The 1153433-nt window shown below is 35.1% G+C and overlaps 1 protein-coding gene, 1 long non-coding RNA gene and 1 pseudogene across 4 annotated transcripts; 1 reads left to right on the top strand and 2 right to left on the bottom strand.

The window, feature by feature from the left end:
- The first annotated feature begins 310307 nt into the window (after positions 1–310307).
- Positions 310308–846763, top strand: CNTN5 (contactin 5). Its single transcript, XM_042907110.1, has 23 exons — positions 310308–310317; positions 310611–310832; positions 330442–330565; positions 330693–330868; positions 398232–398327; positions 455071–455274; positions 491949–492051; positions 532465–532646; positions 539404–539540; positions 541834–541963; positions 550431–550581; positions 687881–688008; positions 690212–690387; positions 723307–723427; positions 751958–752116; positions 769822–769971; positions 782245–782315; positions 784618–784852; positions 793226–793335; positions 833094–833280; positions 833722–833834; positions 841825–841993; positions 846660–846763. The coding sequence occupies exons 1-23, from the start codon at positions 310308–310310 to the stop codon at positions 846761–846763; spliced, it is 3258 nt and encodes a 1085-aa protein (XP_042763044.1).
- On the bottom strand, positions 744676–744773 carry LOC122201513 (annotated as a pseudogene).
- A 155434-nt stretch (positions 846764–1002197) lies between the features above and the next one.
- On the bottom strand, positions 1002198–1050215 carry LOC122200724. Of its 3 annotated transcripts, none has more exons than XR_006193905.1 (4): positions 1049958–1050215; positions 1043816–1043862; positions 1039866–1040008; positions 1002198–1002268 (listed from the first exon to the last, which is right to left on the bottom strand). It is a non-coding gene; the product is annotated as an uncharacterized LOC122200724 (long non-coding RNA). The 3 variants fall into 3 exon arrangements; XR_006193904.1 differs by lacking the exon at positions 1002198–1002268 and adding an exon at positions 1024677–1024793; XR_006193903.1 differs by lacking the exon at positions 1002198–1002268 and adding an exon at positions 1039258–1039341.
- Positions 1050216–1153433: the final 103218 nt, after the last annotated feature.

The following is a 1153433-nucleotide window of genomic DNA, read 5'->3' as shown; positions in this document are numbered from 1 at the left end:
CATTGCTATACAAGCAATGTTTATTACCAGAAAAGATACTGATTTACCCAGGTAAAAGAGGGCATTTTTTTCTGTTAAGGTGATGATAGGATCCCCAGCCTCCAAAGATCATGCCTTCTTACACACCTAGAAGCTATTATTTTTTCCAAATTCAGTTCATACATAATCTAATCACACCCAGGAAGCTTTCCAAGCTTCTATGAATGTGAAATAAGACCCTCTATTGATGTGTCCTAATGTAGTACCAGTCAGCACAATTGTGGATTTGTCTTTCACCTTTGCTAAACTGCAAGCTACTACAGGACAGAAACTGGATCTTTTATTTTGTTTTCCTCAGCCTCGACTAATACTGTGCCTGGCATATAATGGATATTTGATATATAGACATACAGATCACTATAATATATAGTTTCTACTTTCCTTGGTATAATCCATTTTAGTTAATAACTTCAATAAATATGAAATGAATTGAGTTAAATTAAGTAATTATTATGGTTTGAATTATAATGCATCTGTAACAAAGACTTAGTTTAATAAGATGACTTATATGTTCCTTTTCTGTATTCATTCTTTGCTTAATATTTATGTGTTAATTTCTATATTAGTTGTTTGGCTCACAAGTTTTTCTTCACTGACATTCAAGTTAATGGTTTTGATTCTAAATCTGTATCAAGCAGGGGCTGATCAGTTCAAGATAATTTTAAAATGAGCAAGCAACTAACATTTTTCAAAAAGATTTTTGCCATAACCTAATATTTTGATGAAAATCCTACCACTTAGAGGTTTAGAAAAGTACCTTTTCTCTCATGTGCTCCGAAAGAAATTAAAAGATGGTTATACAATAAGTGACCTATTAACAGTTCAGAACTTTGCTTCAATATTTTTACTGTTTTGTTTTCATGGAAGTTTCTATTTTGAATGGAACTTTGAATTTTAAATAAGTTACTATGAGATCAAATAAAATTTGGGGAAGGTATTATTCAATCTCCGAGTAAAATGTTTTCTGCTTTATGATACTTCTCTTTGCTGACTCCATAAATTTAACTACTTATTTCTAGGGGCTTCCATGATATTGAGATTGGATTATAGTTTGTTGCCTTTGATGCTGCTTTCCTTAATCAACCATGAACTCCTTGAGTGCAAAGAATGCTGTTTGTTGCTCTAAAAATTCTGAGAAAGGAAAGATGTAAAAATGTAAGGAAGCAAAAAAGGAGGCAACAATAAAATAGTCTCTGAATATTTTTGCAGCCATTTAGTAAATTTTTATCTCAAATCCTATTTCTCCCTTTATTGACCTCTGATTGGCTCTGTATCTACCAGGATAGCATCCTATCTGTACTTTTTGTGTCACAATAGTTTTCAGTCTTTACAACCATTGTATCTATCATTTCCCTCAAGCAGTTCTGTGAACTAGCTGTTTGTAAGGAAGCATTTGATTTAATTAATTCACATTAGGACAGATAACTATTAGCTGTTTTTACATGGTATTCTATTAAAGTTTTAGCATATAACAGAAAGACATATTAATACAAAGCAATGAATCTCTATCTTCATCCATTCAGACTTCTATAACAAAATACCATAGATTGAGAGGTTTATAAACAACAGAAACTTGTTGCTCACAGTTCTGGAGGCTGGAAGTTCAAGATCAGGGTGTCAGTATGTTCTAGTTCTGGTGGGGACCCTCTTCTGGGTTGCAGATTGCCAACTTCTCTTTGTATCCTACATTATGCAGAATGGGCTAGGGAGATCTGTATAAGGGCATTGTTCCCTATCATGAAGGCTCTGCCCTCTTGACCTAATCACCTCCCAAAGACCCACCTCCTAATACTATCACCTGCAGGTTAGGATTTCAGTATATAAATTTGGGAGGTGTAGCAGAATCCAAACATTCAGAGGATACTAATCTCTGTGGAAATTAGCTGTCTAATTATGGGCTAAAGGGCATTGATTATCAGTACCTGTCACTGTCATGCTCTGATTAATATTTTCAGAAGAGAGAGAGAGTATGCTCACTAATTTTAGAAGGTAGTATTACATGGACAGAATAGAATTTTGAGAGATCAAAGGATTTTTTTTCAGCATAATTTTTGAATAATTCACCTTGGTCATATAAATGGTAGGCCCAAACAGAAAGCAAGCAAAAATTTTGGTATGCAGGATAAACCCAGATTTGGGGACATTTTATGGGCCTCCCACCTGTCTGTTTCTTTATGTATGCAAGTCTTGGAGGCTAGATCACACAATTATATCCTCCCCTCTCTCTAAATAATACAGACATTCCAGTTTAGGGTTTAAAAAATATGTATTATAAAACCTTTGCATTCTTTAAGCCAGTGGAACTACAGGCCTCATTGCATTGCTGACGGGTCTTTCTCCTTTCCTCACTTAAAATTTTCTGAACCTGATCAGCAAGAAGAATTTTACCAGGCTCGTGGTCATTGGTCCATAAATGAATGACACTTTCCAGACCAAGGGCTAACTAATCACCAAGTCCGAATGCTGTGTGGGTTTACTGTATGTGTGCGTGTGTGTGTGTGTGTTTACTTTTCAAAGTCGTAATAGATCAGGTGCAGTGGCTTCTGCCTTCATATTTGAGCTGCTTGACTAAACAAGAGGTAATCCCTCACCTGAGGCTATCACATTATGCATTCCAGCTTGTTGCTCTGAGTACTTTTGACAGCACTAACATTTGGTAGTGGTGCTTGATCTTGGGCTTTTTGATTTGAGTGGCATGGCTTGTCTTCATGCTCATCATTCCTTGGTCAGCAAAATAGTTTGGGAGTCTTGTTCAGGAAATGGGCCAAAAAATGAACATCTCCCCCCAAAATTATTTCAATGTTTGTGAATAATTGTGTTTAAGAAGTCAAAATGCTCTCTCAATGTGGGGGCACAAGGTAGTGATTCTTCAATGTTGTAACTGTCTTGTCCTCCCTTTAAAATGTGAATGTTATACAGATTTTTATACATAAAGTCTTTATCTTTTTGAAGTGAAGGCTGGTTCACACCCCTCTCTTGCATCCATATTTCCAAGTATCACTGCCTCCTATTTTTCTTAGTATTCTGTGTTGCTATTTGTTTTAGATAGATACTTTGTATTTTAAATAATAGTCATTGAAAATGTAAGTAAATATATATCAAAAATGAAATAAATATATATAAAAATATCAAATATATCAAAAATGAAACCTAGCAATAGCGTTTGTGTAGGAAGATTAAAAGTGTTGTTTTCTCATCTGAACTTTCTTTAATAAATCATATTTTATTTGTAGAACTATGAATTTTAATGCAGCAAATAAATATGATTATATAAATAATATTTATAAATGCCATTTTAAAGTTTTTATCTGTTGACTTCATAATAGTAATTCTAGGAATCTACTTGAAGAAAATAAACAGAAAACCCAGCAAAATCATTGGATTATTTAGTATGGTGAAAATTTAAATAATCAAATGCCCCAAGATGAAGTAATTGATAACACCATAGTAGAGAAACCTAAGGAAATATTCTATGGTCATGGAAAATTGTGTTTAGTAAAAGTATCTAAGGAGATAAATGTGCTATTTATATAGAAAGGCAGAATATAACTTCTGCCATATGAAATGATCTAAAATAATTTTATTCAAATATGTTGATCCCCAATTTCAGCAGGAAATATATTGCACATATGACCCTCATATACAGATAAATAAACATAAAATAAAAAAAATCAAAGTAGGGCACCTCGGTGGCTCAGTTGGTTAAGTGTCCAACTCTTGATTTCGGCTCAGGTCATGATCTCGTGGTTTATGAGTTGAGCCCTGCATCAGGTTCTGCACTGACAGTACAGAGCCTGCTTGGGATTCTCTCTCTCCCTTCTCTCTCTGTCCCTATCCTGCTCATGCTATCTCTCAAAATAAATAAATAAACTTAACAAAATTCACATCAATCGTCATACTAATGCATATAATGCACACTGACATCTTCTTTTATCCTTCTCTTTTAATTTTTTAAAGAATTTTTGTGTTCCATTAAATTGATTTCTTAACCAACAAATGAGTTATGACATGTAAATAACCCAATACTGATCTAAACTATGTAAATGATATATTCTGAAACTATTCTAGAAAGCAATAAGACATGATATTAAAATTTTTATATCTCAGCACCTGGATTTGGTATATTTTAATTTTTTCCTCATTCTGTTCTGAATTTTTAAAAATACAATATTGGTGAAAACAGCATAATGTACATAGTTGTTTAATCACTCTATTGTAAACCTGAAACTAATGTAACATTTTATGTCAACTATATTTGAATTTAAAAAATAATAATAAATATGATAAATAAAATTGCCAAAAATATTGACAATACATGACTCATTTTTCACTTACCATATTTTTTCATCAAGTGTAAATATGTTTTACATTTCAAGGTTGCATTTCCTCCCAGTTTTCAGTAGGGCAGGGAGCTACTAATTCCCATAGTATTTTCTTGGACATAGTAAATTTGAGGTAAATCACTGATACATAAATGAATGAGTGGATGAGTAAGTGGATGAATGGCATTTGTAGCAACTTAAATATCTTTTATAATGTAAATATAATATAAATTTTAATTTTTTTCCCTTATTTACCTCATTACAGAGCACCATAAGTTCTACTAATATGGGAATTAATGTAGACAAAAATCCTTGACATTTTCTTGTTCAAAATGAACTGTTGCCCAAAATATGTGTTCAGTGTTAAGACAGAGTTATATTCTGTTGCTACTGTATAAAATGCCATATTCTTATTACTGAAGAACACAGGTGCTGAAATCCAGGCTAACCATAGTGTGAATCTTGGCTATATGACTGTCTAAATATGTCACTGGAGAGTTTATTGGTTTCAGTGAGAGTAGTGTGCTTCTTCTGTTGTAGAATGAAAATAAAATTTGCCTTATAACTTTTTTGAATAATCAAGGAATTAATATGTGCAAAATGCCTAGGTTTGTGGCTGGCACATATGTTAAATGCCTTATTTTCCTCTTCCTCAACTGCTTAAAGAACATTTAAAAACATTTCTAATAAAAAAAATTGCTGACATCCAATTTAAAAATATATGAAACCATAGGTTTTAAAAATGTAGGCTTTTAGGTCAACCCATGAATTAGTTGCAGCAATACACAAGGTGAAATTTTAATATAAAAACAGGAAGTGTAAAAATAAAGTGGAAAAAAAAGAAAAAAAAACTGCAGCCAATACAAAAACATGTGGGAGATGTTTGGTTACATGATGTGGGGCAAAAATCTCTTAGAAGCAAAAGTAGTTGGTTGAATATAAACCATCACACAGTTACAGTTACAAAAAACTGAATGCTCACATATACCTCAGAAATTTAGCTAACGAGAATAGACAGTATTATGTGAGTTCAGTCATAGATTCCCTAAAATCCTCATTTGAAAGTAAGATTGTTGTCATTATTGTATTTTGTTTGTTCTTTTGTTCATTTTTAGTTTCATAAGAAACTGAAAGTCCTTTTTCCAGAGTACATGAAAATTGTTAAAAATTTTGTGAATATTAAAAATATGGCACTTAATAAAAGAAGAAACTAGGGTTAATATAATACAGATCCCTATGCACATCCAAAATAGGAATGGAAAATTGCTCCTTGTGTTCACTGAAAAAAAATATAAGAATATTGGTTATTTTAGCAAAAGGGAAAAAAGTGCTGTTTTATTAATTTTAAAGAAGAAATGAGCAAAATATGTGATAAAAATATTTGGTTGATGTTTTTGAAATCTCATAAATTAGTATCATAACGTCCAGAGTTTTAATATATTCTTGAATAATACTCTTTTATGCGAACAACCAAATATAAACAAAAAGTCAAGAAACCAATGAAAAAATAAAAAAAATATATTATAGATCATTGAATTTTTCTTAATATATTAGGTTATATATTAATTTCATGAGTTAATGTCTTAATGTAGAAAAAGTATTTCCATGATAATATAAAAAACTTGAACAACTTAATAATGAGAGACAACACTGCCCAACAGGTAAGCTCAGAAACACCAGGCATGGGTTCAAATGCTGCTCCATCTGTTACTAGATCGAGGATTCTATATGCAATTTTGCTTAAAATCTCTTTGCCTCAACATTTTTTGAAATGGAGATTAAAATAATACCTGTTTATTTTGTAAGGCTTAAACCAGTCAATATATGCATATTACATAAAATAATATTTGGCACGTGGTAAGTTCTTAATACATTTCAACTGTTATAATTACTAGAGAAAAATAGAGGATGAGCAACAAGTATGCTCAAAAAGGAATGTAAATGGGCCACAAGTATATAAACTCTAGCCAACCATGCTCATAAACAAATAAATGTAACAATGAAACACCATCTTTGACACACTGATTTAATGACTTCTGTTGATATAAGTATGGGGGAGAGGGACTCACACTCTAGGTAAGAGTGTAAATTGATATAACCTTTCTTGAGGGCAATTTAGAAATTGCAACCAAACTAAAGCTCACATGTCTTTCAATCTAGAAATTCTACTTCTAAGATTACTGATATTTAAAATTTCTACAATATTGTTAATGTAAAACTAATGGATGTAATATTGTAATTATAGTATAAGTTGTATATGCTTCAAATAAGTATATATACACACTCATACATTATATATATATAACATATATATATATCTATATATATAACATATATATATATCATATATATATAACATATATATATATATCATATATATATAACATATATATATATATATATCATATATATATATGTTTATATATGCAATGAAATTTACTGGAAAGATAAACTAAACATTTTAGATAATGATTACTCAGAAAGAGTGGAACTATGGAGGGTGGAACCAGCTGTGGTGACAGGAAGGGAGACACAACATTTTCATTTTACAGCTTTAAAAAAAAATTAACTTGTGCAATTTTCACAGTATAAATAATTACATTTAAACAATTTCAACTATAAATTATCATCACACTGGCTAAGCAAAATAGAAATAAATAATTGAACAAAAAGGACATTTAGAAAACCCTATTTATCTTCAACTTTCTTTTGCTTCAATTTTTATGCTTATATATATTTGTGGAACAAATTATTTTACATATTTTTCATTAAAAAAGCAATGGAGAGAGGATAACACTGCTAAATGTGGGTCCAGCCCACAATAAATTTTATAAAAAAAATAACAGTGGTCAAAATTCTTGAGGTTTAGATAATTTTTGGTAAATATACACAAAACTAGGATTCATATTAACAGCCTGAATGGATTTCACTGAGTTCCAATTAAAAAAAAAATTACCTTGTTTTCTTGAAATCCTCTATAGCTCTACACAGGAGCTCTAGGATCAGAGGAATAATGTATTTTTGTAGTGTTATATAAACACTTGATCAAGTGACCAGGATATTGTCTGTGTTTTTCATCATTACATTTCTTGTCTATATTGACATTAGTATTTTATTTATGATAGTATATAATTAATAAAACATAAAATTCACCTAGAGAAAATGGATGCAGTTTGTAAGGTTCAAAGTGGGAAGGAATATCTTAAAAATATGAAAGCTTAAATTTAATCTACTCCTTCAGTAATCAGCCTGTTCAAATTCTGATTTGCATATTAGGGATCAGCAGTAAGCCATAAATGGCATGCATCTCCTATATGTAATGATATTGTATTAAAAATATCTTTAAACATAATATGGAACCTTAAAATTAGCTCATCATGTGGTGAATATTTTATATTAATTACTATTATCCTTATACAAACTGGATAATTAACTATGCTCTAGAAGATATTTATTTTTAACTACATTGTAGAAAGTCATGTACTTAAGTCAACACAAATGTGTAGGTTTGTAATTTTTTTAAAGACAATAGAACAAAATTATATCAATATATTGTGCTAAATTGAATGTTTTCTGGTCAGCTAGGTTTTTCTGGCAATTTCCCTATAAAAGAAAGTGATTCACATATAATGGATTGTGGTATGCACAGAGCAGTTAGTACACAATTTGAGATATCATAAGTAACAGAATAAAAATAAAAAACACTAACTGATGAGAAAATGGTTAATTTAGCAATGTACAAGTCATAACTCCTATTTGTCTTTTATTCATAAGTTAAAAGTAAAGCTGTAAACATCAAGACATAACAATGAAAAATTATTTTTATCATTCTCATGGTCTTTCTTATATCACTGTTCTAAACTATAGAATTTTCTCAAATTAATAGATATTAAGCAATATGTTATATTTGTGAAAATTTCCCTTTATAACCTTGGGCAATAAAATTAATATTTGTCTCAATTTTTAAAAATATTTATTATTTATTTTGAGAAAGCCAGAGTGCAAGCGGGGGAGGGGAAAAAAAGCAAGGGAGAGAGAGAATCCCAAGCGAGCTCCACACTCAGCATGGAGCCGGATGCAGGGCTCAAACCCAAAATGTGAGATAACAAACCCTGAGATCATGACCTGAGCTGAAATCAGGAGTCTGATGCTTAACCTACTGAGACACCCAGATGCCCCTATTAGACTCAAATTGTTTGTCAAGAAAAGGTCAACTTCATACAGATACTCTAATCTCTGAGATAAACATATTCTTTCAGTTTTGTCTCCTTTTGAAAAGTTGAATGGTGAACAAAATAAATAATAAAAATCACATACACCTATACACAAACATACACACATACACACCCACACATGCCCCTGTCATCCAAACTGTTAACATGAAGCCAATGACACCAATGAAATAGTGACTCAAAAATGAGAATTTCTTGGGGCACCTGGATGGCTCAGCTAGTTAAAGTGTCCAACTTTGGCTTACGTCATGATCTCACACTCTGTGAGTTCAAGCCCTGCGTTGGGCCTTGTGCTGTAGCCTGGATCCTGCTTCAGATTCTGTCTCCCTCTCTCTGCGCCCTTCCCCTCCTTGTACTCTGTCTCTCTCTCAAAAGTAAATACACATCAAAAAAAAATTTTAATGATAATTTTTCTTTGCTGTTGATAGAATTTTAAAGACGTGCTTTTAGAATAATGTAAAAATTCCACTTTTAACTCAATCCTGGATTTGAAAAAAATTTTGGCAATTTATTTTACTTTTTAACAAAATTTAATCTCACATGCAAAATTTTTGATATTAAAAGATGTAAGAACCTGCATTTTTCCCATTTCATTTGGAATGCACATAAAAATTACACTGTGAGTTATTTGTGTTAGATGGCATTTTGTAAGGGATTTGGTTTAATCAAACAAGCAATATGATTAGCAGTTTATACAATGAAATATGAATTGTCACTAATTGTAATTGACATTAAGAGTTTCTCTGATTCTTTTAAATTATCTGATAATTAGAAGAAAAGGGTAAAGGAAGCTAAATCTGAATTTCTCCTACTAGCCTAAACAATGATGGAATCTCTGTAAACGCTATCTAAATTTATTCCTTTTAACACCTTAGAACATTTTTCAATCTCTATTTTACAGATAAAGTATTTAAAAGCAAGGAGGTTAAGTACCAAGTCAGAAATATGAGAGGTATCCCACATTTATCTCTTTCTTTACCCACAAATGCAATTAGTCACCAAGCTCTATTAAATTTTCCTTCTTAGCATCATTTTTATCAAACCCCTTTGTCTATATTTCCTCTATTATTGCCTTTGACCTTCATCACCTCTTGCCTTCATTCCTGCAACAGTCCCCAGGAAATGCAGGCGATTTTCCTCCACTGCCTCTCTATTCCTGCAGTGTAAAACTAATCACATGAATCCTTTGCTTAATGTCCTTCAGTGTGTCTCCATTTTTCATAGATGTATTTTGAAGCTCTTGCCAAGCTCTACGAGATTCTCTACATTCTGGTCCCTGCTCATCACTCAAGGTTTATTTTCACAGACTGTGCTTTGATTTTTCTCCTAGACTTCTCAGCCATCCCAAGGTAATTGCATTTCTAAATCTACTTTCTCCTGCTTTACATCTGAGTATTTTCTCACCTGTCTCTGTCTGATGTGAGCTCTCCGCCCCCGCCATCCTAATTTACACCTAATAAATTCTGTAAGTTTAATGATAATGTTACCTCCTACATGAAGCATACTCTCATCTGATATCCCAAGTCTCTGACCTATCTTACAAGTAAATTGACAACTCCTACCACACACATAATTCTATTGAGGCCACCTAACTTTTGTATAAGTATTAACTTACATGATTTTCCCTGATTATTAAACTGTGATTTCCTGAGGGCAGAACCATGTTATATTTTGTAGTCAACTGTGATAACCAGCAGAGTTCTTGTGACATAGCAGACACTATTGTTTTGCCTGTAAAAGAATATTGTTGGAGGATATGGAGAATAGTATTTTAGATCAAGGGAAGGGCTGATAGTCACTAACACAGAAGGAAATGAATTAGGAGTCATTTCAGGCTACGCCAACAGGAATCAATTATGGACTTTCTTTCAGAGTTTTGTAATTAATGTGACTTAACCTTAATTGTTCAATATCTACATGTGTTTCTGTGGTGTGTGTGTGTGTGTGTGTGCGTGTGTGTGTGTGTGTGCGTGCGCGCATGTGTGTATTACACATTCCAAATTTTCAGGGAACTAAATCAGTCAGGCATGTACAACTGAAATAATAACGATAATTTAGGTTATTCTAGTTAACTATGGTCGATATGTGCCATTCACAGGAAAAGAGGATAGTTGAGAGAAAGGCCACCACCTTATGAAGTGTCCACTAAAGCATTCAGTGGATTTAGCTGACTAGGTAGTGGTTAACAGGAAAAAAGAGCAGGCACATATATAAAATGTTTATCAGCTGAAAACCTGTGTATCCAGAAGTATAAAATCACTGAAACTTCTGCGACTTTAAGAGCCAAAACCACTAGAGACAAACCATCAACTAGCTCTTCAAAATTTTTCAAGACTCCTTGATCCTAAATTATGCATAAAACAATTATGGAAAAATGTTTACTTCCAAAGGAAAATAGCAACAACAAGGTTCATATTTTTATAGCAAAAATAATCTTTCTCAAGGGCAAGATGACAACAATGGATATATTAAGTACTTGTTCAAATGTAATATAGACATCTGGTCTTTTTCTCTTATTTTGTTTTTTAAAAGTTTTTATTTAAGTTCTAGTTAGCATACAGTGGAATATTAGATTCAGGTGTATAATATAGTGATTCAGCACTTCCATACAACAGCCAGTGCTCATCACAAGTCCCCTCGTTCATCCCCATCACCTACTTCACCATTCCCCCCCCGCTATTGTTTCTTCTTAGTTTTTTTAATTGTAGTGAATGACATTGTTTTCCATTTTGTTTACAATTCGAAAAATTTGAAGTCAAACTTGGTATCTTCTTTCTCCCTCCACCACATATTTTTTTAATATGAAATTTATTGTCCAGTGGTTTCCATACAACACCCGGTGCTCATCCCGACAGGTGCCCTCCTCAATACCCATCACCCACCCTCCCCTCCCTCCCCTCCCTCCTACCCCCATCAACCCTCAGTTTGTTCTCAGTTTTTAAGAATCTCCTATGTTTTGGCTCCCTCCCTCTCTAATCTCTTTTTTTTCCCTTCCTCTCCCCATGGTCTTCTGTTAAGTTTCTCAGGATCCACACAGGAGTGAAAACATGTGGTATCTGTCTTTCTCTGTATGACTTATTTCACTTAGCATCACACTCTCCAGTTCCATCCACGTTGCTACAAAAGGCCATATTTCATTCTTTCTCATTGCCACGTAGTATTCCATTGCCTCCACCACATATTTAATTCTTCACCAATTTTAATAATCAAGCCTGTATAATAGCTCTAAATATTTCTACTTTGTCCACTTCCACTGTACTTCAAATTGCCATTACCTTTCATCTGCACTAGCGAACTAGCCTCCTAACTTATAATTAACTCGTTTAAATGTATCTACTCTGCCAATCTGAATCGTTTCAATTTTTTTTTCATATTTCATCTAGAGTGAAGTTTTGAAAACACAAATTTAACATATTATTATCCCATCTGAAATATTTCAGAGGGGTTCCATAGCTCCTAGAATAGAAACAGAATTCCATATAACTTGGTTCACCAGCACTCCCACATTATCTAACACCTGACTCTGCCCAATCAAACTAGTCTTGTTGCTTGCCCTGTGTACTCATTATTTTAATAATTTTAACAATAATTTTAATAAATAATTTAATAATAATTTAATAATGGTTTAAATAATGTACCTCTCATTATTTCAGGTGTTCTCTGCATCTGAGATTCTCTTTAATTACTGTTTCAATTCATTAATTTCTATTCATCCTTATCTTCTCAGTTCAAACTAACTTCCTTTTTGAAAAATTTCTTAATGTTAATTTTTGAGAAAGAGATAGACAAAGCTCAAGTTGGGGAGGGGCAGAGAGAGGGAGGGAGACACAGAATCGGAAGCAGGCTCCAGGCTCCAAGCTGTCAGCGCAGAGTCCTATATAGAGCTCAAACCCATGAACCATGAGATCATGACCTGAGCCAAAGTTAGACGCTTAACCAACTGAGCCACCCAGGCGCCCCTAAGCTAACTTCCTAATAGAAGACTTTCTTGATCTCCCTGCTAGGTCAAATTGTGATACTATACTTATTCTTACATTATTCTTACATTACCCTTATTTTTTAGCTCATGCTGCTTTCCCAAGAATCTGTCACAGAACCAGTTTTATTTCTTTTAAATGTGATTATTGGATTACCATCTATATATTACACTATATTTTAGTCTGTGAAGGCAGGAGTATGTGTGTTTCTGTTCCTAAGGTATCTAATTCATGACGATAATAAGTATGTGTTGAACGCATGTTTAAATGAATGGCTATTCACTGAAATTTTAGAGATTTCTGAATTGTAAGATATTACTTTTTATGGTTCATGTATTTAAAAAATTTTTTAATGTTTATTTATTTTTGAGAGAGACAGAAAGAGACAGAGTGCGAGCGGGGGAGGGGCAGAGAGAGAGGGAGACACAGAATCCGAAGCAGCCTCCAGGCTCCGGGCTGTCAACACAGAGCCCCATATAGGCCAGAACACCGAACTGAGAGATCGTGACCCGAGACGAAGTTGGTCACCCAACCGACTGAGCCACCCAGGCGCCCCTGGTTCATGTATTTTTAAATAATGCATTTATTATATAAATTTTTAAATACAAAGAAAAAAGTTATTTTTAAGATAATTTGAATGAGTCATTATCCTTCTATGAATTTTCTTGTTTGTAATATATGTTCAAAGTAATACACCTACTTTTTATATTTATTAAAAACAGTTATTGACTGATAATGCTAAGTTCTGGATTTAATTCATAAATAGACAAACTTCTGCTTAAGTGAATAAAAATATGAATTTCTTATTTGGTGGCTATTCAAACTGGTCTAGGAACACACTCTTATAGTTTATGGGGGAAAAATTAGTACTCTGTGTTGTCAATAAAGTTGATATGCTCTAATTCTTACCCTAACTAGGCAGCAAGTTTCTCTGTTAGAGATCATGCATTTAATATGTTGTACTCTCCCCCCCCCCCCCCAGCCCCGAAGAACCTGGAGAATTCCAGACTCTAAGTAGATAGTCAATAAATAATTTACTGTATTTTTCTTCCCACATTCATGCTCCCTTAGCTGCTTTAGATTACTTATCTGTCATTTCTGCAACAACCTTTTGTGCCAGTTCACTGAACCAGAATATTTAAATGTTTCCAAGTAGCATTTATTTTATGCTTGCCCTGGTTCTCACAGCGTATGAGAATTCAGTACAACCAGAAAAGTATTTGCTGAATTGAATATCAAAGCATTTATGTTAGATTCTTTTCTTTGGATTTATATAAAGATATTAAAATACCATAAATGTAATGTGAGAGTGCTTTCAGCTTTTAAGTAACTCAGAAAATATCTAAACACAGCAGAAGCAATTAGTAACACTAAATGTTTTGGGTCTCTTCTAGATAACTGCTTTTAGTAAACTGTCATTTCTCATCTTTATTCCCTTTTCACCCCCTCCAACCCCTGCCAATGATGCTAAGGTGATCTTACATGCTTTATGCACAATCACCCTTTTCTCCTACTTCTCTTTCTCCTCGTCTTTCTCCACCCTACAACAATATCATTTATACTTAGAATTCATAGCATGAATGGAGCTTGGGAAAAGATTTGGTTGAGGGTGGACAACATCACTCCTTCAAGCCCCTTTTAGCTTCCTGATGTTGCACTTTCCAGTTAACTTGCTATATGTGTGTCTTTAGCTTTTCTGACAGTACGTTTCTACATGTAAAAAACAGAGGCATTACTTCTCATATATAACTCTCAATCTTCATCTTAAGCTTGATACCAAAAAATGCATGTGAAAATACTTTGTAAGCCCTAAAATTACATATGTTTCAGGGGATTTATTTTAATCTTATTAACATTTATGAAGAAAATCATTGTAATATTAATTATATTCAGTATGTAAAGATTCCAAATAATGAATAAAAAGGTGGTTCATTGTTTCCTTTAGAGGAGAAATATTCAAGCTAGTAAAAAAGAGCACTTTTCAAGAATAAAGTTTACTTAAAGGTAGCTTACTATTTATTTCCTACTATCACCATAGTCCTCCTTCTTACTCCTTAAGTACTGAATCCAGAATATACCTGTTACTTTGGGGGCTATAGATGTCCATGGGTGGCCATAGTCTTTCCTAACTTGTGCAAGAAGAACTCCAGTGAGTATTAGTAACCAATTTTCTCCTTGCATTTTGCTTCCCTTGGCTAGTACCTAACAGTTGCTTTAGAAAATTCACTCAAATACATTTCCCTAGGAATTAGCTTGGGATGAGTTTCTCTGTTACTAGGAAGAAGAATAAGCAACATGTAGAAGCAATTGCTATCTCCTTTACCTTTGTAATAAGTTTCCTTCTATGAGTAGCTTCCTGATATTTAGGATATGAGGATTTGGAGCTTGGGTAATTAAGTGAAAGAATAGAAAGTACCGTTTGATGATACTCCCAACCATGAGGCCATTGAGACCCAGGTCACATCATGAGAAATCATCTTGGGGAAACTGAAATATTATGGAGAAGTTTGCTTCTTGTTTTATGAATTAGAGGCAACAGAAAGGGAAGTTAAAATACAGCATAGAGAAAGAATTTTTCCTGCCAAAACAAACAAACAAGATGTCACTGTGCGACAGACATGTGTAGAAAACATCTATATAGGTAGTCATTGACTTATTTTAAATAGCGCAAGTCTATTGTTATAGGACTTTTGTCACTAGTTAGGAAGCTCATCCTAACTCATATAAGTTTTCCTGAATCATACAAAGAACTTCCTGAATTAAATCTAATAGGAACTTTTTGAGTAGAGCATGTCTTTAATAAAAACATCTTCTCCTCTAAATTATAGATATAATCGTGAAATTTATAGATATTAAAAGTGGATTATTTTTACCAAATTGATAGATTTTCATTAATTGAGACTACCCAATCTGATTTGAAATACCTGAAACTAAGTAGTTATTTAATAACAATACTGGAGAACAAGATGTTAAATATTGTTTGCAAATATGTCAAGTAATGATATTTTAAGAAAGTTTTGCTCTCATTTATGGAAAGGGAGTTTGAAAAAGAAAAAAAAAGATGTTTCTTGTGAGAAAGAAATTCTCTAGAGGAATTCACTAAAAAAGTTACATTATTTGAAAAATATAAGTGAATTTTTAACACTTTATAATGCTATCACTGACCTTTTCAAGTTGTTTGGGTGTTCTGCTTTTTTTAGACTCAAAAGATCATATAATTAATATAGTAATAATGCAGGGGCGCCTAAGTGGCTCAGTCAGGCAAGTGGCTGACATCGCTCAGGTTATGATCTCACTGTTCCTGGGTTCAAGCCCCATGTCAGGGTCTGTGCTGGCAGCTCAGAGATTGGATCCTGCTTCGGATTCTGTGACTCCCTCTCTCTCTGCCCCTCTCCCATTCACAGTCTGTCTCTTTCTCTCTCTCAAAAATAAATAAACATTAAAAAATTAAAAAATTATATATATATATATATATATATATATATATATATATATAGTAATAATGCAAAGAAGATTTTTAAGGTCATACTTTCCAGCTGCTAATTTTTCAGGGACACTCATATTTTAAAAACTGACATACATATTTATCTACTGATATTTTAAAAAAATACTTGAGTATTCATGTAAAGTTTCTTAACTCCTCTCCTGTCAGTAATCTCTGCCCCATTGATTCCATCATTTATATGCTATAATAATCACCTTTCTACATGAATCTGTTTAAGTCACAGTCCTGATAATGACCATTTAATGACCCCTCCCTGTTTTACACAATAAGTTCTAATGAAGTCTAAGGCATTTATGATCTAGGTCATAATCAAAATTTTTCTTATTTCTTTATTCACATTATGTTCCATCAAGAGCAAACCATATGCAATTGCTCACGTTCTTTTATACTTTCATATTTTTGTTCTCTTTTCAATACCTGAGATTACTTTCCCTCCTTGGTCTCATAAAGTCTTTCTTGTCTTTCAAAGCCTACAACATTCAAACATTGACATTCCTCCTGTTTGCATTATGACATATGAATATTGTGTTTACTCATATAATTGCTTTTATTACACTGTACTTAAACATATTGGTAGATTTCTGTCTACACTCTGAAACTTTGGAATGAGAATAGTTGTTTATATTTGTATCCCAAGTACTGCCTACTACAATTCTTAGCATATATTTAGGAAGCACAATTTAGAAAAGAAAAAGCAGAACATATATGGAGTAAGATTGACCCAACAAAAGGTTAATATGCTGTTGCTGTTGAATTATGCTATTGTTTTCCAGAATTTATTTGGAAGTTAGACAAGGATAGACCATTACTAATTTACAAAAGCCAATATTCTCTGAATAGCCCAGGGTCTGTTGTAACTACTTGTCTCCAGAGCTCTACTGAGCCAAAGATAAAGGCTTGGTTTTGTTAGGATTAAAGACATAAAAAGTAACAGAAAAAAAAATAAAGAAAATAAGGCAGTCAAGTGTTCCTGCTCAATAATTTCAACACTGAAAATATTGAATAAAAATAATTGTCCAAAATATTCTTTGGTAACAGATGTTTTATGATCCTACATGCTATAGCAACAAGTAGAAAATGGTGAGTCATACCCTTTGGTTTGTATCATTTGTGACTGTGCTTTAACCTGGTTTGCCAGGTGGCTTTTTGGGGAAGTTTCGCTGACTAGGTTATTAAATCTTCTGATTCTGCAAGTTTATTTTATATTTCCATAAGATGATCATTTTAAATTAATGTTGTAATGGCATCCTATTTCTTATTTAGAAAGAAAGAAAGAAAGAAAGAAAGAAAGAAAGAAAAGGAAGGAAGGAAAAAAGAAAGGGAGAAAGGGAAAAAGAATGAAATGGGCACCTGGGTGACTCAGTTGGTTAAGCATCCGACTCCTCCTTTCAGCTCAGGTCATGATTTCAGGGTTCCTGAGGTCAGGCTGTATACTGACAGCTCAGCACACCCTCTGTCTCTTTTTCCAAATAAGTAAATAATAAACAAACAAACAAACTTTACAAAAAATACTAAAAAAAAGAGGATAGATTAGTGTAGATAGATTTTGTGTAGATTTTTCATCAAGTTTGTCAAATTAAAACTAAATCTCAAAAGTACTGATTAGTAACAGACCATCAAAACTTTTGCAGTATTGGTACAGATAAATCACGAGATAGTGCCTCCATCAATTAGGTATATTTATCCCTTTATTTACTCCCCATAAAAAACATACTAAGCTATAAAAATACTAAAACATTTCCATCTTCATATCCTAATTTTAGTCATTTAATCATTCTATGATTACATGGCTTTATAGAATGTATTAATCAGACCTCCTTAAAGAAAACTAAAATTTTCCAAAGAAATAGTCTTGTTTGAATCATTTAGAGTATAGGGCAAACATGAAAGGGATATTAGTTGATATGACTCAGTCCTCATGGAAATTATATGTAATGAAGTATATATAATATTTATTCCTGTGTTATCTTCATTTATCACAAAAAGTTAATTTATAAGGGAAGTTTGTACTTTTTTTTTTTCATCAGGAAGACGTTGTCTGTGTATTAGCAAGAAGTTATAGCAAGAGGAAAGCAAAATTGAAAACAATAGTTAATGCATCAAAAAGTGAAAGCCAAATGTGACTTTGTAGAGCAATTTGTAATTTAAAAAAATTCACAGGTTGTTTAGGAAGATCTCCAAATGCTGCTATATTTTTAGAAGTTTTGAATATTTTTTAGGTACCTAAGAAGTACAATAGTCACTATTCCCAAGGAGCTTTTAATGCACATATAAAAAGATAACAATACAAGGCTGCAACTGATGTGCTCATATATGGTTGAGATAAGTAGTATAGAAATTTTGAAGAAGTAGAATATACTTTGAATTAGGAAGATATGGGACCATTTACAGGATAAATAGACTTGAGTGAGGTGATACAAATGAGGCAACTGAGGGTGTTCTTGAACTGGCATAAGGAGAATTAAGGTAGAGCTACAAGTTACAACTATTTGAGGGAATGCCAAGACCCTTTAGACTAGAGTAGTAGCGGGTCCACTTTACAAAAGCAAAAAGAAAAATGTAATTTTAGTCAGGAAGAGACAAGTGAAGTCAACAGAGACTTGAATATGAATTTCTGATCAGAAACACAATGACTGACCTGGTACTTTTTTTTTCCCAAAGGCATCCTTAACTAGATTATAAAGAGGGTGATTATTAATCTGATTGCTCTGAAAGGCCCAGAAACACTAGCATGAAACAAACAAACAAAAAAACAAACAAAAATCTACCTTAATTATATTAAAGCCATACTACCTTTAAAACCCATTAAACTTTTATTTTTAATGTTGTTAAATGTAAATAGCATTTTTCCTTTGAGGTAAGGAGTTCAGCTTACTAGATTTGCAATTAAAAGAATGATAACCTGAAATTCTTTTTAAGCAATGATAAAGGCTACATTAGAGCTTCTTGGTATGTTAATATTCAGTGAGGTCTGTTTCTGCTAAGCCAATAATTTGACTTAATAATAAAAAATAGAAGTATATGGAAAGAAAGAAATGTAAAAGAAGAAAAGAAATAGTGTGGTTTCCTCTCAAATGCTTCAAAATAAACCTCTTCCCACTAACGTATATCAGACTGTGGGGAGCAAACCTGCCAGGTGCTGTGTGGTCTCCTTTGATACTTAGAACTGCCCAAAATACCTCATTCAATTCATTAGATGACTTCATTTCAGAAATCATGCTTTTTACTGAAATCTGAAAGCAGAAAGCTCCGGAACTACTTTACAAAGAGATGAAATGGTTTATGCAAGAATAGCTCAAAAGGAATCCAGAGGCTTCTGGATTGCTTGTGGCTTCAGTGACAGTGATGCATAGATAGTTTGGGGGTATATCTCCCTAGATTAGAGCTGATCTACAAGTGAGAAACTTCAACAAATTGCCCCAATTCATAATCATTGGTGTTTGAAGTATGATGATACTTTATTAAGACAAATCAATGGACATTTATTTAGCACATACTACATACAAGGCATGACATCATATGTAGTAAGGTGTAAATCTGTGTTTACTCTTATTTCTTTACAATAGACACCTATATATTCATCATAGTTGCATTAGTCCCATTCCAAAATGAACTTGATGCTGGATGAATATATAGTGTGTAAAATTTAGCCAACATACAGAGAAACTCACTGCTGCTGCAATGTCTATTTTTGAGATCATAAAACTCTGCTCTGATGTTTTGGTCCCAGAGAGAAACCTTTACACCATTTCCACAATTGGGCCTGATTAAACACACAGGCCATGCATTTGTAATTAAACATGTACAGAGAAAACACAAAGTACCCAATTACCTATGTGCTCATTGTAAGTCTGTTAACATCTCATATGCCTCCTGAGATCCATTGCCCTTTTAACTAAGAGTGAAGCCACCTGTCTCCCCTGGGAAAGCTGGCATGTCTGAAAAAGCTGATTGTTTGCTTTTGAGCTAAATGCCTCTTCTGTTCGCTGCTTTATCTATTGATTGTACTTTAGCTTATGACTGCTTTGCCCTAAGATTTCCCCCAAGGATTAAAATCTATCTAACATTTATTTAGCAGAACCAACCCTAACCCTTAGGATTTCCTGGGAGGCGTCTAAATGACCTTTTCTTTCTTTAAGAAATTACCAGAGTATATGCACCAGGGATATGAATACTGTCCCTAGTTTAAATATCCTTCCAATCCCTTTGTGCAACTTCTGTCTTAAAATAAATGACCTGTTAGACAATAAGTGACATTATGCCTTTAAGATACAGTTTCTTTAAAGTTATAAAATAAGTTTTGATCACTTGCAACAAATTTAACAGTATGAAATAATGTAGGGGAAAACAATCCCAAGATTTCCAGTCTGAATATAACAGAGACACATAGTAATTTTCTCTTTTTTCTACATATCACACAAAAGCAAGAAAGTAAATAGGCAAACAAACAAATAAAATATTCTTTCCATTTTCACTGAAATTTAAAGGTATATATCATTCATAGACTGGCCTAACAAAAGCAAGTGTGACTTTACCAAAGCTATCTATGTGGAGTGAGGTGCAACAGAAGCCTTGAAAGGGGAGGTGAACAGAATTACCTTACAACTGTCCAGGTAAAGCTGGTATAATGCAAACCCAGAATTGAAAAATCCCATAATTTTCACCAAATAAGATCTGCAGGATCTATAGGGAGCAGATAGAGATCAAGCAGAAGCTGCATAGACAGTAGGTGGAAGAAAGACCCACCAACAATGATCAAACAGCCTTGGGGTGCAGATGGCAGCAAAGGCAACATAATGTATATTCCTTGGAGGAAACTCCTACAAATAACTGGGCCAGCAAACCCAACTCATCCTCTGATGAATAATATAGAAGAAGTTGAAAAAGAATCAGTATAAAAATATTATATTAAAGCTTTGCCAGAACAATGATGGCATGAAACAGAAATTATACCATTCTTTTAATTTAATTTAATTTTTTTAATTTACATCCAAATTAGCATATAGTGAAACAATGATTTCAGGAGTAGATTCCTTAATGCACCTTACACATTTAGCCCATCCCCCCTCCCACAACCCCTCCAGCAACCCTCAGTTTGTTCCTCATATTTATGAGTCTCTTCTGTTTTGTCCCCCTCTCTGTTTTTATGTTATTTTTATTTCCCTTCCCTTATGTTCATCTGTTTTGTCTCTTAAAGTCTCATATGAGTGAAGTCATATGATTTTTGTCTTACTCTGACTGACTAATTTCACTTAGCATAATACTCTCCAGTTCCATCCAGGTAGTTGCAAATGGCAAGATTTCATTCCTTTTGATTGCTAAGTAATACTCCATTGTGTGTGTGTATATATATATATATATATATATATATATATATATATATATACACATCTTCTTTATCCATTCATCCACCAATGGACATTTGGTCTCTTTCCATACTTTGGCTATTATTGATAGTGCTGCTATAAACATGGAGGTGCATGGGTCCCTTCGAAACAGCACACCTGTATCCCGTGGATAAATGCCTAGTAGTGCAATTGCTGGGTTGTAGAGTATACCAAACATTTTACCACGACATAGAAAAAGTAACAAAACAATTGTTTCAATGCAGAAATACGAACAAATTTGAAATGCCAGAACTTGAAAAAGATGGTAAGACAACATTAATTTACTAAAATGAACTTACAGAACTCAGTACAGGAGAAAATTTTTAAATAATGAAAAAGAACAAGGACAGTAGAATGGACAATATGAAAAGCACCACAATTACCACGGAGTGTAGAAATAGAAAGGAAAGGGGTGCCTGGGTGGTTCAGTCATTTGAGCCTCTGACTCTTGATTTTGGCTCATGTCATGAATCCAGGGTCCTAAGATCAAGCCCTGGGTCAGGCTGTTTACTGAGTGTGGAACCTGCTTAAGTTTCTCACTCTGTCCCTCTGCCTCTCCCCTGCTCATGCTCTCTTTCTTTCAAAAAAAAAAAGAAAAGAAAAAAGAAAACAATTTAAAAAAAGAAATAGAAAGAAAAATAAAAATGAAAAGAAAAAAGTAAAATAGGATTAGAAAATGTTAAACACATAGCATTTACATAATTGGAGTTTCCTATAAAGGTAAAGAAGCCAAAGTATTTAAATATATTTAAAAACTATTAGAGGAATAGACCCAAAATGGATTAAAGACCTAAATGTGAGCTCTGAAACCATAAAATTCCTAGAAAAAAATGGAAAATAATTTGTTTGACATCTGCTATAGAAATATTTTTCTAGATATGTCTCTTCTGGCAAGGGAAATAAAGGAAAATTAAACTATTGAATCTATACCAAATTAAACCTTCTGCACATGGAAGGAAACCATGAACAAAACAAAAAGGCAGCCTACTGAATGGGAGAATAGATTGGCAAATAACATATCTGATAAGGGGTTAATATCCAAAATATATAAAAAACTTCTATAACCCAAAACACACACACACACACACACACCAAAAACAACAGCAACAATAATCTGATCAAAATGGGCAGAGGACTTGAATAGACATTTTTTTTTCCAGAGAATATATAGAAAACTAGCCAACACAGGAAAATATGCTCAATATCACTAATCACCAGGGAAATGCAAATTAAAACCATAATGAGATATCACTGTAGACCTATTAGAATAACGTAATCAAAAACACAAGAAATAACAATTTTCGGCAAGGACATGAAGAAGTGGGAACCCTCACACACTGTTGGTGGGTAAGTATTTGGTGCAACCACTGTATGGAGGTTCCTCAAAAAACCCAAAAACAGAAATACCATATTTTCCATTAATTCCACTACTGATTATTTACCCAAAGAATACAAAAAACTAAATTATAGGGATACATGCATTCTATGTTTATGGAAGCATTATTTACAATGGCCAAGAAATGGAAGCAGTCCAAGTGTCCATCAATAGATTAAAGGGTAAAGAAGTAGTATAAATATGCAATGGAATATTACCCAACTATAAAAAAGAATTAAATCTTGCCATTTGCAAAAACATGGATGGACCAAGAAGGTATAGTGCTAAGTGAAATAAGCCAGTCATAGAAAATGAATGCAATATAATTTCACTCATATGTGCAATTTAAGAAACCAAACAAATGAACAAAGAGAAAAAGAGACAAACCAAAAAAATAGACTTAAATACAAAGAACTAACTGGTGGTTGCCAAAGAGAAGGTTGGGGGTGGGGGGATGGATAAAATAGATAAAGGAGATTAAGAGTACACACACACACACACACACAAACGCACACACACATACACATTGTTAGAGGAGTATGAGACATTTAATAAAAGCTTTTCTGGATTTTGGGTTCTTGGCATTTATCACTTTATATGCACAATGTGTTGAGGCATTTTTCTCTGACCATACATTTACTCTGTACCTAATTAGGTATTCATAATTGTATAATTGTCTTTTCCTAAAGAACTTGAAATTTTATAAACTCAAGGTCTCCTAACTTCTTGACATGTCCCTAAAGAGTTATACTCCCCTACCTCAGAAGAATATAAATAAAAACTAATGGTCTATTTCTCATCATTTCTAATCACTATTTTGAAATCAGTCTGCAATGAAAAGCTGCAAGTTAGTTGCAATCTAATTTCACAAGGTAAAATGGTTTTAGCATGAAACCAAGAAGGGATTTTCAGATTTTATGGGAATGATTATGGTTTACCTTTACTGAGTCCATAATAACAAACGTTTATTAAAGGTCTGCTATGTCATATAGCTTTAAACTAGACAATGTGGAAGAAAAGAGGAGCCAAACTATCCATGACCTTGAACCTTTGGTAGGAGGTTGAAATCAAAAGAATAATTACACAAGTCTGATATTTAACTGGGATACACACTGACAGGATTAAACTAATTGATACTTACAAAGGGGTATTGACTCCTCCTTCTCTGTCCTTCTGTTATGCAGCAGTTTAAGTTCAATACCAGTAATAATAAGCTGTTCAATACCAGACACAGAATTGGGTCTTTGGTAACCAGCCCCACTTCTATTTTGGTTGTTCAGTGTCAATACCACTCAGAACCCCTAAATTCTTCCTCTTTGGCTCTATCATTGGATCTAAGGCTGGTAAAAGAGGGCAGACATTCCACTTTCTGGTATCCAGCCTTGCTCCAAAGAATGGTGAGTGTGCATGTTTGAGGGCTGGGGTCACCACAGGAGCAGGCTGGTGCCTGTAGGCCTAAAAGCTAGCACTCTTCCATTCATCCACCCATAAACTTATACTTAGGCCAGTATTTTGGGGTGACAAAAAGAAAGATACCCCTGGGTACTGGTGAGGGCACTGGAAACCCAATGTCTGAAAGTCAATGCTCATATAGCCCCAGAGGCTTATGCACAGCCATTGCCATCCAGCACTCTAACCATTCCCTTCCTTGTAGAGAAACCATAGCTTCCTTAAAATACTAGCTTTAAGAAGACCCAAGAGAGACAAAGAGAGCAGGGGGTTGATGTTAATGGGAACAGCTGAAGATCTAGAAAGCACTTCAGGCTTTGTACACATTGAAAGAGTTCCCTAGGGTTTGATTTAGGGGAGATTAGAACTGGGAATATTGAGAAGGCACCCTTTTCATCATCACTACTAATTTCTACCTTTAATGAAATACTTTGTTAAAACCTATCGAATGCCTGCTTTTTTTGACGAATAACAAAATAAATTTGCAAACATAAATGAAAGCTAACTGCTACACTGCTCTAACTCACATATTTGGCCTAAAGGATTAGGTTGAACTTAATTAAATGGATTGTTCCAATAAGTGATTTTGTAGCATAGTCAATAATATAAATTTTGAATATGTTAAAAACATTTTATATAGGATATAGGGGTTAAAACAAATTAAATGTAATTTCTATTAATTTGGCAGTAGTTGATTTAGTTCCACACATACAATTATTGATATAAAGAGAAACTCTCTGCTTATTGATATTGTCACCTAATGGCTATCATTTTAGTAAAATTGTCATTCAAAAAACTTTATATGATTCATTTGTCAAAATATGATTTAAAAAGGAATTTTACTGAGCTCATGACAACCAATTTAAACAAAAGATCACAAGCATGCTTTCCTAAAGCCAGGAAACAATTTGTGCTGCAAATGACCACATAGTAAATGGTAGTCTACACATGTACAGATATATGTGTATTAGTTTACTTAGAGAATGAGGAAGCTATGTAATTTTTAAGTTTATATACTCATTATATATTATTTTATATTGCTATTGAAGTTGTTCCATACATGGAATATAAACCCAGAAATCACCAGATTGGGATTACCACTCTGCAGCAGAAGAGTACAGTTCTATGAGCATATATTAAAGTGATTTCTTTCCATAGTGGGGTAGTCTGGGATGGCTTCCCTGAGTAGTGATAAGTCAAGTAAAATAAGGATGAGAAGAAATAAGAACATTCCAGATTTAAGCAGGGCATGCTAAAAGCAGTATTTTGAAAGAAAGCCAGTTGTGTTCAGAGAAGGTTAGGGCACTAGATTGGGGTGAGAACAAAAAAAAAAAAAGAGCTGTATATGTTGAGGGTTGAGAAGTAGTTAGAGGCCACATCATGCAGAACATCATAGGGTGTGATGGTGAATATGGTCTACATCAATGTAGAAGGCATTTTATGAATTTGGTGATATAAATATATTTGAATATATTTTAAAGACATTTCTCTGATCATAGTATGGATAAGGAATCAGAGGGACACAAATGGCAATATGGAAGACCAGGTATTAGGAATTTTCAGTGGTTCAGGCAAAAGAGGATGATAGTTAAGAGTAGTAATTGCTACTATAATAATATTGTTATTATTGTAGCAATACATTGATGAACTGATATGAAGAAAACTTTGTAAGATTTGTTAATTTGTTGGATGTAGAGGGTAAGAAAGAAGGAGACGGGGTAGAAAAATTCAAATTCAGTCTTAGTTTTATTGAAATTGAACTACTACTACTGAGTCATATGTTAATTCCATCCCCTTCTCCTTTGGTCTATAGAAGAAAAAAGATGGCATCCTCAAATCATTGTTGCCAAAATCTGCTCCAGATCCAATTAGAATCACCCTGGGAGCTCCACTCTTGAGCTTCTGATTTAAATGGCCATAGGGCCTAAGCATGGGAATGTCTTAAAAGTTCCCCAACTGATTTTAATGGACAGCTGGACTAAGAATCATTGATTTAGTGAGAGATGAGGTTTGGCTGAATTAGGAAGATATAGAAGTGAAATAGCAGGCAAATTAGAGATATTATATAGGTGGTGAGAAATGTTACAAATTCTTTGTAAAACTACTATTTACCTCTCTCCCTTCCTCCATCAATAACCTGTCTAGATTATAATCAGCTTTTCTTTGGAATAAAAACCCTTCCATATGTGGTAGAGTATGCAATTTAGAATTGTTTTTAATTCACTAAAATTGTGCTTCTTATGTGATTCCTTCTTTTTCTTTTTTTTATTTTTAATTTTAGAGTATCAATGAGAAAAATCAATTAGATGAATTCTAATTAGGGAAGTGTTAGTATACATGTGTGTCAGTAGTTGTCACTTAACCTTTCAAAAACAATATTATGAGCCATACTCTAAGCTATGTTGTAACTTAGATGTTATGTGGAGATCAGGGAAAATGTATGTAGATGTGTATGTGAGGGACAGAGAGACTGAGGCAATCCAGATGAATCTTTTTATTAGTAAGAATTTAACTAGAGTGGAGTGCCTGGGTGGTTGAGTTGGTTAAGCATCTGACTCTTGGTTTCAGCTCAGGTCATGATCTCATGGTTCAGGAGTTGGAGCCCTGCATTGGGCTCTGCACTGAAGGCATGGAGCCTGATTAGGATTCTGTCTCCCTCTCTCTGCTCCTTTCCTGCTCATTCTCTATCTCTCTAAATAAATAAATAAATAAATATCTAAAAAATATTTGAAAAATTTAACTAGAGTGATTCTCTGGAATATCTTTCTTTTAGTCTCAGAAGCTAAGTATTTTAAAGTGACATTTATTCAGGTAATGATGCCATTTATCAATTTATTCTCTATATTTGGGGGCATCATTTGAATAGATAACATGGTATCAGCCTTCAATCATAAGCAACTCTTTTCACTGAAATTGCCAACTACTTATGGTTAGTAAATATTTGATAACTATAAAATCTGCAACAATAAACATGTAAATATTAATTATCTGATAATAGCTAAAAATACAAAGCCCTGTCCTGGAGATGATAAGATAATAACTCACATTCTCTGCTCTCATAAATCTTAAAAATAAAGAAAGATAGACTGGCTAATAAATAAACTCAATAAAACATTAAATTTATGGAGTGGAATGTAACATAGATGTAATCTACAGATAACCAGTACAGCCTTATGCATCTTAGTCTAAGCATATGAACCAAATAAATGCATCATGCAGAACATCACAATTTAGGGAAACTTGCTCTCCACCTCACATGAAGAAAGAAAAAAAAAACAATACTGTGTTCTAAGCATTAGAAAAAATTGGTATTTATACATGATATCATTAATACTCATAGAAACTCTTTGGAGATTATACTATTATAAATTCTGTTTTGCAGATGAGCAAAATAAAAATAAGGCTTAGAGAAGCATTGTCTGAGAGAAATACAAAGTGAATCACAAAATCAAGCAATGTATGGAAATTTAAATTTTCTAGCAGTCATATTTTTTAAAACAGTGAAAAGAAATAAGTGAAATATAAAGTAAAATTTAATATATGTGATCTAAAATTGAATCATTTCAACACTTAATAAATATAAAACAAGTTACTGTAAAATTTACATTCCTTTTTTTGAAATCCAATGTGTATTTTTTGAAATTCAATGTGTATTTTACACTTAAGTATCTCAATATGTAGTAACCACAATTTAAGGGCTTAATAGCCACATAAGGTTAGAGGTCACCCCAGCTCAGACTTAGAGATTTTAAATAAATTACCCAAGGTTTAGTTACTCAAAACGTGCAGAGCTGAAATTCAAACCCATAACATGAGTTCTTAAATACTATCTTGTGCTAATTAGGAAGGTATGATCCCAGATTCATAAATGTAACTTGATATTGTCTTATTAATATAAGATTTTAAAAAATATTCAAAGAATTGTATGTATATTTTTTAAATCATCTTTTTTTTTAAGTTTATTTATTTATTTTGAGAGAAAGTGAGTGAGTGCCAGTGTGTGCACTGAGCAGAGGAGGGGCAGAGAGAGAGGGAGAAGGAAAATCCCAAGCAGGCTCTGTGCTGTCAGCTTGAGTTCCATACGGGGCTCAAACTCATGAACTATGAGATCATGACCTGAGCAGAAATCAAGAGTCACTCAGGGCACCTGGGTGGCTCAGTCGTTGAGCATCTGACTTCGGCTCAGGTCAAGATCTTGCGGTTTATGGGTTTGAGCCCCCCGTCGGGCTCTGTGCTGACAGCTCAGAGCATGGAGCCTGCTTCGGATTCTGTGTCTCATTCTCCCTCTGTCCCTCCTCTGCTCACACTCTGTCTCTGTCTCTCTCTCAAAAATAAATAAAGATTAAAAAAATTAATAAAAATATTTTTTTAAAAATTAAAAAAAAGTCAGTCACTCAACCAGCTGAACCATCCAGGAACCCCTCAAAGAATTATGTGTATCTTTATTCACACACAAAAAATAGTCTTGAAGAGGTTATGTAAAATTCTGAAGGAGTCACAATTAATAGATAATATAATAGGTATTGGGTCCACATCTATCTAGTTTCAAATACCATATTTCAGCAATATCATAATCATAAATAACTAGATCCACTGAAGGAGTTTACAGGAAAATTAGGCTCCCATTGGTTCTAATAGATGGTAATTACAAACAAAGCAGGGTGTTCCTATAATCAAGCATTCCGATATTATTTTTTTTTGTATCTTTATGAATTTATTTATTTATTTTTTTTTTTAATATATGAAATTTACTGTCAAATTGGTTTCCATACAACACCCAGTGCTCATCCCAAAAGGTGCCCTCCTCAATACCCATCACCCACCCTGCCCTCCCTCCCACCCCCCATCAACCCTCAGTTTGTTCTCAGTTTTTAACAGTCTCTAATGCTTTGGCTCTCTCCCACTCTAACCTCTTTTTTTTTTTTTTTCCTTCCCCTCCCCCATGGGTTTCTGTTATGTTTCTCAGGATCCACATAAGAGTGAAACCATATGGTATCTGTCTTTCTCTGTATGGCTTATTTCACTTAGCATCACACTCTCCAGTTCCATCCATGTTGCTACAAAAGGCCATATTTCATTTTTTCTCATTGCCACGTAGTATTCCATTGTGTATATAAACCACAATTTCTTTATCCATTCGTCAGTTGATGGACATTTAGGCTCTTTCCATAATTTGGCTATTGTTGAGAGTGCCGCTATAAACATTGGGGTACAGGTGCCCCTATGCATCAGTACTCCTGTATCCCTTGGATAAATTCCTAGCAGTGCTATTGCTGGGTCATAGGGTAGGTCTATTTTTAATTTTCTGAGGAACCTCCACACTGCTTTCCAGAGCGGCTGCACCAATTTGCATTCCCACCAACAGTGCAAGAGGGTTCCTGTTTCTCCACATCCTCTCCAGCATCTATAGTCTCCTGATTTCTTCATTTTGGCCACTGTGACTGGCATGAGGTGGTATCTGAGTGTGGTTTTGATTTGTATTTCCCTGATAAGGAGCGACGTTGAACATCTTTTCATGTGCCTGTTGGCCATCCGGATGTCTTCTTTAGAGAAGTGTCTATTCATGTTTTCTGCCCATTTCTTCACTGGGTTATTTGTTTTTCGGGTGTGGAGTTTGATGAGCTCTTTATAGATTTTGGATACTAGCCCTTTGTCCGATGTGTCATTTGCAAATATCTTTTCCCATTCCGTTGGTTGCCTTTTAGTTTTGTTGGTTGTTTCCTTTGCTGTGCAGAAGCTTTTTATCTTCATAAGGTCCCAGTAATTCACTTTTGCTTTTAATTCCCTTGCCTTTGGGGATGTGCCGAGTAAGAGATTGCTACGGCTGAGGTCAGAGAGGTCTTTTCCTGCTTTCTCCTCTAAGGTTTTGATGGTTTCCTGTCTCACATTCAGGTCCTTTATCCCATTTTGAGTTTATTTTTGTGAATGGTGTGAGAAAGTGGTCTAGTTTCAACCTTCTGCATGTTGCTGTCCAGTTCTCCCAGCACCATTGGTTAAAGAGACTGTCTTTTTTCCATTGGATGTTCTTTCCTGCTTTGTCAAAGATGAGTTGGCCATACGTTTGTGGGTCTAGTTCTGGGGTTTCTATTCTATTCCATTGGTCTATGTGTCTGTTTTTATGCCAATACCATGCTGTCTTGATGATGACAGCTTTGTAGTAGAGGCTAAAGTCTGGGATTGTGATGCCTCCTGCTTTGGTCTTCTTCTTCAAAATTACTTTGGCTATTCGGGGCCTTTTGTGGTTCCATATGAATTTTAGGATTGCTTGTTCTAGTTTCGAGAAGAATGCTGGTGCAATTTTGATTGGGATTGCATTGAATGTGTAGATAGCTTTGGGTAGTATTGACATTTTGACAATATTTATTCTTCCAATCCATGAGCAGGGAATGTCTTTCCATTTCTTTATATCTTCTTCAATTACCTGCATAAGCTTTCTATAGTTTTCAGCATACAGATCTTTTACATCTTTGGTTAGATTTATTCCTAGGTATTTTATGCTTCTTGGTGCAATTGTGAATGGGATCAGTTTCTTCATTTGTCTTTCTGTTGCTTCATTGTTAGTGTATAAGAATGCAACTGATTTCTGCACATTGATTTTGTATCCTGCAACTTTGCTGAATTCATGTATCAGTTCTAGCAGACTTTTGGTGGAGTCTATCGGATTTTCCATGTATAATATCATGTCATCTGCAAAAAGCGAAAGCTTGACTTCATCTTTGCCAATTTTGATGCCTTTGATTTCCTTTTGTTGTCTGATTGCTGATGCTAGAACTTCCAGCACTATGTTAAACAACAGCGGTGACAGTGGGCATCCCTGTCGTGTTCCTGATCTCAGGGAAAAAGCTCTCAGTTTTTCCCCGTTGAGGATGATGTTAGCTGTGGGCTTTTCATAAATGGCTTTTATGATCTTTAAGTATGTTCCTTCTATCCCGACTTTCTCAAGGGTTTTTATTAAGAAACGGTGCTGGATTTTGTCAAAGGCCTTTTCTGCATCGATTGACAGGATCATATGGTTCTTCTCTTTTTTTTTTGTTAATGTGATGTATCACGTTGATCGATTTGCGAATGTTGAACCAGCCCTGCATCCCAGGAATGAATCCCACTTGATCATGGTGAATAATTCTTTTTATATGCTGTTGAATTCGATTTGCTAGTATCTTATTAAGAATTTTTGCATCCATATTCATCAGGGATATTGGCCTGTAGTTCTCTTTTTTTACTGGGTCTCTGTCTGGTTTAGGAATCAAAGTAATACTGGCTTCATAGAATGAGTCTGGAAGTTTTCCTTCCCTTTCTATTTCTTGGAATAGCTTGAGAAGGATAGGTATTATCTCTGCTTTAAATGTCTGGTAGAACTCCCCTGGGAAGCCATCTGGTCCTGGACTCTTATTTGTTGGGAGATTTTTGATAACCGATTCAATTTCTTCGCTGGTTATGGGTCTGTTCAAGCTTTCTATTTCCTCCTGATTGAGTTTTGGAAGAGTGTGGGTGTTTAGAAATTTGTCCATTTCTTCCAGGTTGTCCAATTTGCTGGCATATAATTTTTCATAGTATTCCCCGATAATTGTTTGTATCTCTGAGGGATTGGTTGTAATCATTCCATTTTCATTCATGATTTTATCTATTTGGGTCATCTCCCTTTTCTTTTTGAGAAGCCTGGCTAGAGGTTTGTCAATTTTGTTTATTTTTTCAAAAAACCAACTCTTGGTTTCGTTGATCTGCTCTACAGTTTTTTTAGATTCTATATTGTTTATTTCTGCTCTGATCTTTATTATTTCTCTTCTTCTGCTGGGTTTAGGCTGCCTTTGCTGTTCTGCTTCTATTTCCTTTAGGTGTGCTGTTAGATTTTGTATTTGGGATTTTTCTTGTTTCTTGAGATAGGCCTGGATTGCAATGTATTTTCCTCTCAGGACTGCCTTCGCTGCATCCCAAAGCGTTTGGATTGTTGTATTTTCATTTTCGTTTGTTTCCATATATGTTTTAATTTCTTCTCTAATTGCCTGGTTGACCCACTCATTCGTTAGTAGGGTGTTCTTTAACCTCCATGCTTTTGGAGGTTTTCCAGACTTTTTCCTGTGGTTGATTTCAAGCTTCATAGCATTGTGGTCTGAAAGTATGCATGGTATAATTTCAATTCTTGTAAACTTATGAAGGGCTGTTTTGTGACCCAGTATATGATCTATCTTGGAGAATGTTCCATGTGCACTCGAGAAGAAAGTATATTCTGTTGCTTTGGGATGCAGAGTTCTAAATATATCTGTCAAGTCCATCTGATCCAATGTATCATTCAGGGCCCTTGTTTCTTTATTGACTGTGTGTCTAGATGATCTATCCATTTCTGTAAGTGGGGTGTTAAAGTCCCCTGCAATGACCACATTCTTATCAATAAGGTTGCTTATGTTTATGAGTAATTGTTTTATATATCTGGGGGCTCGGGTATTTGGCGCATAGACATTTATAATAGTTAGCTCTTCCTGGTGGATAGACCCTGTGATTATTATATAATGCCCTTCTTCATCTCTTGTTACAGCCTTTAATTTAAAGTCTAGTTTGTCTGATATAAGTATGGCTACTCCAGCTTTCTTTTGGCTTCCAGGAGCATGATAAATAGTTCTCCATCCCCTCACTCTCAATCTAAAGGTGTCCTCAGATCTAAAATGAGTCTCTTGTAGACAGCAAATAGATGGGTCTTGTTTTTTTATCCATTCTGATACCCTATGTCTTTTAGTTGGCGCATTTAATCCATTTACATTCAGTGTTATTATAGAAAGATACGGGTTTAGAGTCATTGTGATGTCTGTATGTTTTATGCTTGTAGTGATGTCTCTGGTACTTTGTCTCACAGGATCCCCCTTAGGATCTCTTGTAGGGCTGGTTTCGTGGTGACAAATTCCTTCAGTTTTTGTTTGTTTGGGAAGACCTTTATCTCTCCTTCTATTCTAAATGACAGACTTGCTGGATAAAGGATTCTCGGCTGCATATTTTTTCTGTTTAGCACACTGTAGATATCGTGCCAAGCCTTTCTGGCCTGCCAAGTTTCAAAGGAGAGATCAGTCATGAGTCTTATAGGTCTCCCTTTATATGTGAGGGCACGTTTATCCCTTGCTGCTTTCAGAATTTTCTCTTTATCCTTGTATTTTGCCAGTTTCACTATGATATGTCGTGCAGAAGATCGATTCAAGTTACGTCTGAAGGGAGTTCTCTGTGCCTCTTGGATTTCAATGCCTTTTTCCTTCCCCAGTTCAGGGAAGTTCTCAGCTATAATTTGTCAAGTACCCCTTCAGCACCTTTCCCTCTCTCTTCCTCCTCTGGGATACCAATTATGCGTATATTATTTTTTTTCAGTGTATCACTTAGTTCTCTAATTTTCCCCTCATACTCCTGGATTTTTTTATCTCTTTCTTTCAGCTTCCTCTTTCTCCATAACTTTATCTTCTAGTTCACCTATTCTCTCCTCTGCCTCTTCAAGCCGAGCCATCGTGGATTCCATTTTGTTTTGCATTTCGTTTAAAGCGTTTTTCAGCTCCTCGTGACTGTTCCTTAGTCCCTCGATCTTTGTGGCAAGAGATTCTCTGCTGTCCTGTATACTGTTTTCAAGCCCAGCGATTAATTTTATGACTATTATTCTAAATTCACTTTCTGTTATATCATTTAAATCCTTTTTGATCAGTTCATTAGCTGTTGTTATTTCCTGGAGATTCTTCTGAGGGGAATTCTTCCGTTTGGTCATTTTGGAGAGTCCCTGGCGTGGTGAGGACCTGCAGGGCACTTCCCCTGTGCTGTGGTGTATAACTGGAGTTGGTGGGCGGGGCCGCAGTCCGACCCGATGTCTGCCCCCAGCCCACTGCTGGGGCCACAGTCAGACTGGTGTGTGCCTTCTCTTCCCCTCTCCTAGGGGCGGGATTCACTGTGGGGTGGCGTGTCCCGTCTGGGCTACTTGCACACTGCCAGGCTTGTGTTGCTGGGGATCTGGCGTATTTGCTGGGGTGGGTAGGCAAGGTGCACGGGGGCTGGAGGGGCAGGCTTAGCTCGCTTCTCCTTAGGTGATCCACTTCAGGAGGAGCCCTGTGGCAGCGGGAGGGAGTCAGATCCGCTGCCGGAGGTTTGGCTCCGCAGAAGCACAGAGTTGGGTGTTTCCGCGGAGCGAGCAAGTTCTCTGGCAGGAACTGGTTCCCTTTGGGATTTTGGCTGGGGGATGGGCGGGGGAGATGGCGCTGGCGCCTTTGTTCCCCGCCAAGCTGAGCTCTGCCGTCCGGGGGCTCAGCAGCTCTCCCTCCCTTTGTCCTCCAGCCTTCCCGCTTTCCGAGCAGAGCTGTTAACTTATGACCTCCCAGACGCTAAGTCGCGCTTGCTGTCGGAACACAGTCCGTCCGGCCCCTCCGCTTTTGCCAGCCAGACTCGGGGGCTCTGCTTGGCCGGCGAGCCGCCCCTCCGCCCCGGCTCCCTCCCGCCAGTCCGTGGAGCGCGCACCGCCTCGCCGCCCTTCCTACCCTCTTCCGTGGGCCTCTAGTCTGCGCTTGACTCCGGAGACTCCCTTCTGCTAATCCTCTGGTGGTTTTCTGGGTTCTTTAGGCAGGTGTAGGTGGAATCTCTCCGATATTATTTTTAAAAATTGCCTATGTCTTTTCATTCTCTTTAAATATAAAGCATAATCACTATAACCACTACCACCATAACAACAACAAAAAATTCAATTAATAGCTTACTGCCTACAGAGCTCATGCTGTCTTAGGTTTTCTGTTGACAAACAACTATAAGAGATGTGTAACTAAGCATCTAAGAACCATGCCCAGTATTCAGATTATACATGTGCATTAGGAACACACTACCCAATGAGCATGATGCTGCAGTACTGACACAGCCTTCTGGGAAATGCTAGAGGTAACCTCAGGCAACAAGGAAATGGGAGGATACCTTAATGCTTTATCATTAATGGCCTAGAAGATTTCATGTTATGGTGTCTTGGATTTTAAATTAAATGTCAAATATAATTTGTCACTGAAAATGGGAAGTGTAGAACTGCCCTTAGAGACTCTGAGAACTCAGTCCTCTAATTGGTGTCTGCCTAAAACTGAGTGAAAATAGAGATCATTTGGTAAATTGTCACACTATTTTACAGAAATGTGTGGATTTTTACCTCTTTTACTTTAAATCTGTAGTAAATTCTTGAGATAGTATTTAAAATGTGCAGTATTCAGTGCAGTATTAAATACAGTGGAACTGATAAACTCTTCCCTTTGGGATCATGCCACCGTTTATGTCCTGGTCTCTCTGACATTTAGTCTATAACATCAAGAATTTTGTGCAAGAAACTGAAGTAACACATAGTCCACGGATAGTATTTATGTATTTGTGGGTTTTTCCCCCCGCTGGCAAGGGTTTATGTTAATAATAGGGCTAATAATAGGATATCCAATCCACTTTAATATGTTAGCATTATATCTTTCTGAACTATCTGTATATTAGGGCTAATTATGAGGTATCTTTAAGTCTAAGAATGCAGCTTAAATCGAAGACATCATTTTTACTGCCGGTTTTAATTAGAAATCTAAAGAAACAAGTACAATTAAATATGCCCATAAAAATAATAGATACATTCCTATAATACTAGTCAATTTGTTGCACCATTAATATCATTCACTGTGACAGTTTTTAAAACATATTGGAATAATTCAAGTGGAAAATGGCTAAGAACAAAATTACTGGCATTTAACCACCATAACAGTTTTAGAACAGTGAGTACCACTCAGTATCTGCATCAATAGCTATTTTTCTTTGAAGCCACATTGTAAGGTTAACTAGTTGTCTATCTCATTATGCCCATTGTTTCTAAGAACAATTAATCTTGTTTTGAAAGTATACCGCTTCAGAAGAAATTAATTTAACTTTAGAAATTCATAGTTGCAAACATAATTTGTAAAGGGAATATTAATGTATCTAAATTTTCCTAATGCCAAGGGAGTGATTTATTTTACTTTCAGAAATATACTCCTTGGCAAGTCTCCTCCTCCATGAAACAGGTAAACACAGGTTACCCTGAAAAATCTTTGCAGATGTCTAATGGGCCATGGAGTAGGCCACACACGCTAGGTCACAGACACTTGACAGCAAACCTAGCTGACAGGATGTCATAATGAGGTGTACAGTCAGGAATCACTATTTTTTTTTTCATTTTAATATCGATTTTCTGAATATAACAATGACAAGCTTTCGTATGTACTATATTTCTAAAATATTATCACATTCATAATTTTATTTAATCCTATCAAAAACCTTATGAAGTAGAATATTATAATGCCACTTTATAGGTGAAAGATGCCTTCTTTAATGATTATTTATTTATTCTGAGAAAGACAGAGCACACACAAGTGGGGGGGGGGGCAGACAGGGAAAGAGAGAATCCTAAGCAGTCTCCAGGCTGTCAGCCCAGAGCCCAACATGGGGTTTGATCTCACGATCCATGAGATAGATCATGACCTAAGTGGAAATCAAGAGTTGAATGCTTAACCAACTAAGCCACCCTGGGACCCCAAGATGAAAAATGTCGTATGTTTTATCTAGCACCACAGTACTTACAGTAAGAGAGTATTTTGACATCTGCTAGTTTTATTCATAGATATATTTCAGTAAATTTCAGTAAATTTTGGTCTTGATAACTGTTTGTTGCAGAGGGCTGTCCTATGAATTTTATGATCTTTGCTAGCTTACCTGGCCTTTACGACTACATGCCAGTAGCATATCCACTACTTGTGACAATGGAAAGTATCTCCCAAATGTTTCCAAATGTCATTTGGGGGGTGCACAGTTACCTCTGGTTGAGAGTCAGTGGCCTTGAACAACCCAGTGTATCCCAGAACAAAGATTGCCCATCAGAGGAGTTTCTCATTAGGCATTAATGGCAAGGCCCTTTTTCTCCTACCATGCTCAGTCTTTGTGCTAAGGGTTTCCTGGGAGGCACATGACCTCAGCTCCAACACTGAGCCATATTCTAAAGGTGATCACATCTGGATGCTGTCAGCTAACTGCTCTCCGTGAAGTTGAACAGAAAATGATTTCTTGAAAGGCGCTAAGAGCAGCATATCTACATAACTGCCACATAAAGGCCAGCGGATTCTCCTTTGCATTTAATGGCCTCAATTGTCACATGTTTAATTGGGTCTTATTTTATTATTTCTATTAAACTTCTCCAAGACTGGAAATATTTGTTTTGTTACATATTCAAGGAATAACATTCTTTTTGTTTGGTATTTCCTCTGCAACTTTAGCTAGTTCTAGGTTATTACAACCTCACTTTGACTCAACAGAATCATTTGTCTCTGAATTCAAAAGTTGAAATATATAGTTCTTAGACTTTGGAAATAAAGTCAGTCCTTCAATTGGATAATAGCGAAAGAAAAGAGGACTGTAGTCTCCATTAGTTTTATATAGTGTATTTAGGTCACTGCTCAATTTACACTAGTCACCTATTTCTTGTACTTTCTATTTTTATGATATGCTTCTGGAAAACATTCAAGATATCTGTTAAGTGCATCTTCCTGATGGATGGCCATGCTGACCATCACATCTACTTTCATTACTAACAACAAGTTCAGTTTGACTCTAACTTTGCTAGACTTACTTTCTGAATCTGGTATGACATTTCTTAGAGACTAGGTACATTTCAAAAATTATGTAAGTCTTTCACAATGGTGTTAAAATATGAATGCACAATGAACCTATATAAACAATATATATTTATTCAACATTGCTTTACTGGATGTCATATAAGTGAAATAGATATAATATTAAATTTTAAAACTTTCCAAAATACTCTGAGATCATCAGCTATTAAAATAAGAGTATTTAAAAACATTAAAATTAAATGTGCTATTTATGCAGTGTAGAACTTTTGCTGTATATTATGTAAGCACTGTTCTGAGAATATAATGAAATTATGATCTGCTTGTGGAGATGGGCTGGGGATTGGAAAAATCAATACCTTATTTTTTTAAGTATACAAGGAGTTGCAAATAGATGGATAATATCAACAGACTCAATCTAACTTTGAGGTATGATATATTTTGGATATTGCTTTTTAAGAAGCAGAGTTTGCATAAGCAAAGTGAAATAGACATAAATTGTTTAGCTCACTGATGAAAATAACTTTTAAAAAATTTAATGTTTATTTATTTTTGAGAGAAAGAGAGACAGAGTGTGAGTGGGGTAGAGACAGAGAGAGAGGGAGACACAGAATCTGAAGCAGGCTTCAAGCTCTGAGCTGTCATCACAGGTGCCCCATCCACATGCCCCACCAATGAATATACTTTTAATTCTCACATCCTATTTGAGCCACCCAAGTGCCCCACCAATGAATATACTTTCAATTCTCACAACTTATTTGAAGTGAATGACACATTATACTAAATATAAGAAAAGCTTCTCTTAGATGACTATGTTATTAACCAGGTTTATCCAGAGAAACAGATATATATATATATATTATATATTATATGTGTATATATACATACACACACATACATACATATACTCAGAGAGAGAGATGATAAGAAATTGGCTTATATGATTATAGAGGCTAAGGAATCCCCAGATTTGCAGTCAGCAAGCTAGACTTAGGAAAGCTAGTGGTGCATTTCCAGTCCAAATCTGAAGGCCTCAGAATCAGCAGAGCTGATGGCATAGTTCCAATCAAAGCTGGCACGTTTGAGACTAAAGTAGTCACCTCATATTTCTATGTGAGCCCAAAGGCAGGAAAAAAATTATGTCCTTGCTTGAAGGCAGTTAAACAGGAGGAATTATCTCGTACTTGTGTGAATTATCGGACAATGGTCAGGTTTTTTGTTTTATTGAGGCCTTCAAATGATTGAATGAGGACATTCACATTAGGAAAAAGAATCTCCTTTAATCAGTCTACTGATTCAAATGTTAATCTATTTGACCAAATGTTTGGGTAAACTGTGGCCTAGTCAAAATGGCATATAAAATTAATCATTACAATTCTCAAACACTATCCTAATTAATTTCTACATATAACTTGGCACTTCTACAAAGGACTTCAAGTTGGAGGGTTTATTCCCATTTTTGAACATGGCAATTGAAGCTTAGGAAGCTTATGTGAATTGTCCCAGCTTCCATAGGTGATGTGTTACTGAACTAGAATTCAAACCCAAAATCATCAAGTTTATATATGAATTTATGTTCTTTTAATAAATATTAGGTTGATGTTTCATTTACTCTCTTTTATTAAAAAAAATGCTTGGACTTTGAGTGTCAGAAAAGGTGGTAAAGACTTAATTTTCCCTGTAGCACTCCTCTAAATACAAGTAAATACCTGGAAATAATTCAACAATCATAAAAGGATTCTGGCATCTAGAAGAAAGTGAACTGGCTAAGGATCTTAGAGTTTGAGAAAATACTGCAGTGAGTTCCCAGGGATTTCTTTTTAGCTCTAATATATCCTGGTCTGAGAGCCAGAGAAGCATCCAATCTGAACTACCAATTGCCATGGAAAGAAAGGAGAAAGAAAGAAAGAAAGAGAAAAAAAGAAAGAAAGAAAGCAAAAGAAAAGGCTATTCTTTCCAACTTAAGGCCCTGGAAAAGGATATGTTTCTTGCCATATCAAGAACAAGAAAAATCACAATATCAATTGATGTCTATACAGACATGATTCAATTGCTGGAATTTTCTGACGTGGGTAAATCAACCATCATAAACATGCTTTTATAAACAATGATGAAATCTCTTGAAACGAGTGTAAAAAGAAATAGAATATTTCATCAAAGAAAGAGAGGCTGTAAGAAATATCAAACTGGGAATTCTAGCACTGGATGGACTCAATAGTACAAAGGAGATGAGAAAGCATAGAATCAACGAACTTAAGTATAGACCAGTAGAATTTACAGAATCTTAGCAGACAGAAGATAACCTGAAAGGGAAAAAACAAAACAAAACAAACAAACAAAAAAACAAAACAAAAAAAACCAGAGCCTTGGGGATCTGTGGGACAATAACAAAGTATCTAGCATTTGTGTCATCTGAGTCACAGAAGGATAGAAGAAAGAGTGGGACTGAAAAATCATTAAAAAAGATAATGGTTGAAAAATTCTCAAATTTGACAGAAGGAATAAACCTACAGACTGAAGAGGCTGAATGAACCTCAATTAGGTAAAATCGAAAGAAATTCATGGCAAGGCACATCATAAGTACATTTTTAAAAATTAAAGAAAAAGAATGTCAGGAGTAACTAGAAACAATACACTACCTATAGGGGAATCCCAACTCATCTGAAACAATGCAAGAAGTGGCAAAATATTTTTCCAAGTGCTGAAAACAAAACAAAAACAAACAAACAAAAAAACATGTAGTATTCCATTGTGTATATAAACCATATACTACATGGCAATGAGAAAGAATGGAATATGGCCTTTTGTAGCTACATGGATGGAACTGGAGATTGTCATGCTAAGCAAAATCAGTCATACAGAGAAAGACAGATACCATATGTTTTCACTCTTATGTGGATTCTGAGAAACTTAACAGAAGACCATGGGGGAGGGGAAGGAAGAAAAATGGTTGGAGAGGGAAGGAGCCAAAACATAAGAGACTCTTAAAAACTGAGAACAAACTGAGGGTTGATGGGGGGTGGGAGGGAAGGAGGGCAGGTGATGGGTATTGAGGAGGGCACCTGTTGGGATGAGCACTGGGTGTTGTATGGAAAGCAATTTGACAATTGATTTCATTCATATTAAAAACAAAACAAAACAAAACAAACTCTCCACAAACACTATTGACTGTGAGTCTGTGAGCTCTATATCATTAAAACCTATCTGTTAAGAATTCTCAAACAAAGTAAAATTAGGGGAATCTGATAACAGAATATTTACCCTAAAAAAATGGCTGAAAGTCCCTCTATAAACAGAAAATGAAGCAGAAAGATAGGAACTTCAGTAAGGAAAGAACATTCTATGAAAGGGTAAAATAGGATTAAATATAATTGTTAATTTCTTCTCAAGTTCCTTAAATGATATTTGATATTTAAATAAAAAAAAAAATGTAACAGGGGTGCCTGGGTGGCTCAGTAGTTAAGTGTCTGACTTCGGCTCCAGTCAAAATCTCACTGTGAGTCCTAGCCCTACATTAAGCTGTCTGCTTGTCAGCACAAAGCCTGCTTTGGATCCTCTGCCCCCGCCCCTCTGCCCCTACCCCACTTGAGCTCTCTCTCTCTCAAAATACATAAATAAACTTAAAAAAAAAGTAACAGGATTTGCTGCTGGTTTTCAATGTATTTAGAGAAAACACTTAAGATAATCATATATAAAAGGTAAGAAAAGTAAAGGTGCCTCAATGGAAATAAGATTTTAATATTCCATCACTGTGGTAAAAGATTACACAAGTAGGAAGAAACAAGGCAAAAAGGAATACTGTAAACTGCATCAATCATGAAGCAAATGATATGAATAAATATACTCAAAAATACATAAGTAAATAAAATTGGAATTAGTAAGTAAAAGAAAGTAAAAATAATTTTTAAATAAAGTAAAAAGTATTTTAGTAACTCACAATAAGGCAAAGGAATCAGAGGAGTACAGAACAGAAGAAACAAACAGAAAACACATAATAAAATGTAAATTTAAGCCATATCATATTAGTGATTATTTTAAATATAATCTAAATTCACCAATTAAAACACAAAGATTAGCAGAGTTGTTATTTTTTAAAAACTGACACAACCATATGTTGTCCACAAGCAACTTATTTCAAACATGGTATAGGTTAAAAATAAAAGTATGAAAATAGATACATTATGCAAACATTAATCAGAAAAAGCAAGAGTGATATATATATGATATATATTGGATGATGTATGCTACATAACAAAGAAAATTACTAGGAACATAAAATGAATATTACTTAATGTTAAAGGTATCAATCCATCATGAGTACATAGTGATTCTAAATATGGTTGCAAAAAACAAAAAAGACTCAAAATACATAAAGTGAACATTAGTAAAACTAAAAAAAAAAAATAGAATAACCCACAATTATAGCTGAGAATTACAACATTTCATTCCCAGAAAATATATAAAATATAAATATATAGAAGAATTGAGAATGATCAAATAACACAACCTAATTGACATTTTAGAACAATTCAACCAACAGCAGAATATATATTCTTTTCAGCTGTCCATGGGACATTCATAAAGATAGAAAATATTTGTGTCATAAAACAAACCTTCTCAGATTTAAAGAATTTAAATAATACAGAGTGTCTGTCTGATGATAATGGAGTTGAACTAGAAATCAATACAGAAAGACAACAGGAAAAACTTCAAATACTTGAAAATTAATTAATATACTTTTTAATTTTTTAAAAATTTTTTTAACGTTTATTTATTTTTGAGACAGAGAGAGACAGAGCATGAACAGGGGAGGGGCAGAGAGAGAGAGGGAGACACAGAATCTGAAACAGGCTCCAGGCTCTGAGCTGTCAGCACAGAGCCTGACGTGGGGCTCGAACTCAGGGACCGTGAGATCATGACCCGAGCCGAAGTCGGACGCTTAACCGACCGAGCCACCCAGGCGCCCCAATATACTTTTAAATAATTCATGTATCAAAGAAGAAGTCTCAAAGGAAATAAAAATACAAAAAAGCCATGTTGAGAGGGAAATTTATGCCAATGGATACTTATATTAGAAAAAAAATCTCAAAACAATATTCTAAGTTCTTTGGTCAAGAATTCAGAAAAGATAAGAGAAGATAAATCATAAAGCAAACAGAAGGAAGGAAATAATAAACATGAGATAAATTAAAAAAAAAAACTGAAAGCAAGAAAGCAGAAAAGTATCAATAAAACAAAAGGCTGATTCCTGAGTGAATGAATGAATGAATGAATGAATAAAACAATAAAAATAAAATAATATAATATAAAATAAGTGATGTACTTCCAGTAAATTTGACAAGATTAAAAGAGATGGCACAATTCACTAATATCAGTAACAAAATAGGAGATATTGTAACAGATACAGTAGCAATTAAGAGATTAATAAGAGAATGCTATGAACAACTTCACATTTATGAATTTAACAACGTAAAAATGAGCCAATTTCTCAAAAACCAAAAACTACTAAGCAAAGCACAACCAATGTGAAATAGACAACTGAACCAGTGCTACAACTATTAAAGAAATTGAATTTGTAATTAAAAATTTCCCCTAAAATAAATCTTCATGTCAAGATTGTATCGCCATGAAATTTTACAAAACATTTACAGAATAAACACACATTTTACACAATCTTTTCCAAAAGTAGAAAATGAGGAAACCTTTCTCATTATATGGGATCAGTATTACCTTGACACCAAGTCAGACAAAGAAAGTAAAAAACACAAAACAAAATAAGACCAAGGTCCCTCATAAAAATGTAAAGATTCTCAATAAAACATTAGCAAATTGAATAGAACAATATAAAAAGAATTATATATATGGCCAAGTGAAATTGATTCCAGATATGCAAGGTCGGTTCAATATTCTTTTTTTTTTAAGTTTATTTATTTATTTTGAGAGAGACAGAGACAGCCAGAGCAAGGGAGGAGCAGAGAGAGAGAGAGGGAGGGGAAAAAAAAAAAAACAAAAAAACCAAAAAACCCAAGCAGGATCTGCACTGCCATTGCAGAGCCAGACACAGAGTTTGAACTCACAAAACTGTGAAATCATGACCTGAGCCAAAACCAAGAGTCAGACACTCAACCAACAGCCACCCAGGCATGCCAGTTGGTCCAATATTCTAAAACCAATCAATACAACCCATTATATCAACAAGCTAAGAAAAAAACCTGTTTGAGCATATCAATTAACCCAGAAGAAGAATTTGACAACATCCAAAATATACTCATTGTAATAACTCTCAACATTGTGGGACTAGAGAGAAATTAATATTAACTTGATAAAGAGCATTCATAACAAAATAAATTATTATTTAACATCATACTTACTGGTGAAAAACTGAAAGCTTTCCTCCTAAGTTGAAGAATAAGGCAAGGATGTCTGCTTTCACTATTATTCAGCATGGTACTGTAAGTCCTAGCAAATGTAATAAAGCAATAAAAACGTGAAAAGGGGAGTAAAAATTGAAAAAGAATAAGCAGAAGTGCCCCATTCACAGATGACATGATTGTGCATGTAGAAAAATCTCCAACAGTTTACTCCTCAAATTCCTAGAATTAACAAGTGAGTTCATCAAAGTCACAGGATGTAAGATTAATTACACTCCTATATACTTAAAATGAATATGTGGAAACCAAAATTAAAAACACAAGGCCATTTACAGTGGCTAAAAAATGAAACACTTACTTATAACTAACAAAATGTGTTAGGATTTGTATGCTGAAAATTTTGTCATGTGATGAAAGACACCGAGGAAGAAATCAAAGAAAACATAAATAAAAGGGACATGCCATGATTATTGTGCATACAACTCCAGACACATACACAAAGGCACACATACAAATGAGAGCATGTAAAGTGATGAAATCAGAATAAGCTCTGTAGATTGTACCAACACCAAGTTCGTGGTGTTTCTTCTATTCTGTAGCTATCTAAGATGCTAACATTGAGGAGAGGTAAAAGTTTCACAGGACCTTCCTGTACAGTTTTTTGCAACTACCTATGAATTATAACTATCTCAAAATAAATAATATACTACAACCAACTGTAATATATGATATGCCACTTACTTTAGATTATGAAATTAAGCAATTTGTTTAATTTTTCCCTTTCTGAATTTCTTTACTTCACATAAATGAAAACTCAATTTAAGGATGTTTTCCTCAAGCAATGAAGTGGTATCTTGTTAGTGAAAGAAAAAATCTTGATTTAATGCATTAAAGGATTTGGAATAGCCTAGAATAGCATAAATGTCTCAAATGCAAACTAAGGCTAATATATTAATTCCATGAAAAAGTTACAGTTACATAACCTGATCTTACACTTTCCAGTTCTCTCAGTTACCAGATTATGGTAACCCATTTTTATTCATTTGACTGAAACTGAAATGATGATGGCTCTTGGGACCTCTGTCAGATGGCATGCTGTTCTGAATATCATAGTCCTGGCAAGTTCAAGGCACATGTATAAATTCTCATCTGAATTATTTGGTGGTGAGGAGTAGAATTAATTGAAGTACATCTCTTCCTTAATAACTTACCTGTATCTGCAACTCTATGAATTATCTTGAATGCTTGATTCTGAAACAAAAAATTGAAAATTAACAATTTTCAATGATATTTAACAGATTAAGAGAAACAATGTGGGGAAATTACAATGTCCATTGTGGATTTTTAGGTTTTTTTTTTTTTTTTTTTTTTTTTTTTTTTTTATCTGTGATGTTGCAAAGAACTTAACAAAATCAAGTAACTTGCTGAAAGTCAATAAATACTGGTGCCATCATAATACAAACTGAAGAGGCTAAGGCAGAGAGAGGCAGTTTATCAGGCACATAGTTTTGCCCAGAATTTAGTTTTTCCTATTTGTTTTTTACTAGTCTCAATTGACTTGATCATATTACCTCTCAGTACTTACTGTTTGGAGAAAAAAAAATTGATAGTAGTCATTTGGATTAAAGTTTGGGGTATAAAACATCCCACTGCACATCCCCGTAGTCTCTCTTTTTCATTTCTCATTTTTTTACAACTCCTTTGTCAACAACATAGAAAACCACACTTACAGGTCCTTGTCATACTACTATAAAATTCCACCAAAGGAGCTACCTAATATTTTATAACAACACCATATAAATATATGGACTTGTTCTCAAGTTTTTGTCTGTTTCTTTTCTTGGTGTAGTACTTTTTTGTGTCTTTTACCATCCCTGTTTTCCTTGGCTTTAGCAAATATAAATATTTCAGGAAAAAGGGTTTATTTAATATGGAAATGAAAAAAAATGTATATGATTCCTGTGAAATGGATATTAGCAATTTCAAACATTGCCTTGGAACTATCTACTCTTCCAAATTTAACCATGTCCCTACAACAAGACATTGTCTAAATGCATTTTAGCCCTATGGTATTAACTGCCAGATGAAGATAATGATTAAAAATGACAAATTTCTGGGGAATATAGGTTAAATTTTAGGTAAATCATGAAAAACCCAATTTACCCAAGATGAAGAGAACACAATGACTCTAATTTTAACTGTCTTCAAAAGATTCTGGACTTCTGAAGAAAATAGCAGAGTAAGATGATGCTAGGCTCACCTTACCCCATGGATATAACTAGATAACACTCACATCAGTGTAAATAACCCAGAGAATTACCTGAAGGCTGGCAAAATAAACTCCACAACTAAATGTAGAAAAGAGGCCACACTGAAGAGAGTTGGAAGGGTGGAGACATGGTCAGGAACTAAATGGACTCCTCAGACTGTCCATGGGAGAGAGGCACACTGCAGGCATCGAGAGGGGAGACCCTCATACCAAGAAACCTGCACAGGGAAGACAAATTTTCATAATATATGGCTTTGAAAATCAAAGGAGCTGAATTTTGTGAGTTCTTACAACTAGCAGGACTTAAAATGTGGAATTAAAAAAAAAATCAGTTGGCTTTTCTCTGAGATAGCTAGGAGGGCAAGAGGAAACTGAGTCCCTGCCATTAAAAAGATAGCAGAATAAACAGCCCACAGAGATAGAAGCATATCTCTGCAGCATAGAAGCAGCAGTTTGAAATGTGCCTGGGGCATATGAGAGGGAGAGTTATTTACTAATCTCAAAGCTTGTTCTGAGGGACAGAAACCCCACGGACATTCCTTCAGGGATAAAGGAACTTAAAGGGGCCATTGTCCATCCCAGCTCCCCAGTGTAAACCTAGGATCACCTGTGGAACTCTCTAAGTAACTTGTTAACACTGCTGCTCTGGTCCCCTCCCCCACCAATGCTGTGCTTCCACCAATCTACCCCTTTGGATAGCCTGCCTCAGTCCCAGCACTATAGGGCCCCACCCCCAGAAGACAGGGACATATAAAGCTTGCTAGCACCATTGCCCCGTCACAATGCCCTCCCCAACTGTACTTTGGGGAGCTGCCCTAATAGGCTTTTGGCCAGGGCCCATACAGGGCCATGCCACAAGCCTGGCAGTGTGCAAGCAGTCCCTATAGTGCCCAGCACCACTCCAAAATGACTTTCTCCAGAGACAGGGAAAGAAAATCACACCCAGAAGTCAGACAGAGACGTAGCAGTGGACTGGATGCAGATAGTTGGTCTGACCACAGGTATCACCCACCAAGGAAAACTCTAGGGACACAAAGGAAAATCACCCTGCAGTTTTGTGCTACTGTATCTGCTCTGACTCAACCTAAGCTCCAGGCATCTCAAGACTAGCCCACTAAGCCACAGGGACCAAACACTGTCCACAACAGGAAAAGAGAACCTCTACAGACAACTGGACTAAAAGGCTCACCACAAGAGAAGGGTGGATACATCAGGCATAGGAGACAACCCTGAAGTATCAAGTTCTGTTGAACAAGGGACACTGCACACTAGGGCTATAGGACCTCTTCTTCACAAGACCATTACTTTCAAGTGCAGGAGACATGGATGTCTTTCCTAGTAAAGAGAAACAGACACAGAGAGTTAGAGAAAATGAGGAGACAGAGGAATATGTCCTAAATGAAATAAAGGACAAAATTACAAGGAACGTAATAAGCAAAAAGAAGATAAGTAATAGAGATGACAGAAAATTTAAGATTTAAGTAATATTCATAAAGCTACACACTTAACTTAAAAAAAGAGTGGAAATCATCAATGAGACCCTTAGCAATGAGATAAAAAAGGAGAAATCAGAAATGAAGAACACAATCAACGAAATTAAAAATACCTAGATGGGGACACCTTGGTGGCTCAGTTGTTGAACATCCCACTTTTGATTTCGGTTCAGGTAGTGATGTCATGACTCATGAGACTGACCTCCATGTCCAGCTCTGTGCTGACAGTGCAGAGTCTGCTGGGGATTCTCTGTCTCCCTCTCTCCCTGCCCTTCCCCTGCTCATGTGCTCTCTCACTCTTTCTCAATATAAATTAACATACATACATAACAAGCCTAGATGGAGTAAATAGTAGATTAGTCAAAGCAGAAGAATGAATCAGTAACCTGGAGAAAAAAAAAATGCAAAATGAGGGGCACCTGGTTGGCTCAGTCAGTTAAGCAACCAGACCTTGATTTCACCTCAGGTCATGATCTGAGTTTCATGAGTTCCAGCCCCACATCAGACTGCACTGAGAGCATGGGGCCTGCTTGAGATTCTCCCTCTCTCTTTGCCCCTCACCCCAATTGTACTCTCTCTGTATCAAAATAAATAAATAAACTTAAAACAAAATTTAAATGTAAAATGAGAATAGACTGAGGGAACTCAGCAACACCATCAAATGTAATAACACTCACAATATAGGATCTCAGAAGAAGAAGAAAAGGGAGCAGAAAATGTATTTGAAGAAATAATAGCTGAACACTTCCCTAACCTGAGAAAGAAAGAAGAAATCCAGATTCAGAAGACACAGTGATCCCCCAACAAAATCAACCCATGGAGGTCCACACCAAAACACATAGTAATTAAAATGGAAAAAAAATAATGGTAAAGAGAGAATTTTAAAAGCAGCAAGAGAAAATAAAACAGTTACACCCAATGGAAATTCATAAGGCTATTAGCATATTTTTCAGGAGAAACTTTGCAGGCCAGAAGGGAGTGGCATGATATATTCAAACTGCTTAAAGGGAAAAATCTGCAACCTAGATTATTCTATCTAGCAAGGCTATCATTCAGAATAGAAGGAGAAATTAAGAGTTTCCCAGAAAAACTAAAACTAAAGGAGTTGTGATCAATAAACAGCCCTACAAGAAATGTTATAGGGGACCCTTTGAGTGGAAAAGAAAGACCATAAGCAAGAGTAAGGAAAATAGGAAGCACAAAAGTAGTAAAAATAAGTATATCTGTAAAAATCAATCAAGGCATCCAAAATAAAAATATGTAAAGTATTACACCATATACCAAAAATGTGTGGAGCAGAGGAGTAAAGAATGGTTTCAAACTCAAGTGACTATCAACTTTATATAAACTGCTATATGCAGAAGATGATATATACAAACCAAATGGTAACCAAAAATCAAATACCAGTAATAGATATGCAAAAAAGTGAAAGGAATCTAAATATATCACTAAAGAAAGTCAACTAATGTAAGTGAAGAGAGCAAGGAAATAAAGGAATAGAGAAGAATTACAAAACAACCATAAAAACAAGTAATAAAATGGCAATAAATACATACCTATCAATAGTTACTCTGTATTTAAATGGACTATATTCTCCATTCAAAAGATATAGGGTGATGGAATATTAAAAAGAAAAAAAGACCCATGTATATGCTGCCTAAAAGAGACTCATTTCAGACCTAAAGACACATACACAGTGAAAGTGAAGGGATACAGAAACATCTATCATGCAAATGGATGTGAAAAGAAACCTGGGTAGCAACAATTATATGAGACAAAATAGACTTTAAAACAAAGACTGTAACAACAGTCAAAGAAGGATACTATATAATCATTCAGAGGACAATCCAACAAGGTATATATAAAAATTATAAATATTTATGCACCCATTACAAGGACACCCAAGTACTTAATGCAGTTAAGTATCCTACTTATATCAATGGACAGATCATCCAAACAGAAAATCAACAAAGAAAGTGTGGCTTTGAATGAGACACTGGACCAGATGTATTTAACAAATGTATTCAGAACATTCCATTCTAAAACAGCAGAATACACATTCTTTTCAAGTTCACATATAACATTCTCCAGAAGAGACCACATATTAGCCCACAAAACAAGTCACAACAAATTAAAAAAAAAAAAAAAAAATCAAAGTAATTCCATGCTTCTTTCTGACCATAATGCTATGAAACTAGAAATCGATCTCAAGAATATATCTGGGAAGAGCATAAATACATGGAGGTTAAATAATGTGCTACTAAACAATAAATGGATCAACCAAGAAATCAATGAGGAATAAAAAAAAAAAAATACATGGAGACAAATGAAAATGAAACCAAACTGTCCAAAATCTTTGATATGTGGTGAAAGTGATTCTAAGAGGGAATTTTATAGGAATACAGGCCTACCTCAAAAAGCAATACACAACCTAACCTTACACCTTAAGGAACCAGAAAAAAGAAAAAGAACAACAACAAAACCCAAAACTAGTAGAATAAAGGAACTAATAAAGATTAAAACAGAAATTGTGGCACCTGGGTGACTCAGTCAATCATCTGACTTTGACTCAGGTCATAATCTTGCAGTTTGTGAGTTTGAGCCCTGCGTTGGGCTCTCTGCTGTCAGTGCAGAACCTGCTTTGGATCCTCTATCTCCCTCTCTCTCTCTGCCTCTCTCCGTCTCCCATGCACGTTCTTTCTCTCTCCCTCTCTTTCTCTCTCAAAAATAAATAAACATTTAACAAAAAATATTAGAGCAGAAATAAAGCAAATGGAAACTAAAAATGCCAATAGAACAGATCACTGAAACAAGGAGCTGGTACTTTGAAAAGATTAACAAAATTGAAAACCTTTGGCCAGACTCATCAAAAAGAGAGAGAGAGAGAATTGAAATAAAATTCAAAAGGAAAGGGGAGAAATAACAATTCACACCACAGAAATACAGAGGATTTTTAGAGAATATTATGAAAAGTTATATGCCAAAAAATTGGAGAGCCTAGAAGATATGGATAAATTTCTAGAAACATGTAACCTGCCAAAATAGAATCAGGAAGAAATAGGAAATTTGAACAGACCAATTACCAACAATAAAATTAAATATGTAATCAAAAAAACTTTGAACAAACAAAATTCCAAGAGGAGATGGCCTCACAGGTGAATTCTATTAAATAATCAAAGAAGTATTAATATCTATTTTTCTCAAACTATAACCAAAAAAATAGAAGAGGAAGGAAAACTTCCAAATTTATTTTGCAAGGCACGATTTATTCTGGTACCCAAACCAGATAAACACAGTACGAAAATAATATAACTATCGGCCAATATCTCTGATGAACATAGATGCAAAAATCCTCAACAAAATATTATCAAGGGTACCTGGGAGGCTCAGTCGTTAAGCATCTGACATTGTTGGCTCAGGTCACTATCTCAAGGTTCATGAGTTCAAGGTCCACATTGGGTGAGCTGAAGCCCTGCTTCTCGTAAAACAGGAGCCCTGCTTTGGTTAAAAACATGAGCCCTGATTCAGATCAGCCCCATTTCTCTCTCTCTCTCTCTCTCTCTCTCTCTCTCTCGCTCTTTCTCTCTGTCTCTCTCTCTTTCTTCTGTTCTTCCTCTGTCTCTCCTGGGATTCTCTCTTTCTCTGCCCCTCACTCACTTGCTCTCTCTCTCTCTCTCTAAAAAAATATCAAAAGGTATCCAACAATACATTTCAGAAAACCATTCACCACAATCAAGTGGAATTTATTCTTGGGATGCCAAAGTGAGTCAATATTCACAAATCAATCAATGTGATCCATCACAACAACAAGACAAAGAATAAAATCCATATGATCACATCAATAGAAGGAGTACAACATCCATTCATGATAAAAATTCTCAACAATGTATAGAGGGAACATACCTCAGCATAATAAAGGCCTTATATGAAAAACCCACAGCTGACATCATAGTCAATAGCAAAAAAAAAAAAACAAAAAATGAGTTTTTTTCCTCTAAAGTCAGGGATATCCACTCTCATCACTTTTATATTACATAGTACTGAAGTCATAGACATAACCATCAGACAACAAAAAGAAACGAAATGCATCCAAATTGGTAAGGAAGAAGTAAAAAACTTACACTATTTGCAGATGTCATGATACTACAATAGAAAACCCAAAAGAATCCACCAAGAAAGTACTAGAACTGATAAATGAATTCAGTAAAGTCACAGGATACAAAATCAATGTACAGAAATCGATTGCATTTCTATTAATGAATAATGAAGGAGTGCAAAGAGAAATTAAGAAAATAATCCCATTTACAACTGAAGCAAAAATAATATAATACTTAGGAATAAACATAACCAAAGAGGTGAAAGACCTGTACAATGTAAACAATAAAACAAAATCTAATCATGGATTAGAAAAACAAATGTTAAAATAACCATACTACCCAAAGGAAGTTACAGATGTAATGCAATCCTTATCAAAATGCCAACAGCATTTTTCACAGAATCAGAACAAAAGATCCTAAAATTTGTATGGAACCAGAAAAGACCCAGAATAGCCAAAACAATGTTGAAAAAGAAAAATATAACTGGAGGTATTACAATTCTGGACTTCAAGTCATACTGCAAAGCTGTAGTAATCAAACATGGTACTGGCACAAAAATAGACACATCAATCAATGGAGCAGATTAGAAAACCCAGAAACAGGGGCACCTGGGTGGCTCAGTCGGTTAAGCGTCCGACTTCGGCTCAGGTCACGATCTCGCGGTCCGTGAGTTCGAGCCCCGCATCAGGCTCTAGGCTGATGGCTCAGAGCCTGGAGCCTGTTTCAGATTCTGTGTCTCCCTCTCTCTCTGCCCCTCCCCCGTTCATGCTCTGTCTCTCTCTGTCTCAAAAATAAATAAACGTTAAAAAAAAATTAAAAAAAAAAACAAAAAAACAGAAACAAACCCCCAATAGTTTGGTCAATTAATATTCCAGAAAAGAAGCAGAATATACATTGGGAAAAGGTATTGTCAACAAATTGTGTTGGGAAAAATGGAAAGCTAGATGCATTACAGTATACAAAAATATAAAATAAAAATGGATTAAAGACCTAAATGTGAGACCTGAAACTATAAAAATCCAGAACAAAATACAGGAAGCAATTTCTCTGACATCAGCCATAGCAACATCTGTCTACATATGTCTCCTGAGGCAAGGGAAATCAAAGGAAAAATAAACTATTGGGATTTCATTAAAACAAAAAGCTTTTGCACAGTGAAGAGAACAATCATAAAAACTAAAAGGCAAACTACTGAGTGGAGAAGATGTTTGAAAATGACATATCTGATAAAGGGTTAGTATCCGAAATATATGAAGAACTTATCCAACTCAATACACACACAAAAAAAACAAATAATCCAATTTAAAAATGATTAGAAGACACGAACAGACATATCTCTAAGACATACAGATGTTCAACAGACACATGTAAAGATGCTTAACAACACTCATCACGAAAGAAATCTAAATCAAAACTACAATGAAATATCACCTCACACTTGTCAGAATGGCCAATATCAAAAACTCAAGAAACAGTAGTGTTGGCAAGAATGTGGAGAAAAAGAAATCCTTGTGCACTGTTGCTAGGAATATAAACCGGTACGGCAACTGTGGAAGACAGTATGGAGGTTCCTCAAAAATTTAAAAATAAAACTACCATATGATCTACTAATCACTATACTGGGTATTTACCCAAAGAATACAAAACACTAATTTGAAAATATATATGAATCCCTATCTTCATTGCATCGTTATTTGCAATAGCCAAATTATGGAAGAGCACAAATGTCCATTCACAGATAAATGGATAAGGAAAATGTGGTATGTGTATACAACGGAACGTTATTCAGTCATTAAAAAAAAGGAATGAGATCTTGTCATTTTCAATGATGTGAATTGAGCTAGAATGTATTGATGTAAGTGAAATAAGTCAGTCAGAGAAATACAAATACCATACAATTTCATTTGTATGTGGAACTTAATAAACAGGGACACATGGGTGGCTCATTTGGTTGAGCATATGACTCTTCATTTTAGCTCAGGCCATGATCCCATGGTTTGCTGAGAGCACAGAGCTTACTTGGGATCCTTTATTGCCAGGGCTTTCTGCCTCTCCCCTGTGCACATTCTCTCTCTCTCTCTCTCTCTCTCTCTCTCTCTCTCTCTCTCTGTCAAAATAAATAAATAAACTTTGTGGGAAAAAAAGAAACAAAACAAATGAACAAAGTTAAAGAGAGAGAGAGAGAGAGAGAGAGAGAGATAAACCATGAAACAGACTCTTCACTATAGAGAAGAAACTTAATGGTTACCAGAGGGAAGGTGTTTGGGGGATGGGTTAAATAGGTGATGGGGATGAAGGAGTGCACTTATGATGAGCACTGGGTGATGTATGGAATTGTTGAATCACTTCATTGTACACCTGAAACTAATATAACACTGTATGTTACCTACACTAGAATTAAAATTAAAAAAAAAAACAATGAATTCTTGTTTCCATATTTGAATTAATTAAAAGGAAATTAAATATCAGGATTAATATGAATTCCATCTTTCTTGTTAGAGATCATGAGTCTAAAATCTTATTAATATCACATATGATACAAAAGATATCTCTGAGACTCAAAATCCTTTGGGTTTCCTACGTGTTTTCTTGTATTGTTCTACCTGTTGAGCTGTTGGAAGTCCCTCTGACACTAACTTTAATTCATCAGAAAACAAATATATTCTCATCTTGAATTTTTACTACCTCTTACTGTTCAGTATATGAGAAATATATACCTGAAATTATACATATAAAACTCTTTTACACACAATTTAGTTAATTTACTTGCTCATGTGGAACCCTGGACACATGTCCTCATTGGTTTGTTTTCCAGAATGCAATAACCCACGTGTCCTTTTTCATTATTTACACATATTGCCCTTCACTGAGACCTTCTTACTGCAAGAAACCAGGCTTAATGTCACAAGTCATTCCTCTCTTTCAGAAGAATCTTTCCTAAAGCATGTGAAAATGTCTTCTTAATTCTCCATGTCTCAATGTAGAATATTTTCTCATCAGTAGAAAATGGTAAAGGCAGTTTGCAGATATTGTTTAACTCTCTACACCAGGGATCAGCTGGAAGGAAAGCTAATCCTGATGCTGACAGTGAGGTATGTGAGGTGTTAGGCAAGCCCATCACTTTTTATATGTTTGTCCAATCTGTAAAAAATGGAGAGTTGCATGTTTCTATTTAATTTTTTAAGTTTATTTATTTATTTTGAGAGAGAGAGAGAGAGAGAGAGAGAGAGAGAGAGAGAGAGAGAGAATCCCAATTAGGCTCCCTGCTGTCAGCGCACAGCCAAGGTGGGGCTGGATTTCAGAAACATGAGACCATGACCTGAGCCGAAATCACGAGTCAGATGCTTAACCAACTGAGCCACCCAGGTGTCACTCTGTGTACGTTATATGGCAAAATTAAACATTACTGAAAAATATCTGAGAACTTTAGAAATTGATTTATATTGTAGGAATAATTTATTTGTATTATTATGATGTATATAAAAAATCAAGCTCCTTTCTCGGGCCCGTGTATCCTTTAAAATCTAAATATTTGCAATTCACAGACCGGATTTCCTATTTCTCCCATCTGGGCATTGGCTTGCAGCCATGCTGGCATCTTGCAGCTTGGATACTCCAAATCCATTCTTGAATTAAGATTTTGCATTTGCCTTTAATCAGGAAATTTAATAATTTGTTTTATTTGTTTCACAACTAGGTATTTTCAAATAAGGAATTTTATTCTGATGGATGAGAGAGTGAGCATTTCTTAGAAGATACACAATATGAAGTAGGTTTGTATATTAGGTTTGATATTTCATGTATCTGGGCTCCAAACTCTTTGAGGTGGAGCAGTAGATGTGACAACATGCATAGTTCGAATCAAAATCTGATGAGTCTCTAAAGTTAGACTAAAAATTAGATTTATGTTTTATAGGACATGCCGGAAGTTCTGTATGTGTTATATTCTGTGTAAAGAAGTTTTAAATATATAATTTCTTTTCATCACCAAAAAGTGGGCAGTGGTAAATATTTATGATGAATAGATTTGTTTTCTAACAAATTTCTATTTATTCATCAGTTAACCTAGGAAAACATATTTTATAAAAATTTAAATTTAATATCTTTCTGAATATATATGAACTGTTAAACGACTTAATTTCAGTCACTTCTTTCCTTATATATTTGCTACTAGTTTCATATATTTTAACTGTATATTAGCTTTACTTTTTACCATTCAAGATACGATTATTATAGTTTTATTAACAATGTTTTTTTTTATTTCAAACTTTTTCTTCCAGTTTTACTGAGAAATAATTGATATATTCCACTGTATAAGTTTAATATACAGCATAATGGTTTGAATTGCATATATTGTGAAATAATTACCACAATATGTTAAGCTAAAAATAAAAGAAAAAGAAAACAATTTTCCTTTTGAAGATAATTCTCAAATTAACTCTCTTAACTTTTCTATATACCATACAGCAGTGTTAACTTTAGTAACCATGATGTACAAACACCCCTAGTAGTTATTTATCATATAACTAGAAGTTTGTACCGTTGACCACCTTCCTCTAATTTCTCCTTCCCCCATCCTCCACCTGTGGTAGCCATAAGTCTGATCTCTTTTTCTATGAGTTTTTTTGCTATTTGTTCTTTTTTTTCTTAGATTCCATATATGAGGCTATACAGTATTTGTCTTTCTCCGACTTATTTCACTTAGCATTAATGCCTTCCATTAATGTTGTAAGATTTCCTCATTTTTATGGTCAAATGGTACTTCATTGTGTATATATATCACATTTCCTTCTTCTATTCATCTATTGATGGACACTAAGATTGTTTCTACGTCTTGGCTATCGTAAATAATGCTGCTATGAACATGAGGGTGCAGATATCTTTCCTTTTTGAGTTAGTATTTTTGTTTCTGTTGTATATATTCCCAGAAGTGAAATTTCTGCCTCATGAGATAGTTGTATTTTCATTTTTTGAAGGTGCTTACTATTTTTCATAGTAGCTATATTAATTTACAGTCCCACCAACAGTGAATAAAGGTTCCCTTTTCTTCACATCCATGCCAGAATTTGATCTTTCTTGTCTTTTTCAGGATGGTCATTCTAAAAGGTGTAAGATGATATCTTATTGTAGTTTTAATTTTCATTTCCCAAATGACAAGTGAATGCTGAGCATCTTTTCATGTAGCTGTCTCTCATATATCTTCTTTGGAAAAATGTCTACTCAGATCTTTTGCCCATTTTTTTTCCTTTTTGGCTATTGAGTTGTGTGAGATTTTTATGTATTTGGATATTAACCACTTATCAGATATATGGTTTGCAAATCTTTTTCCCCATGTTGTAGGTTGTCTTTTCACTTTGTTGATGGTTTCTTTTGCTGTGCAGAGCTTTTTAGTTTGATGTAGTCTCATTTATTTATTTTTTATTTTGTTGTTTGTAGTTTAGGTGTGATATTCAAAAAACCATTACTAACATCCATTAAAACAATCTTTTCATAAATTTGCCCTCATACTGTATTTTTTGTTTATTATTTTTTTCAGACAGTATAGTGTGTTGTTTAAAGTCATGTTCATTGAATGGGGTGCTGGGTCAGTTAAGCATCGGACTTTGGCTCAGGTCATGATCTCACAGTTAGTGAATTGGAGCTCAGAGACTGGCTCTGTGCTGACAGGTCTGAGCCTGGAGCCTCCATAGAATTCTTTGTCTCCTTCTCTCTCTGCCCCTCCCCCTCTCACACTCTGTCTCTCTCTCTCACAAAAATAAATAAACATTAAAAAAAGTCATAGTCTCTGTACCCATACTGTCTAGATATAAATCTCAAGTTTACTCAACAGCTGTTCAGTCTTAGAAAATTTACCTAACCTCTCTATACCTCATATTTCTCATCTTTAAAATAAGAATATTAGTTTTTTCTCAAAGAGTTATGTGTGTTAAATATGTTTCCAAAGCAACAATTCCTGGCATATATTAAACATCATGATTCAGCTTTTGTTATGTTCCTTTTTTTTTATTTCAGAAATCTCTCTGCAATTATTCTTTTCTTCTATTTTATAATTACTATTTTATAGTATTTTTCTTAGTAAAGATTTATTTTTGACAAACTCTGTTTTTTCCCAGCTTTATTAAGATAAAATTGACCTCTCAGTTTTTGAATAAGTGTCCCTGAAATAAATTTTCACAAGGTTTATAATTATATATTGACTTATTTTTACCAGCTCATTATTCCAATATTTTTGGATCCCATTATTGCTATTATTAAGTCACTGAGAGTCTGATTTTCCTACCTGAACAATTAATGCCTTTTTTTCTCTCTGGATGTTGTCTTTGATGGTCAGCATTTTCATTATGACTTTATCAGTTGTTTATTCTTCTTGCTTTTTTACTGTCTTTCTGAGAGTTAATATTGGTCAATTTCAGAAGTTTTGGTAAATTTTAACAACTATCTCTCTCTTCATATATTTCTTCATCCCAGTCTCTTTCTCTTTCTGAAAATATGATTATATATATAAGATATTCTTAGTATGCCCTCCATTTTGTTTACCTTCCTTTCACATTTTCCATCCATTTGCTTTTCTGGGCTGCATTCTAAACATTTTTAATTTTTTTTCTTCTTTTTCATAACACAATTCCTTATGTTTAAAACAAAATATATATATATATATATATATATATATATATATATATGTACAATTCGTGCCTGAAAAGTCAAATATCTAAAGTCTTTGCAGGTCTGATTCTGACTTTTATTATTTCTATTGACTATCACTCATAGTGATTTGTTTTCCTGTACATATTATGATTATTGACTATGAGATTTTCCTTTTTGTTTCCGTATAGCCTCATGGTTTAAGAATAAAATTTTTCTTTTACTATTCTGTTGGTGGAGTATCTTTCTGGAGGGGTGTTTTTAGTTCATCCTATGATTTTGAAACCCTTTGTGCTCCTAGATATATGGAGTCTCCTATTTAAACATCCACACTTGTGGGCTCTAGGCTTTAATTTTTGGATCTCATACTCTCAGAGAAGCCATGAACACCAAGATAAAGTTCACTAAGATTTGATAAATGACCCAACAGTGAAACTTAGCTTCATTTCTCTGCTTGCTGCTTTTATCTCATTTTGCTCTTCAGTAAGTTTTTCCTCCTGAATTAATTCATTAAGGCACTTAAAAGTATTTTATACTTTGTATTATTTTAAGAAGGAAGCTTTGTCACGGTGTCTAGTTTCCAAATTATCAGAAAGGGAAATCTTCTGTTACCTGGCCATAGGATGGTACTCAAGATCCCAGCAAAAGTCCTGTCAGAATTTACATGGAGGCTAGTGTCATGTGCAATAAGTTAGGGTTCTGTCTTCACACTTTCCTTATACCAGTCACCAGGTGATAAGAATCATGGAATATTTCTGGCACGAGTTTCTTAGAGTTGTCTTTTTCTCTTTTCTGATTCCCATCTCCATTAAGTGCACCCTGTATTATTACATAGTCTTGAGCTGTATTTTCCTCTACTCTTCTGTTTTAAATAAAATTATAAAGTTGGCTTGAGGTCTCAGATGACTAGTGCTGCTGCTTCTTAAATTGTTACTGTATCCCTTTTCATGAGACAGGTTCTATTGAAGTCAAAATAAGTTTTTGGATTTAAAAGGATGAGGAAACTAGACCAGAACCATGTTTAACTACACACTATAGAAAATCATACCTCAAAATTTATGTAAACACTATGAACTCCATCTTCTATCTACAACCCATAATCCTTTGTCCAGGAAACAAAAGTGTAATTTATTTTCTTGTGACTCTCAATATCATAACTCACTCTGGTTGTGTTTGAGAGCAAGAAGTCTCTCTTCCTGGCATTGCTGCTTGGTCCTCAAGAGATAAATGATAGCAAACCTAACAAGACCAACACATATACTTTTATTTTTTATTCACTTTTTTCTGCTAGATCTTCTGTTGCATCTTATTATCTGTTGTTTTGTCCAGGTGCCACTTCAAGGACATCTAAAATATAATTCCCCATAAAAGATTCTTAATGTTTTTTTTTATTTTTTTTCAATGAGTTCTGTCCTGTCCTTGCTCAGCTTAAAAAATACATATTCCAAGCAAAAGTGCCACTAGCTCAATTTTTGGCAGAGTCATGGTTGATATGGAGAATAAGGTACACAGAAAAATGTATACTTGATTATTTTATTGTTTTACCAAAATGTACATCCAGGTCCCTCATATTGTAGCCCTGTCACATGCTAATTAGAGTAGAAAAACTTTTACTCTACTGTACTAATTTGCCAAGTAACACCCTTTATTGTGTCTATAAATAAAAATAATTCAGAATAAGTTAGATGCTAACGGTTAAGTAGGGTCATTTCTAGTTTACTCACTGCTGCTGTGTAAGTTGCATGCTTAACAATATTCAGTTGTATTTACACTGTTTATGGAGGTTGTACTTATTGATGTAATTAGGTAATTAAAATAAACATGCAGATTAATGACATATGAGTGCACCAGCAGTGGGAGCATTTGGTTCTATGACAACAAAACAAAAGATTTTTTAAAACCACAAAAACTAATAGTCTTGAACAAACAAGAAAATAACTGACTTAGGAAATGTTATAAAAGTGGGTGTGTATGAGGCAACTGTATAAAAATAATAAAAATCTTCAAAGGTGCTGTCATCAAGACACTTCACACATCCTTACACCACTTCAAAAACTTAAAAATTGTATATGATGTATTATAGGCAGGACTTGTGTATAAAAACTCACTATGTTGAGATAAAGAAAAGATTTTGTCCATCAGAATATTCATAATCAGAAGAAAACATCTCCTTTCTATATAATAAGATTGGCCAAAAATATAAAGTCAAATCATATTAGTTAAATTATAATGTTTCAGGTATGCCTGTATGATTTTTTTAAATTATTGTTTTAAATGAACTTAGTACCAGTCCCAATTATGTCAGATAAGAGGGCTTCTTGAAATTTTTGTAGAGATTGCTATGAAGTTTTGTAAGAGATGATGTAGCTTAAAAGTCAACATTATTCTTACCCCAGTTATGACTTTTACCAGCTGTGTGATGTTGGGCAAGTTTTCTTCATCAATAAAAGGTGTCAAGTTAATTTATAGAGGTTGTGTAGGTAGAGCACATAGGATAATGTCTAGCACATAGAATTTTATAAGTGGTAGTGGTTGCCGTGATTAATTTCTTCTTATGTTACTTTGTGCCAAATAATGTATTTACCAGAGATTTCAGTTTATTCAATAATTACTATTCAAAAATAGCAATTGTATAGCTACTAAAACCAAACCTGTTCTGTTCTATATGAGGAGTCTACAAAGATACACAAGACAAAACTACTGGTTTTATGGATATCACATCCCACTAGGAGAAAAAGATAATTAAAAATAAAATAAACAAATAGCATAACCTCAGGCACTGATAAATACAAAGAATAAAAATAAGGCAGGAACAATGTATGGAAAACCAGTGACAGGGCTAACAGGAAGAAGGTTGGGAAGGGACTTCTTATTTAAGGAGAAGAATTAAGAAAAGCCTGAAGAGGGGCGCCTGGGTGGCGCAGTCGGTTAAGCGTCCGACTTCAGCCAGGTCACGATCTCGCGGTCCGTGAGTTCGAGCCCCGCGTCAGGCTCTGGGCTGATGGCTCGGAGCCTGGAGCCTGTTTCCGATTCTGTGTCTCCCTCTCTCTCTGCCCCTCCCCCGTTCATGCTCTGTCTCTCTCTGTCCCAAAAATAAAATAAAAAATGTTGGAAAAAAAAATTTAAAAAAAAAAAAATAAAATAAAAAAAAAAAAAGAAAAGCCTGAAGAGCAGGGTCTTCAGGGTTTAAGGTTATCTGTTTGGGAAGAACTGATGATGGAGGGGTCCTGGCAAAGGAAACAATGAGTGCTAGGCATATCTGAGAAGCAGCAAGAAAATCAGTGTGGTGGGAATAGAGTCTAGAGTGCTGGAAGATGAAGTCAGAAAGTTAGGCAGGGACTAGACTATATATCATTTTGCAGACTATATAAGGAATTTAGATTTTAAGAATAAACCAGTGAAACAGGGAAATGATATAGCCTGATTTATGTTTTAAAATGTAATTATGTTTTAAAATAGATTGTAAGGGGTCAAACAGTAGGAAATAATTTCTAGAGAACTGGAAAGAGAGATCAACAGGCAATAATAGAAATCTTTCTTTATATACATTCACATATGAATATCAGTCATAAGGCAGTTTAATATATGCATTAAAAAAACTACTATTCCAATGCCAGCAATTATCCTTTAATCAATTTTACACAACAAATGTTAGTATTTCTTTTTTTTTACATTTTTTAAAAGTTTTTATTTTACTTTTGAGAGAGAGAAACAGAGTGTGGGTGGGGGAAGGGCAGAGAGAAAGGGAGACACAGAATCTGAAGCAGGCTCCAGGCTCTGAGCTGCTAGCACAGAGCCCGACACGGGGCTTGAACTCACAAACCGGGAGAGCATGACCTGAGCAGAAGTCGGATGCTTAACGACTGAGCCACCCAGGCACCTCACAACATATGTTAGCATTTCTATTTAAAATTCAACTTAAGATGTGATGCCTTTAAGTAATTATCTACACGATCAACTGTGCAATGCATTTAATACTTATGATATATAACTTCATACAAAGATCTAATTTTACTTCAATTGCAAATATATGCAATATTCAAGTAAAAATTTGCAAACTAATATGATTTCATTTCACATATTTTTCTTTAACTATCACAGGTGATAATAGTGACTAGTACTAATTGTTACTATCACTAACAGTGATAGTATTTTAAACATTGAAATAAGTTCTTTTAAAAAGTGAGGTTTTTAATGCGTTTTTAATTAATGTGATAATATTCTAAACATTGAAATAAGTTCTCTTAAAATGTGAGGTTTTTTAAAAAATGTATCCAATTAGTAGTTTCCCAATTAGAATTTATTACTTTTCCAATATTTTGATGAACAACACTCTATTCTACAGCTGCCAGTCTCCATTAGGGCATTTCTAAAAATACATCCTGATGTTCTTTAGTAAAATTTATTAACTGATTATAACTTAATCTGGCTTGTAATAGGGACTTAATATACTGTAATCCATAAAATAATGTAGTTTTATATTATTTTATTAATCTGATTAATAAAACATTTTATTTATTTATTATTTTATTAATCTGATTAATAAAACATTTTATTCAAGTCATGAAAATAATTGTGTTTTCAAGAGAGGCATATAAAAAAGTTTACAAAACTAAAAGACAACAGAATGGAGAAGATATTTGCAAATGACATATCTAATAAATGGTTAGTATCCAAAATATATAAAGAACGTATAGAACTCAACACACACAAAGCAAATAATCCAATTAAAAATGGGCTGAAAACATGAATGGATTTTCTCCAAAGAAGACACAGATGGCCAACAGACACATGAAAAGATGCTCAACGACACTCATCATGAAAGAAATACAAATCAAACTACAATGAAATGTCACCTTACACCTGTCAGAATGGCTAAAATCAACAACGCAAGAAACAGCAAGTCTTGGCAAGGACATGGGAAAAAGGAACCCTCTTGCACTGTTGGTGGGAATGCAAACTGGTGCAGCCACTGTGGAAGATAGTATGGAGGTTCCTTAAAAAGTTAAAAATAGAACTACCATATGATGCAGTAATCACAGTACCGGGTATTTACCCATAGAATACGAAACACTAATTGGTAAGGATGTATGCAACACCATGTTTATCACGGTATTACTACAATAGCCAAATTATGGAAGCAGCCCAAGTATCTATAAATATATGAATAGAGACAGAATTGATATTTATATACAATGTGGCATCATTCAGCCATACAAAAGATGAAATCTTGCCATTTTCTACAACATGGTTTGAACTAGAGAGTATAGTGCTAAGTGAAACCAGTCCAGAAAAAGCAGATACCATATGATTTCACTCATATGTGGAATTTAAGAAACAAATGAACAAAGGAAGAAAGAGAGAAAAGCCAATAAATAGACTATTAACTATAGAGAACAAACTGATGGGTACTAGAGAGGAAGTGATGGTGGATAGGTGAAATAGGTGATAAGGATTAAAGAGTACACTTACCATGATGTAAGGTACACTTACCACTGAGTAAGGTACACTACATTGCACACCTAAACTAATGTCACTGTATGTTAACTGTAGTGGAATTAAAATAAAAACAATAAAGAAAAGGAAAAAAAAAACATTTTCTTAGTATCTATGTTATTAAGGACTGTTGGGATTTTTTCTTTGTTTACCATAAAAAAAAAGTTTATATATTTCAGAACCTAAAGATGATTTCTCTTACTTTTTATTTGAAAAAAAATAAAGAGAGAGAGAGAATAAAAAAAAGGAAAGCAAAACAAATGTCTTTAGATGTCTTAAAAGAATGATTTTTAAAGATCTATGATTTTTTTGTGTTTTAGCCTCATTAAACAAGCATTGATGCTTGAAAATGAACACACACACACACACACACACAATTTTTATTTGAAGAAATCTTAACATGAAATGGTTTCTTTTAGTAATAAAATCCAGTGTACTATTTTTGAGAATTGAAAAAATGTACCTGGAATATATATATGTATATATGCACACATATGTATATATATATATATATATATATATATATATATATATATACGCATATATATGGGATATATACAGATTATTCCATAATGGCATGTTGAAAACATGAGTACTCATCCTGAATTCCTAAATGTCGTCGTATCAGAAATTGCTTCTGTGAACCCCTACTAAAGTAGCCCCTTCTATCCCCTCATTGCCCCTTGATGTGTTAATTACATCATAGTATGGATCACTCTCTGATACTGATTTATTTATTCATGTGCTCATTGTTAGTCTCCCTGTATTATCCCATTCATTCATTTTTAAGATCAATGTGTTCTTGAAATTTTACTGAAGAGCCATCTGTTGTATTTACAACTTCTGCCAATTATATGAATAAATCCCTTTTTTGATAGCTCTATATTAATAATATACTTACAGTATCTTGCTTATTTGGCTCAGAGCCTGTGATTAACATCCATGTACATGTGTGCGTATGTGTAGGTGTGTGCCCTTGTGTGTCTTTGACATTCACAGCTTACAGCATTTAAGTGCTCCGAAAGCATTTGCATTTGTTGATGAAGAATGTTTAACATAATAGCACACTGTAAATATACAGGGGAAATACCAGTTTGAGAGACAGGGACTGAGCAGAAGCTCATTAAAACAAGTGAAATAAAACTACATTAATATCTCAGAAATAATCTGAGAAAGGCCCATTTCAACACAGATTGAAAATTAACTGATTCAAATGTGCAGTTCTCATGAATCATAATTGTAGTTCTAGCAACTTTAAGTCTCTCTAATGTTTGTGTGTCAAGTGCTAATTTTCTCCTTTTCCTTTCTGGCAAAAACCAAAACAGTATAAAAATAATAAAAGTGTTTTAAAATGTAAAAAATTGTGATAAGGTCATTTGTGGTGCTTCAAACTGTCTTTGTTTCTGATGAAAAAAATGAAAAGTATTTTTTTAAGTAGATGACTATAATCAACTATTATTAGGTATTATTAACTTTCTTCTCCACTCATGATATCTAACCATGTAATTCAAATAGAGTATCAAAAATTAGATTTAAACATACAAATGAAATGGGACTAACATTAATCAGGTAAAAGATTCACTAACAGATTTCCCTGTTTGGACATGACTATATCAAATTATTACCTAACTAAAGAGGGGAAATACTTGTCTAATTTTTAAGATGTTTTCTAAAAGATAGAGATAACTTGAACCGTTAAGTCTCTAGGAAGGAACCAGTTTCCAAGAAGAAATTGCTATTTAAAAATTATTATTACATTACAATTATTTTAATTTAATCATTTTGGGCTAAGAAGGACACCATTAACTGACACCTGAAAATTCAAAAGTTACTTGTCTATTATAGGAATTTCTAATGTACATTTGTCAAGTTCTTGCAGGAAGTTTCATGGTAGAATTTTATGGTTTTTTTTTAATCTTTATCATATCTTTCAGTACAAATAATAGAACCAAAGGATATTAATGTGTTACACTCGTCATCTTATCAAAATTCCATTAGACAAAAAATGTTAAATATTCACAAAAAAATTTCCTTCAGATTCTGACTAGTAAAAGACGCTGAGAGAAATATCTCTTCAAAGGAGGGAACTATAACACAGTGCAGATAATCACAGGAGTTATAAACAAAGGCAGTTGACATTAATAATTAAGTAAAAAATTTTCCTGTGGAGATTTAGATGAGTTACAGGCAGAATGTGTGAAATCACTTGGCTAACTGATCATTAGTTATGTTCTAGACTAGAGGAATATATATTAATATAACTGGTTTTTCTACCCAATTTTTCTATTCCAATAATTTGTCTAATGTACTAAATAAAGCTATTATACATTCCCTGTGAGGAAAAATCATCCCCATTAGAACCTGATGTTTTTATTATCTGTAGAGGAGTATTCAATATAATTAAATGTGTTAAGGAAAGTTTATCACTTCTCTGAATTTTTTGTATTGTGCATTATTAATTTTAATGGAGATTTTATTATTGTCAATACAAATATATATTAACCTGACCTTTGCAATAAAAGGTGTTTGTCATTTTACTCTAAGATTTTTGGGTTGGTTTGTGTTTGTCTACCTTTTTTTTTGTTAGTTTTTTAAAATTGTTATTTATTTCAACAGGGCATTCTTTAATGAAGAAACATCACAGCTGCTAAACACAGTAGGTGGGACACAGGATATCCTAGTAACCAAGGATGGCTTCCTCTTGGAAACTAATTCTGTTTCTGTCAGTAGCCGGGTATCTTTCAGGTAAGAATCCTGCTGTATGTATCAAATAATAAAAATATATTAAAGTCTTCATTACAAAATATCCTCAGGTATTCATTTAAATTTATATCAGAATTCATACTTTTCAACAAAAGAAAGAGAAAACAATTCTTAAACCTTTGTTAGCATTGCAAGAAGTCATGTACAATTCAATATAATAAGGTAGTTAGAAAAATACTGTATAAATGTTAATAAAATTAGTATCCATCCCACCTCACTGACTTTCATTTGCAATCTAAAACATTATTAGCCTTTAGAAGATTTGTTTATATATATATATATGTATATATACATATATATAATATGTATGAATTATGTATATATATACATATATATATAATTTATAGCAAGTAATTGTAAAACTGTCTCCTTATAATGCTGAATTTCATCACATAAAGACAGAATCATCCTGGATTTATTACACACACACACACACATACACACACACACACACACACACACACAGAGTCATTTAAAGCTATCTATAGCGCACTGAATTTTTTTGGTTGCCTCAGTGTCTCTCACTTTGTTTTTATCAATCTTATTGTTCTATATCTTAGACCTAAAGTGATATCTTTTATTCTACAAAAGTAGTTTATATTTTTTGGATTAATAGTATCATACTGCTAAAAATTAATTATGTCACAGTTTTTGTTTTAAGAGTGTTTAGAAATTAAATTGTAGTGAGGATTTAAATGTTTACACACATAACATTTATAACTTGATTCAATTGAACTTGGTGGCTATATTGTGCTATTAAGTGTTATCAGTATAACTGATATATCAACAGTATATTAACTATGTATAATGGATGAGTCCTCTTTTAAAACCAAAGAGGTAGTCCTCAACTTAATTTATGCTAATAAAGTTTGAAATTCAAAAGAATGTTTTTATATACAAAGATAAGTTTATTATTTCAGTTATAAATGTCTGTTATATGTTTAAATGTATCTGAATGCTTTGGGAAGATATATAAAAGCCTCTTCTTTGTTGGAATACTAGTAATTAACGGCAAAAACAACAAAACAATAGTTTATTATTATTATGTGTTGAACACCACTGCTTACAGAAAAAAGTGATTTAAGAAGAGACAGAAAAGGTGGGATTAACCCTGTATAAAATGGTGGTAGAGACATCTGTGAAAACATGAAAAGGAGCATTAAGAGTTAAATGAAGACCCAGGCTCATCAATATGATCATTACTTTAAAAAGAAGTAAAGAGCATTCGAATATTTTATTCTATTTTAGGTACTTTCTGTGCAGTATTAGCATCTTCCCTGCTGATCCAGTTTATTTCTCTTTTATTATCTCAATGTCATCTCTTCTGGAACTAACTAACTGAAGGGAATAGAGATAGGCTTGCAAGATGAAAGAAAAGAAGCACAGTTAAGTTTGAATTTTAAATAAACAATAAATGTTTTAGTTCTACTATGTTCCATGCAGTATTTTATTTTATCCAAAATTAAATTTAACTGGAGTCTAGTGTTTTTATTTATTGATTTGACAATGATGATTGGTGGAAGGAGAATGGTAGTTTGTAATATCACTCAAAAGTTTTTTTTTTTTTTCTTCTACTGGCACAACATAATCCAAATAAACCATAACTTCAAATGAGGTATTCTACTCTGGTTGTGGAAACATGAAAATACTCAGTCTGACATGGAGTCCACAATTGCTAGATTTCCAGATCATAGGGTAATCAAGTTGTTGCTTTTTCCATAGAGTAGAATAAAACATTGAAAAATACGAGTAACAAGGATGAGTCTGGAGGTAAGTTACTATTCAGATATTACAGACAATGCCAAAAAAAAAAAGTTGAAAACAAAGGACATTATCATTTTTACATGAGATTCAATTTTTAATTATCTGCATTTAATGTAAAACATCTATGTGTATTAGTTTTTAAAACAGACTAAATTCTTCTATACTGCATATATCTGCTTAAAAATTGATTAGATACTTTAAGGATCAGTTATCAAGGATAATTACATTCAAAAACTTTCTCTCACCTTTACCTTAACAAATTATTTTAACAAATTATTATTTTGCTTTTGTTACTGTGTAATACATTCAATATTTTATTCACTATTTTATTATTTGGTATTTTATTCTTTAGTTTTTCTCTGGATATCGCTTTTATTTGTTTATGAGTATCACATTAAATGACCTATTGGCATAGTAACTTGATTATTATTGTAGAAAAGGAAGGTATAATTACCTTCTATTATCAGCTATGGGTGATAAACACATTTTATATTATTGCTGTATTTGAACCAGCAAACTGATGGAAGAAATAAGAGAAGTCCAAGACTGTATTCTCTTTGCTTTATTTATTAATTTTTTAATGGATAGATAATCTTGGGTGTGTTTCAATTGAGAAATATAGAACTCTTATACCACCCTATATTTAAAAACTGACTATTGAAAGCAATGGAAGATTTATAACTTGTATAGGGTCTACAGTCATATTTAAAAAGGATTGATAATTAAAACAACAGTGAGATACCACCACACATATCTAAATGGTTAAGATCCAGGGAGAAACAAGAAGTAAAATCAATATCAATTGTTGGTGAGGATACAGGAAACAGTAAAGTATATTCATTGCTGGTAGAAAAACAAAATGGTCCAACTACCTTGGAAGACAATGTAGCTGTGTTTACAAAGCTAAATAGTCTTACCATATAATCAAACAATTGGACTCCTAGGCATGTCCCTAACTGATTTTAAAATGTGTGCTTGTACAAAATACCTGCACAAAAAGAGTTTACAGGAGTCTTATTAATAATAATAAAAAATGTGAAACAACTAAGATGCCCTTCAATAAGTGAATGGATAAACAAACTGTAAATTTCATATAATGTAATACTATTCAGTGATAAAAATAAATGGTCAAGCCTTGCAAACACATGGATGAATCTTATATGTATATTGCTAACTGAAAGAAGCCAGTCTGAACAGGCTAGATTTTGCATATCATTTATAAGCCCTTTTTAGTAAGGGAAAACTATAGAGATTGTACAGATTACTGATTGGCAGAAGTTGGGACAGAGAAATGACTAAATGAGTGAATGAAGCATAAGGTACTTTTTAGGGTGATGAAACTGCTCTATATGATATTGTAATGGTGGACAAATATCATTGTATATTTATCAAAACCAATAGAACTATATGGCAGAACATTAATGTATACAAAATTGAAAACAATAGTTTAAGCGGTTAGAGGACCCAGGATTTAAAGGCAGAAAGTGACAAACTAACTATGCTACAAATGTATGAAGTAACTTCACTTAGGGGAGTGGGGGACAGAGGTACTGATCTAAGTAACTATGGAAATGAATCTTTAAGACTAAAGCAAAAACAAAGCAAAACAAAACAAAAAAAACCTGTATTTTGGTAATATACTGTAGTTAACAATATCATTATTAGCAGTTCAAAAAACACTATACATGGAATTGAACAATTAAGTCAATGGAAGGTGGATGGTGGGATCCAGGTTCCTCACTGTTGGAGTGAGAGGTTGCAGATAAGCAAGAGAAGGATGGAATTATTTACATGGTAATGGATTAGATTGAAGACGTCAGTTGGAACCATGTTTAGCTTCATGTAGATACAGATGGTTATATATAAAAAGTATTTATGAATATGTATGTATACATAGTTAGGTATATACACATATGCCTTGTTTTGTCATCTGAGAAGGCCTAAAAGCAAAGTACCATAATAGAAACCAACACACAAAGTATCAAGATCTTCATTTCTAATACTTTTCTCCAATTGAAAGGATCAGTATTATTTGCAGAAGGACTAACTCTAGGACTGTGGCAAGAAATGTACTTGACCAGCCTAGAGTATCTTGTAGTACCAGAAAGTAAGGAAGTGCTAAAACAAAGCAGCAAACAAAAACACAATGAGGAAGGTAGGTCAAAAGGACAATGGGAACCAACTGAAAGAGTTCCCAATGGCCCAAATTGGAAAAAAATTTGAGCAAGAATAAAAAGAAGCATGAATTATAACCCAAAGAATAAAATAATTACCCATAAGTCCATATCGATGTAATAAGTAATTAATCAAAAGAATAGACAAATTCACCATGTAGGTTGAACATCAAATAGTTTATAAAATACTTTTTTACTCAAGGAAGTGGAATGTAACTCCTCCTTCCTTGAAATGTGGGCTGTCCACAGTAACTTGTTTCCAAAGAATACAGAGTTGGAAAGTGGGGATAAAATAAAGTAACTTGATAGTGAAGGAAAGTGATAAACCTTCTTCAACCCAGCGATGATCAAGGTCAGCATCAGCAGAGATAGCATTTACCCTTGATATGATGTGATGAGAATGGCACCTAACCTCCGTGATTTTCCTCACTAAAACCTATATTCCCAGTCTAATCATAAGAAAAATATGAGACAAATCCCAAATGAAAGACATTTTATGAAATGTCTGACCGTACTCCTCAAAAATTTGAAGGTCATCAAAAACTAGGAATATTGGAGAAACGGTCAAAGGAAGAGGAAACTAAGGAGACACAAAAACTAAATGTAATGTGTGACTCTGGATAGGATCCTGCAATAGAAAAACATTATATAAAAAACTGAAAGAATCTGAATAAGTATATACTTTATGTAAAAAGTAGTGGAAACATCAATCTTACAATAGTGAGTTGAGAAATGGTTAGGAGAGTAGGACAATTAGACAAATACTGTAAATTTTGTTTTCTGAGAAGTTGAGCTGAAGAAAAGAAAGAAAGAATGGAAGATAACTTTGAAAATATAGAAATTCAAAAGTGTATGTGTCTGTACATTTGCAGATGTGTGTTTTAAGCATGGAGAAACCACTGTTTAAAGAAACTCAATTCACAGAACATAATACACATGTTAATTGTCTATTGCACTGGTTAGTTGTTACTGCATAGTAAACCACCCTCAAGTTTAGTAGTAAACAAACAAGCAAGCAAGCAAAAAAACATATTATTTCTCACAATTCTGAGTGTGAGGCTGGTGGTTCTTCTGGTTTTGGCAGGTTGAGCGATCTTTGCAATTCCCGTGAAGTTTGAAAGGGTAGAATTGGATAGAGTATTTAGCCTCACACTGATGGTAATTGGCTCCTGTTAGCAAAGGCAATGGGAATGGATTGATCATGTCTCTGATTTTCTAGTAGTCTAGTCCAAGTTATTAAACAGTTACTCAGCTAGGTGAAGCAATAAAAGGGATATACCCCAATTTGTAAATACTTTTCAAGCCTCTGTGTCATTTGACTAATGTCTAATGTCTCATGTCTCATTCACCATGGCAAATCACATAGGCCAAGACAAGATTTAAGGGGCAGAAAAGTAGATTCCATCTCTAGAAGACAGTAGTTTGCAAAAGCACACTGTAAAAATATGCAAGGCAGTATTATGAACTATAAGCAGTATGCTACACAGTAGATATCTAGGACTTACACATTTTGTGTAAGTGAAACATTGTACCCTTTGAATAATACCTTCTTGTTCCTTCCTCTGTCTGAGCTCCTTGGCACCCACCATTCTACTCTCTGCCTTTATGAGTTTCACTACTTTAGATTATTTATAGATTCTTTATATAAGAGGCATACTTAAAAATTTGTCAAGAGGGTAAATCTTAAGTGTTCTTACACAACATAAAATAAAATAAAACAAAATAAAATAAAATAAAATAAAATAAAAATAAAATAAATAATAATAAAATAAAAAGGGCAGGAAAAAACATTTGGAGATGATGGATATGTTTGTGGCATAGATTGTGGTGATAGTTTCACAGATGTATACTTATTCCAAACTCATCAAGTTGTATACATTAAATATGTACAGCCTATTGTGTATCAATCATACCTCAACAAAGTGGCTTAAATAAAGTGTGCATACAGTAATAAGAAATACCCATGTGCACTTTTGAGCTCTACTACATATTTATTTATATCTATAAGTATTTTATATGCAAATAATAATTTTGTTTTAGTTAACAATAAAGAAGATGCAAGATTTCTTTGTATCTTTACTTCAGATACAGTGACATTGAGAGCACTGTGACCTAACTTCAAGCTGAGCTTTTTTTTTAAGGAGTTTCTTTATTTATTTTGAGAGAGAGAGAGAGGGAGATAGAGAGGCAGAGAGAGAGAGAGAGACAGAGACAGAGAATCCCAAGCAGGCTATACGCTGTCAGCAAAGGAAATTCAATTCTCAGAGTTACCCTGAATTTCTTCCTACCTAAGTACATCTAGTTACTTTCTCCTGAATTACTTTCAGATGCTTCTGATGTAAGCTGTACTGCTTTAAAAACAACCCCCAAAATACATTTTTTTCTCCATTTTCACCTCATTCTGCTTCGTTGAGTTAAATTCATTTTATTGGACAGGTGACAGTTTGTTCCTTCTGCCAAGAAGATAATATACTACTGAACAGAGAATGCCTGTCATTGATAAGCTTATACAAATACTCTCCTTCTTGTTGGCAGCAGTGGGGTAAATAGCACAGAACTTTGTCACTGACAGCCAGTGCTTCCTAAGAACTATAAAAGAAAATGAAAAGAGAAGTGCTACAGAAAACAAGCCCTGATAGTATTAAGTCTGACTGGCCTGCTGCAGTTGAGAAAGAGAAATGGATTATGGCTCCTCTGTGATCATTTTGAAATTATATATGTACACATTGTATTGGTCCCCCAGGAAGTCATGATGATAATAAAGGCTACCTCAGTGCAAAAAAACAAGTTGACTCTTATCAGCTGTGCACTGGTGATATTAGACATGTAATTAATCAGAAGACAATTTAATTTCTTCTTGTCAGTGGAGGTGGGGGCAGATGGAGAAGTGTACATGAATTTAGTTTTATTTATTTTTATCTTAAAGGCAAAGAAAATGTTAAAGGTAACTATACTTCTCAACAAATTCTAGAGTGATATAAAAAGGAAATCATCACCTGAAGAGAGCCAGATTCAACATCCCAGAGAAATGAGAGTAAATATGTTTTCTCAGTGTTTTGGAAAGCAAAGACAAAATTAACTGATTTATTAGGTCATCTAAATGTTGTTTCTCTTATACTAAAAAAATATTTAAAATATTTCCCACTGACTGTTGGCTAAGGAATAAGCAAAACATATCAAAGTGTTTTATAATCAAGAAAGTGCCATGAAAGTTATCTCATGCTTTTTCAACTGGACTGACTCGCTGAGATTATCATTTCCAATAATGATAAATCTTTGCTGATAAAAAATTAATCATGCACATTAGTTTTTTTTGTTATTATAAAATAATTCTCATAAAATTCATACTTTATCAAGTGTCCACAAGAACTTGTTAACAGATGTTCACAATATCATTTGTTAAGCAAGGATAAATTTCTATTATAGTAATAAAACAACAAAATATATTTGTTTATGGTGAAGATTATTTTATTGTTTATCATGAACTTCTGAGGAGCTGCTCCTATGTAGTAATTTGAATAGTTTGTCAGCAAGAAAACAGCTACTTTTTCTACATCTCATTAATTCAATACAGGTCTATTCTGCCTATAAAATGTAGAGACAGTTACATTCTAGAGAACCCTAACAAGCTGGCCACAGCTGACATGCAGAGAAATACAGGAAAAAAGTCCTGTTTTACTTGAATTTAAGTAAAATTTATAGGCTTATCAGGACCCAAATATTTAAAATATATCATGTGTAAAATAAATCCTATTTTGTAAGAATAAAGAGGGTTAAGTTTATTTTAACTCTTCTGGAAAATGTTACTTTGCTAAAAATCAGTCAAGCCAACTACATATTTCTTGAAACTGTCGATTTCTATATTTGGTGATTTTTATTTGATTCAGGTGTCAACCACAATATTTTTTTCTAGCATTTAAAAAAAATGCTTTCCATTCTGATTCTCATTGTAGCTTTAAGACAGAAATTTGACAGGGAACTTAGTTATCTTATGATGTGTTTATAATGGTGTTACAATGCTTATAGGATGACCTTACCCTCCCTGTGGATTTAGACTGTGGTGGAACCATCTAAATGGCCCAGATCAGGGATAAATACAGTTTTAACTGATGATCTTTCCTTTCTTAGTACTTGAATATTTTGCAGTTATAATTTTTAAATGCTTACATAAAAAATACAGGACTATCTGCTCTATAAAAACAGAAGCAATGTGTGCTTTGTTTGATGTTTCTTATACAAGACTTAAGACAATAATTTCTATAAAGATAGGTAAATATATATATATACGTATATATATATATATATATATATATATATATATATATATAAACATTTATTCATTTTTGAGAGACAGAGCATTAGCAGGGGAGGGACAGAGAGAGGGAGACACAGAATCTGAAGCAAGCTCCAGGGGCTCTGAGCTGTCAGTACACAGCTTCATGTGGAGCTCAAACTCATGAACCATGAGATTAAGATCTGAGCCAAAGTCAGACACTTAATAACTGCACCATCCAGGTGCCCCAATAGGTATTTACTTTTAAATAAATGAAAGGAAATTATTACTTACTTGTTTGATTATTTTCTTCTATGAAGAAAGGCATAATCTGTGTTTTTGATTATAACAATTTCTGGTCAGAAAACATCCATAAAGACTAATTTTGGATTTTCTAATCAGATCATTGAAACATCTTTTAATACCGTGAACTAAACTGAGGATTCTTTTTTTTTTTTTTGGCATCCTTGAAGTTCTAGGTTAAAGAACTTAGGTTAATTCAGGAGATTGTGAAAGTAGCAATTAAAAATGAAAAAGAAAGAGATGAAAGAGAGAGAGAGAGAGATGAAAAAAAGAAAGCTAAAAAAGTAAGATCTTTGAATCACTAATGTCCTCGATCAAGTCTCTGAAGTATCATGCCACATATTTTCACTCAGCATGTATGTCTGGCAGATTTTGTTTCAAGACTTTCTAAAGGTCTCCAAGAGAACACCATATATGCCTGTCTACTTGCTCTTCTGTAATAATTCAGAGGGATGCACTAGGGGATAATGCCTGTGCTAGCCTAGAGCTATTTTTGTTTAATGCCTAAACTAAACAAGAACTATTTCAACCTGGCCCCTGGTTCCATAATCCTGAAGGAATGGGTTGATTTTTGTTTGGTTGGTTGATGGTTTAAAGGATTCAGCAGAACCCAAGATGGAATATTTGTTTCATTTATAAGTCTGTCTCCATAAAGATATCATAGCTGTGGCTAAAAAGTTCCAAGTGGGTATGGCATAAGTAATTCGTCAAAGATGTTTTGTAATAGGGATGGAGATTACAGAGGTAAAAGGCATTTAGAAAAAAATATTCTCATTCCTGGTCCTAGTGGCCTAATAAATTTCAAGTATCTTTTGCTCAAATCATTTGCTATCTGCTAATTTAACAAATATTAATTTAGTGCTTATTATATATTTTGCTAGTAACTAAGAATACAGCAGTGAACAAGACAGATTCTGCATCTTTGAGGAACTCACAGTCTAGGAAAAAAAGATAGACAATTTAGTAAGAAAAAATAATACAAGGTCTGCACAGATAATTCCCACAAATAAATTAAGTAAAGAGATAGTAAGTGATGTATATGGTGATGGGGTTCCAAGATGTTGCTTTGCCTAAGATGGCAAAAATATCACGCTGAATAGGTCTCTAAGGAAAGATCTAATGAATGTACAAAGGCAAGCCATGTAAATTCCTGAAAGTGTCAGTGGCAGAGGAAGGCAAATGTCAAAACCCTCAGGAGGAAACACTTGCTGTGATTGAGGAAGTACCAATATAGAAAAAGATGGAAGAATCTGTATGGACAAAGAGAATGTATGACAAGAAGAGTCATAAGGAGTGAAATTAATAGATAGGCAATGACCAGATCATGTTTTAAGTAGAGATGTAACTTGATAACCTGTTAAAAGATCATGCTAGATGCTTTATGAAGAATAGATTATAGAGTTTAGGCAAGAATGTAATCAGGTTGCTGTGTCAAAAGTCTGCAAGAGAGAAGATGGCAACAGGTATCAATAGCTAATTATTGATTTGATTGTGAGTCAGCACTGGTATGTGCTTACCAAAAACAAAAACAAAAACAAAACCCTAATATTATCTTCAGCTGTATTAACAATGTCAAGAACAAACAAGAGGTTACTTTGCATCTATCATGCTAACAATGATTGTGATTATTATGTTCAGTTCCGGGCTCAATCATACAATGGAAACACAGATAAACAACAATGCATTTAATGGAGGGAAAGCAAAATGATGAGGAAAAACTTGAAACCATATTATTATGGAAATGATCAAAGGAACTTAAGGAATGAGAACTAAATTAAATATTAGAGCTGATGTTTAAGGAAGTATTGATAGAAGATTCAGGGGAGACCTTCTTCTTGCAAGGTCTTCCCTGAATCAATTAATTGTTGCTTTTTATAAGCCAATGGGTAAAGTATTCAGGGAACTCCAATATACAAATGTCTTAGGGGGTCAGGCAAAAAGAGTTTTTGTAGTTGAACTCTGGGCATACATTCTGCTCATATGTAATAGAGTGATTTGACCTGCCTCTCTTAACTCCAGATTAACAGTAGTGACTTTCAATTGCAGACTGTCTTTATTTGTAACATTAAGATGTGGCCTTTGTGTATTGTCTAATAACAAGCAAATATAATTGTTCATGGAATAAAACAAGATGTAAAGACTTTGAAAAAATAACCTTTTTTTCTTAACTATCATATAGAAATATCATTTTCAGTGTCCTGATCTCTTAGTGAGATACAAAAGCATATTATTTCCCATAGCAAAAAAGTATTATCACATGGCAAATAGGCAGGAATCCTGGCTCAAAAGTCAGAATTCCTAAGCTTAATACTACATAAAACAGTTATCTTTAAATAGTTGAAAGTTTGTCATATATAAGCAGCTTAGACTTATTCTAAAATATCCAAAGGGACAAATCAGTCAAAATACAGAAAAGTGAGATGTAGAATTAATTTTAGAAAAAGATCATTCTAAGAAGTCAGAGTTGCTCAGTGGGAGTATTAACTCTATCTCAAGAAAGTCTGTCTGTTCTCTATAGAATTCAAGCATGAACTAAAAGACCATTATGTGAAGATAATATTAGCATCAAAGAGCTTGATCAATCAGATGATATAAATGTTTTTCCAATTCTTAGATCTATGATTCTGTAAGTTAGACTTTAAGAAATAGTTATGCATTTTCTATTTTATTTTTATCATATTTTAATAACAAAAGATGTTTAATAATAGAGGATTACTAAATAAGAGAAAGTTATAAATAAGTGAATAGTTATAGGTGAAAGAGCTGAAAATGGAAAGAATGGGTGAGAGGTTAAAAACAATATATAGATACATCTAGTGGAGTTGACACTTATTTGATAAAAAGGATAAGAGAGGAGAGAGTAAAACAAGCATGTGAGAGAAGAGTAGAGCCATTAGTAGAAATAGAGACAAAAAATTGGATTAGTTTGAAATTAAAGATGACAAAATATGATGGAATATTGAATTTAAGAAACAAACAGTTGTTATCATCAAATGTAACCCAATGGATTAGGGAGAAAAATTAATACACTGGAACCTTTTTTACATTATTGAGCATAAATTGGCAAGAACCTAATATGCTTTGGATTCCATCAAAAGAAATTTATTGTTTAAAGTAATAAAATAGATGATCAGTTCTATAATCATATAAAATGGCCTTTTCATGAATTCAGATAATTCCTTTCTGCGAATTTATTCTATCTGATCAGAGCATTGTTTTAAGTATACCTATACTAATATAATTTTAAGTATAACTATCCTAATAAGCTTCCAGAAATGATTCCTTTCAGAAAGAAAACTAGCATATTTGGGGGAAACTAGCGTAGAAATTGGAGGGCTATATACTAAATTCAACTTTGCCACAGATTTTGGGACTGTGGATAAGTTATCATTTCCTCTGTAACACAGTGGCTTAGACTATATTATTTTAAATTTTCTTCCATATTCTAACAGTTTTCCAATTGTCTAAGAACTTTTACTAAAGCCTTAAAGTTGAGAACAATAAATACTAAATATCCTCATATCTGAAGCAATGATACTACACATGTCCATGTGTTATTTACTAAAAGATGTCAATGTATGTTAACTCTACTGGAATTTAAATTAAATTAAATTTTAAAAATGTTGAATATGGTCCAGCGTAAATAATTGAATAATTAGAAATTCAAAGAAAGTCAAGGGAATTATAAATAAATAAATAAATAATACATACATACATACATAGATAAGTCAGTCAGTCATCAAACTATATAAAGCTCATGGAAGCAGACTGAGCTTTTATTTCCAACCCTCAGGGGAAATTGAAGTCATGAGGTAGATAAGAGTTATCCTTGATGTCCAAATGAGATTACAAAATCATAGAGAATACACTAAATCCCAGCATTTGTAAGAGCAAAGGTTCATATGGGAACAGAAGTTAATCCTGAAAGAAGTAGCCAGGCTTGAGCCATCTTGATGGATTCTAGCCAAAGCTACTTAACAGAAGGAAATAAGCCCAAGGGGGAAAAAAGGAGGGTAGACTCCTAAGGGCGAGAACAGGGAGAAGAATATAACATGATCTATCAATCAGAGGGTAGAAACTGGGTAGTATGATGGATTATAAGGAGCTTCCAAATAACCATCATGTGTTACCCACTAGAGAATCAATATTTGAGCTAGTCTGCTATGCAGATAGTGTTGCCAAATTACAACATTGCCAGTCAACTAGGTCTACTGAGACTTTTGGCCTTTATCTTTCCAGCAGCACCTACAAGATTCATCAAGAATAGGAAGAGGAGAAAAGAAATGCCCCTTTTCTCCTACCACAGGTTTCCTAGCATAGTATAAACCCAATCTAAGGAAAAGAAGAATGACTGATAGAAGTTTTGGTCTTGGCAGGGCTGGATATGTATTACTATCCTAAAAAGCAATCACAGTTACCAAAAAAAAAAAAAAAAAAAAAGAACAAAAAACCTTGTTCTAATAACTTGAAGTGTACAGAAAGCTGGAGGCCTACTGAGAATGTCATCTAGGACAGGAGAAGAGAAATCTGGCAGGAGATATTTAAAGGTAGTAATTGGAGAAAAATAAAACTTTTCAGTGTCTATCATTAACTTATTACATATGCTTGGATGACCTCTCCTTATTGACATATAAATCTCCTGGTAGCTTTTTGTTGGTGTTTTTCTTTTAATGAAAATGTATTGAATGCCCCTCTGAGTCAGGAACTGTACTGTACTGGATGGGGTGAATAAACGAGACAGAAACACAAGCCCACACAGTCTTCATTCACAGAAATGATAGCTATTTGGACTGATTAACAAATCTTGAGCTACATCGATGGAGAAAAAATTCCCAGGAGTCTCTATTGTATATAACATACCTTACATTAATCTTAGTTTCAACAGAGAAATTTTTTTGGACTCTCTTCTAGCACATTTATTAAGTAATTCATGCCAAAACTTCAAAGAAAAGACAAGGATTAAGTGGATGGTGAGGTATTGACTGTGTTTGAATAGGAAAAGAAAAGAGGATTAAAATAGAAATGCACTGGCATATTGCACAGACAGTTCTAGCTCTGCCTGCTTATATTTTTAACATTACAAAGATTCTTGCTCAGTTCCCCTCCCTTTCCGTCAAGCACTCATATTCCATAACTGCATGCTCTAAATGGACTCTTCACATTTAGGAAAATAAATTGAGAGTATACAACTTGTGTATCTGCAAATGATTAATCTTAATTTTGGAGAAAGCATGGAATCCAGAAAAAGAATAGATCTTTGTAATGGATTAATGTGCAGAAGTTATATGTATGTTTCTGCTAACCATTTTGCTGTACCTTATGTCAATATAGTAGTTTCTTACAGATATTTTGATTTTCACTCAATAAAATGTGAGTGGCAGATAACACAGAACACAGAAAAATCTACTTTCAATGTGATAAATAAAATAGAACAAAATAGCCCATGAAAAGATCACATGATAATTACTATAGACGTATATATTCAAAACAAGTTTGGGCAGTCCATCAATTGTACCTTCTAAAATATTTGAAGATGGAGATTAGGGGAAAGATGTAGATTAGGGGAAAGAAAGAGGACCCTAAGCTCACGTCATTTGATGGATGCAACTAAATAACCCATCAGCATAAATAACCCAGAAAATGAGCAGAAAACAGGCAGAAAAACACACAACTAAAGGTAGAGAAGAGGCCTTATAGCAGAAGGTGGGAAAGGTGAAGACACCATTTGGGGTGAAACAGATCATGACTGTCCATAGTCGGGAAGAAGCTGGAGGTGCAAAAAAGGGTAAGAAACTGACTGTCACACCAGGGGCTCCTACACAGGGAAAACAAATCTAGATAACATTTGGCTTGAAAGTGAGAGGGGCCAAATTTCATGAGCACTTACAACAAGTGGAATTTAAAGTCTGGAATTTTAAAAATCAGCGGGCTCAGCTCTAGGAGACCAAGGAAGGCATTAGGAAGTGGAGTCCCTGCCCTTAAAGAGACAGCACATCAAGCAGCCTGTGCAGATACAGCATAAAACCAGCAGTTTGAAAAACTCCTGGAACATACAGAAATGAAAGTTATTTGCTCATCTCAGAGCTTGTCCCAGAGAGGCATGGATCGCAGGGAGACCCCTTTAGGAACACAGGAGCTGGTAGGCACCATTTCTCTCCCCCAACCCTCACCCCAGCATAAAAAAGGAGCTACCTGAAAGAAATAACATTGTTCTGACACTTCCTACCTAACTTACTTACACCAAGTGCCCGCACCCCCTCACTTCAGCAGTTCTGCCCTTTCCAGTCATACTTGCCTCAGTTTCCTTGCTACAAGGGCCCTTTCCACAAAAGATGTGCACAAATTCCCTCCAACAATGCATCTCCTAACCCGCATCTTTTAAGGTCTCCTTTGTGGCAGCAGTAATAGTGGCAGTGGCGGCAATTCTCATTTCACAAATAGACCAGCATGCACCTTGTTAAAACATGCCCCACCCCTATGGGGCACCAACACTGCCCACAATAGGCAAAGAGAGACTCAGCAGTTAACCAGCCAAAAGGTAAAAGCATCCAGGATACAACAACAAAGTGCACCCAACACACATAGGAGACACTCACAGAAGTGCTGGGACCTAGGAAACAGGGGATACTGCACTGCACAGTGCTACAGGACCACTTCTTCGTAAAGCCATTACCTCCAAGAACAGGAAACATAGTTAACTTGCCTAACACACAGAAAAAGATGCAGAGTTAGAAAAAATGGGGAGAGAGAGGAATAAATCCCAAATGAAAGAACAGGATAAAACCACAGGAAAAGACCTAAGCAAAATGGAGATAAGAAATATGCCTGATAGAGAATTTAAAATAATAATCATAAAGATCCTAACCAGTTTTGAGAAAAAAGTGAAAAACATCAGTGAGAACCTTAAAATGAGATAAAAATAACCAACCAGAAATGGAAAAGACAATAAATGAAATTAAAAATACACGTGATGGAATAAATAGCAGGTTAGAAGAAGCAGAGGGATGAATTAGTGACCTGGAAGACAGAGTACTGGAAATTAAACAAGCTGAGCAAATGAGAGAAAAAAATAATAATTGCAAAACAAGAATACACTTAGGGAACTAAGTGACTCTAGCAAATGTAATGAACATTTATTTGCATTATAGGGACTCCAAAAGAAGACAGAAGAAAGGAAGCAGAACATTTATCTTAAGAAATAATAGCTGATAACTTCCCTTATCTGGGGAAAGAAAGAGATATCCAGATCCAGGAGTCACAGAGATTCCCCAACAAAGTCAACCTAAGGAGGTCCGTGCTAAGACACATAGTAATTAAAATGACACAAAGTAGTGATACAGATAAATACATACATACATACATACATAAATACATAAATAAATAAATACATAAATAAATAAAAGCAAGAGAAAAGAAAGAAGTTACATAAAGGAAACTCCATAAAACTATCAGCAGGTTTTTCAGTGCAAACTGCAGACCAGAAAGGAATGGCATGATGTATTCAAAGTGCTAAAATGGAAAAAGCTGCAGCCAAGAATACTGTACCCAGAAAGGCTATAATTCAGAATAGGAGAGATAAAGAGTTTCCCAGACAAAAACTAAAGGAGTACATAGGGCATCTGGGTGGCTCAGTCGGTTGAACGTCCAACTTTGGCTCAGGTCATGATCTCATGGTCTGTGAGTTTGAGCCCCGTGTCGGGCTCTGTGCTGACAGCTCAGAGCCTGGAGCCTGCTTCCGCTTCTGTGTCTCCCTCTCTCTCTGCCCCTCCCCTGCTCATGCTATGTCTCTCTCTCTCTGTCAAAAATAAATAAACATAAAAAAAAAGAGAGTTCATTACCAACAAAACAGCTCTACAAGAAGCAAACCATAAGAGACTTTGAACTAGAGAACAAACTGAGGGTTTAAGGAAGGGAGGTGAGCATTGGATGGACTAAATGAGCGATGGATATTAAGGAACACATTTGTTATGTTCAGCATTGGTGGTATATGATAGTGCTGAATCACTGCATTCTACTCCTGAAACCAATATTACACTATATGTTAACTAACTAGAATTTAAATAAAATTTTTAAAGAGAAAAAAACACAGCCCTGCAAGAAATATAAAAAGACCCTCTTTGAATGGAAAGGAAAAAACCATAAATAAGAGTATGAAAGCTAAGTATGTTTGCAAAAATAAGTCACAGGACTTATAAAATTTAAAAAAAATGTATTTTTGGCACCATACACCTAAAACCTGGGGGAAAGATGAGTTTCAAACTTAAGTGACTATCAATTTAATATAGACTGCCATATGCAGAAGATGTTATATACAACACAAATGGTAACCACAAGTCAAAAACCACTAATAGATATGCAGATCATAAAGAGAAGGGTATCCAAATATATCACTAAAGAAAACAAGAAAACCATGAAAAAGCAAGAGAAGAAAAGATGAGAGAAAAACTACAAACACAAGAACAAAACAAGTAACAATATGACAATAAACACATATCTATCAATAATTACTTTGAATGCAAATGGACTAAATGCTCCAATCAAAGAATATCAGATGACAGAAGGATGAAAACAAAACAAAACAAAACAAAACAAGACCCATTTATATCCTGCCTACAAGAGACTCATTTCAGACCTAAAGAAATATGCAGATTGACAGTGAGGGCATGGAGAAATATTTATCATGCAAATGAATTTCAAAAGAAAGCCAGGGTAGCAGTGCTTATATCAAATAAACTAGACTTTGAAACAAAGACTGCAACAAGAGACAAAGAAGGACACTATATAATAATAAAAGAGACTATCCAACAAGAAGAAATAACACTTGTATTATGCACCTAACATGAGAGCAGCCAAATACATAAAACAGTTAATAACAAACATAAAGGAATTAATCAGTAGTAATACAATAATAGTGGGGGCCTTAAAACAGCACTTACATCAATGGGTGGATCTTCCAAAAGAAAATCAACATGGAAACAGTGGCTTTGAATGACACAGTAGATTACATAGATTTAACAGATATGGTCAGAATATTCCATCCTAGAACAGCAAAATACACATTCTTTTTAAGTTCATATGGAACATCCTCCAGAATAGATCACATATTAAGTCACAAAACAAGTCTAAACAAATTCAAAAAGATTGAAGTCATATCATGCATCTTTCCTGACCACAATGCTATGAAACTAGAAGTTAACCACAAGAAAAAATCTGGAAAGGACACAAATACATGGAGGTTAAATAACATGTTACTAAACAATCAATGGGCCAACTAAGAAATCAAAGAAGAATTCAAAATCACATGGAAACAAATGAAAATGAAAACAAAATTGTGTGAAGTCTTTGGGATGCAGCAAAAGCAGTTCTAAAAGGGAAGAACATAGCAATATAGGCCTACATCAAAAAGAAAGAAAAATTCCAAATAAAAAACCTAAACTTATACCTAAAGGAGCTAGAAAAACAAACAAACAAAAAAAAATCCACAAAACAACAGAAAGAAAGAAATACTAAAGATTAGAGCAGAAATAAACCAAATAGAAACTAAAACAAACACAGAAAACAAAACACTAGAACAAATCAATGAAACCAAGAGCTGTTTCTTATAAAAGATCAACAAAATTGATAAACCTTTAGTCAGACTCGCAGAGAGAGAGAGAGAGAGAGAGAGAGAGAGAGAGAGAGAATGGGGTGGGGGGGGAGAGGGAGAGAGTAGACTCAAACAAAATCACATATGAGAGAGGAGAAATAACTACTGACCCCACAGAAATGTAAACAAATGTATGACAGCACTATGAAAAATCATATACCATTTAATTGGACAACCTAGAAGAGTTAATAAATTCCTAGAAACATATGACCCACCAAAACTGAAGCAGGAAAAAATAGAATACTTGAACAGACCAATTACCAGCAATGAAATTCAATCAGTAATCAAAAACCTCTCAACAAACAGAAATCCAGGACCAGACAGCTTCACAGATTAATTCTAAAAAGCATTTAAACAAGAGGTAATACCTATTCTTCTCAAGCTTTTCCAAAAAACAAAAGAATAGAACAGGAAGGAAAACTTCCAAAATCATTCTATGTGGCCAGAATCACCCTAATACCAAAACCAGATAAAGACGCCATTAAAAAAATTACAGGCTAACATCTCCAATGAACATATTCATAAATTCTCAATAAAATACTAGCAAACTGAATCCAACAATACATGTAAAAAACGTCATTTACAACAATCAATTTTGATGTATTTACTCCTGGGATGCAAACATGGCTCAATATTCACAAATCAATCAATGTGATACATCACATCAATAAGAGAAAGGATAAAAAATTATATGGTCATTTCAAAAGATGTGCAATAAACATTTGACAAAGTACAATATCCATTCATGATAAAAACTTTCAACAAAGTAGGTTTAGGGGAAACATACCTTCATATAATAAAGGCCTTATATGAAATACCTACAGCTGACATTATTCTTAATAGGGAAAAACAGAATTTTTCCCCTAAGAATTTTCCCCTTATCAGAAACAAGAAAAGGATGGCCACTCTCACCAGTTTTATTCAACATACTACTGGAAGTCCTAGTCACAGGAATTCAACAACAAAAACAAATAAAAGGCATCCAAAGTGGGAAGGAAGAAGCAAAACTTCTACTATTTGCAAATAACATGATATATATACAGAAAACCATAAAAACTCCATGAAACAAAAACCACTAGAACTGGTAAAGGAATTCAGTAAAGTCATAGGATATAAAACCAATGTACAGAGCTTTGTTGCATTTTTATACACTAATAATGAAGCAGTAGAAAGACAAATTAAGAAAACAATCACATTGAGGCACCTGGGTAGCTTAGTTGGTTAGCTGTCTGACTCTTGATTTTGGCTCAGGTCATGATCTCATGGTTCATAGGTTTGAGCCCCACATCAGGCTCTGTGCTGACAGCACAGAGCCCACTTGGGATTCTCACCACCTCCCCCACCCTCCACCATTTGTATTATCTCTCTCTCAAAATTCAATAGGTAAACATTAAAAAAAAATCCTATTTACAATTGATTCCAAAATAATGAAATGTCTAAGAATAAACTTAACCCAAAGAGGAGAGAGACCTATACTCTGTAAACAATAAAACATCAGTGAAAGAAATTGAACACAACAAAAGAAATGGAAAGACATTTCATGCACATGGATTGGAAGAACAAGTGTTGTTAAAATATCTATAGTATGTAAAACAAGCTACCAGATTTAATGCAATCCTTATTTAAACATCAATAGCAACTGCACAATAATAGAACAAATAATCCTAAAAATTTGTATTGAATCACCAAAGACCTTGAATAGCCAAAGTAATCTTAAAAAAGAACAATAAAACTGGAGATATCACAAGTCCAGACTTGAAGTTATACTACAAAACTGTAGTAATCAAAACAGTATGGACTGGCATGTGTGACACAGACATAGACACACAGATCAATAGAACAGAATAGAAAACCTAGAAACAAACTCACAACTACACACTCAATTAATTCGTGACAAAGGTATAAAGATTATCCAATGGGAAAAAACAGTCTCTTCAACAAATGGTGTTGGAAAGATTGGACACCTACATACAAAAGATTGAAACTGGATCAGTTTATTTCACCATACAGAACACTAAATTCAAAATGGATTAAAACCTAAATGTGCAACCTTAAACCATAAAAATACTAGAAGAGAGAACAGGCAGCAATTTCTTTGACATCAATGACAGCAACATCTTTCTAGATGTCTCCCAAGTCAAGGGAAATACAAGCAAAAATAAACTATTGAGACTGCATCAAAATAAAAACCTGTACAGTGAAGGAAAAAAATAAAAACTAAAAGGCAATCAACTGAATGGGAGAAGATATTTGCAAATGATGTATCTGATAAAGGGTTAGTATACAAAATTTATAAAGAACTTATACAACTCCACACCCCAGAAACAAATAATTTAATTAAAAATGGGCAAAAGACTTGAACAGACATTTCTACAAAGAAGACATAGCGATGGTCAGCAGACATATGAAAAGATGCTCAACATCAGTCATCATCAGGGAAATGCAAATTAAAACTACAATGAGATATCATGTCACAGCTGTCAAAATGGCTAAAATCAACAACACAAGAAACAACACATATTCCTAAGGATTTGGAGAAATAGGAGTTGTCATGCACTATTGGTGGGAATGCAAACTGGTGTAGCCACTATGGGAAGCAATATGGAGTTTCCTCAAAAAATTAAAAATTGTACTATCCTATCATGCAATAATTGCACCAATGGGTATTTACTCAAAAAATACCAAAACAGCAATTCAAAAAGATACATGCACACCTATGTTTATTGCATCATTATTTATATTATCCAAATCATGGGAGCAAACATGTGTGTGTGTGTGTGTGTGTGTGTGTGTATGTGTATACACACTGTAATATAATTCATCAATAAAAAGAATGAAATCTTGCCATTTGCAACAATATGGATGGAGCTAGAGCGTATAATGCTAAGTGAAATGTCAGTAAGAGAAAGACAAATACTATATGATTTCACTCATGTGGAAATTAAGAAACAAAGCAAACAAACAAAGGGAAAAAAAGAGAGAGAGAAATCAAGAATTATATTCTTAACTATAGAGAACAAACTGATAGTTACCTGAGGGGAGGTAGGTGGGGATGGATGAAATAGATGATGGGAATTAAAGAGTATACTTATGGTGATAAGTACTGAGTGGTGTCTGGAATGTTGAATCACTATATTGTACACCTGAAACTAATATAGCACTATGTGTTAACTATACTGGAGTTAAAATGCTTCATATAAAAAATAAAATATTTAAAGATGATTCTGCATTCTTGAAGACTTTTATAGTGATGAATTAGTTCCAAATATTTCCATTGTGTTCATTTATTTTTGGCTATGAATTGTAGTCATTATAATAAAATTAATTTGGTGAAATAGGTCAGAGAATTATTTATTAGTGTTAAAGGTATTAATAAGATGGGGTGCCTGGGTGGCTCAGTCGGTTAAGTGTTCTACTTCAGCCCAGGTCATGATCTTGCAGTTTGTGAGTTTGAGCCCTGTGTCAGGCTCTGTGCTGACAGCTCAGAGCATGAAGCCTGATTTGGATTCTTTGTCTCCCCCTCTCTCGGCCCCTCCTGTGCTCAAGCTCTTTCTCTGTCTCTCAATAATGAATAAGAATTAAAAAATTAAAGGTATTAATAAGAAAGATATGATTTCTATTCCAAGATTTGTATACCAAGTTTCTCAAACTAATACTTTTGTTTTAATTTGCAACTCTTAACTTTCAAATTAAATGTTTAAAATTTTCAACTTTGTACAATGCTTTGGGAAAACTATATAGTGCGTTACCAGATTATGAACATTCAGTACTAAAATTGCCTTAATATTCTCCAACCTGAAAAAGAATTTTACCACTTTACCTATAGCTTGCCATGCTTCAGTCACACTGGCTTTGGTTACTATTTTATTTTGGTATAGAACTCCTCAAAATATGGGCTGCAGACTTCAGGAACTTACAGATACCTCAGGGTAGTCCATAAAATCAAAACTATTTACATTATAATATAAACATGTTGTGGGACTTTTTACTACCTTGATATTTTTGCTAATGGAGCAAAAACAGTGGTGGCAAACCTTCTACAGCCATGGCTCAACTTAGGCAGTGGCACCAAACAATATTAAATAAAATTTAGAATCTAGTCTCACTCAATAATCCCCTTGATTAAACCATAAAAGATATTAATTTTATTAAATAAGACCCTTGAATAGTAAGGCAAATTAGCCACCCATTTTTTTTTTTCATGGAACACTGTTTTTACTTGAAAGAAACAATTAAAGACCAACTGTTATTCAAGGTTGTATACTTAAGCAGATAATTTGTTATAAACGAATTAAGTAAGTCTGCCATTTCAAGAAAAATAACTGATAGTATTTCTTTCCAATAACAAAATTTATTGTGGGTTTATTATAGTTGTTTAAAATAAATTAATACATATGTATGTATTTAATTTTGCAATTTTGATATCTAATATAGTAAAAAGGTAGATAATATAATTCACCTAAAGAAACAAAACAAACAAGCAAAGGAGGAAGAAAGAGATAGAGACAAACCAAGAATCAGACTCTTAACTATAGTGAACAAATTAATGGTTACCAGAGGGGAGGTTGGTGGGATGGGGAGATGGGAACCTGAATATTTTTTCAAATTGTAAATGAGTACTAAGGGCAAAGGTTTGAGAACAACTCTGCTATAAAGCTGAATGCATGACAGACACTCAAATATATCTGTTCTTTGAAATGGGAGCAGTAAAGTCTGGCGAAATAATCATTTGTAAGGTCATGAAGGTCATATCTGAAGAACCTTATAATCCATGATAAAGAATTTAGACCTTATCCTATGTGTATCAATAATATATTAAGTAAACTATTAGAAATTAAGATTTCCAAGCTGAAGCAAATGAATGACAGTGACAAAGACAAGATGTGGCTATAAAATAAATTCTTCATCATTTCCTTCCTTCTCAACCTCCTCCCTCTGAAAATAGTTAGATATCAAGTTAGTTTTCTTATTATATCTCACATAATTTATCCCATCCTTTCTATTTCTACTTGCTTAAGTCTGTCCAGCCCCAAATCATCTAGTCTGCTAATTTCTATCTGGTTTCTGTGCCATCAATATTTTGCTCTTTCAACCCATGAAATCTGCTGAGTAACCCACTTAAAGCACTTAAACTCAGTCAGATATAAAATAAACATTAGTGTTAACCATTAGTGAGATGATAAATCTTAAACTTCTCAACATAATTTCTAAGAAGCCTAGTAACCTCTCTGAGTATATATTTTAATCTTTCTCTAAATAAAAACTACTCTAATGAAAGCAGTTTATTCATTTTCTCTTTTAAGTATGTCAATCCATTTCAACCCTAGTACCTTTCTTTATATCACATTGGCAGCCTGTAACATCCATAGTCTTAGCCTCATCATATTATTATAGATTGATGCAGATAATTCTTATAAAGCAATTAGTATAGTGACTAAAATGTCAGTTATTTTATTATTTTTTAATGTTTCATTTATTTCTGAGAAAGAAAGAGTGAGTGGGGGGAGGGGAAGAGAGAGAAGGAGACAGAGGATTTGAAGTGGACTCTGTGGTCACAGCAGAGAGACAATGCAAGGCTGGAACTAACAAATCATGAGATCATGACCTGAACCCGAAGTGGGATGCTCAACTGACTGAGCCACCCAGTCACCCCATTTATTTTTATTCTTAATATTACTACTATAGTGTAAGCTCCTGGAGGGCAGAGACTATGTCCTACATATTTTTTGAATCTCCATTATATTTATTCATATAGCACAGGTTTATAAAATGTACATGATTGATAATAATGGTTGCCTATAGGTTGGCTGAGTTTCTTTAAAGTTTGAGAGAAGAACCACTCAAACAAATCTGCTTAACAGAGTATACAATTTTAGGAAAAAAATAAAAGTAAAGTATTATACTCAAATTTAGGGCAACATAAAGTGCTAGCCATGTAAGTCTCTCCAGGAATATTGTATATCTTCATCACCTAGGCAAAGAATCATCAACAATAGGATAGTAATTTTCAAAAGTCTCAATTAACCTAGACAAATGAAGTTCAATCAGTTTAACTTAACAATTTATAAAGTTATTACCATATATTGAGAACTAGGTAGTATCATAAACAAGAAGGTTACATTAGCTGTTGAGAAATAGTGGCTCAGATTTAGAGAACTTTTGTGGTATGGATAATTCTCCTGATGTTGTTCCTCTAACACTAGTTCAGGGTAATCATATGTGTAGTTCCAGTAGATGATATGCTTCATCTCTTTTGAAATACCACTGAGAAAATGTAAAATTTGTGTGGGGGAGAGGGTTTTAAGTTCTCAAGTTGGAAGCCATTTGCAGGTAAAATAATTATTTTGTGAAAGGAAAACTGTAGATGGAATTTTAAAAAAGAAGGATCTGTTTAGAAACTGGTAGTTGTAGTTGAAATTTCTCTTAACAAAATGGGTAAAGGTGAGACACAGAAAGAGTAGAATGGTTCTGCTTAGTAAGGTAGAAGTCATTTTTGCCTTGTAGCCAATTTAAGGAAGGAAGAAGCAGAGAGGATGAATAAAGGAAGAGAACAAGAATGTAAAGAAAGTACTTGGCCAGTGAGAAAGTCCCAAGACATATCTTTTGCCCATTGTCAGTCCAAAATCTATGGTTTAAGATTGTATACCATAAGAGGATGGGGTGAGGGAAAGGTTAAATATGTGATGGGGATTAAAGAGTGCACTTTGTGATGAGAACAGGGTGATGTATGGAAGAGTTGAATTACTATATTGCACACCTGAAACTAATATAACACAGTATGTTAACTAACTGGAATTAAAATTAAAAAAATAAAAGAAAACATATACCATATAAAATCACTCTTTGTAAATGATATTTTGTAGAAGTCAAGGAAAAATTATGGTGGTCCATGTTTTTGTTATTTTAGGATGAAGTAAAGGAAAAGAAAATATTACTGGGTGAAATTAGTAACTTCACTGGGGGGAAGTAGAACCTTAAGGCAAGATGTAATAAAGAGACATTAAACCCCTAATGAGGTCTCAGAGACATTGTGCATGGCAGGTGGTGGAGGCAGAATGTGAACTTCCCACCCTTTGTTTTTGTTTTTTTTTTTTTTTCAATATATGAAGTTTATTTTCAAATTGGTTTCCATACAACACCCAGTGCTCATCCCAAAAGATGCCCTCCTCAATATTCACCACCCATCCTCCCCTCCCTCCCACCCCCCATCAATCCTCAGTTTGTTCTCAGTTTTTAAGAGTCTCTTATGCTTTGGCTCTCTCCCACTCTAACCTCTTTTTTTTTTCTTCCCCTCCCCCATGGGTTTCTGTTAAGTTTCTCAGGATCCACATAAGAGTGAAAACATATGGTATCTGTCTTTCTCTGTATGGCTTATTTCACTTAGCATCACACTCTCCAGTTCCATCCATGTTGCTACAAAGGGCCATATTTCATTCTTTCTCATTGCCACGTAGTACTCCATTGTGTATATAAACCACAATTTCTTTATCCATTCATCAGTTGATGGACATTTAGGCTCTTTCCATAATTTGGCTATTGTTGAGAGTGCTGCTATAAACATTGGGGTACAAGTGCCCCTATGCATCAGTACTCCTGTATCCCTTGGATAAATTCCTAGCAGTGCTACTGCTGGGTCATAGGGTAGGTCTATTTTTAATTTTCTGAGGAACCTCCATACTGTTTTCCAGAGTGGCTGAACCAGTTTGCATTCCCAGCAACAGTGCAAGAGGGTTCCCGTTTCTCCACATCCTCTCCAGCATCTATAGTCTCCTGATTTGTTCATTTTGGCCACTCTGACTGGCGTGAGGTGATATCTGAGTGTGGTTTTGATTTGTATTTCCCTGATGAGGAGAGACATTGAGCATCTTTTCATGTGCCTGTTGGCCATCTGGATGTCTTCTTTAGAGAAGTGTCTATTTGTGTTTTCTGCCCATTTCTTCACTGGGTTATTTGTTTTTCGGGTGTGGAGTTTGGTGAGCTCTTTATAGATTTTGGATACTAGCCCTTTGTCCGATATGTCATTTGCAAATATCTTTTCCCATTCCGTTGGTTGCCTTTTAGTTTTGTTGGTTGTTTCCTTTGCTGTGCAGAAGCTTTTTATCTTCATAAGGTCCCAGTAGTTCATTTTTGCTTTTAATTCCCTTGCCTTTGGGGATGTGTCAAGTAAGAAATTGCTACGGCTGAGGTCAGAGAGGTCTTTTCTTGCTTTCTCCTCTAGGGTTTTGATGGTTTCCTGTCTCACATTCAGGTCCTTTATCCATTTTGAGTTTATTTTTGTGAATGGTGTGAGAAAGTGGTCTAGTTTCAATCTTCTGCATGTTGCTGTCCAGTTCTCCCAGCACCATTTGTTAAAGAGACTGTCTTTTTTCCATTGGATGTTCTTTCCTGCTTTGTCAAAGATGAGTTGGCCATACGTTTGTGGGTCTAGTTCTGGGGTTTCTATTCTATTCCATTGGTCTATGTGTCTGTTTTTGTGCCAATACCATGCTGTCTTGATGACTACAGCTTTGTAGTAGAGGCTAAAGTCTGGGATTGTGATGCCTCCTGCTTTGGTCTACTTCTTCAAAATTCCTTTGGCTATTCTGGGCCTTTTGTGGTTCCATATGAATTTTAGGATTGCTTGTTCTAGTTTCGAGAAGAATGCTGGTGCAATTTTGGTTGGGATTGCGTTGCATGTGTAGATAGCTTTGGGTAGTATTGGCATTTTGACAATATTTATTCTTCCAATCCATGAGCACGGAATGTTTTTCCATTTCTTTATATCTTCTTCAATTTCCTTCATAAGCTTTCTATAGTTTTCAGCATGGAGATCTTTTACATCTTTGGTTAGATTTATCCCTAGGTATTTTATGCTTCTTGGTGCAATTGTGAATGGGATCAGTTTCTTTATTTGTTTTTCTGTGGCTTCATTATTAGTGTATAAGAATGCAACTGATTTCTGTACATTGATTTTGTATCCTGCAACTTTGCTAAATTCATGTATCAGTTCTAGCAGACTTTTGGTGGAGTCTATCGGATTTTCCATGTATAATATCATGTCATCTGCAGAAAGTGAAAGCTTAACTTCATCTTTGCCAATTTTGATGCCTTTGATTTCCTTTTGTTGTCTGATTGCTGATGTTAGAACTTCCAACACTATGTTATTTTTTTTAATGTTTATTTATTTTTGAGACAGAGAGAGACAGAGCATGAACGTGGGAGGGGCAGAGAGAGAGAGGGAGACACAGAATCAGAAGCAGGCTCCAGGCTCTGAGCCATCAGCCCAGAGCCTGACGTGGGGCTCGAACTCACAGACTGCAAGATCGTGACCTGAGTTGAAGTCAGACGCTTAACTGACTGAGCCACACAGGCGCCCCTCAACACTATGTTAAACAACAGCGGTGAGAGTGGGCATCCCTGTCGTGTTCTGATCTCAGGGGAAAAGCTCTCAGTTTTTCCCCATTCAGGATGATGTTAGCTGTGGGCTTTTCATAAAGAGCTTTTATGATCTTTAAGTATGTTCTTTCTATCCCAACTTTCTCGAGGGTTTTTATTAAGAAAGCGTGCTGAATTTTGTCAAATGCTTTTTCTGCATCGATTGACGGATCATATGGTTCTTGTCTTTTCTTTTATTAATGTGATGTATCACGTTGATTGATTTGCGAATGTTGAACCAGCCCTGCATCCCAGGAATGAATCCCACTTGATCATGGTGAATAATTCTTTTTATATGCTGTTGAATTCGATTTGCTAGTATCTTAATGACAATTTTTGCATCCATATTCATCAGGGATATTGGCCTGTAGTTCTCTTTTTTTACTGGGTCTCTGTCTGGTTTAGGAATCAAAGTAATACTGGCTTCCTAGAATGAGTCTGGAAGTTTTCCTTCCCTTTGTATTTTTTGGAATAGCTTGAGAAGAATAGGTATTATCTCTGCTTTAAACGTCTGGTAGAACTCCCCTGGGAAGCTATCTGGTCCTGGACTCTTATTTGTTGGGAGATTTTTGATAACCGATTCAATTTCTTCGCTGGTTATGGGTCTGTTCAAGCTTTCTATTTCCTCCTGATTGAATTTTGGAAGAGTGTGGGTGTTTAGGAATTTGTCCATTTCTTCCAGGTTGTCCAATTTGTTGGCATATAAATTTTCATAGTATTCCCTGATAATTGCTTGTATCTCTGAGGGATTGGTTGTAATAATTCCATTTTCAATCATGATTTTATCTATTGGGTCATCTCCCTTTTCTTTTTGAGAAGCCTGGCTAGAGGTTTGTCAATTTTGTTTATTTTTTCAAAAAACCAACTCTTGGTTTCGTTGATCTGCTCTACAGTTTTTTTAGATTCTATATTGTTTATTTCTGCTCTGATCTTTATTATTTCTCTCTTCTGCTGGGTTTAGGCTGCCTTTGCTGTTCTTCTTCTATTTCCTTTAGGTGTGCTGTTAGATTTTGTATTTGGGATTTTTCTTGTTTCTTGAGATAGGCCTGGATTGCAATGTATTTTCCTCTCAGGACTGCCTTCGCTGCTTCCCAAAGCGTTTGGATTGTTGTATTTTCATTTTCATTTGTTTCCATTTTTTTTTTTTAATTTCTTCTCTAATTGCCTGGTTGACCATTCATTCTTTAGTAGGGTGTTCTTTAACTTCCATGCTTTTGGAGGTTTTCCAGACTTTTTCTTGTGGTTGATTTCAAGCTTCACAGCATTGTGGTCTGGAAGTATGCATGGTACGATTTCAATTCTTCTGTACTTATGAAGGGCTATTTTGTGACCCAGTATGTGATCTATCTTGGAGAACGTTCCATGTGCACTCGAGAAGAAAGCATATTCTGTTGATTTGGGGTACAGAGTTCTAAATATATCTGTCAAGTCCATCTGATCCAATGTATCATTCAGGGCCATTGTTTCTTTATTGACCACGTGTCTAGATGATCTATCCATTTCTGTAAGTGGAGTGTTAAAGTGCCCTGCAATTACCACATTCTTATCAATAAGGTTGCTTATGTTTGTGAGTAATTGTTTTATATATTTGGGGGCTCCTGTATTCGGTGCATAGACATTTATAATTGTTAGCTCTTTCTGATGGATAGACCCTGTGATTATTGTATATTGCCCTTCTTCATCTCTTGTTACAGCCTTTAATTTAAAGTCTAGTTTGTCTAATATAAGTATGGCTACTCCAGCTTTCTTTCGACTTCCCCTGGCATGATAAATAGTTCTCCATCCCCTCCCTCTCAATCTGAAGGTGTCCTCAGTCTAAAATGAGTCTCTTGTAGACAGCAAATAGATGGGTCTTGTTTTTTTATCCATTCTGATACCCTATGTCTTTTGGTTGGAGCATTTAGTCCATTTACATTCAGTGTTATTACAGAAAGATATGGGTTTAGAGTCATTGTGATGTCTGTAGGTTTCATGCTTGTAGCGATGTCTCTGGTACTTTGTCTCACAGGATCCTCCTTAGGATCTCTTGTAGGGCTGGTTTACTGGTGACGAATTCCTTCGGTTTTTGTTTGTTTGGGAAGACCTTTCTCTCCTTCTATTCTAAATGACAGACTTGCTGGATAAAGGATTTTCGGCTGCATATTTTTTTTTCTGTTCATCACATTGAAGATCTCCTGCCATTCCTTTCTGGCCTGCCAAGTTCCAGTAGAGAGATCAGTCACAAGTCTTATAGGTCTCCCTTTATATCTTAGAGCATGTTTATCTCTAGCTGCTTTCAGAATTTTCTCTTTATCCTTGTATTTTGCCAGTTCCACTATGATATGTCATGCAGAAGATCGATTCAAGTTACGTCTGAAGGGAGTTCTCTGTGCCTCTTGGATTTCAATGCCTTTTTCCTTCCCCAGATCCGGGAAGTTCTCAGCTATTATTTCTTCAAGTACTCCTTCAGCACCTTTTTCTCTCTCTTTCTCCTCTGGAATACCAATTATGCGTATATTATTTCTCTTTAGTGCATCACTTAGTTCTCCAATTTTCCCCTCATACTCCTGGATTTTTTATGTCTCTTTTTCTCAGCTTTTGCTTTTTCCATAATTTTATCTTCTACTTCACCTATTATCTCCTCTGCCTCCTCAATCCAAGCCGTAGTTGTCTCCATTTTATTCTGCAGTTCATTGATAGCATTGTTTAGCTCCTCCTGGCTGTTCCTTAGTCCCTTGATCTCTGTAGCAAGAGATTCTCTGTTGTCCTTTATACTGTTTTCAAGCCCAGCAATTAATTGTATGACTATTATTCTAAATTCACTTTCTGTTCTATTGTTTAAATCATTTTTGATCAGTTCGTTAGCTGTTGTTTTTTCCTGGACGTTTTTCTGAGGAGAATTCTTCCATTTCATCATTTTGGATAGGCCCTGGAGTGGTGCAGGACTGTGGGGCACTTCCCCTGTGCTGTCTTGAATAACTTGTGTTGGTGGGCGGGGCTGTAGTCAGACCTGATGTCTGTCCCCAGCCCACCACTGGGGCCACAGTCAGACTGGTGTGTGCCTTCTCTTCCCCTCTCCTAGGGGCGGGATTTGTAAGGGTTAAATTGTACTGTAGGGCTAATGCTTAGGTTGAAAGATAACAACTTTGTTCTGACACTGAAGGTCAAAAGATAACCTTGCTTTTACTCTTGTAAATCATACTTCATACTCTTGTGAATCAGGCTTTACCAATGAAGGAAACAAAAGCTCAAAAAAGAGCATCAGAGACAAGTTCAAGGAGATCCACAGGTTGCAACTTAGCGGCAGAAAGTCTAAAATAATCACCTCATTTGATAACTGTTTCTGACTCATCTGGCAACTGTTTCTAACTCATCTGGGAACTGTTTATCTGTTCTGTTCACAGATAATGATAAAACAATGTGATCAGCTTTAAAAACTGTACCCCGGCTGCTCAGGGCCACACTCTTATCAAGAGTGTTGGTCCCGATCGGTCGGCCTTGCCTCTCATTGTAATAAACTTTGTTGCAACTGTCACTGGTGCCCGTAGCATTCTGTTTCAGGAGTCGCGTGGATGCAACAGATTCACTGTGGGGTGGTGTGGCCCATCTGGGCTACTTGCACACTGCCAGGCTTGTGGTGTTGGGGATCTGGCGTATTAGCTGGGGTGCATAGGCAAGGTGCACAGAGGCGGGAGGGGTAGGCTCAGCTCGCTTTTCCTTCGGAGATCTGCTTTGGGACGTGTCCTGAGGCACCAGGAGAGAGTCAGAGCCGCTGGAGGGATGGATAGCAGAAGCACAGTGTTGGGTGTTTGCTCGGTGCAAGCAAGTTCCCTGGCAGGAACTGGTTCCCTTTGGGATTTTGGCTGGGGGATGGGGGAGGGAGATGGCTCTGGCGATCGCCTTTGTTCCCCGCCAAGCTGAGCTCTGTTCTCGGGGGCTCAACAACTCTCCCTCCCGTTGTCCTCCAGCCTTCCTGTTCTCTGAGCAGAGCTGTTAGCTTATAACCTTCCAGATGTCAAGTCCCTCTTGCTGTCAGGACACACTCCGTCCGGCCCCTCTGCTTTTGCAAGCCAGACTCGGGAGCTCTGCTTGGCCTGCGGGCCGCCCCTCCGCCCCGGCTCCCTCCTGCCAGGCCGTGTAGTGCGCACCGCCTCTCCGCCCTTCCTACCCTCTTCCGTGGGCCTCTCGTCTGCGCTTGGCTCCGGAGACTCCATTCTGCTAGTCTTCTGGCGGTTTTCTGGGTTATTTAGGCAGGTGTAGGTGGAATCTAAGTGATCAGCAGGACGTGCGGTGAGCCCAGCATCCTCCTAGGCCGCCATCTTCCCCCAGCTATCCCTTTCCACCCTTTGTAGTGTGGGCCTTTAAGCCATTTTATTCAACACATTAAACAGAGAGGACATTTTCTAAAGCTATAGGACTTAGAGGAACCCAGCAGTTGACATCTGAGCTAGTGCTGACCTCAGTTTAATTTCAAAAATTAAGAAATCTAGCATGGTAAAAATGGCAACAGTAAGATACAACCAAGCAGATCTCAATACAGACCAACCTTGTAGCAATTTTCCTGATTGTGTTGAGAGCTAAGTAACCAGAACAAATTTCTGTAATGTGATTAGGCTTTCTTAGAATGAATAATTGTCACAGTTGCTGTTGTGGAAAAGTAATTAATTTTATGAAGTAATTATAGTTTTCCCTCAAGTATACTTAGGTTTGACTTTTTTCCTAGAAATTAAAAAAGCAATACTGGTTGTATCTTGATAGGTAGTTACATTGTTCGGGGCCAGAATTGCAGGGTAGAAATAGGCACCGACAGAATATGAAACATGTTGATGAACTGAAGAAGTCTACCAAAATGTTAACATCAACAATGTCTTATTTCAGGGGAATGACTTTGACAGAGTGAATTTAAAAGTGAGTATCCTTTTGGGGAGCCTGGGTGGCTTAGTCGGTTGAGTGTCTGACTTCAGCTCAGGTCATGATCTCGCAGTCCATGAGTTCGAGCCCCACGTTGGGCTCTGGGCTGATGGCTCAGAGCCTGGAGCCTGCTTCCGAATTCTGTGTCTCCCTCTCTCTCTGCCCCTCCCCCACTCATGCTCTGTCTCTCTCTGTGTCAGAAATAAATAAACCTTAATTTAAAAAAAAAGTGAGTATCCTTTTTGGTACAGGGAAATGCTTTATACACACTTTGCCTGAAGAACAAAGAGGACAGAATGAATCAAAGTCATATCACCTGTGATTTTTCAATTTCAGAGGAAATCACCATGAATAAGATGCATAAATGCAGTAATTTGGAACTATGTCCAATGTACATAGTGAAGTCTTTTGATTAATTTCAACTTAGAATTCAATAAATTCCACCCTGATCATTCAGTATTCATACATTCAACATTCTAAACCACTAAAATCAGAAAAAAAAATGCTTTTATAGTAGAAGGATCTGAAATAAATCACATGTATATTTAGAATATTTAAAAAGTCATATTTTCTTGAATAAATGTTATATTTATTCATTTAGTAAATCAGAGGTGATTGTGGTGATGTTGTCTATGGTAAATTTCTCACCCATTATTTGGAATCACAAATTCCTCTTTACAGAAATGTTTGGAAAGTACATCTATATTAATAAATCATTATATTTTAAAACTATTTAAAGAAAACATATTTGAGTAGAAAGAGATGATTCAAACATACATAACCTTCATGTTAATGTCAACTTAAATATTAATAACTATTACTTATCAGTCAAGTATATACAAAATACATACCATGTCTCCTGTTATGGAACACAATGTTTACAGAGATATAAAACAAGCTTCTTGTCCTCATACTATCCTTAAAATATTCTTGGAGGTGGGGGAACATTAATGAGCAGGAAAATCAAGGTGAATAGTACAAGATAAGTCATATAGTAGGAAATTCACACACTATATAAATGGTCAAGAAAGAAGATTTTATAGAAAAAAGTAATTAAAGAAAGACTCACTGGGATAGTCCTTGAAAGATAACTTTGAAGTATGGAGGAGGGAGGATCATTTATATGAAGGAAAATATCATGAGCAAAGACATATGAATCTATACTTAAATGGAAGGGAATCCAGTTAAGGACATGGTGGGTGAAGTAGAAAAGAGAAAAACAATGATCATATAAGTCAAGAAAAGTATAAAAAGTATAAAAAGGTATAAGCATAATTTCAAAATCTTTGATTAATAATGATAAAAATAAAAGAGAAAAGTCTGATGGATACAGAAATGAGAAAATCATGAATAACCTCAGAGGTTAATAAAAGGAGATTTAGAATTAGAAACCCTGGGTTTAAACTTTGACATTGTTTCTTACCTGCTATACGACTTTGTACAAGACACTAAACCACCTTGAATTTCCTCAACTTTGAAATGGAATCAGGGTTGCCTGGGTGGCTTAGTCAGTTAAGCATCCGACTTCAGTTCAGGTCATGATCTCACAGTTTGTGGTTGAAACCCCACGTCGGGCTCTGTGCTGACAGCTCAGAGCCTGGAGCCTACTTCGGATTCTGTGTCTCCCTCTCTCTCTGCCCCTCCCCTGCTCATGCTCTATCTCTCTCTGTCTCAAAAATAAATAAAAACATTAACAAAAAATTTATTTTTTAAAAAATTAATGTTTATTTATTTATAAATAAAAACATTAACAAAAAATTTATTTTCTAAAAAAAATTTTAATGTTTATTTATTTTTGAGACAGACAGAGTATGAACAGGGGAGGGGCAGAGAGAGAGGGAGACACAGAATCCGAAGCAGGCTCCAGGCTCTGAGCTGTCAGCACAGAGCCTGATGCGGGGCTCGAACTCACGGACAGTGAGATCATGACCTGAGCCGAAGTTAGACACTTAACTGACTGAGCCACCCAGGCGCCCCAACAAAAAAATTTAAAAAAAAGAAATGGAATTATAACAGTTTATTCACAAAGTGGTGAGGTTAAAATAGGATAGCACTTCTCGGATTGAATGAAATCTAGAAAAATTTTTTCAGACTTATGTATAAAATGTGTGTTGTAAGTATATGTTAGTGAAAAAAATGGAGTAATATTCAGGAGCTCATGACATTTGTTTGATGATTTGGTTTATTTGTTTCCTAAACTATAAAAACCAGGCATGTGTGAAATGAGCAAAAAGCCTTTTGGAGAAAGTGAGAGGGTTTAAAGCAAGAGCAAGGGAGAAAGAGAGGAAAGAGAGAAAAATTAGAATAAAATGAAAAATTCTTCAAAAGCTGGAAAGGAACAAGATTGAGGGCATGTTTGTAGTATGGAATATAATTTTCTTTGAAATAGAAAGAAAACATGTAGATGGGATAAAGTACAGATAATTCAAAGTTCAGTTGTTGTTGTTGTTGTTGTTGTTGTTGTTGTTTTCAAATGCTTTCAGTCTTAATGTCTTGGAGTTACCTATTCAGAATCCAGATAGTGGAGATGAAATGGGAGTATCCAAAATTGCCACTGATGAGTTTGCTTGCTGTCAACAGTAGGTGATTGACGGGACCACTGAGCAGTGGCAAAAACACTATTCAGATATATGCCAAATTGTTGCTTATATTGTGCATATTTTAGATATATGCTAAGCTTAGGTTGCTTGATTTCCTTTTCTATAATCTAAGTGTGTGTAATATTGATATGGAGCTGAGTGTCACTTCATCCACAAGGCTTTCCTTGACCATATTATCTAAAATAATATAGCTTAAAAATTAAAATAAAATATGATTTGCCTCAATACTCTTTATTGCTTACTACCTAAATGTTCTCATTGTATTTATTTCCAAATGACTTGTTTACTTGTTTTGAACCTTAGCTCCCCCACCTCTACTAATTTATAAAATCTACAGGAACTTAGATTTTGTCTATATTGCTCACTGTCATATACACCACACTGAGAAAATTGAGATGGAGAGGTCACTTAATGTATAATGTTGACTAAATGAATGCCTACTATTTTCACTATTTTATTCAGAAATATTTATTGTGATAATACTATGTGCCAGATGCCACTCTAATATTTGGGGGATATGATAGTGAGCAAAAAAGTCTAGATCTCCATATTCCTCATATTTCTATTTAGTGCTAGAAGTAAGAGTATGAATAAGTACACAAACAAACAACAAAATAAACATATTTCAAAGAGTTATAGGGTGATGGTAGGGGTCTGGGAAGCACTGCTTAAACCAGGGAGATGACATTTAAGTGAAACCTAAAAAACACAATGCAGCCACTACACGATGAGTCAGGGCAAGAACATTCCAGAGGGACCTGCAAATGAAAAGGCTGAGGCAGGAAAGAGTTTAGAGTAAGAAACAAAAAGGAGGTGAACATGAAAAGAGTATAGTGAGCTAAGAGGAGAGTGGTTTGAGATGATTGTAGAAACAGGCAAGTATCAATCATCTTATTGCTAATCTATTCTGTAAAATACCATAGCATTTATTTTGTAAAATACCATAGAACCAATAATTCTAGTATATGGTATATATAATGTATGGGATACATTAAGAAAAGGTGTTCAAAATTCAGTTTTCAAAATGCCTATAAAATATTTACTATATTTCATATAAAATATAAGCATGTTACAAAACATTAAGTAGAAAAGAAACTAATCTATAAACAGAAAGAATATCTCTTTTGATTCATACATTATGAAATTCTAATGTTTCTATTCTTTCTTTGATTTCAGTCCACTATGCCTAGGCATTACTCTGAAATACTGCCTCTGATATAACTTCTCCAGGTTTTCTCAAGTCTTCCTGCTCTGGCTGGGTCTCCCAAGAGGACCTTAGTAGATCTCCTCCACTAAGGAACTCATCACTGGCCACAAAATTTGATTTAAACTCTTGTTAATCCTAGCAGGAAGGGAGCTCCATTTATGATGGATCTACCCATTCCCCTCTCTACCAGACATCTGCTTATTTCAAAATGTTCTTCCTACATTACTCAGCAAAACCTTTTCTTTTGGGATGGAGCAGGGGGAAGACAGATAATAGGATGGATGACAAGTTTAATTGGAGTTGTAAGAGTTAATAGAGTATAATGAGAGGCTGGGGAGCTTGTGATGAAGATTTCAAGGATGAAGGTAAAATAAAGGTATTAAAAGGAAAGGGTAAGAAAATTATTGAGAGGGCCAGAAACTTGAAAATAAATATCCAAAATAAACTATTACACAAACAGAAGTACCCATATTTTGACACTTAAAAATTACTTAATATAATATTGTAACAAAAATCACTATTAAAATCACAAAGAGAGAGGGGGAAATATGGATACATTTAGTTCAAATTTTGTAGATGGATCTGAGAATAAGGAAACAAGAGAAAATATGGATGTGTTAAGTTTTTGCTTTAAGTAGTTTAGCATAATAAAAATTACTTACCAAATTTTTCAAAAAATAAGAAAGTATGAAATTTAGTAAAAACTAAGAGTTCTGTTTGAAATGTTTTAAGTTTGTGATGCTTCCATATAGAGGTTGATTAGGTGGTTGGAAATAGAAGTCTCGAGTCTCAGGGAAGTCAGGGCTAGAGATATAAAGTTGAGAATCATTGACATATCTTTTCCTTTAAAGCCATGGAACTTGATGAGATTACCTAGAAGACAGTTAGTAGGTGAGAAAGAATGGAAATTCTAGTAAAACCTGGAGGTTAGGGGAATGGGCAGAAAGAGAAACTCAGGAAAAAATAGGAAGTAGTGAAGTAGGAAGAGAGTGAGGGGAGTATAACTCAGAGAAACCAAAAGAAGAAAGTGACCTAAAAAAAAGGAGATCAATGTATGAAATGCTGCTATGATGACAAATATGGTGGAGATAAGGACATGCTCATTGGGGCTTGATAACATGGGAAGACACCAGGCTAATGTTGCTAAGAGAGTGAAATGGGAGTGAAGGACTGGAGCTGATGGGAATTCTCCTCAGAAATTTTGGGTTGAGAGTGACAATAGAGAAAGGAGAGAGAAAGCAAGAAAACAAAGAAGGAAGGAAGGAAGGAAGGAAGGAAGGAAGGAAGAGAAATAAAGGGAGAAAAGAAGAAAGAAAAAGAGAAGTGAAGAACGAGAGATTAAATGGAGAAGAATGTGAAGCATAGGATAGTTTTGTTTTACTTTTTTTAATTGAATTAGAATAAGATCATATTTTTGTGTTAATTGATGTGGTCCAGTAGAAAAAGACAAACTGATAAAATGCAGAAAAGAAAGTGAAAAAGTACAGGAGTAATGGCCTTTATGGCCTTGACAAAGAGAACAATGTAAGATCCAACAGATAAGTAGAAGAGCTCACATAGAGTAAAAACAAGGGCTTCTCTTGAATTGTAAAAAGAATGAGAAAATAATACTAATAGAATAACATGGGTTTGCAGATGTGTTGGAGAATGATATAACTAATTATGAGTAGAGGCAGCCAATAAAGTACAAACTCAGTGTAAAGAAAGTGTATGTGGGCAATTTAAGGAGATTGAAAAATATTCACAATAGACATTTTGGAGAGTGTAATAACATATCATATAAATATATTTGAGAATAAATTTGAATTTTAAGTTCTTAAATTTAAAAGGAAATCAAGCAGTACAGTTTTGTAGCTTTCTCTAGCATTTCCCAGCTAGTTGTAGGTAGATGTAACATAAGCAGTTATTTGAATTAACAGGAGCTGAAAATTAATGGACAAGTACAATGGAGTGGAAGTGAGGAGCACAAGGAAATGGAGGTCCACAAGACTGCAGAATTTAGTTTTTTTTAAAAAAGAGGAAATTAAGGGAGAATGAGGGGCATGCATATTAAAAAAAAAAAAAGTGGGTTTGATGAAGTAAAGCCTAAAAATTCTTGGTCCCAGTGTTCCAGAGCAACTTTCTTGGAAGGATAGGAGGTAGCTGTTAAAAGGATGTTGCTTGAAATTGATATTTTGGTAGGAAGTTACTAATCATAAGTTTCTGACGTACAACTGTGAAAACATATTGCTGATTTAGTATTGAAGAGTAAACAACACTTACACATCTTTTCTTGAATATTTGTCCTGGTTGAAGCTATCACCATTAGGTTTTTGTTCTTTATACCTGACTCTTCCCTGATTACTCTAGCTTTCTTTATCAACTAGAATATCTTTTTGACTGTCTACAAAATATGTCATTTGCATTCCCACATCTACCACTTGGAACATTCCAGTACTTCTCCCTGACATGACTTCTATTTTGTTCTACCTCTTCAATCCTTATTTGTTCTTCAAGAACATTGGCTATCATTAAAATGAAGATTCTCCTAAATCATCCAACCTGGAGTAATATTTCCCCCCTTTTAATCCCACTGAATATGTAGCACAATTCATTTGGCACAAATCAGATATTCATTTTCAAAATACCTTGTATTACCCTGATATATCATGGTGATTTGTTCAGGGTAATCTAACTACCGAAATCACCACGAAATATCCCAATAACTTAATCAGATGAAGTTTATTTGTCATTCAGGTTACCATTCCATCAATGTTGTTGTGGTTGATAAAAGGGAAGGAAGGCATCAGGGACTTATATTTCCTTAGCCTAGTGGCTAGCGGCTTTGCAGTCTCTTAGGGTCTGGGGAATCCTCCAGAGAATCGTGGCCATCTGTCCTAGCCTTCTAAAGCACAAGATGAGAAATCAAGGAAAACTATGTCCAAACCTAATTGTGTAGGACATTTAAGTCACTGTAACAATTTCAGTTTTCATTCTGAAATATGGATTCATTGCAATATTCTGACAAAGAAGGAACACAATTAAACTTACACTTTACAAGGAACTTTAAGGAGCACCTGGGTGGTTCAGTCAGTTAAGTGTCTGATCTCATGATCTCATGGTCTGTGAGTTAGGAGCCCTGCTTGGGATTCTCTCTTTCCTCTCTCTCTGTCCCTCCCCTGCTCGTGCACAGTCTGTCTGTCTCTCTCTCTCTCTCTCTCTCTCTCTCTCTGTGTGTGTGTATGTGTGTGTCTGTCTCTTCCACCCTCCCAAAATAAAAATAAAAACTCAAAAAATTCATTTAAAAATGAATAAATAAATAAATAAATAAATGGAACTTGAGAAGGTAAGTGGGGAACAGTAAGGAGGCTAATATGGTAGTCCAGGTAAGAAACAATGGTGGGTTAGAACAGCATGGTAACAGAGGAGGTGATGATAGTTTCTGAGCATATTTTACTGTATTTTATTGTATTTAAAAAATTTTTAACCCTTGTTTATTCATTTTTTGAGAGACAGAGAGAGACAGAGCATGAGCGGGAGAGGGGCAGAGAGAGAGGGAGACACAGAATCTGAATTAAGCTCCAGGCTCTGAACTGACAGCACAGAGCCCAACGTGGGGCTCAAACTCACGGACCGGACTGTGAGATCATGACCTGAGAAGTCAGACACTAAACCCACTGAGCCACCCAGGCAACCCCTGGGTATATTTAAAGTTACAGCCAACATTGCTCAATGATTTGCATGTGCAGTGTGAGAGATGAAAAAGGAATCAAGGGTAATAGGAATGATGACACCCAGAATCTGACAGATAAGTTAAAAAAAAGAGTGAGTAAATATGTATATACATTTTTTTCCCTACCAAGTCTAGCTTTTACAACTAATTTAGATATCTCTCCAACTTCTGGCACTAGACTTTCTTGTATCAGTGGGGAGTACTTTCTCCTGCTTGAGAACCCTGAAACCCAAATGCATATTTTATGTATTTATGGATTAAAAGCATAAAGATTTTTGATCTTCTCTTGTAATATCCACCTGATTGATAGAATGCCCAGAGGATACATAATCAAAAGACAGCTTTTTGTTACAGGCCAACCAGGATAAGACATAAAAATTAATTGTAAACCTTTGTTACTAGTATGAAAGGGACTGTGAGTTGTTTACAGATTTTATAAGTGATTCTGTCACACACTGGAGATCCCCATCATTGCAATTTCAACCTTTAACTGCCTTTGTTAAATGTACATATCATCATGTGGCCACAAAAGCATGATAGAACATAATTTTATTTTATTCTTTTATCTGCACTGTCTTCATCATAGAAAATAGTTGTATTTCTGTGGCTGCAGGAACTAATTAATTCTTAATGAAGCAGAAGGAAGAATAGAGACTTATTTAGATATGGTTAAAACAAAATTAATGTTTTAACATATGTTTATGTTGTTTCATTCTTCTCATCAAAAAAAATCCCACCATATAAAAGCTGTTCATATACTATTGTTTTCAACCTCATGTGTTCTCATCTATCTATGTTTACAGAGGATCTGGAGCAGAATATGCAGCTTCTGCCAGATCTCCATGATTTGGATTATGTTCATCCCTACTTTTGAGTGTTTTCCAGAATCTTTCTTCTATTCCCAGTATCATGCCAAGATGAGGTCAATCACTGGAGTGTATTAATTAACTTAGTATATATCTTTGTCAGGCATTCGTAAGGTGAAGTGCAATCTCTCTTATGTGTTCAGGCACTTTAACTAGAGTTTGCTACACATATATCTGATGACTATAATTACTACTCATACTGGATTGTTGATCCACCCAGAATAGTCTCTATTATATATGCATAATATATCTAGTATCATAGTATACTTTTTAGTGGATTCAGCAGACAACTTTATTGTGAGGAAGCATTTTAGTCTCAAACTTATATGATCTACCCTTGTAGATAGTGCTCTAGCACTGTGGAAGGTAGTGTTTATTTTATTTGTTACAAGTCTTTGATTGGTAACAACATTCCTGAGTGGGGTGCTTTGGTTGGTAGCTTTTTCCATTAAGTAAGGTAGTGTGAAAAGCTCCAGTTAATGCAGACAAGTGTGGCTTTAAAACTCTGCCTGTCTAGGGGATGTTGTTGATATCTAAACAAAGCTTTCACTCAGAAGATAGCCTTGATCTATTTTTTCGTATTTATGTCATTTTGTAAACTCAATTCCTATTGCTGTTCTTTACCTGTGCACTGTTAGGAAGAGCTGTGCACTTTAGGAGCAGGTAAAGATTAACTATAGTGATGTGGTCACTTTATAATAGGATATAGAGGGATAGGAGGTTTGCCTTGGCCTGTTCTATCAATATGAACTCTTAACTTGGAATGCAACTGTGAAAAGAAGCGCTTTAGTTACAAAGCAATAGGTAGCATCAATTTTGCCCAGCACAAAACTGTAGGTGGTTAGTGTTGGCTTGCCACACCACTGCTAATGGTAGCACTTTAGATCAGTACAACTCTGTAAGTGGTAACATTTAAACTCAGCATAACAATGTAAAAAGTGGTACTTTCATCTCATTAAAAAAGATTCTGGTAGGATTATCCTCACTTTCCAGATGAATTTTGATAAGACACATAATTGATAATGTAGACTATTTCCCTTACGTTTCTTCTCAAGTCATAGGATATTAAATTAATATTAAGTAGGGCGCCTGGGTGGCTCAGTCGGTTAAGCGGCCGACTTCGGCTCAGGTCACGATCTCACAGTCCATGGGTTCGAGCCCCGCATCGGGCTCTGTGCTGACTGCTCAGAGCCTGGAGCCTGTTTCGGATTCTGTGTCTCCCTCTCTCTCTGACCCTCCCCCGTTCATGCTCTGTCTCTCTCTGTCTCAAAAATAAATAAACGTTAAAAAATAAATAAATAAAATAAAAAAATTAAGTAAAAATATTTGTAGAAGTTTCCTCATTATCAATGATTTTCTTAAATACATGACTCACTCTTTGTTTTAAAATAAGTAAACTCCACATGAAAATAATATAAACCTCTCAAACATGTTTCTTTTAAACAAATGTTAACAAAATATTAGTGAAAGTAATAGGTAGAGTGCAATTTTCAGAAGCAATCTATAGAAGGGAAAAATTAAATATACGTCAGGAATCAGGAGCATATAAGCTATAGAGTAAATACATGTATGAAATACCAATGTTTTTCTCTAAAATACATTCTTCTAAATAAATTATAACTAGTAACACTGTGTCTATGATGCTATGAATATCAATTTTTAAAGCTTCATTGAATTTCTCCTTTTTCTTCCGAATATGTACTACTACATTGTATATTTACTATTAGTTTCAGATGACATTATGTTTTTCCTCAGTAAAATCAATAAATATTGAACTTCATTGTAGTACAACCCATGCTTGAAAAGTCTCTTTAGCCTTTAAAACCTTTAGGTTTTAGCCCAGCCACGTCAGTATCACTTGAGATTTGTAGGAAATGCAGAATCTTACTCCCAAACTACTAACTCAAAATCTACATTTTAACAAGACACCCTTGACATATACATGCTTTAAAGTTGGGAAAACAGTGGTCTAAATGACCTAGATAATCTTTAGGTTCTTGCCTTATGAAGATTCTGTCCAGGGCCCAAGCGTCACAATCAAAATTAGAGCTTCTGTAGGATAGATCAAAGAGCTATTAGCGAATTATGCCAAAGACATGATTTCGCCTTTGTTTCACTTTTTTGAGCCACTTCAGGACTTTTATAAAATTTCCAGAAGTCACCCACTTCCTGGCTGAGAAATGCTGCCTTGTACCAAAAGATAGGATTAGGATATCATCAGTTCCATAACTTGGAATCCTACTAGAGGATCTGAATTCAGTCACTGACTATCCTACAGTTAGAACAGTAAGATCAGGAGGTTCTCATGTAAACTCAGAAAAATGGAGAGATTTCTGTTCTCGTACATGAAATATCAACAAAGGATCACAGCAAACTACCAAAGTTTATCTCTTGTGAATCTTTCATTTAAAATACATACATTCAACTAATATTTTAATAACTAATATACATGCACCAAAATTTTTTAATTTGGGGAAAACTCATACACTTTAATAGGTATGATGCTAAAGAAGCCTAAAGAAAATTATTTTAAGTCAAATAAAAGTCTTTTTATGTGTCATTGCTTCAAAATTAAAATTAGCATTGCATGCTTATTAGTATATTTATGAACTATGGAGATAAATACTAAATAAACTTGCAAGGGGGAAGAAAAGAACTGTTTCAATTGGGTTTTTAGTATTAGTTTATAGCTAATTCTCTGTTCAGATTTTCCCTATGGAAATGATAGAAGTTGATTGATTATTCCCATGCATTTACAAAATATAAATTTCTGGGCAACTGGGTGGCTGATTTGGTTAAGTATTGGACTCTTGGTTTCCACTCAGATCATGATCTTATGGTTTGTGAGATCAAGCTCTGCGAATGCTCCAAGAATGCTTGGCATTATCTCTCACTCTCACCCTCTCTCTCTGCCCTTCCCCAACATGTGCTCTCTCTCTCAAAATAAATAATTATTTCAATATATGTGTGTGTGGGGCGCCTGGGTGGCTCAGTTGGCTGAGCGACCCACTTCGGCTCAGGTCATGATCTCACGGTTTGTGAGTTCAAACCCCACATCAGGCTCTGTGCTGACAGCTCAGAGCCTGGAGCCTGCTTCAGATTCTGTGTCTCCCCCTCTCTCTGCCCCTCCCCCACTCATGCTCTGTCTCTCTCTGTCTCAGAAATAAACATTAAAAAAATTAATATATATATACGTGTGTGTATATAGTTTCCCATGTTGTGGAAGCAACATTTCATCAATATAAAAGGACTATTGTTTGCCAAAACTAAAGCTGCTTATCAGACAAAATAATTCAAAATTTTGTAAATGAAAAAATCATAATAATCACAATTAATTATATTGTGTTGAAATTGTCACCTTTATAAAGCTAATATAATTGAAAAATTATTACATGCTCGGGTCCATTATCGATTCTGTCATAAGTGAGAAGTTTTCTTAAACCAACAAGCAGCAGAAAAAACAAATAATGTTTAGTTCTTGAGAGAACTTTTCTCTATATATCTCAATTTTGAAATAATAAACACAGTATTTTTTCATAGCTCAACCACATGATGATGCATTAAAATTAAGAAATGATTTCTCATCTAGAAGCTTCTCCCATTGTATATATTTTTTAAAATACAATTTACATGATTAATTTGAGTAACAAGTAGAATTGAGTATCTACAGTCAGATATAGGCAAATGTAAAACTTGAGTGTCATGAACTGTTCTTACCTCTGAAGCTTTGTTCTTCTCATGTAGCAAGTGGTTGATTCCAACCAAATCAGTTCAATTCAGTCTACTCCAGTAATATTTTCAGTCACTTCAGGTTTGAACAGTCTTATATAGAATAGAGATTTGGAATATCTAACTATTTCTAATCTTTCCCCTTCCAATGTTAATGACTTCCAAAAGACTTCAAGCTCACCCAAAAATAGGACAGTGAAGACAGCTTGTAGGGAGTGAAGCCTGTGTTTATGTTTAGGACTCTCTGAGGAAAAACAGTGTTGTCTTGGTTTGTGCTCAGTTACCTACTGGTAATCAATTACCAACTCCTAGTATCGCCACCCAGTCTGTTTTCTGGCACTAGTGTTATCTGGCTGCTTATTGTCACATGCTTGGCTTTGCAGCTCACATAACATCTTATCCTGACCCTTCTGTGTGGCACAAGTGCTCCTTAAGTGCCCAGCTGGCCACCCCCTCATGGCTGCCTAGAATTCTATGGATAAATGACCAGTTTTTTCCCTAGGTCCTCAATGGGTGATTTGCCCCACAGCTTTTTGGGGATTTTTCACTTCTGGATGTCTTCTTGGAGTGAGGCAGGGCAGTGGCAACCCAGTGATTGCCCTAGCATCTACCCTTAGTTCTCTGAGTCTCTAGGCCACTGATTCCTTCTTAAGCCACCTCAGTGCTTCAGGCATAGGAAGCTCTCCCTGATGTCTTTTTCAATGTTATGGCAATCTGCTGTCTCTTTATGGTATTTACCAAAAATTCTGAGCCATTAAGATGTGTCTGAAAATTATATTGGTGACATGAATCTATGCAGGGAATGTGATGTTGGTCTCTCTTACTTCCAGATATTCTTGCTTATTGTGGGAGTTATGCCAAGAATCACAATTTTAGACTCTCCAATTATTGCTCTCTAAAGCTATTTATGCTACTTCTATTCTGCAGACCCTTTTCATAGTGTGTGTGTGTGTGTGTGTGTGTGTGTGTGTGTGTGTCTGAGAGAGAGAGAGAGAGAGAGAGAGAGAGAAAGAGAAACTTTTGGTTCTTTAATACCTTAGTGAAAGATTAGAAAAGTGTGACGTTTGGAAAGGCATTATTCTTTTTTAATTTAGAATAAAAAAAAAAAAAACTTTTATTTTTCCTTAGGTGTGGCTAAAAGTCCAGCACTTCTTACGTAGCAGTCAGACTGAAAGAGAGTTGATAACCTCCTGGAACAGGGAAGGACATGTCTAGGTGATACTTCACATCATCACATTATATGTGATCATAAAATATTACTAATATTACTGTAGAACTTTAAGACTTTCACATTAGGGAACAATTCACATTTTAATATACATGGAAAACATCATTTTTACTGACAACCAATGATATATTTCATTTTTATCCATGATAAATGTTAGTTAAAGTCAATTATTAAATGCTATAAAACTCAAAATGATGCCTGTGATATATATGCCTTTAAGTGTCCTTTATTAATCAAATATGATTATGGAAGTTGGATACAATTAAGTTATGAAAAGTAACATTTAAGAAAATTAAAACTATGTCATAGTTGCACTTTGAATTTATTTCTGAAATGCTGCAAAATAGATAGTCAATTATTTTCAAAGAAGGAGAACATTGTATCCTCCTAATAAAGACTATATCTAAGTAAATATCCTTAAATCTCAATTGGTCATTTTGAGATTTTTTTTATGTAAATAAGACATCTACAGTCTGGAGGCATTGAGAATTGGAATTTTTTCAGATAACCATAGCAACCCTCTATAATCATTTTACTTTAAAAAGTGTTTTCACTTTTATAAGCTACATATCAACATGTAACTTTAGAAGAGAATGGCTTTCTGACAGGTTTTTAACATTTATTCACCCATGTAAGAAATCAATTTTGACCTGCCATTAATTTGCCTATTATTTTACTTATTATAAGATAACAAAAACTGAACATGCTTTAAAGATTTTAGTTGCCCATTAAATGACATTTCAATTTGAGATTGTTTGGGCTTTTTTTTTTTTGTTTGTTTGGTTTTTGATTTTTTTTTTCCTTTGCAAAAAGGTATTTTTATTAAAGCACAAGGAGAGTACCTGTGGGCAGAAAGAGCTGCCGAGATTGTTTTGATGTTATTTCCAAATACAGTGTTTTGTGCTAAAAGGCACAGATGTTATTCCATTATATATTTTATGGTAAAGAAAGATGGGTTATACTAATTATATAGAAAGCATGTTTAATCTCATATTAAACCACTCATTTTCCTACCGAATACCAATGTTGATATGCTTACATCCAGACCAAGCCCTATGTGCAAAATATTTCTCACAATCCATAGGTGGCCATCTTTAATGCCTCAATCACACAAGATTTAATTGAACGTTTACAGCATATTTAATGGTGTGTTGATTTATAAGCAGACACTCTGACAAAAGTTCAAAATCCAAAAGGTTAAAATTACAGACTTACAAAACATTTAGAAATCAATAAAAATAAATAATTAATAAGAAAACTCAATGATGGTTATACTACTTTAAAATTAGGGAGAAAAAAATCTTCCTAATTATGGCAGGACTTAAGATTGACAATTTTTGAGGTTAACTTTTAAGAACTGATAAAAAAACATAATGTCTCTAAATTTTGAAAGTTTAACAAATTACTTTCTATGTGAGTAAATTAAGACCAGCATAGAAGGTTCATGTCTCCTTCTTAAATAGAATGTCATGATACCATACCATGATACTGTATACCACAAATTAAGGTAGTATACTTAATTATTTGCATAGTCTTTATTATACTTTATGTTAATTAGGTTTAAATTGTAAGGGAAAGGCCGGTGACTAACTTTGCCCCGTTCAAATGTTTCTGAGCACAAGTTGGCTAAGGATCCAGTCACTACACATAATTTATCCCAATTTTCTGGGACAAACTGTCCCTCCTCACCCCCAGAGTGAGTGGTCAACCCAGGAGGATTAAGGGTACCTTATTCTGGATCACCTGCCAGCTTTCTGCAACTATAGAATCAGCTCAAGAGGGAGATAAGCAGAAGCCAAAGTTTTCAAGGATTCTCATAGAAAGAGTTCTCCACCAGTGTTGAAACATCTAGCTGACTCAAAGGATGGTTCTCCATCTCAGAAAGATGGATAAAAATGGTACATTACTTACGTTGTAGAAAATCAAGTCAGAGTTTTTATGCCCTGCGTCATTCCACTTGGCTGCCTCATGAAACGTGGGACAAAAGAGAGACTATTAAAATGAGCTCAATGAGAAAGGCTTCATTGCCTTTGGGAAAAAGCTGTGATCTCTAATAAGGAATTTTAGCTTCTCTTTTCCCAACTCTTCATATTAAAGGAAAATTCTGTTTCACATAGAAATAAATAAACTAAACTAAGCTGAAAACAACCCAGAATGACATGTTTTCAGGAAGCTCAAAGGTTTTGGTGGTTGTTTTCCCAGTTGATAATTTTTGATCATCAAGATACTCTTCACATTGTTTCCTTGACACTGAACTTCTGCTATATGGTCACAATGTAATCAGCTTAGTGCCCTTTTCTCTATATCTTCTCTCAAATACTTTTTTATTTACTTTTTGTGTGTCTATCTTCCCCACTAAACTAAACAACCAGAGATCATGTCTATCTTATTTCCCATTTTATCTCCAATTATTTTGGCACTTGATAGATATTTGATACATATTTGTTAAACAAACTTCTGACTTCATTTGCCAACTGTCGTGATTTATTCCCAAATTTATATCCTTAGTTTTGATTTTATCCAACATGTTGAAATGGGACTTATTGATTCTTATATTTTCTACTTTATAATCTCAAAGTAAACTTAGTCAACCTTCAAGTTTTATATATATATATATATATATATATATATATATATATATACACACACACACACACACAGGCACACACACGCATACACACACACACACACACATTTTTTTTTTCTTTTGACTCTCTTCTGTATACTTCCTTTTCTTTCTGTTATCAACTCCTGCCAATAGCTTGTTGAGCCTTAAGTATCTTCTATATATTAATAATAGAAAAGGTCCTCAAAATGTCTCCTTCTAAACTGTGTCCAAAAATGTTTCTTGCTGCTAAGAAAGGAATTTAAATTCACTTGATGTTTAAAGTATTCCACAGAAATTTCTGCCACAATCTTTTGAAATCTAGTATACATTAGCTCTTTGCCAAAACACTTTGTTAAACAATCTGTATTTCCCCTTTGCTAATGCCACACCCTAAAATTTCTCTCTCCTTTAAGTCTCATCCTGCTGAGATTAATCACTCCCATTTTCTCTGTGGAACTCTTCCGGATCTTCTTCAGTACCGTGCTGGCTTCCTCTCTGAATTGCTGTGTTGTTTTCTCTCTGTGCCAGCCATTGGGCAAGGCTGAATATGATATTTACATTTATATGCAAACTTCACACTTCTACACTTAAAGTTAATTTACTCAAAGAGAGGGAGCATGTGCTATACCCTTTTAGGCATATAATATTATGTACTAGCTTATATCTACAAAACGCATAGTTGTTTAATCTATACACTAATAAGTGTTTTAAATATGACAAATTCCAAATTTGTTAGATAAAATATGAGTTATTAAGAATATAATAGATGTAAGTGATGTAGATAAATAAGGAGATGCAGATAAAAGAATTACCATCAGTTAGAGAAAAATTCTTATAGGAATATATATCACATTATGTTTAGTAAATAGGAAAGTCTCATTTTGTATATTCACTTCTAGTTTCTATTATGATTACTTTATTGAGTAATAGTAATCAAAAGAGAAATATATTTTTATTGAAGAATAGAGATAGGCATAGTTGATAGAAGTATAATTTGTTAACTTATTGAATTCGTGGGAAATATTTAAAGGGAAAATTCAGTATTCATACTCAAGCCCTCAAGAATGGGGCAAGCCAAGAACCCTGCTAAGATTTCAATAAAAGGAGCAAATGATCCAGTGGAGATTATACTGATCAGGCACCATTTCTGGTTATACACCAGCTGAGAACCCTATCCATATATTAATGATATTATAGGGGAAAAAATCTAGTTCAAATTAACTATAGATAAGTAAGGTAGAACTACCATCTAACTACCATCGTACTATAAGAAGGTTTGGGGAGGGGTTTGTGCAATGTAATGAAATGATCTCAAAAGTTTATGTGAATTCAAAAATTTATTTATTTATTTATTTATTTATTTATTTAATTTTATTTTTTAAATTTACATCCAAATTAGTTAGCATATACTGCAACAATGATTTCAGGAGTAGATTCCTTAATGTCCTTTACCGATTTAGCCCATCCCCCCTACCACAACCCCTCCAGTAACCCTCTGTTTTTTCTCCATATTTAAGAATCTCTTATGTTTTGTCCCCCTCCCTGTTTTTATATTATTTTTGCTTCCCTTACCTTATATTCATCTCAAAACTTCTTTATCCTACAAACTATTATATTATCTGCTGAAAATAGTCTTAATTTTTAATAAAATGTTTAATGAATCCACGTTGCCATACCTAACAGCTAAGCCACATGCTAGGATTTGGAAATCTTTTTTGGTTGCTGGCAATTGCTGCAAGCTGATCGTTCCTTGCTTGTTCAGCAAATTTTCTCAGCAAGGAGAAAAGGCATACCAAAACAACAGGGTTAGAAGAAGGGGTATGGGTAGTGACTCGGGTTGGATTGTGTCCCCCAAAAAAACTATGTTGAAGTCCTAATACCCAGTATATTGGAATGTAATCTTATTTAAATATGTTTTTATGGAAGTAATCAAGTTAAAATAGTTCATTAAGGTGATCCCCAATCACAATATGATTCGTGTCCTTATAAAAAGGGGAAATTTGGACACAGAAACAGACATGCATAGGGGAAGACATAGTGAAGACACAGAGAGAAGACAGCCATCTACAAGTCAAGGAGAAAGCCCTGGAACAGATACTTCTCTCACAGCCTTCAGAAAGAACCAACCAGTAAACACTTTTATTTTAGATTTCTAGCCTCCAGAACAGCAACACACTAAATTTCTATTTTTTAAGCCACCAGTTTATAGTTCTTTGTTACGGTAGCCCTAGAAAACTGATAACAGGCAGTAAATTTACCCAACTAAGCTTTTCATTTTTTATGCATATATACATGCAGATTATTACAACTGGAACAGTGTATTTCTATGTGAGTGTTAAGTCTCAAGGTAATAGCCATGAATATTTATTAAGTGGAGATCATAGAATTGTAGGAGTATTGTAATTTTGCAATGGTAATAAACATTACAGTATGACCTGTTAAAATTTGTTTCAATGCTATTCTCCTTTCTCACTGATGAATCTGCAGCTCCATTTCTTAAGCCTGTCCTTAATCTTCCCATGTCAGTTTCACATGATTATTCCAAAATGTCCACCTTTCTTCCTGGAATTGACATTGGTATGACAAATGATGCAAATAGCTTAGAATGGATGTTTTTAGATCAATCAATATATAAAAATCCAGGTAGCATTCAAATTTCTGTCCTCTTGCTCTTTGCTTATTCATAATTATAGTTATGTAAACTAGCCTTATGTTAAAATACTGATATCTATCTTTAAGGCATCCATTCTGTGTGATTTTGCAGTATAAGGGTTTTTTTTTCCTCCTAAAATTCTCAGCTATCTATAAAGAAATAAAGATATGTGGAAGATGTATTTTTTTTAAAAAAAGGAGCATTAAAACACATGGAAAAATTTAAAGGAAATATTTAATAGCTATTTTTGTTTCAATAGAAGCATATTCTATTAGCTCAGAAGTGAAAAAAAATATGTCCACTTGAAAATGTTAATTATGTACTTTCTACATGAGAATCTAATACAGAAATTTTACTCAATGCAGTTAAAGTTGATTAGGTGGAATTTAGGAATACTTTTGTTAAAGGAAAGATCTTGTACACACAGCTCTCCATAGTAATGGTTATTAAAAGATATTGCATTTTCCAGAAATACTGATTTCTGATAGGGCATTTGTCACCTCTATATGTGTGCCTGTTATAGTTCTACATTCCCAAGATTTCCCATGTTTATTCCTTAGATATTATGCATATAGTTGTGGGATTATATAGAGAGACTATTGATGACCTGTCCTTTGATAACAACAAATTATATTTGAGTGCTTAATCTGGGATTTGAGAGTATTGAATCATAATTCAACACTGGCTCAGGCAGTATTTGGATAAGTTATATCAGAGAAAAGAAAAATCAGGAGTTCAGAAATGCTGACAAGATTATGCAAAATTCAAAAATTTCAAGATTAGGTTAGGGCAAAATAAAATATGAGTATCACTATTAAAATATCCAAACCAAATCAAGCACCCAAAAAAGGAGAGTGCATGAACAACACCAAAAAAGTGTGCATTGCTTATCTTCACTAATGCCAGGCATCATTAAAGGTGTACTGCATGCTAGGTACATATTAGGTAGTTCACATATATCTTGTAATGCATAGTCTTAGAAACACCAATATATGACTTACCCATATTCAAACCATGGAGAAGGCTCTTTAAATAAAGTTCTGCCCAACTTCAAGGTGGATGTTTTTCATGTCCATGATAACAGAAGGGAATCAAGTGATCAGTAGTCATACAAATGGCAGGTAATCAGGTCTAGATAAATATGTTGCTAAAGGTTTGGGCACACAGTAAGACAGGGGCAGAAATCTTGTAATAAATGGAGATTAGGGAAGGCAGTCATTGGTTGTGGGTCCAATGGTTAGCTGTGCAACATTCTAGGTTGGATATTCTGTCACTGATTTACCTGGAATGGTACATGATGAAGAATCCACCCTCTTTGTATTTGATAATGAACCGCAAAGTCAGTACAGAGAAACAGGGATACATGGACCCAAAGAGATAGTGGTAAGCAACTGGACTGAGCATATGACTAAAGGCTTTTCATAATTTCATAATACGAGTGATTATAAGTAACATCTGTACATATCAGAAAGACATTCCCAAATAGGTAGTTTTTCCTTTCATTAGGTTATAGCTGCTGCGTAGTATAATTATAATTATATTCAGGGGACTGTGGAATTTATAGAAAAGTTCAGGAGGGACTGAATTTGATTGTTAGATTGTTATCCTCTTTCAAGTTGATGCAGCAAATAGAATTTAGGGACGTATTTTGAAGGTCATTCATTTAAGAACTCTAGATTGTTGAAACAAGGTGTGTATCACCATCTCTCAGAGTTGTTGTAGAGGTGATGTCTCTATAAGATAGAAGATTATAGTGAAAAGATAATGAGCTCTAAAAACAGAAAAAATATTAATATTCTGGCTTCACTGCTTAATACTTGTCTTTCTTCATGTTCTTAATTTTACTGATGGCATTTTCCTTTTCTTGGAGTATTGGAAAGATTAAGTAAGGTAAGATTTAATAGTTACACATCATGTACTATGTACCAACACTGTGTATAGTAGCTAACATATGTTGTTTTATTTAATCCTCATAACATACTTATATGGTTGACTGTACTGTTATCTATTTTATACAAATGAGGACATTGAGACTTGGTTCAATGCTATAAAGATAGTAAGTGGGAAACTTAGGCAATCTTATTCTAAGGTCCAAATATTAATTCTTCTCTCTACATTGTCCACTCCACTTAGCATGATAGTTGACACACTGAAGCATTAAACAAATATTAAAGTTCTTTAACTAACTCTAAAATATTAAGATGGTGGTATCTTATTAATGATTATTCTAATCTGTCAACAGGAAAATTTCACTTATGTAATGGTCTGATTCTGGGCTTGATATATCCTATTCTTGGTAGCTGTTTATTATTTCTCATCCATGTATAGATTCTCAGTCCCACACTAAAATTTAGGACCAGTTTTGGATATAGATTTGATGATAAAGAATAAAGAGAATAAAAGCTGAATTTATGGAGGAAGGTGGAAATGATGTCTACAACATATTTTATTTTACTATACAGGTCTAACATCAGATTCAAAAACTAAAGGATAAATTTAAACATGGTGGGAGCTTTGGTTTAGAAGTTAAACTGGTATACAAGACTTGGAGTTTCCATTATTTGGGGAAGTGGGTTTCTGTAAGACACCTGTGTAATATCAACTGAAAGTTTAATTCCTGCAAGGAGGTAAGAAGAACTACAAAGAAACATATTGTAACACCTGACATTAAAGGAAGCAGGAATTCCAGTGGCTGCATGTAAGGAAATAATGGAAGGCAGATGCAGAGGTCTAATGAAAGGCAGAGGGTTTAGTTTAGATGGCTTTCATTAAATATTCCAGGTAATAGCAGCAGGTCTAAGAGGTTTTCCCAAGGTAAGTGTATATCAGGGACAGGGGCACAATGGTTTGTGAAACAAAGTACAAACAATTGTTAAAGAGAGCAATAATAAAGCAGGGCCCCATACCTAGAGAAAAGCAGTGAATAGGAAAACAATTGTCAGTGCACAAGTATGCACAAATAAGCACGTGATTGAAACTGCTCATAGATGTAGTTAAGCTTCCATAGTTAACAGTAAAAAAATAATAAAAATAGATAAATAAATAAATAATAATAATAATAATAATAAATAAGCTTCTCACTGCTTTCTTTAAGGTGATGCAGACTATTTTGTATCTTTATTTTTCATGGTGCTGGCAAACACAATGCATGCATATGTTCATTTTCTTATAGATACTGCCATAGCTTCATACATCAATTTTTCTATTTGAATATTTACGTCTCATCAACATTATGAAATAAAACATCTGCTTCTTCACATCCATGGTATTTCTTATCACAGGAGTTCTCTAACCCATAATAACTATATCAAAAGATGCTGAGTTATAGTATATTGCATTTTAATAATGTAGTCAGTTTGATAACAGATACATTTGAAAAGCTGTTTAAATCCACCACTATTTAGAGATCCCAAATCCAGATATAATTCATCTGAATAAAATATATACAGCTGTAATTTATTAGGTTGACTTAAGAGAGATAAACCTTACTAAAGACATAAAATTAATCACAGTGCTTCTTGTATTTATCTGACAGTTAGGAAAGTTAAATATAAGAGTTGGCTTAGATTATATAAGCATGATTTTAATACAGTCTTTGGTTGAGAGTAAGTATATAGTTGAAAATAGACTGGTGTTCCATTTCTTTTCAGGTAAAACTATACTGAAATCAGTAGTCCTATTAAATTGAATCTGACAAATTCAACTCATGATTTTTGTGTAATAGAATCAACCCAAGCAATTGAAAAAAGTAGGAGATACGCATAATCTTCACTATAAAAATAAACCTGCTTCCTTACTCCATTAGTATTATTCTATAGCTCCATTTAACCAGGAAGCAAAATGATAGGCAAGAAAGTTGTTTGTAACCAATGGTCCAGGGTAGCAGCTTTGTACCTTTTGATGTTATGACTTTTAGCAAACATTGAGAAAAAAACCTTCAAATTCTTTACAAATATGGATAACATATTTCTCTAACCCTACCATATAAAACATGCTTCATGAAATTTACTCATATGGGAGAGTAAGGACAGAGGAAATGTGAGTTGTCTTGCATACCCACTATTGTAATTTGCATTTTCAAGGACATAAGAGAGCCACAACCTTCAAAGAAGGTCTATAACATTACTTATCTACTAATACGTAGCAGGCACTTGCAACAATATTTTCTCAGTCTTTATAGAAACCCTGGGAGGTAGATCATATTATTTAGACTGCCCCTATGAGGAAACCGAGACTCACAATCGTCAAGCAGAATGTTTGGACTCAAAAAGTTGCACAACTTAGAGTCTAATCCAGTTTCCTGACCTCAAAACTAGTGTTTTTTCTACTTGATGCAGAAATAAATAGAAATAACATCGGTATTGGGAGTTTTAGGTCAGGTTGTTTTAGGTCTGTGTTGGAAAGATTCTCCCACTTATTAGTCATGGACTCAAGATTTAGCCTCTCAGCAGCATACAGTCTCATGGTGCTTTTCATTCTCAGACAGACATAGAAACTACTCAAGAATCAGAAGGCACATTTCCAACCCTATGAATTATCAACTTAAAAATTGTAAATTAATTAAATAAAATACCTAAGTGTATACCAATAGACAGAAAAATAATAAAACAAGTTTGGAAAAATGTAAATTTAACTATACTTAGAATTATTTTTCTCTAAATTCTTCCTGTAAATTTTCTTCCAGCAAATTCATTCAATAAATATTTGAACCCCTAATTTGTGGAAGACACTATACTAAGCAAAAGAGATACAAATGCCAGACAAAATATACTTTTTACTTTCAAGGAGCAGAATCTGGGGGTGGAGATCAAAAGACCTTTATTGCAATGTATATAAATGTATCAAAGCAACACATTGTACACATTAAACTTACACAATGTTAGATTTCACTCACATCACAATATGAAAAAAGATGTTGATAAAATAGCTGCAAGGGCTATGATGACAGTAGGCACAGGGTTCTATGGGGTATGCATAGGACTGGACCCATTATTCAATCATGGCCAGGATTTAAAGGTTTTGCAAATAATTGCATTTAAGTTGGGGTCTTAAAGATCAAGTTAACCAGACAGAGAGGAAAAGAATATGACAGGGAACATGACATGCAATATACCTGGAATCAGAGAGGGCTTAAATATAGTCAAATCAACAGATAAGCAAACCAGTTGTCCCTACTAATTAGGTGAATTATATTTTAAATTTCAAGCTGAGAAAAAATGTGGCATTATAAAGTGGTGGCTATGTATAACTAAGTGTACAAAAAGATGCCAAAATTATCAAAAAGGCTACAAATAATAAGGGCTCTTTAAAAATTTTAAGAACAATGAATATCACATATTCATTGTACAAAAAAGAGGTTATTGTGTGGCCAATAAATATTTATTGATTAAATTTGCTTATTATTTTGGGAATAATGTTTATACTTTTTTATATTATATTAAGGGGGCTTGGTTCAAGCAGGTGAATCCTTTTTATTTATTGCATTGGTTATATAAAAGGATAAAATTATACTACTCAAGATTGCAAATGTACCATTTCTTTAGTCGTTTCCTTCTTTCAATAGGCAAGTTATCCTGAAAATTAGGAAAGTTGATTAATTAGATATGCAAAAAAATCTGCCTGATATGTTTACCACTGCCCACATATGTCTAGTGGAAAATATTACAGAACATTTTTCAATGACGATAGAATTGCATAGTATTGCTCTATGGCACAACTTTTTCTTAAGTAACTGGAAATATTGATGACATTTTCTCTCTAGACACTGCTATTCTCTCAGCATTAGAAAGTTATTATCTTCTTCTATTTCCTAAATAGATGACTGATTTCTCTAACATGATGGACAAAACTTAACTCATTTTATCTGGCACCCTTCAGAAATGCACACAGTTGGGTGGTTTATACCTGATTCAGTACAAACACTTATGCCATGAATCGCTTTAAGAGTGGTCTGTGGCACTTTTCTCCCCTACCAAGGTACTCACTAAACAAATCTTATTTTTGTTGCCCAGTTCCTGGACATGTGGAGATTCTGCTTCGTTAACATAACTTTTCTTTGGTGTATGGAATTCAGCAAGTTAATAACTGGATATTTTCAACAGCAGGAGATTTCTTCCCCTAATTTTGTTGGATCATATATTCCAACCTGTTAAAATAAAATTTACAACACCCGGCTGTCTTAAATGTAAACGAGCCTGCAATCAATTTGGTTTAATGAAATTAAAGCCATACAGTATGACTAGAGAGAAGGCCTTTGGTTCTCTGCTGAATTCATAATGGAAACAACTGTTATGGTCTAAATAGATCATGAGAAACATAGTTCTTCCGAAACACTAAAAAAAGATTTATTCTGTATCAATCAACAAAGTAGAAAATTCTAATTATCTTATCTAGGGAAGATTTAGAGATTGCATTTTCAACTGATGTGTTTTTAAGGTACTTTGTAATGTCTCCTGTTCATTTAATTGAGCAGTGGAATAATATCAATCACTGTTTCAATGAAAGGATGATTGGAGAATAGATGCTGATCCATCTTTTCTAAGCTTTGTTTTTAGTAGATTGTGAATAAACAGGGAGATGGTAATCTAAATTTCACTGTATGCTTAGATTTGAGAACAGGTATAATAGCATTGATTATTCAATGAAATGACCAGTTCCCTTGCAATGTCCCTTGCACATGACTTTTGTTAACTTGTTAATATATTCTCCCCCCACCCCAGTATTCTTTTTCATTTTTTCATCTAAAGACTAAGAGAACTACCAAGTGAACACAAATGTATACAACCTAATACTTTTTTGCAAAAATTTTAACTGTTCTCCAAATGTAAACATCCACTATATTGAGGTTGAACCTGGTCCTTTAATTCTCATCAAACTCTAAATTACCTCTGTCTCTTCTAATCAGAACTATTTATCTTTCTTTTAAACACACCCCATACTTCCCTGATGCCATCCTTCAGGTTAGATTTGCTTTTTTTGACTTTAAAAAGCAGTGAAACTTGTACATTATTTAAGACCCACTGTATCAAGCTTTGCCTGATAATCTCCCTCTCATGGAGTAATTAACCTTCCTCTGAGTTAAAGGTGTTTTGGGTGTCTATTTGCCAGTTGATAGTGTATTAATCAATGTTTGGCTGTAAATGACAAAAATCCCACTCAGAAGAGTTCAAATAAGAAAGCTTACTAAACAAGGGGGGTTATTGGTTCCAGTCAATGGGGAGTTCAGGGATTGGTGATAATCCTGGACTCAATTGGATCCAAGTCCTCAAATTATGCATCCAAGGTCTCTCTCTTTATATTTGACTTAGTTTTGCTTTATTTGAATGGGCTTGATTCAATCTCTCTATTGCCAATGAGATGGCATTGATACACACTAGTCTCTCCAAGCTTAAATTCTTTAATGCTTCCAAGGTAGCATTTTATTACTATTGCTATTGTTACTGTTATTATTACAATTATTATTATTATTATATAACTGTATATAACATTACATTAGTTCCAGATATATAGCATAATGATTTGATATTTGTGCATATTGTGACTTGATCACCATAGTAAGTATAGTTAAAATCTGTCACCTTATATGATTGCAATTATTTTTTTCTTGTGATGAGGGCTTTTTAAGATCTACTATCTTAGTAAGTTTTAAATATGCAATATATTATTATTAACTACAGTCATCATGCTGTAGATTATATCCTCATGACTTAATTTATTTTACAACTGGAATTTGGACACTTTGACCCCTTTCACCCATTTTACCCACCCGACTCCCCAGCTCTGGCAACTACCAATCTGTTCTCTGTAACTAAGAACTTGTTTTTTCTCTGTCTGTTTGTGTTTTAGATACCACATTTAAGTGAGATCATATCGTATTTGTCTGTCTGATTTATTTCAGTTAGCATAATATCCTCAAGATCCATGTTGTCACAAATTGCAAGATTCTTTTTCATGGCTAAATAGTATTATTCTGTGTGTGTGTGTGTGTGTGTGTGTGTGTTCTTTTTTTATCCATTTATTTATTGGTGGACACTTAGGTTATTTCTTATTTTGGCTATTGTAAATAATCCCACAATGAATATGAGTGCACTTATCTCTCAAATTAGTGTTTTTATTTCTTCAGATAAATACCTAGAAATGGAATTGCTAGATAGTATGGTCATTGTATTTATAGTTTTCTGAGGAACTTCCATACTGTTCAGCACCAATTTATAATTTTACCACCACTGCACAAGGGTAATTTTGTCTCTACATTCTCACCAACACTTGTTATTTATTATCAGTTTTAAAATTATATTTAGTGATGTTGAGTATATTTTCATGTACCTGTTGGTCATCTGTATGTCTTCTTTGGAAAAATGTCTATTCAGATCATTTGCCCATTTTTAAACCAGGTTGTTTGTTTGCTATTAAGTTACATAAGTTCTTTACATGTTTTGAAACCACTATCTAATTTTAAAGTAGTTTCACTGCCCTAAAAGACATCCCATATCCTTTTTTTTATGTTTATTTATTTATTTTCAGAGAGAGAGAGAGAGAAAGTACGTGTGAGCAGGGGAGGGGAAGAAAGAGAAGGAAAGAGAGAAGCCCACTCTCTGAGTTTATAGCACCAAACCTGATGTGGGGCTTGATCTCAAAGAATGCGAGATCATGATATGAGCCGAAATAAAGAGTCAGAAATTTAACCAATTAACTCACCCAGGTACCCCAGAAATCCTATATCCTATTCTATCTTTATATATTTTGGATATTGGGCCCTTGGAAGATATATTATTTGCACATATTTTCTGCTGCTCATTCATTTTATTGATATTTCCTTTGCTATGTTGAAGCTTTTTAGTTTCATATAATGTGGAATATTTATTTTTGCACTTGTTAACTTTTTTTTAATCAAATACCAAAAATCACCACCAATACTGATGTTGAGGAGCTTGCTGTCTACATTTTCTTCTAGGAGTTTTGTGGCTTCGAGTCTTATATTCAAGTCTTTAATCCACTCTGAGTTAATTTTTTGTATGGAGTAGGATAGTGATCTAGTTTCATTCTTTTGCATATGGGTTTCCAGTTTTCCCACTGCCATTTATTGAAAAGAGTGACCTTTTCCCATTGTATATCCTTGGCTTTTTTATTATAAATTAATTGACTATATAAACATCAGTTTATTTCTAGAATCTCTATCCTGTTCCACAGATCTATGTGTCTATTTTTATTACTATAGCTTTGTAATATAGTTTGAAGTCAGGTCATGTGATCCTTTCAGCTTTGTTCTTCTTTTTGTAGATAGTAGCATTCTTTTTAAAAAAATAATTCCAACAATGCTTTCAACAAAATTCATGATCAAATTTGCCTATTTTGAGTTATCCATATCTCACTCCAGATGAATCATAGTGAATAAGACAATGGAGAACCTGTCCTTACCCATTGAACCATAAACATCATATGGATTGAGAAAGGGGAAGCTTACTTACATAAAATAAATCTTAACTACTTTTGCCAAAACAGGGTGGTGGAGAGATGGGATGTTGAGCTGAGAAAGTAAAAAGATAAAAACTTTGATTTATAAACTGAGATTGAGATGTATATTTTATTAATGTGGATATCCATCAAAAGCTTGACATCTAACAAACATCCATTTAAATAGGGCTTTTTTTTTAAAATAGGGCTAAATGAAGGTTTTTTTTAAAATAGGGCTAAATGAAGGTTAATAACACAAAGAATGAATAACACAGTGTTAATTCAAACTTATAAATGAAGACTGAGAGGTTGATATTCTGTCTTCAATTGTTCAATTTAGTAATCAAAAGATAAATATGGATCTCAATATATTAAATTAAGAATGAAAGAAAAGTCAAAGGGGAAGTTTTGTGGTAATCTTCTGAATTCTTATTTCCTAATAAATGAAAGACATTTGTTAACAATGTCTTTCAGTTGCTGTATTTTCCTTACAATAGTGTAATGAACACATTATGTCTTGTATACTTGATAAGAGAGGGGGGTAATTGATGGCAGAACCTGTTTCTTTGTGCTATTCTGTGTATTCATTGTCTAGCACAGTACCTTACATATAGTATTTGCTTTAAAATTATTGTTTTAATCTTTATAAAAGCAAAACTTTTAAAAATAAAAGTACTGGCCCTTTTGAAAGATTGTTCTATTTACTTTGACCTTAAAGTCTGTCTGCAAACATTTGAGCAGTACTTTCTTTATAATCTTTCCGTGATTGACTAAACAGTCCCTTCATGTCTACTTATAATTTGAAAATTTCATTTGCTTTTTGAGCTCATTTCAGATAATATATATGAGTTTCTCAGTGAACATTAATTCTCTTTGTCAGATGATTAATGTTTTTACCTGATAGTATTCAGTAAGAATTGCTTGATATTTCACATATATTTAAATATTTTGGCCTTCATGTACACTTTCTGCAAAATGATTTTTAAAAATATAGTGTACCATCATTTACAAAATTCCCTCAAGTAAATTTATTAAATGAGACTGTTGTGAAGGTGAGAACATAGGAGGAACTTGAGGACAAAAACAAATAAGTCTTTGATCATGCATAGATAGAACATGTTTTTGCTTAGTCCATGCAGTCTAAAAGACATTAAATAGTTACCTGGAGTTATAAATCAGTAATAATTGGTTATATTGCAGTGCCTTGGTGGCTCAGTCAGTTAAACATCTGACTTCTGCTCAGGTCATGACCTCATGGTTTGTGAGTTTGAGCCCCAAATCGGTCTTTCTGCTGTCAGCACAGAACCTGCTTTGGATCCTATGTCTCCCTCTCTCTCTCTGCCCCTTCTTCACTCACTGTCTCACTTTCAGAGGTAAACATTTAAAAACATAATAATTAGTTATATTTACTTATTTTCAATAAAAACTCTAACCCTCTTTATATATGAGAAAGTGTAACATGATGAAATCCAGTTCTGAGAAGAATCTCTTATAGGCAGCAATATTATTAGGCTATTGCACTAATGTAATCCTGATAGAGATACTTTCTTCCATGTACACAAACTTCATCCTTATGCAAATATAGCCCATTATTTCTGCAGATACAATCCATCAGTTTCAGGGAGAGAACATGGAGATAGTTTAGAAACCAATCATCATAAAGGAGAAATGTTGAAAACAGTTCAAACTATGCCTGCTGCTGTTGAGATCAGTGTTACTTATTTATTTTCATTTGACAAGATCACAATGGTATTTTACTTATGTGAGAGTTCGTTCTATGATGCAAAATTGCTCTTTTATTCTCCCTACCACCTATTACAGTGTCTGATACGTGGTAAGAGGGTTAAATAATTGTCCGGAATTAATGAATGGGTACGTATTTATTAAAGCCATCATGGTGAAAGGTAGTCGACTCCTAAGTGCCTTTTTCTTTTATACTCACCTGCTATTGATTCCTCTTATAATAAGTTTGAAAACAAGCGTGTCTCAGGGAAATAACATTCTTTGGATGGTCGTGAGACTAAATAGAACAAAAACTTCACCAGTAGCATGATACTTTCTTCCCCAGTAGTGGCTCTATAAATACTAGTTTTTTCCTACCATATTTGAATTACCCTTTAATTTATGCTTATTTTGTGAGATTCAATCTAAAGGAAATGTCAATTGGCAACAATGTAAAGATTGTACTAAATAGTTTCTTATTTAATTGCCAAAATAAATTAAGAGGATGTACATATTTCATCTATTCATTGAGGATAACTTTTATATCCCCTAGACTTAACAGCTATTGATAACAAATTATTGTAGAGTTGAATCATTAAGTCTTATAAAGACTTCCCACTCTGCATGCATCCCTTTGCTTTCTTTCAGGCAAGGTAATGAAACATTGACTTCCTTCATTACATATATTCAGTTCAAAATATATTTACTGAGAAGCTATTCAATACAAAGCAGTTTCTTAGGGGATTCATGGTGAGGTAGAGAGTGCAAAGATGGGTAATATATGATATTTTCATCAAGTGTCATATGAACTCATGGTTAGGGGTAAGCTAAAGCTACAAATTAATCTAATCAAAGTCAGAATTAATAAGCATATTCAAAACACAAAAGGTGAGTTCAAAGTAGGAAATAATAATAGTAGGGTGGGGACTTCATAGTAAAAGAAAGACTTCATAGAATTTTGAGGGAGGCTGAAAAGGAAGCTTGGGACTTATTACGTGGAATGCAGAATTGGGAAAGAGATATAGCAGTTGCAAGAAGAACGAGCTCTGTAAGCAAAGACATGGATACAAAGCAAGACTCAGATTGGCTATATATATACTGGGATTAATTCAACCTGCAAGAAACATTATTTTTATGTAGCTTAATGAGAATCAATAATGGAAAGTTTGATTGGGTCTACATTGTGCTATGTCTTATACCTGGTGAGGAGTTCATAAGGAATTTGTAGAGACATGGCAACTTTTGAATATCTTTAAGATCAGAGAATCACATGATTAGAATGAAACTCTAGGAAGACTATTTTAGCAGCAGTGTTAAAAATATTTACAAGATTGTCTTTGTTCATTAAGTTTGATGCAGCTGAAATGCCTCTTCTTTCCATCTTTGTGTGTTCAAATCTTATCCTTCAAGTCCAGCACAAATATCACCTCCTTCAAGAAGTCTTCCCTCACCCTTCTGGACTAAAGTAATCACTCTTAGCAATTGCAATGCTGGTTATTCCATTTAATTTTTTTATTGTTAGGTGTGCTATGTTATTTTTAGTAAAAACTAACATATTTGTGATAGGGTAAAATAGACATATAATCTAAAACCTAAAACAGTTACATCTTAATTGATACCTAGAAAGTACTATGCTGTACTAAAATTTTAAATTGAGAAAATTTGCATTTATTTAGGAAGCTTAATTAATTCCACAGTGCTCAAAAGAATGAAGAAAGTGATGATCAATAAAGCACCATTTCTGTCCTACATTATGAATGGTCAACTCAGTATCATCATGCAGTGGTTCACAGTCCCTTAGCATTGTCAAGAATAATACTGGAAGGACATTTACTAGAATCGCTTTTCCTAATGTAGTTCCTGGGCAGAATCTGAAAAGCAAAAGCATTTGTGCAAGATTTGGAAAGCAACAAAGTAGGGGGTCATGTGTAGACAGATTTATTGGTAGAGAAATATCTCCTCAGAGCCTCTTACTTCTGTGTTCTAGGCAGAAAAAAAAATGTCATTTACTATCTTTGATATTGCTGAGATTTGGCACAGATCACAAGTATCACCTCAATCTCGTGGCTATGTCCCTGACCTTATTTCCCTAGCCCTTTCAACATTTAAACAGGTTTGCATTTCCCCATTTTGAATATTGCCAACTTGAATTATGTACAGTATCTTTTGTTTTCTTGATGATAACTTGATTGATACATATTCTACTGAAAGAATAATTCCTATCCTACTTAAAGATTTAGATTTTGGGTTGGTGAACAAGTGGAGGTGCAGAGAGAGTTACACTCCTGGAGAGGGTATCGAAACTCTGTGTCCCTTTCCAAATATCCTACCCTGCATATCTCTTGCATCTGGATGCTCATCTCTATACTTTTATAATAAATTGGTAAACATGACCCTAGGAGGAACAGAGATGCTTTATGGAACCAAACTTTCAGGAAGATTAACCACAAATGAGAGGGGCACTACAAATATGGAGGAGGGAGGGGGCAGATGACATACCAGTGACCCTAGACATGGGGGACCTGGACTTGGAAGACATTCCCCCCATAATATTTGGCTTTGAAAACCAATGGTGCTTAGCTTCATGATTTTTTATAACAAGTGGGAATTAACTTTGGGTAATTTCAAAATCAGTAGGCTCAGCAGGCTTAGTTCTGGGAGAGCTGAAGGGCAATAGGAAACTGGGTCCCTGCCCTTAAAAAGACAGCATAAAAAAACAGCCTTGGTAAGATAGAGCATAGAAACATCAGTGAAATCACTGTGGGTATATGTGAAAGAGATTTGTTTACAAATCCCAGAACATGTGCTGGAGGGACAAGGATCTTTAAGAGACTTCTCTAGGAACAAAAGAGTTGGTAGGTACCATTCCCCTCTCTCCACAAACCTATATTGCCAGACACTTGCAGGAAACAGCACAAATGCTTTCCATCAAGTTTGGTAACATTGTGCCCTACGCCCACATTTTCCAGTGGATCCACACCCATCCAACCTGCTCCATTCAAGTTGGAGTTCCTACAAAGAGTCTCCTACCACATCTCATCCTACAAGCAGCTCCTACAGGAACCATCCCTGGACTGGGACTCCTGCCCTGGAGCAAGAGATCTCCACACACATCAGTATACTCACAGTCCCAGCAGCAGGTATCAAGCCTTACTGAAATCCACACTCACTGACAAAACCCTCTCAGAGGACAAGGCAGTGAGGACTACAGCCCCAACAGATGGACTAGAGGCAGGCTTCTGTTCTAACTGCAGACACCACCCAACTACAAGCCCACAGTCGCCCCAGACTGGCCTCTTAAGAACACAGGGACAAGACCCTATTCACGAGAAGAAAAGTGGGAAAATATAGCTAACTAGACATAAGGCAAACAAGAAGTAGTCACAATAGTAGAGCACATACACTTGAAGTTCTTGTTTCTGGTTAACAGGGGACATTATGCTACAAGACACCACAGGACCTCCTTTTCATAAGGCCACTACTTTCAATAACAGGAGATGTAACTGACTTTCCTAATAGGTAGAAACAAACACAGAGAGTTAGACAAAATAGGAGGGCAGAGGAGCATGTCTCAAATGAAAGAACAGGACAAAACCACAGGAAAAAAAGCTAAATGAAATGGAGGCAAGCAATATGCCTGATAAAGAATTCAAAGTAATGGCCATAAAGATACTTACTACACTTGAAACAAGAGTGAAGGATATCAGTAAGACCTTCAACAAAGAGATAGAAAATATAAAAAAGAACCAATCAGAGATGAAGACCTCGATAACTAAAATTTAAAATATACTAAATAAAATACACCCATTTTAAGGGTAAAATTAAAATAAAATAAAATAAAATAAAATAAAGGGAATCGATAGTAGATTAGAAGAAACGAAAGCATGGATCAGTGAGCTGGAAAACAGAGTAATGGAAAGCAACTAAGCTTAACAACAACAACACAAGAATAATAAAAAATGAGAATAGATAAAGAGAACTATGCAACATCATCAAGTGTAATAACATTCACATTATAAGGATCCCAGAAGGAAAAGAGAGAAAAGGGGAGCTGAAAATATATTTGAAGAGATAATAGATGAAAACTTTCCTAATTTAAGAAAGAAACAGACCTCTAGATCCAGAAGGCACAGAGATCCGCCAATAAAATTAACCCAAGGAGGTCCACACCTAGACACATAGTAATTAAAATGGCTAAAAAGTAGTGATAAAGAGAGAATTTTAAAATCAGCAAGAGAGGGTCACTTGGGTGGCTCAATCAGTTAAGCATCTGATTTAGGTTCAGGTCATGATCCCATGGTTCATGAGTTTGAGCCCTGTATTGGGCTCTTCACTGACAGTGTGGAGCCTGCTGGAGCTATTATTTCTCTTCCTCTCTCTCTATCCCTCCCCCAACTTCTCTATCTTTCTCTCTCAAAGTAAACAAATAACACTTAAAAAATAATAATAAAAAAAATAAAAGCAGCAAGAGAAACAAAAACAGTTACATACCAAAAAACTCCATAACACTGTCAGCTGATTTTTCAGCACAAACTTTGCAGGCTAGAGAAGTGGCACGACATATTCAAAGTGCTGAAAGGAAAAAAAAACAAAAAAACAAAAAAACAAAGTAAAGCAAACAAACAAACAAGAAAAATTTCTACAACCAAGAATACTGTATGCAACAAGTCTATCATTCTGAATAGAAGGAGAGATAAAGAGTTTACCAAACAAAAGTTAAAGAAGGTCATCAAGACGAAACCAGCCTTACAAGAAATATTAAAGGGAATTCTTTGAGTGAAAAAAAATCATAATCAGGAGTAAGAAAATTAAAAGAAAAACATTTCACAGGTAAATACAAGCATAATAAAAGTGGTAGATTAATTGTTTACAAAACCAGTATAGAAGTTAAAGAACAAAAGCAGTATAATAAATTATATCTATAAAAATTAGTCAAGGGATTTACAGAATAAAAGGATGTAAAGTATGACATCATATACATAAAATGTGGGTGAGGAGAGTAACATTTTAGTACTTTTACAATGGGTTCAAACTTAAGCAACTACAAATATAGATTGCTATTTGCATAAAATGTTATATATGAGCCTAATGGTAACCGCAAATCAAAAACCTATGATAGATGTGCAAAACATAAAGAGAAAGGAATTCAAGCATATCACTAAAGAAAGCCACCAAACCACAAGAGAGCAAGAAAATAAAGGATCAGAGAAAGGAGCTCAAGCATACCACTAAAGAAAGCCAATAAACCACAAAGAAAGCAAGAAAAGAAAAGAATGGGAAAGATCTATAAAAACAGTCATGAAACACATCTATGAATAATTACTTTAATTGTTAATGGACTAAATGATCCAGTCAAAAATATAGCCTGACCAAATGGTTAAAAAAGCAAGACCCATCCACATGTTGCCTATACCAGATTTACTTCAGACCTAAGACACCTGCAGATCGAAAATGAAGGGATGGAAAAACATTTATCATGCAAATGGAAGCAAAAAAAAACCCAAAAACCTGGGGTAGCAACATCTATAATTGACAAAATCAATTTTAAAACAAACACTGTAAGAAGAGAGAAAGGACGGGGCACCTGGGTGGCTCAGTTGGTTAAGCGTCCAACTTCAGCTTGGGTCATGATCTCACAGTCCGTGAGTTTGAGCCCCGTGTCGGACTCTGTGCTTACAGCTCAGAGCCTGGAGCCTGTTTCAGATTCTGTATCTCCCTTTTTTCTGATCCTATCCCGTTCATGCGCTCTCTCTGTCTCAAAAATAAATAAACGTTAAAAAAAAAAAAAAAACTTTAAAAAGACAAAAAAAAAAAAAAAAAAGAAAAGACAAAGAAGGACCCTATGCAATGATGATGGGAACTACCCAACAAGACAATATAACAATTATAAATATTTATGCACCTAACATGAAAGCCCCTAAATACATAAAGTAACTAATAACAGACATAAAGGAAGAAACTGACAGTTATACAATACTAGTAGGGAACTTGAACACCCTACTTACATCAATGGGTAGATCATTTGACAGAAAATCAACAATGAAACAATGGCTTTGAATGACACATTGGACCAGATGGATTTAACAAATATATTCAAAATATTCCATCCTACAACAGCAGAATACACATTATTTTCAAGAGCACATAGAACATTCTCTTGAGAATAGATCACATATTAGGCCACACAACAAGCCACAAGAAATTTAAAAAGATTTAAGTCATATCATGAATCTTTGACAATCATGATGGTATGGAAATCAACCACAAGAAAAAATATGGAAAGAACACAAATATATGGAGGTTAAATAACATGCTACTAAACAATAAATTGGTCAACAAAAACCAAAAGGAAAGAAAAAAAAGGGACAAATGAAAATGAAAACATAGTAGTCCAAAATCTTTGGGATGCAGCAAATCTGTTTAAGAGGGAATTTTATAGCAATACAGGCATACCTGACAAAGCAAAAAAAGATCAAATAAACACCCTAAACTAACAACTAAAAGACCTAGAAAAAGAAAAAAAAAATGAAAAGCCCAAAACTAGCAAAAGATAGGAAGTAATGAAGATTAGAGCAGGAATAAAGAAATAGGGACTAAAATAAATAATAGAAGAGATCAGTGCAACCAGGAGCTGTTTCTTTGAAAAGATCAACAAAATTGATAAACTTTTAGCCAGACTCATTCAAGAACAGGAGAGAGAGAATTTAAAAAAAAAAAAAAAAAAAAAAAAAGGAAGAAGATTTACTTAACAAGTAGAATACAATTAGTGTAGTATGAAACTTGATTAAGGTTAAAACATGACAAAAATATGGTTTGTAAAGTGAAGGGAAAAAATGAAACACTGCATTTTAAAAACTAAATTGAAGTTTCTGTTAAAAATGAAAACTATTTTAAAAAGGCATCCCAAAATTCCCAAGCAAGAGGTGGGATTAGTTGAAATAGTCATAGAAAAATACAGAGTTAGAAAGAGGGCTTAGAGTAAGGGTGATTTTTTTTCTAAAAATACACTCAGAAATGGAAAAATCACATCACTGACAGATTTTACTTTTTTGAGACTGCATCTTTATTATTTTTAAAAATTAGCTATTATTGTTTGATTTTTAAATTTAATGATTAAATTTCCTTTATTTTATCTTGAACAGTTTTTAATTAATTTTTACTAACACTGGAATGATAATATACGTTTAACATTTATGTTTTCATAAACGTATATTTTCCTTAAATTTTTTACTATATTTATACATTTTTATACTTTAAATATATTAAATGATTGGCTTTACTGATTTTTTTTTTTTAATTTTAAGGTTTATATCCCTGCTCTTATAAATTAGGTCTTTCATAGCAATATCTTAGTTTGGGTCTTTCCAAAGGAAGTTTCTGAAAAAAAAATAGTTTAAATGGTTTAGATAGTTTATTTGGGAGTTGATTCCATGTTTGCAATAGAAGAAAGATGATGTGGGACAGTAAGGGCAGGGAGTTTATAAATCTCGGGGAAAAAAGTATTATTTGGCTAGTTACCACTGTACACACATGAGCATAATCTCAGTGGGGAATTCTAGAAAGCACATGTTCATCAGTTAATTGGAAGGACAAGAATGAGGCAGTTCACACCAGCTCCTGTCACCAAAGTTAGCTAAAGTGACACTAACTCCCATGCACTTCCCTAGGTCCCAACTGGAAGCTAGCAAAAATCCTCATGCATGTGTTCTTTGATGTGTGGGCTACAAGGCACTGTGACAATAAGAACTGAGAAGATATAAACAGGGCTTTGAAAACATCTGGTGCAGTCAGCTTGAAGCTTGTATTTTTCTCGGGATTCCCCCTTACCACCCATACGATTTCCCTGTTTCCAGGTTTGCTGACCATTCACTGAAAATAAAGTTCTATGTCTAATGGGTCACCTTGACTTCTAGATGAGAGAAGCACATTCAACTGCAAATTTTAGGCATTTTATTCTTTTTTTAATGTATTTATTTTTGAGACAGAGAGAGTACATAGGAGGGGCAGAGAGATAGGGAGAGAGAGAATCCCAAGCAGGAGTAGAGAGAAAGGGAGAGAATCCCAAGCAGGCTCTGCACTGTCAGCGTGGAGCCCAATACGGGGCTGGAATTCAGAAACTATGAGACTATGACCTAAGTTGCTATCAAGAGTCAGATAGTTCACAGGCAGAGCCACCCAGGCGCCCAGCATTTCATTCTTATTTGTATCAGATTGGCTGTAGTTAAAGGAATACTTTTGGTAAAATGAACTCTGGATGATTTGATCAGACAAAAGTCCCAATCTTTTTATTGCTTACACTATTGCAACCTTAGAAATAGCAATCAGGGTATTCCTTTCAGTATCAGCTTGTTTCAAATTGCAGGCAAGTTAGGGCCTAAATTATGCTTCTATAATTATATCAATATTATTATCATTTACAATGTAACTAGTAAGCTGTATTAATATTTTTAGGGTAAACATGTGACCCATCTAGAACTCTCCTTACCTCGCATTCTGTTTTCCTTTTTCATTTTTAAAGCACGTATTTGAAATGAAAAACAACTCTAGGTTGAAACACTACAACTTTAATGAAAACAAAGTCTCATTATTTCTGGTACTTAGAAAATTATGCCATTATTTTAAAGTAAAGCAGCTATTTTAAAGTATTCTCAAGATATTCATTACTCAAATGGCACCTATGGTTTGTAATAACCTTAAACTGGTCCCCAGGTTGGTGACAATGCACTACCAAATATAAATGTTACTAATTTAACTAAAATGGAAATAGGAGATCTGCATAAAAATTTGAATTCTATTTATTTCCATGGGCTCAGAAACAGAACTAATTACTATAGACACATGCATACATATACATGGAAAGAAAGAGAGTGAACACATCTACAATGATTATATATAACTTCTCAGAAATAATTCCTATAGCTAAGAAAATAGAGAGCTAACAAAAGACATGGAGAAAGATTAAAAAACATTGAAATCAATTACTTTTGTTTCCTTTTTTCCAGCTTTGTTAATGAAATGGAATTGCACCTGAATAATGGCCTACCCTTGGACTTTTAAATCAGAGCTGTTTACAAAAGCTCAAACAAGTAAAAGCTGGACCAGTTAACTTGTAGACAATTTACTGTTAAGATAATTGAGATAGTGGCACTTGCTTGTGACAGCATTATTGGAAAAAATCTGGTGGACTCAGCACATATTCACAAGTACAAACTGAATACTAAAACAAACAAAGAATCAACTTCTTAAAACTATTCACTGCTCCTGAACTTTGGCTTACTAAATACTCACAAATTGAATAATAAATATGTGAGAACTATGCCAAAAAAGTACAGGCCTTCTAATGAAAGAAACTCAGTCTATTAATGTTAGGATAATAAGTGCCCACATAGTAATCTCCTTTTAATTTTTTTTTTTTTTTTTACCATACAATCATAGGAAGTAGAGTTAAACAGCATAACACAAGAGATTAAATTCATGTAGGCATATAGTTTGTTACTTTGCTTGGGAAACTTGAGACATAAATAATTTCAAATAATGATACTTTATTAGCAGGTAGAATGAAATTTTTCTTATTGCTTCTATTTGGGCTAGAGTCTAAAAGCCAAAGAATTTAATAACAATGTTCCTTTAAATTCTAAAAACTCATTCATTCATCCATTTTTTTTAAATGAATTCACTCTTTGGGGGAAAGCAGTTCCCTAGTACCCATTAAGAAGTGGCCCAAATATCCCTATTACCTTACCATTATCTCAACATCCTTCTCCTCAGCCTATCTGGTAAAATATTAATATACCAATAGAATTAGAGAGGAGTCATCAGGGGTACATGATTTATGGAAAAAGTATATTCAAGTAAAGTAATGGTGGTGTCACTGAATTATTCATAATGATTAATCATAATTAATTTTTAGTCATGTCTTCAAAAAGGGAAGATAGCATCTCATTCTTCTTGTTTATCTGTAAGTTTGCATTCAGTTTGCTTATTATTTCTGTAAATTTATTTAAGTAGGATTTTCAAATAAATAAAAAGGAGTGACTGAGTAGAGAGAATGGTCTATAATGAGGCAATGTGTACTTCCATCATTAGGTGAGGCAAATGAGCATCTAAAAGGGAGCTATTGTGTAGTCCACTGTCCAGTAAGACTATAGTTGGGTAAGGAATCCAGAAGGAAGATTCTATGTAGTGAACTTCCAAGGGCTGGATGTGAAGGGAGAAAAGTCAAAAGCAGTCTAGGCAAAATTGATTTCTCATTTCAGGGAACCGGGCATTTAGGTAGCTCCCATAAACCTGTCTCATGTGGTTTCCATAAGATATCCACCAATTCTGTGATTGACTTGTGGAAGGCATCGACAACTAGAGAAGGCTACATTGGCACCAACAGTTAAAAGACAGGTATCATTTTTTTTCCTTCTACTTCTTCCCTGCATCCTCCCAGGGAATCCAAGCCTTGAAGAAATACTCGGAGAGGGGGTAAAAGAGAAAAATCCCTTGGTGCTAGGGTCTCAGGCCTAGACTTAGCTGGGCCTGGCTATTAAAAGATGATCATGATGTAAATATTAAAAATAAATAAATAAATAAATAAATAAATAAATAAATAAATAAAGGGCGCCTGGGTGGCTCAGTTGGTTAAGTGTCTGACTTCAGCTCAGGTCATAATCTCATGGTTCATGAGTTCGAGCACCACGTGGGGCTCTGTGCTGATAGCTCAGAGCCTGGAGCCTGCTTTGGATTCTGTGTCTCCCTCTCTCTCTGGTCCTTTCCTGCTCACACTCTGTCTTTCTCTCAAAAATAAATAAAGATTAAATTTTTTTTTTTTTTAAATGAAGATGGTCATGATGTTGGAAATGGGGTTGAAACTTACAACTTGACCACACTTCCTAGACTTGAAACTATTCAGGAATCCCAATATGTCAAAGAATATGTGAGAGAGATAGCTTAGGTGAAGGTGGTAATTAGAATAAATACATGAATGAATAAATGACAAATAATATTTCATTTTGTACCCCAATAAATTCAGAATATCCAGTGAGCTTGATTGTAGTCAATAATCAAACTTCAATATATTAGGCAACTAGTTAAAAATATCTTAAACAGTTTTCATAACAATAAAATAAAGATACATCTAACAAAGCACTACCAGCTTGGGAAAAAACAGCCCAGGCTCTCAGATCCCAAGAGGGCCCCACTGAGGTGTCATTCAACCTCTCTCCAACAGCCATATATACCCTTTTCTTCTAAACTTTGGTGTGTGCCTCCTCTGCCACTGCTTAAATCATTAAGCTGCTTTTGCCATCTACAAAAATGTCCACATCTATTCTAATACTGAGTCCCTGCCCTGAAGTGGTGGAAAATAGTTTCCTCCTCCTGTGTTTCACTTATGTTATGGGTAAAGACACACCTCTGTTCATTATCAGATGCTCATAATGCATCTACTGACAAAGCATTTTTATTTGATTCATTTCTTCAGTCCTTCTCTTTCTACCAGTTGATAATAGTTACTAGTTACTAACTAGTAAGTAGTTACTAGTGCCATGTCTTTTTCTAACTGTATTATCAATGTTAACTCCATCTGTTAACTCCATTTATTTCATCCTCACAACAACCCTTAGTGGTATGTATTTATTATCCCCTTTTCTTTTAGGAAAAAAAAAAAAAAGGAAACAGAAAGGATAACCAACTTTCTATAGGTTACACAGCTACTTAGTAGCAGAACTAGAATTTAAATCTGGATAGACCTCCACTAAATGTCCTTGGGACTAAGCCAGAAAATATGTCAGTCTTACCATTACTATGCTTAAATTTGCTCTTTGCTCTGAATACTAATTGGTCTTCAGACCAAGCATAGGTACTATATATCTCTTTTTTGGACAAATTCTTTCTTCATAAGTCAAGATAAATTGTGGCCTTTATGGAGTCTTATCTTCAGCTATCACCTACATATGAAAAAAAATTAAAAAAAAAAATCATTTGGTTCTTTAAGCAAATAGCTCCCTGGCCACTTGGCTTCTCTTGGGGTGGAGAATAGAAAGTCCCCTGGGCTAATTTTTGCAAAAGATTGTTAAAGTTTTAGAAAAGGAATAGTTTGTTAAGGAGCTATTGCAGAGTGTGTGAGAATAATTTAGAGTAATGTTTGAGAGATGAAGAAAAAAGTGTTAGGACATTTAGCCTTGGCTTTATGCAAGTACTCACCTTTGGATTGTTTTGTAAAACATTCTAAGAGTCAAATTCCAGTTCCTCTTTTTCTCGCTGCATGAAATTTCTTTGAATATGATATTGTGATAAGACTGGACCATGAGGGGCTGGTTTTATGCAAATTGCACTGATAGCTAACACCTGCTTTTTAGTTTAGATTATTAAACTTCTTATCACATGGACCACTTGCTCACTAGACTGAAATGTCATCCTCTGTATAGTGGTTGCACTCTATCTTTATGTAACATATGCAGGGGTAATAGTAAATATCATATAATTGCTGTTAAGTTGAAATAGATTGGAACAAGTAGAGGTTTACAATCTTTCAGACTAGTGTAGCCATCTGTAGTATACATTTTACTCCTTAAAGCGGTGCTCAGCAGATTAAGTAAATTGGGCATTTTAAATGTCTGAGTCTTAGTAAAACAAATTTTTGAAGTGAATATTTTCATTTCTTATCAGTACTTAAGCTCATGTTTTAAAATAAAGAAAAAAAAGCCTAGAATGTATTTTATTTTATTTTGTCTGTTTGCAAATGCAAGGGCACAGAGAAGCAGAATAGTTGATGTATCAAGTCATTATTCAGCTGGGCAAAAAGTAGGCAAGAAAAAAGAAATTAAAATAGGTGATTTGTTTGGCTAAGAGGATATTATATTTCTTAAATCCTTAACTTTGTTGTTGTTGAAGTAGTTAAAAAAAGATAAAGAGGGAAAAAATCATGCTGGGAGTCTTTAGCTCAGTTAGTTGATCACCAATTGCAAATAAAATAAAGGCAGAGACCACTGCCCCTGATCCAGACAGATGTTCACCCTAACCTGGAGAAACTGGATTAGAACAAGGAAATGGTTTTCACATGCTAATAACTCCCTTGCTCTTAGCAAATTTGCCTGGTCCTTTTCATCTGTTTCAGAATGCATTCAGCCTCATCACATTAAAATCAGATTTATTCACAAGAGCCTTGTAATGCACTCTTGGGCACATTGCTCCTCTTCGGATGTGAGCCTAAGAAGCATTCAAGGGGCTGAAGACTGGTTTTTGAGGCCTTCTTGGTTGGGAATCTTGAATGAACTCCATTTCAGTATCTATTACCATAGTTTAACAAAATAAATTTCAGTACAAAGCACTAATAATAATCATTAAGGACAAGACAAATTAACATCTGTAGGATCTGTAACATCTGCAGCAACCTGGCCCTTAAACAGTTACAATTTCATGGATTGCTAAATTAAGTCCATGAGAATACAGAGGTTTATGATTTCCCTGGGCAACTGTTTGAGAACACATATTGGAGAGCACTAGCAGGGGAGGGCAGAGAGACAGAATCCCAAGCAGGCTCTACACTGTCAGCACTGAGTCCAGTGTGGGGTTAAACCCACGAACGGGTGAGTTCATGACCTGAGCTGAAATCAAGAGTCTGATGCTTAATGACTGAGCTACCCAGTCGCCCCCAGAAGTAGGTACTTCTTAGCATAATTTTTTAAGACATAAAATTGCAAACATTAAAATTCATAAAATGTTAATTTAAAAATAAATGGAAATAATTGAAAAATTTAGTAATTTAATAAATGTCTGAACTAATTTTATTTTAAGGGAGCTATCTGAACTCTGCCACTATCAGTTTTGGCTCACACTTTACTTTTTAACCATTGTTCATACATAAAATTACTGTGGAGCTGGTTAAAATTATACCAGATATGATGATTTTAAAATGTAGATTTATTAATAAATAGTTATTTCTGTATAATAATATTAGAGACATTTCAGTTATTTGATAAAATTTGAAAAATTAAGTTATAAAGAATTTACAACCCATTAATTATCAAGTTGATGGGTAGAACTTTGTATAAACATGCCCAAATTACATTTTAAACAATTAAATTTTCTAAAAAAGTTATAAACATAAATATGATGAGTCAAACAATATTTTTTCCAGAAATTGTCGAGGCAACCTTTCAAGTTATTCATGTATATTTTAAAACACAAATACACACACACACACACACACACACACATGAATAAACGTCATGAAATATACATATATACATACACATGTATATTTGAAATATATATATTTACAAAAGTACATATTATGATTCTGATTATGAGATGTAGTAGTTTACAGAAAAATACAATTATATTGAGTTACAGAAATTTTTTTTTCTCATTTATATTGATGGAAACCCATATGATAAATACCCATTACAAATTAAAAACTAAAGCAAAATAAACCTCACAAAATAAAATGGTAAACACATTATCAAAGAGACAAAAGAAAAATGTAAGTTCACAACTAGAGTGTATTGTGGAGAGTATTCAAGAACTCCGAATATTTGCTCTATTTCGTCATTAATATATTCGTCTTTATCCAAATGTTTTACCTGTCTGAACCTCCAGACTTTTGTCTACAAAATAAAGATGAGAAATAGAACTCCAATATTCCTTTAAGGCCAAAAATTCTATTATTTTTTAAATGTTTATTTTTGACAGAGAGAGAAAGAGAGGCAGAGAGAAAAGGAGACAGGATCGAAAACAGGCTCTGCACTGAGAGTGGAGAGCCCAACATGGGCTGGAACTCATGAAATGTGAGATCATGACTTGAGCCAAAGTTGGATGCTTAACCAAATGAGTCACCTAGGTGCCCCTCAAAACTTCTATTTTTGGGGTTCCTGGGTGGCGCAGTTGGTTGGGCATCGGACTTCAACTCTGGTCATGTTCTCATGGTTTTTGAGTTCGAGCCCCGCATCCGGCTCTGTGCTGACCGCTCAGAGCCTGGAACCTGCTTAGGATTCTGTGTCTCCCTCTCTCTGTGCCCCTCCCCCACTCACACTCTGTCTCTCTCTCTCTCTCAAAAATAAAGATTAAAAAAATTTTAAAAATAAAAAATAAATTAAAAATTCTATTATTTAAAAATTGTATAAATATCTACTTCTTAAAAGTACTTAAAAGTAGTACTTCTTGATATGCATTTTATTTAATCTTTGAAGACTGAATAAGAGTTGCATTTTAATTAAATGTAAAATTTATTAAATACTTTTTTATATGTAATTTTATGAAATGAGTTGTTTTAGAGAAATTAATGCAGCATTAATAAAGATAAAATAGATCTTTCATCTTTTGGAGAGTATATATTTTCAAAGAATATTTTATTCATCAAAATGACTTTTGCCAGAAAAACTGAATGGACAGAATCAAGAAATCTTATTTTTAAGGGTACCTGGGTAGCTCTGTCAGTTAAGCATTCCAGTCTTGATTTTGGTTCAGGTCATGATCTCATGGTTGGTGAGTTCCAGCCCTACACTGGGCTCTGTGCTGACAGCACAGAGTCTGCTTGGGATTCTCTCTCTCCCTTTCTCTGCCCCTCCCCCACACGCACCCACCTGTGCTCTCCCTCTCTCAAAAATAAGTAAATAAACATTAAAAAAAGAAGCCTTATTTCTAGCACCAACCCTTCCATTATCTATGTCAAGTGTTTTACGTACATGTCTTCATGATTAAAATGAGGAGTTTTGAGGATCTCTCATAACACATCCAATGTCTTATAGTGTGGGTTCTCTGTGTTACAAAAAAAATCAAAGACATTTAACTACTAAAAATTACCCCTTCAGGGAGCCTAGGTGGCTAAGTTGGTTGAGCATATTACTTTAGCTCAGGTCATGATCTTACAATTCATGCGTTCCAGCACTACATTGGGCTCTTTGCTGTTAGCACAGAACCTGCTTTGGATCTTCTGTCCACCTTTCTCTCTGTGTCCCTCTCCCACTCACACTGTCTCTCAGAAAATAAATAAACCTTTAAAAAATTGCTCTCGCATATTAGCAAAATATCCATTAGCAATATTATTTGATTTATATGAAATTTTTAAGGAATACAATCATTGTAAGAGTATAAAGTTTATGTAAATATTTTGTTGACACAATATACAGCTGGGTGCTGTAAAAAAATATCAACTGAGTTCACCAGTACATTTTGTGACACTTTGTATATTTCAGTTTTGAAAACTTTTACAACTTTTCAGACACATAAATGATAAAAGAATAACTGATTTTGATTAAATTTGAATATAGTAATATTTGATATATAATATCTAACATTAATGTTCAAATTATTATTAAATAAACATTGTCCAACAGACATTTTCAAATAGGTTTTAATTTAGTTGAAATTAATTAATGGTATGCACATATCTACACTGTAGGAAATTGATTATAATTCATTAGGTAAATCATTTGGTAAATTCATTAGGTAAATCATTAAATAAGTTATATTACATTTAAATATTTCATTAGAAATAAGGAAAATAGTTTTATGCTGATAAAAATAATAATCACCCAAATATTCAGTTGTAGTGAAGACAAGTTTCAAAACACTGTTTTGTTTTTTGGATGTACATATATATGTCTATAATGTTGCTGGGAACATCCTTAAAAGAATTGCTAACAGTGATCACACCTCGGGAAGGAGTAACAGGACATCAAGGTGTGAGGAGAATGAGGAAGACTTTCTCTATATTCCTTACCTTTCTCTATTTTTTAAAATTTATTTTAAGTGTGTGAAGATGGTTTGCATTAATTTTCTTTCTATGCTTCTTCGGTGGCTCAAATAATTACAGTAAGTATCTTTCTCTACACACTGATACACATACCACCACCACCACCACCACCACCACACCTTGCTTCCCACTTCCGACAATTAAGGTTTATGATAACAGATAGAAAACATGGGTTTTCTGGGGCTGCTGGGTGGCTCAGTCAGCTAAGCTTCCTACTCTTGGTTTAAGCTCAGGTCATGATCTCATGGTTTGTGAGTTCAAGCCCAATGTGGGGTCCTGTGCTGACAGTTGAGAGCCTGCTTGGGATTCTCTCTCTCTTCTCTCTGCCCCTCCCCTAATCTCTCTCTCTCTCTTCGCCCCTCAAAATAAATAAATAAACTGAAAAAAAATCATTTTTTTAAAAAAAAATGTCATTTAAAAAAAAATGTCTCAAACAAAACTGTACCATTTCTTAGTCATAATTCAGACCTGCAGTTAATATCTAACCATTAATTCTATGTGTTGGAATTGACACTTCAACAGTGTAACATAAAGTAGTAAATTCCCATATCCAGAGACATACTCCTGGGTTTTAGTAATATGTAGATTAGAGAGTAGAAATTTCATATCAAGCCTTTGACCAATCTCTTAATTATTTACCATGTCAAAGATTCTTTAATGTTGTTGTTTTTATTGCCCCTTGTGGATCATTTACTAAAAAGCAATTTGCTATTTTGGAGATAAATTAGCTTTATTACTTCCTGTTCATGTATATTGAAAAACACTGTGAACTGTTTTTTCTTTACCTCATCTCCTATTCCCAGCATCAATGTACCTATTAAATCTGAAAGTTTGTATTTTTCACATTAATGAAAGGTAGAGTTAGATTATTTCACCTTTCTAAAAGCACACAATATTTTCACAAATTCATCCTTAGAGAATTACTAATTTTTATTCCCATAAAATAAATCACACAAACTGGCAGAGGAGACAACACATCGTGCTTCTCAGAATATTGAAATAAAATTTTAGCTTATTTTTTATATATGTGGAAGATCAGAGTTTGAGATTTAATACTATACTAAATATCCAGAAAGAGGCACATGGAATTACTAGAACATTTGATTTCAATAAGAAAAGAAGACAATAATGGATGAAAGAGTATTCTTCTTCCCATAAATAAATGGTATGTTTAGAACCACATAGTGACCAACTTACTTAAGTGTAAGGTAATATCAGCATGTGTAGTAATAGAATTAGTAAATACAGAATGGATTTTGTAAAAGTTTTCAGGGTAATTGAAAAATTATTTAAGTTAGGGGCGCCTGGGTGGCTCAGTCGGTTAAGCGGCCGACTTCGGCTCAGGTCATGATCTCGCCGTCCGTGAGTTCGAGCCCCGCGTCAGGCTCTGTGCTGACAGCTCAGAGCCTGGAGCCTGTTTCAGATTCTGTGTCTCCCTCTCTCTGACCCTCCCCCGTTCATGCTTTGTCTCTCTCTGTCTCAAAAATAAATAAATGTAAAAAAAAATTTATAAAGAAGAATTATTTAAGTTAGAGAACGAAATGAGCTGTCAGCACAGACCCCGACGCAGGGCTCAAACTCGCAAACTGTGAGGTCATAAACTAAGCTGAAGTCAGACACTTAACCTACTGAGCCACCCAGACGCCCCAGTAAACTATTTTTCAATAAAAAACATTTTAAATAATTATATAATTATAATGCTATACAGGCAGTCAAATCTATCTGATTTTTATTATAGACTAGAAAAACTATCATGTTTTGTCCATATTCAGTGCCTTTAGTTTAGCTATATTATTTTTTCATATTATTAGTTTTTTTATTTTTTTTTTTATAATTAGTAATGTGATATTGCTAGGCAATATTAAGTAACTAACTGGCCTACCTGAAATGAAGACTAATATTTTTCTGATTGTACAAATCACCTTATTATGGTCTTCATCTTCATATTATGATCTTCATATGAGTGTCCATTTTTATGAATTTAGCACTTTAATGCAATGACATAAAATACAAGTATGTACATATAATATAATGTAGGTAAAGATATATTTATATTAAATAATTAGGATAAAATTTACTCATAGTTATTATAATAATTAAATTTATAGTAATACAAATAACTTTTTAGCTTTACTCCAATTGAACTGCAGCTGGAGCTCTGTGATTACTTTCAGAGTAAACATGTCACCTCTCCCATGTAAGGCTCAGGGGTTGGAACACACTGTCAAGGTGGAGAGATGATTTAGAATGGCTCCAAAGGCCAAGAATTGCACAGAAATCTATGGATTGGATCTGCTTGGGGGCTCCTCTACTCTTGACATGTCTCTCCTTCTTTACCAGCCCCTAAAACTGATTTCTACCCAAATACCCTAGGCATGTGGACTTGTTATTTTTTGCTTCACAAAAAGTGGAAGTAGAGAACCTGTTAAATCAGTTTTATACAGATATTTAACAATATTATTATTAACAGCTAAACTAAGAGGTTATAGGTTTAAAGGACTCAGGATTCAATAAGCCTTAATTTTCTCACTAAATGCAGAGGAAAGTCTCAGGGAGCTAATTGGCCTTTCTCAGCACTCAACTTTCAGATTAGAAAATTTATTGGCTCTTTAAATTATTAAATTTCCTGTAATCAGGAGTATTTTATTTAAATGATCACTGATGTGCATACTCATTTAAGGTTATCTTCCAGACACCACTAAAATGACCACCTTCTTTTAGATCTAGACAGAATATATTACAAAAAATAATTGTTACATTCTTAGAAAAAAATAATCATTATTGCATTCTTTACCTGATTGTGAATGGAGATGTAACCGGATGCTAGGAAAATGTGCCCTCCCTAGGTAGTTCAGAATTTGTATGTGTTTAAGACTGTAGAAGAAGTATGGGTCAAATTTTAGTGAAATGAGGAACAAACTTCAATTTGAAAGTTCCAGAAATTACTCTCTCCAAGTAAATGCCTACAGATTCTTAAAAACAAAAGGGGGGGAAAATCACTTGAATTTCTCAGTGACCATTTTTTTAGTGTGTAATGAACCTGACAAGAATAGACTCCTATTCCTAGAATTGTCAATTTGGCACATTTCATGAATACAACGTGCTCTATTTAAAACTGGAACATATAGACATTGCTCCTGCTTATGTCTGCATTCTACAGTAATAGCATACTTAGAAATATTATAAACTAGAAATATTGCCACTAATTTTCAGGCCCAAAAGTGAGGCATTTCTTGATGAAAAATAAAGAGCATGATTGTCCTACATATTTAATCAGAAATTAAAATTTACCCAGTCTAAGTTAGAGTTGTAATACATATGTATCAAGCAACTTTCACAAGCTAGAGTACCTTCTAGGTACTTGCTATGGAAGGTGAATAAGACAGCCACTTTCCCCATAAGTTTTATCTGATACAAAAGATAAAACCACAGTAAAAGCAAAACCAATACCGTTCAGAAAAGTAAACACTTTAATAGATATATGCCCTCCATGATATAAACCACAGAGGAAAAGCACATTATTTTCTCTTGGATGGGAAGAGAGCAGTGATAAAAGGATATTTTCAAAAAGATTTCATTTAAAATAGGAAGTTTAGGTCTTTTGAAATATTGTGAGGAAGAATGGGCCAAGCATTCTAGTCATGAATCATCTAAAATGCATACAAGCATGGGAGACCATGACCCATTTGGAAGACAAGTATTTCAGTAAGAGAGAAGAGGGCACATACGCTGGGGAGGTTACAGGTCAGGTAGAAGAGGAAGGTGAGGCCCAGATCAAGGAAAGATTTTTGACATTGCTCAAGAACTTGGTGCAAACGTTGTTTCAATCCACACAACAAAGTGCTTTAAGCAAAGAGAGGGTCATCTGATCTGTATTTTTAAAGTTAATCAGGTAGTGATATGCAGGACATATTAGAGACGGAGTTTGGACTATGGGGAATGGTCCAAGAAACAGTTTTAAGGATGCCAATCAAAACCTTGTTAACATCTACACTTAAAGTATAATTGGAAGGTGGATGCCCACAAATAAGTGAAAAAAAGAAATGGTTTCGAAAGAAGAAAGGAAGGTGATGAGAATCAATGGAAGAAAGAAATTTAAGAAGATACTGTATTCAGTGCAAATACCACTAAGAAGTCAAATAGATAAAATCAAGAAGGAAATCATAATTGGATTTGGAAATTCTGAAGATACTAATTATTGTCAGAGGAATTTCAGTGGAAAGGTAGAGAAGGAAGACTAAATGTATTGGGCACCATGAGTGTTGTAAACTTAATTATTTTGCACTCATGAAGAAGATACACTGAAATAGTTCACTTGCATTCTAATCCTGGTCCTGATGTTTACTACTTTATTTTTTCTATCTAACTGGAAGCATGGATAGGTTAAAGTATCCTAACATTCCTGTTAGTCAGAAAGAGATATAGTTAATATTTGGTACTGTGACAACTGCAGAATTCATCCAAAGAGAATAAAATATGTAAATAGTTTCTAAGTAAATATTATAGAAATAGTCAAGTATACTTGAGAATGTGGGATCAGGAGCCAGATTATCTGGATTTATATTCAGATTTTGATACCAGTGATATTACTTTGTACAAGCAATTTAATCTCTCCTTTCCTCCTTTTTCAGAAGTGATAAAAAATTATTTAACTCGGGTATTGATGTGAGGTTTAAAAACATAGATTGGTGGTAGTAGCTATCTATAATGATTTTTTTTTTTTTTAATTTAAAGCCCTTACAGTGTTTCCATTGGGGATTTCTTGGCATCAGTTGTTACCACCATTTACAGAATTATCCCATTAAACTTCTGTTCTGATTCTTTCAAACATTAATTTCTCACCTCTGACTATTTTGTAGGCAATTTTAGCTGCATGTCTTAGTCAAGACTGCCATAACAAAGTAACACAGACTGGGTGGCTTAAACAACAGAAATGTATTTTCTCACGATTCTGGAGCCTAAAAGTATAAGATCAAGGTATCAACAGGGTTGATTTCTTCTGAAGCCCCTCTCTCTGGTTCGTGGATGACTATCTTCTCCCTGTGTCTCCCATCATCTTTCTTCTGTACTTGTTAGTTTTGTAATCTCCTTGATTTACAAGGACATCACTTACATTGGATTAGGACCCATTCTAATGACCTCATTTTAACTTAATTATCTCTTCAAAACCCTACTTCCAAATAGTCATGTTCTGACGTTCTAGGAGTTGGGACTCAACATATGAATTTTGTGGGGGTACAAGTCAGCTCATTACACTGGATATCCATTTAGCAGATCACAATTAGTAGACTCCAAACCCCTCCAAAATCTGCTCCTCTGCTGATAACAATGTTTATCAAAGTCCATTTACAAATTTTGGAATACTTATGATGATCTTTGATGTTTCTTTCTCTTGTACACATATATCTATCCAATTGGAATGCTTTCTTGATTTATAGCCATATTATTTTTCATTGTCTTCATCTTCAAGATGATATTTACTTCACTCTTATAAGCTGTTGTTACTTCTTATACAGTTTCATATCTTTTTTTCTCTGTCTCTAGTCTCTATTACTCGGTCCTATTTATACACTGCTTCCCAGGTAAGTATCTTAAAACACCCTACCTCTGTCAAACATCTTCCATTTTTAAATATAATGTATATCCCTATAGATGAAGACCTCTGTCCCATCACTTCCTTATCACTCCACCTTACATTTTCCTGCAATAATATTGGTCATTAACAATGATAAATTGGGAATAGAAGTAGGCAAGATAATAACTCTCCTGGAGGGCAGCTACTCTTGTCAACACTAATCCCCTCAAACACCTGCCTGAACCACCTTACTGCCTAGTAGGAGGAAGCTGCACAACTTGAAATCTTAATCTCTAAACAGTATAATGAAGGTAAAATTTGGTTTCACAATGCAATCAGGGGATATATGGGTAGAAAACAGAATATATACATAAATGTGTGTATAGACTTGAGAAAAATAAGAAGGTATGTTTGCTTCAGTATTAATAACCATACCAGTACACAAGTAGAGAGGGGACATGAGTTTGGCTATAAAGAGAAGAAAACTTTATATCTTACTTGTCATAATTTGTTTTAAGTGTGGAGTTTTAATAAGGATTTTTCCCTTCTTAATTTTCAGTATTTTTCTAATCAAGAAGTATTTATAAAATGTAATTTATGCATGTCAGTGTATAATGTGAACATCATAGAGTTTTATAAGGATCCAGAGCAATAAACTCAACAACTATAGAGATCAGCATATTCTCATTAAATAATATATTTAGCTGTTTTGCACTTTGCAAGTCACTTAAATTCTTTGAGACCTACCTTTTTTCATTGATATAAGAATAATACTACCAAAATTTCACAGTTCTTATAACATTATGTATTTTAACCAGTCTGGACAGCATATGGCAGATGATAAAACTAGAAATCATAATAGTAAGTAATATAAAATTTTAGCCCAGTACTTTTATTACTCTAACCCCCTCCTTTTCCACCTGCCAGCTTCTAAGGGTAGGAAGGGTTTTTTTTTTTTCTGAGATGTAACCTCTGCAAGGAAACTGAATCTCAGGGATGTGGTAGCATTTTTACTTTTACAAATTTATTTATTAGTTATGTGTACAGCTGTGAAAACAAAGTAAAGAGCAGGGGGGTAAATGTCCTTTAAATGACAACAACCCTAGGGAAAATGATAAGCTCATGGTTGGTAAATAAATTATGTTTATATATTTGTATGTTCATATCAGTTTTGTTACAATTTTCAAGCTGGCACTTGGGGGTCCACAGCTTTCATTTTATTACAGTCACGTTATATATAAAAGTATAAAATCCAGGCAAAAGAAAGTCCCAAGTGATATACTAAAACAGTATTCTGAAACAATAAAAAGCTTTTGTCTGCTTTCTTTGCTTTTCGATAGAAAATAAACTTAAAAAAAAATAGAAGCTGTTTAAAACGGATACAATTCAATTAAAATCTATTTTAAGTTTCATGAATATGTTTCATCCTTAGAAAAGTACTAAACAAGAATGTTATATAAATAGGAAAGAAATGTTTTTATGTTCTCTAAATTCCCAGGTTAGGAGAATACACATATTCATATAGCAGTGAAACACTTCACAGTTCACCTGAGAACAAAATTTTAAAAATGGGAACTCTATTTTTATTTTTAATAATTTTTATATTTTAATTATCATAGCTATTTGGATGAGATAGATGGCCTAACTGAATAATTAGTGCCTAAAAAAATTGAAAAAAAAGCACCTTCCCTACCATATACCAAAATATTTAAACATATTTGACACAAACACACAAGGAGATTATTAGGGCAATTGGGTTTTTGTTCTGTTTTGTTTTGCTTTCTATTCCATATTCTTTCTCCATTATTGTGTGTCCTGTCCTATCTCTGTGTTCTGGCAGGCTGAGCCTTTGGGCTGGACCAATGACCTTTCTTTCTTTCTTCTTTCTTTCTTTCTTTCTTTCTTTCTTTCTTTCTTTCTTTCACATTTATTTATTATTGAGAGACAGAGAGACACAGCACATGAGCAGGGGAGTGGTAGAGAGAAGGGGAGAGACAGAGTTCCAAGCAGGCTCCAGGCACTGAGCTGTCAGCACAGAGCCTGACATGGGGCTCGAGCTCGCAAACTGGGAGATCATGATCTGAGCCAATGTCGGCCCCCCACCCAACTGAGCCACCCAGGCGTCCCACCAATTACCTTTCTTTTCCTCCAGCTTGTATCTGGGTTGAAACTATCAGAGACACAGATAGAAGAACAAAGAAAAAGTGACATTAGATTATTAGTTTCCTGGTGTCTTCTCAATCAGATTGTTGCCTGTTTTCTCTACCAAAGGTAGAAAGTTACTCCATCAGGTAACTCTTCATGCAGCTGCATTTTCCAGCACAGTAACCTGGTAGGTAAAAAGTAAATGACTCTCCACTATTGCTATCTGTAAATTATTGAACTATTGCTTTAAAGTTTTCCTAAACCTTGATAACGCTTTGGCAAATTGTCCGATTACTTAAAAATAATAGAAATCCATTCCGATTTAATTGTTAATTGTCCTATCTGATCCTGTACAAACCCTGATACAGTTTATAATAACAAAATTTTGGAAATAACTGAATCTGCTATCAATTGCATATCAATAGACAAAATATGATAAAATAACATGAATAATATATAGCCATGTAGAATACCTATAGCATTAAAATGAATAAAGCTGATCTATATAGATCAGCATGGATGAATCACAACCTCATAATGTGGAAGACAGTAGTAAATTTCAGAGTGTTGTATAGATCATGGTAATATTTATATAACTTGAATAAACACAAGGAAGCTGATACCACATGGTCAACTCCTGGTAGTAGATATCTTGGAAAGGGAATAGCATGTGGTTGACAAAGGAGAATATAGATCAATTTTACTTGGAGAATTATACAAAAAGAAAAATGTTGCAATAGCAAGAAAATTGAAACATAAAAGCAATAGCAAGTATTTTTTCTGGTGGTGAGAAAAGGAGTGTTTCTCCTATTATTCTTTGTACTTTTCTGTTTTAAAATTTCTGAGAAATAATCTGTTTTGAATATGCTCACATCATAGTAGCAAGAACATAAAAGCTGCTCAATAAATTGTAACTATTTTTATTTTAAAACAACTATTGTATCAGTATTTTCTGTACATTTTGTAACTTCTTGGTTGTACTCATTATTTGTATTACTTATACATTTAATGTTAGTCCTCATATAGTTATTATTCAAAGGACATCATTCAATATCCATAACTCTAGTTCCTATCCCCCTATGTACTTGAGACAGCCTCTCTGTATTTCCTCTCCTTGACCTACTTTAATGGTAAGAATTTAGAGGTCTCTGATAGAGTTGTTTTTAATTTTTAATTATTTTTTAAGGTTTAGTGTTGGCCATGTCTGTAAATGTAAAATTCTTGTTCTCAAAGATTTGGTCTCTTTTACTTGCCTACCTAGTGTTCCTGAAAATGTGTGGCCTAATATTGTCAGAATCATAGATAAGCAGATAGGAATATAGGTATATAAACGAGTTACAGTGATTAAGAGCACGGATCTGTACTCGTATATAACAAAATTGCAATGTATAAGGTACTGGGAATATATATAAATTATCCATACTTATAAATATTATATAATTATAATCATAATAATATCTACCACAGTTTGAACTCTTACTATGTGCCAGGTGCATGCTAAGCACAACTGGTATATTTTGTTAATGGTCATCTGTACAAACCATATGTAGGTACCAGCTCTATGGACTTCTAAATGGAACTGAGTTTCTCCAGAGACATAATATTATTTTTTATAACATTTTATGAACTTAAATATGAATATTTATAGTTTAAAATAATTGTAATTAAAATAATATTTAAAAGAATATTAACTTCTTGAAGTTTAATATGTGGTTTTAATGCATTTCCCTAGTTTTAAAATAAAAATAATTTTGTCAACATTTCAGAGTTCTGCATACCATACATAGCCCTATTCCATAAGCATGCACCACAATGAGTTTGACATTAAAATATTTTTGAATGAGAATTATAAATATTTCCATACATAAAAACATATATAGCTATACATAAAATTATGTATTTGCCTCTAAAAGTGCCCATATCTCACTGAATCTCCAAACACCACTTCTAGAAAAGACTTTCTCCAGAAATAGAGTAGGAGATAGTATTGTATATTGCTCTTGTCCATTACTCCCAGATGAAATGTGAGCCATTGCTCATTTTGCCACGAGTTCCAGTTAAGAACTTCTGAACACATCTGAGAAGGAACTGAACTTTTTTTTTCTTTTTGTCCTTTTTTTAGATGTCTCACAATTGGCAAGATATTAGTTTCTTATATTACATTTAGATTGCACTGTCATTGAGATCTGGGAAGAGTTGAAGAAGGAAAGTAGGAAAGGTTCAGGAAGGAGAGGAAAGGGCCAGATTCTGCCCTATATCACTGTGTAACTCATAATTAAGAAAAGATTCTTAAGTCTAATAATTAATGTGCTTTAAGTAATTGATTCTTCCCTATCTATAGTAGTTCAAATGGGCAAACTTGATATTATTAACATTAGAATTCAGACTTTTAAGATATTTTCAATCACAGTTTCTTATTGATATTGTGAAAAATATTCAAAAATATGTCTAAAATATTAGGACAAAAAGTAGTTAAAATTTGCCACTTATAACCATTTTACTTGATCAATTCAACTAAATTTGTTCAACAAATCATTGAACATTCACTAATATAACAACTTAGCAAAGCACTGCAAGTTATGGATACATTAGTGTAGTTCCCTATTTTAGCAAGATTATTATTGTAAGATGTTCATTTTTTTGATGATAGTAGAGAAAAGAGACTAAAGGAAATTATATAATATGATTCCTTTTAAAGCACTTAGTTTCTTTCATCTAACAATAAATGGACAATTGTACATCCTTAGATCCTTAAATGTAATATCCTGATTTGCAGTTTAAATATATTTTAGGAAGTTTGTACCAGAAACTTTGACATTACAAAGAAATAAATAACAAAGAAAAATTTTGAGATAAAAGCATATGGATTTCTGAGACTATACTACACTTTGATTTTACATGCTATAAAGTGTGCTAATGAAAGAATCAGTTAAATATGTTATCTATTCCTTGATTTGATTGTTAACTCAAAAATGGTTAAACAACAACAGAACAAAAGTTTGCAGAACAAGGCCAAGTCACTAGTACAGTTAATTTGTTTTTGTGGAGTCCATTTCTCAGTATTGATTTTTGATCTGGGCAATACTTTGCCAGGGGCTGGAGTTATTTGTAGTTGAAAGCATTTGCCCTGTTTTATTTCATTGGGAAGCTCATGTCTATGTAAAATCACTGCCTGAAAGAAAAATTGGAAAAGCATGTTCAAAAGTAAATACGCTTGATAGCAAAGTGGACTATTACCAATTTCGTATCTACCTTAATATTCATATGTAATTAAATTTGTATCCCACTCTTATTATCAGTTGATTGTGGAAAACTCATTCTACTGACACTTTGCATGCATCTTCATCAAGAAAGACAAGTTTCTTTATTGTGATTGTCTTGGTATACTATATCATAATATGGAATGCAAGGATCAACCAAAAGGTAGAATGCAAAAATTCAAAGTAGTATTTTTTAATGTCTGTCAGTATATTCAATACATCTGCTCAGCTATATGCCTACTTGACTATTCAATATGATTGCAGTTTAGGATATAAATTTCTCATGCAATTAATTGCTTATATAGGTCCCTTCACTAGTATCCTGAGAGCTTTTGAAGAAGAATACTGTATCTTATTTGTCTCTGAATTCTGATCTTATTGTCCATCACATAATAGGTACTTAAAACACATTTGTTGAATAAACAAATGAGCCAATGAAAAACATTAACATTTTTATTGAACTAAGTAACTCCCAGAAAGTAATTTGACAAAGACTGAGCAAAATAATGTATTTTTTAAAAGTTTTTATTTACATTTTAGTTAGTTCATATACAGTGTTATTAGTTTTGGGTGTACAATTTAGGGATTCAACACTTCCATACATCACCAGTGCTCATCACAACAATGTACTCTTTAGTCTACATCACCTATTTAACCCATTCCCCCTACTCACCTCCTCTCTGGTAACCACCAGTTTGTACTCCAAAGTTAAGAGTATGTCTCTTGGTTTGCCTTTCTCTCTCTTCCTCCTGCCTTTGCTCATTTGTTTTGTTTTCTAAATTCTACATATGAGTGAAATCATAATGGTATTTGTCTTTTTCCAACTAAATAATTTTACTTAGCATAATACTTTCCAGTTCCATACATGTCATTGAAAATGACAAGATTTCATTCATTTTTTATGGCTAAGTAATATCCCATGGTGTTTGTGTGTGTGTGTGTGTGTGTGTGTGTATATACATATACATGTGTATATATACATGTGTATATACACATATATATATCCCATGGTGTTTGCATATATATATACACATACATATACATTTTATATATATATATATATATATATATATATATATATATATATATATATAAAACACATCTTTACCCATTCATCAATTGATGGGCACTTTATCCATTCATTAGTTGATGGGTTGTTTCCATAAGTTGGCTATTGTAGAAAATGCCACTAGAATTATTGGGCTGCATTTATCCCATTGAATTAGTATTTTTGTAGTCTTTCTTTTCTTTCTTTCTTTTTTAAAAATTTATATCCAAGTTAGTTAGCATATAGTGCAATAATGATTTCAGGAGTAGAATCCAGTGATTCATCTTCTATATATAACACCCAGTGATCATCCCAACAAGTGTCTTCCTTAATGCCCCTAATCCATTTAGCATATGCCCCCCCAAAAAAAAAACCCATAGAGCAACTTTCAGTTTGTTCTCTATATTTAAGAGTCTCATATGTTCCATTTTCCTTGTTTTTACATTATTTTTGCTTCCCTTCCCTTATGTTCATCTGTTTTGTATCTTAAATTCCACATATGAGTAAAGTCATATTTGTCTTTCTCTAATTTCGCTTTGCACAATACACTCTAGTTCCATCCATGTTGTTGCAAATGGCAAGATTTCATTTTTTGATTGCCAAGTAATACTCCATTGTGTGTGTGTGTGTGTGTGTGTGTGTGTGTGTGTGTGTGTGTATGCCACATCTTCTTTATCCATTCATCAGTTGATGGACATTGGGCTCTTTCCAGACTTTGGCTATTGTTGATAGTGTTGCTATAAACATAGGGGTGAATGCGCCCCAGCAAACAGCACACCTTTATTCTTTGGATAAATACCTAGTAGTGCAATTGTTGTGTCATAGGGTAGTTCTATTTTTATTTACTTATTCTTTTTGAGGAATTTTCATACTGTTTTCCAGAGTGGCTGCACCAGTTTGCATTCCCACCAGCAATGCAAAAGGGTTCCTCTTTCTATGCATCCTTGCCAACATCCATCGTTACCTGAGTTGTAAACATTAGCTATTTTGACTGGTGTGAGGTGGTATCTCATTGTGGTTTTTTTGATTTGTATTTCCCTGATGATGAGTGACATTGAGCATTTTTTCATGTGTCTGTTAGCCATCTAGGTGTCTTCTTTGGAAAAGTGTTTACTCATGTCTTTTGCCCATATCTTCACTACATTATTCATTTTGGGGGTGTTGAATTTGATAACCTCTTTACAGATTCTGAGTACTAACCCTTTATCTGATATGTCGTTTGCAAATATCTTCTCCCATTCTGTTGGATGTCTTTTAGTTTTGCTGATTGTTTTCTTTGGTATATTTTGTCAAATGCTTTCTCTACTTCTATTGAGAGAATCATGTGGTTCTTGTCTTTTCTTTTATTAATATCATATATCGCATTGATTGATTGATTTGCAGATATTGAATCTGCTCTACATCCCATGTATAAATCCCACTTAATCGTGGTGAATAATTCTTTTAATGTATTGGTGAATAATTCTTTTAATGTATTGTTGAATAAGGTTGGCTAGTATCTTGAGGAGAATTTTTGTATCCATGTTCATTAGGGAAATTAATTGTAGTTCTCCTTTTTAGTGGGATCTTTGTCTCGTGGAATAAAGGTAATGCTAGACTCACAGAATGAGTTTGGAAGTTTTCCTTCCATTTCTATTTTTTGGAAAATCTTCAAAAGAATAAGTATTAACTCTTCTTTAATGTTTGGTAGAATTCCCTTGGAAAGCCATCTGGCTCTGGACTCTTGTTTTTTGAGAGATTTTTGATTACTAATTCAATTTCTTTACTGGTTATGAGTCTGTTCAAATCTCCTATTTCTTCCTGTTTCAGTTTTGGTAGTTTATATGTTTCTAGGAATTTGTCCATTTCTTCCAGATTACCCATTTTATTGATGTATAATTGCTCATAAAATTCTCTTGTTATTGTTTGTATTTCTGCTCTGTTGGTTGTGATCTCTTCTCTTTCATTCTTGTTTTATTTATTTAGGTCCTTTCCTTTTTTTTTCTTTTTGATCAAACTGGCTAGGGGTTTATCAATTTTGGTAATTCAAAGAACCAGCTCCTGGTTTCATTGATTGTCTCAATGTTTTTATGATTTTGATACATTGATTTATGCTCTAATCTTTATTATTCAACATCCTTTGCTGGTTTGGGGTTATATTTGCTGTTCTTCTTCTAGCTTTTTAAGGTGTAATGTTAGGCTGTGTACATAAGACCTTTCTTCCTTCTTTAGGAAGGCATTGATTGCTATATACTTCCCTCTTATGACCACATTTGCTGCAACCCAGAGGTTTGGGGCTCTCATATTATCATTTTCATTGACTTCCATGTACTTTTTAATTTCCTCTTTAATTTCTTGATTAAACCATTCATTCTTTATTAGGATGTTCTTTAATCTCCAAGTATTTGTTGTCTTTCCAAATTTTTTCTTGTGGTTGATTTCAAGTTGCATATCATGGTGGTCTGAAAATATGCACGGTATGATCTCAAACTTTTTGTACTTGTTGAGGACTAATTTGATTCCCAGTATGTAGTCTATTCTGAAGAATGTCCTATGTGCACTTGAGAAGAATGTGTATTCAACTGCTTTAGGATGAAATGTTCTGGATATATCTGTTAGTCTATCCAGTCCAGTGTGTCATTCAAAGCCATTTTTTCCTTGTTGATTTTCTGATTAGATGATCTGTCCATTGTTGTAAGTGGGGTGTTGAAGTCCCCTACTATCATGGTAGTATTATAAATGAGTTTCTTTATGTTTGTAATTAATTAATTAATTTATTTATTTGTGTGTGCCACGTTGGGAGCATAAATGTTGATAATTGTTAGATATTCTTGGTGGATAGACCCTTTAATTATGACATAATGCCCTGATTCATCTCCTGTTACATCTTTACTTTAAAATCTAGATAATCCGATATATGTATGGCTACTCTGGCTTTCTTTTGGCGGCCATTACATGATAGATGGTTCTCCATCTCCTTACTTTCAATCTGAAGGTGTCTGTAAATCTAAAATGGGTCTCTTGTAAATAGCACGTAGATGGATCTTGTTTTCTTATCTATTCTGTTACCCTATGTCTTTTGGTTGGAGCACTTAGTTCATTGACATTTAGAATGAGTACTGACAGATATGAATTTATTGTAATTGTGTTGCCTGTAGAGTTGGAGTTTCTGGTGGTGTCTCTGGTCCTTTCTAGTCCTTGTTGCTTTTGGTCTTTTTTGTTTTGTTTCTTCTTTTCTCTCCTCAGAAAGTCCCCCTTAAAATTTCTTGCATCGTTGGTTTAGTGGTCATGAGCTCCCTTAATTTTTGTTTGTCTGGGAAACTTTTAATCTCTCCTTCTATTTTGAATGACAGTCTTGCTCGATAAAGAATTCTTGGCTACATATTTTTCTGATTAAGCACATTGAATATATCCTGCCTCTCCTTTCTGGCCTGCCAAGTTTCTGTGGATAGGTCTGCTGTGAACCTGGTCTATTGCCTTGGAGGTTAAGGACTTTTTTCCCTTGTTGCATTCATGATTCTTTCCTTGCCTGAGTATTTTGTGAATTTGACTATGATATGCCTTGTTGATGGTGGGTTTTTGTTGAATATAATGGGAGTCCTTTGTGCCTCCTGGATTTTGATGTCTGAATCTTTCCCAGGTTAGGAAAGTTTTCCAATATCATTTGCTCACATAACCTTTCTACCCATTTTTCCTCTCTCTTCCTCTTCTGGGACACCTACGATTCAGAAGTTATTCCTTTTTAGTGAGTCACTGAGCTGTCAAATTGTTATATCATGTTATTTTGCCTTAGGTTTCCTCTTTTTTTCTGCTTCATTATTTTCCATAATTCGGTCTTCTATATCACTGATTTGCTGCTCTACTTCATCCATCATTACTTCTGTGGCTGCCATTCAAGATTGCATCTAAGTTATACCATTTTTAATTTTGTCCTGACTAGATTTTACTTCTTTTATCTCTGCAGAAAGGTATTCTATGCTTCTTTAAAACCCAGCTAGTATTCTTATTATCTTAGTCCTAAATTCTAGTTCTGACATCTTGCTTCTATCTGCATTAAGATCCTTGCTGTCATTTCTTTCTTTTTGGGGTGAATTCCCTTGTTTGGTCATTTTGGAGGAAGAAAAAGAATTAATAAAATTAAAAAAAATAAAAATTAAAAACAACACAAAAAATCGAATAAAGGAAGTTAGATCCTAGGTATGCTTTGGTCTGGTTTTGAAAAAAAGCTTAATAGAATAGAGAAAAAAAGAGAAAGGAAGTTTAAAAAAATTAAGAAGACATTTAAAAATTTTTAAAATTGTATACAATAAAATAGAATAAAATGAAATGAAGTAGGTAAAATAGAATTTAAAAACCATATTTACAAAAAATTTAAAAATATAATAAAAATTTTAAAGAGATTTATGTAAAAACAGAAAATAAAAATAAAATTTTCTTTTGGTATCCAAGAATAGAAAAATAAAGGAAAAACAAAAGAAAAAGGAAAAAAAAATGACCAGATGGACCAGTGAACATAATGAAATCCTAATAAAATTATATCCAGTTTCGCCTATGAGTCAAACTACTAAGTACTTTTTAGTCTATACACTAAGGCGGAGAGACTTGTGGTGGTCCTCTAGGGCATGTGCTTGGAGTGTGCAGTTGGACAGGGCTTAGTGTAATGGCTTCATACTCCACGTGGTGCTGCTTAGCTTACTGGCGTGGATCAGTATGGTGCACATAAGCATGTATATGCATGTGCAGGAGAGGTGAAAATGGCATCACCCAGCTTCCCAGTCTAGCACCAGACCTCTGCATTCTCACCATTTAGCAATCAAGCACCCTCCTTTGTCTCTGGTTTCCATCCACACTGTGTCTAAGCCATCAGCTTGCCAGGCAAGTATTTTACTCCTGAATTTTATCTTACATGGAGTCGTGTTTCCAAACCCCTCACTTTTGAAGGCCCTGAGGCTTAGACCCCTTCCACCCCTCTGGGGAAGGGACACCCCAAGCAATGGCAATGCTGGCTTTCCCCTGGGGATATTACTGTGATCGTGCTGCAGCAGAGGATATTGTCGCCAGGTGCTGGCTTGTCCCACGATAAGTTTGTGAGATTGAGTAGTGGCAGTGGTTCAGGGATTACCATGAGTCACAACACACAACCAGTTCCAGGTTTTTACCACACCCTGGTGTCTTTGTTTCAGTACCAGCAATCGTGTTCTCCAGGGTCCGCTGGGACCTTTGCCTGAGGGGAGACCATAGAGCCTCTACCAAATGCTCTCCTAGCAGGGGGACCAGTTCTCCCCGTGTGGCCCTCAGACCCCTTGGACCTCTCTGCCTGCTCCTGGGGATTCATCCTTCCCATCAGAGCACTTCCAGGTATTGAGTTCTGGAATTTCTGATGCTGCTCTGTTTATAGAGTCCTAATGGTTTTGAAACCCTCTCCTTTCTCCTTTCTTGCTTATTCAGTCACTTGTGGATGTTCCCACTATTTCTCTTTCCCTGTAGCTACTTTTGGAGGAAGTGCTTTTCCTGTATTCTCCCCCCTTTCTCTGTTCTGTCTCCACAAATACAGCTCCCTACCCTCCATGGCTTCTCTCTTCCCCAGTTCACTTCTCTGCACTGTGTACTTGCTGAGTTCTGTGTCTCAAGTTATGCGGATTGTTGTATTAATCCTCAGATCAATTTTCTAGGTGTACAAAAGTGTTTGGTGCTGATCTATTTGCATTTCAGGGCTGAGAGAAACAGAACTTCCATGCTGCTCCACCATCTTGGAACTTCCCCTCCACTGCCTTTTTTTTTTTTTTTTTTTTTAATTTGGTATTCTTTAGGTAAATAACTATTAGTGAAACTGCTGGGTGATAGGGTACTTACAACTGTACATTTTGAAGAAATTCCATACTGTTTTTCACAATGGCTGCACCAGTTCACATTCCCAACAGTGAGAGAGGGTTCCCCTTTCTCCACATCCACACTAATGCATATTGTTTATTGTGTTGTTGATTTTAGCCATTTTGACAGGTGTGAGATAATATGTCATTGTAGTTTTGATTTGTATTTCTCTGATGACCAGTGATGTTGAGCATATTTTCATGTGTCTGCTGACCATCTGTGTGTCTTCTTTGGAAATAACAATGTCCAATTATGTCTACTGCTCATTTTGTGATTGCATTTTTCTTTTTTGGGTGTTGAGTTTTATAAGTTCTTAATATATTTTGGATACTATTTATCAGATATGTCATTTGTAATTATCTTCCCCCATTCCATAGGTAGCTTACAGTTTGTTGTTTAATTTGCTGTGCAGAAGCTTTTTTCTTTTGACGAAGTCCCAATAGTTTATTTTTGTTTTTTTTCTCTTGCCTGAGGAGACATATCTAAAAAGAAGTTGCTACAGTCCATGTCAAGAAGTTACTGCCTGTGTTCTCCTCTAGGATATTTATGGTTTCAGGTCTCATATTTAGGCTTTCTTTCCATTTTGAATTTATTTTTGTGTATGGTGAAAATAGTCCTGTTTCATTCTTTTCATGTACCTGTCTAGTTTTCTAAATACCATTTGTTGAAGAGACTTTGTCCCATTGGATATTTTTTCCTGCTTTTTTGAAATGTAATTAATTGATCATATAGTTGTAGGTTTATTTCTGGATATTTTATTCTGTTCCATTGATCTATGTGTCTATTTTTTTTGTCATTACCATACTGTTTTTATCACTACAGCTTTGTAATAGAACTTGAAGTCCAGAAGTGTGATACTCCAGCTTCATTTTATTTTCCAAGGTTGCTTTGGTTATCCATGGTCTTTTGGGGTTCCATACAAATTTTAGGACGGTTTGTTCCTGCTCTGTGCAAAGTGTTATTGGTAGTTTAATAGGGATTCATTACATCTGCAGATGGCTTTAGGTAGTACAGATATTTTAACAATATTTGTTCTTCCAATCCATGAGCATTGAATATTTTTCCATTTATTTGTGTTGTCTTCAATTTCTTAAATCAGTGTTTTATAGTTTTCTGCATACAGTTCTTTCACCCCTTTGCTTAGGTTTAATTCAATGTATCTAATTGTTTTTGGATCAGTTGTAAATTGAACTGATTCCTTGCTTTCTCTTTAGGCTGCTTCCTTATTGGAACATAGAAATGCAACAGATTTTTGTACATTGATTTTGTATCTTGTGTCTTTATGGAATTCATCTATTAGGTCTAGCAGCTTTTTTGGTGGAGTCTTTAAGTTTTTTATATAGAGTATCATGTCATCTGCAAATAGTGAAAGTTTGACTTCTTCCTTACTGATTTGGATGCACTTTATTTCTTTTTGTTGCCTGATTGCTGTGGCTAGGACTTCCAGTACTATGTTAAATAACAGTGAGAACAATAACTTCTTCTTGACCATAAAGAAAATGCTTCAGTTTTGTCACATTGAATATGATGTTCATTGCAGATTTTTCATATAAGACTTTTGTTATGTTGAGGTATGTTCCTTCTAAACCTACTTTGTTGAGGACTTTTATCATGAATGGATATTGTACTTTGTAAAATGCTTTTTCTGTGTCTATTGAGAGGATCACATGATTCTTATACTTTCTTATATTAAGGTGGAGTATTATGTTGTTTGATTTGTGAATATTGAACCACCCCTGCAGCATAGAAAAAAATCCCATTTAATGTTTGGGAACAATTTAATGAATTGTTTGATTTGGTTTTGCTATTGTATTGAGAATTTTTGCACCCATGTTCATCAGGGATATTGAACTGTAATCTTTTTTTAATGGAGTTTTTATCTCGTTTTGGTGTCTGGATGATGCTGGCCTCATGGAATGATTTTGGAAGTTTTTCTTCCTTTTCTATTTTCTGGAATACATTGAGAGGAATAGGTATTAACTCATTTTTAAATGTTTGGTAGAATTCTCCTGTGAAGCCATTTACCCTGGACTTTCGTTTTTTGGGAGTTTTTTGATTACTGATTCTATTTCTTTGCTGGCTAGCAGTCTGTTCAAGATTTCTGTTTCTTCCTGTTTCAGTTTATATGTTTCTAGGAGTTTATTCATTTGTCCCAGTTGTCCAGTTTATTGACATATAGTTTTTTTCTAATATTCTCTAACAATTTATGTATTTTTGTGGTGTTGGTTGTTATTTATCCTCTCTCATTTGTGATTTTATTTATTTAGATTCTTTTTCTTTGCTTTTTTATAAGTCTGGCTGAGGTTTCTGATTTTTTTAATTTTTTTCAATGAACCAGCTCCTTGTTTCATTGATCTGTTTGGTTTTTTTTTTTTTTTTTTACTTTCTATATTATTTAAGTCTGCTTTAATCTTTGTTATTACCTTCCTTCTGTTGGTTCTTGAATTTTTTGTTCTTTTTCTAGTTCCTCCACATGTGAGGTTAGGTTGTTTATTTGAGATTTTTCTTGCTTTTGAGGTGGACCTGTATTGCTATACACTTCCCTCTTTGCTGCATCCAAATGATATGCATCCTTTTTTTTTTAATTTTGTCATTTATTTCATGTATTTTTAAATTTCTTCATTTGTTTCCTTGTTGATCAATTCACTGTACAGTAGCATTTTGTTTAACCTCCATGTAATTGTGGTATTTCCAGATTTTTCTGGGGGTAGACTTTTAGTTTCATAGCTTTGTGTTCAGAAAAGATACATAATTAGATTTTAACCTTTTTGTTTTTGTCAAGGCCTGATTTGTGACCTAATATGCGATCTTTTCTGGAGAATGTCTTGTGTGCACTTGAAAAGAATGTGTATTGTTTTAGGATGGAATGTTCTGAATACATGTATTAAGTCAATCTTGTCCATTGTGTCTCTCAAAGTCATCGTTTGCTTTTTGATTTTCTTTTGAGATGGTCTATTGATATAAGTGGGGTGTTAAAGTACCCAACTATTATTGTATTATTATCAATTAATTTCTTTATGTTTCTTATTAATTGTTTTATTTTCTTCATTGCTTCCATGTCGGGTACATAAATATTTACAATTGTTAGATCTCTTTGTTGGATTGTCCCCTTTATTATGATATAGTGCCCTTCTTCATCTGTTACAGTCTTTGTTTTAAAGTCAAGTTTGACCAATGTAATTATTGCTACTCCAGCTTTCTTTTGACATCCATTTGCATGATAAATGTTTCTCCAACCCCTCACTTTCAATCTGCTCGCGTCTTTAAGTCTAAAAAAGAGTTTCTTGGAGAGGTTCCAGAAGATGGCGGCGTAGGAGGACGCGGGGCTCACAGCGCGTCCTGCCGATCACTTAGATTCCACCTACACCTGCCTAAAGAACCCAGAAAACCGCCAGAGGATTAGCAGAAGGGAGTCTCCGGAGTCAAGTGCAGACTAGAGGCCCACGGAAGAGGGTAGGAAGGGCGGCGAGGCGGTGCGCGCTCCACGGACTGGCGGGAGGGAGCCGGGGCGGAGGGGCGGCTCGCCGGCCAAGCAGAGCCCCCGAGTCTGGCTGGCAAAAGCGGAGGGGCCGGACGGACTGTGTTCCGACAGCAAGCGCGACTTAGCGTCTGGGAGGTCATAAGTTAACAGCTCTGCTCGGAAAGCGGGAAGGCTGGAGGACAAAGGGAGGGAGAGCTGCTGAGCCCCCGGACTGCAGAGCTCAGCTTGGCGGGGAACAAAGGCGCCAGCGCCATCTCCCCCGCCCATCCCCCAGCCAAAATCCCAAAGGGAACCAGTTCCTGCCAGGGAACTTGCTCGCTCCGCGCAAACACCCAACTCTGTGCTTCTGCGGAGCCAAACCTCCAGCAGCGGATCTGACTCCCTCCCGCTGCCACAGGGCTCCTCCTGAAGTGGATCACCTAAGGAGAAGCGAGCTAAGCCTGCCCCTCCAGCCCCCGTGCACCTTGCCTACCCACCCCAGCTAATACACCAGATCCCCAGCAACACAAGCCTGGCAGTGTGCAAGTAGCCCAGACGGGACACGCCACCCCACAGTGAATCCCGCCCCTAGGAGAGGGGAAGAGAAGGCACACACCAGTCTGACTGTGGCCCCAGCAGTGGGCTGGGGGCAGACATCGGGTCGGACTGCGGCCCCGCCCACTAACTCCAGTTATACACCACAGCACAGGGGAAGTGCACTGCAGGTCCTCACCACGCAAGGGACTCTCCAAAATGACCAAACGGAAGAATTCCCCTCAGAAGAATCTCCAGGAAATAACAACAGCTAATGAACTGATCAAAAAGGATTTAAATAATATAACAGAAAGTGAATTTAGAATAATAGTCATAAAATTAATCGCTGGGCTTGAAAACAGTATACAGGACAGCAGAGAATCTCTTGCCACAAAGATCGAGGGACTAAGGAACAGTCACGAGGAGTTGAAAAACGCTTTAAACGAAATGCAAAACAAAATGGAATCCACGATGGCTCGGCTTGAAGAGGCAGAGGAGAGAATAGGTGAACTAGAAGATAAAGTTATGGAGAAAGAGGAAGCTGAAAGAAAGAGAGATAAAAAAATCCAGGAGTATGAGGGGAAAATTAGAGAACTAAGTGATACACTAAAAAGAAATAATATACGCATAATTGGTATCCCAGAGGAGGAAGAGAGAGGGAAAGGTGCTGAAGGGGTACTTGAACAAATTATAGCTGAGAACTTCCCTGAACTGGGGAAGGAAAAAGGCATTGAAATCCAAGAGGCACAGAGAACTCCCTTCAGACGTAACTTGAATCGATCTTCTGCACGATCATAAACATAAGCAACCTTATTGATAAGAATGTGGTCATTGCAGGGGACTTTAACACCCCACTTACAGAAATGGATAGATCATCTAGACACACAGTCAATAAAGAAACAAGGGCCCTGAATGATACATTGGATCAGATGGACTTGACAGATATATTTAGAACTCTGCATCCCAAAGCAACAGAATATACTTTCTTCTCGAGTGCACATGGAACATTCTCCAAGATAGATCATATACTGGGTCACAAAACAGCCCTTCATAAGTTTACAAGAATTGAAATTATACCATGCATACTTTCAGACCACAGTGCTATGAAGCTTGAAATCAACCACAGGAAAAAGTCTGGAAAACCTCCAAAAGCATGGAGGTTAAAGAACACCCTACTAACGAATGAGTGGGTCAACCAGGCAATTAGAGAAGAAATTAAAATATACATGGAAACAAACGAAAATGAAAATACAACAATCCAAACGCTTTGGGATGCAGCGAAGGCAGTCCCGAGAGGAAAATACATTGCAATCCAGGCCTATCTCAAGAAACAAGAAAAATCCCAAATACAAAATCTAACAGCACACCTAAAGGAAATAGAAGCAGAACAGCAAAGGCAGCCTAAACCCAGCAGAAGAAGAGAAATAATAGAGATCAGAGCAGAAATAAACAATATAGAATCTAAAAAAACTGTAGAGCAGATCAACGAAACCAAGAGTTGGTTTTTTGAAAAAATAAACAAAATTGACAAACCTCTAGCCAGGCTTCTCAAAAAGAAAAGGGAGATGACCCAAATAGATAAAATCATGAATGAAAATGGAATGATTACAACCAATCCCTCAGATATACAAACAATTATCAAGGAATACTATGAAAAATTATATGCCAGCAAATTGGACAACCTGGAAGAAATGGACAAATTTCTAAACACCCACACTCTTCCAAAACTCAATCAGGAGGAAATAGAAAGCTTGAACAGACCCATAACCAGCGAAGAAATTGAATCGGTTATCAAAAATCTCCCAACAAATAAGAGTCCAGGACCAGATGGCTTCCCAGGGGAGTTCTACCAGACGTTTAAAGCAGAGATAATACCTATCCTTCTCAAGCTATTCCAAGAAATAGAAAGGGAAGGAAAACTTCCAGACTCATTCTATGAAGCCAGTATTACTTTGATTCCTAAACCAGACAGAGACCCAGTAAAAAAAGAGAACTACAGGCCAATATCCCTGATGAATATGGATGCAAAAATTCTTAATAAGATATTAGCAAATCGAATTCAACAGCATATAAAAAGAATTATTCACCATGATCAAGTGGGATTCATTCCTGGGATGCAGGGCTGGTTCAACATTCGCAAATCAATCAACGTGATACATCACATTAACAAAAAAAAAGAGAAGAACCATATGATCCTGTCAATCGATGCAGAAAAGGCCTTTGACAAAATCCAGCACCCTTTCTTAATAAAAACCCTTGAGAAAGTCGGGATAGAAGGAACATACTTAAAGATCATAAAGGCCATTTATGAAAAGCCCACAGCTAACATCATCCTCAACGGGGAAAAACTGAGAGCTTTTTCCCTGAGATCAGGAACACGACAGGGATGCCCACTGTCACCGCTCTTGTTTAACATAGTGCTGGAAGTTCTAGCATCAGCAATCAGACAACAAAAGGAAATCAAAGGCATCAAAATTGGCAAAGATGAAGTCAAGCTTTCGCTTTTTGCAGATGACATGATATTATACATGGAAAATCCGATAGACTCCACCAAAAGTCTGCTAGAACTGATACATGAATTCAGCAAAGTTGCAGGATACAAAATCAATGTGCAGAAATCAGTTGCATTCTTATACACTAACAATGAAGCAACAGAAAGACAAATGAAGAAACTGATCCCATTCACAATTGCACCAAGAAGCATAAAATACCTAGGAATAAATCTAACCAAAGATGTAAAAGATCTGTATGCTGAAAACTATAGAAAGCTTATGCAGGTAATTGAAGAAGATATAAAGAAATGGAAAGACATTCCCTGCTCATGGATTGGAAGAATAAATATTGTCAAAATGTCAATACTACCCAAAGCTATCTACACATTCAATGCAATCCCAATCAAAATTGCACCAGCATTCTTCTCGAAACTAGAACAAGCAATCCTAAAATTCATATGGAACCACAAAAGGCCCCGAATAGCCAAAGTCATTTTGAAGAAGAAGACCAAAGCAGGAGGCATCACAATCCCAGACTTTAGCCTCTACTACAAAGCTGTCATCATCAAGTCAGCATGGTATTGGCATAAAAACAGACACATAGACCAATGGAATAGAATAGAAACCCCAGAACTAGACCCACAAACGTATGGCCAACTCATCTTTGACAAAGCAGGAAAGAACATCCAATGGAAAAAAGACAGTCTCTTTAACAAATGGTGCTGGGAGAACTGGACAGCAACATGCAGAAGGTTGAAACTAGACCACTTTCTCACACCATTCACAAAAATAAACTCAAAATGGATAAAGGACCTGAATGTGAGACAGGAAACCATCAAAACCTTAGAGGAGAAAGCAGGAAAAGACCTCTCTGACCTCAGCCGTAGCAATCTCTTACTCGGCACATCCCCAAAGGCAAGGGAATTAAAAGCAAAAGTGAATTACTGGGACCTTATGAAGATAAAAAGCTTCTGCACAGCAAAGGAAACAACCAACAAAACTAAAAGGCAACCAACGGAATGGGAAAAGATATTTGCAAATGACACAACGGACAAAGGGCTAGTATCCAAAATCTATAAAGAGCTCATCAAACTCCACACCCGAAAAACAAATAACCCAGTGAAGAAATGGGCAGAAAACATGAATAGACACTTCTCTAAAGAAGACATCTGGATGGCCAACAGGCACATGAAAAGATGTTCAACGTCGCTCCTTATCAGGGAAATACAAATCAAAACCACACTCAGATATCACCTCACGCCAGTCAGAGTGGCCAAAATGAACAAATCAGGAGACTATAGATGCTGGAGAGGATGTGGAGAAACAGAAACCCTCTTGCACTGTTGGTGGGAATGCAAATTGGTGCAGCCGCTCTGGAAAGCAGTGTGGAGGTTCCTCAGAAAATTAAAAATAGACCTACCCTATGACCCAGCAATAGCACTGCTAGGAATTTACCCAAGGGATACAGGAGTACTGATGCATAGGGGCACTTGTACCCCAATGTTTATAGCGGCACTCTCAACAATAGCCAAATTATGGAAAGAGCCTAAATGTCCATCAACAGATGAATGGATAAAGAAATTGTGGTTTATATACACAATGGAATACTACGTGGCAATGAGAAAAAATGAAATATGGCCCTTTGTAGCAACATGGATGGAACTGGAGAGTGTGATGCTAAGTGATATAAGCCATACAGAGAAAGACAGATACCATATGGTTTCACTCTTATGTGGATCCTGAGAAACATAACAGAAACCCATGGGGGAGGGGAAGGAAAAAAAAAAAAAAAAAAAAAGAGGCTAGAGTGGGAGAGAGCCAAAGCATAAGAGACTGTTAAAAACTGAGAACAAACTGAGGGTTGATGGGGGGTGGGAGGGAGGGCAGGGTGGGTGATGGGTACTGAGGAGGGCACCTTTTGGGATGAGCACTGGGTGTTGTATGGAAACCAATTTGACGGTAAATTTCATATATTAAAAAATAAAAAAAAAATAAAAAAAAAAATAAAAAAAAAAGAGTTTCTTGTATGCAGCATATAGATGGGTCGTGTTTCATTATCCATTCTAACACTGTATGTCTTTTGGATGGAGTGTTTAGTCAATTTACATTTATATTATTTTTAAAAATTTTAATGTTCATTTATTCTTGAGAGAGAGAGAGAGAGAGAGAAAGAGAATGAGGACAAATGGGGGAGGGCAGAGAGAGACAGAGAGAGGGGGAGAGAGGGAAAGAAAGGCAGAACTGAAGCAGGCTCCAGGCTCTGAGCTGTCAGCACAGAGCCCAAGGCAGGGCTTGAACTCACGAACCATGAGATCATGACCTGAGTAGAAGTCAGATGCTTAATTGACTGAGCCACCCAGGCACCTCAAAAATACTTAGTGATAGATATATATTTACTGCCATGTTATTACTTGTTTTACCACTGTTGCTGGAGGGTGTTTTTTTTCCTTTCTTGTCTTTGTCACTTTTGGTCTCTTTTTTGTACTCAAAGAGTCCTTTTTAATATTTCTTAGAGAGCTGGGTTAGTGGTCAAGAACTTTAGTTTTTGTTTGTCTGGGAAATTCTTTATGTCTCCTTCTATTCTGAATCATAGCTTTGCCAAATAGAATATTCTTGGCAGCAGATTTTTCCCATTTAGCACTTTGAATATATCAAGCCACTCCTTTCTGGCTTGCCAAGTTTCTGTTGAGAAATATCCATATAGCTTTGTGGGTCTTCCCTTGTAAGTAAAAGAGTTCTTTTGTCTTGCTGCTTTTAGGATTTTTTTCGTTATCACTGCAGTTTGCAAATTTAATTACAATACGTCTTGGTGTTTGGCCAGCCTTTATTGATTTTGATGGGAGTTCTCTATGCTTCCTGAAACTAAATAGCTCTTTCCTTGCTTATATTAGGAAAGTGTTCAGCTATTATTTTCTCAAATAAATTTTCTGTCCTCTTTCTCTCTTTCTTCTTCTGAGACTCCTATAATACAAATGTTATTATGTTTGATGGAGTCACTGTGTTCCCTAAGTCTATTCTAATGTTGCATAATTCTTCATTCTCTCTTTTGTTCAGTTTCATTACTTCCCATTTCTTTGTCTTCTAAGCCACTAATTTGTTCCTCTGTTTCTTCCAGCCTGCTGTTCATTCCATCAAGCCTGTTTCCAATCTCATTTATTATATTTTTCATCTCTGAATGATACTTTTTTCATTCTTTTATTGCTGTCATGAAGGTCTCACTGATGTCTTCTATTCTTTTCTCAAACCCAGTGATTATGCTTATGACTGTTCTTTAAATTCTCCATCAGAAACGTTATTTATATCAGTTTGCTTAGAACTCTAGTTGTGTCCTTATCTTGTTCTTTCACTTGGGATAAATTCTTCTGTCTTTGCATTTTGTCTAAGTGTCTGCCTTCTTCTCTGTGTTAGAAGAGCCAGTTATGTCTCCTTCTCCTGAAAATAATGGCCTTATGAAGAAGAGGCCTAAGTGTCCAGGGCCTTGTGCTTCGGGGAGTGTGTCTGTTGTGTGCTGCATGTGCTCTGCTGTTGTATTTTGGCCTATCTATCCTTCAGGCCAGTTATCTGCAGAGGCTCTCCTAGCTTGCTGTGGGCAGTGTTTGATCCCTGGCCTCAATGTGGTGACTTTTGACTAGATGTGCTCTGGTCTGCTTGTGAAATAAGACCTGATAGCCATTCCACCAGAAATGAGACCCTGCAGAAGTTTCTGGCCAGGAGGCCTGGTGTGGGCAGAGGTTTCCACTGGTCTTCTGTGGGAGGGACCAGCCAAATGGGGCTGAAACAAGCTTCACTTGGAAGGGCAATTCTACCAGAGCACAGCTGGGTGTAGATTGTCATAAGCAAGTTGGGAAGCCAGTGTAGATACCGTTCTCTTTCCTCCAAATGAGTCTGTGTCTATTCTGAGGGACAGGGGAGGTAAATGGCACCAACCAGTTTAGCTCCTTTGTTCCCAGGGGCATCTTCGTGAATGTTGACTTTCATAAAAGTGCTCAGAAAAGAGCAAATAATCTCCCTCCTGTGGTCTTCAGGCATTCTTCAGTTGGCTGTTTCAATGCTGCCTGCCTTCTTTCTAGGAGCATTGCAGTGCCCTCTGTGCTCTATCCTTTCCAAGCTTGCTTACCTTTCAAACTCCATACTTTAAGCCTTTCTGGTTGTAACAACTTATAAAATTCAGCCTCTCTCATTTTCAAGCCAATGGCTTTAGGAACAGGTTCTTATGTGTTCCCCTATGTATTCCTCTCTCTCTTGCCTGTCTCTGTGATGAGAGTTCCTTTGCCTCTGCAATACCTGTGATTTGTTTCTTCCCTAAACCATGTCTCCACACTTCCTACCTTCTTCAATGTGGCCTCTTCTCTCCCTTTAGTTATAGAGAGTGTTCTGTCAGTCTACAGGTTGAATTCTGGGGTATGTAGGATGATTTGATATTGTCTAGTTGTGTTCATGGGACAAGAGGAGCCTATGTTCCTCCTACTCTGCTTTCTTTCCTTTTTTCTTCCACTTTCTTTCCCTTTTTCCTGTGGTTCTTAATTGGCAAATGAATACTTTGTGTCTGTAGCCTATAATTTGGTCAAGTTCTGCACTGAACAGAGGATCCTTGGAGCATTTTTGATGTCAAGTGCTCACCAAATTATGCCCCATGTCCCACGATGCCTGTTACATTCTGCATGAATACAGTTATTTGAAGCTTCTTCTTATGTTGACCCTTCACACAGGGTTGATGTATAAGTCAACTAGAAAATGCATATGGGAGAATTTCAAAATCTCTTCTGCATATTGAAAATTTTTCTGTCTCCTATACCTTTAGTACTTATTACAATGAAGATTTATGGCTGGAGTAAAGATTAATGGCTATTCATTTCTTCACAAAGTTCCGTGTCCATAAATGCCCATGCAGAAATAACTTTGTTTTCTACCAAAGATAACTGCTTACTCACCTTACAAAATAAATCTTGAAAAATACATAAATTCCTTCAAATACATACCCAGTATTCCAGATATCTTTACCAGGAAAATTATTAAAATACTTTGTCCAGGTTTATAGAATATTTCTTGGAATCTTGTTTGATTTCCAAAGGAAAACATAGAACATGTGGGAAGTTCCAAGTACAAATTAAGGAATGTATGTTTTTTTAAGCATGAATTCTTTTATCAATGTCAGTTTTCTAAAAAATAAAAGACTTCATACTATTTTCATAAAAGTATTTTTCAAATTACTTTTATTATTTTAAGCTTATTAAAATATCTGGATAAATGTATTCAATGATTTATTTTGTTCCTGGTCAAAATTAATAAGCATCCTTCTGTAATTCTGAAACAAGGGGAACATAAATAATATGAAACTGTTATTAGTAGAAAATTCAGAATATATGAATATATATCTGTACTGCAACATTATTCTCTCTAGAATAAACTTCAAGTGTTCTACACATAGAAATGGACACAGAAATATATGAATAATGAACAGATACTGAAAGAAAAAATATTTCTTTGTGAACTGAAGAACTACCAAAACTTCAGTATATGTTGCAAACTTGCTTTGGTTTTATTAAAATTTATGGAATATTATAAGATATTTATTACTTAAAAGAGAAAAAAAAAACTTAAAAAATCAGAACCATAAGTCAAATGTTTTACCTCCAACTAGGAGAAGAATTTAGTACCATTATGTAGGGGGCTCATTCAAAAAGTCAATTCTTAATGTAAATTTGAGGGTTTTTTTTTTTCATTTTTGTTTTCTATAGAGTACATAAAGAAATTTTGTAGGGAACAGTCTTGAGATTTGACTCATTTGGTTTTATTTATTCAAAGTTATCTGAGATATTGGCAATACCTTCTCTTTGTTAGCACTATATGATTATTTACAAATAAGCATTGCTTTTATTGAACCTATACTATTTTTTCCATTTCCCTAGGAGTGATTTTTTGGAATACATATGTGTATATCATAGTTTTTTCTTCTGTATAGGCAAAGCTGTAATCTACCTGAAATGATTTTTTTCCTTGCATTTGGAACATGCCATGGACATAAAATAAGTATTTTTATTAATTGGTGAGTTATGTGCCAATTTGAAAAATTAAAGCTATTTTTATAATGAAATTGGTAGTATGGGACATTTTTACTCAAGAAGAAACTCCATATTACAGGGCCATAAGAGAAATATAAAAACAAGGATATCAGTGAAATAATTTATAGTGAGAAACGTATCAAGTAGGCTATTCATGTTCATGGTCAGTGTTTTCTTTCCTTATCAGCAAATCTAATGGGACATCAAATATTATTCAGAAGGATGTTTGTAAGCATGAACTCTGATCAAGTGGATCTAGTTAATTTATTTGAACAGTTGATTAAACCAAGCTGAGGTAACATAATACATCCATCTCTATTATACAAAATCTGTGCTGTAGTAATAAGACCCAGGCTTTAGTAGGCCAGGCTACTCTCACCAAGATAGGACCATAAGAACACTACCAAAGTTTTTGTCCTAATTATAGACTTCCTATAGACTACTCATTTAATTTGATTCACTCTTTCTTCAGATGAAAAACAAAGCAACTTTTTGGAATAAAAAATATTCTTAGTTATAAAAATACTATTTAGTTACCTTATCTGAATTTATACTATCTCATCTTATGTGAATTGTGGCCATTCAAAAACAACGAGATTTGAAAAATATTTCAGAGAGTTTGCTAAATTCCATCATTGGCAGATAGTTTATTCTAAGATTATAAAAAGAAAAAGAAGCAGACTTATTTTTATCTTTCTCCTCTCCCATCCTCTATAAGCCAGAGTAGGGAAAATAACAATGAAGGAGGGAGACTGCTCTGTACTCTTTAAGAGTTATGTGGACAACAGTGACAATCTTCATAACTCCTCTTCATGGAACATTAGTCACTGAGCTCTGTCTTAGAGTAAGTGCTTGAAATGTTAACATATTCAATTGGGAGTACCCGTGGAATGGGGAATTGGGACCCATGATTCTCAGGTAAATTTTTTTTAGCCCAATGTCCTTCTCATCCAGTGTCTCTCTTCTCTAGAAGCTTTGCCTTAATATGTTCAGTCAGCTTGGCTCAGGCTGTCTCCAATTGCTTAAAAATGCTTATAATAATCCATCTTTATAAATAATAGATTCACAATAATCTCACTACAAAGGTTGATTTACAATAAAATACTATTAATAAATAAGAATAATGAATGTTTTCCTCAAAATGCATTTCGGGCAAGGAGATAAAATGGTCAATTTTTATATCTCACTGGTTCCTTGAGGCAAAGTCTCATATCACCCATTCCTTGGTACTTATTATAAAAATGTTACTATATTCTGTTTAGACATCTGGTTCTGACTTTGACTTAGTAGAAATCATTATGTCACATCCTGGTTGATCTTTAAAGAACACCAAATGGAAAAATGCAGTGTGTCCAGGAAAGTTGTCAGTCCTGCATAGGTTGTAGGGTAGGTTCTTGCCTATAAAAGTCCCAAAGCACAGCTTATATAATATTTTCATCTACTTCTCCATACTTAAGGCTCTAAAGGGACAAGGTTTCTACTTTCAGAAAAGACACTAAATGAGGACATTAAGAGAAACTTTTTTTATTTTTCTTCATTTAATTCTCAAAAATATGTTTCAACTCAAGAAGTAAACTTTAAAGAAGTAAAGTTTAAAGAAGTTACTTATTATTTAGTGTGTATAGTCAAGATGTGATCTGCACTTCTTAAAAAAGAAAAGTTGCTTAACATAAAATACTAAGGTTGTTAGGTGAATAAATTTAACACATATATCTCAGCTGATAAGGCCTGAAATTTGAAAGTGAGACATCAAAAACCATTATCACAAATTCAGTAATTTTCATAAGGTAGCTTCTTAGATCATTCTATTAAATATTGATTGCTCATAGTGATTGGATGGTTCAGAAAGAGGAAAGAAGTTGAGGAGCTAAAATAGGGAGAAAGGAAAAGATGAAGTTATTAAAAAAATAACTGAAGTGTGTGGATCTGAAGTCTGTCTCAGGTTAGCTTGTTCCTCTTCTCAAAGTCTAACTAGGATTCAACAAATTTGATAAACCTGTAACCAGACTCATCAAAAATGTAAAACAAAACAATATAAAAAAAGGGAGATAGAAAGAGAGGGAAAACTCAAATAAAAAAAAAAGGAAAGAGATAAAAGGAGATAGAAAGAGAGGGAAAACTCAAATAAAAAAAAGGAAAGAAGGAATATAACAACCAAGAACAGAAATATAAATACAAAGAGGATATAGCAACCAACGGAAATATGAAGATTGTAAGACAATATTATAAAAAAATATGACCACAATTTGGACAACCTAAAAGAAATGGGTAAATTCCTGGAAACATACAACTTACAAAACTGAAGCAGGAAGAAATAGAAAATTTGAACAGACTGATTACCAGCAATGGAATTGTATTAGTGATCAAAACTGTCTGAACAAAAGTCCAAGACCAAACAACTTCACAGATGAATTCTAAAAAACATTTAAAGAAGAGTTAATATCTATTCTTCTGAAAATTTTCCAAAAAATAGAACAGGAAGGAAAATTTTCAAATTCATTCTATAAGGCCAGCATTACTCTGATAACAAAACCAGATAAAGATATCACAAGAATAGTACTACAAGCCAATATCTCTGATGAATATAGATACAAAATCTTCAACAAATGATTAGCAAAAAAATTCCAACAGTACGTTAAAAAAATCTTTCACCACATTCAAGTGGGATTTACTCCTGGGATGCAATTGTGGTTCAATATTCACAAATCAATTAACATGATACATCACATCAATTAGAGAAAGGATAACAACCATATGATCATTTCAATAGATGCAGAATAAACATTTGCAAAGTACAATATCCATTCGTGATAAAACCCTCATCAAAGTAGGTTTAGAGGGGACATACCTCAACATAATAAAAGCCTTATCTGAAAAGTTCACAGTGAACATTATACTCAGTGGGGAAAAACTGAGCTTTCCCCCTAAGGTCAGGAACAAGATAAGGATGTACACTCTTAGCACTTTTATTCAACATAGTACTGGAAGTCATAGCCATGGCAATCAGACAATAAGCATAAATAAAAGGCATCCAAATCATGAAGGAAGAAGTAAAATTATCACTATTTGCATGTGAAGTGATACTATACATAAAAACCCTAAAGACTGAACCAAGAAACTACTAGAAGTGATAAGTGAATTCAGTAAGGTCACAGGATACAAAATCAGTGTACAGAAATCCATTGCATTTCTATACACTTATCTCATTTGTAATTGAACCAGAAATAATAAAATACTTAGGAATAAACTTAAACAAAGAGGAGAAAACCATGTACTCTTAAAACTATAAAACATTGATGAAAGAAATTAAAGACAAAAAAATAAATTGAAAGATAATCCATGCTCATGGGTTGGAAGAAAAATAGTTAAAATGTCTACACTACCCAAAGAAATCTACACATGTAATGTGATCTCTATCAAAACACCAACAGTATTTTCACAGAAGTAGAACAAACAATCTTAAAATTTGTATGGAACCACAAAAGACCCTAAATAGCCAAAGTAATCTTGAAAAAGGAAAACAAAACTGGAAGTATCACAATTCTTGACTTCAAGTTATATTACAAAGTTATAGTGATCAATACAGTATGGTACTGGCACAAAAACAGACATATAGATCCATGGAACAGAAGTGGAAACCCAGGAATAAACAGACAATTATGTGGCCAAATAATCTTTGACAAAGGAGGAAAAGTATCCAATGGGAAAAAGTCTCCTAATCAAATGGTGTTGAGAAAACTGGATAGCTATGTACAAAAGAAAGAAATTGGACCGCTTTTTTAAGCCATAAACAAAAATAATCAAAATGCATAAAAGACTTAAATACGAGACATGAAAACATAAAAATCCTAGCAAAGAAAACAAGCAGTAATTTCTCTGACATCGGCCATAGAAACATCTTTCTAGATATGTCTCCTCAGACAAGGGAAACAAATGCAAAAATGAACGATGGAGACTACAGAAAAAGTCAAAACTTCTGTACAATAAAGGACGCAACCAACAAAACTAAAAGACGATACACCAAATGGGAGAAGGTACTTGCAAATGACATATTTGATAAAGGGTTAGGATCCAAAATATATAAAGAATTTGTACAGCTGAACACACAGAAAAAAAACACAGACAACCTGACAAAAAATGGAGAGAAGGCATGAATAGACATTTCTCCAAAGAAGACATATAGATGGCTAACAGACACATAATAAGATGCTCAACATCATTCATCATCAGGAAAATGCAAATCAAAACCACAATAGGGGCGCCTGGGTGGCGCAGTCGGTTGAGCGTCCGACTTCAGCCAGGTCACGATCTCGCGGTCCGTGAGTTCGAGCCCCGCGTCGGGCTCTGGGCTGATGGCTCGGAGCCTGGAGCCTGCTTCTGATTCTGTGTCTCCCTCTCTCTCTGCCCCTCCCCCGTTCATGCTCTGTCTGTCTCTCTCTGTCCCAAAAATAAATTAAAAACGTTAAAAAAAAAATATTTAAAAAAAAAAAAAACCACAATAAGATATCACTTCACACATGTCAGAATGACTAAAGTAAAAAACGCAAGAAAGAAGTTTTGGTGAGGATGTGAAGAACTCTTTTGCACTGTTGCTGAGAATGCAAACTGGTGCAACCACTGTCAAAGACAGCATGGAGGTTCCTCAAAAAAGTTAAAAATAGAACTATCCTACAATAAAGTGATCAAACTACTGGGTATTTACCCAAGAATACAAAACACTAATTTGAATGGATATATCCACCCCTATGTTTATTGCAGCATTATTTACAATAGCCAAATTATGGAAGAGCCCAAATGGTCATACACTAATGAACAGATAAATAAGATTTGGTAAACACACACACACACACACACACACACACACACACACACACTGGAATGTTATTCAGCCATAGAAAAGGAATTAATTCTTGACATTTGCAAAAACATGGATAGATCTAAAATGTATAATGCTGGGGTGCCAGGGTGGCTCAGTCGGTTAAGCAAGTGACAATTTCGACTCAGGTCAGGATCACATGGTTTGTGAGACCCTGCCCTACATCGTTCTCTCTGTTCTGAAAGTGCTGAGGCTGCTTGTGATTTTCTCTCTGCCCCTCCCCTACTTGCATGCTCTCTCTCTCTTTCTCAAAATAAATAAATGAACATTAAAAAAAAATAGGTAAGTGAAATAAGCCAGTCATAAAAAGACACGTACCATAAGATTTCACTCATGTGGAATTTAAGAAACAAAACAAATGAACAAAAGGGAAAAAAAGGGACAAACCAAAAAACAGACTCTTAACTATAGAGAAGAAACAGATGGCTATCAGAAGTGAGGTGGGTGTGATGGGTGAAATATGTAAAGGGAATTAAGAGTACGCTTATCTTAATGAGCACTGAGTAACTTATGGAATTGTTGTACCGCTCACTACATTGCACACCTGAAACTAATATGACACCCAATGTTAACGATACTGGGTTAAAAAAAAAAAAACCTCAGCAGTATTCAATTAATATGTTGTAGGGGCTGAAATCTCATTTCTCATCTGGGCCTGGGGTTCTCCTTCAGTGCTGTTCAGACTGTTGGCAGAATTTATTTCCCTGTGATTATAAGACTGCAGTCTCCATTTTCTTGCTGGCTGTAAGAGAGGTCACTTTTACCTCTTAGATGCTTCCCCCAGGTCATCATTATGAGGTGGTCTCCCAGTATGTCAACTTACTTCTTCAGAGCATCCAGGAGGCTCTGAAGGGATATACATTCTAAATTAATCATTGGAGTGACTGACTACTCCATTGTATTTGTCATTTGGCATAATGTAGTCAAGAGTGGCATCCCACAATATTGACAGGCCTGCCCACATGCAAGAAAGAGCATACACACCAGGGAGTGGGATGCTTTGAGTCCACCTAAGAATTCTGCTTACTGTAGTGATTTGTTACATGTCTACCTACAGTTACTTATCTCTAATTATGAAGTTCGAAAGTTCCAAACAGTGAAACTTTCCTGATGTATTTGATGACAAAATTTGAGCAGAACTGAAAAGTAATTTATAGATCTTTTTAATCCACTTATGGATGTGTCTTGCCAAAATATTAATATAACAGTATAGTGTATATTACAAATACACTATATGTAAATGTATATTGTCATGTGTATTTTGTAGCACTCTGTTGAGGGTGTTCATTAATGTACTTTGTTCATATTACCTTTCTAAAGTCTAAAAAATCCTGCATTCTAAAGCACATCTACCCCCAAGCATTTCAGATAAGAAACGTTTAGATTTGCGGCAAATGTACTAAATTTCTCTGAAAAGGAGCTCAGTGGGAAAGGGATTATTTCAAGGATATCAACCTCAGGGTAAGTTCAACATCTGATAAATTAAATGAACTTCATCAGAATAAGGGTGAGAAAAGGAACCAATACTGTTTGTTTATACTTTAATGCTAAATCCACTGGTTCCAATTTCATTGGTGACACCTTTGAAAAACAGGGAAATATCAACAGATAGACGTAAACATTACATAAAAGGTGAAGGTAGTTTTTTTTTCGTTTATTAATTTGTTCAAGCTAGTCAACAAATGACCTTATAAACTGATTAGATTTGCACTACTAAACTGTAGAACAAAGAATTGTCTCTTTTATTTTCTCAAGATATATATGTTAAAAACAAGACATATTTTATAAATTTGTTTATCTCATTCTCTCCCTTAGGCAAAACATCTGGTTCTTGGGGCAAAAACTGTTATACTTGAGGAATCCACTTTAACTATTCAGAGTTTTAGTTAAATAATAAATATTTTGTATGCTTATATCTTCCTCCTTTCCCCCAGATTTCAACCTTAGATCAGTAAGCAGTTATATTTACTAAAGGAATTTTACCATATTTAAGAGAAAATAATGTATATCTTGGTGACAATAGCTAGGAAAACAAAAGTTCTCCATCTGTATCTATCAGTTCTAATGTAAAATATGAGAAGGGAAAAAAAAAAATGTTTAAAGCCAGAAAAAAAAATGTAAATTGGACTGTCACCGAACTCTCTCTCCTCTGAAATGTCTTATAATTTACATGTGATATATGTGAATTTACAAGCAACACCATAACATGTACTTGAAAGCAATGCTTGGGTTAATTGAATGAGCTCCTAGGACAGCACAGATCTCATTTCATCTTTGCTATAGTCAAGTTGGACTTTGAGAATTTAATTCAAGATATTTCATTCTTCATAATGAATACAGTGATCTTACAGAACCTTTTTTTTAATGTCATTTCTGCAATGGATTGTTATGCAGCTTCTAAACTTCTAGTTAAAATGATAGATCCCTATTTGTCTAAACAGTGTCAAAACAGTCAGTCAATCGTGTCAGTTAAATCAAACTATTGTTATTTCCATTAAAAAAATAATAAATCCATCAAGTTAAGTACTAAATAAAACAAAGCAAAAGGCTGTTAATGCATTTTTTCACTGTCCAATAGTAATATAAATAATTAACTGTCATGTAAAAAATTAGGTGAAGGAAATCTCAAAAGAAAAATTTTCATAACTAGGATATTGCTTTTTAAGAAACCACCCCAACCCTTTAGATAAGAGTGAATTGTGAGTCATTACTAGGTACTTCAGAAAGATCTTCATATGGTATAAAATGTAGCTGTCCAGTTTTTCTTTTTTAATTTAAGATATCATGTGCCCACAAATATTAATGTATTATCATTGTTTAGTTTATCAAACTAAGATATATGGTAGAAAAAATCTGAACAATTACAGAACTTTGGGATTGGCTGCTTCCTCTGCCAAAGAAAGCAATGTAGTTAGGAGTCCCTTAGATTTTTACACAGGCAATTGTCATTCTATTGAGAAGAAACATGAATGGAATTTGGTAAAGGTGGAGTTTCATTTAGTGGTTCTGATATTGTAAAAGAGATGGTGTAAAGGCAATTAGGGGAACTGAATGATATATCGTGTAGTATTACAGGGGTGATATTAAAATGTTAAAGGTTTCACTTGGATCAGATTTTCCATTAGAAATTTACTGTTAACGTTATTGGGTTGGGTGAGTAAAAATGAAGACCGTTGGTTTTAGATATTAAACTGCTAATTCTGTAGGCAAATTTCATGATGCTCACTAAGGATTGAAAAGGTCTGAACATTAGCAGCATTTTCTGCAGTGCTTGTTTGAGTTAAAAGGAAATTAAATGTATCATCCATATTCATCAGGGATATTGGCCTGTAGTTCTCTTTTTTTACTGGGTCTCTGTCTGGTTTAGGAATCAAACTAATGCTGGCTTCATAGAATGAGTCTGGAAGTTTTCCTTCCCTTTCTATTTTTTGGAATAGCTTGAGAAGGATAGGTATTATCTCTGCTTTAAATGTCTGGTAGAATTCCCCAGGGAAGCCATCTGGTCCCGGACTCTTATTTGTTGGGAGATTTATGATAAGTGATTCAATTTCTTCGCTGATTATGGGTCTGTTCAAGTTTTCTATTTCTTCCTGTTTGGAAGTGTGTGGGTGTTTAGGAATGTGTCCATTTCTTCCAGGTTGTCCAATTTGTTGATATATAATTTTTCATAGTATTCCCTGATAATTGCTTGTATTTCAGAGGGATTGGTTGTAATGATTCCATTTTCATTCATGATTTTATCTATTTGGGTCATCTCCCTTTTCTTTTTGAGAAGCCTGGCTAGAGGTTTATCAATTTTGTTTATTTTTTCAAAAAAACAACTCTTGTTTTCATTGAACTGCTCCACAGATTTTTTAGATTCTGTATTCTTTATTTCTGCTTTGGTATTTATTATTTCTCTTCTTCTGCTGTGTTTGGAGTATCTTTGCTGTTCTGCTTCTAGTTCCTTTAGGTGTGCTGTTAGATTTTGTATTTGGAATTTTTCTTGTTTCTTGAGATAGGCCTGGATTGCAATGTATTTTCCTCTCAGGACTGCCTTTGCTGCGTCCCAAAGCATTTGGATTGTTGTATTTTCATTTTCATTTGTTTCCATATATTTTTTAATTTCTTCTCTAATTGCCTGGTTGACCCATTCATTCTTTAGTAGGGTGTTCTTTAACCTCCATTCTTTTGGAGGTTTTCCAGACTTTTTCTTGTGGTTGATTTCAAGCTTCATAGCATTGTGGTCTGAAAGTATGCATGGTATGATCTCAATTCATATATACTTATAAAGGGCTGTTTTGTGACCCAGTATGTGATCTATCTTGGAGAAGGTTCCATGTGCACTCGAGAAGAAAGTATATTCTGTTGCTTTGGGATGCAGAGTTCTAAATATAACTGTCAAGTCCATCTGATCCAATGTATCATTCAGGGCTCTTGTTTCTTTATTGAGCCTGTGTCTAGATGACCTATCCATTGTAGTAAGTGGAGTATTGAAGTCCCCTGCAATTACCACAGTCTTATCAATAAGGTTGCTTATGTTTGTGAGTAATTGTTTTATATATTTGGGGGCTCCCATATTCGGCGCATAGACATTTATAATTGTTAGCTCATCCTGATGGGTAGACCTTGTAATTATTATATAATGCCCTTCTTCATCTCTTGTTACAGCCTTTAATTTAAAGTCTAGTTTGTTTGATATAAGTATGGCTACTCCAGCTTTCTTTTGACTTCCAGTAGCATGATAGATGGTTCTCCATTCCCTCACTTTCAATCTGAAGGTGTCCTCAGGTCTTAAATGAGTCTCTTGTAGACAGCTAATAGATGGGTCTTGTTTTTTTATCCTTTCTGATACCCTATGTCTTTTGGTTGGAGCATTTAGTCCATTTACATTCAGTGTTATTTTTGAAAGATATGGGTTTAGAGTAATTGTGATGTCTGTAGGTTTCATGCTTGTAGCAATGTCTCTGGTAGTTTGTCTCACAGGATCCCCCTTAGGATCTCTTGTAGGGCTGGTTTAGTGGTGATGAATTCCTTCAGTTTTTGTTTCTTTGGGAAGATCTTTATCTCTCCTTCTATTCTGAATGACAGACTTGCTGGATAAAGGATTCTCGGCTGCATATTTTTTCTGTTCATCACATTGAAGATCTCCTGCCATTCCTTTCTGTCCTGCCAAGTTTCAGTAGAGAGATCGGTCACGAGTCTTATAGGTCTCCATTTATATATTAGAGCATGTTTATCCCTAGCTGCTTTCAGAATTTTCTCTTTATCCTTGTATTTTGCCAGTTTCACTATGATATGTCGTGCAGAAGATTGATTCAAGTTATGTCTGAAGGGAGTTCTCTGTGCCTCTTGGATTTCAATGCCATTTTCCTTCCCCAGATCAGGGAAGTTCTCAGCTATGATTTCTTCAAGTACACCTTCAGCACCTTTCTCTCTCTCTTTCTCCTCTGGAATACCTATTATATGTATAGTATTATGTTTCATTGCATCACTTAGTTCTCTAATTCTCCCCTCATACTCCTGGACTTTTTTATCTCTCTTTTTCTCAGCTTCCTCTTTTTCCATAATTTTATCTTCTTATTCACCTATTCTCTCCTCTGCCTCTTCAGTCCAAGCTGTGGTCACCTCCATTTTATTTTGCACCTCATTTATAACATTTTTAGCTCCTCCTGACTGTTTCTTAATGCCTTGATCTCTGTAGTAATAGATTCTCTGATGTCTTCTATACTTTTTTCAAACCCAGCAATTAATTTTATGATTATTATTTTAAATTCATGTTCTGTTATATTGGTTAAATCATTTTTGATCAGTTCATTAGCTGTTGCTACTTCCTGGAGTTTCTTTTGAGGAGAATTCTTCCATATCGTCATTTTGGATAGTCCTGGAATGGCGCAGAAATGCAAAGCTCTTCCCCTGTGCTGTCTGGAGTAACTTGTGTTGGTGGTCGGGGCCACAGTCAGACCTGATGTCTGCCCCCAGCCCACTGCTGGGGCCACAGTCAGACTGGTGTGTACCTTATCTTCCTCTCTCCCAGGGGCAAGACTCACTGTGGAGTGGTGTGGCCCCTGTCTGGGTTACTTGTACACTGCCAGGCTTGTGGTGCTGCTTCTATGGGATCTGGTGTTTAGCCGGGGTGGATCTGCAAGGTGCACAGGGGCCGGAGGGGCAGGTTCAGCTCTCTTTGCCTTTGGTGGTGAGAGGGGCCCTACGGCATTGGGAGGGAGGCAGACACATCAGAGGGATGGATCCACAGAAGCACAGCGGTGGGTGTTTGCGTGGTGCAAGCAAGTTTCCTGAGGGGAACTGGTTCCCTTTGGGATTTTGGCTGGGGATGGACAAGGGAGATGGTGCTTCCCAGCACCTTTGTTCCCCACCAAGCTGAGTGAGCTCTGTCCTCCAGGGCTCAGCAACTCTCCCTCCCGTTGTCCTCTAGCCCTCCCACTCTCTGAGCAGAGCTGTTCACTTACAACATTCCAGATGTTAAGTCGCTGGCTGTCAGAACTCACTCCATCTGGCCCCTCTGCTTTTGCAAGTCAGACTTGGGGGCTCTGCCTTGCCTGGCGGGCTGCCCCTCCACGGCCCCGTCTCCCTCCTGTCAGTCTGTGTAGCGTGCAACACCTCTCTGCCCTTCCTACCCTCTTCTGTGGGCCTCTCATCTACGCTTGGCTCCAGAGAGTCCATTCTTTTAGTCTTCTGGTGGTTTTCTGCATTATTTAGGCAGATGTGGGTGGAATCTAAGTGATCAGTAGGACGCAGTGAGCCCATGCCACCATCTTCCTCAGAAATTAAATGTATCAAATAAATCTTGCAAGTTGGATTACATTAAAAAATTCCAAACATTTATTTATAGTCCATAAATATAGATTCTATAGTTTACAAATTAAACATGTAAACTCCTTGGGGAGTCTTTCCTCCCTGAAAAAAAAAAGTCTTATATGCTTGCTTCCAGGCTACTTGTTTATCTCCTCTTGTTCCCAGGTTCATGGTCTTCTCATAAAGATCTGAATCTCTTTGGATTCTGTTACAGTGTCAATAACCCTCTTAAACTGATCTTGGACACTATAAGATTAATTTGATTTAGTAATCTAGTAATCTGAGTCATCAGTCTTGCTTCATCTCTCTCTCTCTCTCTCTCTCTCTCTCTCTCTCTCTCTATCATCTAGAGAAAGATGGGGGATTGTTGTGGGAACTCTGCATAACCAACGAAGTATAAAACACATGTTTATTTGGAATCATGAATAAAATTATTCCTTTATTCCATCCTACCTCTTAACACTGCTATATATCATCTTCATCATTTAAAAGTGAAATGTGAATTGTGAAAAACAGGTAGATAAAAATAGGTGTGCCTGGTTAAGGTTTTGAGATATTAATTTTCATTTTATATCATTTCTCTCCTCTCTTAATTCCAAACATATAGGTAGAGTTTCATATTTCCTTTCCTCAGGAAATTTTACAGAACACAAAGTAGAAAATTCTGAAAGACAAAATCTCCACTTTTCTATGACTTTAAGGTCTTAGAAAAGATGATGTAAAGTAACAGAGGTAGGAAGAAACCTGTATAACTTCATTTTGTTTACTTTATTTTTTAAGTTTATTTATTTATTTTGAGAGAAAGAGAAAGAGACCAAATGTGCATGGGTGGGGGAGGCAGAAAGAAAGGGAGAGAGAAGGATTCTCAAGGAGACTCCACACTGTTGTCTTGGAGCTCAATGTAGGTCTTGAACTCACAAACCATGAGGTCAAGACCTGAGACAAGGCCAATTGTCAGACGTTTAACCAACTAAGCCACCCAGGCACCCATGGATAACTTCCTAAGGAGGAGATATGTGGACATTAGGAAGGGAGAAAGTTCAGCATATTGGCCAGGATTCATGCCCTGGTCTATGGACTTCAGGAAGGAACTGGTAAATTCTTGGAAGGTGTAGTTATATAGGATACCCAGGTAAGATAGACATCTCTGCCCAGATATTCTCAGCCTCAGAAAATATGCCTATGCCCCGTAAGAGACATGGAAAATTGAAAGTAAAGAGAAACATGGCTTTGAAAGAGCACAAAAATAGGAAGTCAGCAATAACCACAATCGGCTGGAGAGCAAAAGCCCTTCCTTAGGTTTTTAGGCACTTTGTAAGCTTCTTGGATTCTGTAAAGGGCCTCCAAAATACTTAGTACCATAGTTTTCTCCCATCTCAGAGGATAATTCAGCATCTAATTTTTATTTTTATATTTTTTTTTAGTTTCAATTTTTTATTCAAATTGAAGTTAGTTAACATACAGTGTATATTAGTTTCAGGAGTAGAATTCAGTGATTCATCATTTATATATAACACAACTGGTGCCCTCCTTGATACCCATCACCCTTTTAGCCCATCCTGCCACCCACCTCCCCTCCAGCTCTAGCAACTCTCAGTTTGTTCTTTAAAGTTAAGAGTCTGCTTTATGGTTTCTCTCTCTCTCTCTCTCTCTCTTTTACCTCCCATGTTCCTCTTTTTTGTTTCTTAAATTCCAAATAAGAAGATGTGGTATATACAACAGAATATTAGCCATAAAAAATAATGAAATCTTGCCATTCATAACAATGTGGATAGAGCTAGAGACTATTATGCTAAATGAAATAAGTCAGTCAGGGAAAGACAAATACATATGATTTCACTCATATGTGGAATTCAGCATCTAATTTAATTTGATTTGATTTTAATACAATTGTTTTCAAGGAAAATATTTCTTAAATATTTCGGACTGAAAAACATATTCCCTTAACAAATGCTAAGGATCAAAAACGAAACAATACCAAACAAATATCCAATAAATACAGATAGAAATTGATTGAAAAATAATAAACAAATAAACACATAAATAAATAAAATATACAAAGTCTACACAGAAAGTCCCACCAAACCTTTACTGTAGATCATAAAAATAAATGCCCCCAACACTAACTATGAGAGTGGGTAAGGGACATTATAAACAGAGAATCTTTCCAAGAATGTTGAAAACATCATTAATATCATCAAAGCACATAATGGATATAACAAATAGTACCAACATATGTGTTAAAAATTTACACTTTTATCTATTTTGAAGGATTGGAGTTTGGGGAATTGTCTATATGCAGTTCATGGATGACCTAAGGCCTGAAATTAAGCATCAGACAGGGGCTGTATGGTAATTTCATTGAACCAGTCTCCATGGTACCCATGATTGCTTCACAGTGTGACAAAAATTCATTTTATATTGTTGTAACTTGAAAACAAGTTTGCTCACTGCTTAATACTACCCAATAATGACATTTTTTTAAGAAAAATATTTTAACTTTCCAAATGTTTTATAGGATTTTTTTAAAACTATGAATATCCTTATAAAGAAGCCAAGAATAATTTCTGGATACTTGACAAGTTGCATGGTTGTGCTGTCAATTATGACATTATAATGAATGGTAAGACAAATGAAACATCTGTTTGATCACTCACTGACTACATCTGTTCTGTCACACTTGACACATTGAGCAGGGGTACATGAAAAATTCAAGGAAAATTTGTAAATGTGAGTGCTAGATCACTGATTTTGAAGGATGAGATGAGTTAAGATGACTAGACCTTTTCGGAATGTATTATAAAAGCACCGGATCTTCAGTTTGGCCTTTTCATCACTCACACCCTTTCAATAATGGACCCTGTGTTTGTAAATGCATTTACATGCTTTTAAAAAAACATGAAAATATAAAGGATCATAATTTATATTTCATTATTAAACAATGAATCATTAATTTTCACTAAATACTTTTTTAAGTGCTGGGATATAGCTATAAACAAAACAGCATAGCCCCACCCATTGTGGAGTTTACATTCTTAAGTACAAACATAAAACAAAATAAAATACAGAAAATAACAAATAAATACTACAAGTTGTGACAAGTAATATGAAAAGCAAAGACAGATAAGGAGCTGAGCAGAGAAGAATTTGACAATTTATACAGAGCGGTCAGAGAATGTGATCTCTACACTAAATCCTGCAAAACTTTCAAGGAATTGATAACACAAAATGAAATCAAATAGTCTCATACAGTACAACTAAATGGAGTCAGAGCCAAAAGTCTGATTTGGATGAAGCATTTTGTATAGACTCTCTGGATAATCACATTGAACTTAAATTTTATATTCTGATTTGATCTTAATGTCTAAGACAGACAGAATTGACATTTTCCACAAGCAATCAAAACTAGAGTTTATAATACGTTGATTACTTTTGCATCATGTTAAAAATTTAGAACTTTTACTGCTTCTGAAAATAAATATAATGAATGCCATTTGCCTGTCCAGAACCCTCCTTCTTTATTATCAGTCTCATCTTGCATATCATCTATGTGGTTCCAGGATGAATATCCATTTTATATTTTGTCCCCACTTACAGCTACAATTGATTAAACACACCTTGCCTAAGCTGGCCAATGAGATTCACCCATTAATTTTTTAGACGTATGGATGGAAGATAGTCACTCTTCAAAATAAAAAAAAGAGAGAGAGATAAATCTCAGGGACCACCAGAGCCACATTTCTGCCTTTTGGATAGTTCTGTGGAGCAGAGAAAGGCAGTCTTTCTGAGTGACAGAGAGAGAGAGAGAAAAAAAAAAAAAAACACTGAAAGGAAGAGAATCATAAAAAGTATAAAGGGTGCTCCAATGACATTTAAATCCCTGCTTCCAATTGTTCTTGAGACCACTGTGTTTGGAAAAACGCTAGTAACTATAACTTTTTTTGTTGTTATTAAACTAGCTTGAGTAGGTTCAGTATTTGCAAACAATGCCCAAATTAAGAAAAGATATTGTATATTACTATGTTAGCCAGAGTTCTCCAGAGAAACAGAACCAATAAGAAGAGATAGAGATGTTGGTAGGTAGATAGATAGATGATAGCTAGCTAGCTAGTTAGCTAGATTCATAGATAGATAATAGAGATTTATTAGGATTATTTTAAGAAATTGACTCACATGACTAGGAGGTTGCCAATTCTAAAATCTGCAGGGTACGCTGGCAAAATGCAGACCCAGGGAAGAGTTCATATTGTAGCTTGAATCTGAAGGCAGTAAAAAGGCAGAATTTCCTCTTCCTCTCAAGACCTTAGTCTGTTTTTTCTTAATCCCTTTTACTGATTGGATGAAGTTCTCTCACTATTAGTAGCTTTAGTCAGTCTACAGATTTACATACTAATCTTATATGAAAAATTACCCTTACAACACCATCCAGACAATGAATTTGACCAATTATCTAGGTATCATGTCTTAGCCAAATTGACACATAAAATTAACCATTACAAACACCAACTCCAGTAATTATGACACTTGGCTGTTACTGGACTAAATACAATTATGAACCATACATAAATGGGAAATTGACTTTTTACAAAGGTGCAAAGGCAATTCAGTAGAGAAAGTTTAGTCTTTTCAACAATTTGTGCTGAAACAAGTAGATAACCAATATAAACTTGATTCATACTTTATTCCACATAAAAATTACTCAAGATATATTATAGACTTATAAATAAAACATAATGCTATAGGAGCATCCAACTCTTTGGTTTCAGCTCAGGTCATGATCTCACAGTTTCATGAGTTCGAGCTCCACATCAGGCTCCATGCTGACAGTGTGGAGATTACTTGGGATTCTCTGTCTCCCTCTCTCTCTGCCCCACTCACATGTCTCTATATCTCTAAATAAATAAACTTAAAAACATAACGCTATGAAACTCTGGAAGAAAAAATATAAGAGAAAAATTTTGGGACTTTGTCTTAGGCAAAGAATTCTTCAATAAAACACCAAAGGCATGATTCAAAAAGAAAAAAAAAAATTGGAATTTTCAAAATTCAAGTCACCTCACTCAAAGATGCTGGTAAGGTAGTGAAAATGTAAACACCAGACTAAGAAGGAACACTTATGAATCACATACCTGATTTAAAAAAAAAAAATAACTTGTATAGAAAGAACTCTAAAAATTCAATTAGAAGAAAACAAATATTTTTTAAAGGGGGGGACAGAAGTTTTGAATTCCTTCCTCCCCAAGAAAATATAGAAATGACAAATAAACACACAAAAAGATGCTTAACATCATTTGTCATTAGGGAAATGCAAAATTAATACCATAAAGATCCCACTACAAACTTATATTCTAACAAATTTAATCATTCTAGATTAAAATTTAAAAGACTGACCATATCAAATGTTGGTGAGAAGTGGAAGAACTTCATTTCTCATACCCTGCTAATAGGAAAGTAAAATAGTACAACTATGTTGGAAAAGAGTTTGGCAGTTTTTAAAATGTTACATATTCACCTACCACAAAATCCAGTGGTTCTACTCCTAATAATTACCTAAGAGAAAACAAAGCATATGTTCATGTAAAGACTTGTATATAAATTTTCATAGCAGCTTCATTTGTAATACTCCCAATCTGGAAACTATTCAAATGTCCATCAGCAGGATAATGGATAAACAAATTGTGGTATCTTCATGCAATGGAATATTCATCTGCAATAAAAAGGATGAATTTTTGATACACACAAAAACATTGAGTAATTTCAAAATAATCATACTAAGTGAAAGAATACAAACTAAAAGAGTATACACCGATTCTATTTAGGTAAACTTGAGAAAGTGGAAACTAATGTATCTTGACAGAGGGCAGAAAATTGATTGTGTGGAGATGTTGAGAAGTGAAACAACAGAGGATTACAAGTGGGCTGAGGAACCTTTTGCAGATGAGGGGTATATTCACTCTCTTCATTGTGGTAATAGTCTCACAATTTGATATATGTATCAAATTTTACATAGTGAACACGTGCAGTTTTATTTTATGTCCATTGCACCTCAATAAATTTGTTACAAAACAGAGAAAGCCTAAATGATAGAGGATTACCTGAATTAGCGTGATGACAGGGATCATGGAAATAAAATAGACTAAGTATATATTTTTATGGTAGAGCTAGCTTGATTTGTTGGAAGTAAAGGAAATACTGAGATAAAGGTTTAAGGCTTGAGAACCTAGGTAAATAGTTGTTCCACATCAAAAATATATTTTGTATTCTTTGGAAATACAAATTCTATACATAGGGTTCAGTAGTAATAATGGAAATACAAGCTTAATGAATAAAGTCTCACCTACTAGCCTCTCTCTTCCTGTCCACACTTCAATGATTATATCTCTTTTTTTTTGTGATTTTTTAAATAATATTTTTGCTAAAACAGATTAATGTCCATTACTTCCAGACTCTATTTTCAACCTTTTAAATGCATTACATTTTACTCTTATAGTTATGTAATATGGGTAGTATCGACACTAATTTACAGATAAAGAAACAGGATCAGAGAGATTAATTAATTGTCCAAGGATGAAAGCACACAAATAGTTGGGATGATATTTAAACCAAGTCTAACAAGAAAGTTTATGTCCTTTCTTCTACAGCACAGAAAATCCCCCAAGACTTAATCAGAAAAGTTTTAAGTTATATTTCTAAATATGTATCTTTGCTGCAAATCAGTAATAAAATTAAAACAAGAACTTAGTAAAGTGTTTTACCGAGGAATCACATTAATTTTGAACTTCTTTGAAGTTACCAGTAATGACTAAGCATGTTAATTGTTTTACAATTTATGAGTTACTGCTTGTCAAAAGAAAATGATAATTTGATAACTAAAGTTGTTTTTAATATTTGGATACATTTATTATAAAGTACACTGTTTCCTTTAAAGTTATTATGAACACATATTACGTGTATGCATTTGGGATGGGACACGTGGATTTCAAATAAATCTAGAAAATTCTTCAGAAAATTAATATATGTACTCCAGGATCCAAAACCTTCAACTTAGAAGACCCACTATAAGAACATATATACTTTTAATTCATGAAGAAGCAAAATATAAAGTTCAGTAAAGAATATCAAAGATCTCAGACAAACTGTCATGAGAACAATAAGCAAATTGATTATTTGTCCATATATTGTTTTTCTTCCTAGTTTTATAACAGGTAATACTTTCAGGTTTATAGGCATAATCTAAATACTCCAAATGTTAATGGAAGAAATTAGATTTATATAAACCAATACCATCTTTCATAATTTTTTATTAATGGGGTTTGCTCTTCTAAGCCATATACTTATAAGCACTAAAAAATGCCTGCTTCATTGAAATATTTCAAAGAAACTTCAGACAAAGTTGTTCATTACAACATTGTTGATAATCACATAAAATTGGAAACAATACAAGTGACTAATAAGTGGGAATTATCTAAGAATATTTAGTATATCGATATGATAGAGTAATAAGCTGCTATTAAGCATTGTGTAGACACCATTATCAGAAAATGGGTAAATGTTTACAACATAAGAAGATGAAGGAAAACTATTGCAAAGCAGTATTTACAATACTATCAAACTTCTATTAAAACAAGCTGAACAGCAATAGTATTAGACACAAATACGTAAAAATGCAATGATGGTTTATGTTTGGTGGAGTCACATGATGCTCATTTTCTCATTTATGCTTTCCCTTATTTTCCTGAATTGTTGTAGAAAATATGAATTTACATTCAGAAAATATTTTTAAAGAAGTAAGCTAAATAGTTTAAGTTAAATATACAAATAGTAATAGTAATAAACTATTAGTTTATAAGCTCAAATACTTCAGTGTGCATTTTTAGCACCATTGATTTCTAATTTGAGATCAAGTACATTGGAACACCTTTGTCATGTAGAAGTTTGTGGCTCAAATTACCCAGAGCAGCATCAACATCACCTGGGCACTTGTTAGAAATGAGAATCTCAGGCTCCACCCAGAGCTACTGAGCCAGAATCTACATTTTTAACACGCTACACAACGGTATACATATTATACTTTGGGGAAGAATTAGGCTAGAGGACAAAACCTATGTTGTCTAGAAACAGTTTTTCCTGATTTTGACTAAATGAGTACCAATGATACAATGTAGCCTTTAACAAAATACATAAAACAAAACACTAACTAGATAGTATTATATAAGAAACTTTTAGGTTCACATGTCTATTTGCAGAAGGGGAGTTGCATTCTGAGTCATCTTTTAGCAATGTGAAGTATACATTCATATTGTTATCCAGTAGAAAGCCACAATGTGAAAAATATAGGCAATTTTACATTTTCTAGGAATTATACCTAAAAAATAAAAAGATACATGTAAAATTAATTTGGTAATATATATAATTTAGTCCCATATACTCAAAATATTAACATTTTAACTTGTTATCAATACAAAAATTATTAATGGAATACGTTACATTATTTGTTTTTACTTAGTGTTCAAACTGTGGTATATACATCTTAAGACTAACAGCATTCCAAATGCTCAATATTTATATATGACTAGTGGCCACTGTATTGGACAACATATACCATTAGCTTAATTTGTAAGCAAATGAAATTCTAGTAATATTGTCTTAGGTCTTTCAGTTTGTAACCTATAATTGTGTTAGTCATATTTTTTGAATGTGATAAAACATTCTTTTTATAAATGTCTCAAGCAGTTTTCATATTTTTAAGGATATTACGATATTTCAACTACATTTAACAACTACAATATTGTTTTTATGTTTTGTGCTTTCTCAGTTCCTATTCAATGGTCCAAAAACACCACTATCATCAAAATTCCATCTCCATTATCCTAGCTGTCCAGATTGAATTTTACATGTTGTAAGTTGTAATGATTTCTTATTTCTCCACCAGTAGGATATAGATATCTCTAGGATCCAGAAAGAACTGTGCTTCAGGGTCATCGGTATGGCAAGAGCCTAGGGCAGCATTCTCAGTAGTAGAATTTTCAATAATTCTTGTACTAGGAATTGCTGTGCCTTTGGCAGTTTTGCTGTAGCAATTGTTTTAGAACAATATTTTTTTTTAATTAGGATTATAATCATCCCTCATATTATGTTAATTTGAGGAACAAATACAGACATTTAAAGAAATTAGCACTATGTTGGACTACTGTAACTATTTATTATACTGATTATAAGTTGAGAAACATGTTTAGTTGATTATCGAGATGCCACTTTTTCTTCCATTTATATAATTTGAAAAAAAATTGTCCTTATTTAAATTTATGGGCCTTTCAGAGCACTTTATTAATTTTTAGTTTATTTTTAAATATACAATATGATGTTCACATTGTAAAATCTGATTATACGATGTAATGTGAAATGTCAAATGCCAAATTCCCCATGGAATATCTTTCCTAGTAGTACAAGAGTCACTTTCAAGAGGCACTTTCATACTGTGTTCTTAAATTTCAAAATGCAGAATAATTTAATAACAACTGTGTAGAAAAAAATGTGTAAGATACATCATTAAATATATAGTTTGGTTATAAGAAGTATTCTGATTCAAAAGTGTAAAAATGTGAATAATAGGAGGGAAAACATTTTATTTCAGGTCAGTAAAAATAATGCATGTACTGGGAAGTTAATACAGTACATACATCATTAACAGTTAATACACTACATACATACATTAACTGGGAAGTTAATACAGTAATAGGTGATAATTTGCATAATTAGCCTTGCTATGTTCTAACAAAACAAATGTGTAAAGTTCAAGATTGAAAGATTTTGATGTGACCTTGAGTTAGGAAAGCAAGAGAGAATGTGCTTACTCAAGGAGAAGAGACTGAACATATGTGAAGAGTAGTAAGCATAGTGGAGAGAGGACATAGGTAACAAGAAAGCAAGACAGGCCATTTGGGATAAAAAGTATAGGAATATACTTTTTATATTGTGAATATACTTTTTATATTGTGAATAAAAGTATAGGAACAATGGGATCTTCAAAGAAAAATTCTGATTTGATTACCTGAGCACTGATTGTACCTAGAGACAGTGCCCAGACCCAGAGTATCAGGGTGGCTGTTGAGGAAGAAGGAAATTCTAGGATGTATTCTAGTTTACCATGCTTCACTCTAATCAGAGAGCTAAGTTGGACCCTATCTTTGATAGTGTGGTCTGAAATCTGCAGACACAGGAAACAGTAGGGAGAGACTCAGTGGATCTCAGTCCTAGAATGATAGTGCCCATATCCTTCATATGGATCAGAAGAGGTGATGACCATCATCCATAGGAAAGAGTAACTCATGTGGACAGTTGTGGACAGTGTCAGATCATAAGTCAGTCAAGGGTGTTGCTAAAACCAAGAGATTGTGGAAGAAGCTGGTTTCTTGCCATATTGCAAGTAAGGTTTTAATCAGAAAAATATATTAGTTAGCATTACCACATTCATTGTATTCTCAGATTGTTAGTATATAACTTTATTACCTTACAGGGTGGCATTATTAAGGACAAAAAACAAAATCAAAATAAATTATCTTACTTCATTCTGTGTTTCATGACTCACCAATTTTAAAATGTTCCAACTGGAAGACAAAAGTTAATTTTATTTCTCCATACAAATTACAATTTTATAATATACACTGCCTATTTCTTTTGGAATTTGATGTGTATATTAATATTCATGTTTTCCTTCTAAAATCATTTATTCTCTATTTTCTCTAATTTCACAGAGTATCTTCAGTCCTGCTAACTTCTACATTTATAATTTTGTTACTGTTGTGACATGGTTTGAAAATGCTTTTTTTAGTCCGTGAAAAGAGACATATGAGAACATTTAGTTATGCTTTAATCAAGGAAATAAGACTAAAGTGAATCCTAAATGAGGAATTATAAGAGATTGAGTCCTAGAATGGAGATCAATAAATTAATCCTTGTCCTGTCATTGCTACTTAAATTATCATAGTTGACTTAATTTTTCACAACTGTGCTTTTTTTTTTTAATTTCTCACTGAATAGAGGTTGGTCCAGGTCAGCAGTCTTGCCTTGTTTTCTCTTGGCTATAACACACATTGTGACAGATGGCATCTATAGCCGTGATAAACTTTCATGGATCAAGGATAGCCCCATTTTATTCCTATTTTGAAAGTGAAAATAATTGACAAACATAATGATAACTTATTGTTAATAAAGACAACTAATCTTACCACACTTTTATGATTTAGCTTCACTAGAATATCTTATCCCTATATTTCATACAGTTCTAGAATTATGTGATTTTAATTTACTTCCTTAGCAGGATGTTTGAGCCTAAGCCATCTCTTTATAAAGCAGTATAAGAATTAGTTGCATAGAAATGTCATATCCTTCTTAAGCACCTTGTTTATTTGATGCATCTGCTAAATATTAGTGAAATATTTAGTTGCCTAATGGGAGTTTTGAGAATTCCACAATAAAAGTCTATGTACTGCTTTGAAAATTTGAGACATTATTAAACTTTATTCTTTTAAATTCATCCATGTATAAATAAATACATTTTTCTTTACCCATGTATAGATAAAAACTTTTTTTCTTTTAAATTCATCCATGTATAGATAAATACACTTTATGTGCCATGTTTGTAAAACTTAAACTTTTTAGGTAGTGTTTTATAAATATTTCCAGTTCTTATTCTGGTATTCTAGAATTCTGTGTCGTGTAATTGACATTTTATATAACTGACATAACTATTCTCTAAGGGAGGTTTTGTTAAATACTTTTTTCCATCCTGCAGCCCCCTATTTATGTATAACTTAGTAGGAATTATTCTGAGGTTATGGAGTCTCCCTATTGAATATTCAAGGGTAACCCAACAGACAGAGTAAGATGGGTAACATAACAGAGGCTGCTACAACAGAGATATGAGTGGTGGCAAGTTTTTAATTTCCATTATGCTGTTTAAAGAAATTTCTATAGAAAAATTATGACCCTTTGCTGTCCCTGAAACACCAGGAGGCATCTATTTATCTCCATTCCTAGACCAGGCATCAATACTTCATACCTTGATTACTGCAAAGACCTCTTGACTGATGTCCCAACACCAGCCTGATCACTCACCTATTCTGACATCCGCACTGCAGCCAGGGGATTGGATTGAAGACATACGAGAATACTCTGCATCAAACACTTGACTATCTGTAATAAAGGCCAGATCACTAGTATCTAACACCCCTTCCTCATCTAGAGTCTGCCTATCCCTTCACTCCAGTGACTCTCGGCTCCTGTCCTCTACCAAAGCCAGAGTGAGCCAGAAAGATCCCACAAACATACACTCGAGTTTCTGAAGGCCTGGGGCAGGTTGGCACTGCAGGGTGGCAAAAAGCACAGTCCCTGAATCCCGACTGTACATTTGAATCCTGGCTGTGGGACCTTCTAACTCTGACACTGGGAAGTTTCTGTCTCTCTGTGCCTCTGTTTTCTTCTTTGTAAATTGGTAAATAAATAGTACCTAATTGATAATTCATGCATATAAGGTGATTAGAATCCTGCCTGGCATATAGTGGCCACTGGGTAATAACTGCTATTTCCCTTATTGTGAAACACGCTTCACTCTCCACTGGCTGGCTGTAACTCTATGACGCTTCCTTTAGCTTCATCTTAAATGTCATATTCTCATTAGATTAAGAATTTGTTTTTACTCTGTATTTACCTCTACTTATCATATTGTATGGCAGGACACATTTTTACTTGCCTACTTTTCCCAACAAATTATAAATGTGTGAACACAGAGACTGTGTTCTTGCCCAGTGTGGGACTTCTACTGCCCAACACAGTGCCTGACATGCATGATAGATAATAAATATTTGTGGGTAAATAAATCGTTAGTGATTTCATTAATAGCAATTATTTAACTTTTAAAAACAAAATGAGCATCCATAGAGATCCTCCTGTGTACAACTGCACCATAGGTGAAATACTGGTGAGTGTGTATGTGTGTGTGTGTGTGTGTGTGTGTGTGTGTGTGCATGCATATCTGCTAGTGGAACAGGTGCATATAGTGCATTATTAAAAAAAATCTAAGTCACCTGCTATGTAAAAAGAGGAATTAGCAAAAATATTTAAGGCAATGTCCAAACAAACAAAAATCTGGAAACTTGGTGGGTTAAAGGTGCATATTTATATAAAACATAAAAAGTGTTGTTGGGAAAGTACCTTGCTGAAAATATTATGTATGTATTATTTAGTTTCTACCCCATCTCTGAGGTATTCCACAGAACTCTTCAGAATTAATCTATTATATTTTTGAATGAAATAAAAATTACTTCTGAGAATTTCAGTTGCTTATTGGTAACAGTAATATATTAAGGTGGAAAGGAAATTTTAATTTAGAAGCATAATATCACCTAAGTTAAAGAAATATGTGTGTGTGTTTGCAATAATTTATACACTCACATAGACACACACACACCTGGTTTGCTGAGAACTCTCAATCTTTGAAGGTGTACACATGAAAACTGTTAATTTCCTGGTACATATTCTCTGAATATACATTGTCACAATCCCGTTTCTTTTCCATCAGCTGTTCTCTGAATAGCTGTGTAATCAGATTCTATAACTTTTTGTCACTTGTTCTTTTATTAACAGTCCCTTTCTGATTCTAATGATTCAATGTTGTTGTTGTTGTTTTTAACATTAATCTCTTATCTGTTTCAAAACTCTAATCTTCCCCCTCTCAAGCACCTGTTCCATTTATCTGTGGTCTGTACTTTACTCAAACTTCTTTTTCTCTGCTGCTTTTATGTGCACTACCTCTTCTTATATTAGGCTAGGGAGGAGGAAAAAGGAAAGGATAAGTGTCACCACCCTTCACTGTCATTCTTTCCTTGTTACTTTTGACATGCTGATCTAGAACATTGTCTGTGAGCTCATGTAGTTGAGTGCTGGCTGTATGTGATGGTGGGGCCCTTCCAGATGCCTCATATAAGTTTTATTAATCTCCTGAGAGGTTTATCCCCCAGAGCTGGCCTGCAGGCTTCATTCCTTTATTATGCATCTCAGGCATGAGCAGTCCAAGCAAAGCCTCTCTCACAATCTCACATAGTCTTCACAAGCAATGGACTATACCCAAGATCCATCTTAACGTTAGAAACATTTAATTAGAAATTAAGTTAGAGTTCAAGTCCTGCGTAGGGCTCTGTGCTGACAGTTTGGAGCCTGGAGCCTGCTTTGGATTCTGTCTCCCTCTCTCTCTAACCCTCCCCTGATTGTGCTCTCTCTCTCTCTCTCTCTCACACACACACACACACACACACACACACACACACATATAAATAAACATTAAAAAAAAAAAGAAACTGAGAATTCTGGCTGGATATTCCTAGAGACTTGCAACCCAACATAAGCCTCTATGTCATCTTTCCCCAATTTTTTCTTCCTTTTCTAGTGTCATTATAAAGAAAGTCATCAAGTTCTTTGACTAGGCAATCTTTACTAGAAAAATAAAATTCTCACTTGATGTAGACTTGTGCAGTCTCTACTATTCTGTTTCAGCACCTCTTTGCTGTGAGGAAGAAAAGCAATCCCAAAAAACAAAACAAAGGAATAATTTCTTTCCACAAGTGCTGCAGTCTATAACATTTGAGTTTCCCCATTCTAGCTCTTCTTTTATATTGATCTAGAAGATGGTGGCAGGAACAGACTTGGGGGACAAGCCACTGGTGGTGCATGGTGGGTCCCATTCTCTGAGCTTAGGTTGTTTAGGAATCTGCCAGAGTGGTGGTTGATCCCAGCTGGGGATGGGTCTCAACATAAAATGTGAGACCCTTAAAGCCCATTCTACTCACCTTATAACTTTAGCTGCAGTTCTAGAATACATTGAAATATCCCACTCAATAGCTTCCTATGTTTCTAGCTATACCTACAGCTATATATCTCAGAGATGATAAACATTTGATGAGCTTTCCAGGGACAGTTCCATCAAAAAAATTGAAAAACGTTGAAGTCTTATTTCATGGATAGCATAACATAGTGAATGGAAACCCTGATTCTAGTCTGATGCTCTAGTATATATCAACAATTCTGTACACCTTATTAAAATAAAGATGATAACAATAGTGACTGCATAAAATTATGGTAACACTTTGTATAAAGCACTAAAAAGAATGTCCGATATCATATGGGTGCTTCTTCTGCTTGTTAGTATTATTCCACTGGTTACTTTTCATTCCTACTTTTCACAACTGCTTCAAACTGACCTCTGGTTGCTGTGAATGCTTCTGCAGTGTCCTTTGCTTTGGGTGGTTAGATGAATTGTCCACTCTACTAATTAATTGTTAGAGTCAAAATTGCTTCATGCCCTGAAATATTCTGAAAGGTTACTGACTAACAATTGCTTAATACGTATAACCCTTTAGGACACTCATTTTAACGGAGAGAAAACCCTTAAACTCAAGTTAGAATTGTCACCCACCAGTACAGGTTGGACTTTGTTGATTTCTGAGCCTTTTTAAATCCTAACACTAGAAAAGTTATCGGTAAGAGGGCAAGAAAACTAGCCACACGTCATTCTAAGATCATAAGTGGATTTTGATTGAAGATTAAAAAAGGAGCAACTGCCAATAAAAATAGAAACACATTATCCCAAATGGAACTTCTTTAAAATTAAAGTTGTACAAAATAATGGAAGGAGAACTGAAGAAGTTGCATAGCCCCTGGGTACTAAATTCCAACTCTCCCCATACTAGTGGGAACTTTCTCTGCTCCTTGCAAAATGGAAATAATTATATCTGACTTATTACCACATAAGGCTGTGTAAGATTAAAGGACACATGAGAAAATACTCTGAAAAGTGTAAAACTCTCTCTAGATAAAGTTATTAATAGCAATTTTCAGCCTTCCTCTCAGAGCTTTGACATTGTTTGAAGATGCTGCTCTTGTCTCATTTCTGTCTCCCAGAGATGGTGTGATCTTTGAATAGAATAATAAATATGTAAAACTTTAAACAAAGTGTCCCGCATATAATAAATACTGAATGATTACTTACTATTAGTATAATTGTGTTTTGTAATTACTACTTAATTACCTAATTCCCATGCTAGATCATGAGTTCTTTCACAATATCTACTCTGTTTTAGTCAGCTTTGTACCCCCAGTGCCCAGAATATAGGAAAGACTTAATAGATGGTCATTTAATTATCATTAATAATTACATTGAATACAAAAAAAAATGACAAAAAACCAAAAACATCAAGTATCACAATGGAACAGTATAGAAGATAAAAATTCAGAAGTGTTCTGGTGGTAGAAACCTAAAACTAAGGCAGAAATAAATATATTATACACTTTTTGTCAAGTTACAGGATTTTCCAAGAAATATATTTCTGTCTCATAGGCCTTTTGCCAGACCACTGCAGTCCCGTATGCTATGCTGGCATGTGTGAATAGCCTGCTGCAATAAAATTACAAGAGCTTCGCCTATAAAATTTTATATACTGCAGACTTTGAATCTGCATTACTTTGCAGAAGCAATGGATTTTTTTTTCATAACTTGGTGGTTGTTAAGAAAAAAGAACTTAAGGAAAAAAATTAGTAAGTTCTTGAACTTGCCACTGTGAAAAATGAATCTATAGACTAAAGTCTTAAAACACAAATCATTACAAAGGAAAATTTATTAGTTGAATAAAAGTGCTATAAATTAAGTAATTCTGCAGTATGTAAAATTCTATGGCTGTGGGATCTTGTATGCTAATGACACATTTAAAGCTTTTCACAACATGCAAGAGTGGTGCTAGGTCTTTACAATATGTACATGACATGTTGACTATGCTTTTAGAAACTCAAACTCATTATTAAGCTGAAAATGTGTTTAAATTTCTATCTCCTGGCCAATGCTTTTCATTTTTCAATAAATTAAAACATATATATAGAAAAACTACCAGCAAAACAGATTTTTGTGAGATAAAACTATGTTTTATAATGTTGCACAACAATAAATTGATACTAAGCCACCTAGAGTATTAGGCAAAGATGTGCTTATTGAGTTCCAAAAATTATATTTTCTTGACCATTGCTCAAAGAGACATAGAGAAAAAGAACACAAAAAAGAAAAGAAAAGAAAAGAAAAGAAAAGAAAAGAAAAGAAAAGAACAACAATAAAAAAAACTGTCCTCATTTCTTTAATTATCTTCTCGGTTCAAGCTTAGCTCAGAGACCTAAGGTCACAATAGTGAGTGTGGGGAAGTGAGTTTCTTTGCATTTTGATGAGAACAATTTTTACAATGGACATCTAAGATCATATATGTTGCTGTAAGCATCAGCATGATAAAAGTTCTTATCCAAAAGGCAAGTACATGACTAAAAGTGGGACACCTTTCACCCTGTAAGGAATGTAAGGACATTGACTTCTGAAACTACTAGTCAAGTTTACAGCATTTATTTATTGTTTCTTAGAGTCTTATTTATTTAAGTAATCTCTACTCCCCACGTGGTGCTGGAATTCATGACCCCAAGATCAAGAGTCACACGCTCTTCTGACTGAGCCATACAGATGCACCTTATTTCATTTAATACACACCTGTGACATTTTGGGGGGCCTTTCAACATGTAATGCCATCCTGCTTCTAGTTACTTTTGCAATAAGAATATCTTTGTTTTTAATGTTTATGTAATTCTGAGCGGGGAGGGGGAAGGGAGGGAGGGAGACACAGAATCCGAAGCAGGCTCCAGACTCTGGGCTGTCAGCCCAGATCATGACCTGAGCCAAAGTCAGAGGCTTAACAGACTGAGCCACCCAGGAGCCCTTGCAATAAGGATATCTTAATTCCAGTTTTCTCTTATACTGAATCTATTACAGGCATACCTTGGAGATATTGCTGGTTTAGTTCCAGACCACCCCAATAAAGCAAAAACCACAAAAAAAGAAGTCAAATAATTTTTGTTTGTTTCCCAATGCACATAAGTTATAATTACACTAGGGGCACCTGGGTGACTCAGTTGGTTGCGCATCCGACTTAGGCTCAGGTCATGCTCTCATGGTTTATGAATTCCAGCCCCTTGTCGGGTGTTGTCAGCACATAGATCACTTCAGATCCTCTGCCCCCCCTCAAAAATAAACATTTTTTAAAAAGTTGTACTTACACTATAGTCTATGAAGTGTGCAATAGCATGTCTAAAAAAATGTAAACATCTTAATTAAAAAATACTTTAGTGCTAAAAGATGCTAACCATCACCTGAAATTCAGCAAATCATATCACTGATTATAGATTACCATAACAAATATTAATGATAATGAAAAAGCTTGGCATATTGTGAGAATTACCAAAATGTGACATAGAGACACAAAGTGAGGAAAAGATGTTGGAAAAATGGCACCAATAGTTATGCTTGATGCAGTATTAACATAAACCTTCAGTTTGTACAAAATGTAATATTTGCAAAGTACAATAAAGTGAAGCACAATAAAATGAGTTAAGCCTGTATTCATAACTTCACCTAAACAAAAGGAGACCTCAAAAACTACATTGAAGTTGAGATTACGTTTCTTAAAAATAGGTTTCCTTACTTGTTAAAAACTGTGTTGATTTATTTTTCACTATTATTTCTCAGAAATAAGAAACAAGTGTTTGTTATTTGGGCAAAAATGCTTGTGTGTGTGTAAATGTATTTATAGTGATTTTTATTTATTTTTTTTTTTACGTTTTTGGGGAAGACATTCATCATCAACTATATGATGAACTTGCAATTACCAAAAGCATGCATATGGAGAATATTGTTTCCCAAACATATCAGACGCTTTCACATTTCTTTTTTTTTTTTTTTTCAACATTTTTTATTTATTTTTGGGACAGAGAGAGACAGAGCATGAACGGGGGAGGGGCAGAGAGAGAGGGAGACACAGAATCGGAAACAGGCTCCAGGCTCCGAGCCATCAGCCCAGAGCCTGACGCGGGGCTCAGACTCACGGACCGCGAGATCGTGACCTGGCTGAAGTCGGACGCTTAACCGACTGCGCCACCCAGGCGCCCCAGACGCTTTCACATTTCTGTTTTTGCCCTTCTTATTACTGAAACATGCATTCTCCTTATCACTCTCCCATAACTAGATTCTAACTACCATCCTTCTATTGACGTACTTTCTTTGTCCTTCATGCTTTGATAACACCTTGATTTATATGTTTTTGGTACTTATGCTTTATTTCTATTGCTATTTGGGTACATTTACCTACCTCCCATAGAATAGGTACAAAATATATAAGTAACTGTTGAATAAATTATATCACTGGATACATGTTATAAAAATATTCAACTCAGGGTGCCTGGGTGGCTCAGTCAATTAAGTGTCCAATTCTATTTCAGCTCAGGTGATGATCTCACAGTTTTTGGGTTTGAGCTCTGCATCATGGTCTGTGCTGACAGTGCGGAGCCTACTTAGGATTCTATCTCCTCTGTCTTTTCCCCTCCCCAACTTGTGCTCTTTCTCTCTCAAAATAAATAAATAGACTTAAAAGAAATATTCAAGTCTCGTTGATTTTCTTATTATTCAACTAATTTTTTAATATGTCTTTCCTAAAAGGAGCCATGGTTATCCAGCAAGTGAGCTTTTCATTAAAAGAGAAGTTAAAATATAGGCGAAAAATCATTAGAAAAGACAGTGACAAAGGATTATGGAATCTAGAGACAGATGATTCTTATAACCGGCTGCTCAAAAGAATCATATTTAAATCATTTTTGATCAATATTTTAAGAATATGAATTCCTTAATGGTATCCACATGAATAACTCTCCACACATCCTTCTTCCCAAACCGTAAATTGTACAAGGAATGTGAAAATAAAACAAAAGCAAAAACACATGTGTGATCAACCATGTCAGCATTTCTATCTAAGAGACAGAAAATAGAATGAACTTTAAATTACCTGTAAACAGAGATTCCCAAAGGAGAGGTGGTAAAAATGAAAATGTAATAAGCGATATTAAAAAGGCATATAAACAACCAAGATAATGAAATTGAGATTATATAACCCGTTTTTGATTCATATTCCATTTCAACCACTATTTCTATGACCACTTTAAGTTTTTATCTTATTTTCATTATTTTTATTATTGAATATTATATATTCCCTCAAAAAGATGACAAAGAGAACTAATTATATTTCCATTATAATTTATAAGACTTTCCAGAAATAAGAAAAAACATACATATACATATTGAATAATATTGAAAATATAAATATTGAAAAGCCACACTATGTATGCGAGCAGAAGCAATTAATTCAAAGACATATCTAGTAAAACAATTAGTATTTAAAGATAAAGAAAAGTATCCTTATGATCTCCAGGAAAAACAGATCAAGTGACTTATAATTACTTATAATAGTAAGAAATTTCACAGGCTATAGACTTCTGAAGAACAATGTACAGAGCAGGGAAACAATGGAGAGGCAATTTTAAGAAACCCAAAAAAAGAAAGCGTGAGTCAAAGATTGTATGTCAGGCAAACTTTTCTTCTTCAAGGATCAAGAATATAGATAAATAAACAAACAAGAACCCAGGGAACACTATACACAAAAGCTGTTTCTGAAGAATATATTATACGGGCTTCATCCTATTGAAATACAGCTGAAAACAGTTTCAGCAAGAGAGCTGCTGATGAGCATTAATATATCTAATTACAGAAATAAGCCTAAAAGAAGAGTGAATATATAAGCAGAAGCACAATATGTAAATGTTATCTGTTCTGGCAAAGCGAAAGTATTCAAGTATAAAGTGAAAGAAGAAGGGAGATAGAAAAATGAAAATGGAATGAGATAATTAAATGTTGTGTACTAACAGATGTGAATTATAGGATACAACCTAAAAATGAAAACCGGAACGTAAAATACTAAATAAAGGGGAAAAAGAAAAAAGCAGAGGTGGAGATTTAGGAATTATGAAGTATAAATACAAAGGTAATCAATGGAACAAACATGCTAACTTTCCTAAATACCAAACTAAATGTTAAAAAAGAGAAAAAAAAACAAAAACGACACAATAAATTGAGAAACACATTAAATAAAATATAGTACAGAGTAACTATCTCCCCCAAAATGACAGTTAAACTCAAACATTTCAGTTATATCATTGATGTGAATAGTTTTGATTTTTAAACTTTTTTTAAAATGTTTATTTTTTACAGAGAGAGACAGAGCATGAAAGGGGGAGGGGCAGAGAGAGAGGGAGACAGAATCCAAAGCAGGCTCCAGGCTGAGTTGTCAGCACAGAGCCCTCACGTGGGGTTCAAACTCACAGACTGTGAGATCATGACCTGAGCCGAAGTCGGAGGCTCAACCGACTAGGCCATCCAGGCACCCCTTGAGTATATATTTCAATTTGGGGAAGAACTGACAGTTTTAAAATGTGGAGTCTGTCTGTCCATAAACATGGTGTATTTTTCTTTTATTAATTTAAATTTTGTCTTCTTTAATTTCAGACAATAGTTTATAGTTTTCTGTGGAGAGGTGTATTGCATCATATGTTAGATCGTTTTGTTCTATTTATTCCTGGTATGTAGACATATAATTGATTTTGTTTATTGAATATGCTATTCAGCAATATTCTTAAATACATTTATCAACTACAATCATGTTATCTGTAATTGCAGGAAGTTTTATTTCTTTTCTTCTAAGCATTCATTCATTCATTCATTCATTCGTTCGTTCATATATACCTTATTCACTGCCTATAACCCTCACCACAATATTATAAAAATGCTAACAGCTCACATCTTTGTCATCTTGCTGAACTTAGCTAGTATTTGTTCTTGGTTTTCTTTCCAGTTATCATTTTTATAACTGATAAACTTATTCTATATTCCTGGCTTCCCATTTTTATCATAAAAAGATTATTTTGAAATTTTAAATTGTTTATTTTTTAAATATTTTCCCACATACTCCAATAATATGGTATATTAAATTGATTTTCAGATATTAAAATAATCTTGTTTTCCTTAAAAAACCTTACTTGGCCTAAATGTCTTCTATTTTTAAATATATAATTCTGTTGTTGGTTTGCTACTATTTCATTTAGGATTTTTACATATATATATATATATATATATATATATATACACATAACAGAGTGGCATTTTTTCAATTGATATAATATCTTTTTAGGTATAATGTTATGTTGGTCTCATAATAGTAATTGGGAGGCATTACTTCCTTCTCTTTTCTCTGGGAGAATTTTATTAAGATATGTGATATATCTTTTATAAGTACTAGGTAGAATTTAATGATAAAGCCATGTGAATCTGGAGTTCATTTTATTGGAATGCTTTTAATTACATATCATATATTGTAATTAAAAAGACTAGCCTTAATTTCAATTGTCTTTTGTTAGTTTTGTCTTTTTCCCTGGAATGTGTCCATTTCAAGTATATTTTTAAATGTATTGCGATATCTGTAATATTCTTTCCTGGTATTTAATATTTGTAGGATTTGCATTGATATCCCTATCTGGTTCCTGATACTGGTATTTTATACTTATCTTTCTCCCTTTTCTTTCTTGGCTCTTCTTTGAAAATTTTATTAATTGTTCAAAGAACCAACATTCTGCTTTGCTGATCTTCCTCTTATATATTTGCTTTCAATACTGTTACTCCTGCTGTTATTTTTATTATTTCATTCTCTTTTTATTATTCTTTTTCTAATTTGAGCATATTTCTTTGATAATTGATTTTTAGTCTTTCTTCTGTCCTAATATATGCACTTAGCATAAATGTTCCTTGATGTATGGTTTAGCTTTATCCAATAACTTTTTGTGTCACATTTTCATTATTATTCAGTTCACTATTTTTTTCTAGTTTCCTTTAAGATTTTTTTTTTTTAACTCTTGGGTAATTTAGAAATATATTACCTGTTTTTATATGTCACTTAGGTCATTCTGTTTTAAAGTGCTGTTCAGATTTTCTATATCTTTTCTGATTTTGTTTGTTTCTGTTTCCTTGTTCTATCACGTAAAAGAGAAAGTGTTTAAAAATATTCCACTATTGTTGATCCATCTATTTCTATTTGTCAAACTTTGGCTTTCTACACTTAATATACTATTGGATACATACTAATTTAAAGTTATCACATCATTTTATTTAATGACCATTTAGTGAAGGTCCTTATTCATCTCTGGAAACATCTTACTTGAAATCTACTTTCTGATATCAGTAGATTTCTTTGCTTGGTGTTGACATGGTGTACATATAATTTATTCTTTCATCATTTCATTCTTTCATTTTCAAGCTTTCAATATTACTATACTTAAATATCTCTCTTGTAGGCAATATACAGTTGTGTTTGCATTTGTTTTTCCAGAATGACAGTCTTTTAATTTTTTCCCATTCAATTTGATATGTCTTAACATATTTAGATCAATTATCTTTCTGTTGTACTATTGGTCCCTTCTGCTATATATTTACTTTTCTTCTTTTTATTTAAATTGTTTTAGGGGTCCCAGGCTGACTCGGTCAGTAGAGCATGCAACTCTTGATCTCATGGCTGTGAGTTCAAGCCCTTCATTGGGGGATAGAGTTTACTTCATAAATAAAAAAATTAATTCTTTTAAAGTATTTTTTATTATTCCATATTTTTCACTTTATTATTTTAGAGATAACATAGATCTTAAAAAGTGAATCTTTGATGTGTTAAACCTCATTAAAAATTAGTACTATTTTTAAATCCCACTGTGAAAATTTTAGAACATTTTCCTGTACTTACTCCAAAATAACTATTTTGATTTTTTTTTAATTATTTTTTTTTGGGGGGGAGAGAATTCTTTCGAGTTTTTTTATTGTTTCCCATTGTTTTTATCTTGGTGTTTTGATGTATATCTTGAACTTGCTCTTCTAAGCCTTAATAAACTAACATACTCTCCCTTTACAACAGCTACTGAAATTTTTTAGTTAGAAAATTTTGTTTTTCTAACCCCAAAATCCTTCGGAAGTGCTGTTTTTCAATTTTTCTTCAAACTGTCTCTCATGTACTCTTTCAGGATAATGCATATTATGACTAATTTCCTTCTTCCCAACTCAGAGGGGTTGTTACTATTTTGTTGGTTCTTTAGGGCTCTGATGAGTGTTCTTGGGAACTCCAGGTGGCAGCCTACCTACAAGTGGAGGGAACGTGTGGGCGCTCTCTTCCTAAAGTCAATGATAGAGAGCAGGTGGGCTGCTGTTTTCCTACCTTAGAAGTCCTATACGCTCCCAGCTCAGAAGAGGACTCAGCTCATTGGTTCAGATCCTTTTTGGTAGTCTGGGTTGTTACCCTCATCTCAGCCAGCCAAATTCTTCCCAGGACCTTGATTCCACAGCTCAGATACTGCTTTTTGTTCACACGGCCCAGAGGTGAGCAATACTCACACCAATTATTTCTGCCCAGACTTCCACAGACTAAGACCTCAGGAACCATTTTACTCAGGAGAAACAAATAGGCCAACATTGTTAGTCTGCGTGAAGGGCAATGTTCTAGTCATCATCTCCCTAAACTCCTCCACAGTTAATTGCACAAGAAAGTCTTGAACAATTCAAATTCTGCACCTTTTTTTTTTGCATACTGTTATTTGTTGGGTACTACAATTTACCTTCCCTGATGGGGAATGTCCCAAGAACCCCTCAATTCATAGAGATACTAAATATTATGTTAACAAGGTCAATATAATACTATTCAGAGTATTGGAACTATAATTTACTAAGTAATTAGATGTCTGAAAATATGCTATTCTTTGTAAGCTTAACCCTAGAGAATTTTCTCTATTGTATGTAAATTCTTCTTAAAAACAATAAAAAAGTTTTAAAGTAAAGTAATTTTCTAGATGGTTAAGTTCCTACTTAACCAACTTGAAGTGTCATAGTTCTTATCTTATGGTATATCTTAAAGGTCAAGACCAGAAGGCACACATTGAATTTTCAAAATGCTCACTTAGCCATACTTTATGGGCTGTAGCTCATTCTAATTCTCAAGTTACATAGTAGTTACTTCATGGTATTCTTCCTTGTGCTTTAGGAAAATGAATACTATATTTAGGTAGCTCAGTGATAACTGATGCCACCAGAGACACAGATTATAGGGAACATAAGATTCTGCTGCTTTTATGTAGTTGTACATTTATCATAAAATAGATTTAGTTACTTGCAAAAGTCTTAAAATATGTCTTGATGTAGCATATTGTATTTCAACAAAAGTAAAAGTAGAATCAGGTGCTGATTCTGTTCTTTGACATTGAGTTATATTTCTGGTTTTATTTTCCTCAATCTCTAGGCCCATATTTAATATTCAGAAGTATAACTCTTATCAGCAGCATTCTGAAATATAGCTTTGAATAATTATCTGGTTACTTGGATTCTTTTCAGGATTTCCAGAAAGTATAAGACGGATATAAGTGATATTTTGATTATTATACTGTTTGTTTTCTAAATCAGCAGTTGATTTAAGTTGTGATATGTTCACTGTAGTTATTCCTTCTTTACTTGAAGAATCTGTAATTTATATGACTATGTAAAAGAAAACAGAGTAGTTGTAATATATAGTAAATCAAAATAACAGAAAAGTCTATTCAAAATTTATCTTGAAAAAAATTACTGGACCATTTCAATTTAATTATAGAATGAAAAAAAATTATTTGAACATGAATTATTTACAAAGGCTTATACAAGTAAGATTGGGTGATAAAACAGCATAAATCTACTCTCAAATAGTTTAATATTAAGTAAGGGGTCACTCGTGTCAAATTTGTATATATAATAGGTAGAAAGATAAAAGTCCTAAATAAATAGATATGTGGTCAAGAAAATGGTTCCATGCTCAAATAAGTTTGGAAATATGATTAGTTTTGGCAATTCAAAACCATTTTGATATATTAAAGTCTCTTAAAGTAAGGAAAAAATGTATACCTTATTTAACACTGACCTTCATTGACCATAGAAGCCTTGTAATGACTTATTTTTTGTTTCAAAATACTAATGTCCCTTGGAAAACTACACTTTTGTGCAATACTTATCTAGGTAATTAGTATACCTAGGGGAAGTAACTAAGTCTAATGAATCCTGATTGTGGCGACTGCAACTATATCATATAAGCACTGGTTTTGAGCATAGAATAGTGAGAAGAATATTGTGATAGGTGAATCTATAAATGATAACTATATATAAATATAAAAATATTTCAAGACTTAATAACCACATAAGCAAGCATTTGAAGAAACATTTATTTTTTTAATTTAATTTTTTGTTTATTTATTTATTGAGAGAGAGACAGAAAGAAAGAGACACACAGAGAGAGCACAATTAGGGGAGGGGTAGAGAGAGAGGAAGAGAGAAAGAATCCCAAGCAGGCTCTGAACTGTCAGTGTGGAGCCCCGTGTGGGGCTTGAACTCACAAACTCTGAGATCATGACCTGAGCCGAAACCAAGAGTAGGACACTTAACCAACTGAGCCACACAGGTGCCCCTTGAAGAAACTTTTTTTGAAATAAAGCATAAATATGTGTTTCTAGCTTTTTTTAAAAGTAATATACTCATCAAGCAGTACAATTATTGATATGTGTGTATAAAGCATTAAAAACACACATAGATATGACATTTTTGACATCAAAGAGGAAACAATAGTTTCAAAATAATATTGCAACATGGGAAATAGCTGAATTATTACACTTTTAATAAAATTATGGCAAACGAAAATTACAAAGTTGAAATTGATCATATATTTATTCAACACATCCATTGAGTTTCTACATATCAGGTAACTTTTGAGGTGGTGGAGATATCTAAGTGAGTCAAAATAAAAGTAATAAAAGTGCTTTCCTGCAAGGAGATGAGAATTCAGTTCACCTTTTAATAAAAAAAATTATAGACACAAATATAAATTATAAAACATAACACAAAAAGTACAACTTATGATAACTGTGTTTAAAAGGAGGAGAGTTTTGAATTGATTTTGAAAGATGAGCAGGAGTTGACAAGGTTAAAGTTACAAAATGAGGCATACCAGGTAGAGTGCACAGAGGCCCAGTGGAGGGTGAAACAGGTGCGCTCAAGGATGGAGTAAAAGCCAGTGGGGCTGGGGCAACCGAGAATAGCAAGAAACATGGAGTCTCTGCACACACAATGCCCAGATTTAGTTGTTGATAAGAAAATAATTCCATTTTGTAAGTGGAAATGCCAATATATTAATAGGTTTTTGATAAACTAGAATGCTGCTTCTACTTAAACAACTATGGCACAAATGCTTTTTGTAATGGATAATATCTGATAACATGAAAGTTCAGTTTAGCTCAAAACTATTTATTGAATCAGGTTCTAAAGGTAGGAAAATGAATATAATAGAATCCTTGTTGAAGGAGACAGATGCATATATATCTGTATGTACCTAAAACCTTTAAAAGGTGTTTTGAATGAGATGAAGCTTGAGCTGACACATGATGAATAAAATACCAAAAATATCTGAAATAAGGAGGGTAATCAAGATAGGAATAACTGCATAAGCAGATATGTGAAGCATGAAAAAATACTGTTGCAGAGCACCGTTAGTAATTTAGTGTTACTAAAGTGTAAAATGTGAGACAGGAAGAAAAGAGAGAAGAAGCCAGGGAGGAAAAACAAAACAAAACAACATGTATTATGTCACAGTAAGGCTCTATAAAAGCCATTCTAAGGGACTAGGATTTCATAGGTCAAAGATTGGCAAACTATGGCCAGGAAGCTAAATTTGGCTTATTGCCATTATTAGATAAATAAAGTTTTATTGGAACAAAGCCAAAACCCTTCACTTAATATTATCTATGGCTGTTTTCACACTTCAGTGAGAGTTGAGTAGTTTGCAGCAGAAATTGTATGGTCCACAAAGGCAAAAATTATTATATAATATTTTACAGAAAAAATGACTCTTCTATAGATAATGTATCATATACAGTTTTCAAGAAAGAAACTGTCACTTTTAGATTTTATTTTAACCAAAATATAGGTACAACTTTTTTGTATCTAATATATATTGGGCACCAGCCTAGGTTATTTTAAATTTTTTTAACATTTATTTATTTTTGAGACAGAGAGAGACAGAGCACGAACAGGGGAGGGGCAGAAAGAGAGGGAGACACAGAATCTGAAACAAGCTCCAGGCTCTGAGCTGTCAGCACAGAGCCCGACGCAGGGCTCGAACTCACGGACCGTGAGATCATGACCTGAATCGAAGTCAGGGGCTTACCCGACCGAGCCACCCAGCACCCCCAGACTAGGTTATTTAAAGATATTAATCATACCTCAAAAAATTACCCTCATAGGTAAAGTAAAATCTCCCATTTTACTGATGCAGATACTGATGTGTAGGAGGGTTATGTAACTTGCCAAGGCACAATAATTTTGATATTTTGGAATCATTTTTGAACCCTATTCTGTCTGACTCAATGACCTATACTTTTTATCAGTCTGACAGTGGATTGGAAAAACAAGGGCAAGTATGGTTATGAGGAATTTCCTGTAGGAATCCCATTAAATGATGATTTGGAACTGAATGAGGTAGAAGAATGAGAAAATTCAAGAGCTTTGTATGAAAAAGATACAGATCTTCTAGACTGAATTATTAATCATTGATAGATTAGGTGGAGTAAGGGAAAAGGGAAGTGGTAATAACTTCCGTTTTTCGGGTCTGGGTGGTTGGTAGGATGACAGATTTATAGAAACAGGGAATTCAGGACAGACATTCAGATCCATAGGTGGGGTAGGAATTATAAGTAATTTTTTGTACACTGTGTATATTTTCAAGTGCCTGAAATAAATATAATTGATGAAGGACACCAGGCTGTTGACTATAAAAGGTTAAAACTTAGAAGAGACACAGAGCACGTGCTAGACATTCATTTGGTTTTAGCAATGAGTACATAAATAAAGAAGTTTCCTTTAAATCATTTCATCAACTATTATTAAATATATATTCTACACATCTTATAAAAGTCCTTTGGATTTAGAAAGGGGTACAGTATTGTAGTCCTTAAAATCATGCTAGAAAGAGACTGCCTGTGATCAAATCTTGCGTCTACCAATTTGTATAACCTTAAGGAAACTTGACTTCCCCATACTTCAGTTTCATCTTCTGTAAAATGACAACACTTATCTTATAGGAATGTCGTAAGTATGAAATGAGTTAACACATGTAAAAGTTTTAAACTAATGCTGGATATGGTTAGCAGCATATAAGTGTTAACATCTTTTATATTTATATGTCTATTTTATTTTTTTATATAATTTATTGTCAAATTCGTTTCCATAGAACACCCAGTGCTCATCCCAACAGGTGCCCTCCTCAATGCCCATCACCACTTTCCCCTCTCCCCCACACCCCATCAACCCTCAGTTTGTTATCAGTATTTAAGGGTCTCTTATGGCTTGCCTCTTTCCCTCTCTGTAACTTTTTCTCCCCTTCCCCTCCACCCCAGTCTTCTGTTAAGTTTCTCAGGATCCACATATGAGGGAAAACATATCGTTACTGTCTTTCTCTGCCTGACTTATTTCACTTAGCATAATACTCTCCAGTTCCATTCACATTGCTACAAATTGCCAGATTTCTGTTAAGTTTCCCAGGATCCACATATGAGTGGAAATATAGGATTATTGTCTTTCTTTGCCTGACTTATTTCACTTAGCATAATATTCTCCAGTTCCATCCATGTTGCTACAAATGGCCAGATTTCATTCTTTCTCATTTCTAAGTAGTATTCCACCATATATATAAATCACGTCTTCTTTATCCATTCTTCACTTGATGGGCATTTAGGCTCTTTCCGTAATTTGGCTATTGTTGAAAGTGCTGCTATAAACATTGGGGTACAAGTGCCCCTATGCATCAGCACTCCTGTGTCCCTTGGGTAAATTCTTAGCAGTGCTATTCCTGGGTCATAGGGTAGATCTATTTTTAATTTTTTGAGGAAACTCCACACAGTCTTCCAGAGCAGCTGCACCAGTTTGCATTCCCAACAACAGTGCAAGAGGGTTCCCATTTCTCCACATCCTCTCCAGCATTTATAATCTCTTGATTTGTTCATTTTAGCCAGTGAAGAAATGGGCAGAAGACATGAATAAACACTGATCTGTCTATTTAAAAATAATTTCCATACCACTTAGTGTATTCAAATAGGCTTTTGCTGGATAATTTAGAATAAACATTAGTTTATTCTAAAATGGAAAAAGATGAATGTGAACTAGAAAAAGAGGATGACTTGAATTCAACATTTTCTGCAAATGTGTGTATCTCATCTATTTTCACCTCTCTTCAAAAAAAAATCCATTCTTAAAAGAAAGACAAATGAGAAAGAAAAAAAAAATCCTTTCTTGTAGAGGCCCAGTAGCTAACACTCAGTTTTTGATTTTGACTCAGGTCATGATCTCACAGTTTGTGAGTTTGCACTGATAGCACAGAGCCTGCTTGGGATTATCTTTCTCCCTCTCTCTCTCTTCCACTTCCCTGCTCATGCTCTCTCTCTCTCAAAATAAATAAATAAGTAAAGTTTAAAAAAGAAGAAAAATCAGCCATGATTCTGGAACATTGTATAATGTTAGAGAGAAGAAAGTGATACAAAGAAAGAAAGAGACACAATCATTGTGATAAAAGAAATGTTCTAGAGTCCATACAGATGTAAATAAATGATTGAATAAGTAAATGGAGGATAAGAGAAAAATCTAAAGAGAATTCCAAATAAATTATGTAGATATTCTGTAATTAAGGAGGTGGCGACAAACTCTCCACATTTTGAATGTGTAGTGTGCAAAGTGACTTTATCCAAAGAGTATAAAAAGGGAGAGAAATGGAAAATAACAGCAACAAAAAGAACAACCTATAGTGGAAAACCTGAAAGCACTACCTCAGTATGGTGATCAAAGTTAAGGCCAACAGTAACTCATGTTGAGGAATGAGTTTTATGTCATCGCTCTCCCTAAACCATAAAAACACACTAATCTTGCAACAACAACAAAAAATCAGACAAATCTAAGTCATTCTACAAAAGACCTGACCAGTACTCATAAAAACAGTCAAAATCATCAAAAATAAGGAGAGTCTGAGAAACTACCACAGCCCAGAAGAGCTTAAGGAGATGTAATGAATAATGTAAAAAGTATTCCATATAAAATCCTGGAACAGAAAAAAAAAGTCATTAAAAAACAAAACAATTAGGAAACTTGAATAAAATATGGAATTTAATTAACAATAATGTACCCATATTGGTTCATTCATTGTGACAAATTCACCTTACCAAATGTAAGATATCAACAATAAAAGAAACTGGGTGTGGGGCATAAAGAACTCTCTATATTATCTTTGTAATTTTTCTCAAATATAAAATTATTCTAAAATAAATAGTTTATAAAACAAAAGAATCACCATATTATGTAACATTGTAATCATGAAGATGTTCATTTTAGTCTAACATTCTACTAACTTTACAGTGTCTTTACATAAGAGCACTTGCTCTTATGAAAGTTTCTTCAGGGATGAGGCTGATCTGTTTTTCTTAAAAAGTAAAAATAGCGATTCAGCAATAGCCATCATTGCCATTGTTTCACTGAATGTTTTTTTTTTTTTTATGCACAAAAGTCGTTTATATTTTCATACTTTTTTAAATTTCTGGAATAAACTTATTGGGCTTTTACTACATAATTTCTATGCTCATAGATCACTGTTGTAGTAGTCACTGAAAACTAGGAAATTCTAAATTGTGTTACTTATTGAAAATTCTAAAGTGTGTTACTTATTAGCAATTTATAAATAATTAATAAGAAATAAAGCTCAATTAAGAGTATTTTTTTAAATTTTATTCTTTATTTTTTAAGTATTTATTTGTTTATTTTGAGACAGAAAGAAAGGGAAATAGAACACTTGTGTGCACATGGGCATGTGAGCAGGGGAGGGCAGAGAGGGAGAGAGAGAGAGAGAGTCGGGGGGGAGAGAGATCGAGAAAGAGAATCCCAAGAAGACTCTGTGATGTCAGCACAGGACCTGACATGGGGTTCAATCCAATAAACTTTCAGATCACAATCTGAGCAGAAATCAAGACTCAGAGTCTTAACTGATGTCGACTACAGGTGACCCTATAATTTGATTCTTTGAAATCATGGGATGCCTGGGGTTCTCCATTCGTTCAGCATTGGAGTCTTGATTTTGTCTTAGGTCATGATATCGAAGTTTGTGGGATCAGCCCCACAGTCTATGTGCTGACAGCGTGGAGCCTGCTTGGGATTCTCTCCCCGCCCCCCACCCCCGCCTCATTTCCTGCCAAAATAAATAAATAAACTTTATTTTTTTTAAATAAATGATCAGCTAAGGAGAAAACTGTAAAATTCAAATACTCACTAAGTACAGTTTTCTATAAATATTCCCAGATATTTAAATTCCTAGAATCACTTTTCAATAAATTATATCTGTTTTGAGTGCATAAGTATATCATCATGAATATTCACAATGTCACCAGCTTATTCATATCTTTCTTGGGTCAAATGAATTTAGTGACTATAGTTTTATATACATTTGGTGACAGAGACAATTTTTTACTTTAACACCACCTACATTTTCAAATGTTAATACCTCTAAAATGCCTTTCATATAACAATTATTTCCTTTCAACATATTGTTTTAGCAATTGCATGATGGAGTTTCCTGATAAAATAACAGTTCCATTTTGTTTTATTTATAGAGATGTGTCTTTAAAATTAACTAAATATTCTATCACACTTTCTCTTAATTATAAAATTAAGGCAAAAATTAAAAAATGATTATTGTTTTGGTGATACTACAATCAATAAAATATGAAAGTATTCTGTATGGCAAAGCATAAATCTTTTCATTTCAGTTAGATATTCATTAAAATTAAGTTGTATAAACAGCATGTAAGGGATAAGAATACAAAAATATATACAAAATCCTTGATACAGTGTTGAAGAAAATTTCTAAAGAGGGAACTACTATTGTGAGCACAAAAACAAAATCAAATCAACATTACCTTTTCTGAGTCAAATGCAAGAAGAAGTTATTAGGGACATAAAATTAGTGAAAATGTAGATCACTTTTTGATCAAGAAAATGATATTCAAGCTTCTCCTCACTAAGTTTTGGAAATATGTAACAAAACATTTATTGCTTTGTTCCCGATGATCCCTTACAAAATCTCTTGCAAAATCACTCTAAGCAGTTTTTTTTTCAAATATAGTATTTCCTAAGAAATATCATTTTCAGACTGACTGAGAGAACTAAAATTTAAGGTAAATTTTATTATGTAAAATATTGTTCCTTAGAGAGAGAGAAAGATGGCAGTGGAGTAGGAGGATGATGAACTAGGTTTATCTTGTCCAATTAACACTACTAGATAATAACAAATCATTCTAGATACACTAAAATTTGACCTGAAGACTGACAGAACAAATGCTATAACTAAAAGGAGAGAAGAGGTCACACTGAAGAAGTTAGGAAGTGTGGAGGTGTGGTTTAAGGGAGAAGCAAATCACGAGTGCTACAGAGGGGAGAGGGCTGTGGTCACAGAGACAGGCAAGCGAGAGAGGAATACACAGGGAACACATAAAGAGAATATGTCCCCCAAACCATTGGTTTGGAAAATGAGAGGTGTTGAATTTAGTGAGTTGTTGCAACCTGCAGGGCTTAAAGCCTGAAGTTAAAAAAAATGTTTTTTAATGTTTATTTACTTTTGAGAGAGCGAGACAGAGCAAGACAGAGCATAAACGGGGGAGGGTCAGAGAGAGAGGGGAAAGACAGAATCTGAAACAGGCTCCAGGCTCTGAGCTGTCAGAACAGAGCCTGACACAGGGCTCAAACTCACAGAGGGCAAGATCATGACCTGAGCCAAAGATGGACACTTAACCTACTGAGCCACCCAGGCGCTCCTAAAAGCCTGGAGTTTTAAAGGTCTGAAGGCATGGCTGAGATAGAGCCCAGACGGCACTGCACTGCTCCTAGAAAGAAGGCAGGCAAATAGGTCAAGGGCAGAGAGCATGGGAACAGCAATCTGAAGAATGACTGGGAGGAGGGAGATTATTCCTTCTTTTCTGAGCACTTCCATGACAGTCGAAATTCACGGGGATGCCCCTGTGAGCAAAGGATCTGAGCTGGCTGGTACCATTTCCCTCCCCTGTCCCTCAGTATAAACACAGAGCCACCTGTGAGAAGCAGAGCAGCACCTACACTGGCTTCCCAACTTTCTTATGCCAAGCCCCACCCAGCTGTCCTCTGGTGGAACTGCCCTTCCTAGTCAAGCTTGCTTCAGCTCCATTTTGGCAGGCCCCTCCCACAGAAGACCAGTAGAAACCCCTGCCCACACCAGGTCTTCTTACCAGAGAGCTCTGCAGGGCCTCAATTCTGGTGGAAGGGCTATCAGGTCTTATTTCACAAGCAGACCAAAGCACTCCTAGTCAAAAGTCACCACATCGAGGCCAGGGGCCAAACAATGCCCACAGCAAGCTAGGAGAGCTTCTGCAGATGACTGGTCTGAAGGATAGGCCAAAAGATAACAGCAGAGAATATGCAACACACAACAGACCCAATCTTCAAAGCACAAGTCCCTGGACACTACATGACCTCTTCTTCATAAAGCTATTATTTTCAGAAGGAGACATAACTGGCTCTTCTAACACAGAGAAGAAGGCAGAGACTTAAACAAAATGCAAAAACAGAGGAATTTATCCCAAGTTAAAGAACAAGATAAGGACACAACTAGAGATCTAAGCAAAAAAGATAAAATATAATGTGCCTGATGGAGAGTTTAAAAAGTAATCATAATTATAATCACTGGGATTGAGAAAAAATAGAAGACATTAGTGAGAACTTTACCACAGAGATAAAAAAGTTAAAAAGTAATCAGAGATGAAAAATACAATAAACGAGATTGGAAACAGGATTGATGGAATGAACAATAGGTTGGAACAAGTAGAGGAATGAATTAGTGACTTGGAAGACAAAACAATGGAAAGTAATGAAGCTGAACAAATGAGAGAAAGAAGAATTATGCAACATGAGAATAGACTTAGGGAACTCAGTGACTCCTTCAAACATAATAACATTTGTATTATAGGAGTCTTAGAAAAATAAAGAGAGAAATGGGATAGAATGTATTTGAGAAAATAATAGCTGAAAACTTTCCTAATATGAACAAGGCAACAGACATACACTTCCAGGAAGCACAGAGAACTTCCATCAAAATTATTAAAACAGGCCAATGCCAAGACGTATTTTAAATAAATTTGCAAACTGCAGTGATAAAGGAAAAACCTTAAAAGCAGCAAAACAAAAGAACTCTTTAACTACAAGGGAACACCACAAGTTAGATGGATCTTTCTCAACAGAAACTTGGCAAACCAGAAAGGAGTGGCTTGATATACTCAAAGTGCTGAAAAATCTGCGGCCAAGAATACACTATGCAGCAAACCAATGATTCTGAATAGAAGGATGGAGTGTATTTTTTTTTTAATTTTTGTCATTTTATTTATTTTTATTTTTTTCATATTTTTATTTAAATTCTAGTTAGTTAGCATATAGTGTAATATTGGTTTTAGAAGAAGAATTTAGTGATTCATCACTTAAATATAAAACTCAGTGCTCAACACAACTGCCTTCTTTAATACCTGATGGAGAATTTAAAGCAACAATCATAAGGATACTAACTGGGCTTGGGACAAGAATGGAAGATTTCAGGGAGACCCTTACCACAGAGATAAAAGTTAAAAAAGAATCAGTCAGAAATAAAAAATTGCCATAACTGAAATTGGAAACAGTCTTATCCAATGAACACAATCATGGAAGTAGAGGAATGAATAAGTGAAATAGGAGATAAAATAATGGAAAATAATGAAGCTGACCAAGATAGAAAGAATTATTGAACATGAGAATAGACTTATGGAACTAAGTGACTTCATCAAACACAATAATATTCATATTATAGGAGTTCCAAAAGAAGAGAGAGAAAGTGGGGCAGAAAATATATTTGAAGAATTAATAGCTGAAAACTTGCCGAATTTAGGGAAGGAAAGAGACATCTAAATCCAGGAGTTCCCTAATCTGGGGAAGAAAGAAAAAACATCCAAATCCAGGAGCCACAGAAAACTCCCATTAAAAGAAAAAAGAAAAAAGAAAAGCAGGCCAATACCAAGACATATTGCAATTTAATTTGTAAAACATATTGATAAAAAAAAAAATCTTAAAAGCAGCAAGACAAAAGAAGTCCTGAATTTACAAAGGAAGACCCATAAGGCTAACAGCAGATTTATCTACAGAAATTTGGCAAGCCAGAAGGGAGTTCAGTGTACTGAATGGGAAAAATCTGCAGTCAAGAGTGCTCTATGCAGAAAGGCTATCATTCAGAATAGAAAGAGAAATGCAGTTTTCCAGACAAACAAAAACTAAAGAAGTTCCTGGCCACTAAACCAGGCCTGCAAGAAGTATTAAAAGGGGCTGTTTGAGTAGAAAGGGAGACCAAAAGTGACAAAGACAAGAAATGTTAAAAAAAAAAAAAAGAAAAATCTCCAACAACATGGATAAACCAAGTAATAAACTGGCAGTAAACACATACTATCAAAAATTACTCTGAATGTAAATGGACTACATGCTCTAACCAAAAGACATAGGGTGTCAGAATGGGTTTAAAAAAACAAGGCTCATCTGTATCTATATACTGTGTACAAGAGACTCATTTTAGACTTAAAGCCACCTGTAGATTGAAAGTGAAGGGATGGAGAAACATTTATTATGCAAATGGATGTCAAAAGAAAGCTGGAGTACCAATACTTATATTGCATTCTAAAAGGTTTTCATAATCCTCCCCTTCACTACCCCTAAAAAAATGAATATGTGACATGCTTCAGGGTCTACAGGAGGGTGAAGAGAAGAAGGCATAGAAAGAGGGGTTACTGGAGAGGTAACTATCATAAACTTTGATGACACCAGAATAGAAACTGAGTAAGAAATGAAATACCAATTTAAGGATTATTTTAATTTATCATCCTGAAATATACGTGTTCATTCATACATTTTTTTCATTTATTCTACAAGCATTTGTAAATGCTGTACCTATACACTGAATCAGTCAAGGTCATATAGAAATCAAAGGAAAAATCTTGGTCTGCTCAAGTAAGTAAACAGAACACTCGGTTGAAAATCAAAGACACAAATAATGCAAATGAACTTCCAGAGTGAGAGAAGAGTAGAAGAGAGAGCAAAGTAGAGGAGATATAACCTCAATAGTCATCTCAAAAAACTAAGTTTTGAGAAAAAATATGAGAAAAACATAGTTATTTTTGAACACTGCTAGTCACCTTATATTTTTATAGATGACAGAAAATAAACGGTTCTTGTAGAAAGGAGGACAGAGTTAATTTTGAAACTCTGACATATTCCAAATGTCCCCTTATTTTCAAAGTAGTACACACACTAGAAAATTTTAATGAAACAACATAAAAATAATTTTATGAAGAAAGAAACATTCCAAGCTGAATTCATGTTCTACATCTGTGTGTAATATGTGGTCTATTTTGCTTTAAATATGCATGCATACATCCTGAATATCTTTAATATACAATATGGTTACCTCCAATGGAAAGAAATAAACAACATTTGATTTTCATTTTTGTTTTTAGCTTTCCTACAATAAATTTGTATTACTTTAAACTAAAAGATATACTTTTTTAATTCCACTTGTCTAGAATTGTTTTCTGAATATTATAAACATAATTTGTTAAACTTAAAGTAACTATGAACATGATTAATAGATTCTGTTGCTTTTGATTCTTTCTCCTTGACTTGGCTTTTGAAATTACTTTGCTCATATTATGCTCTTTCACTCCTAATTTCTTCACACAGCTATGTCTGATTCTAGTATTAAAGCATTTCAGAGTCAGTTGGCACCAACTAATTTGTGATCTGAACCAAGTCATTTTCCCCAATTATTTGTTATATTTTTGTGCATTTTTTTTGTTCTGTAATAGAGATAGTTATTGATAAAAATAGCATATTCCTATTAACTCCCCATTTTATATAATTCACCAAATTTGATTTTTTTAAGAACAAGACATTATAAGAATTCAGGTGGATGTCTAAATATACATTTTTATTATGCAAAAGCTATTTGAAATTAATTTTTTATAAATATTGCTACCATATATTTTAGGTACATATTTCAGATGGGCAGAAAACACTAGCAATAATAAAAAATCCAGGAATACGAAGTATCACTTTCTATTACTAGCTTCACAGACAAAATCCACAACATTGTACTTCTGTTTCCCATCTTAAACTTATTTGCAATACAATATCAAATGTTAAAATGAATAAAATGTCATAAATTAAATAAATGGAAAATATCCTAAACATTTTAAAATGGCATGTTTATTAATATCATCATAAAACTATTATGCAATTTTGCTATAATTATCATCATAATGATTTTTTATAATATCTTAGATTTTTTTCTGATTGAAAACTAGAGACATATGAGTCATTCTTCTGATATTTGCTACCTTCAGCAAAAAATATTTAATTATTGTTGGGATTATACCCAAACCAACAGCATCAATGAAGTATTTATCAATCTTTTTTCAGAATATTTAAGTATTCAAAATCTATCCTTGTATCCTTATATCAAAGCTGTTTGATCTGTTAAGATTCAGCTTAATTCATGAATTGTCCAGAAAATCCAGCTGTTTCCTATACAAGTGTTGAAACATTGGCTTGAAAAGCTTTGCTAAGACTAACAGTAGGCACCATCTGTACAGGAAAGAAGAAATACTGTTGTTCATTTTTGTTGGTATGATAACATCTGGAAATGAGAATGACTCAATAAAGTATATAAGAATGAATTGTACTATAACTTTCCTTTTAAAATAAAGAAATTTCAATACAATGAAACAGTTTATAAATATCAAATAAAGAGGTAGAGCATCTTTGAAAAGATACAAGAAGACCTTTTCCTCCAACACAGTGAGTGAAAAAGACAACCTTAAGCAGCAGACATATAACTCATATTTTTAAACCCTTTAAACTATGAATGATTTTTATAGTCTCTAATCTTTATTCAATTTTTAAATTTTAAGTTACTGCCTGGTTTTATATCAATCAACTGTATGTCAACAGAATCAGGCTGTATGTGTTTTCTGACCTAGATTAGGAAAAACAAATCATTATTTAGATTTATTTATAAATAATCTATTTATTATTAGATTATTTATAATTATAAATAAATTACATTTATTTAGAGGATAATTTTTATTAAGTTTCATTCAGTGCTCACATAAAGTGAATATATATAATATATTATATTATATATAATATATATATAATATGCATGTATATAATATATACATGTATATACATATATATGTATAATATACATATATGTATATTATACATATATATACATATATATAGAGAGAGAGAGTAGAATGAATATATATATATATATATATATATATATATATATATATATAATTCATATATCATTTCACCTTGATAATGTTTTTACTGGGCAAATGTTCCTGCAAAGAATGCTACATGTAAGTGTATTTGTCATTTATTGAGTGTGTAGGATTTGTTAAGCATTAAATGAAGTTCCTTATGTATAGACATTATTATTTCTATTTTGAAGTTGAAGAAATCTGAGACTCAGAGAGTTTAAGAAACATACTTAGATTGAAACAGCTACGTGGGGCGCCTGGGTGGCGCAGTCGGTTAAGCGTCCGACTTCAGCCAGGTCACGATCTCGCGGTCCGTGAGTTCGAGCCCCGCGTCAGGCTCTGGGCTGATGGCTCGGAGCCTGGAGCCTGTTTCCGATTCTGTGTCTCCCTCTCTCTCTGCCCCTCCCCCGTTCATGCTCTGTCTCTCTCTGTCCCAAAAATAAATAAAAAATGTTGAAAAAAAAAATTTAAAAAATAAAAAAAAAGAAACAGCTACAAAATGGTGAAGGCATGATTCAAATTTAGATCTCTTTGATTCCAAAAGCCAAATGCACACTTAATCATGCATCTTTGCAATTCTATTAATACCTTCATTGATAGGACTTCAATATATAAAGATGTTGGTCATTAATTAATTTAGCTATTCATTTAACATAGATATCAAACGTTTGAGTAATTCTACTAGAACTTTCACTATCATTGGACTACAGCAACTTTGAGATTTTATTGCTAGAAATGATCATGTATGATATTACCAATGTGCAGGGTTATAAATAGGGAGTGTAAATAAATAATCCTGAAGTTGTGAGGGACATATTGGGAACAGTAGTGAGCTGCTGAAGCACCATTATAAGTGAAATAAGATAAAAACTAGAATAAACATGTATATATAATATAATATAATATAATATAATATAATATAATATAATATAATATAATATACATAGATATAGTTTTCTGGTTCCCAGTGACTAAACCCACTCATAACTTTGAGTTCTTTCTTGTCCTATCAACATTTGAGTTCTATCAACAGTTCTACAAGAGTCCCTGTGCTGTCCCAGACAAACAAAGCAAGCATGCTCTATGTACATAGGGACTTAAAAAGTGCTATGATTAATCAAATAATTATGAAATTAATATGAATTGAAAGGTGAAAATTATAAACCAAGGTATTTATTTATTTATTTCTTGTATATTAAGAAGTAATTTTGATGAGTAGACCTAAGTTACATCTTGTTCCATTTAGAATGTCATTGTTTCTGAATGAAGGTGACAAATAAAACACCTATTTTTACCTATCAAGATGAAGAATATATAGTAAGAAACAGAAAAATTTTGTCCTTTTTTTACTGTCAAATGTTGATCAATAAAGATCTCAATATACTATGTTATAAAATAAAAGAAGAACCAGATTTTATTTCAGTTCCAGCTTGTAAGGAAATGTTCGCCACATACTCACTCTATTTAAAATATTAAATATCACCACAATGTTTTATCTATGTACACACTATATATAGATCCCTTCTGTGTGAAAGGGATCTTTATTTAATTTTTATCTACCTCTGAAGATAAAATATATCTGGTTTCAAAGATGCAAAAATGAGGATTAAAAAAATAAAAAATGCAAAAGTTAGTCCCGGTAGAAGACTTTTCTCTTTGTCAGTAATAACTGAGTCTTTCTCAAAGATAATGTATTTATTTTCTTTAAAATGTGTATATATTGCCAGGAAATTTTTATGCTTATAGTTTCCAATTATTTCAGTAATCATTTCCAAATAATATATTTCATTTTAATAAGATTTAATTCAATGTAGGTGGTAATTATGGCTTTGGCAGTAGTGGTTTATTTGGTGAAAAGCCAATGGATTAATCACAGAAGGTGAGCTGATCCTCCAACACCCCAAATTCCACTAACTTTCCACTCTAGAGCTTGTAGCAACTTGTACAAATCTCTCTTGAACATATTCATATTCTTACTCTGTCCCCTTCTGAGGATTGTATGCTTCATTAACATTTACATAAAATTGTACTCCCTTTATATGTCCTTCAGAATTGTAAGGATTCCCTCCAGTTCTGGTATCCTAGAACAGGGTCAGCGAGTCCAGCTGTGATCTAAGAAGAGCTGTTGAAATTTTTTTCTATTCTAATCATAGCCAGTCTTAGCTTTTGCCATTACCAACTGAAGATTCCTTAAATTTTCATTCTTTCTTCCTCTGGAAACAACTCCATGCTTTCTGATCAATTATATGATTTAAAAAGTGGATACTAGAAAAGTGGTTGCTTAATGTGTGTACTTAAATTCCTATAGTCTTGAGTATGTTCACACTGTAGTTGGTAGGTTATAAGAAACTTAATTTAATTAAGCAATCATGTGGCCCTATTTCCTGGCTTTAGGAGAATTTGTTTATTCCAGAGCATCTTATTTTCCTTGATAAGTAGACATCTAGGCAAAAAGGAATGCAGTTATTTATGGAGTCATACATTAGTATGCTTAGAGGTTGGAAAACCAAGGGCCCATTTAGGGCATGGAAAAGTGTGTAGTTTGGCTGGAAAACAAAATGCAGAAGGAGAAGCAGACTGTGATGAGCTTGAAACGCCAGGTTTTTAATTAGATTAATAGCAATGCCAAACTCGGCAAAGTACTTTGAAAGCTCAGCTGAATTTCACCTTAACAAATGTGGAGAAAGATATCATGAAACCTTTTCTAAAGGGAAAACTTTTAAGGGAAAAATCATTCATTAAATATTTAGTAATTGAGCTCTGTTGAATATATAGATTAAAAGAAAAATAAAGTTAAGATAATGGTAGGGGCACCTGGGTGGCTCAGTTGGTTAAGCATCCAACCCTTGATTTCTCCCCAAGTCATGATCTCAGGTTCGTGAGATCAATCCCCATGTGGGGCTCTGGTGGTGCAGAGCCTGCTTGGGATTCTCTCTCTCTCTCTCACTCTCTCTCTCTCTCTTTCTCTCTTTCTCACCTCTATCTCTCTCTGCCCCTCCCTCACTAGTTCTCTCTGTCTCTAAAAATAAATAAATAAATGTTTAAAAAAGATAAAGTTTTTGTTTTGTTGTTGTTAACTACTTGACTGTTAGAACTGCTATGGATTAAAAGAGGGAGTGATATAGACAAGCACATTGGGTGAGTACATAATGGGCTGGGTTTCACAAATGTATATAGGTTGAAAATTATCCTACATATTGGGAAATGTTGATGATGAAGTTGAAGCATTAGGTCTGGAGATTTAGATTTGGTTAATTTAAAGGTATAAAAATCATAAAAACGTGATAATTCAGGACTCCATATATATATATACATATATATGTGTATATATATATGTATATATAATCATGATAGAATAATAATAATAAGTACAATAATAATAACAATAGAATTCACACATGTATGTTGTATAGAACTTTATGAAAAAGTATGTTTTTAGAACATGGCTTCACATCTACTTTTATTAAAATATTTTACTTATTACATTACACAGGTAATAGTCTTTACCTGTGCTTTTATTTTAACTTATTTAAAATAAATATGTAATTATTATCATCTGACAAGAATTAAAAACTAATAGATGGTGACTGAGTAGCTTTCTTGCTCTTTTATTGGGTAGATAAATGTGTGTTTGGAAATACCATGATGAAAAATTATTCATTATTTAAAGCAGTAAATTGCTATCCCTATCCATTTTTGCAAAATAACAACAACAAAATCCTGTCCTTATTAATTAAACCTCTTGATTTAAAATTTTCATTTCCTAAGTTTTTGTGTATTGATGTCAGAAACTATTTTCTCTCGTGAGTAAAATTATATTTTAAACAATATACATGATTATGGACTGAGTTTCAAAAAATTTTATGAGTCTACCTCTGTACCTTTCTTTCTTTCTTTCTTTCTTTCTTTTTTCTTTTCTTTTCTTTTCTTTTTTTTTTTTTTTCTTTTCTTTCTCTATCATCTATCCTTCTACCTATCTACATTTAAAATTCTTCTCTCTCTGGAAGACCTTTACATTCTTTTTAAGTGACCTGCTTAATGATCTAAGGAAAGAAGAGTTCTTCTTGTCACAATAAAAAGTTAATTTATTAATTTTATAAAGATATAATATTAACTATGAAAATTCTGGTATAATCAGAGTAGCCTGAAATTCACTATATGTAACCATCTGCTATATATCTCAATTAATCTTGCAGGCTGTGGATAATCACATTCCCACCAGGCAGGATCACACAACTCACAGAGCCAGGATTATTAAAATCCATATTTCACATTAACAGCCATGTGGATGAGATTAGTTCCTAAGTAGTAATGCACCTGCCATAAATTCCTCCTTTCTGTTATCTTCTGAAATACTGCTCTGTCAGAAGGTGAAAACTACATGATGTGCATTCAGAGCCTGTTTACAATCTTTTTTTTTCTCTATTGGTCAAGTAAAATTTATCTTCATCCCTCGCTGATTTGAAGTAACTCCTATGTGAAATGTGATAAAGACCAAAGTGATCAGCTTTTCTTATAAAACATTAGCATTGTCACTTTAAATTATTGTCCTAAATGACCCTAAAATAAATAATTAAGGATTACAGTTTCTTTTTTTTTTTTTTTTAATTTTTTTTTTTAACGTTTATTTATTTTTGAGACAGAGAGAGACAGAGCATGAACGAGGGGAGGGTCAGAGAGAGAGGGAGACACAGAATCTGAAACAGGCTCCAGGCTCTGAGTGGTCAGCACAGAGCCTGACGCGGGGCTTGAACTCACAGACCGCGAGATCATGACCTGAGCCGAAGTCGGAGGCTCAACCGACTGAGCCACCCAGGCGCCCCAAGGATTACAGTTTCAAAAAACAATTGCCTATTTGAGTGTCTGACTTAATCTTTCTTCCAAAAAATTAAAAATTAAAAGTTCCTGAATAACCAACACATTTCACTGTGCATGAATTCCCAATGAAAATGAAATATACTAGCGTGAGGATAATAATAAAACTGAATACCAAAACACCTAGGACTTAGCCTTTGCTCTGTTGTTAAGTGAATAATTTAGAGTTGGTCACATAGTCTCTCTGTTTCTCACAGGACTGGCATAAAATTTACTTTTGGCTTTGCTGTCTTCTTCAATCTGAAAGTTAATCATTTGGAAGAAAATGAAGGATCAAGCTCAATCTTTATTAATCTAAGTGTGAAATATGACTATGTGAGAAATTTATTTCTGAAATTATTTATTATTCTGAAAATTATTTCTGAAAACATTTATTCTCTTTGTTAAAATATAATATTTCCTTATGATTTTCAGCAGTTTTATTTAAAATATTATGTATAATAGTACTTATTTGGTGAATATTAAGGAAAGTTCTAGAAATGTCCCCAATTTGGGAAGTCTATTATTTTTGTCATTATTAGTAAAATAGTGTTATATATAAGTACTTTGAAAGATATAAAGTGTTTCCATGAGCCCTCTAAGAGAATCCTTAAAATGTGTGCCCTATATACGTCCAAGGTTATTATTAATATAGTTGATTTGTCACCAAATCTTTCTCTACCCTTTAAAAAAACTTTAAATATGGAAGTGAGCAACCTTCAGAGGGCAAACTTTAAAAGCTAGAGAGGAAATTATGACCTACCTATACCACTGTCCTTGATGAATAACTATAGAGAAATGTTCTCTGGCTTGGTATAAAATTCACATTTTTCCTACTATGTAAAATTCAGGGAAAATATTACAGCTATGAAAAATGAATACTCTTGTACAACTTACATTTTCAGACCTTTTAAGAAGATAGATATTAATCTTTTCTATTGAATTATTATAGTTTTCACATGTGTATACATAGAGATATCTTAAATAATTTTGTCTGTTTAATCTAAATAATCTAATAATCTGAATTTTTAATTACATGCATTTGATAATTGCATGATACCCACAAACGTGTTCATAGCACTTATTAATATCACAATCAATCAACATTAAACTGAAAGATTAAAAGACCAAAGTAAATAGAAACATAAAAGTTGACAGATATATTAACTTTCCCTTTTGTACATATTGTTTATAATAAGATGCTTTCAAAATTGTAATTAGATATCAGAAGAAGAGCAAACCTCTGACTTCTGCATTGTCAAGCAATCCCATATAGCTAAATATTATATCATCCTTCTTCATTTATCTTCTAAGCAATTTTTTCTTCCTATTTTTCGGTGAGTGCATCTATTCTTGAAGCTAAGGGCAAAAAGTGCTACAGACTTCCTTCCATTAGTATCACCAATATTCTTGCCATCTATGGGGCCGAAAAACTCCAAGTCACTTTGACTTATCTTTCCCTTTTCTTTAGTTCAGCCACCAGTTCTGTCAAACAGGGGTTATCTCCCAAATTTGCCATTTCTCCTGTTCTGTCATACCATTCCTGTTCATTCCACACAGTTTAATTTGCTTTCAATTAGATTATGGCAAGAGACTTCTATTTACCTTTCTGTCACCCTTCCTCCCCTATTCAAGCCCACCTTCCTCATGTCTCCCTACTGGTAAGGTTTTTCAAACACAAAACTATAGTGCCCTCCCTTCCCATTTAAAACATTTCAGTGGTTTCTAAGTTTTCCAAAATAACATGTAAATTACTTATTTAGCTAACCTATTAGCTACATCATCCTCTTCCTTCTGACATCAACTTGTTGTTTTAATTGTAATATTATGTTGTTTACAAGGGATTATTTTACATATTTGTAACTTTTTTTTTTTTCTAGCTGGAATACTCAATATGCCTAACTTATTTTACCTATTTTGGCTGTTCATCAGAATCCCTTTAGATGCTTGTTAAGCATTCAGAATGTCAAGCTATTATCTGGGAGTCTGGTTTTAACAATTGTCTGAAGAAATTCTAATGCAGCTGCTATGGAATTCAGGAATCTTTTGCCTTTTAAAAGACCTATCTATACTACCTAAAGTAGACCCAGCCTTTGTTCCTCCTGGAAGCCCTTTCCCACAGAGTTTCAGTGTGGGTCAACAAATTGCTTATAACTTTAAGTATTGGTAGATCTTGTCATTGAGACTGAAGTCAGTCTGACTTCATAATTCATAGCCTTTTTGTGATTATATGTTACCCACCTGTACCCAGAAATAGGACTTCAACCCAGAATTAGTGTTTGGTCAAGTGGTAGAGGGATAGCACCCCAGATGTTCTGGAATTTCCATCTATTCTCTGACCTCCCAAGCTTTGCAATTTAAGAATATTTGCTTTTTCTTATTATTCTAATTACTCCTCTTTCTATTATTCTATCTTTTTTCTTCTGTTTTCAAAATCAAATTCAGAATATAATTACTGGTTTGTAAATTAATCTTGCCAATGGATTTCTGAAATCCTATATCTTTAAATTTTTGAAAAACTTAGAAATTTAGTTTAAACATTGATTGATACTTTTCAGACTTTTGTAGGAGAAAATATAGGAATGATCTGTAATATCTTAGAGAAGATGTCAACTGAGATTTTTGATTTTAAAAATGGGCTCATTTACCTAGAGGTATTTAAATAAAAAGTAATATGATTTAATGAAATGAGCTCAACACACCTGGGTTTGATTCCCATCTAGCTAGAAAATTTATTATCAAAATATACTTGAGTAAATTACTTAATTTCTCTTAGCCAAATATTTTCATCTGTGAATGTAAATGATCTCTACTTTGAGTTATGGAGTTTGGCAATATATGTAAAGTATCTTGTGCAACAGTAGACCATTTAAAATGATAGTTATAACTACTTAGATGAGAAAAGAAATAAAACACAAGTTGTGCTCTTCATAGTTGCAATGGTATAAATGTAACAACTTTTCATAAATCTCCAGAGGAGAAGGGAGGGGAGGGTGGGTGATGGGTATTGAGGAGGGCACCTTTTGGCATGAGCACTGGGTGTTGTATGGAAACCAATTTGACAATAAATTTCATATATTAAATAAATAAATAAATAAATAAATAAATAAATAAATAAATCTCCAGAGGAGAAAATCTAAACCCTTGCTACAATGTGACAGTAACTCTTATATAATGCAAAGATTACAGGAATAATGGTCAGTGGGATTGGGTTTGAATTTAGATCTACCATTTAACAGCTGTTATTACCCTGAGAAATTCCTTTTAGCTCTCTATGCTTCAGGTATTCTTCCATTTATAAATTAATAATAACATATCCTCACAGACTTGTTGAAAGGGTAAATTAGATAATGCATGTGAAAAGGGCCTAGCACAAGTCATAGCAAACATATGAATATATACTTCATGACTGTATTTTTTTTTTGCTAATTCTGATTTTATTGCATACAATATCTGATTTGTTCCCAAGAAGCTATGACTTGGTGTTTCCCTTTTCTTGGTAAAACAATAAAGTTTACAAATGATTTCATTGTACTTACCATGTACCCAACACTGCTTGATTATTTTACAAATGTAAAATCATTTAAAACCTAAAACAGCTCTATGAGAAAATGTAAATTTTGTCACCATTTTATTGATGAGGAAATTGAAGCATAGAGAAGTTAAGCAACTTGCCCATGACCAATTAGCTGGCAAATGGCAGAACTGGAACTCAAGCCCATGAAGTTCCAGACAGCTTGTTTCAATAATAAATGCTTGTGCCTTGCTAGATTATAGCAATCTTCCAGCCTGGGCCTGCAATGACTAAATATTTCCCCTAGACCCTTCTTCTAGTGAAGAAGTCTCCCCACCTCAAGGATTTAAAGGAAGGTACATTTTGAGTGATTAACTTTCTGATCTATTAATTAACCAAGGAGCATGCATTGGGCTGCTTTGTTTTAAAAAAATGACCCCTCTAAATTCCTTTTAACAGACTATGGTGAAAATCTTGTTTTTAACAAAATGTCTTTTTGTGAATGCAATCTAGGTTGTACATTTTTTTTTTCTGTAAATTACTCAACAACTGCATTATTGCCAATAAATTTTGGGTTCTATTGAATAAACATCACTAAAAATTAGATTAAAATAATGACAAGATTTTGCCCTAAATTTTTCAGTGTACCATTATATCAAAACTTTACATAAACCTTTATGTAAAAAGATTTTTTTCATATGTCAAAATTCTAAATATTTGAATTATTCAAAAACTATGTTAACATTTACGTGCACATTCATGTAATTATTCTTATAAAAATAAAGGTATGCAAACATACAACACACGTTTACAGTTGTATATATAACCTCACCAAGACAATAGCTATGTTTCAGAAAAGTAGTTTGTAAATCAAACATTATTAAATTGAGTAATATTTCAATTAAACCAGTACATGTGAAAATTAACAGGATTTTAGTAAGTAAATAATGCTTTTATATATGGGGTAAATTCTAACCAATATTGGAATAGGAGTTATTAAGGTGTATAACATATCACACTACGTTTGGATTTGTTAGATTTTTATTAAGGAAAGGATATTAAAGTGAATCCAAGCCTTTTGGGGGTTCTGGTGAAAAAAAAAAAGATTAGAGAAGAGTCTTTACTTAGGCTTAGAGTTCTATAGTAGATAAGAATCTTAAAAAGTTGATTTGCTGCTAAGTTTCCTTGATGTTTATTTTACATTGATATCAATGACAAAAGCGCAACTGGGATTTCTGCATTTGCCATATCTTTATTGTGTTCCTTCCTCTTCCAGATATGCTTTCTCTCAAATTCTAGTTTTATTGCTCTACTACTATTCTTTTGTTCTAAAAACAAAGAATGTGCATTCTAGGCAAAGATTGCGGAGTCTATCCGTGAGCTCTGCTCATACATGCAGCAAACACTTCCACAGCTGACACTTTTCCATATACAGTCAGGGCACTTTCTATAACTGTTGCTGTTGTTGTCCATCACTGCCCAGCATCCCTATTTTGTGGCCAGAATCCCACATGTGCTCTTCCACAGAGCCTTGCCCCATTCATTCACTGGGGTCCCTCTTCTAGCATTCAAGGATGCAAGAAAACCCAAACTTCCTACACACGTGTCTCTATTCACTCTCATAAAACTACCACGATCACACTGCTTTAGCAGAGAAGGAGAGAGAGAGGGAGAGGAAAGAGGTGGTGGTTATTGTTTGTAAATCTGTGTTGAAGAGGATGGGAGGACCGTGAGACCGAATAGAGCACATAAGGGGGCATAGCGCTACCCAAGAACCCCTGTTTTAATGTGTGTGTGGGTGCATAACAATTGCTTACATCCCAACTCTAACACTCTTAAAGTAACAACCTCACACTTTGGGGCAAAAAATGATGCTACTCTTAGGGGATTAAGAACATATTTCAAAATCAGCAAAGGATTCTGGATTAATAAAGGTGGAATAGGTATGTTCAGTAAGAGAGGAAAAAGGAAGGAATTGCTAATTTTGAATAATCAAAAAAACTTAAAAATACATTTTGCTTATAAATTCATTTATTAGTGTATCTAGTTTATTTTTGCATCTCATTTATAGAATGTCTTAATTCATCGTGACTATCATACGTCTTTGATCTCTGCAGCAAAAGATTCTCTTCTGTCTTCTATGCTTTTTTTAAGCCCAGCTATTACTCTTATGACTGTTATTCTAAATTCTTGTTCAGATATATTGCTTATATCTGTTTTGAGCTATTCTATGACTGTAATTTCTTTCTGGAATTTCTTTTGAGTAGAATTCTCCCATTTCATCATTTTGGTTAGGTTTCTCTTTTATGTTTTAATAGCTTGTTGTGTGTCCTGTACCTGCGAATACTACTATATTAAAAAGGGCTCCTACACTGTTCAGGGCCTGGCACTTCAGTAAGTGTGCATACATTCTGTTTTGCGTATTCGGCTGTTCTATTCCACTGATCACTCCTCTACAAAAGTCCTCCTACCTCGTAGTGATGGATTGCTTGGACCTTCCACCAGGTGTGCTTTGATTTGTTCATTTAAGTAATCATACAAAACCACAGGACAGTGGTCTGTTGATGTTTGGGTCCAGTGGCTGTGCTGGTCTGGAGGAGAGGCCCTCTGGTTTGCTCAGGGTCAGTCCTACTACAGTAGATAAGCAGTTACCAGTCATGGAGGGGCGGGGTTTGGTGTAGGTGGTCCCGCCTCCACTGGGGGCCTCTTCGCCCTTGCCTGAAGCCCCATGGTGTTGGTTGGTGATGGGGAGAAAAATGGCGACACCCCAATCTCTCCTCCCTGAACCAGGTGTCTGAGACCAAGCTGTTCAGGTAGCCCTCACAGAGTAGCACCGCCAACTAGCCCTGCTCCACAGTCTCCAGCGCCTTGGAGGCACTCAGGTGGGATTCAAAACCTGATGCCTTATGGGATCCTGTATCACACAGACCCGGTTCTAGAGTAGCACCACTCTGCCTAGCTGACAAAGGGCCCCTGGCTGGCTCCTGCATCGTTTTTTGTCCTTGGGGAGGCAATAAGCCTTCTTCCCACAGTACTTGAGGAAGGGGACTGTTCTCTGCCTTGTGCCTGCCACTGAGATCACTACCACGCCCTGGGGCTGGCTCCCTGCCTGCCAGGGGCAGGCACATCCTGGTGGCTCACATCCGGAGAAAGGCCCACAGCCCTGAAAACTTCGATTTGCACTCTTAAGGCTTTTTACCAAGTAGAGACTGGCACTCTTTGTGTTTCTCATTCCCCAGTGTGTGATCTGGAGAGGTTTTTCTCGTGTCCTAACACAATACCACACTTCCACAGCCTCTCTTTCTTTTGTCTAGCCACAGAAGTAGTTCCCTCCCCTCCATGCCTACACCTGTGTTTTATCTCTCCCAATTCACATATACGCACCTGTGTCCCTCCAAAGTGTCTCCATCCACCTGTGGAGATTTTTCTGTAGCTCCACAGACTGATTTCCTGGGTGTCTCAATATGGCTGTGTTTGAGGGAAATCCCTGTCCCCCTACTGCTTGGCCATCTTAGCCGAGATGTTCCTAAATTGATTTATTAAAAAATATTTGGACCAGAACTAAAAAATAAGTTGGAATTTAAAGTTATTACATTAAAATATAAGATTCCCAGTTAAAGCAGAATTTTAGATAAAGGTTTTGTTGCTTTTTTTTTTTTTTTCAGTATTTAAATGTACCACATACCATAATTGACATTATTTATATGAAGGAATTCTTTGTTAAATCTGGCAATTTACATAGTGGGACATATCTCATATAATAACTTTTAAAATTCACAGTGAGGTCTTAGTAACTATTTTCAAGCTGTTCTTCCATCATATAAATAAACTTTGATTTTCATTAAATCAATTTTGATACTTTATTTTGTTAAAAATAGGTACTGTTGATGAAATCAAGTCTATGAAGATACCTAATATTAACAAAACTCTTGTTTGACCTTTTATAATTCCTATAGTATATTCTTAAAAAAAAAAAAGTAACATGTTTGGGGCACCTGGGTGGCTCAAAAGGTTAAGTATCTGACTCTTGATTTACTCTTGGGTCATGATCTCACAGTCCATGCTATCAAGCCCTGCATCAGGCTCTGCACTGACACTGTGGAACCTGCTTGGGATTCTCCTTTTGTCTCTCTCTCTGCCCCTTCCCAACTTGCTCTCTCTGTCTCTGTGGCAAAATAAATGAATAAACTTAAAAAAAAAAAAGTAACATGGAGAGGTGGAGATGATTTGTGGTGGTTTTATTGTTATTTCATGGTTCAGTTATAGCTATATCTCGTAGTGCGATTGCTTTTTATTAAAATTCGGCAAAAGTATACTAAAACAGTTTAACTTTCATACAAGATATTCCCTACAGAGTGAATATTCTACATATTCTCTTATTCATATTTTTAATAGACAATTTTGAACCTATCCTCCATGTAAATGCTGGGTTGGTGTGAACTACAGAGCAAATTGTTGAAGTGGAAACAGCTTTCTGTATCATAAATGTGTACATATGTGCACAGACAAATATAGAACCCAATGTACTGTTAACCATCAAGATATCATCTTTTTCATTCAAAGGTAAAGCCTACAGATTCACAGAACTAGGGAGCAATTTAAATCCTTGTACTTTGAGTTTGAATGCAGCCAAAACCAGGGAATTTTATTGCAGAAAGTAAACAATCCATTTTCTCCCTTCATTTAGAGAATGCATTACTGAAAAAGAAAATAATTCTTGCTGGCCATGCACATTGTAAAGGGACAAAACCTGGAAAACTGAATTACCTGCATAGCTGAGCAAAAAGCTATTCTGTACCTGATATGAGTCAAGTGTTTTTAATAGCAGACTTACATTTTGTAGGCAGAATTAGGACAATGTATGACATTGAAATTTCTCTTTAACAAAAAGTAATTTGTATTGCAGCTGACCCAAAACTGTTTGGGAACATATTTCCTTTTAGTCTTAGAATTTAAGAATCAGGCATTATATCATGTATTAGATCATTATATAATATAATACAAATTTTTATTTGTACTTCTGAACTTCAAATATAGTCAATGTACTAATATTATTAGGTAAGTAAAATATATTTTAATATAGTTACAGAAAAATTATTACATAAAAAATAGAGTCATTGGTAGCAGTGGTTCTGTAATATTTTACCAAAGAGAAGTATTACATTTCATTGTAGATTCTTTCTGTGTTCTACAGATCACCTGTGCATATTCACTCTAGAAGAAAACATAATTGGTATTCCAACTAGCATAGCATGGATTTAAGTTTTAATTTTACTGGTAGCTAATAGCAGAAAATTGTTTTATAATGTACAACATTTAGGATCTTAGCTGAACCATCTTCATCACAGTGAGCTCTACATTACAAAAGTATCTAATGGCTTACCTATTTTTTTTTTTTTTTTTGATAAAGAAAGAAGGAACTAATAGTAACTGGCAGCCTGACAGGTGCTCTGTGCATCATACTGGTTTCTTTACATATATTATGTTACTTACTCAAAGAAGAATAGTCCTATTTTAAAGATAGGCATCATCATCCATTTTTATAGACGAAGAAATGGGGCTCAGACAAAAAGAATAGTGACATTAAAGCCAAGATACAAGTACTACATAATTCTAAATCTAATGTCATATTCACTATATTCTACCTAATTCAGAAGAGGCTGTCATTTGATGAAAATATACATACTACTAATGTATAAAACCATTTAGTCTGATTGACCTATAGCTCATGTAAGGAACTGCTTTCAAGCTGCCTCATTCCTAGAGATTATTTTTCCTAATGAGAGACACCATTGAGAATGCTAAAGAGCAAGGGTTATGGAATCTGATAGCTTGCATTTGAATTCAGGCTCTATTTTTAATCTTTTTCTATTGTAATAACCTGACTGGCAAAATGGAGATAATAATAATACCTAACTTAACATTATAATTATGAATGAATGAAATAATGTAAAGTTCTTAGAATGATTCCTGGAATATAGAAATGATTCAATTTTATTGTAATAATTCAACTAATTAACTAATTACTTTGCATAGAAAATTTTACATTTTAACATAAGAAAGATAAAAGAGCTTTGAGGAAAGAGAAGCCTGAACAACAAAGAATGGAGTAGAATGGTTAATGAGAATTAGTGATTAGATAGTGAAAGCCAGCATATGAAAAAAGATGATTTTTTGTGTGTGGTTTATGGGTTTTTTTTAGAGTCTTTACATAAAGTCAGCAGAAGTATCTCTCTATATTCAGTTGAATATAGGCAAGGATAAGGCCATTTTTTCCACCTTCTCATGAATTTAGAACTTCCCAATATTATAAAGATTGGCAGCTTGAGGGCATCAAGAGATAGAATCATCAGTGGCTTCCTTTAGTAGTGATAATCATGAGGCTCCTTCAACATATGATCAGAATGAATATCATCCAGGGAACCAGAGCAAGACAGAAGAAAAAGGTGGACCCAAAAATCTGGTTTATACCTGTATACTTTCAGGAGCTTTATATTCCCCTAAATTCCCAGGGTGATTGTGAAAGGAAGAGTGCATGAACAGAAAGCAGGAGTAGAAATTTTGTATTACCAATAGTAACATGGAATAAAATTGTATCATCAGACTGGGAAAATATAAAACTGATAGATTTTACTATTTATATTATATGATATACAGATTTATATAGATGATACACTTTAATCATAATCTCTTTATTCTGTATATTCTTAAAGTATAATTACAATTCATAAAGTATATTTACAAAATAAAATTACTGTCTAATATGGTAGGAAAGTGCATTTTGTCAGGCAAAAATATATTTAAGTAACAGAACCATTGACTTCCAAAAATTGCTTTTGTTGTTAGAGATAAAGGAAAGAAAGAATATGAGCATAGGAATTCATTTCCCAAATAATATGAACAGTTTTGGTTTCTACCTGTGGTTTTAGTCATCTAATTTCAAAGAAACATATTTTGAAGTCTTTCATTAGCAAAATGATTCTGAGAAGATATGTTGAGCACTTATACTCTATATCTTAGAATATAACATTATATTGCAATGATTAAAATTTCATATTTTTTCCTTCGTCTTTTCAATTGTGAACTCTCTTGGGTCAGCAACTGTTTTATCTCTTGTGAGTCCATAACAATCCCTAGTAGAACAATATAGCCATGGAAGTTTATTTTAAAATATTAATTGACTGAGACATTATCACATCTTCTGTCTTCTTCATGTTTAGACTTTGCTATGGCATTTTATTTTATTTTATTTTATTTTATTTTATTTTATTTTATTTTATTTTATTTTATTAAATATGAATGGAATGCTACGGCATTTTAAACTACTGACTTCTTTTTTCTGAGAATTCTCTTCTGTTCGAAAGCCTCCTATGCTTTCAATGATATTCTGGCCTCTTTGTTTCCAATTTTTCTGCCATCTCTTCTCATTATTCAAACTGGACCTATCTTCTTCTACCTTTAGCTGGACACTTCTGTGTGCAGGCATTTATTATCTGCCTTTCAAACTGCTCCCATGCAAGTTCCTTAGTCCACTTAACCTCAACACAACCCCAGCAACCAGCTGGACTTAGCCTCAAACTTTCTCCTGTTCCTCTTTACATATTCTCTATTTCAAACCATATGCAGACTTTACAGATTGTCATAAACCTTCCACTCACAGTGTTTGCAGAATTAACATTGCATCTAAATCTTGTATACAAGTAAAACTAGACCTCGATATTTTTAGAAGCTTTTAGTTTATGTCTCCTAACACTAAAGGAGGAATGTATCCTAAGAATATGTTAGTAGAATTTTAGTGAAAAAAATTTTTTTTATATTCATCCATTCAATAATTTTTAAAAACAAATATTTTATGCTCATGAGTTGTTCTCAATGCAAGTGTGTGTTGGAGAAAATAGAAAACAATGTTTAAGATATTTCAGTGTTTCACACTTAAAGCATACCAGGAGAGCAAATAAGTGATTAACTATGTTTTAATTTTTATACTTATTTTGGTTGTTTAGTAGTATTGGTGAAATGAAAAATGAGTGTTTCTTCTTCCAATTGTTTTTTACTTTATTTATTACCTTATTGACATGGAACTCACAAATTGTACACCTGCATCTGCTGCCAGATGCCTTGCCAATTATTTTTCTTTCCTTTTGTAATAAAACTTACAAGCCTCTACTATTTGTAGTTTTATTTTTTAACCTTGCTTTGTCTATTGAACTTTCTAGATAAAGAGTAAATCCTAGGTTATTATTATTCTGAATATATAAGATTAAAGGAAACTATATCGTATAGGTTAATAGTAATTACACATGTTTTTATTTCTATTTAAAATGTCAAAATAATTTTGCAGAAGACCCATACCTGTTTATGAAAAAATGTATGGAAGTTATTTCTAGGGATTATAGGTGTGCGCTACTAATACAATGCTCTTAGAAATGTAAAAATATATATATAGAAAAAATTAGAGTACAATTTTTCCATTGTGTCTTCTAGATGAAGAAGAGAGGTGTATGGGTTTTTTTGTTTTTTGTTTTTGCTGTTTTGTTCTTTATTTTTTAATTAAACCGGTGTTCTAAATCAAACATTTTTTAATCAACACTTTTAAGGCAACAATTGTTTAATTAAATGCAGATAAATCAGAGGTAACATACGGATGTATCTACAACGTGGTTCCAAATATAAATGATAACAAGATCATAGAAAAATGTATCCTACCAATATCTAAGTGTTCTTCAAGTATATGTACAGGGGTAAAAAAGGATCATAATTTATGTGGGGCATAAATACTTTTAACATTATTCTGAAAGGAATTCTTTTAGAAAATATCCAAAATGATCCTGCAATTGAATATTTTATTATTCAAAGAGGAAAATATGGTTTGAGTTGCATGGATTTAATTAATCCATGACAAGTCAACACTCAGAAACCACCTTCTACATTTACTAATTTTGCTGTTCCTCATTTCTAATTCCCATTCTTATGTTTTCATTTCTGTATTTTATTAATCCTCTCATTTTGGAATGCTGAACTTTGCTAAAAAATATCACTTAAGTCTTCTAATGGTCTTCAATGCTGTCATGCCAACAAATCATCTTCTAGAGTCATCATGAATTTTCCAGAGTGATTTCACTTATTTCCTGTTAATGACTTCATTATTCATAATTGTTTTTCCAAGTCTTTTCATTGCCTTCTACATTGTATTCATTATTTCATTTATTCAATCAGTAAATATTTATTAATCACTTACTATGTGTCAGGCACCATTTTAAGCGCAATGGGGACAAACACTAAAGCCAAAAACAAAAATGCAATTTCTGACAAACTAATCTGTTCATAATATATATCCTTAGTTTTGTAATACTTCTTGGCATCAGTGTAATGATAGAACAGATTCTGTTCTTGGACATTCTGATATTGGAGAAGGTCTAGGATATTTAGAAGACTTCCTTAGTTACTCTGATATACAGCCACTTTGGGAACCAAATGTAGATAAGTAGAACATATTTGAAACTGGGAAGAGAAATTTGAGAATCATTGGCTTGGAAATTCTTGTATCTGTATGAATATGAATAAAGCTATGAGAAAGAGAAAGTGTAAAAGGAAAAAAGATGAAGACAGAAGCATGAAACATGTCTGGGTGGGTCAGAGGCTTGGAACAAAATATGAGAATGCAATATGCAGCATAAAATGCTATCGACAGCACAATGACTAAAAACAATTTTAACTGTCATTCACTGGCCCAGACACTGTGCTAAGTGTCACAAACATTCACATGTTTAATTCTACAATAGCTGTATAGGAAATTAAGATTCATTATGCATTATGTATTTTGCTCAACATCCTACTAAATACTAAAGCCAAGGTTAAATCCCCTATCTGCTCCACTGGTGATAAGTTGGTTATCTGAACATCTTACTCCTTAAAGATTTTCACCCGGGGCGCCTGGGTGGCGCAGTCGGTTGAGCGTCCGACTTCAGCCAGGTCACGATCTCACGGTCCGTGAGTTCGAGCCCCGCATCGGGCTCTGGGCTGATGGCTCGGAGCCTGGAGCCTGTTTCCGATTCTGTGTCTCCCTCTCTCTCTGTCCCTCCCCCGTTCATGCTCTGTCTCTCTCTGTCCCAAAAATAAAATAAACGTTGAAAAAAAAAATTTAAAAAAAAAAAAAAAAAAAGATTTTCACCCATAATAGAAATGAATGGGTTTTACTCAAAAGAGAAAGCAAATAGTTGATATAGTGAAGTTCCAAAGAAGAGAGTAGGGAACTAGATCAAGATCATGATACACAGTCTTATTTAAGAGGCTACTTTTTCCAAGTAACTTGTGTGACCATATATGAAAATATGTGTAAAAATGTACTTATAGGTAAAATATATACAAGTGTTAACTCTGGTTCTTATAATGTAGCAAAAGGGGAGAAGAGAGAAAATATAAAGATGAAGCAAAGTTTTGAGGCAAGGGAGATTAGGAGTTTAAGTAAATTCAAATCGGCCCTAGTCTTCTCAAAAATTGCTGGGACAGATGAAACAAGTTTTTACCCGACAATTCCAAGTGCTTCTATCTTTAAATGCATCTGCAACTCACAGACCTCGACTCTTAACCCTCATTACAAATACTCTGTACCTGGAGATTAACAGGATTCCCGATCACCCATTATCCTTGCATTCTGATCTCCACATGAATTTGTGCATCCTCGCATCCAATTCCATTCCCTATACTCCTAAAACCCTTTTACCCCTGAAACTCAAAGTCAGCAGCAAACCCCCTAAATCCAGCACCTCTTCTATCGATATCCCCTTAAACTTCATGCTCTAACTGAAAGCTGATAATCTCCTAAAGGCACATTTTCCCCTGCACCCCTCAATCTTTTAATTTTGCTATTACTATCATCATTATAATTATCAAACATTCTTTTCTTACTTTGTTAAGTGAGGCAGCCCTGAAGAATCTATCATGGAAACTGAAGAAGTATCCTCTTTATTTCTCTGTGCTACAATTAATCCCTCTACCTCCCTTAAAAAAATAAGTTTGAATGTCATGACATCAGAAAACACTACCTATCGGTCCTTATTGAAGTAAACTTCCAACTCCCCATTTGTCTCCCTCATACCTGAAAGATGTAAGCACCTGGCTTACTGTTATTTTTCCTAATAATACTCTTGTAGTCATTCTTAGTGATTTCAATATCCACATAATCTATTAATAGCCAGTCCTATTAGTACCTTGTTTTTTCTTTTAATCACCTTGTCCTCCAACTTTCCTCAGATACACATTCCCATTGTTGTATACTAGGTGTGGTCACCAATAATCTTAATCACTCTCCTATTTTTTTTTCCAAATCATGCACTCTAGTGTTCAGTTCCAATGATCTTTGACTCTGTTGGAACCTACAATTTATTATTCCTAGCACTTTTTCACTGTCCATCAATACCTCCATGCCTTCATTTGCTTCCTTACTTGGAATGTCATAATCAGTCACTTGAATACACCTCAACTTTCTTCCTCTTATCTCCTTTCAATGTTGTTCCCATTCTAGAAAAATTGCACACTGGCCAAAATCTTCTCTCTATCTACTCCATGCTTCCACTTGCACAGAAGAGCATGACTGAAGGCAAAAGTAAAATCATGCTAACTGGTCTCACTTAACTGTAAGACCCAACTTCAAGTGGCCTTTTGGTGCTTCTAGGCAAGGATATTGTATCCCCCTAGCTATTTATTTTCCTCTTCCATTCTCCTAGACAGTCATTTCATGCCTTCTCATGTACAATTCAACCTCCAACTTCTCCAACCCCATCCTCATGCACAGCTAATAACTCTGCTTCCCATTTCCCTGATAAAATAAAAACAAACATAAGAAAATTTCCATAAGCTCTCACCACCGCATGTATCCTGAATTTGTACCCTGTTTATTTTTTTCCTTAACAGTAGTGCCATCTAATATGCGATATATATTTTCTTGGATGATTTGTATACTGTGTATTCCTCACCCCTCTGCTGCCATTGTAAATACCAAGTGGGTAAGATTTTTATCTTTGATATTTATCTCTGTTCTTTCTGTACCTAAAACAATGCCTGGCAAGTAAAAGGTATGATAAATACTGTGTGTGAATATGTGTATGTATACATATATATACACATTTATTTAAATAATTTTCTGAGATAGATCTTATAATTTTCATTTTACAAATGATTCAGATAGTTTGACTTTCTAAGGACCACTAGATCAATCAAATGTTAAAGCCAAAATTCTATCCCATGTCCCCATGTCATTCTTTTTTCCCCCCATTGGCTTAAACAATTCAAATTTATTATCTTACACTTCTTAATGTCAGAAGCTTAAAATGGGTGTCACTGGACTAAAATCAAGGTATTGTCAGCACTGTATTCTTTCTGGAGACTCTAGAGAGAGTCCATTTCCTTACTGTTCCCAGCTTCCAGAAACCACCTGTTTCCCTTGTTTCTTAGCTCCTTTCCTCATCTTCAAGGCCAACAATTTTGGCCAAGTCCTTTCCACACTGTCATTTCTCTGATTCTCTCTTCTGCTTCCCTCTTCCACTTTTAATGATCTTATTACTACAGTCCCCTTACCCTGACAATTTAGTATAATCTATTTTAAGGTCAGCTAATTAGCAATCTTAGTTTCACTTGCTGCCTTAATTCCCCTTTGCCACATGACCTAGTATATTTTATCAGTCCTGGATATTAGGTTATGGACATCTTTGGGGCAGAGAACGTTATTCTTCCTACCACTGGATTTAGCTGTTATACCGTCAGTAGTGGTGCTTAGTGTTTGTAGAGGAAATACTTAGGACATTACATTTAAAAGGGGGGGGGATGATTAATTATGATGAGAAAAAAGTCATTCCCAAAACTTATATGCTATAATTTTCCATTTATATAATATTTTTAAAATAAAAAAAGAATTTAGGAATAGAGGGCATATTGCTAGGGCAAATGGTGGCCAGAAGTTCTCCATGAGGAAGTGGGTAGAGGAAAGTGAATAGGTTATAAAAAGGCAACATACACAACCTTTGTGATTCTGGAACTGTTGGGTATCTTAACTGTGGTGGTGGAGATATGAAGTTACACAGGTGATAAAATTCTATAAAACTTAATACATAAGCACCCACACACGAATATCAGTAAAACTAGGAAGTATGAATATGACCAGTGGAGAGTATCCATTTTAATATCCTGGTTGTGATGTAAGGAAGTCAAAGTCAATATATATCTAGAGCTCTTAAAATTTTCCTAGTTAATTATTTTTACGGGGAAGATGAGAAGTGCTCGGTTTAATTTGTATGTGAATCACAGTGTCCCTGAAGACAGCAAGATATTTTAAGACAGTGATAATTTCTTTAGTTTAGGACCTTAAAAAGTGGTTTGCAGAGGCAGGAGGAAGGTGGATATAATTACAAAAGGGCAACATGGGGAATCCCTATAGTGTTGGGACTATAGAGTTATCTTGATTGTGGTGATGGATACACAGTCCTGCACAGATGACAAAGTTATATAGAACTCAAGGTACGCAGACTAGTACACACATAAGTCCAATGCAGCCCATGTCATTCCAAATGCAAGGCTTAAATATGTACTAAATTAAGTACAAAATATTAGTTTTAATAATCTGAATTCTTGGTATTTGTGCCTCAAAATATCTGTCCAGGTTTATCTTGCACACACAGTACTTTTTAATCAATCTGGAATATGTGCTTCAATGTGCCCTGAGCTGGGCCAGCTTAGTCACTGGTGTTCTAATTTCTGCCTGTTGAAATTCTGTTTATTCTTAAGGACCTATGTAAAATATTCTATCTCTCTATTATCTGTCATCTATCTATCTACCTATCTATCTATCATATATTATCTATCCTTCTTTCTAAAATCCCTTACAACTGGATTTTCTCTTCCCTTATTTTAATTATTAACAATATCACCATCCTTCTTAGAGTGCCCATTTAAATTACAAAGGAGAAAAAGACATTCATCATACCTATGTTTCAAGTTCCTCCAGACTCCATAACAGATCATCAGTTTTTTGCAGTACTTATTCATTTTTATATTTTTTATACAACAACATCATTACATGCTTTTCATCTGACAGTTATAGCTAACCACTTTGAATACTTACTGCTAAACATTATTCTAAGCCATTACATGTATTTGTTAATTCAGTTCTCACAATCCTGCCACAACAAGTGCTACCATTATCCCTAATTTTCAAATGAGAAAGTGAGGTACAGAGAACGTGGCAAAGTCCCATAACTAATGATTTATTTGAGCTGGGATCTGAAACCAGGCACCCTGGCTCCAGACCACTTGTACTTAACCATGAAGAGATATTATCTTTCATTTACTGATTGATAAATTCACTGTAAGTATTGATTGAATCCCATAAGCTAAAATATAGCATCTTAAAAAATTACAAAAACACAAGGGAGACTGGAGAAACGGATGTCATCTTGGGCTATCTTATCTGGCTATTTGATAAAAAATAGGTCATGGTAATACAAGCTTTATCTATGTTGCTTATTAGGAGAGATCACAAAGAGCTCATTAAAGCTAATTGTATTGAATTAAGATGAAATTTGCATTGTACATCAAGTGATAAAAGATTGCATACATCAGGCAAATGCTAAGTTTTTAATGTATGCTTTCAAGATTAAGTAGAAGAACTGATCACATAGAAATAAGCTGAAAATCTACTCTAGAATCTTAAAGAGGTCCAGTAAAGGTGGTGGGGGTGGGGAACATCTGAATTTTCTACTTGCTTAATTACCTGTGAGAGTTAATGTGAAATTTGCCTTTCACAATCTTTCCTCATCCTCTGGCTAGCCTCTGGAAACAGTGTTGTCATATTCTTCACATTTGGCATGAGAAGATCTGAGGTTTGTATGAGAGATCCTGAACTGCAGGGAATGAAAATAAAAATGAAGTTAAGTGAGGGGCGCCTTGGTGGCTCAATTGGTTGAGCTTCTGACTTTGACTCAGGTCATGATCTCTAAGTTCATGGGTTCCAGCCCTGCGTCGGACTCTGTGCTGACAGTTCAGAGCCCGGGGCCTGCTTCAGATTCTGTGTCTCCCTCTCTCTCTCTGCTCCTCCCCCATTCATGCTCTGTCTCTCTCTGTCTCTCAAAATTAAATAAAAGTTAAAAAAAATTAAAAATGAGGTTATGTAAAATCATGTGTAGGGACTGAATTTTTAAAAAATCAAAGAGTAGATATAATTTGAAAATTGTGCAAGGGCCCTCTGGCTGGCTCAGTTGGAAGTACTTGTGACTCTTCATCTTGGAGTCGTGATGAGAAGATTCCCTACTTTGAGTGTACAGATTATTTAAGTAAATAATACTTAAAAAAATAAAAAAGAAAGAAAGAAAATTTTGCTAGACAGCCATTTTCAGAGAAACTATACTAAACATTTTCAAACTATCTCCATAAAGATAAATTTTTAACATGTCACTGGTAGTTTCTTCTAAATTAAATCAAACTTTGCTTTAAATAGATAATTTTGGATATTTATGTACTGTAGACAGTCCTTTGGTCCAAAACAAAATGTTCTATAAAATCACAATGAAATAAGTATTCCACATTTTAATTACTTCCTTTATAACATTTTCTTCCCTTAAGTTCTTAGAAAAATAAAGAAGAAAAAAATATATGTGTTAAAAACTGACTATGGTCAACAAATTTTAATTCATTAATTTTAAAAAATGAAACATAGTTTTGATATTTCAGAAACATGCATTATATACACAACCCCCCCTGAGTGTATCTACATGTCCTTCAGCTCTGCTATTTAGCAATTTCCTCCAAGCTCATTAGTTTGCCTTGCATTTCTGCCATTTTAATAGTCCAATAGTAAATTTGTGTGAGCTTTATTAAATATGAGCAACACACATGCAGATTTTCATGATCAGACCTTCTGTGGCTTTTCAAATCTGATGATTGGGAAGCAATCTCCAATTCTTCTCCATTAGACTTATTTAAAGATACAAGCTACTTCAGTTTAGTCATATAAAGAAATCCAGGGCAGATTCAAGGAAATGTGAAACTCTTTATAAGTAATATTCACTTTTGGATGTGATGGCACTAGCACCTCCAAACTTTTCCTTCATCTCTGGGACCACTGCTACCACCACTTATTTAATCACTTATGAGTATATTCTGGGGTAACTGGAAAAGAATCCCCATTTCCTTCAAATGGAGTACTGACAAAGTAGAAGGAAATAGAAACAAAGCAAGAAGTTACTTGTCTGGGAGCTCTGATGTGTGACCTATCCTTTCTCATGTGTGTCAGAGTTAGGAAACAATCATTAGCAGAATGTTTTATATATTAAGACTTTGTTTTATAATCTATGCACCATGCTGTGTTTACCTCAGTGTTGTTTTATCTTTTATTATAAACTTTGTATTTAATGCCTGAAACAAGAATTTGATAAACCACAGAACGTAATAAAGGTTACTCAGCAAGAAATAAAGCAATTCTTTTGAGAATTATTCTGGAATACTTAATCAGAGCTATGCTCTTTTCTTTTTTTAACTTTAGTTATTTATTTTGAGAGAATGAGAGAGAGAATGTGTGTGTGTGTGTGTGTGTGTGTGTGTGTAAGTGGGGTAGGGGCAGAGAGAGAAGGAGAGAGAATTCCAAGCAGGCTCCATGCTGTCAGCATAGACCCTGATGTAGAGCTTGAACTTAGGAACCATGAGATCATGACCTAAGCTGAAATCAAAAGTCATATGCTTAACGGTTTGAGCCACTCAGTCTCCCCTACTCTTTTTTTTTTTTTTTTTTTTTTTTAAGAGGGGAAGGACAGAGAGAAAGAAGACAGAATTCCAAGCAGGCTTTGCACTGTCAGCAAAGGGCCAGATGCAGGGCTCTAACTCATGGACTGTGAGATAACCTGAGCCATGATCAAGTGTCAGACCCTTGGGGCAACTGAGTGGCTTAGTCAGTTAAGCATCTGACTCTTAGTTTAGGCTCAGGTCATGATCTCATGGTTTCATGAACCATAGCCCGGCATCTGGCTCCATGTTGACAGTGGGGAGCCTGCTTGGGATTCTCTGTCTCTCTCTCTCTCTCTCTCTGACCTTCCCCCACTTGCCCTTTCCCTATTGTCTCTCTCAAAAATAAAATAAAAGTTAAAAAAAAAAAGAATGAGACACGTAACCGACTGAGCCCCCCAGGCATGACCATGGTGCTACACTCTTTATATAATAGTAATCATTGACACGTACTGCTTACCTTACTTCAGAAAATATTATAAGTATTTTAATATATAATTTTATTTTCCTCACAAAAATTCTTAAATGGTTGGAACATTGGCAAGATTAAGTTTATTGCTTAAGATCATACAATAAGTGGATAAAGAAGCTAAGATATTTTCACAGGTATTATTTTGGATACTTAGGAGAATGTTAAATATTGTGATTATTGTCTGCAACCACTATACAATACCAACTCCCTCCCTACTATAAGTTTATAGTTTTACCATTTAATCAGAACTGAATTTGTGACAAAATTCTGTGAATTATAATATAGCTTTAAAGGCAAGAGTAATAAAAATTTGTACTAGAATCAAACTCAAAGTAATTTACATTAAAAATAGGCACTCTCTTGATCTTTTCTTCACAAATTTAACATTTGTTTTTATAAATATCTATAAAATTTCAGTGTATGCTGCTGCTACTTTGTGTTATTAATTATCATGTAAATAAACAATAGTGAATCTGATTATAACTTTTCAAAGCTCTTTTGCTTTTGCTATGACAGATATCAAAAACCCAAACTTTTCATTGAATATAATCTGCATAATTGTTTCATTCTTGAAAATTGCTTCAGTGCTGCATGCATCAAATGTTCCCAGAAACTAAATTTTCTCACTTCCAAGTTGAATTTAAATTATCACTATCCTTCAATGAAAGAAAATCAATTAAGGGACATTACTCATTTTTCAAACTTCCTACCAAAACATTTTTTGGAAGAAAATGAAAAGATGTGGGTTTATTGATACTGAAAGAATGCTAAGTGATGCCAGCATATACATGAATAACACCCACCATAAAGTCATTTACAATGATGTCAAATTTAGACCATTTGTGCTTTTGTCCATTTCAAATAAAATATTAGCTGGTGCTTATATAGAACTTACTACTTGCCAAGCACATTCTAAATGGTTTATATTTATTAAGTCATTTAATTTCTCCAATAATCCATCATTATCTCTGTTTCATATAAAAAATTGAGTCATAAAAAGTTTGTCATTTTTCTAAACCATTAAGTTTGATTATTCAACTGCTATACTAATCCACCTCTGACAAATCAATTAGGTCAATCATTTTATTTATTCAAGATAAATGGAATCAAAAGAATTTAAGAATTCTATCTCCTATAGGTTAGAATCAGTGAGGAAAAGAGTTTAAAAAAATAGTATATTTATAAATACATTGAAAAAGATGTAGTTTGCAATATACATGAAAAAACACAGTGGAATCTGGTTGTATACTAGAGACAGAGATTTTTAAAAATTCCCAACTGACAAATAAATTAAAGCTATTGTACAGTAATTATGGGATGTTAATGATTCTCTAATCATTCTCCAACTGAATAATAAATTGAAAGCTATACAGAAACATTAACTAAGGTAATTTTAGGAGAACTGATAAACTTGTCTGTAAACAAAAATGATGGCTATGAAAAAGAAGAGTCACCAAGTTGGTATCTTGGTACATTTTTGCAATAGTTCTTAAGAATAAAACCTTTATGGGGGCGCCTGGGTGGCGCAGTCGGTTAAGCGTCCGACTTCAGCCAGGTCACGATCTCGCGGTCCGTGAGTTCGAGCCCCGCGTCAGGCTCTGGGCTGATGGCTCGGAGCCTGGAGCCTGTTTCCGATTCTGTGTCTCCCTCTCTCTCTGCCCCTCCCCCGTTCATGCTCTGTCTCTCTCTGTCCCAAAAATAAATAAAAAAACGTTGAAAAAAAAATTAAAAAAAAAAGAATAAAACCTTTATGAACACAAATATCATATATGTTTTCATCTATGCATATATGTTAATATCCAAGATATTATATACAAATCATATATATAGTATTTCTGAATGATTTAAGGGATTTTAAGGGTAAATTTTACCTAAGGTTTCGAGAAAATACTGCAACTCTAAAATACTCTGAAAATATGCAACTCTAGTAAAATTCAGGTTAATTAATCACATGCCTTATATTCTGAAAGGGTCATTAAAGCAGTAGCAAAGTCAAGAGAAACTTTCTTGTTTTAGTAGTTATTGATTACAATATAGAAAGCTACTTGATGTTTCTAAATTTGTCAGGGTTTATCTTACAGAAGGAAATGTTTTTAAGAAAGAAATAGATTATAACCTGCTGCCAAGGGCACTGTTTTTTCTTTAGTAGTAGCTAAATAGTGATGCAGAGCAAAGGCACCATGACAGATGGCTGGTTAGGTGGCTTGAACTTTTCAGATCATGACTGTGGGAGGGGATTATGAGAGAGTTTACTCTGAAAGAGAATGAGTGGTGACCATGCGTCACTGAGATCAGAGTGGATACAATTTTGGTCTTATATGTTAGCCTTGATTGAAAAGAAGAAAAAAAAATTGAGATCTGGGGAGTTGGAAAGAGTCAGTAATCAAGATCCATCTCAAGCAGAAGAAGGTAGAGAAAAAACGTGGTCAGAATACATAAGAGCCAGAGGTCAACTTGTAAGTGGAGGATATAGTCACATCCAGGAGAAATGCTTTAAGGAGCAACATAATTTTTCTTCTTGAGAAATACAGGTTTTATTAACTATAGAGTAAAAGAAGAAAGAAAGAAAGAAAGAAAGAAAGAAAGAAAGAAAGAAAGAAAGAAAGAAAGAAAGAAAAGAAAGAAAAAGAAATGTAGGCTCTTGAATCACCTGGATGGTAGGATGATTTCAACATGAAATGCAGCACTTCAGGTACACTAAGTAAGGAGAATTCAGTGATGAACAAGGCATGTCCTCCTTCTCAAAGAACCTCTACCTCAGTGGGCAGACATACATTTTTATAGCTTTACCTAAAATATGTATGAAAGGACAACAAATAGGATGTAAACTTTCATGTGGGTTTTAGGAAGATGACACCAATTCTAGGTAGGACATATAGGTGAGAAAATCTTCAGAGAGGGCATTGAGATTGGACAGAAAGGAAAATTCAATGCAAACTGTACACAGTTACTACATTATGTTGAATTAGTATATTTATCTGTATGCCTCTTTATTCAAGCTGTTAAGAACTAGAAGACTAAGATCATGCCTTATCTCTGTGTATCCCCTACACTTAGTATATATATCCACCATCCAATGACTGGAAAATAGTAAATTCTCAGTAACTGCTAATTAAACAGAACCAAATTTGATAAGCTAGCTTCTGTGTTCTATTCCTCAAAAGCGGCAGGTTTCTGCTCAAATTGGCTTCTGATTACAGCCGAAGAAGTCTAGATTTTCAAGAGAAAACAAGGTCTGGGTTTTGCTGAAATTATAAGGAATCCTATATTGACTTTCTAAATAAAAATCTGTTAAAAATGATATTGAATGAAAGTCATCAACTATCTGGCCATAGCCTGTAACTCTAGTTTACCACTCTGTTTTTCCCCTTTTAGTCATACAAGATCATTCATGAAAACACATCACTGTCTCATGCCTCCTTAGAGCTAGCATTTGTCTGCTGTTGAACTAAATACAAAATCATTCATTCAACAAGTATTTATAATATGCATAAATCCAAATGTATGTTAATGTTTATGGTATTGGGATTTCTAATATGTCACTGTCCTCTTTTGCAATGATAAAAAGCCATATTAATTATTACTGTTTGATTGTAATTCTTCATTGCCAAATGAGTATTGAGTCAGGTCCTCAAACCTTGTAAATAAGCCAAGTGGAAGAGGAAAAAACAATTTCATAGAACTAGAAATCTGAGCATTCTAAAACAGAAGTCAGATTTTATCTTTCTTTATACTGGTAAGGATCTCCTTAGTTAACTTTCTTTGTCATGCATTTAGAAGTCAAGTTCTTACTCCTTGTTCCCAGGATGGCTCCAATCATTGGTGTAGTGATCAAAAGGTGAATACTGCACCCTGGCCTTAAGCCCTATTTTGGGACCTCAAATTTCCAAGGGTGGTAGTTCTATATAAAAAAGAAAATTTTTAATGTAAGGAATTGACTAAAGTTTTTGTTTTGTTTTGTTCTGTTTTGTTTTGTTTGCTTTGTTTGTTTGTTTGCTTTTAGAAATGGGCATATTCATTCCTACTAGTGTCAACATCCCCACTGCCTCATCCCCAATTTAATTTTGACCTCATATGAAGTCCTTTTTTCCAAGAAACATTCCCTAAACCCCAAGGCTAGGATAGCTACCCCATAAATTACTCTGTTCCTTTAGCACCTTCCAGAGCTTCCATTTCAGAGGCTGGCCCACAAATTTGCACCAAATCACTTCCATCACATTCTATTGGTTAAGTTCAGTGTAAGACTAGCCCAAAGGCAACAGGAGGAGAAATAAATTCCCTTCTTGTAATTTTACTTCCTATAATTTGTATTTATGAAAATATAGTTATGGAGCAGCATATAGGTATGGATCAGGCAAATATTTGAATTCAACCATCTTTTGAGCTTTATAAGACAAGGAAATAAAGATATAGCAGAAAAGGATTTAAAGATATACACAAGGGAATTGTTATAGCAGACAAAAAGCCAAGAAAAGAAATACACAGGAATAGTGGATAACGAAAAACTGTATTAAGGGTCTTTTGAGGTTAAAGAATTATTGGGATGGAAGTAATAGAGTTAGTGGGCTAGAATGATATCAAGGATGATCAGAGGGCAGATATAAAGAACTGTGAATTATTGGTGATAATAAGGAGACAAAACATAGAACTAGAAATAAACTAAAGCAGAAAACAAGACAGAATAATAAATAGCACATGGTAAAAGTTCTAAAAATTAGCCTGATAATAATTAAACACATGGTAACAGTTCTAAAAATTAGCCTTAATTTCAGAAGAGAAAGTGATCATTGCAGGCTGAAGTGGAAAGGATGCATGGAGGAGGTGTTAATTGAGTTGAATCTTGGAGACAGGAAGGGATGAGCTAAAGAGGGGTGCAAGAAAAGGTGCAGCTGACTTTTGTTAGCACTATTTGCCTGAGTGCTTAGGGAAATAAGGGCATATTGGGTTTTTACACTGTCAGGTGAGGAGTTTAGAATTTGATCTTTGGAAAGTCAGTGAAAATCACTTTGGGAGTCAGTGAAAATATAATTTAGTAAGAAAAATATGATAAAAATAATAATTTAGGAAGATTAATCTAACATGAGGAAAACTATGCAAGATTCACTTCAGTAAAACTGAGAGGAGAGAAACCAGCTGAGAAGCTAATGCAATAACCTGTTGTGATGAAGCATTTCTTTAACATATGCTTATTAGATGTACAGAATTAAAAGCTTTTCCATTTACATTTGGTTGGGGGAAAGTTGAGCATAAAAAAGGGAAGAGAGAGCTCTCAAAAATTGTTTTTGAACATATGACCAAAAAGACATGTCTGCAGATCGTCCTGGACCATGGCTTGAATGTGGACATCACTTATGGGTGCTCCCGATGGTTTGTGTTTTATGGATCTTGGAATTTCCCTCACAAAGTTCAAGAAGGTTGTCTAGCAAGTGGTTTAGAAGGCAGTTGTAAAAAAATCAAAAGATAACTTGAAGAGTCTATGGCAACAGAATAAAGAAGGAAGCTGAAGCAATAAGTGGGCCCATTTCAAGCAAGTGTTATCTCAGCAATCTCTTTCCTAACTGGAGAAACAAGGTGTTGTGTTGTCTCAAAAATGCCCATTTACAAAAATACAAAGTGCTGCAATAGTACTGATTGCACAGTTCACATCATTAGACTCCTCATTTGCTTTAAAAAGAGACTTCTAAAAGATATTGATTTTGTTTTCTGGACCAAGTGGCTTCCCGATGGTTCCTGGCCAAGGAGGATGTGTCCCTATTTACATTGTTTTTGCCTGCTTCCTACTGGGTATCAATAGCCCTTAATTTTCACATTGAATTAAAAAAAAAAAAAGAAAGAAAGAAAGAAAAAGAAAAACACCAACTATACTATAGTCTCTTTAAAAGCTTTCCAGTGCATTATGTTATGATATAAAGAGAATTAAGCTGTCAACATCTAGGATCCATTCATTTATTCAGTGTATGTTCACTGGCACCTACTATGCATTAGGCATTGTTTAAAGATCTTGTCCTTAAAGAGCTTACTTTATAGCAGAATTTACACTCTCGGTTATGCCAGGTTAACAAACTGTCCTCTGAAAAAGCTATTCCAATGAAGGATTGTATCAGAATTCTCTTCTTTATAAAACATAAAGAAAGCAAACAATGGCATGATTCCTCCAGGTGCTTCTTCCTTATTTGCATCCTACCTTATATGTTTTCTCAACAGTGAAAATTGAGACACCAAGTAAATCCTTCCCACAAAGCAGAAGCTATATGTTTATTTTTCACAGCCACTCATATTTCTCAGTTTGGGTTCAATTTTCATATGAATGTTGTGGGCTTTAAGAAGGCTGAGCAAGGAAGATTCAATTCATTAACTCACAAAATTGTTTGATGTTGAGTCTGTGTTAGGACTTGTGTGCCAAGGTCATCACTGGTACTTAGTAAAAATAATTAAATATTTACATAATTAAAGTGAAATACACCAAATTCTTGTAAAAATGAAAAGCCTCCTTCAATAGCTTATTTTAAGATGTCTTTTTCTCTGGAGGTGTCTGGGTGGCTCAGTCGGTGAAGTCTGTGACTCTTGGTTCCAGCTCTGGTCATGATCTCATGGTTTGTGGGATCGAGCCCTGCTTCATTCTCTGTGCTAACAGTGCAGAACCTGCTTGGGACCCTCTCTCTCCTCTCTCTCTGAACCTCTTCCTACTCTCTCTCTATCTCAAAATAAATAAACATTAAAAAATTTTTTCTTCTGTTTTATTTTTTTCTTTTATTTATTTTTTTCTCCTTGTCTTTCTCTTCTTTCTTTTTTCTTTCTTTTTATTTTTTCTTAATTTCTTTTCTTTTTTTTTTTAACTACTGAAAATACTAAATGGACTCGATTTATCAGATTTATATATATATATTTTTTTGATTGTGGGACACAACACATTGACCCTGAGCAGTATTACTTATAGCTTTGAAAAAGAAAAGGCTGCTAAGCAGAGCCTCACAGGGGCTACACCCTCAGGGACAATGGAAGAGCAAGCCAGATCTGTGGGGAAAGCTTATGTATGGCAAGAGGAATGAGGTAGGCTAGGTTCTCAGGGCTTCCTGAGGGTTGGTTAATTTGAATAATTTCATCAGGTTCTGGAGCCTCATAGCTATTTCCATTTTTGTGGTACCAGGCCCTGGAGTGATTAGGACTGGTGCAGAGTGGCCCAGAGTGTAAATGTTTGATAAGAGAACGGATTGGGATGTGATCTTAATCAGCTTCTAAGGAAAGGATACTGACAGGCCTCTAGCCAGGGCCAGAAAACTAGGCCAAGATAGCATTTTAAAGAAGCTGTACTACATGGCTATATATAATGTGTTTGATCAGGTTCATGTAAGATACAGTTTTCTTTCATTTAAGATCTAACAGGGATAACTTTATTACTTGTTTCAGATCTCATACACAAAAACAACTCAGGTCATGATTTAGCAGTTCGTGGGTTAGTGTCCCACATCGGGCTCTGCAATGACAGGGTGAGACTGCTTCAGGTTCTCCCCCTCCCTCTCTCTCTGCATCTCCCCCTTCTCAAAAGTGAACATTAAAAAAATACTTAACAAAAAGAAAGAAAGCATTCAATGCAGAAAAAAGTACCCCTAAATGGTAGAATATGAGGAAAAGCAGTGTACTCACAAAACAGCAACAAATATGTGTATAAAAGTTATATTAAAATACATTATATATATTATAATATATACAATATATAAATATAAATATAAATAAATATATATAAATTATAACTATTAAAATCTTCTCTAGCCAATATTTGGCACAAATATGAGAATAAATAATATACTGCGTGCATGTGTATGTGTAAGAAACTGCTTCACATGGTTCAGCCATAATAAAAATAGAGGTTAGATTAAGAGTTCAAACATTTTTAGTCTCCTGGAGCATATTTTAACTCTGTCTTTTAATTTTACCACCTTTTCCTATGTCGTTTGATCTCAGTGAGACTTTACTGTCATCCCCCCTACATTGGCCTTACTGCTCTTCTCACACATGACATAATTTTATTCCTACAATGACTCTACATTTTCATTTATAGGTATATAAATTTGGAAGTTCACATACTTGGAAATTCACTTAACCGAACGCTTAAAAGCCAACCTTGGAAATCACAAGTTATCAATATTTTTCATATCACTATATGGTGAAAATGATAGTGATGAAATAAATTATTAAACACATATATGTTTAATATATAAATTATATTATTTTGAAGAAATACATAGTAAGATGTGTATAGTAACATAAAATTTCATTTCAAAACAGATTACATTTTTGAGAAATCCTTTACACGTCAGACGTACATTGACATCATCTTCAACAAAGATCGTGTAAATACAGCTTAGGAAATGTAAATATTAAAATATTTATTAATTATGAATGAATAAATAAATAAAACACCTTTCTATTTGAAAGGTACTGGGATTCACATTTGACCTGAGTATGTATCTTAGTACTGGGGAGGTGGATGGGGGTGTTGCTCAATAGGATCTGTGGACAGAGGGATCTAAGTTTTAGTCTGCATTTGATTACCAAGTCAGGATTGCACGATTTTGTCTTCATTGTTGTTTCTGGTTAAAGAGATTTTTATGGGAATGCATCAGTTTTACTATAGAGTCTGGCACACAGTAAGCACTCAAAATATACAGCTAAATTCAGTTGAAGTATTGAATCTAGGCAGAAAGCTTTTAACAACTTCAACTGGCACAAGTGACTGGGTGTGCTAAATGTGCCCATAACCTTGGTGCATTGTCTGTAGGTTAAAATATATTGATTTTTACATTTTAGGCACTTGGCAAATGTTATTTCCCTTATTAATTTACCCACACTTAGAGATAAATACTCCCTTAATCTGCAAATACTATGAAATACTATGACTATTTCAAAAGTTTGAAGACAATACAATTCAGTCATATTTAATTCAGTCAGACCTTGCACAAGAATAATTCCAATCATAAAGCAAGTGTTTTTCAAACAACAGGAAAAAAAGGGGTATGTTCAGTTCTCTGTTCTTCACTCGGTTTATAAATATGAAACACACAAACTGAAGCTTTTACTTCTCTAAAGGGGAATAGAAATGTGAGATAAAGGGTACTGAAAAAGTAAGAAAAATTAGTATTTCTAACACCCAGAGTAGTTACCTAGAAAGAATTTACCCATTACTGTGGTCTGAATGTGTTGTGCCATCAATATTCATATGTTGAAATCCTAATTCCCAATATGGTGTTAAGACGTGGGGCCTTTGGGAGGTATTAGGTCATAAGGGCAGAGCCTTTATGAATGGGATTAGACACCCCAGAGAGTTGGCTCACAAACTTTGCAGCTTGTGCCAGGGAAGAGGGCTTTCATGTGACTATGCTAGAACCCTGATCTCAGACTTCCAGTTCCCAGAACTTTAAGAAATAACTTTCTGTTGTTTATTAGCCACTCAGTCCATGGAATTTGGTTACAGCAGCACAAACGGACTATGGCACTGCATCTTACTAATAGCCATGGTTGTCAGTAAAGTGTAATGTGCTGGTTTAGGCTTATACATTATGATAGAATTGCCCATCTATCATATAAGTAAAATTTATTTCATACTTTGAGAAGGTTAAATGAATAGGGTAGGGATGAAGCTGTCCATTTTTGAAATAGAAGAGAAGAAAGAAGCTGGAGAACCTATTTGTGTCAGTACTGGCACTGATTCAGAGGCTTTGTGTGAGTTGATACAGCTCCCTTCCCACCTGGTGCTTACAGTCCCAGCGTGGTGAGGAGACACACTAGATTTCAGCCCCTGGTGGTGCCCTCAGCAGACATCATGTCTAGTGATCAACCTGCATCAGCAGAAGTGGCAGCCAATGTTTGCTGGATACGTACCAAACACTGTAGTGAGTCTGAAATTCTTTTAACTAAAGAAATATAAATATCTAGTATTAATAATATTTAATCTCCCCTGACTCCCCCTCCAAAGAAACCATCAAACCATATGGAGTAGACTGCTCTTGTTTTGCTGAATATGGTAATTATGGTGCCAAACCACGTTACACTGTTTGTTGCTCACCTGCAACACTCTTCATTTCACATTATTTTATTTTTTACCTATTCAAATTCTCTCCATTTCATTGTTTCCAACTTGAATTCCACATTTGCTAAGAACATTTTGGCCCAGGATATCATCTTTGTCTTTGGAATTCTGATAGAGTGTTTTTGTCTGGAATTGTTATGTGAGTCAGATTACTATTTATACTGCTTATTAATGTATTATCCACTTCCTTCTATAAGGATATGAGGCATCGTACAGTTCAATAAGTCAAAAATTAATAGGTTTGGGTAAATAATGGTAGAAGAGTATATTAGTAGGGATTCTCCAGAGAAACAGAACTAATAGGTTGTGTGTGTGTGTGTGTGTGTGTGTGTGTGTGTGTGTGTTATAACATATAAAAAGAAGAGAAAAAGAGACAGATTTATTTTAAGGAATTAATGTCATGTTATTGTGGGGACCAGCAAGTCCAGAATTTGTAAGTCAGGTCAGCAGGCTGGAAATACAGGCAAAAGTTGATTTGCAGTTTAGAGTACAAATTCCACAGAACACCAAGCTGGAAATTCAGGCAGAGTTTCTATACTGCAATCTGAAAGGGAATTCCCTCTTCTGGAAACCTCAATCTTTTCTCTCAAGACTTTCAATTGATTAGATGAGGCCCACCCACATTGTGTAGGGTAGCACTCACTGAGACAAAATAATCAAGCAATAATAATATATAAAATAATTCAAGTCACCATATTAACTAAAGCTTACAAGGGACTAAGTTCAGTCCCTTGTAAACTGTGTGACTTTGGCTAAATTATTCTATCTAATGAATCTGTTCTCTCCTGTAAAGTGTCAAAATGACAATGTTTATTCTCTAGGATGATTGACAATTATGCAATTATTTTGTAAATTCTAGAGTATGTTCCAAATTTGAAGTATATCAGCTGGTATTTATTTAACATGATAAGATAATACAGTAAAAATTCTAATTAAACCAACAATTACAATAGTGTTGTATCTATCAATAAATTTATGTAAATCACTAATTTCATTATGTTAGAGGCTAGCATTAAATGACCAGAGTAAACTCTTTTCTGAGTAACTATAGTATTTATATTTTGGTAAGTTGATATTCTTTTTCTCCTTGTGTTATTAAATACTGGGATTCTGATTTTATGAAAAACTCCTTTTTTTGGGGGGGGGGTTGTTTCTTTTTGTTTTTTGGTTTTTGTTTTGTTCTATCTACTTAATGTGTCTTAAGGTAATACAGGACTGCTACATAAGCTGTCCTAAAACTTACAGGGGATATTTCTGTTCTACCAGAGTTAATTTTGGAAAAATCAAGTCCACGTGTAATTTTGCAGCTGTTCAGACTATTACCTCACTGACATGTGTAACAAATGATCTTACACTTTTACTAAGTATATGAACAGCCACTTACCTTATTCAATGAACTTGGCCACTACTAAGAAAGAACTGTCCTAAAACTAACCTATCAGGACATTTCACTTCTTACACTTGCTTTATCATTTAAAAATAAGCCCTTTGGGGCGCCTGGGTGGCTCAGTCGGTTAAGCGGCCAACTTCGGCTCAGGTCATGATCTCACAGTCCGTGAGTTCGAGCCCCGCGTCGGGCTCTGTGCTGACAGCTCGGAGCCTGGAGCTTGTTTCAGATTCTGTGTCTCCCTCTCTCTGACCCTCCCCTGTTCATGCTCTGTCTCTCCCTGTCTCAAAAATAAATAAAACGTTAAAAAAAAAAATAAAAAAAAAAATAAGCCCTTCAAAAGCTTTCTACTTTCCTGTCTTACTCCATTTAACAAAAAATCATTAAATGAGAACTTTACAAGTTTTATCAACCTTAAGACAAGTTAAGTATTTTCTGTCTAGTATACATACAAATTATATCCTGCCACTATGTGACTGTCTGATATTAGAAGCTATTATAATCCATTGAATGAGTTCTACAAAAAAATGTCTGGTAAGGGTGAGCCCTTTCATCTGTTTATGAATCCCCCAGGGTCTCCTCCCACTAAGGATGCCTCAGTTTACTAACCAGGAGAAAAATAGCTTCATTTCATGATTTATAAATAAGGAAAATAACACTTTAAATAACAAAAATAGGGATCTATGAAAGAAAAAAAAAAGAAATGTAACTACTAACTGCTGTGGGAAACAATACAAGGATTAGTTTATTTAATTAGAACATAACACAATTATGGTATTCAGGAAGTACTTTAAACAGCTATTCAAAGTAGAATGAAATATAAAGACAAAATGGTGAACTCAGTCGCTTGTAAACTGTCTGACTTGGCTAAGTTATTCTAAATCTAATGAATCTATTTTCTCTCTTGTAAAGTGTCAGAATGACAATGTTTATTCTCTAGGATGATTGACAATTATTCAATTGTTTTGTAAATTCTATAATATGTTCCAAATATAAAGTATATCAGATAGTATTTATTTAACATGCAGGGTTTTTTTTCTGATAAGATAATACAGTAAATACAGGACAGGAGTGGGAAGCAAGAAACCTGGTTAAATGACATAATTTGCTCTATTTTGTCAACTAGATATTTTGGATGGCAGCTTTAAATTGGGTTGTGTTAGGAAGAAAAATATCTCTTGGGTCTTTTCTAGCTCTAAAACACTGTAACACTATCATTTATTGCTTTGTTTTAATTAGCTAGGTAGATATCTTCTGTTTATTTTTTAGATCAATAAATCGGTTTCAAGAAAGTATTAGTGACTTGTGCAAAATGCCATAGCAAGTCAGCAGCTGTGTTGAGATAAGAAATTTAGAAATTTAGAGACCATAATTTTGTCACTACTGATTAGTGTTACTTCTTCTGAAATTCTCTGCCTTGATAATACTTCTAGTTCCTATAATCTTATTTTTTTTAATATTTATTTATTTTTGAGAGAGAGAGAGAGAGAGAGAGAGCATGAGGTGGGAGGAGCAGAAACAGAGGGAAACACAGGATCTGAAGCAGGTTACAGATTCTAAGCTGTCAGCACAGCCCAACATGGGGCTCAAACTTGTCAACCGTGAGATCATGATCTGAGCTGAAGATGGAGGCTTAACTGACTGAGCCGCCCAGGTGCCTGCCCTAATTTCTATAATCTAATTTATTCCATTAATTTACACCATTAGGAAAAATAATGATATATTGATATGATATATAATGATATATATTGATGTATTGGGTATGCTTTGGTTCAGTATTTCAGACCCCGTGCTAATGGATTGAAATAACCAGAAGCATAAGGCATAGGTGCTGCTCTCAGGAAACCACAGTCTTGCAAAGGACCTTATGCGCTGCCATTTTTATGCTTAGTTGCATGGCTAAACTCGGTAATGTACAATGTGACAATTAGACAGCAACAGCAACCTTCAACATTTGCTATGAGGCATCTCAAAGAGAAGGATAAGAAAAATTCATTACTTTGCTCACTAACAATATTGTGAAGGAAGAAATACATCATTTTGAAAGAATAATGAAGAATTCCAATTATATCAGGAATTTCTACATTAGACATGGCATTTTAAAATCCTGTGCCTGGTTATATATGCATGTATAACAAATATAAATCATCTTCTTTATATACATTTTTTACTTAATCTCCATGACAAACCTGTGGGATAGATTTATTCCAGTATTACAAATGATGAATCTAATGTTCAGATATTAGAAAGTATAATTTTGTTATTTGTCTTCCTCATTAAATTGTAAGTTCTTAAGAGAGAGCATGTAATTGTGGAAACAACTTGCTTATCCTGAATTATCTGTTCCAATGAAAGCTATGTGCCCTGAGCAAATTACTTAGCCTCTCTAAATCTTGGTCTCCTTGCTTATAAAGCAGAATTATGTAAAAAGCATATAAAATCTTGGGAGGGTGTGGTACATATTAGTAAAACAATGGATGTTTCTTACATGTAGGACACCATTGTATATAGCAGAGACCCCAAGAACAGACTTTTAGTAACTGTGGGGAAGGATGCTGTCTGGTAATATTCTGCAAGAAAGCTTCTTTTTTTTTTAATGTTTGTTTATTTTTGAGAGAGAGAGAGAGACAGAGTGTAATTGGGGAGAGGCAGAGAGAAAGGGAGACACAGAATCTGAAATGGGTCCCAGGTTCTGAGCTGTCTATACAGAGCCCAACAGGGGGCTCAACTTCACAAACTGCAAGATCATGACCTGAGCCAAAGTTGGTCATTTAACCAACTGAGCCACCCAGGCACCCCTCTGAAAGAAAGCTTCTAATACAACAGGTTACTTAGCAGTTCCAAACAGTCAAACCCATTTATTATTTGTATGATCATGTTAAAGTATAAATAACTTGCAGATGATAGAGGCAAATTCTTTTAGTAACTCAATGAAATCTTAAGAGATTCTTGCCTAAATCCAGGTAATTATTAGAGCATGCCACTTCAACAGATATTTTCTTTTAATTCTTCTCATTCCATTACTCAAATACATACAACACAGTGATGCAAAAAAAATGGTGAAGGTTGAAGAAAACTTAAACACACAAATGACAATCTTTTTTTTTTTATACTAATTTTTGTAAACCTTGGTCAAACCTAGCATGTAATATGAAAGCTTTCACCTCTAAAAAGGAAAAGTCCACATGTTGCAATTTGCCGAGTTTGGCCAAGGGGTGGGAGGAGAATACAACCTCTGAGTTGATAGAAGTCATATTTGATCACCAGGATAGCACCTACACCAGAATATTAAGGCACATTTAATTACTATTTGGAACTGAAGTGACCAAATGTCAGTTCTACTGCTTATATACAACTGACCTCTTTGTCACAGAGAGACCAGCATTACCCACTCTTAAAACAAAGTTGCTTTGATTTACAAACATTATAAATCTGTGACAAAACAGAGCAACAAGTTCCTTATGGAAGCAGGACACCTAGTGGATAAGGTTCTCCTTAAAAAACATTGGAGATGCTCAAAACAGGTATAACTGCGATATAAATATGCTAACCCTGAACTCAGAAAGACACTCTTTAAACACAAAATGAATAAGGCAAGTACTATCCCTCAATGTGGGAAAATGAAGAACTGTTGACTTATCTGCCAATGCAAAAACTATATTTTAAGACTTAGATTCCACGGGCGCCTGGGCGCCTCGGTTGAGCGTCTGGCCTCGGCTCAGAACATCTCGCGGCTTGTGGTTTCGAGCTTCGCATTGGGCTCTGTGCTGATAGCTCGGGCCTGCTTCGGATTCTGTCTCCCTCTCTCTGGTCCACCCCGGCTCATGCTCTGCCTCTCTCAAAATAAATAAAAAAAATAAAGTTAAAAAAATACTTAGATTCCAAAACTTTAAGGGAGGTCTCATTTTTTCCTTTCTATACTCTTCCATTCCCTTACTACTCAGTTTCACAGTTACAAAGATCAATCCTTCCAGGTAGCTGATTGATTGCCATCATTGATCTTGTACACAGAAGGTGGGGAAAAAAAGAAACACACACACACACACACACACACACACACACACACACACACACACATAAGTCTTGCTCGGCATTTTAGCAAAATTCCTTTATTAAGTGTTAATATTGGCAGAATTAAATTTACCTTCTTGGCTTGGAAATGGTGCCTTGATGGGCATAGATTGCTCGTCATCCTCCCATTCACCCTTATAAATTTCTTAATTACGACAGTGGTGAAAAAGTACTGAAGAAAAGATGGTACAACTTTCTAAATGCCAGAGGAAGAAACAAAAATAGAACTTTACTAGGGTCAATGTAAACTGAATCTAAACTTTTATAACCTTTCCAGAAGTATCAGCCATCATTTTTATCCCAAATTTATTTTCTTTTCTAAAGCCTCAATATTCTGTTTCTACAAACCTTCTTCCAAGGGAATCGAGGTGTTCTCACCTTGAATTGAGACCGTTTGGCTAAAGATTGAAAATAGTAATACTATGCTCAGCTGAGCAGTTTTTGCAGTGCTAACCTAGGTGGTAGCCCTGTGAAATAGCTCTCATTTTATGTCAGCTTCTATTGATAGACAGAACCTACCTGTGCTAGATAAGATTCTCTAGGCTTAGGACAAAAAATAAATAAATAAAATAAGATGATTGCTATTTTTATGTCTAGTATATGGAACAAAAGGGAATAGCACCACGTGTTTCAAATATTTGCTATCCTTCTTTGTGCCAGCCCCAATCAAGCCACTTTTCTATATGCTGTGAAGACATTTGATTCAGTTCAATAAACTTTTATTGAAATGGCTAATACTTTGTCAGGCACAGGGAGCACAGATGTCAAAGACATGAGTGCTGCTTTTAAGGAGATTATATATATATATATATGTTTTTACATTTTATTTATTTTTGATAGAGAGCACAAGTGGGGGAGGGGCAGAGAGAGAGGGAGACACAGAATGTGAAGCAGGTTCCAGGCTCCAGGCTGTCAGCACAGAACCCGACGTGGGGCTCAAACCCACAAACCACAAGATCATGACCTGAGCCGAAGTCGAACACTTAACTGACTAAGCCACCCAGGCGCCCCCTTTTTTATAATTTTTTTTTTTACAGTAAGGAGATTATAAACTATTAAGGAAGAAAGTCGTGTAAATTAATCAAGTGTGGTAAGTGAAAGGAAAGGACTATAATACATTTATAGAGGTAAGAAAGAAGCAATGATGAATCCTTACACTGGTGGAAGTGAAAAGTATGATCAGGGAAGCTTTCCCAGAAAGGAAACCCAAGTTGAATTTTGAAACATTATGGGGTCTTGCCTTTCATAATATCAAAAATGACCATTACCTGGTCAAGGCTTCCTGGAAATATTTAAGTCTTAATTCAAGAGAAAAACTGTGGTTTAATCTTGAAGTTTCCTCTCCTGAAGAAGAGTAACTCTAACCCTATCCTACTCTTTGCCTTGCTACCTTTTTTCATGGCTTGTGAATAACACTTTCTCTGCTCAGCTTGATAGCTCAAACTCTGCTATATTCTATAATCTGTCTCTATTTTTGCCAATGCTTCTATATTAAACTAGAACTTTTTGTCTTTTTTTTTTTTTTAACATTTATTTATTTATTTTGAGAAATAGAGAGAGACTGATCCTGATGTGGGGCTTGATCCCATTAACCATGAGATCATGACCAGAGCTGAAATCAAGAATCAGACACTAGGGATGCCTGGGTGACTCAGTTGGTTAAGCGTCTGACTTTGGCTCAGGTCATGATCTCACGGTTCATGGGTTAAAGCCCTGGGTCAGTCTCTATGCTGACAGATCAAAGCCTGGAACCTGCTTTGATTCTCTCTCTCTCTCTCTCTCTCTCTCTCTCTCTCTCTCTCTCTCTACCCTCTGCTCTCTCTCTCTCTCAAAAATAAAATAAACATTAATAAAATAAAATAAAATAAAATAAAATAATAAAATAAAATAAAAAGAATCAGACGCTCAACTTACTAAGCACCCAAGTGCGCCAAAACTTTTGCCCCATTCTCACATTTTTTTTTCTTTCTTTAATGCTGCCTTAGTATTAACATATTTTATTTTTATATGCTTCATTAACTTCACTTATTAAGTATTTCATATGAAAGTATTGCACCCCACTAAGTTTCAAAACCTCATCTCCAATGTGATGGCAACAGTATCACTTCAAAGAGTTCTTGTAAGGATTAAGTTACTTACTATGTACAAAGTGCTTAGAACAGTGCAAAGATCATTGTATATACTCAATAAATATTAGCTGGTATTAAAATATTCAAGAAAAGTACCTGATATTTCTGTGGCTCAATCCTACCATTTCAGATAAATTTTCTATTTCTCCCCCTTGGAATATTTTCCTGGTTTGAAAGAATGTAGAAAGCATTTGGGGCCACACACTACTTTTCTAAATGCAACAGAACTTTCTCAAGTGCGGGTAAACAGTTTTTATTTCTTACAGTCTTTTAAATCTAGCATTCATTTTTTTTCATCTAAAGTAAGTATATTTTGGTTATATATTATTTTATGATGATTTCCAATTGGAGTCATTAGGGACTGGCTTAGAGGCTGCAAGTCTCCATACGCAGTCTCCCCTATAGCTAAGTGTAGCCATTTAACTATGCTCTGGGAATGATTATCACTACTGGTTCTTGATCTTAACATCATAGGATATTGACTTCCCTGCTCCCTTTCTCCTTCGTACTGACTAGGAACACATGGAAACTGGACTGACTACCTGTCATAAATGAACAAGTGAAAGTCAAAAGTTAAGAATTGCATACCCAATTAGCCTCAGAAAGTCTGGCCATCTTTGAATGGATACATGAGGAAAAAAAAAAAAAAAGTCCATTTCAGGCATCTCAGTTATAGTAGGTTAGTCAGTACCCAGAGAAATGCTAATTTATTTTAATTTGCATATAAATAATTTAATTTCCATAGCAAGGCTAAATCTACACTGAATTAATATGCTTTGAGTTATTTTCCCTCCATACTAATATTCTGAGTCTTTCTACTACAAAATATTTGGAGCTTTTAACATAATATTTACTATTTCTCTGACTTCTAAATAAGAAATTTGTTTTGAAAGTGAGGGAAGAGAATTTCAGTAGTTATAATCTTTATACCTACTACTTTATACCTTTACTACTGTTTTAGGTTAGTTGTAGAGCACAAACCTATAAGCAGTCATTACAGCAGTATCATAACTCTATCAGACTAATATACTTCAACACTGTCATATACAGGCTCCAGAGATCATGTGACTTAAGTTTGAGAGGCTTAAAGTTGTTTTCTTCTACCTGATAGCTAAGAACCACTTTTACCTCACCTATCAGTTAAAAAAAAAAGATAACGTATTAATTTATGTTTTCTCAAAAAGAAAGACTGCTTATTGCCAAAAATCTAACTAAATATACTATATAGATATTCCTTTAGAGGCAGAAAAAGAAGTATCATCTGCAATAAGTGAAATTAAATGTGAGCATTTATGCTCATCACAGGAACAATATCTTTCTAAACATAATCTCTGAGAAAATTCCCTCTTAAAGCGTCAGAGATAAGGTGCAATTTATATTCATACTTTTTCATCTCATTAGAATCTTTTGTGAGCAATCTTTAGCCTGAAGCATCTGTTTCTGCTTCAAGAAATGCAGTTAGAAAGCAAAATTGAACTATTTGGGCTATCAAAGTTTGCATTAAAGCTGGTAGACAAAATTCACTTTGGCCTTTCAATTAATTAACCAACTTAACTGTAACCTCATCTCTTACAATGTTAAAGGAGTGAGTTGTTTGTTTCTCACAATTATAACTAAAAGCTTGCATGGGACAAGATGACAATTTTCCTCATCATCTTAATGTCCTGTTCACAGAAGAGAAATATGCATTTATGGGAAATGTGGGATGTATCAAACAATACAATAACTTCTCTTGGACTTTTCAAAATTTTCTATTTTCACCCTAAGGGAAACTTACCCATATCTCCCTTTGTAAATCAATTGATAAAACATGTACAAAATTTCTTATACAAAGTTATTTAAAGTCCCTGCACCACCACATCCTTAAAGCTGCATATTAAGCTATTACTATCTAAACCCTTTCTGCCCAATATAATAATACAGGCTGCATTTCAATTATTGGCATCAATATTTTTGAGGTTTTCCAATAAGCAAGGTGCAGTTTCCATATATATATAATTGATCCTCCCCTGCCCTCAGGAATAAATTAATATTTCCTATTTCACATATTTAAAGGTGTTCATGATAATCACCTTTATTGGGGATTCACTTAAGTTGTTTTCAGGAAGTTTTATGAGGGTGATTTATTGGAAAGATCTTACCCTTTCCTCTATACAGTTTACTTAAGATCTAAAAGAGCAATTGTAGTATCAGTTTTAAGTATCATAATTTGTTTGTTTAAAAAGACCCCTCTGGGGTGCCTGGATGGCTCAGTCGGTTAAGTGTCCAATTTAGGCCTAGGTCATGATCTTGCAGTTTGTGAGTTCGAGCCCCGCATCAGGCTCTGTGCTGACAGCTCAGAGCCTGGAGCCTGCTTCAGATTCTGTGTCTCGGGGCGCCTGGGTGGCTCAGTCGGTTGAGCGTCCAACTTCGGCTCAGGTCATGATCTCGCGGTCCGTGGGTTCGAGCTCTGCGTCGGGCTCTGGGCTAATGGCTCGGAGCCTGGAGCCTGCTTCCGATTCTGTGTCTCCCTCTCTCTGACCCTCCCCCGTTCATGCTCTGTCTCTCCCTGTCTCAAAAATAAATAAAAACGTTAAAAAAAAAAATTAAAATAAATAAATAAATAAAAGATTCTGTGTCTCCCTCTCTCTCTGCCCCTCCCTTGCTCATGCTCTGTCTCTCTCTGTCTCTCAAAAATAAATACATGTTAAAAAAATTTTTAAAAGACCCCTCTTTTAGAGATATTTTAGAGTTTTATGTTCACATTAAAATGGAGCTAAAGGTACAAAAATGTTTCCATCTTTTCCCTTCACCTCCCCCTCCCCATACAAAATTTCCCCACTGTCAACACATAATCTGGATTTTGATAAAAGAATTCACAATTAGGAATATGACAACAAGAAAAATGGTATAATACAAAGTAACCATGGATGTTATTAGTATGTTACTTTAAGACATTCAATATTCGTATGTACTAGTGTTATTTTGATATCATTCTCTAAAGTCCCCAGATACGAACACTATTTATAGACCATGGCCCTCAAATACTCTTATGCATATGTCCAAAAAGGACTTCAGAATGAGACTAACTGTGGCATTTCTGCAACACACGCCCCAGGAAGAAATCTTTATTTCATATACATTTATTATTTTAACTAATAGTTAAAACATATAAATCATACTCCTTTTGACACTTCACACCACCCATCTATTTAGAACCAATTCTAATATGTTAACGTTTCCAACTCTTGGAAGATAGATCTGAGTTAAAAAGGACACAACACACAACACTTTTGTCTGTCACTACTGCATATTCACATTAATGATATCTTCTGATTCATGGACAATATCTGGAGACTGCTGGATATGTTGTTTGTATACTTTACTGTCATCTTAAACTCAGTGTATCTAAAACTGTATCATCACACTGCACCACCTATAAGCCTAATTCAGATTCTTTTAGCAAAATTCCTATCTCTGTCACTCATATCCCTATTTTTAGTCCTACATGGCTTGAAATATTTTAATCATTCTTCATGTTCCAGTAGCCAACTAATTTAATGTTAGGTATTTTTCACTTTTAAGATTTCTTTATTTCTTTAAACAAATTCTATCTGTTTTAGTCCTATTGCCAACAAACCTCCCACCTATACCATTCCTAATTTTACTTACCACAGATCTGGGGTCATCACTTTGTACCTGAATTGGTACAGTAATGGTTTCCTTCTTAAGTTCTCATGTTCATTTATCTCAGTCAAATAGAACTTATCTAAAATCGATTTTAACAATATCATTAATTTCCTGAGAAATTATTACCCTTCTCAAGTATTTTCACCTTTTTCATATCTGTGCCTGTGTTTATGGTTATATGCCTTTATAATTCAACTGCTAACTATATATCCAGATTAATTTCAGTAGTTTGGTCATTTATTTTACTGATTCTACAAACGTATCATACTTATTTCATTCTAAGAATTTCCTCTAAGATTTTTTTTCATAGTTCCTATATTCACCCATGACACACACATATATTTCTCACAATGTCATCATTTGAACAAATCACATATTGTCATTTACCTGGGGTATGACTTGGGCAAATGTCTTGACATCTTTGAGCTAGTTTTCTTCTCTTCAGAATAAAATCCACCTTGCACGTTTACTATGTGGATTACATGGAATGATGCATTATACAAACACTTTGTATCTACATGAAGTATGGAGCCAATAAATGTTAATTTCCTCAGTTATCCAGCCATCAAAAAATTCTCTTGGAACTCTTGCAATTCTGTTTGTACAGATAATATAGAATCAAATCCTAATATATTAAAAATACTTCAAGCTTTGGCCTTGCTCAAGACTCATTGCATGACCTTTCTCAATGGTACCTTTTAACACTATCAATCTGAAATGTGAATAACTTAAAGTGTTACAAATTTTCGGCCCCTGTGCATTTTCTCACAAATACTATTTCCTGTTCCTCAAAATTTCTTATCCTGTCTTCTGTTCTTTCTCTAATGGACTAGCTACTACTAGTCATTCAATAGTTAATTCAATGTCACCTTTTCCCAGAAGCCTTTGCACCCTCCTATTTTGATATGTTATTCTTTTTCATTATACAACATTCTCTCAGAACTTTATCCTTAAACTTACAACATTCTATAGAAATGATCAGCTCACTCTTTTGTGTCTCTTACTGCTCTGAGAGCACATTGAAGAAGAAATCATTTTAGTCATCTTTATGTACCCAGTGTCCAATACACTGCCTGGCCCAATATAAGAATTTTTTAATTGTAAACAAAAAATGATTTGTTATTGAAATTATATAAAGGGCTTCTGGGTGGCTCAGTCATTTAAGCATATGACTCAATTTTGGCTCAGGTCACGATCACGTGTTCATGAGATAGAGCCCCACATTAGGCTCCACACTGACCACGCAGAGCCTTCTTGGGATTCTATCTTTCCCTCTCTCTCTCTCTCAAAATAAATAAACATTAAAAAAATAAACACAGAAAGAATGCCATGTGAATATGGAGGAAGAGATTTGAGTGATGTGTCTATAAACAGGAATATTAAGGATTGTGGACTACATCAGAAGCTTAGAGAAGGATACAAACAGATCCTGTCCTAGAGCCTACAGAGAGAACATGGCCCTGTTAACACTTTGATTTGGGACTTTTTAAGCCTTTCACTTTGTGGTAATTTGTAACTACAGTCCTACATTACTAATATATTTTGTTATAAGTAATATAAAATATAAAAATGTTATTGCTAGAAATTTTGATATTAGCAGATATTATTTCAGTCACATATATCCCAGAAAAAAACTCTCTGCCTTTCTATTTTACTTTTGGTCACATTAAATTTTAGGTTATAGTTACTTTTTCTTCTTTTTGCTGATACATGTCTTAAATAACACCAAACATTTCTTCATCAGAAAAAAATCATAATTTTATAATTGGAAATTTCTTACGTAAAAAAGAGTATGCTTGAAGGAGTTAATGAAAATACTTCTAAAAGATCTGGAAAACTGTAAAGTTTAAATACCTTGAGAATGGGTGACAATGCTGAAATTTACCTAAGCTGCTGTGTAAATGTTCAAAGTCTTAACCACAGCAAGTGTGGTGAACAGACCATTCCTTCTGTTTATTTAGTGGGGCAACTCTAATCTTGGAAGACAGAAATATCTTCAGCTCAGTCATTGTGCTTCGATTTGTGACAAGATGTAATCTACCTTTCCTTAAGCTTCTTCTTACTTTAATAGCCTTTGGTATTTGTATTGGCAGGAAAATAATAGAAAAATTGCCAGTAAAAAGGGTAATGCTAATCTATGCAAATAATACAGAATTGATGTGTTTATAGTGTGGTCCTCAATCACATGCTTAGAAGGGACCTATAAAAAAAGTGTAGGTAGAGATCTTACTTAGGAAAAAAAAAAATGATTGACCACAATCATTCTTCTAACCTCTATTTCACAAGTTATCTTTAGAAGTCCCATTCTGCAGTTTTTATGTAGAGCCAATACTTCCTCACTGAGAAAAACATTCAAGAAACTAAACAGGGCAGTCTGATTTCATTCGTAGTATTCTTGTCTCTCACATTTTAATAATGACAACCTGAAAAATACATTCTCAAACCACAGATATTTTTTTTTAGCCCAGACTGTTCTTGTTAGCTAACTTTTGTACCTTATAGTTAATGGTGTACTAGTAAAACATTAATGCATGGGGAAGATATGATGGTTTTCATACCTCAAAAGAAAATCTTAAGAAACTCAGTAAGCTAATTGAATGCTTTTATACATCTATGAGTTGTTAGTTTTTATTTATGTTATCACTTTGTGGTAAGTTTTAATGTCAAATTCCATTCAAAAAATACACTTCTGAAGGTGTTAAGAATTGGAGAGCAGCTTAGAAATAATCTGGAAAAATTCTCTCAGGGTCTCTAATTCCCACAACAGAAGCTATCATAGAACTATAACTGTAAGGAAAAAAAATACAAAAAAAAAATCTGTCAGTAGAATAAGACAAGCCACAGACTGAGAGAAAATGTTTGCAAAAATATATTTGATAAAAAAAAACTATTATCCAAAAAGCATAAATAACTCTTAAAACTTAATAATAAGGAAAAAACTCAAAAAAGTGGGCAAAAGAACTGGAGATGCCTCATCAAAAAGATGAAAAGATGACAAATAAGCATATGAAAATATGATAAATTAAAGCAAAAATGAGGTACCACTATTAACTTATTAACATGATAAAAATCCAAAACACTGAAAACACCAAATTCTGGCTAGGATCTAAAACAACAGAGTAACCATTTATTGCTGGCAGGAATACAAAATGGTACTGCCACTTTGGAAGACAGTTTTGCAGTTTCTCATAAAAACTAAACATTTTCCTACCATGCAATCCAGCAATTGCAATCCTTTCTATTTACCCAAATGAGTTGAAAAAATATATCCACACAAAAACCTGTATATGGATGTTTACAGAAGCTTTATTCCTAAACGTGAAAACTTTGAAGCAACCAAAATATCCTTCAGTAGGTGAATGGAGCCAACTGTATTTCAGACAAGCCTTCAGAGAGAAAGCTAATGTGCATATAGTATGTATTGTGGTGTACTAATTATTACAAGGATAGTAAGATCACATACAGTGTAAGTAATACAATTTATTTTTCTATACCATACATATTTTATAAAATTTCGTGTTAAAATAGTATATGTCCGATTTTGAGATTCAAATTATTCAAATAATTCTATTTGTCTGGAAGGTTCCTTTCTATGACTTTCATTATTTGTAATGTTAGCTTTATAAGCAAACAAAACAGAAACAAAAGCAGGATCAGAGAAAGCATATTTTAATGTTTAGAAATCTTTGTTCTTTCTGGATAATGGTGTTTTTATTTATTTCTAATGACCTGAATTTAAATTGTGACTGGACTTTCTCCTTTTTTCTTGCTGGGAAGGGCAATGTCTTCATAGCAATTAAAGTCTAAGTCACTTTTTATTAAATACTATTGTCATTTCCACTTTTATACATATAACATCAAATCAATAATTTTTGTTTCAACAGAATAGTTTTTTTTTTCTCTCTTGGTTTTTTTGTTTGTTTGTTTGTTTTTTGAGAGAGAAAGAGAGAGAGAGAGAGCAGGAGCAGGGAGGGAACAGAGGGAGAGGGAGAGATAGACAGAGGGAGAGAATCTCATGCAGTCTCCACACTCAGCATGAAGCCCAACATGGGGCTCGATCCTGACCCGGGGATCATGACCTGAGCTGAAATCAAGAGTTGGGCTCCCAACTGACTGAGCCAACCAGGAGCCTCTAGATTTTTCTATTTTTAGAAAGTTTTATTTTTGAACCTACAGGAAAGTAAAATGACTATCCATACAAATACTCCCTTAGATCAGGAGTCTGCAGTTCCATGGACGATTTCAAGTTGTTAACTCCTTTTGTAAATAAAGTTTTATTGGAACAAGGCTATGCATATTCATTATGTAGTATGTATGGCTTCTGCACTACAACTTCAGTGTTGAGAAGTTATAGCAGACACCATATGAGCACAAAGCCTAAAATATTTACTATCTGACCCTTTGGAGTAAAAGCTCTGATTTATATTCACCCATTATTAACATTCTGCTATATTTGCTGTGTCTCTTTATCCACATAAATAAATATAAATGGATAAATTATAGACATATACATACACACATATACACACATGCATGTATACAAGTACACTTTTTTCTGAACCATTTGAAAATAAGTAGCTAATATGACACTTCAACACGTGTACCCTAAGATCAAGAACAAACTCCTGTATATTCACGACATTATGATACTTAAAATATTTAATAGTGATATGATATTATCTAATATACAATTCATAATCAAATGTCTCCAATTATCCCAATCCAGCATCCAATAAAAGATCATGTAGTACATTTGGTATCATATCTATTGAAATTCCATTCATCTATAATGCCCCTTGATATATCATTCACAGCAATTACATTTTTTACAAAGTCCAAGACAACTGCCTTGTGTTTTACAGTTTTACAGTGATGGTTTCCTCTTGAATATATTAATATTTCTGATAAAGTTATTATATAGGCAACGATTCATAGTTCCCACTTCATCATATGAAAGGATTTATGATGTCCATTTCTCCCATGATTGGTGATTTCCATTACTTGAATAAAATGAGATTTTGTCCATTATAAAGGTATATGTACTTTTTGATATTGATAAGCAATGTGTGGAATGATATCTTGAAACTATGTGAATGTACTGCACCACCACAATTTTACATAATGATTTTATCATGCATTGTTTATCTTGACCTTAATAAATTATTACATTAGGGAACACAAAATGAAAATTCTCTATTATTCCTTCTACATGTATGCCCTAGCATTCCTCTGTAAAAAGAGAAGTGCATTCCTTCTCACACTCTTTTCATTCTTAAATTTAATATATATATGTATACATATATATGCATATATGTATACATATGTATTTATAATATATATTTATTATATATTACATATTTTATAGATATTTATATATTATTTTATTTATTTATATATTTATTTATATATACATGTATGTATACATATGTGTATATATATACATATATATATATACTTGGACTAATGGATTTTTATTTATTCAGTATGAAATTATAATTGTAATATATTTTTGATACTTAAATTATGTCAAAGTTATTATTGGAAATCTCTTCAAATTGGCACTTTTGCCCTTTTTCCTTCTCTATTAATTTGTGATATCCTTGCATTCTGAGACAACAGAATATTCTAGGCTTAATTTTTAATTCCTTTCCCCCAAACTTGGTATCTGCTATCCCTCCAATATTCCAGGTTTTAGTGAAAAAAATATTTAGCATATTTTTATTTGGTAACACCAATATCTGAGTGTTGGGTGTACTTATTGATACAGAAGATTTAAAACAGAAATTAGGGATGGGAGCACCTGGTTGGTTCAGTGGGTTAAGCATCCAACTTGGGTCAGGTCATCATCTCACTGTTTGTAGGTTCTAGCCCTGTATTTGGCTCTCTGCTATCAGCACAGAGCCCTCTTCAGATCTCTGTCTCCCTCTCTATGCTCCTTGCCCCCCCTCTCAAAAACAAATAATGAAACATTTTTAAAAAGCTGGGGAATACACAATCTTAGTTTAATTTTTTTAATATAAATTCTTACCCTTATATCAAATCCGATGGTACATGGTTCTTTTTCACCTACTCCCATTCTATAATTTTATCCCCCTTTTCTTACACTGAAATTTAAACACTCAGTAGAATGTGGTCCAAGAACAAAAAGAGCTGCAAAATAAATCTTCAACTTTACTGAATAAATTTGCTTTTGATAGTGGTGTTGATAACATGATCCTTGTCTATCTTGTAAGGTAAATCTAATAAGTAAATACACTGGTTATTTTGAAAATCAAAAACTTTTTTTTAATGTAAAACATTTACATAGTTCAACAGTTAGAACTATAAAAATATACATTCCAAATAGTTTCATTCTCATATCTATTCTGCCTTATTCATATGACCTCATTTTTATTAGTTTATAATTTACCATTCTTTCTTTTTTTAAAAAATATGAGTGCATTTGTGTATTTTCCTTGATTTCTTACATAAAATTAGCATATCATAAATACACTTTCATCTTGCTATATTAGCTTGATAGTTATCACTTTAATAATATATCCTAGAAATAACTCAATATTAGTTCATAGAAAAAGATTTTCCAATTGCTTAAAACCCCAATAAGGGATGAACCATAGTCTATTCAACAAGATCCCTGTGAATTGGTATTTAGGTCATTTCCAATATTTACTGTTAAAAATAATGATGCAATAATTAACTAGTGTGCATTCTATGTCAGATTTATGGAATTATGTACTTAAGATAAATTCCTAGAAGGGAGTCTACACAGTCAAAAAGATAAATGTTCTGTTAGATTTTTTCCAAATTTTCCCTATATTGTTTAATCATTTCAAAATGCCACTTATTAATGTAGGAAATTCTTATTTTCCCACAATTCATTACTGTGTTGCTAAATTTTTAAATTATTTCAATCTTACTGGTGAGAAATGGTATCTTAGTCTTATACGTAAATTTATAAGTAAGTTTTTCACATGCTAAAACCATTTTTAAAGCTTCTTTTGAAAAACAATATATAGATACATATATATGTGTCCATGTAATAAGGTGTGTGAATCTCAATTGCACAATTTATTGTACATTAGTGTTGTATTTAACCAACTTGCCAAATTCATTTATTAATTATAATATTTATTTTATAATTCTTTAAATTTGTTCATACAATCATTAACACCTGCATAATGAAAGTTTTACTTCTTCCCTTACAACTTTTATTAGTTTTCATTGCCCAGTGTTGAATAGAGATGGTGGGAATAAACAACATGAGATCAGAGTAAAACATTAAATATTTCAGAATTATATATGATACCAAGATGTAGTGTGGTCTGGTTCATTTTTTTTTTTTTTTTATTCAGACTTGCAACCTTTGTCACTTAGTTCCAGTGATTCATCTGTTTACATTTAATCTAATAATTAAATAATTCTACCATCTATCTTACTATTTGTTTTATTTCTACTCTCCTGAATTGTCTTTGGTTAGTCAAGTTTTTTACATTTTTATCATTTGTACCATTCATCACAATAATGGGAAAAAAAAAACAAGGTATTTGGGAACTTTTTAGTGGTTAGTTTTGAAGAACTTCAGGTCATTTTCTGATGTTAAAACTAAATGTGCTTGTCCTCAAAATGTAATTAATCTGATTTTCCTCCCTTCATTTCTAAAAGTTTCCATGTTTCATGAAATATTAGAGCTTTAAAAAAATCATAGTGATCTAGGCCAAAATCTTCAGCAAATTCTTAAGAGAAAAATTTTATTTTATGTTATAGAAACTAGTTAGACGCAGAACACTGTTCTGTTCTGTTCTCCCATCAGAGCTAAGAAGTCTTAATTGTATACCTGTCCCAAGAGTAGCTGGAGGTAGGCAAGCAAGTCCTCTTGCTCTGTGCACTTACTTCACTGTTTCACTCTTCCCTATAACTCTACATGTTTTGCAATGCCATGACTCTCTATAAATGAGCAGGATGTCAGTTCCTTAGAAACATAAGTCTGGGTGCACCTGGGTTGCTCAGTCAGTTTAACATTCTACTCTTGATTTCAGCTCAGGTCATAATCTCATGGTTCCTGAGACCAAGCCCTGTGTCAGGGTCAGAGCTGACAGTGTGAAGCCTGCTTGGTATTCTCTCTCCCTCTCTCTCTGCCCCTCCCGTGCTTGTGTTCTCCCTTTCTCTCTCTTAAAAATCAATAAATAAACAAAAAAAAAAAAAAAAAAAGAAAGAAAAGAAAAAGAAAAAGAAACATGAGTCTGGTCTGTCTACCCATATAAATCTGCTTTCCAGATATAGGCTTTTCTACTATATTAAACCCATTGTAATCAAATATAAAATAAAGAAAATAACTTTCTTCAAAAAAACCAATAAACCATCTCTCTATTTCTTGGTGATTCGGCTTCAGTTTAAAGAAGTTTTATTTGGAGATATACTTTACAATCACTTAAAAGTATCACTTTAGCTTGAATCATGTCTATAGACCTGATATAAATTAACCATGCTTTGGCATAGTCATAAGAAGGGAATTGTGGCCAATTTTCTAAATCTTTGCAGATGTTCTGTAGCTAAGTCAATCCAAACTGATGGTTATTGTGGCCACACTGATTGGTTTTACTGTGCTGCTGGCATACTGTTTGGCTGTCAAAAGACTTTCCCTTGAATTATAATATTTTATATTTTCAGCTAGCATAGTCTCCTATATCCAATGATACTAGGAAGTAAAACATCTTGTTTTTTAATATGTAATTTTCATTTATATATTATTTGTTATCCTTTAACAATGGAAAGCCACGCAGAATGATATAAAACTTCTGAGATTATATTTCCTGGATCTAGATAGATTTAATCTTATGAGAGGAAGGATCAGAAAATAATTGTTTTAAAAATAATTCCAAGAGTTATTTTAACTATTACATTTTATGCACTCATAGATTTTAATAGTATATATATTAAATATATTAATATTAATTATTAATATTATATAAATATACAATATTAATATAAATATTTATATTTGTAATATATATTATATACACTCATATTTTAAAAGTAGAATCTTGAATTGTCTCTTTGAATTATGGTAATTAATAATGTTCATCATTTTTTCACTAGAGAAATTTATTGATTTCACTAGAATGCTCTTTTTATTTTTTTGCATTCTCTCTTTTTTTTATGTCAAGAAATAAGGAAAGGAAAAACTCCTTTAAATCCTTAATGAAGACAGCATAGACTTATCAGAATATGTATTGTTCATAAATCATTTGCATCTCTCCATGCTAAGGTCAATTTGGAGAAAATTCAATAAATCTATTGGTGATATCTTCACAGAATTTATGTTTTTATCACTAATTTGGTATTATAGGTAAAAATTTACTCTTCTCTTGAAATGATTTTTATTTTTATTAGTTAGCCCATTGGTTATTTATTCAATACGTATTTAATGAACAAACACTCTGTGCCAAACTTTGGTAGAATAATGACACTCACCTCATAAAGGCCACAATTCACTAGAGCCCCAGAGCATGTATGTAACCATAAGAGTGAAAGGAGCCATGTGTACAGCATACTGAGGGAGCACAGAGGAAGAAACTAACACTCTCATGAGAGATAGAAATGTCAGGGAAAGTTTTTCATTAGGTAAGAAAATTTAATTTAGGTTTTAAAGAATTAAGTTTAAGGGACATCTGGGTGGCTCAGTGGGTGAAGCATCCAACTCTTGATTTTGGCTCAGGTCATGACCTCATGGGTTCATGAGCTCAAGTCCCACCTCAAGTATGTGGAGCCTGCTTGGGATTCTCTTTCTGTCCCTCCCCATTCCCTCTCTCTCTCTCTCTTTCTCCTTCTCTCTCTCTCAGAATAAACAAACTTAAAAAAATTAGTTTAAAAAACAAATATATACTTTGTACAAACCATGTATAGATAAAAATCCTTTCGAATATATTTTCTCCCTTTTAGTTGTCAAATATGTTTTAATTTTCTCAAATCATTTTTTGGGAAAACAAAGTGGCTGGTAATGATTTTTATACAATTTTATACTGAGATTAAAATATACGTTAATATGTTTAAAAGAAAAATGTTATTCTCAGTGTTCTTTACCTTCCTCTCTCTCCTACTTCCTCTATGACGCCAGTTTCTTTGTTTTGACAATCCACAAAGCATTTGCTCTGTTAGCTTTTATTTTTCAAGTCTTAATGTCCAAGTGGGGTTTGGATAAATATACAGCAGTGCCCTCTACTGGAGAGAAGCTCTCCAACTCATGTAGAAAATGCCTCTTTAAAGAGTATTAGGAAGAATGTATATCTTATTACAGGAAACTAAATGACCAATAAAAAATAAAATAATAAAATAAAATAAAATAAAATAAAATATGCCTACTAAAAATAGTATATTATTTTAACTGGACATACAGCGAAACTACTTTGACCTTTTTCCAAAGGCCAGTAAAACTCAGGTACTGAACACAGCTTAGTTTTATATCTCCAGTATGAAGATGAAGTGTAAACAAACTTTCTGCTTTCTTCAGGAATTCTCTTTTGGAAAGGGGTCTCTCTTTTATTTCTAACAAAATTTCATGTTCAGTTTTTTTTTTTTTTTTCATTTTATTTACTTTTAGAATGCTCTTCTTCAGCGGAACAACTACCATTCTACTTCCCAGGTAGCCAAATTTTGATGATTATTATTACAACTTTAAAAGTGTTAAATTGAGCAGATTTTTATCACAGTGAATATTATATTCACTGCAATATTTATACTTTTTGACAGTTTTATATTCAAGAAAGGTAAGGTTTACAGTAAGGCAAGAATATATTTTGAAGTTCATCATGGCCTTTAAATAGCACATTTACATACTGCCCATAGATATTTAAATTTTGTCCATGGCTAGAAATGTTCTGCATCTCTTTTTTACAGAAATAAAAGTCCTGTTCTCTCATTTAGTTTTCTTATTTTTTACTTTTTTTTTTTACCTTTAAGCATGAAACTTAATATTAAATGAACCGGTATGACAACATAAATTATAAAGTGAAATGCAAAATTGAAGAAATAAATGATGCCACACCAAGGTCTGAACTTCAAAAATGACATATTTGGAATTTATTGTTTGCCACTGAACTTTTCTAGTACTGAAAACTACTTCTTAGAGATCTGATGACATTTTTTTTGCAAGTTCAATAAAAAATTATTAATTCTTAAGAGAAAATACCAAAAAAATGTTCTTGACAGTTTTGTTCTATTAGACTTGTAAATGTGTGGTTGCCAAGGGTATGTTTCTAAATTGAGAACTTCAAATTCTCTTCTTTGAATACTGAAGAAACATCAGGTGAAGAAGAGTTGATTTTTACTGTCAAAACATTTCAAACTGAGTAAGAATAATAGTGTTAAGTATACCATTTCACATTTATATGGCATTTGATAGTTCATGGATTGCTTTCACATATATATGTACAGGGATACATAATCACTCCATACACAGTTGTTATATAGATTATATATAATACTACATGTGAAAGCAATTTGTTAACTGACAGCTCTATCAGACACAAAGAAGGAACTGGGTTTTTGTGACATTGTTAAACAACCTTAATATGCTTACTCTTATACCAATTCTATCTCTGCTATCTTAACTTACATAATTATATATGACTTTATAGTTTAATTTAGCTAGAATTAGAATACTTTTTTTCCTTGCAAACCAAAGTGTCTTGCCAAACGCAATAATCAAATCCTGGGCAGTGCTTGGATCAATCTGGTCCTTTATAAATACAATCTTTGTCATAAAACTACTGAAATCAAAGGTGAGAAACTTTATTAGTGATATATTTTCAGGAATAGTCTTTGGATATGTCCTGAATGAATGCACTAAACAGGTTTTCAGATTTGTTTAGTTGAGTCTGTGAAACACTGAGAAATGTTATCTTGATCAGCTTGAGGAATGATTAGGTAGGTATAAGTCTATGACGGTCTTATTCTAAAACAACAGTTAATTAAACTAATTTTGTTACTATTCTGTTTACTTTTAAAAATTTATATTTCTAAGTGTCTATCAGAATCACTTAACCATTGTATTCTTTAAAAAAAAAAAAACTACTATATGGGGAGCCTGGGTGGCTCAGTCAGTTGAGCGTCCTACTTTGGCTCAGGTCATGATCTCGCAGCTCGTGGGCCTGAGCCCTGTGTCGGGCTCTGTGCTGACCACTCAGAGCCTGGAACCTGCTTCAGATTCTGTGTCTCCCTCTCTCTGTGCCCCTAACCCACTCTCATTCTGTCTCTGTCTCTCTCAAAAATAAATAAACATTTAAACATTTTAAAAATTAAAAAATTAAAAAACTATTATGGATTGGATTCAATGGATAAAAATTTGTATGTCTCTGTTCTAGGAATGGCTTGATGTTATTATCCCTCCCTTAACTGTGGAGAAAAAATAACAGCTCTGTTGAATGCTATATAAATAAATTAGTCTCTTCATATCCATAGTTTCTGTGATTATATGTCAGAAAGAGGCAGCCAAACTAAAGTTCACAATAGTTTTTTTTTTTTAATATATGAAATTTATTGTCAAATTGGTTTCCATACAACACCCAGTGCTCATCCCAAAACGTGCCCTCCTCAATACCCATCACCCACCCTCCCCTCCCTCCCACCCCCCATCAACCCTCAGTTTGTTCTCAGTTTTTAACAGTCTCTTATGCTTTGGCTCTCTCCCACTCTAACCTCTTTTTTTTTTTTTTTCTTCCCCTCCCCATGGGTTTCTGTTAAGTTTCTCAGGATCCACATGAGTGAAACCATATGGTATCTGTCTTTCTCTGTATGGCTTATTTCACATAGCATCACACTCTCCAGTTCCATCCACGTTGCTACAAAAGGCCATATTTCATTCTTTCTCATTGCCACGTAGTATTCCATTGTGTATATAAACCACAATTTCTTTATCCATGTTGATGGATAAACATCAATGTAGTTGATGGACATTTAGGCTCTTTCCATAATTTGGCTATTGTTGAGAGTGCTGCTATAAACATTGGGGTACAAGTGCCCCTATGCATCAGTACTCCTGTATCCCTTGGGTAAATTCCTAGCAGTGCTATTGCTGGGTCATAGGGTAGGTCTATTTTTAATTTTCTGAGGAACCTCCACACTGCTTTCCAGAGCGGCTGCACCAATTTGCATTCCCACCAACAGTGCAAGAAGGTTCCCGTTTCTCCACATCCTCTCCAGCATCTATAGTCTCCTGATTTGTTCATTTTGGCCACTCTGACTGGCGTGAGGTGATATCTGAGTGTGGTTTTGATTTGTATTTCCCTGATAAGGAGCGACGTTGAACATCCTTTCATGTGCCTGTTGGCCATCCGGATGTCTTCTTTAGAGAAGTGTCTATTCATGTTTTCTGCCCATTTCTTCACTGGGTTATTTGTTTTTCGGGTGTGGAGTTTGGTGAGCTCTTTATAGATTTTGGATATTAGCCCTTTGTCTGATATGTCATTTGCAAATATCTTTTCCCATTCCATTGGTTGCCTTTTAGTTTTGTTGGTTTTTCCTTTGCTGAGTTCACAATAGTTTAAGAGCATAATTGAGAAAGCAACCTGCTGTTTTATTATGTGACCTGAGTATTTCTCCAAGAGCAGGTAATAAATTGAAAAATAATTAAATTCATTACTGTTGTTCTTATTACTTTGCTATGCCGTTGAAGAATGATGAGCTCAAAAGCAACTAAATTAATAAAAAGTTCACTATTTTTTGAACTTCATTGAAATTAATATGAATGGTTTTACGTCTCAATTTGATAGATTTATAAAAGGGTTTGGAAATTAATATTATTACTTCATTTTAAATATTTTTAAAGGAACCCAGAAGTTTTTTTTTTTTTTTTTTAAGTTCATGTATTTATTTTGAGAGAGACAGATAGAGTAAGTGGTGGAGAGGCAGAGAGAGAGGAGAACAGAGGATCTGAAGTGGGCTCTGAGCTGCAAACTCATGAACCGTGAGATCATGACCAAAGCTGAAGTCAAATGGTTAAACGACTAAACGACCCCGGTGCCCCAATTTTGTTACTTCATTTTAGTTGAGTCTCAAAACATTCGGGATAGACAGATATGTCATGTTTCTCAATATCTAGATGAATAGGAGAGACTGTAAATGTGTTTTTAAAAAAACAAACAAAGCTACAATTTCATGCCTCATGACAAAAGAAAAATAAAATATCTATTGCCTTCTAACCACTTAATCCAATTTTAATCCATTGTCATTTTAAAATTGAAAAATGAATAATTCTATAAAAATATGCACATTAAGAAGAAAAAGTTTGTTTTTTAAAAATTATTTCTGTATTTTTTTAACCTGTAGACTTTAAGGCAACAGAAGAAATGAAATAATTGAGTTTATCACTGTGAACAAGGTATTTGTTTATTTTCTCCATTCAGACTGGATTCAGATGTGAGAAACAGAATTTTGGATTGGTTTCAGTTGGAGCAGTTATAAACTAAACTGTCTCATGAATATAACACTAGGACTTCCAAATTCTCCTTCCTGTGGAGCCAAACAAACTGGCAATCATTCTTTGGTCAAATTACTTAGAATGTGTGATTCAAAATCTGATTCAATGTTACCTTTCTAGTAGACTGGTAAATTTCCAGCTTGCTTTAGAATAACTATAGTGATAGCTGAGATTTATTGCCTGCTTTTCATATGCCAAGCATTATTTCTGGTTCAAGTGTTTTATAAGTATTATTTCTTTAAAGTCTTATAAAGAATAGGGTTCAATTCCTTGTTGTACTGATGATGAAACTGAGGCATAGGAAGGATAAGTAATTTATCAAAAAATATTTTGGCTATGTATAAACTTAGTTTACTGCTCAAAGGAAGTTCTTATTACATCAGTATGTGGACAAAAACAAAATTTTTGCACGTGGCCATAAAAGCAAACTATGCAAAGCTACAATCTCTCAGAGGCCACAGAACCCACAAAAAAAACCTTTTTTATACTCCTTTGTTGATTCAGCAGTCACCTCAGCTGCAACCCTTCCTTATCTTCAGGACCCTCACTACATCTTAGAACATGTTTTCATGGCACATTGATCCTTTTGTCCTTACCTTCAAATTGCCCAGAGTTTTTTGAAGTATCTGTATGAAAAGGGAAGAGTGGCAGTTCAAACCAGGAGGAGTCTGGACATGGATATGATAAGGACGCCTTGATCCATAAAAATCTTTTGGCAACATTTCCTCTTCTCTTACCTGCAGTAAACTACTGGTATTTTCTTTCACCATTGCCTTCAAGTCGTCCTTTTTATAGTTTTGGTTTTTTTTTCAAGGTGATTAAGTATGCCTTATACATGTAGTCTCCTTTTCTTTTAACAGATTATATATTATTAGCACTTTATATATTAGTAAGCATAGGGGCAGATGTGTGAATATGAATATATATATGTATATATATGAATATATATATATATATGTATATATATATATGAAGCTCAAGGCAAGGGAAAAAAATGGCTAATAAAAATTTCAAGTGCAACTGATCAGAATTGGGGTTAGAAAACAATGTTGAATTTAGCTGGTTGGAAAGGAAACGCATTGCAAAGACATTTTAAACCAGGCAATGTGTTGAACAAAAGTGGGTGAGAGATTTTAAGACTAGGACTCTCAACTTATTTAGCAAAATGCCCAAAAGGGCAATGAGATTGAACCCACATCAATGGAAGACTGAGTGCAACCTAAAAACATTCATAAGGATTAGCTCTGTAATCTGATGAGCAATCTTAAAATTCTAAGAAAAATTTGCACTTCTTGTTCATAATATATCTGCTTTTATTATCATCTAAAAATAATACTTTAATTAACCTTTGTGCTTAAATCTGTCTTTGAGTAATAATAACTGAGTTTAAAAAGTGTAACTTCAAGGAAAATTTGTTGAGTATGGTAGGAAAAAATGAGAACTGACCCTTGGTTAATAAGTTGGATTTAATATACAGATGATATTGAATGTCAAACTTAGAAAGGGGAGTTTTGGAAACATGTAGCATCTTAGGAAATTTGAATATGCAATGTTTCAGGTGTCCATCAAATTTTATGAAAACAATATTAGAAGAACTTTTTAAAAATGTTTTTACCTTATTTATTTATTGTGAGAGAGCGAAAGAGAGCACAAGAGGAGGAGGGGCTGAGAGTAAGAGAGACGGAATCCCAAGCAGGCTCAGCGCCATTAACACAGAGCCCAATTCGGAGCTCAAATTCATAAACCTAACCTTGAGATCATGACCTGAGCTGAGATCGAGTCAGATGCTTAACTGACTTTGATACCCAGGTGCTGCTAGATGTTAATCAACAACATTAAGCATCTTTGCACTTACTCTAGTTTTCTATATTCAAAACATTGTCTTAGTCTGTAATAAGAACCTCTTCTTGAGAGGATATTTTAGCTTATATAATACTTTTAACAGTCAAATAGTATTCAGGAGTTGCTTTTCACTGTCCTCAGCACAAGGTTACACATACATTCAGTGCTCAATAGCTGTATCTTTTTAATGGGTATTTGCTTTAAGGCATGTACCTAGGCACTAGAGTAAAAGATAGGGTAGCACCTAAATTTTGTAAAGTAACTATTATTTCCATATTTTTTGGAATATTTGAACCAATGAACCATTTGTTTTAAGACACAATTTTATTTGTACCTTAATAAAAGCTTTTTAAGAATGAGAAATGAAAAAAACTCCTCCCAAGCCAAGTGACATTATTGAAGTTAGCATCAATCTTTATGGATATCTTCCTTAACCCCTTCTCATTTTGCAGGCCTTTTATATATATGTATTTTGCATTGCCTTATATTATAATGAATATACATACATGTTAACTCTCTCCTATCTCCATTTGCATTCTCTTGCAAACACATTGAGTTGGAGCACTAAACAGAGCTCCTGGTACCCAGGAGATATGCAATAAATTTTCATGGGTTTCTGTTGAATCAAAATACTTGTCAGCATTCAAGAACATTACATATCTATAAACAACTGTTTGAAAATACGAAGTACCTGTTTTTGTGTGTCCTTGGCTTCTATAAAAACTTATTGTATGGAAGTTTTGAATCAATATATTATACACCTATAACTAATATTATACTGTATGTTAACTAACTGGATTTTAAATAAGAACTTAAAAATCAAATCAAAACAAAACAAAATCTTGATAAAAGCTATATATGGCTCTAGTAGTCTCATCTCTCCTCAAGTGCTATATGCATAATATTTTACAGATGATTTTAGGGGTTTCTCAGAATCGCTGAGTTACCAATAGATCCAGGTTACCAACTTCCATACAGAATGGTGGAAAATTGAAGAATAATCTGTATATTTATTGATAGGCAAATCATTTTTTAAATAACTTGCTTCTCACAAAACGTATTGACATAAGAATATGAACCTGCTGGGGCACCTGGGTGGCTCAGTCAGTCAAATGTCTAAATTTGGCCCAGGTCATGATCTCATGGTCTATGAGTTTGAGCCCCATATCTGCTTCGTATTCTGTGTTTCCCTCTCTCTGGCCCTCCCCCCACTTGTGCTCTGTCTCTGTCTCTCTCTCTCAAAAATAAATATTAAAAAAATTTTTTTAAATATGACCCTTCTGATTTGGTGGTATTTTTAAATATGTTCATACATATATCTTAAATATTATGGAATAACTAGTTTTCATTTGCTTCTAAAAAATGAATATGAATATAGATTTTAATTTTTTAACATTTAATTATTTTTAAGAGACAGAGAGATACAGAGCATGAGCAGGGGAGAGGCAGAGATAGAAGGGGGACATAGAATCTGAGGCAGGCTCCAGGCTCCAGGCTCCAAGCTGTCAGCACAGAGCCCGACTGGGGGCTCTAACTCAGGAATCGCGATATCATGACCCAGGCATAAGTCGGATGCTTAACCGACTGAGCCACCCAGGCGCCCCAATATGAATGTTGATTTTAAAAGGATGAGAATTTTAGCCAGGGAAGAAATAAAGAAGAGTGAGGCGTACAGTGAAAAACTGTTAATAAATGTACTTAAAAAAGAGGAGAGCCTGTGTTACATTGAATAAAAACTAGAGTTTGCTTATTCCTTTAAGACAGTGATCATGAAACTAATATCCATTCAAGTTTTTGTAAATTGTTATATTTATTTTCCATGATAATAATCTTTTTATTTTGCCATGTAAAATGAATTTTTCCAAAAATGTCACTATAAGATATAATGTTAAACTTGTATTTTTATCAATTAGATTATATTTGAAGTTATGACTTAAGGCTATAGTTCCACACAAAAAGTAGTTTCTACCTGGAAAAAATAAAAAAATAAAATAAAAAATGACCATATTATGGCATAGTCCACGCTTCTAATTAAGGAATTACAATTAGTACCAAACTAAAGGGAGAAAAAATTAAAAAAAAAACATGTTTTACAATAATTTGCAATTACATTTTCTCGTAGAGAAGAAAAATATATTAACAAGTATAAATCAAGTGTAGAAATATAAATACATCGTTTGTCTCCCACCAGCGTTGACCAGAGCCAATAAAGAAAACAGATCAGATATGTGCCATACCTATAGGTAAACCTTTAATACATAACTCAAATTCTCACTCATGACCTCATCCCATATGGCTTAAATTCCTAAAGATTTCTCCCCAATCTTTGCCAAAATGTGGAGGTAATTACACCATCTGCAGATCTGATTCCAATTACTATTTACCTCATATAGCGTGATTTCTTTGATTATAATGCTGCAGCAATGAGGTATGGATGTCTAAATTATATCGCCCTTACCAATAGCTTAATTTGGATAAATTCCCTCTGTGCTCCCACTTCATCTCACTTTCATAATCAGAAGAAAACAAAATTTTCATAACTGTGCCTTGTTTTACCTCCCAATTCTCTCTTCCAGTTTTTCCAGTCTGCTTTTCTATCGGTCTCTGATATGGCAAGTCAGTATGGTTTCCCCTGTACAGTTTCAGGTTCCCCTGAAACCCTGTATGGTTTCAGCTTATTTTCAGCTCTCCTAACCTCAGTATCTTTCTCTCCCAATTTCTCCTTTAATTAATACTGTCCATGCATCAAGTTTCACTGCATTTTATTATCATAAATAAAGCTGTTTTTAATAAAACATAGCCATAAATTCATAAGGCTATAGAGGCCATTTCAAAATAGATGTTCAAAAACTGTTTTTGGCAATAAAAGCCAGTAGCACTAAGAGAAGTGAATACTTTAAAAGATGGGACTTACTTGGATATATAAATTTTGGTACAGCTGTAAAAATATCTCTTTGTATAATATATGTAATATACATATCTCCTTGTATTATATATATTATATACAAAGTATAATATTGTATAGCTCATTAGCATATTGTTATTTTTATATTATTCCCTTTTGTGATGAGAAATTATTGAAATCAGATCATTCATTTAGCTTTTAGGTTTCTTGTCTATTCAACAATACTTAGTACTGACCATATACAAGGCATTGTTGGTAAGCCCTGTGGGGGATTAATTGAACTTTTTATATTATTGCAGCAAATGAGAACTCTTACCAATTATGCACATTCTGATAAGAACTCCTGTGAGAAAATGTTTATAACTATCACTAGCAAATGTAGTTATTAAATTTTTTTTTCAACTACCTCTTGGCCAGATTAAATTTCTCAATAGACATAGAAAATAATTCAATTCTGTCATGCGTATTTTTTTTTCATCTCTCAGTTCTAAAAAACTTATTCTTTCAGGTGGGGGAACACTTTTACTAAAGGAACTCAATTTCAGATTCATCACTGGAGATATTTGAATAATGTATGTATTAGATAACTTTTTGATGAGAAATTTCAATTAAAAGCCCCCAAAATCTAGTGGCTTAATGTTTTTTTCCTAAACCTTTTTTTTAACACTATGATATAAAATCTAACACCTCCCCCAAATAGAGCTAATTAACCTGAGAGTCTCCACTGTCCTAAGAAAACAAAAATATATGAGCAAAAATATAAAAAAATACTTCCAAATTACTTTGAAAAATCTGTAGATGCCTATCACATTTGATTTTAATTCCAAGCTGTTATAGTACTATTATGTTTAATAACAATGATAAAAATAATGATCATGGTAAAATTTGTAGACTTCCTCTTTTGTGCAATATACTTGACAATTCATACATATTATCTCAATCTTCAGGACAGCCATTGTGAAGTAGTTAATTTTATCTTGATTTAACACAGCATTAGAGAAGTTCAGTAATTCATGCAGTCAGGAAGGTAATGAATGACAGAGTTGGGATTTGAAGTTGAGGAAAACAGCTTTGAGGAGTTGGAATTATGTCATTAAAATATGTTCACATGCAGTGGTATAAAATACGGAATACATCACACTGAATTGAGACTGTCAATAAAGAATTGTACGGTTTACTGCAGTAACAATGGGCAATTGGATAATCATCACTTACCTTCCTTTGGTTCCAAAAACTTCCAGATTCAATGAAATTTTTATCATCTTACTTAATGTTGTTGTATTTTGAAAGGTTTTTTTTTGGTGTTTGAAATATCAAATATTTTTAAAATTTTTATTTTTCTAATATATTGTCTTCTACCTATCAGGTACCAGCATGATACTTTCTCAGTCACACTGTGAAATGTCTCCTGATAAAATGAGAAACTGAGTAAATTCTTAGTTGGGGTTTGAAATCTTTCTCACCACAAAAATTTCATAGCAGCATACATGAGAAAAACTCTGAGTAAAAAAATGTACCCAAATTTTTACTGCTCTTCCAAAATGCATTTTAAACTTATACCTACCAGATCAAGTCTCCTAATTCTATGGGTTCATACAAACATTACTATTATATTTAGACACTTATTTTTTTAATGTAACAAAAAACTCTTACTAGAGTACATATTTTGATATTTAGATAGATTTAATTTTGTGGGGTTGTTTAACATATTTTAAATGATATAATAAAAGTAATTTTATGCATTAAGTATATTTGATTTTTATTTTTTAATTGGAATTAATTATTATATACAAAATAAAATGATTTATGAATCTTTGTAGATGAGTGATTATTTGTATATAAATGGAATACCCCTAAATTGCATTTTCATAAAATATTCCCTACTTTCTAATGAACACATAACATTAGGGAAATAGCAATGAAAAAGAAACTTGGATTGATTGAGTTGAGAAACTGTAGCTATTCATTATTAATTGATTAAAATATGGAGAAGGAAGACAAGATGAAGATGTGAATTTACACAAATGGATGAGAATGGTCTTGTCCCTCAGAAGAAAAGTTCACTTTACCTTGAATGTTGAAAGGAGTGATTGCAGTATTTTGGGCAGACATGTACCATTATCAGATTTCCGTGTTATAAATGTTATTTTCATGAAATTGTGGATCATGGACTAGAAGGATCAGGAGAGAATTTAGAAGAGAGAGTTAACTAGGGCAGTGCTTCTGGGTATGGAGAAGGGTGAACTTGGAAAGTATGGAAGGCTGCAAATACCGTGAAACATCCAAGAGGTGATTTCACCCAATCAGATATAAAGATCTGAAGGTGCTAGGAGAGATCAGAAAGCTGAAACAAACTATCCCAAGTCTATGAATCCCTTATTTGTACTGAGAAAAACAAATCAGAGCTATTCTTTGGCATCACAAAGACAAACCAACTTGTTAACTGAATGGATTTTCACTTTTCAACTAGTTGTTTTGGCAGCTTGTAGACACAGCCTTATAAACGCTGCTCATTAGGATATTGGAACTACAGCTCCCCACTCTCTAGGGAAGCAATATGATTTCATAAACAACGGTAACTGAAGAATGGATACTTTCAATATGATATAATTAAACATTATGGGAAGGAATAGATTAGGGTTCTTTGTGACATTTGGCTAAACATGCTAGCTAGCAAAAATACACAAATGAAGGTCACATTTGCAATTATTATAAAAGTTCCACATTTTAATTAGGTAGCTGATAAATGTCATTGAGCCTTAGACACTGACCAACTGTCATTAAGAAAAAGAAGAAAAAAAGTGTAACCTAAAAGTCAGAATTTTTGTACTGTCATGAAATTAAAAGTTATAGCCACAATAAAGTGTTTTCAGCAATAAGATGTTAAGTGGGCTTAGGGACGATCTCAAAATTTAAAAAGGAAACGTTTTGACAATATAGAAGATGTCACTAATATTACAGGTTTCCAAGTATTGTTTTATAAAGCAGATCTGCCTTTACCGTTGAACAAATGGGACAACACTAGTCTTAAGAGGTTCTTCTTCGTGTAAGTAAATAGCATTTTTTGACCTGTGGATCTGGCTTAAATGCATTCTTTATTAATTTGGATTAAATATTCACTGACTTTCTTCCTTCCACAGCTAATCAATCCTCTTAACCTCAGGCAATGTCGTACCTGACATTAGAACAAAAGAAATTGGTATCACCTTTTAGATATTCTAAAACTACTTTGAACTTTACAATAATATTCAAAAATTTTTGTTCCCTTCCCCTGAAAAACCAACAAGTAAAATTTGCATCAATCAGTCATTGCATCAATGACTTTCCTTTTAAATTAACATTTGAAAATCGCATAAAGTTAATAGATATATTGGTTTTAGCGTGGATCTGACTAATGTTTCTAAATCTAGAATCTTAAAGTAGTCATAAGTAAATTCAAGAAGAAATCCAAAAGTCAAAGTAAATAAATATGAATGAAAGAAAGAAAATTATCAATAAACTTGCTTACATAAAAATGTAATTTTTTTTCTATAGTACACTGTCATCAAATAAAAATTAACATTAAATGGGATTATTAATAGTCATAGTGTACAAAAGTATTTTAAGAACCCAGAAAAAGAAATCACAAGTCTAGAGGAAAACCAATTTATATATAATTTAATTAGAAATATGTGCATAAAAAATATATGATTAATAATCAAACTGCAAACCTAAGCAATGATGAAATAGGTTTTTTGTTATCATATTTAAAAGGGGAATTCATATTAGCATCATCTAATAAAATGGTATATAAGATATCATAATTAAATGTTAAAAATTTATTGCTGCTTCTTGATGAAAACAAGAGTATAATTAAGTCAAAACTCTTAGAAAAAATCAGCAAGAGCTATTTTCATGTTCAGAAATTCCACTTATATGATGCTTTTCTAAGGAAAATATTAGTTATATACACAAAGATGTATGTACAAGGATATCCCTGAAACATTATATATAACAGATAAAGTAATCTGATCCTAAGGAAATAGCTAAATACATTTTAACAGATCACATACATTGGGTTGTTATGTAGCCAATAAAATGCCTTTGAAGAACATTTGGAACATGAATAAATAATTACAATATAATATTAAATAAAAATTAGAGGATTACATCCTTAAACTGATCTCAGTTTCCTTCAAACAAACCAAACAAAATCTGCCTATGTATCTATTGGTATATATGTCTATACATGAGATAGACAACATCAGAGATAGTTTTGCAAAAGATACTCTCTGGATTTTAAGTTTACAGATGACTTTGAGGATATATTTATTTTCTAATCAGAGGGTTTAAAATTAGAATTCATGGGAAACTTAAGGAACCCTTATTCCTTTTGAACCTGAACCCTGTAATTTATTCCATAAGGAAAGGATTAAGAGAAAGATCCCTCTGATCCAGAAGGCAGTAACAAAATGAGTAAAAGGCAGTTGAGCTAAAACACTCCACAGATTTAGCAAATTACCAGATGTCTATTCCCTTGAAACTTAATTCATATGTAAGTAAGTCTTTGAGTTGGAAAGTAGAATCTGTGCTCTGTAAGTACCTGAGAAATAGCAGTTTCACAGTTGGGAGTTGCTTTCTGGAAATTGAGTTTGTTAGATATTGAGTAAGTGCCACAGACGAAGCAGATGTGGAGGCCCTGACAGTGAGAGTGACATTCTAAATCAGGATGCAGCATTTTAACCTGCTTGATGTCTTTATCTTTATTTAACTAAGTAACTGGGCCAAATGAGCTGTCAGTTTAGGCTAGAATACCATAACCACAGCAGATGAGAAAATTTAAATGATTTACAGGTATTTCTTCTGTTAAATGAGAATTCACCTAACCTTGCTAAAATGTCATTGAAAAATTATTTTTTGATGTCTTCTTTGAATAAATTGCTGTTAGTTGCACAGTTTCTGACTATTCCAGTATGTGTCTTCCTAGCATGTAGTTATGAAGGTTAAAGGTGTAGGACTGCCTTTGAAGAAAAATCTCCTTATAAATGAGGTCATTTGGGGACTTCAATGACTAAAGCCCCTTGAAGGGATTCTTAAGCAACATTTTCATGTGCTAAAGTCACAAAATAAAAGTCATAAACACATTTTCAAATGCTTATTTTTCATTTGTGAAATATGAACAAAGCTCAATTCAAATTCCATCTCCAATGTCAAGTCCCGTTTGATTGGTATCAATTGCTTTTTCCTAGATGTTCCCCTGCAACTTAAATTGCAGTAACCTACTATGTACATATTCCACTCTCTATTAACAGTGTGGCTTGTGGCCTGGTCATCCCAATGAGACTGTGATTGCTGGAAAAACCAACAGCTAAAGGACAAGAATGTAGGGATTTCTTTAAAGGTTAAATATAAGGAAATTGATTGGCTCAGAGTAGCTGGACAAGGCAAGAACCAATACACCCATCCCAGTGGGAAAGCACAGTTTGCTTGGAACCTACCAAATTCCTTACAGAGAATATACCTAAGATAGTGCCCATGCAGAGTAAGGATTCCACCAGGCCTGAGAGAAACCTTTATTTTCTTAATGGAGAGGGTGGCTTTGTACCCTGTTACTTGCTTATGCAATAATTAAAAATCACTTTCCACACATCCCCTCTTTAAAAAGAACTAAACCCAGGGAAGACCATTTCTTTAAAACTGTCACTATATTTTTATCTGAGAGGCTATCAGTATCAGATTGAGGTTTATTCAAATTCCATGATTATAAAGTGGTTTCCCTGAAGTTTATATTATTCTTCTCTGAGTTTTTAAGAACTTTTTAAAGAAATATTTTATGTTTTATTGCTTTTGTATTTCCATGGTTAACTTATGATTTGGGATACATAATAATAGATCATTTTCTATGTATTAAATAAATGTTAAATCCTGTATTGCATTATGTATGTCTATGTAGCCCACACACTTCAAGATAATTCTTAGCTATCTAAAATTCCATTAATGTAATTGGCCATCTTGAATTCCATTTCTAAATCCACAATAGACTGAGTGCATCCACATTCTATAGATTTAGAAATTCTAGTATTGATATTGCATCATTGGAAGCACTGGACATAATGAAACACACTTGTTTATTTATGTATTTATTTTTTTAAATGTTTATTCATTTTTTGAGAGACAGAGACCAGAGCGTGAGTGGGTGAGGGGCAGAGAGAGAGGGAGACACAGAATCTGATGCAGGCTCCAGGCTCTGAACTGACAGCACAGAGCCCGACAAGGGGTTCGAACTCCCAGACCATGAGATTATGACCTGAGCCAAAGTCGGATATTTAACCCACTGAGCCACCCAGGTGCCCCCACACTTCCTTATTTTTTATATGTACATATAATGAAAGCTTAACTTTCCCAAGAGTATTTTCTAAAATTGAGAGGAAAGATACATTTTGTTTAATTATTTGTAATCATAGCATTTATTGCTAAATAATGTCAGCTTTATGTGATTTATTATCAGATACTATCTGATCTATCTTAAACATACAGAGACAAAGAAGACAAATAGCCTAATATAATCATTGCAGACGTAAAACTTCACCGAAACCCTTAATTATCCAAAACAAGAGGGAATTATTTAATCACTAAATTAATTTGGTTATATTTCACAACTAGCTCCTGCCCTTACTAATTTCCTCAGTGATTAGAAAACAACAGGCGTATCAGTCTTAGACACTGTAGTCTTTTGATAGCTTAACGATGAATTATCTAAATACTACTGATTTTTTAAAACTTATAACAATTGTGAAAAAATATACAAAACAGAAAAACTATGAGAAAGTGTGTCTTTCTCTGTCTCCACTCTTTCAATAAAAACATATATAGTATCCAGATTAAGGTGAAGAAACTTTCATGTTCTGTGCATACAACTAAACATTTACTATTGAGAAAAAATAAAGTTTTCCACATCTTAAATCATTATGACTTCAAATGTTAAATAGTGTATCTGAATAGGAGTGGTAGAAATAACTTTTAGAGCTATGTTTCTTTTTACCCTGTAAGTATGCCTATTTTTCAATCTTATGCAAAGAAAACTAGAAATGCAATGCTGTTATTTTTTTTTTCCTTAAATCTTAGGAGTAGTACAGTTTAGATGCCTGACTTTGGTGCTTTAAAAATGAATTTAATCTTCTGCATATCCTTTCTCACTTCTCCAGCTAAAACACTATGAAGTTTGCACATAATGCAGTTCTTGAAAGTGCTGAGCTGAGACATAGAGTACATTTGACTTGAGCTATTTCAAACTCTCCTCTGCCATAGATGCACACAACTAAACTGAAATGATGCACATTATTTATAAATTATTAACCATTTCTAAATATGGTTCACATGACTGGCTTCACTGAGGTGTTACATCCATCCATGCAAGCTTCATAACTTTGGCAGGCTAAAGTTGCACAGTTAACATTAATTCTCATCAAAGAGAAGACAGCCTTAGCAATTACCCTGAAAAAGGTCAGATATCAAATTTCCTTATGCTGATTTTGATGCCAAATTGAGTCACAGTGCAGGTTTGGGTATTGTATGACTTCTTCATTTTTGGTATGCTGTGTCATCAATATATGGTGTCACTCTTTGCTCCTCTGACTTATGAGTGTATGATTAAACATTATTCTTCAGAGCATCACATATCAACCATTTGATTCTATAGTTTATTTATATGTATTATTGCGTGGGCTTAAATAAATATTTAAAACCAAACTAGAACTATAGGAAATAAATGAATTTATACAAAAGTTTGTCCTTTCATGAATTTTTGGTGTTGCTTGGATTTATTTGGTTGTAAAAATTGTGTGGGGAAATGACAGAAAAAGATTTAATACAGAATGCAGTAGTGATATTTTAATTATATCATCAATATTTTAAGAGCTTTAAATTTCATTTCAAACATGTTTTTCATACTAAGGGACAAAGATATAATTCTGAAGTTGACTTGATATCAGAAAATTCAGGAAATTTTAAATATGATAGGGATTAAATATTTTTAAATGTATCCTTTATCATATTGACATTTTCATCCATATTTGTTCATAAATATTGCCATAAAAATCCTAGTTCTACTAATTCTAACCCATTATCTCATGAATATTATTTACTTTCAATGGCAATGACATCTATAAAGTGACCTTTTAGGTAATGGAAAAGAAATGCTATTAGTCCCAAGACTGCAAGTGGTGGCAATGTCATTCTAATTTAATAGAGTACAATTTTATTAAATAATATAGGTTCAGTGGTCCCAGGGTCATTTGATTAGGAAATATTTAATGAAGGCATTAATATTTACTCCTACCCAACCTCCAGCTGGAATTTCATGGTGTGAGAGCACCAGGTTAATTGAGTTTTATCACCAAATCTCTAGACCACTTTAGAAATAACTATAATACACATCCCCTAAGGTCTGATCTATGAGCAGTGAGAAAATAGAAGAAAAAATGATTAACGTATAACTAGATTTTGCTGACATCTTCAGCATAGATATTCATTAAAAGTTTGAGCAACTGATGAAGATTTCTCCAACAAAGAATTATTAGTTACTTTGCCTTTCAAACCTTAAATAAGAAAACAGAGAAAAAATGAGTAGATCTTGGTTTAGCCAATAGAAACAAACAAACAAACAAAAACAAAAGACAAACACAAAAACCGATGTGTTTTCTGTAGATTCATAATTTCCATTTGTCGCCCAAATTTTTTCTTAAGAATGTACTCATAGGAATACACCTGTCAGGAAAATGAAATTGCAACTATCCCTCTTCCATTTGCCAGTCTTTTAATTCCTCAAAGTCAAATGAATATTAAAATTTGGTATTTATATTTTCATTTTGTATCCCAATCAAATCTGGGAAGCCTAAGCCCATTGTTCAATTATGTCCACCAGAGGTAATAACTTAAGTGCAGATAATAATAAAAAATACTATAGTTATCATTTATTTAGTTCTTACTGTGAACAAGCAAATTTATAAGTGCTTTACATGTATAACTTTATTTGATCTCTACAACAACTGGAAGTGCAGTTGTTATTTACATCCATTTTAAAGGCAAGGAAACAGAGTTATTCGTATTTTGCCCAAAGCCATAGATCTGCTATGATGTAGAGTATAGATTTAAATCCAGGCAATCTAACTTCGGAATTTATATTGCAAATAGGTTTACTGACAAAGCTGCTCTTATCCAAAATTCTGAATCAATAAAATGAGTGGCCAAGGTGTAGGAGGAAGATGTATACCAGAGCCAAGAGAAGAGTTTTCCTGCCAGGAACTGAGTCATAATGGCAACAAAGTAAAAAAATAAGATGTTGGCAAGTATCCTTTCAAGGCACTTTGTTTTTCTTTTCTTTTCTTTTTTCCTTCCCCCCCCATTATATGTGTCATAATTCTTAGTTTTATATAGTTTTAGAATAATTTTATTTAATGTTCCTCTACTAATATTTTGCCAATTTGCATTCCCCTACCAATGTCCTAGATTGTAAATTCCATGAAGGTAGGAACCATTTGTGATTTACTCACAATTGTATCCCCAGTTCTTAACACATAGTAGAATTTCAATGAAGAGTTGTTGAGAGAAATTAATGAATGCTGAATGAGAAAGGAGTGAATTAGGGAGCAAATTATGTTTAAGTTTGCTTAAAGAAATCAAGGACTTAATGTGTAGAAGAAAACCAGTCCAGAGCCCGGCAGAGTGCCACTTAACATTTATGTTTCACTGAGCTTTTTTGAAATCCCAACCTATGCTCCTACTTTCTTTTCCCCTTCTTTCCCTCCTTCCCCTTGTCCTTCCTCACTTCCTTCTTTCTTTCCTTCCTTCTTTTTCTTCCTTTTTTTTCTTTCTTTCTTCCTTTTTCTTTTTCTTTCTTTCCTTCTTTTTCTTTTTCTTTTTTTCTTTTTAATGCTTCCATTTCTTAAGTGACAATTCCTTTTTTTTTTTTTTTTTTTTTTTTTACATTTTATTTATTTTTGAGAAACAGAGTGAGTGAGACAAAGCATGAGCGGGGGAGGGACAGAGAGAGAAGGAGACAGAATCTGAAGCAGGCTCCAGGTTCTGAGCAAGCAGTCAGCACAGAGCCTGATGCAGGGCTTGAACTCACAAACTGTGAGATCGTGACCTGAGCCGAAGTGGGGCGCTCAACCGACTGAGCCACCCAGGTGCCCCTTAAATGACAATTCTTGAAGTGATGACTAAAAACATATTCTGAATCCTGAATAAGATTTATCAAATGATTTATCTCAGAAAGTGCTTTCTGTGACAGAGGTCAGGAAATATTTAGAAGCTGAGGCAGAAGCATAGAAGAGAGAATAAAGAGCTGTTAACTACAAGTGGAAGTTAAAATGAGCATAGGAAAACATTGGAATATGAAAGACTTAGAGCTGGTTCAAGTTACAGACCAGAGTAAAGGTCTGCTCACAGGGATGGAACTAATGTTCATGAATAAGATCATCAATACAGTTGCTCCAGTTGCTGCCTTCATGGAATTTACAATCTGGGAGTATTGGTAGAGGACTACAAACTGGTAAAGTATTAGTAGTGAAACATTAAATAAAATTATTCTAAAACTATGTAGAATGAAGGACTATATTATGTATATATATATATATATATATATATATATATATATATATATATAATGAAGAAAAAGGAAAAAAAGGAAAAAAGGAAAAGGAAAAAGAGTACCTTGAAAGTGTGGTAGGGTCCCCTCCCTAAGGAGAAAAAAAAAAAGAGATAGAAAACTTCAAGCTGTCTGGGCTATGCGCCTATGTGACATCGCTCATGACCTTGTAAACTGAGACTACTTAATCAGACTACATATATGTGTATGTTACCATGTATGGGAGACAAAAAAATAGAAAATGTATTTTAAAAATATGTCACGTGATGTTCGGTTGTCAGTTGTTCGGGTATGAACCCAACAAGTGGTGCCAGCACAAATAAAGTTGCTTCCTGGAAATTAAAAGGCCTCGGTGTCACGACTCTCTGTGTGAGAAACCTGCTACAAAAGGAAATTTGCCAACAAGCTTTTTTTTTTTTTTTACCTTGTTGTCATCATGACTCAATTTAAACCAGAAAATATTTTCTCTAGAGTGCACCAACATTTAGAATTTAGAAGCTGAGAAGACAAAAAAGGAGTAGCCAGTGATATAGGAATAAAAACATGGTATTATACTATACTGGAATCATATGAGGAAAATGTTTAAAGGAAAAAAAAAAAGAATGGTTAACCATGGTGAAAGTTGCTCGTAGATTAAAACTGATCTTTAGATTTAGCAATGAGAAGAGAGTCATTGTGGAGTGTTATAAATAAGACTGTTTACAATAGGCTCAAGGGAGAATGGCAGGAGAGGAATTGAACACAATGACCACTGATAGCTCTTTTTAAGAAGTTGTTAACAAAAATCATCAGAAGGAGTGGTAGGTTTAGATACCTTTTTAAAAAAGGTTAGATCAATATTTGTACAGTTATGGGAATAATCTAATGGGGAGAAAAAAATTGGTGCTGAAGGAGAGCTAGAGAAGATTTTCTAGAAAGACATCCTTGAGAAGTCAAGATGAGTTGGAATGAGATTCAATGCACAAGATTGGAAGAGCTGGCTTTTAATAGATGCACAGACAATTCATTCACAGCAAGGCAATGAAAGCAAGGTAGAGTATATTAACATACATACAGGTGGGTGTGCATGTGAGGGACCCACTCTTCTGATTGCTTCTATTTTCTTCATGAAATAGGAACATCATCATCAGGAAGGCCAAGAAGGTGTGGAGCTTGGGGATGAAGGATAGATGTAAATTATTCATCCAAAGGGATGGGATATTAAATGGATTAGGGAAATGTGGTAGTATTGCTGAGGAACTAGAAAATTTCACTCGCTCTTAATATCATGAATTATGACCTTCACGAATGATTTTCTGTTCTTTTCCAGATGCATTCAGGAACACAGCATGATGATAATTGAATTTAAACTAGACAGAGAGTTCAGTCTGTGAAAGCAAGAGAGGTTAAAGGGCCAGTGTAAGTGAAGGTACACTGAAGGGACTAAGTAATGAACAACAAACTCTAAACTGGAGAGGAAGGGGATTGAGGACGGCAGGTGGTGACAGGGTGTTAAGATAAGAAGCTTGTAAATCTTGAAGGGGTTGAGATCCTAGAAAGAAGTGTACAATAAGATGAGATGGATAGAAATTCAATTACCTTAATTTAAACTTAGGAAGGTGATGCAGTATTGTTCACCCCCAAGAGAGCCCCATATGTGTTAAATCAATTCAGTCTCTCAAAGTTGGGGGTTAATCGAAGTCTTAGGATGGAAACATCATTTTCCCTTTTATTGATACTGAGGGATCTATTTTCCAGAGCTGAAGGTCCCCAGAACTGGGAATGAAGAGTGGGGAAATTAGAGATGTCATAAAAAGAAGCTGGACAGCTAGGAGGGCAACAGGTAGAAGTGTTAGAACTGCCCCCAAGAGTGGGAGACCTCACTGAATTGAAAGTTGCTTGCACCTAGTCCAGGAGACTATTGGAGATTACAGGCTAAGGCCAGTATCTTTTTTGTCTAATGTAATGGAATTGGCAATATAAGCGTTCTAGACTCTCTTCCAGAGCTCAGAAACTCTTCTTCATTTCCTGAATCTGACCACTTACACATTCACTGTGCATGATATGTGCAGCAGTAAAGCAGTTTTGCTGCTGTGGGGCACCCCTTCACTGCAGACCCAGCCTTTCAACACTGTCAACTTCTCTCTCATCAGCCTTGAAAGACTCTTCCCCTCTTTTTGGTAACTTCACACTTTTCTTCTTTTCCTCTTTATAGGTTTCTTTACCTCTGCTACTCTCTTAAATACTGGTGTTTGTCAGGGTTCCATTTTTAACACTCTATTCCTCATTTTATGTATTGCCTTGGCAAACACAGGTATTCTCATGGTTTAATAACAATCTATTTGGTTACCATTTAATAATCTCTCATGAGTCTGTATCTCCCTTATGTTTACAGAATTTTCTAATCAGAATGAATGCCCTAAGAAGTCCCTCAACCTCTCCACCTGCTCCAAATTGAATTCATAAGCTTTCACTTCAAGCACATGCCTTTTCCTGCACCCTTATCCATCTTCTTGTAGCACTGAGTATCCCTAGATTTATTTTCCCTTCCTTGACTCAAATCCAATCAATCAGTAATCTTTATTCCCATCCGCATTATATCACCTCCTCATTCGTGACTAATATTCGCCTTCATTACAGCTTTAGACTCTTGATTAGTCTTCTTTTTCCTTTTGTCTTGTTGCAAATGACACTGCAGCCAGGAAGATGTTTCTAAAATTTATATTACTCTTGTTTCAGAGTCCTACCATTTTAGCATGGCATCCTAGGCCTTTCATCATTAATCCCAGTTTACCTATTCAGCTGTATTTCTCCTCCCACCTCTCTCCCTCACACAATGAGATCCTGATTACTTAATCTACCATCACACCCTATTGCCTTTCCTTTCCAGATATTCATGTACTTTCTTCCCTTTGCCAGAATATCTTTCCTTCCCTACTCAGAGCTTTGCTGAACTAGTCACCAATTGTCTTTCAGGACTCAGATTAGATAGAAATCATCTGGAAAACATTTTCTGATGGACCATAGACAGGATAAGAGGATCCCCTAAATCCTTGAATTTACTTTTATATCACGTTGGAATAAAGTTCATGTATAGTTGCCTTTCTTCATCACTATATCATAAGTTCCTTTAAGCCGAGTGCAGTACCTTCTTCACCTTTGTATCCCTAGCATTTAGCCCCTACCGAGTTCTCATTACATGTTTGCTGAATACATGAATTAATGAATAAATTTTCAAATTTCTAGCAAAAGTTCTGGGTTCACTTTGATGAAAAAGGAATCTCCACTGTAACAGATGCAACTAATTACATGACAAACAAAGCCCTGGTGTGGAGCACACAGCCACATTAGCATTTGGTTCATCTCTATATGGGGTGGAATAAGACAATTACTGATGCCTTTAGCCAGTATGTATTTTGTTAATATATATTATATTAATTATATTTTATATATAACATCTATTTATACGGTAGGGAATATATATATACATATCTGCCTAGATATGTATATATATATATTTCATAATATATATATATACATATATATATATGCATATATATATATATATATATATATATATATATATATTTCATATCCACAGTGATGATCCTGGCTTTTGAACCTCATTGTGGCCCTTCTAGTTTCACTGATTATCCTTCTCTAGCTTTAAAAACTATAAGCCACATTCTCACACTCCATTTTAATTTTTGATACTAGCATGGTACACTTCATATATATATATATATATATACACACACGCACACACACACACACACACACACACACACACACAAAAGCAAGGTAGGCAGCTAAAACACAAAGCAACAGACTGCACTAAGAAACAAATAAGTTCAGAGACCACAATTACAAAGTACCTCTAAAGGAAAACTCATTCTCTTTTCATTACCTTCCACCTCTAGGTGCCAAAACTTGCGTTTAATTCCAGGTTTTAAAAGAGATTTTTATGTCTACTCATAATCTATTCTCATATAGTTTGCCCAGGAGAGGTTAGCTATTTTCACTTAAAATTGATCCACCTTCACCATACTTGTAAGTTGAACACAAGGGCTAAAGGACATGAATCTCTTAACAGCTCCTGATAGGCTTTGATTATACATATCATACTCAATTTAAATGTAGAGAACATCTAAAAACATATTTTTTTGAGTTTCAGAAAAATCATATTTATGATTTCACAAAACAGAAAATGTTATACTTAATTTGATGCTTAACACCTACAAAAGTGTTATTCTCAATTCACAGAAATGCTTCTTGCGTTCAGAAATATCTCTATGAGGCAGTATAATGATTCTAAATAATTTTCATTATGAGAAAGCTTACTCACAGAGATAAATTATTTTTTGTCAAATTAAGGTAACATCCATTAAGTTCAAATATCAGATAGTCTGAACAGAACTGTGATTTTTAAAAATATTTCCAAGATCAAGAAATTGTCAAATTCAATTGATATTTGCCATAGAAAACAATTCCAGTTCCTAGTTGTTTTTTAGAATTCATCATAATTAGTTTGTTTTTAAACACTAACCTGACTCTCCTACGGACATAAAAGTGTTAGTCTATTCTACTTCAACCACTATCTATACATTTTCTATTGAAAAACCTTGGGAATTAAAGTAAAATATGGTCAATACATTTATCAATAATCAATGAAAGTAAGAATTTCATAACAGCGTCCCCACTTACTAATTAATATTATTATATGGATTATTTAACAAAGTCTACAAAACAAATTTTATCCAAAATTGTTTATTTACCATGGTGAACTTGACTGTTTTCAAGAACATGGAGCATAACTTACAGCCTTATCAAAATATATGCTGTATTAGATGCATTTTTTCCTACTAAGTGATAAATTTTAGGTCATGAAGATTCAATCTATATTTATAGAATATAATTTAAAATGTGTGTTTTTCCCTTTTCCTTATTTTTTAAATAATAAATAAGGAACTGATCTAATGTATGTGAATGGATACCTTAACATTAAGACAAAAAAAGTTAATTCCCAAATATTCCTGACAAAGGAAATGAAGACTTGAATTTTTGGATGTCTTTCTTCTTTTTTCCTTTTTTCTTCTTCCTTCCTCCTTTCCGTTCCATTCCTTTGTTCTCTCTCTTTCCTTTTCTTCTTTGCCTTTTTTCTTTCTTTCTCTCTTCCTTTTTTAATATTTAAGAGATTTATTAAAGCATCTTATCACAAAGATGGAAACACATACAAATTAGAAACGTGCAACCATCATCTTCCACAGTCAACTTAAAATGGTATAGATTTTTCCTGTTTTCATAGCTAAAACTTCAGATCTTATACCCAACTTACTCACCCTGAATATTTTAGTCATTCTTCCTGAAAGTATCCAGGGCAGCAAATAACCAAAATGCAAACTATTATATAAAGAAAGTGCAAAGTTACACAAGAAAATGTGTAAAGAACACCACCATCCCTCCCCCGATTCAAGGCAAACAATGGCACTTTGCTCTTGCTTAACCTAGATTGTCTTCAAAAACACTATTAAAATGTAACAGTCATAACGATAAAAAAAAAAAGACTTTGAATAGATGTCAAAAAAAGCTTGTTAGTGTTTGAAAATAAATGCTTAAACAAAAGAAAGTGTATTTTATATCAAACAAGTTTGAAGACCCCTGTATTGCAGCATTCTGTAAAATAAACAAGACAAAAAGCTGGTATAGGGTTTATTGACAAAGGCAGAACTTCTTCAGGCAGGTATGTAAGGAGGCAGTGGCTCTTTCTCAGGCATCTTCACTGCCATTTCATAGGTTGGCAAAACATACTGTGGAGGTGCTTCGAAGTCAGGGTACACAGCAATCTCTGGCATGTTCCTGTTGTTGATGTATTTATAGCAGTTCCAAACACAGTTGATTAGATATGCCTTAAAAATGATGAATAAGGCAAAGAACACAAGAACAATGAAGAGGCAGCTGGAGTCCAATGCCAAGAGGTCATCTTTGTAGGGAAAATCAGGTAATTGATCCAGATACTCTTTGATTCTTGGCAAGTAAGTGAGGGAACTGACTTTACTAGCAGAATAACTATAACTAGAAGAAATTTCCAGAAAATACTTTAAAATATAAAAGTAACATTCTATTTTATTTTATTATCACTCTCTGTAGTTTGCATTTGGTTGCAGCTCCAAAGGAAGTTGTTCACAATGTCTTTAGAAAAAAAAAATTCACAAGAAAAAAATAAAACTCTCCTCATAATTCACTTTTTACTATTGTTTTTCTTTTACAGAATATTCTGGAGCTCTTCCTAATTTCCCTACTTCATATGCTGCTTTGCTAAGAATTAAAAAGAGTTCATCTTCCTCTCTCTTTGGTTCAAAGACTAGACCACGATATAACAATCCTTCATTAGGAACACTGAGTGTTTCTTCACCAAGCTGGCGAGGGACAGCTCAACATTATTATTCCCCCATCAATCTTTATCATTCCTCAGATGCCTTCAAACAAGATGGTAAGTATCAAAGAAAACTGCACCTTTTGGAGTTAAACATGCAAGGAACACTTTTTTCAAGACTATTGTCATTGGGGTCAAGACTATTATAATAGGGGAGAGAGGTGAAAAGTCAATACTCCTAAAACAGAAAGTGGCAGAGTGTTTAAGATCTGGAAAAGTGGAGGATGTTAATGGAGAGGTTGGCCAATGTGATTAGAAAATGTATGTGTGGAAAAATTTTTCTTTCCTTGTAGAGTCTTTGGCTGGCCTAATAATTAATTTGACATAAAAGATATTAACAGGGAAAAAAAAAACTAATTTCAAAATTAAAAGCAGACAACTATTATACCTTTTAGACAAAGAATCAATAAATTTGTGAAGAATTAGCAGGATAAAGAGGTTTTGACTTGAGGTAATATATTAGTGAACAAGTAACAAAATTTGTTTATATAGTCTTCTTGGCCCTATATTACCTATTTCTGGTGGTAAAGATGCCTTGTACTCTCCTACCATTTTACATGGCAGGTTGGTTTCCTGCCTTCAGGACGATGAAGGAGGGCTGGAGTGTCCTTCTTGCCCCAGCTGTTTCTTAAACTTTAATTCAAAATAATCAATATGCCAAAATGGCATACTTTCAGGTGGCATATTCTGCTCTCCTTTCACCGTGTGAGTTCATTAATTGGTGCTTATTAAAGTGAATCTCTTATCCTTCTCTATCTTGATAATTACATTTCAAAGGAATGGGTGCCAGATCCTGGAGAAAGAGTATATTTAGCATTATTTCTGAGTGGAAAATAAATGATGCAAATTTCCAACATTAATACATCAGTTAAAGTAAGGACTTCTGAGTAGCTATTAACATTATGTTTGAACAACATTTGCTAGATATTCTCTAACTCCATTGTTTTTAAATATATCAACAAAATAATACAAGGAATTAGCAGTCAGAGATAAACACTAAAAACCAAGTATTAGCAGGCTCTGTGCCAGACTGTTTTGTATGGCTTATGTCAATAATCCCCTCAATAAATATTTGAAGTGGATATTATTACTCTTCTATGTAAGTGGAAAATCAGAACAGATAAGTATCTTTGATAAAATCAAATTGCTAATAAGTAGATATTAAAAAAATTAATGTTTATATTTGAGAGAGAAAGAGTGTTAGCGGGGGAGGAGCAGAAAGAAAGGAAGACACAGAATCCAAAGTAGGATCCAGGCTCTGAGCTATCAGCACAGCCCTGATGCAGGGCTCAAACCCACGAACCGTGAGATCATGACCTGAGCCAAAGTTAGATACTCAACCGACTGAGCCACCAAGGTACCCCATAAGTAGGCAATTTTCATTTACATATATCCTGATTTTAAGTCCAATACACTTTGGACTACAGTTCAGTTATGATTGATGAAGGGCTAAACATGCAAAGAAACATTTTGCAAGAACTAAATTATTGGAAATATTCTAGAAATATCATATTAGGTTGTGGTGCCAAGCACAGGAAAACATGTTTATACCAGGAAAACTGGTATAAACACTGTTCATACCAGTTGTTGCCGTGTGAGCATCATCTCATAGAGTTGGCATTAAATTTTATTTAAGTATAATGTTAGCTCCTTGATCATGTTTTATTTTTCAAATTACTTATTTCTGGTATAATTTTAAAATTCCCATAATATGCTCTGTGAATGACAGTATCAAAAGAATTAGAAGAGAAGCCACAGACTGGGGGAAAATATTTGCAAAAGACATATTTGAAAAATGACTGTTAACAAAAATATACAAAGAACCCTTAAAACTCAACATAAGACAACAAACAACCTAATTTTTAAAATGGGCCAAAGACCTTAACAGACACTTCACCAAAGAAGACAACACAAATGGCAAATAATCATATGAAAAGATGGACAACATCACTTGTTATCAGGGAAATGAAAATTGAAACAACCAGAAGATACCAGCACATACTTACCTATTAGAATGGCCACAATCCAGAACATTGAAAATGCAAAATGCTCATGATAATGTGGAGGAATAGGAATGTTCATCAATTGCTGGTGGGAATGCAAAATTATACAGCCACTTGGAAGACAGTTTGATGGTTTCTTACAAAACTAAACATATTCTTCCCATAAGATCTAACAATTGCACTTCTTGGTATTTATCTAAAGGAATTGAAAATTTATGTCTACATAAAAACTTGCACATGGATATTTAGAGCAGACTTATTCACAAATGCCAAATCTTGGACACAACCAAAATGTCCTTCAGAAGGCGAAAGGATAAATAAAGTGTGATACATCCAGACAATGGGATATTACTCAGCACTGAAAAGAAATGAGTGATTAAGCCATGAAAAGACATGGATAAACCTTAAATGTGTATTACCAAGTGAAAGAATCCAATCTGAAAAGTCATATATTATATGATTCCAACTATATAACATTCTGAGAAAAAAAAAAAAAAAGATGGAGTGAGCAAAAAGATTAGTGGTTGCCAGTGATGGTGTTTGGAGAAGAGATGAGTAGACATAGACAAAGGATTTTTAGGGCCATGAAAATACTCAGACTCTCATAATGATGTATATAAATCATTAAACATTTGTCTAAACCCCCATAATATACAAGAGTGGACCCTAATGTAAATGATAGATTTTGAGTGATCATGATATGTCAATTTATGTTTATCTTTGGTTAAAAAAAAAGAAGTGGTACCATTCTGGCAAGTGATGTCACTAATAGGGGAAGATCTGCATGTTCAGGGGTGAGGTTTTATGGACCTTCCTCTTAATATTTTTGTAAATCTGAAATTGCTTTTAAAAAAATAAGTGTTAAGGTGCCTGGTTGGTTCAGTCAGAAGAACATGTGACTATTGATCTTGGGGTCAAGAGTTTAAGACACACTTTAGGTGTAGAGATTACTAAGAAAATATTTAAAATAATAAAGTCTTAAAAAACTTCCCACTATATTAATTCCAGTATCACAGTCATTAGGCAGAGATGTTTTGGATTTGTGTTCCTGAGGCATCATTATTTCATGAGACAACAACAAAGTAGAATCTATTCAGTAGTCAGAACTACAGGAGTCTCTTGTTTTTGGTATAATTTGGTACCAACTAGTGTTCTACTCCTTTGTTCTCTTGTTCCAAGAGTAAATTAATATAGCTTACAATGATAAATACAATACAGGTAGTAAATATGGGTTAAAACACATGAAAATGATGAAACAACAAAAATAGGAGCTAAAATAGAGCCAGGCTTGATAATAATTCAAAGTGTCTACTGTAAGCGCCTACATACCTGCTATAGGCTAGTCCCTATTTTGGGTAATTAGCAGTCAAGGAAAAATAAACTCTGGCCAGTTACATATTTTCCAGTGTTCCAAAGAATACAGTGAAATAGTCATTCAGTAGAAGCACCGTTATATCTGACACTAAGACCAGACAAATTTTTTTGGAGGGTCCTCATTAAGAGTTTCTTATTTGATGTAGTAGCCAGTGATCTGAACATTATTCTTATTGTGTACATAAGAATCTTTATCAGATTTAATAAAGGTATACTTAGCCCAAAAATCAACCACAAAATGAGAAATAATTATCTAAAATTGTACTTCTTGTCTTTAATATGCATACAAGCACTTGGGAACCTTGTTAAAATAGATACTCTCAGTAGACCAGGAGTAAGGCCAGATAATCTGCATTTATAAAAAGCTCCAATGTGATGTTGATGATGCTACTTGGTAGACCATGTTTTCATTAGCAAGTCTCCAGGCTGTGGACTAGTGCCATATAATTTAAGTCCTTTGGTGCTGTAGTTTAATTCATATTTAGAGAATCAGAAAGAATGGAGAGTCTGAGTATTTTCCAAGCAATCTTCCATAACTATTGTTTTCTCATCCTAGAATTTGATAGATCTTGGCTAGATGTGACTTTGAGTTTGTTCTCTCTGATAAGACCCTGACATATGGCTTTTGTCAGGTAATTGCCTTTAGCCTTAATAGAGAATAAAGCTGGGGTTGACGTGCTTTTGTGAAAAATGAGAAAACTAATAGAGCCTGAATAGAAAGTCATACCACTCCTGCTCAGAGGTAAGCCCAGAAGTACCCCAAGATAGAGCTAAGATTTTTCTGAAAAATGTAAAAATCTCATTTGCAAAGAAATTTGGGAAAGAAATTCTACTTTTGTATATAAAACCTGGAGAACTCTCCCACACATACACAAAGAAACATAAAAGTATATTCATTGCAGTATATGTTTAATAACAAAACATTGGAGACAACCCATATTCATCAGAAAGGAAATGGATACATAAATTGTAATTTTTCATTTATTGAAAAATGGTTAAGGTGAATAAATATATATAAGTAAATATAGTGTATAAATATATATAAATAAACTATATATATGTATATAATTTGACAAACAAAATGGATATATCTCAAAATACAATGTTTAGTGAAAAGCAAAGTTACAGGGTACTACATATAATATATATATATATGTAAGAACTTAAAAATGAAAACAATGGATATTATATATGGGTATATATGCGGTACAATTTTAAAAACATGAACTTGAGGGATCAAGTTGACTATAACACTTACCTCTAAGGATGAAGGGAGAATGAGAGCAGAGAAATGATACCAGAATTGAGAAGGTAGATGACCTCAAGTGTGTGATACTTTATTTCTTAAAATAAAAAAATCTGAAACTAATATAATTAAACATGTGGTAGGTAAAATCTAAACTGACTCACAATGATTCCCATCTCCTGATATTTACAGTGTAATTCTTTCTCTTCAGTGGTGGGCCAAAGCTAGTAGCCCGTTACTGCAGAATAGATTGTGGAAAAAGTAATGGAATATGACTTCCAACATTTGGTTACAAAAGACTCTGGCTTCTAACTTCCATTCTGAAGGAGAATGCATAATCAGGATCTGGATAAACAAAGTTTGATGGGCTATAGGGATTAGCTTGCCTAGAGAAGAATACCAACCTGTTGAGATGATCACAAGATAACACAGAAAATTAAAATGGATGTTAGGAAGACAACCCTAAAATTATGATATTGTAAGAAGAATCCTCTGTAGAAAATGTAGAAGTATGGTGAGGATACTAACAGAATGAACAAAGGTTATTGTTTATTATCTCACAGTTTCTGTGAATCAGGAACTCACTGATGTGGTTCAAATGGATCCTCTGTCTTTCACAAACCGGGACTGCTATTTCATGCCTACACTCAAATGGGTATGGATCCACTTGTAAGCTCACTTATATGTTGTTGGTAGGATTCAGCTCCTGATAATTGTTGGACTGAGGGCTTTAATTATTCATGGACTGTTGGCCAGAAGCCATTCTCAGTGAAACTTTCCACAGGGTAGCTCACAATGTAGTAGTCAACTTCCAGCAGCAGGAGAAAGCCAGTGCAAAAGAAGGAAGACTTCAAGAAGAACAGAATAGTCAGTCACTAAATACTTGATTCAGTCAGGAAGTAGAGAGAGTTAATGAAGAAAAATATTTGAGCTAAAATCATGAAGCAAAAAAGAGAAATGGAGCAGTAGTTTGAAGGGAGAATGTTGCTCACTGGAGTCAAGCAGAGAAGTCCTCAGAAAGTATTTTGCTTTCAATTTGATATTATTATTTTGGGTAATAATTATAACCACTTCAAATTTTATCACTGCAAATGTTCCACCCAAGAAGAGGCATTATCTAGTTTTAAAAGACACGAAGATGTTAATAATTACTCTAAAGTAGTTGTTTGAATGTGAGTGTCACTTAATTGATTTAAAAAGTTGACTAAGGTTTAAATTGGAAATTCTCATGGTAATATAGGTTAATTGAAAGCCCTTATGAGTCAGCACCTCAAACACCTGCAGAATATGCATTAATTTTGGATTTTGTGATGTGGGCAAGGATTGTTATCTACTGCTAACGTTACCTTCTCCGTTTATAAATGAATAGCCAACAAACTGGTCTTCGACTTCATTTCTTTTTGTTGTGGTGGTGGTGTTAGTAGGAGTAAACAAGTGTAGAGAGCATTTCATTCTTTTATTTGTGACAAGATGGTTAGCTTAAAATCGGTGTCAAAAATAAACATTTAAAAATAAATAAATAAATAAATAAATAAATAAATAAATAAATAATAAATAAATATTTTATCTTCCTTGAACAGAGGCAGGTCTGGATTAGGAGTAATGCTGACACGAAAGCTCAGATTTTTACTAGGGAAGTCCATTCCTGAGCTTCAGAGACTACAAGTGCTATATCAGATGGAAAAGTTACAATCAATTGAAGCAGATTATATTTTTACTATGATTAAGCATATAATTATGCATTTTTTACATTTCCTCAATGATAAACACAACTTGTAATTTACATAACACTCTGAGTCTACCCAGCCTTTGGAGTTTCAACCAGTAGCTGCTGACATGTGGAAGATTCCCACACCTTACCAAATTTGTTGCCTCATATCCTCAGTACCTTGGGCTGAATTTCATTGTTGACATGGCTTATTTCCATATTTGATTTGGCACATGTGCAATGGCATCATAACTCAAAGCAATCTCTGTGTTAACAATTTTCTGTTGTTTCTTCAAAACAACCTTTGCTGATAAATTGTTTTGGAGGTTCAAATACAAAATTTAGATGATCTTTTATAAGAATAAGAATTCCCTCTAGGAGGGGAAATGGTATTTCACTTGGGTGATATACTCCTATGTAAAAAATCAGATCACTCCAGTTTCTCTTGCTTTAAAAACAAATATATCCTAATAAACGCCTTACAATTCTATGACCATTCATTGAAACTTTGTGACTTTATTCTTTATTTTATTGTTAATTTTTAGAGCTGCTATTATTGTTTTACATTAGTATACTATTCTCTCCAATTTAACTGTATGTCATTTGTGCAAAAAGCATCTCTTATACTATTCTTTATCTGCTTTCGTCACTTGGAGTAGTGCCAGCTTACTAGGAGCTTAACAAATATTGTTGAATAAAGAGGTATCTACTTGAGGAAACTTAAATCTGAATTAAGGGTGAATTTATATACCATGATAGAACATTTGACTGAATATTGTTTACCTAAACTTTGTATTCTGCATTACAATTGAAGAGGCAAAAGCAATGTCCTCCTTCTGTTGACATGGTAGCATAGTAGTTTGGCATCTTCTGAAGGTTGTATGGAGTTGGTACACTTTGAACATTCTCATAAGTGATAGCATCTCTGAATCATCTGACCTTCCTTTTATAGCTACATTAGAAAATGACAAAAAAATCTATTAGACTCTCAATTTATATTATGTGCACAGCATAATGTCACTTACCCATGAAACATTCATCACAATGCTTTTTAATAAATAATGCTCTTCAATTCTTAGGAATCCTTGAAAGTTTTATAAAGACAGTTTATACTTGTTTAACTTTTATAAAGAAACAATTTTAAGTTGAAAAGAAACTTAAAGGAAGTTTTGGATATTTTTTCAAGAATTCATTTTAGAAGCTCACATGGTGTGAAAATTTTTTCTCACATTTGTAATTATGAATGTCATCATAAAGTGTAATTTCTAATAAAACAATTTAAAATTTCTGAGGAATATCATATAAAATATATTATGATATTAAAAGTGCATTTTTTTGTAATTGTGTTTGACATTATAGGCTGATATTTCTTCTAGATGATATTACTGAGATACTTACGTCACATTACATGAATAAACTAGACAAAGCCATAAATTAGAGCTATCAGCAGATAGAAAGTGTTGGGGTCTGACATTGGACCTAATCTTTGAAAAAAAATAGACATAGAACAATTGTTTAAGAGAGGATTACAGTATAAAAAACAAGTTTAAGTGTCGGGTCATGATCCAGGAAACAACTGGAAACAGAATGACCCAACACCAAGAAGCATGGCTTCCCTAGGGAAACTAGCTGTAGCACTTTCAGATGAGGTGACCCTTAAACCATCTTGGCAGGAAAAACGTTAGTATGTGGGTGGCCTATCTATAAGTGACAGAAATTTCACAAGGAGTTAGGATGGGATACCAGCTTGATCCTAGGACAGGGCTCTACAAGGGAAACAATTGTGTCCATAAACAAATAACATGCCAGTGTTTTAAGAAACTCCACTGGGAGGAAGGCAAATGGGTAACAGACTCATCATTTCACGGTAGAGCTTTATCTTCCTACTCAGACATCTCTCATGGAAGATTAAGGCCAATACCATGCTAATTTTAGGCATCCGTGGTTTCATGTTTATTTTCTCCTGTCTAATGATTCTAAGAAGAGGTGACTACTTCCCAGATGTAGGAAGAAGTGGGGTAGTTTGGGTTGTCTCAGTAATTCAATGACACCACTTCAAGTTAGAGAGTGGAGACCAGGAATGTTAAATAACCTATAATTATAATGCACAGGGATCTTAAATGTCCTTCCAGGCATTCACATGAGAAATGATTAAAATTCTCTTTAGAATTTTCTATGACAAGACCCCAGCTTTGTATTATATTACATACAAAATATTTTTGAAATATAATGGGCATGCCAATGCAAAATCATATAAATTACATGAAGATTATATTTAATTTTGTTAAGAGTTTTTCCAGGAGTTGTTGACCATTTCAAAAATCAGACCACCTAATGATAATGCCACTCAGAATATTTGAGCCACCAATACCATACTTGGATCAGTTTGTAATTGTGGGGATTTTATGAACAGAAACAAACTTTTGATTACTTTCTTATATCTTTTATTATAATTGTTCCTGAGAATTTACATATCAAATTAATACTATTCTATGTTAAATTACTTCCCTTTGAGGGGCGCCTGGGTGGCTCAGTCGGTTGAGCGTCCGACTTCAGCTCAGGTCACGATCTCGCGGTCCGTGAGTTCGGGCCCCGCGTGGGGCTCTGGGCTGATGGCTCGGAGCCTGGAGCCTGCTTCCAGTTCTGTGTCTCCCTCTCTCTCTGCCCCTCCCCCGTTCATGCTCTGTCTCTCTCTGTCCCAAAAATAAATAAACGTTAAAAAAAAAAAATTAAAAAAAAATTACTTCCCTTTGATTTGTCCTTTCATTAATCAGAAAGATATATGTACGAAGGTATCCGTTAATTTAAGAATTATAAAGGGTGAATAATAAAATATTTGTTATTAAAATAATTTGAGAGCTACTTGCCTAAACATGGAGATGAAGCACATGTCCGTCAATTCCATATTGTTTTGGGAGCTTGCTGAGACCTGGGTGGGTGGGATTGTCACTAAGGCTTATAGATAACAAAAGGGAAAAGGAGAAAAAGAAATTTTATATTTATATTTATATTTATATTTATTTATATGATTTCATGATTTACAAATGTAATTTAAACATCTGTAATTTATGCCATGCTATATGATTGCCTCCAAACCTAGACCTGGCTTATCTCCATGGCTGGGGTCATTGTGACCAAACAACAACATATCTTGTTTTCCTGACATAAAGCTAAGAAAAACCTCTCTCAGGGGAATTCAACAGTGCCTTTCTCACATGTCTACCTTCTATATTTTAGTTAAAGGTTTGGAGACCTATTGCTTCCATGGGTGAAAATCCCTTTGAAGGAATGTTTTCCTTAGAGAAAATTCTGTTCTCTATGCAGATGACTGAGCCCTAACTTGTTATGTGGTTTCCTTGCAGAGAGTAAGATCAATAACTCCACAACCTAAAATTGGTTCAGGTACAGATTGATGATGCTACACATATGCCAGAAGGGCATGAAAAGATTTATTATTCATGTCATGAGGCTTGCTGATAAGAACATAATAGGTTGGTCTGAAAATGGCTTGAGCAAAGGAACAAATGAGTTGCTTTGGGTTTTATTGTGGCTGGGGAGTGGGGACTGGTGAAAATTCCAATGTGGGTCAGGGTTTGTAGACTGTAAATTTCCCCACCTGAGTCAAGGAAGGGATGTTTTTCAGATATTTAGCCTGGCTTATCAGCTTTTCCTGAGATGAAGAAGAAGGGGAAAAGTTACTGATGGGGCTTGAAAGCCTTTAGTGGTCAAAGATAGAAAAATGGAGTCAGACTCTTGGTCATATGACAATATACTGTAAGTCAACCTCGTGTGAAAATACAAAATAAGAAACAGCATCCATTAAGTAAAAATATCGACTACATAATAGCATTAGACTTTCTAGAAGGATTAACAAAATAGGATTTATAAATAAAGACATAGGATGAAAATCTATTTTCAGAACTTGGGTATATGAAAAAGTACCAGACCTGAAGGATTAATTAGAAAGCAGTTATAAAAATTGGAGCACTATAACTGATAAAGTTATATTTAAGGTTGAGTGGTTGAATAGCTCCTGTCTTAAGCCTTAGGTCTGGGATTATACTTAACTAGGTAGTAATCAAGAGGTTTGAACTAGGGAAGAGGAATAGAAGCCAGGCCCTATAATCTAATGATTATATGTATTTCAGTGAACATGGCTTACTAATCAAGCTATATCCTCTTTAAAAGCTTGAAAATTATTTTGATTTAAATGTAATATTAATTATGGAGCACCTGGGTGGCTCAGTCGGTTAAGCGTCTGACTTCAGCTCAGGTCATGATCTCACCATTCATGGGTTTGTGCCCCACATAGGGCTCTGCACTGACAGCTTCAGATTCTGTGTCTCCCTCTTTCTCTGTCCCTCCTCTGCTCGTAGTCTCTCTCAAAGATAAATAAATAAACTTAAAAAAATAAATGTAATATTAATCAAGTAAATTCTGAATGTTATAACAACTTCTTAATACATATTTATTTCTCATTCAGATCACATTCAATTTAGTTTTTCAATGAATGCCTTTCCATGTGGAGAGTTTGGGTATCATTAGATTTGTCCCATCTAATACCTTTGATCTCTATTAGGTCCTCACTGGCATCTACTGCTATTTTACCTTCAGCTAGTTGATAAAGAGGGGATGGAGAATTGTGCATGACTTTTTGTGACTAGTACTGGATTTCACATACATCTTTTTGGTCCAGAAGGAAATTACATGGCTCCAATCCAATCATAAGAAAGGCTAAAAAAGTTTCCAGTGTTCCTAGGAAAAGGAAATGTGATTAGTAAGCAATTAAGTGGTCCCTGCCTCATACGAATAAACAAAACCTTATGAAATATAACTTTGTACTAATAATGGCAAAAAGGTTTCATGGAAGCTGATGTATAAAAGGGCTCTTAAAGTATACTTCTTCATTTATTAATCAATTGTGGTTAAAATGGTTCAAAACCAGTTCTTTTGATTATGTAGAAAACAGCTTTGTTTTAATAAATTAAAGTGGAAAATTAAAAAAAAAACATTTTGGTTAAATTAATTTCTTATTATCCATACTATTCTATCAGCAAAACATAAATATCCTTAATGAAACCTTCATATTCTAATCTTATAGGAAATTTCTGTAAACTAAGAAAGGAATTATTAAGGTACTAATCAATTCAATTATAGGAAACCTTGAGTAAACTATATGTATTCTAGAGCAGAGATGAGTAAAAAGCTGTCTTCATCTGGGACACAAATTTCCTTTTTATTTCAATATGAACTTTATTTTAAGATAACTCCAACAATAAAACAGTAATTTGTGAAGACTTTATGTATTACTACAAGTGATCAAGCTAAGACTGGATACATATCCCAGAAATTTTTAGAAAGAATGCTTAAAATGAATGGAGAATTATTCTAATTCTCTAAGTGTATAGCTATAGGACAGCATTCCAATGAAACTTAAATTAAGCATTTTTAAAATATATTTTAGAGAGAGAGAGAGAGAGAGAACATGAGTAGGGGAGAGGGATAGAGGGAGAGAGAGAGAATTCAAGCAGGCTCCGTGTTGTCAGCGCCTGAAGTGGCGCTCAATCTCGTGACCCTAGAATCATGACCTGAGCTAAAATCAGGAGTCAGTTGGGTGTTCAACTGACTGAGCCACCCAGGAAGCCCTAAATTAAGCATTTTTATTTTCACAAGTACCATTATTTGTAAATGACACTTTTATCCTTTATTTTTCCTGGAAAGTTCAAAGTTCTCATTGTTACTATTTTTCTTTAATTCATTTTCTCATAAGTAATAGAGGAAGACAAAAAATAGTTTATTAATTAAGTATTTATATGTAAAATATATCTCAAAACTGAGCAACTTAAAAGACCCTTTCATTTCCTCACAGAAACTGTGGGTCTGGAATCTGGAATTGGCTTAGCTGGATAGTTTTGTTTAAAGGTCCCTCTTGAGATTTTAATCAAGATGTTATTGTAGTTGCATTCTCATTTGAAGGCTTGACTCATGGAATATCTACTTAAAAGTTGACTCATATGGTTGTTAGTAAGCCTCAGTTTCTTGTTCGCAGCTGGCTAAATCCAGATTCCAGTTCATCAAATGTGGGCCCCACCCATAACCTTGAACAAGTATCTTCCCCTAGAGAGAGTGAATGACAATCACAGGGCTGAAAACATTTTAAAGAACAAAAATGTGAAATCAAACTAAATATGATGATATAATACATTAAGAAGTAAGTTTTAGAGCTCAGGAAACAAATGGAAAGCAAAATAAAACCATTACAGAATTGAAAATCTCATTAGTGGTAATATGGAAGCAACTGAAAAGATAGGGATATAGCTATAATATTTCAAAAAGTTAAACAAATGAGAAAAGAATAAGGATATAAAAGTTGTTACACAGATGATAAAAAAGACTTAAAATATATCCCTAATTGGTATGAGGAGAATTGAGCAAATAAAGAAGAAATCTTCCTGAAAAAGAATGTCTTGAACCTACCAGTTATACAAAATGATTAATACCAAGACATATTCCTAAAAATTCTTAAAAAATCAGAATGAGGAAAGAGACCTATGGACATCCAGGTGGAAAATCCAGTCATTTAGGAGTGAGAAAAGTCAGGCTGGACTCTGACTTTACCTTGGTAATGTTAAATGTGGTCAGAACGTGGAAAAATATCTCCAGTCATTAATGAAATTAATAATGAACACATAGGGGTGTCTGGGTGGCTCAGTCGGTTAAGTGGCCGGACTTCAGCTCAGGTCATGATCTCGCGGTGGGTGAGTTCGATCCCCGCGTCTGGCTCTGTGCTGATAGCTCAGAGCCTGGAGCCTGCTTCTGTTCCTGTGTCTCCCTCTCTCTCTGCCTCTCCCCCATTTGCGTTCTGTCTCTGCCTTTCAAAAATGAATAAATGTTAAAAAAATTAAAAAAATAATGAACACATAATTTGTGAGCCAGGTTGTCTTTCAATTGTGAAGACAACAAACAGATATATATTTTTTAATGCTTATTTATTATTTATTTTGAGAAAGGATTCTCTGCACTAACAGCACCTGGCTTGATCTCACAAACCCTGAGATCATGACCTGAGCCAAAATCAAGTTAGATGCTTAACCAACTGAGCCACCCACGCATCCCAACAAACAGATATTCTTAACCATAAAGCAAAAAAAAAAAAAAAAAAAAAAAAAATTAGGGAGTAAACTAGCAGGAAGTGAAAGAAGGCATGTTAATTTCATCCTTCTTTGTAGCAGAGAATCAACAGATTAGTTTTAAAATGAAACAATTATCTTCTGAGGAAGGACTTTCTGCAGGTATGAAACTGATATTTTATAGAGAATAACCACTAGCAATATAAGTTTATCCAACTATACCTATCTTGTAGTCTGTTCACTAAAAAGTTGATGTTAAGAAAAAAATCCCTCAAAACATTACTCCTATGAGATTTAGATTGTGTGTGATGGCATCTGTCTGTTACACAACTATCTCAAAATTCCTACTTTGTTAAACAAAGATTTTGATGTATAGGTTATCAATAACTTTGTGATGATTGTCATATATGTTTTGAAGTTCACCTCTACAAGTTAAGCTAAAAGCTGCAAAATGTAAAGGCATTGCTTACAGCAATTAATTGTCTCCACCAATAGATGTAGTGTACTACTTCAGGAGAATGAATCAAATAATCTGAGTTTACCTATAATCATACATTCTTGGTATGAAATCTTAAAAATGAATCTCTTTAGAGATAGAATCATCATTGATTACCCTTTGCTGGGGAGTGGGAAGCTCTACATAGACACATAGACACACATAGAAGTACTACTTCAGGAGAATGAATCAAATAATCTGAGTTTACCTATAATCATACATTCTTGGTATGAAATCTTAAAAAATGAATCTCTTTAGAGATAGAATCATCATTGATTACCCTTTCCTGGGGACTGGGAAGCTCTACATAGACACATGTTCTTCAACCCCTTACAATGAACTTTATTTCTAGGAGAAATATAAGAGAGAGAAAGAAAGAAGAGGGCAGCCAATTGCTTGCTAAAATGTTTTTGGAAGTGATAATGAACAACAAAGAGATAGCTGACAGAAGATGAGCAGTCACAACAGAATATATGTTGGTCAGACCAGTCTTTTATTTTTTCAATGTGTAATTTAGCAAATCTTACCCCTCTGCTTTTCCCCAGCCTGACAACCTTTATTTCTCTTGTCCTGTTCTGACAATTTTCAGAATATAAGATTTAGAGCCACAGATCCTTAGTTAAAATCAACTGTTTACTTTGCCACTAATTTTGCAGAAGTTTCCTCTCAGAACTTCAGAGTTTTTATCTTCGAATTCTCTCAGCTCAGATAATTAAATAATATATATTAAAGTGCTTTATAAATGTTATAACAAAATAATAATAGTAAGAGTAAGAGTAGTGGTAATCAGATTCTAGATTCTGGATTTGTATCCCAGGTTTGCCATATATTGACTACATACATTTAGTTCACTAATTTCAGCCCGTTTTGTCATCCATAAAAAGGGAGGATTAATTTTAGTCACATGGTTGTTGTGAGTGTTTCATGATATAATAGATATAAATTCTTCAGTATAATGCCTGGCGTGTAGTAATTATATTAAAAGTAAATGTTAGTTGTTGTTATTATTAATTATAATTTATTGAGTACTTGTGATACATTAAGTATTTATAAATGCTGATGTCAGTCAATCCTCAGATTATCAGGAGACATTATCATCCACAATAAATAAACGGAGTAACAAGGATAAAAGTAGTTGGTTCAAGGCTAGAAAATGATAGTACTATAATTTGAACCTAAGTATGTCTAACTCAAAAGTTAAAGAGTTTTGAAATATATAAAAGTATAAAATATATTTATTAAATGTTAATTTTTTTTTAATTTTTTTTAACGTTTATTTATTTTTGAGACAGAGAGAGACAAAGCATGAACGGGGGAGGGACAGAGAAAGAGGGAGAGAGAGAGAACCTCAAGCAGGCTCCACACTGTCAGTGCAGAGTCCTATGTGGAGCTTGAACTCATGAACTGTGAGATAATGACCTGAGCTGAAATCAAGAGTTGGGAGGCTTAACTGACTGATCCAGAGGTGTCCCTATTAAATGTTAATTTTATGCATCATGATTATTTATAATGTTGACTTAAATGATCATATTTATAATGTGTAAACACTGGAAGGGATTATATTTTCATAACTTCATCATACAGATTAACTGTAACTGAGAGTTTGACAAGGTTTCATGGGCTTTTCCAAATTTTTATAAATATATTATAATGCAACAATAGAATATTTTGACAGTAATTTTTTGTAGTTATTTGTATTAAATTTTTTTGAGTAAAGTTTTAAGTGATAGCAATGTCATTTGGTATAGAGAAACAAATTTCAGTTTTTTTCATGTCATATTTTATTATTTGTAACTTCAAAAAAAGAACCTCAGCTAGGTTATCTAGGACTCAAAGAAAATACTTGTCAGTGCCTGCCCATTGTGAGTGCTCATTTATTATTGGATGAATGTTTAGAGTGCCATGAACACTTTTGCTTTTCTTTGCCCAAAAAGAATGACTACATGTTTAAAGAAAACAAACAAATTTACTCTAAATATGGAGGTGTATATATTTTTCAGAAATAATTTTTTTAAGCTTGAGTTTCCTGGGACATGATTCTTGTTATTTCTTTCCTGATATTTTCTTGTGGTTTTCCACAAAGAATGTGAACTTCCAACTGCTTAGTACAGACATTAGAAATACATCTTTTCAAAAATCTTCCTTATTCAGTTTTCTTTCTTTTTTAAATTTTTTAATGTTTATTTACTTTTGAGAGAAAGACAGTGTGAGCAGGGGAGGGGCAGAGAGGGAGACACAGATCTGAAGCAGGCTCCAGGCTCCAACACAGCCCTACACAGGGCTGGAACTCAAGAACTGTGAGATCATGACCTGAGTCAATGTTGGAGGCTTAACTGACTGAGCTATCCAGGGACCTCATTCTCTCTTCATTTTTCAAAGGCAGTGGTTTTAAATGAGAACAATTTTGACCCAAGAGGACATTTGACAATATCTGTAGATATTTTTTGATTATTACACATTGTGTAGGGGTGCTGCTAGAATCTAGTGGGTAGGGACCAGGCATGATTATAAGTATTTCACAATACACAGGACATTCTACACAACAAAGAATATCCCAAAATATGTTTGTGCAAAGTTGAGAACCTTGATCTCAGGTCACTATGGAATCAAATTCACAATTAATAAAAATAAAGGACAAAATTTTACTTCTTTTTAATTCATAATTCAAGATGCCAAAGATCCTAACTTTACATATAATTCTGTGAGTTCTTACACTAGTACAAGCTACTAAGACTAATACTACCCCAGCACATTTACTCATCATTTCTCCAGCAGAATTATTCTACATTCTTATCAATAAGGTTGTTTATGTTTGTGAGTAATTGTTTTATATATTTGGGGGCTCCTGTATTCGGCGCATAGACATTTATAATTGTTAGCTCTTCCTGATGGATAGACCCTGTGATTATTATATAATGCCCTTCTTCATCTCTTGTTACAGACTTTAATTTAAAGTCTAGTTTGTCTGATATAAGTATGGCTACTCCAGCTTTCTTTTAACTTCCAGTGGCATGATAAATAGTTCTCCATCCCCTCCCTCTCAATCTGAAGGTGTCCTCAGGTCTAAAATGAGTCTCTGGTAGACAGCAAATAGATGGGTCTTGTTTTTTTATCCATTCTGATACCCTATGTCTTTTGGTTGGCGCATTTAGTCCATTTACATTCAGTGTTATTATAGAAACATATGGGTTTAGAGTCATTGTGATGTCCGTAGGTTTCATGCTTGTAGCGATGTCTCTGGTACTTTGTCTCACAGGATTCCCCTTAGGATCTCTTGTAGGGCTGGTTTAGTGGTGACGAATTCCTTCAGTTTTTGTTTGTTTGGGAAGAGCTTTATCTCTCCTTCTATTCTAAATGACAGACTTGCTGGATAAAGGATTCTCGGCTGCATATTTTTTCTGTTCATCACATTGAAGATCTCCTGCCATGCCTTTCTGGCCTGCCAAGTTTCAGTAGAGAGATCGGCCACAAGTCTTACAGGGCTTCCTTTATGTTAGAGCACGTTTATCCTTAGCTGCTTTCAGAATTTTCTCTTTATCCTTGTATTTTGCTGGTTTCACTAGATATGTCATGCAGAAGATCCATTCAAGTTACATCTGAAGGGAGTTCTCTGTGCCTCTTGGATTTCAATGCCTTTTTCCTTCCCCAGATCAGGGAAGTTCTCAGCTATGATTTCTTCAAGTACACCTTCAGCACCTTTCCCTCTCTCTTCCTCTTCTGGAATACCAATTATGCGTAGATTATTTCTCTTTAGTGCATCACTTAGTTCTTTAATTTTCCCCTCATACTCTTGGATTTTTTTTATCTCTCTTTTTCTCAGCTTCCTCTTTTTCCATAATTTTATCTTCTAGTGCACCTATTCTCTCCTCTGCCTCTTCAATCTGAGCTGTGGTTGTTTCCATTTCATTTTGCAGCTTGTTTATAGCATTTTTCAGCTCCTCCTGACTGTTCCTTAGTCCCTTGATCTCTGTAGCAATAGATTCTGTGCTGTCCTTTATACTGTTTTCAAGCCTAGCGATTAATTTTATGACTATTATTCTAAATTCACTTTCTGTTATATGTTTTAAATAGTTTTTGATCAGTTCATTAGCTGTCGTTATTTCCTGGACTTTTTTTTGAGGGAAATTCTTCTGTTTGGTCATTTTGGATAGTCCCTGGAGTGGTGCGGGACTGCGGGGGCACTTCCCCTGTGCTATCTTGAATAACTTGCGTTGGCGGGTGGGGCCGCACTCAGACCTGATGTCTGCCCCAGCCCACCACTGGGGCCACAGTCAGACTGGTGTGTGCCTTCTCTTCCTCTCTCCTAGGGGCAGGATTCACTGTGGGGTGGAGTGGCCCATCTGGGCTACTTACACACTGCCAGGCTTGTGGTGCCGGGGATCTGGCGTATTAGCTGGGGTGGATAGGCAAGGTGCAAGGGGGCGGGAGGGGCAGGCTCAGCTCGCTTTTCCTTCAGAGATCCGCTTCAGGCACCGGGAGGGAGTCAAATCCGCTGGAGGGATGGATTGGCAGAAGCACAGCATTGGGTGTTTGTGCGGTGCAAGCAAGTTCCCTAGCATTATCTGGTTCCCTTTGGGATTTTGGCTGGGGGATGGGCCAGGGAGATGGCTCTGGCGAGCACCTTTGTTACCCGCCAAGCTGAGCTTTGTCGTCCCGGGCTCAACAACTCTCCCTCCTGTTGTCCTCCAGTCCTCCTGTTCTCCGAGCAGAGCTGTTAATTTATAACTTTCCAGATGTTAAATACCGCTTGCTGTCAGAACACACTCCGTCTGGCCCCTCCGCTTTTGCAAGCCAGACTTGGGGGCTCTGCTTTGCTGGCGGGCTGCCCCTCTGCCCAGGTTCCCTCCCGCCAGTCCGAGTAGCGGGCACTGGCCTCTCCGCCCTTCCTACCCTCTTCCGTGGGCCTCTTGTCTACGCTTGGCTCCGGAGAATCCGTGCTGCTAGTCTTCTGGTGATTTTCTGGGGTTATTTATGCAGGTGTGGGTGGAATCTAACTGATCCGCAGGATGCGGTGAGCTCAGCATCCTCCTACACTGCCATCTTCCCAGAAGCCCCCAATTTTGATATTTTAATTGTTATTTTACTTTTTTTAAGGCATGTCTCATTTATTTTATGAGAATATATTTACTTGTATTACATAATTTATTCTTTATAGCCCAGCATTATTAGGAGTAAATATTGCTTGATTGAATGGATGAAGAAATGAATGTATGGACAATACGTGAGGACAAATGTTTTCATATCTGTAGAACCTAAGTAGTTACACAATATTAATTCATGACTTTTTATGTATTATATATATACATGTTTAACATTCTAGGAGTTTACAAAGTTTTGGGTTTTAAAAAACTTTTTATTTAGTATTATTTTCTTTGGCTCTGCTTTAGATGAATACAAAGATACATATTTTAAAATGTACAGCACCAATATTTGATATGTTTGTTTTTTATCATATATGTCATATTTTAAAAGAAATCTTAGTCAACTAAGAAATTCTAGTCAGGTCTTTAATTCATTAAAATAATGTAATTTGCTAGTTATAACTAGGTCTCTAATTCACTAAAATAATGTAGTTTGCTAGTTATAACTTTCTTTTGGTAATATGTCTCTTGAATACAAGGAAAGAGAAAAAATTTAAATACTAAAATAATGGAAAAAGAATCTTGATATTTTGAGAAATTTTAAAGTGTGTCCTTTTGGCCCTTACAGAAAGTGTGGACTATGGGCCAGTGTTTGTACAAGAACCAGATGATATAATTTTCCCGACTGATTCTGATGAAAAGAAAGTAGCACTGAATTGTGAAGCCCGTGGCAACCCAGTTCCCAATTACAGGTAGAAATTCACTATTAATCATTTTTTAAAGTCTTAAGAATTCCTGCCAGTGAGATTCTGACACTCTCAGGGAGTATTATAATATCTCAAGTAATTTTTACATATATTTCTTCTGATTTTTCCTAAGGTGGCTTCGAAATGGAACAGAAATAGATTTGGAAAGTGACTATCGCTACAGTTTGATAGATGGGAACTTCATTATCAGCAATCCAAGTGAAGCAAAAGATTCTGGTCATTATCAGTGTTTAGCAGCCAACACATTTGGAAGTATTCTTAGTAGAGAAGTCATACTTCAATTTGCCTGTGAGTAAAGTATTTGCTTTTTTTCATGTACCTGTATATAGTGTATATACATGTAATTTTAAAGTTTAGTTAGGCAAAAGCTTAATTTAGACCTCAGATTTTAAAATGTGGTAAAACCTTGGTCAAGCTATACAAACAATGTGTTTCTTTTTTTAATTTTTTAAAGATTTATTTATTTTTGAGAGAGAGAGAGAGAGAGTGGGGGAGAGGCAGAAAGAGAGGGAGACACAGAATCCAAAGCAGGATCTAGGGTCTGAGCTGTCAGCATTGATCCCGCAGGGGGTGCTTGAACCCACGAACTGGAAGATAATGACATGAGCGGAAGTCAGACACTTAATTGGCTGATCCACCCAGGTGCCCCCAATGTGTTTCTTTTGAAACTTCCCGAAATGTTTGTCCTCTTCAAATAAACCCAACACACTAGTCTGGGAGGTTAAAAATGCTATTCATGAAAGCACAGGAAGTTTTGAATTCAATTATTTTTTGAAATCTACTTAAAAATAGATTTTTAATTCTTTCCTCTGCCTTCTAAAATATCTAGTTACCTGCTTTTATTCTTCTATAGTTTATTACAGTAACTATTTTCTGTAGATTCTTTTGTTTATATGATCACATATTCTAAAAATTCTGCTTGTAGTCAAGAAGCTAAAGAAATGCCTCTGAAATGCTAATTTTTCCAATTCCAACTACAACTTCCCTGTCAGATGTCCCAAATTTTTAATTAGGAAAAAGTACGACATACTTATAATCCTACATATATACTAGAATATAGACATTTTCTAAAATAGATATTTATCTAATTAACTGTATGCATTCTTAAAAGTCATGAAGTTATTTAATTTATGATGAAAGCTTGTACCAAATTAAAGATAAGCTACTGAGTAAAAACACAAAACAAACAAACAAACTTAGTACCGTTTTTTAGTAAGTAATCCTACTTGAATATAAATTCTTGAGGATTGCAGTATCTAAAAAATAGGTGGGTAGGAATATTTGTGTTAATAATTTATATGTAACTTATATTGGCTCTGTAATTCATCACACAATGATATTTTAATTTAAAATTACACCCTGAAGAATGGAATAATTGATTTTCTTTCTATAATCTCCCTCACGTATTTTTTTCTAATTAGCCCAGAATCCAGACATCCTATTACAGAGTATGAAGGAGAAAGAAGAGAATAAAGGAATGATAATGGATATAATTTGGAGAACATTGAGCTAGGTCCTAGAAAAATCTAAATATTATCTTTAAAATAAATTTGGCTAAGGAATTCATACAGGCACTTTATATACACCAAATATACCAAGATAGTAGTCTAAATATACTCCTTTTAATTTAGAAAATATTGTGTGGTGTAACACAGAATGTAATACTTTTCAGCATGCACATCAAAAGAATAACCTAATAAACAAAATAAATATCCCTCTTAATTGCTCCTCTCTAAATGGAGTAGTCCTTCCAAGACAGATATAGCAAATCCAGAGAACTTGATGAACAAATACTAAGTGGCTTATACTTGTCTCTTTGGTCTGCTATCTGACACAAGTACAACAATTCATAATAGCTTGTATACCAATTGTTTGTACCCCAAATCACCAGTGCTGGCAAAATATATGCAAAGTTTTCTGTATGCCTCAGAGCAGAAATCTATATACTGTAAGATACTATGTGTCTATATGACTGCATCATCTTAGAATTTCTGCAAAGACCAGTCACAGCTGTCAGATACCACAGCCCACAGTGATCACATTGGTACCAGCATTTACAGTTCAATGACCAGGCGAGGAAAGTCCAATGTATCTATCTGACTTATTCAGCATCCAGCTGTCCCAAACTTGGTTTAGAGCAATATTTACTTTCTTCCTAAATTAAACATATGGATTAATATACATATGCATTCATTAGTGGTATCTTATGACTTTGCCTTTCCTCATTCCTATCCCACCAGACTCAACTGTGTTCTGAAGCCCATATATACATATAATGTGCCATATATATATATATATATATATATATATATATATATATATATATATATATTTAAAATGTTCTTTAGTTTAGCTCTATCTTCATTCCAGAAGATCTTTGGGGAAAAATGCAAATATAGGTGGTAGAGAGGAGAATGAAGACTCCATCAACTTGCTTCGCAGTATATTTGGATATGAGCTTGGGTGTTATGGGATTCTAGGAGTCAAGGTAGTTTTGTGATTAGGGGTAAAATGATGTAGGAACTTGGAAAGTAAAAAGCAGTTTCTGAAACTAAGTGAAAGGATACCAAGGTGAAGTAAGTTTAACAACTTGGTCGCACCTTTCCTTTACATCATGATTTTCTGTTTAGCCTTATACATAGATAGATAATGTACTACTTATTGTTGATAGATGCTTAATGTTTGAAGGTTTTTTGTGGGTAGAGAATGTTTATTACTCTTCACACATTTAAAGCTGAAATCATTAATCCTTTATATCTATCAGCCACTATATAAAATTTTAAATATATAACTAATATTTTAAAACTAATATATTTAGTAAGTTTAGATAATTATCAAAACCTATTTAATCAAATTAAATATTCCAAGTCTACTATATGAGTCAATTAAACATGTTAAATGTCATAAAATTAGGCAAAATTTATAAATTATCAAATTGATTATAAAAATTTTTATTAATACTTATGAGTAAACTCTGTCTTGTACTTACTCTTAAGACATATTTTTGTGCTTTACTCAGTTTATAATATTTTTGTTATATAAATATTTTTACCATTTATACATCAATTTCATCATATATAATCCAGTAATTTCATCAGATATATTTTCTACACTATGTAGTGCTATTGTGATCTAAAATTCTCCTTTCTAATGAGGATCATATTACCCACTCTAGAGTTTGTTTCTGAGTTATCAGTCAAATTTTGGTTACTCCATTCAAATCTGAGACGTATTTAACAGACTTGACCTCCTGTATAATTTGAACATTATTTTTGTTATATCAATAACACTTTATAGCTTTCACATGGGCTTTGCCTTTTGGAATATGACATAATTGTTTAAAATGTTGTGATTCTAAGACTTATTGGACAGTGTTAAATAAATACCAAGTGAATTTCCCTTAATTATATTAATAGAAACCAGACTAATCTATATTTTATAGATGGATATGTATTTAATTGAAGAAACAAGTATCCATATGCTAACAATCCCATATTCAATAAAGATAATAACCTTAAACATATCTTATTAGAGTCACTTTCTCTTTTTATTGGAAATTATATATGCATATTAGACACAAACACATCATATTAAGCTTTCTGATTTTGAGTATTATTAGAATTACATGAGATTTTGCAAATCCAATTTATTTATATACATATACAAATTGTCACAATTTGGTTATTGAGACTCACCTAATCCTAGCTTTTTTGTCCTCTGTTAACCAAAAATATATTTTAAAATAGTCTAGCTTTCCACTAATGATATTTTGATCACCTGCCCACCTCCCAAGTCAATCATAAATTCAGCTACTTTTCATTTACCACATGCATAATACTACAGGAGACTAAAATCTAGATGTTAGAGGTGTATATAAAACTGTTCCAAATAAGTTCTGGTAGTGAGTAGGATGACATTATTATTAAATCAGTTTAGTAAAAGAGACTTAAAATGAACATCTTTTTTAAGGCAAATGATACCTCTTATTTAACTCTAATAGTACTCAATCCTTCCCTATTCTAATATAAATATGTATTATATTCACTTTGACATAATCAATTTGATTTTCAACTCCTCTCTCAAAATATATTTATATTGTAGTTTCTCAAAATTCTTTGTATGTTTGCTTCATCAACCACGATTTTATAATCACTTTATCAATACTTATATGATATAACAAAAATAAATATTAGCAACAGAAATAAGTATGTAATCATTCTGCATTTCTTCTCATTGTTCAAATTGTAGTCAGTGAGCCACTTGCTTAATTTTTATGCAAGTTTAAAAGTTTAAGTATCTGCGTCTCTCTTTGTAGATCTGAAAGTTGGGGATGTATACTAATTTTGGTATATAATTATTTTACTTCTTTTCATATTTTCTCTTTTAATAAATTTTTCCTCATAATTATCTTTATGTATTGGATAATCTAAGGTTAGAACCTGGAAAGCTAAGTTTTCTAAATGAATTTGAGACAGCAAAAAGATGACTATGGCTATTATCAGTAGCTGATAATATCATTATAGATCCTGGCTTTTGAAGGGAATGGGAATAAGGAAGTAAGCATTGGCACTTTTACCTGGTGATGTAGCAATATGTCGAAAAATTAAGTGTAAAATAATCTTCTTTTAAAGTTTTGTTCCTCTTCACTTGTCACCCAACATATTAACAAATATGAAATAGCAGAGGTATATTTACATAATATTTTTTTAATTTTCCAATATATTTTACCTCAATCTCATTCCAAATGTGATTTGATTGACTTGCTTCATAAAATTATGTACCATAAAAGGTAAATATATAAGTAAATAAATACAGCAACAGGAAAAAATACATTTCATAATAAGAGGTCAAGACAGTGTAGGCCATAATGTCTCAAAATCTTGTGGTCAAGACGTAAATATTTCCTTGGGACTCCCAGCAGTCAGAGCAAACGGAAAAAATACAGACATTTAAAGGACTCTAATTTCCCCCAAGTTCCTTAAGAGGAGAAAATACTTTCTTGACATTTAATTCTTATGGAAATTTCTTGTTTGAGGCTTATAGAGAGATCTTAACAACGTCCCTATATCAGTTCAATAGCAAGTGTAATTAGCCTGACATAAAACCGAACCAATTATTTAAGTGTAACTACAGTGTAATAATGAAGCTATTCAATTCATTCACTTATAGTTTTTTTTTTTTAATTTTGATTTGAGGAGCTAATGGATTTGAGAAACTGCTCTAGTCTTGCTCATTTCCCCTTTTAACTCATCCCTTACATGTATAAATGTCTATCCATGAAGACTTTTTATTTTAAGTTCTTCCTAAATGAATATTTATAAATGTGGTTCAGCTTCACTCATGTTAAAAATATACTTTGGCATTAATAAATATATACCTCATAAGGGCATAGTAAAAATTAATGATGTAAAGAAGTCATGCCTGTGAACTGTTTTTAACTTCAGAAAGACATAAATCAACACAAAGTTGGATAACTATCACTAGTACTGATTGTTACTGGTTATCAATAACATTGATAATGACTATTTTTGACAGAGTGTACTTTATTCCTGTAGCTGATGTTCATCATGAGGATAATTTCCTCACCTAGTATAGTGATTTCTCTTCAGTGACATGCAAGAATACACCATATAAAACTTTGTCACTCTATTAGCTTATTACCATGCTGATGAGACTTTGGAATTGATAATGTGACACCACACACTTCTAAAACATCCTTCAGATATCTAAAGCTCATAGCAATCTCTCCAAAATTTGGATTTTTAGAAATAATTCATACTAGTAAGTCAAACATAAAATGAATCAAGAATAAAATCTCCTCATGCTGTCTCTTGCTTCAAAATATCTTTATATGCCATCCCTGGTAAATTGATAGTTCACATCTAAATTCGAACATATTGCTTTCCAGGGCATTTAGATGGTTTAGACGCAGAATATTCCATTAGTTTTCCTTGAAGCAGTTGATTAAAATAACCTCCTTAATTCTTTGAGAGATTATATGATTTTTATAGACTTTGTATTTAAGCCCTTTAATTTAACCTTTCATTTTTATATAAAACTCAAAAATTACTTCTCTAGCTTTTCATAACTTTTTCACTTAAGGTAAAATTGACCTTATATTTTAAAACCACATTTAACTAGCATTTATAGCTAATGAAATTATTTGAATAATTGCTAACTCCACAGTATATTCAAAGCTTTATTTCATTAGTCCATGAGATTTTGTCCATAATAACTTCATTAAATCATTTGAATATCAATTTGAATGAATCACATTGACATGGATAATTTTATTAGTTGTAAAATTATCTAATTTTATTACAAAATAAGTTGATGTACTTTGTAATTTTGTTTTCTATAAACAAAACAATTATGTTTTTCTTTTATAAAGTCTTTACTCGAAGAATGTGGTTTAAATCTTCCTTTTAAAGGAAAATTATTCTGATCATAATAGATATAATAATTGTGAGTGTGTGACTCCTTTGGATTCTTTGAGATCACAGAAAAAAATTAATTAACATATGTAATTTTGTGCTTTAAATGGAAGTTATAATGAATGAATCAAAGTTGAAATCTGTGGCAGATTGTCCTCAAATCCTTAATTCTATGACATAATGTTTTTGTAAGTATTTTATTTATTAAAGTTCATTCAAACATATATTTTAATTATTAATGGAACTCGTGAATAATTCTGTCCATATGTGATAAATGCCCTCTAGCAAAATGAACCACTTGCCTGACTTGACCTTTGGTCTTCCTGCTCTTCTTCTTGTTTTTAAAAATGCAGAAAGGCAGTTCTTCATTCACGTCATGTAAAGTAACCCACAAAGACTCAGATCAGGAATGTACAAATCTTCTGACCCTTGCTATCCAAGCTTGTTTTACCAAAGTTACATGGCTAGTAATAAAATAGCAGCTCCAACTCAAATCTAACTTTGAACTCTATACTTACAATCTGCCTTTTCTACCCTATACCATACTTCATCATGCATTGAATTTTTTGTTTTGTTTTGCTCAGCATCTGTAGTTATTTTATTCATGGAATATTTGCTCAATATCTTCTCTCTCTTGGGCATTATTCTAGATATTAGGGGGCCAAAATGAACAATGCATATTCTCATAGACTTTAATGCTAACAAAATCAGTACAAATCTCCCTATTCCATATATATTTCCTTAGTGTATATACTCATTCTCTCCTTCAGAACTACTAGAAAAATTGCCTGCCTATATTTTCTACTCCTTAACATCTCTCTTCATCCTACCCCAGCTCCACTAAAATCTCTAAAATGATCTATGTAAAATACAACTCTGACCATGACGTCCCTGCATACATTTCTGATGGTTTATCATAAATGCAGAGAAATTTGTAATTCACTCTACACACTCACAGAGCAGGCAGAGATGATCAGACAACTAACTGCTCTAGGGAAATGTATCCAAGAAAGTTCTATCGTGAAGGTCAAGTTAGGAGGTCATTTCAGTAATCAAGGCAAAAGTGACTTGAATCCCTTATGTATTGAATATAATAGAATAGATATCTATAAGAGACTCTGAAACAAATGAGAACTTGCAAATGATTAAATGGATGGGGGTAGAAATGTAAAAGATATGGGAAAGTTAGAATGATACCAAGATTCTGGGATTTGATTAATTCAACTGAAAAAATCTATAATACTGTTACATAATAAAGTGACAATGAGAATATGAGGTGATTTTATTTCAACTTTAAGAAGAAAATACATAATATTTTAAAATATTGGTTGGTGCTCAGGAAAGGCAGTGAGGAACTGGCCACAAAACACAATGACAGACTCATTGAAATCTTAAGGATGTTTCATCAAGAGAAATTGAACTGGAAAGAAGACGGCTAAGGACCTAACCTTCAGGAGTATATACATTTCTCTGGTAGAAAGATAGTGAAAGGTAGAAAGAAAGGAGTTAGTGAAGGAGACAAGAATGGAATAAGCCAAGAGGCAGAGGAAAAAAGCCAATAAAACGGACTGAAGTATAAATGACATTCAGGTTTTTTTAATGACATTCAGTTTTAAGGTGACAACTGTCGTCCATTGTCAAATGCTATAAATAATACTCAAAAAATTTTGGATTTTGAGACCTTTAAAAACCAGTTTCAGTGATTATAGAGACAAAGATCAGAATCCAAGTATTTAAGTGTAAAATATTATGTGGATTTGGTTTTGGACATAATATAAATGAGAATGTTTAACAGTTTTACCTGACATGGCATGACAGCGTGACATGGTAGTATTTGGTGGTAGAAAAAAGGGAGTCTGTGTAGAAGATTCTGAAAATACAAAATAGGGTCTAATTACTGAAATGAATTTCTCCTTTCCAAGTAAGGTATAGGTATTCTCTAGATTTTAATCTCCTTCCAGGGAAATATTCTGCCATATAGAAGATACTAAGTGCTGTAAATACTATGTTAAGTAGAACAAAATTCAGGGTTTAGACTCTCACTCTTTGACTAACAAACTTAAATTAACTAAAGGATCTTAAAACCAGACTGAGAAATACACAATTTCGAGAAATATTTTTCTGATCCTTTCAACATGAATTCTCATTCAATATCCTCAAAAATCTTGATTTTTCCCCCAAAACATACAACTATTATCTCAAGAGAATTATAAACCACTTTACTCTTCTCATAATTTTATAACACCTAGTGGAAGAATCACATGATGATTAGTTTGGCTGATATTTTTCTCCAAAGAATGAAAAAGAGGAACTGAGAGAATAACTCCTAATCACTACCAACTAATTAGCTGTGTATAGCTGAGAAGGGCCTCAGCACCTGTGAAGTCATGGCCCCAGTTTCTATGTGAGCTTTCTGCAGCATTTTTTTTCTTTTTGTTTCTATTTTTGTTGTTGCTTTTTGTTTGTTTTGTTTTCAATCAAATTTAGTACTTAAGGCAAATTCTGTGAGTGCACATTGGTTTTCTAAATCCTTTTATAAGTCCTAATTATAAATCCTAATAAGTCTTCGTGTGTATCTGAAACAGGAGCTTTTTAATAAAAGTCCTCTTCAATTTAGCGCAATGGAGACTTGTTCACACTGTAAATGGTATTGCATGAGTCTGAGTAGAAGGTTCAGATTAAAATGCTTATCATCTTTCATAGCTTTGTTTGGGATATCCTCAGACATTGTCCATTTAATCTAGTTTATAAATTAGATGAGATACTCTATCTAATTTATGGTGCTTATACTCTAAGTTTAAACTAAATTGGGACCAGAATAACTTCTCTGTGCCAAGGTTACGTTCTATCCACTTGATAGGACTTAAGTGGCAAGTATGGAGTTTACTGGGGCATTACGTGATTAAGCTTGACTGTATGGACACAGATGTATATAGATAAAAGGTTACTATTTATCTTTTCCTCTTTTCCTCTACCCAAGGAATACTAATATTATCCGCTGGTCCCTAAAACATTTAAAGTCTTCTAATGCATTCTAGAATAAAGTATAAACTCCTACAAATGGTCTCAAAGCTATTTATTATTTACATTCTGTCTGTTTTTCCAGTTTTCTGTTACTCAAGCTATAGTGAACTATACACTGTCTTAAGATCATTTCATTCTTATTTATATCTGTATATATGACAGTCTATTTGCCTGCTGAGCTACCATTTAACAACTAACCTCCCCCCCCAACCTTCTTTCTGTCTCTGTGTCTCTCTCTATATGTATGTGTATACATACAGATGATATAGATAGATATATAGATACAGATATAGATATAGATTAGATATAGATATAGATATATATATATGTATATGTATATATAGAGAGAGTATAATATAAAATATTACATATATATATACATATAATCTCACATGGTCTTTATTATATTTGTTTCTTGTTATATTGAAGTACAAGTATTTATGAAAACTACCTTGGTTCCCAAGAGCCATTCTGAACTTAAGCATACCACTGACTCTACAAGATTGTGAATTCACTGAAGACATATTTTATATATCATTTATCTATTAATTTACTTTAGTTTAATACCCAACCTCTAACATGCACGGTCATAGCCAACACTCAGTGAATACTTGCAGAATGAGTAAGGGAATAAATGAATATCCTCCAGTACCACAGTGACCACTACCCTCAAAAAGAACTCCCTTCTGACACCTATGAGAAAAATGATTCCTTAAGAGGTGTATACACAGTCCTCTCTAATAAGCATAACAGCAAATCAAAATAAGTAATACAATTTTTTCAGAAATATTTTATAAATTATAAAGCTCCATAAACCCAACAGTTATATTATTAGTAAATGGACATTAATACCTATAATGGTATTTGTGGATATAATTAATATTGATGTCATAACAGGTGTTAATATCCAGTTTAAATTTAGTTATATCTTTACATATTATTTTGTATACTATTGGTAATATCTTCCATATTGTAATAGATGCCTAAGGCAAACTAAGATATTCCAAGAAAATATTAAAAAGTAACATTTTTATAAAAGTATTTTTAGTTTTTGAAATGCTTATTTATTTTTGAGAGAGAGAGAGAGAAAGAGAGAGAACATGAGCAGGGGAGGGGCAGAGACAGAGGGAAACAGAAAATCTCAAGCAGACTTTGCACTGTCAGCACAGAGCCCGATGCAAGGCTTGAACTCAGGAAACATGAGGTCATGACCTGAGCTGAAATCCAGTCAGACACTTAACGGACTTAGTCACCCCGGCATCTCTATAAAAGAAATTTTAGATGTGTCCTTGACTGCAGACAAAAGAAAGCTCTCTAAGTTTACTTTTTAAAAGTGATTCTAGAATTGTAGCAACATCTCTCTATTGATCCCATTAGCAATGAATATTCATTTCATATCCTATTCCTATTCATTTCATAGCTTAATTGGGTTGTAAACTTAAGAGTCAGGACATAGTGATAGAATTTGTCAAACTAAGAAACAAAATTTGCTCTCAACTTCTTTAAGAATGTATATATAAATGTTATTTTATTTTAGTTGTCAACATTAGAGTGTCTACCCAGTGCCACTTCCATAATTCATGTCAAAAGATCCAGAAATAATATTTAATACAATTTATTGCTTAATATTCAATATAATTAATATTTTTAAAATCTTGAAAAGAAATAAAAAGGTTTAACCCTCAATTCTTAATAGGTAGATGAATTTAGAGAATTGTCTTCCATAAATAGTTAACAGGAAATTAGACAATATTTTGAAAGGATCACATCTGTCATGAGAATATAACCAAAAGTATGTCTGTAAATTGTCAGTAAGAATATTCATGTTATTTTGTATTTTAGAGAATTTTCCCAGTTTTTTTCTTAAAATATTTTCAATATTTTTTATCTTAGTTGATTCACTCACTATGAGATTAAGAAAAGCAAGGCTATCTTTGTTCATAAAATAAACACTGTAATGAAAGTATATCAATTTGTACAATCAATTTATTTTAAATGTTAGATACTTATATAGTATTTATATTTAATGATATAAACATTAACAGTATATAATGAAAATGCTAACAATAAATGCTAAGATTTATTAAGTGATTATTATGTGCCAGAAACTGGAGTAAACTTTTTGAATATAATTTTATATTCAATTACAAAGAAAAAAATGCCATAACTTATCATTATCCACATTTAAACATATTGAAATTTAGGAAACTGTCTGAGGGAGGGAGCTCACTTGTCCAACAGACATAGTTAACAAAATGTGAAAGTGAAATTCAGGTCTTATTCTAATTCTAGATCCAGATTTCTTAATAATATTTTTGCAGAGTTTCTTCATATGATATCCCATTAAACCACCCAAACAATCCTGAAGGTGGCTGAATGGTCTCATAGACACTCTGAGATCAGAAACTTGCAGTGATAAGGGTCTTATATTCTACTTGTGGCTGCACAGCTGATTAAAGACTTGAATTTAACCTATGTAAAATATATGATGTTCTTACATTCTTATCATTCTTGCTTTTTACTTATACTTCAGTATAGTCACACAGACTACTTTTTGGTCTGTTTTATCTCAGGGGGCTTATCTATTCAGAATGGTTATGCCAATACAGCGCTACACAGAGAGCACACATGCTAACTGCTTCACTCTAATGCTACTTTTTGCAATAAATCTAATGATGCATAATTTCATATTATGTTGAGAACTTCTTATTGGTTTTTATTAATATGCAGGTGAAACTCAAAATAGCCCTAATTAGAAAAGAGGTAAAATGAATAGAATTCAGACAATTTGACTGACTATCAATACCGGGTCAAACTCCATTAAGGAGATACACAGCTAATGGTTGTCTCAGTAATGTCTTTATTATCCAAAATAAGCTCCATTCAGTCTGTTGCAGTTGTACTCACTTTATAATAAGCCTAACCTTATGGGGTGCCTGGGTGACTCAGCCAGTTAAGCATCAGACTCTTGATTTTGGCTTAAGTCATGATCTCAGGGCTGGTGAGATCAAGCCCTATGTTGGGCTCTGTGCTAACAGTGAGGAGCCTGCTCGGGATCAGGATTCCCTCTTTCCCCCTTTCTCTGTCTCTCTTCTGTTCTCTCTCTCAAAATAAATATATATATATATATATATATATATATATATATATATATATATATATATTTTTTTTTTTTTTTTAATTAAAAAAAAGAATGGCTAACCTTGGAAATTAAGGATATCTGGTTGGTCTATCTGTTTTTCTTTTTCCTCTCTTGGAAATTGTACTGGTCCTTGGGAAAGAAAGGTAGGCAGCCCCCGCCTCCTGCCAGAGTTCCCGGTAGCTCTCACTGCTTCCAGATTCATTCATAGGCTGGTTCTGTGTGGGGGAAGAAGCTAGGAAGTCCTTGAGCTTGGACAGGCAACAAGGCAAACCACTAGGCTGAGAGCAGGTGTAAGGAACCCAGGCAGCAGGCAGCAGGGGCCAGGACCTGATGAAGCAGCAACAAGCAAAGGAGATCTGGTTGCCCAGGATGAAGGCCTGGTTCTCAGACAACAGTACCTTCACATCCTCCTTCTTACATGTCTCCTTGTTGATATAGATGAGGATGAGGTATTTGCAATGAAGATCCTCCATGCCATCATTCACCACATCCACCAGGGCCACCTCCCGCTGGTCCTTCCCATAAAGGCCAAGGGAGAGGCCCAGATGTGGCAGAATGGCAGGTAAGGTCTCCATCCTGGAACCTGGGAAGCTGCTAATAGAGATAGGAGTCCTTGAGTGAGCCCTGCAGCCAGATCTTCTTGGTAACCACCTCCTCCTAACAGCTCTACCCCTGGTCAGCCAGCAGCATGGGAATGGCCTCACAGTGCCCTTAAACAGGGAAGTAGACGATGTCGGGCAACGGCAGCAGGGGCAGCATAGTGGTGGCAGAGCCCATTTAGCCTACTTTGGTTCAAACTCTTTTGTAGCACCTAAATTTATAGCTACGGTTACTGTTGTGGACATAAACCATAATCAGTTGAAAAGCTAGTAGTTATGAGTATTTTTCTACTTTCAAAATTAATGGAAACAAGCTCTAACTGTGGTCCAAATTTTACTATTTGAGTTTTTATATTTTGGAAATACTAGTAATATAAAATTTGTGGATATTAATCTAATTCCATTGGGTTCATTTTTTTCCTAACAGAATCTGGATGGCATAATAAATATGGATGAGGCTAAATGAGTATTTATATATAAAACATAAAAATTAACTGTCAACATAATCTTGTTTACTTTTACAACTCTGGCACCTCTGCATCATTTTGAATATAAGATTTTCTTAGATCTTATTAAACACATTTATGTATTACTAGCTAAGGAAAAATAAAATATTTTAATACATATATTTTACATTGTCTTTCTGAACTAGAAATGCTTGTCCTTACCTAGGGTCCATTAAAACTCTTCAACCACAAAATGATATCCTTTATCTTTACTTATAACAGATTCCAACCCCACCCCACTGGCCTCTGCCATGGAGACAAAATATCATCTTCCTATAAAACTATAAAATAGAATTGCTTTTCTTTATTCATAGATTATGTAGGACTATTTCATTCCTAAAATTTATAACCTTATACAGAGTGGAAAAAAAGAACAAAAAACCCCGTCATTTACATTTAACACAATTCTGTATTAAAATTTAACTTTCATAATTATCTCTTTCTTTTAAAATGGATTTAAAATATATTTCATTATTTATTTTAGAAAATAATTATTGATTATAAATCATATATAACTTTTCAAGTTGGTAGTCACTAGTAAATGACAATAATAGGAAAACCACAAGGCCAGACAGATGATTAAAATGATTAGCTTTAAAAGGATCTTAGAGAAAAGCAGCTCACCAGACTTTCCACTTTTTCACAAATATAATAGCTTGTTAGAGAAATTTCCACCTCCTAAAACCTCATTTAATAAATGAGCTGGCTTTTCTCAATTGCATAATAAAGGCATATAACCAGATGATTCAATTTACCTTAATGATGATAAATTCTAAAGGTTGATGTGCAGGTGTGTGTGTGTGTGTGTATCATGTGTGTTTGGTTAAGAAATGTCTTTGCTTATGCTAAAAAGACTGAATACTTAATCTAGGCTATAAACTTGTGCTCCTTTATTATAAAATATTAATTCTAATAAAAATTAGAAATTCACATTAGCATAAGAAAGGAAATTGAGAGTTAGCATAGCTTGGGACCCTTTGATGTGTTTGAGATAATATATCTATCCTATTTATGACTTCTCTCAAGTGAAGGGTAAAGTAGAAAATAGATCAGTTGCTTTTTTTTCCATCAAAGTGGAGCCTAACACAATGAGAGAGAGAGGAAAACACAGACATTTTTCCTTTATTTAGAAGAACTAAATCAATGAGAGCAGTTACAGAGTAGAAGGTAAAGAAACTGAGTAGTATATCATGGAAAACAATGGAGGATAGATTTTCCAGTACAAGGTTTGCCAACCACTTCAAATGCATTCACTTTATTTATAGGTAATAAGGGTAAGGAAACTGTATTTGTCAATAAAGACAGCAGTGTTGAATATAAAGACAGTACTTCCATTAGAAGAATAAGGTAGAAGTTAGCATACAGCATATCAAGCATAATGTAAGAAATTGGAAAAACAAAACACAACATTTGTTTCTTTGAAAGTTAGGCAGTAGATGGACAGTGGAATTTAAATAACAAGTTAAGAAAGCCACACATCGTAAACATTATATTCTATTGAAAACAATAATTTAAAATGCTTTTTGCCCTTCAACAGTAAAATTCATGGGTGTTCTAGCTCCATCTTTCTCCCCATTGTACACTCAATTAATTTTTAACAATATTGAGGTCTCCTGAGCATACAATGCTCAGTGTCAGCATTATATAGAATATAAGTCATACAATGCTCAGTGTCAGCATTATATAGAATATAAGTCCTTCCTTGAATTATACTCACATGTAAATGGCAAAATTTACAAAATATTAACCTTCATCCCATTTGAAGCTTATAAGAATCTCTAACCATCCAATATTGTGCCTTTGCAGAGAGCTGCAGTAGAAATATTGACTTTGATTTGATTTACCCATTGCCTGAGGATATGACCTACAATCCCTAAATCAACATTTTCTTTGATATGATGCTCAAATATCTTAAAAGTACTTCATTCCTAGATTAGTAGTTCACATATGAGGCTCAACAGCTTGAGAGAAGTTACTTTTATGCAGCACATTCTTTAATGTCTTTCCTCCCCAGTACTCCACAACATATAAAAATATGTTTTCTTTGTTTCTGTTTGTAATCCTGTTTTTACTCTGTATAGATATTCCCAAGTTTTGGGCAACTCCCTCTTTCTCTCATTCTCTCTCTCTCTCTCTCTCCCCCTTCTATAAACTACCTCAAACACTGTCTCAGTTTTCAACTATTAGCTTTATGGAGTATAAATTCATATCTCCTAGATCCATTTCTTTGTTTCTGACTCTATTTCTAATAGCTACTGCCATTCTACCTGTTGAAAATCTCCTTCAGCACCACAATTTCAATTCATATTCTTGACATAATAATTTGCCAGGCTTCTGAACTTCTCTTTTGTAAGTTGTGTCAATGATATCAGACTAGAAAACTTGGGAACATCACTGTTTGCCTGTCTTCATTATCTTTTAATACTCTCCATATCCAACCAATTTCCCAATAATTTTCACATGTCCATCCTTTCCTTACCAAAGTGCAACAGCCCCAGTTGAAGTCCTTAATGTACCTTCTATCTGGACTATTGTGATAGCTTTGTGAATGGTTTGATCATCACCCTTTGTTTTCTGATATGTTAGTTCTTATCAAGACCTCCCTCTGCTTAAAAGCTATCATGCTCCACTGAGTATTAACACAAATTAAGAAATTCCACATCTGGACTCAACCAACCTTTCCAGATATCATTTTCCACTTTTTAAAAAATTTTTCTAAAGTTTATTTATTTTTGAGAGAGAGAGAGAGAGAGAGAGAGACAGAGTGCGAGCATGGGAGGGGCAGAGAGAGAGAGGGAGACGCAGAATCTGAAGCAGGCTCCAGGCTCTGAGCTGTCAGCACAGAGCCCGATGCGGGGCTTGAACTCACAAACTGTGAGATCATGACCTGAGCTGAAGTTGGACACTTAACCGACTGAGCCACCCAGGAGCCCCTACCATCTCCCACTTTTGATGCACATTTATTTTTTTACTGCAGTTAATTTGCAATATCCCCTCTTCTCTCTTCCTCATACAGATATACGGACCTGTAGTACCTTCTTATTTCTATAGCTATTGACATCCCACTTCTCCCTTGTTATAAACTGCATGCCCTGTTTTCCATTAAATTTTTTCTTGATTTTCTCCAGAATCCTGAGACCTCTCTATAATGACAAATATTTTTAAAGTTTATTTATTTTGAGAGGTGGAAAGAGAGAGAGAATTCAAGCAGGGGAGGGGCATAAAGAGAAAGAGAGTAAGAAAGAGAGAGAGAATCCCAAGCAGGCTCCACACTGCCAGTGCAGAGCCCAGTGCGGGGCTTGAACTCACAAACTTCAAGATCATGACCTAAGCCAAAATCAAAAGTTGGTCACTTAACTGACAGAGACACCCAGGTGCCCCTGCAATGAGAAATTTTTTAAACTCTTGTTTATGTAACTTAAAGCCCAAAACTCTGGACTCAAATACAGTCTCCCAGTAGGAAAATTTAGGGCAATTTAAAGATTGCTTTATTTTAATTTTAATATTAATATTATTAATATTCAGGACTATAGTTATTTACATATAGTTTTGTTTCTTTTACCAAAGAAATCTATACTTCTACTATTTATTGAACACTTACAATCAAGTAGATACTATCACAGGATAGTATCTGTTATTATTCCTGCTTTTTTTGTCTTCTCTTCTGGCCTGTGATTCTCTGCTATCTTCCTACATGTTTTGGTACCTAATAGTCCATTTTAGCCCTCTTCTGACCTCATTCTGTGCACACTTCTTGAATGATATTATTACTTTTGGGTCCCATCTGGTACTATACATCAGCCCTATATATTCTTTCCTTGATGTACAAAGCCACCTGCCCCACAAGGTCTTGTTAAGAGCCTTGTTGATGGGAATTCTCATTCCCTGTATCTTCCCAAGTCTCCCTATTTGTCTTCATCACGTCTCAGCCACAAAGTCAATTTTTTCAAAGACACCTGCCCTGAACTCCCTAATTAATTTCAAAATTTATTTTCTTTTAATGTATATCATAATGAAACTTTTATCACAAAGTTTTCAGGAACTGGATCTGCTAATATATCATCACACTAGTGATAAAAGACAATAGATTATTTTCTATTATAATACAATGATTCACATATAAACATATGAAAAAGTACAATCTTCTCTTTAAACAGAGTCATAGACCACAATTATTGTTTGCCTCCACTAACAGACATAAACACTTCAAATATTTGTGAACCTTTAAATGTAAATACAATATAATCATTTCATATAATAAACATGTTTTAAGTTAATAAATGAATATCAATTATAGAAAGAGGAATTAGTTGCCTCTGCCTTGATCTATATAACAACATTAACAAAACACCTATTTTATGCCAGCTATTGTAGTAAGTGTCTTCCATCTCTGTCTTGAGAACTTTTATTTCTGTGAGGTGTGCTGCAAATGCCACCTTCATTTTTTAATACCCTCTGTGTATCCTCCTCCCCTCTATGCTTCAGTAGCATATTATACATTGCTATATTGTTCCAGTTTTCATATAACCTAATTACTATATGTCTTCATTATAAAAATATTAGTGCCTTAAAGTTCAGTTTAAAATCTTTGAATCCTTAAGAATAAAGAGTTCTCACTGGGACATAACAAATGTGTATTAGATTAACAAAAGAGTGCCAGATACCAGAAAAATAATTCAAATAACATTTCTCTGTATTTATGGGATATACGTATTATGAAAATTATAATAATATATCCTCCAATCAAATTAATTCATCTAAGCAGAATATTTATGGAGAAAATATTTATGACTTATAAGTTTATAAATTTAATATTTCTATATCAAGATGAATATAATCTGATACAAAATAATTGAGAAATAATTTATGTATATAATTTCATATAAGGAATTGGGAAAACATGTATTTAAAGTAATCTAAATAATCATTTATAATAAAGCAGAAATATCACAGTTTTTAGATAAAAACAGCTAAGATAAATTATACTTATCTCATAATTACCAAAAACCTTCTTTCCAAAATATAAAATAAGAATTATTTGCCTAAGCCACCTGGAAGTCTTTTACAGCCCATTAATTAATAGTAATGTGTGATTTGTTTAGTTTATTACATTTTCCACAACTCATTAAATCTGGGCTTATATGTAGTTGTAGGCTGCTTTGGTTTCACTTGTTTTAATTACTTTTTGATGATTTAAGAACAATAGCCATATGGATTCATGATTTTTTTTTTCTTTCCCTGCATCACACCATGGTGGTGGTATTGCTTTTCCTAATTCTATATATTTTAAAATGCAACGGTCCTTCTTGAGAATGCTACTGGTTTTTATATTATACTGCCACAGTTCAGTAATTTCACAGCCTCCACAGATGTGTCAAGCTAGGTACTCTAGCTTCTGGAATGTTCTGATGATGTAATTTGTAATAAGAAACAATGTGATCTCACACACTATTTGGGTGGTTTTCAAGTGGCTTGTCAGGAGTGGTCTTGCTCTGGAAGTGCACTTCTGAGTATAGAAAACGAATAAACTCTCCTTTCTTCATGCACTTAAAAACTGAGGGAATGACGCAGCTGAACAATTTCCTTGGCACATTTTATGAGTACAGAAGTACTGGTTCCTTCTCTTGCATTATTAGTATTTGCTCCATTTAAAATAAAAGCTTATCTTTTAATAATTACCTACATTATGCTTAGTACAGTATTAGGTACTTGAAACAATTTTAATTCTCAGTATGAATTTGCAGGAAAACCATTTTTATTATAGTTTGCTGCTGAGAAAACTGAGGCCCAAAGAAGTTGAAGTTCTTACTCATGGTTTCTTTAAAATCTTTCCCAAACTCAGGATGCCTACCATCCCTGGTGGAGTTAAGTTTCTTGGATACTTGGTGCTAATGCATGCATTTTGTGCCTTCTAGCCACTGGACACCATCATCAGAACTGAGATTTGGGAACTAGGGCTAAAATGAGTTGAGTAAGTTTCTACTGTTATGTGAATTAGAGTCAGGGCTATTAATTTACTGCAGTGGCCATTTGTTGAGGAAATCTCACAGGGAGCTGGATCCTGCTGGGTTCAGCCTATGGGTATTAAGGCCAGGTTATAGTTCAGCTCCTTTGGCTCCTCTCCCCTGTGGTCATGTCTTTTCCCCTAAAGGCAAATGGTACTACAGTATTTATCAACCCATATTACGACTTCCTGTATCATCTGTAGAAAGAAATATGGTTCCCTGGGGAACGGAGATTTATAGGCCACTGGGAATTGTGTAGATATTTGGGGACTTATATAATTTTGGTGACTACAACCTACATGAGGTAAATGCGACATGGAATATATTGTATAAGGCTCCAATCCCAAAGGGCATACAGATACTTAGAAATAAACCTAGGATTCCAACACTGATCTAGCTGATTCTAAAGCTTGTGTGTTTCCAACTTATTCTTTTTTAAAAAAAGTGCAATAAACATATTACTTCTTGTAGTCAGGATCACTGTTTTCTAGATTCAAGAACTATAAAAAGAGACTGTTCTCTTATCTTTCCCACCCTTAAAACACACATACTCTCTCTCTCTCTCTTTCTCTCTCTCTCTCAGCATGACAAGGAATCAGCATAAATGTGGTGTTTTAAATACACATGCATTTATTGAGTACCTTTTATATGCCAGTACCATGCTGGTTGTTATTGCAAAAGACTGGTCTAAAAGTTGTCTTTTGCTGCTGTGACAAATGACCACAAATGTAGTGGCTTAAGCAGTGCACCTTTATTATCTTACAGTCCTGCAGGATAGTTCAACATGGGTCTCATTGAGGTAAAACCAAGGTTGAGCGGGTCTGCATTCCTTTCTAGAAGTCCTAAGGACCAATCCGTTACCCTCCCCCCTACCCTGTCTCTAGAAGCCACCCAAATTTCTTGCTTTATGACCCCTTTTCTCCATCTTCAAAGCCACAGCATAATATCACTCTGACTGCTTCCATCATCACATCTGATTCTCTTTTTCTGACTCTCTATTTTTAAGAACCCTTTTGGTTACACCTGAATAATCCAGGAGAATCTGCTTATGTTAAGATCAGCTGATTAGCAGCCTTGATTACAGGAACAACTGTAATTCCCCTTTTTCCTGTTACCTAATATATTCACAAATTCCAAGATTCAGACATGGACAATTTTGGGAGAATGTTATTCGCTCATCATACAGAGAAGGAGAAAACCACTCAAGATGTACCAGACATGGTATATAAGAGATAACACACAATAAATGTACCTAAAACAAAAGAATCATGTAAGAAAATATGTAATTATAACAATTATAATCATATCTAAAATCAACATTTATTGAAAATTTATTATGTACCAGGCAGTGTGCTCAGTGTTTTTTTTATAATTGTCTACATTTTCAAAACAACTTTTAAAGGTAAGAAGCCCTAATCCTATTTTGATAAACAGGCTTAAACTTGCCCAGGTTCTCCTAGCTAATAAGTATGGAAATGGAATTTAAAGTCAGGTCTCTGATTTCAAAATCTATGCTCCAGTTTGTGGAATATTCATAGATTGAACAGGATTTAGAACAAGATGATTCCAAGTTAGTGCACAGCACTGAAAAGTGCAGTTACTATGTAGTTTGCAGCAAAACAATAAGGAGACATAAAAGGGATGGAGACAAACTGTCTATCACAGTAGATGGCAAGCTGCATAATGTGAAGTGGGGAAGATGAACTGTAGTGGGGCCCATAAGGTTTGTACTGAGGAGTTGGGTAGGTAAATATTGAGAGGAAAAATGAGGCAGATTTTGGCTGGTCTGTAATCTCTTGAGTCTGTGCTTAAATGGATTAACAAGAGCGACACCTACAGTTTTTAAATAAGCTGGAGAATTGATGAAATTCTCTTTTAGGGACACCAGTCTGAGCGAAATGAAGGACGATTGGAAAAAAAAAAATAGATTAAAACACACAAACAGGCAATTGCAGTGATTTCAACATCAGATGACATTGGACTTTCAGAGAGTGGGTCCAGTGACCAATAATTGACCTACAATATCCTCTTATTGACCACCACTTGTTCCATTGACCTATATGACATCTCAAAATTAGTATTTTGAAAACTTCTTTTACCTCAAAAAAAAAACAAAACAAGTTTTAGGGAAATTTAAGAGGTTAATTTTCTCCATACTTTTCTGGGTGTAGGACGTAAAGTGTTCATAAAATATTTTTACAAATATTTTCATATCTGGACCTGTCAATTCAGTAAGGCATAGTTTCATACATGTTATTGAGAAGAAATAGACTCTGAGAAATGGCGATTTGTCAAAATCCACTGATTATTTCAATCCAGAACTTACTGTAAAGACTTTGCCTTTTACTTCTATAGATGTTGTATTATAGATAAATACAAATAAAATTTAAAATATTTAACATATGTTACATGAAATAATATCCTGAGTTTTATTTCTTTCTTATGAAATTGGCATAATATTAAACTTCAAATCTTTAAAAATGTTCTAATGTTTATTTATTTTTGAAAGAGAGAGAAAGACAGAGACAGAAAGAGAGAAAAGGTGAGGGGCAAAGAGAAAGAGAGACATAGAATCCAAAGCAGGCTCCAGGATCTGAGCTGTCAGCACAGAGCCCAGTGCGGGGCTCAAACCCACAAACCATGAGATCATGACCTGAGCCAAAGTTGGACACTTAACCAACTGAGCCACCCAGTCACCCCAAAGTTTAATTCTTTAAATAAGAACTCTAGCAAGCATTAAAATGACCTCTTCAACTACTTCCTAAATCTCCTTTCCATTTGCTAAATTTTCTATCTTATTCCCTTCCTTAGAACAACATTCATTATAAATACATGGCTAAAATCCACTCATTTCTTCAAACTACACACCAGGAAACAGGATCACCAGCTGCAACTTTCTGACAAGGCAAAATGTGAGGAATTGGTAATATGCAATCAAGTGATCTGGATAGTGCAGAATGTAGTATATACTATGACAGGCTGATTTTCATAGACTTTATCTCTATTCAGTTTGCTTCTGCATTCCAGGTATTAAATCTGGATCTATATGGCAAAGATGATTAGAAAAGGGTAACTACTCCCTTAGGGATCTATTTTAAAATGTCACAATTAATATTTTCCAGAAAGTTTCAAGCAATTTCAGCCTCCTAGTTACTGCACGGTATTGAGCAGCACTGTTAGCTTCAGGACGCTCTCTGGAAGTGGAAATGCAGATTTATCTTTGCCCCCTGCCATGCCACCTAATTGGAAGGCACCACTCTCAGTGGTAGACACACTAGTACGTGATTTTGCCGGTGGAACTGGGAATAGTATAATAAATGGCTTTGTGATTGGGGATGTATGCTGTGCCTATATTTGGAAGGAGGAAAAAGTTTAATTGCTCTCTAAATAAATTTGATTGCACAAATGTAGCAAGAAGTAGAGAAGTGGTATGTTTTTTTCAACCGACAGCAAAAAGTATAATAATTTAACCTCCAAGTTTATAATTCAACCATAAGAGGTAATCGTGTCCAGGGTAAAAACAATGATTTCCAAACTACAATGTCACCCCACCCTTCCATTCCTTACCCCTCACCTCCAGCCAGAGTCTTAAATATGTATTTGACAACAATCATGAAATCTGTATAGCAGATCAGAAACTCTTCTGTTAGAGTTTGGGTACTATTACTGTAATTTGTATGTTTTAAATCTTAATGAGACGTGATAAAATATGACTAAACGTAAAAGAATAACACTTGTGCACAATGGCAAAATCAGAAATATATTTATTATTACTGTGTAAGCAAACCAAACTAGTAATTTCCATCACTAAGTTTAGTCAGAAGTAAACATTCTACCATGAAGAATTTAAATATAGATCCTTGGGCTAGAAAATTGAATTTACATTTCAGATGGTATTTTTCCTCCAGATTTTCTTCATAATTACAGACAAATTGAGAGCTGCCTTTGGGGGGTAAAATGAAAGGCAATAAATCCACTGAAACGTTCCTTGTATTTACCCTCCTTATTAGTATGGAAAGAGGAGTGACTTATGTGTTAACTGCATATACCCTTAGAAGAAATTCAATAACCGTATTGTATTTGACAAGTTTTTATCTGCTCTCAAACTTTAAAGTGTCACAGTAAGAACATAGAAATTGGAAGTGAATATATTTGCAATAATTCTGTACGTTCTTCATGGCCAAATGCATTCCTTCTTTTAGGCCTAACTAATTGTAGTTAGAACCAGTCTGGATTGCCTTTAAAACATGGGAACAGATGGGGCGCCTGGGTGGCTCAGTCGGTTAAGCGTCCGACTTCGGCTCAGGTCACGATCTCACGGTATGTGAGTTCGAGCCCCACGTCGGGCTCTGTGCTGACTGCTCAGAGCCTGGAGCCTGTTTCAGATTCTGTGTCTCCCTCTCTCTCTGACCCTCCCCCGTTCATGCTCTGTCTCTCTCTGTCTCAAAAATAAATAAACGTTAAAAAAAAAAAAAAAAAAAAAAAAAAAAAAAAACAAACATGGGAACAGAGAGTAATATTTAATTTCTTTACAACTAGAAATTTACTAATAATAGGGTCAAAGCAATCTTAAAATTATTGAGTTTAAGAAACTATCAAAGGATTTAACAATTATATGCCATTAATACTGAACCCTTGAGAACAGAACTAAGCAAATATACTCTGTAAACTCTAGTTAACAGAATCAAGTTCTTGAAGAAGATATGAGTACAAAGGAGAATAGTTTTCAGTTTTATAGAACATTGTCAGCTTACTAAATTTTAACTAGTATTGGATTTTAAATATCAGAACTCTACAATTCCTTAATGACATTGATTAAAGTATGGACTCTGGTTAATATAATGAGTATTCAGAATATTTTAATATTAGCCACCCCAGATCTAGATTGCTTAAATTATATATAATTACTGGTCTTAATTTCTGGCTATTAATTTAGAAAAAAAGAATTTCTTTTTTTAAAATTGACTATCAGCCTGGTGTTAAGAGCTGGAACTCAGATCCTGATGATAACAAATGGAGAGATGTTTCTGTTACAGCTACAATTACCCAGCACATGCTTAATGTCAGGCATTGAGAAACACACTTTACATACATTTATGGTTTATAAAACAAAACAAAACAAAAAAAGGACATATATATAAAGTTGAAGGAAAAGGAAATATGACAAAGAATTTTGTGGATTCATTGCCTCCCCCCGGCCTTTTTTTCCAGCAATGGCTTTTGTCCACAAATGTAAAAACAACAACATCAAAGTCAGAACAAAATCCAATTGAAGTGGAGTTGTTTTTCTCATCAAGAGGTTTATGTTTAAATATTTGATATTTACTTCCACTGGTTCTTATTATTAGTTTGTTTGGCTTACATAATAACAGATATATTTCTGATTTGGCCATGATGTATAAGTATTATTATTCTTTATATATTTAAATATAAATATAATGTCACTACAAAAGATGGTAGGTTAATATTATTAAATAAATTAATATGTAATTCACATAACTAAAGAATGAATCATAGTATTTAGAGACAAATAAAGTTGAAACTATGATTACGCACAATAGGGCAATTTAAAACAAATTGTAAAGGACACGCTCATAAGTACTATCTTCTTTTATTTCTCATTAGCCCATCATCTGCACAGTGACAAAAGTTATGTTTTCAAATGCACCAAAGTATTTTGTTATCTCCAAAGTCTCCTTTCATCTTTTAGCAAGTGATTTTAGTGTTTACCAATAAAACTTCTGATATCCAAATACACTATGGATTGAAAACATAACTCGAAATTTAGCTTTTGCTTCTTGGCTTTAATTCAAATACGTTTGGTAAAGAAGTTCATCCATCTGAATTATTTTTTTATTTCCAATAAAATTACTAGAGTATGTGTTTGACTTATAAATTTCTATTCTGATTCTGAAGGCACGGTATTTAATAAAAATACATAAAACAAACAGCTATGAACTGTAATATTAAAATGTTAAGCACCTATTTGAAAGGCAATTTCTAGCTTCATGCCCTAAGGACAGTTGAGTTTGCTAAACAAGTATAAATAAAATATATCACATTTGAAGATACCTTACAGAAGAAAACAAAACAAAACAAAACAAAGTCCTGCCCTTCAGTTCTCTAAAGATTGAATCTGTACATTATTATCAGTAGATTTTATGTACTAACATGGGCCAGTTTCTCAAAACATTCGACTTAAAGATTTATCTCTACTGTTATGTCTATCATATGGCCCTTAACACTCTCCCCGTTTAAAAATTACTGCATATTTGAGATTAAATACTTTCATAAAAATCCTAAAAAATGAGACTAATTACATGTAACAAATGATATACTAATGAACAATGTAGCCAAGCTTAATAGCATATTTTGATAATAGGCCATGTCAATTTGATGTTTTGTTTTATGTTTAAACATATACTCTATAATACAGGCCCCAAAACACCTAAAAACTTTATAACAATGAGCTATTATAAAGTAAATATCTCTGTAACTGTAAATATCTCACCCAGAATAAGAACTAGAACCTTGTCAGTGATTCCAGAAACTGTGCCTCATCATAACCTCAAACCTCTCTCTACACATAAATAGCCATTACTGATAATTTAAATATTTAATCCCTTGAGTTAATTCATTTTTATCACCCATTTGATCATCCCTATAGCTTGCTTTTGAAAGTCTTTTAAAAATACGACTTTTTAATTCCCCCTTCATCCTTTTCCTTTCTTTACAACTCATCTGTTGAAAAATCTAGGTCATTTCACCTGTAGACTTTAGTATAGATTAGAAATTTCTGATAGTACATTCATTGTAGAGTTCAAAATGGTGCTGAATCTTCTGTATTTTTCACAAATTGGCAGCTGGATCCATAGGCTTGACCAGACTTAAGTGTGGCCCTTTTGAAGATGGTAGTATACTCTTTCCTCTGAAGGTAGACAATGTTTGTTAGTCCTTCTTTTGGTGATGTTAGTAGCTATTGACGGACAATGTCTACATCCATTAATATACTGGGTTTGCAAAATGAGAATATTCTAAATCTGTCATTTATATTTCATTTGTTATTTGGAACACTTCCTCCTTATCTGCTATTAGGTTACCTGGGTAGAATTCATATAGAGAAAGGAGGATAAATGCTTGATTCTTTGACTTTATTTACCAGTTTCTAAGTTAACAAGTTGTTTCTCTTTCATTCTTCGAAGATAAACAATTTTTTGATAACACAAGAAATCATGAATTTAATCATATTGATAAATTCAGCTAATTGCCATTATTATTTTTCTTGAAACTCAAATTTTCCTATTTTAGCTAGTAGAAGCCCCTTCAAGTTGGTTACTGGTATCTATCAGAATTATCCTATTGATGACCATCTAGTGTGACAAGTCAGATTTAGACTGATCATTTCTCCTAAAACTTCTGATTTTTTTTTATTGGGAAATGATATTATCAACAACACAGGTTACTAGAACTGCTTATTGGTACAGTATTCATAAGAATAAAATATCTCACAAGTAGGTCATACCAATACTTAATTATCTGAATTCAGGATTATAGTGGTTTTTATTTACCCTTTTTCAGAAAAACACCTGAATCTGCCATCTCCACATTTAGAATCCTGGTTCTTACTACCAGGGATGATATAATTAGAATATTTCTTAATTATTCATTTACTTTATCTCATATTATGCATATGAAGCTCAGAATAACAATACTATGGGCACTCAAAAATAATAACAGAATAATTTTTCTTTCCACATACTGGTTTGATTTTGGTTTGCCTAATAGATTTGTTTGAATCTAGATTTAGTCATATGCTGAAAGTTGATTATCAGAGGGCTTTCTAGATTTGGGTGAAGAAAAGTAGCAAACTATCAATTTTCTTCTATTTAATTATTTCTGAGTAATTGAAAACTCACACACTTTGTCATAGCAATTAGGAATTAAATTTTTTAATTAAAAAAATAAAAAAAAATGGCCAATGTGTGTGTAAGCAGGGTCCATGCTCTGAGCTGTCAGCACAGAGCCTGACGCAGGTCTCGAACCCAAGGACCAGAAGATCATGACCTGAGCTGAAGTCAGATGCTCAACTGACTGAGCCACCCAGGTACCCTGTGTTTCTCTTATCTCTCACATTATTTTTTTTTACATTTCAAAACACTATATCTAATACTCAACAAGTGTAATAACCCATTCCAAGTTGTCTCACTAAAGGTTGTGAACTCAGACCTATCTTTCCTGAGTACATACTTAACATATAGTAAACACACAGTACACACCTGTTGAATGAATGATTGAATGAATGAAGCAGCCTCCTCATGTATTAAATAAATGTTAAACATATTATTTTAGTTATATGTTTAACAAGCACCATTGTACAAAGACCTTGGTGTTTGCATATTTCTACACAGAAATATACAATATTTGCAAAGTGATTTTTCACCTCAAAAAAATAAATCACCAAGTTTCACATATTTTTATTTGATTTCAATTAATGTTTGTTTCCATTCCTCCAGGTTGAGCATTAGTAATGTAACACCCTCACAAAATTATGAAGAGGGGAAGACTCCATGTTGTCCCTCACTGAAAGGCAGCTAGGAAGTTTTGACATCCTTCTCTGGTTTTAATATGCACAGTTCTTATTGTCTAGCCTACCTTGTACCTTTAACTGAGCTGAGCTATCCCTATGCCATGCAGCCAATATCCGTTAAAAAAAATCTCCTGCTTTAAATTGTTTAGGGTCTCCGTTTGGAATCCCACTGCATTGGCTTGTCTTGCAGGCTTTCCTGACCTCTTATTGATACCCTCAATTCCTAACTTCTTGCTCTATCACCTAATTATGCCTTTATACCTGCGTCTGACATCTGATGATTGATTTGGTCTAATCCTGACTCCTGGTCCTCCTCAGCGATTATGCTTAGTTCATAGACTGTGGTTCTCTCCTTTGTTCCAGGCAACACTTGATCCTTATTCAGCTTCATCCTCAAGATCCCACCACACTGTACTTAAGGCTGGGGTTCCAGTTGCATTAAGGAGTGTAATGAGGAAATGGTCTGGATACATGCACTTTTTAAATTGTACTGTTATAATAAACCTGAGACATTCAACCTTCTTGAGCAGGTGACTAATTAGATGACTAATTGTTCCTCCTTGAAAGACTGTAGTTAAAAGTTAAAAATGAAATATTTTATAAACAGCATTTTATAACTTAGTAAACCCTGAATTATATATTTCAGTGCTCCTGAAACTTGCAGTCCTGCACAGGGAAGATGATTTAGTTTTATACAGAATTGATGAGGCTCAGAGACATTAGTAATTTTCCAAGATCACACAGAATTTAAGTGGAAGAATATGACTGAATCTCATCACCTTATTCTTCCACCAAGTAATAAATGTCATTATTTCATCACAAATTGTATACTAGTGACCAAACTTCTTACCTTTTATATGCCTCAGTTTCTTTTATCTTGCTAAATGATTTTCTCTGTCAAAGTAAGATAACTATGTAAATTGCTTTGAACTCCTAGGAGGTAGGGAAACCTGTAGGAGTGATAATTAGATGCCATGGTATTACAGATGTTTTTAAATAGAGTTGAAAGGTTCATGGAATAAAATTCTTCCCATATTTTCATTAATATGGATTTTTAATACCCTTTGGAAGTTAACCTGAAAAACGTTTTCCTTTTAATATAATACAAAAAGAACTTTATTCTCATTGAGTCTGAAATCCATTAGAAGAGAAAATGCTCAAGTTTCACAAAACCCAAAAGGATGTGCAATAGTTTAAATAGGCCATTTTGCCAGTGGACATATCTGTCTCTAATTTAACTTCTGATGCAGACCACACTGGGAATAAAATCTAGTGATTCAAAGTCACTGGAAATTTTGTTTGTGAATTCAGGTCCACTGGATCAACAGTATTATGCCCAAGTGGAAACTAGTTCTGCTCATTTATTGTGCCTTTTGATCTTACCAAAACCAAGTTATCTGTTTCTAAATGACAAGTAAATTGTTTTCTGTGGATTTTGCAGCATTAAAAAAAAATCTAGACACAAGGTAATTTAATATGTGCATTTATAATCAACCATTCATAATGAGTTAATTTTTATGTTTATCTTTTAATGATATTTAATATTTTTTAATGGGGACAGTGTTATTTTATCCATGTATAGCTAGGGCATTTTTCCCATAACTGAGTCTTGCTTAATTGCTTAAAATTACATGCCATACTAGTGTACAACTCTGTGCAGCTTTATACAGTACAGTATCTGCCCTTGCATTTTGGATTTTCAGTCCACCTATTTATTTATTTTTTATTATTTTAACATTTATTCATTTTTTAGAGAGAGAGACAGAGATAGAGCATGAGTGGGGAGGGAGCAGAGAGAGAGGGAGACATAGAATCAGAAGCAGGCTCCAGGCCCTGAGCTGTCAGCACATAGCCTGACGCGGGGCTCTAACTCACGGACCACGAGATCATGACCTGAGATGAAAACGGATGCTTAACTGACTGAGCCACCCAGGTACCCCAGTCCACCTATTTATTAAGTTCATCTCGGGACTATTAAATCTGTTCATATTGCTTATTGACTTTATAAATAATGTTTGTCTTTTCTGTGTCAGTAAAATGAATTTAGTTCATCATTTTCCATCAAGAGTTTCTAGACTATTCACAAAATTCTCTTCAATTTTATTACTTTGAAAGGTAGCATTCTGTGACACTACATGGTAATGGACTTCATACTGAGCAGTCTTCTCCAATGTAGACTACCTTAATCATTGCTTATTAAGAAATTTCACAAGTTCCACATCAGTTATTTTCTGTTAAATAAATGACATACATTATATACTGCACCCAAATGTAATCGCATTTAGAGTGGAAAGGAACTTTGAGGTGATTTGTTCCAACCCCCTATTTTAGAGGTAGACAAACTTAGATCTATGTAATTAAGTCTTTTCTAAGATGACAGAGCTCACTGGTGAGGCCTCTGACACTACGGTTAAATCTCCTGGCTCCTATTCTTGTCTAATTTCTTCTTTTTCTTTTTCACTACCTTTCCAATGTGTTTTGTTACAAAAGATAGATGAGCTGATTTTCTTTCATTTAGTGAAAGCTACTAATGGCATGAGGGAAAATAACCCGAAGCAGGGTGAATTATTACTATACAACTTGGTATTTTTCAAATTCTGAACAACAATGCAATATAGTGATGACTTGTATATAATAAGGGGCAGTAGGCATTTAAAAGGACAAAGAAAATGATTTAAAAAAAAGAACACTCTTAAATAAACACATTTCTGCCTTGAACCAACATTTTTGTGATTATTTAAGAAAAGACTTCCAGAAAATGCTGGTGATGATGATTTCTGATAAAGCAGTAGGAAAGAGCAGGGCCCTTAGTAAATGGCCTTTTCTTCATAAGGAAAAAAAAAAAAAAACACAAACAAAAAACAAAAACTTGTGCTAAAGCTCTTCTGCCCTGTCATTATAAAATTCAGTTTTCCTAGGCACTGATGAAATATGTCATCAGACCACATAGTACACACTGATAGCTTTTAGGAGCTGTTGGGAATTTTGAAACTGGACAGGGCAGATAAACATAGATGAAACCTGACACCATCTAGAGACTTAGATGCTGCAGACTTAAGAAACTTCTATCAGCACTATTTCCACACACAGACGTGGCAGAAACTATTTTTTACTTTTATTTTTTTTAACTTGTGGCTCTGTGTCCTAAATTTTAAAAATACTGCTGGGAACCATTTACTGACTTTATTTATGTGCTAGACATATGTTAAATACTATGAACAAATTATTCCATGTGATGTTCGTGACAACTTTACATGAAGTGGTAAAATTACATGTTAGAGTGAATTATATGGATGAAAGCGGGTAAGAAACTGGCCTAAGATCTAGTTAATTGTTGGAACTAAGATTCGATACTTAGTACATCTAGCAGAAGTCTGTGATCTTATGGACACCACAGTGCTGCAGATGAGCAGCAACCACTGGTACACTTGCTTTCAGGAGAAGCAATATTTATTTGCTTAAGTATTTGACTTCCTTAAAGATAAAAACTAAAACTAATCACAGCATGTGAGAACTTCTCTCAGTATGATGCAGGTTTCCTAATGGCCAGCCAGTTCTCCCCTTCTTTTCAGTTTTTAAATTAAGTTCATGCACAGTTGAAGAAGTAAATTATACTTGGTTATATATTACATTTCCCCACATATGCATAGAATGTGTTTATTAATATCTCAGATATGATCAGTGAAGTCACTGAAAATATTTTTAATTGTGGGAAACTGTTAACTTAAAATATAAATGGATAAGACATTAATATTGTCATTGTTCTATTGGCTCTTTCCTCTAAGTTAGAAATATTTACAGAGATGTATGTAGCTAACAGTTGTTTAGACAATAATAGTCATGGAATGAGAAAATTAAATTTAAATACTAAGAAGAATCACTCTCTTCCACTGCATTCATATTCTTTTCTTTTCTTTTTTTAAAATATGATTTATTGTCAAATTGGCTTACATACAACATCCAATGCTCATCCCAACAAGTGCCCTCCTCAATGCCCATTTTCTCTCTTCCCACCCCTTTGATCACCCTCAGTTTGTTCTCTGTATTTAAGAGTCTTTTGTGGTTTGCCTCCCTCCCTCTCTGTTTGTAACTATTTTCTTTTCCCCTTCCTTTCTCCCATGGTCTTCTGTTAGGTTTCTCAAGATCCGATTATGAGCGAAAACATGGTATCTGTCCTTCTCTGCCTGGCTTATTTCACTCAGCAAAATAGCTTTCAGTTCCATCCATGTTGCTGCAAATAGCCAGATTTCATTCTTGCTCATTGCCAAGTAATATTCCATTGTATATATAAACCACATCATCTTTATCCATTCATCAGTGGATGGACATTTAGGTTCTTTCCATAATTTGACTATTGTTGAAAGTGCTGCTATAAACACTGGGGTTCATGTGGCCTTATGCATTAGCACTCCTGAATCCCTAGGGTAAATTCCTAGTAGTGCTATTGTTGGGTCATAGGGTAGTTCTATTTTTAATTTTTTAAGAAAACTCCACATTGTTTTCCAGAGTGGCTGCACCATTTTGCATTTCCACCAACAGTGCAATAGGGTTCCCATTTCTTCACATCTTCTCCAGCATCTGTAGTTTCCTGAGTTGTTCATTTTAGCCACTCTGACCGGTGTGAAGTGGTATCTCAGTGTGGTTTTGATTTGTATTTCACTGATAATGAGTGATGTTGAGCATCTTTTCATGTGTCTGTTGGCCATCTAGATGTCTTCTTTGGAAAAGTGTCTATTCATATCTTCTGCCCATTTCTTCACTGGATTATTTGATTTTGGGGTGTAGAGTTTGGTAAGTTCTGTATAGATTTTGGATGCTAGCCCCTTATCTGATTTTTTATTTGCAAATATTTTCTCCCATTCCGTCAGTTGCCTTTTAGTTTTGTTGCTTGTTTTCTTTGCTGTGCAGAAGCTTTTTATCTTGATGAGGTCCAAAAAGTCCATTTTTGCTTTTAGTTCCCTTGCCTTTGTAGATGTGTCGAGCAAGAAATTGCCACGGCTGAGGTCAAAGAGTTTTTTCCTCTGCTTTCTCCTCTAGGGTTTAGATGGTGTCCTGTCTCACATTTAGGTCTTTCATCCATTTGGAGTTTATTTTTGTGTATGGTGTGAGAAAGTGGTCTAGTTTCATTCTTCTGCATGTTGCTGTCCAGTTCTCCCAGCATGATTTACTAAAGAGACTGTCTTTTTTTTTTTTTTTTTCCATTGGATATTCTTTCCTGCTTTGTCAAGAATAGTTGGCCATACATTTGTGGGTCCAATTCTGGGTTCTCTATTCTAACCATTGGTCTATGTGTCTGTTTTTGTACCAATACCATACTGCCTTGAGGATTTCAGCTCTGTAGTAGAGGCTAAAGTATGGGATTGTGATGCCTCCTACTTTGGTTTTCTTCTTCAATATTACTCTGGCTATTTGAGGTCTTTTGTGGTTCCAGACAAATTTTAGGATTGTATTTTCTAGCTTTGAGAAGAATGCTGGTGCAATTTTGATTGAGATTGCATTGAATGTATAGACTGCTTTGGCTACTATTGACATTTTAACAATATTTATTCTTCCAATCCATGAGCATGGAATGTTTTTCCATTTCTTTGTGTCTTCTTCGATTTCCTACATAAGCTTTCTATAGTTTTCAGCATGCAGATCCTTTACATCTTTGGTTAGGTTTATTCCTAGGTATTTTATGATTCTTAGTGCAATTGTGAATGGGATCAGTTTCTTTATTTCTCTTTCTTTTGCTTCATTATTAGTGTATAAAAATGCAATCATTTTCTGTACATTGACTTTGTACCCTGAGACTTTGCTGAATTCATGTATCAGTTCTAGAAGTCTTTTGGTGGAGTCTCTCGGGTTTTCCATGTAGAGTATCATATCATCTAAAAAGTGAAAGTTTGACTTCCTCTTTGCCAATTTTGATGCCTTTTATTTCATTTTGTTGTAGGATCGCTGAGACTAGAAATTCCAACACACTGGTAAACAACAGTGGTGAGAGTGAACATCCCTGTCATGTTCCTGATCTCAGGGGAAAGCTCTCAGTGTTTCCCCATGGAGGATAATATTAGACGTGGGCTTTTCATATATGGCTTTTATGATGTTTAAGCATGTTCTTTATATCCTTTCTTGATGATTTTTATTAAGAAATAATGTTTTATTTTGTCAAATGCTTTTTTTGCAACTATTGACAGGAGCATATGGTTCTTACCCTTTCTTTTATTATTGAAATGTATCACATTGATTGATTTGAAAATATTGAACCAACCCCCACTTGTTTGTGGTGAATAATTCCTTTTATATGCTGTTGAATTTGATTTGCTAGCATTTGTTGAGAATTTTTGCATCCATGTTCATCAGGGATATTGACCTGTAATTCTCCTTTTTAGTGAGGTCTCTGTTTTGGGAATCAAGGTAATGCTGGCTTCATAGAAGGAACCTGGGAGTTTTCTTCCTGTTTATATTTTTTTGGAACAGCTTGAGAAGGATAGGTATTAACTCTCCTTTAAATGTGTGGTAGAATTCCCCAGGGAATCCATCTATCCCTGGATGGACAGGGCTCTTCTTTGTTGGCAGACTTTTGATAACTGATTCAATTTGTTCACTAGTTATATGTCTATTCAAATTTTCCATTTCTTCCCATCTGAGTTTCAGTAGTGTGTGGGTGTTTAGGAATTTGTCCATTTCTTCCAGGTCGTCTAGTTTGCTGGCATATAATATTTCATAGTATTCTCTGATAATTGTTTGCATTTTGAGGGATTGGTTGTGATAAATCCATCTCCATTCGTGATTTCTTATCTAATTGGGTCCTCTCTCTTTTCTTTTTGAGAAATCTGGCTAAGAATTTATCAATTTTATTTTTTCAAGAAAATAACTCTTCATTTCATTGATCTGTTCTACTGTTTTTTTGAATTCTGTATTGTTTATTTCTGCTCTGATCATTATTTCTCTTCTGCTGGGTTGGGGATTTCTTTGTTGTTCTGCTTCTACTTCCTTTAGGTGTGCTGTTAGATTTTGTTTTTCAAATTTTTCTTGTTTCTTGAGATAGGCCTGGATTACAATGTATTTTCCTCTCAGGACTGCCTTTGCTGTATCCCAAAGGGTTTGGATTGTTGTATTTTTATTTTATTTCTTTTTTTAAAAAAAAAATAATATATATTTTTGAGAGAGAGAGAGAGAGAGCACAGACAGGGGAAGGGCAGAGAGAGAGAGGGAGACACAGAATCCGAAGCAGGGTCCAGGCTCTGAGCTGTCAGCGCAGCTGTGAGCTCATGAACTGTGAGATCATGACCTGAGCCGAAATTGCCCCTTAACCGACTGAGCCACCCAGGTGCCCCATTGTATTTTCATTTTCATTTGTTTCCATATATCTTGTAATTTCTTCTCTAGTTGCCTGGTTGACCCATTCATTCTTTAGTAGGATATTCTTTAACCTCTATGCTTTTGGAGGTTTTCCACTTTTTCTTGTGATTGATTTCAAGTTTCATAGCATTGTGATCTGAAAGTGTGCATGGTATGATCTCAATTCTTTAGTATTTATTGAGGGCTGTTTTTTGACTCAGTATATGACCTATCTTGGAGAATGTTCCATGTTCACTTGAGACAGGAGTATATTCTGCTGCTTTAGGAAGAAAAGTTCTAAATATATCTGTGAAGTCCATCTGGTCCAGTGTGTCATTCAGTTCCATTGTTTCTTTATTGATTTTCTGTCTAGATGATCTGTCCATTGCTATAAGTGGAGTATTAAAGTCCCTTGAAATTACCACATTCTTACCAATAAGATTGTTTGTGTGTCATTAATTGTTTTATATACTTGGGTGCTCTCAAATTTGGTGCATAGACATTTATAATTGTTAGCTTTTCTTGGTGGATAGACTCTAATTATTATACAATGCCCTCTTGTTCTCTTGTTACAGCCTTTAGTTTAAAATCTAGTTTGTCTGATATAAGTATGGCTATTCCAGCTTTCTTCTGACTTCCAGTAGCATGATGGATAGTTCTCCATCCCTTCACTTTCAATCTGAAGGTGTCTTCAGGTCTAAAATGAGTCTCTTGTAGACAGCAAATAGATGGGTCTTATTTTTTATCCATTCTGAAACCCTATGCCTTTTGATTGGAGCTTTTAGTCCATTTATATTCAGTGTTATTATTGAAAGATATGGGTTTAGAGTCATTGTGTTATCTGTAGGTTTCATGCTTGTAACGATGTCTCTGGTCCTTTGTGGTCCTTGCAACATTTCACTCACACAGTCCCCCTTAGGATCTCTTGTAGGGCTGGTTTAGTGGTGATGAAATCCTTCAGTTTTTGTTTGTTTGGGAAAACCTTTATCTCTCCCTCTATTCTGAATGACAGGCTTGCTGGATAATACATTCTTGGCTGCATATTTTTCTGCATTCATATTCTTTTCCCTCATAGCCAATAAAACAAGCAAACAAAAACAAACAAAAAACATAAGACTGATACCATAACTGACATAATATCACTTTAAATAAGGTTCAAAGTCAGAGTTAATGGAATCCTTACTTTATGCCAAAAGCATGTCTGAAGAGAATATTTGAGCTGTTTGCTCAATTTTACAAAAATACTTGAAATTGAGGGCTTATAAAAATACTATAAACAACAACATCTTATATAATATTATGAATTGGCTTTGACCTTTGTAAAATATTGTTTTCTAGTTTTGACAAATAATAATTTGTTTAAATCACCCTCTCAGTCGAGAATTCCAAGGACATTATTACACAATATTAGGAATAATAAAATTGTCACTTCTGTTTAAGTATGGAAACTGTTATTTCAAAGATTGTAAAAAATTATATCTACCAATTCAACCATCTATTTATGAAGGAGTACAGGGAAATTTCATGACTGTTTTTAATATTAAAAGAGAAAAGTGTCATGCTTTGAAACAAAACATAAAGGACACCTAAAATTGTCATGCTTCATTAGAAGCTACTCAGTAAGAAAATTAAGGCCAAGTATGAAGATATTAATTGACTTTAAGAGTTGCAAGCTAGTTTTAATTAAAACTTGCAGTAATTATTTAGCGTACATCTGTGACTTAGCTGAATTTCTGACAGATTGTGCAGCAGCGTGAATATGGCCATGTTCTTGGAATTGTTGTAAGTATGATAAGTGAGATCTCCTTTTTACTGAAGGCAGTCTAGAAACAAAAGCTGCTAGAAAATGTATTTGATCTATACAGTACAGATGCAATAAAATAGGAACCACAGTACATGAAACTGTTTTTGTGTTCCAACAGTTAAGTTATAATAATTACACCAAATTCCTGCCTCAAATTTTTAAAAATTATAGCCTGAAAGGAGGATGATTCTAGGTTTTTATGAAATGATTTGTATGTGTTCTTGTTGTCTTTTACATGAGGGAGCTCTGGTGTATTTCCCAGGGAAAGGCACAAGGCACTTTGAATCTACATTAGCTATACTTTTTTTTTTTTTTTTCAATTCATTGTTTGAATCTATTATTAGGAATTACAGGCCAGTGCTTTCATGCCACTAATGTATATTATGTCAAAAGAAGTTTAAGTGCTGTTTAAAAAAAAAAAAAAAAAAAAAAAAAAAAAACGCTTGATTCCTCAGGTAGAGTATACTGATTACACTGTCATTATTTTTAAAGGAAAATCAAGAGGAAAGCTTACCTGGTAAGTGCTGTGTATAAACTAAGTTTGCCCTGAGGCAATGACTTTTTTTTTTTTTAAATGGTGTGGAAGCTGCTAGTGCTAGGTTTTCTGTCATTACTGTGATTTGTAGCAAAGGCAGATCCCCCTCTGGCCACGTTGTGCAGAGTGTGCATTCAGCAGACCACTATCTGAGAGATACACAGCATTGTCTGATAACATTCCACAGTTCCCCAGTAAGTTCCTCCTATCTCATCTTGTTCATCACAGAAGATCACAGTCTTAGCCATTACTGGTAATCAAGCACTGAGTTTATAACCTCACTGTCTGAATGGGGAACAAGAAAACCCTGACATATAGGCCCAGATAGTTTAGAACTGAAAGTGTAGATGAGCATACCATCTGAGAAACAGGCTTCAGGGATGGCTTAGCTTCATTAGCAATGTTGATAGGCTGTGAAGCCCCTAAACAAAATGCTAATAATGTCCATTGCTGAAGATAATATTAACTGCAAAGTGACCTCATACACAGATCACACTGTTAATGGCCATAACATATTTTAGATATGAATGTTCATCAATAAGTTCTCTAGACACTCCTGAGAAGCTCTCCAATTAAAAGACACTGTACTCTTCATAAAATACAGTTAATGTTGGGGCACCTATCTGGCTCAGTTAGTTATGCATCTGACCCTGGATTTCAGCTTAGGTCATGATCTCATGATTTGTGGGATCGAACCCTGCATTGGGGTCTGTGCCTTCAGGGCAGAGCCTGCTTGGGATTCTCTCTGTCTCTGTCTCTCTCAAAATATAAAGCTCAAAAAAATATAATTAATGTTCATGTTGTGTGAAGTTGGACACAGCTCTAAAAACACACTGCCCCTAAGCCACTCACCCCCCTAAAAAAAGAAAGAAGAAGCGCTTTGTTAAAAATAAGAACTGTGAATAGTAAGCACCTGATAAAGGAGATCTTGTTTGAAGGTAAATTCTGCCGTCAATAATAGGTTCAGACCTCAGTTTTGGCCCAGCAACAAGACTTTATGAGCAAATCTGAAAACAACTTTGAGAAACAGAAACCTGTAACATTTGTTCCTGTACAAGAACCTAAAGGAATGACTGACCCAGATCCAGCTTCCATATAAACATGCTTATGGTGTTTACTACCAGAAAGATTATGGAGAGTCCCTATCAAAAAAACAAAACAAAAAACAAAAAGGTCTCTAATCAGTTGGGATATTAATTAAATACAAAATTTTCAGCTTTCCTTAAGATCAGTGTTTCCACACACTTTTCAGAGTCACCATCTGTAAATCAGAAACCAAACGTGTCTTATTGCAGGGAAAAAAATAATAAAAAGATGATATGAATAGGAAACTGTGTCTGAGGCATTCAGGTTTTTCCAGGAAGAAATACTAACTCTCTATAAGACATTACTTGTATCTTTTGAATCATTCGTCAACGTTGGTATTGGGTAAGATTTACAATTCAAGTGACTCTGCTTTGATACCTTGTGTTAAAAAAAAAACAACAAAACTTTGAGGAGACTGAAATGGCCTCAAGATAGGAGCACCTCCTAGCTTTAAGCAGAAGCAGATGGAAATTCTCTCTAGAGGAGAGCATCCTGATTCAATATAGAGGAAAATGTTAAAAGTAAAAAATCAATTTGGAAAAATATCAAATTTTGCCCCTAACATTTAAAATAAAATAACTTTCAGGTACAGAATATGAAATAACTACTTATTAAATGCTTAAAGAATATTATAATATAATAAAAAATAAAAAAATAATCAAGACACTATCCAAATTGACCAGAACTTAGAAAAAAAAAAATCTTTTAAATTAAATATATTAAGTAAATTGTTTAAAGTATACAACAGTCATTTCTTTTTCTTTTTTTTTAACATTTTATTTATTTTTGAGAGCGTGAAAGCAGGGTGGAACAGAAAGACATAGGGACAGAGGATCTGAAGTGGGCTCTGTGCTGACAGCTGAGAGCCTGACATGGGGCTTGAACTCATGAAGTAGGAGATAATGACCCGAGCCAAAGTCAGATGCTCAACCGACTGAGCCATCCAGGTGCCACTACGATAGTCATTTCTGAAAAAAATGAATATAAATAATAAGGAAAAAATAGAAAGTAAAGACAAAATACTTATAAAAGAATGACAACTCTTCAACAGCAACAATAAAAACCAGAAGACAAAAGGATAAAATCCTCCAAGTTCGACAGAAAAAAATAGCTGTCAACCTAGAATTGTGTGCTCAGAAAAATGTCCTGTCATGAACAAAAGTTTAAAAAAAAAAAACTTTGCAACTAAACATAGCTACCTACTGCTTAAGTGTCAGCTGCTCCTAGTGCCTTCCTTCCAAAGAGTACAGTATGGAAAGAGGAGGTAAAAGGGGTAAGTCTGCTGAGGAAAACCCTAACAAACCTCATCCAGGAAATCAAAGGAAACAACAGTGATAAGTCGTGGTGATAACATGTATACTTGATATGCTGTGATCAAATGGCAATTTAGTCTGTGGTCTCCTCCTCAAAACCCATAACCCCAGTCTAATAGTGAGAAAAACACCAGACAAATTCCAATTGAGGGACATTCTTAAAATATCTGACCAGTACTCCTCAAAATTGTCAAGCCCATCAAAAAACAAGGGAAGTCTTGGGGCGCCTGGGTGGCTCAGTCGGTTAAGTGCCTGACTTCGGCTCAGGTCATGATCTCATGGTCCGTGAGCTCAAGCCCCGCGTCAGGCTCTGTGCTGACAGCTCAGAGCCTGGAGCCTGCTTCAGATTCTGTGTCCCCCTCTGTCTCTGACCCTCCCCCGTTCATACCCTGTCTCTCTCTGTGTCAAAAATAAATAAACATTAAAAAAAAAAATTAAAAAAAAAAAACAAGGGAAGTCTGAGAAATTCTTGGAGCCAAGAGGAGCTTGGATATCTCGGATGGAATCTTGGAATAGAAAAAGGACATGAAGTAAAAACTAAGAAGATCTAACAAAAGTATGGACTTTAGTTAATAACAATGTATAAATATTAGTTCAGTAAGGGTGAAAAGCATAGCATACCTATGTATGATATTAATAACTGAGGAAACAATTTGAAATATATGGGAACTTTCTTTGCAGGCTTCTCAGCTTTTCTGTAAATCTCAAATTATTCTAAAATTTAAAAAAAAGTTTAATTTAGAAAGCAATATATGTGCTAAATACATGGCATGGGCATTAAGTGCTATTGTTCAGAGGAGGACTAGTCTTTTCAGCTGGCAGTTAGTGGTGAAATTCACCATTTCAGTTAAAATTTGGGCTTGAGGTTTAAATTTTACCACTTGAGGTTGAGGATTGGGCTCAGCATTAGAGGTTGAAAGTTAAACACCTCACAGCATTTTCATTGTAGTAACTCTTCCATGTAATAAATCTTGAATATTTAAAGTCCTGAAAGTACCATTTTTTCATGGTGGTACCTCTAATATAAACAAGGAATATTAAGGTGCCATTTTTCTGTCCTAACTACATATCAAGACATCCTTAGGAGAAACACAAGTCACCCTTACTTGGCATTACTATGGAATTACTACAATATTGCAACCTAACACTTAGGTGAATGTGCAAATAAAAACTGGACAATTTGGACTACATCAAGAAAGATGCCAAAATTTGTTATTTTTCCTCTGATAGAAACTGGACAATTTGGACTACATCAAGAAAGATGCCAAAATTTGTTATTTTTCCTCTGATAGAAACTTGAGTTAAGAAAACATAGCAACACTAATATTTTCCTTGCTTATTAATAGCATCACAACAATATATTTCTTTATTCAACAAACATTTATTGAGCACCCACTATATGCTAGACAAGGTGTAGACACAGACAGATAATACAATAATAGTTAAGTCTCTCACAGGCATCAGCTCCAGTGTCATCAGCAGTGTGCTACAGTAAGGACACAATGAGACATGGACTAGCACACCAGATTCTTTCGGGTTCATAATTTGTTTGCATCTGATGACTTGTCTCCACTAAAATGACAATGTGATACTATATGTTCTGATAATAAAATCAACACCACTTTGTTCATTCCTTCACATTAAACTATCCAAATCCCATTGTTTTTACATGTCTCTCAGATACATATTTGTGTGTGTGCATATAAGTATATGTATATATAAAGATTTTTTAATTTACTTACCTAGAACAGATACTACATTTTTAGAAAACTATGTCTGGCTTTACACAGTTAAAACATTTTAGGCTAGGGATCAAAAGAGATAGAACTACTGTTCTTTTTTCCTGGTGTTTGTGCAGTGGTTGCCATTGCTTTGCCAGGGTCTTTTGTTGTTGTTGTGGTTGTTGTTGTGTGTGGTGTGTGTGTGTTTCCAGGAGGATGCTGCTGGTATCTTTAATGCCAACTGGCTGCATTCTATTATTAAGCAAGATTAAAACAAAATTACCTGTTCCTGCTGCTGTTGCTATAGTGACTGTTGAACTCCATTTTTACCATATTAGGTAGGTTTTCCCAAAGTCCAGTTTTAGTCCTCATGGTGGCTATTTCACAATTCAAACAGATGCTTCCTTCTTCAGTAAACTCTCCAGTATTTACAAGGAAGGTGATCTTTTTTTACCCTCATTTTCAAAGAAACAAGATTTTAGATTCAACAACATCAATAATCAAAATCTCAGAGTTTAATTTCAAGATTGTTAATCTCCATTTAATCTAGAAGCCTATAAAGGTGCCAGAGTCACGAATGTGTTATGAATAGATTTGGTTATCCAAAACCTAAAGAAAGATTAAGAAGTTTTGGGGCGCCTGGGTGGCGCAGTCGGTTAAGCGTCCGACTTCAGCCAGGTCACGATCTCGCGGTCTGTGAGTTCGAGCCCCGCGTCAGGCTCTGGGCTGATGGCTCGGAGCCTGGAGCCTGTTTCCGATTCTGTGTCTCCCTCTCTCTCTGCCCCTCCCCCGTTCATGCTCTGTCTCTCTCTGTCCCAAAAATAAATTAAAAAAAAAAAAAAAAAAAAAAAGAAGTTTCATATTTTATAGGGCTGTTTTCTTCACAGTTTTTGTCTGTTTTTTCACCTGCAAAAAATGTAACTATAACTGAGGGGGAAAAAGAGAATTCCAGTGTATTATGACAGGTACTGGCAGCAAGAAAAATATGAATTCACAGCAGTTGGATCAATAATTCTTGAAAAGTGTACACTTATAAACACACACACAAGTTGGAAATGACTGCTAACCATTCTTTGAAAAGTCTTTCTCACCTTACTAGTAAAATATCAATGATTATGCAGAAAATCACAAGTGGTAGCTTATAACTCTAATGTCATAGTAATCTGAAAACCTCATGTCAAAGTGTGGAGTAAATCATATGAAATATAAGCAACATGTTGCTAGACTTAGGAACACCTAAATTTTGCCTTATAAAGCAGAGTAGTTCTGCTTATTGTAAAAAGAGAGGAAGATATATTATCCTTTTCCCAAGACATAAGATTACTATGTGAATACTGCTGTCCAAAATCATCAGTGTATTTTTCTCTACGTAACCAAGAGTTTGCAATAATTTGTAGATAGCACTTTCTGTAAATCTATAAAGTAAAAAAACAAAAAAAAAAATAAAAACAAAAACAGAAGTAGGCCTAGAGGAAGTGCATTGCTTCTAAATTATACAATCCTAATGCATCAAGTGGTTATGGTAGGACATAAAAATACAAACAAGTCTGAAAACATTGGATATTAAGAATTGTCACTTTTGCTGCTCCCAATCAGTTTAGTGGCAGAAGTAGGCAGTCAAGATAAGCAAGCTCAACTAAGTCTAACAGAGCTACCCTAAATGAATATCTGCTAGATCTGGGAACTGGGAAAAGCTTTGTAAACATTGACATGCCCTATAGTAAGTAATCTAAGAAAGAAAATTTGTCTGCATAATAAGTGAAATGAAAAATTAATTTACCTTATCTGCTGGCAAATATCAAGTGTGGAGATCTGTCTTCAAGATAGAACAGAAAAAAAAAAAAAAGAAAGAACAGAGAATTGAACACATGAACAACATAAATCTTATTGAAAAAAACTATTAAACAAAGGGAAGATAAAGTCAACCTGAATAGTCTTAAGTGGAAATAAAGACAATTAGTATAAAAAGTAAGAAACAGGGGTGCCTGGGTGGCTCGGCTGAACGTCCAACTTCAGCTCAAGTCATCATCTTGAGGTTCCTGAGTTCGTGCCCTGCATCGGGCTTGGGCTCTCTACTGTCAGCCTGTTAACACAGAGCCTGCTTCAGATCCTCTGTCCCCTCTGTCCCCCTCCCCCACTTGAGCCCTCCCAAAAATAAATAAATATATATATATTTTAAAGTAAGACATTTTTTGTCTAATAAAATAAACTTTCAGAATCACAATAGATTGCCAAAATGTGCCATTTATGGAAAAGAAGGAAATAATGAGGAGTAAACAGGTAGAATTACATAAAGGTGCAAACTGAAGAGAAGGACAAGGAAATAAAAATGAGAGAGAAAATAACTGATAAAAAAAAAAAAAAAAACCTAACCTAAGAACCAAAAGAGAAATCAAAACAAAAAATGAAGGAATTAACACAGACAAAATGAGATGAATTTTTTAAGTTGAAAAAAGGAGGTAAATTTGTAGATCATACTGGGTTCACAATATTCTGTGAAAAATAATGAATAAAGATATATAATCTGACATATCATGGCAATTTTAATGACAATGATGAAATTATTTATAACTATTTCATTGAAAAAATTTTAAAACTATCCAGTCGACTGCAGTCTTCCTTTCTGTATGCTAAGTGCTAAATAATAATGAGCAATGTTCTATTTTTTTTAATACTTTTATTTTATATTTGACAGACAGAGACAGAGTATGAGCTGGGGAGGGGCAGAGAGAGAGAGGGAGACACAGAATGTGAAGCAGGCTCCAGGCTCTGAGCTATTCACACAGAACCTGACACAGGGCTTGAACTAATGGACTGTGAGACAATGACCTGAGCCAAAGTTGGATGCTTAACCAATTTAGCTATACAGGTGCCCCACAATGTTCTACTTTTTAAGGAAAGCACAACAAAAATATATATATAAATCATAGAGGTTGATATTCATATCTGAATGTAACAACAAGATACCTCAGTTGTGAAAAGTTCTAGGAAGAAATATCAGATAAATTTGAGGATCAAAAGAAGAATCACAACTTTAAAAAAAAAAATTGTTTATTTTTGAGAGAGAGAGAGAGAGAGAGAGAGACTGTGAGTGGGCAGAGAAAGAGGGAGACACAGAATCCGAAGCAGACTCCAGGCTTTGAGCTGTCAACCCTGAGCCAGACGTAGGTCTTGAACTTGTGAACCACGAGATCATGACCTGAGCTGAAGTCAGATGATTAACCGACTGAGGCACCCAGGCACCCCAAATCACAACTTAGAACTAAAAAATGTTGAAGTTTTGCTCTGAGGAGCTACATATTTCACTAAAAGCAATTTTATCATAAAATTACTTCAGGGAAGAACGTTAAAAATGTTTAAAGCAGAGATACTTAACATAAACCACACACAATAACTTCATAAAAATAGTTTTGACTCTAAACCAAATTATATTAATGTCAAGAAAAGGAAATGGGTAGAAATAATTGAAAAGCTTTCTAAGGCCCTCCTTTTGAATTTGTAAGGCAAATTCAGTATTTTCATTGCTATATCTACAATGCCTATAAGTGCCTGGAATTAGCAGGAATTTAATTTATATTTGTTGAAAAAAGTGAAAGAATAAGTGAGCCTCTTATAGCAGAGTCTGTGTGTTATTGGTCTTACATTCTCAGCAAGCTTGTACAGCTTAAACATAGAAGGTATTCAATTAAAGTTTATCAAGGTAACTAAGAATCAATTAATAATGAAACAAACAAATCAATCTTCAGGGATTTTCCTTTATATCTTATTACTCTGTGTTTTTTTGTTCTGTTTTGTTTTGTTTTGTTTTTGTTGTTGTTATTGTTTTGTTTTTTATCACTCTGTTCTCCTGCTAGCTTCACTCATTCACCTAAATTTTATGTCAGTATCTTTTTGGTGAAAATGTCTCTGTAGTGATTAAGAACATGGGCTCTGGACACAGATGTTGCACTTGGAATTCCATTTCTATTGCTTACTACTATATAATATTGGGTAATAGTATATAAATTCTGTGGGCCTCAATTCCTCATTAAAAAATAAATAAAATTTTTCAGTAATGAGTACCAAATAAAAAAGATATTTTGTAAGAACTAAATGATGAAAATATATACAAAGCCCTTAGTATAGTGGTTGACAGGTAGTGGGTGTTCAATAAATATTATCTATCATCATCATTGTCATCATCATCATCATCATCATCACCACTGCCGCCACCACCACCACCATCAGTATCTTGCTTCCCTTCTCTGTATTTTTTTTTTACTTTCTATTTATATTCATGTTATTTAACATACATTATAGTCTTGGCTTCAGGAGTAGAACCCAGTGATTTATCTTTTATATACTCTTACCCAGTGCTCATCCCAAAAAGTGCCTTCCTTAATGCCTGTACCCATTTAACCCATTCCCCCTCTCACCCACCTCTTCTAGCAACTCTCAGTTTGTTCTCTGTATTTAAGTCTATTGTGGCTTATCTCCTGCTCTGTTATTATCTGATTTTTCCTTCCCTTATCCTATGTTCATGTGTTGAATTTCTCATATTTCACATATGAGTGAAATCATATGATTTCTGTCTTTCTTTGACTGGCTAATTTCATTTAGCATAAAACCCTCCAGTTCCATCCATGTAGTTACAAATGGCAAGATTCCATTCTTTTTCTTTGCTGAGTAGTATTCTATTATGTGTGTGTATCCATTCGTCAGTCAATGAACATTTGGGCTCTTTCTTTAATATTTGGTTTGAGATGCCATCTGAACTATGAGCTGCTAAGATAACCACAATATTTCTCTGAACTATTATTGGTCATATCTTCTCTAATCAAGAACATAAAACGACTTACTTTTCCCTAAATCTGAACTCTGCTTACCAGTTAAAGTTTATTCATTCAACAGTGTTTATTAAGTACCTAACATGGTGCCTTGCACATAGCCATGCAATGAGTAGTGTATAATGAAGGAAAAGGAATGTATGAATGAATGAATGAATCAATCAATCAATCAAAATGAATAAAAATAATGAATAAAAATAACTGCTCTTTAGTAAACATATTTAGTAAACATGGTGTTAGATTCTGGATATAAGGATGAATATGCTACCTCTTTACATTAAATAATAATAGCTAATACTTATAGAGGATTCACTGTAAGGCCTACTGATGGATAAACTGCAAGCATTGTCTCCCGATAGTAATTTTGAAGTATTTTATTTCTATTATACAGGTAAGAAAAATGGGACTTAAAAAAGCGTGTTCAAGATTACATGGCAATAAATGGAAGAGACAGAATTCAAACTCATGCCTTTCTAATTCTAGAGGTTAAGCTCTTGTATTTTGCAAATATCTTATTCCTCTATAATGACTTGAATAGACTGGATAAAAAAGTCATTAGCTCTCTAGTAGTTAAATATTATACATTAAGCCTTTCTATTCCTCCTAATTCCAGTGGGGTAAATCAGGGGTCAGCAAAATATAGCTCACATGCTGAATCTGTATTAATTTATAACCCACAAACTAAGGATTTATTTTTACATTTTAAAATAGATGAAAAATTCAAAAGATAATACTTTGTGACATAAAAATTGTGTGACAGTACCTATAAAATGTCTTTAATTGTTGCCTTTTGTCCTGTAAGACCTCAAATATTTACTGTCTGACCCTTCACAGAAAATGTCTGCCTTGCCTTAAACTAGACTATGTGGAATGCACTCAACAATGTGGGCAATGCATATACCATAGCAAATTTACAAAAAAAAAAAAAAAAAAAAAAGTACCATTGGCAAAAACACCCTATGAATCAACCCTGTGAAGCCTCTGGGAAATTTTTTCTTATATTTCAATGAAAAAGAGCTAAAGCAACTACAAAATAAAAACAAATATTGCAAGACTACTAGTATGCTGAACTTATTCTTAATGTGACAACCGATTTTATTTTTTGAAGTATTTCTTCATGTACTTGATGGAAATTTCCACACAAGTATTGTGTTTTTAATACTGATTTAAATGTATATTCTGCCTTCTAAAAAACTTTTGTCTAGTTTCATGGGGAAAAATCATAAAAAGAGAGAACAGTATTTGAGGTTTACAGAGGTCAACAACTTCTCTGCAACAACTGCCTTCTTAAGTGCATTACTTATTCATTCACTTAACCAATACCAGGCACTAGACTAACTAAACAGAGGGATATACTGCCAATAACCTGGTTTCTGACCTGGGATAACTTGTGGCTTGTTTTTTTCACCATTGACAAACTGTACAAAAAGTGAGTCGCTGTATATAATAAGCTGAATCTTCCCTAAAATTTGAGTATTACCCAAAGACCACTTTATATATTAGTTCAGCCTAAATGAAGATCACAGGTTCAAATTTGCTGAGATAATTAATGTTAGAAAAGGAAAAACTGCTACAAGGGCAGAGGGGAGAGATTTACTCTAAGGCAACACATGAGGATTTTTAACTAAGATCTAAGAGAGATTGAAAATTGATCACTGATCAGCTGAGTTATGAAATAAAGCAACCTCCTTAGATTTTTAAATTAAACAGGGTATAAATTATTCAGATAGAACTGTTGAGGTTACAGCTTGTACAGGAAAAAAAATGCAAATCTGTGGTATTTAATTTAACTATACACCAGCAAATGAGCTAAGGGAAACAAGAAGGTAAACAATTTACATCTTTAAGCATTTGATCAAGGGGCCAAAACTGTTCTAAGTGCTCTGCAAAACACATAGCAGTTGAAAACAAATTTGGAAGAGCAAAACACTCAAACATACATATCATCTAATTATCAAAAGTACTGATATAACCCAGGTAAAAATCAAAAGAAACCAATACAGACATTCTCATTCAATCTGGAACTCTGTTGAATTGGGGAAGGGAAAACCCATTATTTTGCTACTATTTAGTGCTAAGATTAAAAAGTATAATTTTATAGTCAGAGTCAAATAAATTTCTATAAAAATCTACTTGCCTGGGCGCCTGGGTGGCTCGGTCGGTTGGGTGACCAACTTCGGCTCAGGTCATGATCTCGCAGTTTGTGAGTTAGAGCCTCGCGATGGGCTCTGTGCTGACAGCTCAGAGCCTGGAGCCTACTTCGGATTCTGTGTCTCCCCCCCTCTCTACCCCTCCCCTGCTCATACTCTGTGTCTATCTCTCAATAATAAATAAACATTAAACAGTTTTAAAAAAATCTACTTGCCAGCTAATTATATTTTTTCATTATATATATGGAAAATAAATAATTGTACAGTCCAGAGGAGCCATTCTAAGTAGAAGCTAGTGGAGCTAAAAATTGCCTTAGAGGGGTAGAAGATATGCATCAGAGGGAAGTTTCTCTGTAGAAACACGGTAGTGTTCCATGAATTCCAGATACCAATAGAAATAAATTAAATGTTTAAAATTAGAGCCACCGTGAGTTCACATAATGTAGAAGAGCAGACATTTCTATGAAGCTTAAATTCTGATGCAGTTCTTCAAACCACAAAGACCATCTAGTGGCTTGGAAGTGTTACTACATTCTAGTCTTTTCTACATTATGAGGGAAACCATTGTCCAGTGGTCTGTTATTTCTCAAAAAGTGTAACCATGGAATAATCTCACTTATTCTTATCTCCTATACTACAAAGATTGAAGCTATATATATATATATATATATATATATGTATATATATATATATATATACATTAAAAATACAGTATATTTTAAAACACATATTGTCTATTATGTTCCAGATACTATATAAAAGGCTTTAAAATATAATTCACTGTGACTTGAGCAGGAAGTCTCCTAATGTATAATTGACACATTTTCTCAATTATAATCAGTGATTATTCATTCCAGCAACTTTTTCCCTATGTTCCTTTTCCTTAGATCAATCACCATAAAGGTACAAAAAATGTAGCCTTTTAAATACATTTTCTGCCAATAAAAATGATTTCTTATTTTAGTTTTTCAAGCCAATCATCAAAATATAAATAAAATCATAAAATCTGTCTCTTTTTTTATCCAGTTTAGTAATGGGTATTGATTAGGAATATTTCATATATGTCTTTATTACATTTATTAATTGTATAATTATGTTTACAGATTGGAATAAGTTCTAAATAATAGGCATTATATAATTACATATTAAAAATAGTTTCTGAATGAGAGCTTGAAGTTAGAATCCTAGGTAGTGAGTTAAAATCATAGAATGTTTAGCATTTTAGAGATCATCTAGTTAAGCTTGAAAAACTACTCTCTTTCAGGCTAAATCTGGCTACAATCATTTCCTTTGACCTGCACAGTGTTTATTAAAACACATAAATGCCTTTGTGTGAGGCATACTCTCTTCAGTCTATGTCAGTTACCACCATTATACTTACCACGTTATACTTGCAACTCCACAGGCATGTGAGCTTATTTTTCTTGAGCAATCAAAATCCCTAATTTATAGATGAAGAAACAAACCAGGAAGATTAAATTTTGCTATGAATACAGAGCTAACTGGTAAAAGAGTTAAGATTAGAATTAATGTCTCATGATTCTCATAACAGCATTTTTATAACATTAATAGTAATGATGATAATTGCTTCCATTTATTTTGTTGTGCCATATGTTGTACTAACTTCTATATATATTATATTTAAGTCTTACAAATACTTTATGGTAAAGATTTTTTAAATCGTCATTTTACCAATGAATAAGCTGAGATGTGAGGGGTGAATTAGCTTGTCTAAATTCACCACTGTGCTGCCATTCCCCTCCCCTGCCCCAGCATAAACTCAGAGCCGACTGCTGAGGGCGGCTCACCCCAACACTGGCTGCCTAGCTTGCCTACTCCAAATCCCACACCCCTGTGCTCTGGCCTGACTGTCCTTCTCTATCAAACCTCCCTTAGTCCCAATATAATGAGAAACCTCCTCCAGAAGACCAGCACAGGACCCCCTGAAAAATACATCCCTAAAGTTTGGAGTTCAAAAACTCAGCAGGTTTGGATGGGATAGAGCATGGAGTACTCTGCACTGCTCCAGGTGAGAAGGCAGGCAAACAATGTAGAGACATCCTAAAATTGGCGATCTGAAAAAATGCTTGCAATACCCACGGGGAGATTATTCACTCTTCTAGTAGTGCTTCCCTGGGAGCAGCAAGCACAGAGACCCGTGTCCAGAGACAAAGGAGCTAGCTGGTATGATTTCCCTCCCCTGGCCCTCAGTATAAACACAGAATCACCTTCAGTAAACAACACAGCATCAACACTGGCTGCCCAACATGCTTACACCAAATCCTGCCCCCCATGCCTTCTGCTAGTACTGCCTTTCTCAGGTCAGTGTGCCTCAATCCTAGTACAATGGGACCCTTACCCAGAAGACCAAACAGAAACCCCCACCCACACTGTATCTCCTGACCAGAGAGTTCTACAGGTCTTCAATTATAGTGGAAGTAGCATCAGGTCTCACTTAACAAGTAGACCAGAGCACAGCTAGTTAAAACTCACCAACACTCTGGCCAAGGTCCAAACACTGCCCACTGCTGGCAAGGAGAGCCTCTGCAGACCACTAGGCTGAAGGATAGAGCAGCCAAAACACAGCGGCATAGTACATGCAGCACAACCGGAGACATTCTCTGAAGCAGCAGGCCTTGGACAGTATATGACCTCTTCTTCATAAAACCATTACTCTCAGGACTAGGAAGCGTAACAGGCTTTTCTAATACAAAGAAGAAGACAGAGACTTAGACAAAATGCCCACAGGGAAGAATTCATCCCAAATGAAATAAGATAAAGTCATGTCAGAGATCTAATCAAAATAGATATAAGTGATATGCCTGAAGTGGAGAATTTAAAGCAATAATCGTAAGGATACTTGCTGGGCCTGAGAAAAGAATGGAAGACTTCAGGGAGGCCCTTACTACAGAGATAAAAGAGTCAAAAAACAATCAGAAATTAAAAATGCAATAACTGTGATTCAAAACAGACTGGATGTAATGACCATAAAAATGGAAGAGACAGAGAAATGAGTAAGTGATATACAAGCTAAAAATAATGGAAAATAATGGAGCTGGACAAAAGAGACAAAGTTCCCTAACTTAGGGAACTTAGTAACTCCATCAAACATAATAACATTCATATCATAGGAATCTCAAAAAAAAAAAAAAAAAAAAGAGAGAGAGAAGGAGAAGAAAGTTTATTTGAAGAAGTCATAGCTGAAAATTTCCCTAATCTGGGGACAGAAATAGACACCCAAGTCCAGGAGGCACAGAGAATTCCCATCAAAATCAACAAAAGCAGGCCAACACTAAGACACATTGTAATTAAATTTGCAAAATAGAGAAATGCAGAAAAAAGCTTCAAAGCAGGAAGACAAAAGAAGTCCCTAACTTATAAAGGAAACCTTTACAACTAGCTACAGATCTCTCAACAGAAACTTGGCAGGCCAGAGGGAGTGGCACAATATACCCAACACGCTGAATGGGAAAAATATGCAGCCAAGAATACTCTATCCAGCATGGTGATCACTCAGAATAGAAGGAGAGGTAAAGAGTTTCCCAGACAAAGGAAAACTAAAAAAAGTTTTTAAACCAGCCTTCCAAGAAATATTAAGGGGACTCTTTGAGTATAAAGGAAAGACTAAAAATGACAAGGACTAGAAAGGAACATAGAAAATCTCCAGAAATAATAAGAATACAAGTAATAATAGGCACTAAATGCATGTATAGCAATAATTACTCTGATTGTAAATAGACTAAATGCTATAATCAAAAGACATAGGATATCAGAATGGATAAAAGAAAAAATACCCTTCTATATGAGGCCTAGAAGAAACTCACTTTATTACTTTTAAAAATGTTTTAATGTTTACTTATTTTTGAAAGAGAGAGAGAGAGAGAGGGAGAGAGAGAGAGAACAAGTGGGGGATGGGCAGAAAGAGAGGGAGACACAGAACCTGAAGCAGACTCCAGGTCTGAGCTGTCAGTTCAAAGCCCAACATGGGGCTCAAACCCATGAACCATGAGATCATTACCTAAGCCAAAGTTTGATGCTTAACCAACGAGCCACCCAGGCATCCCTACAAGAGACTCATTTTAGACCTTAAGGCACCTGCAGATTGAAAGGGATGGGATGGGCAAACATTTATCATGCAAATGAGAGTTACAAGAAAACTGGAGGAGTAGTAGTACTTATGTCAGACAAACTGATTTTAATCAAAAACAGCAAGAAGAGATGAAAAAGGGTACTATATCATAATAAAGGGGACCATCCAGCACAAACATCTAACAATTATAAATATTCACACACCCAAAACGGAAGCACCCAAATATATAAAGCAATTAATAACAAGCATAAACGAACTCATTGATAATAATACAATAATAGTAGGGGACTTTAACACTACACTTGCCTCACTGGACAGATCATCTAAGCAGAAAATCAGCAAGGAAACAATGGCTTTGAATGACACACAGGACCAGATGGCCTTAACAGATATATTCAGAATATTCCATTCTAAAAAGGGAGAAAACACATAGTTTTCAAGTGCACATGGGATAGTTTCCAAATAGATCACATGTTAGGTTACAAATCAGGCTTCAACAAGTACAAAAAGAATGCGATCATTCCAGGCATATTTTCTGATCACAACTCTATGAAAAGTGTCCGACTTCAGCTCAGGTCATGATCTTGCAGTTTGTGAGTTTGAGCCCATGTCAGGCTCTGTGCTGCCAGCTCAGAGCCTGGAGCCTACTTCAGATTCTGTGTCTCCCTCTCTCTCTGCCCCTTTCCCACTCATGCTCTGTCTGTCTCTCTCAAAAATAAATAAACATTAAAAATTTTAAAAAATAAAAAAAAAGAAAAGCAAACAAAACCTAAAAACAGCAGGAGGGAAATAATAAAAAGGAGAAGAAATAAATGATATAGAAGCTAAAAAATCAATAAAACAGATTGATGAAACTAGAAGCTGGTTCTTTCAAAAAAAATTATAAAATTGATAAAAGCCTAGCCAGACTTAACCAAGAAGAAAAGAGAAAGGATCTAACTGAATAAAATCACAACAGAAAAAGGAGAAATAACAAGCAACACCACAGAAATACAATTATGACAATATTATGAAAAACTATATGTCAAAAAATTAGACTAACTGGAAGAAATGGATAAATCCTAGAAAGATATAAACTGTCAAAACTGAAACAGGAAGAAATAGAAAATTTGAACAGATTGATAAACAGCAGAGAAATAGAAAAATATCCTAACAAGCAAAAATCCAGGGCCAGATGGCTTCACAGGGGAATTCTACCAAATATTTAAAGAAGAGTTAATACCTATTCTCAAACTATTCCAATAAATTGAAATGGAAAAAAAAATCCAAATTAATTGGGCCAGCATTACCATTATACCAAAACCAGACAAAGACTCCACTGGAAAATAGAACTACAGGCCGATATCCCTGATGAACATGGATGCATAAGTTCTCAATAAAATATTTGCGAATCAAACCCTACAGTACATTAAAAGAATCAGCCACCACGATCAAGTGGGATTTATTCCTGGGCTGCAAGGCAGTTAAATATTTACAAATCAATCAATGTGATACACTATATTAATAAAAGAAAGGGTAAAAACCATACGATCCTTTCAATACATGCAGAAAAAGCATTTGACAAAGTACAACATCCATTCATGATAAAACCCCTCAACCAAGTAGGGTTAGAGGGATTGTACCTCAACAGAATAAAGGCCACAGGTGAAAATCCCACAGCTAATATCATCTTCAATGGGGAAAAACAGAGCTTTTCCTCTACAGTCAGGAAAAAGATAGAGATGTACACTCTCTCCACTGTTATTTAACATGGTATTCGAACTTCTAGCCTCAGCAATCAGAAAACAAAAAGAAATAAAAGGCATTCACATTGGCAAGGAAAAAGTCAACCTTTCACTATTTACAGATGACATGATATTCTATATCAAAAACTCAAAAGACTCCACCAAAAAATTGCTAGAACTGATACACGAATTCAGTAAAGTCACAGGATACAAAATCTGTTGCATTTCTATATGCCAATAATGAAGCACCAAAAAGAGAAATCAAGGAATTGATCACACTCACAACTGCACCAAAAAACATAAGATACCTAGGAATAAACCTAATCAAAGAGGTAAAAAATCTGTAGTCTGAAAACTGATGAAAGAAATTGAAGATGACATAGAGAAATAGAAAGACATTTCATGCTTATGGATTGATAGAAAAATATTGCTAAAATGTCCATACTATCCAAACCAATCTACACATTTAATGTAATCCCTATCAAAATACCAACAACATTTTTTACAGAGCTAGAACAAATAATCCTATAATTTGTGTGGAATCACAAAAGATGCCAAATAGCCAAAGCAATCTTGAAAAAGAACAGCAAAACTGGAAACATCATAATTCTGGACTACAAGTTATATTACAAAGCTAGAGTGATCAAGACAGTATAGTACTGGCACAAAAACAGGCATAGATCAACAGAACAGAATAGAAACCCCAGAAATAAACCCACAACTCTATGGCCAATTAATCTTCGACAAAAAAGGAAAGAATATTCAATGGAAAAAAAGACAGTGTCTTCAACAAATTGTGTTGGGAAGACTGGAGGGCAACATGTAAAAAAATGAAATTGGACCACTTTTTTACATCATACACAAAAATAAATTCAAAATGGATTGAAGACACAGGCAATAACCTCTTTGACATCAGTCATAGCAACTTCTTACTAGATATGTCTCCTGAGGCTAGGGAAACAAAAGCAGAAATAAAGTACAGGGACTTCATCAAAATAAAAAGCTTCTACACAGCAAAGGAAACAATCAACAAACCTAAAAGCAACCTTCAGTATGGGAGAAGATTTTTGCAAATGGCATGTATGATAAAGGGTTAGTATCCAAAATATATAAAGCACTTATCAAATTCAACGACCCAAAACTCAAATAATCCAGTTTGCAAATAGAGAGAAGACATGAATAGACATGTTTCCAAAGAAGACATACAGAAGATTAACAAACACATGAAAAGATGCTCAACATTACTCATCAACAGGGAAATACAAATCAAAACCATGAGATACCAACTCACAACTTTTGGAATGGCTAAAAGTAACAATACAGGAGAGAACAGGTGTTGACATGGATGTGGAGAAACAACCCTCTTACACTGTTGGTGAGAATATAAACTGGTGCAGTCACTGTGGAAAACAGAATGCAGGTTCCTTAAAAAGTTAAAAAAAAAACTACCCTATATTCTAGCAATTACACTATGAGGTATTTGCCCAATGATACAAAAATACTAATTCACAAGGATACATTTACCCTGATGAGTATGGAAGTTTTATCAACAATAGATAAATTATGAAAAGAGCCCAAATGTCCATCAACTGATGAATGGATAAAGATGTAAGATACACACACACACACACACACACACACACACACACACACACAATGGAATATTACTTAGCCATACAAAAAACAAAGTCTTGCTGTTTGCAATGACATGAATGAAGCTAGAGTATTATGCTTTTGAACTCTCTTTTTCCCTCACTCTCTGCCCCTCCACCCTCTCATGTACACACTATCCCTCTCTCTCTCAAAATAAATAAACTTCACAAAAGGGGGGAACCTGGGTGGTTCAGTCAGATAAGGCTCTGACTCTTAATTTTATCTCATGTCATGATTTCATGGTTTGTGCAATCGAGTGCTGTATCAGGCTCTTGCTTGAGATTCTCTCTCTCTTGTTCTCTCTGCCTCTCCCCCACTCATGCTCTTAAAAATAAATAAATAAACTTCAAAAAAAAAGTATTATGCAAAATGAAATAATAAGTCAGAGAAAGACAAATATTTATGATTTCACTTGTATGTGGAATTTAAGAAACAAAACAAACTAGGAGGAAAACCAAGAAACAGATTCTTAACTATAGAGAAAAAACGGGTGGTTATCAGAGGGGAAGTAGGTGGGGGGATGGGTTAAATAGGTGGTGGGAATTAAGGAAGGCACTTGTGATGAGCACCAGGTGTTGTATGTAACCGATGAATCACTAAATTTCACACCGGAAACTAGTATGTTAACTAACTGGAATTAAATAAAAATTGGAGGGGGAAAGAGAAGAATAAATTTGGAAGAAGGGCAATGTAGTCATGGATTCTATGCGTTACTACATTTTTAAAAGGTTAAACCATAAATAGGTTAAAAATTAATTTTTAATTTTTATTTAATGCAAAAAGTGATAAGTTCACCACTGTGCTTGTAATGATTCTAGTGAACTGCCTCTTTACTTTATAAGTGTTATATCTCCTGTTAATTTGAATAACTCTGTAGAAATTCCCCAAATATTATAAGTTGAGGACACATAAATCTATAAGCTCAAAGTATTTGGAAAAAAAATAAAATTATTTAGATTTATAATTAGAAGTTGATAAGATACATCTTTCTGAAATTTTAGAGGGAAATGATATTTATCAAGTGCTTACTGTTGGCCAGTTGTATGGGTAAGATATTTTCATTTGTTAGGAAATTTTTTGCAGTAGTCCTCTAAGACATGTGTAATAATTACTTCATTTTGAGTAGAAAGCATATGGAAATAAAATAATTTTCCTAAGGTTACCATTAATAAATAGTGATGCTAGAATTTGAACATAGGTCTTTTGCCATCAAAGCCTTTATTTTTAATAGCAATATTTTTAAATATAATGTTAAGGTTCTCTAGTTATAGCAATATTTTTAACTATAGTTTTAAGGCCCCCTGGTAAGTTATTAACTTAAATAGTTTATATTAAAAAAAAGCCATGGAGGGGCACCTGGGTGGCTCAGTTAGTTAAGTGTCTGACTCTTTTTTTTTTTTAACGTTTATTTATTTTTGAGACAGAGAGAGACAGAGCATGAACGGGGGAGGGTCAGAGAGAGGAGACACAGAATCTGAAACAGGCTCCAGGCTCTGAGCAGTCAGCACAGAGCCTGACGTGGGGCTCAAACTCACAGACTGTGAGATCATGACCTTAGCCGAAGTCGCCGCTTAACCGACAGAGCCACCCAGGTGCCCCAAGTGTCTGGCTCTTGATTTCAGCTCAGGTCATGATCTCATGGTTCATGGGATCAAGCCTTACATGGGGTTTGCACTGACAGCATGGAGCCTCCTTGGTACTCTCTCCACCCCTCTGTCTGCCCCTCCCCTCTCGCAGTCTCTCTCTTTTTCTCAAAATAAATAAATAAACATTAAAAATTTTCTTTATAAAATAAAGCCATGGATGTATAATATTTCTCTTAAAATATTTGCAGACAAATTAATCAAATATTTACTCTTGAGAACATTTTTTTAAGCGTCATCTTTATTTAGTAGGAATAATTTTCAGTGTGGTTGTGTAGACTGTTGTGCATAAGAGGTTTGGCTGGGAATATCTTCAGATGCCATAAAAAAGATTATGATTACTTGCATCTAGAAAATTTAATATTTTTGGAATTATTACATGACCAAAAAAAAAGAAATTCTTTTTAAAAAATAATTTCTACCATTCACCTTCCATTTCAGTTAAAGATTGAAATGGTATACATAGGACCTTTTTACTATTAAAATAATTAATCTTGAGTGAACATTCTGCTATAGAAATAGCATTATAATGCATACATGTTTTGGTGTTATCTGTCAGGCTCAATATTTAATGGGAATTTTGGATCTCATAGGATTATAGTTTTGAAAAGATATAATAACATAATATTTGGAAAATATCTCAACATTTGGATATTTTAAAACTAAAATTCATCAAATATAACTATATGCTAAAGATACATATGCAATTGTTTTATTGACTAAGTACTCAACAAGAATAATGCATTAGGCATTATTTTAAGCAGTAATAAAACAAAGTGTTTATTTAAAGATTATATTCTAATGGGTTGGGAAAGACAGTACTTTTTAAATCCCATTATATAATGTGTCTGCTGATCATAAGTGTTACGATAGAAAAGGAATCAGAATAAAAAGAACAGAATGTGGGAAAAAGGGAAGAAAGAATGTATTGCTCAAGGGGGTCCTCTCTGCAAAGGTGACATTCCAGCAGAGACCTGCACAAAGTTGGGGAGACTTGTGCAAATACCCAGGAGGGAGAGTATCCTAGACAGAGAGAACAGCTAGGGAAAGGGTCTGGGAATATTACAATGAACATTGCAAACAAAAATCCCTGTGTCATAGACTTTAAATTCTACGTGTGAAGGCACAACAGACAAGAGAAATAAATAATAGTTTGTTGGAGAATAAGTACCAAAGAGACAAATTAATTAGGGAAGGGAGATAAGGAATATATATGGGATAATGAGGTTGCACTTTTTGGTAAGATGCCCAGGGAAGATCTCTCCATGAAGGTGACACTGAAATAAAGACCTAAAGGAAGTTTGGGTGACAGACAAAATTATATCTGGGGAATGGAGGTAGGAGATATTCTAGTTGGAGGAAGCAGCAAATACAAAGGCCCTGAGGCAGGAAAACACTTGACATATTTTGTTTGATTAAAAGCAAGAAAGCCAGTGTGCTACTATGGAAGGAAGGAAGATGAATATAGTAGGAGATGGAATCAAGGAAGCAACAAAATCAAGATGGTCTAAGCCTGCAGGCCTTCATAAGTGGTTTGACTTTTCCTCTGAGTAACATGGAAAGCCATTTAGGTCAGGTGGCCTACCTTCATTTTAAAATAAGGGGGTACCTGGATGGCTCAGTAGGTTAAGCATCCAACTCGTTTCAGCTCAAGTCATGAACTGAGTATAAACCCTGCATCAGGTTCCATGCTGAAAGTACAGAGCCTGCTTGGGATTCTCTCTCTCCCTCTCTGCCCCTTCCTCACTCTCCCTCTCTCTTTTTCTCAAAATAAAAAAATAAACTTAAATTAAAAAAAATAACCAATTTTTGCTGCTGTGCTAAAAATGGACAAAGAGAGTAAAGGAAGTTCAGGGAAAACAGTTGGGTGATATCACATCAATCAAGGTGAGAGATGCCTATGAAAGCTATAAAGAAGGTTAGATGTTGTTGGATTCTGTATATATTATGAAATAGTATCAATAGGATTTGCTCATGAATTGTATGTGGGATGTGAGAGACATATTGGAAATACAGATGATTTTTGCATTTTATCTTATCTGGGAAAATGGAATAAAAATTTACTCTTATGGGAAATATTATGGCAGTGGTAGGTTAGCAGGTGGGAATGGGAGTTCCATTAGGATATGTTCTGTTTCAATGGCTATTAGATACCTGAATAGAAATGTCAACCAAACTGTGTGTGTGTGTGTGTGTGTGTGCGTGTGTGTGTGTGTGTGTATGTGTGTATTAGTATTCAAGGGAGGTACCCAAGAAGGAATACATTTTCTATGGGGCGCCTGGGTGGCTCAGTCAGTTGAGCGTCCAACTTCAGCTCAGGTCAGGATCTCACCGACCGTGAGTTCGAGCCCCGCGTCGGGCTCTGGGCTGATGGCTCAGAGCCTGGAGCCTGCTTCCGATTCTGTGTCTCCCTCTCTCTCTGCCCCTCCCCCGTTCATGCTCTGTCTCTCTCTGTCTCAAAAATAAATAAATGTTAAAAAAAATTAAAAACAAAAAGAAGGAATACATTTTCTAATTCTTTGGTGTATACATGTTTTTTTTTACTATAAGAGGTTAAATATAAGATAAACATAGGAAAGGTGTGGATTGATAAATGAAAGGGTCCAAGGACTAAATTGAGGCCCTGGAATATTTAGACATTGGAAATATGAGGAAGAATAAGCAAATGAAAGCAGCCTTCATTAGGGCACAGTAATAGTGGCTAATGAAAGTGGCATTCACACAGAGGAGGGCACAGTGAAGGAGCAGAAATTCAAGCAAAAAAAATTTTTTCAGAAGAAAAGTGTAAACAACTCCATTAAATGCTTATTGTAGGTCAAGTAGATGAGGAATTGGTCAATAAATTTAACAACATGAAGATCATTGGTTTCCTTCATGGTAGAATTTGGTCAGTGTTAGGAAGACAGCCAGATTTGAAAAGTTTTTGAGAGAATTGGAGTTGTCTGCAGTGGTTGTTGATTTATTTGTTTGTTTTATGGGTGGAGAGAAATGAGTTGGTACTTGGAAGGAAATCAGGTCAAAGGGATATTTTTTTCTTCCTATTTTCTTTTAAACTTTGGAGAAATACCAATATTTTGAACATTATTGATGATGCAGAAGGGAGAGGTTGGTCTCTGATTAGATCAAAGACAGTTCATTTATGATAAGATAATCAGAAACAGTGCAGATATAGACAAGTTGACAACTATTGTGGTGATGTTACAGGTTGACTTCCCTGGGAAACACCTCCATGAGTGGAGTTTAGTGTGGATGATGGTTATTAAGAAGTGACCTTTTAATTCACCCACTGGAAGGGAGGAGGAAGGAGCAGGTGTGAGAAGGAGAATAACTGGCACTGTGATGTAGGTTTACCAGTAATCCCAGATGATGCCAAGGAGGATATTTAAAGCTAGAATGACTTTTCAGGATTGTCTGGAGTTGTGCTAAGGTAATCAGGTCATTATACTTACTCACTGAGCAGTTGTTGTCTGTGTGCTACCCAAGGAACGGGTATAATAAACTTGGTTGAGTGGATTCTCTGTATCAAAAGCAGTCCATAATGGTGCTAAGAGCTAAAGGCTGTCAATAGGACCCCAACAGTTGGGACAAGACCTTCACTGAAGGGGATCCTGGACACACATTGCAGTGACCACCATAGGAGGAATGTATATCAGTGATTTAAAAAAAAATTGTTTAATGTTTATTTATTTTTGAGAGTGAGAGAGACAGAGCAGGGAGGGGAAGAGAGAGAGGAAGACACAGAATCTGAAGCAGTCTCCAGGCTCTGAGCTGTCAGCACAGAGCCTGACGTGGGGCTCGAACCCATGAACTGTGAAATGATGACCTGAACTGAAGTCAGATGCTTAACTGACTGAGCCACCCAGACACCCCTATCAAAATTTTTTTTATTACTTCTGTTTTTTTCCAGGAAGTAGGAGGAAGAAGTGGGGGAAAGGGCAGGAGGTTGTTTTAAAAGAGAGATGTGAAAGTATTGGATAGAGGATGGAGAGAATGGACTCCATAAGTGTACTGGGTTTAGGTAGCACAATGGTCCTACTTTGGGTAGGATGGATGAATCTAGAGCAAAACGAGTCATGATCATTGATGCTCTTCTCCATTCACATTCCCTTGCCAAGAGCACAATAGGTAAAGAGTTTAATTTAACTTAGGTTGAAGTTGTGCTAGAGTAATAAATAAGAGGGAGAGAGGAGTAAGGAGTCATGGTTGTAGGCAAGGAAGTATTAACCTTATATAATGTAAAATAGCTGAAGAGAATAGTTAGGCCCAAATCTTGAGAGACAATCAAAAGATATATGAATTTTAGGAATACTAAATGACTTGCTGGTTTTACTAAATGACACCTTTCCCCTATCTCTATGGGTCTATAATACTCAAAATCTATGTACATTTTCTATTTACTAATATTTTGATGATGATGATGATTTATGTTTTGATGCTCAGTCTTATAATTTCCTGAGACTTTTAATGAATTAAGACTGATCTGAGATTGAAAAACCAAATTTGAACTTAGAAGTAAGAAAATAATAGTTTTTTTATATCTTAACGATAGAGAACAAACTGATGGCTACCAGAGGGGAAAAGGGGAGTTGGGTGAAATAGGTGAAAGAGATTAAGAGCACACTTACCATGATGAGCCCTGAGTAATGTGTAGAATTGCTGAATCACTATATTGTACACCTAAAACTAACATAACACAATATGTTAATTATACTGGAATTAATTTTTTAAGTAAAAAAAGAAAGAAACATTATTTAAGTGGAAAAAAAGAATTATTTATATAATTGCTCACCCAGAGTGTAGAAAGTTATGTCACATGTATAGAACCTGTGCTAGGATTATAGACTATCATCACATTAGTCAAACAAATTTATATATAACTTTATCTTTTGAGATTATTTCACTGTACGTATTATTCACCATCAAAGTAACTTTTTGTAACATACATCAAGATATCAAAGGAAAGACCTTAAGATCAAAAACATTTTTATAACACTCTGGATAATTGATCTTTTTATAAAAGCAATTACAATTTACTGTTTTACTTGTAATGTAGTTAAAATTGTCTCTTTCAAGGCTAACATACTCTGGTGTACTTTGGTTTCCTCTTAATTAGTGAAACCTTTGGCTGGATGATTAATATCTGATAATATGCCAAGTGAAAATGGCAAGCCACAGCAAGAGATTATTCATCAGACCTGTTATATATAAGAAGGAAAAATGAGAATGAAGAAAGTTTCATTGTAGCTTTCATGATCTCTTGTAGATTTACCTCACCATACCTCTAGCTGCATCTCAATTCTTATCTTCATGTAATAAATAGGAGTATATTTTTTGAGATACCTCTAATTAACCCAACTGATATTTTCAAAAGCATTATTAAATAATTAACACTTTTAAAGGTGATATGATGTTACATTCATGGACTTATAACAATTATTTTAAAGAATTGTAGATTACTTCAGGTGGTGTAATAGGTAAGTATTTAAAGAAATAACCACATCTATTAAAACATTTTAAATTAAGAGTATTGTAATAACTCCTATTAACATGGAAACATGCTAATTCCAGAAATGAATTTGTCATCTTAATGGTTCAAATACTGGCTATGAGTTTTATTTCTGTTATTTAACCTTAGTGAATGCCAATGTCCCCTCATCAATCAGTGGGGATAATAAGCCTTTGCCCTCTGTGCTTACAAATTGATCATAGGTTTATGAGCTCACATTTGCCAGTAAGAACACCACAAAGCTTCAAGTTCCTATGGCTTTCAGTCAAGATACCAGTCAAAAATCAATTTTTTATTTTAGAAACTATTTTTAATAATCATATTTTTTGTAGAGTGTCTTAGGAATATTTTACCTGCAGGCAAATGACTATGTACGAGAAATGCTAACTCAATTCTTGCTCAAAATAAATGTAAGAATTATTTTTCCATTCTTCACCAATATTTTCATCTATAGGTCTATCATCTGTCAGAAAATGATTTTTCATCAGAGACCCTTATGAAGATTATTTTTAAAGTTCTGAAATCAACTTAGTCTAACTTCTAAATATTGAATTGGTTTTGTGCTAATACATTATTTTAAACAACCACGTTGATTTTGATTTGCCAACTCACTACTTATTAGCCGTGCAATCATTGTCAAGTTGCTATTTGCTCTTCACATATGTTTAGTAATCTTTAAAATGGAGAAATTAATATTTAATCTCCAAAATGCCTAGCATAGAGTGTGTATGCTAGTAGCTAGTGTGATTATTATTCATCTATCTTCATTTCCTCTTTTTTATTGTTTTAGAATGTTAAAGGTAGTTTCTGAATGAGCTACAACCAATTTATATTACAGGATATTTATATGAGACACAGAAATTTGACAGTGATCTGAGTAATCCTCATGATAACAGAAACAACAGTAACAACAAAAAATAAAAGTGATAAAAGAAGACTTCAATATGCAACAATTTTGCAGGTGATGCAGCAAGTATTAGAAAATCTGTAAGTCATTTCTATAGAAATCACAGAAGTTAAAGCTGTGATACCCCTCAGAAAGAACACCTATCTTAGTTCTTCAATCTTACATAAGAATCTAATACCCAAATGTTAGTGATTAATAAAACTCAAGTGTCTCACATCTAAAATGTTTTACTTGTTTTAATAGTTTAGTTTTTGTAAAATTTAAACTTAATTTTATGAAGTTTATAACTCATAATAAATTAACTGGTTTCACCACACCTTTAAGGTTAGAGAATTAATTGAGAATGCCTGGAACATTGACAGTCTAAAACTTACTAGCACCACCTACAGGACCAACTGCAATTTAAATAAATACTGGATTCCCATTCCTTCTTCCAAACACACAACTCCCATACACCAAACATTGTCACTTACTCAGAACAGATTTAAGACTAGGAAATTAAAGCCCAGGAGACAGATAAACCTCAACACTTTATTCCTAACTGTATAAGATTTATCCTGGTGCCTTGACCCTTTTTCCTCATTTCTCCCTAATAACTAACCAATCTACTGTATTTAACATATGATCATAAGATCAGTGTCCAGAACCCATTATGCACTTTCCTTCTTGCCAATTTCTTGCAACTTTCTCTCTCCAACTCTTTAAACTAATTCACTTTTCTAGGCACTGGTTTTTGAAATGTGCGTGTGTGTTTGCGTGTGTGTGTGTGTGTGTGTGTGTGTGTGTGTGTATTTATTTCCAGGGGTGAAAAACCTTCCTGTTTCCAAATTTACTCAACCCACTATACCAACCAGTGTTATCTTTATGAAGTATTTCAGGAGAGATCCCTCTTAGACCTTTCTATCTGCTAACATTATATACTTATGATTGTTTTCTATTAAAATATTCTTTTAACTATAATAGGTTAATTTGAAATGTCATAATAAACATAACAAAACGTGTAGTAAATGTATTGGAAGTTACATATATGTTTCAGAAATCATTTCAGAAATTCAATTTTAATATATTAATATCCAAATAGCCTTTTAGAGTTTATAAATTCAGTGAGGATGAAAAAAGGAAAGTAAAGCCATATAATCCCTAAAGAGATATCACAGCCTTAATGCAACCACTGCCTCACAGTGTGGTTCCTGTGCTGTGTCCAGTAGTAGAGTCAAAGGGAGTCAAATTAGAAACCTTGACATGCTTGTTTTCATATTAAGATTATTTATTGGGAAAAAGACAGCTTCTATCCGTAAGAATCAATACATATGAATTTAAAGCCCTGAGTCACACATATTTGAAAATGAGTAAACTTATCTTTACCAGAAGTTATTGTGTATGTTCTTAAACCACCACCAAAGAAAGTAGAATTAGAAACTCTTTCTTTTTTATCTATACAGTTTGTGAAATGCTTAACTATTTATAATGAAACATAGAATTATGTGTAAAATCCTAACACTTTCATCAATAACGAATACTTCTGTATTTTTTTGCCGTTAGGCCTTCACTGTTTGTTAGTTCTTTGTAATTTGGAATGTATTTAAGAAGATTTGAGGGGCGCCTGGGTGGCTCAGTCGGTTAAGCGTCCGACTTCAGCTCAGGTCACGATCTCGTCGCCCGTGAGTTCCAGCCCCGCGTCTGGCTCTGGGCTGATGGCTCAGAGCCTGGAGCCTGCTTCAGATTCTGTGTCTCCCTCTCTTTCTGCCCCTCCCCCTTTCATGCTCTGTCTCTCTCTGTCTCAAAAATAAATAAACGTTAAAAAAATAAAAAAAAAGAAGATTTGATTGTACATTCACTAAATCAGTAAATTATTGTACATATCTCAAAAAAGTAAGGTATAGAATCCCTCTTAGGATATTAAAGTTAGTGATTTATCTCCTTCATATAATTTCAGTATATTTTGTTTACTGCTCAGTCTCATCTTCTGTCAGATTAACAAACATTAAATTTGAGAGTCTACATTGGATTACTATGTAACATACTGTTTTAATATGAAGTAATGGGAAGTTTCAAAAAAAATCTCTCTTACAATTGGTGAATAAAGGAAAGAAAAGGAGAACATTTTCAAGAAGCATTCTTCACCATGGGAATATATTTCATAGACTGATAATTCTGGAGCAATGTTTATTTATTAAAATATTTAACTCCTACAGTTTCTAGGAAACTATTCTAAAAATCACATCATTGATCAAGAAGAGGAAAGGGCCATATATACTGAGCTATGAATAGATTAATAAACAATAATAGAAATACAAATAATATATATCATTCTTTTTTAGGTCATTTTGTTTTTAAGAAAGTATTTTCAATTTGTGCAAATGCAATATAATTTAAGGAAAGACAGTTGAACCCCAATCAATGCTATAATCTTTCATACTTACAGTGGAGTATTTTGATAACTACAATATTTGCAGAGTAATCAAAATGGATGAGTATAATTAATTTGCACAAGCCATTCCAGGCTTCTATAAAATGAAAATAGCATGGCTTTTTCCCTCATACTTATAGATAAAGAATACTTTATATCTTCGTTATACTCTGCTAGAGCACACAAGTCTCTCTACTTTGGAAAATTCATGCTTGGTTTTACATGCCATTCCTAGCATTACATAATGAGGCAGCAGGTTGGACACCAGGTCCCCCTAACCACTTCTATTTCTTTTCTCAGTATGCATGAATGGGTTCTATTAACAGTAGAAAAATCAATATGTAGGAAATATTATAAAGAAATAAAAGGACTATTTAATGGGTTATAAATGTATTGTTTATTTTCTTCCTACACTGGCACCTTGTATGCACCCTCAATAGAAATAAAGAGTGTACAGTTGCATATAATCTGAAAATTGTCGTATTTAAATTGAATGGTATGTATTTATTTTTAAGGCCTTCCTATCACAGCTTAACAAATAAAAATAAACCTTGTCTGGATAATGAGAGAAAAGTAGGTACAAGTTATAAAAGTAGTAATTCTTTAAGTTTTTCCCCCACTTTTTTAGCCTTGCATCTAAATCCTGTGTTATGTTGACAGATCTGGGAAATTTTAGTGGCCGGACAAGAAGTGCAGTCTCTGTGAGGGAAGGCCAGGGGGTTGTTCTGATGTGCTCTCCTCCGCCTCATTCACCAGGTACAGTAGGATCCCATTCTGTATTGCTGATGCTCTTTTTTTACTATATGCTCATTCTTTTAGACAGTGTATTGACTAGGAAACATTCCAGGTGAAATATGCATGACTTTTTTGAAATGTATCAGAGTATCAGCTGAGTAATTAAAAATCATATACTCTAAATACCACCGGACAGAAGACTGCTCTCCTATGACAAGATTATTTAATTGCCATTCTAATTGTTGATTGTTGTGGCTATGTCTCTGCCTACACTGGGGTTGTGAGGAGTGACTGATTATATTCTCTCAGGTTTGTGGAGGGAGTGGAGATATAGATAACTTAAGTCTCCAAGGAATTTCTGGATGCTGAAAGCAGGGTCTCACAGGACCCTGAAGATTTAGCTATTGTCAAGATAAGCTTGTTTTTAGTTTTTAAGGAAGTGTAAACTTTAAGTCATTAAGGCAGCCATAAACTTTTTGGTAAGTGTTACATGCTGCAGATCTCTGACATCTATCAATGGGCTGCAGGCTGAATGGGAATTCAATTTAAACCGCATTTTTCTTGCCTTTGTTCCCTTCATCATTAATAATTGAGTAAATAAATAAAAATGTGATATCTGATTGAGATCAGTAAGAGTAACACCAGATGGTTGCTATTGTATATATGTCATAAGAAATATTAGAATGGGGGTACATGGCTGGCTCAGTTTGAGGAGCCTCCATACTGTTTACCATAGTGGCTGCCTCAGTTTTTATTCCCACCAACAGTGTAAGAGGTGTTCCCCTTTCTCTACATCCTTGCCAACACCTGTTATTTTCTATGTTGGTAATTTTAGCCATTCTGACAGGTGTGAGGTGAGATCTCATTGTAGTTTTGATTTGTATTTCTCTGATGGTGACGAGTGATGTTGAACATCTCTCCATGTGTCTTTTAGCCTTCTGAATGTCTTCTTTGGAAAAATGTCTGTTCCAGTTTTCTCTCCATTTTTTAACTGGATTATTTGTTTTCTGGGTGTTGAGTTTGATAAGTTCTTTATAGATTTTGGATAATAACACTTTATCATTTTTGTCATTTGCAAATATTTTTCCCATTCTGAAGGTTGTCTTTTAGCTTTGTTGATTGTTTCCTTCACTGTGAAGAAGATTTTTATCTTGATAAGTCCCAATAGTTCATTTTTGCTTTTGTTTCTTTTGCCTCAGGAGATGTATGTAGTAAGAAGTTGCTACATCCCATGTCAAAGAGGTTGCTGCCTGTGTTCTCTAGAATTTTGATGGTTTCCTGTCTCACTTTTAGGTCTTTCATCCTAAATGTGTATGTGTAGGAATTTTATTTTGAATTTATTTTTGTGTATGATGTAGAAAAGTGGTCTACTTTCATTATTTTGCATGTTGCTGTTCAGTTTTCCCAACATCATTTGTTGAAGAGACTGTCTTTTTCCCATTGGATATTCTTTCTTGCTTTGTCAAAGATTAGTTGACCATATAGTTGCGGGTCCATTTCTGGGTTTTCTTTTCTATCCTATTGATCTCTGTGTTTATTTTTGTACCAATATCATACCATCTTGACCATACCACTGAAGCTTTCGAATATACCTTGAAGTCAGGAATTATGATGCATCCAGATTTACTTTTCTTTTTCAAGACTGCTTTGTCAATTCTGGGTCTTTTGTGGTCCCATACAAATTATAGGATTGTTTGTTCTAGGTCTGTGAAAAATGCTGATGGTATTTTGATAGGGATTGCATAAATGTATAGATTGCTTTGGATAGTTTAAACATTTTAACAATATTAATTCTTCCAGTTCATGACCATTGGATGTTTTTCCATTTCTTTGCATCCTCTTCACATTCTTTCATCAGTGTTCTAGAGTTCAGAGTACAGATATTTTACTGCTTTGCTTAAGTTTATTCCTAGGTATTTTATGGGTTTTGGTGCAGTTATAACTTGGATCAATTACTTGATTTCTCTTTCTCCTGATTTATTATTGGTGTATAGAAATATAATAGATTTCTGTGTTTTGATTTTCTATCCTGTGACTACTGAATTCATGTATCAGTTCTGTCAATATTTTGGTTGAATCCTTGGGTTTTCTACATAGAGTATTATGTCATGTGTAAATAATGAAATTACTTCTTCCTTGCTGCTTTGGATGCCTTTCATTTCTTTTTGTTGTCTGATTGCTGAGGCTAGGACTTCCAGTACTATGTTAAATAACAATGATGAAAGTGTATATCCTTGTCTTTTTTCTTGATCTTAAAGGAAAAGCTCAGTTTTTCACCATTAAGGGTTATATTAGCTGTGGGTTTTTCATATGTGACCTTTATGATGTTGAGATATGTTCCCTCTAATCCTACTTTGTTGACTGTTTTATTAAGAATGGATGCTGTACTTTGTCAAATGCTCTTTCTGCATCTATTGAAAGGATCATATGGTTCTCATCCTTTCTTTGATTAATGTGGTGTATCACATTGATTTGTAAATATTGAACCCAGGAATATATCCCATATAGTGTGGATGGTGGTGAATGATTGTATTAATGTACTGTTGGATTTGGAAGAAATAGGAAAGAAATAGAAAAATTGAACAGACCCATAACTAGCAAAGAAATTGAATCAGTAATCCAAACTCTTCCAACAAACAGAAGTCCAGGGCCAGATGGCTTTCCAGGAGAATTCTACCAAACATTTAACGAGGAGTGAATGCCTGTTCTTCTCAAACTGTTCCAAAAACTAGAAATAGAAAGAAAACTTCCAAACTCATTCTATGAGGCCAGCATTAGCTTGATTACAAAACCAAAGACCCCACTAAAAATACAGAATTATAGGCCAATGTCTTTGATGAATATGGATGCAAAGTTATACAGAGTGATTATTGATAAATATGAATTTAGAGTCATTGTGTTACTTTTTAAGTAGTTTTTTTCTGGAGATTTTGTCTGTTCCTTTCTAGTTTTTAATCACTTTGGGTTTTCTCTCCCATTCAAAGAGTCTCCTTAATATTTATTTCAGGGTTGGTTTAGTGGTCATGAACTCCTTTAGTTTTTGTTTTTCTGGGAAACTCTTTATGTCTCCTTGTTTTCTGAAAGATAGCCTTGCTGGATAAAGTATTCTTGGCTACATATTTTTCCCATTCTCATGCTGAATATATCATGCCACTCCCTTCTGGCGGCTGTCAAATTTCTATAGGGAGATTGTCTGCTAGCCTTTTTTTGTCTTCCCTTGTAAGTTAAGGACTTCTTTTCTCTTGCTGCTTTTAGACTTTTTTCTTTATCTCTATATTTTGCAAATTTAACTATGCTCTGTCTTGGTGTTGGCCTGCTTTTGTTGATTTTGATGGGAGTTTTCTGTGCTTCCTGGCCTTTGGTGTCTCTTTCTTTCTCCATATTAGATAAGTTTTCAACTATAATTTCTTCAAATAAACTTTCTTCCCCCTTTTCTCTGAGAGTTATTATGTTTGCTAGAGTCACTGAGTTCCCTAAGTCTATTCTCGTGTTCCATAATTCTTCGTTCTCTCTTTTGTTCAGCTTTATTATTTTCCATTATTTTAATTTCTACATCACTTTTTCCTTCCTCCGATTCTTCCATACTTGTGGGTAATATGTCCAGTCAGTTTCACATCTTGGTTATAGCATTTTTTTTTTTATTTTGGCCTAACTAGTTGTTAGATTTTTTTTTATCTCTGCATTAAGGGATTCCCTCATATCTTCTATTCTTTTCTCAAACCCAGTTAGTATCCTTATGATTGTTGCTTTAAATTATCCCTCAAGCAATTATATGTGGATTAGATTCCTAGCTGTGACCTTTCCTTGTTCTTTCTTTTGGTATGAATTTCTTCATCTTGGAATTTTGTCTAGGTCTGTCTTCTGTGTGTTAGAAAAGCCTATTATTTTTCATGTTCCTTAATGTAATGGCTTTATGAAGAAGAGGCCATATACTTTCCAGGGTCTGGTCCTTCAGGAAGTGTCTCCGGTGTATGCTTTGTGCTCTCTGCTGCTGTGTTTTGCTGCTCTTTCCCTCAGGTCAGTCCACTGCAGAGTTTCTCCTTGCCTGAATTGGTGAGAGTGTGGCCTTGTTCAGAGGGTGGTGAGTTTTATCTAGGTGTGCTCTGATCTGCTTGCTGAAAGAAACTTGACACTATTTCCTAGATAGCTGAAGCTTTGCAGCATTCTATGGTCAGTAGATATGTGTGTGGAGGGAACTTGTGTTGGTCTTCTAGAGGTGGTGTCTACTATCCTGGTTCTCATCACACTTGCCCTAGAAAAGCAGCACCTGCTGAGTGCAGTAGGTGGAGCTTTGTGTAAGCGGTTTAGATCACCACTATTGGTGCTGTTCTGCTCACTGAAGTGAGCTTATGCTCACATAAGTCAGCTTATGCCAGGGGTGGGGAAGAGAAATAGCGCCAGCTTATGCCAGGGGTGGGGAAGAGAAATAGCGCCAGCCCTATCTCCCATCCTGGATAGGGGAGTTCAAACCCATAGCTGTCTGGGAAGCCTTTCCAGAGTAACAATCTCTCCCTCATGTTTCCCGGGCTTCTCTCAGATCCCTCCCTCACCCTGACTGTGTCTAGGCCATCTGGCCACCTGGCAATGCAATACACCTGTGTTCTCTTCCAGGGAGGTTGGCTAAGTTTCAAAACTACAAACTTGCAGGAATCTGGCCTCGTGGGGACCTATGCTGGGGAGGGTCTCTCCATGCTGGGACTAATGCTGGTTTGTTCCACAAGGGCTGTTGCACCAAAGCACAAGGGAATGGATTTGAGAGTAAAGTGCAACAAAGAGCCAGTGTCCAGGTTAGCCTCCTCCAGAAGCCATATCTGCACCTTTGTTAAGGGGAAAGGGATAGTAGTGGCACCCATTAGCTCTTTTGTCCCCAGAGAGGCAATGCCACCTCACCCAGATCCATTCCAAGAAGGGGGGACCATCTCTCCCAGTGAGTGCCAGGGATCCTCAGATCTCACCGTCAACTACTGGGCTATTTTCCCTCCTTCTACAGGAGCACTATAACACCTACTGTGCTCCATACCAGCCATGATACCGACCTCTAAAATTCTAGTCTTTTAGCTCAGCTCCTTATAAAATCTCACAAGAATCAGACCCTCTCATTTTCCCAGTCTATGTCTTAGGGAAAGTGTTTTCCTTTTGTGATTCCCCTTGTGTTCCCCTCTCTCTCTTTCTTCTTTCTCTGTATCAGGACTCCCTCCCCTCTGCGGCATCTGTCATCTTTTTCTCCTTTCCTTCCTCAATTCTCACCTTCACACTTTCTAATTTCCTTTATGTGGCCTCTTCTCTCCCACTAGTTGCGCATTTTGTTCCATCAGTCTTCAGATTGATTTCTTGGGTATTCAGAATTATTTGATATTTATTGTTGTTTTTGAGGCAAACCTAGGCAAGCCTTCCTACTACTTCACCATCTTACTTCCCAACAATTTTATCATAATGTTGTTATGTTAAGTAAAATGCTGGAGGTAAAAGTTTACTGATATTTTTCTCTACTCCTACAAGATTATATGTTCTTTAGGGTACAAAATTTAGCACACCTAGCAGCAGACATTCATTAAATTCATGTTAAATAACTAAATAAGTTTGCTTATTCTAACAGTTGAGTTTTATAGTGCTTTAGACAGTTTCTATCAGCATCATGCTGTTAGTTTATTACAACCCATATTTATTACAGATATTTGGGTGACCTAATTCAAATATTACTATTTCAAAGTATAGCAGCTACTATAATGCAGTAGTGCTACATAAAATTATAAAAAGTTACGTATCACAGAAGATTAAATAGTATTCAGAATAAGCCCAAAGACACATGTTCTCATTACCTTAAACAGATGTACAATGCCCATTTTTTGTGTGATGTAAAGTAAAAGCTAGGATTGATTTTTTTTTGCAAAATATCTGTTTACTTCCCAAGAGAACAATATTAACTCCTGTCAGTAACATCTGTGAATGAAAACATCTTGATTGGATACTGACGTAGTTATTCATCTATGAGAAAATAAATATAAATTTTTTTCTGGATTGTTAACCACACCTGCTGAAAAGTATTTTGGTTGCTAAAAAAAACAACCAAGGGGCGCCGGGGTGGCTCAGCCGGTTAAGTGTCCGACTTCGGCTCAGGTCATGATCTCACAGTCTGTGAGTTCAAGCCCCACATCAGACTCTATGCTGACAGCTCAGAGCCCGGGGCCTGCTTCAGATTCTGTGTCTCCCTCTCTCTCTGACCCTCCCCCGTTCATGCTCTGTCTCTCTCTGTCTCAAAAATAAATAAACGTTAAAAAATATTTTAAAAAAAAGAATAAAAAAAAAAACACAAAACCTCTGTAAGTTTAGTAATTTTGAAACTCAGGGTTGTATTGTAAAGTAAAGATCTGTTAAAATGAAATAAGCCTGATAAAACCTATAACCATACATAGACTTATTTTATGATTTAGAGATTATCATCATGAATATTTTTAAATAAAGAATGCAGTAAGTACTACTTTACTTTAAATATGTTTTGTTAATATTATGTGCATTAACATTATCTCAGCATCTTGCACTGAAGTGGGACTTAAAATTCTTATATGAAGTATTAGGCTATAGTTAAAAATACCACTCTACAATATAATAATCATATTTTCACATTCACTGTAACAGGTAACCCTTGCAAAGTATCTGAGAGTTAGAGATTATTGTCATTACTCCTATATCTAAGCTTCAGATAGATTAAGTGAAACACTTAAGTACTTAGTAAATGATGGAACAAGGATTTCAATCTTTAATACGTTGTTACCATATAATTTACATTTTGGTTAAAGCTATACTAAAACATTCATAGTATGAATAGAAGCAAAACTTTTTTTAAAAATGGAATTATAAGCCTCTCAAAAATGCTTATTGTATTATATAAAAATTTTAGTATTTTTTTCATTCAACAAATGTTTATTGAGTACCTACTATATTTTAACTAATGAGTTTAGTCTATTTATATTTGTTTGTATCATCTAAGTTTGTACTACTTACTATGCTTTTTCTGGGTTTTTTTTTTTTTTTTTTTTTTGTCCTTTTTTCATGTCCACTACCTTCTTTAAAGGGAGGGATTAATTATATTTTTCCCTTCTACTCATTTCAAAATTACAATGAATCAAATGAGTCAAATGATTCATTGACTATTTAAAGATTGTATTACTGTGGTTCTTAAACATACAAGATCTTAGAAGAACCAAAGTTTAATGTATCTATCTTCTAGATGCCCAGAAAACCAGGGGCTCTGTGGTTGTTAAAAAGAGGAATTTATCCTTAAGAGAAGATAGCCAGAATCTTTATTTGGCATTTCTGTTATTTGCAGAGAATTCTAACAGGTCTTGAGACAAGGAATAAAAAATAAATAAATAAAGGTTGCAAGCACTGTCCCAACAGTCTTTGAATTCAATAGGAGAAAAACCAGAGTACATAAAGCTACTTGTAGCCAAGGATAAATCATAAGAAACATATTTCAAAAACCTTTTATCATTTTTCCTAATTAGTATCTAGACCCCTAACTTATTCTCAATTCTACTAGTCTAGTACCATTTTTCCTTGATGATCTTATTAAATTATGTGGGATTGAGTCCCAGACAGAATAAGTCCCCAGTCTTTGATATATCAGCTTTCTTGAAATTCCAAATCATGGACACAGGTCCAACTCTCTCAAACATGCTCTCCATGCCAACCAGTCCCTCTACCATTACTCTTTTGATCACATGTCACTCATGAGGAATGCTAGTGCTGAACTGGTCTCAGAGAAAAGGATAATAAAACCATAATAATTGATTACCAAAGAAGCACCAAGGAAAGTGGATTAAGGCATTATGAGAAGATTTATAGACAAAAAATTATTTTCTTTCTTCATACTATGTGTTTTCAGCCATCATAAAATGAGCTATAGAAAAGCCTATGTCTGAGCATACACCAAACACAGGAGCATAATGCACTTGGTGGTCCCTTTAATACTTTCTAATTTTAATCTTGTTGTAACATAATTTATTCAATTTAAAAATATACTCAAACAGCAGTTGACACTGGAGGATTAAGGGCCCTGGTCCTGACCCAGATGCTAAACCCTAGGAACACTTTAATGCCCCAAAGGCCTGAGACTCCTTCCCTATGAAGTATTGGTTATGATAGAGCTAAGGAGCCCTTCAGTTCTCCTGTCTGAGCTGTAACATTTTAGCTGAAATGTTTTCTATTAAAGAAAAAAAAAAAGAGTTTGTTTTCTCTAGATTGAATACATTTTTACTTCACTGTAAACACTTCACTTTACTTCACTTTACTTCACTTTAAAACAGGTAGGTTCACCAGCCTCAAACCCATGGAGGAAACTGATATTGTACAATTAAACAAATAAGAAAAATAATGTTTATTTACTTATTGAGAGAGAGAGAGAGAGAGAGAGAGAGAGAGCTAGAATCCCAAGCAGGTTCTGCACTATGTGTGCAGAGCCCAACATGGGACTCGAACTCATGAACTGTGAAATCATGACCTAGGCTGAAATCAAGAATCAGACACTCAACTGACTGAGCTACCCAGGCGCCTCAGCAAATTTAGAGAACATAAATACATGCCCCCCCAAACAGTGTGATGAAGAAATACGAGATAGTCTCTGCTTTCAAAGAGTATACTAACCATAATATTTCACCTGGGATTTGGACTCAGATAGCCAGGGATTCCCATCCTAGCTCTGAAACTTTCTATTGACTTTATTTGTTAAATGAAGCCTTATATTAGCTATAAAGAAGGAATAATAAAAATTGCCTCAAAGAATTGTAGCAAGAATTAAGAAATAGTTTATGTAATGCAATTAGCCCAATGCTTGGAGGATAGTGAGCATTAAATTCATTTTTGTCTTGAAAATCTGTCTTAAAGAATCCTCTTTAAAACACAATTTCTATGAGAGAAGTGACACCTTAAATCATTATCTGCTAACATTAATTACCATTTGGCACGGATTAGTTGACATAAAACTGACAAAAGGCAATTGTAAGACGAGGAGGGGCACTTGGAAATGTGAATCTGAAGGTCTGAGAAGTGAAAGAGATCACTGAAAGGAAAAATGAATCCTGACAATAAAGTAAAAGGACACTAGGTATCATTGCTATCTTCAGAGAGCCTCTTTATCCTAGGATTGCTGGTACCAGAAATTATCTCCTTAGGGCACATCTATATAAAATGGGAACAGAAATTTTACAAAAGTGAAAATGAAATATTTTGGTTGATACTTTTTTTATTAAAAAAATTACATATTACATTATAAAATCTGTCTCATAATTTTAAAATTCTGTAACAACCATAACTATTAGGAAAAAAAACCTCAAGTGTTTTTGGCATTCTTTTTCCTATAAAATAGTAAAATAGATTGTCACTCCATGCTTCATATTTAACTTTGTGCCAAGATCACAAGTAAGTCTGTTTTTTTTTTTTTTATGTTTACTTATTTTGAGACAGAGAGAGACAGCGTATGAGCGGGGGAGGGACAGAAAGGGAGGCACCAAATGTGAAGCAGGTTCCATGCTCTGAGCTGTCAACACACAGCCCTAAATGGGGCTTGAACCCACAAGCCATGAGATTGTGACCTGAGCCAAAGTCAGATGCTCAATCAACTGCACCACCCTAACACCCCTCATAACAAGTAATTCGTAAAAAGTAATTGGCTCAAAAATATTTGATAAGTTCAACAATTTTCTCAAGACTTCTCAATTATTTCCAGTCACTATTATATTGAAACATGTGGAGTCCATATTCTTGCAGTTTCTGGTACTTCATCATATCTTCATTGATTAGTAAATAAGGTCTAATGAAAGGAGACACTTTTCAAACGTATCTTTATTAACTTCGTGACAGCCACAATTTTGCAAAATGTGCAGTTTCACTTTGCAATATATTAGTGTTGTATTCTAATGTGTTATAAATAACTGACCAAAAAGAGATTAGCAAGATGGAAAAAGATAGATTAAGTACCTAAAATGTTGTGATTAATTTTAAAAGTAACCAATCTGTCTTTATTGTCATGGGACTATGATTTTTCTTTCCTAAAAAAATCTTGTAATCAAGTAGATTTGAGTTAAATTATTAGGACTCAGGGAACTCTATTATTAAATTCTGAAGAGGGTCAGCTATCTCATTAGGATAAATATTAGGAATGAAAACCAATTTTTTATATTTTCCATGTAGTGTCTTATTTAATCTTCATCCCTGCTTTGTAAGTTTCTTATTGTTACCTTCATTATACAAATGGGGATTTTGTGCTCAGAAGTAACTTGTCCAAAGTTTTACATCTAATAAATAAAATGCCAGAGATTCGGGCCTGTGTAACTCTAAGCCCAATGTCCTTTTGACTATATCATATGGTCTTTCCACAACATCATTGTGATATTTTATTGAAAATTCATTTTCTGTCTACAGAAGCCACTGGTTAACATGTTTATTACATTAATTCAAATGAATTAGTAATTTCATCAATTACTTTTATTGACTTGGCCAAATTGTTAGCTGAGTTAAATATTCTGTACTGCCAAAATCAAGTATATAAATAATACATGAAAGTAAATTATGTGTATGTAAACATTTTAATATTTTTACCATGTCTCTATCTCAACAGTAATTTAAAAGGCAGACAGAACAGGTGAATATTCAAGTACATTGAATAAAATGATAGAGAAATGAGAAATTTTTATTTTTTTATTATTCATGTTTTCCTATGTGAGTATTAAAGTAATAATACAATTTTTATACCCTTAAATTACACACAAAAAGACTGTTTCACCCAAAGTACGTTATCTGGTGAAGTATTTCTTACAAAAGGTTTAATTAGTTTCTGAACTTGGTGCTTATCAACAGGTACAAATTGACTTTCCCTTAAAATTTTCACAAATCTGTTTTAAAGTATATGCCTTTATTCTTTTCTTGCATGAACTGTTCTTTGTTTCAATATGTCCTCTAGATGTCACTGGAAAGGAAAATTCAAATTTAGAGTATTTGGTTTTTAACTGTATCTGACAAAATTTATACACAAAAAGCCAAATATCAGAAAGCAAACACTTCAACCTGAGTTTGTTGCAGAATATTTAGGCACAGCAGAAAAGATTTAGAAACTGAAATAACCCTGATCTTGTTCCCTATATTTGTTTGGGATTTCTACATGCGAAACTCGAGTTTATTTAATTATGTTTGGTTATTTAATTGGATTTGACCACATATTCCCAATTTGTTAACATAGTCTATTTTTTCCCTCTCTATGAGATACTCTACACAGAAGATGTGAGAAACAGTGGTTCAGGAGAGCAAGCTGCTTACTCCTTTAGTTTGGACAAGGCAGTAGAACAGTCAGTGAAATTAGTGTGACAAAATACAGCCACGTTAGATTAAGTTGATGAGTTTATAAATTTAAGGCCTTACATTTTTTGAAAAATTTAATGCTCCTTATTTTAATTTTTTTTAAATACTTTAAATTCATTTTGAGGTAGAGATAGAGAGAGTACGAGTAGCGGAGGGACCGACAAAGAGCGCGAGAGAGAATCCCAAACAGGGTCCTCCTGTCAGCGCAGAGCAGGGGTCAAACTCAAGAACCATGAGATCATAACCTGAGCCAAAATCAAGAGGTGGATGCCCAACTGAAGGAGACACCCATGCATCCCAATACTCCCCCCCCCCCACTTTTTTTCACATTCTGTGATGTACCAAAGAAATTTTACCTTCTCATTGACTCTGACACAATAAAGGAAGATGGTAAAAAGAAACACATAATGGAGTCAGATAGCTGGATGTGAATCCCCATTATACTAATTGCTAGAAAGTTGGTTCAGAAGGGAAGGAATACAATTTACCCTAGCCTCAGTTTCTACCCTTGAAAAATGGTAGAATAAGAGCCTTGAAATTATAGAATATTTTAAAACAAAATAATATATTAGTATTATTTTCCCCAAACTTCTTCTCAGGTAATTAAACAATATAATAGATCTTTGAGAGAAACAGGCAACTATCACATTGATTCAAAAAAGAAAAGCCAAGGAAAACAAAAGCAGGTGTCGGCTTTAGATGAAGTCTCTTTAGCAGAGAAAATAATAGTTAAGCAACAATGACAAAGTCCAGTTCTTTGCTTTCTTCTCTGGGAAATCTTACTATTCTTTGTTCATACTACATTTAGCTCACTCAACTAAGCACAACTTTTCAAAGTTGAATTCCTCTCAGTCAGGGGTTAGCAGCCTTTTTGTATTAATAGCCAACTAGTAAATTTTTTTTTTTACTTTATGTTCCATATGATCTCTGTCACAGCTACTCAACTCTGCTTCTGTAGCATAAAAGTAGCCACAGATAGGACAAAAATGTATGAGTATACCCATGCTGTAATAAAGCGTTATTTGTGGCATATAATTATAGCATTTGAAATCCATATTCTTTTCATTAATCTCTTCCATTTTTCTCAGCTATTTAAATATATAAAATCTATCGGGGCGCCTGGGTGGCGCAGTCGGTTAAGCGTCCGACTTCAGCCAGGTCACGATCTCATGGTCCGTGAGTTCGAGCCCCGCGTCAGGCTCTGGGCTGGACGGCTCGGAGCCTGGAGCCTGTTTCCGATTCTGTGTCTCCCTCTCTCTCTGCCCCTCCCCCGTTCATGCTCTGTCTCTCTCTGTCCCAAAAATAAATAAAAAAACGTTGAAAAAAAATTAAATATATAAAATCTATTTCTAGCTCATGGTCCATAAAGAAGCATGCAGAAAACCAAAATTATCTTCCCAGGCCTTTTTTTTTAAAGATAACATCACTTTTCCCCTAATTCTTTGTGACCCTTCCTTCTTTTTACAATATCTATGCTGGTATGGGGGCAGGGAATGAAAATACATAATAACATCATCATCATCTTCATCATCATCATCATCATATACATTATTAGCACTTCTCGGTTGCACATGTTACAAACCTAACTCAAAATAGCTTAAGCTTAATCCAAACAGGGAATGTATTGGAGGATTTGACTCTGTCACTTACCAGCAGAGTGACCTTGGGGAAATAATATAGTCTGCTTTTATCATAATTCCTTATTTTCAAATTTGCACCTATATGTGGTAGTTGAAAAGTTTCAATGAGATAACATATGTATGGTGCTTAACATAGTGCCTACTGCATTGTAAATATTCCATAACTTAGTGATTGTGATGATACTTCCTTTACTTTATCTTTTTATAATCAACTAAGAAAAGATTCATTATTTTCTTGCCTATACCTTATCAGTATTCTTAAGTGCCTACAAATTTTCCTCTCTTGTCTGATTCCTATCACATACTCCACTGCATGAAAGTCATTTCTGACATCTTTCTTACTTTATATGGACAGCTGAGGCAGTCTTTGCCTCTTTGTATCTTTTATATGTCTGCAAACATGGTCTTGAATGTATCAGGTGCTCAATAGATACAGCTAACTAACCTTAAACCAGTTTATAAGGCTAGGTAAAAACACCCATCTTCAATACCTCATCTCTGCATTTTTCAGAAGGTAAATTATCATTCTTTATTATTTTATTTTCAAGAAATGTAGTGATGTTGTTACTTAATCATATTTAACATAAATCTTACTGTAGAAAAATACAAATAAATAGACAATGTTATCATCATTTTAGGAATTTTGACTAATGCTCTTAATTGGAAAATTTGAGTCATTAATACTTTTTCTCTTTATTTTATATCACTTACTAAATATAGATTACTTTAATTAGCTATATTAATTACATTAATGTATTTACATTACATAAATGTACATTTAATGTATATTAAATACATTAATAAAGTTAATTAACATATAACGAACATCAACAATTTTGTGTACAATTCAATGAGCTTTAAGAATACAGAATGGAGTGGCACCTGGGTGGCTCAGTCAGTTGAGCATCTGACTCTTGATTTCAGCTCAGGTCATGACGTCACAGTTGTGGGATCAAGCCCCAGGTCTTCAGGCTCAGTGCTGACACCACAAGTCTCTGCTTGGGATTCTCTTTCTTTTTCTCTCTCTTTCTGTTCCTCCTCCCTCATGATCATGCTCTCTCTCTCCCTCTTTCTCTAAACAAACAAACAAACATTAAAAAAGGGTAAAGAATGAAGTTATGTAACCACATTCATAATTTTGACAGAATATTTCCATCTTCATAAGAAGTTCCCTGATGTTTCTTTACAGTCAATTTCCTCCTCCAACTCTCACCCATGACAGTCATTGATCTGCTGTCTATTCTTAAATTTTGTGTTCTCCAAACATTATTTTAAAGAAAATCATATAGCATGTCATCTCTTGAGCGTGGCTTCTTTCATTGAACATAGTGTTTTTAAGATTCATCCATGTTACTGAATCAGTAGTTCATTTTGATTGTTGGATATCCCATTATCATAAAGTACCATGGTTTATTTATCCATTCACCAGTTGATTATGGGCTGTTTTAAAATTTAGATTATTATGAATAAATTTTCTGTGAATATTAGAATATAACTCTTTGAGTGAATAATACATGTTTTGTGTGATTTTTAATTTTATATTGCAAGTATATACATAATATACATTTTCTTCATGAACATAAATTGATTTCAGTATTTATATTTGTGCAGCTCTGTGAAATTCTTGTTCCTACTCTTGTTATGTTGCTATCATTTTATGCTTGAAAAAAATATCATTTTATTTAATGCTAATATCTATTGTTATCTATTGTTTGCTTCCTTTTGTAATGCCATGTACATTTTTCTTTTCTGTACATACGTAGTCTTTATAGCACACATATTTATATTTTCTTCTTTTCATGATTAAGATTCCTTCCATTTCTACTTGGGAAAAAGTGGAGGCTGATTAATGTTAATGCCACTTAAATGATCATACCAATAACAGTGGCACTGTGTATTACATTAGTTTCAGGTGTCAAAGTGAGTGATTTGACAAGTTAATTCATTATGCTGTGTTCACCACAAATATAGCTACTATCTGTCCCATTACATAGCTATTACATTATCATTGACTATTCCTTACATCCTCCTTTTTTATTCCTGTGACTTACTCCTTCCATATGGAAGGCCTGTATCTCCCTCTCCCCTTCACCCATTTTGCCCCACCCTCCTCCAATCTGGCAACCATTAGTTTGTGTTCATAGTTCTAATTCTGCTTTTTGTTTATTCTTTTTTTTTGGAGGGGGTTCCATTTATGAGTGGAATCATATGGTAGTTTTCTTTCTCAGTTTGATTTATTTCACTTAGCATAATACCTTCCAGGTGCATCTATGTTGTCTCAAATGGCATGATCTCATCATTTTTATGGCTGTTTAATACTGCATTGTGTATATATACTACATTTTCCTTAACCATTCATCTATTGATGGATACTTAGGTTGCTTCCATGACTTGACTCTTGTAAATAATGGTGCAATTAATGTAGAGGAGCATTTATTTATTTTTTTTTAAATTAATGTTTTCATTTTCCCTGGGTAAATACCCAGTAGCGGAATTATTGGAACATATGATATTTATATTTTTAATTTGTGAGGAATTTCCATACTGTTTTCCACAGTGGTTGTACCAATTTACATTCCTACCAATAGTACACAAGGCTTCCTTTTTCTCCACATCCTCGCTAACACTAGTTGTTTCCTATGTTTTGTATTTTAACCATTCTGATAGGTGTGAGATGATATCTTAGTGTGGTTTTGATTTGCATTTCACTGATAATAAGTGATGTTGAGCCTCTTTTCATGTGTCTGTTGGCCATCTGTATGCATTCTTTGGAGAAATGTTTATTCATGTCCTCTGCTCATTTTTTTATCAGCTTGGTTTTTTTTTTGTTTTTGTTTTGTTTCAATGTTCAGTTGTATGAGTGTTTTATATATTGTGGATATTAACCCCTTATTGGATATATCATTTGAAAATATCTTCTCCAATTCAGTACATTGTCTTTTTGCTTTGTTGGTTATTTCCTTTACTGTACAGAAGCTTTTTATTTTGATTTAGTCCGAACTATTTATTTTTGCTTTTCCTTGCCTTGCCTTAGGAGACACATTTAGAAGAATGTTTCTATGGCTAATGTCAAAGAAATTAGTGCCTGTGCTCTCTTCTAGGATTTTTGTAGTTTCAGGTCTCACATTTAGTCCTTAATCCTTTTTGAGTTTATTTTTGTATAGGATATTAAAAAGCCATACAGTTTTGTTCATTTACATGTAGCTGTCCAATATGTGTGTCTATTTCTGGAGTCTCTTTCCTCTACTATTAACCTCTGTGTCTGTTTTTGTGCCGGCATCATACTGTTTTGATGACTACACCTTTGTAGCATACCTTGAAATCAGGAACTATGATACCTCCAGCTTTGTTCTTTCTCAATATTTCTTTGGCTTTTGGGGGATCTTCTGTGGTTCCATACAAATTTGAGTACTCTACTTGTTCTAGTTTTGTGGAAAATGTTATTTCGACAGGGATTGCATTGAATCTGTGGATTGTTTTAGGTAGTATGGATATTTTAACAATATTAATTCTTCCAATCCATAAGCATGGAATATCCTCCATTTGTTTGTGTCATCTTCAGTTTCTTTCATCAGTGTCTTATAGTTTACAGAGTACAGATCTTTCACTCCTTTAGTTGGATTTATTCCTAGGTATTTTATTCTTCTTGATGCAGTTGTAAATAGTGTTTTTTTTTTAAATTTCTCTTTCTGCAACTTTGTTGTTAGCATATAGAAACGCTACCAATTTATGAATATTAATTTTGTATCCCGCCACTTTAATGAATTTGCTTACTCTCTCAATTTTTTGGTGGAATCTTTAGTATTTTCTATCTACAGTATCATGTTGTTTACGAATAGTGACAGTTTAACCTCTTCTTTACAAATATGGATGTCTTTAATTATTTTTATTGTCTGATTACTGTAACTAGGACTTTGAATAGATGTTGAATAAAAGCGGTGAGAGTGGACATCCTTCTCTTGTTCCTGACCTTAAAGGGAAAGCTCTCAAATTTTCACCATTGAGGAAGAGGTTAACTATGGGTTTTTCATAGATGGCCTATATTATGTTGAGGTATGTTTCCTTTAGCCCCATTTTGTTGAAATTTTTTGTCATGAATATGGTAAACCTTGTCAAATGCTTTTTCTGCATCTATTGAAATAATCATATGATTTTTATTCCTTGTTGTGTTGATGTGGTATATGGCATTGATTGATTTGTGAATATGGTATCATCCTTGCATCCCAGGAATAAATCCCACCTGATCATAGTAAATGATCTTTGTAATGTATTGCTGTATGTGGTTTGCCAATATTTTGTTGATTTTTGTATCTAAGTTCATCAGGGATGTTGGCTGTAGTTTTCTTTTTTGTGGTGTCTTTGTCTGGTTTTGGTATCACAGTAATGCTGCCCTCAAAATGCATTTTAAAGCTTTCCTTTTCTATTTTTGGATTAGTTTGAGGAGAATATTTATTAACACTACTTTAAATTTCTGGTAGAATTCACACGTGAATCCATCATTCCTGGACATTTATTTTTTGTTGGTTTTTGATTACTGATTCAGTTTCATTATTTGTAATGAGTCTATTCAGATTTTCTATTCATCTTTGGTTCAGTTTGGAAGATTGCATGTTTCTATGGAATTTATCCATTTCTTTTAGGTTGTCCAGTTTGTTGGCATATTTTTTCCAGTATTATCTTGTAATCCTTGTATATCTGTGGTATCAGTTATTAATTCTCCTTTCTCATTTCCAATTTTACTTATTTAGGTCCTTTCTCTTTTTTCTTGATGAGTCTGGCTAATGGTTTGTCAATTTTGTTTATCTTTTCAAAGAACTAGCTCTTGGTTTCATTGACTTTTTTCCTGTTATTTGTTTAGTCTCTAATAATTTATTTCTGTTCTGATCTTTATTATTTCCTTTCTTCTAATCACATTGGGCTTTGTTACTTCTTTTTCTAGTTCTGTTAAGTGTAAGGTTAGATTGTTTATTTTTGGTTTTTATTGTTTATTGAAGTAGGCCTGTATTGCTACATACGTCCCTCTTACAACTGCTTTTGCTGTGTCCCAGAGATTTTGGACCATTGTATTTTCATTTTGATTTGTCTCCATGTATTTTTTAATTGCTTCTTTGATTACTTCATTAACCCATTGAATGGTTAGTATTGTAGTGTTTAGTCACCACGTTTGTGCTTTTTTCTGATTGTTTTCTTGTGATTTATTTCTAATTTTATACCATTGTGGTTGGAAAATGTTCATGGTATGATTTAAATCTTATATTTACTGAGGTTTGTTTTGTGGCCTAATATGTGATCTGTTCTGGAGAATGTTCCATGTATATTTGAAAAGAATTTGTATTCTGTTGTTTTTGGCTGGGATGTTCTGTATATACCTGCTATGTCCAATGTATCATCCAAAGACCTTGTTTCCTTATTGATTTTCTGTCTGGATCATGTATACATTGATGTAAATGGCATGCCAAACTCCCCTACTATTTATTGTAGTACCATCAATTTCTGTCTTTATGTCTGTTAATATTTGCTTTATATCTTTTGTTGCTCCAGTGTTGGGTGTGTAGATATTTATAGTTATATCCTCTTGTTGTATTGATTCCTTTATCATTACCTAATGCCCTACTTTGTCTCTTTTTACAGTCTGCTTTAAAGTCTATTTTGTCTAAGTTTTCCTACACCAGCATTTTTTTCTTTAATTTCCATTTGAACACTGACTATTTTGCTATCCTTTCACTTTCAGTCTGTATTTTAGGTCACAGGTGAATCTCTCATCGGCAGCATAGAGAAGGCTCTTGATTTTTTTTTTTATCCAATCTACCACTCTGTATGTTTTGATTGGAGCACTGGGCCATTTACCTTTAAAGTAATTATTGATAGGCAAGTACTTATTGTCACTTTTAATTTTTTGCAATTCTTTTTTGTTCTTTTCTTCTTCCCTTGCTCTCTTTCTTTGTGATTTATGAATATCTATAGTGTTTTGTTTGGCTTTCTTTCTCTTTATTTTTTGTGTATTTATTATAGGTTTTGAGTTTGTGGTTGCCATGAGGTTAATATATAACATTCTAAGTAAATAGCAGACCATATTAATTTGATGGTCATTTAAGTTCAAATACATTCTAAAAAAAAAAAGAAAAAAGAGAAAAGAAAAGAAAGTTTCTCTTTTTTTCCCTTTTCTTCTCTTTTTACTCCCTTCTGCATGTTTTATGTATATGTTGTCATATTTTACATTTTTATTCATATTTTTATATCTAATTATGGTCATTTCTTTTTCCTTAAAGAAGTCCTTTTAACATTTCCTGTAAGCCTGGTTTAGTGGTGATAAACCCCTTTATCTATTGTTTGAGAAAATCTGTCTCTTTCCTTCATTATGAATGATAACCCTGTCAACTAGAATATTCTTGTTTTTTTGTTTGTTTGTTTTGTTTACTTTCAGCACTTTGAATATCACGCCACTCCCTTCTGGCTTGCAAAGTATCTGCTGAAAAATCAGCTAGTGGTCTTATAACTTTTCCCTTGTAGGTAGCTTTTTGTTTCTTTCTTTCTGCTTTTAGGATTCTCTCTTTACATTTTTTTAAGTTTATTTATTGATTTAGGAAGTGGGGAGGGGCAGAGTGAATGGAAGTGAGAGAATTCTAAGCAGGCTCTGTACTGGTGCTGTCAGCATGGAGTCTGACGCAGAACTCGATCCCGTGAACTGTGAGATCAGGACCTGAGCCAAAAATCAAGAATTGGATATTTAACTGAGTCACCCAAGTGTCCCTCCCACCTTACCTTTAACCTTTGACATTTTAATTATTACGTGCTGTGATGTGGACCACCTTGTATTCATTTTGTTTGGAACTCTCTACTCTTGGATTTGGATGTCTGTTTCCCTCACTAGTTTAGGGAAGTTTTCAGTTATGGTTTCTTCAAATACATTTTCTATATCTTCTCTCCCGTTTTCTTCTGGGACCCCTATAATGCAATAGTTTGTTCAATTGATGTTGTCCAAAAGATCTCTTAATCTATCCTCATTTTTTAAAAAAAATTCTTTTTCTTTATGCTGTTCAGTTTGTCTGCTTTCCATTATCCTGTCTTCCAGATCACTGATACATTCTTCCACATCTAATTTACTGTTGATTTCCTCTAGTGTGTTTTTTGTTTCAGTATTTTATTCTTCAGCTCTCATTGGTTCTTTTTAATACTCCCTATGTCTTTATTGAAGGTCTTGCTCAGGTCTTCCATTATTTACTCCATCCTGGTGAGTATTTTTGTGATCATTACTTAACATTATTTATTGGGGGGGGGAGACTGTGTGGCTCAGCCTGTTAAACATTTGACTCTTGATTTCAACTTAGGTCATGATCTCATGGTGTATGAGATTAGATCCCTGCGTTCTGGTTCTGTGCTGACAGCACAGATCTGCTTGGGATTCTTTTTCTCCCTTTCTCTCTGGAATTCCCCCTATTCATCCTCTCTCTCTGCCCCTCCCCTGCTCTCTCTCTCTCAAAATAAGTAAGTAAGTAAATAAATAATAAATAAATAAATAAATAAATAAATAAATAGTTTTTTAAAAAATAATTATTTTTCAGGCATATCGTTTGTCTCTGTTTCATTTAATTCTTTCAGTGTGTTTTTTTTCTTGTTCTTTCTTTCAGAACATATTCCTCTGTCTCCCTATTTTACTCAAATCTCTGTGTTTGTTAGGCAAAATGGCTACTTCTCCTACACAGTTGGAATGGTCTTATGTATGGTGACCTCTATGCAGACTGTGTGTGCTTGGTGACTTTTGCTGGCTAGTTGGAGTAGTGCCTATATATGCTAGTAATTCTTTTAAACTATGGCTTTTTACACACAGAATAAAAAAAAGATAAATAATAGTAAAAGAAAAATAAAATAATAAATTAAAAGAAGAAAAGAGGAAAGAGAAGAAAAGGAAAAAAAAAGAGAATAAGAAAGCAAAGAACAAACTCAAAAAGGAAAGAAATAAAATAAAAACAAAACAAAACAATTTTAAAAAATAAAAATAATAATGGTGTGCCTGGATGGCTCAATGAGTTAAGAATGTCCAACTCTTGATTTCTGCTCAGGTCATGATTTCACAGTGGTATGATCGAGCCCCACATCAGGCTCTGTGCTGGACATGGAGTCTGCTTAAGATTTTCTCTCTCTCTCTTCCTTCCCCACTCGTGCTTTATCTTCTAAATAAATAAATAGTAAAATAAAATAAAATAAAATAAAATAAAATAAAGGAAAATAAAATAAAACAGTAAATTTAAAAAATTAATAAGAAAAAAAATAAGATACTAGCTGGTTTTCTGAGCCCCAGTACCACAGGGTGGCTGGTATGGGCTTGTGGACACTGAGCTTTCTGAGGTCCCAAGCTGTGTGTGACCAGAGCCAGTTACGGCATTGGGACCACCGGTAATGTCATTCAGATCCTCCAATTATGGCATCCAAACCTGCCTCTTATGGTTGCCAGACACTCCTCCAATCTGGACTTTTAAGATGGTGGGGGAGGGAGCATTTCTGCAATTCCTTGGCCTTAAATCACAGCTTTTTATCTGTGCCTCAGTGTAATCAGGGCTGCTATAGGCTTCAGGACCCTGAGCTTGCCAAGATTGCAAGCTCTGTGTGAGGAATGTACCCATTTGTTATGGAATCTGAACCTGCCCCATGACAGCCAGGCTCTGCTGCAGTCTAGGCCCTTGAGGTGGAGGGCAAGAAAAGCGTTCCACAGTTCTCCAGCCCTTGTAAGCCATAGCTTTTCCCTGTGTCCTAGTGCAACCATGGCTGGTGTGGACCTGTGGACCCTGGGTTTCCAGAAGCTGCAAGCACACCAAGAAGGCCAGACCTGCCTTGCGTGGTGTCTGGACTCTGCTCTGGTCCATGTTTCCAGGGTGGGGTGGGAACATAGATCGTGCTGTTCTCCAGTCTCTCTGACCCGGAGAGCTTTCCTGCAGCTCCTCCACCATTTGGCAGAGTTCTGGTGTTGTCTCTTTAGTATGCTAGTTGTTATTTTAAACTTTTTTTTTTTTTTTTTTTTTTTTTTTTTTCTGTTTTCCTTATGCTCAAAGACAGAGGGATCTGTTTCTCAGTTCCTCAGTACTATCCTTCCGGTTTGCAGCACTGGGGGTGGGAGTTCCCTTTGCTACTATCATTGTCTCTATCTTTGATTCTTTACTAGCTATTCAGTCAGCCCTCAGTCCTTCTTTAGGAGGAACTGCTCCATGAAGAGATGCAATGCGATGTGTTCTGTGGAGGAGGTGATTTCAGAGTCTTCCTACATCACCATCTTAAACTGGAACTCTCTTATTTTATTTGACAAATCTTTGTCTTAACCCAGAGAGTTTTGCTAATCAATGCAGTCTCTGTACAAAATCATTTGAAATTTTAACCAACTAAACATATCAACTGGCAAACGTTTCAGCTTTTTACTACAGTTGGTAAAAATTCCAATTTACATTAGAGAAACATGATATAAACCATCAAGATATAGTTGTTATAATTTGTCCCACATATATATAAACATATTATTGCTACTTTAATCCCTACTTCCAATCCTTTAAAAGACAGTAGAAATAGTTATTATATAAAAAATTGTTCAAACAAAATGGATAATAATCTATGATGAAATATATTATATATATTCTGAAAAATGCAAATATTTATGTTGCAAAAGTAATAATATCCAGAAAGGAAAAAGTACATCCACAACCCATATTTATCTTTACATATATGTACGCTGACATCTGTATCTGTATCTTTATATTTACAAGATATAATATATCTTTATATTTACAAGATAATGAGATTAATATATCAGTAACAGCCTGATATTCTTTGGGTTCTATAAAAATATGACCTGAAAATAGTATGCTGAAACTAGCATTTTTCAATCAGAATTCTATAAGCAAACTAAGCCTTTTTTTCTCAGTTCTTTCAATAATGATACATAGGTAATACAATTCTAAATGAATAGAAGAGAAATTAATTCATTATATATAATACATGCCTTAAGGCATTAGAGATTATATTTTTCAATAAGAAAAATATTGGAATCATTGCATATCAAAGTTATTTAATCATCAATGTTATTTTAATGACTACATAGCATTCCTGAAAAATAATGTGATTTATTTAACCTTGACCCTGATGTTTGATATTTGAATATTTAAAGGACTTATTGCTATAAATAGTTTTGCAATGAATCTTAGTAGATATATTAGTAGTGTATATTACTTATATTGGTATTGTATATTCTAAATTATATTCTAAAAATTAGTATATTCTATAAATTAGTAATGCATATTCTCAATTATTTCTTTTTACTAAAAAGTTTTTAGTAAAAATTTTTACTAAATTCCTAGAGGTGGAATTTCTTTGTGAAAGAGTCAGCAGTCATGGCCTTGATAAGTATTGTCAAAATGCTGTCCAAAAAGAGTACAACAATGTAAGTTAGCCTCATCTAGTCATCTGTCACTAGTTGTGAAGCTCTGTTCTTAGTCCACTTGTGCTGTTTGGTATCATCCTTTGCCAAACCTCTGAACTCCAGATTACTGGACCTTAAGAGTCCTCTGTGGAGGAGGTTGTGTATGGAGCTGGAAGAAGAGGTGTATTCCCTGGCTTCTCTTTCATCCTGCCTTACTGGAATCAAGTTCTCTTTTACTTTTGGAAAGGACATTCGCTTCCTTTCCCTCACATGCATTTTGACTGCCCTTCTCTAGGTTTTGTGTTTCCATCAAGAATAAAGATTCATATTCTTCTATCAAACCTATTTTAAGAAAGATACTTTGCAAAGTACAGGGCTCCAACTTCACAGCTCCAGCCTCTCATACATGTTCAGAAGGCATGGTCATTATTTTTACCTCCTGCAGAAGATATTTGCAGAGTGGGGAAAAAATATTTACCAAGGATGATAAAGAGCAGGGAATACAGAAATAAACATGTCTGCCCATTGGCTGATTCACTAAAAATGCAATTAGCATGTTGCCTAAGCAAATATCCAATGAGTTTTCCTTCAGGTGTTTCAGGGTAGTAAACTTCTAAAACTAGTTTGCTTTTTTTTTTTTTTTTAATTGCTTCAGAGAATAATAGGAACTAGGCCAGTATTATCCAATTAATCCTCTGAATGGCTTCACCTTGTTCTTTTCCTTTCTTCAAAAAGACACTGCCTGCTGTTAAGTGTTTAGCTGCAAGTAGCATTTTTGGACTAGATGAGAAGAAATCCAGACTCTCCCATAAAGGGTTATATGTGAGCCTTATTAAAATGCCCAAACAATATCAAATATCATAGTCTTATCTCTCTCTAGCCTGCTGATCTGTTGGCATCCTAGTGAGGGTCAAGTCATGTGGAGGATAATAGTCTCTGGGGATCAAGCAGCCAGATGTGACTAAGAAAGTGAAAGAAAGTTAAACCTAAAGCACCACTGTCATCTTTGTCTCACTGTATGAATAAATAAAACAGCCTTGGCTGGAATGGAAGTCCATTGTCTTAAATGTGGGCTTCTCCTTAAACACAGCACAGGCAAAGCAGAGAAATGTTATAGAAACGTATTCTTTCATTAACAAACAAACAATAGAAAACATTTTTTTAACAATAGAAAACATTTATAGAATTCTCACATGAGAGGCACAGGACTAAGCTTATGCATAGATTAGTCAAACTAATACGATACATATAAAATAATTTTTCATATTATTTTATTTTGCAGATGAAAACACTGAGAAAAAAAGGAAAAGATTCTTCAGTTCTGTGATCTTTCAAAGTTTATTTGTATATTTAAGATAGACTTTTCCATTTTTTAATATCTTGTTAAGCAGAATTCCTTTAAATCCATAAGAATATAATCTGTGTGACTCTAATTAGAATATGCCCATGTTTGATGGGGGAGAAGACAAGTCAGCTGCTAAGAGCTGCAGACCCAAGCTTGCTCTACAAAGCCGGTCTGGAGGTTAGTGATATAAATGCTCTTATGCTGTTCTTACATATTGCAAAGAGACATTAAGCTAACAAGCATCGAAAATGGTGCCCTTAGACATGGCGGATCATTCATTGGAACCGTTCTTCCCCTCAGGGAGAATGAAAGTCTGGAGAGAGAGAACTGGCTGACCTCTCCCAATTAACACAGTACCGATGCAGGCAAGAATGGCTGGCAGTGACAGGACTGTGCTTCAGGGATGTGTGTTCCCGGGCTGCGGTCCAGGTTATGTCAACAAGGATCATTCTGGGTGCCATTTCAGTGGTTCTATATTGGACATAAGAGAAAGACAGAAGGGGAAAAGATAAGGGAAAACTATGGGCTATTTTTTTTTTTTAATGTACTTGAGAACTTTGTTTTTCCCTTAGGACATGAGCTCTTTTTTGAGCCTTTGTGCAGCTGCAGCCTGAAGCTTGCTAACCAGGTCAGTAAGATAGGAAAATACTCAATAGCAGCACTGTTTTTCCAATGGAAATTGATACTCCTAAATGTTGCAACACTTCAGTCTGAAGTTCAACTAACAGAAAATCTTTAATCTAGAGATTGAACCAAGCAGCAGAAAACTGTAGAAGGGGTTAGCCTGCATTGAAAATGCACATCATTATATTTTATGTTTTTCCTTGTGTTTAATAAAGAGTGAAAATCTCCAAAACCCTATTGTTAAAGATGTAGCACCCTGCCTTCTGTTTTAGGGTAATATTTGTATCATGCAAGTGAATTCTAAAGCTTTTAAAATAAATACTGTCTCTTTTTTGTAAGAATGAGATCCAACAAAAGAAATAAAGGACTCAGATTTTGAGAACTTTTATGGAGGAGGCAGTGTGATTTGTGCTAACACAATTTCTGAGCTACTACCTAAGAGTTTCCGAATCTGCAGTTATGTAGGCCAAGTGACGCCCTTTATCAGGGAAGTATTCACAGTTTTAACTATTCCCTGAGCTTCTGGTTGCAATTATATTTGTGTCCTTTTCCTCTGTCTTGTACAGAAAAACATCTGCCTGATTTTATCAATCCTTAGTTTTAATTATATAAAAGTGAAATAAACACAAATAGTATTAAAAATAGTAGAGAAGGGTTATCAAAATACCTAGCACATAGTGAGTGCTTAATATATTTAAAAGTACCAAAGCACTATGTGATACATAAGAGAAAATTTCATTCTTTGGAACAATCAGATTTTGCATTTCCTTTGGGAATCAAGATATATGATGGGAAGTGAAAGAAGCTACTAGTCCCCAAATTATTTTAAGTCAAGTCGGATGGGAGAAAATACATTACTAGCTCAATGCCAATTCAATTGGGATAACTTTGGAATTTATATACTCATATATACATTGGTCCTGTCTCAGAAATCTTCTTTAGCGAAAAGATATTCCAAATTAATGACATAACTTCATTTAGTGAATGGTTTTAGGCATCAAGCATCAAGCATGTATGTCACTTAAGTCACTTCTATTTAATATTTACAAAATAATGTGAAGGAAAGCATATATCCATTTTCAAACAGGGCAACAAAGACTGAGGAACATGTCTAGGGTTCCATAGAGAATAAGTTATAAAAGCAAGGTTTAAAAAATTAAAAGCTAGAATTCTAGCTGAAAGAAATTATCTGCCTTGTATCTGAATTAGTATATACATGATTTGACTCATTGTAGATTGTGAGTTCTTAGAATTTATTACTTTTGGTAAACACTAATGTCTGTGTAGCTTTGCCCAGAGTAGACTATCTTCTGTGAATTAATTCACCAACCATCCAGTGTTTCTACAGTAACTCTATAGTCTGAAAAACTAACGTCTGTAGAATCTTGTAAGTCATTCTAATAAATGCCTTAAAACAGTGATTTAATAATATGGAAATTTCTCTAACAATATACAAAACCAATTCCTTTATTTTCTATTTAGCTCAGATGCCATGTACCTTAATATATATATTTTTTTAATTTTAATGTTTATTTTTGAGAGAGAGAGAGAGAGAGAGAGAGAGAGGGAGAGAGAGAAGGAGTGGGGGAAGAGCAGAGAGAGAAGGAGACATAGAATTTGAAGCAGGCTCCAGGCTCTAAGCTGTCAGCACAGAGCCTGATGCAGGGCTTGAACCCACAGTGAGATCATAACCTGAGCCAAAGTCAGATGCTTAACCAATTTAGCCACCCAGGCACCCCCCCATGTACATTAATATTTACTAAAATTGTTTTCTCCTCCTTTGTCTACCATATATTTGCATTTTGTTGAGTTAATTTATGTGGACTTCATTTTAACACAATTAAATAAGTTCTGGAAATACATATTTCATTATTTTAAAAATGTATGTGTGGGGAAAGAGAATACCCTAATGAATGAATAAAAGAGGTGAATTAAATATATTGTTTCAGATTTCACATATAACTTACAGGTAGGTCTGCATGCTAGCAAGGTAAATTAATTATGTAGAATCAAACAACTGTAAAATTCATGTAACTGAAATTTCTTCTGTACCATTATACACTTTTATATGAACAGAAAAGTGATATTCAGATAGTGTCAATGTTGTGTCATTGTTCCAAAATATAGTCAACTCAGTATTTGACACATTTTTATTTTGACAGTTAATTTGAAAAATGGCCTGAAACATTATCAAAATATTAAGATGTGTTTGATTCATTAAATAAAAAGTAAATAATGTTCCTTATAGTTCTGTACTAGGAGTATGATTGGTCCTAATTCTAATTCAATTCAGCAAACCTTACTGAATACCTATTCTCTATATGTATGTTGTACAACAAAAATCATGAAGGCGGTAGAGTACTCCGCCTTTAAAATGAAAACTGAATTGGCAAAGATGAAGTCAAACTTTCACTTTTTGCAGACGACATGATATTATACATGGAAAATCCGTAACACTCCACCAAAAGTCTGCTAGAACTGATACATGAATTCAGCAAAGTTGCAGGATACAAAATCAATGTACAGAAATCAGTTGCATTCTTATACACTAACAATGAAGCAACAGAAAGACAAATAAAGAAACTGATCCCATTCACAATTGCACCAAGAACCATAAAATACCTAGGGATAAATCTAACCAAAGATGTACAAGATCTGTATGCTGAAAACTATAGAAAGCTTATGAAGGAAATTGAAGAAGATATAAAGAAATGGAAAGACATTCTGTGCTCATGGATTGGAAGAATAAATATTGTCAAAATGTCAATACTACCCAAAGCTATCTACACATTCAATGCAATCCCAACCAAAATTGCACCAGCATTCTTCTCGAAACTAGAACAAACAATCCTAAAATTCATATGGAACCACAAAAGGCCCCGAATAGCCAAAGTAATTTTGAAGAAGAAGACCAAAGCAGGAGGCATCACAATCCCAGACTTTAGCCTCTACTGCAAAGCTGTCATCATCAAGACACCATGGTATTGGCACAAAAACAGACACATAGACCAATGGAATAGCATAGAAAACCCAGAACTAGACCCACAAACGTATGGCCAACTAATCTTTGACAAAGCAGGAAAGAACATCCAATGGAAAAAAGACAGTCTCTTTAACAAATGGTGCTGGGAGAACTGGACAGCAACATGCAGAAGATTGAAACTAGACCACTTTCTGACACCACTCACAAAAATAAACTCAAAGTGGATAAAGGACCTGAATGTGAGACAGGAAACCATCAAAACTCTAGAGGAGAAAGCAGGAAAAGACCTCTCTGACCTCAGCCGTAGCAATTTCTTACTTGACACAACCCCAAAGGCAAGGGAATTAAAAGCAAAAGTGAACTACTGGGACCTTATGAAGATAAAAAGCTTCTGCAAAGGAAACAACCAACAAAACTAAAAGGCAACCAACGGAATGGGAAAAGATATTTGCAAATGACATATCGGACAAAGGGCTAGTATCCAAAATCTATACAGAGCTCACCAAACTCCACACCTGAAAAACAAATAACCCAATGAAGAAATGGGCAGAAAACATGAATAGGCACTTCTCTAAGAAGACATCCGGATGGCCAACAGGCACATGAAAAGATGTTCAACGTCGCTCCTTATCAGGGAAATACAAATCAAAACCACACTCAGATATCACCTCACGCCAGTCAGAGTGGCCAAAATGAACAAATCAGGAGACTATAGATGCTGGAGAGGATGTGGAGAAACGGGAACCCTCTTGCACTGTTGGTGGGAATGCAAACTGGTGCAGCCACTCTGGAAAACAGTGTGGAGGTTCCTCAAAAAAATAAAAATAGACCTACCCTATGACCCAGCAGTGGCACTGCTAGGAATTTACCCAAGGGACACAGGAGTACTGATGCATAGGGGCACTTGTACTCCAAAGTTTATAGCAGCACTCTCAACAATAGCCAAATTATGGAAAAAACCTAAATGTCCATCAACTGATGAATGGATAAAGAAATTGTAGTTTATATACACAACGGAGTACTACGTGGCAATGAGAAAGAATGAAATATGGCCCTTTTTTGGCATATGGCAACGTGGATGGAACTGGAGAGTGTGATGCTAAGTGAAATAAGCCATACAGAGAAAAACAGATACCATATGGTTTCACTGTTATATGGATCCTGAGAAACTTAACAAACCCATGGGTGAAGGGAAGAAAAAAAAAAAAAAAAAAAGAGGTTAGAGTGGGAGAGAGCCAAAGCATAAGAGACTCTTAAAAACTGAGAACAAACTGAGGGTTGATGGGGGGTGGGAGAGAGGGGAGGGTGGGTAATGGGTTTTGAGGAGGGCACCTTTTTGGATGAGCACTGGGTGTTGTATGGAAACCAATTTGACAATAAATTTCATATATTGAAAAAAAATCTATAAGAAAAAAAATGAAAACAAATTAAATCAGCTAGCTTTCATCTATTATCTATCTATCTACTATCATCTATATATCTAATTATTTATGAAATGTAATAAAAAGAAATACAGTAATTACCAGATATCTCAAATAGTTGGTTAACCGGGATATATCACTTCTTAATTAATCTAGATCAGTGGTTTTCAAACAGGGGTGATTTCCACTCCCAGGAGGCATTTGATAATGTCTAAAGATATTTTTGATTGTTATGGCTGGTATGGAGGCAGGCAGGGGGTGATAAGATGCTACTGGCATGTAGAGGGTAGAGAATAGAGGCCAGGGATACTGGTAAACATCCTACAATGTACAGTACTGTCTTTCACAACAATTATCTGGCCTTAAATGTCAATAGCACTAAAATTCATAAATCTGGATCTAGATCATAGAAAGCTTACTGCATTAAGATAAATTTTATATAAACAATAAGTTTATACAATATTTACAGTTTAGCTTATAGATCCTCAAAATATTAATTAGTATTACTGGAGAGTACTCTCAGACATACATACAGTTCTGAATAAATTAAAGAACTATTATTTGATGCAAGTAAAGTTGGAAAATAGATTTATAGGAGATGAGCAAAGAAGAGTATGGTATTCCAAAGTTATTAAAATTGGAATGGTCCCATATAGGCCAGCACCCTAGTATTCTCATAAAGATACTACTACACTATCTAAGCATAAAGTATTTATTTGGGCACAGTATTACAACAATGTCAACACTATTAAGATCTCCTTGGTTACCTTCCACATATGCCTTTTCATTTTTTTCCCTGATGCAATCATTGGTGGAAATACCAGTATAGGAGAGGGCTTGCCCACTCATAAAGCACAGCTATCATACTGTGTTTTAAAATTGTGGTAATCCTATTTCAGGACTTCATTAGAGAGTTAATAAAATCAATGTGTTGTTGCCATTCTATAGTAAAGCTCCACCACTGGAAAGTATGTGTTCTTTTCCCTGGGTAGATTAAGCATTCATTTTAACAGTATTTCTTTGTAATTAAAATGAAAGCTCTGGCTAAGTTAAAAGTAATAAGACAAAAACTGTATAAAGAGGCAAAATCCCCAAAATCGTGGTCTGACAGCAGAGGAACTAATAATAATACAAAATAAACCAAGGATGGCATGTTTTTTATTAATAAGCCTTCACCACAAACTTTGAATTGGTGGTCTCCAGTAAAATAAACAAAAGAAATAGAACTGTGTTTACAGGTTCTCCTAATTCATCATTTAAAATTTGTGTTTCATTCATTGCCTCTCCCATTTCCAACATTTGTATAAACAACTATTTATATTATTACTTATATAAATTCTCTTTATAAAATCCAGCCAAGTGGCTGGAATATTCGTATTTGCTCAAGTTTCATTTCCTTATCACAACATTTTCTATCTATCACCTACCTATAATAAAATGCATATACTCCCAAGCCTTCTGAAAAAACTTCTTCATAAATCACTTGAATTATTTTTTGATTTATTTTTTAATGTTCATTTTTGAGAGAGAGAGAGAGAGAAAGAGAGAGAGATCAGGCAAGGGGTAGAGAAAGGGAGATACAGAATCCAAAGCAGGCTCCAGGTTCCAAGCTGTCAGCACAGAGCCCAACGCGGGGCTAGAACTCATGGACACAATGCTCATGTCTTAAGTTGAAAATTGACATCAAGATGATATTTACACATAGAAGAGAAAACAATGAGAGAACATAGTTAATACTGATACAGGAGGAATGTGTTGTGTGGATGATGGAGAGTAGGAAGACCATATAATTTATTTAATAACCAAACTGGAACATTTCTTTTAAATTTTGTTTTTAATTTTTTTAATGTTTATTTATTTTTGAAAGAAGGAGAAGCAGTGCAAGCTGGGAGGGTGAGAGAGAGAGAGAGGGAGACACAGAATCCAAAGCAGGCTCCAGGCTCCTAGCTATCCGCACAGAGCCTGACGCGGGGCTCAAACTCACGAACAGTGAGATCATGACCCGAGCTGAAGTTGGATGCTTAACCGACTGAGCCACCCAGGCGCCCCTAACTGGAACATTTCTGAGATTAAAGTGGGGGTACAATTAATAATCTGCTGCGAAAAAAGGTGCAAATTTCACTGTTCCAAGTAAATTAGGACAGAATTTAGTGCTATGTATCTATAGAATTTCAGAGGAGAGGTAATTGTAAATTAAAATGACTCCTGAAGTCTTGTTGAAGAACATGACACCTGCACTTGGCTGTGTCTAGTCATGTAACTGGGCAGAATGAAACTGAGAATAAATTCTAGTCTAGGGAAATAATATTATAAGAGATATATTGATTTATGAATCACCCTATCTAAGATGAAGCATTGATGATTGTGAAGATTTGGAGATAATATTGGATGGTTAAGAAAGATGGATTGAGGAAAAAGAGTTGAACAGACTAATAGATTTGAAATTTCATGAAAAAGTCTCATAAAAGAGAGTCATTTAAGATCAATTGATAGGCATATGACATAAATAGAGTAAAATTACTTCTAAATTCCAGTTTGATGTGAGATGGGAATATTGCAGAACTACATAGAGTAAAAAATATACACATAGTTTAACTCCACATAATTGATATGTTGCATGATATATTGGAACAAGAATAGAATATGGGTGTATTACTGGCATGCAAAGTTAAGTCCCACTTTTATGCATAAATGTATTTTTAAGTAAGATGAAATGTTTTATGAGATTTTTAGAGTGACTGCTGGTTTATTCTGCAAAGAAGATAAACATAAAATTGTATATATATATATAGATAGATAGATATAGATATTCTATATAGATAGATACGTGTATATATTTATGTGTATAGCTGTGCTAGCATTTTATATAATAACCATTTATGAACACTTTCTATATTCCTAAAATTATTTTAACACATTTTATAAAATTTCTCCCAGAATTTTCTAAGTTAGGTGTTTTAATTATTTTATAGGTGAATAAACAGAACTGAAGAAGTCAGGTAATTAGAAAAGCTAGGTAATGGTGAAAACATTCAAGTACATTTTACATTGGTATAAAGTCCATGAATTTTCTATGGTACCACATTACCTAAACATGTGCTCACTGAATTGAGTCCCATGTGGCTGAGTTCTTGCACAGAGGTCCCTAATGAAATAGGAAGCTGGGTATTTAATAACACATCTCATTTCATTCTATTGTGATATGTTTGGTGATAACACTGCTATTTAAACTTTTCCTTCCCCTAAAAATAAGGGATGAGTACTAGAATTTTAAAAAATCTATCTTCCTTCTCTGCCCATTCTCTAATATGATGTATCCGGCTCTTTATTTTTTTAATTTTTTATTTAAATTACAGTAAGTTAACATACAGTGCAAAATTAATTTCAGGTGTACAGTGTAATGATCCAACACTTCCATAACAACACCCGGTGCTCATCACAAGGGCATTCTTAATCCTCTTCATCTATTTTACCCATCTGTAAACCCTCTCTGGTAACCATCATTCGTTCTCTGTCCTTAAAAATCTGTTTCTTGGGGCGCCTGGGTGGCTCAGTTGGTTAAGCGTCCGACTTCGGCTCAGGTCACGATCTCGCGGTCCGCGGGTTCGAGCCCCGCGTCGGGCTCTGGGCTGATGGCTCAGAGCCTGGAGCCTTCTTCCGATTCTGTGTCTCCCTCTCTCTCTGCCCCTCCCTTGTTCATGCTGTGTCTCTCTCTGTCTGAAAAATAAATAAACGTTAAAAAAAATTTTTTTTTAAAAATCTGTTTCTTGGTTTGCCTCCCTCTTTTTTTTTTCCTTTGCTCATTTGTTTTGTTTCATAAATTCCACATATGAGTGAAATAATGTGGTATTTGTCGTTCTCTGACTGACTTTTTTCTCTTTGTATAATACTGTAGCTCCATCCATGTAGTTGCAGATGGCAAGATTTCATTATTTTTATGGCTAATAGTCCATTGTATGTATGTATTATACCACTTCTTCACTTCTTTATCTGTTCATTAATTGATGGACACATGGGATGTTTCCATAATTTGGCTAATGTAGACAATGCTGCTGTAAACATTGGGGTGCATGTGTCCCTTAAAATCAGTATTTTCTTTTGGGTAAATACCTAGTAGTAAATTGCTAGATTTTAGGGTAGTTCTAGCTTTAATTTCTTGAGTAAGCTCCATACTGCTTTCCACAGTGGCTCCACCAGTTTGCATTCCCACCAACAGTGCAGTAGGATTCCCCTTTCTCCAAATCCTTACCAGCACCTGTTTTGTTTTGTTTTGTTTTGTTTTGTCTGTTTGTTTTTATTTTGGCCATTCTGACAGGTATGAGGCGATATTTCATTGTAGTTTTGCTTTGTATTTCCTTGATAATCAGGGATATTGAGAACGTTTTCATGTGCCTGTTGGTCATCTGTATGTGTTCTTTGGAAAAATGTCTATTCATGTCTTCTGCCCATTTTTTAAGTGCATTATTTGGTTTTGGGTGTTGACGTTTATAAGTTCTTTATATATTTTGGATAATTAACCCTTTTTCAGATATTTCATTGCAAATATGTTCTCCCATTCCAAAGGTTGCCTTACAGTTTTGTTAATTGTTTCCTTTGGTGTGCAAAGGTTTATTTTGATGAAGTCTCAATAGTTTATTTTTCCTTTTGTTTCCCTTGCCTTTGGAGACAGATCTAGAAAAATGTTGCTACAGAAAATGCCAGAGAAATTACAGCCTGTGTTCTCTTCTAGGATTTTTATGGTTTCAGGTCTTACATTTAGGTCTTATATCATTTTGAATTTATTTTTGTGTATGGTATAAGAAAGTGGCTCAGTTTCTTTCTTTTGCATGCTGCTATCCAGTTTTCCCAACACTATTTATTGAAGAGATTGTCTTTTTCCCAGTGGATATTCTTTCTTGCTATGTCAAAGATTAATTGAAACTTGTGGGTTCATTTCTGGGTTTTCTATTCTGTTCTATTGGTCTATGTGTCTATTTTTGTGCCAATACCATACTGTCTTGATTGTCTTGATCACTACAACTTGGTAATATAACTTGAAGTCTGGAATTGTGATGCCTCCAGGTTTGCTTTTCTTTTTCAAGATTGCTTTGACTATTCTGGGTTTTTTTGTGGTTCCATACAAATTATAGAATTGGTTTTTTTAGCTGGTGATATTTTCATATTTTGATATTTGAAAATGCTGGTGATATTTTGATAGGGATTGCATTAAAGGTGTAGATTGCTTTGGAAAGCATAGACATTTTAACAATATTTGTTCTTCCAGTCCATGAACATGGAATATTTCCTCATTTCTTTGTGTCCTTTTTCAATTTCTTTCATCAGTATTTTAGTTTTCATAGTACAGTTCTTTCACTTCTTTGGTTAGGTTTATTCCTAGGTATCTAATGGGTTTTGGGTCAATTGTAACTGGGAATGATTCCTTGATTTCTCTTTCTACTTCTTCATTATTGGTGTATAGAAATGAAACAGGTTTCTGTACTTTGATTTTGTATCCTGTGACTTTATTGAATTCATGTATTAGTTCTAGCAGTTTTTTTTTTATTGGAGTCTTTCAGATTTTCTATATAGAGTATTCTGTCATCTGCAAATACTGAAAGTTCCTTGCTAATTTGGGTGCCTTTTATTTATTTTTGTTGTCTGATTGCTGGGGCTAGGACTTCCAGTACCATACTAAATAACAGTGGTGATAGTGGACATTCCTCTCTTTTTTCTGACTTTAGGAAAAGCTCTCAGCTTTTCCCCATTGAGGATGATATTAGCTGTGGGTTTTTCATATAGGACCTTTATTGTGTTGAGTCATTTTCCCTCTAAACCTACTTTGTTGAAGGTTTTTATCATGAATGGATATTATACTTTGTCCAATGCTTTTTCTTCATCTTTTGAGAGGATCATATGGTTTTTACCCTTTCTTTGATTAATGTGATGCATCACATTGTTTTGCAAATATCAAATCACCCTTGCAATCCAATTATCCCATTTGATGGTGGTGAATTATTATTTCAATGTATTGTTAGATTCAGTATTGTTAGATTCAGTCTGCTAGTATTTTATTTAGGATATTTATTGAGTTCCATTTATTTTTTTTTTAATTTTTTTTTCAACGTTTTTTATTTATTTTTGGGACAGAGAGAGACAGAGCATGAACGGGGGAGGGGCAGAGAGAGAGGGAGACACAGAATCGGAAACAGGCTCCAGGCTCCGAGCCATCAGCCCAGAGCGTGACGCGGGGCTCGAACTCACGGACCGCGAGATCGTGACCTGGCTGAAGTCGGACGTTTAACCGACTGTGCCACCCAGGCGCCCCTTGAGTTCCATTTAAACAATTTGTGTTCAGCCACATTTCTTCAGGTGATCCCTATAAATCAAAATCTTTTATCTTTACCCTTAGCAGTAACCTCTTAACTCAGTGGTTTCCACCAAACAGCTGGCTCATATTCTTGGAATTTGCAGCAATCCTTAAAGACATATAGTTTTCCTATTTCTAAAACTATATTTTTAAAATATCTTAGATTGCTGTCTATTTTTAAGCTTTTTTAGATTTATTTCAGCTATTATAATTCCTACTAGTCTTATGATTTTGGAAAATATCACTGAGTCAATCACCAGAATTATTAGTTAACCAATAAACTAGAAACAAAGGTTTTAGAAGGAAAAATATACCATAGAGCCCACATTTCTTGAAAATATCTAAGTAACCAACATTAAACAAAGAAGTCTGAACCAGTTGGGTTTCTTTTAAGAAGTAGATCCCTTCTCTATTCAGGAATTAGAATTGTTAAAAATAGAGACAATAGGGCACTGACCAAACCAAAGCTAATGTAGAAAATTGGATGACCTCTGGGCAAATAAGAAAAACAAAAAAAGATAAATATGGAAAAGTAATTAAATCAGGATAACCAACATATTTTCCCATTCAGATATTTTATGTCTACAATATATATCTGCCATATATCTCTAAATATCTAACATTTGTATCTAACATGAATATTAGGCTCAAGATAATGATCTCAATTCATTATTTTAATGACATTAGTGTGTAAAGGGCATTTTCTCTTTTTAAAATGTATTAATTGTTCACAACCCCCTATTATTCAATACTGGACTCTATCATAACATCTAGTTCACAATTAGATTTTTGATAATTTGAAGAGATTAACTACATGAAGGCTAAGATAATTATAAATATAAATAAATATAAGCATAATTATGAAAATCAAAACCATTTGATTTTTAAAGAAAAATCCCTTGTAGAATTAGAAAGAGTATAAATTTCAAATAGTTCTCGGTCCATTTATATTATTAATATAAATTATACCAACATTTCTGTCTTTTCAAATAAATCAACTAAAAAATGTCTAGCCAAAAGTTTCATGGTATGTGAATTTGTACAAACAGAAGTTTGAAGATTTATTACGGTGACTGTATGTCAGCAGAGATGTATTTTATGAATAGGATTTTTTTCTGAAACAGGTGAGCCATAGGGACAAACCCCCAGAGCAGAAAATAAACCATTTCAGTGCCTTTTGATAAGTAGACAATACCCACTATTTCTATATGGTGCATGAGAATGTGACAAATTATCTTCATTAAAGATTTGAATGAAGGAGTAATGAGCATTAGTTAAGCCATATAAGCACAAAGAACATCTATGTAAAATTACATTGAATGTAACAAGAAGTTGAGAGGGAGAGAATAATGTTATAATAGTTTATCTGACCTGAAGATTGTCTATTGTAACCATATGATGAATGTAAACCAAAAGCAACTAAAGTTCTACATTTAACATGCAAAATTTAGGCAAATCACAACTCTGGAGGCTTTTGTCCTCTGTGATTCACCCACTAGAAGGGAATAACTCATAAAACTCATATTTGTTTCTGTTAATATTTATCCTGCAATAAATATTCAAATTTGCACCATAAAATTTGTATCGCATAAAATTAAAATAAGTAAAGATATCTTTTAAAAATTCATCATCACGGGGCACCTGGAGGGCTCACTCAGTTGAGCCTCCGACTTCGGCTCAGGTCATGATCTCACTTTTCTTGAGTTTGAGCCCCTTGTCATGCTCTGTGCTGACAGCTTGCTCAGAGCCTGGAGCCTGCTTCGGATTCTGTCTCCTTCTCTCTCTGCCCTTCTCCAGCTCACGTTCTGTCTCTCTCTGTCTCTCAAAAATAAATAAATGTAAAAAAAAAAAAATCACCATCAGTAAAAGATATAAAGTGTTTCGAATACTTACCTTATGAATTTTCATTTGCTTTCAATACATAGAACTAAATTAAAACTTAATTATTTTAGTTATGTACTTATATACAAATGACAAACACCTTCTGGATAAAAGCTAATATTTTACTAAAGAACACAAAAATTGAGAAAATTTATTTTTTGACCAAGGTTTCTATTCCTTTCCCTTTGGAATATTACCCAAGATTAATATTATCTACTCATTGAAGACTGCCATCTTGTGGACTCCTGTTAATTCTAGAAAATATTGACTAATTTAAAAATTATAATGTATGGGACTTTGGAAGGGTTTAAATATTTTGAAAATTCTGTAAATTCTAATGTCAGGGGAGATCAGGAATAAGTATCAATATTTGTAATCATGCAATAATATTGCTTTTATCCCTATGGGCATCTACATTTTAGGTATACTCTGCTGCTATTTTGCAGTAATATTTCTATGCCAGCAAGATAAATCCTTACATTTCACATAGTTAAGACTTGTGTGGCTCTGTGAGAGTTTAATTAGGTTGTCACCCAATGGTTATTAGGAACATCCAGAAATCTGCTATTGTCTGGTAAGTGGAATTTAAACTTTGCTCTGATTAGTTATTATTTGAAACATGGAAGTTTTAGCTGGCAAAATTAGACCCCATATCATACATAACTCAACCTAATAAATATTTGAAATCCCTATGAGGTTTTTATTTTTCAAATAAAGATTTATGCTCAGTAAAGATAAGATAAATATCTTAAATATAAATATAAAGACTTCTTGGTCAAGTTTTGATCCCTGTTGTAAGGATTCAATAAATTAATATAGATAGAGCACACTATCTGGTACATGCTAAATGCTATCTATACAAGCTTAATAGATGCTATTGGTGCCACACTCAGATCTCCTCTATTTGGTTAATGTAACCATCTGGCAGCTGCCTCTTCTCCAGAGAATTTCCCTTATTAAGGGAATTGTGCTCCCCACATTTATGGCACCTGACCTACCACAGCTAGCAGCTAATACCCAACTGATGCAGGGGAGGAGGGAACAAAATGCTGAATCTCTTTGCTTTCCATTGCCACACTCACCAAATCTGCAGTGAAATTTGTCTTCCAGAGTCACAAATGAGATAGTAGGATTAGTCCTAAACTAATCTCTGGTAGGAACCACATCTTTGCTTACCTTCTCCCTCCTCCTCCTCTTCCTCCTCCTCCTTCTCCTCCCCCATTTTTCTTCTTCTTCTTCTTCTTCTTCTTCTTCTTCTTCTTCTTCTTCCCCTCCCACCCCCTACCGGTTCTTATTTCCTACACTTCTTAATTCTCCTGGGAACACTCCATCAATAAATCACATTCAAAGAATCTCCTCAGATTCTGTTTCTACAAAACTGACCTTCACTATTATTGTGGTGGCGGTTGTTATTATTATTATTAAGTGGTCTAATGTTCTGATTTAATGAAGACAAACTTAAATTACCTTGGTTATGCCTAATGGCTCACAGTCTTCTGATAATTCTTCATGCATGTCTTTTCTTTGAGGTAAACTCTTTACAGTTTTGATAAGCACATCAAGGTCTTCTTCCTGAGCAAGATTCTAAAGGACATATACTCTGTTGTTCAGAGCTAGGATTTCTGGGCTTTAACAATGAATTGTGGGAAATCTAAAGTGAATGCTTTTTAATGAAAAGCTCCAAATCTAAATTGAACTTGTGCCACTGACTATAATACACTGGTGAGTAAATGCTGGTCCCTGACCTGATGGAGTTTACAACTCAATAAAAATAATTTAAAAATCCCTTAGCAAAGCAATAAAATAGGCTGTTTTTTGAAATGAGTTAGCCATGACCTTTATATCTAGACACAGGAGTCTTGGGATTTAAAAACAAAAAGTCCTCTGTTGCGTGAAGCATTCCACAGAGAAAGTAGAAATAGCTCCTGTCACCCAGGTGGTGTCATCACTTGAACTCTATGACTTGTAATTCACTTATTCAGATTCATTTGAGTTGTGGATCACAAGAGAATGCCAGTTTACTACTCTTTCTATTATAAATATACTTTATCTTTTATTTTGCTAAAGGCAAATATGCATATAAAATTTTATTGGTCACATATTATAATTTTGAACAGAATTCTGGTGTTTCTGACTCTAGATAACAAACTAATAAAATACAAGACTCACAACTTGTAAAAAGGGGAATTAGTACTTTTGTTTCTTCAACCAAGATAACTGAATTTAAAGTAAAAATACAGCCTACCTTTATAATGAAATAATTTCTTTTTTTAAACATGACAAATATTCTCTTTTCTATTCTTGATAACATCCTTAAAAATATCTGATCCCCTACACACTAACCAAGTGTCAGTTTGATACCTTTATTCTGTTATTCTCAGGATCTTTGCCTCTGGCTATGTTTTATAGATGCAATTCTTGATACTTATACAAATTAAATTCAACTGTACAAAGTTCAAGGTGAATCTGCCTTGTATCACATTACACAAGGTCATTTATCTTGACCTAACAGCTTTTCTTACTGAATAGTTCCTGCATGTTGAACACTCTCATTTAAGTGGTTTACATAATCCACAGCACAATATATAATATAAACATTACTATCCCATTTTATGGATGCTAAAACTGAAGTTCATAAAGATTAAAATGTAATAAATTTTTAAGCAATATGATATAATGATAATATATAGGCTTAGAGTGAGTCAGACAAATTTGAATTTTTCTTCTGACACTTAGTAAGCTGTAATTTTCTACTGGTTCCTTAAACTGTTTGAGCTCCAGACCTTTGATTATGAAGATGATTATAATGATAATAATAACTGACTACATTTAGTTCTGTAGAAATAACTTTACATGTAATATCTCATTTAACCTACAATTTCTTCCATTTTACAGATGAGAAGACTAATACTTTAGTAAAGTTAAATAGCTTGCCCAAAGGTGCAGAGTCAGTAGATCACACTGGCATGTCTGAAACTCTGATCTTTGTGATTCCAAAGTCCATGGGTCTTATTCACTTATGATGCTACCTTCTAATCTGGGGGTGGGGGTCGGGTTGTGGGACTGAAAAAATGTGTAAACTTTGTGACTCATAGTAAAGTCTGAAGTTAGTTCCTTTCCCAGTCCCACTTTATATCCCCATAATACCCTGAGTAATGTTTTGCATATAATAATATAATAATGTATCATTACTGTTGACACTTCCAGTTATCTGATCTCAGTCCTCATCCTATATCTAGCAGCCAAAATAATTTTTACATATGATATATTTAATGACTTCAGCTGCCAAGTCAGCTTCTTCAACAAAGTGTCAGTGAACATGTTCACGAAATGACTGACCATTGTGGACACTTTAACCTGAGAGAAGTTGGGGCCACCTCAAAATTTAATGCACCTTCAACCTTCATCCAATTTTTCGAGTAGAAGAAATCATGAAAACACTTCATAGTAACTTTGTAAACATGACCCTTTCTCTTTTGTTCACTGACAATACATTCCAGATTGTTAAAACTGCCTACATTATTTCTCAGTGGCTGAATTTAGCCCTGCTTCAAACACCATCTTTGACTTTTATATTCTGAAGGCTAAATGAGTCTATGTAGATCTTAGAAACTTTCAAGTGAAATTTAAAATGTGAAAAAAAAAACCCACATTTAAAATGTAGCGACTTGAAGTGTAAAGGGTTAGGTGGCGAGACCACCTGGAGCTGGCAGGGCACCCTGTAATCTCTACACCCAACATGGGGCTTAAAATCATGACCCTGAGATCAGCAGTCCCATGCTTCAGTTGGGCCATCATGACAGAGAATTAGGGGGATCCATACTTCCCACATCTCCCAAACAAAGAAGGGCTGAAGCTAAAGGACTTTGAACCCCAAGAGTCTAGGAGAAATAGAGACTGAATCTACCAGGAAGAAAATGGGACAACTTAAGAGACCATAGGGCTACTTCAAGGAACAAATCAAAGCACAATTGGTGGAGGGTCCAAAACATCACTACAAGTAGAGAAATAAATACACAAAGTCACAACAAGAGAGAGAAAGTAACACTCTCCAAAAAACACCTCCTGAACGGCCAGGCCCTGGACAGTGTATGACCCCCTTTTAATATAGCACTGTTCACAGGTTCAGAGCACATGACAAGCTTTTAAAACTCATAAGGGACAGAAAACTAGCCAAAATGATGAAATGAAACAATTCTCATCAAAAGAAATTCCAGGAAGAAGTGACAGCTAAAGAGTTAATCAAAACAGATTTAAGCAATATAACTGAACAAAAATTTAGAATAATAATCATAAAATTAATTGCAGGTCTTGAAAAAAGCATAGAGAACAGCAGAGAATCTATTGCTACAGAGATCAAGGGACTAAAAAATAGTCATGATGAATTAAAGAACGTTATAAATGAGGTGCAAAATAAAATGGAGGAAACCACAGCATGGAATGAAGAGGCAGAGGGGAGAATAGGTGAATTAGAAGAAAAAATTATGGAAAAAGAATAAGCTGAGAAAAAGACAGATAAAAAAATCCAGGATTACAAGGGGAGAATTAGAGAACTGAGTGGTTCAATTAAATGGAACAATATCCATTAAATAGGAATTCCAGAAGGAGAGAGAGAGAGAGAGGCTGAAGGTAGACTTGAACAAATCATAGCTGAGAAATTCCCCAATCTTGGGAAGGAAACAGGCATTAAAATCCAAAGGCACAGAGAACTCCCTTCAGACATAAGTTGAATCAATCTTCTGCACGACATATCATAGGAAAACTGGCAGAATACAAGGATAAAGAGAGAATTCTGAAAGCAGCAAGGGATAAAAGGGCCTTAACACACAAAGGTAGACACATAAGGGTAGTAACAGACCTATCTACTGAAACTGGGCAGGCCAGAAAGGAATGGCAAGAAATCTTCAATGTGATGAACAGGAAAAATATGCAGCCAAGAATCCTTTATCCAGCAAGCCTGTCATTCAGAATAGGAGAGATAAAGGTTTTCCCAAACAAACAAAAACCGAAGGAATTCATCACCACTAAACCAGCCCTACAAGAGATCCTAAGGGGGATTCTGTGAGTGAAATGTTGCAAGGACCACAAATTATGAGAGACATCGCTATACCCATGAAAACTACACATAACGCAATGACTCTAAACCCATATCTTTCAATAATAACACTGAATGTAAATGGACTAAAAGCTCCAATCAAAAGACATAGGGTATCAGAATGGATAAAAAAAGACCCACCTATTTTCTGTCTACAAGGACTCATTTTAGACCTGAGGAAATCTTCAGATCGAAGAATGAGGGGATGGAGAACTGTCTATCATGCTACTGGAAGTCAAAAGAAAGCTGGAGTAGCCATACCTATATCAGACTACCAGGACTTCAAATTAAAGGCTATAACAAGAGAAGGGAATTATATAATAATTAAATAAGAATTATTATAAGTAAAGAATTAATTATATAATAATTAAATGAAGAAGGGAATTCTATAATAATTAAAGGGTCTATCCATCAGGAAGAGCTAACAATTATAAGTATCTATCCACCAAATTTGAGAGCATTCAAATGTATAAAAGAATTAATCACACACAAACAATCTTCTTGGTAAGAATGTGTAATTGCAAGGGACTTTAATACTCCACTTACAACATTGGATAGATCATCTAGACAGAGAATCAGTAATGAAACAGTGGTCCTGAAAGATACATTGGACCAGGTGGACTTGACAGATATATTTAGAACTCTTCATTCTAAAGCAGCAGAATATACTCCCGACTCGAGTGAACATGGAACATTCTCCAAGATAGGTCATATACTGACCTATATACTGACTGAAAACAGCCCTCAGTAAATATTAATGAATTAAGATCATACCATGCACACTTTCAGATCACAATGCTATGAAACTTGAAATCAACCACAGGAAAAAGTCTGGAAAACCTCCAAAAGCATGGAGGTTAAAGAACACCCTACTAAAGAATGAATGGGTTAACCAGGCAACTAAAGAAGAAATTAAAAGATATATGGAGACAAATGAAAATGAAAACACAATAATCCAAACCTTTTGGGATGCAGCAAAGGCAGTCCTACAAGGAAAATACATTGCAATCCAAGCCTATCTGAAGAATCAAGAAAAATCCCAAATACAAAATCTAACAGCACAACTAAAGGAACTAGAAGCAGAAAAACGAACATACCCCAAAACAAGCAGAAGAAGAGAAATAATGAGGATCAGAGCAGAAATAAACAATATATAATCCAAAAAACAAAAACAAAAAAAAACAAAACAAAACAGTAGAACAGATCAATGGAAGCAAGAGTTGGTTTTTTGAAAAAACAAAAAAAATTGGTAAACCTCTTGCCAGGTTTCTTAAATAGAAAAGAGAGTGGACCAAATTAGATAAAATCACAAATGAAAATGGATTCATTACAACCAATCCCTCAGAAATACAAGCAATTATCAGGGAATACTATGAAAAATTATATGCCAACAAACTGGACCACCTGGAGAAAATGGACAAATTCCTAAATACCCACACACTACCAAAACTCAAACCGGAAGAAATAGAAAATTTGAACAGACCTTAACTACTAAAGAAATTGTATCAGTTATCAAAAACCTCCCAACAAATAAGAGTCCTGGACCAGATGGCTTCCCTTGGAAATTCTACCAGACACTTAAAGCAGAGTTAATACTTATCCTTCTCAAGCTGTTCCAAAAAATAGAAAGGGAAGGAAAACTTATGGACTCATTCCATAAAGACAGCATTACTTTGATTCCCAAACCAGACAGAGACCCAGCAAAAAAGAAAACTACAGACCAATATCCCTGATGAATATGGATGCAAAAATTCTCAATAAGATACTAGCAAATCGAATTCAACAGCATATAAAAAGAATTATTCACCACGATCGAGTGGGATTCATTCATGGGCTGCAGGGCTGGTTCAGTATTTGCAAAACAACCAATGTGATACATCACATTAATAAAGAAAAGATGATGATCCTCTCAATTGATGCAGAAAAATAATTTGACAAAATACAGCATCTTTTCTTTTTCTTTTTTAAAAATTTTTTTAACATTTATTCATTTTTGAGACAGAGAGAGACAGAGCATGAATGGGGGAAGGTCAGAGAGAGAGGGAGACACAGAATCTGAAACAGGCTCCAGGCTCTGAGCTGTCAGCACAGAGCCTGACGCGGGGCTCGAACTCACGGACCGTGAGATCATGACCTGAGCCGAAGTCGGACGCCCAACCAACTGAGCCTCCCAGGCGCCCCTCAGCATCTTTTCTTAATAAAATCCCTCAAGAAAGTCAGGATAGATGGAATACACTTAAACATCATAAAAGCCATATATGAAAAGGCCACAACTAGTATCATCCTTCATGGGGAAAAACTGAGAGCTTTCTCCCTGAGATCAGGAGCACGACAGGGATGTCCACTCTCATCACTGTTGTTTAACATAGTGTTGGAAGTCCTAGCATCAGCAATCAGACAATAAAATGAAATCAAAGAATCAAAATTGGCAGAGATGAAGCCAAACTTTCACTTTTCGCAGACAACATGATACTCTACATGGAAAACCTGAAAGACTCCACCAAAAGTCTGCTAGAACTGATACATGAATTCAGCAAAGTTGCAGGATACAAAATCAATGTACAGAAATCTGTTGCATTTTTATACACCAATAATGAAGCAACAGAAAGAGAAATAAAGAAACTGATCCCAAACACAATTGCACCAAGAACCATAAAATACCTAGGAATAAACCTAACCAAAGATGTAAAGATCTGTATGATGAAAACTAGAGACAGCTTATGAAGGAAATTGAAGAAGATACAAAGAAATGGAAAAACATTCTGTGCTCATGGATTGGAAGAATAAATATTGTTAAAATGTCAATACTACCCAAAGCTATCTACACATTCAATGCAATCCCAGTCAAAACTGCACCAGTATTCTTCTCAAAGATACAACAAACAATCTTAACATTTGTTTGGAACCACAAAGTCCCCAAATAGCCAAAGTCATATTGAGGAAGAAAACTAAAGTGGGAGGCATCACAATCCCAGACTTTAGCCTCTAATACAAATCTGTAATCATCAAGACAGTATGATATGATCACAAAAACAGACACATAGACTAATGGAAGAGACTAGAGACCCCTGAATTGACCCACAAATGTATGGCCAACTAATCTTTGACAAAGCAGGAAAGAGTAGCCAATGGAAAAATGACAGTTTCTTTAACAATGCTGCTGGGAGAACTGAACAACAACATGCAGAAAAATGAAACTAGACCACTTTCTTATACCATACACAAAATAAACTCAAAATGGATAAAGGACCCTAATGTAAGACAGGAAACCATCAAAACCCTAGAGGAGAAAGCAGAGAAAAACCTCTTTGAACTCAGCCGCAGCAATTTCTTACTTGACACACTCTAAAGGCAAGGGGTTTGAAAGCAAAAATGAACTATTGGGACTTCATCAAGATAAAAAGATTCTGCACTGAAAAGGATACAATCAACAAAACTAAAAGGCAACCAACAGAATAGGAAAATATATTCGCAACTGACATATCAGATAAAGGGCTAGCATCCAAAACCTATAAAGAATTCACCAAACTCCACACCCGAAAAACAAATAATCCAGTGAAGAAATGGGCAGAAGACATGAATAGACACTTTTCCAAGGAAGACATCCAGATGGCCAACAGACACATGAAACGATGCTCAACGTCACTCATCATCAAGGCAACAGAAATCAAAGCTACACTGAGATACTACCTCACACCAGAGTGGCTAAAATGAAGAAATCAGGAGACTACAGATGCTAGTGTGGATGTGGTGAAACAGGAACCCTCTTGTACTGTTGGTGGGAATGCAAACTGCTGCAGCTGTTTTGGAAAATAGTGTGGAGGTTCCACAAAAAATTAAAAATAGAACTACCCGATGACCTAGCAATAGCACTGCTAGGAATTTACCCAAAAGATACAGGAGTGCTGATGCATAGGACACATATAACCCAATGTTTATAGCAGCACTTTCAACAATAGCCAAACTATGGAAAGAGCCTAAATGTCCATCAGCTGACTAAGGGATAAAGAAGATGTGGTGTATATATACAATGGAATACTAGTTGGCAATGAGCAAGAATGAAATCATGCCATTTGCAGCAACGTGGATGGAACTGGAAGGTATTATGCTAAGTGAAATAAGTCAGTCAGAGAAAGAAAACCATATGCTTTCACTCATAGGTGGATCTTGAGAATCTTAACAGAAGACCATGGAGGAGGGGAAGAAAAAAAAAAGTTACAGAGAGAGAGGGAGGCAAACTGTAAGAGACTCTTGGATACTAAAAACAAACAGAGGGTTGAGGGGGGAGGGAAAATCGGTGATGGGCATTGAGGAGGGCACTTGTTGGGATGAGCACTGGGTTGTACGGAAACCAATTTGTCAGTAAATTATATTTAAAAAATAAATAAAATAAGAATAAAATAAAATGTAGAGACTTATAAAAATACATACATATATATATACATATGTATTTTATAAGTATTTTTATAAGTATATATATATATATATATATATATATATATATATATATATATATATTATCCTGACCATTTATACATCAAATATTTTTGAGCAGAAACATGTCAGGATCCTGTTAGATTCTGAGAATATAGTGATGAAAAAAGTAGATTTTGTCTCTGCCCTGCCAAGAGTAATTGATGTGGCACTTGTTATCACAATGAAGGTATAAATCAGCAATATAAAAAGATATTTCCTACTAATTTCAGGTTGCATCTCTTTATGCTTAGTAGTAATGGATGATTGATAGGACAGTTCTCTATAATTTCCTTCATGATGTTATTAATTCCAAAACCCAAAATGCTGCAAGCTTTCTATATAAATAAAATAATTGTAGTTCCAATTTTTAAAGCTGTACTGTTTCTGCCGGTAGTTTACAAGTTCTGCTATTCAAGTATCCTCACATCAATTTATTCATCAAAAGAAGAAAAAGGAGGGAGAAGTGTCATAATGGATGATGGAATTGTTCAAACAAATAATTACAAGGCAATTAAAATGCATATGCCAGATACTTTACCAAGCAACATTCAGTAAAAAATAATGCAAAAATTATCAAACTATAAGTACAAAACAAACAATTTAAGAAGCAGACAAAAAATTATACTTTTGTAATAAAGAACAAATTATAATTATAGTTCTTTGACAGATATAACATTAAATCACTTATTACAGGAATAGCTACAATAGGTAGGGTAAGATCAAGGATTTTGGTAAATAGTATCCATCATTTTGAAAAAGTTACCTCAAACCATAAAATTGAGCATATCATAAAAATAGAGAAGCTTCTGGTTTTAAGGTTTTCCTTTTTATGGCTGACAAAGATAAAGAAAGTTGGCTCCTAGGAGAGTGACATTATTTAATTGGGTCAGCGAACAACTCAGATACTATATCCATTGTGTTCTCTCCAATACTTTGACCCAGAGCTTCTAAGGTGTACATACATTGTTAGGAAGAAAAATGGTAGTTATATTAAAGGATATTGAAATGAATCATATATGATTACTCATTGAAATTGTTTTCAAAGACTTCAGAGTCTAGTATGTAATTTCATTCCCTTTCTCAAACTTGTTTCATTAATGGCACTGCAGTTATGAAAAATGAACATTGTTCCTCATGCGTACTCATGTTTTCATACTCTGAAGACGTGGAAATATATCATTTAAGTAATCATCTTATTTTCCAAGGGCATAAAGACAAGATAGTCTGTTTTGTGACACTGAATCAGTTACGGCAATTGTGTTGAAAGTCTGCAAGGCATAAAGCCATGAAACCTGGACCTTCAATTAGGACAATAGACAAAACCCACCTAGAAACTTTCCTGTTACCAAAATTTTAAAAAATTATGAGTATAATAAAGAAAATTTCAATCTAAAGTTAATATCACAAGAAGAAATGGAAATCCCCAGGTGTCAGAAACAAATAACAAAAATACAGGGCTGAAATCCTAACTAAAATCTAGGAATAGTGTTAATCCTGAGGAGATCTGGGAAGCCTCATAAGATTATTTGTGTTATGGAAATAGACTCTAGAGTCTAGGAGCTCGAAGATAAATGCTTATGTTGAGACAAAACACAAGTATTTGGGTCTGCCTGAGAGGGGATGTTAGAATAGCAATGTCTCCACCAAGCCAAGCCTGTAATTGGCTTCGCCCTCAGTGAACTAGAATGCCTCTCACTGACTTAGGAAGAAAGACAAAAGTCTCCCATGAGAACCCGAACTTTCAAGCTTTCACAACACATGTGCTTGTAGGCCAAATGTATACTACCAGATAGTATCAAAAATGAACTAGTGAAAATTAACATAAAGATGATCTCAAGAAAGTATATCCAAAATGTGGCCTTTGGATGAATCTAATAAAGAAGCATCCTTAAGGGAGACTCTCATAACCTAGGGTGCAGAGGATATGTCAAAAGGTAGTCTTGTTTGTTAAAATAGTACTCACTAAAGAATTATATGAAGAACTTCTAAAACATTCTTGTCTTAGTTAAACATGCTATTAAAGAGAACCTTTTTACAAATGGGAAAACACAATTGACCAACTAGTCTCAATATGCTTCTGAAATGAACAGTATTAAAATCTTAATACTTAACAAATCAACTTTTATTAATTTTTTAAAGGCCAAACACAATTTACATGAAACAAAGTGGTGTGTGAAACTAGACTATGACATCAAAGCCAACTCTTTTACTATCTTACTGAATTTTATAAACCTCAGGCCCTGATATTTAATAAAAATATAATTAATGCTTGTTTTTTTATGATAACAAAGAAAAATTTGATAAGGATATTTTAAAAATGCTAATAGAAAATGAAAATCCTTATAGGAGGAAGTAAGTAGTCATCTTAAAAGATTTAACCTAGTTCAATATTTCCACTTTTGGCACAGTGAGGAAATTCAATCCAAATTCAGGTTGTCAGCTTTTCTATTGTATACCATTTCTACTTTTTATCCTTCTTGGCATTGTGAAATGCTTTGTTATGCAAAACCGTAAACTTATTTTAAGAACTAAATAAACATTTTTAATCCCCAAGTACTCATTTACTTGTAAAATTTGAGAAAATGTCAGTTTTATATACTTTTTTCCTATTGTGAAAATATTTTACAAAATATTGACTCAATAACACTATAAGAAATAGTATTTCAATGACTGGTAGTCTTTAATTGTTCACTGCTTTCTTTTTCCCCAAATTTCAAGTAATACAAGCCAAAAGTTGAGATAACTCCAGTAAAATATAATTTAAAACAGATTGCAAAAATATTAAAATGTATGTGAGTGATATGTGAACAAATGAAATTCTTACTATAACAATTAGAAGAACTCATACTGTTAAATGTGAGAAGTCCTTGAATTTAGAATCTAGTTGAGTAATGCAAGAATAGAATGAAGTACTTTAATTATACTCTGGGTTTTCTTTGAGTAAAGTCACATGGATGCTATTAATAAATTCTTAAAAAAATATCAAGTGGACTAAAGACAGCCAAATGGGTAACTTCAACTCTAAAAAACAGTTTGTGTTGTAAAACATTTGATAAAATATTTTAAAGTTTTTATATTGTATATGTGTACTGTAATTATAAGTTAATGTGATATAACTTTTCAGATTTTTAAAGCATCTTTTACAACTGTATTATATGACTTAGAAATAATAAATATTTGCTAAATCTTAGAATTAACATTCAATCATAATTGAAGTTTTTCTATGAAAAACAGACTAATATTTAAACTAAAATAAATTGAAATATTTATTTTAAATTAAATTAAAATAAACTAAAATAAATTAAAAATATTTAATTCTTTCAGTGTTATTTTAGATCCTCTTTGATCTTTTCCTTATATTTAAGTGAAACACATTAAAAAAAGCTCCTAACCTAATAATGGGGGGAGAGGATATCAGAAATGTTAATTTTCACATATTATAAATACTTATTGCTTGGTAAGTGCTTGGTTAAATTATCTTATTTGCAAATCTGTGAAACAGACAACATTATTCTCATTTTAGATGACAAAACTGAATCTCAAAGAGTTAGCTGAATATTTGCTTAATTTAAACAAATTATAAATAGCTGAGTCAGGACTTGGCTACACTGCCTCTGAAAGTCCTAATAAATTTAACTAAGTGAAGAAAACACATGGGGGAAGGGGAAAATTTGACGACCGAAGAAATACTATTTTTAATGTTTATTAACTGATTGTATAGAATACCTCTGCCTAAGATGATGACTATGAAAATGTTTCTTATCCCTCTCAAAAGTTAGTCTATGATGACACCACCTTTCTTAAACACATATTCATGAAAATTAATGACTTACTTTACTGTAAATATTATATTGGTTCCATTAAGATAAAAATTAAATAATAGTAATAAATTAGGAGAGTAATAAAAGTTAATCATCAACATATAAAGTTTCAAAATTAGTTACACTGACTCTCAATATGAATGGATAATCTTCAAGTCTCTGCTTGAGTATCCAGAAAGGCTGAATAAATGCCAGGTTCCCCATTGGAAAGTATATAAGGCCAGACTGATGAATTTATTTTTAACTACTCATGGTAGGTAGGTAGGAGAAAGGGGGCCTTGGAATTTGCTCTTTCAATCATAACATAGATAGTTCAAATGCTTATCGAGATTTTAATGCTATTGAAGTTGCTATTCAGTAATACCCCAAAGCCAGTCTTTAGTAATTTTTTTCTTTATTGGGATTTTTTCCTTATTTGACATTATTTAATCTTGTGGAATTGGTTAAGCCATTGGCACCTATAACACTGCATGTTTTTCCCTTTGAGTCTTTCCAACAGTTTCTGCCTTTTACCCTTTGAACACTTTTGTACCATTATTTAGTTAATTCATTTTTTAAGTTTGTTTATTTATTTTGAGAGATAAAGAGAGAGAATATGAGCAGGGGAAGGGCAAAGAGAGAGAGGGGGAGAGAGAGAATCCCAAGTAGGCTCCTCACTATCAGAGCAGAGCCTGATGTGGGGCTCAAACTCACAAACCATGAGATCATGACCTGAGCTGAAATCAAGTCAGATGCTCAACTGACTGAGCCACCCAGGCGCCCCTTCTTACATTTATTTAGATGTTTGTGCTTCCCAGAGTATCTTCTCACCATATCTACTCTTCCTGATTAATCTCATCCCTTCTTGGATTCAATAATACCAATATACTGACAACTCCCAAATTTAACCTTCACCTCAGATTTCCTTTCCTGTGTTTCAAACACCTATTTGCCAACTGCTAGAACTCCTTGACCAGATTTTCCTCACAGACTTCCAACTCAAAATGTCCTGAAAATGAACCAATTATCTTTCTCCTCAAACTAGTTTGACTTAATGTATTTCCATTGAATTTCTTGTACTATGCTCTTACCAATCACTCAAGTGGAACTTGAGAGTATTCCTGAACTATTTTTCTCTCTCTTTGCCTTCCCTCTGCAATATTTCTTGGATAAACATCTTTCTTCTCATTGTTATGATCATGGTTCTGATTCAGATTTCTTCAGCCTTCACTTTCAGTATGCAATATTGTCCTATTGTTCTCTGCTGCAACTTTCCTTTTAATTAAATCCAACTTTTGCAGAATCACCAGAATAACCTACTAATATATGTGTCTATGTCAACCCTTTCTTGAAAAACATCCAGCGGTACCACATTACATGTAAGATTGAGCACAAGTTTCTTAATATAACAGACACACACCATGTTAATCTGTGTTTAGTAATTTGGATTTACCACTAATCTCCCCAACCTTTCCTCTTACCACTCCCTTCCTCAAAATTATGAGTCTAATAACACAAAACTGTTTGTGGGGGTCCATTCATACTATCCAATTCCTTGTGTGAATGAATTTTCTCATTTGTCTTCTCTGACTGGAATACACTCAACACACCATACACTCTTCACCTGACCAAGTCAAACTAACCTTTTAATACTCCAAATTTATAACACAAACACAAATTCCTCTCTTGGTCTCTTTATTCAAATGTATGACTGCCTTATCAATTCTTTAATTTGATACCAGATATTATGTCAAATTCAATCTGCCAAAACTAAACTCCTGGTTTTATTCCACCCACATCTCTAAAGAACTGCCCATTTAGTAAAAGTCTGTCCATTTTAGTAAAAGCAAATACATTCTTCTAGTTGCTCAGTGACTCAGGCCCAAAACTTAAATCATTGGTCCCTCTTTGTCTCACATTTCATAATAAATCCATCAGCAATTCCTGTCAGCTCTACTACCAAATTTTTACAAGAAACAATAGCCTCCCTGCCACTACCATTCTAGTGCAAATCATTTATATCTTTCTTGGCTATGTTGAAAATAGCTTCTTAAGCTAGTGGACATTATTCCTCCTGCTTCCCCTCCTCCTGGTTCCTGCTTTGTCCTCACACTGTGTCTTCTCTATCCAATTGTAAGTGAAAGCCTTTAAATATAACTTTACATGTCCTTCTCACCCTTATAACTCTCTCTTTTAATGTACTTTAGTTTTCTTCACAGCACTTATCACCACTTGATGTTTATTTGTTTGTGTATTCTTGGTTTCTTCCCACTATAATGAAAACTCCAGACGGAGAACACAAACTTCTTTCCTTCTTAGTACAATATCTGGGGGCATTTGGATAGCTCGGTTGGTTGAGTGTTTGACTATTGATTTCACCTCAGTCATGATCCTAGGGTCATGGGATCAAGCCCGACGTCAGGCTCTACACTGAGCATGAAACCTGCTTAAGATTCTCTCTCTTTCTCTGTCTCTGTCTCTGTCTCTCTCTCTCTGTCTCTCTCTCTCTCTCTCCCTCTGCCCCTTTCCCCTATTCATGCTCTCTCCCTCTCACAAACAAACAAATAAACAAACAAACAAACACAACAATACCTGGTTTCTATTTTGACCATAAGCCAATATTTGTTTTTTTTTCAATATATGAAATTTATTGTCAAATTGGTTTCCATACAACACCCAGTGCTCATCCCAAAAGGTGCCCTCCTCAATACGCATCACCCACCCTCCCCTCCCTCCCACCCCCATCAACCCTCAGTTTGTTCTCAGTTTTTAACAGTCTCTTATGCTTTGGCTCTCTCCCACTCTAAACTCTTTTTTTTTTCCTTCCCCTCCCTCATGGGTTTCTGTTAAGTTTCTCAGGATCCACGTAAGAGTGAAACCATATGGTATCTGTCTTTCTCTGTATGGCTTATTTCACTTAGCATCACACTCTCCAGTTCCATCCACATTGCTACAAAAGGCCATATTTCATTCTTTCTCATTGCCACGTAGTATTCCATTGTGTATATAAACCACAATTTCTTTAACCATTCATCAGTTGATGGACATTTAGGCTCTTTCCATAATTTGGCTATTGTTGAGAGTGCTGCTATAAACATTGGGGTACAAGTGCCCCTATGCATCAGTACTCCTGTATCCCTTGGATAAATTCCTAGCAGTGCTATTGCTGGGTCATAGGGTAGGTCTATTTTTAATTTTCTGAGGAACCTCCACACTGCTTTCCAGAGCGGCTGCACCAATTTGCATTCCCACCAACAGTGCAAGAGGGTTCCCGTTTCTCCCCATCCTCTCCAGCATCTATAGTCTCCTGATTTCTTCATTTTGGCCACTCTGACTGGCGTGAGGTGATATCTGAGTGTGGTTTTGATTTGTATTTCCCTGATAAGGAGCGACATTGAACATCTTTTCATGTGCCTGTTGGCCATCCGGATGTCTTCTTTAGAGAAGTGTCTATTCATGTTTTCTGCCCATTTCTTCACTGGGTTATTTGTTTTTCGGGTGTGGAGTTTGGTGAGGTCTTTATAGATTTTGGATACTAGCCCTTTGTCTGATATGTCATTTGCAAATATCTTTTCCCATTCCGTTGGTTGCCTTTTAGTTTTGTTGGTTATTTCCTTTGCTGTGCAGAAGCTTTTTATCTTCATAAGGTCCCAGTAATTCATTTTTGCATTTTATTCCCTTGCCTTTGGGGTTGTGTCGAGTAAGAGATTGCTATGGCTGAGGTCAGAGAGGTCTTTTCCTGCTTTCTCCTCTAGAGTTTTGATGGTTTCCTGTCTCACATTCAGGTCCTTTATCTACTTTGAGTTTATTTTTGTGAATGGTGTGAGAAAGTGGTCTAGTTTCAACCTTCTGCATGTTGCTGTCCAGTTCTCCCAGCACCATTTGTTAAAGAGACTGTCTTTTTTCCATTGGATGTTCTTTCCTGCTTTGTCAAAGATGAGTTGGCCATATGTTTGTGGGTCTAGTTCTGGGGTTTCTATTCTATTCCATTGGTCTATGTGTCTGTTTTTGTGCCAATACCATGCTGTCTTGATGACAGCTTTGTAGTAGAGGCTAAAGTCTGGGATTGTGATGCCTCCTGCTTTGGTCTTCTTCTTCAAAATTACTTTGGCTATTCAGGGCCTTTTGTGGTTCCATATGAATTTTAGGATTTCTTGTTCTAGCTTTGAGAAGAATGCTGGTGCAATTTTGATTGGGATTGCATTGAATGTGTAGATAGCTTTGGGTAGTATTGACATTTTGACAATATTTATTCTTCCAATCCATGAGCACAGAATGTTTTTCCATTTCTTTCTATCTTCTTCAATTACCTTCATAAGCTTTCTATAGTTTTCAGCATACAGATCTTTTACATCTTTGGTTAGATTTATTCCTAGGTATTTTATGCTTCTTGGTGCAATTGTGAATGGGATCGGTTTCTTTATTTGTCTTTCTGTTGCTTCATTGTTAGTGTATAAGAATGCAACTGATTTCTGTACATTGATTTTGTATCCTGCAACTTTGCTGAATTCATGTATCAGTTCTAGCAGACTTTTGGTGGAGTCTATCGGATTTTCCATGTATAATATCATGTCATCTGCAAAAAGCAAAAGCTTGACTTCATCTTTGCCAATTTTGATGCCTTTGATTTCCTTTTGTTGTCTGATTGCTGATGCTAGAACTTCCAACACTATGTTAAACAACAGTGGTGAGAGTGGGCATCCCTGTCATGTTCCTGATCTCAGGGAAAAAGCTCTCAGTTTTTCCCCATTGAGGATGATGTTAGCTGTGGGCTTTTCATAAATGGCTTTTATGATCTTTAAGTATGTTCCTTCTATCCCGACTTTCTGAAGGGTTTTTATTAAGAAAGGGTGCTGAATTTTGTCAAAGTCCTTTTAGCCAATATTTGTTAATTAAGTGAGTAAATATTGTAGCTTAGTGTCTCTTATCTCCGGAAGTTTTTACTGACCAATATGATTGCTTAAGTATCCTGTTCCCATGCCTTCTTTAAAACAGAGTAAATATCTCTATTTCTTTATTCCATATTGATTGATAGGTTTGGATAAATCTCCCATTAGTTTGATCTTTTAGAATGGGGAGCTGTCTTTCTCATCTTTTTAATTTCAGTGCTATCACAGTGCCAATTATCTAATATGAATACAGTACACATTGGAATTGAATGGATGAATGAATCGATGAATGAATATAGGCTAAGCATCCTTAAGAAATATTTTTGATCTTCTTGTAGTCATTAAGAATAACAGTCTTTTAGCCTAAAATGCTAAATTATATAGATATGTGGATCCAATATGTATGGCCTTGCAATATTCCTAACACTTAGTAAAGGATTTGTTGTTTGAGCTTTAACTGCTATTAAAATAATCTGTGTCTTTCAACAATTGAATTTTGTGTATTTTCAGAGATCATCTATAGCTGGGTATTTAATGAGTTCCCTTCCTTTGTGGCGGAAGACAGCCGGCGGTTCATTTCCCAGGAGACAGGCAACCTCTATATATCTAAAGTCCAAACATCAGATGTTGGCAGCTATATTTGTCTGGTGAAAAACACAGTGACAAATGCTCGAGTACTTAGTCCTCCAACACCACTCACTCTACGTAATGATGGTAAGTTGCATAGCCTGGATTAAAATGGTTCAGCCACCTCAAATGTGAAAAATAAAGATGTATTATTGTTTTTCTAAACATTTAAGCCTAATGCAAAAATCTTTTAATTACCAAATTTAGAAACTCTACAGTTTTAGTCTGTGATTATGCAGACCTTAGGATAAAAATTTTGGCATAGGAAAGTGATGATCTTTGGATGAGAGATATTAACCATAATGCTATCCTAATGACAAAAAAAAAAAAAAGGAGCATCTGAAAAGATCAACTGTAATAAAGACTAGTTATTTTCTTTGCTCTTTAATGCCTCTATATAACATATTTGTATGAATTGCAAACATTTTATAAGTTCATTTTTCATTACTTTCTTATTTTAGCTAACTTCAAATTGAATGTTCATCTTTTAATACTTCATGGTATAGTTATAATTGTTATTATTACTTTCCCAATAATGGAAGCAGGTGGAACTTTAGCTTTTAAGTGCAATTCAGGCAAAATTATGATTTTCTAATTATAGGTATTGCCATCTATCTAAAGTATCTTCAAATTTAAATGCCTCATTTGTAGTTATAGACATTTACAGTTAAGCATTGCATTAAAGAAGTCAAATACTATATTACAGTTGATATATGATATGTGGCTTGCTCTGTCACGCAATAAAAAATCCATGAAGGCATTATTAAGAAGTGAGCTTGAGAATCCTGATTGATTGCCAAGCTTAAAAAATCTATTTCAACATTACTTTTTTATATGCTTAGTTTTAGAATATATGCCGGTGCAGTGTATGTCCAGAGTTTCATCACAAGATTTTTGCTTACTGCTTAGTTTCTCATTTTATATATTTAGACTTCATTATACGTATGTATATATATGTATATATATGTGTGTGTGTATATCTTACTGCTTAGTTTCTCATTTTATATATTTAGACTTCACTATATGTATGTATATAATATACATATAATACATAATATAATAATATATAATTATTATATATTATATATAATATAACATATGTGTGTGTGTGACACACACACATCTTATTTGGTAGAGAGAACAAATACAATATCCAGTCTAGAGATGAAGAAGCCAATATTAGAGACATAAAGGGACTTGCCAAATTCACACAGCTAGATAATGGCATGGAGAAATAGCTTGGAAAAAAGAAGAGAAATTGGGAAACCATTCAGACTATTGAAATTCACCAGCTGAGAGGTGACAAGGGACAGAATGAAAACAGTGGTAATGTCATTGAAGAGAAGAAAATATGCAGGATGTTAAAGAGGGAAATTACTAAGATTTAATAATTAATTAAATGCCAAGGTCTAGAGTAGGAGGAAATTTAGGCACAGTTCATTGAATGTGTGATGATTCACTTCATAAGAAGAGATAACACAGATGAAGGAATAGATCGCAGTGTTGATAAATGTGAGTAATTCAGGTTTTAATATGAAGAGTTGAAATCTTGGGAAATCCATGTGGAAATATGCAGTAGGAATTTAGATATATATGTCTAATACACATAAAAGAAGGCTAGAAAAATATTTAAAAGTCGTCATTGTGTATTCCCTCACTACAGTTAAAGCCATGTTTGTGAATATAGTATGTCAACTTCAAGATTATAGGAGAATGTCTAGGGGGTGAAAAGCAAAAAGGAAATAGATATGATTTTTAAAAGTATTTACTTAAAAGTTTAGAATTGAGATGATTCTCTATATACCATTTCCATAAAATTTCTGAGCATTTTCTCCTTAATTACTTAATAATTTAAAACATCTTTGCCTGAAAATTGTAAAAATTTGCTGCCTAGTCAATAACTAGTTCCATTAACACTATCCATTTATGTAATAGTAATGTACACTTTGATAGTGGCTGAGATTGACAGTGGCTGTCTTATTTTCACGTAACTGTCCTAAACATTACACCGACCATATGAGCAAGAGTAGTACATGTACAAATCCAGTTTCACTAGTACTTAAAATTTCAGTACCAAGGGGCGCCTTTGTGTCTCAGTCGTTTAAGCATCTGACTTTGGCTCAGGTCATGATCTCACAGCTCTTGAGTTTGAGCCCCATGACCGGCTCTGTGGTGACAGCTTGGATCCTGGAGCCTGCTTGGGATTCTGTGTCTCCCTCCCTCCCTGAACCTCCCCTGCTCACACTCTGTCTCTCTCTCTCTCTCAAAAATAAATAAACATTTTTAAATAAATAAATATATAAATAAATAAGTTCAATACCCATGTTCAACAGTCACTTGTTTGTCTTTTATTATTTCATGGCCCAGATGTATCACTTAACTTTACTTTCTACCTTCCATGGTCAAACATTTCAAGAATAATTAAAATAATTTTTGTTGCTATTCAAACTCCCTTGCCCCTCTGTCTTCTATTGTGATTGTGTGGCAAAATCCCAACTCCTAATGAATTCAGCTATGCCCTTAATCTGTGACTGCTTTGAGAATCTGAGAGCTGCTAGAGAATTTCACCCACCGTTGATTCACGATCACCAACTTCAAATGGGCCTTCAGCACTTCCTCTCAATCCTACTAAGACTGCCCGACCAAGAACACTTCACTTCAAATTTATCTTCCTACTAATAAAATTAAATCTAACTACATCTCTATCCATACTGTATCTCCTCCATCTTATTTCAATAGAATTACTATATTGTCCCTTTTCCTATCAGCACCAGTCTTTCCATTCATAAACTGTTTCCTTTGGCCTTTACAGAACATTACACTGTTTTTTTAATATATATTACCAGTACTGTGTCTACTAAAATTATATATATATATATATATATATATATATATATATACACATATACAGATATATATATACATATATATGTATACAAATTTGTATACAAATATATATGCATATGCAAATATGTGTGTGTGTGTGTGTGTGTGTGTGTGTATATATATATATATATATATATATATATATATTTCATAGTACCTGAATTTACTGATGCAGTTGACATTGTTGACTACTTTTTATTCTTTTATGAATATCTGTATTTTAAAAAATCATTATTTGAGCAGTACCATACAAAAAAGTTATTAAAGCAAATAAAAATAAATAAATCAAACTGTTATATTAAGGTTCATATTTAAGTTAAAAAGAAACAGGTGGAAAACATTTCCTGAAGTTCAGTTATATTATTTGATGACAGAGTTATTTAAGATTTTACAAGAGAAGTTAGAAGATTCACATTTCTTCTTTCTGTAAATTATCTAAAGTTATTTTTTCCTTGGTAGTTATTTGCCTACTGTTTATTTTTTTAATAAAAAATATCAAATGAATGTAATGGTTTATAAGTGCAGATGGAGAAAAAAAATACATCTCCCTCCCATCAAGCCCCACTTCCTAGAGCCAACTTTTTTTAATTCTTTTTTCTTTCATGAGGTTCTCCTATAATGCTAGAAAATATCTGTTCCTTATTTAATCAAGTTTAGACAATAATTGTTGACTCCTTCATACATATGAGTATATATACTTCTATCCTCCTCTTGTATTTATATAACAGTTTTTCATTGCTTACCATTAACAGTTTTACCATTAACTTTAATAAGGTGCTTAAATCTTTACTGTTCTCTTAACTCTTGAAAATAATTGTTGACTTCTTATTACACAACATGAAGATATTTTCATCTCTAGTTTTTCTTTCACCCTGTCTACATTACACTTATGTCCTTTTATCTGCCACCTTTATCATTACACTTTTACAAGTATTCTAAACTTTCCCATAAACTGTGAAAGCTGAAAATCAACAGACATTTATAAATTATTACTATACAATTATCATTTAATATCATGTTTTTATAGGTTTTGAGCTATTTTTAGATGTGTATGCTGCACGAGATGTGTTTTTAATAAGTGAAACTTTGAATTGAATATTACAGGAAAGCAGGCTGGTAGCATTAATAAGAGTTTGATACACTTTGAGTGTGACTTTTCTTAAAATTTTTCTAAAATATAATTAATAGTTTTAATAATATTGTTGAAATATGAACATGAGTCATCACAATGCACATGGTAAATGAAAACATTTCTATGATTAAGAAAGTCCATGGAAAGAGTGTGAAATGAAGAGATGTGAGCTTAGGAACAAGCCTTGCATAATCCAAATTGCATTGAAAGAGTAAAGAATAAAAATCCCACAAAAGATAATGAAAAGTCAGAGAAGTAATAGGAAAAGTAGAAGTGACATATAAAGAAAGTCTATGGAAATGAGTATTGAACAAGAAGATGTGAGCATAGAGCTCAAAATGGTGGATTAGGTTCATGTATTTGTTGCCTGTTCCCTTCCTGAGACCCTATGAGAAGAAATCCACATCATCAATAAGAATGATGAAGGAGAGGAATATTTGATTAACAAAGGAGACATTGTGATATATTTCTGAAGAATAAGGGAGGATGTGAATTAAAAGACTTAACAGATGGAGAAAACTAAAACCTAGAATAAATTTGAAAGGATTTAAAGAAGGCGCTGAGGACCATGTGCCTAGTGGAAGCTTAAAAAGTTTTGAAATCAGTTGAGGAGGGGGGCATAAGACTGGACAAAGTGGGGTTGGAGGTATATATGTTGAACAACGGTGTCAGTGAAATATCAGAATCCTACTCTTTCCCTGTACCTATATGCAAAAAGGGCAAAGGACATATCTCTTAACAATATAAACGAATTTTTCATGGAAGACTGAAGTACTTAATGTTATGGTGACACACAATATAAGACCTTCTCATTCCGGCATTTGGGTGTGTGCAGCCTGAAAACCAGTTTCTTTTCCTCATATCAAAGCAGAGCTGTCTATCAACACACCTCACCTGATCATGTCTCACCCCTACTTCAGAAGGGAACCAATTCTACAGTCAATCCATACTAACTTCTAAGCTTCCCAGACTTAACATTTATATGCAACCTAAGTTAACAATTTCTATTAAAAAATAGTGAGCTAACTGAATGGCCATAGAATTCATACCAGGATAATGTGTGAAAAACAGGAAACTTTTAACATTACTCCAAGAAAGGCATAGATTAGACTGGAATCATTTTTAATTCAAAACTTTCATATCACTATTTGATATCTCTTCAAAAAGAAAATAATTGAAAAGTATATTCATAATAAAGACATATCCCTGAATGTTTTCCCAAGTAGGTGGCATATATTCAACAGTTAGTCTGAAAATAAAAATAGAATCCAATTGTGGATGAATCCATTTATTGCAGCACGGTCACCTGTAATTCCTGCTGGGTTTTACAAACCTCTCAATGCAGAGACAGGCATTGTAATGGATATATCTGCAAACTTGGCAAACACCTCTGCAGGGGTTTGAATATAAAAATTATGTTTAATCTGCTGTGACTGTACAGTTAGCTATGAAAATTATTTCAAGAACACTGTGTTTTTATACTTCTGTGAAAAAAAAGTAGACCTTTCTAAAAATAATAGAAGTTTTATATATATATATATATATATATATATATATATATATATATAGGCACACTATTTCCTTTCAAGTACAAGTAAAATTTTACTTTATAAAATGTACTGTAGAATTTACTGCCTTAGCTTGGGTTTTCCTAAAGCACACCTTGAAACAAAATTTGCTTATAAGTAGTAGTTAATTGTAATTTATCCCAGAGAGCAGAAGTGAGGGATGGAGTGTAGTTGAAGAGTGAAACAGTGTAAAGGAGGTTGAATTATAGACATGACCACTTTTACAGGCAGCTGGAGCATGATCCTGCATGAACAGAACCTTATGAAATGCACTCAGAACAGTCTCCTTTGTGGAGGTATCAGTGACCTTCCACCTCCCAGTCCCTAAGGGTGGCACTACAGGCAGTTAATTCTGCACTTGCAGGTTGCCCTTAAGTTGCAAGTGTGTGAAACTTGTTCCTGCACACAGTTGTTTGCAGTGGCAGTTCAGGAAGTTACAAATCTGGCCAAGATCATTTGAACTGGCATACACATAGAAATGTATGTATCTAAAACATAGATGATGAAGTTTTAGAAGCTCTCAAGTGCATGAGTAACATTATCAGATTTCCTTGGCTGACACTGTATGAAATCACCCTCACACATTCACAAATGTGTATCCTATGCCTACTATGTGTTAGATAATTTGTGAGATACTAAGGCTATAATGGAGGGCAAAACAAATACAATAACCATCTTGTATAGTTATGAGAGAGGATGATATTACCCTAAATGCTGAATGTAACTTGTATCCTAGGATCTGCCTGTTCTCACTGAGTGCCCCATGAGGCCAATCTCACATATCACTTCATTAAAAGCAAAACAAACATCTAGTTTCAAAAGCATTTATGAGTAATATCAATTTTTACTAATGGTTTATAGGGTAATTAATGGTTCTGGCATTCCATATAACACAAATTTATTGAACACTCCTCTATAACCACATTTATCTTTTGCCAAGTTTTCATTCCTACAGCTGCCACATCTCTCCCTCAAAACTCTCCTGCCTCTTTCCCACAGCACTCTTCCCTTTAGTCTCCCATCAGAGTCTTACTATCTCTGTCTTAATTATGGCAATTTTTCATACTTTTATTTCTTCTCTCTTCTATGTTCCCAGCCCAATTTTGAAGATAGTTTTAGCTAACTTTATTTTTATGTAATCAATATTTACTATTTACATTTAATTGCTACATGTAAGGCACTGTTCTAAAAACTTTATAAGGCTTAAAGTGAAAAGATAGAATATATATATATACATATATATATATATATATATATATATATGTATATATATATATATATATAATATTAACCAAATATTAACCAAATAGTAACCAAAAAAAATTGAACTTGTTCAACTATATCATACAAGATATCAAATGTATTTCTTAGGGATAGAGAGAATCACCACTTTCTGATAATAGGTTTAATTCTTCAAGAAGATATAACAAAGCAACTCCCCACAGTCCACTATGTACAGGACCAGACTACTCATTCCTCTTCCAGTCCAGATGGGATCTTCTCCTATTCTCTTCTCTTATACCCATCTTTCCTAAGGCAAAATTCTTTCAGTCCCTTTCCTTAGGGCTATAATGGCTCCATAGTGGTACAGAGAGGATAATTTATAAGGAGAAATGAAAGAAAGAAAGAAAGAAAGAAAGAAAGAAAGAAAGAAAGAAAGAGAAAGAAAAAGATTCATTTAAGGAAGACAGAAGAAAGAAAGAAAGAAAGAAAGAAAGAAAGAAAGAAAGAAAGAAAGAAAGAAAAGAGAGGGAGGGAAGGAGGGAGGGAGGAAAGAAGGAAAGAGGGAAAGAAAGAATAAACCAACTGGTCCCTAGTCCTTTTCCCATTCTTGGAGTTGGAAAGTACAATAGAAACAAGAATAATTGAAGAACTAACTTGAGAAAAAGAGTGGGAATAGATTTAGAATGAATGCAGAAAGATTGGCTTTTGTTAGAGATTTCATCAGTTGTTACAGTGAAAAGAAAAGTAAAAGGATTGTAGATGCAGATAACCTACTATTTGGTGGCGGGAAATCTGATGGCATTTTTTTTATTAAAGTATAATTAGCATACAGTGTTATATTAGTTTCAGATTATAATGTAATGATTCAACATTTCTGTGAATTTCTCAGTGCTCATCAAAATAAGTGTACTCAATCTTTACCTATTTTACCCATTCCTTCACCCATTATTTTCTTTAATGAGCTACAGGCAAAGTCATAAGCTGAGAATTTATGTGTGGATAACAGGTTTATTTTAAGACAAGAACTGTGCCAACAAGGAAATTATACATAGCTTTATTAATTTATTACTAAATAATACAGATCCCATGAGCAATGTAAAGATATAAAAAATGGCATGCCCTTGAAGATTGCGGTAGGTGGAATAATAACCTCCCAGTTCTAATTCTTAGAAACTTTAAATGTTATTTTGTATGGTAAAGGGACTTTGCAGATGTGACTAAATTAAGGATCTTGATATGGAGACATTAATCTTGATTAACCTTGATTATTCTGGATGATTAGTATCAGCCCTAAATGTAGTTACCTGGTGCCCTCATAAGAGGAAGGCAGAGAGATTTATTTGAATACAGAAGAGGAAAAGGCAATGTGATGACTGAAGCAAAGTTTAGAGTGATGTGCTTTGAAGATGGAGGAAAGGCCAGGAACTAGGGAATGCAAGGAATGTAGCGCTAGAAGCTGGAAATGAGAAGGAAATGGATTATCTCTAGAGCCTCCAGAGGGAAGGTAGCTCTGCCTTCTAGAGAGACTTGATTTAAGTCAAATGAAACTTTAATCTTCAGGTTTTAAAGTTCTTACCTCCAGAATTTAAGAGAATAAATGTGTATTGTTCTAAACTACCAAGGTGGTGGTATTTTGTTACAATGACCATCAAAAACTAATGCAAAGACCAAACAGAAATCTGGATAAAAATATTATTACTTGTCTTGGGCAATATTTGTGATTATTGAAGCAGTGTGTTTGAGCTGGCTTATTCCTGTTTGCAAAAGTTTGTTGTGTTCATCTCTTCACTTCTTGGTAGTTTGAACTTTTTGTTCAAATTTTCAATTTACAGACAGTTCCTAGGGAACTTGAAAGCTTTGTACAAGAATACTCCTACTCAAATATATTTATCTACATAAAGGAAGCTGAATTCTGCAGGAATATAGAAATTTATTTGGTTTTTATTAATCTTTTATTTATTTTTCTGTGTCTCTCTGGAAAGCTTATCATCTTGATATGAAACAAATGAAACAAAGACATCAAGAAGTCACTGGGTAATTTACAACAATGTGGATGGAGTTACAGTGTATTATGTTAAGCAAAACAAGACAGTCAGCAAATGACAAATACTATATGATTTCACCCATATGTGGAATTTAAGAAACAAAACAGATGAACATAGATAGGGGAAGGGGAAAAAAGAAGAAGGAGGCAAACCATAAGAGTGTCTTAATTATAAAGATCAAACTGAGGGTTGATGAATGGGAGGTGGGTGATGGATAGGCTAAATGGGTAATGATATTAACGAGGGTGATGCTGTGATGAGCACTGGGTGTTATATGTAAGTGATGAATCACTAAATTCTACCTTTGAAAACAATATTACATTATATATTAACTAACTACAATTTAATTAAAAACCTGAAACAATAAAAAATAAATCAATGCATAAATACATAAATAAATGCATAAATACATGAATAAATAAATATCTCAGGACAAAAAAAGAAATTATTGGATGATTTCTGAATAAAATGAATATTTGGTTTCCTTAGATGTCCTTGATAATCAGTCATTCCATACAATTCAATTTCTCCTCAAACAGACTTATAAAAACAATTTGAAATTTTATCTAAAGATAAGAATTTTTTTTAATTTATTTATTTAAATTCAAGTGAGTTTACATACAGTGTAGTAATGGTTTCAGGAGTAGAACCAAGTGATTAATAAATTATATGCATCACCCAGTTCTCATCCCAACAAGTCCCTCCTCAATGCCTGTCACCCGTTTATCTCATCCACCCACCCACCTCTCCTCCAGCAACACTCAGGTTCTCTGTATTTAAGAGTCTCTAATGGTTTACCTCCCTACATGTTTTTATCTTATTTTTCCTTCCCTTCCCCTATGTTATGTTTGTGTTCTTAAATTCCACAAAGGAGTGAAATCATATGATATTTGTCTTTCTTTGACTGACTTGTTTTGCTTAGAATAATACTTTCTAGTTCCGTCCGTGTTGTTGCAAATGGCAAGATTTTATATATATATGTATATATATATATATATATATATATATATATATATATATATAATCTTTATTAATTCATCTTTATTCATTCAGCAGTCGACAGACATCTGGGCTTTTTCCATACTTTGGCTATTGTTGATAGTGCTGCTATAAACATGGGGGTGCATGTGTCCCTTCAAAACAGCACACCTGTATCCCTTGAATAAATGCCTAGTAGGACAATTGCTGGGTCATAGGGCAGTTCTAGTTTTAGTTTTTTTAGAAACCTCCATACTGTTTTCCAGAGTGTCTGCACCAGCTTGCATTCCCACCAACAATGCAAAAGAGATCCTCTTTCTCCGTATCCTCGCCAACATCTGTTGTTGCCTGAGTTGTTAATGTTAGCCATTCTGACAGGTATAAGGTGGTATCTCACTGTGGTTTTGCTTTGTATTTCCCTGATGAGTAATGTGGAGCATTTTTTCATGTGTCGGTTGGCCATCTGGATGTCTTCTATGGAGAAGTGTCTATTCATGTCTTTTGCCCATTTCTTCACTGGATTATTCGTTTTTTGGGTGTTGAGTTTGATAAGTTCTTTATAGATTTTGGATACTAACTCTTTATCTGATATGTCATTTGCAAATATCTTCTCCCATTCCATCAGTTGTCTTTTATTTTTGTTTGCTGTGCAGAAGATTTTTTTATCTTGCTGGGGTCCCAATAGTACATTTTTGCTTTTGTTTCTCTTGCCTCTGAAGATCTATCTAGGAAGAAGTTGCTGTGGCTGAGATCAAAGAGGTCGCTGCCTGGTTTTCTCCTCTAGGATTTTAATGGTTTCCTGTCTCACTTTAGGTCTTTCATCCATTTTGAATTGTTTTTTGTGTATGATGTAAGAAAGTGGTCTACGTTCATTCTTCTGTATGTTGTTGTCCAATGTTCCCAACACCATTTGCTGAAGAGACTGTCTTTTTTCCACTGGATACTCTCCTTCTTTGTCAAAGATTAGTTGGCCATATATATTTGAGTCCGTTTCTGCGTTGTCTATTCTGTTCCATTCATCTATGTGTCTGTTTTGTGCCAGTACCATACCGTTTTGATGACTACATCTTTGTAACATAGTTTGAAGTCTGAATTTATGATGCCTCCAGCTTTGCTTTCCTTTTTCAAGACTGTTTTGGCTATTTGTGGTCTTTTCTAGTTCCATACAAATTTTAGGATTTTTTTGTTCTAGCTCTGTGAAGAATGCTTGTGCTATTTTGAAAGAGATTGCTTGAATGTGTAGATTGCTTTGGGTACTATAGCCATTTTAACAATATTTGTTCTTTCAATCCACAAGCATGGAATGTTTTTTTTTTTTTTTCATTTCTTTGTGTCTTCTTTAATTTCTTTCATAAGCTTTCTATACTGTTCAGCATGCAGATCTTTTACCTCTTTGGTTAGGTTTATTCCCAGGTATTTTATGGTTTCTGGTGCAATTGTAAATGGGATTGATTCCTTGATTTCTCTATCTGTGCTTCATTGTTGGTATATAGAAATGCAACCAATTTCTGTACTTTGATTTTATATCCTGCAAATTTGCTAAATTCACATACTAGTTCTAGCAGTTTTTGGTGGAGTCTTTAGGATTTTCCATGCAGAGTATCGTGTCATCTGTGAAGAGTGAAAGTTTGAGTTCGTCTTTGCCTATTTGGATGCCTTTTATTTCTTTTTGTTCTCTGAATTTTGAAGCTAGGACTTCCAGTACTATGTTGAACAACAGGGGTAAGAGTGAACATGCTTGCCTTGTTCCTGATCTCAGGAGAAAGATCAATTTTTCCCCATTGAGGATAATATTAGCTGTAGGCCTTTCATGTATGGCTTTTATGATGTTAAGATATGTTCCTTCTTTTTTTAAATTTTTTACTGTTTACTTACTTTTTTGAGAGAGAGAGAGAGACAGAGAGAGAGAGAGAGAGAGCAGGAGTGAACAGGGGAGGAGCAGGGAGAGATGGAGAATCCGAACAGGCTCCAGGCTCTGAGCTGTCAGCACAGAGCCTGATGCGGGGCTCAAACTCACTAACCGTGAGATCATGAGCTGAGCCGAAGTTGGACGTTTAACTGACTGAGCCACCCAGGAGTCTTTATGTTCCTTCTATCCTGACTTTCTTGAGGGTTTTTATTAAGAAAGAGGCTATATTTTGTCAAATGCCTTTTTTTTGCATCTATTGACAGGATCATATGGTTCTTATCCTTTCTTCTATTGATGTGGTGTATCTTATTGATTGATTTGTGAATATGGAACCAGCCCTGCAGCCCAGGAATAAATCCTAGTTGATCTTGTAATGTTCTATTGAATTTGATTTGCTACTATCTTGTTGAGAATTTTTGCATCCAGTTTTATCAGGGATATTTGACTATAATTCTACTTTTTAGTGGGGTATTTGGTTTAGGAATCAAGATTGCTGCCTTCATAGAATGAGTTTGGAGGCTTTCCTTCCATTTCTAATTTTTGGTGCAGTTTGAGAAGAATAGTTATTAACTCTGCTTTAAATGTCTGGTAGAATTCCCTTGGGAAGCCATCTGGCCCAGGATTCTTATTCTGCAAGAGATTTTTGATAACTGATTCAATTTATTTGCTGGTTATGGGCCTGTTAATTTTCTTTTTTATTTCTTCTTGTTTGAGTTTTAGTATTATGTGAGTGTCTAGGAATTTCTCCATTTCTTCCAGATTGTCCAGTTTGTTAGCAAATAATTTTTCACAGTATTCTCTTATAATTGTTTGTATTTCTGTGGTGTTGGTTGGAATCTCTCCTCTTTCATTTGTGACTTTATATATTTAGGACTTCTCTCTTTTCTTTTTCAGAAGTCTGGCTAGGGGTTTATCAATTTTGTTCATTCTTTCAAAAAACAGCTTTTAGTTTCATTGATCTGTTCTAGTGGGGCTTGGGGGGATTGTTTATTTGTTTGTTTGTTTCTATATTATTTATTTCTGCTTTAACCTTTATTATTTCCCTTCTTTTTCTTTGCTGCTCCTTTTCTACCTCCTTTAGGTATAAGTTTAGGTTGTATATTTGGGAGCTTTCTTGCTTCTAGAGATAGGCCTGAATTGCAATGTACTTTCCTCTTAGGACTGCCTTTGTTGCATCCCAAAGGATTTGGCCTGGTGTGTTTTCATTTTCATTGGCTTCCATGATTTTTTTTAAATTTCTTCTTTAATTTCCTTTTAAACCATTTATTATTTAGTACAATGTTCTTTAACCTCCATGTATTTGAGGGCTTTCCACATTTTTTCTTGTGGTTGATTTCAAGTTTCATAGCGTTGTGATCTGAAAATATGCATAGATGATCTCAATCTTTTTGCACCTGTTGAGGGCTGATTTGTGACCCAGTTTGTGATTTATTCTGGAGATTATCCATGTACACTCAAGAAGAATGTGTATTCTGCTGCTTTAGGATGAAATGTTCTGAATATATCTGTTAAGTCTATTGGTCCAGTGTGTCATTCAAAGCCATTGTTTCCTTATTGATTTTCTGCTTAGATGATCTGTCCATTGTTGTAGCTGGGTATTCAAGTCTCCTATTATTATGGTATTGTTATCAATGAGTTTGTTTATGTTTCTGATTAGTTGATTTATATATATGGGAGTATCAAGTTGGGGGCATAAATATTTATAATTGTTAGATATTCTTGATGGATAGACCTATTCATTATGATTAAAATGTCCTTCTTCACCTCTTGTTACAGTCTTTGTTTAAAAATCTAGTTTGTCTGATCTAAGTATGGCTACTCCACCTTTCTTTTGACCTCTATTAGTATGATAGATGGTTCTTTACCTCCTCACTTTCAATCTACAGGTGACCTTAGGTGTAAAATGAGTCTCTTATAAGCAACATATAGATGAATCTTATGTTTTTTGTTTTGTTTTGTTTTTTGTTTTTTGTTTTCCATTCTGATACCTTATGTCTTTTGATTGAAGCATTTAGTCCATGTGCATTCAGAATGATTATTGAAAGATATGAATTTAGTGCCATTATGTTGCCTGTGGAGTTGGTGTTTCTCATGATATTCTCTGGTCCTTTGTAGTCTTTGTGGCTTTGGTCTCCTCTTTTTTTTTCTTTGGAGTGCCCCCCTTAAAATTTTTCACAAAGCTTGTTTCATGGCCATAAATTCCTTAGTTTTGTTTTTTAAGGAAAATCTTTATCTCTCCTTCTATTCTGAAGGACAGTCTTGCTGGATAAAAGATTCTTGGCTGCATATTTTTCTTAGCCAACACATTGAATATTTCCTACCACTCCCTTCTGGCCTACCAAGTTTCAGTGGACAGGTTTGCTACTAACCCGATGTGTCTATCCTTGTAGGTTAAGGGTCTTTTATCCCTAGATGCTTTAGAATTCTCTGTTTATTTTTGTATTTTGCCAGTTTCAGTATGATATGTCATGGTGTTGACCTGTTTCTGTTGATTTTGAAGGGAGTTCTCTGCCTCTTGTACTTGGATGCCTGTTTTCTTCCCCAGATTAGGGAAGTTCTCAGCTATAATTTGTGCAAATAAACCTTCTGTTCCTTTGTCTCACTCTTCTTCTCCTGGGACTCTATGATAAAGATATTGTTTTGTTTCATGAAATCTCTTAGTTCTCTAAGTCATGCTCTAGTAATTTCCTTTCCCTCTTTTTTATCACTTCATTATTTCCCATCATTTTATCTTCTATTTCACCCATTCATTCTCTGCTTCATCAGTCCTTGTTGTTACTATATCCAGTTTATTTTTGCATCTCAGGTACAACATTTTTTACTTCATCATAACTCATTGTAGGTCTTTGATCTCTGCAGCATGGGGATTTTCCTGGTGTCTTCTAAAGCCTACTTAGTAGTCTTATGACAGTTGTTCTAAATTCTTGTACAGATATATTGCTTATATCCATTTTAAGCAAGTCCATGGCTATGATTCCTTCTTGACCTTTCATATTTTGGAAAATTCCTCCATCCTGCCATTTTGGCTAAGCTTCTATCTTTTGCATGTTTAAAAAACTTATGTTTCTGGAAGCTGGGATTACTACTATATTAAAAAGGGTTCATACACTGTCCATATTCTGGCACTGTAGGAAGTGTTTCTGGTGTATGATATGTGCACTCTATTGGTGGAATTTGGCTGCTCTTTCTCACTGGTCAGTCCTTTTCAGAGTTCCTTCTCGTTTGCAGTCATGACGTGTTTGGAACTTTAACCAGGTATGTTTTTATTTGTTTGTTGAGGTAACCCTGGAACAAAAAGGGGGGAGGGGAGGCTGATTCCATAAAAAGGGAAAAGGAAAGGGAACACAAACACAAGAAAAACAGAGAATCAAAAGCTATAAGGCTGATTCCAAAGAAGAAAGGAAAAAAATGCAGAAGAAAAGAGAAAAGAAGGAAAAAGAAAAGAATAAAAAAGCCTGATTCACTATGAGCCGATCCCAAAAGGAAAGAGAGAGAGAGAGAGAGAGAGAGAGAGAGACAGAAGTCAGAAAAAAATGGAAAAAGAGTTGTTAGTGCTGGGGGTTAGGGGTAAAGTGGTCTGTGCTGGTCTGAAAGTGAGGCTGGCTGCATTGGCTCAGAGCCAGTCTTGCCCCAGTAAATAAGGAGCTGCCAGGCATGGAAGGGCAGGGTTTGGTTCCACTTCCACTAGGGGCTGCTGTGTTGTTCTCTGAAGTCCCACTTTGTATTGGGAGGAAAAATGGCTCCATCCCAATCTCTTGTCTCTGGACAGGGGATCTTAACCCCCTCTCTTCAGGCAGCCCTCACAGAATAGCAAGGGCAGTCGATTTGCCCTGAGCCACAACTCTTCTGTGTTTTTTCTTGGGTGCATGGCTGGGATTCAAACCCCAAAGTCCTAAAGAACCCAGCATGCCTTGGATCCACTCTCCTATTCTGGAGTAACATCTCTCCACACTGCTGATAAAAAACCTTTGGCTGTCACCTGCAGGGTCCTTTTCCCTCTGGGGAGTCAATAAACCTTCTTCCAAAAGTACTCCATTAAGGGGATTGCTCTCTCCCAGTGTGCCCTGAGATTACTACACCATGCTATACACTCTGAGGCCAGCTCCTTCCTCCCCAGGAACGCATGCCCCAGCTCCATTCTAGAGAAATTCAGGCCCTTTCAAAACCTCAGAGTTTGAGCTCCAAAAGCTGTTTGAAGAAAATAAATGGGACACTCAGTATTCTCACTCCCCAGTCCAGGGTCCAGAGAGGTTTTCTTCTTGTGCTAACTTGATGCCACACTATCTCAACACCACTCTCTTTCTTTCCCTTTTGTCATTCCAAGAAAAGGGTTCCCTCCCCTCCATGGCACCACCTTTTTTCTCTCCCCCAGTTTACATCCATGCACCTCGCAATTGCCAAACTGTCTCCTTCCAACTGTGGAGCTCCTTTTGCAACTCCACATACCAATTTCCTGGTTGTTCCAAGTAATCTGACTTGAATACAGCAGTGTTTAAGGATAAGGAAGACCCATGGTCCCCCTACTTATCCACCATCTTAATTCCTCCCCTAGAAATAATAATTTTTACCAAGAAAAACAATTTTCATCTTTTCATTAACTGTCAATATTTTTAGAAATTTTGAAGAAATATTTAATAAATCCTTACAAATAATAAGATAAAATTATTCAATATGTATCTAACCTAGGCTATTTACTTGTTTCCTACATGGAAACATGTTATTGTAATTTAGATAATTTGTAATTTGTATAAGATCCCAAAAGATGTAAACTTTTGATAACTAGCATTGTAACACTGAATATATCATTCTTTATATGAGAAAGGAGCATGAACTTTGAGTTATTTTTTGTAAGGGTGGAAGATGTATGTTCAGTTATGTTAATCTGACTTCCTTTTCTATTGTCATACTACACTATCTCCATTGCTACACTATCTTCCTTTATTTAATAACTTGAAATCTGGCATTTAGTCTTACCACACCACTCAACATGTATTCTCAAAACTGGTTATCTGTTAGTCAAATGTATCAGTATTTTTCAGCCTTCACCATTCTTGACCTGTTCATTGTTTCTGTTTAAATCTGAAAATATTTTCTTTTCTAGACTTACCTGGCAGTAGACTCTCCCAAAGAGTTTCATCTGCAACTTTAACTGTCTCTTCTCAGTCCACTCCCTAAATCAATCATTCTATTTAGCTCTCTACCTGTGTCCATTCACCCATTTGTCTGCCTTGTTTACACTTGGCATTGTTTTATAAATGATTTAAGGATGGTTAATCTTATAAATACAGATATTCTTACAGGATTCTACTCCTGAAGCCCACCTGCATTTTTAATTTTTTTTTTTTTTTAATGAGCACTTCAATTTCTCTGCTTCCGATTTAGAATCTTCCTGAAAACTAACTTCTCCAGCTGTGTTGTTAGTAAAATCATCTTTATTCTAAATATCTAATATAATTGTATCTGCGTAAGTGAGAATCCTCCAAATCTCATGACCACATGAATAAGTTCCATAGGTTTGGCAAGCCCTGTGAATTCTACATCTGTGATGTTATTCTCATTCATCTCTTTCTTACAATTTCTAATTATAATACTCTTTACCTCTTGCATAGATCAGTGGCTTTGAACCACCTTTACTACAATTTATATAAGGTGAATAGTATCTTTATCCAAAACTCACATTCAAAAGCATTGGCATGGTCTGTACTATAGAAGAAAAGAAAAGCTGCAGGTGCAATGCCAGTAAACTAGCTGTTATACCATCTCCTTTATCATCTATCAAAAAAACTTACAGGAAGCAAGTTCATAAGAGTAGCATCATTTCAGAGATTTAAACTAGAATCCATTTTGATTTATTTTGTTCAAGTAAATTGGTCACAAAGTTGGGTTTGATTTACCACCTATATTATCCTTGGAAAAGATATTTAATCTGTCTGAACTTCAGTTTATTCATCTGAACACGGGAATAGCATGGATACTTGTCTCATGGGATTATTGTTAGGACTCATGCATTAATATGAATAAAGTGATTAGAAAAGTGCCTGTTATGTAGTAAGCTTTAGTAAAAGTTAATTATTAACACAGTATTTATGACAAAATCTCCACTGTATTTCACTAGTGTGTGGGTCATTGAAGATAGGAACTACTTTCCTGGTTCCACGACTGTAGTGCTTGTTGCTGCTGTTATTGTTTACTGTGCAAATTCAAACTCTTCAGACATTTTAATGAAGTTTTGTGTGGGGAGAGAGTAGCAGGGGAAAAGTTTATATTTTATCACTTGCCTTCAATTATTCTTTATTTAAATCTTACACCAGAATTTTCTGACTCAATCCTTTTGTTCTTGCTCTCTCTTCTTGAGAAGCCTTTCTGACTCCTCATTCTGTCTGCAAGTATTTGAATGAATTGTCAAAGATCCTTACAGCTAGTTAGTTACAATAAACAGGAATAGAATCTGCCATATAATAAGGATAGTTTGGCTTTATTCTAAAATCATGTCCTTATGTTCGTCTGTATTGAAAATCATCTGCCACTTTCATAATACCCACCCACACAACCTTATGATATCTTCATGGAAATTGTATTTGCCAGCTTGGTATTTAACTTTTCTAATTGATTTGTATGTAGTAATGCATTTAATCTTCACAATAACCCTTTGAGACAAGTATCCATGCTATCCTTGTTAACTGAAAGTTTAGACACTTTATTATCCCCATATTAAGATCCTTTCTATAATAACATATTTTACACAATGGTTAACAAATTCCAGTTCCAGTTCAACTCCTGAGGTCTTTTCCATTTCACCAAGATATTGTTTCCAATACCTAAGGTACTTCACTAGCCATGACAAAACATTACTTCTCCACATTATTTAATTCAGCATAATTTTAAATAGCCAAGATATGGAAGCAACCTACGTGTTCATCAATAGATGAATAGATATACAAACAAACAAACAAACAAACAAACAAACAGAAACAGACTCATAAATACAGAGAACAAACTGATAGTTGCCACAGGGAGGAGAAGCATAACAGGTTAAGGGATTAAGAGGTACAAACTTATGATTATATAATAAGTCACAAGAATGAAAAGTACAGTATAAGAAATATAGTCAATAATATTTTAATAAATTTGGCTACAGATAGTATCTAAATTTATTGTGGTGATCATTGTGTAAAGCATAGAATTGTTGAATCACTATGTTGTAAAGTTGAAACTAATATAAATTATGATAAGTAGATTTCAATTAATAATAATGAAATAACATTTAATAAAATTTCTCAAAACTTTTTGGAAGTCTATAAAATTGCATCTAATAAGCCAGCATTTAGTAGTGTGATCCTCAAAACCTAGCATGAAAATCATCTTGGATTCTTGTAAATAATGGAAATTTGGGCATACCTAACATCCATCCAATCAGAATTTCTGAAGTGGTACTACAGATCAGTATTTTCAATGCCAGAAATGTATGGTGAACAAATTACTAATAAACACTTCTTTGTTAAGACACAAGGAATGTTTCTTCTCTCCTCCCTCCCCAGATGACCCCATTAGCTAGCTGTCTTCCAACTGAAAGTACTAGCAAGAGTTAAGTCCACATGATCTTTCTCCCTGAACTGGAAGAGTCTGGTGAGTCCAATGAGTCAGCAGCCCTGTCCAAACTACATCAGCTAAGAGATGGTGCAGTGTCTTTAAGAATGTTTTTCTAGCCTCTAAAGGCTGACCCTTCAGGAAACTTCCAAAAAGAATAAAGTCCTAGACTTATTCTTTCCCTGGAAGTTCTCAGGATAACCTGGTCTCCAAATGTTCCACTTGGACCCCACTAGTGAAGTCGTTCTATTCCAGTTGTCCTTCAGAGAGGATTGGAAGGAAAGGGTAATTTGATATCTGTGTGCAAGTTGTCCTCACCCTGTAAATCCCAGGAATCTTCATTTTCCATAGCACTTCTCACATATTTCATATTGCATACAATTGGGAACCACTGCCCACTACACTAAAACATATGCTGAGGTTTTTTTTTTTTTAATATTACATACCTCTTCATATTTAAGTTCTTTTTTATACCAGATAGGATTTCCAAATGAAAGCTGGCTGAAAGAATATACAGAATCATGTTGGGAGAATCCTGTTAAAAATTCAGATTCCTGGGTCCTTCCCTTAGCTGCTCTGATTTAGTAAGCCAGAAGTGGACATTAGAGATTTTTTTTTTTTTTTTACTACATCACTAGGAATTTTTATGTTCAATCAGGTTAGGGAATGTCTGACATTTTATTCTATCTCAATTAGCAACTGTGACTTTAAAGTGATCATAAAGCAATCAAAGTATTTCTGCAATTGGTTGATTGCCTCTGGAATATTTTTAAATGTATTTAATTCATAGTTTTAGACCACCTTTAAGATAATTATTGAAATTTAGATTAATAAACTGTTTCTTGAAGAATGTCCTCATAATTGAGCTGCCATGGGTGCCATAGGTCTTTTCACTTTATTTAGGCAATCTTTCTATTATTAATAAGGTGCCCATTTCCCTGTGCTGTCTGTTTTCATCTTGCCTTGCACTGCTATTCTTAATATGATCCACCTGATTTTTTTCTGAGTATCCAATAAAGTTTATAAAAATAAACTTAAGTTTCCTTACAAATCATTTTAAATAATTTCTTTCCATTTTTTTCTCCTGAACCAATTTTAACATTTTGTCTTAGTTTAGTTTGTCTAAAATTGAATAATGTTATGGTAGATATTTTAATGGTTCTCTTATCCTGCAAGGATATTGAATATATGTCTTTACTGATACCCTTCTTTGTTGAATTATATTTTTATTTTGTGATCACTTTTGTTATTCAGTGCTGAAATTCACATCCAGGATATTGAGGGTTCTAAAACTGCTTCTGGAAAACAATTTGTAATATTTAGAAGTGTTTCTTTCACAGTTCATCCCAATGAGCTATTTTGCAAATTTTTCAGAAAAATCAATTCTTATTTTTTAAATAAACGTACTGAAACTAATATGTTCAAATAAATGTGTTCTTCAAAGTAGACATACTGGGAGACCATTTACATTTATAAGTATGATTTCACCATTATTCAAAACTCACCATAACTTAAAACTCAATGATTCATCTTACTATTTTATAACCCATATATTTCGGTGCTGTGTAAGGAAGATAGCAGCTACATTAGTGGAAGGCTTCATAATGCTTGATATTTTTCCTATGCATCAGGCACCTGTGCTGAAAACTTTTCATACATTCTCTTGTTCGTTCTTCACAACAAAACAGCATTTTGAGCCTATCTTTCTTTTATAGTTAAAGAATCTGCCATTTGGACAGGTTAACAGGTCCTCTTACCTATGTTTGTATGACTCTAAAAAGTACATTGCTAAATGTTATACTTCATTGTTCAGTTGCCAGCCCATTAAGGACCTCACTCAAGCTCAGAGTTGGTAGGACATGTGGAACTAGACCTCTAACTCATAGTAAGTGTGTTTTCCATTGTATCATTAGGCCTCACTTATGACATCATTGCCAAATCAAGGGTTTGAATTACTTCAATATTACCTATTTCAAATTTAAAGGGTATACTTAGAGATGATCCTCAGTATGAGTAGCATGTCTATAATAGAACCATATTTGCTTCTTCTCAGTTTCATTGGAATACACATTGTGAGGATTTTTTTTCTCAATTCATCAAGAAAGCGAATCCATCAAATGTATTAAATTAGAGTGTAACGAGTAACCCATATAAGTAAAATTGGGGTTATGCTGATTTTGGGGAATGACACAATTCATCTATGGAGAATGTAAGGTTGCCTGTTATATAGTGTGTTAATTATCTGACAAAATATCTGTCAAGAGAATACATAGCCTAATTTCCTTAATAATTAGTAGGTTTATTTGATATTACAGCACACTTTTTTTTCCCTTAAATGTAGGCTTTCTTTTAAAATGTCAGAGTACTAAAAGAAAATAATTATGAAGAAAATAAAATGAAGACTATATCAAATTCAGAATCTTACAGAATATTTCTATCACTCATTGGTTTAATAAATTAATTAAAAGTAATATAAAGAAATTTTTTGCTGTCATCCTGACATCCAGATAATGAAATACATGTAGTACATATCTTACATATAGCCAAATTAGAAACTATTCTTATGTATAAATAGCTGTCCTATTGGTCACTATAGGACCAATAATAGTTGGTCACTGCCACAGGCCCTTCTGACTTTAACTTTATTTAAACAAAAGATGTATCCTCAAGCAGCTTTTAGAGAATTTGAAATTCAGATATGAATGAAAGCAGAGAACAAATTTTAAAAAGAAACAATGAGAAAAACTTAGAGGCTCTAATCTCAGAAATGGACTCTCAGGCAGATATGGCTAAATGCAATAGACCCACTATCTACAACCTATTCCCCCTCTGTGGCATTATACTTAAACAACTCAAGCTAAAATTTCACCAATTAAATAGTCATTTAGGTGAATAAGCATTGTGCTTTAAAAAATAAATTTCCACAAAGAGAATTAGAGATCAGTAATCTTTAATTTTTAAAAATTTTAATTTTTTTAATTTATTTTGAAAAAGAGAGGCGGGAGAGGGAAGCAGAGAGAATCCCAAGCAGGCTTCGTGCTGTGAGCGTAGAGCCTGATGTGGGGTTTGACTTCACAAATGGTGGGATCATGACTGGAGCAGAAATCAAGAGTCGGATGCTTAACTGATCTGAGCCACTCAGGTGCCCCAGTCATTTTTACTTTAGAGCATATATGAGTTAAATTATATCTTTTTACTTTAACATCTTACTGACACAATTTCCCAGAAAAAAGGGGTTATAAGGGAAGAGAGTTGGATAAGACTATGAAAAATAATAAAAAGGAATTTAGTATCATTTAAACTATACACACACACACACACACACACACACACACAGAGACAGAGACAGAGACAGAGAGAGTCTGGCAGAGATCTTTTGAGGCAGACTTAATTATTTTGTAATCCCAGTACTGCCTCATTTTAATTACATGATCCACTCTTTCAAACCTTGGTTTCTTAATTCATGTAACAGGGATTATATCCGCCTTCATATTGTAAAGATTAGAATAATTATGCATAAAAAAGATTAATGATGCATATAAAGAATATGCCATATTTCACAGTTTTTTTGGTTCTTGGTTTTCAAGATAAATAATATACCCTTTGATCCTCAAAGAACACATCATTTAATAGGGAAGATAGACAAGGTGATAATTTTGTTAAGTAACACCACAATGTGTGAACAGTAAAATAAAGAGGTATCGTATGTCAGATGTGCAGAGAGCAGGGACCAACTCCACAGGGCCATCAGGAAACTGCAGAGCGGAGTTGACATTTGAGTGCAGTGTTGAGGAAGAAAAAAGTTTGTAAATTGCCCCAGTTCTGGGCTGGCATTATAGACAGATGGAAAAACATACGCAAAGGAACAAGGAAAGAAAAGTAAATAAAAAACAGAATATGGAAAAATAAACAACTTTCTTTCAAGTTTTTGTCTGAGTCTGTCTCTGCATCCATGAAGAAAGCATATGTAGAGAGGAGAGGTGATTTATTTTCCCCACTCTCTTAACCATAAGAATCCTTGCTTCTAGGACCCTGAAATCCAAAGAGCTGTGTTGGTATTCTAGATCACTTATTACGAACTAGGCAGCATTTTGTAAGTTAAATAACAACCAAACCATACTTACAATTTTTTATGGAAAAATGTCTTTGGCTTCAAAGTGTCTTTGGCACTGATTTAGTACAGAACACATGGAATACAATTCATTCATTATATAAAATTGTGGAGAACATCATGGACTCTGGAATCAGACTTCCTGATTTAAATTCTGCCTGTAGTGTTTAATAACCACGACTTTGGACAAGTTTTAACCTTTCTAATTTAGTTTTCTCAGAGGTAAAATGAGGAAATTACTAGACCAATTCTAAGTGTTCTAAGAATTACAGTTGACGTATCTAAGGGACTTGGAGAGGTACCTGGTACATGGTAAACTCCAAAGAAGGACTGAGTATAATTTTCATTATTATATTAAATTTACACTTCCAACAGTGATTAGTGCATGACCTGAAATGTCACAGTAGTTCTCCAATTGTAATTTCATTATTTTTTTTATTTTTTTCCTCTAAATATAATTAATTATCCAGTTAGCTAACATAGAGTGTATACAGTGCGCTCTTAGTTTCAGAAGTAGATTCCCATGATTCATCGCTTACATAAAACACCCAGTGCTTATCCCAACAAGTGCTCTCCTCAATGCCCATAACCCATTTTTCCCTCCCCTCTCCCCCACCAACCCTCAGTTTGTATTTAAGAGTCTCTTATGGTTTGCCTCCCTCTCTGATGAAACCATTTTTTCCCCATCCCTTCCCCCATCGTCTTCTGTTAAGTTTCTCAAATTCCACATATGAGTGAAAATATATGATATCTGTCTTTTTCTGAATGACTTATTTCACTTAACATAACACTCTCCAATTCCATCCATGTTATTGCAAATGGCAAGATTTCATTCTTTCTTATTGCCAGGTAGTATTCCATTGTATATATAAACCACATCTTTTTTACCCAATCATCAGTTGATGGACAATTGGTTTTTTTTTCATAATTTGGCTACTGTTGTTAGCACTGCTATAAACACTGGGGTATATGTGTCCCTATGAATCAGCACTCCTGTATCCTTTGGGTAAATTCCTATATAATTGTAATTTTATATTTTAATTTATCTCTACAACTTTAGAAATCTTGTAAAAAAAAGATGATAAAAATAACAGGGGGAGTGGGTTATAACCTACAAAAACTATTCACAAATTGAATGACTAACAATATAAACAAATCCTATTAAAACTAAGAAAAAAGACCTTACAGATCATATTTGCATCCATCATTAAATTGCTTACTTCCCCAAGCCATTATTTCACTAAACCAATTTAAACCTGGGAACAAATTTTTTGAGCTGGAATAAGTTGATGTGTAATTTATTTTTTTTTTACATGTCCATCAATAAATGAATGGATAAAGAATTTATGACATACAGAGAGAAAAAGAGAGGGGGAATATTATTCAGTCATAAAAAAAAGAATGAAATCTTGCCATTTGCAGCAACATGGATAGAGCTAGAGAGTATAATGCTAAGAAAAATAAGTCAGTCAGAGAAAGACAAATACAATATGATGTCACTCGATGTGGAATTTAAGAAACAAAACAAATGAGCAAAGGGAAAAAAAGAGAGAGAGAGAAAGAAACCAAAAAACAGACTCTTAATGATAGAGACCCAATGGTTACCAGAGGGGAGGTGGGTGGAGGGATGGGTGAAATAGGTGATAGGGATTAAAGAGTACCCTCATCATGATGAAAAATAAAATAAATTTTAAAAAATCAACAAAAAATAAAACAAAAACAAAACAAACAGATTTCCAAAGACTTTTCAGTGTTAGAAATCCAACATGTGTATAACTAGCATGTTTTCAGTGAGCACTTACTCACTGAAAGTGAGAAGCCCTGCTTCTGGTTCTTTTTAAGAAGCATTTACCCACACCCAAGTGGAAGTAGGAAAATTTGCAAAGGAAGACACCCTGTCCATTACAAATTCTTTTTCTGGTTCACTCCCTTCTTTTTTCAAAAAAACAAAAAACCAAAAGTGTACCCTTTGCAGTCTATTAAATACCAGTTCCTAGTTGTTGTTGCTTTTTAATGTGAATAGTTATATTCAATAATTATAATTATTTTGTGGTTAAATTCTTTTTGTCCTTTATTTTGGCTTAATACTGGATAATATGTTCAACAAAGAAAAATAATAAGGAAACTTATTAAACTTAATAATAAGGAAACTACATTAATAAGTTGATCTGTATTGCCAAGACATATTCTTTTGTGAAAGACATGAAAACTCAAATGCATTGTGGTTTAATCTATCCATCATTAACAGGCTTCAGAATCTCCATCTCATCAGTATTAAAACCTAAGATAATTTTTTTAATGACCAAGAAAAAAACAGTATCATAATATATTAATGGGTTAATCATTTTTTAAATATTGTATCTTTCATTTATATATATATACAGAATAAAACTGGTAAATTTAATTTTTCTCCCCAAATGATATTAAAATCTGAAATTACCTATAAGGATTCGGAGCAAATTCTGGATTATGATGTTTTCCCAGTCCTGAGTAATGAAAAATTTTTAAATGAATTTGAATTTTCTATGCTATATGTATAATTCATGCTCAATAACTATCCCTTATTACTTGGCTTATAGTAAACTAAGACTATCTATGTGTATGAAACTACAATGATCTGAGTTTAATAAGTCAAAAATAAGTTTAAGGCATGGCTCTAGCCACAAATTAATTATCTATCTCATTAGAGAAACAGGACATGTAAACATTAAACACTAAATAAAACATGACTAAGTAGAGATGATAAATGTAAGTAGTAAATGCTATTAGAATCTAGGGAATGGAGCCATCATTTTGAGTACTGTGGTTGTGGAAGGTAATCCTGATGAAAGAAACTTAATCCATCTTTCTTAATGGAGAGTATTTTAATGGATATATAGGTTTATAATTTAAATATAACACAGGAATAAATAAGTGCCATTTTGGAGACAGTCTAACCAGAGCAGTGGGCTTATTCTACTCAAGTGAAAACTAAGGTTGATAAATTAGGTTTGGAGCAGATTTTGAAGGCTTTACATGACAAAATGAGGAGTTTAAATTTTATCAATAAGACAATGGGAAATCGCTAATTTTTTAAGAGAGGAAAATAAATGATGGTAATATTATTTTATGAAGATTAAGCTGGAGTTGTTTACAGAATAGATTGGATGGAAAAGATAGCAGAATCAGGGACCAAATAAACCAGAGATTAAGGTCAAAGATTTAAATTACATTATATTTATGGAAAGAAATCAGAAAAGACATGAACATGAAATCCTAGAAAGATTATGAGGAAATTCCTTGGTTTGCTCCTGAAACACTTTCAAGCTTTAAATGAGGAACAAAGAAATGTTTGTAAGAACCAATCCAAGATAGTGAATCAAAATTTTAGTAGGAAAATGAAATCAAGAATTCAATGGGAGAAACTATGAACCAAGGAACCCAGGCTCATCCAAAGAATGACATGTAGCCAGATAGAAGTTCATCAATTTATACATTGGCACTGCAGATACAAAAGAACAAACTCCATTTCCTCATTGCTAGAAACCATAATGCAGTGAGGAATATAAAGAAGTAAACATCATTAAAATGCAATGAGATATGCACTAAAATAATGTTTTGAACTGTGCACTGTGAAAACAGTAGAGTGAAATTAATTCTTCTAAAGATGGGGAGATGAAATTGGGGAATGATTTTAAAAACTGAATGTTAGTTTATTAAATAGAGGGAGAGGTTACATGAAGTACAGAAAAAGGCAAAAGCATGTGGTTGTAAAGTGCCATGGTTATTTTGAGAAATGGAGAAAAGTATTGTGTGACTACAGAGTAAGATTTGTGAGAAGAGTTACTAAATACAAGATTAACTGGAGAGGAAAAGTACAAATTAGTAAGGTTTTTCAATGCATTGCTAGAGGGTTCAGATTTTACTTTAAATCACCACTAAGCAGAGTCTTTGAAGCAGAGAATTAGCATTAAATATAAAATATTTGTTATATTTGCTGTCTGCTGTTCTTTGTTTATTTGCTTGCTTGGCTCAGGACAATAGCTCTTGTGTTAGTAGTAGGAAAGACAAACCAACAGATTCAAGTGTTGATCTGGAATCTTGAATGGCTTTTTCGAGAAAAGACTGGATTGGCAGTATGTCACAGCTCTATTCTGCTGAGTAATGAAAGCCAAGTGAATATTATAAAGGAAAATGCACATTACTTTTAGATGAGCAGTTAGAGTAAGGAGTTAAAACAGCTATACAAAAAGATAAGTTTGCTTATAACAACCTGCAAGTTCGAAGGACACGTTTCAAAGACATCAGAAAGACAGACTAGGGCCAGATAGCAGAATTCAGATTTGACCATGAGGCTTTCAACTAGTAAGACAATTGGAATAGCTGTATATAAATAACTGTAATGCATAGTATAGCATAATTAGTATCAAAAGAAATAAGACACCACGGTAATCCAGAAATATGGGACAAAATTTCTTTCTGGGGTTATTTTGAAGTTGTTTGTGTTTTACTAGGAGGGTGGATGTTTTCTTGTTTTCTTTTTTTTGCCTTCTCTCTCGTTTTTTATTTATTCTCCTTTTCTTCTTCCTCTTTCTCTTTTTTCTTCTCTTTCTCTTTCTCCTTCCTCTCAACTGTCTTTTCTTCTTCCCCTCCTCTTTCCCTTTTTCATCATCACCATTGCTGTCATTGTCTTCTGAGATGGAATGTGAAGTGAAGTTTACTGATAGATAAACTTTAGTGTGCATGGGATGATATTAAGGTATTTTTAGATAAGAGCACACAGCATGTGGATAGCTCATAACCAGTTACAAGTAAAGTATATTTTTGAATATAACAAGCATTTTTGTTACATAGAATAATCATGCATAGATGCATGAAGGGGAAGAGTAAGAAGTAAAGTTGAAAAGATAATTTAGGACTAGAACATTGAAGTCTTTGAGTGGAAAACAAAGAAATGAAAACATCAGTAAATTAAGAGAAAGGATCATGGCATGTTTTTAGTAGTTGCAATGAACTCTATTGCAGTAATGTTTCATCCTCTTAGTTTAGTCTTCCTCCTTTACCAATGTTACTCTGTCTGGGTAACATCCACATTTATAACAATGATCCATTCAACATCCTGACCTCTCTGTTTCTTAACCTATTTGCCTCCCTTGAATTTGCACTCCATCTCACCTTTGCCACCCACTACAAAAGTTTAAAAACCTGAATTTTGTGATTACCAATGATTCTGCCTTCATCTAAAAAAAGATTCTTTTTTTTAAAATGTTTATTTATTTTTGAGAGAGAGACAGAGACAGAACCTGACCAGGAAAGTGGCAGAGAGAGGGGGCTACACAGAATCCAAAGAGGCTCCAGGCTCTGAGCTGTCAGCACAGAGCCCAACGCAGGGCTGTAACCCGTGAGTTCATGACCCGAGCAGAAGTCAGACACTTAAAGGAGTCACCCAGGTACCCTGACAAATAGATTCTTTGGTTAAGGTATCAAGTATTCTTGAGCACTGACTTTGTATCAGGTACTGTTTGAGATTACAAAGGTAACAAAACAATGTGGTCTCTGTCCTGCTTAAGCTTATAGATTACAAGAGAAACAGAAATTGAGCAAAGGGATACAGTGCGATCAGATTGAACAATCAGTTACAATTGTAATTAGTTTTACAAAAAAAGAAACAGTTCTATAATATATACTATATATATATATATATATATATATAGAATATATAGAAATATATAGAAAAATAGAATATATAGAGAAATCAAATATATAGAAAATATGTATATTATAGTACTATTTCTCTAATATATACATATATGTATATGTATATATTGAGAAATGATATGGGTATTGATATACATATAGATAGATAGATGATAGATAGATAGATAGATAGATAAAGATAATTAGAAATGGAAAGAGAGAGATACAGACAGACAAAGAAACAGAGATTAACCTGGTTGGATGGGGAGGGGGAGGATGTAGAGGGTAAGAAAATACCCTGTATTTGAAGTGGAATTTAGTTGTCTACAAAATTGGAAATGACTAAATGAATTCTGCTTTGCAAACAGTGGGAACTTTTCCTGGGGAGCAACATAGAATAAGGAGGGGGAGTTGGCTTCAGAATTGATGTAGTCCTAGATTTGTAGCTCTTACCTGTCATTTAATAGCTCAGTGATGTTGAACAAGTTATTTAACCTTTCAAATAATCAGTTTCCTCTTAATTAAAATGGAGATAATCATGCCTACCTTGTTGTGTTTGTAAGATTTAAATGACAATATAGTTACATACACTTACAGCACTAGGCTTACAGCAGGTGTTCAAAAAGTTTTTTCTTTCTTTACATCTAGAATCTTTAATGCACATAAAGCCCCATGATGAAGCTGCGATAATTGGCATCCCCCCCTCTGGAAAGATTTATCTTTTGAACCATATTATTCATAAAGCTTTTGAAACCCATAAGAGTTTTTATAAAATAAAATATGTGGTGAATTGTTTACAAAGTAAATCAGGGCCTGGTATGTTTAGTATCTGAAATCTGAGTGCTAACAGCAGGAATGCTGGCATTCTCAATAACAAGACTGAAGTGAGAAAACAATCTGTGCAGATTAAAGTGTAAAAATAAACTTTTAACAATAGTTAAAACAACCCATTTGTCACATTTTTCCCTGAGTTATGCAACTAGGCAGCTGATCAAATGAGCTAGCAGAACTAATTCCTCCAAGGATATTTAAGTCCCATGACCTCTCAGTGATTACTGTATGAATAAATAGACAGCTATAGGTAAGAAACTTTTCTGGAAGGAGCAATTTCTCTGAATAATGCTAAAGAATCTAGAACTAAAAGGTAATGTGGTTTTCTAGGTAGTTATAAGGTATAGAAGCTCACTCCAGTGAACTTAAATAAGAGACTTTTGTTTTCAGGAAATACATGGCATGGTAAGATAAAGGAGAGATTCAAAAATTCCAAGATTAGGGTTTGCAATATGGCCTGGCTCCATGGGGACTAAGACTGTAAAGTAGCTGAATCCAAACAGTCCTAGGAATCTTAGTAATAGGATTATATGGCTATTTCCTTTATATATTTCCCAATAATGCAATTCAGCTCTTATACATAGTTTTTATTTGTTTTTGTTTTTTTTTGTTTTTTTACTTTCCAATTGGCTTAGTCTTACCTTCTGATTTGAATAGATCTTCTTACCTTCCAGATAGTGTGTGTGTCGAAACTGCTTTCTCATAACTTAGGTTTGCCTTGTCTTACCTTTATATTATTTCTATATTACTAGTTTTAGTTTCTTATAGAAAGGACTGTGAATATAGCAATTTGTGTTTAATGTGCTTAATGCAGTGAAGAAAGTCCACTGTATATCTGCGGCATTTTACTTTCTCTTTTTAATGGAAAAATATACTAGTAGAAATAAATATTTGAATAAACTATATAGGAATACAGCTGCTAATCATAGCAGGTACCAATATTTTTTTCATATTTGAAAGGCACACACAGACAGACACACAGACATAGACACACATACAGACACACACACACACAATGCACAAAGTCAAAGAAAACTTAGTAAGAAAATCATGCATGAGAGTTTTAAATTGGACTTATGTTTTTGGTTATGAAGATATTTTTACAGTGAAGTTTCTGTAATTGTATTTGTAAATACAAATTTATAAAAATAGCAAACATACTGGGGCACCTGGGTGGATTAGTCGGTTATACTTCTGACTCTTGACTTTGGCTCAGGTCATGATCTCACCATTGTGAGATGAAACCCCATGTCTGGCTGAACATGAAAACGCTTAGGATTCTCTCTCTCCATCTCTCTCCTTCTCCTTCTCCTCCTCCTCCCCTGCTCATGCTCTCTCTCTCTCAAAATAAAATAAACATTAAAAAAATATCAAACATACTTAATTTCCTAAAAATGGAAAACTTTTTTTTAATAAAAGGAAAGCTTTTAACATACTTCTCATAGTGAATATTCAACTCTTTGTTAAACTTTTCAAATTTTCTCTATCGAGACTATTGTTTTAAAGCTAGAGAGCTTATTGTTTTGTTCAGGAAAAAATATACAGTTGATTTCTTTAGACTTTACTTTTATAAATTATTTTTCCCAGTTATTGATGCACATGGGTTGAGTTTTCAGATTATGGTGGAGAGAGATGCATATATTTCTCTAAATCACAGTGTCAAGAACAGGAGAAGAAAATACGTCTTAAAATTCAGTAATCAATGGAAACCAATTACAGTGTGAAGCATCCCCTTGATCAAATTTTTCTTGGTGTGTGGAAAGGGAAACAAAATCTATTGGTCTCTCTGATTTTCAGAATATATGTAATAGTCAAGAAAAACATCTAATAATAAACACTTCTAGTTATTTTCAATCTCCTTAGATAAATACTACTCATAATGGTACATTTATTTGAAGATAACACAAATTATTTATTTCCTTTTGCCAAGAGATTCATCAATCCCTTTATTTACATAACAATTATTCATCTTGAGAAACTATGATTCAGAGAAATATGTACTTTTGAAGAGAGAAAACAATATGTTGTCTATCTAGGCTTGTGAAATTGTTGCTTATCAGATAGGACTCCATTTTGGAATTGAAAACACGGCATCTGTATAACATTTTCAAAGATTATAACTTTTAATTTATTTGACTACAGTAGTAAAGAGGAACATATGAATGTGCAATATATATTCCCTAACATACTTCTAGATTTTTAAATCATTCGTAATATTAACATTCGCATTGTATAGAAGAAAATTGACCCAGAGAGGGTTTGTGATTGCCTCAATGTTTCAATAGAGCCAGGGCTGGAGCTGGGATTTACATCACTTATCTACAAATCACAAGTTGATATTCAATATGTCCCAAAAAGATGAGTACATAGCACAAAGTCTATAGGCACAATGTGAACTATTTAGTCTTTTCCTTTCATTCCATCTCATATTTGTCATTATCATTATTGTTATTATCATTATTATTTACTGGTGTTGCGTTGTTGTTGTTGTTGTTGTTTATTTGGGCTTTTATTTCCTTACCAGGTCACTTACCCAGCACAATACTTACATATTTATATTCAAATTGCTAAAGACAGTTAAAAAAGATATTTACAAATGAAACATCTTCAAAGATTATTTATCACTAGGCTTAGAGTTGAAACATGTACAATGAAATTTTTGTAAGTTTTCCATTTTTTTTGGATGTTGTTGGCTCTCTAGTCTGCAAAACACTTAAAGAAACAGTACTTGAAATTACATTCCACTTAGGGAAAAGCACCTTAACTCTTTGCAAGTAATTGGAATAAACAAGAAAATCAATGGTAATGCAAGCTGGTGCAGCCACTCTGGAAAACAGTATGGAGGTTCCTCAAAAAACTAAAAATAGTGCAAAAATGCACTATTGGGCATTTATCCAAGGGATACAGGTGTGCTGTTTTGAAGGGACACATGCACTCCCATGTTTATAGCAGTGCTATCAACTATAGCCAAAGTATGGAAAGAGCCCAAATGTTCATCGATGGATGAATGGATAAAAAAGAAGTGGTGTGTATATATATACATATATATATACATATATATATATGTACATATATACACGTATATATATATATACGTATACGTATATATATATATGTATATGTATATATATGTATATACATATATATACATATACACACACACACACACACACACACATATATATATATACACACACAATGGAGTATTACTTGGCAATCACAAAGAATGAAATCTTGTCATTTGCAACATGTGGATGGAACTGAAGGGTATTATGCTAAGTGAAATTAGTCAGAGAAAGACAAAAATCATATGACTTCACTCATATGAAGACTTTAAGAGACAAAACAGATAATCATAAGGGAAGGGAAACAAAAATAATATAAAAACCGGGAGGGAGGGGGACAAAACAGTAGAGACTCATAAATATGGAGAACAAACTGAGGGTTACGGGAGGGGTTGTGAGAGGAAGGATGGGCTAAACGGGTAAGGGGCACTAAGGAATCTACTCCTGAAATCGTTGTTTCACCATATGCTAACTAATTTGGATGTAAATTTTAAAAAATAATAAATCAAGTTATAAAAAAAGATGATTTATCATAAATAAAAAAATAAAATTTATATTTGAATTGTCAAAAAAAAACCCAAAACAACCATGAAGACATAAGGAGAATAATGTTGTCTCAGCTGGAAGACCTTTGTTTATCAGGAATTAGGGTAATTTGGGGTCATCTTCTAATGGCATGTAATTTTAATAGGGCAGCCTACTATCCCAGAAAAGGTATGGAGAAAGAGATGAAGACATATCCAGTGTCTCCAGGGAGAAAAAATAAATAAATAAGTGAAATAAAATAATAAAATAAAATAAAAATAAAGGAACTACCTTGAATAAAGAGATAGACCTAATATTTTGATATTTAACTAAGTGTCTTATAGGACTGCTTCTCTTTCCTTTAACATCAAACCCTACCCAACAAAACAAATTACAAGCTACACCACATATGACTTGAAATAATAAAACTTGAAATTAAAATATGGATATGGATATTAATCCATGACAGACAGTCAATGATTGATATAGTACATGTGGTTATGCCTGAACTGTTGTGACTGAAATTCCTCAATAGAGTGATGTCAAGCAAATAGCTGTTAAACACCTAAGGTCAGAAAATTCCTATTTTTGCCATTCTGCCAACAGCATTCTATAGGAACTTGAGACAGTTACCTGACCTCTTTGACTCTTAACTCTCTCATCAAAAAAAAAAAAAAAAAAAAAGATAAATTATATACACTAACATGGACTTCAGCTCTAACATAATTGTCCCATGAAATGTAGGACAAAACTTAATTGCTGAATGTAATCAATTGTCAAAGAACAAGAAAGGTGAAGAGCTTTCTCATCTGTCCTTATATCTTCACTATAAGAGTAAAATTAGAAAGAGTTATACCTTATAGTGCAGCTCAAATTAGATAATGTAATTTGAAGCTTCTTATTCAAACCTTTCAATTTTATATTTCATATATAGTTGAGAAAAGAGGTAGAAGAGGAAATAGTGTTGAGAAAGAGAAGTGCTTAAACATTCATTTTGATAAAATAAGACTAACCGCTCAATTCACTTGCTATATACAAATCAGGCTCTTGGTTCAGTGAACACTGGACTAGAAAGCAATCAAAGGAATCAGCGTATTGGAGTAATACATTACATCAGTGGTAATTCTCTTCTGTTCCCTCAGAGTATGGATTAGAAAAATGAGACCCCCAAGTCACTGACCTATCAGAGATGGAACAGTCTAAGTCATTAGCAAAGCTATGTTCAGAAGCCAATCTTTTTGGTGCAAATATCAGTGATATTTGTCTATGATTACTTTGCAAAACACTAACAAAGAAAAAGCAAAGATTATCTTCTTGTCCTCAGTGAATTTGAATACTTTCTATCTAAAGTGGGCCACATTCTTTCTTCAAGGCCCATATCAAATTAATAATTGATAGATAGATGATTGATGATAGATGATAGATAGATAATAAATACATAAAAGTTTTCTTGCCAAAGGTAACCTTTTCTGTCTTTGTACATCCAGTACATTTTGCCTTTATATCTTATATCACTTTTCTTACTCTTTCTAGTTTTCATCTCTCCTGTCCTTTCTCATCTCACACACATACACAAAGAGGGATTACACATAGCACTATCTATACATGCACATGGACCTAGATGTGCACACATGCCCATAAAAACAAACATCCCCAAACACACACAAGCTGCTCAGAGAAACATCTGTACTAAATTATAACTATCTCCTCTATACTGCTTTATATACAGGATCTCCTAAAATTTGGGGGAGGAAATTAGCTCCTCGGTTGCTTGAGAGCACTAGCACAGGAATTCACCAGTCCTCAGCTAGGTCTTTGTTTAGGTGAAAGTCATATCCAATCTCACAGCTTCAACTGCCAGTTCTAAATGATGACATTAAATGTCTGTCACTTGTCCAGAACTCATTCCGAGCTTCATTCCCTCATTGCGTTGTCTACTCAGATTCTTCTGAATATCTTACAGGTATCAAACTCAGTACTCCTAAACTGAGTGTCATCAGCTTTTCCACTGTAGCTGTGTTCTTCCTTTCATTCACATCACCATCCAGCCCCGAAGCTGAAAGCCTTAGTGTCATTATTGAAGAGGTCCACACCCTTGTCTCCAGCAACCACCCTCAATGTGTGCCAAGCTCACTTATTTGTTGTTGTTGTTGTTGTTGTTGTTGTTGTCTAGTGCCTCTTCTCTCTCACTCTCTCTCTCTCTCTACCACTGTAATTCAAGTTTGGACCTTTATTCTTTCTATCTTGCATTATTGAAATAATGTTATTGATGTACTGGTTTCTGCTCCAATTTCAGTATATACATCTCAGCAGAATACCACTCCTCTATTCAAAACCCAAGTGGTCCAAATTATTTACAGATTAAAGTCTGAATGTGTTACTCTGGTCATCAAAGCCCTCTACTTTTTGTACTCCATTTATATTTCCAAATTTGCCCAGTATCATTTCTCTTCATATACCAAACGTTCCAGAAAAGCTGATATTCCTACTTCTGGTAGTTTCCCACCTTTTTGTCTTTATTCTTAGAGTTTCATTTGCTTTCTGTCCTATCTTTTCCCTACTTATTCAAATCCTAACTATTCTTATATATATAGTGCTTCAAATGTACATAATAGTTTAAGGATATCTTGTTCATAGCACTCATCACTTCCTATCTTGAATTACAATAATTTTATATATATTGCTCTTCTTCTATACTTGAGTCATTGTCTAAGAATACACTTGCTGAGTGCTGGAGAGCATAGCCCATGGCTGATTTATCTTAATAATCCCCACAATGCCTAGCAAAATGCTTGCATATGATAAATATTCAATAAGTATATGTTAGTGGTTAGCATAGCTGTCCTCCAGTAAATATATGTTGATTTAATGAATAAGCATTCATTTTTATGACAATGATAAAGAAAGTTTTTACTTATTTAGAAAAAAAACACAATCATTTATCATGGGAAATGTTCATATTTATTTCCCCTGGAATATAATCAGTAACTAAACTAGCAGTGTTGATTAACATTTCTAATAATTATTACTTGAAATGGTATTGAATATACATGCAACTTCAGACTGAGTCCAAGTGTACTTCTTACTTCAATGCATTAAAAATTTAGCAGTCATCAAACAGACATTAACAACCAAACCACGGTGCTTTTCAATGTAACATCTCCAGAATTCGAAGGAAATTGTGACATTAATTTTATGCTTAAAGAATGCTCTCTATTTGCCAGGTGTGATGGGAGAATATGAGCCGAAAATTGAGGTCCATTTTCCTTTCACGGTTACAGCTGCTAAGGGAACAACTGTTAAGATGGAATGCTTTGCACTTGGCAAGTAAGTACACATTCTTCCATAATTAGATACAATTATTTATTAAAGTGTGATATATCTTATTTTTGGATCACTTATTTCGCTAGATTTAATTTTCCCAGAAGCTCCTTGGTAGCTATTCATAAAAAAGAAAAGAAAAAAAAAAAAAAACCAGGAAGATGCTAATTGATGAAGTAACCAATTATAATTATCTTTCTAGTGATTTCTATGAATAGTAATGTATATAGTCTTGCTATTTTAACATAAAGCAAACTTCTCTAAGTAAAAGAAGAGCTTTACATCTCTTTGCCTATATGTCTTAAATTTTCAATGTCATTCTTAAATATCATTCAACAATGATATAAATAAAACATGGATAAAAAGATAAGGTGTTATCTGCTTTTTGTGCATATGATATAGACTCTGATAAGATATAATGAGACAACAGTATAAAAATCATAAAGATAGTAGTTACAGTGAGCCAATTGATTAGTACTTTCTGAAAGAATGATAACATGATAGCACCAGCTGTCAATATGTACAATATGCAATCATTCCCCAAATGAGAAAGATGATATATATCACACTATAATGACTGCTAGACTTAATGATTCTATTTCTGAGGGCTTAAATCCTATAATATATATAATCACTTGTCAATGATGTTTATAATATGACTATTGAGCATAGAGGCAGGAGTAAGATTTTGATTATATTTGATTAGAGTATTATGATTTATTTTAAACAGAGTGTTGTTTTGTATTTTTAAGGTGATAAGACCTCAGGGTCCTTTCTAGACTCTGTAATTATAATTTACATAAATGCATCTCTATCAGAGTTACTAATCATTTAACTTCAGTTGTGGTGAGCTAGCTCCCACAACATAGCTATAAAGCACTTGGAGATAAAACATGCTATATAAATGTGCTTAAAGTAGGTTTAGCTTATGGGTGAGAAAAAATATTAGTAAATTTGAAAAATTCATATTTATAGTAAATTTATATACAAAAATCCATAGTAAGAAGAGGTTTAAGGAATGAACATAGTGAACATCATGCTTTTTTAAAATTTAAAACTGATTGAAATAACATACACATGTGCAATTCTATTTAAATCTGAGTAGAAGCATGATCATAATAGACTGAAAACAAAATAAATTGTTATATACTCCATTTGTAAGCAAAATATGCTTGTAAGTAGAAATATATTTCAAGAACTAAAAATTCATCTAGGGGGTATTTGGGCTGATATCTGAGGAAGCTTTCCAAACCTAAAGATACTGGTTAAATGGGCATGATTAAATCAACCTTAAAATTATTGTTTTTCACTATTTGCCATACTGAGGTGTCAAGTATGCCTGAAAATGTCCTGAGTAATCAGCTGGATTCTGATAAATACAAAAATAATATGTTTTGACTTAATGCCAAAGGTTTTAGTATATCCTGCAGTTAAATAATTCTCTTTTTTTCCTGCAGTTAAGTAATTCCTAAATGCCAGAATTTGCATTAAAACTACAAACAAAAGAAGGTCATATTGTAAAACAAATTACAGAAATGGATTTATAGAGGAAAAAAAAAATAATTTGGGATATTTCCCCCGGCAGGATTATTTAATAAGTTAGATGTGTTTGCTTTTGGAATTCTTAAAATACGTTTAGTAAATTGATCCTTAAAATCCCTTTCATTCTAAGTGGAATCCAACAGTCAAATTATGTTATTTTAATACTTTATTTTCTTCATCTTTTCCACTCCTTTGTTACTCCTTCTCCCCATTTTCCCCAACATAAGTAAACAAAAGGGAAGATAAAGACACACAGCCTATCAAGAAAGGCTGTTGCTCACTTGATATCCTTTTTATGAAGTGTCATAATTATGAAAAAAGCATGTATGAAGAGTTTACCTCTACCTAAAGATTAACCTACCACTGATGAAAGTAAACAAAATTTAAAAATAACATCTTTACATGTGTTAATTATTTTAAAACACTTTTTTTAATGTTTTTTTTTTTTTCTATTTTGAGAGACAAAGAAAAAGAGAGAGGATGAGCAGCAGGGGGGCGGGGGGAGAGGGAACAGAGGATCCAAAGTGGGGCTCCATGCTGACAGTAGAGAGTTCGATTCGTGGCTCAAACCCACAAACCTTGAGATCATGACCTGAGCCACCCAGGTGCTAATTTTTTTAGAGTACACAATCATGTGGAATAGATCCTTATTGCATCCCAACATAATCATAGAAATTTCAAATTAATACCGGAGCATCTGCTTAGTTCCCACAGCCCACTTGAGCTGTTTCCCACCTTAACAAGGACATGATTCTCTGGTGGATCTTTGCCTGCCCAAGAACTTTATTATATACCACTAGATACTGATCAGGACCTTGCCACTCAAGCTGATATCCCCTTTAAGTCTGTCCACATAGTGTTTTAACCAAATGTTCCTCATGGGGTATTATAACCAAATTCTGGCATAGAGGATACCAAGCTCTTTGCTATCTCATGGCCTTTACACTTGCTTTCCCTCTATAGGGAACACTCTTCCCTGTTCTTTCCATGCTAACTCCCACTTATCCTTTGGCCTGAACTTAAATATAACCCTCTAAAGAGAAAAGCTGTTACTACTTTATGTAACTCACACTCATTATTCTTTATCTAAATATTTGGGGTATTATTAATCATAACCCTTAATACAATTTTATATTATTTACATATCAGTTTCTCTGATTATTTCCCCACTGGATCAGGCATAAATCCAAGTGGAAACAGGATACAACTCATATGGTTCAAAAGAGTTTACTAAAGGCACATGTTCAATATCCATGAGCAAGGTTAAGGTAACCAAAAAAAAAAAAAAAAAAAAAAAACTGAGGCATTTGTAGACTAGTGATACCAAGAAGTCATTCCCACCCCTAAGCCAGAATGAAAAAGGAGGAGGAGATAATAATGTCACCAAAACCAGAAAGAGCTGGATATATGGAGTGGGCTGTGGCCCCCAAGGCAACTATAGACACTGAAGAAATACATTAAAAGAACATGGCTAAGGAAAGGGTCAGGAAATTCATTTCCTTATTTCTTTTTCTTCATGCCTCCCCATCTCTGGTGGCTCGCATGGCTAAAGGCAACCAGAAGCCTACCTGCAAGCCCAGAGGAGCTGTTGGCAGTACACAAAGCAAAGGAGGAAGTCTGGGGGAAGAGGAAGATGACAGAGAAGGGAGGCAAATGGAATAAGTTTTAAACTCCATGAGAGCAGGAATCATGACTACATTCTTTACTTATTCCTAGTGCCTACCACAGTGCTTGACACATAACAGCACTCAGGAAATATTTGTTGCAGGAATGAATAAACTCAGAAAGGTTCTGTCTACTTAATACAATTCAAGTCTTTATTAGTAACACATAATAAATAAACAATAAATAGCCTTTTATGCATAAAATCTTTTGATTAACTCCTAATCTCCCAAACAAATCCACCTACATTCATACCTCTACTTCTTGCCCTCTCATCTTTTCTCATTTATGTCTACATTTACACTTATATTTTAGTCCTCACTTTTTCCTGCTTATTCTTACCTCACTCCACCAGTATCTCTCTTAGACCTACAATTTCTCCTTCTCATTTTATTTTATTCTTAAGGCATGTTATCATGTCCAAATTATACTTACTATTTTAAAAAAATGATCCCAAAAATCTTTCCTTTACCTATTGATTCTTAGGAAAAGTTTGGTTGTTTCCTTTGAGGGATAAAATGAGGTTAAAAATGAGGAAGATTTATCAAAGAAGCCAATCTAGAAAGGCTATTTATTGCATGATTCCAACTATATTACATTCTGGAAAAGGCAAAACTATGGATGCAGTAAAAATATCAATATTGCCAGGGCTAGGGGAAAAGAGAAATGACTAGATGAAGCACCGAGAACTTTTACAGTAATAAAGCTATTCTGTGTGATACTATAATGTTGGAGACACGTCATTATGTATTTGTCAAAACCTATAGAATAAACCAAGAGTGAACCCTAAATTACATTATCATCTTTTCATGATAATAATTTGTCAATATAGCTTCATCAATTGTAATACTTGTACCACTTTGATGAAGTGTTTGATAATATGGGAGGGGGGCTGTTGGGTATATGGGACAAGAAGTATATTGTAACTGTACTTTCTGCTTAATTATGCTATCTGTGAACCTAAAACTGCACTTAAAAAGTAAAGTCTATTTTTAAAAAATAATTAAAAAATAAATCAGAAAATAAATAAATACCAGTGTGAAGGACATAGTGAAATACATATGTCAGAGAGAGTGATATTTGATGCAATAATGGCATGAAGGACAAACAAGGAGATCAAAAGTACAAAATTTTGTTGTTCCCACTTTTACCTTCTCCCACCCTTACTGGAGCAACTCAGACTTCCTACCAGAAATCACCATTTATATCATGTCATTCATTAAATCCACTACTTTCCTAGATACTCCTCTCTCAAGGAAAAATAATTAATTCATTAATGCAAAGGAGCCAAAAAGCAAGAAGTGTGCTTTTATAGCTCATCTGGTAAATGCAAATGGGCTAACGTACCTTGAAAGGACCTAGAACTGAGTACAAGTCTGGAGGTTTTAAGAAATAACTATGTTCCAGGTACTGTACTAATTTCTAAGGATTTCCATCATCCTTATTCTCATTCTATCATCATACATTTAGCTGGACTTAGCTGGACTATTTTCAGTTCAGTCTGTCATTACATAAGCAACAGTATACACTTTGACTGAGGTGTCCTCCCACAGTCAATTTTTATCTTTAGAGTTACATTGCCCATCGGTTTTGTTCCAGTTTAAACTGAGACTTAAATACAATAAAGATAGATTCCATCTCTTGAATTTTCTCTGACCCATGATATCATTCATGAATATCATAAGCCATACTGGAAATTTCTTTGATTGTTAACAACTTTGAAAACATATCAGAATACTGATCCATTGCTCACAAACTACGTTTTTATTCATCTTAAAAAGTAAGTACATCTACTTCTATATAATCTGTTTCTAAAGGTATTCAGTTCTTATAATTTAGAAGATGTAAATTAATGCAGCCATAGTTTCACAGATCATTTAAAAATATATAAGCTGATATTTTTCTTTATTCTTAAAGAAAAACAGTAGAAGAAAAAATATTTTAGGTTATAGAATTTCACTATCTCATAGCATCACACCAGTTCACCAATCTGCCTAATTTGAAGTTAAATACAAAGTCAATACAAGAGCAAAAAGCTGCAAGTTGTCTTCTAAATAAATCTTATTTAAATCTGAATTTAGGAAAAATCAAATGGTTTCTCTGTAGGCTACTGCAGCAGAATGCAACATGGGAACGAGTTATACTTGTAGAAATCTTTCTACAAATAGAATTATACAATACTGAGTACAGAAAATATGGGTGAAGTGACTATGACACATTCTGTTTAGTACTGGTCAATTCTGCAAAGGTAGAATTTCCCACCCCCCCCCCCAAAAAAAATGGGAAATGCTTAAAAAGCATCCATAGGGGAACAAAGGTATGCAAAGGCCTGAGAAATACAGAAAAGTGAAGAAAAAAAAAAAGAATGGGGATTAATTACTTTGGAAATAAAAAGGCTGTTGCAGACATACGGAATGCTATTATCAAGAGATTGCTCATACACTGTTCTCCAGTTTCATCGAGGTGAGAGGGCTTGAAATTCCAACAGTTTGGGACTAAACTAGCAGAATCAGACTGGGTCTAATGTAGAAGTTTGTGACAAAAAAAAAAAAAAAAAAGTTGTTACAGGGAAAAATGGATTATCAGCAGAGGCAGTAGAAACTCTACCCACACTGATGGAAGAATATAATATCCATTTGTCTCCCAATAATCTAGACGGAATTTTTCCTGAAAAGAAAGAAATGGTCTGGGTCAGGATTGGAAATGAAAATTTTAAAATAAACATTCTTTTTTGCTGGCCACTCATCTACCTACTCACGCTGAATATTAAGAGTCTAGAGCCGGGCAGGCTTAATTAGCTGCTTTTGTTAACTACATTATTGCATAATATTTTAAAGTAGCTTATGCAGGAAGTAGAAATGGAGAGTGTTGCCTTTTCTTACTCAGCATTCAGCTCAGAGACGTTAGTTAGGGGAGAAGGGGTGTCTTTGGTATCTATCAGGTCTGCTTTAAACACTGAACACAATACTCCTGAAAGGAAATGAGAGATAAGAGATCAAAGGACAATGCAAGTAAGAAATCCCGTAGGTCCCTAGTTCATACTTCATTTCAATGGTCCTCTCCAAATGTAATTGGAAGTTGGTGATATTTTCAACTGATCGTGCTCAGTTTTTAAGTCTCATCTATATAACTTGTTAACAAGACAACACAGAGTAAAATGGGAACTTTAAAGTATGGTGCATTAGTAACTGCAGAAAGCAGCTATCATCTCTAGGGTTGTGGGGAAAAACAAGAAGAGCTGGAATTACTTAAAGCTGAAAGCTCAGAGGTTCCCATCTTGTTTTTATCATCAGCCCTCATATCACAAAACAGAGTAAGAAGGGTGGACTGACACAAGTTCCACTTTACATTTTCAAACTTATCTCTACCTCTCAATCAACCACACCTCTTCCTATACCTCATCCATACATACTTTTCCACTTCTGTGGTCTTGTAACTCACTTCTGCCAGTCTAAAATATCCTGCCCTCACAATTCTACTTGGTCTTTGAAACAGGTCAAATGCAGCTTCTCTGCTGAATCCTGCCTACTTTACTTGAAATCCAATCTCTTACCATTGGAACTGTATCACCATCTATATTTTACCGTTTAGAGTGCCTTATGGGGTCAGTTGTGTATATCTGTCTTCCTTACTGTGCTAAAGTTTTGTATCCCTAGAGTATTTTTACATGCAGTTGCTGCTGGCCTTATTTATTGAATTTAATTCAGGTATGAGAAATGTGGCCAATCTTTCATAACAGGAAGTATGTTACTGCCTTGGTTTGGTCAGACAGAAGTCTCCAGATGCCTTTCATGTGTCTTGGCCCTGAAAATTCTGACCATATTACATTAGCTACAGTTTTCTGACAGATTTCATTTCATCATGTGACCTTTTGCAGACCCCAAAAAGATCACTAGATATGTCACATAGCTACCAACAAGAAAGAAGTAAAATTTGGTCATTGATGCTTAAATGACCCCATGCACAAGGGCAAACTTGGGGTTATTCTGTAATAAAAAAGCCATATGCCATAAAGCAACATCAGTTTATCTGCTATGACAATTCTACAAGCTAATAGTGTTACAGGGAGATCTTTTCTTTCTTTCTTTCTTTTTTTTTTTAACTTTACATGTTTCTTATCTTGCTTTTGCAGCCATTAACACACAATCAGATCAGCTGTGCTTAAAAGGCCTTGAACCAGTTACTGTAATAATTATGTGGATGACCTTTCCAGGATCATCTGAAACCTGGCAGTGAGGTGGGAGGGAAGAACACATTCAATTTCCTGCCTTTCTTAGTTCCTGATTATCTCTCTTTCAGATAGCATTTACAAACCATCTTTTGTTACTCCATCAAATGTCTATTAAGAAACCAGAAGGTTAAGTATTTTTTTCTCTTTTTATATGTTTATTGCAAATACGAAAGTGCCAGTTATCAATTCATAAAGTCATTTTTGCTATAGTTTATGTTTTACTTTTCTTAGTCCTTAGCCAATTTGTCTCAAATGGCTGCTCTTGTGTCCCGTTGTAACTGTGAGAATGACAAATATTCCCCTGAGATTTCCCATGGTCGACAACTGGCAAATGTTCCTGAAGGAGCCTACTCTTTAGTTACAGATTGATAATTTATTAATACTGCTTATTTGGAACTGCCGGTCACTAGGGGCTATAGGAATTTAAAAAAATTAGAGTTGATAGTATTCGTCTATCAAACCAAATTCAAATTACTTAATCATTAGATTGACAGAAGATCTAGGGATGGGAGTTAGTCATTGTGTCTAGGAATTAATAAATGTTTACCTATCATAGGACAGTGGTAAATTATGGAGTGAAGAAAATTACCTTTCTGAGCTATTGGTTGCTTCTTTATTATTGAGACCAAGGATGCATCCTCATTTCAGGTGGTACCCAAAGGAGTTATGTGCTGAAACAATCTTAAATATCATACAGCCCAATATCAATTTGTAGATGAGAAACTGAGACTTCACAGGAAAGAGATAGACCAACACTTGTGGACTTGCTGGCCAGGCTAATAGTTTATGCTTCTTCACTTGGTGCTCTTTATATTTTCAACATCTTTCAATAGTGCCAACTATGTGTTTTGGTTATTTATGTATTTTGCATTCAAAAATGTCAACTATTTCTAAGCAAACAGAGCCAGTAATTTGCATAATTATTCATTTTTGGAGTCACTGTTAGCTGGCATCATATTTCTAGCTTTTCTAGGGAAACCGTAGACCTAGTTAATTTGCCTCAGCAGAAAAACCACATATTTGTGCAAAGCCTCACAGCTAGCAAGCTATAGAAGGCAGAACCAGGTTCTAAAACTAAATGCCGTTCTCAATTTAACATACTGATTTTCAGTCACTGAGGGTAATTACCACTTTACTGTAGCAAATATTTTTCTGAATGCACTTACGTATCTCAATGATCAAGAATTGGGAATATTAGTATGAAGGACAAGCCGCCAAGGGTATAAAGAAGAAGATTATCCCAAAATTACATATTTTTACTTGGTTTAGTGAAGGGTCATCTAACAGCTTTATTTTGAGTGAATGTTCCTGGAGTTTTCATAGAATAACCTTTTCTACTGGATGTTGACTGTGAGATGAAAAACTGGTAAGCTATTAATATTCATAAAGAGATTATAAAGAATCAATATATCCATCAAAGGTTTCCAACTCCTTTGGAAACTATGCCCCAAAAAACTCACCAGATACGTAATATTGATATCTGAGTGAGCATTTAGTGGAGCAAAAGTAAAAGAAATCTTAACCAAAAAGTTGTCCAAAATCTCAGCATACTTAAAACTGACCTCTACCTCCTACTGGATGGTTTCCATATCTCCCTTCAATTCTAACCACATCTCTGACATGTTTGCTCAATGGATTAAAAACAGCAGTAAATTTAGGAAAATTCTTTATTCTCCTGACTTCAGTTTCCTTATTTTGAATTCTTCCAGTGTATATTTCTATATGTTTTATGTAATTGATTACCCCAAATTCCCATTGAATGTTCTAGAAATTTAAATTTTGTGCCCAATGATTATCTCTTCTAATAGTAATTTTAATACCCATAATACCACTTTTAAAGTGGATGTATGTCAGAGCAAAAGTGCTATAGTCTCTTTATTTGAGATATTCTGGCTGATATGTTTGATGGGAATACTTACTTTTTAAAGCTATCATAGTACATTTCTAAAAAGTGGTAAGGGTCTTACCGATTCATTGTACTATGAACTAAGCCTATCTAGTGTAAGTTTTTTCTTGCCTTATTGGTATTGTTTGACCAAAGGCAGCATCAAAATTTGTCCAGTGGATAAAGATTAATTTAGAATTTTAAGATGTTTTCATATGCAATACTCAGAATGATTTGATGCTAAGTTGGAAATTTAGATACAAGCATTGGTAATATGCATAACATTAGTATTATGTTTTTACATTTTGCACTTTTCATTTCAATATCTGTCAATATCATGATCATGTAAGATTTGCTCATATGATATTCCTTCCTTGATACTTCCCTGTCCCTAACTTTATTATCCAAGTGTCTCCCATCAAGCATCATCATTGTCTTCCCTCAAACCTTCTGTCCCAATCTCTCAGCCACTTAAAAATCCCTCAGTTCCATTTCTTCCTTCCTATTCTATATGCCAAAACCATAAAGTCCATTATTATTAAGACAATTTGGCTCTCTTATTTCTGCTACGAAGTAGATTAGAGACAGCCTTCAAAAAATTCACCATACTGATGTTCTACCAGTTTGGGGAATTACTCCAAGTGCTGCTTTATATCAAGCTCTGCAATGGGCACTTTATCATTTCTGTTTTTACAGGTTGCAGGGATTTACTTCTGGTTTTCACATAACTTCCTATCCCATTAAGCCTAATACTTCTTTTGGACTTTTAATTTGGTTGTTGATTCCAACTTCGACTCTTAATTTTCCCACTTGAGGTTTTTCAGTCCCTTGTTCCACAGCCTGTAGGTCCAGACTGGGTTCCTAGAACTCCAATTCACATACAGCTATCATACCCAGACCTCATCTGCCTACATAAGTAGTTTTCACTGACACTGGAGGTAACCCCTGAGGTAGTTACTCAAAGCATAGAGTCTTAAATTTTATTTCACTCTTTCTTCCTTTTCAACATCATCTGTGTAATCACTGTGTCTTAAATTCATGCTCACTTAGTTGGGACAAAGCGAACATTCATTTACTGAATTAAATCATTATCATCATAATAGTTATGTGTATATGCTCACAAGGAAGCAGAAATAAAATAACATATTAAGGAATTCTAAGTCTGAGACCACATATGCCCAGGCATATAGATTATAAAGCCAGAAGTTGAGAGTCCCTATTAGGCTGCACGCAGAGGATGGTTTCACCTTGGTGCAGTTTCATGCAGTCATGTATACTCCTTATGTCCACATTTCAGAAACACATTTTCTGCAGTTGAAACATGAGTTCTAGCAAGATTGAATTTTCCTACCAAAGTCACTCTGATGAATCAGAAAAGAAACTGATAATTTGCTAATAACCAGGACTGGTTTTCTGTAGAAATAAATAATGGGCTCAGTAGAAATATGACCAATCAGAAAGCTGATGGACTCAAAGCAAAGTTAGAACAAAGAGGGTGGAATCCCCCATGCACTGTAACTCTAAAGTCACTATAAATTGATGGATTAGCCTTTTCCTCTCAAAATATTACTGTATTTATGGCACTTGTCAGGGTAATGTTAGGAAGAAAGTAATTTTATTATTACTATAATTATTATTCTCCATGTTTCCAATATACTTTGTCAGTTGAAAATACAAAACTTTTATAATACAAAATCTATTATTTTAAACAACCTCATGACTATATATAACAATTTCCAAAAGCACAATTTTTATTTTATTAATTACATATTTAAATTGGTGGCTTCTTTCAAGTTTTTAGGGAAACACCTTAGCCTCAGTAGTCACATATCCAGCAATTATATTCAATGCTGTGGTGTCTGAAATATTTCTGTGAATACATAATCTCATCAATTCTAGTATGTCTTTTTCTTCTCAATTCATAATTTTTGTTGGCATTTGGAGGATGCATCATACCTCTGTCTTTAGTCTTTGCTTGATATTTGATATAGGAAAAAAACTTTTCCTTATATTTTGATTCCCACAGCACCAAGACACAAAAGTTCATTTAAAGTTCATTCGTTCACATTAATGTTCTTAACAAATGAGGAATCAGAGACATAATTCCTTCTTGGTCTTTGGAATATCCCACTCAGGGCCTTCTAAAACTTGGAAACGGGTGTCATTGAGATAAGACAGATGGAGGGTGAGGTCATAGGGAAAAGTTGTTAATTGAACCATCTCAAAACCATCTCCTATGCCTTTACTTAAAGGTAGCATTAGCTAGTTTTCATTTATCTCTGCAATAATATTTATTGGAAAACAATTTACTGTGAAGTTAAAACACTGCAATTTCATATTCTTCATTTCTATGTTGTGAATCTAATAGTATTTTTTAAATATGCAATTAAATGAAATGTATCTGTATGCACAATGTATAATCAAAGTGGTCCTGAATTGTCTTATAGCTCATGCATTGTTGCCTTAGACAAATCATTTTATGATACTTCATTCTATCTAAGTATTTTCTATTTCATATGACAGGGAAGTAAAGTTTCATTCTTTATTGATTTCATACTTTTTGCATTAATTGTTCATAGCTGTATGGTTGATTTTCAGTGGTGGAATCATGTGTATATTTTAGCATTTGGTGCAATTAGGTTTAATGTATTATTTGTACATATGAAACATGTTAAGTGTGTGCATGTATGTGTATGTAAGTGAATGAAGTATTAAAACCACATAAAGGATTTCTCAAGGTAGAAAATGTTAAGACATAAACTAAACATCTGTCGTCCTGTTTTTTTCTTCTTTTTTTTTTTATTTGCAATGCAATATAGCAACACCTACCTTCTGTTCCTGTCATTGTTTTTGTTGGTAGTTATATGGTGCAGAATAGTTTCATGTCAAGCATTTATAATAATATTTTTTATTCTGAAGAATAATTTTAGCTGATATCCAATAGCTACAAAAATGATACTCAGTGGGGACATGTGTCAGCTGCTATTATAGGACAAAAGGCAAATGATAAGTACTTTGGGTCATTTATGTTCCCTTATTTTCTTTACTTTTGGGGATTGAATCAATTTGGTCACAACTTTTATAATGTCTTATTTATGGCCATTTTCTCAAAGAAAGGCATATTATGAATCAGGTCATTTGTTTTATACATCCCTACAGAGAAATGTAGCCCTTTCAACATTTCTGAAAGAAGAGCACATATCAGTGTTTCTTACACAGACACAAAGGGAAGGAATATCTTCTAATTTCCACCTTCATGTAATGCCATTACACTCAGCCACACTCTATTGAGAGAAAGTATAAATATAATACACCCCAAAGCACACATTTAAAAAAAATCTATGAAATCCAGATGTATATTACAATTGATGGTATGTCATAGTTAATCAGCAATGTTTTCTTTCTTAGCAATTCTTAAAATAATGGTGTATCTTACAATTGGAGGTATCTTGGATATGATGAATTAGAGTAATTAAGATTAAAGTGGCATATGTTCAACCCTAACATAGTGATCAAGTCAGTCAGAACCTGAGTGATGACATGTTCTTCCTCCATTTATATGCAGTATTATTGTTAAAATCTGAGTTAATAAAAAAATGTTTCCCCTATAGCATTCAAAATCTATTAGAAAGATGATTGTTGACTGCACATTTTTATTTTTTTAAATCAACAAAAGTTATTCTAGCACCAACAGTCTCAGTTACTTCCAGCCATGTTATCTGTGAGAGTCAACATACACACCTTTTAAAATTGGGGATTAAAATACAAAGGAGTCTAGTCCAAAAATATCCTTCTGCCCATTGCCTTAATCATTTCTTCAGTCTCTGGATTTTGTTGACTATAAGTCATAAATAGCAGAAAATAGAAAAAAACATAAAGAGTTATATCTAAAGAAATTATACATAAAATGATTACCCCCATTAGTTTCTTATTTTGTTTTCATTTTTGGAATTAAAGGACTATAATAGAAAGAACACATATTCTTTATTTTTTTCAACAAGAATTTTTTTTTTTACTTGAAGCATATTTAAGAATGCATATTCTAATACATTTTCAATGATTTAAATGTGTACAGACAATAAAATCTATGAAGTCTAAAATCCAATTAGGTAGATTAAATGTACTACTCAAGTATTTCTTTAGACTGCTTCTTGTGGCACCTGGGTGTTTCAGTCAGTTAGGCATCGGACTTCAGCTCAGCTCATGATCTCACAGTTCATGACTTTGAGCCCCATGTTGAGTTCTGTGCTGACAGCTTGGAGCCTGGAGCCTGGAGCCTGTTTCAGATTCTGTGACTCCCTCTCTCTCTGTCCCTCTCCTGCTCATACTCTGTCTCTCAAAAAATAAATAAATGTTTAAAAAAATTTAGACTGCTTCTTTAAAGCTTGATTAAGATCTAATTGGCATGTGACAAAATGTTTAAACTATGCAAAGTGATACATTTTCACATATATATACATCCATGAAACTTTCACATAGCCACATAGTGACCATATCTAGTACCCATGATCATTTCTGCATGTACATTTATCGTATTTCCCTTCTTCTTAGCTATGCATTGCCAACCTGAGGAAACCACTTATCTGACCTCAATTCTGTTGCTATATATTAGTTTGCATTTTTTAAAATTTTTTTTAATGTTTATTATTTTTGAGACAGAGAGACCGAGAGCAAGCAGGGGAGGGGCAGAGAGAGAGGGAGACACAGAATCAGATGCAGGTTCCAGGCTCTGAGCTGTCAGCAGAGCCTGACCTGGCTTGAACTCACAGACCGTGAGACCTGAGCTGAAGTTGGCTGCTTAATGGAGCCACTGAGGCACCCCAATTAGTTTGCATTTTCTAAAGTCCTATTTAACCATAATCACATAATATACACTTTTTTGTCTGATATTTTTCACTTACAACAATTATTGTGAGATTCATACAAGTTGTTGAGCATGTCAATAGTTGATTCCTTTATATTGCTGAGTGGTATTCCATATTATGGCTCTATCATATTGTGTTCATGTATTCATCTCTTGATGAACATTTTGGTTGCTTCCAAGTTTCATCTATTACCAAAATGACTTCTATGAACATTTCAAATTTTGTATACACATAGTTTTTATTTTTCCCTAAATAACATGTTAAATATTTCCTCTAGGTTCTTGAACATATATAACTTAATTGAAGTAACTGCTTATGCGTTCTGGTCTAGTAATTCTATCATAGGTATCCTTTTTGTGGCCATTTAATTAATTTGGTTCTCAACATGAGTTATAATTTTTGATTCTTTGCATACCCAGAATTTTTTTTTATTGGTGCCAGATATTTGAATTTTACATTATTGGATGTTGTGTATTTTTATATTCTTGACCTTTGTTCTGAGATGTGGTTAAGTAACTTGGAAACAGTCTGATCCATTCAGGTCTATTTTTTTATGCTGTTTTTAAAAAGACCTCTGCAGCATTTCATTTAGGGTTATTTTTTCCCTCATTACTGAGGCAAGACTTTGTAGTACTCTAGCAAATGAGTCCTAAATTAGGAAATTTTCCACTCTGGCTGTCAGAATAGGAAATATTCCTTGCCTGGGCAGATTCTGAACACTGCTTCTTCCAATCCTTTCAGGATATCCTTTTCCATCTTGAAGTTGTTTTTTCATATGCACATGCTGATGAGTACTGAACTGAATACTCAAAGAAAGTCTTCTGTGCATTCCTAGCATTCTCTCTGAGTGCAGCTCTCCTCTTTCAATACTGTGAATTCTAGCTGCCTTAGCTTCTCCAGACTTCCAAATCTGTGTCCTCAGCTCAGGAAGGCTGCCAGGCTGAGTCTTCCCTCCTATTCCTGTTGCTTGGAAAATTTATCCAGGTAGCAAATTAAGGCAGTGAATTATATGCTCTGTGTGCTTATTTGGCATATTTCACGGATCATTGTCCTTCACAGCCTGATATCCAATATTTTGAGATTCACTTTTTTCCCATATATTTTGTCAATTTTTAGCTGTCTCCCACTGAATCATTTTTAGTTAGTAACAAGTAAGTGAAAAGTCAAATGTAAAGCTACCTTAATCATCTTTATCAAAGCAAGAAGGTAGAAATAAAGCAATCCCCATGTGGAATATAGTATGTTTTACTTGTATTTATTAGAAAAAAATTATGGCCAAACTCTGGCAATAGAAAAGTAATAGAATGTTTCCTCAGAGAGAATTTAAAACAGGGGAGGTAGAACAAAGGTAATTGTCAAATTTAACCTACAATTCTCAAAGAAGAAGAAGAAGAAGCAGAAGAAGAAGAAGAAGAAGAAGAAGAAGAAGAAGAAGAAAAATTTGCCAGATTAAATTCACAGAGACCTATAAATATTTTAAAGTTGAATAAGATGTATTTTCAGTGCCAAGAGACAGGACAAGAACAAAGGTTTGGTAGTTTGAGATACTTAATTTCAAATATTAACTCAATAATTTACCAGCTATATGATATCAGATGACTTACTCTCTTCGAATCTCATTTTCAAAATCTATAAAGTGGAAATAACAATACCTACTACATAAAATTACTATTAGGTTTCACTAAGAGACTCAATATTTAAAGACCTATCAGTAACATGTTAATTCTTTCACCCTAGCTCTCTGGAATTTTTGTGAAGCATTGTTTATTTTATAACACAATTGCCTATGATCCGATGTTCTGCTTCTTTCTGAATTACCAACCAAGACACAGTCCTTTTCTGAAGCTTTTCCTAAACCAAGATGCTAGCATTCTACAAACTCCATTCTCCCTGATACCATTTAGCTTTTCATAGTTTTAACTAAAGATGAATTGTAGAAAACTCAATCTCTGCCTTTCTGCTAATAATATATATTGCCATGTGGCTTAACAGTCCAAAGAAACTCTGAATCTACTACAATATTTCCATATATATGAAATCTTGGGATTGTTTTTGTCAGTTTTATCATTCCCAAATATGCATTCAGGTCAAAATCTTTCTTTTTTTTCCCCCATGAGTTTAAAGACTGTTTCCTAGAGTTGATTTTACATACTAAGTCAACATTTTACTTTCATAATATTTAATATATTTTATATGATTGTTTCAGCATCTACTTTTACATGCTAATTTAGAGAATGACAGGAGGCCAAAAACTTTGCAAAATGTAAATACCAAGAGTCAAATATTTAGAAAAAATATATATATATACAAAATAGATAAATACTATTCCATCACTAGTAGTAATGGCCTCATAACTATTGCTGTAAGACCTATACGATCTGAATGTAGGGAAAAAATGGTCAAAGAAAATAGCTTGCACCATATTCTTGTTTTAATTACAATATTGGCTGGAATTGTCTTTGCTTAGAAAGGACCTCAGCAACTTTAGAATCTGTAGATAATACAATTATTTTTAAAAATGCAACTGAAGGGACGCCTGGGTGGCTCAGTCAGTTAAGCTGCCGACTTTGGCTCAGGTCATGATCTCACAGTCCGTGAGTTCGAACCCCGCGTCGGGCCCTGTGCTAACAGCTCGGAGCCTGGAGCCTGTTTCAGATTCTGTGCCTCCTTCTCTCTCTGACCCTCCCCTGTTCATGCTCTGTCTGTCTCTGTCTCAAAAATAAATAAACATTAAAAAAAAATTTTAAAAAAATGCAACTGGAATACAGATATCAATACAACTCAATAAAAAAGACACTGAAAGACAAGTGTGACACTCTGTTTCTCCATAACCAAGGTAGACTGTGGAATAATCTACCTCTTATATGATTCATTGGTTCTTTGTGCATCAATGCTTTTGTGAGTATTTTTAATTAAAAAATATTCTAATAAATAATGTAAATTTTAAACATGTAAAGATTGGGAATAAACATTCATAGCCATTTCACTCTTTTTTAAAACAAAATAATGACTAATATTTTCTGTTAATTCATGGTTCAATATCTGTATATGTCTCCTATTTTAAAAAATCAAGTATTAAGACTTGTTTTGCCCTTTAATTGAATAGAAATTCATTCAAAACATTGTATTACATAAATATAAATTGAATAAGTATAAACCCTCACTAATTGTTTTGTGCTTTGCTTTGAACTCATAGTACAGGTGAGGGTAGGGAGTAATAGAATTAATTTGTACCATTGTAACCAATCATATAATCAGTAATATATATTTTCATGATTGGTGTACTTAGCACTATCCACCTAATGGTAAAGAATGTAGCTGTAGTAAAGAACAGAATTTACTATCCTAAAAGTAGGTGAAAGTCACAGCCTTCTAATTAGCATATTATGTCACCAGCAGGCGTTTTAATCATCTGAGAGATTATGCCACAGATTCATATAATCTACTGTGACAAATAACTACAAATATGCCATGTATTCTGTAAATCACGTTGTCTGTCCACTTCTGTCCATGTCTTCTTTATAAATATCCTAGGATCCAAAGAGATAACATTCATGAATGTGTATATTTGACATGTATAAGAATAGTGACTTCAGAGTTATCATTCTTTTCAGATAGAGGATTGCTTAATTTTTTTTTTTCTGTAGATTCAAGCTTTTATTTAAATTCCAGTTACTTAACATACAGTGTAGTATTAGTTTCAGGTGTAAAGTTTAGTGATTCATGACTTACATATAACACTCAGTGCTCATTGCAACAAGTGCCCTCCTTAATACCCATCACCCATTTAACCCATTCCCCCATTCAGCAACCCTGTTTGTTCTCTATAGTTAAGACACTCTCTTGTGGCTTGCTGCTCTCTTTTTGCCCCTTTGTGTTCATTTCTTTTGTTTCTTAAATTTCACATGAGTGAATTCATATGGTATTTGTCTTTCTCTGACTGACTTATTTCACTTAGCATAATACTCTCTAGCTCCATCCACATAGTTGCAAACAGCAAGACTTCATATTTTTTATGGCTATTATTCCATTGTGTGTGTATATATATATATATATATATATATATATATATATATATATATACTGCTGTTTCTTCTTTATCTATTCATCATTCGATGGACACTTGGGCTCTTTCCATAATTTGGCTATTGTTGATAGTGTTGCTATAAATATTAGGGTGCATGTATCCCTTCAAATCAGTATTTTTGTATCTTTCTGGTAAATACCTAGTAGTGCAATTGCTAGATTGTAGGGTAGTTTTGTTTTTAACTTTTTGAGGAATCTCCATACTATTTTCCAGAGTGTCTGCACCACTCTGCATTTGGACCACTCTGCAGTTTGCATTCCCAATAACATGTGAATGCATGCATTCCTGTGTATAAGTGTCCTCCTTTCTGTCAGCTTACTTACCCGTGAAATAGACAAAATAAAACATACATCTTAGGCTTCTGTGAAATTTAAATGAGATACTAAAAGAAAAGTTGAGAACAAAGTAAAAGCACAGTTAATAATAGCTATCTAGATTTTATGGTTCAAGAATCATAGATGAATGAAGGACCAGAAAAGCCACACTTCTCAAATACAATCTTGGCAAATTAAGGCCTAACTATAAATTAAATAACTGCCAAGAGTTTCCCATAAAATCACAAGGCTAGGTCTAGAATCCTCATCTTGTTACCATTTACCTATTATACTTTCCACTGTATAGCAGCATATAGACACTAGCTTTACATAAAACTCTGGTGGCTACTAGCATAAATGTTATTGTATGTCTAACTTATTGATGAAAAGATTCACAGGAAAGCGGAGATTTTCCTTTCCTCCTTTATTGTTGATAGAACTCATAAGGTTAACCATGAACACGTGAACTATATACTTCAATATCTTATATGCTAATGTATCTAACCATATACTCAATTCAACTTGAAACAGTGTTTCAAGAACTTGGGAAGATGCAGGAGAGCAAGAGATACAACTTTATTTTGAGATATTTTCCCCATGAAAATCTGAGAGGGCAGTCACTCTGAGAATGTTATTATAAGATCATTAGACACAGAAAATCAGGCTATCTATTCAAATGTTCTAAATGCTATTTTTTTCCTGCAATGACATTTAATTATTGTATGTTTGTGGATTGAGTTTAGCATATTAAGGAATTATGATTTATTTTACCATGACCTACTTTAAGTATTATTATCAACTTCAATCTAATCCCTTAACTTAGCCAAAACAGGAAATGATTCAAAATGACAGGGTTACAAATAAGAATAACTAGGGAAAAAAAAATAATAACTAGAAATGTTCTAGAGAGAAAACGCATGATGTTTCTTATCCTTTTGTAAAATTAATTAGGAAAAAAAACATATTAAGTAGCTTTAGCTTTTCTCTTAGCAATGCATTACTTGGAATAAATATTACTGGGAATTTTATCACAAGGACATATATTTATTATGATTACATATTTATCAAAATTGAAAGTTTAAAGAGTTAATAGAAAGGACTGTCTGACGATGTTTGTTATTCCAGCATTGCTGCACCCAAATGGAATTCCTGGGGTGCCTTGGTCGCTCAGTTGGTGAAGTGTCAGATGCAAAACCAACTGAACTAGGCGCCCAGTTCTTAAAATTTTATTTTAATATAACTTTTGTTTTAATAAAGTAGTTCCTTTGCAGTATTTTAAAGGAATGTATGCTTTACTAAAACTTTCTGTGCAGATGAAAACAGAATGAAATTAAATACGAGGTTAATGTAGAGTGAGTGATCAAAAGATTTGTAGTCTTTCTGCACAGCAAACCCTTCCGCATGTAAAGTTTAATCCAACATTTCTATTTTTTACAAAATATACAAAGTTTTAAAGATGATACTGTGTAGGGGCACCTGTGTGGCTCAGTCCAAAACTTGATTTCAGCTCAGGTGATGATCTCATAATCATGAGACTGAGCCCCACATTGGGCTCTGTGCTGGGTGTGGAGCCTACTTAAGATTCTCTATCTCCCTCTCCCTCTGCTCCTCCCCAACTCGTGCTTGAACACACACACACACACACACACGCACACATACACACACACATTTTCTCTTTCTGAAAAAATATAAAAAAAACAGTAAAATAAAAATCTTAAAGATAATACATTGTAATAAACTCAGACAAGCAAACACTGAAATGTTCTAAACTATAAGCATCAAATTTGGAAGAGGAGCTGGGAAACAATTCAACTTTTCTGATGCAAACAGGAAAAGGAATAATATTGCATTTGAAATAATAAAATCAATTATAACACTTTATATTACTTCTCATATTTACAAATATTTTACATGTTACTGGCAATTCTATTCAGTCTTCAGCCACATCAAAATTATTTTATCCATGATTTCTAATTTCTCCTTTTTTATTAGGACCTCTGTCTTTATCTTTTACCCTATATAAACTAAGATACATGGTTTACTGTTTCAGTCACTTTCTGTTACATCTTTAATTCTTTTGCCGCAATGTTCTTTCATTATATTCACTCTTTGAATGCTTACTGAATCTACTCATTTAATATCTGTATCTGTGTGCCTCTACTCAAGCTGCTTAGTATTACTGAAGAATCTGCGTGCCTCTACTCAATATATCTGTGTGCCTCTACTCAAGCTGCTTAGTATTACTGAAGAAAGCAGGGAACTCCACAGAATGGTTCCACTATAATGTATTGTCCCTAGTCTTACTTGAGCCCTCAGTGCCACTACCCTGCTATGTCTTTACAGTGACTAATTCCAACACTCACCACTCTCCTCAAACCTCCATATCCTGCTTCAGCAGGCAATGTCAGATGCTATTTTAGAAAGATAATTGAAACTGTTGGACAAAATGGTCTTGACTTCTTGACTCTAGACCTACAAACCTCCCAAATGCCCTACACACCCTTTTTCCTTTTTTTAGCACAACATCAGAAAAGGCATCCTTATCACTGATGCAAATCCACCTTAATTCTGCATCTTATCCCTTTCTACTTTCTCAGCTTATTCGCTTAATTGGTAACTTTTCCAATATTTTCAATATCTTTCTCTCTACTGATTTGTCCTTACCTGCATTTGCATATAATAACATTCCTCCTGTCTTAAGAGAATTCACTCCAAAGTTCTTTTTCTGTACTTCATGTGTAAATTTGACAAAATGGTAATTTCTATTTCATGGAGTTTTTACAAAAATAAATTCAGGATAGTAATAGCAGAAAGATGGCATAATGGAAAGCCCTGGACCTTCCTTCACCCCACAGGCATACTGATTCAACAACAGTACACAGAGCAATGCCCTGTGTGAGAAATCTGGAAACTAGATGAGAGGCTGTTGCATCCTGAACAAGAGAAAAGCCAGTAAGAATATATGAGACTCGTTCTTTCCATAAGCTTTTCTATGGAGATAGCATCATCCAATTGGAAGGAAAACTCCAGATCTCAGCTTCTTTCTTAGAATGGAAAGAAAGGACTGGAATATATCTTCAACATCAGATCTTTCTGGCAGCTGCTTGAGCTACTGGCTTCAGTGTCACCTGTCCCAGAGTGCTAATGGGATCTGGCACATGCTAGTAACTCCGGGACCATGGAGAACAAAAGCTGTACTTTGAACTAGCAAGCTAGTTCATGCCAGACCCCACCCCTTGACTTACTGCAAAGTGAGCAAGTAGAATACAAACAAATAAACAACAAAAAACATTCTCCATTTGATATGATTAAACACACCAAAAAAGGCCTACAGTAGTAGTTGAATGGGGGAATAAAAAACAAAATCCAATCATATTCTTTCTACAAGACATCCACTTTTGATTTAAGGACACACATAGGTTGAAAGTGAAGAGATGGAAAAAAAATATTCCATGCCAATGGCACCGAAAAGAAAATTTAGGGTTATATTTATATCAGCCAAAATAGACTACATGTCAAAAATTGTCAAAAAAGACAAATATATTACAAATAATAAAATGTATAATAATTATTTTTAAAAAGATATAATAATTACAAATATATATGCACCTAACATCAGGCCATCTAAATACCTAAAGCAAACACTGACAGACCTGAAAGGAGAATTAGACAGGAATGCAATATTAAGAGGAAATTTCAATACTCCGCTTTCAATTATGAACATCCAGACAGAAAACCAACAAGGAAACAGCAGACTTGAACAGCACGATAGACCAGATGGACGTTTGGTCCTGCAAATATACACACCATTCTACTCAACAACAGCAGAATATACATTCTTATCAAGCACACATGGAATGTTCTCCAAGATAGATCACACAGTGGACCACAAACCAATGCTTAAGAAATTTAAGAAGATTGAAATCAATCATCTCCAACCACATTGGAATGAAACAAGCAATTAATAACAGAAGTAAAAAGTGGAAAATTCACATGTATGTAGAAATTAAACAGAACACCAAAAACAACCAATGGGTCAAAGACAAAACTCAAAATAGAAATTAGAAAATGTCCTCAGATAAATGAAAACAAAATAAAATATATGAATACTTATGAGATGCAGAAAAAAGATTACTAGGAAGAAAGTTAATGGTGAGAAATACTACATTACAAAACAAAAAAAAATCTAAAGTAACCATCCTAATTTCAGAGCTCAAAACCTAGAAAAAGTATGAACTAAACCCAAAATTAGCAGAAGGGAGGAAATAATAAATATTAGAGTAGATATAAATAAAATAGAGAACAGAAAACCAATAGAAAAAATCAACAAAACTAATGGTTGGCTTTTTGAAAAGATAAATAAAATTGGCAGGCCAAGAGCTAGACTCAGAAAATAAGAAAAAAGATTCATATGAATAAAATCAGAAGTGAAAGAGAATACATTAAAACTGATGCTACAGAAATAAAGCAATAACTAGAGACTACTATGAACAATTATATGTTAAACAATTGGATAATCTAGAAGAAATGGATAAATTTCTAGAAACATGCAACCTACCAAGACTGAATAATAAAAATAGACTATCTGAACAGATCTATCACTAGCCAAGGGATTAAGTCAGTAATCCATAACCTCCAAAGAGAATCCCAGATACATGACTTCAGTGGTGAATTTTATCAAACATTTAAAGAAAAATTAATGAAAATACTTCTCAAAGTCTTCTAAAAAATTGAAGAGGAGGAAACACTGACAAATTCTTGTTAGGACAGCATTACCCTGATTGATACCTAAGCCAGGAAAAAACACACAAGAAAATTAAAAGAAAAAAACAGGTCAAAATCCCTGATGAAGATAGATATAAAAATCATGAACAAAATATTAACAAACCAAATTAAACAGCATATTAAAAGAATTATACAACCTGCCTAAATGAGATTTATCTCCTGGATGTAAGTATGGTCAAACATAAAAATCAACTACTAAGAGGCACCCCATTAACAGAATGAGGATGAAAACCACATCTTGTTAGATGCAGAAAAAGCATTTGACAAAATTCAACACCTTTTCATGATAAAAACTCTCAATAAACTAAGAATCAAAAGGAATTACCTTAATAAAATAAAGGCTGTATGTGAAAAACCCACAGCTAATGTCATACTCAATGATGAGAAAGTGAAAGTTTTTTCCTCCAAAATCAAGAAGAAAGCAAGAATGCCCATTTTTAAAAATGTTTATGTTTTTACTTTTGAGAGAGTGGGAAGTGGGATGGGGGGGGGGAGAGGGAGAATGTGAGAGAGAATGGAAGACAGAGAATCCCAAGCAACTTTGCACTGTCAGCACAGAGCCAGTCACAGGGTTCGAACTCATGAACCATCAGCTAATGACCTGAGCTGAAATCAAGAGTCAGACACCTATTCTTGAGCCACCCGGGCCCTCCAATTTTTAACACTTCTATTCAACATAATACTGGAATTCTCAGAGCAATAGGCAAGAAAAATAAAAGTCTTCGAAATCAGATAAGGATAAGCAAAACTATCTATCTACAGATGACACAATTTTATATCCTTAAAATCCCTAAAAACTACACACACACACACACACACACACACACACACACACAAAACAAATGTAATAACCAATAAAGAAATTCAGTAAAATTGCAGGAAAGAAAATCAACATACAAAAATTAGTTGTATTTCTATACAATAACAACAAGCAATCTAAAAAGAAATTAACAAAACAATCCCATTTGAAATACCACCAAAAAGAAGAAAATACTTGGGGGTAAACTTAATTAAGAAGATAAAAGACTTGTACACTGAAAACTATAAGACATTTATGAAGGGAATTAAAGAAGACACAAATAGAAAGATGTCTCGTAGTTTAGAAGACTTAAAATGTCCATACTTCTCAAAATAATCTACAAATTCAGTGCAACCTCTATCAAAGTCTCAATGACTATTTTTTATAGAAATTGAAAAAAAAAGCATTTTCTAAAATTCACAAAGGACTCCAAATAGCCAAAACAATCCTGGTAAGAAGACCAAAGCTGGAGGCATCACACTTCCTGATTTCAAATTATAAAATAAAGTTACAGTAACTAAAGGTGTGGTTCCAGCATAAAGACAGACATATAAACCAAAGGAACAGAATAGAGAGCCCAGAAATAAACCCACACATATTTAATGAACTGATCTTAGACAAGAGCGCCATGAGGGCACAATGGAAAAAGAATAGTCTCTTTAACAAATGGTGCTGGAAACACAATACCCACATGCAAAAGAGTAAAATCTTAAACCATTTACAAAATCAACTCAAAATAAATCAAAGACTTAAATCTTAAGACCCGAAGCTATAAGACTCCTACCAGAAAACATAGGAGAAAATCTTTATGACATTGATCTGGCAATAATTTCTTGGATATGACACTAAAAGCACAAGCTATAAAAGCAAAATTGATAAGCAAGATTACATCAATCTAAAAAGCTTTTGCACAGTAAAGAAAATAATTAACAGAATGAAATTACAATCTACAGAATGGGAGAAAATATTTGCAAATCCTGTATCTGATAATGGACTAATACCAAAATATATAAAGCATTCCTTTAAGTCAATAGCAAAATCAAATAAAGTAATAATAATAATAATAATATTTAAAAATGGGCAAAGGGCTTGAATAGACATTTTTGCAAAGAAGACATGCATATGACCAACAGGTATAGGAAAAGATCCTTAACATCACTTATCATCATGAAACACAAATGAATAACACAATGAAATATGATCCTACTCTGTTAGAATGGCTATTATGAAAAAAAAAAAAAAAAAAAACAACTAATGTTGGTGAAGATGTGGAGATATTGAGACCCTATACATTGTGGGTGGGAATGTAAAATGGTACAGCTATTGTTAAATACACATTAATAAGTGAATGGATAAGGAAAAGGGGGTATATGCATATAATAGAATATTATTTGACCTTAAAAAAGAAAGAAATCTCGCCATATCAATTAATCTTGAGAACACTATGCTAAGTAAAAAGCATCACAGAAGGAAAAATACTGCCTGATACTACTTACATAAGGCATATAAAATAAGCACATAGAAGCAGAGGATAGAATAGTGGTTGCCAGGGTGGTGGGGGGGGAAGGAAAATGGGAAAGTGTTATTGAATGTGCATAAAGTTTCAGTTTTGCAAGGTAATTAAGTTTAGGAGATTATCTATACAACATTGTGCTGATACTTAACAGTACTGTTTTGGATACTTAAAAATTTGTTAAGAGAGTAGATCTCATTTTAAGTGTTCTTACCACAATATGAAGGAAGGAAGGAAGGGGGGGAGGGAGAAATGAATAAATAAATTCAATGAGTTAATATATATAAAGGGCTTAGAACAGTGTCTGATGTATAGTAAGACCCTGATTAATATTCTTTCCTTGGGTGCCTGGTTAAGGGTCCAACTCTTGATTTCGGCTCAGGTCATGACCTTGGCCTACGTCGGGATCTGTGCTGACAGTGCAGAGCCTGCTTGGGATTCTTTTTCTCCCACTCTCTCTCTGCCTCTGTCTCTCTCAAAATAAATAAATAAACTTAAAAAATATATATATTATCTCCTGCTATCACCCAGTCATAAGAGCCACATGCCCAGAACCTAGTCACCTTTTCTTTCTCATTAATACTTCATATTTCACCTAGTATCAAATTCTGTTAGTTCTACGTCTTAAATATTTTAAATATTTACTTCTTATTCCCACTCCATTACCTTTGTCCAGACTGGAGTCATGTTTCATAGAGATTTCTTCATGCCTCCTAGTTTTTCTCCCTACTCCCAATAGTACTTATATTCAGTGCATTCTTCTTACTGCATACAGATGATCTTAAACCAGGGATTGGCAAACTATGGACCACAGACTGATCACCTTTATTTTTTTGTGTGTTTACTTATTTATGTTGAGAGAGAGAGAGAGAGAGAGAGAGGGAGAGAGAGAGAGAATGAGAACGTACGCATGTACAAGTAGTAGAGGAACAGAGAGAGAGACAGGGAGAAATCCAAGCAGGCTCTGCTGTCAGTGTAGAGCCTATGTGGGGCTCAATCCCACAAACTGTGAGATCATGACCTGAGCTGAAATCAAAAGTCAGGTTCCTAAACTACTGAGCCACCCAGGTGCCCCCTGGTCACCTTTATTTTAGTTTTTTTTTTTATTGATTTATACAGTTTTATTAGAGCACAGTCATACTCATTCATGTGTGCATTGCCTATGTCTGCTTTCACACTATAATGGCAGAGTTGAATTACTACTTACATGTGGTCTGCAAATCTAAAATGCTTAGTCTCTTTAAAAAAAGAGACTCTCTCTCTTTAAAAAAAGTTTGTAGAGCCCTTTCCTAAACTCAAATATGAATATTACACACCTGCTTAAAAAAACACATCAATGATTTTTTTTTTCAATATATGAAGTTTATTGTCAAATTGGTTTCCATACAACACCCAGTGCTCATCCCAGAAGGTGCCCTCCTCAATACCCATCACCCACCCTCCCCTCCCTCCCACCCCCCATCAACCCTCAGTTTGTTCTCAGTTTTTAACAGTCTCTTATGCTTTGGCTCTCTCCCACTCTAACCTTTTTTTTTTTTTCCTTCCCCTCCCCCATGGGTTTCTGTTAAGTTTCTCAGGATCCACATAAGAGTGAAAACATATGGTATCTGTCTTTCTCTGTATGGCTTATTTCACTTAGCATCACACTCTCCAGTTCCATCCACGTTGCTACAAAAGGCCATATTTCATTCTTTCTCATTGCCACGTAGTATTCCATTGTGTATATAAACCACAATTTCTTTATCCATTCATCAGTTGATGGACATTTAGGTTCTTAGACCTACCCCATGACCCAGCAATAGCACTGCTAGGAATTTACCCAAGGGATACAGGAGTACTGATGCATAGGGGCACTCGTACCCCAATGTTTATAGCAGCACTCTCATCAATGATTTTTCAATACCACTAGGAAAAATACTTTAAAGTTGTTTTTAAAGCACTTCATACTCTCCCTTGCCTGGCTCTTCAGCCTTGTCACCAGCTACCTCCAACCAAGCACCAGTTTATTAAATACATCATTTTCTCTCTTACTCCCAATGAGGCAGCACATGTATTAACTCTTCCTTGAAGTTATTTTCTCTGCCTGTATAACTCCTACTCATTCTTCAACTATGAATTAATTACTTGCTTAAGGAAATGTTTTCTGCCCCCCACCATACTCGATTGGGTGGTCCTATCTCAGCACCTCCTCTAAATCATGTCTTTAAATCATTACCTATTTGCATGAAAGTTCCATACTATCATGTTCACCAGTATAACCTTAAATTCTATTGTAAATCCTAGCACATACTAGGTATAATCATGTATAATTGTTTAATGAATGAAAGAATGAATGAATGAATATACCATAATTCCAGAAACTTCCTGCAGGCATTTGCATACCTAATCATGTTCCTTGGCAAAGATAACCTGGCATGTGATTCTTCTGAGTCCTCCTTGTATGGATGGATTCAAGAGTCTCCTCTGATTTGAAGGATAAGAAGCACCTGGCAGAACTGAATTTAGAAGGGAGGGCATCCAACTGCCTCTATTTGGGACACAAGTTGACCTCAGAATGGACTGTTTTCACTGTAACATTATTATTTTTAAATAAAAATAAAATTAGTAAATTTTATAAAATAATGATAAAAACATAAAGGTTATGCCAGTCCTTGATCTCAAAGAGACTATTGAGATTTTTACCTAAATTTTGTCCTTCACCTAAGATAATTAAAAATGATGGAACAACATTTCTGACCTATGACTCTAAGGTCCTAAACAGAAATAATACAATGGGAGGGCTATGAGTTAATACATTGGTCAAGAATCAGAAAGCATAGGGGCACCTGGGTGGCTCTGTTTGTTAAGTGTCTGACTTAGGCTCAGATCACCATCTCACAGCTCATGAGTTCAAGCCCTGAGTCAGGCTCTGTGCTGACAGTTCAGAGCCTGGAGCCTGCTGAAGATTCTGTGCCTCCTTTCGCTCTCTGTGTCTCTCCCACTTGTGCTCTCTCTCTCTTAAAATAAGTAAACATTTTTAAAAACCAATGAATCAGAAAAAAAAAAGAGTCTAGAGCATATATTTAAATTAAATGCAGTTAATTTCTTCTCAAAAAAATTCCAATTAGTGTGATTATTTGGTGGCTAAGATAAGGGTCTCTTGCCTCAAGAAAACATCCAGGTATCACATTCCTGGAAAGTTTCCAAACTTTCACAAAGAAAATTTTTGCCTTCAAACATTTTGCATATTATGTAGCTTGCAGTGATCACCAACAATAGTTGATTTTGTTCTTTTATTTATTTTTATTTTTATTTTTTTGGATATGGAATCATAAAAGAAAAAAAATACCTTTGGCTCAATAGCTTTTTTTTATGATGGTTTTTTATGTGCTTTCTTAGAGAAAAGTTATAAAACTTAGCTCTTTCTGTTTCTATCAAAGATATACAATGTTTCCTTCTTTTTTTGTGCAAGTCACAAAGGAGCCATAACTGTATATATTTTCACATCAGATGTAAAATTCATGTCTCACTTGTGACTTATGCAAGGAAAATAGGAAGCTCCATTAGACAGACCTACAATTTGTCTATAAATGGTGATTTGCAGATGGGGAGTACTTTCCTTTGAAATCATTAAATCTTTACAGCTAAGTATTCCTCCTGCCTTGACAGATTCTACACATTACCTTATCTTATGTATAAAAATGATCTTTAAAAAATACCTTTAATGACTGCAACAATGGCCAAAGTTCATCCAACACTTTTCTTACTTTCTAGAACTACATTTGGAGGCACTTTTTATCCTGTCACTTCAATACAATAGTACCTAACAAAAAGCTTGTGTCAGAATTTCAATGTGGCTTCACATCATCTTTTACTGTTATTAACAGATATTTTTGAGCCAAATGAATAATGCCGTCCTCTGTATAACATTAGTTAGATAAAATCTACTTTATCTTCTTTAAGTTGCATTGCTTATTCTACATGAAAATCAAATGTGGAGTTGAACAGATATAATTTCAACAGACTGAAATAGGGAAAAATGTATGTTCTGGCTTACCATCAAAGCTGATTTTTCTACTCATCCTTTCAGTATAGCTAAAATCAGTCCTCTTTTTAAGCAACAACCTTATATCCATGTTATTATTGAAAACAAACTTGCTTTGAAAAATATCAATCAAATTAAAATCTTACTCTACTCAAATTTTTTATATCCCAAACACCTACAAAAGATGAATTAATTCTTCCTGATTACAAATAAGTTTTTTGAAAACAGTAAAAATTATTTGATTACCCTGAGTTGTCATGGACAAGGTAAATGATAATGGGGTATCCAAAATGCCTATAAAAAGTGAGCATGGCCAGTAGATTCAGGATCACTATTTCATCTTATAATAGCATATGTATTCCATTGCATACAGAAATCTTTCCAAATAAGCTCTATCAATACTTTTCAAAATATCCACAGTCCAAAGCTTCTAACAACTTAGAGGCAAACATTTTAGGATACTCGTCTTGAGGATATAAGAAAGAAAAATGGAAGTAAACAGCATTAAAACTTTCATAATTTGAAGATATCTTTGTTTTTAAAGGGAAAAATGTGTACTTTCAATAAACTTGCCAGTCCTTTCCTGCACACATCATCCAATGTAGGCTACCAAGCTATGTGAAGTTCCACTAATCTGCCTGTCATGCTATCTGACAGTTTTCTGTGTTCATGTACATGGATTTTACCGCCAAGAATGTGCTTTTGCTGCCTGGATGAATTTTCCTCATCCTTGATGGTGCATCTCATGTATCATTCCCAGACCCTCCAGTCTGAAATAAATAGTCTTCTTTAAAAAAAAAAAAGTTTATTTATTTTTGAGAGAGAGAGAGAGAGAGAGAGAGAATGACAGAATTGGAAGCAGGCTCCAGGCTCTGAGCTGTCAGAGCAAAGCCTTATGCAGGGCTCTAACTCATAAACTAGGAAATCATGACCTGAATCAAAGTCGGATGCTTAACGGACTGAGCCATCCAGATGCCCCATAAGTAGCCTTCTTGATTGCATTCTCTTAACACTGTCTCCTTCTGTATTTGAATCATTCGTTTCATTTTTTTCTCTTTCTAATTGGGTTATAGATTTCTTAAGGACAAAAATAAATATTTTATTTATATTCATTTCTAATACAGGTCTGGCATATAGTTAAGTTCTCTTGATTTTTTACTTATTAGATCTCCTTTTTTCTTATGTCATCAAAGCACAATTTTGTCCATCTACTACCAGAAGTGTTTTCTCATGTCCTTTGCAATTTCTTATCTTGGGTGTACTCATCCCTATCCCACAGTTTTGCCTTCATATGCAGTTTTGTTTCTGTTCATATTGGGTTTCTTTCCCTGATAGATTAAATGAAGGGAAGTATAAGAATTGAGATTTTATTATAGTTAAGGAAATAAAATAGTTTAAAATGGTTCAAGCAGGAATCATAAAGTCAATGGAAAACTACTCAAAATTAAGACATTAAAAATTTAAGGCAAGTGAAGAATGGCAATTTTAATTTTGGTCATGACTATTTGAGGTAGTGTGTTCTTAGGTAAATAACTGCCAGCTATAATTATATTTACCAAGCCCCTAGACACAAACTAATGTAGAAGTGATATAAAGATTAAAGACGGAAGAAAAAGATGCCATGAAAAGTATTTAGTAATTTTGTATTTTTTGAGAAAATATAGAAATCTAGATTTAAGAAAATAATATCAAGCCAAAAGTGATTATTTTCATATGAAAATTGCATTTGATAGGCTTAATAGCATATTAGACACTGTAGAAGAATAGATGAATGAACTTGAAGATGAAACAAAAATAAAATACAAAATACAGTATATAGAGAGCAAAAAACTGAATTATGCTAAAGATCTGTGAGATAATAATTAAATCATCTAATGTATATAAAAATTTCAGAAGACGGGGGTAGACAAGCAAAAAAAAAAAAAAGTTTGTGACCAAAACTTACCACATTATTGAAAAACATAACTTCACATACTCCCAAAGTTCAATGAAACACAAGAAATTTAAACACAAAGAAAAATACATCATAATCTAATTATAGGATCCCCACAAAGGAATGAAGAGCAAGAAATGTTAGATATACAGAGAGATGATATAGATATAGATGATATAGATATAGATATAGATATAGATATAGATATAGATATAGATATAAATAGATAACATAGATAGATATAGATATAAATATGTGCAAATATAAAATATATTTACTTTTTAGTTTCTCAATATTCTAATTTCCACTTTTTCTCTAAAGTAAAAATAATAACAATGTATCAGAGGGTTTATAAAGTATATAGAAATAATGTGCAGGATAAGTATAGCACAAAGGATGGGAAGCGAGACATGTTAGTGTAATGCTGTCAGGCAAATATCGCAAGCCTTACAACAATGATGCACACATAAAACAGCTATACCTAAAAACCAGTAGAGGAATTTAATGAAATACTACAATAATAATAATAATAATAAACAGAAAACAAGGAAAAGAAGGGAAAAAAGGAACAAAAAAACTGATGGGATAGACAGCAAGCTCATAAATCTACACTTTTTGCAGATAATTATATGAAATGTAAATTCACTAAGATACACCAAAGGGACACAATGTCACACTGGATAAAAAGCAAGACCTTATAATATACTCTTTGCAAGAGTTCTATTTTAAATCGTGGTGTGTGTATGTGTGTGTGTGTGTTTGTGAGTGTTACTAAATCCCAAGTTCAGCTGCTTGTTTCTGGAAAAGCCAATATTCAAGAGACAAGTTTTGACCAGAAAGGAATTTGATCTTTACTCAGGAGGCAGGCTACCTGGGGAGAAGGTGGATGCCTGAGGTTTTCAAAGGGGTTTAGGGTAGGTAGTCAGTAAAGGGAGTGCAGTGGTCTGCAACATTTCTTGATTGCATACAGACTTGTTGATGTCAGGTAACAAATTTTATCTCAGTGCCTTGGAGTTGTGCAAGGGCGGGGGGCTGGTTCTTATTTCATGATGTGGAGGAGTACTCTGTTCTGTCTGTAATGGAAAGTAACTCTACAGATACACAAAAGGAGGTTATTAAAATCATTTGCATGACCTGAAAAAAGAAAAACAGTTTGCTAAAAAAAAAAAAAATGGCTGGGCTAATCAGAAAGCAGAGGCAGCGTCAAACAGATTTGCTGATCTCTGCTGCCCAGGAAAGTTTTGGACATTTACTCCTCAAGGCCAGTGATCTATCTGCCATGGATTCAGGGTTTAGGTCAGCAAGTAAGGAGTGTGTTATCTTGAAGCAAGTTAACCCTTTAACCCATTGGAGTGCTGTTACATGTGTGTATAAATATAGACATATAGATTTTGCTAATCTGTTAGGTATGAAATGGAATTTCATTGAGGTTAAATTTGTATTTTTCCAATTATTAAAAAGATTTAATGCATTTTGATTATATATGCTTCCTCTTTTGTCTTTTGTTCATTTTTACAAGTTGACTTTTCTTACAGATTTGTCAGAGTTCTTTATTTAATCTATTTATTAGTCTTTGTTAGAAATTGTGTGGCAAATAAGTTCTCCCTAGTTGTGTCCTTTAATGAAAATAAATTGTTAATACTAATTCAGTCAAATGTATCAATATTTTTATGAATAGCAATGTTTTAAACTTTGAAAAAATCACTGCTTCCCTGTAAGGATAGAAAAACATTTTCCTATATATTTTTCATCAAGAGTTACCAATGATCAGGGAAAAGTGAAATTTGAAGGATCATGTGGAGGGTTTGGTACCTGAATGATGTTTGGTACATTAATCTCTCTTCATTCCATTGGCCAGAACTCAATCACATTCCCCTGACTAAGGGACTAGACTAAGGAAGAAAGGGAAATGTGTTTTTTTAACACTTAGTCAATCTATCCTTCTGAAGAACATTTGAATTCTCCCCACACATTGAATATACTCACCCCTTCCCCAAGAAAAATAAACCAAATCCCATCTGGTCTCTGCATCCCCTCAAGTCTTCTAGATCTCTATGAGGGTCAGATATGGATTATCCTGATTCTGTAACTGTGTACTTAAAAGATAAATTGTGTGTCCTCACATAATGGTGGAACAATAATTGGTTATCTAGAGAAAATACATTACTTTTTTAAGCTTATTTATTTATATTGAGAGAGACAGGGACAGCGTGAGTTGGGAGGGGCAGAAACAGAGGGAGAAAGAGAATCCCAAGCAGGCTCCACACCATCAGCATGGAGCCTGATGCAGGACTCAAACCAATGAATCCATGAGGTCATGTCCTGAGCTGAAACCAAGATTTGGACGCTTAACCAACTGAGCCACCCCGGTGCCCCAGAAAATATATTCCATTCAGAAAAGAGAATGGGAGAATCAAACTAGCCACTTGTCTGTCACAAATATAAAATTATTCTGCAAAATCATTCATTTAAAGCCCCTCTCCTTTATGTGTGTGTGTGTTGGGGTGGGGGAGTGTGACAGGGTTCTTAATCAGAGACTGATATCACTCTTTGGAAGAAATTGCCTTGTTTACCCTTCAGAGTATCTTGGCTCTACTCTCTAACATTTTCCTTGTTTTACTCCATGGCCATAATTGAAATGTATGTTGAGGAGCATTCCCTCCTTGTGGGCTCAAATTTTGTAACTTAAACTCCTGTTGGTCTACATTTGGAAACCTAAAATTTGTTTTAAGACTCAAATACTCAAAGTTTTGTTGTTGCTTTAAACTCAGACTCTTGGTTTCTTTGGCAATGCAGTTATCTCAAAATCTAACTGGCTTCTGATCTGTTTGCTTCCACACAATTCCATGTACTAGTTAACTCCATTTAAAGTTATTCGCTGGAAATAATTAAGTCCCCAAGCCTCTTTTTCCTCAATATAATGGCAACTACCTTGATATCATCAGGTTTGGTTGAGAATATCAAAACTCTTAATTTTGCCATGAGATTGATTTTTAATAGCCCCTTGTTACCCTTTGTCTTTTTATTCTTATTTCCTACTCTCTAGGATCTATAAAAAATGAGATTTTCTAACTGCATCAATTATGTATTCCCATAGTAATGCTGCATAAAAAAAAACCCAAAATGGCAGCTTAAATCAATAACCATTTATTATTTATAACAAAGCAGAGATGGTTGTGTATTTCTGCAGATTTGTCTCAGACTGGGCTGATACCAGCTGAACTAGATTATAAACATGTCAGCTAAAGAGTCCATTGGAAGTTGGCAGGCCTGGAATGTCCTTTGCCTAGACAATGTGGCTGTACTCCATGTGCTCTTTCATTCTCCTGAAGGCTAATTTAAATGGTTCTCATGGCAAAGGCAAGCTTCCAAGGGAAAGAGCAAAAGCACACAAATCTTTGTAAAGCTACATTTTAATACCCAAAGCAAGTCATAAGACAGCCCAGATTCAAAGTACTTGTCAACAGACTATCTTTTTTTTCTTCAAAACTCCAATTATTTTTTAAGTTTATGTATTTATTTTGGGGGGGAGAGAGAGAAAGAGAGAGAGAGAGAGAAAATGTGCTCAACTGGAGGAGGAGCAGAGAGAGAAAGGAAGAGAACGATTCCCAAGCAGGCTCCACACTGTCAGCTCAGAGCCACACACATGGCTCAATCCCAGGAACTGTGAGATCATGACCTGAACTGAAATCAAAAGATATGGATATAGAGAGTGATTAAGAATAGAGGCCATTTTTGCAATTAATCTACTTAATTGACCAGGGTCCCACATTTTGCAGCTTTCTATTCTCATTAATTCTACTGACAATCCATCCTGTATTTTCCTGACCTAATCTCTTTTATCTAATATTTTGGTAAATAAAGCTGGTAACAATCCACACACACTTTTAGTATTCTATTTTCCAATTCCTTGACTAGGCTATGTAAGCATATGGATGACCTTTCCAAACTATCAAAGGTATAAGTTTTACCAGATATTTTGCCACTACATAAACAGGATCTTCATTTTCTTATTCCCCAGTACCAGATCCTTATCTCTTTCATCCTGACTGTTCCAAATATTTTATGTCTTGTTATGACAGTTATACATTTTTATATGCCAATTTCTATGCTAGTAAAATAATGCTAGTAGGTATAATAAATAAATCTTCAAATATTAGGGCCTTAGCAAGGATAAATATTTATATATCATTCACATAGTATCCAAAGAGAATTTTTGATTGGCACTGGTGAAATAGTAGTTTGACACTTTCCTCCACACAGTCATTTAAAGACCTAATCTCTGCTATTTCAACCATTGACTTCCAAAATTGCCCTGGGCATTAAGATCCACTTAGTCAACAGGGAAAGACTGAGTAGAGACTTGTTGGGGAATAATTCCACTACATTTCATGGTCAGAAATCAGTATCATGGTCATACTTATTTGCATAGAAAAAAAAGCAAACGTGTACCCAGGAGAAAAAAAGAATGGATTCTGGGAAGGGTTGAGCTTCCTACTTTTTGCTATATGTTACATTTGTTTGGAAAATTATACTGTTTTTAATAGTTACCCTATTAATTTTACCATGCATTCCTAAAGTCTGGAGTTCATATCTTAACCATCTTCCCCAAAGTAAAAGAACTTTAAGACATTTTAACTCTATTCGCTCCTTCTTTTTAATTACATGGTTTCTTATTTTATCATTACAAAGTTTCACAGAAGATTTATTTTGACATAAGTCAACTTTCTTTAAACATTTGGAAAACACTAAAATAATACTTTTAGTGTTTTACACTTTATGTATTTATTTGTGTACACTTTATTTTATTTGTTTACACATTTAATGTTAAAAAATACCTAAAAGCTATTTTAAACTTCTATTATAAATAAAATATACCTTTTTATAGACATGCAACTTTCACAATAATTCATCCTATGTTTAGCTATAAAGATTGACTCAACAAATTCTAAAAAGCAGAAACTGTACAAGTCACTCTCTCTACCTATCAAAACATATGGCTTGTGGCTATGTCTGATATCAGAGGAAAAGACAGCCTTAAATGATTTTATTATTAACCATAAATAATAACTATATTGATCATTCAGCTCAAAAAGCTAGAAGTACAATATAAATGTACTGATCAAGAAAGAGGAATAAATAAATAAAAAAATGGAAACTCCTGAATTAAAATAAAAAAGTAAAAACTCAAAATTCTTATTTTAAAGACCAATAAAATAGACAAACTCTGACAAAGCTAATCATTTAAAAATCAATACATCTAATATTTATTGGGTACTCACTATTTGAAATGTATTTTGCTAAGTAATTTACAAAAACATAGCTCACTTAAAGCTCAAAATAATATGAGAATCATTATTTCATAAATTTATTAAATACTAATTATGTGCTTAGCACTTTATGAAACACTGTGAACATATTGATGAACAAGAGTGATAATGCCATTGCCCTCAAAATATTTCCATTCTTGGGGCGCCGGGGTGGTTCAGTCGGTTGAGCTTCTGACTTCGGCTTAGGTCATGATCTTGCAGCTCCTGAGTTCGAGCCCCGCTTTGGGCTCTGTGCTGACAGCTCAGAGCCTGGAGCCTTCTTCAGATTCTGTGTCTCCCTCTCTCTCTGCCCCAACCCACTCACATTCAGTCTCTGTCTCTCTCAAAAATAAATAAACATTAATAAAAAATATATATATTTCCATTTAAGGAGCAAATATCTCCATTTTACAGATGAAGAAATTAGATTTATTAACTTAGATAACTTTCCTAAGATCACATAGCATCTTTGTGTTCAAACTGTATTTTAACCTAAATTGTATTCCCTGAATTCCATGCTCTTAACCAACATGCAAAGCTAAACAAGTTGGGAGCAGGGGATGACAGCATATACTACTAAAATTATAAAGTAAATACAAACATCCTTGCCATATTATTGCAAATATTTTTTTTGTTCGCTTGCTCAGTGCTAAGCTCTTTAAATAATTAATGTACACAACTACTCTCTGAAATAGATTGTATTATTTCCACCATATTTTACATTTGAGGCAACTGAAGGAATAAGATGTTAAATAACTTCTAGTTCCAGAGCTTTTTTATCCCCAGGAAGTCTAGCAATGGATCCCACATTTAACTACTACTACAATGTGCAACCACTCATTACTGAGGAATTTTTAAATAATTTTAAATCACTATTTATACAGCTTATTGCTAAAATGTTGAAATTATGGATGGAGTACTTGATTTTCTAGGGAAACCTGAATTGCCAAAGTTGACATAAGTAGAACCCAACACAATTAAAGAAAACCTAGAAGAAACTGCAATCATTGTAAAAAAAACTAACTCCACTAATGATGGCCGACCCAGGTAACTTTTTTTGAAAATGCTATCAGTATCCTAAGGAACATATAATTTCCCTACTATTTAAGCTATCAGAGAGAGGGGGATATTCTGGCATGTTCACTAAGCTATCGTCCATCACTATGATACCAAATCTGTCAAAACTAGCTTGTAAACAAACCAACCACTAAAAGTAAGCACACAAACGAATAAACCTAATAAGCTGAAGATACTCTCACCTTTGAATATAGATGTAAAAATCCTCATTTAAAAAATCACAAATTAATTCTCATACATATTAAAAGAATGATATGCCATGCCAATGTAAAGATTATTCTAAAATGCAAGGTTCATTCCTCCTGGATGTTGGATATATGTACCTACCTAAATAAATAAGAAAAATTGTCAAACTCTAATCCAGAAATTTCAATACTACGCTTATCCCTAAGGAACAAGTCAAAAAGGTGTTCAAAATACATAGCATTGTTTATATTAGTGAACATTGCTATCTCCACTATAAGAAAAATTAGTGTAAAAAACTAATAATTAGCAATTACAATCTGTGGTAGAAGGTTATAAGAGATGTGAGTTATAGGAGATACACAAAGCACTTTGTTATTTAACAGAAAAAAAAAATCCCTGCAGACTTTGGTAAAGACTTTACTGAAGAGGAGGAATTTAGGATGGGCCTCAGAGGATTAGTAGGATTTTAACAGATATAATTGGAAACACACAGAGATATGTTTCTGGGTCATGAGATATGGAAGGAAATAGTGAGAAATCAAACTGAGGAAGTAGACTGGGTCCAAACCATAAAGTGCATTAAATATAGATAGTAATAAATAAATCAGTGGAACAGAACTGAGAAGCCTGAAACAAATTCAAGTATGTGAGAACCAATTATATGACAAACTTAATATACCAAATATTGTGGGGAAAGGAGTTTTACTGTAATGATGCTGCAATAATTCCCTATCTCACACCAAAAACATGAATATATTCCAGGTGGATTAAAGATCAAACTGTTCAAAATAAAAACAAAAAAAAACAAAACACAAAATACTGGCAGTAACAATGCATAAAATATGGACATAAACTTAGGTGTACATATAATTTTTTAAACAAACAAAAATTTAGAGGTTGTGAAGGAAACTATACATATGTTTGTTTCTTCTAAAAGTGTATATAAAAGTGTATTGTAGAAGCCACCATAAACTAATAATACCTGAGGGAGAATTTTTCTGAGAAACAAAGTCTTAGTGGCTCTAATACACAAAGAACTCTAAGAAATAAATTTTAAAAATGCAAATAGGCAAATAGAAAAATGAAAGAAAAAATAGAAAAATAACATAAGCAAACAATTCAAAGAAAAGTAGATGCAAATAGCCAATAAAAATATAAAAAAGTTTCAATCTTATTTGAGTTCAGAGAAATATTAATTAAAGTAGCAACAAAACATCATTTTTTACCTCTCAATACTGACAAAAATTAAACAGATTGATCACATAAAATGGTTGCAAAGATATGGGGTAACAGCCTCATATATTACTGATAGATATGGAAACTGCTACTATATTATTGAAAAACAATCTGGTAGTACTTATTAAAATGAAAAATGTGGGTGCCCTTTGATCCATCAATTTCACTTTTGTGAATGTCTGCTGTAGAAAATAAAAGCTATAGTATATGATATATGTGCAAAGTTGTTTGTAGCAATATTATTTCTTAGTGGGAAAAAATAAAAAGGAAAGGAGAGAAACTGGGACTACACTTAATGTCTAAATATAGGGGCTGGTTGATTAAATTCTGATATGTTTATATAATGGAATAGTATATAGCCATCAAATAGAGTTAGTCAGGAGTTGATCTTGATTTTAATTTTTTTAGTAAATATCAAGTGTATGACTTACATTTTTTAAACAAAACAAAAATAAATCATATGTGTGTATATATATATATATATATATATATATATATATATGCATCATTAAGACAAGGTAGGAGATAACAAACAAATTGCATTTGTCACTGAAAAAGAAGATACTTGCAGAGGTTGGAGCAAAAAGAGTTCTTAGTTCATTTAGTTCATGAGTCATTTGTTCAACATATTGGAATAATCACACATTACTTTTGTAATTTCATAAATTACCTTTGCCATTCAAACAATCTTAAAATGTTTTTTTAAATAAAGCATAATGTTTTAAAATGTATAAAATATTGTCTCTGAATTGCCTTCCTGTAATATGAAAGAAAGGAAAGTATCTTCCTTGAATTTAACTATTTACCAGACAATACACATGGAAAGTGAAGTATATCAACCAGCACGTGGTCTTTAATTGTGATTACACTTTATTGCACTCAGCCGATTAAGTGCTTAAATTACCAGATAATAGAATCTATGTTCCTAATAATGGAAAGTGTATTAACAGTATTTTTGCTCTTTATTGTAGCCCAGTTCCAACAATCACATGGATGAAGGTTAATGGTTATATTCCTAGTAAGGCACGTCTGCGGAAATCTCAGGCAGTGCTGGAAATACCCAACGTGCAGCTGGATGATGCAGGCCTATATGAGTGCAGAGCTGAAAATTCACGTGGAAAAAACTCCTTCCGTGGACAATTACAAGTATACAGTAAGTGTTCTCAGCAAAGCATGATGCTCCAGTCATTCCCAAGGGTCAAATTGAAAATGCAAATTAATTTGAATGACATATTGTTTGTTAGGTAGTACATAAAAACCAAGTAATAATTTATAATCATACTATTTCTGCATGGTAAAACATCATGTAAAATTATGCTATACACAGAAGTGGTTTAAATTAAAAATGAATGGGGAAATAGCAGATTCTTTGTATAGAATAGAGAGTGGCTATACTTAAAAATGAGATGTTTTCCTTGCACCAAAGCCATTCTCTGATAAGTTAAAAATCTTGTAACTTTTATTAATTTATTCTTGCCATTGGCCTGAGTCAGGAATTTCAATCTATTGCCCATGCACCAAATCCTCCCCAGATGTCACTTTTTTGAAAATAAAATTTTAGGGGCGCCTGGGTGGCTCAGTCGGTTAAGCGTCCGACTTTGGCCAGGTCATGATCTCATGGTTCATGAGTTTGAGCCCTGCATCAGGCTCTGTGCTTACAACTTAGAGCCTGGAGCTTGCTTCAGATTCTGTGTCACCCTCTCTCTCTGTCCCTCCCCGACTCACACTCTGTCTCTCTCTCTCAAAAAAAATGAATCAACATTAAAAATTTTTAAAAGAAAGAAAAGAAAATTTTACTGGAACACAACCACACCCATTTGTTTACATATTGTCTATGTCAGCTTTTACACTGCTATGGCAGAATGAGGCAGTTGAGACAGAATTAAGTAGCTGATTTGCAAAGCCTAAAATATCTACTATCTGGTCCTTTACAGAAAAACTTTTCTGACCCCTGGCCTATATTAATATATCTGTATGATAAATAGCCTCTACAACATAGAAACATTTATATATCCAAAAATGCCAAAGAACCAACCAGGTTGTGTATAAGAACTGGGAAAATCTACTTCAAAAAATATCTACAATTTCATCTTTACTTCCGAGGATCATAAGTTGTATCTACTTTTCATATTTGCTTTTATAATGTACATTAAACATAATGGGTAATTGATAGTATTCTTATTTCCTATATGAAGACACACACACACACACACACACACACACACATACACACAAAGAGGAACACTATAATCTAGAACATTGATATAAGAAAATTCAAATGCTTTCAATATAAAACTATCCAAATTGCCTATTTGGCTGAACCCACCAAACAACTACAACTATCACTGTATCTCAAGATCCATTCACCTAAAAAGCTTAATGCCCTGCAAATGAACTCTTAAAGAACAGTTTGAAACATTAATATCTGAATTTAAACTGGTTTTTCTTTCTTGATCTCTAATAACTCCTTTAGGAATTCAGTAGTCCAACCTTATTACTCTACCATTAATATTTCATTCATTCATGTATTCAATGAATGTTTATTAAAAGCCTATTATTGCTCTACATACTAGCAGTAGAACTTTGAAGGAATTCGTGGTCCACCAGATTAGATGAAATGCAAACCCCACATTAGAACAGAGCATGTTGTCTGCAGTGATAAAGGCATGTGCAAAGGATTGTGGGAGCAGATTCTACTGCATCTACTGGGATGAATCAGAGAAAGCTTTCCAAAGGATATCTTTGAGACTTTCTTTAAAGGCTAAACAGGGGGAAGCATCCTGAAGAAAAACATAGAGCCATTTAGAAGTTTGTAAGATTGAAGCACTAGCACTGGTTTGTTTATTTAGGCCATGGGTATTATAGTTTGATGAAACTCACAAAGCAAACTGTTCACAATTTCTTACTACATCATTAAGTCAACTGTGTAGCCATAGGGGTAAAAATTCTTGCTTCTGTACCCCAATGAACAATAATTAACATTCAAATACATTATGTTGGTTTATACTCCAAAGTGTGAAGTTATACCAGTTTCTCTCTACAAATAAAAATCTGATACTGAAAGACAAGTGTTCAACCAGAGCATTGTCACTCAAAACCACACAAAGAAATGCAAGGAGAGACTGTTACTCTTAAGACAATTTGGGAAAATTTCCAAATCTTTCTGGGTGGTGAAAATTGGCTCACACCTAAGTTATAATTAGATTTACAGTACAGGACAGAACCTCCCACATGGCACTACTCCATTGTACCTCTCTCCATTCCAGGTACTTGATTCATAGTAGTAATGATTATTTCCAAGAAAAAGAAAGAAAATTGATTTCACTCAATTTTACTGGTTTACCTTCTGGTAAGAGAGTGTACTACTAAGAAACAAACTGTAAACTCTCCTTGTCATGCACAATTAGATGTACAATGCAGGCCAGCCAGGTAAGGACAGACCTTCCCAAAAAATGCATCATTTTGAATAGAGAATAATTAAGATTATTGACTAGAAAAAGAAACTGGGCTAGCTGGCTACTCTGGTATATAACATCTGACAGTTTGGGAAGGTATCTTGGAAGAATTTGGCCTTTCACTGTAGCCCATTTTTAGGGTAGTTTTTCTACGCTCCTCCTGATTTTGCCCAAATAGTCCCAGTTTATGTCTGTAGCACTGGGACAATAACAAAAAGCTCTATTTCACTTCCAGACTGTCTTGGTTATTACATAGTCACCCAATTTGTACTTTTAAATCTGTTGCCTTTGACATGAGGGCTTTTCTCCTCACCCCTGAAACTCTGTAGAATTTAAGGATCTTGGCTAGCATTTCCTCCTGACAGTTGATACAGAATAACATGATGCATGAATATTTCACTGTATCCATGATTTGTATTTGGAATGTTCTCCTTTTAGGAGAATGGATTTTTGTTGGAAGTTCTGTAACCTGATCTTCACCCAATGAAAAAAGTAGAGGCTGACACTTTAACCTAAATGGTCAATATTCACTGAGTACTGAAAACATATAGTTTTTCCTGTGTTCTCACTGTCTTCGTGAAAGTGTAATTATGGGAATGTTTACATGTTCAGTTAGTTGTTTAGCTCAATGGATGAGAGCCAAGGTTTTAAGACAACCTTTCTAGTCTCTTTTGTTGTTGTTGTTGTTGTTGTTGTTGGTCAAATCATTACAAAATTAGTGCCAACATAGGTGGTAGGCATAAATTTAAGCCACACGGTATTTATAATTAAGACTCTGTAGGGGTATTTGGGTGACTCAGTTGGTTAAGCCTCCGACTCTTGATTTCAGCTCAGGTCATAATCTCGCAGTGTGTGACATCGAGCCCCATGTCAGGTTCTGCACTGACAGTGTGGAGTCTGCTTGGGATTCTGTCTCTCCCTCTCTCTCTCTCTGTCCTTCCTCAATGCTCTCTCCCTCTCTCTCAAAAAAAATAATAATAATTTTAAAAAAAGATCTATATTGTAAACATAATGCAACAAATAACACAACAAAAAGTCCATGGTACTAAAATAATAAAAATAAAGGTAAACTTACAGGTGTTATTTAACCAATACATTCGAATAACAATATTCATGAAATTGAAAAAAAATTAAACTACAAAAAAACATAATTGAATAAATTGAAAAAAATAACAATTGAAACTTAGAAAAAAACTACATATGTATTCTATTAAATATGTCTTTTTATAACATATGGTAGTTTTATAGGGGAAATAATTTCTTTGATTATTTCTATGTCTTTTAACTTCTGATGATTAATCAAAGACTAGTCACACAAATTTACTAGTCACAGAAATTTTTAGTCTTTATATTTCCAACATAAATTGAACCCTATTTGTTAAAGTTCTCAATTAAGATGAAAAGAAACAATGAAAAAACAAAAAGAAGAAAGAAGTAAGGAGGATAGGAGGAAAAGAGGAAGGAAAGAAGGAAATTAAAACAATTTTAAGCAGTTTTATATGCAAGGAGATCTCAACAGGAGGTACTTTGTGTAGAGAAAAATATTATATAAAGATATGTGATCTATGAGTTTAAATATGTATCATGTGCCCCACAACTAATAATTTCCCCAAATATCCAATAAGAAATAGAATTTTATTTTCATTGTAGTGTAGTATTATAGATTTCCTTATTTTTAAAAGATCTCTGGAGAGTGCCCTCACAAATTTTAATGCCTTCCAATGTCTACAATTTGATTATTAAGCTTTTCCAAGACAAAGATTTGCTTTGTTTTGTTTTCTTGTTTTTCCTATCAAGCATTCTGTTCAGCTGAATAGATAAACAAGATGTGATATATATATATATACACACACACACACACACACACACACACACACACACCATACATATATGTTATATATGGTGTGTGTGTGTGTGTGTGTGTATGTGTGTGTGTGTGTATAACATATATATATGGTGTATGTGTGTGTGTGTATATATATATATATATAACATATATATATGGTGTGTGTATATATATATACATATATATATGTATATATATATACACACACCATATATATATATATATATATATATATATATATACACACATATATACACACACACACATACATATGGTATATATAGTATACATATGGTATACATATATATATATATATGGTATATATACATAACCACAGAGTATTACGCGGCAATCAAAAAGAATGAAATCTTGCCATTTGCAACTACATGGATGGAACTGGAGGGTATTATGCTAGGTGAAATTAGTCAGTCAGAGAAAGACAAAAATCATATGACTTCACTCATATGAGGACTTTAAGAGACAAAACAGATGAACATAAGTGAAGGGAAACAAAAATAATATAAAAACGGGGGGGACAAAACAGAAGAGATTCATAAATATGGAGAACAAATTGAGGGTTACTAGAGGGGTTGTATGGAGGGGGGTGGGCTAAATGGGTAAGGTGCACTAAGGAATCTACTCCTGATATCATTGTTGCACTATATGCTAACTAATTTGGATGTAAATTTAAAAAAAAAATTAAAAATAAAATTAAAAAAAGGAAACCTTATATGATTTAGACTCAAACTTGAATTATTATTAGAATTAAAAGAGACAAAGAAGAAAAGTAGAACATTCCAGGTGGATTTAACAATTTGAAGAAGATGCAGGGTGTTCTTGGGAGACAGTAAACCTGTGTGCTTGGATTACAAGGATCATGAATAGTATGAAGTAGACTGGCAAAGCAGGGTAGTAAAGTTTACAGAAAGCCCCAATGAGAAAGTAGAGTTTAATGTTACTTTTGTATCTTACCATTCCTATCAGCATTTTTAGCATGCATGAGAGATAACTAAAAAGGGACTCATTTTAAAAGACAGGCATGAAAGTCATGAAAGCTAATATTTGAAGCTCACCATGGCAAGATTTTTCCTTGATAGCTCCTAGGCTGATGATATTGAATCGGATGTTGATGTTGGATCACAGAATGTGTTCAAAGGCCTACAAATTCTGAATATGCCAAAGTAAGGCTCCTTACAGTCATTATCTAGAAGACCAATGAGCTATTGAAAACAAAATTCCCATTCAGAGATCAGGAGAAGGCAAAACACACTAGGAATGCAATAAATGCTTCCAATTCATTTTTTAATCTGCCAGAGTAGAATGAAATAATTGTATGCTGCCTGGAGTCAGAAATATCTGACTTTGAATGTGGTTTCTATGCCTTATTAATTGTGTGACCTTGGGTAAATTTTTTTTTAACATCTCTGAGCCAAAGTTTCCTGATTCATAAAATTAAATGTTTGTTTTCAGGATAAATGTAACGGGGATTAATTGATAATGTAGCTCAGTGTCGAGGACTAGCGATTAATAAATGAGAGTTCTTTCTCTCACACTCTGTTTCCTCCCTTTTAAACTGCTTAGGTTTTGGACCCACTATTGTCCCTTTAGACCCACTATTCTAGTATTCAAGTGCAGTTTCCTTTAGTACATCTTCTTTCCTTTCTTGTGCTACCATATCCTATAGCATTGACGTTAGACTTCCTCTACCACAATATAAACTCTTAAAAAAGAAATGACATAGATGCTCCTATATCCTTAATAATTTCTAAGACCAAGAAAGGACTAAATAGTATGAAGTGAATGAATCAGTGATCAAAGTCCTCACTGTCACAAAGTAAAATATGTTATAGGTTAATGCCAAAAAATTTGCTAGAGAAAAATAATTGTTCAATATTTATAGCTATTGTTTCAGTTTTTTCAGTGTTTTTGTGGACAAAGAGTCACTTGTTTCCAGTAGTTTTATTTTAAAAATTATCCAATGGAGGAAAGACACTATTTTGTGTCTTACAGGTTGTAAACAAGTACATTATCTCTTTCTTGATAAAGTAGTTTTTCTCTGTTGTAATTTTGAAAAAGGATTTTAAAAAGTTTTGAAGAATGTTAATAAATATATAAAAAAATTTTACACCAAGAGAAATTTGAATTAACAAATTATTTTCCTATGCAATTCAATTTATTTTAGAAAAAACAAAAATAAAAAAGCAAAGCAATTATTCAATAAATGGTCTTTTTGTATTATATCACCTTGCGCTAACGCTGCCTCAATGTCTGGAAAAAAAGGATGTCTCTAAGTACTTGATTTCCTATTAAACAAGTTCTGATACCTTGGGGAGACTGTAGCCACTTGCTGTAAGTTGGGTAAAACAATAAGATATACTTGACCTAGCTTACAAAAGTGTTTTAAATTATCAAAATATTATCACTGCTATATCTTTTTACACAGGAAATAGAGTTCTGTGTGCAATGCAATGTTGTGCTTCTTCTGAATACCTACAATTATGTGAATTGATAAAAAAAATTAATGCAAGTAATATTTCCACATGAATTTTGAATTTGGTAAAGTGTTTGAAAAATGAAGTCATCCTTCTTTAATCCTTAAACTCTTACAGCTTATCCACACTGGGTAGAAAAACTGAATGACACTCAGTTGGACAGTGGGAGCCCTCTCCAATGGGAATGTAAGGCTACTGGAAAACCCCGACCCACATACCGTTGGCTGAAGAATGGAGTGTCCCTCTTGCCTCAGGTACTGTTGGTAACTGTTAATCTGTTCCAGTGTAATTTTAACAGGATTTCACACAGGATATGACAAACTATCCTCCTTTTGTCTTATTGAAAGTCATTTCTTATATATGCCTCCTAATGTAGTGAAGTGAGAAATAAAATGTATTTATAAATAAATTTTTTAACGTTTATTTTTATTTTTGAGACAGAGACAGAGCATGAATGGGGGAGGGTCAGAGAAAGAGGGAGACACAGTATCCAAAACAGGCTCCAGGCTCCAAGCTGTCAGCACAGAGCCTGACGCGGGGATCAAACTCACGAACCGCGAGATCATGACCTGAGCTGAAGTCAGACGCTTAACTGAGCCACCCAGGCGCCCCTAAAATTTTCTTTTTAATTACCTCATTAATTTTTGAGGAACATGTTGTTAAAGTTTTATTTGATCCTATAAATTCATGGGAAAATATCAATTATTATCATAGATTCATTGCTGTCTCTAGCTGACTTTTAGATATCTAGCTTGTTGTGTCACTTTGCAGAGGGTGGAATTTGCCCCAGAAGTAAAGTGACTTGTCCAAGATCATGTATCTGGTGAGAGACGAGACTATTATAGAATCCTAGCTTTCTGTATCTTGGACAGGTTCTGTGACATCCTACTTAATAGGATTTAAAAAACTAATTTTTTTTTTAGTAACTCTGCATATTTTTGAAACATGTACTGGATTTGAAAATAAATCAATGACTGTTTAGTTTTAAAATGATGGTAATAATTTTAGCCAACTCCCTTGTATGGCCTTTGCAGAAAGGAGGGCAAGGGGAGAATAGTTCACTATTTATGGCCAAAAATGGAAGGGTGGTATATGAGGTTGAAATTCCGAACACAGATTATGCCCAGGTCCTACCACTACCAAGAGGTCTCTTGTCTGTCATTCACCTCTTTGGGCTTCAGTTCGCTCCTTTATGAAATCAAGAGATTGGATCATATCATCCCCACAGTCCCATCCAGCTCCAGCATTCTCTTATAAAACCAGTTAGACCAAAACAAAACACAATTACAGAAAACGAATACAGAAATACAAATAACTATAGAGCCATTAAAACTGAGGGCGTGAGAATCCTGAGTCATTGATTCGTTGTCTTTTTCTCTCTAATTTCCTGGGGATACCAGATAAACCTTGAGATAAGACTATGCTGGTCATATTTTCTTTCAGCATCCCAGTAAATTAAATTCCACTGGCAGATAATACTGTTGCAAAGTGAATGGGTTTATTTTGAAAATTATGTAAACTTACTTGGCATCTCTGTTGATAGGTAAACCACTGATCACTAAAATTGAAAGAATTATTTGTTTGGCATTAAGTAGACAGGATACCTTAACAGCATTTTAAATTTCAAATTTGTTTTTGAAATGAGCTCTTGGCTTCAGTTGACCCCAATTTGCACATGCTCAGTTTTCTGAATTCTATATTAAATTTTATCTGATAATGAGTTTATGTTTTTTGGTCAATAATTTTGTACAGAATCCAGTTGCAGGGCAGTTTTTTTATTTGTTTTAGTTTGTCAGGAAGTGAGAAAAGGTAAACTCCTGATCACATTAATATAACAAAGGGATTCTTTTTTATTTTTATGTTTATTTATCTATTTGGAGAGAGAGAAAAAGTGTGAGTAGGGGAAGGGCAGAGAGAGGGATAGAGAGAATCCTAAGCAGTCTCCACACTGCCAGCATGGATCCCGATGCAGGGCTTCAGCCCACAAACCACAATATCATGACCTAAGCCAAAGTCAGACACTTAACTGAGCCACACAGTTAATCTTAGCAAAAGGATTCTAAGACACTTAAGTGAACCACACAGTTAATCCTAGCAAAAGGATTCTTCGTTTGACCTGGGCTGGTTTTAACTTTGATCTTACTTGTCTACAGTCACAATTTTTTCCACATGTGAACCCCTTCTTCTTATGTAAAATTAGTTCAACCAAAAGCATTATCTGCTGATTATATTTTATAGGCTGATCTAGTATATCAAAAAAAAAAAAAAAAGCAACTGCTCAGTATAAAAACAAAACTGAAACTAAAACTCCTAAGAATAACTACAGTAAAATACTGTTATGATATCTTTTTTGACCAAGAAATAGTTATAATTTACAAAAGACATTTTATCATAAAATAATGAACAGTAAATTTGTGTTATTAACTTGTCAAATAATGTTCAGCTGCATTCATCGGAGGCTTCTTTCCCTCAGCCTAGAAGAGAGTAACTGCAAAATCTGTATGATTTATTCATTTTCTTTACCTACTTATTTTTATTTTATTACAGAATAGGATTGAGATGGTTAATGGAGTATTGATGATCCACAACGTGAATCAATCAGATGCTGGAATGTATCAGTGTTTGGCCGAAAATAAATACGGAGCCATTTTTGCGAGTGCTGAGCTGAAGATTCTAGGTATGCAATCTAAGTAAATAAATAGGAAAAATGTGTTGCTTCTTTTCATGCTTTAATTCTTATCATACTGAAGTTTTATGATATAATTGTAAAAATCTAGTTTATTACTTTAAAAGAAATGATATGTTTTCCTGATATATGTTTTTAAGCTTTTGCAGGACAAGTTTACATTGCGTACAGTTTGTCCCATCACTTTTTTTATAAGGTCTTTTCAACTTTAGTTTTAATAGGTTTACACACTATCTTTTTTATGGTATATAAAAATCATGTAAGAGATATGTTAATTTTCATAAAATAATATCTTGAGGGCAGGGGATCATAATGCCGATTTCTAGCAGCCTCTCCCTGCTTCCATAGCAATGCTAATATTTACCCACACAGCTCTTACTTACCAATAGGCAAGACAACATTCCAAGGGAAAGGCAGCACCCTCTAATCATGGGGTATCTACCATTATTAGCCTTACCTGAAAGGGAAAGCCTTTCTGAGACAAAGTCCAGCTGTCTCAGAGGGTTACACCCTTGATAGTAGTGTAACCAGGACACTAGCACCTCACTATTTAAGTACCACAAGAAAGATTCCATCCAGTGGAACAGGCTACTCAATCGAACATGTTTGGGCCACAGGAATGGATTTTACTTTTTTGCACTCTAGTTTCCTAAACTTTGCTCTGGGATATTTGTAATACAAAGAAAGTGACTTGAGTGATCAAAATTCACTGTCTCCCAAGGTGGGTAGGAGCCCAAGTGTACTTTCTTGCTCTGCACTAAAATTCCCATAGCACAATATTAACAGAAATACCCAAGATCCCAGGAATCTGGAAACTTACCACTTACATATCAGCTAAATGTAACATTCTATAAATCACCTTATTGAATTATGAATGTTTGCACTTAGAATTTCTCCACATTGTGATAAACCCACTTAGAGTAGATACAGGAGCCCAAATTTCCATCTCCTGCAGTATAACCAATCAAATATGAACATACTTTCATGTCAGCTTACACTCCAATATTTCTGGATGAAGAAGCTAATTCAGCCTTAATTGTTTACATAGAAATATTCTCAAATGTGTCCTTTTCTCATTCACTAGACATATTTTCAAAAGTACCTCTTATAAGTTCTACTCCTAGTAGGCATACAAAATTATTTAGCCTAGTAGGCTAGGATTTTGATGGTTTCCTGTCTCAATTTAGGTTTTTCATCCATTTTGAATTTACTTTTGTGTATGGTGTAAGAAAGTGGTCCAATTTCATTCTTCTGCATGTTGCTGTCTAGTTCTCCAAGCACCATTTGCTAAAGAGACTGTCTTTTTCACATTACATATTCTTCCCTGTTTTGTCAAACATTAGTTGCCCATATATTTGTGGGTCCATTTCTGGGTTCTCTATTCTATTCCATTATCTATGTGTCTGTTTTTGTGCCCCTACTGTACTGTCTTTTTAAAAAATATTTTAATGTTTATTTATTTTTAAGCGAGACAGAGAGAGTGCGAGCAGGGGAGGGGCAGAGAGAGAGGGAGACACAGAATCTGAAGCAGGCCCCAGGCTCTGAGCTGTCAGCACACAGCCTGATGCAGGTCTTGAACCCACAAACCAGGAGACCATGACCTGAGCCGAAGTCAAACGCTCAACCAACTGAGCCACCCAGGCGCCCCATACCATACTGTCTTGATGATCATCGCTTTGTGCTACAGCTTAAAGTCTGAGATTCTGATGCCTCCAGCTTTGGTTTTCTTTCAACATTATTTTGGCTATTCAGGGTCTTTTCTGGTTCCATATAAATTTTAGGATTGTTTATTCCAGCTCTGTGAAGAATGCTGGTGTTATTTTGATAGGGATTGCATTGAATGTATAGATTGCTTTGGGTAGTATTGACATTTTAACAATATTTGTTTTTCCAATTCATGAGTATGGAATGTTTTCCATTTCTTTGTGTCTTCTTCAGTTTCTTTAATAAGCTTTCTATAGTTTCCAGCATACAGATCTTTTACCTCTTTGGTTAGGTTTATTCCTAGGTATTTTATGTTTTTTGGTGCAATTATAAATGGGATCAATTCCCTGATATCTCTTTCTGTTGCTTCACTATTGGTGTATAGGAATGCAACCGATTTTTGTACATGGATTTTATATCCTATGACTTTGCTGAATTCATAGATCAGCTCTAGCAGTTTTTTTGGTGGAGTCTTTCAGGTTTTCCATGTAGAGTATCATGTCATCTGAAAAGAGCTAAAGTTTCACTTCTTCTTTGCCAATTTGGATGCCTTTTATTTCATTTTGTTGTCTGACTGCTGAGGCTAGGACTTCCAACACTAAGTTGAAGAAGAGTGGTGAGAGTGTATATCCCTGCTGTGTTCCTGATCTTAGGGGGAAAGCTGTTTTTCCTCATTAAGGATGATATTAGCTGTGGGCTTTCACATATGGCTTTTATGATGGTAAGGCATGTTCCTTTTATCCCAACTTTCTTGAGGGTTTTTATCAAGAAAGAATGCATCTACTGACATGGTCATATGGTTCTTATACTTTTCTTCTATTAACGTGGTGTATCATATTGATTGATTTGCTAATATTGTACCAGCATGCAATCCAGGAATAAATCCCACTTGATCATAGTGAGTGATTCTTTTAATGTACTATTGAATTCAATTTGCTAGTATCTTGACAATTTTTACATCCTTCCTCATCAGGGATATTGGTTTGTAATTCTCCTTTTTAGTGGGGTCTTTGTCTGGTTTTGGAATCAAGGTAAGGCTGGCTTCATAGAATGAGTTTGGAAACTTTCCTTCCATTTCTATTTCTTGAAACGGTTTGAGAGAATAGGTATTAACTCTGCTTAAATGTCTGGTAGAATTCCCGTAGAACGCTATCCGGTTTAGGACTCTTATTTGTTGGGAGGTGTTTGATAACTGATTCAATATCTTTGCTAGTTATGGGTCTGTTCAAATTTTCTATTTCTTCCTGTTTGAGTTTTGGTAGTGTGTGTCTAGGAATTTTTCCATTTCTTAAAGATTTTCCAGTGCATACAATTTTTCAGAGTATTATTTTATAATTGTTTATATTTCTGTGGTATTAGTTGTGATCTTCCTCTTTCATTCGTAATTTTATCTATTTGAGTCCTCTCTCTTTTTGAGAAGTCTGGCTAGGGCTTATCAATTTATTTATTCTTTCAAAAAAACAGCTCCTAATTTCATTGATCTGTTCTACTGTATTTTTGGTTTTGATAGCATTGATTTTTGCTCTAATCTTTGTTATTTCCTTTCTTCTGCTGGCTTTAGGCTTTATTTGCTGTTCATTTGCTAGCTCCCTTAGGTGTAAGGTTAGGTTGTTTACTTGGGATCTTTCTTGCTTCTTGAGATAGGCCTGAACTGCAGTGTCTTTTCCTCTTAGGACTGCCTTTGCTTGCATCCCAAAGGGTTTGGCCTGTCATGTTTTCATTTTCCTTTGCTTCCATGTAATTTTTAATTTCTTCTTTAATTTCCAGGTTAGCTCATTCATTATTTAGTAGGATGTTCTTTAACCTCCATGTATTTGGGGGCTTTCAAAATTTTTTCTTGTGGTTGATTTAAAGTTTCCTGGCATTGTGATCTGAAAATACACATGGGATGATCTCAATCTTTTTTTTACCTATTGAAAGATGCTTTGTGACTCAATATGTGATGTATTTTGGAGACTGTCCCATGTACACTTGAGAAGAATGTGTATTCTGCTGCTTTAGGATGAAATGTTCTAAATATATCTATTAAGTCCATCTGGTCCAATGTGTCTTTCATAGCCATTGTTTCCTTGTTGATTTTCTGCCTAAATGATCTGTCCATTGCTATAAGTGAAGTATTAAAGTCACCTACAATTATGGTATTATTATCAATAGTTTTGTTTATGTTTGTGATTAATCGATTTATATATTTGGGAATCACATTGGGGGCATAAATATTTACAATGTTAGTTCTTCTTGCTGGATAGACCCCTTAATTCTGATATAATTCCCTTCTTCATCTCTTGTTACAATCTTTGTTTTAAACTCTATTTTGTCTTGGGGCACTTGGGTGGCTCAGTCAGTTAAACGTCTGATATCAGCTCAAGTCATGATCTCATGGTTCATGAGTTTAAGCCTTACATCGGGCTCTGTGCTGACAGCTTAGAGCCTGGAGCCCGTTTTGGATCTGTGTCTCCCTCTCTCTCTGCCCCCTCCCCCACTCATGCTCTGTCTCTCTCTCTATCAAAAATAAACATTAAAAAATTGTAAGAAAATAAAAAATAAAATCTAGTTTTCTGATATAAGTATGGCTACTCTGGATTTCTTTTGATGTCCATTAGCATGATAGATGATTCTCCATCCCCTCACTTTCAATCTTCAGGTGTCCTCAGGTCTAAAATCCATCTCTTGTAAGCAGCATATACTTGGTAATTGGATCTGTTTTGTTTTTGTTTTTGTTTTTGTTTTTTGTCTGTTTGTTTGTTTTTAACGATCTGATACCCTATTTCTTTTGATTGGGGCATTTAGTCCATTCACATTCAGAGTGATTATTGAAAGATATTAATTTAGTGACATTTTTTATATGTAGATTTTATATTTGTTGTGATGTTTTCTTGTTCTTTGTAGTCTTTGCTGCTTTCGATTCACAGAGTCCCCCTTAGGATCTCTTGCAGGGCTGGTTTAGTGATCACAAACTCCTTTAGTTTTTGTTTGTTTGGGGAAGTCTTTATCTCTCCTTCTATTCTGAATGACAGCCTTGCTGTATAAAGGATTCTTGGCTGCATATTTTTCCTATTCAGCACATTGAATATTTCCTGCCAGTCCTTTCTAGCCTGCCAAGTTTAAGTGGAGAGGTCTGCTACTAACCTTATGTGTCTACCCTTGTAGGTTAAAGACCTTTTGTCCCTAGCTGCTTTCAGAATTCTCTCTTTATTTATTTATTTATTTATTTATTTATTTATTTATTTTGCTAGTTTCACTATGATATGTCATGGTGTCCTGTTTTTGTTGATTTTGAAGGGAAATCTCTATGCCTTTTGGACTTGGATACCTGTTTCTTTCCCCAGATTAGGGAAGTTCTCAGCTATAATGTGTTCAAATAAACCTTCTGCCCCTTTTTCTGGCTCTTCTTTTTCTGGGGCTCCTATGATACAGATATTGTTTTGTTTCATGGAATCACTTAATTTTCTATTTCTCCCCTTATGATCTAGTAATTTCCTTTCCCTCTTTTTTTTCCAGCTTCATTTTTTCCATAATTTTATCTTCTATTTCACCTATTCTCTCCTCTGCTTCTTCCATCCTTGCTGTCACTGTATCTAGTTTATTGTGCATCGCAGTTATAGCATTTTTGCTTCATCTTGACAAGTTCTGCTGATCTCTGCAGCAAGAGTTTCTCTGGTGTCTTCTATGCTTTTTTTTAAGCCCAGCTATGAGTCTTATGACTGTTATTCTGAATTCTTGTTCAGATTCATTTTTTTATATCTGATTTGAGCAATTCTCTGGCTGTGATTTTTCTTGACCTTTCTTTTGGGGAGAATTCCTCTGTACTGTCATTTTGGCTAAGTTTCTATCTTTTGCGTGTCTTAAAAGCTTGTTATGTGTCCTGCACCTGAGGGTACTATTATATTAAAAAGGAGTCATACATTGTCCAGGGCCTGGCACTCCAGAAAGTGTTTTTGGTGAATGCTGTTTGCACTCTATTGTTGTGGTTTGGCTGCTTTATCCCACCAGTCAGTCCTCTGCAGAGCTCCTCCTCACTTGTAGTGGTGGAATGTTTGGAATTTCAATCAGATGTGTTTTGATTTGTTTGTTGAAGTAACCCTGGAAAATAAAAAAAAAAGAAAGAAAGAAAGAAAGAAAGAAAAGGGAACCTTGACTTCATAAAAAAATTAAAATGAGAGGGGAGAAAAAAAAAGAGAATCAAAAAACCATGAGGCTAATTTCAGAGAAGGAGAAATGAAAATAAAGAAGAAAGAGAAAAAATGGAAAAAGGATAGAATGAAAATGCCTGAAAATGCATGAATAAGAATTGACCAAAAATAAATCAGAAACTATAAGCCTGATTTAAAAAAAAAAAAGGAAGAGGGAAGGAAAATATAAATAAAATAATAAAAGAGAAAAACAGTTTGTCTGTTGGTTCCTGGAAACGGTGGCTGTGCTGCTCTGGTGGAGAGGCTGGCTGCATTGGATGAGTCAGTCTTGCTCCAGTAAATAAGCAGTTGCCAGGCACAGAGGGGCAGGGTTTTGCCCTGCCTCCACTGGGGGCTGCTGTGCTTCTCTCTGAAGTCCCACCATGTTGATGCTGAGGGGAAAAATGGTGGCATTCCAGGCTTTTCTCCCCATACCAGGGACCTCAAACCATGCTGTTCAGGCAGTCAGTTTTCCCTGCTCCACAGTTCTGCACCTTCTAGGCGCTAGGCTGGGATTCAAAATCAAAGTCTTAAAGGACCCAACTCTCCCCTGTTCCAGAGTGGAGTCTCTCCAACCTGCAGATAAAAGACCATGGCTGGCACCTGCAGGGTCTTTTGTCCTGGTGGAGGCAATAAACCACCTTTCCAAAGTACTCCAGGAAGGGAACTGCTCTATCCCAGTGCACCCCAGAGATCGCTACACTGCGCTATGTGCTCTGGGGTCAGGTCCTTTCTCCCCAGGAACGCACACCATGTCTCCTGGCTTCACTCTGGAGAAAGCTGCGCACTTTTGAAACCTCCAAGTTTCAGTTCGAAGAGCTGTTTGAAAAAAAACCCAAAAAACAGCAACAACAACAAAAAAAAAAAAAAAAAAAAACCAGAAAAAAAAATGACACTCTCCATATTTCTCCTTCCCCAGTCTGTGGTCCAGAGAGGTTTTCCTCTTGTGCTAACTCAATGCTGCACTTTCACAACCTTCCCTCTGTCTCTCCACAGAAAGGGTTTCATCCCCTCCATGCCTATGCTGTTTTATCTCCCCCAATTCACATACCCACACCTCGATCCTTCCAAGCTGTCTCTGTCCAACTGTGGAAGTCTTTCTGCCACTCTGCATATCGATTTCCTGGGTGTTCCAAGTGATATGAGCTCAATACAGCTGTGTTTGAGAGATGAGGAAAATCCCGGTCCCCTATTTCTCCACTGTCTTAACTCCTTCCCCCTTTTCTCTATCAATTCTTATCTCGTCTCAATTACAAACACATATCTTTTTTGTTATATACATATCTTTTAATGTTTTTGTGCCATGCATTATACTGCTGTATAATGGACATAAAATAATTATGTTAAATTGGTTAAAATAAATGCCTCAGATACAGTAGACTTGTAGACATATCTCCCAGGTTCTCTTTTAGATTCAAAAGTGTGTGTGTGTGTGTGTGTGTGTGTGTGTGTGTGTGTTGGTCTCTATGTCATGTGTTCTTTTAGTCCAGTGTCCTCAACCCACAGCTGCCCACCAGAATTACTTGGGGAACTAATCAAAAGTATCTTCACAAAAATCGAGTGAAAGCAATATTAATATTAATGAAGTATCAGACCTAATTGAATAATTGCTACCAATGAAGTAAAATTTTAATTGAAATTTAAATAATTCAATTTTTAAATGTATTTTAAAACAACTACAGTTAATTTTGTATGATGTTAAAGTAAAATATGCAGTAAAACTCCAAGATAGGAAGTGGATGACACAGGATTACCTCCTCTACATGTAACCTCTATTTTTCCAAAGGAAGCCCCAAATAGACTTTCTTGCCAGCACCTTCACCTTTTGCTCAAGGTGCTCATATTAGTCTTTCAAAATTAAAATTGATAATCATAATTAAAGCATGTCATTTTTTGAAACAGTCTGTCCGTGGACCCCACATAATATGAAACCATTATCTGCTAAAATTATATGTTTAAATTTTGAGTTAGTGCCTTTTGCATGTGTAGATAACCTGTGGTTTTATTAGAAATGTATCCCATGAATGGATAAAGAAGATGCAGTATATATATATATATATATATATATATATATATATACACACACACACAATGGAGTATTACTTGGCAATCAAAAAGAATGAAATCTTGCCGTTTGCAACTACGTGGATGGAACTGGAAGGCATTATGCTAACTGAAATTAGTCAATCAGAGAAAGACAATCATATGACTTCACTCATATGAGGACTTAAAGAGACAAAACAGATGAACATAAGGGAAGGGAAATAAAAATAATATAAAAACAGGGAGGGGGACAAAACAGAAGTGACTCATAAATATGGAGAACAAACTGAGGGTTTCTGGAAGGGTTGTGGGAGGGGGGATGGGCTAAATGGGTAAGGGGCATTAAGGAATCTACTCCTGATATCATTGTTTCACTATATGCTAACTAATTTGGATGTAAATTTTAAAAAATAAAAAAAATAATAAAGTAAATAGTAAAAAAAAAGAAAAGAAAGAAAAGTAATGTATCACAGAAAAGTTGCAAAATTTTGTTTAATTTATTATCATTACTTCTGGTAGAATTAACATTTTCTTTTTCATAGCTTCAGCTCCTACTTTTGCACTGAATCAAATGAAGAAAACAATAATTATTACCAAAGACCAAGAAGTCATCATAGAGTGCAAACCCCAAGGCTCTCCAAAACCAACCATTTCTTGGAAGAAGGGAGACAAAGCAGTTAGAGAGAATAAAAGGTTAGAAGTCTATTTCATAATTCAAACTCTTAACATCAAACATTTTTTTGAAGTTTCAGGTGATACAGACAGAGTATACAAGAAAGAGATTTTGCAGTTATAATGAACAGATTAAAATATGGTTTGTCTATATAGCGATTAAAAAGAATTCAGATTTCTATTTCAATATGATCAGATTTCTTTGCCTCCATGGTGTTTCAGTACTGATGGGAATTTCACCAGGTTATGAATAAATCACACACTTTGATTAAGCTAGTTATTTTGGGTTTCATTTAGGGTCTGAAGATTTGGAGATTCACAAGTTATCTATAATAATTTACTTTAATGTTAATATTTAAATGATATAAACATGAATCTTTTGGGTAATCACTTCATGGCAGAGTATTTTCAGGCAAGATTTGTGTCTAGGTTTGTACTTCTTTTTTCAATCTCGTTGAGGCAAAATAATATAGAATTACTTCAGTTGCCATAGACAAATGATAAATGTTCAGATGAATATTTAATGTGTATAGATTTGGTTTTGGTAAGCAAAACCAAAGGACATCACAGTAGTACAAATGGGAAAAAAATGATGAGAGAATCAAACCATCACAAGAGTGTGTTTGCCAAGTTCAAAAGCCCATGCTCTATTAATTATTACCATATTTGTGTTGTAAATGATGATTCAGCTTTGAGAAAATAATATCCTCTAATATGTTGAAATAAGGTTGCATAGGTTGTTTTAAAGTGTTATTTTATCGATAAGGATAAGCAGATCATGCTTTGTTTTATATCTGTCTGGATCTAAGTAATCATATAGAAAAATTAATTGATGTCAGTATTAGGGGTCCATTTGAATAATTCTTTAGGTAATTTTGGAATATTTTGAAATATTTGAAAATTTACTATAGAAATTTTTCTTTCCCCTTCTAATCTGAGAATCACTGATTTAAATTGCCTGTCTCAGATGAAGTAATTACAGACCAATTGGTTCAGTTCAGGCTCAAGGATGATGTATGATGCCTGAAAAGGGTGATCATCTATAATTAAAATGGGTTATACTGATCATCTTGTTTTGAAAGAGAATGTATCTTTGTTATTCAGGCAGGGTGGGAGGTACAAAATCATAAATATGTGTATATATGGTTGAAATGCATATGATTGAATTTAATTTTTTGTATTGTTGCTCATAGAAATTTAAACAAACAAAAACAAAACCTGGCACAACCCTTATTAAAGCAGAAGAAAATATTTTTGTAGAATTAGATCAAAAAGTTTATCATTTTTTTAATGCATCAAGGATTTTTATATCATCAAAATGTATTTGCCATATTGGTACAAACCACTACATTTGAAATGCATTATTTGTGTTGTTCATGGGTGGCATGTGAGTCTTATCCTATTTATTTCAGTTCACCACCAGAGAATTTTCCTCAGCAAATATACATAGACATCACTGATGAGTTTAAAAAATTAGATAGCATCTCTTTTGTTAAAGCAAATGTATTGAGAAAGGAACAGGATTAATGAATTTTCTGTTACAACAAATATAAACATACTAAACTTTTTTTTTCCAGAAGTTGAAAAACAGTTTGTGAATTTTCCAGTTTTCTTGATTCCTTTTCTCCTCACTGCTATCCCTTCAGGTTAGTGAGACATATACACTGGCTTCAAACTCAGATCACTCAATTTTCCAGATGTCAAATACTCTGGTCAAAGTGCTATTCAGGAAGGAGGCTAAAATGTGAAATATTTGTGTTTTTATTTATTCAAGTAAAAGCAAGACTGGGCTACATTTAATCAGCCTTTGCTACTCTGATCTGTATGTTTATGTTTGTAAACTCTGATCTAGATGTTTATGTTTATAAACTGATTTAATTTAATGACTACAGAGGCATTTTTACACTTAAAATTGACAGGCACACTTGCAAAATATTGTCTTTACTAATGTACAGTATGTTACCTTATTTTGTAGTTCCAGGTTTCATTAAAAATACAATCTAAATAGAAATTTAAAAATATTAAGCATCAAGTATTAAAATAAAAGGCTAAGACTTAAATAATAATAGAAAGAATTCCATAAAGTAATGTAAGAAGACATATGTAGATATTTGAAAAAAGTGCATGCCAAACATATGAATAGAAACTTGAAAATTAAAATTTCCAATGTATATATTATACATTCTTAAATAGAATTTCAGTTTCATATGACACCTTATTTTCTTATAGAAATTTTAGGTCACTTCTCTGTTATAAAGCACACCAACTGATAAGAGTTGTAAATAAAAATTTAAGTGGAGGTGTTAGAAAACTGTTAAGGGTTTGAAATCTTTGTGTCTTGCATATTTCACATTAGGGTTACAAATTCAAATCATGTTTTATTTCCTTGGAATACAAGTATATTCACCATTCATGTGATCTACATCAAATAGGTTCCCCAATCACCCAACCCCCAATAACTGTAGGTTATTCTTCTAATAAGAAATGTTAAATGAATTAGTCTTGTCCTTCATTCACAATTTTCACAGTTATTTTGGATCACTTCAAATTAAAGATTGAAACAGCAAATGGCAATTTCCTATATGGACATATAGAGATTAGTATTATATTGGAAGAAAGGAGTTAAAATAATATATATTATAAAAGAAACATGTAAATATGAAAAATAAAACATTTTAAATGCATAAAATGCATAAAATTATGTCCATAGCAGTAGCATAAAAATGTAATGAAAGATGCTAATTGCAGAAAAATATCATTTAATTATCTGAAAACTAGTCAGAACCTCAAAAAAAAAAAAAAAGAATTGAAAGCTTGGGTCAATAGCAATTTAACTCTAAATTGTAAATGCAATGTTGTAACAACTGAAGTTAACAATTAATCATTTGTTTTATCAACAGAATGTCAAATGACATACTGACTTTTCTTTTTCTGTCAAATTTTGATTGAATCTTTCAGATTTTGTTTGGTTTGTTTTGGAAGGGGATCTTCTTTGTCTTTTTTTTTTTTTTCTTTTCTTGTATTTATCTGTTCTGCTAAGGAAGTATATAAATCATTATCCTAAAATTTACAGTCCTGTAGGTAATAACTAGAGCATAATATGACTTTTAGAAGAATTTTGATTAACAAACACGTTGTTATCAAAATATATTTCAAAATATTTCATTCACTTGGTCCTAAATTATGCACCTAAAGTATATTTTAAAATAAGTAATATTAGAATTTGTGAGTGGTTTGTAGTTATTTCTTGTTTATATCACAGAATGCTCAGTATGAATTGCTGCTTAAATAGTAAGTCACATTATTATTGACAATGATGATGACTGCTATAGCACTTATAATTTATGAAGCACTTCAACATTGTGAGTAATAGTATATAATCCAGTGTATAAATCAAGACTTCATTTCCTGGCTTATCAGGAAAACTATGAGCTTTCAACAAGTTACTTAATTAATTAATTTATTTATTTTTTGCTTATAAGACTAGAATTCAAAACACTAACCACATTGGATTGTGAGAATTGAATGAAATTTTGTAAAATACACTGGCTGGTGTATAGCATTTAATAAACGCTCAATGAATGTTATTTGTGATGATGATGCTGTTTGCTGCTGATGGTTAGTGGTGGTGGTGATGATGGTGGAATCAGTTGAGCCTTTGAACCTTTGAATACTGACATATATTTTTGTTATTAATAGTTCTGGAAAGTTTTACCACTCCCTTTTTCTTTCTCCAGTAATTCTAGAATGAATTCTAGAGATTTAAGTTATTATCTCGGATTAAAGGAGTCTCCATGTGATAAATATGCTGTTCATTAAATCTGTGCCTCGAAAGTGATATTCTTTGTCCATCAGAGCCTGAAATCTTCACTTCTCATTTATGGCATGGCCATTCTCATCAACCTTACCTACTCCTAGTTCAATAGCTCTTGGATAGTTTCTGATAGCAGACTGAACATTTACTTCTGTAATCAGTATTATATAGGCCATGTGCAAACAGATGAATGTATGTGGAGAGTTAATGGCAACAGAGAAGGCTTTTAAAGGATTTTTTACTCTTTCTCTTTTTTTTTCTTTTAAGGAAACTTCACATTTGCCCCATCACTTTTAAAGATCACTAGCACACATTCATTTAGATTTCTTAATCAATCATGTCCATTTTCATACTAAACTAATAAGCTCCTGGAGTACTAAGACATGAAATGTTCCATGGAGATTTTCTCCTCTAGTATATTTTCATTCAAAATGTTCTGCTCATCAAACTCATATTGGATTTTCACTTCAGCTCATTATTTCCATTACTTAGCCATTAACTTTTGTTAAAATATAATCACCCAGAAGCACTCCAGCAGTGCACAAATATTAAGCCTTCATTATTACATGTTCAATTTCCTGTACTTTTTGTGGACAAAGACAATCTTGGCTAAAATGAAAAATACTTAGTTTTTGGTTAAGACACAGTTTTTGTTGTTGTTCTTATTGTTCTGTTTTGTTTCCTTTCCATGTGCACATATATAAATTATTATTAAACCCCATGGAATGTGCCATTCATGTTTAAAAATTATTTACAATTATTGAAATATTAAAATGGTTAAAGTACAAATTTTCATTTCTAGGCAGAGGGGGATACCAGTGTTAGAAATATGGACTATAATCCAAATGGGTGCTAAAGAAATCCTGCATCCAAAAAAATAAAACTTATCCTATGAAGGGACAGGATTATAGTGTAATTTATCTTTTATGGTACTGTCCAAAATCCCTTGTAATATTCCCCTGCTCACCAAAGGAGCTTCAGAACAGTGAAGTTTTCAACTTATTCATTTAACACACACAGAAAATTGCACTTGAAGTACCCATTAGTTGGCTTCTAGTGGGAATTCATGTTGTGTTTATTAGGCAAAAATTATCAGGCTTACATATTGACTCATAGACATATGGAAAAATATGTTTGTAGTGCAGGCCCTAAAGGGCATTGTTACTGAGGGGAAAATAGGGTCTTCTTTTTCAAAGGAAGAAGAAGAATTCATGGGGATAATTAGAGTCTTGTTTCTGTCCCTTTGTTTCCACCTACATGCTGTGTTTGCTAATGAACAAGCTGTTTTGTTGTTTCCTCTGTGACAATGTCTTTTACATATTAAGAACATAAAACAATGTAGACCCTAGGTATCTTAGTTTTTTTTTCAGTGTCTAAGAAATTATATAATGAGAAAAAATGAGCTTTCATATACCAAGAGTATATCAGTTCACTTCCTTTGTAGATTAAAATCTATGCTTCAAAGGAATAAAATGATCAAAATGACATTATTTATCTAAAGGAAGAGAAGGTTGATAACTGTCTTCATAAGATTTAATACCTATGAACAGCTTACAATATACGATATGTTATCACTTGGGGATTCTTACTCGCTATTCCAAAGTTCCACCAAGTTTAAGGGGATGAGAAGAAAATGGCTTCACATTCATTGTGATGAGGTTAGGAAGCTGACTTCCTGGTTTCCATGAAAACTAATGGCAGAAGGCTCTGCCTAATTTACTTTCACCACCTTCCTTTTAAAATGCCAGTAGAAACACAAAAGGGGGAAAATGCAGTCATAGCAGCATTGGAAATTATGAATATAGATCAACAAATTCTTGGCTCCTAAGAAGAATCACCCTTTCAAATAAAAATTGACCCAATTAAGAAATGATCAATAGCTTGTTCAAGCCTGGACCTCTGAAACTCAGCAAAATCAATGTAAGAGCTGGTAGAGGGAGTCTTTCACTAACTTCTGCTTTATTTCCATATCTACCAAATTCAGTAACTGAGCCTCACTACAATGTTTGACTTGAAAACCTCTATTACATGGAAGCCACTCTTTAAGGTGGCAAACTATTACTATCCCTATTCTATCCACAATAATTCAAAATAAATTTGGAGATTATGAATCCAGCAATAGGATGAGAGAAGACATAAATGCTAGGATTTAAATGATTCATAAATAAATAGGATGAGAGAAGACATAAATGCTAGGATTTAAGTGATTCATAAATAAGCAATGATGTCAATAATTAGTGATATAAATGAAAAAAAATATTGAATATAAATGAAGAATATTGAAATCCATGGATACTGGCAATCATATAATTCTATGTACTACTTCTGGCCAGAGGGGCTATGCACTGTTTCAAATTTTCCAGGAGTCACATTACCTCTACATAAGATGTGAGAGGTGGGAAGCAATATTTTGCCTCAGTCTGAATGAGTTGCATTAGAGCCCTACTAACCTCGGAACAATTTGACATGGGTTTGTTCAACTGACTGGTGTCAAGATTAATGTCTGAGGAAAAGACTCTGGGACACTGACAGAAATACCAAAGGGAGACAAGGAAAACTAAGAACATTTCCAACAGATAAAACCAAGCCTGTAAACATGGGAACACAAAAGTATAAAACACAGAGACTATCAATATAGTATACACTATTCACAAGTTATCTCTAAGAGATGGATTATGTATAAATCTAATTTTGTGCTTTTCTGTATTTTACAAGTTATATGTAATTATTGTCTATAATTATTCATATAGAATTGTATACACAAAGAAATTGTATATGATTTTTATGCACTGTGCTTATAATCAGTAAGTAAAGTTAAGGTAAACACCACAAATTTGTAGTGTTGTAGGAGGAAATTTCTTAAGATAATATATTTCTAATCACATAATTCAAATAGTTTAGATTTGATAAGAACATACGAAAAGATAAAAAACACTAATCCTCCTGCTACATTTTTTTTTCCATCTTCAGAGAGAAAAAATACTTGGTATTGAAAACAATTCAAGCTTCTTGGCCTAATCTTTTAGAGGTGTATTATAGAAGAATTTATGTAATTTACCCTAGAGATTCAGTTGTAATTCTATAAGAATAGGCCCCTCTCTTATTCTACCATCATTTCAATCAACAGGCCAATTGAACATACCTTCACTCAGTGGAAAATTAGATTTTCAAATGAAATGAAGCATATGGTTAACCATTGTACCCTGGGTTTCCCTTTCTTTCCTTTTCTTTTTGACAATGCCCAAGTTTAGGCCCTTAAAATGTCTCAAGTAGCAAACATCCTAAATTATACTTTTCATTTGTGTCCATTTTCTCTCCCCATATAAGCCATGCTTCACCCTATAGCCCGAGGAATCTTTCCAAAGCACAGCTTTGAGTGTGTCATCCTCTTGCTGAAGCTACTGATCTGAATCTTCTATTGAATACAACCATAATTCATGAGTACATTTGAAATTCTCCATTTTATTTCCACATTTATTCACTAATCCATCTGACAAATATAAGGTTGAACTATATGAAATTGCCATTTTTTTATCTGTTAGAAATGAGTGAATAACAAAAATTTCATATGGTTCTATCTAATATTTTAAGTGCCTATATATGTCAGTGCTTGGTGCCAGGAACAGAGTTATGAATGAAACACACAGGGTACTACCAACATGGAGTTCAGAGTCTATACCTGCCTTATTAACTGTTCAGCTGTCTTTCTCTCTCCATGTGTCTGTCTCTACTCATTTCTGCCCTCCTCCCAAAAAACCCTAAGTATTCTAACTTCAAACTGCATGGATGCTCACAATTCCCTCAAACAGGTTCTTCATTTTCTCACCTGATAACCTGTACTCAAATGTCCCTTTCTCTCTCTCTCCTCCTTTCCTTATAGCTTGTTGGTCAATCTCGATGACATTTGAAATCCTAACTCAAAGGAAAAAACTGTCTTATACTTTCTCATTATTGAAAATGCTCAAACTGATATAATTGCTAAGAAGCTGAGTTAGTGGGAAGTTAGATAAATGATATGCCAACTTGTAACATTTAATTTAGTTTCAATATGTGCCAGTTCACAACCCTGTTATTTAGATATTTCCATCTTTGACATATAAGTTTTCAGTTATAAACTCAAAGAGATTGTGACTTGTTTAAAGTCGCCCATCACAAAGCTGAGCTTTAAAGCCAAGCTTGCTGCTAGTCAATGATTCTATGATGATTATAGCAATCAAATTGTTTAGCAGTGATGCTGCATTTCAATCTACATAAAGAATAGTGATAGAATTCCTTTTATGTGGTAAGGATTTAGCTCCCCAGTTTGTACTAAAAAGCTGTATGATCAGCTTTATCAGCTATTTTCACACACACACACACACACACACACACGAGTGCACACATACACACACACACACCCCTCACAAAAGTCCAGAAAACCTTCCAAATAAAGAACTTAATTTAAATCTAATTTTACTTCCAATAAAAGATGCAAACTGAAAAACTCAGACACAGTGGCCAAAATTTCATCTTACTTTTACTTTTCTCTTTCTACATCTTACTTTGTGGTAAGTTAGACTACATTGATGTTGATTGGCCATCTAATTATAAGAAATATTTATAGTCCTTTTTTATCAATTACACATTAATCAATTGATCAAATGTTATTGACAAAATAATTCTAAAGATTGCATTATAGGATGTTTCTTGGCTGTGCTTTTAAACTTTTCCCCTTGTAGATCTCCATTGTTTTGAGAGGTATTCAGTGTTTCTAAACTTGATCTACATCAGACAATGAATAAGCACAAATAATTCAAACTTACTGAGTAACAGTGTGCTCACACCATGCCAAATAGTTGAATGCAAGTGGAAAAACAAAGGGATTCTCACATTTTCAAACATTCTACTCTTAACAGTATGTTTAGATAATATAACATTTGATCTCAAATCTTCAAATTGACGATATCCATTTGAACACAGAAGACGTGCATGTAAAATGTCTTCAATTATTTGTTGCTCATATATCCCAAGTTTAAGATTCCAGAAAATCTATAAAGATTTCTTTTCAAAAGCCTTCACCTTTTTTTCCTGATCTTACCACCAGTTTTTCTTGTTTCCACTTGAAAAAAAAAAAAAAAAAAGAATGTTATACATAACAAGACAGACCATAACTCACAAGGGAGATAACACTAAAGAAGTCAGTTAATTTAAACTGTAAACTACAAGATAATCCTGGCTCTGTTGTGCTATGAACACCTCCAGTTTGTAGCATTGCATCTCTAGCTAATTACCAATTTAACAAACAGTTCATAAATTTTACTTCTGACTATGGTTCATTTACCCCAGTTACTATAAATTGCTGCACAAGGTGCCTGGTTATGCTTTCCACATAGGCACAACTTGAACAATCCATTAATTGTTTAAAGACTTTTCTTATCCAAAAGCCCCCCAGACTACAACTTTCAGCTTAATTTGTCCTTAATACAAACAACATCTAAAATACATGGGAATTCAAGCATCTATGTACAAGTTGGTGACTGATCCTATTATCTCCCCAAGTGACTCTTCATTGAATATAAAATAGTGAAGAGAGAAGATTCTGAGAATGTTTAGAAAAAAGTATTTTATAATGGAGATTTTTAGCTTCCTTTGAGAGTTACATAGTCACTTCTTTTCAGTTTTTGCATAAATCACAGTCTAATTTAACTATGGTTGATTAATGATGGGAATTAGAGGGCTGGTTACAAAATTAAGGCATAGACCTAATAACCTTGATGACAGTGAAAAACAACCTGCAGATCATTTTCATAAAAATAATCTCAGGGCTGCTGGGTGGCTCAGTCAGTTAAGTATCCAACTCTTGATTTAGGCTCAGGTCATGACCTCATGGTTCTTGAGATATAGCCCTGCATGGGGCTCTGCACTGACAGTGTGGAGCCTGTGTGGGATTCTCTCTCTCTCTCTCTCTCTCTCTCTCTCTCTCCCTCCCTCCCTCCTCTCTCCTCCCTGCCAGTCTCTCTCTCCCCTTCAAAATAAATAAATAAACTTCTAAAATTAAAAAAAAATAACCTAAACAAATTTTATCATTAGCATGCTTATTTTGTTTGGGTAACAGAATTATTTATGAATATATAGATGATAGATAGATAGATGATAGATAGATAGATAAATAGATGATAGATGACAGATATAAAAATATAGGATGAGTTCTATGTTTTTAGTTGTATCAGGAGGTTTCAGGGTACCAATTTATTTTTGTTTCTCTCTTTTTCTAATTGTAAATGGTAGCTCCACTTCTCCTTTCCCTAATACTATAATATCTAGTACTTTTCTATTAAATTCATTTAGTGAAAACAAAAATTATTAAATATTAAATGTAAGACATTATGCCAGTCATACCAAGATAAGTAACAGATACTCCCATTCTCAAAGGAGGCATATGCCTAATAGACAATAAAACTAATGCATAGATAACTATAACACAAGATATTTATGGTAATAATGCATAGATTTATTAACACAGGATACTTAATATACCTTATGTAAGTATTATTTAGGTACCTATTATTATTAGGTAAAATAACAATAAAATAACTACCCTTTATTGAGAACTGGCTCTTTTATGTCTGCATTACTTTATTTCAATCCTCACAATAAGGTAATATTGTAAGGAAGATATAAACATTTCTGTTTTAAATAAAGTAAATGAGTCACAAAGAAATTAGAAAATCAGAAAGAGAGCCGAATTCTCTTTGGATTCAAAACCAATTCTACTATAAAAAAAATAATAATATTCCACTATAAAAAAAATAATAAATAGATAACTAAATAAATAAATAAACTTCAACAGTTAAGAAAAGAGAACATAAAATCTTGATGGAAGGTGAGAGAAAACTGGGATGAACTGTCATTTGAAATGGTTAGTCCTTGGGGTGCCTGAGTGGCTCAGTAGGTTGAGCCTCCGAATTCGGCTCAGGTCATGATCTCACGGTCTGTGAGTCTGAGTCCTGTGTTGGGCTCTGTGCTGACAGCTCAGAGCCTAGAGCCTGCTTCAGATTCTGTGTCCCCCTCTCTCTCTCTGCCCCTCCCCCGCTCATGCTCTGTCTCCTTCTCTCTGTCAAAAGTAAAAATAATAAACATTGAAATGGTCAGTCCTTGATTAGGATTTTGACATGTAGAGGTGGATTGTATTTTAGAAAGACCATTCAGAATTTGCAAAAGCAGTCATGAATCCAGGACACTTTTGTGAAAAGTAAGTACTATTATATGGCCCTGGTACACTTTTTATAGAAATGGAAATAAGCTGGAAAGGTTGAATAGCTGAGGACAAATTATTGAGAATTAGAAAGACAGTTTGAATTTATACTTAATTTAGTAGCCAAAAAGTAGTCTTTGAAAGACTCAATTACATCTATTCTTGGACATCCTACTTTTATTACATAATTTTAAAATCTATATATAAGTTTTATGTAACAAAACTAAACCAATCTTTTTAAATTAAATGATGACTGAAATATAAAATATATAAATAAATATGATTTAAATTTCTTGATTTTATCATTGAGCTAGCAAGAAAGTTAGGAAGAAATGTTAAAGCCAAGATCTGAGCTTATTTTAGTGATGAAGCCATGCGTGGAATCTGATTTTCACTTCCAAGGCATTTGCTGACATTGAGCATTGGTTTTCACAAGTTGGTGGTAGGCTGAGGAGGAAAAAGACAAAGCTTAGGGCAAGCTCCTGGTAAGACTAGGCCCACAAATTGGTACCACTGCAGCATAAAACTGAACTTTATATAAATCAATCCATTGAGAAAACCATTAAAAAAATGATCGATTTTGTGTCTTAGTTATGAAAGGAAAGGGCAAGTCTTCCACTTAGGTGTTGTAATTAAGGGCCAGTAACCCTAATTTATACTACCTAGGTGGCCTGAAAAGTCCAATGCAAGGCTTTAGTTAAGGTAGTCCCAAACAGGAAGTGAACCCAGGTGGTTGAGGTACAACAAAGAATGAAAAGTAATGAAGGTATCAATATGTAGGTAAAAGTAAACAAAAGTTGTCACATAAAACAATAATACTTTTAACCTCAAAGCTTCAGGGGAAAAAAGACAAAGATATGAAAACAATAATATGATATATATACATATGTATTATACATAAATACATATATGTATATATATATATACAGAAAGTGAGGGATAAACAGAAACCATGAAATAATTTAGTAAAGGTATCCTAATCATTAAGATATTAGTATAAATATTGAACTAAAATAAAAATCTAGCAATCAACTGCTTATAAGAGATATGTTTAAAGCATAAGAAAATAGGAAGTTGGAAGCTAAAGATTTATCATTTAAGTACAAGCACAACAAAAAACGTGTTTAACAGTATCAGTTTCAGAACTATGGGGTGCCTAGGCGGCTCAGTTGGTTAAGCGTCTGACTCTTGATTTCAGCTCAGGTCATGATCTCATGGTTTGTGATATTGAGTCTCTTATCAGGGTCTGCAGTGTCAGCTTGGGATTCTCTCTCTCCCTCTCTCTCCATCTGTTTCATACTCATACATGTGCTCTCTCTCTCTCTCTTTCTCTCTCAGAATAAATAAATAAACTATATATATACATATACATATATATATGTATATGTATATGTGTATATATATATATATATATATATTTTTTTTTTTTTTCCAATACCTGTTGTTTCTTGTGCTGTTAATTTTAGCCAGTCTGACAGGTATGAGGTGGTATATCATTGTGGTTTTGATTTGTATTTCCCTGATGTTGAGCACCTAGAAAAACAGACCATAAAAGAAGCATAAAGATGGTCACTATATAATACAAACTTAAGGTGATCAAACAAACATAAAAAATTTGATCTGTACATATAATATTTCCTCAAAATATACAAAATAAAAATTAATAGTTTTAGAAGAAAAAATATGTGAATCCAATATCATAGAATAATTTAACATATCTCCCTTGTATTCCAGAACTTAAAGGAAAATTTACGGCTCAAAGTACTTACGTTAGCAAAGTAGAGGTGTCCCTGGGTGACTCAGTCAGTTAAGCAACCGACTCTTGATTTCGGCTCAGGTCATGATCTCATGGGGTTGAGCTCTACATCTCCAGGCTCCATGCTGAGAATGTAAAGAGCCTGTTTGGGATTCCCTCTTTCCTCTCTCTATCTCTCCCCTGCACATTCACTGTCTCTCTCTCTCTCAAAATAAATGAACTTTAAAAAAAAAAAAAAAAAAGGAAAGTGAAACCTGAAATTAAAGACCTAAGCATCTATCTTAAGAAGTTAGGAAAGGAACATGAAACTAAACTTAACAGAGAGTAAAGATGGTAATAATAAAAGCAAAAATTAATTAAATTACAAACAAATATCAAGCACAATTGGAAATGGACAAATCCAAATATTGGTCCTTTAAAAGACTACAAAAAGAGTCCTACATCTCTAGTGATCTAGAACATGAAAGCAGATATAAAAAAATAAGAGGAAAAAATGGAAACATAAGCACAGATTCTGCAGACAAATTGAAGAGGTAATAAAACAATGTGAGGAATAATTGAATGTCAACCAAGTTGAATGCTTACATAAAATGAATAAATAAAACTAACTTAAACTAACTGAAAGAATTGGAAAATACAAATAGTCTACTATTATATGAATAGTTAAAAACATTTACATACACACACTCAACGTACAGTCCTAGATGTTTTTACTGGAAAGTTCTACCCAAGAATAAATGATTCCAATCTTACACAACTATTTCATAGCGTAGAAAAGAGACAAAGTAATCTTACTAACTAAATCTAACAAGGGGAGTTTGTGAAGTAAGAATACAAACCAAGCACTCTCATGAGTATAGATATAAAAGTTCTAAACAAAACATTTGCAAATAGAAAACAGCAGAATTTTAAAAAAGATACTGTGTAACCAAGTTGATCTTCACATAGCAAACCAAGTTGGTTTAACATGGGAAAACCAAACATGGTAATATAATTTACCACATTAATGATTAAACAAGAAAAATGATTAAGTTATCTCAATAGAACAGAAAAACATTTGGGGCGCTTGGGTGGCTCAGTGGGTTAAGCTTCGAACTTCAGCTCAGGTCATGATCTCATGGTTTGTGACTTTGAGCACCCTGTCGGGCTCTGTGCTGTCAGCTCAGAACCTGGAGCTTGCTTTGGATTCTGTGTCTCCCTCTCTCTCTGCTCCTCCCCCACTCATGCTTTGTCTCTCTCTGTCTCTCAAAAAATTAATAAATGTTAAAGAAAAATTAAAAAAAAAGAATAGAAAAACATTTGATCAAATACATTTGTTTATGTTTTTAAAAAAATCTCTTAGTGCCTATGGGGGGATAAAAGAAACTTCTTAAACCTCTAAAGGTATCTTTAAATAGATGATGATAGATCAATAGATGGTTAGATAGACAAACTTAGAATAGCAAAATATTAGAAGCATTATTCCCTTTGAGAGTGAAAAATAGATAAGAGTTCTGCTATAGCATTCCTTGCCAGCACAGAAAGACAAGAAAATTGAGAAGTAAAAGCAAAACTTTTATTTTTGGTAAAATATCTAACTGTATGCATAGAAATTCCAAAATAATCTATAGAAAAACTATTTGAATTATTTAGAGAGCTTAAATAAATTTTTAAATACAAAACAAAACAGAAATAAATTTGCATTTCTATACACCAAAACAAAGAGTGAGAAATTGACAATGGCATCAAGGAATTACTTCTGAACAGGAGGCCTTGGAATTATTTTAGGAGGGACAAATAGCATGCTTTTGGGATTAGTAATTTTTTTTTTATTATTTTGATTTTGATTTTGATTTAACTTTATCTTTTATTTTTAAAAATTTACATCCAAATTAGTTAGTATATAGTGAAGCAATGATTTCAGTAGATTCCTTAATGCCCCTTATCCATTTAGCCCATCCCTCCTCCCACAACCCCTCCAGCAACCCTCAGTTTGTTCTCCATATTTATGAGTCTCTTTTGTTTTGTCCCCCTCCCTGTTTTTATATTATTTTTGTTTCCCTTCCCTTATGTCCATCTGTTTTGTCTCTTAAAGTCCTTATATGAGTGAAGTCATATGATTTTTGTCTTTCTCTGACTGACTAATTTCACTTAGCATAATACGCTCCAGTTCCATCCGCGTAGTTGCAAATGGCAAGATTTCATTCTTTTGATTGCCAAGTAATACTCCACTGTATGTATATATACCACATTTTCTTTATCCATTCATCCCTCGATGGACATTTGGGCTCTTTCCATACTTGGCTATTGTTGATAGTGCTGCTATAAACATGGGGGTGCATGTGTCCCTTCGAAACAGCACACCTGTATCCCGTGGATAAATGCCTAGTAGTGCAATTGCTGAGTCATAGGGTAGTTCTAGTTTTAGTTTTTTGAGAAACCTCCATACTGTTTTCCAGAGTGGCTGCACCAGCTTACATTCCCACCAACAATGCAAAAGAGATCCTCTTTCTCCGCATCCTCGCCAACATCTGTTGTTGCCTGAGTTGTTAATGTTAGCCATTCTGACAGGTGTAAGGTTATATCTAATTGTGGTTTTGATTTGTATTTTCCTGATGATGAGTGATGTGGAGCATTTTTTCATGTGTCGGTTGGCCATCTGGATGTCTTCTTTGGAGAAGTGTCTATTCATGTCTTTTGCCCATTTCTTCACTGGATTATTTGTTTTTGGGTGTTGAGTTTGAGAAGTTCTTTGTAGATTTTGGATACTAACCCTTTATCTGATATGTCATTTGCAAATATCTTCTCCCATTCTGTTGATTGCCTTTTAGTTTTGTTGATTGTCCTTCCCTATGCCTGTGCTGAAGCTTTTTATTTGGATGAGGTCCCAGTAGTTCATTTTTGTTTTTGTTTCCCTTGCGTCCGGAGATGTGTTGAGTAACAAATTGCTGTGGGCAAGATCAAAGAGGTTTTTTCCTGCTTTCTCCTCGAGGATTTTGATGGCTTCCTGTCTTACCAATTTAAAAACTATATTTAGTTAAATTATATAGCTGAATTTATTTGAATAAATAATGAATAACTTTTCCTAAATTATATTTCACACAAGGCCTATATTCTAAAAGTTATTTATCTATTTCCCCTTTTCTGATGCCAGAAGAGCAACCTTCCTTAAATTCCATACAAAACAATTACAGAGACAAATGGCTTGCATTTGGGATTTTTTGCATTCTCCATCATTGCACCCAGGCAGTGTCATTGGATTGAGAGAACTAATAATAATAATGAGTAATAATACCAATAAACATCCATTGTGTACAAAGGTGTATTACTTAGTAATGTAGAGAAAGAAAAATTCTTACTTTACCCTTTGAGCTCTTCCATCTGGACTAAGTTAAATTTACATAAGACAGGTTAATGAGAAGAAAAAAAAAAACACAAAGTTTTATTATGTGCATACAGAGGGCCACTAATGAAATTGAGACCTAAAGAAATGACCAAGGCAGGCAATTTTTATACATTTTAGACAGAGAAGAAATTTGTGAGGAATTGACAGGATACAGGAAAGAGATGTTCCAGAGTTTTAATTAGTAAGGAATTCTAAGTGGAATTTAGGCTAAAGTAGTAGACTAGAAAAAAAATAACAAGGTTTGTTTCTACAGCTTTCTCAGTTTTAAAGTTCTTATCTCTGGTGACAGGATGTCTTTTTACTTCTTTTTTTTTAATGTTTATTTTTGAGAGGGAGGAGGGGGAGAGTCAGGGAGACTCTCCGACAAAGAACCTGAAGTAGGCTCCATGCTGTGAGCTGTCAAGGCAGAGCCTGACACAGGGCTGGAACTCAAGAACTGTGGGATCATGACCTAAGCTGAAGTCAGACCCTTAACTTACTGAGCCACCCAGACACCTCTGATATCTTTTTACTTCTTAATATAAGGATGTGTTATTCATACGGGAAATTTATTTCCTGTTTTCAGGGGGACAGAGGAGAATCTGAAGGTCCTTACACCAGCTGTTTCTCCAGTAACTTTTATTTAAAACAATTAATATGCTAAAGTGGCACATTTTGGGGTGAACTGCCCTTGGCCCCTACAGTACTTTATAGATGTTATTTATTTTAAAGGTATTTTCAGCATACTGTGGGATGTGTGTGTGCCTGTGCATACAAGTGAGTAGAAATGGAATAAGGGCAGACAGTGTGAAAATGTTTGCCTATAAATTTGATTATGGTATTTTTCTAGAAAAATATGTAGAATATTTGTGCTTTATCTATAATTTTGTTTTCTGTTTTTATATGTACAATTTTATATGTTTCTGTTTTTATGTTATATGTTTTATATGTTTCTGTTTTTATATGTACAATTTCTGTTTTTTCTGTTGGAATACATCGTTTTATATATGCATATTTTGAGGGTTTTCTTTTTTAACATCTATTATAAGATACTGGTTGACATACTTTAAAACTGACTAAACAAAGAACGTGAAGAAAGTTGAAATAATATTTAAGAAATTTGGGGCTTCTCATTTCATTATAGTTATTGCTAAATAAATAAAATAGAAAGGAATTGCTTGTTTATTTGTAAAATGATTGGTTGGGCCCCAATTATTTTTTAATTATATTAATTAATTAATTAATTAAATTTTAATTTACATACATGTTAGTTAGCATATAGTGCAATAATGATTTCAAAAGTAGATTCCAGTGATTCATCCCCTATGTAAAACACCCAGTGTTTATCCCAAAAAGTAGCTTCCTTAATGCCCCTTACCCGAAATGGTAAATGGCCCATCTCCTACCCACAGCCCATGCAGCACCCCTCAGTTTGTTCTCTGTATTCTTATGTTTTGTCCCCTTTCTTGTTTTTATATTATTTTTGCTTCCCTTACTTATGTTCATCTGTCTTGTATCTTAAATTCCTTGTATAAGTGAAGTCATATGATATTTGTCTTTCTCTGACTTATTTCACATAGTATAATATCCTCTAGTTCTATCCATGTAGATGCAAATGGCAAAATTTCATTCTTTTTGATAAACATATATCTATATCTATATCTATCTATATCTATATCTATATCTATATCTGTATCTATATCTATATCTATACCTGTATCGACATAGATGATATAGATATCTATATAGATATAGATATAGATAGATATATCACATCTTCTTTATCCATACATCCATCAGTGGACATTTGGGCTCTTTCCAGACTTTGGCCATTATCAATAACGCTGCTATAAACATTGGAATGCATATACCATTTTGAAACAACACACCTATATCCCTTGGATAAATACCTAGTAGTGCAATTTCTGGGTCATAGGGTAGTTCTATTTTTAATTTTTTGAGGAACCTATATATTGTTTTCCAGAGTGGCTGCACCAGTTTGCCTTCCCACCAGCAGTGCAAAAGAGATCTTCTTTCTCCATATCCTCGAAAACATCTGTTGTTGCCTGAGTTGTTAATGTTAGCCATTCTGACTTGTGTGAGATGGTATCTCATTGTGATTTTGATTTGTATTTCCCTGATGATGAGTGACGTTGAGCATTTTTTCACGTGTCTGTTAGCCATCTGGATGTCTTCTTTGGAAAAGTGTCTATTCATGTCTTTTGGCCATTTTTTCCCTGGATTATTTGTTTTTTTGGTGTTGAGTTTGAAAAGTTCTTTATAGATTTTGGACAGTAACCCTTTATATAATAAGTAGGACCCCATTTTTTTATATTTATTATTTGTTGATATCATTATTGAAATTGAAAAACTAAATAGAAGTTAACATCACTGTTTACTAGTTGTATGATTTGAGCAATAATAATAACAATAATCAATAACATTTTTTACAGGTTTACAACAGACAAGGAATGACTGAATTACACATATTAGCTCATTCACTCCCACAAGGTTGGTTTTTGAGTCATTGTCATTTTACAAAAAAAAGAAAAAAAAAGGAAAGAAAGAAAGAAAGAAAGAAAGAAAGAAAGAAAGAAAGAATTCAAACTAGGGACCTGTGAAATAATTTTACAGCATGTAATAAAGGGTGGTGGCAGTTTTTACATTTTAGAAATCCAGCCATAGTTTATGTTCTTAAACATGTAATAAAGAAATACTGCGTCTCCTGTACAAAGCTTGCCTATCTTTCTGAGCTTCAATTTCCTAAACCGTAAGGTGAGACCAGTGATAACTAACTCAGAGGATTTTTGTGAGACATTAAGTTTTTGCATATTGTCTTATGTAGTGTCTAGCACATGGGAAAGGCTCAGTAAATATCAACCATCTGCCTTACTAGCAATATCATTAAAGACAGCAATAGTTACTATGTTAAAGGAGGCCAAGTATCATCCTCAACTGCTGAGAGAGGGTGAATCCTTGCCTTTTTACATTTCAAATTTTACATTTCACTTTTTAAAAGAGGTAAAATTGGACTTATTCATTTTGTCCTTAATCATCTATTATTTACTTATATTCTGTGCACTTCCCTAATTATTAGTCATTTTATACCACAGAGGCAAAATCCATTGAAATGTTCAAAGTGGTTTTATCTCTCTAGCTATCCACATAATCCACACTATGTTCTCTAGCTTATCCTCTCTAATAGCCTCCAAACTGGTCTCTTTTTGTCTAGTCTTGTACCCATATAACATTCTCTATCTAGACAGAATTTAAATGAAAACCAGAATTTTCATTTAAAATAGAACTTGAATCATGCCAGTTTACTTTTTGAAACTTTCCATTGGGTCCCTCCTTTATTTAGAATAAAATTAAAACTTCATACCATGACACATGAGATCCTATATGAGCTGCTGCTTCTTCATTTTTCGTCATCTCATTACTCATCTCATTTCATTAATCCTAGTCCTGAAGGTCCAGCCCCACCATCCTACTTCCTATTGTGTGTACAGAATAGATGCATCCCTGTCTCAGGGCAATCTACCTCTTATTTCCTCAGCTTGAAACACTATTGCTGCAGTATTATCTTCTAAATATCTAGGTCTTGGGTCAAATGTTGCCTTCTTAGAGGCATTCTTGACTTTCTAGTAATAGAACACCCACCCCAATTTTCCTTCTCACATCACTTCATCTTATGTTCTTATCACATTTGGATATGTTCTTATTTGTTTGCTCATTCATTATTTGTTTCTTTCCCTAGAATATAATTGCTGTGAGTCAGGGACCTTGCTTGTCTTTTATTCAGTAACTCCAGAGCCTAGAATGGTGCTCTACATGTTGTAGAAACTAATAAATACTTACAAATGAATTTATTGGTACAACACCTGTGCCCAAATCCTCTGCAGCTCATTTGCCTTTTATGTCCCAATGACTCAGTCTCCCAAATGTGAGTGAAGATGATAATTGTTCAAACTAATTTTTAAAGGATATTATCAGGATTAGAGGAGAAAGCATCATATAGCACTCTGACACTCTTTGAAGGAAAATGTTATAATAAGGGAAGTGATCATATTATGACTACTCTTGTATTATTCTCATAAAGATCTGAGTCTTCTCTCTTATATAATTAAAATAGCATCTACTCTTAAAAACTGAGAACAAAATGATGGTTGATGGGGGGTGGGAGGGAAGGGAGGGTGGGTGATGGGTATTGTGGAGGACACCTGTTGGGATGAGCACTGGGTATTGTATGGAAAGCAATTTGACAATAAATTTCATATTAAAATTAATTAATTAATTAATTAATTAATTAAAATAGCATCGAATTGAATGGAAAGTAATAAGAAGAGGAAGGGTCAATTCCCTTTGTTTATTTAAGAAAATTAACCAACTGAAGTTGGAGTTCCAAGATAGCTTCTTTCATGCTACTTTAAACTCTGACTCTCTGGTCACCCAGTTTGCAGGTCAGTCACTAAATTAAAAGTAGCAGCTGTGAGGTGTGAGCTTCCTCATCTCTACCTCATTTACCCAGTGAAGCATCTGCAAAGCCTCTGTGGGTGGTTTAAATGCTAATACTTAGAAAAGCAGTCTTGGAAGCAAATACCCAGCTGTATTTAAGGCCTGCATTTTCCTAGTGAATGTGTCTCTAGGGGTGTACCTTTCCGGTGCCCAGACTTTTAAGCACCATCCATATTAAGCACAAATCAGAACACTTTTCACAAACCACTTAATGCTGTTTAAAACCCACAAGTAAATCATTTTAACTAAACCCTTTGATATAGCTTTGCTCTCCAAATTGTCCCTGTCTGGTTTTAAACACTATTATAAAATTGTTTTAAAAATTTAGAGGGTGGCACACCACATTAGTGCTATTCTATCTGTATAAATAATGTGTGTGCAGTAGGACTGTGTTCTTCCCTCATACTGAGATTCAGACTTAAAATTTTATGTGATTGTCCTCTTTGCATGTATGGGTGTTCTGGGAGGAGAGAACAGGGGGGTCGGTATGTACACAAGCACCTGTGCATAACATTTTAACTCAATGCAGTGATTTCCAACTTCCTTTCTCTTGGTTAGAGGCCCTGATATTTAAAATGAATTAAAACAAGATGTGCTTTTTAACATATAGGTTGGAAGTGGCATTATTTCTGGTTTTCTCAGGACCCCCACTCACCCTGGTTTCTTCCAGCATGCAGAGTTCTTGGGGTACACAGTTATGTTTGAATGAAAAAAGGTAATTCCTATCCTCCTGCCTCATTGTAGGGGTCATTTATATAATGTATATAACGTACAATGTAATTATAATGTATACAGGCCTCTTCAGCATTGATATGCAGCATTTCCTCCTTCTTGCACAATGAACATCATTGAGTCCCTGATTAGTCTTACATATTTTGTAGCCCTGCAGGGTTTATCCAAAGCCTGTGATGATTCATAGGGCAAAGGAATGGCCCTTTTCTTCCTCTAGTTCAGACCTCACAGACCTGATTTAGCAACTAGCAGCCCTATCTTCCCTGAGGTACACTCCAGCCTATAGCTTGTACTTGTTGATTACTTCTGAAAGATGCAAGTTTTTAAATGCACTCCTCTCTTTAATTGATGCCTTTTATGAACATAAAAATAATAAAGCAAGTCTGGATTTTGTAGTTCTTTCTGCAGGCTGTGTAACCATAACTTGAGTTTGGGGCACAATCATGATCTCATGACCATTACTCAATAATTTCTCCTAAAGTGGTGACTGTACATGGCTCTTATATATAGAAAAACAGAACACTTCCCCTGGAAATTCTAATGCAGCAGAACTGGAACAGATCCCCACAATAAAAAATTGTTATTAGTACACAGATGATTCTTGAGAGCAGGCAGGTTTAAGAAACAGTTGTTCAGGATTAACATTTCCCCTCAAGAGGCATGCATCTTTCAGGGAAAGAGGGAAAAAAATGAAAATGCAGGTTAGGAACCAGAAAGAGACTGAGTTTGTCAGTTATCCTAGATCAGGCAGATCCAGAAACTTTATCAGCTCTGGTCCTTACATCTAACTTTAGTGTGCTCCCACCTTGACTAGAAACTTTCTCCTTTCTCCATTTGTGCATCTCTTTGTGTGTCTCCTTGCCTCTCCTCCTGATCCCAACAGGATCATTATTCACACTCCACTCTGAATCATGTTGAACTTAATCCAATCTATCTGCCCCTCCCACATCCACTGCATAAGTAATTATTTAACTTAAAAGGCATTTTCAAATCTCATAGCTTTCACTACCTTTGATTTTTGAAGAATCTATTTGTAAACACTCTAAAACTTAAATTTAGTTCTGGAGCTCCTGGGTGGCTCAGTCAGTTAGGAGTCCAACATTGAGAGTGTCTTCTTGATCAGCTCAGGTCATGATCTGATAGTTCCTGAGTTTGAGCTCCATGTCAGGCTATGTACTGTCAGTTCGGAGCCTGCATGGGATCCTCTCTCTTCCTTTCTGTCCCTCCCCCACTTGCACTCTCTCTCCCTCTTTCTCAATATAAATAAATAAATAAATCCTTAAATTTAGTTCTGTGAAATGTTTAAATCATAAAGTTATTCTTCTAACCACTGGAGTAAAGACCAGTGCTGTGCTGGGAAGAGGAAAAGGTGATTCAGTGTCCCCAGTTTCGGCACATCTGTTTTCTAAGTGTTATCTCTCACTTCCAGCTTCCCGCATGACATACACCAAAGAAAGACAGAGGCAGGGACAGAGACAGCGACAGAAAAAAGAGAGAGAGAAGAAGGAAAGAAGTAAGGGGGGGGGAGGGAAGGAGGGAAGGAGGAAGAAAAGAAGAATGGCAACAAAAAGCATCACTTGGCTTCATGTTTGACAACACACTTTTTATGAAAATTTATTGCTCACCTTGCATAAATAGAAACACTAGTGTAAGTCAAGACTTATTTGGAAGCCAATATATTTTTTAAATCTCTTTGGGCAAATATGCTTGAAAATAGTGAAAGTAAGCAAATATAAAACACTTTCATTTGAATGATCTCAATATTTTAGCAATACTGTATTTACCAATTTTGTACTGTAACATGATTTCTCCACTTTGCTAATTAGATGAAGATATTCCACAAAGAACTAATAGACTAAGAGGGTATAAAATAAAAAGGAAGATTCCAGTATAGAGAATGATATATACTATTAAATGTTTCTTTCTAAATTACAAACTGCCTTAGTTTACACTGAGTCTCTGACAAAAACTTAGAATTAAAATTGTTCTTTATTTATTAAGAATTCATAATGTTTTTGGAACCATCTAGTGCATGCCCACATTTAGTTTCCTGCTGTGTAGAATTGCATGACTAAAGGCAACATCATGCACATCTCAGTTGCTGTTTATACTACATATGAACATACATCTGTAATGTGCATGGGTTCATTCTGAATAGTTAATTTCAAATTTGTCTTTCTCTTTAAAAAAAAAAAGCTCATCTTAACTAAGAAGCTCTATTTGAAAATTACAGGGCAAGATGATGTTTGAAGTGGTTAAACAGGCTGGTTTCATGGGCATTCCACTTGTGCAACTGCATAGACCATTACACTTAGAAGCGTTCTGTGCTTGGGTTAGTGTTTTGGTGACAACCAAATTGAAATAATTTTTTTTAATTTAAAAATTTATGAGCTTTTGCACATGCAGCTTTTGCTATTGCCTAATAAATAGACATTTCCCACGTATCACCCTTTGAAATCTGATATCCCTCCATCCGGAGCTCTGTTGCTATTGCCACCATTCTTCTTTCATCCATAGACTTAAAATAATAGTCCTCTTGGCAGGTTGTTCTCCTTGACCTCATTCCTCACCAAAACCTATAAATCCTGACAACAACAGCACTCTTGAACTATCTAAACCTTTAACTTAAATCTAGCTTCCCAGTTCACCTATACTAAAGTATAAACTACATAACTTACCATGTAAAATTAATCTGCCCAGAACATCATTTTTGATCAGTAACTTTTACTGGTCTGTCAGGGCCATAAGTCCCCATCACTTAGCATGTAACCACATGGTAAGAGAAGAGAGAAAGTAAATTTAAGTTCTCTGCTTATGTTTTATTTATTTATTTTTTATTTGAGAGAAGGGAGAGAGAGAGCAAAAGAAAGAGAGAGAATCCCAAGCAGGCTCTATGCTGTCAGCACAGAGCCCGACGTAGGGCTCCATCCCACAACTATGACATCATGACCTGAGCTGAAATGAAGAATTGGATGCTTAACCAACTGAGCCACCGAAGCACCCCCCTCTTTTTTTTTATTTGAGAAAGAGAGATTTAAGTTCTCTGCTTATTTTGAAGGCAAATAATAAACTGCACAGTTGATAGGAAAAGCTTCTTCAAACCGCTAAACACAGTGCCTAGGGAAGAACAATATGTCCACAATGCTGTTTTCCCAGTACCCAGGTTTTCCCCCAGAAACCCAGCTTCCCCCAAGGTTTTGCTTTTCCCCTCATTCATTTTTCAATACCATGTTGCATTCTTTAAAGAAATGGGGGTCAACAAACTTTAACTGGAAAAAAAAACAACTTGGTAGATTATTTTCCCTTCACCATTTAGGTATTGTGGAAATTCACTTTTCCCTAAGCCACTCGCGGGCAGGAAATACCTATATAGTTTTAATGTATTGTTATCTCCTCAGTGCCTTCCATAATACTGAGGAAGCAGAGTTTTTCAAGGTGGAAGGAATCTTAGACATCAGTCAGTCCAACTTCCTCATTTTACAGGTAATAAAAATAAGATTCAGAGAAGTAAAATGATTTTTACAAATTCATGAACCTGCCTCTCCTAAATTTCAACCAAGTGTCTTTCCCAGAATGCCTTATGCCCTTGTATAATGAGAATCAGGTTTATTTTCCATGAGAATAAAGGAGGTCAGAGTTAAAAAGAAGAGGTTTTCTGGATGCAGAATGTCATTATGCCTATGTGGAGGAATGTTAGTAAAAATGAGGAAAAAAAAACACAGAATAAAATAAGTTATTCCTGGCAATTGACTGAAAAGAGAAGAAATAATAAAAAGCTTGCATGACAGACAATGAATAATGTGATGAAATAAATCAAATTTTGGTACTACTGAGATCAAAAGGAAGAGTATAGGGAATGAAAGATGTGTAGATTTAACATTCATTTGGAAATTATTTAGAAATCTTGAGATAAAAACTTTTCTAACAATAATAAATGCAGTGTTACTTAAAAATTTTAGGAACTGAGAGATCCATGTGTTGTCACAAGATGTTATTAAAATAGCTACTCCTTTTTCATGTAATGAGACAGAATGTACATTCTGTATTGGAGGCAAAATTACACTCTTAATTTTCCCCATGTATCTTCCTTCAATACCAGGTCAATTAAAATTGTGAGTGACTATCAAAGAACAGAGTAGAGCACTGTAAAAGAAATTTAATTGGAGAGTATTAAAAAAATCTTCCATTTATCCCATTGTCATAATTACTATCAACTGTCTGATAGTTTAGCTCTATGAGCTAAAAGTCATCTTCTAAAACTGGGCCGAATATTTTTTGTTCTGGTCCATTTCCATTAATATTTATTTAAGTATAGTCAGACTTATTCAGGATTGTAAAGCTTGTATCCAATTACCCAGGGACGTCTCAGCATGAATTATGGTTATTATAAGCAAAGAGATTTTATGTCATCAGACTAAGAAGTGAGTACAATATTATTCATCTTTTAATATATTCAAAGATGACATCAGGAGTAATGATTACTTGTATTACATAGATATAAATTTCTATCATTACCCCTGACTTTCAGTATACTTACAAAACATGAATAAATATTACAATACCAAGGATATGATATTTTCAGATGAGGGAGCCCACTTCTGATTAGGATTGCCATATCCTCAACTGCAATTTATGTTGTGTTGTGTTTGTCTGTTTCTTCATGTTTTACATTTACTCTATTAAGTGAGAAATGTTCGTCCCAACCCTTATCCCTACAGGTCTCCTTGCTGGAATATCATCCATTTCAGATAAGAATAGTGTACCTTGGCACCTCCTTTACCTTGGATTTAGAAATTCTCTATTGTTGTCTCTATTGTTGTTTAACTAATTACTTTTAAATGCAGTTGTTTCAAATGATAACCATTTATTATCACTCAGCAGTTTTGGGGGTCAACAGGGTAGTTATTTTTCTATAATCAGCTGTATATTGGATCAGAAGTTTTCTTGATTGTAGTTTTTTTTTAATTTTTTTTAAATTTTTTTTTAACGTTTATTTATTTTTGAGACAGAGAGAGACAGAGCATGAACGGGGGAGGGTCAGAGAGAGAGGGAGACACAGAATCTGAAACAGGCTCCAGGATCTGAGCGGTCAGCACAGAGCTCGACGTGGGGCTCGAACTCACGGACCGCGAGATCATGACCTGAGCCGTAGTCGGCCACTTAACCGACTGAGCCACCCAGGTGCCCCTTGATTGTAGTTTTTATACTTCTCTCATCACATCTGTCTCATCTGTTCAGGACAACTGGGCTGACTTATCTCTTGCCCACATATTCTGTCATTTTCTAGCAGATTATCTAAACTTGTTCACCTGGTGGTAGGCAGCATTCTAAGAGAATGAACAGAAATCTTACAAGTTTTCTTAAAGTCTAGCCTCAGAACAAGCTCAGCATCACTTCTGCTGGTTTTTGGTGGTCAAAAAGCAAGTCATGGAACTAGCCCAGATTCAGAGTGGGAAATAGGTAAGTGGGAGGAAGTACAGAGTCACATTAAAAAAAGGAATTGATAAAAAGAGAGGAATATTTGCAGCCAGTTTTGTAAATAATTTATCATAGACTTAGAAGAGTTTCTACAGAAAATTTATTTTAATTTACTTTGATTATAGCTAAACAAATAAAAAAAGTGAGGCCTAGAGAAGTCAAGTGACTGTGACAAGTTGATGGCAGAATTAAGGTGGCCAATCATCCTATTTTACCCAGTACCATGCCAGTTATAGAACTGAAAACAACCCCCCCAAAAGTAACTGAAAATTCCATATCCCAGGCAAGCTAGGATGAATGGATACCCTAGAGAAGGACTAGGATTTCCTAACTCCTAGTCCTATATTCTTTTCAGTACACTAAAATTGGTCTTAACATTTGATCAATGTAAGATCAGCCTATCCTCCCAACTACATCCTCCACTAGCATACTTGCTTATATTTAATTAATTGGTTTATTTAGTTCATTGGTTTATATCCTGCTTTTTTTCCAAAGGGGTATAAAGCATCTTACAAAGCACATCACATCACAAGATGATAACTACAGAAGCCTATGTTTCCATTCTTTAAATATTCCCTGTACTTTAAAGTTTCTGAATGTCTATTCTTTCTGGTTTGTACTTATTCTTCCTCTGTCTAGAATACCCTTCACTTTTATTTTTTCTCTCTGCTAAAATCATTAGTACCCAATTACCTTCTCTGTGATGTCTCCCCACCTGCGGAATTAATCACTACCTCCTCTTGTGTTCCCAGGATATTCAGCCCATATTTTGTTCATAGTACTTATCACACTGTTTCTAATATGTTAACTGATTACTCCATTGTGTTTTTCACTTTTTATCTCCTTTATTTAACCTAATCTTCCACATCCAGTAAGCACTTAGTAATGCCTCTTGTTGTCACATTTTGTTGAATAAATAAAGGAACAAACTACTTCTTGGGGGGCTATTGCATTGTGAGGACTTTCTCTTTTGTTACTTAAAAGGCCTTTTTTGGTTTTTTTCAGCTCCGGCTATGTATTTTATACATTTATATCTTTTATCTCAGTATAACTCTTGCCTCATGTAACATAGCTTCCCTTCTTAACTTACTCATGTTTAATTGTCTGTGGGTTCCAAAAGTAGGAAATTAGTTTCATTAATATTGTTTCTAATCCAATACAATATAAACTCTACATGGGGATCTGAAGTGCTTTTTTTTGAAGCCTTGGTGTTTTTGTGTTTGTACTTGGCAATACCTATTCTGGCTTAGAGACTCCACAGTGTCAATACTGAGTACATAATAGGACTCTTCTTGGAACTCATCCCTCTGGAAAGCTTTCCTTGACCAAGTTCCTCCCTTTTCTGTTGGCATTCTACACACTTCTGTCATTGCCCTATCTTTTTTACATTATCAGCAAATGCTTAATTATGCATCTTTTCCAGGGTGACTGGGTGACTCAGTTGGTTAAGTGTCGAACTTCTGCTCGGGTCATGATCTGACGGTTCATGGGCTCAAGCCCCGTGTTGGGCTCTGTGCTGACAGCTCATAGCCTGGAGCCTGCTTCCAACTCTCTGTCTCCCTCTTTCTCTGCCCCTCCCCTACTTGTGCTCTGTCTCTTTCTCTCTCTCAAAAATAAACAACATAAAAATTTTTTTCTAAATAAAAATAAAAAAAAAATATGCATCTTTTCCTCCACTATTCTATAAATTCTTTGAGGCCAGATCTGTAGACTATTTGCTTTTGCCATACCTGGCTCATGGTAAATACACAAATAATCTTTGTTTATTTTATTATTAGTTAATCATATTAATAAGTTAAGCCAAAAAGAGTTTCTTAGAAGAAAATTATATAAAGGAAAAGAATATTTCAGACCTCTTCTTGGCTTGTGGAATAGCTTTTGCATGTTTAGACCAACCCATGTCTTCTCCAGAACTTGACAGGCATGTGTAATTATAAGACTTGGCAAGTGAGAAGAGGAAGTGTCCAGCTATTAGTTTGCTGGTCTCTTTAATTTGTTTTACCTAAATTTGTAACTTAAGGGGCACCTGGGTGGCTCAGTCGGTTAAGCGGCCGACTTCAGCTCAGGTCATGATCTCACGGTCAGTGAGTTCGAGCCCCGCGTCGGGCTCTGTGCTGACAGCTCAGAGCCTGGAACCTGTTTCAGATTCTGTGTCTCCCTCTCTCTGACCCTCCCCCGTTCATACTCTGTCTCTCTCTGTCTCAAAAATAAATAAACGTTAAAAAAATTTTTTTAAAATAAATTTGTAACTTAAATTTATACAACTTCCCTAGAGGAGGTTAGTCTAGATTATGAGTAAAATGGATTTCCCACATTGCTTATATCAATACTGATAAGACATCTACAAGTCATCAAAAAGATGTCATGTAGGATGTGAGACTTTAGCCTTTCTTGGAATGAGAAATATGATGTAGTGTAACAGAGGAAAAGGATAATATTTTTCAGATAAGGAAAATAAAATAATATAATGAATGAAATGGAAATAACACAGAATGTTCCTGCAATAGTGTGGACTTTCACATGAGTAGTATATAGGCCCAGGACAGGTAGGATTGAAAGGACCTAATTAAGCAAAGCTGAGAGATATAAGCTTATTATAATAATATAGGTGAGTAGAAGAGGAACATGCAAAATATCATGTGTAAAATATTAGTGGACAGAGAAACAGCTTGGGATCTTTTACTGTTAAACATGGCATCCTGGCAATGAGAATGAGGAAGAAGGCCCATGTCCAAAAAAGCATATGAGATTAAAGTGAATTTATATTTCTGAATAAGGAAAAATCCACTTTTTCTAGGCTTACCTTTTACCACTGAGTCATGTCATTTATGCTCTAAAGACTCAGAATTTCTTATGTTCATTGAATTTATTACATCCCTTTGGATTTCACTGTCTTTTCTCATGTGGCTTCCTCTACCGTATAGTTACCTATTTCTCCTAAGAAATTCCTACTTATCCTTCAAGATCCAGATTCTTGTTGCCTTCTCCAAGCTGCTAAAAGAGCCATCACTGTATCTCTCTCTCTCTCTCTCTCCCTCTCTTTCTCTCTCTCTCTCTCTCTCTCTCTCTCTCTTTTTATAACTAGGACCAAGTACAGTGAGTGCTGCTCACTGACAGCCTGCTATATACTAATAATAATAATGAAAAAGTGAGTGAATTAAATGGATGGGTTCTCCTCTTTACAAAGAAATCACAATTGGAAGGAATTACTGTTTCGATGGAAAATATGATAAGTAATTTGGGAAATGCTAGAGATAGGTTAAGAGCAAGAGCTCCATCTTGAAATATCAGTCACCAACTAGTGATTCAAAACAGAATCTCTGGTAAAAGGCAGAAACATGAACATAGTTGGCCTATACATAATGAAACACAGTGTAGAGCAGAGTTTGGATGAAAGCCTGCATTTGGGGGAAGAAGGGAAGATGAAGAAACAGAAAGAAAGCACAGGCTATGGAATAAGAAAGGTGGGATCAGGTCCTGAAAATATAGTTTTTCAGAGGTCAAAAAAAAGAGTTTCAAGAAGAAAAGAGATAAAACAGTTACAAATGCAGTAAAGAGGTTAAAAACTGAAGAAAATAATATTTAAAATGTATCAAGAATCTAATCATTGATAGGAAATATTTAAAAGGATAATTTTAGTAAAAGACACTACTAAAATGTGTATTGTTATTATATATTTTATTTATTTTAGGGAAGAAAAATGTACTCAGGAGAAGAAAGATATTTATTATTTATTTATATTTATTTATTTATTTTACTGTTTGTTTATTTTTTAGAGATTGATAGACAGAACACGAGTGGGGGAGGGACAGAGAGAGAGAGGGAGATACAAAATCTGAAAAGCAGGCTCCAGGATCTGAGCTGTCAGCACAGAGCCTCATGTGGGGCTCCATCTCACAGACTGAAAGATAATGACCTGAGGTGAAGTCAGAGGCTTAACCAACTGAGCCACCCAGGCACTTGGAAAAGAAAGATTTTTAGTTAGTGTTAGCAATCTGTGATCATAGTATATGATATTTCTCCCTTCTGTAATACCAGCAATCCTAACATTGACACCAGATATAGTGTGATTAATTAAGAGACATGGATTCTGTCTCTAGTTGTGTGAATTTTGGACAAAACATAGAATAGAATCTTTAAGGTTAAAAGTCATTTTACTCTCATCCAATACATGAATCCCCCCTACAACATCCTGGACAATTAATTTGCTTCACCTTCCTAAATGTCTGTCCTCTTGCCTCTAAAAGAATGCATTTGGGCTTCCAGCTCTAACTCCTGATTAAATGAATTAGAGGATATAGTCACTAAGTCAGATGCCTTCAACTCATATTTAGCATATACACTGTACAATATTTTGATCTGTATTTTGTTTATAGTGTAAAATATTTTTTAATGTTCATAAATGCTTAAAATCAATAAGTAAACAGTAATTAGCATGGGCACATTCTTTTTGCCCTTCAGACCTGATTTCAACTTAAGAGAACATTCTGTTAAAAAACAGTCATATTTTTATTGACACTTCGGTAGTTGCAAATGAGTCCTTGCCAGCTTTCCTCCTGATTCCAGCATTTTGCCTAATTCTGATTTCATGCATAAGTAAATTCTGAACAATCCGTGTCTTGGAGTGCATCATGTACTAATTTTGCTCTGACAACCTTGTAATGGTAATTTTCATAACACTACTCCATACTTGGTGCTGCATGTTCCATCTGTGAACTCACTCACCTTTGGAAACAGAGCCATAAGCCTAACAATCTTACTTTGATCCAGTCAGTGAGGTATTGAAGAGTAGAGTCTATCCTAATTATTTACATTCTACCTAGAAGTGCTTTCAGATGCTACAACAGACATGGAAGCTATTATTAGACCACCTTTTTCAGTTTGGGGGAACTTTCTACTAGAAAGGAATCTATGAGGAATTGTTGACTCACACTTAGCAACTTTCATAGGCTAATGATGATTTTTTTCCAACATATGTGCAAGAAGTTACAGAGATCTTTGACTAGTCATACAGGAGTATATAGGATTGAAATTATGAAGTAAGTAGAACTTTGAAATTATTTTCCAAGTCACATATTTTATTTTGTCAAATAGAACTGGAAATTGTTAAAGTATCTGCTTTTCATACATTACTTTAAAACAAGACAAACACAAAACTCCAAAAAACAAGGTAGAAAATGTTATCTTTTAAACAAGTAATTCTGGGGCAGCTGGGTGGCTCAGTTGTTTAAGCATTGACTTGATTTTGGCTCAGGTCATGATCATAAGATCCAAGCCTCATGTCGGGCTCAGCACAGAGTCTGCTTGGGATTCTCTTTCTCTCCATCTCTCTTCCCCTCCCCTGGTCTCACTCTCCCCCTCTCAAAAATAAATAAAATAAACTTCAAGCAAGTAATTCTCAGGCATCATAGTATAGTCAGATATAAAAGCAGGAAGTTCCAGGACAAATAGTCACATGTAATATCTTTTGTTGAGTAATCTTTAGAAACCAAGTACTGCACTAGACACTTTGCATATACCATCTTATTTAATCTTGATCCCATTGAGGAAAATTAGGAATGGTTTTTCCTAATTTACAGATATGAAAACTTAGATAAGGTTGCATAACTAGAACTAAGTGGTAAGACTAGTTGGTGGCTAAACTCAAGTCTGATGCTAGGTTGCCTGAAAAACCTGTGCACTTCTCAGAGCGTTATATAGCCTTATTTGAGTGGTAATTCACCAGATAGACAAGGGAGATATTGCATTTCATCCAGAAACTGAAACAGAAGTTTCCAAGGCAAAGAAGCTTAAAGAAGGCTGGAAAAGGATGTGATGGGGCAAGTTTGGGGTGAGGAGTTCTGCAACTTAATAGATGGCAGGAACCTAACTTGGGGGTACCTGAATATCATGTGAAGGAGTTTGGACTTTATTTTGATGCCTAAAGTAAAACTCTGAAAAATATATACCCTAAATATGTAAAAGTTAATACACATTGAAAAAGAAATCACCAATATTTAGAAGCAAAGCAAGTACAGCTTATGAACAGGTAATTCAAAAGAAAAGAAATTAAAAATCATGTATACACCCAAAAACAATTATTATTCAGGCAAAAGTAAATATCGATTTACACTTATCAAGTTAGCAAAGAGTTTTTGAAATATTAGTGCTTAGTTGCTGGTGAAAATGACATTGAGAAGGGCCCCTAATTTTACTAGAGGGAAATTACATCATTAAAACATTGTTGGAATTGGAAATATGTGTCCCAATATTTTTACTTCTATGAATTTATCCCTGAAAACACACACCAATATTTATTTCAAGAATGTTTATAGAAGCATTATTTATTGTAGAAAAAAATGGAAAAACTAGATTTACAAGAATAGGGAGATGATGAATAAACCTAATGCGATTATTCAGCCATTGAACATGTTTTTGAAGTATATTTAAAGCAGAGACTGTTAACAGGTACTGTAAAGGATATATATGACTCCCAGGCATATTTTGTTTACTCTCCATATTGATTTTAGAACAAAAAATTTAAATGACACTGCAAAATCAGAAAATTTATACCTAAAATTCAAGATTTCCAGTTTCTGTTGAACAGCTGTAAGATCCAGGATGGCCATAATTGGCAGGTCTAAGTCATGGCTTTTTCTTTCAATAGGTCATGAAATCCCACTCGTGAAAAACTTTGCCACTCCCTGTTGTCTCAAACACAATTATGCCTTGTTCTATTTGTTTTTTACATTACTTGCCTGGCCTCATGGAAATTTCTTCATAATATAAGGTTATATGAAAGAAGCCAAATAAAAAGCTGTATATATATATATATATACATATAATTTAATGTACATATGAAGAAAATGATAGCCAAGTATTCACACAAGTGATCCTTAGGTGAAGATTCAGTTGCCTCTAGATACATTGACTAGATGGATGAGATGACTGGATGGATTAAATAGAGAATGGCCTCAGGCATTTTCCTTTGAGAAGAATGGGCAACTGGTAATATCTATCCAAATAGTTTGATCCCTCCATTTTTTGTTTTTTTGTTTTTGCCATATGTGAATGTTTTCCACCATACTTTAACCTAGAATATTCATGTTATATTTCACATGGACTTGGAAGAGAGCTACCTGACATAGGCAGTAAGAAATAAAGAAGGATGCATGTTGCAAAACTCCAGGAACAAAGGCAGGACAATGAAGAATTAGCCTTATTGTAGCACTTCTTTGTATCTCGCACTAATTTAGGCAGATATCTTCACAATGAGAAAGGCGGGTTTTATAACACTTATTTTGCAATTGAGGAAACTAACACTAACCAGGAGTTAATATCTCTAAAAGAGTTACTTAAGTGAGAAGAGTTTCATAAACTCTGTCAGGGTTACTCTGATGCTAAGAGAGGGAGATAGAATTGGAACTCTGGAGTTACTTGACTTCAAACTCCTACTACTTCTATCACATCCCTGCCATGAAGAACATTCCAGGCATTAGAATACCCAGGTTTTAGCGGATGCTTCTAGGAGAGATACATGAACTGTAACTGTAAGCAGAGAATATAATATATTGCACCTGTGTGACCACAGACATAGTGCTTTTTTTGCAAGAAAGAGGCAAATGTTGACCTCTGTGACATTTACAGCAAATTAAAGAATCTTTTGGATGTCTGTCTTCTGGAACAACGTGTATACCACATAGCAACAGAGCTCAAGTGTCATGTTGGCATATACACCCCTCAAATATGCATACAAAGTCTGGAGCATTCACATGTACAAATGTTTACCAGAAAGAAAAATGTCATACTATGAAATGACTGCAACCTTAATACTTTTCCTATTGAAGTGCCTGTTGTTCTGAAGCTGCCTTTGATGGGTGTCCAGGAGCTTATTTTCACCTGGCTTCCTCCCTTCTTCTTTTTCTTTTTTTTTTTTTTTTTACATTTTTACTGAGGTTGACATATAACATATTAGTGTCAGCCCTATTCAATATTTGTATATATTACAAAATGATCACCACAATAAGTCTAATCCATCACCACACATAATTACAAAAATCTTTTTCTTGTAATAAGAACCTTTAACATCTACTCTCTTAGCAACTTTAAAATATGCAATAATACAGTATTATTAGTTATAACTATTATTAGTCACCACACTGCACATTAAATACCTATGACTAATCTTATAACTAGAAGTCTGTACTTTTTGAGACTGTTAACCCACTTTACCTATCCCACTGCCCAGCCTCTGGCAATGCCCAGTCTGTTCCCTCTATGACCTTAGTTTGTTGTTGTTTCTTAGATTCCACATATAAGTGAGATTATACAGTATTTGGCTTTCTCTGATTTATTTCACTTAGTATAATGCCCTCAAGACCCATCCATGTAACAAATAGCAAGATTTCATTCTTTTTTTATATAGCTGAATAATATTCCAGTGTGTGTGTGTGTGTGTGTGTGTGTGTGTGTGTGTGTTTTCTTCAGATAAATACCCAGAAGTGGAATTGCTGGACCATATGGTAGTTCTATTTTAAGTTTTTAAGAAATCTCCATACTGTTTTCCATATTCTAATTTACATTCCCACCAACAGAGCACACAAGGGATTCCCTTTTCTTCACATCCTTGCCAACACTTGTCATTCCTTGTCTTTTGGATAAAAGCCATTCTGACAGATATGAAGTGATATCCAATTATAGTTTTGACTTGCATTTCCCTGATAAGTAGTGATGTTGAGTATCTTTTCATGTGCCTGTTGGCCATCTGTATGTCTTCTTTGGATCTATCTTGTCTATTTTGTCTATTCAGATCTTCTGCCTATTTTTTAATCAGATTTCTTTTTTTTTTTTTTTTTTTTTTTTTTTTTGCTATTGAGTTGTGTGAGTTCTTTATATATTTTGGATATTAACTCCTTATCAGACACATGATTTGCAAATATTTTCTCCCATTTATTTTGTTACCTTTTTATTTTGTTGATTATTTCCTTTGCTTTTTTAGTAACCCGACTTATTTTTGCTTTTGTTACCTCTGCTTTTGGGGCTTCCTTCTTTTTCCTCCACTCCAGTGTACTCATCCAGCAGACCTCTTAGCCCCTTAGCTGTTTCTGATTCAGAACAAAATTCCTCACAGCCAGAACTTCATGTTTCCAGGAAATGCCCAAGGATTCACACAACAGCAAATCCTTATGCGTAAAGGTAAATCTTTCAAACATGCAAATTCTTCAAAGGGAAAATATGTCAAACAATTCTTTCTCTCACAGCATTGCCCACTTTTTATAGTAGAACTTTTGATCCTTGAGTATACTAAAAAAGTATTATTTAATGGAACACTACCTGCATAAGAGGTTAGCTCTCAAATCACAAGGTTCACCATGATTTCAGCTCATATAAAACTCAAGCCAGTGTTGCTGATAAGAAGGTAGTTCCCTTGCAAATGGTGACTCAGGGACTCTAGGCCCTTGTAAGCTGTGCCACTGCTGTCTTTCTTTGCCTCAAGCTACAGAAAGAAAGAAAGAAAGAAAGAAAGAAAGAGGAAAAGGAAAAGGAAAAGGAAAAGGAAAAGGAAAAGGAAAAGGAAAAGGAAAAGGAAATGATATGGGAAGTTTGAAGAGGCCACACCTGGAATGGCAGATGTCACATCTGCTCACAGGCCTTTAGTGACACCTAACTACCAGTAAATAAGAAAATAATAGCCACCAAATGACACAGCATTGTATAAAATGTATTCTTAACTAGAAACGCCATATAATGGATGTCCAGCTAAAAAGGGTGTTTGCGAAAGAGATTGCTAGACTGTGCAATGCAAAATTTTGTCGCTTTCTAAAGTCTTACCAAAGAGTCCCTTTCTTTACGATTGGGACATCTTGGAGGGGAATAATAGGGAGAAAAGGTTAAAAGAAAAAAAGAAAAAGAAAAAGAGATGAAGGAAACTCTTCAATACTGGAACAATGACACATGCTAGAAACCCTTTATAAAGTAAATTTGTAGCACATTATATGGGTAAAATCATCATATAACACAGTAAAGAAAGGGTCTGTCACGACCTTGAAAATGTAAAAATAAAATGCATTTGTTTGGGAGATGATAAGAGCCTCCAGATTTGAGAATAAGACTTTGCCTATTTGCCTATGATATTACCTTAAATCATCTGTTTCCAGGGACTAGAAGAGGTAATAATGGCCTTCTCTCTCTAATAAAGAGCACATAAGGATGTTATGGTATTTATATAAAATAGTGTCCCACCCAGACAACATAAAATCAAACTTCCTACTGTTGTCAGAATCACCTAAAATAGTCTGCGTAGCATTACTTCCAAGGGGGCTCTCTGACCACCTCTGGAACTCAGTCAACTCTAAAAGCAATTTTATTATTTTGGCAGTTTGAAGATATAGTAACTACTGTCATATTCATTTATGCCTAGGTCTAAAGTTGCAAAAAATAAATTCACCCAGAATTGGTAGATTTGGAAAGTAGATTTAGTGAATTTGGATTCACTCTTTTCTGAACATAGCTCACAATAAAGTGGACAAATAATAGACTAATAAAATTATCCCCAAGACGACTTTTCCCTCACTCCTGCATTGCTTACTCACATGTCTGTAAATTAAAGTTTCATTTCCTTCATGCCAGATATCCTGCAGATTTTGAGAAAAATAAAGGCCCCTCATGGAAAATACAAGAGTTTATGACAACTAATAAATAAATTCTTATTTATTAAAAATAATTTCTTTCTTAGCATGAGGTCAGTAGACTTAATGAAAAAAAATTATTGTATAAACAATATTAAAATGTACTAATTATGACAATTCGAACAAATCCCAGAGTGCACTGTATTATAGAATAAAGAGCTTGTTCCAGATGTTGCAAATATCTCAGTGGTTACTAAAATCAGGCCAAAGTACAATAGGATCAAATGTTTGAAAACCACACTGACTACAAATTTTTAGAACTGAATTGAAAGCTAACTAAAACTAAAAGCCAGAAAACACTATTATACACATAGGTTAAAGTCTGATTCTATCATCATACAGTTTTTTTTCTCTATTACCACAAATTCATCAATTAACAAGTTGTTATCAAAAATTTATGTATACAACCATACAGTTTATAAAAGTAAAAGAAAATCTTTATGTTCAATGACCTAATAATCTCTATTTTTATATATATATATATATATATATATATATATATATATATATTTATATAAATATATAAAAATATTAGGTATATTTAACATATAAGATTTTGTACATATGCATATATTTACATGTGTGTATGTGTGTATATATGTACTTTTAATATCAAATTATTCAAAAAAAGTCATGTTACATAGTCTATAGAAAATACAGTTTGTTTTAGGTGAAACAGCTGGAAAGCTGAGTAGGATTTATTTAAATAAAGAATAGTAGAGAGACATTTCCTTGTAAAAAAAAAAAAACCTAGATAAATTTAGTAAAGGGCATTCTGAGCAGATTTGTTTGACTGCAATGGAAGTTTTGTATTAAGAATAAAGGAATAGAAAGGTTAGAAAAAGAGGTGGAGATCACAGAGGGGAACCCCTGAAGGCAAGGCTGAGGATAGCATTTGATCTCACAGAGAATAGGGAGATATCATAGATTTTCAGCATTGTCTAACAAATATTATTGAGGTTGGATAGAAATCAATGGGAATGGTGCTATGCAGCAAAATAATACATAAAATACAATACACATTTGGTTTATGAAGACATCACTGGGTAGCCCTGTGTGGAATAAAAAGGAGTGGAAAGAGACCAGAGGTAGGAAGCTGATGCAGTATCAGATGTGTGATGGGCAAAGTAGAAGGAAGAATGAAAAGAAAGGACCAAATGAGAGAGACATATAGTTCTATCACAAAGTTCCAATGAACTAGTAAATCCACATATTCTTTCAACTATTTACATATGCAGTATTTCTCTTAGTTATATCAAGATTCCATGAAAAAACAAGGAGCCAGGGTACAAAAATTAAACTTTGAGACTTTTTCTCCTTGAGCTCTATATATACTCTCATAAATACTCTCCTTGACCCCACTATTACATATTTTCATCATACCTTGTATTTTTCTTTTGTAGCATTTATTAACATTTTGATAAATATTTGTATTACCTTATATAATGAATGACTCCACTACTAAAACATAAATGCTATGAGTGCAATGTACATTTTCTCACTATTGTGTCCAACACATATTAAAGATCAATAATTTTTAACATTTTATTAGTTTATTTATCTTTTGAGAGATAGAGAGAGAGAAGGGGAGGGGCAGAGACAGGGAGAGAGAGAATCCCAAACAGGCTGTGCACTGTCAGTGCAGATCTCGATGTGGGGCTTTAACCCACAAACCATGAGATCATGACCTGAGCAGAAATCAAGAGTTGGATTCTCAATCAACTGAGCTACCCAGGTGCCCCAAAGTGCAATAATTTTTTAATCTGATAATCCATTGCCATGTGGAGGATCAGAGTCATTTGGCAGCTTATTAGTTCTATGGGTTTTTTAAATAAATTTTCATAGTCATATCTGGCTCTGGAATAAATGCAAAATTATTATGGAGGAAGACTTCTTCCTCTTTTGTAATGATATTCCAACACCATTGAGCAAATTCTTGTCTTCAGCATCCAGTACTTTCATGCCACTATGGTCTTCTGTCATCACTAAAGAAAATCCAATAAAGTTAAATCACACATAATAATAAGACTACTTGCCTTTTAAAGATATCCAAAGAGAACAGATCACTATATGATGATATTTGGAGCATTCCTGAGGTACACATTCCTAGAACCCACTCAAGCAACAGCTCTTCCATTATGCACTAGAACTGTCCCTTATCATATTTATTATTTTTTTTTCTAATAATAAAATAAAAATTACTAACTAAACTTACCTCAGTAATACTTTGTAAATAGTGAGAAACAGATGGGCTATATGTCAATTTATACATCAGATAGATTTTCCTGATTGAATGAACATTCAGAATGAACAACAAAAGTATAACAAGGGCACAACTTACCAATCCAAGGTATAAGGAAAAATATAAAGATCTGCTTTATTCATCTTCAAGGTGAGATATAAGGAATTCATCTTGTATTTGACTTCAGCTTTGGAATCAGCTCATTCATTTACATATTTTGGCTGTCTAAATAGAAAGCTAGAACACAACAGAATTTTCTCTATAAATCCTACAAATAAAAGAAATAATGCTGGGGTGCCTTGGTGGCTCAGTCAGTTAAGCGTCTGACTTTGGCTAAGGTCGTGATCTCATGGTTTGTGAGTTCAAACCCCACGTGGGCTCTGTGCTGACAGTTCAGAGCCTGGAGCCTGCTTCAGATTCTGTGTCCTCCTCTCTCTGCCCCTCCCCTGCTTGCTCTCTCTCTCTCTCTTTCTTTCTCTCTCTCAAAAATAAATAATAATAAATGAAATAATGCTGAAATTTTGGCATTTAAGTAAATCATATTGTGGTGGTCAGTTTACTAAGGAGCATTACTTGAATATGAACACCTCTGAAGATAAGTATAACATTTTAAGTGCAATTATAAGGAATTCTACCCAAATTGATATTTTCCAAAAGTATAGAATTGCTTTTTTTCCTGATACATGCTTAAGCTATTTTCTGAATTAAAAAAAAATGCATTCTAGTTTATAATGAAAATGTAAGTTTAGATATGAGTTTTCTCATTAGATATTAAAAAATGCATTAGAGAAAGAAAAAAAAAAGAGCAATGTATTTACAAATCATGTAATGTACAATAAAGTACCCTTAATCTAATTTATAATCCATAATAGAGACTGTAATTTTCTACAGGAATGACTTATATTTGTTTATAAATAGTACCTTGAAGGGTTCTGTATTTAACTAAATGCCCAATGACAAATTTGATTGCCCGGATTGCATCTTCAGAATCTGATCGAAGACACAGGGTCAGGAGAACCATTTACCATGGTGATAGTGAAAGGTGGGATTGATGTGGCTTTAGCCTGGGATGTTTTAACTAAAAATGCTTAGTTAGTGGTAGCATCAGCAATGCTATTTTATTATCTTTCAGAATCAGTGCATATGCTCCTCAAAGTGCTGTAGCCCAATAAGTATTGAATTAAAAGGGGGAATTTCAAGCCATATCCTTCACTAGAATATAACTCTTCCCAAAGTGTCAATGTGAAAAATGTAATGCCAAAGTAAATTTGTAACCCTAAATTTCTTTGGAACAGAACATGCTTACATAGGTGTACCAAGGGAGAGAGAGAGAAATACATTAGATTTAAATGTAAGACCTTTCAGTATCAACACTGGTTATAAATGACACCCAAGGTCATATATCTGAGATGTGGAAAGGCGAAAGGTTAGACCAATCTTTTACCACTTTCCTGACTTTTGTTGGACCTTGCAGATTCTGTTTAAAAACTGGTGCCATTTTCAGTTTCAGTTAAATTTTCCAGTTAGCAATTCTCTTTAGAAAGTGACAAAATTACAAGGTCAGAGAGATTGAATGAAACAGACTGATGAGGCAACATTTGAAAAAGGCAGGACAGATAGGATGAAAGACATGTATCAGACAACCAGGTTATCTTTGTGATCCAGAGGCATAGCATAGAGATATATGTCCCTGATATAGCCTTCAGAATGAGAAATTTGGTTAATAGGTAAAGCTAGTTTAAGAGACCCAACCTTCTATAATTCATCATCTCACTGACAGAAAAGACAATCATATTTGTTAACCTCCTGCAATGATATTATCTTTTTCTTTCTTGCAGTATCTTTCGTTTATGAATTTATTTTCTTACCTTATTCTTTCTCTCATTTTTATACAAAGTTGTATGGACAAATACTTCCCCAAATGCTGCATTTCCCTTTTGCAGTAGTCATTCTGGATGTTCATAAATATTCTGACTCTATCCTCAGCACATGGTGGGACTATACCTCCCTGCTGTTTTGAAATTAGGTATAGCCATGTGACTTGCTTTGGCCAATGAAATGTGGGCTTAAGGTGTCAGTGTCACTTCTTGGGGGAATTTTAATAACCAGAGACAGCTTTCCCATGTTCTCATACCCTTTGCTACCAAGACCATGAGAAGCAACTCTTACAGCCTAAGTAATGAGTTTGAAGACAGTGAATACCAGAGCCTCCAGCTATTCTTCAATCAACATGTTCAGGAGTAAGTGGGAAAAGGCCCTTTGTGGTTTTTAGATATTGAGATTTAGCATTCACTTGTTATTGTAACCTGGTACATATGACCCATGATAACTACACTGATGCAATGAATAATAGAGATATATATTCATGAATAGTAGAGAAATTCTAGCTTAAAACATAAATTTATAATTCATATTACTAGACACAAATGCAGCAAGCATCACTGCATTGTGATGCTTGCACTGCATTGTGCAATTTAGTTTCTTCTAAATTAGTCCAGTGTTAAAATGGAAAATTTTTGAAATCTGCTTAGAGAAATGATCAGATACCTGCTGAAATTAACTTCTTTGTATAGTGTTATGAAACTTTGGCAATTATATTTTCTATTCCTCATGATCAGGGTAATAAAAACATAAGATGGAAAATAAGTGGAACACATCTTTCTTTATTTGAAACCATTTAACTCATTTTGAGATTGATCAAATGGCACAATTAATTTTAAAGATAAGAAGATTGAAATTTTTAACTTTATAGTTATGACATAATTTTAAGCTGAATACAAAATAATACAATTGGAGGGGGAAGAATGCCCTTATGATGGGTAATTTACTAACACCTCCACTTAATGATACTTTGAAAAATTAAGTGCACTGCAAGGATCAAGTGATGTATCTATCTCAAAAAGAAGACAATCAAAACAACATTGGAACAGATTTTTTTTATTACTTCCACGTTAGCCATTATAGAATAACATAGAGAACTATATTCCTTATTTATTCTGATTTGAGTCTTTTATTCTTGCAGTCAAATTTCATCCTCTCTCCAGTGTTATCCAAAAGATCTTTCTGTGATTAGAGAGATCTTTTCTACAATACCGTGGCTACTGTTAAGCCCTTAGAATGTGGCTACTGTTACAGAAGAACTGAATTTTTAGTTTTATTTGTTTTAATTAATTTATATATTTCTAGTGATAACCATGTCAACAGTGCAACCTGAAACTAGGGATGGGTCTTGAAGGTCACAAATAAAAGTTTGAAAAGTACCAGCACCAAAATCTTCACATTCAGAGCCTCAGAACTCCCTAAAGTTTAGTAAAGGGTATGAGGGGCACAATTGAAGGAGGTTTTGCCATTGGAGAATTATTATATTGCAAGTAACAATACTAAATTTATTTTGCCTCCTGCAGTTGTTTTGGGTATGGAATTTAAACTGTGAGCATAATTTTCCCCATTTCTTTTTAAAAAGGAGAGGCCATGTTCTTGTCAAGAAACAGACTCCCACAGTCCTTAATACATTTTTTTGCAAACATGACGTTATAAATGTTTCAAATTACTTTTACTTTTACTTCAAATAAAAATTATATTGGTTCCCTCGATTTTGTTTCTACCCAAGTTCAAGAGTCTTCATGTATGTAAAATTTGGAGGATTTTTTTTAATTTTTTTGCCAAAAAAATAGTATTGTGCATAGTATTATGTTATCAACTAATTAATGTCACCTTACTAGACTTCTGAAATCTTTGCCTACCTCCCAAATTTTCAAGTAGAGCCAATTGAGATATAATATGTACCTTTCAGTCTACCTTGGATCTGTATTCTTGATCTGTTTGAAACTGCCATCCATGTGAGTATCTACCCTATATTCCCACTAAATGTTGAAGGATAGGTAAAAGTGTTTTATCTTTGGGTAGGTGCCCAAGGTTTTATATTTTAACAATTTAAATGAAACTACTAGGTGTGGTTCATGATGTCAGATCAAAAACAGATATTGTTATATTTGTGAGACAACTTCAAAATTTGGAACATAATATTCATATAAAATTATTTTCTTGATTAAGTTTATTGTTGTGGGAAACTCACAGAAAGGATTGGACAATTCATAGTAATACTAGACCTGCAAGCTGTAATTGATCTGGCACTGATACACATTTGCTGATATCCATCTGTTTAATTTATCTGTATTTGGATCACCTTCCAAAGTGTCTGTTTTATGTCAAAGTGTCTGTTTATAGTCAAAACAGTTTGTGGCAGGGTAAGTTTTTAAATATTTTCCTTAGCCTCCATCTTAAATAACTTGATCTTCTAAAAATCATGTCACATGTTAAATTTTATTTTATCTTTTTTAATAGAATTTTTATTTGATAAACTATCACATTAACAGAGTACCCTCAGTGGGTTCCTTGCTGCCCATTTTTTATAACTCTTTACTGTGATGTGTAAAAAGTTCTTCATACTTGAGACTAACCTTACTTTCCAGCCCCCTGTTACAGCTGTTCCCTCCTTCTTCTCAGAATTTACATATCAGTCCTTGAAAAATTTTCTGTCTCAACTATTTAGAGAATTCTACCTCTTCCCCCATTTAGCAAATTCTCTCTCATCTTTCAAGACTAAGTTTGTATATCATCTAACCCACTCATTCAGCAAAAAAGATAATAAATATTTGCTTTGTGTATCAGGCACTATGCTTAGTGCTTTATAAATTATATTACTTAATCTTCACAACTGCTGTATGAAGTAGATGTTAATGTTATCATGATTTTACAAATAAAGATAAATGACCACCACCCATTTTTCCTTACCACTTTCCAAGAACTCCCAGTCACCCACCCTCCAATCTTACTGTCTGGGGAAGCTCCATGGATATTATGCCTCTGTTATTGGATGGCACTGATGATTCAACATCTACCACCAGTCAGTTCCTCTAGAATCTCCTCATCTCCAGCAGTCAAATCTCAAAGACTAAATGAATATTGTAGACTGCTATAGATTTAGAGTAAGAAAGAAAGCTCTGATTAATGTGACACAACCTGTTTTCATCCTAAAATCCCAAGTTGAAGTTCAGGTCAGTTTATTAACAAAATGGATTTGGTTACTGCTGTACATTTCCTATGCACCAGTTATAAGCTGTCCTGTCATTTTACTCCAGTCAACTATTAGGGATAATTAAGGAGCAAAATATTATTCATATTCACATTTCATATCACAATCAGTGACATAAAACATTTATTGACCACTATATGTGCAAGAACATCTGAAATATATATCTTATTATATGTATAGTATACACATATATAATGTGATTTGTGATTGAATAACAAGAAATCAGAAGCCTGGAGAGAGCACTGTGTTGGGAGAAGTTGAGAAATATGTTTTGAGACATGTTATTTCTGGACTGTTATGGCAGATCTAACAAAAGGTGATGTCCTAAAGATTTAACAACAACAACAACAAAAACAGAAACATTGGGGCCAAAGAAGTAGAATGCTCTGTCTTGTTTCTTTCCCCCAATATGCCAAGAAACTGTAAAATGTCACCTTTATACCAATAAAGCTTTGGTAAAAGACCTATATTTTAATGTTATAATATGATTTTTTAAATAATATAACTTTGGTGACATGAGAGATTGTTCTCTTTCTTTATACATGATTTAAAACTATTGTTTAAATGGAAAACTGGATTTGTTTAAAATGATATTATGAAGGTTTTTTTTTTTTCGTTTCAAAGCACAGAAGCAAGAAATCTATTCCTATGTGCACCAGTGAGGTTTACATGGAGAAAACTCTGGTTCTACATTCTACATTCACATACTATCTTGAGCCATTCATATGAAAAATTCAGGCCAATGGCCGCAAGAGAGATGGAGGAGAGAATGTGTTGGATAGACCTGTCTGAAGCCATTACCACTTTTGAAAAAGAACAACCTCTGCCTGATCTTCTATTCTGCCAGTGCCCTGAGACAGTCCCTCAGCCAGTATAACAGTAAAACTTCCTGGCATCTGGCCCAAACTTGGACTCCAGACATGTATTGTTCTGATCTAAAAAAGTCACATATGGAATCTATCAGTACAGCAAGCAAAGGAAAGAATGTAAGAGCATTAGTCCCTCTGAATGATGCGTCAGCAGAATTCATTCATAATTCATTCATCCAACAACAGTTTTATATAAAAGAGAAAGCACATTTTAAATTTTACCTTGCTGGAAGAGACACTAAAGTTATCAATGAACCATTTAAACAAAAAGAAGTCACCCCTATATTTATGATATGTAATTACAACTTTTAAAACACCCCATGAAATGTGGGAGATTTTTCTATCAAATAAAAAATAAATTTAATGGTTATAAATTAGACTTGGATGAGTGCAAACATACATAATATATTCAGGTATCACTGGTTACTAGTTTAAATGTCAAAGTTAATTTAAATATATATATATACACATATATATGTATTATATATACATATATATGTGTGTGTGTGTGTGTGTGTGTGTGTATATATATATATATATATGAACTTGGTTACCTGTGAAGAGAAAGAATAAACTTTTTTTCCTGGGCATGAACAAAAATAGCCTCTGGCAGCCAAGTAGAAAGTATAATTGCCTATTATAAGTTTACTTTCCTCCTTATAATAGTAAAATAATATACTTTTTTGTATATATATTTATTTTTGTATATTTTTGTGTAATATGCTTATGTTTGTTATTATTATTGACAAATCTCATCTTTGAGAGAAAGTCCTAAATTATTTTAGTTGTAGATTTTGCACATTTCTTCTGGCAAGTATGAATGGCTGATAGAAAGCGAAATATAAGATTTAAGGTAACTTTAAAGAGAAAGCATAGCAAAGCAAATGGATCACAAATTCCAAGAAGCTCTTTGGGGATAACTGAACAAATTGAATTGCCTGCCTTAAAAACACATCACAGATGGCAGGTGAGGAAATTCTGTTTCCTTGACATTTTTCTAGCCAGTAAATGTGTCCATCAAAGTCACATAATTACAATACTATTTCATTGGCTGAGCTTGTATTCAGTGGGAAAAAAGTAAGAGCATGCTGAGATAAGCAAATGCTTGTTTTCTCTTAGCAGAGGAAATTCTGTCTTATTTTTTCTTAGATTTTATTCAAGAACATACCTATTAAAATTACTATGCACCAAGGGGACCAACATGGCAGAGAAGTAGGGGGATCCATACTTCCCACATTTCTCAAACGATGAGGGCTTGAAGCCAAAGGACTTTGAATACCAAAAGTCTGGGAGGAAAGAGACTGAGTCCACCAGGGAGACACCAGGACAACCTAACGGGCCATAAGGCTACTTCAAGGAACAAATCAAAGCACACTTTGTGGACGGTCCAAAACATCACTAAGAGTAGAGAAATAAAATAACCAAAGTCACAACAACCAAAGTGAGCAAGTAATACACTCCAAAAAATAATTCCTGAAGGACCAGGCCTTAGTGTATGATGCCCCTTTGATATAGCAGTGCTTGCAGGTGCAAAGCACGTAACAAGCTTTTAAAACTCATAAGAGACAGAAAACTAGTCAAAATGATAAAATGGTAGAATTCTCTTCAAAAGAACTTCCAGGAAGAAGTGACAGTTAAAGAATGGATCAAAACAGACATAAGCAATATAACTGAGCAAGAATTTAGAATAATAGACATAAGATTCATCGCTGGGGTTGAAAAGAGCATAGAAGACAGCAAAGAATGCATTGCTGCAGAGATCAAGGAACTAAAAAATTGTCATGATGAATTAAAAAAAATGTTAAATAAACTAGAGGCAGTGACAGTGCGGAATGAAGAGGCAGAGGGGAGAATAGGTGAATTAGAGACAAAATATGGGAAAAGGAAGCTGAGCAAAAGAGAGATAAAAACAATCCTGGATCACAAGAAAAAAATAAGAGAACTAAATAATTCAATCAATGGAATAATATCAGTATCATAGGATTTCCAGAAGAAAAGAGAGAAAAATGGGCTGAAGGTGTACCTGAACAAATCATAGCTGAGAACTTCCCCAATCTGGGGAAAGAAGCAGACATTAAAATCCAAGAGGCACAGAGAGCTCCCTTTGGACATAACTTGAAACCATCTTCTGCACAACATATCATATGAAACTGGCAAAATACAAGGATAAAGAGAGAATTCTTAAAGCAGCAACGGATAAATGGGCCTCAACATACAAAGGTAGACACATAAGAGTAGTATCAGATCTATCTACTGAAATTTGGCAGGCCAACAAGGAATAGCAGAAAATTTTCAATGTGATAAACAGGAAAAATATGCAGCCAAGAATCCTTTATCCAGCAAGCCTGTCATTCAGAATAGAAGGAGAGATAAAGGTTTTCCCAAACAAACAAAAACTGGAGGAATTCATTACCACTAAACCAGCTCTACAAGAGATCCTAACGAGGATTCTGTAGGTGAAATATTGCCAGGACCACAAATTATGAGAGACATCACTACACCCATGAAACCTACAGATAACACAATGATTCTAAACCCATATCTTTCAATAATAATACTGAATGTAAATGGACTAAAAGCTCCAATCAAAAGACATAGTGTATCAGAATGGATAAAAAACAAGACTCACCTATTTGCTGTCTACAAGAGACTCATTTTAGACCTGAGGACATCTTCAGATTGAAAATAAGGGGATGGAGAACTATCTATCATGCCACTGGAAGTCAAAAGAAAGCTGGAGTAGCCATACTTATATCAGACTAACAGGACTTCAAATTAAAGACTATAACAAGAGATGAAGAAGGACATTATAAAAGGGTCTATCCATCAGGAAGAGCTAACAATTATAAATATCTATCCACCGAATTTGAGAGCACCCAAATATATAAAACAATTGCAAACATAGGTAATCTTATTGGTAAGAATGTGGTAATTGCAAGGGAATTTAATACTCCACTTACAACATTGGATAGATCATCTAGACAGAGAATCAGTATTGAAACAATGGTCCTGAATGATACATTGGACCAGATGGACTTGACAGATATATTTAGAACTCTGCATTCCTAAAGCAGCAGAATATACTCCCAACTCTAGTGAGCATGGAACATTCTCCAAGATAGGTCATATACTAAGTCACAAAACAACCCTCAATAAATATAAAAGAATTGATATCATACCATGCACACTTTCAGATCACAATGCTATGAAACTTGAAATCAACCATAGCAAAAAGTCTGGAAAACCTCCAAAAGCATGGAGGTTAAAGAACACCCTACTAAAGAAGGAATGGGTCAACCAGGCAATTAGAAGAGAAATTAAAAGATATATGGAAACAAATGAAAATGAAAACACAGCAATCCAAATGCTTTGGGATGCAACAAAGGCAGTCCTAAGAGGAAAATACACTGCAATCCAAGCCTATCTTGAGAAACAAGAAAAATCCCAAATACAAAACCTAACAGCACACCTGAAGAAACTAGAAGTAGAAGAGCAAACACACCCCAAACCCAGCAGCAGAAGAAAAATATTAAACATCAGAACAAAAATAAACAATATAGCATCAAAAAAACCAAAAAACCAAAAACAGTAGAACAGATTAATGAAACTAAGAGTTGTTGTTTTTTTTTTTTTGAAAAAAAAAATGGATAAATCTCTAGCAGGCTTCACAAAAAGAAAAGAGAGAGGACCCAAATAGATAAAATAACAAATGAAAATGGATTAATTACAACCAATCCCTCAGATATACAAGCAACTTTCAGGGAATACTATTAAAAATTATATGCCAACAAACTGGACCACCTGGAAGAAATGGCCAAATTCCTAAACACTAACACACTACCAAAACTCAAACATGAAGAAATAGAAAATTTGAATCAACCCATAACTAGCAAAGAAATTGAATCAGTTATCAAGAATCCCCCAACAAATAAGAGTCCTGGACCAGATGGCTTCCCTGGGGAATTCTACCAGACATTTAAAGCAGAGTTAATACTTATTCTTCTCAAGCTGTTTCAAAAAATAGAAAGGAAAGGAAAACTTCAAGATTCATTCTATGAAGCCAGCATTACTTTGATTCCCAAACCTGACAAAGACCCAGGGAAAAAAAAAAAGTGAGAGAGAGAACTACAGGCCAATATCCCTGATGAATATGGATGCAAAAATTTTCAACAAGATATTAGCAAGTAAAATTCAACAGCATATAAAAAGAACTATTCAGCATAATCAAGTCAGATTCATTTCTGGGTTGCAGGACTGGTTCAATATTCTCAAATCAGTCAATGTGATACATCACATTAATAAAAGAAAGAATAAGAACCATATGGTCCCATCAATAGATGCAGAAAAAAGCATTTGACAAATTACAGCATCCTTTCTTAATAAAAACCCTCAAGAAAGTTGGGATAGAAGGAACACACTTAAACATCATAAAAGCCATATATGAAAAGCCCACAGCTAATATCATCCTCCATGGGGAAAAACTGAATGCTTTCCCCTGAGATCAGGAACCCGACAGGGATGTCCCCTCTCACCACTGTTGTTTAACATAGTGTTGGAAGTCCTAGCATCAGCAGACAACAAAATGAAATAAAAGGCATCAAAACTGGCAAAGATGAAGTCAAATTTTCACTTTTCACAGACGGCATGATACTTTACATGGAAAACCCGTTAGACTCCACAAAAATCTGCTAGAACTGATACATGAATTCAGCAAAGTCGCAGGGTACAAAATCAATGTACAGAAATCTGTTGTGTTTTTATGCACCAATAATGAAGCAACAGAAAGAGAAATAAAGAAACTGATCCCATTCACAATTGCACCAAGAAGCATAAAATACCTAGGAATAAACCTAACCAAAGATGTAAAAGATCTGTATGCTGAAAACTATAGAAAGCTTATGAAGGAAATTGAAGAAGACACAAATAAATGGAAACCATTCCATGCTCATGGATTGGAAGGATAAATATTGTTAAAATGTCAATACTACCCAAAGCAATCTACACATTCAATGCAATCCCAATCAAAATTGTACTAGCATTCTTCTCAAAACTAACACAAACAATCCTAAAATTTGTATGGAACCACAAGAGACCTCAAATAGCCAAAGTAATATTGAAGAAGAAAACCAAAGTGGGAGGCATCACAATACTAGACTTTAGCCTCTACTACAAAGCTGTAATCATTAAGACAGTATGGTATTGGCACAAAAAAAGACATATAGACCAATGGAATAGAATAAAGAACCCATAACTGGACCCACAAATGTATGGCCAACTAATCTTCGACAAAGCAGGAAAGAGTAGCCAATGGAAAAAAGACAGTCTTTTTAACAAGTGGTGCTGGAAGAACTGGACAGCAACATGCAGAAGAATGAAACTAGGCCACTTTCTTACAGCAAACACAAAAATAAACTCAAAATGGATGCAAAAACCTGAATGTGAGACAGGAAACCATCAAAACCCTAGAAGAGAAAGCAGGAAACAACTTCTTTGACCTCAGCAGCAGCAATTTCTTACTCGACACATCTCCAAAGGCAAGGGAATTAAAAGCAAAAATGAACCATTGGGACCTCATCAAGATAAAAAGCTCCTGCACTGCAAAGGAAACAATCAACAAAACTAAAGGGCAACTGACAGAATGGGAAAATATATTTGCAAATGACATATCACATAAAGGGCTAGCATCTAAATCTATAAAGAACTCACCAAACCCAAACCTGATAAATAATCCAGTGAAAAAATGGGCAGAAGACATGAATAGACACTTTTCCAAAGAAGACATCCAGATGGCCAACAGATACCTGAAGTGATGCTCAATGTCACTCATCATCAGAGAAATAGAAATCAAAACCACACTGAGATACCACCTCACACCAGTCAGAGTGGCTAAAGTGAAGAAATCAGGAGACTATTGATGCTGGTGAGGATGTGGAGAGAAGAGAAACCTCGTGAACTGTTGGTGGGAATGCAAACTGGTGCAGCCACTCTGGAAAACAGTGTGGGGTTTCCACAAAAAATTAAAAATAGAACTCCCCTATGACCCAGGAATAGCACTGCTAGGAATTTACCCAAGGGATACAGGAGTGATGATGCATAGGGCACATGTACCCCAATGTTTATAGCAGCACTTTCTTTTTTTTTAATTTTTTAATGTTTATTTATTTTTGAAGGAGAGAGAGAGAGACAGAGTGTGAGTGGGGGAAGGACAGAGAGAGAGGAATACACAGAATCTGAAGCAGGCTCATGCTCTGAGCTGTCAGCACAGAGCCCGACTTGGGGTAGAGCTCACAAAACACGAGATCATGACCTGAGCCGAAGTCAGACGCTTAACAGACTGAGCCACCCAGGCACCCCTATGGCAGCACTTTCAACAATAGCCAAATTATGGAAAGAGCCTAAATGTCCATCAACTGATGAATGGATAAAGATGTTGTGGTGTATATATATGCAATGGAATATTACTTGACAATGAGAAAGAATGCAATAATGCCATTTGCAGCAACATGGATGGAACTGGAGGGTATTATGCTAAGTGAAATAAGTCAGTCAGAGAAAGAAAACCATATGCTTTCACTCATAGGTGGATCTTGAGTATCTTAACAGAAGACCATGAGGGAAGGGAATGGGAAAAAAAAGTTACAAACAGAGAGGGAGAGAGGCAAACCATAAGAGACTGTTAAATACAGAGAACAAACTGAGGGTTGATCATGGGGGTGGGGGAGAGTGTATAGTGGGTGATGGACATTAAGGAGGGCAGTTGTTGGGATGAGCACTGGGTGTTGTATGGAAGCCAATTTGGCAATAAATTATATTTAAAAAAAGAATTACCATGCATCATTGCCTAAGAATTTTGGGGGTGAGCATTCAGGACCTGGGTTCTAGTGGGTCCTGATCCAGCATGAGCCCCAACTTGCTTTTTTACCTCAATAAATCACTTTCTCAAATGTCCACTGCTTGTTGTGCAAAATGAAGAGGTAAATAATGTTCTTCCCAACTGTCAAGTGTTATGAATATACTGTCTTATTTATATCATAGAGTTCTTCTGTGAGAAGAAAAATACTGAAATACAAAACCTATGAAGTTTTCTAATCTAACACTATCTCAAAACAATGTTTTTGACAGGATTACATGAAATAATATGGCTAAAACATCTAGCACATAACATATACTAAGCAAATATTAATCTCTTTCCCCCAATATCTCATTCTAGTAAAATCTCTATCATCTAAAAAGATCTTTGTGCCAGGTCTAATAGCTGCCACTATGATTACTAAAGTTGAGATAATAGGATTCATGAGTTCTCAGTCTAAAATTATCATTGAAAAAGCAGTTCACTAACTTTTGCAGGACATTTTTGTTAAAAATAGTATTCTATTTCAACATACTAAATGTTATATTTCATCTACACTTTACTTAGCAAAATAATGATTTGTTATTCAAAAAGTGAATATTATTCAGTTGGAGAAGGGAATGAAAGAGTTGATTGAATAGAGTGCCTCTCTGTTCAATCATTAATATATATCTCAGGCTGTGGGTTTCATTAGACTACATTTGAGAACCTGACTCTTGTTACTGGACCAAAGTGGATTCTCTCCTTGGTGAGTTATAGATGGAGACCACACCAGGTGGAGTTACCTCACAAGTCATGTTTATTGATACAAATAAGGAGATTATAGCAAATAATATCTAAGCCAGGGCTCCAGGAACAGTGGTAAGCAGCCTCCTTTTATTTGGGCTTGTGATGAATATTCAGAAGGGCATTTTAAGATCATATTAAAGCTAAGGTAACTGTCAGACACTTTCTGATTAGTCTACACAGGCTTCATCCTTAAGTGTTTCTTTTTCTGTTGCAGCTATTTGTTAGTTCGTTTCTTAAAGATGAAATTGACAGCTAGGCAGAAACTTCTGAAAGTATTCTGAGTTCAGAGAGTCAATCCTGAGTTCAAGGGGTGGAGTGTTCCCAGTGATACTCTCTGTGATATTGACTTGAATCTCTGTAACAAAATCCGATTATGCATTCAATATGAACTGGAAAAATTTTCCTAACTAGTTGAACCTCAGGGTTGTTTTTTTCTATCCTTATAATGGGCATAGGAATACTTTATAGAGGTTTGTCTACATTGAAGATATCTAATGTGTCAATGCTATGATATAAAATAATATGGCAACTACCTTTAAATTTTGTATTATTTTGAGGATATCATGTGCCATGTGTTGTTCAAAATAACTGCTTTAAATTTACTTATGTATTGATATCTCTGAACATATGCTTTTGGGGGATTGCAGGAGATTCCCTCACCATCATTGGACTAGACTGTTATTTATAGCAGAAGGAAGGTTGCTGACCTTCATTCACTATGATTCTGAATTTCTTGTGATCAGTACAAAACAAAGATGGGAAAGGCTATAAAAGCAGATATAAAGACAGCACTGCTTATTTAGACTATAATATCTTTTAACCATGCCTATCTGTTATTATTTCGTGATGGACATATGGAAATGCTATTGATATAAAATGCAAATGACTCTTTGAGTCAATAATAAATTACCGGTACAAGCTATTCAATAACAGGGAATTGATTTGAAACCAGGCAGCATTTTAGACTTATCTATTCTCTTCAGCTGTGCAGAGTTAATGGGTATTTGTAATTGCTTTGAATTTTAACTAATACATCTTTTTCATTTGGACACTGATTTTATATTAGTGTCATATTTTATAGTTTGCAAAATTACCTGAACATTCATAGGTTGACAGAATTGACCATAATCAAAGGCTTTGGAATACAATACATCATTTTAGTGGGTAGAATGTGTTTCTCTATTCAAGAATGTCCTACTTGCCTTTAAATATTTCTTATATATAATTGCTAAGAATTTCTATTTTAATTGTAAAATGGACATGGAAATAGCTTTTAGTAACTAAAAAACATTATCCACATGTACTGTTTATATTTTTTCCAATTACGTTATTTGTCTAGGAAGAAGTTGAAAACCTGTGGCTAGCATTTTAAATTTCTATTTCATAGACCATAGAAATGTTCAACATTAACCATAGCAGAATGTGAGCTTCTAGTTTCCTTTTTAAAAGACTGTTAAAAAAAATCTGATACATTCTCTGAATTTCACTCACCAAGTAACAGGGTAATCTTTTATGAAAAACAAGAGGCACAAGAATATTCTCCAAAGAGATAATTCTAAACTGTTATTTGGCTTGGTTTGGAACTGTCCAATAGCATAAACAGAGTATTACGCTATTTTCAGCTGAAAACAGGTTAAATTAGAAACACATATTATTACAGCAAAAACATAGATCCATTTGTCCATGGTTATTCATTTACATTTCTCCTTGGGGGTTCCTTAGAAGCAAATAATATGCAAACAGCTGCAAGATTATTGTTATGCTATTATTGCTATTTGGTGATTGCCATTTACATGTAAATTACTACTGGAAAAGTACAACTTCTCTTCACTAGTAACCAGACAACAAAACAGTTCTTACAAAGCTGTCTGGGATTGGTTATTCAAAACTTCTTCCTTAAGGATTCATTTTTTAGAGTATTTTTCACTTTTGCATTTCCTAAAAAAATTTTTTAAAAAGCAATTTTGGAGCGAATAAAATAAGAGAACAACTTCATCCTGATTCTGAGGCGGAATAAACCATTTTAAATTTTTTTTTATTTTATGTTTAAAAACATTTTAAAATGTTATGTTTATTTTTGAGAGAGAGAGAGACAGAGTATGAGTGGGGGAGGGGCAGAGAGTGAGGGAGACCTAGAATCCCAAGCAGGTCCAGGCTCTGGGCTCTCAACACAGAGCCTGATGCAGGGCTTGAACTCATGAACAGTGAGATCATGACCTGAGCTGAAGTTGGATGCTTAACCGACTGAGCCACCCAGGTGCACCCCGCCTTTTTTTGTAATTTTAGAGAGAGAAAATGCAAGGCATGTGGAGGGGCAGAGGGAGAGAGAGAATCTTAAGTAGGCTCCATGCTCAGCCTGGAGCCCAACATGGGGCTTGATCCCACAACCCTGAGATCATGACCTGAGCTGAAATCAAGAGCTGAGTGAGACACCCAGACTCCCCTATAACAAAAAATTTCAGAAAAATATGTGTAAAAATATTTAAGAGTAAAGTTCTTGGCATGAGAACTAATTTTACAAAATGGAAAGGAAAAGAAAGCCATGAATCTAGACAAATCACTTAAAGACACTTGAGAAGAGATCAAAGAAGATACTGATTTATTTCCAAATTTTATCTCTGGGTCAGTTTAAATAAAATCCCTCTGTACCTTTAAAGTGTTTATGCCTAAAGATTATCATGAGTATAGCTATCATTAAACTGCCATGAATTAGACAAGGATAATTTTGAAAGAATTCTGCATATGAGTGTTAAGTAATACTTTGACACTTTATTTTTTTACAAAATTAAAGCACTTTTATTTAAAGATATGAATGTTGATATATTTACAAATGGAGCATACTCTATTTCAGTTTTGAATGCTTTACACTTAACATTTTACTAAGGGTCATTTTCCATATTAATTTATGTAACCACAGCAAAATTTTAATGACTGTATAATGTCTCCTTTCATGTCTGTACCATTACTTATTTAAGCAGTTCTCTTTAACAAATGTGCGTTATTTTTTATTTTTTCACTAATTAGGCCATTTTAAGATGGAAATACTTAAGCATACAACTTGGCCTTGTGCGTTCAGTTATTTCTAGAATCAGAACTTCTACATCAAACAATATGTATGTGATTGAGGATTTTTATATGTATTGACAAGTTGCTCTGCAGGGAAGTTGATCAAATTTATACCACCATGATAAGTATAAGATATCAGTTAGTTCATTTGATTCCATTTAAACTGATCAAAGTGTCAATAGTCAACTTAAATTGTGACTCTTTTCTTCCTCCAGCTTCATGTTTCAGAGGATTTTAATCAATCCAAAGGAGTTCAGGTCACATTAGTATAGTCAAGAGAAGGGGGGAACTGGAAGACACATGATACCATAGGAGAATCATAACCCATTTAATCCAGGGATCAATCTGGCTTTTCAATACTTTCATACCTATGATTATAAACCATAGATATTGGGAGAAGAGAAAATATGAACTTAAGAACACTTGAAATGTACAAACAAAAGTTTATTTTATAGGTTTTGTACACTTGACTGATTTGCTATTGGTTTGGGTATGGAATGGGAGAGAAATAAAGTGCATTTTTCTCAGAAACATAAACTTGATTCCAAGGAAATAGTTTAAGGACCAAAAAATATCACATAAACAGCTTACCAGAAGTATATTCCTACATGTTTTTGATTCTTATACCCACTTTCTTTTCATTTTAATATTTCTGAAATGGAATATCTCCTCCCACCCCACCTATCCTGAACATCCTATGATGAAATACTATATTTGCTTAAAGGAGACTACTGTTGCTTCAGTAGCTCTTTTTCCCACCACACCCAACCCTAATGTTAGACAAAGAATGAGTTAGGCAGAGATGTAGTCACAGATGTGGTGTTGTTTTTTTTTTTTTTTTTTTTTTTTTTTTTTGCTTTCCGTTCCCATCTTTACATATTTGTCCACCTTCCTAGTGCTGAGTTGTCTGTGTGAAAGGACTGTTGCAAAGATATAGGGTGCTACTTCATCAAGCAAATTTGAGAGTCAAAAGAAGGGAGATACCCCATGTTGCATTATGTATAGTACTACATACAATATAGGAGAAGTACATGCAATATATGAGTTTTTATGTAAACATTGTCAATATACACTAACTGAAAAGTACATATTTTTCTCTACTTGGTCACTATTTTTAAAGCTAATGTCCGCTTGTTACTCAATACACAACCAGTTAATACACCCCTGGAAGCCAAGGATTTACTGTTGTATTCATGAATATCTTTTTTACAAGATCCATCCCTTAATTTAGCATCTAGCATCATTGAAAACTAAAAGTAAAATGTCCAACTCTTGCCCTAGGTTGTTTTTTCCCCTGAGAATGTTCTCATCTTTGTCTCATATTTCAGAAGTTTGACAGAAATAACTTCTACGCTTTAGAGTTTGTGGAATAGTATAAATAAATCAGTCCAACATAATTTCTACCCTTTAAACATGAAATGTTTTGCCACTAGGTTTTTCTATTACTGTTAGATGAAAATCAGCACTTCTCTTTACATCTGTATATATCTAGCCCTAATATTTCATGCAGAAATAAGAATCAAATTCATAAATAATACATCTTAACCTCCTAGGTGGAATAAATATGAATATAGTGAATTGTGATGCTAATAACAAATTTAACATAATGTAAAACACCTTAATGTCAAACACCTTGGATGCCATTTAACTGATTAAAGTGCCAATAGTTCATTTAAATGTTGAAATTAACCATCATTGCTAATTTAAAAATTCTTTTCTAAAAGTTTTGTTTTACTATTATTCAGTCAAATTCTTAAGGCAAATGGAGATAGTTTTTGAACTCTAACCCAGAATGGAAAATCAAAATAAATTATGTGACTCAAGATGCTTTGAGGGACAGGAAAGATGTTAAGACAGAGAAAGGTGTCCATCTTTAAGAATATCAATACTCAAAGTTAATAAAAAATGAGTGACTGACATGCAATTAAAGAGGTTCATTGGATTGTATATGATTAGAAAAATATCTCTAAGTAAAACTGAGTTAATCAATATTTACTAGCACTCACTAACATTAAGGTGGTATTTAAATTATTTGCTATGATGATATATGACAAAAAAAATTAGGTCTTGAAATTACTATGTCATCACCAGCTTAATTTGAATCAGCAGTGAAGAGTTATTAAATAATAAAGAATAATGACTTTAGGACATAGCATAGAAGGCATATATACTGCTGTGATCTGAATGTTTGTGTTTCTCCAAAGTTCATATTTTGATAATGTAATGCCCAAGGTAATAGTATTAAGAGCTGGGACCTCTGGGAAGTGATTAGGTCATGAGGGCAGAACCTTCATTAGTGTCCTTGTAAGAGTCCCCAGAGGGATCTCAAACCTTCTTTCTGCCATATGAGGACACTGAGAATTCTGCAGTCCAGAAGAGGGCTTTCATCTGAAAAGGTTGGCATCCTGATATTGGGCTTCCAGTCACCAGAACTGTGAGAAATAAATTTCTATGGTTTACAAGCCACATAGTCTGTGGTATTTCATTATAGTGGACCAAATGGACTAAGACATAAACCAAAAGTCCATTCCCCTCTTTATAATAATAGTCAATATTTATTGAGTGTTATCATGCAACAGGTACTATGCTGAGTACTTTATATGCAATATCTTGTTTAATACCCTCAGGAAACCCCTGAAATCAGTGCTATAACTGTCCCCATATTGAATATGGAAGACCTAATGCTCAAAACTGTTAAAAGAGCATGTTTAAGATCATACATGAAGTAAATGATAGAGGTAGGACTTAAGCCCAGATTTTCTGACTATGTAGCCCATTCTCTTGAAACTTGGACATCTAAAAATTGGTGAAGGTAGAATTAACATCCTTCTTTTATATTATATTGAAAATATCCATTTTTTTTCTATAGCTAAGAGCCATGTTACATAAACTAAATACAAGGGCAAAGGCTTGTAAATATGTGTCAGGAAAATTATTATAGAACCTGGCAGAGAAGTCATAAAACAGAGAAAACTAAACAGCATGAAATTAAAAAGTATAAAAGAAATAAAGTTGAGAGGGAAGGATAGAGAGCCAGAAAAACTTTAGAGAAATATCTGATAAGAATGAGTTCAGAAAGACTGCTGGCTCTGAAGCCTGGGATGAAAAGGAGTTAATTTGAGTTCATTAGTACAGTTTACTGTACTGTGGTTTATAGTCGGAATGCAACAATAGTACTTGTATTACTAGGACCTGTAATCCTCACTTTCCAATAGTCCTAAAACAAATAGTAATAAAGGTGAGAATGTGATCAAAACAAGATGGATTATGTACAGAAACCGTGTTTATGGGACCCAGATGAGAGATGTGTCAGGGTTAAGAAATGATACTATTCTAATAAGCTTCTCTCTTGAACACTACAGTTTATAAATTAAGATTCTTCACATGCTAATAAATTAGCTCTTATAAACCAGTGGTTATCGAACTTCAGTGTGCACAGCAATCACCTGGAAGGCTTGTTAAAATACAGATTTCTAGGCTCCATCCCCAGAGTTTCTGATTCTGTAGATCTGGGGTGGAATCCAAGAACTTGCATTTCTAACAGATTTCTAGATGGTTACTAATGCTGCTGGCCTCAAACAGCACTGCTCTGTTAAACAGCCAGTTCAGTGTTGCCACTGCTGAGACTTGAAGACAAGATAAAATAAAGAGTAAGAAGGGAAATGCTTACAGCCCTTCCTTGAAAGCAGGCATAATTTTCTGCTTGGCAGTCCCCTAGTTTTCATCATGCTTTGCTGTGTTGTTTTGCTGGAAAGATAACGTTGCCATCATTACATGAATGGTTAGTCATATGATTGTATAGCAGGACAGATCTGTGTTAGATGTGGCAGGAGTTTCACTCCCTGGAAAAACTCCCTGGAATTTGTTAAGATCAATATGTATAATTTATTTTTCTAAAATATGTTACCTGAATTTCTACCTGGAGTCAAGAAAGTGGTAAGCTAGATGAATCTTAATGGTTCACAGACTTTATTAGGATAGAAATAATGGCCACACTCAGTCCTAGGCTTTCTTCTTGTATGTCCTCTCTGCTCATGATCTCTATTGCATCAACATCCATGGAGGGGCGCCTGGGTGGCTCAGTCGGTTAAGCGGCCGACTTCAGCTCAGGTCATGATCTCACGGTCCGTGAGTTCGAGCCCCGCGTCGGGCTTTGTGCTGACTGCTCAGAGCCTGGAGCCTGTTTCAGATTCTGTGTCTCCCTCTCTCTCTGACCCTCCCCCATTCATTCTCTGTCTCTCTCTCTGTCTCAAAAATAAATAAAACGTTAAAAAAAAAAATTTAAAAAAAAAAAAAAATTAACATCCATGGATCAGCCATGGATACCATCAAAATTTGTATCTCCAGCCTAAACATGTACTCTGAGATCTATACCCATGTATCCAACTGCTTGTTCAACATCTCAATGTGGCTGGTTGTCTCACTTTAACAAACCCAAACCTAAACCCACAGTCTCAACTTAATTCCTAAACTGACTCTTACTTTCTTGCTATCTTAGTAAACAAAAGCACCATATTTGCCATATGTTTAAAGTCAGTCTTTATACTTCTATTCTTATCTTTCACCACATCTAATCAATCAGTATTAAGCCCAGTTTATTATTATACCTATAGATTTTTTCATTATTGTGGTAAACAGGAAAATAGTGCCCTCGAGATAACTGGGTCCTAATCCCGGGAATCTGTGGGTATATTACCTTACATGACAAACATCTGCAGATGGGAAGATGCCTGCTATTTAGCTAACCTTACATTAAGAAATATTTCCTTAGATTATCTCTGTGGAGCTCAGTATAATCACGTGTCCTTAAAAGTGGAACACAGAGGCAGAATAGGAATTAGAGAATGGTATGACTTCAGGAGGAAGGTGCAGAGAGATAAAACTTTGCTAGCATTCAAAAAAGAGGAAGGGGGCCTGAAGCCAAGGAATATGGGTAGCCTCTAGAAGCTTCAAAAAGCAAAGAAACTGCAATGGCATATGTTCCTTCCTGCCTCAGAGAGATATTTTATGTGCTTTCCCCTCTTTCTGGAACACTTTCTTTCCACTGTCACTCCTAGCCCACCCTAGTTTACCCAGCCAACTCCTTTTGGCTACCAGATCTAAGGTAAGATAATACTTGCCCAAGGAAAAATTCTCTGAATTTACATCCAGGTTGGATAATGGTCTCATTTTTCACTTCAATAAGAATGTCTAACGACCCATTGTACCACTTGCTACAATTTGAATTAATATTTGTGGAACAATTTAAGACTTACATTTTCTCCAGTAGACTATGAGCACCAGGGAATCTGAGGCAAAGGAATATGTTTCCTTTTTCCTTAGTAATATCCACAGTACCTGGTACAGAATAGGTTCTCAGAAAACATCTGTGAATAAGCAAATAACTAAAAAAATGTATATATGGATGGATAGGTAGGTGGGCTGATGGAGATACAAAATATGTTAATGGAGAGTCATGTGATTATAAAGTGGCTAAACTGCTGTGGGATGGCCTCTTTTCTGTTCACAGCTAAAAATTTGACAAAAACTTGCAAGATGTATTTCTAATGTAAATTTTTCTTAATCCTGGCCAAAGAACCATTAAAAATCCCAACACATGAGAGTCATTTGTCATTCTGTGACCATTTTTCTATGCTTCCATTTTTATACTTACACACAGGCATTCATCAAATCAAAATTCCTTTGAAGATTGAGAAGAAAAATTGCAGTTGCTTAGAAATGCTACTAAGGCCCATTTTCATCAGGTCTTCCAAAGAGTGACATAAATATATAGCTGTTTGAACATGAATATTTTCTGATTTTCTTGGGAGCTACAGAATTTCTTTTGATCCCTCCATAAGCATTTAAATTTATCAGTGAAAAAGACTTCCCCCAAAATAAACAGTTAAATACCATGAAGCTGCAAATCACAGAAGATTATCATATTACTGAAAAAAAATCACAATTAAAATCCATACCCTTTTTACATAATTATATATGACACCTTCAATTAGTATGTAAAGAGAGAATCTTAAATTACTCCCTGAAATTTAAATATATATGTATATAGTTATATAATTAATATATTATATATTTAATATTAGTACAACTGATTAGTAAAACTTACCAAAATAAGAATCTAGAATGGTAATCATGAATTAAAAATATATTCTAGTTTTCACAGATGTAATTCCATTGGTTCTGACCAGGGTAAAAGATAAAAGATATACATAAATGGAATAAGTAAATGACCTTTCTTCCTCCTCCACCTCTTCCTCCTAATTCCCTCCTCCCCCTCTTCTCTTTCCCCTTCCCTTTCCCATCCCCTTCTCCTCCTCCTCCTCCTTTTCCTTCTAACTGAGACAGGACAACTTAACAGGGAGCACACTCAAATTCAAAGGTATTATGTTAAATAACTTTTATTTTATCCTAAGGACAATAGTGAGGGAATTAAGCACAGTAGTCACCTGATCTTATGTAGAGTTCAGGAATTTCACCCAGGCTGTGTGGGATGAGTTGCAAAGAAGCAAGTGTGGATACAGAACCACTAATTAAAAAGCTATGTTAATACTTCAGGAGACTAAAGATAATGGTGTGGACTAGAGTGCCTGTGGTAGAGAAAGAATAAAAGAAAAATTTGTGGTTTGCTTTGGAGGTTAACACAGCATGGCTTATTATAGATTTGACAAGGAGTGTGACAGATTGAGCAATTAGGTAAAGAGTGTGGCCTTTGCTGAGATGTGGACATAGGAGAAAGAATGACTCTGGGAGGAGGTGAGGAGGAAGATCAATGGCTAAGTTTGGACAAGTTAAGGATAAGATATCTGTGAGTTATATAAATGTCAGTGGGCAACCAAGACAAAAAGATGGGGCTGGACTCTGGCATTAGACAGCAGTTGAAGCAAAGCAGGTAGAAGAGAATGTCTCAAGAAATTATAGATGAGAAGGGAATAAACCCATAAACTCAAAAAAAGAAACAGAAAATAATGATCAAAGAAATTGGAGGAGAGAACAGAAGACATGTTAAAAAACAAAAAGCCAATGAAGTTGTCTGGGAAAATGGTGGAGTAGAAGGACCCTAAGTTTGTCTCATCCACTGATACAACTAAATAACACTAATATAAGAGTAAATAACCTAGAAAATGACCAGAAGACTGGCAGAACAAACTTCACAACTAAATGTAGAGAAGAAGTCACATCAAAGAAGACAAGAAGGGCTACAATGCAGTCTGGAAGCACAAAGGAATGTGGCCTTCCATGGTGGGGAGTGAGACGTTGGTGCAGAGAAGGGCAAAAACCAGACTTTAACACTGGGGAGCCCGTGAACAGGGAGGATGAATGCCCATAACATTTGGTTTTGAAAGCAAACGGTGCTGAATTTCATGAGTTCTTACAGCCAGCAGGACTTAAAATGTGGAATTTTAAAAATTGGCAGGTTTAGTTCTGCAAGAGTATGGAGGATGTTAAGAAGCAGAGTCCCTGCCCTTACAGAGACAACACAACAAACAGCCATTGCAGATACAGCATAGTACCAGCAGTGTGAAAAACACCAGGCCAGATATGAGGGAGAGAGTGATTTGCTCATATCAGAGTATCCCCTAGAAAGACAGGGATCACAGAGAGACCTCTCTAGGAACAAAGCAACTGGCAGGTGACATTTCCTTCCCCTGCCCCCTGCATAAAAAACAGCCACTTGCGGGAACCAGTGCAGCACTGATACTTGCTACTTAATTTACTTGTACCAAGTCTCCCAACCCTTCACAATCAGCAGATCCACCCTTCCCAGTCACTCTTACCTTAGTTCTCAGACTGTAGGTTCCCTCCCCTAGATGACCAGCACAAACCCTGTCAAAACCATATCTCCTGACCTGTGCATTTTGCAGGACTTCAAATCCCTTGGTAGCAGGGGCAAGTATTGTTTTGCAAGTAAACCACATTGCACCTTGTTAAAATGTGTACCACTCTGTTAGGGACCTAACAATGTCCATAATAGGCAAAGAGAGTTTATTCAGGCAACTGACCTGAAAGAAAAAGAAGCCAAGATTTAAGATCAGTGCATGTGCAACACATGTATGAGACACTCCCTGAAGCTCCAGGCCCTGGGGAACAAGGAACACTGTACTGAAGGACACTACAGTAACTTTTCTTCACATAAAGCTACTATCGTTAAGAACAAGAGAAGTAGCTGACTTTCTAACACACAGAAACAGACACAGAAAGTCAGACAAAATGAGAAGACAGAGAAATATCTCTCAGATGAAAGAACAGGACCAAATCACACCAACAGGCAAAGTGAAATTAATATAAGTAATATGCCTAGTAGAGAATTTAAAATAATGGTCATAAAGATACTTATTGGACTTTAGAAAAGAACGGAGGATATCAGTGAGACCCTTAACACAGAGATAAAAAACAACCAATCAGAGATCAAGAACACAAAAATGAAATTAAAATACACTTGATGAAATATATAGCAGACTAGATGAAACAGAGGAACAAATCAACAGCAGGAAGAATGAGTAATGGAAATAAAAAGCTGAACAAAGAGAGGAAAGAAAATTGTGCAAATTGAGAATAGTCTTAGGGAACTGAGTGACTCTATCAAGCATAATAGCATTCACATTATTGGGATCTCAGAAGAGAGAGAAAGAGGGCAGAAAAATTATTTGAAGAAATAATAGCTGAAAACTTTCCTAAACTGGGGGGAAGAAAAAGATGTCCAGATCCAGGTGGTACATAGATCCCCCCAAAAAAATTCAACCCAAGGAGGTCCTCACCAAGACACATAGAAATTAAAATGTCAAAAAGTAGCAATAAAGAAAAAAAAATTAAAAGCAGACATAGAAAAGAAGAAAGTTATATTCAATGGGAAACCCCATACAGCTATCAGGAGATTTTTCAGCAGAAACGTTGTAGGATAAAAGGGAGTAGTATGATATATTCAAAGTGCTGAAAGAAAAAAATGTGCAGCCAAGAATATTCTATCCAGCAAGCTATCATTCAGAATAAAAGGAGAGAGAAAGAATTTCTTAGACAAACAAAAATTAAAGGAGTTCATGAACACTAAACTAACCCTACAAGAAATATTAAAGGTAATTCTTCAAGTGAAAGAGAAAGACCATACATGAGAGTATGAAAAGTAAAAAAAACATGAAAGCAGTAAAAATTAATATTTCTATAAAAATTAGTCATAGGACTCCTAAAATAAAAGAATGTAAAATATGACACCATATACTTAAAATGTGGGGAGGAAAGTAGTAAAGAATGGATTTAAACTTAAGTGACTATCAACTTAATACAGACTGCTATATGCAGTTATATACAAATCTAATGGTAACTACAAATTAAAAGCCAGTAATAGATATACAGAGATAAAGAGAAAAGAACCCAAGTGAAGAAAGCCAACAAATCATGAAAGAAAGCAAAAGAATAAACAATCAGAGAAAATCTATAGAAATGACCACAAAACAAGTAACAGAAATGGAAGTAAATACATATCAACCAATAATTACTCTGAACGTAAATGCACTAAATGCTCCAATCAAAAGACATAGGGTGACAGAGTGGATATAAAAATAAGGCCCACCTATATGCTGTCTGTAGGGGACTCATTTGGGACCTAAAAACAACAGATTGAAAGTGAGGGGGTGGAGAAACATCTATCATGCAAATGGATGTCAAAGGAAAGCCAGGATACCAATACTTATATCAAACAAAATACTTTAAAACAAAGACTGTAACAAGAGACAAATAAGGACACTATGTAATAATAAAGGGGACAATCCAACAAGAGGATATAACGACTATAAATATTTATAAAACCAACATAGGAGTACCCAACTACATAAAATAGTTAATAACAAACACAAAGGAACTGATAACAATACAATAATAGTAGATGGCTGTAACACCCCGTTTACATCAATGGACAGATCATCCAAACAGAAAAATCAGCAAGGAAACAACTGCTTTGAATGATACACTGTACCATATGGATTTAACAGACATATTCGGAACATTCCATCCTAAAACAGGAGAATATACATTCTTTTCAAGTGCACATGGAACATTCTCCAAAATAGATCATATGTTAGGCCACAAAACAAGTATAAACAAATTTTTAAAAAATGAAGTCACACCAGTCATCTTTCCTAATTACAACGCTATGAAATTAGAAAACAACCACCAGAAAAAGTGGACCACTTTCTTTCACCATACACCAAAGCTCAAAATGGATTAAAGATCTAAATGTGAGACCTAAAACCATAAAAATCCTGGAAGAGAACATAGGTAGTAATTTCTCTGGCATCGACTGTAGCAACACTTTTCTAGATACGTCTCCTGAGGAAAGAGAAATAAAAGCAAAAGTACACTATTGAGACTACATTAAAATAAAAAAAAAAAAAAAAACTCTTTCACAGGGACGAAAACAATCAATAAAACTTAAGGCAACCGATGGAATGGGATAAATGATATTTGCAAATGGCATAAATGATAAAAAGTTAGTTGTATAAGTGCTTTATACAACTCAACGCCCCAAAAAACAAATAATACAATTAAAAAATGGGCAGAAGACATGGATAGACCTTTCTCCAAAGAAGACATACAGTTGGCCAACAGACACATGAAAAGATGCTCAACGTCATTCATCACCAAGTAAATGCAAATCAAAACTACAATGAGATATCACCTAACACCTGTCAGAATAGCTATGATCAAAAAACACAAGAAAAAACAGGTGTTGGCTAGGGTGTGGAGAAAAAGGAACCCCGGTGCACTGTTGGTGGGAATGCAAATTGGTGCAGCCACTCTGGAAAACCATATGGAGCTTCCTCAAAAATTTTTAAATAGAACTACATTACAATCTAGTAATCGCACTGCTGGGTATATACCCAAAGAATACAAAAACACTACTTCAAAGGGATACGTGCACCCTTATGTTTATTGCTGCATTATTTACAATAGCCAAATTACGGAAGCAGCCCAGTGTCCATCGAGAGATATTCATCCCAGTCAGGGAAAGACAAATACCGTATGATTTTACTTATATGTAGAATTTAAGAAACAAAACAAATGAGCAAAGGAAAATTAAAAAAAAGAGAGAGAAGCCAAGAAACAGACTGTTAACTATATAGACCAAACTAATGGTTACTATAAGGGAAGCAGGTGAAATAGGGGATAAGAAAAAAAAAGTCAATGAATGAGAATGTTTCAAGAAGCAAACATGCCATAACAGTGTCCTCTGCAATGGGGGTCTAAAAATCTAAAATTTACATTCCTGCTTTATACTCCATATGAGTGAGGCTGGGGAAAGGGAGACATAGAGATTACTTCAACACAATAGTGATAAATGTCATAATGGAAGTACATACAGAGTGTTCTGGTGATCTTAGAAGGAGAATTTAATTCAGCCTGGAACAGCAACTAGAGAGAAGGTGGGGGGAATCCAAGCAGAGGGACTAGCATGTACACAGGCAGTGAGTTTAGAGAGATGATAATAATAGCTCAGATTTATTTCTGATAGGACACCTTGAGGCAGGAATAACACTGAGTATCTGAGGCTATTGAAGAAAGGAAAAGCCAAACCATGCATAGTAAATTTGGCCTCCCTCCATGTTCTAGTTGAGCCTGGTTGACATCACTGGATAACTTCACTCTAAATTAGACTAAGAGCACTCTAAGGGCCACAATCCATACGTACACAGCTTTCTAAAAACTCTGTAACCAAGAACTATTTACCTACCTTCTGTACATGTTTCCTTACCTTTAAAAGTAACACCCACTGCTATGGCCTGAATGTTTGTGTCTCCCCAAAATTCATATTTTGAAAACGTAATTCCCCAGATGATGGTATTAGGAGGTGAATCCTTCAGGAAGTGATCAGGTAATGAAAGTGGAACCCTCGTGCATGTGATTAGTGCGCTTATAAAAGGCCAACTTTCCCCTTCTGCCATGTAAAGATACAAAAAGTCAGCAGTCTGAACATGGAAGATAGCCCTCACCTGATCATGCTGGTACCTTGATATTGGACTTCCAGCCTCCAGAACTATAAGCAATAAATTTCCACTGTTTATAAGCCACTAGGCTCTGGTATTTTGTTATAGCAACCCGAATGGACTAAGATAACCATCTAATAGAATTATTGTGAGAATTAAATAAAAGTAGTAACGGATGTAACACACCTCATAAACAGCCTGTCTGACACATATTAAAGGCACAGCATGTTGTAGGTGCTGATAGTGATGGGGCTTGCGTTAATATTGGGGACAATAGGAGTAGTAATTATACTAACAATTGAGGAAATAGAATGAGCTGCTCTTGCTTATTTACTGTTTTCTCCAAAGCTTTAGAGTTTTTAAGATTTTTTGACATTCATAATTTAATTTTACATACAGATTTCATGGATTGGTCCATTATGCACATTCCTATAGTTAACTTGCCAGTGAAGACATTTTAGTAATTCGGATGAATCTTATATATCTTCTGAGAATACCATGAAACATTATGCTTAAATTTTGAATAAGCAATAAAATTCCCAAATGTATCATATACACTTTTTACAAATGAAATCAAGTGATGCAATATTGTTAATGCACCAAAACTTCAGTTTCTAAAACTGGACCATATTTAAAAGAAAGTGTTATCCTTGAAAGCAACCCACTTGCCTTGATAAATCTAATATTTATGAACACTCCAATTTTTTTCTTTGAATATGGAGCAAAATTAGTGTTTTTGATTTATGCTCTGCAAATACAGAACCAACTGATATTTTCTTTTTCTTAGCATTAACTTGTCAGTAGGGTTATTATAGACTTTAATTGTGTGCCGTAAGTTACTTAATCAACTTTATAAAATAATGGAAGTGTATTTTGCTATTAATTATAATTATATTACAAAATGAGCAACATAAATGAAAGATATTTGGAAACCCTTCAGTGATTTTCTCAAAGATGGCCACATAGACTTAAAAGAAATTATACATACTGAGGTTTATTTTCATTCATTGGCAATAACCTTAATGATGACTAGCAACTTACATATGCAGTTCATGGACAGTTCAACCCCTGTCACCCATTCACATAGGTTGTCTACCTGCAGATATTCCCTGCTCAAAATGTACTGTCACCAACATATATGGAAAGAATTGCCAGAATCAAAGGATTAACTATTCCATTTAGGAGTTCCAGCTGGCTAATGGGATTCGCTTTGATTTGCTGTCAGATTTAGCCTCATATATTTATTTTTTCTTCTCTTAAAAATATAGTTTTTCATAGAGATTCTGCTCACATAATGCCAATGAAAAGTTTCCAATTCCAGATTTCCTGTTTTTCTGTAGCAATACAGACAGCTACAAAGAAAATCTAATCATACTTTTGCATAGGGAATGTACTCATAAGGGCCTGTTGGACCCAGAATAGATAATTAGACCCTGATGTAATTCACCAAGAACCATGTAAAGTTATAAATGTTATCATAATTCCTCTCCTTTACTCATTCACTCAGTACATATTTATTAAGCTATTCTTTGTTCTGAGAAGCAATGAGCTTGACCTCCTTTACCATGTAATCTGGGAGAGGAGAGATGATTTGGCCCTGTGTTACTGGTATTAGTTCCATTGGAAAGTTATGAAGGGCATATAATCAGGTATTTGCTGGTAACTGGAGTTAAAAATTGAACAATACACTTTTGTATCTAATTTCAAAGATGGTTCACCCTCAAATTCAATTTATAATGTCATTTGATTTTGATTATTTTTTAATGATACCAAAGATGGATTTATAGATGGGGATACCACCAAAAGCAAGAGTTGGTTCAGTAGGTGAAATGTCAGAAAATAACAAAGGATTGTGAGGATAGAAATCAGAAAAGCTAAATAGAAAAATGAGATAAAAACTGTGAAAGATGCAGGTAATAGATATTTTTAAACTCCTTAAAAATATCAACAAGAAAGATAAAGAAAATGTCTTTTCACAGTTGATAGAGAAAAAAAGGGCTCATAACTGCTTCCAGCAATTCAATTACATATAAAAATGAACTTACTGAGCATGACTTTTCCCTGTAAACTCAGTTTTTACCAAAATAAGTAAAATATTACCTTGGAGGGTCAGACTATAAACCCTCCATAATCTGTTTAGAAAAGCTCTTTTTCTTCTGTGTTCCCTTAAATGGTGGTATTGCCTGATAAAATTCAGCCTCCACATCTTACTGGCTATTTGTCCTTGAGAAAATTAACTTTTCAAGCCTCAGTTTCACAAATTATGAAGTGCATGGTGCAGATTTAAAGGAGATAATGAATATAAAGTGCCTATGCCTGGTATATGGCTAATGTCTAATAAATGATAAATTGTAGTTTTGTTCTTTTATTAAAAGTATCTGTTTATCAGCCAATTGACTTCACTGGACTAGAAGGAATCTTCAAGTCAAGGGTTATATATTATTCATTTTTGTATCCTTAACACACAACTGATATCTAGCACATTGAAGCTACTCAGAAAATGTGTGTGCAGCAAAACTGCACATTCTGATCATCTATCAGTCTGAAATGCCCTTACTAACACCTGGTGATTTGCCTAACTTTGACTTAACTTTCAAGATCCAGCTTAAATGATCATTCCCCAGAAAGGCTTCCCCATGGCCTTAAGTCTGCTTACCCAACACAAGCAAAGAAAGTTGCCCCCCTGCACTGTGTTTCAAGAGTATTGTATTATCTTACACACCATTTCAAATATGAAGATATTGTAATTATTTGTTTCTGTTTCTCTTTTAATCTGCTTATCTCTTCATAGTTAGCACTTATACAGTATCTGGCAAGTGGAAAAGTCTCAATATATATCAGTTTAATTAATTGTCAATTAACTGATTTTTTACATTTATTATAAAAATTAATTACTATATTTTCTCTAGGGATACTAAAGACATAAAGAGACAATATGCTCCAAGTTGTAATGAGGAATATTTATGTTCTCATGATGAACATAATTTCTTGTGTTATGTTGGACATAAGAAATAAAATAAAATTGTGTTTACATATCCCGGATTAAAAAAATATATACTTATTACCAAAAAGCTATAAGAACTAGTCTTGATCATTTTTATAATGCCCTTTTATTGCTAATATTTTTATTAAACCAGTAACATACTTATTAAACATCAACTACTTGCCCAGCACATATCTTAAAGAAAAAATAAAATTACCTATGAATATTACCCCTCCTACTGCTTTATAACATTGGTTAGAAATAAATATGGCTATTGTCATACTTGCAGTTGCTGGTATTATTTCCTAATGTCTTCATCTCATTTGAGTTTATGATTTCTGGTTTCTACTTAGTTTCAATCATAACTTAGAGGTTTGTTCTAAATAATGCTTCACCATCCACTTTGTTAGATATATCTCTCCTGTTCCCTGAGTTAGCTCAGTCCTCATCCCTGCTCATAATTTATTGAATACTAATATGTGACATTATTTGTCACCATTATCTAAAATTTCAGTTCAGGGTATATAAAAGCAATACTCTCAACCTGTAGATCACTCAGTATTCTTTTAACTTTAGAATAGTGTTTTGTTGAATTAGGAAAACAGATGTAGCTAAATCATCCATAGCTCAATAAAGATGAGATTAAGCCTAGGATTGTCAAAGTAAAGGTACAAAATAACAAGCATCATGATAATAATGACCTTGAGAATTTGAGGTAACTTGCTCTTGAATATGGTATTCAAGACACGCCATTTCAAATTCTTCTATTCAATATAAATGGAAATAAAATTTCTTCATATATCACTCCTTATGACAGTGGCATTTCCCCATCTTTTCAAAAAAAAAGTCACATATTCATCTGTATTTGGGCTTAGAGCCTGCCAAAAGTTTGATTTACAACACTTCTTTTGCTTTTCTCCTAATTTACTTTTAAAAATCTAAACTCAATGCTCTACTACTATTGAGGCTTATATCTTCAATTCTGAAGGAAAAATAACTATTTTAGATGTGCAGCCATCTTTTAATTTTTTACAGTTATTTTTGTGGTTATCATTAATCCAACTAATGATAAATTGTATCAAAAATAGCATAGAAATTATTACTTTTTACAATCTGGAAAGTCATGGGTAGATCCTTCTAAACAAAGATAACATATGATTGTTTATTTAAAAAAACAAAATATGTATTTTTTAAACCAGGAGGAATTTATATGGGCAACTTTCAGTTATAAATATCATGAAAATAAACATGTGCCTAGTTTTTCAAACTTGAAAGAAAATAGGGCAACACACAAGAAACCAAGCAATTGAGATAAAAGAAAAACAATATATCCCCCCCATTCTTATTTAGATTGCACACCAAGAAGGGCCTATGGTGATGTCCCTCCATGTCTATACCTGCAGGGAAAAGTGAAGAAATTATAAATGGGACCAAACATTTTGATTAAATTAACATTTTTTACTAAAATATATACAATTACTTAAATATATGTAAATATGTATGTATGCATATATATGTAATACATATATAAATGTATATATTTTTTCTATGACTTAGAAATGTATGGTACATAAAAGATTTGGAGTGGAAGAAATTTATATTTTACTAAAGATTTTACTTATTCTCCATTTTGCTTTTATATATAAAACACTATCTCAATATATTTGTATAACAGAGAAGTTATATAAAATAAAAATTAAATCTCCATTTGAATATTCAGTCTGCTTTGCCTATATGGGAAGCTCTTAGTGTGAACCAGTAAGTTCACAGAGTTTAAATGTGAATTTTATTTCACACTGGAAACATTTCAGAAACTATTCAGTTACTCATTCATTCATTTAAAAATATATTTATTGAGCACTATGTGTCAAGTAGTATTCTAAATACTAGCACACTCATGGAAAAGAAAAATTAGGGGCTCCTGGGTGGCTCAGTCGGTTAAGCGTCCGACTGCAGCTCAGGTCATGATTTCTCGGTTCGTGAGTTCGAGCCCCGCATGGGGCTCTGTGCTGACAGCTCAAAGCTAAGAGTCTGCTTCCGGTTGTGGTGTCCCTCTGCCTCTCCCCTGCTCACTCTCTGTCTCTCAATAATAAATAAATGTTAGAAAATTTTTTAAAGAAAAGAAAAAATAAAATCCTTACATAATAAATCATTGTAATGTAAAATATCCAGATGATTATATTAAAAGATGAGGATTTTTTTCTTGTTAAATAGCTATGTCAACTTATCCATTTAATGCTACTTAATTAAAATTTTAGTCATAAATATATATATATATATATATATATATATATATATATATATATATGAAATGTCCTGAAGTAGAAATCACAAACCTGAAATCTAATTCCTTACTGGGAATTTAGGCAAGCCATTTCATCACTATGAGCTTCAGTTCCACTGGTAAATTACAGTGCATTATCAAGTTGATGGGAAAATACAATCAGGAAAGAATTGAAATACACTGAGAAGTACTTTAACAAAAGTATGCAAAGTACTTGGGAGTAAAAAGAACAAAGCAGTGCCTGTATTTGTAATAAATACAATTTGAAGGATGGATTTGATAGAGCTGGGAAGAAGTCAGAGATATCAGTTAAAAGGCTCCTGGATTGCTCAGTTGGTTAAGCATCTGACTTCAGCTAAGGTCATGATCTCGGGGTTTGAGTCCCGCATTGGACTCTCTGCTGTCAGCACAGTTTGCTTCAAATCCTCTGTCTCCCTCTGTCTCTGCTCCTCTGCTCCCTCCTGCATGTATATGAGTTCTCTCTCTCTCTCTCTCAAAAATAAAAAAAAAAATGTATTATAAATATTTACATATAAAATAATGGGTCCCTAAGCATTGACACCAGTAGTGAACTTGATAAATAAAGACTGACTTGAAGGATATTGAAGAAGTAGAATTAACAGAACTTGATTGATAAACTGGATAATGTAAAGTGAGATTGAGGAAGAGAGAGTCATCTAAGTTCAGATTGGTTTGGGGTGCCATTAACTAAGATAGAAATAAGAAAGAGAATATACAATAAGAGAGATAAGAAAATGAGCAGGCTAGGAAGGGATTTGATTTATGGGTCCTTTTGGAATATCCAGCTGTAAAAATCCTTTGGCAATTGGATATATACATCTGGCACTAATGAAAAAGAATGATATGATAATAAACATTTTGAGTTATTATACATTTATTCAGTAAATATTTATGAAGTACCAACCTGTTCCTCAGTGGTGGGGACTCAGCAGTAAACAAAGAAAAATCCCTGCATCAAATATTTTATATTTTATTGGAGGAATCTGGACAAAAAAAAATTTAAATATGTAATTTGTCACATTATGTTAAGTACAATGAAGCAAGAATAAAGCAGGATGAGTGGGATAAAGAGTGCCAGAAAGTAAGGGTAAGGGTTTCTAATTCAGATACTGTGAACAGAAAAGGCCTGCATATTGGAGAAACAGCAAAGAGATTAATACTGCTAATGTTGAGTGAGTGAAGGGAAATATGATAGGAATTATGATTATAGAGATAGTAAGAGAACAGGATATGTAGGGTCTTAGAGGTCATCAAAGTACTTTGAATGTCACTATGACTGATAGTAGGAGCCCTTGGAGAGGTGGAGGAGAAGAGCACGATCAAACTTATTTTCTAAAGGATTGTTATGACTACTGAGTAAAGAATGAGCTGTAGAGTGTGATGGTAGCAGCAGGAAGACAGCCTAGGATGCTATTATATAAATTTAGACAAGGAAAAGCCAGGTTTGGAACAAAGTGTTTGGCTGTAGTTAGGGAGAAGTAGTATGATTCTGGACATGTTTTAAACATAGAAATGACAGGATTTTCTGATTGATCTGAATTGGAGTGTGAAAGAAAGAAGTATAGGATGACTGTAAGGATGTTGACCTAAAGAATTGGAAGAGAGTATTGAGGCCCCTGGGTGGCTGAGTTGGTTGAGCGACTTACTTTGGCTCAGGTCATGGTCTCACAGTTAGTGGGTTTGAGTACCACATCAGGCTCTCTCTTCTCAGTGAAGAGCCTGCCTCAGATCTTCTGTCTTCTTCTCTCTCTGTCCCTCCCTGTGCTCTCTCTCTCTCTCTCTCTCAAAAATAAAATGAGCATTAAAAAAAAAAAAAAAAGAATTGGAAAAGAAGAATGGAATCGGCTCTTAACAAATGGGAAAAATTGTAGCAAAAGTGGAAGGCCTAAAATTTAAGTGAGAACCCCATACAAATAATAATGTACATAGATTCTTGATATAGGAGATGGGAACAGGGATGAACTCTAAGGCTACAGAGACTAAAATACATAAATTGAAATCAAAGTCATGAGACCAGATTAGATCATTAAGGAGTAAATGTTGGTGAGAAATAGTTTGTAGAAGAACACACTTAAAAATTTGGAGGTCTTTGAAATAAAGAATCAGAAAACTGATTTGACCCAGATACTTAAGTAGGAGGGAAAAAAAGAAGAGGAAGGAGGAGGAGGAGGAGGAGGAGAAGGAAAGGAAGTCAAGAAAAGAAAAAAGTACTTTAAAGTGGTCCCTTGTGTCAATGATGCTGGTTGGTCAAGTAACATGAGGACAGAGACCTGACCATAAAATTTTAGTAACATGTAACTCAATGGTAACCTTGACAGGTAACCTGACAAAAATAGTTACAGGAAGTGTCGGGGCACAAGTATAATTAGACTGTTTTCAAGAAGAAATGAGGCAGAATTTTTAGAGAAAGCAAATAATAGATTTTTTCCCAAGAAGTTTTTCATAGGGAAGGAAAAAAAAAACTGATAGTTACACAGAGAGAGGAGAGAATTGCTTGAGCAATACCATACCAATCTATGGTATTTTGTTATAGTAGCCTGAACACTCTAAGATTCATGAATTGTTGGTCCTGATGAGATTGAAGTGTTGTTAGAATCAGAGTGCAGAGGAAGGTAAACTGGAAGGGTGGGGTTGAGGTTCAAGAGTAAGATATTTGTTTGTAGTTGAGATTATGAAAGGGTTTCAATGTTTTAGTAATGACAAGGTCTAATATATGCCTAGTGGGATGAGTTGGAGGACAAGATCACTGATGCAGAGGAAGGAAGAAACAGAAAGTGCCAGAGATGTAGAGTAGTTATCTTCATAGGCATTAAAACTACTAAGAATCAAGACAGGAGTACTGTTAGAAAATTAGATGAACTAAATTTATAAACTAAAATTTTCAAGATATGAAAGTGACTGAGCTGAAGTTCTATATAATTCTAAAATAAGGGATCAATGCAGATATGGTCTGGCAACAATAGTCAAAGCTGACTGTTTCAGTGAGCAGAAAATGAGATATTCTGGAAGGACAGTGAGAAACCAGGAAGTCCCCCGTTCCACATCCATTGTCCCTATGACATGAGTATTGATGTAGGGGACATAACCTCCACATCAGAGAGCTGCAAGGAAAATAATGTCAGGAAGGGAGAATCAGGTTTCCAGTGGAGCAGAATGGGGAAAATAAATTGAGAGCGAAGACAGTGCTGATGATTGGCTGCATTTCCATAAGGCACATGTACAGATTTTAGAAATTGGAGAAGGGTGGAACTGGGGGTCAGAAAGAGCAAGATAAATAACCATATGGGGATTAGAGTTTATGGAATAAGTGAGGGCCTGGGAGTCTTGGGATTAGTGTAGTGACTGAAAGAAACATGAAAGAGGGCAATATGAGATTAATTTTATCCTGAGGGTTCCAAGGCAGGGAAGGTTGCTTACTTTCAGGGTAGGAAGGGGTGGGATGCCTTTTCAGGAACACCCTGAGATTTGGGGCTCCTTCTGAACTTCCATTTCATGTCCAGCAGAGGGACAGTCCCATTGTGAGTATAGGAAGGGACATTCTTTTGATGCCTGTGAATAGTAGTTTGCTGAGGGAGTTGAATTTAGCACTGTCTCAAGGATAGAATAACTATTTACATCTATCTAGCCCTTAAATCATTTTGTCCTAATTGTGTAACTGTCACCTCAGAGTGAAACACCTTGAGAACAAGCAATATCTATCAATTTTGTATCCCCATGCTTGTCAAAGCGCTTGGCACAAAGTATCCTCTAAATCAACTTTTTTTTAAGTTTATTTATTTATTTTGGGGGTGGGGAGAGAGAGAGAGATCAAGAGGGGAAGAGAGAAAATGAGACAGCGAGAATTCCAAGCAGGCTCTGCACTGTCAGCACAGAGCTCAAAGTGGGGCTTGAGTTCACAAACTGTGAGGTCACAACCTGAACAGAAACCAAGAGTCAGATGCTTAACCAACTGAGCCACCCAGAAGCCCCTAAACTCATTACGTAAGTGAATAAAATAGTATAAAATTGGCAACCTGGCAGTATTATTTAAATAATTGTTTATACATTATATGTATTACTCCTGGTAATACGGAAATTTTTATATTTGTATACTACAATGTTATGTGTGAACAATTCTACCTTAGTTCTATGTTTTCCCTAGTTATATTTGAAACCGGGTCTAACACTGAGATATGTTTCCTTGACAACATTTGTAAGAAAACAGCACCCTTCTCCTCCTCATTTTCTAAGTGTTAAACTCTTCAAAGAGTATTCTGTAGGGTGCATGGGTGACTCAGTCGGTTAAGCACCCCACTCTTGATTTTGGCTCAGGTTATGAACTCACAGTTCGTGAGTTCAAACCCCAAGTCTGGCTCTGCTCTGACAGTCCAGAGCCTGCTTGGGATTCTCTCTCTCTCTCTCTCTCTCTCTCTCTCTCTCTCTCTCAATCTCTCTCTAAAATAAATAAATTTAAAAAATATTTGAAGAGTTTTATGATTATTAGAGCTGGTTGAAGCTTGAAAATTCTGAACACTAGTCCCTGACTAGAAGACTGGGTCTTCCTTCTAGCCAACTTTAGCCACTGAAAAATGTGAACTAAACAGAAAAATGGAACTCACAGGATAAAATCTTGTTATGCAAGAAAAGAGAATAGGTCTCATTTTCTCTTGGATCAGAAATTAAATACTCCATCTGTGCAGGTCTGCAGTCATGCTTGGACAGAATGACAATGTGCAGCTGGACCAGTTCCTGGAATAAGCCCTCTCCAATTCAAAGAGAAGAAGAGGGTGATGTCAATTAACCCCAAAGTTCAAGCTGTATTCTTCTATACCAGATTGTCAGAGATCTGGCACCCATTCTTTTAATGTATGTCCCTTTTGTCTTTCAAATATGTACATATATTTAATGTGAGCCTTTTCCTAATGGGGCAAAAAAAAAAATTAGGGGAAGCCATGCTTGCCCATTTGTGAGTCAGAGTTTTCAGGGGGTAGGGATTCACTGAAGCCAGAATGGTGCTAGCAAGGGAAAAATCAGTCAGAAAAAGTCAGAAAAAATCAAATGATATGATTCTGGATTTTTTTTTCCTCAGCAAGGCATGAACTCAACCTGTGAATAGTCCAAAGGCTTTTATTATCAAGCTCATTCTCATTTCCATACTTACATTTCTGGTGTTATCTTGTTAAGAAAGCTGGCATTTCCATGTGTCATCCTCTCTAAGGATTCTCTATAAATAATTTCTATTCAAGTTTAAAAACAACATATTTCTAAGTGGCCAATTCATGTTCAGTCATGAATAAATACAGAATTTTATTAAATACATTTTAGCATCTGCATAGATCAGTGTTTCATAAACCCATTCATCAGAATATTACTATATGTTCTTATAAAAATGAATTTTCTGGTTAAGCAAGTTTAAAAACACTGGGTTACACCATTAAACCAACTTTTTATATCAGAACTTCTTAGAACATTTAATATATGTATTTGCTCTATGACTCTCAAAAAGGATGTATAGCATGAATTTCTAATGCTTTTTTAATCCCAGAAACTCCTTTCTTGGAATCCTTACTAACAATCTAGATGTAATTCACAAAATACAACTGAGAAATGCTGATCTAGGTGATATATATATATTTTTTTTGTTTAGTCTACTGATGTGTAGAAGAACTATAAAGTTATCACTTTTGAATTTTGTAATGAAGCACTCTACTTGGATATGATGTTAAAAAACTTTATTCTACAGAACTCAGTTTGCTAGTAACCTCTGTCTGTATCTATGTATATATGTATCTATATCTATCTACCTATCTGTCTATCTATCATTTATCTGACTAACTAATGGTGGTCCATACCGTCTTCGTTCATGCTCTTTTTGTCAAGTTTGGGTGTCAGGATGATACTGTCAATATCACATAATGAATTGGACATCCTCCCACTTGAGGCATCATTTTAAAGTACAATTTTGTTAACATTCAGTGAGTCTTTTGACCTAACTAGCTGTATGATCGTGATTTTTGTATCTCATTTTTTTATATATGCCAAAATGGGGATATTAGTACTTACTACATAGAGTTCTTGTGAAGAGTAAATGAAATTATGCCTATAAAGCACTTAAATAACATGGCATATTAGCTATTGTCATTGTTACCATTCAGGACAATGTGAGGCTAGTTTCTGTCATCAATCATCAATCACATATGTTCTCATTGAAGACAGTCATGTTTTTGGCATGCATTGGAATGGTATTTTCAAACCTCTGGCCCATTTGTTCATTGACCACTAATCTCTTGGCTCAGCAAGTGCTGATAGATGTAAACTTCTGAAGAGTGACTCTTATACTGGGAGATGTTTGTGTGCCTGGTAAGCAACATGTGTGACGGTTTGTATTTAGATGGAAAGCATGACTTGACAGGAGCCTCAGGGGAGTCATCATTGCCTAATAGGTTTCCTTAATGACCAGTCAATTAAGAACTTGTATTTGTAAAATGCTTTGCCATCATTGTTTTTCTTTCAATTCTCTGAGCCATTACTATCATCTTACTGATGAAACGGAGACAGGAAAGCTTATTGACTTGCTTTTGGCCAAATGGTCTGAAATTCCAGGCACTCTTGGGATTTAGGTCTGAAGAACCCGCCATTTTAAGCAAACAGGGTTTGGTTCTCTCAGAAGATGCACTCAAGAGACAACAGGACTGAGTGTAGCCTGATCACAAACCATGAGAGGCTTTCAGGGCTTTCAGTATATAAAACAATTCTGTGATTGTACCCAAATTACTCCATTAATAGCCGTTCTCTAACAGGCATGATTGTTTACTAAACTATTGGCCAGTACCAGAATCAGACACTATGAAGTAGAAGAGCTGTATTTTACTACATGAGATATTCTAGCATCAGCAGCATAAAAACCAATCTTTAAGTAAAAATTACAAAAAAAAATCCTATAGCTTTTTGTAAACATGGTAAATATAGCTGTGCATATAGAAAAAAATCAGACATTTTACAGCCCACATAAAGGATTTGGGGTTCCTTGTGAAAGAAATAGCTATGAATAATGCTTAAAGGTATTGAGTTTGAGGCTTGTTTAAGGGTGACTATTAGAATTTTTCTCATATAAATATCTTTTATTAAATATTGGAAAAAATAGCCCAAAACATAGAGTCATTATACCTGGAATAAAAATTATAAAAAATCTTTTTCTTCTATGTACAGTTTACTTTTTATATATATTGTAATGAATATCCATTATTGCTAAATTTTTTGAGTAGGAATATGCACACACACACACACACACACACACAACTTCAAATAGTACTTATGCTTTATCTATTATTTTATTGTGAGGAAGGCTGAAACTATAATTATAGAAACAGTCTGCTAACTTCTCTTATAAAACATTCTCTCAACATTTGAAGATATGTTCTTTACTCTTGGATTTCAACTTGTTAGTGACAAATGAAATAAGATGTATGTCAGTCTGTAACAAATTTTGCAGTTCAAAATAAACATGTAAAGAATGTGTAATTACTATTCTCAGCAAGCAGATAATATTTAATGTTGAAAATACTGTGATATAGTTAGAAAAACTATCTAGCCATTTTACATGCAAGATAAATTCACTTTTTCCTAATATATTTTTCCTTTAAGCTAATATAAAGGGATATAAATGATTAATCAAGTTAAGTTATACATGTGATGGATAATATATGAAAACATATTAATAAAAATTCATCAAATGTCATCTCCATATGAGGTACTACACTACACTCATGTGCCAAATTAAATATAAGATATAGTCTCCATTGTCACCATTGCCTATAATCTAGATTTTCCTTATCTTTTGCCTGGGCTATTTCAGTAACCTCTTAAATGATATTTTTGTTAGAATACCACTATATTTAAAATGTAAATGCAATCATGTCTTATAAGTCTTCTCAGAGTGACATCAGCATGATGGTGGCATGAGGCATTCCTTTTTTCTTTCCCCTTTGATTTACAACTAATGAGAGCTCATAGTGGTAAAAAAGGTGCTTCTGCATAGCGTACCAAGACACCCATGTGTGCATCAGCAAGTGGGTGTATAGGAACAGAGGGGGTAAAGCAAACATAGTGGCAGTGGAATAGGTAGCAGCAGAACAGTGATGGCAGAGAAGGCAGGGTCCTGTTGACAGTGAGCTAGCACACCCTTTCTGGCAGAGGAGGTGGAGAGTAAAGGTGGTAAGCGAGGGCCTACCTGGCCCATGGCTTAAGAGTACAATCCTCAAGTTGAGTTGGTCTCAAAAGACTATGGACTGTCTCCTCATCTCCTGGAGTAGATAGCAGAAGACATTTTCCTGCAGTTCTCTTTGCTTACTTCCCTTTTCTCCCCTCCCCCTAGTCACTAAGGTCTCTCTCTTCAGATGCCTTCAGCTGCAGCACATGTGATAAATAATCAGCAGAATTGGAATATGGTAACTCTTTCTTAGAATAGTTCATTAAACTCTTAACTATAGCATACCACAACTTGGTAACAACATCACAGCATAAAAAGCGATAATTTGTGGCACTAAAAAATACAAAAGGGAAACAGTAAAATGATGGAATCTTTATAGCAAATAAAGATAAACTGCTATCAACAAACTGTTTTCTCTGTGAGATGTTTTATGTAAACCTCATGGCAACTGTCAAGCAAAAATCTAGAGCAGAGGTATGAAACAAAACAAAACAAAACAAAAAAGGGAAGATTGAACAACTCACTGTGGAAAATTACCAACTTACAAAGGTAGACAGAAACAGAAAGGAAAATAAACAATGGACAAACAAAATAACCATACACAAAAGATAAAATGGCAATAGCAGATCCTTACACATCAATAATCAACTTATATAGAAATGGATTGAACTCACTAATTAAAAGGCACAGAATAGCTAGACAGATTTAAAAAAAAAAAACTAAATGCTGTCTACAGAAAATTCATTTCAACTCTAAAGACATACATGGGCTCAAAGTGAAAGAATGGGAGATGGTAGTCCAAGCAAATGGAAATGAATTGAAGATGGGCATAGCCATACTTGTATCAGACAAAATAGATTTGAAGCCAAAAAAGGTACTAAGAGATGAAAATATATCATTATATAATGATAAAGGGGTCAATACACCAAGAATACATGACAGGCATAAATATATATGCTTCCAGCACCCAAGCACTGAAATATATCAAGTAATTAATAACAGATCTTAAGGGAGAAGGAGACAATAATACAATAACTGTATGGGACTTTAACAACCTACTGTCAGCAATGGCTAGATCATCCGGTGAGAAAATCAACAAGGAACCATCACATTTTAAAACAAATGGATTTAATAGACATATACAGAACATCCCATCCAACAGCAGCAGAGTATACATTCTTCTCAAGTGCACGTGGAATATTCTTCAGGATAGATCATATATTAGGCCACAAAACAAATCTTAACAAATTTAAGATTAAAATCATACCAACTACCTTTCCTTACTAATATGGTATAAACTAGAAATCAACAAAAGAACAAAGTGAGAACATATAAAAATATGTAGAAACTAAACACATTTCTAAACAACCATTGGTTCAGAGAAGATATGAAAGAGAAATAAAAAACTATCTTGAAACAAATGAAAATAAAAACAAAGCATATTAATATTGTAGAATGCTTTAAAAGCGTTCCAAGAGGAAAGTTTATATTAATAAACATATATATTAAGAGAGTAGAAGGATCTCAAATAAACAACCTAATTTTCCAAATTAAGAAAACAATGTGGAGGTTCCTCAAAATATTAAAAATAAATCTACCCTATGACCCAGCAATAGCATTGGTAGGAATTTACCCAAGGAATACAGAAGTGCTGATGCATAGGGGCACTTGTACCCCAATGTTTATATCAGCACTGTCAACAATAGCCAAATTATGGAAAGAACATAAATGTCCATCAACTGATGAATGGATAAAGAAATTGTGGTTTATATACACAATGGAATACTAGTTGGCAATGAAAAAGAACGAAATATAGCCTTTTGTAGCAACATGGATGGAACTGGAGAGTGTTATGCTAAGTGAAATAAGTCACACAGAGAAAGACAGGTACCATATATTTTCACTCATGTGGATCCTGAGAAACTTAACAGAAGACCATGGGTAAGGGGAAGGAAAAAAAAAAGTTACAGAAAGGGAAGGAGGCAAACCATTAGAGACTCTTAAAAACTGAGAATAAACTGAGAGTTGATGGGAGGTGGAAGGGAGGGGAAAGTGGGTGATGGGCACTGAGGAGGGCACCTGTTGGGATGAGCACTGGGTGTTGTATGGAAACCAATTTGAAGTAAATTTCATATAAAAAATAAAATAAAATAAACATTAAAAAACTAAAAATAAAAAGTGAAAACAAAAATGAAACAAAACAAAAACAAAACCCGAACAGCTTCCCAACACAGAAAGTTCCAGGACCAGGTAGCTATCACTGGAGAATTCTACCAAACTTGTAAAGTAGAATTAACACCAATCCTCCTTAACTTCCAAAATACTGAGGAAGAGATAATACTTCCAAATGCATTCTACAAGACCAGCATTACTTTGATACCAAAACCAGATAAGTATATTGCAAGAAAACTTAGATCGATATACCTGTTGAATCTAGATGCAAAAATTCTCAACAAAGTATTAACAAATCAAATTCAAGAACACGTTAAAAGGATTATACACCATGGCCAAGTGTGATTTATCTGTGGGATGCAAAGATGGTTCAAATACACAAATATATGGTTCAACATACACAGTATAGTACATAACATTGTACTATAATTATGTAATGTGATAAATATTGTTACATTGGCAATCATATTACAATATATCTTTAAAGTAGCATTCCGTACACCTTAAATTTACACAATGTTTCACATTAAATTTATTCAACACAATATTTTAATTAAAAATAAAGTCTCCCCATCCCCCCCTACCTATAGAATAAATGACAAGTAAGATGGTCTCTGATCTGGCCCACTTTTCATCTTCATCTTTTGCCAACCCATCCCAAAATTAACTGCTGGAGCTCTCTCTAGGCAGTTCCACATCTAAGCATCCACCTTAGAGGATTCCTTTTGCCTTTAATGCCTTCACACTAATGAGAGAAAGGGGTGAGCACGTCTGATCTTTTACTATACCCTCTTCAAGAGATGAGGAGTGGCTTATCTGATTGTTAATGAGAGTCAGACATGCATTGGGTCTCTGGTCATGTGACTTCTCATATCTCATGGTAGCTTGCCTCAGTTCTGCACCCTTAGGTTTAATGAGTTTGAGAGCTATATCCTACACTTATATGCTAAACCTGAATCAATGTATCAGTCTAGAATTTTGTCAGTTTATTGGAAGGACTGCTTTGTACTTACACCACCATCATATCCTCTAATCCAGTTCTGCTAAAGAGCATTTTATTTTTTGGGAAAAAATTTTTGTTATGTTATGATGCTATGTTAGGGTGTTATGTTATGTTATGTTATGTTATGTTATGTTATGTTATGTTGTGTTATGTTACTAGCATCCTTTGCCCCCTTTCACTTTATTCTTGACCTTCATACTCTATACCTGAACCAAAAATGAAAATGAGTAATAGAATTTGTGCACCAAATCTCACCCTGAATTTGTAAAGATCTTCCATTCTCCATGGAGTGTTAATTTCCATTTGTGGTAGTAGTAGGAAGGCTTGCCATGATTACAATCAATCAGGCCTTCTAGAAATAAAGCTGATTGCTGATACTTGGGTCCTCATTTGGCTCCTAATGCATATTTCTCAATTGTTTAAACCTGGATTGAAGGTGGTATGTGTTTGCTATCCTAGAAATGTTCCATTAAATGTTTAAAAATCAGTTTACTATAAGGGTGCCTGGGTGGCTCAGTAAATTAAGTGTCTGACTTTATCTCAGGTCATGATCTCACAGCTCCTGAGTTCAAGCCCCGCATAGGGCTCTGTGCTGACAGCTGACAGCCTGGACCCTGCTTCAGATTCTGTGTCTCCCTCTCTGTCTGCCCCTCTCCCACTCACGCTCTCTCTCTCAAAAATAACATTAAAAAATCAATTTCCTATAAATACAGCCTTTCCAAATTATAATTTTTTGAAACCTTCCTCTCTCTCTTCTGGAAAGTGCCAATTCTAGTAACTTTTTAACTCATTCATAAGCTCTGGCATTTCTGTTAACAATACTGTATCCATATTCTCATGATTTCTTTACTGTTTCCATTTGGGTCCACCACTTGGGAGGGCTCCAGAGTGGTTAAAAAGCTGCCTAGTAGCTACAGGGAGAGGTTTAGGCAAAAGCCCTGATGCTAGGGGTATGCGAGAGGGGGCCCTAAAAGGCTGCTGGGCTCTGGGGACTTATAATCATGCTTAAGGGTAAGCCTTTCAAAGATACTAACCCAACACATCCTGGAGACACTCAGCCTGTGAAGGGAGGTGATTCAGGGGGAGGGGTGTTAGGTGTTCACCATCTTCATTTTTTATTTTAAATTCCAGTTAATATACAATGTAATACTAGTTTCAGGTGTACAATATAGTGATTCAGTGCTTCCATACAACACCCAATGCTCATCAGAAGTGCCCTCCTTAATCCCCATCACCTATTTCACCCATCTTCCCCCCTACCTACCCTCTGGTAATCATCAGTTTCTTCTCTATAGTTAAGAGTCCACTTCTTGGGGAGCCTGAGTGGCTCAGTTGGTTGAGTGTCTGACTTCAGCTCAGGTCATGATCTCACAGTTGGTGGGCTTGAGTCCTGCGTCGGGCTCTGTGCTGATAGAGCCTGGAGCCTGCTTTGGATTCTGTCTCCCTCTCTCTGCCCCCTCCCCACTCACACTCTGTCAAAAGTGAATAAGTGTTTAAAAAAAAAAATTAAGAGTCTGTTTCTCTTTTTAAAAGAGAAAGTCTATTTCTTTGTTTGCTTCTTTTTTTTTTTCCATTTTGCTCTTTGCTTTTCTTAAATTGCATGTATGAATGAGATCATACATTCTTTGTCTTTCTCTGACTGACTTACTTCACTTAGGATAATATTCTCTAGCTTCATCCATGTCATTGCAAATGGCAAGATATTATTCCTTTTGATGGCTAAGTAGTATGCCAGTATGTATACACTACATCTTTATCCATTCATCAGTTGTTGGACAATCAGGCTGTTTCCATAATTTGGGTATTGTAGATAATGCTGCTAATAAATATTAGGTGCATGTATCCCTTTGAATTAGTATTTTTGTTTCTTTAAGTAGTAGTGCAACTGCTGGATCATAGGATAGTTTTTTTTTGTTTTTTTTTTTTGTTTTGTTTTGTTTTTCGGAACCTCCATACTATTTTCCAGAGTGGCTGCATCAGTTTGCATTCCCACCAACAGTGCAAGATTCTCCAAATCCTTGCCAACACCTGTTGTTTATTGTGTTGTTGAGCTTAGTCATTCTGGCAGGTGTGAGGTAATATCTCATTGTAGCTTTAATTTGTATCTCCCTGATGATCAGTCATTTTGAGCATCTTTTTCATGTGTCTGTTGGCCACCTGTATAAGTTCTTTGGAAAAATGTCTATTCAGATCCTCAGGCCATTTTTAATCAGATTTTTTTTTTTCTGGTGATGAGTCGTATTAGTTATTTATATATTTTGGATGTTTACTCCTTATCAAACATACAATTTGCAAATAATTTCCTCCATTCGCATTGCCTTTTTTGCTTTATTGGTGGTTTCTTTCACTATGCAAAAGCTTTTTGTTTTGGGATAGTCCCAATAGTTTAATTTTGCTTTGTTTCACTACTTACATTTTGTTTTAGCAGTTTTGTGGTTTCATGTCTCATATACAGGTCTTTAATTCATTTTGAGTTTATTTTTGTGTATGGTTAAGAGCATGGTCCAGTTATATTCTTTTGCACATAGCTGTCCAGTTTTCCCAGAACTATTGACTGAAGAGACTCATTGTGGTTTTGATTTGCATTTCCCTAATGATTCGTGATGTTGAGCATCTTTTCATGTACCTGTTGGCCATTTGTATGTCTCTGGAGAAATGTTTATTTAGGTCGTCTGCCCATTTTTAATTGGGTTGCTTGTTTTTTTGGTATCAACTTGTGTGAATTTTTTATATATTTTGGAAATAAACCCCTTATAAGCTATATCATTTACAAATATCTTCTCCCATTCAGTAGGTTTTCTTTTTGTTTTGTTGATGGGTTCCTTTGATGTACAAAAGCCTTTTACTTTGATATGGTTGCACATGTTTGGTTTTTTGTTTTTGTTTTTGTTTTCATTTGTTCTTGTCTGAGCAGACAGATCCAAAAATATATTGCTCAGATGATGTCTAAAGGTTTACTGCCTATGTTTTCTTCTAGGAATTATATGGTTTTCGGTTTTACATTTAAACTTTTAATCTGTTTTGAGTTTACTTTTGTATACAGTGTAAGAATGTGGTCCAATTTTATTCTTTTGCATTTAGTTGTCCAGTTTTCTCAACATCATTTATTGAAGGGATTGGCTTTTGCCCATTGTATGTTCTTTTTGCTTATATTACCTTTAAATTCCATACAATAAATACTAAGATTGATTAATTTAGGTTCTGCCTTAATGTATATGGCCATATGCTTTGTTGCATTTTTGAAAGAATTTTATTTTTGAAAATGTCTTTCAAATAGAACTATTTTATAGGTCCACCAATATAAAAAATATCAATGACTGACAATCTATAAATATTTCAAAAAAATCTAATTTTAATGATTTTTTGTACTTTTCTTCTCTCTTAATACTGTCCAAATTTGGATTATAAATTTTATGATCAGTCTCCATATCCATGGAATACTGAGAAAATCAGTAAAATATGATGAGCACAAGCATAACAGTTAACAAAACAGAATGTAATTACCTGGCTGCACTTGCTAAGGCTTTTCACCTAACCTGTGAAAGAAAAAAACAGACATATTAACAGAATTGTATTGTTATGGACTGAATTTTTGTGAAGTCTGAAAAATCTACATATGGAAGGCCTAACCTGAAATCTGGTGGTATTTGGAGATGGGACTTCTAGGAGGTAATCAGGTTTAGATAAGATAATGAGGAAGGGGCCACCATGATGGGATTAGTGTCCTTATAAAAAGAGAAAGAAAAAGGAGAAAAACTGTCTCTCCTCACCATGTGGGTCCATAGTGAGAAGACAGATTATCTGCAAGCCAGGAAAAATGCCCTCTCTAGGAATCAAATCAAGCACCTTCATCCTGGATTTCCAGCTTCTGAAACTATGAAAATTAATGTCTGTTGTTTAAGCCACCTACTCTATGATAATTTGATATAGCAGTCTGAGTTTACTTAGACATGCATTTTATAATGAATATAGTTGCATGTAATTGTACTTGTATATATAAATGTACATTATTCTCATTCAACAGTGTATGTGAAGTTCATAAATTGTACATACTATGTTCCAGGTACTGACTTAGGAAAATAGCAATGAATGAGAGACCAAAAATCCTTATCCTCACTGACTTTGCATTCTAGTCTGTGTATGAAAGAGTTGAGGGAGGCAGATAATCAGCAACACAAAATAAAATATGGAGCATTTTTTATTATAATAAGTGCTAGGGAAAAATAAAATAGAGATGGGATAAAAAAAGCCTGAATAGCAAGGATTGTGCGTTTAGATACATTGGACAAGGAAAGTATTGCTGAGAAGGTTCTGAAGGCACAAGCAGGAAGACCAAGCAGGACACTATTGTGGTAATTCAAAAAAAATATGGGGATTTGGTTTTATGGTATGGCAGCAGAGGTAAAGAGAAGTAATCAAATTCAACATGTATTTTAAATGTACAGTCAGTCAGTAGGATTTGCTCATGGATTTTAATATGGGATAAAAGAGAAGAAAGCAGTTCATGTCCACTGTAAGTCAGGAAATAGAAGAACGGTACTAACATTTTACTGAAATGAGCAACGCAGCAGGGGAAACAGGCTTCAGAAAGAATCAGGTCAAATGTGAGACATCCATTAGACATGTCAGTGGAGAGGTACGGTAGACAGATGAACATATGAGATTAAACTTCAGAGAAAAGGACCAGTCTGAACAAACAAATCTGGAATTTATTTGCAAGTAGACTGTCTTTAGAGCAATAATCCTAGACAAAATCATGCAAGGAGAATGTAAATAGAAAAGAGGTAGCCAAGAACTAAGTCCTATGAAATTCCAACATTTAGAGTTCAGGGAGATGAGGAGAAACCAATAAATGGGATGAGACCAGGTAGACAAAGAAATAGGAAGAATACTGAGAATATGTCATGCCCTGGAAGCAAAGTAAAGGATGTGTGTCAAAGAACAGGGAGTAATCACTGTGCCCACTGTGCACAGCAAGTAGGATGAGGAAAGATTTAATAACTTAGAATTCATTAGTGACCTTCCCAGTAGCAGTTTTAGTGGCATATTTGGAGGAAAGACACACTTTAAGGAGTTTAAGAGAAAGAGAGGAAAGAAATAGGAGATGGAAAGTATAGAACACTAATTTGAGGAGTTTTGCCACAAAGACAGGCAGAAAAATAGGACAGTTGCACAAAGAACAAGTGAATTGAAAGGTGTTTCTTCTTCTTTTTTTTTTTAATAGGAGAAATATCAATATGTTTATAGACTGATAAGGAAGAGCCAGTAGAGAGGAGGAAACTGATAATGCAGGAGAGGAATGTTGCCAGAGTAACATCCTTGACTTGGTGAGGAGGGGTGCGTTGAAGGGAATAGAATCTGTGCTCTTGGTCCAGAGCAGGTGCAGTGCAGACACAGTAACAGAAAAGAAGTCAGACCTTAGGATCCAGAAGGAAGGGGGGTTAATATGAAATAGGAAGTGATTTCATCAGGTAGGGCTATAGAATAATGTTTGGGAATTTTGAGGGGAAAGTTTTGAAATATAATTTAGGAAAGAAGCGACCAGATAGCTCTGAAGACCCACTTAATATGGGCCATTATGAATTTAAGGTGATACCAGTTGTCAGGTTTATGTGTTTTATTTACTCCAATTATGTTCAATTTGGTGGACAATGGCAAAGATTCATGGTTGACTGGATTTAACCAGAAAAGGGATTTGTGTATGGGGCATAATAAAAAGAAAGAGAGGACAAGGCTGTGTTCATAAGAAGTGATTGTAATGATTGATAATATATCTATCTAAATTGAAGATGAGGAATGTGAGGAAATAAAGGTGAGGGATAGTAAAAAGGTGGTAGGATCAACATATTGTAGACATCTATGCAGTTGAAAGAGTAGCAATTTTAGAGGGACTGAGCTGAAAGGATAAATGATGCCCCTAGGGTTGTTTGCTTGAAATTGAGATTTGGGGGAAGCCAAAGATCCTAGATGAATATTGTAGTGGAGATTTCTGATCCCGAAATGCAAGCCATCTAATGAGAATCCCTTTGTGGGAATGCTGCTTATCTTGATTTCCTCCTGATGAGGCAAGCTACCTGGTACAAATATTTTATGCAATTCTCAGTGGTTTCTATACATTAATTTGAGTATATGTCACCAACTTAGTTTCTTCACTTTTATTCTCATATGAGGTCTTTAGATCTATTCTGGCTATGCCTGTTTTCCAGATTTTATTAAACAATCTGAGCAATTTGGAGAGAAATGTTTTTCATCAACTCAAAGCAAATGAGTACATTTTTTTCCATAAAAGATTGAGTGTTACTTAAATTTTTTGTATACCTGAAATATTTTGAAATATCTTCTGCACATTTATAATGTTTGGGAGTCTTAGCTTCCTGGATATAATATGTCTTTATTCCTACGTGAAAAGCTCTTGGCAGGTGGTTAAAGCCAGTCCTCTGACCTCAGCTCTATTTAATAATATCTTTCAGTCAGAATTCTCTCTTGATTCTGTCTGCTGGTTTTTCTGAAACTCTTAGAAACTTCAAACCACATCTTCTTTAGCCATTATTTTTTTCCTTGAGGGAATGTGTGATCTTTAGCCCTGACCCTCTAAGTGAAATCACCAATCAGGCTTCTACCACCCTCTGCCCTAAGCTGTGACTTGGCTGCCTGCCTGAATTGTTGTGACATCTATAGCATCTCATTTGTCTCCTTCTCCTCCTTAACCCCAAAGGTTTCTTTTCAGCTGATGCTGTATTTTTAGGTGATGCTCTTGCAACAAGGCTCATTGTAGTCTGTGAAATTAACAAGGTAGCATTATTAGAAGCAGAGATACTGATGCCTTATAGTGATCTGCTTAAAGCTGGAAGACTGATTACTGGCAGACAGACCTGGAATTCAGGTCTCCTGACAACTTGTTACAAGCAATTTTGAATTTATTTACTGCCAAAAAACAAAACAAACAACAAATACACACACACACACACACACACACACCCCAAATAAAAAACACTTAACCCTAGGCACAGAAAAAGTGAACCTAATCTCAGTGTCATCCTGAAAGCAGGGTGGTCTAATTAGGCTGATGGAGCACTGATGAAAGGTACTTAGTGTATAATCAATAATAATCTATTAATCTATTGGCTGAAAAGAATTGACTCGTCATTCCCTGTGATTTTTCTTCAGTGAAAACTCCATTTTTGGTCCCTTCCCTTAAGTGTGTCAGAATGTCTTCAGTACTACAAATAACTGTCAGAAGTTTTTGTACGGTTTTAAATGTACATTTGTTCTTCTTATTAATCAATGGCTATTTCTGAATGACTACTCTGTATGAGTAACATCGTGTATAATATAACATCCTTTAAAGTAGGTTATAACATTCCTATTTTACAGGTGAGGAAACTAAAATTCAGAAAGATTAGCAATTTGTCAAAAGTCAGGGACTAAGGATTTATTACCTCCTTTGCATGTCCATGTCCTTCCCAAAGAACAAGATTGCTATCATGTTAAGACATTATAGATTGTTTTTATCTATAGTGTATTAATTTTAACGCATCAGTCACAAAAGGTTCTCATAAAAATAAGCATAAAAATAAGAAATAAAAATGTAATTTTCCATTCCATCTGATTTATGAGAAACAATTAGGGATCATAGTAACTGAAAAGCATTCTAAAATTAGAATCCAACTAGAATTTCAAATAATCAAGCTCTAATCAGCAAAATCATTTACATGATATTTAGGATCTTGCCAGTTTCTGTTGTCACAATATTGCAGCATTAACATCATTAGACACCAAATCTGCACAATCAGTTAAAAATCAGTCAGAATTGCAGACTAACTTAAATATTACTTATGACTTCCTGGATAATAATAATGTTGATTTCTTGGATAACAAGTACTTTAAAAAGTATTCATTTTGGGGGCACCCAGGTGGCTCAGAGGTTGAGCATCCAACTTTGGCTCAGGTCATACTCTCATGGTTTGTGAGTTTGAGCCTCACATGGGGCTCACTGCTGTCAGCACTGAGCCCATTTGAGATCCATTGTCCCCTCTGTCTCTGCCCTTCCCCAACTCATGCTTTCCTTCTCCCAAAAGTAAATAAGCATTAAAACAAAGTATTCATTTTAAACAAAAGTTATGTATCATCTTTGATGATAATGTATAAATTTAAAATTTTCAAAATGTTATTAACTTAGTTAAATAGGAGGAATGCTGCTCTTTATTATCTTACCCCCAAATTGGACAAACTGTATGACAGATACAGTTATACAAATACAATCTTATTTATTTGTTTTGATTTGTTTATTTGTTATTTATTTATTTGTTATCATGTTTATTTGTTTTGATTCACATTATATTCATTATCTAAAAGAAATGATAAAGATTTGTGAACTCTATAGATAATTATAAAAGCAACATGACTTTACTGATCAAATGGCATGAATTCTAGCCTTTCTTCTTTGGTCAATAAATACATCCACCTGAAAAATGAACGTGCAATTTTGTAAGTGTAAAAATTCTTTACTGAGGAAAAACTATGCCAACATATTTTATCTGGTATCAGTGGTGACTGTATTTTCTAGCATCAAAATATTTAAATATTTTAAAGAAGCTAACCAATAATTTGATAACAACATGTAAATTATATTTTATTCTAACTTTTGTTCAAATATGGAAAAGAATAACAATCAATAAAGTGTTCCTTCTAGTGCATGTAGGTTTCAAATCTGTCAGGCACATGTTTTCTACCAGGCAAACATTTGTCAGGCAAATGTTCATCTACCACTGAATTAAATACTACTTAATAATTTGATTATATTTGAACATAGAAATTTTAATTTTTTTTAAAATGTTTTTTCAGTTTTGAGAGACAGAAACAGAGCATGAACGGGGAAGGGGCAGAGAGAGAGAGAGAGAGAGAGAGGAAGACACAGAATCTGAAGCAGGCTCCAGGCTCTGAGCTGTCAGCACAGAGCCTGATGCAGAGTTCGGACTCAAAAACCATGAGATCATGACCTGAGCCAAAGTTGGTCACAACCAACTGAGCTACCCAGGCACCCCTGAGCACAGCATTTTTAGTATGCTTGTTTAATAAATGCTATCACATGTTTCTTAATATGTATATTAGTTGAAGCAAGATAAAAAAACAATAAAATCCTCTTAATGTTAAATTGCTAGTGTATAATAAAGTATCAAGACTGAATAAGGGGAAAATATAAAACTCAGTTTTGTATTAAGTAATTCAAATATTGAAAATCAAAAGAGTATATAATTACTAGAAATAAGGGAGTTTAGCATGATTGTAGTTCTGTATAATAATAAAAACAAATAGTTGTAAAAAAAATGTTTTAAAGAGGTACCATATCAAATAAAATGTTTTAATTATCCAGAATAAATTTAGGACTAAATCTAACCAAAATGGGCAAGATTTTCTTGAAAGAAAATAATCTTTTTTCAGAGGCATTAAAGAAATTCCAATTGTGAAATATACCATGTTCACAAACTGAACAACTCAATTTTATAAAGATAACAATCTCAATCAATATTGCAACCATGTTTTAATATTGGTCAAAGACTTTTGCCTTTGTGGAATTGACAAGCAATTTCCAAAAATTATATGAAAAGCATAAAAAGTCAAGAATTGCAAAGATTCACATAAAGAAAATAAAACAGGTGGAGAATTTGTCTTATGATGTCAATATAACACAGTCTTATAAGTTTATAGAATTTAGATAATGAAATCCTGACATAAATTAGCTTATAGACAAATGGAACAGAATAGAGAGACTGAAATAAGATGCACATATTTATGGAAACTTAGGGCAGAGGTGACATTGAAGATCAGGGGAAAATTTAAAAACCATGGGAAAAATAATTTATACGAACTTCACAACATACTGAAAAAATATATATTCAGGTGGATTGAAGCCCTAAATACATAAAATTTTAAAAGATAATATAGGAGGCAAACCAAGAAACAGACTCTTAACTATGGAGAACAATCTGATGGTTACCAGAGAGATGATGGTGGTGGAGGGGTGGGGAATGGTTTAAATAGGTGATGGAGATTAAGGAGTGTACTTGGAATGAACACCGGGTGTTTTATGGAAGTATTGAATCACTATATTGTACATCTGAAACTAAAACTACACTGTATGTTAACTAACTGGAATTTAAGTAAAAACTTAAAGAAATTTAAAAATAAAATAAAAGATAATATAAGAGAATATCTTCATGACTTTGAAATAGGGAAGGACTTCTTTAAAAATAAGATAAAAATAAAATAAAGCATTTGAAAAGGTTGATTAAAAAAATAATGCATAAAGACAATGTGGTGTATATATGTACACATAAGGGAATATTACTTGGGGATCAAAAAGAATGAAATCTTGGGGCACCTGGGTGGCTCAGTTGATTAAGCATCTGACTTTGGCTCAGGTCATGATCTCACAGTTTGTGAGTATGAGCCCCAAGTAGGGCTCTGTGCTGACAACTCAGAGCCTGGAGCCTGCTTTGGATTGTGTGTGTGTGTCTCTCTCTCTGCCCCTCCCCCACTCACACTCTGTCTCTGTCTGTCAAAAATGAATAAATTGTTAAAAAAAAAAACGAAATCTTGCCATTTGAAACAATGTGGATGAACTAGTGTGTTATACTAAGCGAAATAAGTCAGTTAAAGAAGGACAATATCATATGATTTCACTCATATATGGAATTTAAGAAACACAACAGATGAACATAGGGGAAGGGAAGGAAAAAATAAGATAAAAACACAGAGGGTGGGAAACTATAAAATACTCTTAAATACAGAGAACAAACTGAGGGTTGCTGGAGGGAAGATGGGTGGCCAGATGGACTAAATGGCTGATGGGCATTAAGGAGTGGCCCTGTGGGGATGAGCACTGGGTGTTATATGTAAGTGATAAAACCCTGGGTTCTACTCCTGAAACTAATATTACACTGGATGTTAACTAACTTGAATTTAAATTTTAAAAATTATAAAATAAAAAAAAAATTTTAAAAATTAAAGATAAAATTATCAAATTCTATCAAAATACACCTTAAAGGCAGTGTCAAGAGAAACCCAGGAGTGGGACAAGATATTTCAATCACATAACTAAAATAAGATTAAGGGGTGCCTGACTGGCTCAGTCAGAAGAGCATGTGACTCTTGATCTCAGGGTTCTGAGTTCAAGCCCCACTTTGGGTGAAGAAATTACTAAAAAAATAAATAGACTTAAAAAAATATTTAAATAAGATCTAGTATTCAGATTTATGATCAAACAAGACAAAACAAACAACAATAAATAAATAAATAAATAAATAAATAAATAAATCCAGTAAAAAGATTGCAAAAGTCTTGAATAGAGTTTTCACAATAGAGGCACTGCAATGGGAAAAAGTGTTCAACTCAATTATTATCAGGGAAGTGAAATTAAAAAAAACATATGGTATCCTTACAAATCCTTCAAATTGGGGCAAAAATTAATAATCTGACAATACCAAGATATAATGGAGAAAAGGGGATCTTATGCGTACTGGAAAAATTGTATATTTTCACAACCAGTCTAAAAGCAATTTGGCATTATGTAGCAAAGATGTGCATACCCAAGAATTTCACTCTTCTACTTCTATTATATACCTAGCTGATCTCTTACACATGTGCATCAAGAGATGCATACAATAGTGTTTATAGCAGCACTGCTGGTAATAGCAAAAGCTGAAAATAACCCAAATATCCATCACCAATAAAATGATAAATTATAGTATATTGACATAAGGGAATGCTACTCAATAATATACATTAATGAAGTACAGCTACATCCTACACTATAGGTGAATCACATAAACAAGTTTGAATGAAAAGAGCAAGGCACAAAAACATATAATGTGATTCTATAAAGTTCAAAATGGGCAAAACTATGGGGCACCTGGTTGGCTCAGTTGATTAGGCGTCTAACTCTCCATTTTGGCTCAAGTCATGATCTCATGGTTCATAAGCTTGAGCCCCACATCAGGCTCCGTGATGACAGTACTGAGCCTGCTTAGAATTCTCTCTCTCTGTCTCTCTGTCTCCCTCTGTCTCTGTCTCCCTCTCTCTCTCTCTACCCCTCCCCTACACACACTCTCTGTCTCAAAATAAATAAATGAAGTTAAAAAAAAAAAGACAAAACTAAGCCATATTGTTGAGAAATTCATATCTAGAAGTTAAAATTAAAAGGAAAGCTAGAGAATGATCCATCATCAAAGTCAGAATAGTGCATAAGGCTGTGACCATGGTGGGCCATAAAGTAGTTTTGGAAATTCTGGCAATACTGTCACTCCTGACCAACATAATGGCTCATTAGCACTAACATCATAATTTTTCTTTAAAGTATATACAAATGGTTTATGCACAATTTCTCTTTGACATAATATAACTAAATTTTTTACTTAATCTTAAAAAAGATATATACTTTCCACCAAAAGCATCATATTACTGCTAAATCGCCTAGGTTGTAGACTGCCCATATGAATATTTTTTTTTACACCTTTGCCATTTATTTTTTTTTTCTTTAAAAATTTTTGTTTTTTTATTGCAGAAGGAATCTGTGTGACAAAAGTAATAGGTTCCCCCACCCCACTAAGCGTAATAGGTTTAAAAAAAAATGGGAGTTTTTGCAGTTTCCAGTAGGGGGAAAAAACAGATTAATAGAATAGAACATACCAGTTATTGCTTATTCCACTGAATTTACTAAGTATTTGTGGTATATCTTGGGTTCAAAAGACCTCTCATGTAGACATAATCTGGAGTGATAGCAGTTTCTGGGGGGGGCACTATTACTACAGGCAGTGTTTTTTAAGTACTCTGCGATTCATTCATTTTATCACAACATGCATATTCCTAAGACATGAAGAAAGATAATTGTTTAAGACTTCCAGTAGAAGTGTACTTTCACTGAGAGGAGACAGGAGAGAGAGAGACAGAGAGAGAGAAGAGAAATTCAGGCTTATCATCACCCCTTAAGTTGGATAATCACAATCAGAAACATCAGAAATGTGACAGAAACAAGAGAACTGAATGGTTCAAACATGCTATTCCATTTATTGTTTCCCTTTTCACCCTTAGTATTAATAGTAGTAAGATCTTTGAAAATAATGCATGCTTCTTGGAAACTGCCTTTTTTCTCTAGTTACTATACAATATTTCACCTTTCATAAGAGAAAGATAGATTGTACTTTCTTTCTAGAATGCTAAATGAGGTTTTATTCTCATTTAAAACAGCCAAGAGAGTGTTAATAAGACACTAGTTGATTACTGCCTTCATGCCTCCAACCGCTCTAGAAATATGCTAGTGAGGTATCTTTTAAAACAACACTATGTGTACAGCATTTTGCAAAAATTTTCTTCCAAAATTTCGATAATAAGTTTGGATATTTTGGCAAGTTGAAACAAAACGAAAAATATATATCATACTTAGAGTTTAACTAGATAGATCCTTTGTTAAAATTAATTTAAAGAATCTTTCTTTTTAATGTTTATTTATTTTTGAGAGAAGACAGACCGAGCATGAGTGGGGGAGGGACAGAGAGAGAGGGAGGCACAGAATCTGAAGAGGCCTCAGGCTCCAGGTGTCAGCACAGAGCCTGACTCGGGGCTTGAACGCACAAACCGTGAGATCCTGACCTAAGCTGATGTCAGATGCTTAACTGACTCAGCCACCCAGGCGACCTTAATTTTAAAAATCTGAAGATTGAGGGGCACCTGGTGGCTCAGTCGGTTAAGCATCGGACTCGTGATTTCGCTCAGGTCATGATCTCATGCGTTCGTGGGTTTGAACCCCACATGGGGCTCCATACACTGACAGTGCAGAACCCGCTTGGGACTCTCTCTCTCTCCTTTTCTCTCTGCTGCTCCTATGCATGCTCTCTCTCTCTTTAAAAAAACAAACAAAAAACTTAAAAAGAATCGTAAGATTGAGACACAACAGCTAATAAAAATAAGAAACTGGGATACAAACCAAGTCTCATTATAAAATTACCTATTTTATTACATTTGTAATTGTTTATATTGTTTACATACTTGAAATTGTTTATATTCTTTACATTGAGTCATTCAGCCTGGTGCACTTACCGCAATGTTAGCAGTTTAAATGAATGCTTTATGTAACAAAGCAATATATTGACGATTACGTGATCTGGATAGTTAAAGATGTAGGTAGATGTGAAAATATTTTTTGGGGAAAAAAATTCCCCTGGACATCAATACTACCAATGTTTATCTAGCAACTATTGCCCTAAAGTTAACATATACAGTTAACTGCATTATTATGCATTAAATGCATTATTCCTGCATTATTGCTTTAGAATACCAGAGATCCTGAATAATTCCTGCATTATTGCTTTAGAATACCAGAGATCCTGAAATCAATCTCTTAGCCTACTGCTTACCCCACACTTCTTATTTCTCCTGGTTTTCTTTACACAGTACAATTTATGTACCCTCTAACCAAACTATTTCCTCTCCAGCTCAGTGATTATTTCACTTTCCCTGATTTAGTCTTCTCTTCTTGGAATAGTTTGCCTCCCTAGGACCTTCCAATTTCCCAAAGAAACTTTTCTAAGTGAAAACAGCCATAATAATTGCTATTTATTATTATGTACCAGACACTGCAACTAACATTTCATATGCTTTATGTCACTTATTACCCAAAATAAAAGGAAACTTGTTATTCTTTTTACCGATAAAACAACAGAGATTTAAAGAAATTGCATAAGTCACCCAAAGTCAAAATGTTGTCTCAGTTAAGGCCACAGTCCTAACAACAAGGCTAAATTTGGAAGATCCTCTAGGGCTAAAACTACCATCTTTCTGTTAACCTACCCTTGTAGATTGCTTGCTCAATGCTGTGAATATGCATAGATCCTTATATCCTTATTCAGTTGAAATCATGAGCTTGAGAGATTAAGTTGTGAGTTCCCTATGTCCAACACTTGTCATTAATGACATACACGATCAAAGCCAAAAGTCCACTTCTGATAACAACAGAATCATTAAGATAGGACAAAGTATCTAACTGATAATGTATATTTTTAATGTGATTCTGTATTTCTCCATTATTTGACTCTACCTTTGCTTTTAATATTGTTATTTTGCTGTATTAATTATTTGCTGTTATTTGCTCTAAGTTAAAATAGTCTTATTAAAAGTGATAGCTATATCTTCTTTATTCTATATTCTAATCCCCTTAACACCCTCCATGGGCTCAAGAATAAATATCAAATTAAGTGGAAAAATCCATACTTTACTTATAACTAGATGAAGTACAGAAAACATAGAAAGAATAGTATAAATGAGAAATTAGAGGGAGGTTCCAAATAAATGACAAAAATATCAATTTCCCTATTCTTATTTTCTATAGTTTATTATATTATATATTATAACATAAGCACTAAATATTTATCTGAATCATTAAAAGACTTGGAAGGAAATGATAATACTGTTGATAAAAATAAATATTGGATAATTAAGTAATTAAAATCAATGTGATTTTTGTAGAAATCCATCAGAAAACTAACAGGTAATAGTGGCAAGAGCATAGAACTTAGCCAGAAGATTCTGATGGGTTCTGAATTATCTAGTTGCTTGCTTGCAGAAGTTGCTTAATTTTTCCAACTAATTTTTAAAGGGATTATGTAATTCTTTAATCTACCACATTTTTAAGAATTAAGTGAGATAGCATACATGAAATTAAGTCATAAAACCACAAAATGCTGTATAAATGTACAGCTTATTTTATGAATTTTCAAGCAATCCACAAGCAATCTAGATTTCTAGCTGGTGGTTTTCAGCCAAGGAGTAGTCTAATAAAAGCAGAACTGTAAGGAGATGAATTGGAGGTAAAGAACATATGATAAGGGTCAAGACTAGGGTGATGGCATCAGGCATAGCAGAAATTTAAGGAGGCAATGAGAGCCAAATGAAAAAAACCATATACTGTGTGATTCCAACTATATGACATTCTGGAAGAGGCAAAATTACAAAGATAGTAAAATAAAAAAGTGGTTGTTAGAATTTAGGGGACAGGGAGGGATGAATATGCAGAGCACAGAAGATTTTTATGGCAGTGAAACTAACCTGTACCTACTACAGTGGTGGATACATGTAATAATACCTTGGTCAAAACTATGTATAACACCCAGAGTGAATCCTAATGTACACTTTGGACTTTGGAAGCGTCAATGGAGGTAACAAATGTACCACTGTGGTGGGGGATTTTGACAGTGGAGAAGGTGATGTGTTTGTGGAGACAGGGTGTATTTGAGAACTCGCTGTACTTTCCACTCCCTTTTTCTGTGAACCTAAAACTTCTCTAAAAAATAAAGTTTATTAATGTAAAGAAGGGACATTATGAGAGATATTCTGAAGGAAATCTAAGACAAATTATCATCTATCAGAAATAAATAATTAATTTTAAAAATAATTTGATAGAAGCATACTGAAATAAGAGTCTAAAGGTTTTGGTGCCAGTTCTGCCTCTACTTCATTAAAGTGGGTATCAGCTTCATATGATTTGGCCCCCACATCTGTTATGAAGCCATAACACCCTGGCATCTAGATAGACACCTGGCACATAGGAGGTACTAAATAAATATTTAGGAAATGAATAAATGGATGAATGACCCATACTTCCCTCAAAGGTTGTTGTATCAAATGAGATAATGTATCATAAGTGAGTTGTGTACTATAAAGAAATAGATATATGAAAACATTATTACCTAATTGGAAGTTCAATTTAGGCTTTTTTAAAAAGTTCCAACAAAGCTTTTCAGCAGTTAAATGGATTACTTTCAGAATAGTGAATTCTCTGTCAAAGCTAAGTTAAAAGTTAGAGTTCAGTGATCTTCTATCAGATAAGCAATAAAAGTAACTCTTGCTGTGAGCATAGGGTGGAATGCAATTTTATAATTCTATAATCTTTTATGAATGATAACCAACATTTATTGAATGTTTGTCAGGTGTTAGACACAGCGCTAACTGTGCATCCCACCACAATTCTTTAAGATACATGAGACTAGTACATCCACAAAACAGAGGCTCAGAGAAGTTAAGGCACTTGTCTGCTTCACAGAGTAGGAAGTAACTAGGGAATGACTTGAACCCAGATTTATCTAGCTCCTGGGCCTTCCCTTGAAAGTCTGTATCACATTACACTGCCTCATAACAGCAATAGTGTCTCCTTTACTCATTACTGTGGCAATCACTAACTCTTAAATCTTTGTCGAATTTATCTGCTAAATGACTGTTAGTAGCTGCTTGGTGATTCAAGTCTATTTTATCAGTCCTAGCAAATCAGAAGTGGCATTTCTGATTTTGTTAATTCCTCTACTACAAAATGGTATATTATACAGGAAAAGGAAGAAATTTTTAAATAGTTTTTGGAGTAACAAAAAAGTAACGTTTTTAAAAAATAAGGTATCACTGAGACTTCATATTCCAGCAGCACTGCTGAAGACTATGAAACCGATTAAAGAATCAAGCTTCATCTGACCAGACATTATTACAAATCTTATAATAACATTATTTATTAGATGATTGCTGCCCCAGGCATATGAAAATTTTCCAAGTAAACATCTAATTACCAGTCCTAAATTTTAAAGATGCATATTCCTCTAAAAGGCACTCTGTGCTCCAGGATAGTATGGAAATATGCTCTTCATTTCACATTGCTCAAAGTATTGTTTATCCTGACTATATCTGGGCTTGGTTCTAACTTAGGCTACTACTTATTGACCCTTAATAATATACCAAGAACACTTGTTTAATTAACCCAAGCCCTCCCAAATACTCATTTAAGCCAAAATATAAAGATGTTTTAGAATTAGTGAAAAATAGCTTTGTCCTTCCTTTTAGTTGAGTTTGTCGCCAAATCTAATACAGAACAAGCAGTAAAAGGGAGTAGTTATAACTTTATGTGAATGATCTAAATTTGTGTACACTTGTCTGATAGTATCTTTAAAATTCTAATAGATTCCGTATTTGGTCAGATAACTAAATTAAAACAAAAATCTTTCTCCCTGGGTTTCCTGAATGGGTTTCCTTAGTTGTAAATTATATATGATGCTCAGAACTGAAAGAAACCTTAGAAACCACTGAGACTAATTCCTGGATTTTATAGGTGAACGAAATTGCCTCTAAGTGAAATGGCTTACATAATGGCACATAACCATTGAGGCTGAAGATGACTTAGATCCCAAGTGTCTTAATTCCTAGCTTGTCTTCCTATTTCATGTTTCATAGAAGAGATCTTAATTGTACTGCAGGGTAAATTCATGTCATTTTAAACCTTTTTAAAGTGGCATTGCCTGCCCCAATTTCCAATGCCTGCCTCTAAATTCCAGTCAAAACAGACTACCAAGGTATTCATCAAATGAATCAAGAGAAAATATTACATTGATAATGTAATTAATCTTCTTTTATTGCGATCTCAGAGTGTGATTAAGACATACCCTACACATCTGTAAGATATAGATATTATTTAAACACAAGCCTTTAAGTTTCCAGTATTGTTTAAACTTAATTTTAATAGTAGCAGCAAAAAATTTGAAGTGACTGATACAATACTTTTCAAGCAAGGCAACATATTTTCTTAAGAAAATTCACTCAGCCATGCATTTATTCACTCAACACTTTGGTGACACTTAATCTGAGCCAGTCCCCATGTTAGTTACATAACAGATACAGTGATGAATGTAAATAGACTTGGAATTGCCCTCATGGAGCTTACACCATAGTGGGAAAGGAAACCTTAAATAAATATCACACTAATTAATAATAACAAATTGGATTAAGGAATTTACTTTCCTTTCCAAAGGACAGAAATCTAATTCTGTGCATGTGTATAACAAAAGAAACAGACCTAGACAAGGGCTAGCGGTAGTCAGGGAAAACTTCTCAGAGGAGGTGACATTTAAACTGAGAACTGAAGGATCGATATCAGGATTGATTTCTGTCCTTTAGAAAGGAAAGTAAATTCCTTAACCCAATTTGTTATTATTAATTAGTGTGATATTTATTTGAGGTTTCCTTTCCCATTATGGTATAAGCTCCATGACGGCAATTCCAAGTCTATTTACATTCATCACTGTATCTGTTATCTAACATGGGGACTGGCTCAGATTAAGTGTCACCAAAGTGTTGAGTGAACTGAAGGACCAATATCAGGTGACTAACCAAACAACAGTGGAGTGAGGGAGTATTCCAGACCCAAAGCCTTGTGGCTAGCATTAGTGTGCTGCATTTTTGCGTTCAAAGAACAGAAAGACCGGGCGCCTGGGTGGCTCAGTCGGTTAAGCGTCCGACTTCAGCTCAGGTCACGATCTCACGGTCCGTGATTTCGAGCCCCGCGTCGGGCTCTGGGCTGATGGCTCAGAGCCTGGAGCATGCTTCCGATTCTGTGTCTCCCTCTCTCTCTGCCCCTCCCCTGTTCATGCTCTGTCTCTGTCTCAAAAATAAATAAACGTTAAAAAAAAAAAAATTAAAAAAAAAAAAAAACAAAGAACAGAAAGACCATTGAGAATTTTGTATCTGAAAAAAAAAAAAATTCCTTTATGTAGAACAAAGCATGAAACAATGGCTGACATATGGTAAGTAGTCAACAAATATTTAAGTGAATAAAAGGCGTTTGTTAGTACAAGGCGATGAAATTGAAGTAGCAGTTGAGCTTTCTCTGAGTCCAAGAGGTGTCAAAAGTGTCCTAAAAATAGCAAGAAAAACTAAATTGCCTTGTTTAAAAATGCCAAAGGTGGCACGCTTGGGTGGCTCAGTTGGGTAATCATCTGACTACAGCTCAGATCATGATTTTGTAGTTTGTGAGTTCGAGCCCTGTATCTGGCTCTGTGCCGACAGCTCAGAGCCTGGAGCCTGCTTCAGATTGTGTGTGTCCCTCTCACTCTGCCCCTTCCAGCGCTCATGCTGACACTTTCTCTCAAAAATAAACATTAAAAAATAATAGTAGTAATTTAAAAAAAAAAATTAAAGATGCCAAAGGTAATAATGTGCTTTTAAATGGTCATCCTTCAACTAAAACACCTGACCAAGATTATGAAATTTTTAAAAAAATGATTTACACTTTCAGCTAATTTTATGATACTATATAAACATTATTACTTTTAAAGATATGAATGGTCCCAATTTGTCTCCCAGGTAAAATGAATATCATTTAAGTAATTAGATCTGTTTGCACAACTCAGATTATTCTCACTGAAGAAAAAAAATAAATTTTTCCTTTTTTCCCCATAGTAGTTGGATTTAAACTGCTTAACTAATCTACTTAACTGTTTCCAATAATATAAATATCTACCATACTTACAGTCACCCCATACACTCCATTCACACTGTCCTCTCTGTCGCTAGGTCCTAACTCATTCTAGTGTTTGGCCTTTGAGCCTCTTATTCACTCTGACAAGAATATTCTCTCCCAGATTCTGATGGCTGTCTTCGTCTCATCACTTAGATCTTAGCTTAATGTCACTGAAAAAAAAAAAAAAAAAAAAAGGATTTCCCCAGCTTTCCTAGGTAAGAGAACATGGTATAGTGCCTAGCCCATGGTAAGCACACCACAAGTGGTAGCTGTTATTATTTTTAATGTTAAATAAAACATACCAACTGAATGCTTTCTATTAGCCTCAACACAGTGAAAGACATTTTATACACTTTTAATTCTTACTACTACCAGATAACTATTATCATTTTTATTTTAAAATGGATTACTCAGAAAGATTAAATTGCTTAGCCAAAGTCACTGAGGCCTCAAGTGGCAGAACATTTGTCTAAAATAAAAAATCAAAACAACAACAACAAAAAAAAGGTATGTAATTTTTTTGCAACATATACATTTTGATGAAAAGAAACCAAATGCACAAATGATGCAGTTATATTGTACTTACACTGGAAAAATTAAGATGGTTGAGTAACATACTTTTTCTGATTGAATTACTGTGACAGTAGCTTCACATTTCTCTAACTTGTGGCATGGTTTATGCCCCAAACTCAAATGAACTCAACTGAAAATTTACTATATGCTTGATTTCTTTACATTTTCTAGTCAGTACTGACCTAAAGTTCCTCCAATATTTAGAGTTATTACCCACCACCCAAATTAGCTCTTGAGACTTGTTATTAACCAGACTGTTTCAAATAGGTGAAACACAGATTAGTGAGTATCTAGAGGGTGCCAAGCAATGTTTTATATTACTGTATGTTATCCCCTGAAGACGACAGTGCCCTGCATGTCTATGGCTAGGTGTAAATTAGAAGTTGGAAACTGGGAACCTGTCTTGTTTTGAGGCAGCTCTTGATGAGATAGAAACTTCAAGGCAGCTTCCAGAAAAAGAAATACAGACAGATTCTCTGGGTTCACTGTAAGATGGAAACAAAACAAAACAAAACAAAACACATGGAATGTAGCTTGAGACTGAGAAAAAAAACCTTGGAGTTTGGGTAAATAAGTAAAAAGTATCTTGAAAATCTAGTCTAGACTTCATTTTAGAGATGAGGGAAAGGAGGCATAGAATTAAAATAAAGTTCAATTAACAGGTGAGATCAAAAGCATTTGTACTGACTGCCCAATGCACTTTAGCTTACCCTGCACTGCCATACACAAAAATCAATTAACTGATGTTGATTTGACTCAGCTCAGCAAGTAACTTGAGGTAAATAGTAGAAAATCTGCTAAGACAGAATTAATACAAAAAAATAATAAAGTGCATTCTTTTAATATTAAAGAGCTTAGCCACAGTCAAGCTTTCTAATTAGGTCAGGATAATTTAAAAAGGACTAAAAACTATCCCAGGTGGGAATATCAAAAATTCATAATTTTGCCCTGGATACTATCTCTGTGACCTTAGAGGTTTTAGAAGAGCAATAATTTATCCCTAGCTCCCATGAAATTTAGATATTTATACAGGCAGTAGATTGAAAAGAAAAGCAAAAACTCACATAAATTCAAGAAGCAATAAGTATTTCAGGTCTTTATAAATACCTGCCCTTTTCCTTTTAAGTCTGAATTAAGAAATACTGACAGGTTTCATGTCCAAGTTAATGTGAAATGACAGATTATTCAGTTCAGAACACTGTGAAGAGACACAGGGTAAATTATTCAATGCCACCTCAACTATGTTTTTTACTCAAAAAATTATCTGTTTGAGGCTGTATCTGTTTCCACAGCATTTTTCAGTTTTAGAAACATCTCACTGGAAAAGTTTAGAATTCAGTGCACAGTCACTCCAAAAGCATTTACCTAGTTTTATTGTATTTGGTTTTAATTTCTCTCTCTTTGCATTGAGTTTACACAGGTTTTTACCAAACTGTTCAAGAGCCTATAAGGAAGAAATAACTTTTAATATAAAATAGAAAGAAAATGTTATAAATATATACAAGTTTATACCTGGCTAATAAATAGTGCTTTTCAAAGTATGGTTGAGGGAAGAACATCCATTAAATTTTTAGTAGTTTTGTATTGTTAATAAGGAAAAACTGACACATTCATGCTAATAGATGCATGATAACACTGTGAAATATACCTTGAACCCATGAAAATAATGAAACATATTTTTACAGTAAAAATAAAGACAGGAATTTCAATACTATCAAATGAAATTAACTCAAAATTCCTTCCACTCTCCTTTACAGTGTTACTCTTTGCCTCTCTACTGTGGTTAAATAACCAGACCTGTTTTCATGGACCTTCAAGGGAAAAAAATGTGGCTTGATAAGTTAATTGACTATAAAATGTAGTGATTAATCAGATATTCTGATGAGGAACTTGAGCACTATTTTACCATTTGTTGATTTATTGTGTTATGATGCTTAGTTTTTTCCTCAAGAAAACATTTATAACATAATATTCTGAGATCTGGGATACTGAGAAATATATCAGAAGTATAAGAGGAAGGGAAATCATGAGTTATGGGTAGGAAAATAGTAACTGAGGATCAGAGAATATCATACCAATGGGATCTGAACAATAACAACAACAAAAAGTTATAGAATATTAAGTAATTTACCAGACAGATGGGAGACTGGGAAACAATAAAAGTCTTATGCAGATGGAAGAAAACTATTTGAAAAGACCTAAACATAAACTCTTCAAAGAATGGCAAGTAGCTCACTCATGGAAGTTAGGATGGGTGTAGATATGAGAAAGCAGCTAGGAGTCTGAGATGAGATTAGAAAGGCAGAGAGAGAGAGAGAGGTTCCGGAAGATGGCGGCGTAGGAGGACGCGGGGCTCACAGCGCGTCCTGCCGATCACTTAGATTCCACCTACACCTGCCTAAAGAACCCAGAAAACCGCCAGAGGATTAGCAGAAGGGAGTCTCCGGAGTCAAGCGCAGACTAGAGGCCCACGGAAGAGGGTAGGAAGGGCGGCGAGGCGGTGCGCGCTCCACGGACTGGCGGGAGGGAGCCGGGGCGGAGGGGCGGCTCTCCGGCCAAGCAGAGCCCCCGAGTCTGGCTGGCAAAAGCGGAGGGGCCGGACAGACTGTGTTCCGACAGCAAGCGCGACTTAGCGTCTGGGAGGTCAGAAGTTAACAGCTCTGCTCGGAAAGCGGGAAGGCTGGAGGACAAAGGGAGGGAGAGCTGCTGAGCCCCCGGACGGCAGAGCTCAGCTTGGCGGGGAACAAAGGCGCTCACCAGCGCCATCTCCCCCGCCCATCCCCCAGCCAAAATCCCAAAGGGAACCAGTTCCTGCCAGGGAACTTGCTCGCTCCGCGCAAACACCCAACTCTGTGCTTCTGCGGAGCCAAACCTCCGGCAGCGGATCTGACTCCCTCCCGCTGCCACAGGGCTCCTCCTGAAGTGGATCACCTAAGGAGAAGCGAGCTAAGCCTGCCCCTCCAGCCCCCGTGCACCTTGCCTACCCACCCCAGCTAATACGCCAGATCCCCAGCAACATAAGCCTGGCAGTGTGCAAGTAGCCCAGACGGGACACGCCACCCCACAGTGAATCCCGCCCCTAGGAGAGGGGAAGAGAAGGCACACACCAGTCTGACTGTGGCCCCAGCAGTGGGCTGGGGCAGACATCGGGTCGGACTGCGGCCCCGCCCACTAACTCCAGTTATACACCACAGCACAGGGGAAGTGCACTGCAGGTCCTCACCACGCCAGGGACTCTCCAAAATGACCAAACGGAAGAATTCCCCTCAGAAGAATCTCCAGGAAATAACAACAGCTAATGAACTGATCAAAAAGGATTTAAATAATATAACAGAAAGTGAGTTTAGAATAATAGTCATAAAATTAATCGCTGGGCTTGAAAACAGTATACAGGACAGCAGAGAATCTCTTGCCACAAAGATCGAGGGACTAAGGAACAGTCACGAGGAGTTGAAAAACGCTTTAAACGAATTGCAAAACAAAATGGAATCCACGATGGCTCGGCTTGAAGAGGCAGAGGAGAGAATAGGTGAACTAGAAGATAAAGTTATGGAGAAAGAGGAAGCTGAAAGAAAGAGAGATAAAAAAATCCAGGAGTATGAGGGGAAAATTAGAGAACTAAGTGATACACTAAAAAAAAATAATATACGCATAATTGGTATCCCAGAGGAGGAAGAGAGAGGGAAGGGTGCTGAAGGGGTACTTGAACAAATTATAGCTGAGAACTTCCCTGAACTGGGGAAGGAAAAAGGCATTGAAATCCAAGAGGCACAGAGAACTCCCTTCAGACGTAACTTGAATCGATCTTCTGCACGACATATCATAGTGAAACTGGCAAAATACAAGGATAAAGAGAAAATTCTGAAAGCAGCAAGGGATAAACGTGCCCTCACATATAAAGGGAGACCTATAAGACTCGTGACTGATCTCTCCTTTGAAACTTGGCAGGCCAGAAAGGCTTGGCACGATATCTACAGTGTGCTAAACAGAAAAAATATGCAGCCGAGAATCCTTTATCCAGCAAGTCTGTCATTTAGAATAGAAGGAGAGATAAAGGTCTTCCCAAACAAACAAAAACTGAAGGAATTTGTCACCACGAAACCAGCCCTACAAGAGATCCTAAGGGGGATCCTGTGAGACAAAGTACCAGAGACATCACTACAAGCATAAAACATACAGACATCACAATGACTCTAAACCCATATCTTTCTATAATAACACTGAATGTAAATGGATTAAATGCGCCAACTAAAAGACATAGGGTATCAGAATGGATAAAAAAACAAGACCCATCTATTTGCTGTCTACAAGAGACTCATTTTAGATCTGAGGACACCTTTAGATTGAGAGTGAGGGGATGGAGAACTATTTATCATGCTCCTGGAAGCCAAAAGAAAGCTGGAGTAGCCATACTTATATCAGACAAACTAGACTTTAAATTAAAGGCTGTAACAAGAGATGAAGAAGGGCATTATATAATAATCACAGGGTCTATCCACCAGGAAGAGCTAACTATTATAAATGTCTATGCGCCAAATAGCGGAGCCCCCAGATATATAAAACAATTACTCATAAACATAAGCAACCTTATTGATAAGAATGTGGTCATTGCAGGGGACTTTAACACCCCACTTACAGAAATGGATAGATCATCTAGACACACAGTCAATAAAGAAACAAGGGCCCTGAATGATACATTGGATCAGATGGACTTGACAGATATATTTAGAACTCTGCATCCCAAAGCAACAGAATATACTTTCTTCTCGAGTGCACATGGAACATTCTCCAAGATAGATCATATACTGGGTCACAAAACAGCCCTTCATAAGTTTACAAGAATTGAAATTATACCATGCATACTTTCAGACCACAATGCTATGAAGCTCGAAATCAACCACAGGAAAAAGTCTGGAAAACCTCCAAAAGCATGGAGGTTAAAGAACACCCTACTAACGAATGAGTGGGTCAACCAGGCAATTAGAGAAGAAATTAAAACATATATGGAAACAAACGAAAATGAAAATACAACAATCCAAACGCTTTGGGACGCAGCGAAGGCAGTCCTGAGAGGAAAATACATTGCAATCCAGGCCTATCTCAAGAAACAAGAAAAATCCCAAATACAAAATCTAACAGCACACCTAAAGGAAATAGAAGCAGAACAGCAAAGGCAGCCTAAACCCAGCAGAAGAAGAGAAATCATAAAGATCAGAGCAGAAATAAACAATATAGAATCTAAAAAAACTGTAGAGCAGATCAACGAAACCAAGAGTTGGTTTTTTGAAAAAATAAACAAAATTGACAAACCTCTAGCCAGGCTTCTCAAAAAGAAAAGGGAGATGACCCAAATAGATAAAATCATGAATGAAAATGGAATGATTACAACCAATCCCTCAGAGATACAAACAATTATCAGGGAATACTATGAAAAATTATATGCCAGCAAATTGGACAACCTGGAAGAAATGGACAAATTTCTAAACACCCACACTCTTCCAAAACTCAATCAGGAGGAAATAGAAAGCTTGAACAGACCCATAACCAGCGAAGAAATTGAATCGGTTATCAAAAATCTCCCAACAAATAAGAGTCCAGGACCAGATGGCTTCCCAGGGGAGTTCTACCAGACATTTAAAGCAGAGATAATACCTATCCTTCTCAAGCTATTCCAAGAAATAGAAAGGGAAGGAAAACTTCCAGACTCATTCTATGAAGCCAGTATTACTTTGATTCCTAAACCAGACAGAGACCCAGTAAAAAAAGAGAACTACAGGCCAATATCCCTGATGAATATGGATGCAAAAATTCTTAATAAGATACTAGCAAATCGAATTCAACAGCATATAAAAAGAATTATTCACCATGATCAAGTGGGATTCATTCCTGGGATGCAGGGCTGGTTCAACATTCGCAAATCGATCAACGTGATACATCACATTAACAAAAAAAAAAGAGAAGAACCATATGATCCTGTCAATCGATGCAGAAAAGGCCTTTGACAAAATCCAGCACCCTTTCTTAATAAAAACCCTTGAGAAAGTCGGGATAGAAGGAACATACTTAAAGATCATAAAGGCCATTTATGAAAAGCCCACAGCTAACATCATCCTCAACGGGGAAAAACTGAGAGCTTTTTCCCTGAGATCAGGAACACGACAGGGATGCCCACTGTCACCGCTGCTGTTCAATATAGTGCTGGAAGTTCTAGCATCAGCAATCAGACAACAAAAGGAAATCAAAGGCATCAAAATTGGCAAAGATGAAGTCAAGCTTTCGCTTTTTGCAGATGACATGATATTATACATGGAAAATCCGATAGACTCCACCAAAAGTCTGCTAGAACTGATACATGAATTCAGCAAAGTTGCAGGATACAAAATCAATGTGCAGAAATCAGTTGCATTCTTATACACTAACAATGAAGCAACAGAAAGACAAATGAAGAAACTGATCCCATTCACAATTGCACCAAGAAGCATAAAATACCTAGGAATAAATCTAACCAAAGATGTAAAAGATCTGTATGCTGAAAACTATAGAAAGCTTATGCAGGTAATTGAAGAAGATATAAAGAAATGGAAAGACATTCCCTGCTCATGGATTGGAAGAATAAATATTGTCAAAATGTCAATACTACCCAAAGCTATCTACACATTCAATGCAATCCCAATCAAAATTGCACCAGCATTCTTCTCGAAACTAGAACAAGCAATCCTAAAATTCATATGGAACCACAAAAGGCCCCGAATAGCCAAAGTAATTTTGAAGAAGAAGACCAAAGCAGGAGGCATCACAATCCCAGACTTTAGCCTCTACTACAAAGCTGTCATTATCAAGACAGCATGGTATTGGCATAAAAACAGACACATAGACCAATGGAATAGAATAGAAACCCCAGAACTAGACCCACAAACGTATGGCCAACTCATCTTTGACAAAGCAGGAAAGAACATCCAATGGAAAAAAGACAGTCTCTTTAACAAATGGTGCTGGGAGAACTGGACAGCAACATGCAGAAGGTTGAAACTAGACCACTTTCTCACACCATTCACAAAAATAAACTCAAAATGAATAAAGGACCTGAATGTGAGACAGGAAACCATCAAAACCTTAGAGGAGAAAGCAGGAAAAGACCTCTCTGACCTCAGCCGTAGCAATCTCTTACTCGGCACATCCCCAAAGGCAAGGGAATTAAAAGCAAAAGTGAATTACTGGGACCTTATGAAGATAAAAAGCTTCTGCACAGCAAAGGAAACAACCAACAAAACTAAAAGGCAACCAACGGAATGGGAAAAGATATTTGCAAATGACACATCGGACAAAGGGCTAGTATCCAAAATCTATAAAGAGCTCATCAAACTCCACACCCGAAAAACAAATAACCCAGTGAAGAAATGGGCAGAAAACATGAATAGACACTTCTCTAAAGAAGACATCCGGATGGCCAACAGGCACATGAAAAGATGTTCAACGTCGCTCCTTATCAGGGAAATACAAATCAAAACCACACTCAGATACCACCTCACGCCAGTCAGAGTGGCCAAAATGAAGAAATCAGGAGACTAGATGCTGGAGAGGATGTGGAGAAACAGGAACCCTCTTGCACTGTTGGTGGGAATGCAAATTGGTGCAGCCGCTCTGGAAAGCAGTGTGGAGGTTCCTCAGAAAATTAAAAATAGACCTACCCTATGACCCAGCAATAGCACTGCTAGGAATTTATCCAAGGGATACAGGAGTACTGATGCATAGGGGCACCTGTACCCCAATGTTTATAGCGGCACTCTCAACAATAGCCAAATTATGGAAAGAGCCTAAATGTCCATCAACTGATGAATGGATAAAGAAATTGTGGTTTATATACACAATGGAATACTACGTGGCAATGAGAAAAAATGAAATATGGCCTTTTGTAGCAACATGGATGGAACTGGAGAGTGTGATGCTAAGTGAAATAAGCCATACAGAGAAAGACAGATACCATATGGTTTCACTCTTATGTGGATCCTGAGAAACATAACAGAAACCCATGGGGGAGGGGAAGGAAAAAAAAAAAAAAAAAAGAGGTTAGAGTGGGAGAGAGCCAAAGCATTAGAGACTGTTAAAAACTGAGAACAAACTGAGGGTTGATGGGGGGTGGGAGGGAGGGCAGGGTGGGAGGGAGGGCAGGGTGGGTGATGGGTATTGAGGAGGGCACCTTTTGGGATGAGCACTGGGTGTTGTATGGAAACCAATTTGACAGTAAATTTCATATATTAAAAAATAAAATAAAAAAAAAAAAAAAAAAAGAAAAAAAAAAACAAAAAACAAAAAAAAAAAAAAAAAAAAAAAACACACAGAGTGAGAAAAAAAAAAAAAAAAAAAAAAAAAAAAAAAAAAAAAGAAAGGCAGAGAGAGATTAAGATTATGAAAGATATCATTTGTCATGCTACAGAGTATGCATTTTATCCTGAATGCAGTGTGGAGACATGAAAGGGCATTAAGTCGGTTGGTAACATTATTGTATGGCACACTGAAGGCAGTGGGATCACTATGTAGGAAGTGGCCTGATAGTGAGCAGAGGTAGCAGAATTGCAATAATATAGATGAATTCTGATGAGAAGCTCAAAGGTTGTGATAGTGAGAGAAAGTGGTAATGACATGTTAAGCCTGGGCCCAAAGCCAGAACAAAGTTACATTAGGCACCTAGTATTCTGAAGAGACTCCTATAAATTTGGCAACCAGATAGTTCCTCCAGGACCTAGATAGCTAAACCGGTTCTGCTTATACAAGTATCTCCTTAGCATAATGTCATCTTCCCCACCCACACCACTCTTTGCTCCTCACCTCTGTGTATATAAGAATATTAGGGGGTGTCTCAGTGGCTCAGTTGGTTAAGCGTCTGACTTTAGCTCAGGTCATAATCTCATGGTTCGTGAGTTCAAGCCCCACACCAAGCTCTGTGCTGACAGTGCAGAGCCTGCTTGGGATTCTCTGTCTCCATCTCTCTGCCTCTCCCCGACTCGTGCCTTCTGTCTCTCTCAAAATAAATAAATAAACTTAAAAAAAAAGAGAATATTAAACAGAGAGAAACATTCTTTGCAACCTTTGTCCAAGTGGGCAGTAGGCTTTTCTTACCCATCCCTCCTCCAAATTCAAGTGATAAAAAGACTCAAAGGACTCACTTAGAGAAATTATAAAACCGGTATCTTGTTTCTTCATTGAACATTTTCTTAAACAGACTTGCTTTTTATTTCCTGGCTCTGGGGGAAAAGATAACTCAAGAGAGATGAAAAGCAGAAAAGAGAGTGGCAGTAAGATACACTATGCTCCCACCATTTAGAAAGGCAAGAGCATACAGGGTTCTCATGGATTGGTTGGATTTTGGAGAAGGTTGGAAAGCATAAGCTTTCTGGAATCTGTAAAAAAGTGCCAGAGGTGGGAGCTTCCAGAAAGTTGGAAAAACCGGTACCTAAAAGGGAGGTTACAGTGGGAAAATCTGCAGTCAGGAAGCACCAAAGACTAATTGATGTGCTCACAAAAGCCAGTCTTCTGGAATTCTGCTTCAACAATGGCTCAGTGGACAATAGCTTTACCCAGATTAGCAGCTATATCCCAGTAAGGGACAGTAAGTAGTTTTGTTTTAGTTTAGTTTAGTTTAGCTTAGTTTAGCTTAGTTTAGCTTAGTTTTGCTCACTGTCCAATTTATTAGAGTGATCTCTTCAATGTAAAAAGAGAGAGGGGCAGCAAGGATGTGAGGCATAGGATTGCATACCAGTGTTGTTTGGGGCCAGCAGTGGCTGCACAGTTACAGAGGCACTCACAGCCCTGGGCTTGAACAAGATAGCATCCTGTGCCAGAGAGATTATGCTCTATATTGTCACACACCAGACCGTGAGGACTGAGCACACAGAACCCCCAGTGAGAATAAAGACATACAAGGTTTGCAGTTTCATTGTGTTTTGAAATCAATTCAGCCATAAAAATGAGACTGGGGTGTGGAAAGGCAAGAACCAACCAGAGAAAAGGCACCCATCTTGAGGTAGGGACCAAAGATTTGCAGTAATAGTCCCATGGCAAGGGATCCCACTGGGGATAAGAATATTGCACTGAGCCGGGTAATGGATGGAGGAGTGGGGAGAGGAAGCAGAGGATGGAGACTGGCAGGGGATAAAGTTGGATAAGTTGGATAAGTAAGAGACACTGGGTTCCTTTCCAGATCTCTCCTCCCTACTCTAACACACAGAGGAGAGAGAGAACTGGGAAGAAGGAGGAGAAAAATGTGAAGAGAAACAATTCTCCACTCTCCTTGTAGCTGCAGGGTCCTTGGTCAAATCACTTGTCAGTGGTGAGGTAGGGAGAAAAAGAACAGGAAATTAGAGATAAATTTTATCTTCATAAAAATAGAAAATTATCTAAAAGCTATGAGACAATCTTGGATGTCTAAAGGAAATAGAAAAATTGATTTGACAGAACATAGTTAGAGGCAATGATTTATTTATTTATTTATTTATTTTTTATTTTTTTTTAGAGGCAATGATTTAAAAAAGTAAAGTCACTTCGTGTTTGTTACCCATTGCATTTAGAGTTTCCAATAAGCCAAAAAAAAAAAAAAAAAAAGGAAAAAGGTCTAAGAGATATCTGCAATAGATCTGACTTGACCACTTTTTTATGAGAGAAAAAGAAGAGTATATGATGACTTCTGAGTTAGTAGTCTGAATTATGTCATTAGCTTAAGAAAAAGAATTACTCTAGACTTTTCTTCTCTGGGCACAGCTACCTCATCTATAAAACAAAGAATTTTATGGTGGCTCTTAACCTTATTTTCCTCACAGACGTCTATGAAAATCTGAAGGAAGTTATACACTGTCTCCACAAAAATAGGTACTTGAACACTCAGAGTTTTCAAACAAATTCATGTAAAAGAGGGAACATTGGAGTGAGAAGCCAATTTGAGGAAAAAGATTGAGTGTAGTTCTGAATATGTTAAGTTGGATGTGTCCATGACAAATCCTTGTAGAAATGTCCTTCAGAAAGAAGACAATACAAACTTGTGCTTGGGTTGTTTTGTTTTGTTTTCATGGCAAGCACCTTCTGATGTCCAGCTCTAAGAAAAAGATGGTCTCCTTCTCACCCATGCTTCAGAGCCGGAAGGTCCTGAAATTTTCAGTGGCTCAACACAGAACGTTCTGGAATTTCTTTAGGTTGCCTGTAGAAATGCTCAGAGCCAGGGATAGGGGCATTAATTAAAATAACTCCTTCATTGAAGCTTTCTCTCTCACTTTCTAAAAGCTGTCATACATGTCCTTCTGGGTCTTCCTTTCAGCTAAATTGCATCTAAAGAAAAGAGCATGGTAACAGACCAGCCTTCCCTGAGTGAATATTGTTCTTATCTTTTTAAAAATTACTGATCGAGTTAAGGAGTATTAGTTTCTTTCTTTTCTCTCATCTATAGAAAACGTGTGTCTTCTCTTGTTACCCTTGAATTTACTCTTCTATCAGCTTTTATTTTAAGTCAGAGCTTCCCCTAAGTGTGTGGTTTTACACAAAGCTTTCTTTTGATGTTTACATTGGGTTAATGTCTGGTAGCTAAAAGTGCACTATGAATTTTGGAATCCAGCAGGGCCTAGTCTAAAATCCTGCTAGTTATGTCAGTCCTTTCTGCCTCATTCTCTTCTTTTTCCTTTATCAAATGAGTATAACAATATCTTGGGATCTTTATAAGTGTTAAAATAAAGTAATGTATTAAGAGAGCTTTGTATAGGCTCTGGCATATTGTTGGGGCTTAATAAATGTTATCAAAACAAACTATATGAAATTTCATTTTTTTAATTTCATTTTTTTAAAGTGATTTGAACTGCTTTGTGCTCAAATTCTTCATCTACAAATTAAATTGGTTAGGGTATATTTAGTTCAATCCAGTCCCCATTTATTGAGTACAAGCTATTATGGGGTTAATGAAGAAAATAAGTGAAGGAGGTTACAAATCAGTCAGGAAGATACTGGCAGGAAAACAAATAACAAATCAAAAAGCATGACTGAAATCAGGGTTGTACCAATTGCTGTTAGTCTTGAGTAAAATAATAAACGTTGATGGACCACAGTTTTCTCATCAGTAAATGAGACTAACAATACTCAGCTCACACAGTGCTTAGAAATATTTTATTAAATAGCATGAAGACTGGTGTGATGCTTGACACATAAAAAGTGGTCAGTGATGTTTATCATTAGAATCTTTTCAAGACTTTCAGAGGTGCTAAACTCCCTTATTTTTTTTCTTTTTTTTTAAGTTTATTTATTTATTTAGAGAGAGCTCATGAGCAGGTGAGGGGCAGAGAGAGAGGGAGAGAATCTCAAGCAGGCTCCACGCTGTCAGAGCAAAATTTAATGCAGGACTCAAATCTTCACCAATCATGTGAAATCATGACCTGAGCTGAGAAAGAGTCAAGACGCCCAACCAACTCAGCTAACCAGGTGCCCACTTTTATTTTTTAAAGATCTCATCCTATATTTTATCTAGAAAAATAAAATGTATCTACATCCCATATAAAATGTACTTTTTGCCATATTTTGAAATAATTTTATAACTTTCATTGAAAGTGTTAATATAATAGTAAAATGTGTATTATATTGTAACTTATTAGTAACTTTTTTGTATAACAATGGAAGAGGTAAGTTGAAGCTGATGAATTATTACAATATTCCTTTGCATTATTTTCAATTCTGTAGTTATTTCTGATTATTAGAGCCAATAACTTTTTTTCATGTCTCAAATCATAAAGCATCCCCTTAAAGATGCTGAGACTGTGCTCAATGGATAAAACACCCCAGCTGTTGGGTACTAAGGTAAAATATGACAGATGCTCTAGTGAGGTTCCAAGGAAACAAAAATAAAAGAAGGAATAATTCTAATTAAAGAGAATTAAGGAGGAGTCCAGGTAAAATATATACTTGAGCAGTGATAAATAGGTAAGAGTCTGACCATTGAATAGTGTGTGATCTCATATGACCAGAGCAGTAGTCTCCAAATACAGGTTTGAAAATTTCTGAGATGTGTAAGACATCCATTAGGGGACATGAAGAAGGAAAGGAGAAAACTGGCATAACATATTTGCTTTTACTTACAATTATAATTTCTAATTATTCCATGTTCACAACGTACTTAATATATTAGTATAGTACTGTGTGTGTGTGTGTGTGTGTTTGTGTGTGTGTGTATGATGGTGTATGTAATTATAAATAAAATATGTATATTGAGGATGCATTAGAAGACAATTTGGAGGGGGGTGCCTGGGTGGCGCAGTCGGTTAAGCGTCCGACTTCAGCCATGTCACGATCTCGCGGTCCGTGAGTTCGAGCCCCGCGTCAGGCTCTGGGCTGATGGCTCGGAGCCTGGAGCCTGTTTCCGATTCTGTGTCTCCCTCTCTCTCTGCCCCTCCCCCGTTCATGCTCTGTCTCTCTCTGTCCCAAAAATAAATTAAAAATGTTGAAAAAAAAAATAAAAAAAAAAAAAAGAAGACAATTTGGAGGCCTGCAGAGCACAGGGTAAAAGATTAAGGGATGATAGAAGTTATGGACATTTGGTGAAGACTTTGGACTGGTCTACTAAGGAGTTAAGTACATTATTTTGTAGGCCATGGTGAGCCATAAAACATTTAAGCAAAAGAGTTATTAAATCTGTGATTTAGGAAGTTAAATCTAGAGGTAACGTGTAATTTGAATAAAAGAAGTGAAATAAATTATGGAAAAAAATCAATAGGCTTATTAATAGGTCATTGTGCCTAAGACCCTCCCAAAGCAAGGTATGACTTCCTAATCTTCAACCCTCCAATGAGATGTCATCTCTTCTGGTATGCCTTCCCTAATCATGATCACAACTCCCAGGCTGGCAAGCTGTCCCTCCTTTGTACTCCAAATAGTTCCCTGTACTTACTCCTTTCAAGAGTTTATTACACTGAATGTCAATTTTCTGCTTACTTGTCTCATGCTTCTATTCCCTGTGGTTCCTAAGGGTAAGAGCTGGAACTTATCCATCATCATATTCCATATGACTTCCCCAGTGCTTGGAATACAAAAGATATTCAATAAGCAGTTGATGAATCTAACTAAGGTATTTCACTCTTTCCTCACCTTCCAGCCATTCACTGGACTAACTCCTACTACTCTTCCTGGTCTCAGTTTAGATATCACTTTCTTCAGAAAAGTGTGTTTCCATTTAGCTCTTATCTCCTTTAAGCATAATTGTATGTATAATTGTCTTTCTTATTATGAGGATGGCTATTTCACTTACCAAAGCAGGGAACCAAGGTAAGTAGATTTTAAGTTCATTCAGTGCTAAATTTTGTATATCCATCCTCTTTGGGGACTGTGGTGTTTTGATGACCTTCATGTTCAATCCATATCACCTCTAACTAAGGCTGTGAGTTTTCTCTAAGATGAGAAAAGCCTCTGTATATCTGTTCTCTTCCTGGCCTGAGTGCTCACCTTTGACCTCATTTATAGACATATTCCCATCCTATGATCAGTGTAAAACAATCTGTAGGAGTTCTCATGAGAGAGTGTTCTGTTCAGAGTAACTTAGTAGAGCCAAAAACAAAGGGTACTAGTATTTATGTCAGCTTCCATGATCCCACCTGTTCTCTGGATCATGAACCCCATGATAATGTACTGCAGCAAAACACTCAGCCCACAGGACAGTGGCACTTCTTTTTATTACTGATTAGTGGCTACCAGGAGTACTGTTGCCACGATGCTTCTCCAAACCTTATTAGTAATTTTTCCTAAAAGCAAAACTGCTGCTCTGGTTTATTTAATCTCATCTCTATTTATAAACATATCATGCCCTTTTCTTATTTTTTCCTCCTTTACTATTTTGTTCATTTTTTTCTAAAAATAGTTTTCTATTTCCTTCTACATATCCATTTTTTAAGATCCATATAAATTTTGTCCCCTTGTAACAACTCTTCCAGTTGGCTTTATTGTTTATCTTCTCTTCTGAACTACACAAGAATTATAGCCAGGCACATAAATTTATCTCTCTGTAGTCCTTGTGAATAATTAAATTGTTCACACATTATGGACAGAGATTGTGTCTTAAAATTTATTTTACATTGTCTGCCATGTTCTGCATAACAGAAGAAATACAGTAGTCATTAATTCTATTGATCAGATATTGGTAGTTCTTCTTCTAGACACATGGTAGGATTATACTTCCCTGTTATTTTGAGGCATTTGAGGCCAGGTGTTTTGCTTTGGCCAATGAAATATCAGTAGAAGTGTTGTGTGCCACCTCCATGTAATAACCATATAAGTCTTTGTGTAGTTTGTCATATTCCAATTTTTTCTATCTTGGTAACTGGGAAACCATTTCAGCCTGGATCCCCAAAGAAACATGACATGTTGAAGAATACTCCAGCTGCCTCTCGATGGATGGCATCCAGAAGATCCAATGTAATTTGCTACTTCTTGAAAGAGCCACGTACTAAGTGCAGAGCAATTGAATAATGAGCATCAGATATTTGGCCAGTTGAGGAAAAAAGCAGAGATAATGAAGACAGATGTGCAACTTCACTCCTAACAGAAGCAGAACTTTCTTCCTTCAGCAGTACTTCAAGAGTACAGGTGCACAAAAACATAACAATTAGGTTGAATCAAGTTATATTGCCATTTTTGTAGGATAAAAATAGCCAAATATTGGAAATTTCCTGCAGTTCTAGCAGATAGAAGTAGAACTATGAGAAGAAAATAAGAAAAATATCTGTGAGAAGAAATGTAGCATCTTTCAATGAACTATTGAATTTTATAGTATCTGATAAAAATAAGACCTGAATTTTCCTGAATATATCGAAGAGAGTTGATGTTATACTAGAACCTGTGACTAGATTCTAACCATATTGGACTAAATACTTTATTATGACTAGGAATAACTGAAAAATTATAAGCGAAAAAAGAAAAGCAAATTTGCACAAATAATAAAGGAGACTTGTTTTTTACAAATCCTTACCCAGCTTAATAATCTTTTCTGAGATGATTCAAGAAGTAAATAATCTGAATGCCTTATATATTTTTAAAAGTTAAATTTATAGTTCAAAACCTTCCCACAAAGTCTTTATTGCAGAATTCTAACAAACATTTAAGAAGTAAATAATATTAATTTCACACACACTCTTTCAGAAATTTAAAGGGGAGGGAATGTTTCCCAATTCATTCTATAAAATCACCATTACTCTGAAAACAAAACCAGACCAAAAAAATTAAACAAAAACAAAATTACAAACCAATATCTCTTATGAAAATAGATGCAAAATTCTTAGCAAAACTATCTTAACAAAGAAGAATAAAGTGACAATTATTACTTTTCCTAATATTACAGATTATTATATAGTTATGGTAAATGAGACAATTTGATATTGGCTGAGAGATAGACATATAGATCAATAGAGCAAAATAGGGCAACCAAAAATAGACCCACACAAAAATGCTCAACTTATTTTTGACAAAGTAAACAGAATTTTGAAAGGTTAGCCTTTTCAAAAATAGTGCTATGGCAACTGGACATCCTGAGGAAAAAACAAAAACAAAATACAATAAATAAATACTAAGTTAGATTCATACCACTGGAGGGATATGCAAGTGGTGGAGTAGGAAGACCCTAAGCTCACCCCTTCCCACGTTTACAATGATTATTACTCACATATGAGTCAATAAACTGGAAAGCAATCTGAAGACAGGCAGAACAAACTCCACAACTAAATGTAGAGAAAATAGTCATATCTGATAGGTTTGGAAGATCAGAAATAGTGGTTAAGAGATGCCCACAGGAGGGAGGGAGCTCGGGGTATGGAGAGGGGAAAGCACCAGGGAGCCCACACAGGGAAAACAAAATCCCCATAACATCTGGTCTTGAAAACCAAAGGGGCTGAAATCTGTGAGTTGTATAACCAGCGGGACTTGGAACCTGGAGTATTAAAAGTCAGCTGGCTCAGCACTGGGCAAGCTGAAAGGGGGAATGATAGCAGGGTCCCTGCACCTAAGAAGACAACTGCCCAAGAAGAGGCAACATAGAAGTGGCAGCTTGCACAAAGGGAGGAAGTTCTGTTTACAGTGATTACAGAGCATGTTGGAGGATGTCTCTGGAAATAAAAGAGCTGGCAGTTACCATTTTCCTACACCACACCCCAGCATAAACACAAAGCTACCTAAGGGAGGCAGCATTGCATAGGCACTTGTTACCTAACCAGCTAGCAGTACACCCCACCCACAAGTTCTCTTGAGACTCACCTATTCTAAGCCTGCTGGCCACACTCCTGGGCTCAATGTAAATTTTGTTAACACCACATGTACCCACCCAGCTATTGCCTCCTGGTGTCATGTGCCTAGTGGCCACTGAGCTTCAGGGGATCTAGCCCAGGACCAGTGGCTCAGTGAAAATTTTGCTGATGCCTTAAGTACCCCACGCATGCACCTCACACACAGACACAGTATGTCGTATCCAGCCACTGGGCACAGAGATGCCACTGATCCTGCTGCATGCTGTACCCCCAACTGCAGATATATTTTGGGGGATCATGATGGGACTAGACGTTTAGCACATATTTTACTAACACAGTGTGCCATGTGCTATGCTAAGCTGCCTCTGCACTCTGGGCCCAGCCTCTACATGTACAGATGTGGTATGTCACACCCAGTTGCTGGGCTCCCATTGCCCCCACCTCAAACATGCACCTTACTCCTTGGCTGCTACCACTAGTTCATGCTAATCTTATGGCTGCCACGATGATTCAGAGAATCTGGCTTAGGACTAGTGACTCAGTGCAAAAGTTGCTAACACAACTGCCCTGTACCCAAGCCTTCCTATGATCATGCTTTTTCACAGCCAGTGTGCACGAGTCTCACTAAGAGCACAGAGAGCAAGCACACCCCTACTGAAAGACACAATAGCAGGATGCAGGCAGCACACATAAGAGGCTCCCCTAAAGTGCCAGGTTCTGGTGAACAGGGAACTCTGCACTGTAGGGCACTGCAGAACCTCTTCCTCATAAAGTCATCACTTTAAAGGCAGAGAACAAAACCTCTGGGACAAAGCAAAGGCAGTCATAAGAGGGAAGTATATAGCAATCCAGGCCTTCCTAAAGAAGGAAGAATGTTCTCAGGTACACAACCTACCCTTACACCTTAAGAAGCTGGAAAAAGAACAGTAAATAAAACCCAAAACCAGCAGAAGACAGGAAATAATAAAGATTAGAGCAGAAATAAATGCTATCTAAACCAAAAATACAGTAGAACAGATAAATAAAACCAGAAGCTGGTTCTTTGAAAGAATTAATAAAATGGATAAACCACTAGCCAGTTTGATCAAAAACAAAAAGGAAATGACCCAAATAAATAAAGTCAAGAATGAAAGAAGAGAGATCACAACCAACACAGCAGAAATTCAAAAAATAATAAGAGAATATTATGAGCAATTATACGCCAATAAAATAGACAATCTGGAAGAAATGGACAAATTCCAAGAAACATATAAACAACCGCAATTGAAACAGAAAGAATTAGAAAATTTGAACACATGCATAACCAGTAAAGAAATCGAATTAATAATCAAAAATTTCCCAAAAACAAGAGTCCAGGGCCAGATGGCTTTCCAGGGGAATTCTACCAAACATTTAAAGAAGAGGTAACACCTATTCTCTTGAAGGTGTTCCAAAAAAATAGAAATGGAAGGAAAACTTCCAAACTCTTTCTATGAAGCCAACATTACCTCGATTCCAAAAACAGACAAAGACCCCACTAAAAAGGAGAACTGCAGACCAATTTCCCTGATGAACATGGATGCAAAAATCCTCAACAAGATATTATCCAACTGGATCCAACAATACAGTACAAAATTATTCACCATGACAAAGTGGGATTTATACCTGGGATACAGGGCTGGTTCAATATCTGTAAAACAATCAATGTGATACATCACATCAATAAAAGAAAGAACAAGAACCACATGATCCTCTCAATAGATGCAGAGAAAGCATTTGACAAAATACATCATCCTTTCTTGATAAAAACCCTCAAGAAAGTAGGGATAGAAAGATCATACCTCGAGATCATAAAAGCCATATATGAACGACCTAATGCTAATATCATCCTCAATGGGGAAAACTGAGAGCTTTCTCCCTAAGGTCAGGGACAAGACAGGGATGTCCACTCTTGCCACTGTTATTCAGCATAGTATTGGAAATCTTAGCCTCAGCAAGCAAACAACACAAAGAAATAAAAGGCATCCAAATCATCCAGGAGGAGGTTGAACTTTCACTGTTCACAGATGATATGATACTCTATATGGAAAACCCAAAAGATTCCACCAAAAAACTTCTAGAACTGATCCATGAGTTTAGCAAAGTTGCAGGATATAAAGTCAGTGCACAGAAATCAGTTGCATTCCTATACACCAATAATGAAGCAACAGAAAGAGAAATCAAGGAATTGATCCCATTTACAATTGCACCAAAAACCATAAAATACCTAGGAATAAATCTAACCAAAGAGGCGAAAAATCTATACACTGAAAACCATAGAAATCTTATGAAATAAATTGAAGAAGACACACACAAGAAAAGGAAAAAAAAAAAAGTCCATGTTCCTGGGTAGGAAGAACAATATTGTTAAAATGTCAATACTACCCAAAGGAATTTACATGTTGAATGCAATCCCTATCAAAATAACACCAGCATTCTTTACAGAGCTAGAACAACCAACCCTAAAATTGATATGGAACCAGAAAAGACCCCGAATAGACAAAGCAATCTGGAAAAAGAAAACCAAAGCAGGAAGCATCACGATCCCAGACTTCAAGCTGTATTACAAAGCTGTAATCATCAAGACAGTATGGTACTGGCACAAAAACAGACACTCAGATCAATGGAACAGAATAGAGAACCCCCAAATGGACCCAGAAACATATGGCCAACTGATCTATGACAAAACAGGAAAGAATATCCAATGGAATAAAGACAGTCTCTTCAGCAAGTGGTGCTTGGAAAACTGGACAACGATATGCAGGAAAATGAACCTGGACCACTTTCTTACACCATACACACACAAAAAAAAAAACCCTCAAAATGGATGAAAGACCTAAACATAAGACAGGAAGCCATCAAAATCCTTGAGGAGAAAGCAGGCAAAAACCTCTTTGATCTTGGCCACAGCAACTTCTTACTCAATGCGTCTCTAGAGGCAAGGGAAACAAAAGCAAAGATGAACTATTGGGACCTCATCAAAATAACATCTTCTGCACAGTGAAGGAAACAATTGGCAAAACTAAAAGGCAACCGATAGAATGGAAGAAGATATTTGTAAGTGACATATCAAATAAAGGATTAGTATTCAAAATCTATAAAGAACTTATCAAACTCAACACGCAAAAAATAAATAATGCAGTGAAGAAATGGGCAAAAGACATGAATAGACACTTCTCCAAAGCAGACATCCAGATGGCCAACTGACACATGAAAAAATGCTCCACATCATTCCATTATCAGGGAAATACAAATCAAAACCACAATGAGATACCACCTTATACCTGTCAGAATGGCTAACATTAACAACTCAGGGAACAACAGATGTTGGCAAGGATGCAGAGAAAGAGGACCTCTTTTGCACTGCTAGTGGGGATGCAAGCTGGTGCAGCCACTCTGGAAAACAGTATGGAGGTTCATCAAAAAATTAAAAATAGAACTACCCTATGACCCAGCAATTGCACTACTAGGTATTTATACAAGGGATACAGGTATGCTATTTCGAAGGGGCACATGCACTCCAATGTTTATAGCATCACTATCAACAATAGTCAAAGTATGGAAAGACGCCAAATGTCCATCGAGGGATGAATGGATAAAGAAAATGTGGTATATATATATATATATATATATATATATATATATATATATACACACACAATGGAGTATTACTTGTCAATCAAAAAGAATGAAATCTTGCCATTTGCAACTACATGGATGGAACTGGAGGGTATCATGTTAAGTGAAATTAGTCAGTCAGAGAAAGATAAATATCATATGACTTCACTTATATGAGGACTTTAAGATAAAACAGATGAACTTAAAGGAAGGAAAACAAAAATAATATAAAAACAGGGAGGGGGACAAAACATTAGAGACTCTTAAATATGGAGACCAGAAGGTTGTAGGAGGGGGGATGGGATAAATGTGTAAGGGGCATTAAGGAATCTACTCCTGAAATCATTGTTGTAGTAACTTGGTTGCTAACTAACTTGGATGTAAATTTAAAAAATAAATTAATTTAAAAAAAAAGGAACGGTAAACAGAGAAAAAAATAAATAAATGAAGGCAGAGAACATAGCTCACATTAACACACAAAGGCAGAGAAAGATGGATGAATTGAGTAAACAGAGGAATTTGTCCCAAATGAAAGAACATGACAAAATCATAGCATGAGATCTAAGCAAAACAGAAATAAATAGTATGCCTGACAGAGAATTTAAGGTAATAATCATAAAGATACTAATTGGACTTGAGAAAAGAGTGGAGGATATAAGTAAGACCCAGATGAAGAACCTAATAAATGAAATTAAAAATACAACAGATGGGATGAACAGTAGGATTCAGGAAGAAGAAAAATGTATCAGTGACCTGAAGGTTAGTTATGGAAGGCAATCAAGCTGAACAGATAAGATATCCATATCTAGGAGGCACAGAGAACCCCCAACAAAATCAACAAAAGCAGATCCACACCAAGACCTATTGTAATTAAAATAGCAAAATGAAAAAAAAAGTGAAAGAAAAACAAAAATATAATGATAAAGAAAAAAATTAAAAGCAGAAAGACAAAAGAAGAAAATACCATACAAAGAAAACCCCATAAGGCTATCAGTGGATTTTTCAGCAGAAATTTTGCAACCCAGAAAGGAATGCCATGATATATTCAAAGTGCTGAATGAGAAAAATCTGCAGCCAAGAATATTCTATACAGCAAGACTATTCTTCAAAACAAAGGAGGTATAAAAAGTTTCCTAGACAAACAAAATCTAAAGGAGTTTTTGACCATGTTCCTTGAAGAGCAAGAAATATTAAAGAGGACTCAGTACAAAAGAAAAACCAACAATATGGAACTAGGAAACTCAAGAGAAGTTAAAAAATGAATATTTCTGTAAAAAAAAAAACAATCAAAGGAACTCACAAAATAAAAGGATGTAAAATATGAGACCATGTACCTAAAATGTGGGGAAGAGAGGAATAAAGAATGGGCTTAAACTGAAGAGACCATCAACCTAGTATAGACTGCTGTATGCAGAAGATGTTATATCCAAACATAATGGCAACCACAAATCAAAAACCACAAATAGATATGCAAAGAATAGAGAAAGAAATCCAAATATATCATTAAAGAAAACCAGCAAACCATGACAAAGAAGAATAGAAGAAAGGATCAGAGAAAAACTACAAAAACAACCACAAAACAGGTAATAAAATCACAATAAATACATGTCAATCAATAATTATTTTTAATGCAAATGGACTAAACGCTCCAATCAAAAAACATGGATGAAAAAACAGGCCCATCTATATGCTACTTAGAGAAGACTCATTTTGGACCTAAAGGCACACCTACAGATTGAAAGTGAAGGAGTGAAGAAACATCTATTATGCAAATGGATGTGAAAAGCAAACCAGAGTAACAATACTTATATCAGACAAAGTGGACTTTAAAACAAAGACTGTAACAAGAGACAAAGGACAGTATATGATAGTAATAAATGGGACAATTCAACAAGATAGAACAATTGTAAATATTTATGCACCTAATGAAAGCACTAAAATACATAAAATAGTTACTAACAAATTGATAGTAATGTAATAATAGTAGGGGATTTTAACACCCCACTTATATCAGTGGACAGATCATCCAACCAAAAAATCAACACAGAAACAATGACTTTGAAAGGCACATTGGACAAGGTGGATTTAAGATATATTTAAGACAGTCTATCCTAAAAGAGCAGAGTACACATTCTTTTCAGGGGCACATGGAATATTCTCCAGAATAAATATTAAGTCACATATTAGGCCACAAAACAAGTCTCAACAAATTGAAAAAGAGTGAAGTCATACCATGTAACTTTTTGGATCACAATGCTATGAAACTAGAGACCAACCACAAGAAAAAAAACTAGAAAGATTATAAATACAAGGAGGTTGAAGAACATCCTACTAAACAAGAAATCAAAGAAACAAAAAGTACATGGAAATAAATGAAAATGAAAACACAATATTCCAAAACCTTTGGGATACAGCAAAATGATTCTAAGAGGGAAGTTTATAGCAGTACAAGCCAATCTCAAGAAACGAGAAAGATCTCAAATAAACAAGATAACCTTACACCTAAAGGAACTAGAAAAAGAACTGCAAACATCACCAAAAGCCAAGAGAAGTAAGGGAATAATAAAGATTAGAACAGAAATAAATGCTATGGAAACAAATAAACAAACAGTAGAGCAAGTAAAGTCAAGAGCTGGTTCTTTGAAAAGATAAATAAAATTTATAATCATCTAACCAATATTGTAAAAAAAAAATGAAGAGAAAGGACCCAAAAAATTACAAATGAAAGAGGAGAAATAACAAACACCACAGAAATACAAACATTGTAAGAGGATATAAAAAACTATATGCCAACAAATTGGACAATCTAGAAGAAATGGTAAATTCCTGGCAACATATAATTTACCAAAACTGAAGCAGAAAGTAGAGAATTTAAACAGATTGAATACTAGGAAGGAGGAGATTGAATCAGTAAACAAAAAACTTGAAGTTCCTTGACAGCTCAGTCTGTTAAGCATCTGACTCTTTCAGTTCATGTCATGATCTCATGGTTGTGAGATTGAGTCCTGTATCAAGTCCATATTGGCGTTGAGCCAGTTTAAGATTCTATCTCTCCCCCTCCCTCTTCCCTTGTCCCACTTTTTCTTTTTCTAAAAAAACAAACAAACAAAACTCACAATAAACAAAAGTCCAAAAGCAGACGGCTTTACGGGTAAATTTTACCAAACATTTAAAGAAGAGTTACTACCTATTCTTCTCAAACTATTCCAAAAAAGAAAATAGGAAAGGAAACTTCCAGACTTATTCTATGAGGTCAGTATTACCCAGATCACAAGGCCAGAAAAAGACATCACGAATAAAGAGAACTACAAGCCAATACCTTTGATGACCATAGATGCAAAAGTCCTCAACAGAAGACTAGCAAACAGAATCTAATAAAACATTTAAAAAATCATTCACAATGACCAAGTGGGATTGGGTGTATGCCAGTATGCAAGGGTGGTTCAATATTTGTAAATCAATCAACATGATACATCAATAAGAGAAAGAATAAAAACCATATGATCATTTCACTAGATTCAAAAAAAAAAAGCATTTGACAAGGTAAAACATCCATTTATAATAAAAGCCCCTCAATAGAGTAGGTATAGAAAGAACATAACTCAACATAAGAAAGCCATATATGAAAAATCCCCAGAGAACATCATCCTTAATGGGGAAAAACAGAGCTTTCCCCCTAAGGTTATGTGTAAGACAAGGATGTCCACTCTTAACACTTTTTTTCAACATAGTGTTGAAAGTCCTAGCCACAGCAATCAGACAACAAAATAAAATAAAATGCACCCAAATTGGTAAGGAAGAAATAAAACTTATACTATTTACAGATGACATGATACTAATATACAAAACCCTAAATAATCCACCTAAAAACTCCTAGAACTAATGAATAAATTCAGTAAAGTTACAGGATACAAAATCAATGTGTAGAGATCTGTTGCATTTCTATATACTAACAATGAAAGAGCAGAAAGAGAAATCAAGAAAGCAATCCCATTTACAAATGCACCAAAAATAATGAGATACCTAGAAAAAAAAAAAAAAACCAAAAAGGTGAAAGACCTCAACTCTGAAAAATATAAACCACTGATGAAAGAAATTGAGGACAACACAAAGACATGGAAAGACATTCCATGCTCATGGACTGGAAGAACAAATATTGTTAAAATGCCTGTATTACCCAAAGTAATCTACATATCTAATTCAATCCTTACAAAAATATCAACAGCATTTTTCATAGCACTAGAACAAAATATCCTAAAATGTATATGGAACCACAAAAGACCCCAAATTGCCAAAGCAATCTTGAAAAAGAAAAGAAAATCTGATGGTATCATAATTCCAGACTTCAAATTATATTACAAATTTGTAGTGATCAAAACAGTATGATACTGGCACAAAAGATGGACACATAGATGAATGGAACAGAATAGAAAACCCAGAAATAAACCCACATTTATATGGTCAATTAGTCTTCAACAAAGCAGGAAAAAATACCCATTGGGAAAAGACAGTCTCTTCAACAAATGGTGTTGGTAAAACTGGATAGCTTCATGCAAAAGAATGAAACTGGGCCACTTTCTTTCACCCTACACAAAAAAAATAAACTCAAAATGCATTAAAGACCTAAGTGTGAAACCTGAACCCATAAAAATCTTAGAAGAGAACACAATCAGATAGGTCCCTGACATTGGCCTTAGCAATGTTTTTCTAGAAGTGTGTCCTAAGGCAAGGAAAATAGCAGCAAAAATACACTGTTAGGACTATATCAAAATAAAAAGCTCATGCATAGGGAAGGAAGCAGTCGCAAAACTAAAAGGTAACCCATGAAATGGGAAAAGATATTTGCAAATGACATATCCATTAGAGGGTAGTATCCAAACATCTATAAAGAACTGTTACAACTCAACACCCCAAAAACAAATAATCCAATTAAAATTGGGCAGAAGGCTTGAATAGACATTTTTCCAAAGAACACAGCCAGATGGCTAACAGACACATGAAAAGATGCTCAACATCACTCATTATCAGGGATATGCAAATCAAAGCTACAATGAGATATCACCTCACACCTGTCAGAACGACTACAATCAAAAATTTAAGAAACAACAGGTATTGGCAAGGATGTGGAGAAAAAGGAACACTGGTGCACTGTTGGTGGGAATACAAACTGGTGCAGCCACTCTGGAAAACAGTATGGAGGTCCCTCAAAAAGTTTTAGATAGAACTGTACTACAATCTAGTAATCGCACTACTGGGTATATACACAAAGAATACAAAAACAAAGATCCAAAGTGGCACCTGTACCCTGATGTTTATAGCAGCATTATCAACAATAGACAAATTATAGAAAGACCCCAAGTGTTCATTGACTGACCAATGGATAAAGAAGACGTTGTATAGATGATAGATAGATAGATAGATAGATAGATAGATAGATAGATGATAGATGGATAGACAGATGACAGATAAATAGATAGATGATAGATGATAGATAGATGGATAGATAGATAGATAGATAGAGAATTGGATATTACTCAGAGATCAAACCAAAAGAATGAACTCTTTCCATTTGAAACATCATGGATGGAGCTAGAGTGTATTAACACTAAGTGAAATAAGTTAGAGAAACACAAATACCTTATGATTTCACTAATGTGGGATTTAAGAAACAAAAGAGATGAATATATGGGAAGAGGAAATAAATGAGAGAGGGAAGCAAACGATATGAGACTCTTAATCATAGAGAACAAACTGAGTGTTAATGAAGGGAGGTGGGTGGGGGATGGGCTAAATGGGTGATGGACATTAAGGAGGACACTTGTGTTGGGCACTGGGTGTTACGTGTACGTGATGAATCACTAAATTCTACTCCTGAAACCAAAACAACAAACAAACAAAGAACTTTTTGTGACCTTAGGTTAGGCAAAGATTTTCTAGTACAACCACAAAAACACAAAGCATAAAATAAAATCGATATGTTGTACTTCATCAACCTTAAGAACTTCTGCTGTTGGAAAAATGTTAAAACATGCTGTAAACTGACAGCAAATATTTGCCATTATCCTTCCTGAAAAAGGAGTTATATATAGAATATTAAAAAAACTGTCAAACCTGAATAAGAAGACAATTTCATAAGAAGACAATGCTAAAATATTTCATTACTTCACCAAAGAAGATGTATAGATGGGTAACCAGCACTTGAAAGATGCTCAACATCATTAGTCATTAAAGAAATGCGACTTAAAACTCCTGTAAGATTCTACTACGTAATTATTATAATATCTAAAATTAGGAAGACTGACCATCTCAAGTGTTACAAGAATTCTCAGATGATGCCATGAGGAATTTAAAGTGTGGTGTAACTGCTTGGAAATGGTACAACATCTCCTTTAAAAAGTTAAACATTAAGCATGAACATAAACCAAACGATCCAGTAATTAGTCCTAAGTACCTATCCAAAAGAAATATAAGCAAATATCCATAAAATACTCTTTACACAAATGTTGATAGCAGCTCTATTTGTAGTAGATCCAAGCTGAAAATAGCTCAAGCATCCACCAAAAGGTGAATGGATAAACAAGTAGTGGTATATACACCCAATGGAATACTATTCAGCAACAAAATGGATTGGATTATTTATCATTGCAACAATACAGATGAATCCCAGATATGCTGAATGAAATAAACTAAACAGAAAGGGTATATAATGTTATGATTTCATGTATATGAAGTTATGTTAAAGTTAAAACTTACTATGGGGACAGAAAGCAGATCAGTAATTGCCAGGGGATAAGGGTGTGATAAGAAGAGATTATAAGTGGAGAACACAAAGGAACACAGAAATACTTTGGGGGTGATGTATGCGTTGACTCTCTTGACTGTGGTAATAGTTTTGTGTCTGCATCCATTTGTGAGGACTTTTCAAAGTATGTGCTTTAAACCTGTGAACCTGTTATATAACTATCATACCTCAATATAGTTGTTTTTTTTTTTTTTTTTTTAATGGTAGCTTCCCTTTGCCCTTAAAATAAAGAACAAATGTTTCCCATACTATACTAGGTCCTACATGATCTTGTTCCCATCTGCCTCTACAGTTTCACTTTGGGCCACTCCTGCCCCTTTTATATGCTGTCATCATAATTGGCCTTTTGATTCTTTAAGGTTTTGTGGTCCTTCCCACCTCAAGGCCTTTGCAAATGCTATCCCCTCTCCTTTCCCCACTCTTAACTCCTGGTTAACTTCCTCTGATCCTTCAGTTCTCATCTCAAATATCACTCCCTCAGAAAAGACTTACTGATTCACCCTAAAATACTTGAGATTTATAACTTTCTGTTTTTTTTTTCCATTTTAAAATTTGTCACAAACTTTACTTATATTTTAATACATTTTAAATTAATGACTATCAACACTACTAAAGTATAATAATTTATATATATTATCTAGTTAATACTTTTGAAGAATTAGTTATATATATTTATAAAATTTTACATATAAAGAGATTAACTGCTTGAAATCACACACATAACAGTCAATGGCAGTGACTTAAACTCAACCATCTCTGACTTGAAAGCATATAATCTTAAGTAATGATTAATGATTTTGTAATATTATATCCACTATGATATGGTACCAAAAGAAAGCTAATCTGGAAGTCAAAGCGTGATCTCTAAAGTGACAGTTGGTAAGTAGGTAGTATCTCTAGGCTGGCAGTCTAACTGGAAAAACCTAAGCTAACTTGTGAGGTATCTGACAGGTAAGCCAAAAATGGAAGTGGAAGGTCCAGAAAATGGCCCTGAAATTTGGAAATCAAGATCGCACCAAGAAGTTAGCTATAGGGGTGCCTGGGTGGCTCAGTCGGTTTAGTGTCCAACTCCTGATTTCAGCTTAGGTCATGATCTCACAGTTCGTGGGTTCAAGCCCCATGATGTGGGTTGTCCGTGCGGAGCCTGTTTGGAATTCCTTCTCCCTCTCTCTCTCTTTCACTCAAAATAAATAAATAAGCTAATTAAAAAAAAAAAGTTAGCACTAAATCCTTGCAAGATAAGGGTAAGCATGATGTTATCCTAGATAGACTGTGGTATTAGGCAGATTAACAAGGCAGAGATCCAGTAATTTAGTGCAAGATGTGAATCAAGACATCTCCAGGGCTAGGCAAAAACTCATGGAAAAGTTTAGAGATAAGAATATAGTAAGCATAACTTGGCACCCAATGCTAGAATGCTGGTTTGCATTTGTAAAATCTCTCCTTACCCCCAACAGACCTTTACTTCACTACTCCCTTACTACCCTGGTCCAATTTGTGGACTTCTCAGCAGAATGAATCCCCAAATTTGAAAATTTCAAATGTAGGAGTTACATAGTAATAGAAGAGGAGAGAAGATAGATAAAGAGGCTGGAAATTGCTAGAAAACATTAATTAAATATTCAGTTATCTAAGTAATTATGTGTGAAATAGCCAGATATTATTATGTAAATCACATTCACAGTCTCATTTAGTTTTTCTTTTTACATTAAAAAAAAATGCATATGAGCTCATCTGATAAAGATTTGTCATTTGAAGGCATTTGGTTAAATGACATTGCCACTTGACAGATAAAAAAAATCATGATATTCAAAATTCTTCAACCCCCAAGTGACCTAAAGTACAGGGGTGTTCATAAACTATCTTTAAAAGGAGAGTATAATGTATTGCCTCCTGTCAGTGAGAAAGGACTTATCTTAAATCAAGAGCTGAAATACTGCCAGTGTCTAAGATATATTTATTTCTTTAAAGGAAGTGGATTTTAAGCCAAACTTCCCACCTGCTAGATTAGAAGCAGTAAAATCCAGATATATTAAAGATATTAGTGATCTGAATAAATTATAGTAATTTAACTAAATTTCATTAAACTTTGTAATTCTCATAAGATAATGCCTATTTGGATAAAGTATGTTTTACTTTCAAGTTTATCTTTTTATAGTATGTTTATCTTTGGAATTTAAATGGAATAAATATATTTCATTTTTATAGAAAACGAGTACTATTTAAATAATGAATAGAATTTTGTATTGACCATCTTGAATGGGTTTATATAACTTTTAAGGGCACTGTGTTTTCCAAACGCCTCAAGTTAGTTATCTCTCCTAGACATATATTACAAAATCAAAGTCTCTATTCCAAGTTTGGCTTGTTTCTAAATTTGTCTTCCTTATACATTATAAGGCAGGTTTGATGTATATTGAAAATAATATGATGTTTTTAAGCTAGTATCTTTATTGATGATAGTATGTAGTTTTAAATTCATAAGCAATAGTCAGCAACCTAGAATCTAATCCAATTGTTACAAAGTTCAATGCTTTTAATAACTCAGTTCTGGGTAATTGGCAAGATTGAATACGTACCTTAAAATAACACGAAGGAAGTAGACTAAACATATTCTTGTTTCTTAAATAGTTTAATATTATATTAACATGGAATACATTATTCTTTTCAGAACCTAAAAGACCTAATTTTAGGATTTTAAGTTCACCAGGGCCACTAGTTCTTATCAAAAGCTTGTTACTTCCTCTCCTAAAAGTCAATCCAAACTCTAGTGGCATAACAAATAAAATGACACTGACAGCTTCTATTTTACTTCAGGTTGCTTGAGGAGGTTGATGCATTGGTGATGTAATGGGTTATATTTCAGGAGCAAAAAAGGGAGAAAAGGACAAAAGTACTAATTAATTTTGAAATCCATATATTTCTGGGAGGATGAATACACAGGATAATATGATAATCCCAAATGTCAACCTTTCACTGAACTTCTAAAATTTTTTTTAATAATTCTTTAATTTTTCACCTTCATATAAGTCTCAAGGTCCACTTTTAGCAAAGGTCTCGAAAAAGCCCAAATGCAAACTCAGGTATCATGTTTTTATATTTAAAAAGTGCAGTGTGAGCAGCCCAGGTATCAGGTCTCATTTTCATACCCTTGCCGCACTGGTGGCACTGTAGAGAAACCACCATAAATCATCTCTTGGCTGTATACAATTAATTTTATGTTCTGCACTTGTCCTCCCATATGTTTTTATGCTGTTTCTTTCTATATTTGATTTTTGAGGTCACTCTGGGTTTGAAGTAAAATACTCAAGCTTCATATTAAAATATCGCTGGGTGATATTATAAGTTTTAATAACCAATTTCAGGGTCACCTTTTCCCATAAGTTTTAAAATTAACTGTCAAAAAGTGTCAAAAAATAACCTTTAACTCTCTGACCCTTTTAAATATAAGAGGATATTAAGTGGGTTTATTGCATAATTTCTTGAAGGGTAAAACATTTCTACTATCACATATTTTCACAGTGATCCCTTTATCTTATTTATTATTACCTTGGAGGTGGTTTCAGACGTCATCAGAGTTTTTTACTACTTAGCTGATTTGCAGTAAAAGAGGCAAAAACCTTTTTTTAATAATTTTCAGAATAGCTATTCTTCCAGACGGAAGCCTACGGATCCTAAATGCTTCTAAATCAGATGAGGGAAAGTACGTTTGCCAAGGGGAAAATGTCTTTGGTTCTGCTGAAACCATAGCTTCAGTATCTGTAAAAGGTAAGAAAATGTGGCTAACTGTGTTACAAGCATAGTTTCACAGCTTTGTCAGAAAGCAAATAAATACAATATGCATGTAAATTGTGTTTGTGCCTATGTGTGTGCATGCTTCTATTGATAAGATACACTACAAACATAGAACACAGCCAAATTGTCCCTTCCATTATTTAGGAGACCATAAAGAAAGGAACACATTGTTGGTAGAAACTTAAATATTTTGCTTTGAACAAAATATGTGAGAGGATAAAGAAATCTTTCTGAAGTTTTACTTGATGTCTCAAAATTTAAAAGTATTCCAACAGTATAAAAATATTTTTCCTCTATCAAGATTAATTTTAACATCAATCAGTAATATTCCTTTGTCACCGTGGGATCTGGGGCAGAAAGGATAGCAGACAGAGGACAGGAATGTATGGTGTTTGAGTGTGCATCAGTTAAATGGTTACCTGAGCTGCTCTTTGGTGCTTGCATCAATGGAATTCTTTATATACTGTCATTTTTTAGTGTTATAAATATTGTCACTTAAATGTTTCTGTTAGTTTTCTAGTTCTAAAGTGAACTAGATTTTGGCCTAGAACATTTTTTTGAGACTACATATCATTGTTTACTACTAAGAATATCTCATATGTTAGGCAGAAAAATCTCATCAATTGGCAAAGAAATATTTTTCACAACTGCACTATATCCTTGATTTTTTCCATGTGGGCATGTATTATATAGTGAATCATACTTTAGCTAAAAAAAAGTAGAAATGTTTTCTTTTTCTTTAGAAATAAAAGTGTCATTAAAATAGCCAGCACTCTGATATTTTAGAAAAGAGGCAAACATTAACAGAAGGAAGGAACATGATTTAAATGATGTTTTCATTTACAGCATACATTATGGGAATCTAATTCAGTCTGCTAATCTGTGTCTCATTGTGCTATATAATGTTTATCATAATGAAGCAATGCTGGATTCACAGACTTTTTTGTAAATAATATCAAAAAAGTTTTCTGTAAACCAAAAGTTAAATGGAATATTTAGTTACCCAGAACATTCCAATTCTCACAACGTTTAAACTATAATATGCTGTGATGATCTGTCTTCTCTGATGAAGTCAGAATTTAGAAAGCCACACGGAATATCTGACTTTTAGGATGTTAATATTTATATTCATTTTCTCTCTGACTGCTTAAAAGGATGTTGCATATTAAAGGATCTTATCCGTGGTTAAGAATGATGTTTCATCAGACTATGCTATTGCCAACAATAGAGCTAAAATAGGAAAATTAGCCTAATTTTTAATCATTTGTGTCAGTCTTCTTGAGGTATCTACAACCAGGAATCTAGGAAAAAAGACTAAATCAAAATCCTATCTCCATCACCTTCCTACTTCATTTTAAAAAATCATATTTCAATTATTTGATTACTAGCTTAAATAACCCTTAGATGAATAGCAGTATTAGCCTTTATTGGTTCAAACTTATTTTAAACACAGTAAAAATGTATCTATTTTTAAATTTTTAATTGAATCCTTTAGTAATTAAACACACATTTTTTCTCAAAAAATTTTCCATTCAATAATTTGCTTTTCTTTCTGGATCTAAATTAAACCATCCACAATTTATCAAAATTATTTTATAATCAGTTAGAGAAGTGCATTTTCTATTCATAAAAGGGTTTTGTAGTGTATAAAGCAAATATAAGTTGGCATAGTTGTAGTATTATATTTTTATCTGTGTTAAAATAGTAATTTGAGAGGAGGTGACTTCTATAACTTTTAAAGAAGTGAACTCACCTGACTTCTTCCTCCTTAGATATGGAACATATTTTATTGTAAAAAAAAATCCTTTTATTTATACTTGATGATCCTTGAAGGTAGACCAGGAGGTTACAACTTCTTTTTTTCTAATTTTCCTTCTTCTGGAATGCCAAATGCTACTTATAGTTATGTATTTTCTTGTCTTTTTCATCCATGCTTACTTCTTAATAGGAATAGCAACTTTTAAACCATCAGTCTTCTACAAAAGCATACTAAAATGCCCTAGCATACAAAAAAAAGGTAATATTTCAATTAATAATACTTTATTTAAAGATGTGTATCCAGAGCAACTGCATTGTATAGATTCTTTGCTTAAGTTTTTCTCTATTATTTAAAATATAAAATACAGGGAAATACTATGTGTTGATTATGTTAATTAATGCATTTTTGTTTCTATAGAACCTACAAGAATAGAACTTACTCCTAAAAGAACAGAGTTAACAGTGGGAGAAAGCATTGTCCTTAATTGCAAAGCAATTCATGATGCTAGTTTGGATGTCACTTTCTACTGGACACTAAAAGGACAGCCTATTGATTTTGAGAAAGAAGGTGGACATTTTGAAAGCATCAGGGCCGTAAGTTAATACACTTCTATTCGTCGAGTACTATAATTTTTAAAATTTACACTCAAATGTAAAACTTTATTATTTATGAAATGCTAAGGAAAAATAGGGAAAAATATATTTGATTCAAACTATTACTTTCTTTCATTATTATATGTTATGTCAAATTGAAAGTAATTTTGTAAAGCTCAGTAAGTAATTGGAAATACTTCATCATGCAAATCTGATTTATTTCTCACTTTTATTTACTTGATTAATTTTGTCAACATTTACACATTACTTCTTAGAAGTTATATTGCTACATACTAGTGTTATTTAAAGCACTTTAAACAGTAAATATGATACAATAAATAAATGAAATAAGCCTGCCTATCCTACTCCTCAAGAAATAGTAATTTTGAAGATTCTTTAACTCCTCAAGGGAATTAAACATGAGCTTAAGCAGACCTTAAACATCAACCAATAGTCATAAATACATGTCAGCCTTAGACAAGGCATATTCATTTTTTGTCTACCAAGTCATTCCCTTGTAATATCTTGTCCTATATTACACAATTTTGTGGCAATCAACTAACTGAAGAGGGAATCTTTTGAGCCAAATGCTATAGAACATCAGTGTTCTCAACAGAGAAGTGAAAAAAGACCTTCTTCCCCCAAGTTCTTGTTTAAGATAAAAGAATGAAATAATGATGAAAGGAGAGAAAGATGATGGAAGTAGGGTAACAGAGAGAGATTTTGCCTAAAATATCCCTTTTGTTTTGGCTGAAGAGGTGAATCCAAATGTAATTTATGCCTGAAAATCCAACTTAAAGTATTTCCTCGGGGCACTTCGGTGGCTCAGTTGGTTAAGCATCCAACTTTGGCTCAGGTCATGATCTTACAGTTCGTGAGTTCTAGCCCTACATTGTGCTCTATGCTGCCAGCTCAGACCCTGGAGCCTGCTTCAGATTCTGTGTCTCCCTCTCTCTCTGCCCCTCCTCCACTCACATTCTGTGTGTCTCTCTCTCAAAAATAAATAAACATTAAAAAAAATTTAAATGTTTCCTCATACTTGTTAATATCCATTTATTCTTCTGTAAACAGTTTGGGAAACACTAGAAAACCACAGCTGTGGTAAGACCAAATATATATATATAAAGCTCTGTTTATATTGAATTTTATTTTACAAGTAATATGATACAGTGGGGAAGAAAAAAAAAAGTCCAGATCCAAAGTCAGAAATTTTCTGGATCCAGTCCCAGGTCAATTCCTAATCAGCTTTGTAACAAAAAGCCAGCCACTTAGCTTTCCTGGGCAATAATCTCATAGACAAATGAAGTGAGTGGATTAAACCAGAAAATTTCTAATGTCCCTTCTCACTTTAGAATTTAATATTAGTAGAAGAATAAATATGAACTGTCTTTTTACATTTGCCAATGTAACCAAAATTAAACATTTCCTTCCAAATGTTTCTTTTCATCCTGATTTACTTTGAAATTAATGGGAGAGATAATATATATAAGAAATAATTAATAACCACATCATTCACATCTAATCAAATAAATTAATTTTAATTATTAATGGTTATGTTATATGCAAATCATTTAGATCATGTTAAATTAAACTCATTTTCCCTAATTTGTGACTTTCCTTTTTCCTTTACCTGGGGTTAACAGTTCCTTCAAGATTGTGAACAAATAAAACAGAACCAGAAAAATGTAATACAAAAATATCACATTTCAAAACAAAAATATACTAACAAAAATATATCTTCTTAAGATTATCTGTAAAAATTCACTCTGAGTGATCAGATACATAAAGTAAAAATATGCCTAAAATGAATATTGGGTTTTCTTCATGTAAACAGGACCCCTTTTTGTTTAAAATATCGAGAGAAATTAATGGTCCTGGTAAAATTATTCTTATATAATAAGAATTCTTATTTTTGTCTCTTAAACATTACCACTTTAGTTTGATATCATTCATTTGTAGCAATAAATACCTTTAATCTTTTTTATAAAGTTGGAAGTTGACAATACCTGCTGTATCCCTCTTTGTATATATGCTGTTCTTGCCTTTAAGACATAAAAAATTGACTCCTTACTCCATGCAAATCCATATGATAAAGGCCATGTTAAACTTAGGCTCTGGATTGTAGACAGTAACAAGAAGCTATAGAATAAAAGAAAAGAAAGCACATTATCATACTGAGAAGTGAGAATAATATTTAGTTTTAAGGTAATTTAGCACTCATCATTTTTAGTATATTTAGAATAATTAATAGAAATACATATGTACTTAAAAATATTTGGAAGCTCTAAAACTACCATAAAGAAATTATCTATCCCCTTCCTCTTAATTACCTCCAACTCTGGTTGAGTCCTGGCTGGCTTCAAGGATACATACTGGAGAAAATTCCATTTTATGACATTGATAAGGCAGAGAAAAAAAAAATGCTATCCCCCAAATAATATATTTTAAGAGGAGAAATGAAAGTTTTATAAATAAGGGAAATTTGGGATGCCTCTGGACTTGTGGGCTACTTCCTGTTTAAGAGGACAACTGAAGACTCTGGTGATAATAAGGACAGGATAGGACTCAGAAGAGAAGATGATTTATGAACTGCTCTGAGTTTTAAGGGAAAGCCATTGAAGGACCATGGGGACCGAGGCTAGCACAGCAGAGTAAGAAAGCCAAACAGATTCAGGGACTGCTTAACCAGGAACAGAGTATGCCTTTGACTGAATTAACTGCCCTAGACCTAACCTACCAGTGGGCAATTGAATAGGGGTAAATCAGAAAAGGAAGAGGGGTATACTTTTTGAGCACATTAACACTGCATAGCATCAAGTGAATCAACCAAATCTCTGGGAGAAAAAATACCAATGGTGTTGATATTTAGCATCTCATAGATGGCAAAATATAGCTTAATGGAGTTCTTTACTTTTCAACTAATTGTACTGGTGTCTTTTATACACAGCCATTGTTTCTTAGATAAAACTGTAAACAAAATTTTAAGTGTAGCTATCATACATCTATATATAATGTTATATACACGGTTTTGTTTTAAATAAAATAGCTTTCAGACTGCATGACAAGAGAATGAAAAAAACATAAAATCACATCTTGTTAAAAAAAATAATAACTATTGCTTTGAAATTTAAATTAAAACATCTGTATTGAAAATGCTTCTATTTCCCTTGCCCCTTTTACTTATGCCAGGTTTTACAAATCCAGGATTTTGACTGATTTGAAGTGAATCCTAATTACCAATGCCACTGTTAAAAGGGTCGAAACAATCCAAATAAATATTTGATCCCATTCACCCAAATCACTTTTTTTGGCAATGATATGAATTAACTAAATGTGACAAGTTAGTGAAGCTATCCTTAAGATATTAATTTCAGTTCATCATTACAAGTTAAGTGCTGTGGATGAAAGTAAAATACACAGCCCTCCATCCATAAGAGAGCACAGTTTAAGGGAGAGACCGCAGGATGAGCTAGTGATCTATCTGCTATAACAGTGCTATCACCAGAGAACTTTGTGCATATGGCTGTCAGGAGGAAATGGTTTCTGAACCTGAGCTGGAAAGGTAGGATTTTGCCAGAAGGCTAGGAGAGAAAACTATATCTCAGACAGAGCGAGCTGATAAAGCAAAGACAGAAGGGACAGAAGAGTTTAGAACATGTTTCAGGAACAGTGAGGAACCACTAGACCTAACAACAGAGTGAGGGCACATAGTACACAATAAGTGAATAGTTTTTGAATACATTTAAAGAAAAGCAGCAGAGACCAGTGTAAAAGGCCCTGACTTTCAAGCCATGGAATTGGGGTTGTATTTGGAAGGTAGCAGGGAGTCATGTGATTAAGATTTGTTTTTTTGGGGGAGACAATTCAGACAGCTGTGGGGAGCAGGAATTGAAGCTATTGTGGATTTTATATTCACTCTAGACTGATTAAGCAATTAGGAGTTGACCATTACAAGTTTGGCCTTAAATAACCATCCTCTTATCAAATAAGGTATTTACAATTGTGTTTCAACACAATTGTTTATGTTGGTCAGAGGTCTGCAAGAACCTCCTAATACTCTCAAGATGTCTGGACAGTACCTGAGCATGGCCAGGTAGCCCCCAAAGTTACAATCTTAATGGAGAACTGTGGTGATCCATTGTTTTTTCAGAGACTTGAAAGTCCTAATTTTTTGGAAGAGAAAAAACTTAAACATTTGTAATCAGGATAGTCCACTAAAGAAGAATTGCCCTTTCCATTATGAATTCTCCAAACATGCTAAATTGTAACTAAATGGGCAATAACCAAATAAAAGTGCACTATTTGAATGGTCCTTCATATTTACTGAATTCTCTGGTTGTAACAATATACCCAGGAAGGCATAGTAGAGATATTTGACATCATTTTTTAATGAGGAAACTAAAGCATAAGACTTTTCCAGGGCACATGGATACTAAATCGGGGTTATAAGACTAAATACAGCGTGATTTTTAAACTGCATTATTTATTCTTTCTTCTTTGTAAAGCGTACATTTTCCATATTCATTGACCATATGTGTTCATCCCTTCTCTATAAACTGTGGGAAATAAAAGTAAAAAGATGATTTGATTCCAGTCTTTAAGAAATAAAAGATAACATAGAATATTAAGCAATTCAAGAAAAAAGATGGCTATAAAAAACAATTACTATTTTTTATTACAGCCAAATATCATTGGCTGTGTGTGTGTGTGTATACACACGCACATATACATATATATAAGCTATATACATATATATAACCTATATATATAAGATATATATATATATATATCATAGATATATATATATACACACACACATATATATAAGCTATATATACAACTCATCATAACAATTATATGAAGTAATATTATTTGGGGAGAAGGTGCTACCTGACCTAGACCTCATTAGGATAGGAAAAGAAGAAAGAGAAAGGCAACCTAAAATGAGAAAAGATATGGTATCTCAGGGCTGTGAGAGATCTTGGAAATTACAGGGTTTGTCCTAGGCTGATACTCCATCAGTATATTAGTGTCTGCTGGAACCATTTTAGTGGTGAGGAACTCACTCCTATGAACTAGTCCATTCCATTACGAATCAGACCTCAATGTCAGAGTGTTGGAAAATAGGAGAAATTGTGATAATCTGTATACCAAGCATAGGAATCATAAAGGAACATACCTGTTTCATATCTATAATTTTTGTGGCGTATTAGGTAGATAAAAGGGGCTAGAATACAAATTCTTTAGTATCATAAGGATTTGACATTAGTTGAAATGTTCTAGCCTATGCCAGTCTTCATATTATAGTTACTTTTGTTCCTAGCTTATCTTCTTGGGAATTAACATCTATTTCCTAAGGATTGTAAAAGTCTCAGAATGGAAGACAGTAAGTGCTTAACTGGCACCATTCTCTTTCCCAGTGGAACAATGCTAATGTTGTAAAAATGAATGAAATCATTGGACACATTGTCAGGGTTTACTAAGGCATAAAGTTCTGAGGACCTCTAAAGCATCTACTACATCTTCTTCATCACATTAGCAGGTCTTGGAGGCATTTCATAACTAATCAGAAAGTGTGTGAAAAGGCAGAGGATCAGTAGCTCTATCAAAGGAACACATTCTCTTTGGTTCATTATACTCACTAGTAATATTTGTACTTTCAAGTAATAAGGCCTCCTAAACTCTGAGCCCTAACTTCTCCCTCCCTGACAAAGGGCTTGTCTTTCCTCATCACTTGATTACTTGCCTCCTAGATCTAGGTCTTGCTGTAAATCCCAGCATCCTGGTAACTCACCAACTTTCTGTTCTGTGCTATAAACTTTTGACTTGCACATATTTGTTTTCCCACCACTTTCCAGGTCTTTCATCTAACTTAAGAAAAGAAGTCAATTTGTAATTTTAATAGGACAGAATAATCACCAGTCAAACTTGGTCTCTTAAGAAAGAGAGAAATTACCCTAAAAGGCCCTAGAATTTTCAGACTATTCTTGGAAAAGTTACCACAGCCATTCTCCCTGCTTAAAGAAAAATTCCTCCACCCACTATCTTCAAAGTAGTAGTAGCTTCCATAGCAAAAAAGAATGCCCATCTTTTTTGGTATGTGTATATGTTTCATGCAGTCCTATGAACAGGAACAAAATATGCCATTAAAATATGTTATTCTATAACATTTTATATATTCATGAAACAAGCTAAACTGTGGGGTCCCTAAAAACAGAAGCTAATACGCTGTTTTATTTTTTATTACGCTGCACTATGGATGTCCACAGAATAGCCACTCAGTCAATCTTTGCTGAATAAAAAAATAATTTGAGGGACACCTGGGTGTCTCAGTCAGTTGAGCATCTGACTTCAGCTCAGGTCACAATCTCAGGGTTCCTGACTTGGAGCACCACATCAGGCTCACTGCTGTCAGCTCAGAGCCCACTTTGGATCTCCTGTCCTCCTCCCTTCTGCCCCTCCCCCACTCATGTGTGCTTTCTCTCAAAAATGAATAAACATTAAAAAACAAAAAAGACAATGTCTACTTAAAAAAACTAATAATTTGGTGTAAACCATTTTCTCGACTTAGCCAACTATTGCATTATTTCAGAGATTTTAATATAGTTAAATACTGCATAAAATTCTGTTAAAACCTTTTCTTACAACAGGATAGTTTATGTACTTGCTTTTTTACTTTGACACAAAATTGGATATTCACTTGAGCAAAATTTGGAACTGAATGAAAGGTGACTGCCTCTGTGACATCTAAGACAGTCAATTATTGGGAGAGTCTTCCTTAAATCCTGGGGATGTTACCTACATAATCTGTGGGCCATAATACCACCAGGATCACAGCTGAGTAGTAATACCATGTTGATTATCCACCTCCATTTACTCTGATTAGCAGGGGGTCCCACAAAGCAAAATTTGAAGTGAGCCTCTTCATAGTTGGTCAAATGTAGCAAAATCAGGTAATGCTTCCAACATTATCACATATAAAAAGACAACGTTACTCATTCAAATCACAGGACTCACTTTGTTCATTTAAATATAGTCCATCAAAACAAACTTTCTGGGTGTGGTAATATGGTGAAGATACAGAGATTTTTTTGCTCATTTAAAGGTCCATTGTTGGTAGTTATTTTATCTTTATAATACATTTATATAGCGTATGGGTGATATGAAAGTCACTAGTTTCTCTTCAGTGTTTTTTTTTTATTTTTTTAACGTTTATTTATTTTTGAGACAGAGAGAGACAGAGCATGAACAGGGGAAGGGCAGAGAGAGAGGGAGACACAGAATCTGAAACAGGCTCCAGGCTCTGAGCCGTCAGCACAGAGGCCGACGCGGGGGCTCGAACTCACGGACCGTGAGATCATGACCTGAGTCGAAGTCGGACGCTTAACTGACCGAGCCACCCAGGCGCCCCTCTTCTGTGTTTTTTAGTGAAGAACTGTTAAGTTTACTTTTTTGTTATTGTTTTTCTGAAAGAGAGAAAAAAGAAAAATAAAGCTTCTTGATAGAGAAAGTCAATTTTAGTGTAGGCTATGGCAGGAAAAATCTGATCAACATAGCCTGTGTTCTGTGATCTCTGAGGGGATAAAAATAAATACTTTCTAGAGATTTTCATCAGAACCAATTAGGATATTTCCGGTTATTGCATTAGGAAAGGGGGAGAATGAGAAATATAAAACACTATTTACCTCTTAATAGAATTTGCTTTCCTGGATTGTAAACTCCAGAAATTAAATACGCTATTAGCTCACTACCTCCAGAGATTAAGAAGTGCTTACATGTTGAGGACTCCATAATTTTTTTCGTTTTGAAAGTTGTTTTTCTACAAAATTATTTTTCCCTGTATTAACTCAGGCTGGATTTCTATAATACTACATTGTCCTTGGGTTGGTTGTTTTTAATCCAACCAAAGGATGAGTTTAATCTGGAATAAAGTGTCTGTTTCTTTAGAAATGTGACTATTGGTAGACCCCAGTACGTGTTTGCAAAATCATGTCATTGTTTTTAACTTTGACTATTAAGTCTATCTGATTATTTCAGTGACTTCATGAAAATACATTCTTACCTAATTCTAAGTCATTTTCAATAATGAGTTACTTACTTAGACTTACTAGTCTTTTTAATACACATAACAAATTTATAATATAAATTTTCACACCAAATAACACTCCAAATACTTTGAGTTTCAGTTGAGAATTTCGATTGTGCTTATCTGTTATTACTTTAAATTTCTGTCAGTTGTCCTGCAACTGCACACTGATGAATTATCAAATGGACCTTGACTCTGGAACTCCTTCCCTGTTCCAATCTAATAAAGATTTATTTTTATAAGACAGCAAATATTTTTTATAAATATATATGTACTAAATAGCTTAAAATAAATTAGTAGATAAAAGTATCTTTAAGTTATAAAATTGTAGTTTTCCAGGTGTGTCAAATATTCAAGTCAAGTTACTGAAATGAGTACCTAAATTACTATTAAATCCTAATACTCATCTTTTCTCAATACTCCAATTTTGTACAGTATTTGATTTTATTTGTTTCTTAAGAGGATGCTATTCAAATCTCAATAATTTTTTTTTTTAAATTCCCGTTTTCTTGTTTTCTTGTATTCCTCTCCCTTTCATTATTCAAATTGATTTGTGGGCCTATTCAAATGAATTGAATTAGGAAGGATAACTAATTGTGTCCATTTTAACTGAGGCTACCGTAGGCCACTGTAGTAGACACCATGGTGTATTGCCCAGATTGCCTTTAAAAATTGAGATACTCTTTTCCCAAGCCACTGAAAGTATTGGTGGCTGCTCGCTTCACCAAAGTCCCTCTCTGGGAATTGCCCTCAGCCAAAAAGAGTTGTCTGGCCCAAGTTATGCCCCAGCTTTTCAGTCCATGACCAAAGGTAAGGATGATGAATGCTTAGGGATGGTTATAAAGGATAAGCTGAAAACTTTGTTGTGAATGCATTTAAACAACGTCCTCTGCTCAATTCTACTTTCTTCATTTTTCACAAATATTGATCCCAAAGGCATTCCTTAATGGAGTCTCCGTCTCAGAGACTGTTTCTCTGAAATTCTGACCTGAGAGCCGTAATGGCAAATGCCATCACTTAGAAAGCACTGGAAACAGAGATGAGTAATAATAAAAATAATCATAATTGCTCTCATCCACTGAATGCCCACTAGGTACCTGGCAACATGCTAAACTTTTCAAATGCTATTTCATTTAACTCTCACAAATACCCTATGATATAATAATTGGTTTTGTTTTTATTTGTGGTAAAAGGGAGATGATGTTTTAAATTTCCTACTTTCTCAATAAGTTTAATGTGAAATTATAGTAAATATCCTTCATTCAATTTAAAATTTGTGGGTCAATTATTCTCATTGCTGGTAAGATTTTCATATATTCATCTAAAATTACTCACCTTCTATAAAGTTTATACTATGATTATGTGGTTACATTTATACTATGCACGTTCTTTTTCCCAATATTTGCAAACTTTACTATCATGAACTATCTCCTGTAACTTTACCAAAAATATGTTATGTATATTTTTTAAAGGCAAAGGTATAAATCGGACTCTTTAATATTTAGTTAATCATTTCAGAATAAAATTGAAACAGATTCATTATCTGATTAAGATCTAGGCTAAAATATATAAATAGAATTTTACATCATAAAGAGAACTTTTACCCTTCCTCTTTTATATGAATTATTTCATTTGATTCCCACAATAACATTGTGTCAGACAAGTTACACGTAAATAAAGAAACTGAGCCCCAGGAAGGAAGAGGCATGGAGGGGACATCATTGCTGAGATTCTAGGCAACACAAGCACATTTATAACACAGCCACCATTATCATTTAAGCTTCTTTGAGCTTAAAACTTCATTGCCATGAATGCTATTCCAAATATAGTTTGATGTTTTTGAAACAAAGACATGAAGAATGAAAACTACCCATAATTCTTCACAGTAGCATTTTGAAAATTGAAGACAGAGAGAGAGATTGTGTTTCTTTTCTGTAGTTCTACCTCTCTAGCTGGACAACTCAGCCTATTTTTACCTGACTTATTTGAACACTATCAAAAAATTAAACTAAAATATTCTGTAATATCAAATCACCAAATTGTGTTAAAAAATCCTCTCACAAAAATTACTGATGATGGATTGAAAAACATCTTAAAATATCCTCCCATACTTGCCTTTTCAGATGTTCTGTGGGTGTGTTTTCCTATTTATTAAAGCTCACTCTTCTGGCTGTTGTAATTGTATCAGTGTATAATGTATCAACCCATTTTTATCAACTTCACTTTTTAGTCTTTTGAAGATTCTTTCAAAATGAATATGAGATAAATTATGTTACATTGCTTTTACAGCTGAAGATGAGACAATGAATGTAGAGTACAAGAGTTGCAACATTCTTCTGAAGAAAATATTGTTTCCACATTTGAGACATTTAAAATTCTGTTTTCCTACTATATTACTTACAGGACTGTTGGTTTCATGTGAGTTTTCGACTACCAAAACCCGGTTTTCAAGTCGGATAGCTGGTAGGGTTTCAGATTCTTCCCTTTTCCTCATACACATTCTCCCAGTGCATCCATTATACCTTTCCCATCCTTCCACCAAAGCAAGTATCAAAATCTACTGTAAATTAGTACTTGATTCTTTCCCTTCTAGCCTCTACATTTCCAGAAGTTAATTATATGTTTATTTTCTGAACTTAACACAGTACCTGGAGTACATTAAAGACTAAATAAATATTTGTAGAGTTGCTAAAGGAATCAGTGAAGATAGGAGTAGATGAACTAAAACAGCCATTTAGTGTAGACCATTTAGAAACATATGTTAACTATACTATCTAAATAGCCTTTTTATTATTGTTAACCAAGAAAAATTTCTAACTTCTATTGAAGTTAGAAAGAATATCAGTAACCAATAGTTTTATTCATTTTGCTTCATATGAAAATTTAAATATTCTTGATATTGTGCTAAAAGTAATCATTTTCTTTGGAAATAATAACCACAGGAGTTGGTAATAAAAGAGAAATAGTCAATGGATTCTAGTTACCATGTTTAAGCAATGTAGATATGTTTTATAGGGGTTTTTTCTTGTTATTTTTAATTTTTTTTAGTGTTTACTTATTATTGAGAGACAGAGAGAGAGACAGAGCATGAGCATGGGAGGAGCAGAGAGAGGCACAGAATCTAAAACAGCCTCCAGGCTCTGAGCTGTTACCACAGAGCCCAACGTGGGGCTTGAACCCATTGACTGTGAAATCATGACCTGAGCTGAAATCAGATGCTTAACCACTGAGCCACCCAGGTGCCCTGTTGGTGTTATTTTTTAAAAAGTACCTTATGTGTATCTATGTATCCAGGAGATATAATTTAACCTGCAGAATGATGAAATTCATAGCAAAATAAGGCCCTTGATATTAGAATTTCCAGCTTGTAGGAATAATATATAAAAGACGATTATTTTTTTGTTGTTGTTTTTAAAAGCCTTAGTAAATAAAAGACTGTCCTTATTCTCTAATACCACATAAGGTTTAGGATTTTATAAGCAAACATGGTTCAGTTTACATTTTGAAACACTATTGATATGTAAGTATTGTGTTTTAGACTGACTCCTATATTATTTCTTAAAGTGATTTTCAAAGACTTGGTTTTTGAGAGGCCATTATTTTCAAGACATCTTTGAAATTCTACTTTTATTTTGAAATTTCTCTTTCTACATCTGTTTTGTATTAAAGTCTAAAGCATGCCTAAGTGTTATGATGTGTTTAGCTTTTAGCTTTTCAAAATCCTCTAGTTTCTTACATGGACTATTTTTATCATGTTACAATACAAAAGTGCACTTTAAGAGTCTAGAATTAATAACTCAGTAAGTAGCCTCTCAAAGATGTTTTTTCTGTTGTAAAAGGAGGAAGATAAATTTTTGGAGATAACTATTGGGCTATTATTATTCACTTCCTTTCTTCATCTGATATCCCTCACATAAAAGAAATGGAAAAGATCAATTTAGAGAATTTGGAAAGCACAATACTTTTATGTTTACCAAATAATTAATGGCTCTATAGAGTATTTTATCAATGAACAGCAGATGAATTCAGAATTTATATCAGTTCCATAAAGACTTATTGAGCACCTATATACTAGATACCTGTCCAGGAACTGAAGATTCTGTAGTAATCAATAACAAACATTCTATGGGAGGTATATGAATAAACTGAGATAGAGTGTTGCCTTTGAGGAGCATTGGGTCTTAACAGAGGAACAGACATATAAACTGGTATGTGGCAAGAGCAATGCAAGAACTGTGTTTAGGAAACTCAGTCCAAGTTGCACATCATCTAATGTGTGGAAGCAAAGCATACTTTCTGAATCAAATAACACCTGAGACTATTCTTACAGGAGAATAACATATGTATTGCAGGCAAAGCAGGAAGAAGAAGGGGGAGAAGACATTCCGGGTAGGGACAGAGCATGAAAAAAATATGAAAAATACTAAGGTTTTGTGTACCAAATCCCAATAACAAACAATGGTCTTACAGTTTAAGCAAATTACATCTAATATTACTACAGAAGTTCCATTTTAAAGAAAGCTGCCCATATAACCTTGGAAAGTTAAGCAAATAGTTATGATTATTCTTGGTTCCAATTAAAGCAAGTTACATATTCCTGGTAAAAGTAAAGCTGCCAGATTTTTCCAAATTAAATTATATGTTTCTTAGCATAAGTATATGTTTTACATAAATTTACACCTTGCTTGAAGCTGTCTATGGAGTATATAAAAAAGAAATTAATTATTGCAGTGTTAAGATTCAATATTCAGGGTCATGAGCTAATTCGCTGAGAAGTACTATGTGATTTTTTAAGAAGTCTGCTTGTTATTCTAGAGGCAATTATAAGAATACAACACAGTTAAGGAAACAGGCTAAAATCAGAATTTCTGCTTCCATCCATATTTATTGCTTTAGTAAATTATATATTTTTCAAGATAGGAATCATATCTACCTTGCTAACCATTTTGAGTACTTGATATCATGCCTGGCAGATTATTTGCTAAATAAAATATTTGTTAAATGAGTTATCATATAAACAAATAGAATTTTATGCTCTTATATATAGTGACTTTCTCATTTCCCTGCTCATTTGTTAAATTACCATACCAAAAATAATAAATAAATAAACAAATAAATAAATAAAGGAATATATCAATATCAGGAAAGATTTTAGCCTTTTTTTTTTTTTTTTTTTACTTTACAAAACTTTAGTGGTTACCTGTAATATGTATAGTACTATATGAGGGCAGGGAATATATGGTTGAGTAGCGTGTGATTTCTCTCTTCTAGAACTCCTAATCTAGATAGATTTTTAAATAACTATTTAATGTGATAAGTGTTATAGTATTGAGATATTATACTGTTGAGAGAGGTAAACTCTGGAGGAAAATTTTGACTTATTAACCAAGTATGTCATTGTAGGAAAGACTTGTTCTTAGAATTAATATTCAATTTAATTTATTACTAAGTTCATTACCAAAGGTTATTCAATCAACTAGTATAAGGTAAGGTAATAATCCAACTGATAATTTTTAAATTATCCTAAAATTAAATTTTTTCTCATTATATAATTTACACGTCTGCAAAACCAAAAGGATTAACTATCTTGAAGCAAAATTAGCTAAAATAATTTAGAATGCATAAACTGTGAAGATATTATGTTGTACTAAAAAGTTGAAAGATTTCATATGAAGAAGCCTACTTGAAACTATAAAATATTATATTTTATCCTTTTTAACTGGTGATAGCCCCACAAATAAATAAGCATACTGACAAATTTGTTTTAAAGTACTTATTAAATACATGGTATTTTGCACACGCATTCCTGAAATCTGCAGTCTAATTGCCATAATCCATCATTTAAGTAGTAACGAATACTGAAAGACTGGCTTTCCTGAAGTAAGAGACCTCTGACATGCTTTGCTCACAGTGCCCATCACATAGGTAATGATTCTGAACAGGCTACTAGAATGTCTTCAATGTTTAAACAACTTTAGCTAATGTTAGAGATGCAAGCATTTCAATAAGATGTTTCTATTTGTCTTTAAGAATAATCAGGTAAAAGACATTAAAGATCACTTTTTCTTAGTTAACTTGTTTTTGCGGGGGAGGAGGGGAGATGTTGCCCAGATTGCTGTTTCCAGCCACATTTAGTCACATACCAAAATTCTGACTGAAATAATCCATTGGTGTGTTTATTTTTATATTTTAGATGTTGATAAAGATGTTGATTACATATATATATATATATATATATATATATATATATATAGAGAGAGAGAGAGAGAGAGAGAGAGAATATTTCACAGTTTAAATACCAATGAATTCTTTTTGTATATCTACTTTTGTTTCCTAGTTATTCAACTATAGAAAAGTAATTAAGGAGTAGTTATCCTAAATATATAGAGATGAACATTAAATGAACATAGTTTGTATTAGTTAGTTTTTGCTGCAAAATAAATCACTCAAAAACTAAGTGCCTTCAAACCATCATTTATTTAGCTCATGATTTTATGGGTTGGCAATTTGGGCTGAGTTCAGCTGGAGATCATGGTCTCAGCAAGACTCATTCATGCCTCTGTAGTCAGCTGCCAGTCAACTTTGAAGCACTAATGTTAAGGGCTGGCTTAACAGGCTGGGTATAGGCTAAGGATACAGGGGCAAATGAGCCACATGTTTCTTACTGTCCAACAGTCTAGCCCAGACTTGTTCACATGGAGGTCTCACAGTTCCAAGGTCCAAGAGCAGAAACATCGTGGTCCCATAGGCCTAGGCTCAGAACTTGTTCAATGCCACTTCTGTCACATTCTATTTTAAGGCCATACCAGATTCAAAGGGTAGAGAAACAAGTTTCTGCTGGGAAGAACTGCAAGGTATTGCGGACGTTTTTGTAATCTACCACCATCTATCCTCCGGCCACATTTTCTTTTTTTTTTTAACATTTCTTCAACTTGGAACCCTCTTCCCAGGATTAACAAAAGTCTCATTCAATTATGGTTCCAGTTTCTTTTTTCTTAGCTTTTGTTGCAAAAAGAATTTCACAAAATTTATGACCCAACTCTATGGGTCAGTAATTTGAGATGGGCCTTTGAGCTGTCTTTTCTGCTGTTCTCACTTGGGCTTATATATGCATCTGCAGTCAACTACCAGGTCAACTAAGAGCTGTTTGGCGGGGAGAGGGGCAGGGAGGCACCTAGGATGGTAGGTCTCTGTTTTTTTTTTTTTAATTGTTTTTTAATGTTTATTTATTTTTGAGAGAGAGACAAAGTGTGAGCAGGGAAGGAGCAGAGAGAGAGGTAGACACAGAATCCGAAGCAAGCTCTGGGCTCTGAGCTGTCAGCACAGAGCCGGACATGGGGCTCGAACTCGTGAACTGTGATATTATGATCTGAGCTGAAGTCGGACGCCCAACCGACTGAGCCACCCAGGCGTCCCCACTTTAAGTGGTTTCTCACTCTATAGCGGGCCAGCCCAGGTTATGCCACGTGATTGTTACAGGTTTCAAAATAGCAATCTCCAGTGCACATGTACATTACAAGCATCTGTTTGTTCCATGTTTGCTAGTATCTCATTGACTATTGCAAGTCACTTTGTGAAGTGCAGTGAGTGTGGGTGGGGGTTACCCACGGGTGTACTCCAGGAAGACATAAAAAAAAAAACTTTGGGACCATCACTGCAACAGTCTACCACACAGTCAATTATCAGTGCTAAATGATCCTTACCTTCAACTATGGTATCATTTTTAAGACTAACCTAAAAACTAAATTACACATGTGGTGTTATATAAGGGAAAAATAGTCATTTGCACAACACTAAACATATGCTGTCACTACCAACACAAACTAGGTTAACTGTCTATGTAGTCACTGATTTGGTCTTTTTTTATTGAGTTAAGTAAGTCAAAGTGCTTGATCTGGTTATGCAAAGTCATTTTTCCATTTTATATGACTTGTGTTTTCTTTTTTAAAATATTAGGGATTTTAACACTTTGCCTTTTAATAGAAATTTGGCAACAGTTAGAAAAAAGTAATTAACAGAGAAATCTTACTTGTTTAATTAAAAAATGAATTAATTGTTATTTCAGGAAAATAGCATATTCTGAAGACAATTGTAATATTAGCTACCTTATCTATCCTAAAATAATCCATGTTAAATGTCTCTTCCAAAAATTGGTTCTAGTGATTTGTGTGTTTTAGTTCTATCTTGACAAGAACAAAGGCAGGTATATTTATTAATGAATGCTGAAAAAGATTGTGGATATATCTAAAAAAGGAACATACTGAATATTCCATACCCAAAATAAATTCATAGGCTGTTTTAGCCAGCATTTCCAGTTGTTTCTCATTAAAGAATGGTTGGTATAAATTTTTGTTACCACTGATTTTGCTACAGCTGAAACTCTTGAAGAGAATGGAAATATTTATAAAACTGTTCACAATCTAGAATTAAATAAACAGTTTATCCTATAAGGCTGTGATAACAGTAGAGTCACTTAAGGAAAATAGTAAAGATGAAAAATTAATTAGTTCAACTTCATATCATTTTCAGGTTCTACATTCAATAATTCTGTTTCATATGAAATATACTGATATAGATTACTATTATTGTACTTATAATTGTGGCTTTAAGGTACAATAAAGGAATATAGATGTAGGATGTGAATGTGTTCCTCAAGTGAATATTAGACTTGATAATTCAAAATATGTTAAGAGCTTCCAAAATATATTAGAAGATAAAAAAGATGACTAAGGTATATTAAGACATGCAAAACTTGACAAAGTTTATAATGAGTACAGTGCACATTATGCAGTTTTGTTGAAATTCTTGTACTCAAAGGTAAAGATTCCATCATAAACATAACGGCAGAATATTAACTCTTCATTAAGTTTTTTTAGCTGGTAATATGTAAGAATACCATGAATACCATCAAAGTCCTTTCGGAAATTCTTCAAGAATTTCTTATGTACTCATGATTATAATCTCAATATGGGACTTAAATAAAGGACTTAAAAAATCAACTCAACTGGACAGCTTAATATACCAAAAGGTAATTCAAAAATAGGTTGCATTAGGTCTGCTTAAAAATCCCATGTGCAGCCAAGATAAATTTAAAGACATACTACTGAGTGTTTCTAAGTGGCTTACACATAGTGCAATGTACTTGACCAAGCCAACAATAAAGATTAAGTCTACCAACTAGGAACACCCTAGTGACATCAAACTCTAGTCAAATCTGAAGATCTGAAGAGCAGTTATAAAATGTCATCTTCCATGTGTTTAGAAGTTCTTAACCATTCATTGGGGTCTCATATAGCATTGTAAGTTTTACACTTACTCTGACATCAATGTTACCCACTAATAGTTCTTAATGTTAAAAGTAAAATAACATAGGTTTGAGGTTTGAATGCAGTTGCCAGCATTTATGCAATTGTGCTGGACTGAGAAGCATGGAGAGCAGATAATAGCAAGACAACACTGAAGCAGTTTCCCCAAGATTAACTAAAATATTACCTTTACAAAGAGACTTTAATAGAATATATAGAGTAATATATCACACGAAGACCAGTATCACTCAGCTATAGACTGTTAATGTACAGCCATAGTGCTAGACCACTCTGACATTTAGCAAAAGAAAATTTGAAGACTCTTTGTTAACAGATGCCTCAAAAAGATAATAAGTCAAAGAAGCAGAATCATAAAAAAAGAGACTAAGTTCTAAATGACCACCTACAGTTATAAACAGAAAGGTACTCTTCACTTGGACATAGTGTAGAAATTGCTGCTTGCTAGGTCTGGATCATTTTAGCCACACAAGCTGATTAGTTTATAGTACTCTGCAGTCATTGAAAAGCACTTAGCTGGTGCTTCTATATGGTAACCATATCTTTCAGCTCTACATCAAAGCTATTTTTCATTTTTTCACCAAATGAAGATAGATTTATACATGTACATATGTGTGTATACATATATACATATAGATTATTTGAACATATTGAAAACTAGAAAAAAAAGAATAAATATTCCTTGGTATCATACTAACTTAAGCACCATTAATTTTTGTAATCATGTTTTCATGCACCTCTTCAAGTATACATAGACACATGTGTTACACCAGTGAGATCATATCATACATACTACTTTTATTATACATGCATAATTCCCCTCTACTTTTCATTTTTTCACCAAAATGAAGATAGATTTATACATGTACATATGTGTGTATACATATATACATATAGATTATTTGAACATATTGAAAACTAGAAAAAAAAGAATAAATATTCCTTGGTATCATACTAACTTAAGCACCATTAATTTTTGTAATCATGTTTTCATGCACCTCTTCAAGTATACATAGACACATGTGTTACACCAGTGAGATCATATCATACATACTACTTTTATTATACATGCATAATTCCCCTCTACTTTTCTCCTCCCATAACAGCATTTACCATACCTAGTTAAGCTTGTCAATATTCTAATATATGTCCCTTTATATTTTCCTCTGCACTAATGTAATCCTAGACAAATTATATATGTACAGGAAAATTATGATTTTTTTAAAAAAATTGAAACATTTTAAATACTTTTTCTGCATCTGATTACTCTTATTTAAAAATGTTGAAAATTCTTCATGTTACCTGATATATCTCTAATTCATTCTTTTTGATACATGCATAAGAGTCCATGGTATGACTATACCTCAATTTATTTAGCCATTTCCCTATTAATAAATATTAACTTTGTTTTCTGTTTTGAGAGATTTATGAAGAATGTTACCAAAAACTTCTCTATACATCTGTATCTATGAGTAGTAACAATTTCCTTTCTATGGCATGAGTATACAGAAATGGATTGCAGAGAAAAAAAACAAAATTATTTTTATTTTAAATAGATGCTGCCAGTATTTTCCCAGAAATGATAGAATATCAAATCATGTTACTGAGTGACATTATTGTATAGCAAAAGATTACAAGATAAGGTTGAGAGAGGGTGTCAAGAGTTTTTCATGTGGGCCCAGATTTGTCCCCACTTAGCTGTATTACTTTGGATGAGTCATGTCACCTCTCTGAGTCCTCATCTTCAAAGTGAAAATGTTAGTTGGTGACTCCTAATGTTCTAATTTTAAAGTTCTATGATTTTTGAAGGTTATATTTGAAGAATAAAATCCAAAACACTCTCCCGAAATGGTATCCAATATCAGTGATATCGTTTGAAAAAATTTTAATTAGCACTAACCATTTTTTCAGGAAGGAACATTGATAGCTCCAAAATCACATTTTCCTTTATTAAATATTGCATACCTATTCAATTAATGGAAGATGCTTCAAACTCTCATGATGTCCTTAGAATTGGAAAATTCTTAATGCAAAAGGATTTCCAAACTGGAAAAGTAATCTCAAATCTGAATTCTTCCCTATGGCTAAGAATGTATTCATGTATATAATACCATGATAAATGATAAAAATGTCTTCTAAAGCTAAATAAAGATTTCCTCTAAAAGCAACAATAATCTTAGAAAATGGAGCAGTGTACTTTTATCTGGGTAAGAGATCAGCATGCTTTATTTTGTAAAACCAGCATACAGGCACACACACACACACACACACACACACACACACACACACACACATTCCATACACAATGGAAAACTCAAGCCCTACTAATAGGAAATCTTAGAACAAAATATATATGCATATATGATTATTGGTGTTGCTGTCAATCTAAAGATGTGCAGCCTTGAAGAGTCTTGTAAATATTCTTTGAAATATCAGAAGTTGTATTCCATAGTTAAGGAAGAGTTAGAAGTGGTAGAATATTGATGATTTTTAAAAGATTTTGATAAACTCTGATTTTTATATGTTAAATAACTGGTGATTTCTCATTGATAAAATTGCAAAGCCTTGTTATTAAAAATGAGTTTTCTGTGATAAAATGTCTGACTAGCTTTCAAAATGTCAGCTGAATTTGACTGAGAGTCTTGACCTTGAACTTTTCATAGTTGGCTTTTGATTGACACATTTTTTTCAATTTGACCTTTTCTTTTAAGGGAACTATTCTTCTGGTTAATATTCACTGGAAGATTGCTATTGTGGCTCAAAATATAAGCAATAGTTTGAATAGTCTTTTCTGATATTGATGTGTTTGAATTCCTTAGATTCTATTTTTGATGTCGATGAGAATCTTCATGTCTGTGAAAGACAGCACTTAACTGGATGCTGTGACCCAAACTGACTTCTTTCACAGTGAAGTACTTTTTCATTCAGAAACTTGTTCCTAAACATTAGTAACTATCAAATTAGGCTAGGAAAAGAATAGTATTTGTTCATGAAGCTCATAGTTGAAATAATATGTGTTGAACTTGTTGAAGATTGTACTTGCTAAAATATGTAATAATATTGCAAATAAAATGTGAATACCTTGGGGCTCCTGGGTAGCTCAGTCAGGTAAGCGTCCAACTTCAGCTCAGGTCACGGTCTCACAGTCCATGGGTTCAAGCTCTGCATTGGGCTGTGCTGACAGCTCAGAGCCTGGAGCCTGCTTCAGATTCTGTGTGTGTCTCTCTCTCTGCCCCTCTCCTGCTCACACTTTGTCTCTCTCTGTTTCTCAAAAATGAGTAAACATTAAAAACAATTTAATGTGAATACCTGAAAAACTTGAATTGTGAAGGAAAACTTGAAACAGCTAGATATTAAATTGGCAAATTCATCTTTAGAAATTCTTATATAAAATTAATTATTCCATTTGGAATATTATGTTTTTGCAAAAAGGTTAGGTATAAAAGTTTTCCACTATTCTTGCTCATTGTTTTCTTTCAAAATGTCTGTAAACCCACAAATTCCATAGAAAACCATATTTTTTCATATATGTGAAGAGGCTTCTATGTGCCAGACACTAGGTATATTAGTAAACTGAATATCACTTTATTTGTCATCTTTATTTATAAGAATGAATTCCAATTATGGTTGATACTCATAAGATCAAAATATAGCTAAACATTTCTTTAGGTGATATTTATCCAATAGATACAAAGGCCTTTTCTTGTTATAAGTTCATTTACAGCTCAAGAAGATGAAGTGAGAAATAAGTTTATTTTTCAACCCAGCAAGTTCTAGGTTGAAAATATTTCCTCTAACTTCTCTCTAAGAATGAAGATCTTATTTTTTTTAACTCAAGTCACTTCTCTCATACACTATCACAAACAACTAAAAGAAGCCAATCAATACTTTCAATACTCATTTTCCCTATACATACCCTTAATCAGATCCATAATTTCATTGAACCCTTTGTATCTCCCACATTAACATAGGCGAGGGATTTGCTAATTCTTCTGCTTGTTCATAACTCAGGCACTTTTGTTCCAGCCTCCAATTACAATCTCCTCAATGTTTTCCCATCTTTCAGTAAGTTTCTTTCGTTCTTCTATGTCTTGGACTGAAGGTCTGGTCACTGGAAAATATTCTGGTATAAACACGGTGTCTGTCTTATACACACATACTTGAGATCTTTACCCAGGGACAGACTTTATCTGATAGCAGCCTGGATTCATGTTTGCCAAGCCCATTTCTTACTTTGCTAGTCCTTTCCCACCTGATGAGGGTGGAGTGAGAAGTAGTTTTGTTTTTGAATCTATAGTCCTGGCTCCTTCGGATTTTCTGTGTATGCTGCTACAGAAATGAGTGCTTCTCTCTTTTCAGCTCGTTTTTCTGTATTCACACCTTATTATACACAGCTAAAAGAAACCTGTTGGTACTTTTAATTTTCTTCCTAAAAAAATCTTAAGCAAATTCAGTTTGTTCACTGTGAATAATGTGTTGTTCACAATATCTCAGGTGACAGTGCTACCAAACTTTCCAACACTGCATATGAAGGATCATCTTTTCTTCAGTATGCAATAAATATTTCCTCACTGTTTCTCAACCCTATAAAGCCTTTATCAATAGTCTCCTTGTGATCCTTCCAGCTTTCATTTATAGTGTCTTCATTGCCTTTTCAGCTTCTGTATAACAACCCCAAAGCCAATGCCACATGTTTAAGCTTGGGTTACAGCAGCACCCACCTCCAGGTACCAAATTATTTTATGGTTATTCACTGCTGTACGACAAGGCACACCTAAGCTTAGTGTTATAAAATGACAACTGCTTTTTCACTGCTCACAGTTTTGTGTGTGAGGATATCAGACAACGAACAGCAAGGATGGGTGGCCTAAAACCCAAGGATGGCTTGAATCTGTTCCACAATAGCTGAGCCTTCAGCTGGGGTAGCCAAGTGGCTGAAGATAGCCTGCATGGCTTAGTAGTTACTATGTGCCATAAGTCTCAAATCTGGATGTTAGAAAGATTCCAAGTTCTTTGTTGTATTTCTTCCAGGGTTAGAATGCCCAAGATAGTTCCTTTGCTTGCAAGTCTGGTGGTTGGGCTAGAATGGTTAAAACTTAGAATATCTGTACTTCTGTCTCTCCATGAAGTCTCTCCACATAAATAGCTTGGCCTTTTTACAGAATTACAGCATCAGGAGAGTCTGACTTTTTAAACAGCTGGCTTCTCCCAGAAAAAATGTTCCAGGGGGCCTAGGAAGAAGCTGAAAGTCTTATGATATAGCCACAGAATTTCCAAGACATAATTTCTGCAATATTCTGCTAATCAAAAAGTCATTGATGTAACTCTAGATTCAGGGAGTAGGAAATTAGACCTTGATTCTCAAGAGAACAAGTAGAAAAGTCTATGTGAGCATCTTTAATCTACCACAGTAAACAAGAGGCAAAGTCCTAGACCTAATAAGTTCTTTGAGCAGCATTATATGCAAGCAGTGTTATCATAAAGCATAGAAACAAATGTAGTATAAAAAAGATTATGAGAGACTTGCTACAGTATAGTGTTATGGTTAGCCATAATAAAATAGAGTATGTTTCACCATTGGCTCTTGGCATAAATTTTAAATACCTCATAGGGCAATGTCTTGCTGAAAGAGAGAAGGGATAACTAAGGTAGAAGTGAAGAGAATCTCAACATATTAAATTTAATTCATATGGAACGTTAATACTCCATTCCAATTATTGGCAGATATTGTACTGTAGGGAGAGGTTGGGGATTAAAAAGCAGGGGAAGAATCAGTCCCCCAGAAGGAGTAATAGTTACGATCATAAACAAATGGGTCATTAACCAATGACACTGAAAGGAGACAAACTGAAGAAGTAGATAATAGCAGGTAGATCTCTTCTCATTTAGTCTTCTAGACTCAGCATTAGCCTCCCTGTCCTCCTCCATCATGCCAGAGAACCACAGTGGTAAATTGCTTAATTTTAAGTGACCCAAGTAAAACAAAGACATGCAAAGAAGTGGCCTAATTCCAGAATCATTCCTAAAGTTCTGTGTGAAAATCAATGAAACACAGAGTGGCTTACTTATTCCCAACATTTTAGGACCTTATAATAATACCAGATCAACACTGGTCCTAACTAATGAGTGAGATGAGAGCTATTATATTCTGGATTCCTGGACTTTGCTGATTTCAGGGAAGAAATAGAAATTCCACAGATAACTGCCTGAGCACTCTTCCCATAGCCAGACTTGCATGTAGATATTGACTTTGCTGCAGTGTAAATCAATAGCAGAATAAAATGCAACTTATTCTGGAAACCTGTATATTATGGTATAACAAAATATTGTTAATCTTAAAAGATAAATTGAAAATATTCCAAGACTAAGAAAAAGAGAACAGAAATGTTGATGTATCAGTAAAATGTTGATCCATCTAGATTACATGCTTAGGTTAAGAAGTCAAGTTTGGCCAGTTCTCCTTTAACTAAAGATATGCCATTACAAACTGCCAATGGCTTCATTTAAAAAAAGTTAGCTAAGGGTCATATATATAAGATTCTCTTGATGCTGAATGAATTAACAGTCAGAAAAGGTGGATAATACCATGAACAAATGAGGGTGATGGGTCATGTGTATTATCAGAAAGGTGATTCTAGGGGCACCTGGGTGGCTGGGTCGGTTGAGCATCTGACTTTGGCTCAGGTCATGATCTCGTGTTCTGTGAGTTCGAGCCCTGCATCGGGCTCTGTGCTGACAACTCAGAGCCTGGAGCCTGTTTCAAATTCTGTGTCTCCCTCTCTTTGCCCCACCCCCAATCATGCTCACTCTCTCTCTCTCTCTCTCTGTCAAAAATAAATAAACTTAAAAAAATAAAAAATAAAAAAAGGTGATTCTAGCATTTTAAAGCAAGATGTAGCATTTCATGTCTAGATATGGTTGATGAAAAGCATAAGCTGTCAGAATAATTCTGTGGCTTATTTAGAAAAGTAATTTCTAATAAAAGCAATTTCTAATTTCATGGTTGTAACTACACAATGAAACCATTTTATTTTTATACATTTGCCAAATTTTGTTTTAATTAGTACTAGCGAATCAAATTACCTACAGTTTTAAACAGAATAATAAGGATTAGTTTCATACACAGAATAGTAGAATGGAAAGATCTCTTGATGGAGATTCTTGTACCCAAGGATCTTCTATCTCCACACTTAACTTGCCCTTGAATAAGACACCTACACCTCTTAATCCTCAATTTTCTCGACTGCTATAGGAACTAGTTAAACAAGACGATTTGGTAATTATCTTCTCACACTAAAATAGGTATTTTATGCAATGATTTTTTATACTACTAAATTCTTTAACATATAACATTGTATTATAGCTATTTGTCTACCTCACACATTGCATTGTGCATTTCTCCAAGGCATACTTTTTCTCTTATCTTATAGCATGTGCAGCTCAGACATGACAGATTTCGTCTCTTGTACAAATTCCAGTCAACTGAAGCTGTGTTGAGCAGAATGCATAGGTTGGGTCAAATCTCAGGTATATTTTCTATGAGTAAAGGAAAAGGGCATAACTTCAAAGGTGCCAAGTATTTGTAATTTCCTGTTTAGACAAAATAGTTAATCTAACAAATGATTGATAAGTGAATGAATGAATAATTTTATAACTGTGCATGTGCCATGAGTTCTCATAAAATAAAATATGTATCTACTGTAAAGTTTTATTATTCTGGAGCTTTCCTAGTGGTCATGCCATTACTAGCTGTATTCAAAGCCATGTTAATGCATGGATGAACAAAATTTTTCCTGACTAGTTCAGGATACATAGTTCTGTATGTAACACCAGTGAGAAGTAATTTAAGAAGCATAAGCTTGGTAAAAGATAGTAAGATCATTCCATTACTAGAAAATAGTATAATTCACTCTAAAGGAAAACATTTTCTTGTCTTGATTAGTAACATCTTTCTAGATCACTGTATTTTTAACACAAATGTAAGAAGATGCAATCTATTCTATTTCTATTTTTTACACTGAGTAAAAGTACAAATCAAGAATATAAAAGAAGATACAAGGGTGCCTGGCTGGCTCAGTGGGTAGGGGATGTGACTCTTGTTCTCAGGGTCATGAGTTTAAGCCCCACAGTGGGGCTTTTAAGAAAAGATACAGACATTAAGGCAGAGAAAGATAGGCATTATACAGTTTAGGAAAAGATGCCAATTCCTGTGGTATTTATTCCAAAGAGCACCATTGCTTATAATGTGCATATGTGTTCCAGTAGATCACAGACAATATCAGTGTGGCTTGGAGAGTTGGGTACACTGAGAAAGGCCTTGTGCTTGGTGTAGTGCTCTGCTGTCATCATTTTGAAATTCTTAATAATTTTTGGACAAGGGGATCTGTATTTTCATTTTACACTGTGACCCACAAATTATAGTCATAGTAGTCAGTTAAGTTTTGTTTTGTTTTGTTTTTTTAAATAAGAAAAAGTCCTTAATATGTGAGACAGCATTTGGAGATTTTGGCGGGTCACTGAGGAACCACTTGAGGGAAGGTGCAGAGAGTACATTTTCTGTTATGGTGAGAGACAAAGTAGGCTGAGTCCAGCCTTAAATACTGATTAAGAAGTTGGACCACCTTGTAGGCCATAAGTCAAGATAGACAGTGAAGATTTTGCGATTGAAAATAAAATCAGTTTTGGGGAAAGACAAATCTAGCAATGGCATGTCAGATGGGTAAGGGTGAGAGAAAGATAGGGGATAGCATGGAGGATATAAAGAGCTGGTTTGAAAGCTACTATTTAAAACCTAAATTTAGAAGTCAATGCTCATGGAATGATTGTTAAAACTATATGAAGCACACAGAAAGAGAAAAGCTACTCCACACACTCCTCTCATGTTTTTTTTTTTTCCATTAAAGCTGCATTAAACTAGACAATCACGTGCAGAGTCTATATATGTATACCCAAAACTTCTTATAGCCCATAGAAATAAGTATTGAATTAATTAGCGATCATTTCATTAATAATAAAAGGTGAATACATCAGATATTATTAGCAGGTATGTAAAATAAACTTTAGCAACAGTTAGAAAGGAGCTAAGAGTAACTTCAAGAATGAATAAGCTGATAATTTGTGTGACCTCATCTATTTCATGTCTCCTTTAACTTAGAGACACTGGAATAGTATAGAAAAGACACTGTAAGCACTTAGAGCTTGTCTCAGTCCATCAAGGCTGCTATAACAGAATATCATAGTGTGCGTGGCTTATACACAACAGAAATTTATTTTTCACAGTTCTGGAGTATGGGAAGGCCCAGATCAAGGCCCTGGCAGATTCAGTGTCTAGTGACAGATGGCCATCTTCTCACTGTTATCTTCACATATTAGAAGGGGTAAGAGAACTCTCTGGGGTCTCTTTTGTAAAGGCACTACTCCAATTTGTACTCTACCTCCCAAACACCTCACCTCCAAATACCATCACATTAGCGTTTAGATTTCAATATGTGAGGGAGGGGGGTTACACACACAATCTATAGTAGACCCATTTTGCCTTGGTCATTTATGTTAATCTTAAATAAAGGAATGCCCATTTACCGTGCCACTAGAAAACAGAGAGTCAATGCATATACTTTCAGATAAGAGACATTTGGGAACAAACATCTGGCATCCACTGACATGTTAAATGTCACATTCCCTAGCCCTATACGTCTCCCTGGGAAAGAAGGAACATTAATATGCCACACATGGCATTTTGTCATTCATTCAGTATTCTTCATATATTCAAGTTTGTAATCTAGGAAATGAGTATGATTTAACATTTTTATTTTTAAATTTATTACACTAAAATTTAATTGTAACTTGTCTTGCATATTCTTGCTCTGAGCTGCTTAATAATGTCTAATCTTCATTTTAACCAAGACAGTGGACTGTTCCCATGAATTCCTGACTTTGTGCTTATAATACTAAATAATCCAGCTTGGATATCTGGGTATTCTGAGTTCATCAGAGTTATCAACTCCTTCCTCTTAACCTATGTCACTAAGTAAAACTGTTTCTGCATTTTTCTTCTTACTTAAAAATACATTATTAGTATATGTGTTGAATATTGAATACCAAAGTCCTAGTAATGGGATGTAAAAGCCATTTTTACCTATTTTTAGTTTTCAATGCATAGTCAGATCCATTTAGTATTTCACCATTATAGCCATAAATGTTTTTGTCAAGTAGTTTTTTGGCCTGTATTATTTCACTGGCAGCAATTAATTTTTCTATTTCAGATAATATGCCAATTATTTAGGCATGCACATTAATGTCATCTTTTTAAAAAATATATTAAAACCTATGCCATCATGAATATAAAACCTATTATATAAAGGTTTAAGAAAAAATAGTTATAAAAATAAAACTAATGTATATATATATATATATATATATATATATATATATATATATATACTTTCCTTTTCATGGTAGGATATTTTAAATCATCCTCTGAAAAAAAAAATACCGAACAAGGAAAATCTTTCCAGTATTCAAGATTTTATGTCAATAACATCAATCATATCTAATAATCGATGTCTCATAACTGATACCCAGTTTTTTTTAAGTTAGAAAAGATTTTTTTATTGCATCTCACAGAATTTATATGCTATGCTACTTTTGCTTTGGAGAGGGGAATGGTTTGTGTGTCTGGCAAGGGCTGCGGAAGCTGGAAATACCCTATGTGAGCCCCTTGGGAAAATTTGAATGAACCCTAAATAACGGCACAGAAACTGCCATCTCCAGCAGGTTTCTGAGTCCACTATTTACAAAAACACTCAATTCAAGTTACTTGTTGTTTAGATGATTCATTCCCTAAACATTCTCAGAATGCTTACTATGTGCACAGCATTCTGCTAAATACTGCTGGGAAAAAAAATGTTTTAAAAGTATTTTACGCTTTTGAAGCATTTCCCAATAGTTCATGTGTGTACTTTGTTTCACTTGATTTCCCTCATGAGAGAGACAGTGCAGTTATTATTATCCCAATAAAGTGACTTTTCCAGAGTTGCAGGGCTAAGGAAGTTGCTAAACTAAGGCAAGAATTCAGGTCTTCTTATTCTGAGTGCAGCAGTTTCCTTATAAGAGAGAAAGAGGGATATATATATATATATATATATATATATATATATATATATAATAAAGCTAAGTACTTATCAGAAAACTTACTACAGCTATGCAAAACTTTGATAGACATTTGTTGAAGGAGTGAATACCAATTAAAGAAAGATTCGTCTTGGCTAAGAATGCAATTACAGTGCCCTGTTAAAACAGATAACATTTATCAAACACTTACTATGTGCCAGACACATTGCTATGGGCTATCCCTGCATTATCATATTGCAGCTGTGAGACAAGTTCTTCATGACAGGGTAGTTTTCCCAAGTTAAAAATTTAATAAACGGTAGAGCAGGGATTCACACAACTCAGTCTTTCCAAAATCTGTATATTACTCCTTACATATTTTTCCACTATCTTTATGTCTTTCTCCAGTCTTTTCTTACTTATCTTACTAATTTCTTTGAAAGATAAAAAAAGGGGATGGAGGAGGTATGTCAGGCACAGAGAAGGAAGGAAGCAAAATGTCCATGCATTCATTAGCTCACCCAATGATTGTTGGCTACATCACCACCTAGCTCAGCTCTGGGACTGCCCATAGTAGATGTTGGGAGCATGAGTAAAATGCTATTGAAGCATAACTAAACAGTGGAAGAATTAAGGAAGCCTAGACAGTGTCCAGAAAGACTTTACCAAGGAGTAGGCATTTGAGCTATAACCAGACGTATCTTCTCAGGCAAAGAAAGGAGAAAGAGCATCTGCAACAGAACAATAGGCAGAATTATGGGAAGTATTCCCATGGATGTGGAAATATGAAGGTAAGGCTGTAGAAGCGCAAGTTGCTGTCATAGGAGGTGGCATCATGTTTTGAAGAGTCTTCTGTGTTCAAATGAGGAGACTGGACTTTATCTTCAAGGCAATAAGAGCCAACACTTTGAACAGCAAAGTTATATGAGTTTCCATTTTTAAGAAGTCTTAACTAATATTCTTATGTTGGATGAGCAGGACATTTAGTCAAAGTGAAATCCAATAAAGATCTGGACTTGAGTGGAAGGATGACATTTTCTATATTATTTCAAAGTCATAAATAAAAATTATAATAATCTAGCAACTGCTCTAGTGAGACTCTGTGAACAAGAAATGTAAATGAATTAGCCATGTTGCTGCCCTTACAGAAAATGAAAATACAACCTCTTTATTCATTTTTATCAAAGTATAGTTGACATAAAATGTTACATTATTTTCATGTGTACAATATAGTAATTCCACAAGTCTATGCATTAGGCTATGCTCACCCATAAGTGTACCAGCCTCTTTCTTAAATAGGCTTCATTTATTCATACATTCAGCAAATACTTGTTGAGCTCCCACTATGTGGCAATCACTATGCTAGGTGCACAATGCTTGTGCTATGTACAGGTTGTGGGGAAGTTCATTTGAAGTAACATGTAACACAATTTCTTCATAAAGCCAAAAAAAAAAAAAAAAAAAGCATGAAAGACAAGATGTAAAGCAAGTGTCAAAGAAAACAAGAGAAGACAGAGTAACTCCTGAGAGAGAAAAAGTGAAAATGAGGTTTAAGCTTAAGAAAGCAAGCATCTGCTGTAAGTAACCATTTCATTAGAAGTGCACTAAATTGTGGAGGTTCTCTGTCAGGAACTACATACGTGGGCTGAGATTGAGTATAATGGGCTCCCACATGAATTCTTCTCATTACTTCTCTTGAAAGATCAGTAAATCTACTGAAAGGGTAATTTAGGTTTACTGTTCACAATCCATTCATTTCACTTTTAATCTTCCCTGTTTAGAATTGTAAAAATACAACACAGATATAATCCAAAAGAGAAGGGATGAGTCCAAAATGAGACAATTTCAACTCCTCAGTCTTGACATTGACATAAATGCAATAGGGTGTAGACTTTTTATTCCTGATAGATGGTGATGGAGCCTCAGACAGTTAATAAAGCATTGCATACTATTAATTGTGGATATCAAGTAAAAGACAGCATAGCAAAGATAATCTATACTTCATCCTCCTGAATTCCTTAGACATTTATGTGATTTTCAATGAAGACTCTTCTTAATCCCATTAAGCTTTTCTTTTACTATAATTCAACAGAAAGGACAAAGGTTTGGGACTTTCATCCAGGGCAAAAAGAAATCAGTGATTTGAGAAGATAAAGTTCCAGATATTAAGACAATAAATTATTTAATCACAAGAATGTTATTTTACACAATAATTTTTCAATAATGTGAGTTTGAAAACTGATGTAAAATCATTACTTTTTCTGCCATTAAACTACCACCAATCAGTTTGTGATATTGAAAAATAAACAAACAAATAAAAAACAACAAAGCAAAAAACACCAAGCACAGTCTTTCAGAACTATTATTTATGGAAATAATAAAGTCCTCTCTGATTTTCAGGGCCTCTCCTTGGCTTTTCCATTAGACATAGGGCTTATTCTGGATTTATAGTGTGTATATTGATTCCCGATTGATTTCAGTACCCTATAAAGAAAACTTCAAAATCCAGGGGGAAAAAGAAATTTTCACACCTAAAATGTACCCATGCCACATAAGTCATAAAAATATCAGTTTATTTATACAATATTAAATTATATTGATTTTAAGCTGAATTATGGCTTATAATGTCTACAATTTGCTTTTGTTTACCTATATTAAACCAAAGAGATTTAAAGTATAAATTTCCTTTTCAGATTTGAAAAGAGTAAGTGCTTATTCCAATAGAGATGAGAAAATGAAATTTAAGAGTATCAATTTATCCTAAGGAAATTAGGAGTGTAGGACATTCACTGGACAAATGTCACATTCCTTGAAATAATTATTATGATATTTTAATGCATTCTCACCATGAAGCTTTCCTTTATTAATGACTAAAACCTACTATGTCTTAACATTTATTTCATGAGAGAAACTTTCAATACCCTTAAAACTTCCTATAATAAGACGAATAGAAAAAAAAAAAACAGAAATGAAATACCAGAAAGAAATGGTTTAAAACATAGTATACAGTTAAGCATTTCATTTAAATAAAGACACATAATTTGAGAGGTAAAAACTTCCAATGACTTCACACACTTTCAATGATTGCTATGGATAATGAAAAGAATCCAAAGAATTTCTAGAAATTCTTCTCACTTTTATGATTTTTATGTAACCCATTAGTCTGTATCAAAAGAAGATACAGACCAATTTATAAAATGAGATAACAAAATAAGATTAAAAAAATAAAATGAACTCAAATAATCAGTGGGATACTCCCCTCTAAAGACAAATGCACCATTTTTTTCAGGTAATTTGCCTATTCCAGAAAAAAATTAAAGATTTCTAATCTGAAGTGCTTCTCTGTGGCTTGCATTTAACATTCTTTCCTATGCTCAACTACTATTGAAGAGAAGTGTTGAGTTTTTTTAAAAAAATGTCATTTCAAGCTATGTGCTTCTACTCTCATTCCAGTCAATTGTTTTTTATAGCAACATGAAAACTGAAGAGGGTATTGGAGTTTTGCTATGTTGTTATCCAAAAAAAAAATACTTATGAGTTGTGAATTCCATATCTTTGCATGTTCACACAAAAAAGAAATCTATCTTTCCTGATAGAGTGAATGAAAGCCAAGATTAAGTAATGAAAGGTTTGTACCTGTCGTTCTAATGTGTAGGGTCATCATAGTTCCCATGAACTGATACATCTAAAAGATATTCTCCCTGGAACTTATTGATCTCCTTAACTGCAGTTATTCTTCAACTATGTTCTAATCATCTTGCTCCCAACAAGAATCAAGTGTTTTGAACATCCTTTGTGTTTTGTAACTACGTAACAGAGATTCAGGCTGACTGTACTCCCTGATGGTGGTGGTTTGGGAGGAATAAATCTTTGTTAAGTAAAGATGCATGGCTTTGGGATCAGCAATCTGTAACCTAAACCCTTTCTTTCTGTTGCCTACAGTGAACTCACAAAAGCAGCCATTCAATAAAGCCACACAGCATAATCTTTTGACTGCTATCTTCTCATAATTAATTTTCACAAGTTTCTATTCCTTTCAAAACTAATGTCTTGCCACAATATAGACCTGTCTCTAAATATCAAAGCAATAATTTTGGCTCACTGATTATTTTTCCTATCCTTTTAAATATATTAATGTTTGTGCATATTTAAATATTTCTTAAATATTGTAGCTGCTAAAACATTATATGCAATATAAATGTTCAAACTCTATATTAGAAATTGTTGAAAACAACTTCCATGTGTTCCTTAAAATAGGGTATGTTTGGTTTCTGTATTGTTGTCATATAAATTGTAAGGACAAAAATGGGCCCTTTGACTGAATGTGCAAAGTTCTCCTTAAACCACCTTGAAGTAGGCAGATTTGCAACATTTTAAACTGGCACTTCATCCCTCTTTCAGCAAGCATCCTCTGCAGATTTAATGATCAGGAACATCCTTCTGATGCATGCTGGGAGATATGGCTGCAGGGTACAGACCACAGCAGACAGTGTGTCAGATGAGGCAGAACTTCTTGTTAGGGGTGAGTATGCTAATAGTGCAGTCTGAAGACATGATCACCATAAATTATCATACAAAGGAATTTAAATGCATGGACTTTGAGCACATCAGTACTGTGCATTTTACTTTCAATTTTACAATATATGTTATTTTTGTTTAACCTTTTGCCTTTGAAAAGATTACATGGAAAACTGCTTCTTAATAACAGACAAAACCTGTAGATTCAACTTCAGGGTCTAAAACACCTTTAGTAATAAATGTTCACTTAGTGTGTCACAAACTTAATGTAAAACAGAAATTTTAAACAGTTGAGCCACAGATATTGGGACTACAGGGATAAAATTTGTGTGTGTATAGATGTGGTTTTCAAATGCAGAGTTAGTGGAAGCCCTAGGCACTTTTTTTCCTCCACTAACTTCTAAATTCTGCTTCCCAAAAACAGGAAAAGTGCATGCCTAATATGGTGGCATTTGTAAGTTTTCAGTGACAGGGTTTTTTAAGTCTGAAAATGTCAAACAGAATGTGCAGAAATGACAGTTAAGTGGTTTCCACCTATGAACCAGGCTACCAAATTCTGCAGCCCTATAAAGTTACATCTTATTTGAATTGAATTAAATAAATGACTACAGCACCAATTTCCTTTAGCACATTATTCTCCAGTATGGGAAATACAGCTCCTAGCATGCATATTCCTTTTCTTCTTTCTTTCTTTCTTTCTTTCTTTCTTTCTTTCTTTCTTTCTTTCTTCCTTTTTCTTTCTTTCTTTCTTTCTTTCTTTCTTTCTTTCTTCTTTCTTCTTTCTCTTCCCTCCCTGCCTCCTTCCCTTCCTTCCTTCCTCTTCTTTTTTTCTTTCTTTTCTTTTAGCTTGCAATACAATATACCTACAGAAAATTCCACAAATTATTTGTGTACTGGTGTATAACTCAATAAAACAAATGTGAATTCACCATAAACTAAATTCAAGATAAGATATAGAACTTTGCCAGAATCGTACCTAGTGCCTCTCCTTTTTTGATATTAAACAATTACATTTTGAGTGATGAGAGTATTGCATGCTAAGACACTTTGCATGATCTCTGAAAGTAAAAATTCACAATCCATAGCAAAAACATATTTTAGATCAACTTGCCTTTTATCCACTTGGGCTGTTTTCCATTCATAATTTTTAAGAATTCATTAATATTATAAAAATCTTGAATAGGAAACATAAGGCATATAGTAAGCTTCAACATATCTTTATTTTAGTTGTATAAATTATTACAGGTTTATTGATTTTTGGTAGTGCATCCATCATTGGTCCAAGTAAAATGTTGTTTTGAAATAAGTGAGTATCTGAGTGAGTTTGTTCATTTTGCGGTGTGTTTCTGTTCAAAAGGCTATTTGAACTTTTCTCCAAACTTATTTGAAGAATGTGTATCTGTATTACCCTTTTATAAAACATCAACCTTTTAAAGTGCTCATCCTCTCATGATATTCCATTTAGCTAAATTTTTTCCTTTGTGCATTTTGAAGTTATAAGGCTCATGGAATTGCAAACACCATACTGAGGTCAAATTTATGGAAAATCACTTTCTTCTCTTGCTGTGGTCTGTTTTAGATTATGTATATTTATTGTGTAGCACTTGCCTAGTAATTTAGAATGATGCTCTTAAAACTGGAGCTTTCCAAATGAATAACACAATTTGGAGGCTGATAACAAGAAACTAGGTATTTTTACAGGGTTGTGAGGGGCAAATTTAAGTGGCAAACCAACATTCTGCTTTGTAAGTAAAATTAAACTCAACAGGGTTTAGAACATAATTCAGGTTCAGCTTTTTTGTGTTCTGCTCTTTTAGCCTTTGGCTTTATGCCTAGGAGAAGATAAAATGCATAAATTTTGGAATTATGTCCAAAAGAAATTTCAGACAGGTTTCTATTGTCTGAATATTCACGTAACATTCAGCTCAAGCTTTCATTTAAAGTAAGTTTGATCAAGTCACCAATTTTCTATTATATATTTGCATTACTTTTCTAAAATTACTAAAAATACCTTGCCTTTTCTGCCTGGTTGGTCATGGATTTAAAAACTTAATGGGATTTTTGTTCTTCTTTTTTTTTATTTTTAGTATTTTTGTTAACAGTTCCTGGTAATTGAAGCAGCTTGGATGTTTGACTATTGCTGTTTTCATGCTGGCTAGTGAAATAAAACTTAAAATAGTTTTACCTTGCTATTCTTTCTCCTATTCCCATTCATTGGTTTATAAACTTAGAGAATTCTAATAGTACAGGCCACAGGGCCAAAATTGAGCATTCTAAATGGAGTTTTTCTAATGATGGCTATAATTCCAGCAGTAGAATCCTTAAAATACACTTATTCAAGTATGTGTCACATAAAAATGGGAACAGTAAAGACAATTCCATCATACATCTTCCTATAGAATACCATCATTGGATTGTCTCAGCAGTTCACTTTGTTCATTGTTGAGCATGAGGAACATTCTTGGGTGGCAAGGGATATAGTTCCATAACCGTGTAATTCTATTTCAGTGGAGATTCAGGGGATGAAAAATCTATGTTCCCCAAGACTGATGGAAGCTACTTTTTATCATCTCCTGTCCCATCAGAGATAGTCTATGAAATTATTTTGTGCATGTTACCAAATCCTGAAATTCTTCTTCTGGCCCCATAAGCATATCAAATTGGAGCTCAGGGGTGTAGCCCTAAAACTTCATATTGCCTGTTTAGAATCTGAGTGTTCCTGACTAGTAATGCCTCCTGCTTCTCTTCCCATTCTCTACTTTAAAGTTACATTTCCCCCAAATGCTTGTTTCCACTGTTGCTTCATTTTGTTTGTGAATGTCATTCTATTATTCTCTTCTTTTCCACTATTTTATCATCCTCCAAAAATTGAATTTTCCCATAAATAATCTTCTGAAGCATAAAATCACTTGTTCTCACATACTTAATATTCAGTGAACCAGCATTATAGCACCACCATGAATAATTTGCAGAACGATAATAGAAGTAATGAATATGTTAAAATAAATTATTTTGCTGAAATACAAAAGGATGTTAAAGCCACACCTGGACATCTGTGCACAATTTAAGTCACTTATTCAAGTGTGATATAGCAACAAAACAGAAAGTAAGGCTAGACAATGCTATAGGGAACCTCTTTACAGATAGATAGAACTGTACTATGATCCAGGGCAAAGGAAATTGATCATTCGGAGATAACACTAAATGAGATACACAATTTGTAAGGAACCAATACTCTCCACAAATATGAGAGATGATTGAACACAATATGAAAGATTCCAGAAAAAGGAGCGTTAGCTTTTTGTTACCTTATTTTACAAAAATGAATGTTAGAAATATGTTTCCCAAAGCCAATATAATTGTAGGAAACTATCATGGTTCAAAGAATAAAATGTGTTTAACTAAGCTGCAGTGACTGGGGACCAGAGCATTGAGTTCTGTTTATTCTGCCCAGAGGCAGAAAAAAGAGTTTAAAAATTCACTTCTTCATGCAAATTTTATACTCATAATACTCTGTTTATTAATACAAAACAGCAGGTCAAGAACTCTTGGGACAGTCAAAGAAGAATCAATAATCTTTTGGTTCTTCCTGAATGCATAACCATATGCACTCCTTTCTCCAAACATGGACACAATTTTCATTTCCTGGGTTACAATTTACAGGATGAATCTCATGTGTATTAAATTGAATCTGAGAAGAAACAGTCCACCTGAGGATGTAATTTGTTTAAAGATATCCCACTGTTTATAACCACTCACCCTTCCTCCCACCTATCACTTGTTCAACTTGGGGATAAACCTGTCTTTCAATTTTATTTCCTTTACACTTTCCATCAATTCAATTTCGTTTATTCTTTTCAAGAAAGATTTTTCCTTGAATATGTTACCTTTAACCTCTCCCAATCACCTAGTCACTAAGAATCTAAAACTATTAAAAGTCTGACTGTTTTGTCTATTAAATGAATCAACAGGTATCTGTTGATAATTTGCTATTCATTTACCTCATCCATTCATTCAGCACCTTCTCTGTATCAAGCACTGAGCTAGGCATTTGGAATGGAAAGATGAAGACACCAAGGTCTCAGCCCTTTGTGTGGCTCTATGGCCACTAGTCTGCTAGTGTGAGAGGCATCTTTAGAAATGCATGTGAAACACTAAAAAAGTAAAGCTCTCCGGATAACTTTCAGTTTTTTAGAGGAAATTATGAAATACTAAGTGACAGTGTAGGCATATACATAATCTCTGCAACCCAGTGCAAACTAAAAATGCAGAGCCCTTGGGTCAAAACTTTGTAAAAATTTCAAGACTATGACAGCAGAACATTAATCCACATATGGAGACCTTCTAAAGTAAGGACCTGAGTGATTGTTCAGGTTACACAGCCATGAAGCCAACCTTCTATAGCTATTAAATTATGTATTACTATTTATGAAGGAAAGGAGTTTAACAAAGGCTATTAAAATATCTTATTTTTTTACAATTACAACAAAATTGTCCAAATTTTAGTATTTTCGTCTGTAAAATTAGCCTATTAGAGCCTTTTCAGAGGTTTTATCAGCTTTTTGCATGAAATATCTTTTTAATTATTCTACCCCATTTTGAAAGATTTTGTTTATTGTGTTAATCATTAATTCATATTTCTATTTTATTTCCCACCAAAAACTCTTATCATCATGCAGTAGCTGGTATTACCAAACTAGTTGATTTAAATGTAGCCAATAACGGAGACATTACATTTTAGCTGCTTGTGAAGTGTTACCAATTTTGTTTTCTTTTGTTTTGTTTTCAAATAACAGAAGATAACCTAAAGATGTCAATTACTACCTGATGGAAACCAGTTTGGAACCTTTGATTAAATACTCTACAAATTTTCTCCAAACTATAATTTTCAGTGATTCTCACTAACTAGAGAGAAAAGTTGGAGAATTTTTTGTCTTTTGCCCTTGGAAGGATACAAGTACTATAACTTTCCCAATACAAAGAGAAATTCAGTGAATTCTCTTGAACATAAGTGTTCAAGAGAAACACTTGTGAAAGTGTTCAAGAGAAACACTTGTGAAAGAGAAACTAAGTGAAAACCTTGAACATATTTCTAATTTGAGAATCTGATCTGAGAATAAAGCAGTATTAATGTGTTAATGGGCTCTATCTTTACATTTCTTATAGAACTACCCTTGTGAACCATATAGATTCCAAACTGATATAAGTGCTTATCTTTAGCATCTGGCCACTTCTGAAAGTTTCAAACTTTAAAATGTACAATTATTTAACACAAGTTTCTTTTGGAAAATAGAGATTGCATAGTTTTTCTTTCCCATCATTATACACTGAACTTATACTTCCAGATTGCACAAGCTTTCATATGGTGAAGCAATGTTTTGGACTCAAAAGAGTCTCTAGTAAATAAATAAATAAATAAATAAATAAATAACAAATCTAGTGCAAAGAAAAAGACCAAGTAGTCATAAAAACAAAGTTGGGTTGGCCAACATTTGGGGATCACAGGACAATGACAAATGTTTTCAGTGTAATTTTAATTTTAATTAATAGTAATGGCAAATAAATTTGCAAATAATTTGTTTTAGAGCAGAATGGAGATTATTCAGTTAATATAATTACATTTTTTAAACATTAATAATCTTTAAAATGGGTAGATAAATATCCTTCCTCTTGAAGAAACTCTAATCTCATTCATTCAGTGTCTTATTGAAACATCCTACACCATTGTGGAAATTTTAGATCACTGCTATCAATAGTACTGGATAAGATTATGTAAATAATTTATACCAATGGCTTGCTTCCCTAGCTTAGACTTTATCTACAGTAAGTAGTTTGACATTAACATTTGTTGGTCAATCATGTGTTGGATTCTCTGCAGCACATTTAGTTTGGTTCACTGAAGTGATGGTTGATAATTGACTTGACTGATGGAAATGATAAAAGCAATGTGTGTGCGTGTGTGTGTGTGTGTGTGTACCTGCAAATTAAAAACAAACAAAAAATTGTTATCATGTACAGACAACCAATTGATGGAGACTAAGTTTGTGTTTTGTTCACTAAACAAACATTGAGAACTGCTAGAAGGCACATTTTCTTTGACACTGATATTTCAGTCAAATGACTTTGACTTTCACAGGTTTCTTGATAGGAACATTTTGCTATTTTGAAACAGTACTCCAACTTCACTCCTCCATTTTGAGAAAAATTCTAATCAGCTGGATTTTATATCTTATATATTTTTGAGTCACAAACTATAAGGTGATCAGATTTCACTATGTATTTTGTCCCACAGACTTAAGCTATTTTTCTTACATATCCATCTTGATATAAAAATGGCATTTACTATCACTTCACATTTGTGTAAACTTGTTGAGGTAAGTTCTTGGTGTGTGGACTATGTGTTAAGTTCTGATTTTGTTCATTATTTAGTGAATACCTACTGTATGCCACGACAATTCTAGTATGCAAGAGGGAGAAGTGATGAGATGGGATTGGGTATAAGTGCCTTCTAATGCCATGAGAGAGAGCTTAACCTTTATGCTTAAAGTTATGGATATCCATCAAAAGACCAAATCAGGAAAGGGATGTGAGTATATATACACTGTAAGAAGATAATTCTGAAAACTGCAGAGGGTGTTTTCGAGGAGAGTAGACCAGTGGCTGCTAATAGACCAAGTAAGAAGCTATAGCAATAATCTTCACAAGAAATAAAAAAAGGTCTGAAAAAAGGCAATAATAATGGAGATTAAAAAGAGTGTACATATTGAAAAAAATAGGACACAGAATCAATAGAACTTGGTGGCTCACTGTCTGTGAAAAATGAGAAGGAAGAGTAAAAAATTAATGCCAGTTGTGAGGCTTAATTTAGCGGTCAATGGCAGGGAGACCATACATTCTGGCAAGACTAAGACAGTTCCGAATTAAACTAGGAGTGACAGAGTAGTTATTATTGAAGCCCCTTCACTTTCAAAATTTTCCTGGTTTTGATGATAAATTATGTAACCTCCCTAATGAATGATCATGCTTTTCATGTAGTCTGGAAGGTAAGGAGAGAAGTGGATTGGGAGTAAAGGGACAGCATTTAAGATAAGGCTCTCCAGAGAGAAATATTCTGTAAGCAAATAGATTTGTGGCGATGGAGCTAGGAGAGAAACATTGAAGTTAATATGTAGATTTAAGCACAATCAGATGGAAATGAAAGTACAGAGATAGTATGTAAAGAATGAAAAGATAAAGGCTCAAGATAGAAACTCAGGAAACACTAATGTTGAAGAGGAGGAAGAATCTACAAAGACTGAGAAGTGGCTGCTGGAAAAAACAAGCTACTGGGAAAAATCCCAAGGAAATCAAGTCCTAGGGACAAAGAGAAAAGAGAATTTCAGGAAGGACAAAATAGGCAACGGTGTCAAATGCAAGTAAGATAAGAACCAATATTTACCATTAGATTGAGCAATTTGAAGGTAATGATAACCTTGGCAAGTGCAAATCCTGTGGCATGATGGGTGTAATAACCAAATTACAGTAGGAGCAGAGAGGTGAGCAATAATACATAAAAGGAAAGCATGGACTTTGAAGTCAGACAGACCATTTCACATCCTCACAAGCTTTTACTCGTCATGTAACTTTGGGCAGGTTGCTTAACTTTAACCTTGCTCACCTTTCATTCACTCATGCAACACTGATTCATCAGACATTTAGAAAGCATATAATATGTGGCAAGTGCTATGCTAAGAACCTGCTAGCCATGAACAGCTTGTGTCCATGACATAGAGGAAGATATCTTTTTACAATGTAATATAACGAAGATATCTTTTTACAATGTACCATTTTATACATGAGCTGGATGAAGGACATTTGTTAATCCAAGAAAGAGACAGAAGATAGTGTAGCTTATCTTGCAAATAAATACAGATGTATGAGCAGCACATTTTACTCTCTGATCATAAGCTTCATTAATAATAAAACAACTAACATTTATTTAGTTCCTATATGCCAGGCACTGTGCTAAAGGCCCATATGAATTATTTCACTTTATCTATTGAGCGTATCATATAAAAACAATGAGAGGAATACTATTTTTACTTCCAACTTGCAGATAAGGAAACTAAGGCTCACGAGATTTAGGATTTGTGGAATAGTGAATAGGCAGACTAATTTCAAAGTAAGCAATTTAAATTACTATACTGCCCTCCATCATCACTTGCCAGATCATTTTCATTTTATTCATTATTGTATCCCCTGGACCTACTTAGTTCCTGACACATTATAGTTCCCGACAAATAGTAATAAATATTTGTGGAAGGAATGAGGAAAGAAAGAGAAAGAAAGGGGAGAGCAGGGAGGAAGAAACAGAAAAAGAAAGAGAGAGAAAAGGAAGGAATAAAGAAGGAGAGGGAAAAAAAAGAGTCCTATAAGAAGGGAATGGAGTGACAATCTCTGTGTTGGAGTCAGAACATTTTATACATAAACTGGATGAAAGACATTTGTTAAGCCAAGAAAGAGATAGAAGATAGTGTAGCTTATCTTGAAAATAAGCAGTTTTTCACTCACATCTGCCTTTAAGAATAGGTCTCACACTCTGTAATCCTCTTAAGTTTCTAATCTTGGACCACATGACCAGGAAGCTTAACATTATTCATCACCACTTTCTGTCTTATATTTTCGTCTAAATGACCACCAGACAAATCTGAAATTTATCTGACCCCCATGCCTTGCCAATCATATAAGATATCAAATTCTAATGACTATTTTCTGAGGATATCTTGTGGGACTTCCTACCCAGACACTCTAGGTTTTGGTAGAAAAGAATCACTTCTGGACAAAACGTCACCAGGATTACTAAGCAATAATAAAGAAACAGACCTCTGTTTGCATGATCTCTTCTCATTCTCTCATTTTAAACTTTCTTATGATCGCCACAATTATGAAGGAAAGATAAAACTTCCAACTGCTTTAAAAAGCACCTGACTTTCATTTCAATTGTTACTGCTGATCTTTCAAACCTTCGATATTCACGGGGCTCCTGGTGGCTCAGTCGGTTAAGTGTCCGACTTCGGCTCAGGTCATGATCTCACGGTTCGTGGGTTCGAGCCCCGCGTCGGGCTCTGTGCTGACAGCTCAGAGCCTGGAGCCTGTTTCAGATTCTGTGTCTCCTTCTCTCTGTGACCCTCCCCCGTTCATGCTCTGTCTCTCTCTGTCTCAAAAATAAATAAACGTTAAAAAAAAATTTTTTTTTTTTTTAATTAAAAAAAAACACAAACCTTTGATACTCATTATTTCTTACCTACTTACGGGTAAATTATGTCAAAAGTCATGAAAACAAAACAACACAAAATGAAAAACGGTGTTTAATGTTCAAAAGGTTGTCTTAAACTCACCGATATTATTACTTGGGCAAAATACCGGAGTACTTATACCTGTGTTCATTTGTTTTAATTGTTTGGAAAAATCATCTACTTACTCCCTTTTCATAGTTTTTATAGACACAACCTAAACCAACCAGCGATCCTTTGTAACATGTGATCTTTTTAATTTCCTCAATGCATTTGTTTTCTGTGACTGTTACGTAGATTGTTTTAGCATGTCTTTTCAGTATTGGGTAGTAATTTGTTTTCCCATAAAGCCTACAATACACAGTTTCACACAGCATATAAATACTACATGGCCCTTCTTTCATAACCTGTATGTGGTAACCAAGCATCTAAATTCCAAACAAAACATCTGTGGAAGATCAGCCCAATGACTGCTCACACCTCCGAAAACAATGGAAAATTGGTAAGTTAACTTTAGTCTCTATCCTAAAATCTTGTTTTATTTCAACCTATGTTCCAAAATACTCAATTCTTAATTATTTTCATGATTTTGTGTAACATGACATGTAGCCAAGTCTCTGAATGATTCTTCATTGAACAACACAAAAATCCATGAATATTGAACAGAGAGAGGACCAGCACTGATTGGAAGAAACTTTTGCTGATTTTTACTGAAGATTAGATTTTGTTCTCCCAAACACCTGGCAAAGGTAATGTCTCCGTTTCACTAAGTACTCCTTAATTTGGAATTACAAAGGCAATTAGCTCTCTAATGAGTTAGAGGAACTGAGGTGAAAGAGTAGGGGAGAAACTGAACAGCAGATGATGTCTGTTAATGCCAAGAAAGAAAAGAAAAGAATCAGTGAATCATTCTTGGTAAAAAATATTTCATATAAATATCTCTCCCTCTTGTTTTTATTTTTTTAAACTAGAGTGTGTCTAACTTTATTTTTTAGTATGTATTAGGAAAATCTAATTTGACACTTTATGTCTAAATATTGGCAGTCATGAGCACATGGGCCTCTACTCTATGTTGTTGATTGAGTATCAGTAGGTCTTACATTCAGAAACTTCTGGATCATTGCTGAGGTACCTGAAAACTGAGGAGGAAAGGGGGAAAGATACTTCCTGGCTTTATAGAAACAGTTCATTAAGATAGAAAATAACCACTAGAAGATTCAAAGTGGGCAGGCATTCAGAAGCTGAGATACAAAAGTGACAGCTGCAAGGTTATTTATGGCAATGAGAAAATAAAATTGCATAACTTTAAGGTGTATAAAAAGTAGCAAGGAAAGGTCTTCTGTGTTTGTGCTTCATTTGGAAAAGCAGTATCTTTGGACAACCCACGCACTTAACACTAGACCTAGTTTATAGCTGGTGCTCAGTAAATGTTAGTTGAATCTCAATAGCCTGATTTAAAAATGATTCAAATTGTTTAAAATGGCTGTGTAACTAGTTTGCACAGCCACTACACTGTAGCATTTTAAAAATAACCCAGCCCCAGCTCTCAATCTCACTCTGACACTAGCTGGATAACCATAAGCAAGTCATTTTACCTCTTTTGGATTCTTCATTTGTAAAATAGGCATATAATATCTAATCTGAAGATTTAATAGGAGACTGAAATGAGATCTCAAATGGTAGAATGATTCTCTGTAAATGGTAGATATTATTGTTGATATTCTAAACTAGAGAAAGAATTTTTATTTCTCTAATCTTTAAGGAAATGAATCATTGTTCTTCATGGTATATATGGGCAGAAAAATGGTATACATTTCTCCAACAGTTAATCCTATTTGATTATCCATTGACTAAAATATCCAGTAATATTCTGATTGTTTTGCCCATTTTGTTCAATTAAAATTTTATAATACATGCTAAAGGTGATTGGGAGCATTTTGACTGTTTCTCCTTCTTCAGGGTCAAATCAGCATGTTTATAGGTTTGTCATAATTTTGCTCTCTGCTGGTTTATTGTCATTAGGATAAACTGCGAAACACCATCAGGACCATCTCAGTATATTCAGTAAACTGAAGCAATGACAGCTTGTATCACTTTCCTGAAGCGTGAAATATGAGTTCATATTAACACATATTTACATGTATTAAAGATTCCATTGTGATGGCTTCCATCTTTGAGCAAAATGCAATATTTATCTTAGTGTACAAAGGAATTTTCCAAATGTGAAATAAATGCTGAAGGGCTTCAGATACAGAGAAACCAAGATGATAAGACAGAGTTTAAAAAAGAAGTTAAAAAGTTAAATGCACAAATTATACTTCATTTTAGAAAAAGTGTGTAGATGAGCCTATGATGGATAGTTCTAAGGTACTTTTTTTATATATAAGTAACGATCATCAATATCTGCATATCTAATAGCTACTAACTTGATATCACACAAAATACATACTATAAAATTGATTTAAGTCATAGTATTCAATATTTTTAAAACATATATTCATCTATGAATGTTTATATAAGACTTTGCCATACCTTCAGTTTAATTGACAATGAAACAATGCAAAAATTACAATAAAGGTTAGAAAGCTGTTATAAGCCACCAAGGGCACTAAAGGATTTGGAAGTACTGCACTTGTAAAATAAATACTTAAATTTTTAAAAATTGAAACCAAATAGTATAAATGATTTTAGGTTCCCTGGAAATTATGTCTTAGATTTTAAAATATCCTAGGTAAAAGTACAAAATTTCAAAAGACACAAATATTTTTTAAAACACATAAGGTAATCATCTATGCCAAAGCATTAGCTTTCTCATTTGTCAGCATTCTGATTTGGCTAATTTAAGTGTTCATTAATCACAGAAAACTATAACATAAAACAAGTCTCTTTGAATTATGTGCTTTGTTCAGGAGGTTATTGGTTCATATAATTGTTTATTTTGTGGCAACTCAAGAAATAGAACTGTTATTAGTAAACTTCATTTGAAATACCTAATCACTGTTTCAAAGACATTTTATCACCTGATCTGTATGTATCTGTAAATCAAAGCTCATATATTTGTCTCACAACCTCAGCTCACAGAATGTTAAGTCAGGCTAATAAGCAGCATCAATCATACCCCACTGGATGAGATAGAGTGTATTACAGACACTCTCCCTGTAATTCATCCATTATATGGAACATCTGTTACAAGTTATCCAACGTTCAGGACTGCTCTATTTAAGTGTTCTGCAAGAGCCCACTGTCTCCATTTCTCCAAATGAGGTAGATGGTGGCATCAGGATTATACCAAATTCACTGTCACCATTTGACAGCAGTCATCTTTCAGTCTGTGCCGAGCTCTTAATGTTACATTGCATAGTGGTATATGTCTTCTTATAATTGTATAGCGAAAAATCCTCAGAGTATAAAACAACAACCATTGAGATAACCCTAACACAGTTCTTTCTCCATTTTTTCTCAGCCATTGCCAGTAAGTTAAGCACTTAGGAGTAATACTTTTTTTTTTCAAGTCCTTAATGGGCTACTGATTTGTTCAGTTAGTTAAAGTATGAAATTAATGACCCTAGATACATGTTTGTCAACTTTTGCTCATTTCCATGGCTGTGAAACATGTCCCTTATCTTAACAGATATCTTGTAGAACATGTTGTTGGTATCAAGGAAAATCATGAAAGAAAATCTAAATAAACGACAGTAAGTATAAATGGATACTTCAGAAAGAAAAAAAAAACATATTAAGGAAAGTTTTTAACTTACTGTTTAGTCATAGTACTGTCAAAGATGCACCCGTCTTAAAAAGAATGGGTTTATAAATATGTTCCCTAGTGTGTCTTTGGAAATAATAATTCTAAATTCACTTCATGGTATAATTGGGAACACAAGCCACAAAGGTATCTATAAATTATTCATAAATGAATAGTGAAAGTGAAAAAAATTTAAAAGTCCATGTGTTATTTTCCTGATCTTAATTTGCATTGCAGAGTTGTAATGACTCATACACAATAAACTCAATATTGGATTTATAGAAAGCTTTGCAGAAACATGGCACCTTGCATATTTTAGCACCACATATATTTTTTCCTATAGGTTTTCTTTAATTTATTTTTTTCTTAGGATTTATGTAATATTAACTTAATAAATTAACTTCAGAATAGCATGGGTTGCTTAAGGTTTTGTAGTAAACAAGTTGATTATTTTTATTTGTTCTTGCAATTTGTACAATAGATCCTCAAATGTCTATTTTCCATTTCAGAAAGATCACCTTCGATGGATGGACAGTATTATTTTTCTATTGGAATATACACAGTGTGCCCAACTTCAACTCATGTAAAACTACATTATTTATGCCTACTGAACTACCTGCAATTGTTGCCTAATTTACCTTTCATCTGAATTTTGTGATAATTGACTGAAAAGTGTTTATACTTTTCTGAAAATAAGCATAGAATTCTTTAAACATCTTGACCGTAGTGATGAGGAGAGTCTCACATTGGTAATTAAATGCTTCAGCCAAAAATGGCAACAGTCATTTTAGCTCATAACTCACTGGTCTGAACCAGTCACACAGCTCCATCTAATGCAAAGGAGTCAGAGTTCCAATAACAACCACATGTTCACAAGTTATACTTACTAGGATAAATGTCATGAAATTCCAACTTTATAAGACTGGTGTAGGGAAGGGATAGTGTCGTTTTGTTGTGTTGTGTTTTGTTTTACTTACAACATAAGTAGAAGAATCATCATACCCTCAATAAGATTGCCAGAAACTGGTGGGCAAAACATCTTTAGAGACTACCACTGTCATTGAAACTACCCTGGCAACTTCAACTGAGCAACAATACAATAAAACAACATTGGAAAAGTGATTTACTGAATCATTGCAATTTACTTACATTTGCTCCCAGAATGTTACTGCAAAGGTTTTGCAATTTTAGCATTAAAATTGATCATTAATATTTTTAATAATTAAATAGATTGTCCCCAAAATTTTCCTACAGCCACTGAGGGCTTGGTCTATGATTTCAATGGCTTCTTTCCTTTGACTTTCTCATGTGTTATCGAACTCATTACCCTCAAAACCCTCTGTTGTCTGGCGCCCACTTTCCAACATTTTCACCCTCTTCTGTATTCTTTCTTCACTTTGATTCAGCCACACCAGAATCCTTTCTGTTCCACAAATGTGCCAAACTCATCAACACTTAGGAATTTTGTCATTGATATACTTTGCCTAGAAAACTTGCTCATAATATATATGTGGTTAGCTGGCTCCTTCTTATTTATTTTTCAGTGTCTCATCTAATGTTTCTCATGTCTCTTCCACCTGATTTTCACCCTTTATTTTCTTCTTTGCATTTATTATTATCTGAAACTATCTCATTCATTTGTTCTTCTTCTCCTCTCTAGAAAGTAATCCTTACCCCTAGGGTATGGCATACAGTAGATATTTCTTCAATATTGTTAAGCAAATTCTTAAATGTATGAATGAATGAATGAATGAATGAATATCTAATTATCTTTCCCAAAGTGAGTAATTACATTTTTTAAATTAATTTATTTATTTTGAGATGGTTCGGTCGGGGGGGAGAGTCAGAGAGAGAGAGGGAAAGAATCCCAAGCAGGCTCTGCACTGTCAGCACAGAGCCCTATGTGGGACTCGAATCATGAACCATGAGATCATGATCAGAGCCCAAATCAAGAGTCCAACACTTAACCAACTGAGCCACCCGGGTGCTCTAGTAACTACATTTTTAATAATCAGATAAATAGGGAAGACTGGGCAGGGTAAGGAGTAGTAACTGAAAACACAATAATCATAAGCACTTAATATTAAATATATTCCATGTCATATAAAGCAGAGAGACCCAGTGAAATAGGAGGTAAAACTATGTGGGAATGATGTGGTAGGAAAAGGTTTTCAGAAGTTTCTTACAGCTGCAATCACAAAACAGTTCTTTGAAGCTTGGCATTACCATTTTTATAAGTACCTTGGAATTTTTTTCATGAATACATCCTATTTTTTGCAGCAGACACACATACACTCATTTTTACAAGAAATGTTGATTGAAATGCGCCTTGGTGACTCAGTCAGTTAAGCGTCTGACTTCAGCCCAAGTCAAGATCTCACAATTCACAAGTTTGAGCCCCACGTCCAGCTCTGTGCTGATAGCTCAGAGTCTGGATCTTGCTTCAGATTCTGTGTCTCCCTCTCTCTCTGCTGCTCCCCTGCTCACACTCTGTCTCTCTCTCTCTCTCAAAAATAAATAAAATATTTTTAAAAATTTAAAATAAATCCTTTTTTAAAAATTTAAGAAATGTTGATTGAAATATTAAAATATTGAAATATTTTTAAAAATTTAAAACTTGAAACAATGGATAAATCAATTTAAAAATCTGATTTAGCTTCCTTCATGAAAGCCAATAAATTTCCTTCCTGTTTCAGCGAATTTGACTTAGTTTTCATATTACTTGTAACTGGAAGCATCAAAGGCAAAAGATAACTGAAATACTTTTAAAAATGTAAAATAAATTTTGGTTTGTGAAAGATTAACACTGGAGATGAAAACAACAAACAAACAAACAAACAAACAAAAAACAAGTCAATTGGGAAACTGATAGAACAGCTGTCCAAATAGAAGCAAACAGCCAGATAGGTAAACACACAATGCAATGAAATTATTGAAGTGATTTCAAAATTTACCTGTAGGGTAATGGAATTTACCTGTAGGGTAATGGAATGATCACTTTTTGATAGAGAGTTGGGGCTTATTAAAGATGTACAATATTAACCAATGTATTCCTATGACAATAAAGTTCAACAAAGTATTAAAAATCAGGGAATTTTAGAGCAAAGTTGAAAAACCTAATTTTAATTAAACCTATAATTTTAATTAAATTTTTAATTAAGCCTATAATTAACTATCTTCTGTGTTTCTCATTGCTACACCCCCTTAAAAAGAGGAAAAATAAAAAAAAGAGTGGGTTGGAGATGTTACCATGTAAAGATAAAAACAAAAAGCTTAATATGACAGATTTGAATGATGAAGGCTGACTATATACCACAAGACCTCCTTCTCATATAGCCCTTATCATTTTTCAACTAAAATGACTCAGGAATGTACTTTGCATCTCTAGGTTACAGACAGTTCTTTAGATACTGAAGCTGAAAGGATGTTTTTTCCAGTGAAGACTTCAAGATGACTTCCTCTGGGCTAGTACTTAAGATGGGACAGGTCACTTTATTATTATTGTGTTTTGGTAGTAGAAGGGGATAAATAGATATACTAAAAGACTGCAAAATACAGTCTTTTGAAGAGAGGGAAAGCTGCTTAAGTTCGATCAGAGTAGCAGAAGTCTATAAAAACGGAGAAAAGTAGGTTGATGGAATACCTTGAAGACCAGGACAATGAGTTTGAACTTTGTTATGTAGATAGTGGACAGCCAGTAATTGTTTTTAAATGGGAGGTGGACTAACACATTAGATATTATAGGGGAAGAGTAAAAAATGAAACATTATTCCAGAATTTCATGCATGGATAAATTAGAAGAATAATGGGGAATAAAGGGGAAATCTGAGTCACCATTGTTCAAATAAATTGTTTACGTGTTATGTTTTTTCATAACCAGAAACAGAGGTGACTGAGTTTGAAGGTTGGCATGATAAGTATCAAGGAAGTTACACTCACCTATCAGGCAGGTAGATTTCAGGTATGAATTGAACTACGTATAACTGGTGACCATACAAGTTAAGTGGAGTTCATGAGAAATTCAGGGGAAGATTCAATAAATGTAGGGATGTACCTACTGCCGTGGATTAAAGCTACTGTTAGAGGTTTCATGTCCCAAGTAGTAGATCAAAATATACATGACAGAGCTTCAGGGACACAGGTTAGGGCCCCTACAGTTCCAAATAAGGCAACATAATAAGGTGCTGGGCTGTCAGCTGGCTAATGTATCAACTGACTGTATAAAAACTTGCCTCATGGATGTAAAATCTTAGTGGACACATAAGCCTTTTCTTTATCATTCCTATTTAGTTTCTTCCTATATACTCTATGTAACTAGAATCTAACTAATGAATTTTTCTTTGTTATTTGCATTTAGTTTTTAATATTTCAATCAACATTTCTTTTTTTAAAAAGGATTTATTTTAAATTTTTAAAAATATTTCAGTTATCTTTTGCCTTTGATGCTTCCAGTTACAAGTAATATGAAAACTAAGTCAAATTCGCTGAAACAGGAAGGAAATTTATTGGCTTTCATGAAGGAAGCTAAATCAGATTTTTAAATTGATTTATCCATTGTTTCAAGTAAGACTCAGGTTGATTCCATCTCTCCACTGTTGTCTACAATGCTGGCCTCACCTTAAAGCTCATGGTAGTCATAGGCTGGCTGCCAAGAATAATAGAGATTTAGTGCTTTCTTATTGCCATACAACAAGCAAAAGAACTAGCATATCTCTACAAGTGTCCATCTCTTCATCTGGTTTTGACAGTCTAGACCATGAACCAACACACCACGTAAGAGGATTGCCATGATATGATTGACTTTTTCCTAGCTTCCTAAATAGATCACCACAGGGGCAGGTGAGATCGCCCTTAATGGATAGCCCAAAATGGATAGACTAACCAGGGCCACCTATAGACTTGTAGTCAATTCCCTATACCACATTGGTGCAAGTAGAGTAAATATTAGGGAGTCAACCACAAAGTCTACTTCATTTCTATCATACATTTCTGCCTTTAAATCCATTTTCAAGCCATAAAAAATTTGTCCCTGCCAATAATCATTTTAATGCTATGAAATTTACATTTTATGTGTCTGTGCTGAATTATGTGAAGTAGTCTTATGTAATAAACAGAATGGAGGGGCGCCTGGGTGGCTCAGTCGGTTAAGCGGACGACTTCAGCTCGGGTCATGATCTCGGGTCCGCGAGTTCCAGCCCCGCATCGAGCTCTGTGTTGACAGCTCAGAACCTGGAGCCTGTTTCACATTCTGTGTCTCCCTCTCTCTGACCCTCCCCTGTTCATGCTCTGTCTCTCCCTGTTTCAAAAATAAATAATAAAAAACGTTAAAAATTAAAAAAAAAAATAAACAGAATGGAGTTGAATCTCTGATACATATGAAATTAAGAATCAGAAATGAACCACAGGTCCATCACTGGGGTCATGTGACCTTGAATGAGTCGCTTGAACTTTCTGAGTCTCTGTTTTCTCGTTTGTGGAAAGGACGTGTTAATACATGATTTGCTGTAAAGATTGGAAAGTACATAACACAGTGCCTTAAACTTGGTAGGTGGACATTGAGTCATTGTTTCTGCATTATTTTTTTTTCATTTTACGTTAAAAGCTCCCCAGAAGATATTGTGTGTTGAATCTGCCAATAATGGTATTTTTTTTCTTTTTCAAATTATTTTCATTTTCTATCTTTCCTTTTGATAGAACCAAATGTGGTACATAGGTTCTGGTTTTATTGGTAAAACATGAAGCATAGTGAAATCATATGACATTGTCAAAGTTACCAAGCTACTGAGAGGCCCAACCAGTGCTAGTCTAGCTATTTACAAAGTCCTTTTTATGTACATTACCCTATGTAATCCTCACAGTAATAATAAGATTGATATTATATTTCCCTTTATAAAATGTTAGGGAATTGAAGCTTAATGAGGTTCAAAAATTTGCCCAAGTTTCAGAAACTTATACACAGCTCTTACATAAAGATCCAGAGCTGGGATAAGATTCTTCAGACTATTTATGAAATCTTTTTTCTTTAATTTTCCTTGAAATATAAGGTGCATAAAATTTCCTAGGAATTTTGTACAAAATACAATTCTGAGGCTTTAGGCCACAAAAATTGAAATTTAGTAGTTATTGAGTAAAGAAAGTAAAACTTGAGCAGAGATTTTGAAATTTGAAGACTAAACAGGTATTAAATGGTCAAAGTGAGGAGGGACAAAAACTTCATGCCATTGTATAGATGACAGATAATAATAATAATAATGATAATGATATATAGAAGATAGATAGATAGATAGATAGACAGGAGATAGATAGGTACCAAAAGAAAGAAAGGAAAGAAAGAAAGAAAGAAAGAACGAAAGAAAAGGAAAGAAAGAAAGAAAGAAAGAAAGAAGAGAAGGAAGAAAGAAGAAAAGAAAAAAAGGTGAGCTTTAATAATTGAAAACTAAATTGTTTTTGAAAAAAATAATTAGAACTCTTTAGCACTTGTTTCCATCTTTATCTGCCACTGGTAAAAATAGAGTTGGTTATTTTCATAGAATTGAGAACAGGATGAAAGGGTCACTTAAGTTAGTAAATAATTAAAGAAATCTAAGAACACCCTCTAGATGTAATGAAGAACATAATGGTGCTAAGGAAGTATCCCAGGAGAAAGAAGGAAAGATGCAATACTATTCAAAGTTGGATGTTGTCCATCAAGTATAACAAGGATACATCAGGATACATTTTCTTGTATAAAAATAAATATATTATCAATGAAATCATACTTCCTAAATAGGTCATGGCATAAGTCTTTATACCTAGTATAAAGATGAAAAATTCAGCAACTAGCTATTAATAGGCATGAGTATGTGATGTGCTACAGAAAATCTATTCACGTTATCGACTATTACTTTTTTAACTTACCTTTTACTTTTTATTATTTTTTTGAGTATAGTTGAAACACAATGTTATATTAGTTATAAGTGTACAATATAGTGATTCAATATGTTAATAGGTTATGCTGTGGTCACCACAAGTACGGCTACATCTGTTATCACATAATGCTATTACACCATTGACTATATTCCTTACACTACACTTTTTATTCTCATGACTTATTTATCCCATAACAGGAAGCTTGTATCTCCTACATCCTTTCACCCATTTTGCCTATTCCCCCACATCCTCTTTTCTAGAAACTTTCAGTTCTTTGTATCTATAGGTCTATTTTTATTTTTTATTTGTTTTGGATTTTGTATTCCACATATAAGTGAAATCATATGTTATTTGACTTCCCTTGTCTGGTTTATTTCACTTAGTGCAATACCCTCTATGCCCATCCATACTGTAGCAAATGGTAAGATCTCCATCTCATCCTTTTTTATGAGTAAGTAATATTCCTCTCATTCTTCTGTGTGTGTGTGTGTGTGTGTGTGTGCGTGTGTGTATCACATATTCTTTATCCATTCGTCTATTAACACTTAGGTCGCTACCATATCTTGGCTGTTATAAATAATGCTGCAATAAACATAAGGGTACATATACCATTTTGAATTAGTGTTATCATTTTCTTTGGGTAAATACTCAGTAGTAGAATTACTGATTCATATGGTATTTCTATTTTTAATTTTTTGAGGAACCTCCATAATTTTTTTCCACAGTGGCTCCACCAATTTGCATTTCCACCAACAGTGCACAAGGGTTCCTTTTTCACCACATCCTCACCAACACTTGTTTCTTATCTTTTTGATATTAGCCATTCTTATAGGTGTAAGGTGATTTGCACTTTTATTTGCATTTCCCTGATGATTAGTGATGTTGGGCATCTTTCCATGAGTATGTTGGCCATTTGTATGTCTTCTTTGGAAAAATGTCTATAAGTCTCTCTGCCCATTTTTAGTTAGATTATTATTTTTTTTGGTGTTGAACAGTGTAAGTTCTTTATATATTTTGGATATTAACTCATAACTGAATATATCATTAGTGAATATCTTCTCCCATTCATTAGGTTGACTTTTCGTTTTGTTGATGATTTCCTTTATTGTGTAAAAGTTTTTCATTTTGGTGTCTGCTTTCATTTTCTTTGCCTTAGGATACATTGCTAGAAACATGTTTTTATAGTTTATGTCAAAGAAATTACTTTCTATGTTCTCTTCTGGGAGTTTTATGGTTTCAGGTCTTACTCTGAGGCCTTTAATTCATTTTGAGTTTATTTTTGTATACAGTGTAAGAAAATTGTGCAGTTTCATTCTTTTTTTTTTTAAATAAAGCACAAATTTGTATGAATGACTTTCACAGGGACCATACTAATCTTCTATGTATCATTCAAGTTTTAATATATATGCTGCCAAAGGAAGCACCAGTTTCATTACTTTGCATATAGCTGTCTAGTTTTCCAAATGTCATTTATTGAAAAAACTGTCTTTTGTTTTCATTGCATATTCTTACCTCTTTTGTCATATTTTAATTGACCACATAAGCATGAGTTTGTTTCTGGACTCCCTATTCTGTTCCACTGAACTATGTATCTGTTTTTGTGCCAATACCATACTGTTTTGATTATTACAGCTTTGTAGTAAGTCAAAATCTAAGAATGTGATATCTCCAGCTGTGTTCTTCTTTCTCATGATTGCTTTTGCTATTTGGGGTCTTTTACTATTTTATACAAATTTTAGTATTATTTGTTCTAGTTCTGTGAAAAAATGTTACTGGTATTTTGATAGAGATTACATTGAATATGTAGATTGCTTTGAATAGTATGGAAATTTTAACAATATTCTTTCAATTCATGAGCATGGTGTATCTTCATTTGCTTTTGTTGTCCTCACTTTCTGTCATCAATGTTTTACAGTTTTCAGAGTGTATGTTATTCATCTCCTTGATTAACTTTATTCCTAGGTATTCTTTTGGGTGCAATGTGAATGGAATTGTTTTCTTAATTTCTCTTTCTGCTACTTCATTATTAATGTATAGAAATTCAACCAATATCTGGGTATAATTATTTATCTTGCAACTTTACTAGTTATTAATACAATTCATTTATTACTTCTTTTAGTTTTTTGGTAGAGTCTTCAGTGTTTTCCATGAATAGTATTATGTCATCTACAAATAGTGACAATTTAACCTCTTTCTCACTGATATGGATGCCTCTTATTTCTTTTTGTTTTCTGATTGCTGTGCATAGGACAAGTGGTGAAAGTGGACATCTTGTCTTATTCCTGATTTAGAGCTATAGCATAACTTAAAGCTCACAGTTTTTTACCATTGAATATGGTGTTAGGTGTAGGCTTTCATATATGGCTTTGTTATATTAAAGTATGATCCCTCTAAATCCATTTTGAGAGGATTAAACTACTATTTTTAATGAAATGTCTTGCTGTTACTTATATATGGGCTTTTAAGTTGGGTCTATGCAAAATGGTCCTTTGTGCTGGTTGGTTCATTTCATGTAATTAAACTACATGATAAACATTAAAAATATTCTTTGTGTCTTGAATTATTGAGCTTATTTCTCTGCATTAATCTAATCTTTCAGACAATAGCTGAATCTCCTCTTCACTCAGTTAGAAAATCATGTTCAGGACTTTGTTGCCATGAATGACTGTCTTTTGCTGCAGCATAGTCCTGCATGTGTTTAGAAAAGGTGGTTGTCCCCAAGCAATATTTATGGGATTAGAAATAGAACTGATTTAGTATACCATGGCATATTTGCTATCAATTTTTTATTATAGTTTTAAACAATATAAGCCAAAGATCTGTTTAATGTTTTAAATCCCAGCAAGTTTAATTTTTCACTTAAAAACTCTGTGTGAAAAAAAAATGACATGAAAGTCCCCCAAATCAAATAAAGTAAAAACAATGTGAGTCTGCATAAAATGTAAAATATAGCATGTAACAATAGGGTATTTGTTGAATCAGTAGGTGTCAGATTCAGGCAGAGAAAGTAATGCTATCTATGTAAGAAAGGGTCAGGAAAAAATGATTGACATGGGGAGTCAGTGGCAGTTAGGGGATATTTTTTTAAGAATTTTTCCTCAAAAGAGGTTGGACAATCACATGACAAGAACTCAGCCTGGATCCACCAGTTGTTGTCTGCAAGGAGAATGGGTAATGACTTCACAAGAAGTCATTTCCTACTTATTACCACATTATTTTGTTATAATTTACTTTGAACAGGAAATACCAGTCCTCTGGTTGTTGAAAGTAAAGCTGAACCATGTTCCTACCTTTTTCCCCAAAGCAGGAAGACTCTTTGTGTCCTTTTTTTTTTTTTTCTTGAGGAGTTTTCCTGTTTCAAGTACTCCTTCCTCATCTGAAAAATAAGAGTTGAATGAGATCACTGAAGTTAATTTAAAAATTCCAAGGCTGTATACTATTACTTAACTACCACATGAAGTCTTAGATCCTTGTTCCCAGCATAACGATAACAGCTTTAGAGGTTACAAAGAGGTATGTTTTATTTGTTTTTCAGCTTTAAAAGTCACTGTCTTCTCAAGAGAAGAAAACTGTCTAACTGAATATTAGGCCAACAAAATGAGTTGATCTGATAGCAACCTAACAACAGTCCTAGGGAGACTTTGATTGAGGATAAATTAAATTCATGAGAACATGGCTTCTGCCAGGGGACTTTGTGTTTTGTCATTTGCTCAGCAGTCCTCACTAAGAAAAAATGAAGAGACTCTGTCCATTTTTCTAAATTATCTATTTTCAAATAAAATATTTATTTTAGTGACCCTATATAATGGCATTGTTGGGGGATGAGGGGGAATTTCCAGATTCCTGCCAATCATATACTGAATTATTACAGCTAAGTAAAAAGTTAATATTGACTTCTGTTAAATGAGAGGCATTTGTATAACATTCAGACACTAGTTGCTATCACACATTTGTCATCTGTGAGATATTTATTTCTTATTAATCTATTTTCAAAGATGTATAAAGCAGATTAGCAGTAAAAGCCTTTGAAGAGAAAATTTACTCTCTAACAAAAATGTCAAAAAAGAGCAAAACTATCACCATTATTAACAGGCCTTAAAAACAAAGGTATTGATTGTATTAATTTAATTAATTAATATAATTAATATATATATTATAATAATATATATAATATATAATATAATAATATATAATATAATTATATAATTAATATAATATAATTAATTAATATAATTTTAATGTAATTCACTCCTCAATATAGACAGGAAGCTGATTACAGCATTCAGTATATAATGTCTAAAAATGTATATTTTTCTGTAGATGGAGCATTAATAAGCCAGTACTAATATAATAACCATAAATCTTATTTTCATTTGTATTATGGTTGAAAATTATATTTAACCTGTCATAAAAGGTAAATCACATCACTAATTTTTCAGAATATTTTTACAGTAATATATTTATAAAAATATTTAAATTTATATGGATTTATAAAAATTATCTGTCCACAGGCTTTAATAGGCTTTAGTAATTTATTGAATTATTCAAAAATGCTTATTTGCTTTCATGGAGCTATTATCTCATTTTTATTACCATTTTATTCAACTGAAAAAAAAACTGCTAAGTATATTTTAATTTAACAAAAAAAGAAGTTACTATATTATATTGAATCTTTGTCTTATATGGTAATGACTTAATTTTAAAACATTCTTTTACTTATTAATTATTACACAATATTCCAAATTCAGAACACAACTCCTCTGTCCTTTCTTACCTTCTTTTTCTATCTTTCATCTCTCATTGTAAAAATATTTATTGGGGGCCTAATAAATGACAAGTACTATGTTGAATATTTAGTCCAGTGGAAATTATAGAAAAATAATTATAGCCAACTTAAGATCTGCTATAATGAGATGTAAAATATACTCCCCAGACACTTGAACATAACATTATCATTATCTGGCATTTGTTTTTTGTAAAAGATCTGTCTCTGCCACAGAATTTTAACGTATCTAGAGCTGAAACCCTATCTTGTCCTCCTATAAGGCATTTGCCCCACTCATCTCTCACCACTCAGCACAATGCTTTATGCACAATGTCAGATAAATGTTTGGTTAAATAATATATACTTACAATAGAACATACATACAACGTTGGAAGCTTTCTTTAAAGTAATGACTTTGGGGTGCCTGGGTGGCTCAGTCAGTTAAGCGTCTGACTTCGGCTCAGGTCACGATCTCACAGTTTGTAGTTCAAGCCCCACGTCAGGCTCTATGCTGACAGCTTGGAGCCTGCTTCGGATTCTGTGTCTCCTTCTCTCTCTGCCCCTCCCCAACTTGTGCTCTATGTCTCTCAAAAAATAAATAAATGTAAAAAGAAATTAAAATAATGACTTTAAAAAATAATTTTACTTGCTTGTTGTGCAGAATCAGAAAATCCAAACAAGTAAAGAATAAAATTTAAATCATCTACATCCTCATTCCCAAGCAATAAACACCATACATACTTTAATGCATTTCTTTCCAGTCTTTTCATTATGTATTTGGGAAGTAACTATACACTTAGAGTTACATATAATTTTGTATTCTATTTTTTTCACTTATTATAATGTGAACATTTCCCACATCAGTAAATAATCTTAAATATTAGGCAGTTTAATGGCTACCTAATATTTTATCATAAAATTTAATGATTTAAATATTACATGATTATTGGACAATTACTTCTTTACAGTGGTTTGTATTATAAATAATTGCACACAGTGAGTGTCCTGAATACATGAATCTTATTCACTTTCACTGATTATTTTGCTAAGGCCTATATTGGGAAAATAGCCACACATAGAGAAAAATACTTGGGTATTTATTAATTATGTTGTAAATTCCTTTTTGTTCTAGCTGAATTTTTTAAAATTATTTAGAATAAATATTACCTATTGTTAAAAGAAATATACCTTTCTTTAAGAAAACTAACTTAAACATTTTCTAGAGCATTAATACTCATAAAGGCCTCCTCAAAACTCATGTAGTGTTACTTCTACCATTGTCTTTTGGGTCAGATACTGACAAGCCAGCCCAGATTGAGGAAGGTGAAAGAATAGGCTCCACCTTTCAAAGAGGGAATGGCCTGCATGTACAGGAAAAAGAAGTGATGGTGTCCGTCTTATACACAGACTGCCACAAAGTCCTAAATGCTTTCTTCAAATTCCATCTATATATCTACCACATAATTTAAATGTGCTTTTCCTTAACATACACTTTTTCTCTGTCTTCCCTTCCTTCAGTTAAAACTACTTTCTATATTAACAGTGAAAGGAGAAAGGATCTGTGTACTCCTTGCTTATTTGAACAAATAAGGCATTAAAATCAGATCCAAATTCATATCTTAGCTGTGCCATTCACTAACAGAATGACTTGAGAAAAAACTTCTCCTCATAAGAATGGATCTTCTGATACACACTGCCTACCATAACACGTAACATATAATAAGATTTATTGACTAAGAAACTTATTTATTTATTGACTAACCAATGTCTGAGATTTCATTATAACCTCTATGAAATAAGAATAATGCTAATCTCACAGTGACATAGAAATAAATGAACAAGTTAATGTTTGAAAAATACTTAGTACAGGGCCTTAATACAGTGACATGTGGATATGGTAGCTATTAGTAATATTATTACTGTTAATATTCTTATCATTATTATGTTATCATCATTATAGTTGCTCTTCTATATTCGTGTCACCAGACTAACAACTTGTTACACATCTTCTTCAGCACCTGGACCTCATTTATTTACCTCATCTCATCTTTAGCCACTGTTTTAATGCTTTGCACAGTCATACGGATGACACATCAAACATATTCTTCCATAAGCCCTTCTTACATAAGGCTGACCTTGTCAGCCTTAATAACCATATTCCCCACTCCCCTTCAGATAAACACAAATTCTCATTCAAAAGTAAAAGTATCCTACTGGAATATTCTCTTAACAAATTCCAATTCTTATATCTTTCCATCATAATAATGTGATTTCCTTGATTCCTTTCTTTTATTCTAGTCTATCAGCACCTTTCTGGCTTTACTTGACTCCCTAGCCAACCTTGACACCATGGCTATTCACACCATTGGCATCTTCGATGATGAACAAAACCAAATTTATAAATTCCTAAATCTGAATGGAATCAATTGATAAAAATTTTCACTTCTTGTTTCCTGAAAATGTCATTTGCTTCATGAGGTTTTTAAAATTCTTTTTCCATCTCCTTGTTCCTTCCTCAAAATTCTCTACCCAGAGGTCTTTACTAACTGCCTCCATTTCTCCATCCCTCCACTATTTCTTAGCTCCTTACAGACTAGGTCAGGCCCTCCTGATCAGATGTTGTAATCACCAAATCTGATTCAGCAAAGTTAGACTAGAAATCCAGGACCAGAGCCAAAGAAAGTAGTTAAGAGATCCCATTCAGATTTAAGAATTTATAAATTTGGTTTGTCATCAAAGATGTCTGGTGTGAATGACAATGACATCAAGGTGGACTAGGGAATCAAGTGAAGCCAGAATGGTACTGTAGGACTAATTCAGAAAATAACTTAAAATACTTAAGAGAGGTTTTTTTTTTTTTTTCATTGAAAATAAAATATCCTTACAGCCTGAATTGTCCATATGAGGGAATAGAAAAATATTAATAAAAAACGTAGCATGCTTTTCAGCCACTAAAATAAACCAATAAAATAGAGTGTTTATAAACACTCTACAGATCTTTAAATGTTATTAGATAACACTATTTTAGAAGTGATAGTACAAAGGTATATTTCTTCTATAATATCACAGTTGTTTCTTGAAGGTAGAGCCTATGTGCACATAGATTATCACTATTCTACGCCAATTTTTCATGATGATAAGGAAAATAATCTTCTCTAATTCACCACTTTCCCACCCTCGCTCAAAATCATCATCATCATCATCATCATCACCACCACCACCAGATCACACCTTCCTTTTTAACCCCTCACAAAAATTTTCCATGCCTAACTTCTAGGGTATACCCTTCTCTGGCCTAAACTATCATTATTTCAGAGCTTTTTATATCTCCCTTGTTAAAGTTTAAGCTACCTGAGAGTTACATCACAGTATGTGTACACTGCAGGTTTCCAGAATGTAAAATTAGACCAATAAACCTATAGAGTTTTAGTATTAATGGGATCATTTTTGTTTCTGATACCTTTCAGAACAAAGGTTTCTGATTGCCTTTCACTCTATTGTTGCCTCTGTAAACTGTGATATATTTCAACAGTCATAGTTGATATTGACATTCATATTCTTGTGTGTGTTTCTCTTTTTGTTTCTTTTCCTGTACAATATAATGCTAATGGGTAGTTTCTTCCAAGCACAAAATGTTAGGGGAAAAAGTCAAATCTATAATTCAGTTACCGTAGAAATCATGGAAACTGCATCTCTTTTCTCTTTACTGTCAATTTTCATTACTAAATATGTATTTCATCAGGATGGTTAAATAGTTTGATTGGATCTTTATTGGAAATACATTTTCCAACAGCTCCTCTTCATGGCTTGTACTTAAATGTATCCATTCCCTTTTGTCTATAGGTCCCCCAGGCCCACCAGGGATAGTGATTGTTGAAGACATCACGGAAAGCACAGCCACACTCTCCTGGAGTCCTGCATCTGATAACCACAGTCCAATCTCCTCCTACAACCTGCAGGCTCGCAGCCCATTTTCGCTGGGCTGGCAAACAGTAAAAACAAGTAAGAATCTCTAAGACAACATCAGAGGCAACCTGAGTAGCTTCTTATGTCATAAGCTAGCAATCTCAGTAGGATCATTTTGGATTCTGGCAACTGTTATTTATTACAATACTAACCATTGTTTGCCTCCTTTTATAAAGCTAACTTGCTTTCTTTTCCAATTCCCAAGAAGAAACCATATCATTTATATTTGTTTGTTTATTGAAATAACTTTAGATTCAAATGGATATTGTAGAAATAGTACAAAGATTTCCTATGGACCCATTCCTCAGCTCTCCCTAGTTATAACATTTTACATAACAATGGTACAATTCTCAAATCAGAAAATTAACATTGGTACAATGTTATTAACTGAGCTACAGACTATTCATATTTCACCAGTTTTTATATACAAATTTTTGGTGTGCAGTCCCATAAAATTTTATGAGATATTATTTTATAGACTCACACCACCAAGACAATCACATATAGAATTTTTCCATTATTCTAGTTCCTTGTGCTACCTCTTTATAGTCACACACCTGTTTTATTTCCTTTTATTTTATATGTGTTTCGTTTCCAAAAGGAAAATCTAATATAAAATTACATTATTTAAAATAATGTGGCATTTTAATCTTTACTTTAAACATGCTTGTGTAATAATTGCCCTATTTTTAAAGTCATTTTCTTCCCTGATAGTTTGCTTTTAATGTTGTAGCCACACTCCTATCTCTCCAAATGTGGCAGTCTGCAGGCATATGTGAAATTATAATCACTTGATAGTTATTAGAAACTTATATAGCATATTAGTATTTAAGAGTATATAATATATATAAAATGCAATCTTCAGAAGTAGTTGCCCATCCTGAGTAAGGATTTGTGATTTTGTTTTATTTTATATATAAATATAAAATTTACTCTGTTTAGAAGTAAAATATAAAAGTAAAATTTCTGAGTGCAGTAAACATGAAACTCAGTTAACCAGAATGTTACAGAAGTAGAGTGGTCCATTTTGCTGCTTAAATAAATTAAGTTTAAACAGAAATTTATTTTTGTATAAAAATTTACAATTTGGGAGAGAGGAAGTATACTCATCTGTATGCAAAATACTATTAGCTTTTTTTAAATATTAGTTTCCTACATTAACTTATAGAATTTATCATTATAATGTACTATACGTATATACATATTAATTTGTAACATATATAATGATGGGTATTAGCTTCATTTCTGGCTCCATGTCAACCCTGTGATAGCTCTATAGATTCAAGAAACTGTGGGACTTGGGGTTCCTGGGTGGATCAGTCAGTTAAGCATCTCTCGGTTCAGCTCAAGTCACGTTCTCATGGTTTTGTGAGTTTGAGCCCCGCATTGGGCTCTGTGCTGACAATGAGTCTGCTTGGGATTCTCCCTCTCTCTCTCTCTCCCTCTCTCTCTTTCTCTCTCTCTGCTGCTCCCCAGCTCACGCTGTCTATGTCTCTCTCTAAATAAATAAATAAATAAATAAATAAATACACAAACAAAAATTTGGGGAATCTCTAGGTTCAGCAGATAATTCTGGAAAAATCACAAAGTCAAGCCACATGAACAGGTTTATTCAAGAAAACTTATAACCTCTGCCACAGTGCTTTATGTTTTCATTTGTGTGACAGCACAAACTTTTTGCTTTGCAGCCAGGAAATGGATTCACCTTAGATATGGTGTTGTGCACTCACCATGCGCATTTTCCTGCCTGTAGCTATGCTACATGCCCACTCTTGCCACACTGCCCATACTTCGTGGGACATTTTCCTTATGAGCACATTGCAATACATACAAATGTTTTATTGTTCATTCCATGCCCATGTTTTTGTCCTTCTTACCTTAACACATGACATGGCAATCCAGGACATCTAATCTTCCTCCTGTTACAACCAGTTTCCTAGTCACTCGTATCTTGATTTCTCACATCTTGATTCACCTGCTTTTATTTTTGTTGTTTGATAGATAGAAAGAATAAAAGTGTATGTATGTGTGTATATAGATACATATATAAAATGTAGAATTTTTTGGCAAAGGGAAAATGAAAGAGAGATTGTGTGTGTGTGTGTGTGTGTGTGTGTGTGTGTGTTGCATGTGCATGTGTGTGTAGGGCTTAGGCATTTGGACTAAATATTATTTTGGGGTGTTACTTGTTTGAAAAGTCTCTCCTATAAAGTTGCATTGTAATATTTCTAATTTAACTTGAGCACTGGAACATTTTTAAGTTGAGAGTTCTTTTAAAATTCAGTTCAGCAAGTACTCATTAAGAAATTTATGTTTGTACAATAATTATAAGGAAATACATATCTCTCAGATATATATTTCTATAAATGATCAATTTTATTTGCTCTTGATAAGACTCTAACTAATAGAGTCTAATAGATTATTTTCTAGAGTAATTATTTAGAGTAATAGATAAGTAATAAGATTCTAGCAAGATGACTCCTTATCTAATGAGGTCACTCATTTCTCCATTTCTCCATGCCATCCTCAAGGCAAGCATGCCCAGGAGGATTACTCAACTTTTACCTGCTCTAAAGTACAATTTTAAATGGTTTTAGTCCCCAGATAAATCTGAACACAACTATTTTTCATGCCTATAATAAGGAAAGAAGTCCCTTTGGAACCACATTAGTTCCCAGTGGACCCAAAAGGCCAGTGGACCTTTTGTTTTGATAGTTGCTTTTCATCTAAATCAACTTCAGTACAGATAAACTCTAATGCAGAAATATCTATTAGAAAGAAGAAATGGAGCTGGCATTTGAAATTCTCTGATAAAGTTAATGCAGTTAATAAGTGAGAATTTAAAAATTACCTAAGATTCTTTATACACAAAATAGTGAATTACTTATTTTTGACAAGTGATGAGTTGCATGCATATGGACATTCTAACTAATGATACTTAAAATTTACTTATTAATATTGCCTGTTCAACAATCAGACTCAAATGTGACTGTGAATGTGACCAATTCATTCATTTTGAAGGAAGTATGAAAATAGCCATAGGAAATAGACAATTTCACTTGCAGACCCCTTTTCTGTTAAAATAAATGGTTTTTGATGTGGAAACCTGATTTTTTCTTTATGTTATTGAATAGTATTACCCAGTTTACTATTTTATTGTGTCCTCTTAGGAATAACAAAATCACCTATAATCATAGAATGTATTGGTCATTGTTTACTTAATTCACACATGTTTCTTAACTATTCTTTCTGCATATATTTTCCACTGATTGATTGGTTGAGTAAATTTGTCAACAAGACAGACTTATTTCCCTTATTAAATTATGTAATTAAATTCTAGGATGCAATTCTTTTACAAACAAAGTCATTTTAACAAGCTTCTCTCCCTGAATCAATATGGGGTTCTTCACTATTTTTAGTCACTTTTTAATCATTTTTAATCACTATATTCTCACTGAAGCAGATATTCTCTTTGAAAATATCTTGTTCCCATACTTCCAGAAAAAAAAAATCTTTATAACAAGTACCTTCAAGGTTTTAAAAATATTTATTTTAGCATACATTCACCACTATCTTTTATCTCCACAATATTGCACTTGAAAAAAAAATCCTAATTTTATAAAAGCTTGTTTTTAATTTATTTCATAAAATGTTATTTCATCAAAAATATTAATATCTTCAGTATATACTACTTACAAGTAGCAAAAAATTAGAATTTATAAATATTTTTATTTAATTTTTAAAGAGGGATTAGATTTAGAATATAGGGTGAGGGAGAGACTTTAAAACCTATAGTTAGAAGATGGCAGCATAGGAGGACACTGGGCTCACTGCGCGTCCTGCTGATCACTTAGATTCCAACTACACCTGCCTAAATAACCCAGAAAACCACCAGAGGATTAGCAGAACAGAGTCTCCAGAGCCAAGCGCAGAAGAGAGGCCCACGAAAGAGGATAGGAAGGGCAGCGAGGCGGTGCACGCTCCACAGACTGGCGGGAGGGAGCCGGACCGGAGGGGCGGCCCGCCGGCCAAGCAGAGCCCCTGACTCTGGCTTGCAAAAGCGGACGGGCCAGACAGAGTGTGTTCCGACAGCAAGCGGAAGTTAGCATCTGGGAGGTCATAAGTTAACCTGCTCAGAAAGCGGTAAGCCTGGAGGACAAAGGGAGGGAGAGTTGCTGAGCCCCGGGAGGACAGAGCTCAGTTTGGCAGGGAACAAAGGCGCTAGCCAGCACCATCTCCCTCGCCCATCCCCCAGCCAAAATCCCAAAGGGAACCGGTTCATGCCAGGGAACTTGCTTGCTCCGCGCAAACACCCAATGCTGTGCTTCTGGGGAGCCACCCCTCCAGCAGCGGGTCTGACTCCCTCCAGCTGCCATAGGGCCCCTCCTGAAGTGGATCACCTAAGGAGAAGCAAGCTAAGCCTGCCCCTCCTGTCCCCGTGCACCTTGCCTACCCACCCCAGCTAAGACGCCAGATCCCCAGCACCACAAGCCTGGCAGTGTGCAAGTAGCCCAGACGGGCCACGCCACCCCACAGTGAATCCCCCTAGAAGAGGGGAAGAGAAGGCACACACCAGTCTGACTGTGGCCCCAGTGGTGGGCTGGGGGCACATATCAGGGCTGACTGCGGCCCCACCCACCAACTCCAGTTATACACCACAGCACAGGGGAAGTGCCCTGCAGGTCCTCACCATTCCAGGGACTATCCAAAATGACCAAACGGAAGAATTCCCCTCAGAAGAATCTCCAGGACATAACAACAGCTAATGAACTGATCAAAAAGGATTTAAATTATATAACAGAAAGTGAATTTAGAATAATAGTCATAAAATTAATCGCTGGGCTTGAAAACAGTATAGAGGACAGCAGAGAATCTCTTGCTACAGAGATCAAGGGACTAAGGAACAGTCACGAGGAGCTGAAAAATGCTATAAACGAGCTGCAAAATAAAATGGAAACGACCACGGCTCGGATTGAAGAGTGGGAGGAGAGAATAGGTGAACTAGAAGATAAAATTATGGAAAAAGAGGAAGCTGAGAAAAAGAGAGATTAAAAAATCCAGGAGTATGAGGGGAAAATTAGAAAGCTAAGTGATACACTAAAAAGAAACAATATACGCATAATTACTATCCCAGAGGAGGAAGAGAGAGGGAAAGGTGCTGAAGGTGTACTTGAAGAAATAATAGCTGAGAACTTCCCTGAACTGGGGAAGGAAAAAGGCATTGAAATCCAAGAGGCACAGAGAATTCCTTTCAGATGTAACTTGAATCGATCTTCTGCACGACATATCATAGTGAAACTGGCAAAATACAAGGATAAAGAGAAAATTCTGAAAGCAGCAAAGGAAAAACATGCCCTAACATATAAAGGGAGACCTATAAGACTCGTGACTGATCTCTCTTTTGAAACTTGGCAGGCCAGAAAGGCATGGCAGGAGATCTTCAATGTGATGAACAGAAAAAATATGCAGCTGAGAATCCTTTATCCAGCAAGTCTGTCATTTAGAACAGAAGGAGAGATAAAGGTCTTCCCAAACAAACAAAAACTGAAGGAATTCGTCACCACTAAACCAGCCCTACAAGAGATCCTAAGGGGAATCGTGTGAGAAAAAGTACCAGAGACATCACTACAAGCATAAAACATACAGACATCACAATGACTCTAAACCCGTATCTTTCTATAATAACACTGAATGTAAATGGACTAAATGTGCCAACCAAAAGACATAGGGTATCAGAATGGATAAAAAAACAAGACCCATCTATTTGCTGTCTACAAGAGACTCATTTTAGACCTGAGGACACCTTCAGATTGAGAGTGAGGGGATGGAGAACTATTTATCATGCTACTGGAAGCCAAAAGAAAGCTGAAGTAGCCATACTTATATCAGACAAACTAGACTTTAAATTAAAGGATGTAACCAGAGATGAAGAAGGGCATTATATACTCATTACAGGGTCTATCTATCAGGAAGAGCTAACAGTTAAAAATGTCTATGCACCAAATACGGGAGCCCCCAAATATATAAAACAATTACTCACAAACATAAGCAACCTTATTGATAAGAATGTGGTAATTGCAGGGGACTTTAACACTCCACTTACAGAAATGGATAGATCATCTAGACACACGGTCAATAAAGAAACAAGGGCCCTGAGGGATACATTGGATCAGATGGACTTGACAGATATATTTAGAACTCTGCATCCCAAAGCAACAGAATATACTTTCTTCTCGAGTGCACATGGAACATTCTCCAACATAGATCATATACTGGGTCACAAAACAGCCCTTCATAAGTATACAAGAATTGAAATTATATCATGCATACTTTCAGACCACAATGCTATGAAGCTTGAAATCAACCACAGGAAAAAGTCTGGAAAGCCTCCAAAAGCATGGAGGTTAAAGAACACCCTACTAACGAATGAGTGGGTCAACCAGGCAATTAGAGAAGAAATTAAAACATATATGGAAACAAACGAAAATGAAAATACAACAATCCAAACGCTTTGGGACGCAGCGAAGGCAGTCCTGAGAGGAAAATACATTGCAATCCAGGCCTATCTCAAGAAACAAGAAAAATCCCAAATACAAAATCTAACAGCACACCTAAAGGAAATAGAAGCAGAACAGCAAAGGCAGCCTACACCCAGCAGAAGAAGAGAAATCATAAACATCAGAGCAGAAATAAACAGTATAGAATCTAAAAAAACTGTAGAGCAGATCAACGAAACCAAGAGTTGGTTTTTTGAAAAAATAAACAAAATTGACAAACCTCTAGCCAGGCTTCTCAAAAAGAAAAGGGAGATGACCCAAATAGATAAAATCATGAATGAAAATGGATTTATGACAACCAATCCCTCAGAGATACAAACAATTATCAGGGAATACTATGAAAAAATTATATGCCAACAAATTGGACAACCTGGAAGAAATGGACAAGTTCCTAAACACCCACACTTTTCCAAAACTCAATCAGGAGGAAATAGAAAGCTTGAACAGACCCATAACCAGCGAAGAAATTGAATCGGTTATCAAAAATCTCCCAACAAATAAGAATCCAGGACCACATGACTTCCCAGGGGAGTTCTACCAGATGTTTGGCAGAGATAATACCTATCCTTCTCAAGCTAATCCAAAAAATAGAAAGGGAAGGAAAAATCCAGACTCAATCTATGAAGCCAGTATTACTTTGATTCCCAAACCAGACAGAGACCCAGTAAAAAAAGAGAACTATAGGCCAATATCCCTGATGAATATGGATGCAAAATTTCTCAATAAGATACTAGCAAATCGAATTCAACGGCATATAAAAAGAATTATTCACCATGATCAAGTGGGATTCATTCCTGGGATGCAGGGCTGGTTCAACATTCGCAAATCAATCAACGTGATACATTACATTAATAAAAGAAAAGAACCATATGATCCTGTCAATCGATGCAGAAAAGGCCTTTGATAAAATTCAGCACCCTTTCTTAATAAAAACCCTTGAGAAAGTCAGGATAGAAGGAACATACTTAAAGATCATAAAAGCAATTTATGAAAAGCCCACAGCTAATATCATCCTCAATGGGGAAAAACTGAGAGCTTTTTCCCTGAGATCAGGAACACGACAGGGATGCCCACTGTCACCGCTGTTGTTTAACATAGTGTTGGAAGTGCTAGCATCAACAATCAGACAACAAAAGGAAATCAAAGGCATCAAAATTGGCAAAGATGAAGTTAAGCTTTTGCTTTTTGCAGATGACATGGTACTATACATGGAAAATCCAATAGACTCCACCAAAAGTCTGCTAGAACTGATACATGAATTCAGCAAAGTTGCAGGATACAAAATCAATGTACAGAAATCAGTTGCATTCTTATACACTAACAATGAAGCAACAGAAAGACAAATAAAGAAACTGATCCCATTCACAATTGCATTAAGAAGCATAAAATACCTAGGAATAAATCTAACCAAAGATGTAAAAGATCTGTATGCTGAAAACTATAGAAAGCTTATGAAGGAAATTGAAGAAGATATAAAGAAATGGAAAAACATTCCGTGCTCATGGAATGGAAGAATAAATATTGTCAAAATGTCAATACTACCCAAAGCTATCTACACATTCAATGCAATCCCAATCAAAATTGCACCAGCATTCTTCTCAAAGCTAGAACAAGCAATCCTAAAATTCATATGGAAACACAAAAGGCCCCGAATAGCCAAAGTAATTTTGAAGAAGAAGACCAAAGCAGGAGGCATCACAATCCCAGACTTTAGCCTCTACTACAAAGCTGTAATCATCAAGACAGCATGGTATTGGCACAAAAACAGACACATAGACCAATGGAATAGAATAGAAACCCCAGAACTAGACCCACAAACATATGGCCAACTCATCTTCGACAAAGCAGGAAAGAACATCCAATGGGAAAAAGACAGTCTCTTTAACAAATGGCGCTGGGAGAACTGGACAGCAACATGCAGAAGGTTGAAACTAGACCACTTTCTCACACCATTCACAAAAATAAACTCAAAATGGATAAAGGACCTGAATGTGAGACAGGAAACCATCAAAACCCTAGAGGAGAAAGCAGGAAAAGACCTCTCTGACCTCAGCCGTAACAATCTCTTACTCGACACATCCCCAAAGGCAAGGGAATTAAAAGCAAAAGTGAATTACTGGGACCTTATGAAGATAAAAAGCTTCTGCACAGCAAAGGAAACAACCAACAAAACTAAAAGGCAACCAACGGAATGGGAAAAGATATTTGCAAATGACATATCAGACAAAGGGATAGTATCCAAAATCTATACAGAGCTCACCAAACTCCACACCCGAAAAACAACCCAGTGAAGAAATGGGCAGAAAACATGAATAGACACTTCTCTAAAGAAGACATCCGGATGGCCAACAGGCACATGAAAAGATGCTCAACGTCGCTCCTCATCAGGGAAATACAAATCAAAACCACACTCAGATATCACCTCATGCCAGTCAGAGTGGCCAAAATGAACAAATCAGGAGACTATAGATGCTGGAGAGGATGTGGAGAAACGGGAACCCTCTTGCACTGTTGGTGGGAATGCAAATTGGTGCAGCCGCTCTGGAAAGCAGTGTGGAGGTTCCTCAGAAAATTAAAAATAGACCTACCCTATGACCCAGCAGTAGCACTGCTAGGAATTTACCCAAGGGATACAGGAGTACTGATGCATAGGGGCACTTGTACCCCAATGTTTATAGCAGCACTCTCAACTATAGCCAAATTATGGAAAGAGCCTAAATGTCCATCAACTGATGAATGGATAAAGAAATTGTGGTTTATATACACAATGGAGTACTACAGGGTAATGAGAAAGAATGAAATATGGCCTTTTGTAGCAACGTGGATGGAACTGGAGAGTGTGATGCTAAGTGAAATAAGCCATACAGAGAAAGACAGATACCATATGGTTTCACTCTTATGTGCATCCTGAGAAACTTAACAGAAATCCATGGGGGAGGGGAAGAAAAAAAAAAGAGGTTAGAGTGGGAGAGAGCCAAAGCATAAGAGACTGTTAAAAACTGAGAACAAACTGAGGGTTGATGGGGGGTGGGAGGGAGGGGAGGGTGGGTGATGGGTATTGAGGAGGGCACCTTTTGGGATGAGCACTGGGTGTTGTATGGAAACCATTTTGACAATAAATTTCATATATTGAAAAAAAAAAACCTATAGTTATTTCTAAGAAAATATAAATATATGTACCTTTGGGAAGAAGGATTTTTATAGTTTATATTCGTTTTCTTTTTTAATGTAAAGCCTGAAATAATTACATCAAGATTAAAACTGAAATTAAATGTATTTTATCACACTTGACAATTTGAACTCCTCTTTCATTCATTCAATTTGTCAAACACCTTCCAGGTAGTATTCTAGGCTATATCCTTGCGGATATTGTGTTCTCATGGGTGAGGACAAACAATAAAGAGGGAACATAATAAACAAGTACAAATCTATAGTCATCAAGACAGTATGGTATTGGCACAAAAGCAGACACATGGAACCATGGAACGGAATAGAAAACCCAGAAATGGACCCACAACTGTATGGTGAAATGATCTTCAACAAGGCAGGAAAGAATATCCAATGGACAAAAGACAGTCCCTTCAACAAATGTTGTTGGGAACACTGGACAGCGACATGCATAAGAATGAAACTGGACCACCTTCTTACACCACACACAAAAATACAAAGTGATTGAAGACCTAAATGTGAGACAGGAAACCATCAAAATCCAAGAGAAGAACACAGGCAGAAACCTCTTTGACCTAGGCCACAGCAACTTCACCAGTCACATCACCAAAGGCAAGGGAAACAAAAGCTAACATGAACTATTGGCACTTTATCAAGATAAAAAGGTTCTGTGCAGCCAAGGAAACCATCAATAAAACTAAAAGTCAACCTACAGAATGGGAGAAGATATTTGTAAACAACATATCTGATAAAGGTTTAGTATTCAAAATCTATAAAGAACTTGTCAATCTCATCACCCAAAAACAACCCAGTTAAGAAAGGGGCAGAAGACATGAATAGACCATTTTCCAAAGAAGACATCCATATAGCTAAAAGACACATGGAAAGATGCTCAACATCACTCATCATCAGGGAAATACAAATGAAATGCATGATGAAGTACCACCTGACACCTGTCAGAATGGCTTACATGAACAACATAAGAAACAACAGTTGTTGGTGAGGATGTGGAGAAAGGGGAACTCTCTTGCGCTGCTGGTGGGAATACTAACTGGTGCAACCACTATGGAGAATAGTATGGAGGTTCCTCAAAACACTAAAATTAGAACCACCCAAGGATCCAGCAACTGCACTATTAGGTATTTACCCAAAGGATACAAAAATACATATATGAAGGGGTACATTCACCCCCAATGTTTATGGCAGCATTATCAACAATAACCAAACTATGGCAAGGGCCCAAATATCCATTGACTGATAAATGAATAAAGAAGATATGGTATATATACAATGGATGATTATTCAGCCAACAAAAAGAATGAAATCTTGCCATTTACAACAATGTGGATAGAGCTAAAGTGTATTATGCTAAGCAAAATAAGTCAGAGAAAAACAAATACCAGATGATTTTACTTATATGTGGAATTTAAGAAACAAAACTGATGAATATATGGGAAGTGGTGATGAAAAGAAGAGAAGGAAACAAAGCACAAGAGACTCTTGATAGAGAAGAAATTGATGGTTGATGGAGGGAGGTGGGTGGGGGATGGACTAGAGAGGTGATGGGTACTAAGGAGGGCACTTGTGATGACACTGGTTGTTGCATGTAAGTGATAAATCACTGAATTCAACTCCTGAAACCAATATTGCACTATATGTTAACTAACTAAAATTTAAATAAAAAATAAAAACGAAACAACACAAAGAAGTTAGTGAACAAAAAAATTACAGAAATATTGTAAGGAGGATCAGAAGTATTATGGTATAGGCAGTGTATTTGTCTGCTGAGGCTACCATAACAAAAGACCATAAACTTGGTGGTTTAAATAACAGAACTTTTTCTTCTCACATTTCTAAAGCCTGGGAATTCTAAGATCTAGGTGCCGGCCAATTTGATTTAATTCTTGGTGAGAACTCTCCTCCTGGCTTGCAGCTGCAGCCTTCTCACTGTGTCCTCACATGGAAGAGAAAAAAAGAAGTGAGTGCTCTGGAATCTCTTCTTATAAGGACACTAATTCTACCAGATAAGAGCCCCATCCTTGTTACCTCATTTAAGTATAATTACTTCCTATTTTTTTAAAGGCTCTTTAAATTTTTTTCAATGTTTATTTATTTTTGAGAGACAGAGACAAAGTGTGAGCAGGAGAAGGGCAGAGAGAGGGGGGGACACAGAATCCAAAACAGGCTCAAGCCTCTGAGCTGTCAGCACAGAGCCCGATGTGGGGCTCAAACCCACGAACCATTGAACCATGAGATCATGACCTAAGCCGAAGTCAGACACTTAACCAACTGAGCCACCCAGGTGCCCCCTTCCTATTCTCAACATAGTCTGAACTAATGTATTAAAAGATAAGACTTAGAATATCAGTCTTCCAGTGTCTCTCCATTTCTTTCAGAATGAAAACCCAACTCCTATTTGACTTGGTCCTATCGTCTTCTATCATTCTCCATTCATCTTTACCATTTTTCCCAGAGCTCACTTTGCTCCTGACTCACCAATATTCTAATGTTCTTACATATAATGCTTCTAATACCTTTACACTAGTTGTGCCTTTTACCTGACATGCTTCTCCCCTAGATATCGGCATAACTAAATCCACATTTCCTTTAAAACTTCACTCAACTGTGTCTTCTCAATGAGACTTATCCTGATCATTTTATTTAAAATTGAAACCTGCCTGATGTGGATTGAATTGTGACTCCTCCAAAGTTTATATGTTGAAGCCTTAACCCCCAGTGAATACAGGGATTCACTGTGGTTTATAGGGCCCCTGTATGTGTGGATATAGAGCCCCTAAGCATAGGCAATTGGATATATGAGGATTCACTTTAAGAGAGAGGTTTAGAATAAAGATATAAACTGGAAAGTTATTGGCATATAAATTTCATTTATAACCATAAGATTGCATGTCATGTAAAGTATATGAACACAAAATAAAGAAGAAAAAAGTAGGAAAATTGAGCCCTGGAGCATTTCAATAGTAAGAAGTTGTAGAAAAGAGGAAAAAGACTAAGGATACAAAAGAAAACTAACCATTTAGTTAAAAGGAAAACCAAGACAATGTGATATCCTGGAAGACAAAAGAATAAAATTCACTAAGGAAAAGGAAGTAATCAACTGCGTCAAATGCTACTGACACGTGAAGTGTGATGAAGATTGAGAATTTATCATTGATCTTAGCAACGTGGAGGTCATTGGTTACCTTGACAATAGTAATTTTAGTAAAATAATAAAGACTAAAGTCTCACAAAAATGGGTTCAAAATAGGAGGTCATTTGCCACAATAAGTGGGATGCACCGTGTTTCAGTATTTGCAAATCAAGCAGTGTGATATACCACATTAACAAGACAAAGGATAAAAATCCTATGATCATCTCAATAGGTGCAGAAAAAGCATTTGACAAAGAACTACATCCATTCATGATAAAAAAAACTTAACAAAGTAAGTATTGAAGGGACATATCTGACAACATAATAAAGGCCATGCATGAAAACCCCATAGCTCAATGGTGAAAATTGAGAGCCTTTCCTCTAAGATCAGAACCAAAGACAAGGTTTCTCTTTCACTACTTTTATTTAAAATAGCACTGGAATTCCTAGCCACAGAAATCAGACAAGAAAAATTAATAAAAGGCCACCAAATTGGTAGGAAAGAAGTAAAGCCCACTATTTGCAGATGACGTGATACTATATAGATACTACCCTAAAGACTCCACAAAAAACTACTAGAACTGATAAATTAATTCAGTATAGTCAGAGGACACAAAATTAATATACAGAAATCTGTTGCATTTCTATATAATAGTAATGAAGTAGAGGAAAGAAAAATTTAAAAATAACAATTCCACTTATAGTCGCACCAAAAATAATGAAATACCTAGTCTAAAGTTATCCAAGGAAGTGAAGACTGGTACTTTGAAAACTATAACACTGATGAAAGAAATTAAAGATGACACAAACAAATGAAAAGATATTCCATGTTGATAGATTGGAAGAACCAATATTGTTTAAATGTCCATTGTATCCAAAGCAATCTACAGACTTCAAGTAATCCCTATTAAAATGCCAATAGCATTTTTTCACAGAAATACTAAAATTTGTATGGAACAATAAAAGACCCTGAATAACCAAAGCAATATAAAAAAAAAAGAAAAAGAAAAAAGAAAAAGAAAGAACAAAGCTGGAGGTATCACATTCCCAGATTTCAAGATATACTACAAAGCTGTAGTAATCAAAACAGTATGGTACTAGCACAGAAGTAGACACATAGATCAATAGAACAGTATAAGGACCCCCAAAATAAACCCATGCATATATAGTCAATTAATCTACAACAAAGGAGACAAGAATACACAATAGGGAAAAGATACCCTCTTCAGTAAATGGTGTTGGGAAAACTGGACAGCTACATGCAACAGAATTAAAACTGGACCACATTCTTACACCATACACAAGAATAAACTCAAAGTAGTTTAAAGACCTAAGTGTAAGACCTGAAACCATTAAATTCCTAAAAGAAAGCATAGGCAGTAATTCCTTTTATATCAGCCATAGCAACATTTTTCTAGATATGTCTCCTATGGAAAGGGAAATAATAGCAAAATTAAACTATTAGGATTACACCAAAATAAAAAGCTTCTACACAGTGAATTAAACATTAATAAAACAAAAAGGCAACTTACTGAATGGGGGAATATATTTGCAAATAATATATCTGATAAGGAGTAAATATCCAATATATATAAATGCAACACCAAAAAAAATAATAATAATAATCTGATTTAAAAATGAGCAGAGGGCCTGAATATACATTTTTGCAAAGAAGGCATACAGATGGCCAAAAGACACATGCAAAGATGCTCAATATCACTAATCATCAGGGAAATACAAATTAAAACCACAGTGAGATATACACTAGTCAAAATGGCTAGTATCAACAAGATAAAAAATAATAAATGTTGGCAACAATGTAGAGAAAATGAAGCTTTGGGCACTGTTGATAGGAATGCAAATTGGTGCAGCCACTATGGAAAACAGTATGGAGGTTCCTCAAAAAATTAAAAATAGAATTACCATATGAATGAGTCATTCCACTATTGGGTATTTACCCAAAGAAAAAGGAAACAGTAATTTAAAAAGATATACCCACCCTTATATTTATTGTAGCACTTTTTTATAATTGTCAAGATTGGAAGCAACCCAAGCGTCTGTTGATAGATGAATGGATAAAGAAGATATGCTACATGTATATAATGGAATGTTAAAAAGCCATAAAAAGAATGAGATCTTGTTATTTGCAACAATATGGATGGACCTAGAGAGTATAATGCTAAGTGAAGTCAGTCAGAGAAAGACAAATACCATATGATTTCACTTATATGTGGAATTTAAGAAACAAAACAAACAGAAAGAAGGTACAAACAAACAAACAAACAACAACAACAAAAACAGAGACTCTTAAATACTGAGAACAAACTGGTGGTTGTCTGAAAGGAAGTAGGTAGGGGAAAGGGTAAAAAGATAAAGGGAATCAACAGCACATTTCTCTTGATGAGCACTGAGTAATGCGTAGAATTTTTGAATCATTATATTGTACACCTGAATCTAATATATCATTGTATGTTAATTCATTAAAAAAAGAAAGAATGAAAGAAAACATAGACAAAACTTTTAAGAAGTTTTGTTGCAAAAGGAAGTGAAGAAATCATATTTTGATATCAGCAATTTTATAATTTGCCTATGGGTTAAAGTGAGACAAGGAGAAAAGAAAGGAATCCAGGATAACTCCAAGATCTTGGCTACAACACCCATAAGAATACAATTTTCATTCACTGAATAGGGAATACTTCAGAAATAGGAGGTGGAATTTAAGGTTGAGAACCCTATCCAAATAGAAATGTCCATTAGGCCATTGGACAAATGAGTTTGGAGTCTAGGGAAGAGGCTCATGGATGAAAATAATTGGCGTCATAGCACACAGAAGGTATTTAAAACCATAAAACTAGATAAGATCACCAAGGAGTTAGTAGAACTGGGTAAATCTAAAAGATGAAAAGAAATCAGCAATGGTGACTAATCATGTCAGAAAAAACAGAAGTTATGTTTTAAAAAGTATTTCAAAGAAAAAAGAATGTGTCAAAGAATGATGTTAGGTCAAGAAAGATGAGGAACAGAGACCTGACAATAGGGTTAGTAATAACGACCATTGGCAATCTTGACAGGAGTGGTTATGGGAGAAAGCTGGAGGTAAGAGCTTAAAGGTAGGATCTCTTCTTCCCATCTTTATGTTTAGAGTGAGTAAAAAGGAAAATAATTAGAGACAGCAAATAATAGCACAAACAGCTCTCAAGAAGTAGAAACTGGATGAAAGCTAGAAGGAGAGGAAGTTTTGAGAGAATTTTGTTTTGTTTTTGCAGGGTTTTGGTGGGGAAAATACCTTCGTGCTTATATGCTAATGGAAAAAATCCATTGGAGACAAAGGAGAGGGTGTACACAACCAAGATGGACTGGTTACTCTTGTCTACTATATCTTAAGAGAGCCATCCCATCAGAGGCATAAAGTTTCCTTACTGGGGATTCAGGATTATATTAAAGTAAAAGTTGGAAGGATGTTCAGGAAGGAAAATTATATACAGGAGATTTTGCTAATAAAGGATTATGAATTCCAGAGGTCACACTAAACAGATTTGACAGAGTAGAGAAGGAGGGGAACTAGGGCAGAAAAGGATATGCGCAGAATTCTATGGGGATTAGAATAAAAAGGATGAGGGATGACTTAGATGTCTAGAGTTGCTTGAGGTGACTGACGTAAACAGAAGTAAATGAAACAGTGAGGTAAGTCTTTGATGGATCAAAGCAAGTATTGATGATACAGTGTAGGCTAGGAGATAGGGAGGGCTAAGTGTCTGGAGAAATCTTCCCATGTTATATTTGGCAGGCAGCATTTCACCAAGCTATGAACTGAGCAGTGGCCTTTTTCCCCTATGTCTTAGACTCCAAGGATGTTGCTCAGCTGCCAGTGCAGTCAGGCAGACTTTTCTCCAGGTCTTCATTTCACTGCCTCAAAAAAATTCAGCTTTGCAGTAATATAAAGTTTGTCAGGCAGCCCACACTGCCAATGCTCTGATCATTCACCTTTCACAGAACTGATTATTTGTTAACATTCTCTTGACACATTTCAAAAGATATTTTCATGTAAAATCCAAATTCCATATTGTCATAGTAAAATTGAACTGTCATCAAATCAAGAGCCTCCCCCATCTTAACACGCTTACACAGAAATCCAGTATTGACATAAATCCAGAGGATCTTTGCATATCCTAAGGAAGGTTCTCCTATTTCCCTATTTCCACACCTGTGACAAATGTTCTTCCCGAAATATTTCCTAGACAGCAGAGCTGAATGAACAAGAAAAGCAGTCCCAAATATAGCATATATACTAAGTAAAAAGTATTTTACTCCATGATAATTGTATTGACAATTTTGTGTTTCAATAAAATCAAACTTTAGCACAAAAATCATTCCAAGAAGAGTGCAGAGCTTCTGCTTAGATTCCACAAACCTGTTTTTAAATTAGAGGGGTTTGCAGCTTTGAACTGCCAAGTGGCTAAGCATGCTTGCCAGAACTGAGAGACGCAAACTGCTCAAGAAATTTCCCTAGAAATTTAAGAACTATTTGCTTAAATTATAGCACTAGTAAGCCTCTTATTTGAGGCTGAGAGGTTGACAAAATGATTTTTAGTGTAGATAATGGCAAGTTATGTTACAGCATTTATGTATAAACATGAAATGAAAGAATTCTAATTAACTACAACAATCTTTGATATGGACAAGTGCTTACTTCCTAAAGATTGATTTTCATTTTACTAATGAGACCAGAGATGACACCATGACCTTGTGTAATAAGGAATTATGCATCAGTTTACTGATTCTGTTATACCTGTGATATCCTTGATCGCCATTTGTAACTGTTTCTGAGTCCTCCTAATGCCATGAAATCTCTTTCCTCTCCATAGTCCCAGAAATCATAACAGGTGACATGGAGTCAGCCATGGCAGTGGACCTTAACCCCTGGGTGGAATATGAATTTAGAGTGGTGGCTACCAATCCAATTGGGACTGGAGATCCAAGCACTCCATCTCGAATGATCCGTACAAATGAAGCAGGTAAGAATTTTGGAGAATCAGAATTCAATTTAGCATGTGCTAATCACTTTGAAAGCAAGTTGAATCAACCATGATTGCTTGCTTTAGTATAATTTTTTTTCTGGATTCATTTACCTAGACATCATAAAATTATTTCCTTTAAAATAATTATTTCATTTTATTTGTTTTCAGATCTTTTTCTTCTTGTTTCTGCAAATGCATCTAGATGCTTCAATTTCCTCCCAACCCTAGCACTCATCTTCAAGTTACCATGAAATTGAAGCAGTTAATTTCTTTTTCTAATTATGTACTCATTTGATATAGCAAATCCATAAAATTCAGAATAGATATGCCCACCTCTTTTTCTCCAGTAGTTAACAGTAAACTTTAATTTCAGTGTACTTCCTTAGAACTCTATATTGCCCTTCACCACCTACATGTCATAAATTATACTCTGCAAAGGCAAACATCATCTTAAGTTGACTTGCTGCCCCCTTGACACCTATGTGTACAATAAATATCCATCTCCTTCCTGACAGAAAACACAGCATTCTTCTGGTCTTTTGGAATGAATTATCTCTAAAATGTTTTTAATGGTCACATAGAGGAATTAGCAATTTTATTTAAAAACAAATTTTAGGGACACCTGGGTGGCTCAGCTGATTAAGCATCCAACTCTCCATTTCAGCTCAAGTCATGATCTCATGGCTTACAGGGTTTGAGCCCCGCATAGGGCTCTGTGCTGACAGAATGGAGCCTGCTTAGGATTCTCTTCCTCTTTCTCTGCCCCTCTCCAACTTGGGCGGGCATGCTCTCTCTCAAAAATAAACTTTAAAACAATTAAAAATATTTAAAAAACAAAATTTAAATATCTAGCCCAAAATCTGGAAAAAGAAAAAAAATAAAGAAAAAAACTTTCATAAAGTTTTTATTACTTTGAACGAAGTTTTATTGACTTATCAATAAGGACTTATCTCTTTTTTTTTTTAATTTTTTTTCAACGTTTTTTATTTATTTTTGGGACAGAGAGAGACAGAGCATGAACGGGGGAGGGGCAGAGAAAGAGGGAGACACAGAATCGGAAACAGGCTCCAGGCTCCGAGCCATCAGCCCAGAGCCCGACGTGGGGCTCGAACCCACGGATCACGAGATCGTGACCTGGCTGAAGTCGATGCCTAACCGACTGCGCCACCCAGGCGCCCCAAGGACTTATCTCTTTTAAGGACTTATCTCTTATGTCCTATAAAATTGTCTACTAAAAAATGTCTAGTAGGGCACTAGCTTAGGCAAACACAGATGTGAATAATGCTGATGAGACCATTCCGAAAACAGAAAAAGGGGTAAATTTCAGATACAAGGAGGAAAAAAACAAATAATTTTAATATTTTTACACTCTGATAATATATGAATCTCAATCATTAGAATGTCAGTGCACTGAGGATGAGGATTTTTGTATAATGTTTTAGTGTTATATCTTCAGCACCTAAGACAATATTTTGGCACTGGTACTCTGTATGTTTTTGTTGACAGATTAAAGGAAATATTCCTTCTATTTCCTTCACATGCCCCTATTTTCTTCACATGAAAAAAAGACAAAAATACCAAATCGTTAATTTATTGCACTAAGTGGGAATAGCTATACAAAAGTTATTCAAATTATTTCTATATAAAAATTAAGCAATCAAGAAAATAAAAGATAAAGTAGCCTAAATATATTGGAAAAGATTCATTCACAGAAAATCCAACTTTTCTGCTTTTGTGATTTGCCTAGTACAAGTTGTTTTTTTTTCTGCTATTTTTTCAATAGTTTGAATTTTAAATTGAACATCAATTGCCTGGTTAGATTTTCATGCATTCATAAATCAGCCATGCTTTCATTGTGTACAGGTGTTCACTAATTAAGAGTACAACAGGTTACTCATTTCTCATTTTATGCAGTCACTATGTAGATATTGAAATGACTGCCAATATTAGTACTTATGCTCACATATTTTCTAAAAAAACTGCCTTATTTTGCATATTGTTAATTGTGTTTAAACAAAGGCAAAGATTACTGCCTAATTCAGAGGTTCTCTATAAATATTCATTTTGAAAATAAATAATCTGTTTCAGATGAATAATCCTTTTAGACTTTTATAGTATAAATCTCCTTGTACAATTTAAAAACACTTCAGCAAAAGCACTTTTATTTTTCAAGCTAAATTGCATTCAGATGATACATTCTGAAAGACCTGACCCTCATCTCTTCCTGCAGCTACCTCAATCATATAACTCAAGCCTTTCCATTTTATCATTAGTTCTATATACATGGCATACTTTATTTAGTCTGTTAAAATCTCATGGAAGAGAAAAGAAATAGCATGAAAACTGCATACAATGCACCCCTTTGAAAGTTAGTTGAGGAAGGCTTGTACAGTCTACTTAATGCTTCTTGTACTTTGGTACCACACAGGGCTAAAACTACTAATGATGCTGAACCAAGTGTTGAGTTTTGTGTCTGTTTTATCAGGCAGCACAGATTAAAAGGGACACAAATATTCTGAGATGCCCTCTCAACTGACATACTCTGCCTCTTTTAAGTACATGCTCTGCATTTTAAAAGATGATCCTGTTCTAACGGACCAAGTAATCTCTGAAAATCAACAGAGCTACTTGAGAAAGAGAAGGTCTTGAGAAAGAGAAAGGTCTCACATTCAAGATATTGAGTTGAAAGTTTTATGTTCCTTTAAAAGTATCCTAGTTACTTTAATATTCTAAATCCCAATGCAGGTTTACTAAAGCATGTTTACCTTGGGATTGTTTCTTTCCCACACACCAAAAAAATTTTTTTTTCTTTGCAGTTTCCTCTAAGATATATTTTGAATTTTAGACTCATCAAAATACTCTTAACAGTCAATAAATATAAGATAAATTGGGTCAATCTGGCTTATTATTAGAATATCAAAATAGTAATATACATATGTTTTTTACTTTAATGCACATTTGTATTTATTTATTTATAGTATAATTTTCATACAAGTTTTTGTAGATGATATATGTAGATAGATGATAGGTAAGTAGATAGATAAATAGATGATAGATAAATAGATAGATTATAGATAGATAGGCAGATAGATATAATTCTGTTTTATTTTGGAAATGTGATACTATCATCAAACCCATGTATTATTTTGGGTTGGGTAAAGGAAATGCTTTCTCTATCATTTAAAAAGAGAACACAAGAGAAAAAAAATCACATTTTAGGAAGTGAATGTAAAATATACACTACAGTAGAAATGGAAAAATACGTAAAAATGAATACAACAGCAATTTTCTTATTTAATTGAACTTTAATATTCCATAATTTATGCATTTATAACACTAATTGTTGAATATAAATGAAAAGGACATAAGATAGAGTTAACTATGTAATCTATTATTTAGAAAGGTTTGGTTTTCTCTGTAGTATAAAATGTTTATTATTAGCAAAGCTCTTTGTATAAATCTCAATATCTGCAGTTCTTTATTTCAAATAATGAAATAACAGAAGAGCACCTGGGTGTCTGACTTCAGCTCAGGTCATGATCTCATGGTTCCTGAGTTCAAGCCCTACTCGGGCTCTGTGTTGACGGCTCAGAGCCAGGAGCTTACTCTGGATTCTGTGTCTCTTTCTCTCTCTGTCCCTCCCCACTTGCACTCTGTCTCTCTCTCTCTCTTTCTCAAAAATAAATAAACATCAAAAACAAATTTATGATGAAATAACAGAGATTGAGAAAGAAAGAAAGAAAGAAAGAAAGAAAGAAAGAAAGAAAGAAGGAAAGAAGGAAAGAAAGAAGGAAAGAAAGAAAAGAAGATTCTATCTTCAACCTGTAATTAAAAATTTGAGTTTTAGAATTAGGCAGATCTGTATTAATGTTATCTGCTGTTTATTAGCAGTGAAATAGATAAGATATATAAATTGCTCAAGGCTCAATTTTCCCACTTATAAAATGGAGACAATCACAACCTACTCCATTGGCTCTTTATATTAAATAATATAATGCATGTAAAGAGCTTAACATAGTGCCTGGCACATGGTAAATGCTTAATATTAGCCACTTATCATCATCATCATCATCATCATCATCAATGTAAATGAGTTATTACTTTGTTCAATGGAAGTTTTAACAATAGTAATTATGCATTAGTCACTTTTTTCACATTTAGGAAATATTTTCAGGTTAAATGTATGTCTATTGATACAATAAGTATCATCCACTTTCTTGGCTTATATCTGGCTCCTCCAAGATGCCCTCCTATTGAGAAGTCTCTGCCACAGACTGCACCATCAAGTCTGGCCACTCAGCCCACCTGATGGCTTAGGAATCAAGGGAGCCTTTCAGAATGTGGTGCACAGTACACATGATGCCTCTCCTCTAAATCTCCATCTCTACCCCTGTCTAGCTTCCCATGCTGCATTTGTTATCTAGCCAGATACCAGTCTATAAGTGGATTGTGAAATTGTACCAGTATATGGCCATTTTCTTTGTTTCTTATAGCATAGACAAGACAAAAGGAGCAGAAAAAGAGAAGTGTCAAATTAAAGAACTTGCTTAAAAAATTTGTTTCACATTCATATAGTTTTCCAGTTGCTTAGCACATTGTATTCTGACCTGCCATTCTTTCTTGGCTCTGAAATGGAAAAGGACACACACATATTTCTGGCCACAGAAAGCAAAATATTTTTTCTACATTTAATAGGTAAATGCTTGGCCAGATAAATCTGAGTGTCAAGTAGACAATCAGATGAAAATCTTTCCTAGTCTTAGGATTTTCTGCACTGCATCATAGTTATGTAATTGGTTTACTAACAGACTGAACTCTGTGTAATTTTAACATAAAATAATTTTATTTTCTCCATTATGCTTCCTCTAATCTCTGACTTCAGCCCCAACTATATACATCCAAGGCACTTTTAGATATTATGGAAGTATCACTTTCAGGTATTAAAAACTTCCATTTTAATTTAAATAAAAACTTTAATCTCACATCCAGTCCATGCTTTCTCTTGTTCTTTCCCAGAATAGGCTTGAACCAAGAGCTCATTTGTCTTTTCTTTCTTTCCACTTCTTCCCTCACCTTCCAGCTGCTGCTCCAGTCACTTTATAGGCAAGATAAGAAGAAGGAGGAAAACTACTTAGGTAGTTTTCACATGGGTGTAGTACTCAAATGGGTGTTGAGTGCAATGTGTAACAGCATTTGTCCACATGCTGCTTCTTTCTCTTATAAGATGCACTGAGTTCTTTGGAGACTATCCTATCCTCTAGCAGGAAGTTTACTTGGGAGTGATCCCAGCCAGCCTAATCAAACTTACCTTCCATAGTGTCCACTTGGCCCCCTGTAATCACATTCCTGAGCTGCCAAACTTGATGTTCTAAAGAGCTATTTTGGTCTCCACTCTGGTGAAATAGCATCAGACTGGGCCATATTGCAAAATTCTGAAGCTTGACAGCATTCAGCCAGGATGTGAGATGTAAGCATCTGTACTCTGTAGCAGTGATTTCCTCCTCTTCTCACTTAGCTTGAGAGGGAAACAACATTCCCATTTCCCTTCTATTGACAGCTAAGGATGTAAGGAGATGCCACAACACATTTTTCTACTAAACTGACAATATTTTTTCCAAAACCTTCCTTGTGCTAAAATCATATATATATATATATATATATATATGTATATATATATATATATATATATATACATATATATATATATATATATATATGCTGGAGGGTAACAGAAAAAGATCATAAAATTTCGTTTCTCTGATTCTTAGCAATTCTGTGATTTTCTATGGCCAATCTCACTTTAACAATTGAGGTTACATTTGACTCATCCCAAGTCCAGAAGACTCATTTAATTTCCTATTAAAAGTTCTTTCAATGTCCATTACCTTCCTACTTCTGAAAGAATCTTGCTTTGTTCCTATTTATACCTTCACAGTTCTTGTTCATGATAATTACTTAGGAAATTTCATTGAGTTCACAAATTATGGAATAAACACAATAGAATTAATATTTTTGTATTGGTTTTCTCTAGGGTTATGTGTATTGGCCTTGTAAATGGCATTTAATGGGGCTTTGAAGACCAGACCAAATGGGACTTGGACAGAATTACTTATAAGAGACAATTAGAAAATCTACTGTTGTCAGGCATTGATGTGTGCAGAGAAAAGACAAAACGTCGTAGGGTTCACAAATGTCTCTCTAGTATATGTTTCTAAAAAAAGATTTATTAAAAAATTAAGCATTTAGTTGAAGTAATTAAGAAAGTCTAAAAGAAAATACTATTAAATGAAGCAGACAGTATTTTTAACTAATGAAGCTACTTTGGCCTAGGCAAGTTTTTTCTACAAAATATATTCAAGAAATAGGTCTCCATTTTCAGAGGCACTTTGCAAGCAGAGATAGTAAGTAATTTTAGCAAAAGCCTTTATAAAAGAAATCTGGCTAATTTTTAGGCATGCGCTTTTTTTTAAATGTTTATTTATTTTGAGAGAGAGAGAGAGAGAGAGAGAGAGAGACAGAGGAGGGGCAGAGAGAGGAGAAAGAATCCCAAGCAGGCTCTGCACCATCAGCACAGAACCCTATGCAGGGCTCAATCTCACAAACCATCAGATCATGACCTGAACTAAAATCAAGAGTCAGATATTTAACCTACTGAGCCACCCACATGCCCTGGGGCATGTGCTTTTCTGATTAATAGCAAAATGATGGAAGAGTTGTAGAAGACTTGAACATGAAAGATAAAAGAGTGATGAAAGGTTATCAACCCAGGAGTAAATATGAGACACTCAAGTATGCCTTTTCATATCTTCCTAGTCCCCATAACACTATATACCAGTCATAAATCATGAACCATGTTCAAGCTCTATGCTAAGTACATGTCCTTTATTATATCATTTCATTGTCATATCAACCCTCTAAAGCGAGAAGTGTTTATCCCCATTTTACAGATGAGAAAACAGAAGTAGAAAGTTTTAAAAACTTGTACAAGGTCACCACTTAAGAAGTAAAGCTGGAATTCTAACCCTTCACCAAAGATAGTGATTTCAAGTTATCTTCCCCCCCCCCATTTCCTTCTTCCTCTTGCATTTTCAATATCCTCTTTCTACCACATACATCAACAAATCTCTTTTAAAGATTATTTTACCCATCCTCTGCTTCTACTTCCTTGGGGAGCCATATAAATAAAGCTAAGAGAATATGAGTTGAGGTAAACATCATTTATTGTATATATTAACCTACTGTGCTTTTGACTATTGCCATTTATGAGAAGGTTCATAAATCAGAGAAATCTTACATTTTCTAAAATATCCTCTTTTGTAAATAAAAAATAGCATCTTGCCTACATTTCCAAGTTCAAACAAATTTGAAAGCATCATTCCCATGGTACTATCAAAACAATATTATCCAGATTTCCAAAAGAATAATTTCTTTTGAGATTATATATGTATAGACTCAATGCTAAACTTTTACTGTTTATCATAGAACACTTCACCATTTTCTCTTTTTGAAATCTAAGTAGATAATAACATTACATAGTATTTATAAATATAGTTCCAGGTACTATGGTAAATAATTATGAAAAAAACCTTAAAGTGTAGGTACTATTATTATCTCTGTGAAGCAGCTGAAAGACAAAAAGTTAAGAAATATTTTCAACTAATCAACTAGAATGCTAAGCTTGAGATCCACACCCAGATCTTTCTCATTCCCACAAAAATGTATTTCAATTTGTGCACACACCTTATCTATCCTAGTGATAGGAGTAAAAGCATTATTTGAACTCTTTAGGATACACCACTAGTACTTTTTGGTTTTAGAAACTATTTAAATTTAACTCTTTTTATCAAGTAAACTTAAATGATTTTGAGTTAACTGAAATATTTGTGTGCTACATACTTCAATTCAGGTAGGTATTTTTTTTTTTTAATTTCCCTCTTGACTCCCACCATTATCTTATAAACAATGCCCCTTCCTTCTTTCTATTCTTCTGTATCTTGGTTTTCAAATCAGTTGCTGGATTACCATTAAGCTCTTAAATTATATAGCCTCTCCCAGATCTCTAATAGAGCTGTATCATTTAATAGGCTATGTAAACATCTACTGTAATAAATATTAGAAAGTTTTCAGGAAAAAAGAAGATTGGTAAATGATTTTATATTATCTTCTTTTGTTTAGTTTAACGTGAATTAAAGCATGATATTAGCATGATTGACTTTTACAAACTACTGACTTTTTCAAAGTATTACACTTATAAAGAGTTCTTGGAGATTCATGCCTAAAGTCATGCATGCTTAAATTAAAGTACTATATTTTGGTCTCTTTGAGTGTTTATAACAATATTTCTAATGTATAAGTTGAAAAGTGACAATAGTCTATATTTCAACATGCCAAATAAGGCGCTAAAACAGCAAAGCATTTTCAGCTTGTGAGAAAAGTATTAATTACATTATCCATTTATGGAACAGCATTGCTCAGATAAAAACAGAAGAATTAGAGTTGAACCCATTAACCATGCATGTAAACTTGATTCTCTAATCCAATAAGCTCATGACATTTATCAGTAGCAAAACAAGGGATAAAAGCATCTAGCTGCTTAATTCTAAACCAGGTTTTTGTTAACCATATTGAAAATGTATTTAATTTTTCAACAAATACATATTTCTCTCCACTCAGTGAAAGCATTTATTAGATATTAATTTTATACTTCTAACAAGAATTATGGAACTTGATACCACAAGGGCTCTGAAAGATTAAGTCAAATCTCTACATACCATGAATATGTTTTTTTGTAAATAAAAGGATATAATTAAAATAAATGGACTCCAAAGTGTTGACTGAAGTGATGACTGTGTCTCACCAACTTCAAAAGGAAATGAATGAGCATAGGTTCCACTGATCATCTGTATACAATTAGGAAATTTAAACCATTAGAATTAGAGTACCCAATGAAAACACTGGGATCTTGACAACAAAATACAATGTCTGATGCCTAGCTATTAAAGCCTTAATATTTCTTTTTTGTGTGTTTTCTTTTTTGGTTTTATTGAGATATTAATTGGCATATAACACTGTATTAGTTTAAAGTTACAACATAATGAGTAAGTTTATTTAGCATCCATCACCTCACATAGTTACAATTTTTTTCCTTGTAATAAGGATTTTTAAGATCTTTCAGCAACTTTGAAGTACACAATATTGTTAATTATAGTCACCATCCCATATATTACATGCCCAGAACATTTTATTTTATAACTGGAAATTTTTACCTCTTGACCACCTTCACCCATTTTTCCCACCCACCATTCTCCACCTTTGGCAACCATCAAATCTATTCTGTTTCTAGCAACCCCATTTTTTTTAGATTCCACACATAAGTGAGATCATACAGTATTTCCCTGTCTGGCTTATTTCACTTGGCATAATGCCTTCATTTCTGGCAAAATAATATTCAAGCATGTGTATTCTATTTATCTATTCATCTTAGGATGGACACTTAGGATGTTGCTATGTGTTTGAAGACTTAACTTTTCTATGAGTAGTTACTATTATAGCTAGTGAGATTTTTAAATTAAGAACAGTTGATTTTATAGACATATACCATTAAAATTTTTTAATGTTTATTTTTGAGAGAGAGAGAGAGTGCATGAGCAAGGGAGGGGCAGAGAGAGGAGGAGACACAGAATCTGAAGCAGGCTCCAGGCTCTGAGCTGTCAGCACAGAGCCCAACATGGGACTCAAACCCAAGAACCACAAGATCATGACCTGAGCTGAAGTCAGATGCTTCACTGACTGAGCCACCCAGGTGCCCCTAGACACATATTATTAACACAGTGAACCATAATACCTTCTTTGTGTCATTTATTATACGTTAAAATTGGAGATCAGATGAGAAAGAGCAGGATCTTACTCTTTATATTAAATTGATATGGGCTATCTTCTCTTGAAAAGAATTTAGCAGTAATAGGAAAACTTCAAAGATTGATTTCAAATAATAAAAGAAATTTTCCAATATGGATCATTTATGGGTAATTTGATGATGAAATTACCCACAGAAAAACAAATCACATCATAGAAGGTGTTATATTGCTTTCCCATTTCCTCAAAGTAGAAATTTTCACCAAATATTTTATTAGTTTGTTTTTCTTTTTTTAATTACAAAGTTAAAATATTTGAAAAATATAAATGTATTTTCTAAAAAATAAAAGCATTAATGGACTGTGGAACAATATTACCAAGGCTTCAGAAGAAAGGATAGAATAGTCACTTGTGTTTTATTCTACTCGTATCTTTTAAATGACTTTCAAGAGATGTTTACTGGAGAACCTACAGACTACTCTCCAGCTCTAAGCTAAAGGTTACAAACATCCTCCTTTTGGGTGATGTTTGATAGCTGAATAAAATGGAAAAGAATATTCAGTGCCTATTATTTCCACAAAATCCATGATTATAGGGAAAGTATCCTCAAGGAAGAGGATTCAAAATCCTAAGTTTAGGGCATAACTTTAGTGATTCCAATGTAATAGACAAAGTAAATATCTCTGGTAGATAATACTCATAATATTATTTAACTGTTTGTTGTCAAAAATGAATATGAAGTGTGTGTGTGTGTGTGTGTGTGTTCATTCATTTTTTACAAATGGTACTATGAGAAGCCATAGTAACATTGTGTCAACAAAATAATTTGCTTATCTATTTATTTGACTTGCATTGATGATCACAACATTCATAACTCTGAGATTAGCCACTGAGGGGATATTTGGAACCTTAGATCCCTGTTCTTTTATGCATACAGTTAACCCAGCTCCACTCCTGTGTGCCTTACCCTATGCCATGGACTAGAAGATAAATTTAGAACTAGGACTATATAACAGTGTCTTGGGGACCTGGTGTCAAAACAGATATGTCATAGGTTGCTATATTTAGCAATAACTATGACTACTAATAAAAACTCAAATTAATAAATGATTTGCTTGCTCTTTATATAAATTAGTACATATCACAGTTATTGCTTTGATACCATCATTTTTTCTCAGTTGAATATTTTGTGATTTCTTGAATGAGAGACAAAGGGGTATCCAATTCCATTTAATTCTCAGGGAATTCATGAGAGTGAACTCCACATATGAATAATTTTAATATATATGTCACTGTGAAAGAAAGATTGGTAACTGCTGCTGTATATATCCTTCTACTTGTGCATGAGCAAGATGAGGACTCATGTTCATGGAGAAAAGTGCCCAAAGATACTGAAATTTAAACCCTGGTGAATAAAAGTCTTTATTCAGTGGAGCCAATTATATATTCACAGACTATTCTCTCCCACCTCCTTTTTTTTTCCTTTCTAGTGGAATATAAATTCTGCATCAGTTTTTCCTGTACATAAAATGCTGTATGAATATCTACCAGTAATTAATAACCTTTCATCCAAGTAGGTAATATATGAGAGTGAATTTATTGTTTATGAGTTTATCGATATCATTTAAAAACTATATGCAAGGATATAAAGGCAATGCTGAAGTGTAAAATTTTTAATGCGGGCTCATAGCTTACAAAATGATTTCTTTTAATAGTTTTTTTCATTTAACAGTTCTTCATTTGAAAATGTTCCCTTTCAACTGCAGGTTTTGTGGTTTGGTGCAGTGAAGGAGAAATTTATTCCTTTGAGACATTTATTCTTTTAATAGTTATTCATTTGAAAAAATTTCATCGGGTAGTTATACAATTTACAGAGAGATTCACTCTTGATAGTTTTTTTTAATGTTTATTTATTTAAATAGGTTCTCAGTCTATGGAACTGTTGCCACATTTCCTTAAATTGGAGCTTCCTGTGGGTTCTGGTAAAGCAGTAATAAGACAACCTGTTTACTTTCTAGGAGCTCTTCAAGCCTTGAGACCACAGTAGAGTCACATCATTAGAAAGGAGAGAATTTTTAGAATGAAATTTAACCATTAGTAGATGTCCTTAACTATAGTGTTAATTACGATCTCAATCTTACTACCACAGAACGTTTACAATAGGATTAGTTTGGTAATGCATTGTATGGCCATGAAAAATATATATAAAACTCTCCCACATAGATTTGAAATCAGGGTATCTGTCACAGACATTTTGTTTTAATTAATATGGAATATGACCATTCTAACTTCAAATTTTAATTGTTTGTTTTGGGATTTTTCAGAATATGAGTAGTGTCAAAATATATTCTTACAAGAACTCTCAAATTAAACATCTATTTATTGTCCTCACTCTGGCCTATTTTTAATCCACAGTTCCAAAGACAGCACCCACCAATGTAAGTGGAAGAAGTGGAAGAAGGCATGAGTTAGTCATAGCCTGGGAGGTAAGAAAGTCTGTACTCAGATATCAAAACTTGTTGATTCCTTAGAAAACAAGGCTACATATATGTTCTGTACTTGGTACAGAGAAACTGAAGAATTTTGGTTTGAATGAGGTTAAGAAACACTTTGATCATATATTTCTCAGATGAATATTGCCAACGTGAACCTGTCTCATTTCATATCCAGCCCCAGTTGACTTTTCTCCAAAACTAAAGAAGTATGTCTTCCTGTAATATAGCTATCTCAGAATAAAGTTTGGATAATTAAAACACATCCTTCCATAAACTACTTCAGATGTTTGTTTGGCTTAGTTTGACATTTAACTATTTCACAAATAGTACACTTACTAAAACCATTGGGGAAGAAGAAAATGACTGCCACTGAATTTGTGGAACAGTGCCTTGGCTAGTAAGGATAATAACCCTATTAATAAGGATAATAATTTTTCTTCATTTTAAAAATTATGAAACTGAGGCACACTACTTTTCCTGATAAGTAGTGAAATTAGGACTTTGATTTTGTTCTCTTGTCTCCCTCACTATATGATCTCTGAATTTTCTTCTATAAAGGAAGCAGGGAAGAGGGGGTGTGAGAGATACATTTATTTCCTGTGAAGCTACTATCCTTTTATTGATGCTAGATTACCTCATTATCAAACATAACTATATAGGTCACAGAACTGTTCTTTAGAATATGAAAATGTAAAGTAAATGGAAAAGTCTACTGGAACAAACTGGACAAATACCTGATAGTCTCTAAAAGCAATGATAAAATGTACAGAAAAACATTTCCCACAAAGTAATCTCCATGAGCATATCCTCTGTCCTGTTATCCTGTCCATCCCCTTCTTCCTCAGTAAAAATTTATTTCTTATTTTAGATTTCTGCACAGGAATTAACTTCCCAATACCTGAACTTCACTGAGATCAAATCTCTTTAAGTAGAATTCTCATCCTTATCAGCTTTGTGTCTCAGACCCAGCTGCGAAAAGAAGCATACCAAAGACTGGGGGTGACTTATACATGCCAGAAATTTATTTCTCACAGTTCTGGAGCCTGGAAATTTAGGATCAAGTCACCAACAGATTTCAGTCTAGTGAGAGCCTACTGTCTGGTTAATAGATGGCCACTTTCTCACTTTACCCTCACATAACAGAGGAGCTAAAGAACTCTCTGGAGTTTCCTTTATAAAGCACTATTCCCCTACATATGTCTCTGCCCTCATAACTTGATAACCTACCAAAAGCCCCTACCTCTTAATACCATCGCATTGGGGATTAGGATTTCATCATATGAATTTTGGGGAGATATAAACATTCAGTATTTTGATATAATAGGCTTTGTCTCTTTTCCTTTACTCTATACACTTTTCCCTTAAATCAAAACTCAAAAGAAAAAAATGTTGTCAAGTATTTATTGGGTATCTACTATGTATCAAGCATTAGGTAGGCAGTGTAGTAACTGCTCCTTTGACTAACTAGTCAATCACAACTACTCCTTTCTATAGTGTACAGTTTATGTCCGTTTTATATGTAAGCATATAGTAAGAGTTATTTGAACAAATACTATTTTGTAATGTCTTCACATTAATAAGCCCAAAAACAAACGAAAAAGAAAACACTATAAAAAAAAAAAAAAAACTTCTTACAGGGGCGCCTGGGTGGCTCAGTCAGTTAAGCGTCCGACTTCGGCTCAGGTCATGATCTCACTGCTTGTGAGTTCGAGCCCCACATTGGGCTCTGTGCCAACAGCTCAGGGCCTGGAGCCTGCTTTGGATTCTGTGTCTCCCTCGCTCTCTGCCCCTGCCCTGCTCACACTCTGTCTCTCTCTGTCTCTCAAAAATAAATAAACATTAAGAATTAAAAAAAAACTTCTTATGTTAACATCTCCTATCTTTTCTGTGCAATGGGCTCTGCAGAGCATTACCAACAACCAGATTTTTCAGACCACCAGACCATATGACAATTTTCTCCAACATGTTGCATTCTAGTATGGAACGTTAATTTCATATACATGACAAACTGGTTTAAATTTGTTTCACTTCAAGAGTTTTCAGTATCCTTGATACTCCTCTTAAATATCAACTGATATTAGTTAAGTTTTTATCTTTTGCTTTTAACCCCTTTTAAGTTTCCAAAGACTGTCAAGTGATTGTGCTATATATTGGCTTCCAGGGGATCATTAGAGATTTGAAAGTCTTCTTTTCTCTGGTTATCCATAATTTGAAAAAAAAAAATGAAGTTTGGTAGAAATGGCTTTTTGAGTCAATTATTTTACTGATAATTAACTGAACTTTTCTTCTTTAGCCAGTATCTGAAGAGTTTCAGAATGGGGAAGGCTTTGGCTATATTGTAGCTTTCAGGCCCAATGGAACACGTGGCTGGAAGGAAAAAATGGTGACATCCTCTGAAGCTTCAAAATTCATTTATCGGGATGAAAGTGTTCCTCCTCTTACTCCCTTTGAAGTGAAGGTTGGAGTTTATAACAATAAAGGAGATGGACCTTTCAGTCAGATTGTGGTTATCTGTTCAGCTGAAGGAGGTCAGTTTCTTTATTCTTATAATTTACATGCAACATTTTATTAATGCATGTTATATGCATGAAACATTTTTGTACGTATATTAGAAAGTACAGTCACACAAAAAGAGAAAATAAAACTTACCCATAGTTTCATTACACTTTTTAAATGTATTTTTTTCAAAAATTTTCCAAGTAATTTTTATTTGAAAAATTGAGCAGTCTATATGTGTTGCTTTATGTCCTTCACTACCTAACAATATATGGGAAATATTTTTCCATGATAATAATGATATTAATAATGCCTATAGCGTATTCTGTTCTCTGGATGGACATTTAACCAGTCACCTTTGGTTTTTTTATCTAGATAATTTTATATTTTAACCCACTAAATTTAAATGTATGTGAACTAAATTTAAATAAATACTTCATTTACATGACCAATAAATATTTATTATTAACCTCATAAACAAAATATCATACTGATAAAGAAGTACCAGACAAGGACTTCATTGGAAATTCTTCACATGATATGATGAAATCCTGATGATAATCTTGTCTAACAGACATTATTATCCCTATTGTAGAGAAAGAAATTGATGTTGAAAAGTTAAGGAACTTGCTAGAGGTTACATACTTTGTAATTGAGAATTAAACCCAAGTCTGTCTAATCATTAAATCCTTGATGTTTCTCTAACATGTTGTTTTCATATACATAAACACATTTAATTCTCAAGATAAAACTACTATGTAGGCAGGACTAATTAAGCAGGATACCCATTTTACAAATGAGTAAACTGTAAAACCGTGACATACTTATGGTTATAGTCAATAGGTGGTGGTGCTCAGGTGTGAACTCACCTTCCTACCTCAAAATCCAGGGTTAAGTTTTAATACAAAAATGCACTTTACTGAAAAAGAAAGAATGATAAATCTAACCCCCTTAGGTGAGTTTTCTCTTAGTTTTTTCTTCTATTCAAGTGCAAAATTTCAATATGCCTTACTAGCAAAAACAATGCCTCACATTCCCTAAACGTGACAAATGATTGAAAAAATGTTCCACCAAAACTAGCACTCTTTCACCTTCTAACAAACATTATCAATATAAACTGACCATTTTACTTTCTTTGTACCCATTCCTGTAACTTATTTAAATAGCTCAAAAGAATTATCTTTTTGTACTATGAGCTACAAGACAGGGGATGGGGTGATAAATACAGTCATTTGAATATTAAAGCACAAGGATAGTGTCTGATTTATGTAACATGTAGTTTTCAATACAGGCTGCCCTGAGTTTTGTTTTTTTTTTTTTAAATATAGAGTCAAATTCTGAAGCAGAAACAAAAAGCTTATCCTAGTATAACAATAACCAGGAAGGTGAAGAATCAAATAATAACAAGGAATCATAGGTCTTCCAATGAGATACTCATGCCTTAGCATCTCAAGTTTCATATGTGTTCCAGATACAGATGATTTACCATAGTACTTATATTACTTAATTTAACTCTTACAACCAAATATGAGGTAGGAATCTCAAGCTTCAATCTACTTTTCAGGAAGCTGAGGCTCAGGTAAAGTAACACTCTCAAATTCACTTCAGTAGGTGAGAGTATTGTAAGTAACTACAGTAAGTGACAGAGCTGAGATTTGAACCCATATCTATCTGACTCCAAAGTTCATGCTTTTAACCACTATCCTATACTGTGTCATCATGGATTTCTATAATAATAATATTTTGTTATTCATCATATATAATGATGTTTTGCATTATTTGTTACTGTAAAACTCTATTTTGAAGTACATGTTTTATTCAAGAAATGCATTTTCTTATTGCTTTAAAATTTCTTCCACCTAATTATGAAGCACATAACCTCACAGGTCACATGAGATAAATTGGAGAAGTTTGTGAACATGCTTTGTGTAGTAACACCAGTGCTGACTTTAAGAAATCAAGATTTGTACACTCTTCTTCAACCTTTGCTTTGAAATTAAATTATAGTAACCACCATGGGTTGTTTATACTGTGTTTCCTTAAACTTGAAATAGCTTGCCTTTGGAGATTACCCTTTCAAGCTAGTTAGGAAATATGCATATCTTCTTTCAAAGGCACTGAGGTTGCTGTTATAATAGATTTCATAGTAACATTTCATTTATTATAGTAGACTGAAATATGAATGATACCAGGAAATTTAAATCTAGGTAGTCAGCCTTTGTTCTGATAACAAAATTAAAATATATATTTGGCATTTACTCACTAATCATATTTACTAATTTGGAACTTTATATGTAAGTATGAGTAAAGTGTTAGCATCATTAAATTGTGTCAACTAGGAAAGGCAGGACAATGGAAAGGAAGAGCATTTTCCTGGAATTGGAGACTCAGGGTTAACCTGCTCACACTAACTGTAAAATATTGCAGTCTATCCACCTCTCTGAGACTTATCCTCCTCTACTTTAATGTTTATTTATTTTTGAGAGAGACAGAGACAGAGTGTGAGCAGGGGAGAGGCAGAGAGAAAGGGAGACAGAATCCAGAGCAAGCTCCAGGCTCTGAGCGAGCTGTCAGCACAGAGCCTGACACGGGGCTCAAACCCACAAGCCACAAGATCATGACCTGAGCCAAAGTTGGATGCCTAACCAACTGAGCCACCCAGGTGCCCCAATCCTCCTCCACTTTAAAAATGAATCCGGAATTAGAACATCTCTAGAAGCCATTACAAATCTGAATCAGAAAGCTTGTCAATTTATTCTGTATTTTTAAATACTCTAAATTCTAATTTTCCTAGAATAGGGAAATTACTTTAAAAGAAGTGAATATTTTGAATATTAAACTATTTTTTAAAAGAGTCAAGGACTGTAATGAACTGGTAAAATAATATATTGTACTCATTCCAGCGCAGGTTCCCCTTCTCTACATCTGCAGATATTCATAAAGATTCAAAGTGTGCCTTTTTTTTTTAATATTCAAAATGTGGACTGTTTATTAATGGTAAGTTTCATCCTCAACATATATCATGCAAAATGTGCCTTTGTCATGATACTCTTGCCCAAAGTCCAACTGATCTGAGACTGTAGTTCTCCAAAAGACAGATTCTGTCTCTGTTCTTCCATTAACCTAGTTCACTTCCTGATCACCTTAAAAGCCCTCCATATTCTTAGATAAAGTAAAGAACGAGGAGTAGGACTGACATTCTATCTTTGTTCATCAGCATAGTTCTTCCTCTTCATATCAAGATAAATAGCTACATTCCTGGAGTACCATAGAGAAGACAGCTTTTCACAGCTGACAGCAAGTCAGGAAGAACACATATGCCAGATGCTATGTCAAATGTAGCTACCAGCATTCATGTTGTTTGGAAGAAGCAAGGACCTCAAGACAAACCTTACAATACTGGTCCCAACCCATTTTCCTGTGGTCCATCGATGATGGATGATATTCACAACCAGAGCGCACTTCTATAAGTGGTTATATGAATTCCTCATACCTTCCATCTTTTTCCTCTCAAGACAGGAAATTGGAATGAGAGTGAAAATTACATTATTATAGGGAAAATTTTGAATGTGATCATTTAGTAAAAGAACTCATCATTTGTAAGTATTGAAACTTGATAAATCACTTGTGAAATGACCTTTACTCTTGCGACTCTGACGTGGACTGTGGCCCTAGAATACTGCCGAAAAAGCTCCAAATAGTTCTTCTGCTAAACTTCTTGAGCCTTTGAAACCTTTTAAAATTTTATAACAGAAGTAACCCTAAATGACTCTAGATAACCCTGGAAGGAGAGATATTTCCCTTTTAAGACTCCCATGTCTTGCACCTTGCACATGTACCAATTATCTATACCATTTAAACCAAGCAAGAATTATGTGCATTGTAATCTTGATTTGACTTCAAATCTCTACGGTATACTATAACCCTCTACAATACCCTCTTTCTGGAAACAATTCTATTTTTTTTAAATAAAAGCGAAGTTGCAACATATGGGGTTTATAATGCATGGTAGAAATGAAAAAGAGTGATTTTTCTCCATAGGAGAAATCCAACTGGCTTTCACTTCCATATATCTAGAAATACTTATTAGTCGAACTTACATTCATCTTCCACTTAGTCCTTGTTATTATACTTTTGAAAGGAAAAGAACCTGAGCATTCAATTACATCTAATAGAGGGAAATTCATTATAGATTAATTATAGTATAAAATATTTGTTTATTTGTGATATATTTTAGCCTTTTCTAGTTTATTTGGCTTTTGCCTTGTATGTAAAAAGTGTGCTGCTTTTATTTTTATTAAAACCAAAGATCCTCTTCTCATTTGCAGAAAATGATATGCAATTATCTTATTGCAAGTGGAGCTACCACAGCTCAAATTAAAACCCAACATTCATGAGGTGTTATCCACCAGATCAGTTCCTTGCTGAAACTGAATTCAGTAGGATTTATGTGAACTTGAAAATTAATAAATTGGCATATTATTTGTAAAATACAAGGAATAATTTCATGTCTTTGCCAGATGATCCATTTGGATTATTGCCTGTAAAAGTTCAACTACAGCTGTCTTCACTGAATTTTTAAATAATGAAACCATAACCCTTCTCCCAAGGAGTTTATTAAACTCTCCTTTGATTAATGCTGTTGCTCACCCCTCCTGGGAAGTCAGATGTATAATCAATATTACAAACACATCCCCCATATTAGTTGGAGAACTCCAGCTGTTAAGTCACTTAATAAATATGTATTATCTAAATTCATGAACATGGTAATGCTGTTCACAATGTTTAATCTGACAGAAATTGAAATCTCTCAGTCAGCTTGTTCACTTTATATCCCAAGACTGGAGTGAGTTAGCCATGGCCTAATTAATATCACCATAAGTGAAAGAAAAAAATCTTTTTACGTTTCTGAATCTATTAGACATAACTAGTACAGTCTCTGAAATAAGTCACTGAATTACCTGAGTCTAATAGTAGTGAGAGTGGCAGGAAACTTCCTATTATTTACAGATCAGGAGAGTTTTAGAAATGCACAGGATCTATGACAAGCAGTGCAGCTGGCGTTCAACTTTATCAAAAGCTCTATGAAACGGAAATAAAAGGAGCCGATCATAAGCCTGTAGTGGAGTTAAATAAAATATGACAGGGATTTAGGTGCCTTCTGGCAAGACTTAAAGTAGAGAGCCCAAGTGGAGATCCCAACATCAATATTGAGAAAAGTTAGTAGGTGTGGTGGAGCAAGGAGAAAAGAGAGCGATAGCACAGGGAAAAGCATTAGGTGTGTAAAGACAGATACGTTCACAGAAGCAGAACAGCATGGTAGTTAGGATTGCCTTGCTCAAATCCTCTCTACATTCTAACAGCTGTGTGACCTTGGGCAAGTTGCTTACCTCTCTGGCCCTCAATTTTGTATCTGCAAAAATAATGATAGTTATAGAAAGGTTGCTGAAAGGATCAATTAGTTCATGTAAGGAATTTTGAGTAAGACTACGAAATCCTCAATAAATGGCAATTATTATTATCTTTGGTTGTTCCCCTCATCTATTTGCTATTGTTGTTGTTTGTTATTCCATCTGTTCTTCTGTCAGTTATTTGGAAGTAATTGAACAGCAAGAAAATGAACTATCTGTGTTTCCTCTAAAATCTCTTCTGTGCCTCGGAACTGACTCTAAGAAATACAGAATGAGCCTATTGCTGCCTGGTGCCAATTTAAAAGCAACACAGAAAAGATTACTTGAGACCTGAGTTCTAGCTGGAGTTGTTTCAGAGCTAGAAGCAGAGTTTGGATAAATCAACCTGTGTATAGGTCACATTTTCATCTGCAAAATGAGAACATGGATCTAATACATATGTCCATAACTCAAAAGCCTATAGAGATCAGGTAAGAGATATAAATCAGTGAAGTAGTCCCAGTGTGAGATAATAGGTAGTGGTAGGGACTCTGGGCAACCTGAAAAGACTATGCCCTGACTAATGGGACAAACTGCTAATTCTCTCATCTATCAACATCCATGAATTCAGGCTTAGTATTGCCACTTTTTTTTTCCAAAATAAGCTAGAAATTCTTATTTTTATATGAAATGTTGAAATAAATTAATATATTATTGGGACATACAGAATATGACTAAAGACTCATTGACCATCCATTTATGACTTTTGATCCAAGTGACTGTCTAAAATTCTTTCTAGGTACTTTCCATTGTTCAGTTACAATGGGATACCCAAATAGAACAGTTAGTTCCTATCCAAACCACATTCTGTGATAGTTACTCTTGCTTACAGAAAAACCTTTCAATCCATGTGAAAATGTTCACCCAGCTGTGACAATACTACTGAAACTGCTGGAAATAAACTGACTGAGGTCAGTTTTTTTACATGCTTAAATTTCAAATTTAGGTCGGCATAGGTTTACTTCTGATACTATTTACTATTTTAATTTGTTTCCAAATAAAAAATGACTCTTCAGTTTTTGTTTGACTCATTTACCTTCATTCAATTAGATGTAGCTATAATATTTAGCCCCCAAGAATGCATCTATGAAATGTCAGCTTGGGTCTGATTCTGAGTTAAAGTCCTCAGAGCTTTTAAATAGAAATTGGGGTGCTTGTTTGAGAAATAGGTTCTTGATATTTTTCTTGTTTTTTAAACTTTACTTTTTAAAACTTTCTTATCTCCATTTGAGAAGTTCTTAAGCTTGTGCAGTACTACAGAAAGCTGAGAGAGAAATTATTTTTTTCTCTGGAGATAGAGGTAGAAAGGCTTCCACCCAACCACATATTTTGTTCTTCTGAAATTATTTATCTCTGTGCAAACTTTTCTGACAAAGATATAATTGCTTCAATAATAAAAAAGCTGAAAGAAGGCCTGTGACACACAAATCTCTGCAATACATTCATTTAAAAGAGAAGCAAAACTGCTTGCTAGTAACAAGCGATACCCAAAGGGTGGCTGTCTGTCAAACACATGGTACCTTAAATCTGGAGATTGGGTTGCACACACCATAAGAACATCAGCATTTCCTTTTGTTTACTTGTAAAATCAAGAATTTTGACCCCTATTAAATAATAATGAAAAAAATCTTCATTTCTGGAAAATCTTCATTTTCTGGAGAAAAAGTTTCTCCAGATAGATGTGTGACTACCTTCCATCAAAACAAGAAAGATCTCAATAAAATAGTTATAATTCCTTTAATATCTCTAATAATGATTTTTAAATATCTTATTTAGAATTTTGTCATATTTGGTTCCCCGATTCTAAAAGGAAAAGGTCGGGGGGAGAAAGAGAAAAGAAACTTCAAAAGATTAAACTCTTACCAGTTACATTTTTAGTGTTTAAGTCTCTAAAATTTTTATACAGCAAGGGTTCTTTAAATCACCTTTGTACAGAACTGTTTGAACTAATATATGGCCTTTATTCTGCCATTTCATTTAACGTGTGTTTGTGACATAGTATTTATGATTCAGCAATGTCAAAGCTGAAAAATATTTTGTTACTCACATACAGTGCAACCTCAAGTAAAGTGTACCTCTTGGTGGATGCCAATCAGACACGGTGTATTTGGGAAAAAAATAGTGAGAAAGGTCACTAAGCATAGGAATGGATGAAAACATACTTTTGAGCAGTAAGACTGAGACCTTCAGGGCCTTTCTTTTTCAGTCCATACCTATCTTAAAAGTCAACGCATGCCTTTTGAATATCATGATTCATATCATATTATATATACAATCATGGAAATGTAGTTCTGTGGTTGGAACAACAACAACAACAACAACAAAACATGAAATTTTGACTCTATTTGTGCCTACAGGGGTAAAAAAAAGTAAAGTAAAATAATAACAAGTGATATTTTGTGAGTGAATGTTTTAAGGGCCAAGCATTGTGCTAAATATTTTGTATGTATTATTCCACCTAAAACTAACCTTAAAAACCTCTGAGATAAGTACTCTTATTATGTCCATATTACAGATGAGGGAACTGGGGCATAAAAAAAAAAAAGGCAACTTGCCTCAAGGTAAATAATTCTTTTGAAGGCAGAAAACAACAGCAGCAACAAAATAGCCACACCTGATTCTCTAGTCCATGCTTTTAATCATTGTGCTAGACTGGCAGACAATTTAAGTCAGACAATTTAACTTCTCCAGGAATGTCGTGGTCAATCCAAGGATAAAGATCTTCTTTGTTTGCCTTGCTAGATTTGTCATTTGTCTTGGTAAAGACATGAGACTTGACCCAAGTAGAAAAATCCAAAAAGACCATCTTTTTATCTTTTGTTTTTCACAACTACCACAACACTTCATTTCAAAAAAAGGTAGAAGGAAGTAACACCGGACAGATTCAGGTGCAATGCTTTGATAGACATAACTTGTTACCATCAGAGTTCATTATTTCCATTTTCCTTTGTACAGAACCCAGTGCTGCTCCCACAGATGTCAAGGCTACAAGTGTGTCTGTGTCAGAGATTCTTGTTGCATGGAAACATATTAAAGAAAGTCTAGGAAGACCACAGGGATTTGAGGTATGAACAGAATTATTGAAAATAAGCCTTGTTATTTTTGCTGCCACTGCAATCTCCAAAAGAAATAGTTTGGTGACACTTCAACAGAATTATATTCTTTTGAAATTTTGTTCTGTTGCAAAGAAAGTAAGAAATATGCTATTTTACTGACATGTTGTTCATTAGCTGGCTTATTTTTTAGCACAGTATTTTCCATAGTACCATGTAAAGAATTTTTTAAAGAGATGAGAATAAACCATTATATAAAAATCAGGAGTTACAGATGGATATTTACTGATATCTGATTTATTGGTAGTTAAAAATGTTTTTGTGGATAAAAATGTTTTTGTGTATTTTCTTCCAATAAATTAATGTATAAAACAAGTTTTCCTATTATACTGTCTTGGCAGATCTTACCTCCTATACTGACTTCTCAAAATTTGCTTGGACTTCGTGGTATACATATTTATTCAAATGACTTTTTGCCCTTAGTTTTTTTCTATTTTCAAACACAATTATGCAGACCTTTTAATGGTGAACATTTCATAACATTTCAATGACTTCAATGAAATTTTAGCCTCCACATGAACTAGAGGATTGTAGGCAGTCTATGAACTTGAGTATTCTTCAAAAACAAGATCTCTACTTCTTGTATTGGTTTGTCAGGGGGGATAATTTCTAAAATCAGAAAAATAGTTAGCATCCAGCGTCCTTTAAACTTAAATAATTATCAAGTATAAGACTTGTACTCCGACATGATTTCAGACTGAAAACACATTTTTTTAATTCTATCTGAGGTTTGAAATAATGCCTGAGAAATATTTGATTAATATACTGCGAGCATTAGATAGTGATTACTATGATAAAAAAAATTCACACAATTTTTCTTAAGAGTTACAGCAAGGACCAGTTATGAGAAACCATTATCTATGCAATATCATGGATTTGTTTCTGTAATATTGTTTTGATTTACTATTTGAAGTAATAATTCACTATGTGCCATATCATGATTGCATGTTTATTTGACTAATATCTCCTTGTCTCCCTACCCATGCTGCAAAGACCATATCTATTTACCAAAGAATCTCAGCATCTGGTAGTTCTTGGACCATGAGAGCTACAATAAATATTTGTTGAATGAATGAATATCTGTACTTTTAATACCACCGTAGAAGACATTGGGGTAGCCTGCCTTGTTACACTTCAGGGGCCAGTACACATCTCCCAGCTTCTGTGGGTTTTGTTTGCTCAATTTCCACCTTTGGAGAATTGCCTTCAGTCAGGAATGCTGCTTTCCCTTAAAAATCCCCTTCCCAAAATTAGGCAACCCAAAGCCAATGATTGGCTGACACTGGTCCCTTGACTGAAGAAAAAAACAACTTTATGGTGTATTTTATGGTGCAGTGTCTTTGCTGTGTGCATCAGGACAAGGCTGGATTACCTGAGGCCACACTCTTGCTCAACTCCCTCTCCTTCCTTATCCTTCTATCCTTCCTTCTTTACAGATTTACCTGAAAGCACTATCAAAATAAATCACATACACTTGTATCTATGTCTCGACCTCTGCTTCTAGGGAGTCCAGCCTAAAACAACTACATAAGTACAGACTAACCTAAACCTCTGAATCAAAACATTTGATGTGCGTACTTTTAGAAGGCCACAAAGTATATCCTGGTGAACAGAAAAGTGAGGGATCCATGCTCTCACATCTCCAAGTGGTGCTCCTCTCACACAGCCAGCCACTTTCATTTTTTTTTCCTGCATGACAGTCATGTTCTCACTGCAACTCACTTATAATAATAGCTCTTTTGGAGGTCCTGCAAATATCACATAAGATTTATATCTGTGAATAATTATTCTCTTTCTAAATATAAATCATTCATCCATTAACTCAATAAATCTTTATTGAAGACTTACTAAGTACCTACCAGAACTAGATTCTAGGGATAAAACAATGAGCAAAATGAATTCTCTGCCTTCATGAAGCTTAATATTGAAGTAAGGGAGGCAAGCAATAAACAAATTAGCAAATAAATGTGTGGCATAATTTGATATGCCACACAATTATGATAAATACTGTGTAGAAAAATAAAATTGGATACGAAGGTAAAGACTCAAAGACTATGCTATTTATAAAGATTTGAAAAGTCACCCTTTCTGGTATTGTGACATTTGAGTTGACACATGACTGAATGAGAGAGAAAAAGACAGAGAGAACAGCAAAATCAAAGTCTCTAAAGTAGTAAGTAGCATGCTGGCCTTGTTCAAAGAACAGGAAGGGAGTGATTTGAGTGAGATAGCAGTGAACAACAGAGAGGGTTGGGTTGCAAAATGGTGGAGAGAGCACCAAGACAAAGACCAGGTTATGTAGAGTGTTGTTAACCATAGAAAGGAATCTGGATTTTATCCTATGAGGAGAAGGCATTAAAAGATTTTGAACAGAAAGAGTCAAGTCAGTATCTGACTTATATTTAAAAGCCTCCCTTAGTCTAGAGTGTGGAGAATAGACTCTAGACAAGACATCAGGGATAATAAAGGCAATTGTTCCAATCTAGGTAATAAAGAAGTTGCTTTTCACTAGAGCAGTCACAATGTAATCGATGAGAAATGGACTTTTTAAAATACATTTTATATGGATACGTGATGGGATTTGGAAATGAATGGGGTGTCAATTAAAACATAAAAGGAATCAAAGATAATTCCAGAGTTTTTTGACCGAAGAAACTCGGTGAATAAAATATAATTCACATAGATGAGGTACTCAGAAAGAAGAGTGGGTGTTAGTGCAAAAAGTTATGGATTCTGGTTTAAATGTGTTTACTTTTATGAGCCTTCTTATATCCAAAAAGTGTTGTCAAGTAAGTCTTATATTAAGAGAAAGGGTAGAAATGGAGCTATAACGCCAAGGAATCATCAATATGTAAATGGTTTTATATATATATGCTCACTGAATCACTGAATGTTGATTAAAAAGGTGTTTCAGAATTGAACCCTATGATGCCTGACCATTTGAACCTCAAGAAAGAAAGGGAGTCTGACCAAAGAAACTAAGGGAGACAGTGAAGGAATTCAGAAGCCAAGAAAAGAATTTCTCTGAGAAAAAATGCTGCTGAGAAATTCAGAAAGATGAAGCCTGAAATTGCAAAATGGATATTGCATTGCAGAGATCCTAGTGACCTTGGTGAGAGGACTTTTATGGAATGCCGTGATCAAGGCTTGACTGGAGATCAAAACAAGACCACCCATGAGTAACATTCAAGAGTGTCAGAGCACATTTTTGCTAAATCTATTTCATTTAAAATGGAAAGTTATCCAAAAAACTGGAATATACTTAAGAACAGAATGTTAATGGGAATAAACCAAATTCTGCAATAATCATCACAATGACTGCATTTTTAGATTCAAATAAGTTAACACAAATTCTGACAACTATTTTTATACTTAGAAACAAAATCCATAGGCACAGTAACCTTTATATCACTTTATAGTTCCTTATAAATTATGTTTAAAAATATGGCATTTCGTCCAATAAAGAAACCTACAATAAACACAAAAAGTAAAGAGAAAGAAATCCAAGCATAACACTACAGAAAACTATCAAACCACAAGAGAAGAAAGGAACAGAAAGAAATGAAAAAACCACCAAAGCAGTTAATAAAACACCAATACGTACATCCCTCTCAATAATTATTTTTTAAAAAATTTTAATGTTTATTTATTTTTGATAGAGTGTCAGAGACAGCATGAGCTGGGAAGTCTGAACTGTCAGCACAGATCCTGAAGCATGTCTCAAATACATGAACTGTGAGATTATGACCTGAGTGGAAGTCAGACACTCAACCGACTGAGCCACCCAGGCGACCGTCTCAACAATTATTTTAAATGTGAATGGACTAAATGCTCCAATCCAAATGATTGAAAAAAAATAAGAACCATATATATGCTGCCCAGAAGAAACTCACTTCAGACCTAAGATACATGCAGACTCACTTCAGACATAAAGACACATGCAGATTGAAAGTAAAGGGCTGAAAAAATATATACAGTGCAAAGGGGAGCAAAAAGAAACATGGAGTAACAATACTTCAATCAGACAAAATAGACTTCAAAACAAGAAACAGGGTGCCTGGGTTGTTCAGTCAGTTGAGCTCCTGACTCTTGATTTCGGCTCAGGTCATGATCTCGCAATTCCTGCATTTGAGCCCCTCATCAGGCTTTGCACTGGTGGTGTGGAGCCTGCTTGGGTTTCTCTCCCTCCCTCTCTCTCTGCCCCTCCCTTGCTCCTCTCTCTCTCTCTCTCTCTCTCTCTCTCTCTCTAAAAATATCAACTAAAAAGAAAGAAAGAAGAAAGAAAGAAAGAAAGAAAGAAAGAAAGAAAGAAAGAAAGAAAAGGGCGTTACATATAGATAAAGACAACAATCCAACAAGAGGATATAACATTTGTAAATATTTATGTACCCAACACAAAGCACCTAAATACATAAAGCAAATATTAACAGACATGAAGGAAGATGTGGACAGTAATACAATAGTAGTAGGGGACTTAACACCCCATGTACGTCAATAGATAGATCATCCAGACAGTAAATCAGTAAGAAAACAGTGGCTTTTAATGACATATTGGACCAGTTGGATCTAAAAAATATATTCAGAACATTCCATCCCAAAAGAGCAAATTGCACATTTTCAAGTACACATGAAACATTTTCTAGAACAAATTACAAAAAAAAAGAAGTTTCTAGAACAAGTCATAAAAGAAATTTCAATAAATTCAAAAATATTGAAATCATATCACGGACCTTTTCTGACCATAGTGGTATTAAAGTAGAAATCAATCACAAGAAAAAATCTAGAAAGAACATAAATATATGGAGGCTGCTACTAAACAATGAATAAGTCACCAAGAAATCAAGAGGAAATCAAAAAATACATGGATACAAATGAAAAGAAACACACACAATGGTCCAAACTCTTTGGGATGAAGCAAAAATTGTTCTAAGAAGGAAGTTTACACAATATAAGCCTGCCTCACAAAACAAGAATTTTCTCAACCTAACTTCACACACAAAAGAGCTAGAAAAAGAGCAAACAAAGCCCCAAACCAGTAGAAGAAAGAAAATAATAAAAATTAAGGAAAAAATTATCTTGTTACCAAATAAAATCAATAATAATAATAATAATAATAATAATATACTATTTGTAAAAGTAAAAGTATACTTCCTTTTATAATCAGAAAATGAAAACTTTGTATAATTCAGTGGCCAAATATGGCATTACGTTTCTTTTAAGTAAAATACAGTCAGCAAAGACTGTTTTCAATTTATACTATCTCATAACTGAATAATGCATGTGGCTTTAAAAATAAATGTGATATAAATAAGTCTTATCAGAATCTCTGTCGCCCTCTCTTATCTACATTCTTTACCCCTTTAAGGAGAGCTCTACCTCTGTCCTTTACCTTATCCACCCTAGAACTTGACCCTCTCATCTCCTCAACTTTGTTCTTTTTTTTACTAAGGGATCTCACTGACTAAATATTACTAAAATATAGTAACCTCCTAAAGTTTAATATTTTATCTCACTACTACTCCCTCCTCTATTCTATCCCAACTACAATCTTAGATGAATTTATTAGTGGTAGACTTCTGAGCATGGTGACAATAAAGTATTTTTCTGTCACCACACTCATGGGATTTGTTTCAAATTTTATATACCTATCCTATCAGTTCCACAAATCATTTTCTAGCCATAATCGCACCTTTACCTGAAGTGTTTGAAAAAGTTAGTTACTAAAAAGACACTATGTGCCATTTTGAAAATGCAGAAACTGTTTTCAGCTAACCTCTGTTATTTTTCCTGAATTGAAATGTGTGAATAAGATTGAAAAGATTCTGCTCTTATTAATGTTGAATCCTAATGGGAGAAGATAAAAATAAATAAACAAGTAAAATAAACTTAGATAACAATACATATAGAAGTTTAAAGGTAGAGCACACCTAGTTCCATTAAGGAAGAGTAGGAAGTGAAGCAACTGTGCCTTAATGAAACAATGGTGTGAATAGAATTAAAAGTAGCAAATTAGTGAGGCAGATACAAGATTATGTAGAGATATCTGGATTATGGAGTTTGTATTATCCTTCAAATGCAATGAAAAAGCACTGTGGCAATTTACAGAGAGGAATGACAATGTCTGATCTACATTTTTTTAACATCACTTTGGATATTCTTACACGAAGAATGAAAGGAGGAGAAAAGAAAGATCAGGAGTAGAAGCTAGAAGGCTACCACAATAATCAAAGTAAGAAATGGTGATGACTTAGACTAAGGTCATAGCAGTGGTGTAAGAGGGAAGTAAATGTATTTCAGACACTAGACTGACAAGATTTGCTGATCAGATATGGCAGGAATTAAAATTATTTCTACATCACTAGTTTGGTCAAATGAGTGAATGGTGGTGCCACTTACAAAAAAAAAAAAAAGGAGAAACTGGACAAGGAGACAAAGAAGAGATTTGAAGGTGGAAAAATTAAGAGTTCTGTCTTGGCTAAATTAAATTTAACATGCTTATTAGAAATTTAGGAGGATAAATCAGATAGGAAATTGGATATATGAATTTGGAGTCTAAGAGATCAGGGTGAAGACATTAAAGTGGCAGTCATAAATGAATGGCTAAAGAAGATATGGTGTATATATACAATGGAATATTATTTCGGTATCAAAGAGAATGAAATCCTGTCATTTGCAACAACGTGGATGGAACTAGGGTACATTTTGCTAAGTGAAATCAGTCAGTCAGAAAAACACAAATATATGATTTCACTCATATGTGGAATTTAAGATATAAAACAGATGAACATAGGGAAAGGGAAGCAAGAACAGAGAGGGAGACAAACCATAAGACACTCTTAAATACAGAGAACAAACTTAAGGTTGCTGGTGGGGTGTTGGGTAGGTTGAAGGGCTAAAGGGGCATGGGACATTAAGGACACTTGTTGGAATGAGCACTGGGTGTTCTATGTAAGTTATGAGTCACCAAATTATATCCCTGAAATAATTATTACACTATACATTAACTAACTTGGATTTAAATTTAAAAAATAATAAATAAATAATAAAGCGGCAATCATAGAGGAAGTATTTAAAGGCATGCTACTAGATGAAACCACCTAAAGGGAAAAAAAGTTCCAGAGGAGAGGAAAGAAAATGTTAAGAGAGGGAGTGAGAAGGGGCTAAGCTGTGTCCTGGCACACTCCACATTTAGTTTAGCTGGGAAAGAAGGAAGATGGCAGAGTAGGAGGATCCCAAGCTCACCTCACCCCATGGACACACCAAGGTAACAGCTACATTTGTACAACTAACTCTGAAAATGACCTAAAGACTGGCAAAACAGACCTTCCTCAGCCAATCTTAAAGACCACATCTGAAAGGGATAGGAGTGGTGAAGACACAGTTGTGAACCAAAGCCCCAATGCAACTAACCACAAACAAGAGAGACATCACAAGAATGGAGAAGCAAGAGGGTCAGTCTCCACACCAAGCATTCCCAGCATTAGAGATCCGCACTGAGAATATGAGCCCCCATATCATTCAGCTTTGAAAACCAGTGAGACTTAACAACTTGAGCTTTAAAAATCAGTGGCCTTAATGGCTGAACAGCTGGAGAATGATAGGAAACAAAGTCCCCACTCTTAACAAGCCAATATACTATATAACTCATACCCAGACACAGCACAGAAGCAGCAGTTTGAAAAGCACCTGGGGTATATGTGAAGGAGATTTATTGACTAATCTTAGAATATGTGCAGAAGGATCAGGGATCTACAGGAGATTTCTCTGGTAACAAAAGTGCTGTTGAATGATTTTCTCCTCCCCCAATCTAGATAGCCAGACACTTGCAAGAGCCAGTGCTAACATTTTCCATTTATCTTGTTAGCATCATATGTCCTCTCCCTTCCAAGAATCCCCGGTGGACCAACCCCACCCACACTACCCACCTTGAAAGGTATCCTTCCAAAGCAGCTCCTACTCTGGAAGATACCACTCCAAAGTGACTCCTGCCCTGGAGTGGGAGGATGACCCCACAAAGCCCAGCATGCCAGATGTTCCTACAGCAAGACAGCTGGCTATGCAAGGTGTAAACTCTGCCCTTTGGTGCACTTACAACTTTGCAAAGAGACTAATTACAGATATCTAGGTAGACTGATGACCCCACTCACCAAGAACCTGCAGCAGCTGTATCCAAGCATCTCAACAGATTGTGGAGCAAACTCTGCCCAGTGTGCCCACAGCAGACAAAACACATCATTGCAGCTGGCTGGGCTGCAAGCAATTGCATCTCAGCCACAGCAGTTTGCACAGAAGAAACCCCTGAAACATATGATTCTGGTGACCATGTGGTATTGCATTGTATTTTGTAATACGACACTGGAGGACTTCTTCAACACAAGCCACAACTTTTAAGACCAAGACATGCAGTTTATCTAATACATAAAAACAAACACAGAGAGTTAGAGAAAATGGGTAGAAAAAAGAATATGTCTCAAATTAAAAAACACGATGAAATCATAGTAAAATAGCTAAATGAAATGAAGATAAGCAATATGCCTAATAAAGAATTCAAAGTAATGGTCATAAGGATACTCACTGGACTTCAGAAAACAGTGAAGGATATCAGTGAGAACTTCAACATATAGAAAATGTGAAAAAGAACCAGTCAGAGCTGAAGAATTCAATAACTGAAATGAAGAATACACTGGGAATCAAGAGTAGATTAGAGCATGCAGAAGAATGAATCAGTAATCTGAAAGACAGAGTAATGGAAAGTACCCAAGCTGAACAGAAAAAAAAAAAAAAGAATAATAAAAAATGAGAATAGGTTAAGGGAACTCTGCAACATCATCAAACATAACATTCGCATTATAGAGTTACCAGAAGGAGAAGAGAGAGAAGGGGGAAGAAAACTTATTTGAAGACATAATAGCTGAAAATGTCTGTAATCTGAGGAAAGCAAGAAGGAATCCAGTCATAGGAACCACACAGAGCTCTGAAAAAGAAGAACTCAAGGAGATCCACAAAAAAATATATAATAATTAAAATGGCAAAATAATAATTAATAACAATAATTATAATAATGATAGAATTTTTAAAGCTGCAAGGGAAAAGAAAGCAGTTACATACAAGTGAAACCTCTTAAGGCTATCAGCTGATGTTTCAGCAGAAACTTCAGGCCAGAAGGGAGTGCTGCAATACATTCAAAATTCTGAAAGGGAAAAAAAAAACAAAAAACCTACAATCAAGAATAATCTAGCCAGCAAGATTATCAGTCAGCAGAGAAGAAATAAACTGTTTTCCAGACAAACAAAAGTTAGAATTCATGACCACTAAATCAGCCGTATAAGAAGCGTTAAAGGGAATTTTTTAAGTTAAAAGAAAAATCCATAACTAGAAGTAAGAAAATTATGAAAGGTAAAAGCAAATCTTTTATGAAAGAAAATTTTACCCATAAAAGCAAATATATAGTAAAGATAGTAGACTAATCACTTATAAAGCCAGTATGGAGGTTAAAACACAAAGGTAATAAAATAAATTATATCCACAAAAATTAGTAAGGGATGTACAAGATAAATATATGTCAAATATGACATCATATATATAAAACATGGAGAGGGAAGTAAAAATTTAGTGCTTTTAGAATCAGTTTGTATTTAAGTGACTATCAACTTAATATAAACTTCTGTACACATAAGATGTTATGTTATAACTCAATGGCAAGCACAAATAAAAAACCTGTAATAGATACACAGAAAATGAAGTTAAAGGAGTCTAAGCACAACACTAATTAAAGCCACCAAACCACAGGGGAAGAGAGCAAGAGAAGGAGAAATAACTGCAAAAACAAGCAGAAAATGATTAACAAAATTCCAGTAAGTACATGCCTGTCAATAATTACTTTAAATGTGAATAGACTAAATGCTTCAATCAAAAGACACAGAGTGACTTAAGAGATAAAACAATAAGATCATGTATATGCTGCCTAAAAGACATTCACTTCAGACCTAAAGAAATGTACAGATTGAAAGTTAAGACATGATGGGGCGCCTGGGTGGCTTGGTTGGTTAAGCATCCGACTTCGGTTCAGGTCATGATCTCACGGTCCGTGAGTTCGAGCCCCGCGTCGGGCTCTGTGCTGACAGCTCAGAGCCTGGAGCCTATTTCAGATTCTGTGTCTCCCTCTCTCTCTGCCCCTCCCTGTTCATTCTCTGTCTCTCTCTGTCTCAAAAATAAATAAATGTTAAAAAAAAAAATTAAAAAAAAAAAAGAAAGTTAAGACATGAAAAAACATTTACTATGTAAATAAGAGCAAAAAGAAAGATGGGGTAGCAAAACTTCTATCAAAAAAATAGACTTTAAAACAAAGACTGTAGCAACAGACAAAGATGGACATTACAAAATGATAAAGGGTTCAATCCAACAAAAGGATATAACAATTATAAATATTTATGCATCCAACATAAGAGTACCTAAATACATATAGTTCATATTAATAAACATAAAGGGAGAAATAGACAATAATACAATCATAGAAGGGGATGTTAATACCTCATGGAAATATGGAAATCAATGAATAGATCATCCAGGCAGAAAATCATCAAGGAAACTGTGGCTTTGAACAATTACTAAGACCATATAGACCTATATACACATAACAGATATATACAGAACATTCCATCCCCAAAGTTATATACACATAACAGATATATACAGAACATGCAATCCCCAACAACAGAATACACATTCTTTTCAAGTGCACATGGAATAATCTTTAGAATAAATCACATGTTAGGCCACAAAATAAGTATCAGTACATTAAAGGAGAATAAAATCATATCACATATCTTTTCTGACCACAAGAGTATGAAACTAGAAATCAATCACAAGAACAAAATGAAAAAAAAAGGAAAAACACAAATGCATGAAGCTAAACAATATGCTACTAAACAAATGGGTCATAAAGAAATGAAAGAGGAAAATTTTAAATATATTAAGACAAATAACAGTGAAAACACAACAGTCCGAAATCTTTGAGACATAGAAAAAGCAGTTCGAAGAGGAAGGTTTATAGCAATACACATTTATGTCAAGAAAGAAGAAAAATCTCAAATAAACAGCCTAACTTTACACCTAATGGGGCTAGAAAAAGAAAGAACAAAGCCCAACATTAGTTAAAAAAGATTAGAGTGGAAATAAATGAAATAGATATTTAAAAACAATAGAAAATATCAATGAAACCAAAAGCTAGATATTTGAAAAGACAAAAAAATTGATAAACCAGTAGTCAAAGTCAACATGGAAAAAACAGAGATGCTCAAATAAGTAAAATCATAAATAAAAAAGGGTAAATAACAACCAGTACCACAGGAATACAAAGAATTATAAGAGAATATTATGAAAAATTATATGGCAACAAATTGGATGAAATATATCAACCAAATGGAGAAAATAGAAGAAACAGATAAATTCTTAGAGACATACAATCTTCCAAACTTAAATCAGTAAGAAATAGGTAAAAACAGGGGAGGGGGGCACCTGGGTGGCTCAGTCAGTTAGGTGTCCAACTTCGGCTTAGGTCATGATCTCAAGGTTTGTGTGTTGGAGTCCCACTTCACATCAGTCTCTAGGCTGACAGCTCAGATCCTGGAGCCTGCTTCAGATTCGGTGTCTCCCTCTCTCTCTCCCTCCTCTGCTCATGCTCTGTCTCTCTCTCTTTCAAAAATAAATCAATATTTAAAAAAATAAAACAAAACAAACAATAACAACAACAAAAACAGAGAGGGAAGCAACCAAAGAGATTCTTAAATACAGGAAGCAAACTAAGGTTTGCGGGAGGGGATGTGGGTAGGGGAATGGGCTAATTAGGCTATGGGTACTAAGGAGTAGTAGTAAAGAAACCTTTATTATACTATATGTTAACTAACTTGAATTTAAATAAAATTAAAAATAAAATAAAAATAAAAATAGAACTACCCTATGACCCAGTAATTACACTAAAAGGTATTTACCCAAAGGATAAAAAAATGCTGATTCAAAGGGGCACATGCAGCCCAATGTTTATAGCAGTGCTATCAACAATAGCCAAATTATGGAAAAAGCCCAAATGTCCATTGACTGATAAATGTATAAGAATGGAATCTTGGCATTTGCAACAATGTGGATGAAACCAGAATGTGTTGTGGTAAGTCAAATAAGCCAGTCAGAGAAAGATGAATATCATATGATTTCACTCATGTGGAATTTAAGAAACAAAACAGATGAACATAGGGAAAGTGAAGCAAAAATAATAGAGAAACAGAGAGGGAGACAAAGTATAAGTGACTTCTATACAGAGAACAAAATGAAGGTTGCTGGAGGAGTGTTGGGTGGGGGCATGGGCTAAATGGGTGATGGGCCTTAAGGAGGTCACTTGTTGGGATGAACAACTGGGTGTTATATGTAAGTCATGAATCACTAAATTCTACTCCTGAAACCATTAACATACTATATGTTAATTAACTTGGATTTAAATAAAATAAAATAAAATAATAAAATGAAATAAAATGAAATAGGAAGAAAAAATTTGAACAGACTGATTAATAGTAATGAAACTGAATAATAATCAAATTCTCCCAACAAAAGTCCAGGGCCAGATGGCTCCATAGGTGAATTCTACACATTTAAAGAAGAGTTAATACCTCTACTCTCAAACTATTACAGAAACTAGAAGAGGAAGGAAAACTTCCAGATGCATTCCATTCTGTCAACACTTCCCTGATACCAAAAGCAGACAAAGACACTACAAAAAATTCCTTTTTTTTTTCAATATATGAAATTTATTGTCAAATTGGTTTCCATACAACACCCAGTGCTCATCCCAAAAGGTGCCCTCCTCAATACCCATCACCCACCCTCCCCTCCCTCCCACCCCCCATCAACCCTCAGTTTGTTCTCAGTTTTTAACAGTCTCTTATGCTTTGGCTCTCTCCCACTCTACCCTCTTTTTTTTTTTCCTTCCCCTCCCCCATGGGTTTCTGTTAAGTTTCTCAGGATGCACATAAGAGTGAAACCATATGGTATCTGTCTTTCTCTGTATGGCTTATTTCACTTAGCATCACACTCTCCAGTTCCATCCACGTTGCTACAAAAGGCCATATTTCATTCTTTCTCATTGCCACGTAGTATTCCATTGTGTATATAAACCACAATTTCTTTACCCATTCATCAGTTGATGGACATTTAGGCTCTTTCCATAATTTGGCTATTGTTGAGAGTGCTGCTATAAACATTGGGGTACAAGTGCCCCTATGCATCAGTACTCCTGTATCCCTTGGGTAAATTCCTAGCAGTGCTATTGCTGGGTCATAGGGTAGGCCTATTTTTAATTTTCTGAGGAACCTCCACACTGCTTTCCAGAGTGGCTGCACCAATTTGCATTCCCACCAACAGTGCAAGAGGGTTCCCGTTTCTCCACATCCTCTCCAGCATCTTTAGTCTCCTTATTTGTTCATTTTGGCCACTCTGACTGTCGTGAGGTGATATCTGAGTGTGGTTTTGATTTGTATTTCCCTGATAAGGAGCGACGTTGAACATCTTTTCATGTGCCTGTTGGCCATCTGGATGTCTTCTTTAGAGAAGTGTCTATTCATGTTTTCTGCCCATTTCTTCACTGGGTTATTTGTTTTTCGGGTGTGGAGTTTGGTGAGCTCTGTATAGATTTTGGATACTATCCCTTTGTCCGATATGTCATTTGCAAATATCTTTTCCCATTCCGTTGGTTGCCTTTTAGTTTTGTTGGTTGTTTCCTTTGCTGTGCAGAAGCTTTTTATCTTCATAAGGTCCCAGTAATTCGTTTTTGCTTCTTTTTTAAAACTCACAGGCCAATAATTCTGATGAACAAAAATGAAAAATTCCCAACAAAATATTAGCAAAGCAAAATAAAAAATACATTTAAAAAAAATCTTTCATCATTATCAAGTGGGATTTATTTCAGGGTTATAAGGGTGGTTTGATATAAGCAAATCAATCAGTGTAATAGATCACATTATTGAAAGGAAGATTAAAAAACATGATCAACTCAACATATGCAGAAAAAGCATTGATAAAACACAACATCCATTCATGATAAAAAAGACTCAACAAAGTAGGCTTAGAGGGAACACACCTCAGCATACTAAAGGCTATATATAACAAACCCACAGCTAACATTATACTCAATGGTGAAAAACTGAAAGCTTTTCCTCTAAGATCAGGAGGAAGACAAAGATGTCCACTCTCATCACTTTTATTCAACATAGTATTAGAGGTCCTAGCCACTGTAATCAGGCAACAAAAAGTAAAAGTCACTCAAATTGGTAAGAAAGAATTAAAACTGTCACTATTTGCAATGACATGATACACATATCATTTGAGAAAGCTCAAAAGCTGCCAAAAAAAATTAGAAATAATAAATAAAGTCAGAGGTACCTGGGTGGAGTGGTTAAGCATCTGACTTCAGCTTAGGTCAAGATCTTGCAGTTCGTGAGTTGAAGCCCTGCATTGGATTCTGTGCTGACAGCTCACAGCCTGGAGCCTCCTTTGAGTTCTGTGTCTCCCTCTCTCTGTCCCTTCCCCATTCTCTCTCTCTCTCTCAAAAATAAATAAACATTAAAAAAGAAGTAATAAATAAATTCAGTAAACTTGCAAGACACAAAATTAATGTATAGAAATCTGTTGCACTTCTATACACTAAAAATAAAGTAATAGCAGAAAGAGAAATGAAGGAAACAATATCATAATTGCACCAAAATAATAAACTACCTAGGAATAAATTTAACCAAGGAGGTGAAAGACCCATACTCTGAAAACTATAAAACATTGATGAAAGAAATTGAAGACAACACAAACAAATGGAAGGTTACACCATGTTCATGGATTGGAAGAATTGGTGTCATTAAAATGTCTGCACTACTCAGAGCAATCTTCAGATTCCATGCAATCCCCATCAAAATATCAACAACATTTTTTACAGAACTAGGACAAATAATCTTAAAAATTACATGGAACCACAAAAGATCTCAAAGCTAAAGCAATCTTCAGAAAAAAAAGTACAAAGCTGGAGGTACCACATTCCCACATTTCAAGATATACTACAAGATTATAGTAATCAAAACAGTATGGTACTGGCACAAAAATAGATTCATAGATCAATCACACAGGATAGAGAACCCATAAATAAGCCCACGCATATATGGTTACTATATCTACAACAAAGGATACAAGAATATGCAATGGGGGGAATACAGAAAACTGGACAGTTACATATAAAAGAATGAAACTGCATCACTCTCTTAACCATACACAAAAATAAACTCAAAATGGATTAAAGACCTACAAATGAGACCTGAAACCATAAAACTGCTAAAAGAAAACATAGGTGGTAATCTCTTAGACATCACACTTAGCCATATATTTACAGGTATGTCTCCTCAGGAAAGGGAAACAAAAGCAAAAAAGAAAAAAAACACAAAAACTGTTAGTAATAAACGAAAATAAAAACCTTCTACACAGCAAAGAAAACCATCAACAAAATAACAATAAAATCTAATGAATGGGAGAATCTATATCATTTGCAAATGACATCCCTAATAAAGGGTTAATGTCCAAAATATATAAAGAATTTATTCAACACGCACACGCACACACACACGCACACACACACGCACACACACACACACACACACACAATTTCATTTAAAAATGAGCAGAGAACATGAATAGACAATTCCAAAGATGTCATCCAGATGACCAACAGCCACATGATAAGATGCTAAATATCACTCATCATCAGGAAAATGCAAATCAAAACCACAGTGAGCTATTACCTCACACCAGTCAGAGGGCTAGTATAGACAAGAAATAACAAGGTTTAGGGGCACCTGGGTGGCTCAGTCAGTTAAGCGTCCAACTTCAGCTCAGGTCATGATCTCACTGCTTGTGAGTTCAAGCCCCACATTGGGTTCTGTGCTGACAGCTCAGAGCCTGGAGCCTGCTTCAGTTTCTGTGTCTCCTTCTCTGGCCCTCCCCTGCTCATGCTCTGTCTTTCTCTGTCTCAAAAATACATTTAAAAAAAATTTTAAAAATAACAAGTGTTGTTGAGGATGTGGAAAAAAGAGAATCCTTGTGCACTGTTGATGGAATGTATACTCTCATGTGCAATCACTGTGGAAAATAGTATGGATGTTTCTCAAAAAATTAAAAACAAATACTGTATGATCCAATAATTCCACTAGTTATTCCCAGGTATTTACCCTGGAAAAACAAAAACACTTTCAAAACTATACACGCAATGCTATGATTACTGCAGTATTATTTACAATAGTTAGGATATTACAGCAACTCAAGTATCTATCAATAAATGAATGCATACATATATATATATGTATATATATATATATATATACATATATATATATACACACCATATGATTTCACTTATATGTGGAAAAACAGAGCAAACTAACAAAGAAACAATAAAGCAGAATCTTAAATACAGAGAACAAACTGGTGACTGACAGAGGAGAAGTGGTTAGGGAGATGGGTGAAATAGATAAAGGGAATTAAGAAGTACAAACTTCCAGTTATAAAATGAATAAGTCACAGCCATGAAAAGTACAGCATAGGGAATATAGCAAAAAATATTGTAATAACATTGTATTGTGACAATGGTGACTACCTACCATGGAGAGAACTGAAAAATGTATAGAGCTGTTGAATCAATATATTGTACACCTAAACCTAATATAACATTGTATGTCAATTATACTTCAATAATGTAAATGATAAATAAATAAACAAATAAATAAATAAATAAATAAATAAATAAGTTTAACTGAAGAGGAAAATCAGTAAGGAGATTGGGCAAGGAGAGATCATTTTAGGAGAGGTGTGACAGGTTTCAAAGAAACTGAAAGAGCTGATTTAAAAAAAAAAAAAACAATTCAGAGTTCTTAATCCAGCAACATCTTTATTTGCTGTAGAACCATCTAAGTCTTACCAGGATACCAAGATGTTTTGATATACATGAGAATCACAACTCTCCAATGTTTGTATCAAAAATGGTTAAGGGTCAGACCTGAATATGTTTTTGCACTACTCAAAGATTATAATAAGTGAATCTAATTAATTACTGCAGAAAACTATTTGCACCTCAGACAAAAGCAATTAAAAGAAGCGAAGATAAGGCTTTTATATGGGAAGTTTCCTCTGATATACCAGCAATAACAGGGGAGTAAGTGAGAAATAAGAAATCATTTCTGAAGTCACATACACAGATTTATGTCCTTCTAAAATGTGGCTTTTGTCAAGTACATTCTTCCATACAATTTTAATATTGATGAACTGTATCTCTAGAGTACATACTAACGACAACATCTCAGTGCATTTTCCTTAACGAATAATCAAACTTAAACTTGTAGGTGGCTTACAGGACTCTGAAACCTTTGTATTTTCTCTTCTACTAATCATGGGATGCTATCCTTGAGCAACGGTCATTTAAAGATAGACTTCACCTAGCGAAGTATAAAGTCCTTAAGGCTCTTATATCCTCCTTATTTGATTTCCCTGACCCAGATCCCTTTCATTGTGCTTTCTCTCCCTGTTCCTCAATTGACTTGCAGCCTGGCTCTGTGACCTGGATTGGCAGTCAAATTTGGATCTTGTAGTCCCTAAACTGCCTGTATGTTTCATCTGAATCTCATTTATTTATTCACCTAATATTTATTGACTGTCTACTATGTTTTGGTGAAATGCATGGGATAAAACAATAAGTAAAATAGACAGTGTCCCTGCCCTATGAAGCTAACACTCTAGTAAGGAAGACTCTGTTTCTTTTGTTTTTGTTTTTTGGCTTTTTTTTCCTAATCGCAACCTGACCTCTTGACCTAAATTCCAGGTAGCTCCTTTTGCTTGATGACTTGATCTTTTTCTTTTCTTTTTTTAATTTAAATCCAAGTTAGTTAACATAAGTGTAATAATGATTTCAGAAATAGAATTTAGTGATTCATCATTTACATATAAAACCCAGTGCTCATCCCAACAAATGTCCTCCTTAATGCCCCTTGCCCCTTTAGCCCTTCCCCCCACCCAACACCCTGCCAGCAACCCTCAGTTTGTTCTCTGTATATAAGAGAATCTTATGGCTTATTGCCCTCTCTGTTTTTATCTTATTTTTGCTTCCCTTTCCCTATGTTCATCTGTATTGTTCCTTAAATTCCACATGAGTGAAATCATATGATATTTATCTTTCTCTGACTTATTTGGTTTAGCCTAATACATTCTAGTTCCATCTACATTGTTGTAAATGGCAAAATTCATTCTTTTTGATCACCAAGTAATATTCCATTTTATATGTGTATACACACACACACACACACACACACACACACACACATACACATATACATATACATACATACATACATACATACATAACATCATCTTTATTATCCATTCATCAGTTGAGGGACATTTGGGCTCTTTCCATACTTAGGCTATTGTGAATAATGCTACTATAAACATTGGGATGCATGTGCCCCTTCAAATCTGCATTTTTGAATCCTTTATATAAATATCTAGTAGTGTGATTGCTGTGTCATAGGGTAGTTCTATTTTTAATTTTTTGAGGAACCTCCATACTATTTTTCGGAGTGGCTACACTAGTTTGTATTCCCACCAACAATACAAAAAGTTTCCTCTGTCTCCACATCCTTGCCAACATCTGTTATTTCCTAGTTGTTAATTTTAGCCATTCTGAGAAGTGTGAGGTGGTATCTCATTGTGGTTTTGATTTATATTTCCCTGATGATGAGTGATGTTGAACATCTTTCACGTGTCTTTTGGCCATCTGGATATCTTCTTTGGAAAAGTGTCTATCCCTGTCTTCTACCCATTTCTTCACTGGATTATTTGGTTTTTTGATGTTGAGTTTGGTAAATTCTTTATAGATTTTGGATACTAGCCCTTTATCTGATATGTCATTTGCAAATATCTTTTCCCATTCTGTCTGTTGCCTTTTAGTTTTGTTGATTGTTTCCTTTGCAGTGCAGACTATGTTTATCTTGATGAGGTCCCAATAGTTCATTTTTGCTTTTAATTCCCTTGCCTTTGGAGATGTCTCAAGCAAGAAATTGCTGTGGCTGAGGTCAAAGAAGTTGTTGCCTGTTTTCTCCTCTAGGGTTTTGATGGCTTCCTGTCTTACATTTGGGTCTTTCATTCACTTGGTGTTTATTTTTGTGTGGGGTGTAAGAAAATGGTCCAGGTCCATTCTTCTGCATGTTGCTGTCCAGTTTTCCCAACCCCATTTCTTGAAGAGACTATCTTTTTTCCACTGGATATTCTTTACTGCTTTGTCAAATATTGGTTGGCTATATGTTTATGGGTCCAATTCTGGGTTCTCTATTCTGTTTCATTGATCTGAGTGTCTGTTTTGTGCTAGTGCTATAGTGTCTTGATGGCTACAGCTTTGTAACACAGCTTGAAGTTTGGAATTATGATGCCTCCAGTTTTGGTTTTCTTTTTAAGGATTGTGTTGGCTATTCAGGGTCTTTTCTGGTTCCATACAAATTTTAGAATTGTTTGCTCTAGCTTGGTGAAGAATGTTGGTGTTATTTTGATAGGGATTGCATTGAATAGTAGATTGTTTGGGTAGTATCCACATTTTACCAATATTTGTTCTTCCAATCCACGAGCATGGAATGTTTTTCCACTTTTTTGTGTGTCTTCTTTAGTTTCTAAGCTTTCTATAATTTTCAATGTATAGATTTTTCACCTCTTTGGTTAGGTTTATTCATAAGTATTATATGGTTTTTAGTGCAATTGTAAATGGGATTGATTCCTTGATATCTATTTTGTATATTGCATTTCTGATCTTAAGGTATGCTTCTTTTATCCCTACTTTCTTGAGAATTTGTATAAATAAAGGGTGCTGTATTTGTCAAATGCTTTTTCTGCATCTATTAAGAGTATCATGTGGTCCTCATCCTTTCTCCAAACATTCATGGTTTTCACAAAATTTTTCTCATGGTTGATTTCAAGTTTCATAGCTTTGTGAGCTGAAAATATGCAAGGTATGATCTTTGTTACTCAATACATGATCTATTCTGGAGAATGCTCCATGTGCACTCAAGAAGAATGTGTATTCTGCTGCTTTAGGATGAAATGTCCTGAATTTATCTGTTAATTCTTGATGACTTTATCTTGACATTCTTTTCTCTGATATAGCCAGGCCTATAAAGCAGCTGCAAGAATCTCAATAGGATGCTTCCCCTGATACCATCTTTTAATAATCAACTCACATTTGTCATTTTTGCCTTTTACAAGGAAGCCTCTACTACATCTTAATTGTTTTTAAAAAATAATGAACCAGGCATTTTTACTTAAACTATGTTCATCTGCAATGAACTTAACACTTACAAATACATTAACCACTTAATTAAATTCAAACTAATTTGTATTATTAATTTACTAATTGTTTTATCTAGTAAAATGGTCATGCCAATTGAAATCGTAAGAATACCTAAGCATAAAAATAGGGTCAGAATGATGACATCCCTTAGCCCACCAGAAAAAGACTTCAATGGTAGGGGACTCAGGACATTTTAGTAATATTATCTCTTTTCATTTCTAAGTAGGCTCAACCATGGACATTTGTAAATGTCACAATTAGACAAGATTAGGACTCTGTTATCAAAAGAAAAAAGATGGTCTTGTTTTTTCAATAAGTTTTTAAGACTGCCTTCTACAAGTCTAGCACTACTTCACAAAAAATGACAGACAATCTAAAGAAATAAAAATGAATATGAAATCACAAATGTAGACACTGATCCATCTAATTGTATTTTACATATATTTTGAACAATTTTTTTGATGTTCTCTTAGAATCACCAATTGGGAATTTTGGTTACCTACATGGAAGTTGCTTCAGATTTCATGGCTGCATAGACTAACTTTAGAAAGCACTGACATTGAGATATGTGAAATTCTACTTTATGACATGCAGCATAGTTGACAATTGAAACTGGACTATATTTATCGGGCAACTTTGACTCATGAATAACCATGACTATCCCATCTGGATTGTCATCCCTGTCATTGGATTATGCAAGTAAATTATTAGGTTCAGTTTTGAATTTATGAATCCACCAGCATTCAGTGTCTTGTGAATGGTAATGCCTGAATCCTAAAGTAGAGCCTCTCAAGCTTTTCTGAGAAAACTAGGATTTTTATGTGCATACAAAATCAGAGCAGAAGCCAGTCTGGCAAGAAGGGGGACTAAAGAAAGTTAAGGCCAAATTTTATCATGTTTTCTTTGATTTTTCCAGATCAGGCAAGATGAAGGAAAAATGTGTGATAATGGAATGTTGGATTATTCATTTTTTTTTCATTCCTTCACTCAAGGATTTATTTAGTATCAGGCACTGTGCCAGGCAGTGGAAATGCAAAAATTAATAAGATCTAGTGCCTGCTCTCAAAAATCTCATAATCTAAAATTAAAGGATGTTTGTGGGAAATTTAAGTAAATAAAAGAAAGAAAGAAAGACACCAGAACAATACAATTACCATGCCCATAATTATCTAGGGATTCCTTAGCATCCTGATTCCTTTAAGAAACATTAGTGAGAATAAACCCATTCCAGTTCCCTATATGGGTATCAGTTTCTGCTTGTGTTGGCATGCATCTATCCCTACAATGTGCTCAATTTTCTTGAATAAAATAATAAATACAAATAAAATTTTTACTGAATAAAATAAGAATAATTTTTTGGACATAATTTTTAAAAAGTATTATGTTGTATAGTCTGCCTGTGAAACAAAATCCCCCATGATTACCAAATTTATGGTACTTGTATTTTTTTGTATCCCTTTTATAACAGTATTATTAACTGTATTTTTTTGTATCTTGTTAATGGCTAGAATCATTTAATAATAAGCAATAATGTATTTTTTAGCAAGGGGTGCACAGTGTTCCAGTTTCAGTTCCAAACTTTTTGATGCTTACTTTTAAGAGAAACAAAACACAAAACAACTTGTCCCATTTTACAATTCTCATTAAAAGGCACCCCTGACAACTCCTTTTCCTGGACTATGTTCAACACTTGTATGCATTTATCTTAGACCTTTCAGAGGATATGTAACTAAGAAGTTCATTCTAAACATGTCACTAAAGCCATTTTCAGTTATAGATGGCACTGAAAAGACACCAGTTGAGGTTTGCTGTATAAAATAAGTCGTGGGGGGATTTCTTAAGAGGAGAAGGGATGAGATTGTTGTTCTATATTTTATGATCTGACTTTCTAATCATCAGAGCATAAGATAAAAACAGATAGGCCTACTCCTGTCTTACAATAACTCCTGCCAGGCAGATTGCCTTTACTTTGTATAGCAGGAGGTGGGAAAGAATGTGTGTGTGTGGTGAAAAATGGAGTTTCAGATACACATTAAAGGGGAAAAGAAACCAAAATATAGCCAATCACCAAAGGCTAAAACAAAGGCTATTTTATTTTCTATATGGTGTGTGGGTAGCTGCTATTATACAGATTCTGTTTGGCTTTTCATTTTGACTATATAAAAATAAGAATATTATAACTAAACAGCAAAAAGAAAAAAAAAAGATGCCAATTCTACTTTTTTTTTTTCTGAAATTCTGCAGACTTGATTTAAATCAAATAAGTTCCATGTTGCTATCATTAGATTTCTTTCTTAGGTTATTTTCATAGATGGGGAGGTTAACTAAAACTATATTTTTCAAAAATCAGCAGATTGAAGGAAATTGAAAAAGGAACATTTCAGGTACTGAACTTGTTCCTTCTGCTGTCCTATTGAAAGGCAACTATAGAGTTCTTATAGAGCAATTAATAACTCAGTTTACTGTGTTTCTGTTTAATTTCCTTCTAGATACATCGCTTCATGAAAAAAATTCTCTAATCCAAACCACTTCTCACAATTTTTTACTAAAATTTTTACATAAAACATTTTATTTTTGAGAATGTAAGAATATTTACCTGAATGTATTGTTTTATACACATAAAGGACCAAAAGGATATTGATGACATCCTTTATCATAGTTTATTTCCCATTTTTCACTCTTCTACACAAATGTGAATTTACTGTACCACCTCTAAGCAGGAGTTTTCTCAGTCCTAAATCCAGCCATCCTCAGTTTACCATATGTCCATCCACAGTCTCACTTTATGTAATATAGCATACATTTGTACACACAGAACATCCATACAAACGGTGAAACCACAAATGTAGACATCAACCCATTTAATTTTACAAATACTTGGACCATTTTTGTTGGAATTCTCTTAGATGACCCATTTGATAATTACCAAATTGCTAATTGCTCCTTTTGAGCAATGGGTTTATATCTTAACACCTATGTATTGTGGTCTAGAGGTACTAAATGAGTGTTGAACAGATAGATACAGCCATGGTCTTGGTTACTATACTAAGAAATTGACAAATGTTATAAAGTGCTTGAACATAAACACACACAAAAGGAAGCTTTAAAAAGGACATACTAAGCATTATAAAAATGTCTATTACTAATTGACCACTATTTACTAAATGACTGACACTTTATTTACAAAATAGCAATATTTTTAAATCTGCATATAGGAAGGAGCACAAATTATAATGTATAATTCAATAAATTACCACTAAGTAAGCATACCTGTGTAACTACAGTCCAGGTCATGAAACAAAACATTACTAAGAGCTAGAGACCCACCTTGTTGTTTACTATAGTTTTTTTGTTTTTTGTTTTTTTTTTTTTTTTTTGAGAGCACAAGGTGGGGAGGCAGAGACAGAGGGAGAGGGAGCATCCGAAGCAGGCTCTACAGTGTCAGTGCAGAGTCTGATGTAGGGCTCAACTCAGGAACCATGAGATTATGACCTGAGCCAAAATCAAGAGTCAAAGCTTAACTGACTGAGGCACCCAGGTGCCCCACTACTGTCACTATCCTTATTCATACTCTCTTAAAAACCAACATCTTCATTTCTGATTGGTTTTCATTGTTTTTGAAATTATAGGGAGATTTTTATATCTTGTATTTTTTACTTAACATTATATTGGTAAGATTCATTCATATTGTTACAGACTTTCTCTCAAACTACATTGATTGAGTATCCCACAATTTATTTGTCATTCAATCATTGATGGATATTAGGGCTGTTTCCAGTTTGGGTCTATTGTGAATAGAGCTGTCTATAAAGACAATTTTGGAAGAATTATCCACTTGCAATATTACGTCTCCTAGTCCATGATTATTGTATACTCCCCTTGGGTTTTTTTTTAGGTTTTCTTTGATCTTTATCAATATAGATCTTACACATCTTTTCTTAGATTTATCACTATTTTATTGTTTTGATTCTATTGTAATGGTGATCTTTATTTTTATTTATATTTATTTTCTTTAGCTTTGTAATATGAAAATTATGTGAAATATACAGAGAAGCATAGTAAATTTCTACATACTCAACATGCACCTTCAACCAATATGAACTAATGAATGACGTTTTATATGTTACACCATTTAATCAATTCTTCTAATTATTTTGAGGCAAATCTCAGAAATTACATCATTTCCCTCAACATATTTTATAATAAATCTCTAAATATATGCATTTAAAAATTCCTACTTTTCTGTGGGGCCTGGGTGGCTCAGTCAGTTAAGCATCAAGTTCTTGATTTCAGCTCAGGTCATGATCTCATGGTTTATGGGTTTGAGACTTGCATAGGGCTCCACACTGACATCATGGAACCTGCTTGTGATTCTCTCTCTCCCTCTCTCTCTCTCTTTCCCTCCCCCACTTGTGCACTCTCTTCTCTCTCTCTCTCTCTCTCTCTCTCTGTCAATAAATAAATAAATAAACTTTTAAAATGCCACATTTCTGCTTTCTAAGGACATGCATGTTGAAGAATGCACTCAGTTTAAACAGCAGCAAACTCAAAAATCTCACCCAATACAGCTGCTTTAAGGTTGGGTAGATTTTTTTTGGTTGCTGACTACATTTTTACCGAGACTTACAGTTATTCTCTCTGAGCAAGCATAGCCAAGAACTTGAACAGAGTTTACTCTGGGATTTTCAGTCTTACTGTTTTTGCAGTTCTCTTATTTCTTGAATTTCTCTGTTAGATTTCCAGTTGTTCCTTCTGCATCCAACTCCATCCTTTGTTTCCCCAGCTGGTAAGGGGGCAGTCATATTCTGGCACCAGAGTCATATTTTCAAACAAAACAGCTGTAACTTACCTGTTGCACTTTCAGGTTTCAAGAATAAACTCTCCTCTGGCTTCTGTGTTCTTTTGGATGATTGCCAATTTTTTTCAGTTCTCATCTAGGGCAGGATTTGCATGACCACTTTTCTGAGCCACCATTTATTTCCATCATTGTCTTTAATATCTCTCTAAGATCTGTGGTATTAGGGTCTATCACTAATTTGTATATCCTCTCCTCTTTCTACTCTCTCCCTCTCACCCTTTCTCTGATCAAAAGAGGCTTACAATTTTTTTTTGTCTTTTCAAAGAATTAACTTTGTTTTTTTTTTCCTTTTTCTTTATTTGCACTTTTTTTCAGTACATTGAATACCGCTCCTATCTCTATCATACCCATCTTTCTAGTTTATTTGGGTATTTTGGCTTTTTGTCTTTTCTAATACATACATTAAAACTATACATCTCCAAACTCTGCATTCCTAGTACCTTATATAGAGGAAACCGTATAGTATGGTTAAATACATAATATATTTTTTAAAGATTTATATTCTACCTAAAGATATTAACTTTCATATCAAAACTTTTGTCTTTTCATTTAATTGGTATGCATTAAGAGGCTATGATGTTCACAGCTCATCTCACAAAACATATTTATGCACATTAGTTATAATAAAATATTCCCAGAATTTTCATTATTCAACATGCTGCATTTTACAACATTTGAGTAAAGAAGGGAAGAGAACAAACATTTGTAAAACACCTGCACTAAACTACATGCATTAAGAACAAATTCAATTATATTTATAACCAATCTTCTTTAGTATATTTCTAGATAGTAATAACAGTTTCTAGGAAAAATAAATACAAATTTATTCAGTAAATTATATTCTTTGTTATGTTCTTGCTGCATTTAAACCTCCTCACCTCATATCCTCTAATCACTGTTGAACTGCCTCATAAATATTCAAAAGTTTAACTAAGCATTGTTTATTTATATTATTTGATTCATTGAATTGCATCCTTTATAGTAAAATTACTGCTAGGCACAAAGCAACTACTATGTATGCAATCTAATAATACCGACTGCCAGCGTATCTCAGAGTATTGATTGTGAATAGCCAATTTAATAACTATCCCTAGTGCTAAACTCAGGAGATTAGGAAGCTGGAGATCAACTAAACTGAGGCAAGCAGAGACGTTCCTGACTGAAACAAATTCATCTTCCATGGGAAGTGTGTTCCTCATATATAAGATTTAAAGCTCTCAGTAAGGACATGGCTAAAATTAGGAGTTACATAAGAAAAGAGGAATGTAAAAGGCAATTTAAGCATTATTAGGGAAAAGATCATAGTGTTTCAAAGTTTCTCTGAAGGTGAGGAATTACTAGAGAAAGCAGCCTAGAAATGAAATGTCTGCCTTCTCACTCTCAGTTTACATTAGTTACAACTTTTGAATTTAGGAATGGCAGTGAATTAAATTGAGGCATATAAAACTAGCTTTTCTTGATTTCTCTTAAAGTAACCCTGAAACCATAAGAAAAAAAGACAATCCTTATTGCAATTGCAATGCGGGGTATGAAACAAAAATATTAGTAGCATTTTCTAGGTTTTTCTTTCCTTTCATCTTTATGCAATGACCCAGCCTCAAAATCCCATTTTCTACGTTCAAGCAAGGAATGAAATCGCCTCTGGGCCCCTTCCCCTTTATCTTTTTCTTCAGTGAAACAAACTAAAGTCACACACATGAAGCTTTGTCTCCCAGATCAGGCCTCAGTAGATTTCTTTGTGTTGCTTGGAGAACAGGAGTAGAAGCTTGTACTAACACTGATAATCTAGCATCTACCACTGGTCTGGGTTATACAGTTTAGAGATGGATGTCTCCCCTTTCAAATAAACTTTAATTCCTTTTTAGAATACCATTAAAGATCTGTTAGGTAAGATTCAGGTATGATTAAGCAGAAGAAAACTCTTTGAAAGAAAGAAAGAAATTATAAGGTTCAGCATGAATTCCTTCCCCTATAAGAGATTTTCTTGTAAATCAGAAGAAAAATTTTAAACGAGTCTAGATAATGATGAGAAAAGAATATTTCTTATGTATTTAAAGAGTGATCCAGAATATGAAGAGAAGGCAATAAAATAAAAACCAAAGTAACTAAAATAAAATATTCATTAGAAGCAATAAAATGCAAATGTAATACTAGTAAATATTTAAACCAGTGCTTCAGAATACAAACTTGAGAAGTTATCCCAGAATACAAAGTAAATGAATAAGGAAATTTTAAGGTGAGAGAAAAGATGGCAGACATGAAAGACAAAAGAAATTTGGTCCATAAGCAGTAGATATCTGCTAAGAGGACTGAATATATAGAGCAAAAGCAATAACAACAACTAAGAAAATAAAAATAAAAATAAAAAATAAATAAATAGTCCAAAATCGAAGTAACTAAAATATATTCCACAGAGTTTCAGGAAATATTAGTCTTAACGACTCATTCTTTGGCATGCCCATAACTATCACCAAAGTCTGCTGATTTCATCTTCTAAATATTGCTTGATTCCATATGTGTCTCCACATCCACCACTATAACCCTTGTTCAGGCTACACTTATTTCTTACCCAGACTCTGGTAATGCCTTCCAACCACTCTCCTGTATCTACACTAGTCCTTTTCCAATCTCAAAGTCTTTTTTGACTCACCATTATCCCAGTTGCCGACAGACAGTTCTTGATAAATAATACATATTCAAAAAAATTTTAATGAAGAATTGATAATCTTTAAAAATTCAAGTCCTAGCAAAATACTTACATTTCAATATGCATAATCAAAAAAACTACACTCCCTAGAAGAAAGAATAAGTTACTTTCAAAGGTGCAAAAATCAATTACTCTTTGCAACATTAAGTAACAACACAAAATAGAGCTATGTTTATTACATTCAAGGAGTACAATATTGAATTAACAGTGATCATCGAGTGCAATTAATGATGTAGAAATAAGTACTGGAACTAAGAAAAAAAAAGTATTTTTTTTAAATCTAACAAGCTAGCAAAAATCAGGATAAGATAAAATATTAGGGAGACTTCTTCACTGATTTTGTATATAATCACAATTCACTCAGTAACTGTACACTACAAATGGCAAAAATCATGGATTTTAGGCCTTGCAACTTTATGTAAGAGAACTGGATTGTGTGTGACATGAATATCTTAGAACTATCACATCAAAAAAATCAAATATACTATCTGCATAGTTAAAATTGTAATTATCCTGGAGAGCCAACTTTGGGGAAAAATGGATATTTACTAAGAAGAGCTATCCTGAAAATTTAGGCTCAAATGTACACTTTTACAGGCATTGGCTGACTCAGATAATAATAATTATTTATCACTGATAATATCATATGTTATTATAATTTTAAGTAAATTTTTTGGCAGACAAAATCAGAAAATCAAAACAATATGAAGGATTTCAAAAACAGGATACCAGTAGACTTACAAATAATAAAAATCATAAATATTAAAACATCAAGAAAAAATATTTCAAGTAGTTGAGTGATAACAAGGGAACTATCTAAAACTGATTCATAAAACTGAGGTAAGTAGTATTTTGCCTGTTTTATAAACAAGGATATAGAGATTCAGTGGTTAAGTAATTTGTTCCATTATATCCAGCTTACAGATAAAAAAAAGTAAGTTTCAAATATAGGCCTTCTGGCCCCAATCCCATGATCTACCTAGAGCTTACAATAATATGGTATATCTCTTAGACTCATGTACTTTTTTTTGAAATGAAAATTTGTACAAACTATTTGAAAATGAGTGTGACATTTTATGTATCAAAAAACACAACATTTTTCATATCTTTACACCCCATAATCTCCTATGTGGGATTCTATTCTGGGGAATTAATCCAGTATGCAGAAAGCAATACAGATGAAGACATTCATGGCAATACTTTGATTAAAAGAGCATCAGTTGGAAACTACCCAAATGTTCCACAATAGGACAATGGTTAAATATTTGGTACACAGGGGCACCTGGGTGGCTTAGTCAGTTAAGTGTCTGACTCTTGATCTCAGCTCAGGTCATGATCTCATTGTGAGTTTGAGCCCCTCATCAGGCTCTGTGCTGACAGCATGGAGCCTGCCTAGGATTCTCTCTCCCTCTCAATCTGTCCCTCCCCTGCTCACAGACTCTCTCTCTCTGTCTCTCTCTGAAAAATAAATAAATAACCATTTTTAAAAAATAATATTTTTACACAGACATATGATAGAATATTACTTTGAAAAAGTGAGAAAATATGTATATGTATATGTAGCTATAATGTTAGAAAACAAAAGTAGGACATACAGTTATAGACATATAACTATATTCAATATATGTAATGAAAATATAGGAAGAGATACACAGACACACACAAAAGACAATTATCTGAAGTTGGCAAAATAGTCAGTTATCTTTACTTCTGGTTTGTGATATTTATATCTTTTTTAAATCTTTTAACCTAATGTTTCAAATGATCTCATTTGGAGTTCAAAGTTTATGGGTTGATGAAATCTATCATCAGGGTGGAAATCGAATCATGGAGAAAGAAATCAAATAAAGAAATTTGAACTTTAGAAGGTGTGTGTGACTTGTGAATACTACATTACCTCGACTCTAACTTAAGAATCATGAGAGAAGCATAATGGTAAACTCCAAATATTTTTTGGTTTTGTTTTGCCCTTTTTCCCATCAAAAAAATAAATAAAGGAAAATAATTATCATTTCACTGTGAAAGTAACAACTCCTCCTATTCCTGTTTTGTAAACATGATAGAAAGAGAACGTATGCTTTTTTTTTTAGGTTTCTCTATAGGTTTTATTTTTTTAGTGCTTTTATATTAAGCTTTTTATTTTAAATCTAGTATAGTTAACATACAGTGTTATGTTAGTTTCAGGTGTACAATACAGTGATTCAACAGTTTCATACATCATTACTCAGTGCTCATCACAATAAGTGTACTCTTTTTTTTTTAATATATGAAATTTATTGTCAAATTGGTTTCCATACAACACCCAGTGCTCATCCCAAAAGGTGCCCTCCTCAATACCCATCACCCACCCTCCCCTCCCTCCCACCCCCCAACAACCCTCAGTTTGTTCTCAGTTTTTAACAGTCTCTTATGCTTTGGCTCTCTCCCACTCTAACCTCTTTTTTTTTTTTTTCCTTCCCCTCCCCCATGGGTTTCTGTTAAGTTTCTCAGGATCCACATAAGAGTGAAACCATATGGTATCTGTCTTTCTCTGTATGGCTTATTTCACTTAGCATCACACTCTCCAGTTCCATCCACATTGCTACAAAAGGCCATATTTCATTCTTTCTCATAGCCACGTAGTATTCCATTGTGTATATAAACCACAATTTCTTTATCCATTCATCAGTTGATGGACATTTAGGCTCTTTCCATAATTTGGCTATTGTTGAGAGTGCTGCTATAAACATTAGGGTACAAGTGCCCCTATGAATCAGTACTCCTGTATCCCTTGGGTAAATTCCTAGCAGTGCTATTGCTGGGTCATAGGGTAGGTCTATTTTTAATTTTCTGAGGAACCTCCACACTGCTTTCCAGGGCAGCTGCACCAATTTGCATTCCCACCAACAGTGCAAGAGGGTTCCCGTTTCTCCACATCCTCTCCAGCATCTATAGTCTCCTGATTTGTTCATTTTGGCCACTCTGACTGACATGAGGTGATATCTGAGTGTGGTTTTGATTTGTATTTCCCTGATAAGGAGCGACGTTGAACATCTTTTCATGTGCCTGTTGGCCATCCGGATGTCTTCTTTAGAGAAGTGTCTATTGATGTTTTCTGCCCATTTCTTCACTGGGTTATTTGTTTTTCGGGTGTGGAGTTTGGTGAGCTCTTTATAGATTTTGGATACTAGCCCTTTGTCCGATATGTCATTTGCAAATATCTTTTCCCATTACGTTGGTTGCCTTTTAGTTTTGTTGGTTGTTTCCTTTGCTGTACAGAAGCTTTTTATGTTCATAAGGTCCCAGTAATTCACTTTTTCTTTAATTCCCTTGCTTTTGGGGATGTGTCGAGTAAGAGATTGCTACGGCTGAGGTCAGAGAGGTCTTTTCCTGCTTTCTCCTCTAAGGTTTTGATGGTTTCCTGTCTCACATTTAGGTCCTTTATCCATTTTGAGTTTATTTTTGTGAATGGTGTGAGAAAGTGGTCTAGTTTCAACCTTCTGCATGTTGCTGTCCAGTTCTCCCAGCACCATTTGTTAAAGAGACTGTCTTTTTCCCATTGGATGTTCTTTCCTGCTTTGTCAAAGATGAGTTGGCCATACGTTTGTGGGTTTAGTTCTGGGGTTTCTATTCTATTCCATTGGTCTATGTGTCTGTTTTTGTGCCAATACCATGCTGTCTTGATGATGACAGCTTTGTAGTAGAGGCTAAAGTCTGGGATTGTGATGCCTCCTGCTTTGGTCTTCTTCTTCAAAATTACTTTGGCTATTCGGGGCCTTTTGTGTTTCCATATGAATTTTAGGATTGCTTGTTCTAGCTTTGAGAAGAATGCTGGTGCAATTTTGATTGGGATTGCATTGAATGTGTAGATAGCTTTGGGTAGTATTGACATTTTGACAATATTTATTCTTCCAATCCATGAGCAGGGAATGTCTTTCCATTTCTTTCTATCTTCTTCAATTTCCTTCATAAGCTTTCTATAGTTTTCAGCATACAGATCTTTTACATCTTTGGTTAGATTTATTCCTAGGTATTTTATGCTTCTTGATGCAATTGTGAATGGGATCAGTTTCTTTATTTGTCTTTTTGTTGCTTCATTGTTAGTGTATAAGAATGCAACTGATTTCTGTACATTGATTTTGTATCCTGCAACTTTGCTGAATTCATGTATCAGTTCTAGCAGACTTTTGGTGGAGTCTATCGGATTTTCCATGTATAATATCATGTCATCTGCAAAAAGCGAAAGCTTGACTTCATCTTTGCCAACTTTGATGCCTTTGATTTCCTTTTGTTGTCTGATTGCTGATGCTAGAACTTCCAGCACTATGTTAAACAACAGCGGTGACAGTGGGCATCCCTGTCGTGTTCCTGATCTCAGGGAAAAAGCTCTCAGTTTTTCCCCATTGAGGATGATATTAGCTGTGGGTTTTTCATAAATGGCCTTTATGATCTTTAAGTATGTTCCTTCTATCCCGACTTTCTCAAGGGTTTTTATTAAGAAAGGGTGCTGGATTTTGTCAAAGGCCTTTTCTGCATCGATTGACAGGATCATATGGTTCTTCTCTTTTTTTTTGTTAATGTGATGTATCACGTTGATTGATTTGTGAATGTTGAACCAGCCCTGCATCTCAGGAATGAATCCCACTTGATCATGGTGAATAATTCTTTTTATATGCTGTTGAATTCGATTTGCTAGTATCTTATTGAGAATTTTTGCATCCATATTCATCAGGGATATTGGCCTGTAGTTCTCTTTTTTTACTGGGTCTCTGTCAGGTTTAGGAATCAAAGTAATACTGGCTTCATAGAATAAGTCTGGAAGTTTTCCTTCCCTTTCTATTTCTTGGAATAGCTTGAGAAGGATAGGTATTATCTCTGCTTTAAACATCTGGTAGAACTCCCCTGGGAAGCCATCTGGTCCTGGACTCTTATTTGTTGGGAGATTTTTGATAACCGATTCAATTTCTTCGCTGGTTTGGGTCTGTTCAAGCTTTCTATTTCCTCCTGATTGAGTTTTGGAAGAGTGTGGGTGTTTAGGAATTTGTCCATTTCTTCCAGGTTGTCCAATTTGTTGGCATATAATTTTTCATAGTATTCCCTGATAATTGTTTGTATCTCTGAGGGATTGGTTGTGATAATTCCATTTTCATTCATGATTTTATCTATTTGGGTCATCTCCCTTTTCTTTTTGAGAAGCCTGGCTAGAGGTTTGTCAATTTTGTTTATTTTTTCAAAAAACCAACTCTTGGTTTCGTTGATCTGCTCTACAGTTTTTTTAGATTCTATACTGTTTATTTCTGCTCTGATGTTTATGATTTCTCTTCTTCTGCTGGGTTTAGGCTGTCTTTGCTGTTCTGCTTCTATTTCCTTTAGGTGTGCTGTTAGATTTTGTATTTGGGATTTTTCTTGTTTCTTGAGATAGGCCTGGATTGCAATGTATTTTCCTCTCAGGACTGCCTTCGCTGCATCCCAAAGCGTTTGGATTGTTGTATTTTCATTTTCATTTGTTTCCATATATTTTTTAATTTCTTCTCTAATTGCCTGGTTGACCCACTCATTCGTTAGTAGGGTGTTCTTTAACCTCCATGCTTTTGGAGGCTTTCCAGACTTTTTCCTGTGGTTGATTTCAAGCTTCATAGCATTGTGGTCTGAAAGTATGCATGGTATAATTTCAATTCTTGTAAACTTATGAGGGGCTGTTTTGTGACCCAGTATATGATCTATCTTGGAGAATGTTCCATGTGAACTTGAGAAGAAAGTATATTCTGTTGCTTTGGGATGCAGAGTTCTAAATATATCTGTCAAGTCCATCTGTTCCAAGGTATCATCAGGGCCCTTGTTTCTTTGTTGACCGTGTGTCTAGATAATCTATCCATTTCTGTAAGTGGGGTGTTAAAGTCCCCTGTAATTACCACATTCTTATCAATAAGGTTGCTTATGTTTATGAATAATTGTTTTATATATTTGGGGCTCCGGTATTCGGCACATAGACATTTATAATTTTAGCTCTTCCTGGTGGATAGACCCTGTAATTATTATATAATGCCCTTCTTCATCTCTTGTTACAGCTTTTAATTTAAAGTCTAGTTTGTCTGATATAAGTATGGCTACTCCAGCTTTCTTTTGTCTTCCAGTAGCATGATAAATAGTTCTCCATCCCCTGACTCTCAATCTAAAGGTGTCCTCAGATCTAAAATGAGTCTCTTGTAGACAGGAAATAGATGGGTCTTGTTTTTTTATCCATTCTGATACCCTATGTCTTTTGGTTGGTGCATTTAATCCATTTACATTCAGTGTTATTATAGAAAGATACGGGTTTAGAGTCATTGTGATGTCTGTATGTTTTATGCTTGTAGTGATGTCTCTGGTACTTTGTCTCACAGGATCCCCCTTAGGATCTCTTGTAGGGCTGGTTTAGTGGTGACAAATTCCTTCAGTTTTTGTTTGTTTGGGAAGACCTCTATCTCTCCTATTCTAAATGACAGACTTGCTGGATAAAGGATTCTCGGCTGCATATTTTTTCTGTTTAGCACACTGAAGATATCGTGCCAATCCTTTCTGGCCTGCCAAGTTTCAAAAGAGAGATCAGTCAAGAGTCTTATAGGTCTCCCTTTATTTTTTTTTTTTTTATTTTTTTTTTTATTTTTTTTTTTTTAAATTTTTTTTTTTAATGTTTATTTATTTTTGAGACAGAGAGAGACAGAGCATGAACAGGGGAGGGGCAGAGAGAGAGGGAGACACAGAATTGGAAACAGGCTGCAGGCTCTGAGCAGTCAGCACAGAGCCCGACGCGGGGCTCGAACTCACCGGCCGTGAGATCATGACCTGAGCCGAAGTCGGATGCTTAACCGACCAAGCCACCCAGGCGCCCCTAGGTCTCCCTTTATATGTCGAGGGCACGTTTATCCCTTGCTGCTTTCAGAATTTTCTCTTTATCCTTGTATTTTGCCAGTTTCACTATGATATGTCGTGCAGACGATCGATTCAAGTTACGTCTGAAGGCAGTTCTCTGTGTCTCTTGGATTTCAATGCCTTTTTCCTTCCCGAGATCAGGGAAGTTCTCAGCTATTATTTCTTCAAGTACACCTTCAGCACCTTTCCCTCTCTCTTCCTCCTCTGGGATACCAATTATGTGTATATTATTTCTTTTAGCGTATCACTTAGTTCTCTAATTTTCCCCTCATACTCCTGGATTTTTTTCTCTCTCTTTCTCTCACCTTCCTCTTTTTCCATAATTTTATCTTCTAGTTCACCTATTCTCTCCTCTGCCTCTTCAATTGGAGCTGTCATCGTTTCCATTTTGTTTTGCATGTCGTTTAAAGCGCTTTTCAGCTCCTCATGACTGTTCCTTAGTCCCTTGATCTCTGTAGCAAGAGATTCTCTGCTGTCCTCTACCCTGTTTTCAAGCCCAGTGATTAATTTGATGACTATTATTCTAAATTCACTTTCTGTTATATAATTTAAATCCTTTTTGATCAGTTCATTAGCTGTTGTTATTTCCTAGAGATTCTTCTGAGGGGAATTCTTCCGTTTGGTCATTTTGGATAGTCCCTGGAGTGGTGAGGACCTGCAGGGCACTTCTCCTGTGCTGTGGTGTATAACTGGAGTTGGTGGGCAGGGCCACAGTCTGACCTGATGTCTGCCCCCAGCCCACTGCTGGGGCCACAGTCAGACTGGTGTGTGCCTTCTCTTCCCTTCTCCTAGGGGCGGGATTCACTCTGGGGTGGCATGGCCCGTCTGGGCTACTTGCACACTGCCAGGCTTGTGGTGCTGGGGATCTGGCGTATTAGCTGGGGTGGGTAGGCAAGGTGCACGGGGGCAGGAGGGGTAGGCTCAGCTCGCTTCTCCTTAGGTGATCCACTTCAGGAGGGGCCCTGTGGCAGCGGGAGGGAGTCAGATCCGCTCCCGGAGGTTTGGCTCTGCAGAAGCACAGAGTTGGGTATTTGCGTGGAGCAAAGAAGTTCCCTGGCAGGAACTGGTTCCCTTTCGGATTTTGGCTGGGGGATGGGCAGGGAGATGGCGCTGGCGAGTGCCTTTGTTCCCCACCAAACTGAGCTCTGTCTCCGGGGGCTCAGCAGCTCTCCCTCCCTTTGTCCTCCAGCCTTCCCGCTTTCTGAGCAGAGCTGTTAACTTATGACCTCCCAGACGCTAAGTCGCGCTTGCTGTCGGAACACAGTCCATCAGGCCACTCCGCTTTTGCCAGCCAGACTTGGGGGCTCTGCTTGGCCGGTGAGCCTCCCCTCTGCCCCGGCTCCCTCCCGCCAGTCCGTGGAGCACGCACCTCCTTGCCGCCCTTCCTACCCTCTTCCGTGGGCCTCTCGTCTGCGCTTGGCTCCGGAGACTCTGTTCTGCTAATCCTCTGGTGGTTTTCTGGGTTATTTAGGCAGGTGTAGGTGGAATCTAAGTGTTCAGCAGGACGCGTGGTGAGCCCAGCGTCCTCCTATGCCGCCATCTTCCCTCCTATCCTCACAATAAGTGTACTCTTAATCCCTTCACTTATTTCATCTACCTCCTCCTCTGATATTCTTTGTTTTAAACAAGTACCCTCAGTTAAAGTTATTTTTTTTTCAGCAAGATCATGTTTTACTTGATGCATACTTCAGAATACACTCTAAGTTTTAGCTGATGCAAGAAGAATTTCTGTTTTTTTTCACATTCAGTTACTTAAGAAACATTTTATCTGTCACTTAGGATGCTTTATTTTAGGGTGATTAAACGGAACATTAAACATTCAATATTTAGAAGTCCAAAATTTATAATTGAAATCTGTATCAAATCTGTATCAAAATTTGTCAAATTTGACCATACTCATCTCCCTCAAGTACGTATACTTAATCAATTTAAAATAATCTAACCAATTAAAGTAAGTTAAAATAGAAAAGCAAGAATCAGATATACCACTGGAAAGGAAAGATATGTGTCTGCTCATCCAACAACATCTCAGCCAATTTTGCAGTTTGAAAATAACTTAGATTTATTCAGTTAAAATATTCTCAAGCACCAAGCAAGATAAGCTAGTTCTCAGAATTGGGAATAATGAGTCCATCATCATATAAAAGATAGGATTTTAGAGGAGTCCAGCTTTAATCAAATAGCTTTAATCAAACAGATATTTGAAGTTCAGTCAGTTCAAATCTGTGAAGAGACAGGGATGAGAAATAAGAATGCAATTATCTTTTTAGGCTTTAAAAAAAAGAGAGAGATAGATATATACATAGATATACAAGATCTGTGTATATGTATCAGACAGTTTTAGTCCCAAAGAACTAAACTACTCTAAATAGTTTAAGAGGTACCTTATTATAGTTATTAAATGCTTTACTAACTTATCAAGTTAAATTAATAGACTCCAGGGTGACTTGAAAGACCAAGAATGACTCTTAAAGTCAAACTACAGAATCAACACAAAGGAAGATGTCTTTTAAGCCACCAGCCCCAGAAGCACACTCCACTACCATGGTTAAGGAAGCCTCTATAATCAGGATGGTGCCACATTCAGGAAGGGGCTGTGATCTGGAGAGCTCTGCTACTGTTGCCAGTTCCAGAATCCCACCATGCCAACTATGATTTGTACCAACGAAATAAACATCCTGCGCCCTACTTCTTGACTAACAAAGCTGATGGTTAGACAATGAGTCACTTATTAATGCTGCCTGGAGGGGCAAGGAGTGGAGGAAAAGTAATGACTCCCTTAATGTGCTTACCAGCAGAAAAGAAGAAGCAGAAGTTCAATCTCCATCTCACTTTTATTTTCAAATGCCAGGCATATTCATCTGACTGGCTGAAGCTAAAACACATTGAATCCTAACTACAAAGGAGTCTTAAAAATAATATTTTTTAGCTCTCCATCCTCTTCAGTACAGGAAGACACCTGGAACTAGAGGAAATGGATGTTGAACACTAATGTACCATATCCCTTTGGTAACTCAACATACATACACATCATTTTCCACATTCAACAACCTTCAAAAGTAAAAATAAGCAACAACCATATTCCAAACTGATATGGTACAAATGTAGCTTTTTAAAAATTTTAAACGTTTATTTATTTATTTTTTAGAGAGAGAGTACAAGCTGGGGAGGGGCAGAGAGAGAGGGAGAGAGAGACTCCAATACAGGCTCTGTACTGTCAGCACAGTGGCCCATGTGTGGTTCAAACCCACGAACTGTGAGATCATGACTTGAGCTGAACTCAGACACAACCGACTGAGCCACCCAGGTGCCCCAACAAATATAGCTTTTACAAATGAAAATATATGTACCCTTTCCCCAAACAAGAAATTCAAATCTGTCTGTGTCAGGGTGAAAGTTTATTCTTCCTCTAATGAACTATATTAGAAAGTTACCTATGTACAACACTATATAAAATATCACAAGAAATAAGGGGCCCAAGTCATTTAATATGTACATATAAAACAGTACATGGAAGAAAGTATGGCTATTATAGTCTTCATTTAATAAAATTGCAGTTACAATTTATAACTTCCTTCTTCCTCTACCCATTTCTTATTCCCTTTGCCTTCAGCCAGCACCTAGGCTGGTAAAGATCTTTTAATTTGATATGGTGACTCAAATGTTTTTTCCTCAGAGAGGAAATGAGAGCCTATAATGACTTCCTATGGCTACAGCTGGAAATGGTAGTCTTTGGCATGCTCCAGAATATTTCAAATAATAAACCCCTTGCTGCCCACAATGTATGGCAGCACCCTTAGCTGAAAGAACATCTGGAAAAGATGGTGTTTGGCTTTCTAGCCTCTACAGTAGACAAAGCACTTCAAGAAGCACGAAATGGGTGCAGTGATCCACTTCTTTCACCACAGTAATGAATAGGGGAAAAAAGCACTACTGTTCTATTACTTTTACCATAGTAAGTAGAGAAATAAAAGCTACCCTTTTATCTACTTCTACATGGTTATGCTCTAAGGTCTGAAACAGCGTTAAGCTTTAGGTATATAAAGACAAGACAATTAAAGTCACAAAGAAATTGAGTTTGGTACAAAAGCAGCCACCACAAACTTATAATCAGGAAAAGTCATTTCTGCCTCCCTCCCAGATCCTAGCAATGTGACTTCTCTACATTTAGAACACTCCCAAGTACCATGAGTGTTATTAAACCCATACAGCTTAGGGGCATCTAGGTGGCTCCGTCGGTTGAGCGTCCGACTTCAGCTCGGGTCATGATCTCACAGTCTGTGAGTTCGAGCCCTGCGTCGGGCTCTGTGCTGACAGATCAGAGCCCAGGGCCTGTTTCAGATTCTGTGTCTCCCTCTCTCTCTGACCCTCCCTCATTCATGCTCTCTCTCTGTCTCAAAAATAAAATAAAACGTTAAAAAAAATTTTAAAAAAATACAGCTTGTATGACTCATCTTTATGTGGGGCCTAGGAGGAAATACTGTTCATGTAGATTTCTCAAATAATTCATTCAAAGCCCCATGGCTTTGAAAGGTAAAAGTTTCTGATAACTTATGAGAGAAAAGCACTTCTTCAGTTTCTCTGAATAATTTTTCCTTAATGTCAGGATGTGTTTTTGGCTCTTTCCAAGCAATTCATGCTACCAAGCTAGAAGATAGCACCTTTTGTGGCTCTGTTGAGTACTGCTAAGATGCACACAGACACAGATCAGGCAATGACTAAGACTGATTTTTGCCTCATTAGTAACACCTGTTAATGTTTTAAGAAAACATCAAAAAAGAAAAAATCAAACAATCACAATCATAGGAGAAACTTCAAAGTTAATCTGTCCTGTAATAATTTGTTGACAGGTTGGTTATCGGAAAGACATGGAACAAGAAGATGCAGCAGAAACAGTCAAAACTAGAGGAAATGAGTCATCTGTCATTCTAACAGGATTAGAAGGAAATACTTTATATCACTTCAGAGTGAGGGCTTATAATGGTGCTGGATATGGGCCACCTAGTAGTGAAGTGAGTGCAACCACCAAGAAATCCCGTAAGTGACCTGGGCTTTTTGTTTGTTTCAGACAAAAGGGGATATATCTGTTAGCATTTCTGAAAGCCATGTGAGATACATAATAAGGAGAGCTAAAGGGGAGTTTTGATTCTTAGTCTTGCTTCAATGCTTAGATCTGAATTCCAAATCTAGCTCAAAACATTTTGTATTCACAGTAGATAAAGGTTATCTTCCTGTGAAACAAGGCCAAGCAATTTTGACACAGAAAGAAGATAAAAGGATTCTGGTTCAAAAGCTCAGTAGAGTAGCCATTAAAATGACACTCCTGGAGCAAAAACCTTCCTTATCTGACTCCAGCTGGAAAGAAGCCTATGGTGTCAGCCAACTACTAAACACAAGAAAAGACTGAAATACAAAGATTTAAGTGAAGAAATGTATTTAAGACTCCTTATCAGTTCACTTTCACTTTTTATTTTGCAGCCCCTAGTCAAGCACCTAGCAATCTCAGGTGGGAACAGCAAGGTTCTCAACTTTCTCTTGGCTGGGAACCTGTCAGACCATTAGCCAACGAATCTGAAGTCATGGGCTACAAGGTCAGTGTGCTTCTTCACTCTCTGGTATAGATATTCAGCTCAAAAACTGTTATTACGAGGATGTACAGTTAATAAGGCATAAAAAGACCCATTAGCATACCTGTTTTTTTGCCAATAATTTTCTACCTATAATGTAGGAAAAAGTCTCCCTCCAATGGGAAAGCCAAGGCAGTCAAAATCAGTTTCAACTGAAAAGATGTAGGAAGGGAAGAAGTAGGAAAAGCAGCAACAATTTGAACACAGGATGAAGATGGCTCCATGAAGCACATGTGAGGGCCAGCAAAACTTGGGCAGAGTCCTGGAATTCTTTCCCAGTAGACAAACTTTTCTGGCAGATAACAAAGACTGGATGACTTAATTTGAGTGGAAAGACTCTATTAGCAGAAAAAAGAAGAAATGCTAAGGCCAGCACTCTGGGTTAAGAAAGAGTCCGTGGAGAGGCAGCAAGCTCCAAAATAGACACAACATTTCACATACAGTCATCCTGCAATGTACCAGCAAGAGGGCTGGGAATATAAAAACATTTAGTTCGTTTTTGAAAAACAACTTTGAAAAAAAAAAGAAAAACAACTTTTTCTCTAATTTTAAAATATATATGTGGTCTATGTATTGAATTGGCTGAATTTAAAATTCTTTTTTCATCAGATTCGATGATTGTCTTAAACTCCATATAGAATCATTAGTTGAGTATTATTTACATAATAAACTTTAAGCATTTTAATGATAATATTTAGACTGAAAATCATCATTAATGTGGCTTTTCAATCATCAGAAAGGGTAACACAGTATTTTATATATAAAGTGCTAAAACTCTGAAACTAACAACTGAAGAAGTTATAAATGGAATATATTTTTTAAGGTAAGTAAGTCCCATTAACATATTTTAAGATACACATTATATTATTTCTTACAGACTGTAATTAATGTGGATTGCAGACACTTTCATTACTCAACCACACACACTGAAATCTATTCTCATTCTCAGAGATATTGAATTTGATCTTTTGGGGGAGGGCAGGTGAGCTATTATTTTAATCCAGCTAGAAGTATAGTATGCAATTACTTATGAGTGTATATCAGATGTGTGTTTTTCCAGCATGGACTTGCATTTGTTAGGTATAGTGGGAAAATAACACTAGCTTCTGAGTCAGACAGACTTTTGTTACTTTTGTGTTACTCTGAGCAAGTTGCTTGATCTCTCTGGGTCTCATTTTCTTAACTTCAAAATCGCAAAATAAAAATAAAATAATATATAGCACACAGGATTGTTTTAAGGGTTAAATAAGATAATTTATGTAAAATAGTACATAGCTGTTAGCATATAGAATGTGCTTACTTAAAAATAGCTACTATTTATTCTAATTTTTGGAGGAGAATATCCGGTTAGGTGAAATTTTAACAAAAGGAACTGATCTTTGAAAAATGCTTGCCAGTTCTGTCTACAGGAAGACAGTACAAGTCACCCTAGAATACCTTCTTGTTGGGGGAAGAATCACTAGCTTGTTCCATCTTAGGTGTGTAAGTTAATGACAAGTAGGTACACATTGACAGAGGATTTTTCTTTCTTTTATTTCCTTGAAATAGTTATACTTTCTTATGTCCTTGAGAAGAAACAGCTGCTCCCTAAGAGAGGAGTCTGTTGATAACAAATGGAGTGAAACCTCAAAGCCTGTTCTTTTGCAACTAAACATTTTTAGAATTTCTGACCGACAGGATAATCCCCAATGAGAGACTTATTGGCAGAAATGTCACTAAGGGCCCCATGAGGGAAAGAACAGTTTAGGCTGATGCCTGCAACTTAATGCAGAGCCTGGATTCTCCTGGGAAAGTCCAGTTTTCACAGAGCAGGTAGCTCTGGCTGAAATCTCCTCCTGATGCAGGCACAGGGACTCCTGGGTGGCTCAGTCAGTTTAGGGTCTGACTTCGGCTCAGGTCATGATCTCATGGTTCATGAGTTCAAGGCCTGCATCAGAATCTCTACTTCAGCATAGATGCTCTTCGGATCCTCTGTCTCCCTCTCTCTCTGCCTCTCTCTCTCTCTCTCCCTCTCTCTCTCCACCTCTCAAAAATAAATAAACATTAAACAAAGAGAAACAGTAGGCACACCTGGGTGGCTTAGTCTGTAAGCATAGGACTTCAGTTCAGGTGGTGATCTCACAGTTTCTGGGTTCGAGCCCGCATAGGGCTCTGTGCTGACACCTCAGATCCTGGGGCCTTCTTCAGAGTCTGTGTCTCCCTCTCTCTCTCTGCTCCTCTCCTGCTTGCACTCTCTTTATAAATAAATAAATAAATAAATAAATAAATAAATAAATAAAACATTAACAAAAAAGAATAGCTGCAAATTTAAACTAAACGATGTAACCCAGAGAACACAAGCTTGTAGCCCCCTTTTCTGAGTATGACTCTGAGGAAAACTTCTCTAGCCCAGACAAGATCTGCACTGCAGCTAAAGAGCTGTGCCCCTGCAGGGAGGTTCACACAAGTGTGGAATGGCCAAGGCTGAGCATGAAACTCAGAGGAAAATGATCTCTTTGATTCCTACTACATCCCCACAAATTACTGCCAAACCAAGAATGACCTAACCTCTAGACCAAGAATGCCAGTACAATAGTGGGCCACCTAATTAGTGTATGGCAGTCACAAAGACTAACTAAAGTAGGGACAAGTCAGCACACTACTTCCCTATCCAGAAGGTAATTTGAGGCAGAGGACTTCCTGCTAAACAGGGTAAGAGAAAGCTTCCACCATTAATTCCAATATCAAAAAGAGAAGTAAATTTATTTTTGCTCCTTATCTTTGCTAAGTTACTTTACTTTTATAAGCAAAAGACATCACTAGAAATGTACATCGTTATCTACATACGTAAGTTTCAGCCTGTGACAACTTGGAGTCAATGCTTAGATTTAAAATGCAAAGATTACATATTCTACCTTTTGTATTAAGTCCAGTGTAAAGTAGATGAATTCATAAAGGTCTTTAGCTCAAAGTTTTCTGGATTTTGAAAATTATTGAAAGATGATAAAAATGGAGAAAAATAGATTTGTTCTCCAGACTTGACCCATAAGTAATATACTCAATTTTTTTTTTACTTATAGTTAGGATACTATATACGAGATTTAACTCATTCTTTGAAAACAAACCACAAAGATAGCATAATAAAATAATAATAAGTTAAAATAGTGGAATTTGACTAATCCATTTTCTAAGAAGCATGTATCTGGCTTGTTTACTTAACTTCAGAATTGAAGTGTCAATATATATATATGAGGCTAATACATTAACAGAAAATTATATGAGACATTTTGTGCAAGGTGTTAAGAAAAAGGAGGTCTCCTCCTCATAAATCTTATTGGGAACTTGACCAAGAATGTAGTGGAAGAAGGATAGAATCAACCCATATGATTGTGTCAGAGGTGACACATTAGAATTAAATCCATTCAGATAAATATGAAGTATTACCTAGCTGTGAAATTTCTTACTGCATTTTTGAGATCATCCAAGAGATCCTGAACTTCCTGAGATTTTGTTTAACAAGCCCAGATTTGACAGTAATAGTTTCAAGACATCACAGTTTTTCATTTAAAACTAAGAGAAATACAAGCTTGAAGAACCAGAAGAAAATTGGGCAATTCCAGATATGGCTACAAAATAATGTCACTCATATAAAATAACTGTCCATTTGAAAAGTTGAATCAAATTTGGGCATTTATTTGTGTATTTAGGACTTCTTCAGGTCAATTATTATTATTTTATTTTCTTGTCTTTACATTTTCAAATTCATAAATAGTAACCTATATTATTAATATATTATTTAATAATTATATATTATATATATTATTTAATAATAATTATTTAATAATAATAAAATGGAGCAAAAATTTCAAATATTTTTTTTCTAATTTAATGTATTTTTCCCAAATAAATTCTTTTCAAAGAAGAAAATTTCATTTTTGTAATTCCTCTAGTGTGAGGTCTATATGTAGAGTCCTTACTAATTTGGGCATATCTGTTACTGGCATTCCTAAAGAAACACCAATACCAATAACAAAGCTGTGGTGTAAAGCATATTCAGCCATAATTCTCCTTAATAATCTTGAGCATGGAGGAACTTTTTCTTTATATTCTGAAAGAAGCTTACCAAGATTATAAAGTAAAACAACCATCTTATCTCCACTTTATTCTTCTCACATAGATTTAAGTTCAAGTGAAAGGGAAAATAATTATCAAATCCCGAGGAGCTATACTTTCACTTGTGCAAATATTACCTTCCCCAGCAAAAGAAACTTTTATATACTCAGAAAATAATGCAAGCAGTTCAGAAGGAATTCAGGACAAGGACCTCAGGCTACATCCAAAAAAAAATAAGGTCTTATTTTTCTAGTCTACATCTACATCTACATCCTTTCCTAGATATACAACTACTTTTCTGTACATCTCCCCCCATCACCTCTACTTTCTGCCTATTTACAGAGCCAAAGAGAGTAACGGAAAATCAGGCTCAAAGTTTACATGTTATTATGTGATCCATCAATATAAACAGAAGTTTATATTTATTTATCTAACTTAGACAGCAGGGCCTTCCAGACTCCTGAGATATATATACACTTGGATTGATATTTTATTCCACACCCTACAGAATTCTGAAGCCCACCTCTATATTTATCCAGGAAGCCAACCTCTATATTTATCCAGCTTCTCAGGGGACTTAATGTCTATGATCATTCTAGTCTCACTAATTTCCGGTATCTTGCAGTTGTTCCTTCATGTTATATTCACCCTATGTATGGACACAGGCTCTTTCTTGTGATACCCCAAAATTTAAAAAGACTCATATATAATTCATGTATTTATGTAATTAATTATGTTACATGTAATTATGCTTGAAATTTTTCATTATAAAATATTTTTAAAATGAAAACAGAAATGACATATATTATTAAATATATGCATGTACAAAGCAGACTTGATATAAATGTTGGCGGGAGCAGTGCAGAGTGAAAAGCACACCTTAGATGCAAGGATCTGAAAATTGTCCATAGGAAGTCCTGTTCTTAAAAGTGCATCTGGCTATACTCCAGTCAGTGGCTTCTTACTGGGACTTGTGCTTCCCAACTTTTTTCATCTTGCTTCTACCATTTTGCTGACTTGTCCCCACCCTCCTCTTTCCACTAGAGCTTCAGATTCCTTGCCCTCTATTATGAAGAGCAGCTGTCCCCATTGACTATTCCCAAGATGCTCAGCTGCTGAATAGGCCTTCCTTTTAATTGGATCCATCCTTCTCAGGGGGCACTTATAGTAAAACCAGCAAAATTTATTGTTATATCTGTAAGCATACTCATGACATTATTCTGTTAGCATCAGACATATGGACTAGCCATTTCCAGATAATGCCTTTCAGAATAGCAGTACAGCTTTAATTTTTTTTTTTTTGTTTAGAATTACCTCTTTGAATAACTCACTCCTCCCAGCTGTTAAGGAGAATTTGAGAATAGTCTTGAAAATACACTTTCCTTTATGCCTAAAGATAGCTGCCATGGTAACTGCCATTCTGTAAATGTCCAGATTCGCAAAGTATTCTCTGGCCTCCTTATTGTCAATAACTATTTCTGACATGTCTTGACTTAGCCTTGACTTAACTCCTTAGCTAACTCACACATTCCTCATTCTAATTCATCTTTTCTAAATCAGGATTTTAAAATGAGCCAAGATTCTCTAAAGTATCTAAGACTAACCATTAATTTAATGTATCTTTTCACTTAGTATACCCACTTACTGGCTCATAGCATCACATCTCCCTGGATGTATTGGTAAAAGCCACATTTAATTTCAAACTCCTTTTGCTACCATTAACTGACATTTTTCCTGCGTTTACCTTTTGTTTCTAAATCTCAACTGATCCACAAATTTTTTTTCAACTCTGGATTTTACAGAAGCATTAGATATGCATTACTAGCTGCATTTTTCTTTGTCATAAGAATTGTAATTTATTGAACCATAACAAGAATGTCCTCTAAAACAGTCACTCCCCTGCCAATCCCCACCAATTTACATACTTTCTCATTGCCATAAATTTGCTTTCTAATTACCTCATGTGGATGATTAGAATTCTAATTTATTACACTGCTACAGTCAAAATGAGAAACCTAAATTCTGACACAATTATAATTTTTTAAGCCGAAAGAACCTGCTATGGGCATGCTCTGAGAAATGTTTCTGATTCCTCAATTCTTGACCAAGTACCCATGCTGTGCATTGCTATCTCACTAAACACAGTTCCTATTGCAGTATATATCACACTTCATTGCATTGATATCTGCATGTAAGTGCCATGAGAGCAGGAACGATGTGGTCTTGTTCTCTTATGAATCTCCAATACATAGCACTGTTCCTGGCCCACATGATATGCCCAATAAATATTTGATGATACTCCTATCATTCTGAAGCTACGCTAAGGCTATGACTTCCTTCCCTATAAGTATTTCAGTACATACAATTATTGCACAGGTTATATACTTTTCAAGAGAAGTTACTTCTCTCCTAAAACCCTGAAGTAAACTTAAATCTGTGAAAGATAAAGAAAATGAAATTGAGGGACCATATATTACCAGAATGCAAAGGGGAGAATCAGATGCAGGCAGACTTCAATATATATCAATATTGTTCTGCTAAAGTTTATTCCCCTCTATGTACATTGGTTCAAGTGCAAAACATATTTTTAGAAGGAAAAAAAGTATAAATTTTTTGTCTAACTTCCTAAGACAGTCCATCTTTTATGATGCAATTGAAATACTGACCACTGACAAAGAACAATAATGGCAACAGAAGTAGCTTTCTCTTATTAAGCTTACCATGCACCAGGTCCTATGATGGGCATTTTATATGCATTCTCCCATTTCATTCTCCTAACAAAGCCATGAAAGAAAAATTATTATCTTTATTATATACTAGAGTCACTCGAGGTTTAGAAAGATTAGTAACTTGCCCAAATTTGCCCAGACAGGAATATGGAGATTGTGTTTTGTTTTGTTTTGTTTTGTTTTGTTTTGCTTTGTTTTGTTTGTGGGAGATTGTTTTGAATTGGGATCTGTAAGTAGATACAATATAATATAGCTCTGAAACAGCTCTTAACTGATCATCAGAACACTAACCTTCCAATGCAATATTTTCCCTAACTAGCCACCTGATCTTGTATAAATTGCATAACTCCTGTGTTCTTTGCTTTCTAATATGTAAACATGGGATAATTCTATGTCCTAATTTGTAATTCTGAAACTTCCATGAATACATGTTCTATTCTAGTACCACGGACAGGTGTTGAAAAAGCCTTCCCTCTACTGGCCAAAGTTTCCAAATGCCAGTTCACAGAAAGGCAAACAACAAAAATAAAAGTAAAAACACTAAAATGTTAACTTCCAGCCATTTCTTACATTGTTAAGGATTTATTATTGATGCGTTTAAGAAATTATCACTTTAGTCCTTTCAATTGAAGAGGACAGCTGTGAGTACTCACTCGGGATACTATCCATTTCAATAACCAAGAGTAAAAGACTTTTAGTGATATGCCCCCTCACTACCTACTGCCCTAGTCTCAATATCACCATCTCCATGTATCTTCTGTTTATTCCATACCTAATGCTATGGTTTTGTACTGCTTGGGTGTATTTTTTAATCTTCTCTTATCTTTTCCTAGAATTCTCATCCTTTTCTCCAACTGGTAAACTCTATTTATCTTCACATACTTAGTTCAGGCATCTCCTCCTCTAAAACGTGTTTCCTAACCCACAGACAGAATTAAATTCTCTCTTCTATATTTTCATAGCATCTTTTTACACTTCCAGTGCTGCACATAGCACATGCATTTCATTTGCTTACATATCTGTCAAAGATGTAAGCTCCCTCTGCTCAAAATGTGACATACAGTAGTCAGTCAATAAACATTTGGAATCCTCAACTGAATAGCAAATGTTTAAACCTCTGTTATTATTTCCAGGTTTTTTACAGGCAAGAGGGGCACAGCAACAGTCAAGTTATTGAAACACAGAAACCTCAAGCAGTAGTACCACTCCCTGATGCTGGAGTCTATATTATTGAAGTTCGAGCATACAGTGAAGGAGGGGATGGAACGGCTAGTTCCCAAATCAGGGTGCCATCCTATTCAGGTATGTTTTGATTGACATAATAGGCTTAATTTGATGACTACCAACAAATAGTGTAAGCCTCACCAAAATTAATATGATGAATTGCATGGTTCACATGAAGGGTCTCATTTCTCACTCTGATTTCCATACCATCCTCCAATTAATACAAACCATGGCAGTATGTCCATAAGTGCAGAATTTCTACAAATCTAGAAAGGGGTTGATCTTTTCATTAGAATGTGCTCATTTGTGAAATTTCCTTGCCTATCATGGTCTCAAGCAGCACCTTGCTGGCTATTTCAGCTTTGCAATATTTTTTTAAATGTTTATTTTTGAGAGAGAGACAGAGACAAAGACAGAGTATGAGCATGAGCATGAGCAGAGGAGGGGCAGAGAGAGGGGAGAGACAGAATCTGAAGCAGGGTCTAGGCTCCGAGCTGTCAGCGCAGATCAGCACAGAGCACAACACAGGGCTTTAACTCGCGAACCGTGAGATCATGACCTGGGACTTAACTGACTGAGCCACCTAGGTGCCCCTGCAATATTGCTTTTAAACTGCCATTGCACTATTTTAACATACTAATTTTTCTATTATCTTGGTCACCTTTATCATTAGATAATGGAGAATGAGGTACAGGAAAGTTTAAAGGAAATTCTTCTTAAAATTAAACTTTGATCATGTTTATTGATTTCAAAATAAATTGTAAATTCTATTGTGTCTATTTTTGTATTGCTTTGTCAGCTTTACTGAGATATAACTCATACATAAAATTTTGTAGGTTTAAGGTATACAACTTGTTGATTTGATACACTTATACATTGCAAATTTATTACCACCATAGCATTATCTAACACCTTCATCGCCTCATATAACTGCCATTTCTTTTTGTAGTGAGAACATTTAAACTTTACTCCCTTAGCAACTTTCAAGTATGTACTACAGTATTATTAACTGTACACTAGATTTCCAGAATTTATTTGTGACTCATTGTTATTATTAACAATATTAATAATTTCCAGCTTTTACTGAGCCTTTATTATGTGTTAGGCACGATCATAAGTCCTTTAAATACATCATCTTATTCAGTCTTAGTAACAATTATATGAAGTAGATGGCATTATTCATATTTTACAGAGAAATTTTAAGTAACTTGCCTAAGATCTAAGTGGAAGAACCAGGATTTGGACCCAGGTATGGTTGTCTCCAAGGCCACATATCTTTACCTCTTTACCACTACCATCATTATTACATCAGCAAAGGAATTATAGGACAAAAACTTTACAAATTTGGTAATGAATAACCATTTCATTGATGTAGTCAAAAAAGGAAACAAAAGATTTAATAAAGTATGCAAATCTCTCATTAAGAAAATATTAGACAATTTTCATTAAGTCCTTGAATAAAAATATGTAATGTGCATTTAATTAATGGGAAATTATGAACATTATTTATTATCATTCTCAAGCAGAATTGTCAGCCCAAAGGGAGGTATCCAGTGATATCCTATAGGACTCTGTATGTGGCTTCATTGTATTCAACATATTTATCAATTTGGATTAAGACAAAGGCATTATATATGAATTTTTTTGATGCCAAAAAATGAGGTAGAAAAAAAATAAAAATAAATGAGGTAGAAGGCAAATACAGGGAAGAAAATAATTAGAATGAAACTTTGAGGAAAAAAAAAACATTGACATAATATGTGATAAGTAAACTCTTACATAAAAATACAAGATGAGGGGCACCTGGGTGCCTCAGTTGGTTTAATGTCCAACTCTTGATTTCGGCTCAGATTATGATCTCACACGTTGTGAGATCCAGCCCTGTGTTGGGCCTCGTGCTGATTGTGCAGCCTGCCTGGGATTCTCTCACTCCCTCTCTCTCTTCCCCTGTCCCTCCCCAGCTCTCTCTCTGTCTCCCTTTCTCGCTCTTTCTCTCAAAATAAATAAATAAACATTTTAAAAATACAAGATGAGATAAAGGATATTATTGGGACAATTGATAAAATTTGAATAATGTCTATAGATTACATTATATATATATTAATTTCCTCTTTTAAAAAATTCTACTGTGGCTATATAAGAAAATGTCTTATTTTTAGGAACTATGCATTAAAGTATTTAGGGTGAAAGGTACATCATGTCTGCAACTTACTTTCAAATGGCTCAGGAAAATGTATATATTTATAGAGAAAATAATAAAGCAACAATGATGAAACAAACATTTAAGGAATCTGGATGAATTCTTTGTTCTATTTTTATAGCTTTTTGACACATCTAAAATTATTTCAAAATGAAATGTTAAAAATAAAAAGCACAAAATATAGGAAATCTGACACTTTTCAGAAATTCAGGTGAAAAGGCCTAAGAATTTAAATATATTGTGGCCCCACAAAAACTTAATACACTTTATGATTCATTTATAAAGTATAGTTTCAAGAGGAAGAAAGGTAATAATGTCTCCACACTGATTGGTTCACAATTGAACTGTTCATATGTGAGTATAAATTTTCAAGAGCACCTTGACAGATTATTTCCACAAAATGAAAAAGATTACAACTCTCTTCTTTATTTGCTTCATAAGTCTCAAATTTCTAAAAACAACAATACAATGAGCATTTACTGACCCTTGATCATATTCTTGGCATTATGCTAGGTGTTTTCTATATATTATCTTATCCTTTTAACAAACTTCTAAGTATTTTATTATTCTTCAAATCCCCAAGATTCCTTTCAACTCGAAGACAAAGTGTAAAGTGTCATCTGGACAATATCAGCCCCAAGTTTGAGAGTACTTATTAAAGACCTTGATTCTCCCATTGCACTGTAACTTCTATTCCATGAAAAACAAATTGTCAACTTTTATGTTTTAGTTAAAACGATATGGCTAGTGTAACACATTTTCTGAGTTTTAATGAAGTGAAAACATAATATTATCTATCACAGACCCATAAGCAACAATTGGTTTCTTTCTTATCATTTTCCAAAAACCAAAAGCTCCAAGAAGTTCAAGGACTTGCTCAAGTGAAAAAGCTATTGATTTTGCAGTTGGGACTAAGACATAATTCAGTGTAGTTGTTTGTATTTTGTTTTGATTTGCTATACTAAAATAATGTTTTTTTTCTTTGTGGATTCTATGTGAAATTTGAGCTATAGTCTCCACTTAGCATTCTGAAAGTGAGATGTTTTTGTAAAAGTATCATGTTAGTGGATTTGACAAGGACTCAGTCACTCTCAAAAAAAATAGAAAAAACTATTTTCACAGCTTTTATTATTAAGCATGCATACCACTCCAGTGAAGCTTTCTCCTTATGCCTTTCTTATAGCTCACATGTAGCCATGCACTTCCTAATAACCTCTTTTGTACAAGTTGAACTACATGTAACATTCTCTAATATGTTGATTAATAGTTTCATTAGCACCTTAGCTGTAAAAATTTTCAAAGTAAAGATTTGCTGCTGCTGCTGCTGCTGCTGCTGTGTGTTTGTGTGTGTGTGTGTGTGTGTTACCAAACAAATGATTCTTCAGCTCTTAAGTAAACATCTGGGGAAAATTAGATACTATTTCCATAACAAAAATTATAACCAGATCCCATTAACACTCAACTCTGGCCAGAGAAGATAACTTGACAGAAGGATGATTCCAAAAATTGAATGGTACATTTATTTTATTATTAATCTATCATTAAGGTCTCAATCAAGGTCAAGGCCAGTCATTATTTTAAGAGAGACAATACATAAGAACATCTGTTTCCACTAATCCCAGCTCAGTGACTTCAAGCAAGTTCTATTATCTAAGCTCCAGTTCCCTCAACTGCAACAGGGGGATAAAAACAATACTTACTGCATAGGTATGTCATGAGGATCGAACAAGATAATATGTGTAAAGAGCTCAGTACAACACATTGCATATAGCAAGCATTCATTAAATATCAATCATGTTGATGATACTTCAGACTTCTGGCTTGAGGAACCATTAGTAAAGTTAAATCTAAGGGTAACATTTAGTTTATGTGGAGCTTAGTTATGTGGCATTACCTAAACTACTTCAAACTAATCAATTCAAATCAGTAAGTTTAATCTAACAGCCAACCCCCCTAATTCATTAACTGCATACAATAATTTGGTCTCAAGATGGAAGAATTTCTACTGGATGTAGGGAAGAGTGACGAAAGATGGCTCTCCTTTGCCAAGTTAGGTATGAAAATCTAAAATTTAAGCCTGGTCAACTTAAACAGTTAAATAAATGAATAAGCTATGAGTATAATAAATTAAATAATTTTATTACTAAATTCAAAAATTGACTGAAGTAATTGAATTAGGAATTCTTATTGACACAAACTTTTGCTAATTATTCTTGTTCCCTTTTCTGAACAATGTACTGTAGAAATTGTTTTATAATTCATACCTGGAATTTGGGATGTTTCCCATCAGTACATCATTGGTGAAAATTACACTAAATTTCCTGATTAGATTTTTTTTGATTTGACATAGCCTTTTATCACAGTATTCCATATATAGTTCTACCTTCCATGTAATTTTTGGGAAATCTTTATTTTATAAGCACACCCTCATTAGAAACAAACCCATGTTGCACTCATTAGTATTGCATACCTAAAAACAATTCTTTCCTAGCTCAAGCAAAACCAAAATAATTTGCTCCATTTAATGCTTCTCTATTTTCACAGGTGGGAAAATCACTAGTGCTCAATCGACCCTCCACACACTTTCTCCATCTTCATCATCGGTAACATTACTCTTGGCATTGATGATTCCCTCAACCTCTTGGTGAAAACTGCAGCTTAATTTGCTTTGCTTTGCTTTAGCGTGAAAATAGCGGTGAATAGAGTGTAGTGTAAGTGGAGACCCAGGACCCTGAGATGAGCTTTAAAATTTTGGGACTGCACATGGTGCACTTACAAGAGGTTGGGGGGGAATATGACTTATCCATCAGGTTTCTCTTTGATTTTGTAAATGGAGAGGACAGTTCTTGGTCCAATAAAAATATGCAGATTGTATGTAATGAATTTTTTTTGTAAGTAAAAGTAATTTCTGTCAAATGTATTCTTTACTTTTTTAATATGTTGGAATTTGATTTTATATCTGATGACCCTGAATGTGTGCCATCCATTTGTTAATTAAGTGGTCTCTAGCAGATCTGTTTCAAACACAAATACAAAACTGAGAATGAAAAGTTTGCTGAAGACTCTGCAACTATCATTTTTCCTTTGGCTAACTACCCCAATTGACAAACTGGTAGATGAATGAAAAAAAATAACTCAGTTGTGTGATCCATTATAGGATAAGTACACAACAATTTTCTCAAAAAATTATTAGTTACTGCATAGAAAAATAGCAAAATTTGTCAATATGCTATTCTATATGCATCCCTAGGGCAAATTATTAGGGTAGGGAATAAGCCATTTACATTAGCGCAAGGTAAATAGAAAGTGATTCCAAATGAATTTAAGTGCTATTGTTTTTCATTAATTACTATGTTATCCAGCTGCAAATATAGTGTTTATTTTAGTTACAAAAAGATTAAAGTCACACACACAAATATGGTCACTAAAAACGGCAGACACTAATATGCTGCCAAAGGTGCTAACTTGAAAAAAAAATGAATACAGGACACAGCTTTCCCATTTCCCTACCTATTGCCAAAACAGATGTTGAATTAGGTCCAGGTCTTTCTTCTAATTGTCAACAATTTTAAGGACAATCAAAATTTGTTGTGCAAATAATTATGCATACAGATAGTCTGTGGATTAAAATGGTTCAAGCATAACAAATAAATTTTTATTTTTAATATACTTCCATGCATCCAATACCACTTATAAAATATTAGCAACTACTAAACTAAAAAGAACATCTTGAATAAATTGATCTTTGAATTAAGCTGTGGAAATATGGCCTCAGTATAAGGGCTCAGCTAGTCTAACTAGCCATACACTACTTGGGAAATCACCCCCATTTGCAATTTTGGGGAGTTACCTTGAATGGAAGTGACCCTAGAGAGTTTGAAATTGTAGTGAAAGTTTTCTACTTGATGATAATCATATAGAAATTCCAACTGATATAAGAATATGCCACAGTTCACCTAATACCCAAGAAGATGCCTGAAGGGATAGTTATTGCAAAGTCAAATGCCAAAAAAAGAGCTTGAAGAAACTAGTTTTGCAGATGATGTTAATATAAAAGAAAAGTAGTTTCTTTTCTTTTATAAAATCTAAGCCTGTTAATTCTGTTTGTACCATCCTTAACAGCAAGCAAAATGAAGCATTAATAAGCTCACACTGCTGGCTCTAAAGGTTAATCTTTACAGAATCAGGATATATTGGAATTGTTGTTTTGAACATCCTAAAAGATTGGGTTCAGAGCCATAGCACAACTATTTAAGTTGCTTACTCATTCTCTCTGGGCGGGGGGGGGGGGGGGGGAATTATATCCAAGACACCCCTAAACAAACAAGAAGTGATTTACAAGACTATTTTAGTTAACTGATTACTATAGTAAATGACTACAGATGGTGAATATTAAAGCCTGTGAATTATAACAACCAAGTGGCCTTCTTTCAGTACCCCTTTGGAGTGGGACAGGCTGGACTTTGCAAATAGAGGAATGCAAACTGTTTAGCAAGTAAAAATATAAAGATATAACTCTCATGAATATAGTGTAGCTTGCAGGAACAAATTTTGCATCTGAAAAAAAAGATGCAGCAAGAATTAAAGAGAATGGGCAATAATTTCTATTCCATATTGATTAATCAAATAATTTTCTTTATTTTCTGTGATGTTTTATACTAGATTTAATGAAGGACTTTAAGAATTAAGTTATTACTGAAACTCTTACAAAATGAAGTCCAGTAAAATATGTCAGTTTGTGGCAAATTAAAATTAACCAATGTTTTCAACTAGCTGATGGATGGTACACGTCTGATAGAATATTTACAAGTAGAATGTCTGATGTATTCTTACAGGAATTTGAGATAAGGGATGTTTTTACTCAACCTGGAAAGAATATGTATTTTGCATCATAAACTATAAAAAACACAGGTTTTAAATGTTTATGTTATGTTTTTCTGTATTACATACTTGTTACTTTGTAGAAAACAGAACAGCATTCCTTATCAAGGTACATTATTTTTCAGCTGCAGTACTGAGTGAGCTTTTTCTTGGATGGGATAATAACCGCACAGTCTTAAGTCACTAAAGAGACTGTATTTTTGTATAATGACAGTTGAACTATGAAGGAAAAAACACTTCATAAATAAAAATTTCATGAAAGTGAATGTTTTGCATACCCAAAATAAGGTACTGTGGACTCCATGTCAAACCGTTAAATATATTGTATACAATCTGTATATATACTATATATAATGGTATATATCATGTGGAAGGCACAGTCAGATAATAGTTCTGTGTACTGTTCTTGTAACACTAGATCTTTTTAATAAATAATTCTCTTTTTATTGACTTTTATCTTCTCTCCTGTGAGATACATGAATGGCATTATTTATTTCATTCAGACCACAGTATGATCATGATTATGGTAGTGTTTTTATGCTGAAAATATCACAATGTTAGTACTTTCTTAGTACTTTATGTTACAATTTTAGGTTCAAAAATATGCATAGATGTCCATGGTAGTTCCAATTCAAAAAGTGGAAGCCACGTCAAAGAATAAACCAAAGAAAAATTAACAAATGGAATACATTTAGAATTAGACTCATGATTTATTTCTTCTCAAGAAAGGAGACTTTACCAAATGAGTTTTGAAAGAAGTTTGTTAAGTGCATAATTATGCTTTTATTTGGAACAGTCTGTAACAATCTATCCTAGGTACAATTTGCATAGATACATTTATTCATCTTTTGTGTTCCCTTAGCACCATGTATACATTTTTATTATACAAGCAATCACATGATTTTACAGTGATTTGTTTATGAATGTTTGTTTCTCTTCCACTCCCTAGGCTATGGATCCTCCAAAAGAGACTATCTTATATTTATCTTAGGATTTCTCCCACCAGTGCATAGCACAGGTACATATCAAGTGAGCAATTAATTGGGTTTACTTTAATGTTGCCCTTAAAATTTTCCTGTATAACAGGCTTCCTACACCTAGGTGATCATCTAAGTCACCTGGGAACCCAGATTTCAGGATTCTGATTCAGTAGGTCAGAGACTAGGGAACTTTATTTTCAAAATCTTCTCAAACACAAAATGATACACCCCTACTGAAGGGAATTTGGCAGTAAGTAGTACCATTTTGCATGAATTTACCCTTTGACCTAGCAATCACATGTCTAGGTATCTATCCCTAAGATAGACTAGCAAAAATATGTAATGTTGAGGGAATAAGAATAAACAAGGCACACCACAACTGAAAACCTCTGGGATGCAGCAAAGGCGGTCTTAAGAGGAAAATATATAGTAATCCAGGCCTTCCTAAACAAGGAAGAAAGATCTCAGATACACAACCTAACATTACACCTTAAAGAACTGGAAAAAGAATAGCAAATAAAACCCAAAAACAGCAGAAGACAGGAAATAATAAAGATTAGAGCAGAAATCAATGCCATCGAAATTAAAAAAAAAATGGTAGAATAGATCAATGAAACCAGAAGCTGGTTTTTTGAAAGAATTAACAAAATTTATAAACCACTAGCCAGTTTGATCAAAAAGAAAAAGGAAAGGACCCAAATAAATAAAATCAAGAATGAAAGAGGAGAGATCACAACCAACACAGCAGAAATAAAAACAATAATAAGAGAATATTAGGAGAAATTATATGCCAATAAAATGGGCAATCTGGAAGAAATGGACAAATTTCTAGAAACATATACACTACCAAAACTGAAACAGGAAGAAATAGAAAATTTGAACAGACCCATAATCCGTAAGGAAATCGAATTAGTAATCAAAAATCTCCCGAAAAACTAGAGTCCAGGGCCAGATGGCTTTCCAGGGGAATTCTACCAAACATTTAAGGAAGAGTTAACACCTATTCTCTAGAATCTGTTCCAAAAAAATAGAAATGGAAGGAAAACTTCCAAACTCATTCTATGAAGCCAGCATTACCTTGGTACCAAAACCAGACAGAGACCCCACTGAAAAGAAGAACTATAGACCAATTTCCCTGATGAACATGGATGCAAAAATCCTCAACAAGCTTTTACCTAACTGGCTCCAACAATACATTAAAAATGTTTTTCTCTACGACCAAGTGGGATTTATACCTGGGATGCAGGGCTAGTTCAATATCCACAAAACAATTAATGTAATTCATCACATCAATAAAAGAAAGGACAAGAACCATATGATCCTCTCAATAGATGCAGAGAAAGCATTTGACAAAATACAGCTTCCTTTCTTGATAAAAACACTTAAGAAAGTAGATATAGAAGGATCATACCTCAAAATCATAAAAGGCATATATGAAAAACCTAATGCTAATATCATCTTCAATGGGAAAAAACTGAGAGGTTTCCCCCTAAGGTCAGGAACAAGACAGGGATGTCCACTCTCAACACTGTTATTCAACATAGTATTGGAAGTTTTTACCTCTGCAATCAAACAACATAACGAAATAAAAGGCATCCAAATCGGCCAAGAGGAGGTCAGACTTTCACTCTTCACAGATGACATGATACTCTACGTGGAAAATCCAAAAGATTCCACAAAAAAAAAAACTGCTAGAACTGATTCATGAATTCAGCAAAGTTGCAGGATATAAAATCAATGCACAGAAATCGATTGCATTCTTATACACCAACAATGAAGCAACAGAAAGACAAATCAAGGAATCGATTCCATTTACAGTTGCACCAAAAACCATAAAATACCTAGGAATAAATCTAACCAAAGAGTTGAAAAATCTATACACTAAAAACCATAGAAAGCTTATGAAAGAAATTGAAGAAGACACAAAAAAATGAAAAAAGATTCCATGCTCCTGGATAGCAAGAACAAATATTGTTAAATGTCGATACTACCCAAAGCAATCTACATATTCAATGCAATCCCTATCAAAATAACACCAGCATTCTTCACAGAGCTAGAACAAATAATTCTAAAATTTGTATGGAACCAGAAAAGACCTTGGAACCAGAAAAAACTCCGAATAGCCAAAGCAATCTTGAAAAAGAAAACCAAAGCAGGAGGCATCATAATCCTGGACTTCAAACTATACTACAAAGCTGTAATCATCAACAGTATGGTACTGGCACAAGAACAGACACTCAGACCAATGGAACAGAATAGAGACCCCATAAATGGACCCACAAACATATGGCCAACTAATCTTTTACAAAGCAAGAAAGAATATCCAATGGAATAAAGACAGTCTCTTCAGCAAGTGGTGCTGGGAAAACTGGACAGCAACATGCAGAATGAACATGGACCACTTTCTTACACCATGCACAAAAATAAACTTAAAAAGGATTAAAGACCTAAATGTAAGACAGGAAGCCATCAAAATCCTTGAGGACAAAGCAGGCAAAAACATCTTTAATCTTGGCTGCAGCAACTTTTTACTCAACATGTCTCCGGAGGCAAGGGAAACAAAAGCAAAAATGAACTACTGGGACCTCATCAAAATAAAAAGCTTCTACACAGCGAAGGAAACAATCAGCAAAACTAAAAGGCAACCGACAGAATGGGAGAAGATATTTGCAAATGACATATCAGATAAAGGGTTAGTATCCAAATCCATAAAGAACTTATCAAACTCAACACCCAAAAAAAAATCCAGTGAAGAAATGGGCAAAAGACATGAATAAACACTTCTCCAAAGAAGACATCCAGATGGCCAACTGACACATGAAAAAATGGTAAACATCACTCATCATCAGGGAAATATAAATCAAAACCACAATGAGATACCACCTCACACCTCTCAGAATGGCGAACATTAACAACTCAAGCAACAACAGATGTTGGCAAAGATGTGGAGAAAGAGGATCTGTTTTACACTACTGGTGGGGATGTAAACTGGTGCAGCCACTCTGGAAAACAGTATGGAGTTTTCTCAAAAAATTACAAATAGAACGACCCTACGACCCAGCAATTGAACTACTAAGTATTTATCCAAGGGATACAGGTGTGCTGTTTCAAAGGGACACATGCACCCCAATGTTTATAGCAGCACTATCAACAACAGCCAAAGTATGGAAAGAGCACAAATGTCCATGGAGGAATGAATGAATAAAGAAGATGTGGTATGTAGGGGCACCTGGATGGCTCAGTTGGTTGAGCGACCAACTTCGGCCAAGGCCATGATCTCACAGTTCGTGAGTTTGAGCCCCGCGTTGGGCTCTGTGCTGACAGCTGGGAGCCTGGAGCTTGCTTCACATTCTGTGTTTCCCTGTCTCTCTGGCCCTCCCAGCTCATGCTCATACTCTATCTCTGTCAAAAATAAATAAACTTAAAAAAAATAAGATGTGGTAGGTATATATACAATGGAGTATTGCTCAGCAATCACCAAGAATGAAATCTTGCCATTTGCAACTATGTGGATGGAACTTGAGGGTATTATGCTAAGTGAAATTAGTCAGTCAGAGAAAGACAAATATCATATGACTTCACTCATATGAGGACTTTAAGAGACAAAAAAGATGAACATAAGGGAAGGGAAACAAAAATAATATAAAAACAGGGAGGGAAAAAAAGCATAAAAGAGTCAGAATATGGGGAACAAACTGAGAGTTACTGGAGGGGGTGTGGGAGGGAGGATAGACTAATGAGTAAGGGGCACTAAAAAATCTACTCCTGAAATCATTGTTGCACTATATGCTAACTAATTTCAATGTAAATTTAAAAAAAATAAAATTAAGTATTATGTTGAAAGAACATAATTAAATATGAATCTGCAAAAAAAAAGAATAAATAAGGTGCAGAACAATGAATACATGCTTCCTTTCATGTAAGAAGTAGGAAAATACACTTATTTACTAATACTGTCTAAAAGAAATAATGGAAGAGTAAACTACAGACTAAAAAATTATTGTCTATTAAACAGGGAGGGAATGGAATATAGGAAAAAATATGGAAGCAAGCTCTTTTTTATGTACTTATTTTATAGTTTTGACTTTGGAACTACATAAATGTTTTACATTAATTTAAAAATTAAAGGAAAAAAACAAAGTAACTTCCAAAAAATAATAATAAATAGAAAATAATGGTTGATCAACCATTGGTCAACCAAATGGCTGATATGTTAAAGATTCTCCTTATAGAGAAATTATAATCGCATGGACAAGTACTTCAAGTATTTTGACAATATATTCCTAATGGAACATATATATCAAGGACAACACATACACACATACACCCCAGAAAGAAATCTTAAACTACATTCATTGGTCTCCTTGTGAGTAGCATAACTAGTATAATTATTTTTCAATTTAGCCCATATGTGAATATACATGTTAAAATATTAAAAGAGTAAGTTTTAAAGTTAAATACAACCTGTAAACTTCAATATAGAAATATTAGTATGAATTCATATTTTATTTAACCTTCTTAAACATAACTTATTTCTAGCTTTGTTCTGCAAAATCCTAGAAGAGCAATAGCCTTAATAGAAAAATAATACAAATATAAATAAATAAAACATAAATTATGTTCTCCAAAGTCCATTAATCATTAAAAGGAACTTTCTTAGATAAATGGCTGCTTTAAAGTCTCAAGTAGGAAATGTATGAAATGAACCTTGGACTTCTTACTGTGCCTATAAAGGTTATCATTTAAGTGGAGACTTAAACACCTCCCACTAGCAAAGATGGGATAGTTTAAGCTCAAAATGACCAATGACAACAATGTATAGAAACAGATGTAATATCTACAAATCAATGATTTCATACTAATAAAGACACAAATTAGTGGTTATCTTTGCTAGATGCAAGATTCATTTTTCTGATAATGTTATGAAAATATAAAAAGGTCAAGAATTGAGTATTCTGCCTTTTCTGTAAGAGCTGGGTGCCAGGAAAATCAAGTAGTTGATAAAGAATAGCTCTACTTTTTAAAAGAATCACAGATAATAAATACAAAAGGAATGATAGAATTAAAAATTTACTCAGGCAATGATTCTGGTAAATGTTAAAATCATTAGTGAAAATGCTGATGAAGAACAATGCAATAGAAATATCAGGTTGCCATCATCTGAACCCACTATTTTAACATCACTGAAAAGGCAACACGGAGATATTAATATGATAGAATAGGAGGTACACAGCACTACTTCTTTAATATTCTTGCTATAAAATTTTTAACATGAACCTGAATTTATCAAAACTGTAGGCCTGAAATTAATATTACACAGTATTTTAATTAACTGGAATTTAAATAAATAAATAAATAAATAAATAAATAAATAAATCTCTAAGCCTAACTGCTGGTTAGCAGGAAATACTAGGGAATAAAAGAACCTAAATTAATACCACGGGAAGAAATTATCTAAATGCTGAATGTGGTATATTCTACAAGAACAAAAGACTCAATTCTTCCCAAATAAATGGCATATGGATTAAAAGTAGGGAAAGGGACTGTTAAAGCATTAAAATAGACTGAGAAGAAATATCAGCAGAATACAATGTGTGGACCTTGTTGAGATCCTGATTCAAACATATAAACAGTAAAATGACAGCTTGGAGACCATGTGGAAAATTTGAATGTGAACTGAGTATTAGGATGAGAAGAGGAAACCATAGTATTACTAATAGTTATTTTTTAAAAAAAGTCTTTATCAGAGATCCAAACAGAAGTACAAGTAAAAATAATATGATATCTGGAATTTGCCTTAAAATATTCAATATCTTGAATACGCTTTTAAATATTCAATTAAAATAAAATTTGAGGAGAATATATGAAGCAAGAATGGAACAGTTATTTTTGAAGTTGAGTGATATGTTAGTAGACACTTATTATACTATTCTGAACATTTGTGTAAGTTTAATATTTTGCATAAGAAAAACTTTAAAAGGTCTGTTTCAGATTCTTTGGCAGGATAGCTACCTGTGAAATATAACTAAAACACTTTAACAGGGACTACATACATGTGTCTTAATCTTTACCACTTATAATGAAATATCAGATCATTTTCTCTTAAAGTAACTTTTAATGAAAAGAGAAGCTTACACCAAATAAAACCTATTTTAATTTTCTGTGCTTTTAATAAAAAAAAACTTAAATTTTTTTAATGCTTCATTTTATTTTTTAGAGAGAGAGCACGCGAGTGAGTGGGGGGGGAGGGCAGAGAGAGAGGGAAACACAGAATCTGAAGCAGGCTCCAGGCTCCGAGCTGTCAGCACAGAGCCAGGTGCAGGGCTCAAACCCAAGAGCTGTGAGATCATGACCAGAGGGGAGAGGTCAGATGCTTAACCGACTGTGACTGCGCCACCCAAGTGCCCGATAAAAAAAAACACACTTTTGTTCCCAGAAAAAATTTTATAACATAACACATTGATGTATTCTACTTCATTTTCTTTTAATTTTTTTTACGTTTATTTATTTCTGAGAGAGAGACAGAGCATGAATGGGGGAGGGGCAGAGAGAGAGAGAGGGAGACACAGAATCCAAAGCAGGCTCCAGGCTGTCAGCACAGAGCCCCATGCAGGGCTGGAACTCACAAACCCTGAGATCATGACCTGAGCCGAAGTCGGTCGCTCAACCAACTGAGCCACCCAGGTGCCCTCTACTTCATTTTCCAATATTTATGTAAAAGTAATAATACTGAGTAATATCTTTGTGAAATATATATTGTTAGTTATTTATAAGTAGGCAAGAATAAATTTTACATTGAATTACAGTAAATAGATAAAAATAAAATTCATCAAACAGCTGGTGACTCCCACCAAATAAAATTAAACTTCAGTTTTAATAAGCAAATTAATCATGGCTTACATTGCCATTGCTAACATTATAGAAAGTTAGCAATATCTTCTTGACCTGAATGTCAGAGTAGACTAAGAGAAGTTAGTAACCCAAGTTTTATCAATATGTGATTCAGCTGTAGCAAAACACAAATATTTCAAGATGATCGGTTTCCTATCTTTCTTGCTTCATTTTTTTCCTAATTTTGAATTAAATCCATGACAGCTGTCAGAAAAATTCTACATCTGCCCAAAAATCTGGATCCCTTCATCAATTATCTTTGTGGCATATTACAAACTAGCTTCTAACAGTAGTTAAGTAACCAGTAACTACTTAAGAGAACATCAACAAAATATTTTAGAAATATTCCAGTGCTAAACATTACCTATGTGGCAGAAACTGGCTCACCAAACTTGTTTCCTCTTCTCCCTAGGATTACAGCTAAACCACATTCCCCAGCCTCTCTTTAACTTTGGTATGAACAAATAACTGAGTTCCAGCTAATGTAATTGATGGCATGGTGCATGCTCTCTAGCAGTATCCCAACTCATACAACTTATGTTTTAATTTCTAAGAGTAATATATTTTTGCTAAAAGATGGATCTTTTCAAATTGAAGAAATAAATCTCAATTTTTAAAATTGACATATTTCTATATCACACATATTTTATGTACCTCTCCTGACTCCCTTGGCCTCACCTGTCTTCTAGACCCTGGGATGCTTGCTCCACCTCATCTGCCACCCAACTGACTGTCTTTAGTCTTTCCAGTGCATGGAACCAATCAACACATTGATCTGGAACACTGAGTAGTATGCTTTGCTACAACTCTCAAAGCCAAGGCCAACCAGGCATACTAGGGCTCTCGTGCCTGTCACAACTTTCGTATGCAGATCAAATGTCACAGTTGAAGGCATAGGATCTGGCTTCCTGACCAAGTCTTAAAAGTATTGGTTGATGCAGAACAGAAGTACAAAAAGTTAATTCCCAGGGGGTAAAATTTGACCAATGGGAAATAAGAGATAGATGGAGCCAAATAGATTAACTTACTTCTCTCTTTTCTCTACTATGGATGTCACCAAAAAAATAATTTCTTCATATAGTCTATCAGGAGACATCTTGCATGGTCATGCAGACATATTTGGCAAGGATGTGGCTCCATCAAAGCTTAGAATAAAGCAATAAGCCAAGTATACATCATTTTACCTTGCTTTGCATTCTTTCCTGACTCACTTTCTATTTCCTTTACTCATGCTGCCCTGAGACCGCATCAAATTCTATTTACTAGGGGATCTGGTCTGAGACAGTCCCTGTTATTCAATAAAGGGAACCATGGCTCCCTAAAGAAATAGTTGATTTGAGGCCTGGGGCAAGAGTTACACAATATAAGCCTGCATCATCTAGTCCCAGAAAGCAAGGAAGTTATAAAGACAAATCGTGTCATGACAAATGGACAGGAGATCTACCTTGAAAATATTCCTAGGGAAATATGGAGAATAAATAAGATTTGGAAACTCACTTTTTTGCTACACTTAATGAAACATTGACTTGAACAACATTTATCATTAGATGCTAAAACAAGCCATTACAAGAATGATTAATGAGGAATCTTGACATTGGATAATCACCACCTGAATCTACTAATTAATTTTAGCATCATTAAAGTGAGACAATCATATGCTGTTGACCACCTGATGTGACATGATATGAAATATATAATGCCCCTATGTAGCATTCTTCATCAGAAAAAAAAAAAATCTTGAATGCTTAATTAAATCAAATTCTATATCTATCAGTTGCAGAAATCATAAGAAATAGAAACTCTATTATATGAGACCAGGAAGAAGTAATTGGCCAAATCCAAAATGTGGAACACTCTTCAGGATAATGATCCAGTTTATTTCCTAGATCAATATCATTTAAAAAAAAAAAAGGGAAAAAATGGGGCTTCCTCTTTAAATGATACTTCAGAAGTTTAACAAATTACCAAGACCTTGTTCAAATTCTGATTTAAATAAACATTTATAACAAATTATATTTGTTAAGTAACCAGGGGAAATGGGATATGGACATATGGGATACGGACATATGATAAATTATATTTGTTAAGTAACCAGGGGAAATGGGATATGGACAAATGGGATATGGACATATGATATCCTAATTTTTCTAATTAATATTTTAGATAATTTTTCTAGAAAAAGATGAAATCATATGATTGCAGGGATTTACTTTAAAATATCGCAGAAGGAAAAAGAAAGGAAGGAAGGAAGAAAGAAAAAAATAAAAGGAAGAAGAAAACTTTAAAAATAATAGAAGTGCACTCAACAACACACTAAACTACATGAGGCAAAAAACAAATACAATTGTAAGGAGAAACAGATGAATCCACTATCATAGAGACTTCAACACCCATTTATCAGTAATGGGCAGACCAAGCAGGCAGATAAATCAGTGAGGACATAGGTGAACTCAACAGCATCATCCATCAACTAGATGTAATTGACATCTAGAGAATAGATGATGATCCAGCAACAGCAGAATATACAGTCTTCTCAAGATCACATGGAACATTCACCAAGATGGACCACATTCTGGGACATAACACACACCTGAACAAATGTAAAAGAATAGGAATCATACAATGCCTTTCTTTCATCCTACAATGTAATTAAACTAGAAAAAAAAATAGCAAGGATAACTGAAAAACTCCAAAATACATGGATATTAAATAATACACATATATATGATATGCATCAAAGAAAAATCTCAAGATAAATTTTAAAAATATTTTAACTAAATGAAAATACAACCTATTAAAATTTGAGGGATGCAGTAAAAGCAGTGCTTAGAGATAAATTTATAGCATTGAATGCATATGTTAGAAAATAATAGGGATATAAAATCAATAATCTAAGCTTTCACCTTAGAAGAAAGAGAAAAGCAAAGTAAATCCAAAATAAGTAAAAGAAAATGAATAAGAAGAAATACAGCAGAAGTCAATAAAATTGACAACAGGAAATCAATAGAAAAAATCAAAAAGCAACAAGCTGGGTTTTGGAAAATATCAATAAAATCAATAAGCCTCTACTCAGGATAACTAGGAAAAGAAAAAGGATACAATTATTAATGCCTGAAATATAAGAGGTATCATTGCTATAGGTCTTATAAGCATTAAAATTATAATAAAGAAATACTATGAACAACTCTGTACCCACAAATTTGTTAACCTTGATGAAATGAATCAATTCTTCAAAAAATATAATTTTCTGAAAGGCATACTAGAAGAAATAGACAATCTGCATAGGCCTATTTCTATTAAAAATATCGAGTCAATAATTAATAGCATCCTAAAACAGAAAGCATCAGGCCCAGATGGTTCACTGGTGAATTCTACTAAACATTTAAGGAAGAAATTTTAACAAGTATTTATAATCTCTTCCAGAGTCTAGAAGCTAAGGAAATACTTCCAAATTCATTCTAAGAGGCCGGCATTACTTTAATTCAAAATCACAAAAATATTACAAGAAAACTAGAGATCAGTATCACTCGTGAACACAGATGCAAAAATCTTGAACAAAATATTAGCAAATGAAATGCAATAATATATAAAAGAAATTATACACCATGACAAGTGGGATTTATCCTCAACATTCAATAATCAAATAATGTAATTCATCATATTAACAAGCTGGAAAAGAAAAATCATATGATCAAATCAATAGATACAGAAATATCTACATTTGACAAAATCCAATACCTACTCATTATAAAAACTCTCAGTGAAATAAGAATAGACTAACTTCCTCAACATGATAAAGAATATCTACAAAAAAATCTACAGTTAACATCATACTTAATGGGCAGACAATTGAAGCTTACCCCTAAGATTGAGAACAAGGCAAGGGTGTTTCCTCTCACCATATTAAGAAAGAAAAATTAAATTGTCTGTATTCATACATGACATGATTGTCTATGTAGAGATTTTGAAATAACCAACAACAACCTAAAAACCCTTGGAACTAATAAGCTATTAGGGCAAGTTTTCAGGATACAAGGTTAATATACAAGGTTAATCACTTTTCTATATACCAGCAATAAACGAGTGGAATTTGAAATTTAAAACACATACCATTTGCATTAGCACCCCCCAAAAATGAAATACTTAGGTATAAATCTAACAAATATGTACAAGATTTATATAAGGAAAACTACAAAATCCTGATGAATAAAGTCAAAGAACTAAATAAATGGAGAGTTATGACAAGAAGACTCAATATTGTCAGGATATCAATTCATTCCTACTTGATTTACACATTCAATACACTCTTAACCAAAATTCTAGTGAATTATGTCATGGATATTGACAAACTGATTCTGAAGTTCATAGGGTAAGGCAAAAGACCTAGACAGGAGCCTGGGTGGCTCATTCGGTTGAGCGTCCAACTTTGGCTCACGTCATGATCTCACGGTTTGTGAGTTCAAGCCCCATGTCAAACTCTGTACTGACAGCTCTGAGCCTGGAGCCTGCTTTGGTTTCTGTATCTCCCTCTCTCTCTGCCCTTCCCTGTCATGCTCTGTCTTTCTCTTTCTTAAAGATAAACATTTTTAAATAAGACCTAGAATGGCCAGTACAACCACATATATATATATATATATATATATATATATATATATATATATACACACACACACACATATCTCAATCATATATATATATATATATATATATATATATATATATATAATATAGATCTCACATCTTGTATCAAATATATATATGTCTTGTATCATATATATAATGCCAATATAATAATAATAATAACAATAATAATAATAAAGTTAAAATTCTTCTTCACTCTTGGTTGGGCCCTTTGGTAAATGAGAAATTGTGGTGCATGAACGTTATCACAGTTTATGTCCTCTTTTCTTCTGACCTAAGCTTTAACTCCCTCTCTTTTCCCATTTTTTATAACCTAAGCTTCTGACCCTACCATGTTCAAAGAGGTGCGTTTGGGAGATAAATTAGAACAAGAAAACTTCTTACTGAACTAACACTAATATAAAATGACTTTCTGCTGTCTTAGCTTAACAGGTTTAAAACTCATTCTTATATCATTGATACTTCCATGGATTCAGAGAACACAGTAGGTAAATTTGACTGCAATTTCTATGTTGTGAGAGGTGTATTTTCCTCTTGGTAGTTATTTCCCCCTCAATTTCATCATTAGTCATTGTGATGTTATTGGGAAGGATTTAAAATAGCTTAAGGACAGTTCTCTCTCCTACATGGCTTACATCTGGTATATGTTAAACACACACAAAACCTTTGCTGCATTGAATTCTGCATGCATAGACCAAACCCAAAGCAGTGAGCTTTAACTCCAGCATCAGCAACTTGACTGCCTAACTCTAGCCCTTTCAGTTTCTCAGCTGGGAGTTAAAAAACAAAGCAAAACAAAACAAACAAAAACAAAAACAAAACACAAGTTTACAGTTTCATTCAGTCTGTAGCTATCTCTGAATGGTCTCAGTGAAGTACCCTTATTAGATAATTGGAGGTGGGGCACTCATAGCCAGGTTCTTCAGAGCATGCCTCTTCAAAAATCCTCTTCATGAGTCTTCTTCTTGTCTCAAATTTCACCACTTGATGTGAGTAATATATATTATAGTAATGTAACTGCTATTTTTGAAATATCTGAAGATTCTCTGTCTTACAACTCCCTTTGCTATCTGATGGCTATTAACTCAAACACTTCTTTTAACATCCTACTATAAACAGGAATGAAAATAGGAAATGAAATAGAATTATGCTTTTAAGGGATTACTGTGGTTGTTCTATAAAAATAAACTGTATAGGGTGGAGGCAAATGTGGAAGCATAGAAAGGGCTACTAATGTAGCATAAGTGAGAAGTAATGAGGACACAGACTAGAAGTGTGAAAAGAAGTTACATGCCAGATATATTTTCAAGGCAGAACCAGGAATGGGGCTCCTGGCTGGCTCAGCTGGAAAAGCATGTGACTCTTGATCTCAGGGTCATGAGCTTGAGCCCCATGTTGGGTATAGAGATTATTTAAAAATGAAATATTTTTAAAATATATGATAGAACTAGGAATGCTCATGAATTCTATAAAAAGTATGAGGAAAAGAGAGGAATCAAGGATTCCAGATTTTAATCCTGAGGAACTATGTGAAGGGTATGCCATTAACTAGATAAAGACTGCGGAGGTCAATTGTCTAGAGAGGTAAAGAATTAGGAGTTCAATTTTAGACCTGCTAAATTTCAAATGACTATTAAATATTCAAGTAGGAATCCCAAAGGGACTTTTGGATATAAAGTCTAGTGCTCAAGAGAGGTCCAGACATCAAGACTAAAAACATGTATTTGAAGATTATCAACACTTAGGAAATATTAAAAACTATAGGACTAAATGAGAGTACCTTGGAATTGAGAATAGCTACAATAGAAAGAGAACAAAAGATTTAGTAACCTTCAGGCACTTCAAATTCAGATATTAGGAAGATGAGGAAGACCCAGCAAAAAAGATTCAGAAAGGATGGCCGCACCCAAAGAGTCTGAAAGGGAAAAGAAAATTTTAAAAGGTGGTCATAAGGTAAAATGGTAAAAGGCATAATCTCCATTTCCACATATTAAAAACTTAAGAACTGAGGGAGGCAGCACATATAGTTGTTGGTTCAAAGTACAAATATTTCATGCCCTATTAGACAGCTGGTACTCCCAAGATGTTTTCTCATAGTGATACTTTAGCTGAGACTGTAATCTGTTTTCTCTTCAAAGAAGAACATTCTATGGACAATGTTTATTTTTAAAGTTGAGTTACCAGATTCAGGCTTTAATGTACTCCCCAATTAACTCTAACAATGTTTTCAAAAGATGGACTTTGACTTTGCCCATTTAATGAACAAATCCAATCAGTCATCCTGTTAGTGAAAATGGAAAATAGATGTCTTTGAGAATGATAAATAGCTAATTACAGAGGGAACTTGCAAAGCATACTACTATAGAAGCTATTTTATATTCAATCTCATAATTGATTTTTTAATGGATTGATAATAGTTTTTCTTTGCCTATGACAAATCTCCACCTCAAATTCCTAGGAAAGAATCCATCACACTGGAATTTTTCTACTCTCAGCTAAGTCCATGGAATCAGATTTATGAGAAAATAAATGTCTATTGTTCAAATTACCTTTTTTGATGGAAAGCTGAGGCATTACCCACCTGTATAAGTTATATCCATGAATTTCTTGTGTAAATGGCCTTTGGTTCACTTAAGGTTGTCTTTGAATACTAAGGCTAAGCAAATAGAAGCTGAATAATCTCTGTTCAAGTCAATAGAGAAACATACTACATTATAGAATCAGAGGGTTAAATACAGATCACTGGAACAGGTCATTGGATCATATCTTAATAGCCTTTGTAAAATCTGAATCCAAGCATTCCCCTAAATCCCACTAGAATAAAAAACCAATTGTTTATATATTAGCATTGACGGACTTGATTGCTGTGTAACTAAGGAAAGTTGCCTGAGAAACTCCTCATCATCTCTCAATTTCGAGTTCACATTTCAACTTCTTCATGAACTTTTTAAATTCCCCATTCCTAGTTTCTCTGTTTCCTACTTGCACAGATTCACATCACATTGATAACACCTATTCGCATTTTCCTGTAATTATCTCCTTACAAGTCTATTGCTCACAATCTGTGAAATTAATCGTTACTCTATTCCCAGGGCACAGGTTAATTCCACAACATAATCAGTCTCCCTAATCATCTCTGGAATGAATGACTGAAAGAACATTGCCAAGTGATGAGGTGTAAAGAATAATGCTGGGCAGGCAGCATTTAGTTCTCAGCCCCTGGTTAAGCCTTCAGCTCTACCAAGAAAGCATTTGTGTTTCTGCCATTCTTACTGTAGTGGTTGCTATTGGTGTCTTTTTCGTAACACTTCCACTATTTGGTATTCATACACACATCTCAACCCCTACCCCCTACTGCTGTGAGTGTTGGCTAAAAACACCTCAAAGCCAATATTTTCAACAGAGAAGGAATCTCCCACCTGCTCCCCAGTGCAGACCTCACTTATTGCTGGGAACAAAGGGAAAGCAAGAGAATATGAAAGGCCAGCCTTCTTCACTAAAAGTGGGACAAACTCTGTTACAATCTCTATGGTACAATAGATGTGCCAGAGCTTTCCTGAGGAATAAGAGTGAAGCCAGTCTCCAGCTAAGACTGCTATTTTGCTTAGTTTTCCTCCTGCCTAGTCCTATTTTGCTCACTTTCCTCCTCCTCCAATGAATCACTTGAACAGTGATCTTCATCTTAAGTTCTACTTCAAGGTATTTTATCCAACATAGCTGGTATTTGAAGTGGTTCAAGAAGCAGACCTTATGGCTGAGATTCTGGAATGGTTTGTTCACTGACAGGATGGCAATAAGGACCTATCAGTTATGGTAGAAGTTGTATTTATAGTTCATGGCATGTTGTAAAGGTGCAACTTCTAAGACCTTCATCTTTTGTAGACTGCAACAGGAGAGAGACAAAAGGGAAACATTAGCTAGTACTGTCTTTTGGATTTGAGACTTTAGGGAGAAACAGCAATTATAAGGACCATGAAATTTGGTGGCTATTCTTAAATGCCACCGATTCTTGAAGAAAGAAATGACAGACTCAAATCTATTAATCAAAAATTTAAAGCAAAATATAAGTGTCTGAAGGCAGAATTTAAAAAGATGTTAATTTCTTGCAGCCAGAGGGCAAACATAATCAGTCTTAGGACATAAAGAGAAGAGGTTCAGAGAAATTTGGATTCCCAGTCAAATCTCTTATGCCAAAGTAAGAGCCATGATAGAGAAGGAATAGGATTCTAAGGCCTTTGATGGTGATATCTAGATAAATGAAGATCATAAGGATATTTCAAGAATTAAATGTCAGAACCCGAAAGATGCTAGGGAAGATGGAAGTGTAGGAGGACGCTGGGCTCACTGCGCGTCCTGCTGATCACTTAGATTCCACCTACACCTGCCTAGATAACCCAGAAAACCTCCAGAAGACTAGCAGAACAGAATCTCTGGAGCCAAGCGCAGATGAGAGGCCCACAGAGGAGGGTAGGAAGGGCGGCAAGGCGGTGCACACTACAAGGAATGGCAGGAGGGAGCAGGAGGGGTGGCCTGCCTGCCAAGCAGAGCCCCTGAGTCTGGCTTGCAAAAGTGGAGGGGCCAAAGTGTGTTCCGACAGCAAGCAGGATTTAGCATCTGGGAGGTCATAAGTTAGCAGCTCTGCTAGGAAAGCGGGAAGACTGGAGGACAAAGGGAGGGAGAGTTGCTGAGCCCTGGGATGACAGAGCTCAGTTTGGCGGGGAACAAAGGCGCTCACCAGCGCCATCTCCCTTGCCCATCACCCAGCCAAAATCCCAAAGGGAACCAGTTCCTGCCAGGGAACTTGCTTCCTCCGCGCAAACACCCAACTCTGTGCTTCTGCGGAGCCACCCCTATGGCAGCGGGTCTGACTCCCTCCCACTGCCACAGGGCCCCTCCTGAAGTGGATCACCTAAGGAGAAGCGAGCTAAGCCAGCCCCTCCTGCCCCCTTGCGCCTTGCCTACCCACCTCAGCTAATAGGCCAGATCCCCAGCACCACAAGCCTGGCAGTATGCAAGTAGCCCAGATGGGCCACGCTACCCCACAGTGAAACCCGCCCCTAGGAGAGGGGAAGAGAAGGCAAACACCAGTCTGACTGTGGCCCCAGCGGTGGGCTGGGGGCAGACATCAGGTCTGACTGCGGCCCTGCCCACCAACTCCAGTTATACACTACAGCACAGGGGAAGTGCCCTGCAGGTCCACACCACTCCAGGGACTATCCAAAATGACCAGAAGGAAGAATTCCCCTCAAAAGAATCTCCAGGAAATAACAATGAACTGATCAAAAAAGATTTAAATAATATAACAGAAAGTTAATTTAGAATAATAGTCATAAAATTAATCACTGGGCTTGAAAACAGGGTAGAGGACAGCAGAGAATCTCTTGCTAAAGAGATCAAGGGAATAAGGAATAGTCAGGAGGAGCTGAAAAACGCTATAAACGAGCTGCAAAATAAAATGGAAACGACCACGGCTCAGATTGAAGAGGCAGAGGAGAGAATAGGTGAACTAGAAGATAAAATTATGGAAAAAGAGGAAGCTGAGAAAAAGAGAGATAAAAAAATCCAGGAGTATTATGGGAAAATTAGAGAACTAAGTGATGCACTAAAAAGAAATAATATATGCATTATTGGTATTCCAGAGGAGGAAGAGAGAGGGAAAGGTGCTGAAGGAGTACTTGAAGAAATAATAGCTGAGAACTTCCCTGCACTGGGGAAGGAAAAAGGCATTGAAATCCAAGAGACACAGAGAACTCCCTTCAGACGTAACTTGAATCGATCTTCTGCACGACATACCATAGTGAAACTGGCAAAATACAAGGATAAAGAGAAAATTCTGAAAGTAGCAAGGGATAAACGTGCCCTAACATATAAAGGGAGACCTATAAGACTCATGACTGATCTGTCTTCTGAAACTTGGCAGGCCAGAAAGGATTGGCAGGAGATATTCAATGGGATGAACAGAAAAATATGCAGCCAAGAATCCTTTATCCAGCAAGTCTGTCATTTAGAATAGAAGGAGAGATAAAGGTCTTCCCAAACAAACAAAAACTGAAGGAATTCGTCACCACTAAACGAGCCCTACAAGAGATCGTAAGGGGAATCCTGTGAGACAAAGTACCAGAGACATCGCTACAAGCATAAAACATACAGACATCACAATGACTCTAAACCCATATCTTTCTATAATAACACTGCTTGTAAATGGACTAAATGTGCCAACCAAACGACATAGGGTATCAGAATGGATAAAAAAACAAGACCCATCTATTTCCTGTCTACAAGAGACTCATTTTAGACCTGAGGACACCTTCAGATTGAGAGCGAGGGGATGGAGAACTATTTATCATGCTACTGGAAGCCAAAAGAAAGCTGGAGTAGCCATACTTATATCAGACAAACCAGACTTTAAATTAAAGGCTGTAACAAGAGATGAAGAAGGGCACTATATACTCATTACAGGGTCTATCCATCAGGAAGAGCTAGCAATTATAAATGTGTATGCGCCGAATACCGGAGTATTCCGAATACGGAATGGGAAAAGATATTTGCAAATGACATATCAGACAAAGGGCTAGTATCCAAAATCTATAAAGAGCTCACCAAACTCCACACCCGAAAAACAAATAACCCAGTGAAGAAATGGGCAGAAAACATGAATAGACACTTCTCTAAAGAAGACATCCGGATGGCCAACAGGCACATGAAAAGATGCTCAACGTCGCTCCTCATCAGGGAAATACAAATCAAAACCACATTCAGATATCACCTCACGCCATTCAGAGTTGCCAAAATGAACAAATCAGGAGACTATAGATGCTGGAGAGGATGTGGAGAAACGGGAACCCTCTTGCACTGTTGGTGGGAATGCAAATTGGTGCAGCCACTCTGGAAAACAGTGTGGAGGTTCCTCAGAAAATTAGAAATAGACCTACCCTATGACCCAGCAATAGCACTGCTAAGAATTTACCCAAGGGATACAGGAGTACTGATGCATAGAGGCGCTTGTACCCCAATGTTTATAGCAGCACTCTCAACAATAGCCAAATTATGGAAAGAGCCTAAATGTCCATCAACTGATGAATGGATAAAGAAATTGTGGTTTATATACACAATGGAGTACTACATGGTAATGAGAAAGAATGAAATATGGCCTTTTGTAGCAACGTGGATGGAACTGGAGAGTGTGATGCTAAGTGAAATAAGCCATACAGAGAAAGACAGATACCATATGGTTTCACTCTTATGTGCATCCTGAGAAACTTAACAGAAACCCATGGGGGAGGGGTAGGAAAAAAAAAGAGGTTAGAGTGGGAGTGAGCCAAAGCATAAGAGACTCTTAAAAACTGAGAACAAACTGAGGGTTGATGGGGGGTGGGAGGGAGGGGAGGGTGGGTGATGGGTATTGAGGAGGGCACCTTTGGGATGAGCACTGGGTGTTGTATGGAAACCAATTTGACAATAAATTTCATTTATTGAAAAAAATAATAATAAAAAAAATAAATGTCAGAACCTATGGAAATCATTTAACCAGGTCTGGGACATGGGATATACTTGAATACATAGCTGGTGGTATTTTTACTTAAACAAATAAGGTCTGGTTTTCTTTTAAATCTATGTGCTTTGGGCAGAACTGATTTGGAAAGATGGCACAGGATGACTGGGAAATTATGTTAGCCTAAAACTTTTACAAGAGATATCTCTGCACTACAGGGTCCAATACCATATACTGGAACCACATGTGGCTATTTTAAATTAATTCTACTTAATTAGAATTTAATTTAATTTAAATATCAGTTGTTCAATTGCACTAACTACATGTCAATAGCCATATTTGGCTCAATGACAACATGTGGTTCATGGCTAATGTGATGGACAGTGAAAATAGAGGATATTTCCATTATCACAGAAAGGTCCACCAAATAGCTCAGCTTCAAATTTTGCACAGCTTGTGCAAACTTTGCAAGATAAAAGAATGCTCTTATTTGAGAATGATTTATAAGTATAGTAGCTAATGGCACTTATGCCTACATCGGGGAGGGTTGTCATGAATTGTCTGCCTTCTGATTCCTCACAGACTAAAATTTAAATGAAACAACTCTTGCAGAACTTTGATCTTGTTGAGTGTAACAAGAAGTGTTAGTCTACACGGCAGGATCATTAATGAGAGTATCACTTACAAGATCTCTATAGTCATTAAAAAACATTTACATTAAACTGAGTTTGCTAATTTCCATTGGGATTTTCCCTAATTATAGTAACACAGTCCTTCAGCTATAATTTGAATATAGTGACAATGCAGAGGCCAGCTTAAATCATTTTTCATTTATTTTGTAATATCATACTAATCCTTTTCCCATTTAATACTACCTACCATTAATTCTGAATCCTCCGGGCAACTTCCTATATGTAGTTTGCCATATTTATGCTATTTGCAGATGATCACACTGCTTCCATGTAAATGATCTTATCTCAGATTTAATTTCACCAAGAAAATATGGCTTTCCTACTTCATTTGCATTTACTCACAGCATCTTGAACAACTGATGTTCAATTGCTGCTATTGGTTACAGGATGGACTTACTAACAGACAGGTTCTGTGTCTGGCAATATTATAAACTACAGAAGTAATGCAAAAATTTGCTTTATGTTTAAGATGATAAGGCCAATCCTATCTCTATTCTTTCCTCTAATCTAATCTAGTTATAAGAGCTGTTCTATGTTGTCATTATTTATTAATTGTACCAATTTATATTAAACAGCTGTGATGTACTATTAGTAGGACAATTATATTCAAACTACCAAAATCAGAACTTTTTCCTAAAAATCACTGGATACTAAAGTTCATTTGACTGCATTTTTCATTTTCTAGCAGATACTTTGGTGTAACAAAGGCAAGGGCACAGCACATAGTAGATGTTATCCTTGCCTTTGATCGGTAATAAGTCAAAGGCAAAAACTAATCTATAGCATAAATATCAAAAATTTACATGTTGCACATAAGGACAGAAAATTCAAATATAGGAAACTATGAAAAATAACTTTAAAAAACTAGATGAAGTAGAAAAAAATTAGATGTTCATTCACATAATGGTTTATTGTTTTGATGGATGGGGAGTAACCATGTACAATCCCAATGTACAAAATCTTACAAACAATGAATTGAACAACTTTATATGGTGCTCCCTTCAAACCCACAAAATCTGGATAAATATAGACTTAACATAGAAACTTGACCTATTAGGATATATAATAATTGCTTACATGGTATGATTTAACAACTATTAATCAGTGAGGCCAGGCTATGTTTTGCTACCCAATAACAATCCAATAATCTTAATGATTTATAACACATGTACATATCAGGGCCAGCCACTGCTTTGCCATACATCATCTTCATTCTAGGACCCAAGTTTATGGAGCAGCCTCTATCTGGAATATTGCTTGTCATGACGACAGAGAGAAGAGAAATATGGCAAATCTCACACTGGCTTCTAAAGATTCTATGCCACTTCTTCCCTCATTTCATTGTCAATATCAGCCATGTGCTCACTTCTAAGTTTAGTAGGACAGAGATGTATAAAACTCCCTCAAAGAAGGGCACACTGTGGAAAGAAAAGAAAATATTGCTTCCAGTACTGCAAACTACCACAGCTACCAAGTGGCCAATTCATTCCAAAATATGTATATACATCACTAGCTGTCCTGACTGATTGTTTTCATTTCATCATATTATCTTTAGATGATTTCCATTAAAATTTAAATATGTTGCTTTTCAGATTCTTAATCTGAAGAGAATTTATAGTTTTCCAGCTGTTCTGCAGCAGAACTTTCCAGTGCAGGTTTACCAGTAGTAAAATTGATATTTTAAATTGTTCCATGTCTATTTCCTCTTTCTTATATGGACCAGAACTTAAAAGGGAGATCAGAGTGACTGAGGATAGCCTTAGGCCCCAACATCTACCTGACCATTGAATTCATAGTGTCTTGGATCAGAGAATACCTTTCTTTGAAAAGGAAAAGCATCCAGAAGAGGATTTCACCTGCTTTATACCATTTAATCCTTATAAGAACCCTGTGCAGTAAGCATTATTATTGTCATTTAACACATAATGAAACTGAGACTCAGATAACTTAAGTCAATTGCTCAAAGCAAGGATTTAAACCTATGCCCTGTCAGCTATCTTACTTTGTTCATTCTCTTTAGTGCCAAAAGTGTAAGCATCATTTAAGACCCAAATCTGATACCATATTCTTATGAAAATATGCCTTATTGTCTATCTTCCAAGCTGAGTTAAGCACCATCCCTCCTGCTATTGTGTGATTATCTCCCCTACCAGGCTGTTAGTCTCCTTAGGGCAAGAAATTTATTTGTCTTTATATCTTCAGGGCTTACCGCAATGTTTGTCATCAGTCTCACCATTAATATTAATATTTATAAAAATCATAAATGACTGAACTGTGCAGGTAGCTTTAAGCTTAGTCAAAAAAAGAAAAGTATTCAAATCAATGTATTATATTAGGTATAGTACATATACAGTTGGATCTAGATAGCATTGAAAAACTGAAAGATAACTAGTAAGGATTCAATTGGCCTAAGTCTTAAATGTGGCTGAATCACTATATACTATTGTCATCTTAGTGCTTTAGTTTTCTCAGCTATTCAATAAGAGGATAGGATGGGATGATTTTTAAAGCCCCATCAGATCTGAAATTCTTTGGTTCTGGGAGGAAACTCCTCTTCATCACCAAAAGCAACCCTGTGGATCCCTTTCCTATATAAACTAATGTCAAGACCAACCAGTCAAATCAATCTTTCTAAAATACTTCTTCACTATGTTACTTGCTTGTTATAATATATTCATTAGGTTGGCCATTACATTTCATCCATTCGCTGGCCTATCAATTTAATGCTATCTCTCATTTCTCATGAGAACACAAATAGCAAAGTTGTATAAAACAGCAAGTCAAAAATTTGACTGAGAACATAAAATGAATGCAGGAATAAGGCAGAAAATAGATATCAAGGTGAGTTTTGGAGAGGTATAGAAATTAGGAAACAAGATGTCCATGGGGAGGGGAGATAAAAATTGAGCCAAGAGGGGTGCTTGGTGGCTCCATTGGTTAAGCGTCTGTCTCTTGATTTCGTCTCAGGTCATGATCTCACAGTTTGTGAGTTCAAGGCCATGTAGAGCTCCACGCTCTGACAGTGTGGAACCTGCTTGGAATTCTTGTCTCTCCTTCTCTCTCTGCCCCTCCCCTGCTTGATCTCTCTCTCTCTGTCTCTCAAAATAAATAAGTAAACTTAAAAAAAAATTGAAGGAAGACATGCCTTAAGCAGGAAATCTTAAGTATACTTCCTATTGAGATAGAAGTGTCATTCTAATGAACTAATCAATTCACCAAATGTTATAGTGTACATATTATATGCCAGGTACTTTCCTGGATATTAAAGACTCAAGGAGACAGAAAATAGAGGGAAAAAGAGAAAGTAAATAATTAAAATACAATATATGTGCTATAATGACAATACAAGCATAGGACTATAACACCAAAGAGAGGAGGCAATTAACTTTCTGAGGAAGCCAGAAAAGCTTTCATAGAATTTGTGACATGTGAGCCAAGTTTTCAAGAATTATTAGGAGCTTTTCAGGTGTGAAAATTTCTTCCCAGAGAGGGAAAAACATAGGAAATGATACAAAGAGTGAAAGGCAATATGTTTTGATGAGAAACCAAAAGTTTTAAGGGCACTAGAGATTAAGATGGGTATTAAGAAGATGACACTGGAGAGGAGGCCACACGGTGAAATATTTCCTTTGCTAATCTGGTAACAATGAGAAATTTATAAGGAGGGAGTTCCACCCATAGGACCAGACAGTGGTCACTTTGCTCTAGGCCCCAGGTTTCAGAAAGCTTCCCTCTGACCTTTGTATAGTCATTCACTCCCTATGGTACAAGAAATCTGTGGGGCCAAGTGAATATTCCCACCTGGAGCCCTTCCCCCTGACTTTTCCCCACATTCTCACCCTTCCAATGCCCACAACCCCATTCTCTTCCATTCTAAACAATACTCCAGGTATTCTGAACCTTAAACCTACTTGCCCAAATCCCCACAAACCCACTTCCAGGGCCTGTACAGTTCCTTCTGCAGCTCCACGCTCTCACGCATAGACCACACTGTTGGTGTGTGCCCCTCTAGGCATAGGGAGAAGGCCAGGGGCCTCTGTTGGCAGAAGGAAGAGTTGTGAATAAAGCTCAGACATCCACGTGTGAAGCAGAACCAGGGTTTGAAGAGAAGCAGGAAGAGGGTAAAGGAGTCATAGGTCAGAGAAACAGTTTCTATCTGTACATTTACCCATGCAAATGTTAGGGGAAGGCTTATAGGCAATTCCCAACTTGTAACCATTTCACATAATTGTAATTACCATAAGGATAATTTGTCTCCTATATATGAAATGTCATAAATATTTGCACTAAAATTAAAATCTGGTGTTTTTTCTAGTTCCCATGCTGACTTAGTTTAACTGCCTCCCCGCACTAACAAGAAAGTAGACCTTAAATTCTTTAAATATTTTTAAGAATGCTAGGCCTCCAATATGTTAAAAAGTCCACTCATCTTGAAGAGGCAGAGCCTTGGGTCTCCAGAAGATGCTTCATCATAACAGCACAAGCGAATGGATGTAGAGTGAACAAGTAATTTTCTACCTCCCTGACAGATTTTAATCTGGCTTCCTTCTAGAACTCTTGACCTAGAATTATTCTAGAATTCTTGACCTTGGCTCTGCTGCATTGAATTGACACCTTGTTGCAGCTGCCTCTTGACTCTGCTTTAATTTTTAATACTAGACTGATATACTGCAGATTCTCCTTATTTCCCACCATCTAACCCTATTATCCAACACAAACTCCACCCCCTTTTTCAGATTTTTCATTACTCTGAGGCCATTGGCGGCTGTTGGTGCCTCATCTCCCTAAACCTCTTAACATGGGACACATTCATCATTGCCAATAGCAAACATCCAGTAATATAAGCAAATAATTAAGTTTTTGCAAAATTCAATATCTTCAGCAACTTCTCCATAATGAAATACATTCCTTCCACTCGGTTTCAAAAGAGCAAAGAAAGCTTTTAATTTTCTCCTTAATTTTTAGAGGAATAATTCTCACATTTGGAAGATGAGAACAGGGCATCTCTTTACAAGGCAGCAAATGCACAGCTTATAGTAACTGGAGAAAAGCAGTAGCTGGAGACTCACTGGGAAGAAACAGATGGGCTCTGTGAGAGTTTGATTTCCTTTAACATCCTCTGTGTAGTTGTCTCAACTGGCTTCAAAAAGTCAGTTGTTGGAAATGTAGTTTATGATTCAACTAAAAGTATTCACTGAAGCATATGCTCTTGGTTGTTAATAGTTATTTCAGAAAAAAAGATGTGTGTATTCATTCTTAAAATACTTTACATTTGATTGTGGTTGTAATTTTTGACTGCACAATCCATTCAATGGAAAAACAAGACAGATAGCAAAGATATCTGTGATTTTTATGGCTTTCTATTTATTCACCAGGCTCCTAATTTCTTTTCTGCCTACACAGTTACTGAGGGGAATTAAGGCTTCTGCTCAATCTGGCATGCAGGAATAACTTCTTCAAATAGGTTTTGCTTTGTGATACTGAAAATGCATCACTGGTGTAACTTTTTAATCAAAACTTATTTCCAAAGTCATTTTAAGGCACAAATTAAATCAGTCTAGATAATGGGACAATTTTAACATTAGATTGTCTTTCAGAGACCCGGTGAAATGAAATGGAACGCTGAATCTTAGCTCTTAAAACATCATTGGTTAAATGAAGGAGGATCCAACAATGGGGAGGTGAGCATAGTATTTCACAGCAGGGTGAGTCAGGGAATTCTGTCCTTAGAGTTTCCAATCCAATTTTAAAAAATCAATTTAAGTATATTCTATTCCAGAGACTTAGGAAACCTACTGATATTCATTAAAACTACTTCCTAAAAAGAATAGGGTGAGTGTCTGGTTTAGTTCTTTAAATAAAAAACATGAACCTTTGAAGGAAAAGCCAAAAATTGACTTTTAGTTTTGAAATCAGCTTTATTGAGACCTGCTGAGTTGATTTTTACTTGCTAATGAGGTGTCAGACTTTAAAAGCTCCTAAGTAGTCAAAGTGAGTGCCTACATTTATCTCAATTCCAGGCACAGTCCCAGCTTCCCATTCTCTGTATTAAAGAGAAACACATCTTTCTAAGCTTAAAGCCCACAATGATAACAGCTCTGGCTTTGCCACAAGGCCAAAGTGCTGAGCAGACTATTAAGCAATAAGGGATAAACCCACCCTAAGGTGACGACTCTGAGTTCATACTGAATTCAATTAGGCCAGCTTCATTTTCATCATCAAATTATTTTGATGGGAGTCCTAGAGCTGCTAAGGGAAGAGCTAGCCTTCAATATAATTCACAGAGGAAATGTCCTTGTTTAGTAAGTCAAGGAATAAGTGGAGTTAGAAGGAACTTCTAGCGTAACATCTCATCTATTGCTTACCATCCCTACCACCTTATCTCAGTGAAATGGATTTCATTATTCCTAAATCATGCTTGACAAATTGATATCAAATCTTTCCTAGAGCATGTCATATGACAATTCGCTGTTGCAAGGGTATTCAGTAAGCTTGCATAAAATAGAGATGAAGGAATACCCCGTGGCCATTATTGTAATAGATGACTGACCTCCAAGAAGCTGAAGCATATTAATAACCAGCCCAGATGACTTATTTAGAAACCACTGGAATTTCCCTGTATGCTGGACACCTCACTGTATCCAAGAATTCATGCTCTTTATGAATTTATTGTGTATCTACTGAATGCATGTGAACATGGCCTTTTCTGTAACTTAATAAAGGACAAAGTAAATATAGCCCCCACTGGTAGCCAACATTAAGAAAAATGTGCAAAAAAGTTTTTGATATATCAAAGAAAATAGTACTCTCAAATTCTCTGTGGAGTCAGGTGAAGTAATACAAATTAAAAAGGTCATATATACATATACCCATACAACCTGGCTAAATACACCTATACATATTCAATATTTACTATGTTCCAACTATTTTAGTATGAGTTATTGAATACAATATTTCTTATAATCCTCTCATCAACCTTGTAAGGTATTTACTTACATTACTTCACAAATGAAAGGGATAAATGATTCACTGAAGGCCACATGGCTAGAAAGTGATAAAACTAGGATTGACCCTTTATCTTCTGATTTCAGATTTCATGCTTTTTCCCCTACATCTTATGAATTAAGTTAGGCTATTCTACCTAATTAAAATTAGTTATTTATGGGTCACCAATTTTCCAAGGATTTAGAAAAATATACTTAACAATAAAGCCTGTGATAATTGAAAATATATCCTTTATGATGATCTGGCTCTTTTGGAGCTTAGTGTTACATTTGAAACATGGTTCATCCTGCCACAATCCTGTAAATGTAGGTATTACAGAATACTTAAACAAATGCATACAGGCTCAAGACATTCCGTAGTAATGTGACTGCATTTTTCTTTATTTTGAACAAAATCCAAATGCCCACATTTATTTATCATTGGCAGAAAAATCAAGGAGTATAGAGCCCAATTATTCAATTGTTTCCATTACTCAAACGCTAGACAAATAGAAATGTAAGCAGCTTGAACCCGAGGATCTTGTCTTATTTTTCTTTCTCCCCTTGTGTCTAGCACAGTCTTAGCTTATAAAAGATGCTAAATTAGTATTTTTGAATGAATAAACATGGAATCAGTAGTGTAAAGTCCTAGTTGGAACCTCATGAGAGTCAGTGAATGAACAAACGTTACATGCAAAGGAAACTCTATAGTCCCCTAGCACTTGAACATAATTAAAGCTTATTGTAAAATTAAAAGCAAACATTTACATAGTGTGTTTTATTTGCAAGGCACTTCTTTTAAGCCATTTAAATACATCTATTCATTTACTCCCTGAAATAATCTTATGAAGTATATATTTTAATTATGTATGTATATGTCTCTCCTTTCTTCTCCTAGATATTAGGATGCTTTAAAGGGACAACACCTGATTTATCTTATAACTCAAGCCTCTACAACACTGTTTAACACATAGTATGTTGGATAAGTAAATAAATTCATGAATAAATTGTTTTTCTCCATTGGGCAGGTATTGTAAATGTCAGGTCACATCCATGAGTGCCTTCCTTCTACACTATGCCTAGCAGAAGACTGCTGTTTGACTATCAGCCACCACTATAACACTCACATTTATTTCTGAAAATCTGCAAATTGTTCAAGGTCTGAGCCACTCAGTATTACTCCCTAACCTACCATCATTGCAAGCCCTTTGAGTCTATAGTCTATAGAATCAAAAAGCATGTCTGCCTGTAAGAATGCAGCTTGTACTAGAGTTAATAGTTAATGATACTTGTACTAGAGTTAATAGTTAATGATAAGGCAAGAAACCAGGAGCCACACTGAAATTCTTAGGTATGTCAGAGAATAAGAAAGTTGGGAGATTAGACTGATCTTGGGCATGTGGCCAGAGTTTGCTTCCTGGGAAGCTAAGTGAATATATGTCAATATTTGAGTCGACAAATATTAAGAGAAAAAATTCCTGGGGTGCCTGGGTGGCTCAGTCAGTTAAGTGTCTGACTTCAGCTCAGGTCATAATTTCACAGTTCATGAGTTCAAGCCCTGCACTGGGCTCTATGCTGACAGCTCAGAGCCTGGAGCCCGCTTTGAGCTCTGTGTTTCCCCCCACACCCTCTCTAAAATAAATAAACATTAAAAATATTTATTAAAAAAATTAAAAATAAAAAAAAAGACAAAATTCCTGGGTCTGTTTTGAAGTCAAAACTGAGAGGGGCACCTGGGTGGCTCAGTTGGTTGAGAGTCCAACTTCAGCTCAGGTCATGATCTCACAGTTTGTGAGTACAAGCCCCGAGTAAGGCTCTGTGCTGACAGCTCAGTGCCTGGAGCCTGCTTTGGATTCTGTGTCTCCCTGTCTCTCTGGCCCTTCCCCGATCTCACTCCATCTCTCTCTGTCTCTCAAAAATAAATAAACTTTTTAAAAAAACTGAGAAATTCAACTGAATTATTAGATCATGAAATTAACCATGAGTAGATGTGGATAATTTCTTTAGGCAGGAGGAATTGTGCCACCATTTAGTGGCAGAAGAATCTCTAACTGGAGGCAGAGACATAACAGCTAAAAAGCTATTATAGAGATATTATAGATGTTATGAGATAAAGAACAGACAAATGAAAGAATAATAAGTATTTGGTGAATGAATGAAAATAAACTGTGAAAGGGGAATGGAGAATCAAAGATGATTCCAGTAAAACTGCAAGGACTTTTAAGTCTTAGTGATGGCAAGGAGTGGCAAAAGTAGTGTAACTGAAAACTCTGGAAGAAATGCTAGTTTAAGGAAAGATGAAAGCGACTATATAAATATGAGTGTGAGATGATCCATCCAAAAGCACAGAAGGCAGAAAATCAGAAGGCTTGTTATCCCTTGGAGTCCACAGGAAAATGAAGGCATCTTAATGTCATCTAAGTCAAGGGAATAGCAAAAATTTTCTCAATTTTCAGATGAATATTTTCAGACCAATAAATTTTTGAGGTGTTCAGACGATGGACACTAGTATTTTTGCTTTAGAGGAAATTGGTAGACCTCTAGGAACCTTGACCACTCTAATCTTCCACCTTGCTTCTAATTGAATATAGAAATCCCGGAGTCAATGACATTTCTTGTTCTCCATTATATCCCTAACATATATACTATCCCCTGGCACATAGTAGAACCTCTAAAATATTAGTTAAATAAAAAGAAAGGGTGTGGGGGGGGGGTGGATGACGGAAGGCAGGGTGGGAGGAAAGGGAGGGGAAAATATTACAAAATGCTATTGATTTGCAGCAGACCATGAGACAGAAAAAAATAGCAATTGCTTCTACAAAGTTTGTTTTACAGATTTCCTTATAGGATAAAAATATCCGGAGCAATGTCACACTAAAGATAAAATAACACTGATTGATTTAGAAACAGAAACACATGTGTTTTTCACACTTTTTTTTTCCCCCTCCAAAAGCACAGAGGTCTGCTGTTCAAAACGGACAAAAAGTGACAAATAATAGTCAGGCTCTTAAACCATTTTGAAGAACCTCACTTATTTCCTCTTTCCTCATATAATACATAAAACATGCACAAATACTGATTCTGAACACATTTCATCCCTCAGCTATTTCATTGTACAATCGGGACAACTTAAGGGGATTTAAAGGTGAAAAATGAATTTTATACTATCATAAAAAGTTAAAGTCAGCCCATCCATGGCTAAGGTGATACAACTGTAGGTAGTAAATATTCTTTTTATTAATCTGTTTAAGTGATCTGGAGAGGAAACTGTCCCACAATAATCTTACCTTTGTTCATTGGATTTTATGATTGCTTCTTTTAGCCACTAGTCATTAAAGTAAATACAAGATCTATCTCATCTTTACCACATGGCAAATTATTCAATATGAGGACAAAGTGTTCTAGAAAACAGAAGTTACCTCCTTCATCTAAAAACTCTGAAAAATTATAAGTTCCAAATTCCTTGTGTAATGAAATGTGTAAAACTCATGTGTAATGTCTTTTTGTTAAGTAAAGGTTGTGTTTGCAATTTTTGAAATATACTAAATATGCTGCAGTAAAATCTTCCTTTCTCAGAATTTAGCAACCAAGAATATTCAACGTATTCATACAGGAAATGTTCATACAAGAAATTTTGAATATTCATACAAGAAATTTTGTTTGCCCTCAACCTTCATGCTAAAGAAGCAAATAAAAACAAATTACATAGATTCTTGGTGACCAGGGCCCTACCTAGAATAGCAGAGAGAATTAAAGACAGCAAAAAAGAGGTTTAAGGTGAAACTTTTTCAGGCATGGGGAACAATCCACCTAGACTGGAGAACTGAGGGTTTGTTTCAGAAGGAAAAATAAATTGAAACTGATTGAGGATTGGAAGTGGACTTCAGAAAATTATACTATGAAGCTCCTGAAAGGTATGAGAAAAATTAGTTATGGGTACAAAGAAAACTGTGCAAATGAATAAATAGGAGATTATTTTTACCTCCAGGGAAAGAAAGCATAACAATGGTACACTGTACCACTCAATTGTGAGTAGCATTTGTATAAGCATAGTATAAAGACAATATTATTTTTGCCAATAATCATAACAAAACTATAATAAAAGCAAGTTTTTATATTCCCTAACAGAAAATCAATAGATAATGTGGCAAAGTAATTAATCAAAAAAACAGACACATACCCACAGGCACCAAATCCCAATGTTAACATAAGGAAAGTTTCCTTAAGTGGAGAAAATGGAAGAAGAAATGCATGTTGAGAAATAAGTGTGACCAAAATAATGGTACTGAGAATATGCAAGTCATGATAAAAAATTACAGGAAATGAGGCAATCATTCTGTGGACTGTCTTGTATGCTAGGGTACAGGAGTTGGAATATTATCCTTTAGGCCAAAGAGAGCTAATGAAGGCATAAACCGTGGAGTAACATGATGAAATTGATTGTTTTTCAGAATCTGAATTTAACTTCAGTATGTTAAATGGGTTTGGGGAGAACAGAAACTATAAATTGAAAAATCAGTTTGAAGTTAAGAAAATAGTCCAAGTAGCTGATTGACTCTATAGACCTGTCCTTTCATTAACATATAGTTATAGAAAATTGAGACTTACAATATACCTTTAGGGGCGCCTGGGTGGCTCAGTCGGTTAAGCGTCTGACTTAGGCTCAGGTCATGATCTCATGGTCTGTGAGTTCAAGCCCCGCGTCCGGCTCTGTGCTGACAGCTCAGGGCCTGGATCCTGCTTCGGATTCTGTGTCTCTCTCTCTGACCCTCCCCCATCCATGCTCTGTCTCTCTCTGTCTCAAAAATAAATAAACATTAAAAAAAAATTTTAAATAAATAAAAATTTAAAAATATTATACCTTTATAAAAATATAAGTTAATCAATACTTGAGGGGCACCTGGGTGGCTCAGTCAGTTAAGCATCTGACTTCAGCTCAGGTCATGATCTCGTAGTCTGTGAGTTCAAGCCCTGTGTCGGGGTCTGTGCTGACAGCTTAGATCCTGGACCCTGCTTCAGATTCTGTGTCTCCCTCTCTCTCTCTGCCCCTCCCCCACTCAAAAAACAAATAAACATGAAATTTTTTTTTAAATACTTGAGAATTTGTTAGTGGAGTGTTTGACTTCCTGCAACAGAGTACCGGTTAAAGAGTTTAATGCTGTTAACCAAACTATTTAGCTTGCTCATCCCCTGATCATCAGGTAACATCTGCTATGAAAGAAGAATTATGTTTGTTGTACAACTTCTGACCAAGTTGGCAAAATAGGTAGGGTTCCTGACACCCTTCACAAGAAGAACTAATAACTATTCAAAAATAAGATACCACTGAGAGAATCCTAGACCATGAGGGTGAGGCTAAAGCATGTTCTTGCACCTCAGAGACCCAGACAGACTGAATTAGAAGGGTAAGAGAAACAGCTATAAGTTGAACACATTGCCCCTCCCCTAGGCCAATGCAGCACCATGAGGAGAGGTCTCCCCTGAGTCTCCAACTTCTCTAGTGGGAAAGAGAACCCAGGGAAGACAAGCAGACCTCAGCATTGTGGGTTGCTTTGTGGAAGCCACTGCACTACAAAATCCCATGGGGATTGCAGGGGACTCTGTGGGGATCAACCACTGGAAATCTGACTGCAATGAAGGGGAGATGGGCTTGCAAAAACCAGCACATGGATCTCAGCAGACTGCATTCACACCTGCTGTGCCCAAGTAGTAATTCCAACCAACAGTTTCGCTCAACTGCAGAACCAAGTTGGAGGCACTCTCTGACAAAGTATTCGCAGGATGCAGATCTCCTCAATTCAGATTCTTAAACAAGAAATTTTGTCAGACCTAGAGCCCAGTTTACCCACACCCAGGCAAGGAGCTGATTTATAACCCCACCAACTGTGGAGAGTGTTTCCTGACAAGAGAGGCTAGTGGAAACATGTGGAAGCCCTGTAGCTCAGCAATGCTTAAGCTGAAAGGTGGGTGGGTAGAGCTGATAACCCCCGGAACAAAATCAGTACCAGATATGGAAGATTCCCATGGTATGCACAGGGAGAGACATTACAAAAGCTTATTGCCAAGGTTGTGGGTAGCTCCTAGCCCCTCCCAACTGGAGAGCCATTTAGGAAATTGGGAGTTGCCTGGAGCAGCCCCTCCCCTTTGAGCCCAGACAAGGGGGCTGAGATACAGCCCACCCACTCACAATGGCACAGCCCCATCTGACCAGAAGGGCTGGAAAGAATGCCTGGAAACTATGTGGCCCAGCCAAGAGAAGAGCAGGAAGAGCTAACAGTTTGCAAAGCAAAACCAGGGGACCTGTTCAGCCAGGGAACTTGGGGTGCAGGTTAGCTTGAGTTAAGATAATGAAAAAAGAGCTTTACCAGCCTTAGAGCTGCTTATCCTACAGCATGCTGTCAGGGAAACTAATATGCAGCCCAGCTCATTACTGAATACCACCTCTCACCTGCCCAACCAGAGAACCTAACCAGAGTACATAGGAATCTGTGTAGCATATCCAACAGCCCTGTTTACAGTGGCACTTTAACAAAGAACACAATCTGTGGCTTTCCCCATCTGCAGAGCAGAACTGGTAGCCTCACAAGACCAGGGAATTCAGTACACACTCTTGCCTGATTTGGGTCCTCAAACAATGAGCTATACAGGCTTGGGTCCATCCTGCTGCCCTGCCAGGACTGACCAGAGAATCCAGACAACTATGGAGCCCATCCCACTGCCTCACTTGGGTAGAAAACAAAGTCAGAAGTCCTATCCAACTATTCTCAGCTATTCCTCATTTCCATCCTCAGACCTCAAACATTTGCCTCACTCAAAAATAGACCATAATAGCAGGCTCCACCTCCCCAAGGATATTACTAGACGATAGCCTAGAAACCCAAACTGAGCTGACTGGTGAAGATTCATCTCTGCCAAAAAGTGTAAAGTCTGCATTCAAATACAGAGATACAAATGTAATAAATGAAGGATCATTAAAAGCCAGGTAAATATGACACCACCAAAGTAAACTAATAAAGTCTAATAACTGATCTGAAAGAAAAGGATATCCATGAACTGTCAAACACAGAATTCAGAATAATCCTCTTAAATTTAATGAGCTGCAAGAACACACAGACAACTAAATTAAATTAGGAAAACAATGCATGAACAAAATGAGAAATTCACGAAAGCTATAAAGACCATCAAAAAACTCCAAACAGAAATCCTATAAGTGAAAAATACAATAACTGAATTGAAAAATTCAGTAGACAGTTTGAAAAGCAGACTTGACCATACAGAGGAATCAATGACCTGGAAGATAGGACATTGAAATTATACAGTCAGAGGAGCAAAAAGAAAAAAGAACTAAAAAGAGTGAAGAAAGTTTATGAGACTTAAAGGACAGTGGAAAGAAACAATATTCACATTATGTTCATTCCAGAAGAAGAGAAAGAAAAAGGGATAGAAAGTATATTTAAAGCAATAATGGCTGAAAATTTCCTGAGTCTTCTACAGAGAGCAATGGGCATTCAGCTCCTTGAGGCCCAAAACACCCCAAATATTTTGAACCCAAATAGGACTGCAACTGAGACATATTATAATTAGTTCAAAGTCAAAGACAAAGAAATAATTTTAAGAACAGTAAGGGAAAAGAGAGAAGTTACATACAAAGGAACTCCCATAAGACTACTGGTGGATTTCCAATAAACATTTCAGGTCAGAAGAGAAGGGAATGATATTTTCATTATACTGGAAGAAAAAAAAAATGGTCGTCCAAGAATACTATTCCCAGTGAAGCTGTCCTTTAAAAATAAAGGAGGGAATAAGATTTTCCCAAGCAAAGCTGAAGGAGTCCATTATTATGAAGGAATTCATTACCATTATATCTGCCTTACAAGAAATGCTAAAGGGATTTCTTTGATTGGAAGTAAAAGAATGCTAATTAACATCATAGCAATATAAAAAGGTAGGTAAAACTTACTGGTAATGGTAAATATATAGTCAAAATTAAATCCTGTAATTTGGTAATGATGGTATATAATTCACTTACAACTCGAGTTTGAAAGTTTAAAAATGAACATAATAAAATAACCATAATTACAATAATATGTTATTAGTTATACAACATAAAAATACATAAATTATAACAGCAGTAAAAATAAAAGTATAAAGTTTTGGAATTCTACTGAAGTTAAGTTGCTACCAATTTAAAGTAGGATGTTACAAGTATAAGATATTTTATATAAGCCTCATGGTAACCACAAGAAAAAAAAACCTGTAGTAATTATACAAAAGAACATGATAAAAAAAAAAAAGCCAAGGTATACTCATAATCAAAGTCATCAAAGCACAAAAAAAAGCAGGATAAAGAACAAGGAAAACTGGATCTACAAAACAACCAGAAAACAATGAATAAAATTGTGATATTAAGTCCTTTCCTATCAATAATTACTTCAAATATAAGCAGATTAAGTTCTCTAATAAAAAGACATAGAATGGCTAAATGGGTTTAAACAACAACAAGGTCCAACAATATGCTGCCTACAAGAGACTCACTTGTAGTGAGTCTCTTATCACTTATCACTATAGTGTTAAGGACACTCATAGAAAGTCATTGAAAGTGAAGGGATGGAAAGAGTCATTTCAAGCAAATGGTAACCCAGAAAAAAGCAGGAGCAGCTATACTTATATCAGGCAAAATACACAATACCAAAAATGGTAAAAAGATACCAAGAAGGTCATTACATAATGATAAAGGGGTCAATTCATCAAGAAGATATGACAATTGTAAATATTTATGAGCCCACCATCAAAGCATCTAAAGATGGTCAAAAGGTACAAATTTCCAGTTATAAAGATAAATAACTACTAGACATGTACTGTACAACATGATGACTATAGTTAATACTGATATAAGATATATAGGAAAGTTATTAAGAGGGTAAATCCAAAGAGGACTCATCACAAAGAGAAAATCTTTTTGATTTTCTTCTTCCCTTTCTTTATATTATATCTATATGAGATGATGAATGTTACCTGAACCTATTGCAATAATCATTTCACATTATATGTAAGTCAAACCATCATGTTGTATGCATTAAACTTATACAGGCATAAATGCCAATTATTTGTCAATAAAATTAGAAACTATGTTTAACAGAACTCATACATTAAACAAGAAAAAGTTATTATAAGTATTATTTTCTGATAACAAGTAGTTTATAGTATTTACTATATAGTGGGCAGCATTCTAGTTTTTAAATATATTAAGAGATTTAATCTCTAAAACACTATGCAGTAGATAATACTCTTATTCTTTGTTACAAGACAGTAAGATACACAATGCTTAAATAACTCACCCAAAGAACAATAGCCAGTAAGCATTGAAAGTCAGATTTGGATTCAAGCAGTCTATTGCAAAGAGTTCACACTCCTAGCCACTATACTAGGTTGCCTCTAATTCAAATAAGTGAAAATGAAAAATAAAAAGATTTCTTTGACCTCTTATTTCTGTTAATCAGTGTTTTCATATAAGAAAAAACATAAACATGTGGGAACTTACATCAACTGAGCTTCATTTCCCCTCATTAATAAAATGACAAAAAATAATAACTGTCACTGATGTGATTTTGTTAGCCTTGTGGTAAGTTAGCACCCATTCCTTGCATCTCCTTCTCTCCATGACTTCCCACTCTACCTCTGGGCTTGTTCATGTTTTATGGTCTAAATTGTGTCCTCCCCCTAAAAATTCATATGTGGAAGCCCTAACTCCTGTACCTCAAAATGTGACCGTATTTGGAAATAGGGCCTATAAAGAGGTAATTAAGTTAAATGAGGTCATTAGAGTGGACCTTATCCAATCTGACTTGTATCCCTATAAGAAGGAATTTGAATACAGAGAGATACCAGGAATGCAAGCACACAGAGGAAAGACCACATGAGTACACAGTGGGAAAGTGGTGATCTGCAAGTTAATGAGAGATGCCTCAAGAAAAAAAAAATTAATTAAAAAAAACCCTGGCAACACCTTGATCTTGGACTTCTAGCCTCTAGAACTATGAGAAAATAAATTTCTGTTTTAAAACCTCTAATCAGGGATATTTTATTATGGCAGCCCTAGTAAACTAAGGCACCATATAACTAACTTTGCCCAATAGGATGTTAGTATATATGATACAAACAGAAACTGAAAAAGCACTTTCCACCTGCTCTCACTCTTGTTCTCTGCCTCACCTTAAGAACATGCTCAGTACCTTCTAGAATAATGAAAAATAAATGGAACAGAATTGAGTAACCATGGTTAAGTCAATCATAGGTCATCCAGTAGTTAGTCAACTCCAGATAACCAAAATTAGCCAAGACCACATCCTGCTCAGTCCAGCCAAAAGCACCAATAGACATACGACCAAAACTTTTGATTATTGTTTTAAATCACTGTTTTGTGGGGAGCGTGTTATTCAGCATTATTATAGTGATAGATATTTGATATAAGCATCAAATAAAATACCCAGTCACCTGGCACACAGTAGCAACTCAAAATTTAAATTCAGCTTCTACATTTCTCATATGTTTTGAAGGAGGTCAAAGTAAACAAATAAGTCCTATGCCAATTTACTCATATCAGATCTGTAGACAAGGCTCTAGTCTTTCTAGAAGAAAGTGTAAACTAAAACATTCATTTCAATGTAAGGGAATTAATGAGAATATAAGATTTTCTTCTTTTAAAGGATGTACATGTCCATTATACACTATTTTAAATGTTAACAGTCCTCATTTCCCTAATTTCATTAGTAAGCAAATTCACAATTACCTGTAGTTTCATTAAATAAATCAATTTTCTAAGTCTCTCAAATAATTATCATTAGTGCAGATGATTTCTGTAGCCACAGTAAATAAAGCTATTATCAACTGCCAGCCATGCTTCTCTCAAAGCAAGATTTGATTCCATTATTTTAAAAAGTATACTCAGAAAAACACATAGGCTTGGTATGAGAAAAGATTAGAAATAATCATTCAAATTAACTCTTTTCTCAAAGAATCTAATGCTTGAATACTCTCTGTATTATCCCCAAATTTTGTTCCCCAACTCTTGCAATCCAAGTCCACACAGGAGACAGAAGCCATAACATAATATAAAAAGAATTTTATTATAAAGAATCATTAGGAAATAATAAAAGAGATACTATAATATATAAAGAAAACTCTGTAGGATAGTCTAGGACTGAAAGAAAATGCCCAGATAAAGACAAACCTGGATGAAGGTACCCACACTTAGGAGAGGATTCAAACTTTGCCAAAAGAGCTGTAGTTGCAATCCAGTAGGTAGTGGAAAAGTTCTCTGTGTTGCCTAAACCCCAATCTGGTCCACAGTAACCGGGCAAATAGGAAACATTCTTCTGAGGCACAGAAGAGCTCCAGCCAGTGGGCTAGCATGCATATAAACAGAGGAAGTCAAGGTGCCTCTGTGGGCAGGAGGCCTGGAGCACACGTTGTCCATGTTGGGAGAGCCACAGAAAGGTGATTGACAAACTGGACCAGGACTACAATCTCAAGAAAGATTATGTGTTTCAGCTGCATGGCTGAGCAAGGCATCACTGGATATCCTCACACTCACGTGGCTGTTCAACTGTGTAGCCTCTGGATCTGGTAAGAGATGCCCCATCGGGCAATATCCCTGCAGCTCCCTCTACTGAGGAAGCTTAACATTATGCTCATGGTAGAGGAGAAATGGCTTAAGAAATTCCATCCATTACAGCAAAGCAAGTTGTAAGCAAAATGTGAGAGTGAATGTGGGGCATAGAGGCAATAAATTGATCATTGGCATACTTACCAAAGCTTAAACATTCACTGTGAAGGAGGGTTCAACACTTCCCAAGCAGTGAAATTATTTCAAAAGTAATTGTAGATTTTATCTGATTTCAGATTTTTTAACCTAAAAAGGAAATTAACCAGTTAAACTGAAGATAGTTTCTTACTATATATTTAATGACCTTCCTAAATACAAACTCATAATATAAATCAAATTAGCAACTCCTTTTTGAATGATTCTTATTTAGTAGCTAAAATTTTGCATCAGTAAAGTATTAGATATGATCATAACAGAGATGAAGAGATAAAAGAACACACTTCTGAGTGTGTTGAAACATATCTAAATATTTTTTTAAATTAACTACGAATGTCTACTTCAAATAATAAACCTTCCTTAGAAATATAAATGTAAGGTCCTCCAGGACAAGTTCACTTAGTTCCTTGTAACTAAACCCTTTTCTCAGAGAAGCTAAGTGCTAGAGTCTTAGAAGTGAGAAATAGGATTTCTCCCTGAAATCTCTCTGTGTTAGTTTGATAGGGTTACTCTCAAAAAGTACCCTTTATTGCATATTTCCAAACATGTATGTCTGGTACTCAACTACCTCAAATTCTATTGTATTGAAAACTATTTTCCCCACCAAACTTACCCTTCTTTTGCCTTCATTATTACATGTGATGACTTTATTATGTAACCAGTTATTTAAGGAACAGAACTCTTTCTAATAGAGTCTTTCTAAATTAACTCAGCATTACCAACTACTTCTAGTACTCCAAAAATATTCAAATTTCTTCACCTTGATATCATGACACTTGCTGTGTCTTCTCCATGAAATGAGATTCTCTTCCTTGTCTTGCCAGTGAACTCCTACCTATGTTTCAGGACCCGCCTCAAATTCTCCTCCTCTCTAACATAGGAAACTCACTAACAGCATAAGGAATCAATTGCTGAAAATATGCCTACTGATCCCCCGCCTTTTTCCTGTTTTTTTTTTCTGCTTTTCTTTGAAACCAATAAAAAGAAAAAAGAATATTTCTTATGTCTCTTTTAGAAGTTCATACCAAGTTCTAGAAACTTTCCCAATATTTCATAAACCTTTTAGTTAAGATCGTTTATTAAAAGATCTGCCTTCCCCATGAGATAATGAACTCCCTAACCTAACATAGCAAATTGTAATGGATAAATATTGAAGTAAGTGGTTCAGTTGAATAGTTTCCTACTAAACAATTCCCTATCATATCTTTCCCTTTCTGGAAGAAATATCTCAATAGTTTTTCTTAAAAATTTCAGCTGACATTTCTTTAGAGAAATATTCAGATAGGAAATATAGCTTAAGGAAGATGGCAAGAGATAAAGGCAGAGAGATAGACAGTGAAGGAAACTCTTGTACACCATCATAAGGAACTGGGGTATTAGCCTATGAAACCTGCAGAACTCTTAATTCAAGAGAGTTGCATAATCTGATCTATATTTTAAAAAGAGAACTCTGCTATATGAAAATTGGATTTTAAAAGGTCTCTACCAGGTATAAAGCTGTTTCAATAAATGATAGCTGGTAGCAGTGGAAAGAGAAAGATATAGAAATATTGTATATTTTGTTGGTGTAACAGATATGTAGGTGAGAAAAAGGAGACATCAGAGATAACTACTACTAGTTTTCATTTTGATCAACTAAGTGAAGAGTGATGCCATTTACTGAAGAGGGAAAGAGAGGATGAAGAATCATTTCAGAATAAAATTAAAAATTGCATTTAGACATATTAAGTTGAAAATGACTAATAAAAATGAAATATGTCAATATATCTCTATATCAAGCCAACAGCTCAGGATGAGGTAAAGGCTAAAGAGGTACACTTGGGATTCATTAGCATTTGGACGGAATTAAATTTATGATGCTGGATGGAATTGCCTAGGAAGAGGTGAGGAGGAGAATGGATGGAAGACTAAAGAACAAACTCTGGGGTCCCCAATATTTAGACACAGGTTAAAGCAATGAAAAAAACTGAGAAGGAAGGCACAGTGAAAGAGGTGGAAAACCAAGGTAAAGAAGTACATCAGAGTACATTGCTTAGCTCTGCAAAGCAACATTTACACAGTCATGACCATGTTTTCAACATTTAGAATCAGTGTCTAGAATATTTGGCTATGGTTACAAAACAGAAAGTTTAGCTTTTTAATCTTGAAAGCATAAATGTAGGTTTATAGAAAGCAGAAAGTGGGAGTTGGTTGGAAAAAGAATAGTAGAAAGTTGTGAGGATGCTAAAAATTCTTCATTTATAAAGTGGAAAGATATGCACTACTGCTGAAGCAGGACATGAAAACTATTTTGAAGTGCTGATGTAACTAGAACTATGACCAAAAAAATTAAAATCCTTTCCAGGGGAGAAATAGAACAAGGGTCTGTTCCTTCTCATATTAAATACTTCCACACTATTTGATGTTTTAATCATGTGCACATTTTACCTTGGCATAAGCAAAAATTTTAATTTAAACAGTGATTGCAGAGCCTCAATGGAGATTTGTGATGAGGTGAGGAATAAAAATAAATTGAATTGATAAGGCTGAGATTTTTCTGACCCAGAAATTCTACTTCTAGTAATATTCCCTATGGAAACATTCAGAAATGAAGGCAAAGATATATGTACAAGAATGTTTGCAACTGTATCAATTATAATAGTAAAAGGATGGAAACTACCTATATAATAAATATTTGGAGATGATTTAAATAAATTATAGTTTATCCATAAAAATAGAATATTAAACAGCCATTAAATCATTTTTGAAATTACTGAGGAACATACATAATGTTCATATCACGTTATTATCCTAAGTAAAAGTCCAGGGTTAAAAAGCTGTGTGTGTGTGCATATTCACATGCATAGTATTGGGCACCCAGCAAATATATGGTTCAAGAACAAGAACTGAAGTTCTGTACAAAACTGGGAATTTACTATCAACAGATATTTTCTAAAGAAACTTTTTAAATGTAGACCCCTAAAGGAAAGTACATTCTAGAAAGGAGATCTAAGAAGAGTAATGGTGAAGAAAAAAAATTGTTAATATTTAGATAAATCCAAGTGAACATTGATAGTGAACTTTAAAAAAAGGAAAGAAAGTACTAAAATCCTAGGGGAGAAAAATGTACAATTTGGGAAGACAAGATGAGTTAAAATGTTCTAAATTGTTTTAAGAACAAGGTAAAATTATTTAAACATTTTGGCATATGCATACGAAAATGTCTAGGCTGTTAACAAAATACATAAGAGTTTATAGGTTCTGAAATAGCATTGGGGGGAAAGGACAAGATAGAAATTACTTGATTAATAAATAGGCAAAAGAAGAAAAAAATTAAAATTGGGGAAAAACAGGATTAAATAGAAAGTACAAAATAAAACAGTAAAAATGTATACAGATATATCAGAAATAGGTCAAGGAGTTATAGATTTACTATTGCGAAGGCTCATCTCAGCTATTTATTCCTTCTTGATATATAAATAATCATTTATGTGATTTTAAATATAAATGTACTAGACTCAACAGTTAAAACACAAAATTGTGAGGCTGGAATGTTTAAGATCTATCTAAAACCCCTTTATGAAAAACAAAACATAGTGTCCTCACTCTAAAAGGAATACTATGAGAGTGATTTGAATCCCTAAGCTTTTGCGTCAACCATGATCCTGTGTCTAGCAGTTCTCAAAACGATTCACTTTTCCCAGTGCACAATTACCTAAGTAGATGACTAAATCTCTTCGGGAAAAACTGGAGGAGTTAGCCATGATGTTGCAGGGTCCTTCCTCAAGGGATATGATCACTCATTATGGTTCTGAGTGTGAAAACTGGCTCATGTCTGGAAATTGGTCAAGGAGTCATAGATTTACTATTGGGAAGACTCATCTCAGCTATTTATCCCTTCTTGATTTCTTTTGATTATATATGTTAAGCAGTATGCTTATAGACTGCCCATCTATGTTGGTTCTAGGAAAACCTTGTTCTCTGAGTCATCTTCATATAACTCTTGAGTCATGACGCCCTAGTTGCCATTCTAACCTTGCTGCCCATTATGGTAATTAGGCCCACCTTGGTTATGAAAATAAAGTGTGGCTACCTGTCCTCCATTATTCCAGGTTCCTATCTCCCCCCTGGTCACTAAATAGCATCTCCTACCATGTGAACCACTCTTGAGCTTTTCAACACATTGGTCCCCTCACTAGTACATTCCTTACCACCATAGAAAATGGAGTGATCTTTGGGTACTTCCAAGGAAAACTGTCAGCAAAATAGGCCCAACTGAGCAAGACCAATGCTCTGAGACTTTTAATTCCCTCCTTCACAGTTATCCATAGCAGTTCTGGTATCTTTATTTCATCTATGAGAATTATTGTTTTTTTTCCATGCACTCGAGAGCCTTTTTCAGCAACATGTTAAAACAATAACCCACAGCCCAAGCCAGGAATTCAATGCATAGAGTGTCCTAGATTGACATTGTTCTCTTATAGTTGCCCCAAGTGTCCAGCACCATCAGGGTCAACTCTTCTTGCCAGTTTACGTTAACTAGGTACCATAGCTCTTTTAGTGTATAATCTCTCTCCCTTAGCAGTCCTAACATTTGCCTGATTAGTTTATGCTAAGATTTTACATTATTGGTGGTATGGTGGTCAGAAGTGAGGTCAGTGCCTGAGGTGAAGGATTGTCAGACAGGGCATTGGTCTCTTTGGAGGAATTTGCTTAGTCTTCAAGCAAGGAGAGGATGCTGTGTCTTCTAAAGGAATGAGTGGGATACTTTTGCAGTCCAAAAGGATTCAGGAGAACTTAGGAATTCAAGATTTCAAGTACATCTACTCAGATATCCCAGGTGTCAGGTTCCACTTTTTCCCTATCAGGGTGCTGGTTTTGACAAAAAGAGCTTTCTCTGAAGTTCTGTGACTTTACACATTTACAACTTTTAGAAGAAAATACAGGTTATCTCTATGACTTTGGAGTAGGTATGGGTTTCTTATATAATATACACACACAAAGAAAAAAAACTCAAGGAATTCCAAGAAAATTGACTTTATGAAGAAAAGGACTTTTATAAAAGCAAAAATAACAAATCTAAAATGGGCATGGGAAGTCATATTCATGTAGGTAAGAGTACATTGTTTTTCTTTCATTCCACTCTTTTCTGTGACCCAACCCAACACACAGTGGAGCAGTGCCTGGCAACCGTGAACAAAAGCAGGGCATGGGAGCAGTGAGTGTGTTACTGAACTCTGAAATCAGATTCCTGTGTCTGATGCACAGTAAGGAAATCTCTGAGTCACCAGGTTTGAAGCAGAGAAAGTTTTATTATCAGAAGAGCAGCTCAGCAAGAAGACAGGGGAGCATTCCCAAATCTGCCTTCCTGACAAGTTGGAACAAGTTTTTTTTAATAAACATAGGAGTTGAGGTTACATACCAGTTAATGAAAAGGGTAGGGAAACTTATGTCTATTCATAAGAAAAGATGGAGCATACAGATAGAGCAAACATGTATGTAACACATACCCCATGTTCACTTTGGGGTAGAGACTTAACAACACAACAAAGCAAAACTTAATCCCTGACATCAGGAGGTTATCTTAGGACAATGAGAAGAGGCTATGGGCATAAACTGGATGGGGTCATGGGCTCTTATCTGGGGCAAGGAATGCAGATTCTTGTTAGTGCATAGGCCAGAAGGAACCACATCAGTTGACCTGGAATCCAGGCTTCTGCAGAGACAGCTAATGGATTTGTTAGTGGAGTCTGAAAAGAAACAATAGTTGATTAGGGAGAAACAGTTCTCTGAAAAACAAGCTTTAACTTTTCAACTAGTTTCAACCTCATTAACCCTATGGTTCCTGGTTTCACTTAGAAGACTTCATTCTGCAACTCTCAGGATGACACCACTGCATCAACTTTAGGCACCCTTCTCCAGTTAAGCTCTGCAGCCCAAAGAGCACACCCCAGTGCACAACTTCATTTCTCCCCTTGAACGTAAGGCTTCACATTTTAACACATTCAAGGACCCAGGGGTGAGTCTATAGTTTACAGTACATGAGAGTTCTACTGCTGGCCAGGTGACAGAGAACTTTGCACATAGACATGTTACACTGAACAGTGTTTACAAATATTTTAGTTCATAGAAAAATGACTACTTTAGGTAAAGTGATCAGGAGATGAACATCAGCAAGTTTGGGACTCCAGTCTAGATTTATTGACAGGTTAGATGTCTGGGACTGACCAGGAAGAGGATGCATATGGAACTGAGGGTGATAGTGCATCGGGTTTAGAGTGGCGTCACTACAGCTGGCAAGGAAGCTGCCAGCCTCCTCAATAAATAGGTATGTCCTTGCTGTCACCCTCATGGCCACGCTTCCTGCTGCCACTCTGAAAACAAACAAAATTAAAGCAGGATGTTAAGAGATAAGTAAAAAATATTCAAAAAAAAGAGTGGATTACAAAATTAGGAAACATTAAAGCTAAAATTGAGAGTGGACTAGGAAAAAAATAGAAATTAAGAATGAATACATGAATGCAAATAAAGATAAGAGTTTAGGAGTTTTAAATAATAGGCTAAAAAAGGTGAAATTAAAGATAAATGTCAACAGGATTAGAGGATCAAAAGCCATCAGTGTAAAGAACATAAAAGGTTATTGTTAAAAGCTAAAACACATTAAATAAAAAAAAATAAAATGTAACAGGGAATTGAGGATTAAAAAATATGAAGTATGACAAAAATAAAACTAAGAATAAGGAATACCATAGAAATGTTGGAGATACAATACATACAAAATTCTTGAAGACTTAGATGAATACACGAGAAAATAATATAAAGGGGTGGAGAGTAAGACAAACCACAGAGAAGCAGAGGGTTTCCTCCTTCACTTCACATATCACCCTCATTGTTTTTGCTGTTCCTGCCATGAGATATACCTTCCTACCTTCTATACCTGGCTAATGACTCTATACCCTTCAAATCTCAAGTATCACTTTCTTCAGGAGGCAACACACACACACACACACACACACACACACACACACACACACCTTTCTACCCAAGCTGGGTTAAATACTTCTCTGTAACTTAACAGAATCCTGCATGTACTTCAGATCAATATTTCTGCCTCTTACCCTACCCTCCTCAGAAACTTACTTTGCATTCTTTGCTATACAAAGAAGTAACATTATAACCACTTCTTAAAATAAAATAAAAAATAAGGAGTTTTATCAAATCCTGGGGTTCTTTTTTTTTTTGGACTATATCCATTCAGCAAGTATTTCCTAAATACTCATTCTGTGCCAAGCTCTGTGCTAGGATCTGTAAATATAGAGATCAATAAGACTGGTCCTCAAAGAATTGATAAGTGAGTTAGGGAGATCAATAATAAGTAAGCAAAAATTATACCAGAATGACCCTGAAAAACATATGAGTTTTATGTTTCAATTTGTTCTTATTGACCTCACATCCACATCAAGTCTCTCTACATTAGTAACATTCTCTGTTTCCAGAGCTACATCCTAAAAGGAATTTTGAGTGTCCTTCAGTAAACATTTTATAGCACGGTAACAGAAAAAGAAGTCTATTGGAGCCATCCTTAAGAAAACACTGAGTGTTAAGCAAGACATACATTTGGTCAACTACCTCATTTCACCAGGGTGATGCACTTTGGGGCTGGACCATTTGATGGAGGTGCTCAGGACAGGAAGTCTGCAATTCTTATTAATAATTTTAAGATACATTTGCCTCTGAGCACAGGCACAAGAGACAAAACCGCACAGTGTATCTACATATATAAATTCTACTTTATGAGATGTACTTAGGCTCATTTTGTGGCTAGAGGAAAAATCAAAAATCTAAATTCCAAAAAATACTTCTTTAAATAATAAAACTTCTGGGGCACTTGGGTGGCTCAGTTGTTTCAGAATCCAACTCTTGATTTCAGCCCAAGACATGATCTCACATTTCATGAGTTTCAGCCCCACATTGGGCTCTGTGCTGACAGCGTGGAGCCTACTTGGAATTCTCTCTCTCTCTCTCTCTCTCTCTCTCTCTCTCTCTCTGCCCGTCCCCCCACTTGTGAGGCTCTCTCTCTTTTTTCTCTCAAAATAAATAAATAAACAAAAAATAAAAGTAAATAAAAATGAAATTTTTCTTCTCCTCAGATTGAAATTTTTACCAAAAGATCAGTATTAGAATAGAGCTATAAGATCTGTGTTTACCAACAAGCTTTACATTGTCTTGCAGGGGGTTTATTTTCCATAACAAAAATAAACTCCCCCCTCCTATGATGGCTTTAATGGGATAGGAATTATTATAACTTTCTTTTTTTTTTCAAATTTTTATTTAAATTCTAGTTAGTTACACCCAGGGCAATATTGGTTTCAGGAGTAGAATTCAGTTATTCGTGATGCATACAGCACTCAGTGCTCATCAGAACAAGTGTCCTCCTTAAAATCATTCACCCATCTAGCCCATCCCCTATCCACCTCCCTCCATCAATCAGTTTGTTCTCTATCTTTAAGAGTTTGTCATGATTTGTTTCCCTCTCTCTCTGCCTCCCACCCTCATATTTTCATCTGTTTTGTTTCTTAAATTCCACATATGAGTGAATCATATGGTATTTGTCTTTCTCTGACTGACTTATTTCACTTAGCATAATACATTTTAGCTGCATCCACGTCATTGCAAATGGCAAGATTTCATTCTTTTTGATGACTGAATAATATTGTATTCTCTCTTTCTCTCTCTTTCTCACATCTTCTTTATCCTTTCATCATTTGATGGGCATTTGGTCTCTTTCCATCATTTGGCTATTGTAATAATGCTGCTATAAACATTTGGGGTGCATGTACCCCCATTTACCCCATGGGGGAATCTGTATTTTTGTATCCTTTGGGTAAATGCCTAGTAGTGCAATTGCTGGATATTAGGGTAGTTCTATTTTTAACGTTTTTGAGGAACCTCCATACTGTTCACCAGAGTGGCTGCACCAGTTTGCATTTCCACCAGTGGTGCAAGAAGATTCCCCTTTCTCTGCATCTTCACCAATACCTGTTTTTGTTCATGTTGTTCATTTTAGCCATTCTGACAGGTGTGAGCTGGTATCTCATCGTGATTTTTATTTGTATTTCCCTGATGATGAGTAAGGTTGAGCATCTTTTCATGTGTCTGTTAATCATGATGTCTTCTCTGGAAAATTGTCTGTTCATGTCTTCTGCCCATTTCTTAACTGGATTATTTGTTTTGGGGGAGATGAGTCTGATGACTCCTTTATAGATTTTGGATACTAACCCTTTATGAGATATGTCATTTGAAACTATCTTTCCCCATTTCATAGGCTGACTTTTATTTTTAGTGATTATTTCCTTTGCTGTGTAGTTTATTTTCATCTCGATGAAGTCCCAATAGTTCATGTTTGCTCCTGTTTCCCTTGCTTTCAGTAACATGTCTAGTAAGAAGTTGCTGTGGCTGAGGTCAAAGAGGTTGCTGTCTATGGTCTCCTCTAAGATTCTGATGGTTTCCTGTCTCACATTTAGGTCTTTCATCCATTTTGAGTTTATTTTTGTGTATAGTGTAAGAAAGTGGTCCAGTTTCATAGTTATGCATGTCGTTGTTCAGTTTTGCCAACACCATTTGTTAAAGCAACTGTCTTCTTTCCATTGAATTCTTTCTGCCTTGTAGATCAGTTCACCATACAGTTTTGGGTACATTTTTTGGTTTTTTATTCTGTTCCATTAATCTATGTGTCTGTTTTGTGCTGATACCATACTGTCTTGATGACTACAGCTTTGTAATAGAGCTTGAAATCCGGAATCATGACGCCACCAGTTTTGTTTTTCTTTTTCAGGATTGCTTTGGCTATTTGGAGTCTTTTGTGTTTCCATACAAATTTTGGGACTTTTTTATTCTAGCTCTGTGAAAAATGCTAGTGATATTTTGATAGGGATTGCACTAAATGTGTAGATTGCTTTGGGTAATATAGACATTTTAACAATATTTGTTCTTCCAACCCACCAGCATGAGATGCTTTTCCATTTTTTGTGTCCTCTTCAATTTCTTTGTAAGATTTCTATATTGTTCAGAGTATAAAAGTTTTACCTCTTTACTTAGGTTTATTTCTAGGTATCTTATGAGTTTTGGTAATTGTAACTGAAAGAGATTCCTAGATTTCTCTTTTTGCCACTTCATTACTCGTGTGTACAAATACAACGGATTCTGTATGTTGATTCTGTATCCTGCAACTTTACTGAATTCATTTATTAGCTCTAGCAATATTTTGGTGGAGTCTTTGAAGTTTTCTATATAGAATATCATGTCATCTGTGAATAATTAAAGTTTGACTTTTCCCTTGTTGATATGGATGCCTTTCATTTCTTTTTGTTATTGGATTGCTGAGGCTAGGACTTCCAGTACTATGTTGAATAACAATGGTGAGAGTTGATATCCCTGTCTTGTTCCTAATAGTAGAGGAAAAGCTCTCAGTTTTTCCCCATTGAGGATTATATTAGCTGTGGGTTTTTTTGTGTATGGCCTTTATGATGTTGAGATATGTTCCTTCTAACTGTACTTTGTTGAGGGTTTTTATCAAGAAGGAATGCTGTATTTTGTCTAATGCTTTCCCTGCATCTATTGAAAGCATCATATGGTTCTTACCCTTTCTTTGATTGATGTGCAAGTATTAAGCCATCCTAGCAGCCCAGGAATAAATCCTACTTGATCATGGTGAATGATTCTTTTAATGTACTGTTGAATTTGATTTGCTAGTATCTCGTTGGGAATTTTTACATCCAGATTCATCAGAGATATTGGCCTGTAACTCACCTTCTTAGTGAGGTTTTTGCCTGGTTTTGGAATCAAAATAACGCTGGCCTTGTATAATGAGTTTAAAATTTTTCTTTCCATTTCTATTTTTTGGAACATTTGAGAAAAATAGGTATTAACTCTTTTTTAAATATCTGATAGAATTCTCCTGGAAAGCTATCTCACCCTGGACTTTTGTTTGTTGGGAGATTTTGGGTTACTGTTTCAATTTCTTTGCTGATTATAGGTCTGTTCAAATTTTCTATTTCTTCCTGTTTCAGTTTTGGTAGTTTGTATGTTTCTAGGAATTTATCCATTTCTTCCAGATTGCCTAGTTATTTGGCATATAATTTTTCATAATATTATCTTATAATTGTATTTCGGTGGTGTTGGCTGTGATCTCTCCCTTTTTATTTGTGATTTTATTTATTTGGGCCCTTTCATTTTTCTTTTTGATAAGTCTGGCTAGGGGGGTTTCAATTATAGTAATTCTCTCAAAGAGCCAGCTCTTAGTTTCATTGATTTGTTATACTGTGTTTTTTTTTTCTATATTGTTTACTTTTTCTCCAGTCTTTATTATTTCCCTTCTTCTGCTGGCTTTAGACTTTGTTTGCAGTTCCTGTTCTAGCTCCTTTAAGTTTAAGGTTAAGTTGTGTATTTGGGACCTTTCTGGCTCCTTGAGATAGGCCTGAACTGCAATGTACTTTCTTCTTAGGACAACCTTGGCTGCATCCCAAATATCTTGAACTGTTTGTGTTTCACTTTAATTTGCCTCCATGTACTTTTTATTTCCTCTTTAATTTCCTGGTTAAACCATTCATTTTTTAATAGGATGTTCTTCAACCTCCAAGTATGTGTGGTCTTTCCAAATTTTTTCTTGGGGTTGACTTCAAGTTTTATAGCGTTGTGGTCTGAAAATATGCATGGTAAGATCTCTTTTTGTATGTATTAAGGTCTGATTTGTGATCAGTATGTAATCTATTCTGAAGAATGTTCTGTGTGCACTTGAAAAGAATATGTATTCTGCTGTTTTCGGATGAAATATTCTGAATATATCTGTTAAGTCCATCCAGTCCAGTTTGTCATTCAAAGCCGTTGTTTCCTTATTGATTATCTGTCCATTGATGTAAGTGGGGTATTAAATTCCACTACCATTATTGTCTTATTGTCAATGAATGCCTGTATGTTTGTTATTAACTGATTTATATATTTGGGTGTTTCAAGTTGGGGGCATAAATTATTACAACTGTTAGATCTTCTTTTTTTTTTTAATTTTTTTTTTAATGTTTATTTTTGAGAGAGAGCGAGCACGAGCAGGGGAAGAGCAGAGAGAGAAAGGGAGACACAGAATCGGAAACTGGCTCCAGGCTCTGAGCTGTCAGCACAGAGCCCAATGCGGGGCTCGAACTCACAAACCGTGAGATCATGACCCGAGCTGAAGCCGGACGCTCAACCGACTGAGCCACCCAGGCGCCCCACAACTGTTAGATCTTCTTGATGGATAGACCCCTTAATTATGATATAATGCCCTTCTTCGTGTCTTGTTTTAGTCTTTGGTTTAAAATCTAGCTTGTCTGATATAAGTATGGCTACTCCAGTTTTCTTTTGGTGTCCATTAACATTGATGGATGGCTCCCCATCCCCTCACTTTCTATCTGCAGGTGTCTTCAGGTCTCAAATGAGTCTCTTGTAAGCAGCACATAAAAGGGTCTTATTTATTTCTATTTTTGTCAAATTCTGATTCCCTATATCTTTTGATTGGAGCATTTAGTTCATTTACATTTAGGATGATTATAGGAAGATATGTTTAGTGCCATTTTGTTACCTATAAAGTTGGTGTTTCTGGCGATACACCTTTCTAGTCTTTGTTGCTTATGATCTTTTTTCTCCCATTTAAAAAGTCCCCCTTAATATTTCTTGCAAGGTTGGTTTAGTGGTTGCAAAGTCCTTTAGTTTTTGTTTGTCTGGGATACTCTTCATTTCTTGTATTCTGAATGACAGCCTTTCCAGATAAAGAATTCTTGGCTCATATGTTTCCCATTCAGCATGTAGACTATGTCCTGCTCCTTTATGGCCTGCCAAGTTTCTGTGGACAGATCTGCTACAAACCTGATATGCCTTCCCTTGTAGGTTAAGGACTTTTTTCCTTGCTTCTTTCAGGATTCTTTCCTTGTCTATGTATTTTGTGAATTTGACTATGATATGCCTTGGTTATGGCCAGCTTTTGTTTAATTTAATGGGAGTTCTCTTTGCTTCTTGAATTTTAATGTCTGTGTCCTTCCCCAGATTAGGGAAGTTTTCAGCTATAATTTGCTCACAAAAACCTTCTGCCCTTTTTTCTCTTTCTTCATACTCTGAGACTCCCATGATATGAATGTTATTCTGTTTTAAAAAGTCTCTGAGTTCCCTAAGTCTACCAGCATGATCCATTACCTTTGTTTCTGTCTTCTTTTCAGCTTCATTATTTTCCATAATTTTATCTTCTATATCAGTACTTCATTCCTCTTCTTCACCCATCCTCGCTGTCATGGTATCCTTTCAGGTTTGCATCTCAGTTATAGCATTTTTAATTTCACCCTGACTAGATTTATATCTTTTATCTCTACAGTGATTCTCTAGTGTCTTCTATGCTTTTTTCATGCCCAGCTAGAATCCTTATAACTGTTTTAAATTCTAGTTCAACCATCTTACTTATATCTTTATTTATTAAATCTCTGGCCATCATTTCTTCTTGTTCTTTCTTTTGGAGTGAATCCCTTTGTCTTGTCATTTTGGAGAAAAAAATAATAATAAAATATTTTTTTAAGTTTTAAAAATTAAAAATTTTTAAAATAAAGGAAACTAGAAACTTGGTGTGTTTTTGTCTACTCATTAAGAGAAGCTTGATAGAAAAAAGAAAAAAGAGAAAGAAAAAAAATAACAAATCAAAATATAAATAAATTAAAAATCTGTTCTCTCTGTATGCAGGGAAAAAAATAAAAACAGAAACAAAACAAACACCCAAAGAAAGCTAGATCCTGTTTCATCTACAACTGAAGTTTTGTAGCACTCTATGATCAGTAGACTTAGTAGGTGCAAAGAATTTGTGCTGGTCTTCTAGGGGAGGGGCCTGCTGCTCTGATTCTTAGGCTGATTTGTCTTAGTGGAGATGTGCTTGGAGGGCACAGGGGAGCAGGGGCTTGGTGGAACTGCTCCATTCTCCACTTGGTGGCACTGTTTAGCTCACTGAGATCCATCGGTGCTGGTGGGCTAGGTATGAAAATGACTTCACTCTGCTCTCTAGTCTCTGGAGAGAGAAGTTCACACGCTCACAGATCAATCACTCCTCCTATGTCCCCTGCTTCAATCAGATACCTGCTTTTCCCCATCTGTGTCTGAGCTATCTGCCAGGCAGCACTGCCTTCCTAGATTTTATTTTCGGTGGGGCTGTGTTTCTTTAAAAAATTTGTTTAACATTTATTTTTCTTTGAGAGAGAGAGACAGAGTATGAGCGAAGGAGGGGCAGAGTGGGAGGAAGACACAGAATTGGAAGCAGGCTGCGGGCTCTGAGCTGTCAGCACAAAGCCCGACCCAGGGCCTGAACCCACAAACGGTGACTTTGACCTGAGCCAAAGTCGACACTTAACGGACTGAACCACCCAGGCGCCCCTAGGTGGGGCTGTGTTTCAAAACCCCACACTTCAAGGACCCTCACAGCTTGGACTGGCGCTCCTCTGGCAGAGGGTCTTGCTGCTCTCTGGTCAGTGCCAGCTTGTCCCTGAAAATGGTCACGCAACTGCGCAGCAGCAGCAGTGGCCAGGAGTTGACGGTAAATCGCCAACACACAACAGGCACGAAGGTTTGCTGCCCTCAGCCAGTAACTTTGTTCCTATACTGGCAAATGGGACAGCTCTATAGTGCCCTCTGGGTCTTTTGCCCACAAAGGCATCATATCCCTCTACCAAATGCACTCCAAGCAGTGGAACTACTTCTCCCCCATTTGACCCAGGTGATCTCAGACCCTGCTGCCTGCTTCCTTTCTCACTAGAGCACTGTCAAAAGCTGACCTACAGAAACTTCATACTCTCCTCTCTGCTGTTTATAAAAAACTGGTAGTATTGAAACCCTCTCCTTTTTCCCCATCAATTATTTTGGGGATCAGTTTTCTTGTGCAATCCCCTGTGCATGTTTTCACTCTTTTTTTTTTCACTTTCTCTCTAGCTACTGTCAGAAGGAATGCTTTTCTTGTGCGAACCTGACGTGCTGCTCTTTCTCGTGCTGCTGTCTCTCTCCTCTCTTTCTCTTCTTTGCAAAAAGTGCTCCCACTCTTCCATGACACCATAGCTTTTCTCTCACCCAATACCCCTCCCTCACCACATACCTGCCATGTTCTCTCCCTCAAATTGTGCAGATTGTTCTTTTAATCCTCAGATCAATTTCCTAGGTGTTCAAATAATTTGATGTTGATCTAGCTGTGTTCAAGGGGTAAGACAAGCCCAGGGTTGCCCTACTCCACCATCTTAACTCTTCCTCTATAATAACTTTCTTATTTTATTTTTTAATGTTTATTTATTTATTTATTTATTTTGAGAGAGAGAGAGTGAAAGTGCCCAAGTAGGGGAGGGGCAGAGAGAGAGAGAGGGAGAGAGAATTCCAAGCAGGCTCCATGCTGTCAACATGTAGCCCAACATGGGGCTCAATCCCACAAATCCCATGAGATCATGACCTGAGCTGAAATCAAGACTCAGATGCTTAACCAACTGAGCAACCCAGGTGCCCTTGTTATAACATTCTAATATAAGACTTTACTTAGGATGATTATTAAGAAAGTATTTAGAATTTTATTTCAGGATACATAGTATACCATAACCTCCTTATGTTTTAGATAATTGGCACTTATCAATATTCATCCTTTTTGAAAAGGGAATTGAGAAAGAGATTCAGGACCTAGGACATGGAGTCATAAGGGCAAGGAGTTCCAATTTTGTGTCTTAACAGCTTAGTTTTGACAAATTACTCAACCTGTCCTGTGAGAAGTAAAGATGATGTCAATATCCATTTTACCAGGTAGTAAGGATCACATGTAATTCCATATATTAAATCCTGTAAACAAAATATCAGTACACAAATATAAGGAGGAATCATCTGAGTTAAATGATAAAAAACAGTACAATTCCCTAGTCAGAGCTAACGTTACCCATTGGCATAATAAGAGTTCAAAAAAAAATCCTTTTTCCACAAAAATATTATCAACAAAATTGCTGCTTACTGTTGATATATGATCCTTTATTTTTAAAATAAGAATAAAAAGCCTTTATTCTATAATTAAAAATTCAAAACTGAAATATTTTTGATAATAAGGTTGACTCCAAGGCACCTTGAAAAAGACACGGTAAGTATATTTAAGTTCAAAAACTAATAACAAAACTAAAATAAAACAAGAGAAAATTATCTCAGCACAAGAGAAAGTTTGGTTGGACAAAAGGAAAGACTTATTTATATAGAAATGATGGGGGCGGGGGTCATTCCATGGTACAAGGAGAAGGTACAAGTAAATTTAGCGTAAGGACAAATCTGACAAGCTTGGAAGGTGTAAGAAATGTTATTCATCATCACTCATATGTTCCAGGCATTATTCCAATGTCTTACTATATATTAATTCATTTGATATTTTAATTCATTTAATCTTTGCAACAAGTTGAAGAAGGATTATTATTATTCATACCATTCACAGATGAAAAAACAGAGGTTCAAGGTCTAAAATAATTTTCTAAAGAATGTTGTCATGATCCCTTTGAAATACCAGATATTAAGCTGATAATGTTTCCCATGTATGATTTTGAGTCATTGAATTAGAAATTGCCCAAATATTAATTTAAGATTTGTTTCAAGAGCTAAATTAATAGTTCAGCCAACCAAGAGTGAGTCTACATTTCTAATGCCTGGGCCACCAAAGTAAATTAAAGCAAGGAATTTTTCCGTGATTATGGACTAGAAATCACCATGATCCTGCTTCTGGAAGAAGAAAAAAAGAAGACTACATAAAAATAGTCTTGAATAGACTCCAGAGATGCAGTGCTTTGTTCCAATGACAGAATTTTTCTGGATGATGCCTTAAACCTAACCTCACTTTCGCAGCTCCGACTGATGTCAACCACAGCTTTAGTTCAGAAGGAGCCAATACCAACCATATGTTCTAAAAGTCCACTTATTATCATGGGAAATTATCATGGAGGATGGGAATGATAAATTAACGTAGGAAAGAAAATAAGTCTTTTCTATTCTCAAAATGTATATCTTCCTATCTTCTTATGATTCTAGTTCTCAGTCTTGCACACTAAACTAAGAGATGATATTCCACAAAAGCCAACAAAGGTCCAATCAGAGTCCTAAAACCGAAGACTACATTTTTTTTTTAAATTCGTATTCTTTCAGATATTATAAACATAATTTGTGCTTTTATTATAATTATGTAACATCCCCCACAGGGTCTGGGGAGCCCCATAATTAAACACACTAAGGAACACCGGGGTGGCTCAGTCAGTTAAGTGTCCAACTCTTGGTTTCCACTCAGGTCATGATCTCACAGTTGGTGAGATCAAGCCCTGCATTGAGCTCTGTGCTGACAGCACAGAGCCTGCTTGGGATTCTCTCTGTCCCTTTCTCTGCTCCTCCCCTGCTCACTCTCACACACACACATACCTGCTATCTCTCGCAAAATAAATAAACTTTAAAAATGCATTAATATTTTTACAGCAAAGTGTTTAAATAGCCACACAAAGTCATAAAATAGACTTTCATATAGACTTTATATTTTATGTCTATAAAATAGACATAATATAGAATCATAAAAACTACAAATCTATCACATAAAAATGAAAGTTTTGACATAAGATGAATTTCCTACACACTTAAGAAAAAACTTTTGGTTTTTGTATTTCAATTTTGGACCTTTTCCATTATTGCTTGAGCCTAAAACCAAAGAATGTGATATAGTGGAAATTTATGACCTCCAGGAGACTGGTATTAGAATATAAAACTTTCTAAATAAAGCTAGCTACTAGAAAGAGTGGCCTCTGGCCTTCGTTTTTTTTTTTCCTTCTGCTAACTTTGGGCTTAGTTTTTCTTAATTTCTAGTTCTTGAGGTATAAAGGTAGGCTATTGGATTTTTTGAATTTTTTTTCTGAATGTACGCTTTTTAAATTTTATTTTAGAGAGAGGGAGACAGCACAAGTAGGAGAAAGATGAAGATGGAGATTAATAGTTATGAACTTCCCTCTTAGCAGTACTTCTCCAGCATCCCCTAAGTTTGGTATTTTGTGTTTCCATTTTCATTTGTTTCAGGGTATTTTTTTTTTTCCTTTTGATTTCTTCTTTGACCCACTTGTTCAGGAATGTGTTGTTTAATTTTCATGTATCTGTAAATTTTTCAGCTCTCCTGCTACTACTGATTCTAGTTTCATATCACTGTGGTCAGAAAAGACCTGGTACGTTTCTTTATGCTTTCTGCATATCAATTAACAAAACAGTAATGACTTCTTTAGTGAGATGAACATCTTAAGGCATCATAACAGAATTGAGGGATTTCATAGAAGTATTCCTCCTAGAGAATATGTTATTCTTTCCCATGCCTCTACCTGAGTTCTGTTTCTATAAAACTTCAAAAAATTCTCTTTTCTATAAACTGCAAGTGACCTTGGAGACAGAAATTGCTTTGTCTATGTAAATAGACAATTATTTTACTCATCTGAGTTAATAATGGGTCTATTAGTCTACTACAGGGTCTATAAGTCAACTGAAACAATAAAGTAGCAGTAGGGTATCAATCTAAAGAGAGCATCTTGCCCTTGCAGGCATTTCTTCATTTGAATGCACAGCTATAATTACTATTACAATAGGAAAATCTTAATTGCACTCAACCAACAAGGATATTTCCATTTATGATCTGTCCAAGGTCATTTATTTTTGCTATTATACAACCTATGTTAAGTATCCAAAAATGAAAAGGTTTCTAATTCTTTGGATATACACATACCCCATATATATATATATATATATATATATATATATGTGTGTGTGTGTGTGTGTGTGTGTATTTTTCTTCAGACTGGTTACTTTGTTACAAAATAGCTCATTAAATTTGTAAGATCTGCTTTTTCAAAACTATGCTTATTAGTATACTTTTTTCTTTTCTTTTAGAAAATTTTAAATGTTCATTTATTTCAGAGAGAAAGAGGGAGAGAGACAGAGCACGAGAGGGGGAGGGGCAGAGAGAGAGGGAGACATAGAATCTGAAGCAGGCTCCAGGCTCTGAGCTATCAGCACAGGGCTGGACGTGGAGTTCAAACCCACAAACCGTGAGATATATATATATACATATATATATATATGTATATAGATATAGATATAGATATATGTATATGTATATATATATATATATATATATATATATATACACACACACACATATATATATAATCCAATAATCTACATAATTGGATTTTAAACAGAAAGAGATGCCAGAATGGCTAACATTAACAACTCGGGCAACAACAGATGTTGGCGAGGATGCGGAGAAAGAGGATCTCTTTTGCGTTTTTGGTGGGAATGCAAGCTGGTGCAGCCACTTTGAAAAACAGTATGGAGGTTCCTCAAAAAACTAAAAATAGAACTCCCCTACTACCCAGCAATTGTACTACTAAGCATTTATCCAAGGGAAACAGGTGTGCTATTTCAAAGGGACACATGCACCCCAATGTTTATAGCAACATTATCAACAATAACCAAAGTATGTAAAGACCCCAAATGTCCATCAATGTACGAATGGATAAAGATGTTGTGTGTATACACACACACACACACACACACACACACACAATGGAGTATTACTCGTCAACCAAAAAGAATGAAATCTTGCCATTTGCAACTATGTGGATGGAACTGGAGGATATTATGCTAAGTGAAATTAGTCAGAGAAAGACAAAAATCATATGACTTCACTCATATGAGGACTTTAAGAGACAAAACAGATGAACATAAGGGAAGGGAAACAAAAATAATATAAAAACAGGGAGGGGGACAAAACAGAAGAGACTCATAAATATGGAGAACAAACTGAGGGTTATGGAGGAGTGTGGGAGGGGGGATGGGCTAAATGGGTAAGAGGCACTAAGGACTCTACTTCTGAAATCATTGTTGCACTATATACTAACTAATTTGGATGTAAATTTAAAAAAGTAAAAAATAAAATTAAAAAAAAAATTGAAAGAGATGATAACATTATAAAGGTTGTAGAACCAAAAGATTTTCTCTAAAGATGGAATCAAAACTATATACTATAATCATTTCATTTTTCTTCTACATTGTAAGCCATATTTAGAAAAAAAGTAGGGACACATGGGTGGCTCAGTTAGTTAAGCATCCGACTTTGCCTTAGGTCATGATCTCACGGTTTGTGGGTTTGAACTCCACGTCCAGCTCTGTGCTGACAGCTCAGAGCCTGGAGCCTGCTTCAGATTCTATGTCTCCCTCTCTCTCCCCCTCTTGTGCTCTGTCTCTCTCCCTCTTTCTCTCTGAAATAAGTGAACATTTAAAAATTTTTAAAAGAAAAGAAAAAAGTATACTAATAAGCATAGCTTTGAAAAAGCAGATCTTACAAATTTAATAAGCTATTTTGTAACAAAGTAACCAGTCTGAAAAATTGAAGGAACTATGTAAAATACATGCCCAGATATTGGAAATATCATCTGTTTTCTTTCCTTTGGTTTCTAATTGAACCTGTATTTATTGAATATTTACTCTATGCCAGGCATTGTGCTAGGAACTGGAAATAATCAAGAAGACAGTGTCCCTATCCCATTAAATATTCACAATGAGAAAGATATATATAGATAGAGATGATATAGATATAGATATAGATATAGATGATATAGGGAGAGATAGAGAGAGAGATAAGTTTTATTGAAGTGTTTATGATTTCCCAACAAATTACAATTTTAATGACAAAAGTACACAGAAATTGATATTTTCGTGTATTCCTGAAGGGAATATAAGTTGATTGAGGTAACTCTTCTTAGAACGTATTTTTGTAACGCTTATCAAAAGACTTCAATATATGCTTACTCAAGCAAATCCATTTCTGGGAACTCATCCTAAAAAAATAACCCTGAAGCTGCACAAGAAGTTATCTAAAATGAATTCATTACACAATTTTTATAATATTACAAGATTGGCAACTACTTAGAAGGCAACAATAGAGAATCTGGACAAATTATTTCACACTTATGAAATAGCTCATAGTCATTTAAAATAATGTTATCAGTGATATGAAGAAATGCCAGCTATGTTGCAAAGTGTTTTTTTTTTTCTAAACAAGATACAAAGTAACACATTCACTATAATGCTATTTTTACAAAAACAATTTTATATGTGGTACGATGAATTGGCAAGCAAGACTTCTCATTATTTCCATTAGTGGGAGGCCAATAATCAAAATAATTTAATCATAGTTGGCACCATTCCACCTGGTGCCAAAGAGAACAGCCATGGACAACCAGTATGGTTGTTCTTGTGATTCAGCCAAGTTTCAGGTCTGGCAAGGAAGATCAAAATGCTTCTCAACACAATAATAGAGCCGTCTGTTGTTCACAAAGGACAAAATACAAAATCCAAGTTGATGGGAAAAAGGTCCTTTCTTCATTACCAGACCAGCCTGTGTTTTCTCAGAGTAAAATTAATCCTTGTCTTGGTGAGAAGGATGTACTCTACATGTCATTTAGTTAAGAAAAACTATTCTCAAAAGTGAAGAAGCTGAACTGGTACTAAGAGACTGGCATTTACACTTCACAGAAGAGAGGCCCATTGTCCTCTGTCATGTGTTATGTCAGAAAGCTATGGCCTAGGGGCCAATTCCAGTCTGCAGCCTATTTTTGTGTGGCACATAAGCTAAAAATGTTTACATTTTTAAATGATTGAAAGAAGTTATTTTTTACAACAATGTCATGTGACATGAAATCTACATGAAATTCAGATGTCAGTGTCCATAAATAAAATTTTATTGGAACACAGCCATATTCATTTATACAGTGTCTATGGCTAAACCTAAACCTAAAATATTTACTATTTAGTTCTTTTTTTATTAAATTTTTAACGTTTATTTATTATTGAGAGACAGAGAGACACAGAACATGAGAAGGGGAGGGGCCAAGAGATGGAGAGACACAGAATCGGAAGCAGCTCCAGGCTCTGAGCTGTCAGCACAGAGCCCATCATGGGGCTCGAACTCACAAATTGAGAGATCATGACCTGAGCCGAAGTCAGACGCATAACCAACTGAGCCACCCAGGCGCCCCTATTTAGTTCTTTCCAAAAAAAAAAAAAAAAAAAAGGTTTACTGAACCTGATCTAGTAGAGAGATCTTCAGTGTATTTCTCAGCAAAGCTCAGGTGGCACTCAAGTTTGCAATACCTTCTATTGGGAGATAAGCAGTTTGCCAAGTAAACACTTGCATTTCAGGTTAGAACAACTTAAAGCATCCTTTCCTTTCTTTCTTTAAATGGTGCAAAGAAAACTGTGCATGTTGGTCACAGCAAAAATTACTCTAACTTTACAAAGATTCTTTGCTTCAAGACCTAAAATGGGAGGGAATCCTGCCACACTCAAGGTTACATATAGATGTAACACAAGCACTGATGTCCACCCTCACCCGCACCTCTCATTTCAACATTCAGCTTCCTCTAAAATACCCTAAAAAGTTAAGTTTTCTTTAAGTCTGTCTCAAGCTGTCCACTCAGAAGTTCCTCAGGAGCAGCAATTTCTCCTGGCTTAGCCATTGACCACCTCTCTGCTGCTGCTCTTCATCTGGAACTCTTGGACACTGACTCTTATTTGGACACCATCTCCCCTCTGCAGGTACTAGCTGGAGAAGACAGTGTGCAGCACTCTGCCCTTATATTCTCTGCAAAAACATTAAGCAAGCCTAAAAGATACAAATTATTTTCTGCACCGAGCTTTTTTGCCTCCAAGTGTACCTTTATCTAAACTTTCCCATGCAGAGCTCATTCTACCTTCCAGAAGACTCCACTCCTTGCAAATAAGGATTTTTCTTACTCCAGAATCCATTCCCTGTCCCCTTCCCCCAAGCATGCAGAACTTTTCTCCAAGTCTTTTCAATGCAGTCTATAAGAATGGAGAGGGGAGGGATGGGAGTTAGTGACTTCCAATAGAATGAATAATGATGGCTATGACATCTCAGATCATGCAGAGAATGGTGGGTGGCTTTGAAAATCCAATTTTCAAATAGAACCATAAGCCCTCTGTTATGGACTGAATATTTACATCCCCAGAAAATTCATGTGGTAAAGCCCTAATCCCCAGTGTGATGGTGTTTGGAGATTGGGCCTTTTATACAGTAATTAGGTCTAGATGAGGTCATGAGAGTGGGATTAGTGTCTGTACAAGAAGATGAAGAGAGAACAAAGCTCTCTCTTTCCACCATGTTAAGATACAGTGAGAAGACAGAAAAAGTGTTCTTTCCAAGAACGGAATCAGCTGTTATCTTGGGATCTTGGCTTCCCAGCCTCCAGAACTCTGAGGAATAAGCTGTTTAAGCTATGCAGTCTATGGTATTATGTTATGCCAACCCAAGCTGATAAAGGAAGGCACCCTCCAGATAAAGTCATATTCTCAAACTCTTAGTGAACTACATATGAATATGTTTAATCTGCCCAATCTTTTCTAGTGAGTAACTACTGGAACAAGTACTACATACTAACACGCATTCACACAGCACAAACACACACACACACTCACATGTTCTCAAACAATACACCTGCACGTACTTACCACACATCTCCCAAGGACAAAAACTACTTGTCAAAAACTAAAATATTTTTAAAGTTGTTTACATTGCTGCAGTGTAACGCCCTTTTCCATCTCTTCTCTGAAAACTTTATTAAAGTCTATATAAGCTCATTAAAGTTGATAATTCATGGTAAGTAGAGATTGCTGTGAAGGGACTGTTAAAGGTGATTCTGGTGAGAACTCAGAAAGAAAAGAAGAGAGCTATAGAGAAAGCTTCCATCTTCTTAGAGAATACATAAATAATAAGGAACAGAATGTTGGGATAAATATGAATAGTGAGAGACTTTCTTGGTGAGGTCTCCAATGTTACTGGACAACAGAGAAAAGGCGATCCTTGTTATAAAATGATGAAAGACTTAGCTGAATTGTGTTAGTGTTCTAGTGTTTTGTGGTAGGCAGAACTTTTGACTGATAAAATTAGATATTTAGCTGAGGACATTTCTAAGCAAAGTGTTGAAGGAGTTGCTTGCTTCCTCCTAACTGTTTATAGTATATTTCAAGAAGAAAGAAATGAATTTAAGAAGGAATTGTTAAGCAAAAAAGAAACCAGAACTTAAAGATTTGGAAAATTCTCAGCCTATCCATATTTCAGAGAATACCAAAAGTGTGGCTGAACAGCCATTTGATAAGAAGATTAGCACAGGTGTGAACCACAGACCTAATCAGCCATCCCAGTGGAAGCACTGCCAGTTTGAACTGAAGGGGACATAAATGGGACAAAATGAGGTATCTTAGTCAGTATGAGCTACTAGAACAGAATATCATAGTCTGGGTGTCTTATAAACAATACAAATTTGTTTCTTAGTTCTAGAGCCTGAGAAGTCTAAGATCAAGTCAACCACAGATTCAGTGTCTGGTGAGGGCCTGCTTCCTGGTTCATAGACATCTGTCTTTTCACTGTAACCTCGCATTGCAAAAGGGGTGAGGGAGCTTTCTGTGGGGTCTCTTTCATAAGGACACTAATCTCATTATGAGGACTCCACATTCATGACCTCCCAAAGCACCACCCTGCTCCAAATATCATAACACTGGGGATTAGGTTTCAACATATAAATTTTAAGGAGACACAAATATTCAGTCTATAGCATGAAGGAAAGCTATCAGACTTCTTTAGATACTACAGGATTAGGTTATATGACAAAGTATTCAAATGCAAACTTGCATCAATCTTCAAGACAGGGGAAGAATGACCCTTGAGACAAATTCAAAAATTATCAGAACACCCTTCTCAGTTTCTCAATGTGGGGCTATCACCTCAATTTCAATATGCCAGAGACAACTTCCCTGTAGCTGTGGGGTGCAGGGCTGCCAGGAGTGTTGGGGGACTAAACCCAGTCCAGCAGAGTCGTGGAGGCATAACCCCCACCAGGCAGAGATGCACAGGCAAGTCTGCTACCTCAGTGGGTCCTGAAGGAAGAGCATGGAACCAAAGAGGATTGCTCTCCCCTTAAGCATAGAACTTAAGTATTTGCATTGTTAGGTTTGGGACTTGCTTGGGGCTTGTCATTCCTTTCTTCCTTCTGATTTCTCCCTTTTGAAATTATAATACCTATCATATCCCTGTACTATCATTGTATTTGGGAAGTACATAACTTATCTGGTCACACAGGTTAATGGCTGAAGAGTAATTTTCCTCAAAATGAATCATGCCTCCACTTGCACTCATATCTAATTTAGATTTATTTAGATAAGACTCTAGACTTCAGACTTTGGACTTTAGAGTTGGTGCTGGAACAAGTTGAGAGTTTTAGGGCTATTGACATAAAATTAATGTATTTTGTATGTGAGAAGAACTTGAATTTGGGGAGCCAGAGACAGAATGTGATGCACTAAATATGTCCCTCCAGAATTTATGTTAAAACCCTAAACTCCAATGTGGAGCATTCAGGAGGTATTTAGTCTTAGATGACGTCAAGAAGATTGGGTCCCTTTGATGGGATTAACATCATTAAAAGAAAAGAAGAGACACCAGAGCTTCCTCCGTCAGCATGTGAGGTTAAGGTAAGAAGGCAGCCATCTGCTAGCTAGAGAGAATCCTCTTCTTGAGACCTGAGTCTACTAGCACCTTAATCTTGGACTTCACAGCCTCCACAACTGTAATAAATAATCTGTTGCTTAAGCCACCCAGTCTGTAGTGTTCTGTTACAGCAACCCAAGCTAAGACAGGCTGCAAATATAGCATGAAGTATAATCTCAAACAAGTTGAAACGATTAGGATATTGATTATCTACATTAATGGAAGACCAGAGGTATGATGTTATTTGTCCAGTACTATTAGGCCGATCAATTCTGTTATCAAAGATAACAGGCTCTGTCTTTCTCTCTACTCAACTATCATCAGTGTCAGCTTCATCCTGAGTTACCTCTCTTAATTCCAATTTGGCTATATTTGAACATTAATACTTCATGCTTTCGTTTCATATTGAACAGGAAAAGAGAAAGACCTCTACCATACTTGGGGAATATGCATCCTTTTCTACAACCTGAAAGGTCAAAATAAGTCATGCATCAACCCTTGAGTCCCTAGTGGTCTTCAGAGGAAGATCATAACTAACTAGCTTGGATTAATGAGAACCCATCTTAGAGGAATGAGGTGAATAGTCAAACTAAGGTTCTATTAGAAAGAAGGAAAACAGCAATAAATAAATGCCATGGAGGCAACAACATTATACATTGCACAGTAGTATATGTAACTCTTATTAGAGTCAAGTTTTATCTGTGAATTCATATTCTGAAGTTCATTAATCATCCATAGAAAATAACTGCCTAAAAAGTTTTCATATACCCATACATCAATAAAAAGAGCCCTCAGATATCACATGTCACACAACAGAGTATAATTACATGCTCACATAGGTGACTTCAAATCCCAAAATAAGTTTTAAAAATCAACTCATTGTTACATATATAAGTACTAAGCTAAAAATCAAAAAAAGTCTACAGTTTTTATACATAATTATAAATATAATCAACTAGATTAATTATAATATAATATATATTAATATATGTTATATATAATTATAATATAATTATAATTCACTGTTTTCAGTACTTGATCATAGTCTTTCAGTTAACCTTCTCCAAGTTATCCCAAAGTCAGTATATTTTTTTCCATCTTCCTCAGGGCAATCTAACCTTGATTCTATCCCACTATAGTGAATATAAAATAATAATAATAATAATAACCATTATTAATGGACTCTCAAAATCTTAACCTCAACCCAGAATATGGGGAATATTATTTATGAGTACTCCCATAATCACTGATGACCTCAATCAGAATTTGAACTCAGTAAAAGATTTGATCTCTAGTATATAACACACCTCCACAATATAAGTCAAAAGATTTAAAATAACCCAAGCAAACTAGATTGAAATATAATGGCAATCATTTAACACTGACCCTTTCCATTGAACTCTTGAGGTTTCTGCTGATAGAAATTACAAGTACTTTGATATCTTCATGAGGTTTTTTTGACCTTTGTGTTTATACAAGTTCTTATAATTATGAGCTGGTGCACCTTTCTCTTCATTCATTATCATATTTAAGTTTAATTGAAAAAGTAATATACTTACAATTTATAAATGGTCTTTTGACAGTACTTCACTACAGTAAAGCAATTTCCTGACTTTCATTAATGGCCAGACTGATATCTGTTTAAAACTGAACAATAGATCTGTTAAAATTACTATTCACCATCTGGGTCTCCTTGAAAGCTTGTTTGATGCCAAGCTGTTATTTCTATAGAAGAAAAGAAAATGGACTCAATAGTCCATAGTCCTGGAAGAACTCAATAGGCCTATAACACATACGTATAACAATTTTTCAAAGAAAGGGCATGCACTTGATTAGCATCTAGAAGTCAAATATGTAGGAAATAGAGATAAATACTTAGCAATTTAAGACATAAATTATAAATTTAAAAAGAAAAGAAAATGATAACAACTACCTGAAAGTGAATCAAGGGCCAATCACATCTGACACACATCTGTTTAAAAGTAATTATAAGCCATCAAGCAACCACTATTTTGAGCAGAACCAGTCACTGAGTGATTGTGTGACTCCAAGTGATTATTTTCCCAAGGCATTGTCAAGGCAGAATCTGTAGAAAGCTCCCTGTTCTTGAGTCCCCATTCCAAAGCTCAATGACTGTGTGACTTTGAGTAAGTCACTTGACTTCTCTATTCATCATGTTCCTCACCTCAAAGTTGGGATGGTAATAATTATAATACCTGCTTTATAGTCATTCATAAGTATTAAATGAAGTGGTATAAATAAAGCACAAAGCTTAGCAAAGTGTAACCCGTTTCTACATGTTACCAATTTGGAGAAAGAGATATATCACTTATATATTAAATGAAATTGTTTTAAATTGTCTTTATTAACAATAGAAATAATAAGTAAGGCATATGTTATAGGGAGTGATACACGCTATATATAAAAATAAAATGGGAAGGGAAATAGGGAGAATCAGGGAAAAGGTAAAGGTTATAGTTTTAAGTGGGGTAGTCAGGGGAGGTCTCATTAAACAGGTGACTTTTTTTTTAATGTTTACTTATTTTTGAGACAGAGAGAGAGAGACAGAGCATGAACAGGGGAGGGGCAGAGAGAGAGGGAGACACAGAATCTGAAACAGGCTCCAGGCTCTGAGCGGTCAGCACAGAGCCCGATGCGGGGCTTGAACTCACAGACCGTGAGATCATGACCTGAGCTGAAGTTGGACGTTTAACCGACCAAGCCACCTAGGCGCCCCAACAGGTGGCTTTAAAGGAAAGACTTGAAAAAGGTAAAGAAGAAAGTAATAAGACTACCTGGAGGAAGAATGTTCCAGGTAGATGGAATAGTCAGGGTAGTCATGTTAGTTTCAGGAACAACAAAGAGTCCAGTTTGGATGGATGGGCATAGATATGAGAAAATCAGGTTAGAGGAGAAATGGAGAGCATATCATAGAGCCTGGAAGATCATGAGAATTTGGTTTTTACTTGAACGAAATGCAAAGCCACTGAATGGTTTTGACCAAAGGATTGTTCTGGTCATCTTGTAAAGAATAGACTAAGAGAGAGGCAAAGGTGGAAGTAGGCAAATTAGGTAGGCTTTTGTTGCATTTTGGGCCAAAGATCATTGTAACTCACATCACGATGGTAACAGTGGAAATGGTAAGAAATGAAAGAAACATACAGATTTCCTAAGGGATTGGATTTGGGTTTGAAATAAAGAAAGATATCACGCATGACTCCAAGGTTTTTGTCCTTAGCAACTATAAAGATAAAGTTATCATAAACTGAAATGAAGGTCATAGATGAAGTAAGTTTTGGGATATCTGTATTCAGTTTTAGTCATGCTAAATCCAAAGTGTCTACAAGATATCAAAGTGGAGATATATGATTTGGTCAGACAGTTTGATATACGATTCTGATATGTTCAGGAAAAAAGTGCAGACTAGAGATATAAATTTGGTAGTAATCAGGTGTGGTATCTAAAGCCAGAGAGTGAGTGTAGATAAAGACGATGACCAATGATTGAACCCTGGAGTACTCTAATACTAATAAATCAGGAATTAGAGAAGAAGTGAGCAAAGGAGACTAAGAAGGTATAGTAAGGTGGAGAAAAAAACACGAAAATGTGGTTCTTAGGACATATGTAAAGAAATTCTACTGAAGAGGAAGCACAGCTACTGTACAAATTCTGCTAATAGGTCAAGTAGGATGAAGACTGAGACCTGACTTTTAGATTCAGCAATATGGAAGTCATTTGTGACTCCAACACGAATAGTTACATAGTGTAATGGGGACAGAGAACAATATGAGTTGAAAAGAGAATTAGAGGAAAGGAATTAAAGGCAGCAAGTGTAGATAAATATTTCTAGGAATTTAATCATTAATCATAAACCTTCAAGACAACCTTGGAAGGTAAGTATGTGTGTTCATTTTACAGATAAGAAAACTGAGACTGAGGGAGAATAAAGATTCAGCCCAAAATGAAAAAGCTAGCAAAAGGAAGAACTGGGGCCTAAACACAAATGTCTAACTTCAAAGATAGAGTTCTTACTCATTCCATGCATTTAGCAAACATATGTTTATATACTACAACATATGCATATGTACATATACTACATGATACATAGTATTGATAAATGTTTATCTGAACAATGATCTACAGTGTTTCTTGGAATAGTACAAGGAGGACCTGCATCAGAATTAACCAGCAGCATCTAAAAAATGTATATGCCTGAACTTTATCCCAGACTCAGTGAATCAGAATCTCCAGGGATTTTAACATTCCAAGGAATTCTTATGCCCACCAAAGCTTAAGAGTTGCTCATCTGGTGAAATATGTTTTATTTTCATCCTAAGAATAAATTTAAGATATACATAATTTTTAAAATTTTTCCACTTTCTATATTTTCTATATCTCACTTGCAGCAATGAAAATCCATTTGGTAACTCATCCCAACAAATTTTCAATGTTCTATTTCATAACATTTTTAAAAACTAAATAAATTTCACTGGAATAATAAATCCTACCTTTTTAATCCAAACCTTTCAACATAAGTTTCCACAATTTTGGATGATCTCTTTAAGGTGGGGTTTTGCTTGATGGCAAGTTAATTAGTAAAGAATCTGCTCTTTAAACCAAATTGCTGTGCTTAACAAAGGGTATGAACTTGAGTTTTTGACTCCAAAGGAGGGGATTCCATTTAAAAGTGTTTTAGTGAAGGGAATAATGCACATATTTATTGTATATGTCAGGTTATTCACTGCTCAATTTATTGATTGAGATAGTAGTTCCACTGGAGTTTCTGAAAATCACCCTATTGTAACCCTTTGATGTCTCTTTTCTAATAATTCAAGAACATTGGTTTGCTGCACCTATTCAGAGGGTGCTTTATTTTGTACCAGTTCTTTGCTTTCTATCCAGAAACAGCTGCTCCATCTCCTGTGACACAGGATGTAATAAAATGGAGTAAATGGAGTAGAGTATTTTGATAGATTAATCGCTGCGGGGTGTGCAGCGTTCACAGCACTCATGGTGAAAGGGAAGAGATTACACCAGAATGACATCTGTTTTCTTCTATGTAAATTGCTAGACTTTGAATCTGCTGTTATTTAGCAGATGTGTAGATTTAATTATTAGGATTGCATAACCACTGGGGAAAGCACAGAATTTTACTGATAGCTTTCCACCTATGGTAATTGCAGAATACGTAAACTGCCTTTGTCTCCTTTAAATCCATTGGGGATGTGTAATTTCTTATTCCTAAAGTGCATATGAACTAGTTGTGTTTATACCTATGTATGATTAAAATTCCAACAAATGGGAGTAACTGTTTGACAATTATTTTTCTCATAGGCTGCAACCAAAGGCCCACTTTCAATAAATACTTCAGAGATGTTTATTCATCCATCATCTGCAAGGCTGAAGGAAAGGAAAGGAAGGAAGGAAAGGAACATAGGAAAGAAAGAAACATAGTATCTACTAAGCAAATATTAACTTAATCCTCAATTTGCTGACTTTCATCCTGGTGCTCAGAAGAGAGTTTGTTAGAAGAAGGACTCAAATCTGTTCACAGGTTCCCCATAGAACACCCTGAGGCTTTGCCTTCTCATTGTCTGTGGTTTTATCCTCCTATGGTAATAGAAATAGTTTGAAGGCAATGTTGGAGAAGGTCATCAAGAGGACATGACCTCAATTTGACCTGGTAAATGACCTAGGGAATTAGAAGCTCCTTACCCCATCTTCTGTCCTTGGAATATATGTTCCACTCATACTTCCCACAAGGGGAAGTGGGATGCAGCCTTGAGAGAGCAATATGTCCTTGAAACCATCTGGATGGTATACATGAATGAACACAGTTAAGGCCTCTATGTCAACTTTTAAGTTTCTGACAGGTGAGTGCAGAGATCTACTTGTCTTGCAGGCACCCAAGACTGTCTCTTAAATTCCTTTGATTATTAAACCTGCAACCTACCAACCTGAAGTGATCTGCTTCTTTCTTCAGTCTCTCCTTGCCTTTCATGTCAGGGGCTAGTTCAAATTTCACCAGGGAAATTCCCAAGGTTGCAAAGCAACAGGCAAATGGAAGATATTTGACAAAGTTTTAGAGACATTGTTGCTCTGGATGCCAAAGGAGCACAAAACTCAAGATTCCAAGACTCCAGGATCTGGTCTTGGCGTGAGCCACTATGTGATCTGTGGCCTTGGCCACATCTGTTTCCTCATCTGTGCAGTCATTGGTTAGCCTGAGAAACCACTCCCCTGCAACATTGGGGTTAAAAAATATTCCACTGACTCTTCCAATATATAATACTCTTTCTTCTTCTCCCCAAATGCTCCTGAAATTGTTGTATAAAGTAAAGGTGCTAGATGAGGAACTTCACTTGTCCAGAAAGGGTAGTTCTTCATGACCATCTCTTTCAGAATTTCTATGTTGATCCATTTGAACAAGTTTATATAGATTGAAGAGATTTAATCACATTCAGGAATTAAGTTCATATAGGATCTGCTTCTCTTCCTTTTTAAAGTGGTGGTTTAATATCTATAGAATATCAGGCATATATAGTGTCAGCCAAAACAGACAAAGGCAAGTCTTTAACATATCAAGCACATTAGATTTTTTAAAATATGTTTACAAAGGATTTGTCCAAAATAATGAAATCATCTGAATATTTCAAAACCATCTGGAAAATTAGTTGAAGTTTTCCATTTTGATTCAGATATTTTGGTATTATGTAAATAGTTGATGTAGAGATATGGAACTTACCTGACTAAATGATAATGGGGTGCCCACTATATGGCATTAAATAGAGTTCACAGAGAGTGGCCCACAGAGTCACACATCTTACGGATGCCACAGTGCAAATGCTGCTTCCATTCTACTATTACCATAACTGAACCAGGAACCCAGGGATCTATGCCTAGCTTAGAAATTTACCATTTTCCATCATCCCACCCTCACTGTCATAAATTTTCAAAAAACATCACACCCCACCCTGTGCATTCCTTAGTTGATGTCCCATTATCTGGACTCTTATTCACATGGATATGTATATCTCCTTAATTTGACTGAAGGGTCTACCACTCACTGACCTCTCTATCTACTATACTCTCTAAGGCTCTCTACCTGCCATTGACAAAACATGTTTTAACCTTAAATTCTTCTCCAAATATTCCCTCCAATCCTAATAAAAATCTGTTCTCTAAGAATTCTTCTTTGCATGTAGCCAACTCAAGTGGCATCTTTTCTCTCCCACACATCTTGTTTCACTGGGTCTATAGATGGTGAGGCTATTTTATTCCCCATTGTCAGTCAAGGATAGTTATCTCTGCCTCCTCCCTAAAACACCATATGTATTTTGTAGTTCAAGCCTTTAACCATGTCATCCTTGTCCTTCCTTGTTGCATTCATACCCACATCTCCAATTCATTCTCCTTGTTCCTTGAAGAATTTAGCAACTGCTCACCATGTCCTTCTAAAAAAAATTCTTGTCAAAATTTTTAATACTCTTTGCTCCTTTTTTTAATACCACCATGAACAGGAAGAATTTTCAAAATATTTAACAAATATAGAACAGGGACCAATCAGCAGTAAAAACCTCGTACACATGTGTGTATACTTGCTATCAGTCCCAAGGTAGTTACTCCGGTCACCTGGCTCTCAGTTGCCAAATCCACTTCTTGTTGCTCATTTTATACATCCTCTTCTGACTGTTTTATATAAATTAGCAACACCTGTCCACAAATTGCCACTTTCTAATAGCTTACCTTTTCCAAAACACACATGACATGTAATATATTTATGAATTTACTAATGTATCATCTTTCTCTTTTAACTAGGATATAAGCTACATGAAAACATGTGCTTTGTTCTTTCCACTGTTGTTATCCCAGTGCCTGGAGGAGTTCCTGACACATAATTGGTGTTCAGTAAATCTTTGTTGAAAAATAATTTTGGACCAAAAGTAGAAATTTTAGAGGTAGAATTACCAGATTTCCATTTTATGCTATTTAGCTTTTGAATGTGAATTAGTCCTGCAGTATTTGAAATAATTTTACATGAATCAGAAAATAACATAATACCACTCACTTGGGAAAAGAGTAAACTTAATGCAGGTATGCTAGTATGCACAAAATTTCTCAGCAACTACCAATATCTAAGTCTATCTGTACTTACTACAATACAGGGACTTTAAATCTCATGAAATAAAGTGGCTCATGAAACATCAGAGGTGATATTTTGGGTCATCATATAGACTTATAGAAATAACATAATTTCAACCTAGGATGGTATAAATGAAACCTAGGAATATATAAATGAAAAATAGGATTCAGTCAGTTAAAGCAACACTAAATTTATGCCTGTGCCATGGCATAAGTTTCCTGTCTTCCAGAAAATACCATTAGGAGAAGTACAATTCATTTATTCATTTGGAGATTTGCCATATAAAATAGAATATATGGCATGAATTGCAGTAAGGGGTCTATTATTCTAAAATTTTCTAACAAGCAAGCCAAGTTTTCCAGGTTCCAAATTAGCATTTAGTCATTTGTCCTATGAGAAAAATGCAAAATTATTTATTTATACCTCTTACAACTTAGCTTGGTTTAAGTTGTATCTGCATAATAGGCAGTGTGCTAGAAGGGGAAGGAAATATGTTTATGGCATCTGCCATAAAAAGAAGCTATTAAAATGACAATGTTACTGATTTCTTGAATGTTAAAAGTAAGTACTCCATGAAAACATCATTCTGCAATAACTGGCTAAACTAGAGACTTTTATTAACAGAACCCTCACAGTTATTATTCCCTGGACCAGAAGACAGTTTGCCTCTGACAAAAGGGTTGTCATCTCTAACTATAAGCCCACTCTGGCGTTGCTTGATGTAACAGCTGAGAACACAGTCCAGCTGAGATGAGGGAGCAATGATTTGCCATAACCTTTCAACAAATTCTCATTAAAAGGAGAAAAATAAAAAACAAATTCCCAACTAATGGCAAAATTTAGAATTATATTTTGTAATAGATTCATATTCAACAAGTCAATTTTAATTTGCAAAGGGTACCAGTAACTTATTTTATTAAAATATACTAGATAAAAATACAATCCATAAGAAGCACCTTTAAAAAAACATTTTTATACATTGTCATTTACAATTTTTGCCAAGCATTGCTCTATGTTCTGTTTTCTTCATGATGTTTATTATTATTATTATTATTATTATTATTATTATTATTATTTTCTGGGTCTTGAAGAGCCTGATATCTCCTCAAGCCTGAGCCTGAATGAGGTCACATTTCTCTAGTGCTAAACCAGTTACTACCAAAGTCAGTAAGATTGCCCCTCAGACCAACCAGGCCAACCTCTAGAGCTGGGTGCCACTTAGCTTGCCACAAAGCACAAGGCTTTGTGTAGCCAGGTTAGATACCTGGACAAAACTGAGTATCCATGAGGAGTAGAGATGGACAAAAAGCTACTCTTACTATAAAAAATATAAAGAATCAGGGGCGCCTGGGTGGCGCAGTCGGTTAAGCGTCCGACTTCAGCCAGGTCACGATCTCCCGGTCTGTGAGTTCGAGCCCCGCGTCAGGCTCTGGGCTGATGGCTCGGAGCCTGGAGCCTGTTTCCGATTCTGTGTCTCCCTCTCTCTCTGCCCCTCCCCCGTTCATGCTCTGTCTCTCTCTGTCCCAAAAATAAATAAAAAACGTTGAAAAAAAAAAAAATTAAAAAAAAAAATATAAAGAATCAAAGTCAGGGTGCCTGGGTGGCTCAGTCTGTTGAGCATCCAACTTTGGCTCAGGTCATGATTTCAAGCCCCACCATCAGTCTCTGTGCTGACAGCTCAGAGCCTGGAGCCTGCTTCAGATTCTGTGTCTCCCTCTCTTTCTGCCCCTCCCCTGCTTGCACTTTCTTTCTCTCTCTCTCTCCCTCTCTTTCTCTCTCTCTCTCTCTCTCAAATAAATATCAATAAACATTTAAAAAAATAAAGTCAAAATTTGAAAAATGTCTTCAAAACATCTCTCTTTATGATTTACACTATTGCCACATGATATCAAAATAACTTGAAGGTTTTTTTTAAATATTCAAACCATGATTTAGTCAAACCTAAGGATAAACTTTAGTTTCTACTCACTTATTTCCTACAATGACATCAGAAAAGTCAATTTGGTATATTGGGATCGGCATCAAATTGTATCATATAGGAGCTCTGCCCTTTACTGTCTGTATAACCTTGGTCAAATCATTAATTTATCTAAGTTTTTATGGTTAGCAGGTATAAAATATTCATGATATTGTCAACTGTATAGAGTAGTTTGAAGCCTGAATAAGATAAAGTAAATATAGGATTCTAAAATATGCTAAATTATCTAGTTTTAGGATATAATAAATGCTCAATAAATATTATTGAATCTATGATTAAAATGTGTATATATATAATATATACAATATACAATATATTGTATATATTATATATATGTATGTATATATACACACATATATATGTATATATATGTGTGTATATATACATATATCGAATATGTACTTCAGGAAAACAGTGAGAAAACAGTGGCGAAACCCAAAACTAAGTACTGGCATTATAGGCTTAGAGATTGTTAATGGGATGGGGGCTCCTAGACTATTAATCAATACTGTATTAGAGCAGCTCTATAAATAATTACAATTAATATTTACAAAGCCTTTGTTATAAGCCAGGCAGAGTGTTCACCACCTTACATTCAATATCATATTTAATCCTCTTGACAAACTTATTTACAGTTGAGGGAACAGAGTCTCAGACTCATTGAATTATTTGCTATGACCTCAAACCAGTTAAACTGGAGAGCTGGAGTCTGAGTTTAAGTCTGCTGAGGAAACCACACTCTTAACTACTACTACCCACTACCTTATTCTGTGTCTCTAAAATGTGGGTTGTATGGCCATTAGCGTTTTAGAATCTGGCCCTCCTTGTGCAAGTAGGTACCCAGTCACTTCATTAACAAGTGGGTATGCTAGTGGGTGCTAGAAGCCTGTGCTCATTCATCTCTTTTCAGAAACAATTGATGAATGAAGGGAAGTAAGGGAAAATGTTAAATACCAAGGCTTATACTGCTGAGAGTTTCCTATTACTTACTAAGCAATAGGAAAGATGTTCCAAATAGTTGAGTTCCAAGGGAGCTCAAATTTCCTCATTGGCCCTGACAACCTACATCCCAAAAAGGATGCACAAAAAGAAATTTCCGGGTGTTTTCTAAAATATTTTTCTAATCACATGGACTTAAATATCCCTCTGACCAATATGCCTTATCAGTCATAATGCCCTGTTCTTCTGTCATAATTTATCTGTAATCATCCTTGACTTCCGGTTTCCCTACAAGGCCTGTAGGTAACCCTTCCTTACCTCATGCTTGCTTTACACTGTAATGACAGAGGTGTCACTGAATGTCCCCACTCATGTGTCTCCAAACTACTGTGTACAGGAGTTCTCTCTCACTCTTATCTAACATAGGTTCAGGAATATAACTTCATCACACCCCTGTCAGATGAGCAAGGTGCCTTTTGGGTTTGTGGGTTTCTTAAGGCATGAAGGATGGGCATTGTTGTATGAGGTTGGGCAAAGCCTCACACTCTAAGCAGACTGTAGCCTATGATGGTGGTCTTCTGCAAGGAAACCAAGGAGTAGCAGACAGCCCTGAGTGCTGGCTCTAGAGTGATATCACTGCTGATAGTTCAGAAACCTGAGACTCTTAGGCACATGAACAATGACCCTGGAAGTGTTCCTCTAGGTTCAGTCACCTCACTCACCAGAGAAACAAAGCTTCCATGAAATTAGTTTCCCAAGTCCATCTGTCTTTCTACTTCTTCATTATCTTCCCTACATCTTCTTTTATCTTCATACCCAAAAATCCATTGTCTCATCTTTTTCTCTGATAAGATCTCAGTGGCCCATGAAAATCAAAGCTAAGATCATTAGAAACCAAAAACTTGGAGCTAAGATGGTGGCATAGTAGGAGGACCCTAGGCTTTTCTCATCCCTTGAACACAGCTAGATAACTCTAAAATCATTCTGAATACACAAGAAATCAACCTGAGGACTGGCAGAACAAACTTCACAACTAGAGGCAGAGAAGAGGCTATATTGAGGAAAGTAAGAAGGCTGGAGATGTGGTTTGGTGGGAGAAACAGATCACAGGTACTGTGGGGGAGAGGGAGCCCTGTCATACGGAAAGGCAAGAAAGAGAAAGATAGGAATGCACAGGGAAATGCACAATGAGAACACTTCCCCAAAGTCATTGGCTGGGAATGGTTTTCATGAATTTTTGTAGCCAGCAGGACTCAATGACTGCAGTTTTAGAGGTCGAAGTCTCTGCTGGGATAGAGCTCTTAGGGTGCTGCCCTACTCCTTGAGAGAATACAGGCAAGCAACCTGGGGGCAAACGGTGCAAGGTGCACTGGGAGAGATTGTTCCCTTTTCTTGGAAGGCTTCTGTGAGTGTCGTCTCTTAGGGGACAAAATGCATCATTTCCCTTCCCTGCCCCTCAGCATAGATGCAGAGACACCTGCTAAGGGAGGCTAACTCAGACTGGCTTTTTAGTCTGCTTTCCCCCAAATCCCACACCCTTGTACTCTAGAGTGACTGCACTTCTCAGTCAAACGTGCATCAGTCCCATAATGGCAAGACCCTCCCCCAGAAGACCAGCACAGCTCCCCACTACACCATGCTCCTAAAGTTTGAAGTTTTAAAAGTCAACAGGCATGGCTGGAATAGGGCCCAAACTACACTGCATTGCTCCAGGCAGGCAAGCAACCCAGAGATAGCATGAAAACAGTGATCTGAAAAATGCCTGTGGTGCATGAGGAGAAATTATTTGCTCTTCTGGGTGTGCTTCCCTGAGAGTAACAAGCACTGAGTCCCCTCTCCAGGGACAAAGGAGCTGGCTGATACCATTTCCCAGGACCCAGCCCTCAGCATACACCAACTTCAGTAAATAGCACAGCACTAATACTGGCTACCTAACCTGCTTAATACAAACTCTCACCCCCACTTTCCTGCACTCGGCTTGTATTGTTTTTCTTGGGCAAGTATGCCTAAGGATAAGCAAATATGACCCTTTCCCCAGAAGACCAGCAGAAACCACCATTCATACCTTGTCTTCTGACCATAGAGCTCTACAAGGCTTCAGTTCTAGTGGAAGTAGCATCAGGTATCATTTAACTAACTAACTAGAACACACCTACTTAAAACTTGCCACACTTTGACCAAAGTCCAGACACTGCCTGCTGCAGTCAGAACCTCTGCAGATGACTGATCTGAAGAACAGAGCAGCCAAAACACAGCAGCAGAATGCATGAAGTACTCACCAGAGACACTTCCTGAAGTGCCAGGCCCAGGACACTGTATGACTTATTCTTCATAAAGCTAATTACTCTCAGGAACAGGAAATATAACAGGCTTTTCTAACCCACAGAAGACAGACACCTAGACAAAATGTCAAGATGGACATTTCATCCCACAGAAAGAACAAGAAAAGGTAATGGTCAGAAATCTAATTGAAACAGATATGAATAATATCCCTGATGGAAAATTTAAAACAACAATCATAAGGATACTTGCTGTGTTTGAGAAAAGCATGGAAGATATCAGGGAGAACCTTACAGCAGAGATAAAAGAGCTAAAAAACAATCAGGCACAAATAAAAAATGCAATATCTGAGATTTAAAACCAACTTGATGTAATGACCACAAGGATGGAAGAAGTAGAGGAATGAATAAGTGATAGAGAGGATAGAATTATAGAAAATAATGAAGTTGAAAAAAAGAGAGAAAGAAAAATTATGGATCACGAGAGTAGACTTTGGAAACTCAGTGACTCCATCAAACATAATAACATTTGTATCATAGGAGTCCCAGAAGTAGAGAGAGAAAAGAAGGCATAAGAGTTATTTAAGGAAATAATAGCTGAAAACTTCCTTAATCTGGAGAAGGAAACAGACATTCGAATCAGGAGGCACAGAGAACTCCTATCAAAATCAACAAAGGCAGGCCAACACCAAGACATATTGTAGTTAAATTCTCAAAATATAGTGATAAATAAAAAATCAAAAAAGCATCAAGACAAAATAAGTCCTAACTTCTATAAGGCTATAGTAGATTTCTCCACAGAAGCTTGAGAATCCAGAAGGGAATGGCATGATATATTCTATGTGCTGAATTGGAAAATCCTGCAGCCAAGAATACTCTATCCATCAAGTCTATCATTGAGAATAGGAGAGATAAAAAGTTTCCCAGACAAAAAAATAAATAAATAAATAAATAAAGTCATGACCACTAACCAGCTCTGCAAGAAATATTAAAAGGGACTTTTTGAGTGGGAAAGAAAGCCCAAAAGTGACAACGACTAGAAAGGAACAAAGAAAATCTTCAGAAAGAACAATAAAACAAGTAATAAAATGACACTAGATACTTATCAATCAATAATTACTCTGAATGTAAATTGACTAAATGCTCTAATCAAAAAGTATAAGGTGTCATAATGGATTAAAAAATAAGATCCATCTATACACTGCCTCCAACAGTCTCATTTTAGACCTAAAGACACCTTCATATTGAAAGTGAGGAGATGAAGAGCCATCTATCGTGCAAATGGATGTTAAAGGAAAGCTAGAGTAGTACTTCTATCAGACAAATCAGATTTTAAACCAAATATGTGGTTTATATATACAATGGAGTACTACTTTACAATGAAAAAGAATGAAATCATGCCATTTGCAGCAACGTGGATGGAAATGGAAGGTATTATGCTGAGTGAAATAAGTCAGTCAGAGAAGGACAGCTATCATACGTTTTCACTCATATGTGGATCTTGAGAAACTTAACAAAAGACCATGGGGGAGGGAAGGGGAAAAATCATTACAAACAGAGAGGGAGGGAAGCAAACCATAAGAGACTGTTAAAAACAGATAACAAACTGAGGGTGGATGAGGGGTGGGGAAGAGGAGAAAATGGGTGACGGACTTTGAGGAGGGCACTTGTTGGGATGAGCACTGGATGTTGTATGTAAGCAATGAACCACAGGAATCTACCCCAAAAACCAAGAGCACACTTTATACACTGTATGTTAGCCAATTTGACAACAAATTATAAAAATTTAAAAAAATAAGTAAACCAGACTGCAACAAGAGATGAAGAAGGGCATTATATCATAATAAAGGAGACTATCCAACAAGAAGGTCTAACAACTTCAAATATTTAAGTACCCAACCTAGAGTACCTAAATATATAAAACACTAATAAACATAAGGAACTCATTGATAGTAATGCAATAATGGTAGGAGACTTTAACATCCCACTTACATCAAGGGGCAGATCGTCTAAACAGAAAATCAACAAGGAAACAATGGCTTTGAATGACACACTGGACCAGATGGACTTAACCAGTATATTCAGAACATTTCATCCTAAAGCAGCAGAATACACATTCTTTTCAAATGCATATGAGACATTCTCCAGAATAGATCACAAATGAGTCCTCAACAAGTACAATAAGACTGAGATCATACCATGCATATTTTGTGATGACAACACTGTGAAACTGGAAGTCAACTTCAAGAAACAATTTGGAAAGACCACAAATTCATGCAGGCTCAAAAAATGTTACTAAAGAAAGAATGAGTTAACCAGGAAATTAAAGAAGAAATTTAAAAATATATGGAAACAAATGAAAATAAAAACACAATAATCCAAAACCTTTGGGATGGAGCAAAACCAGTTCTAAGAAGGAAGTTTATGGCAATAAAAGCTTATTTCAAGAAAAATATCAAATAACAACCAACCTTACACCTAAAGAAGCTAGGAAAAAAACAACAAAGCCCAAAGCCAGCAGAAGAAGAGAAATAATAAAGACCAAAGCAGAAATAAACAATATAGAAAATAAATAGATAGATAGATAGATAAATAAATAAATAAATAATAGTAGAACAGATCAATGAAATCAGGAACTGGTTCTTTGAAAAAATTAATAAAATTGATAAAACCCTAACCACATTTATCAAAAGGAAAAGAGAAAGGACCCAAATAAATAACAACACAACAAAAGAGGATAAATAATAACCACCACAGAAATACAATAACTATAAGAGAATATTATGAAGAAGTATACGCCAACAAATTGGACAATCTGGAAGAAATGGATAAATTTGTATAAACATATAAACTACCAAAACTGAAACAAGAAGATATAGAAACCTTAAGTAGACAGATAACCAGCATAGAAATTGAATCAGTAATCTAGATTTTGGTTCAGGTCATGATCTCACGGTTTCGTGAGTTTGATCCCTGCATCAGGGTCTGCACTGGCAGTATGGACTCTACTTGGGATTCTCTCTCTCACCCTCTCTCTGTCTCTCCCCAGTTTGCTCTCTTAAAATAAATAAATGAACTTAAAAAAAAATTTTTTAATCTCTCAACAAATAAAAGTCCAGGGCTAGATGGCTTCCCAGGTAAATTCTATGAAATACTAATAGAAGAGTTAATACCTATTATTCTCAAACTATTCCAAAAAATAAAAATGGAAGGAAAACTTCCAAACTCATTCTATGACACCAGCATTACTTGGATTCTAAATCCAAGCAGACTCCACTGAAAAAGAGAACTACAGGATAATATCCGTGATGAACATGGTTGCAAAAGTCTCAACAAAATACTAGCAAATCAAATCCAACAGTACATTAAAAGAATAATTCATCACAATCAAGTGGTATTTATTCCTGGGCTGCAAGTGTGATTCAATATTTGCAAAACAGTCAACATGATACACTACATTAATACAAGAAAGGACAAGAACCATATGATCTTCTCAATAGATGCAGAAAAAGCATTAGACAAAGTACAACCTCCATTTATAATAAAAACCCTCAACAAAGTAGGGGTAGAAGGAATATACCTCCTCAACATCATAAAGGCCTTATACTAAAGACACACAGCTAATATTATTTCCAATGGGGAAAAACTGAGACCTTTTCCTCTACAATCAGGAACAAGGCAGGCACGTCCAGTCTCACCACTGTTATTTAGCATAGTACTGAAAGTCCTAGCCTCAGCAATCAGACAACAAAAAGAAATAAAAGGCATACAAATTGGTAAGAAAGAAGTCAAACTTATACTATTGCAGATGACATGATACTCTATAGAGAAAATCCTAAAGACTCCTGCAAAACACTAGTTAGAACTGATAAATGAATTCAGTAAAGTTGCAGGATACAAAATCAATGTACAGAAATCTGTTGCACTTCTATACATCAATAATGAAACAGCAAAAAGAGAAATCAAAGAATTCATCCCATTCACAACTGCACCAAAAACCGTAAGATACTTAGGAATAAGCCTAACCAAAGAGGTAAAAGATCTATATTCTGAAAACTATGAAACACTGATGAAAAAAATTGAAGATGAAACAAAGAAATGGAAAAACATTCCATGCTCATGGATTGGAAGAAAAATATTGATAAAATGTCTATGCTATCCAAAGCAATCTATACATTCAGTGCTATTTTATCAAAATTACCACTAGCATTTTTCACAGAAATAGAGAAAATAGTCATAAATTTTGTATGGAACCACAAAAGACCTCAAATAGCCAAGGCAATATTGAAAAAGAAAAGTAAAGCTGGAGGAGTTACAATTCCAGAAATCAAGTTATATTACAAAACTGTAGTATATAAACATTATGGTACTGGTGTAAGAGATACATACATCAATGGGACAGAATAGAAAACCCAGAAATGGACCCACAACTATATGACAAACTAATCTTCGATAAAACAGGAAAGAATATCCAGTGGTAAAAAGTAAATTCAATAATTGATGTTGGGAAAACTAAACAACAACATACAGAAGAATGAAACTGGCCTACTTTCTTATACTATACGTAAAAATAAATCCAAAATGGATGAAAGACCTAAATGTGAGACAGGAAACCATCAATATCCCAGAGAAGAACACAGGCAGTAACTTCTTTAACATTGGCCATAGCAACTTCTTACTAGATATATCTTTTGAGGCAAAGGAAACAAAAGCAAAAATAAACTATTGGGACTTCATCAAGATCAAAACTTCTGCAAAGCAAAGGAAACAATCAATAAAACTAAAAGCCAACCTACAGAATGTGAGGAGATATTTACAAATGACATATCTGATAAAGGGTTAGTATCCAAAATCTATAAAGAACTCATCAAACTCAGCCCCCCAAAAATAAATAATCCAATTAGGAAATGGGCAGAAGACATGAATACACATTTTTCCAAAGAAGACATCCAGATGGCTAACAGACATATGAAAAGATGTTCAACCTTACTGGGTGCAGCCACTCTGGAAACAGTATGGAGGTTCCTCAAAAAGTTAAAAATAGAACTACCCAATAATCCAGCCATTGCACTACTAGGTATTTACACAAAGAATACAAAGTATTAATTCAAAGGGGTACATGAACCCCAATGTTTATAGCAGCATTATCTACAATAGCCAAATTATGGAAAGACCCAAATGTCCTTTGACTGATGAAATGGATAAAGAAGGTGTAGCATCATATATATATATAACACACACACAATGGAATATTACTGAGCTATCAAAATCTTGCCATTTACAATGACATGGATGGATCTAGAGAGTATTTTTTTTATTATGAAATTTGTTGTCAAATTGGTTTCCATACAACACCCAGTGCTCATCCCAACAGGTGCTCTCAATACCCGTCACTCATCCACCCCTCCCTCCCACCCCCCCATAAATCCTCAGTTTGTTCTCAGTTTTTAGGAGTCTCTTATGTTTTGGCTCCCTCCCTCTCTAACCATTTTTTTTCTTCCCCTCCCCCATGGTCTTCTGTTAAGTTTCTCGGGATCCACATAGGAGTGAAAACATATGGAATCTGTCCTTCTCTGTATGACTTATTTCACTTAGCATAACACTCTCCAGAGGTAGAGAGTATTATACTAAGTGAAATAAGTCAGTCAGAGAAAGACAAATACCACATGTCCTCACTCACATGTAGAATTTAAGAAACAAAACAGATATGAACATATGAAAAAAGAGAGAGAAAGAGGCAAACCAGTAAACAGACCCTTAGCTATAAAGAACAAGCTGAGTGTTGAGGAAAGGTGGGTGAGGGGTTGGGTTAAATAGATAATGAGTTAAGGAGGGCACTTGTGATGAGCACTAAGTGTTGTAAGTAAGTAATGAATCACTATATTCTACACTGAAACTAATTTGCACTATATTTTAACCAATGGGAATTTAAAGAAAAATATGGTGAAAAAAAAGAAACCAAAAATTTGCCTACTTTTTCTTTGAGGAAAAAGAGGTCTTAATCTACAAAGCTTCCTTTAAAAGAAAAAATATTTTATTTCCATTATTTTGGAAGGACTCGTTTACTTTTTCCTTCCAATGGTTTGGAAGCATTTGTCTTTCTAACGTAGAAGACAAAGGAAAATAATCTAATGGTTAAGTTTCCATATTGAAATAGACTGATGATTCATTATTTCCCATTGCATCATTTTCAGTGCTCCTCTGCCTTACCCTGTCTCTCATCTTCCCATTCCAATCTATTCCACTCACCCCTCTTTCCAAAATTCCACTAAAAATATATAAACAGATATTGGTCTTCATCTAATTACACTTTCTCCTCTTTAAACCTTGCAGTATCTTGACTTCAGTGACAACACACCTGTCCTGGAAGTCTACTAGGATCTCTGGCTGTTATTTTTCAGTACCTTTTACATCCTTTTTTCTCTATCTTTTAAACACTAGGATCTCCCAGGATTCCATTCTGCTCCCACTTCTCTTTGAACTCTACACCTTTCCCCTGGGTAATTTTATCTATTATTTTGATAACACCCTAATATGTATCTATAGCCCAATCTTTTCCTGAGCTGCTGATGCACATATCCAACTACCTGTGATCCTCTCCACTTGTATGCATCATGGACACCTAAAATTTAATTATGTCCAGAACTGAAGTCAGTGTATCTATATTCAACTGCTCTCCTATCTCCAGAAACAGCATAGTCAACTCAGTTTCTCGAGGCTCTATCCTGGAATGGTACCTATTCTTTCACCTTCTCCAGGCCTCCAAATCCAAATAAAACACCAATCATTTCCCTCCATACCATCATTGCCAAGTTTGGTCCTCCTTTCCTCTTCTCTGGGTTATTACTGTAGTCTCCCCATCCATCTCCCTGCCTCCCATCTTAATTGCCCTCCAGGAGGACAGTTAGTGATCTTTTTTTTTAAATATAATTTATTGTCAGATTGGTTTCCATACAACAGCCAGTGCTCATCCCAACAAGTGCCCTCCTCCCTGCCCATCACCCAGTTTCCCTTCTCCCCCACCCCCATCTACCCTTAGTTTGTTCTCAGTCCTTTTATATATACAGTTACTGATCTTTCTAAAATGCATATCTAGGGGCACCTGGATGTCTCAGTTGGTTAAGCATTCCACTTCTGCTCAGGTCACCATTTCACAGTTCGTAGGTTCGAGCACCACATCGGTCTCTCTGTTGACAGCTCGGAGCTTGGAGTCTGTTTCAGATTCTATGTCTCCCTCTCTCTTTGCCCCTGCCCTGCTCTCTCTCTCTCTCTGTCTCAAAAATAAACATTAGAAATTAAAAATAAATAAAAAATGGGGCGCCTGGGTGGCGCAGTCGGTTAAGCATCCGACTTCAGCCAGGTCACGATCTCGCGGTCCGTGAGTTCGAGCCCCGCGTCAGGCTCTGGGCTGATGGCTCTGGGCTGATGGCTCTGGGCTGATGGCTCGGAGCCTGGAGCCTGTTTCCGATTCTGTGTCTCCCTCTCTCTCTGCCCCTCCCCTGTTCATGCTCTCTCTCTGTCCCAAAAATAAATAAAAAAAAAAAAAAACGTTGAAAAAAAAATAAATAAAAATAAAAATAAAATGCATATCTAATCTGTCATTCTCTTGCTTGATGGAGTGAATCCTTCTTTTGCCCCCACCACTGCTCTTAGAACTTAGTTCCCAAATTTACAAAATCCTTCATAATCTGGCTCCAATTTACCACTTCATAGGACCACAGTTGGCCCAAATGATACTTCAGTGCAAATTAGAAAAGATCCCTTTCTCAGAGCAGATGTAACCTCATGTCAGAGTGAAAGGCTTGGTGAGAAGAGTGTTGGCTGGACTTACATCCACCCTCACCCGATGTTTTTGTACAGAGCCTAAGATGCATAATCTTACATGGTGGCCTAGCCACTCAATCTCCTGGATCCATTCCCCAAATGTGCCACTTTTTCCTCTGCATTTTTGTATGCCCCTGCCCCACATATACCCCTCTTCCTTCACCTAAATCCTCCACATCTTTGATTCATAATTCACTTTCTCTAGTTCTCCTCCCTATGCTCCACAGTGACTTTCACTGCCACAGACTATACCACAGTGTGTCATTTTGAATTGTGTGTCTTATTCTTACTAAATAAGAAATTCTAGTAGGGCAAGGGCCATATGTATCTCTTTGGCCCTTTTATTCCCAGTTCTAAGCAGTTGCCCGGCACCTAATAGATACTCAAAGTTGACAGAGATACGTGCTGTTACTTAAACATCTAAGGTTCTGACTGTCAAAGCCTATATCTCTCTTTGTTTCTCATTTCTTTCTTGAAAGCTAACAGTTTCTTCTTAAAGTTTTGCCTTGAAACCAAATTCTGACTTTCTATATAATTGTAAATATACAATTAAAATATATAATTAAAATTTTAAATATATAATTTAAAATTTTTAATATTGATCTGATCAAATTGGGCTATATTCTGCCCTTTCAGAAGCATGTTGAGAAATGGCTCAATATCTGTATGTCTTGTCTGCTTAGAAAATAGACATGACAACTAAACTTTAAAAAACATTGTATGGGTCCTCCTGGGCTTTTTAGGTCCCTCTGGTCATACTGGGTTCATTTGTAATGGAGTTTTTGTACAGACTTTTCAAGCTTTGCTAATCCGCTCTGCAAGAAAAATAACCTTGGAGCTTTCAGGTTGACAAGTGGAGTTACTACAAATTTTGTCAATGTTTTTTAGAGGTTGTTTAAGAAACCATGAACTATAGCAGTAAACTCTAAAGTTAGAATTATTTTTCTAGGAAACTTTACTATAGAAGGAGAACCAGCTCTCACAGGATAGGGTGTGGGTGTTTTAAATAAAATACAAGACACAAAAGGCAACAAAGAATATTGCCATGAGACAGTAGTAGACTCACAAAAATTAACTTTAAAAAATGGGTTAACTCTTGCACTGTTGGTGGGAATGCAAATTGGTGCAGCCGCTCTGGAAAGCAGTGTGGAGGTTCCTCAGAAAATTAAAAATAGACCTACCCTATGACCCAGCAATAGCACTGCTAGGAATTTATCCAAGGGATACAGGAGTACTGATGCATAGGGGCACCTGTACCCCAATGTTTATAGCGGCACTCTCAACAATAGCCAAATTATGGAAAAAGCCTAAATGTCCATCAACTGATGAATGGATAAAGAAATTGTGGTTTATATACACAATGGAATACTACGTGGCAATGAGAAAAAATGAAATATGGCCTTTTGTAGCAACATGGATGGAACTGGAGAGTGTGATGCTAAGTGAAATAAGCCATACAGAGAAAGACAGATACCATATGGTTTCACTCTTATGTGGATCCTGAGAAACATAACAGAAACCCATGGGGGAGGGGAAGGAAAAAAAAAAAAAAAAAGAGGTTAGAGTGGGAGAGAGCCAAAGCATAAGAGACTGTTAAAAAACTGAGAACAAACTGAGGGTTGATGGGGGGTGGGAGGGAGGGCAGGGTGGGAGGGAGGGCAGGGTGGGTGATGGGTATTGAGGAGGGCACCTTTTGGGATGAGCACTGGGTGTTGTATGGAAACCAATTTGACAGTAAATTTCATATATTAAAAAAATAAAATAAAATAAAAAATAAACATAAAAAAATTAAAAAAAAAAAAAAATGGGTTAATAACTTAAGTGTACAACCTAAAACCATGAAATTCCTAGAAGAAAACATAGGAGAAAAACTCCATGACATGGTCTTGGCAATAATTTTTAGATATGACACCTAAAGTACAAGCATTAAAATCAAAGATAAATAAACAAATAGGGCTACATGAAAGTAAAAGTACCAAACAAAAAAAATTCAACAAAATAAAAACCATAGAATCAGGAAAAAAGTATTTGTATATGATATATCTAATAATAGGTTAATAACCAAAATATATAAAGAATCTTACACTTAATAGTGAAAAATAATAATAATAATCTGATGTAAAAATGGTCAAAAGACCTGAATGGACAATCTTCCAAAAAAGATACACAAATGGCCAGCAGGTATGTGAAAAGATACTTAATATCACCAATCATTACAGACATGCAAGTTAAAACCACAATGAGGGGTACCTGGCCAATTCAGCTGGTAGAGTGACTCTTGACCTCTGGGTTGTCCATTTGAGGCCCATGTTGGGCTTGGAGATCACTAAAAAAAATAAATAAACTTTAAAAAAAACAATGAGATATCACCTCACCCTGCTAGAATGGCCATCATTACAAAGATAAGAGATAATAAATGCTGGTGAGAATGTGGATAAAGGAGAACCCTTGCGCACTGTTGGTAGGAATGCAAACTGAGACAGGCACTGTGGAACACAGTATTGAGGATCCTCAAAAAGTTAAAATAGAATCACCAAATGATCCAGCAATTCCACTTCTGAGAATATATACAAAACCAAAAACCAAAAAACAAAACCAAAACATATCTGCACCCTGATGTTCATAGCAGCATTATTTACAATAGCCAAGACACAGAAATAATCTAAGCATCCAGGGATGGATGAATGGACAAAGAAGTTGTGAGATATATATATATATATATATATATATATATATATATATATATACACACATACACACACACACACACACAATAAAATGTTATTCAGCCATTAAAAAAAGGAAATCCTGGCATTTATGACAACATGGATGAAACTTAAGGGCATTATGCTAAGTTAAAAAAAAGTAAAACAGAGAAAGACAAATACTATATCATTTCACTTATGTGTGGAATATTTAAAAAACAACAACATGAAAACCTCATGAGAAAACATCAGATTTGTGGTATCAGAGGTAGAGTGGGAAGGGAGGGGATTGAAGGAAGGTGGTTAAAAGGTACAACTGTCCAGTTACAAGATCAATAAGTACTAGGGATATAATATAGAACATTATGACTATAGTTAACACTGCTGTATGATCCATATGACAGTAAATCCTAAGAGGTCTCATCACAAGGAAAAAATTTTGTTGTTTTTTTTTCTTTTTATTGTATTTGTGTGAGATGATGGTTGCTAATTAAACTTACTGCAGCAATCACTTCAAAATATATATGTTAAACGATTATGCTCTATGCCTTAAACTTATGCAGTGATGTATGTTAGTTATATCTCAATAAAACTGGAAAAAAAAGGAGAGTGGTGGTTTTCATTTATCTATTCACCCCACACAATTTATTGATTGTTTAGTATGGGTTAGGCATTATGCTTGATGCTTCAAGGATATAGTAGTGACTATAGTGACAGGTCCCTGACCTAATGGATGTTAGTTACACTCTATTAGGCAAGAAATTAGTCCCACTGTTGATGGGATATTTCTCAGATCAGATTGCTCATTCATATCCTAGTAGGTATTAAAAGAATGCTAGAAGATCACGTCTCCGAGATCCTTATTCTCTTTTCTTTTCATTCCCTTGTAGTCTTATTTCATTAGCACATGTTCTAATTGTTGACTCTAAGTCAGCACTCTCTGGTTGGGATGGGAAAGCATTTTTCTCATTAGGACTCAGATCTGGTGTTGGAATCTTACAGAGGCTTGACAAAATGGCTTCTCATCTCATGAGCCAATAGTGTAAAGATAAGCTGTCAGCTGCCTCTTGGGGTCAGGAGACCCAGTATTCTCATCCTCTGCCTTCCCAGTCCTAATCACTAACCTCCATCACTGCTTTCAATGTGCCTGTGGCCCAATTTGGGGTTGGGGAAGCCTATCCAATTCTATACAAGGTCTTCAGCATAGACCAAAACCTTAACCACACAAGATCACTTCAAGTCTGAGCGCTACTTATCTCAGGAGAGATATGTAGTCAGTCTTGGAACTTAGGAGTAGAGTTAAGGGGGTTCCGGAAGATGGCGGCGTAGGAGGACGCGGGGCTCACAGCGCGTCCTGCCGATCACTTAGATTCCACCTACACCTGCCTAAAGAACCCAGAAAACCGCCAGAGGATTAGCAGAAGGGAGTCTCCGGAGTCAAGCGCAGACCAGAGGCCCACGGAAGAGGGTAGGAAGGGCGGCGAGGCGGTGCGCGCTCCACGGACTGGCGGGAGGGAGCCGGGGCGGAGGGGCGGCTCGCCGGCCAAGCAGAGCCCCCTAGTCTGGCTGGCAAAAGCGGAGGGGCCGGACAGACTGTGTTCCGACAGCAAGCACGACTTAGCGTCTGGGAGGTCAGAAGTTAACAGCTCTGCTCGGAAAGCGGGAAGGCTGGAGGACAAAGGGAGGGAGAGCTGCTGAGCCCCCGGACGGCAGAGCTCAGCTTGGCAGGGAACAAAGGCGCTCACCAGCGCCATCTCCCCCGCCCATCCCCCAGCCAAAATCCCAAAGGGAACCAGTTCCTGCCAGGGAACTTGCTCGCTCCGCGCAAACACCCAACTCTGTGCTTCTGCGGAGCCACACCTCCGGCAGCGGATCTGACTCCCTCCCGCTGCCACAGGGCTCCTCCTGAAGTGGATCACCTAAGGAGAAGCGAGCTAAGCCTGCCCCTCCAGCCCCCGTGCACCTTGCCTACCCACCCCAGCTAATACGCCAGATCCCCAGCAACACAAGCCTGGCAGTGTGCGAGTAGCCCAGACGGGACACGCCACACCACAGTGAATCCCGCCCCTAGGAGAGGGGAAGAGAAGGCACACACCAGTCTGACTGTGGCCCCAGCAGTGGGCTGGGGGCAGACATCGGGTCGGACTGCGGCCCCGCCCACTAACTCCAGTTATACACCACAGCACAGGGGAAGTGCACTGCAGGTCCTCACCACGCCAGGGACTCTCCAAAATGACCAAACGGAAGAATTCCCCTCAGAAGAATCTCCAGGAAATAACAACAGCTAATGAACTGATCAAAAAGGATTTAAATAATATAACAGAAAGTGAATTTAGAATAATAGTCATAAAATTAATCGCTGGGCTTGAAAACAGTATACAGGACAGCAGAGAATCTCTTGCCACAAAGATCGAGGGACTAAGGAACAGTCACGAGGAGTTGAAAAACGCTTTAAACTAATTGCAAAACAAAATGGAATCCACGATGGCTCGGCTTGAAGAGGCAGAGGAGAGAATAGGTGAACTAGAAGATAAAGTTATGGAGAAAGAGGAAGCTGAAAGAAAGAGAGATAAAAAAATCCAGGAGTATGAGGGGAAAATTAGAGAACTAAGTGATACACTAAAAAAAAATAATATACGCATAATTGGTATCCCAGAGGAGGAAGAGAGAGGGAAGGGTGCTGAAGGGGTACTTGAACAAATTATAGCTGAGAACTTCCCTGAACTGGGGAAGGAAAAAGGCATTGAAATCCAAGAGGCACAGAGAACTCCCTTCAGACGTAACTTGAATCGATCTTCTGCACGACATATCATAGTGAAACTGGCAAAATACAAGGATAAAGAGAAAATTCTGAAAGCAGCAAGGGATAAACGTGCCCTCACATATAAAGGGAGACCTATAAGACTCGTGACTGATCTCTCCTTTGAAACTTGGCAGGCCAGAAAGGCTTGGCATGATATCTACAGTGTGCTAAACAGAAAAAATATGCAGCCGAGAATCCTTTATCCAGCAAGTCTGTCATTTAGAATAGAAGGAGAGATAAAGGTCTTCCCAAACAAACAAAAACTGAAGGAATTTGTCACCACGAAACCAGCCCTACAAGAGATCCTAAGGGGGATCCCGTGAGACAAAGGAGTAGAGTTAAATAGGAGGAGAATAAACATCTACAATTCCTAGAACCTCGTCAGATTCTCAAATCTTCAAATAGGTGGACTGTAGACATTCATTTTGAAAAAATTGTGTTGTTGAAAATACTATGAATTATAATACTACTATGAATTAACCAAGTATTATCTTTCAGAAATTCGAATTACTTCCTGATTATTTCCTGTTCTGCCACTAAGAGATTGACTATATGATCATAGTAATATCAAGCATCCCCCTGTACCAATTTCTTCTTTATCTATTAAAGAGATTGGAGTATCAGATTACTAAATTCTGCTTTTAAGACTCATGGAATGATCTTCTAGCACTCTTTGGAGATGTAAAACCTTTTAGCTGGTTATAATCCCTTAGAATCTGATTGCAAGCTTCTTTTCTGGTTGTGTCTTTCTGACTTCTCTGAGGGACCCTCTACTGCAGTTAAACTGGCAGATGCTAACTCTACAGAATTTGCACACCTTTTTTTCTTCTTAGAATTCCTTTATCTCTCCTATTTCTTTGGAGCATGCTCTGTCAGGAAAGGCAGTCCACAGGCCCTGAGAGTCCATGCACATTATTGCTGAGTGTGACAAACTTAAAAGACAATGCAACTTACCACACACATAGCATTTATCTGGGGCTATTGTCTGTCCCTATGGGACTTAAAGGCAGGGAAACAGGATGCTTCTTTCTTGTGCTGTGAGATTTCAACTGTCTTGCTCTTATCCATTGTCTAATCATTTATGGAGTGGTAGCAAGTTTACTCCTTACCCTCCTCTATGAAATTGGAGTTTTTCCCTTACATGCACACTCACAAAGATCAAAGGAAAATTATGTCTCCACCACAAATACCCAAAGATCCAAGGACTTCTCCATCATCCTCTGAACATCTATGCGTTAAAGTTAAAAAGAGTTGTGCTACAAGGAAGTCAGGGAAACTGGGGGACGTTACCATGGCTACAGTTCTAATCTTAGTTTTGAAAGTGCAGTATTACAACCTTTGTCATAAAGTTGATTAGGTACAGGGAAAACAACTCCAGCAAACCAAACACACAACTGACTGAATTATAGAGGGGGACCCAATTTGTTCATTTTCAGTAAGAAACAGAACTGTTAACGTTCATCTGAAATGTATCTGTCGGTATGACCAAACATTGTCTCACCACAGCAGATCAATTTGAGAAACTAAGTTATAGTCATATGGTTTCTTGGTAAGCATGGAATCAGAGTCAAGGGAGTTGGTTAAGCAAGGCCAATATTTACGGGTAGAATCAGAGTAGGAGTGCTTAAGGACCCTTCTCACTTTGTAGATTTACCCACCACAGAGAGGACAAATGAAGTTCTTGGTGTAGAACAACATTTCCCAGAAAGCACTTTTCTTTTTATGTTCCATTGCTATCTATCTATCTCCTTCCACCTGGGTGCTTCCTCTTTACTGAAGCTTTGGAAATTAGACCTTGAGTTTAAATGTAGTGGGGATAGACTTGATATTTGTTGTCTTAAAACCTCAAGAACTTCCCAGATAGAATCTGGCGCTTATACACAGAAGGCAAAGAACAAAGAAAGAGGCAGACCACTCCAGATTGGTAGGTGGTAGGTTTAATACACAAGGGAACTTACATAGGAGGCTTGTCTTGGATAGTCACAAAACAAGTAGATATCTGTACCCTCTGGCCAAAATCCTAAGAGTTTATAAAGTTGTTTGACCCTTAAACAACATGAAGGTTGGGGATGCCAAACACCAATTCAGTGTATAGCTTTTAACTTAACTTAAAACATATAGCTTTTAACTTCCCCAAAACTTTACTAATAGCCTACTGTTGACTAGAAGCCTTATTGATAACATGGACAATCATTAACATATAGTTTGTATTTTATATGCATTATATACTGGATTCTTACAACAAAGTAAGCTAGATAAAGGAAAGTGTTATTAAGAAAATCATGAGAAAAAATACATTTACAGTACTATATTATGTTTATTGAAAATAATCCTTATGTAAGTGGACCTGTACACTTCAAACCCATGTTGTTCAAGGTTCAACTGTATAGAGACTGTCACTGGATTCAGTAAGGTATACCATCCAGGTTGTCACAACACATTACTTTCTCAAATCTGAATCCTTGAAAACAGCTCCAGCTTTATCAAAGTACATTCAGCTTCAGTATCAATCAGAGCCACTACCTTATATTTATTTCTTGGAAACCAGTGAATACTGAGCTCAAATTAAGGCCTCCAATCTCTTCCAGTGGCCCTTATCTGGAGACAATACTGGCCTGCATCTTATGCCTGGGCATAGGAGACACCCACCCCAAATAACACTCTGCTATATCAGGCAGGGCATTAAGTGTGGTAGAGGCAGATGAGGCATATCTGACTAACACAGCACTGGGTGCTGGTTTATCTTTTCAGGTAAGGTTTTCCATAGGCAGACCAACACAGCACTGGGCACTGGTATATCTTTTAAGGTAGGGTCCCAGCAGCAATGAAATCAAACCACATTAGCTTCCAGTTATTTTTACTAGACTCTTTACAGCCAAGCCTTTTGATTTTTTAAATTCCCTCTTTGTCTTGGGTCTTTCCCACAGTTCATACTCATCCCTGAGATTTGTCAGTTTCTCCCAGATCAACAATAGATTGCCAAACATCATAAATGTCTTGTCCCACACCTGGGCTCAGCATGGATATCAGTGTCCCTTACCAGGTCCTGTGGGTGGACTGGAGTACCTTGGCTTTCATTTCTGGAGTGAATGTGGCCTGAACAGAGCCCTCAAAGACAGGGACATAGATAGCCTGTCTCATTCCTAATGGCTTAAGAAATTGTTGTATGTCCTCTATAGATTTCCAAGGTCCTCAGGGAGACCTGCTCAGGGAGATTCCCCTCATTGGACCAAGCCTCCATGAAGGCTAAAATAATTCAATCTGTAAGGGAGTGAGTACTTTGAATTCCCCAAAAGCCATAGGGCTGCTACTGAAAGACAGAATGTGTTGCTCATTTTTTCTGCTTCCTACCTGGTCAGAGAAATGCCATCCCATTCCTATAGCTATGCCAACCATGTATGGATACTGTCCCTGGTTTTTGTTGAAATTTGGCAGCTATATAAATAAACAGTGGAAGTATATTCTCTCATCATTAGCATTTCCTGAACTGGGGGCTGACCTTAGTTTTAGGGGTCAGATGGCCCAAAGTGTTTTGTTTGTTTTGTTGTCAATGGCCAAAAAATCTTCCTCTTTGTTCTTATCTTCCCGGGATTCCACCTCTTTTTTTTTAATTTTTTTAAGTTTATGTTTTAATTTTGAGAGAGACAGAGACAGCATGAGTGTGGGAGGGGCAGAGAGAGAAGGAGAGACAGAATCCTAAGCAGGATCTGTGATGCCAGCATAAAAAGAGATGCGGGGCTCGAACTCACAAAACTATGAGATCATGACCTGAGCAGAAACCAAGAGTGGGACACTTAACTGACTGAGCCATCCAGGTACCCCTCAGGATTCCACCCCTTAATGTCCCAATCAGGCTTTGTTACAAGTGCTCCAACCTTAATCTGTGGCAGCGTGCACACTCTTAGCTTGTCAAAATAGCATGCTAAAGTCTCCAGCTCATCCTGCTCTCCCACCTTGTCTGCCAGCTCCAAGCTAGCAGAGTAATGGACACCTTCACATCCTTCTCCAAACTCAGCGCTTCTAACTTTCTAACCTGAGCTTCAGCCTCTAGTTGGGCATTGGCAGCCAGCTGAACTGCCCACAGTAGAGGCTAGCCCACTGCGGAGGCAAGCATTTCACTTCTTTGCCACAATGCACTATGCACATTCCTCAAACAAGTGCATTAAACCAGTCAATATTTTGGGGGTGTTCCTGTATTCACATGGCAATCCACAAGCATCTAACATACAGGCCCCCATTCCCCACACGGAGGTTGATGGACAGTTGAGGATTTTCCCCATAGATGTCTCTTTCCAAATGCCCATTCCCTCAGTCTCCTGGCTGGCTCACCAACTGTTGGTTCAAAACCTTAGGAGTTTCCTAGGTGAAATCTGAAACTGGCCCCCATAACACAGAGGGCAGAGAGAGACAGAAGAAAGGAAACAAACCAATCTATATTGGTAGGTGGCAAGTTTAATAAGCAATTAGGCTTGAACAGCCACAAGATGAGATGTCTACACCCACCAGTCAAATCTTAAAATTTTCTATAGAGATCTTAACTGGGTTCGGTCTTGTGTGTATGTCCAGGTGGTCTCAGCAACATCTTGCCCTCTTCAGGCTGAGTCCTTGAAAATTGACTCCTTTTTCCTCTATCTAATCTATCTCTGTATAAAGTTTAATTCCAATCAGAGCATGGAAAGTGAGGGTCTGTACAGGAGAGTTACTGAGGCACCCTTTCAACATACCACAATGTAAGAAATTACAATTATTTTTAAGGTATATACCAACTTTTAACCTCCTTGATTTTGTGGAATCAAGCCAGAGACCTAAGATCAAGCATGAGAAGCCTATCATTTAGGATCTTTCAGTGCAGGATGCAGAGGGTAGGGGTATATTGGGAGAATGCTTTCTAATACTTACCCCCAAATATCAAATTACTCATTATAGCCTTGCCTCTCAGTTTCTGGAGGTGATTTCTGTGTCCTCTGCCATAATATTTATTAATAACTAACTTAGCACTTTCTGCCTAATGATAATTACCTCATTAAATTTTTTTATGGGAGGAAATAAGGCCAACAGAACACTGGCATGGGGAAGGGGCTAAATGAATGTGAGAGTTCAGGGGATAGGAAGGTGGTACCTGGACCACTAAGGAAAGTCCACAAGAAGGCTGACAGTTTATCTCTGGGTCCCAGGACAGACGAGGAGGAGTCAGAAGACAAATGACAATAGAAAGGACAAATGAAAGAGGCACCAAAACCCTCAAAGAACCAGGACCATTGCCCCAGGTTCACCAGTCAGGACAGCTCCCCTAAGTTGTTGGAGGACTATAGAAACTAAGTCCCAAACTTTGCCTGATTCCACTAGCCTCAAGTTGTCCCCTCTTCAAAACAGGACTGAACCGTAGAAGAAAAAGAAAGAAAGAAAGAAAGAAAGAAAGAAAGAAAGAAAGAAAGAAAGAAAGAGAAAGAATGTGCAGGAGCCACCAACCCAAGAAATGCTCCAGCTCCAGTGCCACAAAAGTAGCCTACGCATACACAGACACTCTGACCTCAGCATCCCACCACAGACAACTTAATTGCCTTTTCAATGACTGAGAATGATCTTCCTGAGGCCTGGGACCAGGGCTCACTCACATCTTCTCTTCACTTTACAGAGAAGGCTTTATCTCCAAATAGACCCCTTCTAAATAGGTCCCCCCTCTCTAGCACCATCCCACCCCATGGTCTACACCTCTACTGATTTCCTGTTCATTTTCTTCATAGCACACACCACAACTTAAAAATCTATATTCCTTTGTTTCTCTTTTTACTTCCTGTCTTCTTGATAAGCTTGGAAGCTCTTTTTACACAGTAACTGTATTTATTTACCATGCTTATTCAGTATCAAGGACAATATCAGGCAAAAATAGTATAGACTTCATAAAGACTTGTGAAATAAATAAAGGAAATAAATAAAGGATTATCCTATGCCATGGTAAAAAGTGTTGGAGATGACTATTGTGTCATCCCTTTAATTCAGGATAGGATCTTATCTTCAAAGCCATGTCTGAGCTTGGCACTGGGAATAAATAAGGGCTGGAGTACTCCTGTTTCCTGATGCCTAATGGATAATTGGGAAATGGAGGTAGTTAAAGGGACTGAGTAGGATTTGTTGATTAGAAATGGAGTACAAGAGGGGCGCCTGAGTGGCTCAGTTGGTTAAGCATCCGACTTTGGATCACTCATGATTGCATGGTTTGTGAGTTCAAGCAGTTTGAGTTCAAACCCCGTGGCGGGCTCTGTGCTGACAGCTGGAGCCTGGAGCTGCTTCGAATTCTGTGTCTCCCTCTTTTTCTGCCCCTCCCCCGCTCACTCTCTGTCTCTCTGCCTCTCTCCCAAAAGTAAATAAAGATTAATTTAAAAAAATGTAATAGAAGAAATGATAGAAAAACAGCTTTTGCAGTAATCCTCCTTCATTCAATTTTTATCTCAGAATGCTTTAGAGTTTTCCATATGTATCCTATTTTTAGTTCTTAGTTTTTAAATGCATAATTTACACAGCTTCAAAAGAATAATTGTAACATATGAATATGCATGTGCATACTTATGATAGTGCATCTATCAGCACAATATTACCTTTTCTCCTGGCTTTAAAATGTATACCTTTGCACCTTAGAATAATGAGTCTACATGGATTGGTGTCAAACAAATGGCTCTACCATTCTTTATTAGTTTTCCTGTTGTAGTCCTTTATACCAAGAACAAAGACTATTTTTTAAAGGTTGTTTTTATAGAATGCTTCCTCAGGTAATACAAAAAAGAAGAAAGGGTTTGCTTCTGAATAGGACTACATATACTAGGTTAAGTCTTTTGGGGCAATACTGTCAACAGTATAACAATACCTTTAATGTATTCCATTCAAGTCTGTAAGTTTCTCAGATTGACCTGTCAACCACTCAGACTTTTTACCCTATAAATGAACACTAGTCCTCTTATATCATCAAGCCAGCCATCTGAGTCTCCCTTACACTAAATTCATTTGCTAATGACTTTTCTGCTTACTTCTGTTTATCAGCTCACTATCATCTGACTCTATCCTTTCTGCTTTCATTACACTCAGGTCGCCCTTCCCAGAATTAATGTTGATTGAGAATGTACATGCTTAGTATATGTAGTCTTACTAATCCTTACAACAACCCTATGAATGTTGTATCAGAGTTCTCAGGTTGTCAGCAATGGAAACCAGCTCTGATGAAATTCAGCAAAAGGAAGTTTAGGGGAAGTATACTGAAATTCTCAGCATCAATGGGAAGGGCAAAAATCCAAGCTCAGAAATGAGCAGAAGCTAAGATATTTCTAGAGAGCTAAGAATCAGCAACTACAGCTATAATTTGTGCTCAGAACACTGCTGCCAAAATAAATGAGCAAACGCTCACACTGACATGTTTTTAACTATGTACTAAATACCATTATTTTATATAACACATATGCACATATCACAATTTGTAATAAATATCATTTTTCTCTGTTTTGTCTCTGTCTCTCAAAGTTTAAAAGTCCCATGAAGGCAGAAACAATGTGTGTTTTATTAACTGATGCATACCTAATGCCAAGCACAGTAGCTGGAACTGGATGAAATAGGTACTATTATCATTCTCATCTCATACATGAGGAAACTGAAACAGAGGCAAGCTAAATATATCCCAAAGCCACACAGTTGGCAAGTGATAGATTCAGGATTCAGATGTAGAAGACCTGTCTCTAAAATCTGTACCCTTAATCACTATCACACAGATTCCATCCATTTTAGTCTTTTTATTCTTGTGGTCAAGATTAGACTTCCAAAGGTCCCATCTAGCTGATATTCATTGGGTCACATACATGCCCATCAGCTAAGGAAGAGGGGTCCGAGGATTATCAAGCAACTAAACTCAATTCACTGAGGAAGCAGTAATTCCTTCAGAAGAAATCAGGGTATTGCAAAGAAAATAAAATGAGAAACCAAAGAACAACAAACATCTTCTCACAATGACCTTCAGAGAAACTATTATCTTCCCCATTTTAAAGATGAGGAAACTGAAGCATGAATATAAATTATAATGTTTTATTCTTATAGAAAATATAATTACAGTATTGGATTAAATGGTATTTCCCCAAAATTCATATGTACCCAGAATCTGTGAATAAGAATTTATTTGGAAATAAAGTCTTTGTAGATGTAATCAAGTTAGGATAATATCACACTGGATTAGGGGTGGGCTCTAATCCAATGATTGGTGTCCTTACAAGAAGGAAGAAATGTGGATTCAGACACACAGAGTGGGAGTCTGCCATGTAATGATGGAGGCAATGATTGGAATGATGTGTCTACAAGCCAAGGAATGCAAGGATTGCTGGCACTACCAGAAGCTAAGTAAAGATAAGGAAGAATCTTCCCTAGAGCCTTCAGAGAGAGTATGATCCTGCCCACATCTTGATTTCAGACTTCTGGTCTCCAGAATTGTGAGAGAATAATTTCCCTTGTTTTAAGGTCCCTAGTTTATGGCAGCCTTTGGAAACTATTACACTCAAGCTCAAAAAACATGAACTTATCTTAAATAACAGAACTCCTGAGAGGAATATATTGTATTATATTTTCTTCCAACCCTCATGCCCTCACTGTACCTCTAATCCTCAACTACCAAGTTCTCCCCCCGATTGTCTAATCTATCTCCCACTCCTACCAAATAGGACATAATTTTGAGACTTGTTCCTCCTATAATCGTGACCACTAATCTCCCTCTGGCCACAATGAACCTAGGTAGTATTACATTGCTTCCCATCCTACTCAACCTTGTGTTAATAAGATAAACTAGTATACTAATTCAGAAATAGAGCACAATAATGTAACATTTCCATTTAAAACAGCTTTATGAGGACACAGGCACCATGATCATAGGAGATGAAGGCTGGGGGGTGGTATCTAAAAGCATTCTATCCTCTGGTTCACACTTATGTGCCTAACAACTCTGTTCCCTTTTTCTAAAAGTATTGACATTTGGCCTTTTAAACACTTTGAATCGCTATTCCTTCTTTTAAAACTCTATCTTCCTGGGGAAAAAAATTTTGACTTTCTGAAACTAGCCACTTTGGTTTATCATCTTTATTATAACCTAATGACTTCCACCACGCTAAGCCAAAAAATAATCTGATTTCTATTACCCTTATATCAGTAGTAAATTGTGATCTTCAAATAAGCAGAAGATCCATCTTACAAACGGGATGCTATTTAGCAACGGAGAGGGTATGGCAACAGTTGTTCACTCAACCAACCAGCAATGTCTCCCCTATGCCTCTATGTGGTAGGCACACTTCTAAGCAGTTAATACTTATTAACTCACTTAGTCTACATAAAAACCCAGAAGGTAACTATTATCATCACTATCACTTTATGTATGAGGAAACTGAGGCACAGACAAGTTAATAAGAACCTTGTGTATTAATTCTCTAAGGCTGTCATAACAAACCACCACAACTGGATGATTTAACAGAAATTCAGTGTCTCACAGTCCTCAAGGCTAAAAGTTTGAAATCAAGGTGTCAGCAGGATTGGTTCCTTCTGAGACTGTGAGGAAGAATCTGACTCATGCCTCTTTCCTGCCTTCTGATCGTTTGCTGGCAATCTTTGGTGCTTCTTAGCTTGTAGATAGATGTATTACCCCAATCTCTGCTTTCATCTTCACATGATTTTGTAGTTGCTGTTCATGTTTAATCTTTATACTTATCTTGGCTTTGTGAACTATGAATGCTGATGTGGGTTGGTATAATCAGAAACATCCTAATAAACAATGTGGGAAAAGGATGTGAATAAAATTATCCTGTGTAAAATAGTAGGAAAAGAAAGAGAAAAGATTATAAATTGTGTGTGGTCTCAGTCTCTTAAAAGTGTTTTGAACATAGCTAAAGGAATATTGTATATAGCATATTCAGTCTCATTTGACAGCATGCAATTAATTGTGTGAGTTATGTTTACTATTTCTTATTTCAATTATACAGTTTAGAAAAGTTCGTGTCCTTTTGAACCACAACATTTCTTCTGCCTTCTTGTATATCATACTTACAGTAAACTACATCTTTCACTTCCAGTGAAGGACATAAAGGATAGATGGAAAGGACCCATTTAGGAAAAAAACATTTAAATATGATGACCATTTGGTGAAATTACTGAAATGAAAATAATAGGCTTCCATTTCTAAAGTAATAAAATCCATTTTACTAGACTACCCATTTGCCCCACTGTAGATGTTAGACATAATAAAAGGTTGTCAGTCCTTAGAAATAAGAAGTGATAATCCACTTCTAACAAGTAGACTCGCCACACATTCTTTACATCATCTGACAGTCTTGACTGCATCAAGAATCTCTAAAGTAATAATTATCTATAAAACAATATACAAACTACTAGGTTAAGTAAATGCATAACTTAACCTTTAGTAAAACAAGGAAGATATCAGAACAAAGTTTTCTATTAGATTTTTTCCAATATTATTAAATTGACCTGATGACTAAATTCACTTTAAAAGCCATTACAACTAGAATTAACCTAGAAACCTAACTTAGGAAATTTGAATTAAAAACGATCATGTTAGCTTTTATTTTATTGATGTATATCCAGTAAGTAGAATTTTTTTAATTACACAGCACATAAGAAAGGGAATAAGGAGTGTTAGATGGAATATGATATTTATAATTTTATATGTTAATACCCCCCTTATGTTATTTAAATAATTCAGAAGGTTATTTTAGATTGGTATATGGGGAAACTGAGGCAGGAAACAAATGTGAGAAACCGAATCTGTATTGGTCACAGAATCTCTTTTTCCTTAGGATGAGTTTTAATTTATTGCAGAAGATGCCTGGCAGGCCTGCCCCCATCAAATCTGTCAGAATTGCAATGGAAAAACACAGTTTAGACTCAATGCAGGAGGGACATCTGTACTACATGTATCCTCTATAGTGTCTTTCTTGAAATAGAAGACACAAGCTAAGCTTAAGAGACAATCTTGGCAGGCCATAAGACAGTTCTAGGGTAAATTAGCCTTCAGTTATTATAGCATGCAACTAGAGGAGCTGAGAACGAACAATAGCATATGACTTTGGGTAAATCTATAGATAGATAGGTAGCTTTCTACCTATAGGGCTGGAGTGGGAACGGGGATTAACTGTTAAAGGGAGGAGGGATCTTATTGGAGTGATGGAAATGTTTTTTTTAAGTATAATTTACTGTCAAATTGGTTTCCATACAACACCCAGTGCTCATCCCAACAAGTGCTCTCCTCCATGCCCATCACCCACTTTCCCCTCTCCCCCACCCCCATCGACCCTCAGTTTGTTCTCAGTCCTTACGAGTCTCTTATGGTTTGCCTCCCTCCCTCTCTGTAACTTTTTTCCTCCTTACACTCCCCCATCGTCTTCTGTTAAGTTTCTCAAGATCCACATATGAGTGAAAGCATATAGTATCTGTCTTTCTCTGCCTGACTTATTTCACTTAGCATATTACCCTCCAGTTCCATCCATGTTGCTGCAAATGGCCAGATTTCATTCTTTCTCATTGCTAAGTAGTATTCCATTGTATATATAAACCACATGTTCTTTATCCACTCATCAGTTGATGGACATTTAGGCTTTTTCCATAATTTGGCTATTGTTGAAAGTACTGCTATAAACCTTGGGGTACATGTGTCCCTCTGCATCAGCACTCCTGTATCCCTTGGGTAAATTCCTAGCGGTGATACTCCTGGGTCATAAGGTAGTTCTAGTTTCCATTTTTTGAGGAACCTCCACACTGTTTTCCAGAGCAGCTGCACCAGTTTGCATTCCCACCAACAGTGCAAGAGGGTTTCTGTTTCTCTACATCTTCGCCAGCATCTATAGTCTCCTGAGTTGTTCATTTTAGCCACTCTGACTGGTGTGAGGTGGTATCTCAGTGTGGTTTTGATTTGTATTTCTCTGATATGAGTGACATTGAGCATCTTTTCATGTGTCTGTTGGCCATCTGGATGTCTTCTTTGGAAAAGTGTATAGTCATGTCTTCTGCCCATTTCTTCACTGGGTTATTTGTTTTTCGTGTGTGAAGTTGGGGAGTTCTTTATACATTTTAGATACTATCCCCTTATCTGATGTGTCATTTGCAAATATCTTTTCCCATTCCGTCAGTTGTCTTTTAGTCTTGTTGATTGTTTCCTTTGCTGTGCAGAAGTTCTTTATCTTGATGAGATCCCAATAGTTCACTTTTGCTTTTAATTTCCTTGCCTTTGGAGATGGTTGAGTAAGGAATTGCTGCTGCTAAGGTCAAAGAGGTTTTTTTCCTGCTTTCTCCTCTAGGGTTTTGATGGTTTCCTGTCTCACATGCAGGTCTTTCATCCATATTGAGTATATTTTTGTGTATGATGTAAGAAAGTGGTCTGGTTTTATTCTTCTGTAGGTTTCTGTCCAATTCTCTCAGCACCATTTTCTAAAAAAGGCAGCACCATTTGTTAAAATGCTCTTTTTCCCATTGGATACTCTTTCCTGCTTTGTCAAAGTTTAGTTGGCCATACATTTGTGCATCTAATTCTGGGTTCTCTATTTAATTCCATTGGTCTATGTGTCTGTTTTTTGTTCCAATACCATACTGTCTTGATGATTACAGCTTTTTAGTAGCGGCTAAAGTCTGGGATTGTGATGCTTCCCACTTTGGTTTTCTTCTTCAATATTACTTTGGCTATTCAGGGTCTTTTGTGGTTCCACACAAATTTTAAAATTGTTCTAGCTTTGAGAAGAATGGTGGTGTAATTTTGATTGACATTGTATTGAATGTGTAGATTGCTTTGGGTAGTATTGATCTTTTAAGAATATTTATTCTTCCAATCCATGAGCATGGAATGTTTTTCCATTTCTTTGTATCTTCTTCAATTTCATTCAAAGCTTTCTATAGTTTTCAGCACATAGATCTTTTGCATCTTTGGTTAGGTTCATTCCTAGGTATTTTATGGTCCTTGGTACAATTGTGAATGGGATCAGTTTCTTTATTTGTTTTTCTGTTGCTTCATTATTAGTTTATAAGAATGCAACTGATTTCTGTACATTAATTTTGTATCCTGCAACCTTGCTGAATTCATATATCAGTTCTAGTAGACTTTTAGTGGAGTCTATCTGGTTTTCCATGTATAGTATCATACCATCTGCAAAAATTGAAAGCTTGCCTTCATCTTTGCCAATTTTGATGCCTTTGATTTCCTTTTGTTGTCTGATTTCTGATGCTAGAAATTCCAACACTATGTTAAACAACAGCAGTGAGAGTGAACATTTCTGTCATGTCCCTGATCTCAAGGGGAAAGCTCTCAGTTTTTCCCCATTGACAATGATAATAGCTGTGGGCTTTTCATAAATCACTTCTATGATTTTAACTATGTTCCCTCTATCCCAACTTTATTGAGGGTTTTCATCAAGAAAGGATGCTGTATTTTTTAATGTTTGTTTGTTTGTTGGTTTGTTTGTTTTTTAGTTTTATTTTTTAATTTGCACCCAAATTAGCATATAGTGCAACAATGATTTCACGAGTAGATTCCTTAATTTCCCTAACACATTTAGCCCATCCCCCCTCCCACAACCCCTCCAGTAACCCTCTGTTTGTTATTCATATTTAAGGGTCTCTTATGTTTCATCCCCCTCCCTGTTTTTATATTATTTTTGTTTCCCTTCCCTTAAGTTCATCTGTTTTGTGTCTTAAAGTGCTCATATGAGTAAAGTCATATGATTTTTGTCTTTCTCTGACTAATTTCACTTAGCATAATACCCTCTAGTTCCATCCACATAGTTGCAAATGGCAAGATTTCATTCTTTTTGATTGCTGAGTAATACTTCATTGCATATATCTTCTTTATCCATTCATCCATCTATGGACATTTGGGCTCCTTCTATACTTTGGCTATTGTTGATAGTGCTGCTATAAACATTGGGGTTCATGTGTCATTTTATTGGTGGGGTTCATGTGGGGTTCATGTTCATTTTATTGGCATATAATTTTCCATAGTATTCCCTGATAATTGCTTGCATTTCTGAGGGGTTGGCTGTAATAAATACATTTGCATTTGTGATTTTACCTATTTGGGTCCTCTTGCTTTTCTTTTTGAGAAGCCTAGCTGGAGGTTTATCAATTTTGTTTATTTTTTCAAAAAACAACCCTTGGTTTCATTGATCTGTTCTACAGTTTTGTTCTTTTTTTTTTTCTTTTTTGGATTCCGTATTGTTTACTTATGTTCTGATCTTTATTATTTCTCTTCTTCTGCTTGGGTTGGGGTTGTCTTTGCTTTCTGCTTCTAGTTCCTTTAGGTGTGCTGTTCGATTTTGTATTTGGGATTTTTCTTGTTTCTTGAGATAGGCCTGGATTGCAATGTATTTTCCTCTTAGGACTGCCTTTGCTGCATCCCAAAGGGTTTGGATTCTTGTGTTTTATTTTTCATTAGTTTCCATATATCTTTTAATTTCTTCTTTAGTTGCATGATCGACCCATTCATTCTTTAGTAAGATGTTCTTTAACCTCCACGCTTTTGGAGGTTTTCCAGTTTTTTTCCTTTGGTTATTTTCAAGTTTCATAGCATTATGATCTGAAAGTGTGCGTGGTATGATCTCAACTCTTATATTTATTGAGGGCTGTTTTGTGACCCAGTATGTGATACACTTTAGAGAATGTTCTGTATGCACTCGAGAAGAAAGTATATTCTGTTGCTTTGGGATGTAGAGTTCTAAATATATCTGTCAAGTCCATCTGATCCAATGTATCCTTCAGGGCCCTTGTTTCTTTATTGACCGTGTGTCTAGATGATGTATCCATTTCTGTAAGTGGAGTTTTAAAGTCCCCTGCAATTACCACATTCTTATCAAAAACACTGCTTATGTTTGTGATTAATGGTTTTAAATATTTGGGTGGTCACAAATTTAGTGCATAGAAATTTATAATTGTTAGCTCTTCCTGATGGATAGACCCTGTAATTACTATAAAATGCCCTTCTTTACATCTTGTTACAGTCTTTAATTTAAAGTCTTGTTTGTCTAAGCATGGCTACTCCAGTTTTCTTTTGACTTCCAGTAGCATGATACTGGTAGTATCATGATAGTTCTCCATGCCCTCACTTTCAATCTGAAAGTGTCCTCAGGTCTAAAATGAGTCTCTTGTAGACAGCAAATAGATGGGTCTTGGGTATTTTTATCCACTCTGATACCCTATGTCTTTTGGTTGGAGCATTTAGTTCATTTACATTCAGTGTTATTACTGAAAGATAAGGGTTTAGAGTAAGTTTGTTATCTGTAGGTTTCATGCTTTTAGTGATGTCTCTGGTACTTTATGGTCCTTGCAACATTTCGCTCACAGAGTTCCCCTTAGGCTCTTGCAGGGCTGGTTTAGTGGTGATGAATTCCTTCAGTTTTTGTTTGGGAAAACCTTTATCTCTCTTTCTATTCTGAATGACAGGCTTGCTGGATAAAGGATTCTTGGCTGCGTATTTTTCCTGTTCACCACATTAAAGATTTCTTGCCATTCCTTTCTGACCTAAGTTTCAGTAGATAGGTCTGCTACTACCCTTATGCTTCTACCTTTGTATGTTAAGGCCCATTTATCCCTAACTGCCTTGAGAATTCTCTCTTGAGAATCCTTGTATTTTGTCAGTTTCAGTGTGATATGTCGGGCAGAAGATCGATTCAAGTTACATCTGAAGGGAGTTCTGTCTCTTGGATTTCAATGTCTGCTTCCTTCCACAGATCGGGGAAATTCCCAGCTATGATTTGTTCAAGTGCACCTTCAGCTCCTTTCTCTCTCTTCTTCTTGAAATCCTATGATACAGATATTGTTCCATTTGATTGCATTACTTATTTCTCTAATTCTCCCCTCTTGAACCTGGAATTTTTAATCTCTTTTTTTCTCAGCTTCCTCTTTTTCCATAATTTTATCTTCTAATTCACCTATCCTCCCCCTCTGCCTCTTCAATCCACACTGTGGCTACCTCCAGCTTATTTTGCACCTCATTTATAGCATTTTCTAATTCATCATGACTATTTTTTAGTTCCTTGATCTCTGCAGTAATAGATTCTCTGCTGTCTTCTACGGCTTTTTCAAGCCCAGTGATTAATCTTGTAACTAGTATTCTAAATTCTTTTTCAGTTATGTTCCTTATATCTGTTTTCATCAATTCTTTAGCTGTCCTTTGTCCCTGCAATTTCTTTTGACGGGAATTCTTCCGTTTCATCATTTTGGCTAGTTTTCTGTCCCTTATGAGTTTTAAAAGCTTGTCATGTGCTCTGTCCCTGTGAGTACTGTGATATTAAAGGGGGAATCATACACTGTCCAGGGTCTGGCTCTTCAGGATGTGTTTTTTGGAGAGTGTTCCTTGCTCTCTGTTGTTGTAACTTTGGTTATTTTATTTCTCTACTTGTAGTGATGTTTTGGACTCTCCACGAGGCATGCTTTGATTTGTTCCTTGAAGTAGCCCTGGAAAGGAAAACAGACAAACAAACAGGAAACAAAGACATGCAAACACACAAATAAAACAAACAAAGATACACACACACACACACACACACACACAAACACACACACAAGCAATCCAAAAGCAAAAACAAAACAAAAAACAGAAGCACCATCTACAAGTAAAGAAGAGGGTTGAGGCAGTGCTGATGGAAGAGCGCCTACAAAGAGAGAAATGACAAGCGTGGGGACAGAGAGAAAAGAAACATTGACCAGGCAGAGAGACTAAATGGCTTAATCCAGAGAGAGAGAAAGGAAAATAAAGAAGGAAGCAGGGGAAACAAAAACAAGGTAAAGTTACCCAGAGAGAGACACTATATGGCTTGATTATTCCAGAGAGAGAGAAAGGAAAGTATAGAAGGAAGTGTAGAACATGAATCAAGCAAATTAATTAAATATGTCTGCTTAAACAAACCAACAACCAGAGTAACCAGCCTAGAGGAGGGAAGAGATAAGAAGGGAGAATATATACAAATAACAAGAGATGTCCTGTAATTTATCCAGGCTATGTAGCAGCATTGGTCTGGATGATGGAGCCATCTGGTTCTACAGAATCTATCCTGCTCTAGCAGATACGCAGTTACCCAGCAGTGGTGTGGTTTGGTGTAAACTGGTCCCACCTCCACTATGGGCCCCCAGAGACTGATTCCTGAGACCCCGCCTTGGTGGGGGGGTTGGGGGGGAATGGAATCCCCTGGTCTCTTCTCCACAGACCCGGTGGACTCCATTCCAGTCATCTTCAATGTGTCACAGGTGCAGATGGAGCAGTCCTTCTTGCTCCACTAACTCCCTTGACCCAGCACTTGGCTAGGATTCAAAGTCCTGCTCCATGCACTCTGGCACTAGGGAAGCATGTCTCTGTGTGGCCCAATATGTGGTCCTGGCTGGCTTTGTCTGTGCTGCAGGACTTCAGGGAGGACTGCCTTTTCCTGCTGGGGACTTCCCTGTTGACCTAGCCACTGAGCCCAGGGGTGGGAGATGCAGGCAGGCTTTGTACTGTCTCACAGCACTCCAGGGAAGGGGCCACTTTCTCCTAATGCAGAATGCACTCAACATACCACTGAACACAGGGCTGGCTCCCCTCCTTCCCGGGTGTGCAAACAGGGCAGCTGGCCCCAATCCATAGAAAGCCACATAGTTAGAAATGGGATCCCTCTCAGTCCCAGTCCGAGGTTTATCTCTTGTCTAGATACAGTCCTACACTTCCCCAGCCACTCTTTCTCTTCCCTTTGTCTCTCTGCAAAAGGGGATCCCTCCCCTCCATACCTATGTGGCCCATTTTATCTTCCCCAGTTCATAATCACCCACCTATAGCCAGTCAAGGATGCCCTGGTGTCTCCCTTTTAGACTCAGTCTCTTTTCCTCCCAGGCTCTTGGGGCTCAAAGTCCTTTGGCTTCAGCACTTCTTTTTTGAGAAATGTGGAAAGTATGGATCCCTCTACTTCTCCACCATGTTTGGCCTGCTTCTGTGATGGAAATATTTTAAAACTGCATCATGATGATGGCTGAACAACTCAGTAAAATTACTAATTCAAAATAATTGAATTGTACACTTGGAATGAGTGAATTTTTATAGCATTCAGATTATACCTCAATAGAGCTTTCTGTTTTTTAAAAGAAGCTTTTAAGATAAAACCATGGCACCTCTGGGCCTACATCAAATTTATACATGGCTGTGGTTTCAGAAGTTTCTAAGCTAAAGTATGAGTAGTAATATTGAGGCTATTCTTCTCCTCCAACATTCAGGAAACAAGCAGGAGACTAACTAATATCTGATTCAAGTCACTAAAATAACATCAATAGCTCAGATCCCTAAAATCTATTTCCCTTCCTTTTTGATAAAAATATCCAATCAATAAGGGAACCTGGGTGGCTCAGTGGGTCAAGTGTTTGACTCTTGATTTTGGCTCAGGTCATGATGTCAGGGTTTGTGAGTTTGGACCTCATGTCAGGCTCTGCGCAGACAGAAATGAGCCCTCTTATGATTCTCTCTCTTTCTCTCTGCCCCCTCTTGCTCTTGCACACATGAGCTCTCTCTCTCTGTCTGTCTGTCTCTCTCTTTCTCAAAATAAATAAATAAACATTTTTTTAAAGAATATTCAATCAATAACAACATAAGTTGTAATTTCTCTATAAAAATTCCATTTGGATTCTAAATATTACGATGCTAGTGACCCAAACTTGTTTTCCCATGCATGTTCAAAAAGGAAATTGGTTTGTGTTATCAATCTAGGTCCATCACCCCTAATGCAGTTAGGAGGCAGTGCACACCAACAGCAGTCCCTGATATAGAAGGACATAATATCCCAGGTCAAGAACTAGAAATCATGGTAGAAATGCTTGGTGATCTTTGTTCCACATATGCCCACCATCTCTAACCTAGTCTTGAACTGTGAGACTATTAGAAAATTTGCCTTGATTTCTAAACAGCCTTGATTTGTATTTTTTCTTTTCTTTCAGCAGAGAGTTTAGGCATTATATGCCCAGCTTTGGTGCCTGTTATAGACTGAATTATTCCCCTTTATGTTATGGACTAAATATTTGTGTCCTCTCAAAATTCATATATTGAAACCCTAACTTGCAAAGTGGCTATATTTGTGTATGGGGCCTCCGAGGAAGTAATTAAGGTTAAACAGGCCCATAAGGGAGAATCCCTAAAGTGATAGGATTAGTGTCTTTATAGAAAGAGACCCAGAGAATATCCTCACTCTCTCCTGCCTCCACCCTTGCCCCAACCCAGTGAAGACACAGAGAGAAGGTAGCCATCTACAAACCAGGAGGAGAGGTCTCACTAGAAATCTACCTGGGTGGCACTTTGATCTTGGGCTTCCCCGCCTCTGGAACTATGAGAAATAAATGTCTGCTGCTCAAGTCACTCAATTTGGCATTTGTTACAATAGCCCTGGCAAACTAATACAGTGTTTTCCTCAGTTTTCTTGGGCTATTTTTTTTCTATCTCAGGCAGGAGAGAAAGGTTTGAGATATAAGATAAAATCCAATATTAGACACTTTGGAATTTTTCTGGCAACAGTCTCAAGACACTGTTTTTGCAGGAATACCTCATTGTCTCTAGATCCTCCCTTTCACTTTACCTGCTGCCAGAAATCCTCTTCTGTGCCTGTCTTAGTCAGTTTGGGCTGCTATAGCAAAATACCGAGTGGCTTATAAAAAACAGAAATTTATTTCTTACAGTTCTGGAGGCTGGAAGTTTGAGATCAGAGTGTGCCAGTATGGTTAAATTCTGATAAGAGCTCCCTCCCAGGTTGCAAACTACTGACTTCTCATTAGACCCTCAGATAGGGGGAAGATGAGAAAGGAATTCTTTGGGGCGTTTTTATTTATAAGGGCACAAATCCCATTCGTAAGGGCTTCATTCTCATGACCTCATTGCCTTGCAAAGGCTCCACCTTCTAACACCATCACACTGGCGTTAAGATTTCAACATATGAATTTTGTGGGTACACAGCATTTAATCCATTGCATGTCCTACTGTGACTTACCTCTTTACCTCTTCCACAGATCGTTATTTTTCTATGCTTTTCTGACTCTGCTTGCCTCCCCACCCAGCTAAATATCAGGGACTATTATTTCAGGCATGCATGCACAATAATTGCAGTTTCCCCCTCCTCTTCCTTAACATTCTGTCTACCCTCTATTTCAGTTGTTCCCAACTCCAGTTGCCCTGTATGCCACAGTTACCAGGGGTGCTGCTTAACAATGAAGATTGCCTGTTCCAGTCCAGATCTTCTGATCCACTGAAAGAAGCTCACTGAGGGGTAAGGTCCTAGAATTTGGACTTTTAAAAATATTCTCAAGTTATTCTTATGCCAAGCATGATTTGGGAGCTATTAACAATTCTCTAACCAGAATGACCCTAATAGTAATTTTTCCTACTTAGCTGTGAAGCATTTCAACAGAACATCACAATGCCACACTGGTTGGATCAAACCACTTCAACCACTTAATGAAATTTAGGCCTTCTGACTCCTCAAAACATTTTCAGTATAGTTTATTGACCTCCCTTTAAGTTTTCCCAGTCACTTAAATTATCCTTCTCCCAAGCTGTGTCTTATTCTTACACTACATCCCTTGCTCACAGCAGGAAGCATTGTTGCCATGTTACTAAGAAATTATAGGCCAGCAGCTTTCAACTGTGGCTGCACATTCGACTCACCTTGGGAGTGTTTAAAAATACTGGGGTCTGGGTTCTACCCCTTAGAGGCTATAATTTAATTGGCCTAACATGGAATCTACATATCAGTATTTTTTAAAACTCCCCAAATGATTCTAATGTGCAGCCACTGATCTAGGCCATTTGACACCAATTATCTCAACTTCCAACAGCTCCCCCCAGTCTACGCACACACACACACACACACACACACACACACCCCTCAACATTTTTTCTAACTTAACTTATACTTTCTCCTTTTCACAGAACACATGTCTATTTACTTTCAAGACTCCTTCAGAAACTCACTTACACTTTTTCCCCATTCTCTTCTCCATCTTCAACCTCACTCTTATATGTATTTAAGCAATTTCCCACTGGTTTCAAACATATATGAATCTCCTCTATCTTATAAAAGTTCTACTACCACCAGCAACACAACAATGACAGCAACATTACATTTTCTTCATCCATTCAAAGTCAAACTCCTCTAATAAGATCATGTATTCCCATTTCTCCACTCTTTCTCTGGTTCCTCTAACTTCCAACTTCAGTTACTTCCCACCCCCCTAACCTAAATACAACCAACAGATTAATTTCCCAGTATACATCTGACCATGCCACCCCTTTATTTAAAAACTCCCCAATGAGGGGCCCCTGGGTGGCTCAGTCGGTTAAGCATCTGACTTCGGCTCGGGTCATGATCTCGCAGTTTGTGGTTTCGAGACCCACACTGGGCTCTGTGCTGACAGCTCAGAACCTGGAGTCTGCTTTGGATTCTGTGTCTCCTTCTCGCTCTGCCCCTCCCATGCCTATGCGCTCTCTCTCTCTCTGTCTCTCAATAATAAATAAATGTTAAAAAAATTTTTTTAAACTCCCCAATGAATACTTACTACTTTCACTAGGAAAGATTTATTTGGCAGAGTGCAGGGCATTGGAGATACTAGGATACTGGAGACACTAGGTACACAGATACCAATATAGAAAGTAAACAAGATTACATCCTCAAAGAATTCAGAGTGGTAAGGGAATTTGTACTTTGGTGACCATACAATTAATTCTACTTGAAAATTAAAGTTTTTATCTTTGTTTGGCCATTTGAGACCACTGATATTGGATTTATCCCTCCAACTTGATCTCTTAATAAAGCACTTGTTATAAGGATAAGTAGGACAATTAGAACACACATGTGAACCTAAAACTGATTCCAAAGTCTTGCCACTTGCCACTTAGTACAAAGAAAAGGAAAGAATTAATTACAGTTCTGAGGTTCCTTTTCAGGATGACTTGGAAGACAGTGAGGCAACAGGCACTCCACAAAATCTAGAAAGATCTAGATCAAAACCTTAGAGCATGTGAAACAGGGAGAGATGAACCAAGAATCTACAGAAATTGAAAGGCCCAGGACCTAGGTTAGTGGGAAGCCTAGTTACAGTTCAGTTTCTTAAAAATTAGAAAATATAGGGTACCGGGGTGGCTCAGCCAGTTGACCGTATAACTCTTGATTTCAGTTCAGGTCATGATCTCATGGTCATGAGATCGAGCACCACATCGAGCTCCACACTGAGCTTGGAGCCTGCTTGGAATTCTCTCTCTCCCTCTCTATCTCTGCCTCTCCCCCACTTGTGCTCTCTCTGTCTCAAAATAAATAAATAAACTTTTTTTCTAGATTAGAAAGTGCATTTATGTCCCTGAAAGATGTTTCTGATTGTAAGCAGTTTCTTCCTTAGTGCAAAATAACTGAAGATTGAGAAGATGCATTCTATTTTTCTTTGTGCATTTTGGATGGAATTGTAGCTAACACACTTAAAATCTTTTTTTCTCATCATTTACATTTTTGAAGGAAAAATTCATATGTTGCAAGGACCGTGAAACAAGGGAGAGAAAAACAACTCCACAGACCAGAAGTTACCTTCAATACCTATTTAATGGTTCCATATTTCTATTTTGTTCTATACTTTCAAATACATTTTATGGACCTGTTCTGTTATATGTGAATGATGCTATAACTTCAGACAAGGAAATACATATCTTATTATGTTTTATTTTACATAATTGAACCATCTACAATAGCATTGTTTCAGAAATAAAGACAAATGATTTAACTTTTTAATTAAGTCTTAAAACCCTAATTAAATGCCTAAATTGCAAAGAACCATTTCAGCCTAAATTGTCTTTAGATTGCTGTGTGTGGATTTTTCCTATTGCTTGGTAACTAACAGAAAAAGTAACAAAGAGCTATAAATCAAATTCACACTTTGTAATTGGTACTGTTAATGCATCTTTCATTGTCTAGCAAGACAAGAACAGAGAACATACAATGCTTCAGGTAAAACACAAACTCACTCAAATTGGCTGCAAGTGCCTTTTCTTAAGCTTGAGACTTTGGGAGTCTATTGGGCAACATGTACCTATGTATGTAGGGCCTGAAACACTTATTAGGATATGACCAAATGGCTGCTTGGGTATACCTGGGTCCAGGTGTATTTTACAGTGTCTGAAGGTGTGGTTTTTAAAAGATGGAATTTTGAGAACAGAATCAGTTGAGAAAATTAATGAACACCCACATTCATTGAGTATCTACTATATACCAGACATTGTAAACTCCTTTATGTAATTCTTGCATTTAACTACATACATGTCACTCCTGCAAAATAGAGAATTTTTTTGTCTATTTGAGAAAACTGATGTTTTGAGAGGTTGGATAACCTATTGAAGATGACTTAACTAGAAAGTGACAGAATAGAGATTCAGAGTTAGATTCTGAAACCTAACTGTACGTTAAAACATTAACTTCAGGAAAAATACAAATTAAAACCATAGTTAGATGCCACTACACACCTATTAGAATTGAAAAAATCTAAATAGAGACACTACCAAGTGACGGCAAGGATGCAGGACAATTAAAACTCTTATGCATTGTTGGCACCAAAGGAAGGGTGAAAAATGGTACAGCCATTTCGGAAAATAGTTGGGCATATTTTTATAAAGTTAAGTCTACATTTAGACCCACTAGTTCCATCCCTAAGTATTTACCCAACTAAATAAAAATTTATGTTCACACAAATTCCCATATACAAATGCTTATAGCACCTTTACTCATGAACACCTAAAACTGGAAACAGTCCTTCAACTGATGAATAGAATATAACACAGCAGTAAAAAAGAATGAACTACTAATACATGCAACAAAACGGATAAATCACAAATGCATTATGTTAAGTGAAAGAAACCAGGCTATGTATTTATTATTTCTTTTATATGACATTCTGGAAGAGGCAAAACTATAAGGACAGACGATAAATCAGTGGTTGCCAGAAGTTGGGTATGTAGGGAGGAGTTGACTATAAAAAGACATGGGAAAATTTGGGCGTGAAAAAACTATTCTATATCTTGATCTCATGGGAAAGGAGAGGTATTGAATCTGAACTATTTAAGCATTCCAAATGTTTCTAATGTACAGCCAAATTTGGAAAGTTTGCACTAAGGCAATGGTTTTCAACTGTGTTGTTTCCTCACTTTGATATGTCATAATCAGGCGTGTGTTCTATATCACAATTAATGTGTTACTAATAACAAGTTACGAAGTTTATAGTTGATATTTTAATATTTAAATTAGAGATGACTCAAATTTAATTCTAAAATAATGTCTTTTGCTTTTTTTTTCTTTCTTCCTTTTCTTTCTTCCTTGCCCATAAAAAGCCATTTTCAGTGGAAAAGAAAAAAAGCAACCATAACGCAAGAAATCTAGGTCTAATGTGCATGATAATAACCACTAAGCTATGCAGAATTGCCCCTTCCATAAGAACTTAGTGATAAGATCTAAATCTGCAACATTACATACAATAATAGCTAGCTATCCACAATCAGAAAAAGCATTTTAAAAACCTCTCATTTTATTTTATCCAAACTATGCATGTTTTGCAGAAACAACAAAATGTAAATATAGTGAGATGGCACATGAAGCATTCCTATCTAAATGTGTTTGTGGGAATGTGTGGAATGCGAGATATGTCTGTATATATGGTATGTGGGGAGGAATGTGGGTAGTGTATATAGTGTGTGTGTGTGTGTGTGTGTGTGCGTGTGTGTGCGTGAGTGTGTGTGTGTGTTAAGGTGAGAATCACTATATCTCTTTTGAAAATAGAAAATATTAATGTTTCTATTTCAATTGTGATCACTTTTAACCTCTAGATAATTTACTGAACAAAACTATGACTGAAATTTGAAATAAAGAAAATAGTTTTTGTTTAAAAAAAAACTTTTCAAAAAACATGAAGACAGAAACAGTTTGCTAAAATAAACCGAAAGGGGAATATAAATCAAAACTGGACATTTTCCAATGATACTAAGGAAAAATATTTTAAATTTTTTTTAGTGTTTATTTTTGAGAGATACAGAGAGCGATCAGGGGAGGGGCAGAGAGAGGGGGAAACACAGAATCTGACACAGGCTCCAGGCTCTGAGCTGTCAGCACAGAGTCCAAGGTGGAGCTCAAACCCATGAACTGCAAGATCATGACCTGAGCAGAAGTCAGATGCTTAACCTACTGAGCCACCCAGGTGCCCCAGGAAAATGATTTTAAATTCACAGCTGAAAAATGTAGAGGGCCCCCCCTGAACAAAGGGCCATTATTAGGTATAAAAATCATAAAAAAGTCTGTCTGTACCCTATGCTGTGGTATGTTGACCAGATTCCACCTACTGGATAGATGCACTCATTCTCCCAGCTGCTAGCAGTATGGGCTGTTGATAATTCACAGCTGAGTCTCTCTCCAGGAGTCAGTTGGCTGACTCAAGGTTATATCCTTGGATATTGCTAGAAAATGGCAATAAGCTAATGCAAACTCAAAAAGTGGTAGTTTCAACTGAGCTGGTTTGCCAAATGAGGTATTTCTGCTTCAGCAGATCTGCATAGCCTCATGGGCATTGTATGTTGCCCTTGATCTGGCCAATGCTATATTTTCCATTCCTATCCAAAAGAAGGATCAGGGGGGCGCCTGGGTGGCTCAGTCGGTTAAGCGTCCGACTTCGGCTCAGGTCACGATCTCACGGTCCGTGGGTTCGAGCCCCGCATCGGGCTCTGTGCTGACAGCTCAGAGCCTGGAGCCTGTTTCAGATTCTGTGGCTCCTTCTCTCTGTGACCCTCCCCCATTCATGCTCTGTCTCTCTCTGTCTCAAAAATAAATAAACGTTAAAAAAAAAATTCAAAGGAAGGATCAGAAGCACTCTGCATACTCATGAGATGAACAACAAAATGCATTTACAGTGGTGCCCAAAGGTCATGTTAACTCTCTTAGTCTCTGCCATGATATAGTTCAAAGACTCCTGCATCATTTGAACATTCCACAAAATATTTAATTGGTACATTATGTTCAGGGGCTCATGGTCATCAGACCAGATGAGCAAGAAGAGGCAAATATAATAGAGGTACTGGTAAGAATCATGCACTCCAGGATAAGAAAGATAAACTCTATGAAGATTTAGGGGTCCACATCTTTGACATTTGGGGGATGGGGAAATTTCAGTGTTCTGGGGCATGCTGACACATTGCCTCAAGAATAAACGAAAAACTGGGCACCTGGGTAGCTCAGTCAGTTAAATGTTGACTTGATTTTGGCTTAGGTCATGATCTCATGGTTTGTGAGTTCCAACCTTGTATTGGACTTTGTGCTGACAGCACAGAGCCTGCTTGGGATTCTCTCTCCCTCTCTTGTTCTAACTCTCTCAAAAATAAATAAATAAACTTTGAAAAAAAGAATAAATGAAAAATTATTACACCTCAGAACTTTCATCACCAGGTAGGAAACACAATCATCTGGCAGGCCTTTGAATGTTCTAGGTACAGCATATTTCACACTTTAAAATACTGTCTTAATCCATTTTCCAAGTACTACAGAGGCATATAGCTTTGAATTTGGCTCAGAGCAAGAAACAGCTCTGCATCAAGTCCAGGGTATCATACAAACAGTTCTGCTACTCTGGCCACAATTTCTGACAGATCCTATAGGACAAGAGGCATCTATAGTGGGAAAAGATGCTTCATGAAGCTTATGGCAATCTCCAATAGGACAATCACAATATAAATCTTCTAGGGATCTGGTGCAAGCCATGTCATCTTCAGAAAATAACTATACATCTTTTAAAACATCTTGCCGGTTGCTGAACTCTAGGGAAAATGTAATCTCTGATCTTGGAAGATCAAAAGGCCATGGAACTAGAGCTGCCCATCATAAGTTGCATACAGTCAGATATACCAAGTCATAAGTAGACACAATAACAATATATCATATGAAGAAACAATAAATCTAGACAGCATACTGAGCATGGGTAAGGCCAGAAGGTGGAAGTAAGTACACAAGCGGTGGTCCAGACTTCCATGTCATCCACCACTATTCTATTTGTGCCTCTCTAACAGCTCATACTAATGACAATGGGGGGGGGGTGGAAAAGGTGACTTTATTACCAGGTGATGAAGGAAAAAACTGATCTAGGTCTTCTCAGTATGTGTAAGCAAACTGAAGGTAGATGGTTGCTGCATTATAGCCCCACTGAGAGGTGGCTTGAAAGATAGCAGTGAGGAAAATCCTCTCAATGGGAAGAGATGTGGGTATGTATCTAGTCAACCACTTTGTTGGAATACAAGTGACCAAAGTAAGAATGTACATGAACTCATGGGCAGTGGTGAATGGCCTTACTGGTTGGTCAGGGCTCAAAGGAGAAAGATTTGAGGATCAGAGATATGAGGTGTAGGAAAGAGCTTATGGAAGAACCTAGAAGAGTGGACACAAAAATATGATAATCATTGTATTGCATTGTAATTCCTCCTGAAGAGCAACCACCTTAAAAAAAAACAATAATCAAATATACCAAATGACTCAACCAGTTAACATCAGTCAGATTCTATCATCAGTCACCCCACTGTCATTGTTAAAGGGATGGAAACTGTGAGCCCAGCAGCACAATTTCCCTTCCCCTAAGGCTGATCTAGCTATAGCCACTGCTGAATGTCCAACCTTTGAAAAGCAGAAACCAATTCAGCGCAGATACAGTACCAATACAATACAGAGCCCTGATACAGCACAATACCCTACAGAGATCAGCTGTCCACTTGATGGCAAGTTGATTATATTGAACCCTTTCTTCCAAGTGTGAGTTTGCCTATCCTGCTAGCAGGACCTCACTCAGCATCACTGTCTTCAGGGTTACAGAGTATTAGAGCCAACAACACATTTCACTGCAAAATATTGTCTCAGACCAAGGGACCCACTTTACAGCAAACATCTGTAGCAATGGGCACATGATGATGCAGCCTACTGGTTCTTTCACTTGTCACACTACTCAATAGCTTTCAGCATGAGATAGAAGAAGGACTTTTTGAAGATACAGCTGCAACTATAATTGCCCCTGACCCTTGGCACAAGGTAGAACTGCTATTACACAGTTGGGTCAGGGAAAAATTATTTGGCAGCTAGGTGATCCATCACGGCCTCTACTGGTACTTCTTTCCTAATTTTGCTAGTAAATATACAAGTGCAGCAATCACAGCCTGAGAAGAATATAGTGACCAGAGACTCAGACTCCTCAGCAATGACAATCTAAGTCACACCACTAAGTAATCCCCCTAGCCTGATAGAAATGTTAGCCAAGGTGATGGGAATCTAGAATAGAAGGTTGAGGAAGGAGATAATGTGTATTTGTTGCAGTCTCAAGGGTATGTTCAGTAGGTGAGGCTATAATTCATCTCACTAACCTTCCTCTTATAAATTTTCCCAGAAAAAAAAGACAAACCAGAACCCTGGGGGAAGTTTTACCAAATGGGATGAACTTAGTAAATGACCCATACATATTTGCCTAGTGCAAAGGATAGACTATAGTGGTTGCTGTGGACTGAGACATTCATGCCTCCAGAAACCAGGAATATTGGCTACTGATGTGGATGATTACAACTGTTCTTTGCTAAAGGAAACTGTTTCTCCCAACGTTGCACTCCCTCCCCAGCCCATATTCAATAATTGTTAAATGCAAAAATACAAAGACCTGCTCCCTTTGCCTCAGTTCCTTGCAAATCTAAAGGGCCCTAGCTCCATACTTTTCTGTAGAGTTGCCTGAGGTTTCTGCTGCTATATCCAATTCTGCTGCCCTCACTCCCTTACAAGTGCTATATCTGAAAGCAATCCCCAATAAAATTTCAAACCCAAAATTTTGTCTCAGAGTCTGTTTGTTGGAGAATCTGACCTAAGAAACTCTTATACCTGCAAATTTCTGCCCAAACCTCCAAAACTAGGATCAAGAAATCTACAATTTTAATAAACACCGCAGAAGATTCAGGTACAGTTGGCCAAGGACCATACTTTGAGAAACAGTGCATTTAGTATACCCAAACCTATTGATTACCTATAACATAGTACTGAAAAAATAAACTTTCTGTCATCCTATTACCAGAACCCATGAGGCTTCCTCTATATCCTTACATTCAACCTTCAGAAGACACATGCAGTGAAGTCCCAGCTATAGTGCCCAAATTAAGCCCATGACTTTCCTAGAAGAACGTGGCCTTCTTGAGCATCAGACTAATCCCACAACTCCCCCTGATTTCTATAACCATGTTTCTTCTGACTCGATAATAGAGCCACCTTCTCAGATGGAGGAATTCCAGTGTCAAAATTTGGACATTATTATTTATTATTTGTCTTCCCATTCACAAGCTACTGCAATTAGAGCTTCAGGTAAGCCAGCTAAATCCAAAATATAAAAACAGAGTTATAGTTATATATCCCCATCTTTCATTTTCCAATTTACTTTCCCCAGAACACCTAAGAGTCTCCAGTTCCAGCCTACAAGGTCAATTACTGCCATTGACCCTTCCCATTATTACTGCTAAGCATCTGAAATATCAGCGTCTTAATTTGGGTCTATTAATATTACTGTCTTTTCTTAGTCATTCATAAAGTAACTGTTTTTTCCATTTCTCCTTCCTGGGACTCTGATCTTATGTCTTTTGTCAAAATTGAATAATCTCCATTCATTCTCACAAAATCTTAGTAGCTCAATTTATTCATACATTCCTGAGCAAAGAGGAGAAAAATAGGGTCCATCTTTAATTTCTGAATCCAGAGTTTCTTCAAGGCTATATCTTCCTAACATTTCATCCATCATGACATATTTGATTATTTAAAACAGAAAGTGTGAAACTATGAGTGAGCTGTTAGTGATTCCTTAACTATTCATTCCAATCCAAGAAGACTAATATGAGGAGAAAGAGAAAAGCTATCCAAACCACAGAATTCTCATTCAAGTCATCTTTCAAAGGGACAATCATTCTGGATTGGCAACATCCATTTTTTTCATAATTTTATTTATTTCTTACTCACTTTTCCAATCTCTTGCTTATTTTAGGCAATGACCAGAGTGATACATCTCAGGTTGATCCATTCAACTCATGCTTTCTCTGGCTATAGTCTTTGTAGGAACAGCATACTGGTGAGAAGTACAGGTTTTCAGGGGCGCCTGGGTGGTTCAGTCAGTTAAGCATCCGACTTCAGCTCAGGTCATGATCTCACGGTCTCTGAGTTCAAGCTCCACGTCAGGCTCTGTGCTGACAGCTTGGAGCCTGGAGCCTGCTTCAGATTCTGTGTCTCCCTCTCTCTCTCCCCCTCCCCTCTTCGTGCTCTGTCTCTCTCTGTCTCAAAAATAAATAAACATTAAAAAATTTGAAACAAAAAAGAGTACAGGTTTTCAAACAGACAAAATTCAAGTCGCAACTGTGCCATCTTAGACAAGTTAATTAGTCCTATTTTCCTCTTTCTCAAATGGAAATATGGTATTAGTATTTAGTATTAGTATAATAAAGTAATACATATAATGTGTGTACCACTGACATCTAGTATTTGGGTGTTTTAATAAATAATAGCTGTTATTATTGTCATCTTACAATACTTACATCTTGTCAATACTTACAGCATTGTCATCAAGAGAACACACTGTCAAAATTTCATTAAGGAATGAATGAAAATCACCTGCAAAGAAACTGGGACAAGATCCCTGAAATCATTTTTAGAATGTTATCAAAAGTGCTGCTGAAGTCTGTAGGGAGGGTACAGCTTGACAAAAAAGTCCTAGATCCAGTTCTTTTTTTATTTTTAATAGTTTATATATTGGCAGTGCTTTTCTGTCCCCATTTTACATTCCTATAAGAATTTTTAAATTGCAGTCATCAAAGATATGCCCTCATCTTTTCATACGTTTTGGCTTTTAGTTTTGTTGAGAAGAATAAAAGCTTTTAATTATTCATTTAAGATTGTCTTTAATGCAAGATGTATTTAATGAGAAACCATCTGAATCAGAGTGTCTAAATACTAACATGTTTTTTTAGTAAGGTCTCATCTCTTTTGCTGGTTGGAAATTAACACAAATTCAACCAAGAAAATCTAAGGCATGATTTATCTAGACATCAAGAACATATTTGATTCAGTACCGCCCCAAACAGAATCTGCAAGGCCAGCAAGTCTATTTGGCCATAAACTACTTCAGTGAATAACACACTCTAATGAAGGATGAAGATGAATTATCTCGGTTAGTGGTAATGCTTCAGCATGGAGAGCCGAAATAAGTACCACTACAAATGACTATTAAGCTTACTTTCTTTTCCCCACTTTAAGGGACTGAAGAAAATAAATATTTAATGAAAGAAGAAAATGGGACACTATAAAACCAAGCTGGGAAGCTAGCAGAGCTTATTGAGAGAAAGTATTGGGTTCTAAAATCAAATACAAGCCAAAGCAATTCACACACTGGTGAACAGGACCCTGGTATTTTCAATATCTTTGTAGCTCTTATTACCACTAGGGCAAAGTTGTATAGGCATTCATCAAATCATGGACACTGAAGTTGGAAGAATCATCTGGTCTGGTATTTCTAAACTTTTATTATTCTATAGCAAGTTTTGTCACATCTGCATATAATAAATATTCTGATTTACTCAATATTTTGCCTTAAATTGACCCGATTTTTTGTTTTTAAAAGTTTATATTCAAGAGAAAACATACATTTTTGTTTCGAATATAATATATGATATGTTAAGGTACACATTAAAGCAAACACTTAACATTTAAGATTTATCCATTCACAATCTACCTAAAATTATCATGTATGAAACAAGTGGCACTTGTAATAGACATTGGAAAACATTGGTCTAGTTCAACCCTCTATATGTGTAAACTACATCAGACACAAATTTGTATAACTTCCCAAGTTCCCTTGGAGACACCTGTTTCTTAGACACTCAGCTACTTGATCTGCTTCAGCCATCACTGCTTATGCCCACGGGATTCTTCCACCCGAGACCAACAAGCCACATGCTCAGGAGTAGCTGCTTCCCACATTTGGCCACCTCAAAGCAACATGGCTGACCAACCCCACACATGGAGTTACTGACTCCACCACTTCCAGATTTAGAGAAACCTCACACACAAGGCATGGGATCTGACACTGACCAGCTTTTAGAGATGTTGCATGATAAAACCTAGAGGTGCAGGGGAGTTAACCTATAGAGCAAATTTTGACCTATAATTCCTCTATTTTTTTGTCCCCCCAAACTAATCTAGGCAAAATTTCTCTTTAAAGCCTATCTTAAAATTTTCTCACACAAAAGAAGACTCACTAGTAAGCACCCTACTGTGTCTTTTTGAGGTCTGTTTTGAACTTTTACCTGATTTCTCATTGCTTCACAGCCCTCCTTGCCTCACTTGTCTTTTTCCTCACCCTCACTCTCTGCCCTAGTTTGACATCTCAAAGCATTAACACTTTAACCCTTTACTTGAGGTCTGTTTTCTAGATTAAGATCCAGATTAAGAAAAATGCCCTTTCAGTCCTTCCTGGCAAGCCACTTAATCTCTGCTTGAAGATCTCTAATGACATACAATTTATTGACACACAAGTGATTCTTTCCAATTCACACAGTTGTCATTAGTAGAATGTTCCTGTAGTGAAATGTAATCTATTACAATTTCATTGAGTCTTTTCTCTGAGTCCAGTTCAAGTGGGCACTGACAGGGAGAATGAGAAGAATTTGCTGTGGTATTGGCCCTCACAAAGCATGCTAGGAAGGCACAATAAGTTTACATAAAATCACTAAGGCATAATATTTGGCTAGTACCAGTCTGTAAAAGCTTGTCCCAGGGTGCCTAGAAAATGAGAAAAAAGTGTGGAGAGTTTTTTTTTATAAAATTAAGTTTATTCTTTTGTAGAACTATCCTTTATTCTGAGATTATGCCCTTCCTGCCTTTTGGTATTTATTTAGAATGCTCTTTCTTTTATTAAATGATGACAATAATAGATAAAAATAGCTTAAATGTTCCTCACTGACTATATAAAAATTTTGTTTTTAAATTTAAGGGTCTTAATGACTGAATAGACTATTAAATTAATAAATTTAAAAGTAAAACAGAATGAAAGTTGAGATATCAGATAAGCCAAACCGGGTATCTTATTATTGATATTAATATCCACGGCTAAGAGATTAGGCTGGATGTTCTAGTATATGTTCTAGAAAGTCTTAGTTAATATTTTCCCATCTAGATCCTTAAATATTTACCCAGATGAGAAATATTTGATCATATGTCACAGTTTTATGAGCAAACTTCAGCCCTCCATTGTTACTTATACTGGCATCCCAGTTTTCTTTTCAGCTTCATTTAACACTTGTACATGTAAGACAACTGTCATATCAGATTGTCAACAGTACACTTGTTATCAACCTGGTAATCATTTTCATTACTCACAAAATTGCTATTGAATTCCTCCAAGAAATGATTGACATGCTGCATCTTGTTTTGACATATCACACTAATGATGAAGGGAAACAGTGAAGAAAAAAATTTTAATGATGCATTCTAAATGATGGAAATGTAGCTGCAGGGCAATGGGAAGTGATTACTGGCAATATCTGCTTCAGTTTAGACTCAGGGCACATAGACAGATCAGAACTTCCTCCAAAACAGATTCTCCTGATGCCAGATACCAAGACAGTTTCTGAGGCTGATGAGATAAGTGACCTTATCTAAAAGTACAGCAATGACAGGGAGCCTGACCCCAAAGGCAACAGAGTCCAACTGCACCCATCTAATAACAACATAATAATAATAACAGTAATTTATTTAGCACTTATTATGTGCCACGCCATGTGGTGAGTGCTTTACATGCATTATATGATTTAACCCCATTGTATATTGTCTATCCACCTCATAACAATGTAAGTTCCAAGGAGCATGGACCTGGCCTACTTTGTTCACGATGTATCCTAGATTCCTATAAGAGCATCTGACACACAGGATAGTCTCAATAAATATTCATTTATAAATGAATGAATGACCATCCCTTTCTTTTTTAAAGTTAGCACTCAGCGTCTTCAGATAAAACTTGAGAATTCTGCAGAGAAATCTGAAAAACCACTGAAGAAACTGAAAACAGATAGGTTAGGCAAACTATGTTTTTTAAAAGCCTGTAAAACTATAAGAGTTTTCCATCAACCATAAAATCTGAATCAATAGTGAATTTACATTTCAAACTAATTGAAAAATACTTTATTGTTATTTGTCATTTGCCCCCTATATGGATGCAAGAAGACTTTTTAAACAAAGATAATCAATGATGTAATGAGAAGCTGGGATCATGTAACAACAGTGGACAGACAGCTGCATTTAAACATGCAAAGTTTTCCTAAAATTGTTTGAAGAAGCAGCCCATTTGTCCTAATTCTTGTGAATAAGATGCTCAATATATATGGGTGTCAACGAGCCTGGCTGTCTCCCAGACCTTCTCTATAAAGAGTACAACCAAAGCTGCCAGTTTATAGACATTTCAGAACCAAGAAGTTACCTTTAGCAGTGTCTTTGGAAGTATCACAGACAAAATGAAATCTTCATAAATGATTTTGATGATGAAAAACTAGAGCTAGTGGTAAAATTAGCCACACTTGTTTTCAGGATTCCCCTCAAGATCATCCGAAGGTTACTAAGGGGTAAACATTGTCAAACAATGGGGTTATATTCTCTAATTATTGGGATATCAATTTAACCATTTCTGCTAGAACATTTGCTGTCCCTGCCCACACATTCCCATTAGGCCCAGGAGCCCTCACCTGGAATACAGGCATCTTGCCTCAAAATTGCTCTTAGTTCTATCTGCCAAAATGTACCCTGTGATCCTTCTCCAGTCTTGCCACCACCATAAGCAGGGAACATAGAAGCATATCTTCCCCCTCAGTCAAGCTATCATGATTGCAGTGCTAACTGACATCTTGACTGCCATCTCACAAGGGATTCAGAGACAGAACCACTTAGCTAAAGTCTTCACGTAGCTTCCTTTCTGTAACAGTGGAATCTTTTTTCAATCCAGGGGAAATCCTTTCTTTCCTCCTCTCTTTCAATAACGAGCTGGTTATTCCCATGCATCCGACTCCTTTTTAACAACTCTGCAAATTCCCCCAAATTCTCCTAAACCTCCAGCTTTGGAAACCAACAACCCAAAATAATGTGTTGGCTACGTCTATTCTCTTTGCCCCATATCCCCCTGAGGCAACTGGGACATAACAAAACATGCTTGATGGGAAACAATGGAGAAGGAGAAAGAGATACAAAGGGAAAATGTCTCACATATTGACCCAATCTGACTTTGTCAAATTTCTATTAAAATAGGTACATATAGTTAAGTTCTGTTGATTCTTATTATTTTTAATTTCTTCCCCCCTTTTCATTTTATTACCACTATGTTGGCTCAGGGCTGTATCATTTACCTGGAGTACTACAAAAACCACCTAGTCAGGCCTCCTTGGGCTAACTTTATCACTGTTATCAGAGTGGTCTTTTTAACACAAAAAATCAAATTGACCACGTTCACTAGCCTGTCTGAAATGGTTCAGAGCCCCAGAGTGGCTCCCATCCAAACATGAGACTCTTCATGATCCGGTCTCATCTTTTGCTACTCCACAGCACATACTCTAACTCAAAGCTGTAACCAGGAAAGAATATGCTGTTCCATTCAGAGTCTTCCTGCGTTTATCCACTCTGTTCCCTCTTTATCCATTCCATTCCTTCCAATGTTCTCATGTTGAGCTAAATTATTCTTTCAGACTTACTTTCCTCTGGGATCACTCTTCCAGTAATTTTTCCCTGACCTTCCCTCATCTGTGATTGGGAGCCTCTTTTCTGAGTACCTATAGCACTCCATGCAAGCCACACCATTGTAATTGTAGTTTGCTAATCTCTCTTCCCCAGTAGTCCCTGAGCTCCTTGAGGTCAGGAATTCTCTTTCATTTTGTATCTCCAGGACCTAGCACAGTAACCTAAAAATAGTTAATGCTCTATAAACCACTCATGAATTACTATGTAATCACATAATTGATGCTATTATGATAAGGCTGGTTTCTACAGTATGTATCTAACACAATAGATATTTGTGTCAAGCAAATTAAATGATAATAATGTTTTGCTCATCAATTCTAAAGTGTTAATATTTTAATTTTTTCTAAGAACATTATTCTCATATTAGCTTAAATATCTGGAATTCTTTAATTCATCTTTGATATCAGTAACATGTTCTATTTTCTGACATTCCTAGGGAAAAATACAGTAAGTAAAACACACATGAGCATAACTTATATGTTATACTATACCTTAGTAGAATCTTACCCCTTTGGGGGGCAGCTGATTGATTGAAAATTAAATGAGAATAGACATTTAAAGTTATACTAATGGGAAGTCAATGGATTGAAGACATTCTTATATCAGACTGCCCTTGATTGCACAGGACTTTTTTAATCATCACTACATTACACTTTTCAAATGGCATTGTGCACTGTATATTTTACTAGATGCAATACTGTGTGATTATAGAATTATAGAATGATCACGATTTGGTTAATTATTTCAGGTATCATATTAGGTAAGCTAAACAAAGAAATTCAAATGAAGTCTTGAAACATTATCTACAAGATATTAAATTTAATTTAAAATTAATTTGATCTCTTCTCACATTTTTTATTCTTTGTTTATTAAGCCTTTAAATTCATTATCCTTGGATTAGCTGTTAGATATTCCTAATTAAAGTTATCCCTAAGTATAATGCAGGTAGAATTTTCAACTCATGATATAGTAAAAGGAGTATGGCTTGTATTATACACGTATCAGTAACCTTTTAAGCATACACAGCAAATTTTCAGCATTATTGTGGGGGTCAGAAAGCATCTGCCATTAGATAGAGACTGACACCTGTGTATAATTATCTAGTGTGATTAGTGAAGAAGGAGATCAAAGTTTCATGCAATTTTAATTTTATGCTCTGGGCTTGATGTGCAAAGGATTTGTACTGGGTAATAAAGGAATATAGGTTCATTCTTATAAGCATGACAAATGAATGTTTTAAAATGAGTCTGACTCATTAGCTAGGTGTCTATAAACCTGTGTGACCCCAGTGCCCTTGCAGAATTTGGGGATAATCTTACTGCCTAATTATTAGTTGTGTGATAATATTTCAACAAATTAGTTCCTTTATAAAAGGCAAATACACATACAACTATTCATGCTGAGGTATGACCAAAACCAAAATGCTTTACAAAGAAAAGTATCTTTAGCATCAAAAGCTAAATAATATTAACAGCAATTTTCCACAAGGCTACATTTTTTAACATCTACTATGGGCATCTGTAGACACTTTGACAAGAATGACATTTTGGCAAAATTAACAAACCAGGGAAAGAATGTGTGCTCTAGTCCTGACATGAGTGCTATTGAAATAAAAACACAGACAACACCGGATGCTGTGTTCAGCTACAAAATGCATTTCTGAGTTGTTGCTGATTCAACTTGATCTGAATGTCTGTATTATAACAAGCTTGTCTGGTGCCTCCAGAGAATAGTATGAAAGTTCAGTAACTTAAATTAAGATAAATTTTTCTTTTAAATAAGATCCAACAGATCTCCACAGTGTGAAGGAGAAAATTAACAAAAACAAAACAAATATAATATGAAATTCTAAATAATTGAATATGGAGTAGGAAACAACTTCTGGAATTTTTTCTGAGAATGGCTACTTGGCACTTTTTTAAAATAAGTCTCTGGTCGTTTGTTTGTTTGTTTGTTTAAGGAAACTCTTTTTAAAAATCTTTTTCAAGTGAAATCATGATGGAAGCAGGGACTCAGTGATCAATAAGATTGTCAACATGTTCCAGATCACGTTTGACCAATGTCATTGTTTTTTAGTTTCATTTTGCAGCATATACACCTTTGGCACTTACACTATGTTAAGTGCTGAAGGAGTAATGTATGAACACAGGCTTCGTCTTCAAGAAGTTCAAAAACTGGTCAGGGAAAAGAAATGCAAACATGTATAATGCAGGGCGGTCATGCATAAGTGCTATGGGAAAGGAACTAGCTAAGTACTGTGAGAATCCAAGAACACAAAGGAATTAGCAATTAATTCCCAGGCTTGGCAGACAGGAAGTTTTGGAGAAGGTTTTAGGAAGAATATGCATTCATTCATTCATCAATGAAACATGTATTGAGTACCAATGGGCCAGGCCTCTATTAGGCACTGACTGTACACAAGTGAATGAAATACAATTCCCGCCCTTAGAGATATCACGGCTCCACTTCCATTCTATCAATGAATATTATTACTTGGCCTTAAAAAATATTATGATGAGACAATCAGGAGTACAGACCACGGAGTTTACAATCTGGAAGAATATACTGACAAGTAAAAGGGCAGTCCTGATACTAGGAGATAATAATAACAGCTAACTAACATTTATTTTGTGCTTAAATGAATTAGGTCATTTAATACTCTACACTGACCACCTGAGATAGCCCCATTTCAGGAAGGGAAAAACAAGAACAGAGAGGATGTGTCATCTATTCAAAATCAAATATCTAGGAAACGGCAGGGCCAACATTTGAACCCAGGCAATGTAGTGGCAGGGCCTATGCCCCAGCCATGATGTCACATCCGTTCTCCAAGTTTTATGGTGGAAGAAGTACAGGTAGGTGTGGTACAGAGAGATGAGATATAATCTAGGAGTGTGCAGGGTGTTAAAGACTACCTGAAAGAAGAAACGTCCACGTTGAAACTTGTTAATAATAGTGACAAATGCTTTTTAAGAAATGAACACATGAAGCTGGTAGACAGTCCCTACTGCATCTGATCCAAGACTATAAAGGAGGAGTAGAATTTGGACAGACAGGAAAACAGAAGAGCATCCCAAACTGAGGGAACATTATCGGCAAATGAAGGGAAGCTGACTTGACTAGTTTCTCCCTTTGGTAAAGTTCTTATACTTGCTGTCAAACTGCAGAATAACTGAACTTGATTGTCCACCATAAAAAATTCCGTGATGTCAGATCTTCCTAAAAAAAATTGAATCTATGTAAATGGACTGTTTGATTCTTGAACACCTCAGTTAGCCCATCAGGATTCCAGAATTACTTAGGACTATTTATTGTAGCATTTTTCCACTGCAGAAGGCTCTAACCACAAAAAGTGGCCTCAAAAAATTTGGTTTTTTGGATGTAAACATAAAAGAAATAGCTAATACTTATTAAGCAATAACTATGTGTCTGACTTATACTTCATCATTTAATTGTGTGGTTTAAGTGAGATATGTACTATTATTTTCCACTTTTTGTAAGTGAGGAAACTGAAACTTAGAATGATTAAGTAATTTTCCAAAGTCAAAGGGATGAAAGAGCTGGGATGGAGACAAGGTCAGATATTAACCCATGCCCCTAACATTATGTTATATGCAGCTCAGTTCCACAAAATGTTTTACCTAAAATTTAAGTTGACACTGATGAGTAGAAACTGTATTATTTATTCTTTTTCTATTTTTTAATAGTGTAGTGGAGAGTAAAGAGAAGAAGGAAATCTTGATTTGAGTCTCAGCTCCACAACTTTCTTCTCTGTGACCTTGGCCAATCATATCACTTCTCTGAGCCTCAGTAGCTCATCTTTAAATTTAAAGTATTTGACTACAGGGCCACCTGGTTAAGCAACCAACTCTTGGCTTCAGCTTAAGTCATGATCTCATGGTTAGTGGGTTCGAGCCCCAGGTCACTCTCCACGCTGATGGTGGCACTAATGGTGCAGACTCTCCTTGGGATTCTCTCTCTCTCCCTCTCTCTGCCCTTCCTCTGCTTGCATTCTCTCTCTTTCAAAATAAATAAATAAATCTTTAAAAAACAAATAAAATATTTGACTATATGATGTCTAGACTAAGATCTAGAATTTTGCTTTTTTAAAAGAAAAGAGCCATAAAAATCACTAGCTATTCTCACATTTTTGAAAAGAGAATTTTAAAAATAGGCAGGATATGTTGAAATCTTAAAGAATTAAAATTTAGGTTTTTTTTTTTGTAAATACAGGTTAAAATCATTTGAAGGGCTGACATAACATTTCCAATATGCTGAATTATTTGCTGCAGTATGTGAGGCTAAACATCCACCATATTTTTCACTCATAAGTCTGAGGGCTAGTGACACAGTTCATTTCCTCATTTCAAAAAGATTAATTCATCCCCAAGAAAAGGTGCACTTGGAAAAATGAATGTTTATGGGAACTGGGAGCATCCATTCTCATTCCATTAAAGGATGAACTTATGTTTCACTTAAGACTTGCTTACTAAATTCAAGGTTGCTCAGTCTTTAGGATAACATGTGTTCATGGAAAGGAACAAGCTGTCTATTTTAATCTAAGAATGAAATGTTCAGATTCTTCAAGTGTCAGTTTGAATTTTAGTGCTCATGATCTTAAAACACTTGGATTGTGTCTGCTCAGGGCTTTGCCTCCAAGAGCTCCCAGTACACATAGGTCTGGAGTCATAGGAACAGCAAAATAAACCAGAAAAATGGTTGCCAGAGGTGACTCTTTGACTCAAGAATCACTTCAAGGTCCACTTCCCACCAACCTCTTCAAACATGATTTCTTGTCAAGACTCTGTTTCATATACCCCAAGCCCTCTTTCAGAGGGTTTCATTAAACTGGAAATCAGATCGAACCCTTTCCTGAGATGCAGCTCTTTTTTTTAATGTTTATTTATTTTTAAGAGAGAGAAACAGAGAGCTAGTGGGTAAGGGGCAGAGAGAGAGAGGGAGACACAGAATCCAAGGTAGGCTTCAGGCTCTGAGTTGTCAGCACAGAGCCCCAGGTGGGCTCAAACCCATGAACCATGAGATCAAGACCTGAACCAAAGTCAGGCATTTAACCAACTGACCCATCCAGGCACCCCCTGAGATGCAGCTTTTAACAGCTGCTTTGACATCACAAATTGCCAGCTAGAGCCATCGCCTGCTTAATCATGTCCCATGTAGGCTTTCAAGAAGGAAGTAGAAAGACAACAGATAAAAGCAAAGGATGATAAGAAAAATAAATCAAGTGAATTTCTTCCAAAATATGTGGAGCAAATTATAATAATATTCTTACACTTATGAGTTGTTTTCCTAAGGATGAGCTTTTCTGATTTTCAGAATTAGGCATTCACAAGTGCTTTTAGCCCGATCTTAAAATGAGAAAATTGACATTCAAAGGAGTAGTATAAGCTCCTATTGCTTTGTGAAGGCTATTTAATTACTGTGGCTGCAGATCAAGGTCTCAAGCACAGTTTTGAGCAATAGAACCAACAGGATTGTAAGATTTAATATCCTAAAATTCATACCAAAACTGATGCAACTTCGTTCTTATATTAAAGTTCATTTAATCTTAATCACTTAAATATTTCTCAGCCACCAACTTCCCCATCCTCAAAGACAATACAGGCTAAGTCTAGCTTTCTGTCTACTTCATTTTTACTTGGAAATTAGTGACAGCTCAATGATGCTGAATAACTGCACCTCCACTAGCCCAAAAGTTGACTTTGTACAAATTGTTATACACACCTTCTTTCAAGATACTTTGTGATATATGCCAGATTATCATAATAACACTCCAAATATGATGACCATAATATAAAGGGTGCCCCCTGGAGTTACACAAAATGCAATTTGCAGAACAGAACAGAACAGCTTTGCCTCAGGGAAGATTTCACAACTCAGGAAAGAAAACTGAAAGGAAGATACCTGTTCCATAGACAGATGAAGAGGAAAAGTGTGAAGGAATAAGCACAATCTAGGTGAGGCTAGTGCACAAGTGGACTTGAATACAGCAGTCAATAATACAAATAATGATATAATAATAAACATTGTTCATGATACAATAAACATTATTTATTGAGCATTGAATATGTGCCAGTACCTATGTTTTCCATGTATTGATTTATTTAATCCTCAAAACAGTCCAATGATAAAATCAATTATTATGAATGAAGAAACTAAGGTACACAGAGAGTTTAAGTAACAGACTATGTAGAAGGTATCACTGACTTCAGTTGCTTTGTATTCTGTGTATAAAATTATTAATAATAAAGAACTGTTTAACCAGGTCTCCTCAGTTATCTGTTTATTTGGAATAAGTAATGGAGACAACAGAACTTTTTTTTTTTCTTAATGCTTATTTATTTTTGAGAGAGAGAGAAAGTGAGTGGGGAGGATCAGAGAGAGAGAGAGATACAAAATCTAAAGCAGGCTCCAGGTCTGAGCTGTCAGCACAGAGCCCCGCACAGGGCTCCAACTCATGAACCGTGAGATCATGAGCTGAATTCAGATACTTAACTTACTGAGCCACCTAGGTTTACCTGTAATTTTTTAATATTATATTTTTATCAACATTCATCACATTGAAAAATTATCTAGGCTGAAAATATCTATTTCAACAAGCTTATATGAGCAGACTATAAATTAATTCCTTTTTCTTTTTTTTAAAGATATGATTGGATTTATTCAATGATTCTTGAATCAAGCAGATTCCAACTAGCGAGTAGAAAGGAACTCTGGGAATTGTACAGAATGGAGGGCTTTTATAGGCGGAAGGAGGCAGAAAAAGGAAGTTTCTTTTTTTAATTACATAATGAATATTCATTTTATTTTCTTATTTTGTGCTTATGTATTTCTAAAAATTACATACATCACTTTCATTATAAGAAAATTGAAAGGAAAAAATACATTCTACTATATTGTCCTTGCCTGAAGAATATAAACTCTTCCTGTTTTCTTTGTTTTTTTAATTATTATTATTATTTTTTAATTTACATCCAAGTTAGCATATAGTACAATAATGATCTCAGGAGTAGAACCCAGTGATTCATAATACCCAGTGCTCATCATAAAAGTGCCCTCCTTAATTCCCCTTGCCCATTGAAGTTACCCTCAGTTTGTTCTCTGTGTTTAAGAGTCTCTTATGTTTTGTCCCCCTCCTTGTTTTTATGTTATTTTTTGCTTCACTTCCCTTATGTTCATCTGTTTTGTAACTTAAATTCCGCAAACGAATGAAGTCATATAATATTTCTTTCTCTGACTGAAATTTCACTTAGTATACCTTCTAGTTCCAGCCACATGGTTGCAAATGGCAGGATTTCATTCTCTTTGACAGCCAAGTAATATTCCATTGTATATATATACCACATCTTCTTTATCCATTCATCAGTTGATGGACATTTGGGCTCTTTCCATACTTTGGCTATTGTTGATAGCACTGCTATAAACATTGGAGTGTATGTGCCCCTTCAAAAGAGCACAGCTGTATCCTTTGGATAAATACCTAGTAGTGCGATTGCTGGGTCATAGGATAGTTCTATTTTTAACTTTTTTGAGGAAGCTCCATATTGTTTTTCAGGGTGGCTGTGCCAAGTTTTCAGTCCCACAAACAGTGTAAGAGGTTTCCTCTTTCTCTGAATCCTCACCAACACCTGCTGTTTCTTGTGTTGTTAATTTTAGCCATTCCGACTAGTGTGAGGCAATATCTCATTGTGGTTTTGATTTATATTTCCCTGATAATGAGTGATGTTAAGCATCTTTTCATGTATCTGTTAGCCATCTGGATGTCTTCTTTGGAAAAGTGACTATTCATGTCCTTTGCCCATTTCTTCACTGGATTATTTGTTTTTTGGGTGTTGAGTTTGATAAGTTCTTTATAGATTTTGGATACTAACACTTTATCTGATATGTCATTTGCAAATATCTTCCCCCATTCCATCAGTTGCCTTTTAGTTTTGCTGATTGTTTTCTTCACATTGAAGAAGGTTTTTGTTTTGATGAGATCCCAGTAGTTCATTTTTGCTTTTGTTTCCCTTGCCTCCAAGACATGTTGGGTAAGAAGTTGCTGCTGCCAAGGTCAAGGAGGTATTTGCCTGCTTTCTACTCTAGGATTTTGATGGCTTCCTTGTCTTACGTTTAGGACTTTGATCCATTCAGTGTTCATTTTTATGTATGGTGTAATAAAGTGGTCCAGGTTCATTCTTCTGCATGTCGCTGTCCAGTTTTCCCAACACCATTTGCTGAAGAGACTGTCTTTATTCCATTGGATATTCTTTCCTGCTTTGTCAAAGATTAGTTGGCCATATGGGTTCTCTATTTTTTTAATTTTTTAACGTTTATTTATTTTTGAGAGAGAGAGAGAGAGAGACAGAAAGAGAGAGAAGCAGAGCATGAGTTGGGAAGGGGCAGAGAGAGAGGAAGACTCAGAATCCAAAGCAGGTTCCATACTCTGACTGTCAGCACAGTCTGATGCAGGGCTTAAACTCGTGAACTGCAAGATCATAACCTGAGCTGAACTTGGATGCTTAACCAACTGAGCCACCCAGACACTCCTCTGTGTTCCCTATTCTGTACAATTGATCTATGAGTCTGTTTTTTTGCCAGTACCATTATTACAGCTTTGTAATGCATCTTGAAGTCTGGGATTGTGATGTCTCCAGCTTTGTTTTGTTTTGTTGTTTTCTTTTGTTTTTTCAGGATTTCTTTAACTATTGGGGGCCTGTTCTGGGTCCATACAAATTTTAGGATGGTTTGTTCTAGCTGTGAAGAATGCTGGTGTTATTTTGATAGGGATTGTATTGAATATGTAGATTGCTTTGAGTAGTATCAACATTTTAACAATATTTTTTCTTCCAATCTATGAGCATGAAGTGTTTTTCCATATTTTTTGTGTCTTCTTCAATTTCTTTCATAAGCTTTCTACAGTTTTCAGTGTATACATTTTTCACCTCTTTGGTTAGGTTTATTCCTAGGTATTTTTATGGGTTTTGGTGCAATTGTTAAGGGGATCAATTCCTTGATTTCTCTTTCTGTTGTTTCATCATGGGTGTATAGAAATGATTTCTGTGCATTGATTTTATATCCTGTGACTTTGCTGAATTCATGGATCAGTTCTAGATGTTTTTTGGTGTAATATTTTGGGTTTTCCACATACAGTATCATGTCATCTGCGAAGAGTGAATGTTTGACTTCCTCCTGGCCAATTTGGATGCCTTATATTTCTTTGTGTTGTCTGATTGCTAAGGCTAGGACTTCCAACACTATGTTGAATAATAGTGGTGAGAGAGAACATCCTTGTCATGTTCCTGACCTTAGGGGAAAAGCTCTGCTCTTCCCCACTGAGGATGATATTAGTGTTGGGTCTTTCACATATGATCTCGAGGTATGATTCTTCTATCCCTACTTTCTTGAGGGTTTTTATCAAGAAAGGATGCTGTGTTTTGTCAAATGCTTTCTCTGAATCTTGAGAGGATCATGCGGTTCTGGTTCTTTCTTTTATTATTGTGATGCATCACATAGATTTATTTGCAGATATTGAACCAGTCCTGCATCCCACTTGGTCATGATGAATGGTCGTGATGAATAAGTCTTAATGTATTGTTGGCTCTGGTTGGCTAGTATCTTGTTGAGAATTTTTGCCTCCATGTGTATCAGGGAAATTGGTGTGTAGTTCTTTTTAGTGGGACCTTTGGTTTTGGAATCAAGGTAATGCTGGCCTTGTAGAATGAGTTTGGAAGTTTTTCTTCCATTTCTATTCTTTGGAACAGCTTCAAAAGAATAGGTGTTAAGTCTCCTTTAAATGTTTGGTAGAATTCCCCTGGAAAGCCATTTGCCCTGGACTCTTGTTTTTGGGGAGATTTTTTTATTACTAATTCAATTCCTTTACTGGTTATGTCTGTGTCCAATTGTGCTATTTCTTCCTGTTTCAGTTTTGGTAGTTTATATGTGTTAGGAATTTTCCCATTTTTCCAGATTGACCAATTTATTGGCATATAATTGCTCATAATCTCTTATTATTGTTTGTATTCCTGCAGTGTTTGGTTGTGGTCTCTCCTCTTTCATTCTTGTTTTCATTTATTTGAGTCTTTTCCTTTTTTCTTTTTGACCAATCTGGCAAGGGGTTTATCAATTTTGTTAATCTTTTCAAAGAACCACCTCCTGGTTTTCTTGATCTGTTCTTTTTTTTTTTAATTTCAATATTATTGATTTCTGCTCTAATCTTTATTATTTCCCATCTTCTACTGCTTTGGGACTTTCCTTGCAGTTTTTTTCCAGCTCTTTAAGGTGTAAGGTTAGGTTGTGTTTCTGAGAGCTTGCTTTCTGCTTTAGAAGGCCTGGATTGCTATATACTTCCCTCTTATGACTGCCTTTGCTACATCCCAGAGGTTTTGAGCTGTCATGTTATCATTTTCATTGGCTTCCATATACTTTTTAATTTTCTCTTTAATTTCTTGGTAAACCCATTCTTTCCTTAGTAGGATGTTATTTAATCTCCAAGTATTCATGGTCTTTCCAAGTTTTTTCTTGTGGTTTATTTCGAGATTCATAGCATTGTTGTTTGAAAATATGCACGGTATGATCTTGATCTTTTTGTACTTGTTGAGGGCTGATTTGTGTCCCAGCATATGATATATTCTGGAGAATGTTCCATGTGCACTCAAGAAGAATGTGTATTCTGATGCTTTAGGATGAAATGTTCTGAATGTATCTGTTAAGTCCATTCGGTTCAGTGTGTCATTCAAAGCCATTGTTTCCTTGTTGGTTTTCTGCTTACATGATCTGTCCATTGCTGTAAGTGGAGTGTGTTGAAGTCCCCTACTATTATGGTACTATTAACAATGAGTTTCTTTGTGTTTGCGATTAATTGATTTATGTATTTGGGCATTCTATGTTGGGGGCATAAGTATTTATAATTGTTGGATCTTCTTGGTGGATAGATCCCTTGATTATGATATAATGCCCTTCTTCATCTCTTGTGACAGTCTTTATTTTATCTCTCTTTTTCTCAGCTTCCTCTTTTTCCATAACTTTATCTTCTAGTTCACCTAGTCTCTCCTCTGCCTCTTCAATCCGAGCCGTTGTGGTTCCCATTTTGTTTTGCATTTCATTTAAAGCGTTTTTCAGCTCCTCGTGACTGTTCCTTAGTCCCTTGATCTCTGTAGCAAGAGATTCTCTGCTGTCCTCTATACTGTTTTCAAGCCCAGCGATTAATTTTATGACTATTATTCTAAATTCACTTTCTGTTATATTATTTAAATCCTTTTTGATCAGTTCATTAGCTGTTGTTATTTCCTGGAGATTCTTCTGAGGGGAATTCTTCCGTTTGGTCATTTTGGATAGTCCCTGGAGTGGTGAGGACCTGCAGGGCACTTCGCCTGTGCTGTGGTGTATAACTGGAGTTGGTGGGCTGGGCCGCAGTGAGCCCTGATGTATGCCCCCAACCCACTGCTGGGGCCACAGTCAGACTGGTGTGTGCCTTCTCTTCCCCTCTCCTAGGGGCGGGATTCACTGTGGGGTGGTGTGGCCCATCTGGGCTACTTGCACACTGCCAGTCTTGTGGTGCTGGGGATCTGGCATATTAGCTGGGGTGGGTAGGCAAGGTGCACGGGGGCAGGAGGGGCAGGCTTAGCTCGCTTCTCCTTAGGTGATCCACTTCAGGAGGGGCCCTGTGGCAGCGGGAGGGAGTCAGATCTGCTGCCGGAGGTTTGGCTCCACAGAAGCACAGAGTTGGGTGTTTGCACGGAGCGAGCAAGTTCCCTGGCAGGAACTGGTTCCCTTTGGAATTTTGGCTGGGGGATGGGCGAGGGAGATGGCGCTGGCGAGCACCTTTGTTCCCCACCAAACTGAGCTCTGTTGTCCGGGGGCTCAGCAGCTCTCCCTCCCTTTGTCCTCCAGCCTTCCCGCTTTCTGAGCAGAGCTGTTAACTTATGACCTCCCAGACGCTAAGTCACGCTTGCTGTCGGAACACACTCCGTCCGGCCCCTCCGCTTTTGCTAGCCAGACTCGGGGGCTCTGCTTGGCCGGCAGGCTGCCCCTCCACCCCAGGTCCCTCCCGCCAGTCCGTGGAGCGCGCACCGCCTCGCCGCCCTTCCTACCCTCTTCCGTGGGCCTCTCGTCTGCGCTTGGCTCCGGAGACTCTGTTCTGCTAATCCTCTGGCGGTTTTCTGGGTTATTTAGGCAGGTGTAGGTGGAATCTAAATGATCAGCAGGACGCACGGTGAGCCCAGCGTCCTCCTATGCCGCCATCTTCCCTTTTCCTCGACAGTCTTTATTTTAAAATATAGTTTGTCTGATGTAAGTGAAAGGGCGGGCCTACGCCGGCCGACTCCATCTTGTTCTGTGTTCTCCACCTTGAGTGACTATGTCCCCAACATGACCCCTTTTCCGGGAAATTCACAGAAACCTCAGACTGCGCCTCCTCCCCTTGAGTAACCTCCCGCTCACCCGTTCAAACTTTCTGATCAAAACACGCCCAGCGACCTGCGTAACAGGACTCCGACCCTTCCCCAACCAATCGGCTGAGGCCACGACCCTTCCCCAGCCAATCGGCTGAGGCCACAGCCATTACCTCACCAACTGCCCCTAGACCCCTATAAAACCTTTGTGCTTTTGAAACTCGCTCTCTCTCCCTGGTATCTCACCGCTGCGTCGGTGCAGGTAGGGGATTGAGCTCGAGCTAGCTCGAATAAAGGTTCTTTTGCTTTTGCATCGGACTCGGCTCCCTAGTGGTCTTTGGGGATCATGAATTCTGGGCATAACATAAGCATGGCTACTCTGGTTTTCCTTTGGTGACCATTAGCATGATAGATGCTTCTTCATCCCCTTACTTTCAATCTGAAGGTGTCTTTAGGTCTAAAGTGGGTCTCTTGTAAACAGCACATCAATGACCTTGTTTTCTTAGCCCTTCTATTACCCTATGTCTTTTGACTGCAGTGTTTGGTCCATCGAAGTTTAGAGTACTGAAATATATGAATTTATTGCCATTGTGCTGTCTGTAGAGTTGGTAGTTTCTGGTGATGTTCTCTGGTACTTTCTAGGCTTTATTGCTTTTGGTCTTTTTTGTTTTGTTTTGTCTTTTCTCCACTCAGAGATTCTCCCTTAAAATTTCTTAAGAGGGCTGGTTTACTGGTCACAAACTCCTTGAGTTTTTGTTTGTCTGGGAAACTCTTTATCTCTCCATCTATTTTCAATGGCAGCCTTGCTGGATACAGAACTCTTAGCTGCATATTTTCCCAATTCAGCACATTGAATATATCCCTGCCTCTCCTTTCTGTCCTGCCAAGTTTCTGTGGATGGGTCTGCTGAGAACCTGATCTGTCTTCCCTTATAGGTTAAGAATTTTTTTTTCCCTACCTACTTTCATAATTCTTTCCTTGTCTGTGTATTTTGTGAATTTGACTATGATATTGCCTTGTTGATGGTCAGTTTTGGTTGAATCTAATGGGAGTTCTATGTGCTTCTTGGATTTTGATGTTTTTGTGTTTCCCAAGTTTAGGAATGTTTTCCACTATAATTTACTTCCATAATCCTTCTATCCCTTTTCTCTCTCTCTTCATCTTCTGGGATTCCTATGATTCAGATGTTATTCCTTTATAATAAGTCACTGGGTTGTCTAATTCTTATATCATTCTCTTTTGCCCTTGCTTCCCTCTTTATTTCTGCTTCATTATTCCCCATAATTCCATCTTCTATATCACTGATTTGCTTCTCTGCTTTATCCATCCTTGCCTCTGTGGCATCTATTAATGATTGCATCTCAGTTATAGCATTTTCTTATTTTGTCCTCACTAGATTTTACTTCTTTTGTCTCTGAAGAAAGAGATTTTATGTTTTGTTTTTTTTTAACCCCAGCTAGTATTCTTGTTATCATGATTCTAAATTCTAGTTCAGCCATGTTGTTATATCTGTGTTGATTAAGCCCCTGGCTGTCATTTCTTCATGTTCTTTGTTTTGGGGTGAATTCCTTCAATTTGTCATTTTGGAGGAAGAAAAAAAATAATATAATTAAATTTAAAATTAAAAAAAATTTAAAACACAAAAAATCAAATAAAGGAAGCTAGATCCTAGGTTTGTTTTGGTCTGTTTGTTGAAAGAAGCTTGATAGAATAGGGGAAAAAAGAAAGAAAAGAAAAAAAAGTAAGAAAAAGTTTTTTTAAGTTTTTTAAGTGTATAATAATATAGAATAAAATGAAATGAAGAGAGTGAAATAGAATTAAAAATTTACCCAAAAATAAAAAACATGGTAAATAGGTTTTTAATTTTAAAAAAGGAAAATAAAAATAAATTGTTCTCTCTCTGTGTCCAAGAAAAAGAAAAGAAAGGAGAAAAAAATGAATAGGTGGGCCAGCAAACAGAATGAAACCCGAATGAAATTACATCCAGTTTCCCCTAGAACTCAAACTATGAAGCACTTTACAGTCCATACACTAAGCAGGTGGAGAGACTTGTGGTGGTCCTCTAGAATGTGTGCTTGGAGGAGTACAGTTGGTCGGGGCTTGGTGTAATGGCTCCATTCTCCACCAGGTGGCGCTGCTTAGCTAACAGGGATCTATCAGTGTGGGGGGTGTGTGCATGCATGTGTATTCACATGCGGAGGAGACCTAAAGATGGCTTCAGCCACCTTCCTAGTTTCTGGCACAGGAACTCTCTACTCTCACTGACCCACAATCAAGCACCCTTCTTTTGTCTCTGGTTTCCGTCCACTCTTCACTTCTACACTGTCCGGTTCCAAGCTGTCAGCCTGCCAGGTGGCACCTCCCTCCCAAATTTCATCTCAGATGGGGCTTTGTTTCCAAACCCCTCATGCCAGAGAACCCTGCAGCTTGGACCTGAGGAGAATCTTCCTGAGCAATGGCCAGGTACCGACTTGCCCCAGAAAACATTTGTGTGATCACACAGCTGAAGAGGTTCAGGTATTATGGCAAATCACAACACACAGCCAGCATCAGGTTTCACTACATTCTTGCGTCTTTGTTCCAATACCAGCAAATATGGCTGTTCTCCAGGGTCCACAGAGACCTTTGCCTGTGGCAAGGCCATATGACCTCTACCAAACACCCTCCATGCAGAGGAATTGCTTCTCCCTGTGTGGCCCATCGACCCATTGTACCTCACTGCTTGCTTCTGGGATTTGCCCTTCTTCTCCACCAGAGCACTGCCAGGTATCAAGCTCCAGAATTTCCAACTGTGCACTCCCCAGTTTATAGAATCCTAATGGTATTTTTCCTTTCTCCCTATCAATGATTTTGGAGAACAGATTTCTTGTTCAGTCCCTTGTGAGTGTTTCCACTCTTTCTCTCCAGCTACTTTCAGGGGAGTGTTTTTCCTGCTCTCCAGATGCACTACACTCTCCCTTCTTTCTCTGTCCTTTCTCTGCAAAAACAGTTCCTTACCCTCCATGGCTTCTCTCCCCCAGTTCACCTCTCCAAACCATGGACCTGCCAAGTTCTGTGGCTCCAGTTATGCAGATTATTGTATTAATCCTCAGATCAGTTTTCTAGGTATGCAAAATGATTTGGCGCTGATCTGGCTGCATTTCAGGGACAAAAGAAGCTGAGAACTTCCATGTTCTTCCATCATCTTCACCATCTCACAGAAAAAGGAAGTTCTAACTTCCTTTAATGATAATTTTAGGTGACACATTTCAAAATAATCAATTTTCACCAAAAATTATTTGCTTTATACACTAGTTGAATTCATTCAAACATTGGGAAACAAATATATATATTTTTTTAATTTTCAATATTGAGTGTTATAAGTTACAGATTGCCCAAATTATAAACCTTTTATAATAGTCCTACACCAAAAGCCAGATGATTCCATTAACATAGATGACTCGATACAGAGTTGTCTTGTTTTAATAGGCTAACAAATATTTTGATAAATTTTAAGCCTTTTTTAATCTATGTTTAAATTTAGAAGGTAAGGAAAGGCAGTGTAATTTTTGAAGTTTCTGCGCTCAACAGGGCAGTGCTCCCTTAAAGCTACTATAATGGTACTAGTTAAATTTGTAAAATTACAATACTGATTCCTACAGACATTCCCTAAATTCTAAGCCTTCCTCTTCCCTACACCTCTGTTTACTGGGAAAGATTATCACTTTGCAAATCTTTCCTTCACAAAACCCAGCTTCAGAGATAGCACACAAGAACCTAAGAATTGAGCTTAATTTAAGGTGCTCATAGTATATAATTAGTTCTTGAAAATTAAAAGAATTTGCTGAATGTATCTACTTAAAAATATACGTAAATATGTTGCAAACACTACTTGAAGGAACAAATGGTCAGAAATTGTAGGGTAGACTTAGTCTAAATATCTGGCACAGAATTTTGCCTTCAAGCAGCTAAAGTACCCTCTATTTTGTAAAAATGAAGGTTTTAATGCACTTTAAAAATGGATTCAATTGACTCTCTGAAAAGCTAGTAGCTATTAAAAACCAAGATTTTAATTATTTAATGGTAAATGAACCATACTTTTATTGACTTTATTGCTCTGTGAGGGCAAATAAAGTTAAAATTTAAGACAAAATGTTTTTCACGATTTATGAATCCACAAAGCTACTTAATAGGTACAGATATTTGGCAGTGGATTGACTAACCACCTGGAATCATGAGGTCCTATATCTGAGGACAGAACCTCACAGTACTCTTAAAACATCAGGGGCAAGTAATTATACTTCCAAATGTCATATTCTTTGGGAGTTTTTAGTTACAGAAATTATGGTTTAACTCAGAGACAATATTTCTTACAAGCTGCTTGATTCCTCCTTACTGTCTACCAACCCTACAGATCTGTAATACAGAAAAGCATCATATTAACCATCCAGAAACTCACCCTCCTCCATTCACATACTGCATGCAATGGAGCCAACCCATGACCCAGGGCAACATACAAACAGCTAAGCCTTTTAGTTTTAAGTCAGGCTTACTGTCCCACTCTGGCCTCTGGCCTCCAGTCCATTGTCCATATTCCCTTCATCTGCCTTGGCTTTTTGGAATACTCCTCAATCTCTGTTGCTGGATCTTCTGTGGGCTATTTCTCATGTAGACCTTAGCCTGGGACTCATAATTGTGCAGACTAAAATAACATGGCTATTGGCCCTGATGTGATCCAAGTCATCTTTAGCCTGTGTTTCCATTGCTCCTTCTGGTTATCTGCCTAGGGAAAATCTCTGTTATAAATTGGCATTCCAGGCTCAGGGCCTTAGGGCAAGTATCTTTATAAATGATTCCTAAGTGTGTTCTATATTTAGACTTCTGACACCTGAAATCTCAGCACTGGTTTTCCAAATCCAATGGGTCTCACTATGTGAGTCTCTGATGATGGTAGTATGAGGAGGGCTGGGCTTGTTTGGGATCTATTTGGCCAAATAAATTTTTCAGGGAGTAGTCAGGATTTGATTGCGTTGAGGTCCCCCTTCTCCTGAAAATGTTTGCAAGAAAGAAGGAGTGACAGTAGAGCATTCTGGAACAGAGGCAGATAGCTTCTGGAAGAATGTTATTAAGGAAAACAGACTAAGTTACATATTCATAGGGTTAGAGTATAAAAAGAGAGTGTACCTCCATCCATGTGCTCTTCTATTTTTATTAGGAATATATTTTTCTCTTTTCTCTTTCTTAAACTTAGAGATACTCTAAGGATAAAGCCATTGTTTGAACTTTTTAGAGATTCTCTTTTCTATTCATGATGTTGTATTAGTAACATTAGTAAAGTGTTTGCATTATGGACTATAAGTTCCAAGGGTGCTTACTCATGCATTTTTGGGAGGTGGAAGTGGGGTGTAGCTAGTAAGAGGACCATAGATGTGAGAGGAAATATAGAAACAGGACTCAGAGTCTTGGTAATAGCTTCTAATGGTCAGGAAGCTAACTCTTTAGTGGACATGAAGGTGGAGAATCTTGATATGGTTACAAAAGTATCATTCAGTTACAAACGTTAGGACAAATTATGAAAGACTTTGAAGTACGCAAAAGATCACTGAATGTCCTCATAATGAAATACTGGGTGTGGTCTAGCAAATCCTTTGGAGGTATCTGATGCTATAATGGTCTTCATTTTTTATTGTCTTTGACTAGGCTATTTTATAATTCTTTGTATTATATAAAATTGATGGTAATGCAAATGATTCTTGTCTGAAAAATGCAATTATATTTTGTCTAGTAGGGATGGAATAAATATCAACCCTATAGCAAAAATGGTTCCAAACATTACCTTAGTGCCCATAGGATGTTGAGTTTTGCATCTGTTAGCAAATCCATTTCATCATTCTAGATTGCCTATAGAGGTCTGTTTGTGAGGTTCTCCTTTGAATGAGTTGTAACATTTTAATGGTTCCCTCATTAATTAATAAGTTTAATAAAATCTTGGCATGTGTTCATTTTATATTTGTATAAGTGGCAAGATTTTTTATATTTTGAAGACTATATTTTTTTTTAAGTTTTTTATGTTTATTTATTTTTGAGAGAGAGAGAAGCAGAGTGCAAGTGGAGGAGGGACAGAGAGAGAGAGAGGGAGACAGAATCCAAAGCAGGCTCCAGGCTCTGAGCTGTCAGCACAGAGCCCAGCATGGGGCCCAAACTCTCAAACCAAGAGATCATGACCTGAGCTAAAGTCAGCCACTTAACCAACTGAGCTACCCAGGCACTCCTGAAGACAATAGTTTAACAAAAATATGACTATAGAATTACAGTACTGTAGGGAGAGGTGGAGCAGTTAAAGAAGAGATTTGTGAGTTCTGTTGGATTTTTATTACATAAAAAATTACATTAATTATGTAATTTTATTACACAAAAATTTTATTACATAAAATTAAAGAATTGAGCATATTTTCATTTCAAAAGTCCAGATAGGCAGCAATCTGTTATGGCAGTATTTTGCTATCCCCCTATTCAATCTCTACCACTATTTCTTACTATCTTGAGAAGGATGTTCAGTTGAGAGATATTAGAAATTCTGTTCCAACTAAAGCTGGGAAGAGAGTGGCCAGCTATTTTTCCACTATACTTTATCAGTATAACCAATATTTCTTTGCTCATGCTGATTCCCAAGCAAAAAGAACTTGATACCAACTAGATTCTTGTAGAAACCATTTATCTGGTGATAGCCGAGAAAGATAAAAATCAGTAGAGGAAGACTGAGTAGAAAGATCAGTTATAGTCCATATAATGGCAATTGCCCTAGTATAGTGAAAGGGTTGGAAAATATCACTTTGCTACATAGAAGGTAACATTGTTTAGGGTCTCACTGAATGTAGTTGAATTATCATCACACTGCTTGCCCTCAATGGAAATATCTTATTTTGTCTAAGGTGGACATCAGATTTAATCACAAAGGATGCTGAAGAGTATTAGACAGTAATGATTCAGCAAATTTTATTCAACCTTCTTATTAATTATTTTTTTAATAATGAGCACAATATAATTAAAAAAGGAAACAACAAAGGGATTAGAATAGTAAACAACCTAAATCAATACAATTCCTAATATATTTTTCTATCAATGACATTTTAGTGCACTACTGTGCACTTTGTTTAATTGAATCAGTAGAGAAATATGGATCACAAATAGTTATAGCCCATAGTATTGCTTGTTTCAAACTTTTGAATAGGAGGCAATTCATTAAGCACTTTGTTTTGTAGAACTTCTTTTTCAATGAAAAGCACGGATTTAATTTGTTCTAAGTTACATTTTTCTAAAATTAAAAGGCATAAGTCACATTTCTATATTTCACAACCAATTCACCAAACACATCCAACTGGGAAAGATGGAAGAAAGAATGGCACATTTCAAAATAACTGGAATTAACAGAAATCTATTAAAAGTCATTATGAAATAAATAAAATTTTCAAATTAGCTAGCTGCTCTTTATGATCATACCAATTTCAAGTGCTTTTAAAGTACTCTTTTATTGATTTATATATCACCAAGAAGTGGCTAATAAAAGTACTAGACTAGTCTGAAAATTTTAGCACCAAGAAATACAAACCTATGCATCTCATAAGATGTAAGCTTTTTAAAAGCTTGACACTTTTATTTTCCTCCTAGCTCTGAGAATGTCTGATCAAGACAGAAAATGGAGGGGACGGAAGAATGTAGAACACTAGGGGAAATGAATGCCAGGCACTTAAGGTACCCCTGCAAGAATTATGCTTGTAGTGGTAAGTCAAAATTTTGAATAGCACTTTTTAAACTAAAATGTGCTTCCACTTTTATTATCTTGTTTTGTGCCTCACAAGTAGGTAAAGCAGGGATATTTTCTTCCCATTATAGAGATAAAAAAAACAACTTTGGAGAGATTCAATGACATATGCTTCTAGTGGGGAATTCAGAATTTGAACTGCACCCATCTGAGTCCAGGTTTTTTTCTACTACACCTGCTGCTCCACCACCTCCCCCATCCCCTATACCCCTTTCAGAACAAATTGCCATTTGGTAAATGGCAAAAAACTTGGTAGCAACTTGAACTGCACTTGGCACTCTAATAAATGACCCAGGCACTTAATTGGGATACTTGCCAAGGAACAGAGTTAGTGCAGTGCATTTCCAATGGCTCTAAACAGCAGATGAATTGCACATCAATTTATTTAAGTAGCAAGACTGCGAGCCTATTCATGGCCATTACCAGGTGCAGATTGATGCCTGCTAGCAAGGATTTCCCACTGTGAAGCCCTTTAGTCACTCCATGTGGCTTCCCTACTCCATTATGTCTGTTAAATGAATCAATCTTACCTTAATATAATTCGTAAATATTTAATGCCAAGTTACAATGCCGCCTTTCAAAATCAGTTGGTAAAATAAAAGCAAAGATTGTTCAGCAGGATGCACCCCACCTCCACAGCCTCCACTCTTCCACATGATTACTTACTGGGGTGAGCTGTTTGCCCTGGGGGTGGGCCAATTAAAAGGATTTATTTGCTTGTGTAACAATCTAAGCAGCAGCAAAAGGAATTGTGGTTACAAAAAAAAAAAAAAAAAGCAATTTAAGGCTTACTTTTCTGGTTGAATCCATATTTGTTGTAATGCAGAGCTTGACCCAGAAAATCACTTCCAACACTTTCTCAGTGTGCACTCCTTTGTGAGAATTATACTGGGCCCTGGGAGGAGAAAGAGAGACCTCCCTTTCTGAAAGAATTTTCAGCCCTGCTTTTAGGCGATGTTAGATATTCAAATGATTAAATTGCTGGACTTCTAGACAACAAATATACTCAAGCCAAATAATTGAAATCAGCTCAGTTGTTCCAAAGAGTTGATTTGTGATTCCACACGGGGATATGGAGCTCTATGTTATCTTTCCTTCTTTCTGCTTTAGATCTGGCATTATTGAAATATACTTTTCAAAGTCTTTGCCTCTGTGTGTTCATTTGCTCCTGTGATGGATAGAGCAGTGTTCTAGTTCACAAACCTTTCCAATCCTTTCTTTCTAAATGTTCTCATTTCACTATTTTTTCTTTATATGTTAATGTATTAATGTTCGTGTAGAAGAAGGACACCTAGTTATAAAATATGGGTTTTTTTCCAACTATGTGGTTTGCCAAGGATCCTACATATGTGGTTGAAATTTGTAATTTCTCAATTTTTTTGCTATTTTTCCTATTAACTAAGGCATTCAGAAGTAATCAAGCACCTTTAGTTAAGGAAAATATGAAAACAGTTCTATCTTCTAAGAAAAATGTTAATGAAGTAAAATTCTCCAACGATTATAATTCACACCCTTTAACATAGGTAGTAAATTGGATACCTTTATAATCTACACATATTGAGACTTAATGATGTTAAGTTTTGGGGATATGACAAGGAGAAAAAGGATGTTATAAAGTATTTAGCAAAGAGAAACAGTAAATCTGGCTTTTAGCTTGGGTTCTATTGCCAACTATCTACCTGACTGTAAGCAATCCTTAAACACCTATAAACAATGGGTTAAACGAGGCCCTTGTTAGTTCAAGTGTGGTCAGCCGAGATCCTATTAAACATGCCAAAGAACCTTGGGCCTCACTCAGATGCACTGTATTAGAATTATTTGGGAAGACCTTTATCTCTCCTTCTATTCTAAATAACAGACTTGCTGGGTAAAGGATTCTCGGCTGCATATTTTTTTCTGTTCATCACATTGAAGATCTCCTGTCATTCCTTTCTGGCCTGCCAAGTTTCAGAAGAGAGATTAGTCACGAGTCTTATAGGTCTCCCTTTATATGTTAGGGCATGTTTATCCCTCGCTGCTTTCAGAATTTTCTCTTTATCCTTGTATTTTGCCACTTTTTACTATGATATGTTGTGCAGAAGATGGATTCAATTTACATCTGAAGGGAGTTCTCTGTGCCTCTTGGATTTCAATGCCTTTTTCCTTCCCCAGATCCAGGAAGTTCTCAGCTATTATTTCTTCAAGTACACCTTCAGCACCTTTCCCTCTCTCTTCCTCCTCTGGAATACCAATTATGTGTAGATTATTTCTCTTTAGTGCCTCACTTAGTCCTCTAATTTTCCCCTCATACTCCTGGATTTTTTATCTCTCTTTTTCTCAGCTTCTTCTTTTTCCATAATTTTATCTTCTAGTTCACCTATTCTCTCCTCTGCCTCTTCAATCCGAGCCATGGTCGTTTCCATTTTATTTTGCAGCTCGTTTATAGAATTTTTTAGCTCCTCCTGACTATTCCTTAGTCCCTTGATCTCTGTAGCAATAGATTCGCTGCTGTCCTCTATACTGTTTTCAAGCCCAGCAATTAATTTTATGACTATTATTCTAAATTCACTTTCTGTTATATTGTTTAAATCGTTTTTGATCAGTTCGTTTGCTGTTGTTATTTCCTGGAGATTCTTTTGAGGGGAATTCTTCCGTTTGGTAATTTTGGATAGTCCCTGGAGTGGTGCGGAACTGCAGGGCACTTCCCCTGTGCTGTCTTGAATAACTTGTGTTGGTGAGCGGGGCCGCAGTCAGACCTGATGTCTGCCCCCAGCCCACGCTGGGGCCACAGTCAGACTGGTGTGTACCTTCTCTTCCCCTCTCCTAGGGGCAGGATTCACTGTGGGGTGGCATGGCCCATCTGGGCTACTTGCACACTGCCAGGCTTGTGGTGCTGGGGATCTGGCGTATTAGCTGGGGTGGATAGGCAAGGTGCACGGGGGTGGGAGGGGCAAGCTTAGCCAGCTTCTCCTTCCGTGATCCACTTCAGGAGGGGCCCTGCGGCACCAGGAGGGAGTCAGACCTGCTGGAGGGATGGATCCGCAGAAGCACAGCCTTGGGTGTTTGCGTGGTACAAGCAAGTTCCCTGGCAGGAACTGGTTCCCTTTGGGATTTTGGCTGGGGGATGGGTGAGGGAGATGGCGCTGGCAAGCGCCTTTGTTCCCCGCCAAACTGAGCTCTGTCATCCTGGGGCTCAGCACCTCTCCCTCCCGTTGTCCTCCAGCCTTCCCACTCTCCGAGCAGAGCTGCTAACTTATAACCTTCCAGATATTAAGTCCCACTTGCTGTCGGAACACACTCCATCCGGCCCCTCCGCTTTTGCAAGCCAGACTCGGGGGGCTCTGCTTGGCCGGTAGGCCACCCCTCCACCCCAGGTCCCTCCCGCCAGTCCGTGTAGCGCGAACTGCCTCTCCACCCTTCCTACCCTCTTCCGTGGGCCTCTCGTCTGCCCTTGACTCCAGAGACTCCGTTCTGCTAGTCTTCTGGCAGTTTTCTGGGTTATTTAGGCAGGTGTGGGTGGAATCCAAGTGATCAGCAGGAGGAGGTGAGCCCAGCGTCATCCTACACCTCCATCTTCCCTAGGTCCTGAATTAGAATTAGAAAGTGATTCACATAGCTAAATTAACCAAATCAGGTCATTAGACCGATGTGACTCTAATGCTGTTGTGACCTCAAAGTTTCTAAATCAAAAGGCTAAGGACAACTGGTCAAAAACAGCCATCTTGGCTTTAAGTTATAGCCAATCAATAATTTCCTGACTCTGCTTCCACCTTTTCTCTATAAAAGTCCTTCTTCAAGCTCCTGTTGGTAGAACACTCCTAACCACATCCAGTTTAGGCACTGCCTGATTGGAATTGATTTAGGGTCAAATAAAGTCTTGAAATTTTAATATGTCTCAGTTTATATTTTAACAACATGCACGGAAAGTCTGAGAAGCACTGAACTCCAAAGCTCTGTCCTAAATCTAAAATTCTGGGGTTTTTTTTCTCATTTTAAATTAGTATCTTAAATATTGTTGTTGATGTTTGCAAAACCAATTGCTTGTATCTTTGGAAGCATACCCATGAAATGCCAAAATATGACTCCAGTGACCCCAGGTGGACCTGTACATGTTAAAACCCACCTGTTCTGTGAGATTCTTGTCTGGAGATATTCAGAGTCATGAAACTTCCCATGGGAATACTGGTTCATTACAGCTTCCCAATTCAACAGAGCTGCCTTAGATTTGGAGACATGAAGATAGCATGAGAGTCACTGCACCAGCTGCTGACTTATAGAAAATGTTTCTCCTCTACAGGTTCAGTCTGAGGAGGACTCTGGGAGCCAGGCTAAAGAAGTTCCCTTCTGCTCTCCTATTTACTCAGTCCCACAGGGAGAATGGGCTTCTCCTGACACCTAGAGAAGACTCAGGCAGAATCATTCTTCAACTGCAAAAGTTCAAGGTGTCATTTCAAATACTTCCAATAAATCAGAACAGCAGAACTCAAGGGAAAAAGAAAAAGGAAGTTCAAAAATCACACACATACAGAGACTGCAGATTTATTATCCAGAGGTATTACTAAGGAAACATAACAAGGAGAATGCAATCAAATCTGAAACTCAAGATAGAATTACTTTGATTGACATGATGGGAAGGTCAACTTGACTTTTCAGAAAGTGACATGCAGTTGTAAAAGAAAACTGTAAATTTTTAAATTTGTAAAAGAATGATGTTTGAAAGTGGAATTTGTTTCTTAGAAATTATTTTTATACATTCTTTCCTACCAGTTCCAAGTTTAAGAATGCATCCAAAAAGAATGCACAGAGGGATTTATACCACAGTGGGATAATTTCAATTTGGTTTTTCTCTCTTTTTAGGTAGACTTTGTTCCACTTGCTTATTCAGACATTGTGCAAGCAGTTTCTTCTATTGTTTTTGATAGAATCTAATGTTTTTCACTTTTCAGAACTTGCCAATGCAAAGCATGCTCTTTGTCTTTGCCACCTTTTTAATTCGAATGTTGTGGCTTCATATTGGTGTCTAGTGAATCTCCTGGTTATGATTCCACTTATGTATAGTCCGTTAAATTTCACTGGGATCCATTTTCTGAATCTTTAGTTTGGGAGTATCTGGGAAGTACCTGTATCAGAATATGATTCTTTTTTCTGAGTGACCAGAAAATAGTTAATTTTTTCCCTTCACTCTCAGTTGGCACAGAGCTCTTATTAAACAGTACTCATAGACCCAGGCCAGCAGACTGCACTGACATGGTTTTCCATTGCCCAGAGTTCTGTTTGTGTTTTACAAAGAGTGGGAAGTACTTTCTGAAACATGACAGTAAATCAGCATCCTACATAATGCCAAACAAAAAAAATTATTGTTAGTCATATTGTGGATATTTTTAATAGCTTTTGGGAATGAGAATATCTCAAAGTTGATGAGTTCTTCTATTTGCAGATTCTGTGACTGAATTCACCTAGAAAGATAATAATAATAAATGAAATGTTATAGCTATGAAAACTGAAGCTCACCAAAGTATTTTGGCAACCATAGAGGATTAGGACCTTAGGTGTCCTCTACTCCAATTATCTGTTTTTTACAGATATGGAAATAAGTCCATAATAAGCAATTTAAGCTAAGCAACACAAATAGTTTTTCATCTGTTTTGGCACATTGCTTTCTCTAGCTTCTGAACAACTATTATATCTGTTATCTGTACCTCTAGAATGTAATTACAGATAAAGCTTTGTGACACTTTTTGTTTGTGAATTGTGGCAAGCTGGCTCTAAAACTCATCAGCTTCCCTGTCCCTACTTCACAGTTGTGATCCCCAGTTCTTAGTATTCTTTCCCCTCTGTAATTCCCTTCTGTTGAGTAAGAACAGGACCTGTGACTTGTTTCTAACCACTGGAATGTAGCAAAGATAACAGAATATCAATCTGTGATTTCATTACATAAGATTGTAATTTCTGTTCTGCTAGTAGACATTCTTTATTGGTTCTCTCATGCCAGCTTTGATGAAATAAGTGTAGAGAAAAGAAAAAAATTCTCTCTATTCTCCTAGGTTTCCCAGCTGGAGCCCTACAAATTACACTGACAAAAGACAGATTAACAAGAGAAAAACAAACAAGTTTATTAACACGTGTATTGTACATACACATGCGAACACTCTGATAAGTAACTCAAGGGAGTGGTTAGAATTTGGGCTTATATAGCATTTTAACAAAAGAATAATATTTTTTTAGAGAAATGACAAGATAGAGGAAGATGAATTAGAGTTTCCAGAGGTGGCAAATTGTGGTCGGTAAATGCATGGAGGAACTAATGGAAGAAAAGGGCTAGTTAGTAGGATTTGTTATGTAGGTTTTTCTGGTGCCACTTTTGAGTTGATAAAGGTCTAGAATTCTTTATGGTTGTTTACTTCTAACTTTACTGGTAGAGAGGAGAGGAGAGGACAACTTTACAAATTTATGGTCTTCTTTTAGGCAAATGGGGGAGGGAGGAAAGATTTTCTTGTATCTCCTTTACAATTGCCTTCAGCTCAGAATAATCCTTATGCTAACATAGGATGGGGTGAGGGGTGTGTGTGTGTGTGTGCATATTTTTGCTACCCTTCATTAGCCACCAGACAGAGAAGACAGTGTGACAAGGAACTGAGGGTGACCTCCAAACAGCATCTGGAAAAGAGAGTAGTCTTTCAATCTGACAGTTCACAAGGAACTTAATTCTACTAACAAACACATGAGCTTAGAATCAGATCCTTTTTTATTCAAGCCTCAGATAAGACTGGGTTAAGATCTTGACTGTAGCCTCATGAGAGACCTCAAAGCTGAGAACCAAGGTAAGACATGTGCAGGTTCCTCACTTGCAGAATGTGTACAGTGATGTGAGATCTCAAGTGAACTGTCAAGAAAGAATTCTTGGGACACTTTTGGTGCAAAAAAGGTGTTTTTATTATAATAAGCAAGGGGACAGGACCCAAGGGTAGAAAGAGATGCACTTTTGCCATAAGAAGCAGGTAGTTATATGCTTAGTGTTTAAGGGGAAGGAAACATGCAGGAAGTATTAGATCATAAATGTTTTCTTCAAATTTCTACTCATAAAACTACTTTCACAAGATTTCTTTGGTGCCTATCATTCAGTTCAACATTAACTATCAGCGAGATGTCAGGCAGTCAGGAGACCCTATAAGGATTGTAGGAGCCAGCACATATTTGATCTTTATTGAAACTACGCAGGCTATAGGTCAGCCTTGTAGGCTAAAGGTGAACATTTTTTGGTTTCTATCTCTCATTATATCATAAATGTGTTTTAAGCTGGTAAATTTGTGGTAATGTGATAACTAGCAATAGATAACCAATAATCATAGAATGATTAATTTTTATCTAGTCAAATAATCTTTTCAGATTCTAAACCAAATACTTCTAAACCAAAACATGAGATTAAAATAATTAAGCTCAAGATCTTGGATGCATCACTTTTTACAGCACTCTGTTATATAAGGCCTTTAAGGGTAAACCTCTGTATTACACTTCTTTGATCCCTAAGTACTTAGCAATGTTTTCTCAGAACATGGCAGCCACTAAAGGGATATTTTGTTAACAAATTAATTTATTCTCAACCAGAGTAATGTGAAGTTACACACTGAATACTCTTGAATAACTTGTTTTAAGCCAGATTACATTAAATAAAAAGAAACACATATAATATAATAAAGAAAAACTGAGACATTCTGAATATCCATCAATGAGTTAGAAAAAGAGTTAAATTATTACACATCCATACCACGGATTATCATGTCATCATTTCAAAGAATGAGAGAGCTGTTAATCTACCAACAAGATATATTATTGAATTTGGGGGAAAGTAATGGAATATTTTGTACATATGATCTAATTTTTAAAAATAACATTTCACGTATATGTATACACACATAAACTGACTAGGAGATACATGCCAAACTGCTTACAGTGTTAGTAGGGAGGACAGGGGGAGGGAGGGAATTACCATTTAATTGCATAAAGATAAAAAATACTCAATTTTTAAATGTATCTATATTATGATTGTAATTTTTAAAAATCATCAAAAACTAAATTAAAAAACCCCAAAGCTCTGTATTCTTCTGATGTGCTTCTTTGCACTCCCCTCCATACTACAGAATCTGTAACAATAGACTGTTTCCCCCTACTTTGCATGGAACTCTTGGAAAGAAGTGAGAAGGAACTATATTCTGTGAGGTAGAAGCTATAAACGTAAAAAAAAAAGTTACAAGCTATTACAAGCTATTCTTTGTTATATCTGTGTACTACATTTAACTCATGCAATTTTTATTTTTTGGAAAATGTTTGGAAAGTGAGAAATAAGCAGATAGTTGAAGTCAATGGTTTATAATAGCTATTTTTAATATGGTGTGATTGATTATATGATTTCTGGTTTAAATATAATACTTCAAGTTCTTATTTAAAAGTTACATGCTATTGGCTTGACCAAGTGGAAGTCATCTAGCAACAAACCAGATCTGATTGTGAAGTGGATAAAATCTTACCATTTCTCAAAAAAAAAAAAAAAAGTACACCATTCTTTCGATTGAAGGTTAACAAATCTGACTCACTATTATAATAAGTAAATTTCAGTGGATCTTCTGCAGTGAGCTATAAGATATGAAATTGTTCAAATAAAAACTTTGAATAAAAAACCCAAGGTTGGGCTAGAAGACCTAAAAGTTTTCAGCTGTGACACTCTGTGCTTTCTTGATTCCACAATTCTGTCTCTATGGTGATGTATTTATAATGTAGATCATGATTCCACTTAGGTGCTCCTGCACTTTTGACATACACAACCAAAGCTCCCAAGTTTCCATGGCTACTAGTCCCCAGTCTATAGTACACTATACTAAAATTAAAACATTTAGATTTGTTATGTGATTAAATAAGAGGTAATAAAGACTGGGGACTGTCCTCTTACAAATTCCAGACTCCTCTCTATGCAAATAATTTTTTTCAAGTTTTTATTTAATTCTATTTAATTAACATATAAGGTAGTATTGGTTTCAGGAGTACTATTTAGTGATTCATCACATATATGTAAATCATTTTCTTAATAATAATAGTATAAAACATCATCTTTTATGCAACAATTGATTCAAATGCCATCATAAATGAACCAACTTAACCATATACACGAGAACTTCATGAAATGTAAAATCCCTAAGACAGCTTTTAAAAGTAAACACAGTGCAATATATATTTAATTTATCTAGAAATGCATGGTAGAACAGCTCTGAGACTAGTATTTTCATTGGCACAAACTGGGTACAGATGAGTCAATATTAATAAGTGAGAGTTAATATACCTACATAAAGCTACTGCCACTGGAAAAAGGGGGCTATTTTTAAGATCTTCAGCTAAAATTTTGTAATAAAAAATAGTTATTTCCAATGATATTTACAGCTTGAGCAAATCATTTTTATATGGGAAAAAAACCAAAATCTAAGTTAACATAGTTGCTAAGTTGAAATACCAGAAAAGAAACTCTTATATTTTAGATGCAAGGATTTCATTGGAAAATATTATATCTCTGTATTTAATCATAGGTTAAATACTTTGTGACACTTTTTGTTTATGAGTATTAGTTAGTAAATTCTAAAATGGCCCTGAGAAATCCACACCTCATTCATGCCCTTGTTTAATCCTCTCCCCTTGACTATGAGTAGGACTTGTGACTTATTTCACAATTGATTTTGTTGCTTATGATTCTAACTTCTGTCTAGTTAAAACAAACTAGTAAAATGTAAAAATGGATACATCATTCACATATGCCTTAAGTGCAGGAAATCATCAGCTATTGTGGTAGTATAAGGAAGTCACTGGAAATGCTTAAGGTATTATTATTATTATTCTGCTTTGCAGTGTAATTTTTAAATCACTCAATAAAATGAAAACAGGTAAACTAAAGTTAGAAATGTTATCAGGATAACACCATGCCGATATCTATAAAAGAGCATTATTAAAATACATTTTGGTGTTAATGTAAAAAATTTAAAATAGAAACAGACTTTTAAGCTCACAAACATGATGAAATATCCCTTACTGGAGGGATTTTAAATAAGGAAACTTTAAAATCAGGGTTTTTTAGCCCATAGGAACAGGGAAAAATAATTTCTCATGAGAGAGTCTCATTTTTGTGTAATTCTTTGAGACAACACCATCTGCCAATACCTGTCCTTGAAGATGACATCACAGCACCAGGAATCAACCTCATCTGGTATTTTTGCAGTGGACTTTGGCACAAGTTGTAATAATTTTTTCGCCTATAAGCTCTCTTTATTTTAAAGTTAAACGTCAACCCCCTGAATTGTTAGATCCTTAGGTTTAAACTGTAACGAAGCAACAGATACTTCCAAATGGAACTGAAAGTGACTGGAAGATTGCCTGGTGACCGTGCATCCTTGGAGTTTATGAACCTGCTTTGTGAAGGATATTTGAGTTTTTGTTTTTTGTTTTTGTTTTTGTTTTCAGCATAACCTACTATTGCTGTTCTATAACCAAGCAGTGAACTAGGAGAAAAGAATTTTGCACATTTGAATTTCTGACTTAAAAGTTAATTGGGAATAAGAAGCTCTTAAATGTTGCAATCAGAGAATTTCAGAAGAGGACTTTGAAGAAGAAACTGAAAATTTTAATTGTGGGAACACATGTAATTCATTTTATCTTAGAGGAAAATATGACCAGAGAAGTTAAGTGATCTGTTCAAGATAGCAATGCTATTATGTCAGAAAGCTATGATTCCAGCTTAAATCTGACTCTAAAACTGATTCTCTGCCCATGACACCATTTTGCCTTTCATAAAAATCATCACAAGCAAGGATATGGCTTACAGAGATCCAAGAAGAGAGCTCTTTAGAAGAGAGACTAAAAAGACCATGTGTCAAAAATATAACTCATTAATGATGGAACCAGCAGGGTGGGGAAGCTGGTTCAAAGAGCACTTGCAGAACAGAGGTTTATACAGTCAGTCAGGAATGTAGTGATGAAACAAGTCTATAAATTAGATTTTTGAAAACTGATTGATGTCCTAGAGGGCAATAAAACCATAATCTCTTGGTGGTTTTTTTCTCCTACTGGAAACAACACATTACATTTCTACTGGTAAAAATCATTTGTAATTTATCAGTCTTCTAACTATAACAGAGTTCAGGCTCTAATTAATAGCAAATAGTAAATCAAACAAATGTATATTTCTCTAGAGAGTTAGATAATTATTCAGTAAACCTGATAGATAACATTCCAGAATGATAGTGAAATGACATATAATCATCATTTTGCCTATTTCTAAGCTTTGATAACTTTTTTTTTCTTTTTTTAAATGTTTATTTATTTGTGAGAGAGACAGAGAATGTGGGTGGGTTAGGAGCAGAGAGAGAGGGAGACACAGAATCTGAAGCAGGCTCCAGGCTCTGAGCTGTCAGCACAGAACCTGACACAGGGCTCGAACTCACCAGCTGTGAGATCATGACCTGAGCCGAAGTCGGTCATTCAAACGACTGAGCCACCCAGGAGCAGGCTTCTTTGCCTGGGGACCAGAGACTGCTGAAGAGGGGAAGTACTGCATATCTATGGGCCATAAAAGCAGCCCAGGTCCTAAACCCAGAGAAAAGTGTAAGTACTTGGAAAGAGTTTGAAATGATGTCAACCCAATGTTCTTGTGCCAGAAAAAGCTTGGTTCAGTACCCCCTCCTCACATGGCAAAAAGGATTGAGGCAAAAGGCCTGAATCAATCAAACTAACCAGTTATTATCTTTTATTCAGAAAGAACATATATGATCTGATTATGCCAACATACACACTACACAGCCAGCACCTTAAGGAAAACAGTTAATTCAATAAAAGCAGTTCTATAGGAAGCCAAAGATAATGGTCGAAGAAACTATTCTTTGATGCAATGATAATGCAGAAAAGGATTTTAAGTTTCTATTTATGTGTAGAGCATGTCCTTCTGGTACTCCTCAGAGTTTTTGCTAGCTATCTGGAAACTGTTTATATTTCTTGAGCAGCACTTGAGGTAGAATTTTTTTTATGTCAATTAAGTATAGAGCAAAGTATACTGATAATTAACTGTGTTGAGGATGGAGTTGACCTCATAAATGCTGTGGAGCTAAATATAGATACGGACCATGCTACCTCCTGCCAGAGATGATCCATAGAAACAACTTCACACAAGACCATAAATCTGCTCTAAAAGTAATTTCGTGCACAACAGAACACAGTAAGTTGGAATTTAGCACCTGATAAAAAGTTCTGGGAACCCCAACACTATTTTCAGGGGAAATTGGTCCTTTTACTCAATTTCCATCTTGTTTCTTGCCTTAAAATCTGTTCTTGCATTAAACAATCTAATCTCTGAGCTTTTCTCTTTACCCTGATTCCTAAATGAGGCCCTTGAATCTCCTAGCAGATTTGACCTACACTGTTTAAAATCATAAAGCTTGAAGGAAGGAAAGTCATCCTTTCCTTTTACCTCAGCCAAGACAAGGTTGGAACTTTTCAAATGGAACATAAATTGTAAAGTAAAAGAAAATCCACAAAACCATACCAAAGAATGTTTATAAAGCATAGTCAATTTCTGATATGGCTTTAATTAACTTAAACTACAAATAATATTGCTCTTGGGAATGAAAGCCCCTATTCCCGTTTCTCAGGTTTATCTGGGGGACACTGCCTAAAAAATAAAATAAAATAAATCAGTTTCTCCACCTTTATACTTTTTCCTTCCCCATTCCCTTTTCTACCTCCTATTCTTTTTCCCTAGCATGGTTTCAAAGAGGCTCCAGTGACCATTCAACTGTCTTGTCTTCTTTTTATAGTTAATACATTCAAAGGAAGTCACTAGATTCATTACTCTTTATTAATGTCTTAGATGAAAAACAGAAGTAAATGCAAACTCCACAGACATGTAACTATCTATTCTGAAAAGAAGTCTATCTAAACTTCTTAATGACTTCCTATTGCCCATAGATGTACTGACCTTTACAACAATTAGAAAAGATAAATATCTATTTCTAAAAGTATACAACATAATGACTGAGGAGTTTGGAGAATTGAGACCACTGATCAAGATCCATTAGTGCCCTGGGGCACCTGGGTGGCTTAGTTGGTTGAGCTCAGGTCATGATCTCACGGTTCATGAGTTTGAGCCCCACGTTGGGCTCTGTGCTGACTTTCAGAACCTGGAGCCTGCTTCAAATTCTGTGTCTCCATCTCTCTCTGCCCCTCCCCTGCTCATGCTCTCTCTCCCTCTCTCAAAAATAAATAAACATTTAAAAAAAATCCATTAGTGCCCTAGTAAACTCTGAACATTTATTGGCAGTAAATATAGTAGCAAGCTTAAAACTTGATAGAATAGGGCACAGACCAATCACAGGCAGTCACACTTGAATTTCAAGGCAATTAAATGGGTAAATTTAAGTTTATAGCCCATACACAAAATGTAAAAGAATCTACATATGTTCTCTTTTCCCCCTGGAAATTTTTTTGTGTGTCTTAATAGAAAATGAACTCAACCTAGAGACTTAATACATCCACTTTTATTTGCCTATAAATATTAGTTTAATTCAAAATGGTCTCCCTGTATCTTTAACAAATTGAGTAAAAAAAAAAAAAAATAAGTGAAAAATATGACAAGTCATCTACAAAAAGCTGATATGTTTACAAGATCTTCCTTCTGAAGTGGCAACTGTTAACTAAATTTTTAGTGAGCTTTTAAATTTTAATAAAAGGTGTGTATTTTTTAATGTTTATTTCTTTATTTTGAGTGAGAGAAAGCATGCAAGTAGGGAACAGGGACAAAAGGAGAGACAGAAAGAGAGAATCCTAAGCAGGCTCCACACTCACCATGGAGCCTGACACATGGCTCCATCTCATAATCACGAGATTATGATGTGAGCTGATATCAAGAGTCAGACACTTAACTGACTAAGCCACCCAAGCGCCCCAAAAGTGTGTAATTTTCATGCTTAGTTTAAAATATTTGCAAAATACAGAAAGTTTAAAAAATCTTTTTTGAAGAAACAATTCTCAATCTTGCCTTCTTTATTACTATATTGGTCAGTGCCCTGCCTCTTCCCTGGCATTTAACCCAATAAATGTCCCACATTGTAGATTCTTCCAGCTGGAGAATCCTCAGAGAGTTTCTAAACTAGGGTTGCTGTTTGATTCTTGGTTCTTCTTACACCAAAATTAGTGAGTCCTAGACAATATACTCATCCCAAAATCTCATCTTTTATGTTTGTTTGTTGGAAATATTTCCAGGCCCTGAACAACATTTATTAAGTTAATGAAATTGCCAAGTCCATAAGTTTCTAATATCTTTTCTTGTTACAGCAACGTATAATTCTCTTGTTAATGGCACTCTATTTCTCTGTAAGTTTTTCTCTCTTGTTCATGCAGTTTCAAATGAATGTTTTTGTTTTTGTTTCTTTAAAATTAAACTTGCCCATTGGAGAGCAACGCCTTTTACTACATCAGAGTATATTCCTGTTTCTCTTCATATTTCCCATAATACTTATGTATTCTGTTTAAGATGTTCTTGGTATCAAACACCAAAAACAGGCTCCCTAACTTAAGTGGAAGGAAGATTTTATTGAAATGATCCTGGGTATCTCACATAATTGAAGGAAGAATTGAACAATTAAGACAGTAAATCAAGGAATCAAGACCTTCTCTGGATTACCACGTTTTGGATCAAATAGAAAAACAAGTCACTGTGCAACTGAAAAAGATATATTGATAAGAGGAGAAAAGAAGCTAAAAACTAGAATATACAACGAACCCAGTTTTGAAAAAGAAATAAAGAATAGTGTTACCTTAAATGAACAGCATATAGAGTAATGGCTTCCTTCATTACATTTCTTCTCAAAATACATATTTTTGTATAGTCTTAAAAATTTTAAATTAATTCATTGTGGCATTAAAAATAAATGACTTACTGAAATTAGTCAGTCAGAGGAAGACAAATATCATATGACTTCACTCATAGGAGGACTTTGAGACAAAACAGATGAACATAAGGGAAGGGAAACAAAAATAATATAAAAACAAGGAGGGGGATAAAACATAAGAGACTCATAAATATGGAGAACAAACAGAGGGTTACTGGAGGGGAAGTGGGAAGGGTGATGGGCTAAATGGGTAAGGGGCATTCAGGAATCTACTCCTGAAATCATTGTTGCACTATATGCTAATTTGGATGTAATTTTTTTTAATTAAAAAAATAAAATAAAAAGTAAATGACTTACTTTCCAAAAGAAAGCCAGAGCAGCCATACTTATATAAGACAATCTAGATTTTAAAAGGAAGACGGTAACAAGAGATGCAAAGGGCATTATATCATAAATAAGGGGTCTATCCACCATCTAACAATTGTAAACATTTTTGTTCCAAACATGAAAGCATCCAAATATATAAATCAATTAATCACGAACATACAGAAACGATTGATAATAATACCATAATAGTAGGGGACTTCAACATCCCACTTACAACAACAAAAGCCCACCTAAATAGAAAATTAACAAGGAAACAATAGCTTTAAATGACATACTGGACTAGATGGACTTAACAGATATATTCGGAACATTTCATCCTAAAGCAGCAGAATACACATTCTTCTTGAGTGCACATGGAACATTCTCCAGAAGGGAACACATACTGAAACACAAATCAGCTCTCAACAAGTATAAAAAGATCGAGATTATACTGTGCATATTTTCAGACCACAATGCTATGAAACTCGAAATTAACCACAGGAAAAAATTTGGAGACTAAAGAACATCCTACTAAAAAATGAATGGACTAACCAAGAAGTTAAAGAAGAAATTTAAAAGTCATGGAAGTTCATTGACATGGAAGTCAATGAAAATGATAACACCACAGCCCAAAACCTCTGGATGCAGCAACCTCCGGTTTAAGAGGGAAGTATATAGCAATCCAGGCCTTCCTAAAGAAGAAAGAAAGGTCTCAGATACACAGCCTAACCTTACACTTTAAAGAGCTGCAAAAAGAACAGCAAATAAAACCAAACACCAGCAGAAGACAGGAAATAATAAAAGTTAGAGCAGAAATCAATGGTATTGAAACCAAAAAACAAAAAAACAAAACAAAACAAAAACAAAACAAAACAAAAACAAAAAACAAACAAACAACAACAACAACAACAAAAATACATTAGAACAGAGCAATGAAACCAGGTTCTTTGAAAGAGAAAAAAAATTGAAAAACCTCTAGTCAGTTTGATCAAAAAGAAAAAGGGAAGGACCCAAATAAGTAAAATCAAGAATGAAAAAAGAGAGATCACAAACAATATTGAAAAACACAAACAATAATAAGACAATATTATAAACAATTATACATTAATAAACTGGGAAGGCTGGAAGAAATGGACAAATTCCTAAAACATATAAACTACCAAAACTGAAACAAGAAGAAATAGAAAATTTGAACAGATCCATAGCCAGTAAAGGAATTGAATTAGTAATGAAAAATCTCCCAGGGTGCCTGGGTGGCTCAGTTGGTTAAGTGTCCAACTTCAGCACAGGTCATGATCTCACAGTTTGTGAGTTTGAGCCTCTCATCCAACTCTGTGCTGACAGTTTGGAGCCTGTAGTGTGCTTCGAATTCTGTGTCTCCCTCTCTATCTCTGTCTCACCCCCACTCATGCTCTATCCCTCTCTCAAAATTAAACAAATTTAAAAAAAAAATCTCCCAGGGATGCCTGGGTGGCTCAGACAGTTGATTGTCAGACTTCAACTTAGGTCATGATCTCACAGTTCATGGGTTCAAGCCCCACATCAGGCTCTGTGCTGATGGCTCAGAGCCTGGAGCCTGTGTCGGATTCTGTGTCTCCCTCTCTTTCTGCCCCTTCCCTGCTCACCCTTTGTCTCTTTCTCTCAAAAATAAATAAACACTAAAAAACATATTCCCCAAAACAAGAGTCCAGGGCCAAATAGCTTTCCAGGGGAATTCTACCAACCATTTAAAGAAGAGTTAACACCCATTCTTTTGAAGCTGTTCCAAAAATTAGAAATGGAGGGAAAACTTCCAAATTCATTCTATGAAGCCAGTATTACCTTGATTCCAAAACCAAAGATCCCACTAAAAAGAAGAACTACAGACCAATTTCCCTGATGAACATGGATGCAAAAATCCTCAAGAAGATACTAGCCAACCAGATCAACAAGACATTAAAACAATTATTCATCACGACCAAGTGGGATTTATACCTGGGATACAGGGCTGGTTCAATATCTGCAAATCAATCAATGTAATACATCACATCAATAAAATAAAGGAAAAGGGGCACTGGGTGGCTCAGTTGGTTGAGCCTCCGACTTCAGCTCAGGTCATGATCTCACAGTCTGTGGGTTCGAGCCCCGCATCTGGCTCTGTGCTGATAGCTCGGAGCCTGGAGCCTGCTTCTGGTTCTGTGTCTCCCATTCTCTGTCCCTCTCCCCCTCATGCTTTGTCTCTTTCTCAAAAAAAATAAACATTAAAAAATTTTAAAGAAAGGACAAGAACCTCATGATCCTTTCAATAGGTGCAGAGAAAGCATTTGACAAAACACGGCATCCATCTTTAAATTTTTTTAACATTTACTTATTTTTGAGAGACAGAATGAGACAGAGCATGAGTGGGGGAGAGGTAGAGAAACAGGTGGGCAGGACACAGAATCCAAAGTAGGTTCCAGGCTCTGAGTTGTTAGCACAGAGCCCAGCGTGGGGCTCAAACTCAGGGACAGCGAGATCATGACCTGAGCCAAAATCAAACACTTAACTGACTGAACCACCCAGGTGCCCCTCCAGCATCCTTTCTTGATAAAAACCCTCAAGAAAGTAGGGATAGAAGGATCATACCTCAATATCTTAAAAGCCATATATGAAAGACTCACCAGTAATATCATTATCAATGGGGAAAAACTGAGAGCTTTCCCCTTAAGGTCAGGAACAAGACAGGGATGTCTACTCTCACCACTGTTATTCAACATATTATTGGAAGTCCTAGCCTCAGCAATCAGATGACACAAAGGAATAAAATGTATCCATATTGGCAAGGAGGAAGTCAAACTTTCACTCTTCGCAGATGACATGATACTCTATATGGAAAACCCAAAATATTCCACCAAAAAATAGCCAAAACTGATCCATGAATTCAGCAAAGTCACAGGATATAAAATCAATGCACAGAAATCAGTTGCATTTCTATACACCAATAATGAAGCAACAGAAAAATCAAGGAATCGATCCCATTTACAATTGCACCAAAAACCATGAAATACCCAAGAATAAACTTAACCAAAGAGGTGAAAAGTCTATACACTGAAAACTATAAAAAGCTTATGAAAGAAATTGAAGAAGATACACAAAAAATGAAAAAGCATTCCATGCTCATGGATTGGAAGAACAAATATTGTTAAAATAAAGCAAATCTACATATTCAACGCAATTCCTAACAAAATAACACCAGCATTCTTCACAGCTAGAACAAACAATCCTAAAATTTTTATGGACCCAGAACAGACCCCAAATAGCCAAAGCATTCCTGAAAAAGAAAACTGAAGCTGGAGGCTTCACTATCTTGGACTTCAAGATGTATTACAAAGCTGTAATCATCAAGACAGTATGGTACTGGCACAAAAACACACACTCAGATGAATGGAACAGAGTCCAGAACCCTGAAATGGACCCACAAACATAAGGTCAACTAATCTTTGACAAAGCAGGAAAGAATATCCAATGGAATAAAGACAGTCTCTTCGGTGAATGGTGCTGGGGAAACTGAACAGCAACATGCGGAAGAATGAACTGGACTACTTTCTTACGCCATACACAAAAATAAACTCAAAATGGATGAAAAATGGGTAAATGTATGATAGGAAGCCATCAAAATCCTACAGAAGAAATCAGGCAAAAACCTCTTTGACCTTGGCTGCAGCAACTTCTTATTCAACACATCTCCAGACGCAAGGTAAACAAAGCAAAAATGAACTATTGGGACCTCATCAAGATAGAAAGCTTCTGCACAGCAAAGGAAACAATCTGCAAAACTAAAAGGCAACCAACGGAATGGGAGAAGATATTTGCAAATGACATATCAGATAAAGCGTTTGTATCCAAAATCTATAAAGAACTTATCAAACTCAACACATAAAAAAACAAATAATCCAGTGAAGAAATGGTCAAAAGATATGAATACTCATTTTTCCAAAGAAGACATCCAGATGGCTAACAGACACATGAAAAGATGCTTAACATCACTCATAATCAGATAAATACAAATTAAAACCATAATGAGATACAACCTCACACCCGTCAGAATTGCTAAAAGTAACAACTCAGACAACAACAGATGTTGGCAAGGATGCAGACAAAGAGAGAGCATATCTCTCTCTCTTTTTTTTTTTTTTAATATTGCTGGTTGGAATGCAAACTGGATCAGTCACTCTGCAAAACAGTATGGAGATTCCTCAAAAAATTAAAAATAAAACTCACCTACGACCCAGCAACTGCACTACTAGGTATTTATCCAAGGGATACAGGTGTGCTGTTTTGAAGGGGTACATGTACCCCAATGTTTATAGCAGTACTATTGACAACAGCCAAAGTATGTAAAGAGTGGAAAAAGCCCAAATGTCCACCAACTCATGATTGGATAAAGAAGATGTGGTATACACACACACACACACACACACACACACACACACACACACACTGACACTCTCTGGAGTATTATTCAGCAATCAAAAGGAATGAAGTCTTGCCATTTGCAACTACATGGATGAAACTAGAGGGTATTATGCTAAGCAAAACTAGTCAGTCAGAGAAATACAAATATATGACTTCACTCGTATATGGAATTTAAGATACAAAACAGATGAACTTAAGAGAAGGGAAACAAAAATAATATAAGCAAAAATAATATAAAAACAAAGAGGGGGACAAAACATAAGAGACTCTTAAATACACAGAAGAAATTGAGGGTTACTGGAGGGTTAGTCGATGGGGGGGATAGGCTAAATGGGTAAGGGGCATTAAAGAAGACACTTGTTGAGATGAGCACTGTGTCTTATACATAGAGGATAAATCACTAGAATCTACTCCTGAAATCATTATTGCACTATATGCTAACTAACTTGGATATAAATTAAAAATAAATAAACAAACAAACAAAATTTTTAAAAAAGAGTAAATGACCTACTGAACACATTGTTCATCATAACTGTCCATGAGTGTTTGTTAACTTTTGGCTGGTGACCCAATATTATTTTAGACAGAGAGGAAAACCTCTGCTGTGTGCTCCTCTGTGATGCACTCACTCACTGCAGCTTTTGCATTGTCTGAAATTTGAATAAATTTCACTACCACAGGAAAAGCCCTGTCTCTTTTTTCTGCCCCTCTTTCCTGCTGCAGAAAAAAATGGAATATTATAGCATTCTATTTTCCATCCATTATTCTGCTATTCTTTCTATGTACTTTTCACAAGAACTCAGTTCTAGAGCACCCAATTTCTTCTCTAACATATTTTTTTCAATCTTCAGTGGGTGTTATTGCCTTTCATAGGATGGGAAATGGAATAAGGACTGCCTTAACAGGAAAATAAAACCTTACAGTGGGTAATATTCATTAAAGAATGGCAAAAGAAACAGCATGCAGTTTTGAGTGCAATTCAAATGATGCCAGGGATATGATATTATCAGTCCATTATTGAGAAAAAGCATGATATAAACAGTATATACACGATGATTCCATTTGTGAAAATATATTTATATTACTATCTTTCATTTGAGTCACCATAAATAAGTTTTTTATTTGCTAATCAGTATTTCCTGGTTTATCATTTTTTTCTTAAGTAAACCTGTTATTTGTGTTATTATAAACATTAAAAAGGTAAAATGATGACTTCAGGTGGATTATACACTGGCAGGAAGAGACCGCATACATATAAACACCCTGCTGTATTTTCCCAAGTTACCAGCCAAGAATTCAGAAACTGTGGAAGTGAGATAACTACACAAAGCAGGAACAGATGCAGCCGACCTTGGCTTGGCTTTTCCCTACTCCTAGGTTCCCTACAGGGTATACACCTGGCCTGCAACACTTACTGGCCAGACAGAATCTTAACAGAACTGGGGGAAAAATAAAAAGTTAGATTTTTGCTGTGCCACTGCCACGCTTGATGCGATTTTGATTATTACTTTGGTCCTAGGATGTGTTTGAGAAAGCCATTTCCTCTAGTAACACTGAAACTGAGTCCAACAGCTCCCTAAAGTTCATTATGATTATTATGGTTCATAAACATATATATCTTAACTTTTATCTAACATATCTTAACTAATATCTTAACTTCTGTGTTAGCTAATACCTTAAAACTACCATTATCCTAGCCAATGTAAGTGTTCCATTAATCTCAAAGTTGGTACACAACATTCTAAACTAGGAAAAACGGGGATAGGATGATGACTTTGTCATGCACTACTCCAAAAACCTGCTCTTTCTTCAGCTTAGGGGATTTTAGGCTTTGAGTAAAAACCCACTACACTCAGTGAGCCTCAAGATTCCCCTTATTTGCCATATTTCCTAACCTGACTCTTTTTTCCAGTGTTCTGTTCACTATAGTGTTCTTTTACCTGTTTAGATGCTCAAATTGGGCTTTAAAACACCAGCATGACCCTGGAAGATAGAGCAGTCTTTTCTTTAGTGTACACATAGCTGGCATGACTTGTGACAAATGATGGCAAGTGAATTGTAGTGATTGGCTGGGGGCAAGAAGTGAAAATATGTCTGCCAGTTCAATTCAGAAAAGGAAAATGTCTTGAAAAGTCTAATTAATAGTGGGGAGGGGGGGACACCACCACAGTAGTTGTGCACGTCAAAAATGAGGCCATCAACAGCGTGCTACAGCTTCTCATTTTGGAAAAATCTGAAGGTCACAGTACGATCTGCCATAGGTAAATATCTGTGCTTTTATGTAACAATATAATAAATAATTATTATCTTTTTTCCTATCTGTGTTTTCCATTTTTTCTTAAATAAACCCATATTCCTTCTGCCATTTTGTATATCTAGAAGGTAACATCATACTTTCAAAAGTGAACTTCATATCAACCCTCCCTACTATTAACTAATACTGGTTATTGTTAAATAACCTTATTAAATATATATCAGTCTTCACAGTGCTTAGAAAGTATGCCCTACTTCAGAACACGCACAGCACCATCTACACCAGGAGCTGTGGGGACTGGGGTAAATAAAGAATAATCACCCTGTGCCAGCTGTTCATATAAACTATCTTCCCATCCTTATTTTAAAAATTCCCGTGGCTTCAGTACTAAACAGAAAGCCCTGTTCCCTTCTATTTCTCTTTCCCAATGAGCAAGTCCTACTCCCCACCCCACCCCTCCTTTCAAGTATTCAATGCTCTCTGATGTTCTTCCACAGTTTCTTGTAGTTACAGCTGGGGTTTGGTTTCTTCTAGCTTCCACACGCCCCTTTAGGTGGTCCCATTCTTTCTCTATGCAGAACCAATGCTTTTTATTGGATTCTGAAGCCATATCAAATTGTAGTGGCTGACCAGAGGCATGACAGGGAACTGTTTCTTCTATCCTGAAAATGTCTTAATTAGATTAGCTGAGATTGGAACTGACAGTTAAGCAGAGACGTCACCAAATTAATAGTGTACTTCCCCAAAACTATGCCACAGAAAGCATATCCACAGATTAGTAATATGGGAAAAACCAGGACACCAATAGCAAGAATTTGTCATTGCATTTTATAAAAAGAGATACTTTCACACTTCTTCAAGCAAAGAGACATATGAATGGATTTAATCTCATTTTGATTATGGATATTTTTAATTACTCTCAGATAAATATGTATTATAGATGGTTTTATATTTTTATGGTGAAATATTACCTCTGAAACAGAGCATATTGCATTTGGTTAAAATCACAATCACAAATAAATTGTTGAACAGATCACCAACAACAACATCCATTAACCTTAGGTAGGTGGCAAGAGCTGGGTGCCCTGTTGCTAGTGGGGCCTGGGAATTCCACACCATAAGCTCCAACAGACTCCCTTTTTCTCAGCTTTCAAATTCCAGGCTTCAGGTAACTTCTACCACCACAGTGAAACCCCAGACTTCCTTTTACTACCTCTTTTCATCTGATAACTAGACCAGACTCTCTTTTCCTGGTTTCCCATTTCCTCCTGAGTTTCTCTTACCATTTCCAGACAGGTCTACTCTTATTTTCAAATGTCAGCATATTCCTTTAGGTGAGACCTAGTCCTATTTGCCTCATGTAAGGCTAGCACAGTTTGATCCTAGCATAAAATGAATGAAAGTGCCTGCTTTGAACTAGAAAGAGAATTGCTCCCTAATTTTGCTTCCGGGGGGGAGGGGGGGAAGAAGCCTGAATATGATTAAATTTGGTTACAGCAAAACACACAAAAAAGTACAATATTAGTAGATAATTCTAACCAAATGCATCTGATATATACACAGCTCATTGCTTAGAGAAAAAAGCAGAACAAAAACTGTGCTAATATGATTTCATGTTTTATAAAAAGAAATATCAACAATGGTATCTAATTTATGTGGAAATAAATTAACTTCTTTTTATGCTCATCTCTGTTTCCTAACTTCCTCAAGCCAACATGTGTCATGTTATAATGTTTAGTATTTTAAAGGAAAGAATGTCACTAGCAGCATTCTAGGTTACTGGATGTGGGACAAGACATATACTGTCCTATGCTTACTATATGCTCAATTTTATTTAGCCAATGATACAAACTTAACAAAACCACACAGAGATGGGGAAAATGCAATAATTCTTGGCCTAGCTTTTTCCTCATGCCTGGCTTCTTCATGGGACTGTTGGTCACTCTGATCATCATGGAGAAAATAGTCAAATTTCTATTATCAAAAAGGCAAGAGATAAGTGTTGGCAAGGATGTTGAGAAAAGGGAACCTGTATACTGATGGTGGGAACACAAATTAGTACAGGCACTGTGGAACACAATATGGAGATTCCTCAAAAAAGAAAAAAAAAACTAAAAATAGAGCTACAATGTGATCCACAGGATCATATCCATGTGTGCCTATCCATAGGGAAAAAATTCAGTATCTTGAAGGAAACAAAATCAGTATATCTGCATTCCCATACTCACAATACCATTATTGACAGTAGCCAAAATGTTGAAACAACCTAAGTGTCTCTCAGTGGATGAATGGATAAAGAAAACATAATGTATATATACTTTGGAATATTATTCAGCAGCAAAAAAGAAAGAAATCCTGCCATTTATGACAACATGGATGAAACTGGAAGGCATTATTATAAATGAAATAAGACATACAGTAAGACAAATATTATATAGTACCATTTGGATGTGGAATATAACAAAAAGAAGAAGAGGAGGAGGAGGAAGAAAAGGAAATAAAACTCAAAGAATCAAAGAGTAGGATGGTGATTGTCAAAGCCTGTAGGTGGGGGTGGAAGAAATGGAGAGATGTTGATGAAAGAGTACAAAGTTTCAATTATAAGATGAATAAATTCTGAGGATCCAATATACAGCATGGTGACTAGAGTTCATAATATTATATTATATACTTGAATTATGTTCAGAGAGCAGATCTTAAAGCACTTTGACCAAAAAAAGGGGGGGGGGGAACAATGTGAGGTGATAGATAACGTTAATTGACTTGATTTAGGTAATCATTTCACAATGTACACATATATCACATATCATAACATTGTACACTTTAAATATATACACTTTTATCTGTCAACTATACCTCAATAAAGCTGGGGGTTGGGAAGAAAACAACCAAATTCTTGGTATGCCATTGCTCATTCACACACAGATGTAATGTCACTTAACTAAGAAATAATAATCCATGTTTTATCAGTAGACTCTATTTTATTTTTTTAATGTTTATTTTTGAAAGAGAGAGAGCACAAGCACGAGAGGGGCAAAGAGAGAGGGAGACACAGAATGTGAAGCAGGTTCCAGGCTACAAGCTGTCAGCAAAGAGCCCCATGCAGGACTCAAACAAAAGGACTTCGAGAGCATGACCTGAACTAAAGTTGGACTCTTAACCAACTGACCCACCCAGGTGCCCCAGTAGACTCTATTTTTAGAGCAGTCTTGGGTTTTTGGAAAAATTGAAAACAAAAAGTTCCCAAATCTTTGTATTTTTGTTAAAAAAAATAAACATATCAGATTTTCCCAGAAAATTGGATTTATATGTTTACATAAAATGTGTGCACAAAGATGTATAACAGCATGATTGATTATAGCTAAAAAGTAGAAACTACCCAAATGTCCATCAACTAATGAATGGAAAAGCAAAATGTGGTGTATCTATGGCATATTATTCAGCCATAAAAAGGAGTAAGTTCTGATATGTGCGACAATACTGAATGAGTCTTAAAAACATTATGCTAAGTGAAAGAAGCCAGACACGGAATACCACAAATTTTATTATTCCATTTATATGAACTGTCCAGACAAGGCAAATCCATGGAGACAGAAATGAGATTAGATGGGAAGAGAAGGGAAGGGAGAGTGCTAGCTATTGGGTGTTTCTGGAGTGATGAAATAATCAGATAGGTGATGACTGAACAACCCGTGAACACATTGAAAACCACAGATATGCATACTTTAAAAATAAATCAGATTCTCTATTTATTAAAGCAAAGTCTGATCAATGAGGTCACTTCCTCACTAGATTGGAGGAAAAAAACAAAGTCCTTGGCCAGAGGTCCCTAAGGAGCAACTCTGCCTCCAGCAGTACAGTGGTTGATACAGTCCAGGTCTCTCCTGGGCACCCCTGGCTCTGATTTCATAAACTTATACCAGAGCTTACTGTTAAGACCACAGAAATTAATTTGTTGAAATCCAAATAATCTCTCTGAATGAATGTCATTGACAGGAAGAGCTGCCTTTTTCCCACTCTTGGTATCTGTCTCCGTGTGAGGAGAAAGCAAACTCCAAGCCTCCCTCTGCATTTGTACCAGGGGCTTGCAGCAGGAGGAAGGTGGTAGCTGTGCTATGTTCTTCATGGTGCCTCATGCTCTTGCTGAAACTCAGCTTTCCTGTGAGGTTTTGCCATTCTTTTACATATGTACTTTTAGCTGGATTTTAAAACTTAACTTCCCTCTTTAGGTGAACTCATTTCTTTTCTATATCTCGTGCAGAAGTGACACTGTTTGCTGGATCCCAGAGGGATAATAAATGGTAGTGATTAATTAGGAGCAGGAAGGAACTACAAAGTTTAGTTTTTAAAAAATCTTAAGATTAATCTTGTTTAGAGTAGAGCACAAGAGATAGGCATTACATTAATAGAGTACTTCTAAAATCATGCCACAAAAAAGATGTTCATAGTTTGTCACAAAAGAAAAAACAAGACACAAACAATATGTAGAGTGTGATCTCATTTCTGTACAAAAGATATCTATTTTCTATATCCAATTAGTACCATAGTGAAAAATCTTCTTTTTAACATATCTGTTTTCTACTCTTTTCTAAATTGTACATCTATGTCTTACATAATTCTTAAATTTCAAAAGCAAAATGGCACCAACGGAATTTCTCAGACATTTATAATGTTACAAATAAATAACTCTAATCTGATCATCGTAGACAATCATTTATTAACCTCAAAGTGGATATATAATCCTTCCTATATACTTGAAGGTAGTTGACAGGCACTAGAGACACTGAGGGGAAGGATAGGCTAAAATCACACAAGAGTGGGCACTGCCCTCCAAGTACTCATGTTTTGAGAAACTGATGCTATACTTTAGAGACAGGGCTAATGTTAGGTCAGACTCTGCTGTGCATCATTTGATTAAGTCATTCTATTAAGCACAATTTGTTGAATGGCCACTTCTGAAGACATTGTCCTTGTTTTCAAGAAACCCAAAAGAACATTTTTTTTCTCTATTTTTCATGCTAAAGCAAGACTTTACTTGCTTTTATGGGGCTTAATGTGCCAGTCTCATCTTGCTTATTTATTTATATAATGCTATTAGATCCTGATAAGCTGCCAGACCTGGACATGCTTTTAAAAGTAAGTGATCCTGGTAGAGGATGAAGACCCAAAGGAAAAGAAACCCTATAAGATACATATCCTAAATATCCCGTTCCTTCTGTAAGCCCTCAAAGACAGGACTAGCCTCATATTTGTTCAGGAATAAACCTGCTTGTGTTCTCCCTGTCTAGCTTTCTCCATTGTCGATAAGATACTTTGATCACCTCAATACTGCATATACCCTAGTGTCCCCTAAGGAAACTCAGGCTACTAAAAGTGTGTTGTTTGGACCAATTTTGTCTAAATTTAACTTTTAACACTACCCTGGGAAATATTTGATATTAGAGGAAATTCATAGTGTCTCTTCTATAAAGCAAAAAGCTATTTTTTGGACAAGTAATACTCCAACCCCAATTAACTAATTTACTCAAGCTGAATTGTATAGGAGTTTTTTCAAAGCGACGTTCATTCAGGACTGAAACAGCAAAAGGGTAATTATAGAGAGCTATGGAAACCTCTACATGATAATAGTGTGGAAGTGCACTGAGACATGCATAGGGGATGCAGAATAAATGAGCAATTTGAGCAATGTTCTTTCTATGTGTCCCTTTAGAATATAATCCACATCTGCCAAGAAGCAGCTTTAGTGTAGACATTTAGTATTTAGGCATATTATCCACTTGCAGGAGAAAGCAGTGGAATCTGCTGAAAATGCTAAGGGTCAATTATTCATTTCTCTCCATCCTACTTTCTCATAACATAAAAATGTAATCCCAAAATGACATTTCCCCACACAGATTTATTTCATAGACATTCAGTAACTTAAACATACATACACAATCTCCAATGTAAATTGTTTCCTCACTGTGGTATTTCATTCCTTATTCCTCTAGAAAATAGTATAGATGTCTTCTTCTGGAAAATAAAATATACTTCAAATTTTAAAATTTAAGTCTTCAAGAATACACAAGCTCTTTGACATAAAAATATAATTCAAGGAAATTCAAGAACTTTCCAGGCAGTATTGTTCTTAGACTAACATTTCATGCAAACTTTTCAAATATTTTAGACACTAAAAAGCAGCTCTAGAATTGATGTGAATTTGAATGTCAACTAATTACATATGCATTTGCCTATCTATTATTAAAAATAACAAAAGTTATGTTTTGATCACACCACATATGAAAGTATTGGTGCAAGATCACTAACCTTTGAATGCAAAACATTCAAGACTGGTCAAGAACCAGCGTTACATCCTTGAGCTAACCACTCACTCTCATCCTATAAAAAGAGTTGAGATCATTTGGCTAAGAGGTGGAAATGACAAAAGATTTTGTGAGAATTTTCATCTAACATCTACCCATGGAAGGGATCAGGGTACTTATTTCCTTGAAGCCCAGTGCAGAATGGCTTCTGGAACTAAGTATGTCTCCTAGAGTTTGGTAGCCATGGTGTATTGGTACCCTATTCATGACTGAGAAATCTAAACAGTGACATGCTGATTGGATTGACCTGCAGCAGTGCAGTCTCTAGAAACATTTTGAGAATAAGTGTACTCCCATTTACAATAGGTCAAAATTGCAGATTTCCTAGGGCCATGTGAGAGAATGAGAGAACATAGTTATAATTTCTTTATGATTGCATCTGACAATTTCTGCTATTTCAACATGCTAGTTGATAGGTATACATATATCCCTGTCCAATCTCCAGGTCTTTTCTGAGACACTCTTCCATTTGGAATCTATCATAAATAAGCAAGCCTTCAATTTTCCTCTAATCCCTGGTTGACTGGCTCTCTGAGGCTAAATTTAATATGAGATTGGTTTGGATGACATTACCTTCACTCCCTCTCTCCACTGGTTCTTGCTATCCTTAACCATCCCACCAGAAGAATGAACATTCCCCAACAGTTCCAAAATCATCTTTTTCTCCATGTATTTCTGCAACTCAAACCTAATTCAATCCTTTCTCATCTCTTTACACTGCAGTGGTCAGCTGCCTCCTGCTCTAGCATTTGCTGAGACATAAGCTATGGCACTATGCATTTGCTCTTGTTAGTGAATCTGTCTCAGAGTTTTTGACCAAGAACTTTATGCTAGGTACTTTCCAAGCCTGTTGCTTCAGAGATGAAAGATGTTTCCTCAGCCATTTGAGCTCTCCAGACTTTGAGACATATTTTTCAGTGAAGCACTTTTCCTTTTCTAATATTTTTCCTGCTGTAGCAAGAACAGACTCTCCTATGGTGTTCATTTTCTATGGATGTGCCTTTGCCATTTTCTCAGTTTTAGGTAGGTTTTGTTTTTCATTTCTACTTGACTCATTAGGCAATCCTATTCCTTTTCTAGCAAATATGAATTAACCCTTTGCTGGATGGAAGTATCCACCTCTCTTCCCCATTATTTTATGTATTAATTAGTTAATACTTATTTGCCACAAGCTTAAATTCTTCTTTATATTTTAAGAGAAAAGAAGTATTATGTTAGTAGGTTACAGAGTATTCCATAATATGGAAAAAGAGTTGAACAACCAAGGCTTGAGCTTCTCTGGGATCTTAACAGCAATTAGTTGTTGTATGTCTATCTAAGCTCTCCCCAGCACCCACTGGGTGGGAGAAAATCTATGCACAAAGAATTTCATCACAAAGGTATCTGCACTTGAAGGGGGAAGGGAAAATATGCACAGTAACCTCTACTGGTTAAGGAAGTTATTGCAACTGTACATATGAAACATAGTGTGGCCATTTCAAATGACACTTATGAAAACTCTGTAAAAATATGGAAATGCTTATGGTAAAATACAGTGAACCACAATTTGCAAATGTATCATAACTGTGGACATTCACTGTAAAAGCGTATGCCTAAGGTGGAAAACTATGCAGAATAAAGCTATAATTGGTGTTAAAATGGAGAAAGTACAGGGATGCCTGGGCAGCTCAGTTGGTTGAGTGTCCAACTTTGGCTCGGGTCATGATCCCACGGTTCATGAGTTCAAGTCCTGCATCCCGCTCACTGCTGTCAGCACAGAGCCCACTTTGGATCCTCTGCCCCTGCTTGTGCACGCTCTCTCTCTCTCTCTCTCTCTCAAAAATAAATGAAATATTTTTTAAAATGGGTAAAGTACACATATTCATATGTATTTGATTATACATAAAAATATCTCCTGAAAGATAATAAAATATTAATAGGAGTAGTTATCTTTTGGGGTTGTGAGTGGAACTGAGCAGATGGGGCACAGAAATGGGCAAAATGCTTTCACTATATACCTTTTTGCATTTTGAACCATATGGATGCATTACTTATTCAATATAATAAATAAATTCATATATTGTATTGAATAAATATTTATTAAATAAATTTATATACATATTTGAAGACAATATACCAAGATGGTAATATAGTGGCTATTTCTCTGTATTGACAAATGGGTTGTTTTCTGCTTTATACGTATATCATTCAAATTTCCTCTAATGAATATATTTTCTTTTTACGATTAAAAAAGGAGAGAAAAATCAAACATTTTTGTCCAGTTTTTTTTTAACTAATTCCTTGCCAGACAGCCTAAATTCAATAAAATTTCAAGAAGGAAGAAGGAAATTATCACTTGAGGAATTATAAAAAAAGTGTCAATATTACAACGATCTCACCTGTTTTTCCCATGGTAGAACCAGCCAGAGCATTAGAAAGGAATCTAAACAGAATACTGCTTCCATGAGGCTCTTTCATACAAGATTAAGATGATGCTACGCAGATTTTAGTCTCTGTACTAGTCACTTGGGAACCTGGTTAAAATGCAGATTCCAATTCAAAAGATCTGGGTAGGGCTTGGGAGTCTACATTTCAGACAAGCTCCCAAGTGTTTTGGAGGCTGATGAACTGAAGACCACACTATGAGTAGCAAAGATTTACTGCAACATAAGCCAGGCTGCTACTAGCACAACTCAGAGTCACCACCTGCAGGGTAGGCTCTGAACCATGGAGTAGCCAACAGATAATTTTTCTTGTAGAAATGATTAGCAATATTGTATTATTTATTGTACTTAGAGATAATGTTTTTAATTTTTAAAATAAATTAAAAATAAATAGATAAATAAAATAAGTAAATTTTTAAAATATAATTTATTGTCAAATAGGCTTCCATACAACACCCATTCCTCATTCCAACAAGTGCCCTCCTCAATGCCCATCACCCACTTTCCCCTCTCCACCATACCCCATCAACCCTCAGTTTGTTCTCAATATGTAAGAGTCTCTTATGGTTTGCCTCCCTCCCTCACTGTAACTTTTTTCCCTTCCCCTCCCCCATGGTCTTCTGTTAAGTTTCTAAAGATCCACATGTGAGTGAAAACATATGGTATCTGAATTTCTCTGACTGACTTTAAAATAAGTAAATTTTTTTAAAAAAATATTGTGTTTAGAAATAAAACAAATATAGAAAAAAACAGATGGGGAAGATGACAGCGTGGGAGGATGCTGAGCTCACTGCGTCCTGCGGATCACTTAGATTCCACCCACACCTGCCTAAAGAACCCAGAAAATCGCCAGAAGACTAACAGAACAGATTCTCTGGAGACAAGCATAGACAAGAGGTCCACAGAAGAGGGTAGGAAGGCCTGAGAGGTGGTGCGTGTGATACAGACAGGCGGGTGGGAGCCAGGGTGGAGGGGCAGCCTGCCAGCAAAGCAGAGCCCCCAAGTCTGGCTTGCAAAAATGGAGGGGCCGGATGGAGCGTGTTCTGACAGCAAGTGGGACTTAACATCTGGAAGGTTATAAGTTAACAGATTTGCTCGGAGAACAGGAGGGCTGGAGGACAACAGGAGGGAGAGTTGTTGAGCCCCAGACAACAGAGTGCAGCTTGGTGGGGAACAAAGGTGCTGGCCAGTGCCATCTCCCTCCCCCATCCCCCAGCCAAAATCCCAAAGGGAACCAGTTCCTGCCAGGGAACTTGCTTGCACCACACAAACACCCAACGCTGTGCTTCTGCGGATCCATCCCTCCGGCGGGTCTGACTCCCTCCCGGTGCCCAGGGCCCCTCCTGAAGTGAATCTCCAAAGGAAAAACAAGCTGAGCCTGCCCTCCCGCCCCTGTGAACCTTGCCGATCCACCCCAGCTAATACGACAGATCCCCAGCACCACAAGCCTGGCAGTGTGCAAGTAGCCCAGATGGGCCATGCCACCCCACAGTGAATCCCACCCCTAGGAGAGAGGAAGAGAAGGAACACACCAGTCTGACTGTGGCCCCAGCGGTGGGCTGGGGGCAGACATCAGGTCTGACGGCAGCCCCGCCCACCAACACAAGTTATTCAAGACAACACAGGGGAAGTTCCCTGCAGTTCTGCACCACTCCAGGGACTATCCAAAATGACCGAACAGAAGAATTCTCCTCAAAAAAACCTCCAGGAAATAACGACAGCTAACAAACTGATCAAAAACGATTTAAACAATATAACAGAAAGTGAATGTAGAATAATAGTCATAAAATTAATTGCTGGGTTTTAAAACAGTATAAAGGACAGCAGAAAATCTATTGCTACAGAGATCAAGGGACTCAGGAACAGCCAGAAGGAGGAGGAGCTAAAAAATGCTATTAATGAGGTGCAAAATAAAAAGGAGACTACCACAGCTCAGATTGAAGAGGCAGAGGAGAGAATAGGTGAGCTAGAAGATAAAATTATGGAAAAAGAAGAAGCTGAGAAAAAGATAAAAAAATCCAGGAGTATGAGGAGAAAATTAGAGAACTAAGTGATACACTAAAAAGAAATAATATATGCATAATTGGTATTCCAGAGGAGGAAGAGAGAGGGAAAGGTGCTGAAGGTGTACTTGAAGAAATAATAGCTGAGAACTTCCCGGATCTGGGGAAGGAAAAAGGCATTGAAATCCAAGAGACAGAGAACTCCCTTCAGACGTAACTTGAATCAATCTTCTGCATGACATATCATAGTGAAACTGGCAAAATACAAGGATAAAGAGAAAATTCTGAAAGCAGCTAAGGATAAACGTGCTCTAACATATAAAGGGAGACCAATAAGACTAGTGACGGATCTCTCTACTGAAACTTGGCAGGCCAAAAAGGAATGGCAGGAAATCTTCAATGTAATGAACAGAAAAAATATGCAGCCGAGAATCCTCTATCCAGCAACTCTGTCATTTAGAATAGAAGGAGAGATAAAGGTCTTCCCAAACAAAACCTGAAGGAATTCATCACCACTAAACCAGCCCTACAAGAGATCCTAAGGGGGATCCTGTGAGAAGAACTACCAGAGACATCGCTACAAGCATGAAACCTACAGACATCACAATGACTCTAAACCCATATCTTTCTATGATAACACTGAATGTAAATGGACTAAATGCGCCAACCAAAAGACATAGGGTATTAGAATGGATAAAAAAACAAGACCCATCTATTTGCTGTCTACAAGAGGCTCATTTTAGACCTGAGGACACTTTCAGATTGAAAGTGAGGGGATGGTGAACTATTTGTCATGCTACTGGAAGCCAAAAGAAAGCTGGAATAGCCATACTTATATCAGACAAACTAGACTTTAAATTAAACACTGTAACAAGAGATGAAGAAGGGCATTATATAATCATTACAGGGTCTATCCATCAAGAAGAACTAACAATTATAAATGTCTATGGGCCAAATACGGGAGCCCCCAAATACATAAAACAATTACTCACAAACATAAGCAACCTTATTGACAAGAATGTGGTAATTTCAGGGGACTTTAATACCCCACTTACAACGACGGACAGATCATCTAGACACATGGTTAATAAAGAAACAAGGGCCCTAAATGATACATTGGATCAGATGGACTTGACAGATATATTTAGAACTCTACATCCCAAAGCAACAAACTATACTTTCCTCTCGAGTGCACATGGAACATTCTCCAAGATAGATCACATTCTGGCTCACAAAACAGCCCTTCATAAGTATACAAGAATTGAGATCATACCATGCATCCTTTCGGACCACAATGCAATGAAGCTTGAAATCAACCACAGGAAAAGTCTGGAAAACCTCCAAAAGTATGGAGGTTAAAGAACACCCTACTAAAGAATGAATGGGTCAACCGGGCAATTAGAGAAGAAATTAAAAAATATATGGAAACAAACGAAAATGAAAATACAACAATCCAAACACTTTGGGATGCAGCAAAGGCAGTCCTGAGAGGAAAATACATTGCAATCCAGGCCTATCTCCAGAAACAAGAAAAATCCCAAATATAAAATCTAACAGCACACCTAAAGGAAATTGAAGCAAAGCAGCAAAGGCAGCCTAAACCCAGCAGAAGAAGAGAAATAATAAAGATCAGAGCAGAAAAAAACAATATAGAATCTAAAAAAAAAAACTATAGAGCAGATCAACGAAACCAAGAGTTGGTTTTTTGAAAAAATAAACAAAATTGACAAACCTCTAGCCAGGCTTCTCAAAAAGAAAAGGGAGATGACCCAAATAGATAAAATCGTGAATGAAAATGGAATTATTACAAACAATCTCCCAGAAATACAAGCAATTATCAGGGAATACTATGAAAAATTATATGCCAACACATTGGACAACCTGGAAGAAATGGACAAACCCACACACTTCCAAAACTCAAACAGGAGGAAATAGAAAGCTTGAACAGACCCATAACCAGCAAAGAAATGGAATCAGTTATCAAAAATCTCCCAACAAATAAGAGTCCAGGACCACATGGCTTCCCTGGGGAATTCTACCAGACATTTAAAGCAGAGACAATACCTATCCTTCTCAAGCTATTCCAAAAAATAGAAAGGGAAGGAAAATTTCCAGACTCATTCTATGAAGCCAGCATTACTTTGATTCCCAAACCAGACAGAGACCCAGTAAAAAGAGAGAACTACAGGCCAATATCCCTGATGAATATGGATGCAAAAATTCTCAATAAGATACTAGCAAATCGAATTCAACAGCTTATGAAAAGAATTATTCACCATGATCAAGTGGGATTCATTCCTGGGATGCAGGGCTGATTCAACATTCTCAAATCAATCAACATGATACATCACATTAATAAAAGAAAAGATAAGAACCATATGATCCTGTCAATCGATGCAGAAAAAGCATTTGACAAAATTCAGTATTCTTTCTTAATAAAAACCCTCGAGAAAGTCGGGATAGAAGGAACACACTTAAACATCATAAATGCCATTTATGAAAAGCCCACAGCTAATATCCTCAATGGGGAAAAACTGAGAGCTATTCCCCTGAGATCAGGAACACGACAGAGATGGCCACTCTCACTGCTGTTGTTTAACATAGTGTTGGAAGTGCTAGCATCAGCAATCAGACAACAAAAGGAAATCAAAGGCATCAAAATTGGCAAAGATGAAGTCAAGCTTTTGCTTTTTGCAGATGACATGATATTATACATGGAAAATCCGATAGACTCCACCAAAAGTCTGCTAGAACTGATACATGAATTCAGCAAAGTTGCAGGATACAAAATCAATGTACAGAAATCAGTTACATTCTTATACACTAACAATGAAGCAACAGAAAGACAAATAAAGAAACTGATCCCATTCACAATTGCACCAAGAAGCATAAAATGCCTAGGAATAAATCTAACCAAAGATGTAAAAGATCTGTATGCTGAAAACTATAGAAAGCTTATGAAGGTAATTGAAGAAGATAGAAAGAAATGGAAAAACATTCCATGCTCATGGGTTGGAAGAATAAATATGGTTAAAATGTCAATACTATCCAAAGCAGTTTACACATTCAATGCAATCCCAATCAAAATTGCACCAGCATTCTTCTCAAAGCTAGAACAAGCAATCCTAAAATTCATATGGAACCACAAAAGGTCCCGAATAGCCAAAGTAATTTTGAAGAAGACCAAAGCAGGAGGCATCACAATCCCAGAATTTAGCCTCTACTACAAAGCTGTCATCATCAAGACAGCATGGTATTGGCACAAAAACAGACACATAGACCAATGGAATAGAATAGAAACCCCAGAACTAGACCCACAAAAGTATGGCCAACTAATCTTTGACAAAGCAGGAAAGAACATCCAATGGGAAAAAAGACAGTCTCTTTAACAAATGGTGCTGGGAGAACTGGACAGCAACATTCAGAAGAAAGAAACTAGACCACTTTCTCACAACATTCACAAAAATAAACTCAAAATGGATAAAGGACCTGAATGTGAGACAGGAAACCATCAAAACCCTAGAGGAGAAAGCAGGAAAAGACCTCTCTGACCTCAGCTGCAGCAATTTCTTACTCGACACATCGCCAAAGGCAAGGGAATTAAAAGCAAAAATGAACTATTGGGACCTCATGAAGATAAAAAGCTTCTGCACAGCAAAGGAAACAATCAATAAAACTAAAAGGCAACCGACAGAATGGGAAAAGATATTTGCAAGTGACATATCGGACAAAGGGCTAGTATCCAAAATCTATAAAGAGCTCCCCAAACTCCACACCCAAAAAACAAATAATCCAGTGAAGAAATGGGAAGAAAACACAAATAGACACTTCTCTAAAGAAGACATCTGGATGGCCAACAGGCACATGAAAAGATGCTCAACGTCGCTCCTCATCAGGGAAATACAAATCAAAACCATACTCAGATATCATCTCACGCCAGAGTGGCCAAAATGAACAAATCAGGAGACTATAGATGCTGGCGAGGATGTGGAGAAACGGGAACCCTCTTGCACTGTTGGTGGGAATGCAAACTGGTGCAGCCACTCTGGAAAACAGTGTGGAGGTTCCTCAGAAAATTAAAAATAGGCCTACCCTATGACCCAGCAATAGCACTGCTAGGAATTTACCCAAGGGATACAGGAGTACTGATGCATAGGGGCACTTGTACCCCAATGTTGATAGCAGCACTCTCAACAATAGCCAAATTTTGGAAAAAGCCTAAATGTCCATCAACTGATGAATGGATAAAGAAATTGTGGCTTATATACACAATGGAATGCTACGTGACAATGAGAAAGAATGAAATATGGCCCTTTGTAGCAATGTGGATGGAAGTGGAGAGTGTGATGCTAAGTGAAATAAGACATAGAGAGAAAGACAGATACCATATGTTTTGACTCTTATGTGCATCCTGAGAAACTTAAAAGAAACCCTTGGGGGGGGAGGGGAGGAAAAAAAAAAGAGGTTAGAGTGGGAGAGAGCCAAAGCATAAGAGACTCTTCAAAACTGAGAACAAACTGAGGGTTGATGGGGGGTGCGAGGGAGGGGAGGGTAGGTGATGGGCATTGAAGAAGGCATCTTTTGGAATGATCACTGGGTGTTGTATGGAAACCAATTTGACAATAAATTTTATATATTAAAAATAAATAAATAAATAAATAAATAAATAAATAAATAAATAAAATTTTAAAAAAAGAAAGAAAACAAAAATAAAGATACCTAACAAAAAGATGTATTTCTTAAAGCCCTTGAAATATTTTTCTTCATACTCCTTAGTATAAGTTGACTGCTTTGGATGAGTGAGTATGCTGCACTTCATTGTCCCAGCCTGGTCTAGTTCTTTAATACGACTTAGGTTGAAGAAGATAATCCCGGCTCTTCTGAAATTAGGTGTCCTTTTCATCCAGAGATTGTGCCAATAGGACATTTGGTTTCTAGTCTTAGCTCACTCATTTAGGAGCAGTATTACTTTGGGCAAGTCATTTCAGCCTTCAGGTGAATATTCAGATCCCTCATTTGTAAAGTGTGGCTGATCAGCCAGTGGTGACAAGACCCAGGCCACAACATCTGAGGCTGACTCCATTAACTGGGCAAGCTGCAGATGTCTGCCATGTTTGCATTCTGTACTCAGAGCCTTGGGGAGCTATTGAAGACTTAGAGAAAGGGGCATCATATAATGCTACAAAGCAGGACTAACACAAGGGGACAGAAAGAAATCCCACAGTTTGTTTGCCTAACAATTAATCAAATGATGTTTAACTCTGTGCAGCTGCCTGATATAAGACAAATTTCAGCTACTATCACTAGCAGAAGAGAATCATTCCTAAAAGCAAGACTAGAACTCTGTTTGCACTTCAAGCAAGTAGTTGAGTTTAGCAAACAAAACCTTCATTAGAGATCGTTAGAATATCCGTTATTACAAGTATTTAAATTTTTATAGATATGCTTGAATTTTATTACATAAGAATTCCACATCTGTGAGAAACACTCTGGTCTTTTATATGCAAAGGCCTGTGATCAAAGCATAAAATCTAATTCTAATTAACATTTCCCTCTTGAAATTAATAATAACTACTATTATTTATTAAGTAATCTCTTCTGTGCTAGGTGCTTTACATGCATTGTCTCAATTTACTCTCAAGGCAACTACAGTGAGATAGATATTACTATCCCCATTTATAAATAAAAAAGCAGGCTCAGGAGGTTAATTAACTTGGCAGAGGTTATACAGGTGGCTGAACTGGATTTTGAACTCTGCTCTGAATGATTTCTTGGCTCTTAACCTCAAACTCACTTAAAAACAAAAAGAAAAGACAGACACGAATTTGCCAGTTGTTCATCATTCAGAAGTCACACGATATTCATCCTTTAACCATTACACATGCACATTAAATATATAAACTCAATATGTAACCACCCATGAATGTATCACATACTTGGTAAGAAGAGTCGCAATGTAAGTGACATGCCATGTACTTTTAGGGTATTTGTCTAAAAATGAATAATCTTGAATACAAGCATATATATATACCGATTTATATATATATATATATATATATATATATATATATATAGTATTATATATACATATATACATAATGTTTTATACTTCCTTTTGGATGTATATTATTAAGATTTCAATATACATCTAAATATGTTTGCTTTCATATATATGTAGTAAATATTAGATATCTATAAACTCACTTATCTCCTATGTGTGCTTCATTTCAGGATCATGTGCCTATGTATAAATCTTTTTCAATTGTTTTTTAAAAATAGGGTCACAGACAGATAAATAAATCTATGACTATATTTCATAGGTACCATAGTGACACCTTGTGGGAAAAGTGAGTTGAATTGCATCTGTATGTTCCTAAGTATTTCAAAACTACTTTCTCTATCTACAAAGTGGAAACAGTCATCAGACACAGTTTGAGTATTGACTACCGAAATATAGTTTGGTCCTATATAAACTTAAGATAACGGGGTTGGTATCAATTTCCAGTATGTTGAAAAATAATAAATATTTCTGAATCATAAGTAGTCGAAATTGAGAGTTGTGAGAAGTGACCCTGATGACAATACTGCAAGAGCCTTAACTCAGTAGACTTTTAAAATGGTTATTGTTGCTTCTGTTTTTAAAATATAAGTGAAACAATTTCCTCTGGGAATGATTTTGAAATAATTTAATTTGAACGCAGATAACTAATACTAATTTTCTCCATGATAGAAATTCATATTTCCCCAGCATAGCTTTTAAAAGACTCAATCAAGATTTATTAATAGAAGATTGTTTACAGAGTACAAAATAAATAAATAATTTTTGAGTGTTCACTATGTGCAAAGCATTATGAAAGCTTTTTTTTCTCAGTAAAAGCTACTGGTTTGATCAGCTGGCTAGAGCATATTTGTTCATGAGGCTGAGGGTTGATTGTATTCACATGAGGATGAGTTTTCTTATTCTGCTTCATGGGAAGTTGACATTATGCAGTTATGACATTATGGAAAGACATTGGCCTTTTAAATTAAAAAAAAATTTAGAAATAAATGTTTTTTGTCTACTTCTATCTTTATTTTCCTTTTCTATTTCTTAAACCAATTCTCAGGACACACACATTTGTTTAATTATTCCCTATACTTTACTCATTATGTATAAGTGTGTGTGTGTCAATATTCTTTTACTATTATTTTTAATATTACATTTTAAAAGGATGTTACATTTAAAATAAAATACAAAGAAATTACTCTATATTTTTTAATTATATTTTATGTATATAATAATTAGAACAGATGTGGTTACTGATTGTAAAAAAAAAGCCACTACTGGATAAATCCACTTTGTTTTCACTTATTTTTTTAGTTACTATTTATCACCACTAGAGGGCATCGGAGGACTGAGCTAAGTACAACGCAATGCTGTGAATGAAACAAGCCTCTATTAAAACAAGACTACATCTTCCATCAAAAAGTTAATTGTATTTTGTGGCTTACATATTCAAAAGCTACTTGATGATAGTTCTATAATTAAGTTAGTAAATATGCATAAACTTCCTATTAAAGTGTTAAATTAAAATGTTTTCTTTTCAATACAATGAAATAGCTAATTCTGTAATTAGAATTAAATTTGCAAATGCCAACTGTAGTAACGGAAATTATGCATCAAATTGTATTTTCAACTACACCTCCCTACGTTTTAAAAGTTGGTATGCAGTTAAAAACAAAATTATTGGGGCGCCTGGGTGGCGCAGTCGGTTAAGCGTCCGACTTCAGCCAGGTCACGATCTCGCGGTCCGTGAGTTCGAGCCCCGCGTCAGGCTCTGGGCTGATGGCTCGGAGCCTGGAGCCTGTTTCCGATTCTGTGTCTCCCTCTCTCTCTGCCCCTCCCCCGTTCATGCTCTGTCTCTCTCTGTCCCAAAAATAAATAAAAAAACATTGGAAAAAAAAAAATTAAAAAAAAAAAAAAACAAAATTATTAAATATCTGGAAAAGGATGGAAAATTAGCTAGGCAAAACTGGTCTTAATTATTATAAATCTCTAGCATGTAATCATTTTTAGCATTTGTCATCCAACAACATTGTTTAAAGTGCCTACTATGTGTCAGGCATTATCAGTGTTCTGGATTCACTGTCAAGGAGTTCCATTTGGTAGAAGAGATAGACAAGAAGACAGATGAGACGGACTATAATAACTAGTGTGCTTCTGGGACACGTGCAGCACAAACTGGAAATCAGAAGGAGGGAGAGCTCCAGCCTCTCCAGGTAGTTTTCTTTTGTTGGTAGGTACATGTCTCTGAATATAAAGATCTAGGCAAAAGGATAAGTGCTGACACACAAACGTGGTTTCCAATCCTTTTCCACATTGTACTAACTCTACGACCCTAGGCAAGTCTTTTAGCCTCTCCAAGCTTTGATTTCCCCTCAATAAACCTGTAATAATAAAAAATACAGGCTACCATAGAGGACTGTTAGGAGGAGCAAAGATAATGCCTTAATGTACTCGATGCAACAGTTGGCACATAGTGTATGTGAACTATCATTATTACTATTACTACTTTCATGTTATGACCAATAGACCTGGAATGGATTCCATGGGCTCAAGTTGGAGGCAACCAAGAATGCACAGAGAGTATTTTCTTTCATTGTGTCAATGAGAGTCCTCTGAGGTAAGAGAGTTGGTGATTACCCCAAGAACTTAGCTCCAGTCTCTTCACCATACTAACCAACACATTTTTGTGCTTTTTCTCATTGCTGGGTTTCTCTCTGTGTATCTCTCTTTTTTTCTTTCTTGCTACCCATGTCATTGTCACAGAATATCAAGGTGAGGTGAAATAATCATTTTTCTCTGTTGAACATGGCATTCAAGAATGAAACATGTTCATTCTATGTCTGGTTGGGGTATTTAATACATGAGTCTCTAGTGTAATATCATACTCAGTCTGGATTTCCTAAAATACCTATTTATTTAGAGGGTTGGAAAGGATGAGATTCACAAATCATATTGTGTTTTTATTTTCTTAATCTTCTTTTTTTATTACATTTGCTCAGGACTGGAAAGGCAACCACAAAACCAAAACCAGATGGGAAAAAGTAAGCCAAAAGAAAACAAAATCCTGATTACTAACAAGTATTTATATCATATTTTATCAACCTGTGACTCAATAATAATGAGCACATATTTGATGAGTATTATATCTCAGAACAAGCTTCGATCTCTAATGTCATAGATATTTGTATCATGACAGAGAATGAAATAATCCAGCAAATTAAGGTGGAAAATTTATACCTATTTTTCTCCCAGGTCTAGTAAATTAGTATCATGTGTCCCCTGACTATGTATAGAGTCACAAAACATATTTATCCTTCAAAATCTTCTAGAAGGAAAGGACCTGCAGGAAGGTCTGACCCTCTTTTGTCTTAAATTGACATAGCATGGCTATATTTGGGAAGCAGCAAAACAGAAACAAAAACAAAAAAATTGGGGAGTGATTTTGGCTTTCAGCTGGTGTGAGGATCAGGGTCTGACCTGTTTTAAATGGAATCCAAGTGAAAAGTGATGACAGACATCAAAATTATGATGTCTTTCTTCTGTCTCCATGGTAAATATCATTCTAGTCCCTATCTTTCTGATTAAAGACAAAAGGTTCCCAACACTCTTCTCCTGATCAAATAGATTTATTTTCAGCTAACATATTCCAAGTTGATCAAACAGCTTCTTTGGTCAAAAAAACTGTGCGCAAAGAGATTGTGGGTTGAGCACAAAAGGGAAGGAAAGCTGGGTCAGGAAGAAAGAAGAGGAGAGTGTTATTTGATGATTTCTTCTATTGTTTATTCTTTCCCTGTAAATACAGTTGTAGCTAAAGCTATGTCTCTGTCTTAATGTATAAACTAGCTTTTCACAGGCAGTTTTATTTTAGTCATCTACATCAGGAATTCATTTCTGGCAGGAGCTGAGCACACCACCTCCAGTTAAGACTGGCTGCAGAGAAAGCAGGCCAGAGCTTTCTATGACAATGACAGTGACTGGACAAAAAATCTGGGTGGAAATGTTCCCAATGCAGCATGTTTTCCGTTCCTTCATGGGATACAGGAGAGGGTCATGGAATCAATAACTGTCTGGCAGGGAACAATACAGGCAGTAATTGTTCTGAGCCTACTACTTTGGGAGCCTTGCCTTGCTGTATAAAACCACAAGGGGGCCAAGCTTCAACTGGAAAACTTTGAGGATGGTAATCCTCACACTGGCACCTCTGTGATTTACTCTGTCTCATTACACCTTTAAGTATTTCTTTTACCCACATCACTCTTTAGAAGCTTCTTTGGTTTCTGATATCATCCAATCTTTTCCTACAATCAGCAGAGTCCAACTTCAGAAATTTAGGAATCCTTTCTTTAACCAAAGACTGCTTCCTTTTCAGTCTTTCTAGTCAGCTGGCTGAGATCTAAAAGAAAACAAGTAGTAGACTTCAATCTATAATCACCCTGCCTTTGCCCCAACAGCCCTCACCTCACCTCAGCACTCACCTAACAACTCTTCTGTATAGATCCTTAATTAAAAAGACATGTCTTTCTTGCAATGTAGCTTATCAAACATGATTTCTCTATGCCAGGCAAGACAGTAAGCACTGCAGGGATACAGTGATCACTATCAAAGTTCCAGACAATAAATGGCATTCTGTACTGAATTCCCATTGGACAGAGTAGAGGAACTTAATTTGGGAGCCTAAGAATGGGATTCAATAGAGCCAGAAGGCATGAATCTCCTAAAATTGTGTGTGTGTGCCTGTATGTGTGTGTGTGTGTGCACACGAGTGCATATAAGCATTCTTCCAGGGAGAGGGCCTCTATCTTTAATATTGTGTAGGAGAAGATTACCATGAAATACCAGATATGTCCTCTGCTGTCTGGAATGTAAGGAAAAGAACCAAAACAGTGATGAGTAGGAGACTTGGCAGAGTCAAGGAGATGGATTTAAACATTAAGTAGAGCTATTATTTAAATACATAGTATTGCACTAATACTTAATCTGTTTCTTTCCTTACCTTCTCCCTATCATTTTCTCATTGCTGGCAACAGTTAAAAAGAAAATAAGAAAACATTTGACAAAAACAAAATTCCATTTTTATGTAAAAATATTGTATAGGCATATAATTAAAAACAGATGTTATATTTATGTTTTGTTATACTTAATGCCTGGCAGCTTTTAAAAATGTTTCATTATGCCATTATGGCTTAAGCTATTTCTGGAAAAGATGTTTCATATAGCACTCCCCAACAAATGAGCACTTCCTCCTCATTTAGACACCTCAGATACCTGAGGAAAGAGAATGATACATATAGCAGCAGAATTGTAAATAATTAAAAATCATATACTGTCTCTATTGCAGCAGATTTAGGAGAACAGAAATAAATATTTAATTAAACCTTAATTCCTTCAGGGGAAAAAAGGTGAATCAAGACCTACCTCTGTTATGAGGATGTTTTTCTAGCTCCATTTCAAGTGGCAAAGTTGGTTGGTAACAGGCCTTTTTCTTTTGAGCCAAAATTATGTTTTAGTTGGACTGGCCTTGAGGCAAAAGGCTAGACTCCGAGAGTTTCACTGGGTTTGCACGTGGCAACATTCCCAGCGGTGTATGGAGCTCTGGCCTGATCTGCTGACTGTGATTCATGAGTCTTACTTCCAGAACACTTCTTGAAAGGTGAAGCTAAGTTGACACAAAACTACTTCTCAATCTAGCAATTGATGTGTCATATTTTTTTTGCCTGGTCTCCTTCCTGACAAAATGTTTGCTTACTACCTGTAGGTGTCAGAGAAGGCATCTTGTAGGACTTGAAGCATGAGCAACCCACTGAGCAGTGCTGTCTCTAAGGTTGAATTCTCATCATCTTACACATGTCCACCTCCACCTCTTATGGAGCTAAACATTTCCTCACCATATTTTGTTGAGAACCCTGAGTCCATGACCATCCTCCCTCACCAACTGCAGCCCAGCCTTCATCCTGTTTGGACAGTAAGTTCTGTTGACCTCATGGATTCCTCCTGTTACTGTAGTTGTAGAACTCCTATAACTCCACCTAAAATGCAAACTTCTGGGATCATCTCTTCTTTCCTCTTATTGCCCTGTGCTTCTTCTCTCCTGAATCTTCTTTCTATTGCCCTTCATTTCCCCCAAGACTTTCTTTTATCTACAGAATCATTTAATTGTAAATAAAATGCCCTGAACTTCGTCAAATGTTACACAAAATGTTGTCTTCTCCTCCTTCATTCTTTAACAACTCTGACAGTTCCCTCCCAGTCCCACTATTACCTTGGAGATCTCAAGCAGTTTCACTTCCATCCCTTGTTATGTGAACCCTATGGTCTGCTCTTCAAACAGCCTTACAGCGCTCTCACTCTCCAAGCCACTTCTGCCCTAAGACTACTCTGTAAACTCCCAATCTTGGATTAACCCAAGTATCTGTCTTCTCCACTCTATTTCTGCTAAATATGTCTGGAGAAAATCGCCTATCTTTTTATATTATAACCATTATAAAACTAAGGTCTTTAGGGGCACCTGAGTAGCTTAGTGGGTTAAGCGTCCGACTTCTGCTCAGGTCATGGTCTCACGGTTTGTGAGTTCGAGCCCTGCGTCGGGTTCTGGGCTGACAGCTCAGAGCTTGGAGCCTGCTTCCAATTCTGTGTCTCCCTCTCTCTGCCCCTCCCCTGCTTGCACTCCGTCTCTTTCATTGTCTCAAAAATGAATAAACATTAAAAAAAACAAGGTCTTTAGCCAGTTTCACCAAACTTCAGACTTAACCACTCTTCTCAAGCTCCCTTCTCCTAGATTAATTTGACCTCCTAATACACTAAGAAAAATAAAAACTTTGTGATTCATATGCCTTCAACTATTTGCAGCCACATTGTTATATGTTAGTATAGAACCTTACACTCATCTCTGCCCCTACAAGCTCCAAGAAAGGAGTGTCCCTTTAAGGTTAACCCATTTCCCTGTACTCTGATCTTCTCTCCTACCTCCTCAGAGACTGTTTGGTTATTTATTTCCCCCCTCTTCCTATAATTATAAACACTCTCTCTCAACTGGTTGTGTTATGGCAACTCATGACTGTATTCTCTTTCCCAGTTCTGTGAGGAAAACATAAATTTTATCAGTTTCTATATGGTTCTCCCGCTGGTTGCAATCTATTCCATTCCTTCAAAGTAGAGCTTCTTAAAAGAGTAGATATATGTTTATCACCTCCACATCCTAAATTCTCTCTACTCTTTAACCTGTTGCAAACCACATTCTGCCATGGGAACCCCACTGACATCGTCTTCATTGAGATCAATCATCCCCTCTTTGCTAAGTAGAGAGGAGTTGTCAGAGTCATCTTATCCAATCTCTCCATGCTTTAAGACACTGTTATTTATATCCTTTTACTCCCTTGATTTCCATGATGTTACTTGCCACTTATCTGCAACTTACTCTCTAGTCAATCTTTTTCAACCTCCTTTAGGAGCTACTCTTTTTCTACTCTCCCCCTTAAACGTTGGTGTCCGCAGGTCAGTGCCTTCTAATCTGTTTTACCTAATAAACTACATGGATAATAAAACTATTTATATAACATACTAGAATAAATTACACACTGTGTGGAAGTGCCTAAATGGTATTGGTGAAAAAAACAATTGTCTTCTCTTTACATTGCATAATTTATAGGAAAAACAAAATAACTAGAAGAGGTATTAAACTAGAACTGAATTTGTTTAAAATTCAAAAATATTTAATTTTTAAAATTTTGAAATGGCTAGTTACAATTACTTGTCAAGACTCTATAGTGATGATTTCTTCATATTCTTGATAGTCACAATCAACAAAAAACTTTGTTGTCACAGATAGATGATAAAAATATTTCCTTAATTTTGACATTCAAATGTTTACAACAGTTGACATTCTATTTCCAGAATCTAATAGCTCTTTCTTTTCTTTCATTGATAAATGTAATGTTGACATTTCTTGTGAAAATATAAATTTCTAATTTCATTGAACATTTTCATATCAAGGATTTCAAAATGGTGATTCCCATCTGAAGCACTTGCAGTATTATAGGTAGTCTGGACACCACATTGACCACAAACTGACAGATCTGTTGATTGTATGTGAAATCAGAGATGTAAGACCACTATCTGAAGTGCACCTACTCTTCCTGCCCTTCCTACCACCCTCCCACCTTCCATCTCACTCAACTGGCCACACCCAATGCTTCTTGGATACCTGGACAATCAGTTCACCAAGCAACACCACAGGTGGCCACTTCTGTTCTGAAAAAAAAAAAAGTCCAGAGTGAAGTAGGTGTTGAGATGGTAGATTATATCCTTGACTATATTCTCAGTTTTGCAGCAATGAAAATGACAGAAGACCTTCATCATGTTAGCCAACTTCAAGGAATGCAATATAAACTATTAGAAATACTATAGCCAAACATTCCACTGAATGGCTACAACATCTGGAAGCAAATAGCCCAGTGACTCTTGACACTGCTACTCCCAATCAGCTTCTCTAAATTTGAGGTTATTATTGTCTTATGGAAATCAGTACCGTCTTACATCAGGCAGGAAACCCTTCCATTTGACTCTGTCTTTAGCCCTCTTTCCACCATATATATACATTCAGAAAAAGGACATTTGCTTCAATAACCACAAAAGTGTCTGATATTTTGACAATTCCCTGATGTATATGTCTGTTTTCTGAACTATGGACCTATATCTGGATATTTCCATTTGGATGTTCCACAGACCTAGGATGCCCACAATTGAACTTACTACCTTCCCCCTGAAATCTACCTTTTTACTGAATTACCCCTTACAGTAAATGGAACCATCACTACTTCAGTTACAGAAACTCAAGAGTTACTTTTGGCCTTTCTCTGTCCTTTATCATCTACATCTATTCAGTAATCAAGTCTTGTAAATTTCCTCTCAAATTTGTACTCCTTGATCTTCAGGGTCTTAAAATGCCTTTATTGGATTATGGAAATAGCCTCCAAACTGACCCTGTTGTCTCTAGATTACCCCTTCAAACAGCTACCAAAATATTTCTAAAATGTAAATCTGACAATGTAAGTCCCCAGTTTGAAATCTTTAATGATCCCTCATTGCCTATGCTATAAAGGCCAAGTTCCTTAGCATGAAATATAAAACCCATTAGAGTTGGCCCCTAAATCATCTCTCTTCCTAATTTTTACCACTCTTTCCTCATATCCTACAATAAACTGTTTGTGGTTTTTGAACAAGTCCTGCTAACTTAACTCCATGCCCTGCCTGGCCCATGGTGATACCTCTTGCAGGAACACCATTCTTCTTTTTTGCATTTCCTTATTGAAGTTATTCCCAGCTGCCTTTCCAGGTGCAAATCAGCTTCCCCCTCCTCTAGGAAATATTCTCTGATCATTTTAATCTCAGTTGCCTCTGCCAGAAGCACCCTTTATACTCTGTCTTATCATAGAACTTATTATATCATCTGCTTCCTTGAATGTTCTAAGGAAAATTATAAAAATATACACTCCTGGCACATAATTTTTATCACCAAGACCCTACAGCATAGTGTTTGGCCCAGACATCTGGGCATTATAGAGAATAATAGGAAAATCTTAAACACGAACATGAAGACAGCTTTATTTAAGAACTATATGCTCAGGGCAAGCATACAGCAAAACTGGAGCTGTCTTTTCTGCATAACCAGGATGTGAGTCAGCTGCATGTCCTAGTGTTCTTCACCTAGATTATCCATTCACCGCCCCCACCTTGTGCCAGCCCCTAAATTAGACCACTGTCCACACCCCAAGTCGGTCTCCCTACAACTCTCAGTTATGCTCCTACACAAAAGTCACTTTCCTGTGGGTAGGTCGTTGCCATAAATAGTGCAAGGAGTTTATGCTTCCTAGGGGCTTCTGGGTCAGTTGAGACCATGCAATCATCATAATCTTGATACCTGTCTTATGAAGGGATTCTAACTATGGCCATTCTCTGCCATAGTTGGCCAGAGAATCACCAGAAAGCACTTCCACCACACAGCACTGACCAATCTCACTTTACCATTTAAGCTCAGAACATAACATAACTTGATATATGCATTCAATATCCATTTAACTTCTGTGTCTTTTTGGCTTCAATACCTTTCATTTGCTAACCAGAGTAGTAGTCAGTAAATGCTGAATAAATGAGTGAGTCTTTTGGCTAGTCAAGGTTGCGGGTAGGCTTTGTATTTTGAGCTAGAAAAAAAAAAATAGGAATAAAAAGTAGATTTGGATGCATAAATGGCATCAGTTCACAGCACTGAGGACCTTCAGTGCCTCTATGATTCCCACACCAGCAAAAGAGCCTAACCATAAACCTAGAGATGTAACACCAAGGAAGGCTGACATTTCCCAGGTAACCATTGCATAATCTCCCTGAATAATAAGCACTTAACCTACTGTGAACTTTAATCATGAGTTAAAGAAAAACCTACATTTAGAGTTATCCAATAATGGAAGGGCCCATTTCCTGCTGTGTGTTGATATGGAAGGTGGACAATTGATTGCTCAGAAGGATGGAAAAGGGAACTCTCATTCTGAGGACAAGATTAAACTCAAAAATTATATGACCCTGTAATCATATCATCTGGTAACAATAGGCTATATTTCTGGCTAATCTTATAACCCCTGAATACTCACAGGACTCTAAATAGGAAGCAAAAAGTAAATTTTCCCGACTTTTGGCTTGATTTAATGCTGACATCACATGACTTCAACATTCAGGGCAAAGGAAAGGGAATGGAGTGCAAGGAAGCTTTATAACAATTTCACTAAATGGTTCAAAAGACTTTCTTGAGCATTAATCAATTGTTTCAAGACAATAATTTGATGATTTAAGAGTAAGTAAAACAGAAGCATATGGATTAAATTTTCCTTGAAGTACCTTTGAGTTCCAAAGTAGGAAAAAAGACATTTGGCAAAATCCAATCTGCCTTTGCCAAACCAAAAGTGTTTGAAAAATAATTTGAGAGGTTTTGCCAAACCCCAAATGCCACTGTGTCCTTCCATCCCAATAAGTTCTCCAAAAGTGCAAAACTAATACATCTACTCAGCATTTCAAATTTGGTGGGGAACGAAACTGCTTCATTTAGAGCCTCAAAAAAGCTCCTTAACATTTTTAGAAAAAAATTAATGTGATTGAATGGTCTTTTACTTCCCATTTCTATTCTGACTTCTAAAATCTCCATCTCAGAATTAAAAAAAAATTGTTCACTAGGCATGCTGTAAAATTATTTTGAGTCTTTAGAAGAAGAAATTTTGAGCAGAAAAATTACTTTTAAATAAACTCTGCAAAAATGCAGTAATGTCTTCTTATTGGAATATTGTATGCATATGTGTTTCCTTCTTTATGTTTTCATAGTGCTGACAACCTAAACAATCGGTTTTTATTTAAATCATCTCTGAACTAAAATTAAATTTGTGGGGCACCTGGGTGGCTCAGTTGGTTAACATCCAACTCTTGGTTTCAGCTCGGGTCATAATCTCACAGTTGTGACTTTGAGCCCCACATCGGGCTCCATGCTGACAGCATGGAGCCTGCTTGAGATTCCCTCCTTCTCCCTCTCTCTCTACCCCTCCCCTGCTCATACACATGTGCTCTCTCTCACCCTCTCTCTTTCTCTCAAAATATATAAATAACTATTTAAAAATTGAATTTGCAATTAGAGCTGTCAATAGGCTATCCTCTGGGGCCTGAATCAGGTCACAATTGAACCAGTAAACAAAACCTTTGTGAAATCAACAGCATGGTTTGCAATGTGGGTGGCACAGGCAAGTCTTGTCCTCCTGCAAAAATGATTCCTTATTTTCAGCAGTAACCTCAGCTATGTTGAATTTCCTCCATTCAAGGGGTGTTTTTTTTCTGGAAGATTGCCACTAAATGTCTAATATACTTTGCATTTGCAAAATGGCATTCCACCACCTAACAACTAGGAATCAATGCAGTACATCTGAGAGGCACACAGGGCTTTCAGTTCCCAGGGAAACTATTCACAAACTTTTTATTCTGGGACTAAAGCATTTAATTTTCTTTTTTTGGTTTCTTGCATTTTATTTTTAATTTTAAATAAAATTCTTGAAATTTTTATGGGTACTTAATATTATATTTCTCAAATATTTATCATTTATTGAAATTTAAATGAAAAACCTTAAAAATGTTTTGATTATTCAGAAATATATGGTTTGAATCATTTTTTGTTGAAATAATTTATTTCCACAGAATATATGAATGTTTAGAACACATTTTACTCAAAAAAAGATTTTTCTATTTTCTCTAAACTCAGTTATTTAATGAATGTTCTTCACCTTGGACTTATCCTTTGAGGCTCTGCAGGAATGACTTGCTTGTTAGGAGTTAGCTTGCTATAATAAGAGGTCTTGAGTTAAGAATAGATCCATGCATGTAGTACCATCTTGTGTTGCAAGAACTAGTCTTGCTGAAATGTGAACCCAAGGGCATTTGTTTCTGTTCCACAGATGCTGTTATATAGTAGAAAAGAGGGATCAGCAACAAGGCCCTGGGATGCTATCTTACTGGGATCATTTGATACAGAGTTCAGTCTAAGACAGCGAAGCCAAAAGACAATGAATTCACCTTCTCCACTGACATACCAAATCTATACCTATTTAGAGAATACAGATTCTATAGAAGAAGAACTGAGGCCTGACTGAACAGCTTCTGCACAACAAAAGATAGAGACCACATAAAGAACAGGAGAAACAGACATGGTAAGGAAGGGAAACCCTACCCCTATACTAGGAAACACAGTGGGGAGGGATAGTACTGAGGGAACAAATTTGTCTTCCCTGGGGCACAGACGAAAAAAGCTGTGGTTTAAAAGAGGGACTGGAATATAGAAGAAACAGCTCTAGAACAGAGCCAAACAACAGGGTAGCTGCTGGAAATCCCTGGTTAAGAGGAGCTGGAGAACACCACAGTTTACACTTCCACTCCACCTTGATGTGCAGGCCAAAGCAAGGTACAGGCATCCTAGTGGGCCCTGGGCCCTTAGCCCAAACCAGTCAAAGCCTTCCCACCAAGGCAACCTCAGTGTGACACACACTGGAGTATACCTGGTCAGTTCTTACTACAGTTAGGCATCTTGCCAAGGTGACACAGGTGCAAATCATTCCAGAACTCTCCAGGCTCACACCATTTTGACTCTAGCTACCCCACCATGATGCCCCATGGTGCCCCACTGCACCATGAAGTGCCCCAGAAACCCCAGGCCCTTATCCCACCTCCAGCCACCCTGCTAGGGCACCCCCTATAGAGAAAGCCTGGGGACTCCAGCTTGTGTCACTCTGGATTCCAGCTGCCTTGGGCTCCAACTGCCCTACTAGGTCACCCTCTGCAGGAAGCACCTTGGGACCTCTGCAGCTTTCACCCACTTCCACTTCAGCTGTCCTTCTGAAGCACGAGACCTCTGCATGGAGAGCCCTGGGACTTCCCTGACCCATACCTACTTCACCTCCAGCCATCCCACCAGGACAATGAGTATGTACCTATCAATAATTAGGGACCATTTGGTTGCAAGGAAGAGGAAACCATTCAAATTAGCTCAAATATAAGTGGAGCGATTGGAAGAATACAGTGGAATCTCACAGAACCCAAATGTAGAAAATAGAGTTGGGCCCTTTTAAAAACTAAGGTCTTTAGGTACTCCCCCACCACCATTTCTCATTATCTCTGCACCTACTTGTCTCCACAGACTTTCTCATGTTGGTTTGTTATAACTGAATATAGTCACGGGTCCTGAAACTAGATGATGGTTCCAGGGTTTGCTGCATCAGAATACTAGTCTCCAGAGATAAGACTCCCAATTATCATGGAGTAGGGCAGAAGAGGAAATGCTTCAAAAGGTCCCAGTGGCCTACAGAGCCCATAAATTGGGATGTATGTTATCATCTCCCATTGTGTATAGTGTTTCTATTTTACTGGATCCACACAATTTGCAACATACTACTCACAGGGCAAATAGAGTCATATTCCTTTATTTCACCAATTTGGTAAAACAAGCCTAAGATTTCATCTCTGGGTTGACAGATATGTTTGCTACTTATTCTATAACGTAGTGGTTACTAAGGTGCTGGGTGGCTCAGCCAGTTAAGTGTCCAGCTCTTAATTTTGGCTCAGATCATGATCCCAAGGTGGTAAGATTGAGCCTAGCAATGGGCTCAGTGTGAAGCCTGCTTAAGATTCTCTCTCTCCCTCTGCTCTTCTCCTCTGTTTGCACTCTCTCGCTCTAAAATAAATAAATACATAAATAAATAAATAAATAAACAAATAATTAAATAAATAAATAGAATTTAGTGGTTATAAAACTTATAAACATTTATTACCTCATAGTTTTTCTGGGTCAGGAATTTGAGGGTTGCTTAGCTGCATGATTCTGCCTCAGCACCTCTCATGAGGTTGTAGTCAAGATGCTAATCAGAGTTACAGTCATCTGAAGGCTTGACTGGAACTAGAGGATCTGCTTCCAAGTTGGCTCATTCACATGGCTATTGGCAGGATGCCTCAGTTCAGCTCCTTGCTGACTACTGGCAGGTAGGCTTAGTCCCTTGCCATATGGACCTTTCTGTGAGGCTGGTTGAATATCCTAACGGCTCAAGAACTAGTGATCCAAGAGAGAGAACAAGGAGAAGGCCACAATTCCTATTATGACATAGTCTCAAAAGTCACACAGCATCACTTCCACCATGTTTTTTTCATGAGAAGCAAATCACTTAAGACAGTACACACCCAAGATAAGGGAAATTAGGTTCTACCTTTGACATATTTTTAAACTACCACATCAGAAGATCCATTTTTATCTTCTTGTTTGCCTGCCTTAAAGTCCCTGACATCACATAGTACCTCAAAAGGACTCAATGCAATATAAATATGAAGTCCAGTAAAGTTCTAGTCCAAATTGGGAGAAACTCTGGTAACTCCCCGGCTACTGGGATAGTTATCTCTGCTCCTCCAGGCTTTGCAGAACCACTGTTGGATGTCAGACTGAAAACACTGGAGCATGCACAGCATCATCTCATTGTCCCAGGTTTCTACATAGCTACCTTCAGCAAAACTGACTTTGTCACAACCCACTCCCTCCACATTAATTATGATTCAACAGGCTCCTCACAAGATTCTCCATCCTCTTTGTCTCTCACATAATCTTTTTCCTCCAAGTACCCAGTGTGCTCATGCTCAGATTCCTAAGATTCTATAGGTGCCATCTGCTCTCCCCTGACACTCTCAGCCTCTATCTAATTTTTAAGTTTCTAGGATTTCTAGGAGAAAATAAGATTCATTTTCCATACTAAAGCGTGTATTGAGTCCCACAAAAGTAACATATCTCAGTATTTAAAAGGAGGAGGTATGAATTTTACACTTTGCTGAGCTAGGTAATAATTTGTTCTTTGGGGAAAAAATAAGTTTTTTGTTTAAATGATAGGTGGCTGGGATTGTTAATGTGTGTTTTTTGGAAAATTCCACATAGACAAGAGAGAAAGGAAAGGATCAAACACTAAGATGAGAACCTAAAATTTTTTCAAGCAGGCAGGAGTTAGATTAAAAACCCCATGGTTTCAGAGACACTAGCACTGAGCCATGAATTGATTCAAGACATCCCCTTATTGAAGTGATACATCTTTAGTACTTGCATTAAAATATACTGACTAGCTTCAGCCTACAAGTTTTTGGAATTATTTTTAGAGCTGCTACCCAAAAATTTAAGTCACAAGATTAATTTGGGACTGAGAAAGAATTTAAGAATCATCTGTTTTCATTATTTCATTTTAAAGATGATATCAACTACATTGGTTATTAAGCTGTTGTTATCTGCTATGCACATTAATTCATGACTCTACAGTGTGCGTATACTTTATATTGTGGCCAACATATAGAATGATCAATTGTCCTGGTTTGCCCAGGACTGAGGGATTTCCTAAGTCATGGGACTTTCAGTATTAAACCCAGAACATTAGGGGGAAAACGAGATAATTTAGTCACCCTACTAACATATTGTATTTGTTATCAATTGCTGTGTAAAAATACACCAAAACATAGTGGCTTAAAGCAGCAGGTATTTATCTCTCACAGTTTGTAAGAGTTAGGAATTCAGGAGCAGCTTACCTGGGTGGTTCTGGCTCAGGGTTTCTCATGATATTGCTGTAAAGCTTATGGCCAGTGCTGCAGCCATCTGAAGGTTCAACTGGAACTTAAAGAGTCATTTTGAAAATGGTTCACTGGTATAAGGCCTCAGTTCCTCACTACATGGACCTCTTTTCATGATGTGGTACCAGCTTTCCCCCAGCACAAATGAGCCAAAAGAGACAGAAGCCACAATATTGGAATTTGCTTGTTTGCTTTTTATGATCTTGCCATGTAAATGACATACCATCACCTGTCACATATTCTATTGATTACACTGACCACTCCTGACACAATATGGGAGGAAACAGCAATAGTGGTAACTTGAATAATGTCAGAGCCCAAAAGGTGTCTGTACAGGAGGAGTGTGGAGTCAGAGTAAGTAAATAGGTTATATACAGGAGAATCTGAGGAATTGAGTAAACATATTTAGTATAATGGGAGCCAGGATTCTCGGTGTTGTAAAAGGGAGTTATAAATCTGGAAAAGAAAAACCATCTAACATTATGGTGTTAGATTGAAAATACCACTATGAAATCATGGAGTTTTATTTTTTATATTTTGTTAATGTTTATTTATTTTTGATAGAGAGAGAGAAAGGGGAGAAGCAGAGAGAGAGGGAGACACAGAATCTGAAGCAGGCTCCAGGTTCTGAGCTGTCAGCACCTGGCTCAACCCAATGAATTCGTGAGATCATGACCTGAACTGAAGCTGGACCTTAACCAACTGAGCCACTCAGGTGCCCCGAAATCATGGTTTTCAATAATATAAATAGATGCGTAAATAAATGTAGATATAAATGGAATTTTTATAAACTCCTTAGATCCATCCAATGAGAGGGTATGGGAACAGCAGTACCCAATGGCAATGAACACAATTAACATAAATGATACCACACCAGCATAACGAACAAAATACCATAAATACCATTCACCATTAAAATGAAGCAGGACTCCACAGAGAAATGACTGACTCCAGGGCTATAGCAAGGAAAGTATAAGATGAACTTGGAATATCTTCTTGTTCCAGAAAGGAAGGAAATGCTCAAAGGGTGACATGGACTGTAAAATAAAAAAAAGCAAATCAATAATTCAGATAAAAAAGCTTAAATTGGCAAAATATTGGGCAATCTGTGCACCAAAATAAATAATGATAGTAGTAAGATTTAACCCATAACTTAATATAGAAAACTACCTTGATTGACCTACATGCATACATACATACATGGAAATTTTGTTGAGAAACAAGGTATTACATTGTCTCAAAATACCTCTCCAAAAATTTCTTAATTACAAGGTGGGAGGAAAGAAGTAACTTTAGAGAAGCCTGGCCGACACTACCTTAGTTAAGTAATGAGCACTAACATCACCAATAATGGGACAAATTAAAATTATGTGTCAGCTGATAAAACACAAATATAAGAATTCAACATTGTTTCTGTGATATTCCTGTCAATCTAATCTAATCTTAATCATGAAAAACATCTTTCATATCCAGAAAGGAGGATATTATACTAACCCCCCTCCACCCTTCCAAAAAAACTGACCCATAAATCTTAGGAAGTATCAAGATCATGGAAATCAAGGAAAGACTGAAAAACTGTTACAGTTTGAAGGTGACTAAGCAGCCATGATGACTAAATGCAACCTGTGATTCTGGACAAAACAATTTTCTGTAAAGAACACTATTGATTAATTGGTGAAACTTCAATGGGGCCTGAGGATTAGATAGTAATCTGAGTTAATTTTCTAGTTGTCTATAATGTGTTGTGTTGGAAAATATCTTTGTTTTTTTGAAATACACAATAAAGTATTAGAGGTAATGAGGCATTCTATTAACAATTTACTCTTGAGTGGCTCAAGAGTATTCTTTATATTGTTCTTTATATTGTTCGCAAAACATTTCCATAAATTAAGATAAATTATTTTTCAAAAGTAAAATATTTCTACAAAATCTTGCTTCATCTCTATCATGACTGATTTCTTTAGCATCATGCCAACACATCGTATCAATTTTTGATATTCTTAGGCTGTTGGGAGGTACACTTATTTATTCATTCATCTGTTAAATAATTATTGACCTCCTATTGTGTCCCAAGTAACTTGATGGGCACTGAAAATTTAACTATGAACAAGATCTAACATAGAGATCTAATGAGCTTTAGACTAAGGGGAGATAGACAAACAGGTAATCATCATATTTAATGTGGCATGTGCTATGTTTGAGAAAATACGAGGTGGTATGGAAGAACACAGGAGAGGCATCTTAGGATGTGCTCAGGGAATACTTTCTAAAGTGAGGTATGTCAAAGCTGAGACCTGAAGGAAAATTTGGAATTACCCAAGAAGAAAAATTCAGCAGGTGTGGGGACAGAGGAAAACATGCAGAGAGGAGCTGGAGAAGAAAACAGGAGCATGGTGTCCTGTAGATACTGCAGGTAGCTGAGAATATGTCAAAGGAAGTGTCAGGCCATGAGCCCAGGGAGCAGGGAGTCCAGAGGGTGATGTTTCAGAGACATCTAAAGGACATTAGCACTTGCTACAACTCTGTATGACCAGGTAATACTACCAGCTCCAGTAATCTAGTCACGGAGCTTGCTGCACCCACATGTCTACCCATACACCTTCCAAGGAAGTGACTCTGAGGAAAGCATGGTTTAGCCGGCTCAGGGCTGTTGATATTAGCAAAGAGAAGCACATCATTTGCAACAACTCCCTTGACAATGTTAAGTTTCTTAGCCAAGTTTAGACAAGTGTTTGTTGAAAAGAGTTATTGGCATACTTGTTTGCATATAATATTTCATCCCTGGATAGAACTATATTTACAAATGATGTCTGGCAAAATAGAACTGGATATTTTTTACTTTCCCTAAAATACTTACTCTATTCTAAACAGCCTATCACAGTGCATCTCTCCTTGGCAACTTTGTAATTCCCAAAATACACACATCTAATTACCCCAGTGTTTGCTATTGCACTGTGGTCTGTTTTCACTTTGGGTGGCAGGCCTTAGTTCCCTGCTGCTCTCCCAACAAGACATTTACTAATTCCAGAACTCCTTGGAAAAGAATTTTTCCAGATTAACCATGATATTTATTTTTAGTGTAAAAGATGTTTGCTTAATAGAAAGATTACTTCATCTACTTACGGTCGTTTTAGTAATGAGAAAGAGACAATCCTTGGTGAATTGATCCCTCAATCTGGTTAGGGTAGGATTATTCCCTGTGACAAATTGGCCACTGTCAACCATAAAACTAAGTGAAATGAAGCCCAGACTATCTATTCATTAAGCTATTTTTGAGTGGGAAGTGTAGACCCCTCCCTGGATAAACACTAGCACTGAGCAGTGTGCACCTGACATCCTTGTGGTGCATCCATCCAGCAGTTGTGCTCAGTTGCTTACTGGATCCAAGTCCAAATTATAAACAGAGTGTCTTGGGTTTCTTCCAGTTAAGTTTAAAACACATCAATAGTTTCTTTCTGGCCTCCTTAATTGCTATTTAAGCCTTACAGTGTTACTTAAGTTTTTTAAGAATAAAAATACAGAATATAAAGCAAATAATAATGGCTACTCTTTACTGAGTATTTACTATGATTCATGCTTTTTTAGGTGATTACATCATTTACAATAACAAGTCTGCAAAATAGTTATTATCCTTATTTTATAATCAAGGAAATATAACCTCAGAGGTGTTATGCAGCTAGTCTTAAGATCACACAGCTATTAGTGTGATTAGAAGCTGTGATTTAAACTCAGGGCTGCCTAACTTTAGACACACACCATTTCCTCTCAAAGATAGTTACCATTTGGCAGCTCTCTCCATTGTTTGCTTTATATATTTTTTTAATCAAATATTATTGAGCATTTACTACATAATGGTCTCTAGTCCAAGATACAAAGAAATTTCAAATATAGTTGCTATGCCCAATGATCACCAAACTAAACGAGGATGGTAAACATGAAAACAACCAATGAAGGAACACAAAATATGGTGAAGTCTGTAAAAGTTGTGCATATTACCAGAGACAGTCAGAAATGAGAGAGTTCTAAGTGAAGTGATCAGAGAAGTTTTCTAAGAGAGAGCATTTGAGGTGTATCTTAACTGTTGTATATTCAGATGGTAAAAAGAAGGAAATCCTGGTAGAGGCATAAGCAAATGTGCAGAGGGAGAAAAAAGCAAAAGTTTTCTACCTAGGAAACAGCAATTCCATTCAGGAAACAACAACCATTAACGTGGTTGGGCTATAGAAGATTCCTTATCTGGCACTGCTCTGGCTCACTTACTACCTCTCAGTTTCTCCATTTCTTTTGTAGATGCACTGTAATGGTCACCACTGTTTCAGCCTGTAGACCCATAGCTTCGGATAAGCCTGAAAAATGTGAATGAGTTGAGAAACCAACATTATGGATGATAAAGGAATAGCATAAGAAATGGGAGTTAAGGAAACTACTGTCAGATCCCTTTCTTGGTATTCTCCTAGTCTTTAGGGTCTCTATTAGGCAGTTGAACCATTAAAAAGGTTTTTTAAATCATGCTAAAAAGTCTTGTATGAATTCATGCTAGCTGATCCCAAATAAGCCCTTACACATGTTTCATGAGGCTGTCAGTCATCATTCACTCCCATTCATATCTCCGCAACTACTAAACCAAAGCATTCCCATGAGCATGAAGTGTCATCCTCAGGAAATGCTCACATGAACTGCTTTGACTCCTTATTGTTCCACCTCAAAACTCCTCTGTAGTCACACTCTTCTACCCATATGAAATTCATTTTATTCTTCTCACATGATCTTTTCCTTCCCTCCTATCTTAGAGATATCATAGTCATTGTTCCCAAAACTCACCATTTTTATTATCCTCTCCGTTTCTTCCTAATTCTTCTGGTCCTTTGTTCTTTTAACTATTCTGATTTTTTTATCTTTAATCTCTTTCTTTATACTTCCTCTCAGTCTACAAACATACTTAGATCTCATTTATAATTTTTAAAATTAATTATAATACTTCCCTTTACCCTGCTATTCCTCCCATTAGCCATTATGTTTCACCATCCTCTCTCTGCCAAAAGTCTAAAAGTAAAACTGGTCTAGGGCAAATTTTTCCACTTCCTGTCTCCTACTCACTCCTTAAAGCCCTTATAATTTGGTTTACATTCCTCCCTCACTTCACTGAGGTCACTATCTTGAAATTCTCTAGTGGCCATCGAAACAAGAGGCCTTACCTCATCATTTTCCTTAACTGCCCTTCTGAAAATTTGGCCATGCTGAATCATGTGTGGCTCTTTCATCAGTTATTTATCTTCTAGTTGCAGCAGTATTTTCTGCAGTATTTTCTCAGTTGCTTGAGACAGAAACCTAGTGTCTCTCACTCCTTATACTCCTGGAACCACATTTCTCTTGAATCCTTCCACTCTCTCCATTCTCAATGACACTGCAATTGTTCAAAACTCACTATTTCTTGTTTAGATTATTGCAACAGTCTCCTAATTACATTATCTGCTTCTTGTCTTAGCCTCTAATAATCCAGTGTCATAAGGGTTACTGCAATGATCTTGGAATATACATGTTTAATCATGTCACATCTCTCCTCTGAATCCTTTATAGATTCTCCATACTCTTCAGAAACTCTTGAGCATGGCATATTGGGAAATTTATATTCTTTTTTTTTAATGTTTATTTATTTTTGAGAGAGAGAGAGAGAGATAGCATGAGTAGGGGAGGAGAGAGAGAGAGAGAGAGAGAGAGAGAGAGAGAGAGAGAATCCAAGCAGGCTCCAGGCTCAGAGCTGTCAACATAGAGCCTGACATGGGGCTCAAACCCACAAGCAGCAAGATCATGACCTGAGCCGAAGTTGGACACTCAACCAATTGAGCCACCCAGGCACCCCTAGGAACTTCATATGCTGACCTATCACATCCAGTTCAGTCAAGTCTCATTATACACCCCCTCCCCAACTTCACATACTCTACTCTATATCTGAAATTGCATTTATCTGAAAGTGCTATGCTCTCTCATATCTCTAAGCCTTTACAATTCTGTTGTCTGCCTGAACTGTTCTCCCTAATCTCTTTCAACTGAGTGATTCGCACATATTCTCTAATAGTCAATTCAGACATTACCCCCCCCACTCTGTCCCAAAGCCTCAGAAGGGAGATACCAGTCCTATGGATCCACAGATCCATTGGCTATATCTGTTCATGTAGTCATCACCCTGAATTTTGATCATTTGTAAAGGCTGGCAGTCAATGGCATGAATAATTGGTAAGAATGCCAAAAATTAATTTCAAAAGAGATTTGGAGAGGATAGTTTTGAAATAATGGACTGTAACTGGTACTAGATAAAAAATTAAAGTATTTCTTCTACCCAATCCAAGCTCTCTTAGAGATGTGGCAGGGCAGGGAAGAGATTATCCATACCCATGATTATATTCTCAGGTGGAGCAAAGAAGGCTAATAGACCCAATCTAATATCTAGACTCTACTGTGAAATGAGTACATATTTCAAGTAATGTAATGGATCATTCTATCTGGGTTCTTTTTATCTGTTTCTCGCTATTATACTTTATGCCCATTTTTAAAGTGCTGAAATTCTTGCAATAGATTTTTCCTACAAATTAGGTACCTAAGTCATAACCCCTACTACATAGAAATTGTGTTATATGTATGCATATGGTGACTACTTGCTAAACAAGCTAATGATGGTACTTTTTATACCGGCAGACAAGTAGTGAGACCACCTGTGTGTATGATCTTCTGTGATTTTTTGCATCAAATTCAATATTTCTTGTGCATATCCCACTTTTGCTAGCATAGTAATGAGCTTATGGAGAGGCTTAATAAATGCTTGGTGTTTGATTTCAAGTACCACCTGAAGCAGGAAATGCATTCATTTTGTCAGCAGATTGTACTCTGAATGCAAACAAGAAGATGGAATCAAAGTAACCCCAAGGTTTCAAACTTGAGTCACCATGAGAAGGATATTGAAAAAAAAATAGAAATATCTGATAGAGGAATGGTTTTCAGGAATGCAAGTGATGAGTTATGACTGTAGAAATATTGTATTTGTTGTACTGATAGCACTGATAGGATGTTCAGGTAAAGGTGTCAGAGATATAGAAAATTGTTTTTCTTCCTTTTTTTTAATGTTCATTTCTTTATTTTGAGAGAGAGAGAGAGCATGAGCAGGGGATGGGCAGAGAGAGGGAGAGAGAAAAAGAATCTTAAGCAGACTCTGCGCTACCAGCACGGAGCTTGAAGCAGGCTAGAACTCACAAACTCGTGAGATCATGACCTGAGCTGAAATCAAGAGTCAGATGCTCAACTGACTCAGCCACTCAGGAACCCCATAGAAAACTGTTTTTCTACTCACAACACATCCAACACCAAATGTGTGGAGTTTCCACACCAAACAACTCTCTATTTCTCTGTAGACACCAACTGGATGTCCTATAATTTAATTCATTCTGAAAGTGACTAGCTGGAGTTAGTGCATACCCCACAGCTTAAGGACTTAGTGCCACAAGACTGCCCCCTACTTGAAATGAAAATCCCAAGTACTGGTTCCACCAGGTTACCCACATTTCTTTCTGACTTGGCTACAGATTAGAGGTTCCCATAAATCTCTCTCAGGCTTGATTATTATAATGATTCACAGAATGAGGGAAAACATTACTTATTACCAATTTATTTACTATTTTTCATTTATTATAAAAGATACTAATGAACGACCAGATGAAAATGTATGTAAGCAAGGTCCAAAGGAGTCCTGAGTACAGGAGCTTCTGTCCTCATGGAGTTCGGGGTGCACCACCCTCCTGGCATGTGGAAGCTGTCAGAATTGCTTTGTTTAGGGCTTTAATGGAAATTCCATTATGTGGGTATGATTGATTAAGTCATTGGTTTTTGGAATTAACTCAGGGGGTGGGGAGAAACTTCTAAGCTTCTAATCACTTTGTTGGTTCCTTTGGCAACCATTCTTTCAACAGTCTCCTCACCAACATAAACTGATTTATGGTTGAAAGCGGCTTATTATGAATAACAAAAGACGTTCCTCTCACCCTTATCATTCAGGAAATCTTAAAGGCTTTAGGAGCTCTGTGACAGGAGCTAGGGACAAAGACCAATTATATATTTTTATTATATCACAATATCACAGGTGGCATTTGTAACAGATGACAAAGTCCTAGGCATGGATGAGATTCAGAAAGCAAAAAAGCAAAATATTGAGGAAGCAGTAATCAGTAAGTCCATATTATTAGATAGGGAATAGACGTTTGCATGGAGAGCCAGAAACATTCAAAAAGCAAAAGTATAGAGGAAGAATCCAGATTTTTCAAAAGTGGAACATAGGTATATGTTCATGTCCATGAAGACATTTTTTTAAAACTTTTCACAAACATGGATTTTTAGGGTATAATATAAAACTGTACCCAAAAAAGGTCAGAAGATATCAAAGATTTCACAAATTCAAAGTCAGAAGCTTAACCGACTGAGCCACCCAGGAACCTCCAGCAAATTAATTTTTTATTATCATCCCATTGTTACCAGAAAATTTTATAATTTTCCCCCCCACAATGTCAATAAGATGTTTATAAATTCATTGCATTTTGTAACAAATCATACAACTAAGAGGCATTTTTCCTGTTTCTGGTTCTCCATGCAAACGTCTATTGCCTATCTAATAACATGGACTTATTGATTACTGCTTCCTCAATATTAGCTTTTCAAAGTAATCCCCTACATAAGTAAATCATACTTGGATTACAAGGGATGTGAAATTCCCAACGTTGTTGAAAGGTGTACTGACATAAAAGTAATACACTGGAATTTCAATCAGGAAGACTTCTTAGAAAGGATTGTTGCCACATTGAGTGGCCTGGTGCTAGTCATTGATCAACCATGATTAATCAATAAGAATGGTGATATTTAACAGACTGAACTAAACTCTTCTATAAAATTATAAAAATAAGAACTATAAAACTAGAACTATAAAAATGCTCATGGGTCAAAACTTGAATTTTGATTTTGGATTTACATCAGTAGATACAGTACTCAGTTTTGAGTTCTGTAAATTTTTTTTTTTTAATTTTTTTTTTCAACGTTTTTTATTTATTTTTTTGGGGACAGAGAGAGACAGACAGAGCATGAACGGGGGAGGGGCAGAGAGAGGGAGACACAGAATCGGAAACAGGCTCCAGGCTCTGAGCCATCAGCCCAGAGCCTGACGCGGGGCTCGAACTCACGGACCGCGAGATCGTGACCTGGCTGAAGTCGGACGCTTAACCGACTGCGCCACCCAGGCGCCCCTTGAGTTCTGTAAATTTTTAAGAAAATACATTTTCAAAGACCATATTAGTTCAAACATCTCTTGGTTTTATCACATAGTCAGAAATTCCAGTTGAATCTAGAAATTCATAAACTTTGTCCCAAAATTTGATAAAAATTTTCTCTTCTTGATGAATAGAGTTCTCCTTCACCTCTCAGATTGCCTTGAAAGTAAATTATGCTGTTTGAAAAGATGTATGGTAATTCAGGAACATCTAGAGGATTACAAAATAATCAAAAAGTATGTCTTTTATTCTTCAAAATCTGTGAATAACTTCTGAAATTGTAACATTATATTCATCAAATAATTCTATATTAGTTTAAAATCCATGTTTCTTTAGAAGACTTACCAAATGAAAACTAAATATAGTTTTTAATTGTTACTTGTTCAAATCTACATGATCGATGTGTGTTTGAATATGTTCATTCTCACAAGTGAATAATTCAGTGTTCTTTTTTTTAATGTAGCATATGAAGGCATTGTATCAAGACTGCAAATATGAGAAAACTCAAATCACAGTAACTAAAACAATATGTGGAGTTCATTATTCATTATGTCATATAAATGATATATAACAGGGCTCTGGTAAATTCTGGGCTTGATAGCACTATCAAGTATTTGAATTCTTCATATTTTAAACTCTGCCATCCCCAGAGAATTGGCTTTGTCCTCAGTCAAGCTCAGATAAAATAGCTGTACCATTTCCAGGAGTGGAAAAGCCTGGTTCTTTCTACAGGTGGGGTGTGTGTGTGTGTGTGTGTGTGTGTGTGTGTTTATGGAGGAAAGCATTTAAAAATGAAATTAAAATTAAAAATATATATATATATATATATTTTTTCTTCAATATATGAAGTTTATTGTCAAACTGGTTTCCATACAACACCCAGTGCTCATCCCAAAAGGTGCCCTCCTCAATACCCATCACCCACCCTCCCCTCCCTCCCACCCCCCATCAACCCTCAGTTTGTTCTCAGTTTTTAAGAGTCTCTTATGCTTTGGCTCTCTTCCACTCTAACCTCTTTTTTTTTCCCTTCCCCTCCCCCATGGGTTTCTGTTAAGTTTCTCAGGATCCAAAAATATATTTTTTTTTAAGATTTTACTGAACAAAATTATATCACATGCCCATCACTAATACAAACATTGGTAAGGTACTGGCCAATTATCCTAAGATAATTAGGATTTATTCCTGAGTTTGGAGTAGGATCATCTTCCTTCAACAAAAATCTTGATTTTACTAATAAAAACAAAAAGTGAAGAAAGGATGTATGTCAGCTACAAGTGCCTTGACACGTCATTTGAGCCAATTAAGATCTAACAAGTTGAGACTCTCAAAGCACCTTGCTTAATTTCCTTGACATTATTTATTTATGAATGTTCACTGAATGGCTGCTTTGTGCCATACTCTGCACTAGCCTTGGACCTAACACGAAGGCACATTAAGATAAACCAAATTCTTATACTCTGATTCAGCTGCCTCCAGTTACACCATTAACTCCTTATGGTTATATGTACAAATAGAAGGAAATGTTACAATCATGATTCCTTCCTTCTTGTATCAGGTGGTAAGGGTCACACACAGAAACCATGGTAACAGCTGAGAATAATGCCAAGAAAATTTGAAACAGAGCTCTTCTTCTCTGAAAAAAAACCAAAAGTAAAAATAAAAAAACTCTTGGAACATTTTTTTGTTTCTTTGTAATTTTCTTATATGTGGCAAAAGAACTGATTTTTTTATGTTTTAACAAAAAGCCTCCAATTTCTTACCATTAGGTAGTTGGGTTGGACTAATTCATAAGGGCTAGCAAATCTTGTAAAACATTTTTTTGCCAAAAATCTCAGACGATTCACAGCATTGGTTTACATGAAGTACACCTGACTTAACTTATGCCCTTGGAACAGGGAAGAGAGATATATTAGGGCAGGAATCTAGGGAAAGTATATCTTCACAGACAATTTTTCTGCAAGTAGAAAGAGAACATCCAAAAGCTTCTTGCATAGCTATTTCTTACAATTAAAAGCACTAAATACTTTGTAACTTTCATAATTAGACTTGGCATTTTTCTTCTCCTAAGATGTCAGACTCATGGAATCCCTGAGATCATCTGGAAAAATACACCATACAAAAAAGAAAATGACAAATGTTTTTTATCTTAAAAATAAACATATTACATATAAACAATTCTAGAAAGGAAAACATACAAGCTGGCTCAAAGTTTTCCCAAACATCTGACAGTTTAACTGAGAATAAACACTAATAGGTTATACATTATAAAAGAATATTACTAGTTGAAAAAACTCACAACTTACCAATGAAGTTCAGAAAATACCTGTCTTCTGTACATACAAAGGAAATCTATGAAACTATATAAAACAACAAGTACTTTATACCTTTGACATGAAAAGGTCTCTAAAACATATCGCTAGATTAAGAGAGGGGAAAGAAGGATCAGTATACTGCATATAGTAGGCCACCTTTTATGCACAAAGGAGAGGTAAAACATAATCTTTGTCTTTTTCTTATATATGCATAAAGAAATACTGAAAAGAAACTGGGTGACAGCAAAGTAGAAATAGGACAGAAGATGAACAAGAAAGAAAGAGACTTTTCATTATGTAATTTGTTATATTTTGCTGGGGTTTGTGCCATGTAAAAATACTACCTATTCAAAAATTGAATTAGAAAATTCTTGACTTCAGCTTCCACAAAAATGAAGTACATGTATGGTTCTCTATTCCTCCCCCGGAGTACAACTAAAAACTCTGGATATTATATGTAAAATAGGAAGACCCTGGAAGATGGAGAAAGGAAGACACACCAATTATGATAGTGACAATGGGAGGAGAAGATCACTTCTACACCCATCAGAGGAAACAAGGCACCTCTTCCCCTCCTTACTGGAGTGTGTCAGAGGGGGTCTAATGTAGAGTCAGACTTTCACTCTCAATCACTGGTAACAAGGCCATGTCTCTCTTTACCCAGTAAAAGTATCCAATCTGAATAAGAAAGAGAAAAAAAGAATGAAACCAAATGAACAGGGATCTGTGGGAAAATAACAAAGGATCTAACATATCAGTAATTGAAGTCCCCAAAGAAGAGGAGAGAAAATGGCAGAAAAAAATATTTGAAGAAATAATAGCTTTAAAATTCTCAAGTTTCGTAAATGATATACATTTATAAATTCAGGAACTTCAGTGAAGCCCAAGTAGAATAAGTGCAAAAAGTGATATACTTAGACACATCATAGACAAACTGCTAAAAAAAAAATTAAAAATCAAAACTAAAGAGAATACCGTGAAAGTATCTAGAGAAAAAAATTTTAGATTTCATTTAGGGGGCAACCATTTGCATACCTACTAATTTCTCATCAGAAACAATAGAGGTCAAAGAACAAGATAATTAGGTGTTGGAAAAATCCATGCAAACTGTTTTTTGTAGTTAGCTGAGGAAAACCAAGCCTTGCATTATCAATATACTATCAATCATATGTGAAAACACAGTGTTTTTTAATTTCTCAAGTGTCCAAATCTCACAGTACAAAGGTATAAAATTGAATTCAGCACACTTCTAGGAGCACAGGCAAATTAGTAGAATTTCTCCACATCAATCTCCTTTCTTTGCTTAGGCTATAGCCTCTAAATAACATGTGTCCTTTTTATTGTCAACATTAAAGTTTAATATTTACATAAGACCCTAAAAGCTTGCCAGATCACTTCTAGATTTTCTTTACTGAATTCCCCAGCACTGTAACTACAATAATTATGCTAAGCATTCCCTACCTTCAAGTCCTTTTCCTTACCCCTCCTTTCACTCTCAGTCCTTGATCTAATTCCTCTATCAAGAAATTAAGGAAGAAACATATTAATTTATTCAGCTTTTCCCACTTGTTCATTCTATAATTTAATAAATATTTGCAATAAATTCCAGATGAATGGGGAAAACTACAGAGAGCTATTAGAACTGGGAAGTGTGGGGGTGCCTGGGTGGCTCAGTTGGTTAAACATCTGGTTCTTGATTTCAACTCAGGTCATGATCTCATGTTTCATGGGTTTGAAACCTACATTGGGCTCTGAGCTAATGGTGCAGAGCCTGCTTAGGATTCTCTCTCCCTCTATCTCTATTCACTCTCTCTCTGTTAAAATAAATGAATAAACTTTAATTTTAAAAAAGTAGGAAGTGTGATAAGGAATATAGAGTTTATAAGAGAAACTTCTGCTAGTAGCTCAGATTGAGAGATTGGCACATGGGTAAAGTTTAAGCTAGAGAAATGGATATGATCACACAGAGAGGCTGTCTTTATTGAAATAATGGTGGAAATCAACATTTATAAAGACTAGGAAGAAATGTCCAGATAAGGTAGGGAAATTTTTGAGAAGAGTGGTGTATTGGAAACCAAAAGAGAGTGCTTTAAAAGAGAATTAAAAAAAAAAAAAACCTCTGCAATTCTGAATATCTGTAACTTCCAGATTGCAATCTCCAAAATACTTAAAAATAAAAATAAAAGCTTCCTGGGTAAATGGTTCATCCTGGGCTCAGACAAAATATGTACAACATGGACCTAGAAAGTTTGTCACACTGGAAAACAAAACAACTTCTAATGATTATTGGGGTAGTAGCAGGAGGATAAGAGTCCAACTTGAAGCATTCCCACTAGCCAAGAATGGAATAATTTGAACATCAAAAAGAATAATAATTTCAATGGATTAAAACACAGTTTTAAAATCCATATTAAAAACAACTTCAGTGCTCACTTTGGAGAATGACAGGGAACCAATTAATTATTCTGTACACTGTCAGATAAAAGGAAAGGATCAAGATTAAAGACATTGAAAGAGGAAGACAAATCATTGGCTGAGAATATGAGGCAGATGTGATGGAAAAGAAGCCCAAGAAAACTCTAGACAATTTGAAAAATAGGATTTGGGAACATAGGCAATGTGAGAGGAGCTTAGCAGGGAAAAATAGGACAATATATGTGGTTGACTGTCTTTATTCTAATAAGGTTTTAGTTATTTTGCTGCACTCAACAGCCTTGTGTAGAAGATGAGCAAATATGTGATGGGATTTTGCAGGGCAGGTATGCCAGAGAAAGACAAGAAAGCAAAGATTTCTCAATGGAATAAGCAACTGAAATTTTATCCTCTCTATTTCAACAAAACTCTGATCTTTACTTACCCTTTTATTGACATCCTATCAAGTAGATATCACCCCCATTTCAAAGGCTCACACCTCCTGTTATTGCTCTCTTCCTTTTATCCTGCTCCAGACCACAGCTCCCTTTATTACTCCTTTGGGTTCATTTGCATCTTCCAGTCGGCTTACTCCTGTGGTACTTTTCTCTGTGTTTATACATGTGCACCATTTTTCTCCATCCCAGGAAAACAAAAAGTCTTCAACCTACTGCTTTCTCTATATACCACTTTTCTCACTTTTCTTTTATTGCCAAGTTTTTCAAATTGATACACATTACCTGTTGCTTCCACTCACTCTCCAATTCCTCTTACAATCTGATTCTGCCCTAATTATTCTGATTATCATCAAATCCAATGACTTCTTTTCTTTGTCTTCAATTTGGGATGGGTGCCCAGCCCTCAGTATTATTGATAGCTCTTTCACCTTTGAGTCCTATTTGCTCTGAGAACTTGATACAGTAAAAAAAAACAAAAAAAGCCATCTCTGTTACTTAATAATTTTGTGACTTTTGTCAATAAGTTAAAAATATTAATGATATATAATGAATGCTTACTAAAGACTTCAATAAACAGTTTAGACATTATATTTCAATTCTTAAACAAGTTTTTTTTCAATATATGAAATTTATTGTCAAATTGGTTTCCATACAACACCCAGTGCTCATCCCAAAAGGTGCCCTCCTCGGTACCCATCACCCACCCTCCCCTCCCTCCCACCCCCCATCAACCCTCAGTTTGTTCTCAGTTTTTAACAGTTTCTTATGCTTTGGCTCTCTCCCACTCTAACCTCTTTTTTTTTTTCCTTCCCCTCCCCCATGGGTTTCTGTTAAGTTTCTCAGGATGCACATAAGAGTGAAAGCATATGGTATCTGTCTTTCTCTGTATGGCTTATTTCACTTAGCATCACACTCTCCACTTCCATCCACATTGCTACAAAGGGCCATATTTTGTTCTTTCTCATTGCCATGTAGTACTCCATTGTGTATATAAACCACAATTTCTTTATCCATTCATCAGTTGATGGACATTTAGGCTCTTTCCATAATTTGGCTATTGTTGAGAGTGCTGCTATAAACATTGGGGTACAAGTGCCCCTATGCATCAGTACTCCTGTATCCCTTGGGTAAATTCCTAGTAGTGCTATTGCTGGGTCATAGGGTAGGTCTATTTCTAATTTTCTGAGGAACCTCCACACTGTTTTCCAGAGTGGCTGCACCAATTTGCATTCCCACCAACAGTGCGAGAGGGTTCCCGTTTCTCCACATCCTCTCCAGCATCTATAGTCTCCTGATTTGTTCATTTTGGCCACTCTGACTGGCATGAGGTGATATCTGAGTGTGGTTTTGATTTGTATTTCCCTGATGAGGAGCGACGTTGAGCATCTTTTCATGTGCCTGTTGGCCATCCGGATGTCTTCTTTAGAGAAGTGTCTATTCATGCTTTCTGCCCATTTCTTCACTGGGTTATTTGTTTTTCGGGTGTGGAGTTTGGTGAGCTCTTTATAGATTTTGGATACTAGCCCCTTGTCCGATATGTCACTTGCAAATATCTTTTCCCATTCCGTCGGTTGCCTTTTAGTTTTGTTGGTTGTTTCCTTTGCTGTGCAGAAGCTTTTTATCTTCATAGGGTCCCAGTAATTCATTTTTGCTTTTAATTCCCTTGCCTTTGCGGATGTGTCGAGTAAGAGATTGCTACGGCTGAGGTCAGAGAGGTCTTTTCCTGCTTTCTCCTCTATGGTTTTGATGGTTTCCTGTCTCACATTCAGGTCCTTTATCCATTTTGAGTTTATTTTTGAGTGGTGTCAGAAAGTGGTCTAGTTTCAACCTTCTGCATGTTGCTGTCCAGTTCTCCCAGCACCATTTGTTAAAGAGACTGTCTTTTTTCCATTGGATGTTCTTTCCTGCTTTGTCAAAGATGAGTTGGCCATATGTTTGTGGGTCTAGTTCTGGGGTTTCTATTCTATTCCATTGGTCTATGTGTCTGTTTTTGTGCCAATACCACGCTGTCTTGATGATTACAGCTTTGTAGTCGAGGCTAAAGTCTGGGATAGTGATGCCTCCTGCTTTGGTCTTCTTCAAAATTACTTTGGCTATTCGGGGCCTTTTGTGGTTCCATATGAATTTTAGAATTGCTTGTTCTAGTTTCGAGAAGAATGCTGGTGCAATTTTGATTGGGATTGCATTGAATGTGTAGATAGCTTTGGGTAGTATTGACATTTTGACAATGTTTATTCTTCCAACCCATGAGCATGGAATGTTTTTCCATTTCTTTCTATCTTCTTCAATTACCTTCATAAGCTTTCTATAGTTTTCAGCATACAGATCTTTTACATCTCTGGTTAGATTTATTCCTAGGTATTTTATGCTTCTTGGTGCAATTGTGAATGGGATCAGTTTCTTTATTTGTCTTTCTGTTGCTTCATTGTTAGTGTATAAGAATGTAACTGATTTCTGTACATTGATTTTGTATCCTGCAACTTTGCTGAATTCCTGTATCAGTTCTAGCAGACTTTTGGTGGAGTCTATCGGATTTTCCATGTATAATATCATGTCATCTGCAAAAAGCGAAAGCTTGACTTCATCTTTGCCAATTTTGATGCCTTTGATTTCCTTTTGTTGTCTGACTGCTGATGCTAGCACTTCCAACACTATGTTAAACAACAGCGGTGAGAGTGGCCATCCCTGTCATGTTCCTGATCTCAGGGGAAAAGCTCTCAGTTTTTCCCCATTGAGGATGATGTTAGTTGTGGGCTTTTCATAAATGGCATTTATGATGTTTAAGTATGTTCCTTCTATCCCGACTTTCTCAAGGGTTTTTATTAAGAAAGAATGCTGAATTTTGTCAAATGCTTTTTCTGCATCGATTGACAGGATCATACGGTTCTTATCTTTTCTTTTATTAATGTGATGTATCACGTTGATTGATTTGCAAATGTTGAACCAGCCCTGCATCCCAGGAATGAATCCCACTTGATCATGGTGAATAATTCTTTTTATATGCTGTTGAATTCGATTTGCTAGTATCTTATTGAGAATTTTTGCATCCATATTCATCAGGGATATTGGCCTGTAGTTCTCTTTTTTTACTGGGTCTCTGTCTGGTTTAGGAATCAAAGTAATACTGGCTTAATAGAGTGAGTCTGGAAGTTTTCCTTCCCTTTCTATTTTTTGGACTAGCTCGAGAAGGATAGGTATTATCTCTGCTTTAAACATCTGGTAGAACTCCCCTGGGAAGCCATGTGGTCCTGGACTCTTATTTGTTGGGAGATTTTTGATAACCGTTTCCATTTCTTCGCTGGTTATGGGTCTGTTCAAGCTTTCTATTTCCTCCTGATTGAGTTTTGGAAGAGTGTGGGTGTTTAGGAATTTGTCCATTTCTTCCTGGTTGTCCAATTTGTTGGCGTATAATTTTTCATAGTATTCCCTGATAATTGTTTGTATCTCTGAGGGATTGGTTGTCATAATTCCATTTTCATTCATGATTTTATCTATTTGGGTCATCTCCCTTTTCTTTTTGAGAAGCCTGGCTAGAGGTTTGTCAATTTTGTTTATTTTTTCAAAAAAACCAACTCTTGGTTTCGTTGATCTGCTCTACAGTTTTTTTAGATTCTATATTGTTTATTTCTGCTCTGATCTTTATTATTTCTCTTCTTCTGCTGGGTTTAGGCTGCCTTTGCTGTTCTGCTTCTATTTCCTTTAGGTGTGCTGTTAGATTTTGTATTTGGGATTTTTCTTGTTTCTTGAGATAGGCCTGGATTGCAATGTATTTTCCTCCTAAGACTGCCTTCGCTGCATCCCAAAGTGTTTGGATTGTTGTGTTTTCATTTTCATTTGTTTCCATATATTTTTTAATTTCTTCTCTAATTGCCTGGTTGACCCACTCATTCTTTAGTAGGGTGTTCTTTAACCTCCATGCTTTTGGAGGTTTTCCAGACATTTTCCTGTGGTTGTTTTCAAGCTTCATAGAATTGTGGTCTGAAAGTATGCATGGTATGATCTCAATTCTTGTATACTTATGAAGGGCTGTTTTGTGACCCAGTATATGATCTATGTTGGAGAATGTTCCATGTGCACTCAAGAAGAAAGCATATTCTGTTGCTTTGGGATGCAGAGTTCTAAATATATCTGTCAAGTCCATCTGATCCAATGTATCCTTCAGGGCCCTTGTTTCTTTTTTGACTGTGTGTCTAGATGATCTATCCATTTCTGTAAGTGGAGTGTTAAAGTCCCCTGAAATTACCACATTCTTATCAATAAGGTTGCTTATGTTTATGAGTAATTGTTTTATATATTTGGGGGCTCCCGTGTTCGGTGCATAGACATTTATAACTGTTAGCTCTTCCTGATGGATAGACCCTGTAATGAGTATATAATGCCCTTCTTCATCTCTTGTTACAGCCTTTAATTTAAAGTCTCGTTTGTCTGATATAAGTATGGCTATTCCAGCTTTCTTTTGGCTTCCAGTAGCATGATAAATAGTTCTCCATCCCCTCACTCTCAATCTAAAGGTGTCGTCAGATCTAAAATGAGTCTCTTGTAGACAGCAAATAGATGGATCTTGTTTTTTTATCCATTCTGATACCCTATGTCTTCTGGTTGGCGCATTTAATCCATTTGCATTCAGTGTTATTATAGAAAGATAAGGGTTTAGAGTCATTGTGATGTCTGTATGTTTTATGCTTGTAACGATGTCTCTGGTACTTTGTCTCACAGGATCCCCCTTAGGATCTCTTTTTAACAAGTTTTTAAGAGTAATATTATTATCCTTGTTTCACCCCAGTAGTGATAACATGTGACTTTTTTTTCCTTTTTGCCTTTTATGATACAAAAAGACCCCTTAAATACATTTAATCCTCTTCACTCATATCATCATAGTAATTCTTCTACATTTTGTATTGTTTCTCTAGTTTCTTCACTTGTTCTTCCTCTTTCTGCTGCCACTGAATGTGATTATGTTCCAGAAGTCTGTTCTTGAATGTATTCTAGTGCCTCTATGTCAATGACATCAGTGTATCCCGAGGCATATGTTCTCAAAGTTTGGTCCCCAGATGAGCAGCATTACCGTTTGCCTTTTTAGGATGGTAAATTACCTGGCCCTGCAATTTGCTGCATCAGAAACCTTGGGGGTGAGACCCAGCAATCCAGCTTTAACAAGCCTTCCAAGTAATTCTGATGCATGTTAAAGTCTGAGAACCATCAGTAGGCATAGACTGCCTACATCAAAATTATTGAGGGTGTTAGTGGAAGATATGGATTTCTAAGCCTCATCCTAAACTCACTGAATCAGAATCTCTGAGGTCAGGGTCAGCAATTCCAACATATTCTCATTCCCACTAAAGTCTGAAAATCTGTACTGTATACCTTCTCTCTTGGAGATCTACTAAGAAGGCTTCGTTTATAATTTCTGGACAAGAGGAGCCTAAACATGTACCTACAGACTTTATTTTCAATTTCCAACCAGAAATATCCACAAAAAAATTTTGCTACTATACTAAAGTCATATACTCTACTACTATGCTCATTATTCCTCTCTTACCTCCCTCAAATGACTTCAGACTTTATTTCTGCTCCCAGTCATTCTTGCCTGAATTTCTTTAACCAACAGTTGTATTTGTCAAATACAACTCCCTGGATCACAAATTCAATTCTTCTATGATGTTTTGCTTAATAACTTTCTATACTACCTTTTGCTTTTAATGAACACTGCTATTACTCTATTTCTCGGCTAGAAATTACATCTTAGTTTCTTTCAAGAATATTTTCTGGGAAGACAGTAAATATAATTCTAAGATTTTGAGTCAATTTGACCCAATTGGACTTGGGTAGAAATTCTGAATTGTTGAATCTAGGACTGAAACCCAGGTCTCAGCTCCCAAATCTCAGTTTTCTCTTCAGTAATACATGCCCTGCTAAATGTTTGATTTTTGAGATAATTGCATTTGACTCATTATTTGATGTAGAGCAGAATCTGGTATAAAGTAAACCTATCTTGGACCCTATCCATGGAGATTTAGTAATTGCACTATCAACTAGATCTCAGAATATTCTTCCACAAAAAATGTTAGCATATATTATTAGTGGCCAGAGCATTTTTAAATCTGAATATAGTACTGCATGGTGATTAAAAAATAAAATGAGTAGATTTCTGCATAACAGTTTTGGAGGTGATGGGAAGAAAAAAGCCTCCTGTAGATATAAGAAAATTTATTCTCATGGAGAGTTCTGCAGCATTCATGATGTCACTGTAGGATTACCACAAATGCACTTCCTACTTTGGGGCAGCTTTCCTTTAATTATCTCTCTCACTACTGTTATTATACTAATTACATTCCATGTTTGTTAGAGTCACAAATGTCAGAGATGGGGGCACCTGGGTGGCTCAGTCAGTTAAACATCTGACTCTTGATTTCAGGTCAGGTCATGATCTTGGGGTTCATGGGTTTGAGACCTATGTCGGGCTCTGCAGTGACAGTGTGGAGCCTGCTTCAGATTCTCTGTCTCCCTCTCTCTCTGCCCCACTTTCAAAATAAATAAATAAATAAATAAGCATTTTTTTTAAATGTCAGAATTAAAGAGTACCTTGGAGATCATCTATTTCCTACTCCACATTGTAGTGATGAAGAAAACTTAGAGTAAGGAAGGTAAAAGGGCTTTCCCAAAGTTATGCAGCTAGTTAGTGACAGAGCTGAAATTATAAAAACCCAAGTCAGCCTTCTGCTTTATTGGTCTTTCTTTGTGAGCAGGGAGGAAACATGATAAACCGAGGGCAGAGAGGCATGATGGAAAGGTCAGCAGGAAAAGCTGTGAGGCAGAGTGAAGGACTGGATAATTAGAGCAAGGAATAAAGGAAATGGTGTTGCTTAGGTCATCAAGTATAAGAATAGAGTTTGAAGAAGGGCAATACCTAAATCTTCAACAGCTCTGCAGTCAATTTCACAAAGTAAATAGATAAGACTACATATCTCAATCACATGCATTTTTTGAATTGAAAGCTTTATATGCAATATCTAAACTTCAACTTTAAAAGCCAAGACATTTCCTCAGCATGTGACTATGCATATTTGACAGAAGTGATGACTACCACCTACCCTCATCTTTGTACTGTGACCAACAGAACAAAATTAGATTAATAATTTGACCTTCTACAGTTGGCCTCAAAGGGGCTATTACAGGTAGTCCAGGAAATAATGTATTTAATTGAAAGGTTATAATTATAGTGTTCCTTATAAATAATATGTACATTTTAAAGTCTAAACTTATGCCTAGAGTAACACAATATAATTGTTAGATACTTTGTTTTCCCCATATGTACACAGATTAGGTTTTCCAATGTTCTTCAGTTTCCCAAATTAGATTGGAATGGCAACTGACTATATCTTTCTCTCTCTGCTTTCTATCAACTCCTTCAGTACACAGAGATATACAGGAGACTATTCACTACCTGTCCTTCTCCAAATACTGTAAATAGCAAACAGGGTTCAGATGTTCAGTATCTGCATATTCAATGTCTCACACACACACACTCACACGCACACATACACACACATTTGTCAATGAACATACTGCCAAGACTCCTTAAAACCAAAAATCCTTCAAGACATTGTATGGGTTCAATAATAACAACCCTGGACATCTTTCTGAAGGCAAGTGTTTGCTATGCAACCTCTACCATATATGCTGTATAATGGTAGACTTAGGAACTAACATTAAGGACACCATATCTCTTTCCACTGTTCACTGCAGAATGTCTGGGAACTAATAATTTCCATGCCAGTACTGTGAGGGAACATTATGAGGAAAAGTTCAAAGGAAGGAAATTTGAAGAAATATCCAGTTTCTTTACTGGTCTACAACCACCTACAATTCACCTTCAATTTTGCTACTGAAGTTGCCTGTTTAAAATACAGATTCACTGCTGCCTCCCCAAAGTCAAAGTGAAGTGTTTGCTTTCTGAATTTGTTCCAGTGACTTTGTTATGAATTTATTGGCACATACCCTCTACAGTCTTGTCTAAGATACAGCTATTCATAGTTTGACTCTTGTTGTTGTATCTGTGTATTTTCTCATTTTATAGTACACTTGCATGTATTCAAAGTGTGACTGCAATGAGGCTAATTTAACAAAACCTAACACAGTTGACTCATTGTTACAAAAACTCTGTTGTGTACATATTTAATGTAGGCAGTAATATATGTCTGGTCCCATGTTAGCTATTTTCAATGTCAAATTTCTAGAACATGGGAATGATGACCCATTTCATTTCATAGTACTTGTTCGGTTGAACAGCTAAAAAAAATTTTGCCGGTATATAATAAAAGAAATGTTTAAAATTAATAAAATAAAATAAAATAAAATAAAACAAAACACAGATTCAATTAACTATGTCTTTTCCATGTTCAAAAACTTTCAATAACTCTCCACTACTTACATAGTAAAGTTCTACTTCCTGACACATCATTTTAGGTCCTCCTAGCCTACTCTGGGTACTTGCCTCACCAAATCCCTGCCAGCTTCCTTACCACACTCACAATTGTTCCCTCTTTTACTCTGCCCACAACTTATATACACTCTCCCTCTTCCTTCCCATTTTCACTTGCAAGGCTGGTAGTTTAAATTCTTCTTCTTTTATGAAACAATCCCACAAGTCTCATCTTTATATGTATCCCCACTGCTTTTTTAAGAGTTTTTTTTTTTTTATAATATATGCCAGTGTGTGCATCTAAGCCTGGGAAACCCAGGGGAGAAATATGCAGACTTCACACCTGTGGGCTGGGATGTCTATGCACACATATGTGTGTAGACCATAACTCATAGTATGGGATGGTGCCAAGAATAGGAAAAAAAAACTAATGTTTTTTAGTTTGAAGATTTTATTTTAAATATTTAAGCATATGGTACATGGGCTTCTTGACCTGGGCTCCCAAAATGTTAAGGGCAGGTGGGAACAAAGTTTGGAATTTTGGAAAACTAGTAAGTTCATTAATTCTTCAAGTGTTCAAGCATAGATAAGGCAAACATTAGGCTTGACTTGATTTCTTTCTTCTTCCTAAAACTTCTAAAAATATAAATTAATAGGGACTTAAAATTCTAATTGAATTTAGAACTCTCACACTCCTCTGTGGTCCATGCTGAAATACAGCAGCATGAGACCTGGCCCCTGGCTCCCACACCCAGGCCTATAGATATGGTTAGTCCTCATTTTCTTTTCACTTTGGCACCATCCCACACCACATATGTGCCCTGTATATATGTGTTCATTATTGAAAATTTCACATAAGCATAAAAATTACTTGTAATTCCATCATCCATAAATATATGTACACGAGTACTTATTTAAATTCTTTCTCATAGTAAAACATTAGGAACAACTAAATATGTATAAGAGTTCAACAAATGAAAAAGTTTACAGCTACACAGTGGAATATTATATTAAAATTTTAAATGTATATTTGATATAAAAAATATGCATATTATTAAATTAAAATGTTGGCTACATATAATATGCATAATATGATCCCATGCTTATAAAATACATATTTAGCATAAAAATAGTTTCATTATATTGTTAAATTAAAAAGCTGGTTAACTAGAGTATGTACAACATTATCTCATGGTTGTTATGGTGTAGTAGTAAAGGCATAGGCTTTAGGATCCATCAGACTCCTTAGTTCCTCTACTTAATTAGCTATGTGTAACCTTGTAGGACTCTCTTTAAGCTCCAGTTTATTCATCTGTAAAATGAAGATAATCATATTTACCTCACAAAATTTTGTGAATATTTCAAGAGTCGATATATGTAGAGTCCTTAGCATAGCACCTGTAACATCAATGCATGATGTTATTGTATGTAGATATTTTATATATGATCGAAATTCTCTTCCTCTCCTCTCTCTCTCTCTCTCATACACACTCACACACATTTCTAATACCTGGTAAGACTGACCAAAAAGTTTAATAAATATTGTCATCGCTAGGCAATGGGATTTCAGCATTATTTTTCTTTGTTTTTGCTTAACTATATTTTCTATTTTTTATGATAAACAATTCTAATTATTTAGAAAAATATATCTTTAAAGTCAAATATGAATCATTATACACAGAGACTATTATGATTATTTAGAAGTGGGGTCATGAATGTTTGAACTAAGGCTGTGGCAATGGGAATGGAAAATAAGGGTAAAATGTGAAAGACACATTGCTTAGAAGTCAGTGAGTGTGAAAGGAAGGAACAAGGATGATTCCAAGCACAGTGGAAAAATTGACTTGAGAAAATGGAGACTTAGTTGAGAGTGATGAAAATACTAGCTTTGGTTATGAATGTATTGGCTTCATTGGATGACAGAGAACCAAAAGAAAATGTATACAACATGATTTGGTTGAGCATTGGAGGTGGTGTCACACTGGAGATATAGACTCACAAATATACAGGCATATATACAATCATATATAATAGTATATATATATATACTATTTCAAGAGTCACATATATATATATATATATATATATATATATATAAACGTTATATATCATATATATAACGTTTTATATAGATTTCTTAGTGGAGACCCAAGGGGCAAAGAAAACACAAGCCTGAAGCCCATATTTTGACACTGAGCCCAAACTTGTAGGAAGAGAAATCAATGAAGGATAAAGAATAGTAATTCACAAACTGGTAACCCAAAGGGAGAAAAAAGTTCTGTATTCAAATAATAGGATGAGGGTGGGTTAAAAAAAATTAACACTTGGATGTACAAAATTATTAACAAATTAACAACTTTTTTCTAATTTTTTTTATAATCTTCCACTTAACGAAGTAAATGGGGTAGAATAGGGATGAAAAGAACATAAACTTGCCTATTAACAGGGCATAACTGAGTCTCTTCAGATCAATGTTCTTTCAGCTTTTACTTCCTCCCCCCCATCCCTTCTCAACTTGGAATCCAAGAATAGCTTATGTGTAATAGTGGTGTTTACATGAAGTCTGAGACAGTTATATACATCTTTTCCCAACTATGTGCTCAGTGATATCATGCTGGTACCTTAACGTCAGGTATGGTATATTTATACACAGAGTTGTCACATGCTATTAAGTCAGAACATTTTGGGGGAGGGGAGAGCTGGTTAAACGTTTACTATCACATTACTCTTTACATGCCTGATGGCAGTGAACAGCAGGAGCTTCTCTTGTTGTCTTCTGAGTCTTCTGATCGCCTCAGAGATATCTCTGGCCTTCCTGGTCACTGATAGCTTGCTAATAGCCACAGATATCTACAGTTGGTCAACACAAGACCTGACCTCTTGGCTTAGGACCCAGGGGTCTTCCTTTACTGACTCATCCTTACCTCATGCTAATTAGTAATAAATTCCGAAACAAGTTCCTTGTTTTTTATTGGATCTCTTCTTGGCTAGTATCCTCCAATGGCTTCTGAGGTGGGTCACTAGGTGCCATGGCCTGCTCCATACATCTTCAGCAGTAGGTCTATGAACACTATTCAGCTTTTTTTCTCCTCTCCAATAGGTCTTACAAAAACATATGGGACAACTAAAAGAGGTTTAAAATTGCTAACTTAGACTCAATACCTGCCCAGATGCTCCACACTGCCATTTTTATTCTAATGCCACCCCTCCATTTGGTGCAGTTAATGTAATGGTGTTCATTCAGAGTTGTGTTACACAAATTGTGCAAAAGACCATTTGTTTTGACTTTTTCTCTCCACAAATTTACCTACCAGTTCTCTGCCACAAGATCTTAGCCTAAAGGTGAAGCCATTGCACATATGTTCCTCTTCATTTCAACTCTCTTTTTCCCACACTCCTCCATCCAGAAGACTCGGGCTTTCTTCCTTAAGTCAAGAACTACGTCATATCATCTCTTTATATTTCTCTACCTGTGTCATTTAGTATTCTCAACTTTCAATAAAGCCTGTTGCTCAAAACTATTGCCTTTGTAGGGGCCAAGAGCAAATGTAATTTGATGGCCAGAACTGAGAAATGCTTTTATCATTCCAGATCTCTTCACCCTTCTCTTGAAGCACCAAAACCCATTACTTCAAAAGATGGAGACCCTGGAGCAACAATATTTACAGGTATAGAAAAACATCTGGAAATATTTTTTAATATTGTCTCATTACATAAGCTTTGGAAATGAGCTAATAATTAAACAGATTTCTTTAAAATACAATGCTTTTAGGGTGGTTAATATGCTCATGCGCCTTGTAAATTCCAAAGACAGGGATATAATATGCATCACTTCCCAAACTTATTTGATTAATGAAAAATGTTTAAAGATCACCTTGTGAAGAGGGAGAAGGGCAGAGTAGGAAGATCCTAAGCTTACCTCATTCCATACCCACATCAGTATAAATAACCCAGAAAATGACCTGAAGACAGACACATCAGACTCTATACAGCTAAATGTAGAGAAGAGGCCACATAGAAGTGGGTAGGAAGGGCACAAACAGAGTCAGGAGCTAAATGGATCCATGTGATTGTCCACAGGAGGGAAGGACACCACAAGTATGGGAAGTAGAGAGAAACAGACCTTCACACTAGGAACCCCAGGCATGTGGCACCCCCAGGGGCAAGACAGCATCCCACATTTGGCTTTGAAAACCAGGATATAACCTCATAATTCTTACAATCAGTTTGGCCTAACACCTGGAACTTTAAAAATCAGTGGACTTGGCTCTCCCAGAGCTGGGAGAGTGAGAGAAAACTGAGTCTCTGCCATTAAAGAGACAACACAATAAACAGCCCCTCAGAAGTACAGTATAGAAACATCAATTTGAAAATTATCTGGGATTTATAGAAAGGAGATTTATTTAATAATCTCAGAGTGTGTGCTGCAGAGGCAGAGATCTTTGGGAGACTTCTCCAGGAAAAAAAGGAGTGGCAGGCACCATTTCCCTCCCCCATCCTTCTGCTTAGACACATGGACACCTGCAGGAACCAGTGCAAAGCAAACACTCTCTACCTATCTTACTAGTAATATGCTCCCCCCACCATGTTCTCCTGCATACATGTGCCCTCCAGCCAGGCCTCCCCACCCCAGGTTTCCACCCACAACAGACCCACACAAAAGTTGCCAACACCAAACACACTATCCACTCACTCCCCTACACACTCACCCCCTCTACCCCTGTGGCAGTTTTCTAATGCAATTTCTGGTCCCCTCCCACAAAAAACCTGCACAAACTAAGCTAACACCATGAAACCCACACCTGTGTTCTCCTATATACCTGCTCCCTCCAATACGACTTTGGCAGGAGCCCATCCAAAGCAGTGCCATAGGCTGGCAGGGTATAAGCAGCTCCAGCAGGGGCAAGCACCACTCCAAAGTGACTCTTGCCCCTGGGGTAGGGAAAGATAATCACACACACCAGTCCCACTGTAGCCCCAGCAGTGGGCTGGAGGCAGACATCTGGTCTGAATTCAGACCCCACCCACCAATGAAAGCTTCTCAGGGGACAACACAGGGAAAATACCCTGTAATTTGGGGCTATTTCATCTCTGGTAAACATCCGTCTGACTCAACTCAAGCCCAAGAAGGCTCCAGACTAGCCCCGTAACAACAGAAATACCAAACACTGCCCCCATAGGCAAAGAGAGCCATTGCTGATGATTGGACTGATGACAAAAGCAGTTCCGTTACAACAGTAGTGCACGTGCACAACACACATAGGCGACACCCCTTAAGCACCAGGTTCTGGTGTACAGGGGACATTGCACTACAGGCACTATAGGACCTCTTTTTCATAAGGCTGCTACTTTCAAGAGCAGGAGATGTAGCTGTTTTCCTAACACATAGAAACAGACACAGAGAGTTAGACAAAATGAGGGGACAGAGGAAGATGTACTAAATGAAAGAACAGGACAAAATCACAGCAAGAGAGCTAGCGAAACAAAATGGAGATAAGAAATATGCCTGATAGAGGGGCGCCTGGGTGGCTCAGTTGGTTAAGTGACCAACTTCCTTTCAGGTCATAATCTCATGGTTCGTGAGTTCAAGCCCCACATTGGGATCTGTCGTGACAGCTTGGAGCCTGGATACTGGAGCCTGCTTTGGATTCTGTGTCTTTTCTCTCTCTGTTCCTTCCCTGTTCATACTCTCTCTCTTTCTCTCTCAAAAATGAATAAACATTAAAAAAATAAAAAAAAAAAAGAAATATGCCTGACAGAAAATTTAAAGTAATGGTCATAAAGATACTCACTGGACTTGAGAAGGGTGAAAGATCTCAGTGAAACCTTAAAGACTTAGAAAGACTTAGAAAAAATTTTAAAAACCAACCAGAGATAAGGAACTCAATAACTGAAATTAAAAATAAACTAGATGGAATTAATAATTCAGAAGGGGAAGTGGAAAAACGGATTAGTGACCTGGAGGATAGAGTAATGGAAAGCAATCAAGCTGAACAGGAGAGAGGAAAAAAAATAAATGAAAATAGACTTAGGGAACTTATCTACACTGTAAAGCATAATAACATTCACATTATAGAGATCCCAGAAGGAGAAGAGAGACAAAGATGGCAGAAACTGTATTTGAAGAAATAATACCCATAAACTTCCCAAATATGGGGAAGAGAACAGACATCCAGATCCAGGAGGCATAGTGAACCTTCAATAAAATCAACCCAACGAGGTCCACACCAAGGCACAAAAAGAAACGATAAAGAGAATTTTAAAACAGCAAGAGAAAAGGAAACAGATACATACAAGAGAAACCCCATAAACCTACCAGCTGATTTTTCAATAGAAGTTTTGCAAGCCAGAAAGGAGTGGCATGATAAATTCAAAATGCTAAAAGAAAAAAAATCTGCAACAAAGAATATTCTATCCAGCAAGGCTACCATTCAGAATAGAAGGAGAGATAAAGAGTTTCCAAGGTGAACAAAATTTAAATGAATTCACGATCAATAAATCAGTCTTCAAGAAATGTTAAAGGAACTTTTTGATTAGAAAAGGAAAACCATAAGTAGGAGTAAGAAAAGTAGGAAACAAAAAAACAGTAAAATTAAATATATCTATAAAAGTAAGTCAAAGAATCTACAAAATAAATGCAATGTATGACACCATATACATAAGATGTGGAAGAGAAGAGGAGTAAAGAATGGGTTCAAACTTAAATGACCATCAACTTAATATAAACTGGTATATGTAGAACATGTTATATACAAATTGAATGCTAACCACAAATCAAAAACCAGTAATAGATATGCAAAAAATAAAGAGAAAGTAATCCAAAAATATTTCTAAATAAAGCCAGGAAAACAAGAGCAAGAGAAAAAAAGGAACAGAGAAGAATTACAAAAACAACCATAAAACAAGTAAAAAAATAACAAGTGCATACCTATCAATAATTACTTTGAATGTAAATGAACTAAATGCCCCAATAAAAAGAAGACCTATCTGTATGTTAAAAAACAAGAACTATCTGTATGCTACCTACAAGAGACTCATTTCAGACCTAAAGACACATGCGGATTAAAAGTGAAGGGATGGAAAATATTTATTAAGCAATTGGAAATGAAAAGAAAGCCAGGGTAGCTGAACTTATATCAGACAAAATAGGCTTTAAAACAAAGACTGTAACAAGAGACAAAGAAGGGCACTATATATCATAAAAGGATAACTGAACAAAAAGATATAACAATTGTAAATACTTGAGCACCCAACATGGAGGCATCCAAATACATAAAACAGCTAATAACAAACATAAAGGAAGTAATCAATAGTGATACAATAATAATAGGGCATGTTAACACTCCACTTACATGAATGGATAAATCATCCAAACAGAAAAATCAATGAGGAAACAGTAGTTTTGAATGTAACATCAGACCAAATGGATCTAACAGATATATTCAGGATATTTCATCCAAAAACAGAAGAATACACTTCTTTTCAACTGCACACGAAACATTTTCCAGAATAGATCATATATTTGGCCACAAAGCAAATCTCAACAAATTCAAAAAAGATCGAAGTCATACCATGCATCTTTCTGATCACAATGCTATGACACTAGACATCAGTCACAAGAAAAGAAATCTGTAAAAAATACACATACATGCAGGTTAAATAACGTGTTTAACAATGAATGGCTCAATAGAATAGAAATCAAAGAGAAAATTAAAAAAAAAAACACATGAAAATGAAAACACAACAGTCTAAAATCTTTGGGGTAGAGCAAAAGCTTTTTGAAGAAGGAAGTTTATAGTAACACAGTCCTACCTCAAGAAGTAAGAAAATTTTCAAATAAACAACTTAACCTTACACATAAAAGATTGGGCAAAGAACAAACAAGACCCAAAACCAGTAGAAGGAAGGAAATAATAAAGATTAGAGCAGAAATAAATGAAATAGGAACACAAAAATAGAATAGATTAATGAAACCAGGAGTTGGTTCTTTGAACTTTTAGCCAGACTCATCATTTAAAAAAAAGGAAAGGAATCAAATAAATCACAAATGAAGAAGGAAAAATAACAACTGACACCACATAAATACAAAGGATTATAAGAGAATATTATGAAAAATTACATGCTAACAAACTGAACAACCTAGAGTAAATGGATAAATTTCTAAAAAACATATAACCTACCAAAACTGAATCAGGAAGAAATAGAAAATTTAAACAGACTGATAACTATCAAATAAATTGAATCAGTAATCAAAAAACTTCCCAAAAATGAAAGTGTAAGACCAGATGGCTTTACAGGTGAATTCTACCAAACATTTAAAGAGTTAATACCTATTCTTATCAAACTATTTCAAAAAATAGAAGAGGAAGGAAAGCTTCCAAATTCATTCTATGAGGCCAGCATTACCCTGATACCAAAACCAGGTTAAAGACCACAAAAGAGAAACTATAGGGCAATCTCTGACAAACATACATGCAAAAATCCTCAACAAAATATTATTAAACTGAATCAAACAATATATTAAATATATTTTTTTAAATATTATTCAATGAATAAATCAAGTGGGATTTATTCCCAGCATGCAAATGTGGTTCAACATTTGTAAATTAATCAACATGATACATCATATCAGTAAGATAAAGGATAAAAAACATATGGTCATTTCAATAGAAAAAGAATTTGACAAAGTACAACATCCATTAATGATAAAAATGCTATACAAAGTAGGTTTAGAGGGAACATACCTCAATATAATAAAAGCCATATATGAAAAACACATGGTGAACATTATACTCAATGGGGAAACTAGGAGTTTTTTCCCTAAAATCAGAAAGAAGGCAAGGATGTCCACTCTCACCACTTTTATCCAACATAATACTGGAACTCCTACTCAGAGCAATGAGACAACAAAAAGAAATAAAAGGCATCCAAATCAATAAGGAAGAAGTAAAACTTTCACTATTTGCAGTTGACAATAATACAATATATAGAAAACCCTAAAGACTCTACCATAAAGCTACTAGAACTGATAAATGAATTCAGTAAGGTTGCAGGGATATAAAATCAATATACAGAAATTTGTTGCATTTCTATACACTAATAGTGCAGTAGCAGAAAGAGAAATTAAGAAATCAATCCTATTTACAATTGCACTAAAAAGAACAAAATGCCTAGGAAAAACTTAATCAAGGGGGTTAAAGATTTGTGCTCTGAAAACTATAAAACACTGATGAAAGAAATTTAAGATGACACAAACAAATGAGAAAGTATGCTCATAGATTAGTACAATAAATATTGTTAAAATGTCCATACTACCCAAAACAATCTGCAGATTTAATTCAATCCCTATAAACTACAAAGCTCTAGTAATCAAAACAATACGGTTCTGGCACAGAAATGGAAACATAGGTTAATGAAACAGTATAGAGAAATAAACTCACACTTTTACGGTCAATTAATCTTTGACAAAAGAGGCAACAATATGCGATGGGGAAAAGACAGTCTGTTTAGCAAATGGTGCTAAGAAAACTAGACAGATACATTCAAAAGAATGACACAAGACAACTTTCTTACACCATGCACAAAAATAAACTCAAAATGGATTAAAGACCTAAATATGACACCTAAAACCTTAAAATCCTAAAGAGATTTCTGACATTGGACTTAGCAACATTTTTCTAGATATGTTTCCTAAGTCAAGGGAAACAAAAGAAAAATAAACTGCTGAGAATACATCAAAACAGAATGCTTCTGGGGCACCTGGGTAGCTCAGTCAGTTAAGTGTTTAACTTAATCTCAGCTCATGTCTCAATCTCAGGGTTGTGAGCTTCAGACCCTGTGTTGGGTTCTGAGCTGAAAATGAAGTCTACAGAAGAAAGAAAGAAAGAAAGAAAGAAAGAAAGAAAGAAAGAAAGAAAGAAGAAAGAGAAAGAAAGAAAGAAAGAAAGAAAGAAAGAAAGAAAGAAAGAAAAAGCAAGCTTCTACACAGCAAAGGAAAAAATCAATAAAAACTAAAAGGCAGCCTAGTGAGTGGGAGAAGACATTTGTAATGACATATTCAATAAGGGGCTAGTATTCAAAATATGTAAAGAACTTACACAATTAAACACTTCAAAAACAAATAATCCAATTTTTTTAAAAGGGCAGAAGACATGAACAAACATTGCTCCAAAGAATACATACAGATGGCCTAAAGACACATGAAAATATCCTCGACTAATCATCAGAGAAATGCAAATCAAGACCACAATGAGATATCATGTCAGAATGGCTAAATTCAAAAACACAAGAAACAAGTGTTGGCAAGGATGCGAAGAAAAAGGAACTCTCATGTGCTGTTGGTAGAAATGCGAACTAGTGTGAACACTATTGAAGACAGTATGGAAGTTCCCCAAATGATTAAAAATAGAATTACCCTATGATACAGTCATTTCACTACTGGGTATTTACACAAAGAATATGAAAATACTAATTCAAAAAGATATATGCACCTCCATGTTTATTGCAGCATTATTTTCAATAGCCAAATTATGGAAGCAGCCCAAGTGTCCATTGATAAATAAATGGATATAGGTGATTTGGTATATATATATATATATATATATATATATATATATACACAATGGAATATTACTCAGCAATTAAAAAATGAAATCTTGCCATTTGCAACAACATGTATGGAGCTAAAATGTATGACACTAAGTGAAATAAATCAGAGAAAGACAAATACCATATGATTTCCCTTGCATGTGGATATTAAGAAACAAAAAAAAAAATGAACAAATGAACAAAGGAAGAAAAGAGACAAACCATAACACAGACTCTTAACTGTAGAGAAAAATTAATGGTTTTCAGAGGGGAGGTGGATGGGGGGAAGGGTGAAATAGGTGACGGAGATCAAAGAGTGCACTTATCTTGATGAGCATTGAGTAATGTACAAAATTGTGAATCACTGCAGCCGAGAATCCTTTATCCAGCAAGTCTGTCATTTAGAATAGAAGGAGAGATAAAGGTCTTCCCAAACAAACAAAAACTGAAGGAATTTGTCACCACGAAACCAGCCCTACAAGAGATCCTAAGGGGGATCCTGTGAGACAAAGTACCAGAGACATCACTACAAGCATAAAACATACAGACATCACAATGACTCTAAACCCATATCTTTCTATAATAACAAAATTGTGAATCACTGTATTGTACACCTGAAACTAATATAGCACTGTATGTTAACTATACCAGAATTAATTTTTTTTTTAAAAGATCACCTTGTAGAACTAAAATTCTATGTACCAAATTTTTGGAGACACTGAGTTACTCAGGAGAACCAAACATAATCCAGATAGAAATAACGGGAGAATTTTCTACTGGAAAAAATAGCTTTTTCTTGGTGACCTCCATTTGTATCCCTCTTTGTCTCAAAAACCAAAATTATTGGGGAACCTGGGTGGTTCAGTCGGTTGAGCATCCGACTTCGGCTCAGGTCATGATTTCATGGTTCATGAGTTTGAGCCCAGTGTTGGGCTCTGTGCTGATGGCTCGGACCCTGGAGCCTGCTCTGGATTCGTGTCTCCCTCTCTGTCTGCCCCTACCCCGCTCCTGCTCTGTCTCTCTCTCAAAAAAAAATAAAATAAAATAAACATGAAAATAATAAATAAATAAATAAATAACCAAAATTATTTAGAAAAGCTAAACTGACATTGATTAAACAGATCCTCCAAGCATACACATACATGTGTGTTATCTATAACAATGTTAAGGGTAGCTTCATTATTGTTTTTTCTGCCATAAGGACTTAACAATTTAGCAAATTATTCCTATGAGCATTAATAGTAACTTCACACATTGAATATGCTAATAGAAATTTAAAAGTGCTAACTTTAATCCTATTGGGTAACTTAAGCAGTAGGGAGATCTGAAAGAAGGCAAGTCTATAAAGGATTAGACTAAACTCTGCTCTCTGCTTTATGGATTACTTTCCTGGAGCCAGGATCACTATTTGGCACTCAGCTTCTCTGACTTTCTCATGTGCTCATTATTAATGGTATCCATACGTTGCTATTAATGGCACACTTTTATTTTAGTAACTGGAAGCATTCTATTATGCTGCTGGCATTCAAATTTATCCACACAACTCCATGGTCAAACATGGCAAGTCTGGGGCCACTTAGGTTCACTGGTTTGGTAGTGTGATCATGATGTCCCCAAAGCCAAAGTCAGGGTGGTGCTTTCACTGAAATCCCAACTTTACTATTCCACCAGGTCTCCTCTTTACTTCAAGGAGAAGTACCAGAGCCATGGTGCCTGCTTTCCTGGGACCTTAGCTCTTTTGGATGCCTCAGACTGACCTGACATTGTGCAGCTGCCTGTCATGGAGCATGTCCCCAGAGGGTTGTCCTAAAGAAATATTTTGTCTATAGGCCCAACCTCATTCAAAGGGACATTTTAGACAGCATTGCACAGCTTTCTATAGACAAAGGAAACCTTTTAGCATACAATGTATTCCTTGCACAAAACACTAATTTGTTTTTTAAAGAATCTTCTCATTGCTTATTATTACTGGTATTCAATACATTCAAAAATGTCAGCAGAGTATCAATAATTATTTATTTCTGATGCATCCTTTGGCCAGCTGAGAAACACTGATCTTTACTGGTAGTTCAGCCACATAATTTTTACGCAGATCACACAAATATGACATACATATATTACATATAACATCAAAAATTTATAAATATAATATTTGTCTTTCTCTGACTGACTTATTTCCCTTAGTGTAATACATTATAGCTCCATCCACATTGTTTCAAATGGCAAGATTTCATTCTTTTTTTATGGTTGAGTAATATTGCAGTATATATATATATATATATATAATATAGTATTTATAGTAGTATTTATAGTAGTATAGTGTAATAATATATATATTATTTAGTGTAGTAGTATAGTAGTATTATTTATAGTAGTATATATATTATTTATAGCAGTATGGTAGTATTTATAGTAGTATATATAGTAGTATAGTAGTATATATTATTTATAATAGTAGTATATAGTATTATTTATAGTAGTATATATAGTATTTATAGTAGTATTATATATATTATTTATAGTAGTATATATATTATTTATAGTAGTACTATAGTAGTATAGTAATATAGTAGTATTATTTATAATAGTAGTATATAGTATTATTTATAGTAGTATATATAGTATTTATAGTAGTATTATATATATTATTTATAGTAGTATATATATTATTTATAGTAGTAGTATAATAGTAGTATTTATAGTAGTATACTATAGTAGTATTATATATAGTAGTATAGTAGTGTTATATATATATTATTTATAGTAGTATATAGTATAGTAGTTTAGTAGTATTTATAGTAGTATTATTTATAATAGTAATATAGTATATATATATTATTTATAGTAGTATTTATAGTAATATATATATATATATATATATACATATATATATATATATATACGCACTACTTCTTCTTTATCCACTCATCAGTCTATGGACATTTGGGCTCATTCCATAATTTAACTATAGTTTATAATGCTGCTGTAAACATTAGGGTATATGTGTCAGTTCAAATCAGTATTTTTGTATCTTTTTGGTAAATACTCTCGTACTACAATTGCTGGGTCATCTATAGGGTAAGTCGATTTTAACTTTTTGTGGATGCTCCATATTGTTTTTTACAGTGGCTGCACTAGTTTGCATTCCCACCAACAGTGTAAGAGGGTTCCCCTATCATCAAATCCTCACCAACACTTGTTGCTTCCTGTGCTGTTAATTTTAGCCATTCTGACAGGTGTGAGGTATTATCTTACTATAGTTTTGACTTGTATTTCCCTGATGAGTGATGGTGAGCATCTTTTCATGTGACTGTTAGCCATCTGTATGCTTTCTTTGGAACAATGTCTATTCATGTCTTCTGCCTATTTCCTAACTGGATGATTTGGTTTTTGGGTATTGGTTTTGGTAAGTTCTTTGTAGATCTTGGATACTAACATTTACCAAATATGGCATTTGTAAATATCTTCTCCCATTCCTTCAAATGCAACTATTTTGTGAAGAATTCATGAAAAGTTTTTACATGAAGAGGAGTCTTATAAAATCATAAAATGAAAAGTGATTTCAATTTTCTTATTTTCAGTTGTCTTTAGTTTTGTTGATTGTTTCCTTCACTGTGCAGAAGCTTTTTATCTTGATGAAGTCCCAAGACTTCATTTTTGCTTTTGTTTCCCTTTCCTCCATAGACATGTTTAGTAAAAAGTTACTATGGTTGATGTCAAAGAGGGTGGTACCTGTGTTTTCTAAGATTTTGATGGTTTCCTATCTCACATTTAGCTTCTACATCAATTTTGAGTTTATTTTTCTCTGTGGTGTAAGAAAGTCCTGTTTCATACATCATTTTTTTTTTAATTTATATCGAAGATAGTTAGCATATAGTACAACAATGATTTCAGGAGTAGATTCCTTAATTCCCTCTACCTATTTAGCCCATCCCCACTCCCACAACCCCTCCAGCAACCCTCTGTTTGTTCTCTATATTTAAGAGTCTCATGTTTTGTCCCCCTCCCTGTTTTTATAACATTTTTACTTCCCCTCCCTTATGTTCATCTGTTTTCTAACTTAAAGTCCTCATATGAGTGAAGTCATATGATATTTCTCTTTCTCTGACTGACTAATTTTGCTCAGCATAATACCCTCTAGTTCCATTCACGTAGTTGCAAAAGGCAAGATTTCATTCTTTATGATTGCTGAATAATACACCATTGTATATATATACCACTTCTTCTTTATCAATTCATCCATCAATGGACATTTAGGTTCTTATCATATTTTGTCTATTGTTGATAACACTGCTGTAAACATTGGGGTGCATGTGCCTCATCTAAACAACACCCTGTATCCCTTGGATGAACACCTAGTAGTGTAATTGCTGGGTCGTAGGGTAGTTCTATTTTTAGTTTTTTGAGAAACCTCCATATTGTTTTCCATAGTGGCTGCACCAGCTTGCATTCCCACCAATGGTGCAAAAGAGATCCTCTTTCTCCACATCCTCGCCAGCATCTGTTGTTGCCTGAGTTGTTAATGTTAGCCATTCTGACAGGTGTAAGGTGGTATCTCATTATGGCTGTGATGTGTATTTCCCTGATGATGAGTGATGTGGAGCATTTTTTCATGTGTCAGTTGGCCATCTGGATGTCTTCTTGGAGAAGTGTTTATTCTTGTCTTTGGCCCATTTCTTCACTGGATTATTCGTTTTTTGGTGCTGAGTTTGATAAGTTCTTTATAGATTTTGGATACTAATCCTTCATCTGATATGTCGTTTGCAAATATCTTCTCCCATTGTGTTGGCTGCGTTTTAGTTTTGCTGATTGTTTCCTTTGCTGTGCAGAAGATTTTTATTTTGATGAGGTCCTAGTAGTTCATTGTTGCTTTTGTTTCCCTTGCCTCTGGAGACGTGTTGTGCAAGAAGTTGCTGCAGACAAGATCGAAGAGGTTTTTGCCTGCTTTCTCTTCAAGGACTTTGATGGCTTCCTTTCTTACATTTAGGTATTTCATCCATTTTGAGTTTATTTTTGTGTATGGTGTAAGAAAGTGGTCCAGGTTCATTCTTCTGCATGTCACTGTCCAGTTTCCCCAACACCATTTGCTGAAGAGACTGTCTTTATTCCATTGAATATTCTTTCCTGCTTTGTCAAAGATTAGCTAGCCATAAGTTTGTGGGTCCATTTCTGGGTTCTCTATTCTGTTCCATTCATCTGAGTGTCTATTCTTGGGCTAGTACCATACTGTCTTGCTGATTATAGCTCTGTAGTATAGTTTGAAGTCCAGGATTGTGATGCTTCCTGCTTTCGTTTTCTTTTTCAAGATTGCTTTAGCTATTCAGGGTCTTTTATGGTTCCATACAAATTTTAGGATTATTTGTTCTAGCTCTGTGAAGAATGCTGGTGTTATTTTGATAGGGATTGCATTGAATATGTAGATTGCTTTGGGCAGGGTAGACATTTTAACAATATTTGTTCTTCTAATGCATGAGCATGGAATATTTTTCCTTTGTGTGTGTGTGTCTTCAATTTCTTTCATAAGCTTTCTATAGTTTTCAGTGTATAGATTTTTCACTTCTTAGATTTATTCCTAGGTATTTTATGGGTTTTGGTGCAATTTTAAATGGGATTGATTCCTTGATTTCGCTTTCTGTTACTTCCTTACTGGTGTACAGGGATGCAACTGATATCTGTGCATTGATTTTATATCCTGCAACTTTGCTGAATTCATGGATTAGTTCTAGCAGTTTTTTGGTGGAATATTTTGGGTTTTCCATGTAGAGTATCATGTTATCTGGGAAAAGTGAAAGTTTGACTTCCTCTTGGTCTATTTGGATGTCTTTTATTCCTTTGTATTGTCTGACTGCTGAGGCTAAGACTTCCAATACCATGTTGAGTAACAGTGGTGAGAGTGGACATCCCTGTCTTGTTCCTGACCTCAGTTTTTTTCCCATTGAGGATGATACTAGCAGTGGGTCTTTCATATATGGCTTTCAGGATCTTGAGGTATGATCCTTCTAACCGTACTTTCTTGAGGGTTTTTATCAAGAAAGGATGCTGTGGCTAGGGGGCCAACATGGTGGAGAAGTAGGGGGATCCCATGTTCCCTCATCTCTCAAACAAAGCAGTGTTGAAACTAAAGGACTTTGAACTCTGAGAATCTGGGAGGCAAAGAGACAGTTGCTTCCAGGGACCCACTGGGACAACCTGACAGGCCATAGGTGTATGATTGTGAACTAGAAGAAATAAAACAAACGGAAGAAAGGGAGCCCTTCTGCAGAAAGACAAAGGGAAGAGAGTCTGGGAAAGCATAGGACTATATCTGGACAAGAGAAAAAAACATGGACTGGGACAGAGAAAGATCTAATCTCTAACTAAAGGTTTTTTTCCAGACTCGGGCCAGCTGCCCAGATCACACACCTGGGGAGGAGGAGAGCCAGGCCCAGTCTCGGTGGCTAGGTCAGGGGTGTAGTCTGCAGTAGGAGAATGTGATCTCCCTGGAGTGCTGTGGGACAGGACAAAGCCTACCTGCATCCGCTAGCCAGAGACCATATATTGGGCGGTGTAGAGCTGCACTCTCCCAGTACCAGGGCACGCAGAGCAGGAGTTTGAATCCCAGCCATGTGCCTGGGCATGGGAGTAGGCAGAATGGGACAAACAACCTCATTTACACCCATGACACAGTGAGAACAGCTTGAACAGAGTGGTTTGGGACACCTGGTCTTCGAGGATAGACTGGGGTGTCGCCACTACAAACAAGGTAGAGCTTCAGGACAGAGGACCCAGAGAGGAGGCCAGACCCACCTACACCAAACCATGCCCTTCTATGCCTGGTAACTGCCTATCTACTGAATCAGGATTGACGCTGAGAACAAGACAGCCCCTCCTCCAGACCAGTGCTGTTGCATTGCCTGGTTTAATTCTCAGACAATTCTTATATAGATATAGTCTTCCTTCCTTTTCTCCTTCTTATCTCTTCCCTCCTCTAGTTTGGTTACTCTGGTTCTTGTTTTGTTTAAGCAGACATTTTTAATCAATTCTCTTGATATATGTTCCTCACCTCCTTCTTTATTTTCCTTTCTCTCTCCCTGCATTTAGCCCTATAGTTTCTCTTTCTGGTCAATTTTTATTTTTTTTTTCTTTTTCCCTGCCCCTGTCATTTCTCTCTTTGTATAGGGTCAGGCCTCTTCCATCAGTACTGCCTCCACCCTGTTGTTTACTTGTAGCTGGTGTTTCTGTTTTTTCTTTTGGGGTTTATTTTTGCTTGTGTGTGTGTTTTGTTTTCTGTTTGTTGTTTGTTTTCCTTTCGAAGGCTATTTAAACAAACAAATCAAAGCACACTGAATGGAGGGTTCAATATATCACTATGAGTAGGGAGATAAAGTAACCAAAGTCACAACAACAGAGAGAAAGTAACACTCTCCAAAAAAAAAAAAAAAAAAAAAAAAACCTCCTGAAGGGCCAGGCCCTGAACAGTGTATGACCCCTTTTTAATATAGTAGTGCTCACAAGTACAGGGCATATAACTAGCTTTGAAAACACATTAGGGACAGAAATCTAGCCAAAATGATGAAATAGAAGAATTCTCCTCAAAAGAAATTCCAGGAAAAAAATGACAGCTAAAGAATTGCTCAAAAGAGATACAAACAATATAACTGAACAAGAAATTAGAATAATAGTCATATGATTAATCACTAGAGTTGAGAAAAGGATAGAAGACAGGAAATAATCTATTGCTACAGACATCAAGGAACTAAAAAATAGTGATGATGAATTAAAAATGCTATCAATGAGGTGCAAAATAAACTAGAGACAGAGAAAGTGACAATTGAAGAGGCAGAGGGAAGAACATGTGAAATAGAAGATAAAATTTGGAAAAAGATAAATCTGAGAAAAATACAGATAAAAAAAATCTGGATTACAAGGGGATAATTAGGGATTAAGTGATTCAATGAAAGGGAACAATATCCATATATAGGAGTTCCAGAAGAAGAAGAAGAAAGAAAGAGAGAGAAAGGTAACAGACAGTGAAATCCAGGAGGCACAGAGAACTTCCTTCAGACTTAACATGAATCAATCTACTGCATGACATATCATAGTGAAACTGGAAAAATATGAAGATAAAGAGAATTCTAAAAGAAACAAGGGATAAACATGACTTAACCAACAAGGGTAGAAACATAAGGGTAGTAACAGACCTACTTACTGAAACCTGGCAGGCCAGAAAGGAATGGCAGGAAAGTTTCAATGTACTGAATAGTAAAAATATGCAGCCAAGAATCCTTTCTCCAGCAAGCCTGTCATTCAGAATAGAAGGAGAGATAAAAGTTTTCCCAAACAAACAAAAACTGAAGGAATTCACCACCACTAAACCAGCCCTACAAAAGATCCTAAGGGGGATTCTGTGAGTGAAATGTTGCTAGGACCACAAACTACCAGACGCATCACTACAAGCATGAAATCTACACATATCACAATGACTCTAAACCCATATCTCTCAATACTAACACGGAATGTAAATGGACTAAATGCTCCAGTCAAAAGATATAGGGTATCAGAATGTATAATAAAAACAAGACCAATCTATTCACTATCTACAAGAGATCAAATTTAGACCTGAGAACACCTTCAGATTGAAAGTGAAGGGATGGAGAACTATCTATCATACCAATGGAAGTCAAAAGGAAGATGGAGGAGCCATACTTACATCAGACTAACTAGATTTTAAACTAAATACTGTAATAAGAGATGAAATAGGGCATTATATAATAATTCTGGGGTCTATCCATCAAAAAGAGGTAACAATTATAAATGTTTATGCACCAAATTTGGGGCATCAAAACATATAAAACAATTAATCACAAACCGAAGCAATCTTACTGGAAATAATGTGATAATTTTGGGGGACTTTAATACTCCAATTACAACAATGGACAGATCATCTAGACAGAAAACCAATATAGAAACAATGGCCCTGAATGATACACTGGACCAGATGGACTTGACAGGTATATTTAGAATTTTTCATCATAAAGCAGCAGAATATACATTCTTTTCAAGTTCACATGGAACATTCTCTAAGACAGATCACATACTGAGTCACAAAAAAACTCTTAATAAATACAAAAGAATTGAGATCATACCAACAAACTTTAAAATCACAATGCTAAACAAGAAAAATTTGGAAACTCTTCAAATGCATGGAGGTTAAAGAACACCCTACTAAAGAATGAATGGGTCAACCAGGCAATTAGAGAAGAAATTTAAAAATATATGGAAACAAATGAAAATGAAAATACAGCAATCCAAATGTTTTGGGATGCAGCAAAGGCAGTCTTAGGAGGAAAATACATTGCAATCCAGGCCTATCTCAAGAAACAAGAAAAATCCCAAATACAAAATCTAACAGCACACCTAAAGGAAATAGAAGCAGAACAGCAAAGACAGCCTAAATCCAGCAGAAGAAGAGAAATAATAAAGATCAGAGCAGAAATAAACAATATAGAATCTAAAAAAACGGTAGAGCAGATCAACGAAACCAAGAGTTGGTTTTTTGAAAAAGTAAACAAAATTGATGAACCTCTAGCCAGGCTTCTCAAAAAGAAAAGTGAGATTGACCCAAATAGATAAAATCATGAATGAAAGTGGAATTATTACAACCAATCTCTCAGAGATACAAGCAATTATCAGGGAATACTATGAAAAATTATATGCCAACAAACTGGACAACCTGGAAGAAATGGACAAATTCCTAAACACCCACACGCTTCCAAAACTCAATCAGGAGGAAATAGAAAGTTTGAACAGACTCATAACCAGCGAAGAAATAGAAACGGTTATCAAAAATCTCCCAACAAATAAGAGTCCAGGACCACATGGCTTCCCAGGGGAGTTCTACCAGACGTTTAAAGCAGAGATAATACCTATCCTTCTCAAGCTATTCCAAAAAATAGAAAGGGAAGGAAAACTTCCAGACTCATTCTATGAAGCCAGCATTACTTTGATTCCTAAACCAGACAGAGACCCAGTAAAAAAAGAGAACTACAGGCCAATATCCCTGATGAATATGGATGCAAAAAATCTCAGTAAGATACTAGCAAATCGAATTCAACAGCATATAAAAAGAATTATTCACCATGATCAAGTGGGATTCATTCCTGGGATGCAGGGCATCCCCATTCCTGGGATGCAGGTTCAACATTCGCAAATCAATCAATATGATACATCACATTAATAAAAGAAAAGATAACAACCATATGATCCTGTCTATTGATGCAGAAAAAGCATTTGACAAAATTCAGCACTCTTTCTTAATAAAAACCCTTGAGAAAGTCGGGATAGAAGGAACACACTTAAACATCATAAATGCCATTTATGAAAAGCCCACAGCTAATATCCTCAATGGGGAAAAACTGAGAGCTTTCCCCCTGAGATCACGAACATGACAGAGATGTCCACTCTCACTGCTGTTGTTTAACATAGGTTGGAAGTTCTAGCATCAGCAATCAGACAACAAAAGGAAATCAAAGGCATCAAAATTGGCAATGATGATGTCAAGCTTTCACTTTTTGCAGATGAAATGATACTATACATGGAAAACCCGACAGACTCCACCAAAAGTCTGCTAGAACTGATACATGAACTCAGCAGAGTCGCAGGATACAAAATTAATGTACAGAAATCAGTTGCATTCTTATAAACTAATAATGAAGCAGTGGAAAGACAAATAAAGAAACTGATCCCATTCACAATTGCACCAAGAAGCATAAAATATCTAGGAATAAACCTGACCACAAATGTAAAATATCTGTATGCTGAAAACTATAGAAAGCTTATGAAGGAAATTGAAGAAGACACAAAGAAATGGGAAAACATTCCGTGCTCATGGATTGGAAGAATAAATATTGTTAAAATGTCAATACTACACAAAGCTATCTACACACTCAATGCAATCCCAATCAAAATTGCACCAGTATTCTTCTCAAAGCTAGAACAAGCAATCCTAAAATTTTTGTGGAACCACAACAGACCCCGAATAGCCAAAGTAATTTTGAAGAAGAAAACCAAAGTGGGATGCATCACAATCCCAGACTTTAGCCTCTACTACAGAGCTGTCCTCATCAAGACAGCATGGTATTGGCACAAAAACAGACACATAGACCAATGGAATGGAATAGAAACCCCAGAACTAGACCCACAAAAGTATGGCCAACTAATCTTTAACATAGCAGGAAAGAATATCCAATGGAAAACAGTCTCTTTAACAAATGGTGCTGGGAGAACTGGACAGCAACATGCAGAAGGATGAAATTAGAACACTTTCTTACACATTCACAAAGATAAACTCAAAATGGATAAAGGACCTGAATGTGAGACAGGAAACCATCAAAACCATAGAGGAGAAAGCAGGAAAAAACCTCTTTGACCTCAGCCGCAGAAATTTCTTACTTGACACGTCTCCAAAGGAAAGGGGATTGAAAGCAAACGTTAACTATCAGGACCTTATGAAGATAAAAAGCTTCTGCACTGCCAAGGAAACAATCAACAAAACTAAAAGGCAACCAACGGAATGGGAAAAGATATTTGCAAATGACATATCGGACAAAGGGTTAGTATCCAAAATCCATAAAGAGCTCACCAAACTCCACACCCGAAAAACAAATAATCCAGTGAAGAAATGGGCATTTCGGATATTCCTGGAGTGGTGCGGAACTGCAGGGCTCTTCCCCTGTGCTGGCTGGCGTAACTTGTGTTGGTGGGCAGGGCCACAGTCAGACCCGATGTCTGTCCCCAGCCCACCGCTGGGGCCATAGTCAGACTGGTGTGTACCTTATCTTCCCCTCTCCCATGGGCAGGACTCACTGTGGAGTGGTGTGGCCCCTGTCTGGGCTGCTTGCACACTTTTAGGCTTGTGGTGCTGCTTTGATGGGATCTGGCCTATTGGCCAGGGTGGATCTGCAAGGTGCACAGGAGCAGGAGGGGTAGGCTTAGTTTGCTTTGCCATGGGTGGTCCCCTGCGGGAGGGGCCCTGCAGCACCAGGAGAGAGGCAGACCCATTGGAGGTATGGATCCACAGAGGCACAGAATTCCCTCTGGGATTTTGGCTGGGGGATGGGAGAGGGAGATGGTGCTGGCCAGTGTCTTTGTTCCCCGCTGCTGACCTGAACTCTGTCTTCCAGAGCTCAACATCTCTCCCTCTCTGTGTCCTCTGACCCTCCCACTCTCTGAGCAGAGCTGTTGACTTATAACATTCCAGATGTTAAGTCCCACTGGCTGTCAGAACTCATGCAGTCCGGCCCCTCCGCTTTTGCAAGCCAGACTCAGGGGCTCTGCCTTGCCAGGCAAGCTGCCCCTCCACTGCCCTGGTTCCCTCCCGCCAGTCTGTGTAGTGTGCACCGCCTCTCTGCCCTTCCTACCCTCTTCCATGGGCCTCTTGGCTATGCTTGGCTCTGGAGAGTCCATTCTGCTAGTCTTCTGGCAGTTTTCTTGGTTATTTAGGCAGATGTGTGTGGAATCTAAGTGATCAGTAGGACACGGTGAGCCCAGCGTCCTCCTATTCTGCCATCTTCTCCCCTGGATCTTGTTTTCTTATCCATTCTGTTACCCTATGTTTTTTCTGGAGTATCTAGTCCATTGACGTTTAGAGTGAATACTGAAATATATGAATTTATTGCCTTCATGTTGCCTGTAGAGTTGGAGTTTTTGGTGGTGTTCTCTGGTCCTTTCTAGTCTTTGTTTGCTTTGGTCTTTTTGTTTTCCTTTTTTCTTTCTTTTCTTTTCTTTTCTTCTTCTTTTTTTTTTTTTTTTTTTTTTGTCTTTTCTCCCCTCAGAGAGTCCCCCTTAAAATTTCTTGGAGGGCTGGTTTAGTGGTCACAAACTCCTTGAGTTTTTGTTTGTCTTGGAAACTCTTTATCTCTCCTATTTTGAATGACAGCCTTGCTAGTAAAGAATTCTTGGCTGCACATTTTTCCAATTCAGTACATTGAATATATCCTTGCCACTCTTTTCTGTCTTGGCAAGATTCTGTGGATAGGTCTGCAGCAAACCTGATCTGTCTTCCCTTATAGGTTAAGTATTCTTTTCCCTTCCCACTTTCATAATTCTTTCCTTTTCTGTGTAGTTTGTGAATTTGTGATATGCCTTTTTAATAGTCGGTTTCTGTTGAATCTAATGGGAGTCCTCTGTACTTCCTGGGTTTTGATGTCTGTGTCTTTCCCCAGGTTAGGAAAGTTTTCTGCTATGATTTGCTCACATAAACCTTATCACCCCTTTTCTCTCTCTTCATCTTTTGGGACCCCTATGAATCTGATGTTATTCCTTTTTAAAGAGTCACTGAGTTCTCTAATTCTTAAATTGTGGTCTTTTGCCTTAGTCTCCCTCTTTTTTTCTGCTTCATTGTTCTCCATAAATTTGTCTTCTGTATTGCTGATTCGCTGCTCTGCTTCATCCATCGTTGTGGCTGTGGGAACCATTTGAGATTGAAGCTCAGTTATAGCATTTTTTATTTCATCCTGACAAATTTTACTTCTTTTATCTCCGCAGAAAGGGATTCTAATCTATTTTCAACCCCCACTAGTATTCATATTATTGTGATTCTACATCCTGGTTCAGACATCTTGCTTGTATCTGTGTTGATTGCGTCCCTGGCTCTCATTTCTTCCTGTTCTTTCTTTCAGGGTGAATTCCTTCATTTTGTCATTTTGAAGGAAGAAAAGAAATTAATAAAATAAAATAAAATTTTAATTAAAAAATTAAAAACAACACAAAAACATCAAATAAAAGATGCTATATCCTAGGTGTGTTTTGGTCTGGTGTGGTGTGAAAGGAGCTTGATAGATTAAGGAAAGATAAGAAAAGAAAGAAACAGAAAAAAGAAAATGGAAAGAAAAGGAAAATGTTAGAAAGTTGGAAAAAATGAATACACTAAAATAGAATAAAATGAAATGGTGAAAGAAAAATAGAATTTAAAAAATTTATAAAAAGGTAAATAATATAGTAGAAAAATTACAGAAAAATGATTTTAATAAAAATGGAAAATAAAAATAATTTTTTTTCTCTTTCTGCATTCAAGAGTAAGAAAAGAAAAGGAAAAAAAAATTGAATAGATGGACCAGCAAACAGACTGAAATATGATTGAATTACATCGGTTTCCCCTAGTAGTCAAACTATGATTCACTTTATAGTTCATAAACTAAGCAGGTGGAGAGAGTTGTGGTGTTCCTCAAGAGAGAGGTTGGCCCAGTTAGGCAGAGCTTATTGTAACGGCTCTGTTCTCAACTAGATGGCGCTGCTTAGCCTACTGGTGTATGGACATACATGGGAGGGGTGAAAATGGTGTCACCCAGCTACCCAGTCTCTAGTATCAGAACTCTGTGCTCTCCTCATCTGGCAAACAAGCACTCCTTCTTTGTCTTCCACTTCATTCACTCCCTGTTCTTACTGTCTGTGACCAAGCAATCACACCTCCCCTCTGAGTTTTATCTGAGATGCAACTGTGTTTCATAACCCCTGACTTCTCAGGGACTTGGCTTTGACATGTTCTAACCCTCTGGGGAAGGGTCTGGCTGAGCAGTGGCTGGGTGCTGACCATCCCCCAGGAACGTTCACAAGACTGCGCTGCTGCTGATGCCCAGAGACTGTGGCTGGGTTCCAGCCTGCCCCAGAAAAAGTTCAAACGATTGTGTAGCAGCAATGTTTCAGGGATTAAAGTAAATCACAACACACATCTGGCCAGAGACTTCATCCTTAATATTCTTGTTACAACACCAGCAAATGTGGTTGTTTTCTGGGGTCCCCTAGGACCTTTGCCTGTGGGGAGGCTGCACTGCCTCTACCAAATGTCCTCCCAGCAGGGGAATGGCCTCTCCCCATGTGACTTTGGACTCTGAGGACCTTGCTCTCTGCTCCTGGGGATTCACTGTTCCCACCGGAGCACTGCCAGGTATCAAGCTGTGGAGTTTTAGACTCTGCATTCCTCCTGTTTATAGAGTCTTAATGGAATTTAAATCCTCTCCTTTCTCCTTCCTCCTTGTTTTGTTCAGTTCCTTGCATATTCTTCCTTTACTCTCCAGCTGCTTTCAGGGTGAGGGTTCTTTTCCGTACTCTCCCCCTATCTGTCCTCTCTTTGCAAGCAAAAACAGCTCCCTGTCCTCCGCAGCTTCTCTCTCTGACTGGTCACCTTTCTGCACCACATACCTGCCGAGTTCTGTGGTTCAGGTTATGCAGATTGTTGTGTTAATCCTCAAATCAGTTTTTTTAGGTGTGTAAGATGGTTTAGGGTTGATCTGGCTTCATTTCAGGGAGGAGAGATGCAAAAAAAATTTCCATGCTTTTCTGCCATCTTGGCCCCTCCAGTTCTGTTTCATTCTTCTGCATGTTACTGTCTAGTTTTCCCAACACCATTTGTTGCAGAGACTGTCTTTTTCCCATTGAATATTCTTTCCAGCTTTGTTGAGGATTAGTTTACCATATAGTTATGGGTTCATTTCTGGGTTTTCTATTCTGTTCCATTGATCTATGTGTTTGTTTTTGTGCCAGTACCATACTGTCTTAATGACTAGACCTTTGTAATATCGCTTCATGTCTGGAATTGTGATGCCTCCAGCTTTGCTATCCTTTTCAAGATTTCTTTGACTATTCAGAATCTTCTATGGTTCCATACAAATTTTATGATTGTTTCTTCTAGCTCTGTGAAAAATGCTGTTGGTATTTTGATAGGAATACCATAAGATTTCACTCAAATGTGGAATTTAAGAAACAAAACAGATGAACATGGGGGGAAAAGAGACAGAGGAAAACCATAAAACCATAAAACAAACTCAGTTTGTTCTCTCTTAATTATAGAGAACAAACTGAGGGTTACTGGAGGGGAGATGGGCAAGGGGATGGATTAAATGGGTGATGGGTATTAAGGAGGGGACTTATTGTGATGAGCACTGGGTGTTATATATAAGTGATAAATCACTAAAATCTACTCCTGAGACTAATATTACACTATATGTTAACTAACTAAAATTTAAATAAAAACTAAAAAAAAATCAAAGAAAAAAATTATAAATATATGCATGACTTATTCAAATGGTATATAGATATAGGTATTTAAATGCTTGTCTGGTTCTTTAGACTTTACAAATCTCTAGCTCAATTACACTATATTGCATAAAAAAGAAGGAAGCTAGTCAACACAGAACACACAGAGGTCCCCAAGAATAGATGTTTCCAAATTCAAAATGCAACCTAGGAAAGATATTCTGTCATATATGCACTACTATTTTTCAAGAGTATAGGTAATATCATCATGACAAGAAAGTATAAATTTATTTAAAAGCATTCCTGGTATCCAGTATTTTGTGTTCATTACATATTTTTTGATCAAGATACTTAAAATGCAACTATTTTGTGAAAAATTCATGAAAATTATAGAGCTTCTTGTTCTACTTTATGACTTTCACTGGCTTGCCCCCCATACTCTCCAATCCCCCCACATCTCCAGGGTACCTCTCTCTACTCACCTCAGGCACTAAATTAAACACTCCTGGCAATCCCCCAGGAGCCAGGACCCTCCCCTTTCTGGAACACCACATCCAGCATTTTCACCCAACTGGAGCAGCACAATTCCAAGAGCTCTCTGAAGAATGGGACAAATGGTCTGGAGAGCAGAAGCCAGGAAGGTGTTCTAAGCAGGTTTTCTATTCTGGAAAACAGATCGAAGAGGGAGAGGATATGACTGTGTCTCAGACAATAAACTTTGAGCAAATACTCTGAAAAAGACCCAACTTTTCATTAGTGGTAGGTGTGGAAGTGAGGGTGGTGGTGGAGGTAAGTATAGGATAAATCATTTAAAACCAGTAATTTCCACTAATCCACCAAATAAAGTTAGCTGATATGATTTCACATCACTTCCTTTTTTACCTTTATTCTTGTATTCATTCATGCATTCAGAAGGCATTTAATGAATATTGAATATCACCCATAAAACACAAACTACTGGGGCACCTGGGTGGCTCAGCCGGTTAAGCATCCAATTTCGGCTCAGGTCATGATCTTGTGGTTTGCAAGTTTGAGCCCTGCATCAGGCTCCGTGCTGACAGTTCAGAGCCTGGAACCTGCTTCAGATTCTGTGTCTCCATCTCTCTCTGCCCCTCCCCTGTCTCTGTCTGTCTCAAAAATAAATAAAACATTAAAAAATTTTTAAAAAAACACAAACTACTAGCTAGACACAGGAATGGTTAATTAGACAAATGCCTGGAAACAGTACTCTTAAGTGACTTTATTTGTTAATGCCTATTCCTTTCTCTATAATGGCAGCCTTAATAAATCACAAACATATTCTTTAGATTTTCTCATATACCAGAAGATTGCATCTCTGTTTGGATGCATAAAGTGTATAATAAAGGGGCACCTGGGTGGCTCAGTCAGCTAGGTGTCTGACTTCAACTCAGGTCATGATCTCACAGTTCATGAGTTCCAGCCTCAGTCTGTCTGGACTGATAGACTGGAGCCTGCTTCAGATTCTGTTTCTTCCTCTCTGCCCCTCCCCCACTAGCATGTTCACTCTCTCTTTCTCTCTCTCTCTCTCTTAAAAATAAACGTTTTTTTTTAATATATGAAATTTATTGTCAAATTGGTTTCCATACAACACCCAGTGCTCATCCCAAAAGGTGCCCTCCTCAATACCCATCACCCACCCTCCCCTCCCTCCCACCCCCCATCAACCCTCAGTTTGTTCTCAGTTTTTAACAGTTTCTTATGCTTTGGCTCTCTCCCACTCTAACCTCTTTTTTTTTTTTTCCTTCCCCTCCCCCATGGGTTTCTGTTAAGTTTCTCAGGATCCACGTAAGAGTGAAACCATATGGTATTTGTCTTTCTCTGTATGGCTTATTTCACTTAGCATCACACTCTCCAGTTCCATCCACATTGCTACAAAAGGCCATATTTCATTTTTTCTCATTGCCACGTAGTATTCCATTGTGTATATAAACCACAATTTCTTTATCCATTCATCAGTTGATAGACATTTAGGCTCTTTCCATAATTTTGCTATTGTTGAGAGTGCTGCTATAAACATTGGGGTACAAGTGCCCCTATGCATCAGTACTCCTGTATCCCTTGGATAAATTCCTAGTAGTGCTATTGCTGGGTCATAGGGTAGGCCTATTTTTAATTTTTTGAGGAACCTCCACACTGCTTTCCAGAGTGGCTGCACCAATTTGCATTCCCACCAACAGTGCAAGAGGGTTCCTGTTTCTCCACATCCTCGCCAGCATCTATAGTCTCCTGATTTGTTCATTTTGGCCACTCTGACTGGCGTGAGGTGATATCTGAGTGTGGTTTTGATTTGTATTTCCCTGATAAGGAGTGACGTTGAACATCTTTTCATGTGCCTGTTGGCCATCCAGATGTCTTCTTTAGAGAAGTGTCTATTGATGTTTTCTGCCCATTTCTTCACTGGGTTATTTGTTTTTCGGGTGTGGAGTTTGGTGAGCTCTTTATAGATTTTGGATACTAGCCCTTTGTCCGATATGTCACTTGCAAATATCTTTTCCCATTCCGTTGGTTGCCTTTTAGTTTTGTTGGTTGTTTCCTTTGCTGTGCAGAAGCTTTTTATCTTCATAGGGTCCCAGTAATTCATTTTTGCTTTTAATTCCCTTGCCTTTGGGGATGTGTCGAGTAAGAGATTGCTACGGCTGAGGTCAGAGAGGTCTTTTCCTCTTTCTCCTCTAAGGTTTTGATGGTTTCCTGTCTCACATTCAGGTCCTTTATCCATTTTGAGTTTATTTTTGTGAATGGTGTGAGAAAGTGGTCTAGTTTCAACCTTCTGCATGTTGCTGTCCAGTTCTCCCAGCACCATTTGTTAAAGAGACTGTCTTTTTCCCATTGGATGTTCTTTCCTGCTTTGTCAAAGATGAGTTGGCCATACGTTTGTGGGTCTAGTTCTGAGGTATCTATTCTATTCCATTGGTCTATGTGTCTGTTTTTGTGCCAATACCATGCTGTCTTGATGATGACAGCTTTGTAGTAGAGGCTAAAGTCTGGGATTGTGATGCCTCCTGCTTTGGTCTTCTTCTTCAAAATTACTTTGGCTGTTCGGGGCCTTTTGTGGTTCCATATGAATTTTAGGATTGCTTGTTCTAGTTTCGAGAAGAATGCTGGTGCAATTTTGATTGGGATTGCATTGAATGTGTAGATAGCTTTGGGTAGTATTGACATTTTGACAATATTTATTCTTCCAATCCATGAGCAGGGAATGTCTTTCCATTTCTTTCTATCTTCTTCAATTACCTTCATAAGCTTTCTATAGTTTTCAGCATACAGATCTTTTACATCTTTGGTTAGATTTATTCCTAGGTATTTTATGCTTCTTGGTGCAATTGTGAATGGGATCAGTTTCTTTATTTGTCTTTCTGTTGCTTCATTGTTAGTGTATAAGAATGTAACTGATTTCTGTACATTGATTTTGTATCCTGCGACTCTGCTGAATTCATGTATCAGTTCTAGAGACTTTTGGTGGAGTCTATCGGATTTTCCATGTATAATATCATGTCATCTGCAAAAAGCGAAAGCTTGACTTCATCTTTGCCAATTTGGATGCCTTTGATTTCCTTTTGTTGTCTGATTACTGATGCTAGAACTTCCAGCACTATGTTAAACAATAGCGGTGAGAGTGGGCATCCCTGTCGTGTTCCTGATCTCAGGGAAAAAGCTCTCAGTTTTTCCCCGTTGAGGATGATGTTAGCTGTGGGCTTTTCATAAATGGCTTTTATGATCTTTAAGTATGTTCCTTCTATCCCGAATAAACATTTAAACAAAGGATGTAATGAACATTAAAAAATAAAGTGTGCCTCCACAGATTGGCCACATACAGTGATGAAGTTATGCACTAGTCAGATTTGTAGTCCCACACATATCGTAGTCTATGTGATAGAGTTAGGAAGTGCATACCCTGTAGGATAAATCATGAGGAATTTTCTGCAAGAGGAAGTGGATATCTTGATGAACCAAAAAAGAATTCAAGGTAAAGTAAAAAAAGAGAGAGAAAGAGAAAGACAGAGAGAGAGAGAGAAGCAAAGTACTAGACACTATACTACTTTATGAAAAATAACATATCTTTTTTTATTTGTTTAAGTGCCTTGCATGTGGTAGGTCTTCAGATATTGGTTAAATAAACCAAAGAAGCCATATACCAAATGCATTTCATTACATAAGTCCCAAGGAAGTTAGGTGCAAGCAAAGGCAAGGAGGTGGGAGAACCCCTAAGTGACCAAAATCATGTTTCTGCTATTAAAGAGAATAGTGCTTGCAATAAAAAAATAAAGTTGAATTTCTTGCCTCCTGATATTTTAAAATGAGATTTATACCTGCTACCACATATTTACATATATAATTTCATTCAATCTTTATAGTAACCCTGTGAGGAAATATGACAGATATTATTACTACAAAAGAAAAAAACTGAGATTCAAGGATTCAAATCTAGAATTTCTGTCCTTTTTCGCCTAGCTGTTTACTTTTTTTGTCCTTTTCTGGTCATCTGCTTCCTCCAGGAACTGAACCTTTTGAATAGAGTTTTCTTTTGTGAATGCTCCCCAGCCTAGCCCAAGTTCTCAGTTTCACCTCTGGATCTGTAAAAAAAGGAAGGTGTTCTGTTTTGTTTACTTTGTTTTGGCTTGGCTTCAGTGGTTGTCCTGTAGTAAGTAGGAAGACTTAGCTATTAGCCATTTTTAAATGTCAGTGTCATAACCCAAAGGGAAGGCAGAAAAGACCAGGGCTGAATATGCAATAAGCCTAATTATAGGTACAAAGAGGCATGGGGACCTCGTCCTTGATTCTATCTGCTATCCATATCCATGGGGATTTATTCTGGTGACCAGACCACACCAACAGACATCTCTAGGCAGTGGACCAGTTGAAGTCATACAAGCTACAGCCTCGGAGTTTAAGAGATCCATTTGTTGGAAACAAGACCTCAGCCAGAACCAGGGAATATACAGATTAGAGTCCAGCCATGCAAATTAGAGAACTGCTTTGAGGTTATCATCCTGCCAAGTCCCCAGGCAAGTGAATTGATACTCAGGACAATGTTGAAGTCCAAGCAGGGACAGGGTACTCAGCAAGGAAACAAGTAGCCTGGACTAAAACCCCACGGTGGGCACCTAGGGCTAAGTGTTACTGACACATAACACTAGTCTTTTAGCAGAAGAATTCAAATTGCAAAACAAAAAAGAGTGGCCAAAATACACACAAAACAAAACAAAACAAAACATAAACACTATTGAGAAGATGGGGGTCAAAAGTGGGAACAGTAGAAGAACCAAATCCTTATTTGCCATGACAGGAAATAATTAGATATTGTCAAAAAGTGATAAATCAAGAATTAGAAATACAAATATTGAGAAATACAGAGGTGAAAAGAAAATAAAAAAAGTAACAAATGATTACCTCTAGAAAATAGAACTGAAAGATGGGAAGATATATGGAGTTGATAGTTTTTATTATATGCATTACAGTACTATTTTTTATTTGTGGTAAAATCTATATAACATAAAATTTACCATTTTAATGGCACAATTCAGTAGCATTAAGTAAATTTACAATGTTGTCAAATCTTTATCACTATTCATTTCTGCAACATTTTCATCATCCCAACCAGAAGCTCTGTACCTATTAAATAATAACTCTCCATGTACTGCCTTCCCTCAGCAACTGGTAACCTCTATTCTACTTTCTGTCTGTAAGAATTTGCCTATTCTAGGTACCTAGTATCTCTGGATTCATACAATATTTGCCTCTTTGTTTATTTATGCTTATTTCACTTAGCATGTTTTCAAAATTCATCCATGTTGTAGCATACACCAGAATTTCATTGCTTTTTATGACTAAATAATATTGCATTATATATCCACATTTTATTTATTCATTTGTTGATGGACACTTGGATTGTTTCTACCTTTTGTCTAATGTGAATAACACTAGTGAACAAGTATCTATTTGAGTATCTGCTTTCACTATTTTTTTTAACATATGTGAAAGACTTTTCACTTAAAATTTCTTTTTCAAAGAATAGTTAAGGAAGAAAGGAAAGAAGGAAGGGAGGAAGGAGATAAGTAACAAAGCAATAAAAGACCAAAGGAATAAATGAAAGGGCTGAATCTGGAAAGGAAGGATCCAGATTATCAGGTCAGAATGTCACAGTGTGTTTGGGAGATCTGGCAATGGTGACCCACTCTCCTTAAAGTCACAGTACCTTAACTACACACACAGCATGTCACTAAAACCAGAAGATAGGATATCTCAGTTTTAAATTCACTTTCTTCATTTGGTAAAATGTTTATTTGTTTTGTTTTTGTTTTTGTTTTGTTTTGTTTTGTTTTATGCCAAGTCTGTATTCATACCTCTCTTATATTTCTTACTTTTAATACAAACAGACATTCAGAAATTCTGTGTGCCTTTACTATGGCTAGGATCTAGAGATAAGAAAATGAACAAATAAGGTCTATGATGTCATAGAGCTTACACTCTGGGGGGAAGAATATTGCACAGGTATGTGCAAGAATACATGTACCGGGTTTAACAGACACATCACTCAAGGATAGTCAAATCTACTCTGGACTACCATGTGTTACATTGAACATAATGTTGTTTCCATCCAATGTGTGCTCTGATTGGATAATGTCCATGCTGTACCAGCTGTTAAGTTTAGCATTTTGACTATCACCAATTTCACCAGTGCATTATTGAGAAAGATATCAGACAAAGAACACGAGTAGAATTTTGAAAGCCAGTGTCACTAGCAAGACAAGGAAAATTGTCTAAGAGGACACCTTCCAAGAATAGAGAGTGGTAGTATTCTGTACAGTTTGAACACTCAGTCAAGAAACAAAGTTCACTAAAGGAAGTTGAAGAAACAAGTAAGGACCAAGTATCCATCATGAACCACCTCATATGCCAAGTTGAGTCCTGAATATTCTCCTAGAAGGCATAGAGGAGCCTCAGAAGTCTGTGACTGTGAATTACAGAATGTCTGCTGAAAAACAAGGGCAACTAGGGATGGCTGCAGGAGTTCAGGTAAAAGATGGAGGATCTCTGCTACCACTAGAGAGAAAGCAATAAGGGTAGCAATCATCAGACCCCTGAAAAGAGTGCACTGGGTCTGGTAATTACAAACTCATTGTTGACCTTGGCCAATGGCAAAGCAGAAGATGTATTGCTGAGGGCTGAAGATTAAATAGCTCAAAGCCCATATTATTTTTTCAACCCTGGGTCTCTTCTAGTCTTTCAAGGATTCTCAGAGTGGCATACATGTTTCCTATTAATCTTAGTTCTAAGTACCTGCTTAGGTTGAAGAGTTCAATTTATAGATCTTTTCATGACTCTGCACACACTTTCATGCTGAACTAAACTTCTGATTCTCAATAAATTCTTATTTTGCTCACCCTCCTGCAAAACAATACCACAGTTATGTTTAGATAGTATGTTTCCTTATTGTGGTAAGCAATAAACTCAGCTCTGTCTTATCAACAGATTGTGTTAGTGGTATTTCAGGACACAAAAGTTGACCACACTAACCCAACCATAGAACTCAGATCTTTTTCTTTTATTCACATGCACACATCACTAATATGTGGTATTTATGTAAATAGCTGACATCACTAGGTTTGTATTTTATTTCATAATACTGCTCAGATACCAACCAACTCAAAAGCCTTCCCTACTTATCCTGAACTCTTGAGGACAAGCTTTCCCCTTGTACTCAAATTTGACTACCAAAAGCAAAGAAATACCAGTCTCCATCCCCTCTACATCAGCACAACCACTGTCAGCTGTCTCAGAGTCTACCTTTGCAAACCCAGGGAACTTTTTAAAAATTAAGAGCCCTGTCAAACAACTGACCTCTACCCTTTAGCAACCCAGATAATATGTCAAGGTCTTAAAATTTCTGTCTTGAGCTTCCTTATAAGGGAAAAGAATAGCATGGATGCTTATTTTCTCACTGTGATTTACCAAGTTCAGTGAAGGTCCTTAAGCAGAAGGGGCTACAAGTCATTTTAGGCTTTAAATTATGAATTTTATTTTTTTTCTGTTATGCTATTCAGTATAATTGCTCTAATAGGGTGTGTACAGGCTCAAAGAAGCATAAAAAATTATCCAAGTTGATCTGTCTGGAAAAGCATCCAGAGGAGCTGAGATGTGAAAACTGAATTAACCATTTGTAGCAGAGGCAATAGTAGGGTAAAGGAATAGAGGTTGAAATAATAATTTCTAATACTTACCAAGCACTCCAGAGTTGGATGCGGGGCTCGAACTCATGAACCTTGAGGTCATGACCTAAGCTGAAGTTGGACACTTAACCCGCTGAACCCCCCAGGCACTTCCAGGATTGTTATTTAATGCTAACATGGGGAAAAGGTTCCCATACAAGCTGAGACCAGGCAGAAAACCTGCCTAATGGCGGAGAATGGACGGACTGGGAGTTTGAAGACTCAGTGCTGAAGCATGGAGCCAGCTTTGTGACTGGATGGATCTCTTAACTCTGGCCTGCAGTTTCCTCACAAAAAGGTAAGGTATGGAGCTCAATGATATCTTAAATCCCTTCAAGTTCCAGGTCCTATTGAAACTGCTATAGAAATGTAAAAATTGTTGGCAATTAAGAAGGACACATCAATGTTTCAGCAAGGCTTGACTTAAAACTGAACAAGTATTTCTCTTCCTCATTCTCAAAGCCTCCCCCTCCTCTAAACTTGTTTTTCTGTAGAATCCTTTGTTCCAGGAACTCAGTATCTATGTTGATACTTAGAGACTTGGATGGCCAGTGACAACACAACCTTGAAGACATGACAAATGCAGCTGGCAGCACACACCAGATTCCTACTGAAATTGCACAGATCTTGTACTTTTCTATAAAACCCGCAGTCTTTTACCCTGGGTGGGCATGCAGTCTTGGAAGCATTAGCCTGTCCCTGCCCCCTTTGCCTGGTGAAGTAATAAACTATCATCTTTTTTCATACCCAAACTCTGTCTGTTTGTTACATATTTGGGCTCCACAGCACAGAGGTCAGTTTTCAATGACACTGTTGCCTCCTCCCAGCTTGCACTTGGACCTCTTTCCCTGCCTGCTGTCAGCTGAGTTTTCCATGTTTGCTCTTTCCTATTTTCTTCTCCCTCTGCTTTATCCTATCTGCTGTCTCCCACTGTTCTGGCACCATCTGTTATTTTCATATGTCCCGATAGCTCAAGAATGTGTTTTTATATGGGAGGTTTCTCCTATACAGGATTAAGCTCTTCAGAGGAAAGATACTTTATTAATTAAAGAATTATAAATGTATTCTTCCATCATGGTCATTTTCTGTCCTTCAATCTCAGTTTTTCTTCATTGTAGTGTTTATGGTATTAGAAATAAATATATGTGTCTAAAAGTTTAGAAATTATATACAAGGAAAAAATTTGTATCTTTCTTTCTAGACTCATATACATTCTTTACTATCTTTTGTTTTCCAATTCCAACTCCTGAAAAATTTGCTAAAACTTTTGTATTACTTGTAAGCAGAGTTGCTTCCGAGAAGATACAAGAATTAAAAAGAAAAAGCCGGGGCGCCTGGGTGGCGCAGTCGGTTAAGCGTCCGACTTCAGCCAGGTCACGATCTCGCGGTCTGTGAGTTCGAGCCCCGCGTCAGGCTCTGGGCTGATGGCTCGGAGCCTGGAGCCTGTTTCTGATTCTGTGTCTCCCTCTCTCTCTACCCCTCTCCCTCTCTCTCTACCCCTCTCCCTACCCCTCTCCCTCTCTCTCTACCCCTCCCCCGTTCATGCTCTGTCTCTCTCTGTCCCAAAAATAAATAAAAAAAAAAAAAAAAAAAAAAAAAAAAAAAAACGTTGAAAAAAGAAAAAGCCATGTGCCTGGGTGGCTCAGTCAGTTAAGCGTCCGACTTCAGCTTAGGTCCTGATCTCATGATTATGCGTTCAAGCCCCATGTCCGGCTCTGTGCTAACAGCTTGCAGCCTCGCCCCTGCTTCATATTCTGTGTCTCCCTCTCTTTCTGCCCCTCCCCTGCTCGCACTCTGTCTCTCCCACTCTCAAAAATAAACATTAAAAACACTTTTTAAAAAAAGCAAACAGATAGAAGAAATGCACAAAATCTTGAATAAAATTTTTTTCAAAGAGAACAGATCAAATTTTGATCTTAGAAACTCATGCTTCACTTTATTCCTTATTTATTTTAGTCTTGTAAAAAACTAAAACCATGCAGTAATTATGCATGAATACCCTGTACCGCTTCCAAGATGCAAAGTACAGTATAGATACGATCTCATTACTTTCCATCATAAACTCATGGAGTCGGTGTATAGAAGTCCTGTTCTCCCCGTTTTAGAGGTGTGTTACTAACGTAACAGTCATCAAACCTGTTCATGGTCTAACATTTTATACAATTTGGGATTAGAAAGAATCTAAAATTCTGTTCTCTGTATTGTTAACATAACTATATGCTATCACTCTTTTGAGGGAAATAAATTCATGGGAACTGCAGGACAAGGAACAGATCACAGAAACATTCCAATTTTATTCCTGTCTCATGGAATACAAGCAAACTATGAATTTAAATGTCAGTAAAACATTCTGAGGTCCTTAGATGAGAGGTGTTAAATAAACAGGTTTTTAACTGAGCCTGAAAAATGTGTTCTCACAAACTGTCTGTACAATTCTGACCACTTTCCAGGAAGCAGACTCCTTTCATCACCATGAGGCTTTCTCCAGAGCCTGCTTGCTCTTGTTTTTCAGCTCTCTTGACATGTGACCCACTCTTTGAAAAGGTTGTTTGTTTATGCTATGATGCATCATTAATTTTCCCACCGCAAAGGCTACCTCTGCTCTCATGTGAATCAGAGATTGTTGAACCGCCCCTGACCCAGAAGTCCACACATTGCCCCTGCCCCAACATCTCCTTAATAGAACATTTGCCCTTTTGTTTTCTTTGCCTTTCTGCCTTGCCTTCTCCACCTGTGCTCTTTCTTTAGTACTAAACTTCTCTACAGCTTTAACCACCTTTAATCATATCAGGAGAAGGGAGGAGGGGCCAACATGGTGGAGAAGTAGGCAGAATCCATACTTCCAGTGTCTCTCAAAGAAGTGTAGAAGCCAAAGGACTTTGAACACCAGAGCCTGGGAGGAAAAGAGACTGAATCTACTAGGAAGAAAATGGGAAAGCTGGAAAAAAGCTAGCTGGGTAACTGCGAACTGGGGGAGATTAAAAAAAAAGGCGGCGTGGGCACAGAGGGCAAGGACCCCCCTTCTGCAGAGAGACAAAGTGAAGAGAAAGAGTGGCTAGGGAAGTGCAGGACCGTACCTGGACAGGACAAAGACCTCGGACTGAACTGAGAGGGATCCAATCTCTAACTGCAGGGCTTTCTTTGGACTGGGGCTGGCTTCCTGTTCACCTACCTGGGGAGTAGGGGAGCCAGCCCTGCGTGCGGTGGTAGGTCGGAGGCTCAGTCCTCAGCTGAAGAAAATAGTTCCCTTTCTGGAAGGCTGTGAGATAGCACAGAACCTGCCTGCGTCTGCCACCCCCGGGTGCAGTGGCTGGGCTGAGGGCTCAGTGTGCAGGAGGATAAGGCCACCATTTCCCTGGAGTGTTGTGGGAAAAGACAAAGGCTGCCTATGACCCCACCCCAGGGGCTCATGGGGAGGGTGACAGCTCAGTCCGCAGTAGGAGAAGGAGGAGAAGGCAGTCCTCCCTGAAATGCTGTAGCACAGACAAAGCCAGTTGGGACCACATATCACAGCACTGAGAGGCTCTTCCCCAGTGCCAGAGCGCATGGAGTGGGACTTTGAATCCTAGCCAAGCACAGGGTCAGGGGAGTTGGTGGAGCGAGAAGGACTTCCCCATCTGTGCTCACGGCACAGTGAAGACGACTCAAACTGAGTCTACCGGGTCCTGTTCCATGGAGAAGAGACTGGGGACCACCACCACAACCAAGGTGGGGCCTCAGGGATCACTCCTGGGGCCCAGAGTGGAAGCAGGCTCAGATTAGGCCAAACCATGCCCCCTTGCACTGGATAAATATGTATCCATGTAAGCGGCACAGACCCCGTGGACAGCTACTACCTACAAGTGATGCAGCATTGCCTGGATTAACTCTAGGTCAATTCTGGGTATATATTCCCCCCCCCCCACCATTTCTCTTCCTTATCTCTTCCCTCCCCTAGGCTGGTTGCTCTGGTTATTGGTCTGTCTAAACAGACATATTTAATCCATTGTCTTGATACATGTTCTACACCTCCTTCTTTATACTCCTTTCTCTCTCTCTGAAATAATCAATCCATATAGTTTCTCTGTCTGGGTAACTTTATCTTTGTTTCATTTTCCCCACCTCCTTTATTTTCCTTTCCTCTCTCTGGATTAAGCCTTTTAGTCTTTCTGCCTAATCAATGTTTATTTTTTAATTCCCTCTGCCACCCCTTCCCACCGCTCCTGTCATTTCTCTCTTTGTGTGTGTTCTTCCATCAGCACCGCCTCCACCTTCTTCCTTACTTGTAGTTAGTGTTTTTGGGTTTTTCATTTTTAGTCTTTAGGTTTTTGTTTTTTTGTTTGTGTTATTTGTGTGTTTGTGTGTTTTTGTCTCCTGCTTGTCTGTTTTCCTTTACAGGGATACTCCAAGGAATAAATCAAAGCACATCTGGTGGAGGGTCCAAAATATTACTACCAGTAGGGTAATAAAATAACCAATGTCACAACAACAGAGAGCAAGTAACAATCCCTGAAAAATCACCTCTTGAAAGGCCAGGCCCTGGACGGTGTATGACCCTCCTTTAATATAGCGGTGCTCGCAGGTGCAGAGCACACAAGCTTTTAAAACGCATCAGATACAGAAAACTAGCCAAAATGACTAAACAGAAGAATTCTCCTCAAAAGAAACTTTAGGAAGTAGCAACAGCTAATGAATTGATCAAAACCAATATAAGCAATATAACGGAACACGAATTTAGAATAATAGTCATAAAATTAATCGCTGGGCTTGAAGAAAGCATAGAGGACATCAGAGAATCTATTGCTACAGAGATCAAGGTACTAAAAAATAGTCATGATGAACTAAAAAATGTTGTAAGTGAGGTGCAAAATAAAATGGAGGTGGCTACAGTGCAGATTGAAGAGGCAGAGGAGAGAATAGGTGAATTAGAAGATAAAATTTGGGTCATGAGTTTGAGACCCATGTTGGGTGTAGAGATTACTAAAAATAAATAAATAAGTAAACTGAAAAAAAATAAATAAATTTCAAGTTAATGAAAACTCTTTCAAATTCTAAAACAGTAAAATGACTACTTCTTCTTCCAGGGGTCCCCTATTGATGCTTTTGATGATCTCAAAAATTATATGCATATAATTTGTGATTAAAGGCAAAGTAAACCTAATCTGTTCTCCATCCTTTCAAAGCTTGTCCAAAGCAAAAATTCTACAGTTGACCTTTAGTAGACAAACACAGTTAAAACAACACAACAGTTAAAGCCAGGGAATGTCTGCCATCGGTGATGAAGGGTTAGCCAATAACCCTAAAAAAAAAGTGTTAGCCAATAAGTACTGGCAGGTCATTCCTGAAAAGCAAAAATGACATTTAAACTATAGTCTCATTATTTGGGGGAAAGTTTCCTTTCTTTTTCCAACTTCATTCATTTAAAAATAAGGAGCCTAGTTTACTTTCCATTGTGAATTTATATAATTCTGTTTGTATATTCTGCTACTAATGGCACCAGATCATTCTTTAAAAAGAATTCTTCATGCAGTTGGAGTTTTGTAAGTTTAAAAATGCAGAAAGAATGTGTTTCAACACAAAGATTATTTTAAAGAGCTACTGGCTACTATTTATAAGGCTTTCTCTATATAATTATATCTTTTTTTTGTAGCTTCCTTATTACAGTTCATAATATTTTAGTTATTAATTAAATTACCAAAAAGAGATGTACAATTATATAATTTACAAAAGATTGTGTAAATGAAAAATTCAATAACATGCAATGAAATTATTTTCATGAACTATATTTCATTCACAGTTTCTTCTCTGAGATAATATGGAGATGTGAGAACTTAGCAGAGTTACTGGCAAATAGTAAATACCCAACATTAATGATATTATTACTATGACTATTGCTAGGCTATTATTTATCAACACTATGAGTTAAACACTTTGTTTTTGTTTTGGTTTAGTGTTTATTTTTGAGAGGGAGAGACAGAGAGAGACAGAGTGCAAGCAGAGAAGGGGCAGACAGGGAGACACAGAATCCAAAGCAGGCTCCAAGCTCCAGGCTCCAAGCTGCCAGCACAGAACCCAATGTGGGGCTGGAACCCACAGACAACAAGATCATGACCTGAGCCAAAGTCAAACGCTTAACCAACTGAGCCACCAGATGCCCCTGAGTTAAACACTTTGTGCTGGCACAAAGGCAAGCAACAATTTTTGCTGCCATAGAATTTGCCATTTATCAAGAAGATAGTTGTATATCCAAAATCACACAAACAAATCTAAATTTACTACAGTAGCAAATTCTATGAAGAAAAGGCATACCGTGCTGTGAGAATGTAAAATAAGGAACCTGAGCTGTTCTGGATGGTCAGGGGAGGCCACCTGGAGGAGATGATGTTTGAGCTGAGATCAGAAGAAAGAATAAGAGTCAGAAGATCAAGACATTGAGAAAAAGGGGTGCAGCACAGAGAATAGAATATTTGGGACAATGGAAGTTTGGGGAAAAGTGAGATTGGGTCAAAGCCAGGAAAAAAAATATATAGATTCAACAAATTTTTAGGTAGTAAAATCTACAAGAAGAAATAATGCATTGGATATGGAGGAAGAAAGAAAACAAGTTGCCAGTGATGACTCCAAAACCCGGCAGACATCACCTTAACCAAATGATCAAAATTACATCATCAGAAATGAACTAACTGACTGAGAAGAACCCCATATCATTCCTCTGATATTCTTATGCAACAAAGTGATGGGAAAACTGGATAAACACATACAAAAGAAAGAACTTGGATTCTCAACTGTATACCATTTACAAAAATGACTCCAAATGGATTGGAAACCTAAACCTAAGACCTGAAACTATAAAACTAGAAAAAAACATAGGGGAAAACCTTCAGGACATTGGATTTGGCAATGATTTCTTGAATATAACACCAAAATCACAAAGAACAAAAGAAAAAATCAACAAATGTAACTACATCAATTAAAAAAAAATGGAACTACAAATGGAACAAATGGAACAAAAAAAAAAAAAACAAATGAAATTACATCAATTAAAAAACTTCTGTATATCTGGGGCTCCTGCATATCTGAGCATCTGACTTTGGCTCAGGTCATGATCTCGCAGTTTGTGAGTTTGAGCCCCGCACCAGACTCTGTGCTGACAGCTCAGAGCCTGGAGCCTGCTTCAGATTCTGTGCCTCCCTCTCTCTCTTCCCCTCTCCCACTCACACTTTGTCTCTCTCTCAAAAGTAAATAAACAACAACAACAAAAACTTCTGCACATCAAATAAAGCAATCAACAGAGTGAAAAATCTAACCTATGGAATGGGAGAAAATATTTGGAAATAGTATATCTGATAAGGGTTAATATCTAGAACATGTAAGGAACTCCTATAACTCAACAACAAAAAATCCAATTTTAGAATGAGCAAAAGACTTGAATAATAGATAATTCACCAAAGGAGACATACATATTTCTAAGAAGTATATCAAAAGATGCTCAATATCCCTAATAATAAGAAAACCACAAATCAAAACCACAGTGAGATATTACCTCATTTCTGTTAGGATGGCCACTATCAAAAGGACTGGAAATGAAAAGTGTTCATGAAGATGTGAGAATCTGGAATCCTTGTGCACTGTTGTTGAGAATACAAAATGGTGCAACCATTAAAGAAAATAGTATGGAGGTTCCTGAAAAAATTAAAAACAGAATTATGATATGAGATAGCAATCCCACTTCTGGGAACATACCCAAAGAATGTAAAGCATGATCTTGAAGAGACATTTGTTACACCCATGTTAATTGCAGCATTATTCACAACAGCCAAGAGGTAGAAGCAACAAAATGTCTATCAATGGATGACTGGATAAAGAAAATGTGCTACATACATACAATGGAATATTATGCAGCCTTAAAAAAGAAGGAAATCTTGTCACATGCTACAACATGGATGATCCTCAAGGACAATGTGCTAAGTAAAATAAGCTAGTCACAAAAGGACAAATGGTGAATGCTTCCATTCATATGTGGTATCTAAATAGTCAAAATAATAGAAACAGAAAGTAGAAAGGTGGTCACCAATGGCTCAAAAGAAGGGGGAGCAGGAATTAGTGTTCAATGGGTATAGAGTTTCAGTTTTGCAAGATGAAAAGCTCTAGAGATTTGTTGTTTAACAATGTAAATACATTTAACATTATTAAACTATACACCTAACAAGAGTTGATGGTAAATTTTATACAATATTATTTTACCACAATAAAAACAAGAAGTGATATATACTCTTCAAAAATATCAACATTATGTAATCTGAAGAAAGACTGAGGAAGTATTCCAGATTAAAGAAAAATGACAACTGGATACTATATAGGATCTTGGATTTTATTTTAATAAAAATATTTTACTAAATCTTAGAGGAAATCTCAATAAGGAAATATTGTATCAGGCTTCTGGGTGACTCACCCAGTTGAGCACCCAACTCTTGATTTTGGTTCAGGTCATGAGATTGAGTCTCAAGTCGGGCTCCATGCTCAGGGGGAAGTCTGCTTAAAATTCTTTCTCTGTCGTCTGTCCCTCGGCCCCTCTCCCCTGCTTGCATTTTCTTTATATAATAATAATTATTATTATTAATTATTATATATAGTATATATATAATATACATTATATATAATAAATAAATATTATTATTATCATATCAATGGTAATCTATATTTTAATATTGTACCACTTTGATATGGAAAAATTCCTTGATTTTAGGAATTAATGACTGAGGCATTTAGGAATGAATTTTCATCCAAGTATAAAAATTACTGTTTAAAAATACAGGGAAAAGGGGGCACCATGATGGTTCAGTTGGTCAAGTAGCCGACTCTTGATTTAGGTTCAAATCATGATCTCACAGTTTGTGAGTTCGAGCTGACAGTGCGGAACCTGCTTGGGATTTTCCCTCTATCCCTCTCTCTCTCTCTGCTCCTTTCCTAATCACACTGTATGTGTCTCTCTCTCTCTCAAAATGAATTTAAATTAAAAAAAAAAATACAGGGAAAAAAACTGTGTGTGCTTGTGTGTGTGCATGTGTGTATACAGCAAAAAAGATAGAACAAATGTGGGAAATTGTTAAAATTTGGGGAATGTAATAGTTATCGAGGAATATTTTTATAGTATGTCTAATTTTTGGCTTGTCCAACCAGGTGTCATTCACGGAAGCAGGGTATACTGTGTAAAGGATTTCCATTCTGCCCCTATCATGAAAGCTCAGGTGCTGAGCCTTTCCTTCCCACCTTCACTGCTGATCTGGTGTATTTGAAGACCCTGGACTTCTGTAAAGGGGGAAGAAGAATCAAACAACCAATGCAATTTCTCTTGGCAATGCACAGTGCTTTCTTAAATGGATACACCAGTCTGCAGGCTTTGACGGACTCTATGTTTTGATTTGGCTGTCAAGTGGCTCACTATTGTTGTTCATCAATGAGTTAGGCAACGTACTGCTTTTCAGTTCTCCATCTAATACTCTGCCGCTCACCCAATTATAAGTATATTCAATGAGATTTATTTGCCTATATCTAAGGTCATATCCTGTTCTCTTCCTGCATTCCACTCCCAACCTATGCATCTTTTTCTACTTCTGCAGGGGATATAGAGATGTCTTTCTACCTCTAATCTTGATCCAATACTATTGTACATAAAGCTTATGCCCTTTTTCCTCCAATGTAAATCTTTGTTATTCTTTATTTTTACAAAAAAAAACCTTTCTGGACATTAAAGGAGAATTCTAGAATACAGATAAGACTTTGAGTAATGACAGCTTGATAGTTGGTAATTGAAGCTTTTGTTTTGGATGAATTTGCCTAAGAAAAGAGTGATAAGACTAGAGGGCCTTGAGGATTTCCTAATTTTCACAACATATTAAAGATTTAACTACTTATGAAATTATGGACATCATATATATTTTAATATTAACATTGAGGACTTGTTTAGGGCATTGAAAGTCCCTTTCAACCTAGAAATTTTATGATTTCATGAGTTACTTTCAGATTACCTGAAACTTACTTAACCATGAGGAGAAATTTACACTACACTTGAGGAGAAAGAATTGATCAAATGAATCTAAGTGACCAGTTCAGCTGACTTAATGACTTTACTTGATTATTATACAGTTGACAATTGCTATAAATCTTATTAAATCACAGCAAAGTACACTTGTGTTGTGATAGTGACAAAATTAATAACATTAATTGGGAGACAGGGACAACTTCATTGTTTCTCATCACAAAAATTCTTATTGGAAAGGAAATCAGAAATATAGAATATTATAAAGGAGAAAATAAAAATGACCTACAATTCCACTGTCAGAAATAACCTCTCAACACTTTTAGCCATCACTTTTTAATGATTTATTCTAAATCATTAAATGAGTATTATACTAATAATTATATTATGAATATGATATATATGGATATAGTGTATATGTGTTTATTATTGTATCATCATAGTGAAAAATTGATAGTCACCCCATCTATAGGGGATTAGTTAAACAAATCATGTATCATCTGTGTAAAGGACTATTATATTAGACAGGGTGGGATATTTGCTTGAGTAGCACTTCATCACAATCAACTACAGGGGATAACTTAATTACAGTGGCCCTTGGCACTGCATGCCATGGATTATTAGTATTCCCTTTCTCACTGGCAGTGAATTTAGCACAGCATTCAACGCCAAGGACATGACTTAGCCAATCCCAAAACTGGGTTGTTGGGGGGACCAATTTGGTACTACATACAGTATCAGTCCAAGTCAAACCAGGAAAACAAAAACCACAGTATTTCAACAGAGAAATTTTATTTAAGGGAATTGATTGAACAGTTATTGGAGAATTGAAAACATGAAAAGAGGACACAGAGGTTACACTAAGGTAACAAACAGCCATTTCAGGAAGCTCTATCACCTCAATAGCAAGGGGCACAAAGAAAAAAGGTTGGGATAATTAGCATCTAAAGCTAGGAAGGGAGGAGCCACAGAGCTGGGACTCAGGTCTTTGAGAAGACAATGCTACCCAGCTGGTGGTGGTAACTCAGGCATTCAGAGGAGGGTCCTGTGAAGTGAGGACATTAATGTTTCTTATTTTGTAGGTTCTTGTGTGTGTTAAATTAGATTACACATGTGAAGTTCTTAGCTATAACTATTTTAGTGAGAGGTAATGTAGGCTAGTAGTTAAGTGCAGGAAACAAGTTCGGCTGCCTGGGTTTAAATCTCAATTCTAAAAATTACTAGCTATTTGTTTTAGAAAGTCTCTTTGCCTCCTTGTTATCATAATGACTATAAAATTTACTGGAATTCGCTAAATCTTACTAGCATATCAAACTGAACTATTTGTAATAAGATGGATATAAATTTTCAAAACAACCCTAAAATGTAAGTAGTATTCTTTTTCCCATTTCACAGATTAGAAAACTGAGGTATAATGAGATCAAATAATTTTCCCAAGGCTACATAGCTCATAAGTGGTAGAACCTGTATTGAATCAGGATTCTTTATAATACTTATCACCATCTAACACATTATATATATTAACTTATTTATCTCCCCTGTCCACTAGAATATATGTTCCATGAGAATAACAATTATTTGTTTGTTTTTTCACTGTGACTTTCTCAGCCCTTTGACCAGAGCACGGCACATAATAGGCATTGAACAAATATTGGGTAAATGAATATGAACCAAGGAGCGAGACTCCAAAAAAAAAGAACAACTATATACACTATCTCATTTTTTTAATGGCCACAATGTTGAGAACTAGTGGGATAGGTATTATTTGCCTGCATGTTGTATAGAAAACAATTTTTGAAAAGTGAAATTATTCCTTCCAAATCACATACTTGCAAGCCCCTCCGCCTCTGGATTACCAGCCCACAGCTTTATTCTGCAGTTATAATTTGGAACAAAGGTCAGGAGAGAGAGAATCAGAGAACATGTGAAAAGGAGGAGCAAGGATCACAATAAAATTTTTGTGTTATCAGTGTACTGTGTAGGCCACAGTTTGAAGTCTTACAGGCTGACTGTCATGAAAAATGCTATAGCAGGAATAATAGGTATATCACTACTATGGTTGTAGCTGACTGAAAATGTCAAGATCACTTTCTCCCTGATCTGAATACTCTTACGGATGTGGTTTCAACTCTAAGTCAAAATTACCTAGTCAAGGGGTGTCTGGGTGGCTCAGTCAATTGAGCATCTGACTCCTGATTTCAGCTCAGGTCATGATCTTACAGTTCATGGGTTTGAGCCCCAAGTCAGTCTCCATGCTGACAGCATGGAGCCTGCTTAGGATTCTTTCTGTCTCTCTCTCTCTCTGCTCCTCCCCCTGCTCACACCTTCTCTCTCTCTCTCTCTCTCTCTCTCTCTCTCTCAAAATAAATAAATGAACTTAAAAAAAAATTACTTGGTCAAATTTCCTCTGGATCTTTCCAGAAATAATGAGTCAAAATTTCTAAAACTCTGAAAACCATGATAACAAGATAAAAATGAATCTACCACAGTTTCTAAGATAGTAAAATGAGTTATAATCATAGTTTAAATATTCAAAGACTTCAAAGCAGCATTTAGAGAAGTAAGTAGTTAAGCACAACCTGGCCATTGTACCTGAAATTTCACAGGGTTTTATAAATCTCAACTAACTAGTGTTAATAAGCCATCATGAGATCATTGGATAAATAGTAGATAATAATAATTAAGCAGTATTACATGAATTGCATTATTACATTTAAACTCTCATGAAAATTGCTAAAATGAAAGAGAATGCCAAATGACAAAGCCCATAAAAATAATTTTAAAATGTGTATAGCTTCTTGAGTCTAAGCCCTGAAAAAGGTTTGAAATTGGTTAACTGCCATTAAAAGCTGAAGTGGTTTTTTATGTATGGTAAAAATAGAAACACAAAGGGAGACAGAGGACATATAGAAACAAAGCATCATTTTTCCATACCATTCTTTATGTCAACCTGGCGCAAAGACTACAGAATCATAATGAGGCAAGACCTACTTACCAAACAAGACCATAAAGAAACAAGTTTGTAACTGTTGGATCCAGTTGAGAGCAAAAAGCATACATTTTCTTTACAAACACTAGTAGGTTCCTGGTCTTAAAATAGCTGCTTCTACTTCAAAAGAAGTCAGAATCACTGTGAGTTTTCACTTAAGTTTCAATCTAAGCTATAAACAAATGCCAGCGTCAACATGTTTGTTTATGAACTGTAAGCCTGAAAAGTTTTCCAGTTTTGTGAAATTGAATGCGATCTTCTCATTGTAGTTCTAAGATGGTTTATGGAACAGAGATGGTAAGGCTGTCACACAACTGTCCAGTTTCTCAAATAATCCTCATTGCACACAAGCTCTTCTCCCTGCATCACTTACAAAGTAGAGAACCTCTTGAGTTTTCAAACAGGTGAAATACAAACAAGCCTGTGAAAGTTTACTCTTTGTTAGTCCACACTGATTTACACCAATAATTGCCAGTTCCGTGATCCAGCAGGGATCAGCAATCTTCTTTTCCTATATGAAAATCAGTGAGTTGAAAGTTTAGAAAGAAAAGCACTGAGCAACAGGTGAGCATACTTTCTTGTTGGCATCCCTCTGCCAATGCTTTTCACCTAGGCCTTTTCCAGGTGATCCACTTGCTGTATTTGTCAGCCAGTACCTAAGTGGCTGACTGAGCAGCCTGACTTTAAGCAGCAGAGAACTGTCAGGAACAGAATGCAAGCAAGAATTCAGGGAGGAGATTGAGATGATTAACTTTTTTTTTTTTTTTAACTTCTGGCACTGTTGGTTTTCCTCTGTTCTGATTTTGAAAACAGAAATTGATCTCATTTACACAAGAAGAGTTGGCACAGACTACCATTAGCTACTAAAAAGTAAAATATTTCAGAAATATTTTAGAAAGACTGACAGAAGATGAAATAACAAAGATTAGTGTAAAATATCCACTTCTTATTTAAAGTTAAGTTATATTCATAGAGATTTAGAAAAAATTTAAGCCAATGCATCTGTTATTTATTGCTGAATATCAGCTTATAGACATTGTCAAATATTTACAAACAACATGGGGTCAGTGTATTTTTTCCCAAATTGATTTTGAAAATAATAGGTACTTTAAACATGTGTTGCATTTTTAAATTTTCACAGGACTGTTTTAACACCAGGAACATTGTCCCATCTACACAGTAAAAAGCCATAAACCTATTTTAAGTACTAGATTATCTGTTTTTGAAGCCTTTTAATTATGTGCTTAAAAACCTTTTGTTGCTTATGGAATATTTCTAAGTTTTGGTCTTTTTTTTTGTCAGACCTGAAGTTATATGATACATGAATTTTCTTCCCAAAACTATAGGCTTACAGTTTTTCCTGGTTTGTTTATTTAATCAGGTTTTCTATAAAGTCTAACTCATTTTTCTTCACAATCAACATTGTACCCACTTCAGGAAGTTGCATTTTCTTTTTTCAGTCCAATCTAATACTGATGTTTTCCTCCTATTTCTTCACAAAACTTCGTTCAATACCTTTCAGATTTCATTTTTAACTTCTATAAATTTCTTCAGGCAATATCTCGATGCCTCTGAAGCTTGTCAGGAAATTTTATAAAGCAAGAAAAGTTAATGATGAATCATGCCATAATCAATGTGTTAAATTTGAATAATAAAATATTTCTTCATAATTAAACTTTGGAGATTCTAGGATGTGGGGAAAATCAATACACTAGGCTCCTTCTTTTTTTTTTTTTTTTTTTTTTTTAACGTTTATTTATTTTTGAGACAGAGAGAGACAGAGCATGAACAGGTGAGGAGCAGAGAGAGAGGGAGACACAGAATCTGAAACAGGCTCCAGGCTCTGAGCTGTCAGCACAGAGCCCGACGTGGGGCTCGAACTCACGGACCGTGAGATCATGACCTGAGCCGAAGTCAGACGCTTAACCGACCAAGCCACCCAGGCGCCCCTAGGCTCCTTCTTATGTCCAGGTGCAGACAATATAAGTCAGGTGTGTGCATTTAACTTTATGAACAGACACTGCTTGACCACTATTATTTATTGCCAAAGGAGAAATCTGGGCCTCCTCCATCACCAGAACTTCATGAAGCTACCCTTGACAAAACTGCTTTCTTTATTTGATTCTGCCCTTCCCTCTGTCATTTTGACCCACCCCACCCAGATATCCCAGAAGAATATTTATGAGAAAGTAAGATCAATACAATAGTATTCTTTTTCTTGTTTGTTTGTTTGTTGAGAAAGAGAGAGAGAATGCAGGATCAGGGGAGAGGCAGAGAGAGGGAGAGAGAGAATCCCAAGCAAGCTCCACACTGTCAGCACAGAGCCCAACATGGGGCTCAGTCTCATGAAACATGAGATAATGTCCTAAGCTGAAATCAAGTCGGACACTTAACCAGACTGAGCCACCCAGGTGTCCCAATACAATATTATTTTTAAAAGCACATTGTACTATTTTTTTTTCTGGTGGTGTTATTTTTCAAATTTATTTTTAAATGATAAATAGTATAACTTGAAGTTATCATTTTTTACATGATGTTATTTCCAATAAATTAAAAAGCTACAGCAAAATTTTTGTAGATTTGGTGTTACTTTTTTACAATGCTGTACTATATTTAAAATGACCTTTTGTTGTTTGCCACCACTTGCAAAATAGTCCAGATTTCTTCCTAGGTTGTAAAGTGTACCAAATTATTCTTTTATTTTGAGATGATAATTTTGTGTGCCTATCTACATGTTCCTTCCATAGAGAAGAAAGAATTTTATAAGTGGTAAATATGTTCTTTTATCTAAAAATCAGCAAAAGGAACAAAATAGATTAGAAGATTTAGTTTAGCTTCTTAATACTTATGTGAATTTTGGCACATCAATCTTTCTTTGAGCCTCTAAAATAGGGAAAGCAATACTTCCCATAGTGTTTATGGTAACAGAATGGACATCTATTGTCAAATTCTCAGCGATCCTTCTTCCCTCAGGGAACTGCACCTAACTACTCCATTTAGTTCTGATACAATGGTTAATTCTGAGAGCCCCACCAGTCTCTAGAACACAGGGTTTAGCAAGTGACAGCAACCTGGCCAATCAGAATACCCCAACTCTTTACTGTGATGGGCCCAGAGATGGGCAAATGAGCCACAAACAGCCAACTGGAATTCTTCTGTGAGCTTTGCTCTCCATGAACACACAGAGATTCCTTCCTGTAAGATAGTGAGCACTAAGCAACATGTGAGGCCCAAAAGCCAATTGACTGAGTTGTCAGAGAGAAAAGCTGAGCTGAGAGTTAAGGAGTTAAAGATAGACATAAAAAACACCTTAATTTTCCCATGTTTAAAGTCTGATCTACCCCTGAAGTTTTCAATTAATCCCTCCTTTAATTCTTGCACTACTTCAAGTTTGGTTTCTGTCATCTGACACTTAAAGGGCTCTGATTAATACAGAGGGTTAAATGAGACAAAAATACAAAGTATAAAGACCTATACAAACATTTCAGTATAACTGTCACTCAGAGAATACTATGTTGACCCTCAAAATTATCATGAGTAGAAATTTGGGTTAGAGAAATATACCAGACTATACCATGTGGGATCACATGATAAATATGAATATACTCATTACATGATTTCCACTCATATCCCATAATCAAAATTAAGAGAGGAACTTCCCTCCTGTGAGTACTCTGAATTTCTGGCAATAACACATGGATAAGTATATTGTAAACTGAGCTCTGATTAACCACACTACATGATAAATTTTCAAAAGCTGCCTAAAAAAAAGACTAATCACTTAGATATATTGTCTACCACAGAACTGCTCCTATTCCTTTAAATAATGTTGTATAAACATTGTTTTAGTTGCTAATATGAATGTTCAAAGAACACAAACCACTATGATATTTTGTCTTTTTGTTTCTTCTAGGACTATGATGTCTCTCCCACTCACCCCCACCTCAAGTATTAAATTGGATTGTTACCTTAAAAGGCAAAAATTAGTGATTATATTTGTCCCTGTTGAAACAAGGAATAAACAAACAGCTGTGGTTAGTGTGTAGGCATTTAAGATGTTCAGAATGCAGATTGTGGTTTAGATATCTGTCTCAAAAATGGGATTCCCAGGATAGAAGTCCATTTAGAAATAAATCCAGTCTACAGTAGAGCAAAAGCATCAAGGAAAATAAAGTCTGAAAGAGTAGCTCAATTCTTTTATAAGTAGAAGGATGGACAGTAAAATGCAGTGAGTAAATAACCCTTTTTCTCTAACATGTGGGTTGGACAATTTTCTGACACATCAGAAAATAAATAGGGCAAATCTGTTTTCAGTCTGTATGTTTTCTTCTTTACCAATTGGAAAAGAGTCTGTAATTTTGTACTAAGGTCCTGTGTGTAAAACACAGAAGATAATATTGGTGCAATAACAAGACTGTCATAGTTAATTTAATTCAATATACTGAATAATTTGAACACACGCTCACAGTGTGACAGAAACTGGGTGAGAAAGTAGACATACAAATTGATTAATACCCTGTTCCTAAAGAGAAGAGTCAGCTATAGAAGACCAATCTATAAAACATACAAAGGAGAAAGTTCTCTACTTGACCGTATGAAGAAGGAAGGTTTGAAACTACATCTCTTTCCCCTGTACTATGGGTTTAAGATTCCACATGTCTACATTTATCAGCCCCTTCCCTGTTGGGGTCAAGTCAACAAATAGAATGTTATGCATTAAGTACCTCTATGAAGCCTGTACAAGATGTAAGCTAGCCCATGGGAAAGAGTGGGTAATTCTCCCTGGGGATATCTGGGAAGTTTTGAAGGAAGTAATAGCTGGTAGGGTGTTGTGGTTTTTTTTTTTTTTTAAGTTATTTTTTCTTGAATAGTGTATTAGTCAGTTTTCTCCAGAGAAACAAAACCAATAAGACACATATGAAAATTTAGTATAGGAATTGGTTCACATGATTAGGAGGTTGAAAAGTCCCATAATCTATAATCTGTAAGATGGAAAACCAGGTGAGCTAGTATGTAATTCTGATTCCCAAGAACTGAAAAGGGGAAGGGGGAGAAAGAAGGAAGGAGGAAGGGAGGAATTAAGTCTCAAGGCCCAAGAACCAGGAGTGCCAAAGTCTAAGGGCAGTGAGATGAATACTCTGAGAGAGCAAGTTCATTTACCCTTCTTCCAACTTTTTGTTCTACACCAGGACCTTGATGGATTAGATAATGCCCACCCACATCGGAAATGACCATCTGCTTACTCAGTTCACCAATTCAAAGGCTAGTCTCTTCCAAAAATGCCCTCATAGTCACACCTCAAAACAAGATTTTACCAGCTATCTGGATGTCCCTTAGCACATCAGGTTAACATAAAATTAACCATCACACATGGGAATGAGCATTCCAGGAAGAGGAGTCCAGGAAGAAATAAGAAAATCAAGATGAGGGGCACTTGGCTGGCTAAATCAGTAGAGCTGACTTGATCTTGGGGTTATGAGTTTAAGCCCCAGGTTGGGCATAGAGCCTACTTTAAAAAAAAAGAATAAAAGAAAAATCAAGATGAGTTTGGCTAAAGAGTAAAATAAGTAACTCTGAGAAAGTTGAAAGAAAAATCCCTTTCTTAGCTTGTTTATTCTAAGTACAGAAATGGTCAGTTGAAACCATAAATGAATTAATTTCCTCCAAAGCCTTCAAGCTATACAAGTTGCTATGGTTTCTAGTGTCAAAAGAATCTTATTCTGATAATGAAGTGGTAGCAGCCATGCACATAAAATAAAAATCAAGTTCTGAATTCTACTCACCCAACCTTGCTCTATCCAAGACTTTTTCTCTCAAATAGTATTTGCACAGCACTACAGTCATGTTTGTACATCAGAGACAGAATTAGATGGAACCAATTTTAGGTCTCCAGCTCCTCATCCTAACCTAAACCTCAACCCAACCCCACACTCTCCAACATCCTGGTCAATTCAGAGAGGGTCTGATTAGGAAATGAGCCTCTTTCTATATAGGCCAGCACATCAATCCTGTTATCTAATAAATTCAAATGTATTTCAGGCTTTGTCCTTTTCTTAAAGGCAAAGTGAATTTCACTCCCTATTCCAACTCCAATGAAGGTGCTAACCAAAACTGGATGACAAAACCAAACCAGGGCTAAGTCAGGGCCAGAGACTCCACAAGCTGCAGAATTTATCCTACATAACTGTAAGTTGGAAACACAATTCCGGCTCACCCATGTTTAACCATACTTTGGCTGGATGTTTGAGTACAGATTTTTCAATCTTTCCATTCTATTTTTAGTTCTGATGATGCATCAACCAAAATGTAATCACAATGTTCTTTTAACATTGTTTGAAAACTCTCTAAGCTTTAACCTCAATAAGCAGACCTCTGGAAGATTAGCAAAAATACAGACTTTAAAGCAGATTCTCTAAAAGACAAGTAAAGCTTTTAAATTAACATATTGAAGTTAAATGTCATGTAGAAGAAATTACAGTTGTTTTATACTTTTAATTTTTTTTCACCCACAAATGTGAACATGTGGTATATTGATGTACTTTTTCTTTCTGCCAAGGAAGAAGCAAGCCAAATTTTACATCTATTCATACATTCAGAAAACATTTGTTGAGCAAGTACATTATACCAACCACTGAGAAGACAGAGAAGACAAGGTCTTTTTCGTTGGGATAGAAGAGACAGCCACATACACACTGTCAAGTGTTATAGACCTCATGAAGGAAATTAGGATAAGGCAGAATTGTAGTACTAAATTGACCATGAGTCTCTGAGCAGGAGCCATAGAGAAAGTAATTGTTTGCTTAGTGGACATGGCAAGGTGGCAAGGTGGCAAGGTTGGCAAGAGAGTAGAACAGGGTACTCCAGGCAAAGATGACAATAGAAGCAAAGGCAAAAGGGCATGACTTGGCTTAGTTCAGTGTTTTTAAAATTTGTATGGAATTTATACCTCTTATAAAATAATAATTATCTTTTGTACACTAGAACCAATTTAAATTATTTTCTTAACTATGTAGAAATATAACAAAGTATAAAAATTAACGTTTATAGCTGTTATATAATAATAAAACCAAACACGTGGACATATTAATTATAAAGCAAAACATAAAAATAGTATTATTCTAAATAACAACATGAATTTAATGGTGTGAGTGCTATTTCTTGCTGAAACAATGTTGTCTTCATTCCTATGAATCTTTTTTATTTTTTATTTTTTTAATTATTTTTTAATTTACATCCAAGTTAGTTAGCATATAGTGCAACAATGTTTTCAGGAGTAGATTCCTTCATGACCTTTACCCATTTAGTCCTCCATTGATGGACATTTGGGCTCTTTCCATATTTAGGATATTGTCAATAGTGCTGCTAAAAACAATGGGGTGGATATGCCCCTTTGAAACAGCATACCTGTATCCCTTGGATAAATATTTAGTAGTGCAATTGTTAGATCGTAGCGTAGTTCTATTTTTAATTTTTTGAGGAATCTCCATACTGTTTTCCACAGTGGCTGCACCAGTTTACATTCCCACCAGCAGTGCAAAAGAGACCCTCTTTGCCTGCATCCTCGCCAACATCTGTTGTTGCCTGAGTTTTTAATGTTAGCCATTTTAACAGGAGTAAAGTGGTATCTCATTGTGGTTTTGATTTATATTTCCCTGATGATGAGTGATGTGGAGGATTTTTTCATGTGTCAGTTGGCCATCTGGATGTCTTCTTTGGAGAAGTGTCTATTCATGTCTTTTGCCCATTTCTTCACTGGATTATTTGTTTTTTGGGGTGTAGAGTTTGGTAAGTTCTTTATAGATTTTGGATACTAACCCTTTATCTGATATGTTGTTTGCAAATATGTTTTCCCATTCCATCAGTTGCCTTTTAGTTTTGCTGATTATTTCCTTTGCTGTGCAAAAGCTTTTTATCTTGATGAGGTCCTAATAGTTCATTTTTGCTTTTGTTGCCTCCAGAGACATATTGAGTAAGAAGTTGCTGTGGGCAAGATCAAAGAAATTTTTGCCTGCTTTCTCCTCAAGGATTTTGATGACTTCCTGGCTTACATTTAGGCCTTTCATCCATTTTGAGTTTATTTTTGTGTATGGTGTAAGAAGTGGTCCAGGTTCATTTTTCTGCATGTTGCTATCCAGTTTTGCCACCACCACTTGCTGAAGAGACTGTCTTTATTCCATTGGATATTCTTTCTTGCTTTGTCAAAGATTAGTTGGTCATATGTTTCTGGGTCCATTTCTGAGTTTTCTATTCTGTTCCATTGATCTTAGTGTCTCTTTTTGTGCCAGTACCATACTGTCTTGATGATTATAGCTTTGTAATACAGCTAGATGTCCGGGATTGTGAAATCTCCCACTTTGATTTCCTTTTTCAAGATTGCTTTGGCGGGGTGCCTGGGTGGCTCAGTCGGTTAAGTGTCCGACTTTGGCTCAGGTCATGATCTCACAGTTTGTGGGTTTGAGCCCCACATCAGGCTCTGTGCTGGAAGCTTGGAGACTGGAGCCTGCTTTGGATTCTGTGTCTCCCTCTCTCTCTCTGCCCCTCCCCCCCCCCTCTTAAAAATAAATAATTAAAAAAGAAAGATTGCTTTGGCTATTCAGAGTCTTCTCTGGTTCCTATAAATTTTAGGATTTCTTGTTCTAGCTCTGTGAAGAATGCTGGTTTATTTTTATAGGGATTGCATTCAATATGTAGATTGCTTTGGGTAGTATTGATATTTTAACAATATTCTTCCTATCTAGGAACGTGGAATATTTTCCCCTTTTTTTTGTGTCTTCTTCAATTTCTTTCATAAGCTTTCTGTAGTTGTCAGTGTATAGATTTTTCACCTCTTTGGTTAGACTTATTCCTAGGTATTTTGTGGGTTTTGGTATAATTGCAAATGGGATTGATTCCTTGATTTCTATTTCTGTTGCTTCATCATTGGTGTATAGGAATGCAACTGATTTATGTGCATTGATTTTATACCCCGTAATGTTGCTGAATTCATGGATCAGCTCTAGCAGTTTTTTGGTGGAAACTTTTGGTTTTTCTATATAGGGTATCATGCCATCTCTGAAGAATGAAAGTTTGACCTCCTCCTGGCTGATTTGGATGCCTTTTATTTCTTTGTTTTGTCTGATTGCTGTGGCTAAGATTTCCAATACCATGTTGTATAATAATGGCAAGAGTGGACATCCCTTACTTGTTCCTGACCTTAGGGGGAAAGCTCTGTTTTTCTCCATTGAGGATGATATTAGCATTGGGTCTTTCATATGTGGTTTTTATGATCTTGAGGTATGATCATTCTATCCCTACTTTCTTGAAGGTTTTTATCAAGAAATGATGCTGTATTTTGTCAAATGCTTTCTCTGCATCTATTGAGAGTATCATATGGTTCTTGTCCTTTCTTTTATTGATGTGATGTATCACATTGATTGTTTTCACGGATATTGAACCAGCCTTGCATCACAGGTATAAATACCACTTGGTCATGGTGAATAATTCTTTTAATGTATTGTTGGATTTGATTGGCTAGTACCTTGTTGAGAATTTTTGCATCCATGTTCATCAGGGAAATGGGTCTGTAGTTCTTGTTTTTAGTGGGGCCTTTGGTTTTGGAATCAAGGAAATTCTGGCTTCATAGAAAGAGTTTGGAAGTTTTCCTTCCATTTCTATTTTTTGGAACAGTTCAAGAGAATAGGGGTTTACTCTTCTTTTAATGTTTGGTAGAATTCCCCTAGAAAGCCATCTGACCCTGAACTCTTCTTTTTTGGGAGATTTTTTATTACTAATTCTATTTATTTACTGGTTATGGGTCTGTCAACATTTTCTATTTCTTTCTGTTTCAATTTTGATAGTTTATATGTTTCTAGAAATTTGTCCATTTCTTCCAGATTGCCCATTTTATTGGCATATAATTGCTCATAATATTCTTTTATTATTGTTTTTATTTCTGCTGTGTTGGTTGTGATCTCTCCTCCTTCATTCTTGATTTTATTTATTTGGGTTCTTTCCTTTTGCTTTTTGATCAAACTGGTTAGGGGTTCATCTGTTAATACTTTCAAAGAAACAGCTTCTGGTTTCATTGATCTGTTCTACTGGGTTTTGTTTGTTTGTTTGGTTGGTTCGTTTTGGTTTTGATAGCATTGATTTCTGCTCTAATCTTTATTATTTCCTGTCTTCTGCTGGTTTAGGGTTTTATTTGCTGTTCTTTTTCCAGATCTTTAAGGTGTAGGGTTAGTTTCTGAATCTGATACCTTTCTTCCTTCTTTTGGAAGGCCTAGATTGCTATACACTTCCCTCTTATGACCGCCTTCACCGTGTCCCAAAAGTTTGGGCTGTGGTGTTATCAATTTCATTGGCCTCCATGTACTTTTTAATTTCCTCTTTAACTTCTTGATTAGCCCATTCATTCTTTAGTACGATGTCTTCAGTCTCCAAAATATTTGTTATCTTTCCACATATTTTTCTTGTGGTTGATTTTAGGTTTCAGAGCGTTGTGGTCTGAAAATATGTATGCCATGCTCTCAATCTTTTGTACTTGTTGAGGGCTGATTTGTGTCCCAGTATGTGATCTGTTCTGGAGAATGATCCATGTGCACTCAAGAAGAATGTGTATTCTGATGCTTTAGGATGAAATGTTCTGAATATATCTGTTAAGTCTATCTGGTCCAGTGTGTCATTCAAAGCCATTGTTTCCTTGTTGGTTTTCTGCTTAGATGATCTGTCCATTGCTGTAAGTGGAGTGTGTTGAAGTCCCCTACTATTATGGTATTATTATCAATGATTTTTTTTATGTTGTGATTAATTGATTTATATATTTGGGTGCTACTACATTTGGAGCATAAATGTTTACAATTGTTAAGTCTTCTTGGTGGATAAACCACTTGATTATGATACAATGTCCTTCTGCATCTCTTGATACAGTCTTTATTTGAAAGTCTAGATTGTCTCATATCAGAATGGCTACTCCAGCTTTCTTTTGTTGACCATTAGTATGATAGTTGATTCTCCATCCCCTTACTTTCAATCTGAAGGTTTCTTTAGGTCTAAAGTGGGTCTCTTGTAAACAGCATATAGATGGCTCTTGTTTTCTTATCCATTGTTACCCTATGTCTTTTGATTGGAGCATTGAGTCCATTGGTGTTTAGAGTGAGTACTAAAAGATATGAATTTATTGCCATTATGTTGCTTGTAGAGTTGGCATGTCTGGTGGCATTCTCTGGTCCTTTCTAATCTTTGTTGCTTTTGATCTTTATTTATTTTTTACATTTTCATCTTTTCTCTTCTCAGAGAGTACCCCTTAAAATTTCTTGTAGGGCTGGTTTAGTGGTCACAAACTCCTTTAATTTTTGTTTGTCTGGGAAACTTTTCATCTCTCCTTCTATTTTGAAGGACAGCCTTGCTAGATAAAGAGTTATTGGCTGCATATTTTTCCAATTCAGCACATTGAATATATCCTGCCACTCCTTTCTGGTCTACCAGTTTTCTGTGGATAGGTCTGTTGCAAACCTGATGTGTTTTGCCTTGTAGGTTAAAGACTTTTTTCCCCTTGCTACTTTCATGATTCTCTCCTTGCTGCGTATTTTGTGAATTTGACTATGATATGCCTTGCTGATGGTTGGTTTTTATTGAATATAATGGGAGTCCTCTGTGCTTCCTGAATTTTGATGTCTGTGTCTTTCCCCACATTAGGAATGTTTTCTGCTATGATTTGCTCACATAACACTTCTACCCCTTTTTCTCTCTCTTCCTCTTCTGGGAACCCTATGATCCTGATGTTGTTCCTTTTTAATGAGTGACTGATTTCTCTAATTCTTAAATCATGCTCTTTTGCCTTGGTCTCCCTCTTTTCTTTCTGCTTCATTATTCTCCATAATCTGTCCTCCATATCACTGATTCGCTGCTCTGCCTAAACCATCCTTGCCTCCATGGCATCCATTCAAGATTGCAGCTCAGTAATAGCATTTTTTATTTCACCCCAACTAGCTTTTACTTCTTTTACCTCCACAGAAAGGGATTCAAATCTATTTTCAACCCCAACTAGTATTCTTGTCATCAGTATTCTAAATTCTATTTCAGACATCTTGCTTGTATCTGTGTTGATTAAGTCCCTGGCTGTCATTTCTTCCTTCTCTTTTTTCTGGGGTGAATTTGTTTATTTCACCATTTTGAACGAAGAAAAAGATTTAATAAGGTAAAAAAAATACAATTTAAATTTGAAAACAACACACAAGAAAAGTCAAATAAATGATGCTATATCCTGGTGTTTTTGGTCTGTTTTTTGAAATGGGTTTGATAGATTAGAGAAAAAAGGGAAAGATAAGAATAGAAAAAGAAAAAAAGAAGAAAGAAAAAGAAAAAAGGAAAACCTTTGAAAATTTGAAAAATGAATACAATGAAATGGAATAAATATGCTTGTATTATTTTTAAAGATAATCACTAAATTAGGTGTGCCTTGGTGTCTTATTTGGTTAAGCGTCTGACTTTAGCTCAGGTCATGGTTGCACGGCTCATGGGTTTGAGCTCCACGTTGGGCTCTGAGCTGACAACTCAGAGCCTGGAGCCTGCTTGAGATTCTGTGTCTCCCTCTCTCTCTCTGTCTCTTACCCATTCATGCTCTGTCACTCTCTCTCAAAAATAAACATTAAATTTTTTCAAAAAAAAAGATAATCACTAAATTAAAATAGAAAACTTCTCATAGACACCTTTTGCACTCCTGATGAGCCCTCTCACTAACCCATTAGGGGAATTTGAAGAAACTCACCTTGACTGAAGCATAATTCTAGGGGCAAAAGATGTGGTAATCAATAAGGTTAGAGAGATAAAAGAGACTGGTTTGGCAAACTAAGAAGTTTGGACTCTCTGTTATCAAAGGGAAGTCACTGAAGGATTTTAAGCCCTGGAGAGAATGATGATATTTGCTTTTTTAGAAAGATTACTCTGGCTGCAATCATGGATTAGAAAATGGATAACTGGAGCCTTGGAGACAAGCTAAGGGCTAATTTTAATTGCCCATGCAATGAGGTTGACCTATTGGTGAAGCTGGGGCTAGACAAGAGGTGGTAGACATAAGAGATACCAAGGAGGTGGCTTAATGATTGATTGCATGTCAAGTTTCTCATTCAGTCAACTAAAGCAGGAAATACAATTTGAAGAACAGCTTCAGGAAAATGGAAGAAGTACAGCAAAGTACATATTGAGTTTGTGGTACCTTTGGAACAGCCATTGTGGAGATGTCTAGTAGGCAGTCACCATAAAGGTGTACCTGGCAATGTAGATTTGGGATTAGTGAAAGCAAGTGCAAAAAAATAATAATCAGGGAATAACTTATGAAGAAGATGCTAAATTTTAAATTATTGCCTTACCTTGCCATATAATCCACACATTTAAATGGATTCTTGGAATTTATGAAATGCGTACTTTAGTTTCATACTCTTGGCCAACATTATATGATACTTTTCATACTATCACAGTTAAGAGTCCTGCCTCCTACATTAACAGGAGTATTTTTTTTAGAAACAACTTAGCTACTAAATGTTTTTCTCATTTTTGAAAGTGTTCTGAAACAGCTAAGATGAGAACTGTGAGTTTCTTTCTTTCTTTCTTTCTTTCTTTTTTTCTTGAAAAATGCTTTAATGCTAGGTAACAGTCTGTCCTACTTTAGAGAAAGCTCATCAATGGCAATCTCTTTTGTAATAAGTAAGCCACTACTTATATATTATCTTGAAGGGCAGAAAGCAACTATGTTCAGAAAGGAGATTACCCCAACAGATCATTAGGAATGTAATGGCTTCTAAGAATGGCACAAAATGGCTCCTCACTTTTCTTTTTGCATTATCATTAGTCTCTTAGAATCCCTCCTCTCTGGTCTCCCTCTCCTTGTCAAACATGCTTTCAATATTTTGATCCCCAATTCTTTGCCTCTTCAGTTGTCCCCAACCCCAGCACAAAAGGACAAGTTAGGCCATCCAGGTCCTGAATCATCCTCTGCCTTCTGATTTAAGTACCTATAGGGCAGGATCTCAAAATACTGGTTTCATTCTGATAATGAGATTAAAACCTAACACCAGGGAGTCATTGTTAAAACAAACGTTCTTCCTTTCTTTTTTTAAAATATTTTTAACATTTAATTTATTTTTGGGAGACAGAGAGAGAGCAAGGGAGAGGCAGAGAGAGACGGATACACAGAATCTGAACTGTCAGCACACAGCCTGAGAACCCATGAACCCTGAGATCATGACCTCAGCCAAAGTTGGATGCTTAACCAACTGAGCCACCAAGGCATCTAAAGGTTCTCCCTTTGAAGTTTTACTTAAGTTTTCCTCCCAAAGGAATGATTGGGTCAAGAAAAGAAACCTATCCTACCTGTTACCCGTCTTAAGTTTAACTATTTTTTTTTTATTTTTATTGTTTGAGAGAGAGAGAGAGAGAGCATGAGAATGCATAAATGGGGGAAGAGTAGAGACAGAGAGGGAGAGAGAGAATCCAAGCAGGCTCCAAGTTTTCAGCACAGAGTCCGATGTGGGGCTTGAACTCATGAACCATGAGATCATGACCTGAATGGGAAGGCAGACGCTTAAGCGACTGAGCCACCCAGGTGCCCCCTGTCTGTTGCCCATCTGCATCTTTCATTCCTGCATAATCCCATTCCCACCCTCTCTATGCCTTCCTGGCCTCTCCTCTAGAACAAATGGAACCCAGTTGGATGGAATAGCAGATGCATTAGTGGTCAAAGGTTCATAAATAGACTTCTGTTTCCTGACACGATAGGTTTGAGAAGGTGCCCCATCTGTGTTTAAGGAACAATTAAGTTTACCTTAAGTGATACTTTGGATCCCTGTGGTGAGTCTGCTCCTGACCCAGACTGATCCAGAACAGTTCACCTTGCCTCCAACCCTTCTCCTCAATTAGAGAACTGCCTTGTATTGAGGAAGTTGGATAAACCATATCACTGCTGTTCATCCCATTTCCCAAGATTTCACCTGACTTCTTCCAACCTCATCTAAACTGATTTTTTGAGGATGAGCTAGTTACTTTCCCAGAATGGGTACTCACACTAAGCACATTCTCCAAAATTGACAGCTCTTTTTGGTTTCAAAAATATACATAATGCAGACATAATAAGGAAATTACACACAGATGGATGTTAGTCAAGTAGCTTCCTGAGTTATGATTGCAAGTCAGACTGTCTAATATAAGATACCCGAGTTCAATCAAATTCATTTTATTTATTTTTATTTATTTATTTATTTTTTTAATTTTTTTTAATTTTTTTTATTTTTTAATATATGAAATTTACTGTCAAATTGGTTTCCATACAACACCCAGTGCTCATCCCAAAAGGTGCCCTCCTCAATACCCATCACCCACCCTGCCCTCCCTCCCACCCTGCCCTCCCTCCCACCCCCCATCAACCCTCAGTTTGTTCTCAGTTTTTAACAGTCTCTAATGCTTTGGCTCTCTCCCACTCTAACCTCTTTTTTTTTTTTTTTTTCCTTCCCCTCCCCCATGGGTTTCTGTTATGTTTCTCAGGATCCACATAAGAGTGAAACCATATGGTATCTGTCTTTCTCTGTATGGCTTTTTTCACTTAGCATCACACTCTCCAGTTCCATCCATGTTGCTACAAAAGGCCATATTTCATTTTTTCTCATTGCCACGTAGTATTCCATTGTGTATATAAACCACAATTTCTTTATCCATTCATCAGTTGATGGACATTTAGGCTCTTTCCATAATTTGGCTATTGTTGAGAATCAATCAAATTCATTTTAAGAAATGGGATTGCTAAGACTAGACCCTCCCCCCTAATAAGAAAATACAACATCCTATTTCGTTAATTTTTGCATTTATGTATTTGTAACAGAATCTGAGTAGCTCAGGCTGCCATAACAAAATACTATGTTTAAGCCACTAAAAGTGGCTTAAACAACGGAAATTTGGGGTGCTTGGGTGGCTCAGTCGGTTAAGCATCCAACTCTTGATTTCAGCTCATGTCATGATCTCACAGTTCATGAAATCCAGTCCTCATTGTGCTCTGCACTGGCAGCACAGAGCCTGGTTGGGATTCTCTCTCTCTCTCTCTCTCTCTCTCTCTCTCTCTCTCTGTCCCTCCTCTGCTCTTTCTCTCAAAATGAATAAATAATCAAATAAACTTTAAAAAAAGGGAGGGGGGAATTTATTTTTTCACAGTTCTGGAAGGTGAAAAGTCCAAAATCAAAGTTCTAGCAGACTTCAGTTTCTGATGAGAGCTCTCTTCCTAGTTTGCCGACAATGCTTTACTGTGTCCTCATATGGTAGAGAGAGAAAGATCCTAGTGTCTCTTACTTTTTTAAAAAAAATTGCTTTAATGTTTATTTTTCGGGGGGGGTGAGTGGGGGAGGGGCAGAGAGTGAGAGGGACACCCAGAATCTGAAGCAGGCTCTAGGCTCTGAGCTGTCAGCACAGAGCCTGATGTGGGGCTTGAACTCACGAACTGTGAGATCATGAACTGAGCCAAAGTTGGACGTCCAACCTACTGAGCCACTCAGGTGCCCATTACTTTTTTATAAGGACACTAGTTCTATAGGATTGGGGTTCCATGCTTTTATGACCTCATTTAACCTTAAATACCTCCTTAAAAGCCCTTTTTTTAAATACAGTCAACATGGAGGGGTAGGCTTCCACATCTGAATTCTGGATGACACAATTCAGTCCATAGTAGAGTCCTAAAATGCAAACTCCATTAAGTGACCACTCTGGAAGGCTTCTTTGAATGGACAGAAAAATGAAATACTATAAAGCCTTTCACAAATGGGAATTGTTTCTTATTAATGTATCATGAAATCTATATTGTAAGTTGGAAGCAGCGATTTTTGTGTATGTGTATCTTCATGGTATGAAATACATCCATTTCCTTCTATATGAATTGAGTCAAAAGTTTGGAAATAACATTGATACAGTCTGTATAATTTGAATTCAGGTTAATGGCTCATGACTACCTACTTGAATGATAATAGAATAATAGAATGACTATGGAAAAGATTGTTCAGTAAGTCCCATTCTGGTTACAAATAAGAGATAGCATCATGGTTAAACTATCTAGTCTAAATAACTGAGATGATAACAGTGGTAAATGTGAGATGATAAAACAGTGGTAAATGTGAGATGATAAAAGTGGTAAATGTGTCTTTTAACTCCAGGAAGATTTAGAATTTGGCACATCCAGAAAGAGCTAAAAGAATCAAAACTATAGCATTAAATTTCCAGATACAAATTAATTTGTTTGATATTTTATATTTTTATAATGTTTGTGGGAGTTTTGTTTTTAAAAAATAATTCCCATTTAGAAAGTTTAATTATTTGACTTAAAGAGTTAAACTGAAATTTTTAAAGATTTATAAAAACAGCTTTATAATAGGCTTACTAAACTTTAGTTTCTTACTAAATTGATAAGATTACTTATTCAGAAAGACTTTGCCTAGGTAGAAGATTGGAGATCTACAAAGGAAAAAAGTAAATATTAAATGTTTAAACCTGGCCCATTAAATTAATGTTAATGGAAGGGTGTTAAATTTGTAAATGAAACCAAACATTATTCAAGGTTTCTTTAAGAACAATTGCTACCATGGGGGTGCCTGGGTGGTTCAGTTGTTTAAGTGACTGACTTGATTTCAGCTTAGGTCTTGACCTCAGGTTGTGAGTTCAAGCCCTGTGGGGCTCTGTGTTGGGTGTGAAAGCTACTTTTAAAAGGCGGGGGAGGGGCACCTGGTTGGCTCAGTCAGTTAAGCACCAGACTTTTGGTTTCACCTCAGGTCATGATCTTGCTATTTCATGGGTTGGAGCATCTGGTGGGACTCTGTGCTGGCAGCATGAGGCCTGCTTGTTATTCTCTCTCTCTCTGTCTCTCTGTCTCTCTCTGACCCTCTCCCATTCACATTATCTCTGTGTCCCAAAAAAAGTAAATAAACTTAAAAAAATTAAAACACAAAAACAAAAACAAAAACAACCAAAACTGAGTTTGGAACCTTAGTTAGATACCATTATGCTTCTTATATTTTTTTAAGCTGTAGAGAATATTTTTGGAACAATTGGACATTTGATGATATTTTTATCATACATTAATTTTTTTTAAGTTTTAGTTATTTGATGACACATGCTGAAATATTTAAGGATGATGTGTCAAGATGTCTAATATTTACTTTAAATGTTTCAGAAAATTATATATATATAAATATATTATTTAATAATATATTAAATATATATAAATTATATATATATATATATATATATATATATATATATATATGAGAAATAGCAGCAAATATGGCAACAAGTTGATGTTTGTTAAATTCAGGTAAAGATCATGTAAGTACTGACTGTATTTTTTTTTTTTTTTTTTAGTTTTCTGCTTGTTTGTCTGAAAATTTTTATAATATAAAGCTTGGGGAAAAAGCAAGTTTGGAGGAATAACAGTAATTCATCAAATATTCATTTTCCATACCAAAAAGATTTTCAGTATTTGGTAAATGTTATTCTACTTAGCACCATAATATAACAGAGTTCAGAGAGCTTCACAAATCTTTGAAGCATTCTTTGAAAGATAACAGAGGAAAGGATTAGAAGGGTGAAATGTGCCATAGCACTAAGTGGAATCAAGACTACTTATACTACTTTTATTTATCTAGTAAACTAAAATTTAATCTCAGTAATATATCTCTGTCTCACAATAAAAGTTTAACAAGTTGGCAGCTGGAGAAAAAAGAATTCACCAATAAATGGAAAAATAACAGCTTTTTCTGAAAATAATAAATGCCATTATTATACACAATTTTGTAAAATTTTCGAATTCCATTATCAGATATAATTGCACTGACAGAATGTAACTTAATGTACATTTTAAGGGAAAGTATGCATTTTATTTTATTTCTCATAAAAGAAGTTGCCACTGTGAATACTGGTTGCAGATTCTTTTTCAGATTTGGTCTTTTTTTCTTTTTCTATCTAAAATGCTCAAACCATAGAGATTGTGGGTCTGTTCTTTGTCAATTATGCTCCTTATCACATTCATTAGTGTGCTTCACTCTGATTGAGTTATGAGTTCTCCTTGTTGGTTGTGGAGTCATTTATTCAAGTTAGTTTCCTGAAGCTCCTTCTGGGTTTGTTATTTTCCTCATTACATTTTTCACTGCCTTTCCAGGGCCTGTTACAGCATGCTGAATGGCAGCAGTTCCAGCACAGATATACTCAAGGCCTGGATGCACAGACCAAAAGCTCCACTCTACCTTTCATGCTCAGCAACATGTAGAAAAATCTCCATGCCAAATTAGAAAACCCTTCCTTTGCTCTCCTACAGATCTGTTCAGGCTCTTCTACCAGAGATACCAAGAAACATTTTTTAGAAGATTTAAAGCATTCATGTATTTGAAATATTTATTAGGTATCTTCTGTGGGTTGATAGTGTTTAAGGTACAAGAAATACAGAGAAGAATAAGACATGGCCTAAAAGCTTAGAGTCTAAAATCAAAGGGTGTAAATGTGGAAAAGATATGTTATACATCTATTTAAGTGTTTTAGCAGAGATATTCACTGTGATGTGGTCTTGGAGTCTGAGACAATTCTTTTTACCCTGGAGGGTTTGTTTTGTTTGTTGTGGGTTTTCTGTCCTCATTGTCATAAAATTCCTACCTCTGAAGTTAAAGAGTAGTAGACCCAGTGGGATCAGGGACACTGTTGTTGCTAAGTAAATTTGCCTCCTTCTTACATGCCCAATGGTTGCTATGGAATCTAGCAGAGGTGACTCCTAAAATGGTTTCAGTGAGAGGTAAGGAGGTATAAAACTTCCTCTCCAAACATAGCTGCAAGTCTCTAAGCACACATGGGTCAAATGTCAAAAACACCAAGATTGATTCTCATTGTCAGTTGGAAGAGACTGCTCATCTTAACTTTTAAGTCCTAGAAGCATAGTGATGTCTCAGGTATAGAGCTGAAAAGGACCTAAATGAAATAATGAATGTAAAGAGATTAAGTCAGAGAGTCTGGGAAGATGGTGGAATAGGAGGACACTAAGTTCACCCCACCCCACGTTTACAACTAGATATCACTTACATCTGAGTAAATAAATTGGAGAGCCATCCGAAGACTGGCAGAACAAACTCCACAACTAAATGTAGAGGAGAAGCCACATGGGAGAGGTTAAGAAGAGCAGAAATGGTGGTAGGGAGCTGCCTGCAGGAGGGAGGGAGCTGCTGCAGATGCAGAGAGAGGAAGGCACCAGGAAGCCCACATGGGGAAAATGAATCCTCACAAAGTCTGGCCTTGAAAACCAGAGGGGCTGCATCCTCACCCATAAAGAGATAACATCCTGGGGAGAGGTAATACAGAAGCAACAGTTTGTACAACACGTGGGGTAAACAAGAGGAGATCTGTTTATGCTGATTCCAGAGCATGCTAGGGGACTTCTCCAGGAATGAAGGAAGTGGGAGGTCCTATTTTCCTCCCTCACCCCCCAGCATAAACACAGCCACCTGTGAGAGATGGTGCCACACAGACACTTGCTACCTAACTTGCTAGCAGTGTACCTGCCCACAAATTCTCCTGAGGGCTTCCCCACTCCAAGCCCCCTGGCCTGTACCCAGCACAAATTTTTGTCAATGTAGTGTATGATTCACCCAGCTGCCACATGCTGACATCAACCACCCCTAGCCACCGCTGCATGCTGTGCCCAGCTACCCCAAACAAAGATGCCATTTGTCTCTGGCCACCCCCATTTCATGATGCCACACACCCCCAACTGCCACCACTTTTCTGTGGATCTGGCCTACAACTAGCAGCTCAGTGTAAATTTTGCTAAAATCATGGGCACATCCTGCCTGGCCTCTGCATATAGATACCACATGCCCCAGCAGCTGTCACTGCCCATGATACAAGCCATGGTCTTGGTGCACTGTGCTATGGGGGATCTGATCTATAACTAGGGTGAAAATTTTGCCAATACTGCTCCCAGCCTCCTGCAGTCACATCCTCTCAGAGCCAGCCTGCCTGGGTCTCACTAACATCACAGAGAGCAGGTACAGCCAAGAGGCAGACAGTCGAGGCAGACAGTCAATGCAGACAACTGGACTGAAAGGAAAAGCTCCTCAGACACAATAGCAGGACACAAGCAACACTCATAGGAGACTCTACTAGGGTGGCAGATTCTGTTGAATAGGGGACACTGTATTATAGGACACTACAGGACCTCTACTGCATTCTTCAAGACCAGAGGATGTAGCTGACTTTTCTAATGCACAGAAACAGACACAGATAGGTAGACAACATGAAGAAACAGAGAAACATAACTCAAATAAAAGAACAGGACAAACTCACAAAGGATATCCAAGCAAAAGAGAAATAAGTAATATGCCTGATAGAGAATTTAAAGTAATGATCATAAAGATATTCAATGGACCTCAAAAAGGATGGAAGACATCACTAAGACTCTTGACAAAGAGATAAAAATTAACATAACAAAGGTCAAGAACTCAATAAATGAAATTTAAAATACAATAGATGGAATAAATAGTAGGCCACAGGAAACAGAGGAACATATAAGTGACCTGGAGGATAGAGTAATGGAAAGCAATCAATGTGACCAGATGAGAGACAAATATAGCAGAATGAGAATAGACTTAGAGAACTCATTGACTCCATCAAGCATAATACCATTTACATTATAGGGATCTCAGAAGAAGACAAAGAGGGGTAGAAAATGTATTTGAAGTAATAATAGCTGAAAACTTCTGGAATTGAGGGAAGGAAACAGAGATCCACATTGAAGAGGCACAGAGATCTCCCAACAAATTCAACCGAAGGAGGTTCATACCAAGACAAATAGTAATGAAAATGGCAAAACATAAAAGAATTTTAAAGGTTGCAAGAGAAAAGACAATTACATGCAAAGGAAATCCCCGTAAGACTATCAATAGAATTTTCAGTAGAAACTTTTGAGACCAGAAGGGAGTGGCATGATATACTCAAAGTGCTGGAAGGGTAAAATTTGCAATTACGAATACTATATCCAGCAACATTATCATTCTGAATAGGAGAGATAGTTTTCCAGACAAACAAATTCAGAACATTCTATTCAAAAACAGTAGAATACACATTTTTTTAAGTGCACACGGACCATTCTCCAGAACTGATCACATATTAGACCACAAAACAAGTCTCAACAAATTAAAAAGATTGAAGTCATACCATGCATCTTTCCTGAACACAATGCCATATGAAGCTAGAAATCAACCATAAGAAAAAATCTGGAAAGAGCACAAATACATGGAGGTTAATAACATGCTACTAAACTATGGGCCAACCAAGAAATCAAGAAGAAATCAAAAAGTACATAGAAACAAATGAAAATGAAAACACAATGGTCCAAAACCTTTGGGATAGAACAAAAGTAGTTCTAAGAGGGAAGTGTATAGCAATACAGGCTACCTCAAGAGAAAAGAAAAATCTCAAACAACCTAACCTCACACCTAATGGAAGCTGGAAAAAGAACAATAAAGAAAACCCACAGCCAGCAGAAGGAAGGGAATAATAAAGATTAGAGCAGAAGTAAATGAAATAGAAACTAAAACAAACAAACAAACAAACAAAACACAATAGAACAGATCAATGAAACGAAGAGCTGGTTCTTTGAAAAGATCAATAAAATTGATAAGCCTCTAGCCAGACTCACCAAAAAAAAAAAAAAAAAAAAAAATACAGAAAAGACTCAAATAAAGAAAATCACAAATGAAAGAAGAGAAATAACAATCACCACCACAGAAACACAAACAATTGTAACAGGATATTATGAAAAACTATATGCCAACAAATTAGACAATCTAGAAGAAATGGATAAATTCCTAGAAATATATAATCTACTAAAAATGAAGCAGGAAGAAGTAGAAAATCTGAACAGACTGATTACCAGCAAGGTGATTAAATCAGTAAACAAAAAGCTCCCCACAAACAAAAGTCCAGGACCAGTTGGCTTCACAGGAGAATTTTACCAAACATTTAAAAAAGAATTAATACCTACTCTTCTCAAACTATTCCAAAAAATAGAAGAAGGAAACTTCTAAATTCATTGCATGAAGCCATGCAATTTAGTATTACCCTGATACCAAACCCAGATAAAGACACCACAAAAAAGAGAGACAGAGAGAGAACTTAGGCCAATATATCTAATAAACATAGATGCAAAAATCCTCAGCAAAATATTAGCAAACACACTCAAACTATACATTAAAAAAATCATTCATCACAATCATGTGGGATTTATTTCCAGGATGCAAGGATGATTCAACATCTGCTAGTCAATCAAAGTAATAAATCACATCAATAAGAAAAAGATAAAAACCTCATAATCATTTCAATAAACACAGAAAAAGCATTTGACAAAGCACAACATCCATTCATGACAAAATGATGATGTTTTCAAAAAACATACAACAACAAAAACAAAGCCATATGTGAAAAACCAACAGTGAACATCATACTCAATAGGGAAAAACAGAGCTTTCCCTCTAAGGTTAGGAACAAGACAAGGATGTCCACTTTTATTCAATGTAGTACTGGAAGTCCTAGCTACAGACAGCAACAACAACAAAAAGGGCATCCAAATCATTAAGGAAGAACTAAAACTTTCACTATTTGCAGATGACATGATGTTATGTATAGAAAACCCAAAAGACTCTGCTAAAAACGACTAGAGCTGATAGATGAATTCCATAAGGTCTCAGAATACAAAATCAATATACAGAAATCCATTGCATTTCTTTACACCAATAATGAAGCAGCAGAAAGAGAAATTAAGAAAACAATACCATTTACAACTGCACCAACAATAATAAGATACATAGGAATAAACCTAATCAAACAGGTGAAAGACTTGTACTCTGAATACCATAAAACACTGATGAAAGAAATTGAAGACAACAGAAAGAAATGGAAAGACATTCCATGCTCATGTATTGGGACAACAAATATTTTAAAATGTTTGTATTACCTAAAGCAATCTACAGATTTAGTGCAATCCCTATCAAAATATCAAAAGCATTTTTCACAGAACCAGAACATTTAATCCTAACATTTTGTTTATTTTTTAAAATTTTTTAATGTTTATTTATTTTTGAGAGAGAGAGAGAGAGGCAGACTGCAAACAGAGGGAGGGGCAGAGAGAGAGTGGAAGACACAGAATTGGAAGCAGGCTCCAGGCTCTAAGCTGTCAGCACAGAGCCTGGCATGGGGCTCAAGCCCATGAACTATGAGATCATGACCTGAGCCAAAGCCAGTCACTTAACCCACCGAGTCTCCCAGGTGCCCCTAATCCTAAAATTTATATGGAAACTCAAAAGACCCCAAAGAGCCAAAGCATTTGAAAAAGAAAAGCAAGTCTGGAGGTATCACAATTTCAGACTTCAAGTTATATTACAAAGCTATAGTAATCAAAACTGTATAGTACTGGCACAAAAATAGACACCTAGCTCAGTAGAACAGAATAGAAAACCCTGAAATATACCCACAATTATATGGATAATTAATTGTCAAGAAAGGAAGAAAGAATATCCAATGGGAAAAAGACAACCTCTTCAATGAATGTGGGGGCATTTGTGTGGCTCAGTTTGTTAAGTGCCTGACTTGGGTCAGGTCATGATCTCATGGTTCGTGAGTTGGAGCCCTGTGTCAGGCTTTGTGCTGACAGGTCAGAGCTGGAACCTGCTTTGGATTCTGTGTCTCCCGCTCCCTCTGCCCCTCCCCCATTCCTGCTCGCTCTCTCTCTCTCTCTCTCTTTCTCTGTCTCAAAAATAAACATTAAGAAAATAAAAAATAAATAAATAAAGAGCGAAATGTGAGACCTGAAACCATAAAAATCCTAGAAGAGAGCAGAGGTAGTAATTTCTCTGACATTGGCCATAATAACAGTTTTCTTTAAGTTTATATATTTATTTTGAGGAAGAGAGAGTGCATGTGAGGGACACAGAGAGAGGGAAAGAGAGAATCCCAAAGCAGGTTCTGTGCTGTCAGCGGAGCCCAATATAGGGCTTAAACTCACAAACCATGAAATCATGACCTGAGCTGAAATCAAGAGTCAGACGTTTAACCGACTGAGCCACCCAGACACCTGAGCAACATTTTTGTACATGTCTCCTTAGGCAAGGAAAACAAAAGCAAAAGTAAACTACTGGGACTGAATCAAAATTAAAAGCTTCTGTACAGCAAACAGTCAACAAAACTAAAAGGCAACCTACAGAATGGGAAAAGATGTTTGCAAATGACATATCTGATAAAGGGTTAGTATCCATAATATATGAAGAACTTCTACAACTCAACACCCAAAAAACAAATAATCCATTTAAAAAATGGACAGAAGATATGAACGAACATTTCTCCAAAGAAGACATATTCAATATCACTCATCATCAGGAAAATGCCGACCACAATGAGATATCATCTCACACCCATCAGAATGGTTAAAATCAAAAACACAAGAAACAGCAAGTGTTGATGAGGATGTGGAAAAAAGGAACTCTTGTGCATTGTTGGTGGGAATGCAAACGGGTGAAACCACTGTGGAAAACAGTATGGAGTTTTCTCAAAACATTAAAAGTACAACTACTCTATGATCCAGTAATCTCACTCTTTGGTACTTAAAAAAAAAAAAATTAAAAATCCAAAAAAAAAAAAAACCCACAAACTACTAATTCAAAGGGATACATGCACTCCTAAGTTTATAGCAGCATTATTTACAACAGCCAAATATGGAAGCAGTCCAAGTGTCCATTGATAGGTGAATGGATAAAGAAGTGGTGTATGTGTGTGTATGTCAGAGAAAGACAAATACCATATGATTTCAGTTATATATGGAATTTAAGAAACACTTAAATTTCACTTATATATGGAAATAAGAAACAAAACAAGTGAGCAAATGTAAACAAAAAAGAGAGACAGACAAACCAAGAAACAGACTCTGAACCATAGAGAATAAACTGATGGTTACCAGAGGGGAGATAGGTAGGGAGATTGGTGAAATGAGTAATGGGGATTAAGGAGTATACTTGTGATGAGTACTGGGTGATGTATGGCATTGCTGAATCTCTATAGTATACACCTGAAATTAACATAACTCTGTATATTGACTATTTTGGAATTAAAAATTTTTAAAAAGGAGATTTAAGTCAGTGTCTGACATACTGCAAATGCTTAATAAATGATATTCATTATAAATATCATCCCTGATTTTATATCCAAGCCAGAAAGCCTGAAAGGTAAATCTCCCTAAATTACCTAGCTAATAAATGGCTTTTATGTGACCATTTGATTCATGTCTCTACTATTAACTCATAAGACTGAAAATTTAATTAGGCAAGAATGAGGTAAGTTTTTGCTTACACTTGTGTTCTCTGCATCTACAACAGCACTGGTATATAACAGATACATATAAATATTTGTTTAACACATCCATTTCTTTTTTTTTAACAAAAAAATTTGCTAGATATACCTGGATTATTCCAACTCCAGTACCTTCTAGCTATATAAACTTAGACAAGTTAACCACTTTCAGTCATAATTTTCCCACTTGTTGAAAATGGGGCTAATGTTACTTAACACTTACTTCGCAGGCTTGTGGAGAAGTGTAAATGAGGCAAGCACTCTGAGTATCATGCCCTGCATGAGAGAGGCTCATTACATTTTAGTCTCCTTATCTTTTGCAGTCTGCTCTATAGTTTTCTGTCTGAATTAGCAAACATCAAGGTTTGCCACAAGAGGGCAATACTATATGGAAATGGAAATCTATGCCAAAAAAACCCCCATAAAAAACAAACAAATAAAACAACAAAATAACCCCCCAAAACACCCCAAGAAAACCTACTCCCAAATGAAAACCTTTCCAAAATTACATTTATTCCTCTCTCTCTTTCTATCCTTCTCCCTGCCCCCCATAACTATAGTTTGTTAATAAGATTTTTATATTTAGAATTCTGTTCTTTTCTATTGTGTTCTTTAAAAATCAAGTAACCTTAAAAATCAAACCGTCACGAGGAGCCAATTTCACCCTCTGCAGTTATTCCTGCTCCTTTAGTTGGTGGTCTTGACTTGCATATAAAAAGATAATGCTTCTGGTTATGTAAGTTCAAATCTTAGAGTTATATTAGATTCCTGCCTCATCCATGCAATATGTTTCCTTCCTTTAATTAATATGCTTAGTGCCTATCTCTTCCCCATTCTCATGTCTACCTACCTGGTCCAAATCCCCTCTTCTCATCTCTCAACCATTTACCTTTTGGTCTTCCAACTGTTTTTCTTTAGTCCATTTATTGAATAACAAATGCTTGGATCCAATACACTTATACAAGGTGGTCTATGTTCTGTGCTCTTCCTAGGAAAGACTCCCATTTCTTTCCCTGGGACTAAATGATGTTTCTTTTGGGCTACATTTAACATTTTTGTGTTTCATGATAACAGTGGAAAGGAAGAGGGAGTATTATATTTGAGAATGGCTCTGCAATTTATGAAAGCATTTTTCAGCTGCAAAGGACATTAGCAAGTCACATAGGCTGCTGCCACTAATGATATGTATACTTGCCTATCAGAGAATGCATGTTCATATCCCAACCAATTTGACAAGAAACAAACGTTAGGAGCACTGTGTAGACCGAAAAAAAACAAAAACAAAAACAAAAACAAAACTTTTATCAAGGCAGAATAAACAATACCTGTTATGATGCTATGGAAGAGTTTGATCTAAACTTTCCTCTACTAGCAGAAGACTATCTTAGAAATTTTCCTGATTCATAAATTTTTTTTAGTGTAAAATGGTTTTGAAAACAAATCTGATTCTTCTGTCTTCTTTGCTTCTCTTATTAATAACTGAATCATCTAAATGAAATATTCTAGATACAAAGGACAAATATTGTATGATTCCACTTATATGAGACACCTACAGTAGTCCAATTCATAGAGAGAAAGTAGAATGGTGGTTACCAGGGATTGGGGGAGAGGGGTATGGGAAGTTGTTCTTTAATAGGTACAGAGCTTTAGTTGGGGAAGATGAAAAAGTTCTGCAGATGGATGGTGGTGATGACAACACAAAAATGTGAATGCACTTAAATGTCACTGAATTGTTGTATACTTAAAAAATAGTTAAAATGGTAAATTTTATGTTATATATATATATTATGTATATAAAATAATATATATATTGTGTATATATATATATATATATATATATATATAATCTGAAATATGAATCATGTGTTTTATTCATCTGGGTTCAATATTGTTTTTCTAGATGTGATATTAAGTTCAAATAGAATTGCACAAAACCTACTTTCAAGGAGCATGCTTTGGGAAAAGATAACACATAGGTAGAAATGCAGGCAGTGACAGTGTCCCTGCCTTCTCACTGTAACAAAGGCTGAAGAGGATGTTTAATCTTTCTAGGTGCATTCGCTTTCAATTTAGTAACCTTTTACCAGGCCTGAATTTGGCCTCAGAATATATGAGTCTCAGAGGCCTAAATCTACAAAACAAATTGAAAAATACAGTATTCCTCTTCTTATCAATGGAAGATACATTCCAAGACCCCCATCGAATGCCTGAAACTGTGATAGTGCCAAACCCCATATATACTATGTTATTTCCAATACATACATTCCTATGATAAAGTTTAATTTATAAGTCAAGTACAGTAAAGAAAATTAACAAAAACAACTAATAATAAAATAGAAAAACTATAATAATTACTATAATAAAAGTTATATGGATGTGGTCTCTGTCTCCCCCCAAAATATTTTATTGTACTGTACTTCTTCTTATAATGATGTGAAATGATAAAATGCTTTCCTCATGAGATGAAGTGAGGTGAAGGACGACATAGCATTAGATTACTCTTGACCTTCTGATGATATGTCAGAAAGAGAACCATCTGCTTCCATACTGCAGTTGGCCATGGGTAACTACAACTACGGAAAGTTAAGCTACAATTAAGGGGCAACTACTGTAATAATAACCCAACAGTAATACTTATTAAGTATATATCAAGCACCAGGATTAAGTGCCACCCAGGATCTAGGTCAAGAAAAAAGTTATAGGCAGATTTACAAATATCATATATTAGCTTACTATCCCCAACTCACTATTTTGCTTTTTAAAATAAACAAAGCCCCATACATCCCATTTATTACAGAATTAAGAAAACTAACAGAGACACGCCTCTGTGCCAGTAAACATGTCAAAGAGTATGTCAGCCAATAATATTTATGAAACTCACATGCCGCTGACAGGCCCACATACTGTGAAGTAGAAATTTTCAGAAAGGGTACATTTTGATCCATTAAAATTTCCTATGAAAAGAAGCTTGCAGGTATAGACACTCTTTGATTTAGAAAGTCTATTCTTTTAGAAAGAATCTAGTTCAATTATTATGGTGGGGGAAATAATACATAAAAACAACAGTTCAAAACTGATGATAAATTCACCTCAAAGCAAAACCATTTCTTTGCTTGGTTAATGTGGCATAAGAGAAAGCTTGACTAGCAAGTATAATTAAAGTATGAATCACAGGCATGAGTCATGAGTAACCCTGAGAGCACCTATAGGGAAAAAAGTCCATTATAACCTACTAAATTTAGAGACTAAAGGATGAAGGGTAGGAGGAAAAATCTTAATTCCATGTAAATGCAGTTATGGGCCTGAATGGAAACACTAATAATGGCATTGATGCATTATTGGTCCAGCATCTGTGTGAGGCTCTGTAACACAGCATATTATGCTTAATGTATAGGTACTCATTTTTGATGTTTTCTATTCCTAGAATTTCTTGAGGTCAGGTACTTCGCTTTGCTTTATTTGTTTTTCCATACAAATCACTTCTTGACTCAGATTCTACTAATGTAGATAGTTGGCATAAAACATGCAGCTACACACGTGAATGGGCAAATGATAACCCATATCTCAGAATCTAGAATAAATGTGTCCTGACATATAAGACTTTTGAAAAAATGAAAAATGACATCCAATAATATATTAAATGCTACTTTTCAGACTGTTGATACATTTTAAAGAATCACAGAAATTTTATTTAATGAAAAACAGGAAGAGATTGTTATATTTTATCCTATCTCATATCTCAGCAGTTGGCATTGAATTTACTTGCTTGAAAAAACAATATGGCAAAAGTTGAAAGAAAAATATTTGTTTGGCCTGACTTTTTTGTCTTTCAAGCTGTGTGATGAATATAAAATTGCTTCAGGTGAAAAACAGCCCCACTGCTTGGGCTACTCAATTAACTGACAAATGGCATTATTGCCCACCATCTGACCCCACCTACCCAAATGAGGAGTATTTAACTGACAGACATAGGTTAGACACTGGAGTTAAAATGGCTCTAGTGATGATTGGACATTCTGATAATATTTAGAGGTACAATGATACGAATATGGTTGGAAGGTTTTTAAGTCCAATTTCCTTGCTCAGAAGAATTTATTTTATTTAAAAAATTTGTTTGAAGTTTATTTATTTATTTTGAGAAAGAGCTTAAGCAGGATAGGGGCAGAGAGAGAGGGAGAGAGAGAATTCAAATAGGCTCTGCACTCTCAGCACAGAGGGCTTGAACTCAAGAACCTGTGAGATCATGACCTGAGCCAAAATCAAGAGTCCGGCATTTAACCCACCCAAGCACCCTTTTGGCTGAGAAGAATTTAAATCAAAGCCATCAAATACACTGTTTACATCATCTTATCCTAGTTTAATGTTTATGTACTATTTTTAATGTTCATGTGTACTTCTTTAAAGAAAATTGAAACTAAAAGTCTTGACAGTCTCTGAAACTTAATTGGGAAAAATGTAAAGTACATTAATGGAATTTTTCCCATGATCTGTAGAAGAGTTTTTAAAACAGATGGTTCAAATGTACAGAGCAATGAAAAC

Source organism: Panthera leo, chromosome D1, assembly GCF_018350215.1.
Source record: "Panthera leo isolate Ple1 chromosome D1, P.leo_Ple1_pat1.1, whole genome shotgun sequence".
NCBI classification, from domain to species: domain Eukaryota; kingdom Metazoa; phylum Chordata; class Mammalia; order Carnivora; family Felidae; genus Panthera; species Panthera leo.
The sequence above is the reverse complement of the archived record's forward strand: the minus strand, read 5'-3'. Positions and strand labels throughout refer to the sequence as shown.

Bases quoted from the DNA above. Each gene is read 5' to 3' on its own strand.
- CNTN5 (XM_042907110.1), top strand. The intron at 330,869-398,231 runs GTGAGTAAAGTA...TTATGTTGACAG, and splicing joins AGTCATACTTCAATTTGCCT to ATCTGGGAAATTTTAGTGGC. The intron at 539,541-541,833 runs GTACTGTTGGTA...ATTTTATTACAG, and splicing joins GAGTGTCCCTCTTGCCTCAG to AATAGGATTGAGATGGTTAA.